General features: G+C 51.8%; 320 protein-coding genes and 4 non-coding genes across 324 annotated transcripts; 168 read left to right on the plus strand and 156 right to left on the minus strand.

Moving 5' to 3' along the window:
• Nucleotides 1–1,088: 1,088 nt before the first annotated feature.
• Nucleotides 1,089–2,693, plus strand: J4E83_004812 (uncharacterized protein; the record flags this gene model as incomplete). Its single annotated transcript, XM_049331737.1, has 3 exons — nt 1,089–1,318; nt 1,369–2,005; nt 2,055–2,693. The coding sequence occupies 3 exons, from the start codon at nt 1,089–1,091 to the stop codon at nt 2,691–2,693; spliced, it is 1,506 nt and encodes a 501-aa protein (XP_049188832.1).
• A 684-nt stretch (nt 2,694–3,377) lies between these two features.
• On the plus strand, nt 3,378–6,000 carry J4E83_004813 (uncharacterized protein; the record flags this gene model as incomplete). The annotated part of the gene is made up of 3 exons (XM_049331738.1): nt 3,378–5,626; nt 5,677–5,832; nt 5,883–6,000. The coding sequence occupies 3 exons, from the start codon at nt 3,378–3,380 to the stop codon at nt 5,998–6,000; spliced, it is 2,523 nt and encodes an 840-aa protein (XP_049188833.1).
• A 1,903-nt stretch (nt 6,001–7,903) lies between these two features.
• Nucleotides 7,904–10,384, plus strand: J4E83_004814 (uncharacterized protein; the record flags this gene model as incomplete). The annotated part of the gene is made up of 3 exons (XM_049331739.1): nt 7,904–9,833; nt 9,884–10,315; nt 10,371–10,384. 3 exons carry the CDS (start codon nt 7,904–7,906, stop codon nt 10,382–10,384), a joined length of 2,376 nt encoding a protein of 791 aa, XP_049188834.1.
• An 887-nt stretch (nt 10,385–11,271) lies between these two features.
• Nucleotides 11,272–12,501, plus strand: J4E83_004815 (uncharacterized protein; the record flags this gene model as incomplete). The annotated part of the gene is made up of 4 exons (XM_049331740.1): nt 11,272–11,372; nt 11,424–12,143; nt 12,194–12,302; nt 12,367–12,501. 4 exons carry the CDS (start codon nt 11,272–11,274, stop codon nt 12,499–12,501), a joined length of 1,065 nt encoding a protein of 354 aa, XP_049188835.1.
• A 175-nt stretch (nt 12,502–12,676) lies between these two features.
• On the minus strand, nt 12,677–14,403 carry J4E83_004816 (uncharacterized protein; the record flags this gene model as incomplete). Its single annotated transcript, XM_049331741.1, has 2 exons — nt 12,677–13,315; nt 13,372–14,403. 2 exons carry the CDS (start codon nt 14,401–14,403, stop codon nt 12,677–12,679), a joined length of 1,671 nt encoding a protein of 556 aa, XP_049188836.1.
• A 1,044-nt stretch (nt 14,404–15,447) lies between these two features.
• On the plus strand, nt 15,448–16,438 carry J4E83_004817 (uncharacterized protein; the record flags this gene model as incomplete). Its single annotated transcript, XM_049331742.1, has 3 exons — nt 15,448–15,576; nt 15,627–15,917; nt 15,968–16,438. The coding sequence occupies 3 exons, from the start codon at nt 15,448–15,450 to the stop codon at nt 16,436–16,438; spliced, it is 891 nt and encodes a 296-aa protein (XP_049188837.1).
• A 1,422-nt stretch (nt 16,439–17,860) lies between these two features.
• Nucleotides 17,861–19,204, minus strand: J4E83_004818 (uncharacterized protein; the record flags this gene model as incomplete). Its single annotated transcript, XM_049331743.1, has 3 exons — nt 17,861–18,505; nt 18,758–19,075; nt 19,130–19,204. 3 exons carry the CDS (start codon nt 19,202–19,204, stop codon nt 17,861–17,863), a joined length of 1,038 nt encoding a protein of 345 aa, XP_049188838.1.
• A 1,560-nt stretch (nt 19,205–20,764) lies between these two features.
• Nucleotides 20,765–21,688, plus strand: J4E83_004819 (uncharacterized protein; the record flags this gene model as incomplete). Its single annotated transcript, XM_049331744.1, has 4 exons — nt 20,765–20,782; nt 20,856–21,362; nt 21,407–21,568; nt 21,614–21,688. The coding sequence occupies 4 exons, from the start codon at nt 20,765–20,767 to the stop codon at nt 21,686–21,688; spliced, it is 762 nt and encodes a 253-aa protein (XP_049188839.1).
• Nucleotides 21,689–22,904: 1,216 nt separating this feature from the next.
• J4E83_004820 (uncharacterized protein) lies at nt 22,905–23,783 on the plus strand (the record flags this gene model as incomplete). Its single annotated transcript, XM_049331745.1, has 2 exons — nt 22,905–23,398; nt 23,444–23,783. 2 exons carry the CDS (start codon nt 22,905–22,907, stop codon nt 23,781–23,783), a joined length of 834 nt encoding a protein of 277 aa, XP_049188840.1.
• Nucleotides 23,784–24,631: 848 nt separating this feature from the next.
• Nucleotides 24,632–25,699, plus strand: J4E83_004821 (uncharacterized protein; the record flags this gene model as incomplete). Its single annotated transcript, XM_049331746.1, has 1 exon — nt 24,632–25,699. The coding sequence occupies one exon, from the start codon at nt 24,632–24,634 to the stop codon at nt 25,697–25,699; it is 1,068 nt and encodes a 355-aa protein (XP_049188841.1).
• Nucleotides 25,700–26,249: 550 nt separating this feature from the next.
• Nucleotides 26,250–27,701, minus strand: J4E83_004822 (uncharacterized protein; the record flags this gene model as incomplete). Its single annotated transcript, XM_049331747.1, has 1 exon — nt 26,250–27,701. The coding sequence occupies one exon, from the start codon at nt 27,699–27,701 to the stop codon at nt 26,250–26,252; it is 1,452 nt and encodes a 483-aa protein (XP_049188842.1).
• A 4,055-nt stretch (nt 27,702–31,756) lies between these two features.
• J4E83_004823 (uncharacterized protein) lies at nt 31,757–33,322 on the minus strand (the record flags this gene model as incomplete). Its single annotated transcript, XM_049331748.1, has 1 exon — nt 31,757–33,322. The coding sequence occupies one exon, from the start codon at nt 33,320–33,322 to the stop codon at nt 31,757–31,759; it is 1,566 nt and encodes a 521-aa protein (XP_049188843.1).
• A 201-nt stretch (nt 33,323–33,523) lies between these two features.
• Nucleotides 33,524–34,288, minus strand: J4E83_004824 (uncharacterized protein; the record flags this gene model as incomplete). Its single annotated transcript, XM_049331749.1, has 1 exon — nt 33,524–34,288. The coding sequence occupies one exon, from the start codon at nt 34,286–34,288 to the stop codon at nt 33,524–33,526; it is 765 nt and encodes a 254-aa protein (XP_049188844.1).
• Nucleotides 34,289–34,512: 224 nt separating this feature from the next.
• Nucleotides 34,513–37,350, minus strand: J4E83_004825 (uncharacterized protein; the record flags this gene model as incomplete). The annotated part of the gene is made up of 1 exon (XM_049331750.1): nt 34,513–37,350. The coding sequence occupies one exon, from the start codon at nt 37,348–37,350 to the stop codon at nt 34,513–34,515; it is 2,838 nt and encodes a 945-aa protein (XP_049188845.1).
• A 2,707-nt stretch (nt 37,351–40,057) lies between these two features.
• Nucleotides 40,058–41,422, plus strand: J4E83_004826 (uncharacterized protein; the record flags this gene model as incomplete). The annotated part of the gene is made up of 1 exon (XM_049331751.1): nt 40,058–41,422. The coding sequence occupies one exon, from the start codon at nt 40,058–40,060 to the stop codon at nt 41,420–41,422; it is 1,365 nt and encodes a 454-aa protein (XP_049188846.1).
• A 556-nt stretch (nt 41,423–41,978) lies between these two features.
• J4E83_004827 (uncharacterized protein) lies at nt 41,979–42,690 on the plus strand (the record flags this gene model as incomplete). The annotated part of the gene is made up of 4 exons (XM_049331752.1): nt 41,979–42,077; nt 42,178–42,349; nt 42,399–42,560; nt 42,665–42,690. The coding sequence occupies 4 exons, from the start codon at nt 41,979–41,981 to the stop codon at nt 42,688–42,690; spliced, it is 459 nt and encodes a 152-aa protein (XP_049188847.1).
• A 26-nt stretch (nt 42,691–42,716) lies between these two features.
• Nucleotides 42,717–44,465, minus strand: J4E83_004828 (uncharacterized protein; the record flags this gene model as incomplete). Its single annotated transcript, XM_049331753.1, has 2 exons — nt 42,717–44,393; nt 44,460–44,465. The coding sequence occupies 2 exons, from the start codon at nt 44,463–44,465 to the stop codon at nt 42,717–42,719; spliced, it is 1,683 nt and encodes a 560-aa protein (XP_049188848.1).
• A 72-nt stretch (nt 44,466–44,537) lies between these two features.
• J4E83_004829 (uncharacterized protein) lies at nt 44,538–47,335 on the minus strand (the record flags this gene model as incomplete). Its single annotated transcript, XM_049331754.1, has 6 exons — nt 44,538–45,270; nt 45,320–45,648; nt 45,698–45,886; nt 46,294–46,952; nt 47,029–47,216; nt 47,331–47,335. 6 exons carry the CDS (start codon nt 47,333–47,335, stop codon nt 44,538–44,540), a joined length of 2,103 nt encoding a protein of 700 aa, XP_049188849.1.
• Nucleotides 47,336–48,326: 991 nt separating this feature from the next.
• Nucleotides 48,327–49,132, plus strand: J4E83_004830 (uncharacterized protein; the record flags this gene model as incomplete). The annotated part of the gene is made up of 2 exons (XM_049331755.1): nt 48,327–48,883; nt 48,940–49,132. 2 exons carry the CDS (start codon nt 48,327–48,329, stop codon nt 49,130–49,132), a joined length of 750 nt encoding a protein of 249 aa, XP_049188850.1.
• Nucleotides 49,133–51,538: 2,406 nt separating this feature from the next.
• Nucleotides 51,539–52,064, minus strand: J4E83_004831 (uncharacterized protein; the record flags this gene model as incomplete). Its single annotated transcript, XM_049331756.1, has 2 exons — nt 51,539–51,965; nt 52,012–52,064. The coding sequence occupies 2 exons, from the start codon at nt 52,062–52,064 to the stop codon at nt 51,539–51,541; spliced, it is 480 nt and encodes a 159-aa protein (XP_049188851.1).
• A 1,873-nt stretch (nt 52,065–53,937) lies between these two features.
• On the minus strand, nt 53,938–56,322 carry J4E83_004832 (uncharacterized protein; the record flags this gene model as incomplete). Its single annotated transcript, XM_049331757.1, has 2 exons — nt 53,938–56,202; nt 56,275–56,322. 2 exons carry the CDS (start codon nt 56,320–56,322, stop codon nt 53,938–53,940), a joined length of 2,313 nt encoding a protein of 770 aa, XP_049188852.1.
• Nucleotides 56,323–58,373: 2,051 nt separating this feature from the next.
• On the plus strand, nt 58,374–59,765 carry J4E83_004833 (uncharacterized protein; the record flags this gene model as incomplete). The annotated part of the gene is made up of 4 exons (XM_049331758.1): nt 58,374–58,414; nt 58,460–58,653; nt 58,705–59,074; nt 59,492–59,765. 4 exons carry the CDS (start codon nt 58,374–58,376, stop codon nt 59,763–59,765), a joined length of 879 nt encoding a protein of 292 aa, XP_049188853.1.
• Nucleotides 59,766–61,703: 1,938 nt separating this feature from the next.
• J4E83_004834 (uncharacterized protein) lies at nt 61,704–64,767 on the plus strand (the record flags this gene model as incomplete). The annotated part of the gene is made up of 2 exons (XM_049331759.1): nt 61,704–62,932; nt 63,627–64,767. The coding sequence occupies 2 exons, from the start codon at nt 61,704–61,706 to the stop codon at nt 64,765–64,767; spliced, it is 2,370 nt and encodes a 789-aa protein (XP_049188854.1).
• A 425-nt stretch (nt 64,768–65,192) lies between these two features.
• Nucleotides 65,193–65,988, plus strand: J4E83_004835 (uncharacterized protein; the record flags this gene model as incomplete). The annotated part of the gene is made up of 2 exons (XM_049331760.1): nt 65,193–65,633; nt 65,746–65,988. 2 exons carry the CDS (start codon nt 65,193–65,195, stop codon nt 65,986–65,988), a joined length of 684 nt encoding a protein of 227 aa, XP_049188855.1.
• A 188-nt stretch (nt 65,989–66,176) lies between these two features.
• J4E83_004836 (uncharacterized protein) lies at nt 66,177–67,850 on the minus strand (the record flags this gene model as incomplete). Its single annotated transcript, XM_049331761.1, has 1 exon — nt 66,177–67,850. The coding sequence occupies one exon, from the start codon at nt 67,848–67,850 to the stop codon at nt 66,177–66,179; it is 1,674 nt and encodes a 557-aa protein (XP_049188856.1).
• A 398-nt stretch (nt 67,851–68,248) lies between these two features.
• Nucleotides 68,249–69,279, minus strand: J4E83_004837 (uncharacterized protein; the record flags this gene model as incomplete). The annotated part of the gene is made up of 2 exons (XM_049331762.1): nt 68,249–68,350; nt 68,401–69,279. 2 exons carry the CDS (start codon nt 69,277–69,279, stop codon nt 68,249–68,251), a joined length of 981 nt encoding a protein of 326 aa, XP_049188857.1.
• Nucleotides 69,280–70,078: 799 nt separating this feature from the next.
• On the minus strand, nt 70,079–72,344 carry J4E83_004838 (uncharacterized protein; the record flags this gene model as incomplete). Its single annotated transcript, XM_049331763.1, has 3 exons — nt 70,079–71,172; nt 71,392–71,551; nt 71,607–72,344. 3 exons carry the CDS (start codon nt 72,342–72,344, stop codon nt 70,079–70,081), a joined length of 1,992 nt encoding a protein of 663 aa, XP_049188858.1.
• Nucleotides 72,345–73,269: 925 nt separating this feature from the next.
• Nucleotides 73,270–75,395, plus strand: J4E83_004839 (uncharacterized protein; the record flags this gene model as incomplete). The annotated part of the gene is made up of 3 exons (XM_049331764.1): nt 73,270–73,303; nt 73,356–75,084; nt 75,164–75,395. The coding sequence occupies 3 exons, from the start codon at nt 73,270–73,272 to the stop codon at nt 75,393–75,395; spliced, it is 1,995 nt and encodes a 664-aa protein (XP_049188859.1).
• Nucleotides 75,396–78,932: 3,537 nt separating this feature from the next.
• Nucleotides 78,933–79,616, plus strand: J4E83_004840 (uncharacterized protein; the record flags this gene model as incomplete). The annotated part of the gene is made up of 1 exon (XM_049331765.1): nt 78,933–79,616. One exon carries the CDS (start codon nt 78,933–78,935, stop codon nt 79,614–79,616), a length of 684 nt encoding a protein of 227 aa, XP_049188860.1.
• Nucleotides 79,617–81,628: 2,012 nt separating this feature from the next.
• On the plus strand, nt 81,629–82,235 carry J4E83_004841 (uncharacterized protein; the record flags this gene model as incomplete). Its single annotated transcript, XM_049331766.1, has 2 exons — nt 81,629–81,768; nt 81,827–82,235. 2 exons carry the CDS (start codon nt 81,629–81,631, stop codon nt 82,233–82,235), a joined length of 549 nt encoding a protein of 182 aa, XP_049188861.1.
• A 74-nt stretch (nt 82,236–82,309) lies between these two features.
• On the minus strand, nt 82,310–83,740 carry J4E83_004842 (uncharacterized protein; the record flags this gene model as incomplete). The annotated part of the gene is made up of 2 exons (XM_049331767.1): nt 82,310–83,390; nt 83,736–83,740. 2 exons carry the CDS (start codon nt 83,738–83,740, stop codon nt 82,310–82,312), a joined length of 1,086 nt encoding a protein of 361 aa, XP_049188862.1.
• A 1,794-nt stretch (nt 83,741–85,534) lies between these two features.
• On the minus strand, nt 85,535–87,300 carry J4E83_004843 (uncharacterized protein; the record flags this gene model as incomplete). Its single annotated transcript, XM_049331768.1, has 2 exons — nt 85,535–87,149; nt 87,218–87,300. 2 exons carry the CDS (start codon nt 87,298–87,300, stop codon nt 85,535–85,537), a joined length of 1,698 nt encoding a protein of 565 aa, XP_049188863.1.
• Nucleotides 87,301–87,726: 426 nt separating this feature from the next.
• J4E83_004844 (uncharacterized protein) lies at nt 87,727–88,977 on the minus strand (the record flags this gene model as incomplete). The annotated part of the gene is made up of 4 exons (XM_049331769.1): nt 87,727–88,085; nt 88,138–88,611; nt 88,662–88,770; nt 88,831–88,977. The coding sequence occupies 4 exons, from the start codon at nt 88,975–88,977 to the stop codon at nt 87,727–87,729; spliced, it is 1,089 nt and encodes a 362-aa protein (XP_049188864.1).
• Nucleotides 88,978–89,535: 558 nt separating this feature from the next.
• J4E83_004845 (uncharacterized protein) lies at nt 89,536–90,605 on the plus strand (the record flags this gene model as incomplete). Its single annotated transcript, XM_049331770.1, has 3 exons — nt 89,536–89,822; nt 89,875–90,242; nt 90,292–90,605. The coding sequence occupies 3 exons, from the start codon at nt 89,536–89,538 to the stop codon at nt 90,603–90,605; spliced, it is 969 nt and encodes a 322-aa protein (XP_049188865.1).
• A 356-nt stretch (nt 90,606–90,961) lies between these two features.
• Nucleotides 90,962–91,549, plus strand: J4E83_004846 (uncharacterized protein; the record flags this gene model as incomplete). The annotated part of the gene is made up of 1 exon (XM_049331771.1): nt 90,962–91,549. The coding sequence occupies one exon, from the start codon at nt 90,962–90,964 to the stop codon at nt 91,547–91,549; it is 588 nt and encodes a 195-aa protein (XP_049188866.1).
• Nucleotides 91,550–91,778: 229 nt separating this feature from the next.
• J4E83_004847 (uncharacterized protein) lies at nt 91,779–93,128 on the plus strand (the record flags this gene model as incomplete). The annotated part of the gene is made up of 2 exons (XM_049331772.1): nt 91,779–92,375; nt 92,436–93,128. The coding sequence occupies 2 exons, from the start codon at nt 91,779–91,781 to the stop codon at nt 93,126–93,128; spliced, it is 1,290 nt and encodes a 429-aa protein (XP_049188867.1).
• Nucleotides 93,129–93,342: 214 nt separating this feature from the next.
• J4E83_004848 (uncharacterized protein) lies at nt 93,343–96,556 on the minus strand (the record flags this gene model as incomplete). The annotated part of the gene is made up of 2 exons (XM_049331773.1): nt 93,343–96,015; nt 96,179–96,556. The coding sequence occupies 2 exons, from the start codon at nt 96,554–96,556 to the stop codon at nt 93,343–93,345; spliced, it is 3,051 nt and encodes a 1,016-aa protein (XP_049188868.1).
• Nucleotides 96,557–97,316: 760 nt separating this feature from the next.
• Nucleotides 97,317–99,275, plus strand: J4E83_004849 (uncharacterized protein; the record flags this gene model as incomplete). Its single annotated transcript, XM_049331774.1, has 5 exons — nt 97,317–97,595; nt 97,645–98,022; nt 98,078–98,120; nt 98,168–98,889; nt 98,940–99,275. The coding sequence occupies 5 exons, from the start codon at nt 97,317–97,319 to the stop codon at nt 99,273–99,275; spliced, it is 1,758 nt and encodes a 585-aa protein (XP_049188869.1).
• A 403-nt stretch (nt 99,276–99,678) lies between these two features.
• Nucleotides 99,679–99,780, plus strand: J4E83_004850. Its single transcript has one exon. It is a non-coding gene; the product is annotated as a tRNA-Val (tRNA).
• A 1,745-nt stretch (nt 99,781–101,525) lies between these two features.
• On the minus strand, nt 101,526–105,486 carry J4E83_004851 (uncharacterized protein; the record flags this gene model as incomplete). The annotated part of the gene is made up of 2 exons (XM_049331775.1): nt 101,526–102,391; nt 102,441–105,486. 2 exons carry the CDS (start codon nt 105,484–105,486, stop codon nt 101,526–101,528), a joined length of 3,912 nt encoding a protein of 1,303 aa, XP_049188870.1.
• Nucleotides 105,487–108,315: 2,829 nt separating this feature from the next.
• Nucleotides 108,316–109,572, plus strand: J4E83_004852 (uncharacterized protein; the record flags this gene model as incomplete). The annotated part of the gene is made up of 2 exons (XM_049331776.1): nt 108,316–108,772; nt 108,854–109,572. 2 exons carry the CDS (start codon nt 108,316–108,318, stop codon nt 109,570–109,572), a joined length of 1,176 nt encoding a protein of 391 aa, XP_049188871.1.
• Nucleotides 109,573–110,802: 1,230 nt separating this feature from the next.
• On the minus strand, nt 110,803–112,062 carry J4E83_004853 (uncharacterized protein; the record flags this gene model as incomplete). Its single annotated transcript, XM_049331777.1, has 1 exon — nt 110,803–112,062. One exon carries the CDS (start codon nt 112,060–112,062, stop codon nt 110,803–110,805), a length of 1,260 nt encoding a protein of 419 aa, XP_049188872.1.
• A 1,301-nt stretch (nt 112,063–113,363) lies between these two features.
• On the plus strand, nt 113,364–115,028 carry CBS2 (Cytochrome B translational activator protein cbs2; the record flags this gene model as incomplete). Its single annotated transcript, XM_049331778.1, has 5 exons — nt 113,364–113,381; nt 113,434–113,490; nt 113,553–113,646; nt 113,699–113,836; nt 113,884–115,028. 5 exons carry the CDS (start codon nt 113,364–113,366, stop codon nt 115,026–115,028), a joined length of 1,452 nt encoding a protein of 483 aa, XP_049188873.1.
• Nucleotides 115,029–116,090: 1,062 nt separating this feature from the next.
• On the minus strand, nt 116,091–118,256 carry J4E83_004855 (uncharacterized protein; the record flags this gene model as incomplete). Its single annotated transcript, XM_049331779.1, has 1 exon — nt 116,091–118,256. One exon carries the CDS (start codon nt 118,254–118,256, stop codon nt 116,091–116,093), a length of 2,166 nt encoding a protein of 721 aa, XP_049188874.1.
• Nucleotides 118,257–118,661: 405 nt separating this feature from the next.
• J4E83_004856 (uncharacterized protein) lies at nt 118,662–119,756 on the minus strand (the record flags this gene model as incomplete). Its single annotated transcript, XM_049331780.1, has 1 exon — nt 118,662–119,756. The coding sequence occupies one exon, from the start codon at nt 119,754–119,756 to the stop codon at nt 118,662–118,664; it is 1,095 nt and encodes a 364-aa protein (XP_049188875.1).
• Nucleotides 119,757–119,953: 197 nt separating this feature from the next.
• Nucleotides 119,954–120,763, plus strand: J4E83_004857 (uncharacterized protein; the record flags this gene model as incomplete). The annotated part of the gene is made up of 3 exons (XM_049331781.1): nt 119,954–120,034; nt 120,090–120,172; nt 120,223–120,763. 3 exons carry the CDS (start codon nt 119,954–119,956, stop codon nt 120,761–120,763), a joined length of 705 nt encoding a protein of 234 aa, XP_049188876.1.
• Nucleotides 120,764–121,889: 1,126 nt separating this feature from the next.
• Nucleotides 121,890–129,328, minus strand: J4E83_004858 (uncharacterized protein; the record flags this gene model as incomplete). Its single annotated transcript, XM_049331782.1, has 5 exons — nt 121,890–122,316; nt 122,368–126,852; nt 126,907–127,651; nt 127,701–129,065; nt 129,310–129,328. The coding sequence occupies 5 exons, from the start codon at nt 129,326–129,328 to the stop codon at nt 121,890–121,892; spliced, it is 7,041 nt and encodes a 2,346-aa protein (XP_049188877.1).
• Nucleotides 129,329–129,865: 537 nt separating this feature from the next.
• Nucleotides 129,866–130,970, plus strand: J4E83_004859 (uncharacterized protein; the record flags this gene model as incomplete). The annotated part of the gene is made up of 4 exons (XM_049331783.1): nt 129,866–129,970; nt 130,021–130,185; nt 130,238–130,316; nt 130,363–130,970. The coding sequence occupies 4 exons, from the start codon at nt 129,866–129,868 to the stop codon at nt 130,968–130,970; spliced, it is 957 nt and encodes a 318-aa protein (XP_049188878.1).
• Nucleotides 130,971–131,540: 570 nt separating this feature from the next.
• Nucleotides 131,541–134,137, plus strand: J4E83_004860 (uncharacterized protein; the record flags this gene model as incomplete). Its single annotated transcript, XM_049331784.1, has 3 exons — nt 131,541–131,812; nt 131,900–133,751; nt 133,805–134,137. 3 exons carry the CDS (start codon nt 131,541–131,543, stop codon nt 134,135–134,137), a joined length of 2,457 nt encoding a protein of 818 aa, XP_049188879.1.
• A 1,645-nt stretch (nt 134,138–135,782) lies between these two features.
• On the minus strand, nt 135,783–136,477 carry J4E83_004861 (uncharacterized protein; the record flags this gene model as incomplete). Its single annotated transcript, XM_049331785.1, has 3 exons — nt 135,783–135,867; nt 135,919–136,071; nt 136,149–136,477. The coding sequence occupies 3 exons, from the start codon at nt 136,475–136,477 to the stop codon at nt 135,783–135,785; spliced, it is 567 nt and encodes a 188-aa protein (XP_049188880.1).
• Nucleotides 136,478–138,872: 2,395 nt separating this feature from the next.
• Nucleotides 138,873–140,318, minus strand: J4E83_004862 (uncharacterized protein; the record flags this gene model as incomplete). Its single annotated transcript, XM_049331786.1, has 1 exon — nt 138,873–140,318. The coding sequence occupies one exon, from the start codon at nt 140,316–140,318 to the stop codon at nt 138,873–138,875; it is 1,446 nt and encodes a 481-aa protein (XP_049188881.1).
• A 725-nt stretch (nt 140,319–141,043) lies between these two features.
• Nucleotides 141,044–142,681, plus strand: J4E83_004863 (uncharacterized protein; the record flags this gene model as incomplete). Its single annotated transcript, XM_049331787.1, has 1 exon — nt 141,044–142,681. The coding sequence occupies one exon, from the start codon at nt 141,044–141,046 to the stop codon at nt 142,679–142,681; it is 1,638 nt and encodes a 545-aa protein (XP_049188882.1).
• Nucleotides 142,682–142,940: 259 nt separating this feature from the next.
• J4E83_004864 (uncharacterized protein) lies at nt 142,941–144,020 on the minus strand (the record flags this gene model as incomplete). Its single annotated transcript, XM_049331788.1, has 1 exon — nt 142,941–144,020. The coding sequence occupies one exon, from the start codon at nt 144,018–144,020 to the stop codon at nt 142,941–142,943; it is 1,080 nt and encodes a 359-aa protein (XP_049188883.1).
• A 2,061-nt stretch (nt 144,021–146,081) lies between these two features.
• On the plus strand, nt 146,082–146,681 carry J4E83_004865 (uncharacterized protein; the record flags this gene model as incomplete). The annotated part of the gene is made up of 1 exon (XM_049331789.1): nt 146,082–146,681. The coding sequence occupies one exon, from the start codon at nt 146,082–146,084 to the stop codon at nt 146,679–146,681; it is 600 nt and encodes a 199-aa protein (XP_049188884.1).
• A 236-nt stretch (nt 146,682–146,917) lies between these two features.
• Nucleotides 146,918–150,773, minus strand: J4E83_004866 (uncharacterized protein; the record flags this gene model as incomplete). The annotated part of the gene is made up of 3 exons (XM_049331790.1): nt 146,918–149,936; nt 149,986–150,553; nt 150,641–150,773. The coding sequence occupies 3 exons, from the start codon at nt 150,771–150,773 to the stop codon at nt 146,918–146,920; spliced, it is 3,720 nt and encodes a 1,239-aa protein (XP_049188885.1).
• Nucleotides 150,774–152,891: 2,118 nt separating this feature from the next.
• On the plus strand, nt 152,892–157,712 carry J4E83_004867 (uncharacterized protein; the record flags this gene model as incomplete). Its single annotated transcript, XM_049331791.1, has 7 exons — nt 152,892–153,912; nt 153,963–154,065; nt 154,115–154,634; nt 154,685–154,859; nt 156,283–156,510; nt 156,562–157,103; nt 157,155–157,712. 7 exons carry the CDS (start codon nt 152,892–152,894, stop codon nt 157,710–157,712), a joined length of 3,147 nt encoding a protein of 1,048 aa, XP_049188886.1.
• Nucleotides 157,713–158,003: 291 nt separating this feature from the next.
• On the minus strand, nt 158,004–159,239 carry J4E83_004868 (uncharacterized protein; the record flags this gene model as incomplete). The annotated part of the gene is made up of 1 exon (XM_049331792.1): nt 158,004–159,239. One exon carries the CDS (start codon nt 159,237–159,239, stop codon nt 158,004–158,006), a length of 1,236 nt encoding a protein of 411 aa, XP_049188887.1.
• A 593-nt stretch (nt 159,240–159,832) lies between these two features.
• J4E83_004869 (uncharacterized protein) lies at nt 159,833–161,010 on the plus strand (the record flags this gene model as incomplete). The annotated part of the gene is made up of 2 exons (XM_049331793.1): nt 159,833–160,060; nt 160,111–161,010. 2 exons carry the CDS (start codon nt 159,833–159,835, stop codon nt 161,008–161,010), a joined length of 1,128 nt encoding a protein of 375 aa, XP_049188888.1.
• A 1,316-nt stretch (nt 161,011–162,326) lies between these two features.
• On the plus strand, nt 162,327–162,902 carry J4E83_004870 (uncharacterized protein; the record flags this gene model as incomplete). Its single annotated transcript, XM_049331794.1, has 3 exons — nt 162,327–162,336; nt 162,548–162,685; nt 162,739–162,902. 3 exons carry the CDS (start codon nt 162,327–162,329, stop codon nt 162,900–162,902), a joined length of 312 nt encoding a protein of 103 aa, XP_049188889.1.
• A 374-nt stretch (nt 162,903–163,276) lies between these two features.
• On the minus strand, nt 163,277–163,783 carry J4E83_004871 (uncharacterized protein; the record flags this gene model as incomplete). Its single annotated transcript, XM_049331795.1, has 1 exon — nt 163,277–163,783. One exon carries the CDS (start codon nt 163,781–163,783, stop codon nt 163,277–163,279), a length of 507 nt encoding a protein of 168 aa, XP_049188890.1.
• A 335-nt stretch (nt 163,784–164,118) lies between these two features.
• Nucleotides 164,119–164,739, minus strand: J4E83_004872 (uncharacterized protein; the record flags this gene model as incomplete). Its single annotated transcript, XM_049331796.1, has 1 exon — nt 164,119–164,739. The coding sequence occupies one exon, from the start codon at nt 164,737–164,739 to the stop codon at nt 164,119–164,121; it is 621 nt and encodes a 206-aa protein (XP_049188891.1).
• Nucleotides 164,740–165,657: 918 nt separating this feature from the next.
• J4E83_004873 (uncharacterized protein) lies at nt 165,658–167,346 on the plus strand (the record flags this gene model as incomplete). The annotated part of the gene is made up of 4 exons (XM_049331797.1): nt 165,658–165,751; nt 165,801–165,993; nt 166,042–166,128; nt 166,176–167,346. The coding sequence occupies 4 exons, from the start codon at nt 165,658–165,660 to the stop codon at nt 167,344–167,346; spliced, it is 1,545 nt and encodes a 514-aa protein (XP_049188892.1).
• Nucleotides 167,347–168,967: 1,621 nt separating this feature from the next.
• J4E83_004874 (uncharacterized protein) lies at nt 168,968–171,337 on the plus strand (the record flags this gene model as incomplete). Its single annotated transcript, XM_049331798.1, has 1 exon — nt 168,968–171,337. The coding sequence occupies one exon, from the start codon at nt 168,968–168,970 to the stop codon at nt 171,335–171,337; it is 2,370 nt and encodes a 789-aa protein (XP_049188893.1).
• A 3,230-nt stretch (nt 171,338–174,567) lies between these two features.
• J4E83_004875 (uncharacterized protein) lies at nt 174,568–175,123 on the plus strand (the record flags this gene model as incomplete). The annotated part of the gene is made up of 4 exons (XM_049331799.1): nt 174,568–174,696; nt 174,750–174,794; nt 174,846–174,921; nt 174,982–175,123. Coding segments are annotated over 4 exons (392 nt in total), but the record flags the coding sequence as incomplete, so codon positions are not given.
• Nucleotides 175,124–177,301: 2,178 nt separating this feature from the next.
• J4E83_004876 (uncharacterized protein) lies at nt 177,302–179,260 on the plus strand (the record flags this gene model as incomplete). Its single annotated transcript, XM_049331800.1, has 4 exons — nt 177,302–177,627; nt 177,692–178,352; nt 178,527–179,095; nt 179,170–179,260. The coding sequence occupies 4 exons, from the start codon at nt 177,302–177,304 to the stop codon at nt 179,258–179,260; spliced, it is 1,647 nt and encodes a 548-aa protein (XP_049188895.1).
• Nucleotides 179,261–179,437: 177 nt separating this feature from the next.
• Nucleotides 179,438–181,588, minus strand: J4E83_004877 (uncharacterized protein; the record flags this gene model as incomplete). The annotated part of the gene is made up of 1 exon (XM_049331801.1): nt 179,438–181,588. One exon carries the CDS (start codon nt 181,586–181,588, stop codon nt 179,438–179,440), a length of 2,151 nt encoding a protein of 716 aa, XP_049188896.1.
• A 958-nt stretch (nt 181,589–182,546) lies between these two features.
• On the plus strand, nt 182,547–183,483 carry J4E83_004878 (uncharacterized protein; the record flags this gene model as incomplete). The annotated part of the gene is made up of 4 exons (XM_049331802.1): nt 182,547–182,685; nt 182,742–183,227; nt 183,283–183,332; nt 183,388–183,483. The coding sequence occupies 4 exons, from the start codon at nt 182,547–182,549 to the stop codon at nt 183,481–183,483; spliced, it is 771 nt and encodes a 256-aa protein (XP_049188897.1).
• A 736-nt stretch (nt 183,484–184,219) lies between these two features.
• Nucleotides 184,220–186,700, minus strand: J4E83_004879 (uncharacterized protein; the record flags this gene model as incomplete). The annotated part of the gene is made up of 4 exons (XM_049331803.1): nt 184,220–184,868; nt 184,920–185,070; nt 185,841–186,447; nt 186,566–186,700. 4 exons carry the CDS (start codon nt 186,698–186,700, stop codon nt 184,220–184,222), a joined length of 1,542 nt encoding a protein of 513 aa, XP_049188898.1.
• Nucleotides 186,701–187,538: 838 nt separating this feature from the next.
• On the plus strand, nt 187,539–190,110 carry J4E83_004880 (uncharacterized protein; the record flags this gene model as incomplete). Its single annotated transcript, XM_049331804.1, has 5 exons — nt 187,539–187,546; nt 187,584–188,487; nt 188,572–188,584; nt 188,865–189,140; nt 189,473–190,110. The coding sequence occupies 5 exons, from the start codon at nt 187,539–187,541 to the stop codon at nt 190,108–190,110; spliced, it is 1,839 nt and encodes a 612-aa protein (XP_049188899.1).
• A 478-nt stretch (nt 190,111–190,588) lies between these two features.
• Nucleotides 190,589–191,771, minus strand: J4E83_004881 (uncharacterized protein; the record flags this gene model as incomplete). The annotated part of the gene is made up of 3 exons (XM_049331805.1): nt 190,589–191,076; nt 191,227–191,659; nt 191,742–191,771. The coding sequence occupies 3 exons, from the start codon at nt 191,769–191,771 to the stop codon at nt 190,589–190,591; spliced, it is 951 nt and encodes a 316-aa protein (XP_049188900.1).
• A 930-nt stretch (nt 191,772–192,701) lies between these two features.
• On the plus strand, nt 192,702–193,810 carry J4E83_004882 (uncharacterized protein; the record flags this gene model as incomplete). Its single annotated transcript, XM_049331806.1, has 3 exons — nt 192,702–193,122; nt 193,170–193,651; nt 193,709–193,810. 3 exons carry the CDS (start codon nt 192,702–192,704, stop codon nt 193,808–193,810), a joined length of 1,005 nt encoding a protein of 334 aa, XP_049188901.1.
• A 1,068-nt stretch (nt 193,811–194,878) lies between these two features.
• J4E83_004883 (uncharacterized protein) lies at nt 194,879–196,692 on the plus strand (the record flags this gene model as incomplete). The annotated part of the gene is made up of 5 exons (XM_049331807.1): nt 194,879–195,002; nt 195,053–195,414; nt 195,466–195,868; nt 195,925–196,001; nt 196,051–196,692. The coding sequence occupies 5 exons, from the start codon at nt 194,879–194,881 to the stop codon at nt 196,690–196,692; spliced, it is 1,608 nt and encodes a 535-aa protein (XP_049188902.1).
• Nucleotides 196,693–197,883: 1,191 nt separating this feature from the next.
• On the plus strand, nt 197,884–200,677 carry J4E83_004884 (uncharacterized protein; the record flags this gene model as incomplete). The annotated part of the gene is made up of 2 exons (XM_049331808.1): nt 197,884–200,401; nt 200,451–200,677. 2 exons carry the CDS (start codon nt 197,884–197,886, stop codon nt 200,675–200,677), a joined length of 2,745 nt encoding a protein of 914 aa, XP_049188903.1.
• Nucleotides 200,678–201,455: 778 nt separating this feature from the next.
• On the minus strand, nt 201,456–202,217 carry J4E83_004885 (uncharacterized protein; the record flags this gene model as incomplete). The annotated part of the gene is made up of 2 exons (XM_049331809.1): nt 201,456–201,812; nt 201,873–202,217. 2 exons carry the CDS (start codon nt 202,215–202,217, stop codon nt 201,456–201,458), a joined length of 702 nt encoding a protein of 233 aa, XP_049188904.1.
• Nucleotides 202,218–203,003: 786 nt separating this feature from the next.
• J4E83_004886 (uncharacterized protein) lies at nt 203,004–205,039 on the plus strand (the record flags this gene model as incomplete). Its single annotated transcript, XM_049331810.1, has 5 exons — nt 203,004–203,284; nt 203,339–203,504; nt 203,554–204,373; nt 204,426–204,769; nt 204,824–205,039. 5 exons carry the CDS (start codon nt 203,004–203,006, stop codon nt 205,037–205,039), a joined length of 1,827 nt encoding a protein of 608 aa, XP_049188905.1.
• Nucleotides 205,040–205,178: 139 nt separating this feature from the next.
• J4E83_004887 (uncharacterized protein) lies at nt 205,179–207,299 on the minus strand (the record flags this gene model as incomplete). The annotated part of the gene is made up of 2 exons (XM_049331811.1): nt 205,179–207,054; nt 207,106–207,299. The coding sequence occupies 2 exons, from the start codon at nt 207,297–207,299 to the stop codon at nt 205,179–205,181; spliced, it is 2,070 nt and encodes a 689-aa protein (XP_049188906.1).
• Nucleotides 207,300–207,509: 210 nt separating this feature from the next.
• Nucleotides 207,510–208,463, plus strand: J4E83_004888 (uncharacterized protein; the record flags this gene model as incomplete). The annotated part of the gene is made up of 1 exon (XM_049331812.1): nt 207,510–208,463. The coding sequence occupies one exon, from the start codon at nt 207,510–207,512 to the stop codon at nt 208,461–208,463; it is 954 nt and encodes a 317-aa protein (XP_049188907.1).
• A 158-nt stretch (nt 208,464–208,621) lies between these two features.
• Nucleotides 208,622–210,149, minus strand: J4E83_004889 (uncharacterized protein; the record flags this gene model as incomplete). The annotated part of the gene is made up of 3 exons (XM_049331813.1): nt 208,622–209,780; nt 209,828–209,929; nt 209,986–210,149. 3 exons carry the CDS (start codon nt 210,147–210,149, stop codon nt 208,622–208,624), a joined length of 1,425 nt encoding a protein of 474 aa, XP_049188908.1.
• Nucleotides 210,150–211,449: 1,300 nt separating this feature from the next.
• On the plus strand, nt 211,450–212,409 carry J4E83_004890 (uncharacterized protein; the record flags this gene model as incomplete). The annotated part of the gene is made up of 1 exon (XM_049331814.1): nt 211,450–212,409. One exon carries the CDS (start codon nt 211,450–211,452, stop codon nt 212,407–212,409), a length of 960 nt encoding a protein of 319 aa, XP_049188909.1.
• A 2,046-nt stretch (nt 212,410–214,455) lies between these two features.
• J4E83_004891 (uncharacterized protein) lies at nt 214,456–215,337 on the minus strand (the record flags this gene model as incomplete). The annotated part of the gene is made up of 2 exons (XM_049331815.1): nt 214,456–215,126; nt 215,334–215,337. 2 exons carry the CDS (start codon nt 215,335–215,337, stop codon nt 214,456–214,458), a joined length of 675 nt encoding a protein of 224 aa, XP_049188910.1.
• Nucleotides 215,338–219,488: 4,151 nt separating this feature from the next.
• On the plus strand, nt 219,489–219,827 carry J4E83_004892 (uncharacterized protein; the record flags this gene model as incomplete). Its single annotated transcript, XM_049331816.1, has 1 exon — nt 219,489–219,827. The coding sequence occupies one exon, from the start codon at nt 219,489–219,491 to the stop codon at nt 219,825–219,827; it is 339 nt and encodes a 112-aa protein (XP_049188911.1).
• A 688-nt stretch (nt 219,828–220,515) lies between these two features.
• On the minus strand, nt 220,516–222,138 carry J4E83_004893 (uncharacterized protein; the record flags this gene model as incomplete). The annotated part of the gene is made up of 1 exon (XM_049331817.1): nt 220,516–222,138. One exon carries the CDS (start codon nt 222,136–222,138, stop codon nt 220,516–220,518), a length of 1,623 nt encoding a protein of 540 aa, XP_049188912.1.
• A 1,523-nt stretch (nt 222,139–223,661) lies between these two features.
• J4E83_004894 (uncharacterized protein) lies at nt 223,662–225,933 on the minus strand (the record flags this gene model as incomplete). The annotated part of the gene is made up of 2 exons (XM_049331818.1): nt 223,662–225,821; nt 225,871–225,933. The coding sequence occupies 2 exons, from the start codon at nt 225,931–225,933 to the stop codon at nt 223,662–223,664; spliced, it is 2,223 nt and encodes a 740-aa protein (XP_049188913.1).
• A 372-nt stretch (nt 225,934–226,305) lies between these two features.
• J4E83_004895 (uncharacterized protein) lies at nt 226,306–229,053 on the minus strand (the record flags this gene model as incomplete). Its single annotated transcript, XM_049331819.1, has 1 exon — nt 226,306–229,053. One exon carries the CDS (start codon nt 229,051–229,053, stop codon nt 226,306–226,308), a length of 2,748 nt encoding a protein of 915 aa, XP_049188914.1.
• Nucleotides 229,054–232,250: 3,197 nt separating this feature from the next.
• On the plus strand, nt 232,251–232,615 carry J4E83_004896 (uncharacterized protein; the record flags this gene model as incomplete). Its single annotated transcript, XM_049331820.1, has 2 exons — nt 232,251–232,404; nt 232,461–232,615. 2 exons carry the CDS (start codon nt 232,251–232,253, stop codon nt 232,613–232,615), a joined length of 309 nt encoding a protein of 102 aa, XP_049188915.1.
• A 338-nt stretch (nt 232,616–232,953) lies between these two features.
• Nucleotides 232,954–234,897, minus strand: J4E83_004897 (uncharacterized protein; the record flags this gene model as incomplete). Its single annotated transcript, XM_049331821.1, has 1 exon — nt 232,954–234,897. One exon carries the CDS (start codon nt 234,895–234,897, stop codon nt 232,954–232,956), a length of 1,944 nt encoding a protein of 647 aa, XP_049188916.1.
• Nucleotides 234,898–235,484: 587 nt separating this feature from the next.
• Nucleotides 235,485–236,459, minus strand: J4E83_004898 (uncharacterized protein; the record flags this gene model as incomplete). Its single annotated transcript, XM_049331822.1, has 1 exon — nt 235,485–236,459. One exon carries the CDS (start codon nt 236,457–236,459, stop codon nt 235,485–235,487), a length of 975 nt encoding a protein of 324 aa, XP_049188917.1.
• A 1,595-nt stretch (nt 236,460–238,054) lies between these two features.
• Nucleotides 238,055–239,383, minus strand: J4E83_004899 (uncharacterized protein; the record flags this gene model as incomplete). Its single annotated transcript, XM_049331823.1, has 1 exon — nt 238,055–239,383. One exon carries the CDS (start codon nt 239,381–239,383, stop codon nt 238,055–238,057), a length of 1,329 nt encoding a protein of 442 aa, XP_049188918.1.
• A 2,370-nt stretch (nt 239,384–241,753) lies between these two features.
• J4E83_004900 (uncharacterized protein) lies at nt 241,754–242,674 on the minus strand (the record flags this gene model as incomplete). Its single annotated transcript, XM_049331824.1, has 1 exon — nt 241,754–242,674. One exon carries the CDS (start codon nt 242,672–242,674, stop codon nt 241,754–241,756), a length of 921 nt encoding a protein of 306 aa, XP_049188919.1.
• Nucleotides 242,675–243,199: 525 nt separating this feature from the next.
• J4E83_004901 (uncharacterized protein) lies at nt 243,200–244,301 on the plus strand (the record flags this gene model as incomplete). Its single annotated transcript, XM_049331825.1, has 2 exons — nt 243,200–243,242; nt 243,289–244,301. The coding sequence occupies 2 exons, from the start codon at nt 243,200–243,202 to the stop codon at nt 244,299–244,301; spliced, it is 1,056 nt and encodes a 351-aa protein (XP_049188920.1).
• Nucleotides 244,302–244,425: 124 nt separating this feature from the next.
• Nucleotides 244,426–244,878, minus strand: J4E83_004902 (uncharacterized protein; the record flags this gene model as incomplete). Its single annotated transcript, XM_049331826.1, has 3 exons — nt 244,426–244,527; nt 244,577–244,663; nt 244,717–244,878. 3 exons carry the CDS (start codon nt 244,876–244,878, stop codon nt 244,426–244,428), a joined length of 351 nt encoding a protein of 116 aa, XP_049188921.1.
• Nucleotides 244,879–245,331: 453 nt separating this feature from the next.
• On the plus strand, nt 245,332–248,475 carry J4E83_004903 (uncharacterized protein; the record flags this gene model as incomplete). The annotated part of the gene is made up of 3 exons (XM_049331827.1): nt 245,332–245,656; nt 245,706–246,650; nt 246,698–248,475. The coding sequence occupies 3 exons, from the start codon at nt 245,332–245,334 to the stop codon at nt 248,473–248,475; spliced, it is 3,048 nt and encodes a 1,015-aa protein (XP_049188922.1).
• A 4,234-nt stretch (nt 248,476–252,709) lies between these two features.
• Nucleotides 252,710–253,567, plus strand: J4E83_004904 (uncharacterized protein; the record flags this gene model as incomplete). Its single annotated transcript, XM_049331828.1, has 2 exons — nt 252,710–252,940; nt 252,995–253,567. The coding sequence occupies 2 exons, from the start codon at nt 252,710–252,712 to the stop codon at nt 253,565–253,567; spliced, it is 804 nt and encodes a 267-aa protein (XP_049188923.1).
• Nucleotides 253,568–253,717: 150 nt separating this feature from the next.
• J4E83_004905 (uncharacterized protein) lies at nt 253,718–255,217 on the minus strand (the record flags this gene model as incomplete). The annotated part of the gene is made up of 1 exon (XM_049331829.1): nt 253,718–255,217. One exon carries the CDS (start codon nt 255,215–255,217, stop codon nt 253,718–253,720), a length of 1,500 nt encoding a protein of 499 aa, XP_049188924.1.
• Nucleotides 255,218–255,855: 638 nt separating this feature from the next.
• On the minus strand, nt 255,856–257,730 carry J4E83_004906 (uncharacterized protein; the record flags this gene model as incomplete). The annotated part of the gene is made up of 3 exons (XM_049331830.1): nt 255,856–257,110; nt 257,172–257,459; nt 257,507–257,730. 3 exons carry the CDS (start codon nt 257,728–257,730, stop codon nt 255,856–255,858), a joined length of 1,767 nt encoding a protein of 588 aa, XP_049188925.1.
• A 1,567-nt stretch (nt 257,731–259,297) lies between these two features.
• Nucleotides 259,298–262,373, plus strand: J4E83_004907 (uncharacterized protein; the record flags this gene model as incomplete). The annotated part of the gene is made up of 3 exons (XM_049331831.1): nt 259,298–260,176; nt 260,277–260,679; nt 260,908–262,373. 3 exons carry the CDS (start codon nt 259,298–259,300, stop codon nt 262,371–262,373), a joined length of 2,748 nt encoding a protein of 915 aa, XP_049188926.1.
• Nucleotides 262,374–263,128: 755 nt separating this feature from the next.
• J4E83_004908 (uncharacterized protein) lies at nt 263,129–264,294 on the minus strand (the record flags this gene model as incomplete). Its single annotated transcript, XM_049331832.1, has 3 exons — nt 263,129–263,735; nt 263,792–263,933; nt 263,982–264,294. The coding sequence occupies 3 exons, from the start codon at nt 264,292–264,294 to the stop codon at nt 263,129–263,131; spliced, it is 1,062 nt and encodes a 353-aa protein (XP_049188927.1).
• A 2,283-nt stretch (nt 264,295–266,577) lies between these two features.
• Nucleotides 266,578–268,389, minus strand: J4E83_004909 (uncharacterized protein; the record flags this gene model as incomplete). Its single annotated transcript, XM_049331833.1, has 3 exons — nt 266,578–267,603; nt 267,659–268,110; nt 268,167–268,389. 3 exons carry the CDS (start codon nt 268,387–268,389, stop codon nt 266,578–266,580), a joined length of 1,701 nt encoding a protein of 566 aa, XP_049188928.1.
• Nucleotides 268,390–269,035: 646 nt separating this feature from the next.
• Nucleotides 269,036–271,370, minus strand: J4E83_004910 (uncharacterized protein; the record flags this gene model as incomplete). Its single annotated transcript, XM_049331834.1, has 6 exons — nt 269,036–270,193; nt 270,245–270,327; nt 270,376–270,844; nt 270,898–270,998; nt 271,050–271,218; nt 271,266–271,370. The coding sequence occupies 6 exons, from the start codon at nt 271,368–271,370 to the stop codon at nt 269,036–269,038; spliced, it is 2,085 nt and encodes a 694-aa protein (XP_049188929.1).
• Nucleotides 271,371–272,973: 1,603 nt separating this feature from the next.
• Nucleotides 272,974–273,751, plus strand: J4E83_004911 (uncharacterized protein; the record flags this gene model as incomplete). Its single annotated transcript, XM_049331835.1, has 2 exons — nt 272,974–273,645; nt 273,695–273,751. 2 exons carry the CDS (start codon nt 272,974–272,976, stop codon nt 273,749–273,751), a joined length of 729 nt encoding a protein of 242 aa, XP_049188930.1.
• Nucleotides 273,752–274,111: 360 nt separating this feature from the next.
• On the plus strand, nt 274,112–276,041 carry DBP9 (ATP-dependent DNA/RNA helicase; the record flags this gene model as incomplete). The annotated part of the gene is made up of 3 exons (XM_049331836.1): nt 274,112–275,031; nt 275,088–275,727; nt 275,778–276,041. The coding sequence occupies 3 exons, from the start codon at nt 274,112–274,114 to the stop codon at nt 276,039–276,041; spliced, it is 1,824 nt and encodes a 607-aa protein (XP_049188931.1).
• A 7,267-nt stretch (nt 276,042–283,308) lies between these two features.
• Nucleotides 283,309–284,883, minus strand: J4E83_004913 (uncharacterized protein; the record flags this gene model as incomplete). Its single annotated transcript, XM_049331837.1, has 1 exon — nt 283,309–284,883. The coding sequence occupies one exon, from the start codon at nt 284,881–284,883 to the stop codon at nt 283,309–283,311; it is 1,575 nt and encodes a 524-aa protein (XP_049188932.1).
• A 1,692-nt stretch (nt 284,884–286,575) lies between these two features.
• On the plus strand, nt 286,576–287,075 carry J4E83_004914 (uncharacterized protein; the record flags this gene model as incomplete). The annotated part of the gene is made up of 2 exons (XM_049331838.1): nt 286,576–286,724; nt 286,778–287,075. The coding sequence occupies 2 exons, from the start codon at nt 286,576–286,578 to the stop codon at nt 287,073–287,075; spliced, it is 447 nt and encodes a 148-aa protein (XP_049188933.1).
• Nucleotides 287,076–287,607: 532 nt separating this feature from the next.
• J4E83_004915 (uncharacterized protein) lies at nt 287,608–288,629 on the plus strand (the record flags this gene model as incomplete). Its single annotated transcript, XM_049331839.1, has 5 exons — nt 287,608–287,656; nt 287,705–287,782; nt 287,830–287,901; nt 287,954–288,103; nt 288,151–288,629. The coding sequence occupies 5 exons, from the start codon at nt 287,608–287,610 to the stop codon at nt 288,627–288,629; spliced, it is 828 nt and encodes a 275-aa protein (XP_049188934.1).
• A 993-nt stretch (nt 288,630–289,622) lies between these two features.
• On the plus strand, nt 289,623–290,655 carry J4E83_004916 (uncharacterized protein; the record flags this gene model as incomplete). Its single annotated transcript, XM_049331840.1, has 2 exons — nt 289,623–289,665; nt 289,715–290,655. 2 exons carry the CDS (start codon nt 289,623–289,625, stop codon nt 290,653–290,655), a joined length of 984 nt encoding a protein of 327 aa, XP_049188935.1.
• A 775-nt stretch (nt 290,656–291,430) lies between these two features.
• On the plus strand, nt 291,431–292,793 carry J4E83_004917 (uncharacterized protein; the record flags this gene model as incomplete). Its single annotated transcript, XM_049331841.1, has 2 exons — nt 291,431–291,638; nt 292,000–292,793. 2 exons carry the CDS (start codon nt 291,431–291,433, stop codon nt 292,791–292,793), a joined length of 1,002 nt encoding a protein of 333 aa, XP_049188936.1.
• A 99-nt stretch (nt 292,794–292,892) lies between these two features.
• On the minus strand, nt 292,893–293,768 carry J4E83_004918 (uncharacterized protein; the record flags this gene model as incomplete). The annotated part of the gene is made up of 3 exons (XM_049331842.1): nt 292,893–292,925; nt 293,021–293,664; nt 293,723–293,768. 3 exons carry the CDS (start codon nt 293,766–293,768, stop codon nt 292,893–292,895), a joined length of 723 nt encoding a protein of 240 aa, XP_049188937.1.
• Nucleotides 293,769–299,729: 5,961 nt separating this feature from the next.
• On the plus strand, nt 299,730–300,043 carry J4E83_004919 (uncharacterized protein; the record flags this gene model as incomplete). Its single annotated transcript, XM_049331843.1, has 2 exons — nt 299,730–299,734; nt 299,851–300,043. The coding sequence occupies 2 exons, from the start codon at nt 299,730–299,732 to the stop codon at nt 300,041–300,043; spliced, it is 198 nt and encodes a 65-aa protein (XP_049188938.1).
• Nucleotides 300,044–307,109: 7,066 nt separating this feature from the next.
• Nucleotides 307,110–309,795, plus strand: J4E83_004920 (uncharacterized protein; the record flags this gene model as incomplete). Its single annotated transcript, XM_049331844.1, has 5 exons — nt 307,110–308,841; nt 308,903–309,037; nt 309,093–309,170; nt 309,221–309,428; nt 309,477–309,795. The coding sequence occupies 5 exons, from the start codon at nt 307,110–307,112 to the stop codon at nt 309,793–309,795; spliced, it is 2,472 nt and encodes an 823-aa protein (XP_049188939.1).
• A 447-nt stretch (nt 309,796–310,242) lies between these two features.
• On the minus strand, nt 310,243–311,004 carry J4E83_004921 (uncharacterized protein; the record flags this gene model as incomplete). Its single annotated transcript, XM_049331845.1, has 1 exon — nt 310,243–311,004. The coding sequence occupies one exon, from the start codon at nt 311,002–311,004 to the stop codon at nt 310,243–310,245; it is 762 nt and encodes a 253-aa protein (XP_049188940.1).
• Nucleotides 311,005–311,192: 188 nt separating this feature from the next.
• On the minus strand, nt 311,193–311,987 carry J4E83_004922 (uncharacterized protein; the record flags this gene model as incomplete). Its single annotated transcript, XM_049331846.1, has 1 exon — nt 311,193–311,987. The coding sequence occupies one exon, from the start codon at nt 311,985–311,987 to the stop codon at nt 311,193–311,195; it is 795 nt and encodes a 264-aa protein (XP_049188941.1).
• A 1,122-nt stretch (nt 311,988–313,109) lies between these two features.
• On the minus strand, nt 313,110–314,411 carry J4E83_004923 (uncharacterized protein; the record flags this gene model as incomplete). The annotated part of the gene is made up of 1 exon (XM_049331847.1): nt 313,110–314,411. The coding sequence occupies one exon, from the start codon at nt 314,409–314,411 to the stop codon at nt 313,110–313,112; it is 1,302 nt and encodes a 433-aa protein (XP_049188942.1).
• A 929-nt stretch (nt 314,412–315,340) lies between these two features.
• Nucleotides 315,341–317,702, minus strand: J4E83_004924 (uncharacterized protein; the record flags this gene model as incomplete). The annotated part of the gene is made up of 4 exons (XM_049331848.1): nt 315,341–316,412; nt 316,957–317,379; nt 317,427–317,498; nt 317,581–317,702. 4 exons carry the CDS (start codon nt 317,700–317,702, stop codon nt 315,341–315,343), a joined length of 1,689 nt encoding a protein of 562 aa, XP_049188943.1.
• A 1,541-nt stretch (nt 317,703–319,243) lies between these two features.
• On the plus strand, nt 319,244–320,059 carry J4E83_004925 (uncharacterized protein; the record flags this gene model as incomplete). Its single annotated transcript, XM_049331849.1, has 2 exons — nt 319,244–319,537; nt 319,589–320,059. 2 exons carry the CDS (start codon nt 319,244–319,246, stop codon nt 320,057–320,059), a joined length of 765 nt encoding a protein of 254 aa, XP_049188944.1.
• Nucleotides 320,060–320,297: 238 nt separating this feature from the next.
• J4E83_004926 (uncharacterized protein) lies at nt 320,298–326,971 on the minus strand (the record flags this gene model as incomplete). The annotated part of the gene is given in 6 exon segments (XM_049331850.1): nt 320,298–320,524; nt 320,539–322,475; nt 322,526–326,487; nt 326,537–326,756; nt 326,806–326,879; nt 326,927–326,971. The coding sequence occupies 6 exon segments, from the start codon at nt 326,969–326,971 to the stop codon at nt 320,298–320,300; spliced, it is 6,465 nt and encodes a 2,154-aa protein (XP_049188945.1).
• Nucleotides 326,972–327,426: 455 nt separating this feature from the next.
• Nucleotides 327,427–328,422, plus strand: J4E83_004927 (uncharacterized protein; the record flags this gene model as incomplete). Its single annotated transcript, XM_049331851.1, has 1 exon — nt 327,427–328,422. The coding sequence occupies one exon, from the start codon at nt 327,427–327,429 to the stop codon at nt 328,420–328,422; it is 996 nt and encodes a 331-aa protein (XP_049188946.1).
• A 1,044-nt stretch (nt 328,423–329,466) lies between these two features.
• Nucleotides 329,467–331,208, plus strand: J4E83_004928 (uncharacterized protein; the record flags this gene model as incomplete). The annotated part of the gene is made up of 2 exons (XM_049331852.1): nt 329,467–330,004; nt 330,133–331,208. The coding sequence occupies 2 exons, from the start codon at nt 329,467–329,469 to the stop codon at nt 331,206–331,208; spliced, it is 1,614 nt and encodes a 537-aa protein (XP_049188947.1).
• A 411-nt stretch (nt 331,209–331,619) lies between these two features.
• Nucleotides 331,620–337,233, plus strand: J4E83_004929 (uncharacterized protein; the record flags this gene model as incomplete). The annotated part of the gene is made up of 7 exons (XM_049331853.1): nt 331,620–331,627; nt 331,834–333,119; nt 333,945–334,411; nt 335,197–335,842; nt 335,895–336,024; nt 336,128–336,646; nt 336,693–337,233. 7 exons carry the CDS (start codon nt 331,620–331,622, stop codon nt 337,231–337,233), a joined length of 3,597 nt encoding a protein of 1,198 aa, XP_049188948.1.
• Nucleotides 337,234–337,296: 63 nt separating this feature from the next.
• On the minus strand, nt 337,297–338,614 carry J4E83_004930 (uncharacterized protein; the record flags this gene model as incomplete). Its single annotated transcript, XM_049331854.1, has 2 exons — nt 337,297–338,247; nt 338,306–338,614. 2 exons carry the CDS (start codon nt 338,612–338,614, stop codon nt 337,297–337,299), a joined length of 1,260 nt encoding a protein of 419 aa, XP_049188949.1.
• Nucleotides 338,615–338,989: 375 nt separating this feature from the next.
• On the plus strand, nt 338,990–340,468 carry BNA52 (Kynureninase 2; the record flags this gene model as incomplete). Its single annotated transcript, XM_049331855.1, has 1 exon — nt 338,990–340,468. The coding sequence occupies one exon, from the start codon at nt 338,990–338,992 to the stop codon at nt 340,466–340,468; it is 1,479 nt and encodes a 492-aa protein (XP_049188950.1).
• Nucleotides 340,469–340,825: 357 nt separating this feature from the next.
• J4E83_004932 (uncharacterized protein) lies at nt 340,826–341,790 on the plus strand (the record flags this gene model as incomplete). Its single annotated transcript, XM_049331856.1, has 4 exons — nt 340,826–340,869; nt 340,940–341,066; nt 341,116–341,320; nt 341,381–341,790. 4 exons carry the CDS (start codon nt 340,826–340,828, stop codon nt 341,788–341,790), a joined length of 786 nt encoding a protein of 261 aa, XP_049188951.1.
• An 862-nt stretch (nt 341,791–342,652) lies between these two features.
• On the plus strand, nt 342,653–343,632 carry J4E83_004933 (uncharacterized protein; the record flags this gene model as incomplete). The annotated part of the gene is made up of 4 exons (XM_049331857.1): nt 342,653–342,696; nt 342,746–342,872; nt 342,928–343,062; nt 343,228–343,632. 4 exons carry the CDS (start codon nt 342,653–342,655, stop codon nt 343,630–343,632), a joined length of 711 nt encoding a protein of 236 aa, XP_049188952.1.
• Nucleotides 343,633–345,853: 2,221 nt separating this feature from the next.
• On the minus strand, nt 345,854–351,933 carry J4E83_004934 (uncharacterized protein; the record flags this gene model as incomplete). Its single annotated transcript, XM_049331858.1, has 3 exons — nt 345,854–346,117; nt 346,165–346,278; nt 346,327–351,933. 3 exons carry the CDS (start codon nt 351,931–351,933, stop codon nt 345,854–345,856), a joined length of 5,985 nt encoding a protein of 1,994 aa, XP_049188953.1.
• Nucleotides 351,934–354,436: 2,503 nt separating this feature from the next.
• On the minus strand, nt 354,437–355,150 carry J4E83_004935 (uncharacterized protein; the record flags this gene model as incomplete). The annotated part of the gene is made up of 1 exon (XM_049331859.1): nt 354,437–355,150. The coding sequence occupies one exon, from the start codon at nt 355,148–355,150 to the stop codon at nt 354,437–354,439; it is 714 nt and encodes a 237-aa protein (XP_049188954.1).
• Nucleotides 355,151–355,583: 433 nt separating this feature from the next.
• On the minus strand, nt 355,584–357,260 carry J4E83_004936 (uncharacterized protein; the record flags this gene model as incomplete). The annotated part of the gene is made up of 3 exons (XM_049331860.1): nt 355,584–356,787; nt 356,832–357,205; nt 357,252–357,260. The coding sequence occupies 3 exons, from the start codon at nt 357,258–357,260 to the stop codon at nt 355,584–355,586; spliced, it is 1,587 nt and encodes a 528-aa protein (XP_049188955.1).
• A 1,107-nt stretch (nt 357,261–358,367) lies between these two features.
• Nucleotides 358,368–360,029, plus strand: J4E83_004937 (uncharacterized protein; the record flags this gene model as incomplete). The annotated part of the gene is made up of 3 exons (XM_049331861.1): nt 358,368–358,427; nt 358,477–359,838; nt 359,898–360,029. 3 exons carry the CDS (start codon nt 358,368–358,370, stop codon nt 360,027–360,029), a joined length of 1,554 nt encoding a protein of 517 aa, XP_049188956.1.
• A 159-nt stretch (nt 360,030–360,188) lies between these two features.
• On the minus strand, nt 360,189–361,885 carry J4E83_004938 (uncharacterized protein; the record flags this gene model as incomplete). Its single annotated transcript, XM_049331862.1, has 3 exons — nt 360,189–360,821; nt 360,870–361,474; nt 361,525–361,885. 3 exons carry the CDS (start codon nt 361,883–361,885, stop codon nt 360,189–360,191), a joined length of 1,599 nt encoding a protein of 532 aa, XP_049188957.1.
• An 878-nt stretch (nt 361,886–362,763) lies between these two features.
• Nucleotides 362,764–364,658, minus strand: J4E83_004939 (uncharacterized protein; the record flags this gene model as incomplete). Its single annotated transcript, XM_049331863.1, has 3 exons — nt 362,764–363,605; nt 363,652–364,004; nt 364,051–364,658. 3 exons carry the CDS (start codon nt 364,656–364,658, stop codon nt 362,764–362,766), a joined length of 1,803 nt encoding a protein of 600 aa, XP_049188958.1.
• A 720-nt stretch (nt 364,659–365,378) lies between these two features.
• Nucleotides 365,379–366,685, minus strand: J4E83_004940 (uncharacterized protein; the record flags this gene model as incomplete). The annotated part of the gene is made up of 5 exons (XM_049331864.1): nt 365,379–365,576; nt 365,625–365,897; nt 365,946–366,415; nt 366,465–366,525; nt 366,581–366,685. The coding sequence occupies 5 exons, from the start codon at nt 366,683–366,685 to the stop codon at nt 365,379–365,381; spliced, it is 1,107 nt and encodes a 368-aa protein (XP_049188959.1).
• Nucleotides 366,686–367,169: 484 nt separating this feature from the next.
• Nucleotides 367,170–368,732, minus strand: J4E83_004941 (uncharacterized protein; the record flags this gene model as incomplete). The annotated part of the gene is made up of 6 exons (XM_049331865.1): nt 367,170–367,199; nt 367,246–367,401; nt 367,449–368,219; nt 368,270–368,344; nt 368,393–368,495; nt 368,668–368,732. 6 exons carry the CDS (start codon nt 368,730–368,732, stop codon nt 367,170–367,172), a joined length of 1,200 nt encoding a protein of 399 aa, XP_049188960.1.
• Nucleotides 368,733–369,173: 441 nt separating this feature from the next.
• Nucleotides 369,174–372,083, plus strand: J4E83_004942 (uncharacterized protein; the record flags this gene model as incomplete). Its single annotated transcript, XM_049331866.1, has 6 exons — nt 369,174–369,209; nt 369,264–369,356; nt 369,413–369,498; nt 369,549–370,697; nt 370,745–370,865; nt 370,914–372,083. 6 exons carry the CDS (start codon nt 369,174–369,176, stop codon nt 372,081–372,083), a joined length of 2,655 nt encoding a protein of 884 aa, XP_049188961.1.
• A 514-nt stretch (nt 372,084–372,597) lies between these two features.
• Nucleotides 372,598–373,782, minus strand: J4E83_004943 (uncharacterized protein; the record flags this gene model as incomplete). The annotated part of the gene is made up of 1 exon (XM_049331867.1): nt 372,598–373,782. The coding sequence occupies one exon, from the start codon at nt 373,780–373,782 to the stop codon at nt 372,598–372,600; it is 1,185 nt and encodes a 394-aa protein (XP_049188962.1).
• A 981-nt stretch (nt 373,783–374,763) lies between these two features.
• Nucleotides 374,764–376,302, minus strand: J4E83_004944 (uncharacterized protein; the record flags this gene model as incomplete). The annotated part of the gene is made up of 1 exon (XM_049331868.1): nt 374,764–376,302. The coding sequence occupies one exon, from the start codon at nt 376,300–376,302 to the stop codon at nt 374,764–374,766; it is 1,539 nt and encodes a 512-aa protein (XP_049188963.1).
• Nucleotides 376,303–376,699: 397 nt separating this feature from the next.
• On the plus strand, nt 376,700–382,138 carry J4E83_004945 (uncharacterized protein; the record flags this gene model as incomplete). Its single annotated transcript, XM_049331869.1, has 3 exons — nt 376,700–376,881; nt 376,935–380,217; nt 380,264–382,138. 3 exons carry the CDS (start codon nt 376,700–376,702, stop codon nt 382,136–382,138), a joined length of 5,340 nt encoding a protein of 1,779 aa, XP_049188964.1.
• A 385-nt stretch (nt 382,139–382,523) lies between these two features.
• J4E83_004946 (uncharacterized protein) lies at nt 382,524–384,173 on the minus strand (the record flags this gene model as incomplete). The annotated part of the gene is made up of 2 exons (XM_049331870.1): nt 382,524–383,042; nt 383,865–384,173. The coding sequence occupies 2 exons, from the start codon at nt 384,171–384,173 to the stop codon at nt 382,524–382,526; spliced, it is 828 nt and encodes a 275-aa protein (XP_049188965.1).
• A 3,118-nt stretch (nt 384,174–387,291) lies between these two features.
• On the plus strand, nt 387,292–390,309 carry J4E83_004947 (uncharacterized protein; the record flags this gene model as incomplete). Its single annotated transcript, XM_049331871.1, has 1 exon — nt 387,292–390,309. The coding sequence occupies one exon, from the start codon at nt 387,292–387,294 to the stop codon at nt 390,307–390,309; it is 3,018 nt and encodes a 1,005-aa protein (XP_049188966.1).
• Nucleotides 390,310–392,093: 1,784 nt separating this feature from the next.
• Nucleotides 392,094–392,945, plus strand: J4E83_004948 (uncharacterized protein; the record flags this gene model as incomplete). Its single annotated transcript, XM_049331872.1, has 2 exons — nt 392,094–392,150; nt 392,487–392,945. 2 exons carry the CDS (start codon nt 392,094–392,096, stop codon nt 392,943–392,945), a joined length of 516 nt encoding a protein of 171 aa, XP_049188967.1.
• A 673-nt stretch (nt 392,946–393,618) lies between these two features.
• Nucleotides 393,619–394,274, minus strand: J4E83_004949 (uncharacterized protein; the record flags this gene model as incomplete). The annotated part of the gene is made up of 4 exons (XM_049331873.1): nt 393,619–393,800; nt 393,850–394,045; nt 394,100–394,121; nt 394,267–394,274. The coding sequence occupies 4 exons, from the start codon at nt 394,272–394,274 to the stop codon at nt 393,619–393,621; spliced, it is 408 nt and encodes a 135-aa protein (XP_049188968.1).
• A 234-nt stretch (nt 394,275–394,508) lies between these two features.
• Nucleotides 394,509–395,948, plus strand: J4E83_004950 (uncharacterized protein; the record flags this gene model as incomplete). Its single annotated transcript, XM_049331874.1, has 3 exons — nt 394,509–395,093; nt 395,144–395,395; nt 395,445–395,948. 3 exons carry the CDS (start codon nt 394,509–394,511, stop codon nt 395,946–395,948), a joined length of 1,341 nt encoding a protein of 446 aa, XP_049188969.1.
• A 410-nt stretch (nt 395,949–396,358) lies between these two features.
• J4E83_004951 (uncharacterized protein) lies at nt 396,359–397,469 on the plus strand (the record flags this gene model as incomplete). The annotated part of the gene is made up of 3 exons (XM_049331875.1): nt 396,359–396,531; nt 396,593–396,872; nt 396,924–397,469. The coding sequence occupies 3 exons, from the start codon at nt 396,359–396,361 to the stop codon at nt 397,467–397,469; spliced, it is 999 nt and encodes a 332-aa protein (XP_049188970.1).
• A 794-nt stretch (nt 397,470–398,263) lies between these two features.
• Nucleotides 398,264–399,866, plus strand: J4E83_004952 (uncharacterized protein; the record flags this gene model as incomplete). Its single annotated transcript, XM_049331876.1, has 3 exons — nt 398,264–398,723; nt 398,779–399,176; nt 399,225–399,866. The coding sequence occupies 3 exons, from the start codon at nt 398,264–398,266 to the stop codon at nt 399,864–399,866; spliced, it is 1,500 nt and encodes a 499-aa protein (XP_049188971.1).
• A 253-nt stretch (nt 399,867–400,119) lies between these two features.
• On the minus strand, nt 400,120–401,052 carry J4E83_004953 (uncharacterized protein; the record flags this gene model as incomplete). The annotated part of the gene is made up of 1 exon (XM_049331877.1): nt 400,120–401,052. One exon carries the CDS (start codon nt 401,050–401,052, stop codon nt 400,120–400,122), a length of 933 nt encoding a protein of 310 aa, XP_049188972.1.
• Nucleotides 401,053–402,214: 1,162 nt separating this feature from the next.
• J4E83_004954 (uncharacterized protein) lies at nt 402,215–403,738 on the minus strand (the record flags this gene model as incomplete). Its single annotated transcript, XM_049331878.1, has 1 exon — nt 402,215–403,738. The coding sequence occupies one exon, from the start codon at nt 403,736–403,738 to the stop codon at nt 402,215–402,217; it is 1,524 nt and encodes a 507-aa protein (XP_049188973.1).
• Nucleotides 403,739–404,701: 963 nt separating this feature from the next.
• On the plus strand, nt 404,702–405,732 carry J4E83_004955 (uncharacterized protein; the record flags this gene model as incomplete). Its single annotated transcript, XM_049331879.1, has 2 exons — nt 404,702–404,975; nt 405,026–405,732. The coding sequence occupies 2 exons, from the start codon at nt 404,702–404,704 to the stop codon at nt 405,730–405,732; spliced, it is 981 nt and encodes a 326-aa protein (XP_049188974.1).
• Nucleotides 405,733–406,468: 736 nt separating this feature from the next.
• On the minus strand, nt 406,469–407,438 carry J4E83_004956 (uncharacterized protein; the record flags this gene model as incomplete). Its single annotated transcript, XM_049331880.1, has 2 exons — nt 406,469–407,232; nt 407,435–407,438. The coding sequence occupies 2 exons, from the start codon at nt 407,436–407,438 to the stop codon at nt 406,469–406,471; spliced, it is 768 nt and encodes a 255-aa protein (XP_049188975.1).
• An 8,737-nt stretch (nt 407,439–416,175) lies between these two features.
• Nucleotides 416,176–417,949, plus strand: J4E83_004957 (uncharacterized protein; the record flags this gene model as incomplete). The annotated part of the gene is made up of 3 exons (XM_049331881.1): nt 416,176–416,362; nt 416,414–416,546; nt 416,596–417,949. 3 exons carry the CDS (start codon nt 416,176–416,178, stop codon nt 417,947–417,949), a joined length of 1,674 nt encoding a protein of 557 aa, XP_049188976.1.
• A 1,373-nt stretch (nt 417,950–419,322) lies between these two features.
• SAC6 (Fimbrin, actin-bundling protein) lies at nt 419,323–421,446 on the plus strand (the record flags this gene model as incomplete). The annotated part of the gene is made up of 4 exons (XM_049331882.1): nt 419,323–419,345; nt 419,417–419,627; nt 419,676–420,379; nt 420,426–421,446. The coding sequence occupies 4 exons, from the start codon at nt 419,323–419,325 to the stop codon at nt 421,444–421,446; spliced, it is 1,959 nt and encodes a 652-aa protein (XP_049188977.1).
• A 1,770-nt stretch (nt 421,447–423,216) lies between these two features.
• On the minus strand, nt 423,217–424,490 carry J4E83_004959 (uncharacterized protein; the record flags this gene model as incomplete). The annotated part of the gene is made up of 2 exons (XM_049331883.1): nt 423,217–423,990; nt 424,056–424,490. 2 exons carry the CDS (start codon nt 424,488–424,490, stop codon nt 423,217–423,219), a joined length of 1,209 nt encoding a protein of 402 aa, XP_049188978.1.
• Nucleotides 424,491–425,055: 565 nt separating this feature from the next.
• J4E83_004960 (uncharacterized protein) lies at nt 425,056–427,546 on the minus strand (the record flags this gene model as incomplete). The annotated part of the gene is made up of 4 exons (XM_049331884.1): nt 425,056–426,172; nt 426,454–426,932; nt 426,982–427,024; nt 427,455–427,546. The coding sequence occupies 4 exons, from the start codon at nt 427,544–427,546 to the stop codon at nt 425,056–425,058; spliced, it is 1,731 nt and encodes a 576-aa protein (XP_049188979.1).
• A 1,762-nt stretch (nt 427,547–429,308) lies between these two features.
• Nucleotides 429,309–431,770, plus strand: J4E83_004961 (uncharacterized protein; the record flags this gene model as incomplete). The annotated part of the gene is made up of 4 exons (XM_049331885.1): nt 429,309–429,633; nt 429,683–429,862; nt 429,893–429,957; nt 430,013–431,770. 4 exons carry the CDS (start codon nt 429,309–429,311, stop codon nt 431,768–431,770), a joined length of 2,328 nt encoding a protein of 775 aa, XP_049188980.1.
• Nucleotides 431,771–432,055: 285 nt separating this feature from the next.
• Nucleotides 432,056–433,593, minus strand: J4E83_004962 (uncharacterized protein; the record flags this gene model as incomplete). Its single annotated transcript, XM_049331886.1, has 3 exons — nt 432,056–432,422; nt 432,479–433,337; nt 433,524–433,593. The coding sequence occupies 3 exons, from the start codon at nt 433,591–433,593 to the stop codon at nt 432,056–432,058; spliced, it is 1,296 nt and encodes a 431-aa protein (XP_049188981.1).
• Nucleotides 433,594–434,246: 653 nt separating this feature from the next.
• J4E83_004963 (uncharacterized protein) lies at nt 434,247–434,749 on the minus strand (the record flags this gene model as incomplete). Its single annotated transcript, XM_049331887.1, has 4 exons — nt 434,247–434,276; nt 434,330–434,419; nt 434,553–434,631; nt 434,742–434,749. 4 exons carry the CDS (start codon nt 434,747–434,749, stop codon nt 434,247–434,249), a joined length of 207 nt encoding a protein of 68 aa, XP_049188982.1.
• A 224-nt stretch (nt 434,750–434,973) lies between these two features.
• J4E83_004964 (uncharacterized protein) lies at nt 434,974–437,559 on the plus strand (the record flags this gene model as incomplete). The annotated part of the gene is made up of 1 exon (XM_049331888.1): nt 434,974–437,559. The coding sequence occupies one exon, from the start codon at nt 434,974–434,976 to the stop codon at nt 437,557–437,559; it is 2,586 nt and encodes an 861-aa protein (XP_049188983.1).
• A 1,695-nt stretch (nt 437,560–439,254) lies between these two features.
• J4E83_004965 (uncharacterized protein) lies at nt 439,255–443,895 on the plus strand (the record flags this gene model as incomplete). The annotated part of the gene is made up of 4 exons (XM_049331889.1): nt 439,255–441,695; nt 442,065–442,263; nt 442,688–443,081; nt 443,135–443,895. 4 exons carry the CDS (start codon nt 439,255–439,257, stop codon nt 443,893–443,895), a joined length of 3,795 nt encoding a protein of 1,264 aa, XP_049188984.1.
• Nucleotides 443,896–444,038: 143 nt separating this feature from the next.
• Nucleotides 444,039–444,717, minus strand: J4E83_004966 (uncharacterized protein; the record flags this gene model as incomplete). Its single annotated transcript, XM_049331890.1, has 2 exons — nt 444,039–444,421; nt 444,486–444,717. The coding sequence occupies 2 exons, from the start codon at nt 444,715–444,717 to the stop codon at nt 444,039–444,041; spliced, it is 615 nt and encodes a 204-aa protein (XP_049188985.1).
• A 2,873-nt stretch (nt 444,718–447,590) lies between these two features.
• On the plus strand, nt 447,591–448,328 carry J4E83_004967 (uncharacterized protein; the record flags this gene model as incomplete). Its single annotated transcript, XM_049331891.1, has 1 exon — nt 447,591–448,328. The coding sequence occupies one exon, from the start codon at nt 447,591–447,593 to the stop codon at nt 448,326–448,328; it is 738 nt and encodes a 245-aa protein (XP_049188986.1).
• Nucleotides 448,329–448,777: 449 nt separating this feature from the next.
• J4E83_004968 (uncharacterized protein) lies at nt 448,778–450,135 on the minus strand (the record flags this gene model as incomplete). Its single annotated transcript, XM_049331892.1, has 9 exons — nt 448,778–448,828; nt 448,891–448,966; nt 449,018–449,107; nt 449,154–449,245; nt 449,294–449,431; nt 449,494–449,578; nt 449,630–449,719; nt 449,767–449,858; nt 449,908–450,135. The coding sequence occupies 9 exons, from the start codon at nt 450,133–450,135 to the stop codon at nt 448,778–448,780; spliced, it is 942 nt and encodes a 313-aa protein (XP_049188987.1).
• A 6,131-nt stretch (nt 450,136–456,266) lies between these two features.
• On the plus strand, nt 456,267–458,121 carry J4E83_004969 (uncharacterized protein; the record flags this gene model as incomplete). Its single annotated transcript, XM_049331893.1, has 2 exons — nt 456,267–456,874; nt 456,921–458,121. The coding sequence occupies 2 exons, from the start codon at nt 456,267–456,269 to the stop codon at nt 458,119–458,121; spliced, it is 1,809 nt and encodes a 602-aa protein (XP_049188988.1).
• Nucleotides 458,122–458,578: 457 nt separating this feature from the next.
• Nucleotides 458,579–459,574, minus strand: J4E83_004970 (uncharacterized protein; the record flags this gene model as incomplete). The annotated part of the gene is made up of 3 exons (XM_049331894.1): nt 458,579–458,858; nt 458,910–459,236; nt 459,297–459,574. 3 exons carry the CDS (start codon nt 459,572–459,574, stop codon nt 458,579–458,581), a joined length of 885 nt encoding a protein of 294 aa, XP_049188989.1.
• Nucleotides 459,575–463,097: 3,523 nt separating this feature from the next.
• Nucleotides 463,098–463,924, plus strand: J4E83_004971 (uncharacterized protein; the record flags this gene model as incomplete). Its single annotated transcript, XM_049331895.1, has 2 exons — nt 463,098–463,342; nt 463,396–463,924. 2 exons carry the CDS (start codon nt 463,098–463,100, stop codon nt 463,922–463,924), a joined length of 774 nt encoding a protein of 257 aa, XP_049188990.1.
• Nucleotides 463,925–464,897: 973 nt separating this feature from the next.
• On the plus strand, nt 464,898–465,587 carry J4E83_004972 (uncharacterized protein; the record flags this gene model as incomplete). The annotated part of the gene is made up of 2 exons (XM_049331896.1): nt 464,898–465,006; nt 465,061–465,587. 2 exons carry the CDS (start codon nt 464,898–464,900, stop codon nt 465,585–465,587), a joined length of 636 nt encoding a protein of 211 aa, XP_049188991.1.
• A 307-nt stretch (nt 465,588–465,894) lies between these two features.
• J4E83_004973 (uncharacterized protein) lies at nt 465,895–466,569 on the minus strand (the record flags this gene model as incomplete). The annotated part of the gene is made up of 2 exons (XM_049331897.1): nt 465,895–466,063; nt 466,121–466,569. The coding sequence occupies 2 exons, from the start codon at nt 466,567–466,569 to the stop codon at nt 465,895–465,897; spliced, it is 618 nt and encodes a 205-aa protein (XP_049188992.1).
• A 335-nt stretch (nt 466,570–466,904) lies between these two features.
• On the minus strand, nt 466,905–467,224 carry J4E83_004974 (uncharacterized protein; the record flags this gene model as incomplete). The annotated part of the gene is made up of 2 exons (XM_049331898.1): nt 466,905–467,158; nt 467,218–467,224. 2 exons carry the CDS (start codon nt 467,222–467,224, stop codon nt 466,905–466,907), a joined length of 261 nt encoding a protein of 86 aa, XP_049188993.1.
• A 1,613-nt stretch (nt 467,225–468,837) lies between these two features.
• On the plus strand, nt 468,838–469,600 carry J4E83_004975 (uncharacterized protein; the record flags this gene model as incomplete). Its single annotated transcript, XM_049331899.1, has 2 exons — nt 468,838–468,919; nt 468,972–469,600. The coding sequence occupies 2 exons, from the start codon at nt 468,838–468,840 to the stop codon at nt 469,598–469,600; spliced, it is 711 nt and encodes a 236-aa protein (XP_049188994.1).
• Nucleotides 469,601–473,112: 3,512 nt separating this feature from the next.
• J4E83_004976 (uncharacterized protein) lies at nt 473,113–474,336 on the plus strand (the record flags this gene model as incomplete). The annotated part of the gene is made up of 1 exon (XM_049331900.1): nt 473,113–474,336. One exon carries the CDS (start codon nt 473,113–473,115, stop codon nt 474,334–474,336), a length of 1,224 nt encoding a protein of 407 aa, XP_049188995.1.
• Nucleotides 474,337–476,690: 2,354 nt separating this feature from the next.
• Nucleotides 476,691–478,281, plus strand: J4E83_004977 (uncharacterized protein; the record flags this gene model as incomplete). Its single annotated transcript, XM_049331901.1, has 2 exons — nt 476,691–477,599; nt 477,661–478,281. 2 exons carry the CDS (start codon nt 476,691–476,693, stop codon nt 478,279–478,281), a joined length of 1,530 nt encoding a protein of 509 aa, XP_049188996.1.
• Nucleotides 478,282–478,893: 612 nt separating this feature from the next.
• Nucleotides 478,894–481,022, plus strand: J4E83_004978 (uncharacterized protein; the record flags this gene model as incomplete). The annotated part of the gene is made up of 2 exons (XM_049331902.1): nt 478,894–480,196; nt 480,628–481,022. The coding sequence occupies 2 exons, from the start codon at nt 478,894–478,896 to the stop codon at nt 481,020–481,022; spliced, it is 1,698 nt and encodes a 565-aa protein (XP_049188997.1).
• Nucleotides 481,023–481,471: 449 nt separating this feature from the next.
• On the plus strand, nt 481,472–482,767 carry J4E83_004979 (uncharacterized protein; the record flags this gene model as incomplete). The annotated part of the gene is made up of 1 exon (XM_049331903.1): nt 481,472–482,767. One exon carries the CDS (start codon nt 481,472–481,474, stop codon nt 482,765–482,767), a length of 1,296 nt encoding a protein of 431 aa, XP_049188998.1.
• Nucleotides 482,768–492,639: 9,872 nt separating this feature from the next.
• Nucleotides 492,640–493,858, minus strand: J4E83_004980 (uncharacterized protein; the record flags this gene model as incomplete). Its single annotated transcript, XM_049331904.1, has 3 exons — nt 492,640–492,948; nt 493,001–493,212; nt 493,264–493,858. The coding sequence occupies 3 exons, from the start codon at nt 493,856–493,858 to the stop codon at nt 492,640–492,642; spliced, it is 1,116 nt and encodes a 371-aa protein (XP_049188999.1).
• Nucleotides 493,859–494,415: 557 nt separating this feature from the next.
• J4E83_004981 (uncharacterized protein) lies at nt 494,416–495,651 on the plus strand (the record flags this gene model as incomplete). The annotated part of the gene is made up of 1 exon (XM_049331905.1): nt 494,416–495,651. The coding sequence occupies one exon, from the start codon at nt 494,416–494,418 to the stop codon at nt 495,649–495,651; it is 1,236 nt and encodes a 411-aa protein (XP_049189000.1).
• A 736-nt stretch (nt 495,652–496,387) lies between these two features.
• Nucleotides 496,388–518,280, minus strand: J4E83_004982 (NRPS; the record flags this gene model as incomplete). The annotated part of the gene is made up of 6 exons (XM_049331906.1): nt 496,388–502,152; nt 502,202–506,353; nt 506,407–510,676; nt 510,724–513,930; nt 513,983–517,707; nt 517,803–518,280. The coding sequence occupies 6 exons, from the start codon at nt 518,278–518,280 to the stop codon at nt 496,388–496,390; spliced, it is 21,597 nt and encodes a 7,198-aa protein (XP_049189001.1).
• A 3,985-nt stretch (nt 518,281–522,265) lies between these two features.
• On the plus strand, nt 522,266–527,068 carry J4E83_004983 (uncharacterized protein; the record flags this gene model as incomplete). Its single annotated transcript, XM_049331907.1, has 7 exons — nt 522,266–522,478; nt 522,532–523,060; nt 523,119–523,345; nt 523,402–523,915; nt 523,966–524,747; nt 524,814–526,744; nt 526,798–527,068. The coding sequence occupies 7 exons, from the start codon at nt 522,266–522,268 to the stop codon at nt 527,066–527,068; spliced, it is 4,467 nt and encodes a 1,488-aa protein (XP_049189002.1).
• Nucleotides 527,069–527,303: 235 nt separating this feature from the next.
• J4E83_004984 (uncharacterized protein) lies at nt 527,304–528,132 on the minus strand (the record flags this gene model as incomplete). The annotated part of the gene is made up of 2 exons (XM_049331908.1): nt 527,304–527,962; nt 528,021–528,132. 2 exons carry the CDS (start codon nt 528,130–528,132, stop codon nt 527,304–527,306), a joined length of 771 nt encoding a protein of 256 aa, XP_049189003.1.
• A 1,169-nt stretch (nt 528,133–529,301) lies between these two features.
• Nucleotides 529,302–530,945, plus strand: J4E83_004985 (uncharacterized protein; the record flags this gene model as incomplete). Its single annotated transcript, XM_049331909.1, has 2 exons — nt 529,302–529,767; nt 529,816–530,945. 2 exons carry the CDS (start codon nt 529,302–529,304, stop codon nt 530,943–530,945), a joined length of 1,596 nt encoding a protein of 531 aa, XP_049189004.1.
• Nucleotides 530,946–531,345: 400 nt separating this feature from the next.
• On the plus strand, nt 531,346–535,173 carry J4E83_004986 (uncharacterized protein; the record flags this gene model as incomplete). Its single annotated transcript, XM_049331910.1, has 1 exon — nt 531,346–535,173. One exon carries the CDS (start codon nt 531,346–531,348, stop codon nt 535,171–535,173), a length of 3,828 nt encoding a protein of 1,275 aa, XP_049189005.1.
• Nucleotides 535,174–535,512: 339 nt separating this feature from the next.
• On the minus strand, nt 535,513–537,769 carry J4E83_004987 (uncharacterized protein; the record flags this gene model as incomplete). The annotated part of the gene is made up of 3 exons (XM_049331911.1): nt 535,513–536,013; nt 536,069–537,415; nt 537,461–537,769. 3 exons carry the CDS (start codon nt 537,767–537,769, stop codon nt 535,513–535,515), a joined length of 2,157 nt encoding a protein of 718 aa, XP_049189006.1.
• A 511-nt stretch (nt 537,770–538,280) lies between these two features.
• J4E83_004988 (uncharacterized protein) lies at nt 538,281–539,354 on the plus strand (the record flags this gene model as incomplete). The annotated part of the gene is made up of 2 exons (XM_049331912.1): nt 538,281–538,911; nt 538,960–539,354. The coding sequence occupies 2 exons, from the start codon at nt 538,281–538,283 to the stop codon at nt 539,352–539,354; spliced, it is 1,026 nt and encodes a 341-aa protein (XP_049189007.1).
• A 1,164-nt stretch (nt 539,355–540,518) lies between these two features.
• Nucleotides 540,519–542,238, plus strand: J4E83_004989 (uncharacterized protein; the record flags this gene model as incomplete). Its single annotated transcript, XM_049331913.1, has 2 exons — nt 540,519–540,708; nt 540,758–542,238. The coding sequence occupies 2 exons, from the start codon at nt 540,519–540,521 to the stop codon at nt 542,236–542,238; spliced, it is 1,671 nt and encodes a 556-aa protein (XP_049189008.1).
• A 408-nt stretch (nt 542,239–542,646) lies between these two features.
• Nucleotides 542,647–542,735, plus strand: J4E83_004990. Its single transcript has one exon. It is a non-coding gene; the product is annotated as a tRNA-Asp (tRNA).
• A 1,182-nt stretch (nt 542,736–543,917) lies between these two features.
• J4E83_004991 (uncharacterized protein) lies at nt 543,918–544,330 on the minus strand (the record flags this gene model as incomplete). Its single annotated transcript, XM_049331914.1, has 2 exons — nt 543,918–544,194; nt 544,245–544,330. The coding sequence occupies 2 exons, from the start codon at nt 544,328–544,330 to the stop codon at nt 543,918–543,920; spliced, it is 363 nt and encodes a 120-aa protein (XP_049189009.1).
• A 1,695-nt stretch (nt 544,331–546,025) lies between these two features.
• On the plus strand, nt 546,026–551,825 carry J4E83_004992 (uncharacterized protein; the record flags this gene model as incomplete). Its single annotated transcript, XM_049331915.1, has 7 exons — nt 546,026–546,568; nt 546,616–548,170; nt 548,429–548,662; nt 549,216–549,656; nt 549,702–549,938; nt 550,140–550,312; nt 550,356–551,825. 7 exons carry the CDS (start codon nt 546,026–546,028, stop codon nt 551,823–551,825), a joined length of 4,653 nt encoding a protein of 1,550 aa, XP_049189010.1.
• Nucleotides 551,826–554,051: 2,226 nt separating this feature from the next.
• On the minus strand, nt 554,052–556,210 carry J4E83_004993 (uncharacterized protein; the record flags this gene model as incomplete). Its single annotated transcript, XM_049331916.1, has 3 exons — nt 554,052–555,326; nt 555,379–555,880; nt 555,930–556,210. The coding sequence occupies 3 exons, from the start codon at nt 556,208–556,210 to the stop codon at nt 554,052–554,054; spliced, it is 2,058 nt and encodes a 685-aa protein (XP_049189011.1).
• Nucleotides 556,211–556,976: 766 nt separating this feature from the next.
• On the plus strand, nt 556,977–559,362 carry J4E83_004994 (uncharacterized protein; the record flags this gene model as incomplete). Its single annotated transcript, XM_049331917.1, has 2 exons — nt 556,977–558,134; nt 558,181–559,362. 2 exons carry the CDS (start codon nt 556,977–556,979, stop codon nt 559,360–559,362), a joined length of 2,340 nt encoding a protein of 779 aa, XP_049189012.1.
• A 689-nt stretch (nt 559,363–560,051) lies between these two features.
• On the plus strand, nt 560,052–561,375 carry J4E83_004995 (uncharacterized protein; the record flags this gene model as incomplete). Its single annotated transcript, XM_049331918.1, has 2 exons — nt 560,052–560,059; nt 560,109–561,375. 2 exons carry the CDS (start codon nt 560,052–560,054, stop codon nt 561,373–561,375), a joined length of 1,275 nt encoding a protein of 424 aa, XP_049189013.1.
• Nucleotides 561,376–562,640: 1,265 nt separating this feature from the next.
• Nucleotides 562,641–562,733, minus strand: J4E83_004996. Its single transcript has one exon. It is a non-coding gene; the product is annotated as a tRNA-Val (tRNA).
• Nucleotides 562,734–562,940: 207 nt separating this feature from the next.
• On the plus strand, nt 562,941–564,152 carry J4E83_004997 (uncharacterized protein; the record flags this gene model as incomplete). Its single annotated transcript, XM_049331919.1, has 2 exons — nt 562,941–562,949; nt 563,028–564,152. The coding sequence occupies 2 exons, from the start codon at nt 562,941–562,943 to the stop codon at nt 564,150–564,152; spliced, it is 1,134 nt and encodes a 377-aa protein (XP_049189014.1).
• A 3,474-nt stretch (nt 564,153–567,626) lies between these two features.
• J4E83_004998 (uncharacterized protein) lies at nt 567,627–570,635 on the minus strand (the record flags this gene model as incomplete). The annotated part of the gene is made up of 4 exons (XM_049331920.1): nt 567,627–569,360; nt 569,408–570,095; nt 570,142–570,394; nt 570,443–570,635. 4 exons carry the CDS (start codon nt 570,633–570,635, stop codon nt 567,627–567,629), a joined length of 2,868 nt encoding a protein of 955 aa, XP_049189015.1.
• Nucleotides 570,636–573,466: 2,831 nt separating this feature from the next.
• J4E83_004999 (uncharacterized protein) lies at nt 573,467–575,582 on the minus strand (the record flags this gene model as incomplete). Its single annotated transcript, XM_049331921.1, has 4 exons — nt 573,467–574,608; nt 574,657–574,968; nt 575,015–575,279; nt 575,364–575,582. The coding sequence occupies 4 exons, from the start codon at nt 575,580–575,582 to the stop codon at nt 573,467–573,469; spliced, it is 1,938 nt and encodes a 645-aa protein (XP_049189016.1).
• A 1,027-nt stretch (nt 575,583–576,609) lies between these two features.
• On the plus strand, nt 576,610–577,608 carry J4E83_005000 (uncharacterized protein; the record flags this gene model as incomplete). The annotated part of the gene is made up of 1 exon (XM_049331922.1): nt 576,610–577,608. One exon carries the CDS (start codon nt 576,610–576,612, stop codon nt 577,606–577,608), a length of 999 nt encoding a protein of 332 aa, XP_049189017.1.
• A 332-nt stretch (nt 577,609–577,940) lies between these two features.
• J4E83_005001 (uncharacterized protein) lies at nt 577,941–579,604 on the plus strand (the record flags this gene model as incomplete). Its single annotated transcript, XM_049331923.1, has 2 exons — nt 577,941–577,964; nt 578,018–579,604. The coding sequence occupies 2 exons, from the start codon at nt 577,941–577,943 to the stop codon at nt 579,602–579,604; spliced, it is 1,611 nt and encodes a 536-aa protein (XP_049189018.1).
• A 444-nt stretch (nt 579,605–580,048) lies between these two features.
• J4E83_005002 (uncharacterized protein) lies at nt 580,049–581,508 on the minus strand (the record flags this gene model as incomplete). The annotated part of the gene is made up of 2 exons (XM_049331924.1): nt 580,049–581,294; nt 581,411–581,508. 2 exons carry the CDS (start codon nt 581,506–581,508, stop codon nt 580,049–580,051), a joined length of 1,344 nt encoding a protein of 447 aa, XP_049189019.1.
• A 414-nt stretch (nt 581,509–581,922) lies between these two features.
• Nucleotides 581,923–582,865, plus strand: J4E83_005003 (uncharacterized protein; the record flags this gene model as incomplete). The annotated part of the gene is made up of 3 exons (XM_049331925.1): nt 581,923–581,962; nt 582,018–582,274; nt 582,401–582,865. 3 exons carry the CDS (start codon nt 581,923–581,925, stop codon nt 582,863–582,865), a joined length of 762 nt encoding a protein of 253 aa, XP_049189020.1.
• A 289-nt stretch (nt 582,866–583,154) lies between these two features.
• On the plus strand, nt 583,155–584,082 carry J4E83_005004 (uncharacterized protein; the record flags this gene model as incomplete). The annotated part of the gene is made up of 2 exons (XM_049331926.1): nt 583,155–583,340; nt 583,408–584,082. 2 exons carry the CDS (start codon nt 583,155–583,157, stop codon nt 584,080–584,082), a joined length of 861 nt encoding a protein of 286 aa, XP_049189021.1.
• Nucleotides 584,083–585,336: 1,254 nt separating this feature from the next.
• Nucleotides 585,337–586,129, plus strand: J4E83_005005 (uncharacterized protein; the record flags this gene model as incomplete). Its single annotated transcript, XM_049331927.1, has 2 exons — nt 585,337–585,719; nt 585,775–586,129. 2 exons carry the CDS (start codon nt 585,337–585,339, stop codon nt 586,127–586,129), a joined length of 738 nt encoding a protein of 245 aa, XP_049189022.1.
• A 3,909-nt stretch (nt 586,130–590,038) lies between these two features.
• Nucleotides 590,039–591,948, plus strand: J4E83_005006 (uncharacterized protein; the record flags this gene model as incomplete). Its single annotated transcript, XM_049331928.1, has 8 exons — nt 590,039–590,095; nt 590,145–590,319; nt 590,367–590,589; nt 590,641–590,756; nt 590,804–590,933; nt 590,984–591,031; nt 591,085–591,399; nt 591,453–591,948. 8 exons carry the CDS (start codon nt 590,039–590,041, stop codon nt 591,946–591,948), a joined length of 1,560 nt encoding a protein of 519 aa, XP_049189023.1.
• Nucleotides 591,949–595,208: 3,260 nt separating this feature from the next.
• Nucleotides 595,209–595,536, minus strand: J4E83_005007 (uncharacterized protein; the record flags this gene model as incomplete). Its single annotated transcript, XM_049331929.1, has 2 exons — nt 595,209–595,423; nt 595,509–595,536. 2 exons carry the CDS (start codon nt 595,534–595,536, stop codon nt 595,209–595,211), a joined length of 243 nt encoding a protein of 80 aa, XP_049189024.1.
• A 1,046-nt stretch (nt 595,537–596,582) lies between these two features.
• J4E83_005008 (uncharacterized protein) lies at nt 596,583–599,566 on the minus strand (the record flags this gene model as incomplete). The annotated part of the gene is made up of 3 exons (XM_049331930.1): nt 596,583–596,803; nt 596,852–597,133; nt 597,184–599,566. The coding sequence occupies 3 exons, from the start codon at nt 599,564–599,566 to the stop codon at nt 596,583–596,585; spliced, it is 2,886 nt and encodes a 961-aa protein (XP_049189025.1).
• Nucleotides 599,567–600,514: 948 nt separating this feature from the next.
• On the plus strand, nt 600,515–602,521 carry J4E83_005009 (uncharacterized protein; the record flags this gene model as incomplete). Its single annotated transcript, XM_049331931.1, has 3 exons — nt 600,515–601,044; nt 601,097–601,841; nt 601,898–602,521. The coding sequence occupies 3 exons, from the start codon at nt 600,515–600,517 to the stop codon at nt 602,519–602,521; spliced, it is 1,899 nt and encodes a 632-aa protein (XP_049189026.1).
• Nucleotides 602,522–602,826: 305 nt separating this feature from the next.
• UBC1_1 (Ubiquitin-conjugating enzyme E2 1) lies at nt 602,827–603,562 on the minus strand (the record flags this gene model as incomplete). The annotated part of the gene is made up of 4 exons (XM_049331932.1): nt 602,827–602,966; nt 603,023–603,236; nt 603,316–603,361; nt 603,519–603,562. The coding sequence occupies 4 exons, from the start codon at nt 603,560–603,562 to the stop codon at nt 602,827–602,829; spliced, it is 444 nt and encodes a 147-aa protein (XP_049189027.1).
• A 712-nt stretch (nt 603,563–604,274) lies between these two features.
• On the minus strand, nt 604,275–605,694 carry J4E83_005011 (uncharacterized protein; the record flags this gene model as incomplete). Its single annotated transcript, XM_049331933.1, has 4 exons — nt 604,275–604,321; nt 604,368–604,477; nt 604,524–605,439; nt 605,487–605,694. 4 exons carry the CDS (start codon nt 605,692–605,694, stop codon nt 604,275–604,277), a joined length of 1,281 nt encoding a protein of 426 aa, XP_049189028.1.
• A 481-nt stretch (nt 605,695–606,175) lies between these two features.
• Nucleotides 606,176–607,510, plus strand: FEN1 (Elongation of fatty acids protein 2; the record flags this gene model as incomplete). Its single annotated transcript, XM_049331934.1, has 3 exons — nt 606,176–606,297; nt 606,378–606,939; nt 606,989–607,510. The coding sequence occupies 3 exons, from the start codon at nt 606,176–606,178 to the stop codon at nt 607,508–607,510; spliced, it is 1,206 nt and encodes a 401-aa protein (XP_049189029.1).
• Nucleotides 607,511–610,264: 2,754 nt separating this feature from the next.
• J4E83_005013 (uncharacterized protein) lies at nt 610,265–611,122 on the minus strand (the record flags this gene model as incomplete). Its single annotated transcript, XM_049331935.1, has 1 exon — nt 610,265–611,122. The coding sequence occupies one exon, from the start codon at nt 611,120–611,122 to the stop codon at nt 610,265–610,267; it is 858 nt and encodes a 285-aa protein (XP_049189030.1).
• Nucleotides 611,123–612,196: 1,074 nt separating this feature from the next.
• J4E83_005014 (uncharacterized protein) lies at nt 612,197–613,625 on the minus strand (the record flags this gene model as incomplete). The annotated part of the gene is made up of 2 exons (XM_049331936.1): nt 612,197–612,988; nt 613,038–613,625. 2 exons carry the CDS (start codon nt 613,623–613,625, stop codon nt 612,197–612,199), a joined length of 1,380 nt encoding a protein of 459 aa, XP_049189031.1.
• A 3,272-nt stretch (nt 613,626–616,897) lies between these two features.
• Nucleotides 616,898–618,010, plus strand: J4E83_005015 (uncharacterized protein; the record flags this gene model as incomplete). The annotated part of the gene is made up of 2 exons (XM_049331937.1): nt 616,898–617,310; nt 617,464–618,010. 2 exons carry the CDS (start codon nt 616,898–616,900, stop codon nt 618,008–618,010), a joined length of 960 nt encoding a protein of 319 aa, XP_049189032.1.
• A 2,236-nt stretch (nt 618,011–620,246) lies between these two features.
• Nucleotides 620,247–621,501, plus strand: J4E83_005016 (uncharacterized protein; the record flags this gene model as incomplete). Its single annotated transcript, XM_049331938.1, has 3 exons — nt 620,247–620,560; nt 620,610–620,695; nt 620,750–621,501. The coding sequence occupies 3 exons, from the start codon at nt 620,247–620,249 to the stop codon at nt 621,499–621,501; spliced, it is 1,152 nt and encodes a 383-aa protein (XP_049189033.1).
• Nucleotides 621,502–626,078: 4,577 nt separating this feature from the next.
• Nucleotides 626,079–628,375, plus strand: J4E83_005017 (uncharacterized protein; the record flags this gene model as incomplete). The annotated part of the gene is made up of 4 exons (XM_049331939.1): nt 626,079–626,874; nt 626,922–627,490; nt 627,537–627,713; nt 627,761–628,375. The coding sequence occupies 4 exons, from the start codon at nt 626,079–626,081 to the stop codon at nt 628,373–628,375; spliced, it is 2,157 nt and encodes a 718-aa protein (XP_049189034.1).
• A 330-nt stretch (nt 628,376–628,705) lies between these two features.
• Nucleotides 628,706–630,404, minus strand: J4E83_005018 (uncharacterized protein; the record flags this gene model as incomplete). Its single annotated transcript, XM_049331940.1, has 2 exons — nt 628,706–629,323; nt 629,376–630,404. The coding sequence occupies 2 exons, from the start codon at nt 630,402–630,404 to the stop codon at nt 628,706–628,708; spliced, it is 1,647 nt and encodes a 548-aa protein (XP_049189035.1).
• Nucleotides 630,405–632,389: 1,985 nt separating this feature from the next.
• On the plus strand, nt 632,390–634,047 carry J4E83_005019 (uncharacterized protein; the record flags this gene model as incomplete). The annotated part of the gene is made up of 5 exons (XM_049331941.1): nt 632,390–632,735; nt 632,785–632,837; nt 632,905–633,156; nt 633,216–633,864; nt 633,911–634,047. The coding sequence occupies 5 exons, from the start codon at nt 632,390–632,392 to the stop codon at nt 634,045–634,047; spliced, it is 1,437 nt and encodes a 478-aa protein (XP_049189036.1).
• Nucleotides 634,048–634,366: 319 nt separating this feature from the next.
• On the minus strand, nt 634,367–635,429 carry J4E83_005020 (uncharacterized protein; the record flags this gene model as incomplete). Its single annotated transcript, XM_049331942.1, has 3 exons — nt 634,367–634,748; nt 634,824–635,148; nt 635,228–635,429. 3 exons carry the CDS (start codon nt 635,427–635,429, stop codon nt 634,367–634,369), a joined length of 909 nt encoding a protein of 302 aa, XP_049189037.1.
• Nucleotides 635,430–636,539: 1,110 nt separating this feature from the next.
• Nucleotides 636,540–638,390, plus strand: J4E83_005021 (uncharacterized protein; the record flags this gene model as incomplete). Its single annotated transcript, XM_049331943.1, has 1 exon — nt 636,540–638,390. One exon carries the CDS (start codon nt 636,540–636,542, stop codon nt 638,388–638,390), a length of 1,851 nt encoding a protein of 616 aa, XP_049189038.1.
• A 662-nt stretch (nt 638,391–639,052) lies between these two features.
• J4E83_005022 (uncharacterized protein) lies at nt 639,053–639,940 on the plus strand (the record flags this gene model as incomplete). Its single annotated transcript, XM_049331944.1, has 1 exon — nt 639,053–639,940. One exon carries the CDS (start codon nt 639,053–639,055, stop codon nt 639,938–639,940), a length of 888 nt encoding a protein of 295 aa, XP_049189039.1.
• A 2,225-nt stretch (nt 639,941–642,165) lies between these two features.
• Nucleotides 642,166–643,624, plus strand: J4E83_005023 (uncharacterized protein; the record flags this gene model as incomplete). The annotated part of the gene is made up of 3 exons (XM_049331945.1): nt 642,166–642,602; nt 642,657–643,252; nt 643,302–643,624. The coding sequence occupies 3 exons, from the start codon at nt 642,166–642,168 to the stop codon at nt 643,622–643,624; spliced, it is 1,356 nt and encodes a 451-aa protein (XP_049189040.1).
• Nucleotides 643,625–652,014: 8,390 nt separating this feature from the next.
• On the minus strand, nt 652,015–653,864 carry J4E83_005024 (uncharacterized protein; the record flags this gene model as incomplete). The annotated part of the gene is made up of 3 exons (XM_049331946.1): nt 652,015–652,185; nt 652,481–653,218; nt 653,277–653,864. 3 exons carry the CDS (start codon nt 653,862–653,864, stop codon nt 652,015–652,017), a joined length of 1,497 nt encoding a protein of 498 aa, XP_049189041.1.
• Nucleotides 653,865–657,982: 4,118 nt separating this feature from the next.
• Nucleotides 657,983–658,803, plus strand: J4E83_005025 (uncharacterized protein; the record flags this gene model as incomplete). The annotated part of the gene is made up of 2 exons (XM_049331947.1): nt 657,983–658,300; nt 658,351–658,803. The coding sequence occupies 2 exons, from the start codon at nt 657,983–657,985 to the stop codon at nt 658,801–658,803; spliced, it is 771 nt and encodes a 256-aa protein (XP_049189042.1).
• A 1,161-nt stretch (nt 658,804–659,964) lies between these two features.
• Nucleotides 659,965–662,648, minus strand: J4E83_005026 (uncharacterized protein; the record flags this gene model as incomplete). The annotated part of the gene is made up of 5 exons (XM_049331948.1): nt 659,965–661,018; nt 661,070–661,852; nt 661,903–662,327; nt 662,501–662,526; nt 662,582–662,648. 5 exons carry the CDS (start codon nt 662,646–662,648, stop codon nt 659,965–659,967), a joined length of 2,355 nt encoding a protein of 784 aa, XP_049189043.1.
• A 1,095-nt stretch (nt 662,649–663,743) lies between these two features.
• J4E83_005027 (uncharacterized protein) lies at nt 663,744–671,774 on the minus strand (the record flags this gene model as incomplete). The annotated part of the gene is made up of 4 exons (XM_049331949.1): nt 663,744–663,776; nt 663,834–668,122; nt 668,170–669,063; nt 669,110–671,774. The coding sequence occupies 4 exons, from the start codon at nt 671,772–671,774 to the stop codon at nt 663,744–663,746; spliced, it is 7,881 nt and encodes a 2,626-aa protein (XP_049189044.1).
• An 859-nt stretch (nt 671,775–672,633) lies between these two features.
• J4E83_005028 (uncharacterized protein) lies at nt 672,634–674,419 on the plus strand (the record flags this gene model as incomplete). Its single annotated transcript, XM_049331950.1, has 2 exons — nt 672,634–672,999; nt 673,184–674,419. The coding sequence occupies 2 exons, from the start codon at nt 672,634–672,636 to the stop codon at nt 674,417–674,419; spliced, it is 1,602 nt and encodes a 533-aa protein (XP_049189045.1).
• A 362-nt stretch (nt 674,420–674,781) lies between these two features.
• J4E83_005029 (uncharacterized protein) lies at nt 674,782–677,860 on the minus strand (the record flags this gene model as incomplete). Its single annotated transcript, XM_049331951.1, has 6 exons — nt 674,782–675,138; nt 675,340–675,477; nt 675,531–675,660; nt 676,123–677,151; nt 677,210–677,694; nt 677,744–677,860. 6 exons carry the CDS (start codon nt 677,858–677,860, stop codon nt 674,782–674,784), a joined length of 2,256 nt encoding a protein of 751 aa, XP_049189046.1.
• Nucleotides 677,861–678,457: 597 nt separating this feature from the next.
• Nucleotides 678,458–679,872, plus strand: J4E83_005030 (uncharacterized protein; the record flags this gene model as incomplete). Its single annotated transcript, XM_049331952.1, has 4 exons — nt 678,458–678,556; nt 678,607–679,057; nt 679,110–679,196; nt 679,253–679,872. 4 exons carry the CDS (start codon nt 678,458–678,460, stop codon nt 679,870–679,872), a joined length of 1,257 nt encoding a protein of 418 aa, XP_049189047.1.
• Nucleotides 679,873–685,627: 5,755 nt separating this feature from the next.
• J4E83_005031 (uncharacterized protein) lies at nt 685,628–687,321 on the minus strand (the record flags this gene model as incomplete). Its single annotated transcript, XM_049331953.1, has 4 exons — nt 685,628–685,659; nt 685,717–686,603; nt 686,651–687,191; nt 687,240–687,321. The coding sequence occupies 4 exons, from the start codon at nt 687,319–687,321 to the stop codon at nt 685,628–685,630; spliced, it is 1,542 nt and encodes a 513-aa protein (XP_049189048.1).
• A 729-nt stretch (nt 687,322–688,050) lies between these two features.
• Nucleotides 688,051–690,302, minus strand: J4E83_005032 (uncharacterized protein; the record flags this gene model as incomplete). Its single annotated transcript, XM_049331954.1, has 3 exons — nt 688,051–690,075; nt 690,122–690,178; nt 690,225–690,302. 3 exons carry the CDS (start codon nt 690,300–690,302, stop codon nt 688,051–688,053), a joined length of 2,160 nt encoding a protein of 719 aa, XP_049189049.1.
• Nucleotides 690,303–694,324: 4,022 nt separating this feature from the next.
• On the plus strand, nt 694,325–695,015 carry J4E83_005033 (uncharacterized protein; the record flags this gene model as incomplete). The annotated part of the gene is made up of 4 exons (XM_049331955.1): nt 694,325–694,508; nt 694,561–694,724; nt 694,773–694,938; nt 694,990–695,015. 4 exons carry the CDS (start codon nt 694,325–694,327, stop codon nt 695,013–695,015), a joined length of 540 nt encoding a protein of 179 aa, XP_049189050.1.
• Nucleotides 695,016–695,314: 299 nt separating this feature from the next.
• Nucleotides 695,315–697,070, minus strand: J4E83_005034 (uncharacterized protein; the record flags this gene model as incomplete). The annotated part of the gene is made up of 6 exons (XM_049331956.1): nt 695,315–695,508; nt 695,753–696,047; nt 696,090–696,397; nt 696,468–696,556; nt 696,634–696,941; nt 696,996–697,070. The coding sequence occupies 6 exons, from the start codon at nt 697,068–697,070 to the stop codon at nt 695,315–695,317; spliced, it is 1,269 nt and encodes a 422-aa protein (XP_049189051.1).
• Nucleotides 697,071–697,589: 519 nt separating this feature from the next.
• On the minus strand, nt 697,590–698,935 carry J4E83_005035 (uncharacterized protein; the record flags this gene model as incomplete). Its single annotated transcript, XM_049331957.1, has 5 exons — nt 697,590–697,952; nt 698,002–698,401; nt 698,450–698,622; nt 698,684–698,790; nt 698,848–698,935. 5 exons carry the CDS (start codon nt 698,933–698,935, stop codon nt 697,590–697,592), a joined length of 1,131 nt encoding a protein of 376 aa, XP_049189052.1.
• A 509-nt stretch (nt 698,936–699,444) lies between these two features.
• Nucleotides 699,445–701,264, plus strand: J4E83_005036 (uncharacterized protein; the record flags this gene model as incomplete). Its single annotated transcript, XM_049331958.1, has 2 exons — nt 699,445–699,730; nt 699,781–701,264. 2 exons carry the CDS (start codon nt 699,445–699,447, stop codon nt 701,262–701,264), a joined length of 1,770 nt encoding a protein of 589 aa, XP_049189053.1.
• Nucleotides 701,265–702,356: 1,092 nt separating this feature from the next.
• On the plus strand, nt 702,357–703,468 carry J4E83_005037 (uncharacterized protein; the record flags this gene model as incomplete). The annotated part of the gene is made up of 2 exons (XM_049331959.1): nt 702,357–703,379; nt 703,430–703,468. The coding sequence occupies 2 exons, from the start codon at nt 702,357–702,359 to the stop codon at nt 703,466–703,468; spliced, it is 1,062 nt and encodes a 353-aa protein (XP_049189054.1).
• Nucleotides 703,469–704,620: 1,152 nt separating this feature from the next.
• Nucleotides 704,621–706,687, plus strand: J4E83_005038 (uncharacterized protein; the record flags this gene model as incomplete). Its single annotated transcript, XM_049331960.1, has 1 exon — nt 704,621–706,687. One exon carries the CDS (start codon nt 704,621–704,623, stop codon nt 706,685–706,687), a length of 2,067 nt encoding a protein of 688 aa, XP_049189055.1.
• A 418-nt stretch (nt 706,688–707,105) lies between these two features.
• Nucleotides 707,106–707,792, minus strand: J4E83_005039 (uncharacterized protein; the record flags this gene model as incomplete). The annotated part of the gene is made up of 3 exons (XM_049331961.1): nt 707,106–707,250; nt 707,301–707,673; nt 707,726–707,792. The coding sequence occupies 3 exons, from the start codon at nt 707,790–707,792 to the stop codon at nt 707,106–707,108; spliced, it is 585 nt and encodes a 194-aa protein (XP_049189056.1).
• Nucleotides 707,793–707,977: 185 nt separating this feature from the next.
• Nucleotides 707,978–708,387, plus strand: J4E83_005040 (uncharacterized protein; the record flags this gene model as incomplete). The annotated part of the gene is made up of 2 exons (XM_049331962.1): nt 707,978–707,984; nt 708,008–708,387. The coding sequence occupies 2 exons, from the start codon at nt 707,978–707,980 to the stop codon at nt 708,385–708,387; spliced, it is 387 nt and encodes a 128-aa protein (XP_049189057.1).
• A 936-nt stretch (nt 708,388–709,323) lies between these two features.
• J4E83_005041 (uncharacterized protein) lies at nt 709,324–709,793 on the minus strand (the record flags this gene model as incomplete). The annotated part of the gene is given in 2 exon segments (XM_049331963.1): nt 709,324–709,767; nt 709,785–709,793. 2 exon segments carry the CDS (start codon nt 709,791–709,793, stop codon nt 709,324–709,326), a joined length of 453 nt encoding a protein of 150 aa, XP_049189058.1.
• A 2,915-nt stretch (nt 709,794–712,708) lies between these two features.
• J4E83_005042 (uncharacterized protein) lies at nt 712,709–717,694 on the minus strand (the record flags this gene model as incomplete). Its single annotated transcript, XM_049331964.1, has 1 exon — nt 712,709–717,694. One exon carries the CDS (start codon nt 717,692–717,694, stop codon nt 712,709–712,711), a length of 4,986 nt encoding a protein of 1,661 aa, XP_049189059.1.
• Nucleotides 717,695–718,264: 570 nt separating this feature from the next.
• On the minus strand, nt 718,265–719,357 carry J4E83_005043 (uncharacterized protein; the record flags this gene model as incomplete). The annotated part of the gene is made up of 2 exons (XM_049331965.1): nt 718,265–719,039; nt 719,086–719,357. The coding sequence occupies 2 exons, from the start codon at nt 719,355–719,357 to the stop codon at nt 718,265–718,267; spliced, it is 1,047 nt and encodes a 348-aa protein (XP_049189060.1).
• A 1,137-nt stretch (nt 719,358–720,494) lies between these two features.
• On the plus strand, nt 720,495–722,237 carry J4E83_005044 (uncharacterized protein; the record flags this gene model as incomplete). The annotated part of the gene is made up of 3 exons (XM_049331966.1): nt 720,495–720,921; nt 721,413–721,503; nt 721,577–722,237. 3 exons carry the CDS (start codon nt 720,495–720,497, stop codon nt 722,235–722,237), a joined length of 1,179 nt encoding a protein of 392 aa, XP_049189061.1.
• Nucleotides 722,238–722,407: 170 nt separating this feature from the next.
• On the minus strand, nt 722,408–722,849 carry J4E83_005045 (uncharacterized protein; the record flags this gene model as incomplete). The annotated part of the gene is made up of 2 exons (XM_049331967.1): nt 722,408–722,772; nt 722,825–722,849. 2 exons carry the CDS (start codon nt 722,847–722,849, stop codon nt 722,408–722,410), a joined length of 390 nt encoding a protein of 129 aa, XP_049189062.1.
• Nucleotides 722,850–723,191: 342 nt separating this feature from the next.
• On the plus strand, nt 723,192–725,336 carry J4E83_005046 (uncharacterized protein; the record flags this gene model as incomplete). The annotated part of the gene is made up of 1 exon (XM_049331968.1): nt 723,192–725,336. The coding sequence occupies one exon, from the start codon at nt 723,192–723,194 to the stop codon at nt 725,334–725,336; it is 2,145 nt and encodes a 714-aa protein (XP_049189063.1).
• A 1,005-nt stretch (nt 725,337–726,341) lies between these two features.
• On the minus strand, nt 726,342–729,018 carry J4E83_005047 (uncharacterized protein; the record flags this gene model as incomplete). The annotated part of the gene is made up of 7 exons (XM_049331969.1): nt 726,342–727,012; nt 727,069–727,420; nt 727,514–727,527; nt 727,593–727,741; nt 727,851–727,996; nt 728,053–728,850; nt 728,923–729,018. 7 exons carry the CDS (start codon nt 729,016–729,018, stop codon nt 726,342–726,344), a joined length of 2,226 nt encoding a protein of 741 aa, XP_049189064.1.
• A 4,569-nt stretch (nt 729,019–733,587) lies between these two features.
• Nucleotides 733,588–737,282, minus strand: J4E83_005048 (uncharacterized protein; the record flags this gene model as incomplete). Its single annotated transcript, XM_049331970.1, has 2 exons — nt 733,588–734,361; nt 734,415–737,282. 2 exons carry the CDS (start codon nt 737,280–737,282, stop codon nt 733,588–733,590), a joined length of 3,642 nt encoding a protein of 1,213 aa, XP_049189065.1.
• Nucleotides 737,283–739,859: 2,577 nt separating this feature from the next.
• Nucleotides 739,860–740,879, plus strand: J4E83_005049 (uncharacterized protein; the record flags this gene model as incomplete). Its single annotated transcript, XM_049331971.1, has 1 exon — nt 739,860–740,879. The coding sequence occupies one exon, from the start codon at nt 739,860–739,862 to the stop codon at nt 740,877–740,879; it is 1,020 nt and encodes a 339-aa protein (XP_049189066.1).
• Nucleotides 740,880–744,097: 3,218 nt separating this feature from the next.
• On the minus strand, nt 744,098–745,636 carry J4E83_005050 (uncharacterized protein; the record flags this gene model as incomplete). The annotated part of the gene is made up of 1 exon (XM_049331972.1): nt 744,098–745,636. One exon carries the CDS (start codon nt 745,634–745,636, stop codon nt 744,098–744,100), a length of 1,539 nt encoding a protein of 512 aa, XP_049189067.1.
• A 1,824-nt stretch (nt 745,637–747,460) lies between these two features.
• Nucleotides 747,461–749,269, minus strand: J4E83_005051 (uncharacterized protein; the record flags this gene model as incomplete). Its single annotated transcript, XM_049331973.1, has 3 exons — nt 747,461–748,398; nt 748,463–749,170; nt 749,233–749,269. The coding sequence occupies 3 exons, from the start codon at nt 749,267–749,269 to the stop codon at nt 747,461–747,463; spliced, it is 1,683 nt and encodes a 560-aa protein (XP_049189068.1).
• A 524-nt stretch (nt 749,270–749,793) lies between these two features.
• J4E83_005052 (uncharacterized protein) lies at nt 749,794–750,801 on the plus strand (the record flags this gene model as incomplete). The annotated part of the gene is made up of 1 exon (XM_049331974.1): nt 749,794–750,801. One exon carries the CDS (start codon nt 749,794–749,796, stop codon nt 750,799–750,801), a length of 1,008 nt encoding a protein of 335 aa, XP_049189069.1.
• A 9,313-nt stretch (nt 750,802–760,114) lies between these two features.
• Nucleotides 760,115–762,130, minus strand: J4E83_005053 (uncharacterized protein; the record flags this gene model as incomplete). Its single annotated transcript, XM_049331975.1, has 3 exons — nt 760,115–760,587; nt 760,646–761,251; nt 761,299–762,130. The coding sequence occupies 3 exons, from the start codon at nt 762,128–762,130 to the stop codon at nt 760,115–760,117; spliced, it is 1,911 nt and encodes a 636-aa protein (XP_049189070.1).
• A 1,073-nt stretch (nt 762,131–763,203) lies between these two features.
• J4E83_005054 (uncharacterized protein) lies at nt 763,204–764,278 on the plus strand (the record flags this gene model as incomplete). Its single annotated transcript, XM_049331976.1, has 3 exons — nt 763,204–763,427; nt 763,478–763,907; nt 763,958–764,278. The coding sequence occupies 3 exons, from the start codon at nt 763,204–763,206 to the stop codon at nt 764,276–764,278; spliced, it is 975 nt and encodes a 324-aa protein (XP_049189071.1).
• Nucleotides 764,279–765,014: 736 nt separating this feature from the next.
• On the plus strand, nt 765,015–766,551 carry J4E83_005055 (uncharacterized protein; the record flags this gene model as incomplete). The annotated part of the gene is made up of 3 exons (XM_049331977.1): nt 765,015–765,475; nt 765,530–766,447; nt 766,494–766,551. The coding sequence occupies 3 exons, from the start codon at nt 765,015–765,017 to the stop codon at nt 766,549–766,551; spliced, it is 1,437 nt and encodes a 478-aa protein (XP_049189072.1).
• Nucleotides 766,552–768,488: 1,937 nt separating this feature from the next.
• On the minus strand, nt 768,489–768,952 carry J4E83_005056 (uncharacterized protein; the record flags this gene model as incomplete). Its single annotated transcript, XM_049331978.1, has 3 exons — nt 768,489–768,552; nt 768,600–768,606; nt 768,652–768,952. The coding sequence occupies 3 exons, from the start codon at nt 768,950–768,952 to the stop codon at nt 768,489–768,491; spliced, it is 372 nt and encodes a 123-aa protein (XP_049189073.1).
• A 273-nt stretch (nt 768,953–769,225) lies between these two features.
• J4E83_005057 (uncharacterized protein) lies at nt 769,226–770,089 on the minus strand (the record flags this gene model as incomplete). Its single annotated transcript, XM_049331979.1, has 1 exon — nt 769,226–770,089. One exon carries the CDS (start codon nt 770,087–770,089, stop codon nt 769,226–769,228), a length of 864 nt encoding a protein of 287 aa, XP_049189074.1.
• A 726-nt stretch (nt 770,090–770,815) lies between these two features.
• Nucleotides 770,816–776,754, minus strand: J4E83_005058 (uncharacterized protein; the record flags this gene model as incomplete). Its single annotated transcript, XM_049331980.1, has 10 exons — nt 770,816–770,934; nt 771,012–771,853; nt 771,902–772,383; nt 772,437–772,472; nt 772,521–772,668; nt 772,721–772,791; nt 773,323–774,620; nt 774,670–775,505; nt 775,553–775,904; nt 775,950–776,754. 10 exons carry the CDS (start codon nt 776,752–776,754, stop codon nt 770,816–770,818), a joined length of 4,989 nt encoding a protein of 1,662 aa, XP_049189075.1.
• A 461-nt stretch (nt 776,755–777,215) lies between these two features.
• On the minus strand, nt 777,216–778,481 carry J4E83_005059 (uncharacterized protein; the record flags this gene model as incomplete). Its single annotated transcript, XM_049331981.1, has 4 exons — nt 777,216–777,257; nt 777,306–777,444; nt 777,494–777,919; nt 777,970–778,481. 4 exons carry the CDS (start codon nt 778,479–778,481, stop codon nt 777,216–777,218), a joined length of 1,119 nt encoding a protein of 372 aa, XP_049189076.1.
• A 795-nt stretch (nt 778,482–779,276) lies between these two features.
• Nucleotides 779,277–780,563, plus strand: J4E83_005060 (uncharacterized protein; the record flags this gene model as incomplete). The annotated part of the gene is made up of 1 exon (XM_049331982.1): nt 779,277–780,563. One exon carries the CDS (start codon nt 779,277–779,279, stop codon nt 780,561–780,563), a length of 1,287 nt encoding a protein of 428 aa, XP_049189077.1.
• Nucleotides 780,564–785,615: 5,052 nt separating this feature from the next.
• J4E83_005061 (uncharacterized protein) lies at nt 785,616–785,840 on the minus strand (the record flags this gene model as incomplete). Its single annotated transcript, XM_049331983.1, has 1 exon — nt 785,616–785,840. The coding sequence occupies one exon, from the start codon at nt 785,838–785,840 to the stop codon at nt 785,616–785,618; it is 225 nt and encodes a 74-aa protein (XP_049189078.1).
• Nucleotides 785,841–789,423: 3,583 nt separating this feature from the next.
• Nucleotides 789,424–791,397, plus strand: J4E83_005062 (uncharacterized protein; the record flags this gene model as incomplete). The annotated part of the gene is made up of 2 exons (XM_049331984.1): nt 789,424–789,696; nt 789,748–791,397. The coding sequence occupies 2 exons, from the start codon at nt 789,424–789,426 to the stop codon at nt 791,395–791,397; spliced, it is 1,923 nt and encodes a 640-aa protein (XP_049189079.1).
• Nucleotides 791,398–792,396: 999 nt separating this feature from the next.
• On the plus strand, nt 792,397–794,236 carry J4E83_005063 (uncharacterized protein; the record flags this gene model as incomplete). Its single annotated transcript, XM_049331985.1, has 3 exons — nt 792,397–792,979; nt 793,029–793,276; nt 793,601–794,236. The coding sequence occupies 3 exons, from the start codon at nt 792,397–792,399 to the stop codon at nt 794,234–794,236; spliced, it is 1,467 nt and encodes a 488-aa protein (XP_049189080.1).
• Nucleotides 794,237–795,000: 764 nt separating this feature from the next.
• Nucleotides 795,001–799,930, plus strand: J4E83_005064 (uncharacterized protein; the record flags this gene model as incomplete). Its single annotated transcript, XM_049331986.1, has 5 exons — nt 795,001–795,822; nt 796,588–796,773; nt 796,825–797,986; nt 798,035–799,333; nt 799,386–799,930. The coding sequence occupies 5 exons, from the start codon at nt 795,001–795,003 to the stop codon at nt 799,928–799,930; spliced, it is 4,014 nt and encodes a 1,337-aa protein (XP_049189081.1).
• Nucleotides 799,931–803,271: 3,341 nt separating this feature from the next.
• J4E83_005065 (uncharacterized protein) lies at nt 803,272–804,068 on the minus strand (the record flags this gene model as incomplete). The annotated part of the gene is made up of 3 exons (XM_049331987.1): nt 803,272–803,652; nt 803,715–803,843; nt 803,901–804,068. 3 exons carry the CDS (start codon nt 804,066–804,068, stop codon nt 803,272–803,274), a joined length of 678 nt encoding a protein of 225 aa, XP_049189082.1.
• Nucleotides 804,069–805,406: 1,338 nt separating this feature from the next.
• J4E83_005066 (uncharacterized protein) lies at nt 805,407–807,288 on the minus strand (the record flags this gene model as incomplete). Its single annotated transcript, XM_049331988.1, has 4 exons — nt 805,407–805,791; nt 805,841–806,855; nt 806,910–806,977; nt 807,035–807,288. The coding sequence occupies 4 exons, from the start codon at nt 807,286–807,288 to the stop codon at nt 805,407–805,409; spliced, it is 1,722 nt and encodes a 573-aa protein (XP_049189083.1).
• Nucleotides 807,289–813,135: 5,847 nt separating this feature from the next.
• On the minus strand, nt 813,136–814,701 carry J4E83_005067 (uncharacterized protein; the record flags this gene model as incomplete). Its single annotated transcript, XM_049331989.1, has 1 exon — nt 813,136–814,701. The coding sequence occupies one exon, from the start codon at nt 814,699–814,701 to the stop codon at nt 813,136–813,138; it is 1,566 nt and encodes a 521-aa protein (XP_049189084.1).
• A 554-nt stretch (nt 814,702–815,255) lies between these two features.
• J4E83_005068 (uncharacterized protein) lies at nt 815,256–817,001 on the plus strand (the record flags this gene model as incomplete). The annotated part of the gene is made up of 2 exons (XM_049331990.1): nt 815,256–815,641; nt 815,693–817,001. 2 exons carry the CDS (start codon nt 815,256–815,258, stop codon nt 816,999–817,001), a joined length of 1,695 nt encoding a protein of 564 aa, XP_049189085.1.
• Nucleotides 817,002–820,950: 3,949 nt separating this feature from the next.
• J4E83_005069 (uncharacterized protein) lies at nt 820,951–821,465 on the minus strand (the record flags this gene model as incomplete). The annotated part of the gene is made up of 2 exons (XM_049331991.1): nt 820,951–821,397; nt 821,454–821,465. 2 exons carry the CDS (start codon nt 821,463–821,465, stop codon nt 820,951–820,953), a joined length of 459 nt encoding a protein of 152 aa, XP_049189086.1.
• A 17,204-nt stretch (nt 821,466–838,669) lies between these two features.
• J4E83_005070 (uncharacterized protein) lies at nt 838,670–839,830 on the plus strand (the record flags this gene model as incomplete). Its single annotated transcript, XM_049331992.1, has 1 exon — nt 838,670–839,830. The coding sequence occupies one exon, from the start codon at nt 838,670–838,672 to the stop codon at nt 839,828–839,830; it is 1,161 nt and encodes a 386-aa protein (XP_049189087.1).
• Nucleotides 839,831–839,986: 156 nt separating this feature from the next.
• Nucleotides 839,987–841,228, minus strand: J4E83_005071 (uncharacterized protein; the record flags this gene model as incomplete). Its single annotated transcript, XM_049331993.1, has 1 exon — nt 839,987–841,228. One exon carries the CDS (start codon nt 841,226–841,228, stop codon nt 839,987–839,989), a length of 1,242 nt encoding a protein of 413 aa, XP_049189088.1.
• A 264-nt stretch (nt 841,229–841,492) lies between these two features.
• On the minus strand, nt 841,493–842,434 carry J4E83_005072 (uncharacterized protein; the record flags this gene model as incomplete). The annotated part of the gene is made up of 1 exon (XM_049331994.1): nt 841,493–842,434. One exon carries the CDS (start codon nt 842,432–842,434, stop codon nt 841,493–841,495), a length of 942 nt encoding a protein of 313 aa, XP_049189089.1.
• A 606-nt stretch (nt 842,435–843,040) lies between these two features.
• On the minus strand, nt 843,041–844,178 carry J4E83_005073 (uncharacterized protein; the record flags this gene model as incomplete). Its single annotated transcript, XM_049331995.1, has 2 exons — nt 843,041–843,913; nt 844,044–844,178. 2 exons carry the CDS (start codon nt 844,176–844,178, stop codon nt 843,041–843,043), a joined length of 1,008 nt encoding a protein of 335 aa, XP_049189090.1.
• Nucleotides 844,179–844,435: 257 nt separating this feature from the next.
• Nucleotides 844,436–846,465, plus strand: J4E83_005074 (uncharacterized protein; the record flags this gene model as incomplete). The annotated part of the gene is made up of 5 exons (XM_049331996.1): nt 844,436–844,470; nt 844,522–844,682; nt 844,729–844,819; nt 844,867–846,303; nt 846,351–846,465. The coding sequence occupies 5 exons, from the start codon at nt 844,436–844,438 to the stop codon at nt 846,463–846,465; spliced, it is 1,839 nt and encodes a 612-aa protein (XP_049189091.1).
• Nucleotides 846,466–846,879: 414 nt separating this feature from the next.
• On the plus strand, nt 846,880–848,019 carry J4E83_005075 (uncharacterized protein; the record flags this gene model as incomplete). Its single annotated transcript, XM_049331997.1, has 3 exons — nt 846,880–846,904; nt 846,959–847,323; nt 847,393–848,019. 3 exons carry the CDS (start codon nt 846,880–846,882, stop codon nt 848,017–848,019), a joined length of 1,017 nt encoding a protein of 338 aa, XP_049189092.1.
• Nucleotides 848,020–848,352: 333 nt separating this feature from the next.
• Nucleotides 848,353–848,433, minus strand: J4E83_005076. Its single transcript has one exon. It is a non-coding gene; the product is annotated as a tRNA-Ser (tRNA).
• A 3,043-nt stretch (nt 848,434–851,476) lies between these two features.
• On the plus strand, nt 851,477–852,253 carry J4E83_005077 (uncharacterized protein; the record flags this gene model as incomplete). Its single annotated transcript, XM_049331998.1, has 1 exon — nt 851,477–852,253. One exon carries the CDS (start codon nt 851,477–851,479, stop codon nt 852,251–852,253), a length of 777 nt encoding a protein of 258 aa, XP_049189093.1.
• Nucleotides 852,254–853,216: 963 nt separating this feature from the next.
• J4E83_005078 (uncharacterized protein) lies at nt 853,217–854,476 on the plus strand (the record flags this gene model as incomplete). The annotated part of the gene is made up of 2 exons (XM_049331999.1): nt 853,217–853,576; nt 853,598–854,476. The coding sequence occupies 2 exons, from the start codon at nt 853,217–853,219 to the stop codon at nt 854,474–854,476; spliced, it is 1,239 nt and encodes a 412-aa protein (XP_049189094.1).
• Nucleotides 854,477–857,497: 3,021 nt separating this feature from the next.
• Nucleotides 857,498–858,901, minus strand: J4E83_005079 (uncharacterized protein; the record flags this gene model as incomplete). The annotated part of the gene is made up of 2 exons (XM_049332000.1): nt 857,498–858,107; nt 858,171–858,901. 2 exons carry the CDS (start codon nt 858,899–858,901, stop codon nt 857,498–857,500), a joined length of 1,341 nt encoding a protein of 446 aa, XP_049189095.1.
• Nucleotides 858,902–859,242: 341 nt separating this feature from the next.
• AOX1_1 (Alternative oxidase, mitochondrial precursor) lies at nt 859,243–861,343 on the minus strand (the record flags this gene model as incomplete). The annotated part of the gene is made up of 3 exons (XM_049332001.1): nt 859,243–859,550; nt 859,603–860,995; nt 861,047–861,343. 3 exons carry the CDS (start codon nt 861,341–861,343, stop codon nt 859,243–859,245), a joined length of 1,998 nt encoding a protein of 665 aa, XP_049189096.1.
• Nucleotides 861,344–863,598: 2,255 nt separating this feature from the next.
• On the minus strand, nt 863,599–864,832 carry AOX1_2 (Alternative oxidase, mitochondrial precursor; the record flags this gene model as incomplete). The annotated part of the gene is made up of 4 exons (XM_049332002.1): nt 863,599–863,771; nt 863,825–864,162; nt 864,218–864,530; nt 864,583–864,832. 4 exons carry the CDS (start codon nt 864,830–864,832, stop codon nt 863,599–863,601), a joined length of 1,074 nt encoding a protein of 357 aa, XP_049189097.1.
• A 1,270-nt stretch (nt 864,833–866,102) lies between these two features.
• Nucleotides 866,103–866,476, minus strand: J4E83_005082 (uncharacterized protein; the record flags this gene model as incomplete). The annotated part of the gene is made up of 3 exons (XM_049332003.1): nt 866,103–866,249; nt 866,298–866,411; nt 866,462–866,476. The coding sequence occupies 3 exons, from the start codon at nt 866,474–866,476 to the stop codon at nt 866,103–866,105; spliced, it is 276 nt and encodes a 91-aa protein (XP_049189098.1).
• Nucleotides 866,477–867,081: 605 nt separating this feature from the next.
• On the plus strand, nt 867,082–868,566 carry J4E83_005083 (uncharacterized protein; the record flags this gene model as incomplete). Its single annotated transcript, XM_049332004.1, has 1 exon — nt 867,082–868,566. One exon carries the CDS (start codon nt 867,082–867,084, stop codon nt 868,564–868,566), a length of 1,485 nt encoding a protein of 494 aa, XP_049189099.1.
• A 900-nt stretch (nt 868,567–869,466) lies between these two features.
• J4E83_005084 (uncharacterized protein) lies at nt 869,467–872,294 on the plus strand (the record flags this gene model as incomplete). Its single annotated transcript, XM_049332005.1, has 2 exons — nt 869,467–872,030; nt 872,075–872,294. The coding sequence occupies 2 exons, from the start codon at nt 869,467–869,469 to the stop codon at nt 872,292–872,294; spliced, it is 2,784 nt and encodes a 927-aa protein (XP_049189100.1).
• A 1,356-nt stretch (nt 872,295–873,650) lies between these two features.
• Nucleotides 873,651–874,382, plus strand: J4E83_005085 (uncharacterized protein; the record flags this gene model as incomplete). The annotated part of the gene is made up of 1 exon (XM_049332006.1): nt 873,651–874,382. One exon carries the CDS (start codon nt 873,651–873,653, stop codon nt 874,380–874,382), a length of 732 nt encoding a protein of 243 aa, XP_049189101.1.
• Nucleotides 874,383–875,385: 1,003 nt separating this feature from the next.
• Nucleotides 875,386–877,447, plus strand: J4E83_005086 (uncharacterized protein; the record flags this gene model as incomplete). Its single annotated transcript, XM_049332007.1, has 6 exons — nt 875,386–875,549; nt 875,613–875,880; nt 875,963–876,103; nt 876,168–876,479; nt 876,542–876,651; nt 876,706–877,447. The coding sequence occupies 6 exons, from the start codon at nt 875,386–875,388 to the stop codon at nt 877,445–877,447; spliced, it is 1,737 nt and encodes a 578-aa protein (XP_049189102.1).
• Nucleotides 877,448–877,628: 181 nt separating this feature from the next.
• J4E83_005087 (uncharacterized protein) lies at nt 877,629–878,782 on the plus strand (the record flags this gene model as incomplete). The annotated part of the gene is made up of 2 exons (XM_049332008.1): nt 877,629–877,637; nt 877,742–878,782. 2 exons carry the CDS (start codon nt 877,629–877,631, stop codon nt 878,780–878,782), a joined length of 1,050 nt encoding a protein of 349 aa, XP_049189103.1.
• A 2,736-nt stretch (nt 878,783–881,518) lies between these two features.
• Nucleotides 881,519–882,162, plus strand: J4E83_005088 (uncharacterized protein; the record flags this gene model as incomplete). Its single annotated transcript, XM_049332009.1, has 2 exons — nt 881,519–882,085; nt 882,145–882,162. 2 exons carry the CDS (start codon nt 881,519–881,521, stop codon nt 882,160–882,162), a joined length of 585 nt encoding a protein of 194 aa, XP_049189104.1.
• Nucleotides 882,163–885,544: 3,382 nt separating this feature from the next.
• On the minus strand, nt 885,545–886,125 carry J4E83_005089 (uncharacterized protein; the record flags this gene model as incomplete). The annotated part of the gene is made up of 2 exons (XM_049332010.1): nt 885,545–885,973; nt 886,024–886,125. The coding sequence occupies 2 exons, from the start codon at nt 886,123–886,125 to the stop codon at nt 885,545–885,547; spliced, it is 531 nt and encodes a 176-aa protein (XP_049189105.1).
• A 231-nt stretch (nt 886,126–886,356) lies between these two features.
• On the minus strand, nt 886,357–888,365 carry J4E83_005090 (uncharacterized protein; the record flags this gene model as incomplete). The annotated part of the gene is made up of 3 exons (XM_049332011.1): nt 886,357–887,420; nt 887,487–888,088; nt 888,139–888,365. The coding sequence occupies 3 exons, from the start codon at nt 888,363–888,365 to the stop codon at nt 886,357–886,359; spliced, it is 1,893 nt and encodes a 630-aa protein (XP_049189106.1).
• A 3,698-nt stretch (nt 888,366–892,063) lies between these two features.
• J4E83_005091 (uncharacterized protein) lies at nt 892,064–895,105 on the plus strand (the record flags this gene model as incomplete). Its single annotated transcript, XM_049332012.1, has 4 exons — nt 892,064–892,422; nt 892,469–894,049; nt 894,099–894,842; nt 894,895–895,105. 4 exons carry the CDS (start codon nt 892,064–892,066, stop codon nt 895,103–895,105), a joined length of 2,895 nt encoding a protein of 964 aa, XP_049189107.1.
• Nucleotides 895,106–903,391: 8,286 nt separating this feature from the next.
• J4E83_005092 (uncharacterized protein) lies at nt 903,392–904,927 on the minus strand (the record flags this gene model as incomplete). The annotated part of the gene is made up of 2 exons (XM_049332013.1): nt 903,392–904,529; nt 904,578–904,927. 2 exons carry the CDS (start codon nt 904,925–904,927, stop codon nt 903,392–903,394), a joined length of 1,488 nt encoding a protein of 495 aa, XP_049189108.1.
• A 215-nt stretch (nt 904,928–905,142) lies between these two features.
• On the plus strand, nt 905,143–907,707 carry J4E83_005093 (uncharacterized protein; the record flags this gene model as incomplete). Its single annotated transcript, XM_049332014.1, has 4 exons — nt 905,143–905,326; nt 905,378–905,959; nt 906,007–906,304; nt 906,396–907,707. 4 exons carry the CDS (start codon nt 905,143–905,145, stop codon nt 907,705–907,707), a joined length of 2,376 nt encoding a protein of 791 aa, XP_049189109.1.
• A 6,750-nt stretch (nt 907,708–914,457) lies between these two features.
• On the minus strand, nt 914,458–921,156 carry J4E83_005094 (uncharacterized protein; the record flags this gene model as incomplete). The annotated part of the gene is made up of 4 exons (XM_049332015.1): nt 914,458–914,625; nt 914,688–920,036; nt 920,141–920,816; nt 921,008–921,156. The coding sequence occupies 4 exons, from the start codon at nt 921,154–921,156 to the stop codon at nt 914,458–914,460; spliced, it is 6,342 nt and encodes a 2,113-aa protein (XP_049189110.1).
• Nucleotides 921,157–923,425: 2,269 nt separating this feature from the next.
• Nucleotides 923,426–925,993, minus strand: J4E83_005095 (uncharacterized protein; the record flags this gene model as incomplete). Its single annotated transcript, XM_049332016.1, has 1 exon — nt 923,426–925,993. The coding sequence occupies one exon, from the start codon at nt 925,991–925,993 to the stop codon at nt 923,426–923,428; it is 2,568 nt and encodes an 855-aa protein (XP_049189111.1).
• Nucleotides 925,994–926,262: 269 nt separating this feature from the next.
• On the plus strand, nt 926,263–928,245 carry J4E83_005096 (uncharacterized protein; the record flags this gene model as incomplete). The annotated part of the gene is made up of 3 exons (XM_049332017.1): nt 926,263–926,303; nt 926,375–927,573; nt 927,656–928,245. The coding sequence occupies 3 exons, from the start codon at nt 926,263–926,265 to the stop codon at nt 928,243–928,245; spliced, it is 1,830 nt and encodes a 609-aa protein (XP_049189112.1).
• Nucleotides 928,246–928,750: 505 nt separating this feature from the next.
• J4E83_005097 (uncharacterized protein) lies at nt 928,751–930,327 on the plus strand (the record flags this gene model as incomplete). Its single annotated transcript, XM_049332018.1, has 3 exons — nt 928,751–929,628; nt 929,729–929,959; nt 930,081–930,327. The coding sequence occupies 3 exons, from the start codon at nt 928,751–928,753 to the stop codon at nt 930,325–930,327; spliced, it is 1,356 nt and encodes a 451-aa protein (XP_049189113.1).
• A 1,777-nt stretch (nt 930,328–932,104) lies between these two features.
• J4E83_005098 (uncharacterized protein) lies at nt 932,105–937,384 on the plus strand (the record flags this gene model as incomplete). Its single annotated transcript, XM_049332019.1, is given in 3 exon segments — nt 932,105–932,547; nt 932,566–937,082; nt 937,131–937,384. The coding sequence occupies 3 exon segments, from the start codon at nt 932,105–932,107 to the stop codon at nt 937,382–937,384; spliced, it is 5,214 nt and encodes a 1,737-aa protein (XP_049189114.1).
• Nucleotides 937,385–938,471: 1,087 nt separating this feature from the next.
• Nucleotides 938,472–940,748, plus strand: J4E83_005099 (uncharacterized protein; the record flags this gene model as incomplete). The annotated part of the gene is made up of 5 exons (XM_049332020.1): nt 938,472–938,487; nt 938,671–939,744; nt 939,805–940,066; nt 940,215–940,484; nt 940,715–940,748. The coding sequence occupies 5 exons, from the start codon at nt 938,472–938,474 to the stop codon at nt 940,746–940,748; spliced, it is 1,656 nt and encodes a 551-aa protein (XP_049189115.1).
• A 3,371-nt stretch (nt 940,749–944,119) lies between these two features.
• J4E83_005100 (uncharacterized protein) lies at nt 944,120–944,662 on the plus strand (the record flags this gene model as incomplete). The annotated part of the gene is made up of 2 exons (XM_049332021.1): nt 944,120–944,502; nt 944,557–944,662. 2 exons carry the CDS (start codon nt 944,120–944,122, stop codon nt 944,660–944,662), a joined length of 489 nt encoding a protein of 162 aa, XP_049189116.1.
• A 6,649-nt stretch (nt 944,663–951,311) lies between these two features.
• Nucleotides 951,312–953,271, minus strand: J4E83_005101 (uncharacterized protein; the record flags this gene model as incomplete). Its single annotated transcript, XM_049332022.1, has 2 exons — nt 951,312–953,139; nt 953,264–953,271. 2 exons carry the CDS (start codon nt 953,269–953,271, stop codon nt 951,312–951,314), a joined length of 1,836 nt encoding a protein of 611 aa, XP_049189117.1.
• A 20,145-nt stretch (nt 953,272–973,416) lies between these two features.
• On the plus strand, nt 973,417–974,250 carry J4E83_005102 (uncharacterized protein; the record flags this gene model as incomplete). The annotated part of the gene is made up of 2 exons (XM_049332023.1): nt 973,417–973,882; nt 974,030–974,250. 2 exons carry the CDS (start codon nt 973,417–973,419, stop codon nt 974,248–974,250), a joined length of 687 nt encoding a protein of 228 aa, XP_049189118.1.
• A 1,285-nt stretch (nt 974,251–975,535) lies between these two features.
• Nucleotides 975,536–976,426, minus strand: J4E83_005103 (uncharacterized protein; the record flags this gene model as incomplete). Its single annotated transcript, XM_049332024.1, has 1 exon — nt 975,536–976,426. The coding sequence occupies one exon, from the start codon at nt 976,424–976,426 to the stop codon at nt 975,536–975,538; it is 891 nt and encodes a 296-aa protein (XP_049189119.1).
• Nucleotides 976,427–981,738: 5,312 nt separating this feature from the next.
• Nucleotides 981,739–983,187, minus strand: J4E83_005104 (uncharacterized protein; the record flags this gene model as incomplete). Its single annotated transcript, XM_049332025.1, has 3 exons — nt 981,739–982,668; nt 982,757–982,894; nt 982,939–983,187. The coding sequence occupies 3 exons, from the start codon at nt 983,185–983,187 to the stop codon at nt 981,739–981,741; spliced, it is 1,317 nt and encodes a 438-aa protein (XP_049189120.1).
• Nucleotides 983,188–985,287: 2,100 nt separating this feature from the next.
• On the minus strand, nt 985,288–987,084 carry J4E83_005105 (uncharacterized protein; the record flags this gene model as incomplete). The annotated part of the gene is made up of 3 exons (XM_049332026.1): nt 985,288–986,284; nt 986,339–986,375; nt 986,451–987,084. 3 exons carry the CDS (start codon nt 987,082–987,084, stop codon nt 985,288–985,290), a joined length of 1,668 nt encoding a protein of 555 aa, XP_049189121.1.
• Nucleotides 987,085–987,882: 798 nt separating this feature from the next.
• Nucleotides 987,883–989,040, plus strand: J4E83_005106 (uncharacterized protein; the record flags this gene model as incomplete). Its single annotated transcript, XM_049332027.1, has 1 exon — nt 987,883–989,040. The coding sequence occupies one exon, from the start codon at nt 987,883–987,885 to the stop codon at nt 989,038–989,040; it is 1,158 nt and encodes a 385-aa protein (XP_049189122.1).
• Nucleotides 989,041–989,297: 257 nt separating this feature from the next.
• On the minus strand, nt 989,298–990,680 carry J4E83_005107 (uncharacterized protein; the record flags this gene model as incomplete). The annotated part of the gene is made up of 1 exon (XM_049332028.1): nt 989,298–990,680. The coding sequence occupies one exon, from the start codon at nt 990,678–990,680 to the stop codon at nt 989,298–989,300; it is 1,383 nt and encodes a 460-aa protein (XP_049189123.1).
• Nucleotides 990,681–990,838: 158 nt separating this feature from the next.
• On the plus strand, nt 990,839–992,325 carry J4E83_005108 (uncharacterized protein; the record flags this gene model as incomplete). The annotated part of the gene is made up of 2 exons (XM_049332029.1): nt 990,839–991,270; nt 991,315–992,325. The coding sequence occupies 2 exons, from the start codon at nt 990,839–990,841 to the stop codon at nt 992,323–992,325; spliced, it is 1,443 nt and encodes a 480-aa protein (XP_049189124.1).
• Nucleotides 992,326–992,634: 309 nt separating this feature from the next.
• Nucleotides 992,635–994,695, plus strand: J4E83_005109 (uncharacterized protein; the record flags this gene model as incomplete). Its single annotated transcript, XM_049332030.1, has 2 exons — nt 992,635–994,380; nt 994,438–994,695. The coding sequence occupies 2 exons, from the start codon at nt 992,635–992,637 to the stop codon at nt 994,693–994,695; spliced, it is 2,004 nt and encodes a 667-aa protein (XP_049189125.1).
• Nucleotides 994,696–995,149: 454 nt separating this feature from the next.
• J4E83_005110 (uncharacterized protein) lies at nt 995,150–997,239 on the minus strand (the record flags this gene model as incomplete). Its single annotated transcript, XM_049332031.1, has 3 exons — nt 995,150–995,298; nt 995,381–996,791; nt 996,883–997,239. 3 exons carry the CDS (start codon nt 997,237–997,239, stop codon nt 995,150–995,152), a joined length of 1,917 nt encoding a protein of 638 aa, XP_049189126.1.
• A 205-nt stretch (nt 997,240–997,444) lies between these two features.
• NAA30 (N-alpha-acetyltransferase 30) lies at nt 997,445–998,150 on the plus strand (the record flags this gene model as incomplete). Its single annotated transcript, XM_049332032.1, has 2 exons — nt 997,445–997,675; nt 997,737–998,150. The coding sequence occupies 2 exons, from the start codon at nt 997,445–997,447 to the stop codon at nt 998,148–998,150; spliced, it is 645 nt and encodes a 214-aa protein (XP_049189127.1).
• Nucleotides 998,151–998,434: 284 nt separating this feature from the next.
• On the minus strand, nt 998,435–999,842 carry J4E83_005112 (uncharacterized protein; the record flags this gene model as incomplete). Its single annotated transcript, XM_049332033.1, has 2 exons — nt 998,435–999,502; nt 999,558–999,842. 2 exons carry the CDS (start codon nt 999,840–999,842, stop codon nt 998,435–998,437), a joined length of 1,353 nt encoding a protein of 450 aa, XP_049189128.1.
• A 519-nt stretch (nt 999,843–1,000,361) lies between these two features.
• J4E83_005113 (uncharacterized protein) lies at nt 1,000,362–1,001,272 on the minus strand (the record flags this gene model as incomplete). Its single annotated transcript, XM_049332034.1, has 3 exons — nt 1,000,362–1,000,460; nt 1,000,513–1,000,896; nt 1,000,949–1,001,272. 3 exons carry the CDS (start codon nt 1,001,270–1,001,272, stop codon nt 1,000,362–1,000,364), a joined length of 807 nt encoding a protein of 268 aa, XP_049189129.1.
• A 1,068-nt stretch (nt 1,001,273–1,002,340) lies between these two features.
• On the minus strand, nt 1,002,341–1,003,264 carry J4E83_005114 (uncharacterized protein; the record flags this gene model as incomplete). The annotated part of the gene is made up of 1 exon (XM_049332035.1): nt 1,002,341–1,003,264. One exon carries the CDS (start codon nt 1,003,262–1,003,264, stop codon nt 1,002,341–1,002,343), a length of 924 nt encoding a protein of 307 aa, XP_049189130.1.
• Nucleotides 1,003,265–1,004,681: 1,417 nt separating this feature from the next.
• On the plus strand, nt 1,004,682–1,008,457 carry J4E83_005115 (uncharacterized protein; the record flags this gene model as incomplete). Its single annotated transcript, XM_049332036.1, has 5 exons — nt 1,004,682–1,004,758; nt 1,004,816–1,004,964; nt 1,005,012–1,005,041; nt 1,005,146–1,007,871; nt 1,007,921–1,008,457. 5 exons carry the CDS (start codon nt 1,004,682–1,004,684, stop codon nt 1,008,455–1,008,457), a joined length of 3,519 nt encoding a protein of 1,172 aa, XP_049189131.1.
• A 568-nt stretch (nt 1,008,458–1,009,025) lies between these two features.
• J4E83_005116 (uncharacterized protein) lies at nt 1,009,026–1,009,561 on the minus strand (the record flags this gene model as incomplete). The annotated part of the gene is made up of 2 exons (XM_049332037.1): nt 1,009,026–1,009,332; nt 1,009,434–1,009,561. The coding sequence occupies 2 exons, from the start codon at nt 1,009,559–1,009,561 to the stop codon at nt 1,009,026–1,009,028; spliced, it is 435 nt and encodes a 144-aa protein (XP_049189132.1).
• A 2,721-nt stretch (nt 1,009,562–1,012,282) lies between these two features.
• Nucleotides 1,012,283–1,013,366, minus strand: J4E83_005117 (uncharacterized protein; the record flags this gene model as incomplete). The annotated part of the gene is made up of 6 exons (XM_049332038.1): nt 1,012,283–1,012,556; nt 1,012,603–1,012,674; nt 1,012,797–1,012,859; nt 1,012,985–1,013,004; nt 1,013,088–1,013,160; nt 1,013,317–1,013,366. 6 exons carry the CDS (start codon nt 1,013,364–1,013,366, stop codon nt 1,012,283–1,012,285), a joined length of 552 nt encoding a protein of 183 aa, XP_049189133.1.
• Nucleotides 1,013,367–1,013,862: 496 nt separating this feature from the next.
• On the plus strand, nt 1,013,863–1,017,604 carry ACR2 (DNA-directed RNA polymerase I subunit RPA2; the record flags this gene model as incomplete). The annotated part of the gene is made up of 3 exons (XM_049332039.1): nt 1,013,863–1,013,900; nt 1,013,971–1,017,077; nt 1,017,132–1,017,604. The coding sequence occupies 3 exons, from the start codon at nt 1,013,863–1,013,865 to the stop codon at nt 1,017,602–1,017,604; spliced, it is 3,618 nt and encodes a 1,205-aa protein (XP_049189134.1).
• Nucleotides 1,017,605–1,017,984: 380 nt separating this feature from the next.
• Nucleotides 1,017,985–1,021,832, minus strand: J4E83_005119 (uncharacterized protein; the record flags this gene model as incomplete). The annotated part of the gene is made up of 4 exons (XM_049332040.1): nt 1,017,985–1,018,155; nt 1,018,208–1,020,957; nt 1,021,007–1,021,518; nt 1,021,594–1,021,832. 4 exons carry the CDS (start codon nt 1,021,830–1,021,832, stop codon nt 1,017,985–1,017,987), a joined length of 3,672 nt encoding a protein of 1,223 aa, XP_049189135.1.
• A 285-nt stretch (nt 1,021,833–1,022,117) lies between these two features.
• J4E83_005120 (uncharacterized protein) lies at nt 1,022,118–1,023,554 on the plus strand (the record flags this gene model as incomplete). The annotated part of the gene is made up of 2 exons (XM_049332041.1): nt 1,022,118–1,022,361; nt 1,022,425–1,023,554. 2 exons carry the CDS (start codon nt 1,022,118–1,022,120, stop codon nt 1,023,552–1,023,554), a joined length of 1,374 nt encoding a protein of 457 aa, XP_049189136.1.
• A 363-nt stretch (nt 1,023,555–1,023,917) lies between these two features.
• J4E83_005121 (uncharacterized protein) lies at nt 1,023,918–1,025,593 on the minus strand (the record flags this gene model as incomplete). Its single annotated transcript, XM_049332042.1, has 3 exons — nt 1,023,918–1,024,747; nt 1,024,798–1,025,391; nt 1,025,443–1,025,593. 3 exons carry the CDS (start codon nt 1,025,591–1,025,593, stop codon nt 1,023,918–1,023,920), a joined length of 1,575 nt encoding a protein of 524 aa, XP_049189137.1.
• Nucleotides 1,025,594–1,025,880: 287 nt separating this feature from the next.
• Nucleotides 1,025,881–1,027,058, plus strand: J4E83_005122 (uncharacterized protein; the record flags this gene model as incomplete). Its single annotated transcript, XM_049332043.1, has 2 exons — nt 1,025,881–1,025,887; nt 1,025,998–1,027,058. 2 exons carry the CDS (start codon nt 1,025,881–1,025,883, stop codon nt 1,027,056–1,027,058), a joined length of 1,068 nt encoding a protein of 355 aa, XP_049189138.1.
• A 225-nt stretch (nt 1,027,059–1,027,283) lies between these two features.
• Nucleotides 1,027,284–1,028,081, plus strand: J4E83_005123 (uncharacterized protein; the record flags this gene model as incomplete). Its single annotated transcript, XM_049332044.1, is given in 2 exon segments — nt 1,027,284–1,027,290; nt 1,027,306–1,028,081. 2 exon segments carry the CDS (start codon nt 1,027,284–1,027,286, stop codon nt 1,028,079–1,028,081), a joined length of 783 nt encoding a protein of 260 aa, XP_049189139.1.
• A 64-nt stretch (nt 1,028,082–1,028,145) lies between these two features.
• J4E83_005124 (uncharacterized protein) lies at nt 1,028,146–1,029,250 on the minus strand (the record flags this gene model as incomplete). The annotated part of the gene is made up of 3 exons (XM_049332045.1): nt 1,028,146–1,028,657; nt 1,028,716–1,028,897; nt 1,028,958–1,029,250. The coding sequence occupies 3 exons, from the start codon at nt 1,029,248–1,029,250 to the stop codon at nt 1,028,146–1,028,148; spliced, it is 987 nt and encodes a 328-aa protein (XP_049189140.1).
• A 462-nt stretch (nt 1,029,251–1,029,712) lies between these two features.
• Nucleotides 1,029,713–1,031,596, plus strand: J4E83_005125 (uncharacterized protein; the record flags this gene model as incomplete). The annotated part of the gene is made up of 3 exons (XM_049332046.1): nt 1,029,713–1,030,018; nt 1,030,077–1,030,288; nt 1,030,339–1,031,596. The coding sequence occupies 3 exons, from the start codon at nt 1,029,713–1,029,715 to the stop codon at nt 1,031,594–1,031,596; spliced, it is 1,776 nt and encodes a 591-aa protein (XP_049189141.1).
• Nucleotides 1,031,597–1,033,096: 1,500 nt separating this feature from the next.
• On the minus strand, nt 1,033,097–1,033,798 carry J4E83_005126 (uncharacterized protein; the record flags this gene model as incomplete). Its single annotated transcript, XM_049332047.1, has 2 exons — nt 1,033,097–1,033,585; nt 1,033,643–1,033,798. 2 exons carry the CDS (start codon nt 1,033,796–1,033,798, stop codon nt 1,033,097–1,033,099), a joined length of 645 nt encoding a protein of 214 aa, XP_049189142.1.
• Nucleotides 1,033,799–1,034,297: 499 nt separating this feature from the next.
• On the plus strand, nt 1,034,298–1,035,688 carry J4E83_005127 (uncharacterized protein; the record flags this gene model as incomplete). The annotated part of the gene is made up of 3 exons (XM_049332048.1): nt 1,034,298–1,034,375; nt 1,034,458–1,034,546; nt 1,034,596–1,035,688. The coding sequence occupies 3 exons, from the start codon at nt 1,034,298–1,034,300 to the stop codon at nt 1,035,686–1,035,688; spliced, it is 1,260 nt and encodes a 419-aa protein (XP_049189143.1).
• A 3,669-nt stretch (nt 1,035,689–1,039,357) lies between these two features.
• J4E83_005128 (uncharacterized protein) lies at nt 1,039,358–1,040,906 on the plus strand (the record flags this gene model as incomplete). The annotated part of the gene is given in 2 exon segments (XM_049332049.1): nt 1,039,358–1,039,361; nt 1,039,381–1,040,906. 2 exon segments carry the CDS (start codon nt 1,039,358–1,039,360, stop codon nt 1,040,904–1,040,906), a joined length of 1,530 nt encoding a protein of 509 aa, XP_049189144.1.
• Nucleotides 1,040,907–1,043,821: 2,915 nt separating this feature from the next.
• Nucleotides 1,043,822–1,045,136, plus strand: J4E83_005129 (uncharacterized protein; the record flags this gene model as incomplete). Its single annotated transcript, XM_049332050.1, has 4 exons — nt 1,043,822–1,044,474; nt 1,044,578–1,044,714; nt 1,044,772–1,044,881; nt 1,044,951–1,045,136. The coding sequence occupies 4 exons, from the start codon at nt 1,043,822–1,043,824 to the stop codon at nt 1,045,134–1,045,136; spliced, it is 1,086 nt and encodes a 361-aa protein (XP_049189145.1).
• A 1,987-nt stretch (nt 1,045,137–1,047,123) lies between these two features.
• On the plus strand, nt 1,047,124–1,048,147 carry PRE2 (Proteasome subunit beta type-5; the record flags this gene model as incomplete). Its single annotated transcript, XM_049332051.1, is given in 4 exon segments — nt 1,047,124–1,047,294; nt 1,047,313–1,047,534; nt 1,047,596–1,047,736; nt 1,047,791–1,048,147. 4 exon segments carry the CDS (start codon nt 1,047,124–1,047,126, stop codon nt 1,048,145–1,048,147), a joined length of 891 nt encoding a protein of 296 aa, XP_049189146.1.
• Nucleotides 1,048,148–1,048,785: 638 nt separating this feature from the next.
• J4E83_005131 (uncharacterized protein) lies at nt 1,048,786–1,053,557 on the minus strand (the record flags this gene model as incomplete). Its single annotated transcript, XM_049332052.1, has 2 exons — nt 1,048,786–1,051,859; nt 1,051,907–1,053,557. The coding sequence occupies 2 exons, from the start codon at nt 1,053,555–1,053,557 to the stop codon at nt 1,048,786–1,048,788; spliced, it is 4,725 nt and encodes a 1,574-aa protein (XP_049189147.1).
• Nucleotides 1,053,558–1,055,638: 2,081 nt separating this feature from the next.
• On the minus strand, nt 1,055,639–1,056,736 carry J4E83_005132 (uncharacterized protein; the record flags this gene model as incomplete). Its single annotated transcript, XM_049332053.1, has 1 exon — nt 1,055,639–1,056,736. The coding sequence occupies one exon, from the start codon at nt 1,056,734–1,056,736 to the stop codon at nt 1,055,639–1,055,641; it is 1,098 nt and encodes a 365-aa protein (XP_049189148.1).
• An 8,597-nt stretch (nt 1,056,737–1,065,333) lies between these two features.
• Nucleotides 1,065,334–1,068,457, minus strand: J4E83_005133 (uncharacterized protein; the record flags this gene model as incomplete). Its single annotated transcript, XM_049332054.1, is given in 3 exon segments — nt 1,065,334–1,067,763; nt 1,068,236–1,068,435; nt 1,068,451–1,068,457. 3 exon segments carry the CDS (start codon nt 1,068,455–1,068,457, stop codon nt 1,065,334–1,065,336), a joined length of 2,637 nt encoding a protein of 878 aa, XP_049189149.1.
• A 5,207-nt stretch (nt 1,068,458–1,073,664) lies between these two features.
• Nucleotides 1,073,665–1,075,338, plus strand: J4E83_005134 (uncharacterized protein; the record flags this gene model as incomplete). Its single annotated transcript, XM_049332055.1, has 2 exons — nt 1,073,665–1,073,678; nt 1,073,727–1,075,338. 2 exons carry the CDS (start codon nt 1,073,665–1,073,667, stop codon nt 1,075,336–1,075,338), a joined length of 1,626 nt encoding a protein of 541 aa, XP_049189150.1.
• A 1,442-nt stretch (nt 1,075,339–1,076,780) lies between these two features.
• Nucleotides 1,076,781–1,079,053, plus strand: J4E83_005135 (uncharacterized protein; the record flags this gene model as incomplete). The annotated part of the gene is given in 2 exon segments (XM_049332056.1): nt 1,076,781–1,076,788; nt 1,076,806–1,079,053. The coding sequence occupies 2 exon segments, from the start codon at nt 1,076,781–1,076,783 to the stop codon at nt 1,079,051–1,079,053; spliced, it is 2,256 nt and encodes a 751-aa protein (XP_049189151.1).
• Nucleotides 1,079,054–1,080,323: the final 1,270 nt, after the last annotated feature.

Here is a 1,080,323-nt window from a genome sequence, read left to right on the forward strand (position 1 = left end):
GGGTTGGCTTGGAATGGGGTTGGTATGGCGTTGAGGTGTGGAGGTTTGGGGTGTAAGAATATGGTAGGGTGTGTTGGGATTTTATTTGGATGGATATACGAATTGGGGTTTGTTAGCTGCCTCACCCGGTTCACTGTGCTGATGGCTGTGTATTGTTTCGAGTATACTTGCAAGATGGTTGACTGATCTGGGGATGCGATATGCCCAGTGAGATACTATTCACGTACTTTGTCCTGTGTATCCACTACTGTGCTACAAACAGTACAGAGACTATGCTTACTTGAGACAGCTCTCTAGCACGACGCGAGCTCGGGAAGTTTATCGAGACGAGAAGGCGCAGAAGAGTTGGACGGGTAAGGAACTGCGTGTGGGCTAGGAGTGGACATGTAGACTTTGGTATCGTAGTAAGTATTTGGTTCCCTTTGGAATGGCATTCGATGTGTATTTTGGAAACAAGTATGAGAATGGGGTCTTGGTACTGGTGATATTGGTTTGGATGATATCGCATTGCGAATTTTGTTCTTCTAAGCCATGGAGGCAATACCCGACGAGTTTTATCCATCATCGCTTTCGCCTTCGTCTGATGGGATAGTTCAGGCATCGTTTCTGTCGTTGGTATTGCGGAAATTGTGAGTGGCTCATCATCTTTCTCTTGCTGCCTTGATGTATCGTGCAAAGCACCCGTTCAGTTCTTTCTTGTGTGGGGTGACAGCGTTATGACGCTGTCACCCACCATACTGTTCAGCCTCAAAGACGGGCACAAGGGTGAAGGTAGCAGTCTGAACTCTACTTCGTTGAGAATTTCGGCCGGTCTGCGGTGTGCGGGCCTAATTCCGTTCCGTCCACGATGTACATCCCCCAATGTCGATCTCCCCGCCCAGCCCCACCTCATCACACTTTATCCCCAACACAGCGCATCAGACCGCCTATCATGAAGCTTCGGGGTGGAGTCGTACCGATCTCGGCATTTGGTTAAGCTTCGGCATGAGTCTTGGAGTGCTTAATATGCTCGCCTCCCCTGCTGCGCTCCCGCGCGCTGCCGTTCTTGCTTTACTTTCACATAATTTTGAGACTGTGCGCAGACGAAGATGCGTTTTTTTACTTCGAAAGACCCCGAAAGCGTGGACCAGAATGAGGAGAAGAAGGTTGAGATGATGAAAGATGGAGATGGCGATGCAGAAGCCGGGCCAGCTGCACGGGTGGAAGACGATATTGACCCGGTGATCGAGAAGCGCGTGCGACGGAAATTGGACACCCATATCGTGCCTTTGCTATCGGCACTGTATCTGCTGGCATTCCTCGACCGGTCAAATATTGGGTACGAAGAACATCTTTATAATGGACAAAGCATGGCTAATGTGGCATCAGCAACGCGCGAATCGCCGGCATGGAAGAAGATCTCGACCTGAGTAGTTCGCAGTACCAGTGGCTACTTACCATATTCTACATCTCGTACATCGTCTTCGGATTCCTCGCAATCATGTGGAAAGTCGTTCCACCGCATATTTGGGCCGCGGGCTGCGTTTTCGTCTGGGGCCTCGTTTCGACCGTACAAGCTGCGACAACTTCATGGGGAGGGATGATGGCACTGCGGTTCCTCATGGGAGCTGCAGAGATAGCATATGGGCCAGGCGTGCCATTTCTGCTTTCATTCTTCTACCTGAGGCATGAACTTGGGCTTAGATGTGGGTTGTTCCTATCGGCTGCACCGCTAGCCAACACCTTTGCAGGTGCTCTAGCGTATGGAATTACGAGCGGTAATCCTGGAATGGCGAAATGGCGCGTATTGTTCTTGGTAGAAGGCTTGCCTACAGTCGTCATGGCTGCGGTTGCATTCTTTTTCCTACCAGACAGTCCGGAAAAAGCGAAGTTTCTGAATGAAGAGGAAAAGGCGGTTGCGAGAGCTCGTGGTGTGGCACAGGCTGGCGCTGGAACAAGAATTGGAGCTATCAACTGGAAAGAGATGTTGGAGGGACTGATGGATCTAAAAGGCTGGATACTCGGTGTAAGTCTGACAACGCGATGTCGCGATACTTGACTGACCTGAATAACAGCTCATGTACTTCTCCGGGAACGTTGCATTCTCCTCATTGCCGGTGTTCCTTCCCACGATCCTCAACGAAATGGGGTTCTCGAAGGTTAATGCGCAGGGCCTCACAGCACCGCCATTCTTCTTGTCCTTCCTCACAGTAATCGCCACATGCTACATCGCAGATCGGACGCAGCAGCGAGGTATCATGATCGCTATCCTCACGGCCATTGGAGGGATTGGCTATGTCATCCTGGCAACCACGAAGAGCGTAGGAGCGAGATATTTCGGAGTCTTTTTGGCTGCTGCTGGTATTTTCCCGGCTATAGGCAACGTACTGCCTTGGGTCACGAACAATCAAGGCAGCGATACTCGGAGGGGTACAGGAATAGTCATCCTGAACTTGATCGGTCAATGCGGACCTCTGCTGGGGACCCGATTGTATCCCACATCAGAAGGGCCATTGTACGTCAAGGGCCAGTCTGTATGTGCTGGGTTCATGTTTCTGTTCTGCTTGCTTTCTCTCTTGCTGAGGACAATTCTCGCTTGGGAGAACAAGAAGTTGGATCGCAAGTACGGGACATTGGCGCAGCAAAGGGAAACCGGTGGAAGCAAGAGGGAACTAGGCGAAAACTATGGCCCGAGGTTCCGCTACGTTTTGTAGGTGTAGAGCTACCAATAACAAACCAAGCTGTTATCGCACTGCAGTGCCACTCGATATGCAGCTTGACGCGGGGTGTGCTGAGGCCAGAGAGATACCCAGGTATGGAATTGTTTGATCGGCTTCATCGAAAAGTGTCCCTTGCTCTTTCTAATCTATTGATGACTAGTGACGCACGGAATTACCATTAGAGGTCGGGGTAGTGAAAACAAGCGTAATAGCGCCAAATCAAGTGCTAGGGCGAAGCAATGGCGCATGCAGGATTGCCATGTTCCCGAATCGGCAATTGACCACGCGACAGCCGTTGCTCAGAACAGCCACCAACGTGTACAAACCAGTCGTCGCACTGACATGCAGACTGCAGGGCATTATCGCGGAGATGGCGACAGAGATGGGGTTGCTGGCAGCAGTGTGCGCGAGATCCACCGGATGGTTCACACATGCGAACTGCAAAGCTGGAGAGGCTAGACCCCCCGGGCGGGCCCACACTTCCAGGGCACGGACACCGAGTAACGTCACTGGTAGATTCAGGACCAGATTCGCAGCAAATCCACACTCAGCACTTCCGACGCGCTTTTTCACCCACTCTCCTGCGTGTCTACTTATCAGTGGCCCATCATTGCTGCACACCCCCGTCACACAGCATTAACACTGCAATTGTTATCTTGATCCACGCGCCTTCCCGTAATGGCCTCAAATCCGTCTGGCCCTGCTGGCCTCGACGCCGGCACTGCTGCCACCTCCAGCGGCCCTTCGTATGCGGCAACTGCAGCCGCTCCACCCAAGAAAAAGAAGACGCATCGCGGTGGTAAGAAGCGCAAAAACAGGAGACAGAGTTTTGCAGCTGGAGCCGATCTCGCGCAAGGCGACTCCATGATGGAGGAGCGCCCGAGTCTGGCCAATGTCGCTAGCCATGGGCAGTCGCGAGGGAGCAACGGCTTCTACCGCACCCACAGCAACCTCAGCAACACAAGCCTCGAGAGCGAGGCTCTGCTGGACCACCGCGAGCAGCCTACCATCCGGACGCGTCGTCCCAGTGTGCCTGTAACGTCCATGTACCAGCCGAGGGCAAGTCAGCCCAGCGTCAGCACGCCCCAGCGGCTTCAAGCCGCAAATTCCTACGGCCGCTCACGCCTTTCGCACACTCCCGAGGAGAACTACAGTGATGGCGAAGACGATGCGGATGATAGAACGCCACTCATGGCTTCTTCTCAACGCGACATCAGGACATCCACTAGCTATGGCTCCAACAACGGCAAGCCTCGCCGAGGAAGCAAGAACTCCGCAAAGAGCTTCAAGCATATGCCCATGCCTGAACACAGGCCGGATCTGTTCACCCAACACCACCACTCTACAACCAACCTCGACGACTACGACGTAAACAACCCCCCATCCGTACCTACGAGCCCAGCTTTCGAGGCTAGCAGCGGTCTAGACGATGTCATGCTTCCGACAGACTTGGACCACCTGTCCGACCCAGGAAGGTCTAACAGTGCATCTCGAGATGCACTCATCAACATCGATGAGGACGCCCATTCAGGCACTCCACCTACTCCGGGCGACTTCACGCGCCGCATGACCGGTTCTGCGCTTGAAGATGTCTGCTTCCCCCACGAGGACATGTCTGAGATGGGACACGAAGATTACATGAACGCCCCCACAACCGGTGAGCCTACCACTCGCCGAAGACGCCGCCGCTGGCCCGATCTCGGCGTTCTACAAGCTTGGGCGCACGAGGAGAAGGAACAACGGACTATTGAAGGCATGCGCATGCGCAAGGTTAGCGAACCGCTCATGGTTGAAGGACGCCTCCGTCCGAAACGACGCGTCTGGCATCGCGAAGACAGCGACGCTCCCTATCGCTTCACGTACTTCAACGAGACGTTCGACAACACCATTCACAGCCAGAGCATCAGCGAACTCTTGCAACCTGGGCAGAGCTTCAGAAATCTCTTCGTTCCTGATCCACCGATCCTGGACGACGACAGCGATTCTTCCGACACAGAAGATGACATGCTGCATGCTGGCCCCAACGGCGGCTACTCCTCACGCACAACAACGCGTTCGACTTCGAAGGCCGAGGGCAAGTACTCTTCTGGAGAACAGACGCGCTCAACAACCCCGCGTCCAACGGATGCAGGAAAACCCGACAAGCCCAATGGCGAAAAGCCGAAGCGGTTTGGCCCACGGCCTGCCTGGTGGTTGGATGTCATGTCCCCCACGGAGACTGAGATGAAGGTCATTTCTAAGACGTTTGGCATACATCCATTGACCTCGGAAGATATTCTCATGCAAGAGCAACGCGAAAAGGTCGAGCTGTTCAAGCACTACTACTTCATCAACTACCGTACCTTTGAGCAAGATGAGAACAGCGAGGACTACCTGGAGCCCGTCAACCTGTATGTTGTTGTGTTCAGAGAAGGCGTAATAAGCTTCCACTTTTCTATGACACCACATCCTGCCAACGTCCGCCGCCGTATTCGCCAACTTTCTGACTACCTTGTCCTGTCACCTGACTGGATCTCTTATGCCATCATTGACGATGTCACGGATGCGTACGCGCCTATGATCCAGAAGATCGAAGAAGAGGTTGATGATATCGACGAGGCTATTCTGCGACTTCATTCAAGCGAAGAAGAGCAGGAAGCAGAGAAGGAGAAATCCTACAGCTACAATAACCCGCACTACAAAGAGCCTCCCGAGATCAAGTCACAGCAAGAAACCGGCCGAGACATGTTGCGACGTGTGGGTGAATGCAGAAAGAAGGTTATGAGCCTCTACCGCTTGTTGGGCAACAAGGCCGATGTCATCAAGGGTTTCGCGAAGCGATGCAACGAGCAGTGGGACATTGCACCTCGCAATGAGATTGGCATGTATCTTGGAGATATCCAGGATCACATCGTCACTATGACAGGTAACCTGAGTCATTACGAGAAGTAAGTTGATCCCGGCACTACTATAGACCACGAACTAATCAGCTCTTCAGTCTCCTGTCTCGTGCTCATAGCAACTATCTTGCCCAGATCAACATCAGGATGAATGAACGTCAAGAGAAGACGTCTGATATTCTTGGCAAGCTTACTGTGCTCGGAACGATCGTCCTGCCAATGAACGTTGTGACGGGTATCTGGGGTATGAACTGGTGAGTCAAGACTTCTGACCCTGAGCGAACGATAAGCTAACCAAACTCAGTCTTGTCCCTGGCCAAGACATCGAGAACCTCAACTGGTTCTGGTGCATTACTGGAGGCCTCATCACCTTCGGCCTTATGTGCTACTTCATTGCGAAGAGGGTGTACGGCATCGTTTGATCACGTTCAAGAGAAAAGCATAGACTGCCATTTGGTTGAGAGAACACATTGTATCGCGTGGCGTTGGTGGTCGGGTTTCGCTCGCGTTGAGTCGTCCCTGGTTTGAGTTGGACCAAGACAGTACACACGTTTGCTTTTGTACCACTACTACATATCGGAGTCAGGCTTGTCGTTCGACTAATTAATGACAGTTGTTTGATTTCCAACCGTCAGTGTGCTCTGCTGACCCGCTTTCGTATGTTATTTCCTCACAGTGATACCGATGTCCGCGCAGTCATCTGGCCCCCAGTGTCGCCCCTCTTTGAAACACAGACGGGAGGCCACGTACAGTGAGTGTTATCGCCCAGCCGTGTTTACCGGCAGCTATGCGTCTCCGGTGAGCGAGAGAGAAAAGTGGGTATCTACCGGGAGGTGGCTTCGTTTCATACAGTCACTCCAGGTGGTGAGTCGTTGAGAAGCTGAGACATGTCCAATAGCAAGAATGTGGCTTGTTTCGGCAGTGATGTAGTCACTAGGGGAGGACAGATCTACTGGACTAAGAGACAGAGTCTCACGGCGCGGGTCGTGGGCAGGATGCACATGGTGGTGAGGGTGTGCACTGGGGTTCTTAAGGCAGTGCTTTGGACGTCTACATGGTGCAGCCTGTTGGATACTATCCCGATCTTCACGGTACTCTGATGCACGCCTCGATCGATCGAAGTAGGTCAGACACAGTGCGCTCCCTTGCAGCGAGGGTCTGGCTTGTAGTATGCATGCCCGCGATGTGTTCAGTACGTTGGGCAGGTGCTGCTCCGCCACGATGCAAAGGTTCCGGCGAGTTCACGGTCGTGGAAAAACTCTTCAACGGTCTCATCGACGTGCTTTTCTGTCGATCGCGTTAAGAACATGCTTCTTGCGAGGCGTTCTATGCGAGGTGGGCAGGGTGACCCTGGGAGTATTGGGTTGCTTCACTTTTGGGCTTTGCGTGCGGTGACGCAGGAAGGTTCTTGTCTTGCAGCTTGGTGCCAGGTTGGGCCCAAGTCCTATCTTCGATGCCGCTGTCCCGTTGATGGAGTCACCAGGCAGCCGGCAGCGATGGGGAAGGGGCAGTCAGCGGCGTGAGTCGTTGTCAGCCGCAGAAGCACCGTCCACATGCTCGAGCGCTCACCGCATGCGGGGCTATGCGCATAGGTGATGGCGCAATGTCCGGTGAGTTCTTGGTGCCCACAAAAAGAAACTTCTAGCGAATGTGACAGCTTGCAGGTAATGGTTCGCATAATGTGCGATGCGCGCGCTCCCGTCGTGGCTCGATGTAGGGCTGCGACGGCGCGGTGTGCCCATCTGGCTGCGAAGAGGGTACCTAGGTAAGGCAGACAGAGTCCGCGCAGACAGGCACTGCCCGACGGCGCCCGTATGTATTTAGTCACTGGAGACGCGGTGTTGAAACACATGGTCCAGCGTGCGGTCGGTTGAGGTGGTGCGATTGGTTTGACGTCATCGGCCTCAGGGTACCTCTTGCCTTCTGGGCAGGCCAGAATCAAGTCTTCTGACGGGGTCCGCTATTCCTGACACTTGACGTCGTCTGCCCTACTCGCGTTCACCCTCTTATTACCCCACCTCGTTTGCTGTCGCAGTCCGCCAGTATTGCGCATCCCCAACGATAGTGAGCGTGTTGATCAACACTCTCGCCAATCACCCAGCCCCGCCCGCTCGCGATCGACGCCTGCGAGTACCCGCCCTCGCTCAGCCGTTCACAGTCACGCCTAGCAGCGAGTCACCACGACTGGCTACGTAGGCGAGCACCCGCCGCCAGAGTCTACAAACATCCCCTATCCTCTGCTCCCCTCCTGCATTGCATTGCGCGCACTTCCGAGCCACTGCAACTTGCCCCTCCACTTCTCTTTCCACGACTCCACGCCGCACCATGTCGGTCATCTACAAGAGGAGCGAGCGCGACCGCGAGTGGGACACCACGTCCACGCGCACCGGTGCCACTGGCTACACCACGGTGCGGCGCTACAAGGTGCCCGACCACAGCCTCGAGGAAGACACGTACGAGACCGAGATGCGCATGGTCCACCGTGGGCGCGACGACTTCGACGACCGTCGCTCCGTCAAGGACTATCATATCGAGCGCCATGAAGCGCCCGCTCCCCAACGAGAAGTGAGACACTACCACTACGCCGAGCGTGAGCGCGAAGTTTCGCCCGTTCGTTCCGAGTATCGCATCCAGCGCGAATACGAGCGCTCCCCCTCACCAGCGCGCACCGAGATCCGCATCTCCCGGGACTACGACCGCGAGCGCGAGATCTTTCCACGGGAGCAGCCCTATGAGTTGGAGAAGTACTCGAGGTCTACTGAGTATTTCCGCCCCGAGCCGCTGCCCCAACCCCCACCACCCCAGCCCCAGTCCATCTACATCCGCAATGAGGCCCCCCAGCCCCAGCAGATGCCACCCATGCAGATGCAGATGCAGCCTATTATTATCCGGGAGGAAGCCCCTCAGCCCATCATCATCCGCGAGCGCGTCCAAGAGCCATCCTATGAGCTTGTTGAACGTACTGAAGAAGACAGACAGGTTGCTCGTCCGCAGCGCCACGAGGAAGATTACTACTACGAGCGCAGAGTGAAGGAGATCGATCGCGGCGGTCGCTACGATGAGCGATACGCCGACGAGCGTGAATACGACCACCGGTGGGGAGATAAGAACTACTACAGCGACGACGACATTTATATCCACAAGGAGAAGGATACCTGGGGTGGAAGCGAGACCCGCACCAAGCGTGATGTTGCTGCAGGCGCTCTTGCAGGAGTTGCTGCAGGACAAATCATCAGGCATCACCGCAAGAGAAAGGGTGAAGCCGCTGGAGGCAACATAGGAAATGCCCTTGGCTACGGCACGCTTGGTGCCGTGAGTGCTGTGGCTCTCGATAGATTTAACAACCGTGACAGATCCCGGTCTGTTTCTTCTGATCGTGGCAGAGGCAGCCGCCGTGCCAAATCTCGCCACCGCAGCAAGTCGAGGGTGAAGGAGCTGGGCACGCTTGCCGCACTTGCCGGTGTTGGGGCTCTCGCCTACGCTGCCGGGCAGAGGAACAAGAACAAGGTGGTCAAAGAGGAGACGGTTACGGTCATAGAAGATCGGCACCGAAGCAGGTCACGTCATGGAGGCAGATCGCGTTCTAGGAAGAGCCGAAGAAGATCCAGGTCCGCCTCAGTGGCTGATGACAGGGGTAGGTCTCGTAGCACGAGCAAACACCTAGACCCTGAGCATCGCAACAACAGAGCAGCGCAAGTTGGCCTCGCCTCTGCTGCTGTAGCCGGTCTTGCGGCACGCAGCCGTAGCAAGTCTCGAAAGCGCAAGGGCAAGCGCTCACCTAGCCGGATCCGACAGGGTGTACCAATCGCTGCCGCTGGCGTTGCCGGCGCAGCTGTCACTGGACTTTATGAGAAACGCAAGGCTAAGAAGGAGGCTAGGGCGGCATCGCGGTCCAAGTCGAGGTCGCGCTCAAGGTCCAGGTCAGTCCTCTCCCGCCTTACCGGACGCAACCGCAGCAGACGTGGAAGTACAGTGAGTGAACCTGTTTTAGTAGAGTACGGCGATGATCCGGTGTACACCGATCGTGCCAGTAGTCGCAGTCGAAGCCGGGACCGCAGCCGCGCGCACCGTAGACGGCGAGGAAGCTCTTCTTCCTCTGGTGGTCGACGTGGAAGCCGGAGCCGGAGCCGCAGCAAGAGTCGATCACGAAAGGTCGCGGAGACGGCGGCGGTTGCCGGTGTAGCTGGTCTGGCTGCCCATGAAGCAGCGAAGCGGCGCGACCGTAAGAAGGCCGAAAAGGAAGCCGAACGACGACGTGAGTCCACCCCACGCCCACACCGCAATTAGCATACTCAACATCACCAGGCGAGGAGGATTCAGCCTACTCCACAGGCACCTACAGCCCCTACGATAGTCCCACTCCCACCACTGTGTCCACTGCCTCCACTGCTCATCCTAACGACTCTCGGTACTTCCCTGAGACGAACTACTTTCCCCCTCCCCCTAGTGCTCCAGTAGACCCCAACCCCAACCTCAACTTCAATCCCAACACCAACAATCCTTATCCTCCGTATAACCCAGCAGACTTCCCTCCGCCTCCCCAGAGCGCATACGAGCCAAACCATCCCTCACATTTCGTCAACCCACCACACGACGACTTGCATCTCGGCAACCCATATGCACCCCAGCACCAGCAACAACACGAACCCTATTACGGCCAGCCACGACGTGGGGGTGACAATGTGAGTGCTCCAGTCCCTGATGGCGGTAAAGAGCACCATAACTTTGCGTCTTCACGTGGTGGGTGGAGGCCGCTGCCTGCCCATGAATCTGAACAATTCGCTGATACCAGACCAGGGCCCGTAGACGACCCACCTAGCCCGAGTCCGTCACCGGAAGAAGACAAGAGCGTCCATTTCGACCCGATCCCACAAGAACGAGAGATACCCTCCCGATCGGCCTCACGATCACGGGAGTCTTCATCCGATTCCGATTCCGAAAGGCAACACAGACATCGAGATGATCACGATCACGGTCACAAGCGACACAGGCGACGCAGGGATGACGAACGATCGGATGCTACAAGAGAGTCTGGCAGGGCCCGGAAAAGGCGTCACCGCTCTGAAAGCCCCGGGTCAGATACCTCTGATGCTACCATTGAACTTCCACCCCGCTTCGACGAGAAGGGGCGGCAGCAGCCTGAGGACCCACTGGCGGAGAAGTTGGAGAGTATTCTGCAAAACATCTTTCGATAGCGTCTCCTGCTTTGTTGATTCTCTCTTTCTTTTGAGTTATATCTTTTCGTTTCACAGAGGCACTTAATACATGTTTCTTGGAGCTTTTTTACTGTGTTTGGGCGTTTCGAGATGGGTTGGGTCATGAGAACGAAGTTACGATATCACTGCATTGAGTCGTATTCCTGTAATTATGCGTAATACTTTTTCCTTCGTACACTCTATTATGAATGTTATGTTTTTAATGTTTGCAAGACTGCCTCGACTGCCTGTGTTCTATCGTGACTTCCTGTCTTGGAAGAGTACGAAAACAGAGGTGAAGTAGCTATGGGACGCGCCTTCCTACCTAGGTGGTTACTCAGGGTCGCCGCGGCTGCTCCTTCTGTAGACGTCCCAGCTTGGCATATCGATAAACTTCACCATCACCGTCACCTTCTCCTTTCTTTAACTACACCTTCCCCCGCTGCCGCATCAATCCCTCACATGCATTCGCACCTGTTTCGCTCAATTCTCAACAACATGATTGCGCCACGCTGCTTCTCAGTCTATGCCGCGCTGCTGACGGTTCTCGCAACAGCAGCACTTTCTGCTACTGCGGATTCGCCCTTTCCGTGCACTGGGTAAGTTGGGAAATTAGTCTTCTGCGAGACCACTAAAGCTAATGCGCACAGTGGCTCCATCTACTTCACCGGCCATACAGTCGATGGCCTCCTCTTCCAGAACCCTGATCTCTACCACGACCTCTATGTTTTCAAATGCGTCACTACGGTCGTCTTCACAGCAGATAGCGGTGGCGAAGCAGCCAACAATACTCGGGTGCAGGAGTTGGAGCGCGGTCTCGAAGATGCCTACAAGTTCATGTCCGACGTGGCTTCCGTTAGGCCGGATGGCACGCAGTCGATCTCTTCTTCGAGCGAGGAAGCGCCACGTAAGGCGCCACAAGAGACCCTCATACTGCACAACGAGACTAACCAGTATACCACAGTTGCCAATGAGACCACAGTCCAGATCGGCAAGCACACTATCGTCTCTTCTTCTCTCCTCGGCCTATCGAACGCACAGATCCTCTACCTTCGTCTCCCGGACAGTACATACTTCGGGGAAGGGTATAAGGCGTACAGCGAGGAGTCGCTCAAGAAGTTGTACAGCGCAGACATATCGGAGATTACCACTACCGACGGCAAGGCCACGTACACGATCGACGATCTCAAGGACATCATTGCGACCATTCTTCGCGATCGCCGAGCCAACCAAATTCGCGTGATGAACTACCAGTCGGCTCTTTCCACTGACAACGATGACGATCAGCTCGATCATGCTGACCGAATCGTCTCTGCTAAGCTTGTGATGGACGTTGTGGAAGAGGAGGAGATCGCAGGAAATGTCACGGCGTGAGTTTGGTTTCACGATCGCTTGAAGACGGGCATGCTAACGATGTCAGATATGCATGCGACTCATTGCGTATACTGTCAACCAACAACCTCGAAACCCCGGACTACATTAAGAAGGTCGATGCATTCTTTGAGTATGCTAAGCGTGATCCCGACATGGTAAGTTGAAGACGCACTGCACAGTTTTGTGTGCATGAAAGAGCTCACTGCTAACTAAATTCAGTGCCAGAGTCTTGATGAATGTGGTCAGAGGCGCCAGAACATCAAGGATCCCTCCAAGGTCAAGTACAACGAGGTAGATCATGTTGCAAACTTTCTGAAGCGGGAGTACTACATCCGGATAGACAACGATGCCTGATACGGGAACATGTACTAGTACAGAATCTAGCCAGGGATAACATGAGAAGCCTTCTTCCATGATGGAAAGAACATTGTGGTGGATTGTGAGATACTACATAGGATAGATACCACAAAAGGAATGACCTCATATGCTCACTGCGCCCTCAACACCTCCAATGCAAAACAAGAAAAGCTCAAGCCTCATCCTTCTTCCAGCCCGTCTTACGTTTCGTGTCAAACTCAGACGGACTCAGCCTCCGTGCCGTAGGCTCTTGCCCAGGAGACCTCGGCGGCGAAACATCCTTCTTCTCCTCCTCTTCTGGTTCCCAAGCCCTCCTCTTCTCCAACTTTGCCTTCAACACAGGATCCATGCCCTCCATGCCTGATGATGGCTTGCGCTGCGGCACGGGCGGCGGCGGCCTCCTCGTTTCGCTCGTCCTCCTCAATCCCGCCCTCGAGTCCATAGCAGCCGGTTTCACAGGCGGGATCTGGCCCCTAACCTCCCTTACAACAGGGACGTCAGACGCTGCGATGGCGCCACCGAGACGTGCGAATGGTGCCGGGCTCGTGGGTGACATGGGGATGCCTGAGGTTGATGGCGTTCCGGGGATCTCTTGCGAGGGGTGCATGGGGGCACGACGGTTGCCTAGCATCATGTGACCATACGTTTGGTCGCCAACAGCGGGGAGAGAGTAGTTGATTTCTTTTGGTGCGGGCTTGGGCGCTGGAGGGGGGCGGGGTGCTGATTTGTTGACGGCGGGTTTGGGGGCGGGAGCTGGGGGCGCAGGTGGCGTGGCGGGTGGTGATGGTGGTGCGGCGGTCCTTGATCGGAGCTGTAGAAGGGTGAGGTTAGTAACTGATGTTGAGATGATATAGGACTTGGACTTACTAGTTCCTCTCGGTACTTCTTCTCCTGCTCCCATTTTTCATTCTCCCTCAAGGCTCGCTGCTCCTCTTCCTCCTTTTCTCTCTTCTTCCGGTCTGCTTCTTCTCTGGACTTTTGAATCATCAAATCCAGATCCCGTTGTTCTTTGGCCAATCGGTCGAGCTCCGCCTTTCTCTGCCTTTCGATCTCCTTTGCTTGTGCTTCCTCTTCTGCCAATCTCTTCTCATGCTCCCGCCGGCGTCGCTCAATGTCCTCTGCCATCTTCTTATCATGCTCTGCCATCTTCTTCTCATGCTCTCGGCGTTTTCTTTCCATTTCCTGTTCCTTTTCAGCCAGCTCTCTCTCTTGGTCCCTAAGTCTTCTTGCAATGGCTTCTTCATCGGCTTCTTTCTTGGCCTGCCGCCGCCTTTCTTCCGCCTCCCTGAGGTCTCTCTCCCTAGCTTCCTCCTCGTCCCGTCGCCTTTGCTCCACTTCCCGGCGGCGCTTCTCCATAGCTTCTTCGTCGGCTCTTTCTTTCGCCCGACGTCGTTGTTCATCTTCCCGGCGGCGTTTCTCCGTAGCTTCTTCTTCGGCCCTCTGATCCGCTCGGCGTCTTTCTTCGGCTTCCCTGCGACTTCTCTCCCTGGCCTCTTCATCAGCTCGCTGCTTTCTGTCCGCTTCCCGGCGGGCTCTGTCCCTGGCTTCTTCGTCGGCTTTTTGCTGAGCCCGTCGTCTTTCTTCCGCCTCCCGGCGGTTCTTCTCTTTAAGTTCTTCCTGCCCACGTCGGAATGCTTCTGCGGCCTCTTCGTTTTCTCGGCGTTTGTGTTCTCTTTCTTTTTCCAAGTCACGGCGCATGGCGGCTTCTTCGTTGTCGCGGAGACATCTGTTGCAAATCCCGTTTTGGTCTCTGGTTTTTACGGTGCAGCGATCTTTTGTCCTCGAATTGTCACGGTCACAGGGTACTCTGGTCCTATCGTAGTAGGGGCAGTTGAGAGTGACGACATGATCATCCTGCTTGTGGCCGCATTCGAGTATCGTGATTGTGTACTTGCACATCCTGGGCGAAAATGTGGGTGAGCCACGAGACGAATGCGAGTGTAGGTCGGCAGCGTAATAGTGGGGTTAGAGCAAAGGGATGTTGAAGGAGATCAGGAAATGCTATGATAGCAGCAATTGATACTTATATGGCGCAGATGTTGACCGCCCCCTTGTACTAGTGAAGTGCTGCATAAGTGATGTACACGTACACGTAGTGGCATCATATGACTCTGAAACATGGCTGGAAGAAGCGGCCGGTGTTGTAAGCCTGTGAAGATACCGAATTGACAGTGCAAACATTAGTACAACTCATCAAACGGCAAGCCAGCCTGCGTCCGCGCAGAGCGCCGTCAATGAGGCGAACAGCGGCCGATTGGCCAGACACGATGGCTAGGGTATCTTTCCACCTACGGCGGCACAGAGGGAAGAATCCTATGCGTCTCTCAGTCTACCGACTGCTACTCCTAAGGATGCAATGTCGCGAGGTGCCCCCAGCGTGTGTGTTAGCAGACCCACAGTTCCATCAGACGTGGTTGACCGCCGTAGGCGCATTCCACGAGCATCGATGCGGCTCTGTACCGAGCCATTTTTTGCGCAGAAACTAATACGGGACGTTGCCAACAAAGGAATCCGCAGGCTAGACTGCCGCGGATGCCAGAGAAAAATGAAGCTTCCGCAGCGCGCAGCAGCGACGAAACGCACGAGGACGGTGTCGGTGGGGATAGCTACGTGGCGGCCTCGACTGTACTGGGCATGGCTCGCTGCAGCAAAGGCGGTAATGTGTTTCAAGCAGCGAAGTCGTGGATCCATGTAGCTACGGGAGAACGGCGATCAGGTAATGCCATCGATCACGCAACACGAAGCGATGCTTGGGATGACCTGAACTATGCGGAGAAGGAGTGAGGAAGCGTCGAAGGTACAACGGAGTGGAGATGTTGGGCGCGGCCAATCAGAGGCGGCTGATTGCAATGACCCCTGCACATTTACTTGGCGCTTCGGATGAGCTTCATCGTTGACATCTTCAATCGACGCCATCGCCTCCAGCCCGCAGCACAACCCACCATGGCCTCAAGACTCGTCCCCCTCGCATGCAGGATTGCCCCACGGGCCTCGCGACAGTTCCAGAGGGCTCAATGGCGGGCTTTCAGCGTTTCGCGACCGTCATGGAACGAGAGCGGCTCGCTCAACGTTGTATGTATTTCATTCATCTTGCGCTGGAAGCCGAGCTAATACGCCTGTAGCACCGCGACACGCCTCAAAACAACCTGAAAATTCCCTTCAAATTCACACCACAAAATGAGGAACTCATCCAAGAGATCGTCTCTCGATACCCCTCCCAATACAAGAAGGCTGCCGTAATGCCGCTTCTCGACCTCGGACAACGCCAGCACGGATTCTGCAGCATCAGCGTCATGAACGAGGTTGCGCGGATACTGGAGATGCCACCAATGCGTGTATACGAGGTTGCGACTTTCTACACCATGTACAACCGGGACCCCGTGGGCAAGTTCCACGTCCAGGTCTGCACAACCGTGAGTAGACACCATGTTTGGCATCGAAGGCAGCAGCTGACAGAATAAAGACCCCATGCATGCTTTGCGACAGTGACTCCGTTATGAAGGCTTGCGAAGACGTATTGGGCGTACACCACGGCGAGACCACCGCAGATGGCCTCTTCACATTCTCCGAGGTCGAATGCCTTGGTGCATGTGCGAACGCGCCCATGGTCCAGATCAACGACGACTACTACGAGGACCTTACATACGACTCGACAGTCAACCTGCTCAAGGCCCTCAAGGCCGCCGAACAATCTACTGGTGCGCAGCCTGGAGGCAAGGGTCTGGCATCGGGCAAGGGATCGCTGAACGTAGAGGCGGGCGCCGGTGAGGCTCTTGCCAACGAGCAGGGACGCCAATACGCGGCTGGCGGCCTCAAGCTGCCATCACCAGGACCATTGAGCGGAAGGAAGAGCTGCGAGCCGGCTGCTGGATTGACTTGCTTGACAAGCGAGCCCTGGGGTAACGAGACCCTGCGGAAGGACGGCGAGCTATAGAGGGTCTTTGTAAATACTGTAACATTTTCCCTTGCATTCGGAGTAAAGGTCTTGGGGTTGATCTCCCTGTAGACCATCTCAAATGTCGCACTAGTTCAACTATTTACGTGTGCGGGTTTTACATGTGACACCTTCCTAATCACTTCAACGCGCAATTCACATCCAGGCACCAAACACTTCTAGGCCAGTGACTCATTGCTCAGTTTGTACGACGACTACCAGACACGTAGAATACTATTGATCTATTTCCATATCCTGCTTCGACCCCCGGATGTCCTTCAGTCAATCCATCACTCCACGACTTCAACAGAAATCCAGCAATCACCAAAACCAACATCATGCACTTCTCCATCCAACCCGCCGCTATACTAGCCTGCCTCCTCGTCCTAGTCACCGCGACTACAACCCTCAACCAGATTTCCCCTACAACACTATCGACCCTCCCCTCCCACTCCATCATCACCACAGACCAAGTCTCAACACCAACAGAGGTCACCACAACCGCCAAAAAACGGTGTCACATATGCATTGACAAGCTCAACACATGTCACAACGTACGCACCCCGATACCCTCCTCTCCCGTACACGAAGAGTACTAACACAAAGGTCGATATTAGAAAGGAAAGAAGAGCTGGGACTACTGCCGCGACGAGCAGTGTGAACACTCTTATTGCTTCTGTCATGGGTGCAGGGGCATGTAAGTATCTCCATTCCAATTTGAAGGGATAGTGTAGAGCGGTACTGACGAGGCACAGTACATGTCCTGACCGTGACAGACCTTGTGGTGAAGCGCTTGGATGATGGGCTTTGAAAGGGGGTGATTAGTTGTGCGGTGGAAGGGAGGGGGTCAGTGACGACATGTGCCTCTGTTCTACTCATGCATGGGGGATGAGGATAGAAAATGACGTGCTGGACGTGGCGGAACACTCGTTGCTCTATACATCACGGACCAGTATTGATGTAAAGCAGTCTCATTAACCCCAGTTTCCCAGGTCCACCATGAAACTGTCTATATTGTACAAGCCATGCCAAATCATGTCCGCTTAGCAGACTCGAAATATGCTTCTATGTATGATGCATGACCGCTCGTTCTTTTTCGGCTCTAGAGAAAGAGGAAAAAGGGAAAAGTTGCATGTGAATGCTGTGCAACTTGCAAGGACTAAAACCCAGTCAAACGCCTTCGCTGTTATCCATGGGAGATCGTTCCCAAATCAGACCCCCAGGCCGTGGTGACCCTTCCCAAATGCAATGCTCGTATTTTGTATCAATCGCTTTCGTTGACGTTATACAATGCCACCTGCTGTCGGTGAACGGTTTCGTGTATCTTTCTTCCCGTCGGAAGAGCGCTCGTAATGTGAAGTGTCTCGTCGATTTCTTCTGCCGTAGTTCGTTTCGACCATGGTGAAGGTGGGACTGTCTGTCCTACAAGAAGCCCGAGTTCCCCTTGCCCATGAGCAGGTCTCGTGTCATCTCGAAGCTGAGCCAACTGCTAGCCATGCTAGGCGCGACCTTGAGAAGGTTGGGCACGATACCCTTGTACAGACCCCGGAAGCCTTCTGTCTTGATGATCTGCTTGATGGCGTCGCCGATTCCTGCGTACTGGTATCCCATACCGCTCATAGTGTTGATCTGGAATCTCCGCCGCAGAACATCGAATGGGTAGGTGATGGTCTGCGCAACAGCACCGGATACGGCACCAGCTCCTAATTTGCCGATGGCACCCGGGTCTTTCTGACCCTCGCGTGTAAACTTGGTACGGGCGATCTCGTACACCATAAAGTTAAGGCCAACATACGGTGCGACACCAGCCACTGTGGGAAGGATGCCACGGTATAGCGCCGGGAAACCGCCCTCGGTCTTGTACATAGTTACAAGCAGCGCCCACATGCCCGGTAGCTTCTGGCCAGCCTCCTTCTTGAGATCGGAGAACGATGCGGACTGGATGGATAGGCGTGTTCGGACGATATCGAGTGGGTAGGTGAACGTGACGGAGGTGATACCAGCAAGGCCACCACAGAGTAGTCGCTGGTAGGCATCGAGAGGGGCACCTGGTTCGCTCTCGAAGAACTAAGGCAAGTTAGCTGTGAAACTGTGGGACATACCATGGCCGTCGTCATCTTTGCCAAAGAAACCTCCGTGTCCTTGTATATCTCCTCCCGGCTCACTTTGAGCTTTCCATCGGCGAAGCTTCGAATCCTTCCCCACTTACCGCCCTCTCTCTTTCGTCCGCCCTTACCTTGTCCCATCCACCCCAAGGTTTGAAAAGCAAGTCGCTCGCTGAAATCAAGAACACGCTGAATAAAAGAGAGATAGACGTACCCGCTTGTAGACGTTGTATGCGCTGAACTGTACGGCCGAGTATGGTACAATCCGTATGCAGTTGGTACCGTTTCCGGCCATGAAGCCTCTCCATCCCTCTTCCCTCCACATCTTAGCCAGAGCCTTGGGTACGGACATCTTGTATTCCTCACGACCAACGCTCTGGACTTGGAATAGAATCTTGAGGCGTTCGAGGGGCGATACGACGGTTCGTGAAACCGCGCCAGCTACGCCGCCGGCAACGAAGGATGCCAGGACAGGCTGCGCAAAGACCTGGCGGACGCGCTGCAGGCTTGTGATGTCGGGAGTACCGAGGGGCTGCGATGAGGGGTCAATTGACATTCTGCGACTAGGATCTGCATCTTGACTCACTTTTATGCCCTTGCCCGGTTCGTCGCTCATGATGGCGGGCGGTTGCGATTGCGGCTTCTCGGATGGTTTCGACATGACGCTGTTTGGCGCTGCTCTAAACGCGGCGCTGTTGCTCTAAAAAGCAGGATATTGTTGTCCGAGCGGGGACAAGTTCTATCGACGGAAAGAAAAGGTCGCGCGACGTAGTGTCGAGGTCATCGGAAAATGGTGTTGCGGAGGTGAAGACAGATTTCCGGCCGTACGAGGTGAGCAGGACTTGTCGATGAGCGGTGAATTCGATCTTCCATGCAAGGCAGCTTTCAGGTGAGTGTTTGTGTGTATAGTCGCGCGTGTGTCATGGGCGTCGCTCCTCGGTAGGGTTGTCGTGTTTGGATCGTCTCTGGTAGCGGAGATTTGAGGATACCGCGGGAGGAAGGAGCGAATTTTAGTCTAGCGCCACGAATCGACGAATGCCATCAGCCATGCTTATAACAACCACGGTCCTCGCTGACGGCCCGGGTACTCGCGATCTGATACTTGGCTCTGGTTGACACCTGTCGTCTCCCTCCGGCATCAGCCCCTTGACGGGGCTGACTGCGAGCCGCCATGATTCGACGCGCATCATGGCAACACGTCAGGGGAACACCAGGGCAGATGCACGCAAACTGGCGTTGCGCCTCAGTCACCCCTTACTAGACGACGCAGTCAGCTGCGCACTGTCACTCCTTCTGCGTCAGCCGTTGTTGGAAACACTATAGGATGCTGTTTTAGAGCCCTGCTGCTCATGATCTTGATAGCCTGTATCTGTCTTGGATGGGTGTCGTCACATGCGGAATGGTACCGCCCGGGCTCTCCATCACCAGATATTGCGAATGCGTCCAAATCGTACGCACCGATGAGCACACGACCCCACACCCAACTGAGATCGCGTGCTCACTAGACTCTGGAGAACAGCGGGGTACAAACGTCGGCCGTGGACGTTGACACATCGTAATGGTCGATTCGGCGTTCCGAGGTTGAAGACGATAATATCTCGGGAGATGACCTCACATCTCGAGTCCGAGATGATGAGCTATCGCGAACACAGTGATTGTCCTTCAAGTCATGTCAAGGCCGCTTGCAACATATAGTTCTCCTAGCTATCGTCCTTTCTATCACGAGTGTTTGTGAAGGACGTGGATTTGGGGTGACATGTCGAAATCGTTGACGTACGTTATCGATAAGAGTATATAAGTTCTGCGAAGGCGAAGGCGACGCACAACAGTTGCACCTTCCCTATGCTGTCACGTCGTATATTTCGGCAGCTCACAGATAGCTTGCTACTGGAGTCTTCCCATCATCCAGTAGCGCCAGCGTGTTTTGCCTTGAGACACGCGACTCGTGACTCTCACCAATCCAGTCACAGGCTTTCAGATCGGCGTGCATCCTCATCTTCAACAAGATGGAAGTCACGCCAAGGCAGGGACTTCTTCGCCAAAGAAGCCAAAGTGCAAGGCTTGAAGAGTCGCGCTGCATTCAAGCTGCTTGAAGTAATTGCGCCTCGGTCTGTGACTGCGCACTGACTAACGTGCCACAGCTTAACACCAAGCACAAGCTTTTCCAACCCGGGCAGACTGTCGTCGATCTTGTATGTTTGTCGCCTTCACTGAAAACACGATGCTAAAGGACCCCAGGGTTTTGCACCAGGATCATGGTCCCAGGTTCGCCAGATCCATCTACACAAACTACAGCATCTTAATGTCTCCAGGTTGCTGCAGATCGTACTGCTCCAGAGGGTCGTGTCATAGGTATTGACTTGATACCCGCACAACCCCCGCGAGGCGTCTCCACCATACAAGGCGACTTCTTGTCACCTGTAATCCAAGACGAGGTTCGAGCCTATGTGCGAGATCCGGACCTGGGCAGACCCAGAAAACAGGTTTCTGCGAAAGCAAGCGAGGGACTTACCGAAGAAGAGCTGGACGACATGGAACGAGGATACATTGACATCGAACGACATGCTCATCTGGAGGGCGCAGAACTCGAGCCGATTGGGCGCCCAGCAGAGACCAGTGACAGAGAACAAGATGCTCCAACTAGGCTCTCGTTGAAGGAGAGGGATATGCAGCAGGGCAGAGCAGTAGACGTGGTGCTCAGCGACATGTCAGAACCCTGGGACCAAACGGCCGGCTTCTACAAGAAGAGCCTTAGTGACCCATATTTTAGGATGATGAACACCAGCGGAAATGCTTTCAGAGACCACGCCGGCAGCATGGTGGGTAGTCCGCCGATCACTCTTGATTTTACTAAATTTCGTAGGACTTGTGCATGGCCGCCCTGACATTCGCTTTCGATACGCTCAAGACTGGCGGCCACTTCCTCTGCAAGTACTACAAAGGATCGGAGGAAAAGGCATTCGAGACAAAGCTGAAGCGTCTCTTCGCCAAGGTGTACAGGGAGAAGCCGGAATCCTCTCGCGCTGTAGGTTTTTCCGCACAATGGATATTCCACGCTGACTGGCTCCAGGAATCTAAAGAGGCGTACTTTGTGGCACTGCGCCGCAAAGAGAAACCGACGAAGGAGGAGGTCTTTGGAGAATAATCAGGGAGACACCGCCTTACGAAGTGCTTATTACTACTGTATTTCTGCATCTTACTTCGGCCCGAGAGGTGCAGATCCCAAGGAGCTCTTGAGCACGTTTTGCTATTGAGACAAGGACTATACTCATCGGCGCCCACATTCCGACGTCATGCAGCCACATGGATGTATCACACACACCGAAGGAGCGTTGAGAGGTTAGATCCCGGTTAAGAAACCCATCCACACACCGCGTGATGAGCTAGAGCTCGCTTAGAAGTGGCAGCATGGGAGCCTATGATGTAGTTACACTCGATTGCCAAGCTCAACTTGAATACAACGTGGCGTTTTCAGAAGTGCATGAGAGAAATAGGTAACAAGTGCGTGCGTCGGTCCTGGAGGATGAGGGCGCGTGCTGCCTCGAGATGCCTCGATGCCAACATGGCCGAGTCTTCCCAAGAGTCAGTCACATGGCATATGCAGGTGGCGGCGGTTCATCTAGTTGGCGGATAAGAGCCTCAGACCCGGTATTAATGGCAGGCCGTGGTACCTGGTGACGGATCTGGAAGCGTCTCGTCCCATGTTCGGGAGATATGTCAAGCATTTTTGTGGGCCCATGTGACAGGGATGCTGGAGGTGTGAGGTTGCTTAAGGCACTGCATTAGGACATGCTTGCACGCTGGTCCAGTAGGGCGCCATGCGGGATTTGATGTATTCTGGAGTTCCTCTGACGATGCTGGGTGCGCTCGTGAGGACGTGGTCGCGCGGGAACAAAGAGGGCGAGGACGGCCAACTTGACTCGCTCGGCTGGCCTGAGCTGGGGTTGCAAAGCTTCTAGAGCCGAAACCCAAGCTTATCACGAACCGCACGTTTTCTCCCATCAACGGATCAACCCACCGATCAATCTAAACCGAGTTGTGCGACGTGGCCAATGAGTGCCGAACATGGATTTCAATAACCCTAATGCGTATGGCGGCCAGTTCGCCAATTCCCCGCAACACGCCCAATTCGATGCACAGGCGCGGCTCCAGCAGCAAGCCAACCCACATGGGCAGTACGGGCAGTCCCCGTCGTTCCCGGGCATGGGTGGCGCCATGGGGAGTAATGGCATTCAGCCAGGAGCCCCGTATCTCCAGCAGCGAGGTAAGCCAGTGACGTGCGCGTTTCTTGTCCTGCCCTATCGCCGCCCGTGGGCGCGTTCCTCGCAGCCTGGCTGACATGACACCATGGAGCAGCCGCCATGCAGCAGGCGCAACAGCAGCAGCAGCAGGCGCAACAACAACAGCAACACCAGCTGTCGTCCCCGAGCCCCTACTCGAACGCGCCCTATGCGCAGACGATGCCCTCGCCTGCCCACCACCAGTTTGCCCAGAACCGCCAGACGGCCTCCCCTGCCAGCACCACTGGCCAGGCACCCTATGCGACACCGCAGCCCCAGCCCTCGCCCAGCAGCATGCAGACCAACGGCCAGCAGACCCCCATGAACCTCCAGCTGCCCGTCAAGGCGGAGCCGCCCCAGGTCCAGACGCCCGTGAAGCAGGTGCCCCCGTCGCCAGTGTCGCCCGCCAACCCGGCGCGTAATGCGGACCGCGTCGCAACCCTCCTCGACATCAACAGCATCCTCATCAAAGAAGTCTGCGAGCTCCAGACGCAGGGCAAGGCAGGCCAAGTCGGGCCCACGCCAGAAGGGAAGCCCGAAGGCGACAAACCGCAGCCATCCAAGGAGTACGTAGAGTAAGTGCTGCGCATCCCTTGCGCGACGTCAGCTAACAACCCCAGCTACATGCGCCGCCTCCAGGCAAACCTCGCCTACCTCGCGCAGAATGCCGAGAAGGTACCAAAGCCTGGCCAGCAAATACAACCGGGGCCCGCCATCATGTCGATACCCGCCTCACCCACCGAGCTCGTCAAGCTATATACCAAACTGCAGGAGCTATTCCCAGGATGGAAGGGGCAGACCTCACAAATGAAGCAGTCGCCCGGGCCGCAACGGATGAACTCGAATGCGTCACAACCACCGAATAGTGCAGGCCTGCAGCAAAATTGGGGGCAGAATGCGATGCAGCAAGGCATGCAGCAATCACAACAGCAACAACAAACCAAGCAAGAGAATCAATAAGGGCGGGCTAGCAACCTCCATCGCAGGCGTATGGACGGCGTTACTGTACTTTTATACCTTGTGTAAGATTGGCGCAGGCAACATGTGCTTGCCATGGGTGTTTAAAGAGAATGCGCAGAATAACTGGACATCCGGTACTTGTGGAAATCATTATCGTTAGGCACAAGCAGTCCAGTCGAAGGAGCGTTATCGATAGGCAATTGCCACTGGATACATTTCTATAATTCGGAATTCAAGATTGGTCGATACAGGCAGCTGCAGTCGCAAGAAATATCCATGGATGGCTAACGAGACACTGCCAAATCGGAAGTCACCAGAGAATCTGCATGGCGTCATGACGGCTGGTTTGGTACAGCACACGTGGGATGACAAAGCACGCTTCCAAGGCTTTGTCATAGGATGCTCTCAGTCGCGCCTTCCTCATGACACCTCCTATCTGCATCTTTCCGAATGGCAACGCACGGCCAACGTACCTCTGATATTTACCAAAGTGTTAACGCTAGGTTGACACTCGGTCGGCTGCGTTCACGAGTGGAGTTGTTGTACGAGACGGATCCAATCGCACACTGTCATGTGCTGAATAATTATTCACGGCGATGTGTAAGGTCGTTAGACCAACGCCAATCTATGAAGGTGGAGGGACATGAACTACGCGCAGTTAGAGCATGCTGACATACCTATCACTAAAGGCATCAAAATTATCACTAACTAGATACGAGATACTCATCGTGACCATACATCCAACAGTTCCCTTTGACATATATCTACATGGCAGTCAAAAGTGCCCCATGTATCTCGCTAACTACACCACAAGAGACGACTACCATTTAATTTTATAGCAAAGCGCAATGTCCCCTAGAAGACTGACTTTCCTACTATCTCTGGCCGTCTTAGGTCTCGGCACTTTATCGTCACCTCTCTCTGGTCCCGCCCTTCCTCTCCCAGCCAGAACAGTAGCTCAGCTTCCCACCGTTCCAACCTGGCTGGAAAATATTGCCGTCCGGCCAAATGGCGATCTACTCGTCACCCAACTAGCTCCAGTCCCCATACTCTACACCATCAAGAACCCATCACTAGGAAACGCAACCCTAGAACCCATCTACGAATTCCGTGCCACCAACGTCACCGATCTCCTCGGAATCACAGAAACAGCCCCCGACACCTACGCCATCATCGCTGGAAACGCTACAACCAACTCAACTGGCTACGCCGGCACTTGGTCCGTATGGCAAGCCACCTTCGCCTCGCCCGACGTCTCCATACCCACAGTCCACAAAATCGCCAACGTACCTCAAGCGAAGCTACTCAATGGCGCCGCTGCCCTGCTTTCCGACCCCTCCATCGTCATGATTGTAGATTCTCAATATGGCCTCCTCTTCCGCCTTGACACCAAAACTGGGACAAGCGATATCATCGCCGATGGACCAGAATTCAAGCCTTACCCAGAACTGCACAACGCTACCGTGGGATTTGGTGCCAATGGTATCAAGATACGCAATGGGTTTGTGTACTTCAGTAATTCGGATCTCATCGCCATATACCGCGTTCCCATCACTTCAAGAGGGTACATACCACATAACCCCAAGGGGGGTGTGGAACTATACGCCAATCTGACTGCGGTGGCCGACTTTGTAGATGACTTCACGTTTGGTCCGGATGGCACGTTGTGGGCTGTGAGTAACTATGAGAACACAGTCATTGCTGTGAGTCCAGGTGGGAAGAAGATGGAGGTAGTCGCAGGTGCAAAAGGGTCAGTGACGTTCGCAGGGGACACCGCGGCAGCGTTTGGGAGAACAGACAGGGATCGGGATGTGCTATATGTGAGCACTGCTGGAGGTTTGGCGATGCCTGTCAATGGGAGTGTTGTTGTACCTGGGAGTATCGTCGCGGTTGATACCAGGGGGTACGCGTGTTAGGAAGGACATGGTCGGCCTTGCAAGACTCCACATGTGTACGTCGCTTTGGCGGTGTCAAGCTGACTGCATAATCTCTATGTAATTAGAACAAGACGTGAGATTAAGATTGATGCATCAGTGCTTCGTCGGGTGGAACAGAGAAGAAGCAACATAGCAACAGCATCATTGGGGCTTACATCAGTGAATGCTTCACTCCGACTCATCATCACCGCGTCAGCTTTCAGCAAGTCACAGAATGCAAGGGACAAGAATTGAAATCAACAATCTTCTATTCATCACATATATCGCTACACCAATCCACCACACCCCCTCAAACACAACTGTAACTAGAAGTTAAACAAAAAAGCAATATGCTGAAGCGATCGTTTTGCATCAGAGTGCGCATACGTTCGTTCTATGCCCATGAAGCTCCCCAGAGAACAAAGCCTGATCCCAAGGATATACCCAAAAATATACACACACAACAAACAGAGAAGAAGTCTTTTAACCACACACAAAAACGCCTAACCCATCCGTCCTAAAAAGAGAACAGAGAGAGGAACTTAGGTGCTTAAGCGGCACCAGCGTAGACCTTGCCAACAGCCGAGAGGCCGGTGCCAGAGTTAAGCTGGTTCTCACCGTCACCGACCATGAACCAGGAGTAACCCTGGACCTTGTCGGAGCCGTCGAGGTACGCCATGGCGTCCTTGAGGAAGCTGGCGGCCTGCTCCTCGGAGGCGCTGCCGGGGTTGAGACCGAACTCGGTGATCCAGACCTTCTTGCCACCCATGTCGGCGGCCTTTTCGACCTGGGCTTGGAAGCGGTCGATGGTCTGCTCGTCGTAGATGTCGTAGAAGTGGATGTTGGTTGCGTCGACCTTGGCGTCGGGGCAGCAGTCGTTGAAGCGGCTGAGCCAGTCGAGACCCATGGGCGCAGGGCCGTTGGTAACGGAGGGTCCGACAATGGTGATCTCGGGGTGGGCTGCCTTGACGGGGTTCATGTATTCCTTCCAGGCGGTGCAGGCGGCTTCGGGGCTTAGGTTGCACTGCGAGGTGTGGTCGCACTCGTTGAATCCCATGACGGCGGTGGAACCCTTCTTGACGGCCGTGTCGACGTTGGCGAGCCACTCGTCGGCGGAAGACTTGCTGGGACCGTGCATCATGGGGACGAAGGAGGTGCCGATGTCGTTGCTCTCAACCTGTCCCCAGTTGTAACCGAAACCGAACTTGCTGCCGAAGGTGGTGCAGAGGTGAGCCTCGTTGTAGGCGAGACCGCGCTTGACGCCGCTGTAGCTGTTGCCAGCAGTGGGGGAAGGAGCAGCGGAAGAAGCGACCGAGGTGGCCGACTCGACGGGCTTCTGGGGAGCGGATGCGGTGATCTCGGGAGTCTTGGAGGTGGGGGCCTCAGGAACGGCAGGGTACTCAGCCTTGGAAGACGAAGCAGCAGGAGGAGCGGCGGGGTACTCGGCAGCGGGAGAGGTGGTGGCCTCAGCTACGGGAGTCTCGACGGTGCTCTGAGCAGCGGAGGAAGTGGGCTTGTCAGCAGGAGGAGCGGCAGGGTACTCAGCGGCCGTGGAGCTTGACTCAGCGACGGGCATGACTGAAGAAGGGACTCCGTATCCAGTACCAGCGGCAGATGAGGTGGGGACAGCAGCACCGCCTCCGGGAGTGACGGTGACAGTGACCTTCTCGGAAGCAGTCACAGTGACAGTTGCGCCACAGACACCAGTGGAGGCATCGGCAGCCTCGACCTGCTTGTTGCCTCCAGCAAGACCGGAAGGCTTCTGGTAGACGGTCTCGTACTGAGTGTAGGTCGAGGTCGAAGTGGTGTCGATGGTGGTAGTTTGTTCACCAGGGTAGGCACCAGTACCGGTAGCCTGAGCCATGGCAGTGGTGTTTGAGTTACCCCATCCGTTGACAGGGTAAGCAGCCCTGTGGTGGAACTTTTCGTGCTGGTAGTGGGGAACAGCCGCAACAGCGGAGGCGAGGGCCAAAAGGCCGGTAAACTTGACAGAGGCAGACATGTCGATGTTCGGTGTAGATTGCAGGTTAAGGATGTGCGTTACGCTTTGCTTGTAGGGTATCGATGAGTAAAAGCAGATGCGGCTAACCTGAGCGCGAAATCGTTGGACAGTCGAACAATGAACGTGGTAGTCAGAGAGCGACAAGAGAATGTACCGAGCAGAAATGCTCAAAGGAGTGGACAGGCAACGACCGTGTTTGGTGTGAGTCTGAGGATCAGGATGTGACAAAAAGAACGGGGAGGGCGGGTGATTTTCAACTTGATATATTTTTCGCGGGGAATCCGGGCGCTCGATCCTTTCGCACATGCGCCTGGCTAGAACCTTTCACACCTTCAGGCTCTGCGCAAGCGGGTAAGCCAGGGGTTCAGGTGGAAATAACCTACTTGGCCATTCACAGCTCAGAAGAGGCCTGAGCCGCTAAGGTCGTGGTCCGTCTTGATTAGCTACCGCATGGCGCCGTGCGTTTCACGTAGCCGCCACATTCAGGTACACCCGCTCACCGACGCATGCCAGCAGGGGCCGTATACCGTTTGCGTCGGTTTCGGTGTCAGATCTGCTTTTTGCGTCTGCAAGCTGCTCTATCGATAGACATAAAGTCATCCTGTCAGACATGTCGCCCACGTGAATGTTATCGACGTTCGCTGTATGGTGTGCGTTGGTCTCCACATAGTGACAGGACCACAGATCCTTCACACGTCTTGGTACTCGCGGAATCCCAAGGGGTGGGGCCGGGCGCAAAGACCGCGCGGGTTGATCGAGTATTCTAGACGCAGACGCTCTCATTTCCGAAAGTGTGATCGCCTCTGCGGGAGTCTGACCAGTTCTATCGAGCGATGACGAGGCCCTCATCCCGGCGACCATCGTCCTGTTTGTTGAGCGTTAACCGTGTTCGGGTTCGCGACCCAAAGGGGCTCAGGACTGGAGGTATGCCGAGAGGGCGTATGCGATGCTGACGAGGCTTTCTCGTATCGACGAGTCAACACTGAGGCGGTCCGATGCAAAAATACCAACCGATGTGGCACGGCAGGCCCTCCGCGCGCGACCTCGTACTCAGCCGGCTCCCTTGCTCATGCGCTTCAGCTCAGCTCAGCACACCTCTATTATCCATTGTTATGTTCGCAGCATTCTGAAGCGTCGACACAATTACAAGTCACGATAAGATTATTTCCGGTGTTCATGGACAAGGTGTCGGGCCGCATCAACGGTGACCTTACACCCACGTCAACCACAACGACAACGTGGTACGCACGCGAAAGCGCTCCGCCAGGCTGGTCCTTGTCATAATTACCGACATATCCCTCCCTCTATCGGGCTCCGAACGTCTTTGTTTTCTTCTGCTTGCCGATAAACAGATAACGCAGCTGTGACGCTCCCACCGACGTCACACAATCACAACGAGAACTCCCATCGTATGCGCCTGAAGACATTGCGCTCGAGATCTGCCTCCCCAATTTTGTGCCAGCAACAAGAGAACCGATTCTCCACGGTGAGGCACCTCATTCGCTGGCACACTAACATGCATCCAATACGAGTCGAGGCGACTGTCAACCAGCCCTGCGCTATCGATATAGCCTATCGATAGGAAGGAGGTTCCTGCATAAGCGCTGCTGGTCTTGCGCAGCCTAACGCATGCGCTCTGCGCCCGGTGTGTCAAACTTCATCTCCCAACAGCTGGGCATGACATGTGTCTACGTTTGCCATTCTTTGTCGTTCTGAAATTCCTCGGGCTGGGAATAAAGACGAGGTTGCGATATTATAGCTCGTCGCGAGGTCGCGAGTACACGTAATGATCTCCACTCGCTCCGACAGTTCTGGATCGTGGGCACGGTTCGGCATCGGAAGCAACGACCCGGGCGTGGTGCGTGGGTGGCCTGGAATCTGCGGTCCAGAATCTCACAGTGCGCACGTGACGTCGGTAGATCGCACAGCACACGGTCTTTGGCACAAACCTACGAGATGGACAAGTCGTGATGCAGGGCCTCTCTCCAGATGCACTGTGTAAGCCCCGAAGTGTTGTGAAACTGCGAGTCCCAGATCATCCAAGGTTGTTGGTCGGCTAGGATGCACTGCCCTGCAGGTGACGTACAGTGTCGATCGTCAGGCACCTGTACCGGTATGGTAACTTAGCCTCTTTGGAATTCCAAGGACTGGGACCGATCGCATCATGTTCCTCCGAGATGGCAATCGAACATGTGGTTCACTATGATAAGGTGTTTCAAGACAAACAGCGGTTCGCCGAAAGCCAGTGAGTTCTGAAACGCTGGTGGCAACAGTTCATTGCGCAAACTGATAAGTCGGTTGACTTTGGGTTCTTCGGATTGACGTTGTCGTGGTGAAACGTCGGCGTGAAGACCCTGGAAGCTTGACGATGGGTGGCAAACCTTCACGAAGTCGTGTGGAAGGGACGTATGGATGTAGACACGTGCAAGACTTTTGCTGCTTCCGAAGAAGTACGGATATCGTTGACACAATACAAAATCATATCTACGAATACCCTCATCGTACGCAATGCTTTCCTTCCTTGCGTATGACACCCTCTTTGCAGACCATATCACAACCCAAGTTCAGCGTCACAGCACACCCATCCGTGCACCACGTATACTTTCCGACAGGCAAGCAAGTAACCTCTCCCTCTTGATCACAGGCCAAACACTGTTTCACCGACCGTCCTCCAGGTTCTGCAACAGCGAAGAAGCGAGTCCAGTAGTTTATTCGCCTTTTTGTCGCCTTGCTCTCTTCGTCTCGTCGCGCAGGAGGTGTTGCGTTATCCATACCTCTGAACAGTGATGCGTCGATGATGTCCCTGGTCTTCAGAGTGAGGATGGAAGAACTGCTAATGTTACTCGCCTTTGTTTCCGTGTCTCGAGCTTTCACGGGTGGTTTCGCATCGGAAGACTGTGTGAACTTAGCCTTGCAACGTGGGTGAGCTGATATAGCAGAAGATGTAGAGGGGGGTTGCTATTGCCGAGGCCGTAGTACTTACGTTGGGTGAGGAGATTGATGCCGTTGACTCCTCGCCGATGCTCGTGATAGACGAAGTGGCTGAGCTACTGGGATCCAAGCTGCTCCTTGTGGGCCAGTAGAATTCGGAAGTCTCTGACCCAGAGGTAACCGGTATTGCCAATGGTGTCGCTGGTATTCCAGATGCGGCACTGCTCAATACCGAGAAAGTAGGGAGGCTTTCTGACGGTATGCTCAAGGTTTCCCAGCGCGTTATCCAAGGTAACACAGGTGTCCAAGGCAGATCGGTGCTGGAATTGCCAGGTACAATGTGCGACATAGTGTGGGAGCAAGTAGTACTCTTCCCCATCGGACTGGTTGGGCTGGCAGACGTGGCGAGTGTGTCAGTCACCACCGTACTATCTGCACCTGGAAGAGATCCAGAAGCCATGGAGGTCGGCAAAGGATCATATGTAAAGGACGGTAACACAAGAGAGGTAGTGCCAGATGGCCATATGGGAATACCGTCGATAATGCATGGTTCAGTCGGATGGGGGCATATCAGTGTAACAGCTGTGCTAGTGGGTTTACTGTAGTCAGGTCGATCGGACGGTGCCGTCACTGAGCCTGGAGGTGGAGGGGTGGCGAAGCCGGAGGTATAATTGCCAGTCTCACGAGGTGGCACGTAAGGAGGAGTGGTTGTGGTCGTTGCAGTAACCTTAACATGCGTGGTAGAACTGCCTGTTGGGGGCAGCTGATCGGTCGCCGTAGATGTTTGACTGTTGATCCCATCATGGGGAGTTCCCAGAGCACAGCTCACGAGCAGTGCAATAAGGCCGAGATACATATTACTAGTGGACATGATAGTGGCGCTAATATACTGGCAAAACGTTGAGAGGATCGGTACATGTCGCGGAGGGAGAGGTGTGAGGGAGTCGTTTTATCGCCAACGAACATCCACGCTCGCCAAATGCATCACTGAGTTGTCCATCGACGTGTCAAATTAGTGTTGTATGATCGAAAATTGGCATCCAGCAATCAGCAGGCGAACGTGAAGGTTGTGTAAATGGAAGTATTCCCATTCAGTCGAAATGCGCGCCATGTGCATCCTCCATTCATATCCTGATTTCTGCCGCTTTTCTGAGTCTGTTCATGACCGCAGCGGCAATATCGTCACCTGTCTTATCGTCGATACCCTCCACATATATGACCTCGACGCCTTTCTTGTCGAGCTCTCTTAGTGCTGAAAATAGGCCTCTGGCAACATCCTCGGTCTTCGCACCAAGGTTGATCTCCCAAACCTGGACTGCCTCGGGCTTCACAATGTAGTGGTCGGCGTGCGGTATTTGGTGCTGGGTGACAGATCGTAGAAGGTTCGAAAGGCGCGACGGCGAGTCGTTGGCATCTAGAGATGCGGCCATGTCCGGTGAAGCGCAAATTCCTGGTCCATTCGTATCCGATGTCTTCACCTTCTCGGCACCCAAACCTAACACTCTATCCCAACTCTTGGTCCGAATGACACCAATGCGCCTCTTGCTCTTCAGCTCGTCCGATGTAGGTTGGCTCGCGCCTGCCTCGAACAGAAGAACCGATGCCTTCGGACTATAGTGTCTGTACTTCATCCCGGGCGCGCGTGGTTTACTCGAATCTTCCGCTTGCTTATCCTTGTAACCAACAACTACGTTCTCCCATCCCGGGCATTGCCGTAACTGTTCCACTGTGACACCACCAGGTCGTAGTATCGCAGGTGGGCTCGATAGTCCGTCTATGACTGTGCTTTCAACTCCCACTTCGCATGGCCCGCCATCGATTATCAGATTTAGCTTGCCGTTCAAGTCGTCGTAAACGTGTTCCGCAGCGGTGGGCGAAGGTCGTGTGGACGCATTTGCGGATGGTGCGGCGAGTGGGCGACCGCATAGCCGTAACAAAGACAAGGCGATGATAGAACGCGGCATTCGTGCGCCAAAAGTCGGAAGGCCTGCCGTGACCTCTGGCGCGAGGATCGAATTCTCCGGAGCCGGTAGGATGATGGTGAGCGGCCCGGGCCAGAAGCGCTCAATCACCGGCCTGTAGATATCTGGTATGGGATCCTTCCCAGCATCCTTCCCGTCTCCTACTACGTCTAGTTTCCCCAGAAGCAGCGATCGTAGCTGAGGTAAAGAGTGTATATGAACGATCAAAGGGTTGTCGGCTGGTCGTCCTTTGCTCGCGAAGATCTCCTTCACGGCCGCGCTTCTTGTCGCATCCGCGCCAAGTCCGTATACGGTCTCTGTTGGAAAGGCGACCGGGATGTTCGTATTCACAAGCTCTTCCGCTGCTTGCTTTAGTGTTCCGGCATTAGCCTCGCCCTCTGTATCGTCGTATTCTATGTCCCATTCATCGATTAAATCCTCTGACTTCTTGAACGTGATTTTTCCCAGTTTCTGAGGATCTACGCGCCGAACGCTAGTCTCAGGCATCTTTGCGACAGAGCTATCGTGTTTAGTCGCGGCGTTCGCAGTTATCGGCTTGTAGAGTTTGGAGGCGGCGGGTGTGGAGAAGGTAATCGGTCTTCTCAGCGTGGTAATCGGGGCGCGGCAGGGCACTGATGCAGCGACTTGCACCAAATAACGTATGGGAGCGAAGTGAATTGATAGATCCGTGGGTTTGACATTTGGTATGCGGGGATGGCGAGTGGGCATTGGAGTGATGACTGGTGAAAGCCAAAATTTCTCGGAACGTTGTGGGGCTCAGTTCCGATGGCACGCGACGTCATGCCGAGAGAGAACCCCATCAACGCACCTGACGCGCTCGAGACTTTCACAGCGACAACACCAACCCAGCTATGCTCAAATGGCAATATTTGACAAACGACATGGCATTTCCTAACCTTCTTTCCCTCCTTAACTACCAAAGGTGTTCGTCATCGTACCATAATTCTGACCTAGTTGCAGCCCTTTGTTCTCACCAGAACCAGAGAACGTAGTGGTATTTTGATGTGTCGCAGCAACAGCCTTTTGCAATGCGCCTTTCATCTGTTCATCATCCTCGCCTAAAGCGTCCTTCAACAAGGTTGAGAGTTCTGGTTCATTCGCAACAAGCTCCTCCACGTCTTCGTCACACAATTGCTTCCTATTCTTCTTTATATCATCTGGAAAAGCGGCTATGAGCTCGTTGACTAGGCTGGAAACAGACTCAACGAGCTTGATGAGACCTTCACGAGAGAACAGCGCCCATTTCGTCTTCGCGTACAGACCGTCCTTCACCTTGGATGCTTTGTTCATTCTGCCCAAAGCCAGCTTATTCATCTTATCACACAGCTTCCTCATACGATCGCTAGTTTCGGGCTCTGATGCTCTTCTCTCAAAATCTTTGGCTTTCACCTCTGTTGCTTGGAACAGCTTGACGATATGCTCAAGCACCCGTTGCGCAACTTCTTGCTCGTCCGGAGAGAAACGGAGAGGGGTTTCAGCGTCCGTGTCTGTAATACCGACGACACTGCCCCAATGAGAGAGCCGAATCTCAGATAAATGGAGCCTGATCCGGTATGTCTCGAAGTCTTGGCCAAAGTCTTTGGCTACACGAACGTACTGAAAGCATTCAAGGGCGTTGTTGAAGAGTGCAGCGATGCCGAGAGCACCAAGTGTAAGTCCAGCTGCTTCTGCCATGCTGGGATATGCTAAGACGATTGATACCGCAGGAGCGCAAGGTTGTGATTCTTCTGGTTATATATCTCAGCGCTGACCATCACATGGTTCTAGCAAACTGTAACATCATCACATGTTCACCGTTGGTAGATGGATTCTTCATTCAAGTAATACGCCTAGAAGAAGGTAATGATATCAGAACACATATTTGGAGTGTTTTGACCGAAAGCGACACGGCGAATACGTTACTTCTTCGCCCTGAGAGCCCAGTCATCGATGACCTGAACCACACCTGCATGGCCTCCTGCTTCAGCTCTCATGCGGGCATTCTTGCCCCCCTTATCCTTGGTCTTGGAGCTGGCTCCGTTCTCGAGAAGCATCTCCACAACCTTTGCAAAGCCATTTTCAGCCGCGATGATGAGTGGTGTCTTCTTTTGTCCATTAGTACCATTGATCGCTACTCCTTTTGCGACCAGCAACTTCGCAGCTTGAAGAGAACCGTGCTTGGCCGCAATATGAAGAGACATGCTCATGTCAACATCTCGTTGCAGGAAGAGTTCGAGAAGGCTTGCGTCGTCTGTCTCGGTAGCAATGCGCAGCATCTTAGTCGTCGGCATGGCACCCCTCTTCAGCAACATCTGCAGAGTCTCGTGGCTCTTGAGAAGGAATGCCAATTCGATCATTCTCGAGGATGATCCATCGTTGTGCAAGCGAACCACCAAGTCTGCGCTCGAACGGAAAGAATCCAATAAGAGCTCGACGATCGATGAAGACACGTTAGAGGCTAGGGCAAAATACAGGAACCTCTTTTCTCGCTCGCTTTGATGACCAACCGTGCTAATTCTTGGTAGGAGAAACCGAATCACATCTTCATGGCCATACCCAATCGCGTATTCTAAGCCGTAATCCAGGTAAAGATGCAGGTCTTTGGTTCGGGATAACAAGGTCTCTACAAGCTTCAGACTGCCTCCAAAGCAGGCTGCAACGAAGGCAGGCGTAGGAACTCCGAAAGCCTCATACAAGCATGATGGTAGACTGAGTGCATCTGTATCAGCTCCGGCATCTAGTAGGACATGCACAACGTCTTCGAGACCTTGACCACACGCATCCCAGAGTGCTGTTTCTTCTTCGCTTTTTCCAGTCCAGATATTGCATGCTCTGACGTTTGGGCTACCTCCACGATCAAGGAGATACTTGAGGACGCTAGTATGACCCTCAGCGGCAGCGGTAAAGACTGATTTATCGTCTATGGTTGCGCCCTGATCACACAGCCAAGCGATCGCGTCTTTGTGACCTCTCTGGGTAGCGTGATTTAGTGGTGATTGCCCTCGTAGACCTAAGAGGTTCACGACATCGGAACGTGGCATATCTGGAACGGTAGAAAAGGACACCATCCATGGCAGCACGCCTAGAGCTGCCGAAAGATGCATTGGAGGGACGGTTTCTAGCTCCTTGCTGTAGGGGGCTATTTCGGGATCAGCGAACTTAACAGGCAGTTCCTGTTTCAACGAAGGGCTCGTTGCCATTCGGAATGACCACCACCAGCTGGTATATGCCATGCCACCTTCTTTGAAGAAGGTATCGATTCTGCTGTCCAAGAGATCCATAGCCAGGTCTTTTCCGATGAGCCTCGCATGGTTTGGCCAGTATACCGTGGCGTATGATACTAGCGGAAGTCGCGCATTCATAGCTCCATCATCGTAGAACCAATACTCTTCATTAGAGAGATTATTGTAGAGATAATCCAGGCACGTAAGCGCGATTTGGTGGTGTATTGCATCTGCTTGACAGAAAAAGGGCTGAATGTCGGCAGCGTTATCCCCCCCGCTCGACTCAAACAGATGTTCCTTCAATGAGTAGTGGACCAAATCGACCGTAGGCGCTTGAATAGTGTCAGCGACATGTCTGACGATAAGCAAAGACTTGCACCATGTGATACGATCACTGAGTCTTTGCTCTACTGATATGGTATCGGACCCATCGATGTCCAGCACCGCTGCTAGCTCAGCCAAGCTCATCGGTCTCATCGCTTGTGCTACCCAATGCAGCAGCTTGATACAATCTGAGCGATACTGCGGTTTTGAGCGTACTTGGTGAAGAAGTCGGTTGTAGAGCGGGCAAAGTCCGGTAGGAAACTCGGCTAGCGAACTCTCGATCTCCGTAGGCGTCTCCTTGACCGAAAGTTCGCCCATTACGCAACCAATCCAAAGAAACGAATTACCCGAGCGTGACTGCAGGCTTTCTTTGACTTGATTCTGGAGCGCTAGTGTGCAGCCCGGCACCTGATCTGCCATATCAGCTACTCGCGTATCGATGAATCTGGTGATGCTCTCGTTGTAGCCCGGGTTTTGTATGGTGTCTAGGTCGATCTTGGACGAAAATTTCATGCTTGCGATATTACGACTCGCAACCAAAACCTTCACGTCTCTCAAAACATTGCCGGAGCTGTCGGTATGAAGGCTGGACAACTCCTGTGCCATCCAACGAGCTGTGTCGTCATCGCACTCGTCAAGCCCGTCGATCCAATACACCAGACTTCCAAGCTCCTCCTCGTGCAGTAGCTCGGTCACGATCCGCCAAAGGGCATCGCGCGACTGTATCGTAGCCATCGCTCTCCGATCCTCCTGAAAGTAAGGGAAGATCTTGCTGTGCAGACTTCGTTTTTGCTCGATGATTTGATATATCAGAGTGCGGAGGATTGCACATGCAGAATTGCGATTCGTATCCCGATGGTCGCAGAAGAAGTATGCAAAGACTTGATTGTGAACATTGCATCGTTCCTCGAGCAAGCCGGTGACATGAACCGAAATCATTGTTTTGCCTTTTCCAGGTCCACCTGCGATCCATAGTGTTCTGGGTGATGACCCATTCAACCAATCCGAGAAAGTGCGGTCTTGCCAGATCCAGTCGCATGTGCCAGAAACGGGGCTACCCTTGGTGTTCACGACATAATCGCGGTCGATATCAGGGTCTGTTACCCAGAGCGCTTTGGTACATTTGTCGAATCGCTGCTCATCGGTATGGCATCCGGACTCATGGTTGATATTTCCGAAGTTCTGGCCTACCATGATACCATTGTTCATATTGGCGATTAGGTGCGCGGTGTTTCGTATCGTCGTGTCTGCCATAATGGTGGTGCGACAGGCACGATCTCCTCAGTGACGAGCCATCTTATCTTAAAGTCGAAGAGGGTAGCAAACATAAGATCTTACACAAACTTCTTGTCTGCTTGCTAATTCAGAACCACGTATGTCAACATAGTGACATGTTGAATCAGTTTAAGGGTGACTTTGCATGCTGCACTGAGCGGCCCAGACCGTAAACATCCGGAAGCCGTGTGACCTATGAATTAAACGAAGGCCAAGGCGAACATGTTCATGTAGTTGCAAGCAGCAGTATACTGCTACATAATGTGAACAATGGTGTATGGGAAATACATTTGCATTGCGATTATTTAGGAGGTGCTCAGCCGCGTCATGCCTGCGATCTAAAACCAGCACATTTAACAAACTAGAGTAGTTGCAAGTGGCGCATCAAAGAATGAGAGTCTACACCGATCGTGTCACACTCGCTCTTTCTGCTTGTTCTTTGACGCCCAACGAACTGGCATCAACCCCCCCATCATCACTGATGCAGGTGGACCTACATGGGCACCGAGCTAGTCAGCCACCTCCCCGTCAGACACCACTGAATCGACTACATCAAGACCAGGAAGCTGCCAACTAATATCACTGAGTAAATCCCAAAGACGTTTCCCAAAGGCTCGCATCACGAAAAGCCTTTCCGTGTCCTGTAAACATAGGAGAAGATTCGGCGAAGTTCCCGAGGTTCTTGCCGTAGTAGTACTGAGAAGATATGCGGGGATGGCTTCATAGCCTCGGGAGTCTTACGGACGTACAAGCAACGGCGATAGACTGCATACACTGCCGAACACTTGGTGCTGATGTCTCTTTGGGTGACTGTTATTAGGGACCGAACATCTTGCCAAGACTTAGTGCCGTTTACACTTTGTAGTATTTGAGATTGGTGGAGGATGCGTGGGTAGTGACGACTGAGTCTTCCAAGAGTAAGAGGCCTGTATGGTGGCGAGGCTGACGGCACTTACAAGCCTTGCGCGCATCAAGTTGCCCAGACTGTGGGTGTGGACGAACCTTCTCATCGCATAGTTTGCGCCTCGTGCTCTTGCCGGATGTTGCGAAGTTCGTCCTATCGAGAGACGAGGTTGGAGAAAGTGCTTCTCTACCTATGGAACTCGGTCGTATGGGAATGCCAAAATGACTGCACTGCGACGCGACAAACTTCCCCAAATGGACTGGTTATCGAGTGGTCGATGCAAGACAACTCACTGATGAACTCATGGCTACTGGTGAGCAGTAAGCAAGACCACTGATTGGCGAGATCTTCTTCGGTAGTTGTTCGGCAACTGAGGGTTATCCGGTACACTTTCCCCTGAAAACTACCTAGGTAGATTACTAATTACTCATTATCTGGAGAAGACGGCGACGCCATGTAAGGGTCGCCGGCACAGGGCGCTGTTGCTGGGACTATGAGCCAATAGCATGGTTCTCGTATGTCAGAAGTGCCAGTCGTGGATCTTCCCAAGCACCAGCCGGGCAATTTGACGGTCGATCTGAACCACGGAATGAACGAGACCCGGGGTAGTTTCCGCTAGCGTCGCGCTAAACAACGATTTCGTCGAGCTTATCTCTACACTTGCGCTGGACGCCACGCCGCTCCGTCATCTTGATCAGATTCACACGGTGCCTTCCGTCTATAGCGCATGTTGCCAGTGGGTCAAACGGACTTGCGTCTTGGAGTCTATTCACATCTTGACAGGCAGTTTGCGGAGTTCCACGGGGTCTGTCCGCCAAGTGCCACTTTTGGCGTGCCAACAATGAATATTTTTTCATCAAAAAAAGAACTAAAGTCATCTCCAGGCTCCGGACAAGCGGACGGTAATAACAAAAAAGAAGTTGGCTAGCGGCATGTCGTGGATGACATCCATCATTGCTGGGTTGCACCGCGCGGGAACTACCCGATGTAGCAAACTGAATTGTTTCCCATCGGATGATGCATCCTCCAATTCATTTCTCGTGAAGAAGACTTTTGTGATCGACGTCAAGAGAAACTGAAAGCTGTTGGAGACTACTAGAGGATCTTCCCAACTTCACTTACACTCCCCGCAACAGTCATCACTCGCCGTGGTACTGCTCTAACTTGGATCTATCCCCAGTCGCCTCTCAAGAGAACACTGCAAATTCCCAGCACCTCCTCGTCTAGGGCCTTTTCACTACTACATCGGGATAACTAGGCAAACGAGAGGGTCTCGAAGGGCACTCTGTCATTCCTGGACTTCTTTCGCAGCCAACTCAGGGTCTGACTATACTGCTGATCACGGAATGGCATCCGTTGTCCTTCAATAGCGCATTGCCGCTCGTAGCTCCAGTCTTGGCGACTATACCCCAGCCATGTGAGCCTTGCAGATCGACGTGGGCGATTACTGTCTTGGGACGGTTGTTCGACTACCCCAGACAATGGATTATGGTCGCCACCGAGACTGTTGGCTGCACACTGACAAAGTAGTCCATGTACTAGCGGATCAACCATGAGAAGATACTCGAATTCGTTCGAGACCGAAGACACCGGCTATGAGGAGCGTTGGGAATGACCCTTAACTCCACAGTGGGGAACTTACGCTAGTCTGCAGCCGTGGATGCAAAGAAATATAAGATAGACGAGATCTGCTCACTATCGTCAGCATCTCTTCACCCTCCATCACTGCATTACACAATGTTTGCGAAGACGTCCCTCGTGCTCCTTACCGGGCCAGCTCTGCTGGTCTCAGCTTTCCCCGAGATAGCTCGTATGGTCGCTGAGAAGCGCATCCAAGAGCGTCAAACAACGCCACAAATTATCGAATTCCCAGAATACCCAGGCACACCCAACCATGCTCTCTTCAACCAATTCGACCCTGCCCTCCAACTCGTCAACACATCTGGCGAGCACGAGTGGCGCGCCCCAGGCAAAGGAGACATCCGCGGTCCTTGTGCCGGCCTCAACGCCGCCGCAAACCACGGCTACATCCAGCGCGACGGTGTCGTCGATGCAGCAAGCATCAACACCGGTCTTTGGCAAGCTTTCGGCCTCGACAAGACAGCCACCATCTTCCTCGAGACCGCAACGGCCTTCTTCAACGGCGACCCCATCTCCGGCCGCTGGAGCATCGGTCCTCATTCAGACAAGACCAGTTCTCTTCCTCCACTGGTCGGTGACCTCCTTGGCAACGAAACAGGAATCTGCGCATACGGCCATCTAAGAAGTGAGGGCGATGCCAGTATCACCCGTGGCGATTGGCTCGCACCTGAGATGAACTCCAACTGCCGCTCCTACCCGCAATACATGCAAGAGCTCTTTGACCTCTCCAACCAGCGTGCAGGAGGTCTAATCACACCCCGCGTCCTCGCCGAGCACTCCAACAACCGCAAAAAGCACAGCATCGCTACCAACCCATTCTACTTCAGTCCCGCGTACGCTGGTGTTGCATTCACCTTTGGCGCACACATGTTCGCGTACCATTTGCTTGCGAACCACAGCGCTGAGGCTCCCCGTGGGTTCCTGACGCAAGATGTATTCATGGACTTCTTCAGCTACAAGCGCGACGCCAGCGGTGCGTTGACATACAAGTACGGCTATGAGCGTATCCCAGACAACTGGTACAAGCGCCACCCGCTCGACCCATGGACGCTTGCAGACATTGGTGTCTCGACCGCACAGCAATGTGCCGCGTACCCGTTGAACTGCCAGGTCGGTGGCAACACGGGCGCCGTAAACAGTTTCTCGGGCGTCAACCTTGGTGACATTACTGGCGGTTTTATCAACTTCGCAGAGGACTTGAACGACCCCAAGAAGATGGGCTGCTTCATTGCGCAGGCTGTGCAGGCGGATACCCCGTCTTTCTTGAGCAAGCTTCTTGGAGGTGCTGCTCTGACTGCTGCTTTGGCTGCTGTTGACAGTCGTCTTGGGCCGGCGCTGCAGCCGCTTAAGGATCTAGGCGGCGGATGCCAGGGCGTGCCGGCGGGCAGGAGTATGTTTGACTATGGCATCAACTTCCCCGGTGCCACTCTCGAGACCGAAGGCCCCAGATCTGGACAATAGAGTTGGTCTGTGGTGTCAGGTGTAGGTAGCTGATAGATAAAAGTGTTAGCTGTGTCGAAATACAAATTCCTTAGTTCTATAACTACTCTGAGTTATGCAAGTGAAAGCTGTGAAACGTAATAGCAAGACTGCTTTCAATACGGGAGTGGGTAGCATCTGCTTCCACGCTTCTTTTAATCTGTTGAGGACACTCGTCTCACACAGCGGTTGAAGTGTCAACAGGCTATCTCGTGAAGTTAGCCAAAAGTAAAATGCGGTCCAGTCTCAACAGTGATCCAAATCAGAGCCGCGATACGTGCGCAATCGACAGAGGATGTGAGCAGAAAGGAGGTATCGCGCCCACCAGAAACTCGAGATTCTAGACCCACACCCTCCCCGATCCCATTGGCCCTTCGCGGCTCCTTGAGTGGCCTAGCCCTGCACTAGTTGAGGCTAGTGCGGCGGCATCGCTGAACCCCGAATCCCCATCCCAACTTCCTCAAAACTCCCCTTCCAAGTTGTCCTACCCCTGCTATCGCCTTTGCATAACCCGCGATAGCAAAAGCCTCCCCCAATCATGCCTTCAGCAGCCGATATCCTGAGCGATCCTGAAATCGCGCAAGCATACGAAGACGTGCGCTCTGACAAATCCGAGACCACGTGGCTTATCTTGAAGGTACATCCGATAATGCGCCCGAACGGTTTTGTTCACCGAGACGTGATCGAAGGCGTCAAGTAAAAAAAACGTGAGGGATCTGACGGCTGACCATCCTTAGTATGCATCCGCGACTTCAGATAACCTCAAACTCGCCGGCACAGGAAGCGGCGACATTGCCGAGATGACGGAGAGTCTTGGCGACGACGAAGCAGCATACGCCTATGTGCGCATGAAGCTAGGAAACGACGAGTACAGCGAGCGCGTCAAGTTTGCTTTTGTTGTTTGGCAAGGTCTGTCAAGCCCCCTGCCTCAATATCGACATTGCTGAGACGACTTTAGGACCCCAAACAAAGGTGATGCGTAAAGCCAAGATGAGCTTCCAGAGTGGGCAGGTCAAGCAGGTCATCCGGACCTACGCTGTGGAGATCCAGACAGGGGATAAGAAGGATTTGGAGGAAGAGGCTGTGACGATGAAGCTTAGGAAAGCTATGGGTGCGAATTGTGAGTATACGTTTTGCTATTTGTGTTGATGGAGGAGCCATGCGATATTGGTACAAGACCAGAACATGACGAAAGAACGACGCGTGTACTAATCGTTTGAACAGATGATCGCCAGAAAACAAACTACTAGAATATCTTATGCCATACGGTAACGAATTAATCCGACTCCACAAGTCGACCTAGGGAGTCATATTGTGGTACCACATTGCCTTCGATGCCTTGCGTCTTGCACAATCCCAAAAGCTGCTCTCTAGGCTCGTCCCAAAACCAGTACCCCGTAAACCACTGGGTTCCCACGTCATATGTCAATTTCCTTAGCCGCGGTGTTGCGGCCTTCCACTCCGGCTCTCGATCTTGTACCCATTTGCAAGAGTCACCCTCGTGAGAGATAACTACACTCGAGGCTAGTATTTGACCCGCAAGGTATTGTCGGAAGATGGCCATGGCGTTGAGATCTCGAAAGCGCATTCCGAGTGCCTCATATGCAGAAAGGTCATTCGTGATTGTCAACGTTTCGAGCGTCGGAGGGAGATGTTTTGCTAGCTTTGGCGTATTATTCATACCAAACAGCACAGGGAATGACGTAGTCAAAGTGGTGAGAACGGGGAAATCGTGTAGTGGGCCTAGACCCTCTCTTAGAGGTTCCGCGGCGTCGGTTGGGGGGTCATCGCTACCATCGTTGTTATAGTGCTTGTAACGGACAGTCAGATCGGTAAGTGTGTCGCGAATACGCAGTAGTGTTTCCTTTAAGATCGACAAACGGAGAGGTGGGTGTTCTGGATGCAAACAGCAATCGTAGTAGAAGACCTTGACGTTGGGCGTCTGCCTAAGCAGGTACTGGATAGTGAGAGGGTCCATCGAAGAGGGAGTAAGACGGAGAGTCGTCAGTGTCTGCGATAGAGGAGGTGTCTCCAGTGGCCACTCGAATGAGCCGTCCACTCCATCTCCCTCGTCCCATAGTCCGCCATAGTTATCATAGTCGCCCTCTCTCAATGAGCACGTGATAAGGTCGAGCGACTCTATCGCCGGTAGATAGAAGAAGTGAAGTAGAGTTTCTTGCTCGCTCCAGAAACTACGCTCCCACGTTGCGGCCGCCCCCTCCGTCTCTTCCAAGGTAACGCACACAGTTTTCAACTTGGCGAACCATACTGGTTGTCCATCATCTGCTTCTGACGCTGCAGCATTCTTCATGATGGCATACTTCATCATAGCAGGAAACCACTGGTTCCCCAAGAAGAACCCCCACTCCATAGTCAAGGATTCCAAATGCGCTTGACATGTGCCGACGAGAAGTGCGATCAACATATGCTGCGCCTTTTCTTGCCAACCACGACCCCACGTCTGGAACCCTTCCTCCTTTACATGAGCCTTGAACATCTCATTCTCCCACTCTTTGCCACTCGCATCACACTCAATGTCTGGGAAAAGAACGCCGGCAACGTCTAAGTAGCTGTACTCAACACATCCCTTGGCGCAGAACTCCAATTTTTTGATCAGCTGGATGTATTCTGGCTTCTTCGTGAGTGTGCAGACCAAAGACTGTATTTTAGGCGCTTTCTCGGTTCTTCTTTGCATGCCACGCTGAAATCCTCCAGAGGTTTTTTTAATATAGGTGTTGTCCCACGTGAGGGTGATGGTGTGGTACGCGGCCGGTATGGCGACGGCGTGGAGGGCCTTGCATGTTTGAGCTAGGTTGATGATGGCGCGGCTACCAAGATCGGCGAGTATGAAATCGAGTAGTTCAGCAGGAAGCTCAGTGATTGATGCCATCCTAATTTCTTCGAGAAAGAGTGAGGGCGAGGTATAGGCGTGAAGGAAGAGGGAAGGTGCAGACTCGGATATAAGGGAATTAGGCAGCCGTGTCAGTGCGCGACTTCCAAAACGGATCGCCTTGTTGACTCGCATAGTACGCTATCGTCATTCATGATCGTGAGATCGTGTATCTATATCCATATATCCAAGCGTATTATGCAGCATCTATAGCGAAGGCTTGTTCATGTGCGGAAACACATGTCCTAGCCCACCGCCGGGGTCCGTTTTCGTCTCGCTAGGACTCGCCCTTGACGCCGCATCGACTGTTGGCTGCAACTCGGTCGGAGAATCATCTTTGTCCTTATCATCCTCCTGCTTCCTTGCTAGCTTGTTATCGACGTGGTTCTCAAGCCATTTGTGTTCCGCTTGGTTCAACCTCAAACTCTCTTCCACGTCGCGCGTGAGCTTGTCGACCTCGTCTTCCAGCAACTCGTCGTGGCTCTTCTTGACTGTCTCTTTGGGTACCACGGGTGCCTCAGCAGGCGCGGTTGTTGCCCAGAGCGCTTCCAGCTCGTCCGTCCACCCGCATGCCTCTGCCAACTTTCTCACACCGCTATCGCAATCCTCCAGCAACAAAACATCGTCCGGCCGTGTTCCCATATCGCCGACCCTCTCTGAGTTTATGAGCAGACGCGGGGTGTCGTCTTCGCAAAGTTGCGGTAGTGAAGAGAAAGGAGCTACGCTGAGCGATGTGCCCATGACTATGCAAAGGTCGGCTTGTGCTGGGAGGCCTCGATTGTCGAAGAATGCGGATGGCAACTGTTCTCCGAAGAAGACGATTTCGGGCTTGACGAGTCCGTCACATAGTGAGTCGACGCAGCGCGGCACCGATTTGTTCTGGATGGCTTCGTTCATGCGCTCCTTTGGGTATGACTTCTTGCAGTCGATGCAACATTGCCTGTCTCAAATCAGCATTGCGTGAAGCGTGTAGAAAAGAACCTACTTACGTCGCAAAACTGCCATGAGCCTCTATTATCTTATCGCCGGGGACTCCAGCCTCGCGCTCCAGGCAGTCAATGTTCTGTGTGAACAGCTTCAGTAGCAGCCCTTTCTGATAGAGCAAGCTTATGAAGGAATGTGTTATCGTCGGCCTGAACTTCCCGGGGTATAGTTCTTGGGCGAGAGAGTAGAACGGCTCGGGGGTCTTGCGGAAGAAATCGATGTCGAAGACGGCTTCGGGGTATGGCAGATTCAGGCGAGCGAGATTGGCGTATAGACCGGTTTCTGGTGATCTGAAGTCTGGTATGCCTGCGGAAGTACTTATGCCCGCACCTGTCTTCCCAATGTCAGCACGCGTCTGACCATGCCAACGCGCTGGAACTCACCATGACGACAATCTTCTTCGCACGCCCATCCTTGATGTATTGCGCAAGAGCCTCCAAGGTACGCGCCGATAAGGTTTGAGGTGGCGCATTTGGGTCTACAACCCGTGACTCGTCCTGCCCCATCCTGCCTCTTTTGCCTTTGCCCTTTCGACCTTTTTCAGCGTTGCGCCACGGCTTGTTCTGTTGCGCCTGTTGGCGGTGCGCCTTATGTTTGCGTCCTATTTTGAAAGATGCGAATGCGCGAGTGTAATAGTGAAAACGAGAAGAGCGTGTGACTGTGATGGATAAGGCTGTGGGACGTATGACAGGCGTGTATTGCATGCCGTGGTGGGCGCCAGTGCCCCACGGAAATTATATCTCGGGGGTCCGGCGGAGGTGCTGCGTCATGGTCATGCAACGCCAGCGACACCTCCTCACCAAATGCTCCCACCGACACCACACACCTCACGACTCACGGTGTCACGCAGTTTGTTGGAGTATTACTAATCGATATCTAATACCTCAATATATGTAAGCTACTTGAAACATGGCCCCAACTGATACAAGCATTCTTCATTGGGACAAGTCCCCGTTACCTCCTCGCCCGAGCAACTCACGTTCGCCACGACTTCCTTCCCATCAATCGCGTCTTTCACGTCCTTCAACCGGTTATCTCGAGCGATTTTCTCGACAGTCTCTCGAATCGCCATGCAATCAAATTTCCCCTGGTCTGTCGTACCCGTGAACTTGAGCACGACCTTCATATGTGCGACTTCTTTCCCTTCTCCGTCCATGACGCTCACTCGAACATACTCGGGCGCGTTACACCACCTCAGTATCTTCTTCCTCGCCTTGAATGAAAGGCAAAATTTTGGGTTGCAGCCGGGGCAAATCGTAGACTCCTGGTCGAACTTGTAACAATTCTTCTCATCCTCGCCACTCTTCTGGAAGGTATCTGCGATCTGAGCGATGAAAACGTTCTGTAGCGACTTTCCGTTGTACTTGATCCCTCCTTCGTTTTTACCCGGAATGTAGTCACTCTCAACGTTGACTTCAACGAAGTTCGTTTTCTTTTCCACGAAACCATCTTTGTCCGAGTACTCTATGTTGTCAAATTTGTCCTTCTTGGTTTTGCAGGTATTAGCGCCAGTTTTGTCGTCGTCGCAGCGGTTCTTGAGCGTATCGGTCAGGCCTTCGGAAATGTAGCGACCGTACCATTGGCCGACGTGTTGGCGGTTGTTGCTTATCTCGATCGAAAAGGTGTATGGTTGAGGACCTGAAGTTGGACTCGGCGTGGGAGAGGGTAAGGTCGCCAAGGTAGTACTAGGAAAAGATGTCGATGTGCTGACTACATTGGACATAGAGATGAGGGTCGAGGAGGTAGTGGAAGTACTGTTTGACCAGGCTGACGAAGAGCTGGTGAGGACAGTCGGGGAAGTTGGAGTCGGCTCTTGCGTTGAAGTCGTAGAAGATGAGCTCGATGTGGCGATACTTGATGCTGGTGGTGGGCTGTATGTTACCCAGGTTGGTGGTTTGCTCCCTGGTAAGTCAGTTCAGCATTACGCATTGGTCTACTGAATGGCACTAACTTGCGCCCTTATTTCCTCCCGCGCTTCCGACGAGCAACGAAAAGAATGCTACGCCAGCGTAGTACTTCATCTTTGCAGTAGTCGAAGTTCGCATAATGGATCACTCAACTTCGAGGGTTGCGAAGATGCTGTGATGTGTCTTGAGAAAATATAACGGCCTGTCAGTTCAATGTCGTAAGCCGTCAAGTTCGTTACGTGAAGTCAACGGTCGGGAATATGTCGCTTGCTGCTCATCCATTCCATCATCGCGAAATCGTTGATCAATGCCTCAGCGTCACGGACTTCACGCTGTAGAATCTGCATGGATGGATGGTTACGTCAATCTTCATTGGAGGGTGGAACTACCCCATTATCGCAAAAGCTAGAACGAGTCTATCTGATAGACTTATTCGTATTCGAACGCCTCTGAAGCCTTCCGAGGTTGTCGGCACCCAGCTCAACCTGTGGGCATGGCGAAGATACGACGAAGAGATATACTCAAGTGCCCTTGCTTTAGGTACACTCGCAGAAACAAATCCTGCTAGGATGAGATCCGAAGGGTCAGAAGGGAACGGCCCTTCCGAGATCGCCGCGCGTCGAGTCATGGACACTACGCCCCGCCACTAGCTACACCACCGACCAAACTCTCGCACAAGTACAACAGCTATAACAAAACACCGCATCCTATAACGTCGGAACGTACTACAACAATGCGGTACAGCCAATATTTCTTCAAGTGGGAAGTTCCTGTGGCCATCGTTGCTTAAATATTGGTAAGGGTTATGATTTATGACCTCCGCGCCTCACCGCTAGGTACATAAGCGCCCTAAAGCTATACCGGAAAAGGACTTCCTTTCTCCATCGTGGGAACGGTCCGAAGCACTGCGAGGTGGTTCCAATAGGCTCGGAGGTTTGGCACGTCGGCTGTCCCACTGAAACCGCGTACTAGTCGGCAGTTATGCTGGTCACTTCAATTCCTTTCGTTTGTGGTTGCGTTGCTCAAGGAGCATTGTATACGATTCTCGACCGACCAATTCTCTACAACACTTCATCCTACCAGCAAATACTCACAATCCGTCGCCATGTCTCTCAAGGATAGGGTCATCGTCATCACCGGAGCTGCGTCAGGCATGGGCCTCGAAACCGCCCGCCTGTTCGCCAGTAAAGGCGCTAAACTCTCGCTCGCCGACGTACAGGAGAAGCCATTGAAAGAGCTCGAGTGCGAGCTTCAGAAATCAGGTTCGCAAGTTATGACCCAGGTCGTCGACGTGAGCAAGCGTGGCGATGTCGAAAGTTGGATTGCAGCCACAGTCGAAAAGTTCGGGAAGCTGGATGGTGCAGCCAACCTCGCAGGTGTAACTGGCCGACAAGGCGCCGTTGCCGGTATCGAGGAGGTAGAAGATGACGACTGGGACTTCGTCATGGCTGTGAATGTTACTGGGTTGAGAAACTGTTTGCGCGCTCAGGTGCCGCATATGAATGAGGGCAGTTCGATCGTCAACGCGGCCAGTATTCTGGGTATCATTGGCGCACCCAAACAGTTGGCATATTGCGCCTCTAAGCATGCGGTGGTCGGCATGACGAGAAGCGCAGCAAAAGAGCTGGGGCCGAAGAAGATTAGGGTCAACTGCTTCTGCCCGTGAGTTAACACATCGAAACACAATTTGTAGGTATCAACGCACTAAATCTGTCCAGAGGACCAGTCGATACTCCAATGTTGAGGAAGGCATATGAGATCCGGGGCGCGCCAGTCGATTACTCATTCCTTCCGCTCGGAAGGGAAGCACATCAAACGGAGATTCCGCCGCTTATCGAGTTCCTCATTTCGGACGCGTCTTCGTTCATGACTGGAACTGCCACGCCGATTGACGGTGGATGGTATTGCTAGATCTAGCGGAGTATGTGGAGGCATACCTAGGTGTCGAAAGAAAACAGGCCTTGACACATCAACATGGATCTTAGCATCTAGCATTCCAGCTACAGAACTATCAGCAATATCTTTACCCTAGAACCCATGCCCATATCGCCCATGATCTACTTCCCAATATGCAGTCGTTCCAGATACCGGGTGCATCGTAGAGTATGTCTTCTGCGGTGCTCAAGAGCTTTTGGCATGTCGATGCTAGACTTTAAAAATCGGGCTGGCGAAGGTAATGGGTAACGGAAAGCAGGAGCTCGGATGGTAGACCCTCGAGATTCGGCATCATTCCCGAAGTATCGTTGCCAGAGTTTGGTGCCTTGGTATCGAATGGCGAAGCGGATAGGGTTGATGGTAGCTAGGCATTATGGGTCATTCCCGATTTGTTTATCTCGGGCGAGCGAGAGCCCTTTTGTTAGCGCTGGAGCCTGGTTGGCCCTCACTAATGCACGGACAGATCATTGTGCGACCAGCTTTGCCTTCCATTACTTAGGTACAGTTGGCGTGCGACGTGCAAATGTTTAGTTTGCCGCTGCTTCTTTACTCGATCCCCGTCGTGTCAACTCATCGTGTACCTCCGCGCTCATCCACCAAAAGACAGACTGCAAACTGTCCTCACCATGTATCCTCCAGGCCTCTCGCGCCTCGAAACATTGCCCAACGAGCTCAAGCTTCTTATCATCAACTGCGTCAACACCCGCAGCCAAGTTTCTCTAGCGTGCGTGTCGAAAACCATCCACCCTGTTGTCGAGGACGTGCTCTACAAATCGGTACGGATCGAGAAGCCAAACACCACGAAGATTGTATTCCCTATCGCGAGCTTCGTGCGAATGATCCTGTCGCGCCCTGACTTAGCGCACAAAGTAAAGCAGATTGCCGTAGGGGTCAGTGAATTACAAGTCTATACCGATCTGGACGACCTTTACGAGATTCCCCTGTCCAACACGACTAAGGCGACAAAGGTCGAAGCGAGATTGGGCCAATCCGATCTTGTCAAAACTGCGCTTCTGAGGTTGCCATCGGTCGAGCGCATGTTCATCAACACATTACACTTGCACAACGAGCGAGGGCCTAGCGGACCACCTCTTTGTACCCTCCAGTGGGAATCTTCCATTTGGCATCCCGAAAGTGTGCCAGCTTTCGCGAATCTAACAACGCTTCACTGGACAGAGCGTGTCTTACCCTTCCGTCTTGTATGTCTCCCACAGCTACGGACGCTCTTCGTAAGCCGGAAATGTTCCTTCAAATCTCCGGGAGATGTCACCGACACCCCCAACATTACATCACTTATTGTACAGTGCTATGGCGCTATGATAATGATACTACCAGATGACATGGACTCACTCTGGGTATCTTGTCGTCAAAGAAAGAGCGCAATGTTTGAAGTCCTAGAGCGTTGTATCTTCCTTACCGACTTGAGCATCGCATTCTATCACCATACAGAGAAGTTCCACCTCCTATCCGGGACGAACCCTGGGAATCTCTCGAAGTTCGTCAGTGAACTAAATGAAAGCCTGCCTGGACTCAAAAGCTTGGCCATTGGACCACTATGTCATACCGGTTATGGATGCTTGCGAAATATTGAGCCGATCGATAGCCTCAAAGACTTCGTTAAGCTGCAGCATCTGAAATTAGCGCACCAGATGTTCCCCGGTTGCAACGAAGAATACTTTCCAGGCAATCTAGCAGTGCTTCGGCAATTACTCCCCACTTCTATCAAAACCATCGAGATTGATCTTCCCACCGGCGATATCTTCAGGCTTCTCGACCAATTCCTTCAAGAAGACCACGGATTACATCGCATGAAAGATATCGTCGTGCGATGTGCCACGAAGAGCCATACCTTAGTTTTTCCTCGGTTAATCGCTCCCGAGGTCATGCTTCGTAAATGGAATTGCTCGCCGATCATTCAAAGACTGTGCGCTTCCAAGTTCAGGCCAAGATTGGAGTGCATGGAAGCCGAGTATACTAGCGGCTGTCCATGTCATTCTAAAAAGGGTGATCAGTGTAGAGGCGTGGTGGTATGGGAAGACACATATGAGACGTCATCTGCGAATCTGGCAGCCTTCGTGGCATCGCTGCCTGGCAGTCCGGTGCTAAACGTAAGTAGGTCTTGTTTCGAATAGCACGTACCCTGAAAACGGGACCTACAGATGCCAGCAAGTGCGCTGTCATGGAGGACCGCATAAACTTCAGTGCACAATCGCTCTTCATAACCCAGCACGCTGAGAGGGATGGGACGAAAGGGCCAACGCATGACAGATGGCGGGAAGGCGACCAAGCGATGGGAAGACATTTTTGGATCGTTTAAGCTTATTCTCTCCCAAGGTTATTATACAATACTACCTCTTCACTCCACCCGTCCAGACGCGGGCCTCACGCCCTAGGCTCCTTCCCACCAATCTGATCACTCTCCCGCACGAAACCCCCCTTCCCCTGCCCAGGCCGAATAACCTGTCCCTGATTCTCCTGTTCCGCAGCCCACTTCTTTAGCGTATCCAACCCCACACTCTTCAACGCGCTCTCATGCGTTGACTCCAACTTGACTTTCGGCACCTCACCAATCCCCTTATCCGCAGCGCTCTTCCAACTTGCCGCCTCGAGGCAATATCTTTGTCCTGGCCCTACACCGGCTTTTCGCAGGTCGGTACCGTTTGAGGTGGAGAAGTCTAGGAAGCTGTTGGTGAGGATGGCGGCGATGGGGTTGCTGCTTGTGCACATTCCGGCGTTGATGGTGGAGGGGAGGTTCGAGGGGGTTTTGGACTCGGTGGAGTGCTTGTGGAGGGGTGCGTTGAGGACTGTGCTGTGTTAGCTAGTTGACTACGATGGGAGTGTGGAGACGAGTTGACGTGCCGTTCTTTTGAGTGACGTCCATCTTTCCTTGTTGGTTCTTGCCTGACATCTTGAGGGAGTGTCTATTGAGGTTCGTGAGATTTCAAGAGTTCAATGGGTGGTTGTAATCTAGAAGGATTGTTTGCTGCTGTGGTATAGTTGAAGATTTGGTGACTGCTGGAATTGGTATATAGTCCCTAGATGTAAGTATGAATGCGATCAGAACTGACGTCAATTGAACCCTTTTGTTCCTGCATTTCTACGCTTTACTCGCTTCGCTCAAGGCACGATCCAACAATGATGCCTCCATTACCTCCTCCGATGAATGTCTTGACGTCAGCGATATCTAAGCGTCAGAGCGTATTTTGACGTCGTAGCATTGTTCCATTCGCAATGTAGACGCATGTGTAAAGGCAGACTTCCTTTTTGAAGCTGGGTGCCTGGACAGATGTAGTCGCATACTGTGGTTGGAGATTCCTTCCTCAGACACCCTTCCAACACAACCCATGAGTTTGCGCTAGTTCCAATCGATACTAGTGTAATCTTCCCATCCCCCGACCGTGCGCATGCATACACACCCACCTTGCACTGCATTTCGAACCACCACACCACAGTGGTAGTACTGCATACGCATTTATTCACCCACCTCCCCATAGTCACACCGCTCCTCCAACCTCTGGGTCCTTGTTCCTCACTACTTCGGCCGCGCAACACAAAACTTGGCAAGCATCACACTGTTACAAGTCGGCCTCTCGCAAGTACCGACATGCCGACAGCAGCCTGTGCACTCGCCCTAACGCTCACTCCCTCACTGAACCATGGCCATCGGCCAAATGCAGAACTAGCACACAGCCTCGCACACGTGTTCAAATGCCATGGCTTCCGTCACCGAATGCGCAAGTGACGGAGACCCAAGTCAGCCAGTCCTGTTCTCTTTTGACCGAGAACAGGCCGCATGATGGCAAGTGCCACGCCGTCATTTGCCTCATGAACTTAACAGATTAGCCACGGCTAGATGAATCGATTATGAGTGGGGACGACGGCTCCATCTGAGTCGTTTGGGAAATGACGTCGACCTCGTCATCTCATCGTGCCGCGTTCTATTGCCAATTCCTCATCTCACGACGAGCGTTTGGCGAACACACGTAGTAGTCCGCCGGCAGTTTAGCGAAGAGGATCACTAACGGTGTGGGAAGGTACAGGGCACATGCCTGCCCAGGCACTTCAAACCCCTCAAGGGAAGGAAGAACGCATAGCCAGTTCAATGCAGCTGCAGGTCGATCGCAAACGTAGTGCATGGCCTTTTTGAAAGAAGAATGCAAAAAACAAAACCTACAACGGCGGTCACGAACGACGATCTTGCGGCATTGATGCGGATGTAGTGTATGTGCGAAAAACGGAAATGTTCGCATGGTCGCAATTGCTGAAATGTCAATTGCGGGGAAAGTTACTGCAAGAACTAAATTGACTTGCATGAAGTAGAAGGAAGAAACGCAGGTTGACGTCGCGGATGGCTGCATGCCAATCTAGGCCCTTAGGCACGACGATCGGGGAAATGCGCGGGTACGATGGTGTTGGACTGCATTCGACCCACGCGTGATTGAACGTGTTTATATGAATTATCTGTCTATCAATGCATTCGAACTTGCTAGGCTGATATCGCTGTCCAATTATGCCTTGTCTGCGCAAGAATCGAGCCTCAAAGCCTCTTCTTCCTCTGCCACTTCTTGTCAAGAAACGCTAATCCTCCGTGTGTCATGTACCTTGGTTCAGCGCATCGGAAGGTTGGTCTGTTGTCCAGCCACGTCGACCAAGAAAGAAACCGAACAGGCCTGCAGCCTACATTAACTTAAAAGCCTAAAAGATAGGTATCCTAGCGTCGATGTAGGCCCTAGACCTGTTCAGTTTTTTCCTCATAAATAAGGTGCAGCCACAGCAGACATCTAGCCTTGCAGCCTTTGCCGAATCTCAGCGACGACGTTCCGTATGCGTGGCTCCTTGACCTTTTGCTCGGCGCGGGTGATGGCATCGCCTATCTGTAGAATGTCCCTACCAGCCTCGCAGAAGTCTGGACCTAAGCACAGCAAAGTGCCGGTAGCCACAAGCGCGCGATATACAGCCTCGGAATCGGTAGCTGTAGTGAGAATCTTGGATAGATCGTCGAGCAAAGAAAGCGCACGGTCCGCGTTGTTCTCGGAGTTTAGCAGTACCGAGTAGTTGATATAGAGTGTAGTGAGTGCGATGATCAAGTTTCGGTTCGTCGATGCTAGGAAGGGCGAGACCAGTGGGTGGATGTTATCAAACTCTGTGCTGGCAAGTAATCGTCCCTTTTCTGTTTGGAGCAGATTGCTGAGACACCGTATAGCCATCATTGTGTTGTTGGGCGGTGAGGATTCCGTGAAAACCCCTGATTCAATAAGGTTTGGTAACAGACTTTGCTCAGGCGACACTAGGAAGGCTGCCGGTTCCTCGAAAGCAAGGACAAGCCGTAGCAAATCCAAGGCGGGCAGACGCTTCTCTGCCGGCCATTGTGTTGCGGCTTTGACAAGGAGCTCCACGCCTGTAATGTCAATGCCCTTGCCATTTCCCTGCTCCAATGCCGTGACGGTCGCATTCAGCTGCTCCACGTCGGGCGGATTCAACGAGATGCCCTTCTGTCCATCGGCCACAAGGGCCTCGTTGAACTCGGTAAGTTTCTTGAAAATGATCTTGTGGTTTCCTGTCGTGATGGGCAGGTAGTCCTTTTGCGGGAGTATCTTAGCGGCCGGAGGTGCGGGTGGAGGCTGGGTCGCGACTTGATTGGCGTCGCCGGGCCGATACCGTGCCTCTGAGCCCCACGGGTCCGTTCCCTGCGCACTACTCTGACCTAGCGTCGCACCCTGTGTGTTCTGAATAATGAAGTTGGCGACTTGGTCGAGGTACGTGAGCGGCAGCTCGTTGTCTTCGATGAACTTGCGCGCAGCTTCGTAGTGGTTCTGGTTGAGGTTGTAGGGTAGCTTCAGCGGAGGCTTGCCATCTTCGATATCAACGTCGAACACATAGTCGTACTCTTTGCCAGCGTGCGAGATCTTGCGTCCGCCGCTTCCCGCCGAGTCGACAACAGTGCCAACATTTACCCACTGATTGGCGGCTGCAGACCACTGGTATGCGGACACATTGCCGTTCATCTCCTTGATCATCTGGACCTGGCCCTCCTTGGTGCCGGAACGTTGTGTAAGGAACTCAGGGCCGGGCAATTGCTCTTTGTTGATGTCTCCCACCGTTTGCTGTGGTATCGAAGAGCCCTTGACGTCGTCGTTGAACTGCTGGATCTCGGCTTCTGCAGCGTAGCGGGACTGGTCACGGGTAAAGACGCGCGCAAGCTTATCGCTCGCACCAGTGACAATATCGCCGTTCTCGCCGCATACAGCTACTGTCCATACGGAGATAGCTGGGTGGGTGATGGTCTGGATGCACTGGTTGTTTTCCCATATGCGCACCGTCCGGTCTTCGCCGGCACTCACCAGACCGCCATTGGGAAGAACGGCAAGGGAATAGATGAAGTTCTCGTGGCCGTGCAGCTCAGCCACCTGTTGTCCGTTGAGTGTCCATAACCGGATGACGGCGTCGTTGCCAGCGGAAGCGAACTGGGCACCTGAGGGATGATCCGGAGGCAATCGGCAGAGAGCGCGCACGACTTCAGGTGCTTGTATTGACCGCACCGGGGACGTGGAGCCTGAGGTGTGGAATATGCGGATTTGGTTGTCTGCGCAGCCGGTGATGATGGTGTCGCCGTCGTAGGCGAGGACGGCCCATACAGAGGCAGAGTGTCCCTGCAGCACTGTAGATTCGCCCCACTTGCCTACTTCCCACAGCCGTGCCTCCATGTCCCAGCTGCCGCTGACAATGTATTTGCCGTCCTCACTGACATCCAGCGCGCACACATTGTTGCCATGTCCGATTAGAAGAGCGTCGGCGTCGTCCTCGAGGTTCTTGCTGGGCCGCCGTACGTCGATGATTTGGTCTTTGCCGCCCGATACGACCAGGCCTTCGGGGAAAGAGGACGAGGGTGGAACGATAGCGAGGGAGTTGACGAACTCTTTGCCGTGCGTCTTGATGGTGCTGTCCCATATCGGTGGGCTTTGTGACTGCTGTGCCCAGACGCGTACTGTGAAGTCTCGCGACGCAGAGACAATGGAGGAGGGAGATGGGAATGCTACGCTGCGGACCTGTTGGTGGTGTTAGCCGCTGCTCTGCATAGTCCAGTAGTTTCCCGTAGTTATAGAGACAGCTGCACGTACATCATCTTCGTGGCCGCGCAGAGTGGCTGATAACTTGAAGTCGGCCATAGTTGGGCCAGGGCGGGGTTGCTGGCTGGTGGTGGTGGTTGGCTTAGCAATAGAAGGGAGAAGGAAATAAAGTCTATGTCGCAGTGATAGACGCGCACATCAAGCTCAAGGTGAGTGAACTCGTCGAAATTGCGACTGTCTGACGTTGTGCGTGTGTACAGCGAGTTGCCTGTCCCAGAGCTCGGTGATTGTCGACGTCAGCCTTTCGCGAGACAACCGAAGCACCCATGTCACTTTCGCATTATGTCAGCCTCGCGTGCTCCATTGCTCCTGCCGTGCCCATTGTGACTTCTTCACTTTCCAACACAACACCATGTCCACGCTTGACGATACTCTCTAGACTTTCTTTCCTTTTTACACACGGACAAGCATCAGCATCTCACGTGTCGCTTGGCCTCAGGTACTCGTACGAGTGGCTTGCGGCTGAGCACCTGCCTAGGTGCTCTGCGAAGCCAATAGCGCCAGCTTCAGCTTCCGCATGTCTGGTCATACGCATCTAGCTTAACGTTCATCTCATCACGATCTTAGATTCCCTTCCATCGGTCTGGTACGTGGTCGCGGCCAAAGTCGCTTCCGTGTTGCTGTCACGGAAGGCTGGGTCTCAGCTTTCGGCGTCCGCGTAGCGTCTGGCTAGACAGCTCCTTCCACACCACCAACCTTCTCGTATGCGCTTCCATACACTCTGGCCTCGATGATTCCCAATTGTTCGTTCCAGTATGGAATCGTGGGGTCGCAGCAACGCATTAACTGTCATCTGTCTTTCTACGCATGCAAAGATCTCCCATCGGAGACATGTCGGCTTTTGAAACCGGGGTAGGACATCTTGACCGAACACGCTTTTCTAAAGGCATGTCGAGACGAGGATATGTAGCAACATTTACAGTTTCCTAGGAGAAGCACAACATTCGTTCGTGATCCCGCATCGCACTCTCTGGTACGCGTCGTGGCGTCCCAAAGAAGCACGGATCGCCGGTGGTGGGCCCAGAACCTCCCCCCACCAGATTTCCTGCCAAACGTCAAAGTCTTGGTCGTTCGGTCGTGGTGCAACACCGGCTTGAGGTTTCCCATGCCATCGCAGCCTGCTCCCCACACATCCTGGACGGAATCCTCCGCCCCGCCTCTTGGCCGCCCGTCCCCATAACGGAGAGCGGCCTTCGCGTTTCGCCGACCGTCTGGAGTCCGTCAGTACCAACGGTAGCCTTTCATGCGCAGGGCAAATGATTTCCCTGGTCTCCCGGACTTCCCTGGTCAGTTGACTCTAGCTGCTCTGCTTTGCCGCTTAGTTGACATGCCCTGCGCCTCGCATCCACCATGGCTCGCGTTCGGCATTGTGCTGCAGCCACTAGAGCCTTAGCTCTTCGCGTGACATTGCTTACCCTGCCTTTCCACGATGCGCTTGCAGAAGACCGCCCTGTTTGTTCTAGCCCAGCCCGCGCTACACTTGCGCCAAGCCACTGAGTCCTCTGGACGAAGCGATGCGTGTCAGCTCAAATCTTGCGCTGCCTGCGAGCGATGGGAGACCCTGTGACTTGCCTAGATGCGGTCCATGCAACCGCCCATGTCACTGAATTTGAATGCGCCGTCCAGGACTGACGCCAGCGTACCATGGCTGGAGACGGCTGCATGCCTACAAGAGCGCCAGTAGCCCTCCCTTCTTGCCTTACACTCCGCTTTCACCTCGATCTGCAATACCCAACTACATTCTATACAAGCATTGAGCAATCAGCAATCTCGCCATATATACAATCATCTGAATCGCCAACAGCATAAAATTGCCTGTTTCCGGCGATCTCGGTACCCTTGACTCAGCCTATCCAGTCTCTCGGATTCGCGCGGCGCCTCCGTGATCAGCGCCTGAACCCTACGTACCCCTACGCGTTCTTGCGTAAGGTCAAAATCGTCACACCTGTGGCCGTTGTCCTTTTGTTTTTAACGGCAGGGTCCTACGAGCATCTGCCTCAAGAAGCCTTCCTCTGCCCGCAAAACCTTTCGAGTATCAGCAACAACCTTCTCACACTCCTACCTTGACCCTCACACAACACCTTCACACAATGGACGCACCAATGATCGAGCTCAAGTCAGCCCTGGCCTCGTAAGTTACATCCTTCTGTCCCTCCAACCCAGCTAAGTCTGTTAGACTGTTTGCATGCGGACAATACTCAGATCTGACCATTGTTTGTGGTGCCAAAAGATACCCAGTACACCGTATCCTCCTCGCAACAAGATCCACCTTCTTCGAGGGAGCCTGCCGCAATGGCTTCAGGGAAGCAGAAACCGGAGTGGTTGACCTCAGCGAAGATGACGCAGAAGCTGTTGAACACATGGTGCACTGTACGTATTGCATGAGGCGATGGGACCCTAGACTGTGCTAAAGCTTTCTAGACTTCTACCACATGGACTACCTCACCAAGAAGTCACTCTCGCGCCGATCCTCACAGCGATCGAACCGACCTACCTCTCTACGATCATCGATTACCAAGAGGAGAAGCCCCCCAAAGAAGCTGAACCTGGTCCAAGTCGAAGACCCGCTCCTCGCACTTATGGCAGCAACCAACAACTCAATGCCGCTGACTCCTCCCGCCGACGAGCCAATGTTTCAAAGCATCGATGCATCCTCCAAGCTGCCCGACACGCCGATGGCCGATCAGTTCTTCGAGGATGATGATCTGGAAAGCGAGCAATCAGAGACTGAGTTCGACATTGAGACGACACATCTCATCACACATGCCAAGGTCTACGCCATCGCTGAGAAGTAAGTACTACCATTCTCTCGTCATTGTTTACTTTTCTACGTTTTGCCTGAATGCGCGCCGCGATTTGCGGGGTTGCTTCATCTGCGCCTGCAGCTCTACCTCCCATGACTGGGGTGTGCAGCGCGTGGCACGGCGGTTGAAACGCCGACAAACTCCGCCATATGCGTCACCGGCACTCTACCTCGCCAATCGCACCCCGCGCTGTACACCCCACTGTACCTTTGCATACACAGCCCTTTCGTCTGTTTTTCTTGTGTACGATTTCAAGATGCACCAATTACCTACTATGGTCCTTGGGCCTCCATGGCTGCATCTTCGAAACAGTCCGCGTCAGCGTACTACTACTCCCTCTCCAATCACGCACCCATCTTTCATCACACCTCCTCTGGAACTTTCTTGCTAACGGTTTATGGCAGGTATGGCATTGCAGGCTTGAAAGCGCTTGCGCGTAGCAAATTTGCAGAGGAGGTTGACCTGCACCTCAGCAGTGCCGACTTCCCAGAGGCCTGCCAAGAGGCGTACGAGTCTACCTACCACACTGACCGTGGTCTGCGAGACGTCATCATCCAGACCTTCCGTGCCAACCCCAGCCTGTCGCTGCGACCCGATGTCGAGATGGCCGTGCGAGAAACACCAGGTCTTGCTTTCGAACTCTTCCGTATGGCAAGCGGACTTCCTGTCTCTTCCTGAAGGGAATCCCGTCACAGTCGTTCCCGCATCGAGCCAATCATCGCTGCCCCGCAGTGTGCACCAGTATCTGCATCGCCGCTGCAAGCATACGACTCAACTCTATGTTGAATCTCGTCATCTATCTGTGTAGAATCCTACGCGCGTCCAAGACCGGGATTGTCCTGCGGGTGGTACGCAGCCGCCACACAAAACGTCTGTCTTGGCTAAGACAACGTGTTTCACGACAGTGCTGCAGTCAACCGTCGACGTGATGCGGGGTCAGCATGTCTTACCAACCTTATCGAGCCGCGCATCCGCGTAGTTCAACGTCACACCCGGTGTGCTTGAGCCAATGGCTTACTGACTCTGCTCATTGGCAGTCTGTTTCTTTCTTTCTCGAGAACTTTTGTAGTACTTTTAGCGATACCAATGAGCGATCTTGTATTTTTCTCTTCATAGTTTCAACATCATGAATATATCCATTGTAACATCTGGTCTACCCCGATCTTAAGATCAGTCATATCACTGTGTATTAATACCCAATGTCTAGGCGCGAATGGTCCCGAGGGGCAAACACCACAAAGATACGTCATCCCAACTTACAAGTTTTACCATGCCGATAGCGTTTGCGACACTGCTATTTCCATCAACACGGAGTTGCCAATCGCCGCGGCCGTGCTCTACACGATAAAGATAGAAACTGTCAAAGGAACAGCCTTTGCTACAGCCCGCAACATGGTCTACACAAGAGCCGAAGATCGCGCTGATCAGCCACCACGCGGCTTACACGTGAGGTGTTTCGCTCACTTTCTTCCCTTTCCCGGGATATGTATACAAGCCATACCAAGAGATCTACAAACGTTTTCGGTCCGTTCCTCCTCCTCCGATGTTGCCTGCAGAGGGGTGGGGACGGGATCTACATTGCTTACCGATCTTGTGGCTTTGAAATCAGAGGCGCGATAGAGTTTTGTAGTGTTTGTGCGATATGTTTGTCCGGATCACGGTGGTGGATTGCTTGGTGGCATGGTGGTGAGAAGACAGGGGTCAGTGTGTGTATTTGGTCGGTTTTGCGAGGACTTTGATGGTGGGCATCGGTGTATTGTTTATGCGTTAGACTTTGGTTCTTTTCTCGAATGTTCTGCGGGTACATCATGAATGCTTGTGAGCTGGAAGGTTTTGCGGTGTATGGGATTTCGATATATCGACTATGACACGCAGATATCGCGTTTTACTAGGACAGGGGGCCGTAGAATAGTGAATGGCATGGGTGAGTTCATTGTGTCTTGTTTCTGCTGACTTATGTACACTCTTGCCGATGATTGCGATACGGGGAAGGATGGGTTACTACAACTATCATCGCCATTAGGCGACTGTCGTTAGGAGCTCGCTAGCCATCCTGGAAATCGAAGTGACACTGGACTGTTGGGGTGGCAGGTTCCATGACATGCGGTCATTTCAGTGATGACGAGCGCAGTAAGGAGGCGCGCTGCTTTCAAGGAACAGGAGAGGTTGAAAGCGATAATATCTGTGCCTAGATAACACAGGGATATGGGAAGAGCTGGAAAAGGTAGTCAGAGTGAGCGTCGTAAGGATTGCATCGATCGAGTATCGTCATATCCCATCATCGTTGCCCTTTTCTGCCATTCGACGTAGTGTTGTGGAGTGACGATGTATTTGATCGGTAAGCCTCGAGTATTAGACCACGTGTGTATCGAGAGTGGCATGCGATGATGGCCGTGTTGGCAGCGAGGTGTGGTTTGCGGTATCGGAGTCGACGCGCCGTTTGCGTGCAATCTCACTCATCGTTCATACCTCATCGCGCCCTTTCACTTCGCGAACTTTTGTATCCGATGCTGCAAACTCTTCACAGGCACGATACCATCTCCATCTCTTGTGAGAACCTTGCCTGCGTGACCAACCTTAGCCAAGACCGATAACCTCAACCCACCGTCAATAGAAATGAATGCTCCAAAGGGGACTCCGATGCTAACAGATTTGTGTGTAGATGAACCGGCCGTCGCTGACTCGTTTCCGTTGAAGAGGCTCCCCGACGAGCTCCTCCTCCAGGTCGTCGCCCAAGTCCCCGAAGTCGATCTTCATAACCTCAGCTTGGCTGCCAGACATATCGGCTCCATGGCGCAGGAGGCACTCCATCGATACCCCACGATCTCTTACACCGACAATGCCATGCCGCGACAAATTGCCCGACTGGCTCGCACCCTCTTCAGTCGTCCTGACCTAGCACGCGCAGTAGCCCAACTCACGCTGCGGCCCATCATCCATCTTGTCGAGATCCCATTCACCACATTGTCCGCGGCTGGCAATCCAGTACTCCAGGGCTTCTTCCAGCACACACGCGTGTATATGGGCGAGACACAGATTGCGGCACTCCTCTTTGCTTCTCTCCCGAACTTGAAAGAGCTCGATCTGCAAATCATCTCCAACGGTAGCCTGCATGAGCTCGACAGCGGTCGTTATGGCCATGCATGTAGCGTACAGTGCAGGCTTCCAGTCAAGGCTGGGTCACACCCCCTCGATATCGCCATGAACCCAGGATTGAAGGCGCTCCGGAAGCTGCATCTGCATGCTCGTCATATGAGCTGGGATTGGCTGGCGTTGTCTTCCCTGAGGGCTGTCACCCTTGGCCTTCACTGTAGCGTCGATTGGGATACTGCATCAGCAGGTGTCTCCATGGTCGAAGAACTGGTGCTGAATCTGACCACCGAGGTCTTCCTTAACGACGACCGGAGATACAAAGATCTACCCAAACTCTTTCAGCGAATGCCCTGCCTGCGATCGCTCACCATCAACATAAGCAACAAGTGCTTAGCTCCAGGGCCAAATCAGATCGAGGCTGATATTCTTGGGAATGATGCGCGGGGAAGCATGGAAATCCTCATCGAAACTATGTCTGCAGTATCGCAGACACTAGAAGTGCTGTGCATCAAGAAAGCCGGCACAGATGCGCATTGCTTCAAGTACCTGGAGCCGGTAACAAGCCTGGCCCACTTCAACCAAATGAAGCACCTTCAAATACCCATTGAAGGAGTTTTGGAGCGTGGCCTGGTGTCGAGGAAGAGAATTGGGGAGATACTGCCAGACAGGCTTGAACAGTTGCGCCTCTCAGGCCTATCTGTAGAAGCCATGAAGAGGTTGGAAGATGTGTCCTCGGAAGATGCTAGTCTGGCGTTCCCGGCCTTGTCGGGATGATAGAAAAGGGACCGACTGGCGATAGATACATAGAAGACATGAAGACTAATAGATCAGTACACCAGATGGCCGGGAGGTTGTCAGAGTCGAGATGTTGATTATGCGCATCCGTGATAATGGGCAGGGGTCATCCAGGCTCCGGTTTTGTCGACGGCGTCATCGTACGGAAAGGTCGTGAATGCCTCTTGGGTAGGCTGAGAGTTTCTGTCGGGAACGCAGAAAAGATTCGCTATCTAACCGGCGGGGAAGAGTATGATATAAGACGGTGTTGGTCTTGGGGACCCGACGACGCCCTAGCGCTAGCGTGGTTCGCGCTGACACCTGCATGCATTAATTCTCCGGACCCGAACAGCTTCACGTTGCGTCATTAGTAATGCAGTATTTCGCTCCCTGCGCAGCACTGCTGCATGTGGTAAAGTCTGGAGAGCACATCTATCGCTTATCTGTTCAAGAAGGGGCTGCTGGCGAGCCACATTCGTGCCCATGCGTCGCGTCGGCGTAATCTCACGATGGACGCGTCCAACGCGTCGCTCCTCCCTCGAGAACCTCGAATTCAAGCTCACCGATGTGTAAAATGCCTTTCAGTTGTCCGCCTCACATCCTCAGGTAAGTTCTCCGCACCACACTTACGCGCCCACGGCAGCATCCGTATCCGCCTCTGACATAGTTTAGGGCTTACAAGAATGGTGACTTCACCGACTTAGTTATCAGCTGCGGCAACTCGACATTCGATGTGCATTCCGTTGTGGTTGGCTCAGCATGCGAGTTCTTCGCGAATAATATCAAATTCGCCGGAAAGGTCAGTCCGCAGCGTTTCGCGCCAACCTCCCGTATTGACATTGGACAGGAAGCTGATGAACGACGTATCGATCTGCCGGACGATGATCCAGACATGATCCGACGCTTAATCGCTTACCTGTATCTGGGTGACTACGATCCCACCGACGACATTGGCATCGCCGCGTTCGAACAACTCAAGCAATATGACCTCAACACAGCAGCGGCGCCCGCTCACCACCCCCGCCGATACGCATTTGGAAGCTCTCAGCGTCATGATCAATGCGCTTGCCTCGCGTTGAACCTCAAGAATATCGAGCAGTCGGAAATGAAAATAGAGCAGCAGAAGAAAGCGTCCCAATACGTCAGCCACCGAAAGCCCGACAACAGCATCGAAATCACCAGTCCGCTTACAATACACGCGAGCATGTATGCGCTCGCTGATAAATATCAGGTGAAGGGGCTTAGCCGACTTGCAAAGACCAAGTTTCGCGAGAGCCTGGATCACCACGTTGATTCCGAAGACTTCATCGCCGCAGTACAACTTACGTACAGCAACACCCCAGAGACTAACCGCGGTCTTCGAGACGAGATAGTGCAGGCTTTCCGGACATATTTTAAGGTGGACATCACCGAGTTGTCCGGGCTGGAATCCAAGCTAGACACCATTGATGAGTTGGCTTTTCTGCTTCTCAAATCCTGGCCCAGGAAGATGGAATCTGCAAGCCCTCAGAAGTTTGTCTCGTCTGCAGGTGCCGCTCACACGGCTTCTCATCTGGTTATTACCGCTGGTCCGCCCACCTCCGGTTCCAACGCGATTTCCGCTTCTTCCAACGCTCCTGTGACAACCACTGGGTTTGCCTCTTACGCTCATACGCCAGGTCCAACTACCTCTAGTACTCCAGCCACAGGAAGCTTGTTCGGAAGCCTTCCTCCACGTGCTTCGGGTGGATTCGCAGGCTTCTCGTTAACACCCAGTGGTACTGGTAACGCTAGATCAAGTCAACCAACTCGTCCTTTCGGATCTCCAGCGTAACGGGTTTTCCTGCTGTGATACTCAGTTGAGCCTTTTTCCCCTGTCTTAATATATTGCATACATCCTTTTTCCTTAGTTTCTGGGCTTCATTTAGTGACGTTACTTCGCGACTTCCTCTTCCTTGTTCGTCCACGCGCGATACCCAAACCTCCTACTAGTCGCGGCAATCACTCCACCCCATACCTTCCACGACCCTTTGTAGATCATAGAGCGCACCTCCTCGCCGTATGCGACGGCTGTGCGAAGCCAAGAGCTCTATCCTTGTCATGTCTTTCTCTTGTACTTCTCCCCATCATCGACCCGCGCGAAAACCCGGAAAACTGCAATTGGCACCGCTGCATCCATCGATTTTGGTCTCTTTTTGGAATCACACATAATATATACGCATCTCTCGCATTGGTTTCACAATTTCGAACTGAACCAGAATGTCGACTTCGAACACAGACGCCGATGTCGCCTTGCCGCATGCCTCATTGCTCGCATACTTCCGTGGCCCATCAGCTGTTCAAAAAGTGACCGATAGCGGTATCCTATCCAGTGACAACAGCCATGGTACCAACGCGCACCAACTGCTCCATCCGCCGACCGATGACGATGACGACGACGAAGAGTCGAGAATAGGCTTCTGGGGCGAAGTGGATGGACCTACCAGCTCGTCTGGATCATACTCATTCGGCGAAAGCAGATCAGCTTGGCGAGGAGCAGCCGCCTTCTGCTGTCTTTGGTGTGCATTCTCGGTCATGATCCTCGGCGCCTTTAGCCTCTATTTCGCTGTCAACCTTGTCCTCGGCCACTACGGACTGGGTACTGGGATGGCGGAGTGGGTCATGTACAGACAACAGCTCCCACCGAGCAACATCCGCGGCGTGAGTTACTCGAAAGACGACAGTCGTGGCGATGAGCAGCGTACTGATGATTAGCGTGCCTTAGATAAGGTTCTGCCTTGAGACTCCGAACCGCGAGGCACCTAGCCCGCAGGCCTGGCATTACCTGAAGGCAAGCACCGACAACCGTTGCACTACTGATACCATCGACTTCATTCTCAATCCAAAGGAAGCATGGAAGGTTCAGCCAGATGCGATTCTGCTCGTGAAGGACGACGTGTCATACCTGGATCAGCGTGAACAGACTCGGGCACCCGCTATCTCCCGAGAAGAACCACAAGCTCCTAAGCTGGGTGACGATGTTGCAGAAGAGGGTCAATTGGGCCGAACAGTTTGAGAGGTCACATATGGAAGCTATCACAAGCACTTGGTGAATGACACTTGCATTCATTTTCTAGTATACTCCATTCGCCACATTGTTTGCTTAGCATCTTGTAATAAATCTTTTGCATTTCCTCCGCCTAGCAGTGCCCACTGATGATAGTAACACCGCCGCTGCGAGAATGCGCACTATTGGTAAAGTCCTCAAACGGCCGAATCATTATCAACTTGTTTGGATGTCCCCGGAGTCGCGACACGTATCTTTTGGTACCATTCCTTTGCGCATGAGGCGTATGAGATGCGGAAAGTGTGGCTAGCTTGCCGTCTCTGGGTTGCCTCTGAGTCATTGATGAATGACACAAGTGTTGGAAAGGCTTCTTCATCGTCGAAAGATGGTACTACCCGCTCATCAGCGCGTGCCCATATTCGATAGGCTCGTGGGTCTTCCTCGTCGGGTACTGTGTCGCATACGGCGCGCTCGGCCGGAGGACTTTGCAGGATCACTTCGTAGTGCATCTCGCGACCCGCGATCCAATCGCTGTATTTTTCGTACATCGTGACGCACTGGTCATTTTGGGCGTCTTCGAAGATCAGATACACAGCTTTCAGGTCCTGGAAGAAGTGGTGAGCTTTGTTGAGCGCGTCGAGCCAAGCAAAGGCCTTGACGCTTGGGTGAAGAAGCTCAATCACTTGGATACTAGCAGGAAGAAGCTTGCAAGGATTCGGGAAACCATTGCCAAGAAGAAGAACTTGTGGTATAGTAAGGGTTTCCAGCTGCTTGAAGAAAGCAAAGGTGGGGACCGGACCCATCCACTTCAAGAACTCTTGGTCGAAGCTGTCGTACGCACTCACTGAGAGGGTTTTGAGGCTAGGCGCAACCCGAGAAAGGCAATAAACCATCCTATTACTCTTTGCACGCTTGGAGTCTTTAAGGATAGGTTTGACAACAGAGAAGCCGCCAGACGAGTGGAAGTTGGTGAGCTGGATGGAGAGATGTTCCAACCGTGGGAACGATGTGGCCGAAAGAAAACCGCCATTTAGCGCCCCGTTGTGATCAACTTCCATTGCTACACAGCTAGCGAGCTCAAGTTGAAGGGTATCAACAGCAGGAGCGACGAATGAAGCGGGGACCCTGCATTCTCGCGCGACCTCTAAGCACTGCAGCTTCGGCAGAGTACACCAAGTCTTGTCAAGACGGCTGCCGAAGAACCGCAAAGTTTCGAGTGTCTTGAGACCACAGATCTGGGATAAATCCAAAGCTGGTCTGTTGACAAGGTTCCTAAGTCTTGCGTTGAGGATACCTTTCATTCGAGAGGACATGATCGGATCGGTGCGTTTGAGTTTCAGAAATTCCAAGAGATAGTACCCAGGCTTTCCAAAGAGTTTGTCGAGAGGATCCTCTGCGTAACGCTGCTGGGACCATACAATGCGTTCGTTATACTCCACATCGTCGTCCGCTACACGAAAGTCAGGCATAGTGGCAAGGATCTCTATCTCCAGCTCGACCAGATTTGGAAGTAAAGCAAGAATAAGACCACCACAAGCTTTGCCGTCGCCAGAAAGTAAGCGAGCTTTCCAGTCTGGCACACGGATGGCCCAACCAGTGCCTTTAGTACCCATGTCGTCGATGACTCGTAGTGCTTTAGCGATGTCGTCAGATGACCATTTGGGAGGCGAGGTTGGCTGCCCTCTTATAAGACTCATCGAGAGCTTGCGAACGCTAGATGCTAGTTCAGGCCTGTGAAGGAGCGCGAGCGCAAAGGAGAAGACTTGTTCGACCGCGCAGTGGTAGCTTCCCGAGTAGCGTTCGTTGAGGGCAAGGTTGGTGTAGAGCTTTTCATTCGCGATACGTCGTAGCTGGTGCGACGCGAGGCACATATGAGCGAGGTCGCTTGGTTTTGTTGTATACCCCGTGATCTCATCGAGCAGCTCCTCTGATAAAGAAGACAACGCTCCCATGTTCGTCGAAGGAGACATATCCGCGTCCGAAGGTAAAGTAAGCTTTGCTTGGGTTTCGTGTTGCTGCATCGTGGTTGAGTTGCAACTTGAATCAAGTTGAGTGAGTGTGATGGATGAGAAGTAGTGGGGAATGGAAATGGGCTCGCAAATTTATATGAGGGAGGAATGTCCACCCAGACGTACAACCTTGTGGCCCGAGTCAATTCACCTATCTGCGAACACCTAGGCTTCCATAGCTTTCATTGTTGTCGCCACTTTCGTCGCCACTGTCTCAAGACCTTCTTCGCCCGGCTGTACCTCATATTAGAAGGTTATCGTTAGGCGGCGCGTTGTGCAGCAGCTTCCTTGATAGCCTTCTCTAACTGGATGCGCTCCGAGCTCTTTCGACCACCCGGATAGACGTAATTGTCAATAGTAGACTACTTTGACGTGAGTAAAGTATTTACCAGCTACGAGAAACTGTATTTACCTGAGAATATGCATTGGCGGCGATCTCGACTTGCCAAGTGACGTCTTCATCATCGTGACGGACCCAACCCGCTCCCCCAGAGTACCAGCCCTTATCAATCAAGCTATCAAGCTTCTTAGAAATGACCTTGGTGGCTGACCCATTCTTCTTCAGATGATTGTAGGTTGGCAGTATGACCTCTAGGAAATTGAGGTTAATGCGATCCTTGTCAAGCTCTTTCGCATCCCATCGGCCAAATGGTGTAACCATGAGCAATGTAACTTCCGGAGGTCCGGCAAATACAAGACGCTGAATGAAAGCGATGTCGCGGCGAAAGGTGCTGTAAACACCGTGTTCTCTCCATTTGAAGTCCGGGCCTGGTTCATGGGGCGTATCGGGGCACGAACGCACATCCCAACCAGCTCTCTCGAGGAAGTCTTCAAATCGTATATAGATTACGATATTCCGGACGTGATCTCTGGGAATAGCCCCGCACGGGAAAGGTGTGTTGATAAATTCGTTCATAAATCGTGCATCGCGGAAGTGGAGTACGTTCATCTCGAGGAAGGCCTCTGTGACTTCCCGAGCCATCTGAGGACCAAATAGCTTGGGATCAAATATGTAACGTTCTCTGATAGCTGCCAGCCGACGATCTACGATCGCTTTCTTCTCATCTTGATCTGGTAAATCAGGCCAGGATATCTCCTCCATAGCGACCCAATTCACCGTGTCTGCCGTATCGTGTTCATGAAAGAAGTCGTGGTTGAAATCTGGTATGTGAACACCGTCTTTCTCTACACATAGGAACTCGTAGATTGAGAGGCGCAACTCGGCAACGCCACCTAGAGCATCCAGCAGGTTCTTTGCGAGTTTTCTGAAACCATCAGCTTCATGTTTCATGATTCGAGAGTCTATCTCTCTGTCTTTAGTCAGTGACTACCCGCTTCTTGAAGCTATGATGCTTACTTGTCGAGCCGCCTGATCTCAGCCCTTATCTCATCTATTACGTCGTCTGGATACTCGACATCCTTTTCACCCGAATCGATTTGTTCACATTCATCTTCCTTCGCTTCTATCTGCTTGTATAGCCTGAACGCGATGAGCACTGGGGGAGTTTATCGAGTGTTCATTAGCGACTTACTTCGAAACCTCTGGCCATGCCGCATGGGTAGCTGAGGAACGGCAATTTACCGGTCCTTCCTGCGAGCTCGTCATTGTAATGCTCTTTTTGATGGAGGTCCGATTCAAATGTAATCTTGACGCCGCGAGACGGGTGTCTTCAGCTAGAGTTCCCGTAGTTTCCTGTCCGAGCTTTTGCATTACATAATTGACGTAAGTGGGGTTATGTGGGGTGGCTTGCTTCCTCACCCATTCTATCATCCCAACAACGCGTCGAGCTCACACCAGCCCAGAATCGCAGCAATCATCGCAGCAACCATTGAAGTTACAGTACAGCTACAACAAGGGATTGTAAGTCAAATTTTGATTGTTAAAATTAAATCGCATCCAGGTAACACAAAGGGGCCGGCCTTAAATATTCGAACACTACTTCGAATTGTATCTTAGATGATAGCCGAAAGTCCTTGAAACCTAACCAGCTCTAAGAAGATTGAAACCTGCCACTATGAGCCGCAATTATGCCCAGCTTTCAGGCAAGTAGTCGCTTCAGTCTATATCAAAAGCCAATAAATGGTATGGGCTACAGGTACGCCTTCCCGATCACGACCATACCTCCATTCTCCTGCTGTCCATCCACGACACACAATTCCAGATGTTGGTCGCCTGTCTCCTGGATCTTGACCAAACTCCTCCATGTATCGGCGCGCTCCACACCCGCACTCGTACCGTACAGCTTCTCGCTCGGCGCCGAATTAATTGCCAGCGCGATGAGCTCCGCTACATCCTCCCAGCACTCGCCACCATAGTACCGTCCCCTAGCGACAGAATAGCCTACAAATGCTACATGCACAATCAACATCAGCGCAAAGAGCAGCAGGACAATCATGGCTGCCCAGACGGCTGTGTTCTGGAGTCCGTATCCGTATCCGTAGGAATCTAGTGCGATGCGAACGGAGTAGAAACCGGGAACGTAGCTGTCTGGATTCCACTTGAAAAGCCTTTCACCTGAGGGAAGGAAGGTTTCAAGTCTTGTTACCACGTCAGCGGTGGCATTAGTTTTGACGAGAGAGGATAATCTAGACATGCTTCGCGCTATGCCGTCTACAAGCACGGTTCCCACCAGCATCGCTATTGCCTCTTCGAATGCGCCGCCCGTGTCCGGGGTCGTCATATTAGGCGCATAGAATGCCGTTATCCGGTTCTCTTCTTGTTTAGGGCGGATGATGGCAGTATTGAGGAACCGCGCCATGCCACTGACACTGGAGGAAGAGTTGTCGGCTAGCCACTCGCTTTGTTGTCGGTTCAGAAAATGCGCCCAGTCTAGCCTCAGGTCGAGCGGGTTTTCTGATATGCCCAAGTTGGTGAGGAGTGCTTTTTCGGGTTTCCATTCGGTCTCGGAGAGTGCATCAGAAACGTTGCTCGAGACAGTGGTCGAGTTCTTGGGCTGGTAATATGCATCGCTAGAGACCCACCTTGCATCAGTTGAGCATGCCACAGTGGCAGTGGATGGGTATCTGTCTTTCGTGGAGTTTTTGGCCGAGACAGGGATGATTGCCAACGCAAGTAGCGATGATGACAAATCCCCGTTGTTGTTTTTGTACCACTTGAACCTCGCGTTCTTACTCGGTAGCCGATCAAAGATGGTATCGTTAGGCTTGGCGTACTTTGTCTCAGCTTCGGGATGCAATGCCTCCTGCCCCCATGCCTGTGACCTATCGATGTTCGGAAATGGGACACGTAGTCGATCCGGGACTTGGGTCCACATAGAGAGGCTACACTTCACATAGACGATGGGCTGGTGTATTGGAGTGTCCGCTATGATGCGCAATCGGGGATATGCCATGTCTCTAGTACCGCCGGCATTGTTGTGTCTTGCATAGTTATAAAATGTACCGAGTGTTCTCGAGCTCAGCTCTGTAACGACGGTGGTGTAGGCCCAGCCGCCCTTTGGGTCATTGCCAGTCTTGATGGAGACCTTCCGTTGAGCGCTGCTCGCACGTAGGTCTGTGAAGAGCAAGTCATCGCGTGATCCAGTCTTCGTGAAACTGATAAACTGAATAGTTTCAGCATTGAATACATGTTATATCCGAAAAACTGGAGATAAATACCCATTTATAGATATCGATGAACCCTGCCGACGGGCAGTGTAGGTTTAATGGTGACTTGAATGGATCTTGGAGGCAACGAGCAGTTTCATTCGTGTCCATTGAGTTATTGAAGACAGTTGGCCAGATTTCGGCTGCAGTTGCGTTGTAGAGGACGGATGAGCCGTTGGCTGGAAAAGCGCTCTTCATTTCGTACCACTCAAGCGAAGGAATCATTGTGATCGCTGACGACGGCCCTAAAGTCAGCGAAAAGATACAAGTGAGAAACAACAAGCCTCCGAATGGGAGATGACGCCTCCATCCCGCCCAGAATGACCACTTGAACAGCATGCTGGGCGAGCCTGTGACATGAAGTGCATTGACGAGTCCGAAGGGAATACCATTTCGCCCGACCAGCAGTCTTCGCATGTAGTGAAAGACAATCATGGATAGTGATGCGAGCATCAGCAACTCGTGAGCCTTGGACGCGACCTGAAATGCCTTGAGTTCCATGTTCTGCCGCTTCTGGTTCTTGATCTTGAAATCCCTCCAAAAGAGTCCGATGATGTGTATCCACAGAAGGACACCAGCAATGGCGAGTGCTGCAGCGTGAAACATGAGCTCAAGCCATGGAAAGTCACGCTTCAGCGCAATTTTGGCTCCTTCGATGGGATGCGTAGGTCCCAGATCGCGCTTGTGAACATCACTCTCTTTGGTGGAGACCAACGATCGCTGATCGATCAAGAGCGCAGTATCCTCCATCACACTCCGCAGGATGTCAGAATGATGAGTAGCAAATCGAAGCGATCGAAGAACGAGAGGCCAGAAGAAAGAGGTTTCGGATAGAAGAGAGGCCAGAAGAACGGGATATCAGGACAACAGCGGGGCGCGAGGATATGCCATGCTTAAGAAGGCTGAGGATGAGACCGGTGGCCATCAGATGACAAAGCCTCATTTGGGAAACCTATCAAGATATCGCAGAGTGAGCCAGCGCGACAGGTGTGGGGGCCAAACCATTAAGGAGGCAAATACTTGGGTAGGGGTAACAAGGCTGAATACCGATGCCAGCCTGGTGGCTGTGGACTCTTACGCCAAGATCAATACTCGTTCCAGGCATAAGCATTCCAGGAGACAGGACCGGAGGCCATAGTAAGGATGATGAGGTCTCTCAAATCAGGCTGGACAAGACATCAAAGGGAAACGAAGTAGACAACTGTCGAAGTTTACAGGTCTGTTTTCGTACGTTCTGTGTATCTCGCGAAGACTTTGCGAGAGTCCTGGATTGTAAACTCTCGGAAAAGATCGCCTTGAACGAGGACGGACGTGTTGGCGAACGTTTATCGTGGGCATTGCTGCTGCGTGTGGCGACTACACCGTCCCACGCCCGGTTATGGCGAACCGTCAGCATCCAAAGAAGGAGACAAACCTGTACAATATCAGCCAATAAAAATGGGTCGGGGTTGTACGTTGCACAGGTGCTGGTCAGGGAGTTGAAGGCCATTTGGACCAGCCCGCGGGCTGGCTCCAGGACTGCTAGTCCCGAACAGGAATGGTGCCGTTCGGGAGAATGACGCGAGGCCGAGCGTCACCCATGTTCCCCAACGCGAACATCGGCGCATCCACTCGACGCGACGTAGCAGTGCATCCGCTGAGCACGTGCTAATTAGCTCATGCTCATGGAGACAGAATGAATGAGGAGGACGACTACGACAATGGCGCCAGTAAATATCCCCACGACGCTCGGAGGAGCTGCCAACTAACCGCGCGCAACAGGCTCCGCCGAGGAGGAAGATGAGCAGGAGGAGAATGATGCCATGGATGTAGATGAGGAGGAAGAGGGCGACGATGCAGATGACGGCGATAATGACGACGACGATGCAGACGGAGACAACGACAACGACGATGAAGACCAGGATCAAGATCAGGACCAGGACGAGCCCGACAGCCCTTCGCAGCGACCGCGCAACAGCATATCCAATGGTGGTACAGCTGGACAAGCAGACGGCAATCCATCTGTCACCCTCACATCACCCAGCCCTCGAGCGGCGGCTTCGGGCGTGCTCGGAAACCTGCCTTTCCACCCCAGCGTGCGCCAGGAGGCCTTGAATGCGCCTATATACGACATCATACCCACCATCGCCGCACCGCATAGCACCTCAATCAATGCCATTACCGCAACACCAGATATGCGATGGGTCTTCAGCGGAGGCGCGGACGGCTATATACGAAAGTTCAATTGGGTAGACACGGCCAACGGAAAGCTTGCCCTGACCGTGGCCCAGCGACACCCTTTCGTTGACTCGGTCACCAAGGCGGGCGTGCTTCTCTCATACTGGGAGAATGAGGACAGTGCTGCAGCCGAGAGCTTATCTCCTGTATACTCGCTCGCAGTACACCACCAAGCGCTATGGCTGTTGTCGGGTCTGGACTCGGGAGGCATAAACCTGCAGTCGGTGCGCCATCAGGAAGGAACGCGGATACACACACTCAAGAACCATACCTCAGCCGTGTCGGTCTTGACATTGTCGCAGGACGAGACGTCAGTGTTGAGTGGTAGTTGGGACAAGACTATCAATGACTGGGACTTGAATACTGGAAGCGTTAAGAGGAAGTTCGAGACGAGCGGAGGACAGATATCCGCAATCGAGCAACGTCCCATGTCTACCTTACCTATACCTCAGGATACCGAAACCCTTCCTACCTCGAACGGCACCTTCTCCTCCAACAACTCCGCCCGACCTCGAACCAACGGCGCCCTCGCGAACGGCGCCGATATCAAGCCCGTGATACCCAAAGAAGAAGGTACTGAGGATGCCCAGGGATCTCCAGACGACTCGCTGTTTGGAGACAAGGACCAGGACTCTTTGTTCGGCGACGGCCAGGAAAACAACCTCTCGGCCACTCTTCCTTCGTTCGGTGGTGACGACGACGAGGACGAGTTCTCTAGAGCCATCGCGAACGGCATACAACAAGCGGACGACGACGCCAATGCTGACATGGACATGATGGACATGGGCGGTCCTGTACAAGCACCCGAGGAGCCAGCTGCGGAGCAAGCGAAGGAACCCCCAGTAGATGCTGAGAACCAACCAGCAGCGAATGGAACTACAGATGCGCAGCTCAATGGCACTTCCAACGGCCTGCCCCATGCAGAGGATCTCGAACAGTCTACGACTACTTCCGCAAACCAGACCGAGCAGCCTGCTTCATCTGAAACGACCTTTATGGACGCGTCAATGGACGGCACATTGCGTATCTGGGACCGCCGGCAACCGAACCCAGTCGCACGCATCACACCCCCGCGAAACACACCACCGTGGTGCATGAACGCATGCTGGTCACCAGACGGCAACTCCATCTACGCTGGTCGGCGAAACGGCACAGTGGACGAATACAGTCTACACAAGAGCCTACGAGAGCCGCGACGCACATTCCGATTCCCCAGCGTCAGTGGTGCAGTGAGTGCAGTTCGGGCTATGCCCAATGGGCGACATCTCATTTGGTAAGTTCACCTCCCCTCACACGCGCACACATACATACGTGACGTGACGTGACGTGAGACAAGCACTAACATGTACCAGCGCATCATATGACATCCTCCGCCTCTACGACCTTGCCCACAACGACGCGGGACCGAAAGCCGGCGCGGCCGCTACACCCTTCTTTATTGTCCCCGGACACCGCACCGGCGTCATATCGCAGCTATACCTCGACCCGACGTGCAACTTCATGATCTCAACGGGCGGAAATCGGGGCTGGGAGGGAGCATCAACAGAGGTGATGCTTGGATATGAGATTGGCATCGGATCTTAGCATGTACTATACCCATTGATCGCGGCGTTTGGAACGGCGTTTCTTGAACGAGGGGGTCTGCGTGCACTTTTGTGATTGGGTACGAAGAGCAAAGAATAAAGAGACAAGACTTTTAACGCGACGATCGTGAGTGCAACGCGTGTGCCAGGTGACGTAGCTGGGGTAATGGGCATGGGGATACGCAAGTGCTGACTCCGAGATGCTACGACGAAGCGTTTAGGACGAAGCTTATCCTTCTTTTGTTTTTCCTTCTCTCCTCTGGTTGTTGCAGCCCTCACGTTTGTTCTGCCATTGCAGCTGATTGACTACTTGCAGGCTCGGCATTCCCGCACCATGTCGATGGTGTCACGCGGAACACGCGTCCACCATAATTTTTTTCCGTGTGGGAGGAGCGGGGTAATTTTGATGAAGTCTTTCTCAGAAGCGCTTACTATCGCATTGACCCGCGGAGAGGAGTATACCCAAACATAGACGGTAAAGGAAGTGACGTAGTCGGTGAGAGCCTCGTTGTACCATGGACATGCATTGGGCGCGAGGATAGGGGCAGACAGTACGCGCGCGCATCTCAACTAGATTTTGGATCGAGAGGGGCGATTAGTCGGATCAGAGTCCGTGGTGTTGCAGAATTCGAAGAGACGGCGGGGCTCATCTCAACCATGCACCCCACAGACAGGATCCCTGGCACCGGCGTCGGCATCCAGTCAAGGCGACTGGAAATCTGTCAGCGCTGGTACAAATGCCGGCATTCAACACTATGTAAGTCGCTATCGGCACGGTGTGTCGGGCTTTGGTGCAGGAACACCAGCGGTGAGCGCCTCGTATGTACGAACGGAGACGGAATCGAAACGAGGCAGGCGGCCAATGATCATCTCTTTCGAACTTTTCGTCGCCTCGCCGGAACGCGAGCCCGTAACTGTAGGCGCGCGTCATAAAAAGTCCGAGGTGGACCGATGCTGGTCCGATGTTTGTTTCAAGAAACCTGGAACAAAAGCGTCCGAGTTGTTGTAGACCCACAGGTATGGTGTTTCTTCCTTGGTACAAATGCAGGTCTGACGGTTTGGGGAATCCCTGCTGGGGATTTGTAGGCTAGCGAGCGACTTTAGCTCCCGGGCGCTCACGCCTCGTAGATCGTATCGCGCAAGGCATGGCGGAAAGGGCGGTGTAGGGCGGTGAATGGCTTTGGAAATGCATCGTGAAGGACGTTGAGGGACGGACTCTGCAAGCATGTAGACGTCGGCTGTGAAGAAATCTAGTCTTGCTGGGGTCGTCCCAGCGGTGAGTGGTAGATCACGGTACGCGTGCCACTGCATCGGTCGATTTGTGTAGACTAAGGACCCAAGGATTTGAATGGAAAAAAGCAAATTGAGTAGAGAGCGCTACTAGGGCATGCTGTGTTGTAGTCCACCAGATCTGGTAAGACGTGTGCAGTCAAGGGAGAAAGCGCTGCGAATAACGGAGGCTAGGTCGCATGGAAGCCAGCATGGCAGGGAAGACTACACGCTTCGAAGGAAGACGATGAGCTTCTATTCGTGAACGTTGTTTGGTTCGCATTAGGAGAGACACTGTAGAAGCGTCCAATCCCGTGTCGAATGCAGTTCATTAATGGCGTAAGCGACTTGTAGTAGCATCTGGAAAGAGGAGCCGAGATTTTCACAGCTGCCCCCAGCCACCCAACAAGGTAGTGTTCTTGAATACCTAGCCGCGACAAACTCGTGCACGCCGAACATCATTTGGAACATGAACAGCCATGAGGCGCACAAAATTTCGTGTCGAGAGCTGAACGTGAGCTCCCAAGACTTCGCCTGCTAGCATTAGCGAGCGGGACGCATTGAAATTCAAGAATGCAGGCGACTCCGACTCGTCAGGCGGCATCAGGGTTCAGGTGACACTGCGGTGGGCGAGATAGAGTTCTTAGTCAGATATTGAGGCGCAAGCCCAAATTGGCGCCCGGGAACCGCGTTACCCACGTCTACAGTGTGCGACTATCGTCGACGTTGACCGCAACGTCAGAAAACGGTGACTGTAACATTACAAAGCCCAACAGGAGGGTCGTGTGTATGCGAAACTACGTCATTCCATCTTTTGTAGAGCCCAAGCAAAATCGGGCCGTATCGCGGTTGTAAGGAGGAATCTGGGAAAACAGTAGAAATCTCAAAATAATGGAGAACTGGATAGTGGAGCCGAGAGGTGCTGCCGCGTTATCCCAGGTTGTCGAATGATACGGGTAATGCTCCGTGTAGGCAGACCACGGTGCCAGGCTTCAATAGTGGCAATTGTCACGGTGATCCAAAGTTAATGTAGTTTGTCAGTGTGGTGTATTGGAGCCGCATCAGCTGAATCATCCACGGAGCTGAAACCCTATCCATGACCTTTTGATGAAACATTTCTGGAGAACGCCACCGGGTTCGGTGTAGTCGAGCGTCGGCTGCAGGCACAGAACAAAGGTTCACGCAAGCAGCCTCGTCATGCCCACGACGAGCGTGGCAGGGCGGATGTAGCGGGACTCTAAGCAGTTCAGTCGTGGCCTCTCAGCGACGCGAGCGAGCGGCGTGTGAGCAGAAGAGGGTGTATGATGGACCAAAAGAGGCAAGCCTGAAATGAGGCTGAGTGGGAACAGAGAGGTTGTGATGGTATGCTGGTGTGATCTGCCCCGCCGCTAGCGCTGTATCGTGACTACGTAGTGTCTTCGGGCCTTTGGCTCCACCCTCGACGCCTAGTGTCGCCAGTCGTCTTTACGGCTCGCTGCAATTTGCACGATCGCGCTGTTCAGTCTCTGGCCATAGTTTGATATCTAGCGGCACTCCATGGATCGTCAGTCCTGCATTAACGGCCGTCGAGTCCGCAACACCTAGTGGCCAATGCGCGCGTGCAGCCTGCAGGTCATCCTACACCGAGATGGTGTGCCGCCAACCATCTCATGTGGCCCGCCCGCCATCACTCTGCCTGTCACCCATTCCTTTGCGCCCTGGGATCCTTACCTATTCTGCTCACGCTGCACTAAGCTTCTCATCCACACCGCACGCTAATGCGCATGCACTGCACATGCAGGGCACCTCTTCCGGCTGCTTCGCTCGCCTGTCAACATAAGTACCCAAGGAATCCTCCAGAATATGCATCCCGTACCAGACATCTCGCGGAGGATAAACCACGGTTCCGACTAACTGTCGCTTCTTGCATTGCCCTCTCCCAGGCAAACACTTCCCTGGCAGCACTCGCATTGTCTCATATTCGTCGCCTCTCCCACGCCGCCCACTCGTGACACTCCCAGACGCCTACCCCAAAGTCACGCATATATAGCTTGCGTGCGCCGCTCACCACTGGCGAACCTACTACCAAAATCTCCTACCAGCACCACTTGTGAACTCTCTTCACCGAGCGTTCGCGAACTGCTGTTTCAGGAAGGACCGGCCAGGAGCCGGGGGAACGAACACCATTCTCGGTCACATCGCCTTTGTCAAGGTTGAATCAAGCGCTAAGCCATCACTGCCTGTTCGACGTTCATCGCTCTTTCGGAAATTCAAGGACTTCCTCTTAATAATGCCTTCCTATCTACGAAGCACCCCTCGCGCCTACTCCTTCCCACCATGGGTCGAGAACGGCAGCGACGACACTAATGAAAACGATCTTCCGGACATCGACGAAGACCCCTTCTCGCACTTCATCTCACCACCCATCACCGAGGCTGACGACCCGTACGAGCTGTCCTTGAGCGCAGGCATCGACGTCCAGGAAGGACCGCGCACCACCAAGTCTTCCAAGTTCAAGTCCAACCTCGCCAACAAGTGGACCCGATATGTCAAGCACAACCACAGCCAGCTCCACACTCAGTACCACGCGCCTACCATCTACGAAGAGGACGAGGAGGAGTCTTTTATGGGACTGGACGACGATCGATTGAACGACACGCCACAAGTCGTGTCTCAGCTCAGCCCGCCACGGATCAGAATCACTGAACCATCACGAGGCCGCGCACAGGATCTCGCAACCCGCAAACAGCAAAACCGTCGCCGGTACTCGCGCACACTATCGGGTCATCGCCACTCATGGAGAGAACCCAGCCCGGACCTGTTCACTGTAGACGAATCTGAGGAGGAGGATGTTCCTGCGCTACGTCGCGCAAAGACTAGGAAGCCCAAAGACGGTGCGGAACGCCGGAGGTCATCGACCCGATCAAAATCAAGAGCACGAGTCGACTCGGTAACGGGAGAGTCGATCTTGTAGCACGGCAGTACGGCGGGATAGAGAAAAAGGTGCATCATGGGGGAGGGGTTGGATACACAGCATTGCGCGGCGTTGGTGGCTTTTTGACTTTACACACAGCATTGGGAGGCGTTTTTGGTATACCACGGGCTTGCATTTTTATGGTTTCACGCATTGGGCGGTGTTTCATCGAGCATTTACACATACTGTACTGCATTGCGTGCCGCGGCAGCATGATAGCGATCGAACAACAAACAAATTCCACTTCATAATATCTTCAAGCTTCATCCCCTCCTTCGCACTTGGCTCGGTGATATTGCTATGACGACCTCATCAAACGCAACGGGCCAACCCCTTCCATTGACAACCTCCGTCGGCGGTATACTGAGTCGAGCACGCGCAACCATCCCCCACCCGAAAACGCGACTACTGCAGACTAGGAGACAAGCGTGCAGTACCGTGACCTCACGCCGCATAACCCACGATAGCGAAAAACCACCAACAGCGCCCAAATTACCCCTCCACACGCCAGCAGCGAACATCCCTCTTTCGCGCGCTTACCGCCCCTACCCTAAACCATCCGAAAAACCTCCGCGACGACTGTCACAGCAGGAATAATCGGGTCTCCCGGCACCACCGCTCCAGAGGCGAAGATAATCTTATCTTACCAGCCAACTCAATTTTTTTCTTCTCCTGTTTCCGTTCAGCCTCACGATTGCCTGCAGCAGACCAAGTCGTGATTTTCGTCTGCCATTACTCCAACAAGGACTAGCCATACGCGCTCTGTTCTGTATCTTGCATGCAGCCTCGTGCACTGCGCATGTTGCATGAGAAAAGTGTGCCCAAGAAACATCTACCGGCATATATCCATCAGCTTCACCAACCACGTTTTCGGATTCTTTACCCCTCACTTCATCCATTCACGAAGCGCAGCGTGCCGACATTATCGCAGGAAAAGGGTATTTTGCACCGCGCATCTTTTTTTTGGTGTACTTTACGCGAAGAGATCTACACATGTACACAGCTTACCTTTCCCAAAGTTGATACAACATGACCTGATCTATCATGACCACTTGTCATGTCCACGCTTTTCCATCTGCTTCGGACGGCAAGACCCTGCGTTTTGGACGATGTACCCTTTTGACCCTTACAGATAGGACGGCGATCTTACTATGGCGTGCGCGAAGGGTCACGCGGCGCGAGATAGGCGGCGGAGGGCTTTGATCCGGGGTCGGCATAGTTGACGATGGTACTGAATCATGAGGCTGCCTGGCGTGATTGTGATTGCGACAGGCGGGGTCTAAATCTTTTTTGGTGGTTTCCTCGTTACGACGGTGGGGTGGGGTGTGGGTTGGGCATGTGGCCTGTCTTCGGGAGCAGAGTGGCTTCCTGTGTAGAAGGGCCGACTCTGTGGGGTCGGCATTCGGAGACCCACGGTGCGGATTGGTGGCTGGGTAAGATAAATGTGAGGTTGGGTGTGCTACGCCTGTTCGCGATCGAGATCGTGAAGGATGTGGTGTTCGCCGTGTGCATGGCATGATCCGCAAGAAGTCGTCATGTCAGAGGATCTGGATATGTCGTGCGCAGCGCTGCAGCCGCCTGGCTGTCTGCGACGCAGGGCAATGATAATAAGGAAAGCCGATCTATCTGGCGTCTCGCTAAGTGGACCACAGCCTGGGGAAGCTTACGCGTGGAGTAGACTGAGTTTCGGGAGGCGTTGGAGTGGAGATGGTCATTGGAGATGATCATATCGCCACGTTGAACAAAGGGTGAATGCGATTTACAGTCAGTGTTGATACACACATCCGATGGCAATTGTATGCTTCCAACATGCCAATGAGACTAGTAGGTGTACTCGTACAGGCAATCCTTATGCGCGTGATTAGTGCAGATCTTCCAAGGTTACGCGCACTACGCGTCGGTCGGAATGACGTCGTCACCTGAGACGCGACTCCAGCTTTCACGACCCATGCATCACATCCTTACACATCGTGACGCCCTACCCTATCATCTCGACACCCTATAGTACCATCATGCCGCGCTTAGACGAAAACACACAGCAAACCCTCCGCGATGCAGAACAGGGGATCCGAAGGCGAACCGCCAGTGCCTGGGACAGCTTCAGCAACTTCGCCCTACGCGACAACGTGCTCGAAGTAGCCGTTGGACTGATGTATGTACATTCCTATAATAAAATACACGTAAATAAACCATACTGAACCGCAAACCAGCCTCGCAGCCTCCTTCACCGCAGTCGCAAACTCCCTCGTCTCCTCCATCATCCTCCCCATAATCTCGCTCCTCCCCTTTCTCTCCCGCAACCTCGACGCCAAATTCGCCATCCTGCAATCCGGACCAAATTACAACACCACAATCTCCAACGGCTACAACACCCCTAAGCAGGCTGTTGACGATGGAGCTGTGGTACTAGCTTACGGCGAGTTCTTGGACAAGATTGTCAGGTTCTTGGTCGTTGCGTTGGCGCTTTGGGTTGTGGCTCTGGCGTACTCTAGGGGTAGTGGGGATAACATCGTCAAGAAGCAGGTCAAGTGTCGATTTTGTAGGAAGTATATTAGTGAGAAGGCTAAGAGGTGTGTGAATTGTACGAGCTGGTTGGATGGGAGAGAGGATAGAGGGTAGAACGTAGTTTGGAAGGTAAGTGTTCATATTGATACGGCAATGTTGATTTATGGTCTACTGCGCGAGCTTCATGTTCATCTCGTTCTCTCGAGTTCGAAAGCACAGCACCTCCATACCGCATCCTCGAGACGCTCCTCCTTCCACTTGAACTTCTGGTTGTCGCGTAGCGTAATCACACCCCGAATATGGCATGGACTATCTGGAAGACCCTGTCCTTCTTCTGAGTATTCCAAATGAAGACTCTCGATCGACCCATACTTTCGAATCATCGAGTAATTTCCCCAATCTAACTCGATGCGGGTAGGCTCCTCTTTCGATGGCACGACGTTACCATGGGCTTCGAAACGAAATCCGCCCTCGATGTCGCTCGCTTGAATAGGCTTGATCTTCGCACACACAAGATCCTCCGTCTCGCTATTAACGTAGGCGCCGAAGAAGTGATGGGGTATTCCCAGAAGTTTCTCTGCGCAATCTTCGTCTTGACCCTGTTCGTTGAGACGCATCGTTAAATAGATGTCCTGTCCACCGGAAGAGCCATCGAAGCCAAGTGGCGCTATAGTAAGATATGTGGCTTTCTTTTCCGGATCGTCGATAAACAGCCGCTCCAACCTGATGGGCATGCCGTGGAAAGAGATGTGCACCGGGAATCGCGCCAATTCCTTTCGCTCAACCTCATCCAGATCACTGAAAATCGTTTCGTTGAATGCGGCTGCGTCGAGAGTGACATTAGGCCTTCTTTGACCGCCACCGAACGTAGCATTTTCCGCTCTGTCCCAATCCGAAGGCCGGGGTCCAGACACATGAATGAACTGATTATATTGCGTCTCGTCGCACGATAAAAGCACTGCCCTATCTTCTTCCCACTGCTGGGAGTAGTAGTGTGAGCCGTGTCTCCATGTCCTTGTAAATCCTCGCTCTGTTATCTTCTGTCCGACGCAAAACAAATCCTGATAGAACGAAATACCGAGCGAGCGAAAAGCCGTGATGAGGTCGACTTTACTTTTCAAGTCGAACTTCTCGGTCAAGATAAAGGTGAGTAGATACCTCTTCCCAGCATACTGTTGTGGCCCATAGTACACAAGATCCTCAATTGTGGAGCCGCACCATGGGCCAAAGTTGAAGCGATACGGGGCTTTGTTTTCCGGGACAGTGCGTCTGTTCTGTTCCGTAGGGTGGAAGGTGTATGCTTTCTGAAGGGAAGTAGAGGTGTTCCTCCGAAGTGACTGAGTTTGCCGGCGTGATTTATGTGGAGATTTCACAACGCGAGCATCTTGAATGCGACTTATCATCTCTCGTGATACTGGAAGAAACAGAACCGGGTATGTTGAAGACATATTTTTTAGAGAGTAGTGGTCGTACAGTGAGGCAGCTAGGACACTGTCGCAGCCCGTCGATGTTATGGAGCAAATACTTCCTGATAACGACCAGGCTTTATTCTATTGAAGAGGGACGTTTTCGTAAGAAGGTAGTGAGTACTTGATTGAAATCAAGGTTACTTACATCATGCCTAGGTAGGTGCGCAGTCTGGACCCAAGAAGATAGCGTCAATAGCGTCACCCAAAACTCGACTACCAATCGATCGCGCCGATGAGGTCAATCAGGACTAGGAGATATCGAACCAACTCTTGAACGGGCTGAAAAGTCTTTTATGGTACTCTTGTTATCACTAGTCGCATTCCAGGCGATACATTGATGGTTTACCTGATGAGAAGAAACCTTGGCCTTGGCACATCCTTGGAAAACACCGTGGAAAGCATGTGATGATGATAGTTTACTCGGTAATGCGATCAAACGCAAAAGCCTTCCAAACTCCATCCGGTAGCTTGCCATTCTCCAAATCGAACCTACTCCCCCACTGATCGCGATAAGGTGGCGGAATGATGCCTTTAATCAGGTACTTCTCCCCAACCACCGGTACTTCAACATCCTTCTGCAGGATCACATGCATAGTTTCCCGGTTGTCTTCATTTTCCAAAGCTCGGCGATCCAACCAATCTGGCTTGACGGATATTTTGGCTTCGTCGATACTGTCAACAGTGCCCCTTAACTCGAAGCGGAGGCCCTTCCTGATGACAGCCTCGTCGTCGACTTTCTCAAAACGGGTCTCCACCAAGTCGACGGTGTCGGTGCTGTATAAAGCGCCGGAGAAGTGGAATGGTAGGCCCAGCATCTTTTCTGCCCAACCCTCCTCTTTGCCCTCCTCATCGAGCTTCATAGTGACATAAAGGAAGCATCGTTGTCGTCTCAGAGGATGACCGTCTGGGCTTGTAGTTATACCGGAGGGTGAAATAGTGAGATAGGTCGCTTTCTTCTCTGGGTCATCAATGAACAGGCGTTCAAGTCGAACTGGCACTCCATAAAAGGACAGGCGTATCGGATATACGTCCCAGCCCCTTCCCTGTTCCGTATTCGCTGCCTGAGGTAGCAGAGCAGCGAGAGGCTCCGCATCGAAAGTAACCTCCTCTGTCCTCATTGTCCAGTTCTCTACATCGTGAGGCGATTCCATCTCTATAAAGTGGTCGAATGGGGTCTTGTCAGCCGACAATATCACCTGACTGGGATCGCTACGCCAGGAGAGCTTATAGTGCGACCCGGGAATGGTCTCCTTTTTAAACCCTCGTCTGGCGAGCCCTACATCGATATTCATGAAGTTCTCATCTATGTACCAGATGTGAGGAAGCGAGCGTAGGGCGATAACAAGGTCAGGACGACTGGCCAAATCGAAAGTTCCGCCAAGGATATCCCAGATGATAAATTCAGGGCCACCCACTCTCCTGCAGGCGACCTCGTCGAGGGTAAGGCCCTGATGAACGGAGAAGTCAAGCTTGTAGGGCGTCTTGTTGAAAGGGCGTAAACGCCGGTTGTCCGCAGTGGGTTTGAAGAAGTATAGTTGAGTAAGATTGGGGTTGTGCTTCTTTTCGGGAGACTTTCGTTTGCCGATACGGCCATTTCGGACGCGATTCGACATTGTAGCTTCCAAGGCCTCAGTACCTGCAATAGGTCTTGTTGGCTAATGGCTGGGGCCCATGAAAGAACAAGTTTGTTACTGATCTGGAATTGAATGAAAGCGTCTTGAACGAAGAATGCAGTGGTGGAAAGAGGATGCGGAGATGGCGGGCACGCGATCTCGGAAGGCGAGGATATAAGTCTCATGTCTCGGTGGTTCTACTGGGCTAGTCTGTTCACGGTTAGTCGGAGTTGCCCAGGTGAGGATCCCAATAAGCAAAAGCCCCCAGCTAACTTGAGATAGAGATAGATGAGTACTTGTCACGATCCTCTACTTATCGAAATGCACATCTCTAACCCTCCAAAAACCTCGCAACAAACTGCGCAACCTCCGCCGGCCTCTCCACCATGGGCAAATGTCCCGCCCCGTCAACAACCTTAAGCTCAACCCCACTCCCCAACTTATCCGCCATATTCTCCTTCATAGTCTTAGGCAGCACACCATCCCCCGCACCCACCAAGAATGCACCTTTCCCCTTGTACCCAGCCATTTTTTCCCTAATATCATACTGATGCAGCGCCTTAACCGAATCCCTAAACCCAGCCAGCGAATTCGTCTTGACCATGTCCTTGACGCGCTGAATCTTCTTCGCTAGCTCCGCATCGTCGTAGGATTCTTTGACGAACCAGCGGCGCACTGTCACTTCTGCGAGTTCTTCGCCGACGATTGGCTCGCCGGAGGAGGCGGTTAGACCTTCTTTCTCGGCGACAGCGACGCGGTCGTTCCAGGCGTTGGCGTTGGAGGGAGGAGCGAAGGCATTGGTGTCGCAGCCTATGAACGCGGAGATGCGGTCCGGGTAGGAGAGGCCTGCGTTGAGTGCTGTTGCGCCGCCGAGGGAGACACCGATGATAGAGGCTTGCTTGACGCGGAGGGCATCGAGGAGGGCGATGACGTCGTCGGTAAGCGTGTGTACTGTGATGGGCGATGTGGTATTCGATGGAAGTGTGTTGCGGCCACGGGTGCTGTAGCGGAGGATGCGATACTTGTTGTTTGTGGCTTTTGTGAACTCGGCTACGAAGTCGTCCCAGATGCCGTAGTCGACGAGTATACTGTTTGAGAGCACGAGAAGAGGCGCATTGGGATCGCTGGAGCCTTCGAGGCGGTACGGCAGTTGCACGCCGTCTTTTGTTGTGACGAAGCTCTCGATTACTGGTCGCTTCTCTGGTGTGGTGTGCGCAGGATGTGTCTTGACCATGCCTTCTGAACTCTCTGCTGGTACTGTGTCTTTGCTCGCCAGACTTTGGAGGTCGCGCTGTGCAGCACCAAAGGTGTAGTAGAGATCGTACACCCTCCTCTTCCTGTCTTTTACGACATCCTTGTAGATCTTATCGCACCACTCCGTCGTAGTAGCAGCCTTGAACTCGGGTCCTCCGAGCCCATTCTGCGGCGCGTACTCGTGCAGCGCGAGGTACTCTTTCTCGGTCTTGTGTCCGCTCTCCAGATCTAGGTATGATGTTACGAATCTCCTCGTTCTCCTCCAACCGGGCACCTTTTGCAGAAGAGGTACATGCTCCTCATCATACCACTTCTTCAGCTCCTCTTCCTTGTCTGCGCCCTCGTGCAGCGCAAAGCTCACAGCAATCATGACGTTCTTCTCTCCCTCGTTTTCAACTTTCTGCAGGTCCTTGAAGTCTCCACCCTTCCATTCTCCGAGTAGATCGTAAGATCGCCTGTCGACGAATATCTGCTTCATAGTGTCGCGTTCTCGTTGCGATTGCACCGGTGCGCTTCGGAGTTTCGTGTACGGCTCTCTCGTCAGCCACTCGAGCTCGTCGAAATCGTAGATGGCCATCCATTCCGGCTTATCTTTGGACCCAGGCGCGCTCTCGAGATCCGTGGCGCGATAGCGGAAGCCATTGTTGCAAAAGGGGAGGCGCAGACGATTAGGGCCGTGTTCGTTCTGGTACCTTGGAGGGAAGAGTGTCAGGTGGGAGCGTGAAGTGGCAAGGATGCGACTGCGGAGGCGTCAACTTACCAATCGTGAAACTGTGCTTCAGGCAAGCCCTCCTTGGGCTGCATCGTCACGTACAAAATGCCTGGAGTTGATTTGGCTGCCATTGTATCTGTTATGTGGGTAGCTGTGCACTTCAGTGTAAGTGTCGCAAGTAGATGAAAGACGACTGGGTGGGAATGGAAGATTGGAAACGATTAGATTCGATGGTTGCGACTATACTACTCCAATTATCTCGTGCAGGCCATGACGAAGTTGGGGAAAGAAGAGCTCCCCCGACGACATCTGCCGGCTGGCGTTAGTTCGGGCGACGGCGGCACCGCTGCCCCTCATTCTTCCGAGGCTGAACACAGACCCGCCACTACTACGCGTGTACGCTACGCTTCGAGACGTGGAGGACCATCAATGCATGCAGTACCTAAGTACTCACCCACATCAGAAATCATGCTAGCTTGCTGAAGATGAAGTTTTTGTGATGCTAATTCTCTTGATGCTACCCACGTATCCTCTATGCCCAAGTATTGTGTATCGGTCTAGTCGTACCAAATAGCATTCATACCAAAGCCTTTCTCACCAATCTCCAATCTCGCAACTCTTGCTAGAAATTCATCCTGCCATCTATATATCTCCACGCCACCCTTCTCGTCATCTGTCAGCGCTAACCACTCATCGGACCAAGGACACGGCGATACCGCATTCGAGTGACCACCAGAGGTCGGCGTAGGGTTGAGGCAGATTTGTCGCTCAATGGCGCCTGAGGGAGCGATCTTGAATGCGGCAATGTAACCCGTGAGGGAGAAGGAGTTGGATCGGGAGGTTGCGAAAAGGTAGTTTGAGGATTTGGTGAGGAAGCAAACATCGGAACGGTACATCGTGGTTGCATTGGGGATACCTGAGCGCAATAGTTAGTGACTGGGATAGCCGGGAGTAGGAGGTCGACTTACCAGGTGGGATCAATGGGTACGTCTTGTGGGTGTAGACAGGCAGTTTGGTCTGCGGATCAATCACGTACTCGCACAACCGATTCCCTCCCTCCATCAAGGCATATAGATAGTTGCCCGACGGATGCATCTCTACCCATCTTGGATGGTCTTTCGGAGCAGGTGCCTCAGTGAAGCCTACTGTTTCAAGCCTTCCCTCGTCATCTATCTTCTTATGGCACCAGACCCGATTGGCCCACATGTCCGCGCTGTAGAGATGTGTCTCTGAGGGGTCGAAGACCATACCGTGGATGGCAGTCTTTTCGCAATACTCGAAGTTCTGGATGTTCTCTTTGATGTGACCTTCGGGGTTGACTGAGAAGATGTTGCCGTAGCCAGCATAGTCGTAGAAAGGGTTGCAGTATACGGCATACGGAGGCTTCTGGGCGGGAAGGAGGAAGATCGCACGCGTCTTGGTGTCGGCATCATTTGCTTTGGCTGTGGAACTTGTCAGTATCAGCAACCTGCGTTGATGTTATGTCGCTTACGATGTCCGCCCATTGGAAAGCTTCCTGTGTGTACAATCTCACTCGGGCTCTTGACCTCGTGCGAGCTCCATTTCTTCATAGAAGCACCGTAGATGTTCTTTCTCTTGTGCTGTTATCCTAGTCATCAGCAATCGTTGGTCGCATCGAGGTCCAGAAATTGCGCGCATACGTCGAAAGCCATCCAGCTTATGGGCTCATCCTCTGGGATCTCCGTCTTCTTCACCAACTCCAGCTTCAATGTTTCATCGTCAAATGCGACTGTGATGATCACACCTGGCGGCGTCCAAGTGCCGATCATGAGGTGATGCTTGACCATGTTGGTGGTTGCTTCCTTGCACAGAACGTGTCTTTCGTGTAAACAAACAGCTCGCAGCAAAAGCTGTCACTCTGGGATGTATGCCGAATCCTCCCTCCACTCTGCGATAATTCAGCCATCGCGTCGCGTCTCTAGACTTCCGGGGTCTGCGCCGAAGGCGGGGCATTAGTGCTGATGACGCTAGATTGCGAGGGAAAAAGGCCGGGTAAGACTTCTTCCACATCGGCTCCCTTTTAATTCGCCAACCCGCCCAGCGCGAGGCGGGGCAGCCGTCGCGACCTGGCGCAGCCTTCGGCACTGTAGCTCCTCACGCTCATAGTACGTTTGAAAGCCGGTACAGCATGCCGCCAGACAGCTCTGACAAGGTCTCGCCTGATCCGCGGCTAGAGAGACGGCCATTGTCAACGGTATCGGTTCGGTTGGCTGCGGGCGGTAGAATTCAGTTACTATTTATTAAGCTCATGCCTCCCATGCATGGTGTCTATTCCGCACTACTTCCCTCCACCAGCCCCTTGATACCCTTTGTACCTTGATTCCCTATATAACTACACATCCAAGATGGACCCAAACACACAGACAGCGCCTGAGGTCCAGGAGAATGGCTCGCACCGCTTCGACCCTAACTTCACCGACGCCGTCATCAACGCTATTGGACCAAATGTGCCAGACCGGACGCGTTTTGTCATGGGCAAGCTGATCAGGCATCTTCACGACTTCATCCGCGAGGTCGAGCTGACCAACGAGGAGTGGTTTGAGGGCGTGCGATTTGTGAACTCCATTGGCAAGACCACAACAGCCACCAGGAACGAGGCGCATCGTATTTCAGATGTGCTAGGTGTAGAATCGTAAGTCGTCAAACCTTCAGCAAGACCAAACGTCATACTAACTTCTACCCAGATTGGTCGACGAGATCGCACACAAGCACATCAACGAGTCTGGCGAGACACCCACCTCTTCCACAATCCTCGGCCCCTTCTGGTCACCACACTCGCCATTCCGCGACCTCGGCGACACCATCATCCGAAACCCGCATCCTGATGGCCAAACCACTCTCATGCACGGTGTAGTCATGGATCTCGACACCAAGAAGGGCATCCCCAACGCCGTCATCGACATCTGGCAAGCGAGCGCAAACGGAAAGTACGACTTCCAAGATCCCGAAAACCAGGAGCCCAACAACCTGCGCGGAAAGTTCACCACCAACGAGAAGGGCGAGTACTGGTACTACTGCTACAAGCCAACAGCGTACTCGCTGCCTACCGATGGTATGTTATCTTCTGAAGATATCTTATGGGCAAGACTAACGCACAACAGGCGCCGCTGGCCAACTCTTCAAGACTCTCGACCGCCACCCCTTCCGTCCCGCACACATCCATCTCATGGTTTCAGCCGAGAACTACAAGCCGCTCATCACACAATTATACCCCCGCGACGACCAATGGGTCTCGAACGATACTGTCTTTGCCGTCAAGGACGATCTGCTGCTAGACTTTGAGCCTAGCAAGGACCCCAAGGCGAAGCTCGACTTGACATACAATGTCACACTTGCGCCAGCGGGTAAGAAGACAACTAGATTGGAAGGTATTCCCAGGTTACCGAATGTCTTTGATGAGCAGAGCAGGTTGTAGATTAGTTCGTCTTTTGTGGTATTGAACATGTATATATTTCATATAGTGGGATCTACGGAAAACTACGCATGAATGAATCTTTGATCGAATGATCTTTCAAAAAACCTGATTTACTCATTCTTATCTGAACACGAGCATTGCTCACCAGTGCCATGCCTCGCTATTCCGTATACCGGAAAGTATATCCGTGATTGTCCCTGCATATGCACAAGAGGGATATATAATCTCCCTCTTTCCTTGCTCCCTCACATCCAATGTTTCTCCGCCCACGGCTAGCCAAGTTCATCCGCTCCCAAACCCGATCCATCACATCTACCATCCATCAACGATCCCTCAGCACTACAACCCAAACCAAGATGCGCGTTCCCTACGCCCCAAGCGAGCCCCCAAATGAAGAAGCCCGCCCAATCTACGAGCGCATCGCCGAGCGACGAAAGCCGCGCCCCCTCATCCCACTCGACCTTGCGCTCCTACACAACCCCGCGGTAGCTGATGGCTGGAACTCATTCATCGGCGCAATCCGCACGCAAACCAGCTTACCAGCCAATTTGAAGGAGCTAGCGATAAGCCGCATCGCAGTGCTGAACCACGCAGTTCACGAGTGGGACGTGCATGCCGCTCTAGCCTTGAAGGCAGGCGTGTCCAAAGAAGTACTTCAGACTGTCTTTGATTTACCTGTTACAAAACATGGGATGGTGGAGAGGGAGGGGCTTTTGGGGTTCAGCAAGGAGGAGTATGCAGTTATGGTTTATACAGATCAGATGACTGTTGGTGTGCAGGTGGAAGATATGGTTGCGGAGATGGTCAAGGGCGTGTTGGAGGATACCATGGTTGTGGAGTTGACGGCAACGGTCGCGGCGTATAATGCTGTGAGCAGGTTTTTAGTCGCGCTGGATGTGGGCGAGTGTAATGACAGGGCGATGAAGCGTGTCAAGGACCTTTGAGGGCTTGTTGGTGGTGCTCCTGTTTGTCCATAGACGGGGATGGAGGGCGGAATTACGCCGCTTCCCTCTTCCCCGGACCCTGGTCCTCCGCAATCCATCAGTTAGGAAGGTGCCTCGGTCCATCAGCCGTCGCAAACCGAACTCCCAAGACGGTATTGTCAAACATCTCACTACTTTTCTTGACGACTTTCCTTTGACCTTTCAATTTCCAGTTTACAGCATAATCAAAATGGCATCCCTAGCCCCTCGCCTCTTCACACGCAGCATCCGGCAAACACGCGTTCCTCGCGCCGCCATCCTCTCCACCACTGCAACCCGCCACGCCTCAACCAAGCACCCCAAAGCCTTCACACCCCCCTCTCAATCCGACCTCGACGAGCTCCGCGACTCAGTCCGCGACTTCGCCCAACGCGAGATCCCCGAAGACGTCGCGGCACGCACAGACAAACAAAATGAGTTCCCCAACGAAATGTGGCAGAAGTTTGGCGAAGCGGGTTTCCTAGGCATAACCGCGGACGAGGAGTTCGGCGGACTGGCAATGGGCTACCAAGCCCACTGTGTCGTCATGGAGGAGCTGTCGCGGGCGAGCGGTAGCATAGGACTGAGTTACGCGGCACACAGCCAGTTGTGCGTGAACCAGTTGATGTTGAACGGGAATGCGGAGCAGAAGAAGAAGTACCTGCCTGGTTTGATTAGTGGAGAGAAGATTGGTGGGCTGGCTATGAGCGAGCATAGTGCTGGGAGTGATGTTGTTAGTATGAAGAGTACGGCGAAGGAGGTGGATGGTGGGTATTTGCTTAACGGCACGAAGATGTGGATTACAAACGTACGTTCCCTCGTCATGTATGGCTGTTAGGGGAAAGATATGCTAACACCATCTTCACAGGGCCCAGACGCACACGTAATAGTCGTCTACGCCAAAACCGAACCCAACGCCGCCTCCAAGGGCATCACAGCCTTCATCCTCGAGACCTCCACCCCCGGCTTCAGCGTCGCCAACAAACTAGACAAGCTGGGTATGCGCGGCTCCAACACCGGCGAACTCGTCTTCGAAAACGTCTTTGTCCCTAAGGAAAACGTTCTGGGAGAGATCAACCGCGGCGTCCGCGTCTTGATGGAGGGCCTGGATCTCGAGCGCCTGGTCCTGTCGGCAGGGCCGCTGGGTCTCATGCAGGCGTCGCTTGATAACGTCCTTCCTTATACACACCAGCGGAAGCAGTTCGGTACGCCGATCGCGCACAATCAGCTTGTGCAGGGGAAGCTGGCGGATATGTACACGAAATATCGTGCTAGTCAGGCGTTCACATACAGTGTTGCCCGCGCTGTGGATGAGTCGCATGCTAGTCCCGATATCAAGACACAGGACTGTGCAGGAGCGATTCTGTATGCGGCAGAGAGGGCGAGCGAGGTCGCAGCTGATGCCGTGCAGTTGATGGGCGGCATGGGATACATGAACGAAGTCCCTGTAGGACGGATACTCAGGGATGCAAAGTTGTACGAGATTGGCGCTGGTACGAGCGAGGTGAGGCGAATGGTTATTGGACGGGCGTTCAACAAGGAGTGGAAGCAGGACATGTAAGTTCAAAAGAATCATGAGGCCATGTGCATAAGAAGTAAAAGTTAAATACCCGTTGTGAATTGTATATAGAGATGCAAGACATGTTCGCCTTCGTAAGATAACATGGTATCCGCCAGATGTGACCACAAGTCAAACATGCTATCTAAGGTTGGCGTCGTTGAAATCCGTATATAACCCAAAGTCTCCGTCTTCCTTCTCGATCGTTCCAGATAACTCAAATCAGTCCCGATCCATCATACCGCTCCTCATCCGGTCCAACTTCATACTGAGGCTGATCCTCAGCTTTCAGCGATGTTGGGTCGATGTACCGACAAGTAAGCGCAAACCGCAGCTTACCCGAGTGCTCAACAGCGTGTTCATAATACTTCTGTACATCGGCGCCGTGCATGATAACAATATCGCCGTGCCCAAGCTGCATCGTCAGCGCATCCCTCGCATTGCCTCGGTTGTTGAGCTTCAACTGCTTGGGAATTTGTTTCCTCCTAGCGTTGTACGCTTTAGAGTCGGATGTCTTGAGCGCGTCGAGAGCAGGTTGAAGTGCGAGACGAGCTTCGTAATGTTCGCATCCGGGGATTGGGGCAGCGTCGTCGTAAAGACCAGCGACAGAAGATACGCCGTGGTAGTGACGGGCTTTCATGCGGATCCGCATAGTGCCAGGTGCACCCAAACTCAACGTTGCGATAGTTGGGCCGAGGCCGAATTCGCCGTCATCATGGTAGTTGATCTTTTGTTCTTCGAAGTATCCCAGTGCTAGAATTTCGTTGAACTCCTTCTCTTGCCATACTTGATTGATTTCTTCCATACTCTTCCCAGTCTCTTGCGTCAATAGCAACTTGGCCGCCCAGTTCAGGCGACTACGGGTGCTGGTTATCGGACGAGCAGCTCCATCAAAGGAGCGAGATGCTGTCGCTGCGATGAACTTGTATGGCATGCCATAGTTGACTGCGAAATGGCGGCAGTAGTTCGGTCCTTTGAGCTGACCGTTCGGCATGGAGCGTCGCTGCAGTCCAATGTCCGTCTGTTGGAGCTCTTCAAACATGGCATCTGGTCCACCTTCTTCCTCAAGCACCGTCTTGTTGGCGATCATGTGTGTGATGAAGCCATTGACTCCGGGTATCTCATAGCGATTGATACGATATCCATGTTCAAATGATACCTTCAATCCTAAAAGAGGTGTCATTGTATCCCTAGACAGCGTGTAGCTGCTAGTGACTGGCCATAATGGGTCGTGAAGCGATAGCGCGGGGATGAGCGTGTGCGGAGGCGTTCTCATGTACTGGCATGCTACATTGGAACACTCCCAATTTGTCCAGTTCAGACGGGATGTGCAGCGTCCGCAACCAGGGCAAACAATACCAGACCAGAATGCGACGGACGTATTTTCGCCGGGAATAGAGTGTCCTGAAAGTTCGGCAGCGTTAGAGACCAGAGGGTAATCATGGTCGTCATTGTGCCAAGGAGTCTTCTGCTTGAGAAAGCGTGGGTCGTATACCAAAGAGGCTTCTTTTGGCTCTTGCGCTGACATGCTCGTTCCAGGTCCTGGCGTTGGTATGAGAATCTTCCAAAAGGCGGCGCAAGTCGGTTGTAGACACATCCACCCGTTCAGGTATATCTGTTGAGACTTCACGTTGCAGCTTCCGCATATCTTCTCAACTGGAGGTGGCAGCGAGCCAAGCTCTACAACTTCCTGAGAATCCTTCTCCTTCCACCAGGACTCTTTCTTGGTGTTCAGCTTCTCAAAGCGGTATCGCACAATCTTGCTGTTACCACTCTTCTCGGCCCAAATATGGGTGGGCTTGAAGTGATCCAGGACACAGTACTGATGCGGTGGCTTTGACGGAATGTTGGGGTTGTCGACTCCGGTAATGATGACGACTGGGTTGGAATGAAGCATGCAATTCCTCAAGCCTAACGCAGCTGAGTCTTCAGATTGGTCCTTCTTTGACTTCATCTCACCAGAGTCAATGTCCTTCGCGAGACCACCGCCTGCACGTGAGATGACGACATTAGTATCCATATAGTCGCGAGCATGCGCAACCTTGTCAAACATGAAGCCCCTCGCAAAACCGCCAGTTGAGTAGCAGGCGCTTTGGTATGCGCGATAGTAATGTAGCGTCTCGCAGATCTCTTGCCGTCCATCGGCCCAAACTTCTGGTTGTCCGTGCGGTTCTGGCTTGTTCGAGCCTCTGTTCTGCTGGGCAATGAGTCTCTCGGTAATATTATAGAGGTGTTTGTTGTCGGGTAGGTCGAATCGTTCGCCGACGGGAGAGCCCACGAATTCATCGCAATCCGTTGTTGCTTCTGATTCTGCATACAGACTGGGTACCGGCGCGACATGGTCAGCACAGGGCGGCTTTGTCTGGTCGGCGGGACCGCCAGCTCGAAGCCAAGCCTCGACCTGCCCGCTGCGATCTCGATTGTCGGGGATAGAAGGAGCCACGGAACAGTCATGCTCTTCGTGCCCAGCTGCGCCACACCTTCCGCAGGTCAAGCCCAAAGACAGTATGGGCTGGGCTAGATATGAGTCTTGTTCAGGCACCTGGCCGTTCCCAAGATCAACGCTCGACTTGTCATGTACGAGACTCGGATCATAGTGGATACCTGATTCGGGCGTAAGGTATGCGAAGCGACTGTCGGCCTCCTTCAAAAGCATTGACGGTGGTGTTTGCGCGTGATTGGCGAAGTCTGGGACGTTGCGCATACTGTCCTCCGGCGTATATGGTTCCCATGACTGCGTTATGGGGGTCTGGCTTGGGAGGGTTTCCTGCGAGGCAGATGGAGTTGCAAAATCTTGGCTCGATGCCGGTACGGGCTCCAATACACGCTGTGCACATTGACCTTGTCCGTCCAGCGGAGAAGAGCTCTGTGTGTTCTTGTGGGCAGAGATCTGCTTGCTAATTAGCCTGAGGACCGAAAAGTTCAAGGGTTTTACAAACAGGAGTTGATGGCAAAGATTCTGGCGGGGACGATAGCTCACTACCGGAGCTCTCCTCTTCGTGGTGTTGGCTTGGCTGGCGTGTGGACGTGGTGACTGGGACTTTGAGACGCACCATCTTGGACTCTTTCTCCGGTGGTTGCGACGAGGTGTCGCTGCCATTGACACTTGTCTCCAAATATACCGGAGCTTCGGTCTGAATCTGATGAGAAGCACCTCTTGTTGTAGTTGGAGCTCTCTGGGCGGATGATTTGGCCTTGGTCAAGGTCGCTTTCCTTCTCTTAGAGACAGGCGGCTGAGGCGGTGCGTTGATGTATCTTTCCGGAGGTTTCCTTACTCGTGCCGGGCGTTGGGAAGATGCGCTGCCATAGTTACCGAGATCCTTATGGAGTTCAGCAGTCCCTGATTCGGGCGTGGGTCTGGGTTGCTTCGCTCCGGGTGCACCTTCCCAGTCGGAATCGCTGTCGTCAGACTTGCGCTTTGAGGATGCCATGAGTGATTCGAGTAGTGATTTGCTGTTAGATGCGTGTTGGATATTCAGTAACGATAGCTGAAGCGACAAGAAAGACAATTGAAGTCTAAAAACAACAGAGTGAGGTCAGGAGTGGCAGGTGGTGGGATCGCGTCATGCGGACAATAGAAATTCAATTCAGGTTCGTGCGACAATAGGAAGACAGCTATACTTAGAGTCACGGAAAACTCTGCTGTCTGCTGAGACGCTCTCACTTGGGCGGCGCAGTGAGAGTGGGCAAACGTCGGAGATGGTGACAGTGAAGGCGGCTGCCAGCGCGGAGGCAGGGTCGAGGGTGGCTCTTGCTGTACTATGTCGCGATAAGAGCGACTTCCACGATAGCAGACAAACCTGGAGAGGTTCATCATGCTTGCGACTCCTGATTATACTCGGTCCCGAATTGCAACAAATTTCCTCTCGGTGTCTGGGTAGAGGTGAGTCGCGTTTTGGTGGCTCCGAGCTAAGGCCGGCGTTAAGGAGAGGTTTGGCCGCTTCGAGGCGTGACCTCGGTACCCCAGCTTTCCCCACAGTTGGGGGCTGGCAGTAGCTGTCGGCTCCGACCAGACACGGCATCCGATGATGCTAACGTCATTCAGGAAGATGGGCGCATGCGTTAAAGCTGCAGTTCTGATTCCTTCTTTGCCTTCTCCCTGCATCGCCAATTGAGGCTTACTATAGGTGAGTTCCTGCATCCGTCCCAAGCCTTCGCGCACAACTGACGTACGCATAGATATCGCTCAACATGCCTTTCAATCCTCCGTCATGGGTGCCGCAGCTCCCCTTCGACCCGCCAGACTCGATTCCCATCTGCGACTTTATGCTCGATGAGCACTATGGCCGTCACCCGCTCGGCTACTCGAACGACCCCTTCACCTGCGGGTTGACCGGGAAGACATACTCGTGTTTGGATATGCGAGACCGCGTCGAGGCTCTCGCCCGAGGCTTATCAAAGGAGCTTGGCTTCAAACCCAACGAAGCGACTGAATGGGACAAGGTCATTGCCGTCTTCTCCGTCAACACGGTAAGCATCTCCAGGCTGATAGATTTACGAGGATACTGACGTCGGCTAGATTGACACGCTTCCACTCGCATGGGCTACGCATCGTCTGGGTGGTATCCAATCGCCCGCCAATGCTGCGTACAGTACCGCTGAACTCGAATACCAATTGAAGAACTCCGGCGCGAAAGCCCTCTTCACTTGCGTCCCCCTCCTAGACACTGCGCGACAGGCGGCGAAGAACTGCGACATCCCCGAGAATCGCATATACATACTGGAGGTGCCCGAATCGTTTGCTGGCAAGAAAACACCAAAGGGGCTCAAGACGGTCGACGATCTCATCCGTGAGGGCGAGAAGCTTGACCGTCTGCCGAAATTGGACTGGGAGAAAGGCGACGGAGCTCTGCGGACCGCGTTCCTTTGCTACTCTAGCGGTACTTCAGGACTACCGGTAAGTCGTCGATGTATTGTGCGTATGCGCAAGTATATGCTAACGTATTATACAGAAAGGTGTCATGATATCGCACAGGAACGTCATCGCCAACACAAGTAAGTTTGTCCTTATATCGCATCAAACACTAGCTGACCACAAGCAGTGCAAATCACTACCTACGAGAAGCCGTACAGAGACACGATCATCAACGACGTACGAAACCAATCCGACTACACCGAGATCGCCCTGGGCCTCTTGCCCATGTCGCATATCTATGGCCTGGTTGTCATCTGCCATGCGAACGTCTACCGTGGAGATGGTGTCGTAGTCCTCCCTAAGTTTGAGTTTGCGTCAACTCTGCAGGCCATCCAAGACTACAAGATCAACTCGTTGTTCTTGGTTCCACCGATCATTATCCTCATGACCAAGAACAAGCCCTTGCTCGACAAGTACGACCTCAGCTCCGTCTGGTCCATCTTCACCGGAGCTGCACCATTAGGACAAGAGACAGCAGAAGACCTATCCAAGATCTTCCCTTCATGGAAGATCCGACAAGGATATGGTCTCACGGAGACATGCACTGTCGTTTCCTCGTCTTCTCCCGATGACATCTGGTTCGGTTCCTCCGGTTCCCTGCTGCCTAGCATCGAGTGCAAGATCGTTACTATTGAGGGCACCGAGATCACTGGCTACGACCAGCCTGGCGAGTTGCTAGTCAAGTCTCCTTCAGTCGTGTTGGGCTATTTGAACAACGACAAGGCCAACAAGGAAACGTTCCAAGATGGATACATGCGCACCGGAGATGAGGCTGTATTCAAGAAGGGGGCGAATGGTCACGAACACGTCTTCATCGTTGATCGTATCAAGGAACTCATCAAGGTTCAGGTACGGTCTCTACTCCCTGTGAAAGATGTTCTAAACTAACAACATCCTAGGGCCACCAAGTCGCGCCTGCAGAACTCGAAGCACACCTCCTGACGCATCCTGCCGTAAACGACTGCGCCGTCATCCAAATCCCCAACGAGAAGACCGGAGAGGTACCGAAAGCTTTCGTCGTCAAATCACCGTCAGTCGGCCTAGAAGAGAACGACCGCGTCCTCGCTCGCGAGATTCAAAAGCACGTCGAAGAACACAAGGCGCGATACAAGTGGATCAGCGGTGGTATTGAGTTCATCGATGAGATTCCGAAGTCACCGTCTGGAAAGATTCTGCGACGGTTGTTGAGGGACAAGGAGAAGGAGAAGAGGAGGTTAGCAGGAAGCAAGCTCTAGACACCTTTACTAGTGAGGGGCTGTTGTTGTTCTTGCGATGCCTGTTGTGAGTTGTTTCCGCGTCCCTGTTCGCGATATCAGATACCGTTATATGTCAATATATTCGAGTAACCACAACCACCTGTTCTATATCCTGTCAATATAACCTGATGCAGTGAGGATGTATACTAGTGTAAGCTCCAATGAAGACCCGTTGCCCCCCGTACCAGGGTGCTTCTGTAGTAAGCTGATAGCTCCCCACTCGGCCAAGTGGGTATAGCTCCAGCGAGCTGCCCACATGCAACCCCCCCTTTTTGCCCTAGCGAATGCACAATTTCACGTCCAACAAGTCCCTCAGTTTTGCTACCAGCGCTTCCGGAACAACTACATAAATCTTACCGTTTTACCTCTTGCTATAAAACAGGGCTCGTTGGTGTAGTTGGTTATCACGTCAGTCTAACAAGGGGTCTTCAAAAGCCACCCGTTAGGACACTGAAGGTCCGGAGTTCAAGCCTCCGATGAGTCAAGAGGAGCTACAGTTACTGTAGTGCATTCGTTTTTTGTTGCGGGGGAGGATAGTGAATAGGCGTGGGCGGATCTGAACTTTTTTTTGGTAGATTTCGAGTTGGCGAATGAAGACACACATTTCACTCCAAAAAGCCAACAGTGATGCTCAAGAGGGACACTTCACGTAGTTTTCGAAATCTATTCATTCATTTTTGAAGGAAGTGTTCGTTGGCAGGGGTGGGGACAAAAAGGCGAAACTTCGGCACACGAACTTCGAGAGTTCGGTGCAGCAAGCCTTACGCAACACAGCAACTTGTGCTGTTCCGAAAGCCAGAGATAGTCATAGCAGCCTAAGAAATACATTGAACGGAATTCACGAAATCTATTATATGCATATAGTGAGCAATACTATCTTTTGTGATAGGGACGTAACCCGGTTCACGTCTGTTCAATATGCAAATTTCCCATTAATATACAACGTGTATTAGACAGTTAGAGACACCTTACGCAAAGGGGAAAGCTGAACAGGTCTGGAGCCTACATTGACTTCAGGCCACCTACTTTGCACGTTTTTATCATGATGTAGGCTTCATAATGGTCGGGTATCTCTTTGGGTAAGGTGAAGGCACGTATTGATACGTAGCCATTGTTAAATTTGCATTGTAATCCAATTCCTATGTTCAAAAAAAGGTGGGTGTGTCTAACATAGCCGAAACCAAAAAAGCTTCATTCTCCGCCAACACCCCACCACGTCTCCCTACACTACCCAGGGCCTCTACGGATCCAAAAAGAGAGGTCTTGCCCGGAATCGAACCGGGGTTGCCGGAAGATACTGATTTTGAGATCAGAATCCGGAGTGATAACCGCTACCTGGATGGTTATTAGCGGGGGCAAGTTGGTAAGTGAGGAAGAGGATCTACGCACACTACAAAACCGATTGTAAGCGAGTTGCTTGACTGATTGATGGTGCGATGGAAAATAATACGGTTTATATCGATGGTCAAGACAGTGCGAGACGAACTTGGTGGCTTGCATAGTTGGGCCGTGGTGGGGCTGCGGTGAGAATTTGCTGGAAAGTGGTGCGAGGACGCCGAAGTATGCCGGGATCGGGGGGGACAGCTTTGCTCGCAATACAACATCACATGCAGACTGATCGAGTATCATAGATAGCGGTAATGATTGTAGGATTCTTCACAAACTACCAACTTGGATCATTGCCCCTGAGGCTGACCCTTGCCCATCCCCCACCAAGTAGCGAGTGAACATCGCCCAGGCTACACCTCCAACCAAGACAAAGTGGATATAGAACGCTCGTGCAAAGGAAAAAACAAAGCAAGGGAATAAAGGTCGCTCAAAGACCACGAGGTAAAGGTAGCGAGAGGGGTATCAATGGTGCGCAGCAGCGAAAGCCGGCCGAGAGAAGAAAACATTACAATAGGCGGTACGAGTGATAAGATGCGCGCGAGCACAACCGCTTTCTAGCCTTGCAGTCAGGCCCCTAGGGTTTGTTGAGCGAGTGGGAGAATACAAAAAGGTGAGTCGAAGTAGAGTGACGGTAGGAAAGATGCAGACGAGGTACATGGGACCTCCGCACAATGACGTTGAGTCGTATGGGTCGTTGCCCTAGCAGTGAGAGAATAAGACGGTACAAGCGAAAGATGGAAGACGTTCGAAAGACAAATGGGCGACAGGCTGTGGAAGACATCCGAGCGACCGTAAAGCATGCCCGTCACACGTGAGCGAGTCGTAAGTGCAGTGCGTTGTTTAGAAACCACGGAAAGGATCGTTAGCGTCGAAGTCGAAGAGACCACCGCCTCGGTTCGACTGGTCGCGCGTGCTCGCGCTCCACTGGCTGCTACCACGTCGGCGACGGTGTTGCATGTGCGGTGCTCGTCCGCCGTAGCTGCTCAGCTGCTTTGGGTCGCCGAGAGCGTTGTCGATGAAGGCTTCCATGCGGACTGTGCCCATGGTGTCGAAGAAGTGTTGACGAGTCGATGTGCTGGCTTCTGAGGTTCGCGAACTCATGGCGCCGCTGTTGGGGTTGTAGACTGACGAAGGTACTGATGGCGGTACGCCGGCACTGTACATATCAGATGATACGTTGGAGTAGACCGATGGTACATGCTGGTGCGAGAAACTACGGAAGGGAACAGTTGGAGGAGGTGCGCTTGGTCCTGTAGAACTCCTCTTCCTGCCGTGTTGTGGCCCACGAGGAATAGTGGGAGGACTGGCAGAGTCTGGCATAGCCGTTTCGAATCCAGCGAGAGATGGCAAACTAGGCATTGGCTCATCTTGAGCTGCGTAACGAGCCATGACTGGGTTGGTCCTTCCCTTGGCGAGACGCACAGAGTCCTGGACACGACTACGGCGGAGTGTCGCACCTTGTTGACGTTGGAGTGTTTCGTCGACCGGCGGAGGTACCGGTGGCAAAGAAGTCAGATCTGGCATGGGTGCGCTCGAATGGGCGAGGAAAGAAAGGGCCGTCAGCCAGAGGTAATGCCTTTCGCGGGACGATGTGGTGAATTTGAGTGCGCGAGCAGGAGTAAGGATGAGGATAGAGCGGTTGAAGAGTGTCTCGTTCTTCGGGGCAGGACAGGTGTCGGCGACATCGAGAACAGACTGGATGACGACTAGTGGTATGTTAGTAGATAGAAAATGACATGAACTCGAGAGACTTACGCTTGCGACCACTCTTACCCATCAACGCGGAACCAGTCGTTGGCTGTTTGCTACTCCACAAGATGGCTCTTTCATATGGAGAGATCCAGACCCAACGCTTGTGTCTCACACCATGGCTAGCCAAAGAAGCCTCCTCTGCTGCTCGACTGACATCCACCGGCGTGTCAGGGCCACCAAAGGTCTTTCTCTTGCGCACGTACTTCCACATGAACTCTCCAATCATGGCTGCAGCGATCGCATCGACGACACTAGTGTGCGAGACAGAAGTGTTGGTAGATCCGTTGGCTGTGTAGCTTGTCGCTGCGGTTGCATTTGATAGTTGGTGTCGGTGGCGGAAGCCACTTGCGCTAGCAATGTCGCTCGGTAGTGGAGGAATGGAAGATGTGTCTGCAATGCTAGGAGTCGCAGGCAGTGTGGGTGATCTGCTACGAGAGCGTGCACCCTTGGAGACAGGAGCAGCAGATCGCACCTTGCGTAGGCTGTCTTTCCGCTGATGCTTTACGCCATATGGACGGCGACCAGCATACGATCCACTGTTGCGAGGTGTTGGGCTTTGCGAACCTTCGCTCTTGCTCACTGGCTTGTTGCGAGAGCTGGATCGAGTGGGAACCGGGAAGGGTGGCTTCGGTATGTTGTGCGCTGCGGTTCCGCTGTGGATCATAGCAGATCGTCGGATACTGGGCTGGCGGCCGATAGAGTTACGCTGTGTCTTGCCAACTCTAGAGGGCTTCTCCATTGAGCTTCGCTTAGACGCTATAGAAACACTGTTGACGGAATCCTCGGATGGCCTAGGCATCGGCGTGGATTCCTTGTCTTCAGGAACCGGGGTAGGTGGGTTTACTGGCCGTCCGCTCTTTGCATTGCGCGATGAAAGCATTGGAGTGGAGAACTGGTGGCTCCTGTAGTCGTCGTCGCTCAGCTCCGCATCGTCATCCTCTTCATCAGATGAGGGGCCATCAAAACCTGCGAAGAGGCTGCTTGTCCGGAAGGGTCGGTTGAGTACGTCCGCATGAAGCTGGCGCGACAAAGGTCCATTGTCGTTGTTCCCTGGGTAACGGTTCTCGATCTTCTTCTCAGCAGCCTTCTCAAGACGAGTAATGAAGTCTTGACGAGAAGTTGTCTTGAGAGTCGAGTTCTCGGCGTCACTAGAGTCCTTTTTGATTGTCTTGACGTGATCTGCCTCAGGCGTTCCAGGCTTGGAGGTTATAGCAGAAGGAAGGAGATGCGCAGGAAGCTTCACAGCTCTTTGGTCAATCCTAATTGGCTCAGTCTGCATGGCGGTGGAAGTCATTGGAGCTACCAGGTCGCCAGTTGTTTGAGTCGAGACAGTCTTGGTACCTGGAGGAAGGATAGGGGCCTTGGGCGACGAAGGAGCAGATGTAGGAGCATGGATAGCAATGGAAGGGATTGTTATCGGCGCTGGCGGTGGCGCTCTGGTAGGCTTTTCTGGTTTTACTTCAGGCTCGATCGGCGAGTCTGTCTGCGTTGCCGTAGACACGAGCTCAGTTTGGTAAACTGGTGACAAGGGTGCTTTGTCTGATGGCTGAGGAATCCTAGGCGTAGGTGGCGGACTGAGAGGCTGTTCGATTGTCTGTACCGAGCTTGAGGTCGTTGTGCAAATTTCAGGGCTGGCTTGGACCGGCGGGCTGGAAGTCAAGGGTACTGAAACACGCTTCCGACTTTGGTTGGCCTCAACCTCAGCAGCAGTAGATGGGAAATCGTTCGACTTTGTCTGGACCGATGGCTCAATAGTTTGCGACGTCGCTTCCACCATGACCAACTTGGCAGGTGATGGCGGAGGCGACGGTTGCACACCGGTATCGACATAGATTGGTCGTGTTGGAGGGAAAACGAGAGTAATATCGCGAGGCGTCAATGTTACTGACGATTGAACCGTTTCATATGACGACTTCCGCGGCTCGGTATCATCGGCAGCCATGACAGGGCTATCCCATGTAACTTGCTGGGTCTCGCTGCTTAATCCTAGGATGCGCTTTGCTTTTTCGTCAGGTAACATCGACTGTCGCGACTCGCGAACTCTTCGAGCCCGCATTTCATTTTCAGGGAAGTCGTCCGAGTCAAGCTCCAGATCATCCAACTCTTCCTCTTCTTCATCGAATGTAAGCTCATCTGCAAGACTCAGACCGTTGCCTCTGCCATATCCGTCAGAGCTCATCAACGACATCCGGTAGTTGCGTCCGATGCTCCTGTAACTGCTGTTGCTTCTGTTCCTGGAATGACGTCCAAGGCGTGTAGATGATCTTCGCTGGGGCGATGAACGTACGCTTCCTGCGTCGCTCTCCGGTATACCAGTGTCCTTGCTCGGGTCTTCAGCCTCACTTTCGACACCAGCCTCTTCATTGGCAGCTTCTTCCTGGATAGCGATCTCGTCCAAAAGCATCCTCAAGCGGGTCTCTGACACATGAACACGTCGCTCCAGAATTCGTTTTTCTCCTGCCCACTCTTCTTTTTCGCGAGCCCACATGTCGTGCACTTTGGTAGAGTCGTCATCTTGGCTTCTTGTCCTCTTTTCTGCTGCAGCTAGTTTCTCTCGCAGGTCGGCATTGGTCTCCTTGAACTTGTCTCTTTCACCTGCAATCTCTTCTAATGCAGCAAGTGTTTCGGTCTCGAAGTGCTGGAGCTGGCGTTTGACGGCTTTGCTTTCCTTGTTGGACGAGGACAGCTGTTTGGCAAGGGCGTCGTTCTCCGATCGCGCGGTGTCTAGGTTTGTCTCCAGATCATCGATGAACCTGTGTTTCGAATCAAGTTCCCGGCGGAGATTCAAGATCTCCGAGACTAGATTGGCATGCAAGGTTGGAGTAAAGCGGCGCGGATCCAGAACTGAGATACTCTCGTCGTTGGCAGCATCGTCCCAACTGGAACTGTTGTCGTGTGGAAGTGGAGGTGGTGAACTGGGAACATCGCTTCCTGGTGTTTCGTGTGTTGAGGTTCTTCGGGATAAGGAGCTGTATGGAGTTCCAGCGGGGGTGGGAAGCGGGTGGTTGGTCAGGAAGGTTTCCTGGTCGGAAAAGTAGTCGGTAGCCATGTCGGGCGTATTGTCTAGGCCAGGAAAGTATATTATGTAGTAGGGTGTTCAGAACCACAACGAAGTGGTGCTGTAGGTACGTATAGCTTAACACATGCCTGCGATAAAGTCAGAATATGTCAATGGCATGTCTCCTGTTGCCGTAGCCAGGCGTGTCTTTGTGGAGTCTGTCGACGCGCTTCCACAACTGAATGTTGTAACGATAGCGATTGTATCGACCACCAATAGACCTGGCAATGATTCACGTACCGGTCGAGTCGTTCGTACTGCGATCGGGTATTGAATGCTAGTTACGTGGGATAGCAGGAGTTGTCCTCAAGGATAGTAGATAGCGTCGGGTCGGATTACGTGGGGTAGATATATCGACGGTACGGCAGCGTTCGGATGGTCTCGATACTGCAGTAGAAGGTCAGTACCAAATGGCTTCCAAGCAAAGAGTCCTGTCGCAACGAACAGGTCCAGTCACGAATCAATGGTGCGTACTTACGGTTCAAAGGAATGACGTGACAATGGTGAAAGTCGATAGACAGAGAAACGTGCTCAACTCATTCCATACATACGATGCAAATGAGATGAAGAAAGCGACTAATGGCGCGTGCTAAAACACTTTTTGATGGTAAGAAAAGAACTGTCAAGCAACGGGCAGCGGGCCCTACGAGAATGATACCCGTGTGTCGTCAACGGCACGGAGCGTAGGGAGGAGAGGGAGGGACAGGCACAACTTGAGCATGAAATCGCTGTGATCGCCCATGCATCAGCTAGGATCCCGGAACGCAGGCACAAGTCCGCACAGTCCAAGAGGAGGCGGGACTATGGCCAAAGGCACGAATAGGATTTCTGGGATCAATCAAACCCCATCTGTGCCTGCTCAAATTTGTTTCGATGTCCGAGTCCATCTGCTTATGCACATCTCCGCACTAGCGAGCACAAGTATCCCTGCATGCAGGCTGAGCCGAGGGTCCCCTGGACTACAGGGACACTATTGGCTCAGGCCATCCGCTTTCCGCTTTTCAGCCAAGCGTCATTGGCTGCGCATTTAGGTCCAACGTTCCCTTAAATGCGTCCCGCGACGACGGCCAATACCTTAGCGAGGTGAAGGAAATGACCCGACAAGGGGTAGGTGGTAACGAATGCGGGTGGCAGTAACGGTGTTGACGAAGGGGGTGTGACAGATGCGCGAGAGGAGCAGCATCAGCAGATGTGAGGCGCAAGTTCATAAGACCCTGGGCGCAGCTGGCTTCAGACGAATGTTGCGTGGACGGTAATTTGCCAGATGGATATTATCGCCGTCCAAAGCTCCGCGTATGCCTTGCCCTATCAGTGATTCTGGACGCCTCCGGCGTAGTCTGGCGTTGTTGACGAGCTGTGATTCAGGGTTTCAGCCTCTGCCCACGCCGCAAACTTGGCCCACCGTGGAAAGCTTTGGACCAAGTGGCACGTTCGTGTCCCGGTCCGAGCTATCAAACTCTCGATGGCGCCCAACGCTCCGGTGCGCCAGTGCGGTACCGTTAGGTTATGGCCATCGCCTGTAATTAGAACATCGATCTTGAGACTTTGATCACGTTTCGGTCTGGCAATCTCATGCCTGTTGGAAGCCTCAAAAAGGAGGCATATATGGATTGCCATACTGGTAGGCAGTTGCATGAATGAGCAGCCTTATCCTGTACTGCCGAGTCAGGTGAGAGTCAAGCAGAGGTAGTCGACTTCCTACTTTGAGACGAAAGGATTCATCCGTGCGCTCTTGGCGGCGCAAAGGAGCCGAACTCGAGTCCAGATCGACGACGCAATTCTACAAGTTGAAAGTAATAGAAACCTCAGCCTCAGAGTTCTTTTTGTGAGATGCTTAGTTATCATGCCAGAGTGTATTTGTAGCAGTCCTCAGTCATGGTCAGTCGGGTGGTCGAGTAAGGAGTTCGGCACATGTGAAAGTTGAGGATCGCAGGCCGTCTTCTTACCCCAACAAATCGAGAGCAAGATCCACACTACCATGACGTTTGATCTCTGGCCAGGCTGAGCCTGTCAAATGGGCAATCCCCCGCGGACGGGAAGGATACAGTTTGAAGGCGTCGCGCGACGTGCAAGTGGCATCCTGAACGCGATCGATTGACGTTTCGTTGAACGCCTCCAAATAAACAGCCTTGCCGTGTGGTGGAATTGCTTGCAACCATCATTCTGAATCGATACTTCGCCGATGGGGTTCACGAATAATGGACCCCGAGTGTAACAAGGAGTACTTGGTCCACCAGCGGAGAGTGGGCCTGATGTGCGGACAGCTGAGGGCGCAATACGGTGGCCTGGCAATCAGCAGAACATTCCATGATTCCACCCGACACGCGACATAACAGCTCACGATCCAACTGTCGCACAATGTATGCCTCGTCAGGTGTCAGTCGGTATTGCTCGGCCCTACTGGAACTCGTGGTCGTCTCAGAAAAGCAAATAGGAGATTTGCGTCGTAATCGGCTACAGCGCCCTGAACCTTCGGCGTGGACGAGAAGCTTAGACGATATAGCATGACGCGGAAGCGCCGGTGCCGGCTCACCCTATTTTAGCGTGCCCCTCTCGTTGTCCTGCGCCATCCCTTCTTGCTTTGCTCTGCTAGCTTGTAGGCGGGTGGCTGGTGGTGCCCTCTGACTGGGTTGTCTGCTCGACCGCAGGCAGCCAGTGATTGCAAGTTCAGACGTCACCTGGGCAGGGTTCCCGAAGCCAGCAGCCCCGCCATCGCGTGACTAAGCGACTATCCGCCGAAAATTCGAGCAGACAGTCACAGCGAGCATATCGTGATATTTGCGACAACAGTTGTGAATTTCTCGAAACAACACAGGCGACATGGCGCAAACAGATCAAAATGGCCCACCGGCGGCGTCTGCAGATTTGCCACCAGCAATGGCTGATGTCAAGTCGAAAAAAGTAGACGACTTGCTGAAAGAGATGAACCGTATGCCAATCTTCATGACCAGTCTAGATGAAACAGATGGCGAAGGAGGCGAGAACATGGCGCTCGAGGCGTTGAAAGCGATGGCGTACGAGGGAACCCGTGCCGAGATCGCTGAGAACTTCCGGCAACAAGGCAACGAATGCGCGCGGGCAAAGCAATGGACAGACGCGAAAGAGTTCTACGACAAGGCAATAGCGGCGCTCAAAGGTCCACAAACAAACCCTGATCCAGATGCGGAAGGTCCGGACGTTATTCCCGTGAAGCTTGACGAGAAGGAGGAGGCGGAGAAGGAAAGAGCGATTGCAGAGGCCGTCTATGTCAACCGAGCATTATGCAATTTGGAGAAGAGTGAGTTTGCAAGCACACCCTGAAGACAGGCATTATGGCTTCTTCACCAAAGTTCGACTATGGTCTGCTGACACGCGGCAGAAAACTATCGCTCTTGCATTCAAGATTGCGTATCAACGCTCAAGATCAACCCCGCAAACGTCAAAGCCTTCTACAGATCAGCCACTGCGGGCCTAGCACTAGACAAGCTACAGGAAGCAGCCTGGGCTTGCGACAGAGGCCTGGCCCTAGATCCCAATAACGCCCCTCTCAAGGCCCTCAAAACCAAGATCGATGCTCGGAAGCAGTACATAGAATCCGTCGAAAAGGCGCGTCGCGAACGAGAAGAAAAGGCTGCATCAGAGCGGCTAACACTCAAACTCGCCTTGAGGAGCCGGAATATCCTCACGCGGAGCACGGAGAAGCCCCCAGATCTGGAAGACGCTACTGTGAAGCTGGAGAACAGTCTAGATCCTTCTTCAACACTCACGGTACCAGTCATACTGCTGTATCCCATGCACTCGCAGTCCGACTTCATCAAGGCGTTCTCTGAGAAAGAGAAGTTAGACGAACATCTCGACTACATCTTCCCGCTGCCATGGGACGAGAAGCACGAGTACACCATCAACAACGTAGAGTCCTACATGGAAACTGCAGCCGGCGGCCTCATCAAAGTAGGAAAGAAGATGAGCCTAGGCAAAGTACTTGGAAGCGGAAAGCCAGAGATCGTCGACGGCCTGGTAACGATAAGCGTGATACCAAAGGACAAGGCCGCCGGTTGGATAGAAGAGTTCAAGAAGCGGAAAGGAAAGACGGCATAAGTGGGTTCAACGCACATGCTCGGGAATCCCGATGAGCGCATTAAATAGAACCGCTCACCGGACCGAACGATGACGATGTCTAGACGAGTCGACGATATGAATGAACAGACACATGCAAAAAGCTACGGGCACCAAGTGCCAGCCCCTCACATCACCTTCCGCTCTAACCAATTCCACAAAATCTCCGTGGTCTCCGTACATGATTGCTGACGTACCTCCCGCACCGACCAGCCACAACGTGCATCGCGTACCGTATCCCCACTGCATCGCTACCCTGACCCGTGCTGTCCTGTCCGAGGAGCTCATCGGGCAAACCGGCTATATCAAACCACTTTTATGAACTCGACCACCAACTTCGCCCAAATAGTATACAAAGGCTAAATAGAACTCTGACCACCTTCCAGATCGTGTTCCGCCCGACCCTCAAGCCCGGTAACGGGATGCATGCACGAACGTATCGACGTGCATTCTTTTCTGCATGCGCAAGAACGACTGGCAGCGGCTACGTGCAGCAATGTTTCATATTGACAACGGCTTCCCGCTGCCTAACTCAATTTATTGTACTGTATATGATTTGCCCTGCAGCCACACCACCATCGCGTACCGCATTAAGCAGGCGTTCGCACGGCTCGCTTATGCAAGGTACATCTTTTGTCCCATGGTTCAACACGTTGCGCGGCTGCAGGCTGGCTGGGAAATAGCTGGTGGGGTCGGGGCTAGGGGATGTCGTATTTTAGCCGTCGGTGCGTTGTTGGGGCCCGGACGTGCCATTGGCGGTAATATCGAGGAATGATAATGAGGGGTTGGACCAATCATCACGACAGCACGAAGGAATTTTATCTAATGCTTTGGATTTTTATGTTGGGAAAATACATTGATGTGATGTGCTGCAGGAAGTGCCTGTGCCGTCACCAAACAGGGGCTGACAACGTCTTCCGCTGGCAGATAGGAAACTTGGGCCCGGGGGTAAATTGTACAAAATGAACCTTCACCACATATGATAGCCATCCAACGCCCGGTCGCCATGGTACTTCCGCTCGAGTGAAAGCAATCGCTAGGTCTACTGGAAGGTGGCCGAAGCAATCTGAATGTGAACATGAGGCCGATAACATGAGAATATTAGAACATGACAGAAGCCGACAGTTCTGATACCCGAAGTGGTTGGATCGCAAGGTACATGTAATGTGTAGTATGCCGAGAGATGGTATCTGGGGCATCTGGAGTACTGAGCTACTCCTTCACGTAGAGCTTGTCCTTTCGCACCATCGCTTCCTTCAGGTCATGCCAGGCCATTCTGCTCATGAACCTATCGGCGCCATGATGGTACTTCTCGGGCTCCCGCACCACTTCGTCGGCCTTGATCTGCTCCAGGTAACCCAAAAACCTGACATCGGTACGGCCCAGTTGCCGACGTCCGCCAAAGTACATTGTGACCTTGCGGAGCTTGGCGTTGCGGAGGATGCGGAGGCAGTTCGCGAGGTAGTCGTCGTTCAGATAGCGGCGCTCCTCGTTGGAGCGGACATAGGGTGTGTCCTTTGGGCGTGCGTCATCGAAGACGAATTTGACATCGCGAAGGTATTGAATGTTCTCGGGGCCGATCATTCTGAGGAAATGCAGTACGTCCTGGTAACCGATCTCCTTGGGTACCGGCTCCCAGTAGAGTCCTCGAGTATCGTAGTGTCGGTGGAAGGAGAATGTGTTCTCGCCGTATAAGATGGAACAGCCTTCGTTATGCACCAGCTTACAGGTCCTGAGGAATTGGCCAGACTTGGTCAGGCTTTCCTTAGGCTCAATGACCGTCATCGGAATCCTTAGCTTCGAAGTCTTGTCCTTGCGAGCGAAAAGGTACCGATAGATAGTGTTCCTCAGCTCGGGCGGGAGATCCGTGAAGCCTACACTGCGTACCGCGGACTTTCCGGCTGGCTGCGGACCTAGAACACGGGACCTGTTCGATTTGCCTGGCTGCATCTCATGTAGTTTGCCCTGCTCGTTGGTCTGTAGGATGGTGCTGTCAAGCTTGACGAAGAGTGGACCATGGAAGCCTAGCGGGACGTTGAACTGCAAGGTCATGGGTGGCTTCTTCGGAGCACTCCGATGAAAGACGCCGGCATCCTCATTGTCGGTGAGGTCATCGAGCTCCTGGCGGTAGACGACGGGCTCTAGACGCGGAGACAGGGGTGAGGGACTGCGCTTGCGCTTCAGTGCGCCCTTCTTCTTCTTGTCTGAACGGCTGCGCGGGTCCATATCGTCCTCTTCTTCCTCGTCGCTCAACTCGCTCAACTCACTCTCGGTCAAGGCGTCAAAGTCGGCGTCTTCGAAATCGACGTAGCCTGCCACTTTCTGAATCTTGCCTGCGCTCTTTCGGACCGGACGGCCTGTCTTCTGGTTGTACTGCGTGATCTTGGAAGGGCTGCCTAGCTCTGGACTCGAGTCGCGACTCTTCGGTATTGTGAGAGGAGGCAGGCTCGGTGTCTTGAGTTTGGGCGCCATGATGTGATTTTTATATGCGGACACCTTGCTAGTTGAGGTTGTCAGCGGTGTAAGAAACAGTCACGCTTGGCCGTTGGATGACCGCTGTTATAACCAGAGGGAGAGGGAGAGGTTGCGGCTGCGGTCAAGATGGGGTTGATGCAGTGGACGCGGGGTCAGTAAACAGAGAAAGCGCGTCTAAGGCAGTGACGGTCGTTGCCACGCGCGCTTTCCAGGCTAAGGACTGTTACTAGTAACCTTGGCAGTCGGTTGAAGGAGGTGAGGGCAGTGTCCTTCATCCATGCTCAGAAGTTCCTACGATCTCAGAGACTGGGTGCGGGCTGTCACCTGTCTTTCGTGCACGAAGCTCGAAAGCGCACGTTGAAGACGCTTATCAGAAATCAATCACAGTCTGTGTGTGAAGAAGCTGCCAAGTGGTGCTGTCGGGAGTCCATCAGGGTCTCTCACGGTTAGGGTAGAAGTGAGTGGAAAGCGTGTGTCCAGCCAGCGGCGGTGTTATCTGGCAGGAGCAAGACTCAGTTCCGCGTTCGGCTTCTCAGCAATTGCGAAATGTGAGAATTACGATTGATGGCTGTTGCTTGGCCTGCTCATGAGAAGGTAAAGAGTCAATGTAGTCGACGTCATACTGAGGTGTGGCACGTCAATGGTGAGTAACCTTCATGAGCAACATTAAGACATGGTGACAATAACGATTACATTGGAATGCTACATACAAGGCGACGGCAGCGGAACTGAATGAAGACACTATACATCTCGTGCTCCAAACCGTACCACGCCGAACACAATACAGCAGCATCAACAGATGCTTCCTACGTAACGAGCCGATCATAGATTTTTTCGTCCCCCTAGGTGGTGGGTGCCGGGGCGTGTCAACAGCTCCCACATCGGCCAGCTTGCGCCAGCCAAGTGAGGATGCAGCTGAATTGAAAGCAGTCATATCATCTCGGGTTTAGTTACGTGAAGAAAAGAAGAGAGGACGCGAGACGGAAGCGTCGATATTTTACCGCCGGAGAACGGAGAAACGGCGCCGAGGCCCTGACCCCTGCCAGTGCCGCCCTAGTCCGTGATTAAGCGGGCCCATCGTTTCGTTGCCTCATTGAGACTACGAGTCCGGCAGCCATCAAGCACGTTTATAAGGTCGCGCTACGCTTCCACTGTGTATAGCAGATCGACTCAACATGGCGAACCTCAGAGCAGCCTGCAGAGCGCCTTTGCGCCAGCTCACCTCGCGCTTCACAGCCTCAATTGCCACCAACCATGCAAGAATACAGACACAACAATGGCGGGGCTATGCGACAAGTATGGATGCGCAGCAAAAGGTACATGTTATGATAGCAGGATGAAGCGGGCAGAAATACTGACAATATTCAGATCCTCTCCCAAGATCTTGAACAAGCCGATCCCACCGTCTACCAGATCATCAACAGGGTTCGTTGCCACATACCCAGGTCGCAGATACGAAAACGAAGCTCACAATACTTCTATTGTAGGAGAAGAACCGCCAGAAACACTTCATAAACCTCATCCCATCGGAGAACTTCACATCGCAGGCTGTGCTCGATGCGCTCGGCAGTGTGATGCAGAGTACGTTCTGCGCATCCTCACACCACAGCCCGAAGCTTACATGGCACCATAGACAAGTACTCGGAAGGATACCCAGGCGCACGGTACTACGGAGGAAACGAGCACATCGACGAGGCCGAGCGCCTATGTCAGCAAAGAGCACTCAAGGCATTCGGTTTGAGCCCTGAAGAGTGGGGTGTCAACGTCCAGCGTGAGTCTGTCGATAAAAGTGCGTTACTATGTATTAACACAACACAGCCCTCTCCGGATCACCCGCAAACCTCTACGCCTACTCCGCTGTCCTCAATACCCACGACCGTATCCTCAGTCTCGACCTCCCCCACGGCGGCCATCTGTCGCACGGGTACCAAACACCCACCAAGAAGATCTCCGCCGTATCCAAGTACTACGAGACTCTCCCATACAGGCTGAATGAGAAGACTGGCATCATCGACTATGAGAAGATGTCGGAGCTGGCTCACCTGTACAGGCCAAAGGTCATCGTTGCGGGCACATCAGCATACAGTCGGTTGATCGAGTACGAGCGCATGCGAAAGCTGGCAGACGATGTTGGCGCATACCTCCTCTCCGATATGGCTCACATTTCAGGTCTCGTTGCCGCCGGCGTTATTCCATCTCCGTTCCCCCACTCCGATATCGTTACCACCACAACACACAAGTCGCTGCGAGGCCCGCGAGGCGCCATGATCTTCTACCGCAAGGGTGTGCGGAAGGTTGACAAGAAGGGCAAGGAGGAGATGTACGACTTGGAGGGCCCCATCAACGCATCCGTGTTCCCAGGCCACCAGGGAGGACCCCACAATCACACCATCACTGCTCTGGCTGTAGCTCTGCAACAAGCCTCAACCAAAGAGTTCAAGGACTACCAACAACAGGTTTTGGACAACGCAAAGTCCCTCGCGCAGCGCCTCGGCGACTCAAAGGAGAACGGCGGTCTTGGCTACAACATCGTCTCAGGCGGCACTGACAACCATCTTGTCCTTGTCGATTTGAAAGACCGCGGCGTAGACGGCGCACGAGTAGAGCGCATCCTCGAGCTTGTAGGCGTCGCGTCGAACAAGAACACTGTTCCCGGTGACAAGTCTGCCATGAAGCCCGGTGGTCTGCGTCTCGGAACTCCCGCCATGACAACTCGTGGCTTCCAGACCGAGGATTTCAAGCGCGTGGCTGACGTCGTGCACCGCGCCGTCGGTATTACCCAGAAGCTTGACAAGGACGCCAAAAAGAAGGCCGAAGACACTGGTCGCAAGAACCCCGCCAGTGTAGCCGCGTTCAAGGAGTACGTTGGTGAGGGCGAGGACATCACCGAGATCATCGAGCTCAAGAAGGAGGTTGAGGACTGGGTATCTACATTTGCGCTGCCTTGGGACAAGGCGCAATGAACACGAACAATATGATGAAAATGTATACCCTGTAGCAGGGTTTCGGCGTTCGAGGTGAAGGAGGGGAAATTTATGTATATATGATAAGCTTCTTTTCACGGCAATGAGAACAATAGCTCGCTTGCCTCCACCACCCACCCTCACCACACTCCCTTGAGCATTGTGCACTTCTCTTCTCATCAATTTGCTTTAGTGCTTCTTAAGATTATGCTATTCCTTGATTCTTCTATCTTTTCCAGTCCTTACTCTGCCTCCAAGCGCCACAGTCCTTACCGACATATTCCACCCAAGCGGAGACCACACATCCTCGATACGCTGCCGAGTTGACACGACATCATTATGCTCATCCTTACTCTCCTCGCCCTCCTCATCTTCATGAACCACACCGGCGGCGCATTGGTACTCGCCCAAGATGCTACCACGGCGCGTACATCAACACTCACTACACCCATCTTGATCTACCTTGCTCAGCCCTCCAATACCACAATCGAGACAATTTCATCAACAGCGTCCACCACTGCGACTGACTCCACCCCAACAACCGGATTAGAGCACCAACCCACTACCATCACACTCCACTTCGTCTCGCCAACTACACCAACAGCAAACCCCACGAACAACACCATCATCAACGACTTCGGAGAAACAACCACCCTCTCAACCGAACATCATGATTGGGTCGTAGGCGCAACAGTGTCCCTTCTATGCTACGACTTCCTCATCATGGTGGCGTTCGCGTGGTGTTGGGTCATGGGCTGGTTTTGGTGGTGGAGGAAGGTCGATAGAGGGAACGGGCAGATGGATGGGGAGAGGAACATGGAATGGTGGGGAAGGAGGGTCGTGATGGATGAGAATATGGAGAGGGAGATGCGGAGGTTGGGTATGGTTTGATACATTCAAGGGTCGAGAGGGAGTAGGAGATTGGGGACTGTTTTGGAAGAGGGGTGGCTTAGACGACGTGTATCATTACTCTGAAATCATCATTACATTCGACGAACCAGGCGTCAGATCGCTATACCATACACATGAACCTGTTCCAACTCCATCGCCACCTCTAACCACCTACCCATGCATAGTCTGCCCACCCGGCCCCCTCTCCCAAAACTCCAACGTAAGCGCAGCAAGAAAACAAGGAATCTCCTTCCTGCCCTCAACCCAATACACAATCTGATCGCGTATCTCGCCCGCAAACACACTCTGCTCTCCGCCCGACACCTTCATCGTCCCGTTCTCGCCGTCAAACACTATACTGTTCTCTCCATCCTCGTCCGCTTGTTTGAACATGCTGGTGACCTTGACGCGCCCGTTGGGCATAAAGTCCAACTTCCAGCCTAGAATGGAAGCAACGGCTTCTCTAAACTCGAGGGATTTGGCGGCCCAGATCTGTTTGAGACGCTTGATCTTCTTCTCAGAGGATGCGAGCTGGGTTTTGATTTCTTCGAGCTCGTCTCGGGCGGCGTCGAGCGTGGCGGCGGGGACGGTGGAGGGGGGTGTCATTTGGTTCTCCAGCTGGTCGATGAGTTGGGCGTTGGCTTCGCGGAGATTGCGTACGGTGCTTAGTTTGAGGGCCTCGGCGTCGGCCGTGGGGTTGGATTTGAGCTCCAGGACGCGTGTTCGCGAAGACTCTTTCAGCTTCTTCAGCTGCGAGTGCTGGGCTTTGTATTCGGATTCGACAAGTTTCTGCTTCTTTTGCAGGGCGTGAAGGTCGTCTTGTAGTTGGCGGTTCTTCCGACGTAGTTCGCCAACGCGTTCATCATTCTCGTCTGTATCGAGAGCGCGCTTCTGGCCTGTGGTCGCAGGCACGGGTTTCTCCAGGTTGTTGAACTCTTGTTGTAGAGTGTCAACTTCTTTGCGATATTGGTCGACGAGATCTTCCAGCTCCTTTATGCGCTCAGACTTTGCAGCGTCGAATGTGTCGGGCTGCATTTCACGCTCTTCGTCGTCAAAAGCCTTGACTTGGGCGCGCAGGAAGTCGACTTCCTTGGTTGCGAGAGCCTTCTGTCGTTCGAGACGCGCTCGCACCTTTGCGTCGGCACTGTTCGTCGCGGCGGTGTTTCCGGCGGCCTTGAGTTGCTGAATTTCCGCTTGTAATTTGGCCTTCTCCTCTTCGAGTGCTTGTATGGTAGCGTCCTTAACAGTGAGCTCGGGCTTGATTTCGCCCAACCTATTGAGAAGATCGGTCCTCTCTATGCGCTCTTGGATGAAGGCTCGCGCGAGGTCTTGGGGGGTTTCGAAGAGTACTTCGCCGTGTATCTCTGCTTCGGCCTCAAGGTATGATGTCCACGAGTCGCGCTCCTCTTCAAGGACCTGCTTCCTGAGCTCTGCCTCTCCCAACTGCCGTTCTAAGTCGTCCATCATGCGCAGCTTTGTCTGCAGTGACCGCTTCTCCTCCTCGACCACCTCAATCGCCTTGTGTTGCTTCCGGTACTGCTTGAGCTCAGTATTCTGCTCCCTTGTGAGGGTCTCCAGCTTCTTGATGTGTGCGACCTGATCAGAGAGTTCCCTCTTGATGACTGCCAGTGTTTCCGCATCGCCCGTTATTGCCTTCAGGCGCAAGACCTCAGCCTCCATCTGACCGACTTCTTCCTCCTTCTGCGCAAGCTTCTTCTGCGACGTTTGTAGAGCATTGACCTTGGCTTGTAGATCTGCATGCATCTCCTCCACACTCTCCTTCAGCGCCTTGTGCTCTGTTTGTAGGGTGTTGTATCTGTGCTCATTCTGCCGTTGCGACGTCGACAACTCCTCCTTGACCTCGTCGTATTCCTCTTGTAGCGATTGCGCCCTCTCTTGACTCTCCCGCAATCGCCGTTCCAGCGCTTGCCGCTCGTTCGCAGCCTTCGTCTGTGCCTCGGCCATCTCCTTGGTCAGCGCATCGTATTTCTTCGCGGTCATGCTATTCGACGCCTCAACCTGCTGGGCTTTGCGAAAGTCGGCATCGGCGCGGTTTTGGGCGTCGCGGAGTTCCTGCGCATGCTCCAGCTTCATCATTTCCTTTTCTTGTTTCGCGGTTTCGAGCTCATATCGCACCGTGTTGAGTTGGGCGCGGAGGTCTTCATTGATCGGATCAGAAGGCACAACCGTGTGCGGCGCATTCTGGGAGGCTCGTAATGTGGTTCGAAAAGTTTCGCGCAGAGGTTCTCGTTTGGCAGTCGCAGGCGCGGGTGTTGGCTCCTCCTCCTCGCCGGTGAGGAAGTTGAAGGAGGGCTGGGTCGTGTTGCGCACCGCCATGGCAGGAGCGACTCCGTGTCGGTTTGTTTGTTGTGTCAGGACGGGTAAGGAGCGTGTATAGTCGTGGTTCAGATGTGGAGGCTACGATTATGTCATTGCGTGTTGGTGAGGAATGCGCTTTCCTCACGACACGGCGTAGATTCCGGGCGAGTGGGTGGTAGTTGGTCGTTCTGGTTGTCGCAAAGCACCGTGTCTGGGGTTCACGGCGCCGTTCGGGCAAGGCCGCCTCAGGCCTAGCGCGTGAGCCCTGGAAGTGCGTCTGGCGCGCAAGCACGTGGCTTTCACTCTACACAAGTCACGTCATAGCTCGAGCACGCTGCAGTGAGATTCAAGTCTTCGGTCTAGTTTCAAGGCCATTAATGATAAAACTGCGGCTGCATCGTGAGCTGCAGAGTCAACTACTTCCTACTCCTGTACACCCGCCCACGCTTTCAAGAAGACATCGCTTTCGCCATTTCTCCAGCCCCACGCGACACAGTAATGCCGGAGCAGCATTTCCAGCTCCTCCAGTTCGTCTAGAAATTCTAACCCAGCGATGCGCTCCTTCTCCTCGTCGTCGATCCACTTTCGCCAAATCGTACTTGTGTCCGCAACCTTTGCCCCGTTTGTCAAGCCATAGCTCTGAAGGCGTGCACGTTGGTCGCCCAACTCAGGATACGCTAGCAATGTATGAAGGTGAATGTTGCGGGACTGGAGGTTCGAGATCATGGTGCGACCAAAAGCATCTTGGGGCAGGATGGGCTCGTAGAGAATGAGAGACGCAGGCGTCGCAGGTTGTAGGTAGTGTGTGAGCATTGATGACACTATTGATTTCACTATCGAGGGCTGCAGGTAGACCAGGCACATCTCAGACAGGATCAACGTAGGTATGCTCGGATCCAGGTTCGGAATCTGAGGTAGGGGCTTCTCGTCCGACGGGTCGGCCAGAGTACGTAGGTCGAGCGCATGGATGTTGTACGTGTCTGAGTGGTAGGAGGCTGAAGTCGACGGTATGTGCAGTAGCTTTCGGTAAAGCAGCGGCTGTCTCTGTATGGTGGCTATCTTGGCGAGCGTATTCGAAGGGAAGTCGATTTCGTGATATACGAGGCGCGCCTGAGGGTATAGGTCGAGGAGGCGGAAAAACCGCGTGTCGGTGCCGGCACCTAGAGAGATGATCTGCTTCGCCGACGACGGGTAGGTGACGAGGAACTTGGCGACGAGAAGGTCGATGGCCGAGGTGCGGACATAAGTGCCTCTGTTAAGTAACGGCAGCTTCCTCGTCGTCTGTTGTGTCGCGAACAGCTTCGCGTATGGGTCGTGAAGATAACCTAGCTCTACACAGCTCACCCTGCTCCCCGCCGCATCTTGATCAGTCCCCTTGACGGCATCGTCGAGAACTTGGGCCCTTGTTTCACTTGAACCTCCAAGACCACCTCTGCCACGTCCTCTGCCTCTTGATGGTCCGCCGCGGCCTTGTCCGAGAAGAGTTCGTAGGTTGGGGATTTCGTTTGAGGAGGCCATGTCCAAGTTCGAGATGGGCGGAAGTGGTGGGGTTCCAAGCTCCAGGTCCGCGCGCTAGGGCTGCACGCCAAGCCTCTCGCCCGGCCTGCCTTTGGCACTTCTGGAGATTTCTTTGACGCGCCCGTCTTCACTCAGCCGTTGCGCCTACACCACCGCCCGACACTCGTTCCCCCGCATCAACGTCAGCGACCGCAAGCATGGAAGGCGAAAAGTACAGCGCGTCTCTGATTCGCCTGTGGAGGGTCTGGCGCACAACCAAGGAGATGATGAACGACCGGGTGCGTTGCGCATGCGCTTGAAGGAATCACGGACTGCGCGCTGACTCTACCAAAGGGCTACATGATTGTCGAAGATGACATGACCATGTCACTGGAGGAGTTCTCAAGGAAATATGCGCGCGAAGACGGAGAGCCTGAGTATGCGCCAACCACAGCCATGTCCAGGCCGCAGTACTGACCCTGACCAGCCGTTCGCGCCTCAACTTCTCCTGCCAGCCCTCCGAAGACATGCTCCGAAGGTATACCGATGCCCCGACCAAGAAGAATCCAGAGCCCCAGCCCAACATCGGCACCATCTGGATCGAGTTCAACGCCGACGAGAACGTTGGAATGAAGCAACTGCGCGACTACATGTCCCATCTTGTCAACGGCTCCTTCCACTCCGGCATCATGGTCACTGTAAAGCCCATGACGGGTATGGCCCTTCGACTCCTCCGCGGCGCAACAAGCATCACCGACGGTCCCAAGGGCGGTGTGGAGGTTTTTGTCGAGCAAGATCTGCTGGTCAACATCACAAAGCACGAGTTGGTGCCCAAGCACGTCCTGCTGAGTGACGAGGAGAAGCAGCAGCTACTCCAGCGATACCGTCTGAAGCAGACACAGCTCCCCAGAATCCAGTCCACGGACCCAGTCGCCAAATATCTCGGCCTGAGGAGAGGTTCTGTCGTCAAGATTATCCGAAAGTCAGAAACAGCCGGTCGATACGCCAGTTACCGATGGGTCATATAAGCGTTCAGACGGAAGGGTAGATTGCGAGAGAGAAACGTTCGAGTACAGCGTGCTGTTCAAGCGAAAGCGCGCATGCGTAATACCTCCAGCCGCGTCAAGGCCTTCAGATTGGAGTAGGCACCAAGACCGGTGTAGCATTGGGCGAGGCGTTTGGCGATGGAAAAGGGTCTGGTTTTTGACACCAATTTTTGTACTATCCGAGAGCAAGGAAAGCCAGAGACGAACGAATCAAAGTCTCAAGTTTCCATTGCCATAAAGTGCCATGCTCTGGTGCAGAACCCTTTGTCCATCCCTCACACCAATGAGACAGGGTCAACTACGCCACAGCCATCCACGTCACCATTTGACTTGTTTCCATACCACGCCGCATCCACACATACCCGATACCCTTAGTCCCCCTCCTACCCGCTCCTATTCCCAGCCCAAACTTCCCATCCAAGTAACTCTGTCTGAAAACCATCGAAGTCTGTGACCCAGCATTACCCTCATCGGTGAACTAGTCCCATGGACTATTCAAAGCTGCATCATCCTATTCCGGTAGCTGCTAGTTGCAGACACGGGTAGCGCGGCCGCTTGGGTAGCTTTTGTACCGTTCAAGTCACCGTTCAGAGGACGAGTGGAGAGCTGACTTGGCTTGGCCCGGGATACGGGAGCCTATGTGTACGGATTTTGTTTACCGGTGAGCGTGGGGTTTGGTGGTGATGGTGGTTCTGCTTACGATCAGCAGGGCGGGCTGAGGCTGATGGGCTGATGTTACCAGGTTAGACGAATACCGCTAACCTTGCATGCCGCTCGCCGGATTGGGAACATGGTAGTTTTACGGTTGTGGTAGCGCTGATCGTTATTACATCACCATAGCTGCTTAAACGTAGGTGCAGTAAATATGACAGAATCACAAGGGTCGATCCACAATGCCTGCGACTCCGGATGATATGCATTGGGCGCTGGAAATGCGTCTTGGGGGTATCATGCCAACTACACTGTACGCCCTGCCGATGCAAAAAAACTCTATGCGTACATGGTACAAACACTGTGGTGGGGTATAATAGGGAAGCTGTCTGTAAAGAAGACATGAAATGAAGTTGAAACATCGCTGCAAACAATATTCCGCTGTACACATGCCTCCTCAAGGCTCATCATCCTCCTGCTCGAACGTCTCGGAAAAGTTGATCAGGGAGGTGAATTGCTCCGTCGTCTCCTTAATCTCCATCGTTCTTCGCTTGGCTTCATCTGCTAGCCAGCTAAGCGGCACCAGTATCATCTCGCCCCTGTTATTCTTGACAAGCTTCGTCCTTTCTTTCTTTGTAGCCGATGGCTCTGGTAACTTGACCGCGGCCCCCATGGTAGTGACCGCGTCACTGCGTCTATGCCGGTGTTCGAGGATATCGACGTCGATCGTACGGTTTGCGATGACATGATAGATGTGAACCTTCTTCTGCTGACCATAACGACGGCTTCGAGCGATAGCTTGTGCCATGGCTGAGTCGTAGTGATATTGTGTTTTTGCCAAGAAGGGTGAAACAAAGATGACATGGTTGGCCACTGTGAGATTGCTGTAGATGGTCAGTACAATGGTGCTTTGTATGGAGACAAGAGGGACTTACACGCCAGCGGCAGACTCGCTTCCCAGATTGAGTATGATCAGCTTTTTCCTCTTTTTCACATCTGTGTTCGTCTTGAAGTCCTCCATAAGCTGCGCTGCTGATGCCTTATCTCCGCTTTGGCCTGGGGAGTGGTAGGCGATCTCATAGCGGTCAAATACAGTTTCCAAAATACTGATGATCTGTTGGTTTGGCGCGAACACGATGCCTTGATCACCGTCTGGAAGGGCTAAGATTAGCTGAGCGATGGCCTGAAGCTTATTGCCAAACTCCGTCTCCTCATTCTGGTCTTCGCCGGAGCCCAGATCAGCCATTCGGATCAGGCTACTCTCATTCGCACGAGAGTTGCAACCAGGGTGAATGCAGGCCTCATCGTCAGTTCGTGATTCGAGACACTCTTTGCATGCAGTATGCCCGCAGTGCGGTATCATGAAGAGCGATTGGATGTCAGCTATGGTATTGCAGTCCGGTGAACTGCAGCGAATGGGCTCCTCATCGCGCTTTGCAAGCATTGAATGTTCGCGGATAGATACGATGAAACGCCTTGACCTTGTCCTATGAGCAAGTTCGACGGCAGTATCTCGGAGCTGTGATAGTTCCTGTTTGATCAATCGCTCACGCTTATCTTTAGACAAGCCTGCGTCATCAGCAAGCCCTGACTTTGGTGTCTTTTGTGCTTGTTCGATCAAGCCGCGAACAATCTGACTGGACTCATCGTCTCCGAGCCAATTGGACTGTGTGATATCCGTCTGGAAATGGCCATACAGGTCTTTGATGGCCGGCTCACTGTTCTTAGACTTTTTCATTAAGCCCTCGAATGTTGACAGTATTCTCAACAGTTCCTTCTTCGTGCTGTGTAGTTGTTGCGACCTCTTATCAGCCAAGGATTCGAGCGCAGATTTGCCTTCCTCAGTCTCGAAGAGCAATGCACACCTGAGTAGCGCTTCTTCAGCACTTGCGGAATTCTCGAGACTATCGTTCAGCCTAATACTCCTGTCCGACCCAGACTTTTTGTTGAGCTTTTTGATCTGCATCTTCTGGGAGATTAGGTGTTGAGTGAGCTCTAAGTAGACAGCGTGGTGGGCAGCACCCAGATTCACCGGTAAAAGCTCCTCGGTGCAGGCGATGTGCTGAAGCTCCGGCTCATTCTGTCTCACGAAGTCATTGAGGAAGTCCTGTGCCCGTTCATGTCTCGCCCTATGCCACTGTCTAGACATAACTTCTGTTTGTGACAAGAAACTTTCAACGTCGGTCTGGTCAAGTTTCGACATCTTCTCCGCTGATGTCACGACCGTGCCGTCGCCACAGAAGTGCCGACCAAGCTTGACTCCGAGGAAGGATGCCAGCTGATTGACATCGGAGAAGTTGGATAAGGCTGGCGTTCCAGACAATACCCAGCGTCTATGCGCAGCAACTTGTTTGATGCTCGTGGCCACGAAGTTGTTTCTGATCTGGTTGGTGTCATAGAGATAGTGATATTCGTCAACAATGATTCTGTTGAACCGGAAAAGATGAAGTAATGGCACTAGGTGTGACGAGCTCTCTGATCCCAATGTGGCCTTTGCTTTCGCCTTTGCTTTCGCCTTTGCTTTGGCTTTTTTCGAGGAACCTGGAGTTGACGACATGGCCCCAAAAGAAAGATACGCGCTACCATGTCGGATGCTGATCGGTAATGAGGCCTGGAACTCGGGTTGCTGAAGTCGTTCATCCAGAAGTTTCTTCGTCCGTCGTTGGAAGTCCTTGTAGTCATGACGCTGGTGGTACACAGCCAGCTGATTTGAAATCTCGCTAACGGCTCTATCCAACCAGCAACTGAACGCACGACGACTGGTCATTGTAGGTTCGGGTAATGCGGTGAATCTAGCTAGGTCTGCGACATAGGCTGCCTCGGCGAGCAACGTCCATGAGACTATGATGACTTTGCTTTGCTGGAGTTTTTCGATGGTGAGGTCTTTCAACTGACTGTAGCTCTGCACGACGAGAATCCTGTAATCCTCATATGTCTTTGAGCCTAAAAACTTCTCGAGCTCTGTGTTCCACTGCTCCGTGATGTGGGGAGGAGAAACGATCAAAGTTGCACCTGAATCCAGAAGTTGAGGCTGCTTAGCCGCTAGCGGTCGATTGCGCTGGATGATCTTCTCCATTGTGAACTGTTCGAACTCGCTCTGAATGAGCCCGATACTCGTGACAGTTTTGCCGAAAGACGGGTGATCGGCGAGCACACCACCACGAACAACTTGCTCTGTCTCTGCCCGAGCTTCTGCTCTCCATCCTAGACTTGAGTGCACCGACTCTTCTGTCTCCGTAATCTTTATCGTTTTGCCTAGCTCTTGCTTTGCCATCCATGACACAGACCTCATCTGCGCACCTCGTAGGTACTCTGGCGGCTTTATTACGGAGTCTTGAACGTCGTTCGCGTTGCTTTGCAGTTGGAACTTCGGAAAGGGCTGTGACGGTAGATCAGCATGATCCGTTGTCAGCCTCCAGAAAGTAGTCGGAGAGACGCTCTTGGGGAATCTCCCTTGAGCGCGGTGCGTCAACGACAGGATATCGAGACCGACCCGAATTCGTGTTCCGGATGGATCTCTAAAAGCTTCCAATTGGACTATTTCAGGACGCTGCTTAATGGCGCGCTCGAACGTGGCAGCAGCTTGACGGTCCTCGTATGCAGTCGCTACTCCTTTTTCGTTGATGCTCCAGTGAATCTCCGGATAGAGTGGTGCACAAGGACATTTTCCAGACCAATCTGAGTGCACTGGCTGCCAGGATGAGCATGCTGGCAGTGTTTTAGCGCTCTCTAGAGCCCAAGAATAGTCTGCGAAAGTTTGGATTGGAACTTCGTCTTGAAGAAGGACATCTAGACAAGTGAGCGCCTTGGAGCAATCTGGCAGGGCGTTGTCAATCATGCATCCTTCGTCAAGGAACCTCACGTCTAGAGGAACACTTGCTGGTACAAGCGGCATATCAGCAGGAGCATGCACGTCAGGAATCGTGACGAGCATGGTCTGCACACGTCCGTCCTCTACATTCCAAGGCCGCCAAGATGAATGCACACGAGCCAATGTGACACGGCTGTCTCCATAATGCTTGCGGGTATGGTCCAGGCTAAAGACGAAGCTGTCATGATTCGATCGACCGATAGGGTTAGGATCGAGGAACAAGTACATGGTATCCACCTCCGTCGACCTCTTGTAGAGGCTAGTCGACGCAGTTCCACAATGCGGTTGATGCTCGTAATCGCCGCTGACGGCCGCCAGCTCTGGACTATCGCCCCGGATGTTGATCGTCATGGGTACAGTCTCTTCTTTGTAGTCCAAAAGACCGAGCCGACTCCGCCATGAGCTGAACCTATCGATCGAGCCGCTCACATCAAGACTGTGATTGCTGATGCAGGGCATGCGTACTTTCCACTCAACACTGAAAAGAGTGTCTGCAACATTGCTTTGTGCGATCGGATTGCGAAGGAAGTCGCGCAAGGGACTATTGCCGGGGAGTTCTGATGGGCATTTGAGGAAAAGTGACCATTGTATGTCAAAGCCGACTTTCAGCTCGATTGTGGCCTGAGGCGAGCTGTAGGTGATCTTCCACTCCTTGTACTCCCTGGAAAACTCGTCGATGCAGAAATGCTGGGAGCCTAAATGCGCTTCCGACACTGTAGTCAGATATTGATCCAAGATTGCATCTTCTGCGCCCAGTTCGGAAGCGAGATGGTGTATGTCCGGAAAAGCCTTGAACTTCAACCGTGGAGGGAGTTTAGGCCTCCATCGTCTGATGAATTCGTCGGGTTGCAGCTTTCTCTGTTGGGTCGACAGTGTTTCCTTGTAGAAGTGCTTGGGGTTGCCGGCACAGGATGCGCAAGCTGAATGTCCACATGCCGAGCAGATATGAATCGCGGTCTTGGTGATAACCTGTTTGCCTTCGCAGTTGCACATACGCGCACTTAACTTTGCTTCGTCCTTAAACGCGGCCAGATCAAGATCTTCGTAAATGCTTGGTTCCAGAATGGTAGGATTCAAGATGTCCGGCCGAGCGATCATTTTGCTGGTGAGCGACGAATCCTGTGCCTTGTCAGGTGTTGCTACGTTGTTGAAGCGAAAGGCTCTAGATCCGATGATAAGAGCAGAGATGAGAGAAGCCCCGATCACTGTAGTTGACATGGCATTACCAGCTAGGTTCTGTAGGTCCTTCTGGGTTTCGTTGGCGAATAGCAGTCTATCGAGGGGCATCCCCTGAAGGATCAAAAGTTGGCTACCGTTGAGAGCATGTTGACGATTGCTCGCAAAGTCTAGGCCGCTTGGCGTCAGGCATGGCGCGATACCTAAGCCAGCTTTGAATCGATCGACGTTCTGAGTAACATCCCAGAGCGCCATCTTGTAAAGCGAGTCACAGCCTTTGATGGCAGCATACTCTAGGTGGGCAATGTCAATGGCGTCATGCACTCTCGAGGACTGCGAGCTGTAGAATTTTCGATCTGCGAAATCGGGAGGCCTATGTCACCATTAGTTTAAGTAGCTAAGTGAGAGATGGGTCAGGTAGGCTTACATGACCGTGCCGTTGTCGCTTCGTCGGCTGACGGGGCTCAGTATCCCCAGTCTCTTATCAGATCGAATGTGGTCGTTCCGGAGCTTACACAGAGCCCAGTCCGGTTCGTTTTTCAATATGCTGAAGCCACTCGACTCTTTCAACGACTCCGGAAGGAAAGCTTCGTAAGGGCTGCTGCACTGTCTCTCTAGTTTGCGCATCAGTTCCTTCCACTGGCTTGTGGCGCTCTTCACATCTGGACCGAAGTGTGAACTCTCTACCGCGACCATGTACATCCGTTCTCTCGTCTGGGGTAGATAGAAGTTTTTCGTGTCGCAGTAGGTCCATTGAGCTTCATAGCCGATCTTTGCCCACCGTTCTACAACATCATCCCAGGTGTTCTTCTTGGCTTTCACGTTTTCCAACAGTACCAGGGTGGGGCGAAAGCGATCCGCATAAGTGTAGATCGCTCGCCATGTGTCGCCTGATTCGCCATCGTCGTCGATAGACTTTCCCTTGTTGTTCATACGGAAGAGGTCTTTGCAGACGAAGCCGGCAATAAGGATGTCGATGCCCTCGGGAATGTCTGTTTCTGCGCCGTATGCTGTTACTGCTGTCGTTGCGCCCTCACGAAGGAAGTCACGGACGTCTCGAAACAGCTTCTGTGGGACGAAGTTTCTTTCAATGTATCCTTGCTTGAAGACCTCGATTTCGGCTGAGAACTCTTGCTGGATGTGAATCGGAGATCTCCCCATTGTTGTTAGTGCTAAAGAAAATATTAGCTCACGACCAATGTAGGCGTTAATGCGACTGACCTTTCGAGATCTCATCCAAGGCTAACAAAGGAGATTCAGTGCCGGAGCACATCGTAGCGACCCTGATCGGTCGTCCTCCCAAGCTCTCCAAGGCCTTACAAAGGCCAAGTTCTACGGCTTTGGCAGTCATGTCAGACATGCACTCTTGAATGCTAGCCAGAGGCGGGAGACTGAGATCGATGCCTTTTCCAGTCCGAGACGATTCTCCAGTCTTGATCTTTTTGCGTGGGTTCGACCTAGCTTGGTCGTCCTCAACAGGGCCAGCATCTTCATCCGACAAAAGGTCCAACGATTCCGCGTCACTCGTACTTGAGGCTTCCTCATCAGCAGATGCAGGCTCGATGTCCGCCTCGCTTTCTTCTTCTTCGTCCGATGTGGGAACATTGTAAATGTCCGATACGTCCTCGTCCTCGTCTTCGTCTTTCGTCGCAAACTCCATCTCTTGGTCCGACATATCGTCAAAGTGAGCCGGAACGTAGGATACCTTCTTTCGAGCCCTACTTGAGCGTCTACTGAGACCGGGGTTCAATGTGTCGATGTCTTGCCGCTGACTTGAGTCGTCGTCCTCCATGGGAATATCTTCATTATCAGATGCCATCGCGGAATTGAGATCTTCACCTAAGCCAAGATCGTTCGAAGTTACGGGGGAAGGTAGCGTATCGTCGCCATTATGTAGTTCTTTATTTGTGTCCGCAGTGTTTGCGTCAACAGGGTTTGCCGGTTTCCCCGTGCTTTGGAGCAAACTCGCCCTGGATGGGCTTGACGTCGGGCTAGCCACCTGTGTATGCTGATCGGGTGTACTGCTCGGTAAGACCTTTCTGCATTTAGATCTACATGTGCCGTTGCGCGTTGTGTTGCGATCGAATCCGTCACTTGAAGCCTCCATAGTGAGCTGTGCGTCATTGCTGGTATGGTGTACCTCTCTACGTCGAGTTCTTCGGCCTCTGCTGGACTGCTCCTGTGCAGTAGCTTCAGACTGCCGGGCAATCTTGGTACTTGCACCTACTTCCTCAGGCTTGGGCTTCTTCTTCTCGGGTAGCTTGCGACATAGATGCATCGTTTTATTGCGTATACAAGTATCGCAAGGATTATTCCCGTCACACTGCTTGAAGCCTCGTATAGTGCATCGTGGACAACGTGCCGCTATCGCTGCCGATTCTTCGGGTGTGGGCAATCGACAGTTCTTCTTCTTATCCCGTATACAACGTGTGCATAGGTCTGCTCCTTCTTCTGTGTGACATTCGTAAGCCGCGTTGCCTCCACGGGTGAGGCAGAAATAACAACAGTCTAGAGGTATGACCTGGTCGGCATCGTCGGTCGCTTGAGGTTTTATCGCGGTATTGGTAGGGATAGAGGGTGTATCGACTGCAATTGGTTAGCTCTTGAGGGACAGCAAGTGGTGACGATAAGGTGAACGGCATACCATGGACATGCTGAGCCGTGTGCGCGCGGCGAGCGCGATTGCCTCGTGTCTGTGTCTCGGCCAATGGAGTGCGCTCAGTACTCTCTCTGCTGGTAGTGAGTGGCCGTGGTGCAACATGAATAATATCATCGTCGTACTCAGACCCGCTGTGTGCAGGTGACACTTGGGTGACGCGCTTCCGCTTACGCGAATTGTTTTGCGCCATGGTGAGAATATTTCGATGCAAGACACAAAATTGAGTATCGGCACAGCCGTTAATCTAGCGATAGAAGAATGACATGGCGCAGCATGCTCATGGCATGCGATCGGCGTGGTGGATGCAATAATGTGTATGGAGTTCATGCGGCATGCAGGCACGTAGCGCGACGACGCGTCGCGCTAGTGAAGCGAAAGCACGTGGGGCCATCTTGTCACGGCATGTACCCCGCAGTCCGTCTCTTGCTGCTGAATTGTAAGGCTTGGTGAAGTTGCAAAGAGGAACAGCATCTCTTGAATAGGTCACAGATGAAATGAGCGTCAGAGGACTGGTGTGAGACCAGTTGAGGCATGCATAGCCGAGGCGGATAGACTACTCTGAGAGGGAAGGCGGCGATCTACGCAGCGAGGTCGGACAACATTCAGCTCACGTATACCAGGTACCCACCCGTGGCTTGGTACTCGTATTACTCTCACCGCAACACTTGAGGGAGATATACAAAGTCTTTGCACTGCCCTGTATTCAGAACGATTAATACCAAACGTCATGTCTAATCCGGCGGTCAACACATTTGAGGACCTCACTGGTGTCTCGACTTCCTCCTTCAGCAATCCCTATGATGCATTGATAGCGGCATGTGAAGATGATCCGGTAAGATACTTTGATATCTGACCTTTGAATGTACTTAGCAAACACCGCAGGTACGAATTCAAGAAAAGTACCAGCTGCATCGGACTACGAGGAATGCGCAGCAAAAGGCGAAGATGCTCGATACGAGCTTCCAGGGCGTCAACATAGACCCCATACTCTTGAGACTGGAAGACGCTACTGTCGAACCTGGATTCAAAGATCCCCGCAACTGTTTCGTAAGAATGCTGATGTACAACTTGCATCGATACGTGTACTTATCATGTGCAGGTATTCTGGGGCCGCCCTACAGAGCAAGTCAAGGATATGATCGCCCGAGTGCAGCAGGAACTGCGAACAGTAGCACCAAGTAGGCACAATATCATGGCTACGTATTGCAGTGCTAATGACAGCAGATCTATGGCTCATGCCCCGGGACAACCAGCACATTACAGTACTTGAGGTAACGCATTCGAAAACGGCACCAGAGATCCAGCAACTCGTCGATACTGTGCGAGATAAGATACCTATCATGACCGACTATACCCACGAGCATCGCACGCGCCTCATTAAGCCTCTTATCGGGTACGATGCCTCGGCGATAGCGTTGAGCTTTGTACCTGCAGCTGGCGAGGGACTGCACTCTGGCCGTACGCCAAAAGATGACAAGTTCACTTACCACCATCTTCGCCGGGATATGTTCTCTATGTGTCGCGATGCAGGTCTCCAAGTGGAATCGCGATACGTCGTACCGTCAAGCCATCTCACCATCGGCCGCTTCATCTATACCAAAGATCAGGAAGACGAAAACGGCTCGCTAGATCCTGAGAAGACGAAGGCTTTGATCGACAAGATCGAGGAGATCAACGCCTGGCTGCAGAAAGACTACTGGCCGGAATATAATGAAGGCAAGATACCTGCCGGTGGAGAGTTCAACGTGGGCCAGGAAAAAGGTTTGCATTGTGGGACGGGTCCCCTTTGGTATGGCGGAGGCGATGCAGTGCATCTTGGGAAGGGCTACTGAGCAGCGTGAGGTCTTTCGACAACATGTTGATACCCGCTTGATATTGGGAGGGCTTTTGTTGGGTCTACAGGTCGGAAGGTAGGTGCACAGCTCTCAGATGTGCGGGCCAGGTTTCGCGTCGCATTCTACCGGACGATAAAAGGTCTACATGGTAAACGCATACATTATCCTAGGGCCTGTGGCGTTGTTGAGATTGATCCGTGTGTATGCAGCAAAGGCCTCGAATCCTAGCCTTCCCCTAGTGGCGGCGGCGGGGATGACGTGTGGCGTGTGGCTTGGCCAAAGCGCGTTCCTGAAGCTCCCCACGCGGCATCACAGACCCTGACGGTCAGGTTGTATCACGCTTGTTTCTGCTTTGGCTTGCATAGTTTTTGGACTGGACAGATCATCGAGGAGTAGACATTACACCACGAACCGGCTAAAGCCATCCCTATACTGTAGCCTGGAGACTTTGCGACCCCGTGAGGCCCCCATTGCTGCTGCCTCCCAACGTCTTCACGAATACGTGGCATCCACCTTCTGCCACTTTACATACCCCAAAATCGATAGCGACAACCTCCCACCACCAAGATGTTCAACCGCGATCGACTTCCAGGCCTTCCTGGTAGCTCCCCTCGGCCACCGCCTCGTAACGACGGTTACGGACGCCCACCTCCGCAACAGCAACCACCACAAGGACCTCCGCGAGGCCAAGACACAAGAATGGCCGGTTATGATGACCGGCCGCAACAACAGCGCATGCCCGCAAGGGGACCACCAGGGGGCGGTGGAGGCGGCGGGCCTCCACGACAACTGCGGCCCATCAAGAGCCCTGGAGGCAACGCATACGCTTTTGGCAACATGTATGTACAAGTAGCGGCCATGTCGCCTGCAGGCCCCCTCAAAACCCACGATTATATAACGTCGGAATATTGGCTAACACCATGAAGCGTTGCAGTTTCCCCTCAAGACTTCCCACCAAACGCCGATGGCTCTGATATCTACATCATTGTCAACGGGAACTACGCACTTTCCGCACGACCAACACAAGGATGCAACCCGGGCGAGATCGGTCTCACTGATTTCCAGCGAACATGGGCCGGCATATCGCTTGGTCCCCAGGAGGTTGTGAACGCAGCACCATACGATCACTTCGCGTACAGCGGCGGAAAGTCATACTTGGGCGCAGTCGACGTGGAAGTCGGATTCGCGGGAAGGAAGACCACGGAGACACCTTACGACCAGGACGAGCTCGCTACCGTCTTCAAGAAGAGTTTCGAGAACCAAATCCTTTCGCCAGGCCAGCAGCTTGTGATCGATATCAAGAACATACCACTCAAGTTATCGATACGAACTGTGACGCTAGCGGATTTGTCTATGGAGAAAGATGAGGCCAACGCGCCTGCGATTACCGATCCTCGAGCTCGTGGCATCCTCACAAGACACACCCAGGTCGACTTCTTCAAGGATGCCAAGACAGATATCAAGTTAAAGGCGTCAGCGCGACGAGCAGCGGCAAACTCCATCATCCAGCCAGGCTTCAAGTTCGAAGACATGGGTATCGGTGGCTTGGATGCCGAATTCGGTGCCATCTTTCGACGAGCTTTCGCCTCCCGCATCTTCCCTCCGGGTATTCGGGAGAGGCTGGGTATCGATCACGTCCGCGGTATGCTCCTGTACGGACCTCCCGGCACGGGTAAAACCTTGATAGCTCGGCAGATCGGAAAGATGCTGAATGCCCGCGAGCCCAAGGTCATCAACGGCCCGGAGGTGTTGAACAAGTATGTCGGAGCGTCCGAAGAGAACATCCGAAAGATGTTTGCGGACGCAGAGAAAGAACAAAAGGAGAAGGGCGACGAAAGTGGTCTACATATCATCATCTTCGACGAGCTTGACGCTGTATGCAAGCAAAGAGGTTCTGGCGCGGGCAGTGGTACTGGCGTAGGCGACAGCGTTGTCAACCAGTTGCTGTCCAAGCTCGATGGTGTTGACCAGCTACACAACATTCTCCTCATCGGTATGACGAACCGAATGGACATGATTGACGAGGCTCTGCTGCGTCCCGGTCGTCTCGAAGTGCATCTGGAGATCTCGCTGCCCGATGAGTCCGGCCGAGCTCAGATTCTCAAGATTCACACAACAAAGATGCGCAAGAACAACGTCCTTGAGCAAGACGTCAGCGTCGAAGAGCTGGCTAAGCTTACCAAGAACTTCTCTGGAGCTGAACTCAACGGTTTGGTCAAGGCCGCCACATCGTACGCATTCGGGCGACATATCAAAGACGGCACTACTGTCAAAGCAGACGTGGAAGATATCAAGGTCATGCGACAAGACTTCTTGAGCGCACTCGACGACGTCAAGCCGCTCTTTGGTGTCGCTGAAGAGGAGCTCAGTAAGCGATTCCGTCACGGTATCATCCATTACTCTCCCTTCATCAGGGATATACTGGAGGATGGTCGTCTATACATCAACCAGGTCAGAAAACCGGAATCGAGTCCGCTCCTCTCGGTTGCGCTCCACGGTCCTCCAGGTTCCGGAAAGACAGCGCTGGCTGCGAAAATGGCAATCGATTCAGGTTACCCCTTCATCAAGCTGATCTCAGCTGAAGATATGATCGGCTACAGTGAAATGCAAAAGGTTCAACAGCTTGATAAGGTTTTCAGAGACGCATACAAGAGTCCGTTGAGCGTCATCGTTATCGATTCGATTGAGCTGTTGCTGGACTGGGTGCCGATTGGTCCTAGGTTCAGTAACACCGTTCTGGCTGCCCTGAAGGTCCTGCTTGCCAAGGAGCCACCAAAGGTATGTAGCCTCACTATCCCAATTTTACTGTGTGATTCATCTAACAACCCCAGGATCGTCGCCTACTAATTTTCGCGACAACGACCGAACGCTCGGTACTCACGCAGCTCGATCTCTTCGCCCGATTCGATGCCGAGATCGCCGTCCCGAACGTCAACACACAATCCGAGCTGGCAGCCGTCCTGCGGGAATCCGGTGCCTTCTCCGATTCCGACCAACAGCGCGCTATCAGTGAGATCCAGGAGATGACAGGTAACACCGAAATTGGGGTTGGCATCAAGAAGATCCTCACCGGTATCGAGACGGCGAAACAGGACCAGGATGTACCTGGCCGCTTCGCTCGGGTCATGTCTCGTGCTATTGCTGCGAACCGAGGGTCGATATAGACTGGGGTTCAGGTTTAACGAACTAGTTGTGAACTTGTTCGAGATATGTCAGATGGAGTATCTGTAGATCTCTGCCACGACCACTATGATTATGGCTTTTGTAGATGCATGAAGCAAACTCAATAGAGACGATATACCACATCACAGTTACAGTCAAATCCCCTTTCATGCCTCAATGTACTCGCGCTTTCTTACACCTAACGTTCAAACGATATCCGCCTCACTTCTACCCCAAACCCTGTTCAAGTACCATCATCCACGACACAACCTCGCTCACTTCTCGTTCGGAACCGTTTTCGGTACACAACATCTCTCTACATGTCCACCCACCTGCACAAAACCTGTCACTGTCAGACTCCATTCCAATAACCTCACATACATCTGACACCCCGTACTCCTGATCTCAACAACATCCCCGGAAGACACGGCATCGTCATGTCGTATCCCAGTAAGTCGAAACTACAAGTCCGTGGTTTCGGAGGTCGCCGCCGCTTTTTCCATTCCGTCCTTCCCGAGTCGCACTTGGGCCGCCCTGCTTCCGAGTGGGCGAGACCGAGCCGTTGGGTGAACGAGGATGAGGGGTGGGGTCGAGGTCTAGGTGGGGCAGAGGTGCACGACATATGGTGGCTTGCTTCTGTTGGGTTGGGATACTGGTCTTAGATAGACGGTGGTGGGGCGAGATCTGAAACTCTAAACCGGTGTTGTTTTGTGTAACGGAATGGGCTAGCTGAGATCGGTTGGGACGTTGGGATGGGTCTACTACAGTTCGGTTAAGTGATGGCTAGCAACTGGCTAGGTTTGAGATCACTGCTAGAGTGTTGGAATGTGGATCGGGCACGTGTACAGTCAGTAGGTCTACGAGTGCATCTTACAAATCCGCTGCAACGGTACACTTGAGCAAGATCAAAGTCACGGTTTCTTAACATTTCTCACGCTGAACCTGATTCAACAAGTGCATTTTGCATGCGTGCGAGTGGGTCACTCCGCTCGGAAGTGGATCGTTACATAAACACGTTAAGAAGATTGAAGAAGCTACCCCAAAGAGACACTCGTGACTGGCGAGCCGTCCGTCCGTCTGTCACATGATATGATGAGTTCATGACGCCGATCCAAAAGCAGTCCATTTCCCAAACCAAGGAGACGAAAACAGAATACGCAGCCTTGCTCAACACTTCATAGCCGCCGTTGAAGCCCCACCTTCCAGTCTTACATGTTCGACGAATAAGCAAGCGTACCAGCTTTCCAGCTCGCAGCTCGCCTCTGGCCCGTCGACCGTTGGCATGGACCACGCCAGCGCCGCACTATCCGAGTGCCTTGAGTCGATTGGCAGCTGCCATTCGCTGAGCGCTTGCATCGAACAGCGGGCCGGTCCGCGGTATATTTTTGGGAAAAGAAAAGCCGGCGTGTGGGTCGCTAAAGCAGCGACGCCGTCTACCGAGAGTGGATCGTGAACGACAGTTCGCGTTTCGACGTCTACCGTAAGCGGTTTGGAGACGTCCTGAGTTATGAAAGAAATAATGAAGTCGATGGTATCCCTAGAATCGTAAAGTGAACGTATGCCGCCCGTTTTTTGAGAAAATCCGAAAAGTTGTATGGTTGTATCATCCACAGGCCGTAAGGCGAATATTGTAAGAAGCGCAAAGAACTAGTAGTCAAGAGGTGCTGGGTATCGGCCTTGAGCGGTGCGGAACTGCTCAGGGTACTTTCGCGCCGCACGCTCGTTGAGGGAGCTGCCAATTTGTCAGTCATGCTGTTCAAGCTTAAAGTCGCGGTCAACTCACTCCACGCGTTTCTGTGTGTATTGCAAATCTCTCTGCACGTCTTTCGCGGCTTTCATCCCGTCTGCGAAGCTCATGCGTGCGCCAGCTAGTCGGCGCTGAGCAAGTTGTTGCAGTTCGAGAAGCTCGCGATGCTTGGCGTTCAACTCGCCAGATCTGCACGTCGTGTCAGTTCCGCAAACGCAATTGATACCGCGCGAACGGTCGCGCGGTGAGATGGCTATCAGACTTACGTTTGTGCTTGCTTCGCTAAGCTGCGATCTAGTGGCATTGGGTCGAATGAGCCGTTTACACGGCTGCCCATGTAATCGAGAAGATCTACGCTCGCAGACCCACTGCTGGAATCGTAGTCGCTTGCGCTACCGGCGTAGTTGCTGGAAGTCGCCGACGGCTCGTAAGAAGGTACGCCGGACGTTGTGACGCTGGATGGAGCTTCAGGTGGTGATGCTGCTCCACGTCCGTAGCCATGGTGTTGGGGCGGGTAGTAGAAGCCCGGCTTCTGTGGCATGCTGATCGGGTAGGAGGATTGGGGCAATTGGTAGAACGAGTGGGTGGCAGCCATTTTGGGTAGCGTTTGGATCTCTGATGGGTGTTGTGAAAAGGTTGGGTAGTGTGTCGGAGCGAGGCTCAAGTTGTATGATAGCTTGAGTGATTGATGAGGCACTGGAGGTGGCTCAGGACAGGGCTTGAATGTGGTGCAATCTAGTGATATCTCTAACGAGGTGAGTGAATACAGAAGCAGAAGGGAAGCTCGTAGGGCCTGTGAAAGGGCCTCTTTTTATACCCTTCAGCCAGAGACGTACTAGGAGCATGCTGGTCAACGGGGCAATGCTCTGACCCCTTCATGCCGGCTCAAGCTCGCGACCCCGCCCTTGTGGTGATAAAGGTGCATGGTCTTACGTCCACTGAGGTCTGTTTCCGCTAGAGCCGGCTTGATGAGCGTCATTTAGACTGGGCTGGATGAGTGTCCTTGGCCGTGGACGGCAGCCGATCCACGATGCCTCGGAGCGATACTGGATGCTAAATGTGCCAATTGGCCAGGACAAGAGACTAGTGGACAAAAGGGCCAGCTCGTATCAGCATAGAAGGTTCAGCGGAGCGAATTGGCGTGCAATGGCGAAAGGTCGCGTCTGTGGAAGCAGTACCGTCGATGGCCGGCATCAGTGCGTTGCTAAAGGCAGCAAGGCAGAGTAAGCGCAGCAGACGCAGACGCCAACGCCGTGTAAAAGCAGCGCCGGTGGAGCTATGTACATGCATGGGTAGTCTGCCGGACGGCCATGCTAAGTGTTGTCAAGTTGATGCGTTGGCTCGACAGCTGCCAGCGCCTTTGAGCATGCAATCTGGAACGGGATGCGGAGGATCAGACATTGCATGACACCAGTGGCGGGGATTGTTTGCACGCAACTGTAGGAGAAAGATTGCGCGCGCCGACATGCAGCGCAATGGGAGGACGGCATTTCCTGGGAAAATGTCATGGTCACGGCCATGGAAGGTCGTGGAGGAATATTCGGGTCCTAGCAGTAGCCCCGCCTGCTCTTGCCCCTCGTTGGGTCGGTGCGTCATCCTTGCGAGCAGCACGACCGACAGGCCCTTTCACCGGCAATTGGCCATGGACGCGAAGACCACGCCTGACTGCAGGACACACTTGGCTCTTGATGCCTGAAGCCGATGTGCAATCCCTGCACTGCGTAACCACGCACGACACCTCACACACACCCGCACACGTTCCAATGGCACGTCAACCATAAAGTAAGAGCATATCTAGTGGCGGTGAAAGATTCTGTCTAGCTCCAGCCCATGACATGTGATCGGCTCGGTATGCGCCTAACGCCCTTGCATATACCGGCCAGCCATCTCTGGTGTGGCGACTGCCACTACGCGACCGTTTTGGGTAAGCTACGACTTCGGAGAGTCCGCATCATGAACACGGAAACCATTTTGATGATTACAGCCCAGAACCGATGACAACTACTCGGAGCAACATATTGCAGTCACAGTCAGCTTGTGCTCATACGACCCGCTGCACTGGTGCCTCGATGGCGTTTTACGAGCCGATCCGGTATCACGACTGTCAAAGACAGACAGCCATGTGAGTTGCGCGTGGTCGCTACTCGAAGTCACTGTCGTACAAGATTCCCGGTATCTGGCTCAGCCACGGACCCAGTTCTCGCCAATGGAGCATTGTATCAGTTTTCCGAGCCACTCATATGCAGGAACTATGCGCCGAACCCGGTATGCAATGTCGGTAACACTACACTATTAGCACAGATGCGCTACCAGGATGTTCTCCAAAAGCGCGACCCGTTGTTTGGGCTTCGTTAGGCACGGCGTTCGGGTGGCTAGCTCTCAGTATGACACCTCGGCGATCATATCCACGCGTATGGGCTGACGCTCGCCTATGCTCGCTGGTTACAGATAAGGTCACTTTGACAGCGGGAGCCACTCAAAGTCGCTTGCAGTGGTGGAAGCTTGTCGTTCGGGGAATTGATGCACCTTGGGCACGGGTCTCCCGGCATAGCCATGGTTGTTGCTGACATAGTTCAAGACAGTCTCGAGATCAAAGCCTCCTGACACACCGGGTAGAAAACGCTGCTGCTCATGAACTGTAATCATTCCTCGGATCTTCACATCGCTCTGCGAAATCCATTTATACAAGTCACACAGCTGAAGTTCACTTAGGTTGATTGCACTGACAAGCAATCCTACGTCTTCCACATGATTAGAGCTCCCATGATCACGATGACCCGCACTGGGGGTTGCAAAAACTCCGCATTCTACAGAATTCTCATACAAATTTTCATCTTTCTAGTAGCATACGCTATCTTAGAGACTACACTAAATTACAATAATGTGGATGCAGCGAACCTTGCAAATGCGACACGCATTGTTGCCAGCCCTCGTGCCCGCCGCGTCCAAAAGGCTCAATCAAATAACAACAAGCCCGTCAAATAGGCCCTTCAAATAAGCCCGGTACTGGGCCTGGGGGGCAAAAGTAAGTGGCGCGGTTCTGAGCTCATCCACGCTTTGTGGCGGTCCGAGTCTGAAGACGATCGTGACTCCCAGTACTCATCTGACGACCAATCCGGCACCCAAGCCTCCACCTCAATACCGAGCTCTTGTAGACGGCTAATGGGGCCTCCGGCCCAGTCCTTATCAATTGGGCGGCCAATTTCGTCTAGCGTAACCTTTCGTAGTTCAGGGAAACCACCGTGGTGACGGCGCGCAAAAATAATACCATCCGTTATGTTCCAGATGCTGTCTTCCACGTCGTCGAGACGAGTGATGACCAGTTCTTCTAAAGTGCTAGGCAGTATATCGCCTACCTCTGCCATTGGTCGTTCTTCTGAAGGACCTGTTAGTAGCCAGTGGGGCAGTTCGAGACGACGTAGCTTAGTAAAGCTGCTGTAATCTGCATGATCGAGTTTTCCAACGTACCATCGATCCTCACAGCCCTTTTCTGATATGCGCAAGGCCATGCTGTCTAGTGTATCCGTCAGACTCGAAAGCTGCTCTGTGACGAAATGATAAAGCGGCTCGTCTAGGCTATCGTTGTACATCCACTGGTCGTACAAGCTGTCTTTGACCACCTTCCTGTATTCCTGTGGGCTATCTCGGTCGGCTTGCTTCACTATTACGTTAGAGAGCCAGATTTCCAATACTTTGAGAGACGAGAAGCGCGAAAGGAAGTCGTTGGTCTTCTCGGGATCTTCAGATTTGAATTGAGAAGTACACATGTCCCATGTGAGTGTATCAATAGAGGATGTAAGGTTGTCCGGGACTTTAGTGTCTTCTAGATGGCGGCAACCGCGACCTATGTGCAGAATCTTAAGCGATGGTAACTCACACCAAGACCACTCAAAAACTTGGGCGTTGAAGTGCAGTTCTTTGAGCTTCGCCAGTCCCTCCGGGTAAGATGAGCTTTGAGGCCCAAAGATCATCTCAAATGGGCTGATTGCATCCGTGTAGCGTTGATAATCGTATTCGTGGCGGTACGATTGCTCTTCAGCCAGTACCTCAAGCTTCAACACCTCCAGCTCAGACGTCTGCTCTAAAATGAACCCGACCAGGGCGCATTCGTTGACTTGTACCAGTAAAGAGTCAGGCATGAAAGACCCTTGAGGAGACATCAGCGATGGCTCGACAGTAACCATACGATCTTCTGGATGTAGTTCGAGACTACGTACAATATTTCCTAGACTTAGATTTTGGACCAGAATGTGTGCTAAAGCTGCAATGCCGCTGGGTTCATCAGGTAAGGTCCGATCAGGGACGCGGACGGCGCGCCAGAGTAGATCTCGAGCGACGGGCTCCATCTTTTTAGAGACCAATGCTAGCGAGCGTAGGCTCTCGCGATCTAGATCAGACGCAACCTTGATGAGTAGTTCGTTTGGGAGCTTCTCCATAGTTGAGTTTTCGATGTATATCCGATGGTAATGAGAAGAACTAATTCTCGATCCAGGTATCGAAGTCAATTGAAGTTGTGAGAGACGATGAATAGGGAATAGAAAATACATGTCTGATGTACTTGGAGGGTTACGGCAGACCTCATTGTGAATGCGACTACAGATAGCAAATGCGTGGCGCTGTTCGCAAGCAACACCTCTTCGCCGAAAACAGTTTTTGATTAAAGAGATTCACACTGTTAGCTCAACTCCTCATCAACGTGATTTGGTTCAACCCAAGTGAATGCGAGTGCAGCAGGATGGCGGATACAGATGTGCAGGTATGTCTTCTCCAAAGTGGGGCGGGATTCTCCACGACACGCTAACGCGGGTAAATTACCCCGAGCTCGAAGTCGGCGTCATTGCTGTCTCTCACAACAGCCACAATGACTCTCTAGCCATCTCGACATAGTTCCGAGGAGGCTTTATGTCCATTCGCGCAATGGCATATGAGTGGAGGAGACAGGTGGTGGTGGCGCCCAGTTGACACGGTGAACGACCGAATGGCGCCCCGCATCTTCTTCCCGCCATCGCGGAGCAACAATAGCGAGCGAATACAACTGCCGAGCGTCACGTTGGAGTCTGTATGATCGCCTAACTCCGGTGTTGTAAGTACATATCATCGTATACATCCTCGCCAACTCTCGAGAATAGCAGCGTCTATTCACTTGTGCGACTTAGTTAACATGGCACTAGATTCCCTCCTTCACCTGCCGCCCTACCTATGGCTTTCACTCGTCCTCGCAGTACCCCTCGCAACGCTCCTTCACGATGTCTGGGTATGGATCCGAATGCCCCCAGGACCCACGCCTCTCCCGTTCCTCGGCAATAAGCTCCAGCTACCCAAGTCGAAGCCCTGGATCGAGTTCCAGAGATGGTCCAAGATATACGGTCCCATCTTTACGATATGGATTGGTCGCAAGCCTACCGTCGTCATATCCGACCCGAACATCGCTGTCGAGCTGATGGAGAAGCGGAGCACGAAATACTCGTCGCGACCACGTATGGTAGTCATGGGTGAGATACTCTGGGACAATGCTAGTATACTAGTACAGCCATATGGTAAAGAGTGGAGTGTGCGAAGGAAGTTGCTACACCAGGCCATGACTCCTAAGGCTCTAAGGCTATACAAGCCGGTTCAGACCGCAGAGGCATCACGATTGTGCTACCAGCTGCTCGAAAGCCCTGCGAATTGGGAGAAGCTCCTCGAGCGCTTCACCTCCAGTATCGTATTCTGTGTCGCATACGGGCATCGCATCGACTCGCTCAATGCCAACGTTATCCACCAGCGCTTCAAATTCATGCATGTCGCTGCGTCGCTCAACGTGCCCGGAAAGTACCTCGCCGAGTCATTTCCCATCCTCAAACATGTTCCCGATGCGCTGGCACCTTGGAAGGCAGACATAAAGGCACGTGGTCGCGAGGAGGCAGCTGCGAACATGGCTCTGGTGGATGTTGTACGCTCGGATCTAGCGAGGGCAAAAGTCCAGGGTGACGATATCCCAGATTCGCTGTGCAAGCTTCTTCTAGAACTACGAGAGAAAGAGCACATCCCGCTGTCGGATCGCAACTTCTCCTACATCCCAGCATCGCTCTTTGGTGCTGGATCTGATACTACGGCATCGACTCTATGCACCGCCTTCCTGGCATTGGTCACACACCCCGAGAGCTTACATGCCGCCCACCGAGAGCTGGACACTGTCGTTGGCGCAGACCGCAGCCCTACATTCGAAGACGAAGCGAGCCTTCCATACATTCACGCTCTCGTCAAAGAAGTTCTACGCTGGCGTCCCGTCGCAGTCCTAGGTGGCACACCCCATGCATCCACAGAAGACGATCGTTACGAAGGCTACTACATCCCTTCTGGCACCACCGTTCTAGGAAACTCGTGGGCCATCAACCTAAACGAGGAGTACTATCCTAATCCACACCACTTCGACCCCACACGCTTTCTCGACGAAGCGCTCGCAGAACGCTCCAAGGCTCCCACGCCACTTACGGGCAAGCCTCATCCAGCGAAATCAGGTCACTCTTCGTTTGGATGGGGAAGGCGCATCTGTCCTGGCGCCAACCTCGCGGAAAACAGTTTGTACATTGCGCTAGCGAAGATTCTGTGGGCATTCGACATCCAGCCCAGGGAAGGGGTCAAGTATGATACCTTTGCGTATACAGAGGGCTTCAACATCCGGCCGCAGAAGTTTGAGTGTGAGATTCGCGTCAGGAGTGAGGCACATAGGCAAGTGTTGATGGAAGATTTGAAGAACGCGGAGAACGTTTTGGAGAAGTTCACGCCTTTCCAAGAATATTTAAGCATACATGATTGAGGAACGGACGTGTTGAGGGGCGATGATGTTACTAGCTTGATGAATCGTATTCAATCGTAAGATCATATCTATCTCTACTTAAACTACATATCCAGACGTAGCAAAGTGTGACAAGTGCCGTGTCAATCGTTCTATCCCAGAACGATGTCAAATCCATGCCACCCAGTATAACCCATATCCGAGTCAAAGCTCAGGATCCAAGAACCAGAACGCCGTCGCCATGCAGGTAATCCAAGATGCCGTACACCTAATCCCAGCTTCATGCTCCGAATAGAACAGCAACACCGACTGCCAAGACGACAGCCAGTAGACTTCCACTCTCCTTCACACCAGCACCAGTGCTCTGCACCAGCGGCTCTGTGCTCAGTTGCTTCCTTCCTTGCGCACCGCTAACACCGTTCGCACGATCGACACTTGCAATCGCGGGTCCAACGTTGAAGAAATCGACCATGACAAAGCTGGCCGGCTTTCCGTACACAGTAGTACACTCTTGTACAGCCTCACCCAAGCTACCAAACCCGGTTTCCGCGTTCGTTACATTCGCGTAAGTCTCGTTGGGTGACTGGATGCCAAATAACTGCGTCTCGTACAAGAAGTGGTTCTGCAGGAACATGCGACCGGATTCGAGGGCCGTGGACGGGTTCCCAGCGACAGCGGATGGGCGAGACGGATTGCAGGAGTAGTTTGAGGGGGAGATGTTCTCAAAGTCGTTCTCGAACACGTATGTGAATTGGTCCATGAGGTATGGGAATTCCGCTGACGGCTCATCCAGGCTGGCGACGAAGGACATGAGGCGCGTGTTGTTGCCGATGAGCGTGTCGAGCGTGGGCCATGTTTGCGGCACGGTGGTTAGATCTGGCGGGCTGTAGGCGAGCTTGTCGAGGCCCGAGGAGGAGAAGACGCCACCGAGGTCGGCGGGAGAGGCGTTGTCTGAGTTTACGAGGATGAGCGTTACGACGTCGTTTGTGTTGGCGTCCATCCAGGTTTTTATCTCGCCGAGCCAGCTTTCTAGTGTGCCGGCGTCGAGGAGGTCGCAGCTGCTGTGGCAGAGGTGCCAGGCTGCGTTGCCACTGTCGTTGGATTTGTGGACTTGGCCGGTGAGGAGGCGCACGCCGGCGTCGAGTTGTATTGTTGTGTTGTAGTAGTGGTTGCCGGATGTGGAGAAGGATGTCTCTTTGTTGCGGAGGAAGGGCGAGTTGTGTGCGCCTAGGTAAGTGATGTTGTTGTATGGCCGCGTGCATAGATCGGGTGAGTTGTTGCATGCATTTTGTGCGGAGGCGGGTGTGTAGAGTAAGGGCAAAAGAGCCGCAGCTTGGAGTAGTATGCTTCTTGAGAACATGTTGTGTGAGTTGTGTGTGTGTGATAGTCCTTCTCTTCGTACGGTATAGTAGCCGTTGGTCGTCGTCGTCGTCAAACGGAAGTCGTAAGTCGTATGCAGGGAAAGATCAAGCAGTCAATCAGAAACTCCCAAACAAGGTGAAGGACGATATCGCTCGATGTATAAAACCGTTGTAAAAAGCAAAATGAGGTACTCCAGAAGCATCAGACCCTGGGGTCACATCTGCTATTATACCATTACGCAGCAGTCGTCTCAGCCTAGCCACCCAGACCCTATACAGTAATCATTTGCAAACAGCTGGTAGCTGGGCCCCAAGAGAAAAAAAGTGGCGCGCTACCAACCATCAAACTGCCACAAAGAGTGGAGCCACGCGGAGCATTTTCACAAACGGCCTTCTCGTACTCTTTGCACAGCCCGCGCAACGACGCGGACAAACTGGTGCAAGAGTTTCAGGCCTCGTCACCCCCCGGCCAACCGAGAGCCGCCGCGACGCAGTCGAAACATGGGTTTGATGCATTAATTGGCGACATCGGGTTCTGGGAAGTCCGTTGCTGGCGGGATATGGCAGTGGCAGACGACCAAGACTGCCGTGGGAAGGGCGTTACGCGTCCGCGCGCGGCATGGTGATGTCAGGTTGTCCGATTTTCCATGGACACGACGATCTATTGTTGGAGTGGCGGGCTGGGGCTGGTGGCTTGGCACGTGCATCCGGCTGCACTGGCTCCCGGTAGCGTCGATCTGCTAGCCCTGTCGCGTTATCGAGTGTTGATAATGATAGTAGACCTTGTGGGCTCGCGCTCAAATTTAAAGTCTTATTGCAAGAGACTTTAGGTGTGTACGTTAGTAGGTTAGTAAGTTAATAATAGTAGTTTACTAGAGCTACTACGCTTAATTAGAATAGTTATCTCTATATTTAACTATAGTAGCTAAGATAACTCTATAATAAATACGTAATAAGTTAATTTAATAAGTTTTATAATAGCTTATACTACTTATAGAACTAAAGTTAAAGCTTAAAGTACTTATAAAAAAGCGCTTTCTACTACTATTCTCTTCTTTTCTTTATTATAATTATAAGTAATTAAGACTTTTAAAACTTTCTTTATAATTAATAGTAAATTTAGTATTTTATTATCTCTTTAGTAGAAATAAATACGCTTAGCTTTCTAAATTTTACTTAATTACTTTAGAGTAAACTTATTAGCTATACTAATACTTTAATAAAAGCTATTTTTAATATTAAGATTATTAGTAAATAAATATATAACTACTTTAAGCTTATAAGTAGAGTAAAAATAAGTATACTACTACTATAAAACCTTAGTAATAGTATATAACTTATTTAGGTATATAAATACGTACTAATATTATAGCTTTAGCTTTAGGCTAAACATATTAAGTAGATAAAATTTACGTACTTAAAGCCTTACTTAAAAAGCTAGACTTAAGACTATAGCTTATACTTTATAAGAGGCTAATTTTAGAAAACTTATATAAATATAAAAGAAAGATAGTAAATTAGATTATTACTAGCTTTAGCTTATAGTACGCGTAAAAGTAAAACTAGTAAAAATAGTAGTAATAAAGCTTTATAATAGAATTAGGTTAGTAGCTTTTATAGTACTTTTTTATTTAAGTAAGTAGTAGCGTTATAAGATTATAGGATAGAAAAAACTACTTCTAGACTAGCGCCTTAGCAAATAAGACATAGATTACGTTAATACATTAAGGGATAATAGCAGACGCGATGATGAGCAGAGAAGGGATTGAGATCTACAGCTGATCAAAAGTAAATATGGAGCATATAGCAGCTTCGACGTCTCTCGTGTCGTGCGACTGAGCATCGCAACACCATCGCGACTTCTGCGCGCGGAACATCACACCACACCGCTGCCCAACCAGCCACGTCGAAAAAAATCCGTTGTCCGTCCAACCTCATCGACCGCCAATTCATCATCATCAACCCTCGTCAATCGTCATCATCCTCGAGATACCCACAAAATCTCTCCAGATTCCACGCGTCCCTCTCCACAAACACGGCCAATCATCAACCGCCTCACCATGGTAACCCTCCGCGCTCCATCGTCCCTGCCGTCTACCGAACCGTCCCCTTCGCTCCCACCACCCACTCTGTCATGGCTATCGGGCTCCTGGAATGTAACCCACTCCACACTTCCTATGTGGAAGAAGTCGCGCAACGTACGCATCACCTACACGGCCATTCCCGACACGCAGCCCGCGCAAATCGACGACGTCGTCACGTACCAATCCCTGGGCTCTGAGAAGATCAAGACTGTGCATGGTGTGGACAAGCCATTTGACGTGCCGAACGCAGCATCAGCGCCAGATGCAGAGGGGAGTGACGGCGTAGCGAGTCTGGGATACAACTGGCGCGGCAAGGGATGGCTTGTGATTGCGACGAGCAAGTGGGAAATACTGGGTTATGGTGATGAGGAAGGGACAGGCAACGGTTGGGTTGTCACCTACTTCGCGAAGACCCTGTTCACGCCTGCGGGCGTAGACTTCTATTCGCGGAACGGCAATCTGACGCCTCAGACGGTTGAGGGTATCAAGGCCGGGCTTGCTGGACTGGGTGGTGAGGTCGCAAAGTTGGCAGGCGAGGTGTTTGAGGTCAAGATGGATGGTGACAGGAAGGACTAAGCATGGAGGATATGATGGAGTGATTTGCACATTCAGCTATATACCCCGGGCATGAGGTGAGGCCCATCCAGTTGTTAGCACGAAGGTAGTACAGCAAGACAGCAACCCCTTCTTCTAAGCTGCCATAACGTCTAAAGTACTCCCCCTACGTGTGGTACCTAAGAGGATACCTACTAATGAAGAGTTAGCTAAATGTTTGGAAATGTACTCGTGGCGGCTTCTTTACCATGAGTCGTTCAATCGAGCAGATTGAAAGAGGCATTTGCAGCACTCGCATGCGCCCGGCTCGTCTGTTGGTTATGCTCTGGCTCAAAGTCGAGTTCCAGGAGCAGGTTTGTGTTCTTGGACACGAGTCCTGCTTTCACTGGCGACATCTCGATAAGCCTGCCGTCTGAAGCGGAAACGCCAGTCTGGGGTGTGGATGCCCTACGGGCGTGGTATTCGGCCTCCTCTGCTTTCATCTTTGCAAAGGCTCGCGCGTCATCTTCCTGGACACCACCGCCATTAGCGTATACATCCCACTGCATGGTACTGCAGTCCGATAGCCCCGGAGTCGTCATGCGTGCAGTGGGTGTGTCGGAACGCACAGCACGTCTAGAGGTCGCAGGCAGCGTGTCTTCGAGCATCAAGCTTCGCGTGTTTGGCCGGGCTCCACGAAACGACGTTGCCCCGTTTGCTGGTTTCAGCGTTGATTTGACGCCTCCACTGCGCCGCTCACACATGTGGCACTTGCAAGGATCGCAGCACTCCGCGACGCAAGGATGACCACAGGCCTCGACCCGCTTGGAGCACTTCTGTGTGCAGTTGATCATGTCGTGCTCGAAGGGGTGACATGGGTACGGGCAGCGATGACCACACGGCAAAGAGCCTTCGCACTTGATGTCGCAGCCACCTTTGATGAGATCGAAATCTTCGGGCACTTCGCACCATATTTTGCGTCCGTGGTTGCGGCATTTCAGCGGGAACTGATAACCCACGCGTCGCTCTTGACCTGTAGCTGGCTTGGACTTCTTGTTTTTGAACATGATATCAACCACAGAAGCCCACGTACCACTCTCGCAGGCTAGAAGCTCTGCGTTCCCGAAGATGTAGAAGCCACGCTTCGCTCGAGAAAGCGCGACACAAGCTCGGTTTTCAGAGCTCAGGAAGCCAATGGAGTGCTTGTGATTCGACCGCACCAAAGAAAGAAGCACGATGTCGTTTTCCTCGCCCTGGTAGCTGTCCACTGTGACAACCTGGATGCCGGGGTACATTCGCAGATTCGGATGCGCCCTTATGTCTCGGAGGATCTGCTTGCGTTGGCCATTGTAAAAGGTCAAGATGGTGATCTTGGTGGCATCTACACCGTTGAGGACTAGGTAGTCGAAGAACTGAACGATCATCTTTGCCTCAGCTGCGTTTACGGCCGACATGTTGGCGTCGCGGGACTCTTGCCACTCATGGCAGAAGAAGAAGCTGTTGTTGCCGCCCATGCCCTCGACTGGGGGACGATTATCGAGATTTTTCACGCTCTTGTGATCCTTGAGCGTATCCTGGTAGATGGGGTACAAGAGACGTCGGATCTCTGGAATCATACGACGTTGTCGTGTAAGTGTCTCGAAAGCGACGTTATTCCAGACTAGACGCTCGAACAATGACAGATTCAAGAAGTATGGCTCGTCTTCGAATGCACGTACTTGGGTGTGCGGTCGCAGCTGTTGATGATCGCCGACCAGGATAAGATGTTCCATGCTTGGAAAACAAGCAGCAGTGACAGGTGCCTCCAGTGTCTCGGCCGCTTCCTCGACGATACAGATGCGTGGCCGAAGAGCGCAAAGTAGAGCGCGGTACTTTGCTAGACCAGTCGTAGTGCAGCCGATGATGCGTGCTTTGCTGAGAACCCGCACGTCTTCTTCCCACATGCCTACCTTACGTTGAAAGACTGCTTCTTGATAGCCTTTAGCAATCTTGCGGATTTCAGTAGCAATCAGCTTCTTGGCGCTTCGCTTGAAGTAGTTGTAGATGGTGCCGCGCTGGGTAACGGGGATCATCGTCAGATCATCCGTCTTCCGCAAGATGTTCGCAATATCGGCATTGTTCAGCGACGCTCCAGTGCCTTTGTAGTTGTCACGTAGCAATACCACTTGTCCATGGAGAGCTTCGATATCGTCGTCATCCTGAGCCACGGCTTCTGCCTCGAGTTCCTTCAATTGCTCGACCTCCAGGTCTTCTTCTTCGTATCCCCAGTCGAACTGGTCTGGCCCAATCGGACGATCGCACGGAGTCAGACATCTTCCAAGCCATTGCTCCATCAATATTCCTGGACTGTCGGTCGATGAACCCCCCATAGTATACTGTGAGTCCATTTCGAGCGATTCGGCCTGCTCCTTGGTCATCAACCCCAGACTCTGCAAGACTTTATGATCGAGAGGTCCTTTGTTAGCTTCCAGAGGTGCCAGTAACAGCTGACACTGAACCGTCAGCTTCCTCAGTGCGATAGTAGCTTGAATCTTCTGACTGCCTGGCTGTTTTTGCTGGGGTAGATCCTGGCGGACTTCATACAAAGTCCGCTTCTTGATCTCCTTGTCCTTACTCCTTCCTCCCAGTCGAATGTAGTTGGGCTCGAACTGTGATGTATGTCTGAGCAGCTGATCGAGAGCGTGGTTTGTCTGTGCAGAAACAATGATAGGGGCGTCATCTCTGCGCAGGTTATCGCGGGCGATCTGCAGTGCCACGACAGACACGAATGTCTTTCCTGTTCCCGGGGGGCCTTGCACAATAGCCAACTCGCTTGTCAACATCCGTTTCAAAGCCTTGCTCTGAGAATTGTCGAGGGTGTGCGAGGACATGGTAGGCCAATCCTCCAATACGTTAATGTTTTCGTATGCTGTGCTCTCCTCCATGCTGACAAGGGAGCTTAGATTGACGAAAGGGTTATGCTTGATGTAACGTGGAGGCTCAACCTCCTGTTGGACATGCACCAGATACTTCGACAGCGGGAACGGCTCTCTCATGAGGTGCTGAAGAGCAAGTAGAGTATGTCTGCTGGCTTCGAAGAAGCTGCTCCGACACTCCACCATGATCCATTTGCGCATTGGATCTATCTCTTGATCCTCCGGACGCGCGAAGAAGAGATCGATCTCAGGCGGATTTTGCTCTAGCGCAGATATGGGGCGCGCTGCGACTACGGCAAGAACGCATTGGGTTTGAAAGGCATCGTCGGTAGGCGACAAGGCAACAAGGGTTCCAGTTATCAATCTCTTGGACTGCTCCCATCTGCATTTGTTAGCCAGTACCCAGCAGTAGAACGCATGCCATGGCTTACCGAATATGCTTCTTGACTCGGCTGAGTGAGAAGGCAACACGCGTTGCGAGTCCTCGCGGAGAAAATACCAGTGATGTGATATAGACGGGATCGTAGATTCCAATACTCTGGTCGCTGTATTCCGCCTCATCCTTGAAAGGTTCTGCACGAACCTCGCCAATGATCTCGCGGAGTGATCGGACTGCATCCTCTCGTAGGATGTCGTACTTGGTTCCCAGATATTCTTCTTCGTCCTTGTATGCACCTTCTGGCTTGTGTGGGCGAATGGTTTCGTCAACCTCAATGAGTGTCTCGTTGCCGTTCTTGATGTCAGATTCTGGCCGTAATATTTCCGATGGACTAGGGATCTCGGGCTTGCCTAGCCATGTCCCACCAGCGACTTGTAGCTTGGCTAGCTCGAAGTACTCCCGTATGTCGTTGTTGGGCCTGGGCCGTCCGGACCTGGGAATTTCGTCGTGGGGGATGTAATTGGGTTCGGAAAAGCTGGAAGGCATGCCTCGGAACCGCTCCGCAAGGTCGGCATTCACTTCTTGATCTAATTTGATTTTAGCGTTGTTCATTTCGATTTCTAGTAAAAGCGGAGATAAGAGCTCTCGGGAAGACGTATGCGGAGCTGGTGTTGCTGCCGCGAAACAGGATGCGAGACAAGACTTACCTTCATACTCCAATGTTTCCAGAGTTGCGTACGCATTGTTGTTTTGCGGTGCTTGCGGGTTTCTGTGAGAAGCCGTGCTGCCGGTTGCCCATTGGTTGGCTCGCTTTGACCTGAGACGACCGCCTCGCCCCATGTTTGATCGTGATTGTTCGTCAACGAGTGGATGCAATACGTGCTGAGATATGAAGTGATAGACGATGGCTGAAGACGCAGCCCTGGAGAGCTATGTTGTTGTGGCCTGCGACGTGAAGCTCGCGCGGTGAGATGTAAACATGCAGTCGCCGGTGAACGTGAGGAAGGTGCGGTCTAGCCACGGCAAACGAATCGCTCACCCAATCAAGCAACGCTCCAAAATACACAAAACTCGAAGCAAGCGCGATTGCGAGATGAGTGAGGACAAGCAACTGTGGATTCAGAGGTGATGCTACCGATAAGCGGGAAAGCAGCGCTGTATAACCATGCTGAGAACCTGGACTGTAGAAAGACGTGCGATCTTAAAGACTGGTTGGAAAACATCAAGTATACTGTGGAAACTACGATATGACTGGCTAATGCTTTGGATAGAGACGAAAATTACTGAAAACCTTTAGGGTAATATTCGGGGTTTACAACTAGAAAAGCCAGTCGTACGTCGTGCTGGCCTGTGATTCTCGGCAGCATGACTACATCTATCAATACAAATCGAAAACATCGCGGGTTTTGTGAGCGAATCCATTTAATCGTATATACGGGGCTCGTAGCAAACTCAGTGGGAATGAAGATGGAGGAACTCTACGGCTGCACCCTTGATGAAGAAACAAGGAGGAACCCCGCATGTGAGAGACAGATACCGAGAGAAATGCAGAACAGAAAGCGCATAGAGGAGCACGCGTAGAGGTGTAGTGGTAGAAGGTGACCGACGAGCTCAGGTTTGTGGAAGTTCGCATGTTAGCGTAACCGTCGCGCCGCACCTGCCGCACCAGGCTGGAGGTACAACGATGTCTAGTGCAGCCTCCAAGCTTGAGTCTCTGGGACTCCAGGGCTATGTTTCTATCTCCTGAGCGTTAGGAACAGCGAAAAATACAAACGAGTGTATGAGGCCTGGACTACTTCAAGAAGCTTCGCAATGACGTAGGGCGTGCTCACATGCCACATGGTCCGACTCGCAGGGCTGTCCAGGGCTTGCTCTCGCCATATCTCGCAACATGCCACCGACCACGACCTCGTAAGTCGCGCAAAAGTATTTCTGCTTATTGGTTACTACCAGAGTGTCTTGGAATGCCATCGCTACCTGGGGAAATTGCAGTCCAAGGTAGTCTGCCCGAACAACGTCATCTTGCATGGGATGCTGGGCGAGAGAGGGATTGTGCCGGGGGCAGCGCACGAGAATCAAGTCAGCAGTTCATCGAAGTCTGACACGTTATGGGAGTGAAGTTTAATGTGAAGGGATGTCCAAGAGATGAAGTTCACGCCGAGATCAGCATGAGGTGCAGGCGGGTCGCCTCGCGCCGTCGTACGCTGTTGGGCACGAAGATCTGGTGAGATTCACCAACGACGGGACCTCGAGTGCGCCGATCAGGCTGTCTCGATGGGTCCAAGTTCCGTGTGGTAAGAGAGTTCGCGCGGCTGTCGTTCGGTCAGGTAGCGACTCCATGTGGCGCCCGAACTGTACCTGACTCCGACCTTGGAATCTGGTTGAAGGCCCCCAGGGTCAATCGGCGCGTTTCCACCTGGGGCGGTGCTCTGGTGAGACTGACACAAGCAGCCCCAGAACGCCTCGTGGGAGCGATGGCTGTGAACGTGCCGAGTGACACATGACAGAAGACAGATGTCTAAATTTTCGCAGCCATGCGCTCGCAGCGACGGGCAGTCGGCGTGCAGGCGACTGCTTCTGCTCTGCTGCTGCGAACTGGGCCAGAGGTGCAGCGGCTTTGGCGGCCATTGGGCAGGAAGGATGCTGGTGATCAGGGTGGGTGGTTTAGTGCAGCATGGAGGTTACGTCATTGCAAAAGAGCGAGACAGCGCCCGACCTTGGTCCTGCTACCAACCCCACTACTCTCGCCGGGGAGTCAACTGGGCCAGCCTTCTCGATAACGTCAGGCCACGGCACAAGTCCATTCTTCTGCTTACCTTGATAACCATCCCTCTTCCCCTTCCCGTACCAACTTGCCCGTGTTCCTTCTTCCAGCCCATCCGCCGTCTCCTGTGAGAGCGGCACGTCACCCCACCACCACACCCCCCGCCCGTCGCTCACTTGTCGCTTAGCCGCACAATGTCGTCGCGACGCTACCCAACCGCTGAGCTCTATGAGGAGCGAGAGCGCGACTTCTACCGCAATGGAAACCGCAGCGATCGCAACTACGAGGAGCTTGACCTCGAGCTGCGCCGCGGCACTGGCCCGGACCCCAGGCGCAGTGCCCCCGACTTCTTCCGCGAGGACTACAACCGCCCGACGGCTGGCCCCATGGTTCTGAGGAGCCGCGATGAGGACAACTATTCGCGAGCAGGACCCCGCAGCAGCCGCGGCGGGTTCGACGACGATGTGCGCTCTACCCGGAGCCGTCCCCCGCCTCCGCCCTCTGCTATGCGGGGCATGGAGCGGGACGACATCAGTATCCGTCACAGCGAGGCCCCGACGCGCCGCGGACGAGCAGACGACATTGACGAGACGGACATTACCATCAAGCGCCGCGAGCAGTCTCGTGGCCCCCCAGAGCGCGACGACATCATCTTCCGCCGTGGCGATGGCCCCCCTGTGAGATCTGTCAGCCGACCCGCCCCGCGTCAGGTGGACGACGACGATGTGCGCTTCAGGGGCCGCGGTGGAAACGACATCGACTTCCACGCCTCTCGCAGCGAAGTTAGCCGCCACGGCAGGGACGTCTCTGCTGAACGAGGCTCTATCCGCTTCCAGGAGCGTGACGGTAACTTCGAGCTCCGCGCAAACCGCCGAGAATTCAGTCGCGATGGCAGGGACACCAGCAGAGAGAGGAGCTCTTTGACGATTAGAAACCGCGAGAGGAGTCTCCCTCCCCCATCGCGCAACCGCGGCGATCTGATCGCTAGGGAGCGCGAGGAGTTTGTCATCCGCCGTCCACGCGCAGAGTCTCCTCCTCAGAACAACCGCGAAGTCATAAGAGACGAGATCATCATCCGCCGCAAGGAGGAGCGAGCACCCACTCCTTCGCCCTCTCCATCTCCGCCTCCTCCACCCCCAGCGCCAGCTCCTGAGCCAGAGATCCGTCCCCCGATCATCCAGGAGATCATCACACATCACCGACACATCGACCATGGTAAGTGTTGTGGCTAACACAATCCAGGTTCAATACTGACAGTCGTACAGGTGTCGTCAGGGCCCGCACGCCAACACCGCCTCCCCCACCGGCGCCCCCGTCTCCTCCCCCTCCACTAAACGAGACCCTCGAGATCGAGATCAACCGACGAGAGTGAGTAGTCACTTCACATGCCATTACACACAGCCTAACATTTCGCCAGGAGCCACAGCCGTGGACGTGGAAGGAGCAACTTCGAGGAGCTCGATATTGATATCAACTTCAACCGCGACCAGGTACGTCACCGCGAGCGGTCGTTTAGCCCCCCAGGGCGTGTGCACACAGCCCCCATGCCCGATATGGACTTTGATTTGGAAGCCGAGTTCTACAACCGCAAAGCACTCGAGCGAGCCTACCCTGGTGAAGCTTGGAACGGAGTTACCAAAGACTGGTCCATCATCGACGTGCCACCCGGCACCAGTCGTGTGCGCATGGATGGCATCGGTGGTGCTGCCCAAGAAATCACCTGGCAGCGCTACAACGGCGTTCGCAGATCAAAGTTCATCAGCGGCGACGATGAACATACCACTGACATTTACAACCAGGGATCGGTGAAGCAAAAGAAGAAGGACATGTGGACCGAAATTACAAAGGACTTGGTCCTCCGCGAAGCTATCGACTCGTGCGGCTACTCATGCGAGGAGACCGACGACTTTTTCTACGTCATGGAGTACCTGCGATACGTAAGTTTGTGGTGCCTTGTACAAGGTGCAGTATACTGACATTCATACAGGAGGATGTTCTGCACCTCGTGGAGATTTCTGACGAGATCCGTCGTAAGCGCAAGAGCCGCATTCGGGAAATCGAGATTGAGCGCAAGTCTATCCACGACTCCCGCCCAGCCTCAGCCTACGACGACCGTTTCTACGAGCACGAAGTATCGTTCGACAGCCGTCGCAGCCGATACCGTTAGATTCTGAACGTGGACGAGGACCCTCGTACAGCTTTCATCTGACGCCGGAGCTGCGGGTTGGAGATTCTGGAGCCCTTCAGCGAAGTCTTACACCATTGTTGAGTCCGCGACAATCTGCATCGTTTGTTTCGGCAGGCGAATCCTTCGATGAGGCCAGCGTGTTTAGAAATGTCTCGCCACCTCCGAGCAACGTTCACGGTCTTCCAGCACGCTTGTCGGAGAAAGTCTCAACCTAACACCGAACGACTCACAAGATCTCTGCAACCTGCAACGAGGACACGGCCTGTAGCACTAATGACTATGACGATTATGACTAGCATACCCGGAGCGAGTAAGAAAGAGGTGGTTTTTGCAGTTTTTCTTTGATGCTTTTTCGGATGTGGAAATCGATCAAAGTGGCGGATGGCGGGGAGGTACATAATTCTCTTTTTTTCTGCGGTTACCAATCAAATTCATGAGCTTTATTGGCGTTGACGTTGTGATCTATCTGTTTGCGAACTATCGATAAAACCTATTCTAGTGAAGTCTGGCGTCGGAACTGCTTTTAGTGATGGCTGTGTGCATGCCGCAAAAGCAAGGGTGCACACACGATCAGACCACAAGTTCATTCAATCCCTTGCCTTTTCCATCGAAATCGTGGTCACTAACACGATCGAATACAACGTTACATCATATACATATTTCCAATTACGTTGTTCCTTTCTCCCCGAAGTTGTACTATATACAGCGCGCTCGCGCTGCAAGGCTAAAAATACAGACGACGCCCGCGGGCGCCGCTTACCCCGCTTGGCACGTCCCCCCTGTCTTGTACGGGCGCTTCCACGCCTGTTACACGGCGCCGCGAACACGCTCGAAACCCTGTCCGTCCCCTAAGCGCCCGCTCCACACGAGCTCAATTTCCAGCTCGTCGCGCTGCTGAGTGGCTGCCCTCGTCATAGGCGACTTTGTTCCAAGATAAGACATTCTTGAGCTGGCGTTGCGGCAAGGCGAGTGGTTGGACGATGGTTGGTGGGGTCGGGTTTGTGGTTGTTTCATGTGCGGCGTGTTGGCAGGCATGGGGTTTGGCGTGTAGGAGTAGGTTTGTATGCAAAGTATAAGGTCCCCGATGGGGGAGGCGTTGGGTTTAGGGCTTGTTTATGCTGTGGTACTTTACTTTTGAGGGGATTAATTGGGTGTTGCTTTGCTGTTCTCCCCTTCTCTCCGTTCTTTTCCACTTGATTGCCTTGAAACTGAAAGAGCTCGGTCGATTATTGCGCGCGCTTTTGGGTGTTATTTGGTACTGAGATATGTTTGCCGCGATACACGTACGGCAGAGAGTGGGCGTGATACTTGCGCTGCTGGCTTGTAAGTCATCTCTAGTAGTTCGGACTACATACTATTGATTGTCTTTGCATGCACGTTGCTAACTTATTGCGCAGTGTTCCCAGCGCTCATATCATGCCAAAACACAACAACGAACGTCACTACCGCTTCGACCTTCTACCTCGATCGAACAGAAACACAGTTTTCTATCAACATCGCAGATGACTCGGACGATGTCTTCATCTACTACGCCAGCCCGGCGTATTCATGGGTCGGTGTTGGGTTTGGAGAGAAGATGGAAGGGAGTCTGATGTTCATCATGTACCCCAATGAAAAGAGCGACAGTACGCTTCCACGTAACTTCGAATAACGACAACTATACTAACAAGTACCAGATGTAACGATATCCACACGCATCGGATCCAAAGCCTCGGAACCAACCTTCAACTCCTCAGTCTCCCTTACCGTCCTCCCAGGATCCAGAGTCGACGACGACATGCTTATCTTGAGAGCCCGCTGTGGCAACTGCCGCTCCTTTATCGACACCGAAGCAACAGCTCATCCCATGATCTACGCCTTCGGCCATGGACAAAACCTGCAATCCAACTCGCCCTCTGCAAACCTCAAACGCCACATCCGCTACGGTCACTTCACCATGGACATGGCAACAGCGACTGGACCAGGCGGCGTGCCAGCAAAGAGCAACGCCTTGAACGGCGTCAGCATGGTGGGCGACATGACCCGAGACCACGACCGAGCGAACCTCGCACACGCAGTCATCGGATGCTTAGCGCTCTTCCTACTTTGGCCACTCAACGTGCTGCTCGTGGCCTTCTTCAAGAACATCAAGATACACGTTGTCTTCAGCGTACTCATCATGATCTTCCTTCTCGTGAGTTATGTGTTGGGAGGAGTTACCAGTGCACAGTACAACCGCGTAAGTCATTCAATCTCACGTTTGTGTCTTCATACTGATGTGTACACATAGTCGAAAGCTTTCAACACCCCGCACCAAATCATCGCCTTTATATCACTGCTCCCCCTCCTTCTGACAAGCGTCCTCCCATCCCTGAAACCATACCTACCCCGCCTCCAAAAAGCTCTCCACACGCCCCTCGCTTCCGCCTCCCTCGCCCTACTCATCCTAACCGGCGGTCTGGGTCTCCACCTCTCAGGCCAAACCCGACCAATCGTCCTCATCTACACCGCCATATCCATCGCCGTATTCCTCTTCATCTTCATCATTCAGTCCTGCATCCGGAAACGTGGATCTGCATATTCCCGCGCTGAGAGGCGACAAAACCGCGGAACGGGCGAAGACAGCGATGAGATGGTCATGCTGGGCAAGATGGAGGAGCAAGGTATGCCGTATGGGCATAGTGCGGAGCAGAATGATAGTAGAGAGTTTGGTGCTGATGGACAGAGGCAGCAGCAGCAACATGTGAGGAATACGAGTCGCACGCATTATGGTGGTGGGACGATGCCTGGTCCACAGTATTTGCTTAATATGCATCCGGGGGTGCCGGTGCAGGTTAGTCGCATGTGAGCATAGAAGGTTTTGGGGTTCATGATTGTATGATTAGCATGGCGTTTGGGAGGTTGATATTGTTTGGGGTCTGTGTTGTTGATGTCAGTTCATCTTGGGACATTTGGGAAGCGAGAGATACCATGTAGCGTTGAGCATTTTCTGGCGTTGGTCATATTCCTCGTTAGTTAGTTTAAATCATATCGTCATCGACGGGCTAAATGTGCCGCTTAGAACGTAACCTTCATCGTTATATATCCAATGCAGCTTTCTCGTCTCCGAGATTCAACAGTTTGCAATTTGCTTGGAAGTTCAGTGGGCAGCCCAGCCAGGAACCTTTGCCCGAAGATAAACCCATTCTCCGTCGTCTATATCGCCAACAGATATAACGCCCATTTGCTTCTGGGCGTCGCTGACATCGCCAAAAACAACAGGAAGGATTGCTGGGCCTTCAACACGAATGTACTGTCCTTTGGGCCCTTTGAGCGGTCTGATTGTGATGGCAGGCCAGCAGTTCTCAAATTTCGGGTCTTCGTAGCGGCAATCGAGCACGGCCAGGAAATCTTCTTCGCTACGTGCTAGTCCGCCCCATGAACCAGTCGGTCTTCGGATGCGGAGTTTGATCTTGACGCCGCGGTTTGTACACAAATAGTCCTCTGGCAGCCTAAATTCGTCGTCGAATCTGCGGTTGATTATCCCGCTCGAAGTGGCGAATTGCCTTGGGTGACTCGCAAATACCGAGGTGGGCGTTCTAGGAGAGTGTGGAAGGGGTTCTTCCCATGCGAATAGGCTTTGATCTGCGATAAACCTCATGATGCCCTCCTGAAGCCGAACAAAAGCCTTTTTCCCTTCACCATACATTTGCTCCATGTTGATGTCGAAAATGCCCATCAGGGAATATGCCATGTCTTCTATTCGTGTCGTATTGCGCCCGGCCATCCAGCTCATTCGCTTTGCGATACTCTCGTCCTTCATGTCGCTTATACCTGAAAGCACGTCTGCGTTGATACCAGTGATGTGCCCCAGTTCGACACACAACGAGCTCTTCCTGCCAAAATGTCTCCATTCTGTTCCGTAGAACCGTATCTCCTTTGGAGCTAGTAATTCTTGTAAGGTCCATCCTCGAGTGAACCAACGCGACCTGGCAAGCTGTTCTTTATCGTCATTGGACATGAGGCTGTCAGCCCAGGCTTCGGAGCCCACATTGATATCATCGAGATAGGCGTAACACTCCGCCGCTTGTTCATACCACCGGAACATACTGTTGATTGCTTCGCTCAGCTCTGCAGAAGACGTCTTGTCGATACAGCAAGTATCCACCCACACTAGCGATAAACCATCGCTCAGGGCTTGCTGACAGGCTTTCAGAATCTTCCAGTAGCCACGGCTGCTTTTGAAGGTGGCATCGTCCCACAGTGACTTGTCTGTAAACTGCTGCAGAGTGACTTCGTCCTCGCCCCACGTGTGTGATAGAATGGCATACGGCGGTATCTTGGACTCGTCCATGAAGAGCCGCAGCTCAAGTGTGGTAGCGTCAATAAGTCGCATGGTGTTTTCCGGTACTGTAAGTTTGAAGATGGGACTGACAACGAGGTGACGTGTTGTCTTATGAGGTTGCGATGATTGAGCTAGGCTGATGCTGCCTAGTGAGCTCAGCCGAGGGGCTCACATTGGCAGCGCTTACGCGCATCGCTGCGAGTCTCAAGCCCATCTGTACTGAATTGACAGACTGAAGGAGTGGCTAGAAACTACAGACGAAAGCAGGGTCTGTGCGTTGGCTCCGACGATATCAGACGAACGACCGTCGGGGAAGCTCCGGTAAGCGCCCAGGAAGCAGTCCTCCGGGCATACCAGAAGCCGCCGACACATCGCGCAGTAGGATGTTACATTAACATTCCGAAGCCTGAAGTATACTTTGCCTTGTCGCTAGATTCACTAGTTGCTTTGCTTGGTTCGGCGAATGTTTCACGCGTGCGACATGTTGACAGCTAAACTTCAGGGTCCGGCCCTTCACGTGACAGATGACGCGGCGGCAATCGTAATGCACGGCTGAGGCACCGCCTCCTTCATCCTCCTGATACTTTCGTTCTGCAACACCTCTTCGCCTTTCAACCTTTGGAATTTCCTGAATACAAGCCACGATGTCTCCTAGCAAGTTGGGTGTTTTCGCCCATTTGGCGCTGGCCGCCAGCGCCGTGCTCATCCCTTCGACCATGACGAACGTGGAAGACCTCGGAGACGACCACGCTTTTGAATCTCTCGCCATCAACCCCAGCCAGCGATCCGTCGCGCTGGAGTGCCCTGGATGCGCCGTTGCGACCTTGGATGGAAAAGAACTCAAGTGGAAGTCTGATGTTGGGAGTGCCTTCGTACGTAGTCGGCTATATGCCTCACAGCCTTGTATGCTAACAGCCAACAGCGCCTGGACTTTGACGTCGGACCCCATGGTGACGCTTTAAACCTCAACAACGCTCAACTATACCCGCCATCGTTCGGCTTCCCTCCCCAGCCTTACACTCTCACACAAGTGGATCCGTCTACCAAAGAGGGTCTACGTCTGCAAATCACCGGCTATGAGTTCCGCTACGACGGCGCAGAGACTATCTCAGAGGAGGGCACTGAGCTTCTTCCGATGACCTTCCAAATCACCTCGGTCGAGGGCACCGCTGTCAACCCTCCTGCGCTCCAGATCAACGTACTGAAGAACTCCGAGGGTCGCCTCATGATCGCATCTTTCAACGAGGCTGAGCGTAGCCCAGCCACACCATCAGACAAGGAGTGCAACGAGTGGCCGCTTTACTGCAAGTGGAAGAACATCATGGCCGGCCGCATCGAGCAGATCAAGGGCATGCGCAAGCCTAGGCCCGGCTGCCACAAGCGACCCCATGCCGGTGCCCGTCCCAACAACCCCATGGAGCATGAGGGCATGGCTGGAAAGCCCCCGCACCGCTTCCGCCCTGGCAAGGCTCACCCGCACCACCACCCTCATCACATGGGTCAACACCGTCACCACGGCTTCGCCAAGATGGCTCGTCGCGCCTTCTTCACCATCTTCGTCCCTATCCTCATCGGTATCTTCGCTGGTACCCTTACATACCTCGTCGGCATGGCTCTCGGATGTCTCATCGCTATTACCGTTGCCAAGGTCCGTGGCCAGCGCTACCAGCCGATTGCTCTGGATGAGGAGGATGTGGAAGAGGCGGAGGAGCGCGGAGAGAAGGAGGAGTACGCCGAGCTTCCCGCATACGATGCTCCTCCTGTCTACGAGGAGGCTGCCGATGAGGAGGCTGCTGTCAAGAAGACCGATGAGACAAAGTAAAGCTTACTCTAGGCCTGGAAGACGGTACAAGTGGCGAGTGGATATGGTCATGTCACGCTTCTGATTAGATGGATAGATTGTAGCATGCCCCTCGTTTATAGCCCGTTTTGATTAGTTAGCTCTCGCAATGAATCTCTTTTAGTTCACATCGACAGTAATTATATGTTACTTTTGAGTGCCAGTCTTGATCTATTGCTAACGCTTCAACACAAGTTCTATAGATCGCATTGCTGCTCCATAATGGCATCACTCTCCATGCAGATGAAACCCAGCGTAGATAGACACGTCTTGTGCCCCATGGTTCGTCCCAACATGACCACTGAAGACTTTAGACGGCAGCCGGGTAAAGTGACTCCAGGCAGCAATACGAATTACGTGACTCATACGTTTGCATTGGTAGGCATGCGCATGAGCAACCAGCAAGTCTGTCTAAAGAGAGGGACATGACCACTCAACGATAGGTTGCGACCGATATGACGCCATATTTCCGTCTGAATCTTCTAAGAAAGCAGCAAGTAAGGGTATGATATAAGTCAAGTCTTGGTTCATTGAAGTATCAATATATTGAAAGAGTTGAAGAGTCTGTGACATGGCGGTGAAAGCTTCAGGTTGACGTTTCTAGAAAGTCAACGGCAAATATGACATGTAACTGTTAAGAGACAAGAGCAGACAGAGTAATGAAAAGAACCATCTCCGGAATTGAACGCGTCTTTGCGAGTTGCTTGTTGCGGTGGTTGGTGTAGTGTGTGCACAGCCTGAACGCGTCGAGGGGTGAAGAAGGCGTGCTGTATTTGCTACAAGACGCGCAAAACATTGTTCGATATTGCAAGAGGTTCTTTGTATATTCAGTCGTCTTCCGATATGTTTTGAGAGGGTGCAGCACGTTGTAGCCGCATGCAGGGCGATTATCACAATCCGACGTTGGTGTTCCAGTCGCGTCGGCAGGCCGCGATTGAAGTTCCCGCACGGGCCATTTCGCCGACACCAGCAGCAGCAACCCGGCGCGCCTGCAAGCGCAGTGGGAATTGGAAGTGCTGCTTTCCACGCTTTTGATTTTCCCCAAGATGTGAAGGCGCAAGGCCTTTGATTTCATGTTCTGACTCGCCCCGACCGGGCCTAGCGCCACTGTGTGATCTGGAGGCACCCGCGCCCGCCTCCCTCGTCTATATAACCGGCCCACCCGCGTCTTTGGAGTCTTTTCTTTCTTCTCTTTTCGCAACCCCCAGCTTTCATCTTCATCCTCGCCATTTACGCTGCACCAACGCGCGTAATATACCAATACCCATCACCTTCATCTCCACTAAACTTCCAACAACATGACTGGACGTAAGTACATCTTTGTTCCTCTTCCATTACCCTCGCATCTACGTTGTCGTCGCTGTTGCTGCTGCTGCACATGGCGGTGAGGCGCGCTTGGTGTTGAGGCTCAACGCGTCGCCCCACTAATGCACCGCGCATCACGACACTCATACACAACCACCATGCCGTGGCGGCATACATCATTACCATAAGACAACATGCTAACATACCTATGTAGGCGGCAAAGGTGGCAAGGGTCTTGGAAAGGGTGGCGCCAAGCGTCACCGCAAGATTCTTCGTGACAACATCCAGGGTATCACCAAGCCCGCTATCCGCCGTCTCGCGCGCCGTGGTGGTGTCAAGCGTATTTCAGCCAGTAAGCATTCCCAACCTCGTCGCCACGCCAGACAAGTCCTAACATGACCGCAGTGATCTACGAAGAGACCCGTGGTGTCCTCAAGACTTTCCTCGAGAGCGTTATCCGTGACGCCGTCACCTACACTGAGCACGCCAAGCGCAAGACCGTCACCTCCCTCGACGTCGTCTACGCCCTCAAGCGCCAGGGCCGTACCCTCTACGGTTTCGGTGGTTAAACATCTCCTCTTCTCGTCACGACACATCGGCCCCCGGCATCGACGGCTTCTTGCGGCTTCTTGGTCGGGGACTGTCCGCATGGTCACACATTGTTTATGGATATGATCTGGTCACGGCTATCGGTCTTCACGGCGTTATGTTCATGGGTGGTTTGGAATTGATCAATATGAAGCTTCGATCTTCATTTGGCTACTTCAGTCAATGCATACATATTCATGCACATTGCTGTCCAATTGTTTTGTCTTGTGACGCTGACTCATGTTGTGCCGCCTTTACCTCGAGCACAGCTTATCGCTTGATATCCTCGACAGTATCTAACTAGACAAATCCCCTTCCACCTTGGCATACTCTGACCGCCATCTCGTCAGCTCCACTACCACTTCTCCACGTTGGTCGCAGCCAGGGCCAAGAGGTATGCTTGAGTAACCACATCAAGCTGGTCAAACGGCTGTAGACTCTTCGAAGCGAGAATACCTTGGCGACTGATGATCTCGTTGTACAACTTGCGATCCTCAATGTGAACATTGCCAGCCCGCAGTATGACCATCGGCACGATCTTGACCTGGTCGAGTTCAGGAACATGGACCTTTGCATAGCCTCTAGCATGCCCACAATCCGGCGGAGGCACTCCCATGATCACACCCTGGGCACCGGGGAATATCTCGACATCTCCAGATGGACTCTTGTAATAGTGGCGTACTTCACAGCCGAAACCTTCGCGTATGGGTGCAAGATCTGGGTTGAGGTTGCAATGGGTCCAGGGCTGTAAGTCGTCTCGGATGTCTTCCCAGAAGGTGGTTTCGGCGGCGGAGGTGTCGATGAAGCGTTCTACTGCGTTTACTCGTATGGGGAACGCATGCTCAGAGGGGATGAAGGCCATGTTGGCTGGGTGCGCTGTAGCTGAGATCCGTCAGTATCGAAGAGCTGAAGTGGGCACTGAGGTGGGAAGCGGAATACCTGAGTGTATCGTGAGTGTACTTGTTGGGATTTTGACGCAATGTTGTTGTGAGGATGTAGAGATGAGCGTGGTGTATATGATATGCTGAGCGAGCAAGAGCTGAATACAGATTGGGCGCGCAGGGCAAGGTAAAGGTACCTTGAGGCGGTGTTGATACGCGCAGCACAAATCCTCTCGAGGTGAAGAAAAGGCAAAATATACTGTATGGGCCTCTCTGTACACTGTCCGAGTGTCTCGTTCGGTGCAGCCTACCCACTTCAACTGTCATTCCCATTTTGTATCCAGCTCCCCACCGCCTCCTCCACCTCTTTACAGCATCCCGTCACCCCAAACAACCCTCCCTCAACCCTAACACTCTCCAAACTCCACCTCTTCAACTCTTCACTAACACTCTCCACGCCATCCTCCACAACCAGCACATCAAACCCCCTGTCACTTGCCTCCCGCACCGTACTACTCACACACGCATCCGCCGTGACCCCACAAACCACCAGATTCTTCACCCCCTTCGCTCTCAACATCATGTCAAGTTCTGTATGCGCAAACGCCCCTCGCCCGGGCTTATCGATAACCAGCTCTCCCTCCGTCGGCCTCAACTCTTCAATAATCTCATGCCCTTCTTCACCGCGAATCAGCAGGCGGCCTAACGGACCCTGGCTCCCTATTTCTGCGCCGTTGACCCGACTCCGATGTGCTTCTCTACTGCTGACTGTTGCTAGCGAGGGATCATGACCTTCCCGTGTGTGTACGACGGGGAAGCCTGCGCGGCGGAATGTAGATAGTAGCGATGTGATGCGGGGGATCAGTGGCTCGAAACGTGATAGGGAGTAGCCTTGCGAGGAGAGGTAGCCGCCTGGGGAGAGGAAATCGCGTTGCATGTCTATGATAACGAGGGCGGTTGTGGTGGGATGTAGGGATGCATTATGTGGCCAGGCATATGGTGTTGTCGTGGGGATTTGAGATGTCATTTTCTGGGCGGAGAGGTTGAATCGAGACGGGGGGTTGGTATTTGGGAGAGTTGTAGATGGATGCTACTGTACGTGAAGCAGTAACAATTGATGCTGTGATGAGGCGACGCACTATCTAGGTACGATGAGTACCGTAAGATGTTGCGATAGTGTGCGCGTCGTGGTTCATTTGTGCATACATCACGTCGTCAAAGTTACTTAGCATTGCATCTCCGCGCGGCAGTCTGTTACGTTCGTGTATTTCTTGTATTGTCATGAGTGATCCTATCGCGTCGGGTTGCAATAGCCGGTTATCGGGATCGGCAGGTACCTGTGCATCTCCACTCCTTCCGAACTGCTTCAATCCTCAGCCACACCATCATCGCAATGATTTCTTTGTACACATGTTTGCAATCTGATAGCGAAGAATTCAACTCGACGGCAACCGGCCGATGGATGTTCTCAGCCGCATACATACCGCATAGCAGCCAACTCATCTCGTCTACCGTACCCCACTTCTACCAGCACCCCGGTTGCTCCTCATGCCGCTTCCGCTTCCTATCTCACCCAATCCACTCCACACGCTTGATGCGCGATAAGACATGTACGAGATGCTTGGCGGCTTCCCGAAATGGAAGCGCAACCTGGGGCAGATGCTCGTTATCTGGATGACGCAGGGTTCGGCCGTTGACGGCGCCATGTCGTTCAATGGCTGCGAGAAACGGGTCTGCGCGATACCCGGACAGGTATATGTATGCGGTTAAGTAACACTTGAAATATCGCTTCTAGGCTTTTTGCATGTTCGTAGTCATCTCTTGACTTTGTTCCTGTCCGTTTGTGATCGCCGAGATGGTAGACATGGCGCAAAGCGCAGAAGAGAAGAAGATTGCGGAGGAGGCTAACAGCGACGATGATGTGCTCGCGCAGCTGGGATATACCCAAGGTAAGTCCACAAAGTCATAATTGCGGACGTGTACTGATTGCGTTCACAGAGCTTAAGCGCAGCTTTGGTCTACTCGGGATGGTCGGCTTCTCGTTCAGTATTGTGACTTCATGGACCGCACTCTCCGGTGTACTCATCATTGGTGTTGAATCGGGTGGGCCGCCAGTCATGATTTGGGGCTGGCTGTGTGTCTGCCTTGTGACACTTGCTGTTGCGTACTCAATGGCTGAGATGTGTAGCGCGTATGTACACCTGTGCCTGACTATATGGCTGAGCTGACCGTCTCTAAGGTACCCTGTTGCAGGTGGGCAGTACTCTTGGGTGGCTATTCTGGCACCGACACGCTGGGCTCGCTCGATGAGTTATCTCTGTGGATGGTGTGTATTCTCAGGATGGCTTCCCGATCACTTCCTAACATGAATAGGTTCATGCTGATTGGAATCATATGCATGGGCGCAGTCAACAACTTCGTCGCTACGAACTTCATTCTCGGTACCGCCCAGCTCAATTATGGCTTCACGATAGAGCGATGGCACACAGTACTCATCGCCTATCTCATTACATTCATCGCAGCGGCATCTAACATCTACCTGCCACACATCCTTAACAAGCTTTCGAAAGCGATCTTCATCTGGAATCTCACTTCCTTCGTCGTCTGTCTCATCACCATTCTGGTCACCAACGATCACAAACAATCGGCGAGCTACGTATTCAGCGACTTCGAGAATTTCACCGGATGGAACGCGCCATATGCTACATGCCTGGGGCTACTTCAATCAGCGTTCGGAATGTGCTGTTATGACGCACCTTCACACATGACCGAAGAGATCAAGAATGCCCGGAAACAAGCTCCCCGCGCGATAGTCATGTCGGTTTACATTGGCTTCTTCACCGGATTCGTCTGGCTAGTCGCATTGTGCTTTTGCATTGGCGATCTCGAGGAGACGGGTGCTACCGCGACAGGAGTACCTGTCATTGCCATCATATTCAATAGCACGAACAGTGTGGCCGGAACATCTACATTAGCATCTATGATCGCTATCATTGCCACAGTATGCGCCAACTCGCTCATGGCAGAGGGATCAAGAGCTGTATACGCGTTTGCAAGAGACAACGGGCTTCCTTTCTCGCACGTACTAAGCAAGATTTCGACAAGATCGGTGCCGGTATACGCTATTATGTTGACAGCCGTCGTACAAATGGCTTTCAACTCCATCTACTTTGGCACAACGACTGGCTTCAATACCATCATCGCCATCGCTACACAAGGTTTCTACCTTTCGTATTTAATGCCTCTACTGTCCCGCATTCTCGCCCACTTCTCCGGCAAGAAGACTCGATTGGAAGGCCCGTACTCACTCGGTCGCTGGGGCATTGCTCTCAACATTATCGGTTTTCTGTATCTGGGATTCATCTGTGTCGTATCCAACCTACCTAGTGTCACGCCCGTGACGAGCGAGAACATGAACTACACTTCTGCGGCGACAGGAGTGGTTATGTTCATCAGCTTGATCTTTTGGATTATGACGGGAAGGAAGAAGTTCACTGGGCCTGATGATGGGAATCTATTGGATGTTGGGAGACATGTCGCGTAGGCTTCGGGTACCCCGCTCGGTACCCTTTGTTGTCACTAGGGTCTCACCTCCGATAAGTGACAAATGGAGAATAAGACATCTTTAATAACTTATCTTTGTTGACATGCTTGTGAGTCACTGTGACGCATAGCGCAAGGGTCGAGCCTCGCTACCGTCTGCGGTTAGCACAGGGTCCACGCACCTGCATCCAGGGACCGTTTGATGATTACGAATTGATACCACAGAGTCCAACCCCACAACACCCTCGCAGCTTTTGGCCTGACAAGAATCCCTTCGGAAGTCGTCTCCCTTTTCCGCCGAAATACAAGGCGCGCACCATCTACGACTACCTCGGGCGACCAGTCTCACATCGTAGACAGACTGTTACACCATGTCGAGAAGAAAAAACGAGCGCGAAAAAGCAAGGCTCAAACGTCGACGCGAGCTTAACCAGAAAGGATACAACATCGCCAACACAATCGAATGTCGGACCCTGCGGAAAGGAGCAAGGAAACAGATCGCACGCGAACGCGCTGTAAGACTATGGATCTATCCCTGGATCATGGCTCCGACAGGCCGATTTCGACATTCGTATCCAAAAGCCAGTCTTCTCGGCCTGCCTTCCGAGATTCGCCAACAGATCATCTATGAAGCGTTCGGTATGACGGAGCTAAGACGCATGGTTGAGTACACGGAGAACAAGGGAGCTTTGGCGGCAGCTCTGACAAAAGAGAAGGCGCAAAAGCTGAAACAACGACGAGAGACAGCAATGGGCATACCTATGTCGCAGTTCGAAAGCGACTGCATCACGATGCTACATCGGCGCATTGCTGACTTCTGTTGTGTGTCGCATTTCTTACACACGGATATGGAGTATGTGGGAAAGCTATGGAAGAAAGATCTGGAGAAGTCACTCAAGTGGCAGTTCTCGGCGCCGCTAAAACTGCACAAAGCGCCTACCCAGGAAATGGTTGACGTTCCGAGACGAACAAGGGGAACAGTGGTCAAAGTGAAGGGGCCGGGCAAGCATGCTAGGCGACCCCCGAAGTGTTGGAAGTGTGAGGAAAGACATCATGATAGAGATCCAGTCTGTCCGATGGCGAGATATGATATTGAAAGATGGCGGCGACTGACGAAGAAGAAGAACAAAAGCGAGGATTGGATGGATACAATGCAGCCATGCTCACTATTCGTGGGTACAAAGATAGTGTTTGCCGACGACTAAGAGCTTGATGTAAGTAGAATGAAAACTGAAATACAAGCCGGGAGGCTACCTTGTCGCTGAGATGCTTAGAATCAAACTTGAAGTATACACCGGGAGGCGACGTATCGCTACCATTATTCAAATAATAACTGTGTTACTCAATGTAGTCCGCACTTAGATGTTGGACTATCGCGTACAGCAGGTGAACGCAAGTCGTCTTCACCTTCACTAAACTGGAGCTGCTCTTTCCAAGGCACAATAGCCAAATACAATAGCAGGAAGCTGAAGTCGTGCCAGCTATTGAACAATAGCACTGGACTGGCAGTTGCCATATATCTTTCGTCCTGAGGCTTTGCTTCCATCTCTTGCTTTCTCTTCAAACCCTACTCACATCTACATCTCCATTTCTCACAATCCAAACAAACAACTACCTTCAAAATGGACGGCGAGAAGATGGAGTTCGGCAAGGAAAGCGACTACTTCCCTTTCCACTTTTTCCCTCCCTCCAAGCCCCTACCCCCCGCTCAGGGACCAACTGGCGCTGGCGCCAAAATGAGCTTGAGCTTGGATGTCTTCCCGGGGCCGGGGGCTGGGGACAAGGGCGCTAACTCCGGAAGCGGTGTCTTGGCATTTGCGACAACAAAGCAAGTACCCACGCTTAAAGAGAAGGATTTGTCGCGACTGGTGGAGGAGGAGAGCGACTACAACATGTCGGGGCAGGAAGATTCTGTGGAGCAGATCAGGCGAGACCGCGACGAATACAAGGAGTCACTTGATCGCGAATACGACCGATACGGCAATCTTGAGTCGCAGCACGAGCGACTCAAGGAATCACTCGCAAAGTCCAACAACGACCTCGCCAATCTACGACACCAGCGCGACAACACCAGTTTTCAGCTCGATCAAAGCACCTCGCTGCTTGCGCAAGAGCAGGAGAAGATCCACACCCTCGAGACGCGCAACGCAAAACTTGCCCAAGAGCTCCAGAAGAACGAGACCGCCCTCAGCGAGGCCCGCAAGCAGATCGAGAACCTCCACGCCGACGTCCAGCAAGCGCAACAAAATGTCAGAGCCGCCCTCGCCGACCGCGACGAGTACAAGGTGGAGCTCGAAGACTTGAACTTGCAGTTCAAGGATCTAACTGCGCAATGGCAGGAAGGCATGGAAACTATCGCCGAGCTCAAGGAGACACTCGAAGAGCACATCAACTTTGAGGAGAAGAACAATCTCCAGGGCGACATCGCTGAGGCCAACGCCGAGCATGAGCGCATTCTACGGGTCGTCGAAGTCAAGGACGAGCGCATCAGCCACCTCGAGTCGCTGTTGCAGAAGGAGATTGAGCGCAACCGTCACGAGCTCGACGAGAGGGCTCGAGCCGCCGCTGCTTCGCCCGTCGACGATGACCGCCACATCGGCAGCATGGAGGATACCCTTGAAGCAGAGCTCGAGAACTCCGGGATCAACGACGATGATTGGATCGCAGCCGATGCCAGCGACTACGAGCCTTATGTGCCATCGTCTGCCTCCGAGATCCACGTAGCCGCCAGCGTCGAACCGCGCGACCCATCGCCAACATCGCTGTCCACCAGCCCCGTTCACCAGGCCGCCAGCACCGAGCCCGAGGCTGCGAAGTCGCCCATACAAACCGTCGACATCCGCGAAGCTGCCAGCACCGAGCCCGAGACCGCGAGGTCGCCTATACAAACGCTTGAGGTGCGCGAAGCCGCCAGCAGCCCGCCCGCTGAGCCAGCGCGCATTCCGCTCTCCTTCTACAACGTGCGCGACATCTTCAACTACGCCCCGGAGCAGCCTGTTGGTGCGGTCTTGACTACCAGCACGCCGACTGCCATCAGCACCGCGCCCATCGAACCCACTCGCGTTCCGTACTCCCTCGACGACGTGCGCCGTGTCTTCAGCTATACGCCCATAGAGCCTGCTGGTTCGCCTTTGGCCCTCAGCCCGCAGAATATCACCAGCACCGAGCCCGTCGACGCCGCTCGCGCTGGACTTTCTTTGTACGGTGTACAAGACGTAGCCAACTATGCGCCTGTGGTGCCTGCTGAGGCGCGTTTCGCCATGTACGAGGAAGAGATTACGAGCGTTTCACCCCACAGTCCTGTGTCTGTTGCCTCGACACTTTTTGGAGACGAGATCGCCAACTTTGCGCCAAGAGAGCCCGCCGTTCCTACACTCGCGCTGAGCCCAACTGGATCTGTCAGTACCAGTCCAGTTGCGCGTCAGAACTCCACCGCCGAGCTTTCTACCCAAACTGACGCACCCGCAACCACCACCGATTTCTCCGTGCAGACCGACGCACCTGCGCTCACGAGCCAAGTTCTTCCTCAGGCAGCTCTCGAGACGACGCCCGTCGAACCCAACACCCAGGTTGCCATCGCCAAGCCTACCAACCGCATCACTCCCGTCATGGTCACCCGCGAAGTCAAACCCGTCGAGCAGGCCCTCCACCAGCCCGAACATCAGCGCCCAGTCGCAGCTTCGTCCAAGAAGATTGGATTTATGGCATGGATCCCCTGGTTGGTCGCGATCCTTGTGGCGCTTTACGCACTCGTCCAAGAGGCCGAGCTAGCTGCGTGGAAGAACGCGAACGGTGTCGGTTTCGGTGGCGGCTACGGAAACGTGGCTACTCGCAGTGGAGCTTACGGCAATGGTCGCCACCTTTTCGGCGTCATTCCCATCGGTATGGACATTGGCGGTTCGTGGGTGTCCGAACAGATTGCGCGACGCATGTCTGCGGCCATCTCTCTCCTCGAGGACTTGGCTGGTATCCCGGTCGAGCCTCATTACTGAGCTTGCTGGACACAACTGGCACTTGGTATTAAGATTCGCACCTTCGACGAACCTTGACGATCTACCGAATGCGTCTCACCGCTCGCCGTCCATCATCAGTCTGATGACATGTACGACATTGTGCGAAGATCATGTTTCGACAGCCATTTACGACCAAGTTGAACTCTCCAGCAGCGTCATGACGGCGCATACTTTAATGCTTTTCCTTTCTTTCATTGCTTCACGAAATTGCATACCCCGGAACAAAATACCCATTCCTACTTTCCGAAAAAAGATGTGCTGGGACACAGCATCTACGACGGCGTTTTGTTTAGGCTCCGGCCAGTCGTTTCAGCGAGATGGACTGTTTATACCCCCCGATACCCCCCTTGAAATTTGCTTCTTTCTGCGAGCTGCGAGCGACGAAGGACATGTAACCTCCAGCCGCGGGATACGATTTGTTTACCAAATCTGCGGACTTGGATACGACGTCGGCAGTTGCCCTCGAGACGAAAGATACGATTACGACTTCAGATAGCACATTAGACTAGACTATGATGATTCTTCACGCCCAACAGAAATCCCCAACCTCGTCTCTACGTGAAGCCCGATTACGCGTCGTGAATGCCTCAACTCGACAGGCAATGTCCAATTGTTGACTGGATTGATTCTCTCGAGGATGGTACGGTACTCCTCCGCAAGCCTTCACTGGAGGATAATGGACGTGATCCATCATCTCGGGAGATGGAGGAACGCAAGGCCGGAGATGGAAGAGGCCACCGTTGCTTGGTCAATTCATCAGTGCCCAATATCACGCACGGCAGAGTATCAGGCAGAGTATTATATCGGTCGGATGAATCATGAGCCTAAAGGTATTCGTAAGCGGTCAGCTGAACAGAGTGAGATCGTCGCGACCGGAGAAGGTATCCTAGATGTGTCGCGGGAATCGCGTGAACTCGTGATTGTGATATACGTTGACTTGGTATTGATATGATACTACTGGTACTATACTACATGGACTCTACTATGTCTATTGCGCATCATTAACGCAATATGTACAGATTGTCAGGTACACTGAGATGCAATGCATCAAGAGAGGTACATACGATTACCCCCACGCGCTTATATCTTCGAACGCAGTTGCCGGGAGTATTCGGGCCGGTCGTGACAACAGCGGAAGCATCAGCGCCCAAGGTGACGGTCGACTGCGCGGCCAAGCAGCGGAAGAGCGCATCCTTGGGTCCGAGATGGCCGGACTGGGATGCACTGTCTGTGTTGGGATGTTGGGGACGATGAGGTAGATGAGGGACATGCCGTGCGAGGTTTGGATGGAGTTCAACTGGTGGGTCGGGTGCCCTGACACCGGCGGATGGGGATGCAACGGAGAAGAAAGAAAGCGGTGGGTACCCTGTTCCACCATAACAATGTCAACAAGCGGAAGGTATCCAGATGAAACCCATTGAGAAAGTGGCTCGAGGCGCAATGACCACGGGCTGCATGTCGTAGCACGGAAATGCTGTGATGGCTGGATGTCGGGCTGGCGCCTATGCCGATGCTCCTGCTCTTTTCGTCTGAAGTTCTCGACCACGAGAACAGAAGCCGACGACTTTAAAGTTTAATCTGACAGGAACAAGTGGAAATGACAAGAGACGATTCAAATAGTGAAGATATAGAGTTCCATCACGGTGGCCATTGCAGAATCGGGAGGGTGCTGGCTTGGGCAGCACGACAGGCTGCGTGCAATCAAGAGATGCGCATCATTGAGCGTCGCAGCATACATGTGGTGACACGAAAACACGTGCTGTGCTGGCGGAGCTGCTGGACCTGATGGGTGCCTGACGAAGATTGCGCTGGAGCGGTAGGTCTGGAATTTGGACTAATGAGAACCAGCCACGACGAGGAAGCACGAGGAGATGGAGCCCTAGTGTGCGGTAGAGGGAAGTGTTCCTACTGGCAGCCCGTGCTTGAAGGCTCTGCACGCTCGAGGATGGGCTTGCACTCCGTTTTGGCCGCGGAGGCGATTATGCTGTCACTGTAAAGTGAAGAAGCAGTGATGGAAGACGGATCGTCGTGCACGCTGCTGGGCTCGGCCGCTCATGAGTAGGCGGCGCCCGAGAGAGTGGCATATTGGAGCGGCGGCAGCGAGTCGGTGAAGGCTCTCTGGACCGACCGACGCTGGGCGCACAACGTCACAGATGGCCGAAGCGAGCGACCAGGGCGTGGCCTTGGTTGTTGTTGGGGGTGATGATGCAGGGCTCACCGGCGGACAGGTAAGAAATGTCTGTAAAAACACCAGCGGCTAGCCCCGAAAGCCTCTCCACACGCCGGCAAACCTTGAAGGGCTCGTCGAGCAGCGCAAATGGCTTTAATTTGCCCAATCACGGCTAGCAGCGCGCGCGGTAAAGAAACAAGTCCCTGCTGACAAGCGACGATGCCCGTTTGCATCACCGTCACTAGGGCTCAGAAGGGTCAGGCTGGTCTCGGGCACCCTCGCAGTTGCTGCCCAAGCGACGCCACCTGAGGGCTGCCCAGGTCCGTCTCCACACCGTCGAATGCGCACCAGACGCTCGAGCTATGGAGACTGCTGGCCCATTCGAATAATTACTTCGGCTGCCGACGGTACGCCGCTCTTTTCGTCTTCTTTTCTCTTCCCTCCTGCTGCTTTCCCATCGATCGCATCTCGACAGAACCAGCCTGCATCAACGCCGCCAAACCAGTGTCACAAGCCTGCTCTCAGCGTGCTGCCCAACCGCTTGACCTGCATCACCGCCATCACCCCATCGGCCAATCACCCCCCGCTCCCGCTGCAAGCCATTCTTCAGTTGCGGCTCCTCGACTCTTTGAGCACTCAGTAAAGTACTCTTCCCGTCGCCCGTACGCTGCGCATTGTCTGCCAGAGTGCGCATAGTGCTTGGATCTTAGTTCCCTCTACTTCCGAGTACCTGCTGTGACCGCCCCCACCAGGAAGCTGCATCCAGCCACGCCGTCAAGGTCCACTCTTGTCACAGGCCAGACCCCCCAAGGTGCCGGTATATTGGTCAAAACCCCGCTTCTGCGTCCTGCATCTCTGAACACCTCGCTCCTGGACTCTTTCTGGACACCTCAGCCCTCGGACTCCCAGGACTGCTTTTGCCCGTATCTTGGTTGCCTAGAGCCCCTCCATCTTAGCTCCCATAGCTTGGCCCCCATTCCAGGACTGACATCACTGTCATCTTTCTTTTCATCCCCTTCACACACGCCTCTCAATAACCATGTCGCGCGCAAATCAGTGGTTTGTGCCAGGCGATGGCATCGCGAGAGAAGTCATCACCGCCGACATCCAGCGCTACCTGGGCCCAGATGCGCTTGTCAGGCCCGGCACAGGCACCGGAGAGTACCAGGTCCGCACATGTCTCCTTGATGCCAGTACGACGGAAAACTAACTCTCTCACAGGGCCAGCCAGGCTACTGGATAACCGCGTACCGCACTCTCACTTCGGTAGGTTGAGCCGTCGGACGGTGCTCGCGCACTTCGCTAACGAACCCTCAGCAAATGATTCAGGACTTGAAGATGGACTCTCAGCGCTGGCAACAGGAGCGCCAGCCTGGCGACGTCGGACGTGGAGGTAGCCATAGTCCTCAAGTGCGCACTACTAAGGTATCTGGGGGCTCTAACGCTTCATTAGTCGCTTACCAAGACTCTCGTACACATGCTGCTCGTCAGCATTGGGGTCCGACAAAACCGTATGAACACGGTGCGCCCAAGTCGGCGGCGGATCCCTATGACCAGCCACCTCGCCAGTCGTCAACGTCGTCTAGAGCGACAACGTATGCGTCTTCAGGCTATGGTAGCAGTGATCCCCATTATACCACGACTCCCACATCCGCGTATGGAAGTTCGCATCCAGGATACCAGGCTTCCTCCGTCTCCGCTGCTCCCAGGACCCAGCCAGCGGACCCGTACTCATCTTACCAACAGCCCAGCGGACGGGATTACCCTGCGCAGTCTGCTTATTCCTCTTACCCAGCGCAGACCCCAGATCCCTATGGACGCCAGCCGGCCACCCAAGCGACCCAGTACGCTACTCCAAGGTATTTTGGTTACTATGACGAACCCTATTTGGTCTATCGCTAAGCCCCATTAGTGCCACAGCAGCCGCTCCTGGCTACTACATTGCCTCTGACGGTCGTCGTAAGTCATTGCAGTCGTTGCGCGACTCCACAACTAACATTTCTCCCTCAGAATATCCCTTGTCGCAACAACCTCAATCGTCACGCAATCCACAGTCTGGCACCTCTAGGTACAGTACAAGATAGAGTCCATCTCCATTGACGGCCTTGTCCTTGTTCCTGCGTCGATATACCGATCCCGGAGATACCCCTTCTTTCCAAGCTACTGGATGGTGCTCTGGAGTCTGGCCACTCTAATGTTTTAATGGATCCATCTTCTACCCTCTGGGTACCGTAGGGAGTTTGCCATTACCAAAAGCATCCGGACAGATTTGTTTCCCTGGGACTTAAGCCATGGACCCATACCTCTCCCAGCCTGGCGGAGCAGCCCACAGGAGCATTTACTACCCGGATTTTCTTTGTTTTTGATCTTATGTACGTTAATTGGGAAATTGGGTTTCGTTTCTCATTCTCCTCACACGACTGGATCTTTGCTCTGCAGGATGCGGAACCAATTCCTGCCATGGATCTTCCAGCCTCCATCTGGACATGTATTCCGCTCATGTCTGTTATTATCATGCAATTGCATCAATTCCCCGGATTCTGCTTTTCTTGCTATGTATATACCTACGACACGGGCGTTGCTCCACGAAGTCGATGTTTACGAATGAACGGTTATCTGCCCATGCACAGCATGCGTAGAAGTAAACACCACTGTGCCCATCACATTGCTTTGATCCCGCACTGGCGTGCTGCTGGATGCTTTGCGCCCACTCATCTCACTGACATCACCACACTGACGCTCCGTTCATCGTGCTTGACAAGCCATCCCTCTCGCTGCCTGGTGAAGTCATCACAATCTAGGTTGTTCTGCGCCACCGAGTCACTTCATGCAATTCGCCTCAATGGTACGATGACTAGCATGGGCGGTGGGTTGATCTCGCATTCTGCCTCTACCCGCCGATCGGCACGATTATCACCACGCTACGGCAATCTTCTTGCGCCATTTTCAGCTGCCCCACGTGACTATGCAGATCTCATGCCGACACCCGGACGGTGCCTGCCAATATTATGCTGTGCGTGCTGTAGATGAGCTCTATGAAGTCCTGATGGCTGTGGCACATTCAAGTCGAGTGAATTCTGAATACATGTGGGTACAGATGAACACCCGCTTGCGTCCATTGCCGAGGTAGATCTTGCCACCACACCGACGTTGCACGATCTGCATACTCTAGGTGCGCAGATCCCTAAACCTCCCAAGCTGAAAATCTGGAAAAAAGAAGCTATTCAAAGTTTGACGACCTCACGAGCTTCGCCTCCTGACGCCACAAGCTCAAGCCGATGATGCAGCGTGGAAAATCTCGCGAGCTAGCTGTCGTCTTAGCAGGTGAAGCGGCTCGGCCCATCTAGAACCACTTCGCAAAACCACCCTGAAGCTAGGAGCATAGTCACTACGGAATCTTCTACTTCCTTGACGATCTGCTTGCTATCGCTATAAGGTTTTCAATCCATAGTCGTGCTATCTAGTCACCTCCTCGGAGCATCTGGTCACCACGTGTTCTGACGAGTCATGATGCCGCTTTCCACGTCGGTCTCCAAGTCCGCAGATTCTCCCGGGCCAAACAATTATCCGAGCCTAACACTACCGCGATAGAACATCAAGGCCGAAGACACCGTTATCTCGCAGTAGCATATGCCGAACCCCTCGGCATCCACCAGCGATAGCGGAGATACTCCCGCAATGTCGAGCTTGGCCCGTCGTCACAACAGCTACATCATGGGCGCCGCCATGTTGGGTTGCAAACCTTCTACCTTTAGCTCTCCACGACATACACCATGATAGCGTTCCCAAAGCTCTGGGTGGCTTCGACGCTCCTAGTCCAACAGGTGTTTGCAGGCCGTAATTTACTCCCGCGTAATGATACGGAAACGCATGCGACGGGCTTGTTGCACGAGTCGATGGACTGGATGGACATGTACTATGACAACGAAAGAGGCTATCTGTTCAGCTTGGACGCGGCTGCCCTGACGCATGACACAAGGTCGAGCGTCTGGTATGCAGCTGGCTTGTTGGCGCGAAACGAAGCCGATGATGTCGAGCAGGCAGTACGCATCGTGAAGAACGTCATTGGAGGGCAGTTCAAGAACGAGAGTGAGCAATGGTGAGTTTGGTAGTCCAGAATGACCATCAAATGCCTCTAGCTAATCTTGCTGACATAATCCAAGGTACGGCGACTATCAAATCTATCCTGAAGAGCCGACTGTGGGTACGGAGCAGTACCCAGCTGTCATATACAACTCATGGGACCCCAATTGGCGTGGCTTCGTCGGCACAACGTTTGTTGTTATGCTAGAAGAATTCCCGCATCTCCTTCCTCAAGATGTTCAAGATTACATACTGGAGAGTCTGTTCAACACCACGATTGGAGATAGTTACCGCGTTGGTGGCGTCGACGATGATAACCTCTACCCGGCCTACAGCAACCCCTCTATCATGAGGGCCTTTGTCTCCGGATACGTTGGTCGCCGCGCGAACGACTCCAACATGACAACCGCAGGCGAAGCCTACGCGAAAGAGGTCATCGATCTGTTTGTCCGTGACAACACGCTTTCTGAGTTCAACTCTGGAACTTACGCTGGTGTTTCACTGTACGCGCTCACACTTTGGGCAAAGTATATGCCAGGTGATAGCATAATGGGCGAGTATGGACCGAAGATGATTCGCGACACGTGGTCGGTACTGGGTGAGCTATATCATGCGGACTTGAAGAATGTGGCTGGACCCTGGGATCGCGCGTATGGGTTTGACATGAACCGGTATCTGAGTATTCTGGCGCTGCATATGTGGACGATTGTCGGTAAGGAGATGGCGCCTGTCAATAAGAAGGTATGTACTGTTCTCTTTCAAAAGCACACCAAGGATAGTTACATCTCGTGTTGCAGTATACATCGTCTTAGCAAGTGTTCACTTGTTAAGATATAGCAGCATGCATATGGCACTGCGATACGGATTCTAGCCATCCCTGGAGAGAGAGTGCCAAAGCTAACAATTCGAACATAGCCATATGCCATGGGCCACAAGAACGACTTCGCAATTGGGCCCCTGGTCGCTATCCTAGCACCCTACCACAACACCCTGGTCCCCAACACCACTCTCTCGTCGCTCTCTTCCTTCCCCGGTACCCATACCGTCAAGACTTCCGCTTTCTCCCCGCCCTACGATACTTACCCGCGCAACATAACCGCCTATCTCAGCCCGAATTTGACCATCGGCGCGGAGTCCTTCTCGGAGAATGTCGTCGGCGGCCCGTCCATCAACAAGAACTCATTCAATCCTGCGGTCGTACAGTGGAAGAGACAGGACGGAACTGTGGGTTGGATGAGTCTGTATGCCCAGACCATGGCGCTAGATGTCGTTGTAGAAGAAGGCAGCCTAATGCTCGAGTACCCAATGGGAAATGCGTCGAGTGCGTTTTCTTTCCTGGTCGGCACAAATGGGTGGGATGGGAAGAGGGATGTGCGCGGCTGGGCGGATGTAGAGGGTATTGACGTAGCGGTGTCCGGGTCTGTGGGGTTGGAGCCTGAGGTTACGTTTAATGGGCTTGTTGGAGGAGCGGGCGAAGTCATAAAGTAAGTTCCCCGAAGATCGTCGCTTGGGGAGAGAAGGGGGGAAAAGAAAGTGGGCGTTCGCTAACATGATACAGCGACTTTGAGTTTTGGAACTTTACCTATAGGATGCCAGAGGGGAGCGAGGAGGTGCCGCGAGTTCAGCTGGACTTTGACGTCGTGTGGTGAAGTGAAGAATCGTAAACGTCAGACTACATCATCAGTTTTGGCAGCGTGGACTATCGCAGAGGCAAAGCGAATAAGCGCATCTTTATCACGAATGCATCCGGGGCTCAAGAAGAAAGCGTTCACTTCCAAACAACGTGACTTCATTCAAACATTGACTCGTCGTAACACTTAATATGATCAACTCCCTCTTCCAAAGAACAACTTGGCCTGCCCTTTCTCTACCCCGTCTCCTCTCCCAGCACCGTTTCCCGGTGGCCGTCCCCGCCCTCTAGAAGGTTTCGAACCGCCAGCACCTTTTTTTGCAGGGGCCGGTGTGGGATTCCTCTCTTCCTGCCGCATTTCCTTCGATAGATCGAGGGCAAAGTGGTAGTCTTCGTGTTCGGCTTTTTCGCCTGGTGGGAGATGGAGGTTACAACGTGAGCAAAAGTAAGTCTCTACAGGTCTTTGCGGTACGGAGGGTCTAGCACGAGGAACAGGTGTTACTGGGTCGTGATGCTGTTGTGGTGGTGAATGTGACGCGGGCTGGGGTTGGGCCGAGGGAGGTGTATCTGGGGGATACACGTCCATGTCTGAACTGTGACGGTCTAATGGTGGTGTCGATGGTCGCTGTACATCATCGTCTTGTTGTGCTTGGAAGGGATCGAGATCCTCCCCAGTTGCTTCCGCCTCGTCTCCACTCTCGTCCCTTGTAGATTCGCTATGTGCTTTCCACAACACAGCTCTTGCAGCATCGAAGTCGCTTTTCTTCTCATCTCTCGGGCCGAAGAAATTAGCAATGTTGCCTTTTGTCCTTCTCCGCTTCGCGGGTGGCTCGCCTCCACCGATGGTAGCTCTGCCACTTGACATCATGGCCTTTGCTTCTTCGCCTCGAACGAGGAAGCCACCAATACCTTTATTGTTCGTGATGCCGTCTTCGAAACCCCCGACGCTCAGAGAAAGATTGGAGCAAGGCCACGCTCTCCCATCGACGACGACTTGGGCCAGAAGATTCTTGGCAAGATCGAACAAGATGGTTTCTGACAGTGGTTTGCCCTGGGGTATCGGTGCTTGTCGACTCCGTGTTTGTGCACCTTGACGATGATGCAAGTTGATGCTCTTGGGCCTTCTCTTGTTCTCCAGCACACCCTCTTCCACGCACCGTGAGAATATGTCCGCCACGAAGATGCGTAGCCACCGTACACCCTGCTCGAACGAGTTGATGGCTGGTCTAAAGGATTTGGCCGAAAGCATGCTCTTGATCTGCGTGCGCGGGTTGACCTCGCTGCTGTCTTCGCCTCTGATGATGGAGTATATCCAGCTGCCGGTGTCATCACCCAGCTTCTTCAATTGATCCAATGGCTGTTCCACAAGGTCCTTCACTTTGTCTGTTCCGAACATTGCCACTACTTCGTCCCCCAGTTTGCCTCCCAGCATGCGAATCTTGGTAAACTTCATGTCGGAGAGAAAGTGCTTGACAGCGCGATTCCGTATAACGGTTTGTTGATTTGGTTTCTTGTATCCTGATCCTAGTTTCGATAGCATCTTGTTCCTTGCAACGCCCCCGGAGCATGTGTAGCCCAACGTATCCTTGATATGTCTCCTCACATCTCGTACAATCTCGGATGCGATGACCATACACACATCGTCCCAGTCTGGATCTCTGTCTTCTCCATCTTCCTCGCCTGTTTCGACGAGCGCATCGGCCGCCCAGTCCAACACGGTTGTAGGCACCTTCGGCAGTGGCTCCGTCGGGTCGTCGTACGGCGCGGGGCCTCTCAATTCGGGGTATCTCTCCAGCAATATGGTATGCACCTGCGCGCTCAGGTCCATGAAAACCTCGTCGATACTCGCCTTCTCGACACGTTGTTCTTTCTCGGGCAGAGTCTCCTTGATGCATTTCAGGATCTTGCGGCACTCCATGCGATATGGGTCCAGGCTGACTTTATGCGTCGCCATTTCCTTGAAGCTGTTCTCATGATATGCCCATGTCTCGTCTCCCTCCTTCCACGTCGCAACATGTTGTAGTATAAGATCCGGGCATTGCTTCAACGCTTCAGTCGAGGTGACGTGTCGGCTGAGTCCGAATGCGCGCGCGGGGTAGTTGATCGCTATCAGGCCCTGCCATTGTTGTACGGCGAGCGGTTTGGAGGGGTCGATGCCGAGGCGGACGGTTTCGCACTGCGCGTAGAAGGCATCGAGATCGACGTGTGCGATCACACGGAGGGGCGTCTGCGGGCTGTACGTCTTAAGCTGGTGTAGCTGTTTATACGTGAACTTTGACTTGGGGATGCGACGCGGAGAGGTGATGGAGAACTGCGACGAATGAAACTCCGGCGATGGTGACGACATGCCGAGTGACGGCTCATATCAGAGATTGGGGTCACGTTCGAGGAGGGCGCGATAGAGTCTGGGAGGGTACTAGCCGAGTTGCGTAGTGGAACTGGAGAATGCGATGTAGACGCGACATCTGGAAGGCGCGTGTTCCCGCGGTCCCGTGCATGCGCGTCATTCATCCCCGAGATCGCGCTAGCCAGATCGGATTCGCTGTTCGATCAACACCACGTCTGCAACCATCAATCAATCTCACGACAGCTATGCGTGCTACCACTGGATATGGGACTACGATGTCGCAATCGAAGGCAAGTCCACAATGAAACATCAACCGCCCAAGTCCAGGTCACGGCACGCTCATGGCATTTGATGATTTTCCGCTGGAGCATGACATTAGCGTCATGCAATTCCTAGTGAGCACACAGCTTTTAAAGGAGCGGGCGTTAACTGTAGCTGCCAAATTCGAACAGTTGGGATGATATGATTGTGCAAATGCACTGCCTTAACTGTCCAAGATGATGCATCACGTAGACGGCAGACGTATATGAACAGGCAATATATCGCGGATGATCTAATTCTTGCGCGTACCTGAAGATCAAGCCATGGCGTGTTGCACAGCAGGGTCACATTTCGGTGATTGGCCGCGGCGCCACATTTCGAAAGACATCAGCCGCAAATCAATGTGCAGCGTGCAAGCACACGCACGCCACACTGCAATCACAGTGACAATACGGAAACGATGCGACCGTTTCAGACGTGGCAAACAAATCCATGAAACTCTTTTGAGTTGCTGCACTGCCATACCAAGGCTGTTGACATAGTCGTTGACGTCATGGTGAGCCCTTGATCCAATAGGAACATGCGGCTCAAGCCTCGCGACTACAGCAGGGCGAATACCTAGGGCGTTGCTTTTAATCGAGCTGTATTTTGTCGTGTGTAACCTCCTCTAATTCCCATACATACTGTTACCGTAATCATGATCGCAAAGATGGAAGGAACTAATGGACATGCGGAGTCTGGTGGAGACGTACCAGTCTACGCGATTGACAATGTACCCATTACCCACGAGAGGAAACCATACATTCAAGGGAAGAAGTCAAACCTACCACACGCAGGTACGTACCACGGCGCGCACGCTACTACTACTACGTCGTCTGCTAACCCTCCATAGCGGTCGCACGTGCAAACCTCGCTCCGTCGGAGGAGACACCTCAAGGCAGCACGCAAGACGACTGGGCAAAGAAGCACTCACATCAAACCGTGCTGCAACAACACTGCGACTTCTTTGACCGCGACCACGATGGTATTCTCTGGCCGCAAGACACCTTTGTCGGCTTCTACCGCTTAGGCTGCGGACTCTTCTTCTCCGCCTTCGCCGTACTGGTCATCCACATCAACTTCTCATATCCCACGTGCTCGGGATGGCTCCCGGACCCCTACTTCCGTCTCTTTCTGAACAACGTGCACAGAGCGCGGCACGGTAGTGATACAGGCACGTATGACACCGAGGGGCGGTTTATACCGTCGAAATTCGAAGAGATTTTCACCAAGTACGCCGAGGGACGGGATTATCTGACCGTGGGTGATCTGGTGAACGTGTTGAAGGGGCAGAGAAATATCAACGATCCTATCGGGATGTGTGGATTCATCTTTGAGTGTAAGCACAATCGCTTTCGGATAGTATGAGAGGCAAAATGCTGATATCAAACAAGGGACTGCAACGTATTTGACACTTTGGCCCGAAGACGGTCGGATGATGAAGGTACGCGATACGACGGAACCTATCTTGAGTTGCTGTTGATGCTAACAATAAAAAGGAGGATATTCGCGCCGTATATGATGGCAGTATTTTCCAGAGGATCGCCGATAAGCGCGAGAGAAAGATGGAGATGCAGAAGAAGAAGAGCCAATGATGAGCGTCGGCGTCTCCGATAGATCCATAGAGGGAGTCGATGTACATGCACATCACGACTCCGAGGAAATTCATTCGAGTTCCAAAAAGCGTTTCTTGAATATGTGGCGCTGTGGTAGAGTGTGTAAGAGTACCGCTACTGAAATGTCCAGTTCCACCAACCCGCGCCCAGACATGTGTCGTTCCGAAAGACCGGCCGAATCAAGCAGTGACATCACCAGTCAGCGCATGCCCCTGTCGCATCCATGGATTTCAATCAAAGAATCAGGACCTCACCTGACGATACTTGTACCTTTACGATAACACGCGCATAATTCTCGATTCGAACATACAGATGAAGCTAGCTCACAGGGCATACTACCCGTAGCCAATGGTAGCTGTCTGGCCGCGGACACCTGCATATCATTCATCCAGTTCTTCGATCCAGCAGCTAGCACCAGCCCTTTGATCCACGATCACGATCACCATGGTAAGAGTTTTTCGCGTGGATGAGCTTATCCGGAATACGGTACTTCGTCAGGACTAGTGGCCGGCAAAAAAGACCCATCAGACAAAGTGGGTCGCGCTCTGTGGTTTCTGAGCACACGTAAAGATGCGCAGGAGATGGAAACTACAGCTTTGAGCCAAAGCATTGAGGCTGGATGTAGCGAATTGCACAGTAACCAATAAATCCTATATTGTATCCAGCGTTGTTGTTACCTCCACCTTGCTCCAATTCCACCAATCTCTCGGCGCGTTCAAAAAACGATGCTTCGCCATGTCCTCGATGCCCTATCTTGCTGAGTTGGCTCAGTAGTATCGTTCGGAAGCTTGAGATCAGCCATAGTCTGCAACAGCCGATTCAGACGTTGTTCGGTCGGATCCGAGGTGATGGACTCTACGTTGACAGGGTATTCGCCATAGACGTGTTCCATCATCGACTTCTCCCTGTCATCTTCGTCTTTGATGTGCGCCCAGTCCTTGAGCAGCTTGACGTCTACCGGATTCATCTTGTCGCGCAAAATGCGGAATACGAGTTCAGATAAGAAGAAGTTATGGCCTTGGTCGCGCAAGCCCTTGGCGCACAATATAAGTGTGGCTCGTGTAGCTTTCATTATGGCTGGGAAATGCTCTTGTTGCGCTTCTGGGGTGCGTAGACGCTCGATCGAGTCGAAGCCTAGCTGAACGAGGACCTGGAGCAGGAATATGTAATATGCTTCAAAACCGTGACGATGGAAGAACATATGGAGAAGCGTCTGAAGACTCGCTTTCGAGGCAGCATATAGTTGTGCCGGACTGAAGCCTGTATACTTTTGGAACGCGCCACTATTGTTGGGCCAGTTGAGGGCCTTTTCTCTTTCCAGGAACGGTTGGAAGGTCATAGTAACGAGGTTGTGGAACTGCATGCTGTGACCCAGATGTTAGTCATTTGTACATGGAAGGTGTGTCAAGCCTTACTGTAGCAGAAGCTGTGTCGGCATAGCAGCATTTTGTGGCTGTAGCGGCTCTGGAAGATCATGGAACCATTGAACCAGCATAGAATGATAACGACCGGCCTGCTCAATATCGAGATTGTTATCTCCGTCGTCTTCTGGAAGAGCCTTTCCGGCTATGTCATTCATAATGCATCTGAGCTTAATGAGCGACAGGAATGTCTGTCCCAGGTAGATAGGGGTCTAGTAGCTTATCAACTTGGTTTATCATGATGGGTAGGCGGAGGCGTACCAGATGTGTTGCAAGAGGGTATTTGACCCAGATCTCACCGAAGAATTCGTGTGCGTCTTGGTACTCGGGCAAGCCGTCCTCAGGTGGAAGTCGAGACAGTGGGGGCTTCATGAGATAAAAGCAAGAGAACCTGAACCTACATCAGAGGCGATCTCCATACCACGTTGGGGACAGGGGCAGGAGGAGGGGGAGGGAAAGAGGAGACGAGGGGAAGGAGAAATCAGGTAAGCTCATACGCTTGCTGAGAGAAGATGCCCCAGGCTGTGATGGTTCTTGAAATGCGGTCCTTCTGGTTATTGTATTGCGCGGTCTTAGCAAATAAGTCTAGTCTATCCGCAAGCGCTAGAGCGTGGGACCACACTGTCCAACCCATTTTGTCCATGCCATTGGCGAAGTAGATTCGGCCTATGATGGTAGCTGCCTGGGCAGACGGAAGACTACACACGGCTTGTGACTGTTCTAGCTCCCATAGCTGTCTGGTCTCAGCCATACACCGGTAGCTATAGGTGTTGGGGTTCCAAAACTCGGACCTCTGCTCAAGCGTACTCAAGCCATGCTGTTGATCGTGTCAGCTCACAAGGAAGCAAGTGGGAGAAGCCAAGATGGAACCTACACAGGCTGCGGTGAGAATGGCGCTGACTAGGAGTGGTGAACAGTAATCAGTCCTTCCAGCAGTCATGTCATCGAGAAAGTGATCTTTGTGGAAGCAAGGCCACAATGGGAACTCGTACAGGAAGTAGCCTTCGAGAAGGCGGGTGAGGAAGACGTCGTCGTCGCTTATCGAAGTCCACTTGGACGGCCTCAGCGTGTCTGGCGACATGCGTGGATCGTACATGCGGGTGCCGGGATAGGGCACGTGGTAGATGGCGCTGTCAGTCTGCTCCTGGATGTCGGTGCCGTGATGGGCAGTCTCGTTCGACAGGGCCTTGTACAGTCTGGAGGCAAGGTAGGGGTTGTCGGCACCGTCAAACAGCGGCATCATGTCAGCAAGATAGGGAGCGGTGAACTGGTATGTCGTGTCTGGAACCAGCTTGAGCTGGACACGTAGACTGCCATACTCAAGGAAACGGAGGAGGGTGCGCTCGTCGGTGCCGCGACGCAGCTGGGTGAGGATGTCCTGGGCGACGTGCCATGGCTGGGAGCGCAGATGAGCGAAGATGTGCCGGAGGAGGGCATGCTGGGGGTGATGGTGTGCGTGGACCTGGACCTGGCCATGGTATCGCCTGGCACTGGCACTGGCAGCAACGGGCCGGACCGCAGGCTGAAGGTAGTTGCATGGCGTGTGCCGCTTCCGGCACTCTGAGCACTGGGGACGTTCGGTCGAGCACTGGTCGCGTCAGAGGTGGGTGAGTTTAGCTCGCGCACGGCCGCCGACTTACCTTGGTGATGCGGCCGCGACAAGCTTCACATGCTCCTGCGCCCACAATCCGCTGCAGACTCAACGCAGGCCGCGCCCGAGATAACGCCGCGCGCTGGGTGAGCTGCGAGCGGGCTGGAGGCAGGTTCTCGTCCATGGGCAGTAGCTGGCTCACCTGTCAGGCGTATTCGCGATTCGGGTCGTGGCCGCGCCGTCTTGAATATTGCTATTATACTGCACGTGGGTGGTGCAGCGCTCAAGGACCTCGATACCTCTCCTCGCCTACGTACGTGCCTGCCTGCTCGTACACAACATGACGTCGCCCGCCTCGACGCCCATTGGCCACGGCACAAAGCGCCTTCCTCTAATAGGCGCCCTCCTCGTCTCGAAAACTACCCGATTCTGGCTTATAATGGTCAACGCGTAAAGGTTGTCTGCCGGAATGCTCCCCCGTTCCGTCACCACGACGCAGCTGCTACTCCGATAAGGACTGCACTCGTGACTCCACGCTACGACATCTAAGCGGACCGCTGTCTCCGCCTCAGTCTTTCCCTCTACCTCCGCCTCTGCGCACGTGTTTCGCCCTTTCTCCCAGCACTTGCAGGTAGTCACGTCCGAGTGAATGGATAACGGCCGCTACCCGCCCGAGGGCTCCAGCTCCAGGGAGGCAAAGGTGGCCATACCAAGAATTCCTGGCCATGGATACCAGATGCCGCCTGCCACAAGAACTCCTCGGGTCCGCACCGAAGTAGTGAGCAAGGCTGTGAGTAAACTCTCTTGTACGATTGGGCCGGTGCTGACGTCCGCTTCTAGTGCACGCAGTGCCGTAAACGAAGTGGGCCCTTCCTCATGTCCAGATCGCACAACTTCGGCTTGCTGACTAGCCCCAGAGATCAAATGCTCTGGCCACCGTCCGCAATGTATCAACTGTCAACGGCAGGACAATGATTGTCACTACGACCTGGAGCGCAAGGACCGCCTCAAAGGGTCTGTTCATGTCTTTGTTCATCTGCTCCACATCCCCGTCTGACTATCAAAAGAGCTCAACGCAAATCGCACGCCTTGACTGCACTCTTGATTGAAGTGAGCAGCCAGCTTGACGATGAGAGCAAGAAGAGAGTTGAGGATACCTTGGCATCTTTCGAAGACGACACGCCGCCGCCTCCACCAACACCTGCTCTCTCTCATGGCAAGCGCGCAAGAAGAGCTTCGTCGCCTTCCCCCAATGACGATGCTTTGAGCGCCACCTCTGTAGATGGCGGAGAAGCTCACGTCTCAGCTTCAGTCGGCTCCAACGAAGATCTAGACTTCGTCCAAGAGGACATTCTCAATACGGATGAGGCAGACAACACGGGCTACATGGGTCACAATTCGCACGTTCAGTGGCTCAGAGCCCTGGAAACCAAGATCGAACAGCCCGAGGGCGAACCTGCCAACATGCCTTACGGGCCACCGGGCGTCGACGGCGACGCCTTTAACCAGCGTGCTGAAGCGCTTCACGGGCGTCAGCAACAGAGCCATACTCGCCCTTCTCCGCACCATGACAAGTTTTCTGGCTACTACTTTTACCTTGACAAGTCCAACATCGACGTCGATGTTGGTGATCCACACGTCATACCCTCTGCTGAGTCGGCCGAGAGGCTGTTCGACTACTACAAAGCATTCGTTCACAGCCCATTTCCTATTCTAGGTGACATGTTCGAAGCTCAGCTGAAATCCTACTTTGCCAAGGATCAGGGCAGTCCTACGCTGGTCGTCTGTCCAAAGTGGAAAGCTGTCATGAACCTCGTATTCGCTATTGGCGCACGCTATTCTCATCTCACCGGCGCTGAATGGCGAGCCGACGACCGTGATCACCTAGTGTACATGTGGAGAGCAGTCCATCTTTTGCAGCTTCAAAGCATTGATACTCTAGTTGCGCAGCCAGACCAAGCGCTAATTCAGGTAAGCTGCATTCAATTTGGCCCCAACAGCTTTTGACCCGTGTCTAGGCATTTGGGCTTCTCTCTTTTTACTACTTGACAATAGGTCATGTCAGCAGGTAAGTCGTACCTCGGATGAACGAAGGCACGTTCGCCTCTGTAGCATGCAAGTATACTAACAAGGACTTTACAGAGCTTGGTACATGATTGGCATCGCTCTTCGACACGCACAAGCCGCAGGCTTGCACCTCAGACACGAAGACCCTTCCATGTCTCCCAAGAGAAAGAAGGCCCTAGCCCAGATTTGGTGGTCACTGTACTCCATTGAATGTGTTCTTACTTGCATAACTGGACGCCCACGTACTGTGAGCGCCATTGACTGTACTGTACCGCCACCAGGCGCGAAGGGTACGGAACTGGATTCGTCGTCTCGTGAAACCACCACATCAGCTGTAACGAGACAGGCATCTGAGTCTTCTGCCGGCGAGTCTATGATCAAAACCAGCGTAGATCCGTTTGACGTAGCCTACGTTAGGATCGATATCCTCATGGACAAGATCCTATCTGGCTTGTATTCCGCACAAAAGTCTGCCAAGTCCTGGAAGGCTGCCCAAAAAGAGATTGCTTCCTTGTCTGACGAATTAGAAGCCTGGGCCTTGCACTCCTTGGTTCGGGGTCCAGCAACAGCGACCGCTGCTACTTCAGAGAGCAACCTGAGCCGAGAGCAGGTGCTGCTCTACATCTACTATCACAACGCCAAAATTTGCATTACACGGCCCTGCCTATGCCGGCTAGACTTACGCATCAAGGGCCAGAGCGAACAGTCGACTCGATTCAACCAGAAGTCTGCTGAGGCCTGCATAGGTGCAGCTCTAGATCTCACTTCCATGTTGCCAGATCCTCCCAATCCTACATGGTTTTACAGTCACGGCCCGTGGTGGTGTGCTGTTCATATAAGTAAGTACCTTACACATTGCAACATGGGGCCTAACTAACCACCCTCGTAGTCATGCAAGCCCTTACAGTCTTGCTTCTTGAGTTGTCATTGGACGGCATACACTTGACGGTCGAAAAGTCGCACGTTAAAACCTGCGTTGATAAGCTCATACGATGGTTGAATTCGATGAAACCCGTCGACGCAGTTAGCGAGAACGCATACAATGTTGTCGCCAGAGTCATGAATAAGCAGACCAAAGAAGAAGCGGCCCGTCGGCAACTACCTCAGCTACAAGCGACGGATCAGCACCAAAAGCAACAGGATGTAGAAAATATGGCCTTTGACTCACAGCAGCCATATCAGCCGTACAGTCAACCTCTCACGTTGCAACAGTCAGATGTTGCATGGCCAAGTGCTAACCCATCCAATAGCAACATCTATTCGCAGTCCAATACAGGCAACTTCTATCTCTACGACGCTTCCGGGGGTGATTATCTGAACGATCCCACTGCAGGGCTGACGGACTTTGGTCAGCCACTGAGTCTGTTCTATGGGAACCCCTACGAGTCGACTTTCGATCAGTGGGAATGGGACCCGGCGGCTTTTCTGGATCCAGATCAACCGCCAGGTCAGGGTCAGGATCAAAGCGGGTACCCAGGGGGTCAAGGTTATCAAGGCTACGAAGGGTATGATCCTGGTGGTGGCTAGGTGTGTCGCGTACACTCGCCAGCACTGTGGATGGAAGAGATATGAACATCGCGCCTTTGGGTACCCTCGTTCAGGACAAAATAGAGAGAGATAGATACAGCGCCATGTCTGAGCAATCAGCAACTGTATTCTCCTTGTACAACACCAAAAAGCACGTAGCCTACTACACAAATGCTGTGTATACTACTGTATCAGGCTTACCTTTACGCGCGCAACCATAGACTGTGTCACGATGTTGGGGCTGTTTCCTTCCTCAGCACAAGTGCCATAGCTCACAATGAAGGTCTCAGGAGACTTGTTGCCTTTCTTTTTCCTTGAAATTTATTCCAGTAGAGTAGTAAAAATGCGCAATGCCAAGGCGATGCTTTGCAACCGCATATATAAGTTTGGTAGTGACAACACGAGCTTGCACAATAAATTGGTAACGATGGGCGGTTTAGAGCTCACACGCTTCCACATTGTACATACCCTGAACAACCTAACAGTCTATCCCATATCGTTCCAGCGCATCCCTCACCGCATCCTCCAAGTGCATGGTTTTCACACCAACGAGCTCATTGTCAACAGTTCGCTCCAAGTCCTCCGCACGACCGTCATCATCACCCTCGTAGAACTGATTACACACGCCCAACCCCTTCATCGCTTTACCCATCTGCGCTTTCCCTTCCTCCGGCTCACCGCCTGCCTTCCACTTCTCCAACACGATCAAAGCGTTTCGGTGGATCTTGTCCACGTCGACGTGCGAGACGGTGAAGGTCGTGTCGAGGAGCTTTTCAAGGGTGCGCAACAGCGTGCTTTGCGTGACGGTAGAGGGAGGGGAAATGGGGTCGAGGAGAATGGGGCGGTTGGGAATGGCGTTGGGGTTGCGGAGCATGTTTCTTGCTGCGAGGCCCATTGTGGGTAGCGGGGTCCAATGTAAGGGTTGGTTACCAGAGCCGTAGATGCGGGCGTGGCGGTTGGGTATGTCTGGTAGGGCACATGTTAGTGAGATAGTGATGGTTTGGAATTGATAGGGAGAAGATTACCAAAGCCTGCTGGACCTTTCATCAACCCTATCAAATAGAAGTTAGTATCACCCTTCCAGAGACAATGACAAGTAGTTAGAAACCAACATACACATATCGAAGAACGGCCCGCCGTTCAAACTCGTCCACGCCATCTTCCCCTCCTTCCCCAATCCCTCCAGATACTCCCTGATCCTACATTTACCGCCAACAAAAGCTTCCGGTAACCTTCTGAACGCCTCGTGGGTGATCTCTCCGACGAATTCGTTGGCGAAGAAGAGCTTGACGCCTGCAGCGACCGCGGCGTCGATGATGAGTTTGGATGGCTCGTAATGCGTGGCTCCGCCTGTGATGCAGTTTACTACTGCGTCTTGGTTCCGGAACGCGTCTTGGAGCGACGAGAAGGACGTGTAGTCGACAGTGCGATGGGTGATGGGAGGAGGTGGTTTGTAGGTTGATGTCGAGCGCGTGATGCCTGTTATGGTGAATCGGGGTCCGTCTTTGAGGAGTTCGGTTATGATGGCGTTTCCGACATTTCCTCCTGGCTGGCATACATGTGTTAATGTTGTGTGATGTAAAACAGCTTCAATGAGTTGGCGCGTAATATGAATGGGAGGGGAGACAGACACCGAGGATTGCAATTGTCTTGAGTTCCATGTTTGATGCTTTTTTTTGCGATGAGTGTACAGGGAGTAAGATTTGGAGAGCTGGTTCTCAATAACGACTTGCGATACGTTTTCATGAGACTACATGATCTTATACATCATGCAATGTGAAGTGCTCGCCCAACAGTCACCAAAGTTTCCGAAATAGATGCCACGGATGCATCATTTCGCTCATCTCGTCCGATTCTGAGGTTCGTTAGGGTTCAGGCTGATGTAGGCAGCCATTTGCATGTTTGCCTTGTAGTTGCCTGATGTTGGAAGGCGTTCGGCTTGGGTCTGGAAGCTGCATCCTTCGGCTCGGGAGATGAGAGACCACCGATCTGTCAAGACGACGCTTAACTCGTTCAGTGTTGGTGCAGCGAAAGAGGCTAGCTCGCTCACGTGTTTCGTCGGCGTTTGAACTCGAAGAAGCTGGCAAGATCAAATGCCGAGCGCGCTCTACACTCATGTCATCATTCAACGCGAAGCAGACGCGTAATTGAGGCAAGGAGGATAATAGTAAATAGAAGCATTCCTGCTGTGTCAAGGTTTGGGCAGATACTTGTTCCTGCTGTCGGATGTTATCATCGCTGCATATGCTTTGGGAAGTGACGATGGCGGGGCAGCCGAGGCCGTGATGGTGGGGTTGCATCATCTCAATACACAGATGATTGTAGCAACACAATAGTGAGGATAGCAAACTGTCATGCTTTCAATTGAGCGGAGTAAATTACCACGCTCGATGTTCCAATCAAACAAGTTCGGTCCGAGATAGGCCGCTTTGAGCAGCGCCGTTGGTGGATCTGGGCAGCACGTAATAAAAGGTTACCAAATGCCGCTGCGCTCAAGATAACATTAACCGGCAACTCTTTCCTCTCAACCCCTCCATTCTACCAGAGTACCCAATTACCCTTTCCTCACCTTCACAAACCACATATCCGCCATGTCGCAACGAGCAGCACTTCTTATCGGCAAGCTGTCACACGCCCAAAAAGAATGGCAGGCATGTTCGCAGGTGGCATCGAAGCTGCACGAGTACCCCGATGGTAACCGAGAAGACTTCCTCTCAAAGTGCAAGAGCGGTGAATTTGACGGCATCTATGCTCTCTACCGAAGCAACGACTCGAATCCTATTACCGGAGATTTCAACGCGGAACTGCTCGACGCTCTACCCAAGAGCCTGAAGTATGTTTGCCACAACGGAGCGGGATACAACAACATCGATGTCGCAGCATGCACAAAGAGGGGAATATCGGTTTCGAGCACGCCGATAGCGGTCAACGACGCGACTGCAGATGTTGCCATATGGCTCATGCTAGGCGCGCTGCGAAATATCAAGCAAGCATACATGGCAGTCAACAACGGTTAGTATATCCAACTGTTGTTAAATGGTTACTGACACATTGCACAGGCAAATGGCGCGGTAACTTCTCCCTCGGTCACGACCCCAAGAACAAGACACTCGGTATCCTAGGCATGGGTGGCATCGGTTCGGCAGTCGCACATCGCGCAAAGGCATTCGGCATGAAGATACAATACCACAACCGCAATCAACTACCAGCCAACGAGGAGAACGGAGCAAAGTACGTCAGCTTCGAGGAACTGCTCAAGACATCCGATGTGCTCAGTTTGAACTTGGCACTCAACCCGTCGACTACGCACATCATTGGCAAGGAGCAGTTCAACACAATGAAGGACGGGGTGATAATCGTCAACACTGCACGAGGTGCATTGATCGATGAAGCCGCTCTGGTGGACGCGCTGAAGAGCGGCAAGGTCTGGACATGTGGACTGGACGTGTTTGAGGAGGAGCCGAAGATCCACCCGGGACTACTGGAATGCGAGAGGGCGGTGTTGCTGCCTCATGTTGGAACCGGCACATACGAAACACAGGTAAGTGACGCTGTCCACGCATCTTGTTGACTCTGAATTACAACTGACGGCTTCCAGCGCGACATGGAGATATTAGTCTTGGATAACTTGAAGTCGGCTATCCAGAGTGACAAGCTGTTGACGCAAGTACCCGAACAGAAGGGCAAGGCAAACTTGTGATTGATCGTCTGGACGATCGGTCCACGAATTGGAAACATCTGTACTCAGTTTGGTAATGAAGAAATGATGAAAATCAGCCTACAACTATTCTTCTGCATGAAGCGAACTTGACATGACTATAACCAAGAAGCTTCGTGTATTGCCGTTTACATAGTCCCGACACGCTCTATGCCAGGCCGCATGTCGGCTTAAGGGATATAGGAGGCAGCGTCGGAGCCGGTGACTTGGCTCGGCATATGGATTGCTTAGTGATTAGGCCAATGAGAAGCTTGTCGCAATTTCAATCGCCTAGCTTCCGTGCGGAGACAGGATGTGGAGGAGGAAAACCTGGGGTCGGTCTTTGAAGGGATGTGGAGAAGAAGGGGAACCGTGAAAGTAAATCTGGAGTCGGTCTTTGCATCGTGAGAATATCGCAGGTTCGAGAAATCATCGGCTGCTGTTTGGGTTCTTCACATGCACAAGACGAGCTCACCGCCCGTAAGCAACGCTAAGCATGGGCCTAGTCTGGCACCCGACATCTTCGCACGTGAACACTTCCGCACATTCGATTCCTTCAGAAACTGCATCTGCGCTGCACAGTCAGCGACTCATCCCGTCCGTTAGTCCTGCAGCCGTTTGACTCGTCTACTCACACTGCAGCCGTAGGATTCACAGCAAGAGCCTCAACACAATCGCAGCAACGGCGTTTGAATGGAAGGATAATTACCACCCGCCATGCCGACCCACCAGCTATGGGGCGCTCCGCCCTGTGACTGGCACATCTGGAGTCCCCACGATACGTCCCCACGTCATATCCCCGACGTCGCGTTACACTATGCCGACAGCCAAGCCAAATAGGCTTCGCCGTTTGCCTGCGGGTTTTGGCTTCGGAGTTTGGCTGGCTGGGCGCAGCGAGGTTGGTGCTGGGGAAACTGACGATATATAGTCGGATGCTTGCCGCGATGTTACCTTACCTAGGCACATTGACAGATCGACATCACTGTCTTTGACCGCTCGTCGCATCGCCATCGCATTCGCGTCGGGCTTTTCTTCTGTCATATTTGGCTTCCTTTGCCACGCGCTGCAATCATGGCCAAGCTCAACATGTCCGAGGTGTGGGCGGACATCAAGACGTACCGTCGCGCCTATGTACTCACCGCTGTGGCTTCCTTTGGTGGAATGCTGTTCGGTTGGGACACGGGTCTTATCGGAGGTATGTTTGCGTATTCGCACGTGTAATGATCATGGCTAACGCGCTTGTAGGTGTATTGACGATGGACGCGTTCCAGCACTCATTCGCCCTAGATAAGGACAGCAAAGACTTTGCCAACCTGCAGGGAAACATCGTCTCTGTTCTCCAGGCGGGCTGTTTCTTTGGTGCACTGTCTAGTTTCTACGTCTCAAATACTTTTGGGCGCAAATGGGCCCTGATCATTGCGGACGTCATTTTCATCCTTGGGTCTTTGATCCAAACCTTGTGCGGAATTGGCACGACAAGTCTAACACAGCTTTACATTGGACGCGTCATTGGCGGTTTCGGCGTTGGACTGATTTCAGCGGTCGTCCCTACTTACATTGGAGAGAATGCGCCAAGGGCCATCCGAGGACGTTGTATTGGTTGCATGGTATGACCTGTCAAGACTGCTTTTCTGGAACCGACCCACTAACGCTAGCAGCAACTCTTCAACGTGACTGGTATATGTCTGTCCTTTTTCGTAAACTACGGCATATCGCTCGACATCACTAGCCCCACAGACGCGACAAAATGGCGTGTGCCATTTGCCCTCCAGATGCTTCCCGGCGCCTTCCTGCTTGTGGGCATGCTCTTCATGAATGAGTCTCCCCGCTGGCTCGTCGAGAAGAACAAGCTCAGCCAAGCCGCTAAAGCTTTGGCCCACGTCCGCGGCAAGAGCGTCGAGGACCCTGAGGTGGTGCAGGAGCTAGACGAGATTATTGCGGACTTTAACGGCCATGAGCAGATGCCAATGATGGCTCAGCTCAGGGCTGCCTGCTCGAGCAAGAAGATGCTGTACCGCTCGAGCTTTGTTGTAATCCTCATGTTCTGGCAACAGTGGACCGGTACGAAGTTCCGACATGCAATCTGCATTTGAGGCAAATACTGACGTGGTGATTAGGGACCAATTCGATCAACTACTATGCGCCGCAAATCTTCAGGCAGATTGGCCTTACTGGCAACTCTTCTGGGCTATTCGTACGTGTTTTGTAAAGACTGCATGCGAGCCAGACTAACATGCAACTAGGCAACTGGAGTATACGGTATCGTCAAGATCGTCGTTACTGCCATTGGCTTGATGGCCTTCACCGAGCAACTCGGAAGGAAGTGGTCGTTGATCCTCGGCTCGATGGGCCAAGCCTTTGCAATGTACTACATTGGCGTCAACCAGGCAGTCCACCCACCCACAGGTGAGCTGGATGGCAACGCAATCTTCGCCATCATGTGCGTCTATCTCTTCGTCGTGTTCTACTCGTTCGGGTGGGGACCGATCCCATTCGTGCTGGCATCGGAGTGCAGTCCTAACCATGTGCGCTCTCTGCTCATGGCGGCCTCGTTGATGACGCAGTGGCTCTTTAACTTTGTCATCGCAAAGATTACCCCCCTGATGCTGGACAACATTACGTACGGAACGTTTCTTTTATTCGGCTCGCTGTGCATTGTCATGGGTGTCTGGACGGTGTTCTGCGTGCCCGAGACGAAGGGAGTGCGACTGGAGTCCATCGGCGAGCTGTTCGAGGGCAACATCATCAGGGGTTGCATTCAGGATACGGTGCCGAGCAAGTCGCGGGCGAAGCAGCTCAGGCACCATCACGCCACGGACGATGCCGACTCGACCAAAAGCGGCGTGGGCAAGGCTTCGCGGGTTGAGCAGATCGAGGATGTGTAGAGCATCGGGCGGGAGGAGGCGATGGCAAAAAGCAAGAAGCAGCCAATGTTCAGTGCTTACGTTGCGGCGCGTCCGGCGGATTAGTACCGCGAGGAGTGCTTCGGTAGCTGAGAGGTGCCGAAGCCATGGCCCTGTAGCTAGACCAATCGATCGCGAACATGAGACTACACTGTGCATCAGGATCTGTACGACGTGTTCATACAGCGAAGATCGTGAACGGAACGAGGAACTGAGTCGGCCCGCGCAGGGCAGTCGCACCGGACGAGTCACGAGGCCATGGCGGACCTGGCGGTCAAGTTGGGTATCACAGGGCTATCCCGAGCTAGCGGGGTCAGTTGGGCGGCGGAAGACGTCTGTAACAGCTAGAGAGGGCAGCTAGGCGGCGGGGCGACGTTGTTGACAGGTCGAGGGCGCATGTGCTGACGTGCCTGTGGCAGCAGTGGGCACCTGGGTAGAGTGAAGCGTCGCGGTGGAACGTGGTAAATCCTCTGCAGCTAGTCTGAAATCTAGTCAACTGGTAGGACATGTCTAGAGTAGCGGACCCTGTTTCTGTGCGGCGAGCCATGCCGGCTGCTGAGTGGCTGTGCCTGCAGGGGTGCGCGGGCCCAAGCGAGGGCGATGACATAGTGCAATCTGACGCTCTCCACGCACCCTCGAAACCAGGCGGGCGGCGGCCTGGGCACGCTCTCTGTACCCGACCGAATCCTCACCCTCCTGCTGTCTATCCTTACTGTCCATCTCGTGTCGCGCGCTGCACCCCATCGCTCCCATCGCCGTGTGCACATCGGCCGTTGGCCCCCCACCGCGCTTGTCCGCCTCATTCGCTGCCTCGCGGTCCCACCACGAGAGCCCATAGCATTCTGCTGGGCACACCCTGGGAGCCGCCTGCAAATATCACGTTGATTTTACACCGTGCCAGTACCCCCGCCCCCTGTCACCACTCACGCCAGGGAACTTGGGCTATCCTACAACCATCGGGCAACCTGTTCGCGCTGCTAGTCGTCGAACCCTACTTGGCTGAGCCCACCGGCTGCATCCTCGCTGTCGAAACGCCCTTATGTACGTCCAGCTGCGGCTTTCTTCTTCGCCAGGCCTAATTTCTAATTCTCCTTCGTTGGTGCCATTTGCTCTTCTTCTCTTCACCTGCCTTCCTGCCATTTCCCCTTTTGAAACCACGGCTGGGCTGACACGATGTTGGGCAGCGTTCTCCTCCCCACTAAGCCGCCTGGCCTGAGGTCGAATACTTATTCTAGCACCGTTGCGCCGCCCCTTCCCCCACGCCGTAACTCGCTGTCCACCCAGCCCGCCGCCAAAACTGCTGCCAAAACTGCTCCGCTCCATATCAAGACCGTCACCCTGTCAGGCGGCATGGACACGCGGTACAACAACCGCCCCTCGTCCCCGCGGGGCCGCTACTCCAACCCCGCCAGGTCCTCGACGGGCACCTTCGCCGACCCCTATTACACCTCGTCTTACTATGGCCGTCCCAGCTCGCCACGCTCCAGCGTCGACCGCATTGGATCTTCCCACACCTCGCACGCCTCGCACCACACGCCCTACTACACGCCCAGCCCCACGACCTCTTCCCACGCGAGCAGCACCAAGTACGACTCGTACACTGGACGTCCACGGCGAAACACCAACGACCTGACCCGCCCCAATGTGAGCACCAGCGCCCTGCCGACGACTTCGCTGCCACTCCGCACCCCGTACTCGTCCCACACCCACACCGAACGACCGCGGAGCCCACTGACGCCCTCCTATGCCAAGGGATCCGATACCTACATCACCCCGGCCGCTTCACGAGGCCATAAGAAGGTCTACAGCGTCGACGACAGCAGCCACCTGACCAAGCTCGTTGCTGAGGTCGAGCCCGCACGCCACCGGGATCATGCAGACCGGGGTTACAGTGTCACAAGTGGCGGCCGCAGCTACCACGACAGCAGCAAGCCCCCGTCGCGCCTTACCGACCTGAGCAACAGCGATGGCTACTCCTACACGGACCCCGCGAGCATGTACCGTGACACAGAGCCAGCCTGGCGGAGGCCACGTGCTGGCAGCTTGGAACGTGGCTCTCGCCCCACCAGCATGATTGCGGATCGCCCCTCTCGTATCTCTACTCGCGAACCTGGTCCTCCCCCCTCCACACGTGGCTTCGACAAGATCAACAGCATCCCGCGGCCCCACGGAAGATCATCCTCGATTGAAAGAGGGGCACGCGAAATTCCCAAGTACGATCCCTACCCAGACTCAAGCCTCGCACGATCTTCCTCCTCTCGCACTTCCCGCGCTCCTGCCGCCATTCATCAGGAGCCCCGCCGAGACGCTTACCGCGATGACTACGATCGCCCGAGCCGTGGAGTCGAGAACAAGCGCCACAGCACCGCCTTTGAGGACCGCGAAGTGACCAGCCGTGGCTTCGGCATTGCACCGGGCCACCCAAGCCTCGCACACGACCACCACGCTCTGGACCGACAGCCTCTATACCCTCCTGCCGAACCTCCTCGACCGAGGCCACAAGAGTCTAGCAACCACTACTACCAGCCAGACCGCGCCGAGGCACGCATGCCGGAACCTCGCTCATCCCGTGACAGAGATCCCGTTCCACCGCAGGACTACGAAAAGCGCCCCCGTGAGCGTGAGAGCGGCCGAGAAGAAAAGGGTGGCTTGGTGCAAACCATAACTGGTGCAGCAGCAGGCGTAGCAGCGACCCTGGCCGGCGCTGGTTACATGAAGAAGGCCCGTGACAAGGACCGTGGTAGCGACCGAGACTCGTCAGGAGAGCGTGAGCGCGAGCGACGGAAGGAATACGATGAGCGTGACAAGCGAGACCGTCCTGACGAGCGACGAGAGAGGAAGTCCGAAGGCCGCCGCAACTCGCTTCAGCCGCCTCCACCGCCCCCCGCTGCTGCCCCAGCCGCTACCCCGGCAGCCATCGCAGCTCCCGACTACCCTCCGATGCAACCCGACTACATACCTCAGCCTCGCGAGCGTCGACACGAAGATGACGAGAGAGAGAAGGTTCCTTCTCGCAAGGCACCTGCACCGTCTACTGCGGGAAGCGACGAAGAGCGACCACGTCACTACGTTGATCGCGATGCCGAACGTCGGAGGGACCCCGTACCCCAGGAAGCTGCTCTGGACCCTGACGAGGAATACAGACGACGCATTCAGCAGGAAGCAGAACGTTCTAGTCGCAGCACTCGCGACAAGGACAGCGACTCTGACCGCGAGAAGGAGCGACGGAGGAAGAAGGATGAGCGTGACAGGTCTCGAGGTCCTGAAGACCGCTCGCGTGCGTCTCCTCCCAGGGATCGCCCTGTGAGCACATATGACGGAGGCATGGTGCAGGAACCGGAGTCAATGGAGAGGGAGTCTACGGGCAAGAGCGTAGTGATTGTCGAGCCTCCCAAGGAGCCCGTTGCGCCCGTCAAGGGCATCCTTCGCAAGCCAACTGAGAAGTTCCCTGAGGACCCTGAGCCCATCCGCGAGGGTGTTGCGCCACACAAGGACGCATTGAAGGGCAAGGACATTCCTGTCGGGGCTCGATGGACAAGGATCGATCGTCGTCTCGTCAACCCTGAAGCCCTGGAGCAAGCCAAGGAGCGCTTCGAAGAGCGGATGGACTGTGTCATCGTGCTGCGTGTCTTGACCAAGGAAGAGATCCAGAAGCTCGCTGATCGTACCAAGAAGATCCGCGAAAGCAGAGGTACGTTGACATGGTTCTTGTTTGATGATCAGTACTAACATACCCGCAGAAGAGGAGTACGATCATGACCGCCGCGACCGTGACGACCGCGACAGGCGAAGCCACCGTTCCAAGGACGATAGGGATGATGAGGAGCGTGACAGCGACCGAGAGCGTCGCCACCACGACCGTGAGCGACGCCGCCGCTACGACGATGAGAGTGACTACGACGACCGCGAGCGAGAGCGCGAACGCGACAGGCCCAGGAAGGTTGAGATCGACGATGGAGGAAGGTGATCACAGTGAAAAGATCTGCACATGATGCTGCATGTTATCTTCCTTCGGGGATATGCAGAGCATGTGCTTATGCTAGTTGGGTTTTAGAGAACGACGAAGGACACAGGGAAAGTCCTTCAGGTCCGTGGTCGAGGACACCACGACGGAGAAGCCACTACACCATCTGGCAGATCCGACATCCCACAAATCTAAAAGCAACCCTTGGAAAGACCGACACACCGCATCCTCTGGCGTTCTGGAGAGTGCAAGCCCTGGCTGACCGCCTCAACGTCGCGTTTCGAGGCGCCGCCACCGAAGTAGCAGTGGATCAGAGCACAGCTTCGATCATCGTTCATCCATACATGGCGGTGGCAGGGTCAGGCGCAAACGCAAACGCACTCGCAAAGTACTGGGTTGGTTATGAAAGTACATGGCACTCTTCTGTTATTCAATGTTGTTTGGCGCTTGGCTGGCGTTTAGGGGGAGGTTCTCTGTTCACTTTCGTTACGCATAGCGACGGGGATGGCATAGCATAGCATGGCGAAGAGTGAGCGTGCGAGCGAGAACCTTCTTTCTTGTACAATACTCGCATTTACGTCTCCTTTCGAATACCTATGCGAATTGATACGTTCAATATGACTTTCTACATATCGTTGCCGTGATATTTGTACAAGTGGCGCCTCCTTGCTTGTTCACTGATGAAAGAACCACACGTGATCAAGCCCTACGGCACGTATCCTCAAGTATCCACAGATTCATCACATGAAGCAAAGTTTACATTCAACTACCTATCCCGCCCTCATTTCTTACTCGGATTCGGACTAACCGTTCCCTCTGGAAACTTGCGAAAGATGTCCGCGATATGATCAATCGGCGCCGCCAACATGCCCATCGGGCCCTCGAAATACGGGTTCTCGCCCGCACTAGGATGGCTCCTCGACGGCACAAACATCTTTGTGCGAGCAAAGTTCTTGGCCAAGGACTCTGAGTTTCCGCGGTTTTCCGCAGAAGATAAGGCGGCTTCGAGGGCGGGTAGGTCGGAGCCTTCTTCTTCGGCAATGTGCACTTTGAGGAGGGACCAGATTTGTTTTAGCTTGGGGATGTAGGATGATGATGCGGGATCCATGTTTTGGAATTCTTTGAGGAGGATTTTCACCTGTGCATATGTTGTTAGTAGTGGCGGGGTGTGGATTGGCATGGAAAGAGTGGTATGTACCTCATGATGCTGTTTCCGGTCTAACTCCGCATGCGCCTTTCCCTTTGCGCCCATGTACTTCTCCATGGCTGGGTAGACGAGGAGTTCTTCGGCGACAGAGTGCCGGGCTAGCTCCCAGGTGAATTGGTTGCCGTAGCGGGTTGCATGGTCGATGTCGTCGGGGTTGTTGATGATCTCTTTGTAGTAGGTCTCTAGCTTGCGGTGGTCCTTGGTGATGGCTTCTGAGATGGTCGAATTGAGGGCTACCTGTGTGCGAAGGTAAGCTGGTCTGGCAGCGATGCGGAGTGTCTGCGGCCTGAAAGCTGCTCGGGTAAGTGGTGATGCGATGGCACGAGGAGCGAACATTGTGATGGTGTGAGATGATTATTGAGGATTGAGTAGTGAGGATTGAATAGAAGGTGTATCAAATCCATTCTCGAGGTATGTCGCGAGCTTTTGTCTCACATGGCTATCAACGCGATGAGACGTCATTTCTTCGCCAGAGGTGCGTTCCTGCACTGTCCAGCTGCTCTCTGCCCAGGTGTTTGCGCTTTGGACATGCGCGCGCAACTTGTCGGTGATGTCGCACAGTGTATTGGATGACGATTACCTGCTGCATGATTGGACTGGAAGCAGTGCCCACATGCCGTGTGTTTGGTACCGATAATTGTTGCAAGGTGGAGTAGTGTTCCGCGGAGCGACGTCTTGATGATGCAGGATGCAGCGGATCGGAAACGTCACATTGCCACCATGCCGAAACATGCGAAAGTCTAGAATTCCCATGCCCTTTTTACCCACTGCGCTCCACAGCATCCGCGGACTGCAACTGCCACGGCGAATGAGCGATTAAGTGTTAGTCTTATCTTTCCAAAAAGGTATTGCCCACTAAAAGCGGTCCTGGTTAAACAAATATTGACAGCATCTAATCCACACAGGTTGTCGATACCTGCTGCACTAAGCCTCGAAGCACCAATCCAGCTGTCAACTGTCCCTGCACGTGAAGTCGTGGCATCTTACCCCTCTCCTCTACGCGTCAGAGACGCATCAACGTGACAAAATAGAAAATACCCGTGTCACCCGTTGCCCATGTATGCAGCAATGGCGTGCCCTCCAAGTTGGCCCTCTTAAACTCGCACCCGCTGTTGCTTCTTCATGGAGATTCCCACATCTTTACCAGGCAAATTGACCGCAGCCATGTCGACCGGTGCAAACGCTTCCCAAAATGACCCCATGCAACACCCCCTCGAGGCCATCTCTCAGGGTATCCAAAGCGCTACTGGAGAGAAACGTGCGCCAAGGCAGAGCCACATGGGCTCAGCTAACGAGGGTCCTGCGGATATCGCTGCGAAGATAACGGGTGCAGTTCAAGGCGGAAAGCGTGAGGATGATGGCCCTTACTTTACCTCCAACGAAGGTATCCCGTGGATTGACCCGTAAGTTCGCGAGTACCCGCACACCTCAAGAACACTGTCGTTAACGTCTCATAGCGCACACAGCAAGACTATCGGTGGAATCCCCGTGGCCAGCGATGTCTTCCTCTTCCAGAAGCAGCAGACGTTCAACCGTTCCAAGAACCTTGAGCGTATGGTGCACCCTTGCGGTTCCGGCGCGTTTGGATATTTTGAGTGCACCAAGAAGGTTGACGCTCTTACGGTACGTCTGTCTTGATCATCTCACAACTGCCAAACCTGACTTCTCCTAGAAAGCCAACTTCCTCTCCAGTGTAGGCGAAAAGACTCCCATCTTCATCCGCTTCTCGACGGTTACGGTCGGTCGCGAATACCCCGATGAAGCCCGCAACCCCCGTGGCTTCGCCATCAAGTTCTACACCATGGAGGGCAACTACGACATCGTTGGCCTCAACTTCCCTATCTTCTTCTGCCGCGACCCTATTCAAGGCCCAGACGTGATCCGTTCGCAAGCTCGTAACCCAAGGAACTTCCTTCCTGATTACGATGCCATTTTCGATCTGTTGGCAAACACACCCGAGAGCAACCATGCCGGTCTCATGTTCTTCAGTGACCACGGCACTCCCGTTGGCTGGCGCTTCAACCACGGCTACGGTTGCCACACATTCAAGTGGGTCAACGCTGAGGGCAAGTTCGTATACATCAAGTACCACTTCATTGCCAAGCACGGCCAGAAGCAGTTCACCCAGCAAGAAGCGACACAGATGTGCGGTGAAGACCCAGACTACTCCAAGCGCGATCTGTGGGAGACCATTGAGAAGGGTGAGGAGATCGAATGGACCGCCATGGTGCAAGTCATGGAGCCTGAGGATGCGGATCCCGAGAAGCTTGGCTTCGATCCCTTCGATGTCACCAAGGTCTGGCCGCGCAAGCAGTTCCCCATGCAGGAATTTGGCCGTCTTGTGCTGAACAAGAACCCTGAGAACTACCACCGCGACGTTGAGCAAGCTGCCTTCTCACCCGGCAGCATGGTCCCCGGTATCGAGGACTCGCCCGATCCATTGCTCCAATTCCGCATGTTCTTCTACCGCGACGCCCAGTACCACCGCATTGGTAAGTTTTGCCTGTAAGCAGTGCATGTGAGACGTATACTGACTTCCTGCAGGCGTAAATCTTCACCAGATCCCCGTCAACTGCCCCTTCATGTCAAAGTCCTTCGCGCCTCTCCAGTTCGATGGTCAGATGCGTGTCGATGCCAACCACGCAGGAAACAAGCAATACAACCCCAACAGCTTCGCGCACAAGTTCCGTCCTGATGTTGCTGAGGCGCCGTACCAGGTCTCAGACAATGTTATGAGCCGCAAGAGCCACTACTGGCATGAGGCGAAGAAGAACGAGTACGACCAAGCCAAGGAGCTGTGGAGCAGGGTTATGTCGCCCGAGAGGAGGCAACACACCATCACCAACACCTTCAACATGCTCAAGTTTGTCAAGTATGCTGACATTCAGGTAAGTCTTTGCCTGCATCTTTCCATAGTACCACGCATACTGACGCCCGAATAGAAGAAGTACCTCGCACAAGTGTACAACATTGGTCCGGACTATGCCCAAGGCATCTACGACCTCCTTGCGAGCTCTGAATCGAAGCCGGAATTCCCCTTCTCAGAAGTCGAGAAGCTGTCTGAGTCGGCACATGTCTGGTTCAAGGAGGAGAAGTTCAGGCCTTCAAATGGTACGAGGCTGACTGGATATGCCCCAAGTGGGCCAGTCTACAACTGAGGTTTTGATTGATATTGGATATGAATGCTTGCGGAGATACCTAGCGCTGTAGTAACCTATTGGCAAGAATGAATCGTGAATTGCGAGAGCCACACGTGTTCGTACCAATTTGCTCCGATGTTGGCGAGACAGGGTCCGTTTATTCGGGCATGAGCACGTCCTCTGGACACCATTGCTGCAGGGTACCTTCCCCAAAAGCAAAGTCATTCTCAATCTGCGTGAAAAGATATTGATCCGCTTCGTCCAGCGTCCATGACCAGGGCTTAGGGCTGGTGGCGGCTGACGCAGGACCTTCCATATCATGTTGGGTGTTACGAATTGCGATGCTATCGATACTTTGTTGCTGCGACGGCAGTTGCGCAGTAGTGCCGACCGAAGTCGACTGGCCAACATTCCTCGCGCCGCCTCCGTCATCCGCTTCCATAGCCAGCCTCGAGGCTGTTTCTCTGTCGAGATATTGGAAAAATAGCTGTAACACCCAGTTGGTTACTTCCCACGTCTTCTGAAGTTCTTGCAAGCCCAGTAGGCAAAGCTTGGCTCGATGCTCAGCGAGTGTGCGATTGATGCCGTTCGAGCGCCGGAAGTTAACAACATGTATACATAGTGTGTTGAAGAGGTTTGTGATGACGTGCATCTGAGCGTGCCCAATGTTGCCGTCCGGTAGCATATCCTCGACTATACGCGAGTTGCGCGCTGCTGCCTGTAGCGCTACATTACCGTCCGCGGATGTGTTGTTGTTCTCGTCTACAACGAAGCTGGTGCGGTGGAGTAGAATGAGTAGATTGTTGTACGCGAGATGAAGCATGCTGGCTTGGAAGTTGGGCGGGTCGCCAGCATCGCTATGCAGCTGCATAATACTTGGAAGGTCTTGCCTCCATTTGTAAAGCTCGTTGCGGAGTTTGACTCTCTCCTCGGGCGCGAGCTCCCGTCCCGGCAGATAACCGGCATCCACTACTCTGCCAAGGAAGACCGCCAGCTGCACCATACTTATCGTGTACACAATGTACCTATGGCGGTCCTCGAGAGGAGTGGACGGCGAAAAAGCAGAGGTGAAATCCGCGGAAGACAACGGCTCAATATCGCAATCTTTGTCGCGTATGCGGCACGGTAACCCCAGAGCTGATGCGCATTGTCGCTCGCGCACATAGATAGCCCACCAAAGCCTCCTCTTGACCCTCGCACGTCCCTCATCAGTATCGCCCCCGGAACGATGTAGTGCTCTTGTTTGCGAGAGACTAATAGCTGTGCCTAGCCAATGTCGCGCGTCCTTCTCCAATAGCGCACCGGCTCGCCAAAAGCTCATCAGAAACAGAGCTTGTATGACTTTGACCTTGTCAGTCTCGTACGTAGAATCGTATAGGTCTTTTGCCCTGATGTAAAAGAACCATTTCGCTCGATGACGGTTTCCCCACCCAAGAGCCTTGAGGGTAGACTCTTCGCAGTGAATAACGCCAATGAACATCATAGCTTGTAAAGACAAGGCGGAGAACGTAAAGTCTTGGTACGAGGCCCAGAAGTCTTCTTCGTCTATGATTGCAAAGTGTGGATGGAACCACTTGAAGTACGCCTGAAGGAGCTCGAGTCGGACCTCGGCGGGAGGAAACGAAAAGGCTCCCTCTGCTTGTAGGATCTTCTTGCGCGCAAGACGTCTTTCAGATTCCCACTCTGGAACGAACGATTCTGCTCTTGCAGCGCTTGGAACGGCATGACGAAAACAGGACTGTCGGCGATGAGCTGCCGCTTCTGATGGCTCGCCAGCCTCGCTTGTCGTCACATAGCGCAAAGAGCTGCTTTCACCAAGGAAAACGGCATCATCTTGGTGGACAGATCCTGTTGTAGGTGGGTTACTCTGCTGTTCTGCCGACACTGCCGGAGTGTGAAGTTGGTATTGGCTTCCGGAAGCGGGCGTGTGGTTGACGGGGCTGTGGAAGTTCGACGATAGCGACGCGAGGACATGTGACGCTGCCACCTCATCCTCGTGTCGCTGTGGGCTCAGCGCCGATGTACTTGGTGGGCTATCCGGGATTAGTACCTATTCTAGAGCGCTCCAAGTGTGCTCAACTCACGTTTTGCTGCGCGCTTCCGCCTCGGCCCGCGGCTTCCTGATGTGCTTTCCGCGTTTCGATTCACGCGTCTCGCAGTCGACGTTGCCGGCTGCGCAGTTGCTACAAGGGTGTCGATCCGTGACATCACATTTGACGCGTCGCGCGTTGCAGGTCACACACGCCAACTTTGCGCGTTTCCGTGGTGGTTCGGACATGTTGCCGAAGCTCGAAGTCTGCTTTGTCTGGAAGACGCCGAAGTCGGTTACCAAAATTGTCCGTGAAGGGTGACGTTATCGATATCGGCTATCCTTCGGCATCTTCCTCCACCTTTTTAGTTGTCGACCATCACTTTGTCCATCTCGCATCATCAGATTCATTGTGAGCAGTTTCTAGGTGCTCCAGGGTGATAGGAAAATAGCTGTATCATGACATCCGTGGCCCGCCGCCTGTTCTCTACAACTCCCTCCTACCGCCAAGCCTCCGCAGCGGAAGCATGTAGTGAACTCCTCACACGATTCCAAAGAGGGCCCGTCTCGATCCGTAAACAAGTTCTTGATGCAAATCAACTTCAGTTGCTCTCCATAACACTCAACCGTACACCCTCCTCTTTCAACCCGCCACCAACCGGTACGCCGATTCCACCCGGCTACCACCTAGTCTACTTCACTCCCTCAATCGTTGAGGCCGAATTGGGACTTGATGGCACAGATCGCACTGTAAACCCATTGAGTCCATTTAGTAGACGAATGTGGGCTGGAGGCGAGTTGACGTGGGCGCAAGACAGGAACGCATTGCTGAGAGTGGGTCAAGAGGTCAAAGAGACGACGAAACTGCTGAGTGCTGAGCCCAAAACCTTGAAGAATGGAGGAGAAATGCTTCTCGTGGGTGTCGAGAAGACATTCTCAAACGATCACGGTATCGCGTTGACGGACCGCCGAAATTGGGTGTTTCAACGTGAGCTTTTACCTGAGAATCCAATGAAGGCACCGCCAAAGCCAGAAGAGAAAGTACTGCCGACTGGGAGGCATCAAAGAGACTTCTGCCAAACGCCTACTTCGTTATTTCGCTTCTCAGCGCTGACATTCAATGCGCACAAGATACACTATCTGCCTGAGTGGTGTCGAGAGGTTGAGGGCCACAGGAATGCTGTTGTACATGGGCCGCTCAATCTCATCAACATGCTGGACTTTTGGCGGGATACGAGTAAGAATAGAGATACAGAGGCAGTGCCCAAGTCGATAGCATATCGTGCTATGAGCCCGCTATACGTCGATGAGCCGTATCGAATATTACTGGAGCAAGATCCAACCGGGGGATGGAGAGCAGAGGTATGGGATAGCTTTGGAAAGCAGAGTATGAAGAGCACTATCGTGGAATAGATGCATTCTTTTATAGGATTGGCATTAAGGGTATAAGCTAAGTGACAGTCCGAACTATGATCCGGCCTAAGTAAGAGCCCAAACACTCATCCCAACGTGGAACCGTAAAGTCATTACTTCAGCATCGTACAGTCTTACACTCCTCCAAAACGGCTTGGCTAAGCCCACTTGCCCAGAACACTCATGAGAATCAGACCGCAAATGAGCGCGAACAAGGCACTGATGGTCCTGGCAGCACCCGCGTTGAGCAACTTTCCGTGCATCCAGTCTCTCGCCAACATCTCCACAAGTCCAACCCATGTCAAGATACCAGCAGAAAGTGCATCGAGTGTTCCAATGGCGATTATGGTGCTAGGGTCGTTGCCGTTGAAGTGGTCTAGCGTTCCGATACCGATGGCCATGCCGATAGGTGTAATGAGCGCAAACGTACCACACATAAGGAGCTTCTGTGCCGTACCAGCAACAGCCTTGGGGAGTTCGGCGATGCAAGTTCCAAGAGCGATACCTTCGAACATTTGATGGAAGAGGATAACAATGAAGAGGGTGATGAAGAATCCATCGCTTGCGACGACAAGCGTGATACCGATGAGGATGGAGTGGAAGATGATACCCGCCTCTAGGTTCATTACGTTGATCTTCTCTTCCATGGGGGTAGCCTCGCGCATCGGACCATGGGCGTGGGCAATGCCATGACTGCGGTTGAAGTCATGGGTGGGTTCTGCTGAAGGAGAACTGTTTCCGGATTTGTCTCCACTAGCTGCCACCTCGGTGCTGGGAGCAGTGTGTTTTCCCTGGCGCCACTGGACAAAGCGCGCACCGAGGTAGTCGACCAGGAAGGACAGCATCAAACCAGCCATGAAGATGGCAGCGGTGGTGGCTTCGTACTCCAGAACACCCAGACATTGGTTTGCGAACATGAGCTGGGCGTGAGTGAAGAGATGGACGAATGCAGTGGAGATGACGATACCGGTTCCAAACTGCTTGAGGACGACGAAGACGATGTTGTTGGCGCCAACGAGGTTGAACTTCCGGGTCAATACGGGGGTAAATACACCAAGTCCACTAGTAAAGAGAATGACGAAGAGCAGACCGACTCGTAGGGGGATGTTGTAGTCGCGCTGGGGAGCATCGCAGTTGACTTCGGATGCGCTTCCACCAACGCAGTGCTCAACACCGGCGTGGTCGTGGCAATGTCCCTTGCTTCCTGCTGGCTCACTTTCAGCAGCTGGCTCTTCGCCCGTGTGCGAGGAGCCTTCTGTCGATTCTTCAGCCTCGGTCATGAGCAGGACATCTTCGCCGGCATCGTCGACACAGTATCTTCTCCAGTCAGCATCTCGTCAAACATTGTGATGGGTGGTGCCTACGTGTCGGTTTGGTGCTTGTGACATTGCGTGTACTCCGCTTGGAACTCTTCTGTCGCAGTGGGCCCGACTACCTGGAACTCATCTGAGCCAAACATGCAGTAGCTGTTGCAAGTTAGCGCCGAACTCTACCAGCCAAAGTTGACAACGGGAAGACATACAGAACAGTCTCATGGGGATGGCATGATGACACAGCCGTGATGGAGGGGGTTCCGGTAGTGAAGACGGTGGTAGTCGCGCCAGCTTGAGTGACAGTGACGGTGGGTGTTTGCGCAGCGACAGAGCCCGCAAGCAGTAGGACTGCAGCAGAGAGGGTAGAGCGCATGGCTGAATGAATGTTCAGGGTCTACCGGATATGTTTAACGAGCGAACCGACGGGTGTAAAGCTGTTCAAGGTGATACCAGCTCAGGCCCTTGATATATCGACTTCGTTCAAGCTTTTCGTCGTGTCAGCGGAGTGGAACGCATGTACCGTGATGGGGCAAGGCAGCCCCCCACAAGGATCCCGCGAAGAATTCTTCGGTATCCATTTGTCTCTGGGCTTGCCGTTGCTTCACACTGAGCGCCACGGGCGGTCTTGGCATTGAGTACCCTGTTGGATGGTTTACCTTGGCATAAGTCTTGTCTCGGAGCAAACGTCGAATCAGAGGCTACACAAATGCTTTTAGGTAGGCGGCTTCGCTACAGATGCAGTAGGTGGGTGGGATAGCGCGATAGTTTAGGTGGCGGAGGTCTTGGCGAGGTATGTTGGGGAGGCATCGTAGTAGCCGTGACCTCCACGGCTAGGAGGCTCTTCGGCGCATAGCACTAACACCAGGTCTGACAACTCCAACATTCCGATGAATCTACAAGCGTTGAGGTTAGTATCATTTTTCGTCGTTCAACCTTCAGAGCTTGCAATATGGCAGTCATCTGAATGTTTCCAGTAAGAATTGTTGAAGCTGCCTAAGAGTTGTACAGGGAAACAGGTTACATAACTGCCAGCCCCGTTGGAGAACAGTGACTCGATAATCATCGTACTTCTACCTTGCTTCACTCTCAACATGACATATCGCGTGGGAGGCCGCTTCGGAACATAGCGACCACCCACATAAATATCTTCGGCCTTCCCGAACGCAGGTAATCCTCCCGACAACATGTTCCTGGGTGGGAGAATTTCTCGCCATTGGGCGCCCATCATGGTACTTACATACCCATAAATCCACCTTCTGAGTGGAAAACATGTCGCCCAGGCCCCCATGCACCTCCATGCCAAGCTCCACCATTCGAATTGTACGTCAGGCCAAGGTATAGATCAGCCTCCAGATCCGTGTAGTGTAGCATTTGCATCTCCGGAAAGGTGATAGACCGGCAGTATACCGGTTGATGTACCTGCGGCTGCAGCCATGAGGCGTTTTTTCTTCACGTCTCGGCGGTCGAGGTTGCGGGGACGTCGGTACATGAGCACCGAGAGGAACAGTCCTCAGTGGTGAGATGTCATTCTGGTAGAATATAAAGAGGCCTGCAGCTCGTCTGCAAGTATCTCCATCAAGCATCCGGCAACCAGCTTCTCGGGACACTCACTGAACTCCGGTTCGCATATCAACTCCCAAGACCTCTTCAAAGTCTCTCAGATCAATCTCACAATGGCTGCTCGTGCCTCTGCTCTCATGCTCCTTGGAGCCTCCGTCGCCATGGCCGGACCTCTTGCCCCTCGCCAGGCAACTGTCACCGTCACCCACACCGCCGAGGCTGCTCCTGCTGCCACAGCTTGGGATGCCGGTGCTGTTCACCAGTTCCCCATCCACGCTTCTTGCAACGCTACCCAGCGTAGCATGATCCAGAAGGGTCTTGATGAGACAATGACCATCGTCAGCCATGCCCGCGACCACATCCTCCGTTTCGGCAACAACTCCGAGGTCTACACCAAGTACTTCGGCGAAGCTCCCACTGGTGAGCCCCTTGGTTGGTTCACCAAGATTGCCGACGGCGACAAGTCTGGCATCCTCTTCCGCTGCGACAACATTGACGGCAACTGCGACCAGGAGGGTTGGGCCGGTCACTGGCGCGGCTCCAACGCGACTTCCGAGACTGTCATCTGCGACTTGTCCTACGAGATCCGCAGGCCTCTTTCCACCATGTGCATGCTCGGATACGACGTCGCCAACGGTGCTACCAACACCTTCTGGGCTTCTGACCTTCTGCACCGTCTGCTCCACCTTCCCCCCGTTGGTGAGGGTGTCGTCGAGCACTACAACGACGAGGAAGAGGAGAAGTACCCCGGAACCATCGCTCTTGCCAAGAACAACGCTACCTACGCCGCGAGGAACAGCGACACTCTCCAGTACTTTGCTCTTGAGGCTTACGCTCACGACATCGTCGTTCCCGGTGTTGGCTGCCCCGGTACTTACACCGCTCTCGAGGAAGAGTCTTCCGCTGTTGCCACCAGCACTGCTTCCGCCACTGCCTCTGCATCTGCTGCTCCTGCCTCTGCCTCTGCCGCCGCCACCTCTGCCGCTGCTGCCCCCGCTGAGGCCTGCGAGCCTCACGACGACCACTGGCACTGCCCTCCCGGCGTCCCTGAGCCTACCTCTCCTCCTGCTTAAGCGTTTACGACATGATAGCCGTACATATGGCTACGAATAATGGACTTACTTGACTTTGTCAGCGAGCTCCTACATGATTCACAGAAGATCACGATAGATTAATGATAATCCAATTTTCTCACGATAGTAATCGGCATGTGCTTGTGATGTATGCGATGAGGTTATTGAACCTACCATGCCGTGCGACTCCAATGCTTCCCGATAGGCCTGGTTTGATGTGAGCAGTGCATCCGATGCGATTCGGTTTCACGCAATTGACCGCTACCTGGGTACCAACCGCTACTTAACATCGGCTCGCGCTGCGATAGTTATTTTTGACACCAACAAAAGACGCATTGTCTGAGTAAGGAAAATGTGGCGACCGACGGTACTCACAGCAAGTTCTTGCGAAGTTGCTTGACTCAAGTAGTAGGCGTGTCGACGCATGGGGCCGCTTCCCTGAACTTGTGGGTTTAGGCCGCCAGCGAGGCTGACCGGCCAGCGGCCCCAATGGCTATGAGGCAGCCTGGCAACCTGTCCTTGGGTTTGAAATTTGCGGCTGAGTTCAGTGCGACAGAGCTTGTATCAGTTGGTGTTTCTGAACATTGAGAAGAGAAGAATGGCGGTGTTTATGAGATGTCGGTAAAAAGCCGCAGAGCCGCAGAGCCGCGCAGGATGCGGGCACCCGCAGACACCCCGCTTAAACTGCCTAGGTGGGCCTCTGCAAAACCATTCAGCGCGTAATTCATCTTTGGAAACACATGGCGCACGGTGATATGGACTATGGGGGTACTTGTGAGAGCGTCCGGTGAGAGCGTGGTGTTCGAGTTCTACCTAGGAGGCAAATGATGACACGCCGCACCGCCACTCCTCCACGCTTCTCGTGCCGCAACGTAAGCATACCAGACCTACGCCTCACGCTCCTTACATTACAGCAACCCCAACTCCTCTCCACCACTTAAAAAGGATCGTGATGCCGGTTTCCAAGCGTGTGCCACGTTCCACGTCTGTTGCACTGCCCTACGCGCCGGGGCATGGTTGGTCCAGAGCGGCGTGATTGTAGCCCCCAATCCATAATCCTGTAGCCGCCGAAGGCACCTCTTGCATGGTTTCATAGCCAGGCTGGTGCGGCGATCATGCAGCCTTCACGACTGCGCCGCAATATTTGCTCCGACATGTACTGCATATGCCCGAAACTTGTACTCTGGGACAGAGTACTAACTTCCACATCCTCTCACGTTCTGCGTGTGTGCGAAACGTCAAGTGACTCCCTCAACCATGGCGACACCCACACCATATCCCACATCGAAACATTTCAACCTAACGACCACTCAAGAGGAGAGTGCAATCGAAACGGACTTGGCCCTTCCTGGCATCAAGCGTGGTATTGCCATTGGAGTAGCGTGTTCCGTATCCATCGTCGTTATCGCCATTCTTGCTTTCTTTGCGATCAGACGAAGGAACCGTGTGCTGGCTCGGAGAGCACAGCTCCAGACCACAAAGAGAGAGTCGATGGATGCCGAAGCAGGACCGCAGGAGAAAGCTTGGTATTCTACGTCCGCGGCGTCACCACCGCTGCCAACACCACCACCGCCGCCTGTCGAAGCCGATGCTCGGATTATCTACGAACTGGATGCAGGCCAGATGCCAGAACTGCACGGCGATACCGCTGCGCAAGAAGTGGAGGGAGATGGCATAGTTGACGCCAGGTCAGAAGCGGAGGAACTGTACGTTCAAAAACTCGAGCAATGGAGGACTTGGAGCATGGCATTGGAGCCAAATATCACGAGCCATACTACCGAACCTGTACGCGCTCCTGTACCGCTGCTAATGGTCTCACCACCTGAGGCTTCTCCTGGCGGAGTCTCGCCGTTGCAGCGCCTGTCAAGGGACTACACCCCGCAGGGCGGTTCACCAGTATCACCGCCTCCAAATGTTCATTTTCCATCGGGTCATCGCGCGTACACCAACCACTGAGAGAGAAATTTCCAAGCTTGGCTTCTCCGCTAGGAAAGCGCGAAAAATGTATTTTGATTTGTAATAACGACATAAGATGCTAGCGGACCGTCAACACGACGCTTTCTTATCCTCGATACTCTTCGAATCGACGTGGTACTGGTCGTCTTCGTCATCAATTGGCGAGTCCGGAAAGAGTCGCTCCCCGGTTCGTTTCTTTTCGTCGTTTGGAAGGACTTCGGAACCTGGTAATTCTGCAGCAAAGAGCCGACGGTCACCAAAGGCCTCCACGGGAACAACAGGACTGGCGAGTTCAGAAGCGCTCTTCTCGCTATTATTCCCTGCCTCCATCTCCGCTGGCCCGAAGGCTCCACATTCGCTCCCCTTCGTCGCATTCTCCAAGTCGTACGAAATTTGTGACAGGGTGCTCTTCCGGCGTATTCCAGCTCGTCTTCGACGCACGCAAAACCAGCCGCCCAGTAGAAGTAGTATGATAGCAACGGCGACTGCTGCGCCGATACCAGCGCTCACGCCAACGCCCAGACCGCCATTTCCAGATTCTAGAACTGCGGGCGCTGAAGCAGAGGCTTGCGTCGAGGTTGAAGAAGGAAGAGAGGTTTGCGAAGATTGTGATGTATCGGCCGGTGATGGTCTCCCGGGAGGACCAGGTGTTGGCGGCGTTGGAGTTGGAGCAGGTGCAGTTGAGCTCACGTCGTCATCGTCATCATCGTCCCTGTCCTTGCGGTCTTTCTCTGTCTCGGTCGGGAGCGGTACAGTCGGATCTGTGGATGTCGACATGGCGGATATCACGATGATAAATGTATATATAGTAAGAAGACTGCCAGAGCGCGCGTTGACAGTTGTACGATAATGTGAGCTTCTAGTGACCAATTTTGGGATTACCTTCGAAATCAGTTGCACTTGCTACACCCCCCTTACATATGAACATCAGTGTCCCAAGACTATGGGTATCGACGACGACACCTCACCCATGTTTTCGCGTTCAAGCATCGGCAGAGTCGCGGCACCCATCGCTCATTCGCAGACGGCCCTAATAGCGCGTCGATTCCGCCGGCTCAGCCTCGTCTCCTCACGAAAACTTCGGTCAATTGTCATCTTGGCCTTACCTGCTACAGGCCTGACTTTTCCGTGCCTTGATGTTAGGTCTCGATAGGCCAATGACTTTGATGCTCCCATGTAAGATGGGAGACGCGTCCATCGGGGCTCCGCCGTGCTGTCGAGTTCGCCAAGCTGCGGAGGCCACCGCCGCGTAGTCATCAGCTACAGATCCATTCGACCAAAGTTTGGAATTGTCTTGCGCATAGAATGAATAACATTTCTGCGTGGCGACCTTGTGTAGTGGTGTGCTTCGGGCTGCGCACAGTAGGTATGTATGTATGCAGGAGCTCCTGAGAACTAAGAAAAATTCACGGGCCAGCCGCTACATCATGCAGAGCTAATGACATCGACCCAGGAACTGGAATTGTCGATGCTGGGCCTAAGTCGAAAGTTTTGCCATTCATGGACAAGTCGCTGCACAACACGTGGTGTCTCAGGCATCGCTATGATCACGCCGATTAGGTTCACGATATTGGGTTCATGGAAATGCGCGCAAATTGCCATGAAATGTATGACACCTATCTCTTTAGAGGAAAAAGAGCGACCTGACGGCGAGGAGATGGTTCGAGTCGGTGCTGCGAAGCGTGCGTGATCCACATGTCGGCGCCATCGGAAGCGAGTCCGTCCCGTCCGCGGTGTCTCCTCCAGCCTCCCCGCCCCATCGCGTTGCACGCCGTCGCTCGCTCTATGCAAATGCTCCTCCTCTCAACCGATCATACAAACCGAATGGTGCCCAAGCAAGAGAATCAGCGAAATCTTTGACGCCGCGCGTCTGACTGGACTCTGGACCGGGCTGCAGACTGCAGCTTTCGCAATCGCTTTGCGGGACGCATCTACTGTGAGATTTTACGGTACACCCAAAGTTTCGAGTACATTAGCACGTGGTCTATGTACAGGGACAGATGCCTCGGGATGCTGCTGATTCGCTATTACTGTCTGAGTAAGCAGGGGCCATGGAAAGTATCACTACCATCATAGTGCCCGCGGAACAAAGCCGGTCGAGAACTCCTAGGGGGAAGAAACTAGATCGACATGAATTATACTTTCAGCCATCCCCAAGGTAGTCATCATTACCGCATAGGATCTTATGCCATCTCGAGAGCACGGTGGACTAAGATCGATCTTTGGCGGTGCGCCCATACACTTGCATCAGCTTCTTCTGCGGGATGAATGCCACAGGGTCTCTTCCGTGGCCTACTCCGGAGTACAAGCATGCTATCAATCCGATAGCCTCTGGTGCGGCTCCTCTGGATGGTCGATCAGCTAGATTGGTGCCTGCGCCTGCCCTTGCAGGTGATGGGGACGAAGAGGCCGTCAGCTAGCGCAGAGCGGCACACCCGCACTTCTTCAATAGCGCGACATTTGAATGGGGAATCCCTTCGATAATCGTCTGAGTAATTGCATGTTAAAGAGGTGATCTGGCGACACAGAACCATACAATGGCAGAGGTTGGCAAAGAACCATGATACGTCGACTGCGCGCCTGGAACCAAACACCAGAGATCCAAAGGTCTGGAAGGAATGTTGTTTTTCGTTCCGGATTGCATGTTCTGGCATTAAGAGCTAGCTTCGCACGTCAGTTAGGGTTACCGGTCTGATGGAAGAGTCTAATGATACCGCCCAAAGTCCTGACGAAAGACGCCACACAACGGCTGACCGAGAGATAATAAGGGGATCCACCGGGTCTATTGCGCATTCATCGTGCATATCCCACAGGCCACTCGCCCCCGTAAGACTACGCCGGTTGCGGCCCGACCTCTACGTGGATTCATATGCCTTCGGGCTCCTCTACACAGGTTGTTGCGGATCTTACCTTCATTTCACATTGAAACCACTGAGACCTTGCATTATGGCAAGCCAGAACTCCAACCCCAACGCGGACCCTGTCTTCTTCGGTGGCATAGAAGTCGACATCACCCAATTTGATTTCAGCGACCATACTTCGAAGGTCAACAGTCTTACGATAACATGCGCAGTCTTCATCGCTCTAGTGGTGTTGACTGTTGGTCTCCGCCTCTTCGCAAGAGCGAAATACGTCGGCCATATCTTTGTCGACGACTGTACGCGCCTACCTACTCCATCGCAAAGGTCTCAGCTGATTGTATCACAGTCCTTATCATTTGCGCCGCCGTCTTCACTGTTGCTCTGGCTGCAGTGTGTATCGCTGGTAAGCAGCAAATACTTCGAGTGTAGATTCTAGCTGATGATATGTTAGCAACCCAATATGGCCTCGGGCGACACATCTGGCTCCTACCCATGTTGACACTCTTCGACACCTTGAAGGACTGTATATTGGTAGGTGCCTTGAAATGAGCTTGTTGAGCTGTCACAACTAACGCGCTGCAGTACCTCTTCATCTGCCAGATACTCTACGCCTTTGCTATTGCGTTGACGAAGATCGCCATCATATCGTCGTACCTGCGTTTCATCCACGACAAGACTTTCCGCATCTGGATGTACGCAATATCTGTATGCATCGTCGGTCTATGGATTTCGGGTAAGACAAGCCCAAGTTTGCGACATGTGACATGTGCTGAAGTACTCCTAGGAATTTTCGTCACCATCTTCCAATGTCGTCCGGTTCAAGGAGCGTGGGACTTCACTCTCGAACCAGTGTGCGTCGACTACGTCACCTATCTATACGCCAGCTCCGCCGTTAATGTCGCGACGGATCTTCTCCTTTGCGCGCTACCTATCCCTCATATCTGGAGGCTAAACATGCCAAAGAGGCAACGAATCGTCCTATGTGTGCTACTCGCAGGAGGCGCAAGGTATGTGTGGACGGCAGGTCATCGAATTTTGCTAACCTTTGATAGCGCAAGTATATTGGGTATCGTCCGTATTGCCTTCTTGGATCGTTTACGCGTCCTGGATGTTACCTGTAAGTATACCTTCGATTTGAGGATCGTGATGGAGGGTGTCTTCGGATGCAGCAAGCAGAGCACGAACTGCTATATCTGCCACCAACAGAAATCGCATCGATGTCGGCTATTCCACTCGAACATGAGTGCTAATACACATACAGATCAGAGCGTCGAGTGCGTCATTATGTCGGTAGGCGAGTGCAGTCTGGGAATCATCTCCGTCAGCATTGCTGCTCTTCGTCCAATGGCACGGCAGTTCTTCCCCAACGCGATGCGAAACTCTCCCTCTTCCTCGTCCAAGCCACGCGAAGCAGGACACGTTCGCCTCCAGCACATACCCTCAAACCAGGACAAGGATCAGTTCACATCGGAAAGCAAACATGATCTGTCAGGTTCATACGGATCGCATACACAAGTCTCCTGTTAGTCGTCCATGTACAATCTAGATCATGTTCAAAAACCTCCGTACTCCCATCTCGTCTCCTGTCTCCAAATGCTGCAATGCCGATGTATACTGTCAGATACCAGGAATAGTTGAACGGTGACACGAGCTTCATTGGGCACAAAGAATCCAGCGAAGCTTATGTTACCAGTACTGCGCTCATGTCGCTGGCTGCGTTTCTGCCCTGGAACAGAAACAGGAATGACGGAAGTCCTTGGAGGATGTCAAGCTCTCGAGGCAGGCGACCAAGAGCGGGACGGAACGCCTTGTTCAGCTGACCGCCAAGAAAGCCAAGCCGTCAGCCCAATCTCGCGCTTTTCCATGGCTGGCTAGATACCGATTGTAATTGGTCCAACATCCTCACGACGTCACAGACCATTACCAGAATCGCGACAAGCTGAAAGCAGGCTGTGTTGGCGATCTTACTCTGCGCGCGCAGGGCTGTGTACAGCCTTAAGGCGTCCACGGCGTAATTCATGAAGCACACCGCTTATGGCCTGAATACATAAATGCGATGCGTCGCGCCTCCTTTCCATGTGCATACAGCTCATCAAATCGGCCTCAAGGTTACACCAAAGACTCATTGCAGCGACTCATACATCAGCTAGTCACCCTTAATATACTCATCAGTCTATAAAACCCTACCTCGAGTCCATTACCCCCTTTACAACTCTCCATCTCCAAACACAAGCTTGCAAATCTACCTCAAACATCACCACCATGAAGTTCACAGCAGCAACCACTCTTCTCCTTGCGACTGTCGCGCTCGCCAGCCCAGCACCCGTCGCCAACCCAGACGCGGTAGCTGAACCAGCACTCATCGGATCTCGCGCCCAATTTCGCGAAGCGCTTGCCGCACGCGACATCCTGGTTATGCCAGAAGTTCAACTCGAAGAACGAGCTAGCAGCGGCGGCAAGGGAGGAGGCAAGGGTGGAAAGGGCAGCGGTGGAAAAAACACCACTGAGAGCGCGGCGTCCGACATGCTCTCACCAAGTCGCGCTCTGCAGATCACTGCACTGGGTCTGGGCGTTATGGAGGTTGTCAGGCTCTGGGGTTAGACGATACAACGATATATAGAGCTATATGGACACAGGGGAAGTTGACGGTCAATGTGGGGAAGGAGGCAAGCGGGATTTGATGCGGTTACGACATGTTATTGAGCGATGGAGTCATGTTTCTACGGAGTTGTATAATATTGGAGTTCGATACCACGGCATGAGGAAATATGAAAGTTTGCAACATCACAATCTTCCTCAAGCAGGCTAAGCTTAAAGCGCCCGCTACGTCACCCCGCATGTGTGATACAGCGAGCAAGCTTCCACTTCTGACACGACAAGTTCAAGCAGTGGACTACGATCATCGGTGACGATGATATTAGCTCGTATCGGTGGACTCAATGTCTGATCAACACCGAGTAACACAGTTGATGGAAGAGGCGATCGACTCAGTAGACAGGCATAGCCACAGTGTGGCGGTGTTGATCGAATAACAGGTTGGATATGGCTGAGATGATCTGTGCACAGCCACAAAGAGCTGAGAGATCAACAAATGTAATAAGCCTGAACAAATTCACCATGTGCAGATCAAAGAGATTTGAAGTATGAAGAGTAAACATTAACACTGGTATCTGCCGCGGCCTAAACGCTAGAAATGAAAAACGCCGTGCAAATGCTATGCCCCAAACGCTACGCTATGCTATCGGATCGAATAGAATCCAAAACACTTTTTGTTGCCATGAAGCAATGTTTACAAAAACTTGTTGATCATCTTCTTCCAGCCACTAGCGGAAGATTCTTCCCAAGTCTCGCTAACTTCGTCCTCGAACTTTCCACTCAGAAGATCGGCTTCCGCGGGGTTGATGAACTTGCTCCTGGTAACGAGCTTGTGTCCGATGTAAAGTACGGCGAAGAGGATCAAACTGATGTATGCAATGAAGAAGTCTTCAACGCTCCATGGGACGAAGGCGGTGAAACCTTGGGTGATGGTGATGATGGCACAGAAAGTGACACCGTAGATGGCGAGTGGGCGGCCACCCCATGACTTAAACGGGAGGGTGTCACGGTCGATGTTCTGAGCCTTGAGTGCGCGCATGAAGCTGATGTGGCAGATCAATACACAAGTCCAGGCGATGAAACCTGCGACGGAGACGATGTTGAGGAGCCAGTTGAAGGCTTCTCCACCGTTGGCGCTAAGGTTCATGTAGGCAAGCAGACCCATGGCGCCGGTGACTGCGGTCGCCCAGTATGGGACACCTCGCTTGGTGGTAGCCTTGAGGAACGCAGGGGCACACTTCTCCTCCGCAAGACCGACAAGAATACGGCTGCCTGAGTAGACGTTGGAGCTGGCGGCCGAGAGAACGACGGTAAGCAGGATGGCGTTGAAGATATCGGGAAGAGCGGAGACTCCAGCGAGCTGGAAAGCAATAACCATTGGAGATGAACCGGCGTTGGTGTCACCAATCTGAAGAGCCTCGTTGTCGTAGGGGACCAAAATGCCAACGAAGAAGATTGTGAAGACGAAAAGCGTGAAAATGCTCCAGAAGGTCTTTCGGATAGCCGAGGGCATGGTAACACGGGGGTTCGCGGACTCTCCAGCACCAATAGCGCAGAGCTCAGTACCCTGGTATGCGAAACCAGCCTGGATGAGGACAGCCCAGAAACCGACGAACTTGGCAACAGGGCCCTCGGCAAGGTACGGAGCGAAAGCACCGGGAGAGTTCCAGTACTGGAAGCCAATGTAGCCTTGTGCGCCGACACCAGCGTTCATGCAGATGGCGTATATCCAGAAACCGACAAGGGCAACAACCTTGATGAGAGCAAACCAGAATTCGAATTCACCGAAAATGTCAACGGGCAAAAAGTTGACGGCCGTGATTGGTACCCAGAAAATGGTGATGAAGATACCGATGCTGAGATCCGAGTCCCACCATTGGATGATGAGTCCAGCGGCTGTGAGTTCGAGTGCGTAGGTGATGGACCACGAAAACCAGTAAATCCAGCCCATGGAGAATCCTAACGAAGGGTCGACGAAGCGGGCAGCGTATTGTGTGAATGCACCAGAAATGGGGAGGTAGGTAGCCATCTCAGCCAAACTGAGCATGACGGAGTAGACCAGAGTACCGACGAAAACGTAAGCCAGGAGCGCACCAGCGGGACCAGCAGTAGCGATGGAACCTCCGCTAGCAATGAAGACTCCGGTTCCTACAGTACCGCCGATGGCGACGAACTGCAAGTGTCGGGATGAAAGCTTACGCTGAAGCTCATCCTTGGGGGGTGCGGCCTGCTTCTCGACGTCGCTCGAAGAGTGCGGGATCGACTTGTCCGACCGCTGGTCCATCTTGGGCGTGATCTCCTCAGAGGCGGATGCCATATTGGTGGTGGTATTGGCGAGGGACCCTGGGGTGGGGCTTGAGGTTCAAAGTAAGAACAACAACGACGAAGCTGTGATGTATACGATAGATGTCAAGTGCGCAAGAGCCAGGGACGAAAACGATATTTCAATCAAACCACGGTTACCCACCACTCCAGAAAGTGGAGTCATGGCGCAAGACTCCATGAGCCATCATGTTAGCCGTCGGCGTACTCCACGCTCTGGAAAGCCAGTCGACCGTCCAAATTTTCATCGTCGGTCCACTTGGCGGGCAACAGAGTCGTTTTGCCGCGCAAGATGCAGAAGTTGAACCGTGACAGTAGCATGATCGAAATTTTCGAGCCAGGATCACGTCGGCTACGAGCGGGTCGGCGCCGCCAGTTCGCGTCGCCTTGAGCGCGACAGGCCAAGCGGCAATGCTTATCGCGGGATTACCGTGTGGAATGTGTAGCTTTGCCGTTCCGTATGTTCCCAGCAGAAAAATTCTGCAGCTTAGCAGTATCTTTTTTGGGGTACTTTGTGGCGGCGGACGCGTTTCGGGAATAGCGAGAGGGCCGGCCCTTCATCGGGTCACGGCCTTGGCGGCGAGCGTGTCAGACTTCATCCATCGGGAAACCTTATCAGGCCTATCATGACTCCGTCGCATGTCACTGCATTCAACTCACCCCTTTCCCAAGCCGGCGGTTGTAGAGGTTTGCTTTGGTCATGCTGAGTCAAATGCCGCAGAGTTTTATTTGCATGGCTTGAAAGCATATCATGCTCTACTCAGGTAGTGTTGTTGCGAGATTCGCGCGACCTCCACATCGTGAGAGTCCAGTTCCTGCACATCTTATGCGACCAGTGGAAGTAACCAGCCAGCGTAGCAAGCTGTCGATACCGGTTGTACGTTCAGAACGCATACAATAATTCGATGGAGGCTACCATCTAACGCGGCTAAGAAGTCTCAATAAGAGGCGCATTCACAACTAGCTTTCTCACCGCAGCATCATCATCAACGTCGAAAGCTACACCTACTATTAGTCACGTAGCGAACGTAGCACAAGACTAGACCCCAGATTCTTCAGCCTTATGCACTCCAGGACGTGCCCGAGTGTGGTGCTACCGTTGCGCTGAGACATGGAAGCCGGGACCCAGCCGAACGCTCGCCGGATTGTCCTTGCAGAATCCGGGGATGTGTCTGACTTTTCATGTGATCTGGGGTCGATTCGCCTGCTTGCTAAAGTAGACTACTCGGTCTTGAGCCGAGCACCTCAATTCATGGCCACATTGGCTTTCGATTGACGCATCTTTGCCCATGATTGGGCATACATCAAGTGCAATCTTGATGGATATCTCGGCCCATATCGTCTACTCTCACTCCTGGGAAGGCAGCCTGATTTGTGGATCGATTCGCTTACACGTCTAGATGTGGAGAGACTGGGACAGGTACACTAATATTACCACACTGCGGCGCTCAAGCACGATGTTCGTTTCACCTCGATAACGAAGCACTGTGGGCTCTTCAGAACTTCAAACTGACGCGCTCACTCATCATCGTCGTAGTCCATCTCTTCGTCTTCGTCCTCATCCTCGTCGTCGTATCGGTCTTCGTCCTCTCCATCATCCTCATCACCATCCATTCCACTCGTGTTCTTCAACTCATCCAAATCCCACACACTATCCGGCAAACCTGCGATCCCCACATCTCTCTTCACAGTGATAACACCGAACTCTTCGACGCCGCAGAAGCCTCCCCTCTGACTCTTGCCAAAGAATCCCACGATGATCTCATCGGGGCTGGGTGTCAGCCTCACAATGTCCGAGCCACGCCTCGCGTTGAGCTCGCCGGCACTGGTGCCGTCGCTGAGATGTAGCCTTACACCATCCCTAGGGACGACCTCGACGGAACTAATCTCCACTCCCTCGGGAAGGCGTAGCTTCTCGGAAGCGTGACCGCCGAACTGGTGTTTACGGCCGTATGTACGCATGGGTCCCCAGTGACTCGTGTGACCATCTGCATACTTCACCACGCCGCCATCCCATAAACATCCGACCCTTAGATCGATGGAAACGGCGCGGTGTAGGTTTCCATCCTTGCCCTTCTCATGGAGGAGCTGCGCCCATTCGTACCGACGAGTATCGGACTCATCGGGGAAGGCCAGGCGCTTTGCGAGTCGGATATCGGAGCCTGGGATGCGGATGTATGATCTGCTGGCGAGGAGTTTCCAAACGTTGCCGATGTTGGTCTCCTTTCCGTTATAGGCGAGGATGTTGAGATGGAGGGCCTGGGATCGATCGAAACGCTCTTCGAGAGAGGATTCCGTATACTCAATGCGCTTCGGTGCGTTGTGAGTCCAGCCGAGGGGCTGGGATGTCTCTGTACGGTTGAAAGTAAAGCGTACGATGCCGCTGCTTGAGCTGATGACGAGTTTCGTCGGGCCTTCATCGTCGGTGTGCTCAGCGTGGACCTCGGGCGAAGCATGTCGTTCTTCGTTGCTGATGGTGGGGTCGATGGGCAGGCGGAAGTGGGGCAGCATGCGGAAGGAGAGCGCATCAGCTAGATTCCAACGAGCATTGTTAGGAGTGTTGTGAGGGTCTACAAGTACGCCTTCTGTTTTTAGGTGGCCAGAGTACGCGGTCTTGGGGAGGAAGTTCTTGGGCCAGTCTTGCGCATATCCACGCTCCATGATGCCAGAGCGATGAGGCGATCCGAATGCGTGACCGATTTCATGGAGGAACGCGCCTTGGCCGATGGCGCATGCTTCCCACATGGTGTCGCACTGGCCGTTGTCATTGCCTACTTTGTCTCCAGGTGCACGGACGTCTGTGAGACAGCCTGTGACTTCTTCCAAGAAGCGCGGCCAAGAGTAGGTCAGGTGGCTACCGAACATACCCAGTGAGATTCCGTCGGGGTTATGGCAACCCAGAGCTGCGTGTCCGAGAATCAGCTTCTGCGAGATGCTGTAGTGTGAGTCCAAGATCAACCCAGCAACGATGGGTCGGGCATCGGAAGCGAAGGGACCTGCTTGTTCCTTAAGCGCATCCAGAAACCAGTCGAACAAGTCATTGTCACGACGTGCGTTAGGGTTCTGTTGCGCGACCTCTTTATTACGGATCTCCTTGACGGTCCTGGAACAGCGAATAACGTTGACTTTGGCAGTCGATCGCATGGCACCTTCTCCGTCGAGAGCCTCTTCAACGCGCGCATTGAGGAAGTCGCGACTAATCGTGTCCGCAGTCCACTCCTCATCCAGCCTGAACGTTCGACGCCCAACACCTTGCAGCCTCAAGTCTTCCGCGGTCATAGCTTGCCACATGTAAGCCGTCATGCGGAGCTTGGCGATAGCTGCTTGGAGGTCAGAGTGCGCCGAAGACATCCCAGCGGCCTTTGAGGGTGGACAGTCGATGAAGCATGGCGAGTCTGCGGCGACCATGATAGCGAGGTGAAGAGGCGGGTACTGCAAGAGCGGGATGTAGTTGACGTTCACCTCGATGGTGTGTTCAAGGCAGTCATTGCAGACGTAGGCAAATTCCAAGACGTTCTGTCCTGGCGAGAGCATAACGAGGGCCTTGAAGTTACCGCCTGCTATCGGCCACGTCTGCTCGGGAAAGGAGTCGGCCTTGTTTGCGCCTTTGGTAGCAACATGGATGTAACTTCCTTCAGCAGCGGTAAGCGCATAGGTACCCGTGACAAGGAGACAGCGCTATTGTACGTGTTAGTTATAGACGGTCAACATAGCAACTGCACCATACCTGATGAATCGTTTCCCCGTCTGCGACATTGGTGATATTGAGAGGGTTTGAAATCGGTGCCATTCTGATGCGATCGGATGATCGTTAGTAGTGTGTTTCGGTGATGTTGTGCAGAAATAGGAATATAACGTCAAATTTTGTCAAGAGATGTTGCGATGTATCTAGAATGCCATTTTCATGTCGTCTTACTGTGAGTTTTATATTCCATTTCAAACGCCCGTGAGCAAGGCTGCAACTCCTTACTATGTTGTGGCTTTCAGGCAGCCGTCCCGAAATGGCTAGTCTCAGGGTGCTGCCTCGTCGAGGATGCCGGGTAATGTCTTTCACGTAACGTCACCATAACAACTCGCATACTGAGAAACGTGACACTCCCAAGAATTTGAAGCATCGTATGGTTACGCGCGATGCAAAACACGCCGAGATTTCGATGATGCGTTACATCACCATACACTGGCCGGCCGGGCCGCCCGTAATCATCGAACTCATGGCTTGCATCGCCCGAGCTTGGAACATCTCTTGCAAATCGGCATTCCCAGTTGTGACCTCGGCCTGTGCGGCAGCGGCCGCAAAATTATGCTTCCTCTGTTGTCTGTGCTCCTGCGACCAACCTTTGTACAAGTTGTCCACATTCAAAGGTCCATCGTCCGTAAAGAGCCTGGCGGCTCCTTTGTGGTACGTCGTCAAATCCTTCAAGCATACCTCGCTTTGCGCGCACTCATAGTTTTCTTCCTGTTGCCTTAGATGATTGCGCATCGCTCTTCGCGCTATGTCCATGAACCGAGGATATTTCCCTTCGATCACGGACGTAGTAATGATGGTATTCGCTGCATGTTGCGGCGATCGTCCGGTTTCTGAGAAAGACGGATCCCAAGCTGGGTCGTCCTCGAGCGCTGCGTAGATGGCTTTCCACGTATCCGAGCATTGCCGCTGCATCAACGTTCCGTTGAAATAAAGATCTGGCAAGTCAGCCTGCAGCCAGAAAGCAAAATGTTGCAAAATAGCAACAGATGTGAGTCCCTCTCTGCCGTTGATAGGCTCCAGTTTTAGTCCCTGCTGCTCTTGAGAGGCCTGCATCGCGCGCGCGAGACGGCCACGGGTTGCATCAGGAGCAGAAGCCTCGAGAAGTGCCGTAGTAATAGTGTCGATTCTCCCATTAAAGGCTCCACCGGGTATCTTCTTGATCCAACAGCCACTAGCACCGCGCGGCAAGTAGACAGTCTCTCCAAACACGGTTGCATCTCTGAACAGACGAGACTTGTTGGTGGGATCATATCTAGGCCGGCCTAGATCTCCACGGCTAAGGTCCAGACGATCAAAGGTATATGATTGCACCTGCTTGAGCGTGGGCTGGCCAGTAGCAAGATCGAAGAGAGTCCGTGCTTCCTCGGGCGACTCGGGTGGTCTCTTAATCAACACGTATCGGGGATCCTGGCTGAAGAGCATGAACTCCATGTCGGGCCACACTGGGTCGGAAGGGCTTCTCAGCTGTGTCCCCATATAAACATGAGCCATGAAAAGAAGAGAACATGAAGTTGCTTCGTGTGACAGGCCAGCTGCGTGCCAGTGAACGAGAAAGTGGTACTTCAACATGCCGTTGAGCAAAGGATGGTGCTTATATATGTAGAACGCTTTTTTCTTCATCATCCCGAAGATGGGGTGTCCATTGACCTTTGGATCTTGCGCAAGCTGTTGCCATTGTTCGGCAAACCCATCATGGTTGGCCCAGGGACTGATGTCGTTGTATGCTTCTCTGAAAGGTTTATAACATTCATCTTGGATATTGTCTGGCATCATCGGATCCTCCCAGTTATTCGTAATGGCCTGTTCTACTCCCATTAGATGGTTCAGGTAGACCTGAAGTTCAAAATGCGGTCGGTTGGTCATCTCGCCCATGATGTCTTGCGAGTCGAAATGAAGCTGCACGCCATATGTGAGCCACATTGGGATCTTGTGCTCGGTAAACATGTCCAGTAGACCTTTGGAGACCATATCCAGCAGTGGTGGGCGTTTGGCTGCTTTGGCGACGATCCGCATGATTTGGGCAAGTTCGATTGCTCTGAATGTTCGATTGTGAATGTTGGCATCGCCGAAGTCCTTCGGCATCACTTGCGGAATCGAGTTCTTTTTTGTCATGTGCTTGTGGAGGTAGAACTTCAAGCCAGCGAAGACCGGCCAGAAGTCGAAATGTGCTTCACTCTGGGCGTCTGCTGTAACGCCAAGCCTGGTGGAAGGCTTTGCAATCTCCGCGAGAGACCACTTGTGCATATCTTCATGGTTATTGTAAAAAAGAACGGCGGGGAGCGTCCAGACCGGATACTCCGTGACTGGATATTTCTTCGGTCGTGTTACTAGCAAGTCGAACTTCGCCTCCGCACTTTGAGCAAGCTTAATAGCCGTATCCGTGGTCATGGCTGCCACAATCAAGTCGACTTTGCCGCTCTTGTATTTCTGCCAGTTGTCACGGACCACCTCCCTCATGTCCTGTTGTTCCTGTAGCATAAGCGCAACAGCAATCCAGAAATCGTCCTCTTTGTCTTCCTCAGCTTCCTCGAGCGTGACAGTAGATACGTCAGGGAGTGTATCTTCGGCAATATCTTCCTCGTCGGCTAGTGCCACAAGCTCATCGACGGTCAGCCCTGCGAAGCGATTGCGTGACGATAAGTCAGCCACATTAGTAGCGGAACCATTTTTGCGTGCGATTTCTGGTCCGCCCGACCCGAGGAATGGCTTGAGGGATGCGAAGGTGTCCTCGAGAACCTTGATGAAGTATTCGTGCCGCAGGTCACTGTTCGTATCCGGGTTGACTTTCGCCTTGTACCATTGCGAGACCTTCCGACGTGTTTGAATGGCGCGACTGAAGTGCCTGCACAAAGCAACAGGGACCATAATCTCAGACTCTGCTTCTTCTCCAGCTTTTGCTATCGCTTCTGCCATTGGTACAAAGTCCGATACTCCGAGTTGGTATACTGTGCCACCACCTCCACCTTTCGCATTCTGGTTGCCTTTCCTGCCCGCGCCCTTTTTCGACTTAGATTTCGACTTTGTCTGTTTTTGTTCCTTCGTTTTGACTTCGAAGCCGATGGACGCGGCGGTTTCGGCAATCCATCCTGCAATGTATTCGGTGGCTCGCTTGTACAAGGTGTACTTGGCGAGGAAGGTCTGTGGCTCGTTGAGACCCGACATGATGTGAGCCGATTCGAGGCAGAGAAACGCTCGATGTTCGCGTTCTGTGATGGGTGGGGTGCCTGAGTGCGACGATGGCGGTTCCTGGTGCTGCCGCAGCTCGTATAGCTCCAAATGAGAAGGCGGGCAAACCCTGCCGAGCGCCGCTAGACCTATTTCCCACTGCACGTGACCCTAGAAAGGCGGGGCACAGAACTATCAGCGAGCACGACTCATAACGGCCCGAATCGATTCAAACACTCGACTACGCCTCAGATCCATTGGTATAATATGGCGTTATGTCAGCGCGGTCGTGGTATGGACGCGGAACAGAATATCACAATGATGGGATTGTTGCAGTGTGCATAAAACGTATCCTACCTAGGTACTTTTGAGTGCTTACCTAGGTAGGTATGCTCGACATCCCAATCAGAAGCTGCCCATGTAAAGAGAGCTTCGGGACCTCAAAACCAGCTGCAGTACTCGTTTGTCAAGCTCATCCTACTGTATTCTTCGTTGCGATGTAGTGATAAGTCAGGGTACCTAGGTAGGCCCATTAGCTTATCTGCATACCTAGGTATTGACTATCGTATCTAGGCTTCTAGGTCAGGTGTATAACTATGTGATCACGACCGGATGCAAGCTCCTCAGCGATGGGTCTTGCGGCGCCTTCATTCACAATGTTGGAGTCGCCCGTACAACGATGGCGATTCGGAACTTGCAAAGGCAAGTGTGGTTGAAAGCAGAATATAAGGCTGACGAAACCTCACTCGCACTTTTTGCAAGCCATGTTGACCGAAAGAAAGAGAGCAGAGCTGTTTCTATAGCAAGAAGCGCAGTAAGTATGGAGGATATCAGTATCCATAAGTACAGTTTGAATAGCGGTGAAGGACGCCATTTACAAACCTCTACATGTACTCTGGTAGTCGCCGAAAAGGTTATTAGAATAGTCAAATAAGCGGTCAGATGCTACTACTGTAGTCTGTAATCGGCTATCGTCGTCCACTTTGCTATGGTGTTGGTTCGAGATCTTAGCCGCGCCGTAGCGGCATCGTGGCGTTTGTAGACCCGACCAAGCGCCAGATCAATCAAACTCAAAGTTGACATTCACGCCGTCGAATGTAGTGTTGTCTGTAGTAGCAGTCTGACTGCAGAGGTCGATTAGAATCTGACCCTGGGGTCATTCTAGAACAACATGAGGAGAGCGGTGACTGTGGGCGGGTGCCGAAGAGCTTCGAAGCATGGCCGTGCCCTTCCTGGTGTGTCGCAAATGTCCCTGGCACATCTGGCACATGGCCACAGTTCATCGCAATGCGCGAGCATCTCGGTACCATGGCATTGCTTCTGGCCCTTCCACTACGCGCTGCATGTGCTGTACTTACCGCCTTGAGCTGTCACGTCCGCTCCTGAGTTTCGTCGACCCTGCGCCACCACACGCACTAGGCCATCAGCCTCGCCGCCCTCGCGTAAATAGGATGGCAGGATCGCGTGGAAGAATGCGTTTCGCCTCAAAGAATGCACTTCAGTTAAATGAAGTGTTTGTCGCGATTGGTTGCGCGATAGCAAAATGATGTAAATCGTCCTGCGCGACTTGTTCAGATCTTGCTGCGTTGTCAGGAACCGGGTCTTTGTTGTGACGTAGATCGATGCAAGCGAGGTCGGCTGCTCGGGCTGTCACGCCAGGATCAGGCAAGGCGCGGTCAAGTGGGGCTTAACGGCCGCCTGGGCATGCAACGTTCCGTTCCATACATTTTCACAACGTCTCCTGAGAAATGCACCTTCTTTCGTCGTTTAGGACCGAATGCGGGTCTCGTTGTGCTGACCAGATGTGTGCGAATGGCCTCATCCAAACTCTAACGGATATTACGGATGTAAATGTCAGCCTTAGGACAATTCGCACAATTTGACAGCCTTTGACGTTTGAACTCTGTGAGTACCTATAGATTCCCATCCTTGTGCTATATCAAACGCTAGCCGAACCATCACCAGGTTTTCCACCGTGTTACAGGGCTTCCTTGGAAGCTGGTTCTAGATTCCCATTCGCCAATACCCTTGCTAAACCCCTTAGCCCCACGTTTCGATCGCTTTTCTGGACTTCGTCACACCTACCTCTAGCATCATCGGATGGCGTATTGAGGCGCTTGAGTTCTTTGACAGCTGTTTGCCACACCTTGTCATGGGTCAGCTCTGGTAAATCTGCCGGTTGCTAAAGAAAGATTTTCAAGGTTGGAATGAACGCGTGGTGTGGGTGACGATGAAGCATCGCCTCCACCAAGTCGATCGGTCAAAGCAAGACGACAATCGTGTACACATTCTCACATTCGCATGAATACACTTTCATGCTAGGTGCCGTTCAGGCGGTCTACGCGCACTCAGACCACTCCCACAAGCGTTTGACTTGGTGAACTTGAGGCTCGGAGATGAGCCTTATGCAGCGCCTGTGAACGAGCGCTCCGGTAGCCGGTACCCCAGCTTAGGGTACGTCACTGGCGCTGAAGCCTCAACTCGTGGAGGGTGTCCGACCACCCTATGGCATAGTCTGTGGCAGCCACAAAACCCTATGAGAGGCTTTGACGTGAATAACGTGCATACAGCCAGGACACCCTGCAGTAAATGTACGTGCCAGGGGCAGCGAAAAGATGCCCAATGTGTAAGTATGTTCGCGTTCGACATCTGATCCCTGCCCTGAATGGCTATACCTCCGATATCGATCTACGTTCCACAGTATCCATTCTTCATGCGACAGCAACTCCAGCCGTGCAGGTTTCGAGATCAACAGCCCTAACGGATAATCCACCCTCGGTACCAACCAGTCAGCATGATCAGCCAGGTACCACAGAGCCAAACCAGCTGAGATCGACGTCATTCTTGGCCGGGTGCAGACTCGCCATGAAGAAGTTGGGGACGCCAGGCGGACCTGTCACCGTTATTTTGACCGTTATGGACGTGCGCTCCCGGCTGTCAGCTAATTCCCCTGGCGTCGATGACGATCGTAGCCTGGGTATGCCGGTGTTTGATGACGAAGGCAATGTAATGAAGCGTGTACTTGGAATGAACCTTGAACAAGATGAGGACTGAGAAGGTATAAAGAGGGCAACGATGCCTCGACAATTGAACATCATCAAACACATTCAACTCACATCAACAACTCTACAACACCACTTCCAAACAACACTTCCTTCTTTCACAAGAACCAACCAACCCAATCAACCTTCAAAATGCAGTTCACCATCACCGCCATTGTCGCTTTCGCCGCCACCGCTGCCTTCGCTGCTCCCCTTGACGAGCGCCAGGTTGGCCTCTGCTCTTCCGGCAACCCCGTCTGCTGCGCTACCGATGTCCTGAACCTCGCCAACTTGGACTGCGCTCCTCGTACGTCCTCCCCATCATCTTTCCAATCAGAAACATAATCACTAACATTCTCTCAGCTACCACCACCCCCACCAGCATCAACCAGTTCATCGACGGATGCGCTGAGTCCGGCCAGCAGGCCAAGTGCTGCCTCATCCCCATCCTCGGCCAGGCTCTCATCTGCTCCGACGTCAACCCCACTGCTGAGGCTCCCGCTACTCCCTCCGCATAAGCGTCTTTCGTCGCTTCTCATTCGGCATGGCGCGAATAAAGTATAACCTCAACGATGGTCGTGCCTTGGTTTCTTAGACATGTACAACATCTTTCCTTCGATTGTCTTAGATAGGGAGTGAGCATTAATACACATTTTACTTGGAATAACTCTTCTTAATATGGTGACATTGATACGTTCTATGTAAAACTGAAAAGACAAGAGAGGTGTTGAGGAATACAACCTATATTGTGGGTGAAGTTTGAAACGGCGTGAGGTACCGAGGAGGTATTTGAATACTGTGAGGCTGTCGGTATGACAGCTGATAATGGTGTGAGACGTATACAACGACGTCGGACTCAAGGCTTTGCGATGTCTGGGAGCCATGTCGGCGCCATCTTCTCCCACAACTCCCTGAGAGGACGAGTCTTGTAGTGCTTGTCTTTCTCTTTCTTATCCCTGGAGTCGTACTGGTGACACAGCCAATCCCACACCCCCTTTCGTCCGAAGACGTTCCGGTGGAAATACTGACAGGCTTGGTACCATTCATCCCGAGAATCCCAATCTGCAACCTCTTGGCACTGATTGGTCATCTCGGCAGCGCGAGAGAGGCAAGCCGTCATGTTGCCCATCAACGGTGCCATCTCGAGTCCGTGCTCACGGAACAACGGGCATCCACGACCTTGGAGTCGGAGAACTACTGAAGCGCGTTTGAAGATTGGCGCCATTTTCTCAAGCTCCGTCTTCACATACGATGCCATGATGAACTCTGGATGCTTCGTGGGTAACGAAAGAAGCTCTGGTATATTGAATGACCCTATGGTCGTACTGGCGGCTGCCTCGTTGGGCCATCTGAATCGATCCCACGTGAGACGGATAAGCTGTTTCTCCGGCAGGCCATACCAATCTTCATTGCCGAAGTCAATGAGGGCTGTTGCACCTTGGGCCACTATCGGCTGCTGGGGAGGCGCCTGTTGGATAGGCGCGGAGGTACTCGGTGCCTTTTGCGGCTGCGGAGCGATCGGGATGGCGGGAGCGGGGAGGTACTTGGTGGTGGTGGGGATGGCGGACAGCGTCCCCATCTTGGGTGCTGGAGGGTCTTGCGTACTTGACGCGGGAGGCTGGGCTGGTTTGGGGATAACTGTGAGGTCATCAAGATGGTGTTCCAACCCCAACCAGATGGCAGTATCTCTGTACTGCTGAAGGAATGTTCGCAGCCTCCCATCTTCATCCTCTTGGATCTCCCACCCATATGGCCGAAATCGGCACCAGAACTCGACAATTGCGTCTTTCCAGATGAGGAAATCTCGGTTGAGGGTAGAAAGCCCTCCTGGGAAGAATGGCATCAGGTGCATTTTCGCTGCTACCATCAAGGCCAAGATTTGAGCAGCTGGTGCCTCACATCCTGCATCAGTACCGATGGTACTTAGGAAGGACTTCATCTCAGCAACAACCAGATGCTTCTTATCCTCCACATCTTGTAAAGCCTTTAGCTGAGGGTCGATCGAGGGAGCTGATGGGAGGGTAGGTGGGGGTTGGGTAGGAGTGTATATCGGAGGTAGCTCGACAACCTTATGGGCAGGTGCGATGACTACCTGATCCTTCGTGGTAGTCGTTGTCGACTTCGTAGTGATTTGAGCCACTTCTGGCTTCGGTATGGTAGGTGTCGCGGCGACCTTCTCGTGCTCGGTAGACGTATAGGCTGGTGGTGGTTGCCTAGGTGCAGACCGCCAGTAATCGCGTTCTTTGCGACGGGTATTGCCCCAAGAAGTCGACAGTTGAAGAACGGGATAGTGTGTCGGGTCGCGTCGATCGGAGTGTGCGAACGACTCGCCGGTGCCGCGGAAGTTGGTGAAGGGGAACTCGAACGGCGGAGGATATGAAGGAGGCGCTGGCTCTGCAGGCGGTAGTGTGACGGGCGGCGGTGTGATGTGAGCGACGGTGGGAGTGACAGGGAGCTTCGTGTCTTGCGATTGTCCCTTTTCGGCAGGTTCATGGGGGTGATCTTGGTCGGCCTCGGGATGAGAGCCTATCCAGTAGGTATACTTGATATATACGTATAGGTAAAAGGTGAGGTAGATGCAGATGAGGAGTGCGATGAAGCGGAGGTAGAGGGGAACTCCTTCGAAATTGTGGGTGAACTGATAGTAGACTTCCCAGCAGATCTCCCAGTATAGGTACGAGACGAAGGTGCGGAGATAGCGAACAACCAGCGGAAAGACGCCAAATGATGCGGCGATGCGACCGATGTCGAGAGCTACTAGCAAGAGGAAGCAAAGAAGGGCGATGGTGACAGTGCGCATCTTGTCGGTATAGCGTGCGGCAGGTGAGTTCGCAAAGCAGGGTATGATGAGATTTTGGGTATCGTCAAATAGAAGAGCTTGTGTTGGTTGCTGCGATGGGAAAGAATTGGAGTGTTTGATTTGATAACTGAGAGCAATGAAGCAGGACGGGTGTTTTGAGGGTTTGTATCGCTTTGTGCGTGGGCAAAAGATATTTTGACTGCTATTGTGGCTGGGTCCGTGCCTATTGTTGGTCACCGTGGAAATGACGACAGTTTATTCTGAAAAAGCGGTGGTGAGTCGCGAATTGCGATGCGGAGCGCTGGACAAACGGATGGCTTGGCGCGATACCGGCGGTGGACGAGAAGTGAAAGGGACAGCGACAAGACGCGCTATTCGCCAGAACGCTATCATCAGCTACAAATGATGTGTTTGACTAGGATATCGTCCCATTAGAAGGAGAGACCCCCGGATCAAGGTGTCTATGAAGCATGGCGTTCGCTCAAGTCGATGGGAAGGACCATAGAAGTAATATCCAGTCAAAGCCGGAAGGTGAGTAGTTGACGAGACTTTACCTACAGATCCATATCGCAGTGTCGGTTCCGACTTCAAGGCCTCCGTCCAATCTGAAGATCTAAAGCTTTTGCGAGGATGTATAGCATCTCCAATCGTACGCACGCCACACCCTTCTCCTTACCCATGCGAACGGGGTTGCCCACAATAGCCTCTACTTCTATTCTCCGATTCGACTGAACGTCCTGAAGCATACTAGGTTCAATACCAGCGTTCGTAGGGATCCTGGCTTGCGCCCGGCTAAGCTGGTTGTCCACCTGCTCGCGCGTGATTTCGTAGCCATGCGCAGCTGCGATGTCGCGAATCTCAAGCATCACAGCTAGTACAACACCGTCCGCCTCTTCCGAGGCAGTTAGAATATCTGTGTCTTTGCTCAGAGCGAGAGCACACATGGGGTTCCAGGATGCATTGACGAGTAGTTTAATCCATCGCTTGTGCTGAACGTCCTCGTAGAATTCCGCTGTAGCACCGGCTGCTGTGACAAGTTCCGTGAAAGCTTTAGCACATTTACTTGGTGCAGAAGAGGGATAGGCTCCGACTTGAAGTTTCTCAACTTCACCGTGTTTGATGACGCCGGCTGGCCGTTGGGTGGCGGGCATATAGACGACAGCGCTGATGATCGGGTTGTTTGGGTATGCCTTCAAGTATTCTTCTTCGATACCGACCCCATTCTGAATAAGTACGATAGCCGTATGTCCAGGTGTGACGGCAGAAGCGATGAGCTTCGGTACCGTATCCGGGATAGCCTTGCTGCAGACGATGATGTAGTCAAATGGATCTGATGATTGAGACGCTGCTTCTCCACAGTCTCGGACTACGTTGGGTCGGAAATGGAGGTTTTGACCAAATATGGATGAATTGATGATGAAGCCATCTTTTTTTACGACCTCATAATTCGAGCGGCAGACGGCAGTGGTCGCGGCTACCTTGCTGAGCAGGTACAAGTATACAGTTCCGACGCTACCGGCACCGAAAAGAAGGATTCTTGGCTGCTTCCCGGAAGACATCATGGAACCTCAATATCGAGGATGGTGTTGTGCGTAGCTCTCCTGCAGTGCGACATGGAGGATTGGATGGATGTCACAGTCATGGCCCCACGGCTCTTTCCGTGGCCCCCAAATTTTCGCCGCGGAACGGGTACCCGTATTCTTCCCAAGCCAACTTGGCGCTCCTTTACAGACCATCAGTAAGCCATCTGCGGCAACAGTCAACCCTTCGTTGTACACTTGAAGCGGTTATTAATCCACAACGACAGGGGCCGTCTTACTTGTGGGCTCATTGCACGCGCGCAGGCTGTCGCGACAACAGCAACATCTCAGAGGACGATCGTCGCACACATTCAGATAGCATCCACTGTGATACAGCAGCACAGCTAACAACCCTGAAAAAGATATCAGTGCCTCAGCCGCACTGTGGGCCCGCAGGAACACAGCGTGGCTTTTCATGCAATCTGGAGCCTCGCCTCGATTCGCTGCCTACGTTACCCATGCCGCATCCTGCATGCCAGGTCAGGAAAGGAGTGGTCAGGCCTGTGAAGCTATGATGGATACGACCCCCAAGAGCTGGGCAACTAACTTCAGGTTGCCTTACATGTTAGTGGTCGTCAGCTCCGTACACCAGCTGTAGTTATAACAGCTATGAGATGATCCGGCGCCCTCGTATTCTGGTTGTCTGCTTAGCCGCCCCGCCAAAGCCAATTTGCGGCTAACGTACCGCGCGCCGACGCGATGATGCATAACCTCCTCTTGCTCCTCCTGACAGCACTTGCAACGCGCGTTTTCGCAACGAGTCAGATCGCGCTTTTCGAGGATGATAACTGCCAAGAGTCATTGCGAGGTTTAGAGGGTCCAAACGGCTATCCGAATGGTACATGTACAGATCTCAGGCGCAATGGCCCTTATGGGAGCTTCCAGGTCGTCGGCCTGGACCCAGGATGCACAGGTATGTTGCTTCGCGACAAGATGGATGCGAGGATGGCCATGCTGACAATGCGCGCAGTCACCATTTATATGAACGATACGACCGTCGACATATGCTCCGGCTTCCAAGAAGAGATCCAACCGATCGACTGCTACAATTCGACCTTCGTGTACTACAGTATCGACTTCTGCGACGCCGGTGCCATCGGTGAATCACCCTCTGCCACATCCACGCCTACACTTACATCGACCCCGTCGTCCACACCACCTCCCTCAGGCTCCTCAGGCTTGTCGACGGGCGCGATAGCGGGAGCAGCAGTTGGAGGAGGCATAGGGCTAGGCATAATAATCGGATTAGCGGTGTTCATCATCATGAGGAGACGGCATTCGTCACGCCCACGAGAGATGTCGGGCTCTACAGACCTTACCAGCGTCACGCCACATGAGGTACACGCAAAGCACATACAGGAGTTGGGACCAGGAGCGGTGGCATACAAACACGAACCTGTGGAAATTGAGCAACCGCCTGTTGAAATTGGGGGTATGGAGATGCGGCGGGAAGAGGTGAAAGGGTCGCGCTAAGACATATGTTTCAAACTGGGTACAAGCACAGTAAGAGCTGTAGTATCCATACATCACATCTGCTCTACCACAGCACTCTCTGAACTTCACCCATGTTCTCATCTCTAATTCCCTAGCTGAATCGCAGCATACCCCCAGCTGTAGTCTACCACATGATCGAATGCCTCCACACTCAAACCTTGCGCTGGCCCGAAAATCCAACCAGACGCGACTGTTCTGGGATGAGCGCGCATAGCACTGAGCGCTGCTCTGATCTTCCTCTGGTTGTGAAGTGACAACCTTCCGGGGTTGCGATCGGGGGGTACCAGAGGAACCTCCGAAGAGCTCTGGTAAGGCGCCTGCTCCCAGAGCTTCTCCAGAACGAGGCTATCAAGGCGAGGCATAGACTCAAGTATCTCTAAGGATTGGTGCCATGTCCCATGCTGGAGGCCCACGGAAAGAAGTTCGACTTTCTCCAGTACCGGTGCATGCAGTCGCAGGAAACCGAGCCATTCCTCGTGATGGATCACGGTTGAAAAGATGCTCAGGTTTCGAAGACTGGGGAAAGACAAGGCCCCGGTTTGCTCGCATGCCAGGAACAACACCTTGATGGTCAGCCTGAGTTCAAGTTTGGTGATACCGGTGCTCAAGCTCAGTAGTCTCCCAATCCAATCACGATCCATTCCGCCAGTAATTGAGAGGCATCGCAACCGGTTGCACAAACTTTCGCGCCAGCATATTGACTCGATGTCGAAGTACTTGAACGTTTTCTGTGGCCAGCTAGGGTTCCAGAGTTCGAGATCCAGCTCAACCTTTTCCTCCACTTGAGCTTGTGTCAGTGCTTGCAAGGTCAACCCGTACACTCGATTGTAGCTATTGTCGTCCACCTTTTTCCAGGCCACAGAGTACTTGTCGAACATCGACGCTCGGCCACACTTGATAGTAGCTTTGTCCGTCCGAAACAGTGAATGTTGGAAACTAGATTTGTCGACGCGAACAATTTGCAAGTTCTTCAACTCTCGCAAGACCTCAGTAAGGATCAAGAGATCCATGTGAGACTGTTCGACGCTCGTTTGCAGGTCCTTATGCTTCTCTTGGTTCACAGTGAGAGGTATCGCGTATCCGATTCGCTCGCCGCTCACAGTCACTTGGTGTACGTATATTGATAGTGTCTTGTGGCGGCTGATCTCGAAGAGGGTCATGAGACTGGTCGGATGTAGGATGACGACGAGGTGCCCGAAGAACCGCTGCCCGAAAGCGTTGACCGAATGGGCGGTAAGTGCGCGACATACTCGGCGTACATTGATAAGGTCTTGATCGTCAAGGTAATCAGAGATGTTGCCGATTATCTCAGCTGGAAGGTCGAGTAGCCGAAACGGCAGCAGCAACTTCCGAGCAACTTCCGCTTCCTCTTGGGCGAGGACCGCCTTCTTGCGAGCTCGAGTGGTGACCATGGTGATGAGGCGATGGGGGCGCTTGCAGAGAGGGTGTGGTTGAAGAGTCTGCGTCGATGCGAGGTGAGAGATCGTGTGAGCGAGACGCTCTTGCCCGTTTGTCAACACCCGGGTCGTGCGCTTTTACGCTAAGCCTGAACCTGATGTGAGAGAAGGTACGACAGAGGAAGCTAGCAGCGGAGAGCATTCCTGGTGCCTAGGAAAATTCATGGAAGACACGTCACCTAGTCATCTACGAGATAAAGTAGGCTATGTAATTATTATTGCGTACATTGTCTTCTCAAGCCATTCCCTGCCCGCAACGGCAATGCATACGTAGCTTGCTTTCTGATAGCCGGAGTCGTTGCTTGACTTCTGACCAGCTGCCTCAGTACCCTGTGTCTGGGAAAGCTACGTGGCATACCCACAATTTATAGTCGCCGCATCTGTCTTGATTATCATTTTGGTGCTATCACCACGCGAAGATATCGCTATTTCCGTGGTATACTCTCTCTAGGTTCTCCCGCAACTTCGACCACGGAGCGGATGGGGAATCAGTTGACAAAGCGACAGACCAGGCGGACAACAGAGCAGCGTTAGCCAGTGTGAAGTCAATCCGATAGTCAATGTGGCCAGGGTATTCGAACTCGAAGGTGTATGGAACTGGAAGCAGGGCTCCCATGACGAGCAAAACATCTGATCGATTGCTACATGCGACCCCCTGTGGACATGTCGACACTCTGTCCGAACATGGTTCCAGCGCTGGATAGGCTATACTCTGACTCAGCCAAGCAAAGCACACATTTTGTAGAGCCGGTAGTTCGTAGATATTCTCCAGTATTCCAGACCAGGACTCGTGCTGCAAAGAGACATGCTTTAGTATAATACGAACCAATGTATTCTTGTGCATCTTGAAGAAGTCGTTAAGAACAGCATTCGTAATACCAATACAGCCGTCATAGATAGCCAGGGAACGAAGGTGCGGCCAAACATCCAAGCCACCCTGGGCGTTGCTGAACCTGATGTATCCATGGTGAGGAAGCAGGCTGAGTTCCTGCAATGACGAGCACGAAGCAGCAAGGTTGTGAGACCATCTGCCGGTATCCATAGTAGTAATCTCAAGTCTTAGAACCCTGGACGACAAAGAATCCTTCCAATAAGGTAAGCTGAGGTCGAAAAGCTCGTATGCTCTGGGCGATGGAGCCAACGTAGACCAGCCTCTAAAACATAAACTCAAGTCGAGGCAAATCTTGTCGCAAACCATAGCTCGCTCCACAGATCTCATCATCACTTGGATCAAGTGATGTAGGGCGGTGAAGCTGCCTTGAAGCTGTTCCATACGGAGTCTCTCTGGGCCGCAACGGAGGCCGATCGCTTCCGAGGAAAGGTGTTCCAAGCGCAGGTACGAACAGGTATCTATCCGTATAGTCTCCAGATTCTCGAAACTCTGAAGCGCTTCTGTGAGCATATCTTCCACGGTCGATGCAGGTATGCCAGCGTAGGTCGTCGAAGGTGGACCAGTTTCGCCGCTGATCGATAGAGTCTTCACGAACCGCGAAAGCCTCTGGTGGTGAGCGTAACGCAACAATACGGTCAAGCTTTCCGTGTGGGGTATCACCACAAGATGAGTGAAGAAGCGCGATCCGAAAGTGAAGGCCGAACGATGGCTGAGAGTGCGACAGACCAGTCGAGTCTTTCGCAATGAGTCGTCGTCCAAGTGGTCGCAAACGCTGCTAAACAGCTCCTGATAGTTGCGAACGCGATTAGTATACGATCTTCGCACCGTGCGTCAGAGCGCACTACTTACAAGAGGCAAGTCAAGGATCCGGAAGAAGCTGGGGCCGTGCAGACTGAGAGCGCTGAAAGCGACACTGAGCTCGTCCATGTCGTCGCCGGCTCAGCTGATTGCGCAGCTTGCGCGTCTCGATCAAGAGGGGGAAGCGCGGATATTTAAAGTGCGCAGACGGACTTCGTGGGTAACGGGTGTTGGGTGTCAACTGCTCGCGCGCGCTCACCTGCTAGCGCCAAGACTGCGCGTTTGCTTGTGATCAATCCATCTCAAGTCTTCCTCAGCGATATCCCAACCACCTCACATATCGAAATAGCATAGGAACCGAAAAGTGACGGATAAGAGGTAATAATAAATGTACAGACATCGAAGAAGTCTATGGTCCCAGACCAAAAAGGGATATGATTATCCAAAGTATAACGCCGATAAATGCAGCTTCTGATATCGCAAACGGGCATGCTCCTAAACTCCAAAAGCATTAGGTGATACCCAAATCAAAAGCCAGACGTGCACATTCTGATGCAGGATCCACCGCCAAGACACCTGATTGTACCCATCTCTCTTGTACATTATTCGTGCCAACATCAACCCTAAAAAACATTCTAAATCTTCCTCTTCTTTGTATGAAACATGTTGTATTCTACCCTCTTCCTCTTCGGCGCCGCATCGGCCGCTGCCTGCGCATTCGTCGGCTTCGGCTTGGGTGCGCTGAAGTGCATCCCAGGCGGCAAGGAGGTCCGCGCGGGTGGTGGCGGCGCATTGCGTTGCTGCGGTGCAGGCCTCTGTGTAATGGTCGGGCGATTCGCGGATAGTGACGGCGCAGGCTGAGTGTCAGGCTTCTTGGAAACGGACGCCGAAGCTTGCTTGGACACTACCATACTTTTCGGAGCCTCATTCTCTGCCATTCGAACCATCCTTGCCGGTGCTTGCCTGACGTTGGTCTTTCGCTGAGCTAGAAGATGTGCTGGGATTTGGCTCGCTTTCGGGCGCTCACGGCCATGGTCGAACATGCCGCGCTTCAGCTTGTCGAAAGCGGCTTTGCCCGTCTTTGAAGGTGCACCCGACGGTTGCCCCCAGCTGCTGGTAGTGCGTCCAGTGAACATCTTGCTTGCGCCGGCACCGTATCCAAACCTGGTCTCGACGATCAAGGTCTTGTTCTGTCCGCGATCTTTCTGCAGCGCTTGCATCTGCTGTTTGAGGGCCTCTTTGTCCGCCTCTATCTCCAGTTCTGCGTCTTTCTTCAACTTGCGATACACCTTGCTCCAGTTTCGAGGATCGCGCGGCTCATGGGGCTTTGTCTCCCAGTTAGGAATGTCTCGCTTGATAAAGCGAAGCCATATCTCGCCCGTCTCGCCGAGTAGTTGTGGGCAGTTGGCCTCGAGTTCGAGCAGCTGATCGGGGCTTTGTATAAATCGGAGGACTGGCTGGAGGAAGGAGTAGGGTAGATCGCCGACGTCGCGGAGCATATCGATATTCTTGATGAGGCGCTGTCGAGCCAGCTCGAAGAGGCTTGCGACGGGCATGGTGACGGTAATGTGTATGCGGAGTGTGTATCCAAAAGCGTTGCGTAAGATGGTGTTGTGAGGCTGAATGCGAAGATCAAACGGGTCGGGATGTGAAGGGTTTTGGTCGTAGAGAGGTGGTGGGCTGACAGGTTCGTTGGTGTTCGTTGATAGGGTGTCGTCTATGTAATGTGAACTATGGACAGGCCGAACGAGGGCGGCGTGAACCGTAGATGGGGCTGAGGACCCCACGGGGCTCACGGCAGCATGTTGGTGGACTAGTCCGGATCAAGAAGCTGGTTGTAAGAGTGACGCTTGCCAGAAGGATGCGAAGCGATGAACGGGAGAGTGATGACGAGAGTGAAGAGTGAGTGAAAGTGTAGAAGGCGCGGTGGACTGGCCTCTGACGTCTGATCGCAGGCGCTAGCGGACCCCTGCCAAACGCGTTGATCGATTCAACTCTTGGACCTCAGCATCGCGACTTTGACGACGACGACGTACGATACCACAAACAACACCTCCCTGTTCTTCGACCATTCAGAAAACATGGCGATCAACGACTGGGGCCTGCTTTCTCAACCCGATGAGGGTAAGGCGTCTTTCACTCACTACAAAGCTCCGACTAATTCCAGCAGATGCGCTGCACAATGTAGCCCGCCTACTAGCTGTGGAAGCACGCCCATACACAAACACGGCCAGTCGCATACTCAAGCCAGACTTCTTCGAGGATGCGCGCCCCAGACAACTCCCCTCCCCGCCCCCGGATGCCTCGGGCGCAGAGGAAGAGGCCGCAGCAGTCGCTGTCGAGCGCGAGCAGCAAGCGCACAAGATCGAGATATGGCGGAAAGACATCATGAACGAGCTGTCGCTGCTGGACTTTGCGATTGTCCGATCCGAATTTACCACGAATAGCAATCACACCGAGCGCGCGCGTTACGCCGATGAGAAGACGGCCATCGAGGCAAAGCAGGAGCACGTGCGCAAGAACATAGAGAACCTGCGCGTCAGACTGGTCGAGGCGAAGGAGACGCTGGCCGTGCGCAAGACGTACGACGAGCTCACGGAGAAGATCACCAACAGCAAGATGCTGAAGCCACGGGACGAGCAAGCGCACGCCCACGAGAAGCTGGACCAGGAGATAGAGGAGCTCAATTCAGAAGTCAGGTTGGCTAAGGCTACCTGGAAGGAGCGACGCACGCAGTTCGGACGCATCGAGGAAGAGGCACGCGGCATGTTGCGCATGATCAAGGACGAGAAGGAGGAGGCTGAGCGCAAGGAGGGCATGATGAAGGATGGTGACGAAGATGGTGAAGGCGAGGGCAGCACTTCCAGAGGAGACGTTAGCCATGCCGGTACACCGCGACCGGATGGTGGCATGACACCTGGGCATGCCAGCCAGAGCGGAGACGGCTCTTCGTCACTACGCGTACCACCACAAGATCGCCTGAAGCCTCTATCACGGGAAGCCAGCGCCGCTCCCTCACCTGCTAGATCTGGTGCCGCCGATGACACAGAGATGGCAGACCTTGGAGCACACTCAGGAGATGCCAATGACGGTGATTCTTCCGGGTTGGAAGAGGGCGAGGATCTTGAAGATGGGGAGGAGGATGGCGAAGATCGCACAGACACCAAGATGGACGAATCGTGATCACATGTAGATGATGATTCTTTGATGATTTGATTGCATAGCGCGGTGTTCGGGTATCATTCCATCATCTTTGTACCACTACCATACGGCAGCGGTACCGACTATCTCTCCGGTAGTTACGAATCTAAGAAGCTTCACGCATGGCCGCCTTGCCCTTTTCGACGGCCTCTTTCGCCTTAGTGATTTCCTCCGGTGATGCCTGGGCGCCGCCTTCTTTGTTGTTCTCCTACATATCGTCAGTATAGGATACCCAGCCCGTGGCATCCTGAACTTACGAGCTCCTCCTCCAGCCGCTCAACTGCCTGCTCAATCTTGGTCTTCATGCCAGGCAGGACGTTCTTGGTCTCCTGGAGTGCTTGACGCTACACCGCAATTAGTAATCATGTTCAGTATCAGGATTGCCGAGACTCTGTACCTCTTGCTTTAGGGTGTATTCGCCGTTCTCATCTCCCTCATTGGCCTCGGCCTTCTTGATGCGCGCCTCTTGCTGCTCGATTTCCTTGTGGTAGCTGGCTTCTTCCTTGACAAGGCGGGTTACGACGCCTGTTGCGATCGCGAGTTTAGAGGGAGGCGCCATGGTCAAGGTTGATATTGGTTACGGATCGAAGTGTTGAGTTTGTGACTGGGAAAGGCAAAGAATGAAGACTGGAGGTTTAGTTGAGCTGATTAGTGTCGCTGTTCGTCGTTGCCTGCTTGTAAACATTTGTTCACAGCGGGGCTAGCTGCCCCACTAGTAGAATTAGTCTACAGCGTGGTCTACATGTGTACACATAATGCTGTCAAATTGCATTTGATGTTTGCAGAATGACCTCGGTGGCTTTCATAGAAAGACATCTCCAGTAGCAGTCGTCTTTTGGCCTGCAATTGGACTTGCCTCTGGTATGCCAAGACCACTTACGTCCGTTTGCAGACTAGCCTAGAACGCGTCCCACGCGTCGTTGCGAAAGGAGTAGGCGCGACGAGCCCACCTTCCCTGGCAACCCCTCTACAACATCAACACACCGTTGCTGCCGCATAGAGCACCGCAACCATGTCTTCCCCAGAGAAGCGCCGCTCTCAGCGCACTTCTGCGTCGGCGACTCCACGGCGAAGCGCCCGTGGTCAGAATTCTCAGATATCCGACAGCAGCCCAGCGCCAGTAGGTCCAGAGGAGCAGTTGCAGTCCGAGGCTTCGCAGGCGTCGCAACGTGGATCGCAAGCGACTCCTCGCAATGCAAGATTCCAGACCACTTCGACACAATCACCGCTCTTCTTCCGCTCCTCGCCTGCAAACCCCTCCAATTCGGGGCCAGCGAATGGCGACGAAGAGAGTGATGGGGGTGCGACACCAAAGGCGTCTGCGATGACGATTGGGGGTATGTAGAGACTGATATGAGCTCCAGTATGCACCGCTGACAGACACAGATTCATCGCCCATCCACTACGCATCCTCCTCCAGCCCTGGCCGAGCCCGCAATGCCCAGAGCAACATCCCTGGAAGCAGTAGCAGCGCTCTTTTCGTAGGCGGCTCCGAGTCTGCAGCCCGCAATCGACGAAGCGATATCCACTCAGACGTCTTCGGCACCAGCTCTACCAATCGCCGGCGCAGGCTCTTTGTGGACGAGAATGGCATGCCAGTGCAGGAGGCCTCGGACGCGCCGACCTTCTCCAACATCAATCCCGACACATCAGATGCAGACGTCTTGGGTGGCAACTCTACTCGCGTCATTTGGGGAACCAATGTGTCGCTTGTCGATGCCAGACATGCCATGAGAGACTTCTTGATGAACTTCCGAAGGAAGTATCGCATGGTTCAGGATGGCGAGCTGGCCGAGGGCTTGAGTCTTCCGGACAGCCATCCGGCCATGGCCAGGGAATATGTCGATATTATGAAGATGATGCTGGAGCTTGGTGTCACGCCTTTGAATCTGGACGCGCGCAATCTCAAGTCTTATCCGCCAACAAGGAAACTCTGGCATCAACTGCAGGCTTATCCGAACGAAATCATCCCCATCATGGACGTGGCGATCAAGGACACGATGCTCGAACTCGCTGAGAAGCGTATGGCAGAGTTGCGAACCCAGATGTCACAAGCACAGCGTGCTGCTCAACCCAGGGCTCGCGACTCGAGCTCACTCCCGCCCATGCTGAGTTCCGATGCCCCTACACCTGGCGCCCCGTCTCCGGCTCCGTTCGCAGAGATCCCGAACCTGGTCAGCGAGGTCGATCAAAAGACGTACAACGTTAGGCCGTTCGGTCTTGATCACACCATCAACTTGCGTGAGCTCAATCCTGGCGATATGGACAAGCTCGTTAGTGTGAAGGGTCTGGTAATCAGGACCACGCCCATCATCCCGGATATGAAGGATGGTAAGTGTGCCACAAGAATGTTCAAAGTCTTTCGCTAATGTTGCTAGCTTTCTTCCGGTGCTCTGTATGCAATCATACTGTCAGGGTCGACATCGACCGTGGTAAGATCACCGAGCCCACCAAGTGCCCGCGCGCCGTATGCGATTCGCCAAACTCGATGCAGATCGTGCACAACCGCTCCGGCTTCGCGAACAAGCAGGTCATCAAGCTACAAGAGACACCGGATGACATGCCGGACGGACAAACACCTCATTCAGTGTCATTATGTGCCTACGATGAGCTTGTCGATGTTTGCAAAGCCGGTGACCGCGTCGAGATCACTGGCATCTTCAAGTGCAATCAAGTTCGCATCAACCCGCGCCAGCGATCCGTAAAGAACATCTTCAAGACTTACGTAGACGCCCTTCACATCCAGAAGGTTGACAAGAAGCGAATGGGCATTGACGTGTCAACAATCGAAGAGGAACTCGCAGAGCACGCAGCTGGTGATATTGAAGAGACCCGCAAGGTCTCCGAAGAGGAAGAGGAGAGGATAAAGGCCACTGGCGCTCGTCCTGACGTTTACGATCTGCTCTCTCGCTCGCTGGCGCCCAGCATTTACGAAATGGACGATGTAAAGAAGGGTATCCTGCTTCAACTCTTCGGTGGCACCAACAAGCAATTCGAGAAGGGTGGCAGCCCAAAATACCGTGGCGACATCAACGTCCTACTGTGTGGTGACCCGTCCACAGCCAAATCTCAAATCCTACAGTACGTACACAGGATCGCACCGCGCGGTGTATACACCTCCGGAAAGGGTTCCTCTGCAGTTGGTCTGACTGCATACGTCACCCGCGATCCCGAGACCAGACAGCTTGTGCTTGAGTCCGGTGCTTTGGTATTGTCTGACGGTGGTGTATGCTGCATCGACGAGTTCGATAAGATGTCGGAGGCAACGCGATCCGTTCTTCACGAAGTCATGGAACAGCAGACGGTTTCCATCGCCAAAGCTGGTATCATCACCACCCTCAACGCCCGTACCTCGATTCTGGCATCTGCCAACCCCATCGGATCGAAGTACAACGTCAACCTTCCCGTTCCGCAAAACATCGACCTTCCGCCTACGCTGCTTTCGCGTTTCGACCTGGTATACCTCGTCTTGGACCGCATTGATGAGCAGAACGATCGTCGCATGGCTCGCCATTTGGTCGGCATGTATCTTGAAGACACGCCCGAGAATGCTAATAAGAACGAGGTTATGCCTATCGAGTTCTTGACTGCTTATATCTCATACGCGCGCTCGAACATCCACCCCAAGATCACTGAGCCCGCATCAAAGGCTCTCGTCGATGCATACGTCGCGATGCGCAGCCTTGGTGCCGATATTCGCTCGCAAGAACGAAGAATCACAGCCACCACACGTCAATTGGAATCCATGATCCGTCTCGCAGAAGCGCACGCCAAGATGCGCCTATCAGAGGAAGTCACAGCCGACGATGTTCATGAGGCTGTCCGTCTCATCAAGTCTGCGCTCAAGCAAGCAGCTACGGATGCACGCACCGGTCTGATCGATATGTCACTCCTCACTGAAGGTACATCGACCAGCGACCGCCGCAGGAAAGAAGACCTCAAGCGCGCGGTGCTTGCCTCGCTCGATGAGCTTGGCTCTGCTGGCCAGAGTGTGCGCATGAACGACCTCGTGAAGAAGGTGCGAGAAGGTGCCAGCGAACAAGTCGAGAACCAGGAGTTCCTTGAGGTGCTGCGTAGTGCCGAACTCGAAGGTGCTGTGCAGATCAGTGGTGAGGGCATGAGGAAGATGGTCAAGAGGGTCATTGGCACCTTCTAGGTCGACTACGAAGCCATGGCGTTTGAGGGGTTATGGGACCGGCATACCTCATGAGGTGATGACGCGATGTGGTGGATTGGATAGTTTAGCAAGCACTTTGTTGTCGCGCTGCACTTGTTTAGATATGAGGTCGTCTTGAATAAGGCATTGAATGTTCTACTTGGCTCAGATATCTCGCTGGGAATGTGTACGTCATGTCTTCTGATGAGTCTGATTCAAGGAAGGTGTGACGATGGCGACTATGTTCCTGCGTCGCTTCCGTTCCTGCGTGAGTGAGGCACATCCATGGATGCAACCCCGCACTTCTGCGTTCTGTTTCCTGCCTACCAACATGACCACACTGGCTTCTTCACCCTTTAGCGCTGTGCCATGTCGACTTCTAGCGTGAGCGCAGCGCCCGATCCATCCGAGTCAAAACAGGACATCGAGAGTCTAAACGCGTCGTTTTGTGCTACCTGCAGGAAGCTTTGCATACTGCCTAAGGATCTGGATTCTAAAGAACAGCTGCACGTTGAGTACACTTTGGAAGACATCACTGAAGCCGCAGAGCGAAAATGCCTGCTCTGTTGTCACTTCCTTACCTTCTTGCAATCGGGTGACGGTATCAAAAACATTGCTGGAGACGGTGGTTTTCATGCGTATCTCGTCTACATAACAAACCAGCCATCGTACGACGCATCGGATCTACCTGGCCTCCACTCGATCAAATTTTCAATTGATGGGTACACCGGTCTCGACGATCGTCGTTTTGGACTACAACTCAGGGTCGCAGAGTATAATCTTTCGAACGGAACGCCATTCGTGTATCAGAGAAACAAACCCAATGTGCCGCGCCCGGTACGTGTCACGACAGCCTTGACTTCTTGGACTGGCGACGAGGAACATCTCCGTACCATCACAGAATGGATACGAAAATGTGAAGAAACACATAGTGCTTGTCGTCAGGTGAAACTCGAAAGGACTGGTACGTTCGTACCGACCAGACTCATCGATGTCTCAACCGCCTATCTACCGCGCCTTACAATCACAGCCGAACTTTCCGACAAGAAGGACAGTAGATACATCACTTTGAGTCACAGGTGGCAGAACGGAGACATGCCTAAGCTTCTGACTTCGAATCTACACGAACTCCTTGAAGGCATTCAACCAAACAAATTACCAGCAGTGTTCTTAGACGCTATTGACTTGTGTCGAAGACTCCGTATACCCTTCATATGGATCGATGCACTTTGCCTTATCCAGGATGACCCCGCGGACTGTGACCACGAGATATCGTCCATGGGGGAGATATACGCAAATGCCTTCGTGCACGTGGGAGCAACGAAGTCCTCTAACATGCCTGGAACAGGACTGTATACCGAATTGGACTCAACCGGGCTGGCTCCATTCTACATAGATTTCCAATGGGGTGCCCGGAGATTCTCTCGTATCCTACACGAAGCCACTGCGGTAAAACGGATCAATCAATCGAAGCTGATGTCGCGCGGCTGGGTTTTCCAGGAACGACTCCTAAGCCCCAAGTCTATTTACTTCGATGATCTGCTTGGCTGGGAATGTACACAACTGGTCACCACCGAATTACACCCCGAAGGCCCACCGCCACTGAGTCGTCGGCCTGTCTGGGGCGTTGATTTGCCGTTCAAAGTGCCTAGCCTTCTCGGAAGGGATACCATGGATACCAATCCAAGGACGGTTGATCATCATCTGAGATGGCTAGCTCTTGCGCAATGGTTCTCGATGTGCCAATTGACGTATGACGGAGACGCACTGCCAGCCCTATCGGGGTTAGCAAGAGCGTTCCAGGTGAAGTTGCAAGATCAATACGTGGCTGGTATTTGGTACAAAGATATCGTCCGAAGTTTACTTTGGTTAAAACCAAGATCGTTTAAAGAAGTTTCAGATGGTCAATTAGACCGGCCCCAAAAAAGCCACCGAGGTTCGTCCAGCTCCATTACTGCCCCAATGCAACAATGAAACAGTCACTAACCCTAAATAATAGTGCCTTCGTGGTCTTGGCTCTCATTGAAAGGACGTATTGTGTTTCTGTGGACAAGAGCCATCCCAGATCATGTATCAAAACACGAACTCGCCTATGTACGTGAAGTGCGCATAGAGAATGTCCGGGATGACGACTTCGGGAGAGTATCATCCGGATATCTCCGGCTCGCATGCCATCTGCGGAAAGCCACCGATAGGAATGCAAGATATGGACTTTCGCATGTCCTCGAAAGATATCTTTCTAGCCAGTGGTGCGAGCATTTTGATGACACCCGGATATCATGTGCCGGATGTTGGTTTTGTGTGCTTGAAATCCGTGGAGCCCGTCGAAAAAGCTCGGATGAGAAGGAGTTAGGATGGGAGCCGGCACATCTAGTCGGCATCATCTTGGAGCCTGTCGATCTGTCCCAGCGAATATTTCGAAGAGTCGGGCTTTTTGCGCATCCCTGGGGAGAACACAACACAAGCCAATTCAAAGAGCTGTGCCCAGAGTTTGCGGACGTTACCCGTTTGGAGGATATGGAGCAAGAAGAAGTTACGATTATTTGAGGAGGAGTGGACGGATCGCTCTGAACTGCAACGTCATTTACACCAAGTACGCCAATCGCCAATCTAAACTACATTGCTCAGTGCCCTTTCGTAGTTCTCCTTCCGCCAAGACTCTCGCCATTTCGCCTGCAGGCTCGTCTCCGCCCATTTCCCCGGGTCATCGATGTCAACGTACACATCAGCTTCGTCCTCCCCATCTTCGCTGTCCTGTGAAATCATTCGAATAGCAAGACGTTTCGATGGTCCCGTTTTATGCCAAATGATGGCCTCCAGAGCAAACGCGATAGGATATTCGAATTGAGTCAGCAGATTCGAAACCAGCCAATTCCTGCACTCAACCTGCTCCATGCGGGTTGAGTTTTGAGATACCTGATGTATGTCGATTGAAGAACAGCCGTGAGTATAGAACTGGAATCCAAGCCCAGCGAGATTCGGTACGCGCTCTTGCAGCAACTGCACAAGACCCGTATACGTGCTACTCCATTCGTTCGGGCCGGTAAGCGTGATCTGATGCAGATGATTCAAGCGCTGCGGAGCATGTCTGATCAGATGGTTTAACCAGGGGTGTAGGTCCTGCGAATTGACTGATAAGACGGTGTCACGGAGGAAAAGCTCCTTAGCTTCATTGCGGATGGCCTTGTTGGATGCTATGAGGGCCCAGGGTCCTCGGGGCTCGACTGGAGAGTCGGCTTTGTAGCTGCAACGATCTTCTTCTTTGCACATGCCTGACCACTCGGGATTCGCGCATAGCAACCGCGTGTTCGGATTGGTACGGCGGCAGGGATACCAAACGAAAGGCGGCGGCTTTCTGGCTTGGGAAGAAGCTTCTTCCTTTGTCTTTACACGTCTGCGTACGTGGATGTGCAACAAGTCGCGTAGGTAATCGTAGACCTGAAGGCGCATTTCAGTTGGGAGGCCTTCGAAGGTTGCTCGAGGATTTCGAGGTGTCCTGAAGATGGAGGCAGGATGTACTTCCTCGATGTCTGAATCGTCGCATGCTCCGGTTTTTCTTTTCTTCCTCTTCTTCTTCCCTTTGTTATCTTGACGAGTCGATTCAATGGAACCCGCTCGAGACATGCTGGAACTGGCTGATGACGTGTCGTAGTAGTCGTCATAATCGACAGCCTTTCGCTTTCGAGTTGCGCGCGCCATTGTAGAGTGACAGATATGGTGAGTGGTATCGAGCTTGGTCGGGATATAAGTGAGCTTCACTCACCCCTTGCATATCAACCAGATGCGTGGCTGCGGCACAGCTGGCATAGTTTCCAGGCAGCGACGCACCCACCTATCGGGACTTGCGAGTATATGCACCATATCTACGCGATGTCACATTGCGTCTCTCTTGGGTGGTGCTAGATGTCAGCGTTGTATCTTTGCCCCAAGCGATCACAGATGGAGGTGTTTGACGGTCCAAGTGTGAGCTGAGTCAGCGATGAGCCTCGGCACGAACCATCTACAGCGGTTTGTTTCCCACAACGTCCGCAACAGCCCGCGATCACATTGAAACTCTACGATGCCTGACTTGCACAGTGAAAGCGCCGTGAAAGCTCGATGTACTCGAAGGGATAATTCTCATTACTCCGCCAGTGCTTATCGATGACTGGATAGCTGAAAGCCCGACGAATGCCTACTTCCATAGCTTCATTCAACTATTACCCAGACTCACACGAGACACATCACAGGCACCATGAAGACATCCAAGTATGCACCAAAGACACCTGCCGAAAGTCTAGCCCAATCGAAAGCCGAGAAGCTCAAACAGGACAAAGACCGCGTGACGCGTTTGCTGGGACGTGTCCGCTGGAAGGCCGAGATGCTCATGGTGTCCTACTTCCGCACCATGGAGATCATACAGGCAGCTGCGCAGGAGAATGAATACCACCAGTCTCAACATGCAATGGGAAGCGGCGCATCGAGTGTAAGTCGCCACCAGCCCAGTCACCCCACCCGTCGCGAAACTGACACGGCGCAGAAACAAGCCGAATCCATGTTCAAAGTCGACTTCTTCGAATTCTATACGCTGCTCGAGCGCTACATCACAGACTGCCTCGCTATATTCGGTGTTTCCGTGTCCGCCTCTGCGCCGCGCACGAACTTCAACGCCCTACGTTACGAGACGAATCCCGATCTTCACCGAACGCGACCCATGGCTTCGCATGCCTTCCACGCAAACCTTCTAGAAGCTTTAGACGACGAGAAGAGTCCATTGGCGGGATCGCTGGGGCTACAGGACGTTCGTGTACAACTAGGCATTGCGAAGGAATACCGTAACGCGTGGAAAGATGCTGATAGCAAGGCAAACATAGCCAGCGGCGACGCGCGCGCGAACCTCTCGCTTCAGGACCTGCAACTCGAGCATATGTTGCGCAATATCATTGGTGGCTGTGATCTCGCTCATGAGGCAGTGCAGCAGCATTCCGACGGTACTGCGAACGGTACTTTGACCAGTCGAGACTTCGAGCCCAAGACGTCATATGGATACACGAGCATGGAGATTGAAGATACGCCTTTTGAATACATGGACGATGCTATGGATCTCGACTGACACAGTGTCATTCGTGGAAGGATAAAACTACATAGAGCCACTATACTTGGTCATTTCCAAAGCCGGTCGACGGCTCACGATGTAAGTTGATACGCTCTACTTTCTATCTCTTCGACCGCCTTGCTACTTCGATCCCAGACCCAAGCCCTCCTATACTCTCAGTCTCTCTTCGATACCACCGAGAGCCTCAATCGGGCTCATCGGCCGATGTTGCTCAATACCAACCTTCTGCATCAAATGCTCCTCTTCATGTCCTTCATCCTGCAGCACACTATCCGCGCGATACCTGTTGCCCTCTGCTCTTCCAGCTATCTCTTCAGATACAGATTTCTCCTGTTCCAACTCCCACTTGCATCGCTCCTTGCAATCCCAACATACACTCCTCTTACACACGCGCATGTCATACTTCCACTCATGTCGGTTCAACATCTCCTGACAATGTGCACAGTCCATCGGAATGACAATCGTCTCCATATCGCCACGTCGTCGCGCAATGCTAAGACCCTTGCTGGAGCGAGTGTGGATTTTCATATCCCCATCGCTACCAGCATCGATGCCGTCGAAGACAACGAGCTTGTCGACTTTGCACCACCACGCTGGTCGATTGCCGGCTTCGGTTCGCGCACGAACGGATGTGCTGGTGAAGGCGCCTAGTTGTGCACCTGGACCCGGCAGCCAGCACCCATTCGTCGTCTGCCGAGGCGGTGTGAATACACGCGTCTTCTCTTCCTCAACCTTCTCTTTCTTCGCTGACATGTTCAGTCGTTCCTGCAGAAGCGCTGTAGGCGATCGCAGAGCAGCTTTCGACTGCGTCTTCGAATTGCGGATCAGATCGTAGCGCTTCTCAAGCTCGGAGCGTGGCTTGGAAGAGTCGGATACCGGGTTCGTTCCTAGGTTCAACTCTGCAGGCCGTTTCAGGCGTGCGATCGAGTCTGTACGTTGACGGGGTGAAGAGGTCGATGTTGAAGCAGTATGCTTCAAGGAGATAGATGAGTTTCTCGATTGATGATGGGTGTCATTCAGAGCGAGGGACGTAGGTCGGGACTGTGGTGGGAGGCTGTCATCGTCTGAGACATACACACCAGAGTCTCGGTCGCGGGATTGCGTGGCACTGGTAGTTGCGGTAGACACTGGCCGTTTGAGGGCGCTGTCTTGCTCGTGCGCAGAAGGGGAAGGCGCGGGCTTTTTATGCTCCAGAACGGCTTCCTGGACATACTGGACCGCTGCTGTCTCTTCCTTCGCTACAGAAACGACTCTCTCTGTCGCAGCAGTAGCTTGGGGCTGGCTTAATGGCGACGATTTTGGTGGCGGTGCTGGTGCCTCCTCCGTGTCGTCCAGGATCAGCTTCTTCGAGTAGTTCTTGACTGGAACCTGAAGCTCTCGCTCAGGCTCTTGCGTCAAAGATTCTCGTTCTCCAGCAGGCGGTGTTGCGATGAGGGGTACAGCCTCTAATACCTGCTCATGCTCCAACGGCAGTGCATCGTCGTCGAAAAGGAAAACTCCCGAATCCTCTCCATCTGGATTGAGATCCAGGTTCTTGGCTACCAGAGGGATAACCATACTAGAGTCTTGAGCTGCTGCATCTTCATTGAGTAGCGGTGCCTTGGACGGATCAGGCTTGTTGCTCTTCCAGAACGCGAAGGAAGGCATGTTGTTTGAGGAAAAGACTGTGGGCCGATTGCTATCGGGAATGAATGAGTGTGAATAAATGAATGACTGAAGAGCAGTGTCTTGCTCACATACGTTGCTACCATCTCACTCTTTACATACCCTCAACCCACCACGCCGCCTACAAACCCTACAAGCACAGCCCCCGCAACCCACGCGTCCTCCAATACCCCTCCGCATCTTCACACCCTCTAATTCCACATCCCGATTCCCTGAATAATCTCCTTCCACGATGCCAAATGGCTATGTGACGTATGTATGCTCGCTCAATGTGGAGGTTGTCAGATGCGAAACACCGACAGCCGGGATCTGACTGGCGCATTGTTTGACGACATCCTAGCCCGGCCCTGTCTCAGACGCGACTGACGTTCATGCACGCTAGGATCATGGGGGTGGGATATCGATAAGAAGGATGTGGGACGGGGATGCGGTTTATGCGTCGTGTGCGTGAGGAGGGGTGGGTGTTGGAAGTTGATGATGTGCGAGTATTTTGACTGGAGTGTTTTGAAACATCTATGAAGGGGACTACCTGTCTATGCGTATAGACTCTTTTGGTATTACTTTGACGTTGCTGTACTAAGATAATACAGTAGCTAATTAGTTCTGGTATGCAAGCATTATTACACGACGCGTCCCTTCACCTGCTTGATGTTCTTGACGTTGATGTCGCGCCATCCCGCCGCGGCAATAAGAGCACATCCCAACATGCAAATACTAGTGATGAGCATGAGTCGCTGCGAATCAGCATAAGACTGCGCGATACCAGTCCTCTCGGGCGATCCCCACTCGTACGACAGCTGGTTGGGTAGCGAGGCGTAGATATCCGCGACATTGACACCAGCCGGGACGTTCTTGACGAGGTTGTTGTAGAAAGTTCCAGTCCAGATAGCTGCCGAGACTGTGCTTCCGACTGCACTGCCGATCGAGCAGAAGAGGTTGAGAACAGCGATGATGACAGCCATGTGCTGATGGTCGGATGGCGCCATCATAGCCAGCTCACCTGCGATGACGATCGTGCCTCCTGCGACCGCAGTGAAGATCTGCGTCATCACGATGAAACCCACTGATGTGCCCGGCTGCCGGAAGTGGATCATCAGCCCAAGGGCCAGGATGTCAATCGGAAGTGCGAAGAAGACGGCAACCCACTTGAAGCGCCCTGTGATTCTAATTGCTGGTCCGACAGCCGCCAAGCACCAGAAGCAAGAGACCACGCGGTAGATACTTTGGACGTAGCTGGCGGTAGTCACGTTGAGGTTCCAGACCACCTGTAGCATGGAACCGAAGTAGCTTCCCCAAACTGCGCTGTTGAAGTAGACGAAGACGAACATGATGCCGGCGAGGAAGACGGTGCGGTCCAGAAGCAGTTTGTACGGGATGAACGTGACGGGCGCGAAGAACCTTTCCCAGATAGGAAATGCGATAAGCAAAACGAAGCCAGCGACGATCATACCAATGATCATAGGGCTCTTCCACTTCTCCGCTTGGTAGCTGTACAAGCTGAAAGGCAGCAAGAATAGCGCCATACCTGCCACCAGTATCAAGATGCCGATAGCATCGATATCGACGCAAAACTTCTTGATAGCGGCAGCGCTCCAGTCGATGCGGCGTGGCTCGAGTAATCCTTGCTTCCGCGCTTTTCTGTCGTTGAACAGAACCAAGGCAGCGAGGGGTGTGACGACGACGGGGATGATGATGGTGAAGATGCCGAAGGCCCAGCGCCAGCCTGGCCCGGAGAGCACGGATTGTGCGACGGGACCGCCGATCCAGGTTGTGATTATGTACGGCGAGGTTGCGAAGGAGAGCATGAGAGCGCGGTTCTTGAGGGTCGAGGTATCGGCTATGAAGACGGTTAGGATGTAGGAGACTGCTTGTGACCTGAAATCTCGTTAGCGATACGCCTTTCAATCTTACCTGGAAAGAGGTGAGGAGTGCTTACCCAGTAGAAGAGAACACCTGAGCCGCCGCATATGTCTCCACGTTCTTACATGAAGCCATCATGATGTATCCCACCATCCACACGCACAGCGAGAGCAAGAGTCCTTGAGGCCGTCCCCACATGTCCAGTAGCTTGGCTAGGGGGATCTTAGACAACCCGCCGATGATGGAGGACATGATTCCTGTAGCGGCTGTAAGGGAGTGGAGACGGAATGCGCTGGTCACGTATGGGTTCATGGCGCGAATGACAACTTCTTGAAGGGCGGTGACGAAGTAGATCCACCAGATGCTGTGCGGATGTTAGCAGAGGTATGAAGATAGAAGAGCGAGACCGACATGACATAGGCACCGATGAGATGGTATTTGGTCCATACTGTTGCCGCTGCCTCGACGGCTTTGACACCGGCTTGGGCGTTGCTGGAGAGACTTTCTTGATCGGTAGCTTTGTCGTGAGATGCATCGGTGTGTACGCCCTTCTCTGTGTCGGCCGCTTGATGAGATATATCGGCGGGCTCGACAGAGTCTGTAGCCTGGTTCTTGGAACGAGAGAGGAACTGCATGCTGTCTGACACTGAAGTGATGGCGCAGTCCGGCCAGAAAGGAGGGAAAAGGATTAACGAAGAGGCCTACTACACCAAATCATGGTCTCTTGCAATGCGTTCTTATACTTTCTCAAACACCCAGAACCCTATTCCACCCGTTTGTCACTCGTATAAACCCACAGAGCCGCAGTCTTTAGGCCACCTCAGGCCACTGCCGACCCTCCAGGACCAGGACACTGGAACCGCCTTCTACATTTCGCACCTATGACAAGGCTACCAAGGCAGTTTCAAGTACTTGGCAGTGCTTGGTCCCGGTTCATCGATACTTGAAGTAGTATTGAGGATGCGTAAAGTGGAGTAGTGGTGTTCGTGAAGGTGCTAGCGCGGAAAATTCGATCAGATTAGATGCAGAGATAATCTTATCAGCGGAGGTTCGGAGCATTGGAAGTCCGGGCGAAGCTCGGATCTTGGACGGCATTGCAGGAGCGCAATGTGTTGTTTACTGGAGGCGCGGTATTGAGATAGAATTGCTGCCACGTGTCTTTGTCGCTTTTTTACCTAGGTACCTTGGTGACCATGTGTGAGTTCGTGAAAGAGCTGCTGGGTGTCTGCTGCTGGTGTAGTCGACGTAAGAGATGTCAGTCGATTGCGAGGGCTGGCGCGACGTCAAGATCGAACCGTGATCGAGAGCCGTCCGTCACATTACATTGGACAGTACTGCGCCCCTACGTTATTACAGTTCTGGCAATGCGCTCCCGTTGTCACAGCGTCTCAGTGATGTTTCGACCGGCTAAAGGGCTATGATGCACAGTGAATTAGGAAACCTGCAGCAGACTACAAGTGCGATGACTGAGTGACTGCACCCGTCTGAGGTGAGACCGTGCCGACCCTCAAGCGTCAACGCGGCAGACAATAACCTGCTCATGAGCATGTGGGATGAAGTCCGTGGGGTGTTCACCTGCGATTTGCAGGATGTGCATGAGAATTGCTTCTGCGCGAGTGCCGACATGCCGGGCATGTAGGTGTGGTGCGCAAACCCCCAGAGGGCAGCTAGCGCAGCTGGCGATCAATCGTTATCACCAGACAAGGTGTGCAGGGCGTGGAGAAAGTTGAAGCCACTCCATAAGACGGCAGGCCGCAGCTGACGATGCGATGGGAGAGCGATTCGTCGTGTTCGGGAGATAGCAGGTCTTTGTGCGATGCGCTGGCAGGCGTCGGTTCGTGCCTGAAATGCGCCTCGGGTGCGTCAGCGTTCCCGTCCAGGGCTGGCCGGATGCAACCAGGCAGCTTTGTCGGTGGCAGTCTTCACAACGTTAAACCTCGTCCATCGTCGACTGCAGCGCGTTCAAATGCCCACGCTGTCTGCGCGCCACAGCCCCCCTGTACCGACAGCGACAGCTCACTCCCCGCGCCAGGCCCTGTCCAACGGCCGCACGCCGCGTACTCATTACAGCAGCCTCATCTACTTACCGCCCATTCGCACCCGGACCTGCCTGCTGTCCAGGCCCCAACCAGCGAAGACGCGCCGGAGCCCGCGCAGGATGCCACGAGTGCTGCGGCCCATTGAAGCAAAAGCACGTCCATGATGATGCCTCCGACTGCATCCACTGCCGACGACCTCGACGGCTTCCAGTCCTTGACCGGCGTGGCAGAGAGTGCAGAGCCCACTACGTCAACGCCTGCCCGCGACGACCCCACGAGCAGCACCACCGCCCCAGACATGTCGGCTCCCATGCGTCAACACCCGCTGGCTGCCCAGCGCCCGCCCTTCAGCGTCAACGGCTCGCCCTCGCCGCGCTCGTCGCGAGAAGCCTCGCCCGCAGGCCCTCACCACCGCAGTGCCACGCCCTCTGGTGCCAGTGTGCGGCCGGGCTTCCGCTCACGCAAGAGCAGCGCCGATGCGAGTCCCAGCCGCGGCTCCAGCCTGTCCAACTCGACTGCTGCCCCGGGCGTGCAGCGTGCTCTCTCCTCCACCAGCATACCGGAGCTCACCCCAACATCGTCGACCGACACGGTGCGAGCCACACGCGCTTCCAAGCCATCGTCAAAACCGAACTCGGGCGACACGACTCCCCATTGGCCCCTCTCACCGCGCCTCAAGTCACCACCGCCGGGCGATGACGGCCGCTCTCGTTCGCGCACCAACTCGCTGCGTTCGCAGATCAGGAAGCCCGAGGCCCAGTCGACGCCCGCTATCGTCGTCCAGAGCTCGTCCCCAGCCTCAGTCTCTCGCTTCCCAGTGAGAGAAGACGTGCCCGTGAGCGACGTCGACGAGCCACCAGCCCAGCCACAGACACAGCCTCAGCAAACCATCAAGGCGCCCTCGCGCAGTTCCGGCGGCGCGGCTCCCAAGCTGGCAACGGTGCAAGAATCTAGCTTGCCTGCCACACCCGGATTTGATGGTCTAGAGCCGCAAAGGTACGCTTTCCCCGCAACGGCCCCACTGTTTGTCATCGCGACGCACGTTAGACTATCGACGGAGCCAATTTCCGCTGCCATCCGCAAACTTTGTTAACCTCGCTCTTAGCTTTGTTCCCCCAGCGACTTCCCACAGAACTGACCAGGACCGAAATGACGTCAATTCGTCCAAAGTCACCGAAGACCTCAGCACCAAGCACGACACGTCCAAGCACACTGAGAGCGGGAGCGACAGCGCGACCAAGAGCGCCAAGAAGGGCAAGATGCAGGAACAGCGCTCCGCCTACACTCATCGTCCGCACACCGTCTCGGCCAAGCCCTCCCTGTCCTCAATGTCGACGCGATCGCGAGACCCGCCCCTCCGCAACATGACGGTCGAAACCGAGACCGTGCCCTCTGTCGCGCAGCCGTCAATTGTAAACCAAGACAGATCCGCCTCAGGTCGCGTCGACGGCGGCATACGGCTCAAGCCCAGTAATGAGACAATTCGTCCCAAGACCCAGAAGAAGGCCCCCAAACGGAAGGCCGCATCCATCAATGCAGGCACTGGTAGGTTGCAACACATCTCGTACCACTATTACATTCCACGTCGGCCGGAGTACGGCTCTCGCTCCGGCGTGCACCCGTCCTTCGGCAGCCCCGTCTCATACCGCTCATATGACGACCGGCCGTCTTTGTTGACCTTGTCACCCCCAAGTCCAGCGTTGAGCATGGCTCCTCCCCGCCCTCCCCATCTCAGCTATTTTTATTCAAGCACTGACTCAAGTTATCGTACAGCGTCATCCAAGGCAGATGTATTCGAACAAAAGGTGGCCAGCGCCGTCGACGAGGCCGACTCGTCTGACTCGGACGCTACCTTTATCTACGAATCGAATCCTCCCGAGCAGCCAACTCGCAGCCGCCAGCACCACTCGCGAACGCCAAGCATGACGTCGTTAGCCAGCCTCACAGACCCACGACTCCAGATCCGCGACACGCACAAGCATCCAAGCAAGAAGAGCAGCATCAAATTCACGAACCCATACACCAACGCGAGCATTGATGGCGATGACCGCGGCGAAGGTACTGTCCGCATCGGCTCCGGACGAGCGGGCGGAGGTAGCCACCATCACCACATTGGAAGACATGGCCAGGGTCGGGGCGCGCTCAGCCACATCACCATGGACAGCGACAACTCGGTACCGCAATCTTCGCGCGCACGTGGCCCGTCCTCCAGACACGCGTCGCAACCGAACAGCCCTCGCTTCCATACTTTCAATGTTGGCAATGGTCACAGCAACGGCAGCAAGAAAAGTGGGGAATTCTCTGCAGCATACGATATCGACGCCGAAAACATCGCCGATGATGAGCGCACACCTCTGATCCAGTCTGGGCGGAGCCCACGGGCCCGCACGCCTCGCCAGCGCAACACTGCCACTATTCGCCAACTAGAGCGCCGGCATCACCGTGATGGTGGGTGGTGTCGGCGGTTCGCTGGCTGTCTGGTTCTGTCGATCCTGCTGCTCGTCGTCGTATTCTGCGCTGTTGGGCTTGTCTTTGCAACAACGAAACCGCTCACTAGCCTTGTGGTGCGAGACATTCAGAACGTCGTTGCAAGTCAAGAGGAGATTATGCTGGATCTCATAGTCAACGCTGTCAATCCCAACATTATCGGGGTCACTGTATCCGACATGGACATTTCGCTGTTTGCTAAGAGTAAGCATGTCGGGTCGGACAGTTGGTGGCGCGAGCACGGGAATGGCCCACATGACAATATAGAAGATTGGAGACCGATCGAGGAAGACGCAGTTCCAGATATCTCGATTACCGGTGTAGACGAGGGAACCGATCCTATCGAGGGCGAACCACGGACCATGTTGCTAGGCCGCATCGCCCACTTCGATTCGCCATTAAACTTTGAAGGTTCCTTTTTCCAGCGACACCGCGCCGAATCTATTGGTGAGCTCCGACTTTCGCACCCAGGGAACAAGACCGAAGCTGGTGGCAGCGAACGTTGGGAAGAAGTCCTGCAGTATCCCTTCGAATTAATCGTGCGAGGCAACTTCAAGTACACACTGCCCCTCAGCACGCAAGAGTTCAAAGTCCCTGTCACGGCAACCCATTACTACGACCCGGATATCGAGCGCAAGAAGAAGCTCGACTTTGCAGAGAAAATAGAAAAGAGGAGGAATCCATTACCTGTATCAACAAAGCCTTGGGGACGTTACGACCGCAGAGCCCTACCGTTCTGGAGTCTCCTATAGCATGTCCTATCCTGTATCACAACATTGCCCGAACCAGAGGGGCTAGCACAACCGTGTGGCCCCAGCAATATCGCCCAAAAGAAACTGATACCCACTTAAAACGAGTTCACGACACAATAGACTTGTCCCGTCCCGGCAATTGCGAAATCAGCACACGCGTTGCCTTTTTCTTTCGGCTCCACAGCCGTTCACGAATTCCTTTTTCGATCTGCAAACCACCACACACCGCCTCCTCCGAACCGGCTGTTCGCATGCTCTCACAGCGAGTGATTTTGAGCGCCCTTCCTTGACCTTGCGCTTCAGCGATGGTGTTTGTATCATGACGTTTTCTTCTTCTGCATTGCCCAGCTTTTGGAGGACCCAGCCTCCATCCCCAGCGACTTTCAGCGCTTTTCTGGTTTTAGCTTGGAGGTGGATTGCGCCTTGCGAGTCCAAAGACATTCCTTTGATCTCTCTTCTATGTATCCATAATTTAGCCCTTTACTTTTGGTTCCGGTTGGACCTTTGTTCGTTCCCATAGCGGCTAGGGTGGTGCATCAGGTTAGGTATGGCATGGCATGGTATGGTAGGGACTGGAAAGACATTTGCATTGCGCTGGGAGTATGGACATACAGGAATTTATTGAGTTACTCATACTGCTATTCCTTATCTTGGCACCTCCGATGTACTAAATCTCGATACCCAGGTCATGAAGATCGGTAGGTCCTTGCAGGGCAGGCGACCAGACATACTCTAAAAGAGCGCCATGGATACATCTAGCGGTCAGCCTCGCCACCCTTGCTCTTCTTCGCTTGTTGCTCCGCAGTTCCCTGCGCTCCCGTGGTAGCCGCGACCTTACGCTTCTTGGGCGGTGCCTTGGCAGTAGCCTCAGCGTCCGTGGCAGCCTTGGTAGACTTGTGTGCAGTCTCAGGAGCAGGCTTGACCTCCAGAGTAGACTTCTTCTTCTTCATTTGAGCGTGTTCTTCCTTGGCCTTCGTCTCGGTTGCCTTGTCCTTATTCTTCAACTTCTTGAAGATTGCATCAAATTTCCGGTCGTTCTTGCCCACCTTCTCTAAGCCCATGTTGTGCCCGGCGCGGCTGGTATAGAGTTTCAGATCCCATGCTTGTATCTTTCCGGTGCTCACATCCTTTCGATACAGGCCCTCGACCATATACGCATGTTGGTCGTCGTGGAGGAAGTTACACGCTTTGCGAGGACAAGGGAGATTACTAGCGGGATCAAGGTTGTGCCTCTCTTCCTTCGTGCACCTTGTTTTCCATCTTGGTATCTGCTTGGGAGGAGGAATGGACTCAGGAGTAGGGGTTTCCGAGGTAGCTTCCTGTTCTGCGGGGTTGGACTGGCGGCCGGTGTTCTCGTGAGGTCTGTACTGACGTTAATGGCTGCTTTCCCTCATCAGGCTACTGACAGAAGCACATACCGGACTCGTGGCGGCTGCATGATAGGATGGGTGTCTTGAAGAGGTGGCTCCTGTGGATGTGTACCCTCTTGGGATGTCTCAGATTTCTCGACAGCCCCAAACGCAGCCATCATCGCAGCCTCGAACTCATCATCGGGTGCGTCTGTTGCAGACATTAGATTTTGTATCTTCTTCGATCTGGTCAACGTACCATGTGTGTCCTTGGAGATCTGCTCGTAAGCCTTTAGCAGGGCTGGGCTCTTGTACAACTCGCGGTCGGGTTCATCGACTTTGCTGCGAGCTTGTAGTAGTACGTCTGGCTCCAAGCCCCCCAGCAGTTCCTTGGCGGCAACCAACTTGCTCATAAAAGTGTTCACCTTGTCCAGAGCCGTGACTCCCGGCATGTCCTTGAGGGCGACATCGAGACGAAACATCACGGTTGCCGTGGTACCCCCCAGGTTGGAGGTTTCATCGCCTCGACCACCATCCACCGCAGGTCCTAGGTCATATTCCGATGAGGACATTGCGTTCAATTCTATCTGTATGTCAGTTTCGTCGCTTCACTTCGTGGTTACAAAAAGACTTACGAGGAAGAGTTGGGTATTGGGAATTGGGTATGATTAGAGAGGAGCAATGGTAAAACGATCGTGTGGTATCAATCGAAGGAGGCGCTAAAGAGTAGCTGTGGGACGAGGACAGTGCTCTTTGCGGTGCTGTAACGGGAGCCTATCGCGTTTGCAGTGCCGTAGTGGTATCGAAATGAAGGTCTGGAGTCGGCCCAAACACATGTGACTGCCTATAGTCTGTTGACGTTCAGATTCACGATGGGGCGCTTATACACGTCTTAGTCTCGTACTGGAAAGCCGGATGGCTCCGATACGTTCGAATCTCCCCCCATTCTAGTTCCTCATGCATCCTGACTGACACGCCATATTTCCTTGAACGTGAGCCTGTAGCCTAAACCATGCAGGGAAGACTTGGGCTGTGTGACCACGCAAATTCACCATTCACTATCTTTTGCGACCGTAATCAGAGCTTCGGCTGGTCCAAGCGCCAGTCTAGCGCCCCTCCACGTCCTTTCGAATAACACCTTCCACTTTGTTTACTTTTCTTCCTCTTCAGTCGCACTCACATCCGCAAGATGCGTGCGACTCGCAACCTTCGGCGTTCTAGCCTGCGCCGGCCGCTGCCGCTGATCGACTGTAACTCTCAACCTTCGATCTTCTTTATGAAGGTAAGTTCTGGAGATGTCGCGTCAACCCTGTGATATCCAGCTGACTTGATACTTACAGATCGCCGGGTTCTGGCGCACTCGCATGCGCACAACTTTCACGGAACCGAGAGTACAAGTCGACAGACGAACGCGGCTGAGTGAACCCGACAGGTTTGCTGGACCCCAACAACGGCTGTAGTCTTATAGGCTGTGGTTTATGCTACAGTTGGCTGGCCCTTAGCCTTTATGGATTCGGGTTCGGCAGGGTCTATGCTAAGTCAAAGAGAGTGATGGCCTCTTTGACCGCATAGATTGGGGCTATAGTAGGTTCGCAAGTTCACTACCGCTGGCCCCGACGGCTTACCACCACTGAGGTGAGACGCTCTGGCAGATAGTGGGTCTGTCGTCAGGTTCAGTTATGGACAGTCACTGCTCGTATGTCAGGTACAATCGTTGGATAGACAGGATCAGCAACCGCGGCTGCCTTCTTCGTGGTCCTGTTTCAGGTCACAACAATGGTGGTTCGATTCCATCCCACGTGTACCCGCCGCCGGTGTTACCCTTCTCAGGGAAACGTGTGCGGAAGATATCTGCGATAAGAAGACTTGCGGAACTTCTGATAGGTCAAATGACCCACGATACATGACATGCGGGTAGCTGGCTCCCATTATCGACGACAAAGAGACAAGAGATCAGCGGCGGTCGTAAAAAGCCTAAGCTGTTCTTCTGTTTCTCGAACCACGGCACTTGGAGAGGGGCCCATGTGCCACTTTTTGGACTCTCCAAGACCGCCAACCATCGGTGGTCGTACGCCTCCGCCGATGGAAAATCCTATGTCACCATAGGTAAACTTGGTGGATGTTTGTGCTATCGTTGTGCAGGCCAACGTAGTGACAGCAACACCGCCATTGTCCTGAGGTCGGTCTTTTGCACGATGTTAGTCCAGTGCAGACCCAATACCCGAAGAGGTCGGTTCTCTGCCAAGGTCTCGACTCGCGTAGAGATACATACCCAGACTCAGGACTATTACTCGTGGGGCCCGGAGGATGAACAGCAGGTACGTACCCCTTCCCACCTTAGCACCCCTTTGGTATCGTCTTCACCGAGCGTAGAAAAGTCCTGACCGCGGAGCATCTTCACGGATGTCTCGAGGGCCGGACGAGATCTCAACATCTCACCTTGGGCAAGTGTCGAGAGTGCTCGCACTTCCAAGATCAAGTGGCAAGCCATGCGACGCAAGTCGTCTTCATTGGGCATGCCCATACTGCGATTCAACTCGCAGTATCTTTTTCATTGAGTCATTCGCCTTTACGGCGGGTCTCGAGGAAGGAGAGAGAGAAAGAAGGACACCAGCACCATCGTTTCGTACCTACAGAAGTCAGATGTTAAAATGACTCCCAGAAGTGCTTTGCTGCTAAATCGGGGTGTGGTGTGAGGTCGCCATACCCCTTGGGGGGGTTGGGTAAGATGACGTTTACATCCAAAACAACGCTAGCCTGTTCAAGCCTCAGACCTTGGCAACTACCCCCGGGGCCTTCCTTCCGAGCACATGGGAGAACACACGATGCATGCGCGATACGGTTGATTTTGCCATCTACATCTCATCCAGAACCAAGCTATCCCAAAGCCACCCTCTCCACTGCGTCGTCCTCGTGACCTTGACATCCAAACGGTTGCTTCCCTCCACTTTCAACGCGCCTTCCGCGATCGGAATCTCCAGCAACCTCCACTCGCCCGCCCGTGTCGCACCACGATACGTATCTTGGCTGTTCAACAGACTGGCGCTGGTGATGTTACCCACCTTGACGTCGTTGAGCAGGATATCGCAGCTCGAGCCCTGAGAGAAGCCCGCCAACGAGACCGTCAACTTAGCGGCGGAGGTGCTCTTGGAAGGGAAGAGAACAGACCAGGTGCCAAGAGCAGATTGGCCGAAACACCAGTCAAGAGGCGAGCTGGTGCCGACGGTGTAGGTCAGGTTTGCGGGACACTTGGAAATGCGAGCGTGTTCGAATGGGTGGGCTGGGTCCGCGAGCTTGAAGCCGTCGCTTGTGCGGTCGAAGTCGCCGATTTGGAAGATGCGCTTCGCGCTGTCAGTGACCTTCCATGTCATCTCCTTGAGGTTCGTGTTCTTTCCCTCGCGGATCACGACGTCGTTCTGGGTAAAGTTTGTTGTGACATCGCCGATTGCGCCGCCGTTGCCCCAAGCATAGAGCGCGTAGGTGCCGGTACGGATGTCGTGGATGTCGAACTTGCCGTCTTTGTCGGCGTAGGTGGTGTAGTAGTAGTTCTGGCCTTGGTCGAGTGTTGATACTGTTGTGTTGCGGTTGTCTCCAAGGAACACGGCAGCGCCAGCAGCTGGGCGTCCGTCGCTCAAGAGGAGCTTGCCTTGCATCTTGCCGCGAGACTGGTAGGGCTTGTTGTCAAACCACTTATACGGCCAGGCTGCTTCCTCCTTCTCCCAGCGGGCTGCGGCGTCGTCTTTGCTGCCATCGTTGAGGTACCAGAGCCATGGACCCCAGATCTTTCCATCAGCAAATGAATCACGCGCAATGGCCTGGTAATGTGTGCCGTGAATCATATTCAGCTGGACTGCATCGCCCGTCTGGGACTCGCGATGGACCTTTGAGAAGTCAGTATCAAACCGCATACCAGCGAGGCGACCGGATCGAACATACCATGAGCTCCTGCTTGAGATGATCGCCGTTGTAGTAGTCCTTCCCAGGATTGAGGTACCAACTACCCACTTCGTCTCCATAAACACCGTAGTATTCTTGGTCTCGAACAAACCCACTCCAGTCATACTTTGTCAAGAATGACCCGTCAGCCTTTTGCCAGGTTTCATCCTGGACGTTGGTAGCTTGACGGTATTCTTCCAATGCGGGAAGCACACCATCTTTGACGTTGTTGTGACCACGTGGAAACGAGGTGTTGTCGAGACGCCACAAAGTACGGAACTCGCCCAGCGTAGGCAAGTCGTGATTGACAAAGTACTGGTATGCGCCTGGAAGGTCATCGTAGATCACCCAATGAAAGTTGCCCTCCTTCGCCGTAAACTTGACGTTGATATAATCGGTATCCGAGTCCACGATCGCGGCGGATGTCCAGTTCAAATCAGATGCTGCACCATCTACAAGTTGTTAGCTATGCTGTGACTCCATTGCCGCAGCACCTTTTCACACATACTGTAACTAACATAGTGCCCAACAGCATCTCCAACGCGGTCCTTGCCCTTGTACCACAACTTATCGGCATACTGGCGATTTTGCGTAACATTCCAGATCTCATTGCCGATAATCCAAGTCGAGTTTCCAAGCTCTTTCAAAAAGCTCTTGGGCTTCTTTGCGCGCTCCTCCACTGGAGCCGCTGCAGCAAGCGCGGCAAGGCCGAGGAACTTGAGGGCGCTCATGATGATTACAGCGATGCGCGGGTGTACTTGGCGAGGATAAACTTGAGGCCATAGTAACTTTGGCCATTATATACCGCTGCAAGCATGTACGTCGCCCGAAGAAAGCTAACGTGCCTCTCGGCGGAGATGCCCCGAAGTTATTACCGGGTAAGCACTGGGGTCGCGGGGTACCTGGAGTGACCCCGGACAATTTGATCGACAAGAACATTGTTCCGGAACTTCCTGCAATCGCGCTTCTTCATTGTCTAGTAGCGCGTTCTTGGGGCGGTCTTTGCCCGCGCGTGCATCCTGGATTTGGGATGGCGTTCGTGGTGACACGGGTGAGGCTCCCTGCAAAACGTGGTCAACCGCCACAACATTGGGCGAAGAAGCACCGAAATCGTCTTGAGGGCGTTAGGTAGAGTTGTAATCAATATCACGAGGTACCAGCAACCGGGTCGATGCTCGCGGTGATGTGCAAGAGTTCAGGAGGTGGCCGAGGGAAGCACCGAGCGGGACGCTTGCCTGTTGCGGCCTGGAACAGCTGCTACTAATCAGCATTGCACGGGAAATCTGTGCTCTCCAGAGAATCTTCCATTCTTGCGCGAGGTATAGGACAGTCTAATGAAGGCTCCACCGTATGTGTGTGTGTGTCTGCCAACTTCATCTACGATTTCTCTTCCAACGCCTTCGCATCAGCCTCCTTAGGTGTTTGCGTTCCTGACGCAGCTGTCTTCTCACCTTCCACCACCTCAACATGATCCCCGCGACGACGGCCCTTGCCAGTGATGTCGCGCCACATACCACCGAAGTTCCTGGCTAAACTCTCACGGCCTTCCCACAGAGGATATACACCAACAGCCATAGTACTGCACATCAGCCAGATGATGCCAACGATGACCCATCCTGAGAAGAACGACTGACTGAAGATGTAGCCGGAACCATATAGAGGCATTGGCCAAAGTACGAGAAGAACGAGTGTCAGCGTAGCGGTGGTGATCTTTGCAATCTTGGAGGCGCGGAACAGCTTGGCTTGTTCGGCGGCTTCGGCTTCTGGAGAGAGGGCAGCATGGCGGCCGTGCACGGCTTCAATATCCATGTGCGCAGCTGCTGTAACATCCGAATCGTCGACAAGGCGAATGTTCTTCATTGACACCCAGTCGTAGTTGTCGACTCCGAAGATCAGGGTCAGGACCGGGATAAAGATGACGGGCGAAAGCAGTGCGACAACATTGCCAGCCAACATTGGGTTGTTGGCGCCAGAAGTAGCGACAGTGATCACACCGTCGTTCAGCTTGGAGGTGGTGACGAGCCAGGCGGTGATGCTGCAGCAAAGACCCAACACTGGCGACAATGTTGCCGCCCATTTGTTCTGACCCTTCCACATCAATGTGAGGGTGGCTGGAAGCACCGCAGACGAAATGATTACGCCCATGAAGACGTACAGCCAGCCCATACTGATACCTGCATACCAGAGGCCGGTCGAGAATGCAGCCATGACAAGTCCAAATCCACATACGCAGACGTGTGAAGTGTAGACAAGACGTCGGCCACTCGCGCTGGGGTTGATGTAGGTTGCGTAGATGTCATATGTCAAGATGCTAGAGACAGCAATGAGCTGCGCCGAGAAAGCTGAAGTGACGGCCATGAACACGACTAGTAGAGTAGCCACTGCACCGCCAGATCCGAGGAGCGCCACAGCAGCATATGGAAGGGTGAGGCCCGCGCTGATAGAGGCTTCATCCATGCCGTTGGGATAGGTGGGGAAGTACTCCGTGCTCTGCAGTGCCAGAGCGGCGAGGCCCATAGTGGTTGCGCAAAGCCACTGACGACGAGATCAGACGTGATTCGAGATGCGCGTGGAAGGAGTACTTACAGGGATAGCGAACCATGAAAGACCTCCGATGATGTATCCAGGAAGAGCATGAACTGGGGATGCAGCAATAGCCTTGTTGTAGTCTACCTCTAGTCAGTTTCCGATACCATTTCATGTAGAGGAACACTCACATCCGTTGTCCATGAAGACAGTTCCAAAGTTTCCAATGATGTTGATGACGAAGAAGATGGCACCATCTTTGCTTCTCATTGTAAGATAGCTTCCGCCAGCGTTGCCGGGAACGGGGGTGGTTGCCGAAAGCTCCTGCAGACGATCGTACACTGCTTTGGGCGAGCCGAGCCGGTCACCAGTGGCATAAGTCGTGAATGCGAAAGTCAGAAGGATGATGAGGAGAATAACGGTGTGGACGTAATCTGTGAGGAACGTAGCCTTGATACCACCAAACATGGTGTAGACTACGACACCCAGGGGAAGCAGGAAACAGGCTGCGGCTGTAGGTACACCAGTCAAAGAGCTGATGACGGCAGATCCGCCAGTTAACAACATGGCTGTAACGAGTATGTTGGTGAAAAGGCCGAAGGTGATGTAGACAAAATGCGTAGCCTTTCCATAGCGAGCACGCACAGCTTCGAGGAATGTCTATGGGGTGGTCAGATCTAGCTTCACGATAGCAATGAACATGCTTCACTCACATGAGCGTTAGGAGCTCGCCTCTTGAGTTCGATCGCAACGGTAGCAAAGAGCAGGATCTGTACGGTAGCACCAGCGGCGTACCAGAGAGGTCCAGAAACACCTAATCACGATCAGAAATCTAGATTTCATGTGGTGTAGTGTCGAAATGTACCGTAGCGGAACGCGACCGAAGAACTCTGCAACAGGGTAGCTGCCCAAGTCCACGAGGACACTACTGCTGAAGCTACCAAACCAGACTTGACAGTACGACCGGCAGTTGAGAACATCTCCGAAGTTTGCACCTCATTGTTGTAGCGTTTGAGGACCCAAGTGGTAAAGACCTTGAGCTTGTCAGATTGATGCGCTTTTTGCAATCATGTACACATACCATGCCAAGGGCGAAGAGAAAGCCAACACCAAGCACAATGCCATAGCCCCAACCCTGGCCAAGGGGAGAAGCAGAAGGGCCAACAGGAGTACCGCCGCCAGCCATGTCGAGAGATGTAGCTTGGTTCAACGTCAAGCTTCAAAGCGTTGGCTGTCGAACCATTCCAGCGGGGCAGACGAGGTATCTATACCCCAAAGCATCCCCACGATTACCGTTTCCCGGCTTCAGCTCGGTCCCAAGACTGCTATCTCGAACCTTTCAACCGCACACAACCATCTCGTCGATTGGCAATCGGGCCGGCACATGATTGGCTGAAGATAGGCGCATGTCAAGACTAGGTAACGTGTAACGAAGGCCAAGACTAGAAACCTCTCGTCTTCTACGCAATTTTGAAGCTTATATTAGCAATGAGGTCTTGTTGTAGGGCACTTTCAGCTCTTAGCCGACTGGGCGTTGCATGATCGCTCGCCTATGCTGATAACGAACGGCCTTGCAACGGAGGTGCATGGCGCTTGCCTCGTAGTGGCGGGCAGGACCGAATGGCTCAGCGGAAATTTTCTTGCTGAGCCCTGAGTGGCTGATATGTGTGACTTTTTGCTTGGGCAGACGGAACTGGGTCTGGGCGTGGAGATGGTGGGCATGTTGGAGGCAGGTTGGGGTTGGTGGTTTCGATGAGGTAAACGGGAGAGTGAAGATAAGCGATGGTGTGGTAGCCAATGAGCACGCGCTGGCGGTGGAGTCCGAAGTCGGCTTGCAGGAAACGACCCCGGCTTTCTCCACGGTAATGATCGACCTGCATCTTCGCAATGTTGTCGTTACTCGATACCTTCGACACATACGTGCTTGTTCGTCTTGAGATGGCACTTCAGCTGGATCGTGGCCGTTTGCACATGTCTGTGATACCAAAGCTTTGGATCCGGCATCCACGGGCCTCCACCCGCCATCCTCTGCCGCCATAGTCTTCCATTTCGCTATGCGCTCAACACCTACAAACTCGTGAAGACAGCATGGATCTACTCCGGCTTTCGCTGGGAGAATGCATAGTACCCATGTGCGAATAGTAGAGGAGAGCTAACACTTAGGTATGCAGTGTAACCTCGCATTCGGAGTATCGAGGCTACAGGAGTCATTCGAATTGCTGACTCAAAACTGCGGAATAAAATCATACGAAGGAATTTTTACAGGACCGTTACGCCCTGCGACTACATCGAACTTTTCTGGACTATACAAGAGGGCTTGATGTTGCATGCACGAGGTATTTATATTGGCGTCGCACCATGGAGAAGCAATTCGTTATTGGTACCTCATTGGGCTTACGTACGATTGCACAAAGCTGTCGTGCTTGAGAAAGGCCTTTTGCGCAGGAATGAGCGTTGGAATATCTAGGTAAGGCTTCTCTTCACATTAGTGCTGGCAGCTGTCGACACATCGTTGCAATAGGATTAGCAAAGAAGTTTTGTCAGCGCACATTGGGAGGTCTTTGTATACAGAGTAAGTAATAGCTCGTACTTGTTGTGCGTGGTGAGAAGCGAGTGACCCGACTCACGGCTCGGCTGGCGTGTCTATTCGCCAACTTATGACGACCACGCGCAACTACCCCGGCCTCTTTCCTAATTAGGTAGACAGTAAGCGGGAGCTTCGGATGTCAAATGCATATATTCTGAAGAGTTCAGCACGCTTTCTTGGTTTACAAGCTTCCACCAGCATCATGCTTTCCATCTTGATACTCCTCGTGGTTGCACTCGGTGCCATCGCGCACACCACCCCCGACGGATGTCCGCGCAAGGTGGGTGCGGAAGGCGTACAGGTTCGCATACCTCCAACGTTCAATACCACCGATCATGCCCATCACGGCAGATCATGGCGACCACCACCTGTCGGGTTCTACTTCCAACCATGGTCGATGATTCTTGCGTCAAACCCTCAGTATGCCGCGATGCGGAACGTGCAATACGATCCGACTCCGATCGACCCCTCTGAGCCCACTGGACTTGTAAATGACCTCTTCTCATTCCAATTCCCAGGCAACGACACAATCATTACAACATATGGCGTCGATACACCGCATCCCTACTTGCCAGCAGTGCTGGACTTTGCAGCGACTGGAATTTTGGCTGGGGCTACGTGCCAATACAGCATCTTGGTTTGGGGCTGCGACGCGAACAGAGTCCCATACTACGCGAGCTATTCGACGGCAGTGGAGTTCACACAAACGCCCCCGGGTATCGACCTGATGAGTACGAGTGATCAAGGACCCGATCAGGAAACGATCGATGCTGTTTTGAAGGCTTTAAAGCAGCTGGGAAACGAGGAGATCACCAAGTATGTTGTAGCTCTGGAGAGGATGGTGCAGGATGGCGGCAGGAGAGGCATGCCTAGGGTAAGTGTTTGTGTGCTCCTTGCTGGCATCTATTAACGGAGAAATTTAGGCTACATGCGACGACTATTGCAAGACGAATCAGGGCTTGATAGGGATCGGAGGTTGAGGTTCATAAAGTCGAGCTGGCGAGGTCGTGCTCGAATGCCCTTGCTGCAACGGATGATCAACGAGAAGACGTATGTAGTTCTGTGTAATGACGGCGTAAAGTGTGTGAATATTTGATTCTGTAGTATGCTGCTTGGTGTTACCGGTGTCGTGTGCCTGCCCCTCGGTCCCAGTCGCGTGTGTGGAAGTCGCGACCGACGCCGGGCATCAGCGTTCAGCAGTCGCTCCTCCGCTGTGGGTCGCGCCAAGGCCGCCCGGCAGTAGCGCCAAAAAAGTTCAGAACTGGTAGATGCAGGCAGCGCAAACCTCGACGAACGCCGACGCGACCACATTCTGTAGATACGAATTAAATTCCGACACGATGGCGAAGCGCAAACTCAACGAGCACGACGTGCCAGAGGTGACATCGAGCGACGATTCGCAATCCGAGCCCCGCAACTCGCCCGAACCCACGACATCCACCACGACTGCGCCTGCGACTGCAACCGCTGCCACACCGAAGAAGAAGAAGAGCTCCAAGTCAAAACCTACCGCTGAGCCAGTCCCTATAGTCGCCTCATTCGCCGAACTTCAACTCGAGCCCCGTCTGCTAAGAGCGATCCGCGACCTAAAATGGGCATCACCGACGGCAGTACAGTCCCAAGGCATACCATTGATACTGGAGGGACGCGACGTTCTTGCGCGTTCGGGGACAGGTACTGGAAAGACGGGAGCCTACCTTCTTCCCATCCTCCATAAGACGTTGCAACAGAAAGGCCAATCGCTCATCCTAGCGCCCACTAAGGAACTCTGCTCACAAATCGCGACAGTCGCGAAGTCGCTCTCACAACACTGTGGGCAATCGATTCGGGTCCGCAACATCGCCGGAAAGGAATCAGATGTCGTCATCAAGGCAGCACTCGCGGACAAACCAGAGATCGTCGTCGCAACACCAGCGAGGGCATGGGCAAACATCAACAGCTCTGCCATGGCAGTCAGCGACATCAAGACGCTTGTCGTAGACGAGGGTGATCTGATCAACGGTTACGGGTTCGCAGACGACATGGAGAACATCGCCCGGGAGATTCCTGTTGGAGTCCAGAAGATCGTCCTTTCAGCCACCCTCTCAACTGATGTTGAGTCACTCGGCAGCCTGCTCTGTACGGACCCAGTTGTGCTGAAGCTTCAGGACCTCGACAAGGACTCACAGAAGGTCAAGCAATACGTTCTGAAGGTGGCAGAAGACGACAAGTTTCTCTTGCTTTTCGCCATGATGAAACTCAATCTGGTCCATGGAAAGAGGTAAGAAGCGCCGGCATGAACTACATTTGAGATGAACACTGACTTTGTTCCTCCAGTATCGTATTCGTTGGCGACGTCGACAGATCATACCGCGTCAAACTCTTCCTCGAGCAATTCGGCATCAAGGCGATCGTACTCAACTCCGAACTGCCGCTGGCGTCCCGAACACACATTGTGGAGGAGTTCAACAAAGATCTCTATAAGATCCTTATTGCTTCGGACGAAACCGACGTCGTTGGCGTGCAAGATGAGTCGCGGCCAAAGAAGAAAGCGAAGAAGGACAAGGAGACCGACTCCGGCGTCTCTCGCGGCATCGACTTCCTGAACGTCAGCTGTATAATCAACTTCGACTTCCCCGGGAACTACAAATCATACTTCCATCGAATTGGACGAACAGCACGAGCCGGCAAGTCTGGCACGGCCATTTCGTTCATCATCCCGAAGGAGAAATACCGCAAGCATAAGCCGACTACATTTGCTGGATGCGAACATGATGAGGAGGTTCTGAAGAAGGTAGAGCAGCACCAAGAAGAGGGCCAAAAGCTAGAGGATTACCAATTCGACATGAAACGATTAGAGCCATTCCGATACCGGTTCGCAGATGCCCTGAAGTCGGTGACCAGGATCGCCATCCGCGAGGCACGTATCAAGGAAATCCACATGGAGCTGGCCAAGTCGCAGAAGCTGTCCCGATACGTAAGTTCGCCCACATCATTCACTGCTGGCTCAATTTAACATCGTAACAGTTTGAAGAGAACCCTGAAGCCCTCGCGCATCTCCGCCACGACCAGACTCTCAACCATCCCGCGAGAATACAACCCCACTTGCGACATATCCCCGATTACCTCCTACCAGGTGGGAAGAAGCCACAGGATGTTGGCTTTGTCGGCCTGAACATACCAAGGGCGAAGAAGCAATATACCAAGGGAAAGGGCAGGAAAGTGGTACGAAGGAATGGCAAGGTCGATCCTTTGAAGACATTCAATGCGAGGGGTAAAGGGAGGAAATGAGGCATTACGTCCTCGGCCAGCTCTCTATGAATGGCATTCGTAGACTTGCACCAGATCTATGATAAAATACATCAGCGAGCTTTCTTTCCAATGATCGTGCCATCTATAGCTCAGCCATTCGTATCCATGTATTCATCGATCAGTACTGCTCATCTCATCTGTGCATACATGGTGGAAAGACCCAGCAAGATGCTACTTAGGGAAGGCCAAAGGTTTGGGCAAGTGGTCAGACTTCTGCTTGGAGCCTGGATCTTTGATGCTTTTGTGATGCACTTGAGCATAGCTACAATTACATCTCGTATCAATCATGCAGACTTCATATAGGTGCGTGATAGTTGCGTTGCTTAATGCGATGGCATGCTGTATCTGGATGCCGGGCAGGGTGGTGCGGACCCACTCAATCCATGGCGCGTGACCCAAGTCGCCTTCCTCTCCTGCCAATCGTCCACCCCTCCACACTCGAAGACTCTTGCGCACCCACGATCTATTGACGAGCGCCCTGCTAATATCGTCAGCGCGAATGCGACCTGTCTCACACGTCGACCTCCTTTCCATCACGGCCGAGATATCATGCCGGCGACCCTGGCAGCTACGCGCCGCGCCTCGATGCCGCTGGACCTATGGCTTCAAAGTCGCGCTCGATAGATCATCGCATCTCCAGTAATCGCGCTTCATCGTCTGTGAAGTAGCGGTGCCCAATCGACCGTGTAGCGAGAGAGGATGCAGAATGTGTGTATTGACATCCGGATACCGCAGCCTCGAACCCACCCGAATCGCGAAACTCCCGCACACGCTTCGATCGAACACAGCCACTCGGCATCCGACATTCGCCATCTATCGTCTCACGATAGGAGAAATACGGTATTTACTAGACCTATCACGACATTCCAGATCACCAGACTACAAAAGGCACCTGGTCACGTAGGAGAAGTCATTCAATTTGGTCATATATAACGTATTTGATAGTGGGAAAGCCAAATAGACGGTACGCTCACCTGCCGGACCTCGTCAAGGCAAATCTGGAATACTTCGGCCGTTAGTGTCGTGATCTCATAAGGGCAGCTAGAATTCTCGCCGATCGAATGGGGTCAGGCTATTCATCCGCATACCACCAGGAGGCAATTACACCCGCTGAGAAGAAAACCCGCCCGATGACCAGTTGTTCGAAGAGAAGGCGGTCGAAGATGAAGGAGTATACGCCAGGGTTGGCGTATGATTTTCCTGCGCCCAGCAGCTGATCAGTGCACTGATCTGGTCTTCGCGAACTCGGCCAATGTCTTTGACTTTGACGTTCATCTCGATTGGATACACTTTGCCAAATCGGATGCGAGACTCTCTCCTGATCCTCTCGTTTGGCCCAGCAGGCACAACCTCGATTGGCTCTTTGATCATGCCGCTTTCATATTCGCCGGGAATGTAGCATGATGCAGGATCAGTCCCGGAGAAGTACACGATTGTGTGTTCGGCTGGGTTGCATCCGTCCTTAAGAGTTCCACGACCAGAATAGGTACCAATACCGCTAAAACGGATCAGCGCTCTGTCGCGACTTCTGATAGCTGCGCCGAAGCTCACCAAGCGTTTACGAAACCCCGTCTCACATCCACAACGACAAAGCGGCGTATATTAGTGTGCGCGCTTTGCCCAAATCGTATCACTGTGTATGCTTCGTCGTTGGGATGCTGTACGGAGGTGTCGCTTGCTGTCTCCGTGTATAGCATGGCAAATACCTTTCCCACCTTGAAAAACTCGCGCGCTTCCTGACCAGTTCGCATTCGATAAGCTGGCTTGGTGTTAGAAGAAATCTGCGAATGTCTCGAGGTACTGACAAGCGTCTAGACGATCGTACCACCCAGTCTGTGGCGTGCCCGATATGAACCCTTGTAGCGTACGAACGTCTTGGGGAGCTGAAAAGACCAAGTCAGTGCCTGCTTTGCTACCAGATGACTATTCCACCATACCTGGCTCGGGCATCTGCGGCTCTATCGCTGAGTCTTGTCTTGGGGGACGCGTATCGGGCGCGTAAGACCCAGCTTGTTGGACGTTGGCTTGAGACTGTGGACGCCAATAGTAAACAGGGCGGTCTAGAACGGTCAGCGGCTGGACATCAGCGTGAGACGTTTCATAACTGACTGTACTGATCGTATACGACATAGTAGTAATTCTGGTAGTCGTCGCTCCACGTCCATCCTTGATTGTTGTCCGCCATGTCGGGCGATATCACCGTATACTGAGGCTCAAACTGGGCGAATCCCCAAACTTGTCTGGGAACAAGATCGGGTTGGAGTCGCTTTCGAGGTTGGCGTGCGACACCTGTGTCGATGGCTCGATATCCCTGCGAAGTATTATTTACACTTGCAGAGACTGAAGGTATGTCTTATATGCGCAAAAGCTGGGAAAGCGGGAGCATTGCGGCTCTGCTATCCCATGAGGATCAGCAGAAGAGGGTGTGATGCGCGACATGAATCTGGAATGGCACGACTCCACCTCCGCAACAACCTGCATATGCGCTGTATCTGCTTTCCTTGGGATGTCGAGCAGGCGCGTACTGTACAGAGACGCTTTCGACGCGCAACAAGGCGACTTCTGGGCTAGACCGGTTTTGCGTTTTCAAAACCGGCACGGCCCACGCATGTCCTGTGGAATGGGCTTGTACCTCCACGCACCAATCACCCGCACACAAGTATCGTCACCAGATAAGCCGGGATACTGCATGCATATGCTGATTCGCTTTTTTGTGTCACTACATCCGAGCGCAAATCAATTCCCGGCTGCACGGCTTCAGCTCCTCTGATGTTTGACAACCGGAACGGACACACGCGCTTGCTGGTCCGTGGTCCTCACGGCCATTTATCTGCCACCTACGGTCTTATAGGCGACCGACCGGCCTCGGAACTTGACAAGTGTTCATCTTTGCCAATGCTCAAGGGGAAGGCTGAGCACGTTGCAAGGGTCGTCCTTGAGAGCCATATCACGCTGTCATTTCGGTCATGAAAGACCACTTGATCCCCCGTAATACCAACACTGATCAAGTGTCCTTTCATCTACACCTTGTTAGAAACGTCGAAGCGAGATGGAAGAACACTTTCCGACGGAGGTCGAAAGAGCATATACGACACAAACCCAGCAAATTCGAGCTAGTGTCGAGGCCCGGTTGGAGAGCTTGTCAGAATTGCAAGATCAGTTAGCTTCAGCTCGAAGGCAGCTGCTCATCACGCGTGAGAGGGTGCGGACTGCAAGTCGCAATGTTCGATTAAAGCGGGTGGATGCTGGCGACGCTGAAGTCGTTTTCATGAACCGACTACGACATTTCATCAACGAACCTAAAGATGGGATACCGGAGACTCTACTCGACGCCTATAATGCTGTTATGCAAGCTCGTGATATTCTAGGGGAAATCGAGGAGGATTACCTGCAAGCTGAACGCGACCTCACCGGGGCTGAATGGAGATTCATGGATCAAGAGAATGGGTTCTATCAATTCGATATTTGGAGTATTGTCAATCAGGAGGATTCCGAAGGCGTGGCTGCTTCTCAAGATCAAACATATGATCTTCCATCACATCCACCACCGCCGCAGTCGACCCCGCCGACCCCCGGTCCCATCGCAGATGCAGCAGGGTGGTTCGATACAAGCCATGTGCCCGGCACACCGTATCCTGTTCATTCACCGTCCTTGCGCTCCGTGGTTTCTACTCTGGACGTCACCGCTACGCCTATCCCGATGAGCGCAGTATATTTCGCTAAACTTGCCGAGGTAGAAAGATTACGGAAGGGCTTCGACCAAATTCGGCACGACAAGGCATCTGATATCGTATGGCAAGAGGGAGGGGAAGTGCTGTTTGCTGATGGAGTCGAAACTGCTGATCTTGATCCCGCAGCCCCCAATAGCGATTATTTCGAGATTCTAAAACAACTATCAGCTTGTGAAGCTAGCGCGCAGCAGCTCAAAGTAGCAGCTATGTCTGGAATCCGAGAAGCACCGGCTTGGGCTTTGGCAAGACGGTATTCCGATCCAATTTATGACACCACAGCTACACCACCATGTTCAGCATCGATGCGAAGAACACAGACCGAGAGTGCTGTCCATTCAATCAGGGATGATCCTACAACGAAAGAGAAGATTCGGGAGTGGTCTCTCTCATATCTTAAAGCCAGCGCTGTACAGAAGTGCATCTATCTGAACGCACTAGAGGATCGTGAAGTCGCCAAACCGACCGATGAAGATTGGAGGGCGCGGGCAACACGGTTCTGGAGCAACGATAGCGTCGACGAGGTCGGGAGTGGGAACGAGCGCTGTGAGACCTCTACCATTGGAACGAGCCACGAACCTGTGTCTTGTCGCGATGGAGACGTTGTGGAGAGCGCACCTGCTTCTCTTGAGTTGCCATCATCACATCCAGAAGAGATGCGCCATTGCGATCGAAAAAATGGCAGTACAGAAGGCTCCGAGCTACGCGAGATGCCAAAAGAAGATGATCGGGATGCTTTGTCGATATCATCTCCGTCACTATCGCTGTCACAGCATCATCGGTTGGATGATACGGGAAGAAAGACGGGCTGCCCGATAGTATCTTCCAATGGGCGATCTCCGGATATACGGCAGCGAACAACTGAGGGCGGTATTTCGGTGGATGATGTCGCCGAACATATCCGTTGTACCTGTCCTCCCGAGTACAGTGATGCGGCTAAACGGAAAGACAGCGTCCAAGGCACAGATATGGATCATCATCCTAGCTGCGCGATCGCCGTCAGGCATAGTCTCGGTGTTCATACGCAACTTCCAGCGCAAATATCACGGGGTCTTGAGGAGACTGTCACAAAGACATCAGAAAACTATGAACATTGCGATCTAACACAGCGAAGGCTTCCTGTTGATGTTCATCCGTCAACTCCCGCCTGCTCAAATTTTGCGAAACCCATGCGCATCCAGCCAAGTTTGGATAATGAGATCCGGACTACCTCACCAAGCCCTCGTGCGCACGTACCTGCAGCACCTACTCCCAATATTGGGGCGACGCCGTACTTCGTCGAGACCGCAATTACATCTGATGCTCAACCAACATCAGGAAGACGAAAGAGTTCGAACAGCTGGCTTGGCTGGCTCCGCGGATCTAAGAACAAGAGGAGTAAAAGCACTCCATCAATCGCAATGCACCGTCCAGGAGTTCATGCACGAAAGCAGTCAGTGGCGTGACTCGCCCATCTACCCCTGTTCCGACAGATGTCAGCAGTATTGCTCGGTTAGTCTTACCTTCCATCTTCTTGTAATTACATATTACCAGGAATTGTTCTAATACTGTATACTTTAACAACTTGCGATTACGAGAGTACGTTCCGAACGTGCAGGTATCGCTTTCGGGAGGATTGCTGGCTTCACTGGGGGGTTCGCGATTGGTTATTCCTTCATCTATCCGGTATCTCAATACATCTACTGGTTCATCTGCATGTCATGTTAGTCAACCCGAGACCTCATGAAACGCCAGTTCGCCCACGTCGATGAGCTGAAAGAGGAAAGTGGTGGGTCAATCCACTAGTTGCAAGCTTCATGCGAGCTGGTACTCAGGCCGACCACACTGTCGGGCTCAGCTGTATGTCTCCGACGGTGGAGATGATCAGCAGGACGCATACTTACGTGGGAGTGGATGCCTTGCTGACCCGGTGTCAGCACATCGGAGCCCGAAAGTAAGGCTGCCGTGGTTCTTTCGGCCCGATAGATAGCCAACTGCCGGTGCTACAGACCCGGCGGGGTGCCACGGGTGCACAGCATCTGTTACCGATAATCGCCAACCGCGCGGTACGCTCAATCTGGAAGGAGTTGCAAAAGCTCGCCAATGGCGTATTGATAGATATCGTATCTGAGCATGAGCTTCGGCATTGACATGCGAATACTATTGGCCGTGATATGTAATCAGATGGCACGGCAGTTGGGTAGTCAACATCTATTTGTCATTTGGCCAGCAACTCAACCGCGGAGTAAGATTGAGAGAGCGACACGGCATCGCTTGATGCTGCCTCATGTACCGCCCCATCGACCGGAGTTCCAACGGGCCGCCGGACCCCACTTGACCCACCGCGGCATGCAAGAGGGCGCCTAGCTCCCGTCTTACACGCCGCCCTAGCGACTGCCTGAAGGTTAAGGCCAAACGAGTGCATGCAGCTTGTAGGGCTGGGAATACCGTCCGACCCACTCATTCCGGAAAGATATACTGTTCACAGCGCAAAGCTGAACGGCATGTACGCAGCATCGTACGCGTGACTATAGCCTGCAGCATGCGCCAGCTGTTTGGCTACCCGCGCGATGCCGTATAACCGGTTTTGCCTTATAACCCCGCGCAACGTGGGCACAATGTCGCTTATTGCCTTATTATCAGATTGGCCCTACGTTGCGTCTTGGTAACTGGGCATAGGCAGGTCTTACCACCACGTATCTGCCTATTTGGCTGCGATAGGCCACCTAAGTCTCATGGCGTCGGTAAACGAGACATTCCTCGACAGATGAGTGAGGCAGCTATCTCACTACGGAGATGACAGTGACACTTGCGTCTCCCCGCACGATCAATTGGTTGCTGTTTTCGTGGCAATAAGCCCGTCCAGACTGACCAATCATCGCCGCGCTAAGACATCTATATCGGTGAGCGACGCGACACGGCTGAAGATACGGCTGAATGGGCTACGAAGCCTGCTGGCCGATAGTACAGTGACCAGAAGTCTGAGATCGGTTGGCTAGCAGCTGAGTATTGTTCGCGAAAGGGATGAAGACTGGAATATGATATGGGTGAAAGGGTCAATTCCAGATTGATGTGCTGGTACGAGCGCGGCCGAAAGGCTTGCGGCTCTGCTATATATCCACTGTTGATTGGTGGATAAGATATATCATGAGATATGCCTGCGAAAAATGTGTGACTCATGACCAGATGCACTTGCAGGAAGGCTTGCAGGACATGTGCATATTACCAGGGTATGCGTTTGTGCCCCAAGCGGTGGCTCAACACATCCATGTCGTGGCTGAAGCATCGTCAAGCTTCCAGAGAAAGTCCTACCGCGGCCGATTCCGCGACAAGACATGTTGCAGCGAAGCTGTTGGTCAAGAACAACAAGCGTGCCCAGTGCATCGATGATGGCAAAAGGTAGAGATTTTTCGCTTCACATTACTTCTCGAGACACCCCTCGTCGTGTTGCTAGTATTCTCGCGCTTTAGTAGAATCTCGGATCATACCCATCCATCAGATCTTCATAGTATATTCGGACCGCTGCCATTAGAGTTGGGTTAGTCGTCATCGTTGTGCTCCGATGGAAACTCGTGCACTGTTGGCAAATTGTGTTCTGGTTCGAGCTGTGCTGGTCGAATTGGGGCAGTTTCAGCAGTGGAGAAATTGGACGACCTCGGTTCTAGCCATGCATCCTCATCCGGCCAGGGGTGAGTAGCACGGCATTCGGGATCACATGCTCCATGATAGCCGAGGATCTGAGGGTTCAACACGCTCTCCTCAATCTCGGCCGACCCTTTGTCAAAAAGATCGCTGTGTCCAAAACTATCGTGTGGCCATTGCTTGAGCACTGACGTCGCCCAGAGTATTGGCTTTGATGTGAGCTTGGTGATATGCCTGTGAAGCGTGTAGATCTCGCGAGGCGAGACGCGAAGGTGATGTAACATCCAGCGATTTACCCGGTCGGGTGTGCTCTCAAAATTGACGAGATAATCGCTGAGGATAGCTCTTGTCTCGTTGCTCTCGTCTAGTAAGAGTAAAGGATTTCCTTCGTCGAGACCTGGGTTGACCGGGAAGTCGTTGGTCAAGTCCGGTAGCGCACCAGAGATTTCGATATAGTTATTACCAAAGGACGCTTTCCCATGCTTATACTGGTTCTGGGGTGTTGCACCAGTTCCAGTCAAATCGATCTTATCTGTTATCCACGTTCCGATAGATCCAAGCGTACCGGTCATATCGCCGAAAGAAGCGCCCTCATATGCGAGAGTAGTGTTGCTAGGTTTGGACAAATCAGTTGATCCCAACGATGCGCTTCTTCTATGAGACTCTCCACGCACCCAGCGTTCATGAACTCTTGGTCTGAACTCCCTGACGTGGCTCGGATGTTGGCCAATACCAACGTTCTCTCCAATGAGAGCTCCGTGAAGATGCTCGATACCTCCAGGAGTGACATTTTCTTCGATGACAGAGCTGGCCGATGAAGCCTCATATTCGATTTTAGACGGCTCTTTCGACTCACTGGTCGGGGTTATGTTGAGTCTGAAAAAATGCTCGAAGGTTTCTTCCATCTTGGAATACATATCTACCAGCTGATGTTCCTTCGACCCGAGCATTATCTCAAGAGGTTCGTATTCCGATTCGACCGGGCCAATCTCGTCTCTTGCCGCCTGTGATGCCTCAAAGTACTTAAGCATAACGCGTTCGTTCACAGAAAGACCGCCATTCATTTGCTCGCGCATACAATTGATGAGTAGCATATCACATCTGGAGACGTGTTCCCTCAGTGTATGCAGCTGCTTCCTTCTTTCTTGAACAGCGAGGCGCATTGCGACTACTTCACCTTGCTGGATGACAAAGTCGGAGAGTTCATTCATGAAGCTGGTATACAATCGGAAGGCCGCCGCGTTCAAATGTTTGTTTGCTTCAAGAGCCTTATTAAACAGGGACGGGGGTCGAGGGGCTTCCAATGGTGGTGGCGGAGGCGGAGGTGGAGGCGGCGGTGGTGGTGCGGGCAATGGGAGGGAGAAAGATTTCGAAGAACCATTGTCGTCTACAACTAGCTTCTCGCCGTGGAAGCCCACTGCCGCAGATGGGATGGGCGATCTTGGATGCACAAGCACATTCTGGTCCTGCATGCTATCCTCCTTATGAGGCCCGCAAGCCTCATCAAAGCGCACTTTTTTGAGAATTCCTTTCCGAGATTTGCAGACTAAACATGGTGAAAGAAGCTCCGGTATGGGCCCTCTTGATATTTCGTTGCTGGAAGATCTGATCTCATGATCATCAGGTGGCTCAGAATTTGCTCGATCAGCACGTTCCTCATCGAAGACTTCCGCGATGAGCTCGGAGCTTTTTGATTCCATCGGCTCAGCCTGTGGGTGTTAATGTGTACCCTGCCCCTTCCACGATGCATTGGTGTACCGTTGATTTATCGACAACACTGGAAGGAGCCTGCATAACGGCCGTGCGCTCAACGCAAAGTAGAATTTCTAACAAGGTGTGACATGCGAGAACCGACGCGCTAAGTAACAGACCTCAGGATCTGTAGTATCTTTCAATGATGCCTGTATAGGGAAGTAGCGCAACGGAGTTGTGATGGTTGACTAGAGGCTGCGGTGGACCTGCTACCCAGGTGTCAACGGCGATTACGCGAAGACGCGTCCCCCGCCGTAGCTTGCCCCACCCAGCCCACCCTTTCCACGATACGGCGCGCTAGTGGTGCATCGACCACGTCGAGCATTCATACAGAGTCGGTCACAAGCTTGCATCTGCAAAGACGCCACAGAAAGATGAGCCATCTCTTTTCGGCGAAGAGGCTCTTCCTGGGTTCCGGAGTGCCCCGCTCTGACATCCACGAGCTATTAAGGCCTGTTGCTACCCTTATCCAATGCCTTACGGTCGTCACGTCGCGAAAATGTAGCTATGCCGAGATACGGGCCTTGGACCTGGTCACAGCCACATAACCGTCACTACTCATATCTCATGGCGGATGATGGCGTCACAACGCTGGATATCTTATGGGCTGGTCCCGCAGAGGCTGCTGTTCCTCCAGCACCGACCGCGACTACGTATGACAATAGACCCAGTGCGAGGTTAGTTCAGTGTCGCGCATACACCATTGATCTGAACATTGCCTAACCAAGACATAGTATACCCCGTACTGTTGTAAACCCAGCCTTCACGTCGCTGGCGACCCAGCCGCAAACCGTTGCTTCCACGATCCAATGGCCTATAACTGTGCTCGGAACAAATAATGCAAGTGGAAGCAGTACTCAGCAATCTTCGTCGTACTATGTACCAGGAGGGAGTCGGGTAGACAATATCGGCGGCTCAGGGTTGAATTACACAACACAGCAGTACGGATCGCCAAGTCCGTCTCACGTTTCCGCTCATGCTTCGGCGACGACGAATTCAGGAGGCTCACCATGGCCACAGCAAGACCTCCAGGCTCATGACGGCTACCCTTTTAACTCTTTGCAGCAAAGTCAATCTCAGTACACAACACAAGATGGAGCGACCGGTCAACCATCACAGTATCCAGGGCCACGCCGGCACGTAACGTCTCTGCCGCCTGACGTGCAATCTACTATTCATAGTCTCGATCGAAGATACATACAAACGAATCTCAATGAGAGCTTTGCTCAGGAACAACTAGATGCGAGTAGGTTAAATAAACCGCACAATCTGATCAATGAATGCTTACGCTTACAAGGATATCGACGGGTGGCGCAACCATCGCGTGCGACGTTCTTTGTACTTGGTCGAGTAAGCTCAACTCCCTGAGCAGTATCGATACCGTACTAACCGTATGCTCTCAGGTCTTCAAGATGCTTTGGACGGAACCTGCCGGCCAGATGAACCCTGGAAAGACCCGCAACTCAACCCACTTCAGTACTGTGCAATATGGTGAGACGGCTTTTAGTGAAATACGCCGTTTCGTCGTTGTCCGTAATAAGGGCGAATTCAGTCAGTGCATGTACGTAAATTTCATCGACAATTTCTGCTTTGATATACTAATGTACCCCGTAGCCCTATACAAACGTATAGAGGTCGCGGCGCCGCGAAACCCGGTGTGAGGATGGGTGATCACGGCATCATTCATACTACGGTAGCCGCACCTAATCAACTTCCAGGAGAGGCTTTAACAAAATATTCCATCCAAGTCCAATCCACGGAAGGAGAATACCTTGAGCTAGAGAGTCGCGTTAATTACGGCAAGGCATACGCTGTTGAGCACAACGTCAAGGTGCTTGACGTAGGGATGGTGATACAAGATCACCGCTATCTCATTAAAGAATACTTTGATGCTGCGATGCAGGCAGAATGACGGGAACTAGAACATGTGCCATACGCAGATTGACGAACTTTTCCTTTTGTAGTCAGGCTCTTTGTTCGCATTTCCTGTTTGGAAGCGCTGCACCATACGCAGTCCTCCAATGTCGTTTTCCTCATTTCATTCGGCTGATCTCAATTCCTACTTCCCTCCTTTAGTATAGGCGCATCGCGCGCATCTTTATTCTTGACTTGTCTCTAGGTAGAAGCGGGGTCGAGCTTATGGGCTGAGTGTTAGACCAGTGTCGCTTCACCTTGGGGAAAGTTTGCAGGGTTCCATATGCTGTCATAGTATGATAATGCCGTGCTTCACTTCGCATCAAAATGTTTTCACCTGGACCCTCGTATCACCCCAACGCGCTCTATGGAATCTTCTAGCGCGGCAAAGCTGGGTGACCGACGATTCTCAACCGGGCAGGAGCCGTGAGCTGGCGCACAGACTCGCACACAGATCGCCAACCATTTCTGTCCTGCTCCTTCCTCTCGTCCTCACTACACCTCCATACCATCCCTATCGATCATACGCAATGGACTCAATTGAAGTATACGTACATGCGCAGTTCGCCGCTCTCAAGGGTATTTATCATTTCCTTTTCAACCATGATCACGGCTAATGTCGAGCAGCGAGAAGAGAGGCCAAACATCAACGGGACGCAGCCGCTCCCAAAGAGCCTTCAAAGGCATCCAGCGAGTCCAATGATCGTCAGTACATCCTGTTCATGATTTCAGGCGCCACTAACAAAAGACAGGCCTCTCCGTGCACGGCAACAGCGCTCTCGGTGATGCCTTGACGGGCGTGAAGGGCAAGGTCGACCCGTCTAGTAAGACTTTCCATTCAACAACGATCGGGTCATCTATACTAACGCGTCGCAGTTCGTGAGTTGGAAGATGAACAGCCTCTCATTGAAGCCAATCTCGCTGCTCTCGAGCATAACGCCGACCCTCCTGCGCCCACTCGAAGGTACACAGCCGGCTCTTCTCCCACCGAATCTGCTACCACGGTTTCTGCTCAACCTCCCCAACGTAAGTAACATCTTATCTTCAGGCAAATCCTAATTAACGGTGTCTAGCTGGTATGCAAGTTGGCGGCCGCCCTCCGGTCGCGGGTTTCCATGAGCACGTTGAGCCTGCCGTATATCAGGCATTCCTTAAGCATTTGGGAGTCGTCCATGGCAAGACCTCCATCGCCTTTCGAACATACCAGGCGTACCTGAACTCGCGTTTTGGCAGCATCCCCAAGAGCATCAAGGACCTTACTGAGTGGAAGCCGGTCGACTTCCCGTTCTCTGATCTGGCCGTGCAGATTGAGCCGGCTAGATATTACTCTTCGTCGTCGTTCAGTCTCGGGCTGTGCGCGGTCACTTTCAATTCTCTCGAGACTTGCCCTCTTGGTGCTGGCTGCCCTTGGCGTCATGCAAAGTTGACTAGTAATGAGATGGCCTGGCTAGGAGAGCTTGGGGCTAGCAGCATGGGTTCCCTTTTCAATAGCCTCCGCAAGGAAGGAGATGGTACTCCTCGTGTTGTCGATGTCACTTTATGGGACATCTAGCACACAGCCACACACATATGTCACCCCCGGGGTCGTCGACTCTTGTATCCTGGTTCATGAGGTTTATTATGAATCCAATGATAGTTCTCATCCACGAGTCTACTTGACTCACTCTTTCTTTGACCATGCCCACGCCCACGCCTATGCTGATGTTGATTGAAGGACTGTACAAACTCTGTCACTTTTGCTCCCAGGAGGCCGTTGCGGGCCCCTCGATTTCCTCTCGTATTTACTGACAAGAACCTCCTCAGTCGCTACTCCTGTCGCTCTCACAGATGACGTCCAATTCGACAGTGTCGATTTGCTAGAAATACTTCTAAGATATGGCTCTTTCGCACTAATTTGATTTTAGAGCATGCACTTAGAGAGAGAGAAGCACTGCGTAGGTCGTGTTTGTCAGAGTGATGCCATCCAGCTGTGTTGACGCCGCGGCCGCCCCGCACAGTCTCGTTATGTTTATCGATAAGCGATCGGACCGCGTCATGGGCCCGTGCTGAACGCGTCAACCAGGCAGATGACCCCAACCTCCCGATCACATCACCAAGTAACATCATCGCAATCATCGCAATGGGGCACGAAGCCAGACATCCTATTACGGGTACCAGTTATTCTTTATCATCGGCATACAGCCACCTTATAAGCATACTGCCCTAGAGTGAACTCGACGTGTCTTGGAGCAGAATTCGTACACTGCGAAAGCACGGCATGGATAGATGCCAGCACGAAGCCATAACACACTGAATAGGCGCAATGGTATGATAACACGTCAACTCAGATCTATGAAGCGATATCTAAAACTTTGACAGGATTCGTGTTGTGTGCCATGGCACTTTCCACATCCGCAACGCAGTGGGCCCATCCCCGACGGCACCTCCTTCATTTGAATAGGCGACAGCGCACAACGAAAATCTTCGCCTCAGCCCAATTCCTTCTCACGTCACCTCACTTCACCTCTAACTCATCTCATTCCCATCCCGCTCTCGCCCCCACGCCATGTTGTTGTTCCGGTTACAAGCACAGTTGACTGACGTCGGTGGTGAGTACTTGTCTACCCTGACGCGAGTGCATTTTACTGACCATCACAGCCACCGTAGAGCAGCTCAAGTCGGAGAACGAGAAGCTCAAAGCAAAGCTCGAGCACACGAGCATGAGCTTGCACGAAGCCGACACCGACGCCAGTCACCTCCGAGATGAAAATAGGGCATTGAAGATCGAGCTTCGCCAGGCCAACAACAAGCTCTCCGATAAAGAGAGGGACGAGCACAAAGCCATCATCGAATCTGCTCCTAAGCGACGTAGAGTTACTGCATACGGTGACGACGAAGCTCGTCAAACACCTGCAACCGCATACCAGGTAGTCTCTAGGCAGGCCTCAAAGTCCCCCGCCGCGTCCGCGGGTGCTGATGTCGCCGCCCCGCCTCAGCTGTCCGCTCGAGACTTGACTCCTCTTGTCGTACAAAGCCATCATCAACGTCAACCCCAAGTCAACGAAGCACGTCGCTCACCAATACACATCGGAAGCTCCTCGCCCCCGAGTACGCCTTCAGAAGACCGTGGCATCTCGACTCCCGCTCCATCCTCGGCGTCATTTGAGAAGTCGGCACGCCGCAAACCAGGGCGCCCTCGCAAGGTTCCAGGCGACGACGACAAAGTTGATCTTATCCTCTTCGTCGGCCAAGCTGGACACACATACTTACCCTTGAGCTACCTCGAACAAAGCCAACAAATCCTCATCACAAACACGTTGCAACAGTACCGCGACACGAGCGGCTGGTGGGTATACATGAGAACCAGTCAGAGGAAAATCTCAATGGAGATGGACAAGTGCCTCAATAAATGGACAATGAACAACCGATCGACACGTACAGACATGGTTCTTTATGCAGACTCCGCGTGCAAGTACTGTCGTGCGACAGGACGCACGTGCGCTCGAATGGTGCTACATGATGGCCAGTACAAGCTCGCTGTCTTCCCGCACCCCTCACAAGATACTAGCATAGACGAAGCAAGCTTTTGGCTTGCCTGAAATGAACATGATACCCCTGATGAATCCTCTTTTCGCGACGTGACTGAAGCATTTGACAGATCGGACCAAATTGACAAGTAATGTGTGGGCCCGCGGAGACGGATAGACATCCTGTTGGCGCAGCGCGGCGCCCAGCGGTAGCGAATGCACCAACATGTACGCTTGGATACAACGTCGTCACAACAGCATCAAACCTATCCTCAACATTGCTCAACTGCTTGTGTAGGTTACAACATTATGTCTTGTTTACATGCCGTAACGGTCGTGGCGCATTTCGACACTGTCGATCTTGACGAGCGAGCCGATCAGGGAGCCGTCGTCTGGAAGAGAATCGCGACCGGCGCAGCCTTTGTGCTGACTATCCAGTACTACAAGATGATCGGCATCCAGATCTTCTAGGCCTTACTGCAGTGGGTGACGCCGTTGGCGAGCTGTCTGGCGGCGGCGGTGGTTTCGACGTGCGAGTTGAACTTGCGGGAAGTCGCCATGTGTTCTCGCAAGGTAGTAACTTGGTGCGTCTCGGGTCGCCCTCGACGGCGGTAACAGGCTGGCAACACGGGTCAGCTACTTATCGAAGAGGGAAGTGAATTGACTTACAGCGCACCAAGCTACCTGTGGTGGTTCATGGGGAGGGCTGCCATTGACCCCAATCACACGGAAGAGCCTCTCCTGCTTGTTCGACTTGGGCGGTCCGGTTTCCCAGTCGATGACACGCATTTGGACGAAGTTGCTTGCCCAAGCCAACTGGCGGTCAATCGACCTGTCGACCTCCGTCATGCAAGGCGTCTACAACGACCTCAACCACGAGCTCGCCCTTCTGCAGTACAAGGTCGGACGATATGACATGTCCATTACGTTTGGCGCATTCTTCCTCAAGACCATCCGCAATGAGTCCGCAACGCTCGCTGATGTCGGGACGAGATGCGACGCCCTGAACGGGCGGCAAAGGATAATCACCTCATTTTCCGACAGTGCCGGATACCGTGGGGCCTACGTCAATGCTAGACCCTCTACTTTGCGGCTTTTCATTTCGATGTAGGCTGCAGACCAAAGTTTTATTGTGAGTTCTGGCATAATTATTATTATTTTCGAGGTACCCTGGAGCCCACATCAATACCAAATCTTATACTTTGCAACGTTTTGTTCTGATGTAAACTACAGACTAGGGATTTCCTTGAACAATAATAAATACTTTGATGCTTACATCAACTCAGCATCTTCATAATTGCGTATCGCTGTTCCAATGTCGGCTCCAGGCCTGTTCGGATTCTCCATGTATCATGTGACTTTGTCCGATTTCGAGCTCTACCCTTGGTGGTCCCTTGTTACTGACTTTGACTCCAGAGAACAAAGCCATACGGGCCGATGTTGCTAGCCTCCAGAGTGACAAGGACAAAGCCATCACCGACCTCAAGTCAGCCGCCAACGACAACCTTTGGCTTGCCCACCTGCTCCAAGGAAAGGGCTACAATATCGATGTGACGCTTTTTTCTTATGAGAAAGCAGACCAGGCCCGCGAGTTGGCGAGGTTGCAACACGCGGCCGCCGCCCACCTGGTTCAAACGCACAAGGACGACGTTGCTGATACACACCTGAGCTTTGACCGGAGGGATGACGCGGCTCGAGCGCATGAACGCGGCGCGATTGAGCGGATATGCAACGAGACACTTGAGAAGATGAAGCGCTTCGCCGATCAGAAGTTTTCGTACAACGAGTTCATGCACGAGCGGGCAGAGATCGAGATTGAGCGCCGAGTGAGTACTGAAGTCGATAAGCGCCTCCAACCGCACAAAGCCCACGAGTCGGAACTCCGTGAGCAGATCTATAAGCTCGTCGACGCGAAGTACGACGATATCGATTCCACGATGGTTACCTTCTGCAACACTGCCTTCGCAGACGGCGAGCGGATCGGTCGCGACATCGGCTTCAAAGCCGGCTTTCGTATGAAGAGGACCCTGGAGGAGCTTGAGCTCTCAGGCGGAAACGTCCCCATCAGTGTCTGCGAGCCTTGGGTCCAGGATGCTGTCGACGAGGCCGCCGCTATGAGCCTCAAGGCGACCCGCACGAAGCCCAATCCTATGCCGACAACATACGACCAAGCATGTGCCATCCTCAAGAAGGATATCGTCAAGCAATGATTGTGCATCAACGCTTTGGTCAAGTCGTTGTTGACATCCAACCTGGCCATGCGCCTCTTGGCAATCTCCCTGTCGATAGCCGAGTTGACGACGAAAGGCCTAATGACCATGACGATCTTTTTTTGACCCTGCCTGAAGGCCCTGCACATGGCCTGCCTCTCGTTCGAGACATTCCACCATTCCCCGCACAAATCGGCGATGTTGCCGGCTGTGAGATTGAGACCGACGCTACCGCACCCTGCGGTGATGAGTAGAATCAGGCACTCGGGGTTTTCCAAGAACTTCTTCTCGATGGCTGTTCGGTGCTTCGGTAACACGGCGCCATCGGATCGAAGACATTCAACATTGTGCCGCATGCGTAATTCCTTGTTGATGATGCCGAGGTATCTGAGATACTGTGAGAAGACGATGATTTTGTCTTCTGGTCGCTTCTTGATGAGGTTGTAGAGCATGTCGACCATAGCCGTGACATGTTTAGATTCGGAGGCTTGCTCCTCTGACCAACTTCCAAGTCTCGCCAACCACTTAAGTCTCAGTTCCGACGACGAATCGTGTTCCTCGTGAATGAATGAGTTTAGAACTCTGGCGCTGATCGCTTCTGTCGCGGCTTTGTTCTCCTCGTACCCTTCGTCGACATCGTTCTCGGGATTCCAGGCAGGCCCCTCTGGGTCGTACTCGTCGTCCCCAGTCGGGGCCTTTGCTTTGCCTTTACCCTTTGCCGCCTTCTTCAACGCTTTTCCCTGCCGCCGGGTGGCGTTCTCCTCCTTCTTCTCGTAATCCGGCACTAGGAGCGGATGGAGGGAATATATTTGGGCCTCAATGGCGCGTCCAAGCGTGCATTCATCGTCATCGCCATTGTCCGCAGTCGGATCTAGGTGTCGCCCGCGTCAAGATTTAAAACGATACGATAGCCGTCAGGCAGCACTCACGACCCAATACCGCGTCCACATGTATCATGTCGCCGCCATCTGCCATTGATAGAATCCCCAAGGACTCGCTTCGCTGCATCATGGAAGCTTCAGCAATCGTAACGGCTCCTCTATCGAGATCAACTGCCACGGGCGGTTGTGCTTCGGTCTCTTTGGCTGTCGTGCGGGAGTGGTCCTGGAGTATCCTTGACTGCGACGCGTCGGTATAAATCACCCGAGCAGCATGAAGTAGGAAGACTTGCTCTTGACGGCTCGCGTATGGGCTGGCCGACAATGCCCTTCACATCCATCGGGAAATCGCCACCGACGCCATTGCGGTGTTTCACCGCAAGAACATGAACAACACTGTCGAATCGCTACACTCGTCACAATCATCACAATCATAAGAAGACACGAGACAAGATCGAGGATTTGCATTGTTTGTGGCGGCTTTGTTCGCCCTGTCACCAGATTCCTTCATCACTTCCTAGCAGAGACGGCTTCGTGCGGGGTCAAGTCTAAGTTGACGGGGGTGCTGGAAGGCTTTGTACAGCGACGGCCTGAGCAGCGGCGACGGCCTGGGCAGCGGCGACGGCCTGGGCAGTGGCGACTTGACAGGCGTCATGATGCAGAGCCATCTGGGTGACTAGATTCTTCTGTACGTTGAAGACTTTCGCAAGTGAGCTGGAGTGACTTACGGTCTCCTGTCGCGATGGCTTGAAGTTCGGCAGCGGAGGGGTTGTCGGACAAGAGGTACCCGTAAGCATTCGCAACGTGGCTTGTGGGTCACTATCTGGTTGGACAAGTCAGATATCGCCCCGTCATTGCATACCGGTCGTCACATCAGGCCCACAAGGCTGCATTTCAGAAAACCCACCCCATTCAAAGGGAAAACCGAACACCCTGGAGCCTACATCAAGATAAAAGCTTGCGAAGTTCGTAGCCTAACGGCGACGTAGGCTCCTAGGTGTTCAGTTTTCCCTTGTATGAGGTGGGCCGACAGTCGATGAACGACAAGCTGTAGGCAATCCTCAGCATCGTTGTCTTGTCGCTATAGTGGAGAGTCACGCCGTTCAGACATCTCAAGTGACACATCCTGGCTACAGCTGTGATAAGCTTGGAAGTTTGCTCAAAGTACTCGCATGCAAGGAATGTAACAGACATTGCCCGGGGTTGCCTAATAAGAGGCAAAACGCCATTAACGAAGCCACATGATACATTATAGGAGAACACAGCTGCCGGAAGGGGAGCTTGATTGGTTGTGTGGGGCCACATCACAACAGTTGGATGCGCTGCATGCGCAGCTTCGGAATAACTCCCTTTCTTCCTATGCCGCATACGCGTCCGTTCGTGTTTGCTACTTTCCAACCCCCACCGATCGCGATAGCGAAACGACAGGTGGTCATCACTTAGCTCTCAGGCAGCGGTGCAACGGGGCTGCATCGGCCGGGTGCGAGCGCGGGACGCTCCTTCCGCGCGCGCTGGGTCTCGGCTGTTGCCCCTACCGGAATGCGTCCCACCAGAACAACTTCACCGGAATTCTCAAGCACTGAAGGACGTTTATGGAACAGAAAGCGCTAAATAAGATCGGCTCTCGTCCGTATTTTCGGTATAACTCTATTTCAACCTCGTAGCTACGAAAAGAAGAAGTACTTGAGGTAACTACGGCATGCCGGAGCTGAGGCGCAAATTAGGCATGTGCAAGTCTGAGGGTGTCCGGCTCGGCTGCAAGTAGCCCCCGTGCAGCTAATTGGATTTATTTATTCACGGCTCAGAGTCTCATCGCCCTGTCGAGCCTGCCGGTCCTTGCTTGATTGCCTGCTGCCGTAAGATAAGTGACGTTTGCGGAACCTGGCTAATGTCCCTCGTCCATCGTCCGTCCTGATGAGCTCATCGAGCCTGCCTGTGTACCGCTTTCGCTGTTTTCTATGTCGATGGAATGCAAGGTTGCTGCAGCGATTTGCTGGATATGAGGGTTGCGGGTGCGGGGTATGACTGTAGCCTTTGCGCGGACGATAAGACATTGTGTGCTGCAGACTGCAAATCACTCTCATGCGCATGATCCTGTCAAAGCGGCGCTGTTTACTCATAATAGTGACGCGTGGCGGAAGCCTATGCGTTGAATCGGTACGTCAGAGCTGCGGTATGCCTAGGTGACCCGGCTGGGTGCTGCCTGTCAGAGACTTGCATACAACCTATTGGCTATGATTGCAATTGCGCAGTTCTAGTGAGGGCTGCGCGGTACTGACTTCCTCGACTGAGCCCCTAGGCACCCATTGCGCGGGGTTTAGATGGGCTAAGGGGTTCGCTCAGTGGCGTGGTCTTTCGTCGACGGGTGCTGTTGGCTCCCAATGGTCAACGTGTCAGCATGAAATGGATATCCTTTCTAAGAAGACATTGGTTTGGAAACGACTTTCTATTTGTAAAAAAATGAGAGTAGGCTTACTGGCACTGTATGAGAGTTCCTGCGGATAGACATAGCCTAAAAAGCCCGTCGAACAGACTCCTGATTTGACCCCGGCTTCTGAAGAGAGGTGTGCTATATATGTACATCGAAACAAAGGAGAAAGCTGATAAAAGGCTGTGTTGCTATGCGATAAAGAGCTCTTTTATATAGTTATACAGGGTATCATGAGAAATACGAGCTGAAACGAAGTGGTTTGAGTGAACGGAAAGTGAACACATTCTTCATGCCCACTGCATACTACATGACAAGACAGCGTTCTTTTGTTGATATCTGAGCGGTGTTTGGCGGCTCAGGGTGCGGAGTGGTTGCTTCGGAAGGTCGTATTGATGCCGAGTACTTGCGATGCCGGCTGTCAGCCTGGCTAGAATGTCTTCGATGAAGCTTTTCACTGTTTGAGTGGACAGCAGGTGATGGGAAGTTGTGTGGCGAAAATGAAGGGATCTTGGAACTCCTGCTTTGAACCGGAGCTTCCACAGGCTCGGCTCTCTCGATGTCGGGTACGGTGCGACGTCTTGGAACCGCGTCACCCCGTCGTAAGGAGGTTGGTCCTGTATTCCAGCTCTTTGGTTCCGTTTGATGAAAGGCGCCCACTGTGATTGATAGCGAGACATCACAGTGATTGTTATGGTTTCGATTCCCATCGTAGTCGGTCATAATGCTTGTTTGGGATGTGCGACATCGAGTCGAATAAGGATTACATGACGAACTCGTAACTTCCTCTCTTGTATCGGCCGATCGCTCGCTGAGTGTTCGCTCTTGTTCGTCTGTCTCATTGCCGTCTTTTGAATCAATAGCACTTGGCAAATTGGCAGTGTCAAATACATCTGATGGGTGAATACCAAGGAGTATTTGACTTGAGCTGCGAGGTTCAGGGACAGTGGACCTTGAGCTCACCGCGTCTTTGGTAGAATTTATGACACGGTCGCCAGTAGTATAGTCGGAAACCGTAGAGTCCCCAGTGTGGAAGTATGTCGAATAGTCTTGAATCAAAAGCCATTTTGTGTGATCCCACCAGAGTTCGGTATCTGTAAATCCAAAGTCGTGCGTCGCTTTCAAAGACAACTTCTGGAGACGCGAAGTGTCAACGATCTCGAACAGCCACTCATCGATCGTGTTCATCTTCTCCACCCAACGTAAATGGCTGTGTGTCTCATGGGAATCGTTCAAGTTACTCCGTTGGAAACGGAATTGATGGGATTTTGCACTTGCTCTGTGTGTAGATACTATAGCCTGTTCTGATAGAGATCTGGATAGCTGCGTATCATGGCTGACACCGCTGTGATCACCATAATCTGCAGGATACGCTATCGTTGGATGTGCGCTACTACTACCTGTCATGGAATGAGTCAACTGCAAGATTTCCAGATTCTCTGCACTCCTGCTCCGATCCAGTGCTTCGCTTGGTACAAGCTTGTTATCCAAAACTTCTTCAACGAACCTTGTCTCCCTGCGAGAGTACTTCCACTCTAAGGTATTGTAACCGGCTTCAGCTTCGTCGTACTCGGCTTCTAGGAGACCCAATCTGTCTCTTAGTGAAGAGGCGTCAACGAACGCCTCTTCAATGTTCAATGGCACCTCGACACCTATCTTATTGAGATACTGTCGTAATAGGTTGAAAACAAAGCCGTCCTTCGCACTTGTCTCTATTTGAAGATCGCGGAGTTCCTGGCGCTTCGCAGCTATAGTGAAACGTGCGCCTACAAGTGTATCACGGAGATCCCGCAACGATTGCTGCTCGTCATCAAGCTTGTCCGATGTCGCACTCCGTGGTTCTCTTGGAATGAGATTCGAATGCGGACTACTCAGTGTGGGTATTGGAGGAGGTGGAGGGACGTTCATCTCGGCGATTGAGATCGGTGGCGGTGGAGGAGGAGGATAGATTGCGACGGGTGGTATTGGCGCACGAGCCTGAGTGATGTCCTTCCGATCATCATTGTGATTGCTACGCTGTTCGATGGCCTGAGGACTGGAAGAGCGACGAAGCTCATGACGAAGTTCAATCCCGTTTGGCGCTACCGCTGCGCGCGTTGGACGTACAAGACCTGGAGGATCCGGTGACCCGGTCCGTTCCTCAGACGTTGCATTCTCAATGATATATGCTACGCTCGTCAGAACGATCACGCGTCATTAGAATACCGGAGAACGATATCAGGCGGGAGCAATGATATCATACTCACCAGTGGGTCGTGTTTCGCACTGCATCCCCGGAGAGACATGAGATGTTCGTGAGTATGCTCGGGAGCGAAACTAGGCTGGAGTGAAGCATGCCGGGCAGTAAGATGCAGCGGCAGTGGCAAACGTATTATCCGTTTCTAATCTAGCCGACGCCCGTGCACACTTGTTGATCCGCATGGACAGTCCCTGGTCGTCCCGGGGTGACGGGTATTGGAATGTGGCACGAAGGTCTCATGCACTGACGATAACCATGTAAAAGCAGCGTTCGGGGGCGGATGCAGAAGCGTGCTAGTCACTGCGCAGCTGGTGCTAATTTTCCTTGGCGCGGGCACATGGGCCATCTCCAGCCTGTGACAGCCCGGCTCACGCGCCAACGCATCTGCACCTTTCACTCTATCGCCATCTGTAGGAGGGTCGCGTCGGCATCATGTCTATTACTATAGACGACTCTGCGTGGTCGCATTTGTTAGTATGCGGCTCTGCGCCATCCAGTCATCTGGCCATACCTACATAAAGACGTACAGCGCAGTTGTACCCGTTGTCCCCTTCAGCTGCCGCGCAGATTATGTGGCACCACTCACGGCATGGAACCAGCACAACCACAACCACAGTCTGAATGGAGCGCCCACTTCCAGAGATACCTAATCACTCTATGGAATGCACAGCATGAACGCTATTACTGGCAGCACTACGTTGAAGGCCCGTGGCCGTGCCCTGTCATGCCGCACGTGTATAGGCTAACCGGAAATAGGCCAAGGCTGGGTGTTTTTTGACTGGCTGCCCTTGACGCAAGAGGTTCCACAGGCCCAGCCTCAAAATCAGTACCAGCCGCATATGCGCAATGACTCTGTACAGACAGTCACAGCATCTGGAGGTGGGCCTGCTGGTTATGGACGAGGCTCAACGGTATACGCGACATACAGTCCAACGAATCCGCATTCCAGCAGCCACTATGAAACACTTGATCCATGTTAGACTCCAACCAACGCTACATGTGCAAGGTACTAACTTGTTGTAGCTTTCCACGTCAAAGGTAGTGCTTTCTTCGAAGAAGGGAAGGTTAGTAGTAGACATACAGGGCGAGACAAAGATTGCTGACAATTAACCAGGTCTTTTCGATTCTCTTCACTGAGCCAGCGGGTGCCAACGCCCTGAACGGGCTGAATCCCATGGCCGACTACAATACCAACTTGTCCAACAATACCAGCCTGTCAAGGGTCAGATTTGGTGAAACTGTACATACCCAAGTACGCAGGTTCATCGTCGTTAAACGTAAACCAGAGTTCTGCTTCGCTGTGTACGCGATCCTATATACGTTCTAGACTGTGACATGGCTAATACTCGGCAGTCCAATATTCACCTATTACGGCCAAGCCACCACGAAGCATGGAGTACGTCCTAACGAGCATGCTATTGCCTATTCGCTAGGACAGCAACCACAGCTTGTACAGGGTGAATCGCCGCTCCGGAAGGCTCCCATCCCTATTGTAATGGAAGAAAACAACAGGGCGCTGGTCGCGGCCTCCAGAATCTACTTCGCCATCCACCACCCGATTCAGTACAACGTCAAGGTGAAAAATCTCGGCCACGTGCATCCAGATTATCTTCCCACTTTCCTTGGCTACTGGAATCAGGAGAACACTGATTCAAAGGACGACCCTGATGCGGCACAAAACCCAAACAACACGGACAATTTTTGATGCGCAACGTCTCGAGAGATCGACAGCTTCTTTCTCAATTTGATCAAGATACGTTTTGCTTTTGTATTCTTCTCATAACGATTTCGCTGGTATCACTTTGTGTCTATTGTTGACCTTTTAAGCACACGATATTTCGGTTAGTCGAGGTTGTTTCTGCTCATATACGCTGCTTTTGCTCATATACGCCGCTTTGAATGACGTTTTCACTAGTAACAGCTATGTGCGAATAACATCTTTATTAATACTTCCACCATCTCCTCTTGCACTCATGTTCGTCTTGCGTATATGCCATATGAGCAAGGTCTTCATCAGGCGCCTTACACAACACCGAGTGCATTACGTTCATTTGCGAAGCGTTGGTGTGGTTCATGATAAGGACAGAGCCACATGCATGGCGCAGCCATACCAGATTGGTACCTCTTGTTCGCTACTCGGATATGCATCTCTTCCATTGGCGGACTTGTGCCATTGAGGCTGTGAAGTGTGGCACAGCGACCGTTCAGTAAACACCAATGATGTTGCTTCAGGACCACGCCACTATATGCACTACAAGCTCACCGGTATTGGCCCCGCGTCAAGCGCAGCCTACTTGCTCCAAACTTCTTCTCTCGCATCGGCAACCACGGCGTCCTTTGACCACCAACCTCTGGGGCGTGTACCGTCACTATTGCACATGAAGAGCTGTGTACCAACGCGACAACGGATCTGCGCTGGCAGCCCCCCGCAATCCAGGGCCACACCGATGAATGAATGAAAGGCTTGTTCACCTACCCCCGTAACGCAGCCTTGTGACAACGCTGACTTCGTAGTAGTGCCATAATATACTCCGGTCTTACGTCCACGATGGAAAACAACCTGAGTGCGATCGACAACGGCCCTACGCTCAAGGAATCGCTCGAAACCGTCTCGCGAAGCGGTGATATCTGTGTCGAAAAGCACGGTGAATACATAATCGAAAATGTAGAGCGTCTTACCTTAGAATGCAAGGCGGTGCTCGGTAGAGGCGGAGATGCCGTTGTTGAAAAGGTGCAACACAGAATTACGAAAGCAATCTTTGCAAGAAAAGTAATTCAGTTTCCTCACAATAAGGCCAAAGGCAGAGATCAGGCGAAAGGACAATATTACAATAAGGTTGCAATCATTCGGAAGCTCAAAGCTCATCCCCACATAATTAAGCTATTTGCTACATATATAACACCCCAATCAGGTAGCTTAATTCTATCTCCAGCTGCAGACCAAGGCGATTTGAAACAATTCCTCGAAGACTACGTCGATGCACTCGATGATTCCACGACAGCGCCGTCCGTTATAGCTAGGATAACTACTATCCTGGAGGAGACCTTTAGATGCTTGTCAAGTGGTCTCGCATATATGCACGAAATAGGTATCCATCATAAAGATATTAAGCCGGCGAATATCTTGATTCACAAAGGTGTCGTTGTCTACACTAACTTCGGCGCATCGAAAGACACCCTAAAAGAGCGGGAATGTACAACAGAAGGACGACCTAACTTCCTAACAAGAAAATACTCTGCGCCTAAGGTACTAGAGTACGAGAAGAGAAACTTTGCTGCAGATGTATTCTCTCTAGGTTGCGTCTTTGTTAAGGTACTTCTACGCTTATGTAGCTTGACAGAACATAAGGACTTAAAGGCTAAGAGCTACTCAGGCATTATAGATGCGCTTCATACTCTTCTTCCTTCCGCAGGAATTCCATCAAACCTTTCATGTCTTCAGGAGATCATCATCGCAATAACAGCAAGGGAAGCGAAGAGTCGTCCTAATTCAGCAAAGATCACAACAGAAATCTGTTCCCATGATAGCTTGTCGTGCTTACAATGCCATTTAACCAAGGACCAAGTGCAGCCACTGCAGTTACAGCCATCAACTCCAGGACCTCCTGCTCCAGAATCACCGGCTCCAGAATCACCAGCTACAGAACCCCCAACTCCAGAACCCCCACCTCTAGTAATCTCAACTCTAGAATCGTCAAGTTCAGGACCATCAACTCCAGATTCACTAGTTCTAGAATCACCAGAATTAGAATCGCCGGCATCACCAGGACTACAGCCACAAGCTTCACAACTGCAACCTCCCCAGTCACTGGCTCTACAACCACAGCCTCAAACTCAGCAACCAACACATAACGCCCAAGCGAAAGCTTCTCAACTACAAATTTCACAGCCACAGCAGGTATTGCCACCGCAATCAGATCCATATACGTCACAACCTGCATGGAATCCGCACTTCCAGAGGTATCTTCATGTACAGTTCCATGAACAGTACCAGAGATGGTTTTGGAACCACTATGATGGTAAGGCGTTGGCTTAGGAAGCACACAAATAGGCTAATTGTCATTAGGCCAAAGCTGGGTGTTCTTCGACTGGGTTCCTCTACATACTGCGCCCCCTGTTCAGCTGCAGGCCCGACCCCAGCTTCAATACCAACTTCAGCCCCACCTTCAATACGAAGTACAACACAAATACCAGTCTCAACCCCAGCCCCAACTTCAATGGAGATCTCAAGCCCAACTCCAACTCGATCCCGAACCCAAACCCAAATCCGAACCCGAGCCTGTTGACCAATTCTACTCGGATCTATCAAAGGGTCTAACGACTATGCTCTTTAACTCTTTGACCGGACGAGCTAGTACTCGCGAAGGTAAACAGGTCTCCGGTTCTTACGACCCAAGATATCCATCGTCTAGCAGTCATTACGAACACCTTGATCCTTGTAAGTCATCTGTGAAAATCACCCTACATCAGAGAGCTAACTACTTTAAGCGTTCTACGTCAGAAATGGAGAGTTCTTCACAAAGGGGAGGGTATGTATCATTCTCCGCAGACAAGGCGATGTCTAACGAAGTCAGGTTTTTGCAGTGCTGTTCAGTGAAGCAGCTGGTGGAAGTGCAAACACCGTGACAGATTGGAAAAGCAGATTCACGATTTCCAAAAGCCACGAGCTCGTACACATGCAGGTACGGATATTTATTGCGGTTGAACGCAAAAAGGAGTTTTGTTACGCTGTGTAAGACCTACTGCTGCATTACAGCGAATATAAGGTGTTTGGGAAATACACCTACATTGAGATCACTATATAGAGTTACTAGACCGCGTTTTGTTGCCCTGCTCTGCATCAACATTCCACCATAATACGCTGTGTAAGTCGCATTCTCCCCATTATCTTGTACTGCTAACGTTGGAAGGCCCATATTCACCTACGAGGATCAAGGGACGAAGAAGCCTGGCGTCTCTCCGGATGATCACGCTATCGCTTACTCAGACGGATACAGTCCTCAATTACTACCAGACGAGGCCAACCTCACCAAAGACCCTATTTGCATTGTTATGACGAAAAGCGAGAAGCCTCTCGCGATAGCATCGAGAGTTTGCTTTGGAATTCACTATCCGGTCCAATACAACGTCAAAGTCAAAGACATTGGTTCAGTACACCAAGACTGGTTGCCGATCTTGCTTGGCTATTGGCACTCGGCAAACGACGTCAAAACTCAGCAGTCTAGCAACGAAACTAACGTGGCCGCTCAAGATGAGTATCCATATGATTCTCCCTTCTGATTGATATCCGTATGCGATGAAATTCTTTGGCTCTTCCAATCCATCTAATGGTACTGCGGTGACGCGAAGCAGACGAGGGACTTCCTACTTCCAAGATACACATGTACCTATAGAATAGATACTCTTGATCAATGGGTACTGTCAATACAAGAACATAAGCATATTTACACTTTTGGTACAGATTTATACGGGCTGATCTTGACGGGCAATGCGTGGGATTATCAAAAGCGTTCTTAACAGAAATAGGAGTGTATGCCTAGCATCTATCCTGCTTCTGGTACCTGATAAATGTTTTTTACTTGTCGATAATTGTGTGTTTGGCGAGTGAAAAGTTTGCGGAGAGCGAGGTGGCGTAGATAGCAGGCACCACAATAGTCTTGGTGGTGGTGCGTCATCCGATCGCATTCGGCAGCAACGCAGCCAACAGGCCGTCAAGCAGGTACAGATCTAGCAGATGAACAATATCGATTTGATCAAATTGAAAAGTATCGTTCGATTGACATAAACGCTTAACGGACTGGACTGCACTTGGACTGAGTATTTCGCGATCTTGCTGGCCATGTGCCTTGTTTGATAGGTCTCGATTGGTGCGATCTGCATGTGTATGAGTTGATATTGACTACATGTCGCAGCTCAAAAGAAGACACTGAGCTTCTAAGCGTTTGTTGCATATTAGGCTCTACTGTGTAAGAGAGGGTGGAGTTTGTGATTTGAGTGTTTAGTGCGACGGATTACTGCCCAGGAGGCCCACTTTCCGCGCGCCGACCTATGCAGCCGGGCCTCGTGTGACCGCGAACGCCAAGGACCCTAGGGCGCGAGTCTCGTGTACTCTGCACAACGCGTCACCAACACCCAGAAGACACGCGACTGATCAGAGCTGAAGCGCAAATTCCTCTACCGAAGCGCAAATCCGTCCACCGTCTCTAGGTCTTGGCGGACTGACTTGCCATGACGCTATGGTTCGTTCTCTGAAATCCGCCTGCATCGTCGCCCGCGAGTCGTCCACCGGCCTGGCGTAGCCGTTCCTATGCTACGAAGTCATCGCTCGCCAGGACGGTCCACGCTACGAACAAGATGGCACTGTCGCTCCCAGATGCCAGTTGGAGGTTCTCGAGATGCGCGCGTTGCACACAGCCAGACTGAACATGGAGAAGGTGCCTCGATATGAGACCCCACCCAACTCTCGTTGCCGCACAATTTCAGGAATCCAATGACTACAAGGTCAGGCTGGTATGTTATGTCTGATCTCCTGTGATGGGTATTGACTGACAAGATTGTAGATCGAGTTCCCTGTCGGCCCAAGTTGGGACTATACACGTCGAATCCTCTTCTATCGCATTCGCAAGCGCTATCCTACCGCGGCCGAGCTCGCGTACACGTATACCACACAGGGATATGGAGATTAGCATGGCCAAACTTAGGCAATGAATCTACATTGGGCGCACGTCATCGAAGGTTTCACCACGCCAACCTAGAGAAAAACTAAACACTCTGGAGCCTACGTTAACGTTAGGCCACCCACTTTACAGGTCTTCGTCTCAATGTATTCCGCAGGCCTGTTCAAGTTTTTTCCTTGTATGAGGTGTCACCGCCATGGATCTGTTTGGCAATGCGGACACGTATAGTTCCGGGCATAGTACGTTCGGCCTTGGGCATCAGACCCCACCTATATGCCTGCAAGAACGACGTGACTGCCATTGGCATCGAGAGCATTGTGGCACCCACTACGCTCTGCTTCCACGGTTACACGCTCTCAGACGTGCCAAAGGATACGAACAAGATTCTACCTGCGCAACCTGTCTCCTGCTTCCTCACTAGACCCACGAAATGACCTGTCTCATTGCCATACAACCACACGTCTTATTCTCCTCGCTGGTTTCACGACTCAATCGCCTCGGGGCCTGGCTACACGTATATCAAAGATGATTCCAACACCAGCAATTCCACCAATCACATATGTCCAGGAGCTGTCTGCACACGAGTACTGCATGCCATTCATTCTTCAAGCTGCCATGCGTTGTCTAGTTTGGGACTGGATGGTACGCTTTATACACCTGTAGAGCTCCTTCAATGCTTTGCACAAGACCGAAAAAGACCGTAAGGCAAAGCACAGTAACCGCAATCCAGAATGTATACCACTGAGTTCTGTTCCTTCTATCGTACCAGAATTGCGAGATGGAAGTAGGCTTTGGTTGATCGAATCTTTCTTTCAAGCTGATCAGTTCGTCGCGCCAGTACATGAAATTTGCAGCACGGCGATCAGTCGAGAACATTGTGTTTCGATCGAGTAGGGCAAGGTCTGGGTGTATGACGTCTTCGCCTTGCGAATGTTGAGCCCTCAACCATCTTTGCGACTCAGCGTCTTGTCGTGGAAACAATAAGTCTAATGTCCGGAGCGTTTCATCGATGAAGTTGTCTGGGAACAGGTCGCTGGAACAATTAGTGACATACGTGGGATAATATTTGGAAACATGCCTGGTTTGATGTTGGAGGAAGGTTGCATGGTGGAAGATGTAGAGCCTCCGGTCATTGTCGATCAGCCGCAAGTGATCAGCTAGATTATTGGTCCACTGTATTTCTAGCCCCGTGAACCGCTGGAGGTTAAACGCCGTGAATTCTTCTTTAAACATGGTATCCTGACCTTCCGTTGAACTGATGACGAAATGGTTTGTGAGAACGGCTTTCACGGTTTGTTCGTCGCTCCAGGGCAGGAAACTGGGACCCCATGTCCGGTACTTTGATGGAGCTCCCACATCTACCATCAAGAACAAGCGTACTGCTAGCCGGATTGATCCTTCTGCCATGTGTTGCTTGTCCGTTTCACTTCTTTTCTGGGTGACTAGTGCCGCGAGCGATAGCTTGATCGTTTCTTTCGTACGCCCTTCTTCGAGTTGTCGGATAATTGGTATAATGTCCTGATGTTGCCGAACAGTCGCATGCTTCCCGCCATCAGGTTCAATGGTCTTCCGGCATTCTGCAGTGTAGTGTTGGAAATACGCATTCCACGGACAGTGTTCTCGAGATTCTCTCACTGCTAGTGCAGGAGAGGTATTTTGGGGCCAGAAGGCTCCCAAGATCTCGCGCTTACAATGAGTCTGTACAGGATCCTCGTTGGCCTTTCCCGATAGTGCCATGGTAAGATGATGATTGAGACAGGAAGAATTCCGGTAGCATTCATTGGCTGTATTGCATGCGTTACCTGCTTATAGCTATAAAAACGTGGCCATCCTTTTCTAGGAGCTATGGAATTTCGAGATAACAGCATGGCGTTGTTGAGGGCTGAGCCCTAATTCGATGATTCGTCGGCGCGGGTGCATCACTCACCGGAAAGCAGGCAGTGCGGGGTCGGGCTGAAGTACAGCCACTTCGCAGCTTCCATACTTTTTCGAAAGATCTTGCGAGAGCTTCGCTCAGTCCCCCCACCGCACTTCCTTGCAATTATTATCTGCATGTTCAACTTCATTCGAGACGCTTTAGCACAACGATAGTACATGTCAACTACTACCCGGGTCGAAGAGGTGTATCAGGAGGCTGGTCTTGTGGCTATGGAGCAGTATCACATCAGAGCTATCGTATCTGAAAAGACTCGTTTTGATCTGAAAGTGCTAGGTGACAGACTGCTTCAGCGAACTCGGGTGAACTACGAAGACTCGGTAGACATATACCACCCAGTTTGTGTGGATCAAAAGGCAAATCCCGAGTGGAACCAAGATCATTTCTGCTGGGAGTCCAAGGGGAAGTGCGCCCAAGATTACAAAGAAGTAGAGACCAAGCTCCTGAAAGAGCTAGACCAGTCTCGACGAGAGTCTTTCTGCGAAGTTGGTGTGTCACTGTTCATGATAGGGAAGACGCCACGAAAGGCAAAGCCTGTGATCATAATTTCCAGTCAGGACCAACGATCACGCCAGGAAGCCAAAAAGGCTATTACTAGGAGCGGTATTTTGGCAGATCTGGACTTCGAGCTTGGTGTTCTCAAGTACCTTCCATCAGGTCCCATTCACCCTATCGCCGGATTACCTAGCGAAGCAAGTTGGGATTCTACATCAGAATCTGGAGGATGGGATTCAGACACTTGGGAAACGGCGAAACCAGCTCTATCTCATCAGTCGGCTACACCTCTCCCCTTACCCGCTTACTACGATCCCAAACAACGGCTGCGCATAACAGGCATGCCACTATACGTCAAGACAACAGACAACCAGTCAAGAATGGGAACAGCCAATGTCGTTCATAACGGTTCTACATACGGGTATATCACTGCCGCCCATATTTTCAGTTCTTTGCGTCACGCTCCTCCTTCGATCGATAATGGTGAAGAGGATCTCGGTGTGCCATTCGATAGTGATAGCGACGATGAAGACAATTCTGAAGCAAAGCAGTTATGTACTGGAAGCCCGATCTCGAATCCAACAAAAGCAACAGAATCACAAATCCCAGACCACCAGGAAACTAAATTGTCGAGACTCAATAGGTCTAAGATGCCAAGCGATTCTTCCGAGGCAACAAGCATTCCGCCACCTAATCTTGCCTTACTTGGACATCTAGCTCCTGAGGAGTCTGAGTTGTCTATAGACTACGCGATCATCGCCATCGAAAACACTGAACTCGTTCAACAGCTGGAGCATTTTAGTGTTTCTGAAGGAATGCAAAGCGCAAGAGCATCGGCAGCCGCACCCAAGCCGTCGCAGGCTACAGCATGGACGACTCACGGTCCAATACATGGTACACTGACCAGTGTACCAACATTGATGCGTTTATCGGGCAGCAGATCGTTCCAGCCCGTATTCGCTTTTGCTTACGAAGGAACAATCGAGTATGGTGACAGTGGGTCTCTGGTACTCGATACGGCCAGCAAAGAGCTTTGCGGTATGGTTGTTGCTGCTTCAGATCGACGATCTCTAGCGTACATTGTCTCAGCAGAACGCATGTTGAAAGATATTGCGAAACGCGGATGGAGTCTGCTGAGCGTCGATGATGCGTATATGGAGTCTGGCGAAAGCTACGACCAGGAGGTGGACGTCAAGACAACCCAAAGTACACAAGCGCTGTTGCCGGTAACGGAGACCTCTCAAGCAGAGTCATCGTCAAAGAACATCCCCCAAGCCACGTCCTTATCAGCAGAGGTTACCGATTCAAACACATCGTACTCGGACGTATCGACCTCCTACTGGATCTGGAGCGAGCCACACAAAGACCACTACTATGTTACAGTCGACCAATACAGTAAGTACCACCGCCTTTGGGGATAGCATTGAGTAGTATATCATGGCGCTGATCCTTATAGACCAAGTGTTCTATCACTTCTACAAGCAAAACCAAAGCCAGAGCGAAAGCCAAAGCCAGAGCCAGTCCCGTATCAGGATGGACTCAGGCAACCAATGCGGCGACAGCTCAAACGTGGCCCAAATGCCTGACCCAGGTATGACCCAGTTGCCCAACATGTCGAATACGTTTCACTGATGGGAATTTTACAGCTCCACAGGATGTGCGTGCGTTGCGAGGCTTCATTCAAGGCACGCCGCACACTGGATGGTACGATCTTCTGGATTCAAGTAAGAATATTTTAGACTCATCATTTCTTGACTGATCTAATGCCTTTCAGGCTACCGTGTGAGGACTTCTACTGAAGCCCGGGATTTCTTCGCACTCGGTAGAGTTTTCGCTATGCTGTACTGTGAAACTGCCAGCGATGTTTCCCGCACGCAGCCAGACGACGACGCATACACGGTCGTTCGCTTCAACGAAAGGGAACGTACCAACATTCGTCGCTTCGTGGTGGTCGAGGTTAAACGTGGCTTTGTGTACGCTTGGTAAGTTCCCCTAGGTAAGTTCTAGACATTCCACCTAACTTGAACCAGCGGTATTGGGACTTACTCTGGTCGTGGCACCCTCAAAGATGGCTGCAACCCGGTCGAACATGCGATCCTCTACCTTTCTGGAACAGACCCAGCTTCCTGTTATCTACCTGGAGAGTACGAGAGTGGGATGTGGAAGGACCCCATCGAAGTTGAAGCGGTCGACTCTTCGATTGCGATACGACGAGAGACGCGCATACGATTTGGTAAGACATACCCGATCGAGATGAACGTCAAAGTGAAGGATGTTGGGAGGGTAAAGCCACACCACCTGAGCAAACTCCTACAGTATTGGACCGACGAGGATTATGCCAAGGGCTAATGCTACGAGCTTGGTCATCGAGATTGTCGCACGGCAACGCACATTGCCACGCTCAGCCAGATTGCTAACGAAGATGACTTGCGAGCTCGGCTCGGATGTCCAGCGGCTCCAGTTCCTTGTTCTATCAGACGTCCCCTTTTCTAGTCGAGATAGATATCTTTCCCGTCCCTTGGTTCCTCAGGATGTTGATGAAGCATGGCGGCCGATTGAACGATCGCGAGCTCCGAGGGGTTCGAAAGGCAAACGGATCGCGGTACGGTCGTACTATCGTTAAAGGGGTTTCGCTATCATTTACGTTAGCAAAGACGAAATTGGAGGCCCGTGGATCATTTCAAATATCCATCACTAAAGCGTTACTATTCTGTACGGCCTTATTTTTGCATTGACTACTGAATGATAGTGTTCATGTCTACCATCGTGGTGCATATCCTGTGACGCACAAGCCAGCTACTCCGCACCCTCAACAACATACCCCTCATTCGCATGCCAAATCAAATCCATCGCATAAACAAACAGCCTATCCTCGAAGAGCGTACGAGATGCATGTAGCCCGTCGATCTTATGTTGAACCCCCATAGCCCGCCGCGCTTCGGGTAAGTTATAAACCCAGTCGGCGAACAACACATACTCCCTATGATGGCTCCGCACAGTCCTTTGGCCATTCGTTAAATCCAACACGGGGTCGTACCAAGCACAACGCTCGCCCCGTTCGTTGAACTGGAAGTGCTGCCTACTGAACACATCCAGTTCATGCACATCTTGTTCGAGGCTACGCAGATTGTTCGAGAACGTCTCGTAGTCCGAGACCAGTACATTCATCGCAGGAACCAGCGTGAACTCCAGCGTAAACTTGAGGTTATGAGCCTCGGTCGATGATGGGATGAGTCGTGCCTTTGTGCGGAGCGCAGTGAGACTCTTAACCAAAGCCATGAGAGGAGCGAAGATCTCTTCGTAGCTTAGAACAATGAAGGCGTTGTTGAGGGCTGTGTAACGGCTTACATCCAGATCCTCGTTGAGTTCCAAGGCGATGCGGGCAGCGCGCTGGGTTTTGTGGAAGGCGACGCCGGCTTCTCTATAGCGATCTTCCAATGAGTTGCAAAGATTGAGAAGACTATCGGCGCGTTCAATGATCTCTTGGATACCGTTGCGGGCTTTCTTGGCCTCCTCGTCGGCTCGCTCTGGAGGTACGGGTTCGCAGTTTGGGCACATATTGGCGGTACGACTGATACGTTGGGTTGGTACTCCCTGGTTAGCTCTGGTTGCAGTGGCTGGATGAAATGATAGGATGAAATTACATCTTGTGATATAGAGACCTAAAGCAGTGAGCGCTGTGAAGTTCCACCCCTAGAGTATACATGTAGTCGGCACAGCGTGTTAACCTTCGTTCACCCACCGTCTCACCAACCCTCGACGTCAGTAACCGCCAACATAGTCCAGTACGGGTCCTTCGCAATTCCTTCGTCTTCCACCACGCCATCGACAAAAGCTTCCGTATACGCAGACTTCGACTTCACCACCCCATGCTCAATTTCCAAAAAGGTTTGTACCCACATCCGAAACATGTTGCCCTCGCGGCTGTGCTTAGCGGCCAGCGCCTCAGTTCCATCAAGATCGGAGCGTTCGGCGAGCTTCGCTACTTGTTCTTCCACCCATACCAGTCCAGCCTCGAGATTCCGGAGTGGTTTCGCCAATTGAGAAAGCGTGAGTTCACACTCAGCTTCCAGTACGCGAAGTTGATCGACATTCTCCGGGGCAGTACCTCTTGATAATACCCATTTTTGCAATACCGCGTAGGCAGCGTCGAAGATTTCGTCCCAGGGGTGGAAGAACGGTTCTTCAGAGCGCGCGCGGCCGATTTCGAACATTTGGCTGAGCCGTGCACACACAGTCTGATCGACTGCTTTCGAGCTACAAGTAGCGATAGAGCGTCGGAGCGCATACGGAACCTTGTGGTAGGCGATTCCAGCGACTCGAAACCGCCTTTCGTATTTGTCCAGTCTGGCGAGCCATGAGAGGGCCCTGGGCTTTGCCCAATCAAGCCAATCTTCATATACCGCCGCAGGAGCTAGAAGCGCTGTGTTCGCGCTGTCTAATTGCCAGTCGTACGGTAGGTTGTTGATCCATGTGTCGATTCGCTTCTTCTGGGATCGTGACAAAAGCTGGCCATATGTTTGTTTTGATGAGATAGCCATGGGTATTTGGTCGTGTTTCGTGCAGGGCGGTCCCGCTCAGTCCTGTAGTACGGCTTTGGGTATCTTTGGCCTTCTGGATGCCGCTTGCGAAGTCGGCTGGTGTTGATATTGATTGATCGCGCAGATAAGGGGACGTGGTTGAAGAGCGCGGTCGGGCGATGGGCTCATGTGTGCAGCCAGTATCTGTAGGTCGCCTGTTGTTGTGATGGAAACGCGCATGGCCGTTTGCACGATGTGGTGTGTGCGCTACTCACACTCATAGTGAATGCAGCGTTGGTCATCGCAGCGTTTGTGGAAGCGCGCTTTACCGCGTAAGCCTGCAAGGTCTACAGACGACAAGCTCGCGCTGCTGGATCGATTCCAACATCAAGGCTGGCCTTGAAGTATACACTATGGCTTACTTCATTCATCGTTCATATGGAGTAGCAATGTCTACTTCAGGTGTGGTGTAACAGAGCGCGCGAGTTAAAACACGCTTCTTCGTAGAGTCAGCGCTCTTGGAACATCGCAAAAACTTTGCATACCAAGCGGTCCATAACGGAAATACTATTCTCTTCAAAGCAACTCCATGATATGAGAACGTCAAAACCCGGGCTCTGCGCCAACGTTGCGCAGCTTCCATATAACGGAGATTGAGCGCTCCATGATTCCGATGACGTCACGCGTTCGCGTGAGCCGCGTCTTCACGTGGCAATTCACCTAGCTAAGAAGAGCTTTGTTTTGGTCGCTAGTTCGGTTTTGTATTCGGCGAAGATGAGGTGGCATTGTCACGTCGCGTGTGGGTGAAAGAGGCTGGTACTGTTTTCCCCTGAGGTGGCTTGACTGATGACGTCATCGATGCGACTCATGCACGCATGTGACAGGCAGGGCAGACCCGGAGCCCTCACACTTGACATGCGCACTACCAGCCTGCTGCATTCACGATGTTGCTGTGATGGGAAGTAAAGCAAGCATGCAAACTTCATTAATCATCAAATATGTACCAAAAGCTAACTACCTAGGTATGTACCCAATCCACCAGTCAAAGATCTATGCAAGACATATACAATAAGCTCAAAGGTATGTACTCATCACATCGTAAACACACCATCCACCTCCCTATTTCGCATCAGCAGTAGCCGCTTACTGCCCACCAACAGCGATAGTGAACAACGTCGGGCTGCCAGCGAAGATCGTGCCTGCCACGTCCTGGCCACCATCCGGAACGACGTCGTCGTATGGGAAAGCATACCCGCGCCCATCCTTCTGCATCTGATGAACGATGCGCGAGTAGTGGCTGGTGGTCGGGTCCTTGTAATACTGGCTCGGGTTGCTGCCGTTAGGGAACTGGTTGCCAGGCGTGTTTAGCAAGATGCTGCGGTTGAACGCTGCAGCAAGTCGAGGGATGACTGCGTTACGCGCTTGGTTTGAGCCAGTTGCAAAGGGCCCGGTGCTACAGGTGAAGATATCCCTGGCCGACGGAGCAGCAAACTTGCCTGCCTCGCCTAGTTCGAGTTCGTTGCCTTGGACACGTCCCTTGAGGTTGCCGGCTGCTGCCTGGGTATTGATGGTCATGTCTTCGTTGCGGTACTTGTTCCACACAGCCTGGACGTAGCCGTTCCAGTAGTCGCCCCACGCATTCTCGTTGCCGACAAGCAGGTTGTTCGGGCTCAATACGCGCAGTGGCTGCCCATTAGCCTCATAGATCAGCTTATCCCAAGGTCGACCGTCACGCTGAGCCTGCGCGCGCAGCTCCTCCATGATTCTCCGGAAGCCATCGGCGCCCATTCCAGGTACTGTTTGGGTCTTTCCGTCGTTGCTGGTCAAGCTGAGCGCGACGGGAATGCTGACGAAGTCGACATAGCTGATGTTGGCGAATAGCTGCGCGTCGTTGTAGGTGAACTCGCAGAAGGTCCAATTGATGTTGAAGTTGGGGTCGCTGGGGTTGGTTACACTGGGCTCAACGACCGCAGGGCCTGGGTTGAGGAGAAAGGTGAGCTTTGCGCCGATGCTGAACCAGATACGGCCACCAGCGATCTTAGGGATCCTGACATTGACCGTGTTACCAGGACGGCCAAGCGGAATGGCGACATCGGCTTGAAGTGGCTGTTGGATATCTTTAGGGGCTACTGGATAGTAGATGGACAGGCCGTCTGCTTGCACAAAGAGAGGGGTGTTGTTTCGTTCGAGAGCAAGGCCGGTGATGTAGCAGTATACATTGTCGGAGTTGGACTTGTTCTGTAGTGCCAGCTGAAGAGTACCAGGCGCGGCCTCAGCAAGTACTTGTTGCTGTTCGTTGTTGGCTTGTGGAGCTGCTACGCGCTTCTCATTGCCGGCGTCGGCGGGAGTGGAAGCGGGTGGTGCCGGTGCCGGATTATCCTCCTGCTTGCCCCGATTTTGCCAGCTCTGGCGGCGCTTGTTGACGAAGCTCTTGAACGACTTCATGATAACGTGGAGGATAGATTCCGGGTATAGTGATAAAGAAACGCGACGGTAGAGTTGAGGATAATGCGAGTTGCAGAAAAAAGGTAAGGAAAGCAGCGAATATCAACAATGTTGTAATTGCGCAAACCGCGAGTACGTCACACAAGATATATCCTCGTCCAGTTATAGTCAGTGCACTGAACGCGCCAATGTCCTAGATTTCAAGGCGTGAATGCAGGGTCCAGCTGATGTCACACATGCGACGAGATTCCAGGGCGATCAAGGCACGTGCAAACCTGTTGCGATCGCCGACTCGCGCGCGGGCCTAACGTCAACAATTTCGCGTTAGCAACCAATCACATTTTCACAAGCGACACCACCTTGTCGCGGCCCGATGGATGAGAATCCCATCTTCAAACCACGCGTGGCGCGCTCGTGGCATCTGAATCTGACACTTAAAACGCGGGGTGCAGTGTGCGTGGTATCTTGGGACTGGTATTGGACGGCGCCCGGTGGGCGGGTTAGTGTCGTAAAGGAAGGTATTAATGAGCGGTAAGCGGAAGTACGCGATGCTTTGCGACAGTGTACATTGGAAGAGGCCCGTTTTGCCTACTTTGTGTCTGGTCCAACGCCTATCAAACACCGGAATTGTCTGGGATAATCACCATATGCCACGCCAATATGCTGGAAACGCGTACAAACTGTATGCCACCAAAGTGAACGGCTATCGTACAGTCCGATGTAAGTCGCTTTGTACAAGAGTGAGATCGGCAGTCTGATTCACATGCTAGGGCGGAAGGCCTCGAGGCATGCCCACGAGCTCGCAGACGAGTGATCTGTAATGCGAACAGCGCAACGGCGCGATGCAACGTCTTGCAGTGCGTCAAGTTGTCGTGAACAAAGTCGCGCATGACTGCCCGTGGCGATTATTCGACGTCCTGATACGGGGATCAGAAAGGCGCTCCATTTCCATAAGACATGCCAGTATAGTTGTTATAGCTGTCCTCCCCCCAGATACCTCCCGCCATGTCGAAGAATTGGCTCATGTCGAAGTCGGCACCCCTCATAAGCGCGAAAGGGTCGTTGCTAACCTCGGTCACGGGGACGTGGTTCACGTCTATGCCGAAGTCTTCTATATAGTTGGTGCCGGCTAGCGTGTTGTATTGATCTTCCGCGTGTCGTGTCGGACACGTTGTTGGTGCGCTGGTGATGGGACATGAACTTCCGCTCATACTCCGCTCAACCGAGTCGCTGGGCGTAGATACTGATGGCGTTTGGCTAGGCCGCTCCGGTCGGATTTTGCGAATGTACCAATTTTTTGTCAGTTCATTAATCATCCGCATAGCGTGCCAGAAGTCGGGGTGGGGTCGCTTTGTTTTATCGAACGTCGATAGAGTCTGCATCCGATAGCAAAGTGATTCAAGACAGAGATCTAGGCGCACTCTTTCTTGAGCAGCTTGAGTATCCCACCCGATGGCGGCATGGTCTTCACTGGGTATGCATAGCTTGGCGACCGTCATGATGACTGGTGGTAATCGCATCCATTCCGAGAACGATATGAGGTGATATTCGTGGGCTGGAAATGAAAGCAATGTATCGAGAAAGCGTTTGCTGGCTTCAAGAGCGGAGAGTAGGCTGTTGATCTGTGACGAACGTACTGATGCCGGTAACTCCGAAGGAGACGGCCGAAGGGCTACGCTGTGTAGTTGCATCTTGGCGTATGAGAAGGAGAGTTCGAGTAGTCGTTGAGAGGGGACACCGTTGCACTCCCGTTTCCATGTATCGAGTTGTACATCTATGAATCGAACGTGCATCAACGCTCGCCCATCAGACATTGGCAATTGCGAAGTGTCAGCTGTGAACAACTCATCTTGTACTTGGTCATCAATCTGCCGCAGAGATATCAATTGGCTAATGGTCTCATCAGTTTCGTACTCGCGATCTTGCTTCAAGCTTTGCGCCCACTCGGTCATGGTTGAAGTATGCTTGAGCAGATTCGGCTTCTGTAGACCTGCCGCAACCCTGCTAGAGTCAGTACGCAAAGTCACAATCTGGTGACGAGAGCACATACATGGACGAAAGGTAATAACAACCTAGGAATGCACGGCGTCTTTCGCGCAGTTCTTCAGCTGGTGGTGGTGGAGCTGGAGGTCGCTTTGGCAACATTGGAGAGATCAAAGGCTGAAAGTCTTGGTGTAGGCCGATGTCTAGAGCCAAGCCTGTGACGAGATTATGCAAAAAGAAGATTTGCTGTGTTTTGTGGCTGAAGACAAAATGATACCTGCGCAGATTAGTAGATTTTCGGCAATGGTGGGTACCATCCTACCATGAGAGATAGACCAGTACGCTTTGAACTAGGCCCAATGTCCTTCGGGGTTGTAAGATTGTTCTATTAGCGAGCTCTTGGCGAAAGATACCATCAAGTGCCATCTGGCGTGTGTGATGTTTCCATGATGCCACCAAGAATATCGCGAGTGAAAGCATGGGCCTGTGCTCATGAAGCTGTCGTGCAGTGACTTGGGGCGGTAGCATAACAAAAGGGAACGTGGCCGACATGTTTCGATACTCTTTCAGTAGTGTGTCTGCTTCGCCGGATGTGAGCAATTGCTGGACAACCTCATGCTCGATAGGAGCTTCGGGTCGTTTCGAAGTCCTAAAGATGCCCTCACGAGCGTTAGGAACATCTTCACGTTCGTCAAATCTGTGTATGTTGCGGATTTCCTCAAGATACTGTCGATCGACTTCGGCACTCTCTGATGCATCGTCGGTACTTTGGTCAGGCGGCACGGCGTTCGGTTCGTAGGCTGGTGTCGGCATCCAGCTACCCGGCGCCGTGTTGACTACTCCCCGATTCCGCCAACGCTCCGCTGCGATTTCTCTAGGGATTGGCTGCGATACATTTGTTGAGTCTGTTGTGGCTTCACTGTCAGCCGCATGGACGAGCTTGGCTACGAGGCCATCGATCTTTTGCTCGACCTGCGCGATTCGGCTACGAATATCATGAGTTGAGATCGAAGTAGACGGGCAGCGACTTACGAAGGTGCACGCAGCTTCCTCGCTCTACGCGGCGCTTCGGCCCAGACACATTCCTTGCCGGCTGAGAAACATCTGGCGGATGGTCAGCGTCTTTGTAGAGACATGAAGATGTGGAGCCACGGTTAAAGTATCTCGTTCCCATTGGCTGGCGTACCTCTGACATAGTCCAGATTGGGCGCTCGGCAAACATCGCGTCTTCAGGTTCCGGCAGCGTTGGCACGCCTGTGTTGTTCGCGGTACACCCGCTCTCGCGGACGGTTGCTCAGTTTCCTCCATCCGATGCGATGGCGCAGGATCGCCGCAGGTGCGAGAAGAGGGCAAGAGCCAGACCCAGCACGGGACGGAGGGACGATCAACATCCGTCCCGGGTCGCCTGAATTACTCATCGACGCTAAACTCCTGGGGTCAACTAGGTACCGCATGAAATGAACACTGCAAACATGTTATATTCCAAAGCACATTAGTATCCATTGAGTGCTCAACGAAACATTGAACCTTTACGCTTCAGATGTATAAACTTCCCTTTCTGCTCTAACACTTCCCAGGCTTCGTCGTTTGGAACTTTGGGAACCATCAGACCACGAGAGACTTCGGTCATGGTGTACAACTTTCAAGCGCACTCATTCAATCTAGAACTGCAGCTTTGACGCCAACCTCCAACCGTACCAAAGCGTTGCACCAATCGTAATGAGGTTCAAATGTATGCTCATCGCATGAGCTCTAGAAAACGCTCGATTGAGAACCCTTATGTCATCGCTAATGGCTCCATTGAGCTGCGCTTTGCCATCGCGAGTCGCTTATTTTTCCATCAGCTATCAACGAAGTCGCGAAGATCCGTGCATACTCACCTTGATGAACCCTTTCCACCATCAAGTCCTTTGTTCTCGGACCAAATACAACCAAATTGAACCCAGCAGTAACACCAGCGACTGCGAAAGCGATGCAGTCACTCTTCTCTGCAAGCAACGAAAGTGGCCCACGAGGCGGAAATGTCGCAGCGACGATGAGTAAAAGAATCGACTGGCTTTGGAAGTATATTGGAAAGACCCGCTTCTGCAGAGTCGTAAACGCCGATCTGGGAAGAGCTTGGTAGGAGACTTTCGTCATTACGAAAGTCTGGTACAGCTCGGTTCCGAGTAAGGTGGAGTAGGCTAGGAGGTGAACAGGCGGGAGAAGGGCCGCGGCATAGTTAGGAAAGTTGGACATAACAGCGTCAGTCGAACTTTGAATAAAGCTAGATGTATTCCAGGCGTCGTTTGAGATGCCTATAGCCATGCGGCATCAGCAAACCTTTGACTTTCGCTGCCGCCTAGCATGGCGGATCTGATCGGAAGTCGCGTAGACGTTCGCATCCGTCCCGACGAGGCTCTAATGCATTTGTTTTCCGCGCCCCAAAGACCTTTCGTATCACTAGCTACAGCGTGCGATACGGATAGATAGAGTCGCGAAATGCGTTGTAGGCGTGTTCTGCTCATGACGGCATGAAGCAGCTCGGGCAGCATTATCGCGAGGTACCTGACGATTAGCGCCGCACCCCGCAACTCCTTTACCATCCATCCCAACTCCCCCGAAGATCTGCCACCACCACTCGCTTTCTGGCCATGCTTCCGCGCATCACGAGCGCATGTAGAGCTGCTTCAGGCAAAGTGAAGATGCAATATGGCACCCCAAATCTGGAAGATCTGTGTCTTCCATTCCGCCGGCGCAATGGCTGAGCGCGGTGTAGTTGCACTGCTAACGACGTACATATGTACTGGATGAAGCTCACACTCTAGGACTTATAGTAGCATCCCATTCGACAATCGAACGACTTCAATATGCGCGCAACCCTCCTCTCTCTCCTCCCTCTCGCTCTCGCAGCACCCGCCATACTCCACCGACAAGCCACGAAACCCATCTACTGGCTCCTAGCCGGCGATTCAACAACCGCCACCAACGGCGGCTGGGGCGATGCCTTCCTCTCTACCACCGTCGCGAGCGGCTCAACGGGCCACAACTACGGCCATAGCGGCGCGACAACGCGATCCTTCCGTGCCGGCGGCGACTGGGCCAATGTGACCAGAGACATTGGCACGTACAGGGAGGACTACAGGGTTTATGTGACGATTCAGGTACTATGCCACAAGAACAGCGAGTGGGATAGCATAACTAATTGTCACCAGTTCGGTCACAACGACCAAAAGCCCACCTCGGGCGTCTCGCTAGCAGACTACCGCACCAACCTCGCGACCTTCGCCTCCGAAGTCACGCAAGCAGGCGCAACCCCTATCCTCCTCTCTCCCCTCACGCGTCGCACATTCAACACAACCACGAACCGCGTTATTGAGAACCTGTCGAACGAGACGGCCATCACACTCGACGTAGCCCAGTCCAACGACTTGCACGTCATAGATCTGAATAAAGCATCCACGGCGTATGTGAATGCAATTGGACAAAAGGGCGCGGACACGTATAATTGGGGTGAGAACGGCACGACGGGGAATGATCGCACACATTTGAATCCGTGGGGCGAGGTGGTGTTTGCAAGGATGGTGAGTGATTTGTTGGTGGAGAAGTATGGCGAGGAGTTTGGGGAGTGGACGGTAGGGAATGAGACGTTGAGCGGATTGATTAGGGATGGGAAAGTAGCTTAGGTGAGTGTTGGTCAGATGTTGGAGAACCACGGAGTAGGATGATAGTCAGGTCATCCAAAAGAAAAGCATTGAAGCGCATGGTTACACGATATGTTACAGATACAGGAAGCCTTTTCATCCATATCCCTGCCCTTCATACCCACCACTGACCCACCGCCTTCCCTGCGCCTCACTCTGACTCTGCGCATTGCTAAACGTTGTCGTACTCGAGTTCGGCGTATCCCAAGGTGCATACTGGCTACCTGCATTCGTATACTGACTGCTCGGCCTCGAAGCCGGAGAAGAAGCTGCACTTGTATGCGAATAAGGCATGTATTGTTGCTGCGTTGGAGGCAGCGGTGGCGATGTATACGGCAAGTACTGTTGGTGAGGGGGCTGCGGTGCCTGCGATGGACCTGGATACAGCCACGGTTGTGCCTGATTGAACTGCTGTGATTGCCGGTGTGGCAGTGGTGGAGGGTATGACTGGTTCATAGCACCAGGGTTATTGCCCTGTGGTGCAATCGGGGGCGATCCATACTGTGGTGGAGACGCGACCTGCTGACCTTGAGCAGCGTAGTCGTGTTCTGATATCGATCGGTCTAGCGGTGGTGTGGGCTTCGAGTAGCTTGACTGCCGCTGCTGGTGGTACCGATTAACCGCTTCCAGGTTTGCGACTGACTTGCGATTGACAGCCTTGCTGTTCCTCTTGAGTCCGTGGTCTGCACTCCCCTTCCTCAACGTCGTGCTGTCAGGCTGCGGCACGCTAGCTGTAGATCCAATCGAGCTGTGTCTCTGTGATGGGAGGGAGGAGGCCGAGTCTTGTCGTTGTTGGTCGTCAATGAACGATCGCATACCTTCGGAGGATAACGGTGGAGATTGAAGTTTGCCCTGAGCGGGTATAGGGGGTGAATGGCCAGCGTACGATGATACTGGGACCTCTGCAGCTGGCTGAGCATGTGGAACCGTTACAGCCTCTGCCCTTCCCGGTCTGAGGTGAAAAGGCAGACTCCAGGGCTCCTGAGAGTGCTGCCCATGTGGTGGTGCAACTTCCTTTTCATCGCTGTGTATGCTGGATTTGCGAACCATTTGCGAGGGCAATGGTGGTACCGGGCGACTGCGGTTTATCCCAACGCTGAGGCTTGTTGGAATCTCCTGGTGCTTCACGGTCCGGAACCGCTTTACAGTTGGGTTGCGTTTGCAGCGGTCCTGTGCCTCTCTCAACAGTTTTCGTATCTTGTCCTCATCGGTTAACTCTTCTTCAAGTTCGACATCAGTGACACTGCCTGCGTCAGTCTGTCCAGCCACGGAGACATTGTCACCTTCCCATTCGTCATCATCAGTCTCTTCCTCCTCTTCATCATCGGAATCTTCTTCCTCCTCCTCCTCATCATCATCATCATCATCCAGATCGGAATTTTCATCCTCTTCTTCTGACGTATCAAGTGCTTCGGTTGCAGATCCTCGATTTGGATGTCGTGCGTAGACATTGGCGCCAGCCTTCAGTAAAGCGTCGACACAAGCTGATTGACGATAAGCGCAAGCTTCAACGAACGCTTCATCCAAGAGGTGATCCGGAGGTTTCATCGCGAGAAACTTGTCCAGAATAGTCTTGTTGCCTCGAATGGCAGCTGCGGAGATAGCACTTCGGTACATTCCGCCTTGAATCCGAAAGTCTGCTCCAGCATCAAGTAGCTTGACAACCACCTCCATACGGTTGAAGTATGAGGCGGCTACGAGAGCGGTATGATATTTGCCATCGTGATGATTAACGAGTTCGATGGCTCGGTCGAGAAGTTCCTCAATGATGGCCATATCGGCTTTCATCGCTGCTGTTTGTAGGGCGTCGCCATACTTCCCCCCCTTTGCATGTACATCGGCCCCATGTTCTATCAGCAACCGCATAATGTCCAAGTCGTTCCCGTAAGCTGCAGCAGCTACAGTGGAGCCAAGTATGCCTCCCAGCGCTGAAGCATTGGCACCGTTGTCGAGTAAGCGCTGCACGACAGGTAAGACGCCAGACTGAGCGGCAGCCAGGATGGGGAAGCCATGTAGGCCACCACTAGCGTTCACATCGGCGTGATGTTTGATGAGAAGCTTTACAAGCTTGTCGAACCCGCCGGCAGCGGCTGCAGAGAGTGCACCGCCAAACTTTCCATTCGCTGGCCGGATGTTGACAGCCGCACCATGCTGTAACAGCTCTTTGACGATGTCGAATGAGCCAGCAGCGCAAGCCGCCTGTAGAGCCGAACCATACTCGCCGGATATGGGCTCCGTGATGCTAATGTCGGCACCGGCTTTCAGTAAGACTTGGACACTTTCCATATCCTCGGCCCATGCAGCAGCTTGCAGCGGCGTTCCATATGGCCCACCAACAGCGTTGACATCCGCGCCAGCTTGGAGCAATACCTCGCAACATTCCTCATCGCCTTCGGCCCTGTGTAGAAATTAGTCTCTTTGAAGATGATCAGGGCTGCTTGAACTTACGCTGCAGCGTGGAGTGCTGTACCGTACTTGTCGCTTGAAATGTGCACGTCGGCGTTGTGAGAGATGAGGAATCTCAGCCCATCTGCATCGCATGAGTCGGCGCAGTTGATCAAAGCTGTTGTACCTCTAGCGCAGGCTGCATTGATGTCGTGGACGTTCTGCAAGAGGAGCTCCAGGTTTTCAGTGAGCAATGTAGATGCTGCCAATGAAATCACTGGCCAATTATCCTCCCCTCCGCGTACGTTGACATTAGCACCATGTTCAAACAGAATCTTGGTTGCAGTGCTGTCGCCTTGCTCCACCGCAGCAACAATGGCATACGAGAAGTGCCCTCCGAATGCATTCACATCAGCTCCTTCTTCGATAAGAAGGCGAATGGTGTCTTCATCGCCAGTATGAACAGCAGCTTGCAGCTCGGTGCCGTAATAACCAATTGGTTCAGTATTGAGCTTGGCTCCGCGCTCAAGTAGCAGTCGAACGTTGTCGGCATCACCATGCCATGCAGCGGCCTGGATGCATGTGCCGTAATCTCCACCTCGTTTGTTGACGTCCGCGCCTTTATCAAGAAGAGCCTTCATGATGTCTGCTGTACCGTCGTATGCACTGGCGGCTAACGCAAAGCCATACGTAGGCCCTTCCGTATCTGGGTTGGCGCCAAAGTCGAGAAGCAGCTCCACGGTCTCCAGGTGCTCGTTGTCGGTAGCCTGATACAGGGCCTCGTCTAGTTGCGTTTGATCGATTCCCTTTGGATGAAGTAACTTGAGCACTTCCGTTCTACCGTAGAAGGCGGCCAAAGAAAACGCCCTCTGGTACCTGATGATGCACGACGGTACTTTGGATTCTTTTTCCAGAACGGCCTTGACAATGGCATCGTAGCCCCGTTGCGCAGCAGCTTGCAATGCCTGTTCGAGCACGAGAACGCGCTCCTCTTTCTCGAGCAGGATCTCGAAGACTTCCAGATGGTTATAGGTAGCAGCTGCGTTCAAGAAGCTTCCATAGGTCTTCATCGGTCGGCTCGGGTTCCACGACTGCGACAAGAGGTGACGGACAACATCAGCATGTCCACGACGGGCGGCGGCACCAAGTGCAGACCCGTAGAAGTACTCTTCGTTGGGGTCAATACTAGCGCCTCTCTCGATTAATAGGCGAACAGCTTCAGTATTGCCTGAGAATGCGGCCACATTCAGCGCTCTTCGGCCAGGGCCACCAATGACATTGACATCGGCGTTGCGGTCGAGCAGAAGCTTCACGACGCGATTTTCGAGGTTGCCCGCAGCCGCGTAAAGCGCTGTTCCATGGTCTGACGACGAGGCGTTTACATCGGCCTCGCGGTCGAGTAAGGTGCTGACAACATCGTAGTGGCCGTTCCTTGACGCAGCATGCAGCGCGGTAGGGTTGGCGCTGCTGCTCGAGAAGTCAATGTCAGCACCTGCTCCCAATAGCGCATTGACAATCTCCCCACAGCCACCATCGCATGCGTAATACAGAGGCTGGAACCCGAGTGAGTCTTGTAAGTGGACATCCGCCGTCTCACTGTGGCTAAGGATGTGGTCGACTAAAGCAGGGAACTCGAGGATTACAGCGACATGGAGTGGCGATACGTCTTTCTGATCTGTCATGTTGTGAACTTCTTCTATGGTTTTCCACCATCTTTGGCGAGCATCGGAACCTTCTTGCCAGAATGAGTGGCCAAAGTCGATTTCTTCGAGCACATCCGGTGGTGCTCGCTTCGCGTGTTCCACCCAGTACCGAACAGGGTATTGTAGATCAACGTCTAGCATACCTTCGTCTTCATTCGCTTCTCTAACCGAGATTGAATCAGCCTCGTCTTCTTCTTCATCTTCATCGTCTTCGTCCTGTTGGTCCTGTTGGTCCTGTTCGCTTTGTTGGCTGGCGCCATCGTGTACTGACTTGCTGTCGGCTTCGGTAGTGTCGATCGCCTCCTCTGCTTCGACCTCAAGATCATCCGCTGGCTCTTCTTCCTCTTTTTCTTCCTCTTGATATTCATTGCCATCCTCTAGCTCGTGTTCTGCCACGTCTTGATGTTTGACGGCGTCGTATATATACTCCAACGAACGTAACGCGATGATGCCATGCTGAACATCGTCAAGATCTAGAGACAAGTCGTTCTTTGCATACTGTCGGAGATGCTCCTGTGCTGAGATATCGATCCATTCGACAGTGCTGTTATCTAGATCCCACTCGTTACCTCTCAAGGTAAAGAATGCACCACAGCGAACTATGTATGCTTTCAGCTTGTCCACATCGTTGCGATGTTCCTGAGGCAGCTCGGCCATGATCGCAAGTTCGCGCATGGTGGGCGCTACATACGCCGAGATTCTGCAACGCAATATCTCTTTCGTGTATTCATGGCCCTCCGCTTGTGGGTTTAGGACGCGCTTTCGCACGTGCTCAAACATGTCGGTCAGACCATACGGAAATGACTCCAACAGTCTTCGGATCTGTGCGTGCTGTGTAGATCCGTGAACCCACGCGTTCTTGACTTCTTGTACGACGAGACTAACGTAGATCCAGTTGTCTTCCGCGCGCGAGTAGATGTGGCGCTTCACGAAATATGCCAAAGACCTTGGAAGCTCCAGCTCGTCGACGCTGTTTGATATGTGCGCTTTGAGGTCGTCACTAATCTGCGCAGAGTTTTCCGCGTCGCTCAAATTGATCTCCAACGATCGCGGTCTCAAGCATCCCTCAATGTTCGGGCGGCCGCTGCGATTGAGGAGCAGCCATCTGACGGGTTGACACTCCTCTTCGTCGTTTGCCGTAGCCTCGGTGTCTAGCGTCTCTGACATGTACCGCAAGAATTGTCCTAACGATTCCTCCGCAAGCTGCTCCACACCGTATACCACGATGTAGATCTTAGTGTTAGGCAGATCCCGCGCCATCTTATGTAGTGCTATCCATAAAGCGGGCACCTTAAGTATCTCCTCGGTGTCAAAGCTTTGCTTTCCAGCGTCTTTGCTACTCCGAGAATCCGAAAGCAGGTGTCGGGCAAGATCTTGGTCCATGTCGATCATCTGGCGGACAGCCATTTGCAGCAAGCCTTTGAGCGATCGTCGCATTGTGTCGCCCTGGTCGCAGAAGAACGATATGATCATTGACTTGTCTGCTTGTGCATTTCGGAGAAGTTCAAGAGCGGAAGATGCGATCGCACCTTGGCCCGTACCGGCCTTTCCATGAATCCACAGGATAGGACTTGCATTCGAATTCTTCCAGGTCTGAAAGTTTTCGATTTCCAGCACTGATGATGACTTCGTACCCTTCGCTCCTGTGTACGTGCCCTTTACGGCGGCTTCTACGTCGGCGAATCCTTTGCCGAGGGCATCCATCATGCTGTGGTAGGTACGATCATCGACTTGAGATTGTCGAAGCATGTTCTGACGCGTCTTGATGATGCTATCCGCCTTGTTGGCTGTCTCACGGATCTCATCAGAGACGGAAGTGAAGTTACCGTCCTTTGGCCCAGGGAACTTGTTGAGTTGGAAATGATCCGACATGAGAGAGATGCTGTCGAATGATTCGATTGTTGCCGAAGATTGATCCACGATGCGTTCTTTACTCTTCAGCCATGTGATTCCCTTCACGAGGTAGTTGACCAGGTCGCTGTCATTTTCTTCCCAGAAGCAAAGTAGCCGAAACTGAGCCTCTCGCGCCATGTAAGAAAACTCAGTGAGAAGACTGCGCAATATATCCGAGTCTTTTTCTAACACCTTGAGTAGACTAGAGGGCGTACCCCAGCCGGCGACTTCGGCCATGGATGCTAGCACCATTGCCTTGGACTGGCTTGACGTGCCGTGAAAAGGTGTACCGAGGAAGAAGCATCCCGCGATCCAAGGATACACGTTGGGAAAGTCTGTTTGGCGTGATCTTGACATAAGCAGGGCCTTCTCGAGAATAATGCCCCCAAGACAATGTGAGATGAAGATGATGGGCGTTTTGGTTTCGTTCTCCAATACGTTGTTAGCATGTAGTCATCACGAGTACGTGCTAACTCACCACTCGTGACCTGTCGAGGCTATGTAGTAGTTTGTTCGCGACATTGTCGATGCGTTCGTCGACCGATCCTTTTCCGAACCACTGCGACTGATACTGGAAAACGCTAATCTTGGCATGTGGAATCTTCTTCGGAAGCATGTTGGCATCGCGAAGCCAATGCACTTTGCTCTTCTTCCATGTATATTCGGGGTCCGCTCCCAAGCCTGGAATGGCGATGATCCTCGAAGTTATTAGCTTTTGAGTCTCGCGTTGGATTTCCAGCCACCTACTCGATTTTGGCCGAGAACTTTGACGTTGCCTGATCATCACTAGGGTAGACAACGTTCAGTCCGGGGTTGAAAGACTGTGTTTGTCAACATGCAGACATCTGAGTATGAGCAGAACACCCACCTGTGCATCGAACTTCGAATGCTGGACCTTGGTGGCCGAAGCCATCGCGAATCGTGGTCCTGCAGCAAACCCGCGCTGCAAACTGGCAACTAAAGGCTATAGCGTGATGTTAAAACCATCTCGTGAGGTATGCGCTCTAAGTTTAGAGAGCGTCGCGTTTTCGCTGATGGCTTGGCCCCCTGCATGTGGATTTCCTTTGAGACGTTGGGGGCCGCTTATGTTGGGGGCCAAATTACCGAAAAGGGTAAGACGCGTGAGATGGCGCACAGCCGCTTGATCACAAATGTATTGAGTGCCGAGTATCGATCGCCTGGCGCTGTTCGTGATGGCGCGGGACCGGGTAGAGGCTCGCCAGTACGCTGGGCGACGGACTCCGGCCCTCTCTTGCTGTCGCATTCCCCTCCTGTGGGAACCATGTTGTTTGTACAATGATTGACTGCTGCGAGGTCAGTAGCAGCCCTGTGAGCATCCGATAACATGCTAATACCATGTAGCAAACAATGAAATACCCAGTGCCGTTCCGCACAGCTCTGCTAAAGACCGAGAGCTCGGATGGTAGTTCAGGGCCGGAGGTACCGTTGCTGCCAGCAACATACCGGAGAAATTACAAAATCGAGCCAGTCCGCAACAACATCGGCGCGTTCTTGGATATCGAGCTGAATGTTCGCCGACTGAACGAAGTCCACAAATGGCTATGGCTTGTGGGCCTTCCAAGCGCGCCGCGACCTCTTCATTACCAAGTGGTCAAGAAACGGGAAATTGTGGTGACAGAACAGTTGGATCTGCATCTTGTTTGGTCGTCAGCGTCTTCGTCGTCGATTCTCCTCAAACCTCTGCCTCGCTTCCTTCTCTGCCCAAACTTCTGGGTCACGGAGATTTGCCCACGTCGGCACCTGTACGAGACGGCACTGGGCTTCATGCTGTCGTATGTCGCGCTCATCGAAAGGGAGGTTGACTACAATCTAGCCATCAACCACGGCCTCATTCCTAAAGAAGTCACTTGGCCTGGGTGGCTGGCGCTCGTTGGCGAGGTCGTCTGCACCTCGGTACAGACGCATACCATCGATGCGTCGGCTGCATCGTCTGTAAGCTTGCTGGAAGACCGCCCACGCGTCAACCAACGCTTCAACTATGGCGAATTGAGACTTGGGCGGCTGAACTGGATATATCGCTTGACCATGGGCGAGTTGCGCGGGTACCTAAGCGGCTGCAGCACGTATGGAGCCTTTATGCGTGACAACGTTAACAGTCTCATTACGCTATTCGCATACACTACCATCGTGCTCTCCGCGATGCAGGTTGGGCTTTCGACAGAGCCTCTCGCGAACGACTACTCGTTCGGCATGGCGTCGTACGTCTTCTCCCTCTTTTCCATCCTGGCTCCACTCGCATGCATCGTCGCTATTCTTGGTGTCATAGCCATGATGTTTGTCGTGAATCTGGCGCGCACGCTGAGGATTCGAGGGCAGAAGCGGCGTCAAGGTGTGAAGGTGTGAAAGCTCGACGCGACACGCGCCTGGCTGCTGGGAACGATGACGCGCTGCGGACCGACAGCCACCTGGGCAGGGAAGCGGCAGCCCAAACATCCCCACGAAACCTCACCAGCCTCCCGGGGCATCAACACCCACCCCACCAAAGATACCTGATGGAATCCTAGGTCGCAATAGCTCTTAGCCGTCTATAGTAGCTAGGCACCCATGCCAGGCGCCGACTGCTTGCATCAGTAACCGGATATGGGCCCACAGACGACGCAACGTATCGCGAGAATGCCCGAGGTTATCCACGCCCCACAGACATCAGTAGCGAGATTTCAAGATCGTGCACAAGCAGAAAGATGAGAACAAAGTGCCAGTAGTATAGCCAAGAAGACTCGTATCAATGGCTGTGCGCATATCTCTCTGCCCGGGCAGCAAGGGTAGCTAGATTGTGTGTCGTCTTTGCTGCATACACATCATTATATTTTAACAAGTGGCTTGCTCTTAAGACAACGTACAAGTCTACCTTGAAAAATATATCCAACACATTCTAATGTTTTTGTAAACTGCAACACGAAGTATAACCATCCCCATGAGCGAGATTCATGCGATCGCAACCCACGGTGCTACCTAGGTACAGACGGGCTGGAATAGACGCGGTAGTAGTGGTACCTAGGCACAGTATTACACAGCATCGTCTGTGACATCAAACGCTGTCAGGCAGAGTTCTGGTCGTCAGCGCATTTATTCTAGTCGTACTTCAGTACAAGCCCGCATGTGCATCGCCTGCTAGTTCGAACTCGTAGCAATTCCCTCTTCAACATCTCTAGAGCTTCAGGTCGATCGTTCATTACGTTAATACCTCGTGCTTCGAGGCGCGAAGGAGGTAGTGTGTTAGTAAAGGATCGGTGTAAGCACCAGCCGAGGAAGCTTTTATCCCGACACTTGACCTATTCCGACTCCTAGCGCTGACACTACGCCCTACATGACCGACACGGCCAGCAATCTCGAGTGTCCATCTCTAACCTCATATTTTTCGACGAAATCGCCTCAAGGCACGACATCATGAGCGACGAACCTGTAGAGCTCACCAACCTTGGAGCGTCCAAGGTTGACACCCCACCAGAGGATGCTACACCACCCGTTCAATACCCGCGTGGAATCCGCTTAGCTTTAATAACTGTCGGCCTCGCCCTTTCCATCTTTCTCGCTGCTTTAGACTCCACAATTATCGCTACCGCGATCCCGAGTATCACCACGCAATTCCGCAGCATCAGCAGCCTGGCCTGGTATGGCTCGTCCTATGCAATCACCAACACCGCATTCCAATCCGCGTGGGGCAAAGCCTATCAGTACTTCAGCCTCAAAGCCACCTTCATGTCTGCAATTGCGGTGTTTGAAGTTGGCAATGTGATATGCGCAACAGCACCAACGAGCGAGGTTTTGATCTTCGGGAGGATCGTGTCCGGCATGGGCGGTGGCGGAGTTATGACGGGTGCGTTCATCATCGTCGCAATGACAGCTGGGCCACAATATAGGGCCGCCTATATGGGTGTGTTCGGTGTGACTTTTGGGTCTGCAAGCGTCGTAGGACCGCTACTAGGTGGTGTTCTAACAGACGGCCCTGGATGGCGATATTGCTTTTGGTACGTGATTCCGCTTTGTGTTGAGGCCGCTTTGCCGCCTACGATACACTCTCCACCAAATGTTTTTCATATGAATGGAAACCAGTGAGGCATTATAAGGTCAAGGTCGGTGTGCTGACACTACACAGGATCAGTCTACCGATCGGCTTCGCTGCCGCGCTCACGATGTTCCTCTGCTTCCATGACCCAGGAAAGCCCAAGGATGTACCTCTCCGCGAGAAGCTTCTAAACTTGGATCTTAACGGCGCCATCTTGCTATCTGGTTGCTTCTCTTGCTTCATCCTAGCTACGCACTGGATTGGCATCATGCCTCCGACCAGTGCTCGTATCATTGGCAGCTTTATCGGTTTCGTAGGCCTTTTCATCTGCTTCGCGATCAACGAACGCTATATGGGAAGCTGCGCAATGGTACAAGCTCGCGTGTTCAAGAACAAGCTCGTCTTCGCCAATCTGCTATATGCTTCCTTCATCGCGGGCGCCTTCTTCCCACTCATGTATACACTGCCAATCCAGTTCCAATCCGTCAACAACAACACGGCTTCGCAGAGTGGTGTCCGACTTATCCCACTCGTCATGGGCGTCTCACTCTTCACCATGATATCTAATGGAACGCTCACCTTCTGGCGCCATTACAAGCCCTTTTTCTTAGTGGGCGCAATTCTGGCAGTAGCTGGAAACGTAAAGATACACTCCTTGGATGCCAGCACACCGACCAGGGACTGGGTCGGCTTCGAGCTCTTGACAGCCACGGGAGTAGGCCTCGCTCTTCAGATCCCGATGATTGCGAACCAAGCCCTCGTTTCTGCTGACGACTTGGCCGCTGTAACATCGATGTCGCTCTTCATGGAGAATACTGGCACCGTCTTTTCTGTCGCATCGAGTGAAGCGGCATTCACGAACGGACTGCTTTCAAGCCTCGCCCGCAACCTGCCCGAACTGGACGCGAAGGAGATAATGGATGCTGGCGCGACGCAGATCCGCGGGCTGTTCTCAGGTCATGAGCTTGATCAGGTATTGAGAGGGTATCTGGATGGCTGCAAGACCAGCCATGTCATTCCCGTAACCTGTGGCGCAGTCTGTGCGGCAATCAGTTTGTCCAACGCTGTGCCGGCGACCTTACAAGGGATAAAGAAGCGGCTTGGGAAAAGCCATGATCGATGATTACTGAGATGATATGGAAAAGGAAGCTTCAACACATTGACGATGTTTCAACAGGAAGACCAGGACTCAACGGTCCGGAGTTAGTGGAGCTCAAAGCCCGCGCCGCGATACGACGTGTTGTCACGCCTCACACGGTCTCTTGACAGAGCCCAGCGTGTTGGCCCCCGTCAAAGTCGACGTGATGGAGTTGGAAAACAGAAACCGGCAGTTGCACCGTGCTGATGTGCTGCAGTGCATTGATCGTCCCTGGCCGGCTGCCGGTGCAATAGCGGCGGGACGCGTTCCGCTCAAACTATATTAATGATATGCAACCATAGCCTATCGGTACATCAGGCGCTCAAAGAGTTTCGCGTTGTTGCTCGATGACTTTCACGTTGTTCGCGAGTCGTGAAGTAATCCACGTCGGATGAGATGTGCGCGTGGATGAAGCACGCGTGACGTAGCATAAGCTGCTAACGGAATCGGGCATAGCGTTCCCATCACGAGCCATCTACGCCCGTGCGCAGCGGCGACTCAGCCATCGCCGCGCTTATCATAACAGTCCCGTCTCTCTCGCCCTGTTGTCTCTTCTGCAATGTCCACAAATCATGCCATCAAACTCATCGACTCTTAATCATCGGAGCAGGCCCTCTACCATTCTCTTCGCCTTTGGCGTCTTCGCGCAGGTCGCGTTGCTTGCCTGCATCTTCTGGACTTACACTAGCTATGGCAACCCCCGTGAGCCGACCGCCTTAGCGGAAACCACAACTAAGATATCATCAAGGCCAAACGGCTTCACTCTGCGCCACCTTTTGGATCATGGCGCTGGACGACCTGGGCCACGAGCACGAAGATTCGATGTGACTCCAGAGCGGTTTGCCGTTGCTGGTATCGACTCCCGCATCGGGCCCTTCACTATCAAGTCGGCACCAGTCAAGATAGAAAGGCCCGCTTTACGTGGCTACGATGCACAGATCCCCATGTCGCCCATGTGGATCGCCGAGGATATTCCGGGTCCGGATGTCACGGACAAGAACACCGTTATCAGTTTCGCAAACATGTCCGAAGATGCTTACAAAGTCGGCCCTGACGACGCAGGATGGATGGACGTCGATGGGCATTACAACTCGTCGGTCCCTTTTGGCTGGGATGACAGTGGCATCCGAGGCCATGTGTTCAGCGACGACACTAACTCCACCATCATTCTGGCGGTAAAGGGAACTACGGTAGCCATGTTCGAAGGCGACGGAACGTCCGTGCACGACAAAGAGAACGACAACCTGTACGGCTCTTGCTGTTGCGGTCAGGGCGGCACATATCTTTGGCGCAAGGTATGCGACTGCCAGACTGGCACCTACAGCTGCGACGAGCAATGCGTCAAGAACGAGTTACGGAAGCCGAACAGGTACTATGCCGCAACTGTCGAGCTGTATCAGGAGGTTGTCAAAATCTATCCGGATGCACACATCATGACGACAGGGCACAGTCTAGGAGGCGTCCTCGCTTCTCTGATCGGCCTGCAGCACGGGATCCCCGCGGTCACGTTCGAAGCCTACCCACAAGCCTTGGCAGCTAAGCGCTTGGGACTACCAGCTGCTGGTGATGTGGCTCCACTCAGGAAGAACACAGGTGGTTTCCATTTCGGACATACCGCTGACCCTGTGTACATGGGAACTTGCAACGGTGCGACAAGTTTCTGCTCTATTGGCGGATACGCCTTCGAGACCCTCTGCCATACCGGAAAGAAGTGTCCATACGACGTGGTCAAAGACTGGGGTTGGAGGCAGAACACACAGACACACAGCCTCAGATACGCCATTGACAACGTGTACATGAAGTACGATGAGGCAGCAAAATGCCAAGAAGAGGATGTTGGTTGTGTCGATTGCTACCTATGGAAGTTCGAGAACGGGACGAAAACCACGACAACGAGTACTTCAACAATACCAACAAGTACCACGTCTTCGAGGACGCGGACGGAGACATGCAAGACGCCTGGGTGGTGGGGATGTCGTGATGAGAGTACTACGATGGTATCAACTACATCGTCCAGCATATCAAGTACTGCAACCAGCACAAGTACAAGTACCTGTCAAACAGTGAGTTCCACAACCTCAAAACAGTGCGAATATGACTGACTCCTTGAAGCCCGGATGGTTCGGCTGCAAAGACAAGACCACAGCTACCGGTCCTATTACGACTGCTACGACTACTACTACATCAGCTGCACCGACAACCACTTGCACCTCGAAGGGCTGGTTTGGCAGGTGTTATGATGACGTTCCAGCGACAACCACTCCTGCCATGCAAGCTCATGCCTACTGGCGGACTGCGGCGACTGCGACACAGACGGCTCCTTAGACTTTCAGAATCTTGCATATGTTATATGGGTATCTTTCAATAGCATGGTATACCCATTTAGAATTACCAATCAATCATCTTCGTTGCTACTTATCATCACGCGAAGCAATATTGTTGCATGATTCCGCCATCAGGTGAAGGCGCGAAGGATCAGTAACGTTTAGGCTAAACCCGATTTATGTGAGCCGTCTTTCGTATCTCTAGGCAGCCATCATCCAGCGTGTTCAAAAGGAAAACACACATAGCACAGCTTGGGCATCAAACAAGCTTCCTTAGCCTTATACAGAATGCTTGACTTTGACTTCCACCTCACAACACCTCGTCTTTTCATATCTCACCTTGACCCTGAGAATGATACTCATTGCGATTTCGCCTACGAGCTAGTATTTAGCCCAGGTCCCGCTGAGCAGAAGCCCGCAGTCGACACGGAGAAGACAAAGATCACACCCCCTCGCGATGTTGGTAAGAACTTCATCGCGAAGGATGTTGAGAGGATGGAGCAAACAGGCTATGGTCGTTACCTGGTCTCGCTCAGACAAAACTCGGCTTTGAACATCAATTCACCGCACGAAGACGAAGACGTCCCTTTCTCGAAGAGACGACTAACGCCAATCGGCATCGTGTCAATGCAACTCGCGCGCTTCCCGTCCGAACCGTCCGCACCAACGATCCCAGATGTCGGGTTCACTTTCCTCCCCCGGTACCTTGGAAACGGGTACGCTACTGAAGCTGCAGCGGGCTTGATGGAGTACTACACAGACGAGAAAGGACTCAAGGAGTTTTGCGGTTTTTGCAAACCGGAGAATACAGCAAGCGCAAATGTTCTGAAGAGGTTGGGGTTCGAGGAGAGGGGTCTAAGGGAGGTAGATGGTGTTGTTGACGGGGAGATATTGAGCGCGTTGGTCTGGACAATTGGCGTTGGGCATGAGAAGGGCGCGCTTGAGAAGCGAGGCTTGCAACGCGTTGAGAAGCGTTCATGGAAGTGGTGGCGTTGAAGCTATTGGGCAGGTGTATACATGACATGTCCCTTCGCTAGACGATTAGCTCAGAAGACACTACTATACAGCATGCCCAACACAATCGCGATCATGCGCAGGTGTAGAAGAATTGTCCGATGAACGCGGTGCCGGACAGATGATCGGAAAGAGTCCGCGCGATGACGTCTGTGCTTCGGCCCAAGTCTTAGCGCAGTACAAGCCCGTCTTCAGCCGAAGCTCGCATCCGTCCGACGCTTCAGCTTCGTCGGATGTTCCGTTCAGCGTTTCCTTTCACCACAGCGTGCAGCCGCGCGCCTTGGTAGCCGGTTGCTAACTATTCGCACTCAGCTGACGCTACATTGTTCCACGAGATGTCAACACCGGATGGATTGGCAACGACGCGTCCGGAGAAACGGCGTCGACTTGAGCGCGTCGCTGCGGCCTGCGATCTGTGCAAGAAAAGAAAGGTAAAGTGCGACGGTGAGCAACCATGCGCGTATTGCACTCGAAAGGATCGCGCGGCTACTTGCACGTTCAGTGGTCATCATGCGCGCCCACAAGCGCATTCTGCCGGTCACACTCCCCTTCACGGCGTCCGTTCCGACGATGTCCACCGTCCTCACCCCCGTTCTACGATCCATACACCTAATAATCGCGATCGCGATGAACAGGACGGTGCTGCGCGACAAAGACTTGATCGTGAAGCTGCCGAGGATGAAGCCACACTCTCGCCAACATTGAGCAGAGATGAACAGCAGGGCGATACAGTGGTGCCTCTTGAAGGCCGCATCCTCCGTGACGCCCAGGGAAAATCCATCTTTATCGGCGACTGCGCCCCGCTGTCTTTCCTGCAGACAGTCAGGCATCTCATCACATCCGAGGTGGACCCAAGAGCTACTGTTCAAGCTACACGCGACCCCATCATTGAGATCGCTCGGCCTGATTCAGCAGATCAACATTCATGTCCTCCCATTGACGTGCATCAAGTCGACGAACTAGTCGACGAGTTCATGGCTGCAAGTAGTGGCCTCGTTCAGCTCTTCCAACGAGAGGATCTCGCTCCCGAACTGAAAGCATGGGCATGCAGCAGAAATTCGAGTTCAGACGATGCTGCAGCTGCCGTCTTCTATCTGGTCCTTGCGATCGGCGCCCAAGAGCGATTCGAGGAAAAGGCAGAAGCCTGGTTCAATACTGCTCGGGATGTGCTTTTGAAGCATATGTGCAGCAGCATGAACGTGTCCACTGTTCAAGGCTTTGCCCTCGTAGCCATCTACATGCTCCGAGCATCTCAACCGAATGGAGCCTACTTATACTTCTGTATGTGGAGTAAGGATGAACTAGCAGTACATAATACGCTAACTTGTTTCAGCCCTGGCTGCGCGTGCCGCATACGCAATCGGCATACACCGAACGGAAGTGAACGCATCCTTTGGCGAAACCATCAAGCTGGTGCGAGACCGGATTTGGAAGAGCATTCGCGTCACCGACCAATTGATAAGGTAAGATACAACCACAGATGTCCTCAACCAAAGTCTCATACGTTGCGGAGTCACCACAGCTTCGCTCTGGTAGCATATGCTGATCCTCTGCTTCCCCATGTAGCAACGCATTAGGCCGCCCTCCGTCCACATCAGATGTCGATTGCACCGTCAAATACAACACTTTTGCAGACAACACCGAAACCGATGATGCCAATATACTGGATGCCAGCGTACAGATCTTCATGATTATCGAGCGTGTCGTCGTTGAAGTGTATTCTCGCAAACGTATATCATTACGCATTGCAGACTATGTTTCGCGACAGTTGAAGAGCTGGGCGTCCAAATGGCTGCAGAAATTATCTCATCTTACGACCAGACCTCATTCTCGAGAAGCCGTAGTGGGTGCCTGCTCCACGCTCTGCTCCTATTACTACGGCATCATGCTACTCACTCGACCTTTCCTCATCTACGAGTTATATGAGTACATGGGCGCTCCTCTAAAGAGCGGAGGCTCACAAGCTGATCACCAAGAGAAGCGCAAGTACGCAGATGCTGCACTTGATGCCGCGTCGACGTTAGTGGATACACTGCTAGTCGTTACGATTACAAAGCAGTTGCCTCGTAAGATGCCACTGATAGTGTAAGTGAAGCCGTCTTGACCAACTGACTCGGCTAACAAGTATGAGATCCTGGCTCTTCACAGCTACACTCGTTCTTGCCGTCGGCATCCTTGGCGACGCAGGACTCATGTTAGTGGACAGCTGCAAAGATGCAATCACTTGCATGGACTACTTCGGTCAAGTCGACCCTCATGCCCGGCAGTATTCACAGGTAGCACAATCACTGCTCAAGATCACCACTGCACATGCCAAGAAGAGAGAGCTGCATTTGCGCCGGAAGAGGAAGCAAGCATCGTCGGAATTGTTTGGCCTATTGCCTGGAGAGTCAACTAACATTCCGGCCCAAGTGGACGAATGCGACGCACAGCTCGGCCACGGGTCGCTGGTCTCCCGAGACTCCGTGCAGCGCCACGTGTCTTCCGCAGCGCCACTCGATTGGACTATATACGATGCCGACTTCTTTGCCATGCCATGGCCGAGTGAGAACGATCAGGGTCTCCAGGATTTCCTGCAGCCGGGCACTCACAATCTTGATGGCGTATCCGTGGCTGACATACCGCTTTTCCCCATCCACGACCAGCAGATGGGCGGTGACTTCTTCCCGTAAGTTCGAGATGGATGCGATGGCGTCACGAGTGGGTTTCTTCTTCAAGGTCTCTCCCAAGACACTTCAATGCACGACTTTTGTTTCACTAGTCTCGTCTCTCGATGTTCTCAGAAACGGTATCAGCTTGGTGCCTCCAGTTCCGACCAACTCTTGCGTCTTCGGCTTTTCGGCCGCCAACTCCGTCGAGGCGGAGGCTATATCTCGTCTCTTGGGACCGGTAGTGGGTTTTCCCAATCGGCTCGGTATGATGATGTACCTTGTCACCAAGGCGATGTGTTTGTCGCGGAAGCCGCTGAGCGCCGCGACGGCTTCGTTGAATGCGGTCAGAAGCTCAGTGTTGTCTGCATGGCTATCGACGTAGCTTCGGATGTTTGCGATCGCTTGAACGTCGTCAAGAAAGCGGGCATGGGGTCCGGGCATGTACCCGCGCATCTCTGCGTGAAAGCCGCCACTCCTCGAATGGTCGACGGAGAGGACCGCGTCGAAGAACTGCAGCAGCGAAGACTGGCCGTTAGAACCACCACGGTACGCGCGCCATGTACCTTTTCCGTTACCTTCGTCGTAGAACACGCCGTTTGGTAGACCGGCACTCGCCATGTTCATGCTCCCAGCCAGGAAAGGCCGGATGGTATGGTAGAACATCTGCGGGTCACACCGCTCGTCCATGCGTTCCAAGAGCTGGCCAATGCGCTGCATTCCCTGTCGGAAGTATTGCAGGGCGTGTATGATCGTTGTGGCATCATCAGTCTCGACAGCTTCAATAGCACCAAGCATGGCCTCAATCAACGGGCCTGCTCTTGCTTCCATGGCATTCGAAATAATGAAGAACCACGACTCATCATCGGTTCCCGTCGCTGTGTGTAGTGCAACCATGTTTTCCGGTTGCGTCAGGTCGGCGTCATCGTTGAGTGGTGTCCAGTTCCATAAGTTCAGAGCTGCATATGTGGCCACTGGATGCACCTCAAGATAGTCGGCAGACTGAAGGAACGGCACAGTGATCGCTGGGGGTAGTCGCTAGCTTCCTTGTTAGCGACTGGAGACTTTACGGTACTGCGGTTTGATGCTCACACACCTCTGATGGCTCGGGACCTGCCCATATGTAGCCCTGGGCTATGACAGCGAGCATCGAGTGTGCTCTCTGCCATTCTGCCTCACTAGAGAGATGCGACGTATCGAGAACGGGCAATTCATCGACCCATTGCCGTATCTGCTGTGTCTCTATGAGGATTGGAAGTTTCTCAACGATCTTTTCCCATGGTTGATAGTAGGTATGCGGTAAGCGTCTTAGTGGTGGCTCGGCAGGTAAGAACCCGTTCTTTGAGATGCCGTAATTAGGGAGCGCATCGGGTGATGGAAGGACGGGAATCTTGTGAGGACTCATTGCGGCGGAAAAGGTAGCGACGGTTGGGTTGCACAGTAATATCGGAAGGGTACGTCCTTCCTTGTAGCAGCGAACTCCTGCTTTATTGCGCTGAAGAGCGAGGTCCACACCCAACCCACGGTTGCGTTCCGACAGTCTTCCGAGCTCGGAATGACGGAAGCAATGTCGGATGAGAGTCCGACACCCCAATGAAGAAGGTGCAAGCTTAGTTTGACGCAAGCCTCAAGCCTCTTGCTTAGAGACGTAATGGCCAGATCGTGATGCATATATAGTCTGACGCCGTCATCTCAGTATCATTCTGACATTCGTACATCACATTACATCTCATCTCGTTGGTTCCCCAAGACATACCCTAACCGACAGCACATCATCACCATGGACGCACCTGCCGCAATCCAACAGCTTCGCCAAGGGCAAAAGCCACAGTGGCCAACAAACGCCGAATCAGCAGACTTTGCGCATTCGCTCGACCAAAGTGCAGACATTCCCAAGACGTTCCGACCCGAGTTTGTTGTTCCCAGCAAGGCGCAACTAAAGCGGAAAACCCTGAACGATGACGCACAAACCGCCAACCCTGCATCAACACCAGACGACGAGGCCATCTACTTCTGCGGCAACTCCCTGGGTCTGCAACCGAAAGCTGTTGGCGAGCACTTGAACGCATACCTAAAGACATGGGGATCCATCGCGGTTGGCGGTCACTTCACCGCCCTCGAGGATTCGCCGCTCACACCCTACCAAGACATGGCTGCTGGTTGCTCAAAGAAGATGGCTGACATCGTCGGAGCATCACCTTCGGAAATCGTTGCCATGAACACATTGACCATCAACCTGCACCTGATGATGGCTGCATTCTACAAGCCGACAGAGAAGAAGCACAAGATTATGTGCGAGTGGCGACCTTTCCCCAGCGACTGGTATGCGATCGAGTCGCAAATAGAATGGCACGGTCTTGACCCGAAGAAGTCTATGCTACTGGTCGAGCCGGACGACGGATACATAATGACCACAAAGAACATCCTCAGGCTAATCGATGAGAATGTCGATGAGCTGGCGCTCATCATGCTGCCCGGTATCCAGTACTACAGCGGCCAATTACTCGACATCCCCACCATCACCGCACACGCACGCAAGCACAACATCACCATCGGATGGGATCTGGCACACGCTGCTGGGAACGCCGAGCTAAAGCTACACGACTGGGATGTCGACTTTGCATGCTGGTGCACGTACAAGTACATGAACGCCGGTGCCGGTTCCATTGCCGGTGCTTTCATCCACGAGAAGCACGGTAACAACGACCACTACAAGGGGCTGAAGGGCTGGTACGGCCACGACAAGTCATCACGCTTCCTCATGGACAACAAGTTCGTTCCTACACCCGGCGCGCAGGGCTTCCAATGCTCAAACCCATCGATCGTCGACCTCACATGCTTAGCCGGTTCGCTCAGCCTCTTCGAGAAGACATCCATGGCTGACCTGCGATCGCGATCTCTGCTCCTCACCGCATACGCTGAGCACCTCCTCGCACAGATCGCGGCGCGCAACATCAAGGACGGCAAATTCCCCTTCGAGATCATCACACCCACAGATCCCCGCTTCCGCGGCGCTCAACTCAGCGTACTGCTACCAGAAGACGTCTTTGACGATGCAAGCGCGGCGCTAGTGGAGAATGGTGTTGTCTGCGACAAGAGGAAACCAGGCATCATTCGTGTTGCGCCGGTACCAATGTACAACACCTTCAGTGATGTTTGGCGGTTTATGCAGATCTTCGAGGAGGCGATACGGGAAAAGGGTCAAGGGCAGCCTCAGGAGCAGCAGTCGCAAGGGACGGCGGTTGAGGCGAGGTTGTAGAACAGTAATGACTTGTTGGATATTCTTTTAGCAGCGTTAGACGTTAATGCACATCACAAAATCTGTGTCGCTACTCCACTAATACTTCAATATATTTCTACAGCGCTTGCTATCCAACATTCAGCTCCATAAATGGGACTGGGCACGCTTTTTTGAGTGTGTCTTTCACTCACACACAACAAACACCTTGCGCTCGGGTATTTTCCACGCACACAGTCCAGGCAACACTCGTTCACCTTATTTCGCAACGAAATATATCCGGAACAAAGTTGGACCGCTCGAAAAGCTTCACGGAAGGTCATTCCCTACACCTTGATTTTCTCCGCCCGACACCACGACTACGATCAAACGAGCAAGATGGCGGAAGCTGCTCAGAAGCAAGTACTGACCTCACTCAAAGGGTATGTTTCAATACAAGCTCACTTTCTTTGAGCTTTCTATTGCATCCACGTTATACTAACTCGCTGCCAGCTTCCTCAAATCCGGCGCCTACTCCGATCTCACCATCACTTCCGGTAGTGACACCTTCAATGTCCACAAGGTCATTGTCTGCGAGCGCGCCGAATTCTTTGCCCGCACGCTGAAGTTCGGTGGGAAGGTGAGTGTTTGAGTCATGAGAACGGAGCAGAGACTGATAGCCTACTAAGGAATCTGAGAGTGATATCATTGATCTTCCTGAGGATGAACCGGCTATTGTTAAGCTTCTGGTTCAGTACCTCTACGAAGGCGAGTACGAGCCGTTGCTGCCAGACGGCAAATCTTCACTAGCTCTATCATCAGTCGATCTAAAGGAATCTCGCCCAAAACACGATTCGAACGGAACGCCCTACAACTATAACTTCCCACATAGCTGTACTTCACGCAACAGTTATTGCCATCAATCCTATGTCTGCCCACATCATACGTGCTCAGGCGGTAACGGACGTTGCCGTTTCAATTGCATCAAGTTCAACTGCGAAGAATGCAACCCTTCGGTTCCTCCACTACCTCTGCTCAATGGCAAAGCCGATCAACTCCTCCTCCATGCCAAAATGTACGAGTACGCCGACAAATACGACGTTGTCGGACTCAAGGATCTGGCCATCGAAAAGTTCATCCGGTCATGTAAGCACTTCTGGAATGAGGACGAGTTCTCCATCGCCGCTCACCATGTCTTCTCCACCACCGTCGACACAGACCTGGGCCTCCGCGACATCGTCAGTGCCACGATCTGTGCACACATGGGACTGGTCAAGAAGCCTGAAGTCAAGGTCCTCATGACCGAGTTCAACGGCCTTGCTCTAGGTATCTTGGAGTTGAAGATAATTGAGCATGGTTGGTAGAGAGACGTAGTATACTTCTACCAAGTTCCCCTAGATCTTGAGACACATTAGCATTTGATAGAGCGGCATTGGAGGTGTTCAACAAGGGAACGGGTGATATATAATCGCTTGGAACTCTTGGAAGAACAGAGCAACTAAAGGCCTGCACATCATATCCCTGGCTGCAAGCTACCATGACTAGCATTCATAGCTCAGAATTTATTCGTGGTTCACGTCTAACTCACTCGCCAAACTATGATGTTCCGTTCAATACTCGCCCTTCAGAATAAGCTCTTAGTCAGCTTGACGATTAGCAAACACATGTATTTTATGGATGGGCAGGAGGTCGAAGCTCTGCTCATAGAGTTCAACGGGTTGGCGGTCGGCTTCCTGAAGTTGATGAGGAAGACAGGTTGAGTGATTGGCGTGAGCTAGATCATGGGAAATCCGGTGATTCTGATATGGCTCCAAAGGTGTAGAAGAGTAGAACGTGCGAGAAGCAGATGTATCGTGAAACCTCTGCGGGCTTAAGATGGGAAACTCGAGCAAGATGTAAACTTGCGCACAATCGATGTGCTATGCGATGAGATATTCAGTAGCCCCAAATAAGAGCCAGGTCATCCGCTCCCTCTTCTTCATGCGATATCAGCGCTCATAGCCTCCTCATCAACCGCTTCTAATTGCCCATTTGTTCAGTCATGCGTATATGCATGCTTACGTATCCTTGACGACACTGTCAACTTTAGTTCACCTTCACTTCGCAATTGACTACACCCGGAAGAAAGTCGCGCCGACCGTAAAGCTTTAGGGAGAACCTATCTGGTGCCCTCTACCTCTTGAGCTTCCTCACTCACCCAACACCGCAATCGCGATCAACGCAAAGATGGCGGAAGCTGCGCGCAATCAGCTGCATCTCACTTTCAAGAAGTACGCACATAAGCACTGAACAGAAACACATTAAACTAACAACCCATAGTCTGCTCGCCTCCGGTGAATTCTCTGATCTCACTGTGACCTGCGGCCCGGACTCATACAAGGTTCACAAGAATGTGGTGTGTTCCCGTGCGGAGTTCTTCTCTCGCGCTGTCAAGTTCGGAGGCAAGGTACGTCGCGTCGTCTGTGTTTCTTCCACTTGAAGCCCTGCTGACTTGGATACAGGAGACTGAACAAGGCAGTGTCGATCTTCCAGAAGATGAACCCGCTATTGTTAAGTTGATGATGCAGTACATCTACGAAGGCGAATACGATCCTACACTTCCCGACAATAGGTTGAGCAATTCTATGCAGCCCGAGGTCACGGCATCTTCCACCCCCACGGCATCGCAAAGCAGAAACCGTATGAAATCTCGATTGAAGGAATTATCCGAAACGACGCTTTCATTTCCTCACGATTGTATATCATATGGAAACGGTTGCGAAGCACCCTATTTATGCAGCCACCATACCTGTGGCTATCAGTGCCACCACACATGTCGTGGCTTCACCTGCGGATTGTGCTATGTCGCACCTACAGCGCCTACAGCCCTGCCTATCCCCGGCTCGCCTACACAGCTGATGGTCCACGCTAAGCTCTATGAGATCGCCGACAAGTACGACGTGGTAGGCCTAAAAGAACTAGTGATCGAAAAGTTCAAGCGGGCTTGCCACAGCTTCTGGAACGATCCCTCCTTCGCAGCTGCGGCTCATCACGTTTTCTCCACCACCCCGGAACATGACAAAGGTCTGAGGGACATTGTGTCGAAGACCATTGCGGAACACATGACTGAGCTTGTGAAGAAGCCTGAGGTTGAAGCTTTGCTTACTGAGTTCAATGGACTGGCCTTTGGCTTGCTCAAGATGAAGACGGAGGCTGGTTGGAAGTGATCGACTTGACTATGGCTGCCCGAGAGTTGGAGAAAGAACGCGCTAGGAGGGATCAAAGACGGTATGAGGACCATGATCTGAACCACAAGGCGAAAAGAGGTTAAGAAGCATATAAGTGATTCGGCTGCTGGATACCTGAAGAGTAGTCAACCAAACAAAATACACAAGTGCTACACTTCTGTTCGCGATAGCACCGGGTACGTAAGAACACGCCTGGTTATGCAACGCCATATCCATGACTCCTAACAACACCTATTCCGGATATACTACCTAGTCCTCATTCCATGCACATACATCGTTTCGTCACCCCACGAAAGCACATTCATTCCTCATGTCCCCATTTACTGCAACCTCACCTCCCCCTCCCCAGTCTTAATCCCAAACTTACTCAACCTAATCCTCGGCACAACCCCCACCAGCACCAACACACTCGCAACAATAACAGCCCAATGCTGCACATGCGCCAAGTTCAAATTATACGTCGTCCACGTCGCCGCGCAAATCGTCGCCAGCCCCAGTACCGCAATAACATACCCAGCCATCCTATGATACTTATAAATACTCTTCGCGTTCTCCACACTGCCATACAGCTGCGGCACATAATACTGCGTGAACCCCACAATCGCCTGGATGTACACGAGGATATAAAAGGTGAGGCCGAGACGCGCGTGCGCGGATTCAAAGTGTTCGTGGCCGGGGCCGGCTTTGTTCATTTCGATGATGATGAGGCCGGCGGTGAGGGCGGAGGCGCCGAGCGCGTGAAAGAGGAAGTGGGCGAGGGTGCCGGCGCGCTTTTGTTCGGGGGTGTGGGTTGGTTGCAGGACGAGGGCTGCTTGGATGGCTAGGAGGAAGCCGGCCTAGGGGGTATCAATGATACGGTTGGCGGGAGGGGGTGATTAGGGTGGTGTTGTGGCTTACGGAGTTGAGAAGCTGCGTGGTTGGGTGGTTAGTTGGTGGTGGGCGAGGTTTGGGGCGTGGGCATGGGGCTTACTGGGTGGGCGGAGAAGAAGATGAGTTTGTTGGAGAAGATGGCTCCCCAGATGATGGCTGCGAGCTTTTGACGCGTTAGTATGGGCGTGGTATGCGAGGTGTTGAGGTGCTTACGATCCATATTCCTGCTTGCGCGATTGGAGCGGTGCCTGAGTCTGTCAGAAGCCTCCCTTACAGCGTATGCTTGACAGCACATACCAATCCACAGATTATGGTAGAGAGGCTGCCCGTGCATCTGGCTGGCATCTCCTCTTCTGCCTAGAAGCGGCTCTTGTTCACTCTGTCCGCGCGCCGCGGCGGCATTTGGTGGGATTCCCGTCGCAGAAGCCATGCTGTGATGTAGAAACTCAAACGCGATGCTTTGAATAGCCTGAGACTCGAGAGAAGGTCGAGATATAGTGGCAGCCTGCGACAGGTGTCCGAGGGGTGCGCTTCGGACTTTAGGCGATGAGGAAGGTCCGGCAGACAATGACGACAACACGAACCCCTGTTCGTATCCACCAATTAGCGCGATGCGGATGTCAGATGCATCCAACTCCGGCCAATCAGCGCCGAGATGACTAAAGCGTGGAGAAAGTGGTGATGTTTGCATTGCGGGTTTTGGGGGGTGGAGAAGGCGTTCTTGACGCGAGATGCATGTCTAGCGCGTCCACAACGGTCGCGTGAGACATCTTCATCGCACCACCAGACGCAAATGAGGAAGCTGAGCATCGGTATTGGTGGTTTGAATATATTCTCGTCTCCGTTACATCGTTGCTATTGTACAAGTTCGCGCTCATCCGTAGCGCTGCGTCAGCATAGTCATCCCCGCTGCGTGTTGAGGTATCAAGTCCATGTATAATATCCCCCCTCTTTCTATCCCAAGGCAGAGTTTGCTGCCATAATGCCGCCTAATGAACCATACCACGGGGAATCATCCTCCACCAGCTGCCTTCGCTCCAAAGTAACAATGCGCCTTCAAATGCTCATGCATTCGCCTTGAAAACATTACATCCATTAACAATCCAACTGCATAACCAAACTAAGGATATGAGATGCGAGAAGCATCCCAAGTAACAACCAGCGCCTCTAGTGCGATGGTAGTAACGTGGACCACTGTCATGTCCCGTGTGCCTAGTAGCACGTCCAGTGTCTCCCCAACTGCGCCGTTCGCTGATGCAGGTAGGAGCGAAATCGAGTACCCTGCCTCGATACAATGTGTACGTGTGCGTAAAGGTAAAGTCCCCCACTCTCACTTCTTCTTCATGAGAGCGGGCTGTTTCGAAGGGTCGGCCGGATCCAGGAACTTGGTCATGGCAAGAGAGAGTTCCTTGAACTCCACCGGCTTCGTGACGTAAGAGTTGAAGCCTGCTTCCACGCACTTCGCGTAAACATCACCGAGGACGTTCGCAGAGAGCGCGATGATAGGGTGGCGGCGGTAGCTATGCTTCTTCTCCCATCGCCGTATTTCTTTGCAGGCTTGATACCCGTCTTTGTTGGGCATGTGTAGATCACACTGGATGGCGTTAGTGCTGTCCGAAAGAAACAGACGTTACTACTTACGAGAATGATCGAGTAATAGCCGGGTGGCTTTGCAAAGACGGTCTCGGTAGCTTGGACACCATCCTGTACCGTTTCTGTTTCAATGTCGATCCTGGCAAGGAATTTCAAGATGACCTGAAGACTATCAGTATGCGCAAGAAGTTACATGTAGAGGACACTAACCGTTTGGTTGATCTTGTTGTCTTCGACCAGCAAGACCTTGTGGTTCTTGCCACCCACGCGACGCTTGAGTTCTTCAAAGACGAGCTTTTGGCTGACAACGACCTGCTGTGCGCTGTCTTGATTGCGATCCGTGCTAGACTCACGCTCCTTCTGTGGGTCGAAGATGATGGCAAACTTCGAAGGTTTGAGAGGCCGGTAGATGAACTGCAGGCGTCGATCCATGTGAAGCTGCTCATAGTCATAGACTGGAGCTTCTTTGATGAGCTCCTTCTTCTGCGACGGGTCAGAGACTACGACGACAGATGTGTTACCATACGCCATGGAGCTGAAGATCTGGTCCACGATGGCGTGCACCTCGGCCGTGTCGTGCAATACAAGAACAACGTGGGTAAATAGTACAGGGTTGTCGCCACCCATCATCTTCTGCGCCTCGATGACGCTGGCCTGACCCGTCACTTGATGAGGTATTCCCTGAGGAAGCGTGTTCCTGATGTGTCGGATCGTAGCTTCCCTACTATGCTCCAATGGGCACACCACCAGAATAGAATACATGGGAGGTTGTAGAGCACTGCCAAGCGGTGACAGACTACGATGGGGTGAAGACGCACGGAGGGTCTTGTCCGAATCAATGGAGGTGGAAGAGTCGGGCTTGGGGGCTTCCTCGCTATCGGTTCGTTTGGGTGGCAGAGCTAGTTTTATATCCGGGTCTGAAGCTGGGCTGGCCTCTTGCAGGTACGAAGACGCAGAAGATCTTTCCGAACGCAAGCTTGACTGTCCAGTAAGAGCGGCACTTGTCAAAGAGTGATCCGAGCTACCAGAGGAGAGGGACGGAGAGTCGCGCGAACGCTCAGAGGCTGACAGACTAGATGCAGGCGACCTGACAGGTTCGCTCTTGTCCGAAGAGACGCTTGATACACGCTTGATCGGTGCTTGGCTAGGATTTTGTGACTGAACAAATTTCTGAAGAGCCGAGGGCTGGGGTAGTGGAGGCACTGCTGGCACTGCGAGCGGTGTCTCAAAAGCTGGCGTGCCTGGTGTCGACACCTGCGGCCTGGGGAAGTCGTCGGCAGTGGGAAGCCCAAACTTGATCGTGAAGAAGAAAGTCGAACCCTTGCCTGGCGCACTTCGTGCATCCATTCTACCTCCATGTAGCTCCACGAACTGCATAGAGATAGCCAAGCCGAGTCCTGTTCCGCCGTGTTGCCGGGTACTGCTGGCGTCGATTTGACTGAATCGCTTGAACAGGTACTTGGCCTCAGCATCTGTGAAGCCTTGACCGGTGTCCACCACTTCGAACCGAACCATGGTCTCGTTATCTCGCAGGGGCCGAGATCGATCGGGTGGTTGCAATCTGCATCGGATAAAGATCTCTCCTCGCTCGGTGAACTTGATTGCATTGCCAACCACATTAAGAAGAACTTGGCGAATGCGGAACTTGTCACCCTTGACCTCTGCTGGCACACCTTCGTCCACAAGGTAGTTGAGTTCAAGGCCTTTCTGTATGGCTAAGCCCATGTTCAAGTCATTGACCTCTTCAAGAAGCGACGGCAGATGGAGCCATTCCATGGACAGCTTGATCATACCGGCTTCGACCTTTGACAGATCGAGAATGTCGTTGATGAGGTTCAGCAGACTGTCGGTACTAGCTTTTATGATGTTGACATGCTCCAACTGCTCAGAGTTGAGCGTGCTGTCAAGCAGGAAGTTGACCATGCCGGAGATACCGTTCAGAGGAGTACGGATCTCATGAGACATGTTACTGAGGAACTTGGACTTTGCATCCATGGTTTCCTTCAATGTCTGCTCGAGCAGCTTGTGGTCATTGATGTCGGTAGCTGTGCCATACCAGGTCTCTTCATCGCCGTCTTCAGAGAGTGAATTCTCTAACAAAATCCTGACCAGATGCCACCTGTAGTCACCGTCTTTGTTGCGAAGTCGCACTTCGGTGGAATAAGATGCCCGTCCATCTGCATCCTTTGCAACCCTGAGAATACCAGTGCTTGCTAGTTTGGACAACTTGGCCTGAGGCATGTCCATGCGGTCTGGTACTGATCCACCTGGGCTGGTGATTGTTCGCTCAGTCTCCGATGAAGCGTCCGATGAGTTTGAGTCGGTTCTACCGTGATCTGCTGGCATCGAAGTGGGCACATTGGCGACTCCGTGTTCATCCAACTCGGGAAGCTTGCACTTGACAACGTCATCAGGGTGCACATGCTCCAAGAAGCCGTTGCCCAGGGCATGAATCTCACTTTGGCCAGAGAAAGAAATCCACTGCGAATTGCAGAACGTCAAACCCCTGCGATCTGACACGACAAACACAATCTGTGGGCTTGAATTTGCTAGCGCGCGGTATTTGGCTTCCGACGCAGCTGTCTCTTGTTGTCGGGAAGAATTGAGTTCGGCAATATGCTGTTCGTGAAAGTCCATGTTGGTGCCGATCCAGTGAACAATCTGTTGACGCTTGTTCTTGAGTGGGGCGACGCGTACATAAAACCATCGGTATTGCTGATCAAATCGTTGCAGTCTCACCTTCTTCTGCAATTGCTGGCCAGTGCGTAGCGATCTGCTCCACTCTTCCAGGTACGAATCGCGATCCTCTGGGTGAATTGAATCCCATGGGTCTCGCAACACCTGGCGTTGATCCTGGCCTCTATAGATGAGGAACTTGGAGTTGACCCAGGTGATTGCTCCGGTGTTGGGAGCGGCGGTGAAGATCTGCACCGGTAACGAGTCGGTGATTGTGCGGAGTAGACTTTCTGAAGGAGGTGGCATTTCAGACGTTTCGGTGATGGACGGTCTCCTCACGTGACCATGCGAAGCGTGAGGCTTTCCTCCGGGTGTTGTCACCGAGGGCAAAGACTGGAACGACGAGCTGAAGTCTGCGCCGTATGAGTGCAAGAACGAGTGGCCTCGATTGGAGTTGCTCTGCATCTGGGCGCGACGCGTGCTCAATGACTCGTCTGGCTTATCGTTACGTGCCTTGGAAGCATCGTCATTGGCCTGTTCAGCTACTGGGTTTACAGTCACTCTCTTTGCAGGACGCTTGTCTGTCTTGCGTGCAGCTTGTTCATGAGGCGTCGAAGTTGGAGCATTCAGCGTTTTGCCATATTGTTTTCGCGCATCAAAGTAGCTCTCAACCGCTTCGCTGCCTGCGAGATGGCCAGGCGTGCCGCCAACGGAGTGTCTGCTCGAGAATCCGACGGAAGAAGTGTCCCAGCCAGGTGTTCCGGCGATGGAGTCTCCGGGACTGTGCTTGGATCGACCCGAGTAGTCGGAAGGACTAGTAACACTGCCCGCTGCTGAATTGGTGATGTCTTCCAGATCAAGGTGGAGCAGCTCGTCGAGGCTATCGGAATCCGAGGGGAGGCTAATGCCGCCAGAAGTGCCAGCTGTCATGCGCCGTTGTCGGACCGACGCGACTTGAGCTTGAGCGTTGGTGAAGTGCCAAGCATTGGAGAATGACGTAGCAAGGTGAGGGCCAAGGTGCTTCAATGAGTTGGTAAGGTTCCGCGGATATGGCACGATGGGCGACAGTATGGAAAGAATCGCAATGGGCGCTTTCCGCACAAAGCCCTCCTTGTTCAGCGACGTTGACATGGACTGTTCGGACTGTCTCCGCGTCATGGACGGCGTTTGATTTGGCGTGGAGGTTGCTGGAGACGCCATGATCTGAGATAGAATGGGATGCACCAGAGGTATATGTGTGACGGTACTGGCCTTGTCAACGCCAATGGCCTCAACCATGCCAAATTGTGTGTAGTCTTGAGGTGAACGCGACGGGTTGAATGTTTCCTCGTCGACATTGCCTGTAGCGAAGAACGGATTGGCATCAGCATCATTCTGGATAGCCGGTGACGGGGCGGGCGACTGTGCCCATGGTGAGCTTGGGTACTGTTCGTACTCTTCATAGCGTTGCGGCAGGCGGGGATCATTTGTAGCCAGATTGGCACGACCACGAGCAGCGGCCGCTTTGTGGGCTTCTTGTGCAGCAGCACTGCCCTGTATCGCAGACGGTTTGGTCTGCTCCGGTTTGTCCTTATCCAGGTCCTCTTTAGATGTCGTATGTGAAGTTGAGTAATCTCTGGTCAAAGTGACCAAGCGGCCTCTCTCCAAGACACGATTGACACCTGTATTGTCGATGAGAGCATCTGGCTCGTGGTCGAGAGCACGCAGCACATGGTATACAGCACTAGGAGGCGAAGGCTCTCCCACACTAGAGAATTCTGGATCGCTAAAGGTAGGTCCACCTGTTGGTGTCGAGCCAGCGAATGCAGGAGAGGCGCCATCAAAGGAAGCCTGTGAGACCTGCCTTAGCGGATGCTCTGGCCTGGCAGCCATATGGGGTGCGTGGCTGGCAGACCTCATTGGACCTCTTGGCCGGTTGAGCGACGCCGATGTGGACGTATCTGGAGCAGCGCTGGATTTCTGGCGTTCGTGGCCGGCGAAGGAGTGATGCGAGAATAGCTTCGGTCTGCGTTCCGGAATCATGGTGGAAGGGGGCATGTCGGCATGTTCATAGTCGCGTGAGCTTGGGTTCTCTTCCGACTGGAAATGGCTTGCTGCTTCCTGGTAGGTGGCTGCATGCGGGCTTCCCTCGTTCCCCATGGCAGTAAAACTAGTCTTCTGGCCCCATGGCACGTTCTCGATATCAGACGCATCCGCTGGTACTGCCAAGGTGGCTCTTTCCGCTCCATAGTGGTCGCGCATGATGGACGTTACCGCCGTCCACCAAGCAGCGAGGCCGGGCTCGGCACCCAGGCGCAGTACGATGTCGTAAAGATTGGGACTCGGGAATCGCGGGTCTTCTGCATCCGGGCTCTGGTAGTTTCTTCCTCCGGGGGCGAAGGGCGTGCTTGATGCGGCGGGGGTGCTGCTCTCGGAGGCGATGCGCTCTTGCGGGGTTGCGTACTCCCGCGACTGCCCCGCTGCTACCGTGGGCGAGAGGCTGGTGAAGGGCATGTGGAATGCCGAGGCCCATCGTGGCGTGTTTGGGACGGAAGGGAAGGGGTAGGATGGCGTTCGAACGGCATGGGTGGCGGCGGGCGTGGGTGGCATGCTGCCGCGAATGGTCCTCGCAGACTCGGTCGATTCGGTCGACGTGGTAAGGCCCGTAGGGAGCGGCGGGTTCGGGCTCGGGGTTGGACTGATAAAGGCGCCCTCGAGGGTGGGCGAGATGCCCGGCATGGGTTCCTCCTTGATGGGCGATATGCGGCGAGAGCCCAGCGCGACAGCGGAATTGTTGGACGAGCTCCGCATGCGCGCCCGCTGCTGTTGCTGCAGCATCTTCAGCTGCAGGCCGCGCAGGCGTTCCACCTCCATCTCGTCGGGCGAGGCCTCGCTCAGTGGCGCTTCTTCCGCGGCCAGCTCGTCGGCACCAGCGCCTTCGTCCTCGTCGCCCTGTTGGCTCTCTGCCTCGCTCAGTTCGCTGTCGGTGGCGGCATCGTCGCGGGGATTGCTCGGGTTCCGGGTTCCGGGCGAGGGCTGCGAAGTTTGCGACTGATATGTCTTCGCGTCGCTGGCGGCCAGTCTCTGCAGTGGCGGGCGCGTCGTGGGTGGCGGCGCAGTCTCTCTCTTGGGATTAGGAGAGGGTGACGGGGCCTTTGTCATTATTGCATTCCCCAGTCTCCCACAGAACGCGCAGGTGGTGTCGTGATGGGGTCGAGGCAGCGGCGGGCATAGATGGGATGGTGAGCTATGACGTCGCGGAGTGTGCTCCTGGCAAGAATGGACGGTGAAGCGGCCTCAGCACATGGACAGGTCAACAACACGACTTAATGGCCACCAGTGGTTTCGCACTGTCAGACTGCCAGCAGAGGCCGAATCCCACCGGAGCGCAGAGACAAGCTGGGAGTGCTTGGTGAGTAAGAATCAGGTGGTGGGCTCATGCCAGGATCAGGAGCAGGATAGCCTCGCGCCCGTGGGCTTCAACATACGCCCGCATACACTTACAGAAACGTCGAGGCCGCGCACTGCACGCGCTGGACAAAAGCAGTTTGGATGGATCGTGGATCGCGTAAATGATGTGTATTGGCGCGAGAGACCGTCTTGCTCCTGTCTCATTCCAGCCGCCCGCTTGGACGAAATTGACTGTTGGCTGCGAGCCGCTAGATCACGGCCAGCGACGTCATCAGGGTTTCTCGATACTCCAGCCGCGCCTATGCCGATCTGGAAACCTCCAGCGACGCCCAACCTCCACAGCCCGTACTCACCGCACCGCATTCTCCCTCTTCGTTGTCTCTACATCGTGATCCTGCCTTCACCACCTATCCCCGTCGACCGCTCTTGGGGCGCTCTACATGGCGTCAACTACTATTTTAGCGATGGCCAACGGGATGCCACGTTTCCCCATTGGATGGGTACCCCTGCACATTTCCAAGACGGTTTCCCATGCCGTCCCAACCCGGCTAGCGCCAGCAGCTTTCCTTCCGGAAGCCTCAGAGACGCTCGACGCACCACCGTTCTCGACACTACTCAAGAGCCTCACTAGCGACGCTGCCGTCCCTCTCTCGATTGACGTGTTGAATACGCTATCCCGCAAATTTGGCCGTCCTGTCGCGTCTCGGCCCGAATCTGCGCCTGCCTACAAGTAGCCCATGGAGCCACTTGTGGTGTCATTGTGCTGGAGGGCGGACCATGCGGCTGGATCTTGCAGTATACCAGAGTACACTAGGAAGCCTCAGCGGCTTTGGCGCTTCCATTCTTCTAGCTCCTGTCAAATGCGGCGGGGCGGAATCCCAAGACAACGTGGTAACAATGTGCCGAGCAGCTGCCATGCGAGACACGCTGCCCTCCAAACTTTAACAATCTCTACCCGTCAGCTGGCGGGTACCTGCCTCACGTGCGAACACCACGGCTGACAGGTACCCACCGCCATGCCCGCGTCACCCTCGGCAGAGGTATCGTGAGATCAGATAATGCCTGCTTGCAGCCCTGTACTCGCAATCTATCTTCATCCGCGACTTACCGCGCTTCCGTTCCGACGCTCGGAACGACTACCCCTACCAATCACCATCCAGAGGTCTTCGAACGGGTACCTTACATTGCCCATTACTACCCAACGCAGATCTACAGACAATCCCAATATCGAGACGCCACAGCCGTCTTCGGTGAGGATGATCTTTGTGCGAACCGTTATCCAGGGTCCGCGGAGCTTTACCTATGGAACAACCACGGTACGCAATCGCCGATCAGATCGTGATGATCGCCACCCCAATGACGCGAACACGAACGTTTGAGCCGCGCGTAGCCTATCCGTGCGAGATCTGTAACCACATCTCTCAAGAAGAACTATGATTATTACTGAAGAATGAGCTGTTTCGCATATTTAATGGCATCCGAAGGATCATCTAGGAATTTACAAATACCATCTGCCTGCGCACCAGCATCGGATTTAACCTTGCAGCACAGACCACGTGGATATGTCTCGCCATTTCCTGCGCCAGTACGCGAACATGAATAACAACACTCGCCATAGACGATATTCCCCAAATCAAAGGGACAGCTACCACACGATCTAACAAAATGCACTTTTGCGTCACCGGAACGTAAGCGTGTAAAAGAGCCAAGCGAATGACAAATACATCTACTACTAAATTTCCAGCAAGCCTCAAACACACCGACAAGACAAAACCGCTCATTCAACAATCATCAATGAAACGACCGCACACCACATTGATCTAGACACTTCCAGCGCTTTGAACATCCTCGTCTTTTCCAATACCTCTGCGAGTATTGGCAGCGCTACCAGCATTACCCGCACAGAGATCCAGCACCATATCTCCTCTGAACTCCGCATGACAAACCATACTCGGCTCGTTCGTGTAGGTCCTTCCGAAGTAATATATTGGGCAGTACTCCGTGCCTTTACACTCGATTGGACGACATACACTAGCATCACAGCCGTCTTTCGCTTTGAACGATACCTTCATCCCGTTCTGATACCCAGGACACATGTCGATCTTGTGTTGCATATCCGTAACGGACATGTTGAGATCGTTGAACTTGTTATGGCCGTACAAAGCAGGATGCTTGGCAGGATCAGCGCAATCCAGGAGCGAAACGTCTTGGGGTGAAGTCAGTAAAGATGTTACTCAGCTAAGACGCGTGCTGTTCACTTACCATACCAGAGCTTCTGATACGTATCACCAGCAGTCTTGTTCTGGACCAGCCCATACTCAAACTGTAGAATCTCCGCTGGCTTGCTGGGATTCCACATCTTGAATACCGGACTCTGACCGCGCAGTTTATCGTATTCCGCACAGTAGTCGGCTTTGCGCTTATCGTCGTAGGCTGGGCAAGTGGCGCGAAAAGGCTCTGTGTAGCTTCCTCCAACTGCGATAGTATGCTTGACGTGATCTTGGTAGAAATCCCAGGTTCCGTTGCCTCCTTTCTCCTCGGACCTATCACCACCTAGGGTATAGGCAGCGACCGAGTTTAGATCAAACTCTTCTTGGCAGTGGTTGTTGATAATGACATTGCCGTACTCCGGTCCCTCATCCGCCACCAAGCCGACTGACTCCGCAGGTGATGCTGGTGACACACCCGATGCAGTCGCGCCACCACCGCCACCGCCGGTACCAGCACCAGAAGCCACGGCCGGAGATGCAGAACCCGCAGAAGATGCCACAGGCACGCCCATAGACGACATGAACTCCAAGACCGAACTCATCGACATGCTCCCCTCAGCCGCCGATGTCAAGCCCAGAAGCGGTGCCTCGCTCTTCTTCACTACGCCTGCGTGTGAGAAGGGGCTGGTCTGTTGACCGTGTGGTATTAGTACCAGGGCAAAGCCCAAAAGCATAAAGTACTCGGCGTAGAAAACCATCGTTGTGGTTGGGAGTTGAAGATACGAAGATATGCGCTATGAGGAACTGATCGTCTGCGTAGTGTTCTTGATAGATGTTTATAGAGAAGAGCGTGGTATTTTGCATGTAGTAGAAATTTGCAGGGAAAAGGTGTATGTGGAGGAAGATGAAGGGAACGAAAAGAGTTGAAATATGTGTAGTATTCCTGCCATGAGTCTTTAACGATGACTTGGAGCGATACGAGAAGTGACTGGCGCTGACAGACGTCTGCTTGACTCGTACGGTGACAAGATTGTCGAGGTCGCTATGAATCAACGCTTTTACTGTATATAAGAGTCATGGTTCTGTGCTGGTAAGCCATCAGACTATCCTCATCTCATATCTATCCCATCTCGTGCCCTGTAATGTTTCCGCCATCTTGCATCCGAATCTAATCGCCATGTTGCCTGCCAATCAATCTCCAACCTCGAACCACTTGAGCAACTCGACGTTATACTCCTGAAATCCAGCAACAAGATCCGCAGCACCTATATTTGGTTGCTGTAGAAGAGTAGCGTAGAAGCAAGCTACACGTGTCGCGAACACATCCGGCCTGAATGCCACCCATTCCCGACGTCCCTCCAACTCCTGGACAAACAGACCTAGCTCGCGATGCGCGGATAGAGCAGGCAGGGATGCATCTTTCCAAGAGGACGCTCTCAAAGTCTGCTTGTGGGCCCGCCAGTCCGCACCTGCCTTTCCGTGGTAGCTGGTAGCCATCTGGAAGTCTTGCAATTTAGCGTGAATCTTGTGCCACAACAACATTGATGTATAAGATTCCATGAAAATAGTGGTACCCAATTCTCGTTTCATTCTCTTGAGCGTCGCGGTGGTGGACAGCTTGCATCGGATGAACTCGAGCTTTCTGGTCTTGGAACCCTGAGGAGTCGACGTCTTGAGCACCTCTACCAGCTCATCAAAGGCGGCTTGTTGGTGGAGTGACTCTTCCTTCGGCTTAGAGTCCATGGAAGAGTCTCCAATTTGGTCCTCATGTAGTTGAGCATGCGTCGCAATGTTCTGCTCTGGTTGCAGAGCCATGTCCTTGAACCGGTCGATCAATGATGTGTCGTCGCTTGATTCGACTTGACGACCGTCCTCCATGCTGGGAGTAAGACCGCTGCAGTTGATACCGCTTGTTTTTGTTGCAGATAGCTCATCCCAGCGTGTATACGGGGGACAATCTGTGTCCGGGGTGGTCGTAGTCAAGGAAGAGTTTTCTTCTTGCTTGTCCGCCTTCTTCAGCCTTCTCTCCTCCAGGGGCAGTGTATCAATCTCCGCGTCATCTTGATCTCCGAGAGTACCTCCAAGCGTAGTACCGTTATAAGCAGGTACATCGCTGATGGTCCTGATATCTGGCGATAAAGTGGGGGAGCTCTCCTGCTTGATAAATCCGTATGATTCCGAGTCGTCGCTGGGATTGTCATCGCCGCCATAAGAATTTGTGACAGTGCTCAGAGCGACATCTTCGGGTGCGCTGTTACTGGAGGGGCCCCTGATGAAGGGCTTGGGTAAAGGCGCGTTCGAGAGAGAGCGTTCCTGCTTCCTAACTTTCCTAAGCGTGTCTTTTCGAGACGTAAAGAGGCGTTTCCCGATCAAGCATCTTAGCATGATCTCGATACTACCCATGTCAGTTCGCTTTCTTGGAAGACAGAGTTGTCTTACGTCGCTTTGTCATCCGGCTGGCTAATGCGAAGTTCGTTTGTTGCACTTCTTCGGTCATCGTCTCCCCATATAGAGCCGTAGCGCGACATCAAGCTTTGAGCTTCTTCCTTGAAGCACTCCGGATCCTCGTACGCCTTCCGTAGGTTGGGAAGGTCCTTGGGCAGTGTACTGTTGATCACTGCTTTCGTGACGCCTTCATAGAGTTCTTCTGCCTTTGGATCAAGGAGACGGTGTTTACCGCCCACTCTTTCATCCGCAGCCAAACCCAGACTGCTCAGGTAGTCTGCTACCGCCCTTTCTGACTTCATAGAGTCGGCCAGTAAGATCTCGCCCTCTTGTTTGAGCTTCACCGGATCCGCTACAGGCTTTGCTTCCTTGCCAATAATTAGTCAAATTCGATAGCGGAGAGGCGAAACTTACCTTATCCATGGCGTACCAGACAACAGAAATCTTCTTTGGGTGGGTTGACTTTGTGCGAAATACAGAATTTTGGACTGTGTGGGTGATATGACGCCTGGACTACTAGGCGTTGTTGTGGTTACCTAGGCACTTGTGCAAAGGCCCCCAGGTTTTCTTGGCGAACTGATCACTACCGAACAACTCAGGAAAGCATTGGCATCTAAACAGCTATCGATGTCGTAGGAATATTAAGACTAAACCGCTCTACAGCGCTCTCTACCAGTGTTTGGAAAAAGAATATCTTCTTAGGTCTGGGATTAAACAGAGTGGGGAAGTAACGTGAGAAGACTTTAATGGGGTCTTACAGAGACGATCCTTATTTCATAAACGATGAGACCCGAACTATGGATATGTTTGGGAAGAAAGAAGTGACATAAAGAACGGTATGTGAGGGTTAGGGAAGAGATTTGACGCAGACAACCCGGAATGCTACTCCTGTATACGATGCACGTAAGTTAATATTGACTAAACAAGTCCGAGTAGCCCCCAAGTCGCTAGGATCATGTTCTGTCATATTCCCCTCCGCATGTTCATGTTGTCTGTCTTTCTACAAGCGAGCGCGCTTGGGTTCATGGAGAACAAGGCCGATACAACGCCCGTAAGCCGTCGGAGAGATCCATAGAAGGTAGGATGAGGCACATCTCCACTAGGTGTGTCAAGATACGAGTGACTTTTGTGGATGTGTGAATGAAGAAAGACTCACGACCTTGCGTGCTTGCTCATCGATGTCTGACGTTCCGGAGCTAGCTGGCCACGAGGAAAACAAGTCCGCGCCTGCCCACCACAGCCCACCCAATCACCACACAGTACCTGACTACTCCGCACTCCAGGCCCTCGATTTTCCTCCACATTCCGCGTCGGCGCTGTTCCGCCCTCCCGCGTCAAGATGCCGACGCAACCCATACTAGAGCTTCCCGAGGCTGCTGCGACGATGCTTGGGTATACAGATATCCGGGAGCGCTCCAATTCTCCCCACAGTGATTTGTTATCTACACCTCCACAGTCTGTGAGTTGAGCGCTGCATAGCATATTTTGGAAGTCTGGAAGTTTGCATACTCGCGCAAAGTCCAGCCCAGTATGCCGTCGATATCCCTCACACTGCGCACTGCGCGCACCTTTTCGCGGAGCACAACAAAAGTCATTCAACCTTCTCTTGGTACTCTCCAGCGGCTGCTAACACTGACAGACATACCTCAACCTCTCGCGCTCCTTCTCATCGTCTCTGCGCCGCAATGAGATCAACAAGGTCTACCCGAGTGCCGCAGCGGCTATCGAAGACATGGCCTCTGACAGTACGCTACTATGCGGAGGCTTCGGACTTTCAGGCGTCCCAGATACGCTCATCCACCAAGTAAAGAGCACACCACACATCACAGGTCTTACCGCCGTATCCAACAATGCCGGCATCGTTGGAGGAGGCCTCGGCCTACTACTCGAAAGCAAGCAAGTCAAGAAGATGATTGCCAGCTACGTAGGCGAGAACAAAGTGCTCGAGCAAATGTACCTCACCGGCGAGCTAGAACTCGAACTCACACCCCAAGGCACACTCGCCGAGCGATGTAGAGCAGGCGGCGCCGGCATCCCAGCCTTCTACACACCCGCCGCCTTTGGCACCGTCGTCCAAACCGGCGAACTAGCCCTCAAGCACAACAGCGACGGCAGCGTAGCCCAATACTCCACACCGCGCGACGTCAAAGTCTTCGCAGGCAAGAGCTACGTAATGGAAGAAAGCATCAAAGGCGACTACGCCTTCATCAAAGCCTACAAAGCCGACCGCCTAGGAAACGTGCAATTCCGCTTCTCCGCCCAAAACTTCAACGGCGCCATGGCTCGTAACGCAACCACTACAATCGTAGAAGCCGAGCACATCGTCGAGCCCGGCGAGATCCCTCCCAACGCCGTTCACGTCCCCGGCATCTACATCGACCGCGTAATCCAATTCACAGCCGAAAAGAAGATCGAAAAAGTCGTCAACGCGAAAGACCCCCAGGAAGCTGTCTCCGCCCTCGGCGCCGGCGACGCAGCCTCGAAACGCGAACGCATCGTGCGCCGCGCCGCAAAGGAGTTCAAGAACGGCATGTACGCCAACCTAGGCATCGGCATGCCCATGCTCGCCCCGTCCTTCGTAGACCCCTCCGTAGAAGTCCAACTCCAGTCTGAAAACGGCATCTTGGGTCTAGGTCCATACCCGCAAAAGGGCCTCGAAGACCCTGACCTCATCAACGCTGGCAAAGAAACTGTTACTCTCCTCCCCGGCGCGTCCTGCTTTGGCTCCGAAGAGAGTTTCGGCATGATTCGTGCGGGCAAGATTGATCTGACTATCCTCGGTGCTATGCAAGTGTCCGCTAGAGGTGACCTGGCCAACTGGATGTTGCCCGGTAAGGTCAAGGGATTCGGCGGCGCGATGGATTTGGTCAGTAATCCGGAGAAGACGAAGGTGGTGGTTACTATGGAACATACGGATAAGAAGGGGCGGCCCAAGATTCTTAAGCAGTGCGAGTTTCCGCTTACGGGTAAGGCCTGTGTGAGCAGGATTATTACGGATCTGGTGAGTACCACCTCTTTTCCTTTTCGAGTTATATGGATTGGAAACTAATGATTGCGTAGTGTGTGTTTGATGTCGACTTTACAGAGGGACTGACGCTTATTGAGCTTGCGGATGGTGTGACCGTAGATGAGGTGCAGTCGAAGACCGGTGCGGATTTCAAGGAGGCAGCGGAGATCAAGCCGATGTTGTAGGAGACATATGTATAGTCTTCACACTCGCACAACATACCAATGTCGCTTTCCTGCACAGATGATGCACGTCTATTCCAAACCCCAAGCCCGCTATGAGACAAGTACGCAAACTAAGCCTATTGATAATGCAAACACCGCAAACCACTACGTACAACCACTCTACTCCGTCCTCGTCTTCAAACTACCACTCGCCCCATCAACAGCGGGATCGTAGTCGCTTCCAGCCTTGAGACTCTTACTCCTTGACGGTACCATCGTAGGATTAGCCTCCTTCAACGGATCCACCTCCGCAGCCTCAATATCACTGTCTTCACCATCAATACCCGCCTCACGCCTCCTTCTCTGGCGCTCCAACCACTCCTCATCATCCTCATCCTCGCTGTCATCCTCACCAACAACGCCATACCTGCCTTCACTACCGCTACCACTACCATGCTCAGGGTCCTTGATAAAGTTATCAATGATCCAGTACTGCAGCGCATTCATGATCAACGGGAAAATGAACATGACGAAAGTGATTTGCAGTGCGGTGTTTCCTTCTGTCCAGCGCAGTGCCCAGTCTCCTACCCATGCGATCCAAGGGAGGAAGGCGAAGATGGCGAGAACGCAGAGTTTCATGCCGATGAGGCCGAGGAAGTAGATTATGGATTGCTTGAGCCACCAGGTTGCGCGGGGTGGTTGGCCGTAGTTGCCGCTGCGGATGGACTCTGGGGGGTTGGCTAGAGGGGTTTTCGCGAACGCTGCGTGGAGGACTTTAAGGAGGAGCACGAGGATTGGGATACCGATTGTGGTCTGGGATCGTTAGTTACTGATTGCAGATGTTCGTGGGAATGAACTTACGTCGATGGCCAGGTTGAGGAGGTAGAACGAGCACGGGTTCGGCTGGTCACCCTCCTCGTTGGTTCCAGCATACTTCGTTGTCGCGCTGGTTGTTGCTGCTACGTCAAATTTGCCGGAGGACAGCATAGACATCAATACGTTTGCGAGATGCAACAGAACCGAGCCAAAGACCTGCTTGGAAACATCGAAGAACCAGATCTTTATGGGCCGTCGCGGAGACTCCCTCAGCCTCTTGATTGCGAGGGAGGATACGGCGAGTAGTCCAAGGAAACCTTGTACAATCAGTGCAAAGTTTCCAAGGAGGTTGCACTCGCCCTTGTCGCTCTCGCCATCCATCGGGTTTCCTTGTGCGGCTACAGCTTTGCTAGGCTCGGCGGCTGGTACTGCTGTCTTCTCAGGCTTGGTCTCTGCTGGAGTAGCTTCAGACGAGGGTGTAGACGTCGGTCTGGGTACGTTTTCGGGCGCGGCTTCTTCGTCGTTGGCGTTGACGTTGTCATCCGTAATACCAGTCGGTGTCGGTGTGGCAGGGGCAGCCTTCGAAGGCTCAACAGGTTTCGCAGGTTCCTTTTCCACGCCGTCGATGCCCATAAGCTCGGTCTCAAAAACTGCACGCACCATTAGTCAGACCCAAACTCTCCGCACAAAGCAAACATACCCAGCGTTGATCCCGCAGGAATCTTATCACCCATAGCGTGATTCCCATACGCCAGCCCAGGCGGGATGACCAACTTCCTGGCCTCTCCAATACACATATCCAGCAGACCCTGATCCCAGCCCTTGATCACCTGGCCCTTGCCAATCGTGAATGTAAACGGTGCGCCACGGTCGTAGCTCGAGTCAAACTTGCTGCCATCGCTCTGCAGCGTGCCCTTGTACATCATCGACACTTTGTCGCCTTTCTGAGTTTTGCGCGTACATTCCGCCGGTCTGGTGACTTGGACTTCGAGATCCTGCGCGAAAGCAAGCGAAGGCAACAGCGCGAGGGGGAGCGCAAGGAGGGAGGTGAGGAGCCGCATGGCAGGCGGCAGTAAAGCGACGTGATGTCGCGGTCGCGGTCGAACAAGAAAAGCGAATGCGGTATTGCGCGTGAGGAAGGAGGTAGAGAGGCAAGAAGCAGTGCGAGTTAATAAGCCACGATGAGGCTGATTACTGTACCGTACTGCCGGACTTTCGGGGCTTCTGAAACCTGCGTCGTGCGAAACGAAGCGCTTAACGCTCGCAAGTGCGGACGTTTGCCCGAAACAGATATGCCGGCGTGTAAACGGCGAGAGAAAGGGAGGGAAGGAGGTCTGACGGTCAACGCCAGATGTGAATGTGCAGGTGGTTGTGGCAGGTGTTCTCGACGTGCATGGCCACATGAGGTAACTGCGGCCAAGGGTCCTAGATTGTCCCGCCGATCCCCGAAATGCCTCCGCGGTAGTCGATTGGTTGTCTACTCCTTGGATCTCAAGCTACAAGATGCACTACAGCACGTAGTACCGAACAACTACCTTGGATCATCCGCCCCATACAAGGAAGAACCAGATATTGAACAGGTGCGCTGTCGTCTACACCAAGACGAGACCTGAAGTTTCTTAAATTCCAAGACGACGTAGACTTCCAGCAGGTAGGGCTTCGATCTTTTCTCATCTGTATAGTGCGCATCACTCACTGAGTCTATCTTATTGAAACACACGAAATAGATATTGATATGATAGTACATAGCGAATGTGGTTCAGATGCAGTCTCAAGGAAAGGGTATAGTAATCCCACGGCACGGCAGCGTTCGCACACCCGCCTTCCAAAACTTCCCAAGTGTCCTGAACGCCTGATGATGCTAACAAAAAAGTGCGATGAAATACCCAACAATACACACGCTGAAATCCAGAATAATTGCTTGCTACACACATGTATGCTACTCAGTGTCCCGTGCAGTCTTGATCGGACTTGCTCGCGCTGGGTTTTCAGCGACGGATGCCCCGCTCAGACCCGGCGCAAGTTGCAGACTGTTGCGTACGATGCCTTGCCCTGGTCGTACGACGACGCTGCCTCTTCGGTCGCGCTCCAATGGATCCACGGTGTTGACAGGCGCATACGTCTCCTGGTTCTGGAGATGTGCGTTCATCCGCGCCTCCTCTCTCATCTTCTTGATCTTCATGTAATTGTATGCCGCGATGCTGCCGATCGTGACGACAAGCCCAGTCAGGTTGATGGGCGTAAGAGGGTCCTTGAAAACAAGGTTCGCAGTCCCAATTGTGACGACCTCTTTGAAAATGCCACAAATGCTAAGGGTGACGACAGAAGTGCGCTTCAGCAGAGCGAACTCGGAGGCGGTCATAAGGAAGGCGAGGACGCCCGGGAACAAAAGAATGCCAATGCCGAGGCCGGCGCCCCTGGCTTCGAAAAGTTGTGAAAGGCCCTCCATGAGCGCGGGGAAGCCTTCCACGGGTATCGCGAGAATGAGTATGCTGATGAACATGACGGGTGCGAGGAAAAAGATGGAGGAAAATGGGTTCGCTGTCGCGGGGTTGCGAAGGAGCAGGATCTGGGTCAGCGACCAGCGGAAGCCGGACGAGCAGGCCGAGACCATGACGAGGATGAAGCCGAGGGTGTGGAAGGCAGCCTCGCCGGCTACCATCATGACGACACCGCAGGTCATGATGAGAATGATGAATACGAGTCGCCAGGAGGGTTGTTCGAGGCGGAAGAGGAAGGCAAAGATGAGGACGAAGCCGAGTGCAGATGACTTGCACATAGCTGTTGCTGTTAGTTGTAATCTCAGAAAGGAGAGGTCATCCCTTACTGAAAAATGTCAACGAGATGAACTTCAAGCTCGTGTTGCCCAGGCCAATGTCCATGCCAGTGGCTGCACCACACGGCCCGAGTCTGCTGAAGTAGAACCACTTGGTCATGAGCGGCTTCTTGGGGTCGACCGGCTCTACGCGCGAGCCGGCAGCGTGCGGGTTAAGGGAATCGTGTCGCGGTCGGAGGGAGGGTATTAGGAATAGGACGAGCGACGCGAGCGTAAACTGGACTATCATATGCAGACATGTCGTGAATAGCGGAAAGGGAAAGATGTTCTTGGTCTCGCCGTCGCCCTTGGCCTCCTTGAACATCCACTTGTTGTAGACGGATATCGATATCGAGAAGAGGTACCTGGGGCTGTCAGCGCGTGTCAACCGTACTCCTATTGACGTCCTACCATAGACATATCAGAACTCCATTGACTAGCATCGATTTGAGCAAGTTCCGGTCGGCGAGCTTCTTCTCCTCCTTTGTGTATGTATCATCCGGCACGATGCGCTGGTCGAGCAGCGTGTTCCGCCTCTTTCTTCTCCGGCGTCTCCGCCTGTCGCGCTTGGTGAGGCCCGTCTCCTCGTCGTCTTCGAGCCCGTCGGCGCTCATGTCGTCGTCGTCGGCGCTGTCACTGGACTCTGAGTCGGAGCGGTCTGCACCCGAGGAGGACTCCTCTCCTTCTTCGGCAATGTGGTCGGAACGGCGGCGTCGGTGTTTCTTCAGGTCTGTCTTGGTGGGCAGGGTGGCGCCGGCGAGCGAGGAGGAACGTCTGCGAGCGGCCGTATGCTCATCCGTCATGGTAGGGGTGGGCGGGTGGATGAGTTTCGCAATGTTGGTGCGGTGCGAGACTCTGTGGCCGTCATCCGAACCCAGGTCGGAGAGGGAGCTGGCGGAGGGCAGGGATGGCAGTGTTCTCAGAGGAAATTCATTCCCCGGACTAAGCAGCGGGCCTTGTTGTGTAGCGGTGTCCTGCAACTGCAGCCAGCGAGTTATCCGGGCCCCCTCTGAAGTCATGCTGCTCGACGGCGTGCACCTGATTCGCTTTAGCCTCGTCGCCAAGCCGAGAAGGAGGAAGACCCGCCAGCTGGCCCGGTTTCCTAGCAGTGCTAGCAGCGGGCTAGCATCAGGGGCTTAGCGGGAAGATGCGTCAAGGGATGCTTCAACGCGACAGAAGGATGCAGGTACAAGCAGACAGACGCGACAATATCACGCCCGCTGCCGCAGCGCGCGACGTTTTGATTGTTACGGCCTGCACTCTGTGACACCGGCTTGGCCGGCTCTTCACACGGCGCACCAAGCAGCGGCCAATCACCACCACGTGTCATAATTAGTTGTTAAGCGGGGAAGCTCGCCGCGGGAGATCCACCAGGTGATGAAGATGGAGTCTAGACGCCTGCCAGCCGAGATGCCGACTACTGCACGCGACCACTTGGTATGCATCATTCTCTATGTCATGGAAAATGCACATGTTGGACTGTCCCAACACCTACAATGTGCAATCCCTTTGTTGACTATTTTTGGTCCAAGAGTGCCTACATGCTTTTGGAAAAGCATGACGCTGACGACCCGACTTCCGAACCCAATGCACTGCGGGCCCTGCATCTGCAGTCCGCCCTGCATGCCAACCTTCCATCGATGAAAAGTGTGCCGATCACTGCGCCGACCACGGAAAACTCCAAGGATATCCAACCTCGAACGCCATCAGATGCGAGTCTAAACTGAGAAAACGTGTGACTATGTCGGTGTCGGCGGCATTACGGGTGCTGAGGGCAGCTGTTCGATCTGCCGGATCAAGAAGCTCTTCTCGTCGATGAACTGCTCGTCCTCTGTCCGATCGTCTAGGAATGACGGCAGGAAACGTAGTAGCTTCTCCCGGTTGCTGATCAAGATGCGTTGCACCGCGACGGATTTATTCGGGTTAGCAACAAACACCTGCGTCTGTTAACATGCGCACATCCTCTGACACTTATCATTACTAACCTTGAAGACGTGGAAGCCCTCGTAGTTGATCATCTTTCTGTCGTCCCGCAGTAACTTCATGATGATCTTGAGATGTTCCCCCGAATCCACATATTGCGTCATAACGTTGTAGTTCGCCCGGTCGAGCAGGATCTCGCCCAGAAGCTTGATCGACTGGCGCTTCGTCACATAGCTCTCCGACTGGACCAACATCGAGTTGTATTTCGAGAAGAAGGCGTCGAAGTTCGTTTGTAGGAACGTAGCCACCAACGGCTTGTGCTTTGTCAGGATTTCCTATCGCATGTTAGCCCGTGAAATGCCATGCCCAGCCAGCCAACCTACCCTAAATGTGTTGAATGCGTCTGCGCTGACTTCGAATGCGCCCTTGTCTATCCACCCAAAGAATTTCCAGAAGACACCATTGCCGGTGGCTGGTAGATCCGGGTTCACGTTGCCCAAGTCGAGCGTCTGGCCATCCTCCATTGGCTCGTCGTAGAGCAGCAGCGCAGCAATCGCATCGTATTTGAGTGCCTCGCGCAGAATGCCACCACATGGCATGGCGCTTTCCCGCCTATCGTAGCCTCGACATAGCGCTATTATGATATCCGGTCGGTATGCGACGACGTGCTCTAGGACTTGTGGTGTGGCCTGCCCGGCGGGCTTGTAGCGGAATGCGGTCGAGAATATGACCTGGGCGTCTTTTCGTGATTCGAATGGGAGCTTGTGGATGTTTATTGCTAGCGCGTAGAGGAGGTCTTCGTTTAGGATACTCGTGAGCAGCTGGAAGACAGCCTCGGGATTTACTTCTGTGTCTTTGGCACGTTAGTATACTCTCAACTGTGTCGCAAGAGACGAACGCACCGGGTGTGCCCTGAAGCCTAATCTTCATCTGCTGCAGGTCTAGTGCTAGCCCTTCCTCCAGCTATCACATGTCAGAAATGTCTCCCAAGCGCTGCACTGCAGTCGGCTGGGCGCACCTTGGGGTTGGGTTTGTCCTCCTGTCCTAGCCGCAACGTAAGCTCTTTGATGGAGCGGGTAAGCTCGAGGTTGTTCTTCTGCTTGTTTCGGAATAGGAACGCCATATTGAGGGGGCTCGGAAGTTTTGCAGGGCGGGGATCGAGGTGCGATGGCGGCGGTGCTATGAGGGGCTGCGATTTGAGGCCAGGGCCGGGAAGCTGCTATCTTGACGGCGACAACATACAGGCGACGGTAGGGGAATATGGCTCGGGCTCCGAGGGCGGTTATGGCATACAGGGGGCCAATGCGGTTGTTGTCCTGTCTCTACTCTGCCCTGGTGATGCTGTTGCTTGTGAATGGCCCGAGGATCAACCCTGCCTGCCCGGCTAGTGCACCCTGTGCTGACCTGTACTTCCACTCGCCCACAGTTGGTTACTCATAGTGGAGCTAACTTTTCAGTGGACGGCTAACAAGAATTAATTATATCACTATTTCAATTATATACGGTGCGTCATGCTAATGACAGTATGTTCAACGCGTGCGGAATTGCCCCGCTCCTCCACATCGCTCCGGACGCGAATATCCCAGACCAACAACCAGACCTTATGTTCACGACGAAAAGTAGGCATGCTCTAGGACCTGATACACCATTAGCTATGTCATTAAGTCTGGCTTGTCATCTTACCTTGGATGCGCTCATTCTCGAGCCACTCTCGTATTTGACTAGACTGCCAACAAGATCTCGTTCTTGCGCTGAAAGGCTCGGCAGCAACGCCGACCAGTCCTGGGGCGGGTACTCGTAGAACTGCACTTTGCCCCAGTCGCGGAAACCCGCAGCCTCCTGCTTCAATCAGTAAGCGTTCGGGTAAGCCAGACGCATAAACCTACCGGCCAGACCTCCAAGTTCGGAGTTCCGAGCTTCTTGAAGACGCTCTGTATCAACGCCAGATCACTTCCTAACTCTCCAGAATCGAACAGCGTCTCGTGGCTGGGGTCGAGTGCTTCGGCGACTGTGCAACCAGCAGCCCACAGATCCAGACTGCAGCCGTACTTCTGGTTCCCAAACAGCAGCTCTGGCGGTCGGTAGCAGGTAGTACCAACGTCGGTAATCTTCGCATCCGCTGCTTCTGGACCCGGTGCTTCGGGCGCCCACGCGATGCCGAAGTCGGAAAGATATGCTGGTCCGTCGAGGGATTTTAAGAGTATATTGGAAGGCTTGATGTCGCGATGTATTATCCCCTTGCCATGGATATCGGCTAGGGCGGTGAAGAGGTCTTTCAAGCACGACTTGATCTGGCTCTTGGACAGCTTCTTGTCCCGTAGTAGGTCGTTGAAATCGTGGCGCACGAATGGGAAGACCAGAACGAAGTGGCTTCCATTTTCGCGGAAAGTCTCTATGAGAGGGATGACCCGCTCTGATGCCGCCATGGCGAGTATCTTGGCCTCTCGCTGTGAGTCGTGCGGTGGCTCCATTACCGATGGTGTAGTGATCTTCAGAGCCACGACATTGGTCTTCGTGGGTGACTTGGTGGGAAAGTAGCTTTCATTTCCAACTGCAGGCGCTTTGTAGATGACGGAGAAGAGACCTTCGCGATGGTACAGTGCATTCTGATACTTGCCAACCGGTTTGCCGCCGGGTGTTGGGACATAGTCTTCGTCCTAGGATACGAATTAGTCGATTTGTGGTTTTTAGTATGGCAACTACTGACCTCTGGTGTTGGAAAGTCGAGTGACGGTCTGGGCAGATTTGTTATCTTGTCGTTGCACAATCTGTCGTAGTCGTCCTGTGACATGGTTAAAATGGAATCATAGAGCACCATATTGGTCTATACCAGAGAGTGGGCGTCGGCGTAGATTGTCGTCTCAGCTACAGTGGCCTTTTTGCGAGCATCGTCTGCCGACAATGAAGGGTCCGCTGCCTGGAAGGCTGATGTCCTGCAATAATGTTAGTTTTGAATTTCCATGTTCCACGTGTGCTGATTGGGCCAAATCGTCTTTTTCCATCGAATATCGCGATCAAGCAAGTATGCCATTCACATGGTCGGGCCCTGTTCCGGACTATAATGTACCAGGTTCCCTAGCGTGACGATATAAACATGTTACCTGCATTTTTGTGACAGCCATCAGGCGGGCAGTGAAGCCCAAGCTCGCTCGCCAGTCCGAGGAAGCCATGTGGCGCGATTACTCAGACGCAGAAGTCGAGGTAGGAGACATGTAGCGGTGTCGCCAGGCAAGAGAAGGAGACCAGTCGCCCCGACTCAGCGTCCGCCACTGCCCAAGCCCGCGCGGTCGGTGCCCAAAGGCAGCATGGCCATGGTCACAGAGGTCAATATTATGCAATCACTCGACACGTTCTGGCGCGTCTCAGAATCTTCACCAAAGCCCCGACTGGGTCAGGGGAGGCATCTCGAGGTTTAGTCGTTTCCCAGGTTACGTCAGACTCCCGGACGCAACCGCGGTGGACTAGGCCGAAAGCGACGAGCCCCAAGCCATGACAGCCAGCGCAGTTGTGACAGCTCCACGACTCCCGACCAGCCCGCCGAGCTGCCTCTCCATGTAAATAGCCCGAATCGCTTCTCTGTGGCTGTGCGCCCGTCCCCCGCATTCCTCGCCATGGAGCTCCAACGCAAAGAATACCCGGCATTGCTGGTGAGAGTGCCTCGATGCTGCCCTCCCAACTTCTTCGGCTCACCCCATGTATAGACATCGCTGTCGCCCGCCCAGGCCGTGACGGTCCTCGACACCCGCATGAGACATGTCGGCCAGCTCAACACCCACATTGCCGACTGGCTGCAGGTGCGTCAGGCCCAGCTGCCGCGCATTGCCATCCACACGTGCTCACCAATGCGCAGGAACGCCGTCGCGTCGAAGAACAATACGTCACCGGCCTGCGCAAGCTCGCAAACAGACATCCTCCCGATGAGTCCTCGGACCTGGGGTATGCACCCGCCCCATTCGTCTCATAGCGCACCAGCTAACACGGGGCAGCATCTTCGCGACGCCCTGGCAGAAGATCGTGAGCGCAACCGAGTCCATCGCCGCATCGCATGCGCATCTGGCCTCCCGGATCGAGGCCGACGTCGAACGACCCCTTCGCGACTTCTCTGCCAACAACCGGGACGTGCAGGGCTTCGGCAACATCCAGGGGAACCTCTCGGCAATCGCAAAAGACATCGACACGGCGCAGAAGAAGCAAAGCAAGCTTCGTGATAAGGGATCGAAGGCCAAAGCTTCCGCCGTTGCCGACGCCGTACAGGATATCGAGAAGGCGGAGCTGCAATGGGACTCACAGGCGCCCTACGTCTTCGAGCAGCTTCAGGCCATTGACGAGACCCGTCTGAACCACCTGCGCGATGTGCTCACACAATTCCAAACGCATGAGGTAGACCAGGTAGAGCGGAGTAGAACTACCGCCGAAGAGACACTGAATGCCATGCTGAACATTGAAACCGCCGATGAAATACAAACGTGGGCGTTGCGAATGCGGAGCGGAGATGCACCCCAGCCTTCGCGGAAACCAAGCAACCCACCAACTCCTTCGCGCACTCTAGCACCTCCAGCTTCTGGACCAACATCCCCTACCGCAGTTGATGACAACCGGAGTCAGAAGAGTGGCTCTGTGCCGGAGAAACACAGCTCCAACCCTCTCAAGCGATTCGGCACGGTATTGGGGAGGAGGAGACAGAGTGCGCATCCGTACGGCCGAGCGCAATCACCAGACCGACAATCTTCTTCAAACCTGGGCTCGGCATTTAGTGGATTTGGCAAGGGCAAATCGAAAAAGGGTGATAACCAGGGCCCATCGCTGCCTCCTACTGCGGAACGCCCGGTATCACCTCTGCGACAATCGCAGAGACCCAGTACTTCTCAAAGATCCGATTCCCAAAGCATTACCCGCCAGGCCAGCACTGATGTTGCGCCTAATGGCCCCACACCCGAGTCGACCGTGGAGGCAGATGCACCAGCCGCCGTCAATGGCACTGCACCAGTCCAAGAGTCCATACCAGAGCTCAAAGAGCCACTACCGCCACCACCAGTTACGGAGACGCAGCCAGAACCTGAAAAAGATGCCGAGGGTTTCTCTGTGCCACCATCAGCTCTTGATGCCATCACCGAAGCCGAGAGAGAAGCAGGCTTGTAAGATGACCATACACACGACAGTCTACTCAGCTAACCATCAACAGGGCACAAAATGACGGCAACGCACCACCCCAGTTTAAGCTCGACATCAGGAATGCCCCCATTCAAGAGGAAGATGGAGATGCTGATGCGGCTACCGCCAACCTGGTCAACATGCTGCGCACAGTAAGTAATAGCAAAGGTGTCTTCAATCCTATACTAACATCCATACAGCAAGCTGCCCAGCCGAAGCGGTCAAGCACGTTGCGCGGTCGCCGAGATGTTCGTAACACGATATTCGTACCAAACCCCGCAGCACCCGAGCTTCAAAGCATAGGCGAAGTGCCTCCGCTCCCAACGAGCGATTCTGGTCTCGCTTCTGGCCCCGGTTCAGCAACATTCCCTGCCCCTGCTATTCCTCCCCAACCTGCATCTCCAGCTTTCAAGCCTCCCCATCGCGCATTGCTGTCAGACGACCACCCAGCATCGGATACGCAATCCATTCGATCGGGCCGATCGCTAAGCAGCTCCGCTAGTACCACGATCAGGCATCCGGACCTGCATGAACCAGGGCTCAATGCGTCGCTAGTGGAGACCGTCAGCGCCTGGTTCGAGCAGGGCAACGTTACCAAGGCCATGGTAATCGGGCAGGTCGCGCTCGCGTACAACCCCGTCGATGTCTCTGCCGGTCCATTGGGCACCGAGAGCATACGTCTGGAGAACTTCCCCGTGCTCGAGAAGGTAGCGCCCAACCCTGCCTTCATCGAGCAGTCAACAGACAGCCCAGGCAACTACACCGTTGACCTATCGAAGATTATGAAGACATCAGTGGCCTTCCACTATCAGCTCCACATCGAAGACAGCAACATAGCCTCGCTCCCACCACTCATCCTGTCACCAGCCTGGAAGTCAGAACCCACACAAACCTCCGCCATCCTCAACTACTCCCTCAACCCCCGATTCGAACTCGGCGGCGCAACCAGCATCACCGTCCGTAACCTCGTCCTCGTAATCCGCCTTGAACCCGGATCAAAAGCCACATCCTGCCAATCGAAACCCACCGGCACTTTCTCGCGCGACAAAGGCCTCATCTACTGGCGCCTAGGCGACGTGACCCTCTTCAAAGACTCCGCTCCCCAAACTCTCCGCGCCCGCTTCATCACCGACGGCCAAGCTAAACCCGGCAACACAGAGGCCCGCTGGGAGATCAGCGACGAGCAGTCTTTGACTCTAGGCAGCGGGCTAGGCGTCAGCATGAGTGCGCCTCTCAACGCGAAGAAGGACGACGGTGAGGCGGATCCGTTTGCGGACGCAGAGGAGAATGCGCCGCCTAGTCCGGCGATTGGCTGGAAGCCTGTCGCCACTGTTAAGAAGATTACCAGCGGGACCTATCTGGGTGTGTAGATGGAGAAGGATGTTGTTTTGAATAACGGGCAAGAGGAGGAAGAGGTGGAAGTGTAGATGCACGTACGAAGATGTTAATTACCCCAATCTATTTAGACTACCTGCTACTTTCTTTGTGTATGTGTGTAGGCTGGATTTAGGGGACATGTTGTTCTTTTGTAAATAGGTTGGGTATGTGAATCGACTGTTGTTCAGGACTGAGTATGCGTAATTCTTGCTGGCCTCTCACATGATGGATAACCTCACAACTCTCGTAGACCATAGAACGACAGCATTGAGACAGGCGATAGCGGTGTTGATGAACGGTGTTATTTTCAACTGACTACGCCACAAACCCTCGTGACCCATGCCGACCTAACGCTGATACACAAGTGAAAGATCATCTGCTACACTAATGGCCCACTGCACCTCAGCCTCCTTATCACTCTTCCACATCTCCCAACACCCTTCTCGAGAGTATCCACTCTGCCTCCCCATAACAGGAATCGGACCACACACCTGCCACACTAATCTTTCACTGCCCATCACCTTCTTCACCCTTCTTCCACGCCTTATTATACTCTTTCCACGAGTCGTTGATCTGCCCTACTATAAGAACAATCAGACTGTGCATGAGAAGCCACCCGCAGAACTTGGCGACACGAGAATCCAAATTTTGCGACCAAGGGAACAGCATGAACATGAGGCACGTGCAGATTAGGAGGACCTGATGGTTCCGCGACGCCGTGCGGAAGAGGTTGTGCGGTGATGCAAACGTGCAAAGGTCGCGCGAGACTGAGTGTATGGGAAATGGGACGATGCTCTCGGTGTCGACGAGAGGTTCCGTGGTGTTGTTGTCGAAGTATACGTGTGTACGCATGCGCGTGTACGTGTATACAGCCAGAAGGACGAAGAGGATAATGGTCAAGATCTCCGAGTTGTTGACGTAAGCGGTGTATGGAGCGTCGACGTGAAAGTACCGGAACCAGATGACGTGGATAGCGTTGTCAATGAGGTGGACGTATGACAGTCGAACAGCTATGTCGCGCCAGGGCCGGAAGATGAGGTTGTAGGGAGAGTAGAGTGCGTCTGTTGTTTCTTCATCACTCTTGTCGACGGTGAAAGTCCATACAGGGTGGCCACTTCGGTCGTGGACGGTGCGCGTGGCCTCACGGAAATAGTAGTCGTCGTAAAAGCCGAGACATGTCCAACTCCAACACCCCATCTCGACTAGTAGCCATAACCAGATGAACTTGCCTGATGAGTTGGAGTTCCAGATCAAGCTCGCCCAGTCGGGTTGTGTTGTCCAGCCGGAGAATGTAGACAGACAGCGGATGATGGCCGTGGTGAGGACGTGAAGCCAAAATGTGACTTGCAGCAGACGCCACGGCTTGTTGCGATGAGCGACGAGACCATGTAGAAGCGTGATGACGACAAGGGCGTAGAAGGCTAGCCAGCCGCGGTGTGTGGGCGTTTCGAAAACGTCTCTGTTGTATGGGCAGCCGAGCGACGGGGTCCGCATCTCGCCCGGCTTATCCCAGTAGCAGACAGCATAGGTTTCTGGGTAATTGTGCCTCAGAAATCTTGCAGCAGCAAACAATAGTATTTCAAGCGACCCGAGGAGTAACATGATGTGCAGATTTGGCGAGTCGCTGAAGATTTGCGGAAGTCTTTTGTAGGCAGAAGTGCATTTGCCACGGAAGCCAGTGTTGCGTGACATAGCTACGATGGTTGGAGGAGGTGTTTGTGTGAGTATAAAGGATTGAGGCATGGACTGTCGGCTTATATATGGAAGAAAGAGAGCTATTTAGTCGGTGGTACCATGGTTTGACTATTTGCGGTGGATTACTATTTTGCTTGAGAATGAATCAAATGCGTTCCACCCAAGGCGACTACCTCAATCCCCAACACTGACGTACGACGCGTCATGAGGTAGCGTGGAGGCCTCCACGGCACCCAATATGGTAACAGCACCCCAACCTACCGTTGCAACTACGATCGGGCTAGCTGCTGACGATACTTCTCTTTTCGAGAGGACCTGATTGGATGGGTACATATGGATTTCGGAAGTTGTGAGTCGCTCGTTGCGATGGGTCATCAAGTGTACCATAGGATGAAGGTGACGGAACCAGAGTACGACTACGATCAGTATGCCACTCAGCGAGGCATCTGAAAGTAGGGCCTGGAGCATACAATCATGATATCCAGCTCACGAAAAACCTCAAGAAGCACGTTGCTGCATACAACTAAAGTGGAGAGAACAGAAGACACGCTCGTAACGTGGTTTGAAGAAGACAGAGTACTAGGAAAACACCTACGCTCATATCTATCTCGACTTCTGCCGAATACATCACATGTAGGTCGCATGCTATTACACTTACCATACCCATGTAGGTTTCTAGAGGCTCAAAAGAAAGAGCATCGCCAAGAGGCTCTGTAGTAGCTCGGCTAGCATGGCACGGGCAGATGCGGACTATATGCAACATCACGATTGCGCGGCTGGAACAAGAGAAGGTGCATTAATACGTAGATTCCAAACTATGGAGTTATGAGTAAACTTACATTGAGCATGAAGAGAAGTCCTCCCAAATTCGCTTTTCCAGGTGAGCGCCCTGAATGGTATGTGTCCGAAATGATGTCGGCCCAGGTCGCCAAAGATGCAGTGTAATCTTAAATAGTCAAGTCGCGATGAAAGACGCGCTCACTCCATGCTCTTGGCGAGCGCCCACAGACTGTCAAGCTTGGCCCTTCCGAGTGTCTCACGAGCCTCGCCAGCGGTTTCGCAGACTCTTGAACCCCACTTGCGGAAGGAGCGCTCCTTGATCTCACCCTCGAAGATGAGGATACACTTGTTGGATGAATGGTCCTTGACGTCTCCGGTATCAGTCACTGGCCTCAGCCACTTTGGATCCGATGCTTGCTTCTCGGCCTGGTTCTCTGTTGGTGGTCCATTCTCATGCCACTTGATGCGATGGAGCATGAGCTTCTTGTACTTGTTGATTGCATATGCGCCGCCTTCGACAACTACCAAGTTGAGATCAGGGTTAAATAGTGTGATGCCGGTGAGCGCATGTTCTTTCGCGTTGTTGTCGATCTGGAAACGATGTTTTCCGTAGGCGAGTGTGTTGATCTTGAAGACGCACATGTACAGACCCTTCTGCGCGTCTTTCTCCTGATTAGCTGCAAGCTTGGCCGCTCGCTCTTCCTTGGTCAACTTCCGGTCTTCGTTTGCAGTGATGTGATCGTCGTGACGCTGTTGAATCTGTCCCTCGACGAGCATCTCTACAGCAGTAGGATCTGCGATAGCTTGCTCACCCATGACACGCATCATGTTTCCGCGCTTAACCTTGGGTGGCGGAGGCGGCTCCAGACCGAGACGAATCTTAGCCTGGTGCTCCTTGAGGTCGGCCGCACGGCGCATTCTGCGTAACTTCTGTGTCTCCTTGGTGGTAAGATACATGGGCTTCACCTGGACTAGACGCTGATCCTGGGGCGCTTTCAGGAGGGGAGGATGTTGGACGTAGAGAGTGATGATGGAATCGTCGGTCTCAACCTTGACCTTGGTTGGGTCGTCCAAGCACTCGTAGGTAGGCTCGGCCAGAATACCCTCGTCCCACCACTCGATGTCCGGAGGTGCCTGAACCAGGAATCCGCGCTCGCTATTCTCGTCCAGACCAGCGCGGCGTGCTTGGATGGCGAGCGTCTTCTTGATCTCTTCTAGGCGGCGCTGCGCGCGCAGCTTGGAGGCCTGGTCGAGGTACTTTCCATGCTCATTGAAAGCCAGGACACGAGGGCCTCTCTTCTTGGCAAGGGCGGCAGCCTTGGGGTCAAAGTATGGGTTCTCCAGCTCCTCCTCCTGTTGTTGCTTCTGCTTCGAGGCAGCGGGCTTGGCATTGGGGTCGACTTTGGGTGTCTCTGAGCGGCGATTGCCCAGTGTTGTCGCAAAGCGAGGACCGGTAGAGTCTGGTGTTGGCGCTTTCGCGATTCCTGAGCCGGCCTTGAGCGCTTCCATCCGTGCCTTCATGGCAGCCAGCTTGTCCTGGACTGATTCGCTAGCGCCAGCCGACGCCGGTGCAGGAGCCGCAGCGGCGGGCTGCTTCGCGAAACGGGCTGCGATCTCAGCGGCCTTTGCCTTGGCTTTCGCCCTCGCGGCTTCGATGGCATCAGAAGCCTTTGCGCGCTTGGCGTCTCCATTCGGGCCCTGGCCGTCGGGGTAGGGGCGCTTCTCTGCCATGGTCATGGTGGATGTGGTGGATAAAGGAGTTTGGGTCGTGTGATTGGCGTAAGCGGAGGATCGGGTATGAAGTCCGGTTGGATTCGCGCAATGTCGTCGCTGTAGCGCTGTAGAGAATCGACGCAATTCACTACATGTGATGCGCGTAGGATGTAGCCGGCGAGCGTCTCCCAAAACTGGCGGGTGGGGTGTGGTGGATGATGAAAGCCAGTCGCTGCAGAGTGACGCGAAATCCGCGCTGCCGCCTCGACAAGCGCCTTGGCACTGCCGGCTAAACCCTGGCCGAACTCTTGTGGTCCCGAAAAAAACTCCCCGCAAGGCTCGCGCTGCTGCGAACATTCACTAAACGCCTTTGCGCGCGACTTCTTCAGACAATAGGCGCAAAAGACAAGCTGGCGCCGCCATGAACACCCACCAGCCGACTTCCTCGGCCATTAATGGCGTCGAGTTTGGCTTCTTGACGACAAACGATATCAAGTCGCTCTCGGTGAAGCGCATCACGAATCCGACCACTTTCGATACGCTGCTGCACCCGGTACCTGGCGGTCTGCACGACGCTGCCCTGGGCGCTTTCTTGGACAATGCGTGAGCTTCATCGCGTTTCGACAAGCTCATTCACTCCGCTAACAAACTTCAAGATGCGGAACATGCGGTCTCACCAGCTTCCAAGGCTGCCCCGGCCACTGCGGCCATATCGAGCTCCCCGTACCCGTATACCACCTCACATTCATGGACCAGCTGCTGCGACTGCTCCGGGGCAAGTGCGCATATTGCCACCAGCTCAAGCTCCCCCGCGTCCAAGTCAGCGAGTTCGTCTCCAAGCTGCGGTTGATAAGATGTGGACTGGTAAAGGAAGCAAACGAAATGCACGAGCACATCAGCATGGAGAAGGGCAAGACGACAGAAGACGCCGGTAATTCGGAGGATGACGATGACGACGACAATGCCGACATCATCACCCAGCGCAACAACTACGTAAAGCGCTGCATGAAGAGGGCAGGCATCACAAAGCACGATGCGCGTGCTGTCCGCGACAAGAACGAGACCATCTCCGATGCGCGGCGACAAGTCATCAAGGACTTCTATGCCGATCTGACCAAGCGGAAGGCCTGCGGCAGTTGCACGGGCATCAGCCCAACGTACCGAAAGGACCGTGGCATCAAGATTTTCCGTAAGCCTCTGAGCGAAAAGGACAAGGCCAAGATGGCTGCAAAAGAGATGTCCTTTCAAAACCCTCTGGACATCCTGGCTCGCAGAGATGCGAAGGCGAAAAAGCAACATGTACACGCGGATGAGGGAGTCGCGGACCTGGATCCCAACTCGAGCGAGGACGAGGGCATCGAAATGGAGGATATTCAGCAGGCCGACGGGTCGCTCCTCGCTACAGAATCCCGCATGGCACGGAAAGCGAAGTCGTCATCCGCTGTTTCAGAGAGTGCGCAAGAGTATATCAACGCGACAGAGGTCAAAGCAGCCATGACCCTACTCTTCGAGAGCGAAACTGAGATGATGCGACTTCTGTACAGCCCTCACGGAACCAAGTCTCTCGTGGACGTAAACCCCGACATGTTCTTCACACAGGCCATCGTCGTACCACCCAACAAGTACAGACCCGAAGATAAGACGGGCGACTCTATTGCCGAATCCGCCAGGAACAAGCTCTACAAGAGCATTCTCGAAGCATGTGACACGATCCGTCAGATTAGCCAGGAGATGCGAGGCATGGAGAACGAGCTCGGATACCGGAAACGTAACTTCGACGACATGCAGACCCAGTTTGTCAACCTCCAGGGTGCCGTGAACGCCCTCATCGATCGCGATGCAAACCCCGTGCAAGGCCGCGCTGCAGTCACAAACGCCGATGGTATCAAGCAGGGTCTGGAAAAGAAGGAGGGTCTCTTCCGAAAGAACATGATGGGCAAGCGTGTCAACTTCGCCGCGCGCAGTGTTATTTCGCCTGACCCGAACATTGAGACCAACGAGATCGGTGTCCCTCCGGTGTTCGCCATGAAACTTACATACCCAGAGCCTGTCACGAACCACAACTTTTACGATCTTAAGGAAGCTGTCCTGAACGGTCCCGACAAGTGGCCAGGAGCGCATGCCATCGAGAACGAGTTTGGACAAGTTGTGTCACTGAAGAAGAAGAACTACGAAGAGCGACTAGCTTTGGCCAACCAACTGCTTGCACCCACAAATTCATACTCCAATGGAGCTCGGAATAAGAAGGTGCATCGTCATCTGAACAACGGCGATGTTGTTATCATGAACCGACAGCCGACACTGCACAAGCCGTCAATGATGGCACATCGCGCCCGTGTATTACCGGGAGAAAAGACCATTCGCATGCACTACGCCAACTGTAACACATACAATGCCGATTTCGACGGTGACGAGATGAACATGCATTTCCCCCAGAACGAGCTTGCCCGCGCGGAGGCTATGACGGTAGCGGATACCGATCATCAATACCTATCTGCGACTGCTGGAAAGCCTCTGCGTGGTTTGATTCAAGATCATATCTCCATGGGAGTCTGGCTTTCGAACAAGGACACATTCTTCACAAGAGAAGAGTACCATCAACTACTCTACTCTTGCCTGCGACCGGAAGACGGCCATACCACCTCAGGTAGACTTGAAACAGTTAACCCTGCTATCATGAAGCCTAGGCCGATGTGGACGGGAAAGCAAATCATCACCACTGTTTTGAAGAACATCAAGCCCGCAGAATACCAGGAACTGACGCTCACATCCAAATCGTCAACGAATGGCAAACTTTGGGGTGTTCACGTCGAGGAGCAGTTCGTCATTGTCAAAGATGGCCAACTGCTTTCTGGTATCATGGACAAGGGTCAAATCGGACCTGCCGCGGGTGGTCTTATCAATGGCATATACGAGGCTTATGGAGAGACAATTGCTGGTCGAGCCCTCAGTATCATCGGACGGCTGCTTACCAAGATGCTTCACATGCGCGCCTTCTCTTGCGGTGTCCAGGATCTGATTCTCACAGAGGAAGGAGATCGTGCCAGGCTGGAAGAGCTCCGTAAAGCGGAGAAGGTTGGATTCGAGGTCGCCTCCAAGTACGTCACTATGGACGCGGAGAAGATCGACCCCATGAACCCGGAATTACGGCGACGACTTGAATCCGTGCTACGAGACGACACCAAGCAGCACGGTCTGGATCTGCTCACCAACACTGCCAACGGCAAGATTTCCTCTGCGGTTACCTCAGCCTGCTTACCCGATAAGCTCATTAAGCCATTCCCCAAGAACCAAATGCAAGCCATGACAGGTTCTGGAGCTAAGGGTAGTATGGTCAACGCTAACCAGATTTCATGTAACCTTGGTCAACAAGTTCTGGAAGGCCGAAGAGTTCCAGTGATGATTTCTGGTAAGACACTGCCGTGCTTCAAGCCCTTCGAGACGAGCGTACGCGCTGGTGGTTATATCGTCAACCGTTTCCTGACTGGTATCCGACCGCAAGAGTACTACTTCCATATGATGGCTGGTAGAGAAGGTCTCATCGATACGGCTGTCAAGACTTCGCGCTCCGGTTATCTGCAAAGATGTATCATCAAGGGTATGGAAGGTCTCAAGGTCGAATACGACACCTCTGTCCGCGACTCCGATGGTACCATGGTCCAGTTCCTGTACGGCGAAGACGGTCTGGACACAACCAAGCAGAAGTATCTCAACGACTTCAAGTTCCAGGCGGAGAACTTCTACTCGCTAGCGCAATCCCTCCACACTGCTGAAGCCTACCCGAAGGTTTCAAGTGCTGAAGCAGTTGAGCACAACAAGAAGGCGGCGAAGAAGGCTAGGAAGGGTGATGTGGCTGCAATGGACCCTGTTACTGCAGTTTACACGCCATCGAGACATAGTGGTAGTACTTCAGAACTGTTCTTGCAGGCTAAGCGCGACGTAAGTTACTTCGTTCTAATTGACTGTTAGATGCTAACAATCATAGTACTGTGATCAAAACCCCGACAAGCTGCTCAAGAACAAGAAGAAGGACGAGGAGGGCGAGATCCTCAAGCGTACCTTTGAGCAAATGCTTGACCTCAAGTACCTGCGGTCCCTGGTCGAGCCTGGCGAGGCTGTCGGTGTCGTTGCTGGCCAATCTATTGGTGAACCCTCAACACAGATGACGCTGAACACTTTCCATTTGGCTGGTCACTCTGCGAAGAACGTCACACTCGGTATTCCCCGTCTACGAGAAATCGTCATGACTGCTAGTGCGAACATCTCTACCCCGTCGATGCAACTATATCCCCATCCCGAGCTTTCCAAATCAGACAACGACAAATTCGCCAAGAGTATCAGTCGTCTGCCACTCTCGGCTGTGCTCGACAAGGTCACTGTGACTGAGACCACTGGTCCCGGTCGCGAACATAATCAGGCCAGGAGCTACAAGATCCGCCTGGACTTCTACCCGGCGAAGGAGTACACCAAGGAGTACGCTATCAAGGTTCGCGACGTTGCCGAGTCCATCGAGCAGAAGTTCTGCCCGCGTCTCCAGAAGATCATCAAGGCCGACCTCAAGAAGAAGGCTGCGAACAAATCCTTGTCAACGGCGAAGTCGGCTGCCATCCCAACTATCGGCGAGAAGACTGGTAGAAGCGGAGAGCAAACAGTTGACGAGTCAGAGGAGACCTTCCGCGCGGGACGGGAAGGCGGTGCAGAGGACGATGACAGTGACGACGGCGAGGGTGACAACGACACCACTCACGCCAAGGACCGAGGCCGACGTGAAGACAGCGTGGCTTACGAAGAGCCAGAAGAGGAGGAACAGGCAGTTAACGACAACCTTGATCGAGAAGACGAGATCAACGACGAGGACGAGACCTACGGTGGCAGCCCCAAGCCCTCGCGCGCAGCTACCCCGGAACTCAATTCTGACGACGAGGACGAGGGTACACTCGTACCCACTGACGAATCCTCGGATATCCGCCACGACCGCATCTGCCACGACAACGAACACATCCTCGACTTCACCTTTGACGACCGCAAGGGATCTTTCTGCGAGATCACGTTTGAGTTCGAGACATCGACTCCCAAGCTGCTCATGCTGCACCACGTAGAAGACGCTGCCAACTTCGCCACCATCCACGTCATCCCCGGTATCACAGCCGCTCAATACTCAGATGCAGATGGTGTCATTAACACCGAAGGCTCCAACCTGATCGCCATGCGCGAGTACGCCCACATCATCGACGTGAACCGCACCATGACCAACGACATCGTAGCCATGCTGCACCTCTACGGTGTGGAAGCCGCCCGCGCGACCATCGTCAAAGAAATGCACGGCGTCTTCTCCGGTCACGGTATCTCCGTCGACCAACGCCATCTCAACCTCATCGCCGACACCATGACCAAGGGCGGTGGCTTCACACCTTTCAACCGCATCGGCATGAAGGGCAACGTCAGCCCCTTCATGAAGATGAGTTTCGAAACCACTGTCGGTTTCCTCAAGGACGCCGTCATGGAGCGCGACTGGGACGAGCTCAAGAACCCCAGCGCCCGCATTGTTGTCGGTAGACTGGGCGGTATCGGTACGGGTGCGTTCGACGTGCTTGCACCGGTCAAGATCAGGGATCCGCTCAAGAACGTTGCGGAGGAAGTCAACGAAGCTATCTCCAATGGTATCCGTGAGAAGCGCGATTCCGACTCTGAATCTGAGGATGAGGACGAAGAAGAGGAGGATGAGGACGTTGATGGCGATGTCCAGATGAATGACGTGGAGATGCAGGATGTGGATGCTGTTGAGGAGGAAGAGGTCGTGCAAGAGTCGCCGAAGAAGAAGGAGAAGAAGAGTAAGAAGCATAGGCGGAGTAGCGATTAGGCGTCGTTGGGCTTGCTTGCTTGTACGTTACTATGAGTGCATGTGTTTTGAAGCATGGTCAAGGCGTTTGGGGAAAAGGCGGGTTAATATCGATGTAGTTTAGCATGTTTGCATTGTGGAATGGCAAAAGTGTTCATAGTCACATCAGTCTGCTATCGAATGATGCGCGAAAGCACCATGCCTAGTGTGGTGTAGCAATCGGTCACCTGATCAGATCACATGATTAGGAGAAGGATAAGTACTCTAAAAGCTCTTTAAGGTAGAGGGTAGCTTCTTTAGGTAAGAATACAACTCTAATTACTTATTACTACTTGCTTTGCTCTTCTATTCTACTAATTGCGGGTTGAATACCTCCTGCCTCTGCCTAACATCTTGTTGTGCTACACTAGATGATTGTGATTGTATGCCTCTCATAGTTTTCTGGGTCCCAGTCGTCAAATTCAGGATAGCCTGGACTGTAGTCCCGCTCCATCCACCCGTCACCACGAGGATGATCGAACAAACCGATTCTGCGCCATGTTGTTCTGTCTTCGTCAACGGGCTCGACAATGATGCCTGTGAGCTTTTCAGTCTGAACGAAGTTGTTGCTAATGTCTAGCACCCACGCTCGTTCTCGATGCGCAAGCAGAAGGAAGTAAGCAGTGCTCATGTCTCGGATATTGAGCTTCTCCGCGTCATGTCCGGTGTCAAACCACTCGTATTGCACACCTTGATCGTCGCATGAATAGGAAGGCATGCGTCTAACGTTGCGTTCTGATGCCTGTCGGATTGCTTTGCGGAGATGGCCGGACATCTGGAGACGAGCGGATGAGATGCAGCCAAAAGGGTCAGAGCCAGACGGTGTAACGTCAATTTCTTCAAGCCGCCCAATAGCTGTATACTCAGCGTTTGCATCGCCCATAAGCTCGTTGTTATCGATGAAACCAATGGGAAATTTCACAGAGGCCCAGGACCACGATGGTGCTGATTACATTAGAGGTGTCGCAAAAGCTGGATTATGGACGGAAAACTTGCCTCGATAGTCGCTAGGGAACGGAGGATATCGTGATCGACCAAACTTTTGGTCGTCACGAAACCAGCATAAGCCTGGGATGAAGTCGTCCTTCCATAGTCCAGCATAGTACTCATCCTGAAGGGAAGCCTGGAAATTGTGTGCAAGACCTGATAGGGCAGGGAAACAATCCAAATCGTATGTGAGCTGACACCTAGTGAATGATTTGACGATTTCTCGCCAAGCTGTGTATTGCGCAGATTGCCTGGAACCCTCATTGCACTCGACAAGGATCTTGCCTAAGCGAACATTGTGTGTCATAAGATGACCCAGTGGAAATCCGAATGGAAATGTTTCGCATGCTACTAGTTCGGAACATTCCCAGACCATCTGTTGGCCAAAGAAAAGCGTTCTAGGACTGAGCAGTCGTTCCTGTAACACCCACCCACGCTTGAAGAGAGCGCTGTTCTGGAAGTCATCCGCATGACACTCATCATAGACCATACAATTATACTCTTTGCCTTTTCGCTTGACTGTCACAGCGAATGGGGAATAATACAGGGGCTCTCTGTCTGCGAACAAGCCTGGAATCAGTCCTTGTAGTCGTTTATGAGCGAAGCGTGGTAAGTAAAGAGTTGGGCTCGTACGCGAGTCTTGTGAAGCGATGTCTCGATCTTTCAAACGCCAACTGTTTGTGACATCGGGAATGTAATCGACATTGCTATCTTCGCGCACCTCATTTTCGACCTTGCCCTCGACCACACTGTCAGACGACGAGTCGCTGTCTGCTGGTGGCCATACAGTATCGGCGGCTCCAGTGGCGCCAACGTTGAGGAAGGCATTCTGATAGATGTGATCCATCTTGGATATTTCGGATGTCTTGTCAGCCTCATCATCTTGTATGATGCACAGAGCATCAATCCAGACATACGGTATTTGTAACGCTCTAGCCAAATCAAAGGCGTCCTGGAATAGCTGGGGCAGCTCGGACACGTTCATATCCCACTCCAGCTTCTTGACATTACACCGCAGCAGCTTCGGCATTTGACTCCGCCATTTGTGACTAACAGTCATATACACAGGGGCTTTCTGGATCCACGTATGTGACGTGGCTACGATCTTCACTTTTAGCGGACTAACCGCAAGCAAGCGCGATGGTATTGTTGCTGCCGTCTGGATATCGGAAAGTCGATTGCAGCGCTTGTGGTTTTCCAAACACTCTCTGAGCCACGCGGAAGCCTGGGCCATGCATCGTCGGTCGCTGGTGCTACCGGGTAGAACAGGCAAAGTAAGTTGGGTAGGAGATGGATTGCTTCGACCATCTTGAAAACTTACTCGTTGATAAGGTTGAGCCGGACTGCTGTAGTAAGTTGTCGGTAGAAGCGTCAATTCGTAGATCATTGACCACAATAAGTTCTCACCGCTCTCTTTCATGCCAATGCTCCGAGGTTCGTTCTCATTCCTACCGAAATCTAGGAACATTTCCCAACATGAGTCTACTCCGCTCTGGCTGAAGGGCAAATGCCAGGCGAACGCATTGCATAAAGGACAGCCACGTTCTGCCGACAGCACGATAGTGCGCCCCTCGCGTATCACAGCCTTATCCGGCTGTATAAAAACTTCCTGGCAACCAGCGCATAAGGATCCTTCATTCTTCGGCGGAGATGGCGAAGAACGCGGTACAAGTTCCATGTTTTTAGATCTACACGGAAGTGGTTAGCTTTAGAGAAGCTGCACATTGTCAGACTCTGAGTTGAAGACAAATAGACCGCAGCATCTGGTATTGGTGTTCAACAAAGAGCAGAGCTTGTGGCATTAGTAGACACCAGTTGATCACAAATAGCAGACATGTTTGTGCCTACTTACATGTGCGTATCGTGTGTTGAAAATGAAGTGAATTGACTTTTAGCTAAGGCACATCCATGCCAAAAGGATGTGACTGCATGAGACCAGCTACCGTTGTAGGGGTGGTGGTCACCGGGCGCACGTCTCAGTACCTAGGTAGACGACGCGATAGCTACCAGAAACAGCACTAAGTAGGATGCGGTCGCTGACAAGAAAGACGAGTTCGCGATCGTTCCGAGATCGAGTCGACGCGTTGTGTGATATGGCTAAGTGAATGGAATGATCCGATATTCCTAGTTCTGTCGTTCAGTGACCAACTTAGGTGTGCCGTTCTTTATATGGAGGAACAGACTGTCTCTAATGGCGGTTGCCTGCGTAGCCTACCCCGCACCACGCGATTGGGATTAGGCCGCCGTTCTGTGACACCCATGTCGTCATTCCTGCCCGTATCACCAATACCACTGGGCTGATGCGCCCAAGATACAACATTGGCTTTCAGAGCAATTACCGTACACGCGAAGAACGAGACAGAATTGAGTCATTGCAAGAGAGTTGTGTACTACTCGTTCCCGTAAGATCGTCGGAACTACTACTAGTAGAGACAACTGCAAAGATCAATGTCAAGCAGTACGGTATGAGACGACAGCGGATGCATATTGAGACCAGATCGCCAGATACATTGTTCTGGAAGACTAGAGACGAATCGCCATTGAGCCGGTGTTTATCTCCGTTGGTAAGTCCGCCATGAAGTGGCAGCCTGGGACTTGCCAATCAAGGCATCTCATCCCTCTCTTATCTGTATGTATCGTTTCCAGCTAGTGTAGGATCTCGCTCAGGCAATAGCGCGCAGCTGTTGCGGTATTGCCCTACCATTATCTCTAACTAGTTTAACGCGTTAATTCTACGTGCTGTTTTGATCCGCAGACTATCGCGCGTGGTTCCTCAACTTTTGTCTTTGCATAGTCATTGCCAAGTACGCGGACTTTATCATGAATTGCTCTCTCGTCTCTGACGATAGCTTCGGCACTCAGTATTGCGACGACTTCGACTTCACACTAGTCTTCGAACAAAGTCTTTTTCAGATTGCGCCATGTGCTCTACTACTCCTCGCTCTCCCAATACGAGCCTCTCAATTGCGAAGACAAAAACCGAAGTGCGAGAGATCATGGACGCGCCTTGGCAAGCAAGCCATCATATCGTTCCTGGCTCTGAGCCAGTGCGCTCTCTTGGTTTCCTGGGCCCTTGCAAAGGATACTAGTCGCATCGCTGTGGCAGCGGCAAGCTTGTCTTTTCTCGCTTGCTTGGGCCTCCTTTGGCTTTCTTCCGTTGAGCACACGCGCTCAGCGAGACCCAGCGACATCATTAGCGTCTTCATCCTCATCTCGATTATCCTGGACATTCCACAGGCTCGTACCTTATGGCTGCGTCATCGCTCAGACACCGCCGTCGCGGCCACTTTTACTGCTTGCCTGGCCATCAAGATTGTCATACTCTTTCTCGAAGCACGATCCAAGAGACCATGGCTGCTTCCACCATATCAAGCCTACTCGCCGGAGGCACTCGCAAATATTTTCGACCGAACGATACTGTGGTGGCTTGGCCCGCTCTTTCTCCTCGCGTATCGAAAGAACATTAAGTTCGAGGATTTGTACGGTATCGATGAAAGTCTGCGGTCTGAATCAGTGGAAGAGCGATTCATGCAGTATTGGTCACGCTTCCGTAAGCCAGGCTTTCATATCCTTTAGGCCTGCTTCTGACGAGATGAATAGGCCAATACAACATCAAGAGGCGCCCTCTCTTGCGAGCGATGGTACTGACAACCAAGTGGAGTCTACTTGCGACTATATTGCCACGTCTCTGCCTTAGCGCTATGAAGCTCACCCAGCCTCTTCTGATTGACAGAATAACGAAATGGCTCGGAGATGACTCGCGAGATCATGATACCGGAAAAGGCTTGATTGCCGCGACGATGCTAATCTACCTGGTCATGGCCCTCTTGACTGTGACGTACAGAAGGCAGGCCGACCGATTTCTCACTACGCTGCGCGGGATTTTCATCTCCGCATTGCATTCGCAGAGCTTGGCCCTTTCCAACACCCAGCTCTCGGATGGTAATATGCTCACGCTAGTAAGCACCGACGTGTTGCGCATTGGCATGAGCTTGCAGCGAGTCGGAGAGATGTTTGCTGCCCCGTTCGAAATCGTGGGTGTCGCAGCATTGTTAGCTCGTCAAAGTGGTGTTTCTTGCATTGCCCCAATCGCAGTGGGAGTGGCAGTGCCCATCATCAGTGCCCTCAATAGTAAGCGAGGCCTACCGATGCAAAGGATCTGGCTCGATGCCATTCAAGGACGTGTTGCATACACAACTGCTGTACTCAGTTGCTCCAAAGGCTTCAAGATGCTGGGGTTGACCGAGTTCCTGTCTCAACGGATTCAAGCACTGAGAGTCAAGGAGCTTGCTGACTATGCCGGGTATCGGAAGTTCGTCGCAGTCAGGGAAACACTTGCTTCAGTGCCCAATGCCTTGGGGCCAACTCTTACTCTAATGATGTTTACCCTGATCAATGGCGGTGATAAGCTGACTCCAAGTGTAGCGTTCAGTACTTTGTCGTTGGTCTCGCTTCTGTCCGCGCCGATACAAGAGGTGGTATGGGCCATCATTGACCTCCAGCTGGCTCACACAAGTCTTTTGCGCATTCAGGCCTTCCTTCTTAGCGAAAATGACGATAACGCTGAGCCCTCGTTAGATCTAAACAGCGCTTCCACATTCATTGAGATGACGGTCAGGGTTCCAAATGGCGTAAGTCTGACCGATGCGACAGTATACGCTGGTGGCAACCCTCAACGCCCCACCCTTCAGGATATCTCCCTGGATCTGAAAGAAGGATCTTTCACCCTCGTACTTGGACCGGTTGGAAGCGGGAAGTCGACACTACTTCGCGCTATCGTCGGCGACGTGAAGCTGAGTACTGGCAGTCGTACCGTCTCGAGGGACTTCCACTCATTCGCGTTCTGCTCTCAAGAACCCTGGCTGCCCAACGATTCGATCCGGAACATCATCATTGGAGAGTCCGACTATGACCCGATTTGGTACAGCACGATTGTGAGCGCATGCGCATTATCGATCGACATTGGCCGATTTCCGGCTGGAGAGCAGACAGCGGTGGGTAATAAAGGCATGTCACTGAGTGGCGGGCAGAAGCAACGTCTTGCCCTCGCAAGAGCGCTCTATTCGCGGATCCCTGTTTTGGTGCTGGATGACATCTTCAGCGGGCTGGACATCAACTCCCTCAGACATATTGCTGGATCTGTTTTCGGCTCCTCCGGTATAGCCAAGCGGCATGGTGTTACAGTCCTCATGACTACTCATACCGCCACGTATTTTGTCCAGCAGGCCGATCGGATACTGGTCTTGGGAAGTGACGGTAGAATCGCTGAGCAAGGGTCGTTCGAGAAGCTGATAAACAATCCGAACAGTTTTCTTCATACCATCGAGCTTCGGGAAGAGAACGCAGGCAATGCGTCCGAAGAGCCAAATGATGCTGTTCAGATTCTGACGAATCCGGTCGGCGAGTCCGACGATGCTCTGGAGTCTCCCTCTGCACGCCGGACAGGAGAGCTCTCGACCTATGCATACTGGTTCAGATCATTCGGATTGAGATTATCCCTTCTATTCCTAGCCGCAACGTTGTTGGCAGGGTTTTTCTGGAAGTTTATGGAGATCTGGGTTCGGTGGTGGTCTGATGCAGAAGCATCGCGACACTCTCTAGGGTACTGGATCGGCTGGCATATTGCGTTCGCGCTGCTCGCATTGTTGTTCGATTTTGCCAAGTTCTGGACCATCCTCGTCTGGGCTGTACCTCACTCATCAGCGAACCTCCATCAACGAATCTTGAACAGCGTAATGAACGCTCCATACTGGTTCTTCTTCAAGACGAATCTGGGGTCGATCGTGAACCGCTTCTCCAATGACATGACTTTGATCGAGAGCGCTGCTGCCGGTCCTATCTTGCAAGCTTCGGAGAGCCTTACGATGGTATTGGGCAGCGCGGCATTGATACTGGCCGGATCGAGCTACGCCAGTGCCACTCTGCCGTTCCTGCTTTTGGCGGTATATCTCTTACAGCGATTTTACCTTCGCACGTCGCGCCAGCTCCGTCACATGGACCTCGAAACACAGGCGCCTTTGGTTGACGCGATCCAGGAGACGATGTATGGCGTTTCGACCATTCGCGCCTTTGGATGGCAATCTGCTTCCCATGGAAAATTCATCAGCCTTTTGGACCGTTCTCAACGCCCGCATTACCTTCTGCTGTGTATCCAACGATGGTTGGGCCTCATGCTGGACCTTCTGACAGCTGTGGTCGCCACCGCTGTCGTAGCCCTAGCTGTCAGCGTGCCGTCGACATCATCTGCGAGTTCTTTAGGTTTAGCCTTGCTCAACATCTTGGGGTTTAACGGTCAACTCTCCACTTTCGTAGTCGCCTGGACAACGATCGAGACGTCTGCTAGTGCCGTATTTCGCTGTCAAAATTTCGAACGAACGACTCCAGACGAGCAATCGCGACTGGAAATTGCGAAAACGAATGAACACTGGCCGGTAGAAGGGAAGATCATCATCCAAGACTTGCGCGCTACCTATACCCCTGATGGTCCAGATATTCTCCACGGTATCAACCTTCGCATTGCACCAGGAACCAAAGTCGGCGTCTGTGGCAGGTCGGGAAGTGGAAAATCTTCTCTTTTGCTCTCGTTCTTCCACATGCTAGAAAACATTCCTAGTAGCAGTGTTTCCATCGATGATGTTGATATTACTACGCTTCCTCGAAGCTCACTCCGGGAATGCCTGACGGCGATTCCTCAAGAGACACTGATCATGTCTGGTTCGATGAGGGAAAATATGGACCCTTTGCAAAAGAGGAGTGTCGACGAGATGAACTCGGCTTTGGAGAAAGTCGGCCTCGCTTCACTGGTCGCTGATCGGGGTGGTATCGAAAGTGACATGGCCGACATTGGTCTGTCTCAAGGTGAACTACAACTATTCGCTGTTGCCAGGGCACTTCTACGCCCAAGCAAGATCCTGGTGGTGGACGAGATGACCTCTTCTATGGATTCGTTGTCAGAAAAGGTGATTCTTGATCTTGTGCGAACCGAGTTTGAAGGCAGTACAGTTGTAGCGGTTGCGCACCGGCTGGCTACCATTGTTGACTTTGACACCATTGTAGTCTTGGACGCGGGGCGCCTAGTTGAGTCTGGGCACCCCCATGAACTGCTTCAGAAACCGGACGGGCAGTTCCGGAGGATGTGGGACCAGCAGGAGTCACAGGATCGGTAAGTACCAATAGTTGAGTAGCTGGCCCATATACAAATGCCCAAACTCAGACCCAAGGCCGGGACATGTCCTGCTCTTATCATCTTGTTACATCTATCACAGTCCGTGACGACGTTCGTGCTGATAAGTGATATGTAACCCTGAGCCAATTCAGGTAATGGAGCTCGTCCCAAGATACACAGTCCATGGCACCGCCCTGCATTTTGGTAGGAGTAAGCCAAGCCCTGATGATCCGACAAACCATCCCAGGCTCGAGGAAGATATCGACTGCCGACCTGCTTCTATCGGTATGCGCCTTACCGTCCCACGCGCTGCCGTGTAGCTGCCTTCTTACGCAACAGGCTCTGCGCCCATCTCCTTATGCACAAGAACGCATGTCGTCAAACTAGCCTCAACAAACGACAGCGATCATCGATGAACCGTCCTCGCTTAGCCTGTCGATCCGCCACACTGCATAAGCACGTGAAAGCCGCCGTTGTGGTGAAAAGTGGCGTGCTGTCTTTATCGCATCCTTCCCGGCAGGCCCACCTGCTTAAGAAGGAATGCCGATTATCGAGGTTCGGAGGAAGATGCATGCCGCGGTTCCATCGGGGCTCGGTAGCAGCTGATCAAAGGCGTTGTGACTCGTGATAGCCAAGCCATTGAAGAACAAAGACGAAAGGAGATTTTCTCGTGAGCTTGAGCCGCAACGCGTGACATGCAAGCTCCGCATCGGCGCCCGATGAGTAAGCGCGCTCAGCATGTGCGCCAAAACACGATTCGTGCGCTTTAGCAACACGCCAAACCTCGTCATCCACTTTCACATGCTTTGCAGGTTTCTATTCTCATTCAGGACCCAGAACGGCCTTAACACGTTCCACCGTATTGATATCGAGACGCGCGCTGTCCTGCAATCCTGCTGATGCACAGGAGGTATGTATGCGGCACGTATGACGGAGCCAGTTCCCGTCACCGTTCAATGGCAGTGCTGGAATTGTCGACGTGATAAGAGAACCCAATTGCGAGGCGAGGAGTCCTAGCTGCCATGCACGATGCCAACCGATCCATGGTAGGTTTGCGGCAAGCAATTGGACCTTCCGCGATAGCTGACGCGGAAGCGGAGTCGACGTACCGTATCATCGAAACGCGACCGATAGGACAAGAAATGCAAGCCCGACATATGCGTGTATACAGGGCGGCCAAGCTGTTTGAATATTTCGCCAACAGGAGAGGGGCGTGGCTGACCTTATCTGACGTCGCCGCGTCGTGAGTGGCCAAAGCGTCGCGTCTTTCACATGCCAGGCGCAAGCTGTACGCCTTGCAGGCCAGCTCCTCAACGCTCAACGGGCGCGCGATAGAGTTCGAGACGCGGGGCAGACATGAAGGCAGCATGTTGCGGCTTGCTCTGTGTAACGTCTGACTTGCATCGACTCCGCACGCTGGGTCTCAACGTTCGAGACGAGATGCGAGGCGAGAAGTCGACTTTGGGTAGTGACGTTCTGGTAGGTCCCCGCGTAGATTGACATGGCGCTTGTCGACGATAGCCACTTTCACATGCCACTGCATCTGCTTCACCCCAGCCCACTGAACCACGCCCTTTTCAGCAAAGCCTCCCAACCAAATACAGTCACATCATAGCGCACAGCCGTATAATAAGGTCGACCAGGACCCTTTTCTCTTGCTCTACGTTACTGCTACTCCTCCACTGCCTCGCAACCCAACAATTCTTCTTCCACCACAGTAGAACCTGCAACACTGCATATCTACTACTACGCTTAATGGCACCACACGCAACTGACGACGGCAACATGAGCTCCCAGGCGCCTATGACCAACGGCGAGACGCCCAGCTCAAAAGCTTTGTCGGTATGTACTTCTTACTTTTCCTCTTTCTCATCACACCCGCAAACACGTCTCTTCACACACATCATGGGTCACTTTGCTGCGATCTGGCATTGATTGCGGACCGTCGCGGGGTTTCGAGCACCTGGGAGCCGCAATCTACTCGGACCAGTAACACGGCGCACGAAACCCACGATGCAGGCGCGGAGCTTACGGCCCAGCCAATCAACCCAGCATTCCGCGAACCTTCTTACAGCATGAACCCTACTTCGCGGAAGCCGTCCGACAAGCTTCCGTGGGAACTTCCGCAACTGCATACTTTGAGATTCGATAGACGAGCACGAGACTAACAGCCTCCAGCATCTCCACTCGTACCCCGTAGTCCACGACAGCGTCGAGACTTTCAAATCCAACCCCTACGGCTCGCGCGCCCTCAACCTCGCCAGCAATACCTACAACTCGGTCGTTGCACCCTTCCACCCCTACCTGCGCACACCATACTCCTACCTCTCGCCCTACCTGGCACGCGCCGACCAGCTTGGTGACTCTGGCCTCTCCACCCTCGAGACACATCTCCCTATCGTCAAGGAAGACACCTCAAAACTCAAGGAGTACGCGTTCTCGCCCGTCACATATGTGCGAAGCACCTGGGAAGACGAGTACAAGAAGACGCATTACAACAACGGTGTCGTCAAGATGGGTGTTGCGACAGTCAGCTTCGAGCTCAGGATGGTGAGCGATGCGTGTGACGTTGTGCTGGGATACCTGAACAAGGGCAAGGAGCAGACGAAGAAGAAGGTCGATGAGGTTAAGCAGTAGAGTGCGACTATGACCTGCATAGTATCTCGGGGCGTTTGTACGATGAAAGGCGAGGTGATTAGGGCTCGCTGATCGGAAAAGCAAAGGCGAAGGGGCGTCCATCAGTATGGCTTGTCGATGTAACGTCGAGTAACTTTCTTGCGCCTGTCTGCGCGCCTTTCCTTGAAAGATAGACCGGTTAATGACATGATATCCCTTCTGTTCCATTGATTGGTGTTCACTGTGCACTGCATCAGCATGTGAGTTGAACCAGCAAGGGCCTAGACGGCTTCTTCGTAGATGGGACCGAGGCCGTCTGCCTCATTACATTGTCGCACGTGAAGGCAGCAATACGGGGCGCTCAGGTCGTGGCGTGCATCGGCTCGTTGTTTCGCTTCGGTAGTGCTAGTTGTTCTAATCCTGCATTGTCAGCATAAGCCTCACTACATCATCAGCATCATCCAGTAGTAGACAGAGGCCAACGTGAAAATCATGTTCATTTCATGAAGTTCGTGAATTGAGCCGGATGCCTTGAGCGGATGCCGGATTTTTCATGCTTTGATTATCAAGCCGAAATACACGCCTGGATGGCAGGCCGGTTGTGTGTCCTGTCGTCCTATGATATCCACCGCTCACGCAGCATCTTCCGTATCAAATCATGCCCATCTGCGCCCAGCCGTAACCGAAGGAAAGCTTAGAACTGTAAGGGAGTGAAGAACCACCTGTTCTTTCCGGACTGGTATCGCTCCTCGAATGCCTTCTTGACGGTCTTCTTGGCCTCCTCCCGTTGCGAGACCTCCTTGAATGTGTCGGCGGAGATGACGCCCTTGAGGTTCTCGAGCTCGATGGTGTAGCGGGTGGGCATAATGTGGGTGTCTGCGTCTATCAGCGGCTGCCCAGCGAGTGCGTCCTCATGTCCACGTACAGTTGACCTGCTTGACGAAAGGCTTGACCTTGCTCTTCTTGGCCTGCTTGGTCTTTGACATGCGGCGGGTGACCTTGGAGGGGTAGGTCTCGATACCGGCAACGAGCGCGTGGGGGAAGGGGTGCGACTTGGTGCCGTTGTCAAGTGGTGAGATGATCACGCACTTCTTTCCGGCGTAGCGGCCCCGGGTGATGATCTAGGCGGACTGTGAGTGAGTGCGATGGGGGTATTTCGAGCGATTCAAACGTACGACAACGCGTCCGACCTTGAGGCTGGTGAAATGTTAGCAGCTGTTCTGTCGCATGTTGTGGGCTTTCCAGGGTGCGATTATTGGCGTCCCGCTGCGCAATTCGGGGAGCACTGCGGGGCGCCAATTTGTATCGCAGAGAGGATCGTGTGCAGCATCGGGGCACTCACAACTTCATTTTGGCTGTTGTCCGGGTTAGTGATGGGGTTCTTGGTCCTGGAGTTTGAGGTTGTCGCCAGAGCAAAAATGGTGTGTGGCATGTCGCTTGATCCGATGAGTTTGGCCGGCGCCGCCCCACATTAATTCTTAGCGCCAAACACGCTGGTTGGCTGGCCCCGCCGCAGCCTCTAGGAAATCTTGAAGACCCGCAAAGTTCGCGACGGCCAGTCGACACAGCTGGACAACCACAACCATGAAGATCAAAGCCCTCAGCCGGTCCACGGCGTCTACCCAGGCCCCCGGCTCCAGCGTCGCCAAGGTCACGAGGAACCTCGACCCCAACCTGCATCCGTTCGAACGTGCGCGCGAATACACCAGAGCCCTCAATGCGACAAAAGTCGAGCGCATGTTTGCGCAGCCCTTCCTCGGCGATTTCGAGCCTGGCCACGTAGACGGTGTATACTCCTTCGCCAAGGACCCAAACTCCCTCGAGCATTTCGCCAGTGGCAGTGGCGACGGCATCGTCAAGGTCTGGGACTTTACCAGCAGGGAGGAGAAGTGGCAGGCGCAGGCGCATGAGAACCTCGTCAAGGGCATGTGCTGGACGCGAGACAAGAAACTCATAACCTGTGGATCAGACCGCCAGATTCAACTCTTCGAGCCATATGCGCAAGCCTCGAAATCGGCGCCAAAAGCAACATGGCACGGCAACTCAGCCTTCACCTCTGTCTCGCACCACCGCTCGCTACCGACCTTTGCTGCTGGATCCAGCTCCATCTCCATATACGATACATCAAGGACGTCTGGTGCTCCTGTCTCCAACCTTGTGTGGCCATCGGTAGGTCTTTCATGCAGAGCAGACCTAAGGCATATACTAATAACCAGTAGGCCATTGACACTATCACGGACGTCAAGTTCAACCAGGTCGAAACCTCGATACTCGCGTCATGTGCGACCGACCGCGCTGTCATCCTCTACGACGCCCGCACGAACTCACCCCTACACCGCACTGTGCTCAACTTCCCCGCGAACTGCATCTCCTGGAACCCCATGGAAGCCTACAACTTCGCCGTTGCTTCGGAAGATCACAATGGATACATATTCGACATGCGCAACATGAAGCGTGCGCTGCAAGTCTTGGTAAGTCCGATTTGGAGGTCAGGTCATAAGCATTACTAACACCAAATAGAAAGGACATGTTGCCGCAGTCATGTCGATTGAGTTCTCTCCAACGGGAGAGGAGCTCATCACCGGTTCCTACGACCGATCCATAAGAATTTGGGAGCGATCAAAGGGCTACGCTCGGGACGTCTACCACACCAAGCGAATGCAGCGTGTCTTCTCTGTCGCATGGAGTCCCGACAACAACTACGTACTCAGCGGATCAGACGATGGCAACGTCCGTCTATGGAGAGCGAGAGCTTCTGAGAGGCAGGGCGTCAAGTCATTCGCCCTAAAACAGAAGCTGGAATACGATGCAGCGCTCAAGGAACGATACAAGCATATGCCAGAGATCAAGCGCATCGAGAAACACAGGCATCTGCCCAAGACCGTCAAGAAGGCGGGTGAGATCAAGAACGAGGAGCTCAAGGCTGTCAAGAGGAAGGAAGAAAATGAGAGGAGGCATACGAAGAAGGGCACAGTCCGGAGAAAGGCAGAACGTGAGAAGATGATCTTGGCGAGAGAGCAATGATAAGTCAAAAGAAGGGTTCAGTACAATTTATGCATAGCGTTGGCGTTCTTGGTATTCGGGTAGAGGACCTGTGGTACTATACGATGCATCCGAGGGTGTTGATCGTAGTTTAAAAGATATGGGATATTTCACTCCATCATCCTGTCTTTCCAGGAACAAATACTTGCGTTGAAACTGCCCAGGTGGTGCCCTTCGATTGTTCATACACGTGACATCGCGTGATTGCGTCATACCTCGGTCTAACAGTTACCCCATTGTAGTCCACAGCACGAAAGGGCGCGAAGAATGACATTTGACCGAGATCAAACAGCATACTTCATTATCCGGTTTGGAACCTTCAGGTCCCTCTGAGTTGCGCATTTATACTCCCAATCAACGACATTCCAATCTGAGCCGCCTAGATCGCAAACATGGCATCTAGATCCGCCCTCCACATCCAAGACACCAAGTTCAACGATCTCGGTCTCTCAAAGTCCACTTTGAACAAGGAGAAAGTCTGCTGCTACACGCGCTCGCTGGAGAACGCCAGCGACGACAACCCCATATTCGTTCTCGTTCATGGATATCCGCAATCGGCTTACATGTAACTTCCTCTCATCACTATCACTGCACTCCATACATCAGATGATCTGACAAAAGGCTAGGTGGCGCCACATAATCCCTCTTCTCCCATCCAAAGCACCGCTCTTTGTTCCAGATCTTCCTGGCTACGGCGCTAGTGCACCGATTGAGCGGAATGATAAAGTGAGCATTGGGACGGCAGTACTCGAGGCGCTGAAGACGGAGGTCAAGAAGAGTAATAGTGCAGATGGGGACGTGAAGGTCATACTCATTGGCCATGATCGTGGAGCGAGAGTTGCCCATCACCTCACTGTCAGCGGGGTCAATGGAGTGAAGATCTTGGGTGTTTGTTTGATCGATATTGTAATTTTACCTTCTTACATATGCTCGAACGGATTTATGCTAATTTTATAGGTCCCGACTTCAACGCAATGGCAGCACTTCACCACCCCGGCCACGGCAGCAAAGGAGATAACAGGCTACTTCCACTGGCCCCTACTCGCAAACGTCGATCTAGCAACGCGTATGATCACTGCTTTCGGTCCCTCTAAATGGTGTCAAGAGATGATCCTGCGTTGGTCAGGAAAGAGCAATGCCGGTATCGAGAAACTGAAGGCTGATGACTCGTTGACCGTCTATGGCGATTTCTTCAATCAGGAACATACGCTGAAAGCTACCTGCGAAGACTACAAGGAAGGTGCTACGACGGATGTTGAAAGAGAGGAGAAGAACCAGAAGGAGGGCAAGAAGATTGAGGTGCCGTTGTTATTGGTATATAGTGCGGCGAGCATTGGGAGCAGGTTTGACTTCCCGGATGTGTGGAAGGAGTGGGTTGGTGAGGAAGTCAAGATCGCTAATCATGGGTTGGGGGATGGGGTTGGACATTTTGGGGCGGAGGAGGCGCCTGAGGAGTGTGCAACGGCCATAGTGGATTGGACGAAGACATTTGTCGGACGGTGAATGTAGTACTGGAACATTATACAGCGAGACATTCAGGGAGATAATCTTAATCTGGCGTATGGAATGATATTGGCCAAGCGCTTATCCGGCGCTCTCGTGGATGAGGCCACAAGTCGTAGCTACCTACCTAGGTATCCTTGCCAATCTTGAACGGAATACAACGGTCACCAAGATGGCAAAACTTCCCTTGCTAGGATACCAAAGTTTGGCGCCTACCGGCAGGCGTGATTCCGTAACTAATGTCGCGTAACACAATGTCGCGTTACCGACGACTCTGAGGTATTGACGTGTCGTAGGTTAGGACGTAGTTCGCGTCGAGAGGGGGACCTCGGGACCATCCGCGCGCCGCCTTGGCGGCTGCTTCGCGTCTGCCAACCCCTCCCGACGCGATTCGCTGGCGCCCACCTGGCATCGCCCTCGACTATACGGCAAGGGCAGACAGCCACACTAACTGCATCAAACAGGTGCAAATGGATGCTTGCCTAGGAATGACACAACTCTCCATTCCCGAGAGGCATCTCCGCAGCTGCGGCGTTCTGCGGCGTCGCTCTGCATCATGCAGTCCTGATCATCGAATAAGCAATGCAGTGCGATAGCGACACGTTCGCGCGATTGGCGACAATCCGGAGCTGACTTACTGACCTGCGCAGTGCAGAAGAGGTAGCATGCTGCCTGCATTCTGAGGCACAAGCTTACGCAGAGCGACAGGCAACTCTAGTGCACAGTACCTTCCATGACCTCCTTATCCGCATCCGACCCTCCCACTCTAGCATTGGCGGAATCGATCGGTCATCATGTTTCTTCTTACCGCTGCAGTTTGGCTGCTCTGCATCGCCCGTCGCCCATATGCGTCAGGATCGTACGACCTGCAGCTCGCAGCGTCCGCGTTGAGCCTGCATCTATCCAAGGACGCCATCATCACGTTTCCAGGGGATGCTCGTTGGGACGACCTTCAAGTCCGTGGCGCTTCACCACGAATATCTCCTGACTATAACGTGGTAGTTGAAGTCGCGACTGAGTCCGACGTGCAGACTACGGTCGCGTTGGCCAATCGTTTCAACATCCCATTCCTGGCCGTTACCGGTGGTCATGGGTGGACCACAACGCTTAACAACCTATCGTACGGAATTCAGATCAACATGCGGAAGCTCAATACTACGACACTCGGTCAGAACGGCAACACTGCTACTGTTGGAGGCGGAACGATGCAATATGAGATCACCCGCTCCCTGTTCGCCTCGGGCAAGTATGCTGGTGAGTTTGACCCAGTCTCTGCAGACATACAGCCACTTACTGTTCCTCTCACCAGTTACCGGGCTTGGAGAATGCGTGTCAGTAGCAGGCCCACTGCTGGGAGGTGGCCACAGTCTCCTCCAGAATCAATACGGCTATTCTCTTGACGGTCTCGTTTCCGCGCGCATCGTCGTTGCCAGCGGCAAGATTGTAGAAGCCTCCCGGACGAAGCATGCCGATCTGTTTTGGGCTCTACAAGGTGCAGGCCATCAATTTGGCATTGTGACAAGTCTTGAAGTAAAGACTTACGATATTCCTTCCAACTGGACCGTCTACTCGATCATCTTCGCGGCTGACAAGGTCAAGGAGCTTTTCAGTCTAATCAACGAATTCGAAGAGCCGAGTGCGGAACGCTCTGCGAAGCTAGCGCTCACAGGGCTGTTCGTGAGGATACCTGCTGCTGATCCCGTCAATGTAAGCGCAGCCTCGCAATACACCTGCCAGATACTGACTCTTTACTAGCCTGTCGTGGCATACACTGTCGCCTACGAGGGCACGGAAGCAGAAGCTGAACCCTATGCTGCTCGTTTTAAAGCGCTCGGCCCAATCTCTATCACAGTCTCCACGGACGTCAACTACGTAGAGCTATACACGGTGACTGGAAACAACCTCGGAGGTCAACCTTGCAGGCGAAACCAGAACATTGCAGGAGCCGGTGTCTCTCTACCTACCTGGGATCTTGAGAGTGTTCGCAAAGCCTTCACGTTATTTGGTAACATCACAGCAGATCCACGCTTCAACACATCGATCACTCTGATGGAGAATTACGGCATGCAGGGCGTACGAGCTTTCGACGTATCTTCCACTGCGTTGGCACCCGAGGAGCGCGAGTATCCTATTCTTGCATCGCCGGTTCTGTGGTGGGTTGGCGACGATGCGCAGACCACCAAAGATGCGTACGCACACACGCGCGCGATGCGTGATGCGCTATACACTGGCCTCGACCGCACCAACCAGAAGCGACACTGCTATGTTAACTACGCTAACGGAGAAGAGGATAGGCCTGAGATGTATGGGCACGATGCTAGGCTCGCTAAGTTGATCAAGTTGAAGGTTGAGTGGGATCCGAAGAACAGGTTTGGATACTACAACCCAATAGTGTAGGCAGGAATGCATTCACAGTAGCAGAAGACGAAGTATTTTGAGGACGACTTTATTACTAAACTAAACGCAAGTGCGGCGAATGATGGTGCCAAGAGTAACTCGCGTCGAAAACCAGCGCAAACCGCAACGCCAAACCTCACCCGGGAGCAACTCGCGTCGCAACCCAGCGCCGAATGCAACCGCCAAACCTCAGCCAGGAGTAGACATCGCATCTCTCCGCTGCCAAAACAAACACAAAAGTCCGGCGAAGCGACTACAGCCACTTCCAAACGGCCTCGTCATCCCCACTCGCGACGCTGCCCTCTGGATCCCAGTCGAAATCCTTTGCCTTAGGCGGCCACTGCCCCTGACACTCCAGATGCTTTGCGATAGCATCCTCCGTCAGCTCCGCCCCTGACTTCTCCTCCACCTCTTCCTCGACCCCTGACACCTCCCCCTCCCCCTCCTCAGCGGGCAGCGCGAAGGTCCTCGCAGCGTCGTGAAGCTGCTTTACGGACATCTTACAGGCATTGTCTACCTCTACGCGCGCTAGCCCCTTGCTGGCGGAAACTTTGGCCTCAGGCCCAAACTCCGAAAAAGTGTGTTTGGTCATCTTCCAGACGGTAACCTCTTTTTCAGAGGCGTTCTGGTCGATTTCTTCAACGGTATGCTTGCTAGCAGTGACCGTGAGGTGTGTGTGTAGTGATTGTCGGGTTTTTCGCTCACCCGAAACGGTTTCGGCATTGTTGAACAATCCCGCTTCGACGCAAGATTGGCCGACGCCAAGGTATTCTGCCTCCTCTGCCATGTACAGCCTGGCCAGGCGCTCAGGCTGGGTGCAGGCAATGTGAAGGCGTTTTGTGGCTGGTAGTGCGTCGCCAAGTACACCCCAGATGTCTGTCCATGTGATGTTGAGGGTGGCGGACTTTGATGGTTTGATGACGATCTCGAGGATCGTGTTCTCGGGATCTATGGCCAGATCTTCCCAGTCTTCTGGGCCCCAGATGGGGAACTTTTGGTGAGAGGAGGACGACGCTGTGGCCTGCGCCTCCTTTGATGTGGTGAAGAGGGCGGCTGGTGACGAAATGCTTGTGACCATGTATTCGTCTTCGTCGAATTCGACGGTTGCTGTTGTGGCCATGCTCGCTTGCCAGACGGCGTCGCGGAGCTCTTTGGGTAGTTTTGGGAAGAGCGTAAAGGTAGACATGGCGACGGTATTGGTAGTGATGTAGTAATGGTTTTATCTGGCGTACTGGTATGCGTACTGGTTTTGTCTGAAGCGAGTTCGGACGGGTATGGTAAAATGGTATGAGAGGATAGTTCTGATGAGAGAGAGAGGGGGAAATGGGCTGCCTTTTATTCAGACTCAAAGCGCGCTAACTGCAGTACCGCACTACTCGACGGCGAAGAGTCATAAGGTCGTCTATGTCTTTGCTCCACTCAAAGCGTCCAACGAGCATATTATCACGTCACAAGAATCATGGAGCTACCCTATAACACGACATAACGAATACAATCAGCGCATCGACCAAGAACCGAGACCCGACACTACAGCCCAGAGGTACTCGCCGCGCCATTAGATGTCTCTGGATACATAATTATATCGCAAAAGCCTTCGGCCAAGAACCGATACCCAAATTCACAGCCGGAGGTACTCGCCGCATCACATAGAATTGTATCGCGCAAGCTTTCGACCAACAATCGAGACCCGATTTTGCAGCCCGGAAGTACGCGCCGCACCATATGGTGTCTCTGGACATATCGTTATCTCGCGAAAACCTTCGACCAAAAATCGAGACTCAGTTTTGCAGCCCGGAGGTTCTCGCCGCACCTCATGTTGTTCCTGGATATGTTATTATATCGCTCAGAACTTCAGGCAACCACTTCAGACCCATAACACTAGAGAAGAGACTCATGCGATATGGCACCGGTGCAAGAGTTTTCAAGCCATATGATCGCTCCCATACTTACTCTGCGACCACTCGTGATGGCTTGTGGTCTCAGCATAGGCAACGCCCGCTCTGCGACCCCCGGAGTTTACTCAGCTGCCCAAAGCTCAGCCGATTGCGCATAGTTTACCCGAAGCTATGACAAGTGCGCGTTGCTGTGCTCAATCGTCTTGAGGCTAGTGGGTTTTCTAGAAGACATGTACCATCGCGCTTGTTCAAGTTTCTCAAGACACCTGTTCGATGCATCATCCGCTTTCACATTTACTACAGCCGTAAGATATTTCTTATCGCTATTTGCTAGTTTATATTGCTATTTTGGATTGCAGTGTCTGCTTAGGTACCGTTCTCTGCCACTCGCCAGTCCGGATTGAGCGCACAGTTGTCTGCTGACTAACTCGTCCCCGCTCTCACATACTCTCTTCACAAACCCAGACCTTCCCATCCCTTCTTCCATGCAGTTCTATCCTGCACCTTCTCCACCCTCAAACCACGGCTCCGAGCCTGTTCGTAGATTGAGTCATCAGCCTCGGAGACTTTCCGCCGCTCTCCTGCGTCGCTTTCGCTAGCGTCGTCATCGCTCTCCGCTGGATATACGGAGTGGTCGTTGCACGGACTCTCCCCAATCTTGATGGTCTTCAAGTTTGGCCATTCTGTTTGGCGATCCAGGAGATGCTTGAGGTAGCGCTTGGTCTCGTACGTCGCATCCATGATACTGATGCTCTCGATCGTGGTAGGTAGATGACAAGTTCGGAATTCCTCGTTCGCAGAGAAGAAAGCTTCCTGTGGGGCATTGAGATTGCGAAGTTTAGGTAATCCAGCAAGCCAGGTCATTGGAGATACACCGCGAGTATACTCCAACATGATCGTGTACCTGACCAGATCTTTGAGGGCGGGCTCAACGTCCAGAGTCAGATTCGTCAAACTGCGGCTCTCCAGATGCGAGACAATGTGCGCGAAAGATCCTCGTGGAGTGTTGAGGGGATTGAACCTGCCATATGGATCGATAAGAGTGCGGTATAGAATGAAGAGGTGGGTCAAGTTTGTAAGACCACGGACAACGCTTCTCATGTGACCATACACACCCTGCCCATGAGTGGCTTCGTGAGAGTGAAACGCTTCAAAGTCCGCTTGAATGATCAGACGGGTCAAACTCGTAGAAACAGTTCCGCTAGGTGCGATATACCACATCATCTCGTTGGAATTGATGTAATCGTCGCAATAGAAAGCGTCTTCGAATAGGTTGATACTCGCGGCTTCCAGTCGGGGTAAACTTAGCCAGTTGCATGGTGGGTAACCATTTGTGGTCAGTCGAGTCAGGCTAGAGAGACCCTGGAAACATTCTGCGAATTCCTTGTGTCTGGCTACGTCTTGGAACAATTCTCCGAATTCACCCCAAACGAGGTTTTTGTAGTTGGCATACAACGGTGAGCCCCGGTTTTCCAGTGTGAGATCACTGAGAGCCGGGGTGATACACAAGATGAGCTTGACGAGAGCGGTTTCTACGCCACTCATCAGCATATCTTCCCAGCCAACGTTGTGGAGTGTGATATCGTTCCTTGACTCGACAGTGCTCGCAAACCCGATAAAGTGGGCCCCAAGCTCCGGAATACCGCAAGTACACCTATCATCTCGACGATATTCTCTCGAAGACACACAGCTCTCAAGATGCATGATTGGTATGCCGGACAGCTCGATGCTTAGTTTCAGCACTCTTCTCGCAAGATCGGGTCGCTGCAAGAGAGTGCGCGCGAGACGCGCGAGACCTCGTTCCAGGGTTGGAGTGATTGAGATATCCGTGTAGAACACTTCTTGCGCAATAGGTCGTAGCTTCCGGCAACTCAACGCGAGGTGATTGAGATCGCTGTATCCGTTCTTGGTGTCGTCTCGTAGACATTTGGCGACTGCGAGCAGGAGCTCGTCTGGGAGACCGCATAAGTCAGTCATGTCGACGAGTGCGCGTGTCTGAGGCGTGGGGTGATGATCTCAGGTGAGATGAAAGAGCGATAGCCTGGTTCAGTACTGGAGAGCAGGAAGTCGCGAACGAGCCTAGTCTCGACTGGGTAAGCTGCGAACGCGCTATCAGCTGACTGCTCTCTCACTTCATTTACAGATGTCGCAAGCTCGAGCAGGTTTCACTCACTGTATATCGCAAGGTCGTCTAGTGGTCGCGCTGTGCTCTCTGTCAAAGCCCGTGCAGCACCAGGATGGGTCACTGCCAGATAACTTTGGAAAGCAAAGCATCACAGGATATCCATGCAGCGTGCCAACTTCCTTCCACCTTCGACAATGATTTGATCAACATTGGAGAGTACGACTAGCACAACTCTCACATGCTAGCTCCGCACGCGTTCATCCGTTCATCTCTCTTTCCTACAAGCGATATTACCAGCTTTCGAATGTAGTAGTCCTCAGTACCTAGATATAGCAGCGCCCTCATTGCCAAATGCTTGGTCACTTTAGTCGCGTTTGATTGTGTAGCTGCTTCGTGTGATTTCCCCTCTTTGGTCACACATGCACTTGCCTTCGATAACCGTCGTGTCAGCTCCACTCGCCACCTTCGGGCCCGACCCATCATTTTATCCAGTCGACGTTCCTATACGTCTATGTTCGGATTTGGGCTGCTGCTTTCCTTCCTTCACCATAGCCTTCATTGAAGGAATATCCGTATTTGACCATCCGGTGGGTCTGCGACGGCTAGCGCGTCCGTCCATTGGGCAACGACAGCCTGGGCAGGGCCGCTTACCATATCGGCCGTGCCCGGGGCCGCCAAACAGGCAGCCGTCAGCCTTTACCTAATACGACAACCTCCAAACTGCCGTACATACCTAGGTAAACTCATAACGTCTTCTCGACAGCTTTCGCGATCATCTACCATTTATCTCAAGCTACGAAACTAGCGCTGTCCCAATGGCGTCTGATCCTATCCCTCCACCCTCCAACTTTCAGCCTCAAAGCCCGCTGTTCTATGTCATACCTGGCGAGATCCGTAACGAGATCTTCCAATTGGCGCTCATGCAGGATGAAGACAGCGCAGCAGCGTATCCAGAAGACTCGTACTGGTACCGACCAGGTTTCTCAGGTCCGCTCAAGGGCAGCACTGCACTTTTGCGCACGTGCAAGCTCGCGTACGCGGAGGGTCAGAAAGTGTTCCTCAGAGAGCTGGAATGGGCTTTTTGGTTTAGTACGTTTATGCGAAGCCTGTGACGTTACGCCAAACTGATCTCGACGTAGATCGTGGACCTGATGGCCGTACATGCACTCCAGCGTGCGAAAGATTCTGCCGCAACCTAACTCCACAAGCCGTTCAGTCACTCCAGAAAGTTCGTCTTTTCACGCAGATGTTCTGGCTCGAAGAAGGAAATCAATTATTCTACATCCTCAGCATACCTCAGTTCCGACCAACCCAGCTTACTATTACCATACGATACTCCGACTGGTGGTTCTGGGAAAGCAATGCGCCACTTAGTATGGAAGAGAAGTGGCTTCGCTACTTCGAAGGAAACCCCGGCTTGCGCGTACTGAGGGTTGAGTACGAGACGCTCAGTTGGAAGAAAGCGGAGATGATGCGCATCATAAAGCGAAACAAGAAATGGAAACTACCTGTACGAAGAGAAGGCGGCAACTTCCAGAGGAATGAGCTCGAGGGGTATCTGAGCGCTGAGAACACTGAGCTGAAGGAATGGACTTGGAAGGGCCCAAGCAAGCTGGGTGGACGAAGCTGGATGCACCACGGTACCGAAGATAAGGTCGAATATGTCGTCGTAACGGATACCTGGCAGTTTGTGGAAGGCGAACTCACCGAGAAAGAGATGGAGGGCCGGTTGACCACTATGATGCGAGCACCTGAGTTGACGCGGGCCGAGGTGGAAAGACGCCGCAATATAGGCGCATGGCGTGGGAGACTTCGGGAGAGGAAGACTACACAATATGCAGCTTAGTCAAAGATATGTTCTCCAGTGCGGGTAACAAGTACTTTGTTACTCTGCTGCGATTACACGGAACCTTGACAACTACCACCGCTGCCAAATCTTTTGTCTTATAACACGTGTTCAAGGGCCCTCTCCCCTATGATTGCGTTCAAAGTCAATCTCGATGAATTCTAGCGCTCGATAGACCGCAACTCCAACTTTTCTGGCTGTCTGACATGGAGTAGCAGCGGGTCTGCACACGAGTCCCGTAACACACTTACCACCTTCTTCCTCACCGCCTCTACCTTCTCGCCCTTCTGACACACCACTTCAACCCTGACTTTTTTCAGAACGCTACTCAACACACTGCAAAACTCCACCTTACTAAACTTCATTCCCGGGCAGATCCTCGGGCCAGTCCCCCATGCGAAGAATCCACTACCACTCGTTGGGTGCTTGAGTTCTTCAGCAGACAGTATCTCGGGTAGAGTTACCTTGCTACTGCCGGCGGAATGCGACTGAATCCAGCGCTTCGGGTTCCAAGTAAGCGGATCGGGGAAGTTGGCGGATGAGGTGTGAGAAGCCCATGAGTTGAGCATGATTTGGGTGTTAGCCGGAAGAACGATATTCTCATGGGCTTTCTTGGAATCTAAACTGGTCTGTGGGATAGTACGCTGGGGATGTGCAGGGAAGGGCGAACGCGGAAGAGGCGGCGAAGGACTGTAGAGACGTAGCGTTTCGTACTTGCAATTCTGTTAGTCCTCGATCATCCGGCGCGTAACAGCAAATAACGGGTGAAGATAAGAGTGAAAAGCCGTACCATGACAGCGATTACCCTCTTCAGTCGCGGGAACATTCTTGCATACTCCGGGTCGTCAGTTGCTTCGTTTTTCAGAACTTCATCCAGCTCCTCCACTACCCAGTCTTGGACCTCAGGGTGCACAGCCAGTAAAGCCAATGCGTATGATAGTGTGATTGAAGTAGACTCCAGTCCACCAACTGTGAAAATAAAGACATTGCCTCTTAACTCAGCGTCGGATAGTTTAGCTTTCGAACCCCCACTTCTAGTGTTGGTTGTATCGGTGGCCCTGATCAGCGTACTGATGAGTGTAGCAGCTTTGGGTTGCCCGCTGACCACTTTTGATCGCTCTCTTACGACAGTTTCGTCCATGTACTGCCGAAACTCACGCATGGCGAGTAGCAGTCTCTTAGTACTAGTCGGAAGCAGCGATTCGAATGCGGGGGATTTGAAGAGTGGCATGATACCATCTATAGCCGGTGAGATTGAAGTACTCATAACCGTCACTAGTGCATCGCGAAGTGACAGTTGGTGACCTGGTGTCGGTTCATTAACTTCCGTATTCTCGAAAGCGACTGAAGATATGACGTTGAGCGCCAGTGTGCTGGTATCTTTGATCATGCTGCTCGTCCTTCCGCCGGGTGATGAGAGCCAACGCTCGATCATATTTTTCGACTGTTGTAGAGCTTCGTTCCATACCGTGGCTGAGACTCGCTCGTTGAAGCAAGGCGCTGTGAGTTTTCGATGACGGATCCAATCATCGCCATTTGACTTTCTGAATTAGCTTTTACGGTCCTGAGTACGAAGAAGATGGGATAAACTGCGAGTTCCTAGAGCATACCTAGGTATGGCACATACCGTGTCAACGTTTTGCCCAAACGTGCCCAATATCACTACAGCCACAGTCAGTTTCCGCTTCCAGTGTCCTATCACACATCGTCGGACTCACCATTCACATTATCCGGCTTTACATAACCCCTCCAATCCTTGAGTACATGTTCAATCGTTCTCGGATCACTCGTACATAGCACATTATGCCCTGGCGCCACCACAATGAAGCAGAGACCAAGTTCTTGATGTAACTTTTCGTTGTCTTGCCAGCAACATGTCCAGTCAATGGCCCTGAACCACCGGTATCTTTCCAGGTAAGTTCGGAATAGACTGGCTACCAGCTGCCATTGTAGAGTATATGGGGTGACAGGACTTATGATGATGCGCAAGCCAGACTTACGTGCGGACACGTAATTGCGATAGAGTTGGCACAGCGGATATATGATAAAGACGTGAGCGAAGAGGAAGAGTATCGTTGCGATGATCATCTTAGCAGGCATTGGACGATAATGTGAAACCCTGGTTGACTACGGGCACCTTGGTGTAGCTAGAATCTAGAAGACACTGGACATCTGTGATCTGGGTGTTTGCGCGCTGAGATTGCACATCACGCGGGGTCACACATGCATCGTGCTTATTGAGGCAGGCGCAACTTGATGTTCAACGAATGAATGTCAAAAAGTCGGCTTCATCCGACTATCGACTTTTCACTTATGCGGAGATACGAACTATCAGACAGAGACAATCGCATAGCAGTAGAGGCATGAAAACGCAATGCGCACGCGCAGCGCGCATGCAGGCGCATATCACACACGTGATGTCATCCTACTCTACATCACAACCTCCACGAGCAAGGTTGCAGCAGCAGTACAATCCTGCCACATCTGAGACACGAGCAAGCCTGCGCATGCACGCCTCACCGAGGCACGTCTGCAATGCAGGGTCAAAGATACCGAACGTGTCAAAACATGCAGAGCCGACCCGCGACGCACGTCAATTACTCGACAGGAGGGATGCGCCCGTCTTGGGTTGAACATGGCATCGTGGACACTTGCAACGTCGAATGTTTGATCTACAACATGTGTTCGCAGGAGATTGCGGATGGGTATTTTGCTGGTTTTACCGTAGTAGCAAACTTGTATGTTTCAGACTTTAGCCTGGCTTGTTTCATGGATCTGGTAGGTATGTGTGATTCGGAGTGGGTTGGGGAGAAGCATTAGCCGGTCGCGTTGAATGATGATGTCGCGATGAGAGGCGCAACGGAGCCGAACGTGTCGGGGGATTGTCAACTTTCCCGCGAATTGGAATGCAGTCGTCAACAGTAACAGTGATGTTGTTTCCACAGTTATTCCATATCGTTGATGTCAACAAAGGCAAGGCAATGGGACCCAATGCGTGGATATGCGCATGCTGCATGTACATTGAGGCAGAACTGTAGGTACGCGTGGGGAGCAGTCGGTGGTCGACACCCGACATTGCCGTCTGCGATGCGGGGTCAGAAGGCAAAGACCTAGTATTGGTGGTTGCAGGGTGTGTAGACGTAAGTATACATGCGTGCTGAAAGGTAGCACCACGCTATGACAGCTGGTACCGTGGTTCGCATAATGCGAACCCAGCCACAAGGCAGGCGCAGCAAAACTCAAGCAACTTCAACATGACTAAATGAACTACGACGCTGGACTGCAACACGATCAATGCGCGAGTTCTCTCGGCCCGCGATGCATGCAGAGATTTTCCTACCAGATCAGCCCATGTTTCCCAGCCACCCCGGCGTATCCCGGGATGGCTGGCTGAGCACGTTCTCCTCGGTGTATTCGGATAGCGATGGAAGAGCTCGAGCATCCTGTGTGTGGACCACCGTTGACGCGTATCTAGCTTTTAGCAACGCTTTGGCGTATATAGCCCGGGCCTAGGCGTCATAGCCCGTTACATTCGGTGAGTAGTCCGTTCGCATAGCCACGGATTAGAGGTTCGGCCAAAACCAGCTCGGCTCGAAGTGTTTTTGCTTTGCTCGGATACGACAACACGACCCGGTAGTCCTGAATTTGATTACCTATCGAAACACACTAGACGATTCGTAGGCTAGAAGGGAAGGCGTAGGTGGTAGAATATCGCGCGATGCTCTCGGTCCTGTGTAGAGACCCTCGGATGGGAGCTCTAGAATGCCGTCATATTACCGACGCACTGAGGTATATTGACCATGCCTTTAAGCGACTGTGGTGATTTATCCAGCCGCCCACTACCAAGGACGCGGGTAACGCACTTTGCTTTCCCTAGCGAGCCGGTGTAGTATCGAGAAGATATCGAAGGTGGCGTGTTTCCAGTAGATAGCGCAATAGCGCTTGCACGCGTTATCTGTTCGCCTGTTGCCCGGCGAAAGTACGTCTTTGGATAAAGATGAGTCGATGTATGGAGCGTCGATACCGGTACAGCCGCGTTCTGCAGTAGTATACCGGGTCGCTATGTGTCCATACAGCTGGGTCCGACGGTGTCAGTACAGCAAGGACGTCGCGGTAGGCTGAATGCACCCATGGAAATCCATCGCCGCCTATGCATAGTTGCGCTGAGACCCTTCTTAGAACGTATGTTCCTCAATTCGAGTCATTCCAAGGTTCTTGATGATCGTATGTAATCCGCTTCATAGCGTGGGGCATACTGCAGTGTACCCTGAATTGTGGCAAGACATACAATTGACGCATGTAGGTATGTCGTGCGGATCATGCACCGCCCTAGCCACAAGCGACTCTGCTGCGAGATGGCAGCCTGCTTTGGCTGCCGTTGAGATGCTGCATGGAGGCGGAAGTCGACATGTGTGCCCACCGGCGACTTTCTGACTCAAGTGACGACTCCAAAACGTCTGCGTCGCTGCCGGCACTTTAGAAGTACATACATACGCTGAGCGTGCGGCGCAGCGGGGGGAGCACGGCCGTCTACTTCACCCTAGCTCGCCAGCAAGCTTTTAGATTGCTTCAACCTTCCATTGAAGATCCGAGGTACAAGAATAGAAGAGCGGTGAGGGTTTCGCTTCTAGAGGATGTTTGTTGCCGGCAAAACGGGTAGTCATCTCAACCGAACAATGAACCCCTCACTTCGATTGTTCATTGTTGAACTTTGTTGAGCATCGAAGAGCATCTGGAGTGCAATCGAAAAGACGCTAGAGAACGTCGGAACAAGCGAGTCGTCCACAGAGCGTGACAAGGGGTGGGGCGAAAACCCATGAAGCAAGACCGGTGAGCGTGTCGACCCGCCAATCAAAATCAGAGGTCGCACCCCACGAGCTGCAAGGAGCGGTCGTGGCTTACTTGCTCCGTCGATACCCCGATAACGGCTCTGCTGTCTCCTGACGTGGCCGGTGGTGATTGGTAGCCGAACGCCTATCTGAACGCTTGAACGAGGATGTGATGCTGATCAATATGGAAGCAAGGGCTCCAGAATGACCGTCGCGGAAGAATTCAATATCTCGCTCTGAACCCACGACGGTCGCTTCGCGCTCGTGTGCTATCAAGCGAAGACATGAAATTGTCAGTGGAACCGCACGTGAAGGCCTTATTCCAGCAGTTCGATCGAGCCGTGATCGTGGACGACTGAGGGGCACGAGCTTGGCTCAGACCATGCAGGGATACCCTATATCACATGCATATGCAAGTGCGGCTTGCTGCATACGCGGCGTTATCCAATCGAAGGCTAGATTGTCCCAAGCGCGGCCGCATCGCGGGATTGCCTCACGCTGCAGGAACGTTTGTACATGTGTTCGAGACGGTCTTTGACTTGGACGTGGAGAATGAGTTCTTTTCTCTAGAGCGGTATTCTCAGTGAAGCAAATGATAAGCTTGATAGTTGTACTAAGCAGGCTCAGGGCGGTGCCCTCGTCCGGGGATACAGACAGCTGTGGTCCGAGTACAGATTGCGCTTTATTGCCAGTTGGACAGGAATGTACACAGACCCCACTGCGTGGCCACTACACGAGAACACGATGCTCGAGGGAGCTAAGGCTGATGCAACAAGAGTCGCCCTTTTGATGAACCCTGTCAAAGGATCGAGAATAGAACGCTGGTCTTGTGCTGAGAGGTTGAAACCTCTGGGCGCTCGACCGGATCGGTCAAGGACGGTATTTGCTCTGACACACTGATGTTGCCAGTCCCGACTGCCGCTGTGGTGGTGGTCAGCAAGTAAGAGGTAGAGACAGGCGCGGGCCTTTCTCCACGATCCGCTCCCACATCGCGCCGGCTGCACTGCACGTTTATTTACACCTGTGCATATCTGCTAGCCACGGTAGTCCACGCGACGAGGGTGTGACTGCGCCTTGGTGAGGAGATGGTGCGCACAGCTCCTTGAACGTAGACTTACACACGGTAATACGGTGCGGGTCGCTTGAGCTTCTGGTCCTACCTTTCGCCTCTGGTGTGATTCACATACTAGCAACTGTACTACCGCACTGTAATAGAGTTCCTGGCATGGCCATTCCAATCTTGGCGAGGATCAACTGACGATGCGATATGCTCCGACAGCCCTCATCTGATGCCGTCAGTAGTGGTACAGGTGTGCGGGAATGTTGTTCCCGACCAGACTTGAGACCACATGTTGCAAGATAACATGGGAGGATTGGCCGTCAGAGCATCAGTGTGCGCTCCGCGGCTAGCAGGGGGGATCAGATGGATGCGAACAGTTGGTTTGGCGCCTGAGGCGATAACATGGGCAGGACAGGTGCCAACTGTCAAGTGGCTGGCCTGCTTTGAGTCCCAGAGTCGAGGCTGTCACCGTTCGCATGGTTGTGGCAGGGATGGAGGCGGATTCTCCCGTGCGCTGTGCTGCGAATCCCGTGACGCAGTGACATGGCAGGGCGTTTCTCGCTTTGAGGATTGCGGCGAGGGAGGCGTGCGGCCGTATTGCTGTTTCAGCTGGCCGAAAGGAATGCCCTTGTGATACTGCACTAGGTCACTGCCAGGGTACTGGGTCAAGAGATTCCGACAGCGAGACACGGTGATGAATATTGAGTTGCACTCATAGCGCGGTAGTGCGGGTGGCTGTTGAGGGCGCAGTAAGAAAGCGTGACCTCGGCTTGGCAGGGCTGCTTGGGGCTAGCGTCGCCAGCGCATCTACTCACCGCAACTAGTGGGCATCCTATCAAACTCTGCGGCGTCCACATCCAACGTCAAGCCCAAGCCTGTGTCACGGTCGGCACGTTTGTCCATCGATGGCAGTGTGGAGGGCTTCCAGCATCTATGGTCGACGCTGCGGACATGACATGGCTGTCGCACACAGTCGAGTCTCCACGTCGCACCTGCTTCACATGCTCGCTTCATGTCTTGCGTGTCTAGGCCGTCGAGTGGATAAGCCCATGGCAATGATAGACGCTGGTCTCAGTCCATACCGTCGACTACACAGCCAATCAAATCGGGTCTGACCAATACCATACCAAACAGCCAGCTGGCTTGCACGGCCTACCGTCCGTCTATCCCGCTCGCTCTCGGGCCTCATCCCTGCGACAGTTGGATGGGGCGCCCATTTAGCCTGAGCAGGGAATTCGCACGGCATCAGGGTGTCCAGAGACATTCGGGGAGCTGGATCTCATCTACGTCCTGCCCAAAGCATCCATTGCCGCTGTGAAAGAGGAAAGGATGACGATGGTGGTCAGCCCATGGGCGTGCCGCGGCAGTTGAGCCCGTTTCAGAGCGAGCGTGGCTGGCCGGCAGTGCTGCAGTGTCTCTCTCTGCTTTTTCGTCTCAGTGAGCACTACCAAGCGTCCCGCTCTGACTCGCAGCAGTGCAAATCATCGCGCCAGCCGGGCCACTCAGCAGCTCCAGCCGACTGTGCGTGATATGGACCCAGACGTTTGACCTGGGGCTTTCCGATCGCTTGTTGGGATGCGTTTCTGGGCTATGCTCCGCATCAACGCGGTCCGGCGCAGCTTAGTCAAAGGCTGCAGCCCTTGCGCGACTGCTCCCTATCACTCGACGACTGACTAGGTGTATTTGCACTGCGCGTCAAATATCTCCGGCTACTCTCAATGGCCCCATGTATTCAGCCGTGTTATCCCCATCGGGAGCCCATCCGATGCCTCAGGAAGCGGCACACTGGTGAAAAAAAGTAGGCGCCCGCTAAACATGGAGCCCACTATCCTTGCCCGCCATGTCATCGCCAGTGTTTAGGAAGCTGGCAGGAGTCTGGAGGCACGAACAGGAATAGCAGCCGTCTGACGGTCCCTGAGACGTGCTCATGGCAGCAGGCGTGCGAGAGGATGCGTCTGCTGTCGTGTTTCTTTGGGCCAGGGTGGTGGCTGGCACGAGAGTGCTATGCTCGCTTGCGTGCATAGTGGTCGTCGCGGTATAGCCTCGCAGCCCTGTCCCTGTCATCTCGTTCTCCATCCAGCGCCCTTGTCAACCGCACCGTCGGCGGATCAGCCCAGTCAGCATGCTCCAAGGTGGAGTCTGTGCGTCGAGAGCGAAACGGCCTGCCTTTCACGGGATTGTTGCTCGCGGGTCCAGGCTGGGTGCGCAAGCCGGGCCACCCCCATGCCATCGTGTCCTCTGCGACTCTCACCAAGCCCGATGTGAATTTAGATTGTGTGCTCGCGGCGGCTCGTGTGTGTGCAGCGCTGAGTCCCCAGAAGATCTCCACCACCCGTGCCTAGGTACAGTAAAGAGCCTGCACCTTGGGCGCACCGTCTCTGGCTTCACGCGCTGCTGCGGCTTCATCTCGACTGCATCGCCTGTCTCATTGAGCCGCTCCTGCAAACTCGCGCCGGCCCGTTCACGCAGCTACAGCGTTTCTCTACGGAACAACTTGCCAGCGACGCCCATCGCGCACTGACAGTGTAGAAGCATTGGACACGCCGCCTGCAAAAGAAGCGGCCACCTCGAACAGACTGCCTGGCGGGGCGTGCGTTGCTCGCCTGTCTCGGTCAGCCCTCTTAGCTGCGGCCTGCCTGCTGTCGAGCGCTGCAGAGAATCCTGCAGCATCGCCGTCAAGAACGACTTCCTTCTCCACACGCAAGCAACCGTCCAGCGTCGTTGTTGTCCGCACTCTTCGCGTTCGTTCGTTGAAGAATTTGGTAAGTCAAAGGGTCTACCCACTCTCTTCTGTTCTGCCACGCTCGAATGCTGCCCGCCGGACACGCCGCCTGCGTTTCCTTCGCCTATCTGTCGCGCGTTGTCTGGTTGGTCCAGCACTAGCAAGAGGTCCCATCCCAACCACCTCCGCCTCTAAACCCTCCGCCTCCCCACCGCAGTCTGCGAAGAAGCCTCTCTGTTGGCTTTCCCTGTTTACATCCCATATACGGCCGCTTGTTGATTGTCTTGCACTCACTTCTTCATCTTTTGTGTCCCACGTGCGAGTACTGACGCGTGCTGCGCGTAGTGTTTTCTTGCAGGTGCAGCGGTTATCAGTATCGATACAGCTCGGCCCGCATTAACGAAGCGCGACGACATTACGACCCTTCACGACAACAACACTGCCCACGCCCACGTCCACCCTGCAGCACATGTTTCGAGCCCGTTCAGCCATCTTCAGCTATTCTTCCAGACCGGCATTCGTCAATTCCTCCCTTTGCGTGTTTTGCACCTGAGCGTCAAAAGCGTTGTCGACTACCAGCTCTTCCTGCTTCACGACTGCAACGACGTAACGATTAGCTTTTTGACACTTTAGCATTGTTTGCAGCGTTCGAATTTAGCCTGCAGCTTCACTCGCGCCTTGAGCTTTGCGTCGCGTCTATCTATCGACAAGTCATCCTGGTCAGTTCCTCCATTCACGATTACCACCACTGCACTCCCACCCCAATCAATCCGGTCCACCACCCTTCACTCGACTCTCCCCATTGTACTCTCAAACCTGCCTCTCCAGTTGGATTTGTTTGCACACGTGTCTGGCCGCGTCTCGTTGGCTGCCGCTGCAGTCGACCGATTTCGTTTTGAGGAAGCAAACAACTAACTTGCGGTGAAGATCATTCGTCCTGTCAACCTTTCGCGGCAAGCTATAACAACAGCGAGCTATCGTCTGTCGGATACGTGCGCAGATACTGCAATCTAGTTTCGTGAGCGTCGACTGATTGCTCCGCCACAACAATACGCTCGGCTATCGTGAGGACTGACTCGAGCATCCTCGCGAAAAGCTTCTCGAAGAGCGACACAGAGACTTCTACGCGAAAACACGTCAATACCGTAAAGCTGGAGCTCCCGTCGATCTCGTCGGTCCACGCCCGCGGCCCCGTCGATACCTGGTACCAATCCCACTACCAGCCCAAGCCTGCAGTATCCAACGAGCGTCTGCCAGCCCTACCCCAGATACAATCGCATCCTAGCGCCTCGTCAAACTCCTCTTCCCCTCGAGGCGACTCCATTAGCTCTGGTTCAGTGGTCGGTGGAAGCGCAGGTTCCCATACATCTTACGCCGCATCGATCAACGGTCAGGCCACTGGGTTCAAGACGCCCTCCCCCGAACACACCCCACAGTCTATCCGTCGCGACTCCCACGTGAACGCGCAGTCACCATTCGGCACCCAAGACGGATACGGCTTTGCTACGGGCGGCTACAACAGCATGAACCAGATGCAATCGTATGCTGACGTGCATCAACCCCACATGGCTACCGCTACCCACGCTCCGGCGTCAGCTCCCCCTTCGGGCTTGTCGCATTACTCGTACCCCCCGCAACAGTCCTCGATGATGCAGCCTCAACACCAGTACAGCCAAGGTCCACCCGGATATCCATATGGCTACCCCACTGGTGTCCCTTCGCAGATGCCTGCTTCTTCTGGTTCAATGAATCCGGCTATGGTGCCTTCAACGCTCCAACTTCCAGGTAAGCTTGATGCCATGTCCTCAGAGATAAGACTGACTCTTCTAGCTATGTCGTCCGGAGCCCCCGCATCATCACTACCAGGTTCGCAGAGCTATCAATCTCAGACCTTCGACCACACTGGCCAGGTCGCTCCCCCAGGAATGAAGCCCCGTGTGACCGCAACACTGTGGGAAGATGAAGGCAGTCTTTGTTTCCAGGTTGAAGCCAAGGGCGTTTGTGTTGCTCGCCGTGAAGGTATGTTTAGTCTTCAATCACACGACGGAATACTGAGCTGACTCATTATAGACAATCACATGATCAACGGCACCAAGCTTCTCAATGTCGCGGGAATGACCCGGGGTCGTCGTGACGGCATACTGAAAAGCGAGAAGACGCGCCATGTTGTTAAGATCGGCCCAATGCATCTCAAGGGTGTTTGGTAAGTGTCACCACTTCGCATGCGACTTTCAGACACTAACTTGAGACAGGATTCCTTTCGAGCGAGCTCTCGAGTTTGCCAACAAGGAGAAGATCACCGAGCAACTGTATCCTCTGTTTGTTCACGACATTGGAGCACTGCTTTATCATCCCTCGAACCAGACGAGGGCAAGTGTAGGAAGCGCTGCCATGGCTGCTGTTGGGAACCGGAGACCTGACCATACGCAGACACATCAGCGATACCTGTCCGGACCGGCAGCGTCGCAACCTCCGTCGCTCCATCATCACCACTCGATGAGCAACCCGATTGGTGCTGCCATGTCTCAGCCACCGCATGCTATCCAGCCGCACCCTTCGTCAGGTCGCCCCGGCATCGACCGGGCTCACACTTTCCCTACTCCTCCCACAAGCGCCTCAAGCATCATGGGTATGGGCAACCAAGGTAGCTCATACGAGTGGAACGGCGCCAACGTCCAAAACTCCCAAGGAGGTCAACCGCTGTCCATCGACACTGGACTGAGCAACACGCGCTCTGTACCAACCACGCCCGCCAGCACTCCACCTGGCGCTGTGCAGCAGGGTATGTCGTACGCTTCTGGTCAGAGCTTTGATGGCTCCAGGCCCTTGTACTCAGGACCACCATCTCAGCCAGGCCAATACGCACAGGGCCAGCCCATGATGGGATACCGTCAAGACGGCTCTTACCCAAAGACGGAGATGGCACCACCATCGCGCATCAGCGATGTGCCGGATGAAGGCGACGTCAAGCCAGCCGATGGCATGATGCCGCAGGGTAGCGAGCAGGTGGCTCCTCCCCAAGCTGGAAGCGAGGGCGATCATGAAAATGAGTACACCCACGCCAGCGCTCCTTACAACGGAAACAGAGGCCCTTACGGATACGCCTCCAACGGTGCACCTGGCGCCATGCACCCCGACCACGCCCACCTGTCTCCTGAGATGACGGGATCGCCCCACCAAAACGGGTCTGGACGAGCCACGCCTCGATCGGCAGCTACCGGCCAGCCTCAATGGAACCCGGGCTACTCCACGCCGCAACGTCAGGGACCCCCTTCCAGCAACCTTTACAGTGTTATGAGCGATCCCCGAGGTCCCCCTAACGGTAACGCAGCTCATGACGCCTACCAGGGTCCCGGCGCTGTCTCGCAGTACTCCAGCCAGGGATACCCTCCCACCAACGGAGTGAACAACTCTGGTAAGCGCGGTCGCGACGACGAGGAGCAGGACCCATACCGCCCTGATAGCGTTCAGGGCGACGACATGGGCGGCCTCAAGAGACGCAAGACTATGGAGGGCGGTGCCGTTGGTGGAAACTACGCCGACCCCAACCCTGGCATCCAGCGCGCGCATACCATGACGGCCCAGGCTCAGCGTACCAGGCGGTAATCGGACTCATTCGCGCAAGCATTCGGGTGGTCAGCTGCCTGTTCTCACATTAGAAGGCGGTTTGGCCTCTATCTACAGCGATTTCGCGGCATTGAGCGAGCGGTCTTTTCAGCAGCAACACAACATGGTACCTCGACATTCACCAGCAGACTCACGGACCGGAACGCAACGACTCGGGGCGACCCAGACGCCCATCTTGTCGCTCTCTCGTATTTCCTAGTGTTTATATTTCCTTTGGTTATGTCTCTTGTCTACATTTCAACACGTTTCGGCATTCACGACTTTAACGACCATTTGCTTCTCGGAACTCGTGTTCCACGACACCATATCCTGGGCTTTCAGTCTCATGATATACGACTTCTGCATGCGGCACGAGCACGTGCAAGTCTTGTACATTCTACAGCCACGTCTTTTACTTTTCTGGAGCTGGAAAGAGTCTGGAAGCTTTTTCGGAGTCGGTCGTGCTGCCACCTCAGTAATCCTCTCGCTCGACATACGCCAACACACCCACCGTTAATACCGGACACATGTGGCAGTGGGGCCGACGACGTGAGCGACACAACTCCAGTACTCTTTCCTGCTTGGGAAACAACGGCGCGTCATGTTTGACGAAAATGCAGGCGTACACGACGGGATGTTCACGCAATGATGACATTGATTTGGCGGGCATGTCTAGAGTCGACATGTCGCCCTGTTGTTTTTTAGTAGGTGGTGCGTTCGGGCTGAATAGCATACGGACAGCCGTCAAGCCACTTTGAGCGATTTAGGAGACGGGATGGCTTAGTGTCTTATTTTCGTTGGACGAGCCGGCGACATGGACCTTATGATGTTAATGAGGGAATCAAAAGCTCTTTTTCCACTGATGTTATGCGTTCGCAGTTGACTGTGATGTGCTGTGATGCGTTGTATGTATGCGGCTTTTTCATAAGTAGAGACTAAGGCTGGCTCTAGCGACGGGTGAGGTGGCAATGGACACCGCTTCACACACTAGGGACCCATGGAGATCTTGGGCATTGACGACGGGCGGGTGTTGGAGAGAGATGAAGCGGCGAAAAGATTCAAGGGCATTGCGCGTCCAGGGGTACGAGAGAGTCGTGTGTGCGACCTGCTATGTGGTCGGGTTGGGTACAGGTGAAGGGATAGCAGCCTAATGCAGGGAGCGCGGTGACGTGCGTACGTAATCCGGGATCAAGTTGCGACCTGCCCCTCGAGGCGTCCGTCTTGGCAGTCGCCCCACGTCGTCATCGGGTAAGCAAAACAGAGGCTCAAAGTCGACGAACGCGCATCCAGAACGAGGCGGAGCCAGGCAGTCACGTTGCCGCCCAGTATATCCTCCCCGCTGTGCTAGACTTCTGTCCACCTGCACCGCCAACATGAACATCATCAAGCTGCAAAAGTACGTGGGCGCGCCGCCCTTCTTACGGTATCCGCTGGCTTCCACGGTAGCTAACAGGCCATTGCGCACAGGAAATACCCCCAGTTCGAGCAGGGCGAGATCTTTGGCCTGCAGGATGCCTTCCGCAAGCTCGACGTCGACGACAAGGGCTACCTCGACGAGAGCACCGTCATCAAGGGCGCCCAGCAGTCGGAGCACCAGCCGTACGACGTGGTGCGGCAGGCCCTGAAAGAGGTGGAACTCGACAGCTCGCGGAGAGTCGAGCTCGACGACTATGTAGATGTACGCATTGCAGCATACCACGTACCACGTGCAAGCTAACCGCAACAGCTCATCTCCAAACTGCGCGTCTCGTCGCCTGCCCAGCAGCGCATGTCGACCGGCCCAACCCGCCCGCGAGCCGGCACAGCTTCCAGCGTCAACTCGCCCTCGAACCCAGGTCACGCCTCCAAAGGCAGCGTCGGCGGTGGCAGGATCCAGGTCCAGGGCTCTTCGGCAAACGTCACCCACACCATCAACGAAGATGAGCGCACCGAGTTCACGCGCCACATCAACGCCGTCCTCGCCGGCGACCCAGATATCGGCGACCGCCTGCCCTTCCCGACCGACACGTTCGAGATGTTCGATGCCTGCAAGGACGGATTGGTCCTGTCCAAGCTCATCAACGACAGCGTGCCGGACACCATCGATGAACGTGTGCTGAACAAGCCGGGCAAGAAGATCAAGTCGCTCAACAACTTCCACTTCACCGAGAACAACAACATCGTCATTGAGTCGGCCAAGGGTATCGGGTGCTCCGTCGTCAACATTGGCAGTGGAGACATCATCGAAGTACGCGAGCACTTGATTCTGGGTCTGATCTGGCAGGTCATCCGGAGAGGTCTGCTCGGCAAGATTGACATCAAGCTACACCCTGAATTGTACAGGTTACTGGAGGACGACGAGACACTGGAGCAGTTCCTGCGTCTGCCCCCGGAGCAGATCTTGCTGAGATGGTTCAACTACCACTTGAAGAACGCCAAGTGGCACAGGACGTACGTACAGGCTCCATCATACTCTTCATATAGCTAACCTTTTCAGTGTCTCCAACTTCTCCACTGATGTCAAGGATGGCGAGAACTACACCGTCCTCCTCAGCCAGCTCGCCCCCGAAACCTGCTCTCGCGCGCCGCTCCAGCAAACCGACCTCCTTCAGCGCGCTGAGATGGTCCTGCAGAACGCCGACGCCCTCGACTGCCGCAAGTTCCTCACACCCACATCACTCGTAGCTGGAAACCCGAAGCTCAACCTGGCTTTCGTCGCCAACCTGTTCAACACACATCCCTGCCTCGACCCCATCACCGAGGAGGAGAAGGCCGAGATTGACGACTTTGATGCGGCAGGAGAGCGCGAGGCCCGTGTCTTCACTCTGTGGCTCAACTCTCTCGACGTTAAGCCGGTCGTACAATCTTTCTACGAGGATCTCAAAGACGGCACAGTTATCCTACAAGCATACGACAAGGTCATTCCGGGCAGCGTAAACTGGCGACACGTCAACAAGCCGCGCGAAGGCCAAGAGCTAATGCGCTTCAAGGCCCTCGAGAACACCAACTACGCCGTCGAGCTCGGCAAGCAGGTCCAATTCTCGCTACCAGGTATCCAAGGTGCCGACATCACCGACGGCCAGCGCACACTCACCCTCGGTCTCGTATGGCAGCTGATGCGCAAGGACATTGTCTCGACCCTCAACGGCCTCGCCCAACAGCTCGGCAAGCGCGAAATCTCCGACGCAGACATGATCAAGTGGGCCAACGACATGGCACGCAAGGGCGGCAAGAGCACCCAAGTCCGCTCCTTCAAGGACTCTTCCCTCGCCAACGCCGTCTTCCTGCTCGACGTCCTCGCCGGCATGAAGCCCGCTTACGTCGACTACGACCTCGTCGCCCAGGGCCGCAACGACGACGAATGCTACCAGAACGCCAAGCTGGCTATCAGTATTGCGCGAAAGATGGGCGCTACCATTTGGCTTGTGCCTGATGATATCGTTGCCGTGCAGAGCAGGCTTATCACTACTTTCATTGGTAGCTTGATGAGCACGCATGAGAAGATGGGTGGACAGTAAGCGCAGTTCCGTTTGAGGATTCTCTTGGACTGGTTTTGAGCCCTTTGAGATGGGATGAATGGTTGAGATGATGCAACGAACGAAAGCCCTATGGGTGAAGCGTGCAAGCGTTTTTTGTTAAAGTCTTTTGGAAAATAAGTTTATCGCTGAATGAGAAAAATATCATCGTTGCTCATTGTCATCTTTCGTGGAGTGCAGCTTTTTTGGTTGGAGACATGCGGTTGCTAGTCATCACTTTTGAGGTAGATGTATTGTGTTTGATGGACATGACTCAAGAGCCTCGATGTTTTGTTCACATCTTGAAAGCTTGGGAGGCAAGCCGGGGCATACACATGAGGTGTGAGTGTTTAATTTCGGACAGTGGTGCTTGCAAGTTGCGTCTTCGGTCGTTCTTCTCCATACGGGCATTCTGAGAGTTTTTTATGGCATCAGTTTCATGATCTGGAATGCAGCATGACTCTGACAGCCTTGACTTTGATTCTTCCTCTTGAGTTCTTGCAGAGACAGAGGAAGCAGGAAGCGACATGATTATATGGCGGTTTTCTTTTTTGAAGTTTCATTTCGCAGTCTTCCAACGCACTTTTACCATGTAGCTTTGAACTCTTCATTTTGGAGAATACGATCTGATTCAATGCGGTGGAAGAGTGGAGAAGGAGCACAGCGGCACAGAGACATACGGTGGGCCAGGTATGTTTTTTTAGGAAGACAGGAGAGAGTCATCGTGCTCTTGTGTAGATCTTTGTGCTTGTTTCTGACTTGGGGAATGGCGAAAGAGAGCAACATGCCGCTTTGATGTAGCGTCTTTTGGGAGGAAGCAGACACATGTCCTTGTCGCTCTGAAGTTTGGTTCCAAGAAAGATGGAGGTGAAGAGTGCCCAGGTGTGTTGAAGCAAAGACCATGTATGTGGAATGAGTTCCTTTTGGGAGAAAGCAAACACATTTCTTTGCGCGCTATGATTTTTGGTTCCAAGAAATGTGGATGTGGAGAGTGTATGGAAGGTCCAAGGTCGAGAGAAGATTGACTTTTATACACGACGACGAGCGGAAAGTGTTTGTGGTGAAGTGCTGGAGGACAACGTGAAACGGTGATGTGGATATTTTTGAAGTAGCTGCAATGCTTTGGCGGAAGCCGACATGTAACATTTTCCTGGTGTTTTTGTTGTTGTGCACAGAGCCGAAGCAGATGCCATGAGTCCAGTCGAACGTATCTTGGAAGATAGGTAGGCTGGATGTAATCGAAGACCTGAACTCAGAGAAGAGAGGAAGCAGACATCCCCATACAAGTATCTCAATTTGGTCCGGAAAGCCAAGAGGACATGACTGCTGTCAAAACAATTTTGAGGTTTTGCGGCAGGTTTCTGGGTTGTAGAGGAACCTCAGGCATCAGGTCGAAATCCCGGGCTTTTGGCAATATACGTTCTTGTTTTGCTGGAACTGGAAGGCGGAAAACGGATCATCCAAGACTTGTTTTGGAGTTTTGAGAAAAGAAGGACATTAAATGTTGAGTCCAGGCTTTTTGGAAAGCCACGTATTGTGGAGGTAGATAGAAGAAAGGAGGAAGCAGGGAGCGATGTTGAGCTTATATACTGCCCCCATGACAAAAGATGAGATGGCAGGGTGGCGGAGACTACAACATGACTTCGCGATCTTCCATTTTCGGAATAAGAGAACCCTGTATGCAATCATGATACGGAACTTGTCCCTGGAGCTAGCTATGCAGATGTCTTAACATCGCGTCTACTTATATACCTCCATATCCCCTCTTCTCAATTACGTCCTCATCCCCCCACTCCTAACCCCCATACTAACCGCCTCCGTCCCACCACTCTTCTCCCACCCATCCGCCTTCCTCCTCCCCAACGCCCTCCTCAATATCCACTCCTTCGCCGTAACCTCCTCCTCCCCATCCCCACTCCCTCCTCCCTCCACCAAACTCCTCAACAAAACATCATCCCCAGGCCGACAAAAATACACAAGACTATACCTCTCTACACTCCCCTGTTCCCCCGGCGGCGCAACAACACGATGAATATTACTCCTCAACGCGCCGTTGGAGAACTTGACGAGTGCGTCGCCTAGATTGACGATGCAGTGCCCGGGTAAGGGACGCACGTATGTCCAGCCGTCTTCGCAGAGTTTCTTCTCGATGGCTGTGGGTGGAGGGGAGGTGGATGTTGGTGCGAGAGGGGAGATGTGGGATGGCAGTCTGACTTGCAGGCCACCTAGGCGGTTGAACAGGACGGTCACGCTGCCGAAATCTGTGTGTTCGCCCAGTGCGACGCCCTTGAGTGATTGCTCTTGGGGTGGTGCTTTGACGAAGCGGATTTGGTCGCCTGATGGGGCATGAAGTCGGTGGATTGAGGGTAGGCCCCCTGCTGACTTCGTCTCTGTTGCAAGAGGGAGGCGGGACGAGAGGAGAGAGGTTATGAGCATGCAGATTGCATGGGAAGAGGTGATGTAGGATTTGTATAGGTCACGGTGTGGGTTTAGGACCGCTGGGGACGGAAGAGGGTCGCTGAGGCCGAGGATATCGTCTTTGGAGATCTGGAAGTTGTGGGTTAGTACTTGAGCTAGTAATGTTCGAGTTGAAAAGGAAGGGGAGCATGTACATTGTAGAATTCATTCCGGTCTTTCGTTCCTTGCTTATCGACGTAACCTTCGCCGTACCCTTTGTAACCAAAGTAACTGCCTTGGTCTTTGAAATCGTACTTGATCTTCTCAGAGACATCTAGAGCGTAGAAGTCTCGCATTACTTCAAATAGTTTGTCCACATCTTGAAGTAGCGCATCGCCGTCGACGGCGGATGTATTGGTAGCATTGTTGCTGTCACTGTTTGAATGTGTATTCGAGTTGCGTACGTCGAGGTAGAAGAAACCCAACTCGCGACATGCTTGCCAACACCTGTTTTGTTCTACTTCGTCACGGTCGAGTAACTTTTGAAGCGAGATGCGGAGAAGTGGCGCGGTGGGTACGTTATCGGGGAAGACAGGAAGATCGGGAAAGTGATCGCGTGGTGGGGATGGAGAGTGGTCTGAGTGAGGCATGGCGAGTAGGTGTCAGATGTTTCATGTGGTGAACTACATCGCGGAGGAACGCAAGATACGTGCGTTGTTCGCATACAGTGTGGGCCGGGTATAACTGCTGGTGATAAGGTAGACAAGTGGAGGAGCGCGTGGAGAACGCGGGGTAGCCTCGGATAGCTAGGGCGATAGACAACACTAGGACATGACGATGGAGTTAAGAAGGAGCAATCACAACAACATAAGATAGACAGAGACATCACGATGCATGAGACGATTGTTAAAGGAGACGCAATTCATTAACTATCCACAGATGTAGCTCCGATATTTCCACCACCCGAACAAGCAGACATGAACACCGACCCAAACACCGAGAGCGATAGACACCGATCGATGCCTGAGAGCGCCATGCTACCCGTCAAGTGACGATGCAAAAGTTATGAACACAAGTATAAGATGAGGGGCCATGAGCAAGCAAACGCCTAAGGGATGATTGAAGATCGAACGTTTGAATGAGACCTGAGTGATGTTAGATGATGCGCGACGATAGACATTGAAGGTGATGATGCTTACCATTGACAAGATGTTTCTACAACCTGGATCCGTGGACAACCTTGTAGTCGACAGCCATCTCCATACCATCGTCATCGATGACGAGGATACGGACGCTGCCACGGCCGTTGTCGAAGGACTCGGTCAGGCGGGAGATGAGACCGCTCTGGTCAAGGACGGGAAGACCCTGCTTGACATCGCCAGACTCGGTCATGGCAACAACGCGACCGTCCTCACGGATGTCAAGAACACGGTACTGCTTGAAGACAGGTCCGAGCATGTTCTGGACAACGACGGAAGGAGCCGGGTTGGAGATGAAGGAGGACTCCTCATGGAGCTGCTTGGTGAACAGGTCAACACCGAGGTAACGGTGCTGGCCAGTCTGGGAGGAGGTGGTGATGCGGATGACCTGGCAAGGGCGGCCCTGGAGGATCAGGAGATCGCCAATGCGGATGTGGTGGCAGGGGATGGTGATAGTCTTGGTGGAAGCCATCTTGCGGACTGTACGGACAGAAGTCGGGACAGGTGCGATAGAAGCAGAGACGGGTGCGGGTGCGTGGGTGATGGAGTGGGAGTGGGCAGGTGCAGCAGCAGAGACTGTGGACCTGGGAGGGGCTGGGGCTGGGGAGCTGTGGACGCGAACGACCCTTTCAACTGGAGCTCCGGATTGGACGGGGCGGGCAGGGGCAACAGAAGGAGTAGCCGAAGTGTACTTCTCCTTAACGATTACCTCTTCACGGTCGTCGTCGTACTTGGCACCGGGGTAGGAGTGCTCGTGAGAGTGGTGGTGACGGTGAGGGTGGATGGGGTGTTGGATACGGTCGGCGACCTTGTGAGCGGCGTGGGAGATTCCTTGACGAAGCGAGTGGTATTGGCCCTCGTTGTCGTAATATCCCATATCACGCTTGCGGTGCTTGGGGGGTGCGGCAGTGGAACGAGCAGATGATTCTACTCGGACCTCAGATGGCTGGTGGGAGGCAACAGACTCGACGTGCTTGCTGCTGGGGAAGGTGTCGTGCTTGGTGGTGTAAGTCTCCTTCGAGTAGCTTGCACCGGCGACGATGGGACGGGTACGTTCGCGAATCTGACGTTCAGTAACGTCGATTTGGGATGGAGCGTAGTCGGTGGCAGGGCCGTGGACTGTATTGAAGTGTCTATCGTAGGTCCTGTCCTGAACCTCGACGTGGGAGTGGGATGATGTAGGAGGTTGGGGGTGAGGTTGGTAGCTGAAGGAAGAAAGGAAGGTCAGCTTTGGGTTGGGCAAGGAAGAGCTTAGAGGAGGTGAGGGAAAAGTGGGGCCTGCATGTCGCTAGGACAACAACAGATGAAAGGGGTTAGCGGCTAGCGCGTGGCTGGGTGCCGCTAAAGTCAGGGGGTTGGTCTGTTGTGCTGATCCGTGCGAAGATGCGCTGGCAAAACAATGGATCGGACTTACCGGTCGTGGGATCGCTCAAACTCTACGCGGTCAGTACGCTGAACGTGCCGAGAATGAGGCTGGGGCTGGGGCTGCTGGTGCTGTCCGGGCTGTCTGTAGCGAGTCTGCTCGTGGATATGTAGCTCCTCACGGTGCTGGGGAGGCTGCTGAGCGTGAAACTGCTGGGGCTGGGGAGCCTGCTGAAACTGCTGCTGGGGAGGAGGCTGGGGACGACGGAGGCGCTCTTCTTCGTAGATGCGGACCTCTTCCTTGACGTGGGTGTCGTGGTGTTGCTGCTCAAACTGCTGCTGCTGTTGGGGAGCCGGAGGAGGAGGGAGGACGGTAGCGGAGAAGGATTCGTGGACCTCTTCGTGACCTTCCCGTCCGTGAGAAGCCTGTTGCTCGAACTGTGCTTCCTGTTCTTCTACCTGGACACTGGTAGATTCCTTAACTTCCGCGTTCCGATACGCAGACGGGAAGACACTGAAGGGGATCGGAACCTGGGTGGATTAGCATAATTGCTTATACACTCGCGGTGAGAGAGCATACTCGTGCTTCAAAATCCAGTTTGCCGGAGTCTGGTCGTTCGTTCCTGAAAACCCTTCGAACCGTTCGAAAACAATTCGAAAGGAATCAAGAAGAACTTCTTGGCTCCTTTGAGGGTCTCACGTGGAGATATTTGGAGATATAGGATCTACTGAAGAGTCGCCAGCTTTATGGTGTTGACGTGCAGCAGCTTGAAGATGCGCAATTGGATGCAGTAGCGGGGTGTAGGTGGAGGAGTGATGGAGTCAGGCTGGCCGAGGAGGGGGATCAAGTAGATTGGCGGTCAGTCGGATCACTGTTGTGTCGGCGTATCGATGGTCGCAGGGTTGTGGAGGCTGGGAAGCTTTGGCAGAGCTGTTCAAGCTGGGACTAGCGTTATTGACACGGAGCACTAGCGCGTATCAGCTTCCCCTTTTTCCCAGCCCATGGACCGATTCAACCCCAGAGAACCCATCACATCCTGGCGCTTCTCGCACCGAGGTAATTTCGGACGCGCAACTGATCTTAGCACGGCTGTTGACCGGGCAATGGCCAGCAACTGGTGTCGCAATCCAGAGTCAAGTCGCATTGGAGCTCCACAGAGCTGCCGGGAGCTTCCCCGACCTGGCTGCAGCTCCACGCCCATGGCCATTGGCAGTGGGCCGATCCCAATGTTGCGTGGTATGCTTCAATTGGGGCCGGACGGCCTGCTCATGCATGATGCGCCAGCTCCTCCGTGAAGAGAGGCATTTTCAGCTCAGCCTATCCATGTCGCGCGCGGCCAGCTGTTGATAGCTCCAAGCCTCTCCCCAGCCACCGCGTTTTCGTCGCGTCATAATTGGTCAGAGCTCCATATTGCTGCAGCCCGAAAAGCATGGCTGCAGCTGCGTGGCCCGACGATCACGGATCCGCCGGACTATCACGTGCGAGACGGTTCATCGATCGCGGTCCAGGTGCTGCAAATTGACGCGGACTGGGTGAGCTGTCCGGTCGCTTGTGGACTCGACGCATGTGAACCGTGGTTCTCAACGGCTGTCCGCATCATCGTCCCCACGACGTGCGCCCGCGTCTGACATGCAGCACCTGCCGCAGCGACGGTTTCGTGATTGTGGAGAGTTTAGTGATTGGATTGGTGTGCTACAAGGACTGTGTGGTCTGTCAATGTCACGTAGCTGTTGTACGGTGTTCGCACTGAGAATGTCAGCAGCCTATACCCAGGAGCGAATGGTCGCTATTGTTCGGACAGTCTGCTATGCATGCCTCCAAATAGCTCCTGCAAGATCTGACTCTTTTTTCTGCAATGCGCTTTTCTCTATACTTTTCCCTGTGTATACGTTGTCATACATAGCAACACTAACGACTTGTAACAAGGATATAGAACCAACGTGGGTTTGGCTTCGGGAAGTCGATGGCCCGACGAAGCATTTCCGATGATTTCTGCGAAACCGGATGACGGGCCCGATTCCAATGACGATGGAATTTGCGACGTGCTTCGATGTAGGAGTTGCATGTTTATGCGGAAATCTACGTTGGCTGGCCACGACTTCCAATTGTCCAGTAGCTGTTGATCGCGCTGGTTTGTTGCATCTCGGCTATCAGTATAGGTAGGAGCGACTACACAACCTTACACTCTGCACCCTTCTCATCTCTGCTATATCGTTGTTTATATGATCAGTCTCATGCTTGGACTATAGTCGTGGACGCCTATAGACTTCCCATTCCAGCGCGCATTAGGTCATGTCTTCATGAGGCTCTATCCAGTCGCCATTTCCCCTTCTAGATCAGCAAGCATCTGAAGCGGCGAGCGAGCTTGTGTTGTACTCGGCACATGGCAATGCTCACCAGACTGAATGTTGCTATTACGATGAATTCCCCGCTTCTTTGCAAGACTTCCTCTTCTTCACGTCGGGTTAACTAGGAAGGCGACTGTATTGAGAGCCACACAGTACAGAGTGTACTACACCTTCTAGTCAACCGACGCCTACTTCTTTTGTTAGGCTTTTGTGCTTTCCGTCGTGCCATTCTATTTTCTATCGAAGAGCGAGAGAACGAATAGTTTCGCTGTTAGAGTTGTTGTCAGAAAGAGCTCTCAACTATCATTGCTCTTTCCATTTCAGACAGTCTGCAAGAACAAACACCACGTTGAGGTAGCTACGATGGACGCCACAGGCCAGATTGGGAGACATCTATCTCTATGATATGCTTCCATCTTCTCCATGACAACACGTATTGCTTACCTTGGTAGCATTCATCACCCCATTGTGTATTAGTCTTCTATTCGACCATTCACAAGCTGTTGAGTACATCCCAGCTCCAGCATGCGTTTCCCATCCGCGGCGCTTCTTGCGTCGATGATACTCGCAATATCAGCAACAGCCCGATTTGTCATATACGCAGACGAATGGCACCCAACGCGTCCAGACAACCCACGAGATCGAGCTGGCATCGACCATGTCATCCTCGCCTTTGCCCCAGCCAACGCAACAGCTACGTTCCAGCCCAAAGTTCCCATACACACCATCCGCACCGAGTTCCCCAACGCAAAGGTCATGATTGCTGTTGGCGGCTGGGGCGATACGGTTGGTTTCTGTCAAGCCACGAAGTCCGACGCATCGATGCTCGCGTTTGCCGCTGATGTTGCTACTATGCTTGCCAGGACTGGAGCAGATGGAGTCGGTGAGTACATCATCTACCTACATTGGTTACTTGTCGATGCTCACAACAGAAGACATCGATTGGGAATATCCTGGCGGCAACGGGGCGGACTACAAACAAGTGGCGAACTGGGATCAGACTTACCAGATCGCCGCGTTCCCTAAGTTACTGGCTGCCATCCGTGCCGCTATTGGAAAGAAGCTGCTTTCGATTGCTGTCCCAGGAAAAGAAGGCCAGTCATCATATACATGTTTGAAGCAAATCAACTGACAAGTAGTAGTTGACATGCTTGGATACACTCGAACAACCGGACCTCAGATCTGGCCATCCGTCGATTTCATCAACGTAAGTGACATCATCTCTCACACCAACCTTGCAGAGATCATACTAACTCTCCCAGGTGATGAGCTACGACCTAATGAACCGCCGAGACACAGTCACCAAACACCACAGCTCCGCCATCGATGCCGAAAACAGCATAAAAGACTACCTCGCCATGGGCGCACCCCCCTCCAAGCTCAACCTCGGCTTCGCATACTACGCCAAATACTTCACCACGCAAGGCGACTGCAGTGCCAGCCCACTCAACTGTCCCATTGCCGTCGCCGAAGATGCCCAAGGCAAAGACACACTCACCTCTGGCGCCTGGACCTTTGAGAGACTTCATATGCATCCCGTCGATGCCTCCTCTCTGACCATATCTCGAGACGGCACCTGCGGTCCAGAAAAGGGAACGAAATGCGAAACAGGTTGTTGTTCTCAGCATGGCCACTGCGGTACTTCGCCTGAACACTGCAACGGCGCCTGCCAACACGCTTTTGGAACTGGATGTACGGACGCCGATGTAGCAGCTTCATGGCAGCTCGCAGCCAAGCACGGTGTTACTGACGAAGTAGCTGGCGGACAATACTACTTCGATGCCACGAACCGCCTCTTCTGGACATGGGATACGCCCGAACTCATCACAAGGAAATTCGACAACATTGTCCGCAAGTACAAGCTCGGAGGCATCATGGCGTGGAGTCTAGGTGAAGACAGCGCGGACTGGGGTCATATTCGGCAGATGGCGAAGGAAGTTGTCAAAGGTGGACTTGGTTTGACGACTGCCAGCGACTCCAACATGCCAGTCGATGCAGGTGGTGGCTACCTGTACGACGAGATCGCTCATTATTGCTGTCCAAACGGCTACGATCCAGCGAATCTCTTGATCTACCAACCGGGATATATGTTTCCACTCTCTTACCATCCTTTTTTGGTCCATTGCGGGGATGGGAAAGGGTTGATTTACTGTGCATGCGACACCCCCGAATGTTCCTCGTGGGCACTTTATCCGGGCCACTACGATGGCCATGAATCGGTTCAGCCCATGTTGAACGAGGATGGCCTTGTTGAGATGCAATACACGGAGGCCCTCCAAGCGATGCCAACTGAGCACGACCAAGCCGCACTCGAGACTCCGCGGCCGCATGTCGGTGTCATGACCGAATGCTTGGGTGAGGGTGGTGCCACGACATGGTGTCCACTACACTACACAAACGACCTCCCATCCATGCCAACTGAGACCAGTCCAGCTGCAATCGAAACCTCATGGCCGACTGACGCTATCATTATTGAATGCATGGGCGAGAACGGTGGCCTGACTTGGTGTCCGCAATCCTACACCGACGAAGCCCTATCGAGTATGAGTAAGTCCAAAGCAGCCGCACTCCAGACTCCGTCGCCAACACCCTTGCCGACTGACAGTGTTTTTCTTGAATGTTTGGGCGAGAACGGTGGCTTGACTTCGTGTGGGGTATCGGCCACGCAAGACTTTCTATCGAAGATGAGAGACTACTACGCACTGCATACTCCTACGCCGACTCCTTCGCCGACTCCCTCGCGGACTAGCAATGTCCATTTCGAATGCACAGGCGTGCATGGTGGCCTAACTCGCTGTCCGCATTCCGTCATGGACAACTTCGTATCCAATAAATTTTCACTCGACGCAGCCGGACTCGAGACTCCGAGGCCAGTGCATCAAAACCCTACTGCTGTTATGACCGCAGCCGCTATCGAGACTGGGTTCACTACGCATATCGGTATACCGCAGGCGCCGGAGAGTGAGCTTCCTGGTGGATCCTACGGTATGCGTAGGCGTGAGAGGGCACACAAGGCATGAGAAGGCTGTTTTGCGGAAGTCTTTCTGAACTCACAGCGATGTTTCGTTTTGTTTTTATTGTTGTTTGAGTTTGCAAGATGGCATGCTGTTGGCAGTCGACGACGCGTTGTTTCTCTGTCTGTAAAGTAGCGTGCGATTAATGAATTACTACTCTCTGCCTCCACGACACAAAGTTCGTGTTAGTCCTATACTAATACAATCATCCCATGTGCCACGTTACCCAAGCAATACCTGAGATACTTTTGTATCCATTCATTCACCCACCCTACTATTCCTGTTGGGCCCCTATGCCTTGACGGTACTCCTCTTCATGCCCTTCCTCGCGTTCTTTTCCCTCTCCTTCTCGAGGAACTTGCGCTGCTCATCGGCGCTGAGACGACCCAACTTGGCGTCTCTCATCTCCTTCTTTGCCTTGTCAAGCGAAAGCTTCCTCTCCTCAGCCTTCTCCTCATCATCTGCCTTCTTGATCTTGGCGATTTGCTCGTCGCGGGTTTGCTTGATGCGGCGGAGGGCTTCGGGGCGGAAGTGTCCATGAGAGGCAAGCTGGTCGGTAAGACGGAGGAAGTATTGGAAGATGGGCATGGTGGTGGAGTAGTCCGAGGCGAATTTCAGGGAGAGGCTGAGGCGCTTCTTAGGCTTGGTCTCGTCGAGGCTGGGAAATGTTAGCTTGGGTGAAAGAATAGAGAGATTGGATGCTGGATAACTTACGTCCTGGGCGCGTTGATGGGCTGGTCGCTGACGATGATGGCCTCGAAGCTGTCTCCGGCGTCGTTCACGGCCTTGATGAGCTCGGGTGTGAGCAGCATGTCGGTAACCTCGGCGCTCTCGCTCATGACAGTGACCCAGACAGGCAACTTGGCGTGGTCGCGCGTGCTGGTCAGAGACAAGTCGTAGCGCTCATCGCGCATGCGCTTCATGATATCCTTGTGTACAATTGCGAAGACGAAGCCGTCGAAAGAGCTGTTGGTGACCTTCTTCGCATCGGCCTGACCGTACGAAGGAGCGAACTTGGTCTCCCGGCCATCGAAAACGTAAGCGGTAGCCTCAAGACGCTCGCTAGGTGCCGGGAAACTTTCGAAGAACAGGGGAAGGACGCTCTCTCCCAGCCACATGAAGGGGTTGGCGCGCTTGTAGTAGCTCAGCCTGAAGTCAACGAAGGCAACGTTCTGGCGTCCAGTCGCGTAGGTCTGGTACTCGTCGGCCTTCTTCTCCTTGAGCATGCTGTCCACATCTGCAACCGCTCCCTCTCCGTCTGGGCGCGTGTAGCCGACTTGGGCGAACTCTTGGGTCAGGACAGGGGCGTGAGCCTTCATCCATGCCTTGGCCTTGCTACGGTTGCGCTTGGTGCCCCAGAGGTGAACCGCGATGAGAGCAACGAGGAATGGCAGGATGTACATCTCCAGCTTGAAGTCGTCCATGGTGGTGCGCTCCCACACCCGGTACCATGCTGTATAGGGCCGGTTGTCGCCGAGGCCTGTAGGAGCGGCTTGCGCTGCACCGGTACCGGTCGTGAAGGACGAGATGGCAGCAGGTGTGGGCTCAGGAGCACCTGCGTAGTCGGCGAAGTCTGGTTGGTGTCAGCGCAGCCATTGATTATGTATATTGATAAGCTCTGCAATTCCTGATGGCATCCTCAAAATAACCTCGCGACTCCATCTCCGGTCAAGAATTCGAGTATCGCAAAGGGGTCTCGTGTGGTCCCGCATCCCAGGCTGGTGGCCTCGCGACCGCGCATGCAATGTAGTGTACGTACCATCATCACCAACAACTGGAGCCTGGACAGGCTTTTGGCCACCGAAGAGACCCTTGACGAAGTCTGCCATTGCGTCGATGCGTCACAACGAAGGAGCGTACGTGGAGATTTGGCGGCGCGGGAGGTGGTTTGGAGGATCTCGGCTCGGTTCCACGTTCCAGGCACTGACCTCATTTTACAGCGACTAGCACGCATGTGGAGGGGCATCTGGGCAAGCTACCCCAGAGCACCTTCTGGTTTCGCGCCTGGATCTGGTGCAGCTTATTGTGGATTTCGGTCGGGTGTTTTGATATTAGCTACTTGGGGACATTGGTTTGCCAGACTGCTCATCTGAATTGGTTGTGTCCGTACTCCACACTGGTAGGAACGGGCACTCTGCCATGACCATGGAAGCTCGACATCAAGCCCCATTGCAGTTGGAGTAACTAAATTGTCTGCTGCCTCACACGTATCCGCAAGGTCGACCCAAAGACGTAATCTCACAAGTCAGTCTAGTCATCGATGCAAGTGACAGCCATTCGTGTTTTATCAGCCACGTAGCAGCTGGGTGGCAGCATTACTTCAGAATAAGTGAACATAGCGTAAACAGACAATGAAGATTGTTATATGCGGTCTGACAAAGGAGATGTTGTAATGGGTAAAGGCTTGTCGATTGATTGTATATTGATGCAGAAGACTCATATTGGTCCCACCCATCTGGATATCATGCTCGAAGTGCGGAGTCTAGTTCTTGCCGAACCAGGTCTTGTGTCCCTGAATATAGTTAGTAATGATGTTGCACTCAATTCAACCCAGTGCGAACTTACAAGGACGAGACGGCCCATCATGTACATGCTGGCGCCGAGGCTGCTGAACATGATAACCTTGAAGCCGGGAACCAGGTACTTTCCACGGGCCTAAGAAGCAATCTGTCAGCATTTATCCCTGTGTTTTCTCACTTCCACACGCCATGTGTCCAGCACCGCATGCGCATCATCTCTAACCACATCATGCCCCCATCAACCCTCCTCTTGTGTATTCAGTACGCACCTTCTCCCAGGTCCTCAGTCCGTCGTGCTTCTGGAACTCGCGTTGCCAGTAAGGCACCTTGTTCTCGCGCATAACCCAGCTGCCGACTGTCAGTATCCAGCTCTGTGCGGAAAGGCGGAGGAGCACTGGAGGCCGTCGCGGTGCTCCCTCAGGCCTGCAGCCAGGCCCAAAGCTCGAGGATGGACGTACCCAGGCATTTTGAAGAGTGTAGAGGAGTATTGCGCGGCGTGCGGGGGCAATTGGTGGTTTCGTGGATTGGTCAGTTTGGTGATGTCGCGAGGTCGAATGATCCGCCGGCGAAAGCAAGTCGGCCGCCAAGGCCCTTGGCCGCTTTGGGCGCAACAACTTTCCGCATGCTCAGTTCACGCACGACGATTGCGACGCCAATGGATTGATTTCGCCCTCCGCCCCTGTCTCGTTGATGCCACCGGCTCTGGACAGGCTCCTCGCCAGCCCGTCAGCCCTGCGACTCCTTCGCTCCGTCGTCAATGCCCCCGAACTCCCCGCAGCCTGTTCCGCGGCAACAAAATGCTGCCCGCCAGTAGCACGCCGCCGCAACTACTCCACCCAGCCGAAACCGCAACCCAAGCTGAAATGGAGGCGAATGAAGGATGCAAGCGAAGACGCGGCAGTCCGAGACCACGTGCTCAAGGCACTCCAGCGTGACGAGTCCAACGATACCCTCGTCCCGACCGTAGATATCTTTGAAAACGACGTCGCACGTGTAGCGGAAAGGGAAGACGATCCTGCACAACTCGCCGCTATCCTTGCAAGCGAAGAGAGACTGCACGGGAAAAAGGGTGTCCGCAATGTCTGGCAGAACTTCCGCCATCGAGGGTACCGCCTGCCCACTGAAGACTCACCCGATGCCGCATTCTTATGGGGAACTTTTGTGAAGAACCACCTGATCGCGGACAAGGCGATAGAGCACGCTGAGGAGCTGCTCCATGAAACAGGCAGGACATACCCTGGTCTGTACTATCTGGTCATGAGCCACTGGCTTCCGAGGAGAACAGCGCCCGCGTTGAGGTATCACTACGCGATACAAAAGAGCCTGAAGCCCCAGCGGCTTCCCCTACGGCAGCTGGCACATCAGGGGCGATCCACTTACAAGCACGGCGCATACGAAGCATTGATGGAGATATACGAGCACAGCAATGAGCGGGACCTCTACGACGAGGTGGTGCCGGCGCTCATTGAGAAGGATGACATAACTGCGGCACGCCGATGGCATGCACTTTGCACTCTTCGCAACGATATGCCGTCCGAGTCTGTCGCGTCACATCCTCTCGTCCAGCTGTTTACCGTTGAGGATTCAGCTCGTGAGGTCTACTTTGACACGAAAGGGTCGACGAAGAAGTGGAGGCGGGGTGCAGCAAAATACAATGAGAACCTTCTGCGCCGCTTGGAAGGCCCCGATACAGCGCCCGTCCGATTCGAAGACTCGTTCGTCGCCCGCATGTTCGCAACGCGTACCTTTCCACCGGCTTCCATCATACAAGGTCTCTCTATGGTGGGCATCAACGAGATTGGGCCTCAAGCTGTGCTCACCATGGCACTGCAAACACAACCGGTGGAGGAGCTACCTATGAGGTTCGAAGAGCTCAGGCAAGCAGGCATTGCCCTGCAGGGCTGCGTCTTCTCTTTGGCACTGGAGACGTTCGCAATGGAGCAGAAGTGGCAACTGGTGCGCAGTATGCTGCAAAGCGACCAGCATCCGGACGTCTTTGGCGACGTGGAAATGCAACGCAAGCTGCTCGAGCACTATCTTGACAACGACGATTATGCGCAGGTCCAGCGCACACTTGCCATTCTAACGCTCTTCCACAATGACTCTAGTCAAGAGTCTTGGAACCTGCTCTTGCAAGTCTACATTAAACGCTCTGGACAGAAGCATGTCGTGGAAGTGCTCCAAGACATGCGTGCTCGCGGCATCATGGTGTCGCCTGAATCAATCATGGCCATTCGCAGCCTATTGCGTCGTCGGCAACGAGGACACAAGCCTGTCAGTGACCGATTCGATGACTTGCGTTTCGTCGCGCGTGTATTCGTCATGATCCTAGAGAACGGTCTAGCCCCCATCTCTCCACTCCAATGGCGCGAGATCGTACGCAGATTTGGCATGGTTGGAAGGTTTAGGGAGCTTAGAAGACTTTTACTCTGGCTTCTTTGCTGGTATGCACCGAGAAGCAGTTACCAGTTCAGCACGTTGCCAAAATCACCATTTCTCGAACCGGCAACAGCGAAACTGCGTGCTGCATACCCTGAACGATATCACTACTTTCACTTCCCAACGACGGTCACACAGCGCGAGAATCCGTTGCACCCCGTTCGACGACTGTTCGCCCCCTCCCTTCAGCAAAGTCTCATCATCTGGGGCTTCAAAGCTGGACTCCTGCCAAACGCACCTCTCGAACAGTCCATGCTGGGCCCGACGCTAGCCAAGAAGCATTACCGTCGTCGGTTGCTGCAGCGCCGGATGCTACGCCGATTAGAGTGGAGCGCAGGTCTACGGATCCTTGTGCATCTACGAAATCTCGGCGTCTTTGTTCACTACCATACCGTACTCAAAGCCTTGCAGTCGCAGTTCATAAACATGTTTGGCCATGGTCGCTCCAAAAAGAGAGAAAATAGAGTGGTGGAGAGGTCCAACACGCTCCCCTATGCGCGATACGTTCACGAGGTCAACAAGATATGGGGCAGTCCGCTACTGCGGGAGCCTCAACTCTTCGGCAAGGGCATGGTGCATGATCACATGTGGCACCCACGTATGAGACGGAACATCAAGCGCAGAGCTTCCATCAGCCTTGGTGAGATTCTGGGCCCGAACTGGAGGGATCGCGACCAGGAAAGCCACACGGCTGTCAAGCAAGACGACAATGCGGCCATAGCACAGCTGCAGAAACACTTCAAGAAGCAGGCCAAAGCCATCGAACCCGGTTCTGAGCCGCAGCCCTCTTCTACCACAGTCGTCCCGCGCGTCCAAATCGACAACGGTAAGGAGTGATGAAGCGGCCCTTACGCCGGCGACTAAGAATAACGAGCTGAAGGCCTGGCCTCGCCATGATACGTAAAGAATATACAACAGTAACTTTTTATCGCTTACTTAGATCCCGGATCTGGACTAATGCTTTCGATGATTCGCCATACCTTGCTCACAATTTTCTTCCACTACTCTAACATTGCGCAAAATAACTGCCGCAGTTCTTCAAGCTGTATGGATTCAGAAGTCCGAAGAGACGGAACGGGTGGAGGTGCGGGCGCGTGGAGCCGTCGCTTGGGTGAAAGCGGGAGGCGCTAGTACACGCCTCATGAAGACTACAGGACCTCAGCTTCACACACACCCACCTTCGTTCTCGACATGGATCGTTTCCGCGCACCACTGGCTGAAATGCTACCCATGCATTACTCACCGCTACTCTCCAGGTACGGCAGTAGCTAGATCAGACCACGCGGGAATGCTGCTCGTGTGGCCGTAAACAGGTCTTTCATCCCGCGTTTTCAGCCTTCTCAGCTCTCATAACTCGAGCAGTGGCTGATAATCGCCAGCCTTTCGTTCGCCAGACTGATTACTACCCTATTGAATAGCTTTGGCTTGAGATCACCGCTTTTCAAAACACAATGCTGAGGATCTAGTCGGCTACTATCCTGTCATCAAGCGCTTTCCCGGCGCGCGCTGTCACCGTGGATACATTCGCTATCTCAGCCTCCCGGCACGATCCTGAGAATATGCGCCAGGGCTGAAGACTCGAATATGCAGTGTAACATTAGAACTTTGCAGCTGGATTCGATGATCACCCACAAGGCTACGAAGGCTTTCACAAACCTCTGTTACTCGTTCTTATGCCATACCACACTCCGTACGCGCCGTGCGTGAACAGCATGCACGCACATGCCTCCCACCGAGCTTGAATGCCCATCCAATCATGCCCTAGATGGCAATGTTATCGGCATCTGCCATCGCTCATTTCTACCGGAATGGTCATGGAACCTGCCTGATGCACTCGCCCGCTCTAGGCTCCTTGTAGAGTGTCATTCCCAACATGCAGAGCATTTGACCAGGGGGGTTGGCATTCTGCCTTGGATAAAGATGATAAGAGCTGTTGGACTACCCATTCGCCCACTGTGCACATTTGAAGCTAAACACCCAAACTTCGGAGCCAGTATTTTGTAGTTTTTTTCAAGATGAGCGCCTCCAACCACGAATCGAGGACCGGAACGGGAGAAAAGCCACCTGAGCATGAAACGTATCACTATAGACCTCTACCACGCAGGCAAGGGGCTATACGAATATTGCAACTCTTACCCAGTCCTAGTCTCGATGCGCAAATCCAGTGTAAACTGATCACGCCGGTTGGAGATGAGACGCCGCCGTATGAGGCTTTATCGTGGTGTTGGGGCACCGCAGGCAAGACCGACTACATCGGAATTTACCGGGATGGGACGCTACACATGAAAACTGTGAGCCCAAATCTTGTGGCGGCCATGAAGGCACTTCGCTATGGGTATCATAGCCGCTACCTCTGGATTGACATGGTTTGCATCGATCAAGATGAGTACGTTTGGCTATTCTACGAGGTAGGGTTAGACTGACCCCCGTAGTCTGCACGAGAAGAACCACCAGGTCGAGATGATGAACATTATCTATGGAAATGCTTCTCGGGTTTGCATATGGCTTGGTCCAGCAACCGAATCCAGTACTATGGCACTGAGCTTCATCAAGCACGAGGTTCTGAACCTGCAAAGCTTCGACACACTTTGTGACAGCAAAGATGCTAGCAGGAAATGGATTGCTCTACTGGACCTGATGCAACGACCTTGGTTTTCTCGACGTTGGGTCGTTCAAGAACTGGCGCTAGCGCGAAAGCCTATCATCTACTGTGGAACCGACAGAATTTCGTGGAAGAAGTTCGCTATCGCAGTCGAGCTCTTTGTAGAGGTGGAGACAGCCACGCATCGTCTGTCTGAAGTCATGAGGAAAGATAGACAGGATCAGTACATTCCCAGCTACTTCGACTACGTCTCCGCACTTGGTGCAAGCTTGCTCGTTGATGCTACTGAACGGTTATTTCGGGATTGGAAAAAAGTCGAAGTACGCCACCCCAAGATGTTCACCGACACGAGACCCTACTCAGCAACTGATTCAGAGAGCGACAGCGAGACCGAGAGTATTAAAAGCGAAGACAGCGATTCACATACACCCCCTGAGACGTACGACGACTTCGGTGATTCGAGGAATCATATACAACCTCTGTTGAGTCTGGAATATCTAGTGTCAAGTCTGACTATCTTCGATACTACCATACCTCACGACACAATCTATGCGCTGCTTGCGATCGCAAGAGACACCACACCGCGTGCTGTGAGTAGCCGCGCCATTGATGCATCGAGAAGCGCCCAGGAAAGTCTCGAGGTATACACGCAACGCAAAAGCTATAACGTCAACTACATGTTACCATATGTAGATGTTTGCAAAGAGTTCATCCAGTTTTCCATCGAGCGTTCTATGATTGGGAACTCGAGTCGCGCGTTGGATGTTATCTGTCGTCCGTGGGCAATAGAGGGGAGGAAACTCCAGCAGAATCGGGAAGCAAAACAAAGGCATCAGAAGAAGGAAAGAAGGAGGAAGAAGAAAGAAGCTAAACTCAAAGAACTACGACAAGCCTCTGTAACGCATCCATCCTCTCAACCTGGAGCTGCTACTTCAACAGTCACGGTGACGCCTGTGGAAGTAGCCGCCCGCAAAGCAGCGTCTCTAAAAGCCGCCCAGGAAGCCGCTTTTAGACTTGAAGACATAAGACTACCTTCCTGGGTACCTCAACTCTCAAACGCGCCGTTTGCCATGGATCAAAGGCCTGGAACAAGCGGCCCCAAAATGAGTCGCATAAATGCCGATCATCTGGTGGGTCTTCCTAGTTCTACGCACCGCAACTACTCTGCCGCCGAAAGCAGAGGCGTAGACATGAAAGCGCTCCGATTTCGGAAGCGTCCGGAAGCACAGCAGTACAGTATGTATGTACGTGGCTTCAAGCTCGACGTTATCGAAGAGGTCACACAGGTGGCTCGTAACGGGCAAGTCCCAAAACAATGGGCTGATCTTGTGGATTGGAAAGATGCCGAAAAGCTTCCGCCTGATCCGTTTTGGCGAACGCTTGTCGCCAACCGCGGAAAGGATGGTAAGAACCCACCCGTGTACTACTCGCGGGCTTGCCAAGAATCTTTCAGGAAGGGCGGTCTTGGAAGTGGCGCCATTGATACTACTGCACTCATTGAGTACGAACGCAACTCCGTTGTCGCTCAATTTTGTCGACGTGTGCAAGCCGTCACCTGGAATCGCGCACTTGTACGTACCAAGACGCGGAAGCTGGGTATAGTCGGCAAAGATGTTCAGAAGGGCGACCTCGTCTGTATACTATATGGATGCAGCGTTCCTGTCGTATTGCGGGAAAGCTCCGAGAAGTCTATAGAGCAGTTCGACGAGGAAATGAATCACGAGCTAGAGCACATCAAGAATACTGTAGTCAAGACTCTGAAGCAGTACATTGCACGCAAACGACAGCGGCAAAGATGGAAAGACAAAGAAATGGCTAAACTCTGCCGGAAATGGCTCAAAACTACCGACTACATGCGCAGCCACGGCTTTGACCCTGCCAAAAGGACGGTCACAGACAACCAAAGCATCAGTGGCGTCCTTCTACGCATCTTGACGCATGCCACAGCCGAATTCAAATCCTGGCGTATCGAAGAGCGCAAGAAAGCGTGGAGCCGCATCGAAGAGGAGATGAAGGAGCGGAAGGAATGTCCGACAAAGAGAATGAAAAGACCAGGCAAAGAACAGATGGACGATCATTTAAGGAAGCAGATGAACAAGCAAGAAGCGGAAGCGGCAGCCCGCACGGTACAAGCACAGAGGAAATCGAAATCTGCTGCGAAATTGCCTCAATCTGCTTCTGGTGCAGCTGTGGCTACTGGAGGTACTGGTTCGACGGCTTCCAAAGAGGTCTTCCCAATAGACTGGTGGGAATTCGAACTTGCGCTTGTCGCTGGACGATGTTGGAAGCAGGTCGTCATTCAAAAAAAGAATGATCGTGAACAACAACTGAGACAACAGCTGCTTGAAGAGTATCAGGTTCTCAAGGATCAGTACGAGACGAACAGACGCGACGAGATAACCCGACGCAACGAGATGACTAGACGCGGTATGTTCGGGCGGGTGCTGAGTTTTGCGGAGTCTCTTCGTGTGAGTGTTATACAAAGCTTCCCAGGTTGGGACATCACACCAATCAACCACACCGAACAACAGAATGATTTCGAGGAACCTGATATCACCGAAGAACAGAATGATATCGAGGGATGAGATACCACCGAAGAATACCACGACATCGAGGACCCAAATGCCACCGAAGAACACGATCAGAAGATGAGTCATCAGACTAGAAACAGAGGCGATCACGAAACGGGTACACCAGGAACAATAGTGCCTAGATGGCGCCATCGATTGAACAATACCAGGTTGACGGACGATGAGGCCAAGGAATACGGTAAGACAGTCCGGGATAATCTGCGCGACAGGCTCGGCAAAGAAGGGTACTACTCTTACACCTTTCTCGGCGAATGCTACATTCATGGCATGATGGACGGCGAGGCGATCCAGTACCAAAGTGAAGATGTAAACCAAAGTGAAGATGCAAAGGGAGTCATTCCTTCGATGGTTTTTGAGATTCGTTAATGATCAGCGCTTTATTCCGTGTAGCGAATATGATTCTGTGTTGTCTCAAAGCTCGATGCGAATTTGCTAAACGTGGGTGTGCGACCGCGTAGTTAGATGGTTCGCCCGAATTATGAGAAATCGCGTCCTCACGTGCATGCGCGTGGTCACTAGCTTAATTGGGCCACGTTTCAGGAGCCTGACGCGTCAGCCCCACTTCCGCGTTGCCGAGGAAATGCCAGGTCGTTTTCTCGTCATACTCCCCTTGTTGTAGCGGCACCACGCCTCAATTCTTCACACCTCACACCTCAATTCCCCTCAATTGAACTCAAAAACCTTACAAGAACTCATCGGAATCATGGTTGCCCACTGCGCGCTATGCCCTGACGAAGGCAAGCTCAGATGTGTCGCCTGCAATGGAATCCAGTACTGCTCCAAGCGGTGCCAAAAGGCCGATTGGAAAGTTCACAAGCTCATCTGCAAGTCCTTCAGCGAGCACATGAACAACCGTCCCAGTCAAAAGCACTACAGCATCATTGTCTTCCCGAAAGATGAAGAGGCGCCTCGCTTCGAGTGGACTCTGTTCGAGCCTGGCACCTACAACGCCAAGATCCCGTCACCCAAGAAAGCCTACGTGCAAGAGCTGGGCTTCGAGTTTTATGGGGTAAATTGCAACAATCGCAACAACCCCATAGGATACTTTGAGGAAGACAGCACCGATTACACGACTAAGAGGCACATCGCTGGAAAGCATCTCGGATTGCTCTTTACGAGAAACCTGGGATCTTTCGAAGAGCCTCTGCCGGAGGATATACCAATCAGTTCGTCAATATCTTTGTACAAGTCGCACGAGAAATGTACTGACTCAATACAGACAAGAGCTTGATGGACATCGATCCTGAGCTTGCGCGACTCCACGGCAAAGGTCACGTCCTTGCCTGGGGCTGTCATTGTCCCGAAGACAGACGCAAAACCTCCGATCTCAACTGCACACCGGCAGACTTCCGTCACGCTGTGGACGCCCTGAGAAAGAACCACTACAAAGATAGCTTGCGAGCGAAGGAGGTCATATCGAGGAAGACGGGTGGTGTCCTTGCCGTGCGCCTCACTTGCGTGGGCGACAAGCTATTCTTCGGCCATCCTACATATGAGAGCCAGATCGAGCCGCGCTCCATCCTGAGCAAAGATTCTCAGGTCCCCTGCCCAGTCGCCGATAAAGTCGGCATTCCATTGATCATCCGGAAAGAGCCCCCTGCGCTCTCCTGGCGCGACCGCGACGTCGAGTCCCGTCGGGAGAACCACAACGCGGCGATGCTCAACCCGCCTACCCAGAAGACTAAGACCGGCACTCTGATCATTGCTCGCAAGGACGGCAAGCCGCTGTTGCCTACGCACCTCTTCTGCCTCATCATCTACACTGGCGAGAGGCTGCAAGACCCGAAGTACGGTGAGGACGGCCACCGTCTACCGAGTATGATGTTGCAGAGCCGTTTGAACCTGGTGTCTCCGGAGGACTTTGAGGAGTACTATAACAACGAGTGGCATCGTTTGAAGCTTAGTGAGAGGTTCGTCCCATCGCCTTATCAGATGTATGATGACTATGATGGCGAGATTCATCCTATCAATATGAGATAGGTTGGGATGGAAAGGGGAGAAGCATTGGCTTGTTGATGAGATATAGCGATGTGTGGAAGTACCTAGTTGCAATGTGGAGGTACTGAATGTACTCTGTTATATTCAGCTAGATAGCGTCACCCAAATCAACTTACGTTCCGTAGCTACAATTCGCTCTTATGCGACACCTCCCTACTGACACCGTCGCCCTCTTTCCCGCCACCACTCCCAGCCAGCCTGACAGCAATAGTAGGTTTATGTACCAGCGTCTGCAGCACCACACAATACCTCTCTGTCAACTTGCCCAGCTTCTCGATCTCTTCCTCGGTGACCTCCCTGCCGTCTTCCCTCTCTCCAAACTTGACCGCAAACTCCAACCGTATGCCTGTTATGCCGACGGGAGCCGTCCTGTCTACGCCCAGTGTGCCTTTGAAATCCAAATCCCCTTCTGCGGTGACGGTGCCGGAGGCGATGGGTATACCGAGGGCGGTAGCGACGGCTTTTAGGGTGACGCCTGAGCAGGCTACGAGGGCGTCGAGAAGCATGTCTAATTGACGGCGCATCAAGTCAGCACGTGTATCACGTATAATTCCGATAGAGACATTGCTTACCACCAGAGCATAGTTCGCCGGATATCGCTGGGTCGTCACCGCCAGCCTTTTGGTGCAGACCGGCTACCCTATGCGCTTCCTTCACAGCTGAGCTATCGGACAGCTTGCATGTTATCGAATGGTCGTCGAGCGAGCCCGTGGATTTGAGGGTGACAATGGCGGAAGAAGGGTCGCTGCGGTACCCGTCCTTGATCGGGGCTTGCTTTTGGCGGAGCGCTTGAGCGGCGGACATGTTTGCGATGAATTGAATGCGAGGACGGTGTGTCGAGAGACGCGAACTTTTGTATCCAATTTGAACACCTAGAACTTTCTCAGAGGCTCAAAAGTCGTCGTTAGCCTATACATCATTATGAAGTGTACCCCGCAAGGGGCAGGTGGGAGCTCCGCAGCCCCGCTTCGCCGCTGGTGCGAACGATCAAACAGGAAGGAGGGGTGGCTCGGTCGAGATGCTGCCCAGAGATGTCATGTCGAGAGCTTAGAATCGTATGCTGATGAACACGTTTGAGATGGGAGAGACGAAGGATACCAGCTGCGACCTGCGCGAGTTGGATTTGCCATGGAAACGTGCAGACACGCGATAAGATAAGCGTCAGGGGTCCAGCGCGTGTGCGGCACGCGTCTTCGCTCCACTTCAACGTCATTTCTCGTCACGTCTCTTGCCTTCATACGATCCACATTGTGATCGCGTCCTTTCTTCCGCGTACAGTTACCCTCCACCTCGAGCATGAATTAGTGCAGACCACGTTTCTCTGCTACAGGCTCGTCACGGTTGGGACCACGGCTATCGCATTGCTATTGGTCCACGGCTACAGCTTTCCATGCTGAGTGCATATAAGTCAACCGTAAGCCCTTTCGCCTGTCTTAAAATCTCGCAGAGATCTGGTAAGCGCGCGGTTCACAGCATGCAAAGCCCAACCGAGAGACCGCTACAGTGGCGTATATGTGCAACACACTAACCGGACAGCGCGTAGCTGTGGTATGGCGGTGGAGAGACACCAGCGGACGATCTAACATAGTACTCAGCTCAGACTCACGATACCCATTCGCGCGTCTCCATTCTTAGCGCTGCGATCTCCACGTCGACATACTAGCTATCCTACTCCCGCGCAACCGCACTTGCACCCACGCGCTCAGCATGGCTCACTTTGCCGACCTTCCTGCTGAGCTCGAGCTCCGAATCGCGTCACATCTCTCCTCCAAAGATCTCGCCTCCTATGCGCGCATCGGCAAAGTTCAAGCCAAGGTCGCACGCGAGCATCTCTACTTCGCACCGACGATCGAACAACCAGATGAGGGGCATCGGCTAATGATGCTGCTACGCACATTGTTCGCCCGCCCTGAGCTCCTCAAAAGCATACAATCGATATCGCTCGCTATCGTGAACTGTACTATGCCTTTCGACGTCTGTTCGACAGCAGAAGAGGCCGAAGCTACACGTGTCGACTGGGACACGACTCACAATGCCCGTTATGTTGAAGTCGATAGGATTGTCGACAGCCCTTATTGTTTGGAATACAAGGACGTGTATGAGCAACTCGTCTTCCACCTCAAGAAAGTCATGGGAGATCATGATTCCGAGAGGTGTTGGTTTTCGCATATCGTGCAATGGCGCTCTGCAGCTCTCTACGGCGGATTACTCCGAATCCTGCCTAATCTAGGGCGACTGGAGCTTGAATGCTACACCAAGCTACATGATGGAATATACCTGCCTACAGATCAGAGCGATCACACGTCGTTTTCGCAAAGGCTCTTTGCTTCCACGCCGTGGCGCACAGGTTCGGTGCGTTTTCCATTGTTGAGCGAGCTACATGTCAAGTGCGGACTCTTGATCAATAGCACTCATCTGTTACCCAACCTGAGGACATTGAAAGCTGGTGAGCTCGCCGATGTCCCCCAACATAACGTTCCGTCCCAAGTACGCTTACACCATTTATCTGCTTGCGTTTCCCTGTGGCGAAGAAAAGATCCGTGTTGGGCGACTCCTCGAATATATCGCCTTGATGGTGGTGCCATGTTAGAAGTACAAAACATCAATTTACGCTTCCGGACAGTGGCCAGCGGCAGTATTGAAGGTCCCTTCCGATACGGCCCTATCCGTTCTCTTGCTCAGATATTGGAACGTCTACGTGTGTCTAAGTCAGTTCTAGAGACGCTATCCGTAGAACCCATCGACCATAGCGAACTCCTACACTGTCGATTTCCAGTTAATCCTGATGGGTTGATATCGGACTTCAGCATCTTTACCCGCCTACGAGAGCTTACTTTGCCCTTTCGACCATCTACAGATACTTTGGAGGATAAACTACCTCCAAGTCTGGAAAAGCTTAGTCTGCTGTGCACCAGAGCAGTTTCTCCAACCTCGGTCGAACATACCCTTCAACACCGGCTCAAGTACGGCAGCTTCTCGCGTCTCGATCTTTTCCTCTTGTCTGAGGCCCACGTGAACATCAATCACAAAGCCTGGGGTACGTTCAAGAAAGCTGGTGTGCCTGTGTATATCTGGGTGCGGCAGTCTGTGCTTCTGTGTGAAATGCCTGTGTAGGCCAGGAGGGCTTGGGGAACGGCATTGACATTTTCTGATGAATCCACAGAAAACTTGGCAGATCGTATGAGGAGCGATCATATTGATGCAAATCTGGACATGGATGTGGGACCATGGCGAACGCTAAGAGACTAAGGGAGTAAGCGCGTCTTCACGTGATCTGGGGCTGCTCTCCCTCAGGGCAGCACCTTCTAAGTCTGGGCCACACCACTCAGCAAACACGCCGACCCAGTGAGTGTCAACATATTCTGAGTTTCTGCTTCTTCTAACAACGCCATCATTGCAGCTTAGGGTTACTGTACGGCCGACTGCAGTGCCTGCAGCCAAGTCTCTGGTCGCGCTCTTTCACCTCTGGGCCGCGACTACCGCCTAACAGTATGTGCACGAAGCAGCGCGCGACTATCTTTTCGCTGCGACTTGCTCTCGCTATCATCCAAATTTTCGGCAGCCCGAGTCCCTCTCCATCGCTTATCTATCCACGAAAACCGTCTAGCTGGACAGCGCCCTTTCCAATCCACTTCGGTATCTTCGCACATTGAGGTATCACGAGCTTCGCAGTCAGCATGTCTCACGCTAGCCCCAATACGCCAGGAAGCACCATCGGAGGCCAGTCATTCAACTTCGTTGCTCTTCCACTCGAAGTCAAGGAGCTCATATACAAGCACGCCCTGTTCGCTGGTGGCCATCTCAGGAGCAAACTCTACGTTCCTACCGACATCTCCGGCAGGAACGCACTTCAGGAATCTTTCCCAGCGATTTGTTTCACCAACAGGCTCGAGCGCATCATCGCTTCCCGACTCTACCTGCGATACCAAACAATCTTCATGTACAACAGTAATGACTCACCAGTTCTTGAAGCTTTCCTATCACAGTTCGGAGAAGCCAATGAAGGACTACGATGGTTGAAACATGTTCAATTTGCCTATTACGGAGACTTCTGTAACGACTTCAGCAAAGCTATACCTTTGATCAAGGTGTGCACCGCGCTAAAGACAGTTGTATTCAAGATAGTCTCACCACATCTTTACGGATGGTCGAAACGCGGACCGACAGGGAAGAAACTTAGCACCGGTGCTGAGATCTTCGAGCGTCTGCATCTACATGGCTTGGCCGACTGTGGTCATTTGACCAAGGTTCGATTCAACGTGTTCAGGGGTCGTCGTGTGGAACTGGAGGGCTTGAAGGATTTGATCCAGGACTTTTCATGTGCCTTTCTGGCGCTGCACGGATTGACAGCTTTCAAAAAATTCGATGTCGGTATTGAGGATGAGCATGGTCTGATATGGGTGCTGGAGCCGTAGGTATGAGAGAAAATGTACGGACATGGCGCGGTAAAGTAATTATTAGGGGGCCTTTTGCTGCACGCGATTACGACTTCACAAGAGCAGTGGGTGGGTATAATAGTGAGGGCTGGGGTATACATTGATGTGCGTCACAATACAACCAACGCAGATGTGGGTTATTGAGGTCGACGTGAAGCTGGGTGAAGGTGAAGGCGAGGTACAATAAGATCCCTGTCTTTTTTTCGGCGCGATTCAGGACCTACCAGTGTGTAGGCCCTTGATTGCGAGTAATACGATGTTTAGAGTCTGAGCTTAAAGACAAATTATGTATCATTAGGAATCTCATTTCATCTTTCCTAGTGGCGAGTGCTTACACACTCTGCAGTGCATGCCCGTGTCGATTTGACAGTCATATGAAAGAACGCCTGGGGGGCTAAGGCCGAGAAAGACCAAGCTCGATACGCCACCTACTCGCCGTGCAGCGTGTCGAAGTAGCAGTCGACAGACTTGATCTTGTTCTGTCCATTGCCGTTAGTTTATATGTCCTTGTCAAAAGAGGCTAAATATCTAGTGCACTCACATCCAATTCGATAGTAGCAAGATTTGCAATGGATTCGCGGGCCGAGTACGACGGGTTACCTTGGCATTTGGAATTCCTAGCTTGGGTCAGCCTTGTATCACTTGTGAGCCTGCTTGATGAGACCTACTCGTATAATTTGCAGGTAAAAGGCCTGTCCCTATTGTTATAGCCGTCGGGACACGGAGTTAAAATGACCGAGGAAGCCCAAGGGTTGTCCCTACAATGTATCAGCAAATGTACATGGTGGAGTCTGGTGCGCTTACTCCCTGATTACCCTACAGCCACTATCGCCCTGGTGGCAGGAGTAGGCGACACTTCTGCTACCTTGGTAATCGGGTTGTTCAAATAGAGCAAGCTAAACGGATATCAGCGAGTTGATCAAAGGGACTATGATGCGCCATACCAAGTACACGTCTGCGGCGCGAGTGTCTGCGGTGCCGATGTCTGCGGTGCTGATGTCGGAGTGGCGCTCAGAACGAGCATCAACTCCAGCGACGTGAGCATCCTTATCCAAGAAGCACTGCATGGACCTAATCGTCTCCTGTTCATCATGGTCAGTAAAGGAACGCTTCTTTCACGACGTCCAGACTCATTGGTACTCACATCGAATCTCGGCGTCGACTTTGTGAGATCGTCGATAGACGTGCGCGTCAAAAGAAACCTAGAAGTATAGTCGCAGGTCGGTGTGCTAGCTAACGTTACTCTCGTACCGCAGATGAGCTTGCTCGATAAGACCTACGAGAAGAAGAAACATGCGAATGTCTTGTTCCCAACTGGTGAGCCGTGGGGGCATGTTTGTAGAGTGAGCGAAGAAGCCCATGGCTTAGAGCTTGAATATGTTAGTCATGGTGAAGTGGACTGACTTGGTGCACTCACGCGCCGTCTGCGAGGCAACCATTCATTCCTGTAGCGCATAGGTAGGCTTTAGCTCGCCTGCCTTGCTTGTGGGGTCCTTCGTAGAGGTGTACCTAGATGGAAGTTAGAGAAGATGAGTAAGAGGTAGTGGTGTGCACGTACAGCAGCCGGAAAAGGATTAATATCTGCAGTGCTGACGTCGGTAGCCTCGGAGATACCGTCGAGCTTGACGCGGGACGCGCTCGCGAACATTTCCTGAGGCATGATCACTTCGCTGCCGTCGATGACCATAGGCTCATCGCCGACCTCGATCACGGTGCCATCGGTCTTTTGCAAAGTGAAGCCAGCTGCAACCGAAAGCAGCGTGAGAAAGAGGATGAGGAGACGCATGGCAGATGAGAGATTGCTGTAGGAGGGGGAAGTGATAAGCGGAATCGGGAAGGAGTTGATTTGACTTGTTGGTGGAGGAAGAAGTAAGAGGTAAGGGTCGCAACGGGAGCGTAGCTTTATGTATTGGGAAGAGAGAAAGGAAAGGCAGGCTAAATCCAGAGTTACCAAGTGAGTGGCCGTTTGCCAACATTCCGATCGTTAGTGAAGCCGAGGCCTATGTCTGGCTTCTGTGTCACGTATGAGAAGTCAGTCGATTGCACGTGCTTTCGCGCAAACGACGCCGCGAGAAAGCTGGTTAACAACACATGTTGGCCTTCCGCTTTCACTTATCAGTGATTATTCTAGAGGCTCGTGATGTGAGGCAATGAATCAATGTGATCATTTGAGGTTAGGAACTGCTGAGACAGGCCTCCGCTAGCCCTCCCAGGTACTCCATCAGCTGTTCGTGACACTCAGCTTTTCTCCCTTTTGGCCTACTACGGCGAAGGAAGCTAAACCTCATCCTACGAGCGTGTCCCCTTCGTAAACTGAGTCGCATATTGATTCAACATCACCTGAACGGCCCGTCTACACGCAGCCCTGCCTTCACCTCAAATCCGAAGTCGTACGAAGACGCGACACCTGGTGGCCTTACCAAATGTGTGCTCCATGAAGACGTTTGGAGAAATGACACCTAGCGCATCAAACAACAGTTGTGGCGATTCCTAGGTAGTCTGAGTATAGAGAGTGCGTCTGGTCAGTGTTGAAGGTCAGAGGATGGCATCGGGTGCTCATACGACAACCCCGCGGGTGATCGGCGCTAAGGCCTCTGAACTCTCATTGGCTCCCGCCATTGCCCACAAGTAGGCAGCGACTACCACCAGAGAACCCCGCGCCTCGTAGCCTTCGCCCTAGACCTGCCACAATGCATCAATCAAGTGTTGGCAATCTGCTTAACCTACTCCCTCGACCTCCATGGACGCAGCCACTCAATTGGGATCTAGGAATGAACTGGGGTGGCGAAAAACGCGTCTTCTTCCCTGCGTACGTAAGGCACCGTGACGGCAAAAATACATCGCAACCATCGCCTACCGGGTTCTCTTCATTCCAAAGGCTTCCCACCGAACTTCAGCTCCGTATCCTCTCATGTTGTTCGATACCAACCCTTTGGCAGCTCATGCGAACGTCATCCATGCTACGCATCGAGTCATCAAAGCTGTTCTGGGGACATGCCGACGCGTCTTTCCTCCTGGATAGTAGTTGGATTATCACAGGCGGTTATCCTAGTTCTACTTGCTTCGACCTTACGTTCCTTGCATATGTACAGAACGTAGAGATTGAGTACCGCTGCCTGCACCACTGGCTATGGCCGGAACGAGAAGTAAAGGAACTATTCCGCCCAGAAGACGTGCAACAAGATGCTGTGGCTAAATTTTGGTCTACATTGAGGAAGAGATGCCCGGCAGCTAAGAGAGTAGTGTTCAATCAGAATTTGAGGCTCTGCAACATCATGGAGGAAGTCGAGAGTGTGCCACTATGTCTGGAGGTATTGTTACGAGCTTCCCCAGAAGAAATCGTTGCTGAGGCGGTAATCATGCAGACGCGAGGCAAAGGTGAAACTAATTGGAAAAACGACTTGTACAGCTATAGGGAGAAACCGCAGTGGAGAACTTCATACTTTCGGCCTCTTGGAGATGGAAGCTGGGAACATCTTGAGGCGAAAACGCGTAATAACACAGTACTAGTACCCGGAAGGCCATTTCGCGGTCTAGTCGGGCAGTTTCAGAAAGACAGCTTTGTTTCGGATAGGATCGTCCTCCAGGAACGCGCGCTTTTGCCTCTCTTCATAGAAGCCTTGGACCGACACCACTTCGACAAGGGGAAAAGCAATGCTTTCGAATGCCCTAAGCCCGAATGCTCGGTGAGATTTACAAAGGCTGGTGAATGGACAATACATGCCGCGACTACGTCACATGGCTGCGCTCGAGCAGAGAATGGTTGCTTTGATATACTGCCTACAGAACTGCGAGGAGAGTTCGAGGACAGATACAAAATGGTGAAGCTGAAGGGGCAGGAATTGGAAGATGTCTACACAAAGATCTACAAAGATTGGAACGAAGAAGGTGGAGAGAAGAGAAAAAGAATGGAACAAGAATTATTTCAACAACTGGAGAACGATCCAGATTGGGCGACAGGCGAGCCGGCGACAGAACATGGAATCTGGAGGGTCTTCACAAGGTGGATGGACCCGACCTGGGATGGAGAAACGTGAAAAGGATTTGCGACCTAGCTGGGAGTGTATAATGGCATGTCAAGGACACTAGACCGGTCACGGCTCGGTAGTTTGAGATTGTCGCATGCCGGTAGTCGGAAGATGGAGTGATCTGTAGACACTAGATCGTTTGGAGTTTTACGGGCGCGACGTATGCTTGATCAGGATCAGTAATGCTATCAAATGCCCAAGTCGCGGTAGAGCCGGCTCGGTTTGTTCGCTTCCGTACAGTGTCTTTGGTACCAACTCGACCATGAGTTCGAGATCAGGTGCATCGGCAAATCGTCAAGAGCTGAACGATCCGGTAATGTGTTTACTCAACAGGCTACGGATATCACCCTACTCCACCTCCGATGGGTCCAGCGCGTGCACTGAGAAGCTCAGTCGGACACCGACTTTGCCATGTCGAACTATCGGACCGTGAAAATTTCTCGCTCATCATGTACGCTACTGGGCGTGTCGATATGCAAATTTTGAGCCTCATCCTACCCACAACGCGTCTCGAAGCACGCGTGGGCCATTCGGAGCTGTCGGAGCATCCGGAAACGGAAAGCCGACCGCCACTATAACGTGTTTTCGCGTGGCAGACAGTCTGGAAGTCAGCAAGTTGCAGGCCCCACGTGCAAATGTCGGGGCAGGTCGGAGGTGGATCGAGAAATCGATAGTGGAGATTCCGCGGAGGAGTGAATCGTGCACTAGCAGCCACTAGGTGTCTATTAGAGTTTTAAGTAGTAATTTTAATATATATCCTATAAAAGTAATTTATTAGTAAACTAATAATTCTATAGTATAAGCTAGTTTAAAAAGAGTAAGGTCTATTGCTAGTACATAAAAAAACGTATTTCTAAAAAGGTTAAAATTCTATAAAAGTATAAGCTTTAAGTAGACTAAGGCTTAGATTCTTAGCGCTGCTACCTCTAGTATAATTAAAGCTTTTAAAATTTAGAGTAGTAAAGTAACTATTTTATAAATACTAACGTTTACTTATACTATAGTAGAAAGAATTATAATATAATTATATATTTTTAATAGCTTATAACTAACTAAGCTATAAATTATAAAGTAATAAAATACTAAAATCTTAGCTTATAAAATTATGCTTTTGTATATATACTCTTTATTCTTTACTTCTATTCTTATTTTATATTAGTAGCTCTTTAAGCTATAAGTGTTACTACTTAAGATTTAGATTTCTACTTAATAATTCTTATTTTATAGCTTATAGTAAAATTAGAAATTTAAAGACTTATTAAAAATATAAATAGTAGCTTAAATCTAATACTAAAAGCTATACTAATACGTATATTAAATAAGCTCTTAACTATATTCTTACTTTCTTTTATAAGTTTTTTTAGTGTTAGTAAGTCTAAAGCTAATCTTATTACTAGTTATATTATCTTACTATCTTACTAAACTTAATTAAGTCTTTTATTATTACTATATTAATTATTTTCTTCTTAAACGCGTTACTATTACTTTATAAGTCTTCTTAAAGTTATTATTTTAAAAGCTATTATAAAGGCTATTATAAACTACTATATTTATACTATACTAAATACTATTATAAGCGCTCTAAAGAGCTACTTTACTAGTACTTTAGAGCTATACGCTAGGCCTATTAATATTTCTATTACTTCTATTTCTATTATTTTTATTTCTAATATTTTTATTTTTATTATTTCTATTATTTCTATTACGTATATAGCTAGCGCAAGACCTTTTATTATTCTTTTTTCTAGCTTTACTTTTAAGAAGCTTATTAGTAAAATATATAAGCTCTTTAGTAGTTATAGTTTTTTACTTATAAAAAAGAAAAACTAGAAAAACTATTCTATTAAAGACTATTTTATTAATAATCTTACTAATAAGATACTACTAATTATCTACTATATTATTATTTATAACTAGGTATATAAAGTAAAAGAAATAATAAATCTACTTCTTTTTTTAGCTTTATAAAAAGCTATACTCTTATAAAGAAATACTTTAGCTAGAATACTTTATAAAAGTAAAAAGAGCTAAAATAGTAAGAATATAGTATTTATAAGTTACCTTATATAGTAAGATACTATTTATTAGATAGTAGCTATAATAAACTACTATAACTTTTATTAAGACCTAGGCTATAAAATAGTTATTATATTATAGTTATTAGCTAGTTAGAGAATAGATACTATAAGGCTTAGTAAGTACTAGTATTTCTATTACTACTATGTTGTCTTACTAAGTAATTAGTATAATATATAGTTCTTAACTACTACGTAAAGAGAGTATATAAATATATATAGTTATAGTTAAGTATTAGTACTAATAGTAATATATACTAAATATCTTAAAATCTTAAAATCTTCTAGCTATTCTAAGATAGTAGCTAGGCGTCTTTTAATATCTTTTTACTAAATAGAGTTTATAAAATTAGGTATAAGGCACTACTTATAAAAGTAAAAGTAGTAGAACTATAAGTATAAATTTTATAATACTATAGTTACTTATTTTTAAAAGTAGAAATTTTATATAAGCTACGCTTAACTTCTTTTTATTACTATAAATTTCTACTAATATTATTATATTTACTATTTACTATAAATTAAATACTTTTTACTTTTTTAGCTTATTTTAACTATAATAAGTTTAGTAATATAATTATAATTAAAAATAATTTTAGCTTATATTACTAACTTATATTAGATATAATTTTTTAGTTAAAAGTGTAGTATAGCTAATACTAATTAAGTATTAAAGTAATTACTATTAAGCTAGTACTTATATATACTATAAAAGATACTATTTTATATTTTTTAAGTAATATTACTTTATTTATAAAGAAAAAAATAATAGTACTTAAAATACTTTTTTAATATACTATTAAAGCTCTTAATACTAAAGCTATAACTATTATTATTAGTTAATAACTATAGTTACTAAATATTAATAATAATTTAAGCTACTAAAATTACTAACTACTTAACTTATAAGCTAAAGAAGTAGTAAAATAAATAAAAAAATTTATAAATAAATAGTTAAAATATATAAAAAAGAATTTAGTAGATTATGCTATAGAGACTAGATAAATAAATTAGTATATCTTAATGCCTAATACCTCTAAAATAATACTAGACACTAGGGGGCACTAGCAGCCAGTGTGCCATGGGGGCGAGGCGCCAGGCGTTCGAGACGGTAGCCGAGCTGACGTCACGGGTCGCATTCTTAACTTCGATAAACAAGGCTAAGACGCGTGGCGCAGCTTGGCGCGGACGATCGGCGCAGCTTGGTCTGCCTTCTTTTGATGCTTAGAGGGCGGGCGGGGGCCTTGTGTTGGAGGCTTAAAAGCCAAGATCAGGTGTTGCGAAACCATCTGTGGTGTGGGAATCGTGCGAAGATAAGACTTGCAATGCAGTCAAGGATGACGTAGCACACCTTCTACCGATTACTCGGTGTACACCCGACAATGAGGAGATAGCAAGGCGTCCCGCGCGTCTGTCCAAAGCCAATACTACCCTCGCTTCGGTCGATGCGCACTTAAGTTTCGACCCATATTTAATGCTACATCGCCTGGTCTGAGAGGTCCCGGGGACAGTGTCCAACGGCCTCTAGCACCAACGCGCCATAGCGCTCATGCCCTGTCAGCCGTGGAAGCTGTAATATGACGTTTCGAGGATTCGAGCGCGTGCCTTGTGATGCGCACAGTGTGCATTGGGCTCTTTGGAGCGTGCACCCGCGCCTCTGGATTCACTGCGCGTCTTATAAGTTGCTTCTTCCGCCTGCGTGACGTCTGGGTTTTATCATCTTACCCCAGATTCTCCCACCCAGTCCCCGCAACTGGTTCCCGGGTTGACTACTTTTTACCAACAACCCGCCCAAGCGCATTGCTGTCGACAACATGGCGTCTGCAGCAGAGCGTAAGCCCGAAATCCACGACATGGACACCGTCAACAAGAACGAAGCTGGTGACGCTGAGAAGAAGAGCGCTTCCGACGGTGACCTTAACCACACTGAGAACCCGGCCGATCACGCGATCACCGCCGCCGACAAAGAACACTACGAAAAGTACGGCACCTACGATCGCTACGAAATCACCGAGGAAGACTGCTACGACGAACTCGGGTTTTGTTTTCCAACATGGAAGAAATGGACCATTCTCAGCATCGTCTTCATGGTGCAGGTCAGCATGAACTTCAACACCTCGCTGTACAGCAACGCCGTCGGGGGTATCTCTGAGGAGTTCGGCGTCAGCAAGCAGGCAGCGCGTCTGGGTGCAGCCATCTTCCTCATCACGTACGCGTTCGGCTGTGAGCTTTGGGCTCCCTGGAGTGAAGAGCTAGGACGATGGCCCATCCTCCAGCTCAGTCTCTTCTTTGTCAACATCTGGCAAATTCCTGTGGGCATTGCGCCCAACTTCGGTACCATCCTTGGATTCCGTGCACTCGGCGGTCTCTCTACTGCAGGTGGTTCAGTCACTCTCGCCATGGTCGCGGACATGTGGGAACCGTAAGTACTTCGCGCCTTCATTCGAGTTTCATACTAACAGTGTTAGTGACAACCAACAATACGCCGTTGCGTTCATTGTCTTCTCCTCCGTCGGCGGCTCGGTCCTCGGACCCATCGCGGGTGGCTTCGTCGAACAATTCCTCGCGTGGAGGTGGAACATCTGGATTCAGTTGATCTTCGGTGGAGCCGTCCAAATCGCCCACGCCATCTTCGTTCCCGAAACCCGTACCACCGTCCTCATGGACCGTATCGCTAAGAAACGCCGTACAGAAGGCGAGAAGAACGGCAAGCCCAACAACATCTGGGGACCCAACGAGCTCAAGACGTTCAAGGAACGTTTCAGTGTCCACGAGATTCTCGTTACCTGGGTCCGTCCCTTCCGCATGTTCGTCACGGAACCCATCGTGCTCGTTCTCTCCCTGCTATCCGGTTTCTCCGATGCTATCATCTTCATGTTCCTGCAGTCATACGCACTCGTATACGAGCAATGGAACTTCTCCGCCTACGCTATTGGACTGACCTTCATCGCTATCGGTATCGGCTACTTTATCGCGTGGTTCTCGTTCTTCCCGGCTATCAAGCGTAACGAGCGCCTCCGTCGCGATCACCCCGATGACGAGAGGTCTCAATATGAGGCGCGTCTCTGGTGGTTGCTGTATACCGCCCCATGCCTTCCTATCGGTCTCATCATCTTCGCTTGGACAAGCACTGGCCCACCAATTCACTGGATAGGATCTCTGATTGGATCAGCAATCATTGGTATCGCCAACTACGCCATTTACATGGCAACCATCGACTACATGATCTGCGCGTACGGTCCTTACTCAGCCTCCGCGACTGGTGGTAACGGTTGGGCTCGTGACTTCCTCGCTGGTGTTCTTACACTCCCCGCCACGCCTTTCTTCTCCAACATTGGTGGAGAAAACCATCTCGCGTACGCATCCACGATCCTCTTCGCTATATCTCTTCTTCTCGTAGTTTCGGTCTACGTCATCTACTGGAAGGGTCCTGAACTCAGGAAGCGCAGTCCCTTCGCACAGCAACTTAGTGCTGCTCGTGACGAGACTGGTGGCCGTCGTGTTAGCAGTCTTCCAGGCATGTACGGTTCTCGCGCAAACTCATTCGCGCAGCAGGGCGGCTCGATGCCCAACTCTCGCAGGGGTAGTGTGGTGCGCGGTGTTCCGGGTGGCGAGAACAGGTACGCGATGCACCGCAGGCAGAGTGCGCGCAGCGCCGTAGGTGCTTGAGCGTCGCTTGTGTTTCTTAGTAATACAGACGATACGGCATAATGATATCTTAATGTTCATAAATTTAATTGTGTGTTGCTCTCGTAAAGATGTTGGTGACGAATGGCGATCCCAAGCCTTGTGATCTGTGCTGGCTGTTACATAATCGAATCTGCCCTGCTGTTGCCGTTGTTGCGCGCCTTCCTCTCGAGACACCACGAACACGAAAATCCTTGTTATTTTTATACCAATACAATGACGCGACCGCTGGTGCGACAGCACAAGCACTCTGGTGACGAAGAGCGCATGTACCTTCATGATGCCGACGCCACGAAAGAACATCTCGCCGACCCAGCGGCCTAACTAGGTTTGCGCCGAAAGCATTTCGTCCACACTCGAAACAACGGGACTTCATCCGCCAAATCCAACCAATACGTCTTAAAGACAAAGATAAGTTCGTCTTATCGCCATCGTGTTGTTATACAACCGCATTCGGCACTGTTTTTGGGGTTATTTCCTCTGGGTTGACAGGGGTGTCCGTATCATTCCCATGTGTGTGTGTACTCTCTTCGAGCCTGTTCTTTTTCGAGAAGAAGCGCAAGATCTTCTTCTCGACATCAATACCCTTAGCCTGCCAGGTTATTGCTTCCTCGAACTCATCGAACTTTACGCCAGCTTCTTTCGCGCGTTTACGGATCCCACGAGTTCGGAACAGCCAGACCCAGTGTGAGACGACCATACTCATCTCGATGGCACAGCTAAGCATCGTTAGTCTTATTCACTGATAACATGATTACCACGATACATACCATAATGCGTACATGGTCCCGAAGAGCACGTCAAACTCCTTCTGGGCTACGAGAGCCATCAGCGAGAAGAACGCGCCGTTCCAATCGATGGCCAAGAAGATGAAGTCTATACCTACTACACGGCCCCGTCTCTTGAGTAGCTCGAATGGGATAGGTATGTAGCCTGAGATGAGAGTGAGAAAGGCGACGATGCCGATCAGTAGGACTGGCCACTCCAACCCGTCGGCGTATGGCTGTCGGATAGCATAAACAAGACCAACTTCTACCCCTGCGAATAAGACGAGAAGAGCGAAGAGCAGAAGAGAAGCAGTCCAGGTTCGCCATTTCCTAATCCTGGTTAGCAGTCCGATCTTGACAGGCAATGTCGTTTCATTTCGATGGACTCACCGGCTGTAAATAAGACACTGCGCCCAACTAACACCGCACAACACACAGAAGCACTGCGGCTGGACGATAAGCGGGATGTTGAATTGCTGCGCAATGGCGTACACTCCGAAGGGCACTCCACTAATTGACCATAGCAGCATCATGGACTCAGGTAGTCCATCTGTTTTCTTGGTCCTCCAGTTCCGGTATATTTGCGGTAGTAATTGGACGCACCAGAATACTGTTCCAATGGTCCCGAGTACGTTCGCAGCTAGAGGTATTGACGTCTGTGGCGCCATTTCACGTCGGCGGAATGAATTCGAGAACGAGCAGCACGGTAGTATGGTCCAAGGGTTGCGAGGTTGGAAGCTCTATCGCAACTCAGGTAAGAGGTATTAATGTGTCCTAAGCATCGGTGGCGAACTAGGAAGTGAAATTGCTGGCCCGCTATCTAGCTCATATGCCGACCAGTGAGAGCGCGGTGCAACAGCGGCTCAACCACGAAATCGCAACTTGGGAAGCCCGTTATCCTTTCACTGTTTCTCCGCTTCCTAGATGGGCGAAGATTAAGCCAATCCTACTGGTGTATTCTGCGTTCGCTTGGTCCCGCGCTGCGGGTAACTGGGATCACGCTATACGAGTCTGGGGAAAAAGCTAGCATGTTGTGCATGAGTTTTCTCCACTCTTTTCTACGGATGCCGATTCGGGTTGGAGACCCTCGGTATGCTGCCCGAGTCCGTTATCTACGATACACCTCACAGGCTTCGCGCTCGAGCTTCAAGTGTCTCCGCGCGGGATTTTAGATGTGTATATTAGTGGAACGGTATGTAGATAACAGTGGTTTGCCAGACCCGTTCGGGGGAATGGCCGTCTCTATACTGAACCACGGCCTACGATAACTCTCGTTTGGGAGGAGTTTATGATCCGAATCATCGCGCATGTCTCAGGATTTTTCTTAGCTCCTTCGCTGTCTATTTGTTTCCACCATGACTGTCTCTACTGTCGTCAATCCTCTTTTTTCTAATGATACACTACATCAATTCACTTGGTAAGCTCAAGACCATTGCCACAGTGATTGGTATTACTGCCTGTGTAGTCTACGAAGAACGTGAAAAAGTAATCGATACTACGTTTTCCAGATAGTGAATGTGCGGGTATATACATGGCTGCCTACGACCACCGTCCTCGTGAGTTTATATTCCGTGCGCTCTATTGACTGCATAACACGGAAGATCGTCTTATCAACCTACAACAAAGCCCTCAACACATACCGTGTACCTTTCGCAAACTTACCATGGCCGCCGCAACTCAGCTCGACGGCTTCTTGACATTTCCCGCCGAGCTCCAAGTCAAGGTCTATGGATACATTCTTGCCGCCGCTCCCAGGGCACCTGGCCCAGGTAATCTCGCACCATATGTCGGTCTCCTTCTGTCGTGCAAGAAGGTTGCCTCCGACTTCGAGTACGAATGGGCTAAGTACTACAACGCGCGTCTCCAACATATGGTCAAGAACACTTGCTTTCGCCCACTGCCTGTCAAACAGTATGGGCATGCGGCGCATCTTCGTATCTTAGTCACACAGCCGGGGCCGGGCCCGGGGCCACACATTTACGATGTACGAGCACCACCAGACTTCATGGAAATGACGCGGTTCTACACTCTGAGGCTACCCTACCCAGCCCGCAGTCTTACGGTAGATCAATTTCTCTCCACAGGTCAAGCACTTCAACTCCAGGCCCTGCAGTCAGGAGTCGCATCAAGCGGAGTCTTCCCTCGGGTTGACTTCAGGGCGCAGGAAATACACTGTTCTTCTAAACCGATTTTCGAACGCCAACACTCCCAGAGTAGCCAGCATGGAAGCCAGAGCGATCATGTTCGGCGTCTGACCCTCGAATCCATACCAGCTGAGATTCGGGATCAGATTTGGTACCATGTGCTATCCGAGGGTCCGACTATGGAACAAATTTGCGATTGGTTGGATGTGTTCAATAACTCGCCTATGATTCAGGGCCACATTATGTACCGCGCCTTCGGAGACCGTTGGTTCAGGTTTCGGTGAATATAGCAAGCGGGGCACATGGAGGAGGTTTTGAAGGTGTCGATAATCCAGAAGCAAACGAGCCACGTAATGATGGAACTGATGAGATCTTCGTGTATATAGCAGGGTCCAGTAAGGGAAAGCATCCAGACTCCAGTTCCCAATAGTTCGCTCATGAAGCCGTCACCAAAATCGACAGTGTGCTCGTGGATCTATTGTACTCGGCCTGGTGTAGCTTCAGTTGACGTCTTCTCATTCTACGTGCCAAGTCGTACTAGCGTATCAGCAGATGTCCCCATCGTGTCTTCCGGGTCGAAAATCTCCTGCGCTACGTTGCGCCATTGTTTGAGCGAGACCTATGTATAGTGTGGGGATATCTGTCGACGGAAGTGAGCGGAGTCCTGTCAGGCCATTTGGGTGATTATGTAAGATGAGCTAAGTGAGCGGCGCCGATCTTCATACGTCACAACCCCCTCGCATCAGTCACCGCCAAATCCATCAGCACAGCCTCGGGCAATTTTGTCGTATATTCACCTATCTCACAACTACCAGCGAAAACGCAGTCAGAGCTATCTGCCTTGACAATTTTCCGATACCGTGATGTACGGCAGCGTTTTTCTCACGTAATGACGATGAACCTAGAAAAATGGCAAGTGCGCTCGGCCGGAGGCACTACCACTGAAAACCACCGAGATCCGCTACCCTGAACCACGAGGTGACCAGAGGGTCATAATGATCGCGATCAGCACTCAGCTTGCAGCAGAGACAGCGTTGGCTGCTGTTGAGGAGAAGCAAACCAAAGCCACCACCACATCTCATTCGCGACTCGCCCAATCAGCATATGCGGCGCAAGATCCCGACAGCCATCCAAGATACGATCGACGTCATCATAGTCCGTTGTTCTGCTCGAGGCATCTCAAGCGATCCAATTCCGTTGTAAGAAGTGTTCGCATCGAGGTGTATCGTGATGTGCAGAGCTCAGGTGTCATTCCGATGGAACGCCTATCATGCACGCGCGTCGATGGTCCCTCGTCGTTACCGGATCTTTACATCCTGAACTTTGTGGGGTAGCGCCATCGGCTCCGCGATCCCCCAATAGTGCAAGCCACGGGCCGCTTCAAACAACGAAATTTTCTTAATAGCCTTGGTAGGCTCTACCTCATATCTCGCTATGCATCCCACGACATCCGCAACGAATGCCTCCTAGAACTCCCCATGGGCGAAGAGATCGCTCCACCCCAAGATTTCGGTGCTTGGGGTCCGTTTGTTCGCGACAACTACCGCCCTATACGTGTGACTCGCGCAGACATAGCTGTAGCGGCTGCAGCGTTCGGTCTGACCAACTTCTTCGCCATAACCGCAGCCTTCATCGCCATTAGGCAGACGAAAGCATGTCGACGCCCAAGGACCAGTGTCTATATTTGGATGGTTTGGCTGGAAATCGCGGCTTCGGTAGCTCTCGCCATCGATTGCCTGTTGTATTTGTTGAGGATTATAGAACCTAGCTTTTACTTCTTCTTCTCAGTCCGCAAGTATACCGTGGCCTTGGCATCTGTACTTGGCTGACATCAGCAGTGCTTTGCTGGGTTTTTCAGATTCAGTTGCTGCCTCAAATTATCATCAATCGCATTCGTATCATCCTTGGGGATCGAGTCAAAGGCCGGCGCCTCGTCGCAGGCGCCGCGATCTATGTGACCTTGATCAACATCAGCGTGTTCATTATCTGGATACCTGCGCGGCTGCAAATAAGCTCAAAGTACGCCTGCAATCCGTTTTTCACGAGTATGCCCACTAATGGACGCAGTTGGGTTCGAATTAACGCTATTTGGGATCGCACCGAGAAAGTATTATTTCTTCTCCTTGATGGATACCTCAATTGGTACTTCATCCGCGTCGTCAATGCGGACCTGGTTAAGAACGGCTTAAGCAAGTACAATCGCCTGGTCCGTTTCAACAAGCGCATCATTATCGTCTCTCTCCTGTTGGATGTCTTGATCATTGGCGCGATGAGCATCCCCAATGGATTTGTGTGAGTTTGTCTTGCTCAAGTGCACCCTCGCTCAGCTCGACTAACTTTTACAGCTACGCTATGTTCCATCCTCTGGCATACCTCGTCAAGCTCAACATAGAAATGTCCATGGCTCACCTCATCAAGACCATAGCCCTAGGCACCCCGAACCCTGGTAACGACCCTTCACGACTCTTGACTTTCTCGTCTTCGCCCGGTGAAGACATGTTCAATGCCGATATGTTTGCGGAAGTACCACAGCAACGACGTTCGCTCATTCGCGGTTTGTTCGGCAACGACCATATCTCGTTCTCGCAAGAAGATGTCCGCATGAGAAAACCGGGAGATTCCTCTACAGGTAGCACTTCCGTGCCTGATTACGAACTGCCGTCTTGGAAACCTAGGGCGGAGAAGGAGCCTGACATGATTGGCAGCGATAATCTCAACTCTGAAGCGAAGAACAACACAAGAACCCACCAAGAGAACTGTCGTCAGGAGAGCAAGGTGCCGAGCAGGACCAGAAGTCTGGATGGAGGACCAAACATCCCCATGCCGGCGGCAGTACATCTTCATACTCAAGCAAACATGTCGGAAGTTGGTTGAACAATTCTTGCGAATCGCTACATTCATCACCTAGCAACTACTCAGACCAGGGGTACAATCCTCGTCACGCTACTGCTACGTCTTGTTGCCGAATACGAATCGCACCGAGCCCACTCAACACGATCCGGGACCAATGACCTACCAGAGGCATGTGTGATGGGATCAGTGACGCTGCTTATTTTGAAGCAAACCGCATCGCCTCAGCAGATCGTTATGTAAGAGGTACGAGGCTGCATGCAGGCTTCTCATGTCACACAGCGTCTTCGTGTCGCTTGAGCGCACGATGTTCATCTCCAAGGGCATAAGAAAGTGGCGCATACACTTAACAATCCTTCGCACGAGTTTGCAGATGCGAGAGTAACGCGCACAAGTACCGGAGATCAGATATATTGCTAATTGAACGACAAACTGTTCGGGCCAGGGCTGTTCCAACAATATTGGGGGTTGCTTCTACGACATTACCACACAAAACGTGTCACGGGCGGCTGCTTGCCCGTGTGCCCTTGGGAAGATTTCACACAGACTATTGGGATGAAGTGCAACAACGCATACGTGCCGCAATACCCCTGATCTAAACTGTTCTTTCGTTTGGCCGCCAATCAAGCATAAACCAATTGGTCAGACTCGCTCGTACAAGCGCTATGGGTACTTACGGCTGTGAAACAAACACGCCGCGAGAGGAAACATGCGCGTGGTATACCTAGCCGATAACCGAAGACTATTGACTGAAAGAGATTGTCTTCCCGCTTGGTACTCTGTGTCATGATGTTGCCTGGTAAGAAATACGCGGCACATAGGTATCACGAGAGGACGAATCAAATGATTGTTTGATATCCAAATATAAGAACCAGCATCACCCCACCGTGCCGGCTGCTGATACTTCTTCATACGCACCTAAACCCACCTGAACGAGTGACTTCTCAATCGAGCAACTTCACCAGCGTTCCGTACATCGAACCCATTGAGTTTCAACATGAAGTACCATCTGTCGCTCGTCGCTTTCATCGCCATCGGCTTTGCCGCCGCAGAAGGCATTCGGGGCGAAGCTCGCATTGAGAAGAAAAGATCAGAGTCAGATCTATGTAAGTACACCCCTTCCATCCAATCATTTCAACCCCAGAAACTGACAACCTCAGATTCCGTTCCTGTCCCCGACTCAGTGCACATAGAGTCCTACCCTGCGATGCCACCGCTGGTAGAGCCTACCGACATCAGCTCCGACAACTCGTGCTCCACGGCCCTCACCACCATCACGACTACGCGTACCGTCTCAGTCATCACGCAAATCCCTTCCAGCCTCGCTAGTGTCACCGGTACCGTTGACCTGAGCTCCTCCGGGTCTTCTCAGTCAGCACCCTCGACGAGTGAGACCGGCCTCATAGAACTCACTACTTGGCTTGCGCCCCAGCCATCAGCCGGTACGGCCACGGATTTCGTGCCCGCTCCGAGCAGTGTCGCTTCTGATGGTGATGAGAGCAGTGCTGCGCCTCCGTATGCTCCTGCTCCTAGCGCTAGTGATACGACGACGGCGACCGCTATTATTGAACCGACTCCGTCCACGTCGAGTGTTTCGGAGCTGCCGGGGTTTACGGATGCTGCTGGGACGGTCGGGGTGCCGGTTGTTGTTGCTGGGGTTCTTGGGTGGGCTGCTTTGGTGCTGTAGGGGTGAGGTGGATGTGGTCACTTGGTATGGAGAGGAGGGAGTAGATAGTAATGATACGTAGAGGTAGAATCCATATTCATTAACAGCTGATTTAAGGAGCGTGTTTGCGATACTGTACTAGCTTTCAGCAATCTGATTGAACTCTCCAAACTGTCATATTCTATTCAGAGCCATAGTGCAGGCTACCGAAGTGAAGATGGCAAAGCGACTGATCCTGATTACATCCATCATGCGATATGATTGGGGAACGACATCGCTATCTCTTGTCGCCCACAAAACGACTCGGATATGGTTTCATTAGAGCAGTCTATCCTTGCCAGTTGGGGTCCTCAGCCTGAAGGGCACGAGCAATAGCCTCGTCGTCAGCCTCCTCAGGGTTGATGCCAATGCGTGCCTCCTCGCCAGTGAGAGCAATGGAGCCCTGCTGTCTACCAGTCATGCAGCAAGAGTAGAACAAGCTAGCCCACAGGAAGACCCTAAGTACGCAATCTGATCAGTACAGACCCTTGTGGTATCGGAAAGTGATGACCTACCAGTTGAAGAAGTTCAACCAAAGCAACAGTCCCTGCCATGTGTTGATCTTGACTCCGCTAATCCACAGTCCTCGCTCTCCAGCAAAGTGTGCATCTCCCTTCGCCGGTGTACTAGCGATATGTCCAATGAAGCCTATGATAGACATGCCAATCGCAGCTGCCATCTTGAAACACTGGTACTTGATGTATCTCTGCTTGGAGAGGGTGCCAGCGACGGCGCGCCTCTGTTCTCGGCGGACGAGGTAGACGGTGGTTATGGACGTCAAGAGGGGCGTGTAGAGGAGGCTCAACGTGAAGAACTTGCGCTCCGATGGGACTACGAGGGTGAAGAAGGCGGCGACCACGGCGAGGAGTGCGATGCCCAATTGGCAGTTTTGGATGATGCGCAAGCGGGGCGAAGCATCGCGAGGGAGGGCGGAGAAGGGCCCGAAGCTCGTGGGTAGGTTCATGGACGGCATCTTGGTAGAAGACACGCCGTTATTTTCGTGGTGGTAAGAGATGTGAGGATCCAGATGTAAGCACACGATGCGGGCGTCGCAGCGTTCTTTATCGTGGGGCTGGCAGCTTCACCGGTTGCGCCTCAGGAACAACGGGATGCATACCCCTGTCAGCCACAGACCTCAGAATCCCAAATTTGGCATCTTTCTATACTCAAATTCGCGCGCCCTGGTGGGGAGGTGGCGCGCGATTGGGCCGGGTGCCTGGAACTGGGGCGCGCGATACCGCAAGCGTGTCGCGTAGTTTAGGCGGCCAGCCTGGCGTAGGCGGACGTCGTGTCAAGTTGTCAGCACGCGATCTGGTTTTTGGCGAGCGAGGCTAAGAGCGTGTAGGTGTTGATGTATTGAATATGTAGCCCGGCGGTTGTCAAGATGGTGGTGAGAGATGCAAGCCATTCGCTGTTTGGAAACTGGGGATGTCCTGGGCCGTCAGCACTGCGCTCAAACTCGAACAATGCAATGTAGGTGTCAGCCGGCTTTGTGCCATCGCCATCACTCGAGTCGTTGAACTGAACATCGTCGTAAGACTTGCTCGTCGTTCCTACTCTTGTAATATCTGCATCTACTTTTGCGATCTGAGTATGTGTTGTTTCCGCTAACGCGCCATGCTCTTTGCGCCTGAGGCAGTCATCAATACGAGAGATTGGATCATCGGTAGCATTAGCGACCTTAAACACCAGCATCAAAAGCCACCCGTTGTCGCTGGTCGCATGATCAGGTTTCGAGATCGATAAGGGATTCGACCAGATCCTCTCGCACGCGAAGCGGCTCATCTGCGCCAGACATGGCATGAACTGAACTGTCCTCTTCGTCGGGTGGTTGAGCGCATACAGGTACTCGGTAGATGCGAGATCTTGGACGCGTGAAGTCTCGTATAAGGCTAGATAGTTATCCAGGCCATCGCTGCGTTTCTGTGCGCGATAACGGCGCGCGCGTTGGAAGCCCGGGAGGCATACACGCTCGGGCAGGTGCTCGTTGGTCCACCAATCATTCAGTGCATCTTGATCGATTGTGGCAGAGTCAACAGATCCCCATAGAATGAGAATACCGTTAGTCGTTTGCGACGCGGTTGAGGGAGATGCCATCTCATGCTAAGGCGAGCTGGGCGGTACGGAGTTCACGAAGTTGGCCAGCTTTGGGTTGCTGATAATACAACTAGCCACAATTTCAGTTCGATACGAGTCGTGCGTAGGTCGCAAGATGGCTCAGAAGACTCAAAGGGATTACTTTGCCCAGGCTGGTGTTATTGCGCGCGCGCAGTGCTGTTCTTATCGGACCTTACGGTGATTTGCCAAGTGGGGCAGCTGCCGGTTGTTCCTGCAGCTCTCCGCACAACGATCATCACACGTCTCTCTTCCACCAACATTCCCTTGTCCAACATGCCCAGGGGGTGACAAAACGCTCTTCACCATGCGACAAAGTCTGAAAAAGTAGATGATCGACAATCCGCACGTTCGTCCGATGGTCGCGGCCTGAAACTGGCATCCCCAAGCCTCGGCCGGAGAGAATAACGTCTCAGTTTCTGCCGGTGCCATGAAATTCTCGAAGGCTATGCGCTTCGCCACGGCGCGGCGCATCGCCAGATGACCTGCTCCTCGAATCGTGCAGCAGCTTTTACGGCCGAGGAGAATTACAATCTCGCTCACTTGCATCCGAAAATCGATAACGCTCGCGCCAAACGGATCGCTGCCTCCTAAGCGTATATCGAATCGGTAGAAGACTCTGCCTTTAGAAACAAACTGGAACGAACAATCCCTTGCTCTGGATCCGCGATCTTCGCGCGTGGGAACCGGCGAACAACATCTGGGAACCATGTCAAGCTGTTGTCAAATTCATCTACCGGCACTATGAGCATGACAACGCACCCTATGCCTGCTAGGTTTGCAAAATTAATTGGCTGGATAGCTCCGCTGGATGGCATTGTCTAATTTCCCACAAGATAACCCACACGGCTAACGCAGATCGACACTAGCATTCAGCCTGTCTGCGGCAACTAGCCGAACAAGCCTTGTTACCAAGGTCAGGGGAAAATATTAAGTAGCAATGCGCCTCCTCGTACAGGCGTCTGCACGCCGTCAAGCCTCAGCTCCTCGTATCGTCAGTCGTTTTTGCGACCACACACTCATTTATACCCAATCCAGTCATTCTTTGTACTTGCGCAACTCCGACCGTTATACCCTAATCTAATCCTTGTTTTTTACGAGACCCACCAAGCCCACCATGCGTCAATCCATTGCTATCCTCTCCATCCTGGCAAGCGCGGCTTGTGCTGAAGACGTCGTCAGCTTCTTTTTCCCTGGTGGTGCGTCACTCTAGTCCGAGGAATACCGCAGATCAAAGACTAACAAGCGTAGGCTACGACGGCATCGACCCTGTCGCAACCATCAACACCGCCAACCCCTCCACTACCGAGTTCCACATCGCCTGCCCCACGGGCGTTGACGATAGCGAGTGCGGCTGGGGCCCAGGCCTCGATGTCACCATCCTTTCGCAAACGCGCTTCCAAGCCCAAATGTCCACCGACACGATATCCATGAGCCTCGGATGCGACTACAACGAGAAGGCAGTCGAGATGACTTGCACGGTGAACCAGCTTGGTGGCAATGACGATACGGGCGGCAAACCTATCACTGCGACACTCTCGAGTGATGACGTGCAGTTCCTTTCTGCAACCGTCGTTGCTGGAAACAGCCTCTTGACTCCTGCTGCAAGTGCCGCGACCAGCATGACTGCCTCAGCGCAAGCTGGCAGCACAGTTGCTACTACTATGAGGAGTGCTAGCACGGGCGCGATGACACCCAGTGGATCTGTCATGCCGACTAGCACCATGGCTTCTTCGGCTTCAGCGTCTACACCGGCTGCCAGTGGATCTGATTCTGCATCTGCGTCTCTGCCCGAGAGCACCGGTGCTGCTCACAAGTACGGCATTGAGGGCTCTGCGCTGCTGGCCCTTGCTGGTGCTGCTGCGCTGAACCTCTGGTGAATGCGCCAACGAGGTAGTTAGTAGATGATAAATAAACGTTAACGAAGACCGTCATTGGCAACAAAGACGCGATTTATCATTCGGTCAGAATCCAACCGCGACCGATGTGTCGATTTGTGACTTACTAACTACCATCTTCAAGCCGTCCCGTTACCTCTAATCATCGAGTTGAAAATTTTTGTTTGTTGATAGACGACCAGTACTCACTGGGGGACAGCCCGGCTCAGACCGCCACACAGTCCACACGTCCTGCCCAGTCACGACATCCCGAGTCCGAACATTTTCTAGCACGACCGTAGCAGGCACAGGCCCTTCGATGAACCGATGCAACTCAACAACACGCAACCTATCGAGGCGATAACCCAAAGCACAACCGCAAATCTTCTCCGTAAACTTGAAAGCCAACGCGTCAGCTGGCTGAAAGACTATGCGTTCCATCGTGTGGGGGGGTCTTTTCCTTGTAAGCAAGTACGCTGAGGAGTTGAAACGAAGCGTGTGTAGACTTTCGAGCCTTCTACATAAGTACCTGAGCTTCTTTCCATTCTCACGCTGTGACCTTCCTAATGGATCGACATTGTCATTGCATTCCCAGAGGATAGTCGGCTCTGTGATAGGCGCGATGTCTCCCTTGAGGAAATTTGCAAATGGGTGCCGCCCGTTATAGTCCAGGGTCAGATGTGTGAGACTGCTGATGTTGATACATAGCCAGTCAAGGTTGGTAGATAAAGTGAGGCTTTCCACCCTCGTCATCCCCAGACCTTGACTCAGCCGACGGATACCAGTTTCTTCCTCTCTCCTGAGAAACCAGCCAAGGTTTCCATACACGTTGTTGGAACTAGGAGCTGCTTTGGCGTAGATTTCGACGGCGCGCAGTTGAGGCAAAGCCGCCAGTATTAAACTAGCGACCATGAGTTCGCTTGGGCAGGAGAGGCTCTGTATCCATCGCGCGTGACCTGCGCCGGATCGCTGGGAGCCGTCGGGAAGAGTGTACACGATATCGGCCATCTTTGCTGCTAAGCTGCCTGGGACATGGTCCGACGATTCGCTTAGGTACTGTAACGGCCGTATAGGCCCACCTTTCCATAACCATATCGCTAGACTGCACACATTCTCCACGAGATCGGGGCGCTCGATGATCGTACGCAAGAAATGCAGCATCGGCGATGCATAAAAGCCGTCGTACGACGGTTCGCGGTCTTGTAATTGGCGCGGTAGCGATACATTTTTGAACAAGAATTCTTGCGCTATGGGTGCAAGCCGCTTGCATGTCAATGCTAGATTCACTAGTGGTTGCGTGCTTTCTCTATGTTTCTGCCGTGTCTCTGTGGCACTCTGAGGAAGTGTAGCTGTCGGCGGATCTTTGGGATGAAGAGGAAGCCAAGTGGGCGAACCATAGCCAGCGTCTTTGTCGATTCTCACGTCGGGCTCTAGGTAGCTGGCAATCTGGAGGAGGAGCTCGTTGGGTAGGTCGAGAAGCGTGGGTTTGCTGGACATGGACATTTTGGTTTCGGATGCCTAGATATGGTGATTAGAATTCCTTGAGCTCAAGACATGAACGAGGCATGAACGAATTATAAGCGGTTCACGGAGATCGTACATACGAAGGTCGTAAAAAGACAAAAGAGGTGTTCATGATTCACAACGCCAATTACAAACAAACACTGTTCAAGATCGTTCTGGTGCATTCGTACTACATGTCGAACTATATGAATCTCATTCTCGCACTGTAAGAGTCAACATTCTAATTCAGTCGCCTACTCTTGCTTCGTGCTCCTTCCCGAACTATGCATTTTGGATACTTCCTCTTGCCCGCACATTCGCAGTTAGGACGACGAGAGTCGCCACAGTCAGGTATGCAAATATGTCTAAGAACCCGAAGCTCATAATGACGCTAAACCCCAACACAGCATACACCAGCCGTCCGTACACTAGAAACTTCAACATATTCCTGCTCGACCTTGGAAAGTGTGTTTCGTATGTCAAACGAGTGAACGCAAAGCCTGCAATTATGAAGAAAACGGCAGGTACGACATCCTCGCCAGAACGCGCGCCAGAACGCGAGCGGTCATAGATTGCATGTCCAGTTGCAATGTCGCATAAGAGTCGTAGTTCAGGGAAGCGTTCCATTAAACCGTACGAGTATGTGCCATACGCAACGTGCAAAGCTGGATCGTGGATAGCGACGTACGATGGAGGTGGATTCCCGAATCGCTGATAAGCCAGGCAGAAGACCGCGATAGGAGCGACGATGGCGAATATGGGAAGGGTGATGAATAGGAACGCGCGCGAGGCTTCGTCGTGCACGATGATGATAAATACGTCGAACCATGTCAGTACCTCGCCGTTGTACATTTTGATCTCGCTGCTTGATGCATCCATGTCTTCGACGCCGAACGGGGTCCATCCGAGTTTGCGGTCGTGCCACTGGAACCAGGGTGTTCGACATACCCTGCCTAGAAGAGCAGTGGGTTTCGTGCGAGGGAGTAGTGGAAGGAGCTTCTGGCGACATAGGAGACATTGTTCTACATCGTTGGTGGCGCGTCGGTAGGTCTCGAAACAGTGCTGGCCAACAATGTGTCCGCATGGTAGCCTTATGGGTAGGCATTCGGGTCTTGGGTCACTTCCCTCGTTGTCTTCTTCTTCTTGGCTAAAGTACGTGCGCAGGCAGATCCAGCATTCTTGTTCGATAAGATCCGTCGGAAAGACGTAGGTAAACTGGTAAGCGTATCGTGTGCTGAACAGAACATGAGAGAGTGACTTTTCCAGGGTGCTCATTGTGGAAAGTAAGATACGGGAGAGTGGTGCAGTATGGGGGCCGCAACGAAAATGACAACCAGTTTACCGATGTTGGCTAACATATGTGCGGAGCAGATCTTCACGCATTTGAGCATGTTGAAGATATGGTCTACAAGAACTTCCATTCGATCGGAACGAGTGCTGTAGAGTGGTGATTCAATTGTGGTAGTCGAAGGTAGCAAGTCATGGAAGGTATATATCCTTGGCATTCGATCGTCGACTAGTATTATATGGGGATATTGACGCCAGGGTACACTGTTGACGCGAGCGCAGCTTCGTTAGGCGCCCCCAAGTTCTCCAGATCCGGTGAAGGAGCGGTAAATGGCTTGAAATGTGCGCTCATATGAGGTGTATCGTAGACCACTGAGGTTGCAGTCAAGGTAGAGTCAGTGTTATGATCCTGGCGAAGGACGGGTGCAAGGATGGAATTAAAAGGGTCCGCTGACCGCAATTCGCGCACGTGGCCTGAGATGGTACTACTCGCGCGAGAGGTCCGTAGAGGTTAGCAAGTTCCATAGTGAATCGCGTTACGATTGTGCAACTGCCAAGAGCTCTTTCCTCTCTCACCACCAGAAGCCTACCCGATGCAGTTGGCGTGGCTCAAGCGTGGCTCAAGGCCACTGTGCAATTAACATTTAACAATCCAGCCTTTCCCACTCACAATTAAACCAACAGATCTGTACTTCCGGAATAGATTCAACTCACAACCCACCGCCATGTCGCAATCCAGGACCGCGATACTGCGACTTCCCGATGAGCTCCTGGTCAGTATCACTGGCGGAGTCGAAATTGTAGACCTCCACGCTCTCTCGCTCACTTGTCGTCGTATGCGTCCAATAGCACAAGAAGGTCTTATCAAACGAGCGACTGTCGAGCCCGCAAACCTGTGGAAGCTGAACGCGATGTTGCGGATTCACCCAGATCTGGTCGCGTCCTTCACCCATCTTCGTCTCGGACCAATGACGATGGACGTAGCGCGTGATTCATACCGAAAACACTTCATCACAAGGAAAATCAGCAGGGGTTGCTATGAGCATAGCACCACAGACGCGGAAAGATCGACAGTATGCTTTTTCGAGAGCATGACCGTTCTCTTTACTCTTGCGCATAGTCTGAAGGCTACATCCTTCAATGGGATGTCCGGCACCATCTTCAATGAAGTCAAAGTCGCATATCATGCGTTCGTCCATTGCAACAAGCCTGCAACCATATCACCGCATCAACCAATCCGACAAGCGAGATCGGATCTTCAAGCGCGACTCGAGGAGATCAATGTCGAAGTTAGTCTTGTCAGTGAATATCTGCACAACAGTTTGATCATGGGCCTGGACCCGGTAGACTTTTCAAGTCTCAAGCGGCTGGTGATCCCATACCAATACCTATTCGACAAGCTATGCATCCACGACAGGATTACGTTCGGACCTCGCATTCGTGATCCAGCAACGACTGAGCTTCGCCACGTACTCCCTTCATCCCTCGAGTCTCTCCGTACGAGCATTAGCCATGAAAATTTATGGCCAAGCACACAGTGGCTCGACAATCTGATAGCTGATGATGTCAACTTTCCAAGATTGCGCGAAGTCCAGCTGCTGTATCCGTATAACATCGTCTCCATGGGCTGGCATTATAGATCCATTCCCTACTCCAACAACAAGGAGTTCCCGGATGCGCTTCAGAAATGGCGGGCATCGCGTGTTGGCCTAACCACCGCTTTCGGCACTACCAAATTCCGCGAGATAGGATGGGAGGAACCGAGCGGTAACCTGACTACCGCCTTGGAGACCAGGAAACTTTACGCGGACGCGAGACGGCCAGAAAGGCATTATACCACCGGTGATCTCATTCCTGTCATCGAGAAGTGTCTGGCCACTACACATGATCAGTTAGAGAAGGAACCTGAGATGATGGCAGCACTGGGTTATGTGCGAAGGTCTCCTTGATGCCGCCGTCTTCGACAGTTCCACGGAGCTCTCTACAATATGAATTGTCCAAGCTCTGCAGTTGTTGGAAGGGGTTGTTGAGGCGATTCAAAAAGGAATGATGATTTGAGTGTGTGAAAAGCGGTGGCAGCGGACACGCAAGGGCGGCTTTGCTCAATCAAGCCGCGCTGGACTCAAATAGCTGAGAGTTTGGAGAGAATACAAAAGTGAATGGAAAATGGGTATTCATAGTTATTTTGCAGTGGTGTAGTGCCAGGCGTCGTGTCGGTGTTGTGAAGAAGCGATGGTTTGCTCACCCCCGTCTGCTGTTGCGCACGCGCCGTGACATCATTGCCGGTCCCACTCGCTCTGTCGCTCCTGCCTCCCTCTCGCCATCTTCTGCCCTCTGGCCCCCCACGATATCAAAATCTAGACCCTCTGGCTATTTCAGACACCTGCCCCCGAAACCCGCGCAGACAATCCCACGAAGCCTATTCCAGCTGCCAGCTTCACATATGACGACATGTTCGCGATGCTGCGCAGGGGGCTGTGTGGCCGCACGCGCTTGAGCTGAGGCGCACCCCTTCACGGCCACGAGACGCGACAGGGGCTCAGCAGCGCAATTGTCGCTCTGACGGTCTAGATTCCCGTGCGACGCACTCGATATGACGTCGGTCGAAGCTCTGGATATACCAAAATATCGGACAGAGCTGCAGTGCTCTAACGGGCTCGCATGCTATAGGGCTACAGACGGATAGAGGGCGCATCCACGGGTCCAGACCGCGATCGTCGTAACCGCAGGACCTGGTATGATGTCGTTGTGGGGTGTATAACGCCGACCAGGCTCACTTGTGCGCGAGGCATCTACCTTACGGTGTGCTTGTCGTGCCAGAGAGTGTGAGATGAGGGAGGTGGAGAGTTTATGATCTCGATGGGAGAGATCTGGACTGTTCAGACCATGGCTACGTCGCTGACGATGGCGTTGGGTATACTGCGCGATGCGCTGACATCCAGTATACAAAGGACAAGCATTGTACACTGACATGGAAAAAGCTATCACTACGTCTACAGATACCACACATCCAGACCCTCACTACACAATCAGCCTCACACCAGTCTCCTCACTTCCACATGCGCGAACCAAGACACACGTTGTCCAAATCGATCGAACCGAACGAGCAAATCCCCCCGAGCCTACCTCTGAACGCCGACCTTAGTATTACAATGACACTGGAGAGCAAACCCCGGCGCTCTACAAAGAAGTACCGCGCGGTCAAGCGGCCTGACGGTATCATTGTCGAGCATCCTCGGTATCGACCAGCAGGCACGCCGCAGAAGCCCACAAGAAATCCCGAACGGAACTTGGTCTCATTAGATCACGTCGGTACACAAGAAAAGCACACACAAGGAGCAGGTCCGAACAGTATGGAGCACGACCTCATGGGTATAGGCATGGGCATGGGCATGGACACGGACATGAACATTTCTGTTCGCGCTGTGCCCGTCGATGCTATGGGCAGTGACAGCCGCACTAGACTGGGGAGAGGGAGGGGAGGATACAACGAGGTTGTGCGCGAGCTCACACCTGTTCATACCATGGCAAACGGGTGCAAACAGCATTCCCATGCCGACTTTAATCCGATGGCTCGCTTCCTTAGCGAGCGAGGGCCCTGGAGCCCTCACTCTTCTCGAGAAGATACAGGAAAAGACCATGGATCCCACTCAGCTGCAGCTTCCTCAGTGCCACGATCAAAAAGGAAGGTGCTGTGGTGACTATCGGATCCACCCTCTCGGGCTCTCGTCTATGCAAGCCATTGCAGACGAGGCATACTATCCGGTGGCCGTGTGCTTGGTATGTCTCGTTTAGACACTCACAGTCGGAACCCGAGTGCCGAACCGATGGCCGATGGTTGTATGAATTGTGGCTGCGATGCCGAGGATTACGACTGCAGGACGGGCCGGGGAATGTATGGAGCAGCGGCAAGCAATCACACATGTGCATCTTTCCAGACAAACGCCCGTACTAATACGAGCGAGCATGCTGATTTTGTCGCCACTGAGTATATCGGCCAATTCGTAGCCCTGTTGCTGTTTCACTCTAACACTTGCTTGATATCGCCATGCGCAGCGTCACTACCACGCTTGCCGCAGCACCGATGAGCTATGATCCATGATGCGCCAGGCGTCGCCAATCCTGCAGCAGTACCTTTCTGGAATGCAGGCTCCACATAAGAGCTATGGCGCGCTCGTTTTGCGACTACATTCATTATCTATATCAGGGTTGCCCTCAACCCCTTCTCAGCGCGGCGAAACCCAAGAAGGCCACAACCCCCTGCGCTACTCACTGCAGTCACCAGTCGTATTTCTCCAGCAAGATGGCGGTAGTTGATGTCCTCCAGCGGTTTTCAGATATCAACCCCCTCTTCTTCGCAATAGTCGGGCTAGCCTTGACAGCATGCGTTATTGGCGCACTATCCTACTCGCATCGCGTCCCTAAGAATGCGCCACCTCAAGTCAAAGACGATCTTCCAGTCGTCGGAGCTCTTGGTTTCTGGACCCGAAGATGGGAATGGTGGAGCGAGCGACGCGACCAGTCCAAGACGGGAACCTTCTCTTTCCATGCTGGACCGAACATGGTTGTTGCGCTTTCAGGAGACAAAGGGCGCCAGCTGTTCTTCGAGTCGAAAGATCTGGGCTTCACCGAAGGATATGCTGTGTTGTTCGGTAACTCGCCCAAAGTTTCCAGGACCATCACCGCCGAGGATAACAATCTCAGCTTCAGCGCCATGTTCCATCGCCGTCTTAATTTCTTCTTGAAGAACGACCAATTCCGTCGCAAGCTGCCTATCTTGATATCCGACACAAAGCAAGCTCTCGAAGCCATCAAGAATGAGCCCAGTGGCCGCACCAATCCCTTTGAGAGCCTGTACCGGATCGTCTTCCGTCTCACCATCCGCATGGTAGGCGCTACTGAGATTGCCGAAGACCCTCAGATGCTGGAGGGGGTTCTAAAGATGTTTGAGACGATTGAAAGCAGCTCTACCGCTACGTCAGTCTTGTTTCCGAAGCTCCCTTTACCGGCTCTCTTGAAACGGAACTGGGCAGGAGCGCAACTGTATATGATGATCGACAAAATCATCAAGAAGCGTGCGTCAAGCGACGAGAAGCACGATGATGCGCTGCAGTACTTGCTGGATCAGGGTGATCGCGCCGAGAGAGTCGCTCAATTCGTCGTTGGAGCGTTGTTCGCCGGTCTACTCAACAGCGGTATAAATGTAGCCTGGGTAAGTAAATCCAAGCCTCCTTATACCTTGCACCGACAGAATATGAGCTAATGTCAACTAGGTAATGTCCTATCTCGCCACCTCACCCGAGTGGCTCGCCAAAGCGAACGACGAAGTCCGCAGTAATGCGGCGAGGTACGCTAAGAACCCGACCGCACCCTTGCACCAGCAGCTCGACGACGTACCTATAGAGGCATGGGAGGGCGAGTTTCCAGTCATCGACATGTGCCTGCGAGACTCCCTACGTCTGAACCTGCTCGGCACGGCCTTCAGGCGGAACATCAGCGGCAAGAACATACCCACGGGTAACGGCGACGAAGTCATACCACCCGGCGCATTCGTCACATACGCCCCGGGCGACATACACTACGATCCAGAGATCTATCCAGATCCACAGAAGTGGGACCCGGCTCGATACATGCCAGATCGTGCGGAGGACAAGAAGAAGGCAGCACATGGCTTCCTTGGCTGGGGGTCAGGACGGCATCCGTGTTTGGGCATGCGCTTTGCGAAACTCGAGCAGAACATCATCACGGCGTACTTTATTGCTACTTTTGACTTCAAACTTGAAGATGAGAGTGGCAATGTGCTTGCTGTCGCCCCTTTGGTTGACCGCAATGGGCATTCGGCGCATAAGCCCAAGGAGCCGCAGTTCCTTAGGGTTACAACTAAGGAGACGTAGGTAGTATAAAGTCGGTAATTTGATGGATGAATGTGTTTTGGGAAGAGTACATCCCGTCGCCGCTGTCGGTCTTGGGCATGTGAGTGCCGTCTTTTAGGGTGGAGGTGACATGACGCACCGGGATGCGACGCGATACTGCAATATCGAGCAAGGTTTGAAGCAACACGAAATGAACATCTTTATACCCACGCGTGCGCGTAGCTATCGTTCCTTATCTTGGTAGGGCATGCGCGTCAATGGAAAGAGCATTGGAACGAGTCACCTGCTTGTATACTAGCGGCTTGGCGCGGACGTGTCACACCCTCCTTGCACCTCAGTCAACGAGCAGCCACGGTACACATGTTGCGCAATACACGTTCTTTGCCTTTAAGCTACGAAGCGAAGACTTTCTTTCACAGTCTAGGGAGGGTTTTCAAGTAATACCCCACTACATTCACTCGATTACGTCACCCGATAACTGACCATATGCAGGTACCGCGGTAGCCGCCCTTGTGACTGACCCACAGTACTCACATGCACCCATGGATATTTGCCAGAATATCAGTATACCAGCGCGATAATCTGCGATTCAACTCAACCACCCAAACCACATCTCACCCTCTCAATACCGCGATGGCGCCGATGACGCCACTCAGCTCTAGTCCCAGGAAGCGACGCGTAGCGAGTCCCGCAAACGGAGTCAAGACACCACCTCTCTCACGGGAAGCTGCGATACCAGAATTCAGTCCCGAAGACTCCCAAGATGTCGGCCAGCACGATGCGTCTGCGCTGTCGGACGAAGTCGACACCCACCTTGTCCAAAACAACGGAATGCTGCGCCTCCCATCCGAACTCCTTGAAATGGTAGCTTCCAACATGCTCGGCACTACGCACATCTTCAATTTTGGACTGGTCAACAAACGTCTTGGAGAAATTGTTCAAAAAACCATCCTGCGAGAGCTGATCGTGTCGGGGAGGAACATCAAAGGCTTCTTGCGAATGCTTGGCTATCAGCCGGAACTCCTTAGCAAGGTACTCAGTATCAATCTTGGGGATTTCGGGTGCAGTCACCACGTAGGCTGTTTCTGCGCGAATGGAAACAGTCTCGACCTGGACATACTGGAAGGTCTTGGCGCAGCCATCTCTACGACTACTGGACATACCCCGGACTGGAGCCGGGTTTGGGAAAGCAACGCCTCAGTCGGCACCATATGGAGGAAGGAGCCAGCGCTTTACCTTAATCTTCTCGCGATATCGTGTCCCAACATCAAATCGGTGGCTGTTCAGCTACCGGAAGTGAGGCCCTTTTTCTCCAGCCAACCGCCACGTTCGCTTCAGCGGGCACCTCTAGTCTTTCCAGCGCTGAATCTTGAGATGCTACCCGGTGCTCCATTCCAAGGACCAGCGTTACCACTGTTCCAGGCCAAGCTCGAATCTCTCACAATCGCGGAGAACACCAGATGGAAAGGGCCGCCCACCATCGAGGTTCTTGAGTCGCATGATGCCAAATGGAGGAGTATGGGAGCACACATAATCACACTGGCGGATTTCGCAAGATTGAAGCGGCTTGACATACCCATGGGCATTCTTGGGCGCCCCGACGACGTAGTCTTCTCTCTTGCGGCCAAACCTTTTGCAGCACGTGTCAATGATGCGCTCCCGGCTAAAAAGACTTTAGAAGAGGCACGTTCCAAAGTCATACCACTCACTATCCAACGCCTTCACTTGCGCTCGTGTAATAAATGGACGTTTGCTCTTTTGCAAAGAATAAACGAAATCCCTGTGGGCGACCTGAGACTCAAGCACGTTGAGCTATATTTCAACACGCCGTGTAAACAACTCATCATACTGTGCAACGCTTTCGATCTGGGTCGGCTGGATTACCTTGACCTACTTACAAGCCTCGGTCGCAAAGGCATCAAAGTGACCTTCCATAGTGGGTCCCAAGAGGTAACCGGCGACATGCGCCAAGAACTCGAGGCTTTTTATCGTTTACGGCCTCTGGAAATGTGGCGCTGTTCAGGGTCATCAGCGCCATTCTCCGAGTGGGCTCCAGAAGCAAGCAGACAACCCCAACCGGCCTTTGGCGTCAGGGTGTTCTTACGTCACGCTGACCACCACTCGCAACTCCTGAACAGCCCCACATTTGATTTGAGGTTGTGGATACAGAGTGCATTCTTTCATGGTATCAGGAGCAGCAAGTGGGATCCGCAGCTTCAAGAACCAAACAAGAAGCAAGCGACAATCGACTCTAGTGGATGGGCTGACAGGGCTCTGGGGAAGCGTGCGTTCAGGCGACGGCTTTCGCCATTACTGAGTGAGTTTGGTATTGGTGCGATACTGACATAAGACTAACGCGCACGGCAGATCTGGACAGTTTCCAGTTCACTCTCCGCTTCGAGCAGAAACTTGCGCCTCTCGCTAAAGAGACTCTATTCTTTGGTGCGAGCTTTGTCACCACGGAGAGTACGAACGCACAGTCTCCAGATCAGTACAGAGACTCGATCAAGAAACCGTGTGCGAAAGAAGAGCAGACAAAGCGGTCCAAGAAAGCTGAATTCAACGAGCCTGCATCATACATTACCGATAAGGCGCAGGGCTTGGACGAGGACATAGAACGTCTGCATTTAGAATCTGTAAGTATCCCCATGGCCGCCGAGTTCAGTGAGACACTGTGGGCTAGCGTTGCCTGGAAGATACTGCTGCAACCGAAGAGGAGGTTATGCTACAGGAACTGTTCAGAAGGTTTGGGTGGTATCTAATGATTAGATGAACATGGGCTAGGTTTCTGAGCCGGCCTGTCTCTCAATATGTTCAGGGTGGATTATCGATCTGTGAAAGATTCTAGATAGTATTCGTAGTAGTCTGGGAAGAGCAGTGGGCATGAGATGGGCCGAAGTTATCAGCTGCATCTGCTCGCTGCAAAGATCGGACGTGAAAGACGCAAACACGTGACACAACCGTGCGCTTCTTCCAAACTTCCAAAATCTGGTCACCCCGCACTCGACGTGACCCAATCCTTACGGTAGCGCAAAGCTCATTCGTATATTCTGGCAGCTTGTTATCCGTCGATGATACCCTATCGCTGCCTGGGCGCGAGTCAACCACTCATCACCGCTGCCTAATTAGACATCTCAGCCTCGCGCCTACCCCACCATATCACCGCCCGCGCGACCCTTGCTCCAGCCCGAATTTCTCTAGCTTGCCCATCATGTTCCGACCTTCCGCGTTCTCACATTCACCTCGCACACCTAAGACTATCGGCGATCTTCCGGAAGAATTACTTCTCAACATCGGCGCACAGTTCACGAGTTTGAGTCGCAACCGGGATCTTGCAAGTCTTGCGCTCGTATCCAAAAGATGGAGGCCTGTGGCGCAAGAATGGCTACTCAAAGAACCAAGGTTCAATCTCGCATTCATCGATCGGTACATGTCGGAACTGGGCTACCGGTCGCATCTGCTCGGCCAGGTCAAGAGCTTGGAGATTTGGAGTAAGAGTGAAGGCAGGACAACCAGAACCCAACATACTACCCGTACTGGGGTACAAGTGTATCTCACCCAACCCAAATATAATGCGCTACCTGCTCCGGATTACATAAAGCAGGACGCTGAGTTCCTGGAAGCATGTGGGGTCATGATCAATCACTTCGCTACCAACAAGCGACATGCAAAGGACTGGCTAGAAGCTATCAAAGATGACATCGTCCCCGCGCTATTTGGCGTCCTCATCTGTGCACTACCCAACCTACGCGAGCTAAAACTCGGCGACACATGGCTCATGGACTTCCCTCTCTTCGCCAGTGCGCGGTCTGCATCTGCTCGCGCGAGTTATACACTACCATACGAGTGGAAGCACAAGTTCTTGCTTGGAGCGCTGACAGCCAAGTTACCTCATCTGACAGTCCTTGAGATACCGAGCGACATGACAGCGATAAGATACTCCCACAGCGTGACCACAGTCTTCGACCTCCGCCGCTTCGAGAGCCTGAGGGAAGTCGGTCTGACTATGAAGGCGATACAAGGCCATGGAATCATACGACAAGGACTGCCAATCACGGATCCCGCGGAGATCTTCCCAAAGACGCTGGAAGTCCTGCGCATCAGCGAGGCGACGCACATCACAGCCAATTTCCTAAATACGCTCTGTCTCGCTAAGAAAAAGCTCCACCTACCCAACCTCACGCGCATGGAAGCCTATCATATGGAACATTTAGACAACACCAGATTCAGCGCCGAACTGGACAACTGTCTAGATCCAATCGACGATGTACGCAAGATATGTCGCGACGCCGAGATTGCGGTGTATCTCTACTTCCCGCCGTGGACTATGTCGACGTGGGAGTCGAAGGGTGGTACGCCGTGGCAATTGAAGGCCGAGCCAGATGTGCTACATCGCGCGGAGTACGTGTGCTGGAAGAAAGCGATGGGACCTTTTGGTGTGCATCAGGATCCGATGGATAGGGTGGAAGTTGAGTGGGACGCTGATGGAGATGCGGTTATGATCTAGCGTGTTAGAGGATACGTGTACAGGGTGAAGGATGATGTGCGGTAAATATGTAGCTACCTAGGTACTTTTGTCAATCGTCAGGGCCTTAGTGTTTGTATAGTACGGCAAAGTTGCAGTAGGGAACCTTGGAACAAGCAGTCTTGCTCGCATGTAAAGAGCTCGCGCAAAGTCATCCGATCTGGATAGAGCTACCACCTGCCATGGCAATATGGTTGCGCGCAATAGCTGCGAAGTGGAACAGAGATGTCGCGTAATGCTGGCCCTTCCCCTATCTTTGTCTATGCCGAATCCGGTATAGCTTGCCCCAAATTGCGGCCCTTGAGGCCTAATGTCCCGCGGGGCCGAGTTCACAGCTCTGTTTCTGCCTGATTTGAGGACACACACACACATTGGTTTGTCACGAGCAACGGAGGAAAGAATCGCACACCCATTGGTGCGCTTGTCAAGTAGAGAAAGCGCTTGGAAATACCAACTTCTGTGCGAGCTGATCACGATCCCCACAGTCAGACCTGAACATACATTTCTACTTCCATCCTCCACCACTACGATCAAATGGCACCCGCGCGGAGGGATTGGTGCGACTCCGATGACTCCGACGACTCCATGGCTCAGTGTTTTGATTACCTGCGCATCGATCCGTCCTCATCACCGACGCGAAAACCAGTTGACAGCCGTCTTCTGCGTTTACCTAACGAGCTGCTGTTGCGAATAGTAGAGTACCTTGCGCCTACCAAGCGTCTGCTCCTAGAACAAGGGTTTGGCGATCGCCCGTATGTGAGCAGATACATGCCAGTCCGAGAAGTAGCACAAGAAACCGAGCGGGCGCGTTGGATGCATGGGGCAGAAGTCCAGAGTATACTTTTTACGAGTCTGACATGCAAGCGGCTGCTCCCATTAGCCCAAGCCATTTTGTATCGCGACGTTTTCCTACCTCAGCCATACCGCTCGCAGCTGCTGAAGACGAGGGCCCCTTCTTTCTTGGCGCCCTTTCTACGTACGATAACCCATCGGCCAGAGCTTGGCGTCCGTGTGCGCAGCCTGGCTGTTTGGTTCTGGCACGAGTCGCCAGCTAGGATTCCATACGACTACGAGAAAGACCGGCTCTGCAATTGTGGTAGCTGTGAGAAGAATCTGGGTAACATTGCTGAGGTACTCCAGCTATCGGTGGAGGAGAAGGAGTCATTCATGAAGAACTTCAGATCTCCTTCAGAGGCCGCAGTGTGCGGCCTCATTCTTGCGGCACTTCCCAAACTCCAGACCGTGGAACTGTATACAAGACGTTGTTTTGTAGAATCTCAAAATCCCAAAGATCGCTTCTGGGTTTTAGCGTTCGACCTCACACCTTTGAAACAGGGTTTGTCGCCCGCCAGGATATCGTCACTCACACTTTCCACTGGGTTTGAAGGTCTCAGCGCGATTCCTTTTTCTACTCTCACCAACCTCACTCTCGAGTACGATAGAGGTACAGCATTTCCAACAGTGCACAAAGGCTGCTGGGTTAACGTCAATACTCTCAAAGTCATAGTCACAAGCGGACTCTTGTGGGGCGGAGGAAGGTTTGCACAGAACCTGCTAGCCCTCATGAAGAGTATCCCCAATCTGCGGATCCTCGAAGTCGAGTCTGGTCCAACCCTGAACCATTACCCTATCCTGGCGGGTGTGGATACCCTCGCGATTCATCAAGCGGATCATGATACGCTGGTCTCACTAGATGATTATCTCAAGGGCAAATTCGCGCCTCTGGAAGATTTACGACGCCTAGAGGTGCATTGGCGCGGCGATTTGGCCCCGCCTGATCACATAGTGGCGAACTTTCCGAAGATGGCGAAGAGGGCGGGAATCCCGATTGTCACTCTAGCTGATGGCGAGATCTGTGAGATCTTCGAATGAGTACTGGGACTGTCTTAGGCGAAGAGCTTCAGTGGGTTACTGCCCCAGAAACAGGACTGAGTCCAACGAATATTAACGTCAAAAATCAGTATAGCAGAAGGCCCTGGGGAAGCATTAGCAAAACATTTGTTCTAGATAGTGTATTGCATCTATCAAAGTCTGAATGAGCGACGTGTTAAACAGCAAAACTACGTATCGATAAAAACATTACCTCGATAGTCCCTTCTCCTCAGTAAAGAACGAATGCCCAGCTTTTATACCACTCTTGTCCGCTTCGCCATTGAACCACATTCACTTAAGAACCTGGAGCCTGTACACAGTGATGATTGCCAATGCAATGCGTGCAGCACAGCCTCGTCTCACCCGGAGGCGCACTCGTCCCGCAAGGAGACCAAGCGGGCAAGCACTGCGACGGCGGCGGAGGCGTGCAGAATGTCAGCTCCAAGTCCGTCTCAGCCCCACAGACCTTAATCTGACTACCCGCGGGTGGCTCGCCTGAAGCCCATACAATGCTTTCGCAGGTAGCATCCGTTGGCTTGAGTGTCAAGGACTTTCCGGCAAACCCGTCACCGAAGATGTCGCTCATATCGTACCAGACCTGGTTGACGTCGAGATTGTAGGCGAAGATGGTCTGGCTGACGTTGGGCTTGGAGATTCCGCCTTCGATGGGGGAGATCTTGAGGGCGATGCCACCAGATTTGTGTTGGTTAGGCATCCTCTCACGTGATTTACTTACTAGCGTACTTACTAGCGCTTTCTTCTCTCTATATAAACAGAGGCACACTCCTTTATATATAAAATAATTAATATATTCTATACTTCTCTCTATTCTATAAGTTATAAGCCTCTACGCAACTGCGCGCAATCTAGCTTACTAGATTACTATACTTGCGCTTTACATTACGCGACTAACTATAGTTATAGTTACCTAACTATACTATACTTTATCTAAGAAATACCTACTCTATACTCTATACTTTTGTCTACTCTTAATACACTATATTATTATAAGTACGCTTATTAACACTACTACTACCTTAGGTAAGAACTTTACTAAACTATCTAGCTCTAAGAACTACTTAGAGTAGGCTAAGGCATTTAGTCTTATTATAAGTCTTAATAAATACGCGCATCTCTATAAGAATAACTTAGCTATAGTTACTAAATCTACTACGCTAGATTTTACCTCTTTCTATTACACTTATTAGACTACTAACTCTAAGATTACTACTTAAGGCGACTTATTTAGGCTAGACCTATAGTCTTAACTAATATACTATAACCTCTACCTTTAGAAGTATAAAAAGTATAAGAAGTTATATTACTTTATGTTTATACTTCTCTAGGCTGCTATAGAACTCTAGATATAGAAGAAAATTAGTAATCTAGAGTTACCTTTATTAGCTATAGCCTCTATTATTAATAATAATAAATCTAATAATAAGATATAGTTTAAGCGCTCTTTTATTAAGTTAGACTATATTAAGCTTAATAATATTATAGCTATACGCTCTTTTCTTACTAAGTTTAAGAATATCTATAATAATATCTAGAACGCTAATAGTACTCTTACGCGCTTGTAGCTTATTACTAAAATTCTTACTACTTTACTCTATCTCTATAACTTATTTATCTAATACTAGCGTCTTACGTACTTTAGCAAAAAGGTAAGCGCTAATAACTTTAAGAAATTTTAGTTACTTCTACTTAACTACGCTAATAATAATAGCGCTTGTTAGTAAGCTAATAAGAATAATAAGTCTAAGAATTATTCTAAGAATTATTCTAAGAACACTACTTCTAAGAACAAGACTAAGACTAGCTAGTCTAGTAAGGCTAGTAAATAAGATTTACCTTATATTAACTATAATTACTGTAGTTATAGTAGATATACTATTAATACCTATTACTATGTAGGTAAGCTAGACACTTCTAAGTGTATATTCTGCAAAAAGCTTAGATATACTAAGAATAAGTATAACGCTAAGAAACGCGCTACTAAAGTTAAGGCTAAATCTACTATAGCTCTTACTCTTTACGCCTCTACTAATTCTAGTAGTAACTAGAACTATATTATTATAGTAGTTACTAACTTTAACACTAACTTTAACTCTACTATAGATCTAAACTATATATACTCTTACTCTACTTACCTAGTACTTACTAATACTATCTAGAAGTGTAAAAGCATTTACTTAGAAGTATAAAGAGCTCTCTTAAGTAGCCTGTATAAGAATAGTTTAGATAGTATCTATAGTTCTAATATATTATTAGTTATACTTATAACTATATACTTAACTCTAACTACTTACTACTAGATCTATAATAGTAGAGCCTTCTAATATATTACTAATAACTACTCTTTATTTACTAAACTTACGCTCTATATAAAAACTATAGATATATATAAATAAGGTGTATAACTTAAGATTACTAAAATAGAGACTATTAAAATAATAGTTACAAACTTCTAAAATAAGGTTATTATACTCTAGCTTTATAATATACGCTACGCACTCTAAGTATAGTATAACCTTCTCTCTATTTTCTTCTTAGCTAATTTAGAACCTAGTTTTATTATAATTACTACTAAAGATTATATAAAGGTATATAGAAAAGATACTAAGGCTAAAGTTACTTATGCGCCTTACAATTTTTATATTAATATTTACGTTCTTTCTATTAAGTAACTGCCTTCTTAGCCTATTATTACTACTATAGTTAATTTTAACAATCTAGTTTAGGCTAAGTACTACTACCTTAGCTACCTTAGTTTAGAGAGTATATAATAACTTACCTAGATAAGTATAGAGATAACTATTACTAATACTTAAATTAAGGCTAAGCTTAAAGACAACTACTCTATATACTATACTATCTAAGCTTTATATAAGATTCTGCGCAACCTAGCTAACTAACACTATTAATAGTTTAGTAAGCTAGTTACTATAGATACCTAGAGACCTTACTTAGTCTCTAGTTTAAATAGTAAAAAGTATACTCTTTTTCTTATTAATAATACTATACGCTTTATATAGGTAGAGCTATTTAGCTTAAAGAATACTATTAGCGCTAAACTTATCTTACTTCTTACGCGTTTTATTATAGAGTATAGTAAATCTATCTATTAGCTACATTATAATAATAAGTTTATTACTAATATAATTAAGGCACACTACGCTAACTATAGTATTACTATAGAACTCTGCGTTCTATATACTTACTATATAGTAGATATAGTTAAACGCTTATATTATATTATGCAAGAGCAAGTAGCTACTATAATTTAGAACTTTACTTCTACTTCTATTATAACTATAGCTATTATTAACTATACTAAAGAAATACTATAGAACGCTATACTTCTAAAAGGTCTATAGATATATGCGCTACTTAAAGTAGTTTATAAAAAGAATAATTCTCTATCTAAAGCTCTTAAGTATATTAAGACTCTATATAAAGTACTATATTAGAGGTAATCTAACCTATCTAAAGCTAGTGTATAGAGAGCTTATATATATATTACTATATTACTAGAGCTACGCAACGTAGTTGCTTTAAGAAAGCTTTATACTTCTTACGCTTATATTATATACTTTCTCTATATAGTAAGTAATAATATCTACTACGTCTAGAACTCTAATACTAGATAAGTTAAATAGATCTCTATTACCTATATTAATAACACTACTAGTATAGTAGACCTACAGCCTTATAGCTAATATATTAACTAGCGTTTACTATAAGATTCTATCTCTACGCCTACTATTGTAGATAACTCTAACTCTAATTCTAACTATAATAATCTTTATACACTAATTACTCTAACTACTATAGAAAACGCTCTTAACTAGAATAATACTTCTCTCTCTATTCTAACTATGTAGAAGGTACCTCTAGACTAGGCCTACAGACCTTACGTACGTTACTAACGTCTATATTATAAGTACTTAAAAAACTCTAATCTTCTCTATAGTTATTATACAACTAGAATAAAAGTTAACTATTATATATAGACTTAGGTAGACTAAGACGTTATTCTTATAGCTTAAAATAATAAAGTATAGTAGAAATAAGCTTTTAAGTTATAGCCTACTACTTCTCTCTACTTTACTTAGTTGTTACTAAAGATACTACTAGACGTTTTAATAGATAGAGTAGGCGTACCTAAAGACGTGCTAGTAGTACGCACGCTATTGCTATATAAGCCTACTATACGCTATAATAGTAACTATAATACTATTATTTCTAACTTCTAACTAGACTTAGAGAATAATAAGAGATATAGTTAGTACTATAGTATAATATATAATGCTAGAGTACATCTCTGCGCTCTATATTTATAGTATAGAAGATAGTGTAAGTTTACACTTTTTTCTATAACCTCTAAATATAACTATTACGTTAAGCGCTAAACTATATACGTTCTAGCTACTTTGTAATAAATTATATAGGCTAGTAACTACTATATATCTTACTAGAAAAAGAAGTATTATACTTAAGAAGCGCTAGACTCTATTTACAACTCTTATATTACTACTAATAACTACCTTAACTATAAACTAGTATAGGTATAAGTTTGCGCTATACTTCTACCTTACTAACACTACTATATATGCTAAAACTAAATATAGCTACGCTGTTAATAAAGAGGTTACCTACTAGTAACTATATATAATAGTAACTACTCTTATAATATATATAAGAATACTAACTATCTATATATTTTACTAGAAAACGTTAGTAATAGAAAGTGTATTAGGTGTTTAGGTAAATAGATATAGTATAATCTTACCTTACTATATTTAAATTGTATTAAGTCTAGCTCTACTTATACTTATTTTAGTAATAATAATAGCACTTAGACAGCTACCTATCTATCTAGAGCGTTAGATTACTTATTACTATACAAATGTATATAATGCAACTATTTTAATAGAGATTATACTAGTAAATATAGTAAGTATCTATACTACTTCTATATAACTAAGAATTTTGTAAATAATTTCTAGTCTTATATATAGAAAATCTCTAATAATATTCTTATATACAAGAACCTAGCTACTTATAATCTTATTAGTAATAAGAAAGAATAGATAATTTAGTACAACTCTAATATATAGGTTTCTCTAATATAGAGTATAATACGCTACGTACACGTGCTTATTAATAAAGATAATAGTAATAAGTTTACTAAAGAACTACTAGATAATAATCTTTAAGATATTACTCTAGTTTCTTTTAATAACATACCTATTACTATTAATAAAGATCTTAATACTAATCTTTATAGTCTCTACACTAACCTAGTAATAGCTATAGTCTTAGCTTTATTAATTTATATACTAAAAACCTATAAAGAGGCTATAATATTACTATAGGCTATAAGATAGTATAAGGCAACTTATAAAAAGCTTAATAATCTACTTCTAAAGAATGTCTATAATATTATACTAGTGCCTAAGAGAATAAAAGTTATCTTTTCTAAGTTTATATTTAAAGCTAAACTAATACCTATAAGTAAACTTGCTAAGCTAAAGACATAAGTAGTAGCTTATAGCTTTTAGTAATAATAAGAAATTAACTACACTAAAAAGTTCTCTCTAATAGCACGTTCTACGTCTATTTATATACTACTTACTATTTATATACTACTAGAATAGACAAGTAATTAAATAGACGTTTTTATTACTTTTCTTAACACTACGCTTTATAAGATAGTCTACTATATACTCTCTTCTCTAGTTATTCTACCTACTAGTTATATATAGCTACTAAGAAAATCTCTATACAGCTTTATTTAGTCTCTACGTAGCTAGTATAAGACTCTTACCTTCTAACTTATTATAATAGAATTTTGTATTTTATTATACAACTCTTATATCTATATCTATAACACTAAGTTACTTATTATATCTATCTACGTAGATAATATTTAAATCTATACACTATGCTAGTGTATTATTAATTATTTTAAAGATAACTTATCTAAGTTATTTACTATTACGTTAGAACTAGACGCTTTATATCTTAGTATGTATATTAATTACTAATTAAATATAACTACTATTTACTAATCTAAATATATATAATATATACTAGAGTAGTATAAGCTTATAAATCTACCTATTATAAGTACGCTATATAACTACTACGTAAAACTAGCTAAGAATAAAAACGCTACTTCTTTGCCTTACTTCTAGAAGGCGTATTTATAGAAGTTTAGCTTTCTTAACTACTTGCTAGCTATAACACGCATTAATCTAGTCTACACAGCTTTATTATATAGATAATTTAATAGCTATTCTATATAGTCTTATTTAGATAGTATTATATAGGCCTATATATATATTAATAGTATCTCTTACGTTAGTATTACGTATATAAAATAAGAACCTAGTTTATATAGATATATAGACGCTAACTAGACTAGATACCTAGATATCTAGTAATCTATAACTAGCTATATCTTTACACTAGCTAAAGATTCTATCTTCTAGTCTTTAGACTTATAAAAAGTTATAGCGCTCTCTATATATAAAGCTAAGTATATCGCTCTTAGTAAAGCTATTAAAGAAGCTATTTAGATTTATAACTTTATTAATAATCTTAGAGTTAGTATTACCTTTAACTCTATTTCTATTTATATTAATAATAAGTCTACTATTAAGCTTACTAAGAATCTAGAGTTCTACTAGTAGAGTAAGTATATTAATATATAGTATTACTTTATACACAATTACATACACAACAAAGATATTATAATTTAGTAGATTAATAGCAAAGATAACTCTACTAATATATTAACTAAGGCTCTTAACACTATTAAGTTCTAAAAAATCTACTATACTTTAGGCTTTATAATAGGTTTAACTTCTTCTATAATATTAGTAGTACTTATGTCTTATTAGGCTTATTCTTTCTATAGTACATTATTTTAAGCAAATTGTTTTTTCTTCTTTCTTTTATTTAATTTATTCTCTATTTAGATTTAGAGAGGCTGTTAGTTAGGCATTCTCTTACGTAATTTACTTACTAGCGTACTTACTAGCGCTTCCTTCTCTCTATATAAACAGAGGCACACTCCTTTGTATATAGAACAATTAATACATTCTACACTTCTCTCTGTTCTACAATTTGGGATTAGTGCGAAAGGGCTCGCTGTACGATGATTCGGGGTAGATGATGTTCTGGTCGCTCATGCTGCTGCCAACAGACCAGAGGTAGATTGGATCGGTGCAGTGGTTGGTTACGATGGCGCGACCGGCGGCATTGACGCATGCGGCCAGTGCAGTGACGGCAAGTGCGTTGAAGAGCATTTTGAAGAATGTTGCCGATTGAAGACCGAGTTTGCGATTGAAGGTGGACAGTTGTTGCGAGGGCAACTGTGACAGCTCTCTTATACTGTTACTACACTCCACACACAGCGTGGCCGTGATTGATCCTCGTATCTGCAGCAACCCTTTCGCTACTTTTGTCTACATACCACGAGGATCATTGCACCGGTGCGACCGAGTAACCGACAGCAAACGAAGTTCTTCGTTAGAGTATTGGTGGCGATCATTAATGATTGGCCAGCTATTTTCGGCCTCCAATGATGCGCGCCGGCATGCAGATACCAATCACATGGTCCCACGTCTGGAGGTACGCTTATTGGTGTCAGCTGAGGCATACTCACGCTACGTGAGGCGTACCAGCCGGTTGTGTATGGGCTTTGTACACTAAGACAGCTCGTATATTACGGTAAGCTAAAACACAATGGCGTGTAGCAGTGACCGGATAGCGGGTACCAGTACGAAAGACCGGGGAAGTGAAACCATATCGGTTTCTTCGTATCATAAGTATAAAATGAGATGTTGGATATACGAGCGTTACACGTTGGCTGTTGCAGAGCTTCTTGCCTGGACTGCGCGAGAGTGAAATGACACCGCTCAGCTGAGCTGAAGACTTCGTCACACTGGTGTATATTAATTTTACGATGCTCATGGTATCTCGTTGACACTGTTGACCGCCTTGGTTGGCGTAGCGTTCACAGCTTCACGCTTCTTCCTGCTCATCTCGTAGACCGTTTTCCTCAAACGGTTGATACTACCCAGTGGCTGATGTGCCACCAGTCCATCCCATGGGTTCAGTTTCATCATGTCCTCCCAAAAGACTCTTCGTTGGGCGCTCAACGCATCTTGAGGCGGGAATTCAATTGTTGCGATGGTCTGATATGGCGCCGTAGCTTCGTCCCATACCACTGAGCCGTCTTCGGTCGGGTGATGAGCAGGTGAAGTACCGAGCTGAATCTGCACTTGACATCAGCAAAAGCGACAACAATTAGGCGTTGTCGAGACGGACTTTGAACTCGTATTTGGCGCCATTATCAGCAAAGTACTCCAACAGCCAATCGCGAAGTGCCTCTCGCGAGTCACTACCTTTGACTTTCTCCTCTCGTTGCTTCATATCGTCGAGTACTGGGAAGAGCGCCATGTGGCCATACCATTCGCCAAAACGAAATGCACTCTGAGTGTAGAACGAGTGGCTGATTATGTTCGTATTCGGGAGCATACCTAGCGCAATGAGTCAAGACAAATAACATCCAGAAACAGCACGTAGCCTACCAGGCGCACTTTGCTTGATCGCATCTGTCCTTAGTTTTGTCGCTGCGGCCAACTTCAAGGGACTGTCAAAGTACTTCTCCCTCAGTTCCATGATCTCAAGACAAGTATCGATATCGGTCAACTCGATCGACGGAGCGTTATTGAAAAACACATCCTGCGTACTGGCCTCAGGGTCAGAGCTTTGGAGCTGCTCACCCTGCACACCGAATACTCGCATTCCCAAACCGCGAGGCCCTGGCTGCTGGTCTGCTTGAAGAAAGACAGGTTCATTAGCATATCGTGCCGCGACATCGTAGATCTTGCCGGGTGTCTTGAATAGGCCTTGTTGTAGGTGGGTCGGCAGGTCCGGAAGCACGGTCATTTTGCCTTTGACAATACCCTGCGTCTTGACGTGCGTCGCTCGAAAAGCATGTCGATGCTGATCGAAATTGTGCTGCTGCATCCTGTTCATCGTCTCTCCAATCTTCTTAGCGGTCTCATCTTCGTTGGGTTTTGGCGTCTCCACCCCCGGCGCATCCCAGCGAAGGTAGGAGTCGTTTGGCGGAGCTGAAGAAAGAGCGCGCTTTGCGCTATCGTACACATCAGAAAGCGACATCTCAAAATCTGGTAATCAATGAATGCCCAGGGCCAAGGGTTGGCTTTGCATGGGTCTGAGTCGCGATCGTGAATGCTGCACTAGCTGTAGCCGCGACGTCATAGATGCATCATCACCGCGGAGGTCCCCAGGGCTCCACAGAACGCGGATAGACGCTAAACATGGTAAAGTTCGGGGGATGGGCAATATTGGCATGGTGAAAAGTTCCAGGATGGCTGTAACAGTTGCGTCTGGTGATCTGTGAGGCTCAAGCATCGACGGGCGGCAAGACCTCCTTCGCTCGACCTATGCTGAGATCAGCGCGCGCTAAACCCAACTCGGCCTCAGGCATGATGATGCAGGCTTGGAAAAGGCATGACACCTTGACTTTCTCGCTTGGCATCGAGCCAAATCGCATCGAAGAAAATGCCAAATTGACGTCAAGCAATATGGGATTTGCTTCGCTGTCAACGGTCATCCCCCGTCGTCGATAAGACACCATGTCCCCGTCGCGCCCATCATCCTCGCATCCCGAATCAACGACTTCATTGGTTTCAGGCACCTGCTCTACCGACAACATGAGTGCCCGTGCCAGACCCATCAAACGGCGCCCCCGGCCCGCGCAACGAGAAGACTACAACCCCACATATTTGCCATGGAAGAAGCGCTTAGATCACTTTACTTGGTCGTGGTTTGAGTGCACTATGTCGACCGGCGCCATTGCGACACTTCTCGGGCAGCAGCCATACAGCTTCCACGGATTAAAGACCATTGGGAAGATTTTCTTCATTTTGGATATCGTTTTGTTCCTTGCGTTTAGCGCATGCATCACCTACCGTTTCATCCACAACCGTGGATCCCTTAAGCTCAGTCTGCACCACCCACACGAAAGCTTCTTCTTCGGCGCATTTTTCGTATCTATCGCACTCATCATCTACTGTATCGAGCTGTACGGAGTGCCATCTTCAGGACCATGGCTCATCAAGACATTGGAAATACTCTTCTGGTTATACGCGGCCATCGTCATCTTGGTCGCCGTTTTCCAATACCACGTTATTTTCGATCGACGTGAGCTTCCTGTTACCGACGCAATGCCCGCTTGGATCCTACCGGTATACCCCTTCCTTGTCCTTGGAGTTCTGGGTGGTACACTGTTGAAGAGCCAGCCACCTGGGCCTGGCTTCGCCATCTTCGTCGGCAGCGTTACCTTCCAGGGCTTGGGCTGGACTATCGCGTTCCTAATGTTGACCCTCTACTTCACGCGCTTGGTTAACAGCAATCTTCCCGAGATACCCAAACGCCCCGGCATGTATGTGGCTGTTGGTCCGGCTGCATACACTGCGAACGCATGCATTTCGCTTGGTATGCAGGCACCGAAGCACGTCCCCGAACATCTGCTGGGTATCACATCCTTCCCAGTTGGTGATGCTTTCAAGGCTTTCGGAGTTATCGTGGGAATCTTCTTATGGCTAATCTCCTTCTGGTTCTCCGCCATCGCCACCATCAGCATTGTCATCAGTGCTAAGGAGTCACACTTCACCTTGAATCATTGGGGATTCATCTTCCCTAACGCTGGAATGACCATCGCACTCATCTACATCGCCAACGCACTGGACAGTCCAGGTATCAAGGGCGTGTGCAGCGCAATGACCATTGTTTTGGTGATGCTGTGGATCTGGGTGGCGGTACTCAATGTGAAAGGTGTGCTACAGAAGAAGGTCTTGTGGCCCGGTATGGATGAAGACATGGAGGACATTGAAGGGCACGGCCACAAGCCGGGCTCAGATCAAGAAGACGGAGATGGGCAAGTGTAGAAAGCTGTTACCATTCTCAGCGATATATGTATTTAACGAATTGTGTAATGATTCCACTGATGGAATGCTTGTTCTGCCACTAGCCAGCTGTCTCTACACAGAGCCAACGTATTAGATGCGATCGCGGCCAACACATCATTCCTTGCCCACAACCCATCTTCGCCACTACACAGTTGACCAAGATACCACCGCGCACCGTGCATCTAGAACAGAATGTCGTACTACAACATCTACCCCGACACAGTCATTGACTACATGATATGCACCACTTGCGGTACCGAAGCATTCGCATGGCTAGCCGATGCCTTTTGTTGTCCTGCATGCGGTAGCGACAAGTACAAACATCCAGAACATGCGCATCCTGAAATCGCTTCAAGTTTTGATGAAGCAGATATACAAAGACAGCTTGCGAAAGAGCATTGCGAAGAGATTCGGCGACATTTTGCTGACTTGCAAAAGATACATCCAGGGCAGCTATGGGCTGGGGCTACGATAACGACGCGCGAAAGGAAGAGGAAGCGTTCGCTGAGCGATGACGGGCAGCGTCAGAGGCAATGAGCTAGTTCTGCACGAATCAGGCGAGGGTTGAGAAGGCGAGGTGTTATGCATGTAACTATTGCTAAGCGACGTAAAGGGAACTATTTGTAGAAGAACGCTGAATAAGAACCCAACCAGTCAACACCGTACGCCCCTAGATACCCGTAATACTAATACATTAAAGTTCAACTCCACCAAATCACCCTCCCATCTGGAAAATTGACTTCGAACTCTCCTTCCTCTTCAATCCAATCCTCTTAGCCAACTGACCAAACCCACTACCCCTCCTCTCCTTCTCCTTCACTCCCTTCACCTCAACCTTCGTCTTGCCCTTCTCGCCCCAAGGGTTCTGCGCCTCTCGCTCAATCTGCTTCTTGCGCTCCACAGCAAGTATGCCAACTTGATCCACGAACACAGACTTGTCGAGCAAGTCTTCGACCCTGACTCTCAGACCATCTTGGTCAAGAATGGATGCGACTTGTGCCAAGCCCATGATGTCTCCGCCCAGCTGGAAGAAGTCTGAGCCAAGATCAATGGGTGTAGGAGAGCCACGCTCGTCGTGTAGAATTTGCTCCCAGGCCGATCGCAGCGTTGTAGCGAGGGTGTTTGTTTCGTGATTTGAGAGGCCTGTGTCGGTGGGTAAAGTGATCGGCTGCTTCTCCACGGACCGCTTGCGCATCTTCTCTGAGTTGGCGGTAGTCGAGCTACCGGAGCTGACCTCTGTAAACAATGGAAGCAGAGTGTGCGGGTCTTCCGAGAAAGCGATGACATTGGCGCAAAGAATGTCGAATGCGTGCTGTGCAAATTCTGTGGTAATCGTGCTGTTCGGGACGTACGTCAACGTGACATCCATTTCGTTGCCACGGGAGGTAGTGTGGATGGAAAAGTCTGCGAAGTCTTCCTGAGAGCCAACGGCGCCGATGGTGTACTCGATGCCGCCTAGCTGCATAGTTGGCTGGTCATCTTGAATGTTCTGGTCATGTTGCAGAACGCTGGAGAAGTTTGTCCAGTCAGGCCATTCCGTGCAGTGTCGGGTGATCTCGCGGAAGCCGAGCGACTCAAATGGCATGTTCGCGATTTGTTGGTCTTGAACATACTTGAGAAGATCCATTACAGTCCAATCAGGTCGGTACACGATGCGAACAGGTACCATGTTCAAGCAAGGACCGACGATGTTCTCGACATTGGCGACACCGCCGTTACGGCCTGAGATGACGTGACCAAAGACAATATCAGCCTTGCTCACAAGACGGGAGAGAGTCGAAGCCCAAGCGGCCTTGGCCACCGTTGCGCTGGTGATGTTGACGCCCTTGAGCTTGGGTGCACTGACTCTCTTTTCGAGCGTGATGGATTGGCCAGCTGAGCGCTGATAGTTGGGGCCGAATCGGTTGACAATCTCTGTCATCTTAGAGCCGCGAAGAATGTCTCTCCAGTGATCGTGGGCTCCCGATACTGTCTTGGCAGTTTCGCGTACAAAGTTGCCGAAGCTTGGGGCAGATGAGACTGGAAGGCCATTGTATCCGTCTTGGAGCGCACTGAGAATCTTGGACATGCACACTCCATCGTATTGGGCGTGTGAAAGTCGCATGAAGATACGGTATTGCCCTGTTTGCTTTTGCTTCGCGACCACAAATTGGATGAACGCTTCGCCAAGTCGTGGTCCGCCCTCTCGATCCTTCTGTTGCAGATCCTTGGTGAAGGTGTCGATATCTTCGTCGGTTTGATGGTATATGAATTCTGGTTGAAGCTTCCGCAATACGACCTGAAGGAAGCGATCGCCATAGGGGACGAATACAGTGCGAAGAATATCGAAGGCTTGTACCATACGGTAAGCAGCTTGCTTGAGCTTGCGAAGATCGAGAGGCCCATCTCCATCCAGGTAGAAGTAGTTGAGCATCCATTTTGACTCCATGAGAGTACCAGTGATGGCGAGTGATTGAAAGTCTGTGACAGGGAAGACGTCCGAGATGCCTCCCTTGAATACTTGCACTTTCGAAATGACACTGTCGACATTGGGGTCTCCGAGCATCGAAATGGACCTGTTGAGAGAGCTCTCAACACCTTCCTGGATAGTATGCGTCGCCAACGGCCTTGAACTGATTTTGCGCGAGGCATTTGGCTTCGTTGGGCCGGTGGTAAGCCCTTGCAACCTCTTCAACATAGTCGAATCTCTGTGGCTCAGCTCCGACTCGGCGGGCATCTCGCTGGGAGCTATGCTCTTGGTGTCGGCGTTTGGATCGAACATGTTGTCCTGGAAGTCGCTCCAGATTGATGCGGCTCTGCCGCGTTGGTAAGACCTAGACTGGCCTCCGACACTCTTGCCTGCCACTGAGCCGCCGCCGGCTCGGGACATAACTTCATCAATGACCTCGCCCGCAACACGTACTACACGAGCCATGTCGGCAAATGTGGGGTTCTTGAACACATCAGCCACGGTCATTGAAAGGCCCTCTTCTCTCGCGGCTCCGACGAGGCGCATAGCCATGATGCTATCACCCCCGAGATTGAAGAAACTATCCTCTTGCTCGATGGTGTCCTCCACCGTCTCGAGAAGCTCAGCCCACAGATTGAGTAGCTTCTTCTCAACAATGTCGGGTGTGACTTTGGTAGAGGTCTCGGTGGCAATGACACCAAGAGTGGCGACCATGTCAGCAGCGGTCTGGATCCTGTTCTCCGCATTACTGGCAATGCTCATGCGGCGCGAACGTATAGAGGCTGCTCGTGGTGAGGCTGGGTGTATAGACGCTCCATCGACACTCGGTCGTCCGCGTTGTGACATTGAATGCTTTCTCGTGAGCATCCCCGTCATTTGGTTCGTCATCTGATCGATTGTCGCAGATGTGGGTTCGGTTGTCAGCTTGTTCTGCGCTACGATCTGTTCGACGATCTGGGGCACCATCTCGCTGACGATGGATCGGATGAGGCTGCTCCAGTCAGGTGTCTCAGCTGGCTGCGGCGCCGCTGGTGTCAGATCAGGGAATGTGATCCTCGGCGTACGAGGTGGTGAGGTTGATCCGGCACTGGACATGCTCGAGCTGGTTCTGAGAATAGGACGCGGCTTGGGTAAAGCAAGGTGCCCGGGTGAAGACTGTGTCGGCTTGATCTTGATGAAGTTATCCAAGTCTGAAATGGTTTGCTGTGCGTTGTTGAGCGCCTGGGCCAGGACCTTTGCCATGAGAGCAGAAACGTTCTTCGCCTCGGCATCGGTAACTGCATCACTCCAATACGTGAAGCGCACGGCTTCATCGTCGCGAGTGGCATCGATGTTGACCGTGATAGCGAACTCGCTGGGATCGTGGCCATCAAGCTGCTCGAACTCAATACCAGAGTCATCTGCCGCGGGCTCGTCTGTGTTCCCGCGCCTCTGAATCGAGACGGCAGTGTTGAAGAGCGATTTTCCAGAAAGACCAAGATCATGCTGGAATTGAGCGAGCGAGCAATGTTGATGTGGCATGGAGTCGACAAAGTCGGACTGCACCTTCTCAACGATCTGGAGCAGTGAAGAAGCCGGTTTCAATTGAACTCGTGATACCAACATGTTGATGAACGCGCCAACTGCGCTCTCGATATTGTCGATTGGTACGTTTCTTCCAGACGTGAGATATCCGTAGCACACATCGGAGGAGTTGGTGTAAGAGCGGAGCACCAGAGCCCATGCTGCGAGGAGGATATTGGCGAAAGTGACGTTGCTGCTCTCCGCTAGATCGTGAATCTCGTCAAATCGGGTAAAGCGCATGTCCAAAGATCGAAGCTCTCGCTGCTTACTGGGGTCACGAGGCGTAGTCGGGAAATAGCATGGGCTGACACCGCGAAGCTTGGCCTTCCAGTACAGTACCGCATCATCAACTGGGAGACCGCGCAGGTACTTGATATAGTCGCTGTATAGCGGTCCGTCCTCAGATAGCTCCCCTTGGTATGCTTCCTGGAGATCTTGTCCGATAATGCCGAGTGAGCCTCCGTCGATGACGGCATGGTTGACAATGACCTTAACAAAGATCTTGCCTGAAGGAGTCTGGACGACAGCAGCCTGATGGGGAAGGACAGGTTTCTTCTTGCCGTTGAGAGAGCCATGCTTGATGGACTCTAGCATCTTGGTCACTTCGCTGTCCTTGCAAGTATACTTGACTATGCCAGAATCGGGGCCCTTGACGACAATCTGATCGAAGACGCCTCCTTTGCAGACACTGTCGATGAAGACGGTGCGCAACGCTGGATGACGGGCAACGACTTGCTTCCATCCATCGATGACTTGACTGGCATCGACTGGGCCTCGCTTCGATTTGACCTCGAACGTGGTTGACGACCAGTACGATTCCGGGGCCTTGATCTGACTCAAGATCATCCCGTCTTGGATAGGCGAGCAAGGATACATATCTTCCACCTGATCAAAGGAATGGATACCGGCATGGGGAAGAGTCTTCAAGACTCGATCGAGGCGACTGTAAGACTCCAATGGTAGTAGTGGGAAGTCGGTCATCGTTGGCTGTGGGGTATCGGTCTTGGCCAGTTCGGTGGCGATCTCCTCCAGTGTGCGTTGGCATTCGGCGATCCACCTGCGAATGCCTTTCTGGTTCTTGGAGTAGCGATTGTACATGAAGCTGAGTTGGATCTGACCTTCAGAGACTGAAGCCGAAATCTCGAAGAGTGCCATACGCGTTGTCTTGGTACCCACGTCGGATGTCTCTTCGTCATCGCCGTCCAGCTGCAATGGCTGTAGGAGCGAATCGCTAGACCCAGACTGTTCTTGTCGGCCAAGGTAGTTGAACAGCACTTCCATCGGTGCATGATTGTCAAAGCGTTGCTGCCCATCTTCTGTGAGATAGCGATGAGCAAAGTAAGGTCGGCCATTACTTGTGATTTTGCGGCGGGTATCCTTGACTTGTCGGAGCGTATGCATGACCTCGTCTTCTTCGTCACCGATGGGAATGGTGACCGGATACATGGATGTGAACCATCCGACGGTTCGGGAAAGATCGAGATTACTTGAGTCCCATGCTTCTCGCCCGTGAGACTCGTTGAACAGGGTGGGAGCCCTGCGGTTGATGAACACGCGGGAGAAGGAGTGGACAATAGACGCCAGGAGGATGTCGACGAGGTCTGTCCTGTACACGTGGTGGTTTTCGAAAGCCATCGCAGATATTTCCTTATCGATGACGAACTCATCCCTCTCAGTATCACCGTACACGTTCGATCGAGCCTCCATCCCCCAGAAGGCGTAGTTCGCCGGTTCAACTGCGAGCGGCTGGGTTTGCACGTCGCGTTGTCGATCGATTTGCGAGGCGTTTGAGCTCTGCATCGCATTCCAGGTCTGGAAAGGTAGGCTCTTTGCAAGCTTTGTAGTTGGGCCAGAAGCGAGTAAGTCTTCCAGATCGCCAAGCAACACGCCCCAGCTCACTACATCTACGACAAGGTGGTGAGCCGCCATGAAAAGCATCTGTTTGCCCTTGAGACTGAAGAGATTCACGGCAAAGACAGGACCGGCGCGAATGTCGAGGCTTTTCTGGGTAGCGGCAATGATGGCAGTCGCAGCAGAAGCGGTTGAAACCTCATGTGCCGTGAATGCGTAGGATCCGGAAATCTTCGAGGTGATAAGTTGCTGCCATTTCCCAGCCTCGTCCTTGGAGAAGCGAGCACGTAGCATCGAGTGACATGCGACGATGGAATCCATAGCGCGTTGAATAGTAGCCGGCTCCACGTATCGTGAGATGCGCAGTGATGATGATTGGTTGAAGTGTGTGCCGTTTTCGATCTTGCCGGTCTGGAAGTAGAAGCGCTGAATGGGAGAGAGGGCAAAGGGTTGGTCGCTTGTCTCTGTTCCGTGGTCCAGGATGACTACAGCCTTGATGTCGGCCGCCAGATGGGCCAGGGACTTGGCGCGCAGCACTTGGTTCAGAGTAAGGCTGATACCCTCGCTTCTGCACTTTGCGAGAAGCTTCATGGCAGAGATCGAATCGCCACCAAGCGCTATGAGTGGTTAGTAAACTTGACACTATCCTCTCTGGGGATCACTTACATAGCCAGGACTTGGAAGGCTTGACGTCCTCCACAGGACAGTCCAATACCTTCGCCCAGATGCCCCGAAGAACTGTAAGAGCGGTATCAACAGGTCCATCGGCCACTTCAGGAAGCTCAGCGTTCACGATGCGCTGATGCGTGGCTTCATCCAGATCTTGTAGCCACGACCCGACTTGCTTCTTGTCCAACTTGGTGGAAGCCAAGGCTGGGATACGGGGAACAGCGATCCAAATGGCAGGTACCATATATGATGGCACGAGATCAGACAATCTCTCCCTTGCGCGATTGATTCGCGAGAGCGTTTCTTTGTCGGAGAGTACCGTGCGCCAGTCTGAACCAGCGTTGGTAGCGGCGGTTCCGGGGAAACTGACGACAACCGTGAGCTTCTTCGTGCAGGGACCAATCTTGGGTAGCTGTACAACCACTTGATGGATGTTGTCGTCCGCCTGCAAGACTGTCTCGATTTCATCAAGCTCGATTCGCTGACCCGCGAGCTTGATTTGGTTGTCTCTTCGCCCGATGTAGTGGATAGACCCATCAGCGGTGTACTGGACAAGGTCGCCGGTACGGTAGATACGCGATGTACTACGGGTCGAGAACATCTTCAAGAAAGCAGGGGCTTCGATGAAGGCTTCCGCAGTACGTTCGGGATCGTTTAGATAGCCTCGGGCGAGTAATGGTCCCTCGAGGCAAAGCTCTGCGGTTGCGCCGATGGGTGCAAGCTCGTGAGGATTGTCAGAGTTAGTAAGCCAAGCACGTCCGCTCTTTAGGGCGCGACCAATGTTCGACGGGTCTCGTTGTGCAGAGACATGATCATTAACGATAGCAAACACAGTGCCCTCGGTAGGACCGTAGCCGTTCTGTAGTTTGACCCCGTTGGCCCATTTGTCGACCACGTCAGATGTCATCGCCTCACCACCGGCTACCAGAGTCTCCAATGTCGGTACAGCGCTTGGTCCTTCCAGCGTACCGGCAACTGACGGTGTGAAGAAAGCCCAGTTGGCTTTGAGATCTGTCACTGCAGCGGCGAGGTCCGTGGTGCGCTGTTCGTCTGATGGTACACAGATCGTGGCGCCCCTAAGAAGGACGGCGAGGGTTTCGCCAACGGAAACGTCGAAAAGGAAGGAGCAGAACTGGAACACTCGAGAAGTAGGCGTGACATGAAGCCCTTCACATATCGCAGCCGAGCTGGAAGTTATACTCTTGTGCTCTACGACCACTCCCTTGGGTTGTCCTGTGCTACCTGAAGTGAAGATGACGTAGCAGGTATTGTTGCCTTTGGCGCGCTGCGATAGCGGTCCGGAGCAGGTCGGTAGTCGTCGAATGGCGGTCTCACTGACATTAAACACGTGATCGACCATGTCCGTGAAACGATGGGCATACGGCGGTGAGCACAGGACGATCGAAGCTTTGCATGCCTCAACGATATGCAGATGTCGTGAAGGCGGGTCTGATGAAGATAATGGCACGTAGCCTGCGCCAGAGATGAGAATAGCCATGATAGCTACGATGGCCCATCGCGACTTGTCCACACAGATCGGGATCAGAGATTCAGGGCCAGCACCAAGCTTCACTAGCTGCTGTGCCAGTTGCGATGCAAGCGCGCCAAGCTCAGCGTAGGTGAGTTCCCCATCGAAAGCGGTCACGGCTGTGGCAGCGGGCTGAGATGCAGCCTTCTGGAAAAAGAGCGAGGGCACAGTGTCATCGATGAGATCAGGCTCATACGCGTTCCACTTTTGCACGAGCTGCTTGTCTTGTTCACTGAAGACAGCTACATGACGAACATGAGTAGCTGATTGGAGTTGGTTCAGCACCGACTCAAACTGGTATAGAAGGCGCTGAACATGCCAAAGCGAGATGACATTTGCATCGAAGTGAGCCAAGACATCGATCTTGGTCGATCCCATCTTGCACTCAATCACGAGTGGGTATGTGAAGAAATTGCCCTGATCTTCGTTCTCGTGAACGGTCCACATGGAGTCGGCGAGCTCCTCGTTCTCCGTTTGAACAACCAAAAGGTTCTGAAAGTCGCATGCGGCTGCCATGTCGTCGCCGAGTGCTTTGATAGCAGAAATCCCATGGTGTTGGTATGGGATACGGTCGGTGACATTCGTCGCTATCATCTTGAGCAAGTCGCTAACAGTAGCGCCGCGATCAATTTTGACCCTGGACGGAACGGTGGTCAATGTAGGACCACACACGTCCGTAATTCCCGCGACGGCAATGTCTCGCCCAGCAAGAGTCTCACCAAACACCACATCATCACTTCCGGTGTAGGCAGAAAGCAGCAAAGCCCAGGCAGCTCGTATGACATTGGCTGGTGTGACGTCTGTGTTCTTGCGAGGTGCAAGCTTCACGGTATGTTGGAACATCCGTCCGTCGGATGTTGCGTTTGAGGTGGCATGGGGTGGCTGAGGGAACTGGAAGGCGTTGAGACCCATCAAGCTGTTCTTCCAGTAAAGATTCGAGGCAGAGGCATCAGTGCCAGAGATGTACCCCACAAATTTGGAGTAGGGTGTCTGAGGGATGGTGGATGTGCCGCTCGAGTATATCTGCTGCACTCGCTGAAGCATCAGGTAGATACTCCAGCCATCGTACAAGGCATGATGCAGTGTCCATACAAAGTACCGCTCCCCTGATGTCGTAGTAACCAGTGAGTACGCTGCAAGTTTGCCACCGAGATCCGAAGGAATGGTCATCGCTTCTCCTTCGGCACTCATGAGCGAGGTCTCTTCTTTCCAGAAAACAGGATCCTTCTTCATGACAGCTTGCACGAACATACCGGATGGTAGCTGGATGATGCGAGTACGAAGGATGTCAATCTCTTGAATGGCTGTGTCCCAGGCCGCCTTGAATTTCGTCATGTCCAAAGATTTTGGTAGCGCCAACACGTGCTGCGCGACATAAGCTCCAGCTTGCTTGATGGAGAGCGTGAGAAGCGCATCCTGGAGTGGACTCGTCGGATAGGCGTCCTGGATGTTTTCCTTCGGAACTCGACATTGCTGGACAGCTTCGTCCAGTACTTCAGCTCTCGGAGACGAAGCTGGCAGCAGGTCAAAAGGCTGCACTGCCTTCTGCGGCTGATTGAGTGTGTTAGAACGGGTACCAATCTTGGCTAACTCGGAGAGCTTCGGATTCTTGAAGATATCGATGAATGATAGCTCTAGCTGTTCGGTATGAGCCATCGCAACGAGACGCATGGACGAGATGGAGTCGCCACCAAGGCGGACAAAACTGTCGTCGATGCCTACTGCAGAAGGTGGCAAACTCAAGACGGAGCACACCGCCTTGTGGATCTTCTTCTCTGCCTCGGTCGTGGGCTGCTTCTTGTTCGCCATGCTTGTGAGTCGGTACAAAGCCATTGTCTCCCGACTGAGGTTTTGTACTAAGCTGCGGAGACGATTGCGGTCTAGCTTGCCCGCCGAAGTCCAGGGCAACTTCGTGACAGGGATGAAGATCGAAGGTATCATGTACGAGGGCAAAGAGCCGGCGAGCCCATTCTCAGTGTCTTTGCACATGTCTCGAAGCTCGTCGCTGAGCGGAAGAAGTAGTTCATCGGAGGCGGGCAGGTCGGTCGAGGGCGGCTGGACGTTTTGCGCTTCGTCTCCGGCTTGACCCTGAGTAACAGCAAAGAATACTGCCAAAGCCTTCGCAGAGCTGCGATTGGAGGGTGCGACTAGTTCCACTGCGGACTGTACGCTTTCGGGGAAGTTCTTTCCTACGTGAAACTCGATCTCACCCAGTTCAATTCTCTGACCGTTGAGCTTGATCTGGGTGTCCTTACGACCGATGTAGTTCACGGACCCATCTGTGTTGTAGCGGACAAGGTCACCTGTCTTGTACATGCGGGCTGTTCCAGAGACTTGGCTGCCGGAAGAGATAGTTTTCGCCCAGGCAGGATCAACGATGAAAGCCTTCGCGGTCTTGACTTCATCATTCAGATATCCACGGGCCACGGTGGGGCCTTCAATGACGAGTTCGCCGACGCTACCGATAGGCATGAGTTTGTCGTGGTTTCGTGGGTGTACGATCCATAGTCGACATCCGCTTCCGGTACCGATGGTGCCTGGCTCTGAAACAATGAGCTTGTGATCCAGTGTGGACTTGTATGCAGTAGCGGCTACTACTGAGCACTCGGTAGGGCCGTAAGCTGTTCGTTGTCAGTACGGAGCCGAACGGGGAATATAGGGTCTGTATACATACCGTTGATGAAGCAAGTGCTGTTGCCCCATTTCTTGAGGATGGGTCCGGGAAGCGCCTCGCCTCCAGAAACAAGCGTCTTCAAACCAGGGACACGCTCTGGCTCGATAGTTCCAAGAACTGACGGGGTCAAGAGTGACCAATTGACTCTCAACTTGCGGATGGCGCCAGCTGCGTTGTTCATGCGATCGTCATCTGTTGGCACGCATACCGTGGCGCCTACGGTCAAGGCTGAAAGAATCTCGATACAGCTTGCGTCGAATGTGTATGAAGCAAACTGGAAGGTGCGAGAGGTTGCATTGATATTCATGCGACGCGTGAAAGCAGCTGCACTTGTACAGAATGCTTGATGAGGAATGATTGTTCCCTTCGGCTTGCCGGTAGTACCTGAGGTGAACAAGCAGTACGCTGCGTTGTCGGGAGTTGCTGTGGAACGTGGCTTGCTGGTCACTGGAATTCCGAGCTTCTTGATGGATCGTTGGTCGACGATAACGGCTGCCTTTGCGACCTCGCTTGCTTTGTCGTGGTATCCGCGCGAGCACAACACCACCGGGGCGCCAACGTCTTCGATAAGCTCTCGAAGTCTGGTTTGCGGATGCTTCGGATCCAGCGGCACGTACGCTCCACCAGCCTTCATGATTGCAATCATGCTGACGATGGCGTATGATGACTTTTCGAACAGAATTGGCACGAAAGTCTCAGTGGTCACACCGATAGCCTGTAGATGGACTGCAAGCTGATTGGTGATCTTGTCAAAGTCTTGGTAAGTGAATGACCCGTCCCATCCTTCCACAGCCTTCGTTGCTCGTGGTCTCGTCAGTGCCTGATCATGAATGACGTCGTGCACACAACGGCGGATAGGTGGCGGAAGTTGTGGGTTCCATTCGGTGATTTGTCGGAGACTACTATCGGTGAACACGTCCAGCATGCCAACAGTGAGCTCCGAAGCACTGCTTTCAACAACGCTGTCCAGAATCTTGCTGAAAGTATCGGCCATGTTCTGTGCTTGAGAGGGGAGAATCCTGTCTTTCGAATAGCCAAAGTCGACAGTGATGTTGTCGTCGGTAACATCTGCATTGACTGTGACAATGTATTCGCCGGCATCTTCCGCTTCCATATCTTCGTAGGTGAGAGCCGTCTCCTCCGGATCGCTTGACAGACCGCGCCTTTGGAAGGTGAAAGCCGTGTTGAACAATGAAGGTAGTTGAAGGGCATGCTGTATGTCGGCAAGAGAGCAGCCCTGATGCGAAAGAGCCTCAGTAGAGCCTGTTTGGAGAGCCTCGAGGAGCTGGGCAATGGTCGTGTCATCCGAAAAAGATATGCGTGAGATGACCATGTTGACGAAGCAGCCCACGGCCTCCTCGATGTTGGTGACCGGAATGTCTCGACCAGAAGCGATTAGGCCGAAGGAGACATCAGACGTGCCTACATAGTAATGAAGAGTGAGAGCCCACGTAAGCTGGAGCACGTTCGAAAGAGTCACACCATTGTGCTTGCAAAACGCCTGAACACGGGCAGTGCTACCGAGGTCTATGTCAACTGATCCTGACTCTGGAGAGCTTGGGATACCATCGTTGAGGGTGGGAAAGAAGCAGGGCTCCATCCCGGCAAGATGCGTCTTCCAGTATGACAAATCAGCATCGCTGGATTTGGAGAGCATGTATGCAATGTAGTCGGAATAGAGTGGTCCGGCATCAGCCCGTGTCAGCTTTCGTGCGTACGCACGAGCAAGATCCGTAAGTAGATTGGATACCGAGGTGCCGTCATTGATCGCATGACTGAGCTCGAGCTTAATCCAGACTTTGCCAGTCTTTGTTTTGCAAATGCTCATGCGATGAGGTGGCACAGCCTCGCGGCAGTCAATGGGCGATTGATCTCGCAGAAGCTTGGCAACCTGATCGTCCTCGCAGTCGGCGAGGAGTTGAACTCTTCCGGCTTTCTCCTTGACTACGACCTGATCTTTCGACCCGTCCTTTGCAAGGCTATCGATGAAGATAGTTCGCAAGGCCTGATGACGGTGCACTACGACTTGCCATGCTTCGGTAAGACGGCGTGGATCCATTGGCTTGCCATCCGTGGACTGTACTTGTGCCACGGTGTGATACGTGTAGAGCTCGGGATTGCGTGATTGCGTGTGAAGAAGACCCTGCTGCATTGGAGATGCCGGGTATATATCCTCTACATCGGTGAGGGTGATACCGGCGGGCAGAACCGCGGAGAGCCTGGATGTACCGTTGTAAAGAAGTGGAAGATGCTTGAAGTTGCTGACGTTACGCTCCTGTCGAACTTCGAGAAGCTGTTCCACGGCATCGACGAGGGTCTGGCGACACTGTGCAACCCACGCACGGATCTCGTTCTGTCGTCGCATGTTGCGATTCCATCCAAAGGAGAGCTTGATAGCGCCCTGGGAAACCGCTGCCGTGATGTCAAAAAGCCCTAGGCGGGGAACATCCGCTCCAACTTCGCGAGAGTCGACCTCATCGAGCGAAGTGAACAGTCCCTCCTTGCCGTCTTGTGTTTGAAGCCTGCCAAGATAGTTGAAGACAGCTTCTGCAGGCCAGTGGCTGGCATATCGAGTCTGGCCTTCCTCTGTGAGATTCCGGTAGGCGAAGTAAGGCCGCCCTTTGTCTGGCGTACGGTTTCTGAAGTCTCTGACCCATCGGATAGTGCTGATCATGTCTGTGGCTTCATCCAGTGGGACAGGAAGATGGATAGGCGTCACTGTGGAAAACCAGCCCACTGTGCGCGAGAGATCTTGGCGGCTATTGAAGGTTTCACGACCGTGGCCCTCATTGTGTATCGTGATGGTGGACCTGTCAGAGAAAACCTTGCGGAACGACTCAAATAAAGCAGCGATGAGAATGTCAAGGATTTCGGTAGCCAGAGCGTCCTGTGCACCGAGGAGGAGCATGGTGTCTCGAGTCGACAGCTGTACATCCTCTTCCACTACGTCTCCACTGAGATTGGAACGGCCTTCCATGCCCCAGTAGTCGAAATCTCCCGGTGCAATATCCCCAGCCGGAAAGACACTTCTGGCGTTCTCTTGCTTGGCCTGAATGGTCTGCTGTTGCAGCCACAGGTGATAGGGTAAGCTCTGAGGTGCTGGCTGAAGGCCGTGAAGGAGACCCTGCAGATCTTCGAGGATGATTCCCCATGACACCACGTCGATGACAAGATGATGAGCGACGAGTGCTATGGCCTGAGAGAAAGTTTGATCGATGTCAAAGAGCTCGATAGCAAAGGTCGGACCGTTGGAAACGTCCAAGGTTGCCTGGCTGTCATCGATTATGGGTCGTAAATTGGCATCGTCTCCTGCTTGCACGTTGTGGCGACGAAGTCTAAATGACGTTGGTGCATCTTTTTCGACTCGCTGCTTCCAAGCTCCTGCTTCGTTCTTGGCAAAGCGTCCGCGAAGCATTGGATGAGTTTTGACTAGAGTAGTCACCGCCGCCCGAAGCTCTGCAGTCTCGACATTGCGTGAGAGGCGGAAAAGCTCAGTCTGATTGAAGTGGTTGTGCGCATCGCCAACGGTGTCGAAGAAGACGTTTTGAATTGGCGAAAGATCGAAGGGCAAATCGTAGTCTACGGCTTCCGATACAACTTGTGACTTCTCGGAAACATTGGCTGCTGAGGCCATAGCCGAGATGGATTTGGCGCGAATGATATCCTGTACGCTGATGGGAAAGCCCTGCGCACGACACTGCGATGAGACTTGCATAGCGGCAATTGAATCACCGCCAAGATGTAGGAAAGACTGGTTGAGACGGATATCAGCGACTGAAAGGTTCAGAACCTTGGCGAAGATAGCTTGCAGCTTCTTCTCGATCGCATTACCGTCGTTGGATCCGGTGTCGTCCGATCCAATGGCCGAGATCAGACGATAAGTAGGCTGGTCCATCTCCTCCAGCCACTGGATCGCGCGTCTTCGATCCAATTTACCGGAAGGCATCAACGGGAAGCGCTCGACAGCGACCCACAAGGAGGGTATCATGTAGGCGGGCAAGCGCTCGCATAGACTGTCCCGAATGGAAGCAATGTTCAGCGAGGCACTTTCTTGCGGCAACACCTTCAATCCGTTCCCCGTGCTCATCGTAGTCGTGCCCATGTTTTGGAGGGACACAATTGCGACAAGTCGCTTCGCACAAGGTCCAGCCTTAGGCACCGAAGCCAGAGCGGTTTGTACGTTGTGATCGTTCAATAGTTTGTGCTCAACTTCAGATAGCTCTAATCGTTGGCCGCGCACCTTGGTCTGGAAGTCTTTGCGACCGAGATACTATTACAGTTAGTATGCGTCGAGCTAGAGTAATGGAAACGACTTACCAGCATTGTGCCATCCTCGTTGTATTTGACCAAGTCACCAGTCTTGTAGATGCGCAGGGACGCTGAGGAGTCATTGCTCAGTAGACCTGGAGACCACTTGACATGCCCAACGAAAGACTGGGCTGTCTTTTCGGGATTGTTGAGATATCCGGCTCCAACTGCACCTCCCTCCAACAAAAGCTCTCCTATGGCGCCAACTGGTGCAAGTACGTTGTGGTTGTTCCTTGAGACGATCCAGCCTCGTGCTGTGACAGCCTTTCCAAGATTGTTGGGCTTCATGTGAGATGTCATGATACTGGTAGTTGCGACAGCAGAGCATTCAGTTGGTCCGTAACCATTGCCGAGTGTGACCTTGTCCGCCCAAGTGATCAGGTCTTGCTGCGACATTGCTTCGCCAACAAGGAACAGAGTCTCTAACATAGGGACTTGCGATGGCGACATCATACGCACGACCGACGGTGTGAGAGCAGCCCAGTTGACATTGAACTGGTTCATGACACCAACAAGATCGTTCGTTCGGGTAGCCTGGTCTGGTACGCAGATAGTACCGCCCTGCATGAGAGTGCTTAGTATCTCAATTAAGCAAGCATCGAATGTGTACGAAGCGAATTGGAGTACTCTAGACGTATTAGAGATCTTCCAGCCAGCCACGAATGCAGTAGAACTGGTGACCCAGTGGTTGTGGTTCACTAGAGCCCCCTTGGGTTTGCCGGTCGACCCAGAAGTGTAGAAGGCGTATGCTGGAGAGTCACTGTGTACTGAAGGAAGACGCTGTAGACTATCATGAGGAGTCTCAGTTGCTTGCCGATCTACAACCAGGGTGCTGGACGGGATAGACTGGCAAAGCCCTTCATACTGTGGCGCGCAAAGGACCAGGTCGGCGCCAATGTCTGAGACAATTTCACGAAGGCGGAGAATAGGTGCCTCGAAGTCCAAGGGAACAAATGCTGCTCCAGATTTGAGTACAGCCAGCATGGCGACGATGGTCCAACCTGACTTGTCGAAGCAAAGCGGGACGAATTGATTTGGCTTAACCCCAAGTCGCATCAACCGGTGCGCGAGAGCAGAAGATCGGTCGTCGAGCTCGCGGTAAGTCATGACACCAGTATCCCAGGCATTGACAGCAGCAGCGGTGGGACGAGTCGCAACCTGGTCCTCTTCGATAACACTGTGAATGCATCTACGGATTGATGGCACTGGCTCGCGATTCCAAGAGCCGATCAGATCACGGTCAGCAGGATTGACTAGATCCAGGTCATCCAACGTTCGCGTGATGTTGTCAGCACCATTCAACTGCGTGAGGATGAAGTCAAATTGCTGCACCATGCGCTGAGCGAGCCACTTTTCGACAACGCGATCATCGAACAACGCTTCTACCAGAACGCCAGTCGAACTGACCTTGCAGTTGAAGACGAACGCATAGCTGAAAAAGTCAGTTCCGATAGTGTTGGCACTGATCATGTTCCACAGAGGGCTCTCGGCGTCGAAGTCGTCTCCTGACTCGATACCCAGAAAGCTCTGGAAGTCACAGGCTATGGCTGTCTCGGAACTGAGTTTGCTGATGTGTTGTAGACCGGCGAACTGATATGGCAGCGAAAGCGAAGACTGTTTCTGGGTCTCTTTGAGATACTCGTGAACTGTGGAAGTGCGGTTGAGCCGCAGCCGGACGGGTGCAGTCGTAATAGTGGGGCCAATGATGGACTCTATGCCAGGAACGGAAGCCTCGCGACCACTGTTGGTTTCACCCCAAATAACGTCATCTAGTCCGGAGTAGGTGGCAAGGAGAATGCCCCATGCTGCGCGGATCATGGAAGGGACGGTGACCTCGAGGCCTGGGTTGCGTTTGAGCTGTACAGAGTGCAGCAATTGGCCATTGGCTTCCACGCGGTGATCTGGGGATGGCAACTGGGGGAATTGTGACGCCGTTACGTTGTCAAGTTGCGAAAGCCAGAACGCATCGGATTGCTTCTGTTCCAAACTCGTAATGTACTTCACGAAGCGCGAGTAAGGCACAGTGAGGGCGATGTTTTGGGTTTCGTTGCGGTAGTGTGCTTCGACTTTGCGGAACAATGCTGTCCAGCTCCAACCATCGTAAACGGCGTGGTGGGCAGTCCATACAAAGAAGACCGAGTCAGTCTTCTCACCAACGAGGGTGAAAGTTGTTAGAGGTGCGCCGTTCTTGGCGGGAAGCTGCCTGGTGGTCTCGTTGATATCTTGGATGTCGGGGAGAGACTGCCACTCAATCTCTTCGCGTAACACTACCTGCAGGAAGCCATGCTCCTCTGAGTAGACGATGCGCGTGCGCAAAGTGGCCTCGCTGGCAATGACGGCCTTCCAAGCCTCTTTGAAGCGCGCCAGGTCGATGTCGGCTGGCAGGCGGTAGATGGGCTGCACGACGTACGTTCCTGGATCCTTGTTGGTGAGCATTACAAGACCCTCTTGGAGCTTGCTGCATGGGTATATGTCTTCAATGGAATCGGGGAAGACACCGCACTCAGCTGCAGCCAGTGCCACGATAGCCTGACGGGAAGACTGCGGGAGCAGCTCCATAGGCAAGGTATCTGCTTCCGGCTTTGCGGCATCATCGGAAGATAGCATCACCGCAGTAGCGGCCATGTCTAGCAGCTTAGGCTGCGCGAACACATTGGCGACATTGAGCATAACGCCATCCTTTCTAGCCGCAGTGACGAGCTTCATGGCGCTGATGGAGTCCCCACCAAGGCGGAAGAAGGAGTCTTCTGCGCCCACAGCGCTCGCGTCGAGCTTCAGCACCGAAGCCCAGAGACGCGCCAACGCGACCTCAGCTTTTCCAGCAGGTGCGCGGCCGCTCTTGCCTGCTAAGCGGAAAGGAGTCATGTGTGATTCAGGAAGGGCTGCCGCCAAGGCGCGTAGCACCTTCCGGTCAAGTTTGCCAGACGTCGTCATGGGCATGCGGGTGACTGGCATGAACATGGAAGGGACATAGTAAACAGGGAGCGCATTGGCGAGCGCGATTTCCACCTGCTTGGCCACTACGCGTGCCGACTCGCCCATCTCGCTGATGGCAGCTGGAGCCTCATCTTCAGAGAGGCACATGAAGGCTACGAGCGCTTTTGTCTTGTTGCTGTCGTTGAACTTGACCAGCTCGACAGCCGACTTTGCGCCAGCCGGTAGGTTCAGCTTGAGGTGGTGTTCGATCTCCCCCAGCTCAATACGTTGGCCATGCAGCTATGTAAAGTTAGTTGATGAACTTCAGAATGATATGTGATCAGACGCGTACCTTGACTTGAGAGTCTTTTCTGCCCAGATAGATCATGTCACCGTCGGAGGTGTATTGTACGAGATCGCCAGTACAGTAGAACCTACGTCCCGTGGGGCCCATGACACGAGCCCACTCAGGATCCATAAGGAATGCCGCCTTTGTCTTCTCGGCGTCATTGAGGTAACCGCGGCTGAGGATTGGTCCTTCGAGGATCAACTCTCCCTTGCAACCAATAGGCATCAGGCGGTCACGGTTCTCGGCGTCGACGACCCATCCAACGCAACCGATTGCCTTGCCGATATTGGTAGCTTCGCCGCGGCCATCACTGAAATCTTTGAACGCCGAGTTGATGGATGCTTCGCTAGGTCCGTACATTCCAACAAGGTGGACATGTTGACTCCAGAGGTCGATGAGCGCCCTGGTAAGAGGCTCCGCACCAAGACAAAGGCTTTTAATTGAAGGGACCTGTGCAGGCGTGAGAAGTGCCGCCACCGTAGGTGTGAGATCCATCTTGTTCGCTCTCAGCCTAGCGATGGCACCAGGAAGATCGTTGACACGATCGGCTTCAGAGGGTACGCATACGCAGCCACCTCGCTGGAGAGTAGTGAACATCTCTTCTAGTGAGTTGTCAAACGTGTATGAAGCGAACTGAAGCATGCGCGAGTCCCGGTTGATGCCGAATTTGGAGCCGTGGGCCTCCGCGCTGGTGGCTATTGCCGAATGCTCAAGTACAACACCTTTGGGTCGCCCGGTACTACCACTGGTGAAGATGACGAATACCGGGTTGTGGGGCTGCACGCTAGGGCAGGCAGGACCACCGACAAGAGGAAGACTCTGTAGAAGTGCATCATCTACTATGATGACATTGGCCACGAGACCGTCGAACTTGGATGCACGCGAAGCAGTAGTCAGTACCACTTGGGCACCAGCATCTTCGAGACGGGTTTGGAGCGCTGGGGCGGGATGCGCTGCATCGAGTGGGACAGCAGCGCCGCCTGCCTTGAGAACAGAGAGCATGGCAATAATTGCAAAGGCACTCTTGTCGAAACAAGTAGGCACGAACACCTCAGGTCCAACTCCAAGCTTGACGAGATGATGCGACAAGCGATCTGTGGCGGTCTTCAGCTGGTCGTATGTGTACTCTCCGTCGTGAGCACAGATCGCCTGTGCCTCTGGTTGAGAATCAGCCCATCGGGCGAATATGTTGTGTACACACTCGTTGATCGTGGCCGGCATGACATTCCAGTCCTGTAACTGTTGCAGGTGCCTCGGGCTGAGATGGTCCAGGGATGAGATGCGCCGTTTCGAGTTGAAGACAATGTTCTCGAGCGCACGCGCGAAAGTGTTGGCGACATTCCTAGCCTGTATGGCGGTGAGATGGTCTGTCCAATAGTCGAGATCCACAGCTGCTGTGTCATCGCCGACTTCGATATTGACACTAACTGGGTACTCGGTCGGATCGTAGATCGGTCGAACCTCGCGGAGAGTGACATCCTCTTTGGGAGAGTTCTGTTCCTGGGGTAGGCGACGGTAGGAGATCGCAGTATTGAAAAGGTTGGCGCCGGAGAGCTCGAGCACGTGCTGAACGTCGGCCAAAGCGATATGACGATGAGGCAAGGCTTCCATATAGTCTCTTTGTACGTCCTGAAGTATGTCCAAAAGACAACGAGACCCATCCGATAGATCCACGCGGCAGACGAGCGTGTTGATCAGCGGTCCGACGATGCTTTCCACTCCATGGACTTCCTCCGCATCACGAGCGGAAGTGAGGTAGCCGAACGTGACGTCGTTACTTCCGATGTAGCAGCTGAGTGTCAGTGCCCATGCAGTATGAAAGACGTTGGATAGCGTAATGCCATTGGTGTTGCAAAAGTGCTGCAGATCGGCCAAACTTATACTGGTCAGATCGAGGCGGATAGTGACCAGTTCTTTGGCTACAGTATGGCCTAGGCCGTCGTCAAGAGTCGGGAAAGAGCAAACCTCACTACCACCGAGGTAAGATTTCCAGAACTCGAGGCTGGACTCTTCAGGTTGCTTCGCAAGCCATGCAATGTATGCGCTGTAGGGAGTACCGTCGAGAATGGTTCGCCCTGCGCATGCTTTTCTAAGTTCCTCAGCCAATAGACTCATGGAGTGGCCGTCCATGATGGCATGGCTGATATCCAGAGAGCAGTAAATCTTCCTGTCGACCGTAGTGCAGATGGTGAAACGGTGGTTTGGGCATCGACCGTGGTTGTAAGTGACGGAACGCTGCTCCTCAATGCGTTTTATAGCATCCGTCTCATCCAAGGCTTCGAAGTGTACGATGTTGGCGTCGATGTGTTTGAGAACCACTTGATTGTAGAGACCCTTCGCACCGACATTCTCGATGAAGATCGTGCGTAAAGCTGGGTGTCGTTCGACGACTTGTTGCCAAGCGTCAGCGACCTTCTCCCAAGAGATATCCCCGTGGATCGTGGTAACCTCGTGAAGAGTAGCCGCAGCGTAGAAACCGGCATCCTTGGTTTGTGACAGCAGCAGGCCTTCCTGCATCCTTGAACATGGATACACATCTTCAGTGTCGGTGTCCCGAATGCCAATGGCTGAGAGGCTATCGATCATGGCTGAGAAGCTCTCGTCCGTCAATGACAGTAGCGGAAAGTCGCTGAGTGTTGGCTTCGGGTCGAGGATAGTGAGACCTCGGATCATCTGCGAGATGGTTGACTGGCATTCCGATACCCATTGCTGAATGAGTGACTGGTGCTTCATGTGCCGGTTGAACGTGAACGCGACCTTGAGATGACCTTTGAAGACGAAAGCGGAGATCTCAAAGAGACCCCACCTGCAGGTTTCGTGACCAAAGTCAGACGTGCCGCCAGCCTTGCCTGTCTCTCCGGCCATGGTGCCGGATGGCTGGAGAAGAGCGTCCGCTCTCTCGAGTTGCTGATATTGGCCGAGATAGTTGAACAAGATCTCCATGGGCCAGTGAGTTTCGAAAGTATCACGACCTTCTTCAGTGAGACAACGCCTAGCAAAATACGGCCGGCCATTACCAGGGATTCGTCGTTTGAAGTCCTTGATCTTGCGGACTGTATCTGTAGGATTGCGTGATGGCGATACAAGGATTGGAGATAGCGCGGTGAACCACCCAACAGTGCGGGTGATGTCAATGTCTGAGTCCCAAGGTTCACGCCCGTGACCTTCGTTGAAGATGGCAGGCACAGGTCGGTCGGTAAAGACATGTGACCAAGACTGGATTAATGATGCAAGCAAGACCTCGACTGGCTCGGTCTTGTAAGCAGTATGGCAGTTGGTCAGGAAGGCGGCACTGAGCTCCTTGTCGAGTTCGAAGCTGGCATGACTAGCATTGCCGTAGGTGTTGTCTTGATGCTGAATGCCCCAGTACGTGAAGTCCATAGGAGGAACATCAACAGCAGGAAGGACGTCATCAAGCTCGAGCGACTCAGCGTGATCACGTTGTAGCTCCGCCCATTTTTGGAACGGAAGAGCAGGGGCAAGCAACTGCCCGCCTTTCAAGATCTCTTCAAGCTCTTCAAGCAATAACCTCCACGTGACTAGGTCAACAACTAAATGGTGACCGGTGAGGAATGCATACTGCTCGTCACCGAAATCGAAGAAGTCGGCAGCGAACAGCGGGCCAGAGACGTGATCAAAACATTGCTGCGAGTCGGCGATCTGAGTGTCGATTTCAGCTTGTGATGTTACGTCAAGATGACGAAACCGGTAGGAGCCACTGATATCGTCTGCACTGGAAGTCAGCAATGTGCAAGCGACTCGCCTACAGAGCAGCAGTAGTACACGAGGCCATGTAGGTTGGGGCACTAGCTGTTAGACTTACTTGTAAGACGCTGTTGCCAGCCATGCTCAGGTGAATGCGTGAACCGTGCTCGCAGCATGGAGTGGCGTGTTACGAGCTGTTCCACCGCAGACTGAAAATCGCCGGCGTCGGTCTTACGTGACACCCGGAGATAAAAAGATTGGTTGAAATGGCCATTTGTGTTTGGACGCTTGAAGAAGAGTGATTGAATGGGAGAGAGCTCGAAGTCCTCATCGAAGAATTCCTGGTGGTCATAGGCTGAGTTGCCGACTTCTTTGACAGCAGCCGACAACTGGGTGATGGACTTGCTGCGCAACACCTCTTGGACGCCAAGACTCATGCCTTCCTTCCGACATTGGCCCACGACCTGCATGGCAGAAATGGAGTCTCCTCCAATCGAAAGAAAGGATTGGTCGAGAGGAACATGGGGCAAATTGAGGACATGAGCCCAGATAGCTTGGAGGCTCTCCTCGACATTAGTGACGACTGTTGATGACATGTTGGGTCGTGTGTCGTTCCTGTTAGACACTGGGTGAGCAAATGATTGTGTTGAGGGGTCAATGTGATGCTACATCAGGGCATGGGCCATGTGAAGGGTTCTGTGCTAATCGCGCGGTACGCGTTTTGCTTGCATGGAGGGTATACTTACAAAGATCAGGTAGAGTGTGTCTGACGAATCTGATTGTCAGCAACAATGTGATTAATTTACGTACCGTGGATTACAACTTCTCGTCGAGTATGAGAAGGGTGGCGAAGGCAGATGCGTGCCTTTTGTGCTGCCGACAAAAACTTGGGTATAGCAATCCAAAGATTCTAGATTCAGTCACACGGAATGTCTGTGATTGAGAAGATGAAAAAGCTCAGTACGGGCCTCAGGTTCTACTCTTGCATATGCTGCGTGGGATCGTCATTCGGGGATAGTGAGTTACTCCTGAATCCCTTGCCACCTGATACGGGGGTCTCGGCATGGCAGTGAAATCATCATAGGTTATTCTTGTCTGTTTCAAGCCACACAGACTGGAGAAGCATGGAATGCGAGCGCAAACAGCCGGGGCCTGCAGGCAGGCATCGTCTTCGAGAACGAAGAAGCATTAGCTGCAAAGACCCGCAGGCGCCCCAGGCCAGCTTAGAGATGTTCGTGATTGGAGGCGTTGCGCTGGATAGACGAAGGAGACGGACGAGCTGGGCATGAAGCGGTGGACACGCTGGCGAGTTCCTTTTCGAGTTGCACCAAGAGTAGTGCATACCAGATTGTGCGAAACCAAAAAGCAACGGGCGGCTCCTAGTGGGCGAGGGCCATGACCGTCGCGTCTTCGCGAGGCTGGCTGTGACGTGCTTGGCTTTTGCGATGCTGTGAAGTCTCTGCGGAGGTCGCGACAGGTTAATAGGTACATATTGTGGCGTGCGTAGGAACACGAGACGGTCCGACGCGGAGATGGAAGGTGTGAAGAATGAGGTTTGACGCGTCGGTGGCCGGCTGGCTCCTGCTGGTTGGGGCAAGACGCGCGAAAACAAAGATGCGGGGCGCTTATGTAACGCGTCACGCACTAGGCTACAAAGAGCCTTGGTCTAGCTCCAAGCGCCATCGGATGCTCTTCTCCGCCTCAGCGCTGCCCCGGCGCGACTTTCGCTGCCCGTACTTCAAGCCTCCCTACATTGGCATGCGTCTGCATACGGCACCCACGAGCTTGCCGCCAGCTGTCACCGGTCAGCTACCCAACGGGGATCTCGCCTCACGCTGCCACGTTCAACAGTCTGCCACCATCAGCCTCAGTTCCCGAAGCTTCCGCCGCTTCCATGACACGGTGCCGTGACTACGATTCACGTTCCGCTGTCAGTCGCGCTACTGTATGGTTTTCTTTGTACGCCACCTTCCACTTTCTCATTTCCCATGTGTGCATATCCGGAACGGCTTTTGAACCCGCCGCCATCACGCTCCAAGAAGTCTCGCCTGCCGCTCCCGCGAAGCACGCCCTCAAGACCCACACTGTGATGGTGGGATGGATCCGTCTCTAAGGCGCACAGCACTTTCCAAGGTCCCGCTCCTGATAGTAAGACATTGTCCAGGTAGTCGACGTCGGATGACGATTACCCGGATCCTACCGCTGGTTACCAGGCAGCCGGTACTCCCACCCTAGGGCAGCTCAATCCTCATGTGCGGCTTCCCTGCAACTGATCATGCCTTTTCAGGACTGTCATCACACGTCGTACCATCTGTCGAAATGCCTTTGTGATCCGCGGATCTCGAGCACGTGAACAAACGCGCATCCACTGCATGCTGTCCCCACTATCCAGCAGGCCTCGGCGAAACTCACCTGCCTAGCGGTCGTCAATTTGCTTGACAAGATCTCAGCCTCGTCGTATTCAGCTGCTATTGTGGGGTAGACAGCCGTCCAAGACATATGAACATGGCTGCAGGTACCCCAGAAATCTGATATTACCCGTACGAGCTGCGCAAGCCATGAACTTCACCTGTGGATACGCTTGCATTTCTAAGCTAGTAGTGGAATCTTCCGGTGCCCTTTGGAGTGTTGATCGCGAGCTGTACCGGCCGATCAAAACGTATGCGATCAGCGTTGCATCGATCATCACTCAAGTGCAATGAAGCTACCAAACAACATGGGGACCTATACCGGCACTGCCATGAACCTGGTGCCATTTTTGCGGTCACATCACACAAGCTCAGCCATCTGCCTTTCGCTCGTCGACACCAATCCCTTCAGCCTGTTTTCTTCACCTCCTCAGAAACCGATTGGGCTTTCCGCCGGCTTTCAAATCCGCAATCTTGACGAATCACTCGTCATAACAAAGAGGCTACTCCGTTATTCGGTCCACGAGGGATTAAGCTTCGCCTACGAACAGTCGATCACTGACAGATTTCATCGCGTCCTACTGTACCCATTTCAGGGCTTCGTTCTCGCGCCTGAAGTCTCCTAGGCTTCGCGATCGAGCTTGAAGTCTTCGTGTGAGTGACCATGAGCCTGTACATTGGCGGGTTGGCAAGTCTATAACAGTGATTGGTACCGTAACCACCCCATGTCTCAGCACGTGAGCGTCTGTGTTTGAGGTGATCAACACCGTTTCCATCTGGATAATTGCCGCGTCACCAACCTAATTGTTGGATTGCACCATCCTTGATTGAGGGGTAATGCGAGATATCATCGCGGTCAGACCGGTCCGTGTTCACTATCACTCTCCTCACGGTGGCGGAGGTTTCGATCTTGGTCAATCAGACTGCACGAACGCGCTTTCATGCACAGGAAAATGTCTATGTGATGACGTGGGTTGCACCTGACTCCCGTACTTGAATTTATCCAGTACGCAGGTGCGCCTCGGACAGCCAGTGTTGTACATGACCCGGATACGAGGACCCAGGGATCAATGAGAGTGGACTGTTACATCACCTTTACACCTGGAGTAACGATGGCATTCTCGTCAAGGAATAGCTCCTCTGTCGTTAGCAATTCAGGCTACTTTGCACTTCACGATGACTAAAGGGCCGATGAACGGCCGTAAGCGATGTCTTCGCCTTTTTCGGAAGCCATATTTACTCGACCTTTGCATGTCCTATTTTGGCGCTCAACACAGCTAAAATAGGAAAAGACACCGCTGTCAAACGTTTTCAACACCCCTAGTTCAGAGCACGGTGAACCAACAGCAATGTCGCTGCGCTACCTGCTACGGCCTTTCGGGTGCGATCGTCGGCATGACAGCGCCGATCTCCAAGCCACAAGCCACAAAGCAGGCGCTACAGCGGTGCCAAGGTGACACCGTGGTAGAGTAATTAAGGTTAAGTATTCTCTTCCCGGGCCGCCGTCCACACTGTTTTGAACGCAGGGTGATGGGAGGGGCGCTTGTCGTTGCTGCTAATTCGGGTGGAACCCAGGGCTAATCCAAATCCAAACACCATGCGATACCCCTGTCCATTCAAACAGTGTACAACACGACGCATGCAACCTGCATGCACCAAATCCGTACCAGGTTATGAAATGCCAGTCACGCACTCTACTACCGGTATATTCTCCACCATCACTTTCCGGGTCTGCAAGCTATCTGCTTTAGTGCGAGATGACGATGATCTCAGCCAGCCAACTCAATCTCATGCCATCAAAATGGCGATTGAAAGCCGTGTTCAGCTCATAATTAATACGTAAGGCGCTACTAGTAGCTCTTGGGGATGAGAAAAGGTGTGTGTCTGTGTGGCATTGCGGAGCATTGGTCTGAAAAGATCTTCAAACATGCTACCGCCTTGTCCAAGCCGTCGCCGCGAGTAGTCAGAAACACTGACGCAGGGAAGCAAAGAAAAAATCACCCTGCCACCCGTCCACATGATCAACATAGGGACTGGAACTACTCAAGCGTTTGTGGGGTTCTCGGGGTTCTCACAGTATCAAGAGTCCCTTCCCTATATGCTTCCCTCGATGCTCCATCTACATTGCTAAATAACGTCGACGAGTTGGTTCTCGCCCATAATGGCAACAAGTATGGATCGCAACTGCGCCTTGACGGACGACACCTTTGGTCCCTACGCCGGCGCTGAGTGCCGTGGCGGGTTCGACTTCACTCTCCTCTTTTCGGAGATCTTTCTCTCCATTATACCTTTGTCTTTGTTGATAGCTATTGCTCCCTTCAGGATCTACCAACTGTGGTGGAAGGAGACCAAGGTATCTAGGTCAACTCTATTATACACTAAGCTGGTATGTACTTCATCCCGAGCTTGACACTGAAGTGTCTAACAATTACACCACAGATAGCATGGGCCGTCTTCACTGGCTTCGAACTCGCCCTTCTCGTCGTTTGGTCGAACCGAACAGTCCGCAACAGTCGCGCTGAAATCCCTTCCGCTGCCATTAGCTTTGTCGGCGCATTGTTGCTGGGATGTCTTTCCTACGTGGAACATATGCGTACAATCCGCCCATCATTCCTCCTCACAGTATATCTCCTCTTCACAAGCATATTCGATATCGAACGTTCTCGCAGCTACGGACTCTCGCCAGAGCTCGAGCATGTTGCCACCGTCTTCGGACCACGTCTGGGGCTGAAGGTGTTCCTCGCTATAGTGGAAGCAAGAGACAAGCGCCGACACCTTCTGCCGGACTTCGCCAACAATCCCCCGGAGGCTACCAGTGGCATGTACAAGCGAGCGACTTTTTGGTGGCTGAACTCGCTGTTCAAAAAAGGATTCTCAACTACGTTGAGCATCGAAGACCTCTTTCAATTGGACAAACACCTACGAGCCGACTACTTGCATCATTTGCTTGGATCATCATGGGCAAGAGGTAGGTCATGATCACGTCTGAACATTTTTCGCACACCCGCTAATGCCAGAGCTCATAGTCAAAAACATTGGTACCCACTCTCTCTTCGGAATGACACTGAGAAACCTGAAATGGTCTATATTGGCAGTCGTGCCACCCAGACTTTTCCTGATCGCCTTCAACTTTTGCCAACCCTTTTTGATCGAAAGGGCAGTCCTCTTCTCACAAGAAGAAGACACAGCGCAAACTTCAAACATCGGCTACGGACTGATCGGCGCATACATCATTGTCTTCATCGGTATCGCAGTCAGTATATAACCGGGATAACATGTCGTGGACAGCTGCGCTAACCAACCCTGCAGGTTTCTACCGGCCAGTACATGCATCTAACGTTCCGATTTATCACCCAAATGCGAGGCGGTCTCATCTCGATGCTATACAACAAAGCGACAGAAGTCACATTGACGGACGTGGACGCTGCGTCTTCTATCACGCTCATGAGCGCTGATGTTGAGCGCATTGTTACCGGCATGGAGACTGGTCACGAGATATGGTCAAATACCCTAGAGATTACCCTTGCGATGTATCTTCTAGAACGACAGCTCGGCGCAGCATGCGCTATTCCTATTGGCGTTGCCGTCCTATCATTGCTCGGCTCGATAGCAGCCACCAGCTTGGTAATGCAACGTCAAGCACTTTGGCTTGAAGGTATAGAACGGCGTATCGCAGCGACTAACGCTATGCTCAACTCGATGAAGGGCGTCAAGATGGGCGGTCTCACTGAAGTGTTACGAGATGATCTTCAGAAGCTCCGAGTCGATGAGCTCAATATCTCCAAGAAGTTCAGGAAGCTCCTCATCTGGACTATGGGTTTCTGTAAGTCCTGTATCATGCACAAACTCCCCTCATTCACTGACTTTCGATAGCCTACATCTCGCCAATCGTCTCGCCCATCTTGGCGTTTGCTGTCTTCTCAGTCATCGCACAAAACAGCGACGGCCAAAGCACACTGGACACCGCCACCGTCTTCACTTCCCTCTCGCTGTTCACACTCCTCACTGAGCCTCTAGGGTCTCTCATCATGGCACTTTCCTCGCTCATGGGAGGTGTGGGGTCGTTCAAGAGAATCCAGGATTTCTTGACACTAGCTCCGAGAGATGAGCAGCGCAGATTCCCTTCCATCTATGGTGGCAGCACAACGTCGTTGTTCGCAGGTGAGTCGATCAAGGGATCCGAAACTTCTCAAAAGAGCCGCGGCTCTGTTGAAGTGAAGGAGTTCAGCGCGCTCGGCTCTCAGGCTATCGTAATTGAGAACGGCTACTTCGGATGGGACCCGGTCAAGCAGCCCTCTGGTACCTTGCAGGACATCGACATGATCGTCCCACGCGGGAAGATTACCATGGTCGTGGGACCGGTAGGGTGTGGAAAGTCAACCCTGCTCAAAGCTGTGTTAGGAGAGCTGCCCGTCATGGGTGGCTCCCTGCAGGTGTCTTCCCTGCGGATCGCCTTGTGCGACCAAACCCCATGGCATGTGAACGGCACAGTGCAGGAGAGCATTATCGGTGCAGCCGTATTCGATCATCGGTGGTACTCATCGGTTGTTCGGAGCTGCGCGTTAGATGAAGACCTCCGGCAATTACCCCAGGGTGATCAAACCGAGATCGGCAGCAAGGGTATCGCATTGAGCGGAGGCCAGAGCCAACGAATTGTAAGACACACCAACACTCACCCCTCTTTTCTTGATTGGACATTACTAACCACTGTACAATTCCAGGCGCTTGCCAGAGCAGTCTACGCCCAGAAAGACATCATCATCCTCGATGACTGCCTTAGCGGTCTCGATGGCCAGACTGAGAACCGCATCTGGCACAGCCTCTTCGGCTATGAGGGGCTATTGAAGCGATGCAGAACTACTGTTCTTGTTGCATCCTCATCAGCCAAACGTCTACCCTACTGTGATCATATCGTCTCTCTCGACAGCAACGGTAGCATCTCGGAACAAGGCCCCTTCGAGAAGCTAAGCAAGTCAGGAGGCTATGTATCAGGCTTTGATCTCGGACGCGCCGACTGGGACTACCGCCCAGAGAAGCACCTCTACGAAGAGCCACCACGATACACTGAGCGTCAAGTCAGCGACACCCAGCTCACAGAGGACGACGTCCAAGCGGAAGCGAACCGCCGCACTGGAGACACAGCCATCTACCTCTACTACATCAGCACTGTGGGCTGGATCCCGACGATCATCTTCATCATCTCCATTGTCATCTTCATCTTCGGTATCTCATTCCCAACAGTTTGGGTGAAGATGTGGGCGGAGTACAACGAGAACAACCCCAACGAGCGACTCGGCTACTGGCTGGGTATCTACGCTATGCTTGGTGGGCTTGCTCTCTTCTTCCTCATGGTCAGTTGCTGGCAGCTCATCATCACGATGGTGCCTCGTTCCGGTGTCACATTCCACAAGAAGCTGCTGGATACAGTGCTCGCATCGCCCATGTCCTTCTTCTCCACCACCGATACCGGAGTGACGCTCAATCGGTTCAGCCAAGATCTCATGTTAATCGACATGGAGCTGCCAGTCGCTGCACTGAACACCTTCGCCACTTTCGTTCTGGTCATCGGACAAATGGTTCTCATCGCTGTCGCGGCTCCCTACGCAGCCATCTCATTCCCTGTCGTCATTGTCGCAGTCTTCTTCGTACAGAAGTTCTACTTGCGCACGTCGCGTCAACTCCGTTTCCTCGATCTAGAAGCTAAGTCGCCGCTCTACACTCAGTTCAACGAGATACTGGAAGGCTTGGCGACTATTCGTGCCTTTGGGTGGCAGAGTTTCGTCGAAGAGAAAGCCAAGGCGCTGCTTGACCGCAGCCAGCGTCCCTTCTACCTTCTCTTCGCGGCACAACGATGGCTGACGCTTGTCTTGGACCTCGTTGTTGCAGCTGTTGCCACCATTCTCATCGTCCTCGTCGTCACACTAAAGGGAAAGCTCAGCGCAGGATATGTCGGTGTTGCACTACTGAACGTCGTACTCTTCTCTCAAAGCATCAAGCTGCTCATCTCCTTCTGGACTCAGCTAGAAACACACATCGGAAGTGTGGCTAGGATCAAGAACTTCACCACCGATGCCATCGCGGAAGACCATGAGAGCGAAGATCACATTCCCGCTTCCAACTGGCCAAGCGCGGGCAAGATCGAGTTCAGAAGCATTGAAGCATACCACCGAACCGGTGAGCCTGTCATCTCAAATTTCTCACTCTCCATCAACCCTGGTGAGAAGGTCGCCATCGTTGGTCGCACCGGTAGTGGAAAGTCGTCGCTAGTGCTCTCACTCTTCCGCATGGTCGAGCTCTCATCTGGCAGCATTACCATCGACTCCGTTCCTCTTACCCGCATTCCTCGTCAAACCATCCGCAGTCGCCTCATCGGCCTACCTCAGGACGCGTATCTACTGCCCGGCTCGATCCGCCTTAACGCCGATCCTTTGAGAGAGTCGAATGACAAGGCCATCATGGCCGCGCTGAAAGACGTCCAGCTCTGGGACATCATTGTGTCTAAGGGCGATGTCGACAAGTACGCGCATCCGCTAGATGTCGAGGTTGAAGACCTCCACTTCTCGCACGGACAGCGCCAGCTCTTCTGCTTAGCGCGCGCCATGCTCAAGAAGGACAAGTCCACCGTGGTCGTCATGGACGAGGCCACCAGCAAGTAAGTCATCGTACATCCCATCCCGCCCTCTCAATACTAACAACGACGCTTAGTCTCGATGCTGCAAGCGACGCCCATGTCCAACGCCTTCTTCGCTCCCGCTTCCCACACCACACCCTCATTACCGTCGCGCACAAGCTCGACACCATCCTCGACTTCGACAAGGTCGTCGTCATGAACAAGGGCCAGCTCGTCGAGTACGGCTGCCCGCACAAGCTGTTGGACCGCCAAGGAAGCTGGTTCAAGAGCTTATACGAAGACACCGCACGGGGAGGAGACGTAGACAATGCCGACGACGATGCGATAAACATCGCGTCGCGATAGACAAACAAACTGGACAATACATAATGATAATGGGGTGACGAGTCTTTTCTTTGCACACATATCTGCGGGTATACAAAACATTTCCTCCTGTCATCACATCGGAGCCAAAAGGCGTTGGGGCATAGCAGACTGTGTTTATTTGTTTCCACCTCTATATTTATGAAGAAGCCAAGAGGTCTTCATGGTATCACACTTCCATAATATATACTATCATACTCCAAATCCTCCACATAAATCAAGACGCACGTGAAAGCTCCACCACAACCTCCTGGCCTTGGTTCCTGAAGCCTTGTATCAACCAATTTTTGATACCGGCGATGACATTCTCGGGGTTGCCATCGACAGTGTAGGCGGCCACCATGTCGCTCTTGATGTACACCAGACGGAGGTGCTTCAGCGACTTGTTGTCGAAGATGGATTTCATCCCGTACTTTCGAACAATGTCCGCAACCGACCTCGTCACCCTTCTCTTAGCCCTCTCAGGATCCACCCGTTCTAACTCTTGAAGCTGTCGCTCACCAAACATCGAATCTGTAACCATCGACGTATGCAAGGTGAGATCCATCTCTTGTAGCTCAGGTAGACTTGAAGCGAGAGCGAGATATGGGTTCGAACTCCGATTATCGGTAATCCCGGAGAACCAGTGAAAGCCGTTCATGTCGACTTTGAGGATGTTCTTGTCGATGTCGGGAAGGACTTGCAGCATATCGCCGATGAAGTAGGTGTCGGTGGTAGAGGCGACCGTGAAAGTCAGAAGGCGGATGTAGGGAAGGACGGTGTTGTTCCATTCTTCTTCTTTTTCGGCGTTGAAAGTGATGCCTTTAAGGAACTGGGGGCGACCGGGATTGGCTTCTGGTGTACTGGACTCGGCGGCGATGTCGACGGTGAAAGGGCCTAAAGAGATGGCACAGTTAGAGTTGGTGGATACAATGAGGAGAGTGAACTTCATTACCATTGCAAAGGATGTGCCAGACGGCGATGTTGGCGTCATCGGGTACACGGACATGAGCCAATCCGTGGACTTGAAGGTTGCCAGTGGTGTTGGGGTTGTTGGAGCTAGACATGATTATTGTGTGTATAGCTTCTGGGTGGTGGTTCCGATATAGGAAGGAAGATGATGATATAGCGAGGTATGTCAGGCGGTGGAGCCTTGAGGTGTAGGTAAGGAGTCCAAGTCTAGTGGTGGTAAAGGATCCTTATATATGGCCCTAGTCCGAGACACGAGCTCACCTGCCATGATGTCCTTGTGACAAAAGCGTTTGCTCAAGGTAAAGGAGAAGGCCAAGTCAAAGGCGAGGAGGAGACTGATGACGCGATCGATATATAACCAACGGGCCCATATCCAGTATAGTTGAGAGTGTGAGAGCGATGGTCCACTGGCAAACGCACACTTGAGCCCTCTTTGTACCCGACTTAATCAGCAATTGCGTTCAGTGTGCTCATGAGGATCTATCAGTATATCAAAGAAGACGTCAGGGGCCACTTGCATGTGAAAGAATTCTCTCATTGCCGTTTGTATCCTCATTCACGTCAAGTCAGGGGACTACATCAGGTCCAGTTTGACATAGAATCGGTGCGGCAGCGCTCCGCAGAAAATGATGCATGCGACTGACTATAGCAAACGCTCTAAGAAAGCCGGTTATTCACAAACGTCCGAGTCTCGGTCAAAGCTCTGTCTGATATTACGACAAATCTTGCATTGAGGAGACTGTGGTTTAGAGACGTAGCAAAGTGAAGGATGTGTGCGAAAAATGATCTGAGTCAAATGCGTTCTTCAAGTGTCAATGTCGGTCCCTCCATACGACCAACTAATAATTACCGAAACTATTTCAGCAATAAACTTTGGACCTAACAGAATCTTGATGTATGGTGTTGTTCGCGGAGTAATCAAGACGGGCGGCGGGGTATTATCTGACCGGCTAAACTTCGCTGCTGACATAACCCCGGCCGTGTCCGTGACGCGACACAACACTCGGCGTTGGAAAGATCGTCGGGATGCCCAGAGTAATCGCGGACTCGTTTCACAGCCCCGGGGCCGTCTCATATTCCAGAGCGCGCCCTACGAACCCATGAACACTCTCACGATGATATCCAGCTAACGATAGGTATCACTGACTTTTGCAGCTTGCTCCTTGCGTCCTTTCTCTTTGTTACCGTCGCGCCATTGGCATGCGCGTCAGCCACATACCCGCCCCCCTTCGTTCCTCCCGCCGTACGTTGACGAGCTATCGCAATGGCATTACACTTGGATCTACCACGAGAATCCCTCGAAGAAGACGAGGCCCTCTTAACCCCGACAGAACCGGACTTTCTTCCACCGCACAAATCGACCAAGAAGCCATGGGTACTCCTCGTAGTGCTCATCTTCATCATCGTCGCAGTCGTCGATGTGGGTGCCTACCTTGCCGAGCCACCTCTGACACGTCTATTTGAGGAGAATCTATGTCTCAAGTACTACCGCGAACAAGACCCTTCGGTGATCGATGGCGACGGAAGCATACCAGAGCAGCTGTGCAAGGTGGATGTGGTGCAGCAGAGACTCGCCACCATTTTTGGCTGGCAGGACATGTTCAGCGCGATACCGGGCATTCTTTTGGCTGTACCATATGGCACTTGGGCAGACAAAGTAGGGCGGAAGTGGATCGTCACAGCAAGCTTGGTCGGGTTGGACCTTGCCTTCGTCTGGGTGATGATAATAAGTAAGACGGCATTGCACGAATCTTGTACATATGCTAACGTATGGGTAGCCTACTTCAATTCTCTCCCTTTACAGCTGACGTGGTTCTCGAGCGCCTTCACGATCATCGGCGGCGGTCCAATCGTAGCCATGGCTATCGGTGTAACGATGATCTCCGACATCGTACCTCCAGAAAAGCGAACGACGGTCTTCCTATACCTGACGGCCTGTGTCCTTGTTGCAGAAATGCTGGCACCGATAATGGCAGCGAGGCTGATGGAGAGCGGGAACTGGCTGCCTCTGCTATTGTCACTAGCGATACAGCTTATGGGGGTTGTTGTGGCTTTGTTCGTCCCCGAGACGCTGCACCTGCGCGATCTGCCTGAACCCAAGGACAGCGGAGACCAGGTCTTCGAGCTACAGCCCACGCCTACAACCAGCCACTTTTCGCTGCGAGCACAACTCCGCAACTTCCAGGATGCAGTGCACTTCCTGAGGAGCGATTGGACCTTGAGCCTGGTCGTCCTTACGTTCTTGGCCAATAGACTGGGCAGACAGTGCATCTCGCTCTTGGTCCGTTATGCTTCAAAGCGTTACAACTGGGAGATCAAGAAGGCCGCCTACTTGCTCTCATTCCGCGCAGCCACCAACTTGGTGGCTGTCACTATCTTGATCCCACTAGCAAACTTCTTCCTCTTGAAGAAGCTGCGATTCCCTGCACACTGGGCCGATCTCTGGATCGCACGCGGATCCATAGCTTTTACTACCATTGCCTTCTTCGTCATGGGTATTGCCGCGCATCCTTCACTTCTGATCATTGGGCTTCTCATTTACAACATGGGAACTGGCTACACCGCTGCAATGCGATCTGTTTCCATTCATGTTGTGGGCGGTCAGTCGAGTCCTGATATTGGCAAGCTCATGAGCACCATTGCGATTGCAGAAAGTATTGGCGCCATGATCGCGGGCCCACTGCTGAGCGAGCTGTTCCAGGTGGGTATTGGTCTTGGCGGCGCCTGGCTTGGTTTACCTTTCTTGACCTCCGTTGTGGTATTCGCGTTCATGACTGTTGTGACGAATTATATTGACGTGGGGGATAAAGAGCCGTCTTATGTGCCGGTGGATGACGCGGACGAGGAAGAGATACGCACGAGTGCGCTGGACCGCGAGGAACTCGCCAGGCATAGAGACTTGCCATGATCATAATATACAGGCAGACAATTTGACTTCTCATGCCCGATGGCGAAGGCTTTCTTTCGAATTTGGGGCACATGCCATGTTATCAAAATGGTAATATTTTCCCGGGAAGGCGCGTTCCAGAGACAGCGGTATCTCCTGCCATGCGAGGCCTCAAGTCGCCGCTTCTTCCTCAGCATAAGCAGTAACGCACAAGACTGCAACTGCCGCAACAACATTTGGCTGTTGTGTCTTTCTTCCCACATGTCCGAATGCATCACCCCTCATACCATTCCGTTGGTCGTGCTTCATTACCGCTGTTTCTGCTACATGCCGTCAACACGTCTTTAGCACTGCTTTGCTAAGTTGGCCGCACCCTCTTACCGCACTACTCCAGCAACCACAGTTTTATCCTGCCACTCCGATGCTTGCTCGTGCGAATAGCGATGCAGGCACCCGACTCCGCCGGTCCAAGTCTGCCTCGACCGTCCACAAACGTCCCACTTCCATCGCCGAGCCGCTGGATCTAGATGCGATCAAACAGCAGGCCCTAGCTGCAGCCACTGCTGCCTTTGCTCGTGCGCAAGCTCAAGATGCGGCAGACCGTAACGCAAAGCGCAGTGTCGAGCTGGCGAGATCGAAGAGCAACGCCAGCCGCAAGTCTCTCACCTCGCAGGGCAGCCACTTCCCACCTCGCGACTCGAGCTTCCGGTCTTTGCAGCGTCCGACTGCCGAGCAGACGAGAAGTGCACAACGCCTGTCACAAGCTTCAGCAGACTCTACGGAACAGAACACGGAGCAATTCCCGCCGTTTTATCCTACTCCCAGCGTTCATGGGTCGCTTTCCATACCGCGGTATCTATCGACGCAGCCTTCGATCACGTTCAGCGAAAATGCTAGACCGAGTTCCCAACCAAAGTCATTCCGACAGAGTGCTTCGTCCTCGATTACCTCGCAGCAGATACGGAAGGCGCGTTCCATGTACTACGCAAGTAGTGTTCAGACCGGCTCGCCGATTGCTCGGCCGCCGTCCAAATATCTTACAGCGCCACCAGTAGCAAGCATTAGCCCGGTATCAGAACCCTCGCCCATACCTTTACCATCTCGAACAATTCGGCCGTCACCACTAGCAGGCCCGCGTATGCCGGTCACAGTTGGACCTGACACTACGCTTGACAAAGTACGAGATGAGTATCTACAAGACTTCCAGCAGAAGGCGGTGAAGCACAAACCGTCGATGTTTCTAGCGCCCTTCAAGAAACGTCAAGACAAAGGGAAGGACAAGGGCAAGCGTGTCGCGTCAGAAGCGCAGTCTTTCTCTACGGATTATCAGCAAACACCCGACGAGTCGACGGTGGATCTTGCCTTGAGCGACTTCGTGCCACCACAGGAAATCAAGGAAAAGAGATCGTTCTCCGGGTCTCTCAAAAGCAAGATTAAGAAGGTCTTCCGGCGCACGTCGGGCAAGTCCACCAATCTCCCTGTCCAGCAGATCGATGCCAGTCGCGACTACTTCCATACTGCGCACTACAGTCCACCCACCGTGAAAGACGGACTGAGTATTCCTCCGCCTAATGAAGAAACATTGAAACGCATTCGTGCTCGGACACCGTCACTTGAAGGCGCTTACCCCGCATTTCTACGATCTGGATCCAGAAGCAACAGCACTGGAAGTGCACGGAGTAATCGGAGTCTTCATAGCGAAGCTAATGCTGCGAACGTATCAGCTTCCCGAGTTACAAGTTGGGGAACTACTACCACCAGCGACACGCTGACACAACGCGCCATGAAGCGCATGACTGTTATCCACGAATCTAAAGACAGTATTGGGAGCGAGGCAGACCGTGCGGCATCTACAAGTGCTTCGAGAAGGAAGTCTCTGCCTCTCCCACCTCTCGCCGCTTTCCGCGACCCCATGCCCATGGAGATCCTCACCGAAGAGTCACTTACGCCTGTCGATCCCAAACGCGTCTTTTCTGCATTGATGAAAGAGATAGGATCGTCAAGATCACAAAAGTCTTCAAGCCCGGCCAAACGAACACCAGGCGCAGAAAGCGATGTTTTTGAGTCCAGTACTACCAAGCTGTTCTCTCATACACGAGAGTTGCATTCCAGTGGAAGTCGAAACCTTCGTAGCAGTATCGATCTAGAACAGCGACCTCCATCACGACGACCGGCCACATCCCAAAGCACTCAGAGCAAGACCAGCACGATCAGATCTTTTGGACGGGCGATCAGATCCACCATCCGCACAGTCACACCCATCGGACAACATTCATCTCCTGATCCAGGCCCTACCAGTCGTGTCGATGGCACGAAAGGAGTACATCGAAGAGAGGAAACGATGCCTTCGTCGGGCAGCACGCCTGAGTCTGATGATACACAGACCGATAGTGATGGAGCTGAGCGCAATTGCGCCGTCCAGATGTTTACTCCAACGACATCGCAAATTGAGAAGCGTGTAGAGAGAGCTAAAGACCGTTGGAAGACTCCTCTGGATGGGGCAGAGCACGTCCAGTTCCCGCGTGAAACTGGCAGAACTTACGATGTCGCATCGTTTGTTCAACGGACTGATGACTCCACAAAACCAGCTGTTCAAGATGACAAAGAAGTTGCACCGGGCGCTCGTGGCATGGCTGGTCAATTCCCACGAAGACTGCCTGTTTCGCCCAGAGTATCCGTGTCACCAGCTTCTCATACTGCCATGACGCCAATGTCTCCCAGCATCTATTCACGAAACACAGATGGCGTCAGCATCCTTCCTAATGACAGTGTCATGTCTTTCGGAGGGCCTGGTGAGGTTGAGCAGTCTCAGGACGGCGGCTCGGCAGTCGTTTCAACTAGTCAGTCAATAAGAAGCTACGTTGTAGGCACGCCTTCTCCTCATCGGCGCGAACCTACTCGAACTAGTCGTGACTGGAGAGCTTGGCTGTCGCATGAGATCTCTGGTATGGAGCTCACCAGTCAAGAAGATCTGAGGATTCATGATCGGTATACCACTCCATCAAAGAAAGTCAGACCAGATTCGAGCCGTACATCACATACAGAACATGAAGACACGACGGTCGTTCTTAGGGGATCACTCGATGTTTCCACGCCGCGACCGCATGCCGAAGATACAAATGAGAATGCTGATACAACTGTTATCCGCGCAGAAGATCTCAAGCGTCGCGATGACGGTGGCGCACGTGCTGCGAAGCCAGACGCGGAGAAGTCTTCGTCGCACATCAGCACTCGCGATGGCAATCATACCCCACTTCGACAGATTGTTGATACTGAAAAGCTCATCAAACACTCTCAGCCCGAATCGAGGTCTCTTTCGAACAGGCAGCATCTACTGTCAACACCCGAAGGCCACGCATCTACATCGCGCCCGGCTTTTGAAACGCCAGAATTGCCTTCAAGAAATGACCGGTTCCCTTTCCTTGATGCTGGTGGGCGCGCCAGTAGCAACGTCCTTGGATCGGCCACCGAGACAATTGCGCCGGGCAAATCCCAATCCTCGCCCAAGTCCACACCTGATCCCAAAGCTACCACCAATACATCTGCCCCGGCCACGAACGAAACTACACAGCGCGTGCCAATCACCACCCTAAAGAGGAGCCCCGCGCGTAAGGAGAATGTCACTCCTCCGTCCCTCCGCAGTCACAAAAGCTCCGCCATCTCCCCACTAGGTCTATCAACGCGACCAAACTCCCAGCAACTACTGTGTACGCCCCGCCGTAACTCACCCAGCACCAACGTTCGCACCCTTGAAACACCATCGGCAAAGAAGAATGCCAGCTCAGCAGAGATAGTAACGCCCCTCCGTCCCCGTATCCGCGCAACATTACGGCCCATGTCCCCCGAGAAACTCGCTCGTAGACCACGAAGCGCCTTCGACCTCCGCGGCACCAACAATACAGGTCGTCCCGCCGTCATAGACATGGACAACTACTCTCCACTTCCTAGCTCAGAGCTCCGTCGTCCAGCACTAACACTGAAAACTTCGACCAGCTCGTTGGCTATGAGTAAGGAACCGTATCCCGAGACCAGAGTTTCTGTTGGGAGGGGTATTGAAAGTGTGCTTGGCGGTGAAAGCCCTGGGAACGGAGGCAGGGATGGCAATGTAACACCAGGTCAGCGAATGGCCGACAAGTTTCTAAGGCAGAGAAAGAGTGAGAACGCATTGTCGCCGGGTGGAAGTGCGGGAAAGCAGAGTCTGAGGGGTGGGTTGGTGTTGGTTAGGGAGGATACGCCTGCGTTCTTGTGACCATACTGTTATCTAGAGATATGTGTATCGCGACAGAGATATGGCGATGGGACTCTTTGGATACACGTAAGGGCGGATATGCATGACATGGGGGTGGGTAATTGGATGGGCTTGGATGAGATATGGGGGCTTTTGGGCGGTGTTGTTGTTCGATTGGCTACTTGGTATGGTATATGCCCGGTATCTTGTAGTTTTGCTGGTATTAATGCATTTACATCTTTACATGTTCACGTCTCTATATGCACATTTCGAAAATTACATATACATAATAACAGGGTATTCTACTACAAAGGAAAAACGCTGATGTTGAATCCATCTCTTATCTCTCATTCCATCCCATCACAACAACTCCCCCTCCTCATCCAACCCCCCTTCATCCTCTTCCTCCTCGAAATCCATATCCGCCGCCGCCTCATCAGCCTTCCTCTGCACCTCCTTCAACCCACTCATCTCCTCAACCCAACCCCGCTCATTCAGCGCCCTGGCAACAAACTCCCACGGATCCTTGTTATACGCATCGAGCACCCTATCGCTACAGGCTGAGCAGCAGTCGTAGGGTTTGCCTTCGACTTGCAGGTTCGAGAAGGTGGATAAGTAGCCTCTTATTGTATGGGGGATTGTACCGAGGGGGTGTTGGAAGGGTGGTGGTAGAGCCGGGTGTGAAGGTGCGGGTGCGGGAGGTGTGTTGTTTTTGGGTTGGACGGAGGGGGGTGCTGCGCGGGCTTGGGAGGGGTGTTGCAGGATGGACATGAGGAGTTCGACGAGGAGGGAGGAGGCGAGGGGGGCGACGCCGGGGCGGGTTACGGTGCATTGTTGGTCGAGGGTTGCGTTGCTTAGGGACTGTTTTATTGGGGTTAGCCGTGTGTAGTCAGTAGAGTGTGATGAGAGGACTTACGTCTGCGGGTGCGACGACGTCGTTGCAGAAGTAACATCCTAATTCTACTTCTCCTCTTCCTTCTTGCGTTGTCTTCAGACCGTGACGCATGACCACGTAGGTATCGAAGCCTAGTGCGGCGTTGAGGACGATCTTCCCGTAGGCCTTTCCCATGACGGTTGGTAGCCATCTACTCTCTCGTGTGTCCATGAGCAGGAAGATGGCGTCGTGTTCGCGGATGAGCTGCTGTAGCTTCTCAAACTCGGCCTTTGTCTTTGCGCTATCGGTCATTGGGTGACCCAACATCGGTACCTCCATGACGTGCCCTTGAGCGTCGACACCGGGGTATATCTCTTGCAGAGCCTCTGCCGCTCTTTCGGCCTTCTTTGCACCACCTTGTAAACAGTCGTTGAAGTTGAAGAGAGGCTGTCGTACGGGATTCGAGAAACTAACTGTGGCGTTGTCGATGAATGTGATCTTCCTGACACCCCAGCCCATCAGCGTTCTTGAGACGTAGGTGCCTAATGTTCCCGCTCCGAGCAACAGACACTTGCAGTTCTTGATGACGTCCAGGTCGATGGTAGGAGCGATCCGCCACTTGATCAGCTTGAGGTTGAGGTCCACAGCCTGATCTGCTAGTTTGCGCTCGTCCATGTATTCAGAGAGGTCGACGTTGCGCGAGGTCAGCTTGCCTGATTCTGTCCGTTCCCAGCCAGTTACTTTGGGTAGCTTGGGTGTCTGTGGGCGAGTGTCTGGTGTTTCGGAGGTGGGCGCTGCCTCGGGTATTGGGTCTGACCGTAGCTGTAGGATCAACGAGTTGGAGTGGTCACGTCGTGTGTGGGTGTCGCGATAGCACATGATTTGAGCGTCGTTTAGGTGCCACCGATTTCGCATCAGCACGAGCAGGTTGCGAAGGGGCCAGCCGGGGTTGGTTTCGTATGTGGAGGGGTCGGCGAAACATATGAAGCGATCTTTGCTATCCACCTTGTCGAAGAAACCCTTCTCGTAGGCCTCCAGTCTGCCTATAGACCATGTGTATCCAAATTCTTCCAAGGGTGAGACGGGCGTTTTTGGCCTCTCCTCTGGATCTCCGCCACCTTGTATGCGCTTGGCTAAGAAGAAGCCTCTTTGGCGGACGTCCGAGCTGTATCGCCACGTCTGCACCGCGTCTACCAAATATGTAGTCTCCCTAGAATGTAGCCTTGTTGCCTCCCCAATCTGCTTCCACGGTGGATCTGACTGTATGGCGGGGAAGCCAAAGTGGTATGTGAACTTGTACTTCTTGAGGTTGGCGAAGATGATGGCTGTGAAGGAGGAGAGGAGGGAGGGGCATTCGTATATCGAGCCGTCGTGGATGGCGTCCCATATCTATGCCGCGTCAGTTTCGATCGCAGGGAGAGATGAACGACGTACTGTTTGGGCGCATCGCTCGAGTATGGCGGCGCGATCGAGACTTTTGTAGTCTTCTATGGTGTTGCAGTTCTTGATGATGCCTTCGGCCCGGCAGAATGTGGGAGGGGTATCGTCCGATGTCAGCGCATTCGGGTGTATCTGTACTCGCATAGATCGCGACGAGTGCTCTCCAGGGCGGACTTCATACAGCCCGAGCACCTTGCGCGCGGAATCGTCGAGTTTGTCATGGTTGATTTTAATGTGTGCGAGAGCGGCATAGAACTGGACGTCGACATCACTCAGCCAGGGCGCAAACTTGAGGGTGGACATGGTGGGCTGTAACAGTAGGTGGTGGGGTTGCGATGAGACGGAGTGAGGATGCGTGGCGAGGCGGAGATGTAGTATGCAGGGGATGTGTTCTAGCAGGCGATGATGATGGCAGTCATACGCAGAAGCAATACACGTGCAGCTATCAAGGGCGGCTGCATGTGACAGTGAATGTCCCAGTGATGCTGAGGCAGCCGCACGCTTCACCCCGCGCGCCGTCATGGGTCCAGCCCTGGAGTCTTGGGCGAGGCCCCGCCACGCTAGACGCGTTCCTGCAGCCGACCACGCGCCTAGCCGCTGTTAGCAACCCGAGATTCGATCCACGAGTCTGCCCTTGCTGTTCCCAGGTTACAGCATATTCGGACGACATCTATCGCTATGCTTATTGGATTGTGCGGAGGCAAGCACCGTCCGAGATTACACGAGACGAGGCTGACAGAGCACAGGAATATGCGCGGGCAAGTCGTCGATAGCTTCGTACCTCGTCGAGGAGCACCACTTCACCCGCCTACGCATGGCCCGAACTGCTGAGACGCCTCCAGAGGAGAAGTCAGCTTCCAACACACGTGTTCCTTCGCCGGTCAAGTCGTCCGTAGACGCACAGCATACCTTCCCGAACATCGATTCGCTACTCGACTTCGTCACGCTGAGATGGAGAGAACGATTCGTTACAACGGACATATGGGACGAAACGGTCGTTGATGCCCTCCTCAGGCGTCCTTTCTTCCTCCTCGTCAGCGTCGACGCGCCTGTCAGTGTGCGATGGCAGCGGTTCAAGGCCCGATGTGCTGCCACGGACCACACACCGCCTACGCTCGAGGAGTTCGTTCTACGCAATGACAAGCACTTATTTGCTCCCAGAACAGGCCTAAGCGCCCTCTGTCAGAGAGCACAGCTGAAGCTACTCAACTCGTCGTCCGACATGGCTTCCCTGCGCAGTGCTATACTTTTCCTGGATCTCATGGACGAGGCCCGTGTACGGCCAAGCTGGGATCAATACTTTATGCAGTTGGCAGACCTGGCAGCGCGCAGGAGCAACTGCATGAAGCGACGAGTCGGTTGCTGCATAGTACGGGAGAAGCGTGTGATTAGCACCGGGTACAACGGTACCCCACGTGGCATGACCAACTGCAACGAGGGCGGATGTACGTTCACACTCGGGAATCCCCACGACATAGACTAACAACATACAGGCCCCCGCTGCAACAACGCCGCACAGGGAGGTGTTGGTCTCTCCACCTGCCTCTGTCTGCACGCCGAAGAAAACGCCCTCCTCGAAGCCGGCCGCGACCGCATCGGCGAAAACGCCATCCTATACTGCAACACCTGTCCCTGCTTGACCTGCAGCGTCAAGATAACACAAGTCGGTATCAGTGAGGTGGTCTATAACCAAGGCTACCTCGTGGACGACCAGACCGCCAAGATCTTTACTGAAAGCGGCGTCAAGCTGCGCCAGTTCTCGCCTCCTGCAGACGGACTGGTAGATCTGAGCATCGGCGTGGGCGCAGACAAGCAGGAAGAGGAGAAGGCAGAAGATGCTAGGGAGCTACTCGATGATATGAACTTCCTGCGACCTGTGGACAATTAGGACCAACTATCAGGATAGACAAGCCAGATAGAAACCAGGCTATCCGACCCGCATGTAGTCAGATGGGGACGACCGCTGGTGGCGCCTGGTGGCGCATGGCGCCTTGTTCATGGCGAGCGCCTCACGAGGTGCGACCGCATGCCAAAGGCCACTACATGTCTTGGGCAACGAAATGATGTCAAGTCCAACACCTGCAGACCTTCGGTTGGTCATCAATTGCGATGCGCATCGTTCCAACTTCGACATGCTAGAGTTGGCGTTCGGGTACCGACGATGAAGGGATAGCTACAAGAAGGGCTGGCCATAGCACAGCCTTGCCGGGCAACACCGCCACGACCGCACACGCGACTGTCAGCAATGGTTCGGTTCGCCCGCGTGGCCCTTCTCACATTAACAACCTCAAAAACGCGCAATACTTAGACTTCGCATTCGGCCCATGACGTTTGATCTTGAGTTCCGTAACTCGTGTTGCTGACTTCTCATTTCCCCGCCTCAACAGTACCCTGAAGTTTAACAAGCTTCGGCCCGCTTGGTCGGGTTGAACTTGGGCCTGATGACGCGCCCACGCGGCGCGGTACCAACACCGTCACTATCACGGTCACCGCCATGCGATAGCTACTTGAATCTTTCGTAATTCGCTTTACGAAGACGTACGGAAAAAATACCGCTTGTCGTCGTCCACGTACCTGCGGTAACCGTGCTATCGTCCATCGCTCCACAAGCTTGACCAAGCCTCGACAAGCATCCGCTTCCGAGGCTTACACTCTGAGCTGGTCTGGGCACAATGAATGCACTAAACAGAGCCGCGGCGAATCAACGCCAAACATCATGCAAAAGTCTCGGTCTAATCTTCGTATAGTCCTGCTTCAGGAAGGTGCCTAAGGCTGTGCTTCTGTTTGCACTGCGTCATCTCGCATACCTCGTTGGTGCTCGCCCTTCGGCTACGAATCTCAACGCGATAGCAGGCCCTGCACGACCCGGAAAGTGGCGTTTGCGAGGTTTATTACCGAGCCTTGCTGGTGCCTCCGCCAACCTCCTGCTCTTCCGGGGTAAGCGCAAGGGTCTGTATACCGCAATGCCGTCACGTAGTAAACGTTCAAATACTCGCCTTGGGCCCGGTTCTTCCGTGCCAGCTCACAGCCGCTTTCATCAGTCAACTCCAAGATGAAGCTCCTTTCAGTGGTTGGTTCTTTGCTGTGTGCTTCTACAGCTCTTGCTGGGAACTCGCCACACAAGCGTGGTGTGTTTGAGAAGGTTAGGCCTGCTGTCGAGAGGCGCATGCCGGGAGAGGCTTTCAAGCATCCCGAGATCCAGAGGCGTGCCGAGAGCTTCTTCTTGACCAACAAGACTGAGTGTTAGTATTCATTGCCATACTGTGATACACCGGACTAACAAGCCAATAGCCTTCGCCGTCAACGGTACTGGTATCCCAGAGGTTCCTTTCGACATCGGCGAGAGCTACGCTGGTCTGCTGCCCATCTCGGATGATCCGGAGGAGACGCGAAAGCTCTTCTTCTGGTTCTTCCCTTCCACCCAGGCTCAGACCCCTGAGGAAGTTGTCATCTGGCTCAACGGTGGCCCAGGATGCTCTTCGCTCAGCGGTTTCCTCACGGAGAACGGCCCGTTCACCTGGGAATCTGGCACTCTCGCCCCGGTCCAGAACCCCTACTCATGGACCAACCTCACCAACATGCTCTGGGTTGAGCAGCCCGTGGGTGTTGGATACTCGCAAGGTACTCCCAACATCACCGACGAGGTTGAGCTTGGCAATCAGTTCCGTGGTTTCTACAAGAGCTTCGTTGATCTCTTCGGACTCTACAACTGGAAGACCTACATCACCGGAGAGTCCTACGCTGGTTACTACGTCCCCTACATTGCCGACAGCTTCATCACTGCCGACGATGACAAGTACTTCAACCTTGCCGGTATCTCCATCAACGACCCCATCATTGGTGACGAGACCATCCAGCAGCAGGTTGTCCTTCTCCCATTCGTCAACTTCTGGCAGAACCTGCTCTTCCTGAACGACACGTTCATGGAGCAGATCACCCAGCACCACAAGGAGTGCGGTTACACCGACTACATGGACAAGTACTTCACCTTCCCCCCACCACAGGGCGCTTTCCCCGTTCTCCCCGACCCATACAGCTCGGAGAACTACACCTGCGACCAGTTCGACAACTTCTACTCCGCCATCCTCGAGGTGAACCCCTGCTTCAACATCTACCACATCACCGAGACATGCCCGCACCCGTACTCCCAGCTCGGCATAGTCAACACTGGCGACTACTCTCCCCCAGGTGCCGAGATCTACTTCAACCGCACCGACGTCAAGATGGCACTCCACGCCAACGTCAGCACCGAGTGGCTCCAGTGCACCAACACCAACGTCTTCGGCAACGGCGATGACGAAGGTTCCGACCAATCTCCCGGCCCCGCCAACAACGGCGTCCTCCAGCGCGTCATCGAGTACACCAACAACACCATCATTGGCTCCGGCGACCTCGACATGCTCCTCAGCACGAACGGAACCCTCTTCGCCATCCAGAACATGACCTGGAACGGCGCCCAGGGTCTCTCCGAGTACCCCACCACCCCTCTGTACGCTCCTTACCACCCAGAGTACAACGGCGGTGCGCTTGCGGGTGCTGGTTACCAAGGCTACTGGACCGCCGAGCGCGGCATGATGTTCTACACTGCCCGTCTTGCTGGCCACGAGCTGCCTGGCTACACTCCTGGTGTTGCATACCGCATGTTGGAGATTCTCCTCGGACACATCAAGGACTTCAGCAGCACTGAGAACTTTGTCACGCAGACTGGTAACTTCACTGGTACCGGAACAATTTACAGGAGGGGTCTCGGTATGGGCAGCATGCAGTTTTAGACGTGCGTGAGAAGAATAGGATGATTTGAGGGACATGTGAATGGAAATTTAAATGATATCACCATACTTTATTTGCATACCAATTTCATTTGTGTGATGAGTGCGATGTTTTCCAAAGGATAGATGGCCGCTCAGTGGACCGTTGTTGGAGTGCTGCACTTGACATTGTGCTGTGATTTGGGTTCCGCAGATGACTCGAGTCGGATCCAATCGCCGCCGCGGCCCAAAGACCCCCACCACACAAATTTTCACCGTCCCAACAACGTCATCATCTAGGAGCGAGTTGAATGGGTTGCCTGTGGGGGATAAGCACACGCCAATGTCACTGCACAGCAAATGTCGAAGGATATATACGCATAGATTTTGAGGTTTGCCATCAACCACCTACTCAGCTATCAAGTTGATCAATCTTCAGTAGTATAGTGGTCAGTATTTCCGCTTGTCATCTTGCAAAAGACAACTCGCGGGAGACCGGGGTTCAATTCCCCGCTGGAGAGCTTCCTTTTTGCTGTTCCTACCTCCCCGTAACTACCTACCCACGGTCCTGGTGGATGGCGTGGCATGGATACGTGATTAGTGATCAGATACATGCTTTTCGCACGTCGCAGAAGCTAGGCATCGTGGATAGTGGATAGTGGATAGTGGATAGTGTTGGAGTAGTCTTGTGCATGCAAGTGTATGCGGTATGTCAAATGTTGTTTTTTGTCTTGGTGGCTCGGTTGGGTCTGCGGCCTCGAAAATAGACCGCGGAAGCTAGGGGAAGTAGATGCAGAGGGCTTGTAGTCTAAGGGTGCATAAGAAGTGTATTATGTACATGGAATGTTGTATGTTGCTTTTGCTGAGAAGGGTGTTCGGGGGTTTTGGTCCGTGGTTTGGGGATGGCAGCGAGGCGAGGCGGAACATGCTGGACACTAGGGATACGCTATTTAGATGGTGCTTTTGGGGACTAAATACGTGCGCTTCTTGGGTTATACGTGTGCTTCTTCAATCTGGATTTGTGCGGATGCTTCGTGAGGTTTATTGGGGCGGGCTAGGTACCTAGGTATGCGGCAGCGCGATGTTGCGGGAGCCCCGGAGGTGTCCCGCCTGGCCGTCTGCACCGCGAGTCCCCAACCATCACCTACGCGACAGCTTGACCACTGCGCATGTCGCGAAGCAGTCATGATTGCATCACTGAAGGCGCATCGATCTATAGTTCCAGTGGATGACAGACTTGACTCGACATCGCTGTATCAAAATAGTTATCGTCGACCTTGGAAAGACGCGGCACTGCTGCGCTGTCTGCAATGGACGGCAACCTTTCCCGGCTGTCAAACGCAGGCACTCGTGGACGTATCGAGATAACCAAGCTCCTAATCTACAACATGTCCGGGAAGCTATTGGAATAGTATACTAACGAGCTGATACGATTTCGTTGCAGCTAATGCGAAAGTTCACTTTTACCCAGGTAATTCTCGCGAAACGCCTTTCAGCATGCCGACTCAAGGCATGCTCCTTCTCCCCATCATCGCCCTGATCCAACGCCTCCACCTCCCGCCTTGCACACCCAACATGACCCCCAGTGTCGCAAGTACGCACGGCACCGTGACTGCAAAATACAGTCCCAGCAACGAGATCGATCCAGTCTTCTGTATGAGCATCTCGGAGCTGAACAGGCTCTGTCCATCGTTAGCATTTCATTACACGCAGACAAATGGGTTCTTTACGGCGATGAGCGTAGCGGGGAGGAACAAAGTAGCGATTTGCGCCAGCGTCTTGACGTTCATGGTGTCCTGATGGCCTTCCTTGGCAGTGCGCACGAGCTCTATAGTATGTGTGTGCATTTGGTCTGTCGTAGCGCGGTGTAAGTTGATATTGGTTTGCATGTGTGTAATGGAGAGTAGGAGAGCTGCATTCGTTCGTGTGGTGAGAATAGAGTCCAGTAGCTTCCTGTACTCGTTTGATTTGCGCATCAGCCTGCGGAATGCGTCTTGCGTGTGCTCGATCTCGATCTTCAGGTGCGCGACTGTGTTGTTTGCGTCGCATGCGCTTCTCGTGCCACATAGAAGGGTATGTTGGCGATTCCAGCCTTGCAGGACTTTGAGTTGCCCATTTACCGCGGCCGTGGATGTTGATAGTCTGCTTTTGAGCTTTGTTAGACATTGGATGTCTGAGAAGAGGACGGTGTGGTCGTAGTGAACGGGTGTGTCTAGGTGCGAAGACACTGCCTTTTCTTCCTATGGTGCGCATCAGCAGTGTGTTGTATATTGGCTTAGGGGTCCATAGCTCACGTATCGTCTTAGCTGTGCTTCCATATACTCGACATATGCATGCCAATTCTTGATACCGGAGTACAGGAACACGAAATGGACGTGTAAATTAGGAGCTTTACATGTGATGTTTCCCGCGTCATTCTTTTCGAGGGACGGTATTAAGCTTGTACGTGCGTGCTTAGATGGCTGTAGTACAACCCAGGTGGACTGTTGCCCAGATAACTGCGTTTTGTGATACACACCAGTCTGGCGCAATGACCATGGATGGCCTTTCTGTCGCCCATTCAGCTCGACGTAGCGCATATTGTAGCATAGTTCCAGGCATTGGCTAAACCTGGCTGCATAGAAAGTGTGCCGTGCGCGCTGGTCATCTTCAACTTTCCTTCCGAAAGCGCGTACGATATCTATGAAGGGGGTAAATATCCCTAATCGACCAGACAAGATGCGAAATGCGAGCTCCGTTATTGACAGCTGTCCCCAGGAGAAGCGTTGTGTTATGATACTGACTGCGCTCAACTTAAGCTTGTAGATTCAGTCGCGAATCGCTTACAAGAGTTGGGTTACATGTGGTACCGGTGGTTTCTTACTAGTTAGATGTGTATTGACATTGTTAAAAAATACGTACAGTCTTAAGAAATTCTTGTTCCAAGTCATTGCTTGACAGGTTGCTCTCCAAGATTAGACCTTCGCTCTGTGTTACTACAAATCAAAGTAGGTCTGCGCTTCAATGGCAGTATTGATAAAGCTTACCTTGAGGCTCCTCTTTCCATAAGACTGTAAGGTCACCGCCAGTCTTACAGAAGAACGTTTCGGTTTCGTTCGTCAAAGCCTCATCACAAAGCGTACGATCAAACCCATCTGGTGCATAGCACTCTGATGCTAGCGGATAGTTCTGAGCCGAAGGCGATGTCACTTGGTCAAGTGTCACCATTGTGCCCGTGTAAAAAGAATAAGAGATGCTTGCATGTGCCAATGTAGTACAACGGAGTCGCTCTAATACGATAGATGAGTTTGCATAGCCGACATGATCAAAGTATGGCCTAGCAGGAGAAGTCCTCCTGCAAAATCCGGTGAGCGCATTTGCTTGCTTGGTGGCGCTTTTCGGGATACGTGTCAAGGCTTTATCCAATCGAGCGACATAAATGAGCTGCATTGCGACCCGCATAAAGGTCAGCCGTTCTGCCTCGCTATCTCGCAATCCTACACAGAGCCTTGCGACCCCACCCCACCACAACGATGTTGGCACAGACTATAACACAACAGTACATCGCCCTTGGAGACCTTCAAGCCTTGTTGCGAGATAAGTTTGGAGCTGGCAACTTCAGGATAGTGGTTAGTGAACGATTTGCGCAAAGAGACAGCTCAACGATTGGAGCACTAACGTACGGTCCAGGAAAATTACGAATCCTACGACTTGACGGTTCCAGAAAGGCTGACCGAGGTACGCTCATGCGGTATGCAGCCCAGTGATGTCATCATTACTGACTTGAACTAGGCCGAAATCGCGTCTATCCAGAAGCCTGAGAACAACTAAGATGGACAATCTGGTCGAAAGCATTGAAAGCTTGCGTTTCAAGAACAAGAACATCGAGGGCCGATTTTTCGTCCCTGGGGGAGAGTTGATCAGTGTAATGTCTGAGCCTCGAATTCGTATGGCTCTCCATGAACTTGGGCTACCCTTGTATCAACACGAAGAGATTCTTGGTAGAATTGTCAAAGGGGCGAGGCGTTGCTTTGCCATTCTACTCTTGAGAAAATGCGGTCGCTTGATTCTGGACTTCTTTAGCAAAGATGCTCTGCAAAGGTCGCATCCTGACGATCGTCTCCCGTTCGAACCAAGCTCACTTGCCGCATTGTTCGGTGTGGAAGTTGATGATCTTAAGGTGCAGCGCTTTCTCGAGAAGCAATGGGAATTCTCCACTCCGTTCTTTTCCCGGATGCTATTGACGCGCGAACTCGCGCAAGGGACAATACTCCCTATCATCCATCAAGAGTCGATAGGTGAGGGTTCTTTCGGAAGTGCATACATAACCACGATACATCCTCAATGTCATGAACTGCCCATCGCAGCAAACAAGGTAAGTTTTGCATATGAGAATAGCAGAATGGTGACTGAGATATGTAGGTCGTGAGAAAGGAGATCAAGAAGTCTGCGGGACAAGCAGAGCATGCTTTCGCGCAAGAGCTCCGCAATCTGTCCCTGTTATCGCATCTCAAACACCCGAACCTTGTAGAGCTTTTCTGCTCCTACCGCTTTCGCGATACTTATACGTTCGTGTTTGATGTGGCAAACGGGGGTACTCTTGCGCAGCTGCTTCGCGGAGACTTGGTAGCGCCGTATTTCTCGAATCCCGAACCCTCATCACGTCACAATCATCCGCTGTTCGCAGCTTTGGCGGACCTCGCTTCTGCTGTTGAAACTGTACACAACTTCTCTTCGGTTGTACTGGATGTGAAGCTGACAGGATGCCACCACGACATAGCTCCACGTAACATCTTCATCCGTGATAAGACTCTTGTTCTCGGAGACTTTGGGCTATCTACCTTCAAAGCTCAAGAAGAAGGTTCCTTGACAGCTTTCAAGGAGATTAGATCAGACTACGCCGCACCCGAATGCCAACGATTTCAAGACACTCTGATCCAAACCGCCGAGGTCACGAGAGCAAGCGACATATGGTCTTTTGGTTGTATCCTTGCTGAGGTCGCAACATTCTTGGCCGAAGGCTCTAAGGGGGTGGAGAAGTTCCGAGAAGCTCGATGTCACGATGTGACGAACGAGATAACTTGGTTCAGATTCCACCACGGGCCCGCTGGGCCAAGCCTTGAAGTGCAAAACTGGCTGATGTCACTTCGACAGCGGGGCACGAGCCCAGGAACTTCCCTCATAACGCTTTGCGAAGAGATGTTATCTTTCGAACCTACACAGCGCCCGAGGGCAGTTGAGGTCATGCTAAGATTGCAGTACATAGCTGTGTTTGGCCTGGCTCGTCTCGTATCAGCATCTTGGGAGCAGCTTGGAGACTTGAAGGGTGCCGCCGATCTAAGACTGGGGCGAATGAATTTCGAAGGTTGGAGTAATGCCTTTGAGACATTCTATCACGACAGGCTATGTCAGCAGCCCCAAGGTGATGAGGTACCGACATTCCAGTTTGAGCTGATTCAAAGCGAGCTCCAAGACATGTCCGCATTTCTCGACAGTCTCGTAGACAAGAACGACGACTACAGGCGCCGATGCTCCAAGCAGGTCCACCAAATCCATGTTCGGTTACTCGGTGCACTCCCCATTCATTGCCGCGACTTGGCCAAAACTCATTCGGAACAATTGATATTGCAAGACGTCCAAATCCATGGTTTCAATTTCGGCCCGGCGGCAGGGGCCAGTAATGCTGTGAGCCACGAACTCGGCTTACTCGTTACTGTGAAGCTGTTGATCGAAAAGGAGCGGCAGGGGCTTCTGAGCGAAAAGCGTGGTCTCTTCCTTAAAGATCAGGATGTCAAACTGCTCGATGACATTGAGCAACATACCCGGGCTTTAATAGAGCGAAGCGAGGGTAGATTCCTGGTAGAATGGGTGGAATACAGCTTTGCGTGGGCAGATGATGAGACGGGAAGACAGTTCCGGGACCGTGTTGCTTCGGTAGCAGGCTTAATGCACAATGACGACGCCGCCCGGATTCCGAGTACCCTGCATTGCCGAGGGTTATATCATCGCCCTTCCAGAAGGTCGTTCGGTTTGGTGTATGAGCTACCAAGCTCGTCGGACGAAGACTTGCAAATCCTGACATTGAATCAAATGCTTCATGGAGGCTTGTCCTATCGTCCCACCCTCGAAGTCCGTATACGTCTCGGCTATGCCTTGTCGCAAGCGGTTTACCAGTTCCATTCGGTGGGGTGGCTGCATCGTAATCTCAACCCGACAAATATCTTGTTTTGTCCAGCGAAGGAAGCAGACCGAAAAGAATGGGCACAAACACCGATCATGCTAGGATTCGCTAGCAGTCGACAGAACGAGGCGGACGCTGCTACGCTTGGCCCTGACAACAGACTGAACTACCACCACCCGGACTATCTGCAGAACAAATCGAGATATCGTCAGGAGTACGACTATTACAGCATGGGTATGATGCTTTTAGAAATCGGACATTGGGCGCCACTGGTGAAGCTTACTGAGAGTAAGCGGTTCCGCGGCCTGGGGCCGGAGCAGTTCACCAAAGAGATTTTGAACACGCGTCTAGCCCAGGTTGAGCTCACAATGGGATCGCGCTATCAACGTGTGGTAATGAGTTGCCTGAGCGGCCACTTTGCTGCTAGGGGAAGAACTGGGCGCGAGGACGACGACTTGGTTCTGCGTAGGATGTTCAAAGCTGAGGTCGTCGACGCGTTGGATGAGCTTTTTAGCGCTGTTAGGTAGCATCCTTTCGATTTGTGCGTTTGGTCATAATGTGAGCCATGTCTTGAAGGATCGTGTTTTGCCGGCGCGTCAGTTTCGTAACAGGCCGGATGGTCATAGCGGGGCTTACTTAATACGCGGGCTGCTGCCTGGCAGCCGGGTTCCCACGCGACGGAACGAACACTTGAGCAACGACTTCCATCTTCATGTCGATTCCATGGAAGGCACTGCAGATTGCACGCAAGAAACATCTTTTTTTGTGCGTGACACTGCCTACTCGGCGGCTTCTGTGGCATCAATCGCACACCAAATTTCCACTGCCAGCTCTTCGCCAGACGCCAACCTGCAAGAGATTTTGGCACTGGCACAATCCCGCGAAGTCGACTTCCTCCCTTTGATCCATCAGCCAACTCTTGGAAACGTAGGTGCTGGCTTGACTGCAGTCGTGAATCAGCGTTTTATCAGGAATGACCTGGAGCTTGCATTCAAGGAAGTCAACTCCGGGAGTGCCTTCCTGCGAGAGCTCAGCTTTGTGAGCGCACGCGCGCTCCGGGCACACCCCTTCATTACTAAGTTACAAGGTATCGGCTGGAGTGTGGACAGTAGGAAAGAGGGCAACAAATGGGTTATCAAGCCGGTTCTGGTCTTCGAGAAGGCCACACATTCAACATTGTGGTCCTTTATGCACACTCGCGAAGGCGGTTCTCTCAGCTATAAGCAAAGAATAAGTATTTGCATTCAGCTCGCAATCGCTGTCGCGGATCTGGAAGACCATCGTGAGCATAATCGTTTCAATCGATAATCCAGCTAACGTTGATCAGGCATCATACATGGCGACATCAAACCAAAGAACATATTGGTCTTCGTCGACGGGGTTGAAAACGGTGCCGTTACCATTCAACTTGCCGATTTCGGGCACTCCAGTGCAGTACCAGATGAGGCGCCTGATCTACACGTTATTCTTCCCGAATCACGCCCGTGGTCAATACCCCCCAACGAGTATCGTCATACTGGATTCCATCTCTTAGATGCTCAGCGGGCGATGTCTTATTCGTGCGGTGTGTGCTTTTTGTGGCTGCTGTTCTATAATCACCCCGCCTATGCCGAGGGTGATTTCGCCGATGACGTATTATCTTTGGACAGCAGTACCATGCTTGCAATAGCAAGAACAAAGTTGCAACAAAGTAATGAGACCTTTGAAAGTATCAAAGGCTGTCTAAGTCAGCTGTTCGAACTGACGCTAGCTGCTGAACCTTCAGCTCGCCCCACGTCGATAGATACTCCTCTCCAAATCTTGAGGGACTGCTTCGAAGCCTGCACGAAGGACGATGATCCCGATCCACCGTGCGTTACTGAAAAACCGCTGGCGGTAGCCCCGAGCATGACCTACGATGCGATTCGAAAGATTCCGGATGTCTTGAATTGGTTCGATGTACGTGTTTCTACTCCTCCAGTGCCTTAGTCTGACATTTTAGGTTGTGCAAGGGTTATTGCAGCTCTCCGATGTGGACTACAGAGTTCGAGTCATGATTTTCGACAGTCTAATCATTCGATACCAGGAGGTGTTGCATGAGCCGGACATGACGCGTCTACGCGATGCAATAGCCCTGGAAATTGCTTCATGCTACTGGCTTGGTTTTGGCACGAAGAGAGATGAAGCTCTAGCGAAAGTTTGGTTGGCAAAACATACGCCAAACCAAGGTTTCTTCGACTATCGCCTCACAAAACTCAAGAACACACTTGGAAGTTGTTACCTCTGGTGGACAAAGTTGTCACAGCAATTACAGATTGGACATCTGGACTTCACGAATGACATGCAATACTACCGAGACCAGCAGCAGACACAAGCGATACTGGAAGTCGAGCGTCGAGAGTTGGAAGACTGGGAAGAAGTACTAGGTCCTGGACACTTCATTGTGTCCTCAAGAAGCTTGGCAGTATGTGAAAAGCTCATCAACATTGGTATGCAGGACGAAGCAATTGCTCTGACTCAGAGTATGTATGATCGTTCGGAAGCGGTTCTACCGTCCGATCATGTTGCACTGAATGCGTTACGAAGTTCGCTAGTCAAGTTGTATTTGATGGAAGACCGCCTGACCGAAGCGCGCCAATATTTGTTCGAGTTGCATCCGGAACTGAAGGACGAAAGAAGCAGAGTCAAGCTTTTGGAGGATGTAAATGATGCAGTCTTTTTAAGAGACAGTGCCAATTACATCCTCCTAGCCGTTCTGGAAACCGGCATGAAGCGCTACAAAAAGGCAGACACAATCTACAGGCTGGTCATACCCCGCATGTGCAAACTTCTTGGCGACCGAAATCTGCAATGCGTCAGAGCGCGATACGACTGGGCTATGCATCACAGCTACCGAGGCAACTATCCAAAAGCATTGGAGTTACTGGACCCTTTGTACAAGGTTACTGTCTCCAACTACGGAGAAACGCACGAGCTATCTCTGCTGGTTGCGCAATCGCGGGTTGAGCACCAAGTTCGTTTGCGAATATATCGAAAGACTTGGGTTGGCCGCTTCGCTAGTCGGAAATTCCAAATGTGGTTCTACAAAGAGCCTATTGAAGCTGCTCAGGCATACCTTGGAAACGATCACCCGTACACTATAATGGCTATCAACCGCGGGGTAGCCGCACTAGCAGGGAATATTAGGTACAAAGAGGCCATTGAGCTAGCGAAGTGCGCAGTGGAACTCGTAGAGAAGAGATCTGGCAAGGGCTCAAACGCTGCAGAATATCAACGTGGCAGGCTCAAGCTAGTACAACAAAGTGCATCATTGCATGGTATTTTCTTCACCTGGGGCTCTTGGACTTTACGGTCACACGAGCCGTGGCGCTTCAGGGGAATTCCTATATGGTGGAAAACCACGAAGTTTGAACCCTTCAAACTCGATCTAACACTGGATCCCAATTACCGCGCAGATAACGTAACCGCTTGATTGCTCAAACGGTTGCTGCACCTATATACTTGCAGCCGACGCAGGTTGCCAAATACACTGAAGAAGCGGTTTTACCTCTGGAGGATACTGGCCGGGGCTGGTCAGCCGATAGTGCATCTACTGGCGCCGGAGTAGGCAAACGTCAGTCAGTCATGTCATTTTTTAAGCCCGCAGACCAGAAATTCCTTCCCATGATCTCATTTCCTTCCACGAACGATCTTGCCGCGTTGCTTTTCGCTTAGGTTTACGACATGATGGTTGTCGTACTTGTTCTCTGGACATTATAGAACATCAGAGTAGATGTAGTTTTGGGAATTGGATCGAATCAAAACGCACGATGCCAGCGTAGTAAGGGCTGCAGAAGCGGACAGCATGTGGCGTCCTTTGGATTATTTTGTTGGAAACACATGAAATAGGCGAAGGTTTCTTTTAATTCGCTCTTTGGAAGTATAGCGTGCGTGAGCGAGGTGCGCTTTTTGGAATTTGCATCGAATATTGAAGGGAAGGAGCTGGCACAGCTATTCATCTTTGCGAATACCCTTTTGGTATTTGAGCAGACTGAACTGGACATAGCGCAGCAAATATGTGAACGCTATGAAGACATTTTGGAGAAATGAAGCCTTTGGGTGGATGAGAAGAGAAGAAGGATGGCGGAAAGATGAGGGGTTATATACAGCCCCAGCATCGGACGAGCCATCGACGCTTTCAATCTCCGCAATCAAAAAGAGAGGAGAAGAGCGAAACGTAGCCATGTCTGCCTACTTCCAGACTTTTAGTATTCCGGTATCGAGGGCGCCAGACAGCACAGGAGACATGTAAACGTACGATGGCTGTTTTGGTATGATAACTCCATGGAGCGGATGAGGAAGGAAGAAGATTGCCAAATAATTAAGTCTCTGATATCGCACCTGAGCACATGTAGTTGGCCTCAGGGCTTTTCTGAGAATGAGAGAAAGACGTGAGACCTTGTCGTTAAAGAGATAGGACCGCCGAACTCTCGGAGCGGACCATGTATGCTTCTGAGGAAGTTCTTTGAAGCGACGTTCAAAATCCCCAGCTGGGAGATGTAACTTTGGAAAGGTCACAAAGAGCGCCGGGACATAGTCCTGGTACTTCATGTTTTGTTTCAACGAGAGTTTCCAACCATCGACACCAGCTCTAGGATTTTGAGGGGAGCACAGCAGCGCGGACATGTCTCCACGCTATCGAAATTTTGGAAAAGAGGAAGAGTGCTCAGACATTCGAAGTACAGTAGTAAATTTAAGTAATAATCACAGAACTGTGTAGATAAAGAAGAAGAAAGGCGGAAGGCGCGAGGACGTATTTATACACCACTGCTCACTGCCCACTGCCCATACGCGGCACATGTCTGCGATTTGAAAACTGATCGAGATTGGAAGCCAAGGTGCAGTTCAAGCCCACTTCCAGAAATATCATCGCATTGAGAAACGCATTTTTGAGGATGTGAAATCCGCTTTCGAGACAGAGGTTGCGAAATCTTCGGAGACGCAGAACATCGCATTGGGCGGGTTGGTTTTTGTGTGAGCGCAGCGCCAGACACATGGCACGATCGGCGTATCATTTCTGGGAAGAAGACCAGAGCCGGCAGAAAAGTCCTGAAACTGCTTTCTCAATATTTTTTGACGTATGTTCCAGGCAGTCATTTTATTTTTTGTGTTTTTGGAGTAAGACATCAGGAAGTCGCCAACGAAACATAAGTCTGGTGTGGGGGTAATTTTGAAAGGAAGAGAGAGCCCGCAGACATTCATCTCCTTGCAAGTGTATTTTGGTAAAGGAAGAAATGAGTTTCGGATAATGACAGGAAAGAAAGAGGCAGAGCAGGAGACATTTATATACCCACACCCAAGCGCCGAACGCTCAGACACTGGAAGAAATCGGGTGGTCAGAAGTAGTGGTGGTGATCATCATGATGTATATATATTTCACGACCATATTGTTTTGGCCGTTTCCTTCTGCTATCTACGTATACACTCACCTAGCGTCTTCGTGCACATGAAAGTGCTCATTCAACGTCCAGAGAATCAGTCGTCTTCGCCATACACTGGCCCGTTTATCGCGCCAGTCCATACTGCAGAAAGCGCCGACGCTCAATATATACCAACAGCGCCCAACAAAGAAACCACTAAACTATGCAAAACGACATTCAAGAAGCCAAGTAGGAGATACAACGCGAAGGAAAGACGGAGAAAGTCATCATCCTAACCGCTATAAGTACGGCCCCCCGCCGCCCTTCTCAAACTCCTTTGGATCTCTCGGACTGAGTTCCGAGCCATCAGTATCCACCCTTCTTATCGCCGGCTTATTCTGTACTCTCTCGGGCTCAAACCCAGGACTAGACGTCCGCGGCATATCCCAGTCATCCGAGTAGCCTGGTGGTCCGACCGGCTCGTCATCATCATCACGGCTAGCTATCGGAAGGAGATTTGTTGAATCGCCCTTCACAAGGCCGAGCCTCTCTTCCTCGGTAGCAGTAGCTGCGGCTTTACCCTCTCTGCTGCTCTTCCGGCTATGCCTACTAGTCGGGCGCACTTTGCTACTTGACGCTTCGCCTGTGGATTCTGAGCGGTGCCGAGAGAAGACGTTTTGGAAAGAGAATTGACGCTTGGCGATGTGAGGGTTCGGTCGTGGTGGGGCGAGGGAGTCGTTCGAATCGGTACGGCTGTGACGGTACTGCGGGTCGGGGAGCGCGGCGAACTGGATGTGTGTGTCGATTGGCTTGTAAGATGTGTCTTGTGTCATTATAGTCTGCTTGTAGGATCCGGCGTCTGATTCGCGGTCCGATGCGCCGTCGGCTTGTGGGATGGACGGGAGTGTCTGCATGCCCATGCCAGAAGTCCCTGGAGCGTGAGAGCTACCGCGACTACTAGTCGATTTGCCTCGGGAGCGCAGTCGTTGGAAGAAGCCGGGGTGGAAGCTAGCGTTATCGTCGTCGTCGTCGGATTCGTCGGTCGGGAATTGTGACATCCCAAGAGGGGGGTGGATGGTTCGGGTTTGGACAATGGTGCCGCTGCGCGTCGGTGGCCGATTGGGGTCGAGAACCGTTTTACGTCTTCGGAGACCGTCAAACTCCACCTGCTCGCCCTCACCAATCGGTTCCATGTGCTCTTCTTGAATCTTCTTTGCCTCAGCAAGCTCCTTATGCGACCTAGCCTTTGACAGTGATCTGAGGATTGCCGCGCCGCCGCGAAGGGTGTCGGCTCGGGGCTCGTATTCTGGTTCTTCCATCTCTGCGACGGTTCGCACTTGGTCGAGGTCGCCCTTGAAGACGGCGGAGTCGGGAACGTCCTTGGCCGACTTGGAGAGTTGTAGTAGCACGACTCCGGAACAAATCTGCAAGAAGCCCATGATGACAGTGACAATCTGAAGCGGTGTGCCTTTGAAACCCTGGAAGAGGACGGCCGAGGTGACGATAGTCGCGGAAGTGAAAAAGACGTAGTAGGTTGGTGTTACCAAAGCAGCATTGAACAGATTCAAGGCTTTCTGGGCAAAGCTTAGCATACTCCACATGGCCAAGAAAGAGTGAGGGACTTACGTTGAGGTAGATGATTTCCGTCAGCAATGTAACCACCACAAAGACGAGCAGCACATAGAGGAACCATTCCTTAAACTGTCCGCCGTATGTGCCAGAAGCCTGCGCTACGACAGCGGCACCGAGGCCTTGGGTTGCGACAACGCTGAGTCCTCCGATCAAACTGCAGATGGTGATGTAGACCATCATAGTCTTCTTTCCGTACTTTGGGCCGAGCCAGAGAGCAATGACAACACATGCGACGATGACGACACCTGCATAGCTGAGAAAGCCGGGCGCAATGACCCATTTCTTCATGTCTTGGATGCGCGCCACAGACGACTGCTCTGGCGCGTTCACTGCAATGACAACAGATCCGATGATGCAGTTGAAGCAGCCCACCTTTCCAACAAAGCTCAAGCGTTCCTTCAAGAATATAGTGGACAGTATAGCGCAGATAACGACGGAGAGAGCGCCCATGGGGGTTACGAGAATAGCGTCGGTGAAAGCGTATGCGACAAGGTTACTGCCAGGTATTAGTAGGATGTTCGGACGTGATGCCTCGTAGTCTGTACCATATCTCTCCAACAATCATGAGTGTCATGCCGAGCCACCACCAAGCGTTCTTGAGGTATCCGTAGCCTTCTCCCGCCTCTTCATTGTACTTCTTGTTCGCCTGTAACAGACCATGCTTCTTGATGACGAACGACGTGCCGATGAAGACACCCGATGCAATCGCCAGGACGAGACCAATGATTTTGTACGAGCCTGGACGGGTTCCAGTGTCGCCGCCCATGCCACCAGCGCGGGCATCCAGTTGGGCGGCGGCATGGAGGACGTGTGCTGTTGCGTCCATGGTTTGGTTGGGTCGCAGCGTGTGCTACCAAGTGCTAGTGCACCGGCGACTCGACCTGGGGGTGTAATTGATCTTGAGGCTGCTTTACCGCGGAAGCATGGATAAAACTGTTGGCGACTTCAATGCCGTGTGTGAAGGTGCACGAGGCTGCACGTGGAGGAACGCTGGATCGCGGAGGCAGGCACGCTTTGGGAAGTCTGTTTGGACAGGGTCCAGGGCGCCACGGAGATGAGAGAGGAAGGCGCGGAGCGGTCGCAGAGGAAGTCGCAAAAATCGGGGAGGAAGGCGCGAGTGGTAGGGGCTTTCTGTTGGTGAAGTACGAGGAAGGCGCAGTCTTCGGTGCAGATGCGGGCCGTTGGTGCGTAATCGTGGTGCGTACAGCTGAAGGGTCTAGATGCGTAGGTGATTGGTGCGCGGGTCGTCGTGGTGTTTACACGGCTGTTGGGGGCTAAAGCGTGGCGCAGAGGGGCTGCCAAACGCTGTTATACAAAAAGTTGCGGCGGAGATTGCTTGAGTAAACAGAGACATGCGACAGCAGAGGCCGTCCCGCCGCCGTCAACATGTAATCTTGCTGCAGGGGCAACGGCGCATGGATCGTGGGTGTCCGGGGGGCTCTGAGACGTCACCGGCCAAGAGATCGGCGCCCGCCCACCAACGCTTGACAGCTGCCGCGCCATAAATAGATGATCAACACTCGACAGCCAGTACGCGACGTCTGATATTCCTCACAGCTGCACCTCGAGCGGCATGATTGCAGCGTCTGAAAATGGCAGTTGAAATCGACGACCACCAGGACATCTTCGCCGCCGCCAGCGTGGCTCAGATCCATGAAGCCCTCGGCCAATTGCATGAGCAGGAGGCCAGCGTCACCCAGCGCCTAAACGCCCTCATCGCCTCGCAGAAGGATCTTTCGCGCGAACTCGGTCGCCTCGATCTGCTGCGCGCCCACCTCGGCACCCAAGCGGTCAACACGCGAGCCATCAGCAGTGGCATGCTCTCCGACGCCGCCTCGACTGCGAACCGAATCTCCAGCGCCGTCAAGCGATTAGACCAGGAACAGTCCAATGTCAAGGCCACACTCGAGGTGGTGGAGCAGGTGGCGGAACTGAAGGCATGCGTGCTGGGCGTACATGGGTCTATGGGAGCTCCTCAGGACTGGGAGACGGCAGCGGGCTATCTCAGTCGCGCCGCCAAGATACCCGAGGATGTCGTAAATGGCAGCTTCGCAGAGGAGATTGTACCTACGGCCGAGGTGCCTGACCCGCCGCGCGTGACACTAGATGCAGCAGCAGAGTCGCTGTGTGGCCTGTTCCTGCGCGAGTTTGAAAAGGCTGCGCAAGAAGGCGACGGCTCCAAGGTGACGAGGTTCTTCAAGCTGTTTCCCCTGATCGGACGGACAAATGTAGGACTGGATGCATATGGCCGCTATGTCTGCCAGGGAGTAGCTTCACGGGCGCGGACAAACTTCAACTCGGCTGCGCCTGCCCAGAGGAATGAGGGCTTCTTCTACGGCAACACCATCACAAAGCTGTTCGAGCACATTGCCCAAATTGTCGACGGTCATGAGCCGCTGGTAGAGCGCCACTATGGGCCCGGCATGATGCAGAAAGTCATTGAACGTTTGCAGATTGAGGCTGATGTTCAAGGTGGTATCGTGCTTGACACATGGCATGAAGAGCGCCACATTGATCGCAAACTTACCGATATCAAATCATATGCCTTTTCCTTCCTTGTCCAAAGCTTCTTGCCTTCCCAAAAACCTGCCGCCGGAACACCGCGCTCTAGTTCTCCAGCCAACGGTGCTGGACGGGCAAGCGAGGATGAAGGAGTGGACATGAAAGAGATTGACGGTTTGCTTGGAGAGGGCGCGCTGATGCTGGGACGCTATGCCCTATATGCGCGCTTCCTCTCAGATAAGTGTGCAGTAAGTGCGGACACATGTGTGTATTTTCATCAGCTTACCTTAGCAGCCCTCCGAACCTGAAGACCGCATCGACTATGGCCTCGTGATGCCCAACTTCCTTGCTACTAGTAACCTCCACAAGAAAGTCAACAGCCATCTCATCGAGCCTGTCAATGCCATGACAACCTTCTTCTTCCGTCGATCAGTTGAGAAAGCTTTCCAGCTGGACGAGGCCCCAGCAGATCTCACACTGAATCCTACAAAGCCTCTTGGGTCCAACCCACCCTTCATTACCTCTGCTGTAGACGATGTCATGTACATTGTCAATCAGGTCATTCAGCGGACACTAGCAACTTCGCAACGTGCTGTCGTCTCTAGCGTCGTGCCTGCGGTCAGCCACATTCTAGGCGCCGAGTTCATCGGCATGATCCAGCGGAAGATGCGCGACGAAAGCTACCCCAAACCCGTCATTCAGGGTGGTCTTCCTCCCGAGGACAAGGTCATTGCTTTCTTAGTGCTCATCAACAATCTCGATATTGCGAACGACTACGTCAAGCGCATAGTCCAGCAGCAATTGGGTCGACAATCACAAGGCGGCGAAGATGATGTGAAGTCGCCACTGCACGACCTCTTCCCATTCGGACATGACGCGGTCTTCGTGGAGAACACGTTGAAAGCGATGGAGAAAGCCTTCGCATCCAAGAGCGGAGATTTGCTCAACGACGGCATCACCGTACTGTTCTCCAACGTCCTAAAGCCTCGCATTCGACCCATCCTGGCTGAAGCATTCCGAGACGTCAAATACGATCCCGAGGATGGCGAGAACGAAGATGAAGAGGAGGAGGACGTCGATGTGGTAAAGTCGCGTTTCGATCGTGGCTGGGGAGTCGTGATCCGTCCCATCAAGCGCATCTTGACCTCAGCGAACTTCGACCGACTCCTCGCTCTAGGTCTGAACTCTCTTGCGTCTTCACTGGAGAAGCGCATCAAGAGCTACTACGGCAGAGTCAATGAGCTGGGTGCTGTCAGACTCGAGCGCGACATCTCCGGCATCATCACAGCGGCTACAAGTGGCGGCGCCTACTCACTCCGCGATGTCTTCCAAAAGAGTACGCAGATGACGCTGATTCTCAACATGGAAGACGATGAGTTTGCAGAAGTAGCCGAAGATACATCCGGCGACTCGGGCATACCTTGGGTTTTGGACGTTGAAGAGAGGAAGCGAGTAAGAGCCATCGTCAAAGGCTGATCAGATGGTGCCTGGAATTGTCCTTCCGGAGCGGGGTTCATAGACGGAGGAGCATTCTTGGCACGCAATCTATACAAATGAACAACTGCCACCCGCCTCGGTAGTGGATTATTGTCCGCAAATGATTTCTACTGTTTCCTCGTATCGCGACTGCTCGTGGCACCTTATTAGTACCACGCTGCGATCCGTTGCAACCGAGTGACATGTGGCTCGTGCCGGCTTGGCTGAACTCTCACACCTCTCACGGGGAACATCGCACACGCTCGACTCCATCTTAACGCATCGGCGATATCTTCTAATCGCTATTTCATTGTCGCATCGAATCGTACCATACTCTTACGTTGCCAGGCGACTATCGGCCCGTCGCGCACGCCACGATGAGGCTGCCACCCGCAAAGATCCTTATCCCTTGCATCTCGCTTCTCCTCCCATCCCTGTCTTCGGCCCAATGTCCGCTCTACCAGAATTACGCTGCGCAATACCACGAACCCTTCACACAGGGTACTTGGAATCTGAGTTATGCTAGACCGATTGTGCCGTGTCGGACGTATCGGTCGGAAGAGGTGGAGAAGACGATTGAGCGGTTACGAGGTGTTATCAAGGATCCGGATCTCTTTCGTGTATGCGACTTCGCTACTGCAGTGTTGTAGAGATGGTGTGTTGATGTGATGACAGATTTTCGAGAATACATGGCCGAGTACTTTGGATACGACTATCGCATGGCGAGGATGGTCAAATACGACTAGCGACCCGGACTCTTTGGAAGGACCTCTCATGAGCATGAAGCCTGAAGAACTAACCTTTGTCATCACGGGCGACATTGAAGCAATGTGGCTGCGCGACTCTGCAAACCAACTCCAAGCATACATCTCTGTTTTGAAACAAGACGACAGTCATGACAGTCTAGCCGGTCTGTTTCGAGGAGCTATAAATCTACAGGCACGCTACATTCTCGAAAACGCGTTTTGCAACGCGTTTCAAGCACCGGATGAGAGCGGTGTTGAACATAAGAGCAGCATGAACAGCGACCGCATCACCCCGTCATTTGACTACTACAAAGTGTTCTCCTGCCAATGGGAACTCGATTCTTTGGCATCCTTTCTGCAACTCTCCGTCGACTACGTAACAGCAACAAAAGACTACGACTTCTTCGAAAAGAGCAGCAACTGGACCAAAGCCGTTGAAACCGTCTTGAACACGACAGAAAGCATGACAATAGATTCCTACACCGAGGACGGAGAGTGGCAACACACGCCCTACACATACTGCGCTCCCTACGGCGGCACCCCAATCAACAACTGCAACGGCAGTCCACACAAAGGCAACATCGGCCTCGTACGCTCCTTCCACCGCCCCAGCGACGACGCATGTACATACCAATACCTCATCCCCTCCAACATGATGTTCTCCTCCGCCCTCAACACCTCCTCAACCATAATGTCGCGCATCACTTCTCGGGAGAACCCGCTAGCCGCACGCATGCAAACATTCAGCACAGCGATAAACCGGGGCGTGGAGAGATACGGTATTGTTAACGACCCCAACTTCGGCAAAGTGTACGCGTATGAAGTTGATGGGTACGGCTCGGTGAATATCATGGATGATCCGAATGTGCCTTCGTTGTTGTCGGCGCCGTTTTTGGGGTACACGACACTGCGCGATCCGATATACCAGAACACACGGCGGAAGATCTTGTCGAGGGATAATCCGTACTACGCTGTCGGACCAGTGATCACTGGTGTGGCGAGTCCGCATACACTGCCTGGGCGACCGTGGCCCATGGCGCTCATCATGACCATCCTGACAAGCGAAGACGACGATGAGATCGTTCGGAATTTGATGTGGTTGGTGCAGAGTACCGATGGACTAGGGCTTATGCATGAGAGTGTTCATGCGAGGGATAAGGGGGTGTGGAGTCGGCAGTGGTTTAGTTGGGCGAATGGCTTGTTTGGGCAGATGATTCTGGATTTGGAGGGGAGGAAGCCGTGGGTTTTGGGTATGAGCTTTCAATAGCGGTTCTGGATGATTCCCATTCTTGGATGCTTTGTTGGATGTAGTATCAAATACAGGTGGCTTCCAACAGATATGTTTAGCGAGTGAATTACTAGGATATCTACATAGAGTTTACGATATATAACCTCCGCTAGAAAAAAGTATTAATATGTCGACATAAAGATGAGGAAGCTTCATCCTTGCTATTATGCATTGCTAAGATGTCTACATAGGCTTAGAGAAACTCGATTCTTTACTGCCGTCAGCCCTGGAGTAGTTGCTTTGTTTTTGAAGATTGCAATAGCCCTTATGGAAACATCATGTAACCTGAAAAGTAATATCAAGAGCCATGTGCACGAACTTCACATCAGACCAGCGCATAGTCTTGTTAGTCTGACGAACCCTGCCAGCGATACCAAGAAGACAGCCAGAGAAGCTCGATGGGTAGAAACGGATGAACTAACTAGGCTTGCGCCTTCGTCGTAGCCCGGGACTACGGTGAAGCTACCAGGGCGACAGCCAGTGGTCCAGACAAGCAGCATGGCAGCCCAGTGCTGCTTGAGATTCGCGACACCGTAGTCTTGCTCCATGACAAACCGGAAGATGAGAGCAAGCTCAGGATCGGAGAGGTTGTTCTTGGCGTATGACGCTGAACCAAGGTCGTACTTCACAGCGACGGAATGAAAATGACAGCTGACTTCTCCGTGCTACTTTTGCCAAATGATGTTGAAGTCCGGCAACGAGGTAGAAGCCCACCAATACAGACCATGTTTGAGCTGCCACACACCACTAGCTTTGATCTTGTCACCTAGATGACCACTGCTGGGATCAGCCATTGTACCGAAAAACTCCTTTGTGCGGGGGATGAGAGTCGCAGAGTTCCTGATGTCTTCGGTTTCCGACGATTGGTCGGGGTAGACAACCTCGACATACTCTTCGAAAGCGGTACGGGCGCGAGTACGTCTTGCCTCTGATCAACTTGGTATATGAAGCTATCCAAGCTAGCTAGAACTGTGGAAGAGACATGTTCTTGAAGGGAGGCTTTCTGGTCGATGGAGCTGATGGGTTGAATCACTTGTAGACGTCAAACCTATCTATACTCTTATAAATCTCCTGAGTAGAAACAAATGTATTCCTAAACGCTGTCTAGCCAATCCGCAATTTCTCCCTGTAGCAGCTATGTCAGATTCTTGGCTATCTCCGAGATCAAATTTTGGGCAAAAATGATGCCGCCACGTCGATCCACCTCACAGCGAGAACGTCGGGACAGCAAAAAGACAGCCGAATGATTCAAGCGAGGCTCGAACTCGCGACCTTTCGCGCGTACAACAGAGACGAGACTGTGAGGCGAACGTGATAACCAACTACACCATCGAACCAACTTTGATGCCAGAATGGAAAAAAAGTTGCAATATATCTTGCGAAATTGCGAAGGAACGAGCTCGAAAGACGAAGGTGGGGCTGAGTGCGGGGCAAAGGAGCCGTCGTGGCATCGGTACGCATCTCCACTGAGAACTTCCACCAAATCAAGTTGGGCGTAAGTTGCTTGCTGACTTCTGCTGACACGATGCACCGCTTGTAACCGCATGGAGCTGGTGGTAAAGGTCGTGTAGCCAACATGACATCGAAGGTCTGACGAAGGACGTTGCTTACTCCTACACATATTAGTACAGCCTCTAGTAAGGTCTCTCTTACCGACAGCTTCTCTCTCGGTTCTCAACATTTCCCGGATCTGGTTCTGGTCCGTAATGTCGACCCTCAAAGAGCAGCTGCCATGGACGTTGTCACCGCTCATCGTCAACGCGCCCATGGCGGGCTTCGCAGGCGGTAAGCTCGCGTCTGCTGTGACACTCGCTGGTGGCCTCGGTATGATCGGGAGTCTACGCAGCATGGACGACTTGCGAGAAGAGCTGGGTATCGCCGCAGAGGCTTTCAAGGACAGTCCCGGACTATCGGCGTCGCGTGTTCTCCCAGTTGGCGTCGGCTTCCTTCCCTTTGTGCTCAAACTCGAAGACATTCTTCCGGTGTTCGATGACTACAAGCCCGCGGTTGTCTGGCTGTTCGTGCCGAAAGATCTGGACGACTACGCGCAATGGGTGCCGGCGATACGCAAGGCTTCACCCGAGAGTAAGATCTGGATTCAGCTCGGTAGCGTCTCGGCAGCTCTTCATGTCGCGAAGATCGCGCGTCCAGACGTGCTGTGTCTCCAAGGCGCGGATGCTGGTGGTCACGGCTTCGAGAAGGGCGCAAGCATCGTCTCGCTACTACCGGAGGTGACCGACGCGCTTGCTGCGGAAGGCTTCTCACACATACCCCTCGTTGCCTCAGGTGGTATCGTCGACGGACGCGGCGTGGCTGCAGCACTCACCCTCGGTGCCGAAAGCGTCGTGATGGGAACGCGTTTCCTCGCGTCTAAAGAGGTGAACGTCCATCCGGTGTACCAAGCCGCAGTTCTGGAGGCGCAAGACGGTGGTCAGGTGACGACGCGTTCGAAGCTTTTTGATCAGCTGCGCGGTCCCAACATCTGGCCGGAGCTGTATGATGGGCGCGGGTTGGTGGCACAAAGCCACAAGGATTTCGCGAACGGCATGAGTCTGGAAGAGATACAGAAGCTGCACAACGAGGCCGCTGCAAGTGAAGATAAGGGATATAATACGGGCTTGCAAGGGCGTGCAGCAATCTGGGCTGGCACTGGTGTGGGGTTGGTGAAGGAAGTGCAAAGCGCGGGCGAGATTGTGCAGAAGGTGCGGGAAGATGCGAAGGATGTTGTGGCTAGGGCTGCGGCGAGGCTGAAGTGAGTAATGATATTGTTTACACTGCGTCACGCCAAGAAAGTGAAAGTGAACGCGACTGCTTACGGCAGGAAGGCGCGATCGTTGCGACGAGAAGCCGTGACGTCACGTGTTTAGTCGCAAACTTTCGGGTCATGAAAGCACGGGAACGAAACATTGGATGTACTGTGTTGCAGGGCGTCGGACCAGTCTTGCTTACTGGTCGTCGCGTCGGCTCGTCTCCTTAATCAGCTGATGATTTCATTTCTTCTCTTCTTGATTGCGGCGTCGCGCCTCTCTACACGTAATAGATTAAATACCCAACACCTGGCGCGTCCTGTTCATCAAGCAGCTTCCGCTCATTTCAAAACTGACAGACCTTCCTCGCACACTTCTCATCCATTTACATCATGTCAGCTTCTGTTCCATCTTACAACGAACTCCGTGCTTCTGGAGGCTTCATCCAAAGCTCTATGGACATGCTGCGAGTGCACCTGTCGCTCTTTGGGCCTTTGGAGTCTTCAGTCAAAGTTGCGGACACCCTCGGCCCAGACTTCAAATGTGAACCCTACACTACCGACGGTCATTCCTTTCACAAGATCTCCACCTCGCCCGCAACGGAACCACCGATCTCGTCGATCAGCGTAAACATAGACGAACTAGACACATGGGGATACAGATGGGAAGGAGAGCATCGGTGGGATGACTGGGACAATCAAGAGTGGACCGGAGACTCAGACGATGAAGATCGGGAGCTTTTGCGCTGCTGCGGCATTGCTTGCCCACCACCACCGCCGTCCCTCGAGGTGCTGCCTACTACGCATCCCTTCATTACCGTACACGACTACATCACTCAAGTCCACGCTTGGCTTCAAACTCTGAAACCAAGTATCCTGGCAGCTATGGACGAGTTGAGTTCTTCATCAACAAGACTTTACAGTAGCTTTGTGACCCTGAGGGTCTTAATGTTTGAGAAAGGCATAGGGGCGGACAGACTGTGGGAATCAGTTGAGCGACATGTACGACGACGCAGAGACGGTAGGCCGCGTTCTTGATTACGCAATCATAACACGGTATTCGCAGGTCAGTAGCGCTGACGTTCATAATTCACGTGTTGGGCTCCAAGTCTAGGTGTCTGCTAAGTTGCACGACTTGCGTGTTGCGAATTTCTAGTTGTGCCAGAGCTTTCTGGCGAATTTTGCTAGACGAGTTTTATTATCCGTCTTTCGTACTTACTCATTACCTCTATGAACCATTTGATCCTTTCATCTCGTCGCTCTTCATCTGTCCACGTCTGCTGTACGAAAGTACCGCGGACCGTCTTCTTGTCAGCCATACTTGGCGACACATGTAGTGTACCTACTCCTGCTCTTCTGTATACTCCGGGACACTCTTCCATCACTAGTAGCGCATTTTGTCCCGTACCAGTTTGATGAACACCGAATCTCGGAGCAACCAATGGTACAGCAAAAGTCTCAAGAGGAGCGTCACGGTCGTGACTACGAAGCTGTAGATTATCCCACTTGCAACCGCCCATGGTTACATATCCATATCCAACTGCCGCTACGTAGTCATAAACACCCCCCTGCGTTTTTAAATCGCCTTTGCACAGCTTTATGATAGGTGCCTGGAGTATAAGAGAGGCATCAACAATGTCGCCAAGAATTGGGGGACCTCGAGTATTGTAGGTGACTTGGATAACCTCAGTACAAGGTATATGCTGGCAGTATTTCGGAATCGCCCACAACCAATGTACCGGACGCATCGATGATGCCCACGACCAGCTTGGTATTCTTCCCGGTGCAATTGGATAATCAGGCTCGAAATAATTATCTCCCCGAACACAAAACCAAAGTAGATCGATCAGGAGCGTATCCTGCCACAAACCAGCTATGTATCGGGATTTAATATGTTGTGCCTGGTAGCGGTTTGCAAAAGCAGCAATAGCAGGCAATCTATCTTTCCCGAATGTGAGGTTCCGCCAGGAGTAGCCGCTCACGATCTGATGCCAAGATGTCGATGGGTGTGCGAAGACATGTGTTGGTAGTCGAGCTTTTTTCTCCGGATCTCCTTCTGAAACCGTCTTCTCTAGGCAAGACCACACAACTTCCTGGCTACCGAAATGGAGAACTCTCGGCGATAGACTGAGTTCCTGGAAAGTCCACCCACGTTTGTATAGTGCCCATCCATCGTCTGTCTTGCTGCGATAATCTTCATCATCGGCATCAGGCAAACGAAGCGCTTCGCGGACGTTCATCCATGGGATTTTGGGCAAAGGAGAAAGCATGCGAGGTCTTGAAGTTGTACTGAAAAAGCCCTGGGACGCGTTCTGCGCTGCGACCGCAGCGATAGTCACATATGAGTTCTCGTAGATGTGAGCCATGAGAGAAGCTTGCTCACGCCAGTCTTCGTCATCGCCCTGCACTATGCAAAGGCTGTCGATCCATATATAGTTGATTCCAAGCTCTTTGCAGACTACCAGTGCATCTTGATATGTCTTTGGAAGAACCTCAACCTTCACACCACTTTTGATATGGGCATTCCGGTTTTGAATGGTGGTCTGAATTAGATTCTTTCCGTCTCCCCAACAGTAGCTCAAGCAAGCATATCGTTCGGGTTCCACGCCTTCGATGAGGGTCACATGTCCGTTGTCAATGCGAAGGAACCTGATGCCGCTAAGAGCTCTTTGTTGTGCACCACCTCCTCGGCATCCGGAATGATCTGATAAACATTCGCTCATCCAAGCCCTGATAGTGTCGAAAGTTGAACTCGATGATGTTTCTCCGGGCAGTAGAGTCACCGGGGCCGTAGCATGGAGAGTAGTGACTACCTCGGATGTTTCTGCAGGCCTCGTCAGGCTCCCCGGCTGAAAGATCCTCTATTGCAGCAAGGAAAAGGCATACCTGAGTCTTTGCGTAAGCACTCGAAATCCCGAGGATCGGGGTATGCCTGCTTCCCAACATCATCATAGTGTATGGAGAATTTACCCTCCCGTCCAAGCTTGATCCAAGTTGGTTGTGTTTGTGTCATTGTAGCAGCCCAATCAAAACAAACTCCTGCTAACAAGAACCACAAACAATCGCCTTCGAGGTCAACTTCACGCTCGCCAATCGATCCAAGCCTGTCCTCATGCGCTAAGGCGATTATTCCATGATCACATTTGGTGCAGCTATGATCAACCAAATCTGAGTAAGAAAATATAATGAGGCTGGTGAGCGGTAATGGAGGGTGGGGAGTACAAGCAGCACTGCACAGCCCGCGGGCCTCAAGAGCTAAGTCGCTAGTGCTCACTTAGGGCTAGCGTATTCCAGGGCTTGCAGTGACACCTGGGCACTCTTGGACAAAACAGCCTAATCTAGTCGTATGAAAGTGTGGAGCTCCCAACCAAGGTGTGAAAATATGCGCGCGAAAGAATTTCGGAGAGATGGATAGGCGGAACAAGAGTGTCGGCGGAAAGAAGTTACCAAGTTCAGCTATTGAATAGATGGGAAGAAGTTACAATTAAAGTATCGCTCCAGATACACACAACCCCACTACAGCCACCAACCAGTGCAACATACCCCTCACCTCGGGTGCATGCCTGACCGCAGCACCGGTGAACTCCAGAGGAGCCGTCTGCTGTACGGGCGCTGCGCTGGCATTACTCGGCACCAAAAAGCCAGCCGCCATAGTAACTACAGGTGCCGGCGGCGGAAGGTTCTCTGTCGCGACAGCCGGTGCGGATGCGATCGATGTTGTCGACGCGACGGAAGACGAAACGACGAGAGAAGTTTCGAATGCGCTCGACGAGGCCGAAGAGGCTGGGCTTGCTGAACTTGATATGTTGAAAGTGGGAATGAACGATGAAGATGGCGACGAAGATGGAGCCTGCGTTGTAGATTCGATCGATGATTCCGCCGAAGACATGGTGACGACAACCGAAGATTGGCTAGCCGTGCTCGAAGCCACAGATGTTGCCTTACTCGTCACAGCCTCTGATGTAAGAGGCGCAGAGCTCGAAGTCTCAGCAGCTGACGACGTGCTCTCGGAAGCAGTCACAGTGATCTCTGCTGTTACCTTGGAAGTAACGTAAGCTGTGCTCGTGACCTCTACAGTCGAAGTGCTATCGGCTGCGGTTGTTGTAGTGTTGAGCGACGACGTTGCTGACGGGGTGTACTCAACAGCCGGGGCTGTTGTAGTAGCAGCGGATGAAGTCGTGGAGACAGCATAGCTCATTAGAGCCGAAGTGGAGTTCAGCAGAGAACTAGTGCATGGCGTAGAAACGACCTCGCTCGCCATTGTTGAAGTACTGTTCAACAGCGACGTCGCGTCTGCGGTGCTGCTTGCTAAGGTAGAGGTAGTGTTCAGCGCAGCAGTCGTAGACACCATACTACTCATCGCAGTGGAAGTAGTGTTCAATAGCAAAGTCGTAGACATGGCGCTACTCATCGGTGTCGAAGTAGCAATCGACTCTGCGGAGGACGGGACAACGTCGCTGGCGAATATGAAGGTGACGTTTGGCATCAAAGTGGGAGCCTCGGCCATCTCACTAGCAATACTCGCTGTAGTCTTCGCTGTAGTGTCTGCAATTGGCGTTCCAGATACCGTCGCGCTGAACAAATATGTCATGTTGGCTTCTAGCTTCGGCGCCGCGGTCATGTTGGCTTCCAGCTTCGGAGGCGCGGATGTAGCTTCAACCATCATCGGCGGAGGTGGAGGCACGATAACGCCTGTAACGTTGTCGAATGCGCTCTCAGGCGCTGCGCAACCGGAGAGTAGAGGGAAGACGGCTGTGAAAATATTCTCCTGGACACCAACTGCGTTGAAAGGTGGTGGAAGGATTGGTATCGAAACATCGAGAGCAATATCGATCGAAAGGGAAACGTTGGCTTCGACCAAAGCAAGAGGGCCCAGACTGAGGAGTTCGGGTGGAAACTCCGATGTCTGGTTGGCGAATGGTGCACCCGGTCCCGTAGCATTGCTGCTGTTGCTGGCACCACAGTTCTCCGGGATGTTGCTCGACAGCTTCGCGTCCAGACGGGGTAGGTTCAAAGATGGGGTGACTTCAGCTTTCAGCTGATCCAGAAAGTCGAAACCAATCGGTATGGCAGGGACGAACGCGAGACCAAGCAAGATCTCTGCGTCAGTGATGTTAACGTTGACGGGCAGCGGAGTGAGACTCGTTTCCTGGAAGCCAGTAACGCGGCTGCTGGCAAGATCAGCAAGCTCCACTCGGATACTGGAACCATCAGGGACCTGAGAGCGTTAGTATCTCCATAGTAACCATGTAGGGAAATATGTACCGTAAGCTGGAGTCCGTAGTTGACTTCAAGTGTACCGCTGATGTTAAAGTCAAAGGCGAGCCTGGGCTCAAAGATAGCTCCAGCCTTCCCAATCCCCGGAATTGTAAAACCAGCAATAGGAAGTTGGAACAAAGCGACCTCGAACTTCCCAGAGCTGGGCGGTCTAGCGAACAAGTCCAGTGTTGCACCAACGCCAGTCGCCACAAGCTCTACAAAACCACCACTGATGACATGCGAGATTTCCTTGCCGTCGTCGCCGCCTTCAAAAATGTCCGGAATGAGGTCGATCTGGGAAAGATCGATGTTGAAGGCACCCTGTGAAAGGGCAATCTGCCCACTTGTTGCGCATCGCTTGCATCCAATCTCGATCGGCAACGGTACATCAGGTGCTCCAATAAGGCCAGCAATGCCCGATAGGAATGCTTCGACCGGAAAAGTGGTGTCGAGAAGCTCGGATGAAAGGTCAAAGGAGACAGTGTTGACATCGTCGGGAGTGTCTGCCGGTATGTCGACCTTGTTCTGTCGCTTGTTTCGAATTCTCGCGAAGTCGGAATGGCGTCGGTAAATATGATCGTCTGTCGTGTGGCCGAACGATATGTCGACATGATCAAATGCTGCTCGCCATGTTGTCTTTGAGACGGACAGCTCAAGGGCTTCACCGTCCTCAGCGAACGACACGTCATTGACCCTGTGATCGTCAGATAAAATCACCGAAACGCCCGTGAGAAGCTCACCGATATACCGATCGCTCACCCTCATCATTACAGCCCTCGTGGGACGTGATGATCAAACCACCATCCGCGTCATGACAGGCCGCTCGGGCGTCTCGTGCTGAAGAAGTATCCACAAAGTGTAGCTTCATCGTGCCATCCCCACATTGCACATCTTTGAGGTGATGTTCATGCTCTTCCAAGTTGAGTAGTGGTCTCTGCCCGCTGACTTTGACCTGCGAAGCAAATGTAGACTCGTCATTCCAGACGTTCTCATCTAGCTTATTGTCAGTATTGGTACAATCTCGTGGCTGCTACAACATACTGTCCACATAGGCCAACTCAGATTCGAATCTCTTGGTGATCCTCACGCCCCTCCGATAGAGATCTGTTCGTTTTGTAGCCGCTCGCAGCAGCCGATGCGTCTCAAGGTCACCACCTGAGATCGCGGCAACGTCCGCGCTGAAGTATGCGATTAAGAGAACGGTAAACGCGCCGCGGAGACAGGAGAAATGCATGTCGCGCGCGTATTAATCGAAAGAGATGAGTTGAAAAAATATTCGTGCTCTTGTGAGGGCCAAGCAGCGTACGAACGACAACCCGACAATTAAAAGAATGTAAAGAAAACGAGCGAATGTAAAGAGCGTATACCTCACTTCGAAAAGTAATCTCGCCAGCGAGTGTAGACGACAAAGATATATAGAAAAGAGCCCACCCACGACAAGAATCCACACACCACGAGAGGAAACGGAAGATACCTACCCCTACGAAGATCGGACGAGAACCAAGCCTAATAGAAAGCCCGACTCATTGCAAACCCCAGCACAGCCAAGCCAACAGGCTATGGAGATCATGCACTGCACGGTACCTGCATTTTTTGGCACTGTGCAGGTTGTCTTTTGCAGAGAGGGCTGCACCACGCGTGGTAAGGCCCAAGATCCTCGGCCCGTGGTTCGCGTCGCATGTTTTCGCGTGTGGTCTAGTCTATCGCGACCGTGGCGTGGATGGCATGCGCTACAGCTGTCATAGGCTCGGAAAGTAATAGGACAGCGGAGTAATGGTACGGGGGTGGGTTCTCAAACGGGCATTGTATGAGAAAGGGTTCTGTTTGCCTCAGGTTCTTGTCCAAGCGGGTGGGGCGGCCTAGTGTCGCTAGCGCAGCACTATTCTTCTTTTCGTCTCTTGCTGCGACAACCCCTGAGGCTTTTCTATCGGTATCTTCAATTGCAGGACTTTCGGGACTTTCGGCAGGTAAAAAGGGCCTTTGGGGTATTGGTAAGGGCTTCAGATAGCTGGAGTTATGCCGAACGGTGTATTGGATGCCTTTAGACCAGTAAGGCGCATAGCACGAAGGAGCTCTTCGACGTGGGATTTGACTCTTCCTCATGAATAGTGCACGATGAATCCACTGAAGGATTCAAATGCTGTGTACCATAAGCCCGAGAAAGCCCCAAAAGTGCTCAGGTGGTGGCGCAGGCTTTAGGCGGCAGCCTTGGCCTTTGCCGCATCTTGAGAACGCTGACATGTGTAGCACAGTCCACAATACCATCAATTATCCTCTCGTGCTTTCGACCCGCCCCACAGAATGCCGCCGTCTGGAGATCTGTATGTCGATGTACCGCTCAATCTCGGAAAGAAGAACATCAGGCTGGTGACCCTGCAGCCCGGCGACGCGTCGGAATCCATCAAATGCGATCTGCAGAGCCACGCGCTGGATGACGAGTGTCCAGCATACGTCGCTCTTTCGTATGCATGGGGTCCCAAAGAGCGATATGACGATATTCATATCAATGGCATGTCTTTCACAGTCGGTCGCAATCTGTGGCACTTCCTCCACCAAATGCGTGTGCAGCGTCAGGACGCCGTCTTCTGGATAGACGCCATTAGCATCGATCAAGCGAATGTACTCGAGCAAAATCACCAAGTGCAGATGATGAGGGAGATCTACACACAAGCTTGCTGTGTGTGGATCTGGCTTGGTGAAGCAGATGATGCCACGTTCAGCGACGTCGCGATGCTGTATTTAAAGACGCGCGTTGCTTTGAATGGCAAAGATGTCAATCCGAAGAAGTTATGGAATGCTCGTAAAGCAAAAGCTATACTAGGGTTGTGTGAAAAGGAGTACTGGAAAAGGATCTGGATTGTGCAAGAAGTTTTACTGGCGAGAGAGACAAAAGTTCTATATGGCGGCCATTGCGTACAGTGGATCAAGATACAGCAGCTATTAGCCGACCTCCAAGCCATTTCGGACAGAGGGAGAGCTCTTCACGTCGTCGGCGTACCAGCCGTTCTTGATAGTCCAGCTGCAATCATCATCAGGGCAAAAGCGCAATGGAACGGCGATCCTCAACCTCTCACATTACTACTCGAACGATATCATAGACAGCATTCAACTGATGTCAGAGACAAGGTTTACGCCCTTCACGGATTGGCAAGTGATAACAATACCATACCCATCAACTACAGCATCGAACCAATAGAACTCCTCGTACAGATTATGATCCACTACGCATGCTCGCCGTTGACGTTCAGGATGGATATCAGGGTGTTCAGGAAAAACTTACTCAAATTTTCAAAGTTGATGCGAGAATCACTCAAGGTCTTTTGCGATGAGGAAGAGCTAGTTGACCGTCTCGCAGAGGCTCGTCGTAGATACGATACTTCGTCAATGCAGCCGACCCCATATTGGATTTCCCAGCTTTTGAACTCACAGACGCCAGCGGCGAGGAAACCCTTCGTAGCTGGAGATTTTGGCGAAATAGAACTGTCAGGGTCGGAAGAGACCAACGTGTTCTTGCACGCTGAGCCACAGTCTCAGCCGCGGTCCGCCTTCCATGCTTCTGCACAAGCTGCAGACAAGAATGGTGGCGAGGTCTCTCGCAGAAGAACGGCAGCGATTCTCGGGAAACGTAGGAAGAGATATTCGTGCCGCAAGGACGGCTGTCGTAGAACTTTCGACAGAGCTCTGGACCTGATTCGGCATATGCGAACGCATAAAGACCCTAGGCCGAACTCCAGACTGAGTTGCGTTATGTACACCTGCAACTACCGCTTCGACCACAAGGACCAATTGCGGATCCATGTGTGGCACTCTCATCGATATGTATTGCGGTCACCGTATCTCTCGGAGAAGATGTTTGACACTTCACTTCGCGACAATCTGCGGGCACTCGAACTATGCTAGATACATCCAATGGCGTGTAGGGCAAAGATGCGTGCGCCTGTGTACTCGAAGCTGAAACTTATCGTCCTTGTATATACATCTTAAGAATACGATTCTAGGCGAGCCGCCAATGTACCCCTTCACGAAGATTGTGGCGTCCAGGTCTTTTCTAACTCGACATCCCTCTCACGACGCAGCACCAATCCCCTCCCCCACCGGACAATTCGGCACATTCTCCTGCCAAGCAACCTTCGCATACGCCGGCAAATAGCTATTAGTCGTAAAGCTCTCATCGATATAATACTCCACCTGACTGAGCTCAAAATCACCACCAACATCAGGCTGATTCAAAGCGTCGACGATATAGCTAGCGATAAAGTCCAGAAAAACAAGATCAACAGTCTTTGGCATCGACCCATCGAGCGGGAAGGAAGCGTTCGCCTGGAGATCATTGGGTTGAGAGAAGTTGGGGATAGCTGAGTGAACGGTGTCGTCTCCGTCGGTGCCGAAGTCGTCTTTTGTCGTGTAGCCTGGGTTGGGGGCTGTGGATTGACGGCGGATGAGACGTCCGCCTTGCTTTGAACGGCGGGTAACTCCTTCGTAGTGGTGTGTGATTGGCGGGTCGAGGCAGGTATCGCGGTCTGCGAGGATGGGGCTGAAGCCGAAGTCGGCAGTCTCAAGATCGCGCTTCTTCTTCTGGAAGGGGCCAGCGTTTAGGATTCCGAGTACTTGAGATGCTTGCTCGTAGGGTACGTCGGGGATGAACTGGAAGGCATCTTTGAAAGGAGAGACGATGAAGGAGTCGTCGTAGGTGAAGGGGCCTTTGGCGAGATCGAAGCGGACTGATCCGGTGTTGATGATGATGAGTCTGGGGATGTCCTTGCGCGTCTCGTTTACGACAACGGTGGCCAACGCGGTTTGAAGGAGTCCGAAGATGTTGCCTTCGGCTAGGAATGGCTTGCAGTACTGACAGTACGTCGCTGGCGCGCAACCATACAAATCAGTCAAGTTGAGCTTAGCTCGCTCGGAAGTGATCTCGTTAGTAACGCTGACACCAGCAGATGTGTCGAACGCGGTGTAGCGTTGACTTCTCTTGGCATGGTAGGCAAATGTGTTACGGTTCCAATCAAGGTATCTTCGGGCGTAGCGGAGAGTGGAGTTGGAAGTAGACGTAGGCAGATGTGCACTAACAGATGCAGTCCCAGTACTTGCCGGTACTACAGCGCTACGTGTCGGGTTAGGTACACCTTTAGGATTATGCTGCGCCTTGCAGGTCTTCGATTCAATACCAGACATGGCGACCCAACCTAATGTCTCGCAGTAACGACCTGAGACTATGTTAGCCACTTCTTTCGAACCACGTCCAAAGTACGTACCAGACTCAATTCCTGTAGCTTTGTCGTCGTATACGGCAAAGTCTCGGATGTGGGTATGTCCACCAAAAGCTTGAATGGGTACGTCTGGTTTCATGCTGCGGATGGCCTTGAAGACAGTACCCATTGTGCTGCTAGAAGCGCTGGTTCTCACGGGATTGTGGCCAGTGATTACGAACAAATCGATTGGCTCGGTATAGTTGATAGCCTGTTGGAACCACGGCTGCTTCACCATGTCGGCTGCTTTGATGACTTTGGAGACGTTGCTGTTGCCGGTGAAGTCGAAGAGGACGCCAAATGCCATTATGCGAAGCCCTGGGTCGGTTAGTATTTGATAGAATGTTATGAACGGCCGACTTACCCTGCTCCGTGGTGAAGTAACGGTAACGAGACCCAATGTACTCAAACTGGCCAGTGGTAGGGTTCTTGATCTGCACATTGCTAGTGAGATACTTGTCGCCATAAACCTTGGAGAAGTTGTTGAAGGTCTCGTAGGCAATTTCGGTAACATAGAGCTCGTGGTTTCCAATGGTCAACAGATCGTAATCAATGTTTTCGAAAATGGCGTTCGAGACGTTGCCATTGGGAGTCGTCGCATCGCTGAGTCCAGCACCGTCATGTAAGTCCTATGACACGTTAGTCGAGTTGCTCCTCTCATCAACCACGTGCGCAGCCCTACTCGTCCCCAGGGCTTGATGGTAGACACTAACCCCTGTATCTACCAGAAGCAGATCGACGCCTAGGTTCCGAGCCTTCTGCTTCATGTGCTTGGTGAAGCTGGCGTAATCACCCCAATCGGCCCCATAGTTCTGTTCCTTGATGTGACCTTCCAGCCATCCGTGGGTATCCGTGGTATGCAGGAAGTTGATTTGACCCCATTCCAGTGGCGCTTTCGGTGTTGTGGTCGCATTCTGCGCGTCCGGCTGCATGCGACGAACGTTCCTGGTCAACACGACATCGTCTTTCAGCGGCCCGTAGCAGCTGTTATGACCTTCGCAGGCTAGCGCCGGTGCTACTGTCGCGATGAAAGCGCCAAAGGCAAGAGACCGCATGATGAGGACCGGATGAATGACAGCGCGTGAGGATAAGCGTTCAGGGCGTCATCTTCTTATGTAGCCTCATGGCCGGTACGCGTACGTGCATCGCCGCTTCGGCTGTCTTACCCATGCCGCCAAATAAGATGCCCCTAGGGGCGGAAGCGGCAAAACCGCACGTGTAACGATCATTGGAGAAAAAGATAAGCTTCGGCATGGTCGTGGACAAGCCATGCCAAAAGGCTTGATCGAGGCCATCTCCTTCCTGTTGGGTGACAAGCGCGACTTTAGCGTTCCGAGGACCGGGGCGTGGCATCGCACCTCTCCGATGGTTCTTCCCAGCCATCTCCCGTATCTCCACGTTATCATTCGCCAACTCGCTTTCACCATTGCGTTCGGAATGCGGCTCGTACCTGATACTCTTGAGAAGCCTCTCGATCGCGACGATTACTCAACCTGATCAATGCGTGCAATACGTCACAAGTCCTGGTATCTCGCTGGAAGGCAAGAAAACTTCCCTCTTATAGATTACTCCCATCACGGATCTCGTATTCAACCATCTCTTTCGAGCTGGGTTTCTGTCACCATACGATAACATCGGCATATGGCATGGCTCTGAACTACATTATGGAGGTATCACGGTGTGCTCCTTCCATGACTTATCCCCGAGCTCCAACACTGACTCAGGCTTCGTCTTTTAGCGAGATCATTCCCGCAGCGGAATGAAGACCCCAGTAGACGGCCTTTCACCCCCTCCTCAGTTCTGGAAAGGCATCGTTGTGGCTAAACAATGATCAGCTATGTGAAAGTACATAGCAGCACTGCATCAACTACAAAGCAAGGTACCTCCTGTGCTATTTCACGCTTCAACCCAACTTCACGTCACAATTCTCAATATAGCAGCTAGATCAGCTTCGCATTCATGGCCAACCCACGGTGTGCCACTTGCGGGACAGTCGCTGTCCGTCCGGATCCAGACCAGCCTCACCTCAACGCTAGGTGGTACAAGAACCAGCTATTGGCTGACATTACCATCAAATACGGCGACCATGGTGAGAAGGAGTTCGTCGGTCATCGTCTCGTCCTTTGTTCAGTGAGTGAGTGGTTTAAGAAGGCATCCAAAAACTTCAAGGAAGCCAATGATCAGGTGATAATTCTAAAAGGCGACCATCCGGAAGGCCTAGAGGCTTTCTTCGAGTACGCGTACAAAGAGGAGTATCTCGAAACAGTCGACATTCCGGATGAGTTGACGGAGCTACGACAGCGGTTCATGCATCGTCTGCGTGTTTTCGCAGTAGCCGATAAGTATCAAGTGGAAGGCCTAACAGCTCTAGCCTATCGCCAACTCAAGCAGCTCGTGGATCTCTTTACTGAGCCAAGACGGACTTACGGTGACGAAGATGAAACGACAGCATCTGAGTTCTTCAGATTCATGTTAAGGCAAGTGTATCATGAAAGCGAGCGCTATTTTCCAGCTCTGCGGGACGACCTACACCAAACCGATCAGACCGCGGAAGGCACTTCGCAGACAAACCCGTCTGAGACTGAGCAAACCAACTCCACGTCTACTGGGAACGCTCCTGTAAGCGCTACATCCCAGCGGCACAACTCCGCGCGGGAGACAACATGCAACCCACCGAACCCACATTCAACCGAAGGTAGAAGTTCAAACCACCCTCTCGATCGCGTCCAGGATCTTCTTGTGGAAGGAGCTATGAATGCCTGGGTCAACGCGCATCCGGACTTCAATCGTCAGCATCTTGTGCCTCTTGCGCAAATGTTCCCGGATTTCGGCACGGATCTCATTGTTGCAGCGCTGAAGTCGTCGCGCATAGAAGGTTTGCCCGAGTATCTTTATGAAGACGAGGATTACGCTTATGACAGTGATAATGACTGGCTGAGGGCCCACCACATCTTGTGAGATCTGGCTATCTTGCAATAGAGATGGAGACGGGTATGTAGGCGCGTAGCGTAATGACGCAATACATGTACTGTTGAAATGTATACGAATTCGCGATACTGTTCCTGTGATGCGACACAATTTTCTCAGATTTCGTGAATCTAATGCACCGCGGTGAAAGCAGCGCGCGTGTCGAAAGCGATGGAGTGAAAGTGAAGTTGGTCGAACCTTCTCGATGACGAGCTGGTCCGAACGCGACATGCCACTTGAGCCCCGCAGTGCTGCGGACAAGGTGCAGCCTCGAAGCACAACACAAACACTCGCCGTAGCACACGACTCAGACCTCGCCCACGATGGTAATCAACTACAGCAAGTGGGTGAGTCATGCGCTTCCACCAGTGTTATAGACGCAGCTTCTAACAATTACTAGGACGCTCTCGAGCTCTCGGACGACAGCGACATCGAAGTGCACCCCAACGTCGACAAGAAATCCTTCATTCGCGCCAAACAAGCCCAGATTCACCAGGAGCGCGACCACCGCCGCCACCAAATAAAGACGCTCAAGTACGAGCGCATCATCAACGATGGCCTCACCGAACGCGTCGACCGCCTGCTCACAGCGCTGAAGTCGCACAAGGACAAGCAAGCCGAAGGGAATGGCCAGAACGATGACCAGCTCGTCTTCCAGGCCATGATGGAGAGCATGATGGACATGAAGATTGACAAAGACGGAGGTTCAGACCGGCCGCCGCCACCACCAGAGGGCGTACACGAGCACATCAAGGACAAGCCCACATACCCGCAGATGATGGCAAGCTTAGTAGACGCAGTGAAGAAGGACATTGACGAGCAGAAGAGCGAAGAGCCGCGATACACACTATTCATCCAGGGTCTAGAGAAGGAGAAGGCGCGCATACAAGACCTCCAGCAACAACTCCTAGCCAAGCTCGACGAGCTGGAAAAGGAAGACAAGAAGCACATCACGAGCGACGACATCCACGAAGGCTTCAGCTACTCCAACGTCAAGAAAGCCGAAGAAGAGAAGAAGAAAGCCGCCTCATCCTCCTCGTCATCGAAGAAAGAGCCCGCCGTCGAACTCCTCAACAACCCGTCCCGCCCCTCCGCCACGCGAACAGACACAGGCCAGTCCTCCGGCGCAGACGGCGACATAGAAGAAGGCAGCGTCGTCGAGCCCACCGGCGCCGACTCCGACAACGAAGACGACATCACCGCCTCACCCCTCGCCCAGCAATTCGCCAAAATAAAAGCCGGAGACTGGTATGCGTGTCTCCAATTCCTCATGGCACACCCCGAGATCCTCGCCGAGAAGGAAACAGACGGCCTCCTCGTCGAAGCCTTCAACTCTGAACTCGACGGCAAGCCCAAGCACGCGCGGCAATGCGTGCACCAAGGCCTTCTGTTACAATACTGTCGCCAACTAGGTGGACGACAAGGCGTAGAGCTCTTCTTCAAACGCATACAAATAAAAGACCACCAAGCCGGCAAAATGTTCAACGACGACGTCGACTCAACCTACCACCGCATCAAGACACGCGCCGCAGAAATCCTAAAAGAACGCGCCGAGAACCCGCAATCGGATGGCGCAGGCGTCGAGCAAATTCAACTCCATGCCGTAGACCCAGGCACCACCATCAACATCTCGGTGCCCCCCAAAGAATCCAGCGCCACCGACCCAGCGGAGAAAGAAGCAGAAGAGCAAGCGAGACAGATCTTTGAAACCTTCCCGCCGGGTCTGCAGCGCGCGTTGGAAAGCGGGAAGCTGGATGAGGTGAACAAGGTGCTGGCGAAGATGAGCGTGGATGAGGCGGAGGAGGTGGTGGAGAAATTGGGTCAAGGGGGCATGTTGAGTTTGGAGGAGGGCGTGATTGACGCAACGACCGAGGAGGGGCAGAGGGTTATGGGCGAGATTGAGAAGAATAGGAAGATGCCGGGTCAGGCGCAGGCGCAGGAGCAGGAGCAGGAGCAGGGGACTAGTAGGATTGAGGAGGTGGATTAGGAAAGGTGAGGGTTTGTGGTGGGGATGGTATTATGAATTATGGGAATGGAAATGGTATGGCATGGTATGGTATGGGATGATGGGTCCTGTAATTGTACATTATGATTGATGATGGTATCTGAAAATAAATGGTTTCGATCAAATCTTAGTTGTGTGTCTTCTACTCGCTATCCTATAGCTTTGCCTTGGATCCAGCTCACCATCTCCCGGGTTAAACCTGCAAAGTTCCCACTTCGCCCATGCTGAGACCCCATCCATATCGTACATCGACACTTAAACCCTAGACGCCCTGTGCAGACTGCATTGCAAGTCATGCAGTAGTAAATGCCACCCCCGCGCTACAACATATCCATTTTGAAACTACCATTCCATCCATTGCCTACTTTGGCAATTTCCTTAGAGAATATGACGCAAACCCTAGCTACCCCTACTGACCCAGTATCCTCAGATCAGCTCGGCAAAGTTGTCGTCAATGCCAGCCATATCCCTATCCCCAGCAAAAGCCGCAAAGTCGTCCTCACCAGCATTTCGACTCATCTTCCTCTTCTTATGCGCATTCTCATACGCATGATGTTGTCCGTACACACCACCTTCAGCAGCACCCAGTGGCGCATGTTGCAGGCTCTTGAGCAGATCGGCGGCTATGTGCTGGTTCGGCTCGCCGATAGCGGTCGCGTATTCGGGCTGGGTGGTGTGTTGCGCAGGCGCAGGGGCGGTCTCCGGTACGACGGGATGGGCGGCAGGTTGCGGCATTTCGTCGTCGCGGATGGTGGGCACAGGGTCGTTCTGGGGCGCGGGTGCGAGGTGTGGTGAGCCGACGGGTGTGAAAGATTCCATGGGTGGGGGTGTGAGTTCCTCGACTTCTGGTCTTTCTTGCGCGCCTGAGAAGGTCGCTGCGACAGGGGAGGTTGTAGCGACGGGGAGGGGTGCGGTGGAAATCCTGTTCTGCTCTGCTGCTGACAGGCCCTTAAGGATAGCTTCCTCGACTGCGCGCTTTCGGCTTTCTATGGCGTCTTTGCGCGTCTTCAAGTCTGCTTCCTGCGCCTCTTCGTCGACGAGCTTCTTTCTGTTCGCCTCGAGAAGGTGCTCTAGACCGGTGAGGAGGGCCTTGCGCGCCTTGATGCTCTCTGCGACAGCGCCCTCGGCCAGCGCAAGCTTCTTGCACAGTGCTGCGAGTCCAGCCGCGTGCATTGGCGGGGATGGGATCGCGGCATTCGGGTTGGTGAGCTTCTCGTAGTCTTGGTTGGCGGTGGTGACGGCGGGTTTCGTGGCAGCATCGGCCTTCTGGAGGGCGGTCGCGAGAGGCGCGACAGGTGTGAGCTCAGGCGGGACCGACGAGCTCGAGAAGAGCGATCCACCCAGAGCAGGTTTGCGCGTAGATTTGGAGCGATCGACTTCGTCTATCGACCTCTCAACTGCTTGCTGCACCGCCAAGTTGAAGATGTTGCGCTGCCTCCAAACCTCGACAACCCTCCGAATCTTATTCTGTATCTCGTGGGGGGAGCCCTTGTAGGCTACTGTCGTCGCTTCGGCGAGAATGGGTTCGTATGCGCGCAGGAACTCCTCCTTCTTGCGCATCTTGGAGGTTTGTGTGATTTCGTTGGCGAGATAGATGAGCACCAGTTTCTTATTCGGAGGCGACTCCTTCATGCGCTGTAGCCATACATGAGCGATGCGCTCGGCATGTCGTCTGTACACGTGACGTTAGTATATGATTCCAAAGTGCATGACAAAACTCGCAATCCATGGATTCAACGCGTGATGCATGCAGCAAACTGGGGTCTTGGCAGAGATGAGATGCTTTACCTGTGGAAGAGGATCCATTGGCCGACAGTGGAGATGGCCTCTTGAGTCTCATTGAGCGATGAGAGCTTGGCCTTGAGGCTGTCCTCGGTGAAAGCCATGATGGCCTGGAGGTCTTCACGAATATATGCGACAGCTACTGAAGAATGATGCGCACGCGAGCAGAATGCGATCAACTTGCAGAAAAGCGCGTGATGGCAGCAGATGGTATGTAGCCTTCAGCGTGCGATATGCGCTTTGCAACTTTTCGCGACTACAGTGCTCAGGTGATGACGTGTGTTGGGGATGGAATGGGTGGAAGAGTTCAAGGTGAGGGCACCTGGGAGCACTTGAGAGCTAGGGACGCTAGGTGCTATGCGGCTAAACGTGGCTCCGCCGCGCCAAGCAGCTCCCTGGCTGGCCGTCACCAACGGTAACTATCCAAGTCGCAACAACAAGACACTTGTACGCAAACTGCTGTCGCCAAACTTATCTCCGCTCCTCCCACTCCATCCCCCACACCCTCCACACGCACAATGGCAGACCGATTCCCCTCATTAGACGAGATTGACGCCGGTGAGCTCAGCTATGGTCCCCGAAGCACCTCCGCACCGCATACTAAACCAAGCAGGCCAGACCGAAGCGCGCGGCGATGCGGCAGACTTCGACATTGGCGGCGGCGACAACGATGCCAGCAACTTCCTCGACCGTGAACGCGCGCTTCTTGGCGACGATGCCGACCAGTTTGCTTCGGAAAACGACAGGGCAGCGACGGTCGAGGACGGCGACGACGACCTGCTTGGGGGCGACTTCAGCCAGGCAAACGTCGGCGGCCAGGAGATGAGCGGCTTCGAGAGCTCCTTCCCCGCCATTGACACGACCAACGACGTAAGCACGCCTGCTTCTTTAGCCAAGGCAGGGTTGCGATCTGGCATGTTCAAAAGTGACGCGCCAGTCGAGACCTGAAATGAGCATGGGATAAACAACGTCACGACGGTATACTGACTCCAGCAGCACATGGCTCCCGGCGGCACCATCACAGGCTCAGGCCTGCCCTTCCTCCCCGGCCAACCAGCCCCATCCTTCACCCCACAGCGCTCAGACTCGCCCGAGCCCGACGTCATTCGCGAATGGCGCGAGCGCCGCGACCTCCAGATTCAGCACCGCGACGAGGTATCCCACGACCGCAAACAGAAAACCATCCAGGAGGCGCAGCAAAACATTGACGACTTCTACGAGAACTACAACAACAAGAAGGACAAGGAGATTGCCAAGACACGGAAGGAGGCTGAGGAGTTCCTCGCAAACCGTGACGACACCACCGCGGGCGGTACGAGCTGGGAGCGCATCGCCAAGTTGGTCGACCTGAGTGGAAAGGGCACCAAGGGCGGCGCGTCAGGCAGCGAAAAGGCCCGCTTCAGGGAATTACTGCTCAGCCTGAAGAAGGACGAGAAGGCACCCGGTGCGACTGGATACTAGACGGAACGACGACATGGGTAGATGGCTATCTTTTTTGGAGCTCAGGGCAATGGTTTGGCATACGAATGAGCGTGTCTACGGCCATAAAACTTGGAGTTCACGGATTAGGTTGCAGGGTACTTCATGCAGCTGTGTTAATACTTACTCTCTGATTGCCTACCATTGCTTGTGGTTTTCGGTCACCAGTCTTCAGCACGAGGATCATCGAGCAAGCACTTGATATTTGCTAATGTGGTATATAGGCAGTGAGGTGTTGGTCTTAGACATCTACCATTCAGCAGTATCGACCATGGACATGATCATGAACTCCCCACTAGAAGTTGAGCTAACTGCTGCTTTCAAGGGCCATATGACCCCCAATGTCATGATCCAGTACGGACACCCAAACAATCCCAAATACCGCTTCCGCACTCACAAAGATGTTCTCTTCAACTGCTCAGCGACCTTCAAGGGAAAGTTCAACTCCAGGGAACTAGTAAGTCAACTTAACTATCACTTCTTGTTTTCGTACATGTGAGATCCTTGCTTTCTAACTTGTCAAGGACATTGGATCTACCATCACCATTTCTCATGAGAATGTCGAAGCCATAGAAGATATGCTACGTTACTTCTACCTCCAGACCTACGCTCCGGTTCTTCTCCCTGCGGCCCCGATGTCTAGCATGCAACAGCGTAGGAGGCTCGCCGCTCGTCACGCTGCCGTTTACGATCTGGCACGTCAGAAGGTGTGCGGTGTCAGTGGCCTGGCTGAGCTCGTTGTTGGGCAGTTCCAGCAAGGCGCTGATGATGCTCTAACATCGTTGGACCAGCCAGGCAACAATACGGCAAAGAACGCTGTGAGACTGCTCCGCATGTATGTCAATCTGATCTACGAGAACGACGACGATACTTGGGAGACGTTTGAGGGTCAAGATACACCTGACATGATCAAGTTTTGGCCTCTAAGAGGTTTGGTCTGCGAAACTGCAGCTAGGATCTGGTTGAGAGCGCAGCGATGGAACGCAACGCCGGCTGCTGGTCAGAATGGAGTCCAGGAACAAGGCGAAGAGGAGGTTGAGATTAATCATGGCGACACAGGTGAGGACGTTGTGAAGAAAGAGCTCGCGAAGTTGTGCTGGAAGTATGCGCATTTCGCACAGGACTTTGCGAGGTGGATGTTGATCAAGGGAGAGGTGAGTATCGCATTGGGCCACAATGTCAAGGGAAGGACTAGATAGATGGTAGAGGTAGGCGGATATTAGCTTCGAGGTCCTACACTTAGGTAGAGTAGCAGCACCTAGACACTCGACGCAACAATCACCATCTGATACAAATCCAAACAAGCAAACAAACCCGTGACTTTCGCAGGATTCCCATCCCCACGGTCCAGCCAAAGCCAAGCCCTTGACCAGCCCATCGCAATCTAACCACAGCGCCATCACCAAACCCTCCCCAACCCCGCGGGCCGCATCGCAACAGTCCCGCAGCACAAACAATCTAAACGTCGTTCGACAATGCCATGTAAAGTGTGCATCGTGACACCACGTCGACCGGCAACCCGGCTTTCCTCTATATAACGACTATATTAATTTCTCCGAAGATGCAGCATGGGACCTTCCCTGGTACGGCACTTGGGTAAACGAACATCCGCAGATGCCCAGGTGTAATATCGAACCTGAGACAACCACCAAGAAACATCTAGTTGGTGTCCACCAATTGCGTGAATCGCAAGCGTAGGTTGATTATTGAACATGTTCTGTGCGTCATGTTTCACGAAAAAAGGTCGAGACGCTTTTTAACTTTTCCAACGCGGACGAACCCGTGCCCTACCACGGCACATAATCAACGCCAGAACGAGACTGTTCTCCCTCACGAACAGCAGATGATGGCATTCAATAGAAATATGACGTCTGACAAGAGAGTCCACCATCGACTCATTTCGCTTACCTCCTCGAAGTTCCCTCAACGGGCCCAACGGCTCCTTCCAGCCTGATCCAGCCACGCCTCACAGCCTCATAGGGGAAACAGTGGAGCCGCCCAAGACCTCGCTAGCGCGCCTTGATTAATCTACGCACCCTCCTTTCATGATCGCCCTCCAGCATGTGGCCATCGCCATGGCAAGCCAGTGCAAGTTTCAAACAATCATCTCGATGCTTGGTGCCTTGGATCGAATCCCATGGTGACGCAACTGCGCTCCTGTGTCGTGGAGTAATTACCACCCGGGGACTACTATAAGACATGCAGCTACCTCTGTCAATCTATATTTTCGGCATCTAGGCCACTCAGTACCGGTCGTCTGTCTAACTCCATCGTCGTCTATTCACTCGTTTTTTGTGTTGTTCAAACTTATAAGTCGTTCTCTTCTTTCTCCCCATCTTCGGATTATCAGCACGCTCGATACGCAGGACCGTATCTTCACAGCAGCAACATCTCCAATCTACCTTTCTTTGATACCCCGAATTTATCGAATCGACTCTACCATCTTCTCCAAAATGAAGTACATCACCTCCGCCCTCGCCTTCGCTACTGCCGTCGCAGCCCACGGCTACATCAACAATGCCACCATTGGCGGCAAAGAATACATCTTCTACCAACCATACCAAGACCCTTACATGACGGACGTGAAGCGCATCTCACGACCGATCCAAGGCAACGGCCCCGTTGAGGACGTAGCCATCTCCGACATCCAATGCGGTGGCTACGCAGCCGGCGGTATCAACGGCTCCAAGCCCGCTGCTCTACACGCCGAAGCCGCCGCGGGTTCAGACGTCGAGCTCTACTGGACGCTCTGGCCTGAGAGCCACATGGGTCCTACCATCACATACATGGCCAAGTGCCCCGATGCCGGATGCAATGACTGGATGCCTGAGTCAGCGTAAGTAACTCACCTGCCCTATCATCCACCACCATGATATTAACACCCCCACCAGTGCAGTCTGGTTCAAAGTCCAAGAAGACGGCCGCCAAGGCACCTCTGACGTCTGGGGCTCCGACGCCCTCCAAGTCCCTGGCGGCTCCGTCACATACACTATCCCCAAGTGCATCGCACCAGGCTACTACCTCGTGCGCCATGAAATCGTTGCTCTGCACGCCGCGTACCAGTACCCTGGTGCGCAGTTCTATCCTGGGTGCCATCAACTCAAGGTTACCGGAGGTGGATCAACGAAGCCGAGTGGCCTTGTTGGTTTCCCCGGTGCGTACAAGGGTAGCGATGCCGGTATCACTTATGATGCCTACAAGGCAGCTACTTACACCATTCCTGGCCCCAAGAAGTTTACTTGTTAGATGGGGTGAAACTGGCTGGGGACTCTGAGATAGGAACCCGGGAATGGGAACCCTCAAGTACAGTACCCTGAGACGGGTAACAAAACGCTTCTTTGTATATATTTGCAGTCGTATATATCTGTCGTCATGAATAGATCTCTGCATCACGATTGAAAACACTTGTGTCTGTTCGTTCTGCATCGTGTCGTGCCGCGTAGTTGGTTCTTGTCGTAACGCTGTTTGCGAAATCATCACTTCGTTCGAAAAGATCCAATGTTATCGACACTTGCGCAGACGCTTTATCAATCGCAGGGGATAGCTGATCGTTGCAGAATTGTATGCATGCGTGACCTTCGCTGTTGCACTGCGGTCCCTACAATGGCCGTGTGCTTGCTTGATGCGCTGGTAGATGCATCGTCGCAAAGCGCATATTATCGCATCGAATGTGTCGAATTCCAAGGGTGCAATGAAATTAGCGTCTGTATTGCAGTAATGAATATCCTTGTGTAACATGCAGTCACGCCGCTGCTGAGTAACTATTGCGTTTGATGGCCGCGATTTAGGTACTTCTCCTAGCCCTTCTGAGTCCATAGCATGCCATCGAAAATGCTGACGAGCGTACCAGGCAGGTCTTCGACATCCGTTGTGTCCCTACTGCGGTGTCTCTATGGCTACCTTCGGATTTCGTTGCAAATATCCTATCTCGACATCTGTGCCGCGGACATCGAATAACTCTTTCTTTTTCCTGACGGCGACAACTTCCCTGATTCCGTCTCGTTCACTCCGCGGAGGCAGGGCACTTCCTCTTATCCTGGTTGTGGGCTCAGAAATCTGGTCAGATGAACAACCATCTCGGGCCTTCTCTGGTGCTTTTGCGCGTGGAGGGGAAGCTTTCTCACTTCCCCGTCAGCCGTATATCCGCCACCCTTACGTGTCGGAGCCTGATTCGCACTAAGGGGTCTGCATCTTTCATCTGATTGTCAGGCACCTCGGTTGTGCATCTTTATCAGATGCGTGTACCAGAGTGAGTGCGATCACGCTTACCACGGTACTGACGGGTGCAAAGCCTATCTGGGCTACCAGTACCCGATGCTCTTGGATTGGCTGCTTCGTTTTGGTTCTGCGTTGTCGACGTCGGCCTTACCTCGTACTATGAATTCGAGGGTGTGAGCAGGAGCGGTTGTAGATGACTGAAAGCGGTAGCGCCCTGTACGATCGGTGAGGTTCGATCAGCGCTGTGTGCTGTCGCATCTGCGAAGACGCATCAAGGTCAGCGAAACCTGGAGGTCGCATCTTGGTGTTGAACGTGGCTAGTGACTCTCGAAGGATATGGGGAAGAGCGCCACTTTCCGGTCAGTCTAGAAGGATATATTCAGCTACTATATCGAAAATGGTACACCGTCTGGAGGTGGAAGCTGCCCAGCGTGGGCTTGCGCCAGTCTAAGTGCCAGGCTGATCGCCGGCCCTAACGGACGGGTCCGCACATGGCTTCGGCACTATTTTGAAACCGCCGAAAGGAAGAGGTACCTTCTGGAAAAGATCAGAGATGTCAGGTTCGCTTGGAGAAACGAGACGAGTCAGCAATTGCCCGGACAAAAGGCGCATGGCGTAGATGAAGCAGGAACTTCTGACGTCCTTGCTGCGTAGTGTCGGCGATGCTTTGAAAAGGCAATGGCTAATGCGGCGGTTGGAATCGCGGTCAAGGTGATGTGAAGAGCAAGCGGTAGTCCAAGGGCTTGCGCTGCAGCTAGCAATGCGATGATGCCCACAGTGGGCCCTAGACGCCGGTTCTGCTCCTTCCCCGACTCACATCTGCGCCGTCCAAGCTAACCTTCGAGTGCTAACACGCCCGACAGCCCGAAACAGAATGACGATGTACCCATGTCGACTGTGATGATCGATGAGGCAGCTGCAAGCGATATCGGTCGGTATATTTCATCGCAGAGCCTTGGAGGATCTTCATCTTACGATGCATCGTCTTCCGTCGTAGCCGTGAACGCTTGACAAACGTTAAAGACCAGGGATTCTGGTAATTTGTCCAACGGCTCTGCTTCGTGCTCAACTCCGTGCCAGGCGGACTTAGTCGAACAGGAAGACCCTGGAACTAGTCGAGGGGTGAATAGCCGCGAGCTTCCACCGCTCTTTCGGATCTTGCCAACACTCCTAGACGTCTAGTGAGTATTCCATATCCTGGCCTTGGTACCATCATCATGATCACCTGGCCATGTGCATACTTAGGCGACGCTCCTGATCCATGCTTCGTCGTGGCTGGTTGCAGAAAGACGATCCGTGCTGCTGTTTAAATCGGGTCCTCGAAGATATGTGGCGCGCACCAAAGCGCGCGACTAAGGCACAGTTTGAGAGGTGCAAGAGGCCCAGCGCAATGGTAATGAAAAGCAAATCTCCGTGGACGATCTGGTCAGGTTCGTGTTACATGTGCATTGGTTGTTGCATGTGTGCCGTCGCAGGCACGTCCACGAGTGTCGCTTATGCTACTCGTCTAGGCAAGATGACACAGCGCGGGACTGATTTCTGATAAGCTGTCGACGAGACTCTCGTTCTCAAAGTATATTGTCGAGTATACGAATCCCGAGTAAATCATGGCCGACGTTTCAGTCGAGAGTCAGGGATCAAGGTTCCGGATGAAAGCTCCCGCCGCGGTTCATGGAGCGACTCCGAAGTCTGCGTTCCTTGAGAGCCCAGCCAGAAGCTTACAAAATTCCCTGATATCATGCTCGTCAGATCTGTCCCTCGGCGAAGGTACGTCGTATCAAAATAGCCGCGCGGACCAATAAAGATCTTCCTCCTCACCGCCTGGACGAAGTTTTCTTACGAACAGTCAGGGGGTACCGGTTACAGGTAGACCGTAGTAACACCCGAGTCGTACCGCTCGTGAGCTCACGCAAGGCAAGCCGCACTTCCATCTACGTGCGTCATAGCTCCAAAGAATGTGTTAGACCGCGGCAGTTTCCAGCCCTGGCATTGAGTAAGGGCTCTTCGCTGAGGCGCGTTGAGTAATCTACCGTGCCTCGCGACACATCGGCTAAACTTCGACAGCCAGCGATCAAGAAGCTCATCCATGCCGCTTCGACAGGCGTCACAAGCGTCTCATGAGGTGGGTTACATATTGTTCCCAGGGCTGAGTATACCCCAGTCAGAAATGCAAAGTAAACGGCCCGCCACCTTGGGTCGCCGAAGCGGCACCACTCTTCTTGGCCCCAGCACGCTACTTCCTTCAAACGTTCGGCACCAGTCTTCGTGCGCAAATGACAGTACCGTAAACCCACAATCGCTTCAGCGACTCCAGGATCTGCCCGTCTGCGCAAAGAGGCTGAGTGTTTGCGATTGGCTGCGTTTTCGCACCCTGTCGTCCCACTCCTTACTTGCTCTTTCCCACGTTCACGCCTCTAGCAACACACTCCGCACGTGTCATCATGGCAAACGCTGTAAAATTACTACCCTGAATGTAGGTCGCATCTCGCAACTTGATACTACTGGACCGTTTTGGGCACCCGTTGGTCGCACGGTTGGCTTTTCCTTTAGTCAGGTTATTCATATAGCCACTACCCGTGGACATGTCTCCCATGCCCCTACATCATTCACCCGACCACGTACCCTTTCCACATCCAGTATCGACTCCCTGGTAGCTGGGTTTGTGGATCCACGCCGTGGCTGTCAATCCTCCTAGTGTGTCTCCGCTGACGGCCCACCGTCTTTTACACCCTTCTAAATTCCTTCTACGCTTCCGTCGCCGAGACCCTTCTTGTTTCTTTTCAACTTCTCATGCTCGTTCGTTGATCACCGGTATTAACCATGGGCTTCAATCCAGACTCCAAAGAATTGGGACCGAGTGAGCCACGAGCGCTCCAACCTACCATCTCCAGTCAATCGAAAGCAGCAGAAGCAGGGCATAACCAGAACCGAAGCATCATGGCAACCATCGCAGACGATGACGACCGCCTACTTGTGCGCATTGGATACACTCCTGTAAGCGCTCTAAGTCATTCACTCGACCATCTTCCAACAGTCTCCGCAGGTTCTACAAAGACATTTCTCGAGATGGTCTACCGTTTCATATGCCATCTCGATTCTAGGAGTACTGGGCTCAGTACCCGCTACCTTTGGTGCACCAATGAGCTCAGGTGGCCCAGCAACAGCAGTATGGGCTTGGTTCATTGGCAGCATCATGGCATACTGCATAGCAAGTTCAGGTACGTTTGCAACATGCACAGAAGAGTCTTAGCTAACTCTCGTCAAGTTGCCGAACTGGTCTCAGCATATCCGACAGCGGGAGGCATGTACTATGTCACAAAACACGTTGTACCACCTGAACACGTTGCAGCCTGGGCGTGGATCATCGGTTGGTGCAACTTTCTTGGACAAGCCGCCGGCGTTGCAAGTCTGGCGTATACAATCTCCCAGATGATATTGGCGACGGTTGTCATGCACACGCTAGACAATGGAGAGTCTGCCTTTACGCCGTAAGAATCACCCCACTTGGATCACCTGCAGCAGCTTACCGATCAATGCAGGCAAGCATATCAGACCGTCCTGCTCGCTATTTTCGTGTTGTGCATGTTTGGCACAATCTGCTCGTTCCCCACGAATTGGCTTCACCGCATTATCTTGTGGTTCGCCCCTATCAACAGTACGTCGACGAAGGATTCGTGTTGAGCGCCGTCTGACAGCAAATAGTCATCGCATCAATCTGCATCTGCATCGCTCTTCTCATTCTCACACCGAACAAGCAAAGCCCACAATGGGTGTTCACAACAGTCATGGACGGCTCAGGCTGGGGAAGCAAGGGTTTTTCATTCCTCCTTGGGTAGGACCAAACCAACATTTGCATAGCGCCAGACCACTGACTAGTCCCAGCTTCCTTTCCGTTGCATGGACGATGACTGACTACGACGGCACGACACAGTAAGTCAGCCCTACGACTCCACACATGAGCCAATCTAATCAGCGTTACACAGCATGTCGGAAGAGACCCACGATGCCGCTATTCGCGGCCCTGTAGCGATCCGCGCTGCAATCCTCGTCTCCGGCGTCGTCGGTTGGATGCTAACCGTCACCTTCTGCTTCTGCATGTCAGACTACGATGCGATTATGGCCACGCCGACCGGTCTGCCCGTGGCCCAGATCTTCTTCAACGCTGGCGGCAAAACAGGTGGAACCATCATGTGGTTCTTCGTCATGTTGGTCCAGTTCTTCACCGGCTGCTCAGCCATGTTGGCAAATGCTAGAATGGCTTGGGCCTTTTCCCGCGACGCAGCCTTCCCATTCTCGGGGTGAGTCCCCGCTTCCAGACGGTGCTAGTATTGAGGGGTGCTGACTTGCATAGTTTCTGGAGCAAGATCAATTCCTACACGCACACTCCGGTCAATGCGGTATGGCTTGTTGTGCTGTTCTGCAGCTGCCTCGACCTAATCGGTATCGGAAGCACCCTCACCATCACGGCTATATTCAACATCACCGCCCCGGCCTTGGACATCAGTTACATCGCAGTCATCATTGCCCACCGATGGTACGAGAACACTGTCACTTTCCACCCTGGACCATACACAATGGGCAGATGGAGCAAGCCGGTCAATGCGATTGCAGTGACATGGGTCATCTTCATCAGTGTTGTGTTGTTCTTCCCGACTGTCAAGCCAGTCAGGGCCGACAACATGAACTACGCTATCTGTGTGGCAGCCTTCATTGGCCTGTTTAGCACGGCTTGGTGGTATGCGGGTGCAAGGAAGAAGTACACCGGCCCGCGCACAAGCGACACCATCGATATGCTTCCACCGGAGGACCCAGAGGATATCCTCAGCGACTACGACAACAATGTCTAATGCACAGCTCCGCATCGCATTCGCCTATTCCTATTTGAGAGCGCATGGCCGCCTCGAACTTTACGATTTTCACGATTTCACATTCAACGGAGTTTTACATGGTGGTGGGCATCTTTTATTTCGGCGTTGGTCCACATTTGGGTTTCATTTCTTCCATCATTTTCTTTCGAGCAAACGGAGTCACCACCTAGAAGGGAAGAGAGATCAGGGGCCACTCCCATTCACTTGCGCAAGATACCTATAGATCGGATGATACCCCCCAAGCAGCCAGCCACACGCGTACTCGATAGCAAAACTACGCCAATGTCCTCATTATTTAGCGCAATATACTCCATCATTACAATCATCTACTTTCAGTAATTTCCCCCATAGTCCTCGGTTTGCATGGTCACTACGTGGGTGTCAATGGTCACAGGTTTGCCTCTGCTACTAGCGTTGCAGCTTCATGCAATGCAGGTCATATTTGGTGCGCCCATCCGCGATTAGTCGCACACCACCAATGACAATAAATGCACCATATTTTGCTTTTTCAGATCCTCTTGTATGGATTGATCGGTATTCAGAGGGCGTAGTTCGCCTGCTTACGTGACCCTGCACTGCTAGGACACTGTACAGATGCAGGCTTAGCGGGATCGAGGCTGTCATCGGCAACTTCGCACAATGGCACTCTTTTGGATCCGTGGCCGGTCGGTTAGAATTACGGGAAGAATGCTATGCGGGAGGGTTACTGAATGGGTGACAGGGCTACGAAGAGATCTGTGGCTACGACGCTGCAGGATCTGAGGTGGTGGAGCGACGTATGCTCGCATGTTACACGGGCGTAATCTTATACGAGCAGTACAGAATCTGGAACAGTCATCCTAAATCGCGTGCATGTGCATATGATTGGTCTAGAAACACATGCTCGTTGCTCCACCAAAATCGGAGACCTCTACAACAAATGGTACCACAACGCATTCATCCCACTAACCAGCGAACTCAGCCCACAGAAAACAACAAGTCCACCATAACCACTTCCATAGCCCCCAATTGCCTCTCCTTTCCAAGGCATGCCGCCAACAAGTGCCTCACTCATCGGCCCAGCAACAATATTCCCAATTCCCCTAGCAAGACAGAACAGCGAGAATATGAGGATGGTATCCACATGTCCCATCCCCCTCGACTCGCCCTTCTTCGCCATCTCCCTCATAACAGCCGGCCATGCTGCTGGAAATCCCCCTGCAAACAATCCGAACAAGATGCAGAAGATGTATAGAACAGCGATGTGTGTAGCCAAGCCCCAGAAAAGAAAGACAGAGAGAGTAGCGCCCGTAGCGGAGACCGCAATGCAGACGCGCGAGTTGAACCGATCGGTCATGTACCCCATGATGGTAAGACCTACCATAGCGGACACGTTGAGCAACATGAGTGAGGCCGTAGACAACCAATCCGAAGCACCAAACACCTCGCGAGTGAAAGAAGGAAGGTAGATACCAGGGAGATAGTACCCCGCGCCCTGAACAAAATTAGCAAGTTGATGTAACAAGAAAGACTTTGAAAGAATGAGTTTCCAGTTCCAGAACCTCTTCTCCCCAGCCCCGCTGTCCGTGACCGGAAGTCTCGGTCTAACAAACCACGCCAACGGCATACCCACCCCAAACATCACACCAGCCAAAATCCTCATCGTATTATGATATCCCACCTGGTTCAGTAACGCGTTGATTAGAAGAGGCAGAATCAGCCCTCCGCACCCACCACCCGCACCAATAACCCCAAACGCCAATCCCCGCCTCTTATCGAACCACTGTTCTGCAAAGACCAATAGCGGGCAAAACGCCACACTCCCACTTACGCTCTGCAGTACGCCTTGCGTGAATATGAGCTGCGTCGTGCTCGTACAGAACGAACTCGCTATGTTGGACACAATACAACCGAGCAGACCCGTCGTCGCCATCCAGCGTGCCCAGGTGGGTTTCCGGCGCGCGAGATACAGGACGAGGGGTAGGAAGATGAGGATGAGAGATTGATTCAGGACGCCGATTACCGCGGCGAAAGAGGAGGAGGAGGATTGGGAGCTGGCGGCAAAGGGGGCGTGTGTGGTGTAGTGGGATTGGAAGCGGCCGTAGGAGAAGGATTGGCCTGTGGGTTGGTGAGTTTGTGTTAGGGGAGGTGTGTTAGAGAGAGATGGGGAGGGTTGAGGAGGTTTGAGGAAGCTTGAGAGGGGACGGACCGATGGTCAAGAATTCGATGGCGAAGGCTGCGGTGAGGAAGAGAAAGGCGTGTTTCCCTTTGTCCATGGGTGGGAGGGTTGGAGGGAGGAAGGAAGGGGACTCATGGAGCTTCGACATGCGCTTCTCTTCGATGTCGCTTCGTGGGAGTAGATTTGGGTCGTCTGGTTCAACGACAGTAGTTGCTGGTGTGCTTTCGATGGGATCGTTGGACATGTTCCCGGTTGCTAGTATGTGGACTAGATGTAAGGGGAGAATGTGATGAGGGTGTCAATTGACTGTACTTGATGATGTCTTGATGGATCTTGCTATCGTGAGGGTACTGTCGCAACAGGTAGCGTCCGCGTCGACTAGAGGTGAATGTACAACTCCCATACTCGCGATATACTACCTCATCCGCACACGCCTTGCGCCCACACGCCTTACGCCTACAACACCTCCCATTCTCGACCACTCTCATGCGCAGTCTGGTCCGCACGCCCTACGCATCTGCAGGACGCCCTTGGCAACCATTCAATTCATCCGCAACACCTTCACACAACACATCATCCAACACGACCAATTGGATAAAAACTTATATTGATGCAGATCCAGGTCTATTCTGGAAGCCAATGGGGTATTCTAACTGTGTCGCAAACATGACTTATAAATCTCGATAGATGGCAAGAGAAAAGGAAAATGTGGGTGTAAAGAATGGAAGAACCTGACATGTGATGGAAGAAACTTTTAGTCCGTTATTTCCCTTTTCGTCGATGGTTGTTCTGGCGTAAATGTCGTTGCGTTAATGATTATGTTTTGCGCTTGCGCAGTGTTTGCGGGGTGTCTCGTCTCCTCTTTCTTTTCTACTTGCGCGTGGTGTATGTTTTCTTGTGCGACGTACTCAAAGCTTTGAACACGTCGTGTGCTGCGATGCCGTGTAAGGTGTCATGCATGGCACGTTGTTCCTCGGTAGGCTATGACGCTGTCTTTTCTCTGTTGGTCCGACCAGATAGGTGTCCATCCATCGATAGTTGTCGACCCGTAGGTACAGGAGCAGCTTCGCCCGAGGAGCATCTATGACCGTCCAGTTCCCATACGGCTCAGTTCCTTTATCCGTATAGTAGAAGGCATCTTGCTGAAGCGCTTGCTACTTGAGATGGTGGACGAGTTTGCCGAGGAAGGAGCCGAGGCATAGACGTACTCGCCGTCAACATATTGCGCTTCGCTGATAAAGGTCGTGCGCTTCTCGCGACGTGTGTAACGCTGTTCGAGGCGGTAGAGCTCGAGGCCTGAATTGGGTTCTTGTTAGTCTACTGTCGCAGGTGTGAAGGTTCGGGGCTAAGGTAAGATGGGACGAAGCGAGGTAAGACATACGAGCTTGCATCTTCTCAATGAGACCCATTGTGTATTGTGTGGAGTTTGTTGTGCCGCGCGCCGAGAGATATTGTGTTTGTGTCTGTGTCGAAGAAGGAATACCAAGGAGAGGCGGATCGTAGATACGGCACGGTTGTGATGTCGCAATGTGTTCGCCGGCTAGTTCCCTGCTGCGCTGTTGCAGATGCCGTGTCGGATTGAGGTCGGACCAGGTACTCGAATTATGTTATAATAATGCGCTTCACGCCTGTAAGATTGGTGCTCAGATTATGCGAGGGTAGATAGCGGGTAAACGAGTGTAGAGATGCGGCGCGGGAGGGGAACGATGTAATGAAAAAGGAACGGATGGCTGGTAAAAGACGGGATTAACGACTACGGTACGCGAGTTCCAAGAGGAAGGAGGGCCTTCCCTCGGATAGGTTGTTGGGGCGGGACAGTTGCTAGGCGTTCCAGGTTTCATGCGCGGGCAGTTCTCGAATCCCAAGTTGCATGATTTGGGGTTAGTAGAGCCGAAAGCCAAAACATACCAGGCCTAGAAAAGCCATCGCGTCCGTGTCGCAGCATCGTGAGTCGTGGACCGCTTTCGCCATTGCGCGGCTTGCATCGATATTCTTCATTGCGGGGTGTAGCGGCTCACTTGCTTGACAGCTGGGCAATCTGTAAGCATGCCCGTCGCGGAAACCTCTCCGAAGGCCCCCAAACCCTGGATTTCGCAGAGTTCGCATTCAAAGGTTCCCGGTTGTCGAGTCAGGGTCTCACGTGGTAATCAGGGGTCTTGGGCGAGACCCCAGAGCGTGCCGGCGCCACCGCCTTGGCAACCGACGCTCGTCCCAGGGGCGCATTGCTAATCCTCGTGCTGCTCAATTCATCCGCCGGGTAGCAATCGGCATGGCCGATCACAGAACAGAAGCGTTTCTTTTCGTGGGACAACGAGAACCACCATGACATTGGATCTGATTGCTTCTCCAAAACTTGATGCCCAAAAAATTCCGGGATCGCCATGCCGCATACCGTAGATCTACAGCCTCACCATGCTCCGTGCTCCATTACAGTTGAAATTGTCCGACCATGACCTCATGCGATTACTCGAGACTCCGGGACCGTGCCATCGACCACAGCAATCGCGCCAACATTGCCTGCATCTGCGGATCCGTTCAACAACGAAATGACAGAGATGACATCCGAAGGCTCGAGCAGATGCCAGCTCGCCAGCGTCTGCTTCGAGCTGGCGCCAACCGTGACCGAGAAGACGTGATCAGTGGGCAGTTTGGACTGGCGCAGCGATCGGAACATGTCTGTTGATGTTAGCGGGTGGACAGCGCAGCCACAAGTGCTACACATACCTTCATCTGTGAAGTCGTCGCCCATGCAAAGAACAAACTCGGGCGCATTGCCGCTACCTTCGCCGTAGTTCTCTACCAGCGTCTTCGCGATCTCGCCCTTGTTCACGAACCTCGGGCGAACTTCAAGATTGGCTTTACCCGTCATGACCTCGACGTCGTGCTTCTTTGCGACAGTCCTCTCGAGATGCTTCTGGCACTCACGCGCCTGGAACGCACCGTATTCGGGATCCGCTCTCCGGTAGTGCCACGTCAGGGCAATCTTCTTGCGTTCGATGAATGAGCCTGATCACCCGTTAGTATTAGATAGTTTGATTGACAGTATATAAGCTCACCTTGGGTCCTCTCTGTGTAGTGTTGGAATACGTCAATAACCTCCTGCTGCCAGCTCATGTCGGTCGTCTCGGTGAGATTGTGCCATTCTTGACTGCGTGGATGCCTCATAAAGCTGCCATGCTCAGCACTCAGACCCAGCTCGGGAATATGACCCATCCATTCGTCCAGGAAAGCTTGGTCTCTGCCGCTTATAATCCAAACAGCATTCGCAGGGTCCGCTGCTAGGGTCTTGAGGGTCCGGATGACACGATCGGATGGAATAGCTGCTTGCGGGTCCTTGACAATGGGTGTCAGAGTACCGTCGTAGTCGAACATGAAGAGTCGCTTCTTGGCTTCACGGTACTGGAAGAGTAGTTTAGCCCGGTCCAGTGCTGGCGTGGCGAACGCTTGATCGAAAGCTGACAGGTTCGTCATCAATCGCTTCAGGTAGTTGTTCGACCAAGCCTGGACATTGTTTTGCACAACATGATTGTAGAGTTGAGCGTGCGTCTCGGCACGAACTTCGTCACTCTGGTTTAGAGCGTCGTTGATCGCATCGGCAACTCCGCCCATGTCCCAGGGGTTGATGTGGCTTGCGTTGTGCAAGGAACTCGCTGTACCAGAAAACTCCGACAGAATGAGCGGTCCGTGATTATCCTTTTGGCAAATGATGTATTCCATACTTGTCGTGTTCATACCGTCTCGCACGCTGGTGATGAGGCCGATGTCTGCAAGTCGAAGCAGAGCAAAGTATTCCTCCCGGGAAAGGTACTGTGGGAAATGACGGACCGGGGTGAAGTCTAGGGTTCCGTAGGTGCCGTTGATCTTGGCCGCAAGGTCCGAGATCTTGTTGACCACCTTTTCCTGAGCGCCATCACTTCTATCGGTATGGACTCCGCTAGGACTTGTGACCTGGATGAGGACTACTTTGCCTACCCACTCGGGATACTTCTGAAGGAAGAGCTGGAACGCCTGGAGCTTCTGAACCACTCCGCGAACCGCATCTAGCCTGTCACGCCCAACAATGAGCTTCTTGCCAGCATACATCTCGCTGATGTCTTTGAGTTTATGTTCAATTTCCGGGTCGCCAAAAGCTTGTCGCTGTGTGGAGACGGCGTTAATTCCGATGGGGAACACGTCGACTGCTACATGCGCGCCGTATGCATCGACTCCAGTGGAGGACGAATCGAAACCCAGTATCCTAGTACAGCAAGACGAAAAGTGCCGCGAGTAGCTGTATGACTGGAAGCCGATCATGTTGGCGCCCAACACGCCCTCCAGGATCTCTTTCCGTCTGCTCAGGCAGCGGTAGAACTCGCTACTTGGGAAGGGGATGTGCAGGTAGAAGCCAATGTAGATGTTTGGTAGACGTTGGCGAAGGAGACTTGGCAAGAGCATCAGGTAAAAGTCGTGTACCATGACGATGTCGCCTGGCTTGTAGACCTCGAGGATCCTGTCTGCGAAAAGCTTGTTCATGCGGTAGTAGTCGGCCCATGATTTCCGGGCAGCGCGCCCATCAGCTGGCTCATTCTGCTTGTAGTGGAACAGGGTGTAGAGCTCGTGCTCGGCATATGTCCTCCAATGGCTCTGGTTCTTCAGGATGTATTCATCTTTGCCATCATCTACCTCGTCGACAAGCCACACTGGTACAATCCTGCCTCCGTGATCGCGTTCGAGCTGTTTATCCAATCGTGCTCGATCGTCTGGGCCTATCCTGAAGCTGTTTGGAGCTTGAGGTACTTGTGTCGGTTTCTTTGGATCGACGGGAATGGGCGCGGCGGCCTTGTTCATGGGCGCTTGCGTAGCTGTGACGGATGCTGTCTTTGCGTGCGCGATCTCACCAGTCCAGCCTACGAGCACGTGGTTCCATGGAGAAGAACTGGAGGCCAGGTAAGAGAAGGAGTCGAAAAGGGCCGAGGTTCCGCGTCGCGGGTTCAGTTCCCAGTCGTTGCCCTGTGAGTAACCAATTGAATAGGGTATGGCAAAGGTCGCACTGATAACGCGACCGCTGAGGTTCAAGCCAGGGTGTGCGGCGCGAGGATCTACGTCTGCAAGGTCGTGCTTGGCATTCGGGTCGGGTACCTCGCTCGTTTTGCTCTTGACGTCTCCATCAGTTTGTGCGCCGGCTGCCTGTTCAGTCTGAGTGCTCGCCTGGCCCTCTTTTTGCTGGCCAGAGAAGTATGAGTTGGCGCTCCATTGGGGGCCTGGTGTGGCAGTCTCGGGATTGAAGGGAAGGTTGCTCGTCTTCTCGGTGGTAGACTCGTCGAAGTAGGCAGTTTTGCCGGAGAGATGTACGCCGGGTGTGACGGGCACGTTGGTAATTGCGGGGTTTAGCGCAGGATGTGTGCTGTCTTGGGAGTCGAGCGGAGGCCGCTGGGGCTTCTCATCTGTGGGAGGGGCCATGGTGGATGTAAGCGTAGGCGGTGCTCTGCATGGAACTGTCAGGTACTTGTAGGCGAGAAGATGAGAGGTGGGAGGATTATAGGTGAGGAATATGCCGAGCAGTGGACAGGCAGTGCAATGTTTACGTGCATGCAGTGGTGAGGCGCGACTAAAAATAATTATGAAATATGAATTACCTGGTGCTTGCGTCGCTGTCTTGGACGAGTCTCACAGGAAAGAGCTCCGCAATGGGTCTGGGCTGGGGCTGTCACGGAACGAGGGGAATTTAGAGGTCTCAAACGAAGGGTGGTGTGAGAAGGATGTCAGAGAGAAGACACCACGTGTGTCGAGAAGCTCACAGAAGGTCGACGAGTGTAATGAGGGAAGAAAAGCTGGCCGTGGTGGGATGGTTCAACGCCCCACTAACATAGCTGTGACGTTGGAACCGACCAGCTCGGGCCTCGCTGTCTCTGCTGCAAGCAAGGCATCCAGGACAGCAGCGCACCATTACCGACTCCTCGCGCCTGCATGCGCTCCGCTCGCTGACCGCTCTGCGAAGTTTTGTTGGGCGTGTCAATATGATGTCAGGCAGCTTTCATATCGGACGAGGGTGTGGGCCGGCGCAAGTGCTGCAAGTGGACCGACGACGGAGACGCCTTGGGGCCTCTGCAGTGCCTGTGGGGTATTGGGGGCAGTCTGGCCGCTTTCACAAATGTCCTCCGTATATCATGCGACATGGCAGACGCAGGGCTAGCAATAAACGTGTCCAACGGCCGGGTGCATACGAGAGCGACTGGTAATGCAGCATGCCCGCGGGAGTGCCTGGCATCCTCCGCCGTCGACTCGACGGCCCAAAGCGGACTAGATGCTTGGCACAGTGCACGCGAAGATGCATGCAGAAGATTCGTGTAGAGTGAGCACAACCACCACCTTGCCGCATTGCGAGTCGTCGTTATCTCCCCGGGCCTAATGCAACTCTCGCGCACCCGGCTGATATGTCGCGCCCATAATCGCTTCAATCCATCCATTGCGCTATGGCAGCACTTTGTCCAACCTGGCTCGCCAGGACCCCGCGACCGGCGCCAACTTTCTACTGCGACAGAAACTGCACAAGATGGCGCGAATTCAAGTAGCAAGGGTGATAATACTCATGCTCGCGATGCCCAAGCTAGCGAAGCAGTCACCGACAATGCGGCAGAACCGCCGAATGCAGAGGCAAAGCAATTGCCCGTGAGGAGAATGACCACGGTCAAAGGGCGCTGGCTGTCCAGCAAGGTCGAGGTTTCGATCGCTAAAAACAAACACCTGAAGCGGACAATGCCTACTCCCTCGAATGTCGAGTACCAGGATCAGCTGGTGACTGCCAAAGACGCGTTTGCAAAATCGCAAGACTACGAGGGCGTAGTTGTACGGCCCATCGTGGTCGGGAAGGTCAGAGAAAGCGCGCTTCCATGGTGTGTGAACATGGAGGGAGAGCCAACAATGACAGGCCTGGATCGGTACATCCCCAAGCCGTCCTCACTCGTAATGTCATGCTAAGTCGAGGTCCAGTCTGCAATCAGAGATCGAGAAATTCTACAAGTACACACAACCCGATCGATACGAAACGGCCGCGCGGAAGCACCTCATCGAACAGGTGCAGAGACAGGTTAAACAATTCCTTCCGAAATACAACATCGAGGTGTTTGGCTCTGAGCGGACTGGCATAGCTATGCCTCTGTCAGACATAGACTTCAGGCTTGTATTAAAGTCACAACCGTCAGACCCCGCGCAGGTGCCAAAATTCCCGCCGGATACGAAAGAGCGGAAAAAGGGAACACGTCTTCTGAGTAACTTATATTGGAGGGTATTCAATAAGAACGGAGCATACCTACTGGCCGCGATTCGTCACGCGCGCTATCCTCTCGTCGCCGCGCAGGACCGCAAATCGGGCCTGGATGTGCAGGTTGTGCTCTCAAACGATACATCCATCTCGAGGGTCACTATGCAGGAGTACATGGAAAAGATACCCTACCTGCGAGAGCTGTACTGGGTAGTCAAGACCATGTTCGACACACGAGGCCTTTCGGACGTATTCCGGGGCGGTTTTGGGTCCTACTCGCTCTTCATGATGGTCGTCGCCAGCATAAAGCATGCACCAAAGCCACCGAGAGACTCTGCGCGTGCCCTCCTCCACTTCCTCGACTTCTGGGGTAACTTCGATACGACGAAGCACGGCGTGTCTATCGAACCTGCTCACCTCTTCGACAAGGCGAAGCACCCTGTCCTCACGGATACCCAGAGGGCTCGGCTACAGGTCTGCACTCACCCATTCTCCTCTTTACATCTCCCATCATGCTGACCCCCACACAGAGCGGAGAAACCAAGCCCCTCCCCCCGTACATGCTCTCCCTCCGCGACCCCGCCGACGAAACCAACGACCTCGGCCGCAAAGGCATAGCCATCAAGCACGTCCAAGCCACCTTCCGCGATCTCCACAAGAACCTCCTCCTCGACACGAAATTCAACAAGCGAGCCTCCATACTCTGCCCTCTCGTAGGCACATCCTACATGCTGCAACTCGAACGTCGCAAGAAACTACAAAACTACGGTCGCGAATGGGTGGAGAGGGAACAAAAGGACCTTGCTCAATTGGCAAAGGAGGTTAGAGAGGGTGGATGGCAAAGTGTAGTAGACGCAGTAGACGAAGAGGTGCTGAAGGATTCTGTGGAGGAGGATGTGGAGGAGAATACGCTGAAGATGATGGAAGAGGAAGAGGCCAGGCTGCGATTAGCCAAGGAGGAGCGGGATAGGGAGTGGAAGAGGCTGTCCGAGGAGCAGACTCGGCGGTTGAAGGAAGAAGCGCAGAATACGTCGATACTAGACCATGGTGATACCATGTCTTCGATCCTGGGTACGGGTACGCTGGCAGTGGAGGATCCGCAGACAAGTAAAGATAGTGTAGACGGACAAGGCGACGAGGCGAAGAAGGCCTAGTCGCTTACCAATGTTGTAAAATATCATCACATGCAATCTTCACAGTAATCACAAACAAGCACGCGACTCGAGTTGAACATCAGAGAAGAAATCGAGCCTGTTGTGGTAAGAGTGATAATAGCCAGATGCTATGAACCCCAGTCCAGCATGCATGCCGTAGTACAAGTGTAAAACCCCCCATCAGTCACTACCATGAAAGTCTGCCCCTAACCATCATCCTAGCCTCCCTTCCGCAGATGCTAACGACAAAAGACACGCTCTCCGCCGCACCCAGTCTTGACGCTCCTTTGTTGCGCTTCGAGAGCCTAGATGGCGTACTTTCGGGTCCACTCGCGCGCCGTCGATTCGTAGCGGGACCGGTCGGTCTTGTAGACGTGTGCGATCTCGGGGACGAGCGGGTCGTCGGGGTTTGGGTCTGTCAGCATCGAGCAGATACTCAGCAGCACTGTGATTTTTGTTAGTATCAGAGCTGGTTTGTTATAGGGATCTATGGAGACGCACCCTTTGAGATGGTCAGAGCAGGGCTCCATTGGTCTCGCAGAATGTCCAAGCAGATGCTGCCGTTGGAGTTGATGTTGGGGTGGTAGATGCGGGTGGTGAAGTTGACCTTCGGGGGCTTGAAGGGGTAGTCGGTTGGGAAGTGGATTGCTAGGAAGAAGACACCGCCGGAATATGGTGAGTCGCCGGGACCCATGATGGTTGCTTGCCAGTGGAACTGCGTGTTGTCAGTGTCATGTCCAGTGTGGTTTTGCGTTCGCCCAGCCGCGTGGCTGTCTTCGCGGAGAGTGACGTACCAGATCATCTCCGATGGGGCCAGCTGAACAGGAAGAGGGAGGGTCACTAGGGGTGTCGTGTCAGCTAAATGTTCTTCTCGTCGTGTTCTCGCAGGGAGACGGCGTTGCGGCCTTGCTTGAGGGCCCCGCATGCGGTCGTGGCCGTGCAAGCAAAACAGCGAGCCTCGCCGCCAGCCACGAGGGCCGGGAGATGGGTCACGTACCGGCCGAGATCGGTCAACTCCTTGTTGATGCGCTTGAGAGCCATGGCTGCGGTGTGTGTGTGTGGTGTGTGGAGTGGTGGTGACGGGTATCGCGGGTGTCGGGGTCGAGCGAGTTGGTGTTGAAGAGTTGAAGTGGGATGTCTGCGCAGGCAAGGCGGTTAGTTAGCGGCGGGGATCCAAAGAAAGCAAGTGCGGCGTGTCAGCGCGGGAACCTCATCCGCCACTCTTTAACTCACTCACCTCTGACTCTATGTGAGGACAAAGACGGTCACGCTGTACGAGCACGATGTTTTGCACGATGGGGCTGAAGCAGGGGCGTTTGTATTTATCATGTGTGAGGAGCCAACCGCACGAGGCGAGACAAGCTGACCGCCCAACTGTCGCTGCCCACATTTCCACCGAGCGTTTCTAACCCAACAACCGCGCTGGGTGGCAACCTATCGAAGCCTGGAGAAGATGCCTCAAGGCTGACATGGACATTCACGCTGCTTCTGACCTCACTTAGTCACCACGCATTGGGCGGTAGCGAGGCCTTTACTCGGGTGGCGAACGGCACTGTGGATACGAGCAATCAGATGTGATACTTGCCGCGTTCGAGGCAAGAGTCGCCGGGTTTGATATGCATTTACTTCTAAATAAACATTGCCTGCATGCGTACCACCGCTAGGCGCCTACAGCTGACATGTTGCTTGTGATTGGGTGCGCTTCTACGTATTCTTGTTGGTAGTACAGCAACAACCCGAGTACATTTCACCATTAGCAGAATGCTTGTAGACCTGTGATTGCACGACCGAGGATCAAAGCTGATGCAGGTTAGTCAGAGTCGAGACACGTTTCGATTGTACTCACAGTGGATGTCGCTTTGGCCCTCGTATGTCTGCGTCACAAACAAGTTGGCGACATGTCTTCCGATCCCGTACTCGTCGGATACTGCGTTTCCGCCAAACACTTCTTGCAGTCTGCTCACAGTCAGTACATGTCAAACAAGCGCGTGGTACTACTTACGTTCGCGCGTTGATCAAAGCCCGGTCACAGTTCTGTCTCTTGATCATAGAGATCATCTCAGGTGCAGCTTTACCCTCGTCCTTGAGCCTTCCGACTTGGTGGGCGGCCAGGATACCGTATGCAGCATCCGTCGTCGCGTCAGCTAGCTTCTTCTGCACAAGCTGGTACTTGGCAATCGGGTTGTTCTTGAATTGTTTCCTCTCGAGGGCGTACTCTCGGGTTCTTGCAATGCAGTCCTCGAGAGCACCGATAGTCCCCCAGGCAATGCCATATCTGGCCGAGTTCAAACAGCTGAAGGGTCCCTTCAAACCCTCAACCTCTGGAAACATGTTTGCTTCGGACACGGGACACTCATCAAGCTGGATCATGCCGGTAATGGACGCCCGCAGACCGTTCTTGTGTTTGATTGGCGGGGTCTCGAGAGTACCCGGTGGACATTGATCGCGCTCAATGACAAAACCACGGATCTTGCCAGTCTCCTGCAGCTTCGCCCAGACAAGGAGAACATCGGCAATGGGCGAGTTTGTGATCCACGTCTTTGATCCAGACAGTGAGTAGTAGCCCTTCTTAGTCGGATGTGGCTTAGCAGTTGTCTCCAGAGAGCCTGGATCGGATCCGTGGTTGGGCTCAGTCAGACCAAAGCAGCCCAGCAGTTGACCCTTGGCCATCTTGGGTAGGAGGCGCTCCTTCAGTTCTTCAGATCCAAACTCCTCGATACCGCCCATGGCAAGTGAGCTTTGGACTGAGTAGCCGGAACGATATCCAGAATCGACTCTCTCCACAGCTCTGGTGATCAGACCTGCGGCAACACTGCTGACTCCGGCACACTCGTAGCCCTGGATGCTTGCACCCAGTAGCCCTAATTCGCCCATTTCCGTGATGATCTTCCTATCAAAGTCCTCATTGCGGTATGCATCTGTAACACGTCAGCTAGCTCTAAACTCCCCACAACGGTATATGTACCTAGCACTCTCGGGAGCATGCGCTCTTGGCAATATGACTCTGCCGTCTCCGAGATGGCTTGTTCTTCCTCTGTGAACAAGTTGCTTGAGTTCAATGGATCTTGCCAGTCAAACTTGACGGGAGCATGTAGGTACCGCTTGCCGAGGGCCGCAGACCGGAGTGGGGTGCGCAATTGCCTGGTGGCATGTCTGTAGGTTGGTCGCAGCATTTTGGATTCGATATCAGGAATGTGGAAAGTGTCTCAGCTACACAAAAGTGATAGTTATACCCGGTTTCTCACGAGAATCTGCGTAATTGGATGAAGTTGGCCTCGGAAGTCCCACCGTTGAAAGAACCGCGGCAGGCGGTTCGGAAGCACTCCGCGGTGGCAAGAAAGCTAGCATCATCACTCCAGACACGCGGCAAATGAAGGATTTGGCGGGATCACGAGTTGCAGATAGCAGATCCGAGATGCATCGCCTGGAACGCATGCAGAGCCTCACTAAGCGATGACAGGCAAATGTGGGGTAGTGACGCCAAGAGATGTAGACCGTGATTGCGCGCGGTGAGACGCGAACGCGTCGTGACGATCGTTGGCGTCACTTTCTCCAGCCACCACGCAGTCGCCTACGCTTCTACACACAACGCTTTGGGCTAACAGCACCTCAAACCTCTCCGATCAATACAACTGTCAGGGGAAATCATTCGCCATGGGTATCAAACACCTGTACCAGCTCATTGAGGAGCATGCGCCAGAGGCCGTCAAGAAGGGCGAGATCAAGAACCAGTTTGGACGCAAAGTCGCGATAGTACGTCTGCTATCGTCTCACCTGTGCGGTCAATCACTAACATACTCAGGATGCGTATGCATATTTAAACCCCTCCATGGCTCTCCCATCTAATACCGTATAGATCTATGAGCATCTACAGTTTCCTCATCGCGGTTCGCTCCGATGGCCAGCAGCTCATGAGCGAGACGGGCGAAACCACTTCACATCTCATGGGTCTCTTCTACCGCACAATGCGCATGGTCGACAACGGCATCAAGCCCCTGTATGTCTTTGATGGCGCTCCACCTAAGCTCAAGTCTGGCGAGCTCGCGAAGCGTTTCCAGCGCAAGACAGAGGCACACGCGGCGGCTGAAGAGGCGAAGGAGACAGGTACAGCAGAGGACGTTGAGAAGTTCTCGCGGCGGACGGTCAGAGTCACGAGGGAGCACAACGAGGAGTGCCAGCGCTTGCTCAAGCTCATGGGCATCCCGTACATTGTCGCACCGACCGAGGCTGAAGCTCAGTGTGCTACGTTGGCAAGAGGAGGCAAGGTGTACGCCGCTGCTTCAGAGGACATGGACACGCTTACTTTCGATTCACCCATCTTGCTGCGACACTTGACCTTCAGCGAGCAGCGCAAGGAGCCCATTCTGGAAATCCACCTGGACAAGGTGCTCGAAGGCCTGAACATGGAGCGGAAGCAGGTACGAATACATCACTACCTCAAATGTATCATATACTAACCACTGCCAGTTCATCGACCTCTGTATCCTCCTCGGCTGCGATTACCTCGACCCCATCAAAGGCATCGGCCCAAGCACCGCCCTCAAGCTCATCCGCGAGCATACCGACCTCGAAGGCGTCGTCGAACACATCAAGTCCCAATCCTCCAAGAAGCTCACCATCCCCGACGACTGGCCGTTCGCAGATGCGCGCCTTCTCTTCCTCGAGCCCGACGTGCGCCCCGCCGACGATCCAGAATGCGACTTCAAGTGGGAAGCCCCAGACGTAGAAGGTCTCGTCAAGTTCCTAGTTGAGGAGAAGCACTTCAACGAAGACAGGGTGCGCAACGGAGCAGCCAAGCTACAGAAGAACATGAAGACGGCGCAGCAGAGTCGGCTAGAGGGTTTTTTCAAGCCGATTGAGAAGACCGCTGAGGAGAAGGCTAGTCTCAAGCGCAAGGCAGAGGAGAAGCTCGAGGAAAAGAAGAAGAAGCAGAAGGCTGATGCGAAGGCGAAGAAGCAGGCCAAGGCTAAGCCGAGGACTGCTGGTTAGGGAGATGAAGTTACGGGAGACAGCGTCGGGGTTTGCGCGAAAAGGGCGTTTATGGGATAGTGATACCGGGGGAGCTTACGGCGTTTTCAAGGCATACCATACGCATATGGTTCGTTGTACCATGTCTACGTCATGGTGTCTCGACATGTAGCTTCGTTCTATATGAAACCGAAGGAATTTAACAACATTGTCATATACACAATTCCCAATCCGCCTGACTGAGTGCTTTCCTTTCCTTTGGCCTGATATCTACCTTTTCATTATTACTTCGTACAGTGTATCCAGATTCATGCCTCAGTATGCACCTCGACATGGTGATGGGCATCTGTTCTCGCCTCGTCTTATACTATTTCAACATCTGCGAGCCCATGGTCTACTTTGATTCTCCAAAGAGAACATTCAAAGAGCCCAATTTCGACAACTCCGCAAATATTCTGTCGCGACGGAGAGATATCAATGATCTAAAGAGTGTTGTGTCCGCATCTGCGGAATTCATAAATTAATGACACCACTTCAACCTTTCGAAAACTGACCGCAAGCATGTGCAACATGTTTTTGACATATTCCATTACAATACTTCTCATCACAACATCCAGAACCGTAGAATTCGCCTACTGTCAGCAACTTTACCTCTGACATCACACCCAATACCCGCCATCCTGTACTTACTACTACTGCACATCACACCAAACCTACAACCATCACCATCGTCATCGCAAGACGGAATGCAAGTAACCCGGCGTACCGAACTCTATGCCATATTTTCAACGTCTCCTACCAAACTATCACAGCACGCTACCCTAGCGGCGCAACTGCCCGGGCAAGAGCGACTAACAATCTCATCCCTCACCATCTGAATCTATCACATTCGATGCTTTTTGTGCCAACAGGTGAGATGGGCAAATACCACCCCTTCCCATCCCAGCAAAATCAACACAGGATAAACCCGTAACAATAACCCCCCTCACCCATCCATCCTCGTAACGAGTCACGCCCGTCACGAAACACGCTTCCTGAAACGATAAAAGAACGGGCGAACGACAACGCGGACACTTACCTGCCATGACACCGCCGCATCCATCCAGGGTCCAGCAGTTCAGCACTTACCTGTCCTTGTTCATCCGGCTTATCCCACCACCGCCGCTGTAGGAGCCACGCATGCGCACGCACTACCACATCCAACCTAGACTAGCTAACAGTCGTTGAACCGGGCAAATGAACCACTCAACCTTAATTCTCTCTCCTTCCAACCTTCCAAGCAACGTTGGTATGGTTCGAAACAAGCGGGGAAACTTCGGTACCAGGTTATCTTCTCAAGGTACCATCAGCCATCACAAAGGCGAAACGAGGCGTGGGAGCTAGAAGGTTCAGGTGGGGGATGGTTACGTTCTGACGCTGGAGTGTGGCGTTGACGTGGATGTGACATGACATCTGACTGACTGACGGATGGATAGACGGAAGGAAAGAGCAGAAAAGAGTTCACGCCAGTGCTGTTTGCAGCCGGCAGCGGTCGCGCCAGCCAGCGTTGACACATCCACGGATGCCTGCGTCTGCGCTATTGACGGATGCATCCGCGTTAGAGTGGTTCATAGTTGCGTTTGTTAAGGAAGTAGACTGGTCGGTCGGCTGGCCTGCCTGATGTTGTTCGGTTGCAACGTGAGCCGCGGAGAGTTTTTGGAGAACATGTTTTCGGCTTGGTCTTTGTTCATTTGGTATGGGATGTCCACGGGTAGGTAGATATGAGAGATGTTCAAGGACTACATTGCGCTAGCACAGAATGAGCCAATTTCTAGCCATCTACTCCTCCGTCACAATCAGATAAAGAACGCACCAAACGTAACCAACTCAGCACATCAGCGTTGCCTCTCCCACGGCAAACCCACGGCAGGTATAGCGCAAGCCGAACGCAACCCTAACGAACCGACTAGCCCCTTTAAATCGCGCCACGTTATCGCGCCACTTAGAGTTTCCAAGGGTCCAGGGTCTTGCACGACAGCGTTGGTGGTTTGGTCGAAAGACAAGAACATGTTGGTTGATTGATCGACACATGCGCGAACGCGGGTCCCGGACGAACTTCCCCACAGACAACGTTTCAGTTGCTGCATGCTGCAAATGTGTGGATCTACACCGGCCGGTGAATACACTCGCGTGGCATGTACATTAGCACTTATCATGTGAAATGATGCGCGTTTTTGGAGTGCTGGAAAAGGGAAGGTTTGCTGTGCGGTAGGCGTGTTTCAAGGGTCCTTGGACAGGCTTTTTACTGCTTTGGGATGTGGGTATCTTGGGTATCTATTCATGTTCGCGGGTTTACTCATCGTTGTGTGTATTGCGTCCAGGAATATTACACAAGTCAGGCGAGTTGCTCAACGGGGTAATATGGCGTCGATCCGGCGAGAGTTGCGTGGTTGCTGGTGACAAGGGAAAGCGAGGTTGGTTCTCATCCCTGCTGCTGCTCTTGCTGCTGCTTCGAACTCGTAGCACCAATGCGCATCATACCCAGCACGCTACTTTGAGACTGGTGCGCTAGCTTCAGCGGGGAATAGCGAGACTCTGGGAGGCGGCGGCCGGCTTTGATGCTGTCTAGAACCCTGTTCAACGTGTCAGTCAGTCAATATCCTAAACAATGTCTTGACAGAGGGCATGTATATGTTGTGCATAAACCCAATCACATGCGCAATCGCGTGTGAAACAGCCGGACAAGCTGTGACGGACGGGAGATGCGCAAGCCCAAAGGCTTACTTTGCTGGCGACTTACCATTCCGCATTGATGAACTTGACAGCCTTGCCACCTGTGCGAGTAATCTCCTTCTGCATCTTGCTTGCTGCTAGGCCGCCGCCTGCACCACCCCCACTGCCAATGCAGTTTACTCGACCAAGTATGACGTGCGTTACGGTTCGGCGGCCGAGCGATATCGAATGGCTAGCGCCATGAGCAGCGCAGAGCTGCTTGAGCTTGTGGTCTGAGACTAGAGGGGCGGTGGAGCCGTTGAGGTAGAAACAGAGGCCGGTGAAGATCTGCTTTTCGGAAGGTTTTGACGAGGCTGAGGAGACGTCGCTCTGGGGATGCGTGTCTGAGTCTGTCCCCACGTCTGGCGCATGCTTAGAGACAGTCGCAATACCGTCGTCTTTCTCCTGTGATGGCTTTCTGCTGCTGCCGGCCTTGCTGGCAGCCCATACCTCGGCCAGGCTCTTCTGTCCGCCGGCCCTCAGACCCTTTGCGCCCTTCTCCCAGCTGCCGTTGTCCTTGCGGCCATCCTTGCCAAAGTCCTCACTCCCTGCACCCACCGTATCCGCGACTCTCTTGCCACCGCCTCTGCCTGCCCTGAACTGCTCGCCTAGCTTGAGGCTCCGCGAGGCGCGCCATGAAGTGGAGCCTCCGAGGCGGTTTTCCGCGCGCTGATGGCCGGTACTGGAGCTGTTCCAGGGGTCGAAGAAGGTGCGTCTGGGCGGTGCGGCGGCGACGGGGGACGTCGGACGCGGACGGGGTGTGGCTACACGCGTCGCGGATGAGGCTGCTTCAGGCGCGTCTGACGCGTGCGCAGGTGACGGGCGGTCGGCATGGCGGGCGTCGTCAGAAGTCGGGTCCGCGTTCGGGATGCGTGTTGCCATATCGGGTGCTGATCTTGCGTCGACGGTTAGCTTCGGGGCCCTTCCAAGCCGGGGGGATGTGATGCGAGTGCATTCTCGCCTGCCCGCCGAAAATGCACGTGAAGGATTCCACGTCCTGTCCAGTGTCCACTGGCGTTGCAACGGGCACCCGAACCCGGGCTGCATGCGGCAAGGCGTGGCGGGGGCGACTTACCCTGTTGTTGTTGTGCGTGCAGACGCATGTGGGAACAGCTGCGGGCTCAGTGGGCAGTGTGATTAAAAACAAAGTTTACGTACGCCAGGGTCCTGAATCGAGTTCCATTGATTTTGCAAAACAAACTTTGCTAATCCCATGCTGCGACGTCTACGCGAGGGCAAGGCAATCCTTTGCGTGAAACCATAGGTTCAATACGGAAGGTCAGCAACGGCAGCCTCGTTCCTGCGCGGCCTCGCTCCTCACCTGAGGGCAAGGCCGCCAATAACACGAATGCGATACACGCGCCATGCTCAAACAAGCTGATTGTGATGTGTGTGTATTATCCATTACTCGTCCATGTCTGAGATGACACAATTACACTAAGTATCTCGGATATCGATGCGTGTTCCGCAGCAACGCAGTCGCGTGCCTTTTCGTATGTACAGCCGAAGAAAAGAAACATGCTTCCAAAAACAATTCGTTGTAGTACGCCATTTGCCATGCACCCTGTTTCCTGAACGCCATGCTTTATCCGTCATAGATCACATGAACTGAATGTACTAACATGAAAATAGAAATTTTGACCCGCGAAGGTATTGCTTCTGACAACGCCCGCTAAGAAAGGTCATACAACTGACTGCGGCAGCGAGACGTCGGGACATCTTCGCAATGCCGGAAAAGAAAACAATGGGGTACTTTAATAAAACGACTCGGAACGCCTGCATGCTTTTGCGGCGATGGCAGGTCTCCATGTTGTCTAGGCATCGCGTTGCCCATCGGTCCGAATAGCGCGGTATGAGCCGTGGAGTCGTGAGCGCATGTGAACATACTACATTGACTCGTGGTGATACGAGTCGTCGTGAGGTCGTAAAGGCCGTTGTGAACAGCTGCTCCGCTGTCTACGCATGGGCGTGTGTGCTCTTGCTGACCGAGGCCTCGTATATCGCGCGATGCTTCTTCATCTCGTCGGCGTCGAATGCCAGGGCATCGCTGCCCTTTCTGCTAGCCAAAGACGCCGAGCTGCCGTTGCCGAACTTGAGGCTGGCGAGCGATCGGGCCTTTTTGAGCGACTTCTTTCCAGCATTCGCACCTGTCTGGGGAATGTGGTCAGCGGCGGCCCGCTGATTGAATTGCGTTATCTCTTCGACTTCGGGCCGGGGCTTGACTCGCATGCGCTTGAACTCGCGAGTAATCCTCTCAAGCTTGCTGAGACCCTTGATGGACGGGGTGTAGCTGAGCATGGGCTCGGGCGACTGCTTCTCGTGCACGCTAGATTGTACGCTGGGCCGGCGCTCGGAACCAAAACTGACACCGGAGTCATGCTTCTTCTCTTTGCCAGGTCCGTTCATGTAGCGATCAAACGACTCCGGGCCGTGAGTAGCGATGCAGTCTTGAATCATGTTCTGCGCGACGCGAAGGTACTTGTCGACGATCCTCTGGACGGTGGGCCAGCCAGTCTGGTCTTCCGGGCGCTTGTCCCGGTTGATGAGAGGAAGTAAGACATCAGGTCCCCTCCTCTGCACCTGGCTGATCAGTTCGAAGAAGATCTGGCGTTCTTCTTTCAGAGCTTCGTGGTTCAGGAACTGCGAGGGGAGCTTGGTCTGTGCATGGACAGGAGGAAAGAGGGTGTTGAGGTAGCTAATGCAGTTGAGCTTGTTGAACTCTTCGTCAGAGAGATGGTTGATCATGATCTGCTTGATGTTAGTTGAAATCACGTGAGAAGGAAGATAGATAACATACCCATCGGCGGAGCCCGACCCATAGCTGAGCGTAGTACGACTCAGCTTTCCGGTTCTTGCCTTCGAGGTTGTTGATCCAGAGTGCAATGCCAGGTGCCTTTTCAGCGACACGGGCCATGTCGGCGTCCCATGTGTCCCTGTGGACGTCAAGGGCCTCGAACGTGGTAGCCATCTCTCTGCGTCGTCTTGTCTCTAAATCTTTCAGGTAGTCGAGCGCAGTCAAAGCTTGGCTCCAGTCGACATCAGCTGGCTCGGGCATGAAGGTGCGGGTCACAAAGTTTACGATGAATGCGGGTGGCAATGCGCTGGTCCGTGTGGGTAACGCTTTGAGCTGGTTCATCAACGACGAGGTGAAGCTCATGGTCGCAGCTTCTGTGGTGTTCCATGCGAATGAGCTGGAAATGGGTGATGTGTTGCCAGACTTGGTGTAGTTCTTGGGGATGGGTTGGGCGCGGTCCACGCGGTTGAGCTCGTACATGGTCTTGAGAGGGATGTCGTAGCTGCCAGGGTACTGTAATACGTGTTCGAGAATGTATGCCATTGAGTTGTGGTTCTCGTCCGACGCGCTCCGGGAATGATTTGATGCCATTTTGAAGAGTACGTGAAAGGTGTGGCGTATGGATGCGAAAAGTCCCGGCGATGGCGCAGCGCTAGAGTTGCGCGTATCGCAGAAAAGCAAAGAGCGGAATGCGATCCCCGAGAAGCGAGAGCGAGGTTGGAGTTGAGGGTGTTGACGAGGAGAAAAGGCGGCCCGGGGGAGATGGGCTAGCGGGCGGCGCGTGGAGTTTGGTGGGGTGGTCGTAGCTTTGACGAGAAGAAAGGAAGGCGCGACCGGAGAGGCAGGATATCAAGCACGACAGACAGCGCGGACGTGCAGGCAGATGGTGATACGGCTCTGGTGAATCCACGTCGAGTCGCTCCAGGCAAGGTTGATGGTGGAATGTCCAGTGTGGTCGGCGGTGCAGTGTGCGACGGGGCAGGCGGTTATGAGCACGGTAAGCAAAAAAGAAGGACAAACACAGCGGTGCAGGGTCAAGTGGCAGTGGTGGTGTAGGACGGGGTTATGAGGAGCAGACGATCGCAGAGGGCTGGAACGGGCAGACGTCGGGTAGGTATACAGAAAGGGTTTTGCGTTTGCTCTAGTCAACGCTTCTTCTCATGATCCCTGAGCGAGGGCCCGTGATGGTCGCTTTCGCACTTGCATGAGTGGCGTCAGTGACAGGGGCTTCCAGCTTCCCCGAGAACCACGACCAAGACGGCCTAGCCATCTCACAGCAACGCCTTTCAGCTCGAGTGCGTCAGGCTTGCCGACCCCGCCCCGAGTCAGGCACAGCTGGCACAGTTGCTCCCAATCGTCGCCTCGCGCTATGCTCACAGTCGCGCTGGTACGACGTGCATCTCCGGCCGTCCCCTGAGGACCCTGAGACGTCACTCTCAGGGCGCCAACAGCAGTACCATGGTCGAACCAAAACATGGAGAAGCACCAGAGCACAGGCTGATCCTGGCCGCAAAGGGTCCGCCGCTGTCGACATTCCGAGGTCTGCTCTGGTGGCTTCTGAATCGTGCTGCGTCTGCCCAACCGCACGCGAACTCTGCGCCGCCCTAACTCAATTCACCGACGATGCAGTCTCCACTTGGGACTCGACCGCATCATCCTGGGTGCCGATGCATGTCCCCTCGAGAGCACTTGGACCTTGCAGAATGCACATGCACATGCAACCCCATTTTCGATTCTTCCGCACTGCCAATAAGGACGTCGCCGTAGCTGCAACTGTCAGAAGACAGGGTTGGGCCTGCATCGGCATTTTGACTTCGCAATGCAAAACCCAACCTTCGGGCACAGAAACATGGCAAAGTTGGATATTCACGAACCTAACCCAAATCCTCATGATCCGCGTCATCTCGACAATATTGTGGCAATGTGTAGCGATGAGGATGCGGCGCGGCAGGCCCGTTGACGATGAAACCTCTGAACTTGGCTCTTGTAGCCTAGATTCACGACTCGTATCCTTGAGCTCGCACATTCGCAAACGCGATGTACCTTGCAGACTCGGAGCTGCAGCCATGCGAACTTATCACCGCCCACGGCCCCTGCCCCCGTTGTGCAAGCCTGCAGCCGAGTGGGGTGTTTGCAGCTCCGATAAAAGATTGCTCATATCACAAAAAGCACCATAACAGCGCCTGCTATCGCATGTCAACAAACAACGCGACGCGCTTGACATGTCAAAATCTTGCTTCCGCACACTATGATTTAGGAGATGGGTGGAAATCTCGCCCGCTGCCGTCGGACAGATTCCGATGCATATGATTGAGGCCCCTCGAGTATACATGTACCTAAGGTACCAACAAGTGCAGACTGCATGCTCATGGCCTTGGGCCGCGGTGCAGCAGCATGTACGCGTTCGAGATCGGACTCGTAAAGGTAACGCAAAGGATCGTCCTGACTCCTAGCAGTCTTGTGTACTAGCATCAGTGCTCCTCCTCGCTTGCAGACCACACACTGCGAGGCCGAGGGCAACCCCATCGTTACACGAGCCGAGATTACTCATTTCATCGATCGAAGCTGTGCGATCGTACTGCACATCGCCAGATTGACGAGCTGTTGGTCCCTTTGCGCTGGCCTTTGACGCCATACCGTCTGACAATCTCCTCACAGGCCACTCAGCCGCGGGTACAAACGCCGGTGGTTCTCCTCAACAACCCACAGCCGCGCAGGAACAAACGCAGCTAGCACAACGATGCCAGGATGCGTTTGTACGAATCGATAAAGACCGTTGAAAATAATCTCCGCGTCGATCTGCTCGCACCTGGGCAGACCGTGGCCAGCATGCCCCGTTTCGTCTCCACACCTAACGTTGCAGTGTCTCATTCGTTGCGGCCCAAAATTGCTTCCCCTTTGGGAAGCAACACCATCGTTGCAACAACATTCATGCGCATTGAAGATCGACTTCACGCCGCCACGCACACGGGGGGCAGCTGAAGCAAACAGGGTGAGGAATTTCAAATCAGTCCCTTGCTATGGCCAGCCATGTAGTCATGCCTTCTCCTGGTGGCGTAGTCGGCCTCTGATCTGGAATCGAAGATGCAAGCCATTCTGGTGTTCTCAAGTTTGGTTCAACTGCAAGTCTCTGCGATCATCTCATCAGGTTTCCTGCGGAGGTTTCCACTCTCGCTGTTCTCCGTGACACGGTCGTCGCGCGAACAGCTAGTGCGTAGTCGCCGAGGGAAGTACTACAACTCAGCTTCCTCATTGCCCCATGTGGCAACTTCAAACCTCCTGACATGACAGCTTGGAGATACTACTATAGCCAGGTACACTGCTGTATCATAGCATGCATGAGGTAGGGTTGACCTTACAGTACTCTCGGCCACGCCTCAGGTACTTCTTCGGGCAAGCCGGAAGGACACGTAACGGCGAGCTAGTGATCCTTGGATGGTGTTCGCGCAGCGACTGCACAGCCTCACGACCGCAGCCTCACCTTCGGAGATAGAAAATACTGCCAAGACCGATACAAAGGGCTGTGCTCCTGAGCATGGCAGATACCGACGCCATCGCACCTCACGTGGCCTTCTAGATGCACAACCTCGGTCTGCTTGGCGGGCTGTCCCTGGTACCATTCTTTCAAGCTGCACCAAGACCTCCATCAGAATGAACGGCGAACACACACGGCGAGAGGGATTTGAAATCGCATAGGAGGGATTGGAAATGGAATGTAGAATCTATGTGACATGTAGGGCGTGGTAGCGAAATCCTGCAGTGCAGCATGCAGGTCCATTGATGAGTCATCTCGCCCACGTATTTACAAAGCCAAAGCGATACTGAACACCAAACATCAATCTGTCATTTCAGATATTTTGACCATGGCGTCCGCCTCACAGCTCGACTTCGTGACCGTGGATGTCTTCACCTCGCAGCCATACGGCGGAAATCCGCTGGCCATTGTGCGCATCCCGCCTGGCCGGACTTTAAGCCAGGAACAAAAGCAAACAATCGCGCGAGAGTTCAACCTATCGGAGACGACCTTCTTGCACGAACACGCGGATGGTGCGGCAGAGGACCAATGGACCGTCGACATCTTCATGACCTCGCGAGAACTGCCGTTCGCCGGACACCCTACCGTGGGCACGGCCTGCTATGTCTTGGGAAGGACGGCTCGGGAGCGTGGGGTCAGCAGCGGTGTCATGGAAGCGAGCTTCAACCTGAAAGCTGGGAGGGTCGGGCTGCGGTACGATTGCGGCAAGAAGACGGCGAAAGCTTCGATCCCTCATGACGTGTATGTTCCTGCATTTGACATTGTCCCCCCTCGGCCTGTCTAGAGTGTCTGCATCACGATGGTTAGTTCGGGCTGTTCCAGACCCACGGTCTGAGAGCGATTCGGCGACCTGTGATGCTGCAGGTGTGTATACATGTAAGCTAACCAATGCAGTCATATCCACAATAAGAGGTACACCAAGGACGACTTGTTCGCTCTCCAGCCGCAATTGGCTGAAGCCCATCGGCAAGGCAAAGTTAAAGTCAAAGATGACCATGCCATCGTCTCGATAGTCAAAGGCATGACATTTGTTCTGGTCGAACTGGAATCTGAAGAGGCACTGAGCATGGTGTCGCTAGCTGGCCAGTCTCTCTCCGTCGAGGGCCTGGATCAGGGCTGGGACGAGACGTTCATTGGGACATATTTCTTTGTTCGGGCGGGAACGAGCGACCATGGCGTGACGAAGCTAAGGACGAGGATGATCGAGGGTCCGTTGGAAGATCCAGCTACCGGTAGCGCCGCCAGCGATTTGGCCGCATATTTGTCGCAGACAGCAGGAGAGGCATCCAAGACGTTCAAGTACGAGATTATCCAGGGCGTAGAGATGGGGAGACGAAGCGAGATCTTCATCGAGGTCGAGATGAACGAGGACAGGAGTGTTGCGCAGCTTTTCTTGGAAGGCAGCGCAGTACAGGTCATGGAGGGGCGGTTGACTGTCTAAGTCTGTCGTATTTGCGATGGTTCTCGTTCGAGAGTAGGTTCCCGTGTGGTCATCGTAGGCGTTGCAGAGGTTGAGAGTGGCCTGTATGGCATAGTCATCGCAGCAATAGTAAATGAGATGGGTGGCAGAGAGAGTACGACATCGCGCACCATTGGATCGTTATGAGTATGCAAGACCACAGACCCGAAAGAAGGCGTATGTACAGTCGATACCTGTAGACCTGCTTAATCTTGTTAACATGAGAAAAGCCCCAGATTCATTGTAGTCCCTCGTCGATGGCTGCGCGGCACAGCCGATGGTGGGATGACTGATCATCATCACCGTCGAGCTGTGGATTGGCGGTCGTGATGATTGTGATAGAGCCTGGGGGTTGACTGTATGGAAGTATGGAAGACAATAGTTCCGACAGAACACATATGCGCAGTCGCACCCGTTAACCTGCCCGGACTTGTCAACGTAGAGGAGGTTCCGACTGCCTCGTACTTCTTCTTTGAAGGCCACACAGTACGGACGATAGTGGGGTGGCTGATCATCTGGAATGGAGAGCAGTACTGTCTGTCTCAGAGAGCTGTTCGGGTTCTCATGATCGTCATGAAGCTGTGCGTTGACGGTCGTGATGATTGTGGTCGGGTTCAGGAGTTGACCATCTGAGGGTAGCGAAGTTGATACATTCGAAAGAACGCGTGTGTATAGTCGCCGCTCGTAAGCCTCCTTGTGACAGTTGAGATGAAGTAGGACCGAAGGTGTCGCGACAACTCCTCGAAGATGGCGCGGTACAGTTCATGGAAGAGACAGATCCGAAAAAGAGAATGCACGTAAGCCTGCTTGAGATTGTTAATCAGAGAATCCCAACCTCGAGGATTTGCGTCACAGAGACTGGAACCTGAGGAGTTTCTGCGGGTGTTGGTTACAGATGTAGATCCTCCGTGCCTGAAGACACCTCCTGCCTCAGGCAAGCCGAGCGACCCGTGGACACCAAGCCATAGACGGCAACCCTGATTCCGTAATCCTTCACGACGTTGAAGGAGCGAACGTGTAGCGGGGTTTGACAGGAGGTGTCTCAGTTTCTTTTGCCGCGAGCACGGTTATTGAGTGTGGGTCAAGCGCAGCATCATCGCTTGCAGATTCGATGGAGCAGCGTGCAGATCTTCGAGAATGGGTATACAAACTCTTGTTAATGGTGGAGAAGTACGTCGGTACGTCGCCATGTTGTCTGGGCGCCGCGTCCACAGTGGAGTTGGTGAGTGGGCGTGACAACTTGGCACGGCAACATCCCAAACAGCAAACATCGATCTTTATCGATCTCGGATTAAGAATTGCCGCCATCGCATGTTGTCGCAGAGAGGACCGATTGCCTCTGGCATCCAACAGAGTGCGTGCAGATGCAGGATGCGGACTTGCTACTCCGTGGTCCTTCAACTGTCACCTGTCACATCCGTCAAATCGAGACAGTGACAGCACGAACCAACCTTGCTCGAGTACGTCGCACATCGCTTCCGACAACTCAGTGAGGCTCATGGAGGAGGCGTGGGTCGCAAAGTGGGCCGCAGCGAGTAAACCAAATTTCCCCGCTGGCGTTGCGGTGGTGACGAACGGATATCGGAAGTCAGTCACACAGTCCTGCCGTGCATTCGGTTGCTGTTATGGCGCATGGGAAGGCATCATAGGAGTTTGAGCGTGTCCTCCTCAAAATTTAGAAGATGCCTGGCTCGAGCCTGAAAGGCGGCTAGCGCATCTCGTTTGGGTTAGCGCCATTGGGGTTCTTGCACACCTCTTACACGAACCGTTTCTCGGACCTCCTCTTCAATGCCTGGCGCATTCTCGTTCCGGAGAGGCTGCCATGCCAGCCTCAGTCAGTGGCAGGGCGCCAGTTGATGCCAGCGCCCCGTGCGCGACGTTATCGATGTCGGTATGGGTGGGTTTGAGACGTCTCTGCCTTCATCGTGGGTTTCATGCCCGAGGAACCACGAGCCGCCTTACCAGGTTGCTCTTTGCCTTGTATTCGCTCGCCAAGGACTTAAGGCAATGCGATTCCTCAGATATCTTGCTTTCCTCACCATCATCAGTCGCTTGTTCCATTACAAACTCCGGTTCTGCAGTTGAGGGTTACATTCCTTTCTCTTCCTCTTAATTCTTCATTCAGATTACGTTGAACGTATCTGCCTTTTTTGTAATCCACCGCTAGCCGGACTCCACTCTTTTATCAACCTTAACTTCTTTTCCTGAAGCTATCATCATGCGCTTCTCAACCCTCATCCCTATGCTGCTTGCAGCCGGTGTTGCCAATGCCCAGTTTGGCGGCCAAGGTGGAAACAACGGTCAGAACAACGGTCAGAACAACGGTCAGAACGGCGGCAACAACGGACAGAACAACGGCCAGAACGGAGGCAACAATGGCCAGAACAACGGTCAGAACAACGGTGGTAACAACGGAGGCAACAACGGCGGTGGTGGTGGTAACCTAGCCCTCAACCCTGATGTTGTTCAAACCGCCAGTCAGTCCGATGGATTCGACCAGGGCCAGGAAGATGGACAAGCCGCGTCTCTCACGTATGTTGGCACGCATGTCTTTTCACAGATCCTTTGCTAACTTGACCAGTGACCAAGCCAACTTCATCAACTTCTGCCAGGGCAAGACCCTCACCAACGGTCTCCAGGTCAAGGAGGGATCCTGCAACGGTATCGGTAAGTTCAGACAATCAAGCCTGCTCCAGAGGAAAGGTGCTAACATTCAAATAGTCATGGGAGACATTCCTGGTGTCGGCAACATGATCTCTGCGGTATTCACCAACCCCCAGAACGGCGACACAAACATCCAAGAAGGTGAGCCGATCGACTTCTCCGTCAAGATTACCAACTTGGAGGCTGGATCTTTCACCAACCCCGACAACACCTACTACGCTGCCCCACAGACGCTCCAGGGAGGCAATGTCGTTGGCCACACCCATATTTCTGTCCAGGACATGGGCAATGACGCCAACAACCCCCCGGACGCTCAGAACTTTGCTTTCTTCAAGGGAATCAACGATGCTGGTGACGGCAACGGCCTTCTCACTGCCAGCCTTGCTGCTGGTCTCCCTGCCGGTAACTACCGTGCTTGCTCTATCACCTCTGCCTCCAACCATCAGCCTGTTGTCATGCCTGTCGCTCAACGTGGTCCTCAGGATGACTGTGTGAGGTTCACTGTTGGCGGTGGCGGCGGAGGCGGCAACAACGGCGGCAACAATGGCCAGAACAACGGCCAGAACAACGGTCAGAACAACGGTCAGAACAACGGTCAGCAAGGTGGTCAACAGGGAGGACAGCAGGGCGGCCAGCAGGGCGGTCAACAAGGCGGCCAGCAGGGCGGTCAACAAGGCGGCCAGCAAGGAGGCCAGCAGGGCGGTCAAGGCGGCCAGGGAGGACAGGGCGGCTTCGGTGGCTTCGGACGTGGACGTGGACGCGGACGCTTCAACCGCCGCAGCTTTGCAGCCCGCGACTTCGTTGCTTGAACACATCACGGAACCCGGGAGAATGATGAGATAGTTGTTGAGGGGCTTGGGGTTTAAGGCGGTAGACGCAGTAATGGTGCTTTCCTTTTTTGATGACAACTTCTACCACTGCAGCAACATAGAACGCACTTTCTGCCCTAGAGGGGCACGGAAGGTCACTCTACGGAGATTGAAGCGAAGCGCTTCATTGGACTGGTTCTGAGGGCGCTGTTTCTTTACCCGGCGCTTAGTTACAACTTATGAAATGTACAACTATTGAATGTGTTTTCCACAGATCTTTTCTTCAGTTTGTCTCAGGCTTTGTGGATCGCCAGTATGCGCATTAGATTCCAAGATCTGGGCTTCAAGGGCCTGCGACGCATTGAAGGCGACGAGACGTTGCTGTCTCAGGCTGCTGATCAGGCACGGAAAGATTTCGAGCGGCCATGCACGTGTGTTTCCAGTGCTGCCAAGTCCTCACTTATGATACTTGGTGGGTATGACCCAACCGAGGCATGTCGTCATTTCGTAAGCTGAGTAGACAAGCCCTCTTTGAGACATGCTAACATCCGCGTTAAACGATCCATCAGCACCTGGATGTTTGACAACTTCGCCGTACACTCGAAATAGACTTTTCTTCCTGTAGTTTAGCGTATGGATGTTCCTTTCCGCGTATATAGGCATGCGTCAGCGCCTGACTAGTTTAGTGCGGGCTGTGCTACCACGGAATGTTAGGCCTACCACGGGTGACTCAACAGTTCAAGTCGTCAATATATGGCTTCGACAGCGTCTTGCACAAACGAAATTCTTATAACAACGCAGCATGACGCCAACTGCAGCAACTGGACAACCCCAATGCTCATCCATAGGGCGAGCACCCTCGTCAGCCTTACCTACTGAACTGTGGCTACTCATCCTCGAACAAACGAGTATCCAAGAAGCCAGTCATCTCTGGCTCACAGTACGCCGCATATCGCGACAGTTCAGGGATATTGTTGAGAGGCTGTTCAGTTCAAGCTACCTCACAGCGTTCGCCATGACGCTTTCACTCCCGCGCCGCGATCCCACTTCTGGAGCTCTGCTATGGCCCGGTACACCAATACCCCGCGCTCAAATGAATATGTCGTTCAACGGCCTTAGTTCCGATGGCCGGTACATCTATTTCAGATCTCCGAGTGTACTCAACGAAGGAACACGTGTGGAAAGCGTTGAAGAGCTCAAGAACACCTCTGTGCTACCGCTGGAGAGACTAGAGGCCGCTACAGTGTGGGTGCATTTCACTCAAAACCAGTTGACCGGTCTCCAAATGCATGTACCACGACATGTGAGCTGGGACAGAGAACAGGGAGCATGGATCTGGAAGTTGGAGTGGAAGAATCTCATGACGCAGTTCTACGAGAAGAAAAGAGAGCAGAGACTGGCGAAGGCGCCAATCAGATCCATGCCAGGTCGGCAAAGATGGTCGAAGAGAGGACACGAAGGCGCATGAGACCGGGTTCATCAAGCGATCAATCGCGCGCTTCCGTCTTGAGATGAGAGCCGCACCCTTAGCTTCGTCGACAAGGCTTCAATCTGGCTGGTCGCTGAGTCTGGGCCGATGCGATTACGCGTCTCTTCCGACAAACCATGAAACAGAGTAGCCAATGAAGACGACTTCCAAACTGGTGCTTGGCTTCTTCTCCCTTTTGCGATCGTTGCACATACCAAGACTAAGCTTCCCACAAGCGATACCGCGGGCAACGTAATCCAAGCCCAGCGTATCTCCACAAAACGCTCTGAGCTCCATGCCGTGCCATCTATTCGCTTCGTGCCGGAAAATCGTGATCTCATGTCATTTGTCATGGCCTTCGTGAGGTTGGTGAGATAGCCTCCGAAGTCGTGAGGTGCGATTTGGTGAAAGCGCCATATGCCAGAGTAAAGCCCGAACTCGTACGCAGGATCTTGATAGAGGAAAAAGGGAAGATCCGATAAAATCCAGTCACGGAGGCGTTGCGTAGTACCATTAAGGATCTGGAATGTACTGTTCGATCCCAAACTAGCAGTTATGGGCCAAGGGCTGTCTTCGTCTAGTGACTCCGGTTGTATGACGATAGTGTCTAATACGGATTCCTGCAAGGAACCGCCAACAAAGCGAGATTCGATAATTTGAGCATTCCCTGAATTCAAGAACTCTAGTCAGCTAGCCATTCAGGCGAAATGGAGGCGTAACTTCACTTACACGTGATCAAGCATTCCAGCAATACCGGTGTTGAGTTCTTGAGCGTCGCTTCCGGACCTCCGGGAGTGTAACCTATGTAGAAATCCAAGATTGGTAGAGTCGAGTTGCCGAAGACCGTGCTGTTCCAGTAATTGTTGCCTGCCGGCATGAGATCAAGAGTTTCGACCAGTATTGTCGACAAGGTGATCACCTTACGAAAGCCTAAGCTACCTTCTACACCAGTGACAAACGTATTGTTCACTTTGTAGCCGCAGGGATCCGTCGCTATAACACCTCCTTGTGAAAACGGTATATCAGTGTGATTCTTGCAATGGTACTCAAGCAGATAAGACACGTCTTGACAGCTATGGCCAACACCAAGCGTGGCATATGTAGGCCACGTACAATTAGCCGTGGAGCACTGCGTCGTGGGGGGACTCAGGTCCGCGTCCGGGTTATTGAATATATTGTCAATCGCCACAGTCATTGCCGGGTCTCTACCATTGTTACAGCTTCCTTGGCGGGTGCTGACCGGAAAATGGGGTATAAAAGTCGATGCTGCCCATATTGAACCAGGTCCAACGGCTACCATCCGATCGGGATAAGCAACAATCTGTTGGAAGAACGGCTCAAATGCCAGGCCTAGTATGGTAATGAGGGCAGCCAATGAGACAAGATGTCTACGCGGTTGTGAGCAAGCAGAGCGATGGTACTGGAAGTAGTAAGAGCGCTTACCTGCACCTTGCCCTGATAAGAAGCATGGCTGCACCCCAAGGCCCACGACTGGCGGCATCGAAAAGTTGGAAATCCCACAGTGCAGCTTCTTCCTGAAACCAAATCCACTTCAACTGTCCAATGGCTTCGGAAATCGGTAGTAATAATGCTGCCTTGGAGACGGCAGCAAAGACGGCAACGTATGCGTTGAGCGTAATGCCTGTCACTAAGTACTCTGGCTGCCGTTTGCCATCATAATACCAGAGCACACCTATGATAGCCGCCATGCAGCCGAAACTGACAACCCAGCTAAGTAGCTCCCACCACCACCAATCAGTGACGATTCGGTCGTAGAACGTTGTTGATGCTCGAATGAGGGGCCGGTCTTTTGTGTCACTATCTTGATCTAGGGAAGCTGTGGGCGCGGAATGAAACATGTCGGTAAAATGGAAGATAGAAAACTCTCCAGGAGCATGGATTGAACAGTAAGAAGCATCATGTCCTCTTATTGATATGGGGTATTGCTACTGCGCCGCATCTCAGGGTTACATGCAGGCAAGTCGGAAACTAGTAGGGCGCATAGTATCACTTCGCGCCTCACCTACTTGTAACAGGCATAAGATCCACCCGCCAATAACTTAATTGGCGGATGTCTGGCTCGAACTCATGAAATCGCTGTCTCAAGCGCCGAGGTGGGTTATTGTTCAAGTAAGCGCCGGCCGCCAGGTCTATCCACAATAAAGCGCAACGGGAACCGCATGCTCTTGCATTCTTAGAGAAAGGGCCGTGCTTCTCTTTCCTGTCTCATGGGTTGGTCATGAAATTGATGATGTAGTGGTGTTGTTCTCAGGTCATGAACCGATAGCCTTTGCAGAAGCCATTCGCTGAGCGACCAAGCTAAAGACAGCGATTGATGACATGAATATGGCAAGGTTGTAAAACTGTTATTGTGTTAGCCCACCAGATGACCGAACTGATACTGATAGAGAAAGCATACGGCCTTCCTCGAGTACGCGCTCTCCTCCGCCTCGCTGCGCGCCTCCACAAAGAGTCGACGTAGATTAGGTAAATTGGAAGGCTGCGATCCGAAGTCAGACTTCAGCGTCATACGATTTGTGTTGGTTGTTGCATTCGACTTACCATGCTGCTACGCCGATGATGAGAGTGGGAGCGTCGAAGCATTTCAGGGCTGGGCTGCGGGCCCGGGGCGGCGCACAGACCGCATCATCAAGGTGGCAGTCTGGCAATCGCGAAGCTCCACCAACATTGACCCAACCCGCACTTCACCTTCACCCACGTCCCTCGATTCAGAGACGCCGACTTCTCGACACCCAGGATAAATCGCCAAAGAAGTTTGCGCTTCCCAATACCTCGGCCTTGTAGGGAGCAGGCTCCAGATTCCACGAGCCGGAGTCGGAGGGGTTTGGCTGAGCGATTAGCCTGTACGGTCCTACAGAGATGGCTGTTAATAGGATAAGAGGCGCATTTGCGCCCCCGCGCAAAGGAGAGACGTTCGAATTGAGGGCGGGTCTGGTGTATGAATCCCCCCAAGCCAGTGTAGCGATTCCCATCTGACCATTGCACCAGATCTCAATATGCCTACGAACGGTGAGCGCCTGGAACTGCGAGGACTACACTGGGGGTATACTAAGACTGCGGCAGGAAAGAAGCCATCCAGAAGACTATCATGTCCATGACGCTGGGCAAAGATGTCTCGGCCCTCTTCCCTGACGTCCTGAAGAACATTGCGACTGCCGACCTTGACCAGAAGAAGCTGGTATATCTATACCTCATGTACGTCCAAGTTCTGGTTGCGATTCAGGTGGAAATTAACAAAATACTTAGGAACTACGCAAAGTCACACCCCGACCTCTGCATTCTCGCCGTAAACACCTTCGTACAAGACTCCGAAGACGCGAACCCGCTCATACGAGCATTGGCGATCCGAACCATGGGCTGCATCCGCGTCGATAAAATGACAGACTATATGGAGGAACCGTTGCGGAAGACACTCAGAGACGAATCTCCATACGTACGGAAAACAGCAGCACTTTGTGTCGCTAAGCTTTTCGACCTCGCACCCTCCATGTGCATCGAGAATGGCTTCCTGGAGCAGCTGCAGGAACTTGTTGGCGACCCGAACCCCATGGTCGTCGCAAACTCGGTCACTGCATTGGTGGAGATTCAGGAGGCAGCACCGGAAACCAAGGCCCTGGTTATATCGTCACAACAGCTGAAGAAGATGCTTCTGGCGCTGAACGAGTGTACAGAATGGGGTAGAGTCACTCTGCTCACCACTTTGGCAGACTACAAGCCGGCAGATGTCAAGGAGGCGGAGCACATTTGCGAGCGAGTCGTTCCACAGTTTCAGCACGTCAACCCGAGTGTGGTGCTGGCTGCTGTCAAGGTCGTCTTCCTGCACATGCGAAACATCTCTCCCGAGATGATGAAGTCGTATGCAAAGAAGATGGCTCCCCCACTAGGTAGGTTCACGACGGAGGTTTACAGGGGTGTCGCTAACATGCTATAGTCACGCTCGTATCTTCCGCTCCTGAAGTACAGTACGTTGCGCTCCGAAACATCGACCTACTCCTCCAGAAGCAATCGGATATCCTCAGCAAAGAAATGCGCGTCTTCTTCTGCAAATACAACGACCCGCCATACCTGAAGATGCAGAAGTTGGAAATCATGGTGCGGATAGCGAACGACAAGAACGTCGACCAGCTACTGGCCGAGCTGAAGGAGTACGCTATGGAGGTGGACATGGATTTCGTGCGACGAGCCGTGAAGGCTATCGGGCAGGTCGCGATCAAGATCGAAAGCGCAAGCGAGAAATGCGTCAACACACTGTTAGACCTCATCAACACCAAAGTCAACTACGTCGTGCAGGAAGCAATCGTCGTCATCAAGGACATTTTCCGCAAATACCCCGGTTACGAAGGCATAATACCGACACTCTGCCAGTGCATCGACGAGCTGGATGAGCCCAACGCGAGAGCCTCTTTGATCTGGATTGTTGGAGAGTACGCTGAGAAGATCAACAATGCTGGCGAGATCCTGTCAAATTTCGTGGACACATTTGCCGAGGAGTTCACTCAAGTACGTCTGCCCTCAAGATGTACTTACGGAAGCTAACAATCATCAGACACAACTTCAAATACTCACAGCCGTCGTCAAGCTTTTCCTGAAGAAGCCAGATCAAGCACAAGGCCTGGTAACAAAGGTTTTGCAGGCCGCTACCGCAGACAACGACAACCCGGATATCCGCGATCGAGCATACGTGTATTGGCGACTGCTTTCTAGTGATCCCCAGATCACCAAGGTACGTTAGACTACTACGCTGCGCAACATGATGTTAACTTTGAATAGGATATTGTGCTCTCGGACAAACCCCCGATCACATCCACAATACGGTCACTGCCTCCTCAACTACTAGAGACGCTACTCACAGAACTATCAACTCTGGCTTCAGTCTACCACAAGCCACCAGAGGCTTTCCTTGGACAGGGCAGATTTGGTGCAGAGGCCATGCAACGGGCTGCCATTGAAGAGCAACAGGAAGAAGCAAGAGAAAACCCAATTGCGGCAGCTGCTGCTGCTGCCGCCGTCAGCGGACAAGCGCCTTCAAATGTGGAGAACCTTTTGGATATCGATTTCGACGGCTCCGCGCCTGCTTCAATGCAGAAGACACCCACACATGGCTCATCGGGTCTCGAAGGACTCGCTGGCACCCCGCAACGCGTCGCATCTCCAGCCACAAACGCGCCTGCTCCACAACAATCGAACATGGACGACTTGCTAGGCTTGTTCGGGGACGGAGGCGGCGCCGCACCGCCAGCCCAGGCCGCACAGATGAGCAACGACGACATCATGAATGGATTCGCGAGCATGAGCATGGATACCAACCAACCGCCGCCACCGGCACAGCAACTAGGCGGCGAACAGAGCAAGAAGAGCAACCAGGATTTGCTCGACTTGTTCTAGACAGACGGTCTCGAGGCCGTTGCTCCGGTTTGGGTGTTTGTATGTTAGCGAAAACGTATATCTAGTGAGCATCTACTGGCGCTGGAAAAGCGTGCCCTGATACGATCACATATGTGCAAATCGAGAGATGGTGGTATGAAGCACCAAGATGCTTGCTGTTACTTGTGATGAGCATATATTCGAGTCACTGCCATACCCCACCAAACGGTTTATGCTCTCTCCTCTCTGTAGCATCACGGGCATGATGTGACAGCTTTGCCTCTTTAAGGCATACAGCCGGTGCGGCACAGTACAGTATACAGGCTAACATAGCAGTGAGATCCTCTTCGCTCATAGTCTAGCCTTGACTACCACACCCAAAGGCACATCATCCTTACTCCTCTCTTTAAGCACTCGTCTCAGTATCTTCCCACTCGCACTCTTCGGCACCTCATCAATAAACACCACGCCCCCTCTCAACCTCTTATGATTCGCAACCTTCTTATCCATCCACTGCACTATAGCCTTCGCTTCCGCCTCCCCAGCACCAGCCTTCGAAGCAACGATATACGCCCTCGGCACCTCGGTATGCTGCTCATCATCGTTCACCCCAATGACGGCCGCATCATCAATGAGTTCGCTCTCCAAGAGCTTCCCCTCCAACTCCGCAGGCGGAACTTGAAAACCCTTGTATTTGATCAATTCCTTAACGCGGTCCGTGATGTAGAAGTTGTGTTGTTCGTCTTGGAAACCAATGTCGCCTGTTTTGAAGAATCCATCTGGCGTTATGGCGTCGGCGGTTGCGGACTCGTTCTTCCAGTATCCTTTGAAGATGTTGGGGCCGCTGAGCCAGAGTTCGCCTGCTTCGCCTGGTCCGAGTTCGGCGCCGGAGGCGGATATGTATTTTGCGGTCATGTTGGGGAACATTTTTCCGACGCTGCCGACGGAGGTGTACCATTCGTCCCATGGCTGGAGGGGGTGTTAGCGTTCATCGCTCAGTGTTGTGGACATGGAAACGTACCTGAGTGTGCGTCATTGGACTTGTTTCACTTAGCCCGTATGCTTGGTTGATCTTGAGGTTCAGTCGTTTATGCACAGTATCGACTAGCTCTTTCGTAAGGGGAGCGGCGCCACTGGTAATCATCTTGACTGACGACAGGTCGTACTTGTCCACCATCTTATCTCTTGACAAGCGTACAATGACTGGAGGTGCAACGTAGATGAAGGTAATCTTGTGTTCCTGTATCGTCCGCAGGAAGGTTTCCATATCGAAAGCCGGCATTACCACGAGCTCAATGCCGCGATGCAGTGTCTGATGTACCAGACCAGTAAGTCCGTAAATGTGGAAGAATGGCAAAACTCCCAAGAACTTGTCGTTCGCGGATGAGTACCAGTTTCCCACTGCACCCTGGCAAAGAAGTAGATCGGCGACAATGTTGCGATGACTGAGCATAACGCCTTTCGGTAATCCTGTGGTTCCAGAACTATACGCCAGGAATGACAGGTCTTCAGGATCCGCCCGTCTCCTGCGATACCGCAATGCGCCTGATGTCTTCCTGATGCTAGTCCAGTGTTTGCATCGATGTGTCTCGTCTTTCTCAGCACCCAGTAAGATCACTCTATCACTTGCGATTCCAACTTTCTCCGCAGCCTTTAGCGCGGTGTCCAGGAATGCCTTTGTCGTGACAAGCGCTTTAGCCCCCGAATTCTCAAGCTGGTAGGCTAGCTCATCCTTTGAATATCCTGGATTCGCGGGCGTGACAATGCCACCAGCAAAAAAGGTTCCATAGATGACTGGCGGTACGTCGATATCGTTTGGCGCATATAACGCAAGGACGTCATTCTTTTGCCAATCCCAAAGATTCCGGAGTCCTTCGCCGAATAATGTCGCGTTGCTTTTTACATCGGCGAATGTGTACTTTCGGTCGGAGTTGATGGCGCGATATATGACTTTATCGTCGGGGAAGTCGCGGTCTTTGCGGTCGAACATTAGACCCCAGAGGTCAACGGCCGGAATCTCCACATCGGGAAACGGTGATTTGGTAGGCATATTGACCTCGATAGCAGAAATGCTGTGGTCACGAGACCTCCAAGCAACGTATTCTTGGGGCTGCTGTTATATTGGATACGTAAGGATGCAGAGTAAACATGCAGTTGATCAGTGGATGAACTTGAGATGCATCGAGATGTCAATCTGTGGGGAACCTCGGCTTTTGTCTCGATGACGTCGCCTACCCATTGGCCCTATTACCGAATCGCATTGTTGCATGTTCAATGCGTTTGTGGAAAGTTCCCCATTCAATACGTGCCAGAGCTGTAAGCGTGCTTTAAGTATGCACATACAAATCTGGAATAGGTTAAAGAGCTTGGCCAGCTTCTGTCGTTCCGCGGAGAGGTGGAGGAAGAGAGAGATCTCCGCACCTGTCCGCGACTAGCAAGCAGATTGCGTGTTGAAGGCGATTGATTGCTCGTGTTGAGAAGCAGATAAGGCAAGCTGACGAACACGGTGTTTCCAAAGTGGCAGCAGGTGGCCTTTTGCACTCTAATTGACCGGCCAGCTTACGTGTCTCTGAAGTATACGTATGTGCCTCAACGGAAACCAGGGTGCAGTTAATCGAAATCCAGGCCCGTACTGTGCAACCAGCGATGATGTACAGACCGGGAGAACCGGTCATACAAGGACGGGTAGAGAGTGCATGTTGGTGTTACGATTTGGGCCAAATCGATGATGAGATCTGACGATGTAACAGTGCACACGGCTAGGGGTCCAGGCCTGTGGTGGCCTAATTGTGCTTACTGGCAGCCGTACCACCGGCTATCGCTGATCGGCTCGCGATTGAATAGAGGAGGTGATGTGGATTTCTGGAGCGTTTGAACAGCGAAGCCACGCGGAGTAAATAGTGGAATGGAAGACAGAAGCCGCGGCTAAGGAACCCGCTCCCGCAGGAGCGCACGGCCTCCGAGATGGTGGGGGAAGGCACGACCAGCAACCGAACGACTCCACAGACCCACCCACAGCCCTCCATCACAATCAATCCACCCATCAAGGTGTTTGCTTGCATGACATCTGCCGCGCTTTTCCTTGCCCACGAAACCGAAAAAACCCAGACTCATCAGGTGGGATAGCGTGACATCGACCACAGCTGGCAGTTCACGACAGGTTCAGCTATATCCCAGGCTTACCGACGCGCTCCCGATCGGTCTTGCAACCTCAACCTCCGTCGACCAACCCAGCCGGCCGGGACGTCCCTCAGGCCTTCGGTGGGCGCCTCTGCAACGCGATTGGCTGCGTGGGTGCTGTGCCGTGGGGAGGCTTGCACTGTCGAGGACCCATACAGCGTCATCATTGAGGCGTGGACGGAAGAAGGGCAATTTCTCTGCAGCGTGATATCTGCACCACTTGGCCCTCGAGCTGGCAGGGAAGCCGGCCTTTTAGCAAGTGTCACCGGTAGCTACTTCTAATACACAGGATGGGTAAGTGGGCCCCTCTTATATACGCAGCCGTAACTTCCCCTCCCTGGCTTCCCAAAGCTTTTGCCATCCTCCGCGCCATCACGGTTCTGCTTTCTCTCACGACCCGACACGTTGCCTGCTGACCTCTCCCTACCAGACTCTGCAGGAGATAACTATCGTCCAAGCGACCGAGTAAGTGCTCATGTTTCTTCTTTCTGTTTCCGCCGCCAGGCGCAGGTCAGGTGGACGGCGAGGCTGTTGCAGTGCTGGATGGGCCTCTGTAAGCGTGGGCGATGGTGAGGGGACCGGTGTTAGCTACCTATGAGCCCCTCCAAGGCAGCCAGCACCCTTCATTTCCTCGCTCATTGCTCACGCCTGGGTGGTGGTCCGTCACGTGACTGTCGCTGCCGGCAACTGCCGCCCGGGCGGATTGTCGTTGCCCAAGCTCCGAGCTGCTTGCCCTCACCCGCTCGCGCAACCTCTCCTCAACCCCATCACCCACGCGAGCCCGCACCTGCTCGCCATCGCCGAACCTCCCAAAACCTCTTCGTCGCCTCGACACATTGCGTGTACTTTGCAATCATGTCGTACGAAACTGACAACTATGACCAGCGCGACCGCTCTCCCCGTCGACGATCTCGCTCACCGCGACGCTCCAGACGCTCCTACTCGCCCCGTAGCCGCTCACGCAGTCGCGAGGACTACCGCCGCACTGAACGCCGCTCGCGCTCCCCCCAAAGTGGTGCGCAAGGTGCAGGAGGCTACCAATCGTACGGTGCTGGCCGAGGAGCTTCATCGCGACCTGTCGAGAACAAGGGTGAAATGATGCAGAGTATTAGGGATTCTTCGCAACAAGATCGCCGTGTCTATGTCGGCAACCTGTCCTACGATGTCAAGTGGCACCACCTGAAGGACTTTATGCGCCAAGGTACGGCACGCGCTGCGCCGCGTCAAGAGCTGGGCTAATGCGGAAACAGCTGGCGAGGTCCTCTTCGCAGACGTCTTGCTGCTGCCGAACGGAATGTCAAAGGTAAAGGATGATGGCTTGTCTTGATCGTGAGAAGGATGGAGGTTGACTGGCTTTTGCTTGGGTGTAGGGCTGTGGCATCGTGGAATATGCCACTCGGGAGCAGGCGCAGAACGCTGTTGCATCGCTCAGCAACCAGAACCTCATGGGCCGACTCGTATACGTTCGCGAAGACCGAGAGGCCGAGCCTCGATTCAGCGCCCCCGGCGGCGGACGCGGTGACTTTGGCGGCGGAATGCCTCGCGGCGGCGGCTTTGGAGGTGGCTTCGGCGGCAACCCTGCTGCTGGAGGTGGTGCAGGACGACAGGTCTACGTCGCCAACGTTCGTACCCTTTTCTTCCTCTCTGCTTACCTTGATAGCGTGTACTGACCCAGTTCTAGCTTCCTTACAACGTCGGCTGGCAGGATCTGAAGGACCTCTTCCGCCAGGCTGCTAATAACGGCCAAGTCCTCCGCGCTGACGTCCACATCGCCCCCGATGGCCGTCCCAAGGGCTCCGGTGTTGTTGCTTTCGAGACTCCCGAGGATGCTCGCAACGCCATTACCCAATTCAACGGCTACGATTGGCAGGGTCGCAACCTAGAGGTCCGTGAAGACCGCTTCGCTGGCGCTCCTGGTGGCTTTGGTGGTCGCGGTGGTGGATTCGGTGGACGCGGTGCCTTTGGCGGAGGCTTTGGCGGCCGTGGAGGCTTCGGTGGCCGTGGCGGATTTGGTGGTGGCTTTGGGGGTCGTGGAGGCTATGCTGGTGGAGGTGGCTTCGGCGGTCCCCCTGGTGGCCCGGCTTTCGACCCCAACGCTGCTCCTGCCGCACCCAACCCATTCACAGACTACGCTACTGCAGGCGGAGAGCCCAGCAACACCATCTACGTTCGCAACCTCCCCTGGTCGACTAGCAACGAGGACCTTGTCGAGCTCTTCACTACGATTGGCAAGGTCGAGCGTGCCGAGATTCAGTATGAGCCCAACGGTCGCTCTCGCGGAACCGGTGTCGTCGAGTTCGCTCAGGCTGGAGATGCCGAGACATCTATCGGTAAGTCTGTTTATGCACATTGAATTCCGTCACTAACAATACGCAGCCAAGTTCACTGGGTACCAGTACGGTGGCAGGCCATTGGGTCTCGCCTACGTCAAGTACACCAACATGGGCAACGGCGGCGATGCCATGGAGGGTACCGAGAACACTGGTGGTTTGACCCAGGATCAGATCATGTAACGTGTTCCTTGCTTTGCGGTATTTCTTCGACGCGCAAGCATCAGAGGCTGATGCATACGGGTTCCCATCTGCTCTGGTTATGAGCATTGTCATGTTAGGAACACCTTTTTCTCTCTCATTTCACATGTATACACATGACGGAGCTTTGGAGAGATTATGTTACGGGTCTTGATCACGGGCATGTCTGTAGTGGACCAAAATTTCCTTGTCGACAAAAGGGCTAGCTTTCGAAATGTAATGAGGAGATCGAATAGTAACCTAGCGGTTTCAAGCTGTGCTTTGCTGTAGCCTACGCATCGGTGATGTCTGAAATAGCGTGTTATTGCTGCAGCAATTTCATCATCCACTCGTAGACGGCCCATTGTACGGCGTTCACCACGAATGCCCGTATGCTACATATGCCCAAGCCACGGAAGAAGACGCCCGCACCTTCTGTCTTGTACGCATGCCTGGCAACCTCGATAGCGCTCAATCGTGCTCTGGGTGTCTCTGACCCTAGCAGCGCACTTCCCTCCCCATCCCGCATCGGCGCATGTAGTATCTGCGTCTGCACCCTCGTCTTGATAACATCCAGCGGAAATATCGACGCCCATGTTATGACACCAGCAAGACCACCACACAACAGCACTTTCATGGCTGTTTCGCGATCGGAGTCGTCTGGCGAGGACCAGGCCTGTTTGGATAGTTCGTAGGACCAGAAGCTGCGTGTGCGGTCAGCCAACGTCCTCCACCATTGTGGTTCTGCATCCATAATGCCAGCCAGGCGGACAACTCACTAAAATCCATACCCAACCGCATCCCTCACACTCGTAATGCCACCTCCATAATACAATCCCCTGATTCCCTCTGCTCTCCACACATCTCTCGCTACACTCCAACTAGTTGTCGTCGCGTTGGTCGCTACCTGCGCGCGGCACTTTACGAGTTCGGTAGGTGCGCTGACGATGAAGGATGCGAGACCGCCTGTTGCGCCTGCTAGGAAAACTTTCGAGTAGTTTGTAGGCGATGCGGGGGAGTCGTGGAGGAGGGTGAGGGTGCGGTTGTAGGTCATGAATAAGAGGGCGTTGAGGGCGCCGTAGGTTAGGATGGGTGCTGTTGCGCCTGTACTGGAGAAGTTGAGTCAGTCAATTGATCTTACTTTCATCTATACTGATTGAAGTTGCGAATTTGTCTTGCTCACCTCTTACGAGTGTCCCCGCATTCTCAAACTGCCCTTTGAACCCCCGTGGTGTTGTTACGGCGCCTGTGGTAGCTGGAGATGTAGCTTCGACATTTTGGGACGAGGGACCGGCTTGGAGACGCGTTTTTATCAGGTCGAGGGGGTTGCCGATTATGATGCCTGCTGCGCCGGATACATAACCCGCCCAGAAATCTGCGGACATGGCTTTTTTTAAAAGGGAGGGGCTTTTTGAGAGGGGGGGTGTGAAGGGAGGGGTACTTGGGGAACGGTTGCTGGAGGTACATGCTGCGGGTTGTGGGGCAAGGGACGCGAGGGTTGTGCCGAGGCTTGGAAGACGTTATCTACGTAGAGCTGGGAGGTTTTGATTGTGCAATTTGAAGATGGGCGTTTCGGTCAGTATCAGGAAATGTCCATGTTACAATTCAATATCGTCGTGGCATGCTCATTGTATTGTTCATCGCACGCATTATTGTATGAGCTTAAGGTCCTAGGGCAAAGTCAGAGGGTAAGTAATCGAGACTTTGTCTAGAGTACACGTGAATATGTAGCTAGAAGCTAGACTAGAAGCACCCTGCAGCGAAGCATGCCAGACCATGCTTACTTGTGCGACGATCCAGCTCGTCTCGTTCGGGACGCTTGACGCTGTCGGACCACCGACAGTATCTCGAACAAGCAATGCATGAGAAGTACCGGGCTGCGATGCTGCAACTTTCAGAAAATCGAGCTCGACGTAAAGACTGGCTTGAAGCCCATTTGAGGTTGGCGCAGAGAAAACTCAATGGCATGCATCTCGTGTGTGTCATTCGCCACCGCGTTGGCCTCGCGACCCGACTCGAATGAATCATGGAGCACTGACCATATGAGGCTGAGACACGCCTGACTACCTGCCGATCTCCCTCACCCCGCCGCCACCCAGAATCACTCACTTACATTTACCTCTCGCGCAAGACTCATTCTTTGTCACTGCTTATTTCTTTCCTTTCACTCGTGTCTGTGGATCTCGACTCGGTCTGAAGACACTCTTTCCATTGAACCTGTCGCAATAGACCATGAGCGTGCGACTAAGACGATTGTTTCGAGATCAGTTACACGGTATGTTTGACACTTATTGCGGTACAGGCGGCGCAGTATATATCCAGACTGTGAAGGCTGTTCAGGCTTCAATACGCGCGAGCTGTAGCCTCGGGACCGCTTACCATGGTTCATCGTTCACCTTGCTGACGACTCCAGTATCTTCTACGCATTAGCACCAATTCCTTACGACAAGCATACACCAAGTCAATACGCCGATTCGCAAGCCTACAACGATCAAATGCCTTCACAACCGCTCGACTCCGGCTGGGACTTCAGCACCGCCATCGGCCTGATAGATTCGGGCACCCAAGAGATTAGCTCCCCTCCGCTTCGGTCGGTGGCGACACCTCAGGCCTCCACACTGAAAGATGGAGGAATACGTCTAGGCAGCTTTTCGAAGCTGTTCGAAAACCTCGGGTTCGCCGATGACACCTCCGCGCCGTTGCCGCCACTCGATCCTGAGTCCGAACTCAGCAATTCTGACGACGCTTTATTACCTTCTCCTGTCCTCGAATCGACCAAGACACCTGCCAAACTTAACGAGAGCTCAGACGAGCAGGGAACAGACAACGCAAGTCTGACTAAGACCCAACGGAAGAAGGCTCGCAGACGCGCCGAGAAGGAGCTCGAAGAGGAGCGGTGCCGCCACCAAGCTGTTCAGGACACCTTGGCCCAGCTTGCGGAAGAACGCGAGCAGAGGAAGCAACAGGCACAGCAGACGTTACTGCGGAAACAACTAGATGAAATCGCCAGCATAACTACCAAGGATGTCAAGGTGGCGGAAACGCCAACCAAGCCGTCCCGAGCACATTCACGATCCAACGTGGGCGCTAAGATCAGGCCTGCGACGCCTACCCCAGTGCATGCACAAGACACAACCGAGGCTCCTCAGACACAACAGAAGCAGCTCAGGACACCCAAGGCCCGCCCCAGCATACTGAAGCGGCCTTCCGCGGCACAGCCTGTGACTCCTCAGCCTCCTCAAGAAGTCCCCGTAGTCGTTCCCTCTACTGCACCGGCCCCGACTCAGACCCAAAACATAATATTCGATGCACTCGCACCTGCCCTGTCTCAGGACCTTCTACTCGAACCTCAGCAAGCGCCTCGTGCCACCACACCGATACACCATGGACTTGTTCCCCGAACTGTTCGACCGGTCACCGTACCAAGAACCTGTTCACAACCAGCCGTCGTTCAACAACCACCCACTACCCCAACGCCGCAACGTAAGTCGTTTAGCGGACAGCGCCCAGCTCTCACGATTAGATCACAGGTAGAGCGTCATTACCACTTGTTTAACAAGTTGATGGAGACTTTCCCTGATGATCGAAAGTGGCTGGTGGCCCCTATGCAAATGCTTAACGAGCGCAACTCAGCGCATGGATTGCACGTCTTTGTCGATGCCTCCAACATCATGATAGGCCTCAAAGACATGCTCCGCTACCACGGCCTGCACCACAACGCATACGACATGTCCTTTGACAGTCTAGCGCTACTGATGGAGCGCCGCCGACCGGTAGCAAAGCGCTTCTTCGCCGGCTCCCACCGCGAAGCCAACCCCCTCCCCCACGTAGCGAAACTCGTCGAGACCTCCAAAGCCGTCGGCTACGACAGCGTCATGCAAGAGCAAGTCCTGATCGTACGCGAAGACTCGGAGAAGAAGAAATTCTTCAACGATGTCAAGAAGATGGGCTGGCACAAGGCTACTCAAATACGCTCTTCCGGCAGCGGCAGTGACTCTGAAACGGGTCCTTCTGCTGTTACTCCGAAGACGCCCTCGGCCCCGAAATGGGTCGAGCAAGGTGTCGACGAGATTCTTCACTTGAAGATGTGCCAGAGCATTATTGATACCGAAGTACCCAGCACCATGGTTCTCGCGACGGGTGATGGTGCCGTGGCGGAGATGTCGGATGGGTTTCTCGCACATGTTGAGCGCGCGTTGAAAAAGGGATGGAAGGTTGAGTTGATTAGTTGGGGTCAGCAGATTAATGGCGGGTACAGGAGGAGGCAGTTTAGGGCTAAGTGGGCGGAGCAGTTTACGATTATCGAACTCGATGAGTTCTTGGAGGATCTTATTGATACGCCGTAGGATGGTGGGTTTACGTGGTTGGATGTGCTGGTCAGGGACGCGTTGTTTGGTTGTTAGTTCGCATACGATACTAGGGATGAGCGAGCATGGCGTTGTTCGTTGTCGTTCTCGGTGGTATTCTTCTGGTTGTACATAGCTTTGGCTTTATTCTGTGGTGGTTCTTGTATTGCATTGCATTTATCTGCGCGGAGGGCATTCAGCGTTGGCATTACATAGCATGGCTCAGCGTGTCTGATGATACGTAGGTCTTTACTCCATGTAGAGAGGGAGACGAAACTCCATTTGCTCATCTTATCTATCCGATCCGAAGTCTTCATGCACAAGAACGTCTAGTTGCATAGCCAGGTGACATGATGAAAGGCTCAGCCTGGTGGCGCTGTTCAGCCACCGCCATATATGACTTTACATCACAGTGATCGACAGGTAAGCTGTGATGTCGCTCGATCAAACCTGTTTACTGGTCAAGGACCTCAGCTGTATCTGCCTTGCGCCACTAAAGCCGAACGGCATGCCGCAATTGCTGTGTTGAAACAGGAAGGCTGAAAGCTCAAGGCTGAAGAGGACATAAATCCCGGCGCTCTCACTCTCTCACTCCATCAATACTCATTTCTACAACCACACTTTCGGGTATCAAGCTTGAAACAGTATACGACATACGCGACATGCCTCGTGACCCAACCTACCACGATGTGGAGAAGATGAGGCGCCATGCTCTCAAGCCGTACGATAGACACGCCAGTGACAATCAAGAGGCCATTGGCGATGACGACAACAGTGATGTTGAAGTAGCTATCGACGAAGAAGGATCTGGCGGCGATGATGATGCCGGCAGTGCTGAGGACTCCAGTGAGGCTGAGAGTTCTAGCGACGACGACGACGAAGATGCCACCAACAATGAATATAACAACGAGGGTGAAGAAGCCAATAGCGAGCAAGATTCTGACAGCGAGGAAGAAGCTAGCGACGTTGAAGATGCCATCGACGACGAAGAAGTCGACTACGATGAAGATGAAGACATGGAAAAGCCCACCAACATCTTCAACCCAAGTGGCTCCCGCAACAATTGCACCGACATGGGAGAATCCTACGCCTCAGGACTACCCAACGAATACAGCCCACCCGCTAGCGACTGCGGGGGAAGAGGCCTTGACGAATGGAAAGAGCGTCTTGAAGAAAACGGCTTCAATATATCCGACGACCCGCCTGACGAAGAATACCTCAATGGGGCTCGCGAAGCCTCTGTTGCATACTGGCATGCCAATGGTGGTGGGCACGTCGTCGCAATGGATGGTGGCGACAACGACGCGACGTATACATACTCTGATCATCAGGGCCGTGTTGACGAGGACGTTACGGAGGAAGTTAATGAGGCAAGACGTGATGGGCGCATTGCATTCTATGTCACGAGGCCGAAGTTTGACGATCGCGAGAGGGAACAGCAGCACGAAGATGACTATGAGGAGGATGAGCTGGACGAAGAGAAAGGAGGTGAGGTTAATGGTGATGACGGAGACTATGAAATGGACGATGGATGGAACAAATACCGGTGATACTGTGATGGGCTCCAAACTGATACTCGTAGCACACACTCGTCTACCTTGAAGTTGCCATCACATTGCCAAAACCTCATCGACTCATGATCCTCCCCAACACCGTACCTGACGATCCCATCCCCAACCGACTACCTTCAGTGGAGCATCCCCTGAGATCCCCCTCCCCTACTCCTCCCACCGCATCCGCGTTCCGACTCTTCCGAGATCATCCACCACAGATCATCGCGACAACCCTTCACCGTCAGCCGGCGTGCCGAACGGCAGCACGACGGTCTCGGCAAAAGTAGTCAGCAAATGGCAATTACCCGACTCCCGCTTTTGCAGCAGGGACGACGGCGGCGGAGCGACGGTTTGACCGCGCTCGGACCCCCTCGCGGTGCGCGAGACATGCGCGCAGAGACGGGGGAGAGAGAGGCTGGGATACGCGGGATACGAGAACGAGACTACTAGGTTGTTGCGCGACATTTTCGCGTTCGCGTAGCACGATTGTACCTGAATTCTGCTTTAGTGAAACAAGGGGGCATGTTGTGCTTCTTTTCTTTTCTGCGGTGTGGATGCAGGACAGCAAACGAGCGGAGAAAGGGACGGGCAGCGGATGCGGGTGGGTTTTGTTTGTTTGGGCAGCATGTTGTTGGGGGAGTGACAGTGACAGCGAGTCAAGGCATGAACATGGTAATGTTAGTGTTGAAAGGGATGTACATGGCATTTGTTGGAGAAGGGTGTCAGAGTCAGGGCAAAAGGAGGAGGGAAATTGCGATGGTCGCGATGTCGAATCTCGACTCTTCTTTTGTGATTTAGCCTACAAATCGAGTGAAGTCTGCGTGATCGAGTTTTTTATTGAATTGAGTTTTTTTCCTTTGGCTGTGACTCGGTAAAGAGATTGTTTGATTAGTTAGTGAAGTTAGTCTAGTTTGGCGACGGCGAATGTCGTGACAGGAAAGCGCGGTGGAGGTTGTGTTCGTCCGAGCCTCCGCCTACAATGTCCGAGAGAGCGAGACCGAGATGGCCATCGGCGATTGGGCAGTGGGTGGATCGGACAGGAAAAAAGAAATTGCGCATCGGGCGTGAAAAGCACAGGGTTGCGGGTGGAACCATGGCAGTGGAAAAACGGGTGAGGATGTGTCTACGCCAAGAGGGCGAGGACTGCACGGGTTGCGGATCTTGCGAGGTGCCGAGGGCGCCTATTCAGACGTCGCGACGGACGGTAGGAATGGCGCGGGTACAGTCAGCGGTGGCTTTTCTGGTGCGGTGAGAGTTGTGTCGGGGCGTGATTGGTAAGTAGCGTGCAAGAGGTGAGAAAGTTTGGGCAATGCAGTGGAGCGCGGTGCATGTTTCGTGTGTCTTTGAGGCTGGGGTGGGTGGCCGCACGCCTTGTGAGACAACGCCGACAGCGAACGAGGCTGACCAGCACATGCCCGTATCTCGTACAGGCGACGGACCGGGATGCGGAAGTCGATGGAAGACGATTTGGCATGCGTTGGTTGCCATGGCTTGACGGCACGATGCGGTCACCTGTATGTTGATGTCATGACAGGCTAACCAAGGGTCTAACGCACCGCTGCATCACTCTGGCATGGCGCATCACTCTGGCGCGAGCCCAGCAGCAGTTTTGCTAGACGGGACCCGTACCAAGATGACAAAGCCATGTGTGAGTGCGACGAGCAACGTGATAAGGAAGTCTACGGGTGTGCTGCAAGGGTCACATGCCTGCAGATGCAGATGCAGAGGCCCTGGGAACGTTATCAGTGCCACGGTTGGGGTCGCATGCCACCATGAGTGCCCACGGTGAAAGAGAAAGCGTCAACCACGGGCACTCGCATTCTTTGCCAACGCGGTCGAAACAATGATGCGAATCCTGGCGGCCGTCACAGCGTCCTGGTGTAAACGAAATTGAGCGCCCTCGCGGACTAGCCGGGTCCGTCGTAGCCGCTCACGTCGCGGACCTAATTTGACCCCCCGGCAGCGCGCTGTGCAAGCCTCAGCCATCCGGAGCTTCCAGTGTCCACTGAGTCACGGCTGCCTTTCATAATCCCTAGTCCGCCCTCTTCCGCCTTCTTTCCCTCTTGTCCGCTCGCCCACCTCCTGCACGACGTCCAACTTCGACGTGCTTTCACCCGCCTCTGGTCGCGTGTCTGCTGTTGCACCTACCGGTAACTGCGCCACACAGACAACCCCCGAGCGACCGAGCCCTGAACCGCCATTCCTCCAGCGCCATCCTCAGCATGACGAACAAGAGCTACCTCGCATTCCTCGACAACAGCACCGCCGCCGACATGCTGTCGCGCACAAAGGTCCCGGGCCTCTCCGCCCTGCCCAGTCTTATCCCCCACCGCGTGCGCAGGAAGTGGAGGGCCACCAAGTCGCGCATACGCAGTCGCCAGGCGCCCACGTCATCCATCGCCGGCCTCGAGACGTCCTTCTCGCCCTCGGATACCCTGCGCTCCCTGCGCACCCATTCTTGGAGCATATACGACGCCCAGTATCTCTTCCTCGCCATCCTCGCCATCTTCTCCCTCTCCGTGAGCGAGGCGCCGGGGCCCTTTGCCAAGACATTCATAGCCACGCTGCTCATGACGGGCCTGTGTATGCCCATCACACGACAGTTTCTCCTCCCATTGCTCCCTACTCTTACATGGCTATTCCTCTTCTCTAGCTGCAAGTGCGTAATCCACCTCCTCAAACGTGTGGCAAGATCCATACTAACATGCCCCAGATACATCTCCCCAGACTACCGCCCTGCCATCTGGGTCCGCGTCCTCCCCGCTCTCGAGAACATCCTCTACGGCGCCAACCTCAGCAACATCCTCTCCGCCCACAAGCACACAGTCCTGGACATTCTCGCCTGGTTGCCCTACGGTGTCGTACACTATGTATCGCCTGTCATTGTCAGCGCATGCATGTTCATCTGGGCGCCTCCTGGCACCCTCCCCATCTGGGCGCGCGCTTTTGGCTACATGAACATCACAGCTGTTCTGATCCAGATGGTCTTCCCCTGCTCGCCCCCCTGGTACGAGAACACATACGGATTGGCCCCCGCCAACTACAGCATCCCTGGTGACGCTGCGGGACTCAAGGCAATCGACAAGCTGACTGGCATTGATCTCTACACTTCGGGCTTCCACGCTTCGCCCTTGGTCTTTGGCGCGTTCCCCTCGCTGCACTCCGGATGGGCTACTCTCGAGACGCTGTTTATGGGACACGTCTTCCCCAAGCTCTTCCCCGTCTACGTTTTCTACACCATGTGGCTTTGGTGGTCGACCATGTACTTCTCCCACCACTACGCCATTGACCTGGTAGCTGGCAGTCTGCGTAAGTTTGAAATCTCTGCCCCACTATTTTCTTCTGCTAACTTCCCCAGTTGCCGGTGTCTGCTACTTCTTCGGCCGCGCCAAGTTCCTCCCCCGCCCGCAATCCGACAAGGAGTTCCGCTGGGACTACGACTACGTCGAGATTGGCGACCCCATGGACGGTGCTGGCTACAGCATGCTCGACATCTACGAGGAATTTCCATCCCACGCCCACTCCGACTCGGACGACTGGGCTAGCGGCTCCTCTTCATCCTACTCCACCGGTGGCAGGAGTCCCATCGGCGCACGATCACCAACCGACGACTCTCAAAGCCTCTGGGAAGGCGAGACCATCGGATCCGACACAGAGCCCACCACCCTCCGCAAAGACTAACACCTACGACCCATCTACATCTCTCTCGCCACAGACTTATACTCATCCCTACGTTTCGCACTATCACCTTACCTCCCCGGGTGACGGCCTCTAACGACCTATGCATTGGAGCGGAGTTTTTTCTTGTTTGCGAAGCATTTCAGCGATCCATTATCTACACCATGGATTTGACGGCATAGAATCACTAGCGTCGGCTGCAGCAGCAGTGACGCTGCAGCCCTGCATGCATCGGGGAACCACAACCATTCTTCTCGTGGGCATCCCTTGTAGCGCTATTACGCGCGGTTTATTGTACCCCTTTTTTGATACCCAAGTCGGTCGCTTACCTTTTGGACTTTCCACGACACAGTTGTGTCTGTGTGTTGTTGTATACATTCGCTTCAGCGCCCGGCCGCCACACTTTCCGCATTCTACTTTTTGAGCGGCTGGATGTCTGCACATAGGGGGTTTTGATGATGTTGTGGTATGAATGGCATGGACGGCAGATGCTATGTCCATGTTGGATTGGGAATAGGTGGTAATGATGGGCTCGGCTGGAGCCTACCACCGCAGAAAGAAAGGGACTATTATTATCTAGTGTAATGCTTAATGGAATGGAAACGGTTAATGAACCAAACAATCATGGATCTTGTTAAGGATGGTGCCTACAGTCTACTCATACTCGTCGAACCAAGGTTCTGTCCTTCCGCTACCCAACTGTCAACCATAATTCAAGTTTGCAAATGCCATGCGGACTATCCGCCCGTTCCTTTCGCTTTGTCGCATTCAACTTCTCCCTGAATCTCCCAACATCAGCTCGACCTCAAGATCCACCTACAAGTCGCTATCACCACACCAGCCATGGACTACCTCGAACTAGACGACGCCGCTACGCAGGCTTTTGAGGAGCTGGGCGGCGACTTCGACCTACCACACATCCCATCGAAACCTTTTGGGTCTACGAATTCTCCTCGCACCTCACCACCGAAACGTCCCCGTCGCCGGGTAGAAGCATCTTATCTCTTCCGCCTTCAGCATCCTCTTTCTACACCTCGCGATGTAGCCAACGCTCTCGGCCTTTCTCGTGTACCACAACTTGAGAGCGGCGTTGGAGAAGACGGCGAAGCGGGGTTTTGTCGGCTGTCTCAATCATTAATGAACGCTCTTGATATTTGGATCGAGAAGCACTGTCCGAAACAGAGGTTTACAAAAATCCGCATTGGACTTGCGCATAAAGATAGTGGGGTGCTGCCATTGCTTGGTCGCGATCCAACACTTCCTCAATACCGGCCCAATAACCCAGCCAGGCCTATAGAACGACGTTTACCAGAATTCCCTATTCACTACTTCTTCTACGGCACTTTAGCGGATCCGGAGCGGCTTTCACGACTGTTTGGTGTGCCTGCTGATGAGCTGCCGGCTTTGCGACCTACTATCTTGCTAGGTGGACGTATTAGGATTTGGGCGGGGAGGTATAAAGCCTTAGTCGATGAGCCGGGCTCTGTGGTGGCTGGGTTCGCGTTCTCTTGCGGGTCGGTTGATCAGGAAGAGGCACTGAGGGGTTATGAGGGCGATGCGTATGAGGTTGTTGCTGCGCGATTGATTGTGGATGGGAAGGAGGTGGTTGGGAGGACGTTTCGGTTTGCGGGGTTTGATGATGAGTTGGGTGATTGATGTGGTGGTGGGGTTTAGCTTGTACGACTGTGGCGTTCGTTGTCTGGCGTTCGTAGTTAACCCGATTTGAATGTTGAGTGAGGTTTTTCTCAAGTAACGGCTGAACTGTCGCGTTAGAGGGATCGCAGCACAATACGATCTTGATCATCATTACGTTGCCGTATCGATGGTTCACCTCATCCTGTTCTTGATAAATTTCCGGTTTGCTGGAAAGCGAAGAGGTGTATCATCTTATGACTTGTAAGGTATTGCTAATCAAGACTACCACTGATCATGGTGAGCTGATTCATGTCTTAGTGAAGTCTGATCTGGGGTGACTGCCATATGCTGGTTGTGGAAGGTTTCTAGTCTTGATCGTGAGATTCTATAACATTGTATCTTAGAGGCCTGATACTTGCGTAGCCGTCGAACAGGAGGAAGATCGCTTGAGGGTATTACTATGGCTGCGGGAAAGTCGCTGTATCATAATCGCTGTGACGAGTTGATGGTGCTGGACGGTGAGCGGCGCAACGTGGTGTAGCAACGCTGTACATAGAATCGCAACGTAGTTGTATATGTCAGACACCTATATGCCCGTTACGCCGCTACAAATATACTCATTTGGATGCTATTAGTGGGTTCGCTGGCTCAGTATCCGTGCTAATGACTGCAGAAGCGCGTAGCTAAACGTAAAAGCGGTGAGGCTGAACGGGGCATCATGAGTCTCAAAGTGCGACAGGGCTGAGACTTTGAAGTTTCATGCGTATCGACGGGTTCTCGGTCTTATGGCTGTAGTTCGATTCGTGAAGGTGCATGGCTGAGTCTGGCTGATCATACGTACCTTTATGGCTTCCTGCGCTTGACGTTGTGCCAAAGTATGTATGGATCCGACAACAAGCAATTCTGCAGTGATGCCTTAGGTGTCACTTGGCCCACCGTTCAATGTGGGGTCCTGTCCATTCTCGTACCATGGTTGAGCTTCACAAGGGTCGTAGAAGATGTACCTTGCCGGTATCGAGAGTGCTAAGGAGGCGTGGTTGCCTGCGCAGTGATCAACTAAATCCGACTGAAGCAGGGCGCCCTTTGATCGAGTAATGCGCAACGCAACATAACAAGCAGGTACGTTTTCTCTGGCTACTCGAGTTGCTTCTATCGTGTGCAGAAACAAAAAATGCGTCGACTTGCGCTTGTGATCAGAAGTCGTGACCGTCATAGCCATTAGGTGCACTCATTGTGCTCTTCGAACTTACTCGCCAGGGCGCACCTGCCACCATGAGGTCAGCTGCTGCCTTCTTTCTGGCCATACATTGGGTTCGTTGAACAAAAAGGCTGAACGCTCCAAGCGCAACACCGGTGTATCCTGAGGTACGGCATCATGCGACGAGTCGTAATCTTGAAGCTTAACGATCGTGTTGCTGCTTGTATGTTTGCCACGTGGTGCCATCCTTCGTATGCATGGAGCTGTCCTCTTCTAGGGGCTCGTCCTTATCGTTCCGGCCTTGACAGCTCACTTACATCCTGTGAAGATCGCAGTCGCGATGATCCTAAGGCTGGCGCAGCTAAGGATACATGTGCTATGATGAATTTGGCCCGAATTTGGCTCTTTGACCACAGGACGCACGGTGGCTTGGCTCCGGTAAGTTAGGCCCCCTTCTGATTGGCTCAAAAGCGCCTTCCCGTCTGAGGCAGGCTGTGCTGCTCTAGGTATATGACGGACCGTTTTCCAATGATTTTCACAGCCCCCTCGCAAATGTTCTCAATCTTCACGTTGCCACTGATACCTAGGTATCCACGCGACAGGCGCTTAGAGCTTGTCGACGGAACCGCAGATGTATGTTGTCCAACATGCAGCTCTCTGGGATACCTATACACGCGCGATCACGACGAAACTCATCGTCGTAGCCTTATTGTTGTGTCTAACCGCTCCTTTGATGACTTTCGCACATCGGCCGTGCAGGGGTGTTTCTTTTGTGATCTTGTTCTGCAGAGCTTTCTGCTCTTGCAATATGTAACTGCAGAGATGCGGGTTGAACTTCTACTTTACCCAGACTCGCCGGCTGAGCTACACTCTTCAGGTGAACAAGGCTTTCATGAGATTGTGGAGATCTATCCATGTTCGAGTAAGTGTCTGTCCTCTGGAGGAACTTCTATGAATGCTCGTCGCTAAGCAATCACTATGTAGCAAACACAATACCCAACTATCCAACAGTGGGCAACGATGTTCCAAGGGAATCGACTGTCGCAGCGTCAGTGAACTTTCTAAAGCAAAATTACTACACCTGCGTGACTGAGCATGTGGAGCAGTGTGGTCGGGGACCAAGCTGGCTTCCAAAACGAATCGTCGATATTTCCAGGAGCCGATACCGTGTGATCGAGCCACCTGCGGGTACGGAGGGCACATATGCTACTTTATCGTATTCTTGGGGTAGCAGTGGATTTGCTATGACTACTTCAGGGAACTATCAAGAGATGAAGCTTGGATTCGACCGAAACAGGCTTCCTTTAGCTTTCCAAGATGCGGCAGACATGGCACAAAGTCTTAGCATTTGCTATCTCTGGATTGATACTCTATGCATAGTACAAGATAGCCCTACAGATTGGGAAGAGCAAGCTGCAAGAATGGGCCAGATTTATGAAGGAGCTGCCATCACTATAGCAGCCTCTTTGTCGACGGACCCGCACCACTCTTTGTTCCAGAGACGAAACCCAATATACGAAGAAATCGAATTGTTCAGCGAACTCAAAGGAGGCCCAAAGGATGTGGTATTCAAAGCAAGGAGAAAGATTGCTCGAGGTATACATGCCAAGACTGGACGGTCAAAAGACATCGATCCACTAGATACACGAGCATGGGGTCTGCAAGAGAAGATGCTCTCAACGCGACTTATAGCCTTTACTGGGGCAGAGTTACAGTGGACCTGTAGAACATCAAAAGAGTGCGAGTGCCACCATATCAAAATACCGGCGCAACCACTCTTCCCTGTACTCACTGGAACAACGACTACGGAAAGGATTCTAAGCATCTCTAAGAGCTGGAGTCAAATAATCGAAGAGTACTCAACTCGGGAACTGAAAGTTCCTGAGGACAGGCTCCCAGCTCTGAGTGGCCTGGCCAACAAATTCGGAGCAGAAACCTGCTATACGTATATTGCGGGTGGATGGAAGGAGACATTGCTTTATGACCTAGTCTGGCAACGCGATATTGATCCGACTTCAAGAGCATCAACATGGCTTGCTCCGAGTTGGTCGTGGGTCTCGTCGCCTGGTGCTGTAAACTTTCGACTTGCGCGCCACTCATATCCCGGCTCTCGAATTGAGCACACGACGATGATCAAGTATCACTACAAGACTGCTGGTGACGGCCCATATAACAGAGCTTTGGCATGTTCATTGACTCTGCAAGGCCATACTGTAGCAGCTCTTTTGCGGCGGTCTTCTCACGATTTCGAAACCTTTACAATGTGCATCGACGGTGCAATTTATTCGCCAAACACCGATAAACGGGCCGCATGTGAATTCTCTATTGATGCATCCGTACCACCCTACAATGCAAACGAAACCCAAGGCACTTCAGATCAATCGCAAAGTAGAACGTATGACGACGCTCTCGACCAAGAACGAGAGGAGCCGATTATGCTTCTGAGCCTCTACTCCATCTACCACCGCAGATACCTATATCACAACTTCTTAATCCTTGCAAGATCGGGCCATGACTCCAACACCTACCGACGCATCGGTATAGGGTCGGGTAAGATGTATCGTGGAAGCGGTTGCGAGCATGATTTCCCAAGCGAGGCGCAACATGTCAGACCATTTGAGTGGTTGTCTGTTGGTAGCAAAGAGAGTGGCCGAAAGTTCGGAGATATCGTGGAACAAGTCGTGCGCATCCGATAGTTCTGCGGTATGCTACAGTACAGTCAGCATTGTCGGCTTACTCATGCTTAGCAATATTCGTACATCGTTCTTTGAGTACTCCATACGTGAGGGCAGTCTACATGATGGCCTTGCTGTTTGTCCAGACACCCATGGCAGAAGTCTTCCCCCGTCGCTGCCCACTCGTTACAATTACTAGTGCTGCACCTCGCGGAAGGCATCGGCAACGACTACTTTCTCGGGCGAAGTGGCTTGAATTTTGCGATTTGCAGTTTCCTTCGAGATGAAAGCGAAGACGAGAAAATTAACACGTTAGGTTGGTGGCGGATACGGGAGTTGACACCCTAGTGAGGAGAGAAGGAGGGGGTAGAATGTCATGTGGCAGCCATTTACACAGCCCGACTGACCCCGCATTAGCACCGCCTCATGTCTGACGATATTGGTGCCCTTGTATATTGTTTACCGCGGCAGCCTCTCGCTAATGAGAAGACACGCGATTATTGAAAGATCGTTTTAGTGGGGTTCTTGTACATCGGATATACAGCTTAAGCCATTTCCAGGAAGAAGACCATTTATTCCGCGCGCTTGTACTATGTTCCCTGCAGCCCACCCCAGGCTCGGTACTTGAGGTTGCGACAGATGTGTGCAGTATCCTCAACGACTGTAACTTAGACTCTGGCACTTGAAGTGGGTGAAAATCATCGTATGCTGCCAGAAATAGGAGCCATCAAAACACAATAGTATGCTCATACATGGTTACATTCCAGCTGTATTGCTGCTTCAGTATTAATGGGGTGATCGGCTCTGATGTGCTGCAGTTGACGTGATAACCGCCCAGATACTTAAGCTCACAAGCGAGAAGGCACGACTACGGATCATACTAGCGTACAGGATCTAGTCTCTCCTCTCAGGCATCTTCCTGGTACATAACCTGCTCCGACCCGTTCGTATAGCACGGTACCATCCGCGTGGGGAATCGCCTTTGGCCTGACCACGAGTATGTAATGCTTCTTGTCTTCAATCTCCATCAACCCTTTCTCGATGCCTAGCACAATTGCCATTGAGTGCAGAACCTCCGAATCCAGTGTATTGTCGAATATAACATCATCCTCGTTCACCTTTGCAGCCGTGATATCAAAGACTTGTGCTGTTCCATGGAAAGCGTTGGGAGCTCTGACAGGGGAAGGTGACCACGGGGGTTGTATTACTTGCCAGTCATATTTACGCCATGTTAAGGCGAAGTAGTCAATTCCACCCGAAACTGACATCCAGGACCAAGACGGCACGCTTTCTCGATCGCTTGGAAATTCGATTGATTTCAGTTGTTTGAAATCCTCTCCACGATGCCACAGGAGACTACGGTGAAGGAAGCCGCTCTTGTCTGGGTCGTCCAAGATGCCGAATCCGCCACGCACACCCATCGTGCGGAGAAGACGCTGTTGCAAGCCGCCAATGGCTGCCGGTCGGTCGTAATCTGCTGAAAGATCCAACCGAGAATACTGTCGATACAGCTCCTGAAACCTGAGAATGCGCTCACCGTATTTCGCAGGGTCGAAAATTCTGGGGAAGTCTGGGTCCCCGAGCAAAGCAGCGGATTCACTAACGACACAATTAGCTTCTATCGGCCAACGGCTTACGCCAAATGAATTAGGAATCCATCACCCACTTTTTCATTTTTACCATAGTTTCGCATCGAACGCCATGACCACATTCCCAATAGGTTTGATGCTCGGTGAAGAACACCGTACGTCTGGCCAAGGCATGCTCTTGCAACACCCATCCACGCCCGTGCAGTGCGCCCTGTAGTACGTGACCACGGAAATCTTCAATCGTACTGCAAATGTAGATCGTATCACTACTGCCATCTTTCTCGCAGTTCAGGGCGACATGCTCTCGTTTTGCTCGAGGGAGCAAGAACCCTGACCTCTGATCGGTGGCGCAGCTGGCGGCTAACACGCAGTAGGCACCACTGTACACATCTTCCATCCGCTTGGACTCAGAACTAAAGTCACCGTCTTCGCCTTGTACAATGCAGATAGAGTCGATCCATAGGTATTCCTTTCCAAGAGCGCGAGTTACCTTAATTGCATCTTGGAACGTGCAAGGTAACGCCGACAGCGCCATGCCCTTGATATGACGAGTGAGGCTTAGTCGAGTGGTAGAGAAGGGTGGGAAGTCGCCCCAGCGATAAGAAAGCGCGATCCAGTCACCGATATTTCCAGTCTGCCCGTGCATCTCCTGGAGCTTGACATCGTGATCGCCATCGCTGCCAACGTGAATCAGACGAGTCGGCAGTCTGATACTTGTATCCTTCGCCAGCTTTGTACCCCCGGGAGGCTTACAAACAGGCTCGAAGTGCTTTTCATCGCAATCATCAAGCCAACCCCGTATCAAGCGAAGATGCAAATTCGTACCTGCCCCTGAGAGCTCAGGAAATCCGATTTGAATATCATGCGCGCGGCCGCCAACAGCTACATTGAAGACATCAGTGAGCAAAAGATAGTCGTTTCAAAGTTAGAGCGGTGACTTACCATCGCTCCGTAATACGGTAAGTACCGGATGCTTCAAGCCTCTTATTCGTATAGCAGAACCCGCCCTTTGTAAATGCACACTTTCGCATCCCCCATTCAATTTGTCGCGGCAATTTTGCCATAGCAAATAGCACAGATCACAGCTCTTGGCCTCCGAATTTATTCGGAGTATTTTTGTAGCATAGGAGATTGCAAAATCGGCGTCCAGTAGCCTTCCCTGAAAGTCTCTGCAAATGGTGCACAGCTTCGCTGACTGCGGAGTTTCATGCAGAGATATTCCCATGATACTCCTTAACCGAGACGACAGGGTCGCAGCAAAGTTGTTATCGAGTTCGAACTCCCATTCCTCTGGATCTAATGATGGATGCGCATAATCGACCATGTCAATTGCAGGGGTGATGAGGTCATCAGGTTGCGCTCTGTGGCCAGTAGGTACCGGTAGATGAGGCATGCCAATGATGTCCCCTGGCGCTGATCTTGGCCCCTGGTTTCGATACCAGTAGTGTTCACCTCCTCCGAGTTGAGCTATTCGGAGCAATTCCGTCTCAAGCTTATCGGCAGGAAATCTGGTCCGCGGGTTTGATGACGAATCATGGATGATCTCATGAGTTGTGGAATCTGGCGTGGTGATGCTGATCAATGGGCTGTCATCATGCGGAAAGGAAGGCATCCCGTTATCAGCTGAACGGGCCAGACCACTTTCTTCGGGGAGCTTAACGACCAAAAGACCTGTACGAACAATTTGGAGGAGAATTCCGAGAGCCGTTTCACCTGAACGGCATCGTCCGTCCTTCGCCATGTGCTCCATCCAGTGTTCCACAACGCGATGGATTCGTACAACTCTCTCGTGACTAATCTCGTAGAACATGTCAGAAGAACCGAAGTATCCTTGATTACTGTTGTTGAATCTACTGAGCTCTTCATGGTCGTACAACAGCCAGATGATAAACTCGAGGATGATACAGCCCATACCCCAGAGGTCGTATAAGCGGGACCTTACATGCGGAGTCCCCTTCGGCAGAAGCGGATGCAGGCCAGTCTCTGGTGGTTCGTATCTTCTTGTGCCGTACTTCGCAGTTGTGTCCACGCGACCGTGGCGCAATGCAGTAACTTGATTGTGAATCTTTGCCTCACCCCAGTCACCGATCTTGAGCGTGCCATATCCATCGCTGTCAGGGAACCAGAGGATGTTGCCGGGTTTCAAATCACCGTGGCGGTAACATGCCCCATTTGGCATATAATGGGCTGCTCTGAGCGCTCTTGAAAGTCCACAAAGTTGCTCGATTACCCACTTGACTAACGAGGCCGTTCGCTTTGGTGTTTGTGGTTGATGCCAAAAGTCGCTGAGGTTCCCGCCGTCCGCCCACTCGAACAAAACATAGTGTTCCAGATCCTCTTGTGTACCGCGCTGAAAGGACGTGATGAACCGGACAATATGCTTTTGTCCGAGTTGGTTCATCTTGGCCAACGCGTCGACTTCTCTTTTCACATCGCCAGCCACGTTCTTGCCGCCGGTCCGAAAGGCCTTGACAGCGACCACGGAGGGCTCGGTCTCGTACTGCGATCCGCCGTTAGCCCGCATATCCAAGTTGGTCTTGGACTATGACGTGAATTACCTGATGAAGTGAATTCTTGTAATGCGCAGGGTGGATAGTATACTTGTATACAATGCCATGTGCGCCGCTTCTTTGCTGTGTGTTCTTCGTAGTAAACGGTATTGGACAGCGGTTGTCAAAACTGCGATTCTGATCATGTGCTGAAATGGTCGGTGTGAGGAAAATCCACTGGTCGTCCTGGAATAAACTGATGGAATGAACACGCCATATGCGCTTTGTGCTCTTGCTTTTGTCTTTCTCCTTCTCCATCAGCACGAATGGATGACTCTTTAGTTCACACTTCAACTTGTCCCCTTTCCATTCTTTAATCGGCAACCTCTCATCTGTGAACCTAGCATCTTTGAATAGATTCATTGCGGCGTGGAGTTGGTCTAATTGTATGTAAACTGCGATGAGGAAAACCTTCTGTGCGCTTCCCAGGATGTAATCTGCGAGTGCGATGTCTTCCTCGCTAGGCCTGTTTAGTTCTCTGCCCATAACTCGAAGCACAAAATTGCGTCTGTCCCTCTGAGTTGATGCGGTTCTCGCCAAGATCTCATCGAAAGTGCTTCTTGGAATGAACTTTTTTCCCTCTGTCCTTTCGAACATGCTTTCCTGCGTGGCGACAAAGAGCTTATCCCACAGCGACGCAGCGGGGTTGGAATCGGTGTCGGATCCCGACGTAGACATGTCGTCAGTTTCCATCACCTGCTCACCACTCGAAGACACAGCTGGCTGTCTTCTATCGTAAGTATGTTCGTTAGTAGACAAGTGTAAGGCCGGCAGTAGGGTTCGAGGAGCCGATAGACCAGATCTTCAGCCGCCGACGATAGGCATATAAGCACCATCAGACCTCGCAAATAGCTCTTGCGGCTCTTCGGCTCACTGGTCCTCGTTTTGCTAAGAGCTGACGTCGCATCTGTGGATTCGTAGAAGACCGATGGCCGCCGCCGCCCGCTGCGGTCATTTTACTTGGAAGGATAGCCATCGCCATGCCAGTATCATCGGAGATGAGGCTCTGCTCAGCAAATCAGCGGACAAAGATAAGACTCTCACTGGATCCCAGTCTGCTGCATGCAGACATTCGTGATCAGATGCGCATGTTCGATATTGTGGCTGGACTTGGTGTGCAGCTGTAACGTCTGAATGGGTGTTGTGGGGGATCCGAAAAGAAGGCAGCGGCAAGGCAAATTGGTGAGGCGGCCTGAAGCGGGACGGCATGCCCTGTGCGGTGACTGCGGGGTCGAGGCTGGAGGTCCTCCTCCCACCATGCATGCGACATGCTGCTGACGCGCATCACAGCTGAAAAGCCATGGGCATTATAAGTGGGTGGCAGCGCTTGATCTTTCGGCATCATGCAGCCTATCCATCCAGGAATGCAGAAGATATGTCAATAGTACCTAGGTAGATGCACCAAATGAACGGATACTTCGAACGGGCGCGTGCATAATCCATTCACGCGATACGCTTCATTACAGGGTAAGCGAATCATAGCATTATGAGATATTCCATTCGATGGTTGACATCTGACGACAGGTTACACAGCGCGATGCAGAGCGACATGGCGCAACCTGCGAGAGCAGCCTCACCAGCCGACACAACCGACGAGGGCAAAACCCTATTATATCGTCAGATACCTAACATAAACGGTTTGAGCGCTTTGATCCAAGAAACTGCCACGAAAGGCCACAGAAAGGTTTTTTCTGAAGATGGGTCGCTGGCTATGACTCCCAGAGGCCGACGGGCAGAAGTGAGTCCACGGAGAACTCGCTCAGCGGTCCTTCCACCTACACTAGATGTCACAGAGAACGAAAACACGAAACTGGAAGAAAGACCAGTAACTACGCGGATGAAGCGCCAACAGAGGACAGAAAACTTGACTCTCGGCAGCCTTGTTCTCGATGAGAATCACCTTGGTGAACAACTTCGAATAGCCTTGAAATGCGAGTCTTGGACCAATCGAAAGTTTCTGCCGAAAGGGCGTTTGGATGAGCTTATCACGTCGCGGTCAGTGGAACGTGAACTGTCAAGGATAGCATATCTTCCTACAAGGATTCTGAAGCACCCCTGGCATTCATCCGTCAAGTTAAGAATTGAGATGCATCCCAAAGATGAGGCCGTTGGACATGGGCAGACTGGGCAGGGTCATGGTGATGACACCACTCAACCTGACGGGCCATATTACAAGCTGATTTTCGCGATTTTGCTGCTGATCGATCGACCTAAGAGAATATGGTCTTTCGTAAGAGAACAGGTCTGCGATGCTGATCTTCCTCTCGAGGAGAGTATGCTCAAATTGCGGCATGGTGGGAAAGTGGTAACGGCACTGAAGTGTCTCAAAAGCTCTTACAATGTGCATCGCTTTCTGGAATGCCAGTGGTACGTACTCGCACCTGTCTTTCGCAAGCCGAACAGTAAGACAGATGCACACCTTGAAGTCTCTGAGAGTTATATCCTACCATTTATAGCTTGGACAGATGAAGGTCGTCAAGGCGGGTTTGCGCAAGTATACAGAGCTGAGGTTCACCCTGATCATCATGAGTTTGACGCAAGCGAGGTAAGCAAGCACCGCGAAAAAGCTTCTTATAAACTGACAACGTGCCAGGTTCCTCGCGACGTCGTTGCGGTGAAGAAGCTTCTACTCAAGAATCGCAATGATGTCAAGCGTGAAATGAAAGTGCTGCAAAACCTGAGCAAGACGCTTCACGCTCACCATCATTTAGTTAAATTGCTCGCGACTTACCAGCAACGTGACTACCTTTGTCTAATCTTCCCTTGGGCTGATGCTGATCTCGACCAGTATTGGGCATGGAATCATCCTCGATCCTTGGGTGATGATGAGAAGCTTTCTGCCTGGCTGACGCACCAGTGTTATGGCCTAGCCGAGGCGGTGTCTCAAATACATCGCTACAAGACACTATCCAACACCTCAATGCCTTACAACAACACCTCTGGAGCACCACAACCTGCTCCACGATCCCGCCCACAATCGTCCCAATCGCCAGGGCAACGGAATCCGAAAAGTTTGTTCGGTCGGCACGGTGATATCAAGCCCAGTAACATCTTGTGGTATCCTCCTGTATCTTCTGCTGGAACAACCGATTACATGTTTGGTATTTTGAAGCTTTCGGACTTCGGGACAACGCAGTTCAGCGACAACGAACAAATTTCCGTCAAAGACAGGAAGACCGTCCCACGCTCGACATCCTATCAGTCACCCGAGTGTCAATTAGACGGTGGTGAGCTCAGTAGTCAATGCGATGTTTGGGCTCTCGGGTGTGTGTTCCTGGAGTTCATGTGCTGGTACTTTGGCGGATACGAGCGTCTCAGAGATTTTGAAACCGACCGCAATCGCATCCATCAGAATACTTCTTACTTCTTCATACCTTGGAACCATCGGCAGTCGAATTTCGCAGAGCTCAAGCCACCCGTAATTGAGGTTAGTGCGAGTGCAACAACATTATGGACTGAGGCTGACGACTGCTTTCAAGATGATCGAGAGACTGCGAAAAGAGATTGACACCAACCGCGAATTGCTGCATGTCCTAAATGCCGTTGATAAAGACATGCTCCTGATCCTCGATGACGATGCTCACGCAGGGCCTAGCACTAGCGGTGCTGACGTTTCTATCAATTCAGATTTTCTTGGAGTAGCGCAACAAGCCAGGCGTGGGCGAAGAAAGAGTGTAGGAAATATCGCTCGTAATCTGGGCTCAATTTTGTCAACTACGCGAGAGTAGCTATGTATATTAATTTGAAATCTTCTTCGTTCGCGAACCAACATCTAAAGCGCGTTGCTGCGAAGTTCGGGTCTGGACAATGGGGCGAGACGACCACGACTATGTTGCGAGTCTCTCCTGGCAGTATCGTGAGCAAAACTCACAAAGATCGCGCTACTCGTACCATGTCTTCTCCGCTGCCACAGACCTCAGTGCCAACCTAAAGAGTGTGGCTAAAGACGAGAGACAGCTGCAAAGGGTCTGACCGACCAGCTTGCTACTTAAGTAGTAGCATATGAGAATCGTATCATGAGTGCGTTGCAGGCTGGGAGTTTGATGGCTTCGATTCGTGCCAGCGTTTGGTAGCTGGAAAGGTGCTCGGTTAAAACAAGTGAAACAGCAGTTCCGCGTCTTTTCAAGGTTGACGGTGACTGCTTTTATGTATCCAGCGTTGTCGCGTCGAGTCTGGTATCTACAGACATTACTAGATGCGCCTTTGGTATCAGGACGATTGCGGGGGGCGGGCTAGGTCTACTCCGAGCACCCGAGTTAGCGCCTGGGCAGGGCTGTGCAGGCGCTTCGTTACCATTTTGCAATTTGCCACCTATTGTCTTCCACCCACCACCCACCATTTATCATTTCGGTAGCCAAAGTGTTTCAATTTGCTATCAGGTCGCGATGCACGGTGATATGTGCATGGCACACCGTTGAGATGTTGTTATTGGCGAAATCGCTGGTTGGGTATTGCGCGGTCCACGATTGATCCGAGTGAGCCTTGACTATCTAGGTGCTACTAAACAACGTGCATCGGAGGCATACCAGATCACTAAAGAGGTGGGATTGATCGTGTGAGCTGCGAACGTATCCTTGGTATTCAAGCTGACAAGATGCGCAAACTTGACGCCAGGGCGCAGGCGCCGAGCATGCACGCCTGACGCTCAGCCTCGTCCATAGATAGGCGTTTGGGGGCCGCTTACGCCTACGTTAGATGCAGCTCCACCCTGTTGCATGGGAACCCTCACCCACGATCTGTCACACATCAACATCGTCATGAAGCTCGTTTCCTTTGTCGTAACACTCTACCAACTCTTCCTCATCGCCGAAGCTGCTCCGCTAGAGCTTAGGGACGATGAATGCACGCAGCTCCACAGCTCAGAGGCGACCTGGGATCCCGTCGACAAATACACCATCGAGTTATTCCAAGCGGAAGCGACATTGCGACCAGAACCTAACCTCTGTCTATTCTACACGCGCGGGTTGAGCGAGACGGCGCGCCGTTACGCGAAAACGAGACCAAATGGGGAGTCTCCTATGACAACGATCTGGGTATTTGCATATTCGCTGCATAGTCTCTGGCTTCTGCTAAACAAGCACAGGATGTCTGGCCAAAAAAGTACTACAACAGCGAAGCCCGAACTACCAATCCACTACGCTGTATCATGAACAACGAGACCTGGCGGACACAGTATTACACCAACATGTCCAAAGCCTTTGCGTCGCTATGCAAAGTATTTGCGACAGTCATGGACGCAAGCATTGGGCCAGGCACAGATACTCCAGGCTACGTGAACAAAGGAGGCCTTTGGTTCCAAGCAGAGTTTCCAGTCTTGCAAGAGCAGAACAAAGTCCTCATGATAGACGCCATATCGCCAGATGGAAAAGTCGCCTGCACATATTGGACGAAAACGGATATTGTCCAGAACAGTATCCATGACAAGCATGTGTACGGACGTGGCATGGCTACAGGAAGCGAAGCATGGCTGGACATCTTCTCCGTAGCTGAACACTCGTTACGTGAAGAGTGGCATATGGGCTTGCAGGGCAAGTAACATTTATGGAGTTTCAATGAACAAAGTATTAGATACACTAAAACACTCTCCCACCTACCTTCTTTCGGGTGCCCTATTCAACGCACCTATAGCTCGGACTCATCCTCCGGCCCAGTCCGCGTTCTTCCTCGCGTATATCCGAATCTTGCGAACGTACTCGATAAAACCCCGAAAATACCTTGAAAAAGCGATTGTCATGCATACGATGCTCACTACGTAGCATTTCCGTGTAATTGGGGGCGCGCCGTCTAGACAGTTATAGCGGGTCACCACGGCGACGACGCCCAAAGCCGAAGCTGCGACTGTGATAGCAGACCTAACAAGCGGGATAGCGCGAGCATTGTTTGATGGGACTGCATGTCCTTCCACGAGATATTCGGGGCCATTACCCAAGGCGCGGTCGTTCTGCTTAATCGATCCCAGGGCATTCTTGTCGGCATCAGCGCGGACGAAACCCGGTCCAGGACGCTCATCCTTGAGCATATACCAGAACGAACAGATCAGAATACCATATAATAGCAGCTGATGTCCCAGCAGGTAGAAGAGGAACGAGGATATCCTCTGAGGTTTGAGGAGCTCGTGCGGGCGCGCTCGATCCAAATGTACCGCATACGCAAGGCTAAGGGCACCAAGCATGAAGAGGAAGGTCCCGGGTATGTAAAGATAGCGCCAACAGTACCAGTTTTGTTGTACGAATTTGTTGAGGGCATCTTGTCTTGCGCTCAATACGCTAGTTAACGGTATTGTGTCGCTCATGTTGAGGTACGGGCTGTGGTGATGCGAGGTGGTCAGGATGAGTCTCATACATATAAATGCTTTTACCAAGAGTCTTGGTAAAGCGGCAAAGTACCAAATACCCGGCTTTTGGGCTTGGCTGTTACTATGTATGTCGGTGTCCGTTAGTTGCATCACTGTTGGACCATGCTGCGCGGATAAGCGGCACCTTACCGCTCGAATCACGATGGTACTGGGCTAGTTACCCACTATGGCCAGTCAAAGTGCGTTTATAAAGTTGATATTGCTCCTAAAGAGGAATCATTCTAGTAACGAACCAAAATGGCCAAGAACCTACCGCGTCGATGCTAGCGGAAGAGAGGAGGTATATCATGAGAAAGACCGTGCCCAAACGCCCAGCAGGTTACTTTCGAATACAATACTCACTTACATGATGGAGAAATTATTTGCCCAGCCTAGCGGACCAAAGCCCTCGAAGCCAGTGGACTGCGCGTTCTCATCATCACTTGCTTCCCATCCGAAGAAATTCTGGAGGTCGTCCAGGTTGAACATGGGTTGCTCGAAAGCAGTTGGCGCGCTGGGAGAAGAGTACATGGTCCCTACTGCATTCTCAGATGGTGTCGTCATGGTCTGGCCTGATGTTACAGTAGAAGAACCGTGTCCAGTGGTAGGCGCTGAGAAAGGATAGCGAGTAGTAGCCGTGCGAAGAGTCGAGGGCGAAGTTGCTGACAGTATTTCTTCGACAGGAGGAATAACTGAGATGGCCGCATTCCGCTGTCTAGGAGTACCAGCCATCGGTGCAGGCGCGCCGACAATGCGCCGCGCTTCATTCTCTGATGGATCCTGAGGCGCAATGTAGTCAGCAGAGTGACCACGAGCCAGACTGTCGCGTACAGTCTCCAACCAGCGCTCGGAGGTGATACATAACGATTCAGCAAGCGGGTACATGAACGCCATCTCCCGTAACGCCTGGTTGTTGTACTGCACTAACTCGACTGTACGACCAATCACAGTTCCTGCGTCGGGCTTTGATACGTCCAGAATCCGAGCGATATAGTAGAGCATGATGCGACTACTGTTGTAAACGAATGACGGCAGTATGGAGTCCGCAAAGTGTTTGACCCCGTGTTGGAGTATGTGTGAGACTAGGACCGACATACGCTGCGCATGCTCAAAGCAGACGTCTTGCAGATGACTTACAAACGCTTGTCGATCAGTAGGGAAGACGAACGGCTCCTGGTTTTTGAACAGATCAGGGAGAGCGATCCTGTGTACGTCGCACATAACGTGATGGTACATGCAGTGGATGAGGAGGAGGGCACCTAGCTGATGTGTCTCGCGCCGAATGTAGATGTTGTCTGCGGAGAAATCTAGCCAGGATGGCAGGCTTTGTTTCCACGACTGTATGTCCTCAATGAGGACGGCGAATCCTGACTCTGGAAGCCACGGTGGTTGTTCTTCGTCCATATGCTTCACAAACCTAATCCAAGTCAGCAATCAAAACTCGCGAGCCGATCCTAGCCACACTCACCGAAGAACACGTCGCCAGATACTGACAATGCGCACATAGTACGCGGCCATGCCCAGGTTATCCGCCGGCTTCTCTGGAATGTCCTCTGGAGACATGAGTTCCAATAGTGTGCCCCTCTCGAGCCGCTCCGTAATACACGGGATCTGTAGTGAGAACTGACGCTCGTTGCACGGAAGCTGAATCTTGAGGTCTCTTTCATTGAGTATAGTGAGGTGGTCGACGCCACTACCAGCCCAGACATCAATCATATAGCACGCCCACATGAGTCTTCTACGCGACTCTCGCACAGAAACCTCGTTTGGACTTCCTCCCAATTCCTTACAAAGCACATCTGGTGACACTTCATTGTTGAGCTGTAAGGCATGCGCCATACGTATGACAAGGCCGGTAAGAAGAAAAGACCCAGCATAGTTGCCATTGCGAGCTTCCTGGTCGTGAAGCAAGACCAAGACCTTGAGTTTGGTAATTGAGATGGTGCTGTAATCAGCGAAGAACATCTCTTCCGCGACTTTAGCCCACTGGCTTCCGGCTGACTGGATCAGATCTTTCGTCAAGGGCGAGAACGACTCACTGTAGTCGAGAGCGTAAAACCGAGCACCCAATGCACACATTATGTGCAAGAGGGCTTGATCGGAGGCATCCACGAGCTGTCCTTCGTCTAGCATTCGAATGAACGAGGGCTTGTGCTCGAACGCGAACACGCGGATGGGGTGGACGTTGTTGAAGTAAGCATCTAACAACGCATGAAGTTTGATTCTGGGTGGCAGCTGCTGGGAAAACAACCTGTGCGGATTCGTAAGTTGGATGCACGCCAGTAAGATCGTAAGGCATACCATAGTAGGCCCGGCGGACACCCCGCTACAGCAGGCTCGCTATTCGACAGTGAGCCGAGTATCCTAGAAGGCTCTCGAGAATCCCGGGGAGTGTGTGGCGGTATCATCACGGAATCGGCGTGCGTGTCTGAGGCAGGAGTCGCAATGCTCTGTACCCAGGCTGGCTCCACCTGCTCAGCATCGTATACACATGAGGTTCTGCGCTGCTGGCATCTTATGCAGTTCGGTCGTTCGCCGGAGCATTTGACTTTGGAGTCTCGACAGGGAATGCAGGATCGAAATGTACGTTTACGCTTGATGCCTACAACAGGCTCGTACGCCGTGCTTGGTCTCTTCGCAGCAGTGGAAACACCGCCATTCTGCACACAGTCCAGCTGTAGCCTTTCGCAGTTCAGGCAGCCGTTTGGGCGTTCATCGCACTTGACCTAGATGGTTGTCAGCTACGTTGGGCCCTGATTTATGGTTTTCCGGATATCCTAGGCCCCGACGCCAGAACTACGACCATCACGACAACCTGATGGTCGCTCGCCGGATACCCATTGCCTTGGTATGGGTATCTAAAGAGAGGAATGATATACAAGAGACCATGAGATCCTACCTTTCTCGCACGGCAAGTAGCGCAGGCTGTCGAAACTCTGTTAGTACACCTATCGCCATATAAAGAGGCCATGTCGCGTACCGTTGACTGGTCTTCTGCGCTTCTTAGCAGCAGTCTCTGGGACGGCGGGCGTTTCCGGCGACTCCATGTATCGTTCGGTTTGTCGCTCGGGATGTCGCGTCGTTCTGGAGTTGCGAAAGAGCGACGGCGGCGCGACGACGACCCAGACTTAAGGCGAAAAATGACGTGCTAATCCGTTGGGATTGGCTCAAAGCACGCGGCCTAATAGTGGGGTCATGCTGTGTTCGGGCAGGTGCGGATCGCTTTCCCCCACGAGCTAGCTGTTTGCGGGCCTAGCTCATGTGTACCCTTTCTCTGAACCCCGCAATTAAGGAAGGCCAACTCTCAAAGCAGACGATATTTGGCTTATTTCCAGTGATCTAGAAGGGGCACGAGACCCTTATAGTGTTTGCGGCTCAACTAGAGTGTGATACTCCAGGACTTGGCATGACTTGGCGTCATTGCAACGAGCCCTCAACATTGAACCCTTCACACCCAACATACACGCACCAACGTATGTCAAGACGGGATAATGGCTTTTCCATGAACATGCACAGATACGTCATCACAAGCACCCGTGTGCTGAATAACCCCTGCGCTTTTAGAATCGAAGTCCCTGCCAATCACTGATAAGGCACACCGGATATGGCGACTGTCTAGCAACAGATGCACCAACAACATCATACTAGCTTCGATATCTAAACATACGAAGCGTCCAACATCATGATCTCGCCAGCCACGTAGTTTAAGTTAGTCAGAAATGTAATGCAAGGGAGATCAGGTCGCCAGCAATGCAAGTACACGGATTCCCCTAGCCAAACAAGCAACGCCAAGCAAACGCCAGATAAGCACGATCACAAGACCAAAACGACACGCCAGCGAGCGCAACACGCGTACTTCCACTGCACCTGCATCATTTGATCAATCATCAGGCTAGCGAACGGAGATTTTATCCGAAAGCCGTAAACAATTCCGCTAGACTCAAGATGGTGTGTTGGATGGAACGAGACTGCGTTGCATCGACAATGGTGTATCGAAAACTTTGTCTATTCAGTATCCGCAATGCACCTTTCAATGCCACATATCAAGCTATTTACGCCAATGCAAAAAGCATCCAAAACACCATGCCATGTCTATACCAAAAGCCACTTACTCACATGTTCGTGAGTCTGCTTATCGAGGATCAATGATGTCGGTGCACGCAATCCCATTCGTACTGCAGAGAGACGTTAGCGGAACGTGCGTACGAAGGATGAAAAGGTTCTTGACTTACCACTCTGCCCTCCTCATCGCCGGTATAGACATGGTGAGGCATCGGCAATATGCACGTGATGGGTGCCGCAGACGAGGGAGACGTTGGATCACTGTGATTGAGCACATTGATGAGGTTCGCAGACCATTTGCTGGGTACTGAGGTTGGAGTGGTGATGGTCGGGGGTGTTGGCGTTAGATGGAAGATTTTGACGACACCCCTACGATGTCCAGTGAAGATGAGTTCGCGCTCACACCACTCATTGCCCACACCCTCATACACAGCGACAGCTGTGATACTATCTGCGTCGTCTTCGCTGTCGCAGATATCCTCGTCAAGCAGCACTGCACCGTTGAGTGTCGTGACGATGAGTCGGCTTCCGCAAGCAAGTACAATGTGTCCCGTGACGCTATTGATCCTAGCCGCTTGAATCGGTACTGGGTTGCGCTTTTGCCGTGGACCTAGATCGAGTTCGCGAACAAACTCGTTTCGATTCAAGTCCCAGAGGAACACACGTCCGTCGAGTGATGCGGACAGGAATGCAGAGAAGGCGCGGCTTGCGGCGAGTGTGATGACGGATGACTTGTGGCCGAATAGCGTTGTGGCGTTCTGCAGGTCGATGTGGCCTCTTTCAGCTTTGCTCATGTTCCAAATCGCGAGTGTACAGTCTGTTCCTGCAGTGATGAGGGTTCTACCGTCAACGAAGAGGGAAGTTGTCAGCTGGCCAGAGTGTAAATGCTCGAACAGCCCGATGAGCTTCTTGGAGTGTGAATCATAGAAACGCACGCTGCCATCCGTGAAACCCCACTCCATGTAACGATCATGATGCGGCGGTATGTTGTGCCGAAATGGTGCTGAGCAAAGGAGCTTGTCGCTCTTGCTGATGTAGTTGAGAGATGAGATGCGATCGTTAGACTCCAGTAGCGTACCGGGAACCCGATGTAAGCTCTCCGCCGACGTGTCGAGCTTGGTGGGTTTCGTGACGTTTTCTTTCTGTGGGTGCGGTCGCTGGAAAACCTGTGGAGGCGTCTGTCCAAAATTGTTGATAACACTAATCTTCTGTGCGCGCTCCTTCTCGTCAGTAATCGAATCGAGATCGATTGCACCCTGGTATGTCATGTAGTGGAAGACATTTGCAGCCTCGATTGCTGCTTCGCCTCGCTGCTTGTAACCAAAGATGAGGTCGATCCAATGATGCAGATTCTGGCTGACGTAAGGACTTTCTAAAGCTTCACGCTGTTTGGCTATGAAGATGGCTGGGTCGCCCTTGGCCCACGGAGGTAATTGAACGTTATCGATCTTTGAGCCATCGGATCGCAGACCAAAGTTGTACCCATTGACGTTGGTCAAGAAGTCGGGAAGGAAGTAGAACTCCGGGGTAAGCTCGCGTACGTCGGCCATATTCTTGGCGGACACCGAGTCCCAGACATTTTGGATCGAGTAGAACATACGATCAGCATGATCCCATGTACCGCCCTGGATGAGAAAGAAGGCCGCACTGAAGGGTTGGAGTCGCATCAGATATGACGCCACAGTCATGGCGGACGAATAATGAGTTCCATAGTGGAAGGCGTGACTCGCGTCTCCCATCTCGGCAAACGAGCTAAACCTCTCTCTGATCAGGTGCTCTTGCTTCGGGTCCTGGATACCAATAGGCTTGCGAAGATCTCGGAAGTTGCTTGGGTCACTCAAATCCAATTCCTCGCTATGATAATTCGACAGCACCCACGGAAAGACCGGATACTGGGTCAAATCGTTGAACGTCCTTCCAGCAAGCGTATTGACGAACATCAGGTAATGGAAGTTGGACATTTCTCCTTTCAGCCACTTCTTGGTCGCCGGATGGGCGGAAGCAGTTCCGAAAGCTGATGCGAAGCGTGATCCAAACGTCTGTGGTGCTTCTTCCGGGTTGCGCAAGGAGTCCAGGCGCCAGGATATCTCAGAGTTGGCATGCTTCTCTGGATTCGCGACATGCGAAGCTCGTTGAAGGACCCGGGAGTGGATGTCGTTTCGAGCTTGGGCAGACACAGCTGTGAGAAGGTAGCTACGCCCATCATCGAAGAAGACTTCGATACCAACGTCGCGGTGAAGGAAGCGCCGTTTGGAAATACTAATTACCTCAGTCCACTTCCAGTTCCTCACTGCGTCTTCTTGGCTCCTCGGTGGTGGGCGACGGGTAGTTACAGCCTCCTTTCCAGCTATGACCTGAACGTAGGGATCGCGCTCATCTGGCGGCGCTTGCCACACGCGTACGATTTCGCCGTCTGACCTTTGGAAGAAGTCGTCCAGCAAGTAGAGACAATCCTTTCCTACAATGAGGAGGCCCTCTATTGCTTCTAGTCCGACTACCCGAGAGATATTGCAAACGTATTGCACCTGATCGCCACGGTTAAGGCTCCGCATGACCTTGCGGTTCTTGTCTTCGAAGCCATCCTCATCTTCATACATAGCTTCGACCATCTCAAAGTCGTCGTCGCTAGCAGATTCTGGTTCTTCCGTTGGATCTCCCGATGCACTCACGGAAGAGGCAGACCTAGTCGATCGCGCCTTGACAGGGGTGGCACCAACAGCTTCCTTCGCCGAAATTGCTGGCACAGTGGTATCCAACCTGGGTCGCTCTCGTGGATCTGTGTCTTTGCGTTTGGGTTGATACGACTGCTCTCTGCTAGTGTTGTCGACAACGATACGTAGACGCTTTCGATCACGACCCTCGGTTTCGTCGAGCCGCCATCTGGCAGGTGGACTGTCTTCGAACAGACCACATGGGCCTTTCAGTTGGTGGTCAAGCTTGGCCAAAACTGTTGCCATGTAAGTAGCATTATCCTGCTGGTCTTGAAGGACGCGCTGGTGCTTGATGCGTTCAGATGCGTGTATGTTGGATCTCCAGTGGTTTGTGGAGTTTTCATGGTGATTCCAGACATTATCCGCGGCAAGCTCATCAGATTGCCACTGCTTCAGCTTTTCCTTGCGCTTGGCGATTCGCCTCTGAGAAGTCTCTTCGGTCTTCTTGTTTTGGCTTTGCGCAAAGTCTTCCCACGATTTAGTCATTGAACCATAGAAGAACTTATCCATTTCGGTCTTGTTCTTATCGAGCCACTCTAGGAATGTTTCATTATCAAGTTCGACAAGCTTCTGAAAGCCATCGTAGAGATCTTTGGTGTCGCCGTGGATGGCATCGGCCAAGATCATAGATGTTTCGTGAGGCTTTTGCACCATGAGCGACCTCCAGAAGTTCGCCGCCGCAAGACGCACGTCCGTGTGTTCAGACGACAACTGTGTGTAGAGAAGATAGCAGATCATCTTCAACGAGAATGTTTCGTTGTTGACAGAAGAAAGGATGATAGGCTGCCAATACATCATCTTCTCGATAACTGCCGTGGTAGTTGCACCACTTTCTGACTCATCAGATTCCGCCAAACGAAGCAGAGCAACTCTCAAGAAGGTGTTACGAATTGATGAGATAGGCTGCGTGCACAGTCTGACGGACTTGATAGTCGCAATATCCGGACGTTCGAGATATTCTAGGAGGAAGCCAGCGAAGTCGAGCAAGGACTCCGCGCCTTCAAGAAACCATCCCTCGAAGACCGCTTCGGACACGTGGATCACAAAGCGTTGCAGATTGAGGAGGACGCGCGGTTCGTGCAACAATTGCTGATCGAATTGAAGCGCATTCTTGACGGACGAGAGCGTTTGCCGAAGAATGTATGACTCGAAGTATGCTTGATGTTCTTGGAAACCGGGAGGCGTCTTGAGGAAGAGACCGAGGCCAGGAAACTCTTTGCGTGTGAATATCTGGTCCTTGAACACGTCGAGAACAACTTCCAAAGTCGCTTCCACCACGGAGCTACCAACCTTTAGTGCCAAGGGAGCAGCGTACTTTGGTGATAGTATTGGGTTGAGAGAAGGTTGCTGAGCGGCCTTCTTCTTATCCGCCGAGACGAGCACAAATGATGACGCTCTGCGGAAAGGTAATACGCGTCGAGACGCAGGCGAAGGGGATACGTCAACGTTGGTCGTGCGAACCACAGGCGCTTCATGCCCGTTGGCTCGGGAAAGTGGTCGGATCACAACGTCTTGGCCCTCGAAGGTCAGTGCAGACCCTCTTGAAAGTAATTCCGTCTCAGCGCTAACACTGTCAGATGTGACAATGACTGGATAGAGGACGAAGAGCAGTTCTTGGACGTAGTTGGAAGAGTGAGTGTAGTCGCGGAACCCTTCCGATCGTGAATGTAGCTCAGACAGGAACTGGATAGCAGAGTTCAGAACAACGGCAAAGTCATTCAGTCGATCTGTCTGGGGAGCCCGGGTATCTAGAATCATTAGCATAATTGTTGCATAGTGGCTGAACTTGACTCACCAACTGTTGGCTGCTTGGCATTTAGCGACATTGTTCTACGACGCCCTCGAGTGACAGTGCCTTCGCCAGTCTCTTGCTTTGGTGTGCCATCATCGGCCCGGGCGAGGTCACGGTCGCGGACAATCGCTCGCAGGCCAGTCTCCAACATCGCGGTGATTACTGGGAATATTTCAGGGTACCATATCCTGAGCTGAGACTGGGGTGAATGCGCGATAAAAATGTCGACCAGATTGAAGACGTCAAAGTCGCGCTCGAAGTCAATTGTTGCGACATCGCGACCAAAAAGGATCGCGAAACAGATAGTCCAGATGCCTGGTGTATTCCACCAGTGGCGCAACCTGTTCTTCATCAAGATGAAGCCTCCTGTCTTATCGCCAAACTTCTTGACGTAGTGCGAACCATTGATCACTAGCAGTCGAGCTAAGATCTTTGCCCCAAGAACAACGACTCGCTGTTCAGGTTCGGCAAGGAGATAGAGCAGCCACTTTCCGGTGACATTCTTCGCGAAACGGACGATTTCGTGCGGATTCTGAGGATCGCAGAGAAGTTCCGCCAGAAGAGTGAGGATGGCAATGCCCAAATCGGGTAGGGATAGTGGTGGCGAACTGCCGCCGTTTTGTGCCGGGCTGTTCGAGCGTGGTGTAGACTCTGGTGTCAATGTTGGTGGTGTGCCTTTGCGAAGACGAGCAATGCTCGCTTTCGGTCGCAGTGCTCGTTTCGCATATGATGCGCGGCTGTCGTGCAGCGCATATGTGACGAAAAGAGATAGCGATCTCGCATTTTCCCCGTTGAAGTTGATGATAAGTAGCGCTTTGAAGGCGGCGAGAAACAGCCTGAACGTTGATGGAGTGAAGTTTTCACCTTTAAGAGCATCCGTGAGACGCTTGACAACGCCTGTGATAGGTCAGCTAAAGTTGACTCGCCATGTCGGTATACTTACGTATCCTGTGGAATCGCTTAGCGTTGTAGTGATGGTGCTTGCTGCCCTTGGCAAAGTGCGCAAATTGCAGGTAATACAGCTTCTGCGTTTCCAATGAGGTAGCTCTACGCCAGATCTCTAGATCAACCAGAAGGACTCTATACGCAAGTGGGTTGATGATGAGTGATTCGGTTGGCTCGTGCTCATCGTATCCAACGAATCGGAGAATGATTCGCAAGAGCTGCATAACAAAGCCTTCGCAGTCTTCTGGTGTCACATCTAATGAGGAGGGGTTGCGCGGCACCAATCCCCCCATGGCGAATCCAATCTTCTGGCGCAGAACCTCTGCCAGGACAGCAAATCCGTTGCGCTGCTCCATGGCCTCGCAGTTGCGCCAGTTGCCCCCGACGGCTTCAAGCAAAATCTTGACAGAGCGAAGCATGCTGTCTAAAGTCTGGGCGGATTGCACCAGCTTCAAGCCGACAGCCACACACCCGCCAATGCGCCAAATAGCATCGTCGAGTGATTGTGGAACGACAACGACAGGGTCACCGGATAGACGTCCAAATCCTCGTGGCTGAGATAACGCATCATTGACCGAAGGTACGGCAGCATTGATGATGATCGGAGTACTATGAAGTCTGGTATACTTATGCAGAGTTTTAGCTGATTCGCGTGATAGTGATCGGATTAGTTGGGATTCATCGATGGCATTTCTGTCATCGTCGTCCATTACGGAACTGGGAGAGAAGCTCAGTATTATCTTCGATTCAGGCATGAGATGGCTTGCATTGGCCCGAATAGCTGCTACGATGTCGGATCGTTCCTCTCTCCCAGGATGTAGTATCTCGTTGTGAACATGAAGCTCAGCAGAGGTACGGTAGGTTTGAAACGACCCGAGCCTATCTTGGAAGTTTCCACAATAACGCGGACCAAGTTTATGATATACAGCGATCAGCTCATCTGACAGCGGTTCAGAGAATAGATGGAAGGAGGCGACTGAGAGCTTAGAGGCAATGACGTTTCTACCCAGCCGAGGCGCCAAGTTCCTTGGTGTTCCCAAGAACGCGAGTATGTGGTGTTTGGACACGCTAGAAGACATGGAGGCAAAGCTATCCTGGCTGCTATCCAGTAACGGAGGATGCGAAGGGTAGTGGGCTTTCATAGTCTCGGTGAACTCACCATCGACGAAAAGAAATGCCTTAGCAGCGCCGATACCGATAGTCTTGGCTCTCCGATGAACCACAGCGATGTGATACCACCGGCCTGCTTCGAAACGAGGAGCTTTCTTGAATCTGACACTGGGTATGACACCAGTAGAATGACCCATGTAAGTCTGCAGGATAAAGCAACGCGTATCCCTTTCCAGATATGCCATGAGGAAACACGTTTGTGTATCGTCGTATGCGCCGAAGAGGGTGGTATGGCAGTCGGCGTCGAACCTGTCGACCCTTACCCAAGCAGCAAATGTATATCCGCCTCCTGGGGACATGGGTGGGAATGGACGACCAATGTCTGGAAGTTCAACAGCGCTGAAGCCATGCAAAGATAGATCGAATTGTATGAAGGGCGGGTCGCGGGAGGAGCGCATACCACGCAAGAGAAACTCAGCAGCTGATTCAGAAGACGCTGCTTTGCGGAAGAGGTAGTAAGCATCGTCCAGCTTGTTGATGCCGTACTGAATTAGGTCGTCGGCTAGCTCTTGCAAGAGGCTAGCTTCTATAGGAGCGCACTTGTTCTCAAAGAGCAGGGGTAGGACACTGCTCAAGACGCCAGTGACGTGCAGCGCAGCTTTGTTGTAAGATGAGATGGATGTGATTTCTAGGATGGCAAGCAGCACCGATATGGAAAGAGCCTTGGAGCGCGTGCCCGGGGCATCTTCACCAGAAAGACCCCGCCAGAAGTGGAAGATGGTCGGAATGATGTCTGGGTTCTGCAGTATCTCATTGCCGCTGAATATGGCCCGTACCTGGCTGCGTAGTGGATCGAGATCAATGTCGGTATCGCTGTACATGGACCGCGGGCTAGAGACTACGATCTCAGTAGGCTGCGAGTCGCCGTTGGCTGCTGCGTCCTCATCCTGCTTGGGTTGTGCGACTTCGACCTTCTTATCGATATCCCTGAAGATGCGTGTCATGGTCTCCTCGCCCAACGCAAAGGCAAACAGAGTGCCGAAAAGCTGCTCCTGGCCGGCATCGTCACGCTTGCTCTGCGACTGTCCGCCAAAAATGCCAGTGCTGGCCAGGGCTTGTTCCAAAGCACTCCAGCCGCCGTGCTCGACGCGCTTGGCGAAGAAGCGCCTGTTACCGGCATGCTCGTTCAGCGCGTCTGACAGGACATCGAGTGTTCCCTTGATCACCTCGAAGAAGTCGATGCGGTCGGGCGTGGGCAGCTCGGCGGGCTTGTAGAAGCCAGAGAGGGAGCGCAGGGTAATGAGGAGGGTCTCGAAGCCGCGGACATGGCGGAACGCGTCTTTGGTATGGGTTTGGTCGTTGGACTCGATCAGCAGCTGGCGCATGCGGCGGAGGGCGTTGCTCTGGTTGTGGAGGACATCGGAGGTCGGTGGTGTGGTCTCGGAGGCCCTGATCAATTCATCCGCTAGGCTTCGGAGTTCGGCTATCTGGTTATTCATCGGCGGCAGTCGTGAGGCGGCCGTGGAGGACCTGTGCGGCCGCGTCGTCGCCATGTTCAGGCGAGACCGCTGCTGCGGAATTTGGGCGGAGGTGGTGGCTGCGCTGGTAGCACCTTCATAACTCCCGAGCCCCAAGCCCGCACATGAGACCTCGACTTGCGGGGAATACTAGTCGTGTCGTTTGGTGGTGGGCGGGCGCACAATGAGGGCTGATTACGGCGGGCGGGCTCCGCGCTCGTCGTGGTTGCTGCTAAGCTGGTCATCGAAGCTGATCCCTGTCAGTCAGTCGAGCTCAGCCAGGCTCCCACGCTGCACGCGCCGAGCAACGTCAAGTCGCCGCAAAGCAAGGTACTGATAAACAATGCACCAGCACTAGGAGCTGTGCATATCGCCTACCAACATAGTTATGATAAACACGCGTTCTGTCTCACGCGGGCCGCATGGTGCGCTCCTGACTATTGCCTCTCACGTGAGCACGCATTGCCCAGGTGTGGCTGGCACGGCTGCTCTGGCATATCGATAACTACCTCAGTACATGTCAGACCAACGTTGGCTCCCAGTAACCCATATGTGAAGCCACGCTCCACCAACACAGCCAGCCTCTGCATCCCATGGCACTCGGGTGTCCTGATACCAACCATGTATCATTCATCTGATACTCATGGCGCGTGCGCTAGCTCACCCCAGCCTCACTCGCGCGGGCGCGGATAGGTCATGCGTCATCCACCTAGCGCGCCCGGGCCATGCACCGAGGTCCTGATAAGAAGCTCCATCGCCAGAGCTACCCCAGCTGCATCCCCATCTCTCCTCCACAACACTCTCCTCCCTCCCATCACCCCTTCCTTCATCTATCACGCTTCTTGCACCCCTTTACCCTTGTGTTTCTAGTTCTCGCTGTGCGAGCTCCGCCATCATGAAGTACAGCCTGGTCTTCGCGCTACCGGCTTTGGCCGCCGCGTCGCCTACCTTCAACGTAGAGACCATTCACAAGAACGCCGCCCCAGTGCTGTCGTCGACCTCTGCCAAGGAGGTGCCCAACAGCTACATGGTCGTCTTCAAGAAGCACGTCAAGGATGCCTCCAAGCACCACGACTGGGTCCAGAGCGTCCACACCAAGAACAACGAGGAGCGCATGGAGCTGCGAAAGCGCTCCTCGCAGTTCCCCGTTACCACTGAGGTCTTCGATGGTCTCAAGCACGTCTACGAGATGGCCGGCATGAAGGGCTACTCTGGCCACTTCGACGACGAGACCATCGAGGCCATCAGGAACCACCCCGATGTAAGTTCTATCCCCAGCTGTTACCAGCTTGCATCATCCCAGATGGCGTCAGCGCGTTGGTGGCCTAGAGTGAGCGCTGCCTAGGCGGCCTTATCTCCGCAGGCAGCTCCGGCTCCGCATCAGCACACGTGACGCCATCTAGGTACCTGTACCTGCATAAGACTTGGCGCTAACACCTTGATAGGTCGACTACATCGAGCGCGACTCAGAGGTCCACACTCTCGGCCACGACGAACCTGAAGTCGAGAAGAACTCCCCCTGGGGTCTCGCCCGTATCTCGCACCGCGACTCCCTGAGCTTCGGCACCTGGAACAAGTACCTCTACGCCGCCGACGGTGGTGAGGGCGTTGACGTTTACGTCATCGACACCGGCACAAACACCAAGCACGTTGACTTTGAGGGTCGTGCTAAGTGGGGCAAGACCATCCCCAACGGCGATGCCGACGAGGATGGCAACGGCCACGGCACCCACTGCTCCGGCACTGTCGCCGGTAAGAAGTACGGTGTCGCCAAGAAGGCGCACGTCTACGCCGTCAAGGTCCTCCGCTCCAACGGGTCTGGCACCATGTCCGACGTCGTCAAGGGTGTTGAGTACGCTGCTAAGTCTCACTCTGAGACCGTCAAGGCCGCCAAGGACGGCAAGAAGAAGGGCTTCAAGGGAAGCGCCGCCAACATGAGCTTGGGAGGTGGCAAGTCCACCACCCTCGACCTCGCTGTCAACGCTGCCGTTGACGCTGGTATCCACTTTGCTGTCGCTGCCGGTAACGACAACGCCGACTCCTGCAACTACTCCCCAGCTGCTGCTGAGAAGGCCGTCACCGTCGGTGCCTCCACTCTCCTCGATGAGCGTGCCTACTTCTCCAACTACGGAAAGTGCAACGACATCTTCGCCCCTGGTCTCAACATCCTCTCCACCTGGATCGGCTCTGAGCACGCCACCAACACCATCTCTGGAACCTCAATGGCCTCTCCCCACATTGCTGGTCTCCTCGCCTACATGCTGTCTCTTCAGCCTAGCAAGGACTCTGCCTACGCTGTCGCCGACATCACCCCCAAGAAGCTCAAGGAGAACCTCATCTCCGTCGCTACCGTCGGTGCTCTCTCTGATGTCCCAAGCAACACCAAGAACGTCCTCGCCTGGAACGGTGGTGGCTCTTCCAACTACACCGAGATTGTTGAGAAGGGTGGCTACTCTGTCAAGAAGGCTGCCGAGAAGGAGGAGGAGTCCGAGTTCACCATCACCATCCCTTCTCTCTCCGAGATCGAGGGTGACTTTGAGAGCGCTAAGGAGTCTGCCAGCCGCACCGCTCACCGCGCCGGAGGCAAGCTCCAGCACCTTGAGCAAGAGATCGAAGACTTCATCGCCGAGGAGATGGAGTCTATGTTCGAGAAGGTTAAGGAGCGCGTCGCTAGCCAGTAAATGTGACATGATATGATCGTTAATATGACCCAAGAGGGTCTACTGATATATGGAATGGGATGGGTTCGGTATCGGCGTCTGGATTTCTTACATGGAGCATGTGTCTCCCATCTCATTGGGCACAAGTTGATGTACTGTACGTTACTCTTGATATGGAACGCAATGTGAGGTAGATTAGATATCTGGAATGGATCTATCTTTCCTCCACCAACCGTCGCTTCTGTCTCGTGTGTATGTCTGCCTACTTGCACCATTGCTGCAAGTCATGTGCTTGTGAAGGAGAGTCTTGGTGTTCTTACTACAACCTAACGTCCATCATTGGCTCTTCACGCTTTCCCTTCACGACACCGACAGTTCATGTCTCAATAACGAGTGCGACGGCGATCCGACAACAGTCCAGTCACTGGCTGCAAGCCCGCCTTCTCTTCAGCCACGCGTCTCAGAACACCAAACATGAAGCCAGTGTGTTTACTTAGCAAAGCCGCGATATCGGGCTTGTTGAGCAGCTCGATGTGGGCCACGATGGTCTCCCGAATCACTTCTCGCAAACCAACATCGCTATCCGGTGTTGTGTTGAGGGCGTGTTCTGCAGCTTCAGCGAAGATCTCATCGTCCCACAATGGAGCGCAGATAGAGGTGAACTTGATGCGGGCCAGATCCTTGAGACCCTTGACGTCGTACTTGTCGCCCATTTCGTACATCTTGGCGTGAAGAAGGAGCTGTGGTGCGCCTGCTGTGGGTATTGTGGAAGAAGTCCAGTCCGGGCAGCATTTGAGGCATACGAAGTCGACACAGCACGAGGCACACGAATATATCCCGCAAATATGGTGATGGCAGACCAAATGGCTGGAACCCCGACAATCTGGTTGGCATGTGTGTGGAAAGCTGTAATGGTACCGAGATGATTTGGGCCCTCTCACGGCAGGCAAGTCGACTGCAGCAGGTGTCCTCTTGGTTCTCTCGGAATCGTATTCGCCTTCGTAAAGATACTTGACAAGCCGCTTAACGATCTCTGGCTCCTCGTCGGAAAGATCGGCTTTGGCACTTGACGCTTGCTGCTAGATACGTTAACGAGTGCGCGGTATAATCACAGGAGTGAGACACGGCTTACCTGATTAGCAGCGAACCTTTCCGCACCCTTGAAGAACTCCGATCGAGTGCATACCACAGCCTTGTGGACGTTGTACGTATCGCTGCCGCAGGTAATGGTGAAGTCGGAGTATGCGCCCGAGTCTAGCAAGCTGTGATGAAGTTAGTCAATCTCTGGATATACTTTAGCTGATCTGAGTACATGCCTTTTGAAAGTGTTGACAAGCTCTTCGCGAGCGTGCTCAGCCATGTTGTCGTTGATGAAGACTCGAGATTTCGTAGACTGTGATTAGTGTCACTTTGTGGGATAGGTTGCGTACGGAGGACGGAGGATATCATAGATGAGATTGAAGCACGGACATGATAATTTAAATGGATCGGAGGTGAAGGTGAAGTTGAAGATGAAGGTGAAGGTGAAGGTGAAGGTGAAGGTGAGTATGGAGATGAGGAGAGTCTACCCTGAAACGGCTTTTTCAGAATGTGGAAGGAGAGGATGAAATTGTTACCGATAGTGTATATATCTAGGACATGATACCGATCGTTAGCTAGGTTGCAATTTGGAACTTGCAACAAGGTATCACCCTCGTTCCTTGCATCCTTCTCGGCCTGTTTACGCTCGCATTGTAATCCTAACCGGCAAGCCATCCACTGGATGAGCTCCACCACCACCCATCTCAGCCTGATACGCTCGATTCCCATCAACAGTCTTGATACCCTTCCTCGGATGCAATTTGTCCCATTCCTCATACGCCGGAGTGATATCGAACAGCCTCACAGTCATTACCAATGCGATCTTGAGTTCCAACTGCGCAAGTGTCTGCCCGATGCATGCACGTGGACCCCACTCAAAAGCTCTCCACGAAGCTTTCTTCGGGTACAATGGGTCTTCAGGATCGACTAGCCAGCGATCAGGGATGAAGTCTTCTGGCTGCACAAATACTTCGGGGTTATGATGCAAAGCTAAGGTGAGGGTCCAGATGTTACAGCCGTCTGTGGGATATTGGTGGCCTTGCTCATCTGATAGGAAGACATCTGGACGGCCATCGCGCATGCTGCCAGCGGGAGGGAAGATGCGTAGAACTTCTTTGATGACGGCCAAAGTATAAGGTAGCTGGTTCAGTAGTGAGGGGTCGTCCGCGATAGTCCGAGTGATGGTGTCGAGCGAGAAGTCTGACCCGAACACCTTGTCATGTTCTGCACGGACTTTAGATAAGGCCTTTGGGTGACGCGATAGGAGTATGTAGCTGTACAGTAGTGTGCTACTCGTAGTATCATGACCAGCGTAAAGGAACAACCGAAGTTGAGGTTTCGCGAGCTGCTTGAAGACCGATTCTGATATCGCATCTTTGTCTTCTATATCTTCGAGATACTTGTCCATGGCTAGCGCAATGATAGATCTCGTCTGTTTTCGGGATCCACCAGATGAGTCTTTGCGGGAGCTGGCCAACTCTTCAAAGCGCTTGTCGATTTCCTCATCGAGGTATCGGTTCATACGGTAATTGTTGTACTTTTGAACAAGCGGACGAGGACTGAGATAGCGACGGAACGGGTTGAATGTTGTGCCGAACGATGTCCAGTAGACTTGTCTTCGGAGACAATCTGCGAGCGCGCTTCCTTGGGTTTGGTAGTATAGACGTGAGCCACTGTGTCCGATGTTCAGCAGTTGCCCCATGTTGCAAGCGTACTGATTGGTGAACTTACAGGGTAACACGTGCAATAATGTCGAATGTTAGCCGAAGAGTATACTCTTCCAAAGGAAAGACTTCATCTTTCTTTGCGCGTTCTTGGAGAAGTTTGCAGAAAGTTGAGACTTCCTCGGCGATCGCAGGTGAAAGTCCTGTGATGTAGCCAGCAGCGAATCCTGGATTAAAGAGCGCTCGCCATTTCTTCCACGTGCTTCCCTCCATTGTCAGTAGAGATGGACCACCATTGATGACCTCCAAGGTAGCATTTATGTTGGGCGGCTTGTTGAGGAAAGCAGCTTCTACCTGCGATGCAACATAAGGGTTTGCGACCACCATGAGAGGAGCGTTGAAAGGCCATAGGTTGAGATAGAAGACGCCGCCGGGGAATGACTCTGCTATCCGCCGTACTACCACATGCATTACAGTGTTGCGAGGCAAGTCCTGAATGGTTTCTTTCAACACGATGAGATGACCGAACAGAGGATGGTGTTTTGGCATAGGCTGGCTATTATTAGAAGTACGTCCGCGGTATATCGAAGAGTCGACTTACTGCACCTGACTTTTGTAGCCTCTTGATGTGTTGCCGATTAGCCATTAAGCTGGCTACAAACATGACCAAGGCTCCGGCGGCAACAGCCATAACGGCTGGCATGCTGACCCGCGTCATGCTTACTCACGTTTCGTGCAATAAAGATTGCCGAAGGCGGCACAAAAGCACGAGTAGATGAGCTCGATTTCGCGAGTGTTGATGTTGAAATGCCGCCGAAGGTGCAAGGCGCACGAGGAAGTAGCCTTGGGGGCGGCACGGGTAGGGCGCTAGCCCTATTTGGGCATCATGCATGTCAGCACTATCTATAGCACAGACACCGCATTCTTGTACTACAATGCCATGCATCCCGACAGCTGAAATGATTTTATCCATGCCGGTTAGTAGCCTGCTACCAAGTCATCGGTTTCTTGGAGATGTATTGATTCGTTCTTCATTACCCGACGCCGACCGGTCATGGACCCCACTCGCAACAGCTCCGGGCTGTTACCACTCTCCAGCACACCAATGTTTAGCGCAAAGGAAGAGCAGGCAACTATCTGATCTGAATGCAATTACTATTTCCAAATATTCTCAGCCCCAAGCCTCTATGCGGTCGCCGGTGATCCCACATCTTGCGATGTGCTTATTATGTCTCGACGTCCCGTCTGAAGTTCTGTAGCTATACCGTTCAGTCTTCTCACTGAGATCTCATCCTACCAAAGCTTCTCTCCAGTCATGTCGATTGATCCATCGAAGCTGCCACCCGCGCAATACGTGCCTGGCAGACAGTATGCCATCGAGCATGCTGGTAGAATTGACAAAGTACCATTCGTGGTATGCACTCCCCGTGCTGGCCATAGATTTAATACTAACGAAAACCTCAGATCACAACTGGACTCCTTTTTGGGCTCGCCATTCTTTCCGTATTCGTGCGCTTCGCGATTCGCATCTTCGGAGGGCGGAAAATACGATGGGACGACGGACTCGTCTTGGCATCGTCGCTGTGTTTGGCAGTGGCGTTCGCCTGTGTCCACAAGGCTCTTAATCCTTTCTATCTCGTCGAAGCCATAAACCAAAGGAAGACAATCCCATTCCGAGAGGACATTCCTGCGATCTTGGACATCCCCAAGTGGGCGTTCATATTCTCCATCTTCGGATGGAATTCCATTTATCTAGTTAAATTTGCTTTCATGTACTTCTTCCATGGCCTGACCCTTGGACTGTCGGTCAGAGTCGTACGATTTTTCTGGATCACCGCAGGCTTTCTTGTCATTGCTTGGATCTATGCCGTAGTCAACTTTGTCGTCATATGTGCACACTTTGGTGCAGACGCAGGTCAGTCAATGTTTTGTCCATTATCAAGACCCGAAGTACTGAGTTTATACAGCTAAATGCGGCGATGCCCAGATGCATAAGAGAAGTGTCGCGGGTAATGTTATCGTTGGCGTCCTTGACATCATAGGCGATATTCTCAGTAAGTCATACAGCTAGAAACTTCATTACCCCGGTTCACAGGCTCATTATTTCTAGTCGTTACCGTTCCCATTGTCGTCGTAAACCAGTCGATGATGTCGTTTTCTCGGAAACTATCAATCGTGGCCTTGATGGGTCTCTCGGCAGTAATGGTTGTTTGCGCATTGATACGGGTCGTTGGCTCGTTGACCGAAACAACAGCGGCGGCATTCGGAACTGCACCGGTGTGGGCTGCGTATTGGTTCATGGTCGAATCCTGCGTCGCGCTCATAATGGCGTCCGTCATTGTTATCCGCGGAGTCTTCATCACCAACCCTGTCGATGATGACCGAAGAAAGCAGGATACTGTATTCCAGCGATTTGGGCACCGTCTCCTGTCGGTGCTAAGGCTCTCCAGATCCTCAAGAAGCAGCGGGCGGAGTCCCCAGCGAAGCGACGCGCTCCATGACAAGCACCAGGATCCAAGCGCGCCGAGGATCGCCACCCAGAGACCGCTAGGAGGAACATTGAATACCGTCAGAACTTTCATCTGGGGTGGTAAGAGGCAAAGTCCACCTGCGTCGCAAGATGATCCGCTGGTGTCAGTAAACACGACGTCTGATTTTGAGGATATGGACTACCATAACATCCGGAAGGCAGAAGTGGCGAGACACAAGCCAGAGACGGCCATGGTTTGATGAACGATGGTGATTGGAAGCGGAAGGCATGTCTGTCGCGCATCAATAGAACTGTAAAACTGTATTTAGGTGTTCACCACCAGGCGCCTTTTGAGTTGTTCGAGATGCAATCAATGATTATGTGTTGGGATCTCCGCCCCGACGTTCGTGGTAACTTCGCCCTTGAAGGGCCGATTTGAGGATGTAAGCGTTGGTGCCACAGCGTCATCCCACTTCCTCCTGTGCCTCAAAGTCGCGTTCAACTGCATAGCTGCGTCAGAAGGTCACCAGCGTTCACAGCAATATAGACACACTGCTATGCGTGCGCGTTCAATGAATAACCCGGTAAGACTGCATGCCATCTGCAGATGTGGTGGCGGAGTGCCACAGCGCACTGCCCGCGAACCAACCTTGGAACATCAGTGCTGCATGCGATGCACAGTTCGCCACTCTCAGAACAACCATCACCACCACCACTACCGCCGTCGCTGCGATGGGTAGAATCCTACACAAAGCGCAAGTGATATCCTGTCCCTAAGGGTCGTGATCTGCTGATGCACAAGACTTGCGTAGGCCATTATCTGATCGAAAACGTTGTGCAATAGGCGCCAGTGCGACCAATCTGGCACCCGGCACCCTTCTTGAAAGAGGCAGTGCTGCAGTCAGCAGAAGATCGGCTAGATTAACTACGCTCATAATTACTGCAATTGGTAGGTATCATAGAATGCGCGGTCTTCTCATGCCTTTATCAAGTCCCTGCTTCCCAATGTTACAGACGGTCCTACATTTCAGGCGCGATTAAGACATAGCATTTGATGCTCGGTAAAACACACAAGCTTTTTCATTTCTCTGCTTCTGCAATGACGCCAAAACCCTCTCACGTCGCATCTACACTCCGCGCGAGACTCTCTCACTTTGCGGCGGCCTTGCGTGAAAGTCATCAGCAAGCTGCTGGAGACTTGCGCAAACGATGGCGTCGCTTTGGACTATGGCTACTTCTCATATCGTGGTTTGAAATGCTGTTAGTCTGTCTTATCTGGTCGTCATTTCCTAATTCCGATCTATTCGGTCACTTGGAGGCCTGTTTACCCGATAATTCCTTCGCCATGGACTCCTCACACTTTCGATATCTGAGCGGCTCGGGATTTTTCCAAATTACCATGGGATGGGGGCAGATGAGCTTCACCCAGGTGAAGGCTATAGACATAATCTGGGACATCGTAAGTTGCGCCACACCCAAAAGGCAGGAGTTACGATACCCATAAGGATTAGGAAGCTAATGACCCACAAGCTTGTTGGTCGCGGTGGTCAAGCCGTCGTCGCATACATATCGTGGCACGTATTCGCCAAATATGTGACAACATCCATGCAAGTTACGCCCGTCACGTTTGGGACATATCGGACCATCTTCCTACCGAACGGTGGCCTCTTCCTTGCTACACTCCATACAATTCGAGATTTCGTCGCGCGCCACGGTCTACATTCCAAGATAGCCATGGTCTTTATGGTATATACCATGATCTTCACCTTTGTATATCCGACTCTCGCCAGTGCGATGACTGGTTATAGCGCAAATGTCGCACCATTCATTAATACCACTGAAGGCGAATATGTGCCTTTCGGCTCGTTTCAATTCGCATCGTTCATCATTCATGACGGTTGGCGCATCCCGGGTCGAGATGGTGGTCATATCGTGACAGCTGATCCAAGTGACTCAGGCAAGTGACCATAGCGTAACATCAGAGAATGCTGTAGTTTGACTGCCTAGTAGTACTTCCTGGACACCAAATTCAGACTTCATGGCTTAGTGGTATGCAATGGAAGTCTCCCGACTGTTACGATCGCCGTGCATCAAGCAATGACAAGAACGCCTGCGATATGGGACTTGACGTGTACAAATGTAAGTTACACTGTCCAGAAGAGTATTATTGCTGCTGATGTACACACAGATGTTGCCACGTACGGTCTCAACGGAGTAAACGCGACAAACTCGACTTTCGGGAGCATCGATTTGCCACCTCCTGTCCTCAATATATCAGCCCCCTATCAAAACAGCGAATGCTGGAAGTCTATTCAAATCGATACCTGCGCTACGTCACAACTACTATGGGGGTACGAAAATAAGACTTACCATTTAGGCTATCTGCAGCAAAACGGGAAGTGCCAGGCGACGTCGGTACGTCTGCATCTTCTGAAGCTATCTTTATTTGGCTGATCCATCTAGGACTACAAGTGGGGGTTCTCTTACATTCAGCTTTTTATTGTGATAATCCTCCATATCATATGGACTTCGGGGCTCTATGTTATGTGGCTCAGGGCTTACATAAACATGGAAATGCGAGGGCGAAGTAAAGAAGACGTGGCAGGAGAGTACAAAGCTGTCTTTGAACTCGCCGCTGCTATGCGAGATCAGATTAAAAGTCCCTCGTTGCATACTCTTCCTACCGCTCAACACCCTGCGAAAGAAGAGGGCGATGACATATCTGCTTTCACTGAGGCGAAGCTGCGTCGTTGCATAACGAAAGACCTGCGCGGAGGATCAATCTCTTACACAAACCCACTACTTCCCACCGGCGACAGTGGCCTTGAGTGGAACACTAAAACCTGGATCAGGAGCCACAAACTGTCCATCTCCGCAATGGTTGTATGTGTCATGGTGACGGTGTACGGTGCGTTTGATACGTCGCGGATAACCTATTTTCTATTCCCTCTACCTGTGGAGTTGATCCTCGCTCTGTACATTGGGTCGACCAGAAAGAGTCATATTGTATTGTTTTTCTGGGGCTTTCTGCTTACGACAGCTCTAATATTTACCGCTGTATCGCTACCTTAACATTCACATCGGTCTTCAGAGGCTTTTGTTGCTTAGAAAGACCCCTCTCCATCTTCGTAACAAACTGTGCACTGGAATAAACCCCAAACATCTACGTCTTTGTATCCTGTCTCTTCAAGTTCTAGTTTCGCTAAATCCTGTCATTAACTTCCTTTTCAATCTTCGCACACTCTTCGCAATATTGTTATACTCCGCTGCCTTTCGCATAACCAGATACTCCAAACGCACCAAGTCAGCTCTTCCAGAATTTCAGCTAGTAAAGGAGAGAAACTTCAACCCGTATACAAGTAAGTGCCCTTAGCCACTTCACAATTAAGAAGGCAACAGGCGTACTTATGATAAAGTCTTAGGCCAAGATCTACAAGAGCTTCCATGTGTCGTCGTAGGGCATCTAGACCATGGTTCAAGCGTGTATCTGTGAGGGGTGCGAAGTAGGTGATGTGAACTTTTGCCGGGGATGGATGTGATGGACTATTCTAATAGAGCTTGTTGCTACATCTCAGGATAGTCGTTCGTCCAGAGTAAGTTTGTATTGAATGTCTCAAATGTTTCCCACGCCTCAGAAATGCCACAACCATCACTCCGAGCCAGCGCATCGCTATCCTAAGATCCGCCAACTCACCCGATCTTGTCGCAACACTTCATACTTCGATCACAGTCCTCCATGCATTCATCATGTAGCCCACGTATAAAAGCACAGAGCTATCCTGCAACTTTACCACATCAACAAAGCCAGCTCATTCTCCACTACATCTCTTACCCAATTATCACAACGCAAAACATCAAAGCACCACCACCCAGTAAATACACCCCAGCTCAAATCCCCATCAGAACCAACCATGTACCCCCGCTTCACCCCCGAAGAATGGGCCCAACACAACCCCTACGCATACAGGCGCGGCATCTCTCCACCGCGCAACCGCTACGAAGAACCACGCCAAGGTTACCACTCAGGCGACTACCGCAGCGTGAGCCCTCCTTACTCAACGGAGCTACGGAGGAGACCGCGCGTTAACTCCAACCGCGGACCGCGTATGCATGCTAGCTTGGGTGATCCGTATTCGTTCGGCCAACCCGGATGGGGTGTGAACATGCCTGGAGGGTATTGGTTTGGTGAGGATAATGAGTGGTAGGGGTGATGAAATGAGGAAATTGAGGAAGGCGTTGAGATGAGGGTTATGGAAGATGATGATGGACTTTTCATATCGGTGGTCTGGTGTTTGGAGAGTTTGGGGTGGGAATGAAGTTATATCTTGCCCGTAGCTAATATCGTGCACCATATGACCCTTCTTCTTCCATTTCCACTTCTCCAACGCGTCTAACACCCCTCCTCAAACTCCCGCCTCGCGGCCGCATACCACTCATCCTTCATCACCCACAAAGGACTCGGCACACGATACCATCTAGAAATCGTGACTCTGAAATTGTCCAATAGCGCCCCTTTGAAGATCTTCTCAGCATCCGGAGTCGTTTTTATCGCTGGTATCATACATGTAGCGATTGCCCACTCGGCAACATGTACCTTTCTCCACAATCCGTAGGGATAGTGATGTTGAGGATGACTTGAACCCCCTGTCATTGCCTCGAGCAACCCTGCCTCAACAGCCGAAGAGCCACGCAAGAAGAAGCGTAGGCTAGCGTGAAGCAGCGCGTATCTGGTGCCTACCATAAGAGGTTTTTCGTGTCCGAACTTGTTTATACGCCTAGTGTCATAGCGGACCACGACTTTCGCAGTTGGGTTGGCGCGACAGAACGAGTGTATGATAGGGTATTCGCCGCCCGTGAGCAGCTGCCCGATATTGTACCAACAATCCCTAGTGATCGAAGCGTGTTCCAACGGCCTGGGCGTCACTGTGTCCGCGATGACCGTAATCCGTCGGATTCTCGCTTGTGCACTGGCAGGAATGGCCTCTAAAAACCTCGCGCATATTGCTTGTGCCGGTGTTGTCGTTCCTGGCTCTTTCATGAAAACCAATTCGTTGTACCGCAGGCTCAAGCCCCTCGTCTCTTGACACAAAAGTCGACAGACGTATCGGAGCTGGTTGAACTCGGCTTTTGGAATTTGGGGGGTCTCTAGAGTGTACCGCGTGTGATACTCCCCTTGTGCGTAGAGTTTGGGAAATTGAATAGAGCCGCCGTCAGTGTTGATGCTGATGACAGTAGCCAGTACCGGTACTGAGTTGGTGAGAGCGTAGGAGTATATCATCAGTCGCAGTTCGGCCGGAAGTTCCAGGAACTGGCTATGGGTATTTTGCGTTGTCATTATCAGCTATACGCATATTTTGTTAGTGCTGGGTGGGTGATCATAGGGGGGCTGGGAGGTACTCACGTCGCTCGCGACGAAAATGTCGACCTCGGCGGCGACGATGTCGGCGTCTGGGTCGTGGTAGAAGTTGGATTCGGATTAGAATTTGCGCACGTATGTGAGACGATGGAGAATGGAAGAAAAGAAGCGGAAATGTTTGCCCTCCCTGGCACAGCATAATCTGGTTACCATCTTCTGGTTGTGGAAGGACCCATAGAAGCGAGAGCCACTGACAATCTTCGAATTTCAAACAGCACTCCATTACGACGCCAGAGCAACAGCAACACTGAAATTTGAACGTCTAATTCGATATCTTCTCTGAACCTGCGTCGAGTATGTGGAAATGTCGAACATAAAGGAAGATAAAATGCTAAGCCTAGCCCGCTGAACCGCTGATTACCACAGATTGATCAACGCCATGCAAACAATGCCATACCTCTCTCCAAGCGCCAGTGGAACCGACCATGCAACGTAAAAACAGCGTGAAACTTCATCTTCTTTGCTAGCCCATTGCACTTCGTGCGCAGACCTCCTGACAGCGATCCTTAATACTGCCATACCCGTGTTCTCAGTCCAAGAGTATTTGTGGTACTCGTATACGTGAGTAGAGGCAGTCGTGATCGAGGTTTAGGAGGCTTCTAGACTAGGTCTACGTTGAATTTCCATGTGCCTGTTGATGTTAGCAGTAGTTCAGTGAGGAGGGTATGGAGGCGTGTGGACTACATACCGAGCTTCAGGTTCTCCGCTGTGTCGTTGAGGACGATGATCCTCCGCTTGGTGCAGTATGAAGTCTTGTCAAGGATATCGACCTTGAGGTCTTTTAACTGATCGATTGGCTTCTCGAACATCTCGCTGAGGTTCTCGACGGCCATTTCCAGATCCTTCTGGTTGTCCTCGAAGATCTCCGTTAGGTTGTTGCGGGCGAGGTAGTAGGCAAAGGCGTAGGTCCACTTAAGCACCTGTCGGCATTGTTGAAGCGCATGTGAAGCCTGGTCAAGGAACTGCACCTCAATCCACGACATGCCTGATGAGTTTTGTAGCTGTTGCATCTTCTTCTCCGTCTTAAGGTAGAGGTCCTTGTCGAGCTTCGCCGACTGTTCGTGGTTCGCAAAGCGATTGTAGTAATGGAGGTATCGTTCGAGCGACTGCCGGGACTTAGCCTGCGCGTCGCGGGCTTCGGATCCGCTCTTCTCTTCGAAGCGATTGCAGTTGTACCAGCTCGTGCCATGCTCCGACCACTTGCCCATGCACATCCAACAGAACTCGTTGCGGCACTTCCTGCACGTCATGTGGTTGCACCCTCCGTTCTTCTCGATTGTAGAGTTACAGTTCGGGCATTCCTTAGTGTTGGCCGATATCCAGTTGGCGGTCTCTGAGTCGTCCTCGCACTTCTTGACCCACTTCTTGACCAGCGCGCAAGGTGCAGGCTGGTGGTTGTTCAATGTACATCCAAAGCAGAAGTCGTGTCCGCATTCGCAGTGTACTGTTGGTACGATCTTGGTGAGGTCCTTGCTCTTTACAGGGCATTCCACGGCGTACTTGCAGTCGGGCGCAGGGCACCATTTGAGGTTCTCTTTATCGTCGACGTAGGTTCGCGTGAGGAGGGTGTGGTATCTACGACTATTAGTATGTCGGAGGAAAGTAGAGCGATCATCACGTACCTGTCTTGGAGATCTGCCGTAACGAGAAGGTCTAGCGATTTTGAGTCGACTATGCGAGTGCAGCCTTCTCCGGGACAGCGTATGCGGGCAGCCTCTCCCTCGTCTTGAATCTTGGTGCCGAGGTACTGCCTGTAGCAATCTAAGCAAAACCGGTGTCCGCACTTCATGGCGAAGCTCCGCAGGTTCGCGTCGTCGTCGCAACAGATGTCGCAGACGAAGCCTGGTATCGTCTCTATTTTCGGCGGGTTGGTGGTGGAGTCCTGGCCCAGGCCTGCTAACTCCAAGACCTCGTCTGTCTTCTCCATGTACTGGTCGATCAGGCGCTCCTTGTTCCATCGCAGGTGCCGCAGGAGGATGGCGGCGGCTTCGGGTGGCTGGCCGAGGATGCTCGAGACTTCGTCGACCTGCTTGTCTTGCTGTGCTTGGATCTGGGCGGGGTCGAAGACTTTGAAGTCTACCTCGAAGGCCTGCTTCGTGGGCTTGATGTCCTTGTCTTGTGATTCAAAGCCGACGTCATCTTGGTCCATGTCAAAGTCGGAGTCTAGGCAGTGTTAGCACGTGTCTTCAGTGGCAGCTGGGGGAAGCGCACCCTCTTCCAGGTCCAGGTCGCTGTCCTGGTCGTCGAAGTCATCGCCGCTCATGGAGCTGTTGAAGTCGTCGTCCGAGTCCATCTTGCCGGCGTCGGTTGCGGGCGTGGCTGGTAGAGTAACAACAGAGTGGTTGGTCTTCTTGTGGGGGTATTCCTCGGCGGGGCTGAGGTAGTTGTCTGCCTCGTCGGCCTTCCGCTTGCGAAGGGTGGTGGACGGCGTGATGATGGAGGAGTCCCGCCTGATGACGGAACGCGGGCTTGACAGGCGGCGGCGAAAGGAGCGACGTGCAAAGACGAGATAAGGCCTGAGGCGCGTGTGGTGAGTGGCGGTACAGGTGGTCGGAAACAGCAGCGTATTGGTCAGCAGCGCAGAAGGGAAGGAGTCACAGGAAGTGAAAGATGGCGTCCAGCAGTCGATTGCTGGTCCTCGATGCGGGCACTCATCGGGGTGGCCCTAGCGCCTTCTGGGAGGCAACAGTCCAGGGGCGTCCGGAACCTGACCGCGTTCTCCACATTTCACCGCGCGCTTAGAACACACCTTTTCGCCTGTCACCAGTCTATTATGGTAAAACGCAGTGTACCCTCAAGGCATCCTCGTTGCTTTTCGCAGTCACAAATGTCCATTGCGGACAACAGCGGCCAAGACGTACCTCTATAATGGTGTCGCCTATGCTCTCACATGAAACCGGCCACCGACATAGACTTTCGTGACTTCATGCTAGCATTGCTTTTCCACGTAGACTCGCGGGCTTGAATATCTGCTACAATAGTGTCCCTAATATACCGAACCTCTACCGTGTTGTAGCCATCACTAATCTTCGTCACTCTCCTCTTCGCTCTCATCCTCACTCTCCTGCTGCAAGAAGTCGATTAAGCTCTTCGTCTTCTCCCTCACCTTCTCCATGTCCGCGTTCTCAGTGCTCTTATCGTCTTCCCACCATTGTATCATACCATCCTCTTCTATCGAGTCCAACTCGACGAGCTTTGTTGATGCGCTCAGTAGGATCGCATCGCCGTTCTCCTTGTTGCATAGGTCGGCTTGGAGCAGTAGCATGAAGTCGATCTGATCCGTCTTGCTTTCAGCGATTTTGTCGAAGATGGAGCGATCGATGAGTTCCTTGTGCTGCCCGAAGACCTGCGCAACGGCACTCTTGATCGCTTCGCCCGACTTGGTGAGCTGGGTGACGCGCTTGACGAAGGAGGAGACGACTGCGCGTCTGACTTGGTGGTCCGACGCGTTTGTGCTCATGCGGAGGGCTGTGAGTTCCAGTTGGATGTTGGCTGATTCATGACCTTCGACTAGCGAATCGTAGATACTCGCAGACGCGTCGTGATCGAAGTTTGCCGCGTGTTGACTGTCGGCCGAGCCCACTGACAGGAAACTGCTCGTTGCAGATCGGTCGTGGCGTTCCATGCCCATCATATCTGCTTCTGAATCCGAGTTGATCGTGGATATTGACTCGTTTGAGAATGTGTACACTGCCTTTGTTAGTGCATATCGGCAGTTGTTGTTGAAAATGTACTCACTTGAGCCCTTGGTGGCCAGACCATCCACCAACTCGTCCTCATCATCCTCGTCGGAGTCGTGGAATTCGAAGCCGTCGCCTTTCTCGCCAACTATCGCAGGGTCTGAATCGCCACGGACAACCTCCTCTCCTTGTTCCCGTCTCCGCTTTGCCCTTGTAATTCTGTGCTCTCCTCGTATCGTTATACCCTCGCTGATGCTGACCCCATATGAGATCAGAGCACCAGCTTCGATGGTACATCTGCGCCCTATAGAAACCTCATTTGCGAGGATGGCCTTGGTAACCGTACTGCCGTCTGCTATGCTGGCGTAGTCCCAAATATACGCCCCGTCAATCTTGACATTCCGGCCAATCTGGCAATGCCTCCCGATGATGCTGTTGGTGATGACGCTCTTATCGCCTATGCTGGTGCCCCGACCGATGACTGTCTTTGGCCCGATGACACAGTCGCGCGCAAGTATGACCCCCTCCTCTTTGTATGTGTTGCCCTTTTGTAACCGATATGACTGTCCTTGAACGAGGTTGCTGTCCGGACACAGCGGGTATGCCCATCGCGAGACGATATCCTTACTGACCGATTCGTATGCGTGGAGATTCCGTACTCTTGCCGCGTAGTGATCTGAGATGATGTGTGTGTGGAAGGTCTTGCCGTTGAGCTCGTAGTCTTTGAGCACGCTGTGTAGGAAGCCCTTGCGAGGCGCTTGGAAATCAAAGTTGTCGCTCCATAACGCAAGCACGTCGGGTGTGCAGATGTCGATGCCGCAGTCGATCAGGTCTTGGCGGACTTCGAGCTCCTGGTGGGTGGAGAGCAGTTCGGGGTCGATGGAGAGGTAGTGCGTCTGGTCTCGGTTCGGCATCTGTTCGAAGTGTAGGCATCTGTCTTTCTGCGGGTCAATCACGAAGACGGGACTTGTGCCTTGGGCTTTCGTCCTGTGAGTCGCGCCTGCCTCGCGTAGCACCATGGTCATGATAGCGTTCTTGTCTTTGGCCCGCCGCGCCCTATGCGCTGCGAGTGCAGACTCGAGGGGCAGATTGCTGACCACATCGCCGTAGACCAAGAGAAAGTCGCCAACCAGCAGGCCTCTGCTGTCCAGATCTCGCATCGCATCACCGATGGAATGCGACGTCGACTGGATCAGCTCCAGTCGCGAGAAGGGTGACGATTTGGAGGACCATCGCGAGGCCTTGATGTAGTCTTCAACCTGTTCCCTGTGTGCGCCGCAGTATACAAAGACCTCCTCCACGCCGGCATTGGCGAGAAACTCGAACGTGTACTCGATGAGCGGGGTATTCGCGAGGGGCAGAAGACACTAGCAGGCGTCAGCGTACAACTGGCAGTATTCGGGGGGTGCGTACTCTTGGGTGCTCGAGTGTGAAGGGACTGAAGCGTGTCTCGAAAGGATCCGCGAGTATCTACCAGGTTAGCATAATTCGCGACCAGTTGGGTTGCGCAACCTACCACAGCCTGCAGCGGCTCATCGCGCTCCTCCTCGCCGGACTTGCCCTTGTCTTGGCCTTTCTTGCCTTTCGGTGGCATCTTCACTTTTGGGTAGTGTGTTGCGCAAAAGCTCGAGGGGCGCTTAGAATTCTAGATTCGTGGTGCACGTGGAGGGGTTTGGCCTACGACTTCCAAAAAGCTCCCACTAACTGACCACCACCGCTGAGTCACAAGCCCCCGACCAGGGACCACCACGCCTACCAGATCTTCGGGTCTCCGTCACGTCTCAGATCCTTTAGCGGGGTGGCTCTGCGGGTAAGCCGCTGCGCATGATTCTCGAACATGCTCGTGCGCGGCCTTCTGGGCTGGCTATCAAGGTCTGGACCACCAGGGCAGACATGTGCTCGGAAATGCTTATTGCGACGACACTTGCACCTGAAGGGAATGACCAAGATTGGCATGCAAAGCGAGACCTGTAGCTCTACACGAACAGCTTTAGAGTCAGTAGCTGCTGTCAGAGATTTCTGATGTCCAGAGACATGAGTGATCATCAGTTTTTTCAAGGCAGCCCACAATGAGGGAAGTGCGAAAAATAAGTAGTATAGATATCCTTGACGTTGGCTACTTTGACCTCCCTATATTCGAGAGAAGAATATAATTGTTTATCTAGCAAGTAGGGTATTTTTCTAGCAACCGTCCAACCCAGACCTGATACAATGGATAGATGACCTTGAACGCCTCAGACTTGCAGGTCCTAAAATACCCTGACAGACAGCTCCCTGAGCTGTCCTATTCTTGCACCTTTTTCTCCTGTAGATACAAGAGCCGATCACGACTATCGGCCCTGAAAATGGCTGGATTGCCTTTGTCCAGCAGTACAACATATGCTCAACACCTGTCATCCTGTAAGAGGTGGCTGCATCACATTCGTTGTGAGACTTGATTGGCGAGACCGCCTGAACGTATAGTTGCACCTGCTATCAACGTGGGCGTGGTTGCATGGACCCCATCTGCTGTGGCATTTGGGGAGGGTACATTTGTTGACGCTTTGCTGGATTGTTCATATCATCGCCTCCAGATATTTCCGAGACTTGACGGCGGTGACCCGGCGCTAGTTGTGATTGTTGCTGCTGTTGCATTTGCATGTGTGGTGAGGTACTGTATCCCATGTTCCCATGCATGGGGTTCACTCCATATGGACCTGGGTGTTGGACTGGCTGGCCTCGCATTGCCTGCGCAAAATCGTCCGGGACTGTGCTGCCTACAGGGGAGACGCCCGGCATTTGGTTGGGTGAGTTCCAGTTGCTGACCGTCTGTGGAGATTTGGCTGGAGAATCTTCCTCTTTGAGCACCAATTGGCGTGCTATTTGCACAGGTTGGGGAGCCACCATAGTCCCGTCAGCCTGAGCGACTGGCTTTTTGAGATGAACAAGGTGCTTCTCTAGCATGTGTAGAAGACCTTCCTTGGTGAACGGCTTGGGGAGAACGTCGTTCATACCTGAAGATATTAGTACAGAGACTGAAAATGAATGAATATCTCTTACCATGCTGGAAGTACATGGAGATGTCGTCGCTCCGGATATTGGAAGTCATAGCAACAATCGGTGTCGTGTCAAACTGTCGTATCAAGTGGCATGCTGATACACCGTCCAGGTTTGGCATAATGATGTCCATCAAGACAAGATCATACTTTGAGCCAGCGTTCATCTTGTTGACAGCCTCCAAACCATCGAGCTGGGTTCAATTAGCATGGCGTACAAATGACGAGAGTAGATGACTTACAGCACTGTCGATGGAGCAGTGGAAAGCGTACAAGAATTTGCTTCCAATTCGACGGCAGGTGGGGTCGTCCTCAACGAGTAAAATCTGAGGCGGTCGAATCCATCCTGGGTCTGGAATAGCATTTTTCCTCTTTGGCTCTGGCATTCTGGGTTCGCTGGATTCTACTGCTTTGGGCGGGGCAGCATAGGGAATGTTGTTGATGTGCTCGCTGTACATGGGGTCGATACCTTGGTTGGAACCGACAGGGTAAACGAGGTTATCGAGGTTTTCCAGACGCATTGAGCCGGTAGAAGTTGCTGATGGCGGTCCGCGGCTCGTCGGTCGCAGTGTTGCTCGAGCGATATCTGGTGGTGGGGTTGTCAAAGTGCCGTTCATCCGCATGGTGATCTCGTTCATCTGCTCCAGGTTTCGGGGGTTCAGCATAGCATCTGCGTTTGTTTCGCTTAGAAGTTTAGAAGCGTGCTGCAATGGTGAAGCGGGGTTATCGTCATCGTTGGCTGCGGCGGGCTCCATGCTGCCGTTCTGCGAGTCGGTGCCGTTGGGAAAAACGAGCTTGCTGTTCCTTCTTTGCGTCGCATCAACCCCGTGTAGGAAAGTCATGATCTGCTGCATAACATGCTCGTGGTTGACAACCGTCTTTTGTAGCCCGATGACCTCTTGCAAAAGCATTGAATGGTGGATGCTCAGTTCACTATAGCGACTCTCGAGCGCATGCAGTTGAGCCTGCGTGGCCATCAATTGTCCGCTAACCATGTCCATCTGTTGCGAGGGCGCAAACTCTTCCGCGGCAGCTTGGTTCGGTTTTCGCGGCGCGGGGGCCTTTCGACGAATATTGTCGAGCGCGTCTTTGTTGTTCATCTTGAAGTCGGGGTGCTTGAATTCCCAGGCCTATGGGGCTGTTAGCTACGATACCCGCAGACGCATCTAGGAATACCACATACTCCAGGTCCATAAGGTGATTGTCCATTTTCTTCGTTGTTGTGACGGACTTTGTGGAAATCGTACTTGTTCAGCTGGCGGACAAAACTGGCGAAATTGCTGTGTTTGAAGTGCTTGGGAAGGATGTGCTTTGTGAACTTCTCGTTCTGTTCCTGGGTCAGCAAGTCTGCCACGATATTGAAGGCCCGAGGCGCATACTTCCAGGACGACAAAACTGTCGCCGTCATTTCCCCATCGTACTACACTCTCGTCGCTCCCGTTCTCCAGCATCCTAGATGAGGTTCAGCGCGAAGCACAGCGCGCATGGGCGCGTCAACCTACTTGTACAGCTTGCGCACAAAGTCGCTGGAGTTGTTGGACCCTCCCCCACCGGCTTGGCTGGGATCCATGATGGTGAATTGGGCTGCGCCGTGGGCGTAGATGCCGCTGGTGGTGATCCGTGTTGATGCGCGACGGCACCCAGATAGTCGAATGGATGCCTAAGGGTCTGCTGAAACCCAGTCACAGTCTTCACCACTGGAGGCGACCGCGATGGAGCTACGGGGGACGGTGCGCAAGGTTCCGGTTGCGCGTTGGAGTGGTTTAAACTTTTGCTTGGCCGGGGGCGGATCGGTGGTGGATGGTCGATGACGAAATTTCCCAAAAAGGGCGCGCCGTGTTGCAGGCGGACTGAGGGCGATGGACGAGATCTGGAACCTTCAAGTGTAAGAAACAGGGAGACATGGGCACCTCTGCGCGGGCACTTGGGAGCTAAACGGGCCTAAAGCAGGTTAACACTGGGCTCGAGAGGAATGCAGTCGAGCATGCGCTAGGAGCAAGCCAAGCGGGCGACGTGCCGAGGAGACGAGCCAGGGGGTTGCTGCTATGACAGGACACGGGACACGGCCATGGGCAGACTGAGTCGCACCCCGTTTCCACACCGCACACACATCGCGAGCGCGGCCATAGTACCTGCAGTCCTTTTTCGGCGACCATGGTACGCTGGGCGTGGCTGTCCCAGCCAATGTTTCCGTGTTTCTGCAACCCATGTCCCCACTGATTACGCCGTTGACGATTCACCACCGGCTTGAGGCACGATCGGCATACAGCAGCAAGCGTGCAGTTGGGCTGCGCTAGTACCGGTGTGGGTCGAATGGGTCAGTATCATTATCCGCAATTTGCTGCTGCACTCGAGACTAACCTGCATATACAGCTCTTATTTATGGACACGATGCTGCCATGTGTTCCGATATTGCATACTTCGGGGACAAGGTGCACACGTCAAGTGGAACGCGGCCGGTGCGCGCGCCTGCCGTCTTCCGACCGAAATACCCCCACCACCAGTGCCTCACCACCACCAAGTGCACACGTGCTCTCTTCACACACGCCCACATACACGCACCTCTACCTGCATACACGCCATGTTCGCTACCGTCCGCCGTCTACCCCTAGTTCGTCCAGTCGCCGGTCGACGTCTGTTCCACGCCTCAGCACCTGCATTCGTCAATGTCGGTGACAAGCTGCCCAGCGTTGACCTCGTCGAGGGTTCGCCAGGTAACAAGGTGAACCTGGCCAACGAGTTGTCCGGAAAGGGTGTGATTATCGGTAAATTTCCCCTAGCGTCGACTGAGTGAACATGTGTTTGACAATGGCAAAGGCGTTCCGGCTGCCTTTTCGCCCTCGTGCTCTGAGAACCACATCCCGGGCTACATCAACTCCTCCAAGCTGAAGGATGCCGGCAAGGTCTTTGTTGTCTCTGTGAACGACCCTTTTGTCATGAAAGCATGGGGCAAGATGCTTGATCCATCTGGCTCCAGCGGTGTGAGTTCCATGCACTCCAATGAGAAAACACCCTGTTGACCTCTGTAGATCCGCTTCCTCGGTGACCCCAGCCTGAGCTTCACAAAGGCCCTTGACCTCTCTTTCGACGGTGCATCCATCTTCGGAGGTGACCGCTCCAAGCGATACGCCTTGGTCATCGAAAACGGTGCCGTCAAAGCAGCGCACGTTGAGCCTGATAACACAGGCTTGAATGGTATGAGTCCCTACTAATTAATAGCGAATGCAGCTCGCTAAAAAGACACAGTCTCTGCGGCAGACAAGGTTCTATAGACGACCCGCGACACGTTTGCAGATAGATGCTAGGATGAATATTCGCTACGACGACCACAGACTGCTTACAGTCTCAGAATTGGCCTACGGTGTCTATCGCAGAGGAGATTGGATACCCCATCTTCCCTATACCGATGATCAATATAACACATCATGTTTATGAGATTGCTTCGAATACGGTGACATTCTACTGAATCAGACAGCAAAACGAAGCAGTTTGGACACCCTGCGCTAACCTCAGACTTAACCCACAAACCCTCTACACGCTCTGCACACATAGACCAACACAAACACACCATCTACTTCTTCCCAGCAAACGCGCACGTCCCAAGATCGCGCTTCTCCGCCGGAAGCTGGGGACTAATGTCAAAGTCGAAGATGTCCATCGGTAGTCCGATGGTCGTACACGCGTTGGGGATATCGACAATACCAGCTATATGACCCTGAATCGGCGCACACGAGAGCAGGAGATAGATCTGGTAGTCGCTGTAGCCTGCAGTTCAGTCAGTGACTAGTTTCAGGGAAAACCTCAAGCGTCTCGAAACTCGAAACCAACCCCCTCGCTGCAAACACCACGAACAGTCGCTGCTCCAAACGAAAAAGCCAATGCCAAGGAGTCAAGAACGCTGGAAGTACCAAACGAGACATGAGCCTCGAACTTCACCAGGGCAGGCTAACACAGGCCAACCCACAAAGCTTCGCAAAAGCAAACAGACCAAGAAAAGAAGCAAACTCACCAAACCGTCTCAAATACTCAATCACCCTCAGACAAGTCTGACGATACGCCACCGTAGCATCGAGATAATGCTGTTTGCCCTTTTCATCCACACTAAATCCCTCAAAGTAGATATACCTGCCAGGACCAAACTGCGGCTCCACAGGACCAGGGATGTAAATGGGACTCTTCATGTCGAGCTGCTTCATGCCACCCTTCATGACGCTGAATTTGATGGTGATGACGCCTGCCATTTCGATGGCGCCGCAGAAGGAGATTTCGCCGTCGCCCTTGAGGAGAGGGGGAAGAGTGTTAGTCTGCGTCATTCAGGCTTAGTTTTGTGGGGTAAAAGGACTTACTTGGCTGAAATGTAAGTCTCCTACGCTGAATTTCGCGCCGGGTACGTGAACTGGGAGGAAAACTTTGGATCCGCGGGAGAGGTTCTTGATGTCACAGTTCCCACCATGTTCAGGACGTCCTGGGATTGTGCGAGCGCCTTCTTTCGCGATTTTGTCCTTCACAGAACCTGTGGCGGAGCCGGAGTGGGCGTTTTGGGGCTGTGGTGGTTGTGCAACGATGCGGTCCAAGTGCGTGTGCGTCGAGATGAGTTCGGCTTCACGCGTGTTCCAGGTCTCTAGGACTTCGGCGGAGGGGGCACAGCCTAGGACTGAGATTGTGGATAATGTGATCAGTTTTGCGTTCGATTGGGACAGAAGGTGGGTGGAACATTTGCTTACTGCCGGGGTGAATTAGGCCTGCGAATCGAACACCAGGGATGTGGCGGGAGCTGCAGAAGATGCCTTCGAAATCCCAAATAGCCTTTGCACTGTACGTGCGTTAGTCTTCATGTCTTCTCTTCTTCCATTGTTTCCTCGAATCGCGATATTCGTCTCGCAAACTTACGGTTCTGGGTAAAGCTCATCCAGGAACCCACCACCGTTTTCTTTCGCAAATATACCCGTGAAACCCCATGGCTGGTCTTCTAGCGGCTGTACATCTTGGATATCAACTACCAGCACGTCGCCAGGCTCCGCAGTTTCGATGTCAAAGGGCCCAGTCAAGTAGTGGATCTTGGTAAGGTCAACGTCACGGATGTCATCTGCTGAGTCATTGTTGCCAATTTGACCGCCTGTCCAATCTACGCATTCAATCTTGACGGCTTCACCAGGTTTGATCGTGCCGTAGGAGGGGTTCTCGGGATGCCAACGGTTCTGCAGGTGTTATCTTTGAAGATCAAGTTTGGGTGTTGTGAGCATTTGACGTACGTGCAGGCATTCCTGCTCCGATGCCGGTTTGTCCAGCGAGACCTTGGCTGCGTATCTTAATCCTTCTTTGCCCATGTTGAGTTTTCGACTGTATCAAGCTTGGGAGTTGAGAGGAACAGAAAAAACAATCTGCAAGTTAGACAATAAGGGCAGACGCGTCCGGTCGCGAGAGGGGAAAGTCACGTATATGAAGCCAACAGACGCGGGGAAAGAGTAACTCTCAACCTATCAATTGTTATCTGGGACGAATAGATACGTGCCGAGGACAAGGCCGAATCCCATATACACCAACTATTACTACAAGGTGGGTGATAAGCTCGATGATACGGCGCTGTTACGTTACGTATGATCGGATGGAGCTGTAAGCTACCTACCACAACGGGACGTGTTGACCCCACTGCGGGGTATATTCATAATGGTACCATCATCGTACAGCGGCCGGATAGCGTGACAACTGGATATACCTGATTGCCGACGGCGCGTGTACTAGTTACGGTTCGTTTTCTAAGGCGCGATGTTGCGTGTTCGTCATGTTAAGCGGCAGTTTTCCGCTCCCATATAATTTGTCACCTGGGGGATCCACGTCATCGCAAACTAGCTGAAGGTCTTTCGTGGTGTTTGGCGTACTTCGGATTGAACCTTGGGCTTGTGCATTGCGAGATTGTATTCGTCCATATGCTGCCATGGCAAGTTCAGGAACTCGTGTTTGTTCTTCCAGCGCAGTGACTCTTCCTTGAACTTGTCGGCTTCGGTGGGCGGGAGCGGCGGCTCTGTGATCTTCGTGATGAGGTATGCCGTGGAGGCTTCGGCGAGACCGTAGATGAGGACGCCGACGAGGGGTATCTTGACAAAGATGTAGAAGCCTAGGCCGAAACCAAAGAGCACACCAGCTCGGTCTTTGAACCAGAGCTTCTTTTGCTCTTTGTTGTAGCGAACGCGTGTGAAGTAGGGCTCAAGCTGTTTAAATTAGTCAATTGAACGTGGAGCTCTCTGGGGAGATGCTTACCAGCTCTCGCATCAGAGTCCGCGATGAGAAGTAAGCTTGCAGGAAGCTGACCAGGTATCTGCGGGGGAACAGCAGTGATCCCGCGAAGATGGCTGCTGCGGGCTGCGTTCCCACTGATTTCTTAAATGTGTAGAAACTGGCAGCGGGCAGCACGAAGCGTCCTACATATGGAACGTAAGACAAGGCCAGTACTGCCAAAGAAATGGCCGCCTTCCTCCCCTGTTTTGTCGCATATAGCATTATAGCCTGTTTGATGGGCTTCTTCTCCTTCTCGGGCTTGGGTGCGTGGTCGGGGTATTTCTCGAGGTTTGGGTAGTACATGGCGCGGAGGTTGTGGGGGTCTTCGCTCTTGTGCTTTTGAACGTACGTCTCGTCGACCCAGCGGAGGGAGTCCATGAACCTGGAGACGTTGTCAGCTAGATCTCAAAACGGCTACGAGCGTGCCTACATGCGATCCAGAGTAGGTGTGACGTAGCGCATCATGGTCATGAGGAAGAAGGGCACCTGGAGCACGGTGTGTTCAAGAAAGTGGAGGCCGTTGACGACACTCTCGTCCATGCTCGTGTGGTCCATGTTGACGAAGAGAGAGAGGATCCATAGTAGCACTCTGACGCCGATAATCTGGCCATGTTAGAGGTAATGTTTGCGTGGAACAGGGCATCCGTGGATGGTTGAGACGTACGGGTATGGCGACGATGATGCGGATAGCGACGCCTGCAGCTACAGCAATAGCAGCCTGACGGTAGTGGTCCGAAGTGAAGAGACCCGGGTTCTGGAGAGCTCGATTGACTGTGGAGATGTGAGCATGGAGTTGTCACTCACGATACCATGATGGCCTCGACTTACCGCCAACCAGAGTAAGCTGGGCTCCCCGCAGGATGGCGTTGGGGTCGAAGTTGGACACGTCGAACTGGGACATATCGATTTTGTCCATTTTGGCAAGCTCGACAGAGGCTCAGTCAGTCTGATGTTGCTTTCGGCGCAGCAAACGTGGATTGCGTCCACGTAGAGGTCGTGTGCGAACGCCTGCGAACTGGCGGAGCCCATGACGTACTGACAGCTCCCCACGGACCCGTCGTAGCGCAGCGCGTCGCAAACAAAGCAAGTAACGCGTTGTTGATAGGGGATGCCGTCGCACCAACAAAACACGCACCCATCTGCAGCGTCCCATCTCACACCGGCGGCATAACTGGCAACTGGACGCGCGCGGGGTTCAGACGATCCGCTGATCAGGTTGAAACTCCAAGTCGTCCCTGTGGCCAAAGCGCGTAGCGTTCCGAAGCCAGGGACTTCCAATCCCTTCAGCCTCTCCATCACCCCCCATCTCCGCACTAACACTTGTAATACTCTCACCAAGCGCCGGCCGCTGTCTTCTGTGGGATCCTTCACCTCGACCTCGCCCTACCGGGATAGCAATGCCCCTATAAGAAGTCTATTATGACGATGCCGGCTTCATCCCAGCATCCTGAGCACGCGCCGTCTGCTCTCAACCCCAGCAACTCGAGGCGCAGCTTCACACTGCCCGCGCGTACTGCACGGAGGACTACGTCGGTGCCTGCACCGTCTGCGAACAGCGCAGATGGCATAGAGACGCTGTTTGTGTGTTCCAACTCCAAGATCTTCTCCTTCACAACCGCTGGGCCCGCTCGGCGCCTGTCACCTTCCCGCTCAGGTGACGCAGCGCATCCGATACCCTGGAAGACGCCTACAGAGCGCACACTCGCAGTCGGTATGCCATCCCATGTGTCACCGGGCTGGAACTTGTCTAACCTATCACAGGCGCTCTCCGTATCTATCGTGTGACAGCCTCCAACGTCTCCTTCCTGAACAGCGGCAACCTCCTGCACACCATCTTTCCCAGGTCTCAGATATGGCTTGTCGACAACCAGTCCGTCTTCGTGCTCCGCATACGCCAGGACTCGTACTACCGCATCGAGCTCCCCTATGAGACGGACGACGACAAGGACAAGATTACGCAGTTCAAGTCGGTATTGGCGCAAGTCATGCAGTACGAGAGGACGCAGTGCCCGTTCGCGCGAGGATTCGAGGTCGTCGCAGAGCTCGAGCGCCCAAAGAGCCCCCCACGAAAGACGATCAAGAGGAAGCCCTCAGGGCAGGCAAAGAAGTGGGTCATGGACAAGACCTGGGTTCCGCAGCAACATGGCTCTCGGCCTTCTACTGCTGGTACTATAAGCTCAGAGACTGGTACCACTTCTTCAAATGAAGAGGACGACCGGTCGAGCGTCTGTACTGACAGTAGCGAAATAGTGCCGGCCGCACCCGAGACCCCTTTGGCGAGAACAGCACCGAAGCCCCTCCTATCCAGATCTCCTCAACGTCGCCCCTCGGTAGCGGAACGCGCCAGCATGTTTCAAGGCCTGCGGTCAGTTACGGCGCCCATCCGAGCGCCCAGGAGAGAATCGGTATCGGCCATGGAACGTATAATCGAGTCCCCAGCAGCAAAGCAACCCACCGAGGCTGAAAAGCCCATACTGGAACGTCAGATTTCGGATGCCTTGAGTCTGGCCTCAAGCGCAGACTCGTTCTACTCTCTGGATACTGCTACTCCACGAAGTCCTTCTCCCAAATTCCTGGATGCTGAGGCTGATGTTGTGAACCCATGGGCACAAGCCTTTTCCAAGCAGCAAGATGAGCCCAGGGGCCGTTCAATACACCGACGTCAGATATCGGAGGTTACTGTCCGCGCCCCGTCCAACGAACGTACTGATGTATCCGCACCTGTGACGCCTACAGCCCCATACTATCCGTCCGCGGTTCTCTCGATCGATGGACGGCCGTCATCAGCACCTTCGACACCACCGCTTATGAGCGATTCCGACGATGACAGCCTCGGGCGTGCTAGCATAGACATACCTACACCACCGGATGCCATCCGCATGAGGAAGCTCACAGGCGCTTCACAAAGACGTGCCTTCTCTCCCATGCCTCCAGCGCAGAACCTTTTCTGTCCACCCAAGCACAACCCAGGAAGAGACTTCACAAATGCCTTGGTGAGCAAGACGTGTGAGCTTGTTCTGGGGCCGCCCGCACACCTGGTATCCGTCATGCTCCGTATCGCTACGAGCATCTCAAATGGGTTCGGTTTTATCACATACCGCGTACGCCGCGCTGAGAAGATCCCATGCGCTTGGGAGTCAGATGATGATGCTGACTGGGCTGAAGAAGACGACTTCGGCATCCCGCTCAACAACATCGGGACCCCGGCAATGCGTCGACAGACGTTCTCGGGCGAACTTGACTGATGCATTTGAGGCAGGCTGAGATTGGATGGTGGTTTCTTATTGCATTTTCACGGTTGATACCAGGCGTTGCATTTTATGTTTGCATCTAGAAGGCGAAGGTCATGCTACTTTCAGTCGTACTTACACGACGTTGACGTTTTTGAAGAATACATGATTGTAATATGGCGGTACGATAGTGGATAATACGAGATGCGCTCTTCGCATGAATGAGGATACAAGTTTACACACCGTCTTTGGCTGGGCAAGCAGCGTCACTGAGAAGCTGAGACCACAACACCACACCGGGGCATGCATCCTACCCTTGCCCTGCTGAAGCTTGATCGGAGGCATCCCGATGAGCCTGGACTCCGTGCTGAACGTGGTGACACTACGTAACCTGCTCTCCTGAGCCGTAAGACTCCGAAGCAGGTCCTCTCTATGACTTCAATCTCGACTTCAGCGTGCTGCTATCCGTCATGGCGAGCGATGCATGTGGTATGACATGATGCCTGACGTCGAATGCCGTTGGATCTCGATCGCGAGGTACACTCCTGGGGAAGGCGTTACCGGGTCTGGCTCCTAGCGCCCGGTTTGTCCGTCCAGTCGCGCGGCGATGACGAGCAGCCATGCAGGCACAACATAAGACGATGCTCACTCATCCCATCTCCATGACCCCATCAGCGCCATACCGCAAATGCACACGTCGGATTACTTGCATACCCTCACCTGAGGGAGACTGTTGGGACTTGCGCGTGATCGCCCGCGTCGTGGGGCATTTTAAAATGAGGATGCAGGGTTATGGGTCCTAGCCACGCTGGCAAACCTTCGATCGCATCCAGCCAGCTTTACCGCAAGTTGCAGCGCCAGCGGCTTGTCCAATGACGTCTAGCGCTGGCTCGCGTGTTGCGCACGGAATCAAGGACCTGACCGACTAATTAACTTTGTAGAGGAGGCGGGTGATCCGTTCCTTTTCCCCTAACACTCCCATGGAACCTTCAGCTTTGTGTCAGGAATAGACATCCGTCTCGCTTGCTTACGCCTCATCACCTACTTATCCATTTCGCTTCGCACTGCCGGGGCTGCAACATCGACTACCACCGGATCGCGTTTACTATGAAAAGGAAGATGGAGGAGGATCTCGACGTGTTGTTGGACGAGACGTTGACGCTATGCAAAACACCCCCCGTTCCGCGACGCAATCCGCATCGCGTCTTCTATCAGTACAAATGCAAAACATCGCCGCCCACGACGCCACCAAAGGAACCGGAGAACCCAGAGATGGAGATGAAAGGACCGCCCATGTTCCACTTTGGGGGACAAACCGAGTTGGTCCCTAAGCCCCTCTTCGCCAGGAGCAACTCGCTGCCGTCACAATCCGTCCGACCATCGCTACCATCTCGCCCATCCGAGCCTTTCCAGTTCAACGCCGACGACATCGTCAAAAGCCCGACACCTTTGTTCGGCAGAAGGAACACGCTGCCATCCAAGGTGCGACGCGCTGTTGCCGCCGAAAGAAAGCCATCGCCGTTGTCGCGCGGAGAGGGAGTGCGATCGTCGCAATCGGCCCACACCACCACCAAGAAGCCCACGTCACCAGCGCTGCCACGTAAGGAACCCAACACGACGCCGAACCCAAAAGCGAAAACCACCAAGTCGCAATTCGCGACTCCGCAGAGGACCCCCCGTGTTGTCGACATCAAAAGACCATCACCACTTTCTGGCAAGGGAAGTGCGCGACGACCCGGTCCCACCCGATTCGCTCCTGTGGAGCCCCCATCGCCGATAGTCCTGTCACCCGTCATCTCCAACAGCTCTGCGACTTCATCGCCATCGCCATCTGTCTTCTCCGAAGCGGCCAGTTTCTCTGCATCGAGCCCATCAACACCTGCCACGTCACCACCTGGCTCTCCAATGGTGCCAACAACTCACGCTCGCTCGCAGTCGCTAAGCTATTTTCCGCCGTCCCATTGGACCATCAAGCCCTCGCCTTCCCCGATCTACGTCCCCAGGCAAAAGTTGAGGAGGAAGGACAGTCCTAAAATGGAGACGCTTCGCACACTAAGAGCGAAGGAGTCGGACATGATGCTGCAACAAATCTACGACCAACATTGGGAAGCATACCGCGCAAAACTACTTGTAAGTTCTGCCAACGCACCTTCCACGCAGCTCTCACTAACTTGGCGTAGAATATGACTAGCGGACTCCGCGCTGCAGAGCGACTTTAACGATCACGATTTATGACTTAACGACTTCAAGACGAGGGCATGCATGGCGTCACACGGCATCTGATTATAATACCCCGGGTTTGGATATATGGGCGCATTTAGAAACCGATTTGCATTTACGGTCTGCATTCACGGTCACAAGCGTTTTAACATATGGGTATACACTGTAATCTAATAGAGCACAGGGCACTACAGCCCTGGTTTGATTCCAACATAATCTTCGTCGACGTCTCTGAGCGAGCGAGCGAGCGAGCGGCGCACACTTTCGTGCTGCGGAGCCTCAGCTGCACCCATGCACAGCTTACATCACCCGCGCATGGCAGCTGACCTTGATAGCACGCAGCCCCATCGTGCTGCGCTAGTGATTGGTTGACACATCTGACAAGCGCAGCAGACAGCCTCACCAGGCCTTAGCTGCCTATTCTCCCCGCTGCACCCGCCACCTGATATTTCTTCACCAACTTTACTCCTTTTGGAGATGCAACTCGCAACACATGAACTCCCAAGGTAAACGTACATTGTCTGTGCTATATCCAGACCGCCTGCGCCGCACATCCGTCGTGGCGCAGCGCGTAGCCCTGTTCTGTGTAAAGGTGGGCCTGACCTAGCCACCATAGGCTAAGCAGGCGCGTAAGATGGCCCCCAAATGGATACCCATATGCCTCGAGCGTTCTCCATGTTCGCATTGACGCGGAACAGCACATCAAACTGTAGTTATGTGGGGGGTGTGGCACAGGACTTATAGGAAGCTTGTTCCCACTTCCCGTGGTTTTCGATGATTTTCTGGCAGCATTCTGAGATCGCGTTTCTGCCCTGGTGGCACGTCATTTGTTTCATACCCACAAAGCGCAGCCTTGTAGGCAGCCTTGGGACCTTTCTGCAGACGACTCAACATCTGACTCACGCCTCGTCGTTGCCACTGTAACACGTATCGATTTGGAAGAGGCCGCCTCGTGCCAGTCATGCGTATGAGTCGGAGGCGGGTTTAGTGTTTGACTCGACAACTTCAGTGCAGTATCCTACACTCACAAGCAAACGTCTCGCGACTGTATTCAAAACACAGTATACCATCGCCGTTCACGAAAACCCCGGATCGCCAGAAACTGATACTGACGACACCGACATCTGTTGCCTTTCTCGGCGCCAACAACCATGGAATCCTCGAACCCAGAGAGAAATGACAACGCGCCGCTGCGCTTGCTCTCGCTAGATGGAGGGGGTGTACGGGGCCTGTCGTCTCTGTTGGTACTTCAGAACCTGATGGAGAACATAGCCTTGGAAGAGAAGAGGTTAGGAAGGAAAGCCATGAACGACCACGAACCGCTAAAACCATGCGACTATTTCGACCTTATTGGAGGCACATCAACGGGTGGCATAATAGCCATCATGCTGTCACGATTGCGACTCGATTGCAAAACCTGCATCGCTGTATACAGTAAATTAGCAGAGCAAATATTCAAGCACGATCGATCGATAAAGGCTTTTGGCATGAAGATCCCCACAGGAGCAAGTCGGTTTTCCGGTGCCGTTCTCGCAAATGCCATCAAGTCTGCGTTGAAAGACCTCGGCTTCGATCCAGATGAACTGATGTGGGATGAGGCGCTTTTTGAAGAAGTGGATGAAGCGGCTGATCTACCCAGAGACAGCATCTGGGCAGATGCGCCGCCAGCGCCGGTAATCACAGAGAGTCCGGTCGGCACACTCAAGAACTCGCTATGCTCGTTGGAATCAGGCCCTCCTGAAAGTGTCGATAGCACGAAGAATCTGTCTACACTCTTTGGCGACAGTCCTTTCGGCCCGCGAAAGCCAATGCGAAGCGCTACTTGGAAGCTACATCACCGGCAATCAGTTCACAAAAAGGCAAACGCAAAGGGGTGCCGCGGCTTTGTACTTACTTCCCTCAAGAACGCGTTAGGCCTTCCCCGAATCCTGTCTACTTACGATCCCAATGACCGGACGACGCGCATCTGGGAAGCGTTAAGAGCTACATCCGCAGCACCGACCTTCTTCGAAGAGATGCAATTCGGCACACCCAAAGTCACTTATCTAGACGGCGGCGTAGGCTTCAACAACCCTTGCGCAGAAGTCGACTACGCGGCAAAAGCACTCTGGGAAGGCCGCTCCATCGGCGTCATAGTTTCCGTCGGCACCGGCCTACAGAGCATCCCAAGCGTAAAGAAGATGGCATCTTGGCTGCCCTTCGGCCTCGGAACAGACATATCCATAGCCAGCGCACTCACGGGCATGGCAACAAGCACCGCACGCGTCGACAACGAAATGAAGCGCATGTACAACAACTCCGACACTAAATACTTCCGCTTCGACGTCGACCGCGGCCTCGCAGACGTCAGCCTAGAACAATGGATGAAAGAAGACGAAATGGCCTCCCTAACCGAACTCTACATGAACGACGGCGAGCAAATCCGGTCCGCCAAAGACTTCGGCCAACGCATGGCCAAACTTTCCGCCTTACCCCCCAAATTCGAAATCAGCGCTTCCCACTTCCGTCTAGGCATGACCGGACGCGGTCTCCTTGATTCCTCCTTCCAACTCGCGCAGGTCGACTTCAAAACGGGTATGCCGCTAGGCGTTTCCCCGCACCTCGACGATATACCGCGCATGTCTCAATACCGCGACCTCTCGCCCAGTGGCGAAAGCGGACTCGCCCTCGACAACGCAACCGGCCGCCTCAAACGCATCTTTCCCGTAGCCGAAGACCTCGACCACGATGGCCGCCGCGAAGAAGCCGCCGTGTACCAGTGCATCAAAGCCGACAACATCTGTCTCCGCACGATAAAAACAGGTATACCACAAGGCAAATACAAAGTCCAGTTCCTTGTCTCCTTCCACAACAGCACGCATACACCACCTCGAGATCTTGTCTTCAGCGTCGGGAAACCGTTTGATCCGTCGACCTTCTCGCAGCGCTATGTCGATGTTAAGATTACGCCGGATGTGGGGAGTGTGCTGTTGCATCCGGATGCGGTGAGGGTTAGGGTCGGGTCGAGACGGTATGAGGAGCTCAAGGGAAAGGGGTGGGCGGAGATTGAGGGGGATATCGAGGTTAGTGTGGGGTTAGACGGGGCGTTGGGGTTTATTGTTAGTAAGAAGTTTGAAGATGGTGTATTTGTGGATGGATGGAGTTTTGGTGGTGTGAGGCTGGAGCCGGTGTTCGGGGCGGCGGGTGGGGTGGTGACGAGTCCGAGGATTTTGACATGATTAATTGAGCGGGCGTTATGGGAACGCTGTCTCGGCGAGTGGTCGGTAATCGCTCGTCGACTTTCGATGTTCACAAGCTTTGTTTCGATTCTCTTTGTCGGGCGTCTGGAGGAATTTATGACGAGCGCAAGGTTTTGAGGTAATGTTTATCAGACGAATTATAGACCATGTAGTTTACGTGTCATAGCAGCGAAGCGCATGTTTGTTCAAGGAAACAAGAACTTTTATTGAACTGTCTACTGTTTCTATTATTGAGACACACCCTATGCAAACACCGAACAGTGCCGATACGTGTGTTAAAGAGCGACGATAGTTGATATTATCGTGTGACGACAAGCCCTACGATTGGCTTGGCTAGCGTTGACCAGTGAGATCCATTCGACGGTGTCTGCATGTATCAGGAGCGAGATCCCGATGCTCAGAGTGTGGGGGAAGCAGTCGGGCAGGTGGTAACGCTGACGGTGTTGAAGACGGTGGTAGGCACGCTTGTGGTGGAGGTGATCGTAGCAGAGGCAAGAGTGAAAACCGTCGCTGTAGCGGTACCGGAGACGGGTGTCGAGGTACTATCATTGATAAGCGAGTGCATGATGGAAGCAAGGAATACAGTACTTACGTGGTAACGGTAGTCCTGGCAGTGGCAGTCGATGTCGCAGTGACTTGAGCCTGAGTGAATGTGAAGTCAGGACCGAAGAAGCCAGCACGCTTCTCCAACTTCGCCTTGGAGTCGTCAACCGCGGCACGCTTGTTCAGCTTCACCTTGGGAGCGGCAAACGCGACGCGCTTGCGGTGAAGCTTGAAGGTAGAGCAGCCGGAAAGCTTGCGTCCTCCAATGATGTTCGAGTTAACGCGGACGTCACCGATGCTGCCCTTCATGTAGCAAGCACCAGGCTTGCCAATGACCCAGGAAACATTGACACAGCCAGTAGTGTTGTCACAGGCTTGGAGACATTGCTCGTAAGTGTCGGTATACACGAGACCGTTTTCAACTAGATACAATATTAACTTGTGTGCGTTGTAACGGTGAACAGGGGAACTTACGGTCATTGCCGAAGCGGTCAGAGCTGCACTCGACAGCATATACTGCGCCACATGACGTTGTGACCATTGAGCCATTGGAACCAGGGCAGCTAGTAGCGCCTGTTGGGCTCGCAGCAGGAGCGCTCGATGATGCAGCAGGAGCACTCGATGACGCAGCAGGAGCACTCGATGACGCAGCAGGAGCACTCGGTGATGCAGCAAGGGTGCTTGATGGTGCAGCGAAGACGCTAGCAGGTGTGCATGCGCACTGGTATGCTGTGTTGGAGATCGTCGTAGTGACAGTAACGGTAGAGGGTCCGGGAGCGGGCGCAGCTGAAGTGACTGGAGCTGAGCTTGCTGCCACGGAAGAAGAAGAGGGGGAAACGGAAGAGGAAACACGGGATGAGGTAGACACAGGCGAGGAGGCAGCTACGGAAGAGGAAGCAGCCACGGATGAGGAAGCAGCCGCAGATGAGGAAGCAGGTGCCACCGAGGATACGGCTGCAGACGAAGAAGCGACAGCAGACGAAGAGGCAGGTGTCATCGAGGATGCGGCCGCAGAGGAAGAGGCAGGTGCCGCCGAAGAAGCATTAGTTGCCGACTTAGTTGAGATGCTGCGGACCAGTCTTCCACCAATAATGTTGCTGTTCGAACCGGCAGCGTTGGCTGCGCTCTTCAGGTAGCAAGGACCGTTAATAACGTAGCTGGCAGCGACACAGCCTGAAGTGGTAGAACAGTCTGCCAAGCAGCCCTCGTAGGAGCTGGGGTAGGTCGGGCTCATTGGGCCCGGAATATCGCCACCCTGGTAGTCGGCACCGCACTCGACTAGATATTGCATGCCGTTGACAGTGACCAAGGAGTTGTTGGAGCCAGGGCAAGAAACACTAGCGCCTGAACTGGCAGCAGGGCTGGAAGATGAACTTGCGGTGACGACTGTGGTGCTGACAACTGTGGTCGTGGCGACTGATTGAGAGGAAGCGCCTGCAGAAGAAGCGATCATCGAAGAAGATGAAGATACAGGGACTGATGCAATCCTAGCACCCCAGACATTACCGTTGGACCTAGGCGCACCGACACCGCTCTTCAAGTAGCAAGGGCCGTTTGGCAGGTATGAAACGGCCTGGCAGCCAGAAGTAGCTCCGCAAGCTTGGATACACTGCTCATAGTTCGCAGGGTTACCAGGCGCAACACCGATATCAGAGTTAGTGCGGTCGATGAAGCACTCGACGACGAAGTCTCCTTGAGGGGTGGTGAACGTGGCACCATCGCTCGCGGGGCAAGACAAGGCAGACGCAGATGGCGACGCGCTGGCTGAAGTGGGGGTGACAGAGCTTGAAGTGATGGCAACAGAGCTGGAAGCAGGGCTGGAAGAGGCTGAGCTTGAAGCCGGGCTTGAAGAAACAGAACTGGAAACACGGCTTGAAGAAGCTGCGCTCGAGATAGGGCTTGAAGAGGCTGAGCTCGAGACAGGAGTTGAAGCGGCTGGGGTAGATACAGGGCTTGAAGAAGCGGAGCTCGAAGCAGGGGTGGAGGCTGCTGAGCTCGACGCAGCGCTTGAAGAAGCGGGGCCTGATGCAGGGCTCGAGGAAGCAGAGCTGGATGATAGGCGTGCAGATGAGCTAGAAGAAGCGACCGAGGATGATGCGGCCGGAATGGAGCTCGGTGTCGGAGTGACCGTAGTCACACTTACGACGGTGGTAGTAGCGACGGAGGCTGAAGAGGGCGATGGGATAGGAGACGGTGAAGCGGATGAGCTGGAAGAAGCGGACGAGGGCGACACGATGGAAGCGGAGCTCGATGGAGTAGCCGTAGTGACGCTTACCACTGTGGTAGTGACAACAGAGGCTGAGCTTGGCGAAGGGATCGCGGAAGGTGTAGAAGATGTAGAAGATGAGCTCGGGACTGGCACAGCAGATGAGCTTGGCGATGGAACGGAAGACGCGATTGAGGACGAGCTCGGCGATGGGATAGCCGAAGGCGAAGCAGATGAGCTTGGCAAGGGAGCGGGGGAAGGCGAAGAAAACGAGCTTGGTGACGGGATGGAGGAAGGTGAAGAGATGGAGCTCGGCGTTGGCGTGACTGTCGACATGACGACCGTGGTGGTAGTAGACACTTGTGCCGACGATGATGGTACAACCGGGATGGAGGATGATCGGGAGGACGATGGCACAATGGGTGCTGGAGACGAGCTAGAGGAACTCGGTCGAGTGGATGTCGGGCAAACAGTGAAGGTCTGTGTAACAGCACTGGTGACCGGGAATGTGGAAGTAGCGATGTTTGTCTGTGTGCTAGTGGCAGAGGCGGAAGACACTGTAGTAGTCGCCGCAGGCCTAACAGGTGCGAACGCAGTGTTGGTAGCAGTCGAAGTCGTCTGAACGACGCTTGTAGCGACAGTGCTTGGGGAAGGCTGGTCGCCGAACGCAGCAGTGAAGGCACGGGGAGTGGCAGCGAACGGGTTAAGGAACGCATAGTTATCGATCGTATAACGGCCCATGTTGACCCAGTCGTAAAGGTCGGCATTCTGACAGAAGATGCCTGTATAGGTTGCCGGCACGCCTTGGGTCTGGTAAGTGCAGGTGCGGGTGTACAAAAGCAACGGGTTGGAAATGATGGGCGTGAATGTAGGCCTGGTTCCTTGATAACAGGTAGAAGTACCAGACATATAAGTCACCTGGATACCGAAGTTGTCGCCAGATCCAAAGCTATGCCTAGCTCGATCATAACTGAAGGTTGGGGTGGCCGACCCAATGAGGGACGGCAGACCCGCGGCAACGAGCGAGCAGCCTGACATGTCGGCTGGCTACTGGGGATCGAGCAAATGTAGGAGAAAAGCGAGCGTGCAGAACGAATGATTCCTGACTACAGAGAGCAGAGGGAAGCTCTTTTATGAATCCCTACCTTGCAGCTACGCGGCTACTCAATATGATGAGTTCATGGAGCTTAGAAGGGTTAAAAGACCCTGAACCACCAACCAAAACCGAAGGCTATGGGGTTACTCCGACAGGAGGGTTCTCCTCACGATCGATATTCGGTATGTAAATGAGGGGCCGGTTGGTGAGGCATTGGAGCATGCCATCGCTTCCACCTGGGTCGCACGGAGGGAACGCTAAACATCTTCCCGGGCAGGCTGAAAAGATGCACGAATGTTTTCGCGATTGGGAGTGTTGTGCGTCTAGGTACACCTGTGTTCCTGAGGTGCGGTGTGTCGTTCATGGCACGAAACCCTTCCAAGCCTGGAAGACGCGTTTGACAGCACGGACCCCCACTAGGCGTTTAGCGCAGGGGCGCCGTCGTCATCATCATGCCCGTTCACCCAGTCCGGCTCCATCTTGTCTCGAAAGGCTCACAGTTACATCCTCTGTCATGACTTCTACTTTCGATACGGATTTCGGTTTGGTTGGGCTACCGTTTTACGTACTGTATGTGCCATCTTGCTCGAAGAAAAATCTCTCTATTACCGAAGAATCCAATTTGCCAAACGTACTCCAGTCTCGAAGGATCTTTCGCCGAACATCGCATCATGAACGATCCCTGCGTCTCTGCAACCTTTCACATATGTTGGTAGGCTAAAGGAAAACCACAATACCACCCATATGTAGCCCGCATACCTTGCTAATGCAGGTCCAATATTGTCATGGCCGGCCCCTCGGTACCGTGCCTGAACAGCCATCCATTGCACAACACCCTCGATGGTGATAGCAACCGGCTGCGACATGAAGAATACGAGTTCTCCCATGTCTCTACGCGTTACCATAAACATTTGGAACTCGTGCACTAAGCAGCTAATTGCGAAAGACACATAGAGTTGAATTAATCCCGATGCGAGACTGCCATTGCGGAGACCCAGGAGGCGCACAATGCGAGCTGCGGGTTGCGAGATCATCTGCAATAGACATTTGCGTTAGCGATGCTCGCATACCGCACGGTGGTGGAAAACTTGGAAACGATGTAAAAGTGAAATGAGGAGTCAATCCCGACTTTACCTTTCTCATTGTTTGGTGATAGACCACACTCCAGACCTGCCTCACAGACCACGCATCCCTCAACTTTCCCATTAGCGGGGGCCATTGCCACGTTTCGCATACCCCGCATGCAACGGATCCAGCCGCCATGAAGCTGTAAGCGAAGTTCAATCTCTCCCAGACCCATATCGCACCGGACCAGCCAATGAGTGCATCGACCATAAGGTGATAGGGGCGGGCTTCCGATGGCAGCCACACCTCCGCAGCTGAACCCCATCCGAGTAGCACGAGCATGGCCATAGACCGCAAGTACGAAATAATCATCTTATGGACATGTCTGCCCAGAAAGGCCCGTTTCGAAAGACCTTCGTACGGATCGTCAGGAACGCTTTTGACTTGCCAATTCCAACCAATACCACGATGCGACGGAACCATGAGTGAACACACCCGGAGAACTTTCTGCCATGTCAAGCTCATGTCGTCCACGGCTCTTTCGCTCCTAGTGTCGCTGCGCTTCGGGTTTCCAATGTATGCAGGGGCACCGGGCCCTTTCTGTGGAGCCAAAATGGCGAATTCGAGGAACCAGAGAGGCACAGCAATGAAGAACGAGCTGTTGTAATAATCGGCAGAGGGGGTACCGAAGGTATAGCATGGTGACCTAAGGCATAGGTCTAGAATCAGTGGGAATATGCAAATGGCGATCCGACGCCGGCTGGGGAAAAAGAATGGAATGATGGTGAGGACGAATATCAGTGGTTGGTAGAGTGGCGACATGGGCTTGCGGTCGGCGAGCGGTGGCCAAGAGTACCAAAGTGGTGTCATGCTCCCCATCGTTTTCCGAATGTTGACTTCAACAATCTGGAGAGTATTCATTATTGCACTTCGCGGGCTGCAGTGAGAAGGTCAAGCGGGGTTCGCCAAATTGTGAAGTCGCATTGATCAGGCCACCAGTCTTGGACCGCGTCAAAGGATCCGAGCTGACGTAAACCCTGCCTACTAACTAAAGTAAGCACAATTGCTATGCTCCATTTCCTGGGTAAGGTTAGGGCAGAAAGCTCTCCTTGATTTCCCATCCTCTTCTTCGGACACCCTCATTCTCAGATGCCTTCCACGTTTCCAACATCAGTTTTAACTTATGCCTCGTCTCTCTCTTCACGATAGCTCGGTCCTCCTTCAATTCGTCTCCGACATGTTGGACTAGCGCCCAGGCAACTTCGACCTTCAACAAGTCCGGTGCTGTCAACCAGCTCAACCTCGTCTTACGAATGTCGCCTACGTAGGTGGCCGTCAAGATGCGATTGTTCATGAGAGCATCATGCAACAGATCGTGTTTCTTGTAGGTGTATAGGCTTGTGCCAAATCGCTTTTCTCCTCTTCCGCTATTCTTGGAAGATACGATGTCAGTGCCAAGGTAGTCAATCAGTTCGCGAAGGGCTTGATGGTACACTGGCCGGCTACTTATATCATCGATGATCGCCTCTAGTTGACCCGCGAAGTGCGTACATGCTTTCTCGCGGACCTCTTCTCCTTCATCGTGTGACGGCCATGGATAATCGAGCAGGAGAAGACGCCAGGAAAAGGTATCAGGGAGAACCGAAGGTTGACGGGCAGGGTCGCGCTCCCATCGTTGGTTGCGCAAATTGTTTACGTAGGACAGCATCGCCATCAGGATCGGTCTGCCGTGTCGTAACCACCAAGACTTTGCGAGATAACTGCCACTTATTATTCTATTGCAGAAGCCTTTAGTGAGATTGGTGTATGTTGGCGAGTCGTTCCAAACTAACGCCGTGAAAAGGTTGAGATATTGCTCCTGGATGAGTTTGGGTGTAAGAACCGTATCGTTGGAAGAATCTTCTGCGTACTCTAAAAGTTCGAGGAAGTTCGCAGACGGGCGAATGCTCCAGAGACTACGGTCTAGTGCAAATAGTCGTATCCATGTTTGGACTTCAGGAAGTGAAGCTAGCGCAGGATCAGCGACAAGCCGTTGATTCATGGCTCGCAAAGATGCCGGAGGTCCGATGATAAAGCACAGATATTCCACATATTCTTCCAGTATAGTACGCGGAACATGAGCTGGCTTGTCGTTGTTCTCGTTTAGTAGCAGCCTGTTCACGTACGGGTCTCGCGGGATGGATGGGATGCGAACGTCCATTAGCAGCGCATCTTCAAGCCCGTACTTTCGGAGAAACAATGCTACCCATCTCGTTGTCTGCTCTCTCAGAGTCTGCAGTACCGGCATCAAGACTCGGTCTACGAATTGCTGGAACTCGACCGTATTGTTCTTCTTGTTACAGAAATATTGGATCAAAGTCACCAGAACCGGTGATTCTGACCCATCCTCGAGCGAGATACCGGCCTGGATCTCGGGAAGCGCAAGGTCCTGTTCGTACTGCAGCCACTGCGTTTCGTCCAGCGGCTGTCTTTCGTTCAAAGATCCAGCTATTGGTATGAACAACTCCAGGAGAGTAAGTACTGCGCGAGACTGGTCTCGAGACCCACTCTCAAGCAGTACTAGGAGGCTCTTGACGATGTTGAGCCGGACGTCAACATGTGTGTTCATTCTGGAAAGTGTCGATAGCACTGAGAGTGCATAGTCTGTTCCATTCAAGTCAAGGTCCTGGAAAAGCTGAACCAACATCTTAATCGTAGTGACTTTTACGTGCGGCTCGCTAGTAAGCGGCGCAACATTGCTGTCGGCTGAACTTTCTTTATTAGTTTTCTTGGCCTGTACCATGCTGATAATCTCGTCGGAAAGAGATTGGATGCAGGATCTGGCCTGCGAGGCCGGAAGTCTTCGGAGGAAACTCGGTTTTAGTAGGATCCGATGCCACGAGCTCGACTTTGGTCTGTCCAGGATCGTACGGACAGCAGACTGCATGGCCAAGCCAGGTCTATCACTTTCGCCTAGCCGAGCAATGAGCTGCATAGCGATCTCATGCAGAGCCGTATGACTGTCGGTTTCCTCAACTGTGTCTGCATGATTAAGGGCTTTGACGAGGTTTCGTGAGAGTTGTGCTAGCAATGTGGGAGGTACCGTATCGAGATGACCACGTATGTTTCTGGAAGCAGAGAACTGATTCGGCTCATCCGAAGTGAGGAACTCTTCGTCCAAGTATAGAGCCGGGTATCGTGTGTCCTTTTCCGAAGGGAATGGGGTCGCTAGTAGGCGGTCGCTGTTGACAAATTTGGCGTCGAGATACAGCAGAGCCGATAATACGCCACCTTCACCGATATCGCGTGATGAGTTCCAGATAAGCCTAGCGTCCTCTTCGTAGGCAGGAACTTTGACTGGTGCTGCAACAATCGGAAAGTTCACACGGCTCCTTGAAGTCATGAGTCTCGATACGCCAACGGAGAAGTCCACATAGGTCGGTGCATCAAGTTCCCGCTCGGCAAAGTCCGGTCTTGACGCGAAAGGGTTCCATTCACATGGCTCGCCCGAACCGTCATCCTCAGGTATAACTGGCCAAGGCCTCTGTATAGTTCTCATCACACCCTCAGGTGGCCATTCTTCCAAATTGTCTGGTTTGTTGTCGCTCCAAAAGCGTATTGCTTCCTCCTCTGTCATCCTGTCCGAACTTAGAGGGCCGATCGCATACTGCCACGCCTTCCTGATACGAGCTTTTCTCTCTAGCCTGTCACATGCTTTGGATATGTAAAGCTGTAGGTCATACTCGTAACTGTCTACGAACAGCCCGATGGTCTTCTGGAAATCTTTGTCCAGTGAAACGGGTTGGAGAGCAGTCTTCGGATCTGGGAAGATGGCTTGCTGGGTACGCGATGCAATGTAAGGCGCATAGTTGCTGTTGAGATGCTTCCCGTTCAGAATCCACGGTGCAGTCAGGTATTGTATCGGAAGTCCTCGTGGGAAGGGCTCAGGAAGCGCTAGTGTAGCAGGGTGGTCTAGTGGCCGTAGCTTGGACCAAAGCTCGTCTCTCGCTCGTGCGAGGGTGTCCAAAAATACGTAGGTCGAGACATCGGAGCTTTCAAGCTCAATCTCGAAGAATTTGTTCCAAGCAATGATGCCGTGGGGATGATTCGCCTCCAGTCTCGCGTATTCTTCTCTTTGCGCCTTTTCTTCGACCGCAATGAGCATTGGAATCGTGACCTGCCAAATGCAGGCATGTATACCGTGGTCAGGGGCCCTGAGTTGCTTCTTGACCTGTGGCGTGAGGTCCATCCGTAGTTTGATAACGTCGTAAAATAGCCCGAAGACGCCATCCCAATCATACAAATTGAAAGAGGGTTCTTTAAGGGCTTCGCATGCTGTGTCGAACATTCCTTGCAAGATCTTGTTCGCCATTGCGACTCGGTGTTGTAGCACAGTCAGGCTTGGCAACCCGTTGACCGACTCAGGAATACCTGATAGTAGACGTGTAGCTTCATCGGGAAATGATTTGGGATAGATCTCCCGCATCACGAGCGGATCTCGCAAGAAACGTTTGGTCCATTCCAGCGTATCTTTCAGCATGTCGAGAGATCCACTGGCAATAGCAGCAAACAGTGCTGACTTGGCAAAGAATGCACGTTTTTCCGGTTGAGATGCAGCAGCGGCCTTCTTCTTGCGCGCATCGATGTAGCCACAGGCCAGTGTCTTGGCGTCTTCTTCCTTGTTGTTCAAGCTTAGTAACCAGATGTGGAATATATCTGGGTCACCACTTTGACCTTGAAGTTCATAAGTTGGTGTTTGGCTGAAGATAGAGCAATTTCGATCAAGGTCGATCAAATCAACATCTCCTCTTGCTTCCCGCAAACGAGTGAACAGTAGCAAAGCGTCGGCAGGGGACAGGTTTGCGAAAAAGCTGTGGTGAATCGGGCCCTTGGTCTTCTTCAGATCCGCATCGCTATCAAGGTCAAGCGAGGTTGACTCGTGGTAGCAAAGTCTCAGGAGTGGATAGCATCGCTTTGCTGGAACTCCTGCGAAAACATTATACCAGTGTCCGATGTTGGTCTTGCTGGCGGTACCGAACACCGGATGAGAACAGAGCCTCCGCAGTTGCTGTTCGAACAAACTTGGCTGTTGTGACCAGCAATAGGCGACCTGCTGGAGAAAGTCACCCTTGATGCCAGTGATGTGACATCCTGTGCTGGGATGGGCCTCCAAGTACCGCATCGTGAGATCGACGATCTGTTGTATCATGTCCCAATTTGCGCGGTTCTTAATGGCACGTTTCATAAGAGGGTTGACGAGTTGATCGATGAATGTCTCGTCCTCCACTACCGAATGCGCTGAATTACTCAGGGTTTCCAGGAGTCTCAAGGAGAACTCCATAGACTTGGAGAAGCCCTTTGTGGTCGATTTACCTGGCGGGTGGTGATGCAGTAGCTCTGTAGATACCGTGATGTTGTCGTTGGGTGGTTGTTCCGCGCTCGCCGCTTGGAGGAGCTCTTCTTGCATACACTCCGGATAGTACTTGACGAGATCCTTAGTTCGTGCATCTTTCCAAGTTCCTTTCGACCCGCTTGCGATGGCCTCTTCCACCAGCTCCTTCGAACACGCAGGGATGATGAGTCGGTAGAACCTTCCGAGTGCGCGTTGGTCTTTCGTCTTATGCGGCGCATCAGGAAAGCGATCAGGGTGCAGCGCTTTGAAGAGTTCGGTGAAGAGCTGTCGTTTCGCATCCACCTCAGCCCCTCTACCAGAACGACCAATTGCGGTACAGGCAGCTTTGACTTCAATCACCGAGAGGTCTGCAAAGATGTCAAGCAACCCAGCAATTCCCCCAAGACCATCCCATGTCTCTCTCCATCGCGGAGAACAAAGTCCCTTGCGCAGAAACTTGATGCCGAACTTGCGGACAAGTACGGAGTTATCTTGAATGAGCGCCTCGCGTGTAGCGAGAGGCGACTGTGCTACACCGAGCCATGGTGCGAAGGCGAGCGGCGATACCGAGCCTCTCTCAACAGCTAGGAGAAGCTGTGTCGTGATCTCCTGAATTGGCGCATCGTTCAGTATATGGCGGTAGTAGTCTCGAAGCTCAGCGAGTTTGGAAGACCGAATGCGACGCGTGTCGAGATCCCTGGTCATGTTGTGCGGAGCCGAGGTAGATTCCGCGTTGCACCTCAGCTTTCAGTCGCGACAGTAACGGCATTGATATAGCCTCCAGAACTTCAGGCATGATGCACGTGAATAGTAGCACAGGCAGACATGGCCACATAGGGGAAAGTCGATGATCAGGCGGGCCGCGGAGTGGGGCTCGTCGTGTGTTAGAAGGGCTGAAAGGCCAGCGACGCGTCTATGACGTCAGCCTACCTAGGTATCCTCTTGAGGTGGTGACAACTCCCACTGCGCTGCGCCCTCCGATATCACCGATGTGATCACCGCCCTGCTCGGTCCTCAGCCCTACAGCCCTTATACTCGAGATGCACACCGTTATAAGGCTGCGCATTCGCAGCCCTCTGGTGCAACAATGGGTTCGTTGACGCTCATCTCAAGTGAATGTACGCCTAGGTACGCGATGATAAGCGGAATTAGGAGTTTCGCATTTGGAAGCATCTGGTGCTATCTATACGACTCTAAGGTCTCAATCAATCAGTTGAGAAGGAACCCTGGAGCTGCAAACCTCTTTCGCGTTGGCCAGTAGAGCATGTGATGCCTTCAGGCTTTGACAGCTCCCACACCATCATTGTCTCTTTGGACGAGTTCGAAAGTTTCATAGCCGTTATTCTCCCAGAATGGTCTCTCTGCCTTCCGACCACCACCAGTTATGGATGCAGTAAGTCCGCACGGATCTATAAAGGTCATAAACCACGGCATATCGTCCTTCCAACCTGGACCTTCCAGCTCGGTCTGCCCATCCTGAGCCAGGTAGATGTGATAATCCTCCGGTAGGTAGCGACGCGGATGGCGATAGTTCCACAGCACCATATTTACGAGCATGAAGCTTGCGTCGAAAACCCAGAAGAACCATTCGTATCGAACGATTGGCGAGAGACTCATGGGATCCCAGTCTTTTGACGGATTTGTTGGTACGCGGCTGATGCCGAAATGCTCGACGCAGCGGTAGATTGTGCGAATGAGGATGAGGCCCTGACTGATGTACAGTGTGATGAGAGGACCCTGTACTTTCCCTGATTTGATGCCTCCTTTGATGCATCGCCTGTGGAAGACGCCAGCGATTATGCAAAAGAGGAGGATGACACCGATTTGTAAGATCAGCGATGTCTTCATGAGGATATGTCCGGTGTCGGCATAGACCTCAAGTATGTTTGGGTTCGCTAGCCAGGAGACGCCGATCGCGTTCAAAACTTCAACGATGCTGGATATTGCGCCAAACGTCGTAAGGGTACGGCCGGGATGCAGAGGCGAGTGGTATGGTACGTAGTAGAGTATTCGACCAAGCACATGGTAGTTGGCCAACTCAAGGATGGGGCTGGTGATTTGTTAGCCACCTCAAAAGAGAAGGGCGAGCTACTTACGGTGCACATAATATGAGGATAGAGCTCGCGACGTATGCTCCGATGTTTTCGTAATTAAAGGCCCCATAGGAACGTACGACAAAGCCAGCTGTGAACAGTAGACCGCAGAAGGGGTGGAGACCGGTGACTTTCCAGGCCTTGTACTTGAAGCATTGCCAAACATGCGCAAGGGTAGCGATTGCGAACCACACGGCGAACACAGGAGGGGCCCATTTAATAGGCTGATATAGGTAGACACTTCCGGGAACGATCTCGCCGTCTGAGGGAGCCATGGTAGATTTTATTTAACGGGGTAAATGAAGAGCATGAGAAGTGACATGCGCATCCAAGTATTTAAACTGGAGCGACTGCAATTTGATCTTCGAATGATCGTTGCTGACTCCAAGGGCAAGAGAAGAGCAATCGGCATGTCCAATAGGATTACTACAGGCTTGTCCTGACACAGCACTATTGATGGCCAAGCCTTCGATACAATTGCACAGTTAAGTACTCCTCCCGTATACCACTTGCATGCTCTCGATCCAATCAGCTTGGCTCAAGAAACGCAACTTTGGAAGGCAGAACGATTCCATCGCTGTCGCGTCTCAAGCTCGGAGCACGGCAAAGTAGCATACCTCACAACATTTGGATGTTGGCAGGTAGCAGCACATGCAAGAACACAGCGAAGAATGTGCCGGATAGCAGAACGAGATCTTGATGACCATATTTACTAAAGCTTTATCGTGGTGGCCGTTTGTGAGGCGCACCTGCCAATCGAGCTTCACACTAGCTTTCGGCTGTCAAATGACGCAACTGCCGCTCGGGCAGGAACGCGTCGCCCGCGCGCGCCTTCTTCATGAACAGCCACATCACGCTAGGCAGGCTGCTAAATGCGCATGTATACATGCTTCGAAACTTTCTTCAGTCGCTCACAACCTGCACTTTTCGGTTGCGATTTTCAGCACAAGACATGTCGATTCGGCACCTCCGAATACGAAGACACTCGGGTCTCAGGCCCCCAGCGGAAAAGCACATAAGCTTCCTCGCTGGACTAGACCCAATACAGCAGTAAAGCTGGCCAAGACGGACTTGATAACCAGCTGAACTCATCACCACCAGCCACCTATGATAGTCAGACAAGCCCTCTATGGTAATAAAGCTGCAGAAATGCACGCCTTTATGAGGCCACCAAAGCCGCTGCCATTGCCGCCTTCTTTGCGGGTACCTTCAGGTTAATCTCTATCTACCCGCATTCACAAGCGATCATGGCCGAAACGGGAGAAAAGAGAACAACACGCCAATGCTGGGAGTGTCTTAAACGACGACTAGTATGCGACAAGACGCTGCCGCGCTGCAACAAGTGTCAGAAACGCGGTCGGCAATGCTCGGGCTACGACGACGCGAAGCCGCTCCAGTGGGTTCAGCCAGGGATGGTGACGTCCAAACGAAGAGGAAAGAAAGACGGTAGTCCGCGGAAAAGATCCAGCAACAACACTGCGGCTAAGAGTGAAGTCGACTATGCCTGCGAACCCATAGACTACGAAGCCACCTTGACCGAATGGGTAAAGGACCGGATCGTCAATCCCCAGTATCGGGTGACTGAGCTCCACGTGCTATCCTTCAAGATGATAGCCGTGGCCAAAGAGGCCGCCAGGGTATTCGAGATCGGCGGAAGGGCCAGGATCGAAGAGATCGTGGAGAAAGGCTTGCACGAGGAGGCCGAAAGCTTATTGCGCTCGGGTCGTGATCCACTCCAGCGACTGAAGCGCCTACTCGCGTTCCTGAGCATGCAAGATGTACCACTCTATGATGATCTCATGGACGAGACATCGGAAGTGGTGCAAGCTGTTCAGTACTGTGAGTGACTCCTTTCCTCAGTATGGAACATGGATCTAGCTTTAGAGCGACATGTTTGGCCGATGGCTAACGCTACCAGACAACGTACGGATACACCCACAATACAAGGCATCCCAAGAACTGGCACCCAACCCCGCCCTCGTACTCTTTCCCCCACAAGTCTTGCATTTGCTTACGCCGTCCATCCATCATGCGTTAGTCTGCCTGTCACTCAACCACTTCATCCACAGTCTACCACTAGGCGCAGGCCATACGGCGGTGATAGCGCGGACAAAAGTATACCAACATCGCGGGGCAGCTTTGCGAGCATTAAGTCGACATATTGCCCAGGACAAGACACGATGTTCGGACATGACCATCACTACGATTCTCATGTTCATGTGCTTAGAGGTATGCGAGCGCGTCTGGAATGTGAAACTTGGAGTCACGTACTGATTCGTACCTCTAGCTCCAAAATCCCACCTTTGCGGATGGACGTTCACATGTGATAGCCATGAAGCGGATACTTGACCTCAGAGGTGGACCCAAGCAGGTCATGAAGGAAGCCCCGTACCTGATCCCGTCGATGGTGCTCTACCTACTGTATGTCTATTTGACCTTTGGATTGAAAAACTACTCATATGATCAGTATCGTGTCTCTTTCCAACACGTGCAGTCCGTCATGGGACCAAGTCGACATCAGCAACACTGCGGAGGAAATGACAGAAGACATAACCGACATGTACAGTCTCATCTTCCCGTACACGCTCTGTCCGCGAGAGCTCTTCACTGAGATATTGCGGACGAACCAGCTACGCGCAAAAGCATCTGCAGCAATACAGCTGTGTGGTTTCAACCCGGAGCATGCACTCGAAGCTTATGACGTCCTCGGCCGCATCGAGGCCTTCTCAGTCGAGGACTGGGCGCGAGCTGGCACATTTTGCACCGAATGGCTGACTGTTGGTCTGGTGTATAAATCCGCCGTCGCGCTCTACGCCACCTTGTCCCTTTGCTCACTCATGGTCCTCCCGACGACAGCTTCACTGCTCGAGAGTCAAACAGCTTACGGCGATGTCCTGCTCAGCAACCTCGGCACTGCACTCAAGGCCCCGCGTATGGCTAAGTTTATGGTCTGGCCGCTCATCGTCGCGGGTGTAGAAGCTATGCATCGCGGGGAAGGGACGCGCAACTGGATCGAAGCGGGCTTGGAGGATCTGAGTAGGACGCTGGGGACGAGTTGCCCACTCAAAGTATGTTCGGTGCTGAAGAGATACTGGAAGGGCGGGGTTGCCGGGTGGGACGAGTGCTTCGATCAATCGTATGTGTTTGCAATCTAGAGAGCGAGCTAGTCAAGGAGGGGTTGCAGTTGTTCGTGTCATCATACCCAGAGGTTCGTGATATATCGCTAGTATGCGTAATGTACAGGCTTGCTATACAGAGGGGAGATGGGGTCCCCGTTCGTGATACCCAAACGCCAATCTATGCTGTCGTGTGCCGCGGACCCTCGCTACCGGTCCAGGCCCTTGTTCTCTGGATCCTCATCGCCCTTGGTCTCCTTGACGTCTTTGTACGGCCGCCCCGCGTAGAGCATGTATCCCTTCTCCTCCATGGTGCCCGCCTTCTCGTCCGCCTCGGAACGGCCCTGGCCAAATGCGCCTGTCTCGAGTTGGCCGGGGACGGCAATGGGCCGGTTGCCGCGGAAGCGCTTGCGCATGTCAATCATGCCCTTTTTGCATTCGGCGTAGCCCTTTTGCAGCTGCTGGCACTGGGTGGGGAGGGTGTATTTGAGGGGTGGGCGCAGACATTCGCCGGGCGTGTGTCGGTCGACCATGATGCAGTCGCTATTTTGGAGGCAGAATGCCAGCGCAGCGCCTAGCCACTCCGGTTAGCCGAGGCATCGCACAAGATATTAAACAAGCCATACGGATGTCTTTGCAGGACTGCGGCATGGTGGCAGGTGGTCGCGTGTGGCTACCAGCGCATTCAACAATGCATGTGTGGAGTGATGCGGTGGAGCTAACATTTCACAGCCGTCGGCGAAACGTCGCGCTAACCTCCGGGGCTAGGATGCGTTGTCACATGTCAGGGATGGCTGCTTCCGTCTGGAACGTCATTCAGACTCTATCCTGCAAGACCTCACCGTAACTCAAGAGGGGCTGGAGCGCGAGCTGTGAACTTTCAGAGGCCCGCGCGTACAGAGGGGCGATGCGTTGTCGCGCTGCCATTTTGTCTCTGCTTTAATTGCTTCTGTGCCCTGCCCGTCTACACACGCCCGAGGGCACCTGGGCAGCATGGCGCTCCATATACCCTTCCTGTCGCGCCTCCACATCCGCGAGTACATCGCCCTGTTTCTCTCCATCTGCCTCATCGGCCTCGAGTCCTTCATTGCCGTCATCACGCTTGCCCTCCCTACGCCGATTATCAACTTCTGCTACCGCCTCACGCGCCGCCTGTTCAACCACCTCTCGTCGCCCTCGTCCAAGCGCTCGCGCCAGAAGAAGAAGGGCGTGTGGAGCTCCATCGCCAATGCCTCCGACTTTACCGAGCTCTGCGACCTCTACGGCTACTACTGCGAGGAACACATTGTGCAGACGGGCGATGGCTATCTCCTGGGTCTGCACCGGCTGGGCTGGCGACAGGGCGAGGAAAACGTGCGCGTCAACAGCGGAGACAGGGCCAAGGGCGTCAAGAAGAAGGTCGTCTACCTCCACCACGGTCTCATGATGAACAGCGAGGTCTGGGTCTGCTTGACCGACAAAGAGCGATGCTTGCCATTCGAGCTCGTCGAGCGCGGATACGACGTCTGGCTCGGCAACAACCGAGGGAACAAGTACTCCAAGAAGAGCGTCCACACGCCCCCTACCTCGAGCAGCTTCTGGAACTTCAGCATGGACCAGTTCGCCTTCCACGACATCCCTGACTCCATCGCCTACATCCTCGAGACTACGCACCAGCCCTCTCTGTCGTATATTGGCTTTTCGCAAGGAACCGCGCAGGCTTTCGCGACCTTGTCCATCCACCCCACACTGAACGAGAAAGTTGATGTCTTCATTGCGCTAGCCCCAGCCATGTCTCCCAAGGGTGTTGCGTCTGGCATTGTCGACGCCTTTGTCAAAGCCTCTCCGGATATTCTCTACTTGGCGTTCGGACGAAAGACCATTCTCCCGTCGGCAACCATGTGGCAATCCATCCTATATCCTCCCATCTTCGTCCGATTCATCGACACATCCCTGCGCTTCCTTTTCAACTGGTCCGCTGTCAACATCCTACCCGAGCAAAAGCTCGCAGCATACCCCCATCTTTACTCATACACGTCGACTAAGAGCGTGGTACACTGGTTCCAGATCATTCGGAATGGCACGTTCCAAATGTACGACGATGAAGCGCCGAATCCAATCACATCCAATCGATCCAAGTACTACAAGGTTGCCAAGTTCCCAACGAAGAACATCAAGACGCCCATCGTGCTTGTTTACGGCGGCTCGGACAGCTTAGTCGACATCAAGGTCATGCTCAAGGAGCTCCCAGCTCATACTATCGCCAAAGAAATCCCTCACTACGAGCACCTGGACTTCCTGTGGGCGGAATCGGTTCACACACTCGTCTTCCCGCACGTCTTTGAAGCGTTGGACAAATTCGCAGGCTCAGAAGCAGCAGCTCTAGAGAGTCAGAAGCAACGACGCTTACGATCGCCGGGCCGGTACCAAGGTCTCCTACCAGAGTCCAGCAAACTACCCGGGTTAGACGGCGACGAAGACGACGACGATGCGGGAGATGAGAGTGCGACAGCTCCGGTAGCGCTACGGACAAGAAAAGTTTCTCAACACTCGCGTGCGCCGAGCTCCATCGATGGCACGACAATAGCAGAAAGGCCATTGTCACTAGCCAGTCCCTTCCAAGCGTCTCAAACGCCACGACCTCCCACTCACCGAAGGACCCAAACCGAAGAGAAGCCCTCGCCTTCCCGCAACAGAATCATGTCACCACCACCCTCGCACAGGATATCAACCATATCCTCGCCACCCCCGTCAACAAACAGGATGTCAACCATATCCTTCAGCTCACCAGGTGCGTCAGTCGGCGACTCTCAAATGACAGAAAAAACCTCGACGTCTCGGCCCGAAGGATGGTGGTCCTCTGACGAAGTCGCTGGTACAGATCCGTCTCAAACTACCACACCCGCTAACCACACGCCCGCCAGGAGGTCCAGTTTCGACAGCCAGCAGAGCACGAAGAGTATGGCGGGCAAATTCGGAGCCAATGGTATCACTCTTGGGGCGGGCAAAGCCGTCAGCGGAGTCACCATCACACAAGGAGAAGGATTCGGCGAGGGGAGTGGGTCTCACAAGGATAAAAACGATCGGGAAAGATTACTGGAGGCGGATCGGAAACAGCGGAGGAACGTCTTGAAGAAGAGGCAGCCGTCTAGTGGTTGATCTGATCTGACGAAGTAACGATAGACTTTGCATAAGACTGTTACGATTATGTTGGTAGGCTGTAAATTGGAATCTAGCGTATCTTGTGGCTACTCCACGCCAGCACCATTGTCCTTTACAATATTTTACATGGTGTGACCATCTTCATACATGCGAGCAACGAAACAACGCATAAGACTGCCTGGAAGGATTCCATCTCACCACACCCTCCCCACATTCAGGCGCAATCCCGCTAGTATGATTGGTCACGGGACTCTGTTCCGCAATACGAGACGCATAGCCAAAACCTCATCTTGACTTCAATCTTACCTAAGCCCTGCATTCTCAATAAACGTATATTTGCGTAGCCTTCCTTAATCTACAGACTATGGTACCCGAGTCGTTGCTATCACCATCCATCACCATTCTCGCACTTCACCCGTGCCCGAGACTACCGACAACCATTTCTCCCCACGTTATATCGCCATAACAAGCATGGCGTGGATATGGCATGGCGCTATAGCCATGTATCAGACGCTAGCTCGCTTCTTGTCGTCTGGGCCCTCTGCTGGAAAGGTAAGGATGTTGTTGGCTTGTGGCATGTAGAATACTCATAGAAGATATTCAAGGAGAACTACGATCCCGCTTACAGAGCCTTTGTCTTCTACAAGACTATGTCGCCTAATGAGGTAAGTGATGTTGTGGCTCGCTGAGGAGTTAGCGAAACCCGCTGATCTAAAGTTGCGAACTTAGTCCGTGTCGAGTTTTGGAAGACCGTCTATGGAGAGTGTTGTGGATTGAAATTGGGAGTTTGTCGCGAAAGCTTTTGTCTTAATTGGGCATGCATCAAAACTTTGGGACCACACGGTGAGCTGGCTGCGAGGGAGGAATGGGGTTTCTATATATGCTACCCATGTTGGTGTATACTTCGTGAATTCGTTGACGCGTATTCAGATATCTATGTTCGCGGTAAAGCTGTTTGAACCTGCCATTACGCCACCAATCCATCCCCCTCCCCTCTCACTATTAGCCAGACGGCTGCCCGGAAGACCCTTGTTCATCCTGCTGCTCCGTGAGATCGCTCATTTGCATCTGTTGATGCATCTGTTGCTGCATTTGCTGTTGCATGAGTTGCTGCTGTGACATATTCATCTCAGAGGGATACAAGCCCAGGTTGCTCAAGGGCGCCGACTGCCACCACAGTTGCTGCATGTCGATAAGAGGGACGCCTTGATCAAAGCTTGTCATGAAGGGGTTTCCAAAAGCGAAAGACGTTGGTTGTTGAGCCGGCATAGGGTATGAAAGTAGCGGATCCATGAAGTGGGCCTCGGACAACGGTGGTGGGAAATTTGGTGGCAATTCTTGTGAGTAGCCAGCAGCACCTGTTGCATCCCATGAGGTTGACTGCGACGTGAACGTAGAAGGGCGGGCGGAGCGTGCAGGCTGTGCGGGTTGAGACGTCCACTCGGTATCGTCGGCAATTAGCTCCTTGACTTGCTCCCGAAGTGCCGGCGCGCATGTGTTGAGAATCTTGTAAACGACATCATGAGCCCGAGCAGCGACTGGGTCGTTGGCTTTCATGGCTCGAAGCCAGCGTATCATCTTCTTGATACAGCCCATGATGTCCTCTCTCTCATCCTTCAGGTGCTTCCCTTCGTAGGCCATTTCCAGTAGCAGCACGGCTAGTGATTGCATGACTGTTGTGAAGAACGTCAGTACTTGTCAGAATCTTTTTGTGCCATGATAGTCGTACCAAGATGAACCACGTCCCACCACGGTCCTTGTGAGTAGATGAAATGCGTGTCAGGCTTCTCGGGGAACAGCATCGTCATACTTCGAGCTGCGTCGACACATGTCTCCGCCGACTTACTGTTGAAGTTCATGGACTTCTCACTCTCCGTTGATATCCTTCGCTCGATCCGACAGAGACAAGGTCGGGTAATAAGGACCTTTGTACTCCAGTAGTAAATTCGGAGCAGAAAGCGTTCGCGATTAAGTTCAGGTCGTCGGTTCCAGTCACTTGGGCGGATATCCTCAGGTGGCAAGGCCTCCTTGACCCAGTCCTCCAATTCTTTGAGCAGCTCCGTGATCTTCGTCTGTACGTACTGTAGATATGACAGTCAGTAGAATGTCACGTACAAATTAAAGAATCGTTTTCCGGCAACTAAAAGATCGAAGTAAAAAGATGGAACACATACCTCCCAGGATTGGACTGCAGTCCGGGGTGAGTAGAGGCTGAAAAGAACCTTCTGAGAGATGATAGTCAATGTGACATACGTATGCAGATAGTGGCTTCCATCTGTATGCCGTTGGCCAGAGTCAGAGGCAGCACTACTTTTAGGAGTCCGAGATGTATTGTAGCTTGTTTTAATGCGAGACGGCTGTGGTGCTGCAGTTGCGTCTCGATCTGGAGATTCGGGTTCGGACTGTGGCAATGTTACAGTGCAATCCTCGTTTCCGATGACCGGAGGCCGACCAGTGATGGATGAAACGAGGCACTCGATTGAGTGCAAACACCACCAAGTCTTCACTAACGGCTCTCTCTTAGAGTCATTCATCGAATCGTCCTCGTTGCGCAAGTGTAGACCAAGTGCCAAGGCAAGTCTGACGGAGAGCCCGCTCATGATCCATGCTCTACTCACGTGCCCAATGACAAGGAAGTAAAATGCTAACGTTCCCGTCTAGTGTTCAAAGTGTTAGGTATATTCAGGACAAATGAGTGGAGATAGTCACTTACTGCTTGGACCCTGCCCAGACTGGGTGCTGCGAGGAACGATATGGTATCTCTCAGTCCCAAGAGTTGAACAGCTCGTGTCATATATACAAGGTGGTCTCTCTCATCGCCTCGCCACTCGGCACTAATGAGATGAGAGTACTTAGCGCCGATGGCGAAAAGCAGATTCATGGTGGCACGCCAAGGGGGAGGGATTGAGTACGGACGTCCGAATCTGAGAGATTGAATGTAGCGCCGGAATTGGTCCTCGAAGTTAGTAGGCATGAGTGGGAATGTACCGTGTACAGTTCCCATGTAGCAATCAAAGAGCTTCTCAGCAATATCCGGGCCAGGCATCTCGTCCGGGTCTACAGCGATGTCGACCTCAATGTCGTCGCCATCCAGGTAAAAAGTCGCATCCGTGATGTGTTGCATTGAGCCTGGTCTAGCGTTCTGTCTTCGTTCATGCAAAGCTTCGGATCGTTCGTCAATAGCCGCCGAGCTTGCGCCAGGAGGGCCGTATCGCTGCCCATGAGGATCTGAGTTGCCACGCTCTGCTTGACGCTGAACGCTTCGTAACCATTGGACCTCTGAGTTTTGGCCCATGTAGCCGGTCTCTCTCGACTCGCGGGTGCGCATCAAATCTTCGTCAAGGAAGTCGAGGTCCTCGTTGGATCCGACCGATGCAGTTACAAGAGCCTCTCCGTGATTGCCTTCATCGCCGTCCCCTGTCTCTGTTCTCGTCGTAGGTTGCTCGCGTGGCCTTTTCCCCAGAGTCCTGACAGATTGCAGAGAATCCAGGGAAACGAGATCATCTTCTACCTGCAAGACAGGCAAGGTTAGCAATGATCTTGTAACAGTCTCAGGAAAAGAAATCATCGGCGGAATACATACATCGTGTAACGTCTGTTTGATGGCCTTCTTATCTGACTCATCGACGCGGTCCTCGAGTTCTTTGAGAAGGTTGATGAGGTTCTTGTTTAACCTCATAGCCCTATAAAGTCAGTCTATAAGTCGAATATCGGGGGGTTTATCTGAGCATACTCTCCAAGACGATCTCGGCGTGCTGGATCGTACACGCAAACTAAGTTGTTGCGTTCACAGTTGGCGCAACGCGGATGATCACCGGAACACCTGACTTCTGGAGCGGGAATATCAGCATGAACAACTACGAGCGGAGGAATGCGGCTGTTTACTTCGTTTGCGGCACGTTTTGCATGCCCTTGCACTAATTAAAGAAGCGGGTTAGTTCGTAATGTGTTAGTGTAGGGCTAGAGTCACTGACACTCTTTCCTCTTTCTCGTATCTCTCTGGATTCTCGTTACCCTGATGGGGCGGCGGCGGCGCCTTTGAGATCGCGATCTTCCTACCCTGTCCATCACTGGACTGCCCAAGCGGAACTCGCTGCATAGCACAGATCGACGGTGATTGGAAATCAGTACAGGATCGCACTGCCAGTACAGATGCAGCTCGCGCATGAATTTGCTTCCAGGGAAGCGAATTGAGTCACGTGTTGGGTTACGGGCAAGGTTTCCGTAGGCCTGGTCGTTCTGGGAGGAGTGAGGGGAAAACGGGGTCTGCCAGGACGGCCTGAGGCGCGAAGGAGGGTGGTGACCCACGGTAAAGGAAGAGGTACGGGGTTGTGTGGCTTGATGTCACAAATCAAGGCGATAGGAAGGCACGCATATGCGAATTGTAACGAATAGTTGTCTGATGGTCGTGATAGTGGTGGTGCTGGGGAGGAACGCGCCCTTCAGAGGGTTGATAGGCGGTTGTTCACCCACCAATCATGGCCCTCTATGTTAGTCCACTGTCCGAAAAAAGTGTTGTGTTGTGGCTTCAAGTTGAGTGGATATAGTCGGATGCGTTTAGCAGTGGCCCATGATACCTACAGGCCTGCGGCAAATCTTGAACAGGTTTCGCCTCGTCGGGATCGGGATCGAAGGCAGGGCGGCGACTCCCCGCGGAAGTTGCCTGCCAGACCGCATGGCATCCCCAGCTGTCAAGTCCTTGCAGCACGGAAAGAACAAGAAGTAAGAAAATCTATAGCATACACGAGGCTAGAGGAGAATGGCGAACGCCTTTGGGTCGTCGTGCTATTTGAACACACCTAGGAAGCCAACACGCCGTTGAGCCGTACGCGCGATGCAGGTCGCGAACGTCATTCCTAGCAGGGGAGGGGCTCCTACCTCGCTTCTATGCTGTTGAGTGTTCAGATAAACCACTTGCACACATTGAGGCAGCAATGTAAATAGCGGATACTCACATACTTTTGGTTGATGCTGTGTCTCCAGCGATGGCTCCTCATATCTTTTGGTTAGCTCCCAGGCGTCACTTATCGTAACACGAGCGGATTGATCTTCTACGTGGATGCAAAGTAACGGATGTGTACGGTTGTGTTTCCGCGAACATGCTAAACCCGCCAGCCCATAGTCGTACAGAGCAGCACGTGTTTCGTCCCGAGGCAACTCCGTCTTCACGAGTTTGGGAGATGCATCTGATCCGCACACACTGCAGCATTTTACTCACAAGTTTACTCTGAAAACAATTGTCTGACATAATTTGACTGCTGGCGCTGACAAGGGACATCGGGTTCGGCCCAAGGGTCCTGGGGAATTGTGGAATGTGGGTCGCGCTATTCTGAGCCTGGAAGCTTCTGCTAGCTTGCTGTTTTCCGTTAGCATGTTATGGAACTTCCCGATATCGCATCCCCCTGTGGCAACTTCAGGCAGCGTCGTCAGTACATACATTATTTATCCTCTTTTCAGTTGAAACTTCTCTTAGTGTTCTGAATGCCTGCAAGAACCAACGCATGTGAAACCTGCCGCAAGAAACGCATCAAATGCGATGCGACAGTTCCCAAATGTCTCATGTGCATTCGCACCGGTCACGACTGCCCCGGACTATCGGATGGTCCCATCTTCGTAGACATGACGAACATCGCTAAACACGGAATGAGAAAGCGCAAGTCAAGACTAACAAGCAAGAGCGCGGAAACGTCTACGCTGGCTGACCAAGTGTTGTCGTATCAGATTTCGCAAAGAGCAGTGGTAACCGAAGCATTTTATGCTCACTTTATGGCTCACTTCACGTCCGAGGGCGAGAGCAAAGACATTCGGAATCAACGTACCTGGCTGCACAGCCTGCCTGTTCTGATAACAGATGGCACGAATGACGCACTGACACTGGCTGCACAGGCTACGGCATCTGCCTACTGCGCTGTCGAAAGCGGGAATATGGCACTTACACAATACTCGTGGAAGATGTACGGAGAAGCTCTACGGGCGCACAGTCGATTTGTCTCCCGTCCACATACCAAGCAAGAAGTCACGGTACATATGGTGTCTACGAGCGTTCTGTTCAGTTTATTTGAAGCTATGCAATCTACCAACGCCGCAGCCTATTGTTCTCACGTTTTCGGAGCTGTTCGGATGCTTGAATTGACTACACCAAAACAATGCTCACAAGGGGCGTTGTGTCAGATCTTCTGTAAGTTTCCTCATGCGATAAAGCCTAGCTGTATTTGCTGTGGTCGTCATTGTATTGTTCGTGGAGGAGAAGATGATGTACCCTTTCAGACTGTATCCCACACCCTGTCTGAAACTCAAGAGGGCAGTCTCTTTCGTACGGGAGAAACACGTAACGCGCGCTAACACTGTACTTCTTTTGCAGATCATCTCCGGACTCAATTGACATTCATCAATCTGACCGGAAATAGCAAAAGGATACCTTTCCAAATACAAGGCATTTTGTACGGGCCATTGAAATACGTTGAGTTACCTCGGTTTCAGACGCTTATGGGCTATGTATCCGACCTGGTGGACGTCTATGTCGCGCGGAAGACCGGCGCATCGCGACCAGAATTTGGCCTCGATGCTTACACCGTGCTTGGGAGCAATATTGAGGCGCTTTGGCTTGACTATATGAACGATGCAGTGGATACGGATAAGTTGCTGTTCTGGGAGGACACTTCGACCGAAACTCGGCACTTTCGCGACGCCTTCACTGCTCTCGTCGTGGCATACTTCAGCGTTGCTCGCATCCTTCTCAGCCTCATTACGCCACGACTTCCAGATGGCTTTCCGACCCTATCCGATGATTACACATCTATACTGCTGGCCTCGCAGTACTTGCAGACTCATACAGTTGGGTGCGCATACATGCGCATGGCCACGCCTCTGCTGCTAGTTGCACTGCATTCCCCTGAACCTAGCCAGCGCAATCAAGCTATCGCTTACTTCGAAGGTTGGACGCAAAGGTCCATGTCGGGCGTTAGCACACTTGCACTAGAGACGATACGTCGAAACCACGTCTATGAGCGTGACCGGACGCGCGAACAGTGGCAAGAGTCAGCGTTAACCAATACCTAGATGCAGCTCTTCAGCCACAAGTACCAGTGATCACGATGCGAGAGATGTGTTGTCGTCGGACAAAAGCACCAAGCCGCTACCCGAACTGCCGGAATAAACCCGTCAGCGCTAAATACGGCTAGCTCGTGGATACCCCTCTCGCGATCCCCTTAGTAAACCCCGATTCTCGACACGAATTCCTCTTTTCGAAGCGCATGGGCCAAGCCCCTCAGCTGTGTACATGCAACGATGTACAGCGAAGAACCCGATCTCGAGACGAACTCTTCCAGCACGAAACCCACACTTTGCTCGAACTTGCTTATTCGCGACACCGATCAATGCCAGTATATGGCATGATTTGCAATATGCGAGGCAGGAGGCAGGGTCTAGAAGAGACGATGCGGCTTTGATAATCAATAGATCGGGTACCGTCGCCGTGTGTAGAGACACGGAAGGAAGAGCGAGCACGTCGCTATTTGGCTGTAATTTGTTCGAGCGTGCGGCAGTTGGCTCACCTTCGCCTCGGATTATGGTCAGGAGGAGAACAAAATCGGGGGGAAATTGATTTGAGCAGACTTCCAGTCGGATTCGCTTTTCTTGACTCAAACTCCAGTGCCAAGGCTGCGCGTTGGTTGTCAGGCGAACTTCACAGGCTACTATAGAGGCTTGTAGACAGCAGCTTACATCCATGATGATGTTTTGTTTCCATTGTGCATCCAGTGGGCAGGTGCCGTACGCCCCATTTTGACAAGTCGATCACGTTGCTGCTACCAGAGAAGCTGCCCCAGCCCTCGTATCAATCGTTGAAATGAGTATATGAGAGCAAGTGGGTATCATCAAGGAGTCGTTCAAATCTACTATAGCTCTCTACCAATACCCAAAAGGTTGAGAATCAAGCTTTCTTCTTGCTGCTTTGTCCAAGGTCAAGATGTAGTAAAAGCGCCTTTTCAACCAGACTGGCAAACTCGCGGTACATTACACTGCACAAAACACAGATTGGAGTAGAGTTACGGACTTCAGGAAATAAAGACAGAAGAATCATAGCTGACTAGTCCTACGAACACGTTCCCAGTCCAGTCGCCATAATCGCACACATGAAAATCGTGAATTGACACAAAACAAGCGCACCCTCCTCTTGCGTAAAAGACTCATACAGTTCCATAGTACACTTCCTTCATCGACTTGCATAATGCTTGTGCTGATACCCATATTAAGCCTTCTGCATACCTTCGACAAACTCAAGCGCCGCTTCTCTATCAACAACATCGATGCTACTCGTCTTGTTCGTGTAGGTAACACCATAGCATCGATCCGCCACGTGTACCATCTCAGGCCTGAAAGTGGTGCAGATGAACTGACCACCTCCATCCGCGTTCTTTCCACCATGACCACTCAATCGCTCCAGCATCTGCGCAACAGCAGTTCGATACTGCGCGTCGAGATTGGCATCGATTTCGTCAAAGAGGTAGAAGGGCGCGGGATCGCACTTTTGGATAGCAAAGATGAGGGCGAGCGCGCAGAGCGACTTTTGGCCTCCAGAGAGCTGACCGATCTTTTGCTGCTCGTCGTGCTTGCTGTTGAAGGATACAGCGATGCTCACACCTGTGTACTCTTCGACCTTGCTCTTCTTCCCCTGGGTCTCTTGTTCCTCCATATCCTCGTCGTCAGAGATGTCTCCACGTGCGTCACGGTCCGATTTGCGGTTGATGATGAGGCGACCGCGGCCGATGGGAACAAGTTGCTGGAAAACTTCGCCGAAAGCTGCGGCGACTTGCTTGAAGGTACGGGCGATGGCCTCATCTTTGCGCTGGTCTAGCACATCGATGAGATTCTCGATGGATTTGCGTGATGTGTCCAGTTCGGCGCGGCGTTCTGTTAGGGTCCGTCGCTGGCGCGTAAAGTTCTCGTAATGTTCGAATGCTTTCTTGTTGACGTGGGCGAAGCTCTTGAGCGCTTGGTTGGCCTTGGTGAGTTCTTTGGTAACCTTGTGGTAATGTCAGCTGTGTGCAGGTTTGAAGAGGCGAAAGTGAAGCTTACCTTTGTCGTGTCCCATCGAGTGTATTTCCGATTGACATCTTCAGGAAGGGTACCCAGATCACGGATATCCCGCTTAACTTCCGCTAGTCGGTCTGTGTAACGACTACGATCGGAGTCCTTCTTGGACATGGCCTGCTCTTGCCTAGCCATAGCCTTTGCCAATTGCCTATTGCTAGATTCCTTTTCGTTTCTTGAGTTCTCCAGCTCGCTCAACTGGGCCCGGATGTCTTCAATCTGGGCGTCGATTTCTTGGATCTGTTGGTCGAGGTCCGCGATGGTTTGATTGACAGCATCTAGAGCTCGTTCACATTCTCGTAAACGCGTCGACTGGCCCGTAGACCCCCCTGCGCCGCCCTGTTGTGATAGGATGTTATCAAGCTCTGGCTGGAGATTTTCCGTAAGATCGAGCTCAGCCTCGTCCTTTTGGGATTCTAGCATGGCGCGCTCTTCCTTGGCTCGTGCGAATTGCCGCTTCAAGTCTTGTACAGTGCTTCGAAGTGTGATCAACATTTGCTCCTCATCGTTAGACAGCGCTTTCTCAAACTTGGAAGCAATCTCAGCCTCCCAGTCACTCTGTTGTGCGCCGAGCTGATTGATTGTTGACTGAAGTGCTGAAGCGGTCATCCTCTTTCTAGCAAGGCTGTCCTGTATGTCTCGAAGGGTTCTTTGCTTCATTCGTACTTCTTCCCGCATAGGCGCATAGCTGTTTTCGCCCTTGTCCTTCTCGTATTCCCGCCGTCGAACCTCGCTGAGTGCCGCAGTGAGCTGTTGACGCTTTTGCTCAAGTTCGGTGGCAATATCTCGCTTCCGCTGCTGCAGCTCATCATATTGTGTGCGGATCTCGGCCAATGTTTGGTAAGCCCGAATCTTTGACTTGGACGGGTCGTGGTAACCTCCTCGGTATTGACCCTTGCGCGAAGCGTTATCTCCGTCAAGAGTGTACGCACGAACGTTGTATTGCTTTGCGTTCTTCTTGCACGCAGTCAAGTCAGGGCAGACAACGATCTTGCCGAACACATGTCTGAATGCATCCTCGAATCTTTCATCGTACCTCAACTTTGGCAAAAGTGGCTGCATGTCCCCTGTCGCAGGAAGGTTCATGTCATGAGCCCGGATGCGATTAAGGGGAATAAAAGTAATACGTCCGCCCTTGTCTTTGATGAGCCGATCAATCAGCTTACTGGAGACTTCATCGTTATCCACGACAACGTTAAAGAGCGCACCCTCAGCTGCTGCTTCGGTCACGGCTCTGTAGTCGTTGTTGACATCGAGTAGGTCTGCAATGGTACCATGCACCCCCTCTAGCCCCCCCTCTTTTTGGTATCTACGGAGAGACTCCAGACCACGACTAGTGCCATGATCAAGCAGTCGAGAGAACGTGCTTTCTGCTTTTCGAAGCTCGGCTTGCGAGTTTGTAAGTTGAGTATTGACCCTGTTTTCTTCTCGGTAGAGGTTCGTCTGCTCGTCGTGTACCGCTTTGTAGGCATCCTTTGCTTGCTCGACTTTGGCTGAAAGGTTGACACTAGCGTCTCCTTCGCTCTCAATGGTTGATCGTAGTTCAGCGATCTCGGTTTCAAGACGCTCAACGTCGCTCTCCAGTTGAGTAATCTCTTCATTAGTCTGCATTAGAACAGCCTTGCGACGGCTAAGGTCAGCATTGCACTCTTCGATTTGAGCGCGCAATGCATCGTCTCGTTGTCGTTTGGTTGTAAAGAAAGCTGTCCGACCCTGCTTCTCCTCGAGACGCTTCTGTTGGCCTTCAGCTTCTAGCAACTGTGACCTGACGGCTTCTTCCTCTTCTTTCTTTGCGTTGTATTGGGGTATCAGCTTCTTGAGTTCGGTCTCTCGTGCGCGTATCTGTTGTTGGAGCGACTTCGTTTGTGTATCCCGCGACTTCTTCGTTCGTTGGGCGGCCGACTGGTTATCCTGCAACGATTTGAGCTCGAGCTCGATCTTGGCCTTCTCCAGTGTCGCTGACTTGCGTTCTTGTTCAGACTGCACGCGATCTTCCCGCAGAACGTCCAAGTCGCCTCTTCGCCTGTTGATATCCATGTCGATTTGCGCGATGTCGGCCTCGGTCTGTACAAATGCTGCCTCGTCGGCCTCCTTCATCTCACGACCCTGGTTCTCCATATGGTCGATCTTCTCAATCAAGGCTTCTAGGTCAGCCTCCTCCCGGGACTTCAAAATGTACATCAACGACCGGCGCTCCTTGTCGTTCCGGCTCCACGCTTCCAATTCCTCCTTCTCGCCCTCGAGTTCGTTTAGACGCCCGTTGATGGAGTCGATTACACCATCGACAGCTCCGCATTTGTTTTCGGTCTCGGACAGAAGCTTGAGACTGTTGGCGCGTCGCTCTTCGTAGACGTTGGAGCCGGAGATCTCTTTCAGCAGCTTCAAGCGCTCAGAGTCTTTCATGTTGGTAAGCGCGGTGACACGACCTTGCGGGACGATGTAGTAGGGGTTCGATCGCGAGAAGCCAGCGGATTCGAGGATCTGCATGACTTCGGATTTGGTAGCGTTCTTGCGGTTGACTGAATACTCGTCCTTCTTTGCGCCGATGGTACGGCGGAGAAAGAACTCGGGTTTGCCAGTCTGGAAGCGGTCTTCGGTGTTGTCGAAGCATACCTCGACATATGCTGACATGACTGCTGAGCCGGATCCTTCGTGTAGCAGCGCCTGACGCTCTTCACGACCCAAGTTGTGGTAATCGTCGCCTAGCACAAAGCGCACGGCGGCGAAGAAGTTACTCTTTCCCGATCCATTACGACCAACGACGACGTTGCAATTGGGCGAGAAAGGCTCGATTTGCATCTGCTCCTTGTAGCTCTTGAAGCCCTGAATCGTGATCTGCTTGATGTACCCCATGGCGGCGGTTGGGCGCAATCGCGATGCGCGAGAGGTCGGACTGAGTGATGTATACGGACGCGCGTTCGACGTTTATGCGATCGTGATGGCGTTTTTCAGGACATAGCGGGGCCGTGGTTGTGGTCGTGGGCGAGCGTGTTTCCCACTGTTGCGCCGACGACGCGATGCGCGTCGCGCTTTCCCGCCAAGACACGCTATCCCAATTGCATCGGCCAGCAGCCACGTGACATGATCGTGGAAATGTCGTCGAAAGATGTGTATTCGTCTACCTATCGATACGTCCTTATGCTAAGCGTCAGATTCGGAAAGAGAGAGTGAAATAGGATGAATTGAGACATGACCCGGCCCTGAACGGACAGGAGAACGTGCTGGACTCTCTACCCGAGCGGTCTCATTGCCTTGGTTCTATTGACACCGCGATGCTTCAGGCATCGCCAATCGTTTGGCATCGTATTTCCTTATGCTGCATTACCTCACCGAGTTACCTTCATCGACCTAGCCTGCCTTCGATGCCCGAACGACATGTACCTTCCGAACAGATTACGCGTGGGCAACGACGCAGGTAAACACGGTGGTCGCATCTTAATTATGGAATCAATTTCTCGAATATCTCTTCTCAAAGAATCGCTGTCGTTAGTAATAGTGCGAGTCCAAAAGTGGTATACGTCTATGACATATGAACGTCGAAGTTCCCGGGTGAGGTTGTAATGATGAACACTAGCCTGCATACTCAAATATTGAGGTCGGCATAGGCTGGAATAGGCGCAGTAGTAGTAGTAATGATTACCAACGAACGCTGTTCTCAGGGTGCAACACGATTTCGAGTAGCTGTTAGGCGCGTCAAGCACGTCAGACCGAAAGTTCTACGTTGTATGGAGGCCTCGTGGGGTGTCACAAGGTGACAGAGGTCTCCCGGCAGATAGCGCATCATTACAGCGTGCGACGGTGATCGCCACCTTGGCTTTTCGTTGGGCATTGAGTGAGTAACGATTTGAGTAACCGTTTAATGCGGCTTTCAGCTTGCTACAGTTCCCGCGATTTTTGAGTTTACAAGCGATGTTGGGGTGGATCAGATAGAGGCGATGTTCACCGCAACGAATGGGATCACGCAGTTTGGCTATCATCGTGAAGGACCTGGGTTGTTGAAGAGGCTATCATCATGAAGGATCTGGGTTGTTGAAGAAGAGCTTCCTATAGGTTGCGGTGCAGTTCAACGAGAGAATCTAGGCAAGACGTGAGCTCACTGTGAGCAAGCGGCGTCAAGATGCATGCGAGTGAGAATGGGAGGATAGTGAAGGAAGCGGAAATTAATTGTGATTGGCACTTGGCGCTAACGTGTGATGATGCAAGGTCTGCAAGCGTGCTAGGTCAGGGCGGGGTCTGATCGGATTTCAAAGCAAAAAGATGGGATTTCTCAATTTTCCCATGTTGGGCAGCCAACTTTCCGATGCGCCACTCCAACCCTGTAATACCGGGCGGCGAAACTCGTCTGGGCCAACATGCTTGCACTTTGTGATCGACAGAATACATGAGATATGGAGCATCGTGGCCTACCGTTATCGTGCGCTACGGTCTGTGTTGGTTCTAGGTGTCTGCCGCAGCGCCTTGGTATCTACTAGCACTCTTGCGGGAGCATGAGCGTTGGAGGCGGCAATGGTGACGGCTGCATTTTGGCACAGATGAACAACGGCAGATGTACAAGCAGTACTCGGAGTCAGCTATCGTCGAGTGTAGATGTGATGGAGCAGGATGCAGAGCCGTCGGTGATTGGGTGGGATCATGTTTCCAGGTGATTGCCGTGAACGGTCCCATGTGGAGCTATAGCGTGACGGTTGGCCCAGCTCTCAGCCCGGACGTGTTCCGCGGAGCGAGCCGTTACAACGTCATAGGCCTCGCTCCACTCTCGCATGGCGGAGACCGCTCGGAGTAGCGCAAACGAGGTTCGCAGCCAATCCAAGGCGGCGAAAGCTGTCTACCATTGTGTCGAGCTAGGTGCCTGCTCAGTAGCTTGGGCTGAGAAAACTGGGATGGCTAAACAAGTGGACTGTCCCGTTTTGGTCATGGCGGAACTGCAAAAGCGCATGTTGTAAAGACGCAAATTCGGACGGGCTCCAGTAGTGGCAGCAGCTGGCATGGCGCGGCAGGCCATCGCGATTGAGCATAACAGACGCTAGAGGCCGAGATTCTCGAGCTTGGTGTGGGCTGGGTAGCGATTGCCTCTTCATCGTCGATCGGGAAGGCGCACTACGTAACGCACCGCAGAACCCACCAATCGCACGGTCCCAAGGCCTGCCCCTGCTCGTTTGAATCGCTTTCCTCAGTTCCGCATGCTGCCAAAGCCCCCATTGTTTGAAATCCCATGCCAGGCGATCTTTGCTCCCGCGGCTCTCTTCCTTCTTCCCTCACAACTGCCCTGGCCCGCTGCTTCTTGCCTTGATCACATAAGCTCTGTCGGACCTTTGCTCCGCCCTGCATCCCCCAGCTCCCTCCTGCCCATATAAGGAACCTCCCGCCTCAGGCCTGCGCACCATACCTTCCGTGCCCCCACCACACCAACAACAAACAACGTCGTCCACCATGACAGCAATCCAACAGCAACCACAGTTTGAGTGGGCTGGCGACGCTTTCACAGCCATGAACAGCCTCAATGGCCCCTCCCAGCAGGACAAGTGGGCAAACGCCTTCAGCAATCCCACCTCAATGCCTCCCCAGCAAGCCTTCTCCATTCCACCCTCGCTGCTTACACATGCCACCATGGAGCGCTACGGCCAAGTCACCCCGCCTGAGGAGCCCTCGCCAGCACACGCCCCTCGGGACGCTCGGAACGAGCGCGAGGCGTCCATTCCTGTCGAGCAACTCCGCAACGAGACTGTCTTTTGGCCCAAGCAGGAAGCCTCTCCTCAGATGCCGCCTGCAAAGCGACGACGCACCAGCCGCCAGGACTCGGCCAATCAAGACGCGGTTGCCGGCTCTCTGCCTAGCGTCCCCGTTGTGCAACAACAGGATAACGCCGACGGCAACCCTCAGCCGCCGAAGCGCAAGCGGGGCAGGCCCAAGTCGCAGCCACAGATGGTCGAGGCCTACACTGCAGACGGCTACCCTTTCCAAGTGTCGTCCGCTCGCCAGACGCACCTCGAGAAGAACCGTGTAGCTGCCCACAAGTGCAGGCAGCGCAAGAAGGAGTACATCGGCAGCCTCGAGGGACGCGCTCGCGAATTCTCCGCAAAGAACAAGATGCTCAAGGAGAATGTTGCGCTTTTACGCGAAGAAGTCCTCGACCTGAAGAACGAAGTTCTACGCCACGCCGGCTGCGGCTTCTGGGCTGTCGACGAGTACCTAGCGCGGTGCGCCGGCGGCCTTCTCGGCATGGACGCCCCTGCACCTGGTATGCCTGGCCACCACGCAACACCACGGCATAGCCACAGCAACCAGAGCCCCCATATGCAGAACTCCAATATGCAGAGCCCTGGATTTTCCAACCAACACGCACGACAGCAGAGCATGGTTTCCATGAGCTCCGCCGATGTCGACGATTTCCATGGGCTCGAGCTCCTCAAGGACTTTACCGACGAAGACATGGACGACATGGAGGCTTAGGAAGCCAACTTGCACACTCTCGCCACCAAGGCTTTCCAGTATTGATGCATTTGACATCGCTCTGCCTTGACCTTTGATATGCAATGTGGGCTGCTGGCTTGTCACTGTTCTTCACTTCTTCCAACGATTTCACGATACCCCTGGGCTTTGCCTTTCTCTGGGCAACCAAAAGCTTCTTTTCTTTTTCTACATTGCTACAATGACCAGCTTGCCTGATATTGCCTGCTGCAGTGGCCACGATTTCGACGACATGGCGTTTGAGCGGTTGATGGGATTGGTGTCCCATCGCGTGCGAGTGTACTGCCTAGATTCTACAAAGTATAAAAACGGAAAGGCGATTACTGCATATCTTCTTCAAGTAGTCACTTCGATATGAATGAGTATATTCAGCAACACAATGACCTCTCCCCAGTGATCCTCCGTACTCTCATTCCGTTCAGCTCAATCGATCCAGGTTTCGATAACGCGGACCCTGCTACTCCACCGACGTCTTTGGGATCACATCTCGCTTACCGACTTCGTCTAGCAATCCCCACATCCTGTCACACGTCAAGTCAGCCCCAGACGGGTATCACACAGCATGCGATACTCTCATTGGCTCACGGAAAGAATGCCCGGATTGAAGCTATCTTGGTCCCGAGGTATAGGACAACTGTTTAACGCCCGCGGAATTCAACGGTTCGCATCCCAACATAGCTTTCCTGCCGGCCATGACAATTGATACGATTAGCCTGCCACCTGACAATTCGGCCCTTCTCAACGGCGCGGTCTTCCGCGCCGTAGGACTGTCCAGAAACAGACATACAAGCAGCTAGCCTAGCAATGATGCGCTTCCAGTTACCCATTGCAGGTACGCGGTGGGTCAACTCGCTACTCTGGCCCCATCAGTGACGTTCGAAGCCGAGCAGCGCGCGCGAAATTTCTACCCCTAGAAACAGGCAACCGTGGCATCACGGGATTCGCACTCATAGTTCAGCTGCCTTCGCTCTCCCATGGAACACACACTGAACATTACCACTCGAAACCCCAACAGACACCTGGTCGAAGCCGAGCACGCTAGATCTTCAGCTCGCGTAGAGTTTTGATGGTTTACCACATCTGGGATGCTACGATGTGCTGAGCTATGAGTCGTATGTCATACTCGCCAGGGAATAAGACCCACTGTTGCAGATGTCGTTCAGAGCAGAGTACCTGAGTGGGATACGACAGGTGTGTGCAGAGATAGGGAAGTCTGTATGCCTTCGTACGCGTATCCGCAGTAGCATTCCCGGAAATTGCCTACGTAATTTTACATGGCAGGAATGATTATGCATATTATGAGCAGCATGACGAAGCTCCAACATTCTTCCTTCGCGAGCTTCACAAGTTTTCTGTACCTTCATTAGCTACGGACGAGTTTGCCTATCGCGTAGCATACGAAACCCTGTTCATGCGAGGTGAAGATCCGGGTTCCTCCATCCTCTCTCCCCATGGTTAGCGTACTCAGAATTCCGCATCTTTCACCCTTGACACCGTCGTCTCCAGCTGACGACGGGGTCCCGTTATTGCGTCATATCAGCCGATTCTACCGCGCCTAAGTTGCATTGCTGCTTCCCGTTCCTAGGGATCCGAGTCTTGGCCAACAAAGGGAGTAGTAGACTGACGGAAGATTTTGCCGCGAAGACGCCTCGCTTGGTTAGTATACGTGAGGGATTGTGAAGTAATGGGACGGGACAGGATGCTGCAGATGAGCGAATCGAAGTAGATTCCTCCTCCGATCATTTCTTGGGAGGCAGGGAATGTGAACCTGTGTGGTAGAAGGATATCGCAAGCCTCATTGCGAAGCCATTACTTGACGTCTCTTGACGTCTCCGCGACCCCGCACGACGACGAAGACGAAATTCTCTGCTCGACAGTGACGACCTTGCATTGACTACCCCTTGTCAGAGTTCAATAAGCATGTCTGTCACTATACATGTGTACGCGAAGTCCGTCGATCCTCTACAAAAGGCAACCCATCTCCCATTGGCCAGGGAGCACTTTTCCGGCGCGACCTCGGACAGGCCGTCCAGGGCCTCCACTATCCCACGAGGCATGCAGCTTGCAGGCAAGAAATCTCAATTCGGTTCTTCTTACGTATATTCGCCTCCGCAACAGGAATCTCGCATGGAAGTATCTCGGTAGATAGCAGATGAAGATGAGCATCCGTAACCCGCAGGTGGATACATCGAGTGAGTGGAGATACAAACGTCATAAGGCTGAAGGGACCCCACACAACACCAGATTCTTCTCTGCCTCCAAGCAAGGAAGGGGAGGCGACTTTCACCGTTGAATGCCAATCTCACAGTTCTCTGGAGAAAGCGCTAACGGGCTGCGCGGTGGCGAAACGGTCGGTACGTGGTTACTTGTTCTGGAAGGGAACGTTGGAACGATTCGAAGCGGGCTCTTGGGCCGTGGGCCATAGGATCATGGTTGATATCGCGCTTGGGTGCTGTACCCGCACTTTGTGAATTGCTGGGATAAGTTCTTTTACTGTTGTAAATGGTAGATCTACTGTACATCAAGTGCTTTCATGTAGACTCGTCTGGGCAGTGCAAAGTTGCATTCGTTGCGCAAGCAGTGCGATCCTGACAAAGTGCTAGTTTGTCCATGTTGGTATCAGAACGGGCTGGAATAGACGCAGTAGTAGTAGTAGTCCATGTTAGTACCTAGGTATCTTTGACATCCCTCTACGTTTCGATTCAACACACGACATGGAAACTACACTGCCACGCTCGTACCAGATCCAGACACTGGCTACACAAAAAGGCTGGGCTCATGCTTCAGAGCAGGCTGATTCCACCCAACTCCTCTCTCTGCTCTGTTTCTCCGCGCACACACACGCTCTTGTACTGCATATACAGTAGCGTACATTCCATCTAGACCACGACCGCCAGCACTCTAGCCGGCGTCCAATAGCTCCTACCAGAGAAAAGCAAGTGCGCGTGAAGCAAAAACGTCCACATGGAGCAACTTGTTGGCAAAGTGTTGATGGCAGTGGAGACTTTGCCCGGTGCGATACAGACGTGTCCGTGAGAATGGCGGTCATGGCTAGCGGGTCCGGGGGTGTAGTGGTACCTGTTTGACTCGTTTCGTAAGATTCTGTGCTGTAGAAGGTGACGCTGGCGTCCACATAGATGGGCATGATTGAATGAGATGTCGTTCGTACGGGATGGTTGCTTTCGTGACATGTATAGAATCTACTGGGTCAAAGGCGTCTTGAAAACTAGCGCGACATGGTCGTCACCCGCCGTGACGACTGTCTCGCCATCTCCTTGTACAAAGGCCATGATACCTCCTCCTTCACCACCTCCCCGGTGTCCCTTCCACTCGCCTACAAGGCCCTTTCCAGCCGCAGCTGTTCCACCTCGTGCATCCCATCGCTTCAAAACACCGTCGTATCCCACACTGGTCAACAGCCAACCTCCGGGGCCTTCCTTGGCGACGAAGTCGAGCTTAACGACAGCTTGTGGTGACTCGTCATCGGCGTGTGCGTCTTCTATCCGCCTTCGGACGGCGAAGCGGTGTGCGGTGTCGAAGAGGGTGATGGAGCCGTCGACGTTACCGGCAGCCATGAGAGTGAGTGGTGCGGAGGAGAAGCTCATGCACTCGACGTTGTCGCTTCCAGCTTGCAGACTTGCCAAGATCTGTCCGGCTTGACCAGCTGACGAAGCACCGCCTTTGGCGCCAGCCTGCTTGCCTCCTCCAGCTTTGTTCTTTGCGCCTCCGCCGCTCGATGATGTAGACGCTTGCGCGGGCGCAGCGAGAGAAAGACGGGGGAGTCCGACGATGCGGATTTGGCCTTCGGGGCCACCGACTGCGACGAAAGCGCCCGATGGCGGGATGCCGACTGAGTATAGTCCGCCCTCAACGCGGAAGCGCTCGTCCAGACCTGTCAGGCCTACCACGGCCTGCGAATCGGTAGTCGCGGTGAGACCTTGCGATGCGGCATCGCCGAATACATCCCACACGTATAGACTCGAGTCTTCGGAGATGGTAGCGAGGAGCGAGCCGTCGGGCGACCATGTGCCGGCAGTGCAGGTCTCGGTGTGGAGGTAGTATGCTTGTAGGACCTGTAGCTCGTTGTTCTTCTCTGTGTTGATCTGGTACACCCACACTGAACCGTCGTTGGCGCCGAGCGCGACGACGTTGGGATGGTCGGGCGACGGGTTGGGGATGATCCAGTTGATCTCCTCGACCTCTTGTGCCTCTGCCAGGTATTTCCACTTCTTGCCGTCAGGGACGCCCTGCCATACGCGCAGCTTTCCGTCCAAGCCAGCTGTCGCGACGAATTGTCCCTTTGGCTGGGTGAATGTAATCGCGTTGACCGAGTCCTTGTGTCCGTCTAGTGTGAAGATGCTCTTCAGGCCCTCGCGCTCGGTGGGCTGTCCGTCGCTGCTTGGTTGCGCCGCCGCCGCCGCAGACGCGTCGATGATGTAGCCGACATCGTCGCCGCCTCCTGTCGCGATGATCTCGTGGTGTACGGGGTGTTGCGCTATGCAGAAGATGCTGTCCTTGTGCTCGTCAAAATGCGCGACCGAGTCGTTTTGGAGGTTGATCTCCATCTCCATCTCTTGGCGACCCTCGTCACCCTCGTCGTCTGAGTCCATGGGCACGTCGCCATCGTCCTCTACGATCTCCTCCGCCTCCTCGGCGTCTAGTGTGTTGTCCACATCATGTACGTCGATGTCGTCCTCGTCATGCTGGGGCTGGTTGGGCGTCGGGTTCGTGATGGCCATCTTGTTGGCTTTTTGACTCGATTTTTAAAATTTGTGAGAGATCTGGGTACAGGAAAGCGCGCACTGCTGTTTGCGCGAAGTTATATGACGGAGCGCAGTTCGTTGCTTAGAAATGTAAAATTGCACCTTCTTCGAGTAACTTTTCTGATCCAAGACCCTGTCGGAGGGGCACAAACGCCGACCCCACCACGCACTCACACGTCATTTGTCATCCATGTCTTTCGTGGTACCTAGGTACATTGAAAATCATAATCGCCTCCAAGCAGATTGATACATATGCGAGAGCTGTTCTGTGTGTGTCATGAACAACGTCGCCCTTGCACTCCATCATTGACCAGACCCTTCCTCTTCCAAAATTGAGCAGCTACTCCATACGGACAGACAAATCATCGACAGTTTCCTCTCCAAGCCTTTCCAAAAGCCGAGCTAAACGTTCATCAACCTTTGCGGATGCTTTACGCATATCTGCGGCTTCCTGAAACAGTACCAACAGCTCTTTGCGGGTATCTTCGTCCTCTGTCCTGCTTTTGCGTCGCGCATTTCTGTTCGAGGGCTCGGGGGTAGCGTTCGGCGGTGTTACTCTCTCCACATCCGGCTCCGGAGGTGTAGATTTTAAGGAGACTTTGATCGCATCCGCAAGTAATCTCAGCCTGGGAGGGCGAATGTTCATCCCGAGGTTTTTTAGAACCCATTCGCGTTCGCTAACGTAGCTTTGGTCTGCGATAACAGCTCGCGATGAAGCATATATGAGATAGCAAACGATCAATCCGACAATGTACGTGATGAAAACGGCCCGGCTACCTGTCACACCAGCTGGCTCGTCAAGGTTTCGCGTCCAGACATATCCAAGGTACACTCCCAAACCTATGAGGAAAGCATTCAGAGAGAAGGATAGAAGCATGCTCGGGGCTGACATGTTCAACACCGCAGCGGCAGAAGGCATATGCGAGTGAGTCCCGGGTAGGATATTATGGTGACGAACTGATCTTGAGCCTCGAATCCATCTTTTCACTTGGTCGACTCCCAAGCAGCGCCCCAAGATGCGATATTGGCTTGTTGCGTAGTATACAGCCATGATGGACGAAACGAGGCTGAAGGTGAAGAAAGCTCTTGCAACCCAGTGTGCGCTACTTAGGTTTTCTAAAGAGAGTGCGGTGATCGCTACTTGAGCGAGAATTGTACTCTGTCGTCGCTGTCTCAGTACACTGATCTCGTGGATCTCGAAAGTGTAAACTTACGGCGACTGCAATAATATTACTCTCGTCCTGAGCTGATTTCTTGAAGTCCATAGCGTCGGAGTCTCTGGTGCTACCCAATATCTGGACTTGGATTCTCCATACCTCGCGACTTCCAAACACGCAAATTGCGCAACCAGATAGACCGTAATTCTCGACGAAGAAGCCTGTGCTCCAGAAATTGTGACCAACTGCGCTCCATATCAGGACAGTGGCATTAAGAGCCACAGACAATGGAGAAATTACACTCATGTCTTTGGCGTACGGGACGGACTTCCAGGATACAGTTAGGAATTTCAATATTGGCTACCTATTCGAAAGAGCCGATAACATATAGTTGCAAAAGTCGGGCAAGGCTGAGGTGTATATGTGTATGCACGTAGATGGTCCGTGCGGGGCTGAGGTGTGCGTTTTGCTGGTGTCAGTCTCGACAGAAGTAGGAGGTTACAGTTGAATAGAAGCAGGTGAACATTCAATTTGAAGAAAAGGATGTCATCGACTATGCATCACAGTAGAGTCAGGCATACACATAGCAGTCCGGTGTCTCTCATTATAGTGTTCTAGGGCTGTTTGACATATGAGGCAAGGCTTACAGCCTCGCCCGAGCCTCATCCTTAATAACAAGCCCAAACTTACCACTCTTCTCCTTATCCCTCAGCACTCTCCTCAGAATCTTGCCGGAAGGGCTCTTCGGGATCTCGTTGATGAACTCCACTTCCTTAACCCACTTGTACCTGACCTTCTTCTCCTTCACGTACCCAATGATGTCTTTCCCAACCGCTGTGTTCTCTTCCGTTCCCGGCTTCAATACAACGTAGGCCTTCGGCAGCTCACCAGAGTAATCGTCCTTCACGCTCATCACTGCGACATCTTCGACCTTCGGGTGACCTAAGAGCAGATCCTCAAGCTCAGCCGGCGCGACACCGATGCCCTTTACTTTGATGAGTTCCTTGATACGATCGGAGATGTGGATCATTCCCTCTTCGTCGATAGCACCGCGGTCGCCGGTATGAAGGAAGCCGTCGGCATCGAAGGTGTCTCGAGTAGCTTTCTCGTTATTGAGATAGCCCATGACGACTTGCGGCCCACGAGCGAGGACTTCACCATCTTCTCCAACATCGCCTTCCGTACCATCGTCTTTGATGATTTTGACTTCGGTAGAAGCTACGATCGCACCGCCGGAGTGCGCATACTTGTATGAGAACTTCGAAGGTGGATGCGCAGTAATGCACGAACACGACTCCGTCATCCCATATCCCTGCTTGAAACCAGTGTTGGGAAATTTCTTCTGGAGCTGCTGGATGATCTCTTCCGAGAGTGGCGCGGCGCCCGATGAAAAGCGTGTGACATGGCTCAGATCGTACTTGTCGACCAATGGATCGCGCACGAGTCGGATGAGAATCGGTGGCACCAGTAGAAGCTCGCTAAGCTTGTACTCAACGATGATATCCAACATCTTTTCCATAGTGAACTGCGGAAGCATGACGACCTCGGCGTTGAGAAGGACTGGCAAGTGCATCTGATGGACTGCAGAAGTAGAGGTACGAAGTCAGTATATGTCTCACATGCACTTCGTACAGTCGGAACTTACCCAGACCGGTGATGTGGAACAGCGGCAGTACGGCCATGATCTTCTTCTGGGTTTCAGGCGTGATTTGCTGTATCTGAAGACATTGCGCAATCACGTTCTGATGGCTGATCATCACAGCCTTTGGCAATCCAGTCGTTCCAGAGGAGAAAGATAGAAAACCGCAGACGTCTTTGTTCTTCTTGCCGGGAGGTAGCTTGAATGCTGGGGTTTGTCCGGAGTCGCCATACGACTCTCCCATGTGAATTAGGTCCTGGATTGTGGTGTATCCAGGTAATTCGCCTTCCAGTAGGAAAACGTTGGACTGCGGCAAGCCTGCGGCCTTTGCGCTCGCGGCTGCAATCTCCATACTACCAGGTGTAGTCATCAAGAACTTTGCGTCCGCGGTCTTCAGCGCGAACGTCATCTCTTCAACGTTGTATGCCGGACTAGCACCGCTGATCTTCGCTCCTACGCGGAGTCCAGCAAACATGGCGACCGGGTACCAGACAGTATTCTGACTGAACAGTGCCACTGTCTCGCCTTCTTTGAGGCCATATTTCTTGACCAGCGCGGTGGAGATGTATGTGGAGTATCTCTTCACATCAGCCCAGTTTACACGCTCCTTCGTGATCGCGTTTTGGAATCCAGCTAGTTCGTTCGGTGGGTATTTGTTGATAGGTGAGTAGGCGGAGTCGAAGAGCCAGTCCCAGTCTGTCAATTCGGTTGGTACTACAATGATCAGCATCAATGATAATGCATTGGCATGGTAGATTAGACTTTTGACAACTTACGATCGATAGGCGGTTGCCTGGACTTGAAGATCACCATCTTAACGCAATTGGCTCAGCAATGGATCGCAAATAACACGCGACTTATAACCGGATAAACTGATGCGAGGAAACCAGCGCTGTAGAATTGTACTGGAAAGCGCAGTACAGAAGGTGACGGGTCAAGAAGCGAGTGACCATCAGATGGGCCGCCTCCATGCCTTCTAATAGGCGACTGCCACCAATTCTTCCTCGGCGCGCTCATCTCCATCGGATTCGCACTGCTCGAGTCGATCGTGGAGCGGGGATAAGGTACAAGGCGGGGTTGAGCAGCTACTCTGCCATCCGGAAGCGGTTAAGATCGGCGCTCCTTCTGACGTTATTCCGGGTAACATCCGAGCCAGGGTGTGTAAGAGCCGCTTCATTGCCACACATCAGATCATCTTGTTACGAGGTTTGAGTGGAACTTGAAAATCATTAGTAAACAGAATTCAGATATAAGGAGGCCCATACCCAGATAGTGACCGCGACTTCCAAACCTCTCATCACGACTAGCCGAACTAATCCATCATCTCCACAACCAACATGTCCGACGCAGGAGACTCGCAACACGATCCCATCTTGAAGGTTGAAAGCAACAAAGATCTCAGAATCACACTCATCGGCACCGGAACCATTGGCCTATCTTTCGCCGCCTTCCACCTATCGCACCTCCTCGGCCCTTCCCAACTCACCATCTACGACACCCGACCAGATGTCGACCAATACATCGAAGAAAATCTGCCAAAATTCTTTGCAGAAGAACCCGCAGCAGCCGCTATTTCCAACATTCGCATCGCCAAATCCGTCGAAGCAGCTGTAGAAGACGCGCACATCATCCAAGAATCCGGTCCGGAGAACCTCGCCTTTAAGAAAGAACTATGGGCGAATGTGGAGAAACACGCACCAGAGCACTCACTATTTTGGAGCAGCACATCTGGTATTCCGGCGTCGCAGCAAGCGCAAGACATGCAGGATAAATCGAGGTTATTAGTCGTGCATCCGTATAATCCGCCGCATATCATGCCGTTGTTGGAACTTGTGCCGTCGCCGGATACGTCGGAGGAAGTTATCAAACGAACGCAGGAGTTCTGGACGGGTCGTGGGAGAGTTCCGATACATATCAAGAAAGAGACGACTGGCTTCGTGGCGAACAGGCTGGCATTTGCGCTGTTGCGCGAGGCTGTTCATCTTGTGGACGAGGGCGTTGTTTCGGTGGAGGAGTTGGATAGCATCGTAGAGAGTAGTATGGGGCCGCGGTGGGCAGTCGCTGGGCCGTTTAAGAGCTATCATGCTGGCGGTGGACCGGCGGGACTAGAAGGCTTCTTTAAGAATATTGGGGGTACGGTGCAAGATTGTTGGCAGGATGCGGGGAAGCCAAATGTTGGAGACGGATGGGAAAAGAACATTTTCAAGCAATCGCAGGATACGTATGGTACTGTGGATGTTGGTGAGTGCGATAGGTTGACGCGAAGAGTATTGGAAGTGTTGAAGGAAGAGAGAAGCAAAGGCGCACAAGCCTCAGAGGAGGTCGCGTTTCAGCTAGTACTTTAGTACTAGATTTATTAATTAAACTTGTTCTAATTTTATTAAATTTAATATTTATACCTATTTTAGTAATTCTTCTATACGCTATACGCTGCAAGGTATTCTTAGACGCTAAGGTGCCTTAACACTAAGCTAACCTATACAATATTCTTAGCATCTAATAATAACTTTATAAACGCTACTTTATTTTTATTTATAATAATATTAAAGTTAATCTTTAATATTAAGTCTTTTATATCTTATATCTAGCGTTCTAAGTAGTACGTTACTATTATAAAGTTAAGTCTATTAACTTTTATAGTATTTAGAAGAATTTACTATTCTACTTTTATAACTAGATAAACTTCTTATTTTATTAGTACCTATATAGCTTTACTATTAACATTATAGACTTTCTACTTATAGCTAAAGTGTTACAGAACGCACCTCTAGATACTTCTTAAGAGCACAGCACGTAATTATACTAGTATAGATTAAGATAAGCTCTTAGAAGCTTTACTACTTAAGAGAGCTTTCTAAGTAAGCTTATAATATAATAATTTATCTTCTATTTATTTCTATACTTCTAGACATAATAGTTATAAGCCTAGTACTTTAAAAAGATAATATAGTTCTATATTTATATACTTAAGACGTAAGGCGTTTAATAGAGTATAGCTATACTAATTCTATTACTAATCTTTACGCTTCTATAGAAGCACTACTCTATAGCTTATAATAAGTAACTCTATAATAATCTCTATAAAAGCTTTTACGCTTACTAACTTAGTGTATTAGCCTAAGTAGTTTACCTAGTTTAAATTCTATGCTCTAAGTAGAGAAATTTAGGCTAATATTAACTCTAACACTAAAATAGCTACTTCTATCTAGATAAGCGTTCTAACTACTCTAGAGCTAGTAGCAATTATATAGAACGCTTTAGTTAATAAGCTCTACGCTAATAAGTATAACCTATCTATTACAAAGTATAAAGTATAAGTAATAGAATAGTAGTTAAAGAGTACTTATATTAGTTATCTTTAGAACTAGGTTAATTAGACTATTAGTTTAAAGCTTCTAGCTTCTACTATACTCTCTATCTTTATAGAGAAAGAGGCTATATTATAAGTACTTATTAAATATCTTAAGTCTACGCTTTCTTTAGAGAAGAACTACACTAAGAATCTTATACGCTTATAGTATAGAGTATATCTCTAGAAAGCGCAATAAAAACGTGTTAACGCTAAGCGCTAGCAATAGAAATACCTTTATATTCTAGCCTAAGCTAAAGTGTATAAACTTACTAAAGTTAATAATACACTTACTATCTAGAACTATTTAGAAGTAATTAGCGTTAGGCTTACTCTAGAATAGAGGCGCTTTATATAGTAGAACCTTATTAAAGCTCTTACTATTAGTAGAACTTAGGTTACTTTTAAATAAGCGTTAAAGATTTTTACTACGCTAATCTAAGAGTATACTACTTACTCTAATAGTAGAGGTAGTATATTTGCTGTTATAGAAGTACTATAATAAGCTTTTAATAATAATAACTTATTCTAGAAGCCTAAGAAGAATTGCCTATATAGATAGTACTATAAGTAGTCTACTACTACATATAAGCGTTTAGAAACAGCGCTTATAGATAAACCTCTAAAGCTTTCTAATAAAGCTAAGGCTAAGATTACTACTAAGCTTAGAGACTTAAAGTATAACAGCCTACAGAGAGCTCTTAATAAGAAGAGATAGACTACTCTATAGTAAGTATAGATTAAGAGCTTAAATCTTATCTACCTAGAGTTAATTTAGGTAATGCTTATTAACTCTACTCTTATTATAAGTTAGCTAAGTATTAGTAGTATATACTTTACTATAGATTTTAATATCTACCTACTCTCTACAAGCACTATCTTAGATAATAGAGTAGTAGTATATCTTATTAATAATATATCTCTACTTAAGCTAAAGACCTTTATAAGAGCACACAAATTCTACACTATAGAAGTAGAAAGCTTCTTCTTCTAGGTGCTTAGACACAGCACATAAAGAATTAGAAACGCTTTAACTAGAAAAAGAGAACTATATATAAAGAATCTTATTCTAATAAGCATAGCGCTTATAAAGAGTTTCTATATTAATATTATCTTAGAAGCAGCTCTTAATAAAGCTAGACTATAGTATCTAGAGTTAGACTTAACGCTTTGTATAGAAATACTTACTAATAACTTTATACTAGTAAAGCTTAAAAGAGAGTATAAGCTTACATTTATTAAATATAATTCTTTAAAGTTTTATCTAACTATAATAAGCGTAACTAATAACTAGCGCTTATAATAATTCTAGAGAAGCCTTTCTTAGTCTAATTTAGAGAAGCTTTAGCACGTAAGAGTAGGCTACCTAGGTCTAGAAGCGCTCTAAGCTCTTATTAAGAATACGCGTAATATGCGTATTAAGAGAATAAGCTAAAGTAAGTATAAGTATTGCGCTATTACTTATGCAAAGCAGCGCATCTCTAGGCAACTATAGAAGAAAGCTCTAAGACCTTATTAGAGAATCTTATAGAATCTTTTTAACTTTTCTATTAGCTATAATAGAGAGCTTTAGATTATACTACTTAAAGATAATTATAGTAGTAAGATTTATTAATATACTCTCTAAGCTAAAACGCTTATAGAGATTATAAGAGTCTTTTATAACTTTATAAGCTTTCTTATAGCTTAGTATAAGCTTAATATCTACGTTATTATCTAAGATAATAATATTACAACGCTACCTTAGAGAGGTAAGTTATGCTTTAAGATATAGGCTAAAGAGTAGAGTATTATTATAGAGCGTACTCTTATCTATACCTATAAACTAAATAGAGAAGTAGAGAGAGTAGGTTAGAAGATAATTACTAAGTCTATTAAGATAAGAGTTAGTGCAAATCTCTCTAAAAAGCTCTAGCTAGATATTATAGAAGTAGCAACCTAGCTATATAATATAAGTCTAGCACATGCTTATAATTTCTTAGTACTAAACACTATACTTAACGTATAGTGTATAGAGTATAGTAAGAGAGTCTATACTATTATAGCTAATCTTTATCTAGATTAGAGCACTATCTACGCCTATAGCTATAGAGCTTATCTACTTAATAGAGAGTAAGTAGCTAGACAAGATAAGCGCAACTTTAAAGTTGTACTAAGAGGCTATATTAGATACTTAGTAGAATATAGAGCGTCTAATATTTATAGAATATAGGTTCTAAAGCTTAATTAAGTAATTATAATAAAGAATATAAGCTTTAATAAGAAGCTTTTCTATAAGAGTAGCGCTAAAGATAGCTAGAAGCACTTAGTAGAAGAGCTTATATATATTATTAATCTTCTATATAAGAATAAGCTATATAACGTAGAAGAAGCGTATAAAGATATCTTTAACTAACTCTGCGCTATAGTAGGCAAAGCGCAAGACTAGTATACTTCTAAAGACTATATCTAGAAGCTAGAAAGTAGTATATTATAGCTTACTATTAAACAGGCTAGCTAGCCTAATTAATAAGTAGTATACAATACATCTTCTACATAGGTAGAAAGCTTAGCTAGCTAACTACTAGAAATCTATATAGACTCTTAAGAGTATATAGACCTATTTACTCTAGAGTAAATACTAGAGCCTAGAGCGTACTAGACTATAAGGTCTAGTTAGAAGTATAATAGTAGCGCCTAGAAAGTGCACTAAACTAGAGAAAAGCGCCTACTAGTACTAAGTAATAAATAGCTTTCTAATATAAAAAGCTTTTATTAGAATAAGGTACACAGTGCTTATTAGAATAAAGTGCCTCTAAGTACACTATATTTCTACGCATACTCTACGTTTAGAACTTCTCTAGAATAAGGTAAAATAGAACTACTACTTACTTTTAGACTAACACGCTAAAGGCGTAATTATAAAGAACTAACGTAATTAAGCTCTAGAATTAGAGAGTAACGTAAAGACCTAGAAGTAGAAGAACTAGAAGTTTATGCGCTATATAATCTATAGAATAGTATATAAGATAATAACCTTCTAAATAGTCTTCTCTAATACTTATATAGAGTAGAAAAAGACTAGAAAGAGCTTATAATAGTTTACTTAATTATAGTAGCTATAATCTTAAGTAATATACTCTTATAGAAGTATAAGCTATCTAAACATGTACACTATAATTAACTACTACAGCTTCTAAAGAAGTATAAGAATCTTAGTAATTATCTATATAGTAAGCTCTTCTATAAAGCCTATAAGAAAGAGATTAATATACTTTATAGAGTAGGTACCTAAAAAAAGATTAAGCGCTTCTTAGTATAAGAGCGCCTACTTCTACTAAAGTAGGTATTTATATATAAGGTTAATTAGAATAGCTACTTTATTAAGTGTAAAGCTTACGTAGTAGTAAGAGAAGATCTATAAGTAATTAATTCTATATACTCTACGTATGCAGTAACGCTTACTTTACGCTCTTTTAGAATAGTAATAGCAATAGTAGCTAAGTTTAACCTAGAGATTCTCTAGTTTAATGTTATAGAAGTATTTCTTTATACGCACTAAGAGCACTAGCTAGTTATAGTATATAATATACTAGATAGCTTTAAGAAGCTTAGTAAGTATATAAAGCTTAAGCGTGCTCTCTATAGACTAAAGAACTCTCTACTACTCTAGTATAAAGAGCTCTTATATATAGTAAAGAAAGTAGGTCTTATTACTTCTAAAGAAAAGCCTTATCTCTTCTTTAATAAATAAAGAAAGATTCTTCTACTTTTCTACGTTAATAATATACTACTTATATATTACTACACTACTTATTAAGAAGCTTTATAAGTTACTAATATAATAAAAGTAGTATATAACCTAGAAGAGAAAGGCCTAGTTAAATAGTTTCTAGAAGTAAAAGTATTGCGCAATTACGCTGCTTATACTATAACGCTTATATATAATAAGTATTTAAATAAGCTTACTAAGAAGTTTAACTTAGAAAGCACTTCTTTAAGCTTTACTACACTACTTCTAAGCTAAGAGCTTATAAAGTTAATAGGTAAAGCAGATAAGAAAGTAGTTAAAGACTACTAAGAGTATATTAGATTACTACTCTATACAGCTATTATACTATAGTCTAATATAGTATACGCTACCTTAAAGCTCTTACACTTTCTTATAAACCTAAGTAAAGAGTATATAGAAGTAGTTAACTAAGTAATTATATACTTATACAAGACTTACTATTAGACTATCTACTATAGAGCGCACTCTAGAGTAGAGCTTATAATTTGCAGCAACACTTCTTTTATAGATAACCTAGAGACTAGGCGCTCTTTATAAAGCTATTTTATTATACTCTTTAGAGGTACTATTATTTAGAAAGTAGTATAATAAGTAACTATAATAACTTTAACTATAGAAGTAGAGCTTCTTACTCTTAAGTATATTAGTAAAGAAGTAATAGCTCTTAAGAGGCTATTTTAGAAGCTTACACTTACTTTAGAAGTAGCGTAGATAATTTTCTATAATAACTAGCAGACTATACACTTAGTAGTTAGCGCTAATAAGCGTATAATAATACGCCTTAGATATATTAATATCTAAAACATGTAGCTAAGGTAAGAGCATGCTAAAAGGTCTTTTAGAGTTAAGTACTTAGAGACTAAGAGTATACTAGCTAATAGGCTTACTAAGAATCTATTAGTTTAGTAATTTACCTACTTTAAGAAGCAGCTAAATATAAAGAATATTAAATTATTAGTAGTATTACAAAGCTTATAAGGTATAAAAGAGTTTTTAGCTACTCTCTTTAGAGAGTAGTAGAAAGTATATTTTAAGCGTAGCTTTTCTTATAAGTCTATAAAAAACTACTTATTAGAAAAGGCTTTTATTAAAGCACACGCTCTAAAGAGCGTAGTAAGATAAGAAAGTATATACCTAGAACTATAATTAGAGCAACGCTTCTTTAGTTATCTAAGTATAAAGTTAAAGAAGCACTACTAGTTACTAGTAGTATTCTTGCAAGCTTAGAGATACTTAAACTCTAAGGCAAAGAACTAAGAGAGTATAACTTTCTCTATAGACGTAAATGCGCAACTAAGTTTAGTAGTAATACTCTTATAGGTAACTATAATAGTATTATTAGTAATAGTCTTAAAAGATACTCTTCTATTATTATTATTAGAGAGCGCTGCACTATTATCTATAGTCTTGTTGTAGTTAATCTACTTAACTACTAGACAAAGTTCTATAAAGCTTATTAGTACTAAGAAGTTAGAGTACTAGAATAAAACTTACTAAAAGAGCGCTGCTTAGAAGTAGAAGCGTTGTTAGTCTTATTATTAAGATTAGATTAAGACTGCTTAATACTAGAAGTATTCTTAGACTTATTAGTATTACGCTCTACTTTTAAAGTATTAAAGCTCTACTTCTTACTACGCCTCTAGATTATATAGCTATACTTAAGGTACTACTTAAAAGTAGTATTATAGTTGCAGACAAGCTTATAAAAGTAAGAGTTCTTAATATTAAGTAGATAACTAGTCTTTAGGTTCTACTCTACAGTGTAAAACTAATTAACTATACACTTAGTAACCTTCTTTATACACTTAGATCTAAAAAAGAGTTAGTAAAGCTTCTTAAGCTTAAAAAAGAGTATATATATATATTATTATATCTATAATTACTAATAGCACTAGCAAGGCAGCGCTTAGACTTCTTACTCTTATTAATACTTACGTAGTTTTTGTAGAGAGAGTTAGTAGCCTTTCTAGTACTTATAGACTAGAAGTATTAGAGGCACACTATCTTACAGAGCTTACTAGTAGTAATAAAAATAGGCTTCTTAGAGCTGCGCTTATATATAGACTTAGTTACTAAAGCTCTATTATTCTTATTATTAGAATCTTTATTAAGCGCATGCTTCTTACTATTATACTTCTTATTATTATACTTATTAGAAGAATTAGCAATATCTAAACTATTAGACTAGATAGAGAGCTCTAGATTAAAGAGAGAGCTTTCTATACTACTTATAATAATAAAAGAACGCCTCTTCTTAGAAGTAGAGCTAGAGAAAGGTAAAGTGTTGTAAACTATACTACTCTTTTAAGAAATAGAGAGCTTATCTAAGGCTTTAGTAGAAAGCTTAGAAGCGTTAGAAGAGATAGCAACAGAATTCTTAGAAGCAGAGCTCTTAGAACTAGAAGAATCTAGAAAGAGAATATTAGAATAAGTATTACTAGTAGCTAAAGAACTAGAAACTATAATAGTAACTTTAGTAGAATACTTATAGAAATTACTAGAAAGCTTCTAAGAGAGCGCAGCGACGTTAGAATTATAGTTAGTATACTCTTTCTAGGTAGTCTTACTAGCCTACTTATTATTATACTTTTTTATTGCGCTAATAGAATTAGCGGACTACTGCGCTTAGTAGATTACTTTCTCTAGAACTATCTCTTAACAGAGCTTAATAGCTCTTAGAAGTAGAATCTTAAAGCGTTCTTACTTAGCACGCTACTTATTAACAAAGCGCTTATTCTTAGACTTAATACACTTAGTTTTAGTAACTACTTTAGCTTTAGAATTCTTGTCGCTACGCTCTAAGTTGCACTTAACTTACTTATTACGCTTATAACGTAGACGCTGCTTATTTTCTATAGCTTAACTAGTAATATAATACTTATAAGTAATCTAGTTATAACGCTCTTACTCTACTTTATTCTTAGCTTTAAAGTTATAAGCGTACTACTTATTAGCGTACTTCTAGGCAGCGCGCTTATTATAATATAAAATATTATTAGCCTACTCTTAAGTAACTACATTACTATACTTAGTAAATAGATTAGACTTCTTAAGAGCGTAAGTAGAGGTAGCAAATAGGTTATAGGCAGAAGTAGAAGTACTTATAGAACTAAAGCTCTACTTCTTACTAGAAAAACTACGCTTAGAAGAGCCTCTAGAAATACTATAGAGCTTATTTAAGCGCTTGCAATTATCTACCTTAGAGAGAGTAGCTAGGTGCTTAGAGAAGTTAGAGGTGTTAAAGCTTAATAGCTTAGCTTTTAACACACTTACGTAACTAAAACTTAAAGAAGTTACCTTAGAGGCGCTTATAGAACTAGAACTAGACTACTTATTCTTAGAAGAGCAGCTATTCTTATACTTATACTTATTCTTTTTTAATATAATACTATAGAGCTTAGAGATAGATATAGAGAGGTATACTTAGTTTAATTAGTATAATAGAGTATACTGCTAGAGTTAGTAAGCGTACTAATAAAAATTAGAGATACTTACTTTTATTTTAGGTAAGAGGTAGAAAGCGTTTAGCTAATTAAATAATTTTTAGTAATATTATAATTAGCGCGTATACACTAAGCAAGCTCTTAGCGCTACGCACGCTCTAATAAGCACGTAATTAGTGTTCTTAGCTATAATAAGAGAGCTTATTACAACTACGTAGCCTACTCTTATAGAATACTTAGAAAGTGTATTATAGAACGCACCTCTAAATACTTCTTAAAAGCATAGCACGTAATTATACTAGTATAGATTAAGATAAGCTCTTAGAAGCTTTACTACTTAAGAGAGCTTTCTAAGTAAGCTTATAATATAATAATTTATCTTCTATTTATTTCTATGCTTCTAGACGTAATATAAAGCTTATAAGTATAAAAGTAGCTACTCTAATATTAGGCTTAAGTCTAAAGAAGCTGCGTAGAGTTTAGATTATCTTAAAGATTTATAGCGTAAAAGTATTAATACTAGTTTATTATAGTATTATAAGTATAAAGTTTTTAGGCTTTATAAGAGTAAGTAAAGCTACTAAAGCGTAGTAGTTAAATATAAAGAATATTTTTAAAGCTTTTAAGTTAGTAAGAGTAATAGTAATAACTAATAGTAGTACTTACTTAGTATTTTAAGTAATATAGTGTAAGAAAGAAAAAAGAGAAAGATTAAAGCTAGATTTTATATGCGCCTAAGGCCTCTACTATTTACTACTATAACTATACTTTATAACCTTAGTTATTTCTTTATACTTAAAAGAGCTTATAAAGTTTTATAGTACTATTATAAAGGTACCTTCTAATAATTTAAGAAATTTTTTATTTATAGCTCTACCTAGGCTAAAAGGTCTAAGACTATTACTAAGCATTTATTGCTGCAGGTAGGCAGAGGGCCTATTTTCTCGTAAATTCACTTGTTTAGAAGTACTCTACATGCTTTATCACCCTAGTGTACCTACTTAATCAAGCCTCAGAGGATTGAATGCGTCCAAGACTAAGCAACAAATGTATTGCTTGAAAGGGAGCTGGGATTCTACGACGTACTAGTACATCTAAACGATAAGGTACAAGCTGGTGATGACACTAGGTCCAATAAAGAGACCAAACCAAAACACAATGTTCCCCAACGTATCTCTCCCCTTCATGAACTTCGTCTTACTGAACGCTGCCAGCGGCAGCTGCGTCAACTGGAATGTAAACAGATACCCCCTAACCTTCTTGAACAAACAGAACATGAGAACCTCATGCACGATAGCGCTAAGCAAGAAAGTGAAGAAAGTTGCCTGCATCTTCGATAGATGAAAGAACGATATCGACGAGTGGTAGACATGACGAAGCAGGAAGTTGTGGACGGGTCGGTTCCAGTCGCGAGCGTATTGATCAAAGGATACGGAGTTCCACCATGCGCCGTAGAAACCGCGGTCGGCGAATCGTGTGACTTCTGCCAATACGTTGAGGAGACACTCCCAGATGACGTACCAGCTGAGAAGTTGTTCGAGGAGAAGGGGGAAGAGCATATCGGATACTATAAGGGGAGATCATTAGCGGTATATTCGACGGTCTCATAGTAATGTAGCACTTACCAACCCATGGAAACTCTTTCCATCGCTCGTCGAGTGACATGCCAGCCTCTTTGTGTCGCATGGTCTCTACTACTACAGGGTAGATGTATGCTTGCGAGATGATGATCATAATCCAGATGACTCCCAAGGTGGCCGCTGACTTTTCCGCCACATACCACCAGTTGATGCGTTCCTGCCTGGGGTACTCTAGATCGTAGACGAGTGTGGGAAGGCATGCCCACTCCACAAAGTTATAGAATGTTAAGTTGTTCGGGTAGACGTTATCGGTTGTAGTGCACTTTCCACGGAGCTCTTCATCGAGAATTGTAATCTCAGTGTTGAGCACGCGTCGGAAGGCTTCAATCTGCTCCGAATCCAGCGGGTTGCCAGTTTCAATAGCTTTGCCGATAGACGCAATCTCGGACTCTTCTTTCGATAGATTAGTAGAATACTTTGGCCCAACACTTCCTCGACGCGTCAACTCGCCTTGGTCCGAGTTATCAAGACCGGAAGCAGTCAGCGCCTCAGTCGGAGGATTTGTTTGGGTCGGGCCCTCCTGCGCTTTGATATCATCGAGTTGCCGTAGCTTTTCACGTAGCAGATTGCGTCGTCGATACACTCGCGATACTATTGATGGTTAGCTCAGCTCTCCTAATGAAGTGCGGATCACATACAGTAGCCGTTGTAGAAAGAGTAGGCGTGTTGCTTCATTAGCAGCACGAAGACGTGTAGGACGATGAATACGGTGTGAGTCCAAGGCCAGTCTCGCCAGAAAGTAACCCATATGATGGTGCAGGTGAAGAAAGTCTGCCACAAGGACTGTATGAGCCAGCCCGAGCCGTTCCAAGTCAGATAGTCGTTGGCAATGGCCTTGTGCAGGAAGAAGCCAAAGCTGGTTGCTAGACACATTGCGACATCAGTCGTCAACATGACGAACAAGTCTTTGTCGATCATCAAGTGCAGAATCTCTGCATCTCCAAATACGGAGCCTTTCGTCCTGTAGTTACCTGCTGCTATTCGCGCGAGTAACAAAGCCATCGCAATCCAGAAGAGTGTGAAGAATCCGTGGAATGGGGAGTGCGCCGCGGACGCGTTTTGGCGATCGAACGTGGTAAATTGTTGTGTGAAGACAAGATCGCGCGGTTTCCCTTTGGTCTTCCCATTGAGCTTCTCGGCCTCTCGCCGCAGACCTGACTGGAGAACCTCTTGGAATACCGGATCTTTGGCAGTGAAGGTGTATTCGCCTTTCTTTCCCGATTGCTCCAAAACAACCTGGATGCTCTTCCTACGGCCTCCGGGTTTCTCGACCAACTGCGTTTCCGAACCACTGTCATCGGATGGTATTGCTGTCGTGCTTCGACTTCGCGAGTCTGCTGTCTGCTCATCGTTCGGGCTCAACGTTGTTGCGCCGTCCACATCCAGTGTTTCCGATGCTGCGTTGGCCGTCCACGTGTCATGGCTACCGAGCGCGGGTCGCGTCGAGAGTCCCTGCAATACCTGTGCCATTGCTGATTCCTCGTGCGCCAGCGGTGTAAATTGTTTTGTTGAGTTTCTAGCTTCCTGTCTGTGTCGTCCTCAATAGTTTGCGATTTGGAGATGGGAACGCGGTAGTCTGAGGATATATACCGGATGTCCGTGGCTGGTAGGGAGACTTGTGGCGTGGGTCCCTTGTAACGGAATCATCGGAACAGGTGGATGTTGCGAGCTCACGGCCAGATGTAAGACGACGGCCGAGCTATGATAAGATGAATCAGAGCAGCTGACCGCCTATCCTCCGAAAGAACAGATGCGCGTGAATGAGACGCGCCGGGAGATTGATTTTGGTTGAGGCGACGAACATGATGTAATGCCGCGCCCTGCATCGCGGAAACTGATCCGTTGCTGCACTAGCCACGTCACGTGAAGCTCCAGCCACCCGCAAGGCTGAATTGCCCGGGCGATCACCCTTGGCTGTTCCTGTCATGCCGTGCCATCGCATCCACTGCATCGTTCCACTTTGTGACGCGACACTCTCTCGAGCCGCTTGCAGAGCCGAACTACCCGCAGACTGCTACCTGAGGCACAGCCCGGTCTTTTTTTTGGTTGGGGGTCGGCAACAGCGTTGGCCCCGATGTAACCCGCAACCAGCCTCCCCGTCTCATTTCAACATATTGCGGACATGACCTCCTACGAGAAGCCCAAGCCCATATTCCTTTCTCATCAAATGCATTGTGCTCGGGGTCTGCCAGATATTATGTCTACGCGCTGAGGCGTTGACACCCAGGCTTCAAGGCGTCCACAGGATCTCGCGCACTCTCGCTTCGATCATTCTGGCACGGTAAGGCGCCCGACAAACGCTTTGAGAGGCTTAGCGACGCCTCAACTGCCCCTGACTTAATCCCAAAAACGGGAGAAACGGGAAGGCTGCAGGCTGTGAGAAGGCGGAGCACCAATGGAGCATGCATTTGTTATTGCTGAAATACTCTTGAGGTCGCCGCGAACCGTGTCTCGCGTTTTACCGTCAGTCGAACGCCAACTCACCTCCCATTGACTTCAGAAATCCCACTTAGGGACTTGATCAGCACCAACACCCTTTTGCCATGGCACCCAGACGCAGCGGCGGTGGTGGCACCTATTACAGCAATGCTTCATGCACGCACGCCTTTACTACACCGTACGCTCAAGCCGCGCTTGCATTTGTGGTGCTGTTCCTGGTTCTGTACACGGTCATTCTCATATCGACGTTCTTTATCCGCAAGAAGAGCGGTGCCGGAAAGAAGTTGATTGGTGCGCCTTTCGTTGTAGCCCTTTTCCTCCAGGTCATGTAAGGACAAAGTATCTTTCCCAGGCTTTAGAAGTGCTAACATGCTCCAGCGCACGTATCTTGAGTCTCGTAAGCCAAGTCATGGCACAGTGCGACAATATCAACTACACTGATTATTGGAATATCAACGTTGCCTCCGCCATCATGAGCAGTTTGGCCAATGCTGCGCTGCTGTTCGTGTTCGTCTACGTCCTGAACTCCATGCTGCACAAGCAATTTGGGAACATGTCATCCGGTTCCAAGACCGTACTTCTGATTACTATTGGCGTTGCGTATGCTGTCATACTAGCAGATGTTATCATGTTTGCCTACGTCGCATTGGCGGATAACTCCCTGGAATCCAATTGGGACTTTGCGTTACTAGTTTCGAATGGTCTCGATCTTGCCTACGACATTGTATGGATGATCGTTGTTATTATTTCGGCGGCTATGTCTCTTTCAAACGTTTCGGCACTGAGATCAAGACGCTTACCCGGAGGTGTAAGTCCATGGCAGCTACTCTGTACTGGTACATTTACTAACATCCCCAGGACCTCTTCGGCTGGGTTACCGCCCTCTACGTTACCCTATTTGTGAACGCCTCGTTGGGGGTAGTCTACTCATCCAGTATCTACTGGCCCGTAGTACCTTCCCTTGGCGCAGCGCTGGCCTTGTCTTACATCATTGGCTTAGCCAAATGTCTGGCTTTTATAACGCTACTGGGCATTGCCAAACACGTCTCCTGGAACCAGACGATCGAGAAGACCGAACAAACTTATGCGCCCGTTACGCAACAGCAGGTCACGTACGGCTATGGTAATGGGCAACAGGATTACTACCAACAGACACCCGAACTTGTACATGTCAAGTAGGCGGAGGGTAGCTGAGGGCGCTCGATGAAGTCACACGTCATTTTTACGCTTTTTCTTGCATTGCCATGCTGTTTCGCTATATACCCAGGGCCTAGCTTCAGAACATAATGTCTATACCATTCACATCCTGCATGATGCGCCAGACCGATCTTACTCTTTCAAATTTTCTGCACTGTATGGTCTCCCAACTATCCGGTGTATCATTGTGCGAGGCTCGGCCGCAAAAACATCGAAGAGAGCTGCTTGCCCATTCATTTTTTGTAGCACGTGTCATTGTCAAGGTACGATCTGTGGAGATGAAGAAGAGCTCGTCTCTTTCTTCGGCCGACCGGTGTGAGATGGTTATTCGATGCGGAGGCGCGGCACTGAGGGATCGAAACAGGCAGGCACACCTGATGAGGGCCACGTGTACCTGCACTGGACCCAAGCATTACGTAGATGGTGACCATCATCATTTCTGTAGGCGAAACAATTGTCGCATATCTTTGCCTGCATTGCTCACAGCGCTGTACACCATCGCATGTGCGACGGCATCCTCATTCGCTCTAATACCCATGGCAAGGCGTTCACAGTATGCAGCCGCGCCTCAGCCGCAGCGGGTCATGCAGGCACTCAGCCTTCCTGCGAAGCCTGCTTTCCCACTCGCTCCGCCCTTATCTTCGCGCTCAATCCTAGCATCATCGCAATGCGACACTATCGAACGGACAAGTAATGCGCACGCAGCAAGTATCCTACGATGGCCGAAGTCATAGGCCTCGCAGCTAGCATCATCCAGATCGCGGGGGCTGGTGCCAAGCTCAGCGTCGCGTTGTACAACTTCACGAACTCAGCCGCGCGGGCAGACCAAGACGTCAAAGACATTGCCGATGATGTGAAGCTCACATCGAACGCGCTCGAGAGCGTAGGAAGAGTGTTTGAGTCTGAGGAGGCCGGATCCATCGTGTCGAAGAAGGCTATCCAGGACGCTAACAACATCATCAAAAAGTGCCAAAGCGTCTTCGACGAAGTATCAGAGATAGTAGAGAAGAGGAGAAAGACTGCAAAGGATGGAAAGAAAAGCTTGAGCGTGATGGGGAAGCTGGCCTGGCCGATGAAGGAACAGCGGGTCGAATTGAACCAAAGGAGACTTGAGAGTTTGAAGAACAGCCTTGTGCTTTTGTTGCATGTCTTGCAATTAGCCCAAGGTCAGGCGCGAGGGTGAGCCGAGCTGATACACTACCATGCATAGAATGCAGCTGACAATAGCTACAGAAAAATGGAAAAAGGTGTCTTGGATGAAGAGCGTGAGAAGATCCGCGAACTGCACCAGCGACAGCAGGACTCACTCAAAAGCCTGCAAGCTCTCGAAAACAGATTCTGTCATATCGCAATCAATGACGAAGAAACCCTTCGAGGATCAAGCGTCGCCTCTCGTGTTCCAACTTTGGAGCTTATGACCAGCGCTCCCGTTGTGGAGCTCCCTCCGCTAGAGAAGCCCTCAAAGCCACAGAAAGACTTCATTACCATTGACCTTTCAACCGCAGATGATTCAGACACTTCTGATAGCGACGCTACGATGTCAGGCGATGACAATGAAGAGCAGATCTCGACCGAAGAACTAGCAAAAGCAGCGGACCACGTGAAGAAACTTCTGAAGCGCATCACAATGCTACAGAAGAGCTTTGGTGTCGACAAGAAGAAATATCGAAAGCGACACGTGCACAAGATGTATCAACGCTTCTGCAGAAAGTTCGAATCAGGTATCAAACCTTCGATGAAAGAGGCAGATTTCGGAGAATTTCGAGCTGGCGATTCTTTCGATTTGAACGACAGCAGGGGTACTTTGGAGTGCTTCGACTTTGACAGCTTTCTGACCGTTCCACGGGAGAATACGCCTTTCCCATTTCTTGATTTCAATTTCCCCGGAGGGCAGCACCCAGAGCCTCAGCAAGCACACAATGCCGAGGCGGTGCCATCGATGCAGAGCTCTCAGCACCCGCCTCTTACATACCATGATTTCATCGAACCAGTCCCGTCATCCTCTGCGCAAACGTCCCCTTGTCCTCCAGTGCCGCTTGTTAGTGCAGCCTCAGATTTCCCATTTGATCTGTCTGGTCAGCAAAAAGGACCTATCCACGATCAAGGACGGTCAGAACTGGTTCGGCAGTCTCCTGAAGCTTCGGCACAAATGTGGGCGCGGATGCAGAGACAGGCGCAATCTACGGCTCAACCACAGGCTCAAGCGCAGCAAGTACAAGCTCAGTCGCAGGCTGCAATGCAGCCAACGCCAGTAATGAAACAAAGTCTACCTAGCCCTGCTATGCCCGTGTTAAAAAGGCCTATGCTACCTCCTGTTTCTACGCCTAGTTCTAATATGCCTCCGCCTAGTGAGCCTATGATGCCTCCGCCGGATCGCCCACTTTCACCGGGATTCAACAGATGGCTCGAGAAAGTCTCTACGCCTAGCAATGCTATACCTCCGCTTAGTAGGCATATGGTACCTGGAACAAATCGCCCACTTGAACCGAGTGCCCCAGATTTACGTCCCGAATTACATTCCGAAAGACGGGCTCAATGGCATACAATGTTCTTGGACTATGGTGGGAAAGGTGGAAAAAAAGCAGCAGCTCGACGGAAAGCAGTTGCTCAACGGGAAAAAGATAGTGACAGCCAGTTGACGACGGATCGTGGACAAGTTGATACTAGTCTGTCTCAGTCGAGAAAGAAGGCACGTTTAGATCAAGACGCATCTCCATTTACTCATGATCAGCCGAGCACAGTGAATGCAGGGAGATTAGAAGCTGGCAATGGTAAACTTGTGCGTGGCCGGAAAAGAGGGTTGACGGAAGAGCAAAGGCGCCATGCTGCTGCAATGCGTTTGATAGGAGCTTGTCAGAACTGCCAAAGCCTGAAACTCAAGGTATCGTATATTCAACATGCTTTTCTACTTTTTACTAATCAGCCACAGTGCGATGTTAGCTATCCGTGTGGTAGCTGCATTGAGCGGGATGCTAAGCAAGAGGAGCTTCCCAGTCCAGCCTGTCGCGGCATTAAGATCGCCGACCACACTGAAGGCTTTCTTGTTACATCTGAGATCCGTAGACCACTGTCAGGCGTTTCCGTTCCATATATTCCATCACCAGGATACGCAGAGCCTGATGCCGACGACTCACCTGGAATGGAGAGCCTCCAGCCCGGCAGAGAGAGAAGAGCCTGCAGGAAGCGGCAGCGGTCTAGCTCTCTCGAATCTGAAGCAAGGCTCTCTTGGTCGTCTCTAGGTTCCCAACACTTCTCGCCCGATAATGCAGTGGGACAGGACGCGATCCAGTTTGACCCGAACCAAAAACTACATGTGAGGAAGGAGGGGGAGGAATGCGGTCCCGAGGGTTTCTCTTATATTTCTTTTCCGCTGGTCAAGAGTGAGGAGATGAGAGAGACCGAAACGGCCTCGAGTCCGGTGGACAGAGACATCGTCGACGTGCTACTCGATGAATGGACGGTACCAGTACATTGACGGCTACATGCCCCTCAGTCTTGTTTCAAGACTGCGCAACGGCTTCACATAGTTGTATCATTCCAAAACTATCTAAGCTGTGACACTCACGATGCACATCAACCGACTGCTCGTATACCCTCAGAGTATCATCACTCCACCACCGTAAACTTCACTTCACCCGCGCCCTGAAACTCGATTGTCGTACCTACTTCCAGACCTGCGCTACTCCAAGAAGCAAGGTAGTCCATAACCTCCTCGACCGTATCCTCCGTCCACCACCACGATCCGCCGAGATGGCAGAGTATATACTCCTTCCCAACCTCTAGCTCCAACCTACTTAAATTCCCGCCTCCGAAATCCAACTCTCGGTGCTCCGTATACGTTCCTTCGAATCGTATAAACTCGTGTCTTTCATTTTCGTAATGCTCTCGATATACATCTAGACAGGGTTCGAGCTTGCAGCGCGACGTTGCGTCAAGGATTGCCAAGTCGGATTGAAGAGACTTGACCCATGCGCGATCTGCATGGACTGTAAAGAGATACGCGGCGTCCGTCGAGAACGTGAGCGTGAAAGCGAGTTTCTTGGTGGGAGAGGAGAGAGAGTAAGTCGATGGAGCTGATAGAGAGACGGTGACTTTTGGTGTCTTTGGTCGCGAACTTCGGGTCTCGAAGATGATTGTGTCGTTGCCGTTGGCGGCCTGCCAGGATATAGTCGGTGTGGCTGGTGTAGGAAGTTCATACGCAGATAGCAAACCGCCCGGGCTTCTCGAAAGAGAAGTCGAAGTATTCACCGCGCTGACTGGCCAATGCGAAATTGGGGTTGTCGGTTTGAAGCACAGTCTGTACTTCCTATCTGGTCGGAGAGCAGTAGTAATGAACTGCATTTCGCAGGATTTACTGGGCCTCCCTGTCGTAAAAATGACTTCGCTTTGGTCTTCACGAAAGAGAACTGGCTCTGTGCCTTGGTGCACGACTTCAACTTCCTCACCCGTCTCGTTGTCGAGACACTGAATAAATTGGCTGGAGTTCATGGGATGGTAAAGCCTCGAGCCTGCGAGACCATCTTGGAGGTATATAACTCCCTCTTTGAAATTGTACTCTGCGATGATGAGGACTATGAAGAAGACGGGATCGTTCGAGAGATAGCATGTTCTTGTAACGAGAAGCTCGGCTTCAGCCCGCGGGCGAAAATCGGTCATTTTGTCGATGTTACCGGGTATCGGAATTACTATAGTCTTTCGATTGATTCCAAGGTCGTGTGTGACATGCGATCAGAGCTTGTTGTGGTTCAGAAAGTGTTGCAGTTCTTGACTGTGCCCGTCGGCTGATGTACACCAACTGGGCACTGACGTCAGAGGTCTCATCACTCAGTACCAGTAGAGGACGCTTCCACGCAGCACAATCAATTGAGCAACCATTAGGGCGTTCAAATCCAAATCCACTCTCTTCTCATCCTCTCACTTACCACCAGCCTACAGATCAACCCAACACTTAGTACACCTCTGCCTCGCCAAACCAAATGGCCTTTGTCCCTCCTCATCCTCCCAGTTCTCCGTACCAAACTCACTAACCACCCTCCCTTTAAACGGCTCCTCCACACCATCGCTCCAAAGATGCGTCACAGCATCCGCAATACACTCAATCTGAATACCTCTAAACCCCATCAACTTGGCCTCGCGCCGCAGCCAGCGCGCCGCGCCCGACGCAACACCCTCACCCTCATAGTCGTGGCGTGTAGACGTCGCGTTGCGCATCAGCACCTGGCCTGGTGCGGTAGCTTTCCACTCCGCTGGATCCCTCGGGTCGAGCTTCCTCAGAGCGCCGAAGAGCGGACCGAACTCTGGTATCGCTTCGTCTACCGGGCCCATCTTCGCGGGATCGAGAGGGACGAAGTTATCGTACGACAACGCTATGCTGACCAATGGGAAGTCCATCTGGCGGAGTAGTCTCAAGCCCTCTGCTTTCCGTCCTTGGGTTTGCTCCACGCTGTTCTCCTCCGGTTCGTTGACATCCCAGAACAGCTTCCCGCCTGCTTCTTTCGCCTCTGCGGTTTTGAATTCGTATTCCGTGTCGAAGACGCCGTAGGATAGGCCAGAGTCGATTTGGTGGGCTACGAGGTACTCGAGTTTACTGGCGCTTTCTAGTGTCCAGCGGCCGAGTGCTTTGTCGGGCCAGATATGCTGCCAGATCGTGGAGTGAAAACCGTGGCTGTGGGCTAGGATGGCTGTGGCCCAGGGGAGATGTTTGGGTCCCAGTTTACGGATCTCATAGCGAGGTTTTAGAGAGGAGGGGTTGGACGGAGTAGGCGTCTTGGTGTTTGTTGCTGGGTTGGACATGTTCGCGTGTGTGAAGACGAGAGCCTACTGGGACTGTCTCTTCAAGTAGAAGATGAAGGGGCTGTGTATTTATACGTTCCCACAGTAAGACACGTTGAGCTTCGAATGCTAGCTAGCCTACGCACTCTTATAGAGAATGAGGAGATGTCAAGAGCGACAACGTAACGGATAACTAGTACGTGAGTGTTAAATAACAGATAGTCCGGTGTGCAAGAAAAGGCGCGATTATAAATCGAAAGTTATGCGTGCGAGTGCGTTGGAGGGCGCGCTTCATGCATCAAGAGGGCTCAAGCGAATGACCCACGCATTCAGCGCAAATCGGCCAGCAAGGTTGTAAGCCTTATCCTAGGCTTCGCTTCTTCGTCCAAGAACGGTCCATAACGCGGGTAACAAATTTTGTGTCCAGACGCTCTTGCCCGCGTTGGGAAACCAAGATAGTGCAAAGCTGCGTGGCTTACGCGCCTGAATGCAGTATGTTGAGCCGACCCACACATGTTCCTCGTATAAAGTACTATACATCAAGATCCTTGTTGACCGCATGCTTTTAGCTAGGAATAGATTTGTGAAGGCCTCGGTTAGCGACAGACGTTACTGCTAATGATGATGTTGTAGGGCCTGCAAATTCGTCAAGAAAGTCTCTGTTCGGAATTAGTCATCAGATCCACGATACCCACGACAGTCAAGAGAAGTATGTTTCTTATTACAGGGCGCAAGGTGCACAGAGCTTTAGATTAGTCCTTTACCCTCCTGCAAGAGCGCAATTCCTCGCTCTTTTAACTTGAATTTCTGGATCTTTCCGCTCGCAGTCTTGGGGTAGTTGTCGACCCAAAAGACGTACTTCGGCACTAGTGCATACAGTCAGCATAGTTCCTAGGCGGGCCCGAGGCTTCGAATTCGATGTTCTAGGAGCTCATGGACTTACCTAAATGATGGCTCAATTTCTCCCTGTTCCAGTTTCGCACTTCGTCCGCGGTCACGTTCCCATCATCGCCAGCATGCGTAACTATGAAGGCTGCGACAACCTCACCGTACCGCTCGTCGGGTAGACCCACCACGCTAACCTCGCTGATAGCAGGATGAGCGAAGAGACAATTCTCGACCTCTAGCGGATGGATGTTCTCGCCCCCTTTGATGATCAGATCTTTTATCCTGCCAGTAATCTTGATGTATCCTTCTTCGTCCATGGACGCCTCATCCCCGGTATGCATCCATAGCATACCGTCTTCGTCCGGTTGTAGAACTTCCTCTGTGCGTGCTGTATCACCCCAGTACCCTTTCATGAGAAGGTAGCCTGACACTGCGAGTTCGCCGCGTTGGCCTACGTCAAGTGTACGCGACCAGTCTGACGGACTGACGACTTTGGCGCGAACGTGTGGAAGGAGACGGCCGACGCTGTCGATGCGCTTTTCGATGGGGTCGTCTGTGGTGGTCATGGCCGATACAGGAGAGGTCTCGGTCATGCCGTAACAGATGGTCAACTCAGTCAAATTCAGGTTCTTGTGTAGCTTGCGCATGAGTTCCGAGGGAATCGCAGAGCCTGCTGCGATGCCGGTACGCAGATATTGAAAGCCATCTTTGGGTACAGCACCGTGAGCCAGCAGCTCCAGTTCAGCTACGAACATGGTGGGGACGCCATAGAGGGCTGTGCACTTGTATTCGCGAACGGCTTCGAGTGTGGCGAGGGCATTGAAGGCTTCGGTTGGAAAGACGATGGCGCTACCGTGGGTAGCCGTGGCCATGTATCCTAGAATGCATCCAAAGCAACTACAAGGAGTCAGTTGATGTTGACGGTAGATCGCTACAAGGACTTACTGGAACAATGGAGGCGGACAGCACACAACGTCGTCTGGCGTTAATAGCATCCTATCGCCGATGCTATTTCCGTTGTTCAAGATACTCCTATGACTTAAGCACGCAGCTTTCGGCATGCTTGTAGTGCCAGACGTAAATTGGATGTTGACGATGTCATCCGGATGCAGGCCTTGATCTTCAAACGCATTGTCCTGCGCGCCATCCTCGAATACGTGCTCGTATCTCTTTAGACTCCTATAGTCTCCTAGATCCACCCTGCCTTGCACATTATTTACCAGTATGACATTCTTCAGCGACGGGACGAGTTCAGATTCGAGGGTCGAGCCCGCGAGGTTGGGTATCAAGTGCGTGAGGAGCGAGATATTGGATCGCGGGTCTTTACGCGGGAGGTTCGTTTCGGCTCCGATGATGAGATGCGCGGCATCTAGGTGATTGATCGCGTTGAGGACTTGGGGTGCGTTGAACGAGGGATTGAGTGGCACCTGTATAGCTGTTAGCTGCTAGTACCCATGCTTCTAGCCGGTTGGCTACAGACCAGTATCGCTCCAAGTTTGAACAGCGCGTACGTGAGCTTTCCCCTGGTCAGCAACTATACGTCTCCAAAATGCTTCCAACATACAGTAGCGAACTCAGCATTGTTTCCTAGACTGACGGCGACTCTTTCCCCCTTCTTCACGCCAAGCTTCTGCAGTCCCCTGGCAAGCCTGTTCGAGTCGCGATCGAGCGCATCGTACGTCAGGCGTATACGTTGATGGTGCGATATCACTCTGTATGAGTATCAGCAACGCGTCTTTACAGCTTCATCCACTCGGCACGCACGCGTTGCGGTCACCGTATTGCCTCACAACCTCGTCAAAGTGCTGTGGCACCGTCTTCTCGAGCAATGGCGGCTATGATAACGTCAGTCTCCACCATCACATCATCGGGAAGCTTGGAACATGCCTCATTGGGTCCGATGCTGTATGCTTGTGTGAGTAGACCGCGTCGTGCGCAGTAAGCAGGCCTACGGGACCTTGCAGCACGAGCAAAGAGCGACCGAAGCATCTTCAGACGCGGAATGCATCGGAGGTAAGGAAGGGTACTCGTGCATCGTGAGATATGCTCGTGTGGAGAATAGCTGATGTTAGTGAGCTTCGTTCGGAACTGAGCCGCGGGCCAGGTACGAGACTTGCGGGGTAGCTGTGGAGAGCTAGAGACACGCACGCGGTTGACGTCGGATAGCTGTCAGGGGTCTCCGCCCTCCGACTATGGGCTATGAAACGTAGGCGACATCACCAATCTTGGTGCACAGAAGATAACTTTGAACGTTTCCATACATGAGTCTACACAGAAGAGACCAGAAGCAAGGTCTTGAGATAATCCTAAACTCCAAAGAGATTACTCCTGCTACAAGCCAAATGCTACCGCTCAAACTCAAGCACTCTTCTACTCGCATCACTAGCCGACCGGTTCCTAGCCGGCTTGATCTCTTCCCCAGTACCTGTTGGTGACAGTAGGTCCAGCGGTGCTTCCCCCTTTGATGCGCCCACGTCCACCGTCTCGGCACCCTCCAGGAGGTCCAGGTCTTTCGCATCAACCTCCTCATCATCGTCATCATCTTCTCGTCCGTGTCGAGCTTCCTTATCCAGCTCCTTTTGAGCTTCATCATATCGCCTTCTGACTTCGGTTGCGACGCGCATTCCGTCGTTGACGATGTTGTCGAGCATGCCTCGTAGGCCCTTGCCGGGTGGCACAACACCAGCGCCAGCGCCGCCAACAACACCACCCAATCCTCCACCTCCGCCGCCTTGCCTTCCAGCGTTAGCGAAAGTGGTGAGGTTGTGGAAGCTGGATCCCGAGGACAGCGTCTCGTCGGCCAGGCGGAAGGACGATGAGAAGCCGACTTCGAAGAAATTCAGTAGTGCGTCGTCGGCGAGAATGACCATGCGGAAAGTAGGAAGCGTTATGTGAAGAGGCTTGTTCGGGTCAAGCGCAAGGTTTGCCGACTTTGCCTTGTCGTTGCGCTCTGCAACGTCTGATTCAGTGGTATGATTTGATGGTGTTGGCGACATTGGGTTCTTTTCTGACTTCTCGAACGCGGTTGCTGTGGCTTTTGGTGTTGATGGCTCAGATCCAAAGTCTATCAGATCATCTTCTTCGTCATCGCCAATAGCGAAGTTGTCAACCTCTTCTGAGACCTGGTCGACTGCCTTATTTGACTGATTAGAAGGGTGATCGGGGTCAGCGTATTCGAAGCAATGCCGAATGAAGGCGGAGACGCTACTCAGGAACTGTTCGTCGCGACCGATGCGTTCTGAGCCTGCCTCCGAGCTTACGTCAAGTGACGAGGCAGCTGGACTTGGGTCGTGGACGCCTCGTCTTGAAAGGAAAAGAAGGGCTTCCGAGATTCTCAAGATACCCTCACGATCTACCCTGCCATCGCCGTCGTCATCGTAGAGTTCGAAGAAGTAGCTGATGTTGGACATGATGTCCTTGGTGCCTTTTACGTGTGCAAAGCCAGTGACAACGTTCTGTAACGATAATGAGTCGGTCATGTCCACATCCCACCGCCGGAATAAGCGTCGCATGAACTCGTGATCTGCTGGCTCCGGTCCTGAACCCCATGGTGACATTGGGGGTCGTTTCCTCAGACTGTTTCCAAAGTACGAGTGTGGAGACTGCGTACCACTGCCCTCGGGTGGGGAGCTCGGTGAGTCAGTGATTGCCCACTTTGCGATACCTGTATTACCGTAAGCACATATAGATAGAAACGATACTGCATGACTTACCAGCCAGGAACTCTCTAAAAGCATCGTAGTCCATCTGGGTAGGGCTGGGTCCAAGTGCCACACGGCCCTTCTCCGCGTTTCCAGATGTACCCATCACAACCTCAGTCGCTTTCATCCTGCTGGCCTTTGCCTTGCGCTCAGCCTCTTGTTGCATGATCTCAGCTCTTTGCTGTCGCTCGTACAACACTGCGTAGAATTTGTCGTACAAGAAGCCAAGGTCATTCACACTCAGCTTCTTGCTATCGGGACCGAGGTTGCGTATTGATGTACGCTTGGCGAAGTTTTCGATGTTCTCAAGTACGGCATCCTTGTGCTTTGCCCGCTGCTCGGAGATGGTGTTCTGTGTGATGCCCGCAAATTCTTTGAACGCGACCACCATGAGCTCTTGGAATCTAGTGACTGCTCGCAGTTTGGGGTTCTCAGACTTCGGGTGGGCAGATTCGTCAAGCCTTGAGAAGTACGACTTCAAGACTGAGATGAAGGTGCCGTCATCTGTAGCGTCGAGTAGTTCCTCGCCATTGATACGCAGGATAGCTAGGCCGATTTGGAAGAGAACCTTGGGGCCTTCGAGGAAGAAAACATCAAGAACGCGGAAAGCAAATATTAGAGGCATAGAGTTGATATAGAGCGAGAGAAACCAAGGTAGAGAAACAACAGACAACTGCACGTCTGATTTGACCAGATGATCCCATAGTATGGGCATCGTCTTTTCGACGAGCGATTCGAAGACCTTCTGGTCCAGCAAAGTGCCGTACATGGTTTGTGAGTAGTAGCCGGGCAGGAGGCGGTCACACAGCACGGATAGGAGGAAAAAGGCCTGAGTCTCGGACATGTAACTTGTTTCGTTAGACAAAAGCAGCTGTATATCAAGGGGTACACATACATCAGCAATGCTGCGACCACAATGTTCATCGCCTGGCAGTAGCCAACCTCCTCGTTTGTCCAGCTGTATGCCGTCAAGACTCGTCGGAGCCGACCGATTCCCTCTTCGGACTGAAAGCCTGGGTATTCCGGCAGACTCCTGTTGAGATCCTTCTCAATTTCATCGATCGCTAACGACTCTCGACCGGAGAACTTTGCTAGGGTCTCGGTGTAGAGGTTCGGGTTCTGTAGGCGCAAGAAGAAGGCGCCCGAAGTGAGCTCCCACATCTCGCCTCGTAACCGATTCGGCAGACCGACGCGAATGAGCTTGTGGAAGGTAGGTTGTCGGATGAGAGTTGCGCTTCGGCCGTTATCTGCTGCATGTTAGTAACGTCTTTAAGCACGCTTGGTGGTCATACCTCTAAGATACTCGCGCCATAGTCGTATTTTTGTCGCATCCCTCAGCTTCCGTGCGTTGCCTGGATATTTGAAGATCATGCCTAGGCCGGTATCTGGGTGTTCTCGCGCTTGCTTGCCATCATCTCCGGCCTTCTTCTGGTCGGCGTCTGTGAGAAGATACTCCGAGTAGCATTGCCCCACGACCTTGCGCAGATTGTCTACCTCCTTGACGCCCTCTCTCAGTCCCTTCTTGAGAGCATCGCAAAAGCGTTCGCACGCCTGTCGCGACCCCGCGAGCTGAATCGTAAGCTTCTGACCAGCAGGCACCTGCGATTTCGAGTCTGGTATGCCGTTCCATGTTGTTATCGCCAGCGCGAACATGTAGCTCTGACTATGCAGCCGCTCCACCCGTCGTATGCCGCATAGCGGTAATGTGAAACCGTTGCCCGCAGGTCCCGCGCCGTGAGTCTGCCCAGTGAAGCTGCTGGAGGAGCTCAAACTCGCAGTATTGGCGAAGCTTGAGCCCTGTGTGGAGAAGCAGAGATACTGCTCGCTCAGGTGCAGCTTTCCGACATAGTGATTGCCCTGGCTGCGCTCCTTCTCCGATGTGACGTCGCCGGGGCCCCTCGTGGAATGGTGGGGTTGAAGAGTAAGCTCGGCGGTAATCTCTTGGAGGGGGTTCTGCGAGTCGGGGAGGCGGAATTGGTAGCGGAAGAGGGTGGCTTTGGAGGGTCGGCGGTCTGACGATGCGGGAGCGGCTATGGTGTTGAGCGTGGGTTCGATGTACTGCTGCGCCTTCTGCACCAAATTCGAGATGTTGAACATGGCTTCGGGCCGGCCAAAGAAGCAGAGTGAGGGTTGGTTATGCTGTATTGCGTGACTGTTTATGCCACATGACGCGACTAGATTAGCCCTCGTGAAGCGCCTTGGAGGGACTGGAGCTTTATGCAGGGCTGGTGTTGGTGGAGTCGCACGGCCACAAAGAGGCTGAGAACCGGGATGACTAAGACACGCGCTGGGCAGCTTTATCATGATCCGCCCAAGATTATGACGCACCCGCCAATTTCAAAGACAGTGCAAGAGTCAAGTTCACGCGGACAGAAACGAGAGTGGGTCGCGTCTTTTTCGATGGTTGATTATCTGAAGATTCTCATACTATTATTGAAGCTACCATATCGCCTCCTGTCGCCAGACTGCGCCCAAACTATCACTCCAGCTGGTAGACTTCTTCACCCTATCGTACATTCTTGCGCTCTCGCCCACGTTACTCCACTGTCAGCCCTGGCTTAAGTGCATGTGTACGCTCCGTCAACTCGGAGATCGGCACCCTGGGTTTGGTCAGTTGTTGCTCATCGGTGCGGCTGAACATCACTTACAGTAACGTAGGAACTCGCGTCACTAGACAAGAAGGTGACGGCACCCATCAAGTCCTCAGGACGTCCCATCTTACCAACGGGAATGAGAGAAGTCCACTGCTTCTGAAGGTCTGGGTTGTCGTCGAGAATCTTCTTGGTGCTACAACTTTCTTAGCACTTGCGCAATCATCGTCTCTCAGTGTACTTACAGCGCAGTAAGCATGTATCCGGGCGAGATGCAGTTGACACGAATGCCAGCGCCAGCCCACTCAACCGCCAAACTGGAGGCCAGATGTCTGACAGCTGCCTTAGCGGCGTTGTACGGAGCCTGCGGCTGTGGGACGTTGACAATGGCTCCGGACATGCTACCGATCATGACGATGCTGCCCGGTACCTTCCTCTCCATGAGGTGCTTCGCGACTGCCACAGAGTACAGGTAGGTACCGTCAACATTGACTCCCCAGAGCTTCTGTATGCGGTCATGGGGGTAGGAGATGGCATCGTAGTTCTCGGTGAAGCCAGCCGATGTAACGAGGTTGTCGACCTTGCCGTGCTTCTTCAGAATCTCGGCGAAAGATTGGTTGACAGACGTCGGGCTCGAGACGTCGCAGAAATGTGCTGTGACCTTGGGAATTCTATATTTTGACTTAGTTGAGGTCGTTGGTTCTGCATATGGGTTTCTTACCTCCGAGACCCTGGGTTCTCCTTCTTGAAGATATCGAGCAGGCCCTTGGCAGACCGCTCACCCTCTTCCTTGTTCATGTCGACAATGGCTACATCGGCTCCAGAGGTCACCAAGGCCTGCGCCATGACTAAACCCAGACCTCGGGCTCCACCAGTGACGACAGCGACCTTGCCCTCCATGGAGAACGAAGCCAAAGTGCGCTTGAAGTGCTCACCTCCACGACCCACGACGGGGTTGGAGGGTGGTAGGTCCTTCTCTTCTGGGTACTCGACGACAATGTCGTCTCGGGTACGTGCATACTGACCCTCGTGCTCCCCACTCTCACCAGGCTCGCCCGATGTGGTTGCAGCGTTGACATCGTCCTCGTTGGAGGGGTCCTTGTCGAAGCGACTAGGCGAGGACGTGAAATGTCGCTGTGAGGAAATAGCTGACTGTGCTGGTCTGAAGGTGGCACGGGGAGCTTGGGCTCTGGCCGCGCGTGCGACTTGACGGAAAACCTGAGATCGGAACATGGCTATGGTAGAATGCCCAATTCAATTGGGTGTCGCGGTTGTTAGAGAGAGGCTCTGAATTAGGAGGAGAAAGTAGGCGTCGTGGTAAAGTAGATTATCTGGGGTGATTCTAGAAGGCTCTCGAGTCAATGTGATACGACTCAGGAAGGAAGCAAGCTAGAACAGGGCAAGAAGCGGGAAGTGAAGAAGAAGAATCAAGTGAGGTTGGGAGTGAAGCTCACGATGCCCAAGCAGCTGCCAAATAATTTCGGTCCTTCCAAGAGCTTGAGCTTTTCCCCCACCGCGTTTTGTTGACGGACGCCTCTGACGACAGGTCTATGCAGGGCCAGGATTTGGCGAGGCCATCCCGCATGCACTCCCACCTCCGCACACTCCGCACACTGCATCCTGGCCTGTCTGGGTGACTGTCTCCATTGAAAATTTGAAATGACACGCCGTCGCGGTTGGCACTCCACTTCCAGAGCGCTCAGTGGAGCCGCCCTAGCCGTTTGTCCTCTCCGCACTACCGCAGCTCAGCAAATCCTGACCGCCTGCTACCCCACGCTGCAGCCACTTGCCTGCCACCAGACGCGTCCACGGGTGCACCACCACCCTCCCCGTGCATGCCCTTACCTGTACTGTAGACGTCTTACGTGTGTTGTTAATTCCAGCAATAACTCTGTTCGTACCTTCCAAGCCCTCGTTTGCACCTTCCCCGCCCTCGTCATCCCTGGTGCCACATCGTGATCGCCCTCAACAAGCCGGAATTGTGCTGACCGACGCGTCCGCAGCGACACGACGCCATCGTGATCCGTCATGTTTGAACTCTACCTCCTTACCTTCAATGCGGCGCGCAACCTTGTCGATCCCCAGTCCCTCGCGCCTTCCTTCTTCGACGCCCTCCCCAAAGACACGCCTCTGCCCGACATCGTCGCCATATCCCTGCAGGAGGTTGCGCCCATCGCCTACTCGTTCCTCGGAGGCTCCTATCTGAAGCCCTACTTTGACCGCGTGACCACGACCGTCCAGCTTGCCGCCGACCTCCGCAGCAATGGCAGCGACTCACTCGAGCACATTGCGACGCGCAGCCTGGGCATGACGGCCCTGATGCTCTTCGCCAAACCCCACGTCATACAGAGGATACAATGGATACAGTCGGCAGGCGCAGGCGTCGGCTTCTCCAACATGGGCAACAAGGGCGCCGTTGCCATGCGCGTCGGCTTCTCGTGCCCCGACTCTGAAGATACTCTCGATCTCACCTTTGCGGCCGCCCATCTTGCGCCCATGGAGAGCAATATTGACGCGCGGAACAAAGACTGGGAGAATCTGGTGCGGAACCTGGTTTTTGTCAACAACGATGACTCCCCGTACAGCTCAAGCGAAGAGCGACCGCTGCTTGGCCCATCGTCTGAGACACCAGCCGACCACAACGGTCTCTTTACGCCTGGCAACCACGTATTCTTCTACGGCGACTTGAACTACCGCACACACGATAGCCCACCAGAAGAGGGTGCGCATCAATCATACCCTCAGCCGACAGCGTCCGAATCGTCGCCAACACACTACTCACATCTGCTGAAGAAGGACCAACTGATAAGAGAAAAGGACGCTAAACGCACCCTGCATGGCTTCCAAGAAATGCCTATCAACTTCCCGCCTACATACAAGTACGCCACCTCACATGGCAAGAACTCCAACGCGCCCAAGCGATCTGGAGAGGACGACTCATGGGAGTGGTCGAAACATCGGTATCCCTCATGGTGCGACCGAATCCTCTACCTCCCATCCGGATCTTCATCAGACCTTGAGCCGCAGATTTACACCGCCTTGCCCGTACAGCCGACGTCCGACCATCGACCGGTTGCTCTATCTGTGCGCGTTGATGACAAGCCTATCAAGATGGGCGTGAATGACGTTCTCTCCAGGCCACCCTTTGAGGTCAACCCACAGTGGAAAGCCAGGAGAGACGCAGCTCGACGGTGGGAGCTTATCGTAGGCGTCATGTCGTATCTCGCTCTGACCGGCAAGGGCAGGATCATTCTCATCACCTTCCTGGGTGTGGTCATGGGCAGTCTGTTCCTTGCTGGGTCTCTGACCAGGTAATCTTATGGACGACCACATTCTCCTATGGAATTAATTTATTTCTCCTGCGTAATGGTTCCATCTCCAGTTCCACTGGTCTTGGAGATGCTCGATCGACGTGCGTGTCGGCATGCCTGTGGCCTGCACCTCTTCTAGAAACTCGATCATCTTGCATCGGTCCTGGTCATCCTGCAGTACGGTGCCAAACTTATGTACTGTATACGTGGCGTCCCATTGCGCAGAAATACAATGAGCGTTGCACCGAGCGATAGCTATCATCTCTCTCAAACCTCTCAAGACTTCATCATGTACGCCTTGCATATTCGTCCCTGGATTGTAGACCGCCAGTGCAATGTGACATATTCGCAGCTGTTGGTTCGCCTCCGCTGTCGCCTGTTAGCAAACAGTCCGTGAGCTGACGATTAATTAGACTCACCATGACAAGCGCCAGAGAACCACAATTCCGGATATCCTCCAACGGCATGTGGGTTGCCTTCCTGGTAAAAGAAGGCATCGAAGCTTGCGGGTCGCCTTCTTTCCCACTCATCGACCAAACTGTGAAGATACTGCCACTCGGCCATCGTCCGCACGCTCTTTTGCGCCCACTGCAAGATGCGCGCAGTCAGCCATAATATTCGATTTCCCCACGAGACTTCATCGATTGGCGATATTAGAGCTGGCAGAATGAAGTTTTCATAATTAATGCGCAGAGTGGGTTGGTTGAGCAATGCTTGGCTGACTTCGGTATGCACATGGAGTACCAGAGCAGCTTGTACAACCGGGCTAGACATATCGAAGACCCAACCTCCAGGACCATAGAAGAGTTCAAACGTCGAGAGATGTGATTGTCCTTGTGTACCCGCTATTTGAATGTCAGCTGATCTCCGCGCAATTCCTCGTGTTCACGTACCATGGAAGTCCTCAAAGTTTCGCAGCAACATGGCGGCCACCAGCGTCGCCTCATCTTCAATTTGTCCCTTCTCGGCAATATACGGTATGAGACTCTGCAATAGTCTCTCATGGTAGTCGTATGGTCTGGTGGGGAAATACGGATCGAAGCGCAGTATACACTGTCCGGAAATCATGAAGATGGCGTTCATGAGCATCGGGCTTGTCAAAGCGAGCTTTGGGACGATATTTTTGAAGACGCTAGCAGGACTCATTATGTCTAGTGCGTCTGATGCTTTCTCTACCCAGAACCGAAAAAGATATGCTTCGATTGGGTTAGGTATCGGCCATGCTACCGGTGAAGCATGGTTCGTTGGAACGAATGGATGTGGCGAGGGGATGCCAGAGTTCCAAGTTCCCGGCAGGGGCTCGTCAAGGCTGGAGAGACTTGAGACTGAGCCAGGTGCCGGGCTTGTGTGTCGCCGGATATGCGACGGAAGCTGCCATAGGTCAGGCGTGGTCTGTGGTGCTGCGGGTATGAGCACTCGATCATTCCAGCTTCGACTCGTCGGGCGCATGTGTCGCTCTCTTACTTGCGAACTCTTCCTCGATACCGACTGTGGTATCTTCTCAGCCGTCCTGGAGCGAACCAGATGTCTTGATGTCTTCCTTTTGTCAGTACTTCCGGGGCCCTCGAACTCTTCAGCTATGAGTGACGATTCGTCGACAAAGTCCACTACAAGACAGTCATTAGCATCGACTCAACAAGACCACCACATGACTTGTACCTACATGTTCCTGGCGTACCAACCCATCTCTGCGCCGCACCAAAGAAGTAGTCGTACTTCTTGATATCGGCCCTGGTAGCCTGACTTTCCAAATCAGGATACACACCATGTCGAAAGCGGACTTTGTAATTGGCTTTCCTTCGCGGGGCGGATTCTGACCAAGGCGCCGACATGCTTCTGGAAGGAAGAGCTTATCCACAAAGCTTAATATCTTGGCAACTTCACTGTACCTGTAATCAAAGTTGAAACAAGACCTCGATATCCGATCTTGGCAAGTACCTCACTTCCAAACTGGAAAGAAGCAAGCAGGAAGCAGGAAAGAGGAAAGCTGATGCTACTCTCCATCAACAAACAGGAACTATAGCCGCTTCAAATGGGGATATGTACTCCATATCACAACGCCATGAACTGCACGGAGAGATCCACGCGTCACAATCCGTTGTGCTGATCATTTACCTACGTGCGTCTAGCCAGCACGCTATTTGCTCTTCTCATCGCCCATCCCGCGATTATTCAGCGGAGGAGCGGTATGGGAAAGCACAGGGCGCGTGAGGCTTGTAGGTGCTTGGTGTGGCATTTGATAAGCAGGATTTATTTACGTACGCGATGTTTGATGGGGGATTTGGCAGCGGACATGGGGAAGGGTGGGTATGCGAGTACGGGTAGATACGGGGTGGCTCAACGGGAGGACGTCGGGTATTGGGGTGCACGAAATGCTTGCCTATTTGGGAGTCGCTGAGGTAGGGGATGGAGCGTGATGGTAGTGGGTAGACGTTGTGGCTGGCTGGTAGACCGACTCAGCCTTCGCTAGCCACTGTATTGGAAGCGGGTGATTGGATCATGGACTAGGGTTGTGGTTAAAGACGTGCATGATATTTCATCCCACCGCAAACCTCTACGTGCACCAGGCTACTACTAGTCCTTTCATCAAGAGCCTATGCCTTACACTGACAGCCAACTAAGCTTTCCTCACACGGGTAGGGCTGCATGCACCTCGAGCCTCCTCCTTCTAGAAACAATCACTCCCGCACCACAAGACGTGGTTGAGTAAGCACATCGCTGGACAGCCATAGGTTCATCGGACCGTGTTACTGCGTAGCTCTATAAGCTGCATCGTTCGATATTGCAACGACTAGTGTTATGCGGCTTATCCAGCTCGTCATGCGTACCCTATTCAGCTCACTTGTCCTACTGTCGCGCTTCCACGTGACGCCTTTCCGGTCCGGGTAGCGATATCGGTAGTTCGTGAGAGATTTTGTCAGCGGGGATATTCTGGGGAGTCATACTCTCAAGAATAGTTGGTGGTTGTTGACACGGGGAGGTGTGACTCAGGTGTCTTGTACTACGCTGTGCGCGGGTTCTATAGGTGAGTATCCCAACGGTCGTTGAGGCTTTGCTAGTTGGTGGCTTGAATGAAGTGATTACGCAGCTGCTTCACCGAGTGAAACCCGGAATTGTTGCGCGTCAAGACAAGATGATTGTTAAGAGTGCGGACTGGATAGTGATCACTCATCTTCATTGAAGTAGATCATGTGGATGGTAGTGTGCACATTGTGTTCGATAACACCTGCTCCCTCCATATAGCGGTGCCCACTCAGACAGCTGGAAGTGAAATGGGAATCCCCAGAACACGTGACTACTGACTCCAATGATAAAAGAACTGCACAAACCGCATGTAGACCATCGGTACGACTGAGTCTGAGGTTCCAGACTTCTCACGATGGTGGAGACACTTCAGCTTTTCCAACGGCATGACGTAGGAAAACAAGCGTCTTTCCTTCCCGAAAAGCCACGTCTCGCGCTTATGCTCAGCTAGCAACTCACTGGTTTTATGGACCCTCGAGTCGATGGCACTAATATCTTTCTTCGCTTTCGCTTGTCACCGCACTTATCGAGTGCCGGTAGTGAAGGTCCGAGCCTCGGGTCATCGACTCCGATAGGCTGTCAAGAGATGTGAGCAAAAGGAAGTGCAAGTGGAAGCTCCATCGCTGTCACGATCACGATGCTAAAATTGGGCGCGAAGGATTTTGTTGATCAACATCATAGCTTCGACGTCCACGATGCAGCTTTGACATGCGCCAGGTTTGGCGAGCAGGAAGATCGAAGACGTCGCATGTTGGGTTCCGCAAGAGCCAACATTGATGCCCTGTAGAAGTGCTGGGGGTGGTGTAACTGCAGCAAGGCGCATGCAAACATCGGCGCGACTACACCTGGGCAACAACAGCGACAACAACAACACACTTTACGGCTGTTTGATGCAGCCTTCGGCGAAACAATGGGCACAAACGCATGAACCCGGGCATGGGAATGCGAAAATGCCATGCATCACAACCACCATGCACGAGTCTATTGGCCTCGGCACCATTTTGCCGTCACCTGAGGTCCAGACCTTTCGTTGTGCGAGGTTGGTTCCCGCGGCAGCATGTCGGAAAGCAGACATCGTCAAAGTTTAATCAAAAGAAAACGACATGACAACACCGAAAAGAAGCCTCTCGCAACCTCTCCGCGCCTACGAGTGGACTCCGTGGAGGACCCGCTTGCCTCGGAGCTGAAACGCACGTCTGCGCACATGCGAGAAACGAAGCAGGACGTGGTGAGAAGCGCGACTGACGTCACAGTGCAGCGGCCACCAAAGGCGCGCTGCACCACCTGCCCGTCCAAGCGAGCCGATCCCCAGCACAACGCTCGATCGATACCGACTTCTAGGCCCTGCCTACTACTCCGTGCGCCGGTGGTCTGGATTCCTACAAAGAGTGGGCTTTTTAGCCTGCGTCCCCCAGCTACGGGACATCACGGACGTATTCTGTATAGAGGCTATAGGGAATAAGGAAATAGAGCGACGTTTTGTACGGAAATATGGACCCGTGATTGCTGTGAAAGGAGAGAAAGGGATCGGGCCTTGAAGCTTCAAGGCTCGTGGTTGTGGGTTTTGCGTGATGGGCGGATGGATGAGGGTGAGATCTAGACACGACTGTGGGGCTAAGAGAAAGTCTTGTCTTACGTATTGTGGCAGGTGTGATGCCGACAGGGTGCTCTGCGCATGGAAAGAATCACGAGTGCATGAGGAGATGCAGGTGAGGTAATTTGGGTTTGATTGTTGTGGTGGTGGGAGTTTGTCAAGTCCTCCGAGGGAAACTCTGCCTAGCGCTCCGCCTCTTGCATGCCCTGCCAAACGCCTGCAGTGGCCTTTCAAAGCGATGAAAAAATGAAAATGGTATATCATACAACTGAAAGAAAAGATCGCTCCGTGTAAATGCTAAACCGATGTGCTCCAATAAAAGTTTCCCAAATCGCAAAGTCGAAGCTGAAGAGTGTTGCCTGCACACTGTGCCGCTAAGTCGCTGATGTTTGAATGATTCGTCGAATGTCATGAGGGTGAACGCCTAGGGTCCGGCGGTTATTGCGCCCTTGTCGACGATGATTGAGAGTTGAGTTGTGACAGCGATGCGAATGAGTTGGTCATGGCTGAGTAGGCAGCTGATGGTAGACCGTTGGTGGATGATGTGGATGAGGCGCTGTTGCTGCGGACTTGTAGGTTGAGTGTGTGGCAGCTATCGCATCGTCCGTTCATGCGGTTGCAGCGACCCCGGCATCCCCGCTCGTAGTTGGCGCAAGAGAACATTGTGGCTTGTTGTTGTTGAGGGTTGTGAAGCGGTGGTTGTTGTCGTTGAGTAGTAGAGTGTAGAGTGTAGAGTAGTGGTGGTGTAGCTGTGTGCGACTTGCGACCGAGAGACTTTGTAGTGTGCTGGACTTGGACAATCCTGAAGCCGAGGGCAGACTTCGTAATATATGCGCCGGTGGGTTGTGAATGCCCGATGATGTAGCCAGCAAATGCAAGATATGCAGGGTAGTAATTGCGTATTCGGGCGTTAAAGTAGCCGTAATCGATGGGGTCCGTTGGCGTGTCTTGGTAGCGTGCGGATGGGTCCAATAATAGTGTGATGGAGTGCCGAATGGAGTTAATGTGAAGATGCCCAAGTTCTGCAGATGCACGATGCGTGGCTTATAGCTATGAAGCGCAGATTAGACAGATGGCTGACAGGTTTCAAAAACTTGGAAGAGATAGGTGGAAGATCAGCTGTGACGATGGAGGCCGCAACTTCTTATGACAGTTGACGCGTCCAGAAGATGTGTGTGTCATGGTAGATTATACAGTGGAGAGACCCGAGGCCAGAATGTCGGCGGTCAGTGCGCTCTTACTCAATGGCCAGGGTCTCCTCTTACGCATGCACGAGACCCTGCCCTGGTTGTTCGTCGCCCAAGTTAGCGCCAAAACCTTGATTTTTCGCTCTCCCGTCCATTCCGGCAATTCGCAGTCGCCTGCATACCTCATACGTACTCGGTGACGCTCAGCCACCACGGCGGTTGTTCAGGCGACCATCAACAAGTTGTTGCACGGAATACCATCCATGTGGACACACGACTAATCATTCAAACAGCCAAGTTGACTTTACAGGGACAGGCACAGTAGGACCTCGTTTCAAACAGATTCTGGAAAGCGGCTTAAAGTGGGCAACGAGCGCAAGACTTGCACGGCCACTTCATCCGTGCACTCGTCAGCACCAAGACCCAAGAAAGCCACTCCAGAGAATCCACACATGGCGTTAGCCTGTCGCACTTCAGCCCTCTTCGATTACGTGGTGCTGCAGTCGTACCCTACGTGAGGCAGTAATCATGGTGCATGTGTGCCATGTGGTCCCGGCCCTGCTGCCTCAGAACATGATAAGCCGGCCCGCTTGACACCGGAAACAACTGCGGGCGTAAGCTCGCGAGTCGCGACACCGATAAGATAGCGTACCTGATATCAGAAGATGGCTGAAGTGGAGGCCGGAGTGCGCGTTCGAGACTTTGTTCGTTTTTATGAAGATCGGCACTCCTACATGCGCGAGATCGATATGGCCTCACGGCGAAAGATTTATCCACCAGATCTGGCCTGATCTCAGAAGATGCGAACTGCTGTTACTGCGAAACCGGTCGAAGTTTCGACCTCGTGCGAGAACTAGATGCGAGTGGTTCGCAGTGGGTTGCTCCGGACGCCCGATCTGCGACCGTTAATCAAACCGTCCGGTGCATCCGCACCCGTCGCACGGCCAAACGCAATCGGGTCTCAACAACTTTGCCTACGGGCAACGCTGCACCCCGAATTCCGCCTTCCAGCCTTGTGGGTGTCAGTGGGTTTGATGATCAGCGGGCGGATCCATCGCTTATCGTACTTCGAGGACCACAGGGACCAGAAGCCCACTGTTTACTGAACATTATGAAACGTGATAGATCCAGGCTACATGCTGAAGTAAGTTGCAGCAGAAGTCAGACATGCATGGTTATGCTGAGAGCGAATAGAGGCTTCCAGCAGACCGTCACCTCATTTCCTTGCTCGGCCCTCTGCCGCTCTCCCATACACTTCAACTTCCGCTCCATTCAATGTCATCCCATTCAATTAACTCGACGCTGAGCGTCACTATCTTGCGCGATTAATTTCTCTGCCTGCAGATTCTTAGACAGGGTGCACATCCAGCAGTACCAGTTCACACGGTCAATGGCAACGTTAACATCGTGGAGTTATCCTACATTCGTCGAGTTATTGAAGACCCCTTTGCTTACATGGCCGGTCGGTAATAAAGTCGTTGCGATGTGCACGCAGGCACAGGATGAGCGCACGATAGGAGGCGTGACCAACTCAATCTGAGCGCATTGCGTGCTGATACTATGAAGCAGTGCTCTTCACGAAGCCAATAGTACCAAAACACTAATCAGTTAACCTGCAAGACATGTCTTCCCCTTTTCTCGCAAACATCAAACTGAGCACTGCGGAAAACAAAGGAAATTCTCTGTTACACTCTTTCCACCAAGCGTCATGAACAAAATGAAGCCGACTAACGCTGCAGCGCAATCTACTATACCTTTTTCAACTATGCCACTTGAGCTCCGCGAGATCATCTACCGTCATGCATTACTTCCAGAGGACCTTACTTCTCAGTCTCAGCCCTTGAACTTCGGCCCCGTAGACACCCGGCGTGGAGGCGACCCTTTCTACCTCCAGTGGCTCGAACAACTCTGTCGCGTGAACCAAGCCACGCGCGTCGATGTATCCCTGTATCTTCTACGGACGACGGAATTCTACCTCATCTACCCGGAGCAAGTAGTGCGATTCACGATGTTCCTGGAAAGTCTAGGCGAGAACGACCAAGGCTTTGCCGCAATTCGTAAACTCGATTTCCAGCTCTTTGGCCGCTACCAACCAATTGCTGGGACTAGCAACACTTACATCGAGCTCATGAAGCGATGTACAGGTTTAAGGGAAGTTGCATTAAAATTCGAAGTAGGATACATGACGATCGACTCATGTAACTGGACCGAGGATGTTGTTATCCCTCCTACAACGCTAGGGACCTTTGATCTATGGACATTCGATCAAACGCGCATCAGAGAGCTAGAAGATGTCATTGCAATTTACCAGTTGGCAGACCTCCTGGAGGTAGAAAGTTTGCAGACGTTGACGATCGAGGCTTGGCCTAGGATCAGGGTAAGTGATCGGCACGGTATGCAGAACGTTTTGGTGGACTGTGCGCCGTTGATCGAGCGGTTGGTGGTGTGGCTTCGGGAGGGGTTTGCTGCCAGAGGGAGGGAAGTTGATGTAAAATATGTGGAAGCGAGTAGTCCGGGATTGAGGTGGAGTCGGCGGATCTGAGGTACCTAGTAGTTGCTCAGGTTTCCATCTGAAGTCCGTGAGCAATGAGACAGTCGACTGAGTCGATTGTACAAATCCCATAAGCAATCGTTACTTTGTCTGATTACTTGGCCAAAATGCATGCACTTATCGCCTACCAAATTACATGTGTAGTATGTTGTTGTTTTGTGAAAGTAGCATGGAATGGAAGATGACGTGCGTGGAAGGTGAAGTTGGGCTGGGTCTACCGACAGGTCTATGACTAAGCGAGGATTAAGTCGTGTTTGCCATGTAATCCCAGCCAGCCCTAACCAGCCTCATTCCTTCCACGACCGAGCGCATCCGCAACACCATCGTCGCTCAACCATTTTTGACCATCACTGCCATTGCTGCATCTGCGCGCACTTCGGGGCTCAATTTTGACATTGTCGGCGCGCTTTCACGCCACGCGCATCGACTTGGCCGCGACGCGTCGACGTAAACAACAGCGCGACTCCTCCACCACCCCGCCCACAAATCGACCTACCCAACCACCACCATGTTTCTTCCAGAGGACCTCCTATTCAAGCAGGGCGCGCTTGCGCACGTCTGGCTCGCCTCGAATCAACAGAAGAAGCTCACCAAGGCCCAGGTGCTGCAGCACAAGATCCCAGAGAGTTGCGAGGTCATCATCCGACCTGAGGTGGCCGCTGGCGGTCCGCTTGCATTGCGTTTGAACGCGCAGTTGCTCCTCGGTGAGGTTCGCATCTACAACAAGAAGGTCAACTACCTCCAGGATGACTGTCAGGAAGCGCTGTGGAAGATCAGGATGGTAGGTTCCAAGTTTGACTGCGTGACATGACCACCTCTGACTCCTGTGCAGGCCTTCCGTCCCGGAAACATCGATGCGCCCGCCCAGACTCACGTCGCCAACCCCACAAACCTCATGCTGCAGGATCAGATCACCGATCTCGATCTCTTGGCTCCCATGCCCGACCCTTCTTTCCTTCTCTCCCAGCCTCTTAGCGGCAGCCTCAACCTCGGCAACACCACAGTCCCCGATTGGGACAACAGCCAGTTCCTTTCCGGCAGCATTGAGCAGGCGCGCGGAGAGCCCATGGAATTGCCGGATGACGACTTGAACTTGGACATCGGAGAGGATGATGACTTGGAGCCGACAGCCGCCTACGACGAGGGTACCAGCATTGAAGTTGGCCGTAACGCACCTTTGGAACGCCGTCGGTCCGAAGAGTTTACCGGGCTAGGCAAAGACATGATAGTGGATGACGATGATCTCGGCATCGACCTTGGCGAAGATCCTCCCACTGAACTCGCACGCGGCCATGAACTCAATCTGGACGATGACCTGGATATTACTATGGGCGGTATGGACATGGACACCGAACTTCCTGCAGGCTCTATCGCTGGCGACTTCCCTGTGCGACAACGTGAAGAGTCACCGCTCTCCGAGTTGGGAGAGGAGGAGGCCACACGTCTTGAACAGGAGGTTGCCGAACAGAACGTCACCGTGTTTGAGCCAGAGCCAGAGCAGGAAGAGGAAGAATCAATCCATCAAGCTCGCGCCAAGCGCAGGAGGGTCATTGCAGCTGATGCCGAAACTATGATCTCAAGTCACCAGTTAAGGGAACAACAGAACAATCGCGAGAAGATCCTCAAGCCTGCATCATTCCTGCCTCGCGACCCTCTTCTGATGGCTTTGATGAACATGCAAAAGTCCGGAGGGTTTATCTCAAGCATACTGGGCGACGGACGAAGCCAAGGATGGGCTCCAGAGCTTCGAGGTATCCTTTCCCTAGAAGTTGTCTCACGCCCAGCCCAGAAGCGCAAGCGTGGTGGTGCAATTGCCGACAATGACGCTACCGAAGACGAGGCCGCAGCCGAAGGAGAGAAGACGCCACAACTGCAGCTGGAATTTGAGCAGGATGAGCCGACTTTAGGAGGCGGTGACCTTGGCCTTGGTGGCGACAACGACCCCACGCTTGCGGGATCCGACGATATCGTTCAACTTCCCGATGACCCTGGTTTCCAACAGGTTGGTGATGACGAAGAGGACATCTTCTCGCCCGTTCCAGACAACTTCGACGACACAACCGCGCCGCTCGTCCATCCCGACGAAGCCGGGCCCGTATCGCTAGGCACAAAGCACGCTGTCCATTTCTTGCGAGAACAGTTTGGACCCGAAGCTGAAGAGAGCGAGTCGGTACGACAGAAGACTAGCATCGTTTTCCAGGATGCCTTCCCAGAGGCCCGCACATCACGGACAGACGCGACGAAGATGTTCTTTGAAATGCTGGTACTGGCGACCAAGGATGCCATCAAAGTTGAGCAGCCAGCTAACGAGCTTGGTGGCCCTCTACGCATTCGCGCTAAGCGTGGCCTTTGGGGACAATGGGCAGAGACTGGTGCTAGTGGCGAGCTGGCATCCCAGGCTCAAGCAGCACCTACAGGAGATCCCGACGCGCCCGCTGAGGCCATGTTCCAGGGACCACCTGAGGTGTCTGTATCTGCCTAAAAGTTCAACAATCTGTGTTTCTCCGACCTTCTTTGGGGCTTGGTATCATCTGTCGGTGTTGGCTGGATACCCTTTCCATGTATGACTCTTTTCACGTTGGAGACGGACTTTGACTGGTGTTTTGGTGTTCTTGTGAGGTATGGTGTTTGTGGGAAGTTGGTCCCTTGTATGATTTGTATTAGGATAGTTACATTAGCTTTGGAAGACGGAATGAATTCAGTACTACCTTCACGGATCTGGAGTATCCTTCTCCAAGTGATGCTTGAAACGTCATGACTTCACGGTTGATCATTTGACTGAAGTTAATGACTTGGAGGAAATGTGCATTGTGTTGGCGCGTATTGCTCGGAAAAAGTTGGGCTGTCCAACTTGAGGCAGGTGCGCTGCGGCAGATTATCCCGAGGTCGGCAACTGCGTCTTCGCGGCCTTGCCCTTTGCACCTACTCGCCTCTCTGAACTCCGGCGACGACATCACCCTCCAAAATTCCCGCCGTGCTAGCCATCGCACACTGCGATGCCTACGAATGCAGCGGCGACAGGCCGCACGCGCAAAAGGGCTGCCGAGGCGTGTACGTTCTGCCGGCGGAGGAAGGTTCGTTACTGGACGCCTGCATCCATGGATGTCATCGTCAAGGAGCTGCATACTGAGGCTGACAGATCAAATGCAGTGCTGAGAAGCCAATCTGCGCAAGTTGCAAAACGCATGGTACAATTTGTCATTACGAGCCTATATCCATAGATGACGTACAACATGCTACCAGTCGTCCGCGCAAGACGCCGCGAGCAGAAAGAACATCCGAAAGAGCATCAGACAGGACATCAGAGTCAACACCATCGATCGCTGCTTCTGCGCCTGTTGGACAGACCCCTGCAACTACACCTCAAAGCGTGTCGCGCATTGTTGTCGCTCCCAATGGCTCCTCTAGCTATCATGGGCGCACGAGCACTTTATTTGACGAAGGCACCAATGATCGATATGCTGCTGAAGCACGACCCCAAATGTCAGATGAATGGATCGAAAAAGGTCTCGTTGCTGAAGCTGCTCGTCAGAGACAACTTGAGACGGTCAACTTTCGACTTAAGAAGCTCGACTTCGACGGCGTCGAACCTGAGCTTGGCATGCACTTGTTATCATTACACTGGAACCGGCAACACCATTCTTTCCTTACTACCTATCGCCCAGCCTTCATGCGTGACATGGCATGTGGCGGTCCGTACTTCTCCAAACTTCTCTTGAATGCCATCTACTTCGGCGCCAGCAAGTTCAGTCCACGGCATGAAGTTCGCCGTGCAGCAGATGATGTCCGCACTGCTGGGTGGCAATTTCGTGAAAGAGTGAGGGAGCTCCTAGGAGGTGCTTTGGACAAGAGTGAAATCACAACAATTCAAGCGTTGCTAGTTATGACCAACTCGTTGTTTGCTCTTGGCGATGAGCGCAGTGCTGCGTGGTTGTACGCTGGGCTGGCATTTCGCATGATTGTTGACCTCGGTCTTCACGTTGATAAGCCTGAATTTGCAGGATATCGCAAGCTTTCTGATGAGGACCATGAAATTCGGCGTCGTGTTTTCTGGGCAGCATTTGGTAGGCATGGTCTTCAAATTGCTCATCATTCCACTAATAAGAACCGCAGTCGTCGACAAGATCCAAAGCCTCTATCAAGGTCGCCCAGTAAGCATGACAGACACACTCGTACCCACCAAATTCCTCGACACCTACGAAGAACTTGAGCATTGGACACCCTTTTCCTATTCCACGCAACCAGACGCCGTCTATCTAGGTTCGCCGGCTTATAGTATCTCCACGTTTCGACACCTTTGCCAGCTCTCGGTTATTCTGAGCGACATACTCAGCACCATCTATACCGAAAGAAGCTTCGACGTAAGCCCTACAGAGCTGTCCACCAAGTTGGAGAGCATACATCAAAAGCTGTTAACATGGCGTGGGCTTCTGCCCGAACACCTCACGGTAGATGTAGCGGAAGTAGCGGCGACACCTCCTCCGCATGTTCTAAGCTTACAGTAAGTGATTATAACGCTGCACACGCCACGGATGTACTAAAACAACACTAGCGCCTTGTACCATGTTCTCACGATTCTCTTGCACCGACCCTTCGTCGCAGATGGGCATCTCTACAATACATCACGCGCCATCTCCGTGAACTCGTTTATGGCGTGCGCCACTGCGGCGGATGCTATTGTACAGCTCCTGAGAGCATACGACAAAACTTTCAGTGTGCGGAGAGCTCCTTACCTGATTTCCTATGCGACTTATGTTGCTGCCACTGTGCATGCCCGTATTGCAGCCAAGCGTGGTGCCGGCTCACAAGCTCACAAGAGCCTAGAGACTTGCTTAGCCGTTTTCCGCGACAACCAAGAGACTAATTGGGCTGTACGACGCGCCAATGCCATTATTCAGAGCCTGATGAAGAGATTGGGTGTTGTTGCACCCGAGCTGAATGATATACATATCGGCAGTGGTGAAGACAACCACAGCAGCGCACCAGACGTTTCTTTGGGCAGTGCAATGGATCGCGAACCAAGCCTACAAAGCTTCGATATCGATGGCATTATCCAGAGTTTTGTCCGAGATCAGGACTCTACGCATCCAGCGCAGCCAGGTTCAATGGACCCTACTGCCGAATTGGCTGTACCTGGAGTGCCGCCGTCGGCATACAGTACTACGGAGACGGCAAACCTGCCCTTTGGAAATTCTGGAGATTGGACTTATCAGGGCCAACAGCAAACCTTCAGTGAGCAACCGTTTTCAGTAGATGACCTACTTTATGGATTCAACGGGTCAGAGCTTGATCAATTCACAATGCTGGACTGGGACATGTAAGAGTTGAAGCTTTGCATGAGCCTGGCAAACCACTGTTACCGGAATTACCATCTCCCGATGTGCACGGCCAAGGTTTCCTCTCGCGAAAAGACCTTTCAGGCTTGAGCGCGAAAGACAGAGAAGAGACGGGTATAGTGACACTAGACTTTTCTGTTAGCGCGTCAAATCCTGTGGTTTATCAAGACCCGCGGGAAGAAAGCCGAGGTTTTACCGCGGCTAGGCTTTCCGCAGCAACTTGAGATCCCACGGCATCTTGCGCGCTAACGGGAAGAGTCTCATGCTTCTACCCGTTGGTATCTACCCGAACACTTTTGGAACGAAGACATATATAGAGAGTTGCACCGTCGAACATGATGACACATGTCAGCCTAGAAACGAAGCACCGACTTCATCGCATTCATCACCTTCAATCGCAGCATCATCCTCTATAGATGATTCGCACACTTCTCAAACCATCTAGTTTTCAAAAGGCACACGCCTCAACTGTCTCACATATCTCGCCAATCCGCATACCTGAACTCCCAATGGCACACGAAAGCGCCCCGAAAAGAGTGCGACACAGCCTACCAGCCGTTTTGATGCGTGCTGGTACTTCGAAAGGCCTCTTCATCCATCGTCACGACTTGCCATCTTCCCAATCAGCGTGGACAGGCCCATTACTTGCCGCCATGGGTTCTCAAGGCTCGGATGCTCGACAGATTGATGGAGTAGGAGGAGCGACTTCAACGACTTCCAAGGTTGCAGTGGTTTCGCCATCATCCCGAATGGGCGTCGATATCGATTATACTTTTGTACAAGTAGCAGTGGGTCAGGAGGCGGTCGACTTCAGCGGAAACTGTGGAAACATGTGCGCTGGTGTTGGACCATTTGCGCTACAAGAGGGACTAGTGCGTGCAAGTCCCGGAGAGAAGACGGTAAGTCCTTCTGTTGTAATTGAGACGGATGGGATACTCATTCTTCTTCAGCTCGATGTACGGATCTTCAATACGAACACTTCGCGGCTCATCGTCGATACCGTTCAAGTAGACGAGGACGGATCGTTCGATGAAGACGGAGACTACGCGATACCAGGCGTCAAGGGAACCGGAAGCGAAGTAAAAGTGGCCTTTGTGGATCCTGCCGGGAGCATGACCGGAACTCTCTTTCCTACGGGGAGACGATGTGATACTATTCATGTGAAAGGACAAGACGGCAATCGCTTCTCGGTCAAGGCGACGTTGATAGACGCAGCGAATCCTTTTGTCCTAGTCGACGAACGAACATTACCGCCAAACCTAAGGAGAGGTAGCAAAGACACGGCCGTCTATCTCCAGCACATGGAGTCAATACGATGTACTGGCGCCGTTATGATGGGTCTCGCTTCTGATGTAGACGCTGCTGCAAAAGTCCGCGGGACACCGAAGCTGGCTATCGTTTCTTCTCCTCAACCAGATGATGGTTCTCAGGAAGGCACGCCGGACGTTCATGTCCAAGCTTTCAGTATGGGCAAACCCCACCCGAGCCTGCAACTCACAGGTGCGGCATGCTTGGCGTCGGCAGTGTGCATAGAAGGTACCGTCGCCCACGGACTTGCATCCGGCGGCGAGGTACAGTCCTCCTGGCAGTCGTCTTCACCTGAGCGGACACCGAGTCCCTGCTCAGACTCTGATGGTAGCTCTCCGGATCTTCTACCGAGCCAGAGGAGAGTCTGTCTTTCGCATTCGAGCGGGTCGATCAAGGTTGATGTTCTGGCAACCAGCTCGGAATCGTTTGCTTTTGTCGATAGGTGCGTTGTCTCGCGGACTGCTCGGCGGCTATTCGAAGGGAAGGTGTATTATTACTCGAGTAGCGTTTAATCAAAGTAAATCCAAGTTCTACAAGATGATGATGAGGAAATTGCGCAGGCTGCAGCCACAGCTGTAGAGTTTGAGAGAGGCTGGTGTATGACATCACACGCAGAGCCACGGAAAAGCGCGCCATCACTTGAGCGTGCAGCAGACATGTACCTGCCAAGGCGTCACTCGACGCTGCGAGAAGCCGACACATGGCAGGCAACACAACACTAAGCTACAAATAGAGGTTACATAGAGTGTTTCAAAACGGAACACGTCGTCAGATGGGTCTAGTGCTGTGAAGTCAAACAGTAGTTCGTGTGAAAGTGGTGACCAGACGCTGGATGAAGACCCCTGCTCGAGAGTACCGGTGCTTTGACGTTTTGGTCCACCATCGACATTGAGCAACACCATCCCCAACGACAACCCGCAGTCGACTCGCCATTTCCTTGTCTCGTCCCGCTCGCCAATCAAAGACGCGTTATTACTACTAGCACCAATGCGATAATCCACGGCGACGAGCATCTTTTCCCACGCTAGCTCTGGACGGATAGGCCACGTTGGACGGCGGCGCAACAGTCGACTCCTGGCCATGCCAACATGTCAAAAGCATCCACGTCCTCATTGCCCCTCTACAATGCCGCGGGCTTGCCCTCCAAGTCTTCGCGGCCCTCTTCGCCCATGCTGCAGCCGCCAGAAGCCATCAAGCGCAGCACCACGCCCTCAGTACGCCATGCGCTCCCGAGTTTTGGACACGCCGCTGACACGTGTGAATAGTCAATAACATCCGCCCATTCCCTCCTCTCGGCACACGACACGGCCCACAAGCTCTCGACGTCGATTACACATGGCCTCTCTGCCTCGGACGCCTCGGCGCGCATCCACACCCACGGCCTCAACGAACTCCCCCACGAAGAGCCCGAACCGCTCTGGCTCCGCTTCCTCAAGCAATTCAAGGAGACGCTGATCTTGCTGCTGCTCGGGTCCGCTGCTGTATCCCTCATACTGGGCAACTTGGATGATGCTGTGAGCATTGCCGTGGCTGTGACCATCGTGGTGACAGTGGGCTTCGTGCAGGAATACCGCTCGGAAAAGTCAATTGAGGCGCTGAACCAGCTGGTTCCGCATTCGGCACACATCATTCGCGCTGGGGTCGAGCAACCACGGAACGGTCGCATACCGAACGGCACGGCAACTGACGACGTCGAGTTGGAGAATCTCAAGGACACCACTTCGGCCCTGTCAGCTGCGGAGCGGAAGTCTACTACCATATCTGCGACCTTGTTGGTACCTGGCGACCTCGTCCTCTTCCACACTGGAGACCGCATACCCGCCGACATTCGCATCACGCACGCCGCAGACCTCAGCATCGACGAGTCGAACCTCACCGGCGAGAACGAGCCTGTCTCCAAGTCGCCAGACACCATCACACCCCCGCCGGGCTTGCAACGGCCATCTTCACCTTTCTACGCGTCCGAAGCCGCAGGAACGGTCGGCGCTGATATACGACTGAATGACCAGAAGAACATTGCTTTCATGGGTACATTGGTTAGATCGGGATACGGACAAGGAATCGTCGTCGGCACAGGAGGCAACACGGAGTTTGGTGCCATCTCTGCATCTCTGCAGCAAATTGAAAGCCCGCGGACGCCTCTACAACTTTCCATGGACCGTCTGGGCAAAGACCTGAGTTACATGTCTTTTGGAGTCATTGCCTTGATTGGTCTGGTAGGGCTGTGGCGCGGTTGGAAGTTCATCGAGGTCTTCCAGATCGCTGTTTCACTTGCTGTCGCCGCTATTCCCGAAGGACTGCCGATTATTGTTACTGTCACGCTTGCGCTGGGTGTGCTGAGGATGTCCAAACGCGACGCCATTGTTCGACGGCTACCTAGTGTTGAGACGTTGGCTTCTGTCAATGTCGTGTGTACTGACAAGACGGGTGAGTCAACCATTCTTCGCGCATATGACATTTACTGACCTGGACCAGGCACGTTGACCACGAACCATATGACCGTTACGAAGATATGGCACTTTGACGAAGCAGCACCGATTGACGTAAAGACGAAACACGACTCCACGGACCTCGATTCGCCGACCCGCAACATACTACGAATTGGCAACATTGTCAACAATGCCCGCTTGTTGAGCGACCAGGCGGCCTCGGCGTCCACGGCAGCGGTACTCTCTTCGACTCTAGGAGGCGACGACAATACAGCTGCCAAGAGCCGATGGGTCGGTCAACCCACCGATGTCGCGCTCTTAGACCTGATGGACGCTTTTGGGGAAGACGATATCCGGGAAAGACTCGGCGAACGCAAGTTCGAGACGCCGTTCAGCTCGGAGAGGAAGTGGATGGGGGTCGTCGTTGGTGGTAATTCTGGCAACCTCACCCCTGGATCTGAACACGCATACATCAAAGGCGCACTGGAACGGGTTCTGGACCGCTGTGATACGTATGTCACGGCACAAGGGAAAGAGGTGGCACTGGACCAAGCACGCAAGCAGGAAGCGATGAAGGCCGCCGATGCAATGGCGCAAGAAGGCTTACGTGTGCTCGGCTTCGCAAGCGGTGCATCCAAAGGGAAAAAGAGGAATGCCAGTGGTACAGCCTCACCTGCACCATCCACCAGCTCGGCACTTGGGGATGATGAACAGTACCGTGGTCTTGCGTTCGCTGGCTTGGTTGGCATGAACGATCCGCCGCGTAAGGGTGTAGAGAGAGCCATTCGGAGACTCATGGCCGGCAAAGTCAAGGTTATCATGATCACAGGAGATGCAGAGACCACAGCAGTCGCCATCGGAAAGAGTCTGGGTATGCCAATTATGCCAAACTCAGCACTTGGACGCTCAGTCATTCGTGGTGACGAACTGGATCACATGAGCGAGGAAGAGCTTGCACAGGCTATTGCGACAACCTCGATCTTTGCGCGAACTAGTCCTGAGCACAAGATGAAGATTGTCCGAGCACTACAATCACGAGGCGATGTTGTGGCAATGACCGGTGACGGTGTCAACGATGCGCCTGCACTCAAGAAAGCAGATATCGGTATCTCCATGGGTCGACTTGGTACAGATGTCGCCAAGGAAGCCGCAGACATGATTTTGACAGACGACAACTTTGCGACCATCCTCAATGCGATCGAAGAGGGCAAGGGCATCTTTTACAACATCCAAAACTTCCTTACCTTCCAACTTAGCACCAGCGCGGCAGCACTGAGCTTGGTACTCCTGAGCACGTTCCTTGGCTTCCAGAATCCGCTGAATGCCATGCAGATTCTGTGGATCAGTGAGTTCCTCAACTTCCATTCCCATTCATACTTACTAATCACCAAATGTAGACATCCTCATGGACGGCCCACCCGCGCAATCCCTCGGTGTAGAACCTGTCGACCCAGCCGTCATGGCGCTACCCCCTCGCCCACGCCACGCCCGCGTCCTAACCCGCCCCCTCATCCAACGCGTCCTCCAATCCGCCACCATCATCATGCTCGGCACCCTCACAACCTACTACCTCGAAATGTCCACCGACAACCTCGTCACTGCCCGCGACACAACCATGACCTTTACCTGCTTCGTCCTCTTCGACATGTTCAACGCACTGACCTGCCGCTCCTCCAGCAAATCCGTTCTTGCAGGCGAGATTGGTGTTTTCGATAACAAGATGTTTAATTACGCCGTCGCGGGCAGTTTGCTCGGACAGCTGGCTGTTATTTACTTCCCGCCGCTGCAAAGCGTTTTCCAGACCGAGGCCCTGGGTTTGGGCGATCTCGCGCATCTTGTTGCGGTGGCGAGTTGTGTGTTTTGGGCTGATGAGGGGAGGAAGTGGTATGTGAGGTGGAAGGGACGGAGAGGGTATGGTGGAGGGTATAGTACTGTTGTTTGAATATAGAGCGTTGGGTAGAAATGTGGTGGTGTAGAAGCGTTACAATACGCAATGGAAGTTGTTGTTCTCAATGATGTGTTTGGTGCGTACATTCATGCCGTGCGGATTGCAGATTTGCGGACTTCAGTACGGGTGTCGACAGGATCGCCGAAATGGAAGCGCAGCCATGCATCTCATAGTTAGACTTCGTCTCAGGTGCGAACGGTGCTCTCACTGGGACTCATGCCGGACGCCCGACCATGCACGTGCGCCTCCAGGCCATATAAAAGCCGCATCTTCTCTTCTTCCTCCACTCTTCACTAATTCTACTTCCTTGACGTTTCCTACAAAACTAGTGTGTCCGCGGACATGTGTTTCCCCTGAGAACCAAGCCCCAACGCATCCTATATATGTCCACTTGTGCAAAGTCCACAAAACGAGGTACGAGATTGCCATGTATCGCCGATGTGGAAACCAAAAAGACGTGGAAAAGTCGACATGACCTGTCTTGCGCTCTTAGGCACGTGCACAGTCGACATAAAATCTGCTGAGTGATCGATATCTTCCTTCCTTCATATCTCCGTAAAGACGGCTACCAAAATCCACGACGCCACGTTGTATGTTGCCTGTCCAACCATCAAAACACATCAATGAGTACCTGATATTTGCGCTGGCGCTACAGAAGATACAAAACACTTTCACAACCTTTCCATGAGAGAGGCCTTTCCGGAGAAACAAAAATGGGTCCCAAGTTTACATGTGCGCTGCGAGACTGAACCAAAAACAACACAAACCATACTCATGTGCTGAGGCGGGTCTTGAGGAGTATAAAACCTTGCTCTCCTGCCGACTCTACTACCTATTCCTCACATCCTTCTTCTATTGCGCGCTATCGAAGACCGAGAGCAAATCTTTTTATGAGCTTGCTCTGCGTGGAACAAAACCACTGCCGATAGGAACGTATCGGCTTGAATGCTTCTCCTGAGCTGAAATTCTCGTGCTCAGTCGCCGTGAGGACTCTGAAAATTCCAAAAAGATTGTTTATATCCGATGAAAAGCGGGAACGCCAACAGTGGCATCGAAGCTTAATAATTAGCGCAATACGTTTCGCGGTGCGAGGTGCTGGCAGTATAAAGAGAGATCTCTCGGTAGTCTCTAGTCTTCTCCTCCACACTTGCGCAAATCTGAAAACCTCAAATTGATGATGCAAAACGCGATGGGTTTCCTCGTTCTTCTCTAAAAGGTCCTATCACGCCAACCTAAGAAAAAGCTAAACAGCCTAGATCTTACGTTCACGTTAGGCCACCTACTTTGCAAGGTTTTAGGTTAATATATTCTGCAGGCCTGTTCAGTTTTTTTCTTGTATGAGGTGCTATGGGGCTCTCCATGTTCGTGTGGAGCAATCCAGAGGTCTCTACCTTTGGCTACATATCCACGCCACCCAATCAAAACCTGAATAAGATCTTTCCATGTGTATCATAGAGTACACGAGAATACCGTAATATCATCGAGGTTTGCAATATGAGCTGAAGTCAGGAACTCTACAAGTACCTTGCTACAACACTTTCAATCTTCCTCACTTCCTCACTACCAGCTTCACCGATCTCCAAAACATCGTCAGCGGAAGATAATGTGCTTCTCCGCCTCTCGATTCAAAGCGCTGGACATCCAAGGTATGTTTGCAAAGCCAGTATCAAAATCGGAACGGACTCAAGACATGAGAAGTAGTTGTTGGTCGTCCAACACTCTGATAACCATGACCAATCCAAACTGTTATTTTGAATGCTCTAGTCACCAGATTCTTGGAACAGAACCCGCGCATAGTTTCCTTACACGCCCAATTTATTCTGCAATATCGACACAAAAGCCATTCGAAGGATTGCAGAAAAGAAATGAGGTCAATGTCGTGAAGAAAAGCTCCCCATGCACTTTCCGAAGCCGCTACTTCTGCGAAAATCGCGCTCTTCCAGATACAATCCCAAAAACACCCCCAGCTCATTACATGTCCTTGCCACACTGCAAGACTGTCGTATCTCTTGGAAGTCTCAAAGACGGATGGGTCACGCACGCGACTAGCATATCCAGGCCTCTATATAAACCCTCGCTCCTCTCTTCTTACTATCTTCCAATACCAAACATCCCTCTATTTACTATCAAAAGGTCGCTGTACACAGCCCTATGCGAAGGAGAGAGAGAGAGAGAGACGTCCCTACCAAAAACAAAATACCCGTGGGATAATTCGATATCGCTTGTTGTCTTCGTGCGTCTCAAAATCGGCCTACGTAGTCGCCATGCTGTTCTGTCGTCCAAATTCCGTATAAGACTACACCATGTGCTCTCACCATATACATGTCCTACATATCTACCCCCAAAAGCCGATCTGGCAATGAACATGTCTGCGACTAGCGTCGCCGGGTGTGTATATAAAGATCCGTTGCGTCCTTACAACTCTTCAACCACACTCACATTTACAAATCATTACCAAAACCTAAGGCGCTACAAATGATGTGGAGAAGGGAGAGAGACGTGCGTACAAAAAGCATAGCCATACGACTTATGTCGTTCGTTCTCTCCGTGCGTCTCAAAACAACCAGTCTACGTATTCCTCATGTTGTCCTGTCGTCCAAAATACAATAAAAGACCATGCCATGTGCTCTCCACACCCAGCACGCCCGTAGTGTACTTCCAAAGGCACTGTCATCAGAAACATGTCTGCGACTAGCGTGCCTAGATTTTTATATAAACCCATCGTTGCGATATCAGTCATTCCTCATAACAGTACTCACTTCAAGTACCAAAAACGAAAATGCACGCATTGATGTGGTGGAGGAGAGGAGGAGGAATCTAGCCTACCGAAAGATACCTACAGGAAAATTATGTGTTGTTTCCAGCTCTCGGTTCCAACAACTTCGTAATCTTTGCATTCCTGTTGCTTCGAACAAAACTTTGAGTACCAGAAGCGATGTGAACTCGCGTTGTGTACGAAGATGCACGTTGAGTCGTCGCTTTCGTGCGAGAGATGTCAGAACAGAGGATGCATGGGAAACAAGGGTGATGATGACGATAATCATCATCATCGTGACATGGGAATGTACGTGAACCTTTGATTTTTGCCGGTCGACTTGACCAATGACGATGTGCCAGCTGCTTCCCTCGAAAGCACTTGGGGTACTTGAACACTACCGCCTTATTACCAGGAGGGCAAGAGCCACATCTAGAAGAGGCGGCGTCTCCCAGCGTATGCTCGCGCTCTGTAGTGCCTTCTAACGCCCTAGCTGTTCGCTTCTTCCGGTGTAATAGGGCATCGCGTATCGCAAGCCATGTCGCTGCCGTATTTTCCTCTTCTGATCCGAGAAGCCCCCTCATATCAGTTCGACATCTCCCGTGCCACACCCCACACACCAAGCCCTCACCGCACTCCATCTCACAACCCAGACATCTCCCCTCTTCATCTCAAACCGCCGATCTGTCCCTTCCACGAATATCTCTCCCACATCGCGCAAAGCCCTGACGAAGACCGCTTTGTCCTCGTCGGGCTTATCAATCATGCTTATGCCACCCGTGGTATCATCGAGCCGTTGTAGCGACGCCGGGAACTGCGAGAGGAACGAGGACGTGTAGTGTGAGGAGAGGAGCGCTTGATGCGACGTCAGGTATTGGTGTTCAGATGGGGAGAGGAGTGGGGAGGTCGTTTCGAGGGAGGCCGTATGTAGCGATTGGATGTGTAGAGGGTGTGCGTCGATCTACAAACGTGGTGTCAGTACGCCGCTGTAAAGATTGGCAGTAGGGCAAAACAGGGCTCTACCTTTTTTATCCTCGCCCTCAGAAAGCTTCTCACCGAGAACTTGAACCGCTCAAGCTCCGTCTGTATAATAATGAGTTTGAAATTCGTCTTCGGGTTCATGTCGCCCGTCTGGTCTTCGACAAGTTCAATCTGGCTGCGTCATTAGCTACCTCACGTCGCGCGAGCTGCAGTCTTCCGCGCGCTCACCTGTCTCCTAATCCGCTCCAACACCCTCTCCATGAGCTCCTCAGGCCACGGTAATATCTCCGGCGCAACCCTTTCCGCAACCCAACACCGCGTCAATTCCTGCAGATCGCGAGTTTCCCTCGGCGTAGAATCGACCGCGACCTCCGCGAGAAGGTCGTCGATGTCCATGGTACCGTTCCACACAGCTCTTTGCTTTTGTCGGAAATCAACGGTCGTATCGGTCAGGTACGTAAGTCGCGTGTCTGCCGTGTCTCACGCGCGCGTGTATCGTGGCGGCAACGAGATCGAGGTAAGGCGGGGTGATGGGATCGAAAGTAAGCAATCGGCAGGCACCCGACGAGCAGCGGGATGCAAGACAGAGATCTGAAGTATGTCTCGGGCCGGATGCATGCGTGTGTTGGCTTGCAGCGAGCGTGCATGCAGATTGCACATGTTTGGTGGGGCAGGGATGCGCGATGCGGGGATCGCTTACCACTAGCGCCGACGCGTCCCAGCTTGGTTCCGACGCGTCTTGACACCTCAGGAAAAGCAGGCTACACATGTATGACGCCTTGGTAGGGGCTAAGGGTGCAGCTATCAACGGCCGTCGCTACCGCTGTATTTCAATATGAACCATTGCTAGTGTCTGGCTCAACATATAAACCGTGCATGCATTAGTTTGATGATACATCGTGGTTTCTTCATCAGGATAATGGTACAGGTGGAGCAATCTGATGAGATTTCGTTGTTGTTTCTAGCTTGGTCGACTGCAGGACTTCCTCAAGCCATCCTTCGTCCATCCGCATTAAAAATATGTACAGCCCATTACCTCCTCATGTTCCTCTCTGTAGATGTACACGAACCAGAGGATAGAAGTAGGTAAAGGCAAATAGATACATGAAAGAGTCGCGCGAAGGGTGACACAAGAGAAGCCAAGAAGTTCAGTCTGTGTGATGTATAGAATGATACCAAATGAATTGTATTAAGGAAAGGGCAGTAGATGCCGTGTAGGTGATTAATGCTCTGGAGGCACGTAGACCTGTTTGTGTACTTGGTTTCGTGATGATTCTTAGATACTTGTTCTGAAGAACATGTGCAGGCAATGTTTCAGCGCTGCAAGGCCAGGAGAGATCCGTCTGAGGATGGGTAATAGTAACAAAGGAAATGAAGAAGCTCGCGAGGCAGCCTTCTTTGGACTGCTCAACGCTCGCCGTAGACAAGATGGGTATCCAGCGTTCCCTATCAAGAAATGTGAACTTTTGTCCGGGCCCACAGCTCCGCGACAAGGGGTATAGAAAAGAAACGGGGAGACACCCCAAAGATCAGATGCAGACTGTTGCCGCTGTGCAAAGATTCCGAGAGTGATGCAAGCCAAATGAAATCGCTCGAACGCCCCGGAATGGAAAAGGACCAAACGCCAATGCTGTGGGGATCCAATGCCATGCAGCAATCATCCATAACGCCGTGAATCAATCCGCCATGAGTTAGTTTAGTTTCGTTATAGTGTTGGTTGTTCGTTGTGCAGGCTCAATAAGAAGCCATGCGACGGGAAGCGGCCGTGACACGTCCGACTTCCAGGGAGTCATTGCCAAGGGCAAAGATATTGTTTCCAGATCTTGATCGGCCCATGGCTGTAGGGCTGTCTTCCATCTGGCAGTGCTGTCCGAAAGTGAAGGTGGTAGCACGGTTAAGCTTGGCACGCGACTTGAACTTGAGCTTGTTGAGGCCACGTTCACATGACTGTTCATGCTCTTTGGCATCCATGCGAAGGTAGTTTTGGGGGTAGCAGCGAGTGGCGTGTGAATGGTAGAAGGAGCTGTATCCGCCATCGAGGATGTACACTTCAGGGAATGACAGATGGGGGTATTGATGCGCGTTCTCCTTGCGATCTTGCGAGCGAACAAACTTGGCCCTGGTGTTGTTAGTCAATGGACCAAAGCCGAAAGATGGGATGAACTTACATTAGAGGAGCACGATGCGCAGAGTACTCGCAGTGAAGGACCAACAAAGTGTTCTCGCTAGATGGGGCCTGGAAGAGACGCTCGGCAAGCTTCTCCTTGTCACAGAAGTTCAATGCACCTTCAATGTGTCCACCATTGTATTCGTACTCGAACCGGCAGTCAATGACGACCTTGTTGTCATACAAGTGATCATAAGCACCATCCAGCACTTCTACCAATGTCTCGTGGGTGATGCGAGGGAGACTCTCTGGCTCAGTAGTGGTGAAGTGGGGAAGCTTGAGAGTGTTGGCATCATCGACATCCATCACAGACTGGAGCCCACTGGGCTGGTAATCATCCTGTTCTTGCTTGGCATTCATTACTTCACCGGGGCTTTCGAACATGCTTAACGATCTGCGGAACTTGCTGGGACGACGAGAAGGAGGACCGGCGGGCTTTCTGACGGCGGCAAGGGGGGAACCATTGGCACGGGCGGCAGTAGAGTTGAGAGAGAAAGGCTTGGGTTTTGAAGCGAAGAGAGAGCCGTTGGAAGTAGGACGACGTTCTTGGGGAGGCGAAGCAGTGAAGCACTCGTCCAAGCTGAGTGAAGACGAGTTCCGGGTGAAGTCACCGCAGCCAAACTGGAAGGCGGGCAGCGGAGTGCTCGATGGCTTGTCTTGGTCCTTGAACGACACAGTGTTAGTGGAGTAGTTCTTGTGGCGCGCAAGAGAGGGCCTGAGAAGATTGGACTTTCGGCGGTCGGCGGCTGACACGGGTCGGGGAACCTCGAGCGAGGGCGTAGAGTATGTGGGTGGGGTGGGTAGCTCGTCACACGGGGTGAGCATGTCGCTGTCGGAGCCGGGGGTCACCTCTGGGGAGGGAGAGGGTAGGGGCAGGCAGCGGTCGTTGATGAAGCTGAAGGGCGCCTTGTGGGGAAGAGGCGAGATGTCCATGGAGTCTGGTGCAAAGCCGGGCGAGGACGAGGGAATTGGCGGAGTCGTAACGCCTTCCCATCGAGTCAATGGGGTCGTGGTTTCTGTTTGTGCCTGTTAGCCCTTGTGCTTCCAGTTTGGAGTGCGCAGCCACTTACCCCGGGTGTCGATCTGGTGAAAGAGATTCGACGTGAAGAGCGACCGACGCGGCGTGGCGAGCTGGGGGCTGAAACAAGCGCGTTAGTGTGCTGCCAATATCAAAGAGACAAAGGAGGGATTGTACCTCTGGTCCATGTGCAGGTTGCTCGACATGTCGGCGGCCAGGCTGGTGGTGGGTGACGAGCCTCGCATGGGCTGCAGAGTGAAGTAGTCTCCCCCACTCTTCTTCATGCTGAGGTCGCGGAAGTTGAAGCTCTTGGGGCCCAGGCTGTGTGCTCCTCCAAACAGCGGCTTCGACTGCGGCAGGTCACGGCGGTATCCCCAGGGGCCGGGGATGGGCGGCGGGTGCATGGCGGCGAGCGGCGAAGACATCTCCATGGTGGATTGGTTTCGTGTTGGTCGTGGCTATCGTCGTACCGGGCAACGGGCGGAGCGAGCGTTTGCACGTCGGGTCTGAAGTGATGTCGGACGGGAGGATGCAATACTGGCGATAAGCATACAAGACAGGAAAGCTAATTCCAATCTCTGAAGATGCTGGTGGTGATGGTGTCGATGTCGGTAGAGATGCTACAGGCGGGCTCCGGACATGGGCGAGGCTGAGGGTGGGAGGCTCCGGGAGAGGGTCGGCAGGTGGATGGTGAACGAGGTAGCTCTTGCCGTAGTGATACTGGCGATAACCGTCGTCCAAGATCCGCTCAGCCAACTTAAGAGGGGATTGGGCCTTCTTGGGGACGAGAAGGGTAGAGAAGAGAGAAGCGGAGCCCGGTCACGCACTGGATTTGAGCATGCCGTGGTTGCTGGGGTAGCCCGCTGCTGGGCCAGGTTAGGGCCGACGACCAGGGCGTGGGCTTGAGAGCTAGGCGCTTGCACACACCGGAGGCCTCACTGCTCAGCACGGGACAAAGAATACTGGGGACTGGAGTTTGCTTGCCCGGCTATGCACCCACGCCCAAGCGGTGCTGTTGATCCGCAGCCTCTAATTCCGCCGCAGGTACACCGGCCCATGATTTGATCGCGATCCCACGCGTAGGCTGTCGCGTAGTCGCCGTGCAGCTGCAGCTAAGTCACGCTGCACGCCCGTAAACAACCGTTCGCAGCTGTTCCACCTCGCGCAGTACCCATTGAATAGCAGCACGGCACGGCATCACGGCCACACTGCTCCAACGCGCGCTGCTTCAGTCCGGCCTCGATCTCAGATAAAGCTCGACAAAGCAGCCAAAGCGCACTCCTGCCATGGTTGCCAGAGAAGCAATTGCCTAGCTCGGCACGGGTCAGACGCAAGCGGAATGGATGCTCCCTGTAAGCCCAGCACGATACGTGAAACCATACGTTCGCTCTCCGCCTAAACTCGCGCCGCCGAGAGAATTTCTCCCTTCGGAGTGGTTCTGCGTGGGCTGCGTGGAGCGTCTAGCCGTCCTGCGTAACGTACCAACCGTCTCCCAGGGAAACCAGCTGCACTCGCTACCGAACGGCGACCCCTCTCTGCCCACCGTCTACACTATCGTGACTATCCAGATTCTATGCACGCTAGCATCATCTACCCCATCTCCAGCCTCGTTCACGAAGCGCGAGCTGTTTTGATCAGGCAAGCTCGGTCTGCATCTGCGCATGCTTTCGTCATCGTACGGCCCAGCGACGAGGCTTGGCGTCGCTGCCAGGGAACCGCCTCGCTGTAACATGGCTTGCACGCGTGCCCATTGGCTGCCTCCTCTGTCGGCGACTCATTGGGCGGGCGGGAGATTTTCAGACTGTATTCGGTGCAGCGAGACCGACGTCGCAGGCGCCGCTGGCTTGACGACGTGAGCTCACCCCGGCCCGTTCGCCCTCTGATCCCCTTAGCCCTAAGCGGCTGCATAAAACAGGAATGGCTCCATCCAACGCGCTACCGCTCTAGTCCCGTGCTCGCGATCGAGCTCTCCCCTCTGGGATCGCGATGGCGACATGTTGCAAACGTCATAGGCAATAAGGCTGAGATGAACTGCCAACTTTGCTATTCTCGGCCGCCTGTTTGCGCCTACTGCTGCAAACCAGTTCAGACAACTGTCGACCTGTCGACCACCGACCCTCGCTAAGAGCCGCAACAACATGACAACAACAACAGACGTCAGCGCAGACCCGACATGGCTGTCGGAGAGGCCGGGGGCCGCTGTCATAGTTGCTGTGGTGCCATTTAGAGGCGAGCTGAGTCGCTGTTCGAGAACGGCGGCTCTGCCCACCACACGTCTGCACAAAACCTTCATAACGGCACACGATCGGCTGGACCCCACCACCAACGGGCTGACCCCTCCTTTTGTGGACCGCCAGACACACGACAAGCCTTCGCACGGCCAACCTGTGGCGCTTGTTGCAAGCGCCTCGAAAAACCATCGTCTCGTCGCCAGGTGCGACGCGTCGAGCTTCGTATACACAAACAACCGACTTCGCGCCATCACCTGACCTAAATAGGTGAAGGCGAGTCTCACCACAGGGTCTGCGTCATATACCCCAGACCTCGGGACCCGCTTCACGACGCCGCCAGAGCAGGCCTCGCGTTTCGAGACCCTGAAAATCTGCACTCTCGTCACTGGTGGCAGCTTAGCCGTAACTCTTTGTCATGGTGTCTCGTCGTCCATATCGCGTCAGCACCTGGCCGGACGCATCCGACATGATGTGCAGGAAGAGCTTCATCATGGTGGACACTCTGTGTGAAGAAAAACTCTGCCCATGATTCTCAAGACACATCGCGGGACATGTTTCGGGCCCGAGGGTCACTCACCATGAAAACCCAGACAGCTCCTGGAGCTCCTTGAAGCGTTCACCAGTATCAGCCATCTCGGAAATTCAATCCCTTGCGTCGCGTGCATCCCGTTCTCGGCCAGCACGTTGCACATCAGACCCTCTTTCGTGTGACAAAGGATTCACTTATAGTTACTATAGTAATGTACCTCGAGGGTTCGGCGTCCAACAAGAAGCACGGGTTTCACATCGATGCATGCGGCGCCTTCGCTTGCGGCCTGGCGTTTTCGGAAGGTGCGATTCCTGAGACAACGCGGGACGCTGTGACATGCGCTTTCCCTTTCAGCCTGTGACTGCGGGGACATCCGGTGAGCATCCGCATCGTCAGATTCAGATTACCACCACAAAGAAGGGCATCAGGTGTCGCAATAATTCGTGAGACTCTTGGCGAGCAGCCACATAAATCCATAATATTAAATTTAGTGGGCCTACTACTAAAACGAGCATAGGAGACCTACGCCGTCGCTTAAAAAAAGGTAGAAGATCGTCGGTATTATCAGTATCCTTGTTTTTTCTACTTTTTAGAGCTTTTTAAAGCCTTTAGAAGCTTGTTTTAGGCTAAATTTTAGGAATTTAGAAGGTAGAAAAGTTAATTTTTAAGATTTTGAAAAGTGCGTTCGCACTGCACTTGTATTCTATCGTTCTTAGAGCTATCTAGACTAAATTCTTAGAGCTATTTAAGCCTAAGGAGCTCAAAAATGTCTCTTTTTACTAGCAGGAAGACTGTATCTTTTTACCTCTATTTACTATTAATTGCCGGCATCTTGCTAGCATCTCTAAGATTATAATTCAGAGTTCTAAGAGCTTAATATCGTTCTAAACACAGCGTAGGAGTGCCTTAAGGTTGTTAATAGAGCCGTCCTATGCCTCTAAGTTGTCCTTTATTGTCTTCTTCGCTCTCTGTTTTAGAATAAGCTATACTTCTTTATATAGGTTTAAATTAGGGCTCTGTAGAGGGTAAAGGAGGCGTAGAATCTACTTAGAATTCTTCCAATTAGCTGCTATATTGCTGGAAGATCGGGTTCTATGCCCTCTGTTGCTATCCTCTTAAAGCTGCTAGTGTGGGTCGTTTAAGGTATCGAAAAGCTAGGAATTTTAGACTATCTTAACGTAGAAAGAGAGGATCTTATTAGTGTAATACTACTGCGTTAGGTAGTAACCTAAAGGCTCTCCTTTGAATTCTAGCAGGAGATTTGCGTAGTAATGCTTTAGAATCTTGTTGTACTATTACTATGTTTCAAACTTCGATTTCCGCGGTTTTAGAGGTCGTTTTAGCTTCTTTAACATATCTTTCTTGTTGTTGTAGAACCTTAATTTACTCTTAAAGTACTAGTTAACACTCGCGAAGAAGTATAGAGTCTTTAGGTCTTATTTTAGAGCTTTTCTAGTAGTAATGTTGCTGTCTTCTATACGTGTTCCGCGTTTTCTAAGAACCTTAGGCTTCTAAAAAGCTTTAGATAGATTAAAATAAGCTTTGTTAGTAAAGTGAATACTATCCTAGAAGCTATACATCGGTTTGTGTATATTCTAGTGCCTATATTATACCCTTTTCTCCTTGTTCTTAGGCTAAATTTCGCTAGAAAAAGCTACAACGTATAGCTAGGAATTAAGACAGTTTGTGAGATTGTATTTAAGGCTTTGTTTAGCGAGGGGAATATTATTTACTACTACTTGTACTATCAGAGGAGCACTCCGGACGGGGTTAGTATCGTCAGAAAGCAGACTTTCTAGCTTCTCTTAGAAAACCCGCTAAGGTCTACCTAGTTTATAGGCTTGTTTAGAAGCCCTACGCTTCCTAACGCGTCTCTTATTACTGTAAACCTCCTTCTCCTTTACCTACCTAAACGCGGTGGCTCTACTAATGCTGTAGGAAGCTGCTACCTCCGCTACCATCGCGTTACTACAGTATTGCTTGTAGTGCTCAAAAAAATGTGCACGACGCTGTGTATCAGGAATTTTAAGACAGCTATCTTGTTTAGGAGTCCTCGGGCGTTCTATTTCTGCAATAATATCTAGAAAAAGTTAAAAACTAATAGAGTTGTGTTAGGGTGGCGATGTTGGGATGGATGCAGGGGTGGATAAAAATTACTAGATTCGGTGGGTTTTGCTAAGAGTCTCACGAATTATTGCGACACCTGATGAGGGTATATTTAAATCTGCAACGCGGTTTCGTCTTCCCGCGGGGTACATCCTCATGATTTTCCAAACATACCCTCGCGCATATCGTCCGTTGCCAATCTTTGCGATTCATCCCTCCGCATGACGGTGTGGTTTTGCCCGGCGCCTTTCGCATTTGCAACACTGTTGCCATGGCGATGCATGGGGTCAGACGCGCCTCATGTGTACCCAGCCGGTCCCTCTTTGCACAACTCTATTCGTATCATCCGAATACCCTCAAGAGTCAGTAAATTATGAGCATCCGAGCAAACTTTTCAAAATGTGCAAAAGGGGGTGGAGTTTGTGGCAGAGGCACCGACCATGCAATCTGCGATATCGATAGGAAAACCTCACCGCCTGCTCCTTTTCTTAGTGAACACGGTAGACAGTAACCTCACAGAGCAAGATTGGGATATTTAATGACTGGTAAGCCCGCTTCATTCTTACAACAGACAATTCGCGTTGCACGTGCTTCGTTTTTGCGGACCTAGATCATGTGATCTGTGTTGAGAGATTGCATCGTGACATCGTCGACAGACTGAAGAGGCTCGGGAGCGGAAATAACCTTGGACCGATCTTTGAGAACACGTTCCTCGCACCCTGGGATGTCGAAACTTTGCTTAGGTGGTGTTCTAGTGGAGAGATTGCCTCCGATGTCATCTTGAGGAAGTACGGGTGTGGTCATCAGGGTCTTTGAGATCACGTCAATTCCATCCTAGGATACCGAAAGCTTGCTAAATCGAGAGATTGCATCGTCTGTCATTTCGAGGAACTACAGAAGTGGTCATCAGGGTCTTTGAGATCACGCCTCTCCCGCCCTGCGATGCTCAAAGTTTATTTAGATGGTGTTCTAGTCGAGAGATTGCATCGTGAGTCAAATTGAAGAAGCTCGGGAGCGGCTGTCAGGGTCCAGGAGATCACGTCACTCCCATTCTGGAATGCCGAAAGTTTGCTTAGGTGGTCTAGTTGAGAAATTGCATCATATGGCAATTTGAAGAAGCTCGGAAGCGCATGTAAGGGTCCATGAGATCACGTCACTCCCACCCTTGGAAGCCGAAAGTTTACTTGAATGATGTTCTAGATGCCGCGAGAGAAAGGATCAGAGCCTTGATGCGACCCGTGGAGTCAAGTTGACATGTCACCCCCACGAACGAAGCAACCAGACACCCAGCAAGACAGCGGTACAAATTAAACCATACTGCGCACGATGGTTACAATCTCCCGAGCATATATTTGGGGTAGAAGAACCTCTCGAATTAAACATCTACGGTTACATCGCGCTTCGACACACGTCTAATCCTCCCCGTTATCATGGTTGCTTAAAATATGCCTCATACCCAGGCCATCCCTTGCCCTGTCTTCCTGCTCGACCACACTCAACGGCAATCCCTTACCAATACCGCACAACACAAAAGCCGCCCACTTCCACCTGAACGGGTTGATCGCGATCGTGAACACGAACCAGTAGATGAGCTCCGAGTACGTGAAGAAGTCGAAAGCGCCACCAGGAGCCTTGGTCTTGATGAACCGCGTCATGTCGATCCAGCGCTTCATCCACCAAGTACGCGGTCGAGCGAGAGGGTCGACGAGGTACATGAGTAGGAAGCGCGTGTAGATGCCGATGTGGTAGTTGCCGACCGTGCCGATGGCGTTGACGTAGGTGCAGTTGTTTGCGCAAATGGAAGGGTGTTCTGGTGGGAAGACCTGGAGGTACCAGTTTGGTGGTTCATACGGCTCGTTGAAGACCTCATCTGGGAGGAAGCCTAGGCTTGGACGCTTGTAACCTGTCGCCATGATGACGATGTCGGCTTCGATCAGTTTCTCGGAACCGGGTCCATTCTTGGGCACACCTCGTGCGCGCTTGTTAAATTTGATGCCGGTGCCGGACTCATCGTAGCCCAGGATATCGCCGCGGAGCCATGATGCTTCACCTGAGCGGATGAGGTCGAGGACTGAGTCGTTTACCATCGGTGTTTCGGTGAAGAGACCCTTTCCGCTGTTGGATGCTGGTGAAATGTCGTAGAGATCGCGGTAGAAGAAGAGACGTAGGATATACTCCGGAATCCAACTGAAGATGGTCTCCATTCCGAAGATGTTGAAAGCGAGAAGACTGTCGATGAAAGGGTTTCTCGGGATAATCCACTTCTCAGATCGAGCCAGTACGTTGGCGTGTTCTGCTTCTGCGCTGGCGACAAATTCAAGGGCTTCGACAGCTGAGGCCCCACCGCCTATAATGGCGACCTTCTTTCCTTTCGCGACTTTACCGTCGAGTTGGGAACTGTGCCAGATTTCGCCCTTGAAGTGTTCTTGACCGGGAAGCGTTGGCATCTTAGGGTCACCACAGGTGCCAATCGCAGCAATGACGCCATTGAATCGTCCGTGAGAGGGGTCGTTGATGATCCATCGTCCGTGAGGATCTTTGTACACCTTCTCAACACGCATGTTAAACTCCGTCTTACTCTCAAGACCGTATCGTTCCCAAAGCGACCTGATCTGTGATACAATCTGCTGGCGATCCGGATATCCTCGGCTCCAATGCACCGAAGGGTGGAACCGGTACATGAGCGAGTGTATTTGCAGACCAGACGTATTGTTCACCCGGCTCCAAATTCCACCGAGATTCTTCTTGGATCCGGCTTCGAAGATGCGACAGTCGAAGCCATGACCGACAATGTGCGATGCAGCGGATACGCCTGTCAGGCCCGCCCCGATGACTGCGATCTTAGGTCGTACGAGGTTTGCATGCGGTGGCGGCGGTGCTGGCGAGAGCACAAAGTCGAGCACATATTGTATGACTTCGTAGATGAAGAGAATGGGGTGAGTGAGGAAGTATTTGATGTAGCTCATGAAGTAGCCCATCGTGACGGATGACTTTCTCTCGTTCGGAGAGAGGGGAGATGGAGAGACGGAGGCGAGAAGATGGCTGCGGCATCTTGATATGCATGACCTTGATCCATTTTACGTGACGTTCAGCTTTTCACACGGAGCCTTGCGGAAACGTGCAGCTTCCGGTGTTGTGTTTCGCATATTACGACTTGTGATGTCACGGTGGGCCCGTTGCATTGTCCTGCAGGTGACATGTGAAAGCCTTTCGGGCTGCAACGTTGCTTTTGACAACACTGAGCCATCGTTGGGCTGGCTTGATTCCGCCTGCTGGCAAGACGGGTAGTTGAAAGTATCCTTAAATTATTGAAAGTCAATCTTCCCACGTTTACTGCTATCCTAGCAGCCAAAGTCGACCCAAGCTGATGGAACGAATGAGAGGCCTCGTCCGGATCGTCGACAGGGATGGGGCGGATAGCGAGGTCTGGAGCTAGGACCTGACGCTAATGCGAAAGCGGGCAGCTCCTTCTATTTGCGCTCCACCCTCTAGCTCAATCCTTCCTCAACCACCAACGGTGGCTTTTGTAGCCATGTCGTTCTTCCGGGGTCAACCCGATGTAGAGACGCGCTTATGCACGGCAGTTAACGTTGCGATACAAGCCGGAGATCCGCATCAATTGCAGTCCATCGTACTGCTGGAGCCAGGCGAAGGCAATGTTTTCCCGCCAGACCATCAAGAGCTCATCCAGTCCTTGCAGCAGAACTATCCTGCAAACAACGAACAGTCCGAGAAACGTCTCGAGGATCTCGTCAGGCGAGTCGTCACTGAGACTGCAGAGTCTGAGGATGAGGAGGGCAGACCTATTCAGTCTTGGGGTTCGCTGGTCACCTTCCTTGTCGGATGGATGACCTTTCTCCGAGACATGGACGCAGAGAATCTTGTGTTGATTTTCGAGTTGATGACAGATCTCCAGTCGTATGTTGATGGAAGTAGCCATCAAATTACTTCACGCTAACGCGACGCCAGACGAGCAAATAGCGCATTGCAGCATCCTACCAAAGGCATTCTGATGCTTCCCACCATCATGTATTATGCCAAGGTATTCGCAAGAGTAGCGATTGGATTAGAGAAGAGACCGGACTTGACGATGCATCTCATTACCACCGACGCGGACGAGGATGGCCAAAGCGAGTCATTGCCAGAGCGGGCAGCGAATATCGTGCGACAGGCCTTCATCATATGTCTCAACGACCGCAACACTGTACCCGGAGGTATCAAGGACGGTAAGCCTGACGGGAAGAAGGTTGGAATCTACAAGATGGCAAACATATGTTTGAAGACCCTCTTCCAGGCCGATAAGCTGGGGAGCTGCGAGACCATCTTCAACAACATATCGAACTCCTCACCACCATTACACATCTACCCGGCTGCGGAGCGCATTACCTTCCTTTACTACCTCGGGCGGTACCACTTCAGCAACACCAACTTCTACGGAGCTCAGCTTGTTCTTGAGCTAGCATACAGAGGTTGCCACGGGCAGTGTCCAAAGCAGCGCCGCTTAATCGCAGTCTGCCTTGTCGCTGCTAACATACTCCTCGGTCGTTTCCCAAACGAACTCATCTACAACGACCCTGCATGCGTGGGCTTCCGGGAAGTCTTCGAACCGCTGTGTCGTGCGATTCGTAGGGGAGACCTCGAAACGTTCCGTCGGATAACGAACCTGGATCTTTCCCACCCAAGTGCCGAATTCATGATCAAATACCGTATTTTCTACCCAATCGGGAACTATTGCGAGCCCCTCGTATGGTGGTCACTCCTCCGCAAGGTATTCATCCTTACTGGAAGCATAGGGGAAGCATCGAAATCGGCTGCTTTGCTCGACCTCAACGCAGCTGTCCTTGTATTCCGCTTCCTAGAAGCGCGCTCGCTCATCAGAAACGCCGCAATGGCCGCGCAAGACCGTGGCCCCGGCCGTCGCAACTTTGGTCACATCTACCAAGACCATGCATCAACAAGCAAATCGACATACATCGACCCGGACTTTATCGGCATGGAAGGAGTACAGCCGTATACCCACGAGTATGATTTACTAGAGTTGGAGTGTATATGTGGCAGTCTCATCACCCAAGGTTATCTGAATGCGTACATTGCGCAGGCGAAGCAGAAGTTGGCCATCCAAGGTGTGAAGACGGGTAACCTGAGCGCTGGTTTCATCAACCCGTGGGAAGTCAACAAGGAGAGGAACAAGGACGAGGTGCTCGGATGGAAGAAAGAGGCTGGAGGCGATGGAGGACAGGTTGTCAGGCTGTCGTCCGCGGCACCGGCTGGGATGTAGAGGATGGCTGCGCATGATACCCTGATACTGAGACTGGATAGGAATATATGCCAGTAAGACTCCATACTTTTCTTGCGATGCTAACCAAACCCAAAAGATGACCCGCGAACTCCCTCAACGCCGACGTGCTTGTATTGTTTGCGTGGCACCACGTACCTCGAACGGAATACTGTTGTTATCCATCCGTCTTCCAACATCCGAGCCTCAACACATGATGACGACCGTGTTGTTCTGACCTCTTCTGTTGCGAGATTGCCTTCCTCGTCGTGTTTTAGGATGGCCTGCGGCGGGAGTGTTGTTGCCTGTGTTCAGTCAACACTGTAACGAAGAGACTTGGTCAGCAAGCATACTATTAGAGTCTCTTCTCCATAGCTTCGTGCCTCGACGTCTGGCCAGCCAAGCTTTAAACAGCAGACCAATGCAGGGGATGAGTACGACGAGCAGGATGCCGAACAACCCGAAGAGCGCTTCCTTAGTCCAGTAGGGGTCTGTGATAGATTCATGGGGGCTTGGTTGTGAGGATGGAACATCTATAAGCAGACACTCGTCAGTGAGCATTGAAACGAAGATTGACCAATAGACATACCTCGCAGAACTTCAGTCGTTGTAGACATTGCCCTCGATAAATCTTGTACTGGCGTGACTTGAAATATTCCAGGATATAAAAATGTGGTGGATAATACAGCCACGAAAGTTAGTGTAGGAAGCTGCCATGGTGGTGCTAATTCAGGACGAAGTTATACCGGGGGATTTTCCAACTTACTTTTGTCAACATCTGGGGGCCAAAACGATCTGTTTCCTTGACGAATCACGGCCTCCAGGGTCCTCGCAGGCTTGGCACTTGCGAACCCGTGCATGCGTCCAGATGCGGAAAGGCCGTTAGAAGTGGCGCGGCTGTACCTTAGCCTCCTGCCAGACATGTTTGATAGGTGGGACTACTCAAGCTAAGTAGCATAACGAAAACACATATCAGAGGTCTTAAATTTGGTGATCGCGACCCAAGTGTGCTGAGCCTTGTTAGTTGCTGCTACGAGATACCTCCAGTGCCACGCTTGTGGCGTGGGGATTCGCGGGGCGGAGCGGTCGTCTCAAGCAACATCTTCACACCAGAGTGCAGTTCTCGGCGACAACAACATTCGCTACGCTGCAGCGCAGACGTCTCCCACCTGCAAAATCAGTGCCCATCGCCAACCGCGTTCTCAAAGCCGCGGTCGAACACCTTAGCCTGTGGGCGAGCACCCGCGCATGCGCTATCGCCCCCTTCCAATTGTCATCAATCGACCGTTCTTTCCGATCCCCAACCCGTATATAAAAAATTGCACCATGGCACATAACACAACGGAGGAGAAGCGGGATCTGACTCGCCTGCCGTTTCCCAAACCAATCCCCGTCGAGCACTTCAATGACCCCGCTGTCATGAATAGAAGCCCCGACGATGAGCTTCCAAGTTGCGGGGGACACGGCACTTTGGAGATTCTAGATGTTACGAAGCTACTAGATGGAGCTGGCATTACCTGCTGTCTCGTTGGTATTTCCGCTCTGATCTACTACGGCGCCGGAAGGGTGCGCAGGGTAAGCTCAAAGTGACGCCCCGTTCTCTAGATTGTCTCAATCCTTGTACTGCTGACCTGAACTACTAGGACTGGGAGGTGTGCGTGCCCACAGAACAGCTTGAAGAAGCGTCTGCACTTCTGGGCTCAGCCGACAATTACGAAACCTGTGCGCCTCGCCCACCCGCCCCGCGGTCGCTACTGCACACTTTCCCCCGGTTCAAAGTCGTAAACAAAGCACTGTGCTTCACATTGATCCCCTCGGAAGACGCGCACATCGAATGCGTATCCTCCAATATTGAGCGTAGCCACATGGGTCTCCCGTACCCGATACTAGAAGTATTCGCACAAAGTCTTCTCGACACCAACGATATGGTTGCACTCACAGACCTTATAGACGGCATGAATCTGACCGAACAATGGGGCTTAGAGCATTTGAACCTTGACGCCGAAAATGATTTAGCGTGGGTAGGGCGAAAGAACGAGAAAGTCCGGGCTTCGGTTCCACTTGACTTCACCTCGTGTCTCCTGGAAATTCCAAACAAACCGATCAATCTGAAAGAGTCCTGGAATGACGTTGTCCGAACCAAGGAGCGTCGTATTGGCGCGGAATTGGCCGAAGGATATTGGGCCACGCGGTTTCGTGGTGTAGCATCCCCGGATCCAAGGTCTACGGAGAGGGACTACGTATAAGGCGCGGACGCAGGCGTAGTAACAACGCAGAGATCTCTAGGATAGCTCGGAGCATTACAATCGTCTATGTCTCAACAAATTCCGTCTGATGATCGAGAAAAAGCAAGCCTGGATGTGATTTGGAGTTTGTCAACATCAAATACCCGACCGTCAATCCACGATCGCCGAAACTGTTGTGTCTGGTTTACCGTCGTCTCTTCGAACTCAAATGACCAAGAATTGAAGACAAAGTTTCGTCGTTTTTGGCTAAACTTCTGTTCAGCTACGACACTGGTGGACAAGGAGGCGGTTCGCCGCGGCGCAGTTAAGCGCTGCTGTGCCATTCAGTTGCACTTAACGCGCTATGATCATGAAACACACGCTCAAGGCACACACTCCTTTCACAACGAAACAGTTCGCGCCAGGATTCGCGATGGTCAAATTCGCGCGCGCTTTCAATTCTGAGGTCTTCTTATCTGTTGGTGACTTGAACTGCTCATAATGAGGAACAAATGTTGTATCACATTCTCAGACTAGCTACTGCCAACTCTTCGTCTTCCAGTCAGATATACGTTGTTCTGTATAATGTTCACCTAGGTATATTACAATACTCGGTTTTCGTCTCATCTTCTCAGTCAACCTTTCTATCTTCGGGATGTCTCGTTCCCGGGCAACTCAACAACAACCGGGAACGTATAGCCCTGAACAACAGCATGCCTTGGTGGCTGCGGCAAATCGTGCTGTTACCTCTCAATTATTCGCTGCGGCAGACCTCATGTCTCGGGTATTCCAAGTCAACGCCGTCCCCTACGCCTTTATGGGCGGATTTGCGCTGAAGCTTCGAGGAAGCATTCGCGATACCCAAGACGTTGACGTGGCTGTCGGATGTACGATGCAACGGGCCATCGATGTGCTTTCCGTGCAAGCCAGGTGAGCAACTCAATATGCCATTAATCTGTCCAGCGACGAACTGAGGTCATAGAGTCCGTCGTCCTGCTGGCCCTACGTCCGGCGTGATGAGAATTTTCGTTCTGGTCGGCGGCCCCTTGGATCCTGGTGTTCCAGAACTCTGGGTTGCCGTAGATATAATCCTCGGAGGCAAGCGTCACTCTTTGTTTTCTCGCGGCTGACTATGATGGACAAATCGATAACTTCTGCGACAGGCTCTCTCGGCGCCCCTACCGACATTCAAAGCAACTCGGAGATTGTGACCTACGACACAGACCTCGGATCAAAGCAGCTTCCTCTCATTGACATAGTGAGCGCAATGGCTAGCAAGCTGAATGCATATCATTTTAGACAAGAACGAAAAGACTACGAAGATATCTGGTTCCTTATAAGGACGTACTCTGAACAAGTTTTTGCAGTCAGAGCACGACTAGACGCAACGCACTGCCAGTATTTTGTTGCATCCCTTGCAGAGAGGGAATCAGAGGAGGCTATTCGAAGTATTAAGTCTATTCTGAATGTAGCCTAGGGATCGAGGTCGGAGTACGAGAAGTAAAGCACACTTCAGAACTGCCATTTTTGTCATCGCGAGTAGTAGTAAACGCTGGAATGATATGAACGTGAACGATGGTGATGGACAGTGCTGGGCAGCCCTTGCGGCACCACAACTGCACGATGAAGGCTGGAAGAGTTTGTTTGTCGGGCCAAAGAACCGAAAAGTATCAACTTCACGAGGCTCTTTTCGTATCTTCTATCTTACATTTCCGCTTGTTGTCCGTCTATTGCCCAACGTTGGTGAAGCGCAGGTACTTCTTGACCTCCCTGACATCACCAAACTTCTTCCTGGCATCCTCAGTGCTGACGCTGGGTGGTACGATGACGTCTTGGCCCTTCTGCCAGTCAATAGGTGTAGCAATGCCCTTCTTGTCTCCCGTCTGCAAGCTGTCGATGACTCTCAGAACCTCCGCGGTGTTCCTGCCGGTGCTCGCGGGGTATGACATTGTGAGGCGGATCTTCTTCGCTGGGTCGATGATGAAAACCGAACGGATCGTGAAGGCAATGCCGCCGTTCTTCTGGAGCGCATCGAGGTCGTCTTGCGAGATCATATCGTAGAGGAAAGCGACGTGGCGGTCGGCATCGGCGATGATGGGAAACTGCACGGTGGTGTTGGAGGTCTCGTTGATGTCGGCAATCCACTGGTCGTGAGAGCTCAGGTCGTTGGCGCTCTACAGCAATGTCAGTAGGCCAATCTTGATCTGTCAATGAGCCGATAGACGCGTACCAAGCCAATCATCTGGACGCCGCGCGCATCGAATTCATCCTTGAGCTTCGCAAAGGCCCCAAGCTCAGTCGTGCAAACGGGTGTGAAGTCGGCAGGGTGGCTGAAGAGGATAGTCCACTTGTTGTCCAAGAACTTGTGGAAGTCCTACTTGAAGTTAGCATGCGTTGCGCTTATCTCATGAATCAGACGCCCCGCAAAAAACCTTGCTTACAAGTCCTTGCAGCTTCTAAAAACTCTTTATAGCTTCTAAAAACTTCTTAGCTAATTATAGAGCTAGCGTATAAACTAAACTTCTTAGCTAATAAGAGCTAATTATATAATACTTATAGTAAGGCTTTTATAAAGCGTCTAAGAAAAAATAGTAAAACTTTTAGTAAATAAGTATTTTAAATTATAACTTTAGTAAAGTTTATTTATTAGTACTATAATACTACTATCTTACCTTATTATAGTATTAGATGTAATAAAAAGCGTAAGTTCTTCTTAATACTATTATATTTATTAGGTCTAATTTACGTATAGTATTAATAGAGAAGTACAGCGTTATAAAAGATAATATTTTAGCTCTTTAGCGTAATTACGTCTTACTAACCTACTTACTATATTCTACTTACTTTATACTTACGCTAAAACTTCTATAAACTTTTATAAAGCTTTATAAAGTTTTATAAAGCTTTATAACTCTCTATAAACTTTTATACTAGTTATAGTTACGTTTACTATACGCGTTATATTATAGTATTATAGTGTTACGTTACTATAGTACTATAGTGCTCTAATAGCAATATTATAGTGTTATAGAACACTATAGACTTCTATAGACTACTAGGCTAATAGCTAGCTACTAAGGCTTATAGTAGATAGATTAGCTACTAGCTATATAGTAGTAACTTTCTTAGACTTCTATAAACTTCTATAAAGTTCTTTAGACTACTAGTAACTTCTTATAGCTAGTTATTTTTATAGAGTAGCTATAGTAAAGTATAAAATAAAGTAAAAAGTAGATAAATATAGTAGATAGTACTAGAGTTACACTATTACTACGCTTAAGCGTATAGTAATTAAATAAGCTATACTTCTAATTAATTAATATATTACTATAATTCTAGATATAAGATTAGAGAAACTTTCTCTACTAGTAGAGAATGTAAGATAGAAATAACATGTAGTATTATAAAAGTAGGTTATTTAGTATTATCTAAGACGTGTACTATTCTATAGTTATAGTAGTAAGGTACTTAAACTACGTAATAAGTAGATATACACTTTTTAGTATTTTATTTATATAAGAGGCAACGTGTTATTAATTACTATAACTAGCTTTAGCAAGAGCTTTATCTTTTACGCGTATTTAGTATTAACTAAGAAGATTATACTATAGTTAATACTACTTTCTAAGCTAGAGAATAAGTAGCTTAGTAATATACGTTATCTTAATAGCGTAAGACCTTACTTAGTTAATATAAGAACTTATACTTAGTTTTATAAGCTTATTAATAAGATTATTTATAGTAAGTATACTTATATATTAATAAAGCCTAAGTAGATATCTAGTTGTATCTTCTAGACTGCGTTAAGAGACATAACCTTCTAGTTATAGATTAGAATTATTATAATTAATAAGTGCTATCTTATTATCTAGTAGAAAGTATTCTATTCTACTTTTATATAGCTAGGTAAACTCTATAGTATTCTTATATAAAATATTAATTAGTTTAGTTATTTAGCTACGTTAGACCTTAACTCTACTAAGTAGGTATTAGATACTACTAGTTTCTACTGTCTAGAGCGTAATACTTATAAGACTAAGTTAATTTAAATAACTATTAATAAGCCTAATACGTCTATAACTATTATAAAGATACTACTTAGTAAGTCTATATTATAGAATTTTCTTTTTTTCTTACTACTACTATCTATAACTAAAGAGGCTACTACACCTATAATATAGCCTAAGATAATTATCTTTATTAATAGAAGAACCTAACTCTAGAATACTATAGAATAGGCTATAATAATACTTATATATATAATAAAGAACTTTCTAGATAATTAACACTATAGCACTAACCTATTAGCTAAGAATTAGTATGTATTTAACGTAGTTAAAACGTATACTACTTATATTATATAGTATAATAAAGACGTAACGTATAATAAGTTTAAGTATTTTACTTCTTATATCTATATTATCTTTGTAATAACATCTCTTAGAATAGGTATAAATCTACTAGATATTATAAGAGTTGTAATATAGAATATACTAATTACTAAAAGTATTATAGACCTATAGTAGTAAATTAGTTATAGAGAGAAAAGCGCTAGATATACTAGCTAAGTATTTATCTTTCTTCTATACTAGCTCTTTAACTATAATAGAGTTAATTAACTAGATATTATAGTAGTTCTAAAGCTAAAGCTTCTAGCTTAAGTATAATAGTTTTATTATTAGCTTCTATCTTTATAAGTAGCTAGTAGACTTTTATAGATAGTAACGCCTAGTAATATTAATATATCTATTAGCCTATCTACGTCTTAGTCTATAGATAATAAGGTAGTATCTTAGGTAAGGTTATCTAGAGATAGTTATAAGTTTTAGTCTAAAACTAATAGATAAAGGTAGGTAAATATACTGCTATCTTAGCTAAAGGTTATAAGTAATAACTATTACTATTATAAGTTTCTTAAGTAGCTAGATAAATATACTATATCTATAGACTAGCAACTTTATATAGCACTAAAGGCCTACTATTCTAAGTATACCTAGTAACTAAAGTAGTAGATTAAAGAGGCCTTTAATATTCTTATTAGCTCTATAGAGCCTTATAGAGGTACGCTTACTAATCTAATATATACTTAGGTTAGAGTATTTATAGTATAGTAGGTAATAGTACTTTTATATAGAGAGAATTAATAATTTTCTATACTACTAGGTGTATATATAGACTAGGTTACGCGTATCTAGGTTAGCAATATATTAGTAGATATAGATACTAGAGCTAATAAAGACCTAGCTCTTCTAAATAGTATTAACTAGATACTATTTCTATATATATAGTAGTATTATAACGTAGATAGTAAGGTAGCACTATTACTATATTAACTACGTAATATACTAAATACTTCTTAAGTAAAGTATAGTGTACTTCTAGATAATAGAAGATAGTTAAGAATAATAAAAACTTAGAGTATACTATTAGAGTCTTAGTTATCTATATATCTACCTCTACTAGACTAGTGTATAGATAATAATATAGCTACTAGTATTATAAGAATAAACGCGTAGGTCTAAGTTAAAGCGTTTGTTAATAGTCTAAATAGTAGTATTATAGCTCTAGTTCTATAAGACGCTAGTCTCTAGGTTATAGTAGACTATTTAGCGCGTATCTATTATAAATCTAATTTAATACTTTTACTAATAGTATCTTAAATTTACAAAAACGTAAGTTAGACTACGCCTACTACTAGTCTAGTGTCTTTTTTATCTCTTACTAGTATAGCTAGTACTCTAAGTTCTTATATAGTAGTAAGATATTACACGCCTAGGTTAAGAGGTTAAGATAGCTATAATATAGTGTGTACGCTATAACTAGTGTTACGTAAGAAATAGACTACTAGTCTAAATAAAGTAGTAGAGATAGTAATAGTAACTTCTAGTTATGCTATTAAAATATTAGTAATATTATAGAGTAAACGTAAGTAAAAACTAATAGATAAGAGTAAGAGTATATAAAAGATATTAGAGTAGTAAAGTAAGCTAGTATTATAGTTAGGTAGATAAACTCTATATATTAATTAGCTACTATTATTCTTATTTACTTAGAGGTTTTTAGAAGTTTATATAAGATTATAGAAAATCTAAATATATAGTTAGTTATTATTATTATATAATACGTACCTTCTCTTTTACCTTTCTATTATAGTATAGATAGCTATATTACTTTACCTTTTAGTAAAGAGTCTAAAGTCTATTATTCTATTAGCTTATAAGTTTCTATAAGTTTATATAAAACTATAGAACTATTAAATATACTTCTACTTACTAATAGAATATCTATTACTCTTTTACTTTTACTCTACTAACGCAGCTTAGATAGCTAGGCAATACATTCTTTCTAGTTTAGAGTCTAGAGGCTACTATTCTATTAGCCTAGTAGTTTATAGTAGTTAGTAGAAGGTAGTAGGTATTTATATATAGACAGCGTCTAGCAATTTACTATAAAATTAGCCTTAGCAGTAAATAGACGTAGGCGCTAGAATATAGTAAATCTTTTTAGCTTTTTTAAACCTTTAATAAATACTTATAACACTTATTATAATATAAGTACTTACGCGCTTTATACGCTACTACATAGTAGTAACTAATAAGGCTTAATACTTTACTAATATAGCTAGATTACTATAGAGCACTTTTTATAAGTACTAGTAGGTTTTTTAATAGTATTAATATAATATCTATACTAACTAGTATATAGTATAGTATCTAATGCGTAAGGTTAGTTAGTATAGACTTTCTACTAACGTTATAACTACAACCTTTATCTATAGTCTTTCTAGCGTTATTCTACTATTACGCCTTTACTTCTACCTATAGTTATTACCTCTATAGTATTAGCTAAGAATAAGAATAAGAATACTAAGATAGATAATACTTTGCTTATTATTAATAATAATAATAATAAAAGTAGTTTACCTATTCTTAGTAATAATAATAATAATAATAGTGTAGATAAAGAGAAAGAGAATAAAGTAGTATAAAAGTTTATTAGTAAGAAAAATAAGAAAGTTAAGTAGAAGAATAAAGTAGACTAGAAATCTATAGTAGAGAAAAAGAAGAACGTAGTAGTAGTAGAGGTAGAAGAGAAAGAAGAGAAAGAAGAGAAGTTAGTTAGTGCTCTTGCGTTAAACACTAGAATACTACTCTTTAGTTTTCTTATCTAATCTTTTAGTAATGTATTAGTAATAATATATACGTAAACTAAGCTAGCGTTAATAAGAAGTTAATATTATACTTACTTTCTTTCTTTCTATAAAAAAGAAGCTACTAGCTAGAAGCTTTAGCGCTTAGACTTATAGTATAAAAGTAGTTATAATAGTTACGCGTTATAGATCTAGTCTAAGAAGATAATAATAAGCTATATTAGTACTATTATAAAGATAGATATAGAGGTATAGTACTTTAGTAAGAACTACTATAAGTAATACTATAGAAATAACTATAAGTATTAGGTCTACTCTAAGAGAGTAGAGACGTATATTAAGTACGCTCTACTTATATATACTTATTACTAGTTTATACCTAGTCTAAGTAGCTACTCTCTTTCTCTCTAAAAGAAGAGTAGTAGTATATTACCTAAAAAAGGTAATTTATTTTATAGTTACTAGCCTAGGTCTCTTCTACTAAAAAGTCTATCTAGGTTTAGTTCTAGTAGAGCTAGTACTAGTAGCTTTACTACCTAAAATACTATAAGATAGTGCTTACCTTAGGTAGTTCTAATTAACTCTAGTTATCTATATACCTAGCTTAGGTTAGTAGAAAGGCTTAGTGCAAGTATACGTAGTTATTAAGACTAGTAGAAAGAGCCTTTCTTTAGTTATAATAATAGTAGTAATAGCTCTAGTATTTAAAGTAGCCTAATAAGTTAGTTCTTAGGTCTTGCGTACGTAGTTTGCTATTAGCTCTAGCTAGTTTAATATACCTATATAGGTAAAAAGAGCTAGTATCTAATAAAAGCTATCTACGTAGATTACTTAGTATTAATAATAGTATAGCACGTAAGAGTTAGATAGTTTAATAGATCTAGTAATCTCTTACTTATCTATTTATATATTATTCTTATAGTGTTATATTATATAACAAAATCTAAATATAACTAACTATTACCTTTGCTATAAAGAGCTATATTATAATACTATACTTAAGCGCTTTTTCTTAAATAGTAGTAATATATAATTAGCTAATAATCTAATATAAGTATATAGAAGTTTATAGAAGTTTATATTACTACACTTAGTAGTATAGTCTATATATAGTAGAGAAGAAGAAGTAGTCTATACATCTCTAAGTATTTATAAAACGTTACTAGTTAGTCTATAAGTCTCTAGAAGTTTATAGAACGTTACTAGTTAGCTTATAAGTCTCTAGAAGTTTATAGAACGTTACTAGTTAGTCTATAAGTTTCTAGAAGTTTGTAGAAGACTTATAAGCTAAAAAAAGCTAATAGTAATAGGTATAATTTAAATCTAAAGGTAAAAAAAATAGCAACTTTATATATAAGAAATTACCTACTTAGTAGTTAAGCTAGATATCTTAGTTAAGAGCTAGAGGTTACTAAACTAGCAAAGAACTAATATACTAAATAGTAGTACTATATTAGGCTATTATTAATAGAGAATACCTAGATTTAAAGCTCTATATAGTACGTAAGTATAAGAAGCTAGTAGAAATATAAGGTTATAATAAGTAGAGATACTATATTAATAGCTGCAACGCTAGCTTTACTAGTATAGTAATATAGTACATAGATATAAGAGGTAGATAATTAATAAAGAGTAAGAAGTAAAGAGTAATAAGTAATAAGTAATAAATATACTATTTTTTAAGACTATAATCTTACTTATAGCTATTAAGACTTTAGTCTATAGTAATTCTATACTATATAATACTTTCTATATTAATAATAATAGTAGTAACTACTTTAAAATGTCTACTTCTAACTCTCTTCTATTTAGCTTTCTATTTAGCGCTTTACGCGCTATACTTTTAGTACTACTACTATAGTTTATTACATAGTAGTAATAGTAGTACTAGTAGTAGAATAAGCTCTACTAAAGTAAATTAAGATTTAGCATAGTTAGAAAGTATAGGTAAGTATAGTACTACTATAGAGTTAGTAACTATATACTAATAGTAATATAGTCTACTTTAAGACTATACTTAGCGTACTTAGTATTTAGTAGCTATACTACTATTAATAATTACGCTTACACCTACGCCTACGCTTATTATTTCTACTTCTACTTCTTCTACGCCTTTAGCGTATAATAATAATAATAATAATAATAAGAAGATAGATATTACACTAAGCTAGATAGAGATCTTAGTTATCTTTATACGTAATATTACGTAGTAGTAGTAAAAGTATAGTAGATAGGTAATAATAGATATAGAATAGCTTGCTTCTTTCTCTTCTTTATAAGGTATAAGTAAGTAGTACCTTTATAGTGCTACTACTATAATATATAAACGTTTACTAGCCTTAGAGCGTTAGCTTCTATATTTTATTCTAGCTATTTAAAGTACTGCTAAAAGAAACAACCTAGGTATTAGGTTAGAGTAGGCGTTATAGATTAGAGTTTAAATACTAGCTATAGTAAGAAAGTAGAGTTTAGTTAGTTAGAATTAAAGTTATTACTATATGCTTTTCTTTATATATATTACTATATACTTATATAGGTAGTAACGCTAGTTCTAGTAGTTTATATCTTCTTACTAGCAGACTTACGCTACAAGTAGTATATCTACACTAAAATCTATCTTTTATAGTGTTAACACTTTATATAACATAGTTATATTACTTATAATATAAGTATAAAAAGTAGGTTTATAAGTAGAGAAGGCTAGTAAGAGTATATTATAGGTAAGAGGTTATCTAGACTAGTTATAGCTTATTTAGATTATATAGAGAAAGATTATATTAAGAGTTAATATAAGATATAGCTATAAGGTTATCTATATCTATTTATAAAGCTACTTTATAAAGGTTTAGCCTAGCTAATAGCTTACTAGGTTAAAAAGTAAAGATAGAGAAGAGAAGAAGAAACTTATAGCTAGTTAAGAAAGAGTATAAGATTATTAACCTAATTAGTAATAATAAAGAGTAGAAGCCTATTACTAATTACTAGCGTATAGTTAGAGATAAATAGACACTAGTAAAATTACCTAGAAAGTAGAAGCTATAAGTAGATTAGAAGCTAAATAATATTTCTATAGCTAGAAGATTTATAGTAGCATTAAAAAGAGTATAGGTAGAGTTAGGTTTATAAGTAGCGTCTACGTTACCTTAATAGACTCTAAAGTAGTAGGTAAAGTTAAGGCTAGAAGAGTCTTAATAGCCTTAGAGAGAGTAGAGAACGCTAACTTAGTACTCTATAAATATCTAGCGTAACTTAGAAGATTACTACTAGAAAGTTTAAATAATATATTACTAGCAAACTCTCTAGCGTTAAAGCTATAGTTAATATTAAGAGTAACGTTATTAGTAATATCTTTAGCGTTAGAGCTGTAGTTAAAGTTAAGAGTAATATTATTACTAGAGTTCTTAATAGATAGTAGAGAAAGGTTATAGTTCTAGAGAAGAACTCTAGTAATAATAAGCTTCTTCTCTAGTGTTAAAGCTATAGTTAAAGTTAAGAGTAATATTATTACTCTAGAGAAGAACTCTAGTAATAATAAGCTTCTTCTCTAGTATTAAAGCTATAGTTAAAGTTAAGAGTAATATTATTACTCTAGAGAAGAACTCTAGTAATAATAAGCTTTTTCTCTAGTGTTAAAGCTATAGTTAAAGTTAAGAGTAACGTTATTACTCTAGAGAAGAACTTTAGTAATAATAAGCTTTTTTTTTAGCGTTAAAGCTATAGTTAAAGTTAAGAGTAACGTTATTACTAAAGTTCTTAATAGATAGTAGAGAAAGGTTATAGCTTTAGAGAAGAACTCTAGTAATAATAAGTTTCTTCTCTAGAATATAGTTCTTAATAGATAGTAGAGAGAAGTTATATATATACTTAATAATAAAGTACCTAATCTAGTAGATATTCTAGTGCTAGAAAGTTAGTTAGAGTTAGAGTACTATTATTAAAAAAGTAGTTAGAAATAAACTTAGAGCTAGAGCTACTCTTTACGCCTAAGACTACTACTACTCTCTACTCTCTTTACTATAAGTATTATAGTATCTTACCTCTAACTAAATAGTTAGTCTATATAACCTAATTACTATACCTACTAGAGGCGTCTTCTTAGATAGCTATAGGCTTAAAACACACCTAGAAGCTTATAACTAGCGTACTTAATAATAGCCTTACGTAGTCTATAGTTATTTTTAGAATACTACTTATAGTAGATATATATAGTAAGGTTAATAATTATAAAAAGGTTAGTAATAAAGAGAAGGTAGTTAATAATAGCTTTAGCAGCGTAGTATATAAGCTTAAGAAGCCTAGAGGCTTATAGCTAGTGTTATTAATAATAATAACTATAAGAGAGTTAGTAATAAAGAGAAAGTAGTTAATAATAGCTTTAGTAGCGCTAGCGTTAAGAAGATAGTAAGAAGTATTATAACTAGTAACTTAATTACAGCCTATAAAGAGAGGCCTAGATATTAAAAAAAGTAAAGACCTTAATACTATTACTAGCATACTCTAGCTTATTAGGCTTATCTCTAACTATAATAGTTAGGTTATCTATAGAAGCGCGTTCTTACTACACTCTTCTAAAGAGCTAGAGTACTCTAGCTTATTAGACTTATCTCTAACTATAATAGTTAGGTTATCTATAAAGGCGTGTTCTTACTGCGCTCTTCTAGAGAGCTAGAGTACTCTAGCTTATTAGGCTTATCTCTAACTATAGTAGTTAGGTTACTTATAAAAAGCGCGTTCTTACTATACTTCTCTAAAAAGCTAAAGTACTCTAGCTTATTAGGCTTATCTCTAACTATAGTAGTTAGATTACTTACAAAAGGCGCGTTCTTACTACGCTTCTCTAGAGAACTAAGGTTAGAGATAATATTTATAGTAGAGAGCTAGACACTAGTGTTATTACGCTAGCGCTATAGGTTAGTAAAGTTATTAGATATTATAACTTACTTGCGCTAAGTTTTATAACGTAGATAAGCTCTTCTATATAGCTTAAAAATATACTATATATATTATATAGCTACGCTATATCTATAGAGGTTATTCTTTTTCTTAAAGTTAATATACTTTTTAAGTATCTTCTTCTACTTAGTGTAAGAAGGTTAGTAAGAAGCTTAAACTAGTTAGAGACGTACTAAGTAAACTTAGAATTAGCTTTAAAGTTATTATTATTAGTAGTAATAAGCACTACGTAATTAGCTGTATTTAGACCTAGTTAGAGATATTACTAGTACTACTATTATATCTTACGTAGAGTAATATTATTAAGTAAGCGCCTAGTAAATAGAGAAGTAACTAGTATAGCTATATAGTCTCTATTTATATATTAAGTTACGTAGTTATACTTTATTAAATATACTTAGAGTAAGTAGCTTAATAGTTAAAGCCTTTTACATAGAAGTACCTAGCTATAGAAGAGAAGAGACCTACTAGCTAGCTAGTATAGCGCCTACTAAGCTTACTAGTAGAAAATAGAGAGTATTTCTATAAAGAGAGATCTAGGTTTAAGTTATAGTTTATTTATTTTTTTCTATTTTTTTTTATTCTATAGCTAGAACGTAAAACTTCTTAAGACTTATAGACTAACTAGTAACATTCTATAAACTTCTTAAGACTTATAGACTAACTAGTAATATTCTATAAACTTCTTAAAACTTATAAGCTAACTAGTAATATTCTATAAACTTCTTAAAACTTATAGACTAACTAGTAATATTTTATAAACTTCTTAAAACTTATAGACTAATTACCTAGTAGTTCTTATAGAAGTTATAGATAAAAGATTTACACTTTTAGTAGTAACTACTATATTAATTTAGTAATTAGCGTGTTAGTAAGGCGTCTATAAAGCTAGAGCTAACTAGCAACGTTTTATAAACTTTTTAAAACTTATAGACTAATTACCTAGTAGATTCTTATAAAAGTTATAGATAAGAGATTTACACTTTTAGTAGTAACTACTATATTAATTTAGTAATTAGCGTATAGGTAAGGCGTCTATAAAGCTAGAGCTAAAGAAGGTAACGCTATATATACTTAATAATAAAGTATCTAGTTAGTTAGATATAGCCTTATCTTAGTGCTCTAGTTACTTAGATAGTTAGTTAGCTATAATAGCGTATTAGTAAGGCGTTTATAAAGCTAGAGCTAAAGAAGGTAGCGCTATATATACTTAATAATAAAGTATTTAGTTAGTTAGATATAGCCTTATCTTAGTACTCTAGTTACTTAGGTAGTTAGTTAGCTATAATAGTAATATGCAGTTCTCTAGCTCTTTCTAGCTCTATAGATAATATTCTTACTCTAATAGTATAAAGTAGAAGAAAATAGCGTACTAGCCTAAAGTAGTAGACTACTAAGAGAAAGAGGTAGAAAAGAAATAGTAGGTAATAGTAAGAACAGAGACGTGTACGCTATACCTCTAGCAACGTTGTCTACTCTCTTAGTAATATTATAGAATAGTTCTAGTTTAACTAGAAAAAAGGTATATTTAGTAGCTAACGTAGTAGGCTTCTACTTAATAGAGTTTCTTTAGTAGCTAACGTAATAAGCTTCTATATAATAAAAGTTTCTTTAGTAGCTAATATAATAGACTTTTACTAATAAATAGTTATTTAGTAGCTAATAATATTTACGTAAGCTAAATAAGTTAAGATAAATAAAGTATAACTCTCTATTCTCTTGCGTATCTAGAATAGTTAGTAATGCTAGTAATCTTATAGAAACTTTTAAGCTAATTCTTTCTAATAAGTGTAATACTAGTAATCTTATAGAAAGTTCTAAGCTAATTACGCTAGCAAGACCTATACGTAGCCTTTACTAGCTTTAATATTAATTCTATCTTAACGTAGTCTTAACTACGTAGTAAGTAGATAGTAACTTTATTAATACTATAAACTTATATATACTACTATATACTTCTATAAACTTCTATAAACTTATAGAGTATATTATATATAGCTACGCTAACTAGAGGCCTATATAAGATTAAGCTAATTAATACTAGTTAATAGATGTTTATTAGTAGTAGTATCTACTTAGCTATTGTAGCTACTATAAGTAAGATTAGTGTACTTACTAATATTAATAAACCTATTATAACTATTACTAGGCGTTACTACTAATATACTATAAGGTAGAGACGTTAGAGTGTAAATATACTAAGTATTAAAGGTATTAACGTTAGCCTTAAGACTATTTATACTATTCTATTAGATATCTATAGAATTATATATTCTACTACTAGTGTTAATAGAAGCGTAATAGCTAGTATACCTATCTAAAAATAGGTTCTAACTAAGAAAAAATATACTATAAATAGCTTTATTACTTATATACTTATCTAATATAGATTCTCTATACTAACACTTAAGTTTAGTGTAGAGTTTACCTAGATACGCGTTATAAAGAGCTTACTACTAGAATATAATATTAAAATTATACGTAGAGTTCTTTTAGTTATAGAGGTTAAGCTTATAACTATAGTTAAGGTACTTAAGGTATAAATTAATAGCTTTAAAAGTAGACTACTACCTATACTAGTTTATAAGACCTAATAATAATATTAACTACTAAAGAATAGGCGTATTTATAAAGAATAAATACTATTAATAATATAGTATCTCTCTACTATAGTTATACTACTTTACCTTTAAGAATATAATAATAAGAGAATCTACTAAGCGCTGTAGTATACTAATATTACTATACTTAACTATATAGTATAGTGTTAAGAATAGCTTAACCTTTTATAGAAGCTAATATATAGTATAGAAGTTAACGTCTAGACTAGAAGATGTCTAAGCTAATAAAGTAAAGGTAGTAAATTAGATATCTTTAATAAGCTTTATAAATTATAGCACTAATAGATAGAATATAGTGTTTCTAACTACCTTACGCTAGAGATTCTACTTAGTATTAACTAGTAGTAGTCTATAGTCTCTTATAGCTACGTAAAAGAGTACTCTAACTTATAAAGTAAACCTCTAGGTAATAACTAGCTCTATTAAGTAGTACTTTATATTATCTCTAGTACTATATAAATAGTTCTAACACGTTATGTTAGTAATAAGAAAGTATATAGTATAAAAACTAGAATTAGCTATCTAATAAGTATAGATAATAGTAGCTAATAAGTTTATCTAGACGTAAAACTAAGTAGAAAGTAGTTAAATCTACTACTATCTATTATATAGTAGCTCTACGTAATACTACTTCTATAGAGTAGACTATATATAGTTAGTAGTAAGCTAGTCTCTATAATATAATATAAAGTAATAAGTAAAGTTATTAACTTTGCTAGGCTTATTAGTAGCCTTTAAGTCTAACTAATATAAGAATATATCTTTATACATAGTATACGTGCTCTTAATAGTACTCTTATTCTATAGAATACTAGTAAATTACTAGTACTAAGTAACGTAAGATAGTAACTATTTAATAATAGAGAAAGCTAGATAGAAAGAGTTACTATTGTAATTAAATACTACCTTTACGCTCTTTAGATATAAGCGTTAGACTATATTAGTAATAAGTAAGCTAGATATACAACGCCTAATATTATTACTTCTAGTTAACACTAGACTAGTTATAATATTATAGAGAGAGAGAGGTATAAATAGATTATATATATCTTAAGTAAGTCTATTAGTAGGTAACTTATTATATATAATAAAGGCTGTATTAGTAAAAGCTTAATAGCTTACTATATAACTAGTGTTCTTATATTATTTATAATCTATAAAGTTAATATTATTATATATAATAACTATATAAAGATTATATACCTACGCTTATAATTAACTCTACTACTAGAGTTAATAAATAATATATAAATAGAAGGTTCTAGAAAATTATAAAAGTTTTAATAATATTATAAAAGTTTATATACTAGAAGAAGTTATATAAAAAGAGTACTTTACCTACGTAAGTTAACTAATCTTATCTATTCTACTATTAATATAATAGTATATATAGTATATACTAAAGCTAGCAAGAACTTTAATAATATATTAGTATACGCTAGATCTCTGTAAATAGAGACTAACGTAGATAGATAGTATATTTAATCTCTTTTTTGCGTAGAAAAAGTATACTATACTAGTAATAAAGTAGAGTTACTACTATAGCGCTTTATAGTTTTTTAAAGTCTTTTCTTACTTTTTATTTTCTAAATAGTAAAGAATAAATATATACTAAGTAGATATATGTTTCTTAATAGCTTGTATAGTAGTATAGTAATTAACTATATTAATACTTATACTAGCTTTAAATATACTAAATACCTTCTCTTCTATAAGTTATAATAACTTATACCTATAAGCTAATAGTATATTTTTACTATAGATACTGTAATCTAACTATAGAGTGCGCACTACTTTAAGTAGTGTCTATTATTATCTCTTATAACTACTAGCTCTTATACTATCTATTATATACTACTTTATTACCTATATATAGACAAAGTTCTAGAATAACTATCTATATTATTAAAGAATCTTAACTACTTAAGTTAACTTACGCTACGTAGATACCTACTATATATATAAGTACTAAGTATAATAAGTCTATTTACTAGTATTATCTTCTATTATAGTCTTTTTAGTAGTATCTATTAACTTATTATTACTACGCTTATTATAGGCTTTATTCTATCTATACTTTAGATATAGCGTAAGCATATATATTTAACTAAGGTATTATAAGCTTAAAGACTAAAGAAAGAATAGTAGTAATAATATAAGTATTAATAAAAGAAGTAACGCGTAAGTAGATAAACTAGATATAGTAATAATAGATATTTTAAATATAGTTAAAAGAGCGTAGTAAGCGCTATTAAATAGTGTATCTAATATAATAAAGTAATATTATAGCGTAGGTAAAGTATAGAGTTAAAGTAATAATAGTATATTATTATAACGCTAAAATCTATATTACTAATATTAGCGCTATTTTCTCTTAGACGCTTTATAGAGATTTGCGTTTAAGCCTACTTATTAGTCTAGAAGTTTTATAGTATTTAATACCTTTATTTCTTAAGCTATAATTAGCTTAGTAGCTTTAAGAAGTTTTTAGCGCTGCGCTAGCGCGTTAGCGTAGCGCTAGCGCAAGGGTTAAACGCACAGAATCTTGGAGGAGCGTATAATTTATAAGATAACGTTGCGCAGCATTCGTAAAAGAAGCTTACCATGTCACCATGGGTGGTCTTCGCCTGGAAGTTAGGCGCTGCGCGTAGTCAGTACCGTTGATCTGAGATATACTCCAAACACTACATACCAATGGATCCCAGCCTCAGTCGTGGCTGCTCAGCTGGAAGCGCGATTCCGCGACGGAGTAGCGGGGCAGCAGGACGCTGTACCCGCAGGGCAGGACGCGCCGAAGCGCGAAGAGCTCGAGAAGCTGCACGAGGGAAGAATGAAGCCATTGTGAGGTTTGCAGAATACAACTAGGTATCCGAGATGTGTTCTGGAGCTTTTGGGAACGTGGCTCGCGGCGGCAACGTCGATTAGTAAAACGGGGACTTTTCGAAATGGCGTCATGTGGAATCAAAAAGCCCCGCCGGTCCGAAATCGGCCGTCTCTACCTCTTCGTGCAGTGATAATTCCATCACCGCTGAAGCATTCTGTCGGGCATCCATTGCAAGCATATGGAGTTGTTCGAATTGATGTTGCGCGCGGACAGCAGCAACGACTTTGCCACGCGTATGCCACGCGACGGTATCCAACATGACGTCAGCGTGCGTGCATTAGCACCAGCGAAGCCATCGACCATATCTCACACCTTTCCATCTACTTTCCCATCTTTGATGATTATGTCCAACTCATCCTCTGAAACCAGCATGATTGGAACAGTGAAACCCTTCCACAAACGCGAGGGAACCCTGTCGCCTTCTCCCTCTTCCTTCTCCAGCTCACCACACCACCATGTGCAACCCTTTGGACGTATTCGAATTCTATATCGGCCGTCCTCAAGGCCTCGGAATATCCTACCCATGTCGAAAGAATTGATTAGAGGGATTCCAGGTTTCAATGTAACTAATTCGTCCATCTTGGCTCGCAGGTCGGTCTTCGCATGCCGCAATTGGCAGATGCTTGTCTGTTGCCTGTGCATCATTTCACCAGTCGCCGCATTGATTATGAAGAGACTTGATGTGGGCGGGTAATTCAGCTCTGACTGGTCAATGACCCTGCGGCGACCGTTGAGGGTATTCGTCTCTGGAGCCGAAGGACCCCATGGGACGAGGAATTTCTGCTGGCCCCGTGACTGTACGGTCACAGTTTCGGAGCCACTATTGGCGACGGTAACTTCCAACGATATATCATTGACGAGGCGCATCCTCGTCTCAAGCCGTAGTGGGAACTTCAGGTCAGCGACGACTTTGAAAGCTGCATTGCCGTGACGCCAGCTGTTGGCCAGTCTCGCTTCCTCGCCATCTCCGTCACTGTCGGCAAACTCCTCTTGGTCACTGTATGTCCATTTCTTGACGCCAAGGTCGCGACTTGCGATCCATATTCTGTATCTCTTTCCCGGCTTCAGTACTAATGCGAACACGCCCTGGAGATCAAGTGCACACAGGTGGACCGTGATATCATGTCTCCAGCTCTTTGTTCGATGAACCCGGGACGGAACTGAAATGCAACCTCGATTCTTCGCATCAACCTCTCCAAGCGAGCTTACATCCACTTCAACCCATTGCCTAGCTTCCCCGGGGCGTTCTTCATGCAGGGTTAACAGGCCATGCGCTATGGCGTAAGGCACATCGAAGACTGAACCGACCGTGTCAATAAGTATTGATCGAGGGTCTGTATCAGACTTTTGTAACCGACAAAGACCAAACACTACACTGAATGGTAGCTTCCCTGATGCGTCGAAGACGTTGTAGCGGCTGTGGAGCTGAACGTGAATCGGGAATTTAGTCATTGCGGTTCGTAAGTGAGAAGAACAGAAGAACCTGTGGATACACCGGGAAATAAGAGTGAAGGGCTATCTTGAAGATGAGTCATCTTGCAGGTCTCATTGGTGTATCTATAAGCACGAGATGAACACTCGTTGTTGCCTGCCGTCGCAGACATGCCACGCGAGTGCCCCACTCCGGATATCGAACATGACGTCATCCCGCGTTGTCAAAGCCCGAGCTCCTCATGAAACTTGGTCGCATGTGGCTGGGGATCAGGGCCACGCGCATCGGGAGAAACAAGAAACGAAAAGCCGTTGAAGACCCGTCCCGCACATTGAAGACCGTTTTGTTCGCCCTCAATCCGTCTTCGAGAGCGCCTGCCTAGCTACACTCGCTTCCCCATCGCAATATGTCCATAACGTCCTTCGACAACAAGCCCGGAACAGGCGGCTTCTTGAAATTCAACTCCGGCCCGCCGCGCATATATCTCACCTGCGCTCTACCAGCCCCAGAGAAAGCACTGCTCTCCTGGCGCGAAGAAGGCTACGATGCGCAATACCTGCCCTACGATCCCAACACGCAAAACCAAGCAGCCTACATCCGGTCCCTCAAAGAACTATCTTTAAATTTGAACCTGGGCGAGAACTTCGCGATTATAGCTTATGGCGACGCAGCGAGCGTTGTCTTGAAAACAGCACAGAAACCGTTAGCGAAATGCTGCGCTATCATAGCATTTTACCCCAGCTTGCTACCAAGCCCAAAGACCATGTATCCGAATTCGCATCAGCTGCAAGTCCACATAGCGGGACTCAGCCAGTCTAGCCCAAGACCAGATATGTGCGAATGGAAGCTGTATCGGTACGAGAAGTGTGCCACAGGGTTTGCGGACCCATCGTCGCGAGCGTATTCAGAAGTGGAGGCGAACCTGGCATGGACAAGAGCGCTGGCATGTATACGGAAAGGATTTGGGAAGAACGTGGACCTAGAACCGATTGCGCTGAGTCACTGGAATGCGAGGTTCGAAGACGACGACCCAGATCGAGCGAGTATGAGTGTGGTGAAGAACATGACGCAGGATAGTCCGCATGTCACGATCTTGCCGACTATGCAGGGAGGCGTGGGGAGGAAGAAGCTCGCGGAGTTCTATGGAGAGTTCTTCGTGCCTAGCCTGGTGGAAGACCTTTCTATACGATTGGTCTCGAGGACTATGGGTGTCAATCGTATAGTGGACGAGATGGTCGTGTCTTTTACACATTCGGACGAGGTCGACTGGGTGCTGCCAGGTGTGCCGCCAACGAACAAGCGAGTGGAGATACCCATGGTCAGTATCGTGGCGGTAAGAGGAGACAAGCTGGTTTCAGAGCATATGTATTGGGATCAAGCTTCTGTTCTTGTGCAGGTCGGCTTGCTGGATCCTAGGATGGTTCCGAAGAAGTTGAAGAATGATGGATTGAAGGCGATGCCTGTCGTAGGGGTGGAGGCAGCAAAGCAGTTGGTTGAACCGCAACAGAACCGATATAACAAGCTGCTACAGATGCACGGTCTCATGGACGGTTTGAATGGCAACTAGAGATTATCGCATCTTATTTTCAGCGCGGTGTTCCGGAGTAAGGCTTGGAAGAATCGCTTCATCGAGCCTGGAAAGTCTCCGTAGTCGCTTGATAGATTCTCCAATACTGTTCATCATCAAATCCATCTCCAGATCAATTCTTGGAATTATCTGTTCTCAACCGATGAAACTGCATGTCGGCAGCTTGTACTCATTGAGTACCCAGTACTTCCGCCTCACACCCTCCCATTCACCCTTATCATCCAAGTTCGGTACAGGAACCGTTTCCCATTCTGTGTCGAAACCAGCCTCGAAGAGATCGAATTCAACGATCTTGTTGTAAACATCGTAGACAATCTGGCGATCTGCTCCCATTCCGTTGAAGAAGCCGAACTTGCCTCCTTCGCCGTCGGAACCACCGGCGGGATCGAGGAGCCCGATGACATGTTCTGTGAAGAACTCGCGTAGTGCTTTGTACTCTTCCGCGAAGGTATCAAAGTAGATCGCGTCGAATAGCTCGCCCTTTTCGATAAGACCTGGTACTATATCCTGCCAACGACCCTCGTGGATGACGACTCCCGGCTTCTCATGCCATCCCTGCTCTTTCATGCGCTTGATGACATCTGGGTGTGCCTCGATGATGTGGTGAGCCTTTGGCTTCTTTTCCTGCAAAATACCGTCGATGATACCCATTCCATGACCGACGTTCAGAACGCGAAGCCCTTCTGTCGGTACCAGTAGTTCCGCAGATCTGCGCATAAGCGTTGTCTCCCACTCCATCATGACTCCATTCGAGGAATCGTCCAGTAATCGGTCGCGGTCGAATGTGAGCTTGGAAGAGAGGTAATTTGGGTTCTCAGTTGACTCGTCGCCTTGCGCTTCTTCCTGGCTGATGTCTACTACCTCGACGCCCTCAGCCACTTCTTCAACCTCATCTTCCTCATCGTCCTCTTCCTCGGAATCATCGTCTCCAAGAAGCTGGTATTGTTCCATGCGACTCAGCAGCATTTCTGCGCGCACGCCTGCGTCGACACAGAGCTCGTATAGTTCCTTTAGGCCCAATCGATGCGCGATGCATCCCGGTGTCTCGCCATTTGAATCCAAGTCGTTCCATATCGCACCGTTCTCGAACAGGAATTTGATGGTCTTTACAGCGCTGTCCATTTCGTTCTTCGTATCCTCCGCCCCATCCGCTGCTTCTCCATTTGTGTTTCCGTTGAATTGTTTTGCGTCATCTTCGTCGGGCTCACAGGCAGCGATTGCGGCGTGCAGAGGCGTAAAACCAGTCTCGGAATCTTGGACGTTCGCGGAAGAGTTGCGCAGAAGGTTGCGGAGGGAGGCGGTGTCGTGGTTCGCAGCGGCGAGCAATATGCTCTGCGTCTGGAGATCAGTCTGAGTATCGAATTCCGGGTCGTCCATGATTATGTCAGTAGTGTTGGTGTTGTGTTCGCAAAGTTACTGGAGGGGCAGTTGAGGGGTCAGGAAATTTATTGAGGCGCGAGTCATGCAGGGTCCAGCTGGTGGTTTGCGCAGTGTCAGTGTGATCCGCTCCTCTATGCCACAGCAAGACTAAACAACTGCACAAATACACTGGCAATAACCTTGCAACATACACCCGAACTCAGATGCCTCATGATCCATGAGTGATTTTCGCATTCTCGGAAGATGACCCTACTTTGTCCTCTACAACTCATCGATAACACTGGAGTCCAACATCTTCTCCAGCTCCTCCCTCGGAGTGATCGTCCTGTTATCCTGCTTCGCTAGATACCCATCCTCCTCGACCAAAAAGTCTATCATCCCATCATCCCACCGTCCACTCCAGTTATGGTGCTTCCAAACAGCCTCCACAACCTCCACATCTGCATCAACAGTCTTAGCCACATATTCAAAAACGTTCTTCTCCTTCGGCGTATTCGTGAATACGTCCCGTGTTTTGTCAAGCGCCCTCACAAACTCTACAATGTCCTTGCGCCTCGAGGAATTTTCGAGAGCCTCCGTAGTAGAGAAAAGCGCATAGACTTCTCTGTAGATTGATGCGTTTTGGAAGATTATCGCGTCATCCCCCAAAGCCCTAGCGCCGAGCTCGACAGAAGTTTCCCAAATACCGAACGCATCCAAGCTTCCGTTGTTGAGAAGGTACGGCAGAGTATCGTTTGCACACGGCGTCTTCATGCACCACCACGCATTAACCCCTTCGTACTCATGATCCTGCACACCAACACTACTCATCATATTGTGTATGAACACTTCGGCACTCGAACCCAGAAAGCTGCCAATCCTCTTACCCTTCAGATCTTCAAGTTTGTTGATACCCTTCCTTCTATCGGCGACGAGGCGGTACGAAACCTCGCAAATGACGTAGATAAGGCGGATGTTACGGTGATCGACATATTGTCTGATACTTGGTGTTTCGGCGTTGGCGCTGAGGTCGACGCTTTGGTTGGAAAGGATGTCGGGGACACCACCTGATATGAGAATCGCAGGCGTGCTGCCGTTATAGAAGTTCTCGATGGCGTAGGGCTGAGGTGTCCGCTCTATCCAAAGGGGGTAGGATGCGATTGTAAGTCCGACAACATGGTGAAGCTGGATGATAACAACGGCGAGTAGAAGGAACGACAACATCATGCGTCGTGTGAGCGATGAGCTATCTGATTGTGACAGTGAAAGGTAATCTTCGAAACTCGAGCTTATATGTGTCTACTTGCGTCCCGGTTGCTGCGAGAACTCTGTTACGCCGGGTCAATACGAAGTCTTGGAATTCTGCATGCAATTACAGCATCCCGATCGATGACGTCGAAGCAGGGATCAGTGCATTGAAGTGGTTACCCATATAGGATTATTGCAGGGTACATCGCCCCATCTTGGCATTCTACACATAGGCTGTAAAATTGGGGCGTAAAAGAGACGCACGATACTCAAAGCGACGCGGAACAGTTTTGAAGATCTGCTGCATACCAAGGTTAGACTTTCGGACATACGCTTGCCACTAGAATGCAGTTTAGCAGATGCAGCAAGAATGTACAATGAGATAAAAAACACGTCAGAGGAAACAAAAAAGACACAAAAGCTTTCCGTGTCTGATTGGGTCGCTGATGAGATAGAATTCAGAATTGGCTTTGGCCATGCCTACCTACCATAACGCCGTGGTACCAACATGGTCGGATCGGGTGCGCAGTGTACGCATCTGTAGAAGAATGCCAAGGTACGTATAATTGTTGCACAACAGCCTTAATGAGACTGTATCCAGCCCAGCATTTGACCAAAAGCTTGCGCTTGTGACTGCTTGATCTTGGCATCCTCATAATCTCCGTATACAGCAAAACCGTGGGGTACGCCCTCGAAGACCTGAATCTCATGCTCGATTTTGTTTGTCTCCATAGCTCTGCGACCAGGTGTTAATGCATCTTCTTCCGAGAACATAGGGTCGTCTTTGACCGCGGCAATGTAGACGGGTGACTTGACAGCTTCGAGGTCCTCTTTGTATGTCATGGTTGGGTGCGCAACAGCGCCGGCCCTAAGAACGGGCTCTTTCTTGACCGTGCCTTGTTCTACATCTTTCTGAGTTTGTTGGCCCCAGGCAACCGTGTCAGGCAGCTCAGATGCCAACATCAGAATGTACTTGGCGCCGAAACAGTAGCCGATGCCATAGATTCCTCCACCGTTGGCAACAGCATCAGCGTACTCTTCCTTTGCACTCTCAACAACCTTGTGCAGCAGCGGAAGGACCTTTTCAGGAGTATGCCGAGCGAGCCACATGTCAATCATGAATGACTTGATGCCCTCTGCGGTCCTCAGCTTGACCGATTCTAGCCATGATGCTTCCTTGGGTATCTCTGTCATATCAACGGTGTTCGGCGCTGGGTCATTATCGAACTGATCGGGCATGACGACGAGGTAGCCTTCCGAAGCGTACTTGTCAGCCTGCAGCTGGTTGTTCGTAGACTTGACGCCAGTGCCGCCTGTCAGCATAAGCAGGAGCTTTGAGGGAGAGTGTGGGTAGTCGGCCGGTTTCGCGATGTAGCATTCGACGCCGCCTAGCTTTGTGAGGTCGCCGGTGGGTTTCTCGCCGGAAGGTGTTGGACGATCTGTGGTGCAGTGTTCCTGGATAATCAGTATATGGCAGTAAGAGCTGGAGCACTAGATGCAGGTATCCACAACACACTCGAGGTGTCTTGAGCAACAGAAGCTTGGGTATGCATATGCAGCTTCCCGTGACAATGACTTGACTTACACCCATGCTTGGCCCTTCTTGCGCTCTGGTGTCTCCGGGGAAGACGCTCTCCGCAGCTGCCTCTTGGGGTTGCTCTTGAGGCTTCTCCTGCGCATCACTCTCGGGTGCGCGCGTAGCAATGTCGTTGTCCGCCATGATGACTGTAGATTGTGTAGTGTTGAGTCGATATACGCGAAAGCTGGCATGAGTGAGCTGCAGCTGGCTGTGAAGGGTCCAAGCCAATTACGTAGCCCCGCACAGCCCCAGAGCCACTTGGACGCGTGGATGCGGTTAGAGCGGGGCCACTGAGTCACGTGTCGAGACGCGTCGACGCGCTTTCTCAACTTCTACGTGTATCCCGCCACCGACCCACGCCATCTCAACACCACACGAACACACATACCACAGTCACCATGGCAGAGGGAGCAATCACGCAAGGCGCTATCCAGTGAGTAATGGAATGATGAAGAATTCTATGTCGCACTCTGACACCGCCTAGGAGCATCTTCCAGCCCAGCGGCTGCTTCGTAGAAAATCCCGTCCTGCAATGCGTGCAGATCAAGACGATGGAGCCCAAGGCGGGCGAGGCCAACCCAGTGCAGCGGTTCCGCGTCGTCCTGAGCGACATTCGCAACTTCATACAGACTATGATCGCGACGAGTAAGTCAAGCGCAGGCACTATGTAGACGTGGCTAATCGCGTGCAGCCGCCAACGACATTGTCACTTCTGGTCAGCTTAAGAAGGGCTCAATAGTTCGCCTCCTCAAGTACAACCCTCAACGCGTCAAGGACAAGAAGTACGTATTTCTACATCTTAGAACAGTTCTGCGCTGACAATCGCTAGCATCCTGATCATCATGGAACTGGAGGTCCTGTCGCAGTACGGCGAACTCGACAAGATCGGACAGCCCGAAGCTCTCGACACCAAGGCCGCTGAGGCACAACCCGCAGCCATCTCAGGCAACAACTTCTACGGATCGAAGCCCGCGCCTGCCCCTCAACAACAACAGCGATCCCTCCCTACTCACCAGAGCAATCCCGGTACTTCCTCGCATCCCAACCTCTACCCTATCGAGTCTCTTTCGCCATATGCACACAAGTGGACTATCCGCGCACGATGCACAGCCAAGAGCGATATGAAAGAATGGCACAACCAGAAGGGAACGGGCAAGCTGTTCAGCGTAAACCTACTCGATGACACCGGCGAGATCCGAGCCACGGCTTTCACCGAAATCGCCGATAAGCTTTACCCCGTCTTCGAGGTGGGCACCGTATACTACATTTCAGCACCTTGCCGAGTCACGCTTGCTAAGAAGCAATTCTCCAACCTGCCTAACGACTACGAACTGCAATTCGAACGCGACACCGAAGTTGAGAAGGCGGAGGACCAGGAGAACAAACCACAAATACGATTCAATTTCACCAAGATTGGTGACCTGAACACCATCGAGAAGGACGCAACGGTCGATACTATCGGTGTTTTGAAGGAGGTCGCAGAGGTTACTACGATAACATCGAAGAACACCAACAAGGACTATAGCAAGCGAGAATTGACACTAGCCGATGACAGCCAGACGTCTGTCAGACTTACCATCTGGGGCAAAGCCGCCGAGAGCTTCGAAGCGCCGCTAGAATCCATCATTGCATTCAAGGGAGCCAAGGTCTCCGACTTTGGCGGACGAAGCCTGAGTCTGCTGAGCTCTGGCACTATGATGGTAGACCCAGACATTGATGAGGCTCACAAGCTGCAAGGATGGTTCAATGCTGCTGGACAGACTGCGACATTCTCTACACACCAGAACTTGACCTCGGCTTCAGGTGGTTCCAAGAACGAAGTCAAACCCATCTCGGCAGTCATCGAGGAGGAAGCTTACCTCCAAGACACACCCACATGGCTAAGCCTCCGAGCATCTGTCTTGTACGTCAAGAATACTACCATTGCATACCCTGCGTGTTCGAACACCGGTTGCAACAAGAAGGTCATTGAGGAGAACCCCGGTGCCTGGTGGTGCGAGAAGTGCCAGGCTACCTTCCCTGAACCTCAATACCGCTATGTGCTTAGCGTCAACGTTGGCGACCACACTGGCACGCTGTGGCTGAGCTGTTTCGATGAAGCTGGACAAGACATTGTTGGCATGTCGGCAAACGATGCCATGAAGATCAAAATGGAAGATGATGAGAACAACACGCAAAACTTCATGAACATCATGCAAGAGGCTACATGCAAGACGTTTAACTTCAGGGTGCGGGCAAAGATGGAGACATACCAGGATCAGCCAAAGTAAGTATACTGCACGTCGTGGTTTGATATCTGCTAATATTCTGCAGGCCGCGATACCAGGTTCAGAACTTGAACAAGCTCAACTACGCCGCGGAGGCCAACAAGCTGGCTCAGCTCATCAAGCAGTACAATATCGACGACGACACCTTGTTCGTCAACTAGAATCGTGCTTGTCTCTTTCGAGCGACTGCATCACGTTTGGTAGTATTTAGTAATGTACATGAGAGCTCGAATGATGGATGCTAGATAGATGCACACGACGTTCCGCGCGGACAAACCCCCGAATGAAGCAAGTTGTACCATACCATTACGAGTCTATTGCCGCGGCCTATGTTGTCCGACCCCACCATAGCTCAAGCTCAATAACTAGCTGCCCCTCAAACGTCATTACCAATCATTTCCGTAGCTACCGGAATGGCCTCGGAACAGACTACCACTTTCCTTATGAATTTCTGACATTCTGACAATCTGACAATCTCTCTGACAACTTTCACTAATTGTAAAGCGCCACTTTTCCACCTTTCAATTTACTGGTATTCATTCTCAACGGCCAAAAAACCCCATTCGACTCTTACAATGAGCGACACGATGCGCGCAGTAGGTGCGTACCGACAGGATTGTACTTTGAAACGCTCAGTCCGCTAACTTTGCGAAGACATCAAAGATGGCAAAGGCCCAATCGAGAACCTCCACATCACCGACATCCCCAAGCCGAAGCTCGGAAAGTCGCAAGCGCTCGTCCAGATCAAGGCTTTTGGTCTGAATCGCATGGACCTATTGCAACGTGAAGGAATGTACCCAGTACCCCCTGGTGCTTCGAAGATCCTTGGTGTAGAGTTCTCGGGTACAATCGCAGAGTTGAGCGCAGAAGGCGGAGGCAAGGAGGGCTTCAAGGTGGGCGACGAAGTCTTTGGCCTAGCATATGGAGGAGCGTATGCCGAGTACATTGCTGTGTCAACACACATGCTGGTGCGGAAACCAAAGGAGTTGACTTGGGAGCAATGCGCGGGTATTCCTGAGGTAAGTCAATGCCTACTCGTAGCGTCCAGCGCACCGTAAATTATCGTTTTGCTAACAAAGTCCTCATAGACCTGGATCACAGCAACCCAAGCCATGTACCTCGTCGGTCAATTCGCTGCCGGCAAAACCATCCTCTGGCACGCAGCCGCCTCATCAGTCTCGATCGCCGGTATCCAACTATCCCTCGCCGACAACGCCTCCGCCGTCTACGCAACCGCCCGTCAAGACGCCAAATGCGACTTCGCCGTCAAAGAACTCGGTGCCACTGCTGCATTCAACACAACATCTCAGAACTGGGCGGAAGAGGTCATGAAGGCAACAGATGGAAAGGGCGTAGACATCATCGTGGATTTCATCGGTGCATCCTACTTCCAAGCAAACCTTGATGCTATCGCCAAGGATGGTGTCATCGTCAATCTGGGCTTCATGGGCGGAACCAAGGTGCCAGAGGGAACAGATATCAGCGCGTTCATCAGGAAGAGGTGTACCTTTGTTGGAAGTAGTCTCCGATCGAGGGATGAGGACTACCAGGGCAAGCTCAGGGATCAGCTTGTGGAGCATGCGCTGCCTAAGATGAAGGATGGAAGCTTCAAGCTGTTTGTAGAGAAGGTGCTGCCATGGGAGAAGGTGCAGGATGCGCATAGATTGTTGGAGGAGAACAAGACCAAGGGCAAGGTCATCTGTACTATCGATTAGGGGGTAGTCTAATGTAGAAGGGTATCCTATCGTAGGGAAGGAGATCACGAGAGATCAGCCAAGAGCCTCAAGTCTAATCACAACATTCAACAAGATACCGGAGAACTTGAACCATGTCTCCAGTCCACGCTAACTATTGCTGCACATGCTAACTATTGCTGCACATGCTATAGCACCATCGCCTTTGTTTGATGTTCCTCAGAAGATAAGATTACTGCAGGCTTCGCATTGATGTTCTAATGTTCAAGTTCAACTCCTCCGCCCCAAAAAAGTGAACCTGACAACACCCACCATCAACACCACCACCCCAAGGCCGCTGCTGGAGCAAAAAGACGACGTTGGCCAGATTCGAACTGACGCTCCCGAAGGAACAAGATTTCTAGTCTTGCGCGATAACCACTCCGCCACAACGCCCCCGGATGCGACACCTGTGTGATTCGAACACACGCTCCCGAAGGAACTGGCTAACTTCCCTCAATACAGAGGACTAGCAGGCCAGCGCGTTAACCACTCCCTGAAATTTGGATTAGTAAGCGTTGACGGTTGACGGACTGATCAAACATACGCCAAAGTGCCTTCAATTCTGAGAATTGGTTGTTGATTGATGAAGAATTTTGAATTTGGTACTTAGACGATGGCAATAGTAAAATGCCGGCGTTGGAGATCGAGAACTGGAATTCTGGGTGGATCTCGTGGAGGAGAGCTAGAAATGTTGAGTTGCGGCGACAGGAAGGTGGGACGTGTTCGTGGGGCTGGAGGTTTGACGGGTAATCGGGCGGTAAGTGCGGGGACGTTGAGCTGAACTTGGACTTTGTAACTTCGAACACTTCTTATCATCACCCCATCACTATTCGACAACAGGCCTTCGAGGAATGCCGGGCTCCCATAAATCCTGAAATCTGAATGCTGATTCATTGAGTATGTTGTTTCCTATACGTATTCTAAGGTAATCGTCGTTAGCCGAAGCTGTCGCCAAGCGCCCAAACAAAAGGGGGAAGATCGTGTGTGAAGTAGATGGACGACCACGGGAGTATAGCCACGTACATATGTACTTGAGCCTTGGGGAAACAACGCACTGCTGACCCGTCAAACCACTAACCACTCAACCTCGAACCGGCTGACTGACAAGCTTGGGGACCGACGTCAACAATGCTGTCCACGGACGGCTTAGCTACGTCTCTTCCATCCGACCTCATGCCTTCGCTTCCGCTTCGAAAGCCCTCACTCGCTCGGCGAAATCGTTTCGTCTCCTGTCAGCCTGACGAATTGCTTGTTCGAGAGTCTGCAAGAGAGACTTGACGCAAGGACCACCTGACTTCTGGACCTTGTCGTACCTGATTCTCATCTCTTTCGCTTCTTCCACCAACGTGGCTATGTGTCTGCCCAAAATCTTCAACGCAATCTCGAAGCCAAGCTCCCGAGTATCTGCACCTCTCAAACAGCCGATCGCTGATAGCATTCGTTTGGCATCTGCTGGCGCATAACCCACTATTTGGCTTCTTACCTATTCCAAGAACTCGAATGTGTCCACAGGAGGAGCCTCTGGCTGTATGGCCGCAGCAAGCTTCATGTCTGCATGCTTTGTGACGATAGCAGGGTTCCTGATCGATGGACCTCTCAGATCTGCAAGTCTTCCCCCACGAAACGTTGGTGATGGCGCCCTTTTCGATGCTCGAGCTGCATCATCACCAGTGCGTTTACGTTTCAAATTCCTCGCATTTGTAGACGCCGAAGGATGCAGACGTTTCGAGTTGGTGTTTTCGCAGTGGGAAGAGCTGTCTGCAGGCACCGGTGTACCTCTCAAATCTGCCAATCTGCTCATAGGAAACGCTGGTGATGATGACCTTTTCGACGCCCGTGACCTTTTCGGCGCTCGAGCTGCACCATCGCCAGCGCGTTTTCGCTTCAAGTCTGTCGTATTTGTAGATGGCGAAGGATGCGGACACTCCGAGTCGTCGTTTTCGCGGTGTGAAGAGGTGGGATCGACACTGTCCGTGGACAGAAGCTTTGGAATCGCAATTTGAATGGATCCTGGCAAGTCTCCGTTGGTGAGCTCCAGGTCGTATAGTATGAGCATGGCCTTCGGCTGTACAGTCTCGGGAATATCCTGCCTCGCCATCGCGTTATCAGCACCAGCGTCGGCGCTGTTTTGATCGTTATCCATCTCTTTTCGAAGTGCAAGCGGCAAAGGATGGGGCGAGGTGGCGTGGGAACAGGCAGTTAAGGAAAGGCGGAAAGAACTTGTACCTAGGTATGGTCGCACTAGCTCCAAATCTGCCTTCACCTTTTTTTCGTCTCTCACCTTCACCTACGAAACAGGCAGTCACCTCGGCCTGGGCGCTTTCAACAGGACCAAGCGGAGCCCTCGATTGACCGAATGCTCATCTCAACGAAACAGAACTCCCGCAACACACACGAGATATACGATGACTGAGTCCGCCCATCAAATAATGGAAGGGATGAGAAAGAGGCCAACGAAACTGAACATACGCACAATATGACCGTCGGCCCAAGACCGAATTGCGAACAATTGACGAGATAGGTAAAGTCATCGTTCAGCTGAGATTCGGAAGCCTACCGGGAGGCCACATTCCACCTACATGCGACGAGTCAATACATCCGCTACCTTCCAACGAATACGATACCGTGATTCTATCAAGATATACACTACAAGTCCGGCCCCGGACCTATCCATGGAGCTAGCAACACAATGAAGGTTTGCCCTCTCAGCACTGGAATAGTGGTTCTGAGCAGTTCGATGTCTTTCCACGTGGGCGGTGGAGCGCACCTGGGCAGTTCACGTGCGTGACGCGCCGTCTCGCCAAGATCATGACGCGTCGCGAGACAAGTTTCTTCCTCCCACCGCTCTTTAATCTCGACGGCCAGAGACATCGTACTGCAGGTGGAGTGGACCTTTAGCGAGGGTGATGGTGCGACCAGAAACTCTTGAACGCAAGCCAGTCTGCAATTTCGCGACATTCAAGAGGTGGGTCGTCGGGGTTTTCACGATGACAGCAAAGAAAGAGACACTGACAGCAATCACGGTGGTAATTGATGATCTACAAGATGACGAGGGCACTGTCGGTAACGATGCGGACTGACAGGCGGCTCTACGCGATGCTTGCGCTATTCTGACCGAGCGTGACGTCATCACTGTCTATTGGAACTCCGAGTTGATGCCCGGCGCGCGGAGGAATGGGATGAGCCAGGACCGCTTCAGAGACCTATACTACCACGACCACAAGATCAACCGAATGGAACGTTTACAATATATTCAGGCACCCAAAGCTCGAAGGGAGCGCCTCTTGTTTGACCCCAAGCACGCAACTTATGCGTCAGCCCGAGCAGGTCATACCATTGTGATGGCTACATACAGTCAGCTTCAAGCCATCGAAGACGGCAAGAAGGAGCGAGGAGAACGCGATAGACGCTTGAGGATCATCTTGGACGAAGGACAATGCATCCGCAAGTGCGACGAGACGAGGCAAGCCGGGATACCAATCAGCTGAAAATCAACTGTGACGTCTATAACTACGGCGAGGAAGCTGGTACTCGCAAGGAGCGACTCCTCTTCGACAAAAGGCACAGCGTACACACGGGGGCTCGTGCGGGACACACAGTTGTGGTGGCAAGCTACAGCCAGCTGCAAAACCTAAAGGATACCGAGAGTGCGCGTGAGCAGCGGCACAAGCTTTTCCTCCGCATCATTCTTGACGAAGCTCAACGTATCCGTAGATGCGATCGGACCCGCCAAGGCAAGATTCTCATGTCATTCGATGCACATTTCAAGGCCGTCTTCACAGGATCTCCTGTGGTAAACACTATACTGGACTTCGATGGGTACTTGACGTTCCTAGAGTTCGTCGGATGGGGATGGGTCGCCGATTTGAACTCAACCCACAGCACCGACGAGGTTCGAAAATCACGGTACGACAAGTTCAAGGAAGGCCTGGCTACCGGTGTCAACAACCGCTCCGAGCCCCTCGAAGATTGGCACAGCGACTGCAGCTCGGTTGAAGGGCTAGATACTCAAGATATCAAAGAGTCAATCGAAGAAGGGTGGCAGTGCTCCCACTGGCCTGCACTCGTAAGGTACAACGGTGATCGACCACAAAGCCTGGATCGCAAAGACAGGAAGAAAATAGACGGCAAGACTATCGTGAAAGATGTTTCACCTCCGATTCAGGGGAACTCCAACGATATGTACTATCCCAGGAATAGTATCGAGTACTAGTCGATCACTTCCTTCAGGCACTAGATCACACTGTCGTTAAGGACCGCTCTAAGTCGATCGAGGGTTGGAAGAGCGACTACAACTCGATGGACGTTCTTGCGACATGGAGATCAGGACAGAGATCTCGTACGGCTGGCAGTGCGCTTACTAGACCGCGCTGCTGAAGTACAGCCGCAATCGACCGTCAAGCCTTGACCGAAAATCCCGCCAGAAGGTGGATGGCCGATCGATACTGGTAGACATACCAGCACCCTTCCCAGAGAACCCATACGCCAACTATCACCCACCCAACCTTGATAGCTTGAAGTGCTGTTCAACAACAGCCTTATTTTACTACATTGGAAGGCACATCAAGATGCCCATCATGGATGAGGTCGATGTCAAGATCTTCGCCACGTGCGTTCACAAGATCCTTGCCATGTTAGTTCTGTCAAGAAACCTGTTCTGTAATGACTTTGTCGAGACCAGAGGAAACATGGACCTTGTTTTTGGTTCATGCTTTTCGTGATACAGGTATCGAGGAGCCTACAATCCCTTAGTTCATCTGTTCAACAAAGTTATCAATCAGCTTGGAGAAGACACTAGCTTGACCCATGGTTTGATCCCTGGGGTTATACATATCTAGAAGCCTACAATATAACAAGAAGATACCGGGTATCAATGAATGGACATTGCGGAAGAATACAATCCATCTACAGTTGTCTGACAATTTGATGGCGACGTCTTGGGTAGCTACATGGAGGCGTACGGTCGCCAATAAAGCCCAGAAAAGCAGTACACATAAGCCCCAGCTCCATTTTCTTCAAATTATCTGTGCTCTGCACCCACATCGGATTCTCATGGCTCGAGTATCAACATGGGCAATTCGCGCGATGCAAAAAGAGGATCTCCATCTTCTCACCGCCAGAATGAAGAAAGCTGGATACTTGAACCCGGAAGATAAGGACCACCCACTGAAAAGCGATGAAACGATCCTGTATCAGTCCTCGTGGGAAAGCCCCGACTACCGCTGATGAGTTGGCTACCTACAACGAGCGAGAAGACAGGTACCAGCGTGAGTTTGCCGAGCACGTCGAAGCGGCCTCGTTGGCAAACAGCGCGAAGGTGAAGGACTCCAAGACGGACTTAGCAAAGATCGGATCCAAGTTCGCAAAGCTATCGGTGCTTTGCACGCACATCGGCTTCTCCGGGCTCGACAAGATGTCGACGACGGCCATCCGTGCGCAGCGGCGCAAGGTTCTCCCTCTTCTCACCGCGAGGATGAAGACAGCTGGAGCCTTGAACCCAGAAGATATAGATCGCCCGCTGGATAGCGACGAAGAAGTTCTACGGCAATTCTTGTAGGGCTCGCCCAGGATAAAGTACTTGCTTTGGGAAATCCAGCGGGTGATCTTGGGTAACACCAAGGTCGCCAGCCACCGGAAGATCTTCGCAACCTTCCAATTCCCCAGATCTGCTGAGATGTTCCTGAAGCTTGTGGAGTTCCTTGGAATTCGTGCGGTCCTCCTGGACACCAACATGCCTCCGGACGAGCGTCACAAGAATATCCGGGCCTTCGACGAAGAGGACATGCCGCAAATCCTCATAACAACGTATGCTCTCAACATCGCTGACCATGACGCTCAACATCGTTGTGCTACCGTCGTGCATGTTGAGCCGGCGTTCAATTGGGCTACAGAGCATCGGGCGGCCTCACGAGTCTATCGTTTTGGACAAGAAGAAGAGGTCGAAATTGTGCGCTTGTTTACCGAAGAAACTTACCAGGAGCTGCATGAGGCGGGCATGATCAAGAAAGCCAACTCCATGTTTGCCGCTTTTGGTGAGCTGCAATCTGCAAGTGAGGGCCTCGAGGACCGGGAGAAGATGACGACAGAGGAGATCGCGAAAGGTGCATTCGGCATAGTCCGGGATCGTGTGCGAGGCCGCGACGACAAAGACGTGCAGTCAGCCAAGGAGGATGCTATCACAAAGGCCAAAGGCAAGGGTAAGGGCAAGGGCAAGGGCAGATCGGTAAAGCAGGTCGGCTCCGATCGTACGACTGTTGATCGAGGGCATCTACCAAAGGCGCCACGAAGCCGGTGTGGTCAGCTCCAATCCACCAGTGACAGACATGCCTTTGGAGAGGAGATAGCTCTCGGAGAACTTACAAGTGACACGCATGAGCCAGCTGGAAGGCTACGTTGCAGCATGAATAGCGATGTTTCAGGCCAATACGTGCACTAGAAAGCTACAACTAGAGTTGCCAGGTTGTTAGCTGTATATGAGAGAATAGCCAGGAAGCTACTATGCAGTGCACATCGGTGTAACTAATTGTCAAAGCTAACCGAGAAGATTACAATAGCTATCGTAAAGATGAATTCTATAACTAAACAACGGCTAGGAGGTAACATATCGCTTTGGCGGCGATAGAGCGTGCCCACGTTGTGCGACTATTGAATACGTAAAGCCATCATTGAAAGGGCAATAGGGCAACAAATAGCCTGCAGAGTCCATGGGATTCGTGCGACTTCCCTGATGTCACAGCCATTGCAACAAAGTAGAGCTTAGTACAGGTACTCCATGGGAGTCGGCCAGTGGAGGTTGTAGATGTCGTGGCGTTTGTGGACGCCTCCTAACCGCTGCTCACCTAATCGCAATAGATTCTCGCTCCTCCTAGCGGAAGACACTCAATGATCTCGGCGTCGTCACTTAGCTGCCCTCTCAGGACCATCTAGGACCTGGCAATGTCTTCGAACAAAGGTTTTGACGTAGTCTGCCACGTGCCCGTCTAGACCCCGAAAGATACAGCGCAAATACGTCTCTTGTTCGCTTTTTGTAGACAACCATGTATGCTCAACCCTCTATTGATTTAATCGAGATGAGTGCCATTAACGCAAGTGTTGCCGTCTCGCATACACGAAACCGTAGCACGAGATGTGCCAGTCTTCTACCTCCTTCTCGCCAACTATTCTAGCTAGACCTTTTCAAATGACTTCGTCCGAGAGTTCCTCGCCATATGACATAGTACATGCTCTGCCGGCGTAACAGTTAAACAGATAAATGGCAGGAAGATGAACATGTAACAAGGACATCGCGGCTTCGTAAGGTCGCAAATATCAGGTATGGTGTAGCCGTGATATGTGGCATGATCGACTTTGTTGTGTTGCTCATGCTGGTTCGAAAGAGTTGGTCATTACGCCAGTCGGAACCACGGGCGATTTCTTTGGGCTACGTTTTGACTTCTTGAGTACGCGTTGCGGGTCGCCGTTGCGACCGATCAGGCGACCGTTGTGTGCTTTACCGTAGTCTTTCCAGTCCTGGCAAGCCTTCCAGGCCGCCAACATGTTCATGACGGCGTCATCTACCGCAGTGTCCGTGGAAATCGCGCAAGAAGGTCGTGGGACTCGAAGAGCCCATAGTGAAAGCCTGATTCTTGCCGAGGAAAGTATGCTACTTTTATACCATATACTAACTCAGTTTCCCGGATTATGAGGGTGAATGCCGGCGAGCGTTTGAGCCACGGGAGTATCAGTTCGACCTTGCACGCAAGGCCATCTAGGCCTATAGACAAGACGAAGGGCTTGATCCCGCGAGCGGCGAAATCCTCTAAGCTCTTGTCGATCGTCTTGGTAAACTTGTACGCGCGAGCATAGTACGACCTAATGGACGGGTCGATGGTAGTGTGTGCTTGGCAGTACTTTCCCGTTGGAACGCATGACGTGTGGACGTCATACAACGCGACAAGTGTTCCCAGGACATCCAGGTCGCTACCGTGGTCGTCAACCAACGTGTCGAAGACTTTTCTGGCGAATATCGGTAGGCCTTTTGCCATGTCTTCTTCTCCAGACTTCCATGCTTTCGGTGCGGCACTGGAAGACCTTGCCCCGGCGAGCACGCCTCTCGCTTTGCCAGTTGTTGACTGAGGTATGTATTCAGCCCGATGTGCGCCGTCGAACCGCGCGTACTTCGAACTCTCCTTGCCTTTACACCTGATCTCGTGTGAAGCTAGAAGGTTCAGGTCGTACCGAAGCTTTGGGCATTTACTGCATTCATACAGTCCCCTCATGTCGTGGACATGCATGCCAGCAAGAGTGTCATACGCTCAGATGTCCTCTTGTTTCCTTCGCTGTATTATCGTTTTCGGTGCCCGGCTAGCAAATAGAGGCCGCACCGGTGAAGCACTTGCCACTTTGTCGTCTTCTGGGGGTCTCATCCGAGAGACTGGGTGACTGCAAACTCCGACGTTGTCGCCAGAATGGTTGTCGCCAGTTCCTTGAAAAATTGAAAGTGTCATGTATCCTCCTGCCCTGCTCGTACAAAAGCAACCCGTGCCGCCATGTTCAGTCCCAAATGAGAACGTTCTCCAACGCAAGTCGTCGCTCAAGGACTGCATCATGTCTTGACGTATAATTGCAGCAGGCTTGTCTTCGAGGCTGAGGCAGCCATCTCGCCATTCAATGAACAAGGGCAATGAAGGTAAGACCGTCTGTGTGACCCGGTTTCTGACGTCGCGCTCTTCAAATCCAGTTACGGCGCTCCAAGTTCTCAGGGTCAGGTGGTATTCCTTCTCACCAAGCTCGTTGATCTTGTAGATACCGGTGATGAGGTACGCGCGGGTACCTTCCAAGGTTGGGTTTCGTCATGGTGCAAATGGAGATGGGTAGACGAGCAAGGTCGCCAATATGTCTTAGCTGCAGGGATTGATAGCGGATCGAAAGTGGTGGAGGTGGTGGAGGTGATGGGCGTGGTAGGGCTGGTGAGGGTGGTAGAAGTAGTAGAAGCGGCGGAGGTATTGGAACCTTGGAAGTGTCAGAGGTGGTACAAGCGCTAGACTGCCCAGGTGAGCACGTACCCGTCAGTTCGCAGCCGCGGTGCTTGACGGACCGCGCAAAACCAATTGCGCCGCCACAGGCCGGCGACAACGCTTTGCCTGGCTTTAACCTTCCGATGAGGCACTTGTTCAAAAAGACGTCGGTAAACAAGCGCACAATCTCGACATGTTCTTTTTAGCTGGTACGGTACGCGGCCATCGCTCTGTGAGTTCTGTTTAGCACCACCAATCACAAGCAACAAGCGATTGCCCACGATTATTGCACAGTATGCTGCTGCAACAGCTACGGTAATATTTGGATTCAGATCACGAAGGTAGGTATTTCTGAAATAGGTCAACAATGCCTTCGCAGCTTCCCAAGCGCCGAGATGCGCTCACATGCCGACGATTCGTCCACCCGGCCACGTGCGGCGCGAACCCATCGCACTTTCCACTCACCTAGCCAACCCCTTCGGCCCCGCCCACTCGCCCTTGACATGATACTTCCCATAAACCCACGGAAAGAAGTCCTTCTTCAGCCAGTAAAACGCCTTCCGCGGCACTCCCTGATCAATTCCCAGCAGCCCATTAAACGTCTCCTTCGGCACACCCCCATACATAAACTCAGCAAGCAACACCTCCTTCCTCCCCGTCAGCAACGGACAAGACGTGTACCCATCGTAACTAGCCGTCAGCTCCTTACCCTCCATCGCGGAGAGTACGTTGGACACCAACACCGGTGCTTCAGCCGTGATGGCAGCCACGGTTTTAGATGTCGGTAAAGAGGACGCGTCGCCTATGGACCAGATGTTGGGGTAAGAAGTGTGTTGCGTTGTAGAATCCGAGACAGAAACGTAGCCTGCTTCGTTTGCGAGAGCGCTAGATTTGATGAACCCCCAAGGCACGTTCTTGGGCGCGACGTGCAGGAAGTCGAAGTGTTTCTTCACTGGGGTGGGGGAGTTGGGGGATGTGAAGGTTGCGGTGTTGCCGTTGATGGAAGTAAGGTCGTGTTGGAAGAGACCTTCTACGCCGCGTTCTACGCGGAGCTTTTCGAGCGTTGCTGCGCTGGTAGGGTGTTAGCACATTTCTGCCTCGTTTGCATGCTGGCAGGTAGAGGAGACGACTTACTATTTCGGCACACCGAACATCGTAGGCAACCCCGTCGCAAAAGCGACGTTGATATCCTTCGGATACAGCCCAGCATCCTTCCAGTAATCCAACGCAAGCCACATGATCTTCTGCGGCGCGCCCGCACACTTGACCACGCCGGCTGGCTGCGTAAACACTGCATCACCTTTTTTGAACTTCTTCACATTCTCATACGCCTTATCGCAATACGCGTAGTCGTAAATCGTGCTCACCATAGCATCTTTCTCCTCCAACGCCTCCTTCAAGCCACTCACACTACCATAGTCAAGCGTGATACCGGGCACAACGACCAACTGTTCATACCCAATCTTCTCCCCGTTACTCGTAGTGACGTAATTTTGCTCCGGCGCAAAACTTCCTACAGCGCTGTTGTAGAACTTGAAGCGTGGATCCATGAGCTCTTTCAAGGGGCGGCGCAGATCTTCTTTCTTTTTTAGACCGCCGCCTACGAGCGTCCAGCCCGGTTGGTAGTGGTGCCATTGCGCGGGGTCGATGATGGCGATGTCGTCTTGAGAATAGTTTCCTTTGCGCAGGAGTTGGTGAGAGAGGGATATGCCGGCTGAGCCGCCGCCGATTACGACGATTTTGTGGTTGCGGGTCGTTGTTTGTACTGGTGATACGGTTGCTAGATTGCGGATGGCGTGTTGGAAGGCTGGTCGCGTGATCTTGGCCGCTAGTTGGGATGCGCGGTTTCGGGTTAGTGTGGACATGGTGGCTGGGTCTGGCGACTGTCCGCAAGGGCTAGGAAGGTAAAAAGGAAAAGTGGGATGTAAAGATAGACAAGAAGGCCTACACAACGAAGTATGCGGTGCCTCCGGTCTCCGACTAAACATTTCATGCCATGTGGGTCAGCGGCTAGCATCTCAGAAACAACCAATGAATGAGGTGGAGATGGGTACTAGCGTGATCACGACATCGTCGTAAGAGTAAGCCAGCAGTCACAACCAAACATCACAATCACGACGAGACACAAGTGTAACTATACACAACATAACATTAACTCATTTTAATCATGAAAACTATATAACAGACATCCTATCCCAGCGACTTTTTACAAGCGCGACAATCCAGCAATCTCCCTCGGGGCGTGGTAGTTGGGGACCTTCATGTCGAGGGCGCTGCCGCTGTAGCCCAAGTCCTCACCCGTGAGCACGGCGCACTTCTCGCCAATGAGGAGCGCAGTCGAGTACGTGTTGCAACCAACGTTGTCGGGGCAGATGGACAAGTCGGCGACCTTGAGGCCCTTGACGCCGTGGACGTTGAGGCGCTCGTCGAGCACACCGTGCTTGACGATGGAGTTGCCGTTCCTGGGTGCCATGGAGCAGGTACCGAGCGAGTGCCAGGTGGTCTCAACGTGGCCTGTAGTGTGTTAGTGAGATGTCCGACGACTCATGAGTAGGGGAATACATACGCTTGGTCCAGTCCTCAATGTGCTTGATGTCCTCGGTGGAGTACTGCAAGTCCTCCTGAATGTCCTGGCAGCTCGAGCTCAAGAAGTTGGGCTTGGCTGCACGACCCTTCTCGATGGGCATAGTCCAGGATCCGTGCTGGATACCGGCCGTGATGTTACCAGGGAGCGCGTAAGCGTTGGTGGTTTGGAGATCCATATCCTTGGCACGGGCTGGGCTGTCGTAGGCGTAGAAGGGGTGCATGGCCTGCACCTCACCAGCGTAGGCGTCCATACGGCGGGCAGTCTCACGGGACTTGATGTAACCCCAGACCATAGGAGCCATGTCGCGCTTGTCGTTCATGAAGCCAGCGTCGAAGTCGGGGGCCTCGTACGGGTTTGGCGACACAATGTGCGTGGAACCACGAGAGAAGGGATACTCGAGGAAGTGGAACATGGTGAAGAACTTGCCCGGTGGCATGACCATGTGGTCACCGAACCAACCAGCAATGACGGAGTAATGCATGACGGGCTTGTCGGGCTTGTCCTTGAAGTACGAGTCCCAGCCAGAGCGGAACTCCTTGCATGGCCAGCTGTCCATCATGTTGAGTTCTTCCTCGGTCGGTCGGATCTTGACACCAGCCTCAATACCGTTGGTGGCGAGTGGGCCAGTGCCGTTGATGTTCCATTGCTGGAAGACCTGCTCCTGGACCTTGGGGTCGCCACGGACGAAGTCGTCGAAAGATTCGACGTGAGGCTTAGCGCGGTAGGTGGCGAAGGTCAAGTAATGATCCTGGAAGTTGAGACCAACACCAGGAAGATCGACAAGAGGCTTGACGCCAGCCTTGCGGAGCTTCTCTGGGTCACCGATACCAGAGCGCTGAAGGATGAGAGGAGAGCTCAGAGTACCACCGGAGACGATGATTTGCTTGCGAGCCTTGATGACCCTCGACATCTGCTGTTCGGGGTGGAGAGGCTTGGTCGGGACAACCTTGACGCCAACGGCGCGATCTCCCTCAAGAATGACCTTCTCAACCTTGTTACTGGTGAGGAGGTGCAGGTTCTGGTGAACAGCGCGGGTGCTGTGGATGTAGCCGTGCGCAGAGTCAGATCGTCGTCCGGTGTCGCGGTTGATCCACTTAAGCCAGTGCTCGGCACCATGGCCAGTGGTCAAGTCCTGGAGATCGTCGGTGGTCGGGATGCCCTGAGATTCGGTGGCACGGAGGAAGTCCTCCTTGATCGGGTAGGTGTAGTTACCGAACGAGACCTTGATGGGTCCCTCAAAACCGTGGATGTCGCGGTTGTTGCAGGAACGTTGGTAGGTCTCGTGCTTCTTCATCAAGGGAATGAGCTCCTTGGTGGTCCAACCCTTAGCCTGGAAATCGTCGTAGTCGGAAGCGGAGGCACGAGTGTACATCTGATGAGAAGTTAATGGCTGCTAATGATAATGTGGATGGGAAGCGCTTACCATGAAGTTGATGGAAGATCCACCTCCGAGAATGTTGGCGACGGGCACAACAGCTCGGCGGCCATCGAGCCACTCCGAGGGACGAGAGTAGTAGAAAGTGGCAGTCTTGCTGTCCAACTTCATGTTCCTCGGGTAGATACCCGGGCGGAAGACCCATGGGTTGTTGAGGTTGTTCTCTCCACCCTCAATCAAGAGGACCTGGAGGTTGTGGTCGAGATTGGCCAGACGTCCAGCAACCACACAACCACAGGAACCACCTCCACACACGATGATGTCGACCTCATCGGGAATCGTCATCTTGAAGGCTGTCGATGAGATAAGGATATAATTAGAAAACTGTTATTGTTGTATCGTTGACCGCAGGAGACAAGTCAACTGGGCGTGATGCTCTTTCTCAGCAGAAGGCACGACGTCTCTTTAAACTGCTCAGACCCCGCATCTCCAGGATCTTCGGCTTCAAGGAGGGTCCATCATCTAGGCTGTGTCACTACGCGCTGCTCATCAGCCGTCAATTCCGATAGCAGCAAGATGCATGCACCGAAGAGGGGACATGTACCATTTGGCCAGCCTCCCCAGCCAAAGAGGCTTAGACGTTGGCTACGACCATCCATCATGGGACCGCAGGGGTCTCCGTCGAGGCCATTCGAAGGAGAGCGGCATGTTAAACTTGCGGATCCGCAAGGTAGGCTGCGTCTATGCCGGACTTCCACAGGGTAGGTGCGCAAGCGATGATTGGTCGGAATGCTCGCGCAAGGATGCCAACCGTTCCGACGGTACTGGATAAAGACCGGACTGGGATAGACGCTGCAGATGTCGCATGTTTGCTAGTTGGTGCGGAGAAGCCTCATATCCAGTAAGAAGGCATGCTCGGTTGCGTATACAGGCCCACTCTTGGGGGTAAGCATTGCGGACCCGAAGCTGAGAGGCCACTGTAGCGTCCCCAGGCGTCGAGCCCCAGCGTATCACGTACGAACAGGAATGAACGAGGCGTTTGAGTGAGCCACCATCGGGAAAGCGATAACCGAGATGTGAAATCCGTTCATGATAGATGCGTAGAGAACGAATTGGTCGAAGATCTTTGCGCACGATTTCACAATGGCATAACAGGTTCAAGCACTCTCTGCTATACTTGCCAGAGCTCCAAGTAGCTCCAGGATGATGGTCCTGGAAGCTCATGCAGCTGCGGCAAGTGGGATTAGCTCGTGCCTTGCTGCGGGGGTCTTGCGGCGCTGACGTCCTGGCCACAGGATACCCGTGCATCTCTCGTGGAAGAATGCGGATGTGGGGTGCAGTAGTCGCTGTGCCTCACACGCTCGGCGCACTCCCGAGGTCCCAACTTGGATGGAGGTATCGAAGGCATTGAAGGTTATCAGCGGCATTGAGGCATCGATGACATACCGAGAGTCAGTAAAGACAAGATGTCCATCACTATCCCTCTGACTCCACGATGCCCCCACCCAGTGCCACGATGTTGCAGTAGTCGATGTGCCTCACGTTGGGAGGAGGTGTACCCTTGGCATCGAAGCTAGTGTCAGTAAGTGCGGGGTTAGCTCCGCTTCGAACCACGGAAGAACGGTAAGCCAGTCGTTGTAAACGGTGTCTTGCGGGAAAGGAATGGCTTCCTGCTGTAACATGTAACACACCCTGTCCGTCGAAAATAGTCTATATCGAGCTTGCTGCTAGATGCTGTGAGCCGCAAACCCAAAAGACGTCTCCTAATTTCACGATGTTACCTTATTCCCGAGGTACAGTTCGTGTCCACTAAACTGTAAAACCTCAGCGATCGCAACTCTGTTCGGATAATTTGAAGCGAGATGAACGTGTTTCTATCGAATCATAGTCAGCAGTAGCTCCATTGAGAATGCGTTGAAGTTTGGCGGTCTTGGAGCCGTCCAGATCGGCAGACTACCGCGAAGTTCCTTTTTTGAGGCTGCACGAGGCTGCGCGACACGCGCCACTATGTGACTGACTCGTCATGAGTGCATGGGTTGGAGCTTACGTGGAGATGATTATGCAGACGCTGACCGGAAAGTTTCCGCTTCCTTGAAAGCGCTATTCTGTATGTCAAGGAGGAGGCTGGGGCACGCGTTGCATCCGCGTTGTACTTGGCATCGGTCGTCCAGGCCGCCAGTCAGCGCAAACTGCGCCCTGGTCCTGAACAGTCCTTCTTCGAGCCTACTCCATCTCCGGATGTGCCGCGATCCACCTAGCGACTCTGTGTTGAATATCGATGAAGCTTCGTGATATCGAATTATTGCTATACCTAGCAACACCACCGGCTATTGTGCTGGAGCTACTGTATATCCAGATGCGGATCCGATGGGAGCACACCGCTTGGAACTGAGATTGAATCTGAATCTGTAGAAGGTCCGAAAGTCTAGGGATACATGATGCATCTACTCCTCATGACACCAATCGTGATCTGGGTATCGTTTTTCCAATATTCCAAGATGTCTTGTAACGCCGAAATGCAATTTTGTAAGAGCGGAGAATGGAAACCAAAGACGCCGTGTATGCCGAACAAACGCTAATAAGCAAAGCAATGGAGGTCCTTAAATGATCTCGTGCCTCTCCCAGCCTGTCGGCTTCATGTGGGCAAGGTCCTTGGTCGGATGAGGCTCCTCTGGGTTCCGGTATTCGCTCACGTATGGGTTAGGGTCTTCCTTCTGATCGAGGTTACCGAACGTGTGATTAACCTCTCGGTGCTTGGATTCGTCTGCGCGGACTAGGATTGGGTTAGTGGGCTGTGCTGCATGGAAGGATCAGGGGTATACGCACTGTAGAGGAGCAGATCTCGCATTGTGCGGTGGCCTTCAGGCATCTGCCAGTAGTCTACCGCGATCTCGGGTGCCTCCATCTTCGCCCACTTGGGCAGGCGGCCTGCATCAAGATCCTCGATCTGGCGTGTGTATGTGATGACGGCTTCCTCTTCGAGATATCCTACGAATCGATGGACGGTGCGGGGACTGAGGAGGTAGGCGAAGAACAATGCGTTGCACCAGACTCCTTGGGCGCCTAATACCATCAGACGCATGAAGCGTCCTGGCTTTTGCATCTTGAGGAAGACGAGTAGGTGCATTCGTTCGTTGTAGCTTTCTTCGAGTAGCGATTCAATCCTGGCGAATGATGTATTAGCAACGACTTCGTATTCCAATAAGCGAGTATGCATACCATCCATTGTCGCGCTTCATCCGTCTCATGGAGTGCAGGTGGCGAAGCATACCAGCGACCATGCCGGGTACACCAGCCACACTCTCCAAGAAGACATTTCGAATGAGATACTTCTCTTCATTCATTGCAAAAGCCTTCCGCTTTGCCAGTGGGTCTTTCGCATCCACATCCACAGCCTTCTGATGCTTGTATCCAGTTGCTTTGTCAAGACCCCAGCGTAGGATCTTTACGGCGATGAGGGCGACCTTGTCGGACATGGTCTTCGCTTCTCGGTGCGCGATCGTGACTTGGTTCATCTGCTCTTCGGTGTATACTGATAGGTGTTAGCTAGTTGTCAAGGCGTTGTGTACGTGGAGGGTACGTACCTGGATGAGGCCATGCTGCATGCGTCTTGCGGACCTTCTCTGTCGGGTGCTTCTCAAAGAACTCTACGATCTTGGCTCCGCCATTTGGTGAAGAGGTGAAATGCCTCTGACCAACTGGTGATTGGAATTGCTGTACCGCAACGAATGTGGGCCGGATGCCAGCATTGTAGCTCTGGAAGGACTTGATAAGCTGAGCCGTAGCCCGCTTCGAGGTGGTTGATCCCCGTGTTGCTGCTCTGGTGGAGATCATCTGCGGTTTAGGGTGTACTTGTATATGTTGAGTAGGCGTATGTAGGGTAAGGGGTGATGTCAACTGCAATGGTAAGTGCTGATGGTTAGCTAGAAGCACAACTGAGGCACACGTTGGTCCTTTATATCTGACACCTAAAAAAATCTATCAAGCAGTACTCGTGCCTGCCTGGCGCGTTCAGTCATCATTAGGGTGAAGCAGGAATGGGCATGGGATGCCGCCGCTACACCGCGCCATACCCGTCCTGCGGCGACTCGGCGAGCGAATGGGCTTCGTTCCAAAGGTCGGAAGCGTCAGCAATCGTAAATTACGAGCGCAAACGGTCGCGTGCAAAGACGAGTTTGAGGTGGCTGAGAGGAGTGGTGATTCAGCTGACGGAAGGAACCGGGATCGCCCTGCCAAGACATTTGCCATGCCCCTGTCCAACAGCTCAAAGGGGGACTTTGGCGACGAAGAAAAACATACGAAAGTATAAACGACTTATTGGAAGTATTTTTGATGGGTCTTTGGACCGTGTACAGTGAACGGACGATGTTGTTGCGTTGGATGCGTGGTCGCTGCTTCCGGAAGAAGCTCGTCGGGGGCTCGCTGACTGAGATCGGGGTCTCGTTGCTTGCCGTAGACCCGCTGATAGGGCTGACGCCACGGCGCAACATCGAATTATCGCTGTACCATGATAGTAATCTTTTGTCTGTGGCTTTGATGACCTGGTACATGGTTTCATGGTTAGCATTGAGCGGTAGAATCCTTTGTGGTTGCTACCTCAAGACGCGGTGCTATGCCTAGGTGGTGTTGGCAGCTTCAGCATATCGATCTTCGACTCAGATCAATCACACCTGTGGACGTGCGAGCTGTCTAGACTTCATCGACACACTAGCGACGGGGTCTTGCTTCACCTAAAGAGAAAACTTTCAGCATCTCGCCGATGACCGATTGAGAAAGGGCGAAGACTGCCGTCAAGTCGGCAAGAACGTGCGCACGGCAAGTCACGAGCAGGATGCTTTTTGAGCAAATATATTATCGGTGCGCGATGTATGTTGCTGCAACATAGCTCAATGATAATTGAGTAGCCTGCGTGCTCGAGAGAAAGCCTGTGGCTGAAAACGCCCGATATCGCACTTAAATTGATGCATGCTATTACACTACTCTTTTCATGCCATTGATGGGCTACGGTAGCGCAGGACATACATGATTGGCAGATGTTGGTTCAAGTCAATGCCGGCAGGTGTGTTGAGTCTTCCAAGGTTGTGTTTGGGGAGCCGAGTACCAACTACTGGACGTTGAAACCGCTCTCACCGTCTTTGGTCGAGATGTCCGAATGGTCAACCTTTGAGACTGATGCAGCCGACGGTCCCTTGTTCAGGTGTTGAACGAACTCTTTGATCTTATCCTCGCTGCCCTGAGCCTCGCCTTGGACCTGCCTGGTATGAGTGGTGGTCAACGCAAGTATGAGTCAAATACGCACACTCCCATCGGATGCATTGGTCACGAAGCCCGTTACACCGAGACTCTTTGCTTGTTTTTGCGTGAAGGATCGGAAGTTGACGCCCTGCACCTCGCCCTCGACTTTGTACTGGATCTGAGTGGCTACATCAGCTTTGCCACTAGTGACGTGGGCAGACAACGCACTCGCTTGCTTGACATTCTGGCTGTAGTTGCAAAGAATCGTCTCATGTGAGTGGGGTTGTTGCGAGAGGGGTGTCTGCTAGATCAAATTCATGCAAATGTCTGCTTGTAATATAGGGCGTATGCTCATGCAGGCGTGCGACGTCATCGTTATTGCGAAAGGTACACGCTACTTCGGGAAGGAACCCTTGAGCTTTCACCTGGATTGCGGGGCCAGAAGCAACCTTAGGCGGGCGGGAGGCATCTGGCGCCGCAAAGGAGAATTTGCTTTTGACACCTGTTCAGATCAAAGGATAATCGCAATGACATGCGTTCGCGGCTATACGGAGATTGCATCGGTGAGGACGCTCAGGGCGATGTGGTGCCGCTAGTCACGCGTTGTTTTCGGATACAATCTCGCGTCGCTCCCCGTTACTGAAACCTCTAATCAAACGCCCCCTATCGCAACCCCGACTCACATAGCAACAACCGCACATTGCCCAGGAGGCTCCGCAAACAAGAGCAGTGCTAGATAACCCGCCACCGCTCCGTAAATGCCTAGGATTCGAAAACACCGAATCTCTCTGCTGATAAGGAGTCTCACGACTGCGACGGCCCTGCACCTGCCACCCCTGTCAACCACCATGGACACGCCCAACTCCCCACCCGCACGTTCAACCTCGCCCGACCCTTGGGCAACCCCATCGCTCGCCATCGGCGCAATTCCCCCGCTCGACCGCTCTGTCTCAACCGCGTCGTCTGTCTCGTCGGCGCGCTCAGTGAGCTCGCGCCTCTCCGATGGCGGCAGGCGACGTGGTTACATGCGCCCCGAGGGCACCGAATTCTCCAAATCGGCGAAGAACAGAGAGAGTGTCATGAACCTGGGCACCATCGCACATCTCCAGTACTACTTCGCGCGGACGGGCCTGCTCGACACCGCGACGGGACGCGTGGCCAAAGGCCGCAAGCCCGGATCGCGCACAGCGAGCGGCAACGAACCAATGTCGCCTGGCCTCGATGCCGACTTCTCGACCATGTCGCTGGCGTCACCAGACGGGATGAATGACCCAGTGGGCTTCGTCGAGTCACCGCTTGACGAGACGGCGTCCATGCAGTGGGAGGACCCCGAGCCCATGATGCTCCCGCCTACCGTCAGCACCTACAAGAACAACCCCGTCTACGTCCCGCCGCCGCCTGATATGACTGTCCTGCGTCGCGAGCTACGCGAATCGCTGGCCGAGTCTATGAAGCATCTGCACGAACTCGAGAAGGGCTTCTCTGATGTTCAGCCGGACGGAAAGACCGCGAAGAACGGTGGCGAGGAAGCGTCAGGCTGGCACGAAGTACAAGGCATTAATCTCTTGGACGTCACCACCCTCGCGATCCGCGCCGCGAAGAACTACTACACCGCACACGAAGAACCACAACGACTCTACGCCATCAAGTCGGAACGGACGATCCGAAAGGAACTATACGATACACTCGAGGTACTGAAACGTCTCGCCATTCGCAACTTCGGAAACGGCGTGCAGCCGTATGAAGTCACCCAACTTAAGCAGTGGGTCGACGACATCGGCACACTGCTCGACACGGAAGAGGAGAAGGAGCGCTTGGAACTTGCAGAAAGAGAAAGCTGGTCGTGGCGCGAGGGTGACTGGACGGGCAAAGAACGCGAGAGGGAGCTGCTCTTCCTCAAGTCGTTTGACAGCAATCCAGAGCCCCTGCCTGAGTGGACCAGCGCTGCTGACTCCGAACTCCCAACACCCTTCCTGGCCGCGCTACAGAACGGACTGCGACTCGTACATCTCCACAACACTCTCGTCCGAAAGTCAAAACGACACTTTGAAGAGATCAAGACGTACCACACCGATACAGCCAAGCCGTATCGCTGCGCTGACAACCTGCGCTACTGGGTCAAAGCCGCCGAGCTACGCTGGGACATCAAACTCGACGTTAATGTCATGGACGTGGTCCACGGCGAGGACGCAGAAGCGTGGAAGAAGTTCGATGCTGCCATCCTGCAATGGTGCCAGGGCGTGCGTGAGGAAATCACGTCGGAATGGCAAAAGCAGAAGAACCAAACGAGAACCCCTACACTACAGATCGACCCGAATTACGAGGCGCTGTGAAGTGGCCTTATGGCAAAGTATTCATGGATCTCACCCTTCTTTCATTTCTTGTCCATGTTTCCCACTTAACCCTTTATCTAATTTGCACGAAGCTCATGTCCACCCAAATCTCAACTCCACACCATAGAGAATTTCCTCAAAGAGTATTCCCTGGTTGGAAGCAGGGCTCTTTTACCATTCCGCTCAGAGCGTGCCGATAGGAGGCGGCTTGAGATAGATACCCCCTTTGCACCTGCGGCTTGCAGATCTATAGTGTTATATACAGTCAAGTCGGAATGTAAATAATGTGTACCAATGTATAATAGGTCCTCAATCGGAAATCCCATTCGAGCCAACTCGCTCCAGCTCAGAGGACTGGGGATGGATCCACCACGATACGGGGTAGAGAGCACATGACCATGCATAGCACATAGTGAACGTGTAACACAAACGATAAGATCGACGACCGAGGCGTCTAGAAAGGGTGGCACAGACCGAGGCGTTGCACCTTGAGTGCCAATGAGTGGAATGAGTGGGAATGAAAGCACTGATAGCAGGGGGGAGCTGGCTGCTGGCGGAAATTGGGGACAGCGGCGCCCGGTGAGACACAAGCGGGACGTTTTGTGAACGGGTGTCTCTAGACCTATGGAACGCCTCCTCCAAAGACACACAATGGATACACACCACTCGCGCAAGCACTGTAAACCTTTTCATTGTTGATGCGCCACACCGACATTGTTGTTAAACAGAAGCAACGCGTTAAGTACTAAGCTAACGCGATTTCGGCGCCAACCCAAAGAACGTCGATTCATCTCCCGATTGATCTTTTGATCCGTGCATAGCGATACCAGTCCTGCGCAGCCTCCTCTTTTGTCTGAACGCGACCTGGAGGCATCCTCGAGGTCCACACAGACATGCTCAATGAGCGACACGGCCGCGCCGCCTTCAGTTCTCGACAGCAGCCCCGCCGCGACTGCCGTTGACTTGCCAGCGAAGACACCGCCGAACCCACCACCGACGACCACGACGTCGTCATCCTCGCCCAAACCCCTTCGGCACACGCCCGCCCACATTGAGAGCACCACCAAACTCGCGAGAAATGTCTCCCCGGGCCTGCTGGCACGCATGAAATTCCTCAACCAGATTGCCGACACCAACAACAAGAGCGCCGTCGACGTCGGCCGCATCGAGGAGGACCGCCTGCGCCGCCTGGACGAGTTCCGCAAAGCCCGCAGCCTCGAAGTCGAGCGCCGCGGCACTGCGTGGTCCGGAAAGGCTGGTCAGGCTCCCGCCGCTGGAGAGACGCCGCTCGTGCCCCAGTCGACCGGCGAGAGCGTGCCCACGCTGGTGATGGAGCCCGACTTTGACAGCGACCACAGCAGCGTCGTCAGCACCAGCGATAAAGTTCTCCCATCTGAGTCAGAAGCCGAAATAGAGCTCGACCTGCAAAAGTACCGCCTGCCCGACGTCACCAAGTCGGAAAAAGCACTCAGCGGCACCATTACCGCTGCTGAACCCGAACCCGCGCCCGCACCGCCCGCCGAACCAGCACCCACAGTCGCGCCTGCCAAACCAGAACCTGTCGCGCTTGCCGACCCTGAGCCCACCGCACCTGCCGAGCCAGAGCCCATGGCCGCGCCTACTCCCCCACCCAAAGACACGCCACCCCTACCCGCCCCCGTACCCGAAGAGGAGCCATCCGTCCTCGACGACAACAATGGCATCGACATCGCGTCCTACTTCGAGAAGCGCCACTACCCCCGCGCCAACTCCATCTACACCCTCTCCAAGGCCAGCTTCACCAACCAGATCCAGCAGCTGACTTCAATGAAGCTGCCGCCCACAACCATCGCCTCCGAAATCACCGCCCTCCCGACTTCCACCCAGGCCGGACGCGCACTCCACAAGGCAGCCAACGACATCCGCCTATGGATATCCAAGACGAAGGAGGTCCTCAGCGGCCTCGACGCCGACGATGACGTAGAGTGGGCCGCAGCTGCCGGAAGAGAAGGCCTGGAGGAGGTGGATGCCGCCATCGGCAAGTTTGAAGGGCTCGTCAACGTCTACATTAGCGCGATAGAAGACCTGCAGTCGCGTTCCGACATTGCGCTCCTGCCCACCAAAGACCAGACGACGCTTGTCAGCCAGATGGAGGACATCGTCATGAACTGGGGCGAGATCAAGCAGACGCTCAAGAACATCAAGAACCAGGTCGAAGTCGCCATGGAGTGGGAAGAGCTGTGGAACAACGTGCTTGGCGAAATCGGCGCCGAGGTCAGAAACCTTAGTCGTCTGATATTTGAGATGGAGGAGCGCAGACACCGCGTCATCTCCGACTCAGTCGCCGAAGCTCCAGAGAAGTTTGACATTTCCGAGCTCGAGACCGTCGTTGAGGTCATCCCCCGGAAACAGTCGATAATCAACAGCAAGCGGCTTAGTATGCCGCCCAGCCTGTCCATCGTCTCGCCCACCTCGCCCATCCCGCAAATCGAACAAGAAAACTCGCGACTGCTAGCCCTCTTCGCCAAGCTACAGCCACTGCGTGCTTCGCTCGACTTCCTCCCTATGCGACTCAGCGCCTTCCAGATGCGCGCGAGCACCATCTTTCCTTCCGCCTGTGACGAACTGGTACGGAGGAAGGAATCGCTAGAAGAGGAAGAGGCTAAGCTTGAAGCCGACGCAGACGCGCTGAGGCAAGAGTTGGGCGAAGACAAATGGGTGCACAGCTTCCGTCAAGCCCACAGCAAGGCTGCTGCCATGTACGACTCGTGCATGAAGAGCATCGAAAGACTGCAGCAGGCCATCGAAGACAGCGACGAGGAGAAACTAGCTACGCGCATCGCCACCTACAAAGACAAGCGAGATCACTACCCTCCGTCTATGAGGCGTGTGCTTGAGCTCATCGATATCGAGATGAAGCACAGGTCCACAGTCAACGGTGAGATCCTGCGTATTCAAAAAGACGTCCGCGCAAAGGTGGAGGACTTGGAAGACGTGACTGGAAACACAGACATCATCTTGAACGACTTCACTACATCGCGCAAGCTTCGTGACTCGGTCTCCACCGTACTGACAGAGGGCTCATTACCACAGTCAAGCCTTGACACACCAGGCACATCCCCTGCCTCAAGCGTCGTCATGAGCCGTAAGAGTAGTGGGCAGCGGCCTTCCATTACTCCGGTAAGCAAGAAGCCTCGTCAGTCCAGTGTTGCGAGCTTGAAATCGTCGGCCCCTCCCAACCGCCGATACTCCAGCATACCACTGGGTGCTGAGAGTGTCGCTTCTCGCAAATCTACACTCGAGCGTTCCGCACGTTTGGACTTTACACCTTCCCGCGCCATGGCTGGCACTGCAGCTAGTCAAGCACGCGCAAAGACGCCGACCGATAGGCCTGGGCCCAAGCCTCGTTGGAACTCGGACACGCACATGCGCGATACTGTCGTCGGGCACAACTTTAAGCCGTTGACTCTGACCACACCTTCGCCGTTCCGAAAAGACGAATCACCCGACGGATCGCGACTGGGCTCAGCAAGCCGTTCATCGATACCCCTCAGAAGCCCATTGAGTCGCTCCTCAGCTCTTTCGCCGACTGCATCCAGCCGTTCTCCATCAACTACTCCAGGGCAGCAGCGCTCTGCTCGATTGATGCCAAGCCCAATGAACTCCTCTCCCGTTACTCCTGCCAAGGGCAAGCTGCCGATACGATCAACGCCCCTGTCTTCCTCAAGTACAAGTACGCCAGCGTCTAGCCGTCGTGTCTCAACAGTAGTAGAAAGCGGCAAGAGCCCTGCCAAAGAAGAAAGTCCGGCGGCCCGTCGCGCATCACGCCCTCCGAGTGCCGCAGCCAGTCGTCGCAGCAGTCTGTTACCTACACCTAGACAGCGCACCTCATCCACTTCCGAGGCCACCAAGTCAACCCCACCTGCTAAGTCGACCCCTCCTGGACGCTCCAGCAGCAGGCTTGATAGCTTGGCCGAAAGTCGCACTTCAAGCCGTGTTAGTGGTCGCCAGTCAAGCGTAGGAGACAGACCAATTTGGAGATAGGCACTTGCAAATCGGACAATTCACCTCGACGGACCGGCGCAGACCTGATCGATACCTCTTGTTTCCAAACGAACGACAGCAACATCACGCAATCAACGTTAGCGAAACCTACTTATTCACCCCCAACTTTCACTTCGCGTCTGGATCCTGGCTTGGTCCTAACCCCCGTTCCCTAATATTGCCTTCTAGTACTAAGCATCTGCATTCTTTCGAAGAAGAATCTCTCTCTTTCCCCGCGATGTATCATCGAAATATCCATCTCACCTCTGGACCATTATATCCACACTTTTGATTTGTTGCTGTTTCCATCTGGCGTTTTAGCGGTTGGGAGAAAGTATCCTATACCCCGGAGTTTCACACATGTTTTTGGCTTTCTTTGAAGAAGCATTTCTGATTCACACATGGCTGAGCGAGCGAGCGTATTTGGCGAATGGAGTGCGTGTGAGCGTTGGCATGTTTTTGTGCGTGCTAGGCGCTTGCAGCATTATGGAGGGAGGGATCTTGAGAGCATGCGGGGAAGTATGCTTTTGTAGATAGGTGCTAGATTGGTATCCATGGGTGGGCTGGGGGTGGATGGTGGAGGTTGGGGGCAGCAGACTAATTCTATGTACGAGCGAGTGTATGTTAGATAGTTGAGCGAGATATAGAATGATACCATAGTAAACTGACGTCTCTTCCAGTATTGACTGTACCGCCGATGTGACTCACTGGTCGAGCATCAAGCACAGTCTTCAGTGCGATTGTCTCCCGATATTCAAGACATGCTCACGTGATTGGATAGCATCATTCGTCCTCGAACCAAAGACTTCACACCTGACCCATCACAAATACCAAGACAGCAACTCTGGGGTGTCTTACTGGTATCTTCCTTGGAGACATGGTTTTTGCAAGACATTGTACTCACTCAGCCCATATAAATTCCTACAAAGTATCAACCCTGTTGTTGCATAACCACCTACATCAATCTTCACATGAACACACCAGACCTAAACCCTTCACACCTAACCACATCCATTCCGATGACGCCCACGCACGAAGGGAAGTTCTTTCAACATAAGAACATGCAGAGTTGTTTAGCGGTAAACTGTCGGTTCTGCAAGTGGGAACGCGAACTCGATGGTATCCCAATAGAAGAGGTAGCCCCGCCTACCTCGACGATTGAGAAGATGCGTACAGACATGAGGGCGAGGGCAGCCGCGAGGAGAGCCAACGGAACAGAGCAGGAGCGGGACGGTACTGCATCTACATCCTGGGATCCCGACGATGCACGTTGGGATATGAATCCACTGGCGTCACCGTTGGTGAGTAGGAGTAGGAGGGATAGTATACATTCTTGCGAAGAAGATGGTATGGAGGATGGGGAGGGTGTGGAGGTGTACTACACTGAGCAGTCTGCATCCTCACGCGATGGCAAAATCGACAACAGCACTCCCGAAGACATCGAGATACAAGACAACGACACCAATCCACCAAGCCCCACTCCAAGCTCAGTCTACAGCACCGACAATCCCCTCGCCCTCGTCCACAGCCCTCTCTACACACAAAGCGAAAGCGACATATCCGACCTACCAGGCGATAGCACCTTCTCCAACTTTCTAGATGAAGTCCTTTTTGATCTTGACGCTTGGCTTGATGCTGGGGGTTTGGAGAAGGGCGGCCTGCACGACGATATGCCGGAGGAGGAGTATGCAGAGTACAAGGAATGGTACAAGGCGATTGGAGGAGGAGTTTCGAGGGGTATGGTTGAGCGGGGAGTTATGGGGGTGGAGAGGAGGAGGAGGTGGAGTGTTTGATGGCGATGGTGATGGCGATGGTGATGGCGATGGTGATGGAGATGGTGATGGAGATGGGATGGTGGATGTGGAGGGGGAGAAGGATTATGGTGATGTAGAGTGATATCACATGTTAGGTTTATCGCACGAATTGTTCTTTTGACTGATGAAAGTGAACATTCAATCTCCTTCCATCAATCCTTCGACCACATAATGCTTGAAGACTTACATATTCTGCAGACGGCCGACCTTGTAGATTACTGATCCTGCACAGCGGCCGTGGTGGCTGAGCTGAACCCGCTAAATACATGCAGGGGGTAGCCTTCACAAAGCCTCCGTCGGTACCAACCGCTGCCGTTGCATATCCTCCGCAATAGAGTCCCTGCGTAAATCTAAATAAACTTGGCAGTACACGGAACGGACTTGATGATGTTGTCATCCGGATCGGATGTCAGTTTGGACACCGACATCCGCCGGCGCCGCCCAATTGGAAAACGAGGATTGCAAAGCACCGAGCCTACGTACCTACTCAGACTGCTTTTGATGTCTTTTGTGATCGTACGTGGCAGCTAGCCATGCAGTATCATTGGTAAGCGACAGGGGTGGGTGGGGGAGGCGGAGGGAAGGCGGAGGGGAGGCGGAGGGGTGGAGGTGGAAGTCTGTCCCGAAACCGTAGTAGGAGTCTGGGCACTGATTGTTTTACTGCGTGCCCCTGCATGTAGTCATACACTTAACCGGGTTTGGCACATTGTATAGGTAAGGTTGGAAGCGGTATAGAGCTGTACCATGCTTCAAGTTCCAACTTGACGGCCTTGTCTGCTTGTCGGTGAGATGGAATCGGCCCTCTAGTGATTGAATGCTTACGATCATGGCTTCATTGTATCCGGCGATGGAAGAATGAAGAGCATATATAAAGCACCGTACACCACCTCGAAGCTTCATCAACATCGGATCCTCATCAGTGTCTTGCAATTACAATACATCTTTACTTACACTCGACAAACACTTTCTCACCAATCTTGAAATGGCACCCGAACAAGAGCCAAAAGGCTACCGATGGGACATTATCACAGCGGAAGAACTCAAATACGCTCCGCCGTACTTTCAAGATGTCCCAGAAACGACGACGGAGGTAGAGTGCAAGCTCAGCGGCACCTGGCCCAAATGGCTCCATGGCTCTTTCCTTCGGTACGTCACCCTCCACCCTTCACATCTCCCCTAAATCCCCAGCTAACATCAACTGCACCACAGGGTTGGCGTAGGCCGTTTCACAGTTCCCACATCCGAAGATGACTCCACACCCCGAGTCATCATCCAGCACCTCTTCGACGGCCTGGCCCTCCTCCACAAATTTCGCATGACCGACGGTCGCGTGTATTACATGAGTCGCTACACTTCCAACGGAATAACGCGCGCCGCGCAGCGAGACGGCTACGTCAAGAACTCCTGGGTGGGACCGAATCCCAACACGCCTCTTTTCGAAGCCCAGGATCCGTGTTCGAAATTACTTGGTGCGCGTGTAAGTCCGATTATCTAATTCTCCAGTCATGGTTATCTATGAGAAGTGATGGGCAGACTGACTCGTTTTCGGATGGATGTAGCAAACCGTTTTCCTACCTCATGATTCCATCGAACCAGATGCTCTTAATGTTCATGTTCAGCCGAGACGTGGTATGCATCTACCGGAGGATAAGAATCCGAATTCGAGGGGTGTCAAGGCGGAAGATCCGGCTACGCAGGAGGTAAGACAACCCCCATCTGCATTTCATGTCAAAAGAATCTGGCGAAGCTCACGCTGAGATATAGATCCTCGTTCACACGGACTGGAACTGCATGCAAATCTGCGATGCAAAGACGCTCGAGCCGAAGCGCTTACTCTCTCATGCGGTCATCGATCCCGAGCTCGCTGGAACAGGGTGCTGCGCTCATCCGGTTCATGATCGAAAGCGAGGAACGACGTACAACTACTTGATCGATGCAGCGGGTATTATGTACATTTTTGCGTTGGATGTGGTGGCGAATCCGGCGCGTCTGTTATGGAAGTCGGCGCTGCCGTGTAAGCCGTGCTACACGCATGCTCTTGCTATGACGGATAAGTATGTTGTGTTTGTCAGGAACGTAAGTAGTAGTTCCAACTGAACGGAGTGGCGGTATATGGATCGAAACTAACATGCCATCAGCCTGTCATATTGGATCTCAGTGATCCGAGCAAGACCCTCGTCGAGGCGATGGTATGCGAGCACGACTCCCCCGTGTACTTTTACGTCCTAGACAAGGCCGACGGCAAGGTGTAAGTCCTCTCTCTCCCTTCGTCTCTAAACACTCCTGAACTAACAATTCCTAGCATAGCATCCTACCAAGTCCCAAACTTCTACTTCTTCCACACAGCCAACGCCTACGACTACGTCGACCCCAAAACGGGGCACACGAACGTCCATGTCGACATCGCGAGCTACAAGGCAGAACACTACCCGTACCACGAATACGCCATCTCGAACGTCATCAACCCGCTCAAACCCTACCAGACAGGCCGCCTCGTCCGCTACGAACTCTCCGCCGTCAACACGCGCGACCCCGGCGTCGTCGTCCGCGGCACCGTCAAAGCCGCTATTCCAGACATGATGGCGGAACTCCCTCGCATCTCCAAAGCCGCATCCATGGACCCAAACTACCGCTTCGTCTACGGCGTATCCGGAAACGGCATTTCCGCCCCAGGCACAGATGTTCCCATCGGGCGTCTCGGTAACGGTGTCGATATGCCACATGCGTCTTTCTACGGCCACCTCTTCAAGTCTGATTGGCGGACTGGCACGTTCAAAGCGTGGGTACCGCAGAATGGCGAGAGTTGTCCTACGGAGCCAATTTTCATCCAGAGGCCTGGTGCGACGGAGGAGGATGATGGCATTGTGATTACGATTACGATTAATAAGGAGGGGACGAATAGTATTCTTGTGGGGCTTGATGGGAGGACGTTCGAGGAGGTGGCTAGGGCGGATATGCCACAGGTTTATGCGTTGGGGCCGCATGGATCGTTTGTTGAGGGAGACTTTGGAGTTGTGAGCCGTATGGGTCGGGAGGGAGAATGAGGTTGTTTGGTTGTTGGTATGCTCCCTCTCGAAGACTGCTATATCTTTCCGGGAGAGCTCATCATATGGTATGAAGTGCAGAACGGCAATGCGATTTTTGAAGATGTAGAGTCATTCCACTTTGGTCTCCTGCAGCCACCCATTGGGAGCAAACACCCCGTATTTGCGCACGCTCCTACAAATGCGAGGGGTCGCCTTCTTCGCCCCTAAAGAATTCATCAGTCTCTTTCAACCTCTCCTGTCTCATTATACGATATCAAAGTCACCTTCCAGACGTCTTTATCTAGCTTCTAGACTTCCTCCGCACCAGCAACCATGTCTGACGATAACCCTCGGGCCTCTCATGCCAACTGCTTGGATGATGAGCTGGCTGCTCTGACGCTGCAGCTTGAGGAGCTCGGTGTCTACTCCGGTTCTAGCAAAGGGAAGCATCCCGTGGATCAACCTCCGGACGTCGATGTTGCTTATGGCCAGTTTCAGGCCGAACTTCAAGCTCACAAGGACTTTCTTGCCGACCAAAAGCTCGCCCAGAGCATCGGAGCCGCTGTGCACTCCGATAGTGTCATCATTGGGGATCTTACCTTACAAGATGTTCAGGCTCATGCGGACCGCCGGTTTGCACTGGAGTTGAGCAACAATGATCCTGAGATCGAAGCCTCGCCGCCGTCTGTGCACGGAAATCTACAAGGCGAAGACCATGACTGGATGTCCACCGTCTCCGAACACATCGCTGCTACTTCGGTCGTTGAGTTCTCCGATGATGAGACAGAGGCCGGACCGTCCATGTCCTACTTGGAGCGCCAAGCCGACACCATCAAGAGATTATCGATGGAGTTCAAGTGCTGCACTTGTCTGGACCGAATTCCCCGCGCATCTATGGTCAAAGCGGAATGTGGAGATCGCTACTGTGTTGATTGCATCAAAGGTCTGTTCATGCGGTCAACGAAAGATGAGAGTCTGTATCCTCCTAGATGCTGCAAGCAACCTATCCCACTTGACCTAGTCGCCAAGCACATGGATCCAGAAGAACTGGCCACCTTCGAGCTGGCGATCGTGGAATATGCGACAAACGACAAGACCTACTGCAGCAACCACGACTGTAACGCCTTTGTTGTCCCCAACAATATCGAGCCCGGTACAAATCGCGCAGTCTGTCCGAAGTGCAGCACAGAAACCTGTTCTCTCTGCAAGGCAACTTTCCATGGAGCAACTGACTGCCCCGACGATCCGGCCCTTCACCAAACTCGGGAGTTGGCACGCGAGATGGGGTGGCAGACCTGTTACAATTGTGCCCGAGTGGTACAGCTGCGAAGCGGCTGTAATCATATGACGTAAGTTCTTGACGCTTCGTACGCGTAAGCTATGCTAATTTATCGAAGATGCCACTGCAAGGCCGAGTTCTGTTACGAGTGTGGCACACGCTGGAAGGAATGCGGTTGCCGTACAGCAGACCCCAATCGTATCGTAGAGCGTGCAGAAGAGATCGTGGACCGAGACGCTGAACCGAACATACTTCCTGATGTGTGGCGTCAGTATGTTAACAGGGTCGCCGCCGAGTTGCAGGACAATCATGAATGCGAGCATTCGCGGCGCTTCCAGCGCATCTTCCATGGCGCGCCCAGGGGAGGTTTCAGATGCGAGATGTGCGATGCACGCCATTACAAGTACATCTTGCAGTGCCGCCGCTGCTATGTCAACGTCTGCGAGGACTGCCGTCGCAACCGCATCTAAGCACGACCTTGAGTCGTTGTGGCCACTCCCATCAAACGTTACATCTCTGTTATTGGGGACGTATCTATTCCTCTGACGTCCGTCACTAAATGGACTTCCACTCATTAGATTAAAGCAACACAATTATGATCTTATCTGCCAATTAGCCTCGTGTTCCGCAAGATTTTCTTTGTTCTCGTATCCGCCAGGGAGCAAGCGAGCACTCATATCCGGGTAATTCGACGGTACCGTATAAGTTGAGACATGACTCTCTCTGTCAGGACATGCAAAAGACAACAGATTAGAAATCTCTCCCAATACATCCCTTCTCTTTCCGCAAGCGATGTTGCTACGTGCAGTCTTCAACCTCATAGTGTTCGGCGCATGCGTCGCTGGCCTCCACATAGGCAAAGAGATCCGGCAGACCGACTGCGACGAGCTCGGAAACTATCCTCCGTACACCGGGCCATGTGAAGTCGAAAGTAAGCGCATATATGAGTCTCCGGCTCTCCGACGTTGAAGGTGCGCGACGCGCTGACTGCAAGCAAGACTGCGGCGCAGGGCGACTCAATTGCTTGAAGCAGGTACCGCCATACACCAAATGCGCTGGTTATCCGACCGTGGGTGAGTACGCATTTTCATGACCGGCATTCGATAGCTGATGAGGATGTAGGTTGTCCCTTCATAGGATGCGCGTGTACAAGGTAGGAAGGCTGGGGATGACATCACCAACAGCGGGTTAGGCTAGAAATGGCTTAGTGCCAGGGCCTGTTCTTTCGTCCATCCTTCACAGGGGCGCGTCTTCTCTCTCTGTCTTTCGTGCTCGACCCTAAGGGGTCTCTGCCAAAACGCGGGACCTGACTCGCACATATAGAAGACCGCCATCCGGAAACTTGGTTCTTATCGATGCCCAGGCGAATATATTGCTTACACGATCTGAGAATGCGCGGCCAATCATTGAGCGAGCGCAAGCTGAACCCTCTTCCCCGCTGGTTGCCATTGTTCTTAGACTGCTGCCTGAATGAAACATAACAAGAGCGCATGATCTCGTCCTCTTTCTCAGTATTTCACCTATTTACGGGCCAGAAACATCATCCCCATACGAACAGTCTACCAACGAGCTAGCCTATTCGCTTGCGCTATCGAGTCCAACATGGCAACGAAAACCCCGTTTGTCCGAACGTATAATACATCAGCCGATTACAATGACGGAATCCACGTGGTATGCGTCACAGTATCGATTCATTCGTCACTGTCATCCTGACGAAAGCCACAGTTCCTGGAAACTATCGACGCAGGTCTTGACTGGGAGCCAGCGCGCACCATAGGCTTACGTCTCTGGTACAAAGCCTACGTTGATCTAACACCGGAAACATGCTACGTACTAGATGACGGCAACGGACGTGTGGTGGGTTATTGTATCGGCGCCGCTGATACAACGTCTTTCACACAACGCTGGCGCGACGTGTTCACTCCGACTATCGATCCGAAACTTGTGCCACCTCCGAATGTCCAGACCAATGATTCGCGGATGGAAAGAGAAGACGCTAGGCACTTCCGAAAGGCTGTGTATGAAGCAGACTGTAGTATGCTGTTGCCTTGGCCGCAGGTGTTGGAGCAATATTCGGCGCATCTGCATATCGATATTCTGCCTGAGTATCAGCGGAAGGGGTGGGGTTCTATGCTCATACAGCATTTCCTGGGTGCGGTTAAAACTTTGGGTGCGAAGGGGGCCCATCTTGACATGGTGCAGTCAAATACGAGCGCAAGAGCTTTCTACGAGAAAGTGGGATTTCAGGTTTGTCCGCATGTACTAGATGATGGAGCGAGTGGCCAGCCTGGTATCAACGGCATCGTGGTCACATTGGTCATCAGTCTATGAGCACTCCAAGTATCGTCAACTTTGTTACTTATCCTATTGTTCTTCGCATCAGGTTGAACTTCGTCGCATGAAAGATTGTGGGCTGTTTTACAGCTGTCTACAACGTGGCCGTAAAGTCACCGTCATGTCGAACTACCCATACCTCGCGTAGTCTTTCTTGCGCCTGTTGCTCGCACTAACCCTTCCAGCATGTTAAGAAATGTCAACGCAACACTTACGCAATGGTACTACTTAACTTTTCCGGAAGTCTTACGGAGACAATAGTCGTCTCTGACGAAGAGCTTCTCCTACGCTAAAAGTTGATTCAGTACAATTCAGCGCAGTCATGCAGACAAAATATGTTCAGATGCCAACGGATCCGCTGTTGTCAGCCACTGTGACAGACTCTTGCGAAATAGATATATAAACCCCTCCTCCATTCCTTACATCCGGGACCAAAAGGCAGACACCGACATCACAAAACCAAGATACCGCCCGCAATGCCTCATGCGACCCAACATCCAGCTCTTACGCCCGCCACACCTCCCACGAAAACATTGGTTGCGCCGAATGGTAAAATCCGATCTGATAGCTTTATGAGCGTTCACGAAAGGAAAGATCTGCAGCAAGCACATGCACTGAACCCACTAGACCCTTTTGAAGTTGACGGTACACCCGTGAACGAGTGCTCGACTGCAGCACCATCCGAACATGATCTCGAAGAGCTGAGATCAACACTCACTGAAGCCAGGAGAACCATGTATGCTGCTATGAAGAGGTACAGCGACCTACACTGGATCGGCGAGCTTCTGTACGAGCTCCCAAGTTCACCTCAGGTCTATGCCGTCTCGGAACCACCAGTCGAGGAATCAGCTCACCCAGCACAGGAGACTCTAGCGAAAGCGCCACCTCCTCGCGCCAAACCAGACCCTGTGCCTTACTCAGATTTCATCAAGTTTCTGGAAGACGGAGGCTTTACCTGGCTGCTAGAACACGTAGACAAACTCAACAGCATGGACGACTTCGCCGTCGCTCTCACTGCCAATCCCGAGCAAAAGCGCTGCAAGGTTGGGCGCCCAAGGGGTAAGATCTTGAAGAAAGAACAGACTGACGATCTTGACAAAAGGATATGCTGTATGCATAAAGGTGGTGAAGACTTTCGTCGGCAGGTTTTTGATCACGGGCGAGACCCATGGAAGTGCTGGCCACCAAATGCTCATGAGGACAAGGAAGTGGTTACGAAATGAAACAGATATAGCGTGGATATTGAGAGGTGTCAGATAGGAAGTATGTAAGAGATTCAAATGCAACAATGCTACCATTCACCCCAATATTCGCCTCTCCAGTGCATGCTATCTTAGCGTTGCGCTTCCGCGTCAAGCGCTGCGATATGCGCCCTTTGTTATGTTGAACAGGCAAAGACATCCCATTGAAGCTACCCAGGTACAGCTATCAACAAACGCGTGTCTACCGGTTCAGCTAACCACAACTTTCAACGCCCGGTGATTAACTTCTAACGCCTACCATCCCGCCACCTTTACTGCTTCTTCTCACGATTTGTCTTCCGGCGCTCGGCCCTCTCACGCACCGCCTGCACGCGCTCCTCTTCCGTCTGGAAAAACTCTTCAAAGAAGCCTCCAGATGCCCAGACACCAACGATGTTTGGCGACTCATACGTTTCGTCTTCTGTGGCAGAACCATGATCTTGAAGATGATCAGATTTACCGCCTTTTAAGATCACAGGACTGGAAGCCGACGAAGCGTTAGGAGTAGCTTCTGCGTTCCTATCGGAGGTCTCACTACCAGTCGCTAAGGAGACTCGGGTCACGTTGTCGCTGGAAGTGTTGGGTTGAGTGGCGGCGTAAGATGTGTTGGATGAAGAGGCGCTGCTTAAAAGTTTCTCATCAGGCTGGACTTGTCCATGCGATGTTTGTGGTGTTTCTTTGGGCATATTGGGTATCTATCTGAATTACGGTGGTGTTGTCTGTACGGCTAGTATGTTGAGATGTTAGTGTGCAATGCTTCTTGTGCTGGAAAGGATTGATAAGGGAAAATGAAAGAGAATAGAGTGGCATCTCTTATACGATGACCAAAACCCCACCTCAGACAGCCAACGGAATACAACAGCCACGAAACAACTCATGGGAGATGATACACCCGACTGTCTCAATTCTAAACGAAGAGATTAACAAACAAGCGGCGTGGCATACTTTGCTACAACACATGCCATTTCATGCCAAAGCCTCGAATCTCTGCTCTCTAAGCCCCTCAGATTATCACCAAACCCCTCTCTTCACATCCACCGTTCATCCAGTTCTATCGTGCATCACCAACTCCCCTCCTCCGATGTGCATGCCTGACCACAACACTCACACCCCTCCTCCTCATCTCATTCGCTACAATCTCCGCTGCCGCAACGCTTCGATGTGTACCCGCATGGCATGTAGTCTGTATCGATGCGATCTGGTTCCCAGCATTGAGATGATTCGCTATGGCGGTGATGGCTTTGTTACTATAGTGTCTCGGATCAGCCAACCGTCTGCTACCTAGAAACCTACGTTATTCCAAACAATGCGGTAATGGAGAGTATGAAAGGGTGAAGAGTGGGTAACTCACCTCTCCCCCATCGCCGTCCGACTGCCCAGTATAAACTGTTGCACTTGTGGACTTACGCCGGTATATCTTTCACATATCTCGCGGGGTGGGGCGCGCCATCTGTGGCAGTATATTGTGAGGAGAACTGGTATGCCGGGTGGTGTGTGTTGAAGAAGTTGGGCTTCAGCCCCTGGATGGCGTTTGAGGACTTCGGTGGAGTAGGAGAGTAGGTAGAGGGTTTTCTGACCTGGTAAGACAGGAGGTGGTATAAAGGGCTGAGGATGCAGGAGAGCGGGTGGAGGTGGGAGGATCACTGGCTGCTGAAAATGCTGTTGCGGTGGTAATAGTGGTGGTAACGGTGCAAGTAGCGGGATTGATTGTAGTGGCATTGGTATCGGCATTTGCATCTGCGGCACTCCTTGCACGAAGGGCTGAAGAGGGAACATCTGCATCTGTGGATATATTGGAAACATAGCTGATGATATCTGTACTAGAGAAACGTAGTATGGAAAGCTTATCAAGAAGTCTACTTTGCGTATACAGCTATCCTGTGAAGACGTCGGAGTGCTGGTGAAGCGCGTCAGTGACCATCACTGGCCTTCAATTCAACAACCTATGTCTGGTATATTGCGTATGTTCGTAAACTCATCAGTGTGAATGGTACAACCAGCAACTTGTTGTTGTGCATGATGAATGTGCAAGTTCTCAACACGCACTGTCGGACTCTCTGTCTCCGCTTTACGGACAAAGAATGTCCGTATGTCAGCATGTAAGCATGTAAGCATTACAGTTTCGGTGTACTCTTCCCGTGTACCAAATCAAAGCACTAGCACAACCGTCACACCGGATCTTCAGAAGACCAGCTGACCGCTACCCTTCCATACGTCACCTTCTCAAACAGCTACGCCACATCAACCCCAACGCTATCCACATCATGACCTCAGAGTTGAGTCTGTAACCCAGGACCGCGATAGTCGCCGTCTCGTCACGACGTCCAAGTATCAGCTTCCCCATGCAGTAAGTTCTGCATACAGATAGGGCTGCATAGTACCACACGTGGCGCCAAAAAGTCCCGACCGACTCCACGCCAATCTTCCAGCCTGCTTCTACACCCATCCTTCGAAGCAGGTAACCGACCTTCCTTGATCCTCCGCATGATCCTCCGCTTGCAAGCTTCCAGCGGCACAGTATCAAACGAGCCTATCGCTTCACGCATGCAAGGAGTCGCTCAAAACTTGGCAACGTCCGCGAAGGCGGGTCAAGAACCTTGGAAAGAAGCCTAGGTACCGTGCCGCAAAGATCCTACTTGCACGCCCCAGCCGTGCATTGAACAAACTGGGCAGCATCTGGGCGGCTATCACGCCAATGAAACACGTCAAAAGGCATCCGTGGGAATAATGGAAGGAAGAATAGGGTGATGGGTAAGCGAATTGTGGGAGGCTGGTGTGGTTGCGCTGCGGCTGAGATTACCGCTTTAGGATTGCGGCGTAGTCGATGTGATACCGAGTTGCTGGGTCGACTTTGGAACCTTCCTAGGAAGGATCGTGAATCTCGTATCGAACGTCAATGAATCCTTCCTCGGTGGCTACCGAAATGAGAAAGTGAAATTGCATGATTCTAGAAGCGAGGGAAATCGTTCGATCATCGTTCTGGGAGCGGAGAGGGCGGCTATGATGAAGTTACGACATGGACCATGGTGTTGTGCGTGCGCAAATCTGGAATGGGCGTCTCGGATCGAAGCGAGCAACGCCAATCATGACATATGCGCTTTTCTAGTTTCCTTGCATTTGTTCCTTGCCTTGCCCTATCTAGATTATGTGAGTTCAACGAAACATGTTACAACCACAGACTCGGTACCTATGCATCTTCTATCGCACAAATTACTCCTTCTGAGTTGATTCATCAACCCAAGACTGAGGTCGTTACATGATTCACAACTTTCCTTCACCTCCTCCTTGGAGCACATCGCGTACGAGCTTGAGGCCTTGCACGGCAAAGGCCACCATGTTGGCTTCGCGCTCGCTGCTCCCCATCTCCGCTTCTCGAGTCACTGTCTCCCCGCCCTCCCGTGCCACGGCAAGCGCTACGTAGCCTGGTGTGCGGTTACGAGTCGTTCCCCCCGTCGGCCCTGCGGTTCCACTCTCGCTGATGGTATACGTGCTACCTAGTGTCTTGCGCGTGTGCTCGGCGAGGCCAGAGACGATGGCAGGGGTTGGGCCACTGTAGGATTTGATGGTATCTTGGGTCCAGCCGCAGTATGCGATTCTTGACTCGAGCGTGTAGAGGGTGAGGCCGCCGCGGTAGTAGGTCGATGCGCCGGGGAAGGAGAGGAGTGCTGCGGAGATGAGACCGCCTGCTGCCTGGTTGGAGTGGTTAGTAGGTGGCTTTGAGTTGGACTGGGGGGTCTTACTGTCTCTGCTACCGAGATGGTCTCTTTGCGCTCTTTGAGGAGTGTGGCTACCTCTTGGACGATTTGCTGGAGCTCTTCGGGCGGGAATATGGGTGGTGACATTTTGAGGTATGCTGGATTGGGTAGTTACGCTTCTTCTCAAACTTGAAGTTTAAGCTTCAATTGCGTGCAAACGTTCTTGTGTTAATAATTGTATCGGAGTTATGACGGACGTAGTCGCTTTCGGTGGGGTATTTCGAGGTTGTGACGTATGCGGGGTAGCTTCCATTACACCTCCAACCGTATAGATAGTATACCGAAATATTATACATACAAAGTCAAACACAATTTACTTTAGACATCGAAAGCGAACCTCTCTTCTCCCCTCTTCATCAATCTGATTGGTATCGAGACACCCCTCAACTGCAGCGTGATGATACTCGCCATCTTGGTCTGGATCAGGTCCTGGGCTCTATCCGTAGCCATCTTGTATAGATCCCTCCTCTCCTTGCCTCCCTTTGGCATCTTCTCCACCTCTTCGTCACTAGCAAAGTCATCGACTGCGAGTTCAACGCTGTACTGAGAGAAGATCGCGGCCAACACCGCGAGAATCTCCACTTGAGCAAAGCGTCGACCAATGCATGATCGGAAGCCGTCACTAAAGGGGATGTATGAGCCTTTGACGGGCTTGAAGAGTTCAGATGAAGTGTCTTCGCCTGCTGGTCCACGTAGCCCTTCATCGTCATAGTTGATGTCGACGAAATCGTTATCGGGCTTGCTATCCACGAGCCAGCGTTCAGGTCTGAATTGGTCTAGGTCGTCCTTGCTTAAGCTATCAGATGGTGTTGGCCAATACTTTGGGTTGCGATGTATGGCTGCGCTGAGGAATACGTGAGCGTCGCCAGGCACCATATACTGCTTTCCCCCGATATTCAATGGTTGTGGTCGACCTGGTGGAGTAGACTTCGGGATGTTGATGATTGGTTGCAGCAGCCGTAAAGTTTCGTTCATGACTGCTGCTGGCATGCTTCCGAATAGCTTTTGGAAGTGCTCTTCATACTTCCATTCGTCGATGGGCTTACCCGCAAATATGTTGTCGATGTCGTCTTGCAGCCGCTTCTGCGAGCCCCAGTTCATGGCGAGGAATACCATGGAGAAATGTAGTGTGTTGGCAGTTGTTTCGTGGCCCGCCAACATAAGCACAAATGCGTTACCCAGCAAGTCGCTCTTCGTAAAATTTGAACCCTCTTTCTTGGTGATGCCGCTTCCGCGGATCAGAGAGTCGAAGATGTCCATGTTTGCTTGAGTCTCGCCGAACTCGACTTGGGTCTTCTTCATCTCATAGATCTCATCCATGTACTTACCCCATTCGTGGGCCGCATCGCTGACTTCACGATGCATTTTGACTGGAGATCGTGCTAAGAGAACTTGTTAGATGGCATATTCAACTTGACGCGGTGTAGTAGTAGTAGGAGGGAACTTACCAAGCCACTTAAGTGGCATGACTTGAGTCCACATGATGTTGTGGAGCAGCTGGCTCAGAGCGGCCCTGTAGCTCATAGTGTAGCCAGGAGGGGCTTCCGATCCTACGAAGATAGAGTCTTCACTCTTTTTGTCCTCCACTTTCTTGCCCTCTTCGTGTGGCCATACTACGCGTACGTCGAAACCCGCTCCACTGATAACATAGAGAGCAAAGTTCATTGCCGCAACGGAAGGATCGGCAATAGTCTCATTGCCTTTACCGTCGGATCCGGCCCACAATCCCAGCATCGACTTTGCGTGATGGAGAGTCTCGTTGAACACAAGCTGATTGTTCTTGTCACCGAAACTTGGTGCGACAAGTTTGCGATGTGTGCGCCAATCTGATCCTTCAGTACTCACCAGATTTTTGCCGTAAATGTCCAATGACGTGTACATCTCAAGGGGCTTGGGAAAGTCATTGCGGCGGGTGGTAATCTGAGTCACAGCTTCCGCGTCTGCAACAAAAACTACATTTCTGGTAGGAGATGCGACCATGAAGACGTCCATACCCATCTTCTCGAAAGGCCCATGTCCGGTCATGTAACTCCATTCTGGATTCAGAAGACTGCAATACCTAATTAATACCTCGCCTGATGTCAAGTCGAATTTACGTACTCAAACCACATGCCTCGCCATGATTGTGGCAGAAATCTCTCCAGCAACGGCAACCATAGCTTGAACGTCGACAGCCATAGGATGCTGAACGTATACCATGGCGCTACCACTACAGGTAGTCCCGAGCTCTTTGCTAGCGCGATATTGCGTTGCAGGCCCCGATACTTCGAGATGATCTGATAGATGGCAAAGCTCGCAATGACGCTAAAAACCAGGGTGACAACCATGACGTTGTTTCGTCGGGAGGACTCTAAGCTCAAAGTGAGGCTATCGACACAAGAAATTGAGATCCGCACGGTCTCGCACTATCGAAGGCGCTGTCGTGAGGACGGTGAAGATGGTGCAGTGGATGGGTATTCGCCTTCCAGCGCGCAGAGGGGTTTGTGACGTATACATACGCGCGATCAATTTTGCCTCACAAGCGTTTCAGGGCCTCGGCTAGGGAGGATCGCTAGCAGATGCATCTCGCGTATGCGTGCTATATGCAACAACTGTCGGTACATTGAGGAATACGGATGAAGCCATCGTCTGATAGGCTGCGCTCACAAAATCGCTGCTCGTGTGGTGTTGCAACGCGATAGAGGTCTGCGTCATCAGTCATCGCTTCCGAAAATGGCTTGGCGCCTTCGAATCGACGTGTTTCCTCATGTGTACGGGTTGTGTGACACTTGCGCTCACCACGCATCTGCGAAACACAAAACATGAACGTCTGATCTAATCGTACCACCAGGTAATGGGGACCACTGGGAGGTGCGCGCTCGGCTGTAAACTCTGCGGTTCGTACGACGTCGTAGGACATGGCTCCGAGGAGCAGCGTCCAGGCAATACTCGCGCGCACCGCCTGGTGGACAGCGAGCAGACGAAGGTTCGCGTATAGCGTATATCGTCACTTGCGACGTCACAGGAATCCTTCCGTCATTGTTGACTGCAATTGTGTCAGCGCGTGCACTTGGATCTTCAGACGACAAAGCGAATGCGTTCGTTCCATGGATACGACTCACGGTTCACCGTGTCGCGCCGCTTTGCCGATTCACCAGCCCCCTCTGCATGTTGTTATGCCACATACGGCAGGCAGGAGGACAAGGGCTACTACATCACTTGCCGTCTAGTGAGTTTGAATTTCTAGAAGCGTTGTTGCTCCGATCGATGGCAAGGCTTGGTATGCCGTGTCGCAGAGTGAAGCGACTACACCGACTCGACGGCAACTTCTCGACACGAGATTGACTCGCTTCTGCGCCGTCTTTTGGAGAGGTAGTCCAAGGGACACCCCGTTTTTCTACTGGACGCCTCATGCGTTCCACGTGGTAGAGCGACAGCCGCCAGGATGCTGTAAGCCAGGGTGTTCCCACGAGGGTCGCAGGCCGGCCTGGCTTAGACAATCTCGGTTGTGGGGTGTCGTCAATCGGACAGGTCCTCTCACGCATCAATCATCTAGTCTGAAGCAGACCGCAACTTGCCATAGCGCCGGTGAGCAGCAGGGCCGGGCAGAGTCGGCTCGTCATCTGACAAACTGGCTCAATGGCTATCTCTGTTCGGAGCTTAGCAGCAAAGGCACTGCTGTTTTGGATTGATGTCGCCGGGCAGCTGACCGTTTGTTTGCGGCAGGCCCTTCACGGCCGAGTAACCAGGTTACCTGAGCTTGGCCGTGTTGCAAGGGTGTCGAGGGCACTGCGGCGTGCACAGTACCGACCTACTCCAAGTGCACAATGGAGGGGTCTAGCAAATGTTCCTGACGCCATACTGGCGGTCGCGTGTTGCGGCGCGCTAGTTATTACCACTGACTTTGGAGCTCATGAAACTAACGTCAATAGAATTGGCCGGCGCCTCTCCGGCACCTGCCATGAGCAGCAGCCGCGATTTCCCTAGCAGACGAGGCGGACAAAAGGGTGATGCAGTTGTACACACACTACCTCGCCATGTGCCACCAGACTGCCTATAGGCGTCTCGCCAGGATCTGCAGCCCGGAAACGCAATGCTGATCTTTGGGCAGCAGAGTCGCAAGTGACAGGTCCTGTTCGCGGAGACTCGGCGCATGAATCGCTGCAGCACCAGGACGAGCGCAAAGCTTCAGGTAAGCAGAGGGCTGCGGGCGCAGGAAGAGGCGCGGCGGCGTCGCGAGATATCGTCTGCAGCCACCAGCAGCGCATCACTTCCATCAACCTTCTCGAATGCCTCGGTGCCGCTGCAAAGTGGAGGCTGGCCGACTAGGGATCGTGACTAGCTGGCCTCAGAGCTCGGATCAGTTTCCTGAGTCTTCAGGGCCAGCAATTGGGCGGAAATTATCCGACTACAGCTGCTGACGGCCGGCGACGATGGTTGTTGCAGGGCGGAGGACCGCGCATCGCCGCACGAGACAGCGAGCACCGTGACTGTCACATCGCCGGCGCTGGTGTTGCAGCAGCAGCAAGTCATTATTGCAAGTAGACGTGTCGCCAACGGCTGCAGACGGCGGCCAAGTAGCAGCAATGGATGCGCGGTCGCGTCGGGCGGGAGCAACGTTTGCTGTCTACAACGGCATCATCCTATGGCACATGACGGGCTCTGGCAGCGCGCGCTGTTTGATACAACGGTCCCCATGTCGTCCTTGACGATGGCCACACAGCGCGTCTGGTGGCTCCGCGCTGCTACCCTGGTCTCGTAGCCTGGTCAATGGCACAAGCGACCTGTGTGCTGCACATCCTTCGCTTTCGCGCTAATACGCCGCCTTTGCATCCTCGTCCATCTCTCCAGGCTTCGGTATGGTGTTCTCCCCTCCCGACACGCCCATCGCCCACCACAACCCCAACCGTCACCACGGCTAACTCGCACTGCTGCCCACCACCACCGCCAGTGTGCCTGACCCAGCGCTGACCCGCCTCCCGCCCCCCGTCGCGTCTCGCTTTGAGCTGTTCCTTTTTGCGACTGATTTAGTTTCGCGCCTCTTGTGATTGCGCCCTGGCCCCTTCGTTCGCACGGCCCGGTCTTAATAGCGCCACTTTTCGCCGACCAAGCCAGCAAACGTCGACAGCATAGACCGTCCGCGACTCAGCTATTTGGGCCTTACCTGCTTCGGATAGTTGTCTCCGGCTCCATGGTAAGAGAGTCTTGCCCAAGGCTAGGTCCTTTCTTCGCGCACGCGGCATAGGAAAGCTCCCGTCCTGCATCCCACTCTGGCCTCCGAGCACTTGCCCTGCGACGCTTTCCAAACTCTTCCCCTCTTCCAGGCGATGACGCGGGTTGGGCTGTCATCTGCAAATCATCTTTGACTTCCCATTCGCTGACTCTGGCGAATTGGTCTTTTCCTGACCCTGCGACTGCCGAGGCCGCCCTCTCCACCACCTGCCCACCCCCCGCGACCTTCCTGGCTTTTGCCGTTTGGTGGTCCTGGGACCATCCGTTTTGCCCAGTAGTCGTCTGTCATACATAGCCGCATGGCCATAGCGGATTCCGTCTGGCATATCTAAGGATGGCTGATCCTGACGCGCCCGGCCAGTCTAAGAGAGCTCGTTTGGGCTCCGGCAATCTTGATCATCCGCAGTATAACGGCCACGGATTTCCACCCCCTCCTCCACCGCCTCATACCCAACCCACTCGACCTCCATCCCATCCCACTTTGGTCCAGGCTTCTCCCCCCTACGCTTCTCACGGCTTACCGGTTCCGTCTGCCCAGTACCCTTCTCACGTTCAAGGCTATCCCGGACCGCTACCTTCACCGTCCCTTCCGCCATCTGATATTCGTGCCCTTGCGGACCCACGGAACATACCCTCACCTCGTCAGCATTCCAATGGCGTTACTGGAGCATCGCCTGTGACGATCCCCCAGGACCGAATCAACAGCTACCGTCCCCCACTCACACCTCAGACAACCACTGCGCCAGAGCAACACAGTTCCCGGTCCACCAGCGTCAGTATCAGTGTCGACGTCAAGTCTCAAAGTCAGACTCCCATGGAGCATGGCGGCCACCACCAGCCGTGGGCAATCAACCACGAGCATCGCCCCAATGGCAGCGTACCAAATGGATACAACCACGCCATAAGTCCATCACACCCCAACGGACCGCCATATCATGTCCAGCCTCCACCACCTGTCCAGCAGCAGTATGCCGCTCCTGCTACGCCCTATGCGCAGACTCCGTACATGAACGACTATGGAAACGCGCAACAGATACGGCGAAAGCAGGTGCGCGCCACCCAAGCGTGTAACCACTGCCGTTCGCGAAAGCAAAAGTGTGACGAAGCACGACCGTGCCAGTTCTGCAGAGAGAACAACTTCGACTGCCAGTACAAGGACGTCCCGCCACCCAAGTGCGTTGCTCCCTCCCCCCCTTGGTTCATCGCTGACCCACCCTAGGCAAGACAGAAGCATGATGCAACTTCAAGAAAGCGTTAACAGCATATCTGAAGTCCTGTCGCAGTTCGTGGACCAGTTCAACGGCTGGAAATCCAGTGTAGAGAGCCGGCTCCCACAGCCGCGAGACCACGAGATGATGTCGAATCACGCTTCGCCCGTAGCTTCTTTCTCGGCACCCCCGAGAGAGCACGGCACATCTAGATGGCCTACTCCCATACAGGGAAGAGGACACATCGGCCGGGTCAACAGCAACCTGAAGATGGAGTCTCCCATCGCTCCTCACTCGAACATGATGTCGCCTTTGGGCGGACAAGCATCGGCATCCATCAAGCAGGAGTCTCAGTTCGCGCCACCTCCCCAGCAACCGGCCACACCAGCCGAGAGTGTAAGGACAGACCGCAGCCATGCCACTGAGACCAGTCCCAAGGAACAGACCGGTCTGCAAGGTGATCACACCACACCTGCGCACAAGCTGCTCGACGAATGGCAGCAAATGAGCATTTTCTATCAAGGTATTCCTTATCTAAGAAGGCTAATGGACAACGGTCGTGAAGTCTCGGACTACCCGATGCAGCTTGAGCAGGATCGCGGTCTGTTGCGCGTCTGGGGTGTTGGCGAGGGCCAAGACCTAAACGACGGAGCGCAGGGACCCGGAAGCCCGGAGAGCAGCAACGACTCCGAAGCCGCATCACCAGCACCTGGCAAAGAAGGGCTATGGGGCTATCCATTTTCTCCAGATGCCGGTTCCGTAAAGACTCCGATCGGCACACCTCGAGAGTACTTCTCCCATCAGCCGCGGCAAGCCACTAGCAACGGGCTTGGTTCAGATGGTCGGCCCGACTTCTCGCGCCCAGTCATGTTCGAGTTGCTCAGGTCCTACATGGAGACGATGCACATATTCCACCCGTTCATGAACGAGACCAAGCTCAGGCGCATGTTCAAGGACTTCAGCGATCAATATAGTCCTGATGCAAGGCCTATGAACCCCCGCTCGCCTGCTCCCGTCCATGGCGTAAAGCGAAAACACTCGGAGAGCAACTTCGAAGGAGGATTAGCAACAGGTCGCGGCGAGATCGAGAGGTCTCTGCGCAACGCGATTGTACTGCTCGTCCTTGCTCTTGGTAAAGTCTGCGCTCACACAGATCCCTTGCCCGCGCCGAAGAACGACCGGCATCCATATGTCAACGAATGGGGAACCTTCAGAGAATCTCCACACCCCAATGGCGGCAGTTTCACCAGCGAGACCTCAGATGAGAATCGTCCCAGGAACATCGACCTACTACCTGGCATGGCCTACTATGCTTACGCCACCGATATCCTAGGAAACCAACAAGGAGGTAACACTGTCGCGCATGCGCAAGCTAATCTCCTAGCTGCACTGTTCCTCAGTCAGTATGCTCGTGTTTTGGAGAGTTGGAGCTGGATCAACAACGCGTGCCGAATCGCCCTAGTCCTGATCAAGGCCGACTACAGCAAGCTACTTCGTCAAAACAGCGACCGAAGACATACATGGAGCGGCAAGGAGAGATACAGACTCAACCTGGTCATGTGTGTCTACTGGACAGCTCTCCAGTTGGAATCGTAAGTATTCTCGTTTCCAATATGCTCATCATTTGCTAACAGTTTCTAGTGATATCCTGGCAGAGATGAGCACTTTGCCGCCTTCCGGCATTTCTGCACATCAAAGCGAGATCATGTACCCCGAAGGCGTCAACGAGAGTTGTTTGCAAGACCAGGACAGCAATTTCGCGCAGCAAGAGGTGGAAGTACGCGCAGGCCCAAGGCAAGACTTGATGATGAAGCTGTACTCCACCCAGACATTCCTACGAGTTGTCCTCAACGTAGCGCATAACGCTCTATACGGCCCCACTGGCCGCATGACCTTCGACCCTACCAGCTTCAAGGAGGTTGCTCACCACGCACTCACTCACAAGGAAATACTGGAAGGTTGGCGGAAGCTGCTCACACCGGAACTGGCCTGGTCGGACGACGAGTTACCCTCGACAGATCTCAACATTGCTCGTGTACGCGCCAAGTACTATGGTGGCCTGTACATGATGTTGCGACCCTACCTCAAGCTTGCGAGTCACACGCTCGAGTTCCCGCCTCCGCCCCCAGGCACGACCGGCGCTGCACAGCACAACTCGCCATCGCCTTATCCAAGTGCGGCTACAAACCGAAACGTGCAAATGGTTGACCTCAGCGAAGACCAGCACAAGATTATCAAGATCGCTTGCCAATGTATTGACGCTGCTATTCGGAGTACTATTGCATTTGATCGCGTAGGCGAAGAGCCAGGCAGCACGTACCACTACTTCACACCCACGCGCAAGAAGAGGCTCATAGTAACCAACGTCTTCGGCACACTTCACGCGTAAGTTTGCATCAGATTATTGCCTTGGCATCTTAACTAACACATACCCCAGGCAATTCGGTAACATGCTCGTTCTAGCCTCGGTCTACAAATCTAAATTATACCCCCTACTACCCAGCGATACCTGGCTCACCAAGGCCAACCTCGCCGCCCTCTTCCGCCGCACGATTTCTGTCATTAGCGACGTGGCGCAAAACTCGCCAATCCTCCGCATGGATCTCGAGATCCTCAAAAACGTCCAGAGGCAACAGGGTCTCGAATGAAGCAATCAACATCATGACGACATATCCAACATCGGCCAGGCGCATTGGCATGACGACTCCCGCCCTGCGCTCCCATCCGACGATGTATCTCCGTATCTCCTGCACACGGCAGCCACCCTCGATCTGAACCGCCATCCGACACGCGCCATTGTCTGGTGGATCCGGGCCGATACCGATCTGAACGTGCATGATGATTTGCATGAGTAGACTCCGCGGAAGCTGCACGTAACATTCTTTCTGGATATTTATATATTTGCTTTTTGGGTTCCATCAATCTCGCCTCTGTTTTATTCCCACCACCCACGTCGATCAGGACAGCTTTTTATTGTTAGAAAGAGAGCGAAACGCATTGTTACATGCGCAGCAACAACCGCACACGCGAACGGCAACGAAACGGAAGGCTTCTTTTCCTTTGGACTCTTTGGAATTATCTATCATCATCATCATTGGGCGGCTAGCGCTGAAACTAAGCATTTCGGAATCCATCATTTCCTCCCTCTTTTCCTTTGCGTCTCAGATCTTGTCCTCGCGTATATCTGGATTAACCCAAGTTACCCGCTGTATGCACACATATCCGCCCAAGGCTTGGTAGCGGGGACGGAGCAAGTTTTCTCAACTGCAACTAAACCTTTGCTTTTCCTCACACCACTGCACGCCGGACCACAGATATGGGTATACCCAGGGACCTTTTCTCGTTCTCCCCTCTCTTCCCCGTCATCGTTCACCGATCAGACTAGGGGTCTATGTTACGTTTGTGGAGGGTGGTGTGGAGTCGGACGTCGGAGCGCATCTACATCGATGCACGCTAGGACTCGCGAATTAGGAGATCTTGGGTTCTAGGTCCAAGCCACAGCACTCACAACCCTGTCGCTTTGTCGCAATAATCACAATGTATCGGGCCCGCATCGCATTTGCAATCCCATCCATTTTACTTTGCTTTTCGCAGCCGGACCCTCGAGCATACCGTTCATGCAATGGTGGAACTTTGATCTACAGGTCCGCGGCTTTTCTTTCCGTGGCTCTCACCCAACGGCTTTGGATGGTCGCTTTTCAAGTCGTAAGCCGTATCGCGAACAGCCTGCAAGATGACCGTGTTTCGTGTGCTCACTAACGGTACTTTTTCGGTCTAATACTGTGGCGTCGCACGCCCCGCTCCGGCTTGGGAATGGGAGAGATTGGTCCGCACGGGTCCAGCGCCTCAGCCGTTTCGCTCGTGCGGGCTGGCTGCGGTTCGCCGACTCTTGCTCTACCGCCGCCCGCCCCCCAAGTGTCACATATCACGGTAGTAATTGTTTGTAATAATCTGATTGATGATTATCTCACACCGATCAGACAGAGTCCAATACCATGGCTCCGTCTCAAACTGTATCGCAAACTCTATCTTGCAGTCGCGATGCATCCCTGCTGTCGATTATGCGGCGCGAGCATTTCAAGGGACGTATACAGATGCGGTGGTTCGGGCGACCGGTACATTCACAGAGGCAAAGAAGCAACAAAAGCTATCTTGAACGTCAAGGGTAAATCCGTTACATGCGCGACTAATCATCATACGATCTAACATGATCCGATTATTACTGCTACATTTCGCGGAACCCAGGGTTCCCGGAAAGGGTATCAATATGCGCAACATCCAACCTGCATACCAAGTCCAAACCCACGATCTCTAGTCGCTGCCCAACCAGCCTCAAATGCAAAATGCAATGCAATGCAAGTAAATCAGCACATAACGCCTCATCTCCAAGTCCATTTTCCTACGAAAAAAAGTGTGAGTGGGTTGTTCAAAAAGGTGTGTATGTACTACGCGATCCACGTGCTCCCCTTCTGCATGAAAGGAGGGCGCCTCGTCGCGTAAGAAGAAAAGCAAAGAGCACACGGGCGGGTAACCTACGAACCTAGACTAAACAATTGCCAAACGCACCTGCCGTATATGATACCACCTGCATAGTCCCAAGGCGAATTGAATGAATAACTTGAAATAGTCATATTTTCACCGCTCTCATTGTTGATTAACCCGTTGCGACTTCGCTTTCGTGTTCGCAACAAAATGCTCATGTGGTTACGCAGTACCAATGACTTTAGCGGCTTTTCCCTCACCGCAACAACGACAATGATGGCGGAAAACGTATGCGACAGACGGGAGCGGCACATGTAGCCAATTTTACTAACCGTGAACCCTTCATCTGACTAAAAACAAACATGCATCGCGCTCATCAAGGTAACCGCCTGGCAAGTTCCAACGTCTGCGCGAAACACCCAAATAGGCAATAAATCACGCCAAAAAAGCAGAATAACACCCTCCAACATCAACATGATGCTTGAACTACTGCACGCAAAGTCTGGTTCACTAGCAACGTTGACAGCAACTTGTCCCTGGCGTGCTTGCACAATCGACACATCCCCAATCCCCCCGGCGCTATTTGCGGCTCGAGCGAGCGAAGTGCGAAGAGCGAAGCGCGAAGAAAAAAACGTGACGGCGGGTTCCGGTCAAGACGATCAGAGTAGCGCGGACCCTGAGCCTTGAAGTTGGACTAGAGCAGAGACAGAAGTTATTGATGACGGGTGTTGAAGCTAGTTTAGTCACGGTACCCACGTGCTCCGTTGCAAGCTAGGTGGGCACGCTCGGAAGCTTTACGGCGGGTGAGGTGACGTACCGGACTTGGTGCCGAGTGTTGGAGGGGCTGTTCTGGAGTACGTACTTACTTACGCTATGAATGCGACTAAGGAGGGTGCGGTGAAGGTGGATTCTCGTACGAGATATTTTTGGGGGGAGGCTGGGAGTGTTGCGACAGTTGTTTACTGAGCGCGTACTGCGGTTGATGTTCGGAATGTCTGGCAAATCGTACGTGTTGGACAATGTGTGCATGAGTAAGATGCTGATGCGTTGGTTGCCGGGTGCAGGCCGTCGATCATTTGGGGTAACCTTGTACGTGTTGGAGTCGCAACGTACAACTCCTTCCCATTCGCGTATGCTGCGCTCTCCAAAGTCGCAGTCGCTGCATGGACTCCTTTTCCTATTCATTTACTTCGCGCAGCATCTACTGCAAAGTGCACTGTATCCTGTCGATCATGCATCATTGCTGAAAGTGACCTGTTTTCCGCTGTCATCGGACCTTTCTCCATTGCCTGTCCAGCGGTCAAGGGAAATTTCATCATCTGATAAACTTGACAAAGCAGTAGACGGCGATGTCCCACGTTCCCGAGGCACACCCAGAAACGGCAAACATGGCACGGAGTACGAGTAGAGTTTGATACGGTGAAGCAATGTTGGGCAGCAACGAGCATTTCTCTGGTCAAAATGCTGGGAAATGAGCTGGAAAAGGGCGTCATTGAGGTGCTGCGGAGGAGACTCCGTTGCGTGAACTTGTCACGGGTGTTGCTGCCAGGTGGGATAAGGTTGCGGCACATTCGCTTTCCATCGGCAAGTTCAGCTTCCTGGGGGGCGCGTGGTTGCCATACCTTGCCTCGCAGTCGCCGACGACCTTGATGCCTCATGCTACGCAGCTACGACAGGCTTGTAGCGCGTGCGACATCGTATTTTGACTCTTGAGGCAAATCCGATTCATGCTGCGGTGATGGCGAATGATGTGATTATGTCGGTTGTCGATGCCGACTGTACGCTAGACGCTACTCGACGATTAGGTTTACACACCTGGGTAACCTAGCACGTGTTTTCGTGGTTGCTTTTTCTTCTTTATACTTTGTGTATATACTCGGAGTAGGCGCGCGCGTGGGTCTTGACAAGCGTCAAACCTGTTTGCGCTCGTATTCGACTATATTCAGCAACATGACCGGTACAACGACCCGGCCATACAAAGTCCTTTGATGCGAATATCTCAGATGTTGACACCTGGGCAGTTGCCAAGATGGGTAGGCGTGTGGAAAGCGGGCGGAGGAGATACCCGCAGATCCCACAACCCCATACAGACATCGCTTTCGCGTCCCCAGTAATCCGTGGACCGCGACTGCGGACGTATCACACCGACGGACAGCCCTGTGTAGCGAAAGAGAAGGTACATGACACAACCACCAAGCTCGCCTTTAGCCTTGAGAAAGTGAGGCTCCCTCAACGGTAGCCGCGTCGGTAGGATCTCCAAGGCGTTACTAGCAGTGTGACAGGAAGATGTGCTCAGATCCGCCTTGCGAGCCAAGTACCCCATCCAGGCCATCAACCCCAACAGCACATGCAGTCGCAACACCGGTCGTCGAATCAGTATCCCACGCAGGCGAAACGTTGACAAGAAAAGTAACACCAACCGCGCTGTGCTTTCCCGCTGACTGAGTCTTCGCCAATCGAACGTTTGCTCCTTCACCGATTAGACAGGCAACGCATCGGCTAGAGGCAGCTCCCACAGGAAAGGCCACCTACCGCGTTACTGCAGCCGAAATTGTAACGGGATACCCCGCAACGGTACATAGGTGAGGGAAATGCAAGATGCGCATTATGCGCCTATTATTAACATTGTCTCAGCTGGCATGCTGCATGTACACCGGTGGGTGGTGAGTGTTGAGTATGCACGATAGGGCCTTTTGACTCCGATTCCTATCGACGATTGCTTATCGCAAACAATTGCATGGCGACTTGGAGACGTTCTCCGGCATGCCACTTTGGTGACGATAGCCGGTAAGCAGCTAGGGTCTGGGGTGCAGATAGTGGTATCCGGTGCGGGAGGGGCCCCTGACCCAGCTCTAGCTGCAACATCGAAACGCGCATACAGTGGAGAACCTCCACGGGCGGAGTAGAGTGAAGACACCCTGGAATGTTCTGAACGTCTTCTTTGCGCGTCTCATCGAGCGTGCAATCTCGGTCATGATCTCCCCGGCTTCGGTACGACTTGTACTTTCGCAGTGAGTACTGCTTGTGCGCTGAGCAGCGGCTGTCGGGCACATTTCGGTCACGAACCTCTTGTTCGTGCACGTATCGCGACGAGCTCCAAAGAGGATCGAAGGCGCAAGCGAACGGCTGATACAACTCGGCCCTTTCACTGACAACGCTCGGATTTCTTGACGACAAGAGGTCCGAGATATGTGTCGTGCATGGTGTTGAGGAGACTGTGTCAGTTCTCAGTTCATATGGCATGATGAGACGGTGCGGCTTGTCCTTCCAATTCAATCAGAGACCTTGTCAATCGTTAGCCTCTTTCGTTCCAATAGAGCTTGTCCCTGCCATGGCTGTTCGGTCGTACTTGCAAGAAATCGGTTTGCATATTCGCAGCTTTTGCTATGTGCTGTCCGGGTTACCCTTCGAAGAGCTCGTTACACAACGTCGGTCGTCGGACCCCTCAGCGGTTCCGAATCTGTCAGACCGCAACTTCGGAGCCTTGAGCGCAGCGGTATGCCTGCACCGCGCATGCACAATATGTGATATCCACATAACGAGACACGGCTTCTGTCGATGTTCGAGACAGTGCAGGGTCCCGGTGGGGCTGTCGCGATGGCGAAATCTGCTCAAGCATGAGCGACGTCGCGATGCCTCGCGTCGACTAGTCAAGGCAATCACAACACCTCGCTTGTCGACAGCGACAGTGCTCTGAACACCTGCAGCTGGAGTTTCGTCCGGGTCGTCGCAGCGGTCAGCGAGCCGTGCGAGGACGCCGACATGGAACCTTGATGCCCAACGGACGATCAAGGCCGGCCTCAAGACGGACCGCAAATTGTGAGATACCGCCGAGATGCCAATATACGGCTTACACGCCGGGACCGCTTCGCACATCATAAGCAAGTCATCCAAAGCCAGCCTTGGAAGGCTAAGTAGTTCTGACTGTGGTGATGCCCAACGCAAGCGACGAAATGTGGAACTGAGCACATTGCGAAACTGCAGTCCTGGATCCTCGTGGGTTGTTGTGGAAGCGAGGATGTGTGGCGGAGTCAGACAGATGTCGTGCAGTAGAGAGGCCGGTGACCCACTGTTAGAAAGCTTGACTAGACGCGAGATGTACTGAGTTGTAAACTCGTGTCGAAGTCGTTGCGAGTTTCAAGGTGGGTACTATTGATGCAACAAAAGTTTTGTGGTAGGCAGGTTCGATGAGAAGATTACTGATCGAGTCTGTAAATCCACAATGGCGGCAGCCCAACTGAAGAGGCCTTGGTGATGTGGCGTAGACATATCCACTAGACTTCTGTTTGGCGTAAGAGAAAAGAGCTCGTAAAGAAGAGGTATTGAAGAATAGTGAGGTAGCTGCTTCCAAGGTTGATAGTTCCTTCCTCCAGTCTGTTGACCACTTCGTCATCTCACCAATCGTCACTTCCTAAAGTCATCAACGGTCGACCACTGCAAGGCTCCTGTCAATTCTATCACCACTTCTGATTCTACTCCTAAACCAAGTTTCCAAACTCGCAACAGCTTCATAGCAATCATATACCCGTGCTAGTCGCGTTCCCATATCTCAATTTCTATTTCCGAACCTCAGCTTTGCTTTGGCAAGTGCAATGCGCACCCAACACATGGCAGTGTGGGGAAGCAGGAACGCCATGCCGTTCTGTGCGACTGTGACTCCCACGAGCTTCGACTGCCTATCGGCATGCTCACAAGCACGGAGCGCGAACGCCATACTATGAGTATCGTACTACCATCAACCTACGCGAAGAACTTTGAACCTTTCGCAAACGTCTGTCACCTACACCACCAATATCATTACCTACGTTACTATGGCTCTGTAGATATACGTATCACACAAAGGAGAGGTACAATACTCTATCGCTATCGCAAAAGGCATGAAGACGAGAAGGAACAACCATGTACCGCTACACTTCCGCACCTCGCTCCCACCACTCACACACCTACCTGCATCCTCCCCTCTACCCTCACAACCTCACCTCGCGATCCTACGACACAACTTACATGTCCAGACCCTACTCATACACAGAACCACGTCGCTACAATTCCTACTACGAAACAGCGTACCCAAGACCCAACGCAGCCCACAAACCAAGCACTTCGTACAGACCGAACACTTCATACCGACCCTCCCAAACAGAGTACTGGAGATACGTCAAACCAGTTCAAACACAGCAGCCAGAAAAACCACCGCGTAAGAGCAGTCTCAAAAAGACGGAAGGCAGACACGTTCATTTCGATCTTCCGCCTGCTCAGGGGACGTCGAGCAGGACAGTGAGGATTGCGGAGGAGGAGAGACAGAGAGAACAAGAACGGGTTAGGGTGAGGGGAAAGGAGAAGGAGAGAGATCGAGAGAGGGATAGAGATAGAGGAAGAGAACGGGAGAGGGAGAGCAGTTACATACCACCTCGACCCCCCATACGGCACCACGACACTAGCGATAAGATGCCTAAGAAGCAATACGCCAGCTACTCCCACTCCTTCGAATACGACTCCCAACTCCATCATCGAGAAAGATATCGGTCTTCTACTCCGCCTCAAAGAACCAGCCTACCACGATCGCACTCCTACTACACCCACCAATCCTCCCACCCTCCCCTCCACCAACCCACCTACCACACACCCATCCCCCCAACCCCAACCGTCTACATAATAACCTTCGCCACGGACCTCGTACCTTCAGAATCCACGCGCGCCACGCTCCTACACTCCCAACTTCCCCTCCGCACCCCACCAATCCCACACCTCTACACCATCGACGCACGCACCGTCCGCCCACCCTCACCCTCTCTATGCCGGGAGTACTCAGGCGTGAGTCCGCGGATTCAAGACATTGTCATGGAAGACAAGGAGGCGAGATATGCGGCGCGGAAAGCGGTGGAGAGGGTTGTTCGGTTTGGGGAGCGCGCTAGAAGCAGGGATGGTGGAAGGGGGAGGGAGATGGAGGTCAGTCTGAGTGTGTGTTGTCACTCTGGTACGCATCGCAGTGTGGCGATTGCGGAACGCATAGCGCAGTGTGTTAAGAGTGAGGTTGGGAGGAGGGGGTGTGAGGAGGGTGTTAGGGTTGTGTGTCGCCATGTTCATCGGGTTAAGGGACGGAGGGATCCTTTTTGATGGGGCTGTGTTTGTTTGAGCTGTGAGAGAAGTGGAAGTAGACGGAGAGTGCTGGGTTGTAATTTGGATTAGAGCACGATGGAGATGTCGTGGGAGACGGAAGAGAGCAGTGCGTGATACCCTAGACTTTTGGACACTGGGGAAATTGGAATTGGAACTTCGTATTCATTCTTCCTACATGGTACCTGCAAAAAATCGCTATACTCCTAGATTGACTGACTGACTGACTGTGTGAACCCAGTTCATGCAGCCTGATACATCGATACCCAAAATCTCTCGATATCAATCCTTGCTTCCCTGTTTACTTTTTGTACATTCCAACCCTTCTCGTCTTTCTTCTACGCAGTCTTCTTCTTCCCAATGCTAGTATCAATGCTACCCACGACCCACGTAATAGCAAACACGGCAAACATGCCTAGAGTAATAACAACAGGCTTCCTGTATCCAGCAGTCCAGGGGTAGTCGTACGTGACAACGAGATCGCGGTCTCTGAACTCATCAACCAAGTTGATAGCCGTAAGTTCGAGTGTGGTGCGACCAAGAGTATCCATGAACGTCTTGTGGAGGCTAGTCTCGTTGCTGACGATAGGCACGGTGGTGGAGAACTTGACGTTCTTCGCGCCTTCGGGGAGGATAACGCGGAGGTTTACGCGGCCATAGGAGATGCCTTCGCCGGAGCGGGGCCCCTCGAGGAAGGGGACTTTAAGCGCGTAGGTGTCGCCCGTGGAGAGCTTGCGCAGGTACGAGGATAGGTCTGCGTTCCAGCCAACGCGGAAGCTGTACTTCCAGGTTCCGAACACGGGGTAGCGCGGCTTCAGTTCCAGAAGGGCTTCTTTCTTGCCGGGGCGGAACTTGGAGGTCGAGACGTTACCGATGTCGTCGGTGAAGTAGGGGTCGACGGCGCCGGGGGCGAGGGGCAGAGCGAGGCCCTTGAGGGCGAAGGTGGGTGGGTTGAGGTAGGACTGGCGCTGCCATTCTACGCGCGAGAAGTGGTTCTTGAGACCTGCGCCTTGGTTGACGAGCCAGTAGCGCTCCTCAGATGCCAGGTTGCCGCCCCAGTGCGAGACCTCGATGTCGCGCTCCAGCAGTGTCGCGTGGGTGACGGGCTTGGTGAACTCGTAGCGCACGCTTACGGCCTGCTGGGCTCCTGCGGGCACGTTGTTGTAGAGACCGTATGTGAAGGTCGAGCCTTGCTTCTGGGGGTCGGCCGTCTGCTCGTCGTTGAGCTCGGAGGGAAGGCTCGTGTAGTCTGGCACATCGCTGTTGGGGAACTTGACCTTGGTTCGCTGCTTCTCGGTGAGGTAGGCCGAGGGTGCGTATGCGCTGAAGTCGTATTGAATGTACTGCTTGTCCGTCTGGGCGATCTGGGCGGGGACGGGCTTCAGAGCCGAGGCGATCGAGTAGGAGATGCTGATGGTTTGTTGCGCCTTGGGTGCGAGGGGCTCGGGGAGATGAATCTTATAGAACTCGACGGAGCTGTCCCAGTCAGTCTCGATATGTGATATCAATTGTACCATTGCCTACCTCTCTGCATCAAAGCCCACCACCTCGACCTTGAAGATGCCCTTCTCAGCCGCCTTCTTGTCTCTTACTTCGAACCCTCCAACTTTGGACAGCGTGCTCGAGTCGAATGGCAGGTAGTATTCGGATTGCGCCTTGTCGTCAATGTTCTCGATTATGACATTGATCGTCTCCCTGACGTATGCCTTGTCCAGGTTCGTCGTCCGGACTAGGTTGGCATTCTTAAACACCTGCGGTGGTGTAAATGTGCTGGGTAGCACTTGCTTGGATAGCAGCGGTTGTGAGAGGTTGAGTTCGGCGCTCGCGAAGCTCGAAAGCGCTGCTATGCAGCTCGTAAAGAGGGAAGACCTCATTGTTGGACCAGCAGTCAAGCTATCCAGTCATATATGAGGTCGGTGGTGAGGGAATTGGGTTGGCTGGCGGGTTGGGCAGTCGGTGGTTACGCGGCGGATGTTGCGTCGTAGGTGTTCTCTTCGGAGTTCCCTGGCACCTCCGCGTCTTGGCGCGACAGCTTGAGCTCACCCCTCCATTTCTAGCTATCTACCCATCCTCACCCTCTCACGTCACTATGAGACTTCTAGCACGTTCAATTGGTAGGCCGCGGATATCTGCCAGCCGAAATGGCATCGCGACTGCATCGGGAAGGCGCCATTTGACCAACAATGGCTTCTTCCGCGTCTCGGAGGAGGTGCGCGAAGCTCTACACTCCAAAAAGCCCGTCGTCGCGCTGGAGACGACAATCTACACTCATGGTAGGATTGAAAGATATGCGTAAGCGCATCGTTTGCTAACTCACGTGACAGGCTTTCCCTACCCTGAGAACGTAGCCCTCGCATCCCTCCTCGAAAGCGTAGTCCGCACGAATGGCGGCATCCCGGCTACCATTGGCATTCTAGACGGTGTAGCACGTGTAGGCATGGATCCAGAAGAGCTGATCAAGCTGGCTTCTTCTGCTGGTAACCCAAACACAATGAAGCTCTCGCGACGAGACCTCGGCTATGTGTGCGGTATGCGACTGACCGATAAGTCCTTCAATGGCGGTACAACTATATCAGGCACTATGCTGCTCGCTCACCTCGCTGGCATCAAGATCTTTGGAACAGGTGGACTTGGTGGGGTTCATCGCGGCGCTGAGTCAAGCATGGATATCTCTGCCGATTTGACAGAGCTCGGCAGGACTCCGGTCACCGTTATCTCTAGTGGCTGCAAGAGCTTCCTCGACATACCACGGACGATAGAGTATCTTGAGACCGAAGGCGTGGGCGTAGGCACCTTCGCCGATGGACGAAAAGGCAATGTAGACTTCCCTGCCTTCTGGTCGAGGGACAGTGGAGTCAAGAGTCCGACGACCATTGCGGATGAGATCGAGGCGGCTGCTGTCATATGTGAGTCTTCAAATTCTCCTTCTTGTTCCATTACTAATACCATTTAGATGCGCAACATGCACTTCAGATCTCATCTGGTCTTCTCTTCGCCAACCCCGTTCCTACCGATTTCGCTATACCCAAGGATGAAATGGATGTAATCATTGCCGAAGCTCTGAAACAAGCTGAAGCAGCCAATATCTCCGGCAAAGACAACACGCCCTTTGTGCTTGCTAAGATCAAGGAACTCAGCAAGGGCAAGAGTATACCCGCCAACAGGGCCCTTATAGAATCGAACGTGAGACGGGCTACCATCGTAGCACGAGAGCTTGCCATACTGGAAGCAAAGCAGGAAGAAGCCCAAGGGTGAGCCAGCACTCTTGTTGCTTGATGTAGACTGGCACTGATGTAAGTATGCTAGACGATATTCCTCTTACTTCGCTCCTGTTCAGTCTAGTCCCGCTTCTAGTGTAACCTCATCACCTTCTGAGCCTCCCTCTACTCCTGCTACGTCAATTTCGTCCACAAAGGAGTCTCAACAAGTCCCGGATGTAGTCGTTGCAGGTGCTCTTGCAGTTGACTTTTCCTGTGACTATGCTCCGTTCACAGCTTCTGCAAGCCAAACGGAACCACTACCTCACACCTCAAACCCAGCAGTAATCACCCAAACATTAGGAGGAGTAGCACACAACATCGCAAAAGCCTCACATCTCCTCGGCTCATTCGTCCATCTTCACAGTGCCGTTGGCGACGACCTCAGCGGCCGCGCAGCCCTCAGCCAGCTGCAATCGGAAGGCATGCCAACAACCGGCATAAAAACTCTCCCAGCCCCATCCCGAACAGCCCAATACGTCGCCATCAACAACACAAACAAAGACCTCGCCCTCGCCATGGCAGACATGTCAATCCTCGAGACCATCCCAATCGGAACCATCTCAGAACTCGCGACCAGCATCTTCTCCCGCACCTCCCCTCGTCCCAAAGCCTTCGTCGCAGACGCAAACTGGTCGTCACCCGCTCTACACACCTGGCTCCAAGCCGCCCGCCACCCCGACACAACCACAATCTTCGAGCCTGTCTCCACGGCAAAGGCGCTGCGCATATTCCCTTCCACCCCCAGTACCACGGCCGCACAATCCATCTACCCCACCCCCCTAGTCGACATCATAACACCAAACACGTACGAACTCACCGCTCTCCACGACTACGCCGCGCAGTCATCTCTTTTCGAATCTCCGGAATGGTTTAGTGTGATAGACGCACTAGGTATACCCAATGGCGGGCTCAGAGTTCCCCTCGCGGTTACAGTGGGAAGTGAGTTGGTGGATCAAGGTATCCCGCAACAAACCATCAAACTCCTCCCCTTCTTCCCTACTATCCTGACGAAATTGGGGAGTGAGGGCGTGTTGATGACGAAACTGCTCAAGGACGATGCGGAGGAGTTGTTTGAGGAGGGGGAGAGGGGGTATGTTCTTGCGAGGAATATGTCGGCGTCGGCTGGTGTAGCTGGTGGAGATGGGGATGGTAAGGGCAAGGGCAAGGGCGTTGGGGGTCTCTACGTAAGACTGTTTCCTGTGGAGAAGGTGCTACAGCCCAGTGAGGTGGTTAGTGTGAATGGGATTGGAGATACGTTTTGTGGGGCGGTTGCGCATGGGTTGGGCAGGGGGAGGGAGGTTAAGGATGTGGTGGGGTTTGCGCAGAGGGCGGCGGGGGAGAGTCTGAGGAGTAGGGAGGCGGTGGGGGAGGGGTTGAGGGGGCTGAGGCTGTAGATTTGCACGGTGGAGGTGTGTGTGAAGGTAGATGGATCTATATGGGATACCAGGATAGGTATTTTGAGACTGTCTTGTTAATCCTGCGTGATAGAGAGACATAGTTCACAGATATTGTATCCATGAATCCAGGATATGAAAGGCTGCAGAGCATCGGCTTTGTAATCGCATGACTACCTGCTTCGACCGATTCACATACACACACACACACACACACACACAAAAGCTCACACCATCACACTCCCCTCATCAATCCCACAACAATAACTAGTCATCTCCCTACTAAGCACTTTCAAGCCGAGCTATCTGGATTTCGAACCACGGCAGAGGATTTGGAGGGGCTCCATGGAAGGATTTCAGAATTGCTTGTTTTTAATGCGCGAAGTGCTGGTGCGGGATCTCATCGACCGCAACATTGGCAGTTTTTGGAGAGAAGAACTCCAGACCATGGGATGGTGGCCCGGGGTTTTTAGAAAGAGAGAGGAAGCAGTGTAGTGAAGAAGACTGAGTGTGGATGTGGAGGTTATATATGCGTCACTCGAGTCATGAGGTCAGGGACGTTGGATTTGAAGTGGATAGGTTGAGGTATCATCGCAGACTCCACAGAACTCGCAGGGACATGAAATGACTGCATGGATTTTTTGGTCTCTCGCATGAATATCTTCATCCGTGGTTTGAGTGATTTGTTTCAGTTGCGCACTCATATGTTAATATCCTGAAAGATTTTCTAGGGAACAGCATAAACATTGAACAGACGGGCGCATTTTTGGAATGTGAAAAAGCAAGAGAACACAAGCTTTTGTCCAATGACAAGAACGCCCTAAAGTCCAGAGAGGCTCGTCATCGAGTTTGCCTTTCGCATTTTCATTTTGATCGCACAAGTCGCCTTCTCGAAATCTCATAGCGAATTGCACTGTTTCCTTTTGTTCGGCGAGGAGATCCTCAGACCATGTAGTAGTCAGCTCAGTGTTTTGGAAAGGAAAGGAAGAAGTGTTGTGAAGGAGATATCGTTGAAAGTTGGGGTTTATATACGGCTGACGACGTGATCATAGCGCAGTGCGCTCTTAGCGGCTTAGTCTCTCTTCGTGCTCCAAACTCGTCGCTCTCAGCCACATGTGTTGATGTACCTCGTCTTTCCAGGACGCACACATGGTTCTGTTCTGGCTCTGTTTTGGAGATACAATAGCTGATACCACAATTCCACGGTCTCGAACTCATCGTACTTTTCTTTGGGGGTTGGGGAGGGAGGAGGAACATCAGATGCTCCGGGTACAAGTTTTGAAAAAGAGAGAAGAACATAAAAAACTTCGTATATAAGTTTTGGTAGACTCAGGAAGAGAGTGTAATGAACAAGAGTAAGATCAAAGGTAACCGCAGCGGTATTTATATACGCAGCCCCGCAACTAGATGACACCCATATAAAGCGGCAGATGTGTTTTCAGTGTCACAAGCTCAACACCCTTAGCCATATCATCAACCTCAGTCGCGATTTTTCGGACGCACACATAGATTTGTCGAGGATGTTTGTGAGGGATACTGTAGGCAATGCCAAATCCCACAGTCTCGAACTCATGACACTTTGGCTATGCGTTTTGGAAGGAAGGAGGAACATCCAAGGCGCCAGTTACAAGTTTTGGAAAAGAAGAAGAGACCATTCAGCTGAGATGGTACCCTTTTTGGTAGACTCGGGAAGAGAGTGTGATGGAGGAGAGTAAAGGTAACCGCAGAAGTATTTATATACACGGCTGCCAAACCGCGAGATACCACATAGCGAGTTGTACTGCAGGTTTTTCGTGTTGCAAGCTCGACGCTCTCAACCACATCGGCATAGCAAATGGTCATTGTTCGACCCGACACATGCACGGTCATCTTTGCAGTTTGAGCGACAACGTAACCAATTTCAAAATCCAGAGGCTTGACTCCATCCCCTATAACTGCGTTAGTTTCGAAAAAGACAGCACATAGTCATACCAGCAGGTAACGAATGCTTTTGGAAAAACGGAACACCATCAAGCTTTTCAATGCCAGTTGTGGAGAACTCAGGAAGAGCACGATGATGAAAGAACTGCCCAGACGTGCTGGTTTATATATTCGATAAACTAGCTGATGCGAAACTCCACTGCTTCGACGTTATGTAGTCGTTTTCTAGGGGTTTTGGATGGAGCAGCGCAAACATGCGGGAAGCATGTAGATATTTTGGAGAGCACGAAGACCATGCGATAGATGTACATCATTTTCGATAGATCCAGAAGAACAGTGTGATACAGAAGTATGAAGGTGTTGCCAGTGATATTTATACCCAACCATCTCATGCAGAGGAACAGCTCATATGTCACCGACATGTGCTGTTAGGTATCGATGAGACAGATCTCGCACTCATCTCCCGCATCAAATCTTTGGACCCATTTTTAAGATCGCAGCGAAACATGGAAGGCATATGTTCGCTCTTGTGCCTTTTCAACAGAACATTAAAAGGACGGAAGGATGTTTAGGCGCTTCCAGGCCGGCGAGAAGGCCATTTTCGATGTTGAGGATCCTTTTGGAGAGACTTTCCAGACCAGAAGGACCATGGATACAAAGGCGCGTGTTTTAGTTTCGATAAACAAGTAGTTGATAGTAGGAAGAAGGTAGCAGAGACGCCAATCGAAGGTTTATATACCCCGAATCTGCTGCGGAAGAAGGAGAGAGCCGCACTCCATGAAACATGTCCGTCCGTGTTTTGTAGTAGGGACGATCTTCGCAAGTCCCACTCGCTCCCAACCATGGATAGTGCTTCTATTTGCTTTTAGAGAAGCACACACCATGTCCTTCTTCCTCTTTCTTTCCGCTGCTGCAATCCCCAGCGCAATGCCGCATCATCCTTGTGCCTGATAGATTTTTCGGTCAGTCCGACGGCCGCGCCATATCATGCTTGTATGACTTTTTGGGAAAAAGCAGAGGATATTCTGGTGTAGATGATAGAATAAAACCCGAAGAGCGAAAGAATGGTTTATATACCCGCAGCCAGTCCGTGCAATCGCACAGGAAGCAGAGACGCCGGAGACCATAAAGCGTACTGAAGGCGTTTTGGATTTCTTGGTAATGTTACAAAGATCTCTGTGCTTCATATCTCCCCTACTACTGTGAATATATAGTTTTGGAAGCCCAGAGAGAACATGGCGAGTTCCTTCACGTTTTGTATACGCGGAAGAGGACATGGGGTTGTCGGATGGAAGTTTTTAGAGGCGCGCACACACCATCGTGGTAACCCATTACGATTTTTGGTCCTCACAACCGGACAGCCATGGCTGTGTTCATCGTTGCTTTTGGAAAAGAAAGTAAGGCTTTGTGGTGTAGAAAGGAGAAGAAGAGCGAACTCTTGAGGTGTTTATATACCCGCACTCCTCACTAGGGTGTAGTAAATTGGAGAAACAGAAGGCTCCCGGGCCATAGCAAGGTTCACCGATGCTTTCAGTTTCGAATATGCAAGTTCTCACATAAAGCTCTCTCATCACGCCGCTAGGTTCTGCTTTCTCGTCTCCATCTCCGTCTTCGCTGGTCTATTTGGTACCTTTTCGCAGGAAGGCTCGTCATGGCAGTGTTTTAAACCACATTTTGAGTTCTGCAGGCCGGAGGGAACAGACATCAAGCTTTTTGATTTGAACTTTGAGGAAGACCGAAACATGGGGAAGAGACGATGAGCATTTTTTTATTCTTATTTTGAGGAAGCCCGAAGCATGGAGCCTTAGGAGTCCAGTTTTTGGAAACAGCGGACAGAGAACCATGGGAGTGTCGTAGCTTGTTTCTGGTAAATCCCCGAAGGATGTATGGTAATGAGGAAAGAAGGAGAGGACCAGAAGGTATTATTTATAGCCGCGCCTTGCACTATCGCGGTGTTGACGGCCAGTTACTCGCCAGACAAGCTCATGAATGGCCGTATCGCTGTATTTTGGACACCACACCACTCTCCGTCTCTCTTATATCGTGATTTTATCGTCCTTTTGGAAACATGGAGATAACGAAGGTCAGTTTTGAGTGAAAGACAGGAAGGCGGAGGAGAGCGGCACATTTCATCGTTGCCTCGTAGTTTTTCGAAGAAAGAAGGAGCAGAAACGCCATGCGATAGATCCGAAAGAATTTTGGTAAAAGCCCGAAGGCGTGTGGAGTGATGAAGACAAGAAGGTGGTAGAAGAGGGGGTTTATATATCCATCCACGTACTCAGCCGCTATGCCGAATTGGCTCTAATGTTTGGAAGCAGGAGGACGGACAGCCATCATGTGAATCTCATTAGCTTTTGGTACGACAATCCCACCCCTGCTCTCCCCATAAGTTGATTGATGGAAGTATTTGGAGACGCAGCGAGAACCACTCCATCATCTTTCAGTGTGGGCTTTTCTCGCACAGCCATCATTCTCTTTGTCGTCCTCTTGTAGCACAGCCATGGCGCTCCATCTCGATCATTTTGGAGACTAGAGGAGGAGCGCACAAGACAGAGTCCATTCCAGGCTTGGAGGAAGTTTTTGAAGAAGAGAGAGACAATCCATGGGCCTTTCGTATTCTAGTTTTAGAAAAAGGCGGAGAGGACAGCAGACATCATAGGTGAGTTGACAAAACTTTTCAGTAGAAAAGCAGGCCGAGGAAGCGAGACACCCATCACAAGCTTTTGTTGGAACTTAGAAGGAAGCTGGAACAGACATTCCAAGTTCCGTGGTCTTTTTTGGAGAGCGCGAGAGAGACACATTATCAATTACTGAACTCTTTGGTTTAGAGAAAGGCAGGACACAGACAGACTCCATGCTCTCCTTGAAGTAGTGTTTTTGGTACAACGAAGAGGAAGAAGGCAGACAGACTCCATTCTTCATTGCTAAGTCGATTTTGATGTAAGAGGCGAACAGAGAAGCCATCCCCCTCATGGTTCGGAGCTTGCAGATTTTTGGAGGAAAGAGCAGACACACTCCATAAACGCACTCCATGGATATTTTGGTAAAAGCACAACCAAGTGCGCAGGATAAGAAGACAAGAAGTGCAGTCGAGAGAGGCGTTTATATACCCGAACCCCTCTCCACTCTCCTCCCTTCTCTCCATCTTCGTTGCTCTCTGGTCTTTCGGCAAATAGGCGGTGGAGTACGAGCGCAAGGCTCATCGCCGCATTCCCAGCACATTTCTTTTGATGTGGGAAAGCCGGGAGGGTCTGCTCTCATATCGAGGTCGTCGGTTTACTTTGGTGCAGAAGGAGGAGCACACCATGTCGGAGATTTGTACAAGGTTTGGCACAGAAGGAGGAGCACACCATGTCGGAGATTTGTACATGGTTTGGTGTTCAGACATGTAACCAGAGACCATCAGGTTTTGGTTTTTTCCGCGCCGAGAAGACCGCACATGCCGATTGAATGATCTCATTTTTGGGAAAAGCGGGAAAGAAGCGCGCATGCCGTTATCGTCTTGCAAGTCTGGAGGAGAGCCGGGGAAGAGCGCACATGGATACTGCGACTATTGGTTTTTGGAAAAACTGGAGAGGAGCGCATTTGAATGATTTCATTGCGTTTTGGAAAAACCGGAGAGGAGCGCACATGTCATTGCGGCGTCAATTTTCTGGAAAAGAGGAGGAGGAGCGCACATAGACTTGGGAGCCAAATCTTTAGAGACAAAAAGTAAAGCTTTTGTGATATCAGAAGAAGATTGAGGAGGGCAGGAGAGGGGGTTTATATACGCATCTTCAGTCCAAGCGTCGTGGTGCGCTAGACCCAAGTAGCCACTGGCTTCACAGCTCTCGGCCATGAACCACGCAAATGCAGTTGCACACACACGAGACGAATACAGACGAAGATATGTTTGCACAGGTAAAAGCGATAGTCATTCACTAACCCCCTACTTCATCCACCCATCTCCTCACTCCTTCAATCATACACCCCTTCTCCACACCCAAAACGCTTCAAACAGACTGCCACCCCACATCCCACATCGCTCATCCCAAGGCCGTGAAAAAGAGACTACCCATCCACCCATCCGTTCATCCGCCCATCGCTCAACAATCAAAACCAGTGCCCAAGCCCATCCCGCTCGTTCCAATCCCTCCTTCCCCCAATTCCAATGATAACAATAAACCTTACAAGCTACTGCCACAGACCAGTCCAGTCCCGTGCACACGTAGCGTCGCATAGCATACCCAAGCAAGCCCAAGCCGCACAAACCAAATCGCACAGTACCGAACCAGATGAACAAGACAGCACCGAACCAAAAGACAGGGAGACCCCAAAAGATAAAACCGCATAGCGCCGAGAAACCCCCAAAGCCGCTTAGGAGCGAGCTCCCTGAAAACGCCGTGAAAAAGCCCGATTGTTCGACGGACCTCGCAAGGTCTCCATTCGCGAGGTTTGGTAGTGTGATGTGTGAGTGGTATCGAGATATCGAGGTAAAGTAAGGTGGACGCGAGATGAGGTATCGTGAGTAAAGTATAGAGAGTTCGCAGCCTCCAGGGCGGTTTCGAGCGTGTCCGATCGTATGGATATGTATGGGAGGACCCGCGCGTGTGTGAGAGGTCGATGACGATGACCGAGAGGAGAAAATGTGCGCTTCGCCGTGTTCCTTCGCCGAGGAGGATTAGGATAGAGATAGGTGTGTTGCGTGAACAAGGTAGCGGAATGCGGCGTTCTCGGTCATCGTCGGTCGGCGTCTGTAGTGAACGGCGCGTTGCTATGGTTTATTGTCGTGGTGTTGCGTGATTATCGTCATACCGTAGTTAAGTTCTTGATACGGCGACTGCCCACCCCTCAAGAAGGCGCCATACCCTCAATCGCCCCCTTTTCAAACTCCTCCAACCGCTTCAACTTCGCGTCGAGCTCCGCGAAGATATCGCCCATATGACACGCCTGCTCGAGCAGCGGTGCACTGCCGAATGGCCGTATGCGGTGGCGAAGAGCAAGGGTGCTGGCACAAGACTGCAATCCCCTTTGTTAGCATGGACACTCCCTTCAAACGAGGCAAAGACACTAAAACATACCTCGATCCTCGAAATCTGATGCTCAACAAAGTTAATCAAGAAACGATCCGTAATCTCGCCACCCCGACTCTTCATCCTCTCCAGCAACGCCGTCTCTGGCGGTTTCAACTCAGAACAACCCGGGCTCTCGAGCGAACTGCACAGCATCTCCAGACGTAGACTAATATTCCAGAGATCCCATACATCTTCAGTATCGATAGTAAGCTGACTCCCCGCCATCTTCTGACCAGCCGTAGCCTCCTTCTGCTGCTCGACGGGTTTCTGTTCCGTCTGGCGCTGGACCGCCAGCCGACTAGCCAGCGAGTGCGGATACATGAGGTAGATGTACTCAGGGTTCTCGAGACCTTTAAGACGGCGTTCACCGAGGTCTTTGACTTCGAAACCTTGGGAGCTGAGGGAGCGGAGTTCGCCGCGGATCATCTGGCTGTTCATGTCGTCGCCGTAGGCTTCTTCGGATCCGGCGGAGTTCTTACGGTCGCCTTCAATGTGCGTTTCGAGGAGACGTTGGATCTCGGCGATGAAGTCGGATGAGACGGTGATTTGGCCGCCGTCGGCTACGGACGAGATACGTGAGGCGCGGTTGACCATGGGTCCGAAGTAGTCCATGCGCTTCGTGACGGGATCGACTTCGCACACGGGTGTGCCCCAATGGATACCCATGCGGACTGAGAGACCGCGGAAGATGACGTTACCATCCGGATCGACGACTTCCTGTCCATTGACGCTGTTGAGAATCTCTTGCGGCCACTGTACTTCGAGAAGCTGGCTCTGGATCGTGAAACACCACAGCAGAGCTGATGTCACAGTGCGGAAAGCGACCATGAAGGCATCACCTTCCGTCTTGACCTCGTACCCACCAATAATGCGTAGTTGTCGGCGCATCAGCTCGTTGTGCATCTTTATTGCAGAACGCATAGCAATCGGGTACGTCTCCCACAGTATGGTCGAGTTCTTGATATCCGTAAACACCAAGCTGACTTCGCCCGTTGGCGCGTCCACTTCGTTGTCGAGTCGAGCGAGCTTGGAGTCGCCGACCAGGTTGCCCTTCTTTCCACGTCTGCGCGACGCGCCCCAGTCTGGATCTGCACCAGGTGCGGGTATGAGGGACATGCTTTGGGTGCGGTACCGGGCACGTTGTTTGCTCTTGAGATCGCTCACACCAAGCAACATGACCATGATCTTGTTCGTCGCACCAAAGGCAATAGCCAAATCGCGCAGTTTTTGGGCGGCAACCATCAGGTCGTTTCGCTCCGATCGTGCGACATCGACAGCGAAGTCTGGTGTGAGGTATTCCCAGAGTTCTCGCGAAGCTATCAGGATCATCTCATCTGTGTCGCCAAGAGTGAGGTTCATGATATGCGGCGATGCGATGACTGATGGCGACATTTGAACGTATCCAAATGCTCTTGATACCTCGAGCATGTCGTTGAGTTTACCCTGCCGCGACACGAATCCGCCGGCTTCTCGTATCCTGGATCGCTCACTTGGCTCAGCGGGGTCGTGCTTCCTGGTAAGGATCTTGTGTCCTCCTTCTGAACGAATCAGAAGGGCTTGCGCATCACCAACGTTGGAGATGTAGAGCTCCATCTCTTTCAGGAAAAGTACTGTTGCCACACTTCCCGATGTCAGGTCGTCGTCACTAAGATCGGGCACTGAATTGCGCGTTTGTGTTGATGGTGCAGTGAGTCCGTTCTTGTCCAGACCCTGACTTGCAGCGGTAGCGAGTTCCTTGTTGAGGCCAAGGTAACTTCGTCGCAGCGCATCCGACGGCGTTTCATTCGGGCGCAAACGGTCGAGCTCATCAGCGAATCGGTTCTTGAACTGATCGTACAGGTATTTGGCAATTTTCGCACCGCCACCCGCAAGCGGCTGTGCGTCAAACAGACCCAACAGCTGTTCGTCGTCGTGGCTGCGGAAGCGGGGCACAACCATGTCCATTGTCGAGATGTGTTCGTTGCGACCCAGTGAATCGGCCATACCATACGCCATAGTACCCACAGCCGAACCAGCAGTGCGCACTCGCCGGTCCTCTGACTGTTCAGGGACTGAAGGAACCATCATCGTGACGTCCATCAGCCCAAGTACGCGAAGATTAATCAACGAGCTGAAGTCGGTCAGGTCGCGCCCTTCTCGCATACTCATGCCGCCGCCACTGTACGAGCCGCTGGGTTTGATCTCGAGACGCTTGTTGCCTGACAGATTCAGGTATCGGAGTTTGTGATTCCAGTTCCAGTTCCAGTCATATGGCCAATTCGACACGTTGTATTTCAGCAAATTGCTAGCCACATCAAGAACAGCCAACTGTGCAACCTTGCCAAGCTCGGCCGGCAGCACCTGGAACTTGTTGTTGTTGATGTGAAGGACCTTGAGCGAGCCAACTTCCTCCAAGTCCTCTGCAGGCAGAGACGTGAGGTCGTTGCCCGACAGGTACAGCTCAGTAAGATGTTGCCATCGTCGGATCGTACGAGGTGGAACGTCATAGATGAGATTGTATGCCAGATTCACAATTCGCAATTCGGGGAGAAGACACAGTTCGTCGAACACGTCGTCGTTCAGCCGGTTGTCAGCCAAGAACACGTGTCGAAGAGAACCCGCAAAGGTAGTCACCAAGCGACTACTAAGGCTGGAGTCTTTGCGGGACATGGGTGTCAGTGTCCCTTCGGTGGGCGCGCGAGACGCTACTGATGTCTTGCGCGCCGTGCTTGAAGTGTTGTATGACGCCATCGACCCCTTCCGTTGCGAAGAGGCAGCCGACGAACCAACACTCAGACCTCCTGATGCTTGACTAGGACGGCGATTCTGGAAGTCTTCCAATTTTCCCAGCTCTTCGTAACTGGGACTTGATGTCAAGCCTGGAGTGACAAGCGCAGGCGCTCCGTCTACTTGAGCTTGTTCCCCATTTGCTACTGGTGGAGGTGATGCGCCGGGTTTGGGGAACGTGGTAAGAACGTTGGACGACACGTTTAGCGTTTCTAATCGGCGAGCATACCAAAGCTCCTCGGGAAGCTTGGGCAGATTGTTCTCGCGCGCGTCCAAGTAGCGAAGCTCCACCAAGCGACCGATCTCGGCAGGCAAGTCATCCAGAGAGTTTCGAGCTATACTGAGATGTTCCAGCCTGTACAGCTTTCCAATGTTGGTCGATATGGACGTGAAGTGATTCTTGTCGAGGATGAGCTTAGTGAGGCCAGTCAGTTTGCCAAACAGATCCTCGGGTAATTGCGCTAGTTTGGCAGACGCAAGATTGAGGGCGGTTAGCGTTGGGGTGGGCTGAGTGAGGCCGAAGCGTGTAACTGGGTTGTGGTTCATGTGCAGCACACGGATCTTCGGGAAATAGCCTTCGAAGGCCGAAATAGAGTTGTGGCCGATCATCAGGTACTCCAATCGGGGTAATTGGGACATGACATCCATACTATCAAGCGCGTTGAACCGCACGTCGATTTCTCGCAGGTTGACTAGATTGCTCAGTGTTGGAGGGAAGCTGCCGGTCAGTTTGTTGTTCGTCGCCCAGAGTCGCTCGAGACATGTCAACTGGCCAATCTTGGGCAAGCTCGATATCGAGTTGAAACTGATGTCGAGATCCACCAGTGTCCGGACTTCGCACAAAAAGTCGGGGAATTCGTTCAAGGAATTCGAACTCAAGTTCAAACTGCGAAGCGCGCGATATTGTCCAAAGTAGTGTGGCAGTCGCGTCAGCCCGTTGTTGGAAAGTCGAAGCCCTTGCAGACTTTGTAGCTTGTGCAATTCAGCACGGTCAAGAGACTGGAGGCGGTTGTTCGAAATATCCAACATGGTCAGCCGGCTAGCAAGACTCAGACTGGGTGGTAGTCGTCGGGCGTCATTACTGGTGTACTTGATCTCCCTCAGATTGGTGCAAGCAAGGATAAAGTCTCTAGGTACGTCAAGTGATAGGTTCCGCGACAGGTTGAGCGATATTATCTCTGTCGCTTTTTGGTAGAGTGTAATAGGAATGGTGATCAAGTTCCGACCTTGGAGATCAATGTGACTGAATTTCTGCATCTTGCTGAAACCAGGATCCCGTTCCAGACTAGAGTATCCGCTCATCTTGGCAGGGAGGAAGGTGAATCTGCAGAGGTAGCTGTTATCTTCCCGTCCGACGTCTTCGAGGCGATCTAGATCCGTATATCCGGCAAGTTCCAGCAATCGCTTCTGGATCAGCAGCGGGCGCTCGTTGCTTTCCAATTGCCGTGAGGTGTCATGTTTCCGCATCACAATGTGGTAATTGTCCAATTCGTCTTGCAATACGGTCTTCTTCCCTAGTATTTGTATGATTTCCTGTACGGTCGTGTTCAAGGTAGCTGATAGCGTCGCAAAAGTTGAGTCGACCCTGAAAATGCGCAGACAATACGTCTTGTTGTCGCTCTCTTCCTTGGAAGGCGTTGTAGCCTCGTCGGCATCTCCAAGCTTGTCCATCTCGTCCTTCATGCGCTTCACGGCCCAGGAGTCTGGCGCGTCCCACGCTGCGGTACCGTCGTCATCGGGTCCTGGGACAGAGATGTCTTCACCAAGATTTGGTGGCTGCTTTGGCACCTCGCCTACAGGCGGTGTCATCGGCGGTGCCTGTTGGAGATTCACAATGCCTTCCATGTCGTCCAGGTTTCTGTCCAGGAAGAAAACAGCATCGTTGCCTGCTGTGCTAGCGATACTATCGTTAGGGTCCCGTCCAGTAGGCTCGTTCGTAGGTGCGCGCTTCTCTTTCCGGAAGGTAGGCAAACGGTGGTGAGGCGCTCGCATTCTCTGTTCCTTGGCTGCGCTCTCAATGCCATTGTTGATCGCCTGCTGCTTCGCCATGGTGGCCTGCCGAGCCGGCTCTGGCCTCGCGGACCGTGTCGTATTGATCGAGGGATTCAGAGAGGTGGCGGAGGCAGTTCCAGCAGCAACCAGACTCTTGAGGGTGTCTCCCGGTAATGTGCGATCCTTGTCCTTGTCCTTGCCTCGTAATCGCGCGAAGAAACCGTGCGACGCCTTGTTGGTGCTGGGAGACCGTTGCGCTATTCTATCATCTCTTGTCATATCCGAGTATGAGCTTGGCGTAGGGCTCGACGGCCGTCCCAGAAGGCTTGTCTTGGAAGCGAAGGCGGAGCTGAGGGCCGAGGGTTGGTTCGGTCGGACGCTGTAGCTGGAATCTTCGCGGCTGGTGGTGGGGCGCAGCGGGTAAGGCTGGCTTATGTCTGCGCGTCCGTCTGGGGCCTTGTTGTCCTCCTTGCTGCCCTTGTGCCGGTGGCCAGTGCCAGGCAGTCTTACGTGCAGCTTGTGATGCGATCGACCCGATTTGGCAGAATGTTGCTCCGAGGAACGACGGCCGCCATACTCAGCGGGAGTGGGAACGTCCTGCGAGAGGTTAGTGATACAGGTCCGAGGTCGGCGGTGGAGTAGTAGGGCAAGAGCATGAGTGAGAGACGCAGTGCCTTCCTCTGGATGTGAACTAGACTCACCTTGGAGTCTTGGAACTCCCATGGCGTGACTTCCGAGGACGCCTGCGGGGTGCGTGGCCGGGAGCTGGTAGGCGAGGTCGGGCGCGACTGGTGCTTACTGCCAATTGTGTTGCTGAGGGAGTTGCCGCGGTTGCGCTGCGGCGTGCCCAGGCTCGAATCCGAGTTCTGGCGGTCGTCGGCGGGGAAGTCCTCTCCGAAGACGTTCTGCAGGCGTTTGTGGAAATTCCGGCCCATGCTCGACTTGGAACCCGTACTGCTGACAGTCGTGGCACTGGCTACCGACGGCCGTCTGTCGTCTTTCATGGGGAAGCCCATGCTGTCCTCTCTGGTGCCGGTTCCCGGGCGGAAGCCAGGCGACGACTGGGAGACGTCCTCGTTTGAGTCGTTGAAGAAGCTGCTCCAGACGCTGTTGTTGGTCATGTTGTTCCCGTTGGGCGCGGTGGACCAGGGCGCGACCTGTGAATTGGCGCTCGAAGCGGTGGGGGGGTTGCGCGATATGGACGGCACTCGGCCTCCCGAAGTCTCCAGGACAGCCAGCTGTTTTCGGTGGTGGCCAAAGGCGCTCGGCGTGGGAGCGTCCCAATTGGCAGGCTTGCGCGGGCGGTGCGAGGGGTTGTCTTTGGGCGGCGGAGCTGGGGGGACGGTGCCAGGCGATATCTCGGATTCCCGCTCGACACTATGGCGTGTTAGCAGGCGTTCGGTTGTCCATGTCGATGCACGTGTGGGAGTGAGACAGGCAAGACAGGCAAGACATGTCTCTTCCCGCGTCAAGACGAGACGAGGCCAGAGTCAAGGTCGAGGGCGCACAGCGCGCGCCGCCACCCCAGCCAGCGTCCATCTCGCACGGCACCAGACGCAACAACATACCGGGAATTGAGGTTCTTGTCCGTCTTGACGGTGACGGGGGTACCCCTCAGCGAACCCGCGCGTCCATAGGGCCGTATCGTGTCGCCCGAGCGCGAACTCCACGAGCTCTCTACCGAGCCATGGCGGCCGATGGTCTCGTTCCTCGTCATGACGGCGGCGGGGGCGTGCAGGGTGTGAGTCGCGGCAGTGGCCCGCGTGGGCGGCGGGAGTGTTGGTGGGGACTGCTTGCGCAGAGTGGACGTGGACGGCTACTTCATCGAGGCGGGACAGCAGCTCGAGGTGTGCAACATGGGCGGCGGTCGGCAGCGCAGTGGGCAAGGCAGCGCAGGGCAAGGCGCGCGGCGAGGCGAGGCGGAGCGGGCGAGAAACTCGGGCTGTCTAGCGGCGGCAGCGTGGACAGACAGACAGACAGACAGACAGCTGGAGTCGGTCAGGCTATGGTGGGTGGTGGTGCATATGGTTGTGAAGAATGGCTGACTACACCCTCACTGACACTTCGGATGGAGACAGGCATGGGGGCTCCACTTTGCTATGGAGAGCGGCATGCTTTGCCAACAATGCGCCACCTGCACCCACTCCAACCTTGGAACCGACCAAGCACTACGGGGTCCTACCGAGCCTCCGTGCTAGCAATACTCCAGAACACTACCCAGAACACTAACCCAGAACGACGACATCCCCAACCACACAGACGTGTATGCTTTAGACAGTGCAAAAGATGAGACCTCCACCTTCTCCCCTCCTCCTCCCCACCCACCTATTCCACTTCACTACCTACCCATGGAGAGCGGCACACTCTGCCAACAATGCGCCACCCACAGCCCACACCAACCGTCCCCAACCCACTCCTCACCCTTCCCTTCCGCTAACCCAGCTCCCACCCACGGAGCCTACCGAGCCACCAAGCACCCGTCCTAGACTTCCCAGCATACCAATCCTTCTCCGTATGCCCCCGGCCTAGACCCTCAAACCAACGACCCGGACGTCGCGCCGCATGCAGTCATATCGCGAACGACAGTGCCATACTTTTACATTTCATCTTACATCTCATCTTACGCGCGTTGTTTGCAGCATATGCCGATTCCAGTTCCGCTGAGGTAGGTTAGGTCATGGCCCCGGTGCACCGAGCACCGAGAGCTTGAACCCCCGCTTTTTGGTGCCAAAGCCACCACCACCACCATCCTGACAGCGACGACGACGACGGCCATAACCATCGTCCCGTCATCATCATCATCATCATCATCGCCATCCCCTGCTCCCGTCCATCTCTGCCTAACCATCCACATCATTAACATCGCATCATCATAGTACCGACACCCGTGTTTCATCCCAGAACTAACTCGTCAATAGTTTGGTTCAGAAGCGAATCCGACATTTGTGGCGTACACCGAGCCACTGCCTATGCTTTCGCCTGTTCAAATAGCTAGAGACATTCCTGTTTCATTATTCTCCGATGTTTGAGCGACTCTCGTTGGTTGTGCAGCCGGAGCTTATTTGCCGTATATCCCGAAGCAGGCAGACGTGCAGACCTCTTGTGCTACCACTGCGGATTTAAACATCGCGTTCATTCGTGTGTATGCGTATATTTATACTTTTTTGCCTACTGCGCTTTGCTGCGCGAGACGCTGACGTGATGTGTATATTGCCCGCGGAGGACGTCGATGAATAAATCGGCCCCAGTCTATATTAATCGCGCACTCTCATTCCGTGAAGGAGTCAATAGCGCTTGCAGCACCAGACAACAGCATTTCTACGTTACGAGCACATACGCCCCTGGGACATTGATGACTGATCATGAAGGTGTGCACTGTAGTCACATGCTATCACTCGCACATGCTTCTTCCGGCAGCCAGGCAATCGGGTCACTCCCTCACGAACCACTCATACCATCAACAACAGCGCAAATGGTAGATCATAGGCACCATAGACATGGATTCCACTGCTTCCCCTCCACCATCCCCTCTTCGCATCATGTCTCCGTGTATTTACATGATGGGCACATACGGCCCCAAGCGTTGATGACTGATTATGAAGGTGTCCACGGATACAGTACACTATGTGATCACATGCTACCTCGCAGTACTTCTTCCGGCAACCGGCTCGTTTCCGCTTCATCCATTTCACAATAGACCACTCATAGCAACACTCATCTTTCATAGCATAAGAAGCAATCATTAACGCATGTACGACGCCAAGTCTATCTCACACCCTGCATCCCTTTTTGTGTGGTGACGCACTTCTTTGCATCCGGGGGAGCTGTCTGTTCCCAGTACCAGAGTGCATGCTTCGTGGAAAACTGCCATAACGCAACTTCCACGTGCCATGCAACTCATACTGGAACGATATATATATAATCTTACAAAACACCTAATCCGAATCGAACACACACTTGCTGATAACTAAACATCTGCGTTAAGATCATTGAGGAGCACCACCGCCTTGGAGCGCACGCAGAATATCCTGAAGCGACTGCTGCGCTCCAGCTTGAGCGTTGCCCTGTTGAGGCGGGTTCGCGGGAGCAGCCGGCTGCGCATATTGCTGGTAGGGGTAAGAGTACTGGGCTTGTGGCTGAGGCTGGGGTGGTGGCGGTGCAGGTGCTTGCGCTGGCATCTGCGGTTGTTGTGGTTGCTGTCCGCTCATGGTTTGCATAACCTGGAACCACTGTGCCCATGCTGCTAGATTGGCCGCTTGGTTCTGCTGGGGTGGCTGGGCTGGAGCTGGTGCTGGAGCTTGAGGTTGGGGGGTGTACGATGGCTGGTAGTTGTAGGCCGCCGCTGCTGCTGGCGGTGGAGGCGGAGGTGCGGCAGCATAGGGGACTGCTGGCTGTGAGGGACCGGAGAAGGGCACTGGCCAACCTGTGTTGCTGTTGTTTGCATAAGCGTTAGCGTTTGATGGTCCAGAAGGTGTCGGAGAAGCATGTTGCTGTTGCTGTTTCTGAGGCTGTTGAGACTGCTGCGACTGCTGTGACTGCTGCTGCTGCTGTTGTTGCTGGCGTTCCCGTTCCCTCTTTTCGCGTTGGCGTTGTTTGCGGTTCTTGTTCTTCCCACCACCGCCGGCTGGCGATTGCTGGGATTGGGCTTGCTGAGACTGGCCACGGTCCTGCTGGGTGTAAGACTGGCTGCGATCTTGCTGTTGGCGGGCTGGCGATGCCAAGGTTGCGGACCGTCCCTCTTGGTATTGGTTCCTCTGGTTGTTCTGTTGGCGGTCTTGGAACTGCTCTGGTTGCCTGCCACGGTCAGATTGATTCTTGCCGCCACGTCCACTCTTATCTCCGCCTCGGTTGTTCTGGTTGTTGCCGCCTCCTCGATCGCCTCGCTGTCCCCCACCACCACGACCCCCGAAATCGCCACGTCCGCCGCCAAAGCCTCCTCTGTCGCCGCGTCCACCACCAAAGTCACCGCGACCGCCACCACCTCCTCGGCCACGGAAGCCGCGACCTCGATCACCCCAGGGACCTCTGCCGCGACCCATACCCCTACGGACATGGCTGCGATCTTCTAATGGTGCGCCTTGCCCAACAATCTGCTCGAAGTGATCTGGTCTGGCGAGCGGCTTGTACATGCCGAGATCTTCGTCTTCATCATCGCTGTATTTCAAACCACCACCCTGGTATTCCATGGGTCGGTAGATGGGCGGTGCAGGAGCATCGACGTGTAGTCTGGGCCCGGTTGGGATGTTGACGGGCACCACTGGCTCGTCGTTGCCTTCTTGCCTGGCTCGCTTCTTGGCCTTCTGTTCGCGCTTGTATTCGGCCTCCTTCTCGTCATCCGAGAACTCGACATCATTGGTCTCTTCGTCGTGGAGGTTCGATGCGTCGGTGTGCTTCTGTCGGCGGATGGGTTCTGTCTCGGTGAAGGTCGAGTGTTCGTCCACGTAGTAGATGGGTGTGTCCTTCTTGATACCTAGAGTCTCGAGTTCAGCGGCGTCGTTAAAGCCAAAGGAGTAGCGCGGCTCCTCCACGCGACCAATCTGCTCTGAGACCTTGCCAACAACCGTGCGGTTTTCGAGGCACAGCGCCGAGCCAGACTCCAGCACCTGCTCATCGCCAGACATCTTGGCCTTGATAACGACGAGGTTCCCGACAATGGACTCGACCTTGCCGAGCTCTGTGATCTTGGTCTCTGGCGTGACTGTGATGTTGGGCATTTCGAACTTCTCGTCTTGCTCGTTGAGCGTCTTGACCTTGACGGGGCCGGACGCGCCTGGGTCGTCGGCGGCCTCTGCCATCAAGAGACGGACCTGCTCTTCGGGGTCGAGCAGCTCGCCCTCGTCTGAGCCCTCATCGGAGCTGTCGTCCGAGCTGGAGGAGTCGGACGATGAGTCGGAGTCGGATGCATCTGAGTCGAGCTGCCACTCGGCGCTCTGGTCATTCCTGTTGGCTTCGGCCGCGCGCAGAAACTCGGCCTTGCTATCGAACGCTGCGCCGGCGGGGGCAGGAGCATCTGCGGTGTCTTCAATCTCGTTCTGGAGGTCTATGGCGGCGGTCAGGGCCGCGTCGAGCTCGCCGTCTGTGTCGGCAGCAGGCGTATCGGCAGCAGCGACGGCCTGGAGCTGTGGAGCCTCATCCTGCGCCTGGCCGTGATTGGCTACGGGCGGCTCGACTGGGATGGCGGCCTGCGGGCTCGCATCATTGTAGAAGGCCTCGTCATCCGAGAGCTCGCCGTCCTCCGGGGCGTCGTCTGGGACGACTGCGCCGTTTTGTGGTTGCGACTGCGACTGCGCGGCCGGGGTCTCGCTCACAGAGCCGAGTCCAGGAAGGTGAAAGGCCGGCGCGGGTGCCGCCGTCGCAGACAACGACGTCGCTCCGTCCGCCTGTGAGGGCAGCGCAGAGGGCTTGACGGGCGTAGTGTCGTAGAAGTCGTCGTCCATGTCATCGACAGGCGAGCCCGGCGCGTCGAGCGCAGATGCAGATGTAGATGTGCCATAAAAGGGAGCGTCCGCCTCCAACCGCGCCCTTTTGGCCGGTGGTTCCAGAGAGTCGGACATTGCTCGTGTCTCTCTCTGCAGTCTTCTCTGAAGCACGCGTGATGGCTGAGTTATCCACTGCGTTGTCTGCACCAGTTTGCTTAAATGCGTGCGATGATAGTTCTGGTTGAAAGGAGCGCTTCAGGGAAGAACGTCGCCTTTTTGGATGCGCGCTAACAAGCTTGGCGGGCACGCGCAGCTCAGCCCTATGACCGCAGACCCACCGCGTCATTCTGTGAATGACAATTCGATGGAGCTTGCCTTTGCGCTCTGGAATTGTCGTCCCTAATATGTCCGCGCCGCATCCGAAGAAGGCGCATCAAGCGCATGAGTGAGTTATTATGCGGCCACAATTCTCGGTATTCCACTCGATCACAGGCTAACGTAGCATCATGTGTCCAGTACACCACCCCATCTCTCCACGTTCGGCATCTTCTGCGTGTTCGCCCTAGCCAATCTCACCGCCGCCGCCCTCTCGCCGATCCAAGACTGCGACGAAGTCTTCAACTACTGGGAACCAAGCCACTACCTCAACCATGGCTACGGCCTCCAGACCTGGGAGTACTCTCCTGACTATGCCATCCGAAGCTGGGCCTACACTGCTATACACTCGCTCGTAATAGGGCTCGCGGCGCTGCCTCTGCAAGCGCTAGGCTTGGAAAGATCCAAGGTGTTCGAGTTCTACTTGCTCCGAGCAGTCCTGGCCATAGCCTGCGCAGGATGCCAGGCTCGCATGTACACGGCTATCATGAAGATGTTCGAGGTGCGCGTTGCGTCTTTCTTCGCCATGATCATGGTCATAAGCCCCGGCATGTATCACGCTGCCCCTGCATATCTTCCGTCGAGTTTCGCCATGAATTGTGCTATGCTTGGATTTGCGTCGTTCATGGACTGGTCCGGACGTAAAATGAGGACTGCACAAGGTATTGCATGGTTCGCCGTCGGCAGTGCTCTTGGTTGGCCCTTTGCCGGTGCGCTCGCTCTGCCCTTCATTGCGGAAGACTTCATTGCAGGCGTGTTGACCAGCACCATTAAAGAGAGTCTGTGTCGCATACTACTCCAAGGCGCACCTAGAGCCTTCGCTATTGTAATCTTGCAGACCGCCATCGACTCGCTGTTTTACAGGAAGCTCGTGTGCGTGCCGCTCAACATCGTTTTATACAACGTTTTCAGTGGTGGTAGTAGAGGCCCTGATATCTACGGTGTAGAGCCGTGGCATTTCTACGTTCGAAATCTAGCGCTCAACTTCAACATTTGGTTCTTCCTCGCGCTGGCTGCTCTCCCGCTGCTGCTGATCCAGTACCTCGTATTTGACAGGGCTGTCTATCGGAACACGCTCACGAGGTCCATCACCTTCGTCAGCCCATTCTACTTGTGGTTGGCAATATTCACCGTTCAGCCTCATAAGGAGGAGCGTTTCATGTATCCAGCGTATCCTGCATTAGCATGGAACGCAGCCCTCTCTTTACACATCTTGCTAGCCAACTTTGGTTCGATGGACCCACGACACCTAGTCAGCAAGATCCCTCCAATGATGAAACTCGTCATCGTCTGTGTCCCCATCATCTTGTCCTTAAATCTGGGTATCCTTAGAATTCATGGTATGTATCACCTCTCATACTATCGATCAACAAGTGCTAGCGCTTTTGGCAGAACCTTGAACAGATCTCTAACACATTTCAGGTCACATGTCCGCATACTCAGCGCCACTGAACGTTTACAAGCCATTGTTCGACCCCACAATTGCACGCTCGGGAGACACTGTATGTCTAGGCAAAGAGTGGTATCGCTTCCCGTCTTCCTTCAACCTCCCCCAAGGTGTCCGCGCCAAGTTCATCAAGAGCGAGTTCTCAGGCCTCCTACCAGGCGAGTTCAGCGAAGCCGACGCCAGTCTTGGACTGTTCCCCGGCACCTGGCTTATACCAACTGGAATGAACGATGAGAACCTAGAAGATCCCAGCAAATATGTATGTGAACTAGGGAACGAAGACGTGGATCTCACTAACCTGACGAAACAGACCGATATCGAGCAGTGCGACTTCATCGTTGATTCTCGCTCTGCTGGCGCTCCACCAACAGCGCTCGAACCGGACTACATCTCTGACACAGAGCATTGGAAAGCGTTGAAGTGTCTTCCTTTCTTGGACGCAAGCAAGACCCATACCATCAGTCGCATGCTCTGGGTTCCAGACCTAGCCGTGATTCCAGCAAAGTTTCGTCGCCAATGGGGCGACTACTGCTTGCTACAACGTACAAATCGGAAAGGCGCGTAGTACACACACATGAATACAAGTCGCCAGACAAAAAGTGGGGGTAATCCGGACTCACCCCAGCTAGACAATATCAAATCCAAAGCCAACTCCTGTTCCCCAACGGCGTCACGGTGCAACTCATCTAAACGCGTTGCGGAATTGTTGTGCCCCCAGACCACATCGCAGGCAGGCTGTTCGGACGTCCATCCCTGTTATCAAGAGTCGCATCGATAGACACCAGGTCTAACCGAGTGGGGTATTCCTTTCCCCGCCCAGACAAGATAACCACTACTGACGACACATGCGCACCAACCCCACAATGTCCAGGGTCGTTATCGCGGAAGACGATTGGCTTGTAAATACGTTCAAACAATGAATAGGAAGTCGATTTACATGTCGCGCATGATGTGTAAGGTCATTGGGTACTGTGCTGTTTTGTTTGTGACTACTTATACTATGGACGTGACGTCCTCTCTTTTTTTGCACTTCGACTTTGTAGTAGTAGTCCTGTTACTTGGTGTTCATCATGGCTGCTCTTATCACCGACCTAGACGAACATGCCAGACGTCTTGCACGTGACATACAACAGCACTACACCTATGCTCAAACCCGCCTTAACAACGCCCTTAAACAGACTGATATCCAGCCCAAAGCAGCACTCTACTCCTTCCTCCTCTTCGCCTTATTCACATACTTCACCATCGCCGTCACCAACCTAATTCGCGCCCGCAGACAAAACAATCCACGACCCAGTACACCCAACCTGGAGAAACGATCTCCGTTCAAAACAGCGGATCGCCCTCCAGGAGTATGGCCACCCTCAGACTTCACCCGGCCTCCGGCGACCCCCTACCCATCCTTTTCGCTCACTACCACTAAGCCCCTACCTTACCGTCCCTTCCGCCACGGCCCGAGGTACAATATCACAATGGGTCTTCGCAACATGAACTGGGACGAATGGATCGAACTCGACAATCAGTACATGCAATTCCACGACCTAAAAGCAAGAAGGATGGAAGAGCGAGGAGCGAAATGCATCAAAACAGCCCCAGAAGCCATCCCCGCCGCAGTGGAACTCCTCGAGGAATTATCTTCATACCTACCACAGCGTTATCCCACCGTCTTCCAGACCATCCCCCCTTCCGAGGGTATGAAGAACGGATTCAGAAATTTGGCCACGGGCGAGATCTTCGATGTTGGAAGACTGGAGAGGAACGGTGTGGAGGAAGATGCGATGGAGATGTGTGCGAGGTTGGTTCAGGATGATCTTGCTATCATGGTGGAGAGGGAAGATGGACAGTACTACCTCCTCGCTGGCGCGATACTCTTAGCGGGGTTTTGGAGGTTGGAGGATAAGTTTGGGATGCCGCTGTCTACTATTCATACCAGTGGGGATGTGCCTGGGTATGTTCTCTCCCCTCTTCTCTCTCCACCTCCATCCCTCTCCACCCAACCCCAGCCTCCCTCGCATTGACACAATGTTCACTGACGCTCACATCACAAGTTTCAAAACCAAGCTCGAAAAACCAATGTCCAACTTCTTCCGCCGAATCCAACCCCAATCCCCCGTACTACGAAACAACTACTTCATCCAAGTCGACGACAACCTCGCGTGGAGCTCTAGCATAGGATCTGAAGATACAGAGGGGGAAGGCGGGATAGGCTGGTTTACAGCGGAGAAGAACAAGGCGGTTGAGCATCATTGGTTTAGAAGTGAGAGACAGAGTCTGAGGAGGTACGTCAACAACATCCTCACCGTCATGAATATCCCCTTCGCGGTCTCCATCTTATTTGTCCACGCTTCACATCAATAGCAACGGACTACTTTAACTGACAATCACTACCAGACTCCCCAGATCCGGCGGCGTAGTCTTCACAATCCGGACCTACTTCCACCCCATCACGGAAATCGCACAGGAGCCCTACGTACCGGGTAGGCTAGCCAGTGCGATTCGTTCTTGGGGAGACGATGTGAGTCGGTACAAGGGGAAGGAGATGTATGGGGATGTGCTGTTGGAGTATTTAGATAGGAAACATCAAGAGCAGGTGGAGGCGGGGTTGGATGTTGATGCTGAAGATGGGGTGAGGGGGTATCCTTTTTGAGCGAACCATGAATCGTCTTTTTGGACGGGCGGTAGGCCGGGGGTATCCGATGCGTCTTGTCTAGCCTCTTGACAATATAAAGCTTTCACATGTTTCGAGGCTGCCGTATTTCTTATTTCTTATTTATTGGTTTTGGATAGGCAACACATCGTATTGGATATCCAAGTCGTCGGTGTATTCGCACAGGCATTCTTATAAGTTTGCGGAAGGAGACGCGAATAGTGTCGGAGAACGATCTTGCCCTTCACGACACATCTTCACCGATCTCGGTACAAGCGATATGCACCGCAGATCTACCATCCTGTCCATTCACGCGTTCGTATCGAAAATCTCAGGGTGATTAGCTTAGGCTCGTCCCTTTTGCTCCGCCATTCGGCCCGGATGATAACGAGGCGAAGTCGGAGTGCTGCAGGTCGTGCCGAATATAGAAAATTGTGCTGTGCATCAGGCAGTTCTTCGGTCTGCGAAAACACACTCCACTACTGTCGTATCTGCTGCATATGGCTTTTAAGTACTTTGGGTGGTGTGCTCGGCTTAGGTCGGCACGAGCTAGATGTACCGGCGCAGGTTTTGCTGTAAGGTGGTGTTAGTGTGTGGGCGTCTGTGTATTCTTACAGGTGTCAAGCGGTGGAGGCCAGATGCACGACTTGACAGGTGGTACCATGGTTGATGTCGTGCAGTAGCTCGCGGTTTGATGGGCATCCGGGGTGTTACTATAGTGCGCTTGTGGGATTGCAGCCTGACGCAACGAGCAGAGATAATGTACGTGATAATGCGCGTCGAGTCAGCTTGAACGTTAGACGTTAAAATACTGTGTAGTCATTGTGGATGCGTAAAATTGCGGCAGCGACTGTTGAAGGGAGCCCTGTTTCATAAGAGGGATGTTGATGACGTTGCGCAGGGTCGGAGATGAGCCGCCTTGGTGTTTGCAGGATGCTAAGGGATTGCGATGGAGGGAAACACTTGTTTAGCGAGATGATGAGGGTGGCCAATGGCGGCGTTGGATCGCCAGGGAGGAGAAAGTACCGATGCAGTGGCAGATCGCGGCACTGGATGGATGCGTGGTCGCCTGGAAACGGCAGGACCCTGGTACAGGAGCGCAGGGCGAATGATGTGTTTATTGATTGTCCTATGCGTTGTTGTTTTGGCAATCTTGTGCGGCCACGGGGGAGTGGAGGCCGTTGCACAACGACTATCAAGGCGGGTAGGATAACCTCGATCAACATCGATGACAACCTCGGGATCACGGGGATAGCAAGTTGGAGGAACCTTATATTCACGTGGCTGGAAGCTTATCGCCCGGCAGCCGACGTAATATCGCAGTAGCATGGCAGTAGTGGCTTTGGGTGTCGAGGCAAAGGCGCGTGGCGGCCGTTCGCAGGATGGGGACCGAGGGGCAGCGAAAAAGCAGTTCGCAGCTGCATTGGAGCGGGTTCGAGTGCGTGCGCGGCGATGCAAGCAGACGGGCAAACCTGTAATCACTTGGCCTTCCCTGTTCACCAGGCGGAGCAACGGAGTGAAGCGAGGTCAGATTAGCCCGGCCAGGCCTGGGTCAATGCAGGCGGCGTTCAGCCCAAGCGACACGGGCGCTGACTGGTGAATGGCCTTGCTATGGCGCGCGCTGGGCGATGTGACAGGGCTGCACATGAATCAACTCTAGTCGATTCCCTCTTGCTACTTGTAATTAAGACGTCTGCACAGTTCGAGTCGTCGATGACAACCACGCACATGTACCCGCTGAGCTGAAGTGCTATGGGGGAGGATGGCCTTACCGGCAATGCAACACAATGTCTTCCCTGCGCCGGGCTCCCCTGCTGAAGGGAAACGCGACATCTGGCCCGGTGCGGGTGCAGGTGCAGGCTCGGACACGGCAAAAAGGCGCGCTGATGATTCGCGCCGCCTGCGGAGGGTGAAGGACTCGAGGGAGCAGCTCAAGAGGAGGACGAGAGCACGCGGCACCAGCAACGCCACCATCGACACGACGACGAGCAACTCGACCTCGGCCGGCCGCAGCTACACGGTTGCGAACGTCCACAACGGCGTGATATACCTGAGGTACGTCGAGATTGGTGTTGATGTTACGGCCGATGTTCTACGGCCAGTAAACATCATGAACATGAGGAAAGAGCGACCAGTGGACGCAGCCCGCGAGGAAGGCGCACGTCATGCCTCACATGATCCCATGCCTCACCAACCTCAACACCAACCATTCGTAGACTCGTAGACTGACACCTCCAGACCTGTAGCCCGTCCGGGAAACCAGCGAGGCCGTCAGCCGGATCCCTTCGTCTTCCCGCCCCAGACGCCGCCCGACAGCGCAACACTCGACAAACTCCGGCCGCTGAGCAATGAGTGGGAGCAGAGTCTCTACGGCTCGCGAACACCCCATTCGGAACCTACACCGCCGCTACCGGACCTGAGCGAGGGCAATGCCTTCCAGCAGCACTCCCAGGCCGATTCCGCTGGACGCCCACTTGCACACGCGCGCTCGCACTCGTTCTCCACCGTCGACGACCACACGGCCACGACGCTCAGCCACGAGCCGGGCACCTTCAAGGTGGTGATTGAGCGCCCGTCGCACATGCGCCCGAAGACGGCAGACACGTCGTCGTTCCCGCTGCTGCAGGTGCCCATACCGCATTACCGCTTGGGCACTCCGCGTTTCAGCACACGGGGGACCGCCGACCTGCGCTCCTCGGTCTACACCCGAACCTCAGGCGCCGACGACTTTGCGAACTCGCTCCTGACCCCACAGCGAGGGGTGCGGCAGTCGTTCCTGTCGTCGCGCCCTCGATCAGACGCCTACTCGCCCGTCCCCCACCGCTTCCGCGCCACCATGGACCGCCCGCCAATGCCCCCCTCTGGTCCCTCTTCAGCGCGCGTCTCCCACCTGCCTATTAGCCCCCGGCTCTACGATGCCCTCACCACCAACCCCGACGACCGCGCTGTTGTGCGCTTCAACGCCGACGGCGACATCCTCGCAGCCACCCCTTCCCGACTTGTCGCACACATTACCTCTCCCAGCTTCCTGGATTACGAACTCCTCTCCGACTTCTTCCTCACTTTCCGCGCCTTCCTCTGCACCCGAGACCTCGTTGCATACCTCATCTCCCGCCTACGATGGGCCGTCGACCGCCAAGACGACTTCGGGCGCATTGTCCGTGTACGCACCTTTGTAGCCCTGCGCCATTGGATCCTGAACTACTTCGTCGACGACTTCATGCCCTTTTACTCCCTACGGACCAACTTCTGCGACCTTGTCAACAGCCTGTACAACGATCTCCGGAACCGAGAAGATGGAGGTGGGGGTGACATTAAGATTGTCGGAGAACTGAAGAAGTGCTGGAGGCGGACGTGCGCATTATACTGGGAAATGGAAGACCACATTGGCCAGAACTTTGCGCACGACGAACTGCTCCCGGGCGGACACGATGGATCGCAAGCAGCATACGAAGAACCTCCTCCACCAATTCCATTGCCCTCGACTCCTCCACGAGCCAACATCCGGGACACCAAGGAGACCATCGGTTCAAATCCAAGCGATCACTTTGCCAGCCGGCATATGGACTGGGCGCAGAGAGCACGGCACACGCCTCAGAACTCCATGAGCTCGCCTTACATTTCGCAAGAATACGAGACCGCCCAGATACCCCTATCCCCCGCCAGTGAGCAGAGCATGCACGTATTATCGTGTTCAATACCTATGCGGCACAAACACGACCAGGCCGTCGAGCTTCCCCTATATCCCCACCCAGTACCAGTCACCAACCCAGCTCCCACTGGCACCGCTCGCCTGACAGCTAGTCCACAACAACCAGCGTCCATCAAGAACGCTCACCGCCCATCGCATGGCCACAAACGCAGTGGCAGCTTTACCGATGCTCTTCGAGACAGCAGAGCGCCACTATCCATTCCCAAAAACGCACCCGCAGATTTTGCCATGTCTGCGGTCACGAACATGCCCGGCACGCTAGTACGTGGTGGACTCTTCCAGCCCAGCTCCCCATACTTCGAGGTCAGAGCTCTGCGCCCTTCACGGTCTCAGTATCTGCATGACATCGAAGATGCGGAAGCGAACGAATTCCAGAGACCCGGGCATGCGACTTCTCCAGGCATGAAGAAGATCTTCGGCAGTGTACGCCGCGCGTTAAGCACCCGGCAGCAAATGAGTCCAAGCCCCCAATTAGGTAGCGTTGGGCAACAACGGCAACCGCCCTACGTGCGAGCCTCCAATCCGGGTGCCATGTCTTCCGTCTCTATCTCAGGAGGCGTGCACAAGCGACGTCCCACTCGACCAAAGCCCCAGGTGCGCATTGATGTCCTGGCCGCCGCAGTTGCAGAGAGCTTTAGAGCGGCTGTCCAAGAGCAACTTGAAAGTGAAAGTCAGGAACACGGTCTTGAGCCCCCTGATCTCGGTGGATTCGAGTTTGAGTTCGACAGGCGTGGTACTCCAACTCAGCAGGAGCGCCAGAAAGCACAAGACCCTCGCGTACACAGCGCTATCACCAGCGGCAGCAAGTCGATAGTGATCATCGACGACACCGGGCCACCGCCCGTGCCCGTCATATCGGACAGCCTGGTGCCCGATCTCGACAAGGTAGCAACAAAGCTAGACAGTCATCAGCAAGAAGAGGCAAGTAATGAACAATCAGCTAGTGAGCCCGTTGCCCCAGTAAGGCATTCCGAGCTCTACGACGATCCAGAGCCTCGCCCAGCAACAGCAACAGAAGAGCACCGCTATTCGCGAATGTCGACGAGACGACCCACCACCAGACAAACAACGAGGTCCATCTCTGCGGGCCCAGAAAGGATGCACTCCTTCCGACGCCGGGGGTCGGCCAAGAACTCCCTTGCACGGGCAGGCTCTCTCCGCCGACATGCATCCTACAACAGCGTGCTTAGCAGACGTCAAGGACCCGCGAGTATTGCTACATTTCAAACCATGTCATCAGATAACGATCCCTTCTTCCTCGACCGCCAGCCAGCGCCTGATGCTAGCGGGCCCGGACGCCAGCTTCGTAGGCGTCCGGGTGGTGACCTTCGCGCTGCAGGAAACATCCATGATCTCGAACTATCACAGCGCCCACACTCTACCGGCTCGGTCTCTAACCACACGCATTCGGTCACAAACTCGGTCATTCTACGATCCGATCGTTTCAACGACCCAGAAGCAGAAGCCCAGCCCGTCACAGAAGGGCCAGCCGAAGCTGAGGTCCCAAAGAAGCCCATCTCACTAGTAGATACACACTCTTCGCAGCCCAATCTAAGACCGTCTTTCGAAGCCGAAGTAGCAAAGCTTGCTGCTCTTCCTGACGATACGGACGACGAAGGTGGTGTCGAGTCGGCTCTGATGAAACTGGAGGGCCGTTACGAGAAGAAGTCGCCCAGCATTCCCTCCCAACGGACTACTGTTGAGCTAGACTACTACCGCCCGACAGGCGCTGATCAACAACGCGCACGAGCTGATACCTTCGACCAGGGAGGGCGTCCCGAAACCGATGACGTCTTCCACCGTCCACTGGCTCCTCCAGAAACAGACGGACAAGAAATGTACCGCCTCTCCGCTGAGAACTTCAACCGCCGTGTACCCGCGGTTCAGTCTGTTGGGGAGTCGACCGACTCTTATTCCTCAATACCTCTTCTGGACCGGGGCTTGAGTCAGATTGAAACCCCCCAGCGAGGACATACGCTTGATACTATGAGGTCTTCCGCCAAACCGTCTCCTCTGCATTTCGCTAGTGTCTCGCCACACTCTGAAGGTCCACCGGGAACATCTTCGTCGATGGAATCCTCCATCGACTACGTCGTCGAAACAGAGAGCATGAAGCAAATACCGCCGGGTGGCACTTTGCCAAGTACAGCCTACCCGCGCGAATCGTTCTTGCTTGACGAGGACGAGGATCTCAGTGACAGGAGTTCTGCTGGAGGAGCGAAGTCAGGTCGTGACAGTCACGGTGTGAGGAGTTTCTTCGACGACGAGCCGGCAACACCTGAGGACGACCCTGACAATCTTACGCATCCTATGCGCCACCCTCCAACACCGCCTCTCACGGGTAACCGATTGAACGACGAATTACCTAGCTCAACAGTGTTCGACCGAGGGCTGCCAACACCAGGCCTTACCCCGACCGTCTCTCGCGCGAACCAGCAGCCGCCCACACAGCCTGTGCAGCTTGCTGAGTCTCCCGCTGATCTAGAAGGTCCTCAGCAGGGTGCAGCTCCGACTCGGACTGCACATTTGCCTTTCATTTTGGCCCATGACTCCGAAGTCCTCGCTCAGCAGTTTACCATAGTTGAAAAGGACGCATTGGACGAGATTGATTGGAAGGAACTTATTGAGTTGCGCTGGAAGCAGTCCTCCCCGCAGATTCGCGACTGGGTACAATATCTCCGAACGGAAGAGGCTAGAGGTGTGGATGTCGTCATCGCGCGATTCAACCTTGTCGTCAAATGGGTCGTATCTGAGGTCCTGCTCACCGAGGATATCCATGAGCGTGCGCGATGCATCACCAAGTTTATTCACATCGCAACCCACGCGCGACGATACCGCAACTACGCTACAATGTATCAGATCGCGATCGCCCTGATATCGAACGATGTATCAAGCCTCAAGAAGACATGGGCTTTGGTTCCCGCAGCCGAGATGCTGGTCATGACCGAGCTGGAAGCGCTTGTCCAACCATTGAAGAACTTCCACAACCTGCGGCTCGAAATGGAAACAGCAACTGTAGACGACGGTTGCATTCCATTCATCGGTGCGTAATTGTCCAACAGCCGCCTTTTCAAAAGCTAACAATCACCAGGCGTTTATACCCGCGACCTCATCTACAACGCCCAAAAGCCCGCCTTCATCGACGCCCCACCCGCCGACGGCGAACGCCTCGTCAACTTTGACCGCCACCACACCGCCGCCGCGATCGTCAAGAACCTTCTCCGCCTCCTCGAAGCCAGCTCCAAATACACCTTCAACGTCGAACCTCACGTCCTCAGCAAATGTCTCTGGCTCGCTGCCCTCAGTGACGAGGAAATCACGAGACGCAGCCGCCAGTGTGAATGATTAGATACCCCCCTTCTTGCTTTTCTCCCCACCATCGTTCTTGACGGCGTTTGAGCGAGCGAGCGAGCGAGCGAAGTGGAACTTCTCATGCCGAGGGTTTTCCTTGTATTGTCTTTCTCTCTCCATTTCCCTTTGCTAATACCCCATCCACATCTCGGCGCAATTGGTTTTGGCGCAGCTGCATCAACCCGACACGATATTACGACATTATTACCATACCACCTCGCTGTTGTTTCGCATATAACCGAGTCTTCCATATGGAACTCGTAGTCTACTGTCTAGTTACTTAGAATCTAATTAAGATGTGTGCCGTGTTGAGGTACATGATGTTTGTCTGAATAATAGCGTAATTGATCGAAATCTGCCGTGCAGGCGCTCTTGTCGTGCTCTTGTCATCCCGTATCCGTAAGGCTGATTCCGCAGCTTAGTTCACTCTAGTGCGGGCACCAAATGTTCACGCGACGCGAACCCCAGACGATCGCATCAGCCACAACATATCCACACACGCAGTACACGTTACTTCCCTTTCAACGCTGCGCACATCGATCAGGCTTTCTAATGGCATTGTAATACCATTCTAATAAGCGGACAAGGGAAAACGGCAGACTGGAAGGAACTGCAAATCTCCCCCGCTCCCGTGACGCTTCATCGCGCCCGTTGGCGGATTCCATCTCAGCCTCATGATCGCCTCAGCCACAACATACCCACACACGGCAGCACGGCATGACCTCGCTCTGAGCGCAGCACCACACACGGGATTAGGCCACCATCATGGCACTCCACTACCATCCACCGTGACATATCTCTCCGCGATCGCACATCACCTATGTGCTCCTTGTCATCCCCAACTGTACTGTTTGCTCGTCGCACGCGGTTGTCGTACTCGCGCAATCCCGATTTCGTTGGCGGCTGATCGTCCTTGAATGCGACTTGCGTTTAGCACACGACATAGCGAAGGCACGATTTAGCTACGAAGGAGGATATTCGGTATAGCATGGCTAGTATGAGGACGGGAATGTCGAATACTCCGCCCCCGATTACGGTTGAGGATACGGCGACGGGGGTTGGGCCGCTGCCGAGTCCTGAGATGGAGAGTGTGAATGGTGAGTTTCCCCAGGAAGAGAAGAAAATAGGATCAAGGAGGGAGGGAGGTTGTGAGGAAGAGGTATGATGGCGCGGAGCTTGGATACTACTGGAAGTTACCAGGTTGGCGTTGCGCTGGCAGATGTCGCAACTAGCTGTCGCGCTTGCTGGCTGTCAGGATCCCTAGCTGACATCCAGAACAGCCCCTCGAGCTTTTACCACGTCTACGCACTACTCCCACGAACACGAACAGTCACATTTACGGCACCGAGAACCCCCGAAAGGCACGTTTGGCCACCGTCGCAAGCACAGTCCGAATCTCGAATGGCGGCAACCATGGACAAAGGAGAGCTGGTCACAGGGCCGCGTGCTGCTCATCGATTATGTCGCAAAGGAACACTCAGCGGAGGGCAGGCGGAAGATTGTGGCACAGGAGTTCTCCGACATCGACAGTCTGCGCCGGTTCTACCGCAAAGAAGACCTCTCGGCGCAAGCAGCATTGCGCGTGATTCACGTCCAAAACGCCAGCTGGGCCACACGCTACCTCCTCCGCAAGTTCAACATCGACGCCACGGACGATCTGGTAGGCACAAACTTCGGTCGCTGGGCCAGCTACGAGAAGCCTCAACAACGCGGCGGCAAACCTGTCCTTAATGGCCGTACATTCCGCGCTCAACGCGATCCCTGGCGCGGCATCTCGCGCGCTGCCTTTGGAGCCGATTACCTCAAATCCTACGATAGGTATACGCATATTCCTCGGCCGAATAACAATAAGTCCATCATGGAGCTCAATCACTACGACGAGACGGATCAGCCACGATATGGACACGACGTATATGTGCAGCGCTTGAGCTGTTACGTTCAACTCAGCGACGGAACCCCAGGGCAAGCCGTCGATCCGGACATACCGAACCCATACGACGAGGAAGCGTGGGAGGAGTACATGCGGTTGAAGAAGAGTTACGGCAACGTAGATGCGAATGAGCACCAGGAACGTTACATCCCCAAGCTCCGGTCCCTCGACAACGGAAACACAATCATTCTGTTTGAGAACTCGGTCACAGGCTCCGTCAAAGATACCCTTATCGGCGCGCGACAAGAACTCGAGTCTCGTTGGAGACGACTGTCCTTCTACTTGCCCATGGAGGAAAACGACGAGACTCTGACGGCGGAGTGCATGGATTTTATCTTGCAGGACGTGTTCAAAGCGTTGAGCTATAATTGGCAGAAGTTTCTGGCTGTTTGCGAGACACATGTTGGGATTCTGGAAGACAAGAGTGAGTAGTCGCCTCTACCACCCGCTCACAAGAAATAGTACTGACCACTATTCCACCCAGTCTACGAGAACCCCGCCGACGAATCCCGCGCCCCCGAACTTTGGAAGAACAGCGCACAATGGCTCAAGGTCGAACGCCTCATCTACATCCACGTCGACGTGATAAAGGAAATGGTCACGCATCTCCACGACCTAGCAGGAGCCGATCCAAAAGAATCTTCAGACCAGCCCTGGCTAGGGTCCGTACCAGACGAACTCGACAAGTTGACCGGGCAGTGGGAGAGAGATGTCATCCTCCCCACAACCGCTCTATCAGACCTCATGTACAAGAGTGTAGGTATTAGGGATGCACGACACTCTTTACAATTAGGCCTGAGTATGTGGCGTCTGAGTTGGATTACCTTCATGTAAGCCACCATTCCCTCTTCCCTCCCTCATCCCTCACCAGAAACTAACATTGTGTTCCCCCAGCTTTCTCCCCCTAACCTTCACAGTCGGTTTCTTCGGCATGAACGTCTCCACCTTCTCCGAAAACCCACCCCTAAAATGGTGGTTCATAGTCTCCATCCCCGTCCTCGTCATCGTCCTCATCCTCTGGTACGGCGTAAAACACAATCTCGCGACGCAGCGTCAAAACCCCATGCGGCGTGGTGTCTACGAGGCGCTGTACCATGAACTTGCTACTGCGCAGCCCAGCCTGTGGAGTCGCAGTGGGCCGCGCGATGATGTTGTGCCTGTGGGGTGGTGGGCAGGCTTCAAATGGCGGCTCATCACGCGCTGGTTTGGCGAGGAGAAAGTTAGGCCCGGGAGGAATGTTGATGGCAGTGGGAGTGCGACTGGTGGTGGAGAGGATTTCGGTGTCGTTGGACGATGCAGAAGGGCGTTGGCGAGACGCTGGTTGGGTGAATTGGCCGTCATGCCTATCCCGCACCATCCATCTCCTGGCTCCCACAACCACGACAACAAACCAGTCAACTCGTCTTCCTCCCAGCGCTCCAGCAGTAGGAGCTCTGTGCGCAGCGAAGTGGCGTCGTGTATGCTTACTACCACCGCCAACACTGCCAACACTACGTCCCAAGAGATATCGGATAAGAAAATGGGTGCTGTGGCGCAGTTGGCGAGGGTCGCTACGCCGGTTGCGCTGGCGGACGCGGATCCGACGGCTGCGAGCAGGATGCAGAGACAGTCGAGGAGGGAAGGCGGTAGTTTGAGTCCGGATGGGAGGAGGAGGGGGAGTGGGACGAGTAGTGATGGCGGGGTTATGGTTGAGGAGAAGGGGGGGAGTGGGGATGAGCGGGAGGGGAGGGGGAGTGAGGGGAGGGATGGGGATAGAAGGAGGGTGAGGGGGTTGGATGTGCCGAGTAGGAATTAGGTTGGGGGTGGGTAGAGGGGGCTGTGAAAATGGGCTGTGGACTTGATTGAATGGCGGGTGCGAAGACGTGGATGAGATGGTGGATTTGCCGTCGATCTGCCGAATACATGCTCTTGCGCCTCGAGTTTTGGTCATCCCATGGACATCGATGCCAGATACCATGCCTTTTGATCCTAGCCCCAGCGCGTGTCCGGCATATAAATACCCTCTTCGCGTCCCTCTCTTTCTTCCATCACTCACTTCCTTCTTTATAGGACCAAAACACGTCGAGGAGAGGTCTATGGGTGCGCTGCCTCCTCTTTCTCCAAAACCAAATCTTGAACACAGCCATGTCCTGCTTCCTCCTTCTTTCTTCCAATATCACGACCACAGAATTCATGACTGTTCCTCCTCGCCCTCTTTGGATCGGTCTCAAAACCCATCTTCAAAGCCTATACGCCTCGCTTCTTCCTTCAAAACTTCACAAGGTCCCTCGGATGGCTGTTCTTTCCGCCTTCTTTGGACCGTATCTAAAAGCACAGTGGTGCGTGCCATGTGCTGCTTCTTCCTCCAAAAACCGTGGAGTGCACTGTAGAATGACTGTTCCTTCCGCCTTCTCTGGATCGATCTAAATGGCTGGAAGTCAAGCTTATGTGTTGCGTCTTTCTCCAAAACCCACGAGGGAAATACATATGGCTGTCTCTTCCTCCGCCTCTCCTGGACTGATTCAAAGCTCCATTCCCGCACGACATGTGCCGCCTCTTCTTCCAAAAAGCCTCAAAATACGGATCATGGTTGTCTCCTCCGCCTTCTCCGAGCAAATCCAAAAACACAAGCAGACAGATGACATGACTGCCTCCTCCGCGTTCCTGGGCTTATCCAAAATCAAAATTCGCAAGACTACATGTCGCTTTTTCCTTCAGAAATGAGTTCTGTACAGTCCTATGGCTGTTCCTTCCGCCTTCAGGATCCAAATCTACGAGTATATAAGCTACAAGCGAGCTTTGAGTTCCTACTTCCTTCCTCAAAAGCTACCTTGTACTGCCTCCTACCAAAAAACAAGGCGTGACTACGAAATGTTCTGCGTCCTCCTTTCTTCCTCCGAAAGCATTCTGCATTACCCCCCATTGCTGTGTCTTCGGCTTTCCTGATTCTAAATAACTGGATCTACACCCGATGAGCCAACTGGAGCTGGACTTTCCTATCCAAGATATTTGAAAAACCTATCATGGGTGTTTCTGGTCTCCAAACGATATCTTTACTTGCACTATGGAAATATTGAACGGTTTTGCGCCCTTGTTCATGTCGGCGTCCTTCTCACATCCGCTGTATTCGACCTAGCGCAAACCACCCTTTGCGCATATATAAACCTCCTTTCCTGCGGTCTACTTCTCAAACACTCACATTCCTCAGAGTGGGACCAAATACCGACTCGGTGTAGCCCATGGGTTGCTTCCTCCTTCTTTTCTCCAAAAATGAAAGACGTTCCGGAAATGTGCTGCTGGCTCTTTTCTCCAAAACACCACCCATTAATTCTATGTGGCTTGCTCGTCTCTTTCCCTCAGAATAGCATATACCATCATACTATGGCTGTTTTCTCCGTTGTTCTGGATTTAAAACGTACCACAATTACGACATGGGCCAAAGACAGTGGAAGTTGCTCTTTCAAGAACGATGCAGCAAACTCATGTGTCCTTTTGGCTCTCTTCTCGCGATCGCGTAGGAGGAGAAAAGCGATTGTTCGAAATTTTCACCAGCTGTGTTGATGAGTGTGACTGTCTGTGTCCGTTCTTTCACTTGCCAAAACACCCGCCGTTTCGTTTCATGGTTCTGTTGGTCTTCTCTGGTGGTAGGAGGCGGTATATAAATCTAACGGGTGGTGGACTCTTTCCTTCTTCCAACACACTTCTACTCTTCTTTGTAGAACCAAATTTATCCACGAACGAACAAATGACTGTGCTGTTTCCTCGGTTTCTCTAAACACACACCCAGACGCCTACATGTGTTTGTCGCTTCCTCGTCTTCTCGAAACTAAGTCTTGACTGTGTTATGCGTGTGTCGCGTCCTCTTTCTCTCCAAAACATTAAACAGAGAGAAAAATGAGCTATGTGCTGCGTTCTCGAATGTTCCCCTAGAAAATGCTGAATAGCGGTACCATGATTGACGATTTTTTTTGAAAGCCACACAAAGCTCCAGAATCATGTGGATACAAAGCCCATGGATTGGTACTTTCCAGAGAGCCCAAAAGGTCAACCATGATAAACCGACCATCGTCGCATAAGACCAACGCGAACTTCGACCAACCTTAGCCGCAGAAGCAATACGATCAGGTGAGGTCTGCCCAGAAATGATGTTACCTCAGCCCCGTGGCGACTGTAACAACGAACAGCAACTAAACAGACTTTTGGTCGAGAAATGACGTTCCTCGCACCACCATCATGGGGAAATACGAGAGCGCACCTAGCGTCTCCACTGTGGCCATGCTGGCAAAACTGGTAGACTAACTGCATAGCGGTGGCACACTCACCTAATGAGCTCACAATCCGAGGGCATGGCCTGCATCCAATATCTTATCGTCCGTCCATCTCACCCTAGAAGACGGTGAAGGAGCACACTGTTCGCATCGTGGGAGAAGGGCATAAGACGTTGACGCCAAATATAGGCCACAGGTGGACCGTGATGCGCGCGTTGTGGTTAGTGGACGGGGACAGCCTTGTCGAGCGTTAGTGCGTCATGCTGTAACGGGCATCCTCGGCTGGCGATCTCGGCGCAAAGTGACGTCTAAATGCCCGAACGAGTAAACTTTGTCCGTCCGTACGGCTAATAGCCGTATTGGCGATTGATTAATCGGCACGACTGTGCCTTTGGCCGTGGGTTGGGGGCTCGTGTTGCGAAGATTGGGGATTGTATATTAGGTCTTCGTCGCGTCGTTCGTTTTGCTGTACTCACATCCTCACACACTCACGCCTCACACCTCTCTACATCTAATACCAACCCACCAAACCCACACACATAAAACGCAACCATGGTATCCTTCACCGCCCTCGCCCTCCTCGCCACAACCGCCATGGCCGGCCCCGTCGCCCGCCAAATCGCCATCCCAGAAGGCTGGACCTGGCAAGTCGAGAACTGGGAGGCCGGCTGCTCCCGCCAGGGCTGCTACTACAACTTCAACATCACCGTGCCGAGCGTACCGGAAGGTCCCGCTGGCGTCAAGGCGTACTGCCATGGCTACGAGCAGGGCTACGACCAGAGCTTCATGATTCCTTCTGCGTACGAGAACTGCCAGCTGCTTGAGGGTGTCAACAACGGTGTTGCGGCTAGGCTCTCCGAGAGGGTGCATGATGGTCAGGGTCTTGGACCTAAGGAGATTGAGGTTAGCTTTGAGTATGCCGCGTATGGTGACCGGTAAGTTTTGTTGTTTTTGGGGATGGGAGAGCATGTAGACTGACGATGTTATAGCCCTGCGTACAACTTCTCTGGCACCCACGAGGCTAGGTACAACCAGTTTGTCACTTACCCTCTCAACTTCACCATCACACCTACCAAGGTCTTTGGTATCGCATAGATGGGAATGATGTGGAAATAATGAAGATGATATCCTCCCGGAGTTCTATCGAGACGGATAGAAACAGCATAGAATAATGTTAATGACTGCAAGATGCAACAACTTGGAACACTTCTTTCTTCACCCTGCATGCCTTGTAATGGTCGCGATTGATCACTCTCTTTAGTTTGAACATGGCATGAAGTGATGGCAGGACACTTGCTCTCTTTGGTCTCTTGGCGGAGATGAATATATAAGCATCACGAGTGCCGGTCTCTCTGACTTCTACACTATCTTTCTACACCATTTTCTCCAAAATCTGCGATGACAGTCTGATGACCTTCTCGCCTGCAACAAAAAAACACCGAGGCTTAGTCGATGCGCCTTCTTTCCAAAACATACCACGGCACGGTTATGTCCCACTGTCTGCTCGAATCAAAAAGATGGAACTACCATGTCATGGCTGCCTGTCCAAAACCACTCTACATCTCATCATGTTGTGGAGATTGACTGAAGTACTGAATGTACTTGCTGGAAATGTACCCAAACAACGCCCATGGCTTCCGCGAGTGGAGAAAGCGCCGCTAGGCAAAGACGTATAAAAGCTTCTCATAGGAATGCTTCTCTCTCCTTCCTCATCACCAACCTTTGAGTCGTGCACACCGAAAAGCTCAGATCAAAAAGGATCATGTTCTCTTCTCTCTTTTCGGAAAGATACGGTATTAGCGACATGCTAAGCGAAAGAAACATGTGATCGCTTTCTCTCCTGGCAAACATGAGTGTCAGAAACATGGTATTAAAACCAGTACGTGGATACCAGAAAACAGCTGTACCACGGTTCATGTCTGTCGTCGCGTCGAGAAGAAAAAACAATGGCAAGATATTCATGTTTTCGGCGTGCGACGGTCGAAAGATTTGAAGGTTGTGAAAGCTGTTTCCTCATACTCCTGGTTCCAATCTATAGTGACTACGAAACTACAAGATTGCTCCAAGAGACAGGCTATGGCTTTCCCCCGTGGTTTCTCTCGAATAATACACCGACATATGGTACTTGAGACCAGCATCTATCTCCGAGCAACATCATGGGTACCGACGGAGCTTCAAAGTCATCCAAAATGTCGTCATGTGCTTCTCGAGGCTGCGCAGTCGCTAGTACGATATTCAAGCCGCAATTAAGTCTACCTACCTGCTTCTTTCCTTTAATACCAGCGCGCTGCTTATCACACCAAACACATATTCAGCAGAGTTCATGTGTTTGTGCGAGCCCGTTTCGTCAAAAACGGAATCTTCGGTCGCATGTGCTCAAAATCACCAAGAACAGTGACATGCTCTTTACCCATCTACTCTAGAGTTCCAAATTACTTTTCGTGTGGTTCGGAGTCCGCAGTCACGAGATTACGTTGGCCTGGAGTATAAAGCGCTTCTTGTGGCTGCTTCTCCCTCTTCTTCCTCACATCCGCTCCACTCCCACTTTTCTCCAAAAGAGTGGCAAAACCTACTTATGTGTGCGCGTTCCTCTTTCCAAAAATCTCGAATTCGCGGTTAAATGATCTCTCCTAGAATAAACGCAGCAGCTATCGCTATGATATTTGCCTGGCAAGACCAGAAATCTGTGACAGGCGAAGATCATGAGCTTCGTACACTTTCAGCACCGCTCCAAAACATCTACCCCCTCTAGTGCTTTCTCTTCTCTCAAGTTCCACACTCAGTTGCATCAAAACAGAACATCGACAAGTTGATGATCCTGGGATTTGGCATTTGCAAAATAGAGAGAGAAACGCAAATGTCTCAAAACTTCAGTAGGAGCAATATATGGCTTTGCCGCGGCGTCAGAAACAAAAAATGTGGCACCTTGGCCCGATGCGTTCGTCGATTAGTGGCATAAGCTGTACGCACTTCGAAACATATACGATGATGTTAGGTTAACTAAAAGCCTATTATGCTCAGACATGGCTGTAAGAGCAGGAGTGCTGCGTATAAAGCCAGCCTTTGGCGACCTTATCTCCATTCCTCTTTATTTCCCTATCGAAGAGAAGCTCTTCCCAAAACTTCAACAGAACCATACATGTTTGTTGACCTCCTCGTTCTCTATAAATATGGCTCCATAAGTGCCGATGTGACGAATTCACTGTTGATTCATCTAAAAAAGCTGTTCAGCTTGGCTGCCATCAAAACGTGATACGATTAGAGCGAATAAAAGAATGTCATCAACGTTTCATGACCAAAAGTTAAGCAAAATGAAAAGATGAGCTTCGGCGGCGAGTCTGCTGTCGACATGTGACGCACCTGGCGACACTAGGGTATTTAAACTTCCCTCCTCCTGTGGAGTCTTTCCTTCTTATCTACGACTCTCGCCGTGTGCGACCAAATTGACCAGGATACGCGCCCATGTCTCCGCCTGCCTTCGTCGTCTCTACTAAAAGGGAAGAAAACTCATCCTATGTTTTTGCCTCTCTACCTCCTCTCGACTCTTCTCGTTAATTGTTCCAAAACAATCCAAGAAACACAAGATGTTCCGCGAAATCGAAAGTGGGCGAAGAAGACACCAAGAAGCACGAAAAAACGTGCAGTGGTACGGCTCGATAGTGATCAAGCTACATGAGTTCGAAAGAGAGCTGCGATGCTACTACTTCACTACCTCCTTTATACCTTGGTCTTGTCGGATAAAAGCGGACTGCTAGTCGTGGGCGGTTACGCAGAGTTATGCGTACGTCTTTTATAGACTCTAAAGATTATAATCTCTCTTATTTAGTAAGAAGTACCTTTACGTATATAGTAGTTATATAATTTAAAAATTATAAGTAGCTTATTTTACTTTATATTATTATAGTACTATAAATAAAATAAAAAAACTAAACTTTAAAATTATATATATACTAAAGTAAGTTAACTATAAAGAAATATAAAATATATACTTTAGTATTTTTATTACTTATATAACTTATATAACTATATTAGTATTTTAAATTTTTATATTTTAAGTTAATACTTAAAGCGCTATAACTAGCTTTTATAAAATATTAGTACTAACTTTTAATATTTCTACTTTTTTTACTTTACTTAGTACTTTAAAAAGTATTAAGAATTTAAGTTAAATATATACTTACTTTAAAAATACTAGTATTCTTAGTTAATATAAGTAGTAGCTTTAAAAGAACTTTATTTACTATAGCTATTTATAAAGTATATAATAATACTATTTACTATAAATATAGCTAACTATATAAGTAATACTTTTTAAGCTAAAAACTTTTTAAAAAAAAAAAAATATAGTAAAAAGTTTTTTTTATTAACTTAAATAGCTTAGCTATATACTAATAAATTTTAAAAAGTTATACTTTATAAGTAATACTTATAGCTACTTACTTTAGAAAGTTTATACTAATAACTACTTTTATAGTTATAGTTTATAAGTTAACTAAAAGTTTAAAAAATAAAAAAAAATAAAAATAGTAGTAGCTATTAAGTAATAAAATTTATATTTAGGTAAATATAGTTTTATATATATTTTATATAGGCTAAATATAAAAGAATAACCTTACGTCTTTTACAATATTAATATTAAAACTAAAACTAAGGTTGTATAAAGGATGATTGGCTAAGGTATAGTTGCATAGGGTCTGTTTTATTTTCTGTGTTTCTATCATGAAACTTTGCAAAGAGTTCGCCTACCCAATGCTATGTACGTAGCCTCTAGGAGATGATGAAAAGTTCATAGCGGAGAATGAAAGACGCTACATCGTCTGCAGGCCCGTATCGTAGAACGGATGTTGTATCTATATGATCGTAATCGTGTATTTCCCATCATTATCGACCGATTCGTACTCCAACCATGGCTCATTCTTGAAGCTATCAAGCTGATTCCAGTCCACAGGTTCCTTCTCATCGAATAGCGTACGAAAAATACCTACCCTTCGAAACTGGCCGCGCGTGTCTCGCGTAGGAACAAGTAGAAGAGCACACAAGTAGCCGATATAGTCGATGAAGAGCGGCATGCAATGCAACTGGAAAGCGGATGGCCGGCGATCAAAGTCAAACATGTGACTGTTCATGCTAGTCCATTTCCCGTCGCAGTAAAAGTCGAAGGCTTTCACGTTCTCGAAGTCTTTCGCGTTCTCGAGGTCTGGGTGTAGCTCCATCGTTGTCAGGTATCCGGATAGTTGCACAAAAGCGCTGGTGACAGCACCTGTTCGGTCTTCTGTCGCGGAATGGACTTCCCAGTGCACGACTTCGGCCCAGCAACGGTCTTCATTCGAAGACTGCCTAGACCACGATATCCTACCATCACAACATGCCCATGACCATGAAGGCGCACGGTAGGGAATGGGATCTGTCTTTGATGGGAACACCGAGTTCAGACTACTCCCATCGTCGCGGTACCACGCCAATCCTTGAAGCATATCATGACCCCAGAGGCCTGCGCAGTAATCAATATTGAAGACCCGCTCCATGTGCTTCGCGAGGCCCGATAGAGCAACCAACTTGTCACTTGGGTAGGTCAAGTTGCACGAACTGTACTCTCCTACGAGACTCATCCATAGTGACCTGATTGTAGAGATTGAAGCTTTGTTGAGAGCAGTATACTCATCCGTAGAGACACTGGAAGTTCTGGTGCCATGAGTACTCTGTGGTCCAAAGATCTCCATAAGCGCATGTGGTCCTTTTGACAAAGGCACGCGTTTATGCCCTGGTAGCCCATTAGGCCAGGTCTCACAGGCCAGTAGGCCGTGACACTCCCAAAACATCTGAGTACCACAGCAATGAAGCACTCTGGGTGCTAAGATAATTTCTTGAAAGACCCATGCCCGACGACTCAGAGGCATACGTCGAAAATTTTCGCGCCAGTGGTTCTCGTAGTAGACATAGTAACTGTCATTTGGGTAATCAGTCCATGCAGTCCGAACGGCATGAGGCTCAACAGTTGATGTTCTTTCACAAAGGAAGCCGGCATCGCTATCAATAGCTATACTGGCGGCGATGTTGAGGAAGCTGTTGCCATAAACCTGAGTCATCGATCCCGCTTCTTGCTGCCAATCCTTTTGGGAGTCTTGGAAGATGCAGATGGAGTCTATCCATAGAAACTTGACTCCAAGTGCTTGTGCCGTGAATATAGCATCCTGAAATGTCTTTGCCAGCTCAGAGACTTCTACGCCACTTCTGAAGCGTTGTAACGAACCTGAAGTTAACCTGAGGGATTGCGATTGTCCCCAACAGTGGCTCAGTGTTGCATACTGTAAGGAGGTTGAGTCTAACTCAGAGGACATCCGCAAGCGTATTTTATTGGTTTCTGGCTGGCCGATCTCGATGAGACGTGTTGGAAGGTATGTAGTGGGTTTGTCTACGGGGCAAGGGTTTTCAGTAGTATGGCGGAGTGTGCGCTCGCTCGAGCGAGATGCGCAGTCGGTATGATTCTCCATGCACCCGGCTAGCCATGTTCTTGAACAAGCCATACTAGAATCCCAATCCGGATACTCGTACGGCCCCCTTGCATCATAAATTTTGCCGGCTCCAGTTTCAACGTTGGCACATACTACATCGTGGCAAGACTTGATGCCGTTCGTGGGCTCACAGATAAAGGTCCAACTGTCTGAGCAATGGGTAAAATCGAAGTTGAAATCCAGCGACTTGGTGCCATCTTTGTGAGGGTACAATTTGAACTCCGTCGACATCCGAATGTCATTGACGCCCAGTGGGTGAATGCGGGCGAGAACTGAAGGCATGGAGTCCCAGAATTTGCAGCAGATGTCGCAGCCCTCGAGAGCGGACCGTTGCAAACTTTGGTAAGAGCTATGATGCTTGGTATATCTCATATGAAATGAGCCTTGGAAAATACCCAGGCAGATTTCGCACAGCATAGTGGAGGTGCGACGACGGAAGCGACCGACGCAGCTCAGTGTTGGAAAGGTCGAGAGCGCGATATATCGCCAGGTCGATTGAAGCGAGATCCTTTTTTTCGTGGAGAGGATCTTGCTGTGGAGATGTGTGTTGTAGTAAAGATGTTGTCTGCTGTTGAGAGGAAGGGGAAGAAGGGGAGGAAGGCTGGGGACTGCTTAAGCGGGGTCAGCCACATCGAGAAAGAGCGACTACTCATCCCCGTCTCTCATGTCAGCACGTCATCCCAGGCACCAGCCAAGAACGACATATTGCATATCATCCGGATTCGCGGCCTGAGTGTTTTCCGTAGTCCAGTAGGCTTCTGTCACTCACAAGTCAAACCTTATACCTAGCGTCCTACGCCCTTGCCTCAGGCTGACGCGACGAACCCACCTTGGCAACCGCCACCCGTCTCCGCCATCGTACGACCTCGTACATCACTTTACATTACCATGAATGCGCCAATCACTAATCATCTCCTCTACTTGGAACAACGGATACTGGTATACGTAATGGTATTCATTGAGGGGTATATTTTACGCTATGCTACGCTACGACAACTACAAGAAAAATTTGTAGTGGGGGGATATATGTTACAGAAAATGGCTCGCTCAGTGCATATTGAAAGTGGGAGGAAAGGTGTGTGGGTGGGTGAAAAAGGATGTGATGGAGCCCGCGGAATACTTCCTGCCATCGAGAGAAAAGATCGTGGGACGCCGTCCGTGTTGTTGCTCATTATGTCTTTACGCGTCCTGTGCGCGAAAGGTTCCTCCATTGTGACATTTTGTCGTCATCATCATCTCCTGCCGTTCGGTCCCCACGGTGGTGGCTGCTTTGTGCTGTCTCTCGGAAACAGGCCATAGTTGTTGGCGTCTGGCGCCGCATTCCCCCAATTGCCGACGCTACTTGTTCGTTTACTTCGTGTAGGTTGTCGCGTGATGTTTCCGGCAACTTCTTTCCTGTTGATGTTGAAGACGCTTGTAAAGCCAAGAACTTCAGGTCGGTCGAGGTCGAAAGGATCCGATTGCCGGACCGTACGACCAGTTGGCATTGGGGTGAAGAAGTTGGTGGCGGGCCTGCTCGGTCCTGGTTCTCCGAAGAACATATCAGAGTCGCGAGAGGCGAACGTGGAGGTTGCATCCACGGTCGATAACGCGTTGAAGCCTGGTAACGCCATTGATGAACGGCGGGTATGGCTTGGGAGAACAGCCTGGCTGGGAGCAGGCGGTGCATAAGGTGGATCTCGGAACGGGTTGTCGGACGTATAGAACGAGGACACAGGATGTGAGCTCAGGGCCGATACTGAACTTATAGTACGTGTATGATGATGAGTCGGTACTTGAGCCCAAGCTGGCGCAGCTCCAGGTGGATCCTGGATAGATGCGAAGGGATCTCTGGGTTCCGTGTCGGCAGCAGCAACAGGAACCTGCGGTGTGACAGGCGCGCTTCGAGGATCCGGGTTGAGTACCAACAGCGTGCTTTTTGGGTCGGCGAAGGGATTCGGCGAACCTGTGTCTTCGACGATTCCTGGAAATCGGTAATTTGATGAAATGCTGCTCGGCTTCTTCCGGAGCAGATTCCTCTCGCTCTTCTTGCTTGACATGCTGTTGCTGGAGCCTGCGCGCTTGACACCGAAGAATCCTTGCGGCTCGCTGGTCGATCGACCTCTGCCATTGGAGTCCCTCGAATACACTGAACCAACGCTGGCTTGCGCAGCATGTCGTTGGTAGGGATTGCTGATCGGGCCGGATTGGCTTCCTTTGATCCTGGCAACGAATGCGCCCACCCCGCTGGGTATCGTCTTCAACCTGGCCAGGAAACTTGGGCCCGACTCTTGCTTCTCGTTCCATCGCACGGGCCGCGACTTCCGTTTTCGCAAGCAGACGAAGAGCAATACGCTAATCAAGGCCAAACCAGCTACGCCGCCAAAGACACCTCCGATTATGCCTCCTATGTTTCCACCGTTCGCAAAGGTCAACGGGCTGTTGTCGCCAGAGTTTCCTTGTTCCGGTGCAATTATGCCAGCCGATCCTCCGGTCGGTGTAGAATCTACTAGCGAAGTAGTGGGCTGTGGTTCTGCGATAGCCGGCGCTTCTGTCACAGACGGTTGTGCATTCGTGTCGGTTTCTATCGCCAGCGGAGGGCTCGCGTCCGATGTAGCACCTTCGGATATCGCCGGGGCTGTGAAGCGAGCCGGTGCGCGCGAAGATGCAACGAGTGACGTTGGAACAGCTATTTGTTCTGTGTCAGAACTTGTTGGTATGGGACTTGGAGGCGGAGGCGGAGCCGAAGACACCGCCACAGCAACCTGTGAAGCCGCAGCAGCTTGCGAAGACACAGCCAGAGGAACAGCAGCGGCCGGAGAAGACACTTCCGGTGCCGCTTGAGTTTCTGGCTGCTTCTGAGCCGCTGCCGTTGCACGGGCTGAAGATGCGAGAGCCAGCGGTGTCACCCGCTCCGAAGATGTAGGGGCCGGGCTACTCGTACCTATCGCGGACGTTGCTGCTGCTTCCGTCGTAGATGTTGTAGGCACTGCGGGCGGCGGCTGTGCTGTCTGTTGGGCAGACGTAGTCGGCGCTGGTGCCGGTGCCGTCGAAGAGGGAGGTGGCGGAGGAGGTGCTTGGCTGGTGCTGGTATCTATCTTGGGTGCCGCCTCAACCGTCGTAGACGAAGTGACTTGGGGAGGGGCGGCGGCTGCGGATGTTGCTGGAGTCGTCGAGGTTGTAAGGGCCGTTCGGGCCCGAGAACGAGTGCATCGTCTCCCGTTTACCGTCGTAATGGACTCTTGAGGGGTGGCCATGCGAGCAGTAGCTCATGGAAAGAAACGCCGACAAGGGCTCAGAAAGAGAGACGAAGAGAAAGGATACAAGGCGCCGCGGACGCTTTGTGCATATTAAACTGGGAAATTGGAGTTTACCGCTACGTGATGCTGAATGAATGGTTAACGAAGAGAGGTGTTAGTAGGCGTTCGAAGAACGGCCGGGTGGTAGTCAACCGTTGGCACAGTATGGTGCGCTTGTATCCGTCTGAAACGCGGGCGGCTTCACATCGCGCTTCGAACAATGCACATGAAGCGCGCTGAGCCTCGCACACTTGAGCGGCACCGGCCTGGCCGTCTCAGCCGACTGCCGTGCCGCCCGACAAAGCACTCTGGCAGCCATTCTCGCGGACGCGATGACATAGGTGACGATGCGCGATGGGGTTGGATGGATGGAGTGTTGGAGGCTGGTGCTGGTGTTGCGCACCTGGCGGGCAGGCGTCCTCAGCACGTGACTGAACACTAAAAGCAACGAGAAGTTATCTTATAAATTATACGCTCCTCTAAGATTCCGTGCATTTAACCCTTACGCTAGCGCTGCGCTAACACACTAGCGCAGTACTAAAAACTTTTTAAAGCTACTAAGCTAATTATAGTTTAGAAAATAAAAGTATTAAATACTATAAAACTTCTAGACTAATAAGCAGGCTTAAACGCAAATCTCTATAAAGCGTCTAAGAGAAAATAGCACTAATATTAGTAATATAGATTTTAGCGTTATAATAATATACTATTATTACTTTAACTCTATACTTTACCTACGCTACAACGTTACTTTATTACGTTAGATATACTATTTAATAGCGCTTATTGCGCTCTTTTAACTATATCTAAAATATCTATTATTACTACGCCTAGTTTATCTACTTGCGTATTACTTCTTCTATTAACACTTATATTATTACTACTATTCTTTCTTTAGTCTCTAAGCTTATAATACCTTAGTTAAACGTATACGTTTACGCTATATCTAAGGTATAGGCAGAATAAAGCCTATAATAAGTGTAGTAATAATAAGTTAATAGATACTACTAAAGAAACTATAATAGAAGATAATGCTAGTAAATAGACTTATTATACTTAGCGTTTATATACATAGTAGGTATCTACATAGTGTAAGTTAACTTAAGTAGTTAAGATTTTTTAATAATATAGATAGTTATTCTAAAACTTTATTTACGTATAAGTAATAGAGTAGTATATAATAAATAGTATAAGAGCTAGTAGTTATAAGAGATAATAATAGACGCTACTTAAAGTAGTGCGTACTCTATAGTTAGATTATAGTATCTATAGTAAGAATATACTATTAGCTTATAAGTATAAGTTGTTATAACTTATAGAAGAGAAGGCGTTTAGTATATTTAAAGCTAGTATAAGTATTAATATAGTTAATTACTATACTACTATATAAGCTATTAAGAAACGCGTATCTACCTAGTACGCGTTTATTCTTTACTATTTAAAAAATAAAAAGCAAAAGAAAGCCTTAAAAAACTATAAGGCGCTATAGTAGTAACTCTACTTTATTACTAGTATAGTATGCTTCTTGCGTGTAAAAAAGAAGTTAAATACGCTACTTACCTATATTAGTCTCTATTTATAGAGATCTAGCGTGCACTAACGCGTTATTAAGGTTCTTACTAGCTTTAGTATATGCTATATATACTATTATATTAATAGTAGAATAGGTAAGATTAGTTAACTTACGTAGGTAAGGCACTCTTCTTATATAACTTCTTCTAGTATATAAACTTCTATAATGTTATTAAAACTTCTATAATCTTCTAGAACCTTCTATTTATATATTATTTATTAACTCTAGTAGTAGAGTTAATTATAAGCGTAGGTATATAATCTCTATATAGTTATTATATATAATAACATTAACTTTATAGATTATAAATAATATAAGAACGCTAGTTATATAGTAAGCTATTAAGCTTTTACTAATATAGCCTTTATTATATATAATAAGTTACCTACTAATAGACTTACCTAAGATATATATAATCTATTTATACCTCTTTCTCTCTGTAATATTATAACTAGTCTAGCGTTAACTAAAGGTAATAATATTAGGCGTTATGTGTCTAGCTTACTTATTACTAATATAGTCTAACGCTTGTATCTAGAGAGCGTAAAGGTAGTATTTAATTATAATAGTAACTCTTTTTATCTAGCTTTCTCTATTATTAAATAGTTACTACCTTACGTTACTTAGTACTAGTAATTTACTAGTATTCTATAAAATAAGAGTACTATTAAGAGCACGTATACTATATATAAAGACATATTCTTACGTTAGTTAGACTTAAAAGCTACTAATAAGCTTAGTAAAGTTAATAACTTTACTTGTTGCCTTATATTATATTATAAAGACTAGCTTACTACTAACTATATATAGTCTACTTTATAGAAGTAGCGTTGCGTAGAGCTACTATATAATAGATAGTAGTAGATTTAACTACTTTCTACCTAGTTCTATATCTAGATAAACTTATTAGCTACTATTGTCTATATCTATTAAGTAGCTAATTCTAGTTTTTACACTATATACTCTCTTATTACTAATATAACGCGTTAGAACTATTTGTATAGTACTAAAGATAACGTAAAGTACTACTTAATAGAGCTAGTTATTATCTAGAAGTTTACTTTATAAGTTAGAGTACTCTTTTACGCAGCTATAAGAGACTATAAACTACTACTAGTTAATACTAAGTAGAATTTCTAGTGTAAGGTAGTTAAAAATACTATATTCTACTTATTAGCGCTGTAATTTATAAAGCTTATTAAAGATATCTAATCTACTACTTTTACTTTGTTAGCTTAGACGTCTTCTAGCCTAGATATTAACTTCTATACTATATATTAGCTTCTATAGAAGGTTAAGCTATTCTTAATACTACACTATATAGTTAAGTATAGTAATATTAGTATACTATAGCGCTTAGTAGATTCTCTTATTATTATGTTCTTAGAGGCAAAGCAGTATAACTATAGTAGAGAGATACTATATTATTAATAGTGTCTATTCTCTATAAATACGCCTATTCTCTAGTAGTTAATATTATTATTAGGTCTTATAAACTAGTATAGGTAGTAGTCTACCTTTAAGGCTATTAATTTATACCTTAAGTACCTTAACTATAGTTATAAGCTTAACCTCTGCAACTAAAAGAACTCTACGCATAACTTTAATATTATATTCTAGTAGTAAGCTTTTTATAACGCGTATCTAGGCAAACTCTGCACTAAACCTAAGCGTTAGTATAGAGAATCTATATTAGGTAAGCATATAAGTAATAGAGCTATTTATAATATATTCTTTCTTAGTTAGAATCTATTCTTAAATAGGTATACTAGCTGTTGCGCTTCTATTAACACTAGTAGTAGAATATATAATTCTATAGATATCTAATAAGATAGTATAGATAGTCTTAAGGCTAACGTTAATGCCTTTAATACTTAGTATATTTACACTCTAACATCTCTACCTTATAGTACGTTAGTAGTAACGCCTAGTAATAGTTATAATAGGTTTATTAATATTAGTAAGTACGCTAACCTTGCTTACAGCAGCTACAATAGCTAAGTAGATACTACTACTAATAAATATTTATTAACTAGCATTAATTAGCTTAATCTTATATAGGCTTCTAGTTAGCGTAGCTATATATAATATACTCTATAAGTTTATAGAAGTTTATAGAAGTATATAGTAGTATATATAAGTTTATAGTATTAATAAAGTTACTATCTACTTACTATATAGTTAAGACTACGTTAAAGTAGAATTAATGTTAAGACTAGTAGAGGCTACGTATAAGTCTCGCTAGCGCAATTAGCTTAGAACTTTCTATAAGATTACTAGTGTTGCACTTACTAGAAAGAATTAGCTTAGAAGTTTTTATAAAATTACTAGCGTTACTAATTATTCTAGGTACGTAAGAGAATAGAGAGTTATACTTAATTTATCTTAACTTATTTAGCTTACGCAAACGTTATTAGCTACTAAATAACTATCTATTAGTAGAAGCCTATTACATTAGCTACTAAAGAAATCTCTATTACGTAGAAGTCTATTACGTTAGCTACTAAAGAAACTCTATTAAGTAGAAGCCTACTACGTTAGCTACTAAATATACTTCTTTTCTAGTTAAACTAGAACTATTCTATAATATTACTAGAAGAGTAGATAATATTACTAGAGGTATAGTGCACACGTCTCTATTCTTACTATTACCTACTATTTCTCTTCTACTTCTTTTTTCTAGTAGCCTACTACCTTAGGCTAGTATACTATCTTCTTCTACTTCGCGCTATTAGAGCAAGAATATTACTTATAGAGCTAGAGAGGCTAGAGAACTATATATTACTATTATAGCTAACTAACTATCTAAGTAACTAGAGCACTAAGACAAAGCTATAGCTAACTAACTACCTAAGTAACTAGAGCACTAAGATAAGGCTATATCTAACTAACTAGATACCTTATTATTAAGTATATATAGCGCTATCTTTTTTAGCTCTAGCTTTATAGACGCCTCGCTAACACGCTATTATAGCTAACTAACTACCTAAGTAACTAGAGCACTAAGATAAGGCTATATCTAACTAACTAGATACTTTATTATTAAGCATGTATAGTACTACCTTCTTTAGCTCTAGCTTTATAGGCGCCTTACTAACACGCTAATTACTAAATTAGCGTAGTAGTTACTACTAAAAGTGTAAATCTCTTGTCTATAATCTTTATAAGAACCTACTAGGTAATTAGTCTATAAGTCTTAAGAAGTTTATAAAACGTTACTAGTTAGCTCTAGCTTTATAGACGCCTTGCTAACACGCTAATTACTAAATTAATGTAGTAGTTACTACTAAAAGTGTAAATCTCTTATCTATAACCTCTATAAGAACTACTAGGTAATTAGCCTATAAGTCTTAAGAAGTTTATAGAACGTTACTAGTTAGCTTATAAGTCTTAAGAAGTTTATAGAATATTACTAGTTAGTCTATAAGTTTTAAAAAGTTTATAGAATATTACTAGTTAGCTTATAAGTCTTAAGAAGTTTTACGTTCTAGCTATAAAATAAAAAAAAATAGAAAAAAATAGACAAACTATAACTTAAACCTAGATCTCTCTTTATAGAAATACTCTCTATTTTCTACTAGTAGGCTTAGTAGACGCTACACTAGCTAGCTAGCGGGTTTTTTCTCTACTATAGCTAGGTACTTCTACGTAAAAGGCTTTAACTATTAAGCTACTTACTCTAAGTATATTTAATAAAGTATAGCTATATAACTTAATATATAAATAAAAACTATATAGCTATACTAGTTGCTTCTCTATTTACTAGACGCTTACTTAACAACGTTACTTAGCGCAAGACATAATAGTAGTACTAGCAATACCTCTAACTAGGTCTAAATATAGCTAATTACGCAGCGCCTATTACTACTAATAATAATAACTTTAAGGCTAATTCTAAGTTTACTTAGTATGTCTCTAGCTAGTTTAAGCTTCTTACTAACTCTCTTACGCTAAGTAGAAGAAGATACTTAAAGAGTATATTAACTATAAGAAGAAGAATAACCTCTATAGATATAGCGTAGCTATATAATATATATAGTATATCTTTAAGCTATATAGAAGAGCTTATCTATATTATAAAACCTAGTGTAAGTAAGTTATAACGTCTAATAACCTTACTAACCTACAGCGCTAGCGTAATAATACTAGTGTCTAGCTCTTTACTATAGACGTTATCTCTAACCTTAGTTCTCTAGAGAAGTGTAGTAAGAACGCGCCTTTTATAGGTAACCTAACTACTATAGTTAGAGATAAGCCTAATAAGCTAGAGTACTCTAGCTCTCTAGAAGAGCGTAGTAAGAACGCGCCTCTATAAGTAATCTAACTATTATAGTTAGAAATAAGTCTAATAAGCTAGAGTATGCTAGTAATAGTATTAAAGTCTTTACTCTTCTTAATATCTAGGCCTCTCTTTATAGGCTGTAATTAAGTTACTAGTTATAACGCTTCTTACTATCTTCTTAACGCTAGCGCTACTAAAGCTATTATTAACTACCTTCTCTTTATTACTAACCTTCTTATAGTTATTATTATTAATAACACTAGCTATAAGCCTCTAGGCCTCTTAAGCCTATACACTACGCTGCTAAAGCTATTATTAACTACTTTTTCTTTATTACTAACTTTTTTATAATTATTAACCTTACTATATATATCTACTATAAGTAGTATTCTAAGAATAACTATAGACTGCGTAAGGCTATTATTAAGTACGCTAGTTATAAGCCTCTAGATATCTTTTAAGCCTATAGCTACCTAAGAAAATACCTCTAGTAGGTATAGTAATTAGGTTATATAAGCTAACTATTTAGTTAGAAGTAAGACGCTATAACACTTATAGTAAGAGAGGTAGAAGGTAGTAGTAGTCTTAGGCGTAGAGAGTAGCTCTAGCTCTAAGTTTATATCTAACTACCTTTTTAATAACTATACTCTAACTCTAACTAACTCTCTAGCGCTAGAATACCTACTAGATTAGGCACCTTATTATTAAGTATATATATAACTTTTCTCTGCTATCTATTAAGAACTATATTCTAGAGAAGAAACTTATTATTACTAGAGTTCTTCTCTAGAGCTATAACCTTTCTCTACTATCTATTAAGAACTCTAGCAATAACGTTGCTCTTAACTTTAACTATAGCTTTAATACTAAAGAAGAAGCTTATTATTACTAGAGTTCTTCTCTAGAGTAATAATGTTACTTTTAACTTTAACTATAGCTTTAACGCTAGAGAAGAAGCTTATTATTACTAGAGTTCTTCTCTAAAGTAATAATATTACTCTTAACTTTAACTATAGCTTTAACGCTAGAAAAGAAGCTTATTATTACTAGAGTTCTTCTCTAGAGTAACAACGTTGCTCTTAACTTTAACTATAGCTTTAACGCTAGAGAAGAAGCTTATTATTACTAGAGTTCTTCTCTAGAACTATAACCTTTCTCTACTATCTATTAAGAACTCTAGTAACAACGTTACTCTTAACTTTAACTATAGCTCTAACACTAAAGACGTTACTAATAACGTTACTCTTAATATTAACTATAGCTTTAACGCTAGAGAGTTTACTAGTAATATATTATTTAAACTTTCTAGTAGTAACTTTCTAAGTTATACTAGGCATCTATAAGGTGCTAAGTTAGCGTTTTCTACTCTCTCTAAGGCTATTAAGACTCTTCTAGCCTTAACTTTACCTACTACTCTAGAGCTTATTAAGGTAACGTAGGTACTACTTATAAACCTAACTCTACTTATACTCTCTTTAATACTACTATAGACCTTCTAGCTATAGAAATATTATTTAGCCTCTAATCTACTTATAGCTTCTACTTTCTAGGTAATTTTACTAGTATCTATTAGTCTTCTTATTTAGCCTCTAACCTACTTATAGCTTCTACTTTCTAGGTAATTTTACTAGTATTTATTAGTCTTCTTATTTAGCCTCTAATCTACTTATAGCTTCTACTTTCTAGGTAATTTTACTAGTATTTATTAGTCTTTTTATTTAGCCTCTAATCTACTTATAGCTTCTACTTTCTAGGTAATTTTACTAGTATCTATTTATCTCTAACTATACGCTAGTAATTAGCAATAGGCTTCTACTCTTTATTATTACTAATTAGGTTAATAATCTTATACTCTTTCTTAGCTAGCTATAAGCTTCTTTTTCTCTTTATTATTACTATAAAGGTTAATTATCTTATACTCTTTCTTAACTAGCTATAAGTTCTTTCTTCTCTTCTCTACCTTTGCTCTTTAACTTAGTAAGCTATTAGCTAGGCTAGAACTTTATAAAGCAGTCTTATATATAGATATAGATAACTTTATAGCTATACCTTATCTTAACTCTTAATATACTCTTTCTCTATATAATCTAAATAAGCTATAACTAGTCTAGATAACCTCTTACCTATAATACACTCTTGCTAGCCTTCTCTACTTATAAACCTACTTTTTATACTTACATTATAAGTAATATAACTACATTATATAAAGCGTTAACGCTATAAGAGATAGATTTTAGTATAGATATACTGCTTATAGCGTAAGTCTACTAGTAAGAAGATATAAACTACTAGAACTAGCGTTACTACCTATATAAGTATATAGTAATATACACAGAGAGAAGTATATAGTAATAACTTTAATTCTAACTAACTAAACTCTACTCTCTTACTATAGCTAGTATTTAAACTCTAACCTATAACGCCTACTCTAACCTAACACTTAGGTTATTTCTCTTAGTAGTACTCTAAATAGCTAGAATAAAATATAGAAGCTAACGCTCTAAGACTAGTAAACGTTTATATATTATAGTAGTAGCACTATAAAGGCACTACTTACTTACACCTTATAGAGAAGAGAAGAGAGCAAGCTATCTTATATCTATTATTACCTACCTACTATACTCTTACTACTACTACGTAACGTTACGTATAAAAGTAACTAAGATCTCTACCTAGCTTAGCGTAATATCTATTTTCTTATTATTATTATTATTATTATTATACGCTAAAGGCGTAGAAGAGGTAGAAGTAGAAATAATAGGCGTAGGCGTAGGCGTAAGCGCAATTATTAATAGTAGTATAGCTACTAGACGCTAAGTACACTAAGTATAGTCTTAAGGTAGGCTATATTACTATTAGTATATAGTTACTAGCTCTATAGTAGTGCTATACTTACCTATGCTCTCTAACTATACTAGACTTTAATTTACTCTAGTAGAGCTTATTCTACTACTAGTGCTACTATTACTACTACGTAATAAACTATAGTAGTAGTACTAAAAGTATAGCGCGTAAAGCGCTAAATAGAAAGCTAAATAGAAGAGAGTTAGAAGTAGATATTTTAAGGTAGTTACTACTATTATTATTAATATAGAGGGTATTATATAGTATAGAATTACTATAAGCTAAAGTCTTAATAGCTATAAGTAAGATTATAGTCTTAAAAAATAGTATATTTATTACTTATTACTTATTACTCTTTACTTCTTACTCTTTATTAATTATCTACCTCTTATACCTACGTACTATATTACTATACTAGTAAAGCTAGTGTTACAGCTATTAATATAGTATCTCTACTTATTACAACTCTATATTTCTACTAGCTTTTTATACTTACGTACTATATAAAGCCTTAAATCTAGGTATTCTCTATTAATAATAGCCTAATATAGTACTACTATTTAGTATATTAGTTCTTTACTAGTTTAGTAACTTCTAGCTCTTAACTAAGATACCTAGCTTAACTACTAGATAGGCAATTTCTTATATATAAAGTTACTATTTTTTTTACCTTTAAGTTTAAATTATACCTATTACTATTAGCTTTTTTTAGCTTATAAGTCTTTTATAAACTTCTAGATACTTATAGGCTAACTAGTAACGTTCTATAAACTTCTAGAGACTTATAAGCTAACTAGCAACGTTCTATAAATACTTAGAGATATATAGACTACCTCTCTCTCTCTACTATATATAGACTATACTACTAAGTATAGTAATATAAACTTCTATAAACTTCTATATACTTATATTAAGTTATTAGCTAATTATATATTACTGCTATTTAAGAAAAGGCGCTTAAGTATAGTATTATAATACAGCTCTTTATAGTAAAGGTAATAGTTAGTTATATCTAGATTTTGTTATATAATATAATACTATAAGAATAATATATAAATAGATAAGTAAGAGATTACTAGATCTATTAAACTATCTAACTCTTGCGTGCTATACTATTGTTAATACTAAGTAACCTACGCAGACAGCCTCTATTAGATACTAGCTCTCTTTACCTATATAGGTATATTAAACTAGCTAAAGCTAATAGTAAACTGCGTACGTAAGGCTTAAAAACTAACTTATTAGGCTACTTTAAACACTAGAGCTATTACTACTATTATTATAACTAAAGAGAGGCTCTTTCTACTAGTCTTAATAACTACGTATACTTATACTAAGCTTCTCTGCTAACCTAAGCTAAGTATATAGATAACTAGAGTTAATTAGAACTACCTAAGGTAAGCACTACTTTATAGTATCTTAGGTAGTAAAGCTACTAGCACTAGCTCTACTAGAACTAAATCTAAATAGACTCTTTAGTAGAAGAGACCTAGGCTAGTAACTATAAGGTAGATTACCTCTTTTAGGTAATATACTACTACTCTTCTTTTAGAGAGAAAGAGAGCAGCTACCTAGGCTAGGTGTAAACTAGTAATAAGCATATATAGGTAGAGCATACTTAATATATATCTCTACTCTCTTAGAGTAGACCTAATACTTATAGTTATTTCTATAGTATTGCTTATAGTAGTTCTTACTAAGGCGCTACTTCTTTATGTCTATCTTTATAATAGTACTAATATAGCTTATTATTACTTTCTTAGACTAGGTCTATAATACGTAACTATTATAACTACCTCTATACTATAAGTCTAGGCGCTAAAGCTTCTAGCTAGTAGCTTCTTTTCTATAGAAAGAAAGAAAGTAAGTATAATATTAACTTCTTATTAACGCTAGCTTAGTCTATATACGTATTATTACTAATACACTACTAGAAGGTTAGATAAGAGAACTAGAGAGTAGTATCTTAGTATTTAACGCAAGAGCGCTAACTAACTTCTTCTCTTTCTTCTTTTTCTTCTCTACCTCTACTACTACTATATTCTTCTCTTTCTTTACTATAGACTTCTAGTCTACTTTATTCTTCTACTTAATTTTCTTATTCTTCTTACTAATAGACTTCTACGCTACTTTATTCTCTTTCTCTCTACCTATACTATTATTATTATTATTATTACTAAGAATAGGTAAACTACTTTTATTATTATTATTATTAATAATAGGCAAAGTATTATCTATCTTAGCATTCTTATTTTTATTCTTAGCTAATACTATAGAAGTAATAACTATAGATAGAGGTAGAGGCGTAATAGTAGAATAACACTAGAAAGGCTATAGACAAAAGTTATAGTTATAATATTAGTAGAGAACCTATACTAACTAACCTTACGCGTTAGATACTATACTATATACTAGTTAGCATAAATATTATATTAATACTATTAGAAAACCTACTAGTACCTATAAAGAGTGCTCTATAGTAAACTAGCTGTAGTAGTAAAGTATTAAGCCTTATTAGTTACTACTATATAGTAGTACACAAAGCGCGTAGGTACTTACGTTATAATAAGTATTATAAGTATTTATTAAAGGTTTAAAAAGGCTAAAAAGATTTACTATATTCTAGCGCCTACGTCTATTTACTGCTAAGGCTAATTTTATAGTAAATTACTAGACGCTGTCTATATATAAATATCTACTACCTTCTACTAACTACTATAAACTACTAGGCTAATAGAATAGTAGCCTCTAGACTCTAAACTAGAAAAGACGTATTATCTAGCTATCTAAGCTATGTTAGTAGAGTAAGAGTAAAAGAGTAATAGGTATTTTATTAGTAAGTAGAAGTATATTTAATAGTTCTGTAGTCTTATGTAAACTTATAGAAACTTATAGACTAATAGAATAATAGACTTTAGACTCTCTACTAAAAGGTAAAGTAGTATAGCTATCTATACTATAATAGAAAAGTAAAAGAGAAGATACGTATTATATAATAATAATAACTAACTATATATTTAGATCTTCTATAATCTTATATAAACTTCTAGAAACCTCTAAGTAAATAAGAATAATAGTAGCTAATTAATATATAGAGTCTATCTACCTAACTATAATACTAGCTTACTTTACTACTCTAATATCTTCTATACGCTCTTGCTTTTATTTATTAGTTTTTACTTATATCTACTCTACAATGTTACTAATATCTTAATAGCGTAACTAGAAGTTACTATTACTATCTCTACTACTCTATTTAGACTAGCAGCCTATCTCTTACGTAACACTAGTTATAGCGTACGTACTATATTATAGCTATCTTAACCTCTTAACCTAGATATATAACACCTTACTACTATATAAGAACTTAGAGTACTAGCTACGCTAGTAAGAAATAAAAGAGACACTAAACTAGTAGTAGGCGTAGTCTAACTTACGTCTTTACAAATTTAAGACACTATTAGTAAAAGTATTAAATTAGATTTATAATAGATACGCGCTAAATAGTCTACTATAACCTAGAGACTAGCGTTTTATAGAACTAGAGCTATAACACTACTATTTAGACTATTAATAAACGCTTTAACTTAGACTTACACGTTTATTCTTATAATACTAGTAGCTATATTATTATTTATACGCTAGTTTAGTAGAAGTAAATACGTAGATAACTAAGATTCTAATAGTATACTCTAAGTTCTTGTTATTCTTAACTATCTTCTATTATCTAGAAATGCACTATACTCTGCTTAAGAAGTATTTAGTATATTATATAGTTAATATAGTAATAGTACTACCTTGCTATCTATGTCGCGATACTACTATATATATAGAGATAGTATCTAGTTAATACTATCTAGAAAAGCTAGGTCTTTGTTAGCTCTAGTATCTATATCTACTAATATATTACTAACCTAGATACGCGTAATCTAGTCTATATATATACCTAATAGTATAGAAAATTATTAATTCTCTCTATATAAAAGCACTATTGCCTACTATACTATAAATACTCTAACCTAAGTATATATTAGGTTAGTAAGCGTACCTTTATAAGGCTCTATAAAGCTAATAGAGATATTAGAAGCCTCTTTAATCTACTACTTTAGTTACTAAGTATACTTAGAATAGTAGGCCTCTAGCGCTATATAAGGTTGCTAGTTTATAGGTATAGTATATTTACTTAGCTACTTAAGAAACTTATAATAGTAATAGCTATTACTTACAACCTTTAGCTAAGATAGTAGTATATTTACCTACCTTTATCTATTAGTTTTAGACTAGAACTTATAACTATTTTTAGACAACTTTGTCTAAGACACTACTTTATTATTTATAGACTAAGACGTAGATAAGCTAATAGATATATTAACGTTACTAGGCGTTGCTATCTATAAAAGTCTACTAGCTACGCGCAAAGATAGAAGCTAATAACAAGACTATTATACTTAAGCTAGAAGCTTTAGCTTTAGAACTACTATAACGTCTAGTTAATTAACTCTATTATAGTTAAAGAGCTAGTATAAAAGAAAGATAAATGCTTAGCTAGTGCACCTAGCGCTCTTTCTTCTATAACTAATTTACTACTATAGGTTTATAATACTCTTAGTAATTAGTATATTCTATATTATAACTTTTATAATATCTAGTAAGTTTATACCTATTCTAAGAGACATTATTATAAAGATAATATAGATATAAGAAGTAGAATACTTAAACTTATTATATGTTGCGTCTTTGTTATACTACGTAATATAGGTAGTATACGTCTTAACTATATTAAATACGCACTAATCTCTAGCTAATAGATTAGTACTATAGTGTTAATTATCTAGAAAGTTCTTTGTTATATACATAAGTATTATTATAGCCTATTCTATAGCGTTCTAGAGTTAGGTTCTTCTATTAATAAAGATAATTATTTTAGGCTACGTTATAGGTGTAGCAGCCTCTCTAGTTATAGATAGTAGTAGTAAGAAGAAAAGAAAATTCTATAATATAGACTTACTAGGTAGTATCTCTATAATAGTTATAGACGCGTTAGGCTTATTAATAGTTATTTAAATTAACTTAGTCTTATAAGTATTACGCTCTAGATAGTAGAAACTAGTAGTATCTAATACTTACTTAGTAGAGTTAAGGTCTAACGTAGCTAAATAACTAAACTAATTAATATTCTACGTAAGAATACTATAGAGTTTGCCTAGCTACGTAAAAGTAGGTTAGAATACTTTCTACTAGATAATAAGATAGTACTTATTAATTATAATAATTCTAATTTATAACTAGAAGGTTATGTCTCTTAACGTAGTCTAGAAAATATAACTAGATACCTACTTAGGCTCTATTAATATATAAGTATACTTACTATAAATAATCTTATTAATAAGCTTATAAAACTAAGTATAAGTTCTTGTATTAACTAAGTAAGGTCTTACGCTATTAAGATAACGTATATTACTAAGCTACTTATTCTCTAGCTTAGAGAGTAGTATTAACTATAGTATAATCTTTCTAGTTAACACTAAATACGCGTAGAAGATAAAGCTCTTACTAAAGCTAGTTATAGTAATTAATAATACGTTACCTCTTATATAGATAAGACGCTAAAGAGCACGTACCTACTTATTACGTAGTTTAAGTGCCTTACTACTATAACTATAGAATAGTATACGCTTTAGATAATACTAAACAACCTACTCTTATAATACTATATATTATTTCTATCTTATATTCTCTACTAGTAAAGAAAGTTTCTCTAATTCTATATCTAGAATTATAGTAATATATTAATTAATTAAAAGTGTAGCTTACCTAATTACTATACGCTTAGGCGTAGTAATAGCGCAACTCTAGTGCTATCTACTATATTTATCTACTTTTTACTTTATCTTATACTTTACTATAGCTACTCTATAAAAATAACTAGCTATAAAAAGTTACTAGTAGTCTAAAAAACTTTATAGAAGTTTATAGAAGTTACTAGTAGTCTAAAGAACTTTGTAGAAGTTTATAGAAGTCTAAGAAAGTTACTACTATATAGCTAGTAGCTAATCTATCTACTATAAGCCTTAGTAGCTAGCTATTAGCCTAGTAGTTTATAGAAGTTTATAGTATTCTATAATACTATAACGTCTCTATTAGAGTACTATAGCACTACTATACGTAATACTATAATACTATAATACTATAATATAACGCGTATAGTAAATATAACTATAACTAGTATAGAAGTTTATAGAAAGTTATAGAGCTTTATAGAACTTTATAGAGCTTTATAAAAGTTTTAGTATAAGTATAAAGTAAGTAGAATATAGTAAGTAAGTTAGTAAGACGTAATTACGCTAAAGAGCTAAAATATTATCTTTTATAATACTATACTTCTCTATTAACACTACGCGTAAATTAGACTTAATAAATATAATAGTATTAAGAAGAACTTACGCTTTCTATTATATCTAATACTATAATAAAGTAAGATAGTAGTGTTATAGTACTAATAAGTAAACTTTACTAAAGTTATAATTTAAAATATCTATTTACTAAAAGTCTTACTATTTTTCTTTAAACACTTTATAAAAGTCTTACTATAAGTATTATATAATTAGCTCTTATTAGCTAAGAAGTTTAGTTTATGCGCTAGCTCTATAATTAGCTAAGAAGTTTTTAGAAGCTGTAAGGACTTGTAAGCAAGGTTTTTTGCGGGGCGTCTAATTTATAAGATAAACAAGAAGATGGAAAATACTTCTGTTTGACCTCTTGCACCTTCCAAATCACTGAGAGGCATCTTCCCAGTCTGCCTTGTCATCCCATGATTCATTTAGCCCCAGTGGCACCACTTGACAGTCGCCTTCGGGGTAATGCATGAACGTGCTCTTAGAGTTTAGGTGGCTACGCCGCGCGTGGCTTGCGGAGAGGAACTGTCACAATACTCATATCTGGATTTCCTGAAGTATGATATAATGCATCAATATCAATATCGCATGCTCGCGCAAAGCTGTAGCAGAGAGTCGATGGTGGATGTGGAGACGTTGTTGCGTTGGGTGCGCACGTCCGGTTTGAAGATCCGCGGCCCTCGCTCGACTTCGACATCCATCGCCGATTCCATCACGCCCCTAAGCATCACGGTCCTCGTACCACGACCCTGTGATAATGTTCAGCTTCAGCGGTGAGTATTCTTCTCATTGTTTTGTTCTTGGTCGGTCGCTGTCGTCTCTTCGTCTCGCGCAGAGGTCTTGTCTGCCCGCTCGAAGTGGACCTCGAGAGTCTGCGCCAATAACATCATCTCGAAGCTTGGTCTACCATGGCATCTGGAATGGCCTTCCAAATCCGCATACATGTTTTCTTTCTTCTCGGGTTCAACTGCTTGTTGTGGTAGCTACTTGGCATGCTTCTGTCAGTCAAGTGGGTATATATTCCACACATGTTTCGTCTGAGACGTGCGGCGCACGTGCAATATTGTTGCTGATATAGGACAACTTGTTCATAGGCAACCTACTTGCGGGGCAGCATGATACGCAGAAACAGAGGTCGCCACCCTCGAAACCGACACCCGTCAAGTTTCCTTCCCTTGAGCCGCCCGAGCCGTCAATAAACACGTTGCCAGCCACCTGGACCCAACCAGGAGCAAGGATATCAGAGCACTTTTTGCGACTCAAGAAGCCGTCTGATGTGAGTGAAGAGACCTTGGCCTTGTTGAATGTCACGTTTCAGCCCCAATGTGACTTGGAAACATTATTGTCATCCTTGCCAAACAAAGCAGAGTCGTTCCTGCCCCCAACCTCCTGGCTAGAATCACCGGGAGAGAACGACACCGCAACCAGTCCTGATACCTCGGCCACACTCTTGAGCAATGGCAGAAGGGTACCAGATCAGAGAGAGTTCCATGTCCGAGCGAGAGAACTGTTCTTCAAGAATGCTGATGCTTACTCAACACTCACGCGCAAGAGTGTTGGAGATCAACCACAGCTTCGACTAGCGCATTTCCGAAAGTTCTGGGAAGGTCTTGACAACTTGGCTTATTACTGGGATACCTCACTAGACGAATATCTTCCGCCAGTGCAAGAGGCTGGTAGTGCTAGTGGAGAGGCAGTGGTTTCAAGCTCCCCGCAAGAGTCCACAGATGCCCAAAGTCAGGACGCCAAACGTGAAACTGATTCGAATCGAATATCCACAGCGAGGCCAGGGTCTCGTACGCCTGAAGAAGAGGAACCTCGCAAGAAGGCCAAGGTTGAAGATGCTGAAAGTGGACATCGACCAGCCGAGGTCCAAGGCGCCAATGGCTCCAGCGCCGCACCAGTGAGTGCACGTGTGCCGTCAAATACTCCAAACCGCATACTACCAGCTCGGGCTGCACCACCGAAGGCCCCTTGGGCTGTGAGTATGGAGTCTCAGAACAAGGTAGTTGATCTCTCAAACGGGTCTTACCGAGGCTATCGTATCGGGAGTGGTGCCGAGATGCCTGATCAGTACCGCATTGATTGCGTGCGTGCTTTCATGGAGCCGATTGCATGGGCTTTTGGTGTGACACTCTCACCACACCGCCGTCCTCCCGTCCTCACAATTGAGCACATTAGATTTCCTGTTCGCATGAGCTCTGTCGCTTGGCAAGCACCTCAGGATAGGGCTAAGGCCAGGCATGGCTATATGGAAGGTCCGGTATTGGGGATACAATGCAGGGCAGACGTTGGCTTTGGACTGACAGGAAACCTGAAGAAGCAATCTAATCTTGATGCTGTGCGCGAGTTAGGTGGGTTGCTTTTGCTGGCACAAGAGAGAGCTAGAGAGGGGAAAGCTGAACGAAGAGGTGGCGAGGATAGATGGTGGACAACAAAGGAGCGGTGGGGTGGAGGACCCGGGGGCGAGGTTGGCGAAACAACTGGGGCGATCGAAATACTGTCCAAAGATGCAGCGTCCAAACCTGAAGCAAAACCCACCGACAGGAATCGTGACGGATCCAAGGCTCGCCGCAGGCCGTCACCAGCAGAGATTTGGAAAACGTTGCGACCTGGAAACCCACTGTGGGATCCAAAAGTGACCTACAAGGCCATCGGCAAAGACAAGAGTGTTGAGTGGGACGATGTAGGGCTTTGTACTACAGCTCTAGGAAGCTCATTCCGCTGATCCGACAATCTAGGTCTTCATGGTATCGTCATTGAACCACCACATCAGCCTGTTAAAGCTACGCATACATCCGGCTTATCTTGAGTACATCACCGAAGGTAGACTGCCCAAAGAAGCGCCAACAGACTCCGACTGGTTTTCCCCAAAACTGCAAAGAACAAGATGGTTCGATCTGTTCAACGTTGATGACCGTACTGAGGCGATGAGAGGCATCTGGGGGGTAATGGCCTATCTCATGCGCTCAGATAAGACTGATCACGCTGATTCCGCTGGTATTGCTACCAAACAGTGATAGTTCGCTGTCACCGGTGTGGCTCTTACTGAAGGGACTGAATGACCAATATGGGACGATGTGGACTTGTGAACCTCAAGCCCCGAGGTCTATACTAGAATCCCATCACTTCCAAAGACCGGAGATGCTCGGGGCGTCTGGGATAGCGTACAATTCTTCTACCTATTCACGACCTAAATTGTCCCCAAAACTATCCTGTTCGGTTTCCCACTCTTCAAGTCATTTACATGAAACGCTGAGCTAGATCCACGAAGGCCGACTTGTTTGGTGTCACAATCAATCTAGAGCTACACCTTTGCTGCGCTTGCTCCGCGACCGATTCTGACCTAGACGAAGTATCGTTGCGATTGTGATACTAGCAAAACATTTCTCTTCGTGGTAAGTCATTTCTCCAACGCACTCAAAGCTGCACAGCAAGATACACAAGATATTGCGCAACGATGCGGGCATCTTCTTCTCAAACTCGCGTCGGGCTAACCAATCCCTGCACACCAAAGCATAGCCGCCCAAGACGGCAAAGCTAATGCAACGAGGCCACAACGTGACTGGCGCGTTGTGTTTCTTCCACAATTACACGCACATCTGTATTGCCGTTGGTCAAAACTTAGCGTTTGAACGACCAATGGCGCAATCTTCTAGTGCGACCGTGTCACTAAGAATATCGACGTTCCTCCACCAACAATCTTGACTAAGCTCCGCCTCGTTCGGTAGAACTGTGGCGTTTTTAGCCAGTCTGTACCCAAGGGGCGCCTGACGCAGCCATGTAAGGCGCCTGTCAGATTTCGACGTATTTTTCCGCTTGATGGTAGCTCGAATGCTGTTGGGCCGCACAAGGCCTACGACCATCGACTGATATGCAGCACCACCCTGGACCCACTCATCCCCAACAGCACGCCTAGGACCTCCAAGGAACGCTCACAAACTTCAATCTGTTACACTGAATCGGCTTCTCCTCCCAAGTAGAGGTCGTATCAACAGATAGCATGTGATGGAGGAAGGTCCATCACACACCTACGACCACTTCTCGTTACAAGCGAGTTTGCACAAAAGCTGCAACTTGCCAGTAACAGTCGGAGAACTCAGCATAGCAATCTATCACGTCCCCTTCTAGTTAAGCTACGCCACGCGCTATGTTGACCCCGGTCCCTGGTCCAATGCGGCCGCACACATGGTGCGAATCTCGAGCATCGATCCGTAAACCGGGTTTGCAGGCAAGTGAGATGTACCTATGTACCTAGGTACCTTACAGAAGCAGCAACACCCGGGATCGGACCGCTTCTCACATAATCTTCACGATGCATTATATGCAGCAATCACCAGCGCAGCCCGTCGGAAGCAACAGTGCCATCAACAAACATATTCAGCTCAAACGAGGAAATTTTGACAGCTGGTCACGACACAAGCTGGGACGGAATGGCGCTCCATAGTCAGGAACGCTCCAATGACCGATCAACCTTCCTAGCGACGCCTCCACCGGGCAAGAGTAACAGTGGCTTGAAAGCCTACGACGATGAGCAAGACAGAGCGGTCAGCAGTCCAGTCTACCGAACACGCCCTGGCCCTTCGTCTTCTCCACTGCAGCGAGTCCCAGCCTTCCATGCGGCCGCCTGATCTATATAAGTCTGCATGCATAACTTGAATAGACGGCATCGAAGTCGACAAACTCCACCACTTGCTTACTACAATTTACCCATCAACGCAACTCAGCCCCAAAGTCAGCACGCCTTATTCCGTCTCTCTACCCTTGCCGATACGATCCATTGCCTTGCAGCTTCCCAAATCTATCAGCCCCACTTGCCAACATCACGTCCTGTTGTTCGATTGTCGGTATATAAAAGCATATACCCATCGTCTCAACATCTCGCCATCTCAAGCACTCACTCTTTCCACACTCTACACTTCAATACCTTCCCTCCCAACCTCACAAGCCCCCACCACCACCATCATGTTCACCAAGACCATCCTCCTCTTCACCTCCCTCCTCCCCACCCTCATCACCGCAGCGGACACCAAATCCTCCACGGTCAACCCCGAACTAAACGCCGCCCTCCGCATGGCCGCCACAAACTTCGACCGCAACGCCCTTCTGCCTGCCGATGAAGACTGGTACTTCGACTTCGACTCCAGCAAAGACTACGACTCGCCCACCGGCGCTGTCATCAACGCCAATGCTGCTAGCTTCCCTGCTCTCACTGGCCTCGGCTCCAGCATGGCTCTCCTCAAGCTGGCTCCTTGTGGCATGCTGCCACCGCATCTGCACCCTAGAGCTACCAACTTGGTCACTGCTATCACGGGTAACACGACGACTTACATGATTGGCGAGAATGGTGTCAAGACACGCAAGGTGGATATGATCCCCATGCGTGTTACTATCTTCCCGCAGGGAAGTCTGCATATGATGCAGAACAATGGTATGTCTTCCACACTCCCTTCTACATTCCCGTCTGTCTATTGCCTGTTCGGGGATGCGGCTCTCAGCCCCAAGATCCAAGAAACGACCCTTGCATCTTACCCGGTCTTGATTACATGCACATCTTACTAACCACACCAACCCACAGACTGCGAACCCGCCCTCCTCCTCAGCGCCCTCAACAGCGACGACAGCGGCACCCTCAACATCCTGCCCAGCCTCTGGTCCGTCCCTCAAGACGTCATCAGCGCTGGCTTCGGCGACGCGTCTTTCAACCCCGCCAGCATTGGTGAAATGATCCCTGAAGTGGGCACTGGAGCTATTATCGGATCCGCGGAGTGCAAGAAGAAGTGCAATATCCAGATGTAAGGCTTCCAGTCGAAGTTGATGTTGGTGGAGACTAGGGCTGTGCCGTGCCGGCTACTATTGCTGCTGCTGCGGCAGTAGCGCGTGTGGCGCAGACGGTTGCAACGGCTTTGTTTCTTTTTCTTTCTTCCACGCTTTTGGCTTCTTCTTTTGCTTTAGTGGGGATAATCTTCGCATTCGCTTTGCCCTTGCGTTTGCATGTTGTGGTTTGTGGTTTTACTGGTTTTACTGGTTTCGATGTTAAACATGATGTCATGATGCATGCATACCTAGATATGACGGAAAAGAACAACAATAAAAAGCTTCGTGTTTTCCTGGCATCCCAAACAACTTCATCTTGCTTCCTTCCGTCCTGCTCAGATCTTGCATCGATCGTGCATGTAGATTACGAGACCATGTTGCGGGCCGTCAGCCCGCCCTGGTAGTGGGGACCTCGCCGACATAGCCAAGTTGATGTGTAAGGCGCCCGGTGCAAGCAAGGGTATTCCATCAGGGCCATGAGTGCGTTGGCTTTCCATGGCATTGGAGACACGACTTAACCGATGAAAGCCTAAAGACTGATGTCTTGTATAATAGCCGCCGTGGCTTGCCTGTACCGATGGGCCGGTCCACACGTGGAGAAACGGGTCAGCGTCTGGACCACGACGTGAGAGCTAGATGCTTTCTCGCCCCCACAGTAAGCGTAGATTTGATGACGCATCGCCGGTAGCCGCATGCAGGTCAGATATAAGTCAGACATACTGCTCCTTCGTGGTAGTGTTTCTACCTAGTCGGGCTGTCACCCGCGGGCGGGCCGCTGCTGGGTGGCATGATAGATTTTACGACCTCGGCGAACTACGACTAGACTGGTAGAGAAGGTGGGAATGGTTTAGGGAGAATGTGGTACTTGGAGCGATGGACACTAGCGGATTAAAGCAGGTCTATTACTAAACTGCTCCTTCCTCGGTCGGAATCTCTAAGACATCATTCTTCTTTATTAGATCGATGTATGTCTGCAGGCTATAATATTCGAGACTAACACCTTACTTTAGATATTATAGAAGAGAACCACGACAAAAGGCTTTGTGCTTTCTATCTTCTAGTTAACTCTGTTATACGTTCTTTCTTGTTAGATCTTATAATAGACCTGTGTTGAGTACTAGTAGGCGATACACAATCTACATAAGTCGTTCCTACTAGGCTAATATATGTATTAGTACTCTGTATTCTGTTCAAGTTTCTGCAACCCTCTTGTGTTGAAGTCCCGATCTTGCGCAAACACCAGTTCAACTTCATTATCTACATTGACTCAAATTCCAACGCTTTCACTTAGAGTCTTGGCGGAGTCGATTCCGACGCCAACGTAACCCAAATGATCTGGTCTTTTGGACTGGAGCGCAAGTGCAAGTAGTTCAGCTCCGGAGTTCCAAGCCGTTGAGGCCGAGCCAGTGGCGAATGTATATAGCATGTAGCCAATAGTGACAACACAGTACAGAAGCAGCACCGTCATGGATAGATATACAGACGTCGATCGCATCCCATAGCCGTAGCCATACTGTGTGGCAAAGAACTCGTAAGGGGTGTAGTCTTCGATGTTTTCCTCCGGTGGGTACTCAGAGAAAAAGGAAGCTTCCAGCCATTTCGACTTCTTCATGGATACCGACGTTGGTACCTTGGCGATCCAGATCACCAGAGCTGCAGCTAGTGCACCTTCTAGACCCAAGCTGCCGAGTTGTGTCGTCCCGAGTATTCCCACAAGGGCCGAATAGAACTTCGCGCTTTGCATTGGGTGATCACCAGCAATATCCAGCGTGATCTTCCGGTGTGCGGATTGCTCCATTGTTGATGATTGGCCAGTATCGACCAGTGTGAATGCTTCGTTGTAGCGCATTTGCGCCTTGCCAGAGCTCCAATATGCAGAAAGTGAACATGCTGTTACAGAGGCGGTCACAGCAGGATCTTTACTTTCGACCATTGACGACAGCAGACCAGGCTGGACCAGTGTGGACTGATTCCACATTTCACTCGTCCTGCCCTGGAAGAACACTACGAGCAACGGGTGATCTGCTGGCTCTGGTGATGAGATCCAGACCGGACTGAAGTAGACAGCAGTGGAGTGATTCTCACCCCCTCCATATGTGGAGGCGGAAAGTTCGACAGTATCCGATACTTTGGAGATCAAGGTGGGAAGATCCGGCATTAGTGATGTCCAAGGCCAGGGGTAATACCAATCGCTGCTGTTATTGATGTCGAAAAAGGATCCCCAGCACTGCGCCCCTACAACTGGGTGTGCAGCCTCCACGATTAGCGTCGTGTTTCCTATGCCCTTTAGGTCCGATTGATCAGCTATAACCTCCGTCGGGATCGTGACATTTGCCTCTCGAAGCACTGTACCCCCGGTTTTGTCGGGGTTGCGCACATCGTTGGACCACCGTAGGAGTCGTTTTAAGTTCGATAATCTCCGGGAAAAATGAAGAATGGTATTTGACCCATAAGAACTGCCACGTTCGTATCTGTCGGAGTACCATAGGGTTGAATTCAGCCCTTGAATATCACTGCTTGTAGTTCAGTACTCGATGTTATTTTGGGCCAAGGTACGTACGAGTCAAATTTTGAGATGGGAATTTTAGAAGGATACGAAGCTTCGTCAGATGCTACTCCCCAGAGTTGGCTGTGTGAAGGAGTGCGTGGAACGCCCGCACGTGGGATCATGAGAACAGCGCTTGAAGGTCCAACCAGCGCTGTCAAAGCGAACAAGAGGGGCATGGCGACCACGAAGATTGTCTTTCGCCATCCTTGGAGTGCACGAGATCGAAAGAGGGAGAAGAAATCCAGTGACCATAGATAAGACAATTGAGTCGGCTGCATAGCGCCTGATAAAGTGCCGAATGGAACAAGGCCGTTAATAAGACCTGCACGAATAATGCTAAGTAGAACCTCGACGATTGAAGCCTGCATAAGTAACTCGTGGAGCTTTGCTGCAAATTGCAATTCAGTTGAGTAATCGTTCTGTTCATTGACCCAATAATTCGTCCATTGGAATACCAGCAGTAGGATGGCGCCAGAAAGAGGAACAACGTGCAGTAACGCATGCACTGCGGCGACTGCCCTGTTGTAGTGAATGGCTACTTTGCGACGTTCGGTATTCCGGTTCCAACGAGAGCCCATACATCGAGAGAACGTCGAGGAAGCGGATTGAAACCGAAACTGTCGCATGAGATGGCGACGCTTTACCTGCGATGGGGCGGAGTTGTCTTCCAATTCGACTACATTCGCATTGTGACTGTTATCGCCAGAGGTGTCATCGCGCGAATCGACACTTGCATAGCCGCTTTTCAGTAAGCCCGTTGTATGGCTGGAGCTTCAGTATGAGCAACCTAGATCTAGATTCTGACCTGGGCGAGACGCACCTCATTTCTGCCAGTTCCTGTCCGGAGACAGCTTCGCTTCTCATCCTGCACGCCAAGCCCGCATAGCCCACAGTGGACGCGTCGTGGAGTATGCTGCTCGTTCAATACTCAGATAGTAAACCTATAACGATCGCAAAGACTTATTCAGGGTGCAAAAGACTGTATTGGAGATGTGTATGAAAGCCACCGTGGTGGAAGGAAGCAAGGTGAAGGCTGCCCAGGTGAGATCCGTTCGCTGAGCCCGACTGCCTTGTAGCTTGGCTGTGGTAAGGCCCACCATAGGATTTCGCGAATCTGACATGTCTGTGCGTGGGTAACATCACCCAAGCGCTGCTGCGGACCAGCATCTAATTAATCTAATTAAGAATGGCATTGTGACTTTCAGATAGAAGTTGATGAATAAGAAGGGGAGCGGGAAGAGTAGTGCAGTCCACGGGTCTATTCGGGAACTACCCGGGTATATGTGATACTCATCACCCGAGCAATTGGGGCAGTGTCCGCGGCTTAGCATTGTTTCGGTCGCGTTATACATCTGTTAGCATTAAGATGACCGTCTATCGCCAGAGAGATGCCGAAATCAGAGATAAGGTTGCCGATGTAGAGATACGTCGGCTTCGAAGCTTGCCGAGATCCCTTCGGAAAGGTTCCGCTGCTGGCATTCAGGAGCCCCGCCTTTCGTGTTGCTGTATAAGATTAGTGAACCTCTGTATCCTCGTGCCCACTTATCTGATGGCTGCAGTCATTTCGTTGCTAATACCATAGTGATATGTACGGTCCTTTGTGTTTCTGCAATAAATACCTTCTTTGAAATACAACGTGATCAGATACCCGTGGACCCTTCACTTTCCTACGCTCAACACACTATCCACGTCATGTCACATCAACCATCATCCACTGTTCGCGTTGCTGTCACTCAATTCGAGCCAGCATGGCTTGACTTGCCAAAGGCTGTCGAGAAGACCTGCCGTTTGATCCGCGAGGCAGCAGAGAACGGCGCAAAGCTTGTGTCGTTCCCCGAATGTTGGATTCCAGGCTACCCTGCCTGGATATGGTACGTTCGCGAATACAGTTGTCCTTCGTCGATTTCCAAGGCATGCTGATATGCAGTGCTAGGTCAAGGCCCATAGACTTCGAGCTCTCGACAGCTTATATGAAGAACTCTCTGCATGCAGACTCAAATGAGATGCGTCGCATCTGTCAGAGTGCTGCAGATCACCATATCGCCGTTGTGCTTGGGTTCAGCGAGAACTTCAAAGGCTCGCTTTACATCTCACAAGCTATCATCAATGCCGAGGGAAGTATCGAAGTCCTGCGTCGGAAGCTGAAAGCGACGCACATGGAGAGGACGATATTTGGAGATGCATCGGGCTCTACTCTCCAAAACGTCGTGGAGCTGCCGGACGTTGGACGCGTTGGTACCCTGGCTTGCTGGGAGCATACGCAACCACTACTCAAATACCACACTTACCATCAGAGAGAAACCATACATGTTGCTGCGTGGCCGCCGCTGTACGAACACGATGGTGGTCCAGGCTTGTATTCCATGAGCAAAGAAGGTGCGATATCACATTGTATACGACCAGAATAACCCTTAGCTAACGTAGTTGGTAACAGGTTGCCGCAGCCTCTCTCAAGTCTACGCCATGGAGTCGCAATCCTTTGTTCTACATACTACAGCGGTAATGAGTGATGCAGGTATCGCTACACTCCGAACAGCCTCTGGCGTCACCATGAATACCCCTGGTGGGGGTAGCTCAGCTATCTTTGGCCCGGATGGGCGCCTGGTGGCTGATGGTCTACCAGAGACAGAAGAGGGGTTCATTTACGCAGAATTGCAGCTTGATGATATCTTGAAGGCAAAAGGTTTCTTGGATGTTTGTGGCCATTACAGCCGACCTGATCTACTGTGGCTGGGTGTTGATAAGAAAGAGAAAACACATGTAGTTTAATGGACATAACGTACCTTAGGGCGGGTAACTGGCACCGGCGCGTGGCTGATCATCTAATCACCGACTCTTCAGACACCCTTAATTCCATCTCTCCCGTACAACCGCTCGTGGCAAAGATGGGTAGTCGCCTTCATCATTCCCGCTTGTCAGCCTCGCCCATTCTTCTTTTTGCCACCTCTTTCCCAAAATTTGAGCCACTTCATCATCTTTTTCTTTCCGTTGTTTGGGTGTGGTCTCTCATGATATCTTCCTCCGGGACGTCTATGGCATATATCGTCGAGCCCATATGCGTTGGATGGTGGTTGTCTCCGCGGCGGGGCGGTATTGTAAGGCTGTGGATCGGCCATAGCAAGGTGAGATGGTAGCGAATCACAGGTCTAGTGTCGATTGCAAACCTGCGCAAAGAAACAGGTCTTGGAGCATGGAGCTCTTATGAGGCCGTTACGAGGATTGGCTTCTATTGTTGAAGTAATTTTTTCAGTGTTCTCTGGGGACATATGACGAAAATCGAGGCAGGCTGAAAGCACGTGAAGACGAACTCTCAGCCTGCGATAACGACTGCGCCACCGTCACTAGAGTGTGCTTCGAAAGGGCTGTCGTGCGACCACACTTACTGCTCAATAAATTCGTGGAGGCTGACGTGGCTGCTCTTCTCGACGCTCACTGGACCTGCACCACAATATCTTCTCAAAGCTGAAAACCAAAGTTGACCGGATATGGATCAGGTGGACGACGCGCCCGTATACGCCTTCGGGGCTGAAGTCATAAGTCTACCAACTGCCTTTGGCTAACCTGGACGTGTCAACAAGCCTCTTCGGTCCTTTTACCTTACTCCTCGCTGTTCTCATGATGAGTCTCTCAGGTCGACACGACACTCCCGGACAGCCCAACGATCCGATAGAGTCAGCAACAATACCGACCCCACCTGATATCGGCGACACGCGCCAAGCGAGTGTTTCGACTGAAAACGACGACGATCGCGAGTATGACGAAGTACAACTGTTGCAAGAGGGTCCATTCCTGATCGCGGATTACCTCGCCCATAACTCCAGCAAGTCTGCCGCCGTGTTCCGAAGATATGACAAGCTTGCCATTCACAGGCTCATTTCGCTAAGTAGAGAATTAAGAGGCTTTGAAACGCAACACGATCAGTCAGTGGATGATGGAATAGATCCAGAAGTTATGGATGGTGGTTACTACAGCAATGTGTTCGGACCTAAAGTCCTGGAGTATTGTACAATATTGCTCCTTATACACAAGATCAATGTAACATACTGACATGCGCTTTTAGATTCTCTTTTAGGCGCTTACAGTAACGTTCTGCATCTCGAGCCCCCCGCGAGCCGGACGGTCGAGGCACTCGATCGGTTCATCTCCAGCCCAGAACTTCACAGCAAAAAGCCCTGGCTTGGTCACCAGCTGAAGTACCGGACGGAGACAACAGACGATAGAATACCATTCTCTGATCTTGTTAGTCTCTACACTCCAGCTGAGAATGATTACCTATCGAGGTTTGTCGACAAATTCTTCTACGGTTTCTTCTTGGTATGTGGTTATCGTTTATAAACTCGTGTTCCTCCTACACAGCCTTAACAAACGCAGACCCCAGAATCAAGCCGCGACGCGAAGTACGTAAACGAACAGAAGATGCAGCGTTTCGTCACCTTCGTCGGCACCGTCATCTCGATCGGCTTTCTAGTAGCCGCAATGTGGGTCCTTTGGCGACTCGAAGACCACATGATACCCAAACTGGGTGCTGTGACTGGCTTCGTGGTGGCTTTCGCGGGCTGGTTAGGTTTCCTGACAACGGCGCAAAGGAAGGACGTCATAGCTGCTACGGCTGCGTATGCGGCCGTTCTGGTGGTGTTTGTTAGCCAGCAGAGTCCTGTCAGCGTAGTAACGCAAGGTACTGGCACTGTGGTGACGCAGAGTAGATGAGTAATTTGGAGTTTTTGCGATCCACACCGAAAGAAAACGTATGCCTGAATGGAAGGATCGAGGAACATGATTTCCAAAGAGGCGCAGGCGACGTTTGTGAAGTTTCCCACACGTACATTTTTCGAGCTCACATTTCTATTGGGTATCAGTAATGGAATACAGTTCTGAAAATGGATCGCCTCAATGCATACAGCCTTGATGGCAATACTGCTCATTCACCGCCCCTCTCCCTCAACCCTAACATTCGAGAATGCAACCGCTGGCCCCTCGCCAGCAAGTTTCTCAGCCATACTAACAATGACCTCGTCAGACCAACGAAATGCGTCGACCTGATGGTAATCCAGAAGGGAATTTAAGCTCCTCACTATCCACGCCTGGATTTCCGGTGTGCAAAACTCATATGCAACGACAAAGCTCAAGCCAGTGTGGAACGCGCCGATCGGTCTGCTGGCCCATGCGTCCTCCCAAGTTTTGCAGATCTCGACGGCGGCGCAGCGGCATTCGGATTGGAGTCGATAGCGCGCATGGTCGAAGGGTGGGAGAAGGCGCATTAAAACTTTGTTCGTTAAGATGATAACGGACCAGAAGCAGTTGTAGGCGGTCATGTCGCGCCAGTTGTTGAAGTGGTAGGTCGTTTGTATGGGATTGCTTTTTTCTCTAGCCGGTGTCTCGGAGACGGCGATGCCGTTTGTGAGCTTTGTGTTCATGTGTTCGCCTAGATTTCGGAGTGCGTTTTTGAGCTCATACACTTTGTATAGAAGTGCTGTCCGTACAGATTCGTACTGAGATGTGTATGGGTTTGCTCTGATTGGATTTGATGTTTTGACCGGTCGTATGTCTTCTAGAAAGTCGATATCGTCGAATGAGTCGGTGGAGAAGTCGAGTGATGGGGGCGTGTCGATCAACGGTTTATACAGTTCGCCGTTGGAGCTGAACTCAAAGCTCGTAGTGTGGGGCGGTTGCAGGACGCAGGTTTCGTCCAACTCTTTCAGTGTATTGAAGATACCGGGCAACTCGGCCATATATTGCATCAAGTCTGTGTTGAGGCAGTCATCGAAACCGAGTCCGGTCTTGTCGAAAGCGATATCTCGCCATTCAGGCGATGCCAGAAAGCATGGCTTTCGTTCGTATATGCATGTGATAATCTGTCAACGTATTAGTCTTGACTTGGCTTTCCCGTGTATGTCTGAGTTAATAGATACGACCACACCATCGAGACTTCGTTCGACTTACTATCCCGCCTCTATTGAAGCGCAGCATCTCTTTCGTGAAACTGTCCGTGTATCTAGAAGGCCCTTGTAATTCCATTAATCGACCGGCGCCGCCCACGTGCGTCAAGTATCGGTTGCCTGTTCTTGGACCTGCGAAAGCCTGGGCATGTAAGTACGGGTGCAAGCTCAACCGACAAGACTTACTTCTACAAGACCAAGAAGTATCGATGCGCAGAGAGTATTAGGCGACATGCCCAATTGCTGGCTTTCGAGGCATCCCTGGAGCGTTTTGATAGCCCGGATATAAAGCTCTGGCGAAACGATCTCGTCTGCAGTCTTCTTATATACCAGCGAAGTATGGACATTCACCAGTACTGTCACTGCCGCATCAAGGGCAGCATTGTGTCCGATCCTAGCTGGTACTTCTTGGATAAACCGACCAAACACCGACATGCGATGCCCGGTACTGCCTGTTGTGGTGGCTGCGATTAAGGAGCGTGCGAGTTGTTGATGCTGTGATGGCGACGGTTGTCTCAGAAAAGGCGATTTAGGTGGAGATAAGCTGATCGAACTTGATCGTGGAGACCGCTTCCGCGGCGTTGAATTCTTGTTCGATATCCTGAATTTGTGGGTGACGGACCCATTGTCGGCAAACTTCTCATTCAATTGCGTTAATTGTCTGTCCGGATCTGTAACCAAATCAGTATCATGGTCGTGTACACCGAAAACGAGCTTACCTGGTGATGCAGTTTCTTCTACAGAGGAGTGTGTGGCGCCTCCACTCAGCCTATGCCCGAGATCTCTGAACGTGTGTCGCGCGGGAGCTCCTGGACATTGCTTTCCATTCTTCTGGCAGTTTAAACAGGTCGGCCAACTTTCGTCTTGATCGTCACTAGTCAGAATGGTTGAGTCGGGGCGTTCTGGTGGAGCTAGCCTTACCGCACTCTGTCCTTAGTCAGGCGTTATCCGCAAGGAAGAGGGCCACAGACGACTTACTAATCTTCCTCTTGCGGCAGATGAGGCACCCAGTGCTTTTCGGAACACCAACCATACTTCCACAATAATGCACCTTCCAAGGATGAACAACAAGCGAAAAGAATGACGCAAAGATAAGACGTAGAAATCAACAGGATTTTGAGAAGCTTGAGCTGAGACCTTTGCTGTCAACGCACGTCGGTGGCCATATGGCTGCCGAACGATGCTGTGTATGATGTATGCAAACTGCCTGCCTCCGTTAGGCGTCTCGGGGGAGTTCCATACCGTGGCTGCAGGCGAGGCTTAGGTCCACAGGGGTTATTGTTCGGCACCCTGATCTGGCGGTGGACTGATGGCTGAAGAAGACGCTCGTCACCCCACGTGTTCGCAACATGGAACCTGATCAGGCTAGATGGGATGGAAGGTGGAGATGATTGGTCAGACTTTATATGAATTTGGGACGCGCCGCAGACAGTTGTATTGTGAGTCTGCTCTGAGTGGTCTCAATCGTGCCCGCCGAGTGTGTTACACATGTCGTCAGACCGCGTATGCGTCGTGTGTAGAGTAGGATGGAAAGGCAGACTGGACTGCAAGAGCGATAGGGAATGCCAAGCCGCTAGAACCGAAACAGACCCCTCCCACGCCAGAAGCCTCGAACACTCGAAGAAGCGTCAATGTTTCTCATATCTGGCCAGTGAACTGAGACTGTGGCTTTCGGTATGCTTACCGTTCCTACTTCATGTTACTTTACTACATGCAGTGTCGACTGCAAGTGATGCCGGTCTGGCTGCTTCACCGTCCATCCAAGCATCTTCTCTAATATGCAGTAGTAGGTAGCCCTCCAAGCGATTACTACTCAACCATCCGCGCGTCTTGCCTTGACTTGAAAGATGTGAAGCCTCACTCCCATACACTGACCACAAACCCCACAATTTCCCGAGATCCCTCCGAACAAATCGAAGTCCACAAACCCCACGAGCCTCGACTACAAGCAAGCTTGGCCATCCCTCTTACCTTATCAGTCATCGACCTCACTAGCCATACGAAACGCCAGCAAAGTAAGCTCTAGTATCCACTGCGCCCTACGCGACAAATCGGCACACACAAACTCTCGGCACCCGCCCTCGGCATCTCGGTGACCCAACTAGGTAGTCAGACCTCAGGGTACACCGTAACCGTCAACGTAAGGCGTGCCGATGCGCATCTACGGAGCCAAGTGATGCCTCAGCAGCTTGCAGTGCAGTTACGTACGTCTTGTCAGAACTATTGACCGTTCATGATATGTGTCTTGTGATTCCGTGTGGTATATACCCAGCATGCCCCCTGATGAAAATGCCTTCCATGCAATGAAATGGGGTATCGCATAGGAGATAAAAAGGCCGAAGCCAAAATCCAGTCAAATCAACGCATTTCAACCCACTTTTCCCACTCTCATCATCCCCATACCCATCTTCCATCTTCCACCAGACGATCAAAGGGATAACACCAGAGCCGGAACAGTCACCTCAGGGGTAAAACAGTTCATGCACCACCCATCCCTTGTGATGGCGCTCATCGACGTACTCAAGTGGTTGTATCTCATTCCTCCATGTCCTCCTCGTCCTCATCCTCACTCTCTAGCTTCTTCTTGGTAGCGCGCTTCTTCTTAGGCTTCGCGTCCTTGATGGCCTTGCGCTGAACCTGGTCGCCGACGCGTTCGCGTTCAGCAGTGCCTTCGGCTAGAAGCTTTGCTTCCAACTGCTTGAACTCATCGGAGGTGTTGTCCATGCCGACGAGGCTCTCGAGCATCTTGATCTCGCGTGCCCAGATACCCTTGTCTTCGACCTTCTTGCCGTTGGCGCCAACGCTGTCGACGGGGGTCTCGAGAACCATGGGCAGACCGTGGAAGCGCTCGTCGTTCATGAGGTTGTGGAAGGCTTGGAGGCCGAGATAGCCGGTGCCGATGCGGGCGTGGAGATCGCGGAAGCTAGACAATGGTGCCTTGCTGTCGTTGACGTGGAAGGCTTTGAGGTACTCCAGGCCGATTTCCTGATGGAACTTGTCCATGGTTGCAGCGTAGGCTTCTGGCGAACGGAGGTCGTAGCCGGCGGCGAAGACGTGGCAGGTGTCTAGACAAACACCGACACGGCTCTTGTCCTTGATGAGGTTGATGATGGCGGCAATGTCAGCGAATGTTCCTCCGATGGTGTTGCCGAGAGTTGCCATTGTCTCAAGTACAGTGACAACGCTACCAGTCGCCGGATCTGCATGTGCTCGGTTGAGGTTCTCGGCAATGATGCGAATTCCCTCCTCGCGAGTGGTGGCATTGGCATTTCCAGGATGAAAGTTGTAGTAACGGATGCCAAGCGCATGGCAGCGTGTCAAGTCGTTGAAGAAAGAGTCGTAGGCCTGCTTCATGCGAGCGGGATCGGGGTGAGCAAGGTTGACTAGGTAGGAACCGTGGGGTAGACAGCACTCCGCAGCGTTGATACCATGGTCCTTGCAGCCCTGAATGAAAAGTGCAGCATGTTCTGGATCCATCTCGATGGTTTCCCATTTACGCTGATTCTTCAGAAACAGAGCGAAGGCGTTGGCACTGTGGATGTTAGCGATGGCTTAAAATGGTGGGTGTGGAAGATGCAAAACATACCCGATATATACAAGGTTGATGATGGAGTTGTGTACGCCTAAACGATTGTTTTCGAGTCCATGTTAGCCAGTGGTCTTCGCGAATGGGAGATGAGAGTGTGATATGGACTAACCTCCGGCGGAGCTGACATGGGCGCCAATCAGATGCTTTGAGTCTTTGGCGCGGTCGGCAAGTGGAGGCAGTATCTTTGCAGTACCGCCCTTGCCCTTTGCCCTAGGCTTGGGCTTGGGTTTGGGCTTGTCTTCATGGTCGCTGTCTTCGTTCTTGGCCTTGCTCTTCTTGCCTCGTGTAGTCTTCTTGGCAGAGGTCTTGGTCGCGATCTTGTCATCTCCATCTGCGTCAACCTCTATCTCTGCATCGACTTCGGCTTCGACCGAACTGTCCTCCGCCACGGCCTTCTTCGTAGTAGCGGCCTTCTTGTTACGTCTTGAAACGGCTTTCTTAGACTTGCCCTCGCCATCACCGCTCTCTTGGGCCATGACTTCATCTTCCACCTCTTCTGTGACCTTTATCTTCTTGGTAGCGCGACGCTTGGGTCGAGGCGACTCATCGACGGCATCAACAACATCTTCGACGTCGACTTGTTGTGCTCTGGTCCTCCTTGTACGGGGTGTTGTCTCGGCCTTTCGCTTCTTGCCGTTCGCTACTGGTTGGGCGACGGTAGCGGTTTCGGTGGCTGACATGAGGTTGTCAGGAGGAGGTGAGAGGGACGAGTCTGAGGGCGCGTTAGAGATCTTCCTGGCCATGATTCTTGTAGCCAAAGGCTTCTGAGTGTCTATCAAAGAGGTTCCGAGGGTTCCTAAGGTTCCTAACGCTCCTGGGCTATCAAGGAGTGAGGTGTAGGAGCGACGGAGGTCGAAGGCTGAAAGGCTGCTTTTGTAGACGGCAAACGGGCGCGAGCGATTGAGGTAAAGGTGAGAGAGCGCGATTAGGGTGCTACTCCTGATAGCATTACGACGTGACCGTGGATTGGGTAAAGGTCGAGCTAGGAGCTGCGTTTGCGATTGTACGGCTGGGTATTCAGGAACACGTGGTGCCACGCGAGTGTAATTGCGATGTTGATAGTGAGTGTAATTGCTGGGAGCGTGGAGGAAGGAGCGCGTCGGCAAGGATGGGGACGTCAGGAGGGAGCGACTGTTTGTAAAGACTTTGAAAGAGTGACAACGCGATAAAAGCAGATTCTCAGAGGCTAGATTCGCGAGACTGTATCTCATACGAGGATAGTAGGAAATTTGAACATTGGCCGTGAAGATGCGATGAAAGTCGCATCAACGTCACCTGGGCATGGATCAGGGCAAAGTCGCGACTACGCTAGTCGCGCGCTCACATGTCTTAACCCCGCGGTAAATCCGATCTGCAACACCAAAAATTATCGTCGCCAGATCCAACAGCCCACGCCAACCGATCGCAAGTTCGGCCAGTACCCACAACCGCCAAGCTTACCCGCTCAAGCTCGTCGCAGCACTACTCAGATCTCGCGCGATCTCTCTCCGTTAACGAAAACCCTACTCAACCGCATCAAACCTCCCCAGCAACCACCCACCATGCCGAAAGCAAAGCAAAAGCGCAGCAAAGGCGCCGACAAAGATGCCTCCCCCTACGCCCGCCCGGGCGCCACCTCCGCAAAAGCCTCCGCCGCACACTCAATCTTCAAGATGGACAAAGACCTCGGCCAGCATATCCTGAAAAACCCCGGCGTCGCAACCGCCATCGTCCAAAAAGCACACTTGAAGCAATCCGATCACGTCCTCGAAGTCGGTCCGGGAACAGGCAACCTGACAGTCCTGATACTGAAAGCCGCCAAACAAGTAACAGCCGTAGAAATGGACCCCCGAATGGCTGCTGAATTGACGAAACGAGTCCAAGGCAGCCCGGAGGAAAAGCGATTAACAATCCGCCTGGGCGACGTAATAAAAGCCGAACTCCCCCGCTTCGACGTCTGCATAAGCAACACGCCCTACCAAATTTCCTCACCACTGGTCTTCAAACTGCTCGCCCTCGCCCACCCCCCTCGGTGCTGCATCCTCATGTTCCAGCGCGAATTCGCCATGCGCCTGTTCGCGCGCCCCGGCGAAAAGCTCTACTCCCGCCTCTCCGTCAACGTCCAGATGTGGAGTAAAGTCAGCCACGTAATGAAAGTAGGACGCAACAACTTCAACCCACCCCCGCAGGTCGAGAGCAACGTCGTGCGTATCGAGCCGAAGAATCCGCGGCCGCAGATTGCGTATGAGGAGTGGGATGGCCTGTTACGCATCTGCTTCGTGAGGAAGAACAGGACGCTACGAGCGAGTTTCTTGGGTACGGCAGCGGTGTTGGAGTTGCTAGGGGGCAACTACCGGTTGTGGTGTGCGCAGAATGATATCCCTGTTGATGACAGTCCGGTTGATCCGAGTGAGATTACGGAAGATAACGACGAAGCGGACATGGACCTCGATGACGAATTCAAGGGTTTCTCAGACCCGGACGACCCGGACGATGAACTCCCTGATTTCTTCAAACAACTCCAGGCGGAGAGTAAGAAGAGGGTCAATGGCGTGAATAGGAAGAGGAAGGGGAGGTTGAGCGAGCTGGTCAGGGAGAAAGTGAGGAAGGTGCTTGAAGATGAGACGCAGTTGGCAGATAAGCGGGCGCGGTTGTGTGATGAGGGGGATTTCTTGAAGTTGTTGTATGCTTTCAACCAAGAGGGCATCCATTTTAGTTGATGTGGGAAAGCTGAAGAGAGGAGAGAGGAGTGCATTTCCTGGCGTTTCGAGACTTTGCTGCATGGGAGGCGTTCGGGGTATACCAAAAAGCGTGGCTATGCAGGCGTTTTGATGTATGACGATTTACGCAGTATAGATGGGGAAAGATACGTGCTAGCTTTCACTTGCTAGTTACTTGGGGTATCTGAATTACGCCACGTCCTATTCAATCCTCCACTTGTTCTTGTCTATCGCCATATTTCAGCAAACCCTGCCTTTTAGCCCTCAGCAAAAGGGTTCGGCGGCAGGACATCAGGGTCAAACCCATTTGATTCCTGCTGAATCCCCTCTCCGTCCACGCCATTTACACCTTCACTATGCCCGTCCACCTTTTCCCCATTCACCATCTCTCCTTTCACATTCCCTACGACCCCCTCCTTCGGTCTCCACAGCCTAATCGTGCGATCCAACCCCGCACTCACAATCAGCTTTTCCGTCGGATGCGTATGTACACTCAACACAGCATCGCCATGCCCCTCCAACCTCTGCAACACATTCTTGCTACTAACATCCCACAACACCACCTGCCCCTCTTCATCCCCAGACGCAACGAATGCGTACTCCACACCCTCTTCCTTCCCTGTGTACGTGCCAAACGCACCGGAAAGCGAGTACTGCTTGTTCACATGTCCTTGATACGTTTTCACGCATTTCCCTTTTCCTTCAATGTAGTTCCAGAGCCGAATACACGAATCCAAGGTCCACGCGAGGATGTATTTGCCGTTTGGCGAGAAGATGACAGAGGAGACGGGGGCGTTGTCTTCGTGGACGAGGGTGCGGAGGCACTGGCCTGTCGCTGTGTCCCAGACACGAATCAGGCCGTCGTGAGAACACGAGACTATGAGCGTGCCGTCGCGGACAAAGTCTACGCCGCCAACGGGGTCGGAGTGCGCGGGGAGGGAACGCATGACACGGGCGGCGCGGACGTCCCAGAGGTAGACTGCTTCGTCGTAGGAGCCTGAGACGAGCATGTTGCCTTTGGGGCTGAAGGCGATGCTGTAGACGTAGTTGTGGTGGCCGATGAAAGGCGTGGGGTGGGCGAGCCCAGTGGTTGTGTCCCAGAGCCTTATACTCTTGTCGTCAGACCCCGAGGCGAGGATCTTGGAGTCGAGGGACCAGCATATCGTGCTTATACCTGCGAGGTGGCCTTCGAGCGTGTGTTCGAGGGCGCCGGTGTGGGCGTCCCAGATCTTGATTGTGCAGTCGGCCGAGGCGCTGGCGATGTAGCGGCCGTCGGGCGAGAATTTGACGCAGGATATGGCTTTCTTGTGGCCGCGTAGGATGAGCGTGGGCGCATAGTTTAGAGTGGTGGGCTTTGAGGGTGATGTGCGGCGCTGGTGCGAGCATGAGGAGGTGCTCGAGCGTCGTGACCGTGATCCTGAGCGAGAGTAGGAGGGCCGTCTGTCTCGGTATTCGCGTTGGTCGTCTTCGCTGTTGCCTCTGCTGTATCGGCGCGCGGGTCTTTCCGCTATCCTGTAGCTGGGGGAGGCATTGGGCGGTTCGTGGGAGGCAGAACGTTTGCGTGGTCGTTCGTCATCGTAGCCGTCTTCGTCTTCGCGCCGTCTTTTGGGTGAGGTTGACCGTGTAGCGTCCATTTCCATTGTGGTAGTTGGTTTGATGTTGTGCAGTGAAATGCGGAACGCGACTGATCGGCAATGGAAAGTTAGCGTGCAGGCGGTCCCCAGCATCCCTGCAGCATCTCAGGTACATTTCCTGGGTTGCATCATACCCGCCAGTTCAACTCGCGTCAACCTACACAATGGATTCACAACTCGGCCCGCCACCCTCGAGCATACGCATTCTGTCGCTCAATTGCTGGGGTCTCAAGTTCATCTCCAAGCTGCGCAACGAGCGCCTTACCGAAATCGGAAACCAGATCGCCGCCGCCAGTCCGCAGCCAGACATTGTAGGACTCCAGGAGTGCTGGACGCAGCAGGACTACAATGCCATAAGGGAGAAGACACAACATATACTGCCTTATGGCAAGTTCTACCACAGCGGCATCTTCGGTGGTGGTTTAGTCATTCTGTCACGATGGCCTATCCTCGAGAGCAACATGGTGCGGTATCCTCTGAACGGACGGCCTGCTGCTTTCTATCGTGGCGATTGGTTCGTGGGAAAGGGAGTCGCATGTGCGAGGATCCAGATGGGGCCGTCGAAGAGAGATATCGCAGAGGTGTTTTGCACGCATGTAAGTCGGCTTGTCAAATAAAGTATACACACTGACTCAAATAGCTCCACGCCCCATATGAACGCGAACCACACGATTCCTACATCTGCCACCGGACAGCTCAAGCGTGGGAAATCACAAAACTCATGCGCGCAGCGGCTGAACGTGGACATCTCGTCATCGGCATGGGCGACTTCAACATGATCCCCTTATCCCTCGCACACCGTATCATAGAGACGCATTCGCCTGTCCGAGACGTATGGCGCATTCTCCACCCCGAATCCTCCATCGGCGCGGCAAAAGACAAGGTCGAGCAGGTTCGCGGCGTACCAATGCCATCTGCGCAGTTCAACATGACTGTCAATGGAGCAACGTGCGACAGTGAGATGAACTCCTGGCGGTGGAACAAAGGACAACAGAGACGTCTCAATAAGGGTGAGAACGTGCAAATAGATCCTGCCGTTCTAGACCCCAATGCGAAGCGACTTGACTACGTCTTCTTCAGCAGCGGGCGGTACCACCACCCAGAGACAAAGGAGGAGACAGCCGAGTGGGAGCTCAAGGAAGCTAACGTAGGCATGGCGATGCGTCATCCTACGCTACACTGTTCCTTGAGCGACCATTTCTCCGTCGAAGCGACATTGACGAGGACTTCTACTGATCCGTCAGCCATACGGCTATCCCCGTGGGCACTGCCTGAGAAATATTTGCCCATCGAGGTATATGACGAGATCATGGCAACCATACTCAAATACCAGGTCCGAGAAAGGATACAGCGCAAGCTGCGCATAGGTCACTTCTTCTACCAGCTCTCATTCTCCGTTGGCTGCCTAATAGGTGTCTGGTGGTCACCCAAGAACTACGTTTCCTTTATACTGATGTTGTTGAGTACATTGGGATTTAGTGTTGGTGTCATCGATGGATTGATGGGGTTGTTGTTTGTTGGTAGCGAGATCAGGGCACTCAAGGAATTCGAGTGGGAAGTCCGGAATACCAGAGAGCGGGCGCTCGCAAAAGGGGAAGTTTCGAAGGTTGATTCTCAGAGTAGTGAGATACCGTTTGCATCTGAGCGGTAGCATCAGTTAGATGCAAGATAATAGAGAAGTTGCTTGGCTGATGCACGTATGTGTTAGTGAGGACCGACGCGTGCACGTGCGGTCGTACAAACGCGCGACATGGTCGTTGTCGGGTGCTTGGCCCCATGCGTGGACCATCACTCCAAACCTCACCACTCCCACCATCAAACTTCACACACCAAGATCCCATCTCCGCCACCCATTATTTAATCACAGCAACTACGCGACAATACCATAACCTCTTCCCGCATCAAACCTCGCATACGACTCGACCCCCAACGCGCAGCTTCGAAGTCCGCAGCCCTCGCGATGAGCGAATCCCAGCCACAGCAGGCCAGCGGCGGCCAGCAGCAGGGCCAGCAGCTGCTACGCCCCGATGACATCCTCAAGCTACAATGTCTTCCCGAAGACGAGAAGCAGAAGTACCGCTTGATCATGCAGAGCTCTTGGAACATCTTCAACAACAACCCGCCGGGCAGCCAGGAGAATACCACGGCGCGTCAGAAGCTGACGGACTGGTCGCAAAAGTTCATCGCGCGCGAACGCCAGTATCGCGCAAAGATGAAGGCACAGCAGCAACAGGGAAATCAGAACCAAACACAAGCTGGACAGTCGAGTGCAGCCGGTCAGCAGAACCCCAATGCGGTCAAGCAGGAAGGAGGCCAGGGTCCCAATGGAGGAGCTGGTGGTGCCGGCGCGCAACCCAACCAGCAGAACCAAGGACAACAGCCCAACCAAGGCCAGAACCCAGGACGCGGCCAGGTCGATCCTGCTATCGTCAAGCATGTCCACGAGTTCCCCATGCAGGGACCCACGAACGGTCCTGCGCCAGGCACACCCGAGTACGAGACCAAAATCAAGGAGTACCGATCTGGTTATCTTAACATGCTTGCCAAGCAAGCTTCCTTTAACGAGCAGAGACGGCGGCTTGTTCATCAGCTTACCGAAAGGCAGAACAACGGGCAGGAACTACCCCAGGAACAGCTTATGATGAAGGCCAACATCGAGAAGGAGTCTGCTAAGATCAAGGCCCAGATTGACAAGTTCCGTGCCATGCAGAAGCAATGGAAGGATGAACGCGAGGGAAATGCGCAGGGCCAGGCTCAGGCGCAGCCTCAGAGCCAGAACACAGCGCAATCGCCCCCACAACAGCAGCAGCAGCAGCAACCGCCGCAACAACAGCCCCAAGCGCCTCAGCGCCAGCCTTCACAACCTAACATGCCCGCGCAGCCCCAAGTGAAAGAGGAGCCGCAAATCAAGATTGAGGGCGGACAGACACTACAACCACAACCACAACCCCAACAACAATCGCAAACTCAACCCCAACCACAACCCCTGTTCAACATGCAACAAAACCAGGGAAACCACCAGCAGGGCCCGCCGCAACAGCAGCATAATCAACAACACAACCAGCAGATGCCGCCTTCACTTCCGCAGCAGCAGCAACAAATGCAGCAAGGACAGCAGCAAGCTCGACCTCCACCAGGGCCTCACTCGCAGACGATGCCTCCAGGTCAGATGCCGCAATTTGCGCAAGGACAGCAGCAACAGAACTTCCACCAGCAACAACAGCAGCGACCTCAGATCAACCCCATGCAAGCGAACGCGCACCAGCAGAGCAACTCACCACATCCTCAATCCGCCGCCTCGAACGCGCCCGGCCCACCAATTCCTCTCTCCCACAGCGCCGCCGTCAGCGCCGCGAACCGCTCCTACACAGACCCGCAACGCACAAACACACCTATGCAGCAAGGCGGACAAGGCGGCAACTTTGGCAGTCGCGAGCGCGAGCAGCTCAATAACCCCAAGATGCCTATCCCTCGCCATCTCAACGTAACCTCGCCCCAAGCCGTCCACATGGGCCAATCCCGGCCTACTATGAGTGGTCCTACCAACGGCGCGCCAGGACCCATGGGCCAACCCGTCATCCCACGTCCACCACCATTCCAACTCGAAGGCGAAGGCGATCGGGTACTCAGCAAGCGGAAGCTAGATGAGCTCGTGAGGCAGGTAACCGGTGGCTCAGAGGAGGCCCTAACACCAGAAGTCGAAGAGGTAAGACCCCCCCTCCCCCACCCACATAAACCAACTCTATCTAACCCACTTCCACAGGCCGTCCTCCAACTCGCCGACGACTTCGTCGACAACGTCATCAGCAACGCGTGCAAGCTTAGCAAGCTGCGCGACTCGCCCCAACTCGACATCCGCGATATCCAAGTCATTCTCGAGCGCAACTACAATATTCGTATTCCAGGATACGCGTCTGATGAGGTGAGGACGGTGAGGAAGATTGTACCGGCGCAGGGCTGGGCGAACAAAATGAGTGCGGTTAATGCAGCGAAGGTTATGGGTGGGAAGGCGGACTTTTAGTCTGGGTCTGAGGAGGGGAGAGTGGGGGTAGTGAAGGAGGAAGATGAGGAGGAAGTTGAGGAGGAATACCGTCATTATCGCTTCATTACTGCAGACGTGGACGACGAAGGAGAAGGAGAACAAACTCCCAACACAGATGCACCAGCCCAAGTATCCTCACAACAATACCATTAGCTTGAAGTACACCACCGTCTCTTACCTTGCCATATTAGAAAACACACTTGTCCAATCTAGTCTCATGGATGAGAAGGCATCGCTAAAAAGTGAAGAGTATAGCGAGTGGGTAAACAGTAGTCTATGGTATCATTTCCGCGGTTTCCAGCTATCGATCAGTTCATCAAATGATCTGAGCCGGAGCCCCTACCCATCCATCCCTCACCATCTCCTTGCAACGTGATCATCATCGCTGTCATCGCTAGTTCATATACATGATCCCGGACCAAATTCAACCGCCTCAGTCTTCCTCCTCGTAAATCTTGACCTTCTCCGCATACTCCCTGATATTGGAATGAATGGTATCGTTAATCAACTCGCCCCGTCCACCCGCCACCTGCAGAATAAGATCGTTGAGTGACATTCGCCCGAGGATGTCCACGTGATCCGCTGTTTCACACACATATTCGTCAGCATGTATCCAAACCGAGGAGACAGCAGAGGAAAAGGAGGGCAAAGAGGAAAGACATACCAGTATTAGGACCCCCCCTCGGACTAAACCGATCAGGTTCATGTTTCATCTCAAACGTCGTCACTTTCACACCGGCGGGGTTATACCTCTTCATCTTCCACCCTTTCGTACACATATACCCGCTACTTAGCAGATTCACCGTGCCATCCCCCTCACCCATGACGACCCCATGGTCCACATTGCCCTCCTGCTGGGTGAACATCGTATCGAGCGTAACATTCAACCCGCTCAACGGATCGTCGTCGCTGCGGTAATAATACGCACGTTCCGTATCCTTGCCTACACCGTAGAAACAGTAGATCTTCAGGTTGGGAGCGAGCGGCAACCGGGTTTCTAGCGGGTTGACCCATTTAGCAGGCAGGAACTGGTTGTCCTCGACGTGTTTGGTGGTGTGGGCTACGCCGTGGGAGTAGGAGGTTTGAATCATTTTCTTGAACCAGGGTTCTGTGTTGCGGAATAGGAAGGGGAGGCTGTCATCTACAGTGATGTTCTTCTGCGTCATCGTGCTGTTTGCGTTTCGGAAGCGGATGAAAGGGCCAAAAGTTACGTTTTGCCCTGGTAAGTCGTCCGGAGCGCCGGTTTCGTCGCCCCAGACGGCGTTGCCGCCGAGGGGGAGCATGGAGGAGAGACCGGGCATTGCGCGGAAGATTTCGGCGCGTTCGTAGCGGGAGAGGAAGCGTTCGAGGCCGTAGACGGCGAAGGCGTTGAGTTGGGCTGTGTCTTTCATTTCGCCGGAGAGGACGGCGGGCATGTCTTTTAGGGCGCCGAGCATGCAGCCGGAGATATTGATCCAGCTATCGATGTATTCGTCGACCCAGTTTGGTCCGCCGTTGCCGTAACCTTCTGCTTCGACCCAGTGCAGGAAGTAGTAGAGGACCTGTGAACCCATGGAATGCGAGAGAAGAACGACTTTCCTGTCCGACACGCGCACGGCAACTTCGATGTGCGACTTTAGACGGGTGAAATACTGGTCCCGTATCTCGTAGTTCATGTACGACATGCGCCAGTCATAGGCTGCGGTGAAGGCATTGCCTGGATCATACCCGATGGTAGCGAGGTTCTCCAGAATCTTATTCCATATCCAGTAACCCGTTATGAAGAAGTCGGCTGCATCGAAACCTTGCGCTGCCCGTAGCTTCACGCCCGGTGGATCGAGACCGCTGTCTTTATCGAGCATGATATGCCGTTTCCACTGCGCCTTATCGAGGACGAGCGCGCGCATCATCGTCCACGACCCCCATAGTCTCTTGCGAAAGTATTGTCTCGACCCTTCTTCCGTGCCCCAGGATTCAAGACCCGTGGAGATGACACCGGGGATCATGATAACGGGGTGTTTGGCTTTGATGCCTTGTTTCTGCGCGTGGAGACCGACGGCGAAGGAATCGTAGTTTACGGCGTCTTTTTCTGATTTCTACTGAGTTGGGGCAGTCAGCCTCGATTCCACTCGATGCGCAGGGTCTCCCATTCAGTCCTCTTCTGTAGAAAACAAAGGTCGCGCGTACCTGCATCTGCTGCGCGCTCTTCACAAAGTTGTCTGGCAGCGCCTCCATGATGCTCTCCAAGTTGACGCCCTCCAGACTACTCAAATCAATCATGTCATTACTGCTCGCAAAGAAGCCCGCCAGCAACAACCCGAATATGCCTCCCAGGCCAAACACCCAGAAATTTCTCCGTTTCTTATGCTGCCCCCTCTTCTTGAGCGTCTGCAGCTGCTCCGCGGTAATCAGGCGCAAGTTCGCAGGCCGTTTGAACTTCCCATCCGGTCCGGGAGAAGGTTCGCGGGACAGTTCGGGCGTCGAGATCTCGCTGTCGTCGCCGCCGCCGCCGCCACCGCCGAAGCGGCGTCTCAAGAAAGACATGAACGAAGCGTTGGAAGTTGTACCCGCGGGGTTGTACGGGAAAGCGTGGGCGACTGCCACAAGATTGTTTTTGGTTATCGTCCCTCGGCATGTGACGGAATGATCGGCACAAGGATGCACGAGAAAGCACGTTCCTGACACGGCGGGCCAAGCCGGCCGCTATGAGGGGCTGAGCATACGCGCAGTGCTCTCCTTCCCACGCGCCATGGCCGGCAATGAAGATGGCGACGTCACAGTTGATGCGACGGCGACGGCGACACCCTCGACCAAACCGCTGAAAGAACCTGACGACCTCCAATATGTCCAATACGAGCCCTCGAAAGAAGAGCAATACCTCCCTGCCATCCGTCAATTAATTTCCAAGGACCTATCCGAGCCATACAGTATCTATGTATACCGGTACTTCTTATACCAATGGGGTGATTTATGCTACATGGTACTTCTCTCTCCCCCTTCCCCAAACCACCTTACAGTGTCTAACCCTCATCCCCCCACAGGCCCTCTCCCCCACAAACACTCTCATCGGCGTAATAACCTGCAAACTCGAACCCCACCGCAGCGGCACCTACCGCGGCTACATCGCCATGCTCGCCACGCAAGAAGAATACCGCGGCCGCGGCATAGCCACGCAACTCGTTCGCCTCGCCATCGACGCCATGACTGCGCGCGACGCCGACGAGATCGTTCTCGAGACCGAGGTGTCGAATACGGCCAGTTTGAAACTGTATGAGCGGCTGGGGTTTATAAGGAGTAAGAGACTGCATCGGTATTACTTGAATGGGAATGCGGCGTTTAGATTGATACTTTATCTGAAGGAGGGGACAGCGCTGAAGAGGCCGGAGCATGGGATACATGGGGAGGGAGGTGGGGGCATGGAGATGAGGAGGGATGAGGCGGAGTTGTATTCTTGAGAGAGGGCTGGAGGGGCTTGGAGAGACAATCACTGGGATGGGGAAAAGTGCGAAGTTGGCAGTCTTTAGACTGGCGACTGTGGAATAACAGGAAGACTCATAGCTGTTGGATGTGGAATACCACGGTAGCCCTCTCTAGGCTCGATGGAGGACGAGATATTTGCACCAACCACAGTATGTAATCCTCACAGACACTACTAAACAGGTTGTTGTAGACATATGCAACGACGGACGCAACTAGTATGCTCATCTACACGGTATCACGAAACATCTATCCGACCCATCTACTTCTTCTCCTCCAAACTCAGCCCCTCAATAGCCTTCTCTCCCCCCTCAGTCCCAACATCAACCTTATCCTTGTCCTCACCCTCAACATGCCCATCAGGCTTAGCCTCCACATTCCGCTGCTTCGGATGGAAAGTCCCCTTATTCTTAACCTTCTTCTCCTTCTTGACCACCGGCGGCGGCGGGTAAGCCTTCTGCTCGATATCCTTCCACTCCTGGTTGCCCTGGAACTCCTTCTGCACGGGCTCAAGAAGCGCGTTGAGCGCCTCCGTAACCGCGGGCTTGAGATCCTGGGGTGTGAGAATGTCGGCTGCGTAGTCTTCTTGCATCTTCTTGATATCCGTGTAAGTAAGGGGCTCGGCGTCGCGACGCTTTACGACGAATTTGGGCTCGCCGTAGTTGAGGTGGCTGGCGGGCAGGAGCACGTATTCGACGAAGCTGAGGACGCCGTTTTCTTCGACGATCTTGGGCGCCGCGTGCGCTTTCTTGAGCTTGCGCTTTACGACGTCTGCGTCGTCTAGGACGTCGATCTTAGAGTCTGGGTCGGACGAGCTCATCTTTCCTCCTTGCAGACCGGGAACCATGGGGTTCATCAAGTGGGCGCGCTCTTTGTAACCGATCTTGGGGAGTACGTCTTTTGCGAGGGCGAAGATCTTGCGTTGGTCTACGCCTCCGAATTGGACGTCTACGTCGAGGTACTGCTCGTCGAGGGCTTGCATCAGTGGGTAGATGAGGCCGCTCAAGGGCGCGTTCTCGGTTTGCTTGACGACTTCCGCGCCGGCCTTCTTTGCTGCTGCTTCGCTTGTTATACTCGCTAGTCTCAGCAAGTCCATGGTGTAGTCCGAGTTCAACTCATAGCTCGATCCCAGTACGAACTCCAGCTTGTCGATTGGCACCTTGACGGCCTTGAGCAGCGCGGTGATGGTGTAGCGGTAGTATTCCGCGCGGAACTTGACGAGCTCGATGGGCGCTTTTAGGTTGTCGAGGAAGCCGTGGATGTCTGCGAGCAGGATCTTGACGTGGCAGCCTGCAGCGAGGAATTGCGCGAGCTTGAGGATGGGTACGAACTAGAGTATACATCGTTAGCAGTGCACGCGACCGTATCTCGCGATGTCAACATACGTAACCGCAATGTGGCCGTCCAGTTGTCGCAGTACCCCAGTAAACCTTCAAGTGTCCTTGCTTCTTCAGCGCCTCGTCCATGATCTCTGGGTTCAAGACTTCCGCCAGGTTGACCTTGATGAGCGCCATCTTCTCTTCCTCGGACATGTTCGCGCCGGGGTTGACAAAGGAAGCCGCCTGAGCTTTTTGTAATCTTGACTTTGCATCCTTGAGTTGTGTCTGCGCTTCTTCGATTCTCTTCTCAATGTCCGCGATTTCCTGCTGGATTGCCGCGGGGTCTGCCATTGTGTCGGCCGTGGTGGGGTACGAGGGGCAGCTGGTGTGCCAATTGATTCGAGACCGGAGGGAGAGTAATTGAGTAGTGTGGAGAATGGAGGAGTGAGCAAGAACAGCGATTTGAAGCCGTTTATATCAAGCTCAGTCGAAGTGTGCGAGTGGTTTGGTGTGTCTTGCGCCCTGCGCCCAACTGGATGAGTCGTTGCGGGGCCGGGAACAGTCACCAAAATAACATTTCCAGGGTCCAGTTGCTGTGCCACATGTGTGGCTGCCAACACTCACGCAAGACGAAATGCAGTAGCTCTGATAAACAAATGTTTTCTATTCGCTTGTATAAGGAGTGTATAGCTCAATAACAGATGAGTCCAAGGTAAATCCACAGAGAAGTAAAACCAATAACCAATGCCCACCAATCATTCAGTGAATCTAAATCGCGCCGTCGCTATGTATGCTGCTTTCGAAGATGTCGTCCCGTCATTTTACAACCGCCGAGTCTCTCTCTCAACGTGTTGTGACTCCCTAGTGGATTTACTGTCCACACTTAGCCATGCAGGCTCTAGCATCACGGGCAAGGTTGGCAGGAAGCGAAGCACCGAACTCGTCGATGTTCTTGCTGTTGATTTGACCCTTCAAAACACGTTAGCACAACCTCCACACCATTCTGACAAAGGTAACCTACCGGGAAACCAAGCGTAGCATCCACAACCTCCGAGTTAAGAGCAAAGAAGTTCTGCGCAATCTGGCTCGTACCAGGGTCCTCGGAGTTGAGCGCCGCCACAAAGGTCGCTGGCTTACAGTTGTTGTTGAACTGGTAGTGGATGGAGCCTTGAGGGAAGACTGTAGCCTCGAAGGCGTTGAGGTACCCTGCGACTTCTGGGTTCTGCTTGGGTCCGACGAGGGCGTTTTCTAGGACGAAACCGAACTCCATCTTCTCGCCTTCGACGAGGGTGAGCATCTCAGTGGCGCGCGGGTGGACGTGAGGGGTGTTGATGCCGCATGGCTCGAGGAAACCGACGGTGGTGGAGATGCCGAGACCGGTTAAGATGGGGAAATTTCCGATGTTCTGGTGAGGGGATTAGTATAAGGTTTGTCGCTTGAGGGAATAAAAGACTTACGGCTGCAACGGCAACGCCACCCTCTGCGCCAGGAGCAGGCTTCGCATTCCTGTCGAAAGTGAAGACGGTCGCCTTGCGGAGGTCGTCTCCCTTCAGGAGCTCAGGGCCTTCAGGGCCTTCTCCCACAGTCAGAAGCCTTTGGAAACGCTTGATGGCTGTAGGAGCAGTCAGGAGGTCGTCGAAGATGTCAGGCGTTGAGACAGGTGCTGCCGGGGCAGCAGGAGTGGAAGTAGCATTGTCCTGTCTCGCATGGATGTGCTGAGGGAGTGCCTGAACAGCACCAAGAGCAAGCGAAGCAACGACGATGTTGGTGATGGTGAACATGATTACTGATTAAGAAGCGAAGGCTTGGATAGACAGTAAAGAAACAAGGAGATAATGGAAAGTAAAGAGGAAAAGATGAGATGGTAGTATGAGTTTCTGGTTGTGTGGTAAGGAGATGATTCTCCGACTGGGTGTTCTACGCTGCTTTACTTATACCTCCATTGTTCTCATCCGTCTTACCAGCACCATCAGGTGTCCTGGACGGAAGTCACGATTCCGGAGGGCTGTACAGTACTGTGTTGACGCTTGCCGACTAATTGTGTACGCTCTTCAGCGAGGGATGCGATATGCTTAGACATCCTGGGGTCAAGAATAATCATTGGCTGGGATGGCAAGTCGGTGCGACTATGTCTGGCGGTCCGTCAGCCTTACAGCGGGAGCGCTGATGGGGCGTGGATCTTGTGGGGGCGGTGTATTTCGGCGTCACGGCGTCGCTTGCACGAAATAGATGGAACAAAGGATGGAAATTACTTCTTGACGCTTGCGCTGATGAAGATGAAACGGCTAGAAAAGTTGACCGTGCGGAGGGTTGATGATGCGTGTGCAATCTACCGTTAAACGTCCATAGTGAGGCTAGCCTTGGGGTAGTCTCGTGCGAGATGAGCTGCGTGTTGTGACTGAGATCATTCGACTCGGCGCAGAACAGCGGAAGTGCGACTATCCGCGTCCTTCGTGAATGCGTGTTGCCTGATATTTGGCGTGCGTCGATTTGGTCGCGTGCGAATGGCCGTCAGCTTCCGCCGTTGACGCCTGGGCAGGTGGGCCTTCTGTTTACCTAAGGATGGCTAAGTTTAGCCCGCACTGACTCGCGAGACCAACGCGTCTCTAAGAACAAACTGCAACAAAGCCAGAGCTTAGAGCCTTAGACGCAGGTGGATTTCAAATTCGCATCTAGACCATGTCTTACAGTCTGGCAGGTGCTGAGCAATGTGCAGGTAAAAACAGATGCATTCAGAAAATAGTACGCTACGCTAAATCCAACAATCGACAGCAAGCGTGTCGCTCGTGAACGCAATGAGCTAAGAAAACAGCCGTAAGGTCATGGTAGTGGCCTCTAAGATTCATCAATCATAATTCTGACACCTGGTCAGACTCAAATTCCATGTCCATCATGTTGTGCCCTCCCCAGAACGGAAGTTCGTCTAGAGTAAAGGCGTCATCACTAGGGATGGATGGCGGTCCCTTGGAGTGTAGCACCCTGCCTTCGTCAGGCTCCTCAACCTCCGCAATGTTATTCGTGTTCGAGAAGCCACGGTCTTCGAAGATAAGCGAGCCTCTTCTAGGCCCTCGGACGCGGCGGCGCAGTCGGCGAGCGTTCTGGTCCCTGTCATCGAGAGGGTCATCGTCGGAGTAACTGCTGTCTCCTTCCACGCTCTGGCTGTGGCTGCGCTTGAAGATGCCTGCGCTCCATCGTTTCTTCTTCTTCAGGTAGATCCGCTCCCTTTCCTCGTCTTCTGAAGTGTCTTCTTCGAGCTGTAGCTCGTTCATTCTGGCGAATATCGCTGCCTTTGTGCCGCTCCGTTCGCTCCTTGCATCTTCGCAATGGTCTGGTCGCACTACCTCTACGTCACAGTCGTAGCCTGGATCGCTATCCAGTTCTTCGAGTACGAATTGGGCTTTCTCTACCCGACGCATCGGTATCTCCTCTTCTTGTTCACTTTCTTGATCCGATTCGCAATCCTCCTCAGAGTCGGTCTCGTATTCGGATCCCTCCAACGTTGTTGCCGGATAAGCTCTGTCGGACTCTGACGACAGACGCGAAGATGCCGGGCACGATTGCGGGCGTGTGAAGCTGAAGTGATGGTCGTGTCCGATCGGTTCAATGTACTCCAGGGGAGGTGTCTGGATGAAGTTGCTTACGCGCCGATGTATTGGAGAGGTTTGGAATTTTGGTGGCGGGAAGCGACTAATGGTATGAGGAGTAGGCGTCATGGGTGGTGATTGCGGATGGCCGTTGAGCGCAGCGGCTGGCAATTCGTGGTGTGTTGCCATGGCCAGGAGGGTGTCGTGGTGATTTGACGGGGAAAGTTGCGTCAGGCTTGCTTGCAGCCAATTGCGATCGCGTACGTATCGATGATGTTCTCAGGTATTTGTGCTGACTTCTTAAGGGATCAAAGTCCGACAGGCGTGTCTAATCTTTGAAATGCGGAAGAGGAGTTGCGTCGACTGTATCATTCTGGAGGTGGCCCGGGAGTGTTTTACTGGGATATCTGAGCGGCGAGCTCGAGCGGAGAGGTGGAGAGTTTTGACAAGTCGAACCCTGCAACGCCTTGGCTTATCGTGCAGGTAGAATTGGAGTACTATAGGCAGCAATGCAGGTAGCGTAGCTCGCAGATCGGTAACAGCCACAAAGTGCAGGTCAGCTCGGATGCGATGCGTCTGTGGTGATCGAATGGGAACGTTAAAGGGGAAGAAGAGTACTGGAGGAGGTATGAATTCCCTGCAGAGACAGAAATGTGTGCGGGCTGTCGCCAATTATCACCTGCGTTTCAGCGATGAGCTGGCCGGCCACGGAGCGGGTCTGCAGCATTGCTGCCCTTTGCATGCGCAGCATCGGTTTCCTCCATGACTCCGATGCTGCGTGTTTGCGAACGATTAGTCGCAACAGAGACTCGGGCAATCTACCTTGCGTCAGACAGGATGGATGCCCAATGAGGTCAGCCAGCAAAATTGTCCTGCACAGGGCGGGTAGGTAGGGTTGGCACTACGATGCCAGCTGGCACACGGAGTCGCATTGGTGAGTTCTGCGGGGCATCGTTGCAGGACGCCAGACCAGGGGAGCCGAGCCACGCAGCGGCGGCGAAATTGAGATGAGGCAGCGTCAGGAAGTGAGGCTCTGCCTTACGGCAACTAGTGTGGGAACTCGAGGTTCGCTTGAAATTGAAACAGGCCCCGAGCGCTTCAGACGGAGTTGAGGCGATGTCTGGCAGATCTCACGTGACCTTGGTGGGGAAAGCGCGCTAGAGACCAGGACGGTTAGGCGGTTAATCCGAATGTTGCGTGGCATATCGAACATTAGCAAGAGCAGCTCACGCAGGCAGCAATACCAAAGATAATAGTCAACACCGTGTTTCTTTCTTCCTACCTTATACCCGTATCCCTTCGCGCTTGCCGTCTCTTGCATTGAGGCCACTCTAGACGACCGTGAAGCTGCGGCTTCGTCCCCAATTCCGCCATGGCCTCCTCTCCCTCGATGTTGACCAAGGCAAGCAGCTCTCATCTACGCGACCGTATAGCTAGCTAATTCCGGGCAGTTTGAGTCCAAGTCTTCGCGTGCCAAAGGCATTGCCTTTCACCCCAAGAGGTAGCTCATACCTTCACCTTGCGGCTCCCTTCCCCGCTGACCGCTTCCAGGCCATGGATCCTTGTGTCGCTACACTCGTCGACCATCCAACTATGGGACTACCGCATGGGTACCCTCATAGATCGCTTCGAAGAACACGACGGGCCGGTCCGCGGCGTTGACTTCCACAAGACCCAGCCATTGTGAGCATCCCGTGGACAACTTGGGAGGGCCAGCAACATAATACTGAGACTGCACAGATTCGTGTCTGGCGGCGACGACTACAAGATCAAGGTCTGGTCATACCAGACCCGGCGATGTCTCTTTACATTGAACGGCCATTTGGACTATGTCCGGACCGTCTTCTTCCACCACGAGCTGCCATGGATATTGAGTAGTTCCGACGACCGTAAGCGCATGCTGTGGGTTAGATGGGCAATGGCTAACACATACCAGAGACCATTCGTATATGGAACTGGCAGAACCGTAAGTAACATCCTCAACTGCTGTTTGGTACACAACTAACGTTCATAGGATCACTAAGTAAGTCCGTCGCATTCCCTCGCAGACAAACACCTAACCCTCCGAAGTATGTACTATGACCGGTCACAACCATTACACCATGTGCGCGCAATTCCACCCGAAGGAAGACCTCATCGTTTCCGCCTCGCTCGATCAGTCGGTTCGCGTTTGGGATATCTCTGGGCTCAGGAAGAAGCACTCGGCACCACAAGCCTTGTCATTCGAGGATCAGATGGCACGCGCGAACCAGAATCAGGCGGATATGTTCGGCAACACGGACGCGGTTGTCAAGTTCGTTCTTGAAGGTCACGACCGAGGTGTGAACTGGGTCGCATTCCACCCAACGCTGCCGTTGATCGTCTCCGCTGGTGATGATCGCCTCGTCAAGCTGTGGAGGATGTCAGAAACCAAGGCATGGGAGGTTGATACCTGCCGAGGACACTTCCAGAACGCGTCTGCGTGTCTGTTCCACCCACACCAGGATTTGATTCTGTCCGTTGGAGAGGACAAGACGATTCGCGTATGGGATCTCAACAGGCGTACATCGGTTCAGTCCTTCAAGCGGGAAAACGACCGTTTCTGGGTCATCGCAGCCCATCCTGAGATCAACTTGTTCGCTGCCGGTCACGACAACGGTGTCATGGTATTCAAGCTGGAACGCGAGCGGCCCGCGTCCGCCGTCTACCAGAACAACCTCTTCTACATAACGAAGGAGAAGCACGTACGGTCTTACGACTTCCAGAAGAACATCGAATCCCCATCGATGCTGTCTCTCAAGAAGCTGGGAAGCGCCTGGGTACCTCCACGAACACTGTCCTACAACCCTGCCGAACGCTCCATACTGGTCACATCTCCAGCCGACAGCGGAACATACGAGCTGATCAGCCTTCCGCGCGACGCTTCAGGAGCGGTAGAACCGACCGACACCAAGCGCGGATCTGGTAGCTCGGCTGTATTCGTGGCCAGGAACCGATTTGCCGTCTTCAACCAGTCTAACCAACAGATCGACATTAAGGATCTCAGCAACTCCACTACCAAGACCATCAAGCCCCCGCACGGAACCACCGACATCTACTTCGGCGGTACCGGTAACTTGCTCTTGATCACTCCTACTTCGGTTGTTCTGTACGATATCCAGGCCAAGAAGAACCTTGCTGAGCTCTCTGTCAACGGCGTCAAGTACGTTGTCTGGTCATCAGATGGACTGCACGTCGCATTGCTGAGCAAACACAACGTCACCATTGCGAACAAGAACCTGGAGCAAGTCAGCACTCTGCACGAGACTATCCGGATCAAGAGTGCCATCTTCGATGACACGGGTGTTCTTCTCTACTCCACGCTGAACCACATCAAGTACAGTCTAATGAACGGCGACAATGGCATAGTACGCACGTTGGAGCAGACAGTATACCTTGTGAGGGTCAAGGGTCGCAACGTATACTGTCTAGACCGTGCTGCGAAGCCCAAGATTCTTCAAATCGACCCCACCGAATATCGATTCAAGCTCGCCCTGGTCAAGCGCAACTACGACGAGATGCTTAACATCATCAAGACTTCCAGTCTGGTTGGACAGAGCATCATCTCCTACCTCCAGAAGAAGGGCTATCCTGAGATTGCTCTTCAATTCGTGCAGGATCCTCAGACACGGTTCGAGCTCGCTATCGAATGCGGCAACCTGGAAGTTGCAGTTGAGATGGCTAAGCAGCTTGACCGACCAAAGCTCTGGCAACGGTTGAGCACCGAAGCTCTAGCACACGGCAACCACCAAACCGTAGAGATGACCTACCAGAAGCTGCGCAACTTCGACAAGCTATCCTTCCTGTACTTGACTACCGGAGATCAGGACAAGTTGAAGCGTATGGCTAAGATCGCAGAGCACCGCGGTGACATGACGGCACGATTCCAAAACGCGCTCTATCTGGGAGACGTACAAAACCGGATAGAGATGTTCCAGGAGCTCGATCTATACCCCCTGGCGTATGCCACTGCCAAGGCACAAGGTCTCGACGAACAGGCACAGTCGATACTGGAAGCTGCGGGTGTATCGGAGGAACAGATTAACCTGCCCTCAACAGGTACTCCTTCGGCGCCTGCTAAGCCTATCGTGCCTACTCACAAAGCCAACTGGCCAACGCGCGCAGCTTCTTCGACTGTATTCGAAAAGGCCCTCCAAGGCGAAGTCGAAGGCATTGGATCCGAAGAGCCAACAGCAAACGGCTTTGGCGACGAGGATCTCATGGGCGACGCCGAGCCTACCCGTGCGGCTGCTGAACTTGGAGGCGGCGAGGACGACGATATCGGTGGCTGGGACATGGGTGACGATGGCGATGTGGAGGCAGACGACGACTTCGTTGAAGTCGAAGGTGCTGATGCTGGTGCAGGAAGCAGCGAAGCAGATTTCTGGGCACGCAACTCACCCTTGGCGGCGGATCACATTGCTGCTGGATCGTTCGATACTGCCATGCAGTTACTCAACCGACAAGTCGGTGCTGTCAACTTTGCTCCTCTCGAGGAGCGTTTCCAGGAGATCTACCAAGCCACGCGAACATACTTGCCAGCGACACCAAATATGCCATCGCTGGTTAACTACGTACGGAGAACGGTGGACGAGACCGATTCACGCAAGATTCTGCCCATCATCCCACGCGATCTGGAGTCGTCACTATCGACTGACCTGACCGCTGGCAAGCAGTTCTTGCAAAAGAACAAATTGGAGGAGGGTGTTGCAGTCCTCAAGAGCCTGTTGCAGCTAATCATGGTCAACGTCGTCTCATCCCAAGCTGAGTTTTCTGATGTAAGTTTACAGACATACATCCAGCCAACGCATACTAACATTGATGTAGGCTAAGAAGGCAATCAACACGGCTACCCAATACATTCTTGCCATGTCCATCGAATTGGAGCGCCGCAAGCTGCTCAACGGCGCTACCGACATCTCCGCCCTCTCTGACGCGGACAAGAAGCGCGCCCTCGAACTCTCTGCCTACTTCACCGTCCCCGACCTCGAGGGTCCCCACAACTCGATCCCTCTCTCAGCAGCCATGATGTTTGCGCACAAGAACAAGCAGCTCAACACGGCGCTGAACTTTGCCAACGCTTTGCTCGACCGCACCGGCAACGCCAAGATGAAGGAGCAAGCTAACCGCGTCAAGACGGTCGCCGAGAGAAACCCCAGCGACGTCATCGAAATTGACTTTGATCAATTCGCCGACTTTGACATTTGCGCTGCTAGCTTCACACCTATCTACAGCGGCATGCCTTCGGTTACCAGCCCATACAGCGGTGCCAAGTACCACGCCAGATACAAGGGCACTGTGTGCAGGATCGACGGCATCACACAGATCGGTGCGCCGGCCAGTGGTTTGAGGTTGGTGGGTTAGATTGGTTGGGAATGAGAGATCAGGGCCTGGAGAATAGGTAGCATTGCAGGAATCGTTTGAAAAGGTGTATGCTTAGCGTGTTCATATGCTCTTTTTACGAAGGTCTGGTGTTGCCTGTGAGTTAGTTGACGGGACTACGCAGAGTATTGAAAATGGGAGACCAAGAGTAACATGAATGGATGGAATACATGCAGCTTTTATACTTGAACACCCGCGATCAACGATTGATGATGAAGTGTTGTATTGGGCTAGCTGAATTGTCCGTCCGTTTGTTTCATAACGAGCAAGACATGTGCACGAAACAGGTCTTCTGAGCAGGTTATGCTGTATGATGTTTTGGTGAAACGTATAATAGTAGATTACATCTTCCGCATATACACGGAAGAGAGATAATAGCATTAAAGCGTAAAAGAGGTATCAAGCGTGTTCAACTGCAAAGGAAATCATCCTGTCCTTCCTCACGAGTTCATCTCATATCATAACGCAGTCCAATTCTCGCAATCTCCGTAACGCCATGCAACCCCATCTCAATCTCCGAGGCGCCTTCCCATCATCTACCGTACAACGCTTAACCCTTTGTCGGCGGCGGGCCCGGTGGCGGCGCATACCCGCCTCCGTATGTTGGCTGCGGACTCTGCAGCTCGACGCCGTTTTGCTGACCGTAGTAGCCCTGGTTTGCGCCTCCGCCGCCGTAGTAACTTCCGTTGTTGTTATTGGTAGCGGCGGAGTAAGGCGGCGCGGGGTTGTGTTGGTTGTTGTAGTAGGGTGCGGTGGTGTTTTGGCCGTATGCGTTGTTGTTGCCTGGGCGCGCGGCCCAGCCTGTGCCGTAGAAGGGCTGTCGGCCGGCTTTGCGGCGGCGACGGGCGGTTAGGCAGCTGGGGGGTGTTAGTGGTGTGCTGGGTGGAAGGGGGTTGGGGATGGCGATTGGAAAAGGGAAGGGAGGGAGGGTTGGGGGAAGGATGGACGGGGGACTTACGAGCATAGTACGAAGAGGAGTAGGAAGCCCAAGACGACGACTACGAGGACGACCCATCGAACCCAGTTATTCCATGCTGAGTTGCAGCGGTAGTAGCCCCGGCTGTTGCTATAGCACGTCCTAGCCATGGCGTGTTAGAAGCGATATTCGTGGGTTTGTGTGTCGCGACTCCAATATCTCTCGATCAATTGACAGTAACGCGATGCGCAAGTGTCCTTGGTACAAAAGCGCAAAAAGCGGAGTGGTGAGAGGCGTAGTGTGTTCGAATGGTTGAAGAGCAAAAGTAAGAGAAGAACGAAAGCAGCGTATTATGTCCAAGAAAAACCCGTGGCAAGGGCCACACACAAGGCAGGCCATCTAGCAGTACGCAGATGCCGAGTGATGCGGGCGCCAGGCTGGGCGCAGTGACGTTGTGACGTCGTCTGTCGCAAACACCCGTCTGCACCAACGCGAAGCCAGGACCAAGCCGATCCGGTTGATCCACCAAGCGTGCCTTTTCCCCAGAAAATTCATGGACTAACTGCGCCGCTGCACAGCTAAAGTGTGTCGCACAGCCACTTTGCAGCGAATGATGGACAAGGAGAGATGGAGGATGACGATGATGAGCGCATGGAATCAAACGTACCTGTCGCCATAATCTGGCCCGTAGTACTGTCTCGTACGATAGGGAACATGGTGGGGATGCGCGATCTCAAGGTCTACCATGATGGATATTCAAATCTGTGTGTTATAGCAATATGCGACGATTGTTCCAAATGCTGGAAATAATAGAAGTTCAGAAAGATGCGACGGAGATGGGATGGAACGAATCCGCAGTAAGAACAGGGTTCTGGCTGACTGCTTATGACGATATCCGCTCAACACGGACATGATGTGTCTTTGGGCGTTGGTGCTCAGCCACAATTCAGCCAAGAACGCTGCCCGGAGTATGGCTTAGGGCCCGCATTCTAGGCTTTGAACGGGTAAAGCGGAGACGAGAGGGCCAAGCTGGTGACGATTACGACGTGTGCTTTGGGCTTATTGGGTGCGCTGGGAAGGCTTTTTGGTACTGCTGATTGTGGGTGAGGAGGCGCAGTGGGGATGGATGATGGGCTATCCGGGTTCTAGCTTGTTCGAGAAGACGTGATGGGAGGATTGTGCGGCAAAATGTCGTGCTGCGCATGTTGTTCGGGTGGTTTTGATTAGTAGGGTAAGACTTTGGAGGGAGTTTCGTCGGCCGATGGTGGTTCTTGAGGATCACGAGAGCTGCTGCGCCTGTTGCTTTCGCAATGTTGTGTCGAGTCTGCGCCAAGGGTACGCAGTTCAGCCTCTTCGTGGTTCCAGTGGGTCCGAGACATTGCCCTTTGCTCGGGTCAGCAGTGCGCATGAGATTTTGCGTTGCGTGGTCGCTCAGCCGTTGACATCGTGAGATGGGTGCATTGCGCGTCTTGTACGGTACTTGTGGGATGTACTCGAGGGTGGTGTGTTCTTTGTATCACCAAAGCTGTCTGACAAGAACCTTTGCTACTTGTGTCTTCTGTGATGATAATACCGCGTTAGCCTTCCAGACAGAATTAACTATCAACAACCACATTACATATTGCCGGATGCTTCAACATGTAGTGCTTCGCAACGCAATCCTCTCACAATTGGCGTTCCGTGCAAACTCCCTCACAAACGTAGCATCGAGTACTGTACCTCAACCCCATCAACCCTAACCCCACTCCAACCCACCCCTCACCCTCAGCGCCACACCCACCGTCCCCAACGCCACAAACCCTCAATGCACACCGTCCCCATCCCCATCGCAACATCCCACCCACTTCCCCGTGCACCCCTCCAGCTCATCGGCTGCCAATCCATCCTGCCATTCCACTCCCAGCTCTGCGACAAGGGTTCGCATTGCTGTCGCCGCCGTCTGACCAATCAGACGGGCTCTGCTCAGGATTCCCTGGGAGGCGCTAATGCAGGATGAGTTGTTCAATTGTTCATGGCCATGGATTTTGCTTGGGTCCCACCCCGTTTTTCTGCCAGCGCGGTGCGTGAGTTGTGCGAATAATTTAGTTGTTTGCTCTCTTCTTTCCTTCCGGTGCATTGATTCTCTTCTTCTTTCCCCCACCGGTGTCGCGGTGACTTGTTCGTTTTGTTGCAATGTTTGGCGCGAGGTGCTACTTCCGCGGCGCTACCATGTACCGGAGTCATTGAGCTGCGTGCAACATGGGATTTGGGAGGCCAGGCCGACTGAGAGAGGAGTCACCACGAGCCTCGACAAGCCTTCACACGCAATTGCGCTGGAGTCCTCGACAAACATCCGTCCAAACGATTTGTCAATACCAAACCAGATGCCGCGCACCTGCACATGAGGCACGCGAAAGTCACGAGCACGAGGACAGCATTGGCGACACATGACAGAGACGAGGATACCATTATATCGCTGCAACTCAGGTCGCTCCTCATGGAGCCGAACAAGAGACGAAGCGCGCGCAACCATACATGTCAATCATACCTGGACCAAAATCTTCCGTCTTTTCTTAGCCGCTACGTCTTCGCTGGAAATCGAAACAAAGAGGATGATACAGGATGAAGAAGGGGCAGTCGCCATCATAATGATATGAGAAGAAGTAAATGTGTCGAGCTGGGGAACTGGAATGGCCATCGCTAGCCTGCAGAGCGATCTGCCCGTCTTTTCTTCCATCAAGTCGTAAGAATCATTAAAGATGTCATGTAAAGCTGACGACCGTAATTCGTAAGAACGTAGGCACGTCGGCGTCGTGAAGTTGCGAAAACACCAAACCCAGTCGAATGCGTTGCGAGCGGCACCTGACCGTCGCGGTCACGTTACGTCGACCGAATACGAACAACATAATACCTCACTTGCTGGCTCGGGCAATCAACCACTGGAGAACGGCATCGAGGTTGGTTTCCTCCTTTGCGCTGATGCCGTAGCAGCTCACTTCCCGGTGCGACACTGATTTGAGGTCGAGCGCCTCGATCAGCTCGTCGACGGAAAGCTTGTTGGGCAGGTCGGACTTGTTGCCCAAGACGAGAAGAGGAATGCCCTCCAGCGCAGGCTTCTCCAGTAGGAGCTTCAGTTCCTCGCCAGCGACGGGAAGAGCCTCCTTGTCAGCGGAGTCGACGATGAACCTATGACGATAAGCGACACCCCACCATCACATGAGAGGAGACGTACACAATAGCGTTCACACCGCGGCAGTACCGCTCCCACATGGAACGGAACCTAGGTTGGCCTCCGAGATCCCAACTGTTGCCGCTGGTCAGCAGGTGCGCCTCGAGGCTAGTAGATTGCGCTGCACCCCGCAAGGCTGGGCTTGGCGCTGCAAGAGCCGGACATGCGTGACCAGGGAGAAGATGGAGGGCACTCACCACTTCAAGGTTACATGACCTTTCTGGACACGCTTCATATTGAAGCCAACCGTCGGGATGGAGCTAGAGCCAGTCAGCGCAGGGCCCGACTACGATGGCGCCCGAGGTTGCGCAAAGCAGTAGCATCGGGACACGGATGAAACAACGTCGCCGCCGGCTTGCGCAACTCGGGACGGATGTAGACCTACTCGACAGTAAACTCTCCTCCCTAGAACGGATGGGTCAGCTTGCAGTCTTCAAAGTTGATGATGTTGACGCAGGAGGGTCTTTCCGCATCAGGAAGATACTCACCGCCAGAACTCTCAACAGCGAAGTCTTGCCAGCGTTTTGCAACCCGATCATGGTAATGTCCATCTCAGTCGCCCTGGATGGTATCGCAAGTTAGCAGGAGCGCCATGTTATCGTCGCCGGTAAGTTTGCTTTTTCTTGGGCGGAAGCTGAGCAGTTGGGCGAGTATCAAATGGCGCATCAGGCAGCCAGGTGGGCATTGGGGTCAGTAGGAAAGGACAGGTAGGCATACCAGAACAGGCGGAGCAGCCAGTCGTAGATGCGGCGGAAGAGGTTCGCCATGGCCGTCGTCAGGGCAGGGGCTGACTCGGTGGAGTTGTCGTCTGGTCGGGAGGAGTGGTGATGTACGGGCGACGGAGGGAAGTCTGGGAACCTTGATCCTTGCTGCGGGGCATGTAGTAGGCGCGATCGCCGTAGTCTTATTGGCAGCAACAGGCAAATGGACAACGTCTCCTGAGAAGCGTCGGGGGGCAAAGAGCGCAGGCAATGCCGTGAGGAAGTAGAGAGCAGAGCTGTGCCGCCCTAAGGAAAGCCCGGAGTGGTTCACGCTGCAGCAGAGTGATGGAGCCGCCGCGGCGTGTGACTTTGGCCAGCGCGCTAGCAGGGGTGGCCCAACCATGGATCCGACTAGTCTAGTAAAAAAGTTCGAGCGCAGCGTCGCATCTTCAATCGCGCTGCAGCTTGCGACCGCGACACTCACATTCTTTGATATACTATTGCGCATGCCGCTTGATTGCGCCCTAATCTTACATTCACCGTAATAGCCGCATACGGAATCATGGCGCCTTCCGCACGGGCAGACAGGCCTCAGGAATGGTCGACCAAGGCAAGAGAGCACTTTCGACACAACTATGCCAGGCTAACATATCCAGTTTGATACCCTCAGGCGGCATGACCTGTTCCGCAACCCGCCCAAGGACAAGACGGCATACCCTATGCTCGCGGCTGCCGTCGATCCCCACATCAACTCGTTCAACACCATCTTCACCCGCGGCGGCCAACTCGACCAGGGCATAAAAGACATTGGCACCAAGATCTTTGTCGATGGCGACCCATACGCATCCCCCGAAGACGCAGGCCAGAGGAACCGTCTCTACCTGCGCATATCAGAAGTCTTCCTCGACAAGCCCGTCCTGCCGCCTTCGAACAAGGTCGCGCTCAAGAACCGCAACATCTATCCCGCCGAGGCCCGCGAACGACATGCTTCATACCGCGGCAAGATGCGCGCACGGCTGGAGTGGAGGGTCAATAACGGAGATTGGAACGAGGACGTCGTGGATCTCGGCGGCATACCCGTCATGCTGAGATCGAACCGCTGCCAGCTGGAAGGCATGTCGCCAGCGCAGTTGGTCAAGGCGAAAGAAGAGTCCGACGAGCTGGGTGGATACTTCATCGTTAACGGCATCGAGAAGATCATTCGTCTCCTCCAAGTCAACCGTCGCAACTACCCCATGGCCATCAAGCGCGGCGCCTTCACCAACCGTGGCGCCGGCTACACCCAGTTCGGTATCACCCTCAGATCGATGCGACCCGACCAGACCTCGCAATCGAACGCCCTGCACTACCTCAGCGACGGCAACGTCAACTTCCGTTTCTCATGGCGCAAGTCAGAATACCTGGTTCCCATCGTCATGGTGATGAAGGCTCTGGTCGAGACGAATGACCGCGAAATTTTCGAGGGTCTGGTCGGTGCAGCCGGTTCCGAAGGTCTTGAAGAGAAGCAGTTCGTCACCGACCGAGTAGAGCTGTTACTCCGCACATACAAGGTCTACGGGCTACACTCCAAGGCGAAGACACGGGCATATCTGGGTGGAAAGTTCAAGATTGTACTTGGTCTGCCCGCCGACGTCGCCGACGAGGAGGCCGGTACGGAATTCCTCCGTAAGATAGTATTACCCCATCTAGGCTGCGTCAACGTCACACCAGCTCAGGATGCCGACAAGTTCAGGATGCTTCTCTTCATGACCAGGAAACTCTACGCTTTGGTCGAAGGCGACTGCGCTGTCGACAACCCCGATGCTGTACAATTCCAAGAGATCCTACTAGGCGGACAACTCTACGGCATGATTTTGAAAGAGAAGCTAGAAGAGTGGCTCAACAGCTTCCAACTTGTGCTGAGGGAGTGGGGAAGGAAGAACGAGTACAAGCCTTTCACATCCCAAGACTTTACCAAGGACTGGAACTCCAAGATCCTCCGACGAACAAACATGAACCTGGGACAAGCTCTGGAGTACTTCCTCAGTACTGGTAATCTCGTCAGTCCAACGGGTCTGGATCTGCAGCAAACTTCTGGATACGTCGTGGTCGCTGAGAAACTCAACTTCCCTCGTTTCATTTCACATTTCAGAATGGTGCATCGAGGTGCCTTCTTCGCACAACTGAAGACAACAACTGTCCGAAAGTTACTTCCTGAGGCGTGGGGATTCATGTGCCCTGTACACACTCCTGATGGATCGCCCTGTGGACTTCTCAACCATTTCGCGCACAAGTGCAAGATTGCCACTTCCAACGTCGATGTCTCCACGATTCCCAACCTTGTGGCGCAACTAGGCGTATCCAGCAAGTCAGCCGCCTCTCTTGAAGCGAGTGTGGTCGTACAACTGGATGGCCGTGTCTTAGGCTTCTGCTCGCCCAAGCAGGCCAAGACCATTGCCGATACACTCCGTTACTGGAAGGTTGAAGGCTCGCACAACGTGCCATTAGAGATGGAGATTGGTTTCATTCCCGGATCCAATGGCGGTCAATATCCCGGTGTCTACCTCTTCTCACAAAGCTCTCGAATGTACCGACCTGTCAAGTACCTGCCTCTCGGCAAGCTCGACTACGTAGGACCGTTTGAGCAACCATACATGTCCATCGCCTGCACGGATGCCGAGATCGTTTCTGGCGATTCGACGCATGTTGAGTTTGACCCAACCAACATCTTCAGTATCATCGCCAACCAAACGCCTTTCTCGGATTTCAACCAATCGCCCCGTAACATGTACCAGTGTCAGATGGGTAAACAATCGATGGGTACACCAGGAACTGCTACAGCATACCGAACCGACAACAAGACCTACCGCCTACAAACCGGTCAAACTCCGATCGCGAGAGCCCCGTTGCACAACGAATACGGCATGGACAACTTTCCCAACGGAATGAACGCCGTCGTTGCTGTCATCTCCTACACCGGATACGACATGGACGACGCTATGATCTTGAACAAATCTTCACACGAGCGCGGTTTCGGCCACGGAACCGTATACAAGACGAAGATCTGCGATCTCGAGGAAGGCAACCGAAAGAGCCGTGCGGCGAGGTCAGTGACCAAGTTGTTCGGCTTTGCCCCTGAGGGCTTGGTCAAGGCCGCATCCAAAGAGACTCTTGACGAAGATGGTCTTCCACGTGTTGGCACCATGCTGCGCCACGGCGACGTTATTGCCGCATGGCACATTGTTTCGTACGACGCAGCTACCGGCGAGTACGTTAATCGCGACGGCCAAACACAGTTCTTCAAATACAAGGACGATGAACTCGCCTTCGTGGAAGAGGTCCGCATCATCGGAGCCGAAGACGGAACGCAACCCTGCCAAAAGCTCAGTATCAAGCTACGCATTCCCCGTTCTCCCGTCGTCGGCGACAAGTTCTCTTCCCGTCACGGACAGAAGGGTGTCGTCAGTCAAAAGTTCCCTACACCAGACATGCCCTTCTCCGAGAGCGGCATGCAACCCGACGTCATCATCAACCCCCACGCCTTCCCCTCGCGTATGACAATCGGTATGTTCGTCGAGTCGCTAGCCGGAAAGTCCGGAGCACTCCACGGCATGGCCCAAGACTCAACGCCCTTCCGTTTCGACGAGCAAAACACAGCCGTCGACTACTTCGGGCACCAGCTCAAGAAAGCAGGCTACAACTACTACGGCAACGAGCCCATGTACTCTGGCATCACAGGGCAAGAACTCCACGCAGACATCTACATCGGCGTGGTCTACTACCAGCGTCTCCGTCACAGTAAGTATTTCCTTATCACAACTGTTCACATACATATACTAACAACACCCCTAGTGGTAAACGATAAGTTCCAAGCCAGAACCACCGGCCCCGTCGTCTCCACAACCGGCCAACCCATCAAAGGACGCAGCAAGGGCGGTGGTATCCGTGTCGGAGAAATGGAGCGCGATTCCCTGCTCGCTCACGGCACAGCTTTCCTGCTGCAAGACCGCCTCATGAACTGTTCCGACTACACAAAAGCATCCATATGTCGTACTTGCGGCTCCTTCCTCAGCACTACACCTACCGTCGCTGAGTACGGCCGTAAGAAGGATCGGAGCGGCAAGGATCTCACGATCCGCTGCAGGAGGTGTGCTGTCTTGGCGGATGCGAATAGCAGTAAAGCGGATTTGTGGATGGATGCCCAGGGCATGCGGTATAGTGGTGGTGAGGACGTCGCTGTGGTGGCGGTACCTGGTGTGCTCAAGTTTCTGGACATTGAGCTTGCTAGTATGGGTGTGAGGCTGAAGTTCAATGTTGGTCCATAAAGGAAAGGAGGAAGTACAATTGCTGGGATGAGAAGGGATCAACGACACGAGAGGACGTTTGTTTTACGCATTTTCCCCGGCGTAACTTTGGTTTTTATGATGTCGGTCCAAAAGTTGGCTTTTAGCAGCATCTACGGGCGTTCTTGGTGCACGAGATGGACGAGTGTAGAGTATGTCGCACGAATTCAAACAATACGCTATATGTGTACTTTCTCGTCGTCGCGGTGATATAAAACGTGTATAAATATCTTATGTGAGTCCAAACGCCAAAGCTTATCTACCGCCCCGGACCCTATGCAACCCAACCCAGGGTATCATCGCTTTCATACAGTCATAAACAAATTCGACACTACAAGAAAGGGTAAAGACGAAGACGCAGCTTAAGCATTCGCTTGCACAACCTTGAAACCATCCGAGACCATTTTCTGAATATCCTCGTCCTTGTGCTGAAGCTGATTCAATGCATACGCGACATCGTTCCACTGTCTCTCGTTCTCTGCTCTCGGTAGCCTGGACGCAAGTTTGGCTGCTAGCTGTTTGGCATGTTTGTCCTAATCAAAGTAAGTACAGAGTCATCAACACGGTCAGATCGTTCAAACGTACCTTTTCAATGAACCCAGCCAGGAACTTGATGATCCTCTTCAGGGCATCCTCGCTCAGTCCTGAATCGGCGCTGAGTACACTGAACATGTCAATGAACTGGTTGTACACGGCATTGTCTTTAGTGGACAGCTCGGTGAAGAACATCCGCGCCATGTCTGCAATCTTCTTGTCGCTGTCTTCGAGACATTTGGCCATTTCGCCTAGCTGGCCCTTGACCTTGACCTGGCCGGCTAGGATCAGGAAGGTTAGTGTCATGAGACATGTTCGCTTGACGCTTGGGTCGCCGTCGTTCAGACGGCGGTAGAGGAAGTCGGTGTTTTCGTCGATGAGATGGTTGAAGCAGACCGCCATGTCGCCGAGTGCGACGACAAGGTTACTGCGCACAACAGCGTCCTGGCTTCGTTCGAGGATGGTGAGCAACAGACCGAGGTTCGTCTCACAGTACTCTGAGCTGACACACATGAGCTTAGCTAAGCACAGTGCAGCTTGTGCTTGTAGCGTCGGGTGGTTATACGACGTGTTGTTGGCGCAAATGTCTGCTACGAGGGGGCCGAAGTTTGCGAGGAGGGATTGTGGACCATAGAGCAGTTCGCGTTCACGAACGTGTGCAATAGCTTCTGTGAAGTCATCTTCGTTCGTTCCCGCCATGAGGTCTAGATCGTCTTCTTCAGGCGCTGGTGTTGGTTCTTTGGTCGACCCCCGCTTCCGCCCTTTCTTGAGTGGTGTGGGTCCTGACGAAGACATGGATTTTCGAGGTGTCGGTGCCATCTTGTCTTTCTCAGCCTTGCGACGCTTGAATTCAAGCTCACAAAGCTCCAAGTGAACGATTTGTTTGATGGCAATGTGACCGACAACGAAAAGCAGCTGCGATAAGGCAAGCGCCGAATTCTGCTTCTTCTGTTGTGGTTCCTCAACCGCAGGCGCGTCGGGCATCTCCTCATCTCCCTGATCGACCTCCATTGGTTCTGCAGCACTGGAACTCGACGTCGGCCGTGACTCAGCTTTGGCTTGTCCCGCAAACACACGCTTTGTGACTTTGCGAATGATCTCGGAGCACAAAACGTCGGGATGTTTCGAAAGGACGTATATAGCACTGATGGCCTGTTCTGCAACGCCAAACCATTCCTTGCTATCGGATGGCATCTCTGTGATAGCGGCCAGTCTGACGAGAACTGCGTGATCGTTTGGAAGCTTGACGGTCTGTACTGGCTTGTCGTTCGAGGCCTGCTTTCCAGGCGGTGGACTCATGCGGCGCAGAGCTATACAGGTGTATCGAGCCAAGCCCAGGTCCCGTCGGCCCAGTTCCCCAAGGCCAATCCGCAAACATACTTCCATCTCCTCGACGATGATCTGTGGAGCCGAAAGTGCGAGCATACCCAGGACGATGATTGCTCCGCGGCGCTGCTTCTTGGAAATGTCTTTCTTCTGGTATCCATATATTTGCCAAAGCTTCTGGATGACCAATGCGTTGACTAGTCCCTGCTTCATCATGGTGCTGAGGAGCTGCTCGAGTGACGTGAGCTCAGCGGGGGTTGTGCCAAATGTTAGACTGATCATATTCTTCGAGATGTAGTTTGCAACTGCATTGGCGTCGAATCCAGGTGGCGCGTCGAAGAAGAGGCCCTTGTAGCACTCCAACAGGTGCGTCTGAACACCCTTGCCTTCGTCGCTGTTGCCCTTGGTCCAGATAAGACGCAACATCCTCCGGATACCGAGCTTCGCATTCGCGATCTTGTACGCGTCGATGGTGACAAAGAAGTCCATGGCCTCGATGACTTCGCTCTTATTCTTGGATGACAGCAGTTGAGTGACCACCTCAGCGGCGTCGTTGAGGACTTCGATGAACTTGAGCGCTTCCATCAGATACTTGCGTACTGCTTGGAATTTCTCCAGTTCTTGCGCAGTCGCAGCGTCCCTCTGTGCCTTTGCAATCACAGCAGCTCTCTCTTCCTCGGACATCTCGGATGGATGTTGGGGTGCTTCATCGTTATCGGCCTGAGTTGCGTCTTGCAATAGAGTCTCGTCTACAGTCTGTTCACCAGGGGCACGCTCGCGTAGCTCTTCCGGGGGCTGTAAGGCGTCGATCTGAGCGTCGACATCGGCTAACCTCTGTTCCCAATCCTTCGTCGATAGCAATCCACCGTCAAAGGTAGTGAAAGGATGGGTTGAGATGAGCTTCGCGAGCAGCTTGACTGCGTTACGACGTACATTACTGCTCTTGTCTTCCAGACTACGTGCAGCGAGTTCGGCGACCTTCTGCCTGCGCTTGGGGTATTTCTGCTCTAGATCTAACAGTTTGATATAGACTTGCATCACTCGAGCACGGCAGTAGGGGTTGATGTCTAGGAAGCGGTCCTGTAGGACGTCGAAGAAGATTCGAATTTGTTGCTTGTGTTGCTCGCTGCGGTCGTCCTGGCTCAGCTTGCTAAGCATGATGATCAAGTTTCCGCACACCTCAATAAGAGCGCAACGGAGGGTATATGACTCGCTGTCTAGTAGGTTGGCGAGCAATGTCATTTGGCGAATGACAAGATGCGGCGTGAGTTCGGAGATTTTGGTAAGAAAGGTCGAGATGGACTTGGGCCCCTTCAGATCGGTAGAACTAAATTCTTTGCTGCTGATGTCCTTCAAGACGTCTTCGGTGAGCTGTGGATAGTCGAAAGCGTCGGCTAGTGTGAAGAGGAATTCGGCCATGGGCTCTGCCAGATGCTCGAAGTATGTCAAGCTCTGGTTGATGGACGTCTGAGCAGCTGCCATGGGTATTAGCATAGTCACTTGTCGAGGTCCTCTTCTACCTACTGTATGCATGACCGTGAGACTTGACGGCAAAGCACAGAACCCTGAAGCAGTGACTCCGTATGGCGTTGCTCTTGACTCTTGCCTCATTCTCGAGGATGTGGTATACTGGCTTGGTGAAGAGGCCGATGAATGTGTCTCGCTCCGAGGTGGTGACGAAGATTCGGCCCAGCTTGAGCCTCAGCACCTTGCTCATGCGGTCGAGAGCCGTCTCTAGTTGCGCTGAGGCATCCCAGACGACGTCTTTGCCGCCTCCCGCTTTCGTCTTTGTGGCCTTACCCCGCCCCCGCGCTGCTGGTGCAGAGGCAGACTTCTCAAGCGCTCTGGTCTCGACGGCGGAGATGGTCCATCGGAGAAGGAAGCCATACATCTCCAGCAGGTTCTTGTGGTGTGGTATCGCATCTTGGTCTTCGGCTTCGAGGTCGGCGTGGATGATGTCGGTTTGCGTGGACAGCGCCGAGGAGATGAGATCGAGTATCTTGCTGAGGATGGCTGGCGGGATTTGCGATGAGTGCCTAGATAGTCGGAACAGTTTAGAATTAGGTTCCGTGTCATATTGTTTTGCATCCTTTGGATATGCGGGGACGCACTTCAAGAGAAACTGCAGCGTGTCAAACACAGAGCTGCGAGTAATCGCATCTGGACTCTCCGCCACGGCATCGACCACAGGATTCAGCTCGCTGTTGATCAGTCCGGGCGACGACAGCGATTCTGGCTCATCTTCGCAGTCTTGCAGCGCCTGCGGGGCCTCGGGGGTGGGTATCGCGGAGGGATCGCTGTCGAACAGCTTAACCGCCTCATTGATGTCAAAATCCACCCGGGCGTCCATGATGATCAGAGTCGCTTGAGGAAATCAGAAATCAGAAACAAGAAGCGACGAAATGAGCGTCGGGCCAGGGTGGGGGTGTTTGCGCCGTGAAAGTTAAGATGCGGCCGCAACCGTCGCACATGCACCGACCCAGGAAGGCGCGTTGCAGCTGTTTGTTGGTGGTCCGAGCGTCTGCCATCAGTCTTCCCCTTTCGGCCTAGCCAGCCAGGGTCCAACGCGTCGGCCGCCATACCGCGAAGAAAGATTCACGCATCGTTCGACACAACATCACAAGCCACGCGCACCATGGCAAAGGCACGCACTTCACTGCGTCATGCAGAGGCAATCGACGTCCATGAGGACGACATGGGAGAGGACCAGGCCGAAGAGACACAGGACGAAAGCATGAACCCGCTCGACGAAAGCGGGCGCACTGCCGACAGCAGCGACGAAGAAGTCGAAGATTCCGTTCAAGAAGACATGGCACGCTTCGAAGAGACGTTTGTCGGAATCAGCAAGCGGTTCCGACTGATTAACCGCATTGGAGAGGGTATGTCCTACATCATTGGCTTGCAGCATGCAGGGTAGCGGGCTGGACTTACGCTTTCCACAGGAACCTTCTCCACCGTCTACAAGGCCGAGGATCTCGAATACACCAAGTACACCAACGATTGGGACATCGACGAGCGCGAGGAGGCTAAATCTCTCCCAGCACACAAGAGGCAACCTGCCAGAAAGCCTCGCTACGTCGCGATCAAGAAGATCTACGTCACGAGCAGTCCGATACGCATCTTCAACGAGCTCGAGTTGCTGTTTGATTTGAGGGACGCGGATTCAGTATGTCCGCTCATCACCGCCTTCCGCCACCAGGACCAGGTCGTCGCTGTGTTGCCCTACTACCAGCACCGCGACTTCCGCGATTACTACCGCGACATGGGCATCTCCGACATGCGCTGTTACTTCAAGAGCCTGTTCACTGCACTTGCAGCGGTACACAAGAAAGGCATCATTCACCGCGACGTCAAACCTACCAACTTCCTCTACAATACCTCGCAGTCTCGTGGAGTCCTTGTTGACTTTGGCCTCGCCGAGCGAGAGGGCACAGACTGGCACAACTGCGCCTGCCACATGTCGGAGGAGGACCGTCGATACAGAATATCACACAGTGTCTACGCGCAGACACAGTCAGCAGGCCACACCGCTTCCGCATACCCCAAGAATGATACACGCAACAGCCGCCGTGCCAACCGCGCAGGTACCCGTGGTTTTCGTGCGCCTGAGGTACTCCTCAAGTGCACCCAGCAGACCTGCTCCATCGACGTCTGGAGTGTCGGTGTCATCCTGCTCACCATGCTCTCGAAGCGGTTCCCTTTCTTCCACAGTGCAGACGACATCGATGCGCTCCTCGAGATCACGACCATCTTCGGACGAAAGAAGATGCGAGAGACAGCCCTCCTGCACGGCCAAGTATTCGAGACCAATGTACCCAGCTATAGCGAGGGTGGGCACAGCCTGGAGAAGATCATACTCTGGTGCACAGGCCGCACAGGCGACAAGACACAACCAAAGAGGGAGCTGGATGAGGACGAGAAGGAAGCAGTTCAATTCTTGCACCGCCTGCTGGAATGCAATCCGGCCAAGCGAATCACCGCAGAAGAAGCGCTCCACCACCCGTTCCTTGTGAACGCTTACGAAGAACATGAGGGGGACGATGACATGAAAGAGGAGTTTGTAGAGGATTAACGCCATCAATCACGTCTATGATGACGATGTATGAGTAATAGCATGGAAGGCGTATAACGGCATGGGCATAGTACAGGAGTTTTGGCCATTTACAGAGCGGCGACTCAATGAGTTATTGCGATACCCTTCCGTACGGTCAAGAGCATGTTCAATATACCTTTGCTCAATGACGATCGTACATTATGATCCATTTGAGTCAGTTTGATCCCGCATGGTTGACTGCTAACGGAAGCATAGAGCGATGTCATTGGGATAAATACATGTTCATTCTCATTTCTCATAATTAAAGAAGCAGCGCTGTTCGCTCCAGAGAACTAATACGTCCAAGACGACTTTAACCTCCTGAGAGTCGCAATCCGACGTCTACTCATCCTGAGCACACTTCTGCGTTATACTGCGGATCTTCTCGCCAAACAGATAAACAAAGATGCCCAAGAACATCAGTGCGGCCACAATGCCGCCGCAGATATTGAACGCACCCTCATACCCAGCCTTCTCAACGAAAGCGATCGAACCGAACGAGATTCCAAAGCCAATGAAGCCTCTGAGCGAGCAGATGAGAACGAGCGCAGCATCGATGCGCTGAGGGTAAGCATCCATGCAGTACACGAAACTGGAAACGACAATACCGACGAAACCGAAGTACTCGACGTTGAGCGTGACAGCGATGCCAGCCCAACTCCAATTGTTGGGATTCTGTGCGGTCATACCGTAGATGATGGTCGAGATGAGGATAGACACCAGCGGGATGATAAGAGCGAGGAGACGGTATTCCGGCTGGCTCACACCGTCATTCCTCTTGCTCATCGTCTTGACGATCAAATCGCTCAGGGAACCGCAGAAGAGCGGGACTGCAACAGCCGTTGCGACCTGTCCCGCGAAGACATAGCCCAACATATCGAAGTTCCAGAGGTAGGGCGGTTGGACGAGGACGCCGGCGAAGAGGGCGGACATGAGGACGTAAATACCGAGGGCGGCGGAATTGATGAGAATGAGCCAGAGGATGTTGGGGAACCAGATGATTTGGAACATTTGCTTCCAGCAGGAGATTGCTTCGGACCAGTGGGCGTGGCCTTTCCAGGGGAGCATGTCTTTGACGAAGGAGCGGGGTGCGTAGTTGATGGTGTCGAGAGGGCGCTTGGTGTTGGTTGTGACGGGGACGAGGGTGCCGTCTTCGTCGATGCCTTGACCGTCTGGAGGGTGTTAGTATATGTGCTGGACTATGTGGTGTAGGTCGACTTACTCAGTGCCTCAAGCGTGCGCTCGTACTTAGTCTCCGCGACGAAAATGATGCTGAGGACTGCAATAGCTCCGCTCAGGCATCCGAACACGCCGTACCACCACCTCCAGCCCAGATCGTTCGCGAGATACGAACTCGCTACGATGAGCGCAGCAGTACCAAGCGTCTGCAGCGCGCAGAACCACGCAATGACATGGCCTCTCTCGTGCAGGTAGAAAATCTCCTGTACAATGATGGGGCACAGCGCTTCAGCTTGGCCGGCGGCAATCGACATGACATCCCTGCCTGCGATGTGCGACTCCAGACTTCCACTGTACGCGCACCAGAGACAGCCGAAGGAGAGCACGATGGTCGACATGAGATAGACTGGCCTGCGGCCAATGGCATGGGCTACGGGGATCGCGAGGAGGTTCCCAACGCCCATGTAGAAAGCTGGCCAGGTTGCGAGGTCGCTGGTCTTTGGGTCGCCGCCGTACGAGGCTTGTACGATGGGTAGGATGGCGGTGATGCCACTGGCCATCAGGTTTCCGGTGGCAGCGTAGAGGCCGACGATGATCAGGATGATGTACTTTTGCCATTTTGGAAGGTTTAGAGGATCTATGTTCGTTAGCGGTCCTCATCTTGATGGTTTTGATGGGCTGGAGCTACCATTGGGATCTCTGCTCGGTGTTGGGATCAGCACAATGCCATCCTCGTCGTACAGCCTGATGGTGCCAACCACCGGCCTGGCAGCTTTCTTGTGGGCATCAACTATCTCGATGTGAGCGCTGGCTTCGTTCTTGGAGTCGTGAAGCGCCATGATGGACAGCCGCTGATGCCTCGAAACAGAGAGGCATTCCCCAGATTTTGTACACTCCCAGCTCCGAAGTGGACGCAGCTACCAGCGCCATGGCATCTGCGTCGTGACTTGGAACACGACTCTCAGCGCAGTGCAACCCCGGACCTCGCCCGCACTGGGCCGCGCAGCCCAATAAGTATGCGAACGGATTGTGGAGGAGCACGGGCTAAGCCGATTCCAGGTGTGGGGATAGCCCGGTCCAGGCAGGGGGGAAAGCTGGGAACGACATGGGGGACACGAGACGAGACATGCGGGGTACGCGCGTACCGTGTACTTACAGGCCTGGGAGATTTTGAGCCTCAAGCTCCTCGGCAAATGTTCACCACCCACACCACGTACGTCACCTCCACGCACCATGAGCGAAGCCGGCATCAAGACATCGCAGCGCGTGAGCCGCTCGTGCGTCGAGTGCAGCCGTCGCAAAATCCGCTGCGACAAGAAATCCCCCTGCGCGCCCTGCGTGCGCCGCAATGCCGGAAACTCCTGCCGCCGGCCGATCGTCCGCGTCAGGGGACAGCTAACCGTCTACGCCGACTCCGAGGCTGGCAGCGCGGAGGATGTGCAACTCGAGGACCTCCTGCGCGAACGAGGCGCCCTGCGCGCCCAGATTGCTGAACTCGAGACTGCTCTTGCGCTGTCGAAGCCGTGTGCTCATAGCCGCACCAGCGAATCTACCGACTATTCTGCACCGTCGGCTTCCCTGGAGGACCTGATCCCGGCGTTTGAACAGTTCGATATCGGAATCACGACCAATGCTGCGCGTGAGGGTGGCGAGAAGGATCTCATAGATAGACTTTACGAACCTGCTGCGGATCCCATCTATCTGCTTCTTCCCAGTAAAGACGCTAGTATCCAACTCGTTACCTTCTCGCTCCAAACGCTGGGTTGGCTGCACTGCGCCGTGGATGCTGATTTGTTCTTCGGAGAACACGAAGAGTTCTGGCAGAGTACGCAGCTCGGTGCTGGCATCGATCGCGCACGGAGACCTTGGCTGGTTGTCTACCTTGCTGTCCTTGCTGTGGGCATACTCTATTCTAACCCAGACGAAATCCCCGATGTCAACCAACTACCTCAACTTGGAATGCCACTAGACAACCCTGTCTCTATCGCAGTACACACGTCTCGTCTCTGGTATGAGGCCGCACTCAAAGAGCTGGAGAGGTATGGGTTTGCAGGCTCACCTTCTCTCCCTGTTGTTCAGGCTCTGTCAGTACTGACACTATGTCACTCCAACTTTGGTGAACACCAGCGAGAGTGGCTCATCACCGGCTTTGCGACAAACATGGCTAGATGCCTTGATATGCACAAGCTGGGGAATGAAGTCAACATCTCCAAAGACCTGTGCAAAAGACCGGAGTGGTCATCTCCTTCTCAGCGAGAAATGGGGCGTCGGTTGTGGTGGGCTTGCGTTATCCGGGATTGGTAAGTACTGGCCACGTACGCTTTGGCCCAATCGATCTGACTGACCCTCTCTAGGCTTGGAAGTTGGTCTCGACCGCCATCAATTTCACCCGCCAGCTTTTGCTGCCATGTATCGACCATCACCAGCCAGGACGACTACATACTACCCAGAACACCCATGGCTGATAGTCCTGCTTCTTTCGAGTCTGGAAATCTCGCTACTCCTTCACCGGCTCATTACCATTCAATCATGTGCCGTGTCTCTTACATAGTCTACATCTACATCAAAGCCAACACACACCAGACGAATTTGAAGTTCATCAAAGCCATCGAGGAGGTTCAGACTGTTCGACGAGACCTGCCCCTGCATCTATCGCCAAACTTTCCAGCCAATGAAGACGACCGGATATGGGAGTTAGAGTACCCTTGGATACCATTCCAGCGCTATCAGATCCACTTCGTTATTGACTTCTTATTGCTGACCATCGCTCGTGTATTGTCACCGGAGAATCCAGATGATGACCCAAACTTCAGACAGCTGGCCCTCCAGTCGGCGAACAATCTTCTGAGCTACTACGCGAAGCCTGTTCCTAGGGTTTACAGGTTAGTTTGGGTTATATCTGCGTCAACAGTCGCAGCTGCTATATACGTATCCTTAGACATGCTTGCCAACCCGCATGACTATCGAGGTGACGCAAAACTTCGAATCATCAACCTTCTAAGAATGGCATTTACTGAGCTGAGAAAGCACTCTGCCGTTGCTGTCCATGCAGCGAAAGGCTCGGCTGTACTTGAGGGGCTTTTGCCCGTGCTGGAACGACACGACACTGAGCTTCCTGGAACGTCACGTACGATACACGAACTACTGCAGCAGCTGTCGATGGCTGATCACAGCAACACCAACGACTTATCCAACTCGGCGCCTCCAATGGACGGCTTTGCCCACCACGGCAACTACGAGAACATCGACATGTTCGATGGGATTGGCAGCACACTCAATGCAACATACGGTTTTGACGACTGGGACGAAGTGTTTGCTCAAATGTGAAGGATTTTTATACAACGCCATAAAAATTCGCCTCTGCCTAAGAAAGTCATACACTATGCCCTACTCAATACGGCTTCACACCCGCCAGCTTAAGTAGCTTATCCGTCAACTCCGGCTTCTCAAGCGGCTCCGTCCGCTCCCATGGATCAATCTCTCCATCCACCTTGGCCTTCCCTTGTGAGTGGATATTGATGTGTGGCCAATGTGTAGTCGCCTCCCACTTCTCGAAGATCTCCTTCTTCTTCGCCAGATCCTCCTTGGACGCCATGGCTGCTGGTGTGTAGCAAGCATAGATAATCGTGCGGATGTTGTCTGTCTCGGGGTACACAGCGTAGTGCATCTGTCGCGAATCCCACAGGATGAGATCGCCGGGCTCGGCGCAGACCTTGACCATCTTGCAGCCTTGGTCTTCGTACCACTTTACGTCGGTGTCTTGAAAGGGGTAGAAGTCGTAATGGAGGGCGGCGAGGGGGCCCTTGGTTCGGTCCGGAGGGTGTTGCTTGAAGAATCTGTCGAAGAGCTTGGCGGAGCCTTCCATTACGACGAGGCCGCCGTCTTTGGGACCGGCTTCGGAGACTGAGAGTTTGTTAGCAGGATGCTTTGGAATGGTTCGGAGCGACGAGTTTTGACGTACGGTTGATGATACCCTGGACGCAAGACAGGCCTTGTCGCTCGGGTGCCTGGTCGACGTGCGGCCATGGTTTGCTGCCAGCCATCTTGCCAGCATTCGGCAGTGTGAGGTTGATAGTGTCGTATGACACGATGAGCTCGTTTGTGTTCCACAACTTCTCAAAGGCAGCCAGAACGCCTGGTTCTCTATCCGCAAAAGCATCAGTCACCGAGATTGGCGCGTCATTTGCGAAGAGGGGTACTCACTGTCTTGCCTCCCAAACATACTTCTCGTGTGCAGCGCAGTAGTTGAGGTACATGCCGTTCTTGAAGCTTTGAGGCAGATTCTCTTTGGTCCATGTCTCTGGCTTGTTGATATCGAAGTCGTTGGGGAAAGTACCGAGCCAGTCCATCATTTTGTTGCGGTACTTCAGAGCACGCTCCTTGGGCACAACGCCCTTGAGAACGACATAGCCCTTCTCGTAGAAGTCATCTCGCCAGTCGCCGTACTTTTGCTGAGCAGTGCTCGTGTTCTCGTTGTCGTCAAGGAAGGGCGCCATAGTCGCAATACAATGAGTTGATGAGTTTGAAATGGAGTAATAGATTCGGAGGTGATGGCACAAGATATTCCTCCACTGATATACTCCACACCCCTCTACAATCCTCTCGGTCACATTACCCCGGCTCGCCCGTCCACGGCCGCTCCCTGCGGGGACAGACAAGCTTCGTTGTGGGGCGGACCCTGCGGCTCACTGCATCACGGTCGAGATCGGGCGAGCCTTAGCGTGCATGTGCATCTCGAAACGCTCCACATGCCGACGCTACACCTCGAGAGCCGTGTGTAGATTTACAAAGGCAGGTCACTCGATAGAAGTGTCGCGGCCGAGAACGGTCGGGCGGTCTCCACGGAGTCCACCGGCAACAATACGCTCTTTTCAAAACCACGATGCGGCCTCCTCCTTCCCATGTTGCTGCAAGTCACTCGCAACAACTTCTTTGCCCGCTCTTTTCATACTGCAATCATGCCTCTCGCTTTTCAGGTCGCCAATCTGGCTGTCAAGCCGCCCAAGGTGGGTGAAAATGGCTACCAAGGCTTCAATCCGCGCAAAGAGACTCTTCGCAAGGGGTACCAAAGTCGGGATGGTGCCCGCGCACTTTCTGAAGACATGATTGCTGAGCACGATGTCGCTGTCAAAGTCAGAGATGGGTGTACTTTGTACTGCGATATCTACCGGCCTGTCGGTAGCGATCGGAGCGAGAAAGTGCCTGCGATTGTGGCCTGGAGTCCTTTTGGCAAGAAACATACGGGTATTGATATGATGTCAAAGGTTCGTATTTACCGTACAGAACAAAGACTCAGAATGAGGAAAGACTAACATCATCCAGGTCAAATGGGGTTGCGGTGTACCGAAAGGCTGCCTCAGCGGTCTTGAGCGATTCGAAGGACCCGATCCGGCGGAATACGTTCCTCGGGGGTATGCTGTCGTCAACGTAGATGCGAGAGGTGCAGGAGACTCAGATGGAGACATTGTCATTATGGGAAAGCAAGAAGGCGAGGATGGGCACGACGTGATCGAAGAGCTCGCAAAGATGGACTGGTAAGATTCGCACCAGTCTTCCGGATAACACCGATCTAACGATGATACAGGTGCAACGGCTCGATCGGACTGGCAGGCAACTCACATCTCGGAATCGTCCAATGGTTCATTGCCGCAACACAACCTCCCTCACTTAAAGCCATCGCACCCTGGGAAGCCTGTGGTGATCTTTACCGCGAACAATTCGTCCGCGGCGGAGCTTGGGACAATGGCCTCTTCGACTTCATCACCGAGCACGTAATCCGGGGCAAGAACGGACTCGAAGACTTCAAAGAGATGTACCGCCGCTCGTCAACCATGAACCCCTACTGGGCAGACAAGCGCGCCGACATTGCCAGCATAAAGATCCCAACATACATCGTCGCGTCCTACTCCAGTTTCGTGCATACCATGGGCTCGATACGCGGCTGGATGCAAGTCGATACGAAAGACAAGTGGTTGAGATGGGACCCATATCAAGAGTGGTACGACCTATGGGCCGTCCAAGAATCCATCGACGAGCTCGCATCCTTCTTCGACCGGTACCTAAAGGGCGAGAAGAACGATTGGGAAAACTCACCACGCGTACGCATGTCGTCGCTCAACTACGGCGACAAAGAAGCCATCTACCCCATCGTCGAAGAAGACTTCCCAATCCCACGAACAGACTACCGCACCCTCTACCTCTCCGCCGACAACAAGCTTGAAGCCACCGCACCACGCACGGCCGGCACTTTAACTTACAACTCCGAAAGCAACACCAGCCCTGTCTCCCACGCAGCCTTCACAATGACCTTCGACAAGCCTACCCGCTTAATGGGCCTCCCCAAAGCCGTCTTATACATGTCCTGCCCCGACTTCAACGACATGATCGTCTACGTCCTGATCCGCAAACTCGACAAAAACGGCAAGCCCATGATCGCCATAAACATTCCCTGGTCCGCCGCGCCTTACAAATCTGCCGCCGAAATCCCAGAGTCCGATTACTCAAACTTGATGGTTTACTACGGCCCCACAGGCGTCCTCCGCGCCTCCCACCGTAAAACCGATCCCTCGCAGTCTATCCACCCGCAATACCCATTTCATACGCACGACGAAGTGCAAAAGATACCGGCGGGGGAGGTGGTGAAGCTGGAGATAGGGCTATGGGCTATGGGTGTTGATTTTGAGGCTGGAGAGGGAATCAGCGTGCAGGTTAGTGGTGAGTATCCTCTAGTGCAGGAGTTTGGTCCGAGGAAGAAGGAGGAGCTTGAGGAGAGGAATAAGGGGACGCATGTGGTGCATGTGGGTGGAGACTTTGGTAGTCATGTTGTTTTGCCGTTTGTGTGAGGGGGGTGTTGAGGGTCGGGAGGATGGTTATACTTAGTAGACATGGTTCTATGGATGTTCGTTATTCTACCAATGTACAAAATGCAGTGCCCCAGAACACAGCCACAGCGCGTCAATCCTCGTATTCCCTCCCGTTAGCCGTCCAGAAAATCTCCCGTATGTCTAAATTGGCACGCCTTACTGCCCTGGATCTTCCCTATTCTGTCCTAGCTTCCTGCCAAAAGCTCTTGGCGTACCGGGCGCCTGACTGGAACGGGTTACGCGCGGTGAGGCTCTTCGTACGACTACACCTACGCGAGGAAGATTGAAAGTTAATAGGGGCCCAGGCGTCGGTGAAGTGGGGAAAAAGTCTTCTGGTGGCATGGTTGGTATAGGTGTTAGATGAGTGCCTCGGGATGGGCATTGCTTGAGTACGGTAGTAAAAGAAGAAAAGTGGGTAAAGTGCCGCTGGTGCCGGTGGATGGGATGAGTATAAGGGAAAGGTAAAAGTAACTTGGGTATGATTTAACACAGACGGAGTTCCACATATCTCCCGCACGACTTCGGATCTGCGAAAACATCTCTTTGTCAACAATACAGCGGCACATCCTTACTCGTACAGCACCATTTCACAACCATGTCTTCCCTCACCTCCCTCGACACCTTCCTATTCCCCACACCAACCTCCTCCCTCGCCCCCTCGGGCACACAAATGATAATATCCGGCACCCCCCTCGCCACACCCCTGACCTGCCACCCCTCCGTATCACGAGAAATGTTCTTCAGCGACGTCTCCGGCAAGTATTGCACGTACAACATCGCCGCCGGCAGCAGCAACAAAACGATCCCCTACCTCGCCTCGTGCTGCAAACCGGGGGCTGAGGTGAAAATGTGGCAGGACTGCATGCTTTACTGCGAGACTTCGTCGAAGCAGGCCGACGAGTGGAGGGAGTGTGTCGAGGAGATTTATCCGCAGGCGAAGACGGATCCGCATTTTGAGGTTGTGCAGGTGTGCTATGGATTGGAGGGGAGGGGGTTGGAGTATATAGAGGGGCCGAATGGGACGAGGGCGCCCGAGGTGGCGCAGAGTAGGACGAGTGTGGGGGGTGCGGTGCAGACGGGGGATGGGGAAGGTATGTTGAGACATGACGAGATAAGTGTGAATTGTTTGACTGACTGATTGGTGTTAGGTAAGGCGAGTGGAGATAGAGCTTCTTTGAGGCTGGTGGGATGGATGGTGGCTTTTTTGGCTGTGGGAGCTGGACTTTTGGCTTGAGTGTTAGTTCGGTGTTGGGCTGAGCTACGAACCAGAAGATGTCCCGTTATATACCCATGAAGGAGAAAGCGCTGTAAGATAGATGCGAGGGCTGCTTGATTAGTATAGTCATCACCGTAGTGATGCTGAGCATCAGTGACATCGTAAAGCGTATGCCATGCGCTGCCACCACTCACCATGCAGGCGGCCTTGAATGCGTCTGATGTATACACAATATGTTTTACAATTCCCACCTCACAACTAACTCAGGCAGTCTGCTTCCTCGCATTCTTAACTTTACTCTCCGCCTTAACCTCCGCCTTCGTCTTCTTGCCCTGCTCCAACCGCCTCTCCTTCGCCGTCTTCTGCTGTCCAGCCTGTCCGCCATGCGCCTCAGCCCGTGCCTTTTCCGCCTCAGTATGTATCCTCATGCCCTCCATAGCCTCGGCCAATGTGGGTATTGTTAAGCCTTGTTTCCGCGCCAGCGCCAGTCTCTGGATACTCGCTTGCCTGCCCCGCTCCGCCGACCGTACGTCCTTCAATAACCGCTCTTTGATGCGCTGTTCGTCGAGTTGTGCTTGGGTGAGGACTGGGGGCCGGTTTTCGACGGGCTCGCCAAAGGGCGCGACGATGGAGGTTACGACGTGGCGGATTACTTTGGAGGTGCGGTAGCCGGATGTTATGCGCACAATGTCTCCTTCGACGACGGAGTTGTTGGGGTCGCGGGCTATGTATGTTTTGGGGGCTGGGAAGTGCTGGTTCGTTCGTCAGCACTGCTATGGGCTAATGTGCGATTTGTCGTGCCAACACACCTTCCTGAACTTCTTATTCCATTCGTGTTCTGCGACGCGCACTCGTACTGCTCTCGCCATCTTGCCTGCTGAAACTACGACGCCGACTTTCTGGCTTGTGAAACATGGCGGTAGAATTGGCTTTCCGGCTATCGCCTTGGTCGCTATCGACGCCATGGCGGGTGGTGGTGGGTGTCGAGTCGAGGCGTGGTTGGTGTGCGGTGGTTGCGGAGGTCTTGCGGAGGTTTGCTAGCGCGGGCTGCGCACGCCAAGGTCGACCTGAGGGTGTGTATATGGAGACGGCAACTCAATGCGTCCTCGTACTGTATGCGATGGCGTGTCGGAGGCGTGTGGGGTGGTGCAGCCTCGATTCACCGTCGTCGCGTGGGAAATGCCTCGCATGAAAAGTGAAGTCGGTAATGCCAAGGCTTAACTCCGATTGGCCGCATAATCTACGTTACTGCTATCGTGTCCCATTCGCAACATCCACTTTCACATTCCAAGTCGCCCTTCCGCTTTCACTCTCCCAATTCTTTCTTTTCGGGGTCGCTCGTACCTGAGTTTCACACGCGAACCCCATGTAGAAGTTTGCTCCTGCATTTATCTCGGATACTTTTATTCCGTCCACTCACTTTGCCAACTCCAACACCGCTGTTGGCGCAACTCACAGGACAAAATGCTCCCACGGTTAGCGCTTTTCTTTCTGGTCGCCTTCCTGGCGCTGATCGTTGTTGGTGCAGAGGATTACTACAAGGTATGTAAAAGCGTCCTCTGTACACATCTGTACTTTCGCCTCAGTTGCAAGATGAAGTGCACTTGCTAACATGATACTGTAGCTACTTGGCCTGAAGAAAGATGCCTCGGAGCGCGAGATCAAGAAAGCCTATCGAACCCTCAGCAAGAAGTTCCACCCAGACAAGAACCCGTACGTTCGTAAACCCATCATATCAGCTCACATCTCTAACGTTCAACAGTGGCGACGATGAGGCAAGTGGGAAGTTTGTCGAGATAGCCGAAGCCTACGAGGTCCTCAGCAAGAAAGAGATGCGCAAGATCTACGACCAGTACGGCCACGATGGCATCAAGCAGCACAAGGAAGGCGGTGGTCCACGCCAGCACGATCCCTTCGACCTCTTCTCGCGCTTCTTCGGCGGCTCAGGACACTTTGGACACCAAGGCGGAGAACGACGCGGACCGAACATGGAAGTGCGGGTCGCACTACCCCTGCGCGACTTCTACAACGGCCGAAAGACGGAGTTCACAATCGAGAAGCAAGCGATTTGCTCAGCCTGTGAGGGATCAGGTTCGGAAGACGGACACGTGGAGACTTGTGGTACATGCGGCGGGCGTGGTATCAGGATCCAGCGACAGCAACTCGCGCCCGGCCTATTCCAGCAAGTGCAGGTCCATTGCGACCAATGTCACGGCAAAGGAAAGACGATCAAGAAGCCTTGCCCGGTCTGCCACGGTAGCAGAGTCATCCGCGAAGCCGAATCACACGATCTCGAAATTGAGAAGGGCATGCCAAAGGGCGTACGCATCACCTACGAGAACGAAGCAGACGAAAGCCCCGACTACGTCGCCGGCGACCTCATTGTCCACCTCGTCGAGGCCGAACCTGCCATGGGAGAACAAAACCACGAGCGCACAGACGGAACCTTCTTCCGGAGACGGGGCAAGGATCTCTTCTGGCGCGAAGTGCTTTCCCTCCGCGAGGCATGGATGGGCGGCTGGACACGCAACATCACCCACCTGGACGGCCACATTGTCCAACTCTCGCGCAAACGCGGCGAAGTCGTTCAGCCCAACATGGTTGAAATCGTCAAGGAAGAGGGCATGCCAGTATGGGCCCAACAACTCGAAACCCACGAGGGTCTGCAATACGGTGATCTGCACGTCGAGTACGTAGTCGTCCTCCCCGACCAAATGGAGAAGAGCATGGAGAAGGAGTTCTGGAGCGTGTGGGAAAAGTACCGCGCCAAGAAGGGCGTTAGCATTGATGAGGAACTTGGTAGGCCAACGGAGCCTATCACGATGCCTGAGCCGGATGCGCACGACGAGTTGTAGGACGGCGTTCTGAAGTGGATGTCTTCGGTGTGTGCACAGCGTATAGAGCGTGCGTGGATGAAGATGCTGGGATGAAGCGATATGTTCAGTGCTTGTATGAATTGAGCGTGGTATACCCGGTGATGATGTGGAGTTGGGGAGTCGGTTAAGGCTTTGGGACGTGTTGCTTTGGCATATAGAGCTGTTTTTGTTATGGATATATACTAGAACAATGGATGAATACACTATGTGTTGGTTCTGTGAGGATGTATGCGTCGGTGATGATGATGATGATGATGATCATCATCATCATCATCATCATCATTCCTACCGAAAGGTACGTGCTGCACCATCACTCATACCTCCGATCTAAATTCCAAACCCATAAGATATTGTTTCACGAGTTTCGGAAGAACGAAACAGGTTTGATAACAAGAGTACTGCGGAAGAGTAGAAGCATAGGTACGTAGCTAGTCGAAGTTTTGTCCCAAAACCGAAAGGCAGAACACATGAGGTCTTCAAACCCGTATTTTTGGAAATTCTCTGCTGGCTTATACATAGTCCAGCTTGTGATTTTCGACTGGAGGTCGCACATGAGAATGCTCTTCACAAATCTCGCGTGTTCCACCACGAGGAAGGAACGACTCCATGGCGACTCCGTCCGTCAGTTTTGTTCTGAGTCTGAGAACGACGATTCCCATATGCCAAGTCTGTAAGCTGTATTTTGATGATAAAGTGAAAGAAGTAGGTAAAAAGGCAGGAGCGCAGAAGACATCCAAAAAGCATGGGAGGTTTTTCGGTTCACATGCGTTGGTATTTTGTAGTTTCGAAACCTTTTAAAGAGGCAAGGCAGCCGGAGGGAGGAACATAACCAGTTGGCGAGGGCAATTTCGGAACACATGAGAAGTGTATCTGTGGTTTTAGAATATGCACAAAATGATTGCAGTGAAGAGGTGAGAGTAAAGAGCTGGTCAAAGGGAAGCCTTTATACATCGGGGAGACGTGAGGGATTCAGACATACAGGGTGCTGGGGAAAATTTCGGGAAGGAGCGAAAGCTCGAACGTCCATGGTGTCTTGCGTGCGACATCTTGGTTTTAGACGCGAACATGAACGTGTAAACGAGGATTTTCTGTGGAAAACTCCATCCGATTATTTTCTTGTCTTTTGAATGGGTTGAGTTGCTCAGAGGCTCAGACATAGCATACCCCGCAGCTTGTTTTGGTTACAAGTTCTAAGTTCTTTGAAATGTGCTTCTCCATGTAAGCAGTTTGGATGTCTTTTGGAGGAAGAAAGCAACATAAACTATAGGTGTGTTTTTCTGGATCAAACGCGGATCAAGTAGAAGTGGAAGTAGCAGATGGCAGCTCATGGGAGGACTGGATGGGCTTTTGGTATTTCGAAACGAGAGCAGGCGCACGAGCAGACATGGATTGAACTCAAGGTCTTTTTGGAGCATAAGATAGAACTTTGTTGTTTTGAATACTTCATCAGTCTTGAGAAGTGAGGTAAAGAGAAAGACAGAGAACGCCTGGGTGACATTTTATACGTCGCGAGGGAAACCTACGCGCCAATCACGTGGTAAGGTACGTTGATATTGTACCAGATTACCCACCTTTTTCCAAACTTGCTCGTTTTGAGTCGAGAAAGCTGCCGCGTTCCATGAGGCCCTCAATTTCCACTTCGGATCCAGCGGGATGAAACTGGAAAGCAATTATGATGCTAAGGCTCAAGTATACAGCGGCTATTGCGTCCACCCAAATTGAAGATTGGTACACCGTGCCAACGACATGACCGGCTTCGAGATGCAGGTACGCTTTGCTAGACCGACGTCACCGTCAGCTAGGCCATGCGCTGTTATGATCGCACCCTTGTTTTCGGGCCTTTGACATGAAGAAAATCCATAAACACGAGCCGCGACGGGCACTTGCTAGGTAGTGCTACCAGGAAACGAGGCAGAGCTGGTACCGAACCGTTTGTCAATGAGCGTCGTACGCATGGTCGAGGCCCACGGGCTGCGTGTTGTGAAGGTCAGACCAAGCATTAGCGGGGTGACCCGCTCAAGCATTAGCGACCCTCGCTGATTGGCTTAGGGCGATTTTAGCTGTAATCATCTCTCAGGGTGCAGTTGCCCGATACACAAAGACATCCCACACCCCGCCAAACTTCAGCTGGTACTCGTGCATGAAGTCTGCATGATGCAAAGCTCGAAATCTGACGATGGCGGCTGATGATTACTCGACAATGTTGTTCCCTACCTACACCCTTCCAAATACTTGTGAATGGCGTGCTTTCTCGACGAGCTGAGGACCAAATCCTGCTTTTAGCCATTTCTCCTGACAACTATTCACGGGATGCGCGATTTACGACCCCGCGACATTGCATCAAGGGCGTTGCGGCGCCGAAAAGCAAGCGCTGCAAGTCACATCCCCGCGCGCCGACGCTCAAGAAAATCCCGCAGTGCTGCGCCATCCTGCCTAAACAATGAAGCAGCTAACTACACGTGGGCATTCCGTTCTCACGATAAGCACCAAGGCTAAGAGCCAACCAAAGCTTTTCGTCAGCGGTAGAGCTTGTTACCAGATGAGATTGTCAGACAGTCACAGTTGCGGCCAGATAACGGGATGGTATAAGTCCTGCGAGACTGCTTTACTGTCATTGCGTACAACACCGACAGCCTGGTATGGATACCTCAATACACTTTGCAGATGCAGACCTGCATCCAGTCCGATCTTCGCAGTCTGTGGGCGGAGTGTATCCTATGCGCTCGCGTACGAAGTCGCATGCGAATCGGACTTCGGTTGATGCGAAGATCAGCGAACTGGAAGACGCGGAAGACGAAGATGCAGGTCTGCGCGATGAGCGCGATTTTAAGCGCAGTCAGGTAAGGAGGCATATGGCGCGGTGCGATCCGGCTCACTGACGCGACGCAGGTCTTCAGTCTGACACAGATCCTCGTTCTTGCATACCAATCCACCGGTGTCATCTATGGCGACATTGGAACATCGCCGCTCTATGTTTACTCTTCGACGTTCACAGAGGCGCCTAGCCGTATCAATTTACTCGGTGCCCTTTCGCTCATACTATGGTCTGTCACCTTGATGGTCACCGTCAAGTACGTCTTGATCATCCTACGCGCCGACAATGATGGAGAGGGCGGCACGTTCAGCACATACTCTTTGCTATCTAAATATGTACGTCAAATAACCTGCGTGAGATCTTCAGTCACTAATGTATGCAGGCAAATATCGCGAACAGAGATCCACGCGAAGCAACCCTGATACGTTAGTGTGCATCCTGCCATAGGTTTCCCTATACTAACTATCATGCAGGCATGGAGAGACACAATACCGATACCCTGGGCCGATCCACAAGGAATATTCGCTCAACCATTGAAAAGTCCAAGTTCTTTCGCGGCCTACTGCAAGTCATCGGTGTACTAGCCGTGTCGATGGTCATGGCTGATGGTGTTCTGACTCCAGCCCAATCCGTCTTGGGTGCCGTGCAAGGTCTCAACGTCGTGAAGCCTGATATCGAGAAGTCGACCATCACCGGTGTCACATGTGCCATCCTCGTTCTACTGTTCGTCGTGCAGCCGCTTGGTGTCACGAAACTGACGTTTGTCTTCTCGCCCATCGTCATTGTATGGCTTGCCTTGAACGCTGGGTTCGGAATATATAACCTTGCCAAGTATGTGTTCTTGGTACTTTCGAAGTACTCTTGACTGACGACTACAGCTACGACTACGCGATCCTAAAAGCTTTCAATCCTTTCTACGCATTCGACTACCTAATACGAAACAAATACGAAGGCTGGCGCAGTCTCGGCGGTATACTCCTGGCCTTCACAGGCGTCGAAGCTCTGTTCGCCGATATCGGTGCCTTCAGTCGTCGTGCCGTACAGATCAGTTGGCTCGGATACGCCTACCCGTGTTTACTGCTTGCCTACAGTGGCCAAGCCGCCTACATCAGTGTGCACCCGGAGGCATACTCCAACCCCTTCTACAACTGCGCCCCACCAGGATGGCTCATCTTCTCGCTCATCGTAGCCATCGCAGCTGCCATCGTCGCGTCTCAGGCCATGATCACGGCGACGTTCCAGCTCCTGACCCAGATCATGAAGCTTTCGTACTTCCCGCAGATCAAGGTTGTTCACACTTCGACAACATATCATGGTCAGCTGTATATTCCCAGCATCAACTGGCTACTGATGGTTGGAACTGTACTTGTTGCTGCAATCTACAACAACACAACATCCTTGGGTAACGCATACGGTGTATGCGTCATGTTCGTCACATTCTTCGACACTTGCATGGTTACCCTCGTTGCGATTTTAGTGTGGCGCATCAAGCCATACTTTGTGATTCTTCCTTGGCTGACCATCGCTTGTTTGGACGGTGCCTACCTGTCATCGGCACTCACCAAAGTGCCAGACGGTGCTTGGTTCACCATCTTGCTTGCCTGTCTTCTCGGATCCATATTCATCCTTTGGCGATTTGGCAAAGAACAACAATGGGGCGCTGAAGCTAGCGATCGCTTCCCAACGACGCATTTCGTGAAGACATTACCAGACGGCCGCCTAGAGTTGACCGAGCAATATGGGAGCAAGTCCGTTGGCACCATGGAAGGCTTCGGCATCTTCTTCGACAAAGCTGGCGAGACAACTCCTATCGTCTTCAGTCAGTTTATCCGCAAACTAGTCACCATCCCCGAGGTCATCGTCTTCTTCCACCTCCGGCCGCTAGAAGTACCTTTCGTCGCCCCAGAAAACCGATACAGTGTTTCGCGACTCGCCGTCCCCAACTGCTACCGCCTAGTAGTCCGCCATGGCTACATGGACGAAGTCATTACCCCAGATCTAGCATCTTTGATCTACGAGAAAGTCCGCAACCACATCGTCGCACGGGCCCTGGAACGCGATGGCGAGATATCAGCCAAGGCTACCGGCGCCCAGCCGGAGAAGACTATGGTTACCGAGACTGTTGCTGGGAGTGGCATATCGACTCCAACGCGCAGCTCAACTACTTCTGCGCGTCTAGAAGCACTTGAGCGTGCGTACAACCGTGAGGTATTGTACATCATTGGTAAGGAGCAGATGAAGCTTAAGGTCGGTACGAACATCATCCGCCGGTTCTTCCTAAAGGCTTTCTTGTTCATCCGGGATAACTCGAGAGCGAAAATTGCGAGTTTGGATGTTCCTATGGATAAGGTTATTGAGGTTGGGTTTGTGAAGGATGTGTAGTTGAGGAAGTGTGCATCCGTAATCTAGTCTTTTGGGCGATAATCGTTCGCATTGTGTCGATGGTTTTCGCAAAATTTTGTGTTGTGGCATGTCGATACCTCGGTACCTTTACGTGCCGTCGCTATTACTAAGTGTTAATGCCAATGCGTCGCCATGACGTGCATTCCTAGTCATTGCTTGGACCCTTCTGACGGTTGCTGACTAGCCACTCCTCCACGCCTCACCCTCCAACATCTCCAATTCTCCTGCAAATCTCCTAAACCCCCCAAATCACCCAATTCGCGATCATGAACAAGTTACCCGACGATAGTACCACCTGGCGTGTACTTTGCCAAGGCGGCAGGACCGTTGAATAGCTCGTCACCCCCTCGCGGCCTCAACCGCGCTCCTCAGCCTGTACCTCTTCGCGTCCTGAGCACGCACGCCATCTAGATTGCCGCCATAACGACATAAGATCAACATTCGTCTCCCCTGAGATGAGGTACAATACACATGGCTATACCAGGTCCGGCTTTAATTGCGCCGCACGTCGTGCCGTGGCGCGCATTCCCGGTGTGTCAGGCAAATCAGCGAGCCAGATGAGACGCGATAAAGGTTTTTTGCTTCGTGTCGATGCGTGAACGCTGTTTCGGGCATCGTGTAGGGTGGAGGTTTGACCTTCGCGCAGTTGGATCTAAGATACATCTCCTTTGTTTCTGCTTTGTGGAGTTGCTCGTTCATCCTTCTCCTCCAGCAGTAGTTCCCACCCTGCAGCTTCAGTATGGTGCTCAGCCTCTTCGAGTGGGCGTATGTTGTCGCCTACGTCACTTTCGCAATCGGCTTGCTGTCTTCGGTCGCCCGATTCTACTCTCGCGCACTAGTCTTGAGATCATGGGGTTGGGATGATACAGCTTCATGTCTTGTACTGGTAAAACATGACCAGCTTTGCGATGTCTCCACGTTTGCTTATTCTCTCAGGTCGTCAGTATTGTTCATCAAATTGTTCTGCAGCTGTTTCTGAACCTGGGCTGTGGCAAGTAAGTTTGGGGATGATCTTCTGAGATTGTGCGAAGACTTACCATCGACTCCAACAGACCAGGCAATGTGAAATGCAGTTTCCAATCCCTCGATCTTCTTCGGGTAAGGTATCTACCAGCATTCTCATGAGAAATAGAAGGACTAATGAAGTACGCAGATATCATTTATTGAAGAGATCGTGATCTATGGCGCACACTCAGTCATCAAGATGACCTTCCTCTTGTTCTATCTCCGGCTTTCTGTTGGCCAAAAGTTCCGTGGCTTCGTATATCTTGGATTCGCACTGGCGTTTTCGGTCTTCCTCTCCAGCTTGTAAGTTGAATGGTATCCGCAGTTCATATGGCCGCAGACTGACGGCATCTAGACTCATGACAGTCCTACAATGCGTACCATTTGAGAAGATCCTCAACCCCATGTTGCACCCCGAGGTTACATGCATTGATATGCGTGTCATGATGCTCACTCCACCTATCCTTGTACGTATTGGCTACCTACACTCAGCCACCACGTTTTGCGCGCATACTGACACATGTCGCCTTTAGAACATCTTTATGGACCTCTACATTATATGCCTCCCGATACCCTCCGTTTTGACCCTCCAAATGAATTTACGCCGCAAAGTCACCGTCGTCTCCGTCCTCGCCTTCGGTATCATCTCCGTCACAGTCGCAATCATCCGCCTACCCATCCTCATGTCGGTATCCTCGATGAAGACAGACCTATCAATCGATGTAGGGAAGATGATAATCGTGGCATCATTCGAGGTCCAATGTGCGATCGTTGCGGCGAATCTACCCGCAATGAAAGCACTGTGGGGTAAGATCAGAGGCAGAGACAGCTCTGCGGGCAGTTACGAGCGATCGAACGAAAAGCCATACCATCTCTCGTCGATGCGCCGAGGACTTCGAAATAAGCGCGCTTCCATGGGAACTATAACCAGGCTAGAGCAAGGGCTGACTGGCAACGAGTCGCAAGTGGAGCTCGTGGAAGGGATACACAAACAACCAAGTCCACTGGTTTTCGGGTTTGGGGAGTCGCATTCCAATTCTGTAAAGTCATCCCGGCAGAACTCAATCATTGTGACGACTGAACTGGATGTGCGACATACACCGAGATTATAGCGCCTTCAAGACATACGTCCGAAGGCTTGCGTTAGAGCTGGGTTGAGACTTGGTATATATAGCTCGGCATAGCGATTCACTCCTGCATTGAGTTACTCAGTATCGTAGTGTATCAAGCCGCGTATCCATGGGAAAACTTTAGGATCCCATCCTCCCCCGCGCTAACGGTCCGTAATCTAAGCCATCTCGAATTGCATGTCGCTAAAAGCCCGATTGGGTTAAAGCCGCATCCCGCTACTCCAAAAGTATGCAAGGCTCGAATCCTTTCATCCCACTCAAGTGCCACGCCGCATATCTTCCCACTATACAGAGACATCAGTCATTTAGACCGAATCAATATGGTCTGGCTTTTAATCACTTCAATTGCAGGCATCAGTCTCTTGACTCTACTTACATGGCGCCGGTACTTCTCCGCAATTAGCGATATACCAGGACCGTTTGCTTCTTCCTTCACTCGTCTTTGGCATATGCATCGTGTTCTGAAAGGCGATCAAAACCTCGAACTCATACGCTTACATGAACAGCATGGTAAGTGTACAAGATATGCAACAGCGCTTGTTATCGATAGTTCGCTCACAGTCTTTCTAGGTCACTTTGTTCGCATCTCATACGACGAAGTCAGCGTCAGCCATCCAGATGCCATTGCGAAGATCCTCGTAGCTCCTCTACACAAGGTACTACTTTGAAAGGCCCATCGATCTACGAAACGATTAACATGAATACAAGGCAAACTGGTACAAAATCCATGCCCTACCAGACTATCGCTTCCAATCACCCATGAGCACCACCGACCCCAAGAAGAAGATCGAGAAATCAAAATACATAGCCGCGGCATATACCGTCTCCAACCTGCTCCGATCTGAGGAGCACATTGACCACACCTTCGAAACCTTTCTCGATTGGATGAACAAATACGCATCCGCGAAGAAACCAATGCATCTCAACACCTACATCTCCTACCTAACCTTCGACGTAATCGGCGAAATCGTCTTCTCCAAACCCTTCGGTTTCCTCGCCCAAGGCAAAGACATCGGTAACTCCATCTCAAACTCCCTCGCTCTGAACGCGTATATTGCCGTAGCGGGCTACTTCCGCTGGATCAACATCGCCCTGCTAGCCAACCCAATTATGACATGGTTGTCCATCTTACCTATGGGCCACCTCTTCGATACTGTCACGTCTGTGTTAGCCGATCGAGAGAAGAATGAGAATGTAAGGTATGATGCTGTTCAGTACTGGTTTAAGCAGCACGAGAAGCATCCGGATAAGTTTACCGTTCGGGAGATTGGCACGCAGGCGCTTGCAGCTGTGGGAGCCGGGTCTGATACGGTGGCTGCGGGGATACAGTCTTTTATTTATCATATGATTCGGCATGAGAATGCGTGGGAGCGAGCGCATGAGGAGGTTGTGAAAGCAGTAGAGAAGGGATTGTGCGGGGATCGGGTGGTATCTTATGCTGATACACAGCAGCTTGTGTAAGAACATTCCTTTAAGCCTCGCGATCTGAAGTGATGTGAAGCTGATATTGAGCAGTTTCGTACAAGCCTGCGTAAAAGAAGCGCTTCGCATCTTCGGTCCAGTGCCCATGGGTCTTCCGCGTATAGCGCCTAAGGGAGGCTTGACGTTTGGCGATCGCACTATACCCGAGAATACGATCGTATCAATCAATCGTAAGTGAAGGAACTTCGATAATATGCTTTATTGACCATGCTGACATCAAACTACAGCATGGGTGATGCACTACTCGAAGGAGATTTGGGGTGCCGATGCGCATGTGTTCAATCCAGATCGCTGGTTAGCAGAGGATAGCACTACGAAGGAGAAGTATTGGATACCTGTAGGTTATATCTGTCTCCGTACTGATTGCACAACAGCATCTTTGTGTGCATGCTGACTGTCTCCGTAGTTTGGTGCAGGTTACGGCGGCTGTCCAGGCCAAAACATCGCTAAGATTGAACTCGCGAAGATCGCAGCGACGTTAGTCAGAGACTACAAGATCAAGCAAGTAGACCCTACACAAGACTGGCAGTGGAAAGCCTACTTCACGGTTGTCCCGCATTCATGGCCAGTATACATCGAGAAGAGGGTATGAAATTGAGGGCAGGGTATATAACAAAACACAATCATTGAGACTACTCGCTCCAACCTCAAACTCCAACACAAGACCCAAACATAAGAAAATGCGTCAAAGCCAACGATCCATACTCCCAAACGGCGGATACTTCAACCCACTCGGTTTCCTCCTCCTCATCCACCTCCCACCCCCACTCGCACTACTCCCTACAGTACTACTCACGCAATCCCAATCCCACGGCATGCTCTTGCTCAAGGCTTCGTAACCGGCTACTCTGCGTAAGGTTCCTCGGGTCCGCTCTTGTTGGACGTTGCGGAGGGCTGTGCGGGTGTTTTCCCGGACTGTGGTTGTTGATACCCTAGGCTCGACGATTTGGGTGTGATAGGTGGGTTCGCGGGGGCGGGATGGTGGTGGGCAACGTGATGGTTCGCGGGTTGGAGGTGGAGGACAGGGGGATGAGATGCTGCGTTTCCTGCCCGAGCCGCGGAGGTGGCCTTCTTTGATGTCGACTATGCCGAGTCCGTGGTGGTGGTGGCTGTGACCATGAATCGGATGCATGAGTAGTGGATGTAGATGAGGGTGTCTGTGGTGGTGGTTCAGGTGCGCGTCGAAGTGCACGTGATCTTGACCACCCCCTTCCTCCACCTCGAGGCTCATACTCGGTACTCTGACGCGGACGTCGCTGAAACGCGGCGACGCTGGACTACGGCGAACGCGAACGAGTTCCTCCGCACATGAAGAGTCGGTAGAAGGGCGCTGTTGCTTTTTGCCTTTGGCTGGTGTGAGGGTGAACCAGCACATTTCTGGTGCGCGGCGAGGAGAGATCAACGCCGGAATCGATGCGCGCGGGCAAGGGGTAGAGTCGTGTGGGCGGGGCAATACGATGGTAAGCAGTGTGTGAAAAAGATGGGGCGTAAGTTGAAGGTGGTCGCGAAGGTTGATAGTACGAATAAGGTGTAGTGTCGTAACGGGGCATTCAGAAGACTTGAAAGAAGAGCAGACAATGGGGTGAAGGCGGTACTTTATCCTATGGCTGACACACAATGTACATATGATCAGATCCTTCCGCACTCCTTCTCTTGATGGCGGCCACCTATGTATATACTGTTGCCCTCGACGATCATTTGCTACTATCACGCACGCTGCGCCGGACCTGCACGCGGGCCGCACGTATGCTTATACGTGAGAGGACAAATGAGACAGAGTGAGTGAAAACGGTGCCTGCATGATTGTTGCTGGTGCCTGCATATAGGCAATGCAAACATGTGTTCATGTCCGCTGGGCGAGTGACTGAGGCTGACATGGGTGCGAGATGCGCGCGTGGGCCGGCGCCATGTCTTGCCTGACCTCAAGTCTCAACGAGCGGCATGTGACGCTTGAGCCCCAACGCCCGTTCCTGACTTGCGCGATGCGGGAGCTTGTAGGACCTGATGACGTATGTAGAGATGTGTTAAGGTCGTGCAATAGTCCTTCCGATGGCATATTCTTCTCTTGCGATGCGTCTGCGCCACGCTGATCCGTCGCTGTGTGTAGCGGCATGACTGCAGATATCTCTACACTCTTTGCGCATGCGCATGCCTGTGGGCATGATCGCATTCCTGGTCTTTGGTTAAATAGAGTAGATGCTATTGCGATAAAGGCGATGACGCACGCCAGGCGCGCGGTACTGAGCATCGCTGCTTGCATGAGTGGCGATCACTGGGAGCCCAGTACTAAAGAGGAAGACGTAGCCATAGCAAGGAAGCAAGCGATAGCGCTCATCACTCATCGTAGAGTCTACGCGAAAGAACAGCTCGAAAGTGCGCAGGTTGTAGTGTAGGTCATTGGCGCTGATCCACCGGACTGGTGAAGGCAACAGCTAGGACGCGGCTATGTCTTGGCATTACCGACAACGCCGGAGCTTCGAGCTCACATCACCACGTCAAACAATCAAACAACCCCACCCCAACCACTCGATCACGTTTCCGATACCCTCTGAATCCCGCCAATACACACCGTCGCAATTATGGATTCATTAGTATCGCAGTACAGCCGACCGGCGTATACAGAGGAAGGCCCGTCCGAGGAGGAGCAGCTGCAGCTCTACAGCGGCACCCCAGAGCTGTCTCTCAAGTTTGCCCTACCACCAGTAGCTCAGGTGCGCTATTCCTTCACTATGGCCTATGAGGAGTGGAATGTACTGACGACCCCATAGTCAGCATCATGGCTCCGCGCAATGACGGACGACTACTCCAACCCAAACTGCCCCATCAAGATCGCCCACGGAACCACAACCCTCGCCTTCCGCTTCAAGGGCGGCATCATCGTAGCCACCGATTCGCGTGCGACGGCTGGAAACTGGATAGCCAGTCAGACGGTCAAGAAGGTCATTGAGATCAACAACTGCTTGTTGGGAACCATGGCTGGTGGCGCTGCTGTACGTACAGGACAAATACTAGAAGGAGTGTGAAGGGAAGGGAAGTACTGACATGCGGCAGGACTGCCAATACTGGCTCGCATACCTCGGAATGCAATGCCGCCTCCACGAGCTCCGCCACAAGCGCCGTATCTCCGTCGCCGCAGCCTCCAAGATCCTCGCCAACCTCGTCTACTCATACAAGGGTATGGGTCTGAGTATGGTACGTCTTTCCCACCTCCCCTCCATCCTCTCTCACATCTAACCCCCTCCCCAGGGAACAATGTGCGCAGGCGTAACCCCGCAAGAAGGCCCCGCCCTCTACTACATCGACAGCGACGGCACGCGCCTCGCCGGCAACCTCTTCTGTGTCGGTTCCGGACAGACCTTCGCCTACGGTGTGCTCGACGCACAGTACAAGTACGAATTGGAAGACGACGAGGCGCTCGAGCTGGGCAGGAGGAGTATTCTCGCTGCTACCCATCGCGACGCGTACTCTGGTGGTTTCATCAACTTGTACCATGTCAAGGAGGACGGCTGGGTCAAGCACGGCTTCAACGATACGAATCCGATTTTCTGGGAGACGAAGCTTAAGAAGGGCGAGTTCTCGAATGTGACTAGTGCGTTGGAGTAGATTGTGGTGAGGGAGAGAGCAGGAGTGAAAACCTGGCATGCGGATACTGCGTGGAGTAGGTCTTACATGGCCCATGAATGCTATAGTGTAGCAGGTCACTCAAATCACGACTTAGACATGTCCAATGACATAACGGAATATCAGAGCATTTCTCTCACGATGTAGGCAGGGAGAACATTTTGTGAACAGGTGTGCATTTGCATTACCAAATCATACGCGACTAGTCACCATTATCTATGATACTATGCATGCAACCCCCAAGACCGAGCCAATAACTGAAAAAGGAAAGAGCCGCAATCCATGCTGGCTGACTGGGTGTCAAAAACGCCTTGACTCTCCTCCCCTCTGCCCTCCATCGACTACGTAACACGGAAAACAAGAAAGAAATGACGTGCAATGTACACTATCCCAGTGTCAGATAGTTGGGTATAAGCAAAGACCTCCTAACAAGGAAGTAGTAAACGCCGCGCAAGTCCCGTTGTCCCCATAACGTTGGACATGTTCGAACGCCGTTGACCGAATTGATGCAAGACAAGACAAAACAGAAAATGATGTGGAAAAATCAAGGAAAAGGGAGGAGAACATCTCCAATGATAGTGAAGTAGTGCCAAGAAATGGTGTGGTGTTGTACGATGTGCTTAACGACTCCGCCTCCGTAATCCCAAATCCTCCTGTTGTAGCTGCTTGATCAGATCGAAACTTGCTTGGTCGAGGTTGGGGTCGATCATGTTGATCATGCTTCCCATGGGAACATTCATGCCTCCATTCATGCCCACGCCGATGCCCATGCCTGTTCCCATACTCATGCCGTGTTCGAGTTTGATGCCATTGCCATTGCCGTTTTCTTGCCGCTTGCTAGGTGTGGATTTGGGTGTTTTGCTATTGCGGCCAGCGCGGGAGGGCGTTTGACTGGCTTTGCGGCCAGAGGAGTTCTGGGTACGGGCTTTGTATGTGTTGTTGAGTGTGGGCGTGACGGGTGGGGGAGGGAAGTCAGAGTTTGTGGTGAAGTTGTTGTAGGTGTTTGTGGCCGGGGAGGTAATGTATGGGTTGTAAGTGTGGTGGTTGTTGGTCGCTGTGGGTGATGCAGCGGAGACATGTCTTGGCGAGACGGGTGAGGATGGGTTGCGAACAGCGTGGTGTTCTGATCCGGGCTTTGATGTGAAGCCGTTCGTGTGCGTCTGCGCAGTATCGTTGTGTGGTGGCGGACCAGGCGTGAGCGGCTCTATGCTAGGACCATGGACTTCGCCGTTGCGGCCAGTTGGTTCCATTTCATCCATGAGCATCGGATCGGTTGGCTGATACTCAACTGACGACATGACCGTATCGCCGTTTGGGTGGTACGAGTTCGCTACGTCATGGCTGTAGTCGCCGTTCGTATATGCTTGGAGGGCAGGATCAACGGGAACTAGATCGTCATTCTCGGGACTTTGATCCAGCGCTTGCTGGGCAGAATAAGCCATCTCTTGGAGGAAAGACGAACCGCTACTGAACTGGTTCGGAAGAGAATGTCGCGCGTGCATGTCTCCATGCAGATATTCGTCGTCGTATGAAGATTCGTGTCTCATCCGCTTCGCTGTCGATCCTGAGTCCTCATCGCTGACTCTTCGTTTCTTTGAAGCTGACCCCCGCGGAATGGGGATCTCGTTGGCCTTGACAGGATCGACGTTGCCGTATTCATCGTGTATGCATCGACGCTTGCTCTTCCTACAGTCCGCACAAGCCTTGACTCTGCCAGACTTGAGTGCATATGGGTCGCCGTTGACATCAGCCATGATTGGCCCGCCATTCACTGGCCCATTAGCGGCGTTTGACAAGCTATCTGCAACAGAGTGATCGCTAAGCCGCCGTTTGACAGATATGCCGTATGAGCCAGAGAGATCGATGGTGTGCATGCCCGGCTTCGATGTATCAATAAGCTCGTCTTTGTGTTTGCATCGGATACGGCGCTTCCTACATGCATCGCATGCAACACGTTTGGGTCCAAGCTGAGATGTTTTGGGTGTGGTGATGTGAGGGTTGTTTGCCGACGGTCGTAGGAAACCAGTCAATGGCCCGGACGTTACAGGCACCATTTCGTAATTGTAGTTCTCCACTTCGACGGGCGGCGAAGGCTCGGGGATCACATCAGAGGCTTTGATGCGTGCCGAAGACCTCTCTGCCGTCGCTCGTAAGGCTTCATGGAGCGTCTCACGCTCCAGTCTCTTAACCTGTGCAGCACTGAGCTTCTTCTCTGTGGTCTCCATCACTTCGGGAAGAACAGCATCAGAGAAGGCCCAAGATGGTATGGTCTCGTTCCCGCGCTTCCATGTGATCCACATCGCAAAGCGTCGGGCTAGCACAAGCGGCTCGCCATGGCCCTTGGGAATCGACTTGTTGACAGCACTACGGGTCTTTTGAGGCACATCAATCTTTCCTTCGGTGATCAAAACAGTTCTCCAAATGTAGTTCAAAAGATCGCTCAGTCCTTCAAGTTCGTGCTTGGAGTAGTATCGTTTGTTGTAGTTCTGTGCGCCGAGGTGCGAGTTGTGACCGAACCTGTCCGGCTCGCAGTAGATGGGTGTGTCCCGTGTGAACTGCTCGCCGCTTTGCAGAAGCTCTTGAACTGGACCAGGAATTGGATCTTCTTCCAAGTATTTGATGGCTGTCAACCACATTATCTTCTGGAAGAACGGATACCGAAATTGCAAAGCCACCTTGGTGTTCTTCTCGATTTCCAGAATCTTGATCTGCATGCCATAATGGATGCGGGTGAGGAAGTTACCGCCGATGACGAGGCTGTCCTCGGGAGTCCAGACTGCGTGGATCCAGCCAGAAGGAATCAACATGGTATCCCCAGGGTACAGATCTACTCGGTAACATTCCTTGACCTGTTTGCCAAGCCAGTCGTGTCCTTGATTTGGAGAAAGACACCAGTCTTCGTATTTCTTGAGGTTTTGCTTTGTGGGTGGGATGAAGAAGAAGACCTTCTTTCCCTTGACGATGTGGTAGTAGACGGATGAACCGCCAAAGTCGATGTGGAAGTCAGTGAAGCAGTCCGCGACAGACATAAGGCAGTAGAACTGCACTGGGGGCGGCGCAGACTTATCATCCTCCCGCCACACGGAATCTTGGAGGTCCATGTCTCGAACAGCTTTGGGCCGCCGTATGAGCTTCCCGAGCCTGCTTCGAGATACCTCTAGACTGATGACATTCCGTACTGGCTTTTCTCCTTGTTGCTCGTAGTAGTCGGCCCACTTCCCCATGGTCCACTTCTTGCCTTCGCCTTCTTGTGCTTTGACGTCGATGACGGGAACGGGTTCGTTTGGGCCGTAGAGTTCCGCCACGCGGCGAACCGTCAGACCCTTGGGTATGACCATATCCAAACTGTCTTGACCGTCGTCGGCGACTGTATCGTACCCAGCGTGTGATCCTGACCCGTCTCCTTGCCCCTCAGTGTTTCCCATGACAATGTCTTCCTCCGTTGACACCGCCGAAGGGTTCATGTAGCCAGGAATCACAATCGGCTCCTTGAACCCGTTCATCTTCTCGAGGAAGTCGCCGGTGATGAGCTGGGCCGGGACACGCGCAAAGGTCTCGGGGGTAAATTCGATGTCGCCATTCTTGAAAGCTGAAATATAGTGGTGCTCCGGGTTATCGTCTGAGGTCTTGAGAACACCCTCGTTTAGACCAGCGTAGTCAACAGTTGTGTGGGCTCTGACGGATTTACGAACCTCTGGACCATGTTAGAACTATAAGCCCAATGTGCGTCGGTAGACCTACTCGTTGTTTCACCAAACTTGGGTCTACACGGTTCGCAGTAGAATTTGTTTACCTCCCGTACCTCCCGTTCGCTGTTGAAACCAGCGCAAGGGTAGTGATACCACTCTTTGCAGCCATCGCAGCCGATCCATTGCTCGCCGTCGCCGATTTTGGTAAGTGATTCGGACGATTTGCAATGGGCGCAGATAAGTTCTGGTTCGGCTGGAGCGGGCGCAGGCTGCGCGACAGTAGCGGTAGGAGCAGGGGCGACTGCTTGGTTCCCAAGAGGTAGTGATTTGGCTCGTGAGTAAGTCGAGAGCGGCTGGTCATCTGGTATTGGTGGAGCGGATATTGAGAAGGAATGACGACGTGCTTGCGAGGGCGAGGTTTGGGCTGGTCCAGCTAGAGGTACCGTGGGAATGGAGCTGTCCGTTGGGACCGCAGCAGACTGGTCGGCGGGCAGACTCAGCGGCGACTGAAGCTGTTCCGGGGCTCCAGAAGTACTTGTGGATGGCGCATTTCTGGGCTTGGGAGTCGACTTCTTCCGTTTGCTGCTTGCTGAAGGGGTGCTACGAGAGGCGCGCGCCTTCCCTTTCGGCAAGCCCTGTCCTTTTTTCGCCTTTGGCTCTTCTGACGGCACGGCATCTTGCATCTCAGGCTGTGTAACGATAGTAGGAGCTTCTTCAGGCGGCGTATGTGTTTGCGCAGCCGAGGCGGTCTGGGCTATGTCGGAGGGTGCGTCTAAAGGGTGTTTCAGGTCGACGGGTGCCTGCGTAGGTTGGCTGTAGTGGTCGGATGACGGTGGTGGCGGCGGAGGCGCTAGAAAAGGATTTTCGGGCGCTTGCTTATGTTGTATTTGTTGTACTGTTTGCGAATGTTGTAGAAGTTGTGAAGGCTGCTCGGCTGGCGCTGATTGTGAAAAGACCAACCGCTTTGCTGTCGAGGGCGGAGACTGCGCAAGCTGCGTTGTAGCTGCCGTGAAGAAATCGAGCAGCAGCTCAGCTTCAGCACGTCGGTCATCAGGCACGGCGCTGATATGATGCATGCCATTGCCGCCGTTGGCCGTGTGCTCGACGCTATAGGACCAGCCCGGGATGTGGCTCGTAGCCGGTCTCGACTGAGACTGCCCATACTGCGGAGAGCCGTACACCTCGGAGCGCGCTCTCTTCGCGGGTCTCTCATCGTAAGGATATATGGGCTCCCTAGGGGAGGCGTGTACGGGGGCGCGCTCGCCGATCGGGTAAGGGAGGGTCGCGGGCGACGTCGCTGGGTGTGAAGCATGGCGCGACAAGTCAGCGTAGGGCAGGTTTGTGTGCTGCCTGGTGACAGCGACATCTGCGAGGGCCTCAATGGGCGATGCCTGCGCCAGAGAATACTGCGGCGGCGGAGGTGCGGAGCGCGACGAGTGCCCGTACGTCACCGCCGGCGACGACCGCTCCGCAGACGCGCGCGCGCCCTCTCTGAGAGTGGAAGGATTGTGCGGAGCATCATTGATGTGCCTTGTGCCTGATAGCGACGCGGTTGGGATATTCGCATTGCCGGCGGGGTGCGCCGTCGAGGGCTCCGTGGGCGGCAGGATGGGCGACAGCGGCTCGTAGGCGGGCGGCGGAGGTGTAGGGGCGCGCGCCGAAGCTCGCCTGTACTGCTCCTTGAAGGACGAGAGGCGCCTCATGGTGGTCGTGGGTGCGGAGGTGGATGGACTGGGGCTTCGGAGGTGCGAGGTGCTCGCCGGTCTGGCGTCTCAGACAGATGCGCGGCTATGGAGCAGCGGCACTATCAGCGGAGAGACGGGCGGAGTAGGAGCCGGGCATGGGCATGTCCTGCGGCGGGGCGAGGCGACGGTGGGCGCGGTCGCGGATGAAGGAGCGTAGGGGGAGGTTTGGGAGCAGAATGATGGTGGTGGAGAAGTCGGCGGGGATTGTATTGGGAATGTTGCGACCACGACCAGCACAATCCAACCACGACTCGGCCACGCCAGCGCCGACGACACTCTCAGCGCGCGATAGGTAGGCGAGGATGCGGCGGCTTCACAGAGAGCTTTAAGCGCATGTGTCTGTCGTGTGCAGATGGTTGGCCGTTGCAGGAGCTCTGGGGAGGAGACAAGCCGCTTCATTCGCTGCAAGTCCGCGTCTCCGATTCGAGCGCTCGATGCTACAGCAAGGAGTGCACCCATCACCATATCACCTTCAGGTGAGACATCCACGTTAACCTAGGGAAAAACTTAATAGGTCTACAGCCTATACTTTTGTTATTACAGCCTACATTAACGTGTAAACACGCAAAGCAGGTAACCTAATGTCAATGTAGGCTGTAGGCCTGTTTAGTTTTTCCCTTGTATGAGGTGCATCCATATTTCAGTGCATGTCCATAATCACTACACGTTAAATCTCCGATTTCACAGCCTCTCGTTTGCGGCGCATGTGCATCGTCATCTCGGTGCTGCATGAGTCGCTGTTCTTGGTATGCGTCCGCCACGTGATGCAGCTCGGCGCTCGGACGTGCACGCCATCCACGATTGATCCCGCATGTTCACCAACTTCACTTCTCACTACAACCTCCCCACCGCCCGCCTCCCATTACAAACCTCGCAGCCCGTCCTTTACCGTTCATCACAGTCGCCAAAGTATGAGTCGAGGAGGAAAATTGGCCCCGGAAGTCAACCGGTACGTCCGCCATGCCGCATCGCGTGCCAGTCGCAAGGCCGATGCGACCAACTCACACGACATCTGCGCTAACATGTCATGTCTACAGAGCTCTCTTCGTAAAGAACCTGAGGTTAGTAGATGCCTGCGGTATCATATCTGCCACGCGCTAATCCTCCGCCAGCTTCAACGTCACCCCAGAGGAACTCTTCGACCTCTTTGGCAAGTTCGGCCCAGTGCGGTACGTCGTCTCCCTCATGCGCTGGCGCATCTTGGCCTTCACCGTCACTCCAGGTTACTGACTTTAGCACAGCCAAATTCGCCAGGGCATCGCCAACAACACCAAGGGCACAGCCTTCGTCGTCTATGAAGACGTAATGGACGCAAAGTCGGCTTGCGACAAGCTCAACGGCTTCAACTTCCAGAACCGGTATCTCGTCGGTACGTGGCAGGCGCTTCTCCGACACAGCAATCACTAACAGTAGCAGTATTATATCACCAGCCAGATAAGATGCTCAAGGCCGCGAATGATCTCGCCGAGCGCCAAGAGAACTTAGAAAAGCTCAAAAAACAACACGGTATTGATTAGGGGTGCGCGAGGACTCAGGAACAGGTGACATCGCGCGAGCGAAGTAAAGACAAAACTCCTGAGGGCCTCAAGACCGATAGCGTAATCTCTAGAAGCTCTTCGAGCCGCGGCGGCGACACGCGTACCTCGACGACCGATTCGATTTCAGCGGAAAAGACCGGCGCTCCTTCCCCGACGACTACACCCGCCTGCCGTAGCTGCGACTGGCGTACTGTAAAACGATCGTTGAAGGGTATATTCAAGTCGGCACACGGCGTTAAGAGGTCATGAAATGTTCACGAACCATGACAGATTGCTGCATTTTCTTGGAGTGGGACTTTACTTAGGATAGCTGGTGATGCATAGGGCTATAACAGACTGCAACAGGCCCCGGCTTCCTCTACAGCGGGCAGTCGGTACTCATCCGACTAGGAATCAAGGACTTCTGGTTCCAGCAATTGCATATGACGCAGTGACATACTAACATTCATTTTGTCAAGGTAACTACCTCGAGGTCCTTCGCACCTTCCACTTTCGGCTGCATCACGGGACTAGAACCGCCATTTGACCGAACTCGTGGTTTTCGCCAACCCAGTCGAAGCCATTTTCAAGGTCCTCCATCTTGAATTCAGTCACCGCATCAAAACCTCTCTCTTTTCCAAGCTTCAAAGCCCCCACTTCAACCATCTTAATCACGTCCCTCACATCCTGACCCCAGTACATAGTATGACCATGAACCGTGATGCTCTTGAGCAGCAGCTCCATGGTCGGAATCTCGACATCTTTCATAGCACCGCCACCAAAGCCCATGATAGCCGCTCGTCCGTACTGCTTTAGCGCGCCGAAAGCAGCACGAACATGGGTGCTTCCCTCTGCACCCATGGGCGTCATCTCCAGGAATGCATCGACGGGGCCATGCTTCTTCAGATTATCCGTATCGGTATCGACGTCGTTGGTCCTCGGAACGGCCGAAACCATCTTCGGATGCGCATCCACAAGGCGTTGAAGCGCACGCCCATTCCTTCCCGTCACCAAAACAGTCGCCCCCATCGCAACAGCAATACCGACCGCCGCCCCAGAAAAAGGACCCGTAGCAGGCGTCACCAGCAGCCTCTCCCCAGCCCTCAACCCAATCCCCTTGAGCCCGCTATATGCAACGAAATCAACACACAACCACACCAACTCCGGTATCGTATACCCCAGATCCCCACAAAGCCTCTCTTCATCCAGCTTCCACGTGTTCTCCAACGGCGCACAAACATACTCTGCAAACGTAGCGTACCGCCAATTCTGCGCAAAAAGCTTCTTGCTCCCTTCGGTCGTGCCTTGCATTGATCCCCACATGATCCACGTTTCGGGGTCGTCTCGAGCTCGCACGAATGGCTCGAGTAGGACGAGTTGGCCGACTGATAGACTTGTCGTGTCGGGGCCTGTAGCGGCAATTCGGCCTACGGCTCGTCCGCCGGGGATCATGGGGGTGGGGTAGGTGAAGCCAGAGGTGCCGGAGAGGATGCCGGGGAGTTGGTGTTGGAGGAGGTTTGCGAGGATTTTGACGACGACGGAACCGGGGCCGGGGGATGGTGTTGGGATGGATTTGGGGATGAGGGGGCCGTTTTGCTCTTCTTGGAGGAGGGCTTTCATGGTTGGGGGGAGGGTGGTGGTGGACATGTTTGGTTTTGAGGGATGGATGATCTCTTGATATCTAGAAGATCGATATGAGATATAGTTTGGAGTGAGGTTTGTGTGTTGTTCTTTCCGTGCAGTTAAAGTTGCCGTACTTATATCTGTTCAAGATCACTTTGCCTGTAACCTTCTTACCGCATCATCCATCAGATCTTCCCACGGAACTAACATCTACCTCCACTCGGACTTTACGTATCTTACCTGACCACCTTCGCTGTGTCCTAGCGCTTTTATTGTCCTCGCACCACACCTCCGTCGTTACTACCCAATCAACCAATCAGACCGCCTCGCGACTGCTGTATACGAACGCGGGTTAGACCCGCCCCTTAGCGCGGAATCCAGTGGGCCCTTCCCGCGGCCGCTGTATGCAGCACGACCTCATCGCTTACGCCATGCTGACACCGGCGATGAAGCAGCTAAACTCCGCGTCTGTTCCGTCTCGTAAAGTCTTACACGCATACCTAGGTATATAACGGCGGCATGGACTCTGTATACGCGCGCGGGTTAGACTCGCATCTAAGCACCTCCAATGCCCTCCCTGTTTGCAGGCTTGCCGCACACCTTATACGCACTTCAACAAGAACGGAACTCGAATCGAATCAACGCTATGCCTGCTCTCGTTCCCAAGCGTAGCGTTTTGTCAGCGGAAAAGGGTGCCAGGAAACGCCGCTGGAATGCGAAATCGAGAAGTGGGTGTCAGAATTGCAAGTTGAGACGGGTTAAGGTTAGCTTTCTCTTTTCTTTGTTGCTCTTTTCTTTGGGGCCGGTTAGGCTGATGGTGTGGGTGGTAGTGCGATGAGACGAGGCCGCGGTGCGCGAAATGCGTGACTTATGGCGTGGCGTGCGACTTTGAGGGTCAGGAGGGACAGTTGGACGTGCATGTGGAGGGCGTGGGGACAGTTGATTTTGGGGAGCTATCCACGATTACGCCGCACCATGGGAATAACGGAGCGACTCGCACGCTGTGGAGCCCGATATCGTCCAACGGCGTTGTGACTTCTATGATTGGAGACTCTCTTCGATCTGGGGCGTCGGCGCTGGATCCAAACATGATTACTGGACAGTCATCTTGGGAATTTTCGGAAAGTCATCTTGAGATCCTTGCGAGATTTCAGAGTAGGACGTCTCTGACTGTCGGAGGTATGGTATAACATTGAACCGTTTTGAGTATGCGGGCTGACTGACGGAATTCGCATAGGCGAGAGAATGGCCCCAGCATGCAGAGACATAGTATGCCGCCTCACATTCAACGTAACGTCCAACTCATTCTTCCTGTAGCTGTTCAGAACTGACTTGTAGTGTAGCACCCATTCCTAATGCACATGATCCTTGGCCTAACCCTGATGCACGACTCTGCTCTTGCCCACTCTCCCACCCAATCTATCTCTCTCCAAAACGCATCCCTGTGCCACTGGTCCCACGCCACAACGCAGTACCAGCGTCTTCTCTCCGGCCCCATCCCTCCGTCGCAACGCGATGCCATCTGGGCCACCGGCGTCCACCTCGGCGCAGCATCTTTCTGGTACCTCGAATCCGATGACCCTTACGCCGTCTGGCCTCTCAAATCCTCCGAGCCGGGTGACCTGGCGTGGATGAAGATCGGAGAGGGAAAACGCCATCTCTGGCGTATCGCAGATCCAACAAGAGAGGATAGCGTGTTCAACCGCGTCCTGAAGAAGAAGACAGGCCCATGTCCTACGCCGCCTGAGTGGATGATCAGCAACGACACTAGTCTCGTGCCTGAAAAGGTTAGACTGATGTTCGGTATCACGGAAGAGTCTAATAAGGAGAATAACGTCTATCACTTCCCCGTCCTCATCCTCTCGCGCATCCAGCATCTACGCCTATCGCATACCAACGTATTGGATTTCCTATACTTTACCGCGTTTCTCACGCCCGATTTCCTAGCCCTGCTGGAACACAAAGACCCCAAAGCCGTGTTTTTGCTAGGCTGGTGGTTTAGCATGTGTCGCGATGGCACGCTTTGGTGGGTGACGCGTCGTGCGAGGGTCGAAGGAGAGGCTGTGCGGATCTGGCTGGGGAGGGTGGATAAGCGTCTTTTGGATTTGTTGGAGGAGCTGGGTAGGAGGAGGGTGCATGTTATGGAAGAGAGGTTCTGGGCTATGGAGAGGGTGGTGGATGAGGAGGGGTTTGAGACTAATTGGGCGTTGGATTCTAGAGGGAGGATATTGACGGTTGCTTGACAAGATAGCACTTACTTGTCGTGCTGTGTTCTGGTGTCCCTATATTTGTGGTGTTCGTGGTGATGACGAATCGCGAGTCTGAGGCTGCAGGTGGCTGAGAACGGGCTGGATTGGCTGTATGTCGCCCAGCTTCATAAGCCGCCACCCAGCCTGATTACCCCGCGAACACGGCCTGATGTCCGCATCTTCACACTCATGATACTGTATTCTGTCCAATGTCCGGACTCGAGGTGGCCGGCGTCGTACTTGCGGTGCTTCCGCTCATCGACAAAGCTTTGAAAAGTTACTCCGCGAGTGTAAATGCTCCAGCCCATCTTCAAGGATAGACCCACTGACAGCAACACCCTAGGCTTCACTTGTCAAGACCATAATCAACTACAAGCTACAGTATGAGGAGCTGAGCATCAGGTTCGACATTGCTTACACGATGTATCGTGCTTCTTGCGAGCAGTTGATCTCACCACTTGCGATCTCACCCGGGGAAAAGGAAGAGCTAATTGAGCATCCGAACTCGCCAAGGTGGAAGGATCCACATCTACGTATCGAACTCAAGAAGAGGTTGGGGCTGCGGTATAACAGCTATTTGGCGGCGACGCAGATAGTACAGTCAAAGGTGGAAAAACTGAAAAGGAGATTAAAGCTAAGCGACGAATATCTGGTAAGCTGATCGATCATTGCTTCTTACGCCGCTAAGAAACAGCCATCTTGGATCAAAAAATCAGGAAGCCAACTCGTTGAAGACGAAACGAAACGTACGGAATTCTTCAGTCGAAAAGGTGTGAAGGAGATATACCGACTCGTGCGCTGCCAGGCCATTATTGAAGATATCAGCCAGGAAATAGAAAGAATTGGTAGCTTTATTGAGAACGCGACTAAGCTAGAGGCTCCGCGAAGAGAACGGCGGGCTCAAATCGACTCCAATTACTGGTTGGTTGTTCGTGACCACGCGAAGCGTGTCTTTAAGAGCCTTGAATCCCGGCTGACATGTCCATGCTCCTGCGAACACTTTCATCAAGCAAGCTTACAGCTGCGCATCGAGAGCGAGTCTTCTCAAACCGAATTTAGGGTCAAATGCATTCTTTCCGTTGAGAAGAACCCTGGGTCAACCCTCGTGCCCCCATGGAAGTGGCGTGGCATCGAAATAGAACCTGAGCGTGTCGATTCGTAAGTACACAATCATACCCGTGTCCAGGAGGTAACAGATCGCTTATGCTTAGACTAGACCACAAGTACGGGCTGTAAGATCGGGTGCACCATCAGTACGCTTTACAGCGTCCACGTCGTCTGCTCCCAACACGTCGCCCACACCATCTTCGAAACCAAACTCCCGGAAGAATTATCTTGCGCCAGAGATACTGGACATATGTCAAACGCTCAAGAGCCCGTCAAACAGAGGGCCTTGCATTGGCTACTTGAACGATGACCCATGGAGATTCCACATACATGAATCGATACACCGTCATCAATCGCCTAGTATCCGCAAGATTATGTCTCTACGGGAAATAATGAACAAACGGCTACAGAGTGGTGTTACCTGCGGGGAAAGGTACGTGAAGTTGATGGTCGCCAGGAGTCATCACATTGACTATTACTAGGATAGCGGTCGCGCTGAGACTGGCAGTGGCAGTGTTACAACTTCACGGCACGCCGTGGATCAGTTCCAACTACGGCCTTGGTCATTTGTTTTTCCCCACAAACGGCTCTGCGCCAGAAATACCGTTATTTGAGCCAGCCTACGTATCGCGAACGTTCATTACCGCCAATGTGGCGAGCGTAGAGCCTCCTGTAGTATCAGAGGCAAGGATCAGAGGCAAAAACCCGCTGGTGTATGCGCTTGGTGTTTCGCTCATGGAACTGGTCTACGGTCGACTGCCGGCTTTGGCGAAGTCTTCTGAGCTTGACCCTCAGGGTAATGAGACACCAAATACCGAGATGCTTGTCGCAGTGAGACTGTTGAAGCAGATCAGAGATGATGAACCCGGTAATTATGCGCATGCGACAGCATCATGTGTTCATTGTGAGTTTGGGTATCCGTATGACCATAGCTTGGATGACGATCAATTTCGGGCCAAGTTCATTGAACGAGTTATCATCCCCTTGAAAGAGGATTACGATGCGATAGCTTCAGCAAGGGGAAGGGTTAGCGGATATCAGTGCAATTAATCAATCAGGAGTTCCGTTTGACAAGTACGTTCCTTACGGGCACCTATCCACGTCGTCAATAGACTTCCAACTTTCTCATTGTACAGTTGTAGAATGATGGTATATTTCAATCAATAGTGTCTAATATAGCGCTATGACCAATGGTTGCAGATACCTCGCAGCTACGTTCGGACACATAGGCTCGCCCTCGAAATGACCAAAAGGGCTGGTAGCCATGGTCTACATTCTCTCGGGACCCGCCCTCCAATAAAGGGCGACTGCTGGCCATTCAAAAGGGTGTTACACAAGGCTAATTTAAATGTAATCGCCCTAGGCCTAACGCAGACTAAAGCAGTCCAATCCTCTCTCGCCCCCGCCTTCAGCTCACAGCCTTCCTGCTTCTAACACCTCAACTGATTAGATTCATCAATCGGTTCAATCGTTTTTGCGCTTTTTCAAGATGGATTCTGGACTCGCAACTCTCTACACTTCGTGTTACGGCTCTTTTCAGGCCCTGTTATCCGCTGTCCGCTCACCAAATCGTGACATCGGTGATCAGATGCCGCCCAGCATTATCGAATCGGAGCTGGACAAATTCATCCTTTGGTCAAACAATGTGGGCGCCATCTACTCTGGAGAATCTTGTGAGATATCTCTCGATTATCGTTTGCGCAAGTCGCCTTTTTACAAAGAAAAGGTATGCCTATTATCCATAGTTTTCCTCGACAAAGATCTAGGGCAAGGCTTACCGTGAACAGGTAATGGACTTTCTCAACAACCTAAACAAATATGTAGGTATCATCCCATTTTCCCCTTCAAACCTTATTTGGCGCTCTCAATATGAATTGCCACGAATTTCTTCCGGTCCGACGGGCTCTGTACTGCCTGTATCAACTTTGGTCGTCATCAGTGTCGATTCTCATTGTTAACACACAAGCTTACCAAATGATACAATAGCTCTTAAGGGGTACGTATATTCTGAATCCGTCACCTTTGTCTCTGCTAGACGTTGACCCTATTAGCAACGCAGATCGTCAAGAATGAAGCGAAGCCCTTTGAGGATCTGATAGACGCACATCTGGGTGTTGGGTTTATTGACTCCACAGAGGATTTTGACAGGATTCCTGACACAGATTCTGATACCAGCGAAGAACAGGATGAGGAACAAGCTGAACGGCAGTCTCGAGTTTTGGATGTGCTCACCTCCGCTAAAAGTAACGACCTGGAGCTACCAAAGACACTGCAATTAATACAGCTCATCGTCAAGTCCCTATACAAACTGCCTACACGACGCCCGGCTGCAGTAGAACGAATCAGAGATCGGCTAACGTCACAATTTGCGCCATATCAGCAATCGGATATACAATTTGTACGGGATTTACACCCCGAGCTTGATACTGCTATAGCCGCTCGGCTTGGGCAGCTCGTGTCTCTTCGACGGCAGATCTTGGCTTACCAAGAAAGACACAACCAGAAGCTGCAACCAAAGTCGACAAGATATGGCCTCTCATCCAGGCTCACTGTAGACACACATCAAGAAGCGGCAGGGGTGGACTATACAATGGCCCACACAGAACAAGCATCTGAGATCTCACGTCCTTCAAAAGCTACGACGTATGAACATTCTCCGGATGGTCCCGAGATACAGAGCTTTGAATACCCCCCTTCAATCACATCTTCACACCACTCCAAAGCGTCTAGCTACGCGATAAACAGCATAGACGTCTCTATACCTCCAAGACCGAAGAATGCAGACGGAGTTCCACATACCTTCTTCCTCTGCCCCTACTGCAGAATCATGCAGTTCATACAAACGGAGAAATCATGGAAGAAACACGTCCTACGCGATCTTCGACCTTACGTCTGTACGTTTTCCGGTTGCGGGTTGCAGGACCATTTCTTCGAAAACCAAAACGCATGGTACTTGCACGAGACTCAGGAGCACCGCTTTTCATGGCACTGCAACGTAGAAGGGCATAGCACATACAATACGCAAGAGCTTTTCCTGGACCATATCTCGCAGAGTCATAGTACCAAGCTTTCTCGGGAGCAAACGACAGACCTAGCACCCATGTTTCGTCGTGCCGTCCACAACTCTACTGGAGGATGCAATTTGTGCTTCAGGGAATCTAAAGATCTTTGCAATCACGTCGCTCGCCATCTGGAACGAATCGCCTTGTTCGCGCTACCGCGATTGTCTGAGAACGACGCAGACTTGAAGTTGGCACAGAACGCACAGTCCTTGGAGGCCTTACTCAGTCATGACGGAAGCCTCTCAGCATCAGCGAAGTATGAGTCTGGCGACGAAGTCAGCGTTTCGCAGTCAACGAGTAAAGCATCTGATTCTGATGCTGAACCCGCGCCTGCCCCCGTCAAGGATGGGGAAATGCCGTCAGATGTACCTGATAATCATGTTCCAGATTCTGAAGATGTCAATTGGGGCGCTATCACCACCCAACTCTCTAAGGCTCGGAAGAACGACAGAGAGCCTGATGCTTCGCCGGAGAGCCTCCTGGACCAATGTTTTCCAGACACATTGCCTCAGACCAAGGGTGTGCGCTTCACGGAAGAGGATATACAGAAAATCGAGGACCTTTTACGGTGGTGTTCGAAGGATGCATGGGGTCGCATACCCAGGATATACATTGTTCTTCGATTGATCGGCCAATTAGATGCTATCGAGAAGTTCATCGAGGAAGAAATCACCGATATCTGGTTTCCATTCCATATACGTAGCTTAACGAAGCTGCTCACAGGGGAGATTGCTCAGACGCTATTTCTCGAGGTCCAAGAAGTTGTCTTCAACACTCAAGCTCTAAATGCGTTGTCCATCGAACGGGGAGAAGCGTCCCATGGCCACTTCAGCAACGAGAGCGATATACCATTGAGATTCATCGGTAGCCTGGGACGTACTTTCTCTGGGACAATTGATCGTGTCTCTAGCACGATCGATCATAAAGAGTATACCTTAAAAACCATTGGAAGACCTCTGCACATACCCAGGAATAACCATAATGCTATACGATATTTCGAAATGGAACTCCGCATCATGAAACGTATATGGGAAGGTCACCACCACATTGTCAATCTTGTAGCAAGTAAGGATATTTGTCCACCATTATCATTCGTCAAGTAGACTGATTGTTCTTGAACAGGTTACACCAGTCCCGAGTCACTGGCCATGATTATGTCTCCTGTAGCAGATCAGTTCCTTTCGAAACGTCTCGATAATTCAGAAACTGATGAAGAACGGTGGCGCTTACGCCCACATTTTGGCTGTCTGATCTCTGCGCTAAGGTAAGCGTATTGTTCAACCGTATTCGTTATGTTGGAAAGCACTACTGATCACATGCAACTTATAGCTTCCTCCACAAAAGCAGAATTTGGCACAACGACATAAAGCCTGATAATATAATGGTGCGGGGTCATGATGTATTCATCACCCATTTTGAATCCTGTTCCGACTGGTCCGACAGGTCCGACAGCGATGGCAACGAGACTGAGGGACGGCCTGATTCGCTCACACGAGCCTATGCAGCACCAGAAGTAATAGCGTGGGAGAAACGAGACTCGTCTTTAGACATCTGGTCGCTAGGTTGCGTGTATCTGGAGATGTGGACAGTGCTGAGAGGAGGAAGTATGAATGATCTGGAAGCATGCGCGGTCGAGGAAACGGGCTACAGTTCACCAGACATCGATTTTGAGGCTTGGATCGCACGCATGGAAGCACTTCCCGGCCCACCGTCGGACAACTTACCGAGCGAATGGATACGACAAATGTTACAACGCGACCGCAAGCTGCGACCGACGGCTGATGCTCTCCTTAGTATCGTTCGAGACGCCAGTACGAAATTCGACGCAGAACACATGTTCATTGGAGAATGTTGCCTTCGATGGGGATAACAGCGCTGAACGTGACGCATCAAGTACTGCAGACGCCTAGCAGGACGGTTGAAGACAGGATGCAAGACACAGGCTGCATACTGCTGAGCTGTAAGGCCAACGGCAGGCGCTTCACTAGGCTGTCGCTATCGCAGCAGATCCAGAAAAATACACAAGAGAAGGGGTGTTGTAATGAAGGGTATCACATGTCATTCACAATCTAACATCACCATCAACTATGCTGTCCATGTCTCATGCAATGCTGAACTTTTCTTTGCCCCATTTCCCATCCCAAAAACGCCATGAAAATGCACACATGCCATCACACTACCACCCCTGCCTCCTCCCCTTCTCCCCCGCACTCCTCGCCTTCTTATTAACCCTCTTAACATCATGCCTCCTCCTCTTCTCCTTCATCACCTTCTCCGGATCCAATACAGCATCCACCTTCCTCTTGCGCCTCCTCTCCTCCCTTCTCTCCCTAACACCACGCTGCACCTCAGCCATAACATTAAGATACTCCTGCGTACCAAGCCGCTTCTGCAACGTATTCATGACCTCGCGCGCCTTATCCGACAGCGCTTTGTACGGGTCTATAGGCGGGTTGTTGTTGGAGGTGGGAGCGAGGGCGGCGCTGGCTTTGGGGAACGTGGCGTCGGTGGAGGTTAGGGTGGAGAGTGTGGTTAGGAGGTGGGGGAGGGATGATGAAAGCGGTTCTAGAGGGAATTTCGCGGCGATGGTGTCGAAGAGGGACATTATGGTTGTTTTGGCGTTCATGGTGGATTTGTCTTTGCGGACGATGCCTGAGAGGCGGATCATGAGGCGGTGGATGGCTGTTGGTGGGGTTTCTTCCGCTCTCTCCGTCTTCTTCGTTTCGGGTGGAGGTGAAAAGCCACTGAAGTCGTCTTCGTCGTCTACAGCTGATGCGGCGCCGTTTGTGGGGGCGGCGACTTCTCCTGCCTCTTCCTCGTCGTCGGTTTTCTGCCAGTGCCACTTTGCGTTGTTGACGGCGAGGCAGCGCGCGAGGAAAGCAATGTTCTTTACGCTTTGCATACAGAGTTGTTCTGAGACCTCGGGGTTGAGCAGGTTCCTCAGGAAGGCGTTGCAGAGCTGCGTCATGCTCTGCTCTGCTAGTTGCAGACCCCCTGACCCCTCCAGAGGCAGAGCGCCAAGTCCAGTGTCCTTGTTCGATACACCAAGATGGGCAAAGTATGTACCCAACAGCTCCGCAGCCTTGAGCTTAACCCATAAGTGTGGGTAGGTTGCGCTAGCTTGCACTGCGGTCCATAGGCTATCCTTGTTCGATGCAAACATAGTGTCGGTGTACTTCTTGCAGATCTTGGAGAGCAAGGTGAGAGAGTAGTACAACAACTCCCAGTCGTCTTCGTCGCGTCGTGTCAGGCACTCATCGATCGTTGCGTCCAGCCGGTCAAGAACGTATGCCACCTCCTTTGGTTCTTCCTCTTCCTCCAATGCTTCGAAGTAGAACCCGAAACACTGGATACCAAGACGCTTCAGGCCAACATTATCGTCCTGCTCCAACCAGCTCTTGAGGTCAGCCGCAAAACTTTGTAATCGCTTGTCGCTGGCATGTTGGAACAGTCTCTTGATGAGCAAGCTGGCCATTTCTCGGCACTTGCTTGAGTCGTCATTCGCAACAGTGTTGATCAACGGGAGGAACATGATACCGTGGTACTCGTACTGAGCCTTCTCGGGGAAGCGAGGTAACGCCTTTCCAATGATGAGGTCGAGCGCCTCCATGACTGACTGCCTGCCTTCTATGTGCTCGTACCGAAGGTTCTTGAGGAGGAACTCAATCTGCTTCTTGAAGCGCTTCTCGCTCTGTGTGTACGAGGTCAAGAATTGGAAGTAGTGCGAACGGGCGATGTCGCGCGCGGATTTTGTCTGGTTGGTGATCATCATTTCCGCCACCCTGTCCATGGCTTCGTACATCTCAGGAACATCAATGTGACGGTTCATGACAGCCTTGAGGAAACCAAAAGTGACACCTGATCGATCTGGCTCGTCCAGATCAGGAATCATGCGCTTGAGGAGATGACCGACATCTCTTTCCTTGATCGGCACGTTTGGTCGCTCGCGTAGCACCGCTGAGACTAGCTTCAATGAGGCTTGCGCAAGCTCCGTGTTGGACGACAGTGCGCCCTTGATGGCGCGCATCGCTTCGTCGATGTACACGGGACAGTTGGTGTCCAGCTCTGTCATTGGTACCTTGATGATGGTGGAGAGAAGGCGCACAGCCGAGACCTGAACTTCTTCTTGTCCTTGCACCATAGCATCGCCAATGATCGGAAGGAAGCCAGCCAAGTTCTGGGGAGTTTGGAGGTCTTCGTGTTTGCGGAGCACAGTCCGAAGAATATCCATGCCGAAGCGGATCATCTTGAATAAATAAGAGTTGGTGCTAAGTCTCGCGCCAGACTTGGCCGCTCCACGGTTGTTGATCAGATAACGCTTGTTCTTGGGGTCGATCTTGGCCTTCTTCTCGGTGGTCGTGGTTGCAGCGTAAGCCTCCTGGATGAGCTCATAGCAGAATACCAAGATATCCCTGTTGTTCACCGTGGGGTTCTGAAGAACACCGAGTCCGATGCGTCGCAAAAGCTCGTCGATCTTTTGAACCATCCTTGCATTGAGCTTCTCGATCAGAAGAGACCTGATTGGAAGCACGAGCTTGATGATATGCGCAGGGGTGGCACACCGTGCTACGATGTCCATGGAGTCGAAAGATTTGCTGCTCTTCACCTCCTTCATCTTAGATATATATTCTTCAGCATCCTTCTCCTGGCCTGCAGCGCCGAAAGTGTCGTCCATGATCTAGATACTACGTTAGTTTGTTCTCAAAGTGGATACATTCCTTTAGGATACTTACAACATCGACTAGCTCCACCAAACAGTAATCAAGATCACCTGGGTTCGTTTGGTCGGCGAGCTTGACCAGAATGGTATGCAAAGTGAACGACAGAACGTGGAGCTGGTAACCGCGTTGAAGCGCAGTCCGCAAAGCCTTCAGGATGAAGCCCACGTAGCCAGGACCCAGTATCGTAGCGATATCACTGAGGGTGTTTCTCGACATGTCGCGTGCTTCTTGCGCGCGGCTCTTCAAGATGTAGCAGATATCCAGAAGAACGCCCGGTAAGCGTGTCTCGATCTCGAGCGGCGGCAGAATCAAAAGAATCTTGGCAATCGCGGTTGCAATCGGCACTCGTAAACTGACGGTAGCCTCGTCCTTCTTGTGTAGGAAGTTGGTCAAGTCGGGCAGGAAGTTGCTGATTAGGTCGGTGCTAAGTTTGTCCTGTTGTGGGAGCGTCTTGGCCAAAGTCGATAAGGGCTGGTCAATTTCCATAGCGTCCCCAGCTTCCTCGGTCTCGGATGCGCCTTGAGAGGAGAGCTTAGCAATGTAACCTTTGGCACGTCCTGCTTGGTTCAAACCGTCCATGAGACCTGCGATCAATCGGATGATAGGCTTTTGCAGGTCTTCCTTGCTTGTCAGGTAGCCGATGTAGCGTTTGAGTAGGGAACGGAACTGCGGCCACTCAAGGCTCTCGGTCAAAGATGTGAGTGTCTTGATCGTCTCTCCCAGAAGGCTGTCTGCAGCCTCGTCGTCACCCTTGTTGAAGACGAAGTGCTCGAGGAGTGGTATCAGGATGTGATAGATGTTGGTACCTCGCAGGTGGAACGCGTGGGTGGCCAGACGGCGCAAGGCTCGCAGTCGTCGATGACCCTGGATGTGCAAAATGTTGCCAAAGAACGATGCCTCGTCATCTTCTGAGAGGAGGACATGCAGATCGGCTACGGGAGTCCAGTCTGAATGTGTCTTAACCAGATGTTCCAGGACGGCAAGGTATTCGACCCGCACAAGCTCCGAGTTCTCCCGCATACCATTCTGAATCCCAGGTAGGACTGCAGATGACACAAATTCCTTGAACTGTTCGCTCGACGCGACCTCGCTGAAACGACGTAGAGATAGTGATGCATTGACTCGAATGCTGAGCTCGTCGTTATCCTTGATGAGATACAGCATGTTGTAAACTAGAGGCTTCCACTGTGTGAGCGTGTATGATCGATAGCTTTCTTCGTTTATGGCATTGAAAGCTTGCGAGCGGCGTTCAAAGTCTGGTTCATCGAGCCGTCCAGTAGCGAATGAATTCAGATCATGGCACAGCTTTGCGATTACTGTGAGATCGCCGTTGGTGTCGGAGAGATCCTGGAGAACATCGCAAAGCAAGCTTCGGGCTGTTCGATCCTGAACGAAACTGAACATAGGAGAGATGGCATCGTAGGTTGTGTCAAAGAGCTCAACCAAACTCTGGCTATCACATCGCTGGATAAATTCATGAAGGATCTTGAGTAAGCCAAGCTTAGTACGTGGGTTGACGCGCTTTGAAGGCTGGCGAAGCAAGAAAGTTGCGATTTCGATCATGCTTCGGGATTCCGTGGCACCAACTACATGAGGCGCTAGGTCTGCCACCGTTTGTACACCGGCTTCGAGCACTTCTTTACCGGGGCTTTGGCGAAGTAGTTGACCAACTCGGTGGAGTATCGCAGTTGAGTATGGCTGGATGATATCGGTATGGATACGATTCCTGAGGAGTTTCGACTCTGTCGTCGGTGTCTCATCTTCTTCGGTGACAAGAGAAACGATGCTTCGAACGATGTCGTTCAAGACAAAGCACTTGACCTCGTCCTTAGCCGATGGTACCTCCAGGCAGTCGATGATCTTGTGCAGAATGGCAGGGTTGAGTTCTACCAAGAACGGAGCTGTCCGGCTTGATTTAGACCATGCCGCGAACAATCGGAGTAGACCTGAGACGGACTGGGCTGTCTCAATGGGCAGCTGCTCGAGCCTGGGCTCGACCATCTCCTTGACTAGAACACCTGCGTACGGTTTCCAGTCAAAGTCCGGACAGTTTTCAAACAGCCTACCCAGAATCTGCAGCGCCCGCTGCCGGATAGTCTTCATTAAGGAGGTCTTTGTCGCTCGACCTTCGTCATCTTCGCTTTCGCTTGGTCTTGACAGTTCTCGCGATGCCTTGATGGCTGAGTATAGAATGGGATCCACGACGATTCCGGCAAAGGGCGCGAATGTAGTTGCAAACGTACTCAACAAGTCATCAAGTAGGTTCAACATTCCCACCTGCTTTCGCGGGTCTACAAGCTCTTTCTGCAGCAGCTCTTCATCGACCGCGGAGTCTTTGAGAATTGAGATGCGACCTAAAGGCCCGAACGCGATCTGCAAGAATTGGCGTATAGCGTCATCTCCGAATCTGGTCTTCAGGCCGACAAAAACGGCCTTCCTCTTCGACTCCAGACCTCGCTTGCCAGCTATGACTTTTCCGTATAAGAGTCGCAGAACAATCGGAAGCACTTGATCGACGTCGGTATCCTGCAGCTTTCCTTCGCTGAGGAAGATGGGTAGCTCGTCACGGAATCGCTCATCATCAAGCAAGTTGAGCAGTTGTTCTTGGTGTTTGACAATGACTGGATCTTTCCACGTGAGAAGTGCCTTCAGAGCGGCTTTCTGGATCTCGATGTCTCCGTTTCCTAGTAAAGCAAGCAGAGCTTCGCGAACCTCGTCCGTACGGTACAGGACCTTGGGGTTATTGAACTTGGCGAAGATTGAGAGCATTGCTTTCTGGTCTTTCCTTGACCAGCGATCCTGCAGAATGGCATCCGTATCTTGTTCGGGATTGGGCGCATCTTCAGGCTCCGGTGTGGCCTGGGTCAGTGCCCAGTTTAGCAGCACGGGGACAAGAAGGCGAGAACGCTTCTCCGCGATGTGTGGCAGGGAATCCAATACTCGGAGAGCTTGTGTCCTGCTGAAAGGATTGTGGAAAGGTACTTCGGCATGGTTGTCCTTGAATAAAGTCTCCAGCTGTTCCTCAGTACTGTCAGCCTGTGACTGTACATTGGCCACACGCTCTTGCAGCTCCATGAGGTTGGTGCACTCGAAGTCTGTGGCGTAGGGTCGCTGTGTGGATTCCGGTTGAGATGCGTTCGTGAAACTTTCGCTGGCATCGGAAGCACTCAGCCATTCAAAAACATGTTGGGTGACGAAACCCTCGCCCTCTTTTGTCTGGCAAATGGCCTTCAAAGCTGCGCAACTGTCGTTCCAGACCGAAGCTAGTTTGACGTGTAGCAATCCTAGACAGAAAGCGGGTATGGCCTCCCCTATCCATTCATTAGAACATACACCTGGGTACAGTTTCGCGATTTGCCCTATGCGCATCGCAATGGATCTCTGAGTCTCTAGATTCAGTGGTGTCTGCTCGATCAGCATCGCGGTATGCAGTATGTCCTGATGTTCCTGGCTCTGCCCTGCAATGATCTTCAAGACTTGTATAGCTGTGAATCTTAGGTCATGTGATGGAGACCCCAAGCAGTGCATTAGTGTTCGCTTCAGGGGTTCCATGTGAGAGCCGGTAATGTCGACTTTGGTGTTTTCCCGCTCCAATAAGCGCAGGAACGCGCGCCAGAAAGCTAGAGAATGGCCATATACAGGAGATGCTTGACACAACGCAGGCCATAAACTTGTCGTCAAGTCATCACTGTCGCCTTTACTGATGAGGGCCTGAAACCCGTTGCCGGTGGCAAATATGTCTACAGTTTGTCGGGGCTTTGCGCTGTCGGTGTCTAAGGCGTTCTTGAGTAGCTCTGCAAGGTCGGTCATTATTCCGTGGGTCTTATCGTTTCCTAGACGCAGCGTATCTACAGCGAATAGCAAAGCATTGCAGTAAAATGTTTCGTAATCTGAATCGACATCGCCGCGTACAGACTCAAGAAGCTTGTCGAACGGTTCATGTACGATCACTTGCCATTGATCAGAAGCCTGTAGATCGACTTTCGCCAGCGCGCTGTTGTCGTTGTTGTCGCGCTTGTAGTAAAGTCGAGGGAGAATAGCGCAAAATTGTGATCCGTGCTCGTGTGCCTTCTGCGCGATGAACCTCTTGAAATAAGGAAGTAGCAACGTCCTGAATCTCTCCACCCCTAGGTCAGCAAAGAGATTGCAGAAGGGTAAGAAGTATGATTCCCAGGGGCCGCGGGTAAGCCCTTCGAGCAACTTTCCGTATGGTGTCGCTGCGCCAAGAGGACAGTATTGGAACACAACAGAGACGACCGACAAGAGCTCCCACGCATCAACGGAATCGAGAGTGGATGATTCCTTGGTTGAGTCCAGCAAATGACTGACCAAGCTCAGCACGGGTTGCCAATCATCGACACGATCACCTTGTCGCACACCACAAGCGACTAGCAGCAGACGAGACGAAAGGCCCATGTAACGCGTGTCGGAAGATGTCTTGTCGATCTGTGCGAGGATCACTTCGAGGAGGGGCGCGAAGTTTTCTGCGTCGGTATGATGGATAGCAGCGGTGATGACGCCAGTCACCACGGGCTCCAGAGGTGGGATCCGGAGTTGGACGTGCTCTTCGTTGTATGTCTCTGCTAGGAGCTCCTGTAGTATGGCCGTCGCGCTGGAGTGGAATCCGCGCTGTACGCCCTTGAGCGAGTCGGTCAACAGGTACATGAGACCCTGCTGGAACGCGTAGTCCTTGCCCGACTCTTGCTGGTCCTTCAGCTGGTCCGATATGTGCTTGATGATCGTCCTGAGAGGCATCTTGTCGCGGTGGTAGCCGGCACCGGCTTTGCGGACGAGGAAGCTGAGCGATTCGGCAGCGAAACGGGAGACGAAGGCTTTCTGGCGCTCTTTGCCCAGCAGAGGCGACATGAGATCGAAGACCGGGCGCAGGTTGGGGACTAAGAGGCGCGAGAGGTACTTGAACAGCCATGCAAGACAGCCAAAAGCCCACTCTATCACCTCTACATCAGCATGTGTAGCTGCCAGATGCGACACCGTCTTGACTGCCTTTTCAAAGTACTTCTCGAACCTCTCGCCCATGTCGTGTGCCAGATGCGCCGTGAGACTGAGCAGCGGTTCCTGGCTGAACTTCTCGCCCTTTTCGATGTATTCTACGAGCAGCTCGAATATGCGGTCGCTGTGGTGGAGGACCTGGGGGAGGCTGTCGCATAGTGGCGCGACCTTGCGGGCGAAGGTGGTGAAGCCCTCGGACATGTTGAGCTCCCGCCACTCATTGAACGAGTCGCGGAAGTAGGAGAAGGTGGACTCGAGTTCGGCATCGTCGAGGAAGGTGCTGCGACCGCGGCGGATGGGTTCGATCTTGAGCTGGGCAATGCGCTGGGTGAAGCCTTTGAAGACATGGTTGCGCGTCGATTCGGTTCCGCCCTTGACTCGCTTCTGGGGGCGCGCTGATTTGGCGACCTTAGATTTGGGCTTTGCAGCCGGCTTCGCGGTTTGGCCTCTCGACATGGCGGCCATGGTGTGGTGGAGTGGTGTGAGGGCTGGCGTGGTTGCACCTTCTTCACTCGATGATGCTCCACTAGAATTTCCTGGCGCTAACAAAAAAGCTGGACCCTGGCACCACCGAGGCCTCCGACGCGCCAATCACCCATACTCAACACCACGCGTCGCCAACATCAACGTATCAAAACAATCGCAACAGGCTACAGCAGCTGCAGGAAATAACGCGACTATATCAAGTTTGTCAGGTAGCCAAGGTGCGCCTTTCATCGTCGCCACTTTTACTACCACCTCGACGACCAGCTGCTTTCCTAGCTGCGTCATCAGCAATGGCCTCCAAAATGTAAGTGAAATGCGCTATCATGATATTTGGCTGTTCTAACATGTGCAGCGTTGTCGTTGGCGCTGTGAACGGCCAATTCAAGACTGTCTTCCAGAAGCTGGGCGCTCTACACGCGAAGAACAACTTCGCTTTCGCCATTGTCGCAGGCGATCTCTTCGCAGGGTCAGTCGAAGCTGAGGGCACAGACGCAGCCGATGTGCAGGCGCTCATTGATGGCAACATCGACATACCATTGCCGACGTACTTTGCTCTTGGCAACAATCCCCTCCCACCAGCAGTCGTCCAGAAATTGGAATCATCAAGTGACGAGCTATGCCACAACCTCTTCTTCCTCGGCAAGCGGACGACTATGAAGACATCGGAAGGCATTCGCATCGTTTCCCTAGGTGGACAGCTTGACCCCAACATTGTCGCCGGCCAATCTAAAGACAAGTACCCGCCCTTCTACAGCGAGACGGATGCGAAGGTATTACGAGGTGCAACCACAGCAGATATCCTCATCACCAACGAGTGGCCAGAGGGCATTCAGAAGCGTTCCAAAGTCGAGTTCAATCCTGAAGTAAAACCGACAGCGCAACAGTGTATCGCCGACCTGGACGTAATACTCAAGCCCAAATACCACTTCTCCACATCGGGCGGCAACTTCTACGAGCGAGAACCATTCTTCCATGCGCCTAGCGACGAAACCGACAACCTCTACCCTGTGACCCGATTCATCAGTCTGGCTTCGTTTGGCAACCCAAACAAGCAGAAATGGATATACGCCTTCTCTCTCGAGCCATCGGCCAGCCATCCAGTCTCGCCGCCAGCTGGCTCTACTGCTTGCCCTGTGACACTCTCTGAGAAGAAGCGAGTCGCACCGGAGCATCGCGAACAGCATCTTGTCTACGATGATGGGAACCGCGGCCGGAGAGGTAACAAGAGGCGCAAGGGTGAATCCCGAGGGCCCATCACAGCCTCAGAGTGTTTCTTTTGTTTGGCAAACGAGAACATCGCAACACATCTAGTGACTTCAATCGGCGAGAACTCTTACCTGACTACGGCCAAGGGTCCCCTCCCAACCTCGCATACATACCCAAAACTCGGCTTCCCCAGCCACATGCTCATCATCCCCTTCACACATCAGCCAACGCTTGGCTCCATGGAAGAGGAGGAACGACACGCAACATACGCAGAGATGCAACGCTACCGACGCGCCATGAACAGCATGCTCAAGTCTGTCGCGGATACCGAATACGGCTCCGTCACATGGGAAGCCAGTAAATCGAGCTTACCACATACCCATTGGCAATATCTCCCAGTGAGCGCGGACCTCATCAGCAAAGGGCTTGTTGAAGCTGCTTTCAAGGCCCTAGCAGAGAATCTACACTGGCCGAAGTTTGAGAAGGAAGATGTTGGAGACGGATTCGAAGAAACGAGCGACTTCTTCAGAGTCCTGGTATGGAACCCAAAAGATGACCCTGAAAAGCAGACAAGCTACGTCATGCGATTCGATGAGAAGATCCGTTTCCACAACCAGTTCGGACGCGAGGTATTGGCAAAACTGTTGAGGCTCGACAACCGCGTTGACTGGAAGAACTGCGGGCAAACACAGGCCCAGGAAGAGCAGGATGTTGAGAAGTTCAAAGAAGCGTTCAAGGATTTCGATTTCGCTGCTTGATACCCTTAGTAACTGGCTTGCACATTCTACCCTTAAACCCAGAACCGACCACACAGGCACCCATCGACCATTCCGCCTACGAGTACGAGCCATCCAAGAGGAGGAGAGAAGACTCTGGCTATATCCTGCCTACCAACTTGGGCTCTGACCCCCCGCCTCTGCCATCGTACCCAAATAGCATGAATTTGTACGCATAAGTCTCGATTAACATGACAATGACCGATATAGACACCGGGGTACATCTGAGCGTTTTACGGCCTTTGTGATAGTAATGTGGTTCTCACGTAACCTCCACTTCGGGATCGACTCATGAGCCAAGTCTCCAAGGCCCGACGTCGCTGCGAACATACTCGAAACGGCAGTTCTGACAGGAAGGTGTCCAACACAGCACTAAAGATTGGCATACCAAGCCCCGGTCTCGCCAGGCTTATTCCCGAGCCGCCGAGATGTCTCATGCTCGTCGACACTCTTTACGCAACTTTCATTGTATCGAACAGCTTTCACTTCGCAGCATCAGCTTGAGAATCCAAACTCGTGTATTCCAGGTTTTACGCCATTCAGACAGCACTTCACCATTCTGGGCTTGGCACTTCCTCTTGAGGCTAACGGCTTTCTTCTTCCAGCCAAGACCGACGCTTGGCCTCACGTGTCGGCTGAGACAGGCTAGCGTCTGGCTCTTCTCGGCGTTTCGGGTACGGAGGGCAGCTGCACCCGGCGTCGAAGAACAGCCGTGCCCACTCTCGCTGGAAAATCTGCCGAGCCCCGCTGAAACTCATTTCCCAACTTCGCGACTGCTCAAGAGGCCGGGCTCCGGAAGGCGCTCGCTCCGTGGCGCAGTCGAAAAAACGTTGCAGCGTAAAAGAACACCGTGCCCAGGCCGTGGCAGCAACGTCCAATGTCGAAGTGTAGGGTAACCCGGTACAGATATAGGAGCTTTACTACAAAAATAAGATCAATGGCCACCTATCGCATCAATTCGCACATCTAACCTTCCCTTACCATACCTCCCTTCATGTCTGCACGACCGTACCATTTGCGCACCAACAGGCTATTTAGTCCGCTTGGGATCGATGTCTTTCCCGTGGAATTTAGTTGGCAGCTAGCAGCTAAGGAAGGCATTCATGATGTCACGCAGTCGTCCTATGAACTTCAAGTCTCTACATCTCTAGCCTTCGAGTCCGAGAACATCGTTTGGGACAGCGGGAAGACAGCCACAAGCAAGATTCCATTATTCACCGCCATCTACGCGGGCGACAGTGTGAAAAGTCGCACTCGGTATCATTGGCGCCTCCGCGTATGGGATCAATCCGACGAGCCTAGCGACGAGACCTGGGACACGGCCGAGCAAGCATGGTTTGAAACAGGGCTTCTGGAGCCATCCGACTGGAAAGCGTCTTGGATCAGCGCTCCTGTAAGGACATCAACCGGGAATTCAGTAAAAGATGGCAGAGTCATATACCTCTCTAGCATCTTGCAGCTCGCACGAGAGCCAGCCCGAGGACGAGCTTACGCCACGGCTTGCGGATGGTACAAGCTTTTCGTCAATGGAAACAACGTCACCGGCACGGCGTTGGTACCACGCTGGACGCCTTTTGATCAGTTCACCGAGTACCAGACTTACGATATTGCGAAGTATCTGGAGGCTGGCGAGAATGTGATCAGCGTCGTTGTTGCGGATGGGCGATTCAGAGGTCAGATCGGCGTCACCGAAGGGCGCTGTCGTTACGGAGACCGGCTTTCTGCGCTTGTACAGCTTGAGGTGGATACAGATGACGGAGAAACTGTTACATTCTGTACCGACGAGACATGGCGGTGTCCAAAGGGCTCCATCGTTCGATCAGACCCCGTGTGGGGTGAACATACCGACTTCCGGATCGCTGACGAGTGGCTGGAGAAACGCCATACTGAGTCTTCGGATCGTGCCGAAAAGGTCTCGGTTTTGACGAAGAAGCTCATCGCAGAAGAAGTCGAACGCGTCGAAGAAGTCACGCGCTTGCCACCCAAGACCGTACTTCGTGCTCCGTCAGACGCACAAGTTGTCGACTTTGGACAAAACTTTGCCGGAATCATGGCAATCAAGCTGCGCGGCCGGGCGGGGTCCAAAATCACCATGACCTATAGCGAAGTCCTGTCAAGCAACGGAGAGCTTGATATCAACTACCTGAAGCTTCCCATAGTGCCGCATATTGTACAACAAGACGTTGTAACCCTTGGAGACAACGAAGCCACATTCCAGCCATGGTTCGCCATACATGGATTCCGCTACGCTGAAGTCCGAGGCTTGGACTACGACCTTAGCCCCTCTGACGTCCAAGGAATCGTCATCGCTTCCAACATCCCAGTTACAGGATCCTTCACCTGCTCAGACGCCCGCCTAAACAAGCTCTACCAGAACATTGTTTGGACTACCCGTGGCAACTTCACAGACACACCGACTGACTGTCCGACTCGAGAGCGAATGGGTTGGACTGGAGATATTCAGGTGTTCACGCCTACTGCGACTATGCTGTTCGACTGTCAGACTTTCCTGCGTCGGTATCTGCGTTGTCTGGGTGCGGAACAACTTGCCGACGGCAGCATCCCATCATACATCCCCAGCGCTGGTTCACAGTTCAGCAGCCAGCTTTCACTCACCACGAAGCTGATGTCAGGATCAACTGGATGGGGCGATGCTTCTACAATGGTGCCTTGGGCTCTATACCAACACTACAACGACAACGTAGTCCTCTCGCGCCAGTACGACAGCATGAAGAGCTGGGTGAATAGCTTGGCACATCGAGCACGAGACAAAATGAGCTGGAGAAGATGGTTCTGGGCCAAACTCGGTGCTGGATGCGGTGACCTCGAGCAGTACATCTTGGACACTGGCTTCAGCTATGGCGAATGGCTCCGAGTCGGAAGCGGAGTTCCCACAATCATCAAAGACGTCTTGTTTCCCAGCGCCGCTATTTCGACCGCTTACCTCGCCCACTCATCTCGTCTGCTCTCCAACATCGGCAAAATCCTTGGCAAACAGGACGACGCCGAACGTTATCTCAACATCTCGGAAAAGACATGTGAAGCATGGCGCGCTGCTTTCGTCCGACAAAACGGTGCGCGCATCGCATCCGACTACCAAGACGACTACCTCCGCGCCCTAGCCTTCGACCTCATCTTACCAGAGCAAAAGCCCGCGGCTCTCGAACGCCTTGTAGAACTAATAGTACAAGCCGGCTACCACTTAAGAACCGGCTTCATGAGCACAGGGTTGCTACTCCCCGTACTCGCCCAATACGGCAGAGCAGATATCGCATACCGCGTCCTGCTCCAAGACACAGTGCCCTCATGGCTCTACCCCATCACAAAAGACGCAACAACGCTCTGGGAGACATGGGAAGGCTACGACGGCAAAGGCAACGCGAAGATGTCGCATAATCACTATGCGTTTGGCACTGTGGCGTCGTGGTTGCAGGAGAGTGTGGCGGGGTTGAAGGCTGTTGAGCCTGGGTATAGGAAGATTGGGGTTGAGCCGCTAGTTGGAGGTGGGTTAGAGCATGCTGAGGCGACGCTGGAGACGCCGTTGGGGTTGGCGAAGAGTGCCTGGCGTTTGGAGGCTGGTATTGTGAGGCTTGAGGTAGTGGTTCCGCCTTGTGCGACGGCTGAGGTGCTCTTGGAGGGGAAGGTTGAGACTGTGGGGTCTGGAACGTATTTATTTGAGTATAAGGTAAATTCATAGCGATCGGGCTTGAGGATAGGGCTCTCTGGATACCTGGGTACTCATTCGGGATCACGTGTATCCGAGGGGTTCCGGCCGCTTAGACAGGGGGCGCAGAACACCGAAACTCAGTAATCCTTTCACCAAACCATCTCAACTCTTCTGCACCTCCATCCTCACGTTTACTATTCCTTATCACCCATTCGCTCTCTCTCACAACCCCAAAAGGGATAACGCGCCGAACCGCAGGAAGCGCCGGTACGTTGTCGGAGGTTTCATATCGAGCCCCCAATCAAGATGACGATCATCGCCCATGCCAATGCGCCCCGCCACCTATCACACCCCGCGATAAGAGCACCTGCGATCATCCGCGACTTTGCTTGCTACACAAGTCATCTTACCTCCTTCCAGTCAGGTCTACGCTACTATGCAGGTAGGTCGGCGCCGCGCTCCTTAGTAGGAAGGCAAACCACTCGTTGTGTGTAGCGGGCTCGTAAGCACGGCTGATCAGGTACACATCCCCAATGGGGGGTATGATGGGCGTTGTGTCGGTGACTTGGCCGTTACCTCCACCTGCCTCTTTCGGGGTCGTGAGAAGAGTAGCGCATTGGTATAGTATGCTGTGTGATGCGAAGACGGGGTGAGCGGTGCAAAAGCAAGGGCAAAGGGGTTTGGGAGGCGCGTGGTGCTTATCATTGGAAGAGACGATGTCCGAAGTATAACGCGCCGACTACGGCGAGGGAGAGGTAGAGTATATAACCGCCTGAGAACCTGTGTTGTAACGAAGGATAAGTCAGAGATCATCAAGCAGCTCTACTTCGCAGCATAGCCTACTCCCTCACAAAAGCAAAATCGCCACTCTTCCATCCCATCACCATGAAGGCCTCCATCTTCGTCGCCGTGGCCTCAGCCGCCCTCGTCTCCGCTGCCCCAACACCAGCCATCCTCGACGCTCGCGCTCCCCCCAACATTCCCAGCAAGTCGGCTGCTACCACACAGCTCGCTGGTCTCACCGTCGCCGCCCAAGGCCCGCAAACTGGTTACTCTCGTGATCTTTTCCCTCACTGGATTACTCAGTCTGGAGCCTGCAACACACGCGAGGAAGTCCTCAAGCGCGACGGCACAAATGTCATTACTAGCAGTGCATGCGCCGCGACTTCTGGATCGTGGTTCAGCCCCTACGACGGCGCTACATGGACTGCAGCCAGCGATGTCGATATCGACCACATGGTGCCTTTGAGCAATGCGTGGAAGGTGCGTCTTCCTTTCCCCATCCCATCCACCTATCCCC

Source organism: Alternaria metachromatica (assembly GCF_023757995.1).
Source record: "Alternaria metachromatica strain BMP 0045 chromosome Unknown scaffold_9, whole genome shotgun sequence".
Lineage (NCBI taxonomy): Eukaryota > Fungi > Ascomycota > Dothideomycetes > Pleosporales > Pleosporaceae > Alternaria > Alternaria metachromatica.